The sequence below is a fragment of the Pristis pectinata genome, chromosome 25 (genome assembly GCF_009764475.1).
Source record: "Pristis pectinata isolate sPriPec2 chromosome 25, sPriPec2.1.pri, whole genome shotgun sequence".
NCBI classification, from domain to species: domain Eukaryota; kingdom Metazoa; phylum Chordata; class Chondrichthyes; order Rhinopristiformes; family Pristidae; genus Pristis; species Pristis pectinata.
The window spans coordinates 28980627-30028335 of record NC_067429.1 but is presented as its reverse complement, the minus strand read 5'-3'; the positions used below and the strand labels follow the sequence as shown (position 1 = coordinate 30028335).

The 1047709-nt window shown below is 42.5% G+C and overlaps 3 protein-coding genes across 7 annotated transcripts; 2 read left to right on the top strand and 1 right to left on the bottom strand.

Moving 5' to 3' along the window:
* Positions 1-120079: 120079 nt before the first annotated feature.
* On the top strand, positions 120080-173703 carry LOC127582845 (vasoactive intestinal polypeptide receptor-like). Its single transcript, XM_052038411.1, has 13 exons — positions 120080-120100; positions 122277-122379; positions 124155-124262; positions 131595-131698; positions 135659-135756; positions 151503-151632; positions 159865-160015; positions 162474-162534; positions 163092-163158; positions 164557-164648; positions 166436-166565; positions 168881-168922; positions 173503-173703. The coding sequence occupies exons 1-13, from the start codon at positions 120080-120082 to the stop codon at positions 173701-173703; spliced, it is 1308 nt and encodes a 435-aa protein (XP_051894371.1).
* Positions 173704-218484: 44781 nt separating this feature from the next.
* Positions 218485-233580, top strand: LOC127582844 (E3 ubiquitin-protein ligase TRIM39-like). The gene is made up of 9 exons (XM_052038410.1): positions 218485-218997; positions 220906-221037; positions 221835-221930; positions 225513-225746; positions 228221-228243; positions 228331-228452; positions 230999-231507; positions 233110-233298; positions 233467-233580. The coding sequence occupies exons 1-9, from the start codon at positions 218485-218487 to the stop codon at positions 233578-233580; spliced, it is 1932 nt and encodes a 643-aa protein (XP_051894370.1).
* Positions 233581-248165: 14585 nt separating this feature from the next.
* tanc2a (tetratricopeptide repeat, ankyrin repeat and coiled-coil containing 2a) lies at positions 248166-839835 on the bottom strand. 5 transcript variants are annotated; one of them, XM_052038520.1, is made up of 29 exons: positions 839483-839835; positions 765883-766050; positions 701783-701888; positions 586471-586542; positions 565772-565954; positions 518811-518921; positions 475480-475628; positions 464881-465067; positions 444512-444775; positions 402057-402182; positions 394655-394690; positions 390544-390825; positions 366383-366516; positions 358547-358778; positions 355874-356040; positions 350779-351386; positions 316943-317051; positions 316087-316209; positions 302453-302689; positions 301864-302049; positions 299288-299381; positions 292920-293053; positions 289405-289528; positions 287396-287571; positions 282665-282797; positions 271161-271252; positions 264677-264823; positions 261152-261252; positions 248166-255243 (listed from the first exon to the last, which is right to left on the bottom strand). In XM_052038520.1, exons 3-29 carry the CDS (start codon positions 701847-701849, stop codon positions 253263-253265), a joined length of 6255 nt encoding a protein of 2084 aa, XP_051894480.1. In that variant the 5' UTR covers positions 701850-701888; positions 765883-766050; positions 839483-839835; the 3' UTR covers positions 248166-253262. The 5 variants fall into 5 exon arrangements, with proteins under 5 accessions (XP_051894480.1, XP_051894481.1, XP_051894482.1 ...); XM_052038521.1 differs by lacking the exon at positions 394655-394690; XM_052038522.1 differs by lacking the exon at positions 518811-518921.
* Positions 839836-1047709: the final 207874 nt, after the last annotated feature.

Genomic DNA, 1047709 nt, shown 5'->3' with positions numbered 1-1047709 from the left:
GCAGAGCTGGGCTGAGAAGTGGCAGGTGCAGTTCAATCCGGAGAAGTGTGAGGTGGTACACTTTGGAAGGACAAACTCCAAGGCGGAGTACCAGGTTAATGGCAGGATTCTGGGCAGTGTAGAGGAGCAGAGGGATCTGGGGGTTCATATCCACAGATCACTGAAAGTTGCCTCGCAAGTGGATAGGGTAGTTAAGAAAGCTTATGGGATGTTAGCTTTCATAAGTCGGGGGATCGAGTTTAAGAGCCACAAAGTGATGATGCAGCTTTACAAAACTCTGGTTAGGCCACACTTGGAGTACTGTGTCCAGTTCTGGTCGCCTCATTATAGGAAGGATGTGGAGGCATTGGAAAGGGTGCAGAGGAGATTTACCAGGATACTGCCTGGATTGGAGAGTATGGATTATGAGGAGAGACTAAAGGAGCTAGAGCTGTTCTCATTGGAGAGAAGGAGGATGAGGGGAGACATGATAGAGGTGTACAAGATATTGAGAGGAATAGACAGAGTGGACAGCCAGCGCCTCTTTCCCAGGGCACCAATGCTCAATACAAGAGGACATGGTTTTAAGGTATTAGGTGGGAAGTTCAAGGGTGATGTCAGAGGGAGGTTTTTCACCCAGCGAGTGATTGGTGCATAGAATGTGCTGTCTGGGGTGGTGGTGGAGGCTGATACATTGGACAAGTTCAAGAGATTGTTAGGTAAGCATATGGAGGAATTTAAGATAGAGGGATATGTGGGAGGAAGGGGTTAGATAGTCTTAGGTGTGGTTTGAAGGTCGGCACAACATGGTGGGCCGATGGGCCTGTATTGTGCCGTATTGTTCTATGGTTCTATGGTTCTATGGTCCTGAAGTCCTTAACTCCACTCCATGGGAAGGCTTGTTGGAGGTCTGTGGAATGCCTTTTAGACCCTACCTCAGTATTTCAGAGTTTGATCTTATTGCCATATGGCAGAATTGAATCAGGATAACCACATGATAACTCTGTTACATGAACGTCTGTTATTTTCAATGTTAATAATAAAGTTCTAATCAAAAAGCAAAAGCAAAATACTGCAAATACTGGGAACCTAAAATGGAAGCTGAAAGCTGAAAACTCTCAGCAGGTCAGGCAACATCTGTGGAGAAAGAAGCAGAGTTAATAATTCAGGTCAATGACTTTCACCTTCTGGCTACTTGAGGAACCAGTCGAAAAGGATCCTTGTGATTCTTTTCCCAGTGACAGACAGCAGAGATATATACTGTAATCATTGCTCTCAGACTTGTCTCCTGTGAATATGGTCATGGTTATGGTAACTCTGAGATCCCTGCCATCCTCTCATATTAGTGGTCTACCAACATCTTTATATCAGTTTTGTTTTAGCAGTACGGCAGCCAGAACTGTTCACAGTACTCCGTGCAGTTGAACCAAGGTTCGATACAAGTTTAACATAAGCTTCCTGTTTTTTAATTATATCCCTCTAAAGATTGACGTTATTAATTTATACTGCTACTATAGTGATTTGTGCATTTGATCCTCAGATTATATGCTTTTCTACCCCATTTAAACATAGAATATAGAACATAGAATAGCACAGCACAGAAAAAGGCCTTTTTGCCCATGATATCTGTGCCAAGCACAATGCCAAATTAAACTTGTCTCTTCTGCCTGCACATGATCCATGTTCCTCCATTCCCTGCATATTCCTGTGCCTACCTAAAAACTTCTTGAATGCCACTATCGTATCTGCTTGCACTACCACCCCTGGTAGCCTGTTCTAAGCACCTGCCACTCTCTGTGTAAAAAACTTGCCCCGCACATCCCCTTTAAACCCCCGCCCCCCCACAATCTTAAAGCTATGCCTCTAGTATTCAACATTTCTACCTGAGGAAAAGGATTTTGGCTGGCTACCTTATCTATGCCTCTCAAAATTTTATAAACTTCTGTCAGGTCTCCCCTCAACTTCTGGTGCTCCTGAGAAAGCCACACAAATTTGTCCAATCTCCCCTTATAGCACATGCCCTCTAGTCTATGCAGCATCCTGGTAAACCTCTTCTGAACCCTCTCCAAAGCCTCCACATCCTTTCTGTAATGGGGTGACCAGAACAACACTCGGTACTCCAAGTGCGGCCTAAGCAAAGCTTTCTATGTCTGCAACATGACTTCCTGCTCTTATACTCTATTCCCCTAGCAATGAAGGCAAGCATGCCACACACCTTCTTTACCACTCTACCTACTTGCATTGCCACTTTCGGGGAGGTATGGACTTGACCCCACTGTCCCTCTATACATCAATGCTGTTAAGGGTCCTGTCATTAACTGTATACTTCCCCCTTACAAAGTGCAGAGTGCAACACCTCCACTTGCCCAGATTAAACTCCGTCTGCCATTTCTCTGCCCATATCTGCAACTGATCTATAACTTGCTCTATCCCTAGATGATCTTCTTCACTGTCTGCAACTCCACCAATTTTTGTCTCATCTGCAAACATTTTCATCCAAGTCATCTATGTATATCACAAACAGCAGAGGCCCCAGCACTGATCCCTGCAGAACACCACTGGTCACAGATCTCCAGCCAGAATAACAGCCTTCTACCACTACTCTCTGTCTTCTATGGGCAAGCCAATTCTGAATCCAAACTACCAAGTCACCATGGATTCCATGCATCTTAATCTTCTGGATCAGCCTACCATGAGGGACCTTGTCAAATGCCTGACTAAAGTCCATGTAGACAACATCCACTGCCCTACCCTTCTCAATCACCTTCGTCACCTCCTGAAAAAATTCAATCAGGTTTGTAAAACATGACCTGCCTCGCACAAAGCCTTGCTGACTGTCCCTAATTAGCCCATGTTTTTCCAAATGTGAGTAAATCCTACCCCTAAGAATCCTCTCCCATAGCTTCCCAACCCCACTGATGTGAGGCTCACCAGCCTATAATTTGCTGGATTGTCCCTATTTCACTCTTAAATGAAGGAACAACATTGTCAACTCTCAAGTCCTCTGGAACCTTGCCTGAGGCTAGAGAGGATAGTGTAACGGTTAGCGTAATGCTTTACAGCGCCAGTGACCCAGGTTCAATTCCGGCTGCTGTCTGCAAAGAGTTTGTACGTTCTCCCCGTGTCTGCATGGGTTTCCTCCGGGTGCTCCGGTTTCCTCCCACATTCCAAAGATGTACGGGTTAGGAAGTTGTGGGCATGCTATGTTGGTGCCAGAAACATGGCAACACTTGTGGGCTGCCCCCAGAACACTCTACGCAAAAGATGAATTTCACTGTGTGTTTTGATGCACGTGACTAATAAAAATATCTTATCTTACATCTTATATCTTCGTCAAAGCTCCGGAAATCTCCTCTCTTACCTCTGTCATTTAAAATGGAGGTAGGTTGAATTTTCTTCTCAGAGAGTGTGGTGGATCTCTGGAATTCTCTGCCCTGGAGGGTGGTGGGAACTGGATCATCAGATCTTCAGAATGCACTTCAAGAGACCCAACACCATCTCCTTCTTGTTCTCAAAATGCCCTAGCATATTAGAATACCCCAAACTGATCTCATCATGTCCTTCTCATTAGTGAATACCAATGCAGAGCATTTGTTTAGTATTTCACTGACATCCTCTGATTTCAAGCATAAATTCCCTTCTTTATCCTTCAGCAGTCCTAATCTCTCCCAAGTTACCCTCTTGTTTTTAATGTATGATAAAGATGCCTTGGGATTCTCTTTAATCCTACTTGCCAAGGACATCTCCTGTTCCCCTTTGGCCCTTCTAATTCCTTGCTTGAGCTCTCTCCAGCTTTCTTTATATTCCTGAAAGACCTTGTCCAATTTCAGCTTCCTAAACTTTATGATCGCTTCCTTTTTCTTTCTGATGAAATTTACAACCTCATCATCCAAGGTTCCTGAACCCTGCCATCTTTGTCCTTACTGCGACACGTCTATCCTGAACTCTGGTCAGCAAACACTTATTTTCCAAAGAATCGATGCTTCCTTATTCTTGCTACCCCAAATAGTACCAGCTCATACATTGATATGCATTTGACAATTACACACACTAATACAAACATCTTTTTAACAAGTTTCTCTATTTCGTGCTTTAATTGCACACACCATTTTAGCAATATCTGCAAAGTTTGAAATTCTACTTGTGATTGTGATTGTTGTAAGTAATATAGATTACTGACAGCAACGGTTGCTGCACCTGTCTTTGTAAATCACACCTCCAACCTTCAGCCTGAATCATTACTTTAGGCTCTTCTCTGGTTTCTGGTTGATAACTTGCATCTATAACTCCATGGACTCTGGGTTCGGACATGAGTCCACTGTGAACATTTTGCTGATATTCTTCACGCTCCGTTAACATTTGAAGGTTGTAGACTCGGCCAACTCCATCACAGGCACAACCGTCCCCGCCCTCGAGGACATCTTCAAGAGGCGGTGCCTCAAGAAGGCGGCATCCGTCGCTGAGGACCCTCGTCATCTGGGACATGCCCTCTTTGCGTTACTACCATTGGGGAGGAGGTACAGGAGCCTGAAGACCCACACTCAACATTTCAGGAACAGCTTCTTCCCCTCCGCCATCAGATTTCTGAAAGGTCCATGAACCCATCAATACTACCTCGTTATTCCTCTTTTGCACTATTTATTTATTTTTGTAACTTATAGTCATTTTTATGTCTTGCACTGTACTGCTGCCACAAAACAACAAATTTCACGACATATGTCATAAACCTGATTCTGATTTTGCACACTTTCAATAAATTCTCTACTTAGAAATCCAATGCATGTAAATAACAATCAACTCTCCATCTCTAGGATTAGTAGATCATTTCAGTTCAATCAAACTAACAGCAATTTGGTATCACAAGAATACGAGAAAATAGGAGCAGCAGTAGGCCACTTCTAGCCTATCCTGTTATTTAATAGGATCATGGCTGATCTGTGCTGGCCTCTACTCCTCTTCTGTGCCATTTCTCCATCTATTCCTCAACTTTTCGAATATTTATCCAACTCCATTTTAAATATTTCTAATGATCCAGCTCCCAGCACCCTCCAGGGCAGGGAATTCCAGAGATCCTCTACTCTTTTGTGAGAAGAAAATTCAACCTACCTCTGTTTTAAATGACAAGCACCTTATCTTGTCGTTATGTTCCCTTCTTTATGACTCTTCCTAATGAAACTGTCTCAGCATCTCCCCTGTCAAACCCTCTTAGGACCTTATATATTTGAATAAGGTCACCCCTCATTCTTCAAGGTACAAAGACCCAAACTATTCAGTCTCCCCTTGGTAGGACAACCCTCTCAACCCAGGAACCTCCTTTGGACTGCCTCCAATGTAGCTATATCTTTTACTTAGGGAAGGTGATCAAAACTGTGCACAGTGTTCCAGGTGAGGCAATTGTAACAAAACCTCCTTATTTTCATAATCCAACCGATTTGCAATGAAAACCAACATGCTGCTTGCCTTCTTAACCATTCATTGGACCTGCCTGCTAGCTTTTTGTGATTCATGCACTAGAACACCTATATCCCTCTGAGCTTCACTCTTGCAGTCTCTCTCCATTTAGATAATAACCTTTTTGTTATTTCTCTTACCAAAGTGTATGACCTCCCATTTCTCCACATTAAAATGCAGTTGCCAGGCTTTTGCCCGCTCACTCGATCTATATCCCATTGCATAATCACACTATCCTTATCACAGCACACACACTGTTCCTCCCTCCAGGTCATTAATGTAGATAGTGAACAACTGCAAGCCAAGAACTGATCCCTGTGGTACTTCACTAATTCCATCCTTTCAGTCTGAAAAGGTCTAATTCATTCTAACTCTGTTTTCTATGAGACACCCAGCTTTCACCATTCTAACACACTTCCTCCAAATCTCTGGGCTTTTAATTTATGCACCAGCCTCTTATGCATCAAATGCCTTTTGAAAATCTAAATACACTACATCTGCAGTGTCCCCTCTATTGCCCTCTCTGTCACATCCTCAAAGAATTCAATCAAATTGTCAAACATCATTTACCTAAAACCAAGTTACATTCAGCTTTCCTAAACGATTAGCTATTTGCCCTTTGATTACTGACTCTCACATCTTGCCAATAGTAGCTATTAAAATAACTACCTGTAGTTCCCCGCCTTCCGCCTTTCTCCTTTTTTGAACAAGGAAGTCACATTGGCTGTTTTCCGATCTTCTGGTACCCTCCCGGAGTTTAGCGAGTTATGAAAAATTTCAACCAATGGATCCACTATCTCTGCAGTCAGTTCTTTTAAAAGCCTAGCGTGCAGTCCACTGAGGACCAACAACTTATTTGCCTTTAGCCCCCTGACTTTCTCCAATACTTTTTGTAGTTTTGTAAGTTCTACCATGCTATTATAAATTATCCCATCTGTTGTCTACCAGGTATTAGCAACGTCTTCCACAGTGACGACTGGTGTAAAAAATATATTCAATATATTTGCCATTTCTTTGTTTGCTGTCATTAATTCACCCACCTCGTTCTCTACACGTCCAACATTTACCTTAGCCTCCCTCTTCCTATTTATATATCTATAGAAAACTTTACTGTTTGTTTTCTCATGCAAGTTTTCTCTCAGAATTCATTTTCTCCCTTCTAATGAGCTGTTTAATCTTCTGCTGCCAGATCCTAAAACTTCCCAGTCCTCTAGTCTACCACCAGCTCTTGCCATGCCCAAGTTTTCAATTTAACATTCTGCTTGACCTCCTTTGTTAACCACAGATTGTACCTCTTTTTTATGGAATTCCTCTTATTGATTGGGATAAACTCTTGCTGAGCATTATAGACTAACTGTTTAAATACTGCCACTGTTCCTTTACTGACCTGTCTCCTAGTTTGTTTACCCAGTCCACCTTAGACAATTCCTCCCTCACACCATTATAATTGCCCTTATTTAGATTGAAGACATTGGTAATGGACCTGTGAAGTTCATCCTCAAACTTCATTTGGAATTCTTTCATATTGTGGTCATTACCCCTGAGGGGATCTTTAACCACAAGATCCCTTGTTAATCCTTCATTATCTAAAATAACCTGTTCCCAGGTGGGTTCCGTAACACACAGAAGTAACAAGGAGGGTTGATGAGGGCAGTGCATTTGATGTAGGGTTCATGGAGTTCAGCAAGACCTTTGACATGTCCATGGGATCCAAGAGAGAGGCGCAAATTGGATCTAAAATTAAGGGTCACAATTGACAAGGTTCCACAGCACTCAGTACTTGATCCTTGCTACTTGTAAGTTATATCGATGCAGTTAGGGAAATGAAACTAGGGAAGAATCAATAAACAGGAGGATTTTGAGTGCGGTGGAGGAACAGAGGGACCCTGGACTGTCCATTCACAGATTCTTAACGGTAGCCAGACAGGTCAATCATGTTGTTAAAAAGGCAGAAGGGTATTCCATTATTAACTGAGGCACAGGACATAAGAGGAGGGAGGTTATGCTAGAGCTGTCCTAAAGACTAGTTAGGCCACAGCTTGAGTACTCTGTATAGGAAAATGTGGCGAAAAACCAGAAGGCACAGATTTAAAGTAATTAGTGGAAGAATTAGAAGTGAAATATTTAAGGGAAATTTTCACTCAGAGGGCGGTAGGGTCTGGAATTCACTGCCTGTCAGGGTGGTGGAGGCAGAAATCCTTATCACATTTAAACAGTTCTTGGGTGTGTACTGAAGCCCTGTGACCTGCAGGGCTATGGACCCAGTGCTGGAAGGTGGGGTTGGATAGGGTAGAACTTTTTTGACCAGCACAGACACTGATGGACTGAATGGCCTCCTCCTGTGTTGTAAACTTTCAGTGATTCTATAAATTCAACAACAGTCACATCTTTCAATACCACAACTTCACATAACTTTGCAAAAGGATATCTACATGTAAACAACCTGAGGTTCAAGAAATTGATGGCATTGTGGACTCACAAAGGCATGGTCCTAGGAACGTCCCATGAGATAAAGGTCACTGGGCTTTCACAAGATGTAATCATGTTTCTTTATTGAAACTTTCACTGGGACAGGTTCTCCTGAGTCCCCTACACTTCCATCCAAAGTACCGTGTGTTGTCTTAGCCCCTACATACTTCACATATGTGTCATTGCTGATGAAACACTATAGCTGCCCAGACTCTTCCTCTCACCACGTGACCTTGAAATCTTAACGAAGGAGATAAGCTCACTAGTCCGCTCTCTGTCCCCACCAACCATTCCCCATCTCCTGGCGCTTTCCCAAGCAACCGCAGCTGATGCAACACCCGATCCTTTACCTCATCTCTTCCCTCTCGCCAAAGACCCAAACAATCCTTTCAGGTAAAGGAGCAATTCACAGGCACTTCTGCTAAACTAATGCACTGCATTTGGTGCTCACAATGTTCTCCCCCCTACATTGGAGAAACCAAACATGGATTGGGTGACTGCTTTGCAGAACACCCACATGCAGTTTACAAGGGTGACCCCATGTTTCTGGTTGCCTGTCATTTTAATTCTCCAGCCTTCTCTCATTCTAACCTCTCTGTCTTTAGCCTACTGCACAGGCTCCAATGAAGCCCAACATAAGGTTAGGGAACAGCACCTCATCATCCATCTGAGCACTTCAGTTGTGGCAGGGCTTACATGCACGTTTTGAACAGAAGGGGACTGGAATGTCACCACCCACCCCGACAGCTTCCAGTGCACTGAAACCCACTGTCACCATTGAGGATGTAAGTATTCCGGAGAGTGAACCCACGGAAAGCATTGGGCCCGGGTGGTGTCTCTGGCCGTGTCCTTAGACCCTGTGCAGGTCAGCTGGCAGGAGTATTTGCAGACATTTTTAACCTCTCCCTGCTTCAATCTGAGGTTCCCACCTGCTTTAAGAAGACCACTATCATCCCGGTACCGAAGAAAAACAAGATACCGTGCCTTAATGACCACCGCCCAGTGGCTCTGACATCCACCATCTTGAAGTGCTTCGAGAGGCTGGTCATGGCATGCATCAACTCCAGCCTCCCAGACAGCCTCGACCCACTGCAATTCACCTACAGCTGAAACTCATGACTGTGTGGCCAGATTCTGCTTCTAAATTCATCTACAAGTTTGCAGATGATACCACCGTAGTAGGCCTTAGCTCAAATAACGATGAGCTGGAGTACAGCAAGGTGACAGAAAGCTCAGTGACATGGTGTCATGACAACAATCTTACCCTCAATGTCAGCAAAACAAAAGAGCTGATCATTAACTTCAGGAAGGGGGGCGGTGCACATGCTCCTGTCCACATCAATGGTGCTGTCCACATCAATGGTTGAGAGCTTCAAGTTCCTAGGAGTGAACATCACCAATAACCTTTCCTGGTCCAACTACGTAGGTGCCACAGCCAAGAAAGGTCACCAGCACATCTACTTCCTTAGGAGGCCAAAGAAATTTGGCATGTCCCCTTTGACCCTCACCAATTTTTATTGATGCACCACAGAAAGCATCCTATCCGGATGCATCACGGCTTGGTATGGCAACTGCTCTCTCTGTGACCACAAGAAACTGCAGAAAGTTGTGGACACAGCTCAGCACATCATGGAAACCAGCCTCCCCTCCATGGAGTCTGTCTATACATCTCACTGCCTTGGTAAAGCAGCCAGTATAATCAAAGACACCGCCCATACCAGACAAGCTCTCTTCTCCCCTTTCCCATTGGGCAGAAAAAAAAGCCTGAAAGCATGTACCACCAAGCTTAAGGGCAGCTTCTATCCTCTGTTATAAGACTATTGAACAGTTACCTCGTACAACAAGATGGACTCTTGACCTCATAATCTACCTCGTCATGACCTTGCACCTTATTGTCTGCCGGCACTGCACTTTCTCTGTAACCGTAACACTTTATTCTGCATTCTGTTATTGTTTTACCTGGTACTTCCTCAATGCACTGTGTAATAAATTGATCTGTATGAACGGTACACAAGACAAGTTTTTCATTGTACTACGTTACATGTGACAATAATAAACCAGTTCCATTTCCAACTTTACAACCTTAGGTGCTCCATATAGAATTCATCAATTGAAGATAGCTTGCTCTTCCTGTTTGATTCAAAGCTGGCTAGTCTGCTGTAAGGGTTTTCTCTCTCCACAGCCACTGCCTGATCTGCTGGCCATTTCCAGCATTCTACCTTGGTTTCAGGTTCAGCAGCAGCTCTGACCTGCATTTCACAGCTTTAAAAAGTTTGTTTGCTTTCTCTTTAATTTTCCTCATCAATTTATTAACTAGACAGAACCGTAAACATCAGAATCACCTGGGAAACCCTGGATGCACCCTATCCAAGATTTCCCCTTAGTCCTACCTATCCATTCCCTCATCTCTCTGCAACTTAAAAACTAACATATTTTCTCACTTTCTCAATTCTGATGAAGGGTCTTCAATCAAAAACATTTATAAAACTGAGGTGCATAGATAAGTTGAATAGCCACAGCCTTTTTCCCAGGGTAGGGGACTCTAAAACTAGAAGGTATAGATTTAAGGTGAGAGGGGTAAGATTTAAAAGGGACCTGAAGAGCAACTTTTTCACACAAACAGTGGTGGGTGTATAGAATGAACTGCCAGGGGAAGCTGTAGAGGCAGGTGCACTTATGACATTTGAAAAGACATTTGGATAGGTACATGGATAGGAAGGGTTGAGAGGGATATGGGCCAAACACAGGCCAATAGGACTAGCTCTGTTAGGCAACTTGGTCAGCATGGACGAGTTGGGCTGAAGGGCCTGCTTTCTGTGCTGTGCAGCCCTATGACTCTATAACTCTTTGTTTTTCTCTCCACAGATGCTGCCTGACCTGGTGAGTGGTTCCAGCATTACCTGTTTTTATTTCAGAGCATTCTCCTGGCAGTGTATCCAACAAGTCCAGCCAGTCCTTCCTCAGATCCAAACGTGCCTCAGCTCACTGCCCCAAAGTTGCAATGAATCAGAATTGAGAGGGAGCTCTCCTCGGGATGGGCTTTGATTGAGCCAAAACCCACTCAGTGCCAACGCCAACCAAATTAAAAGCATGAGAACATTCTGTTCATAGCGAGCCTCGGCTTGAGGACCAGACATTTCAACAAAAAAAAAGATTGTCTCATGTTTTATTCAAATAAAAGAAGGAAAATAAGATGATTGCTGCATCAGTTCATGATCTGCTCAGTTTAGTACGTGAGGACTTAGTGAAATTCAGCATCCTGAAGTTGGGTAAAGCTTCCATCAGGGCAATGGGTACTGATTGGCCAGAATTTTGACCTTGAGTCACAACATTGCAACCTCCTCAGGATAAATGTTAAATTAAATTGCATGGCTCTGTGTGCATTGCATGCTGGAGGTATACAGATTAGATTCCGGAGACATTTATCCAGGTGAACCTTCCATTTCTGTGCACCAAACATCTGTGAACCAAACACATGAGGAAGGGCATCCCTCGACCTGCTCCATTTAAAGGGATCCGAATTGATTTCAGGTTTGCTGGGGGTTGAGATGGGAGTGAGTTCCTTGTGTTTAACAGTGGTGCAGGAATCATAGAACATAGAACCGTACAGTACAGGAACAGACCCTTTGGCCCATGATGTTGTGCTGAACTAATTAAACTAGTAATTACACACCTAATCCCTTCTGACTACACAATGTCCATCTCCCTCCATTCTCTACACATTCATGTGCCTATTCTCTACACATTCATGTGCCTATCTAAGAGCCTCTTAAACACCTCTATTGTATCGGCCTCCACCACCACCCCTGGCAGCGCATCCCAGGCACTCACCACTCTCTGCTGTAAAAAAGTTGCCCTGCACATCTCCGTTGAACTTACCCCCTCTCGCCTGAAATACTATGTCCTCTAGTATTAGGCATTTCAATCCTGGGATAATGATTATTGATGTTACATCTGGCAGTCTACTCTATCTATGCCTTTCATAATCTTATCATGAACTTCTATCAGGTTTCCTCTCAGCCTCTGCCACTCCAGAGAAAATAACCCAAGTTTGTCCAACCTCTCCTTATAGCACCTGCCCTCTAATCCAGGCAGCATCCTGGTAAAACCCCTTCTGCACCCTCTGCAAAGCCTCTACATCCTTGGGCGACCAGAATTGAATGCAATACTCCAGATGTGGCCTAACTAGAACTTTCTAAAGCTGCAACATAACTTCCTGACTCTTGAACTCAATGCCTCAACCAATAGAGGCAAGCACACCATACGCCTTCTTTACCACCCTATCAACCTGTGCAGACACTTTCAGGGAGCTATGGACTTGGACCCCAAGATCCCTTTGTACATCAACACTGCTAAAAGTCTTACCATTAACAGTGTACTGTTCCTTTACATTTGATCTCCCAGCGTGACCAGCGGGTGCGTCAAGGCAAAGGAGGCTGAAAAGGGAGTAGAAGGAGAGTTTATCCCTGAGGATCTAGGCACTGTGTGTTCAAGGAACAGCATCTTGGAAGCTGAGATTAACAAAACAAATGGTCACTGAGTTCTACAACCTACCCCAAGTGTATATAGTATCATCAGGAAAGTGTGTACTGGTATTAGAGGCACTTCAGAACATATCCACTGGGCTAATTTCTGGGATGAGAGGGATGAGAGGATAAGAAGCAGGCACGATAGTGTAGCAGTTAGCATAATGCTTTACCGCGCCAGCGACCCGGGTTCAATTCCAGTTGCTGCCTGTATGGAGTTTGTACGTTCTCCCCGTGTCTGTGTGGGTTTCCTCCGGGTGCTCCGGTTTCCTCCCACATTCCAAAGACGTACGGGTTAGGAAGTTGTGGGCATGCTACGTTGGCGCCGGAAGCATGGCGACACTTGCGGGCTGCCCCCAGAACACTCTATGCAAAGATGCATTTAACTGTGTGTTTCGATGTACATGTGACTGATAAAGATACCTTACCTTACCTTGTTCTAGTACAAACAGTAAATTCTTTGGTGTTTCGAGGGGGTGATTTATTGGAATATATAAGATATTAAAGGTGCAGGACAAGATGGACGTTGTGATATTTCGACTGGTGGGTGGGTCTCAAACAGGACATAGATACAAGATAAGGGAGCAGTCATTTAAAACTGGGGTGCATAGGAATTTCTTCTCGTGGAGTGTGGTGAATCTTTGGAATTCTCTGCTTCACAAGCTTGTGGAGGCTCAATCATTTGAGGTGTTTGAAGAGGACATAGGTGAATTCTTGAAAGATCAGGAAACTGAGGGCTATAGGGAACTAGCACAGGAGTGCAGTTGAGGCCTGAGGAAGGTCATCCATGATCTGATTAGGTGACAGGGCAGGCTTAAAGGACCGAGTGGCCTACCCCTGCTTATAATTTGTTGAGTTCTCTTGGATGGATGTTGGGATCCTGTCTCAAACTGTTTTGAAGTTCACGGAGGCCCTGAGTTTCTAACCCTCCATATCCAGGCTATGACAGCTGAGATCTGCCACTCAGCACAGTTTGCAGCCCACTGCTTCATTTGGAACTCGATCGAGGCTCCCTCCCCAAGGGAAGGGGAGCTCATCTCCTGCTCACTGAGTACACAGCAACAGCCACTGCAGGCACAGAGAATTGTCCAGGGAGTGCACTTCCTAATGGTCTGTGAGAAAACAGGCGATACTCACTTGCTGTTATGGGTTCCAGCAGTAATCCTCCCCGTTTACAAAGGGAAGGGATAATACCCACTCTCTGAGCATGCAGGGAGTCTATGATCATGGTGGTCAGTGCTGTGCATCTGGGTAGTTCACATGATCCATCCATTCAGAAATAGTCTTGTGTACCAACCATGCCTCAGCTACAACACCCAAATGAAAATAGTTCTCCGAAGACAAACATCCAGACCCAGGGCTCCTCTCTCCAACGTGACCTCCTGTAGGTGTTGCACAGCAGGAAAACAATGAGAGCCGGGTGCCTTTCCATAAGGCCATGAGACCCATTCAGCCCATCGAGTCTGTTCCACCATTCGGTCATGCCTGATTTACTTTTCCCTCTCAACCCCATTCTCCTGCCTTCTCCCTGTTACCTTTGACGGCCTTATTAATCAAGAACCTATCAACCTCTGCTTTAAATATACCCAAAGACTTGGCCTCTACAGCCCTCTGTGGCAATGAGTTCCACAGATTTCCGACAGAGTGGAAACAAGGAACCGGCCTCATAAGGAAAACTTCCAGTGCCTGGACTGGTAAGACAGTACACCCTCCCCCCCCCCCCAACCCCCCACCCCCACTGTGCACTCCAGAGACGGTCTCCCGCTTCATCCTGCCCTGCTCTATCTTCCATAGTTTGTTAATTAAGTACAGGCCCAGCTGCTGTTGCACAACACAACAACATGAAGAAAAGTATCCTTTTGCCCACCCTTCCGTGATCACGGCCGATCTGGTCTCGGCCTCAGCTCCCAGTCCCTGCCTGTTCCTCACAACATTGACTCCCTTCAGTGGAGCAGGATCCTCGGCTGGTCTATGGGGTAAAGCAGGTGCATCCTGAGAGCATGCCCCTGTTGTGACTGGCCTTGTTCTTTCTCCCTCTCTGCTCTTTTCTCTGCTTACACCTGTTGTTTTGATGGGATCTACCTCAGCCTTGACAAGAGTCAATGACAGCCTCCACAACTCCCTGGAGTAGAGAAGGTCAAGGATTCATGACCCTTTGGGAGAAGAAGATCCCCCTGGTAATCATCTTAAATTGGCGAAGCCTTATTCTAAATTGCGTCCCCAGTTCAACAGTCCCTCGGAGAGATATCTGGTCAATATCTACCTGCTCCAGCCCACAAGATCCTAATCTTTCATCATAAGGCAACCCTTTCATCCCAGGGATCATTGAACTGCCTCCAATGCACAGTACGAAGTACTCCAGCTGTGGTCTCACCAACTCCTGTCCCATCAAAACAATTGGAATAAGCAGAGGGAACAGCAGAGAGGGAGAAAGAACAAGACCAGTCACAACAGGGGCATGATCTCAGGATGCACTCACTTTACCCCCTAGGTCAGCCGAGGACCTGGCTCCACATTGTAGATGTACCATTGGGGAGGAGGTACAGGAGCCTGAAGACCCACACTCAATGTTTCAGGAACAGCTTCTTCCCCTCCGCCATCAGATTTCTGAATGGTCCCTGAACCCATGGACACTATCTCGTTATTCCTCTTTTGCACAGTTTATTTATTTTTGCAACATATAGCAATTTTTATGTCTTTATATCTTGCACTATACTTCTGCTGCAAAACAAATTTCACGACAAATGTCTGATAAAAAACCTGATTCTGATTCTGATTCTGATTCAGTCACAGAAGTAGTCCTTGCCTGCAGGCAGGGAGATCTGGACCACGTTGGGCTTAAGTGATGTTACTTTCACAGTACACAAGTCAATGAATGTGTCCAAACAGAACTTGAACTGCAACACAAACTCTCCTTCGCATTCAACACCTCATTCCAGCCCTCATCATCAACATCCTGGAGGTTACCACTGACCAGAAGCCGAACTTGCCCAGGTTTGGCTGCAGGAGCAGGTTGGGGGCAGTGGCATCTGAAGCCAGAGGCTCAACCCCTGGCTTCACAAAGCCTTCCCACCATCCACCAGGCACAGGTCAGGATGTTCTCTCATTGCCAGGACAAGTACAGCTCCAACCTTGATTACACTCAGGACCAAGCAGCCTGCTTGATTGCCATTCATGTTTGCCAGCCCTACAGCCCCTGCTATTCACTGCAGACCCACTGTGGCTGCTCTCTGTACCAGGAGCTTCCATGAAAAGGCATGATAACCGCTACTTAGAAGGGTAAAGCCAGGAATTGATTGGATACCCCTCCATTCATTGTGTGGCCCTCAAATTAAACAAAGCATTCTGACTTGGAAATATAATGCTGTTCCTCTGGGAGCACTGAGGCAGTTCTGGAACTTTCCAGCTGACAGCACTGTAGGAGTTCCTTCACTGAGTGAAGGAGGCAGCTCCTCACTCCCTTCTCACACGCAGTGAGGGAAGATCATTACAAGCTGGCCCAAGGGTGAATAAACTGAGGATCCAGAGTCCCCATAGCAACAGAGATCCTATGTCACCTTCACTCTATTGTTAATCTAGTGCCAGCTACACACACATGATGAACACAAGGCTTAATAATGTCAGTGTGTCCAACATATTTATACATTAAATTATAAAAAGCAAACATGTGTCGACCAGTCATCTATGTGGAAAGTTTTAATGCCTTCTATTGTCTTTTCCTGTCCAACTCCTCCTACACGTCACTCCTCCAGTTTACTGGAAGGCCTCCTTGCACTGGAGGAGACTGCAGATGTCCATGACATTTGGCTCAAGCAGCTGTGGGCTCAGATGGCCCAGCATTAGATGCACCACCTCAGCATCAACTAGCTGACTGCAGGACAACAGTCCCAACTGCTCATATCCTATAAGAGGACAGCAGATTCATACTCCATCCACTTTCCTATCATGGCAGTGATTGTAACTGGTGGAGCACAGACGACTGCAGTGTCTAGCACCCAACCTGCTTTGAACCCTACCATTCAGTTAAGATAAGATATCTTTATTAGTCACAGGTACATCGAAACACACAGTGAAATGTGCCTTTTGCATTGAGTGTCCTGGGGGCAGCCTGCGAATGTCGCCACGCTTCCGGTGCCAACATAGCACGCCCACAACTTCCAAACCCAGTACGTCTTTGGAATGTGGAAGGAAACCAGAGCACCCAGAGGAAACCCACGCAGACACGGGGAGAATGTACAAACTCCTTATGGACAGCAGCCAGAATTGAACCCAGGTCGCGGGTGCTGTAATAGTGTTATGCTAACCGCTACACTACCGTGCCTGCTGGGGTCTGAGTTTCTGCTGCAGTCTTAGACACTGGGTGGCTTCCATCGTTTCTGCAGAGGAAGCAGAAACCTCAGCTGCCAGATCCTGCACCATGATTGGATCCACAAGTGTTGGCATGGAGTTGGCTGCTACTTCCTTGCTGAAGAACGTGTAATCCCAGCTACACACAAAGGCCTGTGCAAGGTTGGTGCTGCACTCGACCATGTTTACGGTATTTCACACAGGCTTTCAGGTGGGGAGGACAGCGCCACATGCTCATCAAAATCCTCATCTGAGTTACAGAGTCACAGAGCCAAAGACAGATGGCTCTTCAGCCCACCAAGTCCGCACCAACTATCAACCCATTTAATCTAATCCTACATTATTCCCAATTTTATTCTCCCCACATTCTCTTCAACATCCCCCCCCCCCCCAGATTCTATCCTTCAGCCATAACAGAAACATGGCTGAGAGAAGGGCAGGACTGGCAGCTCAATGTTCCAGGATACAGACGCTTACAGGTGTGACAGAGGTACAGGTGGGGGTGTTGCCTTTTTGATAAGGGAGGATGTAACAGCGGTGGTTAGAGACAACATTCTTGGAGGAATGTCCAGTGAGGCCATATGGGTAGAACTTAGGAACAAAAAGGGGAGGGTCACTTTAGTGGGGCTGTATTGTAGACCCCACAATAGTCAGCGGGAAGTTGAGGAACAGATGTGTAGAGAAATTGCTCATAGTTGTAAGAATAATAGGGTTGTATTTGTGAGAGATTTTAAATTCCCCGGTATTGACTGGACTACCAGAGTGTATAGAATATATAGAGAGTAGAGGCTATACATTTTTTTATTCATAGTCTGCTCTGTGCTTAAGATGGCTGCTGATCTCCTTAAGATGGCCGCTGGTCCTCCTTCTTCTTCAGCTCAAGCTCGGGAAACTCTTAGTGCGGGAAACATATAGCTCATTAAAGAACCAGTTAGCTCATTCCTAGGGAGACACTTTTGATTTAGTGTAGTTCATTAAACCATGGTTAGCACATCCTAGGAAGACACTATTGATCTATTGTGTAGCTAAGGGTTGTTAGGGTTATTCCAACTAATGATTTTGCAGCAGTTCTGAAGCTGATAGTTTTTTTTAACTGATAAGCCAGATGCCAGCAAGTCTCAGAAGTCATAGGTTATAGGGGCACATTGTAATGTTTTATAAGCGTTAGCCTTGTAGCGAATAAGTCTAGCATTGTTTTATAACTGATAATTCTGTAGCCTAGTACCAGGACTCCCAATGTCCATAAATAATTGGGGCACCCTGCGATTGAGTCAGGAAACGACTGTGGCGAAAGACAAATGGTTGTGAGCCAGGAGACAACTGTGAAAGGAGGCAAATGGTGAAGGATGAAACTGTGAAGATAAGAGAGAACATGATGGATTGTAACAATGTCATTGAGCTAAGAAAAAAGGTATAAAAAAAGGCCCTCGAGCTTTGCTCGGGGCAGTAAGAGAGAGCAGTAGTCAGAGCGTGACTAGTAACTGACTGTCTGACTGTCACAACTTTTCTTTGCAAATAAAAGTTTAACTTCTTGAGTAATCTTCTGCTTCTCCTGGTCGTCTATTTATTGCGCGTAACCACGACAAGTGTTTAGAGCCTGGATGGGGTGGAATTTGTGAAATGTGTTCAGGAAAGTTTCCTGAGTCAATATATAGAGGGCCTTACTCGGGAGGGTGCAATACTGGACCTCCCCTTGGGGAACGATGCAGGGCAGGTAACTGAGGTGGCAGTCAGGGAGCACTTTGGCTCCAGTGACCATAATTCTATTAGTTTTAAGACAGTGATGGAAAGGGGCAAGACAGGTCCACAGGTTCTGGTCCTAAACTGGAGCAGGGCTAATTTTGAGGGAATTAGGCAAGGTCTAGCACAGGTCAATTGGGTGAGCCTGTTTGAAGGGAAAGGAATGATTGGCGAGTGGAAAGCTTTTAAGAGCAAGATGTCAAGAGTCCAGCAGCAGCGTGTCCCTGTTAGGGTGAAGGGTAAACCTGGCAAGTTTAGGGAACCCTGCCTGACAAGAGATATTGAGGCTCTGGTCAAGACAACGAAGGAAGAATACACTGTGTTTAGGAGATCGAGGACGAGTGAATCCCTTGATGACCATAAAAAGATTAAGAATACACTTAAGTGAAGGCAGAGAGGGGGGTATGAGATGGATCTATGGATATATAAAGTGTAAAAGGGTGGCTAAGGAGAGAGTAGGTCCCCTTAGAGATCAGCAGAGCCACAGGAGATGGGTAGGATTTTTAACAAATATTTCTCCTCAGTATTTACTGCGGAAAAAAATCATGGTTGCTTAAGAGATAAGGGAAACAAGTGGAGATATTTTGGAGAATATTCATATTACCAGGCAGGAGGTATTTGCAGCCTTACAGAGCATTAAGGTGGATAAATCCCCAGGGCCTGACCGAGTGCATCCTTGGACTTTGTGGGAAGCTAGAGGAGAAATTGCGGAAGTCCTTGCAGAGATATTTACATCATCATTGGCCACTGGTAAAGTTCCTCAAGACTGGAAGGTGGCTAGTGTTGCTCCATTGTTTAAGAAAAGTAGCAAGGACAAGCCAGGGAACTACAGGCCGGTCAGCCTGACATCAGTGGTGGGGAAGTTACTGGAGGGAATTCTGAGGGACAGGATATACCAGTATTTGAATAGACAGTCTGATTAAGAGAAGCTAGCATGGCTTTGTGCATGGGAAATCATGTTTGACGAAGCTTTTAGAATTCTTTAAAGAGGTAACCGAAAGGGTAGATGAGGGTAGGGGAGTAGATGTTGTCCATTTAGACTTTATCAAGGCCTTCAGCAAGGTCCCCTGTGGTAGGCTGGTCTGGAAGTTTGGGTCCCATGGAATCCAGGGAGAGCAAGTTAGGTGGATTCAAAATTGGCTCAGAGGTAGGAAGCAGGGGGGGGTGGTTGAAGGTTGTTTCTCAGAATGGAGGCCGGTAACTAGTGGTGTGCTGCAGGGGTCGGTGTTGGGACCCTTGTTATTTGTTATTTATATAAATGATTTGAATGCAAATGCACCAGGCTTGATCAGTAAGTTTGCGGATGACACAAAATTAGGAGGCATTGTTGATAGTTGAAGAAGGTTATTGTAGATTACAGGGGGATCTTGATCAGTTCGAGAAGTGGGTCAAGAAGTGGCAAATGGATTTCAATACAGATAATTGTGAGGTGATGCATTTTGGAAAGTCAAATCAGTGTAGGACTTTTACTGTGAATGGTAGGGCACTAGGGAGTGTACTGGAACAGAGAGACCTAGGAGTACAAGTGCATAGTTCGTGGAAAGCGGAGTCACAGGTAGACAGAGTAGTGAAAAAGGCATTTAGCGTGCTGACCTTCAATCAGGTCCAGGGCACTGAGTATAAGAGTTGGGACATTATGTTGCAGTTGTATAAGTCATTGGTGAGGCTGCACTTGGAGCACTGTGTACAGTTTTGGTCACCCTGTTATAGGAAAGACGTGGTTAAACTGGAAAGAGTGCGGGAAAGATTTACGAGGATGTTGCCAGGACTCGAGGGCCTGAGTTATAGGGAGAGGTTGGCCAGGCTAGGTCTTTATTCCTTGGAACTTAGGAGAATGAAGGAGTGACGTTATAGAATTGTTTAAAATTATGAGAGGCATGGATAAGGTGGACGGTAACAGCCTTTTCCCCAGAGTAGGGGAGCCCAAAACGAGGGGGCATAGGCTTAGGGCGACAGGGGAAAGATTTAAAAAGGGATTCTGATGGGCAACTTTTTCATGCAGAGGGTAGTGAATATTTGGAACGAGCTGCCAGAGGAAGTGTTGAGGCAGGTACAACAGTATCATTTAAGAAGCACTTGGATAGGTACATGGAGGGGTTGGGCTTGGAGGGATATGGGCCGAACACAAGAAATTGGGATTAGTTAGGTGGACAATGTGATCGGCATGAACTCGTTAGGCTGAAGGGCCTAAATCCGTGCTGTATTGCTCTATGACCCTATGACCCTCACCTGCACACCAAGGGCAATTTACAGCAGCCAATTAACTTACCAACCTACACATCTTTGGGATGTGGGAGGAAACCGGAGCACCCGGGGGAGACACTCACGGTCACAGGGAGAATGCGCAAACACCACACAGACAGCACGAGTTCAGGTTTGAACCCGGTTCTCTGGAGATATGAGGCAGTGGCTTGACCAACTGCACTACTGTGCTGCTCGTAGAACAGAACTCTTCCTTGACCTCGTCCTTCACGGAACTGCCACAAGTTCCCTCTATACAACACTGACTCATTGTGTCTAGACCACTCTCATTATCCACAGAGTGACTGCGTCCAAACTTCTCAGCAGCTGGAGCTGGTGGGAGTCCTTGGATGCCTGAAAGGAGGAAGGCTCAAGGGTGTGCTGGTGATTGGGATGGAGAGGAGGGAGCAGTGCGCAGCGATGCGATCGTCAGTGGGTTGGATTTGTTGATGGGTCATTGTCTTTGATCATGCATGTGAGCTCATTTAACCTTTACCAGGTCTTTGTTTCTACTGTTGCTTCCTTGGCCATACTTCTGATTGTCACTTCCTACAGAAGCAGAGGACTTCCTCATTATTCTTCTTTTGCACTGTTTATTTTTGTAACTTACAGTAATTTTTATGTCTTTATGTCTTGCACTGTACTGCTGCCGCAAAACAACACATTTCACGATATATGTCAGTGATAATAAACCTGATTCTGATTCTGATTCTGAATCCTTCTCAAATTTTGCCTACCCTCAGACATTCACTTGCTGCTTGATGATGTGTAAGTCGTATCTCTAACCAATAGCCCCACCTCAGACCCATCTCAGTGTAGACTAGTGTGCAGTAAGGCTACATCATTGCCCCAATGCCTTTCTCCAGCATCTTCATCACAATGTTGCACCTCATGTCCAAAGGTCCCAAGGAAGTGGACAATATATGTCAGACAATAATGGAACTGTTCAACCTACATCACCTCCGTTCCAGAACCAAGGTCACTCCAACTTCAGTCAGCCATTTGCAGGACATGGATGACACTTGTGTACGTGCACATTCTGAGGCCAAGCTTAAGGTCATCGTCAACTTTCAATGAAGTATACGACAGAATGGGCCTTACACTTAACATAACAACACAAAAGTGTCCTAACAACCTGCCCTCCATTGTATAGCACCGCCCTCCAACAATGAAAGTCCACGATAAAAACCTAGAAAATCTGAACCCCTTCCCACCTCTGGAGCGAATTCCACCACAACAGAGGTTGATGAGAAGATTCACCATCGCCTTCAGAGCATCAAGACGGCCTTTGGCCATCTAAGGAGAAGAATGTTAGAAGACAGAGAACAGAAATCTGGCACAAAGTTTATGGTATGCCAAGCAACAATGATCCCTGTCCTCCTGAACACTTCGAAGCACTGCAGAGGTTTCACCGATGTTGATTCCACATCATCTTCCACCGGCAGGATCAATGCCTTCTCCCAAGGCAACATCCCCATAATGAGATCCTAATGGCACTTAGTTGGTTCAGTTGGGCAGACCACACCACTTGTTTCCCTTGAAGAAGGCACCCAATTCTGAGCTCTGTCAGAGATTATCAAGGGGACAGGATAAACAATTCAAGGATGTTTTCAAAGACCCCTTGAAAGATGTAACATCCCACCCAACGGAGGGAATCCTTGGCCAATGGCCTTTTGAGGTGGAGAAGGAGCATTCAGGTAGGCATCAAGAACCTTGGTCCATTCGTCAGTGGCACATGGATATCCAGCCTAAATGGTGGAAGGAGTACGCCAAATTCCAAACCACCAATCTGCCCATTCAGTGAAGCACCTCATACCTCATCTGTGGCAGAGTCCGTTGGTCCCACATTGGCCTCATTAATCACCTTAGAATCCCAAGAACCAGAGAGGAAACACATCATTCTCAACCCTGAGGGATAGTCTGAGAGAAAGAATGATGAGGTTTGGGCATGAACTTCAGGAATGAAGAATGGGAATTTGGTGAGGAAGAGAACTCTCTGGAGCAGGACGAAGGAGCTGCTTGGTGTTTAAACTAATACAGGGTTCAATTAATAAGAAAATAAAAACTTTTTAATGACTAGCTTAAACTGAAAGCTTTGACAGCGAAGCTAAGGTAGTTAGAGACCAGGCTGTCTTTCCGTCACTTTTAACCTGAGTCCCACATTGGGTGTCTTTCCTGCTGCTGGGTTTAAGGACACCACAGAGAGAGTGCAGAGTGTTCTGGAGCAGGGTATTAAGGAACTGAGCCTGAGATTGTGTACGTGTCAGCGACCAGCAGACTTTAAAGAGTTAGGAAAGTGCTGAAGAAGCAGCATCTCAAAGACAGTAATTTGAGCAATAATCCCATTACCACGGCCCATAGGGGATGGGAAAAGAATAGTGTGACTAAAGAGGTGGTGCAGGAGGAGGGAGAGCTTGAGATTCCTGGATACTGGAACCAGTGATAGGCAGGCATGGTACATCTCCACAGAGCTGGGGTCAATGTCATCTTGGGGAGGTCCACATGCTGTGGATGTATTAGGAGATTTTAAACCAATTTAGTATAAGGATGTGCCCCATGGATTAGTTCTGAAATGGGGGAAAATGGTGCATAATAGATTGGTGGAGATAAAGAGCATTAAAGCAGAAAACCAAATGGTTTTAGATAGGAGCGGACAAAGGGAGAGCATAAGAAGGTCTAGGACACACAAGGCACTGCAGATGCTGGAATCTGGAGCAACAAACAATCTGCTGGAGGAATTCAGCGGGGAGTTGTCTCCAGAGAGATGGGAAGGGGTTCATGCTTTCCAGGTTTTCATCACGGACTTTCATTGCTGGAGGGTGGTGTTATACAATGGGGGTCAGGTTGGTAGGGGAATTTTGCACTGTATGTTAAGCCTAAGGCCCATTCTGTCGATTGCTTCATGGAGAGTTATTGATGACCTTAAGCTTGGCCTCAGAATGTGCACATACACAAGTGTCATCCATGTCCTGCAAATGGCTGACTGAAGTTAGAGTGACCTTGGTTCTGGAATAGAGGTGATGTAGGTTGAACAGTTCCATTATTGTCCAACATATATTGTCCACTTCCTTGGGAACTTTGGACATGAGGTGCAAAATTGTGATGAAGATGCTGGAGAAAAGCACAGACAGGTCGATGGAATGCACGAGTAGATGGCAATGGAATTTAATGCAGGATAATATGAAATATTCTGGTAGGAAAAACAAAGAGAGGCAATATAAACTGGAGGGAGCAGTTTTAGTTGGGTACAAGAACAGAGGTCTATGGGTGCTATTGTTTCAGTCTTTGAAAGAGGCAGGATATAAAAAACTAGAGGAGATCCTCGGATTTATAAAGGTTCGTGGTAGGAAGTCCAGACGACCTTTCATAAAGCATGGGTTTGACATGTACAGGTCCTCCCCAGGTTACGGCAGGGTTCCCTTCCCGTGAACTGTTTGCAAGTTGGAAATATGGCTGAGGACTGAGTTCCCACACAGCCGAAGATTTCTGCAGCCCCGCAGCAGCCGGCAAATCCATCCCACTGGTCTCCCAAATGCTCATTCATATGTATGTAAATAAGTCACGTGTTCATCAGCTGGGGAGGACCAGTACGTCCAGTGCTGTGCACCATACTATAACAAGTAGAGGCTGCAGAAGAGATTTGCAAGAATGGTTCCAGGGAAGTGTATCCCTTGAGTAACAGGGATAGGCTGTTAGAGCTGGAGTTGTCCTCCCTGGAATGGAAGAGGTCGACTGGTGATCTGAAGGAGGTGTGTGATGTCACGAAGAGTTACAGACACAATTAGATAAACAGGAACCATCCCCAATGAAAGATCAAGAACCAGAGGACAGAAAATGAAGATGACTGGTAAAAATATCAAAAGAATGACAGGAGAAAGAACTTTATTACCCAGAGAGAAGTTAGGGCCTGGAATGAACTCTCAAGGGGATCAGAGGAGGCAAATTCAATTGTGATGCTCAAAAGAAACTGGATAAATACTTCAAAGGAATTGCTGTTTTCTTGGGAGAAGGTGGGGGAACAGGTTGAGCTGAATTACACTTACATGATGAAAAACACTCTGATGCTGGAGGAACTGAATCAGTCCTGAAGAAGGGTCCTGACCTGAAACGTTGATCGCCTGTTTTTCTCCATGGATGCTGCCTGGCCTGCTGAGTTCCTCCAGCATCAGTGTTTTTCATCTAGATTGCAGCATCTGCAGTCCCTCATTCCTCTACACTTACATGATGCTAGTGTGGACCTGAGGAACTGAATGGCCTCCCTCTGTGCTGAAGACTTTCAGTGTTAAATTCAGCTGAGATCCTTCGATCATTGTGATTCCAGCTAGTGCAAGGGTACATTTTCCTTAACCTTTGAACTTGCAGGATAAAGTGTTATTCCAAACGTACTAATCTGCTAGCTGGAAGTCAATGTGATGTTCACAGATCTCCAGGTTGTCTATATCCTTTAACATAATTAGGACTTGTTGAGAAAACAGCAGTCGGACGGCTCATTGGAGATACTTATCATTCTGCTTACAAAAAATAATTGCAAAATTGGCAGCCACTTTCAATACGCTAAGTGTTGCCAAGGAAATGATTCCGAAATGTAATTACTCCTGCTGATACAATAGTGAGAAGCATTGATCACATCTCCATGACACTTAACTCTGCCCCAGTCCAATCAACCATAGCCTGATGGATTTCAGGGAGATTATTCAGTGTTGATATTTGCTTTCCTTGCAGCTGGCAGGGTCAGGGGTCAGGGTGGATTGTGGACAGGAGGTGCTGAGGTCAGGCATCTTAAGGCGCTATTGAGGTTCAGAGCTTTATGGCCGATGGGGGTTGAGGTCAGTGAAATTTGAGGTTCAGGAGGTAGAGGTCAAGGAGGGTTGACGTCATCGGGGGTTTAGACCAGAGGGGTCTGGAGACGATTGTGGTCACAGGGTAATCAGGTTGGGTGAGTTCGGGTTCACGTAACGAGGAAGTTTGTTTGTGTGGATCTGTGGGAGGTGGGGAAAGATAATGATTACAGGACAGCTGACACTGATGGTCGGGGTGAGAGGGACAGGTATGGGGGTCAGACCAGGAAAACTCTGCCGATTCGCCATGCCCCCCAAACACGACACAGGCCTTCTTGCCTACTATTGCCAGAAGAAGCCCCTCAACATTTGACTGATCAACCCTTCACCTGGCTCCATTAAACCAAAGTGGGCCTCCTTGGTTCAGTTTGCACATCCTACATGTTCCTTGAAACATCCATAATGTTTCAAAGCACTCATGAACCTGGTCGTCAACAACTCCAAGACCCCAGGGTGATTATTAAGATTAAAAAGTAACTTAAACCCTTCCCTTTTACTAAATATATCACTGGGACTGCTGGAAGTGTTACGTATGTTTCTCAGGCTGATTCATTGTGTGGAGTGGAATCCTTAAAATTCGTTTGCATCAATGGAATCCTACACTGTTATTTTCATCATTAGCACTATTAATAGAGGCAAAATCTTCTTTTCATCTTAGAGTTTTTAAGTTTCACTAAGTAGATATCTTGGATGATTCTTGTTTTTCTGCTGTCTTATGGGGTGTGGTGGTCTTTGTAGCTTAACTTGTTTGCTGTAAGGTGAATTGCACCAATGACTGAGGGCATAGAGTACAGAACAGAAACAGGTCATTCGGCCCAACTCATCCATGACGATCACGATGACCATTTACACTAGTCACGGTAGGGCAGGCATGGTAGAGGGCAGGCATAGTAGTGTAGCAGTTAGCGTAACGCTATTACAGTGCCAGCAACCCGGGTTCAATTCCAGCCACTGTCTGTAAGGAGTTTGTACGTTCTCCCCGTGTCTGCGTGGGTTTCCTCCGGGTGGTCTGGTTTCCTCCCACATTCCAAAGATGTACGGGTTAGGAATTCATGGGTGTGCTATGTTGGCGCTGCAAGTGTGGCGACACTTGCAGGCTGCCCCCAGAACACTCTACGCAAAAGATGCATTTCACTGTGTGTTTCACATGTGACTAATAAAGAAATCTTATCTTACTAGTCCCATTTTCCCACATTAGGCCCATTTCCCTCTACTCCTTTCCTGCCCAACTACCTGTCCAAATGTTTTTTAAATGCTGTAATTGTATCTGCCTCCAGCATCTCTTCTGGCTGTTCATTCCATATAACAACACCCTCTCCTTTAAGCTTCTCCCCCTCACCTTAAACCTATGCCCTCTAGTTTTAGACCACCCTTCCCTTGGAAAAAGGTTCTGACTAACTACCCTATCTATGCCCTTCATAACCTTATAAACCTCTATATGGTCAGCCCTCAGCCTCCCATGGACCAGTGAGAACAAACCCACCCCATCCAGTCTCGCCTTGTGACTAAAGCCCTCCGTTCCAGGCAACATCCTGGTGAGTCTCTTCTGCATCCTCTCCAACGCGACCATATCCTGTACTGTCCAAAACTACACAATACTCCATGGGACCTATGAATGTGTTGAACAGTTGTAACATGATGTCCCAACTCTCAAACTCAATGCCTCAGCCTATGAAGGCATGCATATTAAATGTCCTCTTCACCACCCTATAAACCTGTTTTGCTATTTTCAGGGAGCTATGAACTTGCACCCAAAGATCTCTCTGTACATCAACACTCCTAAGGTCCCTGCCATTTACTCTATGCCTGACCAGTATTTGACGTACAAGGTGCATTACCATACACTTGTCTGGATTAAATTCTATCTGCCACTGCTCTGCCCCACTTTCCAGCTGATCTATGAACCTCTGTATCCTTAGACAACCCTCATCACTATCTCTGACTCCACCAATTTTTGTGTCATCATCAAATCTACTATTCAGTCCATATACATCCTCATCCAAGTCATTTATATATGACAAACTTCAATGGTCCCAGCACCAATCCCTGTGATACACAGGTTACAGACTTCCAGTTAGAAAAACAACCCTCCACTACTACTCTCTGCCTTCTATTACCAAGCAATTTTGGATCCAGTTTGCCAACACATCTTGGATCCCATGTGTCCAAACCTTCTGGACGAGCTTACCATGCAAGACTTTATCAAGAGCCTTGTCATTTACGTTACATGCTCTTTCGTTCTTTTTTAATTCTCACTCCTTTCCTTGTTCTTTTCTATCTCTCATGCCGACGTGAGAAAAGAGGATTTGCTGGAACTATTGAAAAATATTAGGATAGACAAGTCACCAGGGCCGGATGGAATATATCCATGGTTATTATGGGAAGCGAGGGAAGAGATTGCTGCACCTTTGGCGATGATCTTTGTGCCCTCACTGGCCGCAGGAGTAGTGCCAGATGACTGGAAGGTGGCAAATGTTGGTCCTTGGTTCAAGAAAGGGAGTAGGGATAACTCTGGGAATTATAGACCAGTGATTCTTACTTCAGTGGTGGGCAAATTACTGGAGAAGATTCTTAGAAACAAGATTTATGGGTATATGGAGAAACATAGGCTGATTAGGGACAGTTAGCATGGCTTTGTGTTTGTGAGGGGCAGGTCATGCCTCACGAGCCTTATTGAATTCTTTGAGGATGTGACAAAGCACATTGATGAAGGTAGAGCAGTGGATGTGGTGTACATGGATTTTAGTAAGGCATTTGACAAGGTTCCTCATGGAACGCTCTTTCAGCAAGTAGGGAGGCATGGGATCCAGGGAAACCTGGCTGTGTGGATTCAGAATTGGCTCGCCCATAGAAGACAGAGGGTGGTTGTAGATGGAGCATATTCTGCCTGGAGGCTGGTGACCAGTGGTGTTCCGCAGGGATCTGTTCTGGGACCCCTGCTCTTTGTGAGTTTTATAAATGACTTGGATGAGGATGTAGAAGGGTGGGTTAGTAAGTTTGCAGATGATACGAAGGTTGGTGGTGTTGTGGATAGTGTAGAAGGTTGCTGTAGGTTACAATAGGACATTGATAGGATGCAGACCTGAGCTGAGAAGTGGCAGATGGAGTTCAACCTGGAAAAGTGTGAAGTGATACACTTTGGAAGATCGAATTTGAAGGCAGAATACGAGGTTAATGGCAGGACTCTTAGCAGTGTGGAGGAACAGAGGGCTCTTGGGGTTCACGTCTATAGATCTCTCAAGGTTGCCGCGCAGGTTGATAGAGTTGTTAAGAAGGCGTATGGTGTGTTGGCCTTCATTAGTCGGGGTACTGAGTTCAAGAGCCACAAGGTGATGTTGCAGCTCTATCAAACTCTGGTTAGACCACACTTGGAGTATTGTGTTCTGTTCTGGTCGCCTCATTATAGGAAGGATGTGGAAGCTTTAGAGAGGGTGCAGAGGAGATTTACCAGGATGCTGCCTGAATTCAAGAGCATGTCTTATGAGGATAGGTTGAGCGAGCTAGGGCTTTTGTCTTGGCAGAGAAAGAGGATGAGATGTGACTTGATACATGTGTAGAAGATGATGAGGCATAGATCGAGTGGACAAAGACTTTTTCCCAGGGCAAAAATGGCTAACACGAGGGGGCATAATTTTAAGGTGATTGGAGGAAGGTATAAGGGGGATGTCAGAGGTAAGTTCTTTTACACAGAGAGTGGTGGGTGCGTGGAACGCACTGCTGGCAGAGGTTGTGGGGGCAGATACATTCGGGACATTTAAGAGACTCTTAGATAGGCACATGAATGATAGAAAAATGGGGGGCTATGTGGGAGGGAAGGGTTAGATAGATCTTAGAGCAGGATAAAATGTGGGCCAAAGGGCCTGTACTGTCCTGTAATATTCTATGTTCTATTTGTTGGAAGCAGCCATATCCTGGAATTTGCTTGGAATGATTAGCTTTTGCTCATGTTTCTATGCCTGAACGTTTTGCACACCATCACGTTGTGCTTTGTTATCTTGTGAGCTGCAAAGAGAATTGACCAATGCATAATCATCATGAGCGTCCTCACTTTTAACACGGTGTTGGAGAGAGGAGCATTAATGAAGCAGTTGAAGATGATTGGGCCATGGGCACTGCCCTGACAACTGCCCTGTGGCCCTGTGTTTGAGAGTGATGGGCTCCTAAAGACACAACAGACAAAAGAAACAGTAGGCTGCTATGGAAAGTTAGATCGCGTGGCATCCAGGAAGAACTAGCCAATTGGATACACAATTGGCTTGTTGGTGGGAAGCAGAGGGTGATGGTGGAGGGTTGTCTTTCAGACTGGAGAAACAGAAACCAGAATCAGCATCCGAATGAGATTTATTATCACTGACTTTTATGACATGAAATTTGTTGTTTTGCGGCAGCAGTGCAGTACAAAGACATAAAATTACTATTTCTATTATTACTCCATTATTATTGTTATTCTATTATTAGAATTAACATTTACATTAAAATAACAGAGACCCGTGACTAGTGGCGTTCGCCAACGGTCGGTACGAGGTCCACTGTTATTTGTCACCTGTACAAATGATCTGGATGAGAATGTACAAGGCACGGTACAGATGACACTAAAATAGGTGGTGTCGTTGACAGTGAAGATTGTTCTCAGGATTAACAGAGGGATCTTGATCAGCTGGGTAAGTGGGTCAAGGAGTAGCAAATGGAGTTTAAATCGGATGAGTGTGAGGTGTTGCATTTTGGGATGACAAATCAGGGTAGGACATTCACAGTCAATGGTAGGGCCATGAGGAGTGTTGTCGAACGGAGGGATCCAGGAGTACAAGTCCACGGTTCTCGGAAAGTGGCATCGCAGGTTGACAGGGTGGTGAAGAAGGCTTTTGGCACACTAGCCTTTATCAGTCAGGGCACTGAGTACAGAAGCTGGGATGTTACGTTGCAGTTGTATGAGATGTTGGTGAGGCCACAGTTGGAATATTGTGTTCAGCTTTGGTCACCCTGCTACAGGAAAGATGTTATTAAGCTGGAAATAGTGCAGACGAGATTTACAAGGATGGTGCTGGAACTTGAGGGACTGAGTTATGGAGAAAGGTTGAGCAGGTTGGGACTTTATTCATTAGAGTGTAGGAAAATGACAGGTGATCTTATAGAGATGTATAAAATCTTGAGGGGCACAGATAGGATGAAAGCACACAGTCTTTTTCCCAGGTTGTGGAATCAAGAACTAGAGGTTTAAGAACATAGAATGTAGAACATAGAAGAGTACAGCACAATACATGCCCTTCGGCCCACCATGTTGTGCCGACCTTTAAACCTCGCCTAAGACTATCAAACCCCTTCCTCCCACATATCCCTGTATTTTAAAATCCCCCATGTACTTATCTAGTAATGTCTTGAATTTGACCAGTGTACCTGCCTCCACCACCACCCCTGGCAGCGCATTCCATGCCCCAACCACTCTCTGGGTAAAAAACCTTCCTGTGACATCTCCCTTGAACTTCCCACCCATTACTTTAAAGCCATGCCCTCTTGTATTGAGCATTGGTGCCCTGGGAAAGAGGCGCTGGCTGTCCACTCTATCTATTCCTCTTAATATTTTGTACACCTCTATCATATCTCCTCTCATCCTCCTAGCTCCCTCAGTCTCTCCTCATAATCCATACTCTCAAAACCAGGCAGCATCCTGGGAAATCTCCTCCGCACCCTTTCCAACGCTTCCACATCCTTCCTGTAATGAGGTGACCAGAACTGGACACAGTACTCCAAGTGTGGTCTAACCAGACTTTTATAGACCTGCATCATTACCTTGCGGCTCTTAAACTCAATCCCTTGACTTATGAAAGCTAACATCCCATAAGCTTTCTTAACTACCCTCTCCACCTATGAGGCAACTTACAGGGATCTGTGGATATGGATCCCTAGATCCCTCTGCTCTGCCACACTCCCCAGAATCCTGCCATTAACTTTGTACTCTGCCTTGGAGTTTGTCCTTCCAAAGTGTACCTCCTCACACTTCTCCGGATTGAATGCCATCTGCCACTTCTCAGCCCAGCTCTGCATCCTATCAATGTCCCTCTGCAATCTTCGACAATCATTAAGGTGAGAGGGGAGAGATTTATTAAGAGCCTGAGGGGCAACTTTTTCTCCCAGGGAGCGGTCAGTATATGGAATGAGCTGTCAGAGGAAGTGATTGAGACAGGAACATTAACAACATATAAAAGGTACTTGGACTGGTACATGGATAGGAAAGGTATAGGGGGATATGGGTCAAACATGGGCAAACGGGACTTGCTTAGATGGGAACCTTGGTCGGCATGGACCAGTTGGGCCAAAGGGCCCATTTTCGTGCTGTGTGACTCTATGACTAACTATCTTCCTTTGCAAAAGACCTGGCTCCAATTGGAATCAAATATCCACATGGAACAAATATCCCCCTGACAGAGGAGGTTCATCAGTTTAATGCTCCTGAATCTAATGGCAACATTCTGGGGAATGACAGTGATCGACTCCACCACACAGTAAATAAATAGTTAGAGAACATCTGGAACCTAGATGTTCACACATACAGATATTGATCTGATTAAATGACAAGTTATTTAATGCAATTATCTTATCAATAGGTTAGGGATCCAGTCCTTTATTAAATTCATCATTTTTAGTCATCCAAGAGCACTGTGAAAAGTAATCCTTAAAATCAGTTAATGCTAATTTATACAGATATATTGAATTGCTTCTCTTCTATATTTCTTGCAGAAGTGAGTACAGTAATGATTTATTATTTAAGCCATCAGGTAAATTTTAATATGTCCTGCTTACACCTATTGACAGTTTGCAGCTATGTTTAAATTATGATTCTATAGTTTGTAGATAATTGCAAATGAATAAACTATTATCTTGTTTGATGGTTTGCCAAGAACTTGTTAATGAATTCACATTGTGGGCATCCATTTCAAAAGGTAATCTTAAGTCACCGAACCAATTAAATTTAAGGCACAATTTATGGCTCGGTCTACCATGAGAGAGAACCTCCAGGTGGTTCTAATGAGAAGTTCGGTAAGAGTATGAAGGATTCATCTAGTTCTTTGATTTATATGTGTTAGTATAGTGAGACTGCAGTCCCCAGCTATCCACAAACAATTTTCAAAAACCCACAACTATCCAATCCAACCCCTCTCCACCTCGTCTTTCCTCACTCCACCCCTCTGCACCCACTCCTAAACTCACCAGTTGCGTATGCTCAGCATATTGGGCATTCATTTCTGCAAATTATTTTGTGACTTTGTTTGATTCAAATGGCCAGGAACAAAACATAACTCACACAGTTGACTGATTGATGTGCTGTGTCCTTTTAGATCAAGAACTACTTGATGACTCTGCTTTGCGTTCAAGCTGCCAGCTTATTTCCAGTCTAATGACATATCCTAACCATTGGAAATTGTTTATTCTGGACTATTAAATTGCCCACCGCATCTCCTTTGAATTCAACCAATGGAATTGATAAAGGTTACTGGAGTCTAATGACTTGCCTCTCAGGAAATAAGTACTGAACTTCTCAATAGTCTTAAGCAACAGTTTTGTCATCTGTGGTTGATTAATAGTTTTAAAAAAAATACATGAAATTGCTGAAACTAAAACTAGCAAATCATAGGTTCCTACAGTCTGCGAGACAGATTTGGCCCATTGCACCAGTGCTGGTTCTCTGGTGGAGCGATCCAGTGTCCCCGTCAGCCATTCTTTCTTCACAACCTGCAAATCACTCCCTTCCAACTCCCTTTTGAAAATTACTATTGAACTTGCTTTCACCATTCTTCCATCACACTCCAGATCACTAACAATTCACATCTCCCTCCCGGTTCTTTTGCAATTATTTTAAATCGGACATCTGTCACTGACAGCCCTGTCAAGACAAATAGTTTCTTTCTGTTTATTCTTTCAAAACACCTCATTATTTTGAAAAAAATAAATTTCCTTTTTGCTTTCTCTGGATGAAAGGCAATCCCAGTTTATTCAAACTCTTCAAGTTTCCCAAATCCCTCATCTTCAAGGTATTTGAATAATCCAGAATCGCAGTCCCTTCCTAAAGTTGAGATCTATTCATTAATTTATAGAGCATTAGCATTCTTAAAGCTCTGTAAAAGTCAGCTGGTGGATCACTGTCCAGATCATGAATTTGAAATTAAAACTGAGTGTCTGGAGACAAGTAACCAGTCTGCATGGCAGCAATGGTTTCTCAGCCCACTGCTTCCTACCCAAAACTATCCAATTCAACCCCCCTCCACCTTGTCTTTCTTCACATCACCCCTCTGGAACCACTCCTGAACTCACCTCATTTCGTCCAACCCACCCCACTCCATCCCCCACCATCCAACACTATTTCACTTTGTTCCACTCAACCCCACCCAAACTCACCCTACGGCACTCAACATCAACTCCTCCCCCACTGCACTCAACTTTATCACTTCATCTCAAATCGTTCTACCCCACCACGCCCCAAGCACTCCCCACATTTTCCATTGTACCCACCACACCCCAAACACACCCCACACTATCCCATTGTACCCACCACAACCCCTCCAACCATGTCCTATTCCGCTCCTCGCTCACGATACCTCAATCTGCACCATTCCATCTCACCTGACTTTAATCCAGCTGAGCCAACCACGATCCACCACCCCAAAACAACCCACCACTTCTTCCCAAATCGCTCCAGCCCAAAGCACCAAATTCCCACTACAACCCTTCCCATTTCATTCCATTCAACCTAATTCCAGTCCATCTTACTCCATGGCCCCCTGCTCACTCCGCCCATTCCCAAGCCCACACACTCCACCACTCCTTGCCCCCCTCCACCTACCACATCCACCCAGTGCAATCCTCACCCCAACCCACAAACATAGCCTGGGATACTTCTGTTTGACTAAAGCTTGAGTGTGTTTTCAGACTCCAGTCCCTTCTCTTTGGCAGCCATTGTCTGGGAACATTGATGTTGGTTTATTATTCTCATGTGTACCAAGATACAATGAAAAACTTTAGTTTGCGTGCCATTCAGGCAGATCATGCTATACATTAGTATTTCGAGGTGATAAAAGAAAACAGAATGCAGAATTTAGTGTAGCCGTTCCAGAGAAAGTGCAGCCAAATAAAGTGCAAGGGCCACGACGAGGATACCTCTTGTATTACTGAAGTCACTTCAAGTGATTGCCTCACACATTCCTTCCAAGCGATGCTGAAAACCTACATAGCGACAGCCTTCTGGAGCACCCTCAGCCTTCACACTTTCCCCCACCCAACTGTTTACAAACCCAGAAATGTCTTGCTCGTCTTCATTCACGCAAGCTCCACCAAAATAGACTCTATTACACAAAATGGCAGCTAAGGCTTGGTCTTTCATTAAGTTAGTGGACTTTACTCTGAAGTGTCTAGTCTGGTGATGTTAAACTGCTGTTTGAGGCTTTATTAATACATTATGTCTTATCAATATTAATGACTTCATATAGAAGCTCATAATGTGACTTTTAATGCCAAAGGAAGGAAGCAAATGGAATCTGTAAATTATCTGTTCATTGTGGCCTTATTGTGTTGTGGGGATAGATAATTTAACAATGGTATATTAACTGTTTGTACAAGGTTGTTGGGCTGTAAAGGGATGATTGAACTTGACTGGGCAAACAAATCTGCCTTACTGATTTAATAAGAAATTTCTAATTTAGCCAGGAGAACAGAGGAGTAGCATCTTGAAATTGGAGTGCACACTGCCTTATTTAGTATTATGTGATTAAAAATCAATTTAACCCATTTAACCAAAGGTCACAAATGATCTTGTGACAAGGGAAAATGCCTTATATTCTGCCTGGGTAGTCTACAAACCAATGGCATGAACAATGAGTTATCCAGTTCTAGGTAACCCTCTCCTCCATTCTCCAGTCTGTCCCCCTCGCACCCCCCTCTTCTGAACCTCCTTTGGTCCTCCCAGCATTGTCCCCTTCACCTCACCCACCTCCAGCCGCCCATCGCCCATCTTCACCCCTCTTTCTCTCCTGGTTCCATGCATCCACTAGCCACACACTTCACCCAGAGGCTTCCCCCCTCCCACCCTCACCCCCACCCCCCGATCCGGTTCTGGTTCCATCCACCAAACACCTCTCCCCTAATGGTTCCCATTCTCACATCCTCCTGCCTCTGTCTCCCAACTCCACCCCTCCCTTCCCCCCCGCCGGCTCGACCTGTCAGTCATCCTTCAACCCTCCTCAGTCCACCAATCACCTTGGATTCCTGTCTCACCATTCTCCCTCCCCTCTTTATACCAGCCATATCCCCTCCCCAGTCTGATGCAGGGTTACGATCTGAAAATTCAACAATTCATTTCACCCCCCCCCCCCCCCCCCACCCACCACAGATGCTGCTCGACCGGCTGAGTTCCTCCAGCAGATTGTTTGTTGCTCCAGGTTCCAGTGTCTTGTGTTGTCACCAGTGATGTAGTGTCCTGCACCAGCTCCTGATTCCCCTGCCAGGACGAGCCTGTCCAATCTTCTACCACTCCTTTCCAAATGCTGGCCCAAGCATCCCTCAACTCCAGACCACACGCGTCACCAGCAGTGCCTTCTGCCGCTGTCGACACAAGAACACAGGAAGACAGGAGTAGGATTTGGTCAATGGATCTCTCAAGCCTGTTCCTTCATCCAATATAATCATGGCTGGTCAACCCCAATCCTCACCCTCTCCTCTGTGCCCAATCCCCAGAGCCTTCAATCCCCCGACTTTTTAATCTATCTCCACATTAAATATTTCTAATGGGTTAGTCTCTACAACTCTCTGGGGCAGGAAATTCCAGAGATTCACCACCCCCTGCCAGAAGAAATTTCTATCTAGCTAAGTTTTACACCAACAGCTCATTATCTTGAATCTATGTCCCTTCAATCAAGATTCTCCCACCAGTGGAGAAAATTGATATACTCTCTGTCAAGCTCCCTTAGGATCTTATATGTTTGAATACGGTCACCCCTCACTCTTCTAAACTCCAATCAATACAGACTTAAATTGTTTAGCTTCTCTTTATAATCCTCTCATCCTTGGAATGAACCCAATGAATCTCTTTCGGATTGTCTCAAATGTTACTGCATCCTTTCTTGGCTAAGGGGACCGAAACTGTGCACAGTACTCAAGGTTTGGCCTCGCCAACACCTTGTACTATTGTTTCAAAAATCCCTATTTCTAAACTCCAACCACTTTGCAATAAAGACTAATGTGGCATCTGCCCCCTTGACTACTTGCTGCAGCTGCCTGCAGTTTTTTGGGATTCACAGATAAAATCACCTAGATCCTTCGGGACAACTATTTGCAGTCCCTTTCCTTTCAGATAATAATCTGCCTTTTGATTCCTTGTGACCTCACACTTTCCCACATTAAACTCCATTTCCTCACAGTTGCATCGTGGTCTGGTACGGCAATTCGAATGCGCAGGAATGTAAGAAGCTGCAGAGAGCAGTGGACTCAGTCCAATACATCACGGGCACATCCCTCCCCACGATCGGGCGTATCTACAGGAGGCGCTGCCTCAAGAAGGCAACATCCATCATCAAAGATCCCCACCATCCGGGCCATGCCATCTTCTCGCAGCCGCCATCGGGCAGGAGGTACAGAAGCCTGAGGTCCCCACACCACCAGGATCAGGAACAGCTACTTCCCTTCAACCATTCAGTTCTTGAACCAACCGGCACAACCCTAATCACTACAGTTTAGCAACACTATGACCATTTTAATCACTTGTTCTAATTATGTTCTTTCTTGCAAAAGTTGTGCATAATTTATGTTTAATTCATGTTTTTCTTGTGAATGCTGCTTATATGATGCCAGTGATGCTGCTGCAAGCAAGTTTTTCATTGCACCTGTGCATACATGTACTTGGCATATGACAATAAACTCGACTTTTAACTTTCACTTTGACTTTAGACTCAAAGTCACAAAATCCTCACCACAATATGCCCTCCCATGTATTTTCATGTCATTGGCAAACTTGAATCATTACATTCTGTCCCCTCCTTCAGGTCATTAATATGAATCTTCAATAACTGAGGGAGCCCTTGTCCATATGTCTCGCACCTCTGCTCTCACTCGCTCTCTCCTGGACAGAGCATGAATAGGGTTCCCCCGTTTCTCACCTTCCACCCCATCAAAGGATCATCCTCTCCGATTTCTGCCAGCTCCAACAAGGTTCCCCCACCAGACACATATTCCCCTCCCCTCCACTCTCAGCATTTTAAGGAGACTGTTCCCACCACCACTCCCTGTTCTAGTCTTCCAACCCCACTAACTACTCCCATCACGGGGCACTTTTCCATGCAACGACAGCTGATGCAACACCATTTCGTTCACCTCTTTCCTTCCCCAACATCCTGGAACCCAAACCATCCTTCCTGGTGAAACAGCGATTCACTTGCACTTCTTCCAATCTAGTGGACTGCAATCGCTTTTACAATGCGGTCTTCTCTACTTCGGAGAAGCCTACTTTGTCCGATCCATCGTACTCCCGCCTTCGCTGCGCATTGGATGATCGTTTTGTGGAGCACCTGCGTTCAGTCCACGGGGTGACCCTGAGCTTCCTGTTGTCTGCCACTTTAATTCTCCATCCCACTCCAATCTGTTGTGACCTCCTGCGCTGTTACATAAAACACGATGCAGGCTTAAAAAGCAGCATCTTATCTTTCATCTGGGCACCTTGCAGCTCTCCGGATTCAATATCGAGCTCTCCAACTCCCAATAACTCACCTTCACAGTTTATAGCAGAACTGGCCATTTTGCTGTCAGTCACCCATCTGAAGTATTGGCTCAGTCTTTTCCATCTCCTTTAGCACACCCTGACCTGCTATAGGCAACACATCACACTTCTTTTCACTCTCTAACTGCCCTATTACAACTTATCCCCGTGGCAACCCTGGCCTCACCCTGTCAGAGATATTCCCTTTGTCCTATCCACCCTTCTCCCACCTTCTCTGCTGTTGAAAACTAACTTTCTTCTCTCTTTCCCATTTCTTTGACTTCAAACATTAACTCTGTTCCAGGTTCCACAGATGTTGCCTGACCTGCTGGGTATTTCCAGTATTTTCTGTTTTTGCGTCTCCAAGGCTCTTTCTTGCACACCCCTCCACCCCTCTCCCCACTAACAGAATAAGACAAACACTGGAACCTGCTGACCACTAATGCCATCTCCGATCATGTAGACATGCAGCTCCCAGAAACATGCGACTGAGCTCTCCAAAGACATCAAAGAAAGTTAAAGGTATGACTGAAATGTTTTGAGGACAGTACTTTCCAGTGGTCACAGCGCCAACAGTGTGAAAAGCAGATTGGTCCCTGAAGGAGAGGGAAAGGAATGTGGCAGGTTAAGTGTACGACTGAAACTCAACAACTGCACACATTAAACTATAAAGCATTAAGTCTGAATGATAAATCTTCACCCCCATCTATCAAAGTGCACCACATGAAGTAGAAAACTGTCCATCCCAGTCATAAAACTGTCTCCCTCTGGGACCTGTTGCCTCCTCTCCAAACTGCACCCCTTCCGCAAGGCCCACACAGCAGAAGAACTGGGAAATTGCACCCAAACCCATCGCCACCCTGGAGAGGCTACAAGTCTGTTCTCTCCTCTCAAATGATAAATGCACAGCACTTGGAAATGCCCTGAACTTGGAAACCTCTGCATGAAACTCCTCCTCCTGACTGGAACACTATGGACCCGTACCCTGAAAAGCTGAATAACCTCACCCTTTCTGGACTTCTTTGTCAGCACTTCACATCCCCTTTATTTTGCTTATCTCTTGGCTATTTAAATGTTTTTCATGTATCATTTAACTGGATTTGGTTTACAACTGTTAATTGAAAGATGACTTTGTTAACAAATTATGCACTAATCCAAGTTGAGTAATTTAATTGCATCTAAGGTGTTTTTTCTCCCAGGGGAAGAAAATAAAAGGCAATAAAATTTAAGTTTCGATGCTTTGCACAGAGAACAAGACTCTGGTAGTTGAATCTGATGTCACTTAATCCCCTGTGGGTTGGTGGCATTGACAGATGATGCATTTGATGACTATTTATATTCATTGTGTGCAAGAGAATGTGAGTGATCTCTTGGTCCAGCTCAAAGAACATTGGAATATAGAAACAAGAGGCAGGAGGAGGCCATTTGGCCCCTCATGCCTATTCCACCACTCAATAAGATCATGGTGAATCTTTCACCTCAGTGCCAACTTCCTACATTAATCCCATATCCCTTGATATTCAAAAATCATCAATCTCTTTCTTGAATATACTCAGTGACTGAGCCTCTTCACTCATCCTGGGTAGAGAATCCCAAAGGTATACTACTTTCAGCGTGAAGAAATTTCTTCTCATCTCTGTTCCCAATGTCCAACCCCCTATTCTGAGGCTTGGTTCTAGATGCTTGGTTCTAGACTCACCAGCCAAGGGAAATAACGACCCTGCATCTACCCTTCAAGTCCCATATGAATTTCATTAATTTCAATGAAAGAAAGAAGATCCAAAGTGTGTGTGTGTGTGTGTGTGTGTGCGTGTGTGTGTGTGTGTGCGCATGCGCGTGTGTGTGCGTGTGTGTGTGCGTGTGTGTGTGCGTGTGTGTGTGCGTGCGTGTGTGCGTGCGTGTGTGTGTGTGCGTGTGTGTGTGTGTGTGCGTGCGTGTGTGCGTGCGTGTGTGTGTGCGTGCGTGTGTGTGTGCGTGTGTGTGTGTGCGTGTGCATGTGTGTGTGTGTGCATGTGTGTGCGTGTGTGTCCTTGTGTCTGTATGTGTGTGTGTGCATATATGTACCTGTGTGTGTGTGTGTGTGTGTGTGTGTGTGTGTGTGTGTGTCTTTGTGTCTGTATGCGTGTGTGTGCATATATGTACCTGTGTGTTTGTGTGTGTGTGATTTGAGGGGTGGGGCCAGTCCCCGTAATCTGCAAACAGACTGACTGGTCAAGATTCCATTGCTTTTGGTCAACTTTTGCTGTTTGCAAATTAGAAATATTTAACTGGCTTTGGTCATGAAATGTGTTTCATAAATGTAACTTCTTGTTCAAACACAAGGTCAACTCTTGCCTGATCTACTTTGGCTTTCCATTTTATACCATGTGAGTGGCATCCCTAATTAGACTCTCCCACCTAACCCCTCTGGTATAGAGTCACAGAGTCATACAGAGATATGGCAGGAAAACCTTCAACCACTGAGTCCGTGTTGACCATCAAGCACCCATTTTATACTAATCCTACATTAATCCCATTTTTTATTCTCACCCCCCAATCCACCCTGCCCCCTCCAGCCCTTCCCCCCCTCCAAGATTCCGCCACTCACCTACACACTAGGGTCAATTTATAGTGGCCAATTACCTACCAACCCGCAGCCGGAGGGAACTCACACTACAGGGACAACAGACAAACTCCACGCAGACAACACCTGAGGTCAGGATTGAACTTAGGTCTCTGGTGCTGCAAGGCAGTGGCTTTACCTACTGTGCCACAGTACCTTCTTGTATGAGTCTGAACAATCCTCCTGTCCTGGTGACTGTTGATCTTTGTCAATCTGGCACAAATCCTCTTGTGCCTTTATGTCACTCTGTCATCAAATGATATAGGATTTGTTACCCTCCATGAGAAGGGATTGGGTACCAATAGAGAATGCAGTCTGTAATAAGGTGATCTCTAACTTTGGCACATTCAGTACAAGTCTGAAGAAGGCATAAAAGGAAATCTCATTTTGTAACATTGAATTTTAACAATAACAGGCTATTACCATAGAAAAGAAGAGAAAAATGATTCCTAATGTTCTGACCTAATATTCTCAATCACCTGGAACTTAGCAGAGCAACAACACTTAGAAACAACAAAGAAGAAAATCATCTTCTTAGATTTAAAAATGAGTGCAACTTGTGCCAACTTTGGGGACGGGCATCGTATGCCTCAAGAATGAGTTATGTAGCTGGTGTCAAACAAAGCACAGATGAATATTGTAGGGACTGAATCATCTGAGTCCCAGATCATCATTACTGGGAGTTCCTCAATCCAAGGCCTAACCATCCTTAACTGCTTCATTGTTGATCTTCCTACTATCATGTCTTAAAAAGGAACATTCACTGATGATTGTACAATAATTACTTCTATCCATTAGTCCTTGTCCACATGCAGCAAGAACTGGATGACATTCAGGCATGGTCTAATTAGTAGTACATGAACTTTATATCACATATGCCCCAGTCAATGGCCATCTCCAACAGAAGAGAACCTAACCATGGACCCTTGACATTCAATGACCTCATAAACGGCTGACCTCCAGCTCTAGACTTGCCAGCCTCTTCGTGTCAATCCTGCTAATCTCTCTCAAAATCACTTTTATCACAAAGACATCATCTTTCATTCTTCTAAACTCCATTCAGTAGTGGCCACCTTACTCAGTCTGTCCTCTTGGACAAGTGCCTGATGCTGTGAATCAATCGATGGGAAGAACCCCTCATGGATGGGGGCTACCAGGAAAACACCCAGGCATCTCCCATTGTTTTAGCAAATTTCTGTACAATTTCTGCAAGATAAAAGACAAAGACACCCATTTGACTATTATTCAGGAAGGACAGCAAGCATAAAACAGGGAGGAAAGGAAAGTTATTGAAGTACAAGATTAATCTACATTTGAAAAGGCAGAGATTAATCAAAGATAATTAATATGACTTTGTTAGGGGAGATCCTGACTGACCAATTTGATTAAATTTTTCGAAGAGATAAAAAATTGTATTAATGAGGGCAGTACGACTGATGTGGTTTACATGGACAAGGTCCCATGTGGGAAACTGCTGCAAAAGGTTAGAATCCATGGGATCCAAGGCAAGTTGACAAATTGGATCCAGAATTGGCTTGGTAATAAGAGGCAGAGGGTGATGGTGGAGCATTAGTTTGTAATTGGAAGCCCATGACCAGTGGTGTATCACAGAGATCGGTGCTGGGACCATTACTGATGAATACATTACTGCTCTGGATATTAATGTACAAGGTATGACTAGTAAGTTTTCAGACGACAGAAAACCCATTGGTGATGTTGGTAATGAGGAGGACAATCGAAGGCTACAGGATGATATTGATCGGTTAGTAAAATGGGCAGTGCAAAGGCAGATGGAATTTAATCCTGTGCACTGATATACTTTGGGAAGGTTAGTAAAGGTAGGACATACACAATGAATGGTAGAGCCTGAGAGAGTACTGAGGAACAGAGGGACCTTGGTGAACAAGTCCATAGATGCTCGAAGGTGGCAGCACAGGTTGATAAAGTGGCATATGGAATTCTTGCCTTCATTAGCCAGGACATAGAACATCACAACAGGGAGGTTCTGGTACAACTTTATAAGATATTGCTCAGGCCAATATCGTAGAGTTCTGGTTGCACATTATAGAATGGACATGAGTGCAGTGCGGAGGATGCAAAGAAGTTTCACCAGAAAAGCAGGAAACATTTCTCCAGAGCAAAGGTATCTCAAACTAGAGGGCAAGAGAATAATGTAAGGGGCTAGAGGTTTCAAGGGGATCTGAAGAAGAATTTTTTTCACCCAGATGGTGTTTGGAATCTGTAATGCACTATTTGAGTGGGTGGTCAAGGTAGATACTCTCACAACATTTAAGAATGTCTGGACAAGCATTTGAATCACCAACACATAGACTACAAACCAGGTGTTGGTAATTGGGATGAGTATAGTTAAGTGCCTGATGGTCCGCATGGACATAATGGGCCAAAAGGTCTTATTCCATGCAGTATGACTCTATAACTCTGTGACTGAAGCCACCAGTGATCAGGGAAGCTGCTTTCTAACAGCAAAATAATTACTGTGGAACCATGTGTGAAGCGGGTTCCCAAAGAGCTCAGAGCAAGACTTGATCTTGGCTGCCCTCACAATGAGTGTCGATTTCCACTTGATTGATTAATATCACAGGTAAATGTTCTCAAAGCCACAAGGAATCCTTTGTGAAGTGGAGTTGTGAATATTAATGTGCGAATAAATCTTGTTCAACCCCTGAGTATTTTGCTGACACACAAACTGACTGCAGTCCTGGTAATTGGGATGCAGTGTTGCTCAGTTGTGGCTCTGTGCATAACCAAAAAACATCAAAAATAATTTCACAGCTAAATTTTAAACTTGATATTGACACATCAAACAATTACCATAATGTCATAGGGAGAAGTAAACACCATTCACACTGATTTATCTCAACACAAGGCTCCACCTGAAGGCAAGATCTGTGTGTCCTGAATTGTTCATGTGTACCTTTTGCTCATGGTGCGGGGACGGATGAACAATCCTGGTGAGCTCACAATGATCTGTTTGTGAGCCTTTCCTCTTCAGTTCCTTCAGCAGAAATACATGGAGCTCTTTGGCAGATTTTAATTAACCAAGCATGTACATCAGCAGCAGTTTCAAAACTTTTAAAGTATAGCTTTAATCATTGATCTTGGACACTGTGGATTTGTTCTGAGTCGTTGGGATTAATTTGAGTTTCAGTAGTGACACCAAACCAGCATTGGTGAATTACCCTTCATGATACACTCCTGATTTTCACTTTGGGCAGTGAGGATAAAGGATGAGAATTTCTAACCCTATAAAAACGTGTCTGTGTTGTTACAGAAAACATATGTGATGGGCCCATAGTACACTTCCATTTCAAGGAGCTATTTATCTTCATATCACTTTCTCTTCCTGGTGTTGTTCTGTATGTTTGTGGATCAGCCAAGTTCTGATGCTGGCTTGATAAATATACATCAGGAGGTCCAATGGAGCATGGAGTTTGATTACCATGGCTTTAAGCAGCATTTAATCAACTATGTAAACCCTGAACCAAACTCATGTTGTTCCAACTCCTTGTTGTAGATTTTGCACTGAAACATTACAGGCATTGCTGGTAGCAATGAAAGATAGAGGGGACATTCAAGAATGTATGAACATGGACCTGGAGAGTGGTTCATATTGATGAGTTGGCATCAGCTGGGCAGGAGGATTGTTCTCTGCAGTTGCACATTGAGTTGTGAGATTCACCCGATGTTGATTCTCAAGTCTCATCCACAACAGGTCACCGAGTTGCAGACAGGAACTGGGCAAACCAATCACCACATAGGTGGAGACCATTACAATTCTAGAGATCTAGATCCCTAGCATAGATATTGAAGATAAATTTTCTGTGGGGTTGGAGTCACTGACCAGGAGATGGTTCCATTATGAGAGGGGTGATCAGAGGGGGAGCAGCTATATCACATTTATAATTGCAGAATCATTCAGTCTGACCTGCACCTCAGCTTCATTTACACAGCTTAGCTCGAGAACTTCTACACCTTCTTAGGCACTCCCTTGGGATTGAGGATGACTTATTTCCATCCCAGTTTTATGGATTCTGTGGCAGCTGATAAGGCCAATGTAGGGACTGCAGACTCTTCCACAGAAAGGGCAAATGGTATCTGACAGGACAGGTGGTAGGAGAGTTTCTGAGGTGGTCCAATGCTGTCTGTGTGAAGCTTGTGCGTTCTATGGGGGCTTCTTCCAGGAGCTCTGGATTCATCCCACACAGTGTCTCTGTGCGTGGGGTCAACATTCTCAATACCTGCTCCCGCTCTACTCTGAATGGCCATGGCTCAGAGAATCCCAGGGGTCAGTGGTGACGTTGTAACTTTTCAAGGAGGCTTTAAGCACATCCTTGTCTGCCTGGAATTTCAGGAGAAAGGGTTACAGGAAATGGGATTGTTTTTTAAACCTGCATTGACTCAATGGATTGAAATGGAATCCTCTGTCATAAGGAAATACGGAAATATGATAATTTCTTCCCATGGCATAGAGTCTGATGCAAACAACATGGCCTGCTTAACGTAGCTGAATGATTGTAACTATGGTCTCAATATAGGGGATATCAGCCTGAGAGAGGACAGTTTGCTTATCCTTCCAGTTGAATTTAGAGGATTTTGTGGTGGTGGTATGTTTCCAATGCCTTGAGGTGCCTGCGGTAGGTAGTCCAGGTCTCAGTAGCATACAGGAGGGCAAGGATCACTTCTACCCAGAAGGATCAAGCATGGTGGCACAGTGACACAGACAGAAGAGCTGCTGCCCCACAGCTACAGTGACCCAGGTCTGATCCTGACCTCTAGTGTTCTCTGTGCGGTGTTTACATGCTCACCTTGTGACGGTGTGGGATTCCTCCTGGTGCTCCAGTTTCCAATCCCCCCCCCCCCACATCCCAAATACATGGGGGCTGGTAGGTTAATTGTCCATTGTAAATTATCCCTGATGTGCAGTTAAGTGGTGGAATCTGGGAAGAGTTGAGGGGAAAGTGGGAAGAATAAAATGAGATTAGGGTAGGATCTGTGTAATTAGGTGCTTGACAGTTGGCAAGCACTCGAGGGAAAAAGAGCCTCAGTTAATGAAGGGTCTTGGACCTGAAATGTTAACTTGGTTTCTCTCTCCACAAATGCTGCCTGTCCTGCTGAATGTTTCCAGCATTTTCTGTTTTTGTTTCAGATTTCCAGCGTCTGCAGTATTTTTGATTTTCAGATGTTTTATCAATTTTCAGTTGATCCAGCTCCGCAGATTTTTGGGGAAGTGTGTTCCAGATTGCCTTTTCCCTGCTTAGCATCACTGATGCCTGGCCAGTTTTACAATTACACTCCCTTGTTCTGGACCCTGCCACCAGAGGAAATAAGTTCTTTATCTATCCTGTCAAAGGCTTCAATCATTTTAAAACACTCAATCCTCAGGCAGCTTTAATGTATGAAATGTTTGAAGAAGGCAGCTCTCCGTAACCTTTTCAGGGCAAACTGGCGATAATCAGTACTGACCTTGCCAATGGCACTCACATCCACAAACTAGAAAGAATTATTTTAAAAAATAGGTCACCTTTAATCTCCTAAAACCAAGGGAATGTAAGCTTACTTTGTGCAATCTGACATCATAACTTAATCTTTTTACTCTGGAATCACTGTGGTGAAACTGCACCAAAGCATTTAGTATTCTGATTTAATTAATGCAGGCTTTCTGCAGACCTGTTTCAACTTACCACTTGTTGGAATTCTGTTGGGCATTCATTTTATTTATCTTATCATTTTCCATCTAATCATATTCCAAAGGTGTGCCTGTGCCTTGGCTGATTAGGAACTTGAAGCAGGGTATAAACATTTCGTTCATCTGGTTGTAAGGTGTTTGGGTCTGAAAAGATCTGGCTGGCAGTGACTAATTGAGCAGACTGCAGAATAGCTGAGCTCAGAGCTCTAACCCACTGTGGAGTTGTTGAAGCTGCAGTTGTAGTTTTGTCTTGCAAATCAAATGATTATCTTACAGAAAATGGGTTGAATGTTTCTTCAGCTGGTGAAAACCTTCAAAGATCGCAAACCTCTCTGCAAAATTTCAGCTTCAGCACTGCTCTCACATGTTGTAGAACATGGCTCTCAACTGGAGACCCCCCAGACTATCCAGGAGATTCAGTCTCAACTTATCCAGGGTGGAAGGGAAGGGAAAAACATGAGAAACAAAGGACTGCAGATGCTGGAATCTAGATGAAAAACACAATGATGCTGGAGGAACTCAGCAGGCCAGGCAGCATCCGTGGAGAAAAGCGGGCTTTGACCATCTCCACGGATGCTGCCTGGCCTGCTGAGTTCCTCCAGCATTATAGTGCTTTTTGTCTAGATTTCAGCATCTGCGGCCCTTTATTTCTCAGAGTCAATTGTTCCATTCGATAATGAATCAGAATCAGGTTTATTATCACTGACATAGGTCGTGAAATGTGTTGTTTTGCAGCAGCAGTACAGTGCAAGACATAAAGACAAAAATTACTATGTTACAAAAATAAATAGTGCAAAAGAGGAATTTAACTGTCTTTGATCCACATCCCTTAACCAACAACGATCTACTGATCTCAGCCCTGAAAGTTTCATTTCAAACCCCACCGTTCCACACCGGATCAGGAGAGTGCTCCAGGTTTACGCCTGCCCCTGTGTGAGAACATACATCCTAGCTTTGCTTCCTCATGACCAGCTCTAATCTCACGGTGATGACCCCACCAGAGGAATGAGTTCCTCCCTCTCACTGAGAGTGCAAAGGGAGAACATGCAAACTCCACACAGACAGCACCCAAGATCAGGATACATCCCGGCTCATGAGAACTGTGAGCCAGTGGCTCTATTTGCTGCACCACAGTGCCGTGCTGTGAAATTACTCAGGCACTTGAAAAGAATCAGCAGCAGTTTGGTCTCACACTTCCAATAACCATATCACATCATTAATGTGGTTCCCAATTCCATTGCTCTGGCTGGGCACCACCTCCCACCCAGCCTTCCATAAGTGATGCATCATTAACACTACATGCACTCCTAACCCACTTGAAGAAGAATGCAAAGAAAAGTATGGAAAATATAAATCATGTTGCAATGGCACATATTACCAAGACCATTTATGACATGTGCGCACTCAATCTCTGCAGCAGAACCTGGTGTCCATTCACCTTGGACCTCCGTGCCACCAGACCAACACTTTGCTCCGTCAGGTCCTTGCAGTGCCTAGTGTGCACCCAGTGCCCCACGTTAAAAGAATTTTTGCAGACACTCCTTCCACTTCTCAGATGTGGAGTGGAATCAAATCATCCTCCATCATGAAAGACTGCCAAGGAACACAATCGCCCGGGTGAGCATGAATCTCACAGCCCGTGAAAGTATTTCTTGTGCCCTCACACCACTCCCAGTGACTCGGCCAAGCTTATCAAGCAGGTCTGTCCACATCTCATTCCTTCCACAACTGCTGCATACTGTGAGCTCCACAGTAGGAGCAGTATTGGTATCACTGACCTCAGTAATGGGTGATGTTAATTGGCGATTGGCTTTGGTAGTTCAGCTGTTACATAGAATTTCAGTCCACTAGTAGTGGATGTATGCTGTGAAAGACATCTGGTGCTTGCTTCGGCTGTGGGTTGCCACAACAACCTTCAGTTCCACCAAGGCCCGGACCATCATTACCACTGATTCCTCATAACGTATCCCTTCACCTGCTTCAGAACACACCAAAGCCTAATCAGGGCCATCAGAGGAGCAAGAGCTGATGGTTGGAGGTCTATTTGGATCTTGTTTTGGGAGCATTGATGGTCCTGGAAGGGTGCGGGATTTTTCAGGCACCTTGGGGAGGGATGGGGTAGAGGACAGAACCATGCTCGGGGAATTTGTGGGATAGGGCAGTTTGGTAAGGACATAAGAGAGTCTGGATCATCTGAGAGTCAGCAGTTGGGGGCTGAGGAATGAGGGGACAGGAATCACAGGATGGCGGGGGTGGGCTGCAATCAACAATTGAGTGGTTGAGGTGGTGGCATTTGTGAGGACAGGGCAGTTCACTGGGAGTTGGGCTTGTTGGGGGTTCAAGGGCCAGGTGGCAAAGTCCTGGGCAATCGAATGGTCATTGGTGGTGAGAGTTATGCATGGAGGGGGCATTAGCATGGAGAGGGGGTCTGAAGGTTAGAAGATATGCAATGGGACTTACCTGCGTGGGGTCACCATCCAGAGTGGCAGAGTACAAACATGATTGGTCTGGAAGTGGCCAAGGTAACATAGACCAATCTCCTTGGCAGGAGGTACCTGATGGGGTGAGGCTGGTGTGCAGTTTGGGAGATGGTGTGTTCCTTTCACCATTACACTGGGCTGTTATATGCTCCTGACACAGGAACACACTTCTCAGTGACATCCCGAATACTCAGTCATGGGCCAGAGATATCCAGGAGTCACAAACAATCTGCGGGAAGAACTCAGCAGGTCGAGCAGCATCTGCAGGAGGAAAGGAATTGTCGACGTTTCAGGTCGAAACCCTGCACTAGGACTGGATATCCAGGAGTCAGGGAGATGTTGGACCTTTTCCAGGGAGAACAGAGAACAAAGAACAGTACAGCACGGAACAGGCCGTTCAGCCCACAATGCAGTGCCGATCTAAGTAAATTAGTAATCGAATGCCCAACTAAACTAATCCCTTCTGCCTAAATATCCTGATCCTTCCATTTCCTGCACATTCATGTACCTATCTAAGAGCCTCATGAACACCTCTATCGTATCTGCCTCCACCACCACCCCTGGCAGCACATTCCAGGCACTCACCGCTCTCTGTGTAAAAAACTTGTCCTGCACATCTCCTTTGAATTTACCCCATCTCACCTGAAATGCATGCCCTTTGGTATTAGACATTTCAACCCTGGGAAAAAGATACCAACTGTCTACTCTATCTATCCCTCTCATAATCTTATAAACCTCTATCAGATCTACCCTTAGCCTCCACTGCTCCAGAGAAAACAACCCAAGTTTGTCCAACTTCTCCTCATAGCACCTGGCCTCTAATCCAGGCAGCATCCTGGTAAATCTCTTCTGCACCCTCTCCAAAGCCTCCACATCCTTCCTGTAATGGGGTGACCAGAACTGAATGCAATACTCCAGATGCGGCCTAACCAGAGTTTTATAAAGCTGCAACATAACTTCCTAACTCTTGAACTCGATGCCTCGACTAATAAAGGCAAGCATGCCATATGCCTTCTTTACCATCCTATCAACCTGTGTAGCCACCTTCAGGGAGCTATGAACTTGGACCCCAAGACCCCTCTGCTCATCAACACTGTTAAGGTCTTGCCATTAACAGTGCACTGTCCCTTTACATTTGATCTCCGCAGGTGCAACACTTCACATTTGGCTGGGTTAAACTCCATCTGCAATTTCTCTGCCAATATCTGCAACTGATCTATATCCCATTGCATCCTTTAGCAGTCTTCTACACTATTCACAACACCACCAATCTTCGTATCGTCTGTAAACTTACTAACCCACCCATCTACATTTTCATCCAGGTCATTTGTATAGATTTGAGGACATCCTTGGATCTTTTCCTCTGACCTGTGTGTGACACAGTTCTGAGGGGGAAGTGCTGAGTTGAATCTTTAGACTGAAACAAACTGAAAACTGGAGGTCTCAATTTCACTCAAGAGTCTATTTTCACTCAGGTAACGTTGAACAGCACCAAGCATTGAATTTCTAGGGCAGTGCTTCCAACACAATGGGTTATCTTTCTGCAGCATTGTAGATTTGGGGCAATCTCAGACCCAGGCACCATCTGCCTCACTCAAGTACTGCCTTGGATCTGCATCTTAGAGTCTTCTGTCAACCCAGCACCCACCTGCACGTCAGATGGACAGTGGAAGATGTGGGTGGAACGTTGAGATAGTGGAGAGGCAGGGGGATGCAGGGGGAGGTGAAGAACTGGGGAATGGAGGAGAGTTACCCTCCCCTACTTACTCCTCCATCCCCTAATTCTCCAGGGATGGAGGGAGGGGGATCTGGGAGGGGAGGTAGGTGTAGAGGTATTTATATGGGCTACAGAGGAAGACAATGTACGGACTCTGTGTGTGTGTGTGTGTGTGTGTGTGTGTGTGTGTGTGTGCGCGCACTTGTGCGTGTGTGTGTGCACGCGCACATGTGTGTGTGGAGTCATAGAGCATGAAACCAGGCCCTTCGGCCCAACCGGACTATGCTGACCAAGGTTCCCATCTAAGCTTCTCATGTTTGCCCTCATTTAGCCCATAGGGGTCCTATTGAGGGATGTAAACATTTCCTATCCATGTACCTGTCCAAGTACCTTTTATATATTGTTAATGTACCTGCCTCAACCACTTCCTCTGGCAGCTCGTTCCATATTCAGACCACCCCCTGGGTGAAAAAGTTTCCCCTCAGGTCCCTCTTAAATCTCTCCCCTCTCACCTTAAGCCTACGCCCTCTAGTTCTTGATTCCCCAAACCTGGGAAAAACACTGTGTGCATTCACCCTATCTATGCCCCTCCTGGTTTAATACACCTCTATAAGATCACCTCTCATTCTCCTACGCTCCAATGTGTTTGTGTGATTCAAGTGCAGTAACACCTACCCTGACACTCTAAAAGCAGATTTTCCTTAGTCTGAAATTTAGTTTTTCAGCATTTTTATTTTCATGGTTTAGGGTTTCACATTCCTGTTCCCACTGCCCCACAACCTCTAAACAGAGTTATCTCTAATCTGAAAGCAGCTAATGTGTCTAATAATTGGCTATGTAATTGGAGCAATTACTGGTAATCAAGTAATTGAAACTTTGATGTACAACCAGTCGGCATGGTAGGGTGGCAGAACACAAGATCACAAGGATGTAGGAGCAGGAGTGGACCACCAGTCCACTCAAGCCTGCCCCACCATTAAATATGATCGAGGCCGATCTACCACAGTTCCCTGTGGCCCTCAATCGCCCCGATTTTTCAAAATTTCTCTACCTCCCCTTTCAGTACTTCCAATGATTTCGTCCTCCATAACTCTCTGGGGCAGAGAGTTCTAGAGATTCACCACCCTCTGTGACACATAATTTCTATGTACCTTGGTTTTAAATGACCAGCCTCTTATCTTGAAACTATGTCCTCTTGGCAATTCCCAGGCCGGTCAGAATCAGAATCAGAATCAGGTTTATTATCACTGACATAGGTCGTGAAATGGGTTGTTTTGCTGCAGCAGTACAGTGCAAGACATAAAGACATAAAGATTACTGTAAGGTACAAAAATAAATAAATCAGTCCCCAGGAACAGGGAAGTCCATCATAGTAAAACATGAGCTGAGTCTTGAGAGGGCGGCGAGCCATTGTTTTTGGGTCCTGACTTTGAACAATTCAAGATCCCATCTTCTAGCCCATGGAGATTTCAGTACAGAAGCACAACTCAACCTGGCTGGTCTATGCTGGTGTTTATTCTCTTCTGAGCCCCTCCCACTCAACACATAGCCTATCCTATTCATTTATAAGATATCTTTATCAGTCACATGTACATCGAAACACACAGTGAAATACATCCTTTGCGTAGAGTGCTCTGGGGGCAGCCCGCAAGTGTCGCCATGCTTCCGGCGCCAACATAGCATGCCCACAACTTCCTAACCCAGTACGTCTTTGGAATGTGGGAGGAAACCGGAGCACCCGGAGGAAACCCACGCAGACACAGGGAGAACATACAAACTCCTTACAGACAGCGGCAGGAATTGAACCCGGGTCACTGGCGCTGTAATAGCGTTACGCTAACCGCTACACTACCGTGCCTGCTAGTTTCTCCTCAAAGCCATCACACTACATAAGAAGTGGGAATATTCTCTCTATTCTGTCAAGCACATTTATATTTTTAAAGGCCACTACTTACCTTCCAGCCATTCCTTTCTCATGAGCTTAGATTATTTAGCATTTCTTGATGGTTGAGAAATTCTTTTGCCCTTTTCAGGGCCTCCAGACATGTTCTGTGATGTGGAGGTCAGTTGCAGATTAGTCGAGGCAAACCTAGGTTCTTAGGGTAGCTTAAGGTCAATCAGAACATCCGTGGAAGAGAAGTGAAACAGGTTTAACTTAGGCACTGACCAAAAGTCTCAGATGCACCCAGAGCTGCCACCGAAGTACTTATGTGGAAATCAAAATAAACTTCAGACACTGGAAATCTGAAACAAAAACAGAAAATTCTGGAATTATTCAGCAGGTCAGGCAGCATCTGTGGAAAAAAAACAGGTCAAACTTTGTCAGATCTCAGGAGTACTTACCCTGGACAGTAGGCTCAGCACTGACTGTGCACACCATGGGGAGTTTATTACACATGGTGTTGGTGAAGCAGAAATAAGCCAAGCTTCTTTTATAGTAGATTGCATTCATTTCTCTGGATTTGTTTCCTCCTTAATTTCCTCTGTCGTCTGAAGTTAAAAGATTTTACCAGCTATTAGATGAAAGCAATTTAAAGTTCTTAATAGAGTGCTGTATGGGGTAGAGAGACATTACAGAACTGTGCAGAGCACTCAGTACTCAATATCTCACAAATCTCACAGGCTTTTAAAACTTCAAAAGAATAACCGACCTTAATTAACTGAAGTTCACTTCAACAGAAATCAACAGACGCCATCAAGAAGGGTTAGAAAAGGCTCCTAAAGATTGTGAAATGAGAAACCAAGGGCTCACTTGTATATTGTTTACCTGATGAGCCATACAGAAAGGCTCTAATTAATTGTAAAGTATTTATTGATGGGGTAGGAGTCAGTGGGTGGCCTTCATTGTGATGGTTTTCTGTGCAAGAGGTCACTTTTAACCTAATTTTTCCAGCAGTGAGCTGATAGGATCAGTGTACATTTGCCAGAAGCAGTAAGTTAAATGGAGCATGAATCAGGTCCCTGGTGTTCGATCCCACTGACGGGGATCCAGCTGGGGGCGCTAACTCATTGAAGCTGCCCCTTTATGAGGTGCTACAACTTGCCGCTAGTTAGGTCAGGATAAGAGCTCACATCGGTCCTTGGTTCTTCTCCCCAGAAACAACAGAAGCTTGAGCTGAACACAGACTTCAGACTGGAATTCCCAATTCCTGCAACAATCCCATGGTAAAACCGAGGGATGTGTCTTATCCCCACACAAGCACCATTGGATTAAGCACACCAGATCTGAGAGTCATAGAGCCATACAGGCCAGAAATGGGCCCCTCAGCCCAACTGGTCCATGCTGACCAAGTTTCCCATCTAAGCTGGTCCCATTTGCCCATGGCATCATACAGCATAGAAACAGGCCCTTTGGCTCACCATGTCTAAGCTGACCACCAAGTACTTATCTATTGCTAATCCCACTTACCAGCTCTTGGTCTCTACTGGGATCTTCTGGGATCAGTCTTAATATCAAATTCCCAACTAGGATTAAGCCTTCCAGGGGGAGATCAGTAAAAAATCAGGGCATAGAATGTTTGTTAAAAGTAGCATCTAAGATTATAAATGACATTAAGTAATACTCCTAAACCTGTTGAAGTAAAATTCTTTCTGAGAAGAGGAATGGCTTACCATTTTAATCACACTGGCACTTTCTTGAAGCATCCACACATCATGCTCAACCATTCCTACTCTGAATGCACCCTCAGTGGGGTTATTGTGTCAATGGAGATTGTATAAACTTGGCTTGGACAGCCTGGAGTTTGAGGGTGATGTACGGAGAAGCTGTTTCTTTTGGTCAGGAAATCCAGAACAGGGAGACGCCAATTTTAAACTGGACCTGGGCTGTTTGAGAAACACATTGTTATCAAAAGAGCGTTGGTAATCTGGAACTTGATCCCCCTGCTATGGGTCAGCTTAACTTTTCAACCCAGACATTGGTAGATTTTGTTTTGATGTGAACTACTTTGTTAAAGACAAAATTAATGTGAAGATTCTTGAGTAAACAAAACTTTTACAAATATTGACTGCAACTCCACAAGGTTGAAACGAACATTGCTGCCTTGGTCTGTCCCTCCCTTTGCCATGGCTCCTCCCCACCCTATCTTCTCTCTTTTTTGACTTGACTTGAGGCTCAGCGTGGTGTCCAATGGTAAGCTGTCTGGAACAACAAATTAATAAATGTTGTTTCCTCAGATACAGGTCTCAGATGGTACAGATTCTCTGTCCTTTAATATCATCTTCACGGCTTTCAGGTGAGTGTTCATACACTCCACCCAGTCCGCGGACATACGTTCCATTCTTCATCTCAATGGTCATAGTCACACGGCTCAACATCACCATAAAGCAGATCACCTTCATGATGGCGGCAGTGGGAGATGGCTCAGCCTGCCTAGAGACTGGTTAGATTATCACTAAAGATTATTTAGAGATATCTAGAAGTTAACGGCAAGATATTGGCAAGATGCTGGAAAATGCACATTATTCCCCATTCCTCGAGAGCCACCTCTTGGTAAAGGTAGACGTTGAGGATGAAATCCACCACTGTCTTCAATCTACCAGCACAGCTTTTGGTTGATCTGAGGAATTTGAAGTTCAAACCTCAGACCTGGCACAAAACTTCTGTTCAGACTTCTGTTCTGCAAGTCCATTTGGAATAATGGGTCAAAATAAAATAAAAATCAGCCATAATATAATTTAAATATGGAACAGATGCAAAGGCTGAATGGCCTCCTCAATTTCTACACTTCTGAATGAAAGAGATGAAACAAAGGTTTGGAAGTACTATAAATGGAAATGATGCTCATTGAAATTGGTCAAGTCGCGGGAATATTTAAAGTAGGTTGATTGGGAAATAACTTCATTAACACTTCAGTACAGGAGACATGAAACACTTTCAAAGATATAGTTCAAGTCTATTGTTGGGCAGCACAATGCTTTCCCTCGAAGAGCTGCTGCCTCACAGCTCCAGTGGCCTGGGTTCAATCCTCACCTCCAATGTTGTCTGTGTCCCACAGCCCAAAACGTGTGCAGGGTGGTAGGTTAATTGACTGTTGTAAATTGCCCCTAGTGTGGCGGTGAAAGTGGAATCTGGAGACAGTTGATGTGAATGTGAAGAGAATAAAATGGCATCGGTGCAGGATCAACATAAGTGGGTGTTTGATGGTCAGCATTGACTCAGTGAACCAAAGGGACTGTTTCTGGCTGAATGACTCTGTGATTTTAAATCGCAAAGTTGGCGACTTTGTTAAGTTTATAACAACAGAATCAAAAGAATGCCCCTAACTGATTCAATATGTAAGCAATTTAAGAAATAGAAACGACCCTTTAAGTGGATGATTGGTGGAAACACAAGTTACTACAGATGAAAAAACAGAACCTGCTTAAAGTACTAAAAAAGAAACGACAGATGTTTGTCAAAATGGAAAGCAAGTGGGAGTACAGAAATGGAGATGGGTCTAAGCTGCACATGGAGCTTCCTGTTCCAGTAAACAAAAGAAGTTAAGGAAGAAGTAAATATCCGCAAAGGAAAGTCAGTGGGGATGGAACGGAGGTGAGGATAACATACATGAGCAAAGATCATATTCGTAAAATAAGAATAATTACATTTCCACCCTAAGCTGAAACATAACATGATAAGGTCTGCATAATTTTGTAATAATTTAACAGTTGACTGAGTTTCAATTCCAATATGTTATTTTGAGTCATTTTCTGTGATGTCGCTCCATTACAAATCCAAATTTCAAAGTATGAAGAGCAGAAGACGTACTTATTGCAGTGAAGATGTGCTTGAAGATTGCGGCTACAGTGCATTTGAAAGTTTATTACAGATTTCACCAAACAATAATTAATTCGGAAGAGTTGGTCTCAGTGTTCACAGGGAAAACCTTATTATTGAAATTGATCAAATTCATGATTCTATCTCTGGCCTGTGAAATGAGATTATCCTCCTACATTTCCCCTTCAACAAACGAATACAATCTTGGTGCATTTAAGAAAATCATATTATAAATTCTAGCCTTTAATCTCTAAGATTTATGCATCACAACTGTTAGCTCTAAAATCTGTGCAAAATGTTAACCATATATTTAGACTACCCCAAACTAGAACAAACATAAACCATATATCTTTGTAATTAACTCACACACACAGAACTGAAAACGTGTAAGTTTACACAATTTAACATGAGTACGTTTATTGGCACACAATTCTATAAAGGCACATATGCTTGCACACACATTGTTTGCTCAAATTGCACGAACACTATTTTATGCACACGACCACTCGCATTCCAGCTTGGTTTTACAGTGTGATTCACTAAGCAGAATCCACTGCTTCAATAACTATCCAGTCCCTGACAGCAGCTGGTCAGTTAGCACTGGGGAACAGGTGGCGAGACAATTCACCTACTCCTCAGGTCTACACTCCACTTACTGAAATCTCATCGTGAAGCCAGTGTTGATGCCTTTCCTCATTTGGTTTGCTGGAACAAATGCATGACTATTGTTAACACAATGCTGCATGTCGGGCATGCCACTGCATTTCTTTCCTTCCACATTGTTAAGACACTAAAGGGAGGTTTTGAATATTAAAATGCAATGATTTTGGTGCAGTTGATCGCAAGACATTAATTATGCAATTAAGGGCAAGTATGCTAAATGGCTATCTTTTTCCTGAAGTCCAGGTGACATTGGCCACAGTAAGCTCTGCAAAAAGGTGCTGTGTAGGGCTAATGGTCTGGGATGCCCAAGGTATGTGATTGACATTGAATGAGTGCAGACCTCTAAGATCCACTGACATTAGTGCTGGGGTTGGAGGTGGACACGAGGCAGGCAATACCACACAACAGGCAAGGTTTGTTTCTCAGCTTTGATAGCTTTTTTTGTTAATTTGCTTATTGTTTGTCCAATTGCTGTGTTAGTAAGTATAATGGTGTTGTGTGAAATCATTCTTTTAATTGTCTTAAGGATCAAGGACTCTGGACTCGAGCTTTGTAGACCAAAACTAGTTTAATCACAAAGGCAAACGCGGGACAGAATGGATGGGAACAGACACACACTCACTCACGCACAGGATACCACGAACACGAGAGGGGAAGCACAACTGGGGTAAAACACACACACACACACACACACACACACACACACATACACACACACACAGAGATACACACAAGCACACAGTAACAATGTACAACTTCAGGATATAACACTTCAATGCCCGTCCCACACTAGCATTGGCCCTTAACGCTCCCTGAGTCTGAGTGAAACGCTCCCTGACCATGTGGTGACGCAATCTTACCAATGATCTCTGCAGCGTTAACTCACTACTCCTGGGGTCGTCAAAAGAGGCAGGGCTAGGGGAGGCAGCCCTTTTTATGGTGCTAGGAAGCTGGGTGGAGCCTCACTGTTGTGACTTAAATGAGCCAACGGTGTGAAAGTCAAAGACAAAGGTTCCTGCCACAGCCAATGGTCAGGCAGGTTCAGAGACAAAGGATACTGGTCAGGCAAGTTCAGATGCAAAAGGTACTCTCACACCTGAGGGGTGGGTGGATCCACACCTTGATTGACAGTGGTATCACTTCCGCTCAGAGGAGCAACGCTGTCCTCCGGTCAGCGGGGGTCCGTGTCATTACTGTCACGTGACAGCCATGTGGATTTCTCACAACATTCAACCCCTTGGAAGTTAGACGACCTGCCAATCAAGGGAGGAGCTATCAGGGTACACAGAAACCATAATCAACAAAAAGAGGGCAATGGCTAGTGGGTGACAGTAGCCCAACATCCCCCAGTGACCCAAATGGCCACTTGTTTCCCATAAGGTGTCACGCTGGAGGATCAGGTCCCTTGGTTCTGATTTTTGGCCACCGAGTCCCCGAAGTGAGCAGCCGGGTTGGAGGGGTTGCTGGATTTATCAGAGATGAAGGTGCAGCACTCCTCTGTAATCACCGCACATGTACCACCATTCGCAGTGAGTGGGCCATCCAGGGCCGTCTGATTCCACCAGGTTACCAGCCTGACTGCAGCCAGCTCCGCTGCCGTCGTTGTTTCTCATGGGACAGTCTGACTGTGCAATACGGGGGGCAGGCTATCCTCTCGAGCCTCTCCGCCTCTGCGATGGCCCTGCTGTCCCTGTACCCGCTGTGTGCTGGGTGCTCCCCCGTTCATCGAGTGTGGATTCAGGACACCATCATACACTGGAAGACAGCAGCTGTACCAGCCCGTGGGGAGCCACGGGTAGGTACCGGAGCCGGAGATCCAGTGGGTCCCGTTCGGAGTTTAGGGAGCCCCAGCTTAGCAGCACCATCAGCAGTGGTTATGGGGAACCTGGACACCAGTCTCGCTCAAACTCACAACGGCTAACTGAAAAGGTGGAACTGTACTCATCCTGGAGTCTACACCAGCATTCCCTTGGTGTGCTCAGTAACTGCGGAATACTCTGAGGGTCGGGACTCGTGTGGAGGTCAAATTGTATGAAGGGAATTACCAGCTCCTGAAACACCCACCTCATTCGAAATCTCTGGAAAGAATGTGCAATGGTGGGGGAAATGATGGGGGACTGCCATCCAGGCCTCCAGAACATGGATATAACAAGCCCAACAGGCGCAACAGGGAGACCGAACCGCACAACGCCCACGCAACAAAGATAAAAGGAAAACTAATAAAAACAAGAGAGTCCATGTAAACAGTCCATTCTGACAAGTAGCCAAAGGAATCATCGTCGATGGCAAGGCTACAACGGCGTGTGCCTGGATTCAAGGGTAGATTCAACCATTCTGCATGCTCCACGGTTCCATCTCTGGAGGTGCTGGCGGATCCGTGGGTAATTTCAAGGGAAGGTTGAGCAGACATCTCATCAATCATCACAGTCGACAGAAAGAGATGGAGGGTGGAGGGAGCAGTGCCATCGTCCTGTAGCAGGGGGAAAAAAGCTCATTCCCGGCGGGTCAGGTGTCGGGTATGAAGACAGGACAGGTTAGTTCAACCCGGAATCGCGACTCAACGAGTGTCCCCAGGACCACGCACAATGACTTCCCCATTCTGAGGGGGGCCTTGTGGCTGTCGGACCCAGACCCTCCCAGACTCCTCAGTCCCGGGGGATTCGGGGTCTGGCAAGTCGGATGGTGGGGAGTAAGCCAGATGGCGGGATCACGGAGACCCCCCCCCCGACCAGTGGGCCGTGTGTTCAGCTGATCGACGGCCTGCTGTAGCACGCCCAACCACCCCTGCAGTGTGTGGGAGGGTGTCGGCGTGATTATCGTCTCCTTCAGCAGGCTGTTCATCCTCTCAATCGGGCCCGATGTCTGGGGATGGTAGGGGATGTGAAGCAGCCATGAGATCCCTTCCTCTGCCGTCCAGTTTTGTACCTTGGCCCCCGCGAAGTGGGAGCCCTGATTGGACTGTACCTCCCACGGTACGCCACAGATGGAGGAGAGGTACTGCAATCCCTTGATGGTGAGGTTCTGGTCGGCCCTTTTACAGGGCACCGCCACCAGGACACTTGAGTACATGTCCACCATCGTTAGGGCGTATTGCTTTCTCTTATGGCGTGGGAGCGGCCCGATATAATCTATCTGCCACACACGACCCGCTCCCGTGCCCCATCAGCCAACCTCATGGTTTCACCTGCTGGCAGGTAGGGCAGTTCATGGCCGTGGTCTTACACTGGTCCATTGTAAGGGCGATCCCGAACCGTTCTGCCCAGCGACATGTAGAGTCGGCCCCTAGGTGGCCGCTCTTATGGTGCACCCATGCAGCTAGGGCGCTGAAGTCAGGTTCATCAGGGGAAGGGTAGCGCAACATATCTGGGCAGCCTGGTCCACCGTGGCATTATGGATGGCCTCCTGGGTCTTTCTGTGTGTATGGGCATCCACGTGGTGGACCGCTATGCGTCTCTGGGCCGCTTGGTCCCAGATATAGCGCCAATGTTCCTGGCCCCAGAGGGGGCGTCCGTGAATTTCCCACCCTGTTTCGTGCCACTGTGCCATCCACACTGCCATACCGTTGGCCACTGCCCAAGAGTCAGTATAGAAGTGGACCGGCCCAGTGGAGTTCCGTAGTGTGAGTGCCACTGCTGCTAGATCGGCCAATTGACTGGACCCTCCCGCTCCCTCTTTTGTCACTGTTTTCCCCGTGGCGGGATGAAGTGCAGCCGCCTTCCAATGTTGCTTCCCATTTTTCCAGCGGCTGGAGCCGTCTGTGAACCAGGCATGCCGCTTCTGTTCGGGATCAAGGGAGTCGAAAGGTTGGCCCCAGGACACGGGGGAGGGCGTGATCTCAGGTATGTCCGGGGGTGATTCCTGGGATTGGGGAAAGGACATGACCTCTTCGTGGAGGCGGCTGACCCTTTCCGGACCGGGATCAGCCCGGTCCGCGACCTACCACTTCCACTTCACCACCGAGGACCCCTGGGCTCGGCCCTCTTTGTGAGTGGAGTTGGGGGACTTGACCCATCGCATGATGGGCAGATGGGGGCGAAGGATGATGGGGTCAGTGCCAGTTTGGTGTTCTGTGGCAAAGAGCGCCAGTTAACAGGCCAGCAGCTGGCGCTTGAAAAGGCTGTAGCAGGCAGCAGCCTCCGGCAAGGACTTGGTCCAGAAGCCAAGCGGGACTCTGCACCCCGGTCCTTTGCCAGAAGCTCCATTCAGCGACCGACTCACTACTGGAGATTTGTAATTCAAAGGGACCCCTTCCTGATGGGTGGCAAGGGGCAGGGCTTTCTCCACAGCTTGCTTCACTGTCTCAAAGGCAGCCTGCTGTTCAGGCTCCCAGGAAAAGGTGGCCTTTTTTGGGAAACCCTATGGAGGGGTTTCAGGGTCATAGTAAGGTGTGGGGTATGCTGTCTCCAGTAACCAAAGAGTCCCACGAACCTCTGTGTGTCGGTTTTGTTCTTGGGGACGGCAAAATTCAAAATTTTGTTCCAGGCGGGCTCAGGGATCTCTCTCCCGCTGGCGTGCCATCAGATTCCCAAGAACAATACATCCTGGGCTGGGCCTTGCACCTTTTCCATATTAATGACCCAGCCCCCACTCTCTGAGAGAGGAAATTACCATGTCAAGGGCTTCTGCAACGATGGGCTCAGAATGATGTTGCAGCAAGACATCATCGATGTAATGGGTGGCTACCACCCCCGGGGGAAGTTCAATGGTCTGCAAATCCTGTGCAATTAACCCATGGCATATGGTTGGACTGTGGATGTACCCTTGGGGGAGGCGCCTAAATGTATATTGCCTCCCGTCCCAGGTAAAGGCAAACTGATCCTGGGAGGTATCGTGGAGGGGGATGGAGAAGAAAGCATTGGCCAGATCTATAACGGTGTACCATGACTTGTCTGGGCGCCCTGACACATTCTCCACGAGGTTGACTATATCGGGTACTGCAGAAGCAAGGTTGGGGGGGGGGGGGGTGGGGGCAGCCTTGTTCAACTGCCGGTAGTCCACCGTCATGCACCAGGTCCCATTCATTTTCCAGACGGGCCAGACGGGGCTATTGAAAGGGGAGGCTGTGAGCTTAATAACTCCCTCCCGCAGCAAGGCTTGCACAGCCTCTGTGCTATCCTGGTGTCCTCCCGGTACCCTATACTGTCGACTGTAGACTACCTGCGAGGGAGGGGGGACAACAACTGGCTCCCATTTAGCCGCCCCGACTACCACCATGGCTCGGGCAAGTCTGAAAGTAAACGTGCCCCGACTAGTGTGTAGGAACTGTCCCTTTAGGATATATACACTCGGGCGAGTCCGCAATTAAAACGGCCACCGTTCGGTGGGTTTGGTTCCCGACAGCCATGTGGACCTTGACTTCCTTTGCTGGCAAAAGGGAACCCCCCAACCCCTCAATTTGCATCTGTGTCCCCTTCCAAATCGCGGGGTTCCCTGGTACAATGGTGTGCTGGGCACTCCTGTCAACAAGTGCCATCCACCTCTTTACCCCAGTGTACTGCTGCAGGTATGTGTGGCCTCAGATTCCCCCAGGCGCAGAAGGGTGACGGAGCGGACACGCTGGGGACCCTGGCCTTCATGCTATGGGAGGGGTCTGCCACTCCATGGGTGAACTGGGCCATCTCCTGCCGCAACAGGTCCCGTAGCTGAGCTATGAGTGCAGAAGAGGCCGTTTCAGATAAGGGAGGAGCAGAGGCAATGTCAGCCTCTGCAGGGGCAGCCCACGTGCCCCGGCGGTTGGGGGCACCCCCTGAGTCAGGCTTGGAGCCAGGGTGGCCCCGGGGCTTTCTGCGGCTAGGCTTCTCCCCGCAAAGCTCCTTCCAGCGCACGTGGAGAGCGGAGGTCGGATCTCCACCTATACTCGCGCCATCCACCCCTGTGCACAACAGATCTAAGTACAGCTGCCTGCACGTGGGACGGGGGGAGGTGTCCCCGGCCCTCATCTCCGCTCTGCGGACCTTGGCGGGCATCCCCCGCTTCATGTACTCCAATCCCTCCAGGAGGGTGGTGGCATCCCGTAAGATCTTCCCCCCGATCGGTCCAATGAGAGGCAGGACCACCCATCTCAATTCGGGGCGCACGGTGGCGACTAGGTAGCCTGCTAGCGCGCTGGTCACCACGGTATTTTCTAAAAGCTCCAGGTCACCTGCCCACTCGTAAATACCTGTCACCAGTGCCCCCTCTAATGACCCCTGTGCCCTCGCTGACCATACTCCACTGGGGTCTCCCGAATAGGTCCCATTCTAGGAGGGTAGGGTACCGGGTCCTTACTGTGGTCACTACCCGGTTCCACAGCATGGCATCATTCCCAGCCCTCCCCGGTGGCACCCGCAGGGTGTTGTTGATGCTTTGCTGGTGGGACAGGCTCCCCAGGGCACAGGGTGGTGGTTGGGCTTGGAGGGGCTCCTGCTCTTCAAGCGACCCTTCCTCATCTGTGTCCATCCATATGTCCCCGTCTCCAAGCCATGTGTCTAGCCGGTCGCCGCGCCGGACCAGGGCTCGGATTTCAAAGGGATCTGACTGCCAGCCGGCTCTGCGGGCGGCTTGTGGCTGCTGCACCTGGACCAGCCGGCAGGTGACCTCGGTACCCTGGACCTCAAGGTCATTGGCCCGGGTCTGGGCAGTTTGGACCGCCTCCTGGAGTGTGCAACACCTTTGTCGGAGGGTCTCTATCTCTCTTTCCCTTACTGAGCAGGTATCCTGCAACTGGCCAGTAATCTCGATCTGGCGCCTCAGGAGGGGTGCCAGGAGCCATATGGCACCCCTCGGGCTCCCTCTGGCACTGGGGAACCCTGACTGCTGGAGGAGGGCCACCACATGGTGTCCCACTTTCTCACCATGTGGATCTAACTGCTCAGCCCAGTCCACGGGCTTGCGTGGTTTGCCAGCAGGCTGGCCAAGCTCCCAAATCCCTCACTCTCATCTGTCCACCCCGGGATCCTCTCCTCTGTATCTGCGCTAGCCTTGTATCCCCAGTTCCAAAACATTCTCCGCATTTGTGTCCAGCCAAAATCCTCAAGACCCTGCTCGCAGCGCCAAATGTTGTGTGAAATCGTTCTTTTAACTGTCTTAAGGATCAAGGACTCTGGACTCAAGCTTTGTAGACCAAAACTAGTTTAATCACAAAGGCAAACATGAGACAGAATGGATGGGAACAGACACATGGTCACTCACACACAGGATACCACGAACACGAGAGGGGAAGCACAACTGGGGTAAAATACACTCACACACACACACACACTGATACACACACACACACACACACACACACACACACTAATACACACAATAACAATGAACAACTTCAGGATATAACATTTCAATGCCCGTCCCACACTAGCATTGGCCTTTAACGCTCCCTGAGTCTGAGTGAAACGCTCCCTGACCATCTGGTGACGCACTCTTACCAATGATCTCTGCAGCGTTGTCTCACTACTCCTGGGGTCATCAAAAGAGGAAGGGCTAGGGGAGGCAGCCCTTTTTATGGTGCTAGGAGGCCGGGTGGAGCCTCACTGTTGTGATTTAAAAGAGCCAATGGTGTGGGAGTCAAAGACAAAGGTTCCTGCCACAGCCAATGGTCAGGCAGGTTCAGATGCAAAAGGTACTCTCACACCTGAGGGGTGGGTGGGGCCGCACCTTGATTGACAGTAGTATCACCTCCGATCGGAGGAGCAACGCTGTCCTCCGGTCAGCGGGGGTCAGTGTCATTACTGTCACGTGACAGCCATGTGGATTTCTCACAACAGATGGTTCCCTGATTAATGAATGGTGTTGGTTGGTTGATAGGTGAGGCTGCAGGTCGATCAGTTAATTGTTATATTGATTAATTGATCGGTTGGTTGGTTTGTTTCTTGATAATTAATTGACTGGTAGACGGTTTGAATTTGACGTTGTGACAGTGACAACAAGATGGGTGCAATCAATAAGGGAATGCTGGTGTGTGCAATATCATTTGGAGCTCTTCTGAGGGAACCTCCTTCATCGTGTCCATTCGGTATTCCTGCCTTTCACAGGAGCTGCTGTCCCAAGTTCTCCAGTGAGAGGATTTTCGTGCTAACGTTCAACGACTATTCCCCTCATCCTCCCATCCTTTTGGGCAGACTCAGCAGTAGCAAACACGCAAAATCATTAATGCGGATGAAGCTCTGGTGCATTCCACCTTTTGCTCTCTTCCTCCAGGTACATAACAGAAGGTCATTTCTATTGGAAACCCTTCTGGGTGCAGTAGTGATCCTTGGGGCATAAAATATAAAGAGCTTGCATCAATTAAAACTAAAAATTATGAGGAATTAAGCACCAATAGAAAAGAAACATGGCTAAAAAGTGGTCTGAATACACTTCCAAGAAGGTTCTTTTCCAGAATAATTTATGGCTGACATCTCTGGTTGCCATTTTATAGGTGGCTTTTGTGTTTGTCGCCCAATAATGTCCAAAGAATATAAAAGTAGATTCATTCTCCCATTTGACCAGCATTAATGCCATCTACAGGAAATGTATCTTGATGCAAGCCTCAGTCTTTAACTGGTAAGATAGGAGTTCCTCGATTTCCCTCATCCAACCACCTTGAGACCACCCAGTAATCAGATACTTCTGCTGAGAAAAATCAAGGCGTTTTGTTTCTTTCTTTCGTCCTTTCCTTTCTCAGTTATGTTCTTACTTGGTTGCTTAGAAGAACAACTTGGACATTTCACAACCTCGGGCTATCCAAAAGCATTTCATAGACAAAAGGTTCCTCTGAAGGGTGGTCAGTGCTGTGATGACCTGAAGCAAGTCCAGATATTGTGCTAGAGTCCCTGGAGCGGGACTCAGACCCGGGATATTCTGACTTAGAGTCAAGGGCAGAACTCAATGAGCCACAGCTGTTGGACTGTTGCTTTGTTCATTGGTTGCTCACAGTCTGTTTTTTTTCTAGATTCCAAGCCCCATCATTTATGGTTCAGCTCAATTAATTGCCCATTTTTTAGCTGGCTCTTTTGACTTTTCTGTCTGTTACAGCTTATGTTTATTTGCATAATAATTTACTGTTTTATTGGTTTTTCGTGCTTGAAGGACTCTTTTTCTTTTATCTGTTTCTCCTGATATGGCTATTTGCTGATCAACTTGGCTGTACCGTTGGCTAGTAACACACTCCTTCCTGTTTGGTTGTCTTATGATTTTATTCCTCATGAGGGTTTAACTCATAAAGTGCGATGAATTTGTTGCAAGGAGTTGGTAATAAGGGAGGTTTTAATTGCCTGGTTCCACTGAGCTCCTTGCTTCTACAAAACATCTTTTTTTTTTATTTAAGCAATGACATTTTCTGCTGGAGCTGTCTTGTAAAATCAGACCATAGAATTCACCAGTGGGAAATTGCTTTCACTCAACTTTGTCATTCTGATCCCCACTGCAGCACCTTCAATTACGAACATAACCTCATTCCTGCACTAATCTATATCCCTGCTCTCCCTACTGAGTCTGAATTTCAGTTGGGCTCTCATTCCTCGTGCTAATTGGCTGCCCATTCCCCAAGTTGGAAATTCCTGAGCATTAACCTTCTGCAAATGAAACTGATGCATTTCATTAAAAATTTAGCAAAATTGAAAACAATGATATTAGTATTCAGCAAACACACCCCCTGTGATTTCAGTAACATCTTCAAACACAAGTGGACTTGGGAAAGTGCTTCAACTGAGAGGAAACCAGTTATCCCACAAAATGCTGAGAGCATCTACATGAGCTCTCTTCAGGTGGTAGAGACAGTTTGATGCATTTCTTTTTGTCAAAGTGTTGTTTTCACGACCCAGCCTTACTGTGTAATGAGATATCAAGGCAGGTAGAGGAACTAACGCAATTTTTTCATTTCATGTACAAACTGATCAAATTTTTATCTCAGCAAGTGGCAACTTCACCTTCTGGAGCAAAGGATAAAATCCAGATGTAAAAGGCATTTTTGTTCTGCATATCTAGTGATGTATTATAAAACTCTATAACACTCTATCTCTGCTGAAGTAAATAATTTAGAAAAAAAATTGCGAGCCTCGAATGAATTTAATATTTCCAAGTTAGGCAGGCACGGTAGTGCAGCGGTTAGCGTAACGCTTTACAGCGCCAGTGACCTGGGTTCAATTCCGGCCGCTGTCTGTAAGGAGTTTGTACGTTCTCCCTGTGTCTGTGTGGGTTTCCTCCGGGTGCTCCAGTTTCCTCCCACATTCCAAAGACGTACGGGTTAGGAAGTTGTGGGCGTGCTATGTTGGCGCAGGAAGCATGGTGACACTTGTGGGCTGCCCCCAGATCGCTCTACACAAAAAGATGTATTTCACTGTGTGTTTCGATGTACATGTGACTGATAAAGATATCTTATCTTTAGGATGAACTGTAAACCTTTAGGCAGGGTCAACGGACGACTGGCTCCATAGACCAACATGGTTTCATTCTGCCGCATTTTCAGTCTGCACACAAATCAACAACGCCACAATAACTCAGCATCAGAACTATCCGCAATGACAATGTTGTCATGCTGTTGGATTAACGGGACAAAAATCAATAATGAACTGTTGCGTCACCTCTTACAGTCTTGGCTTTGGCTCATTTATTACCCTCTTTGAGCCAACTGGTTGAACATTCCAATCCCATTCCAGATTTGAGGACATAATCTATTCTTCACTGCTGTACTATGGGGAAGTCAGGGTCCTAATTCTCCCTCAGATGTTAAAACCACATGAATCTCTTTCACTTAACAGTCGTTATTGTCCTGAAAAGTACTTCTCTCCCAAACAATGCCATTGAACAAATGATCTGGTCTCTTATTCATTATATATATGACCTTGTCATGTACAAATTGGCTGCAATCATGCTGATGTTGATGCAGCGATTACACTGTAAAAGTGTTGTAAAACTATTTCACTTTCCTTCAGTGTGCCCACTTTTAAATCTTTCACTTATCTTCTATTTTTCCTTCCTCTTTTTCTATACTATTTATTATCAGAATGCAAACTCAACATTCTTGGCCTATTCTGGATTGTCCTAAAAATGTGACAGTGGGCCAACTCCTCAAACAACTGGAGTCCACGTGGTGCAGGCAGTACGGTGGTGTAGCAGTTAATGCTGCTACCTCACAGCCCCCATGACCCTTGTTGCAATCTCTAAATGAAGTTTTCTCCACAGCCTAGAGATGTGCTGAGTTGGTAGGTTAATTAGCCACTGGTAGGTTAAGTTACTCCTAGTGCAAGTGGGTAAAAGGGAAGATCAGGGGAGGGCATTGGGGGGGGGTGGTTATTGGCATCTGAGAAAGAACAGGTTGTGGATAAATAAAGTTGATGGGATTTTTCTGAGCACTTGGTACAGACTTGATGGACCAAATGGCCTCCTTTTCTGTCGTAGGAAATGACCATGTGAAATATGAGGTGATCCCATGGTGGAGTTGGAGGAATTCTGGAATTCTGGAAGTGATCGATGTCGAACTCAGGACAACAAGTGACTTTGTGATGAAGGCATTCCCACAAACAACGATCAAAATTACTGTTGTTGCTATATCATTTCTTCGCATTATCCAGTTTGTTAGTCACGACATTACCCTTCGAGAGGCAGAAAGTTGGTACCAGAGTGTTTTTTTTGTATTCGCTCTCAAGACATTGACGTTACCAGCCGTTCCTATTTACTCAGATAACTCAGTGATGATGGATGAACTTCCTCGACCGGTGCAAGTAGCTTTACAGATTTGAGTGGCTAGTGAGGCTGCTTTTGTGGGCTCTTAACATCTGTGTGGGAATGGAGCAATAATCAGACCAGCTAAAGGCAGCAGGGTTTGTATCCTAGGATGAGTGAACTTACAACAATCTGTCAACTTTTACTAGTGCCAGCTTTATATTTCCAGATTTACTTCTTTGATCTGAAGTCACATTCTCATCTGTGGTGGTAGGATTTGAACTCAAATTCTCCTGACTTCTGGATTCTGAGCTTCCAGGAGTTATCCATCTGTTCATTGTTCAAAAGGGTGTGAGCTCTGGAGGAATAAGTACAAATCCAGGCTAACATTCCTGTGAAATGCTGAGAGTTGGGGGTGTCATCTTTTGATTAAGATGTTAAACTGAGTCATTCTCCTCGGGTGGCAAAGATCTTATGGTACTACACAGGAGAAGAGTTGGAGTGTTCTCCCCAGTATTCTGGAAAATAGTTATCCCTCAATGAGATGGACTCTGACCTCACAATCTACCTTGTTGTGACTTTGCACCTTATTGTCTACCTGCACTGCACTTCCTCTGTAGCTGTGACACTTTACTCTGTACTGTTATTGTTTTTACCTGTACTACCTCAATGCACTCTGTACTAACCCAATGTAACTGCACCGTGTAATGAATTGACCTGTACGAACAGTATGCAAGACAAGTGTTTCACTGTACCTCAGTAAAAGTGACAATACCAATACCAACACCAATACTACCGTCACTGAAACATATTATCTAGTCATGACCTTCTCGTTCTTTGTTGAACGTTGTGTGCAAGTTAATTGCTCATTTCTTGCTTACAATGAAGACCACATTTAAACATACTTCAAAGTATTTTCTGGTGTTCTGAGGTCATGAAAGGTGCTACACAAATGCAAGTTTATTGTATTACCTAGGCAATTAACTTACACCTTGGATACAGTACAGTATTATCAAATGTCAGCCAACAATGCCTCGCTGCCTCACCAAGATCTCTCAGTACTGATCCTACTGAGGACAATACTCCTCCCTTTCTGCCAACTAACAATGCACAAATAGCAGTAGAATGGGTCATTTTAGCATCTATTTCTTCAGATATTTCACCCTTCCTCTGGTCAATCATAATGAATGCAGCAAGAAATCCTGGGAAATGGAGTTCTTCTCAATATTTCCAGAACATTGAGAAATATTGAGAACTTTCTTACTCTTACTCTTCTTCGATGGAGTTCTTCTCAATATTTCCAGAACATTGAGAAATATTGAGAACTTTCTTACTCTTACTCTTCTTCGATATGGTATCATAGAATCTTTTATGTCATCAGAGAAGACTGACTCAGCCCTGCTCCTCTGGACAGCCCCAGAAACCACTGCTGAAAGCTTTCATTTTGGTCAAGGTCCTCAGCATTCCTTCTAATTGCCAAGGTGCCCATACACCATCAGGTCTGACTTTGGATCTTCTGATGCTGCAGTGATATCACAGACTCAGAGTGGGATAGGCTGAACTCCCCTTGTCAGTGCTACGAGATTACATCAAAATCAAACAACTGCAGTTGCTGGAAATCGGAAATCTGAAGGGGAAAATGTTGGAAACACTCAGCGGGTCAGACAGCATTTGGGGAAAGACAGAATTAGTCTTTCAAGTCGATGATCCTCCATCAGATATTGATTCTGTTTCTCATTCCACAGACATCGCCTGACCTGCTGAGGGACTGTATAATTTGTCTGACAACGATCAAAGATCATTTGATCAACGATTAAAGAATTCAGCAACGAACTGAAGAAACTGATTTTGTGACAGATTCATCAGGCTAAAGTTGGACTCTCCATTCCAATGTATCTGAACAGTAGTCAACAACTATTAATCCATGTGTCAGGAGACCCTGTTCCTCATCCCTACACCCCTAACACCGAGATCTCTGTTGAGGATTACTTGTTTGGGTTCAAAGAGGGGGACATCAGAAGGGTTAGTCAAAACATGGCAAGGAGTATGACTAGGTTGAGAGATAGAATGGGAGGAAAGTTAAGGAAGAGAGGATCTAGAGGAGTACTAGAATTCAAGAGCTAGTGAAGTTTGCAATCTTTGATGTCTGATAGAAAAGAAGAAAAGTTTTTGTTGTATACCAAACATACCAAAGGATGACATGGAACTGAGGGTGAAGACAGTTGAGCTGGTGCCACTGCAGAGAGAGGTGAAGAGCATGCATATCCCGACACAGCACATTAAGCATAAATCTCAGGATGTGACAAAAGCAATGATTAGAGAAGCACTGGATAGTTTGAAATTAATATTTAATTCAACACTTCAGGTAACCATTCTTTTTTTCTCTCTCCACGGATGTGGTCTACCTCCGTTTCAATTTGTTTCCATTTTCTCTAACTTCCAGGTTATAAAGTTATTGTTACCTTGACAAGTTTGGCCTTCACCCAATCACAGACAATCTGTCTGTTCCTTCCTCCCCTCCCTGCAACTTCAAACTGACTTTCTCGCTTACCCAGTTCTGATGATGGGTCCTTGATCTGAAACATTGCCTCTATGCCTTTTCCCTCAGATGCTGCCTGACCCACTGAGTGCTTCGAGCATTTTCTGTTTCTGCCTTTGTTGCACTGTCTGATCCCACTTACTTACGAAAGCAAGCGGCAATATTGGCCTTTAATGCAAGGGGATTGGAGTTTAGGAATAAGGAAGTATTGTTACATTGTGCTGGGCACTGGAATACTGTGCACAGTTTTGGTCCCTTTATTTAAGGAAGATATTTTACCAGTCCATAAAAGATTCTCCAGGCTAATTTCTGGGATGAGACACTTGTCCTATTACCAATGGCGAAGGACATTAGATCTATAGTCTTTGGATCTGAAAAGAACGAGGGCGATCTCACCGAAACATAAGGTCCTGAAAGGGAAATGACAGGGTAGGCATTGAGAGGTTTTCACCGGTGGGAGAAACTTGAATGAGGGGACATAGTTACAAGACATTTAAAACTGAGGTGCGTAGGAACTTCTTCTTGCAGTGGGTGGTGAATCTCTGGAATTCTCTACCCTGGAGGGTTGTGGAGGCTATCTCACAGAACATAGAACGTGAAGGGAGTACAGCAAAGGAACAGGCCCTTCAGCCAACCATGTCTATGCCAACCATGATGACAATCTAAGCTGCATATCTGCCTGCACGTGATCTGTATCCCTCCACTCTCTTCCTGTCCATGTACCTGTCTAAATGCCTCTTAAACTGTGCTATTGTATCTCTTCCCTGGCAGTGCATTCCGGGCACCTACCACTCTGTGTGTGTGTGAAAAAACTTGTTTGTAAATTTGTAAATCACCTTTAAGCTTCCCCCCTTACTTTAAACCTTTGCCTTCCAGTGCTTGACATTTCCACTCTGGGAAAACGACTTTGATTATCTACCCTATCGATGCCTCTTATAATTTTATATATTTCTATCATCTCTTTGGATTTTTTGTAAAGAGGAAGTAGATAGATTTTTGAAGGATCAGCGAATAAAGGGGAGCAGGCATAGACGAGGAGATAAGGTCTGGAGTAGATCGGCCATGGTCATATTGGATGGCAGGGCAGGCTTGAGGCCTACTCCTGCTCCTATTTTCTTGTGTTTTTATGTACTCTCCTGTGAACTTCTCACAACATACGTTCTGATTTGTTGAGTGCAGAATCCATGGAAACATGGCACAGTTATTTGGATTGTTGTTCCATGAACATGGGACTGTGAATAGTAGTTACCAGTTTAAATGTGGAGGTGCAAGGGCTGGAGAAGGAACTATTAGCCAGATCACTTGTCAAGACAAAAAAAATACTAAATCCCAGTACAAAATTATCGAAACCAAAGATTGCTGAGTTAAATCATTGGTGGTGAGATAGCTGTGAGCTTGTGGGTTTGGAGGTCAATGATCCAAGTCAGTGTTTCTCAACCAATTATCTTTCACTGCTTCATCGATGAGCCATTGAATCATACAGCACAGAAGCAGGACCTTCAGCGCTCCATGTCCTTGCCGACCATGAATCTGAGGTTATATGCTGGGATGCCTGCTGATGATTGCACAGTTCTCTTCTATCTGCCACACCACTGGTAATGCAATTCTCGCCACCTGCCTGGATGAGTCACAGACCACACTGATGAACCGGCACCCCCTTCATCACCCTACAATAACATACACTCCCCCCACCACTGGCCCACCATGATGGCAGTGCGGGCCATCTATTAAGTGCGTTGCAGCAACTTCCAAGGCTTCTTCACAGCACCTTCTAAACCGATGACATCTATCCTCCGTGAAGGGATAAGGTATCCACCATATGGATTCCTCTCCAGGCCACTCAACACCCTGATTTGCAAACGTTTCTCCATTCTCCTTTGACGTCACTGGGTCATGTTCCTCAACCTTCCTCTCTGATGGCTCTGTGAGACTTCTTTCATGCCAGGGCCGCAGGAGTTCAAAAAGGCAGCAACTTCTCAAGGCCAATGTGGAATGGTCACAAAATGATGGCCATGCCCACACCCATAATCGTGAATGAATAAAAAGAACTGTTCAAAATCTGGTAAAGCTTTCCACAAATAAACCTAATCTGCTCTGGCAGTTTTAGTTTTTGTGTATTGCTTGTTCTGCAAATTGAAGTTGACCCTAATGCATTGGTTGTTTTTCACTTGGTGGATAAGTGGCAGCCTGAGTGGTTCCGGTACCTGTGTGTATGGGGAGGTGGGGGGGGGGGGGGGGGGAACCCTTTAAAGCTGAAGAGCTTTCGTTAATGTAAATCTGACACATCTGAGAGGAAGAAGTGTTTTGAAGCCTTTCTAAAGAAACAATCTATCTCGCTCAATCTTGTACTCTCCTGTCAGTTATTTTCCATTAAAAAAGCTCTTAATTAGGAACATTTCCACAACAAACACCTCTGTGTCTGAAACCACAGTTCCCAACCGAATGATATGGCCCAGCACAGTTCTGAAATGTTTGCTCAAGGAAGAGGCAGAGAGGCAGAGCGCAAGGCAAAGCCCGTGGTGTACAGACATTGCCCACCAACATGGGGCTGCTGGAGCAAGGGAGTACTGGGAGGAGGGGGCAGAGGGGCTATTAGTGTTGGCCCAGTCAGCGTGTAATGTCCATAGAGGCTGCAGATGCTGGAATCTGGAGCAACATCTGAAGGAACTCAGCGGGGTGAGCAGCATCTGTAGAGGGAAAGGACTGTCCATGTTTTGGGCTGAAACCCTGAATCAGGACTGAGAGTGGAGAGGGGAGACGGCTGGTATAAAGAGGCCAGGGGGTGGGCGAGACATAGCCAGAGGGGATTGGTGGACCAATGGGAGGCAAAGGAAGATGGGCAGATCGAGGCAGGCAGGGGAAGGGGAGAGGTGGACTTGAGATACAAGAGGTAGGCGGATGATAGATGGAGGCAAACAAAACAAAAGGGAGAGGCAGATGGAGCGAGGTAGGGGGAGGGGAAGTTGAAGGTGGACATATCCTTCCCCCTCCCCCCTCAGATTTTGCTCGACCCACTGAGTTCCTCCAGCAGATTGTTTGTAATATTTATACTTCCAAATGATGATGCTGACTCCAGTGTGGAGCCCACACTTGTGAATAGTAACACATTTGTTTCGGGGAATGAATATCAGACATCTCAGATGTCACTTACTGCCAGCTGCTTGGCAAAGAGGAAATGAAATCTGTTTCCAGACACCAGGTTTAAATCTCCTCAATAAAGAATGCTTTAGCAATAAAGAAAGCTGAGAACATTTATAGTCCCGCAGGAGCCCATTCAGCCCATTGTGTCCATGCCATCTGAAAAAGCGCTACCCAACCCAATCCAACTCTCCAACAGTGGGTCCATTTCCCTGAAGGTCACAGCTCCTCAAGTACACAGCCAAGTACTTCAGGCAGTGAGTTTCACGCCCCCCGCCCCCCCAATATCCTCCCTTTTCCTTCATCTCCCCTTTAAATCTATCAATCTCTGACCCCTGGTTTTAATCTCTCCTTTAAGGGAAACTGTTCCTTCCTATTGATCCCTCAAACCGTTTAGACACCTCAGCCAAATCACCATCAGCTTCCTCTGTTTCACAGAAGGTCCAGTCTTTCCCCAATGGCTGCAATTTTTCAGTCTGGACAACATCCTTGTAGACCTGTCCAGTGCAGTGACATCTCTCCTCTAATGTGGCGACCAGGACTGTCAGCAGTGCTCAAGCTGTGGGCCAACCAACGTATACAGTTCCAGCATCACTTCCCTGCTCTAATGTTCCATGTCTCAACTAATGAAGGAAAGCAAACCTCGCACCTTTATAACCACATGTTGATTTGTGGACAGGCATTCCAAAGTCTCGCTGTTCCTCCACACCTCTCAATAGCTTCCAATTTATTGTACATGCAATATAAAATGTATTGCCTTGTTTCACTTTGCAAATATGTTACCTCACTGGCTCTGGATTAATTTCTATTTGCCACTTTTCAGCCAAACTAATTAAAGCACCCCCACCTTCCTGCAGTCCAAAGCTACCTGCCTACTGTGACTCAGATGACCAATGGTTGAATCATCTGTTGACTTTGTTATCATGCCTCTACACTGAGATTAAAATCATCAATATATACAACAAGGAACAAGGTACAAGTGTGGAGCCCTGCCGAACCCCAATGGTAATAACTTCCAATCACAAAATCCCTCATCATCCATTATTTTTTGCTTCCCTCCCTTGGATCACAGGGGCTTTGACATTTTTGGCCAGCCTGCCACATGAGACCTTGGTAAAATCTACATAGACTACATCAAACACACAATCCTTGTTAACTCTCCTTATTTCCTCAAAAAATTCAACCACTAGTCAGACACAACTTTCCCTCAACAAGTCCATGCAGACTGTCCTTGATTAATCTGTCCCTTGCAAAGTGATAATAAACCATAGAACAATACAGAACAATACAGGCCCTTCGGCCCACCATGTTATGCCGACCTTTAAAACACACCTAAGTCTAACTAACCCCTTCCTTCCACATATTCCCCTATTTTAAATTCCTCCATATGTTTATCTAACAATCTCTTGAACTTGACCAACGTATCAGCCTCCACCACCACCCCAGGCAGCGCATTCCATGCACCAACCACTCTCTGGGTGAAAAACCTCCCTCTGACATCTCCCCTGAACTTCCCACCCATTACCTTAAAGCCATGCCTTCTTGTATTGAGCATTGGTGCCCTGGGAAAGAGGCACTGGCTGTCCACTCTATCTATTCCTCTCAATATTTTGTACACCTCTATCATGTCTCCTCTCATCCTCCTTCTCTCCAATGAGTAAAGCCCCAGCTCCCTTAGTTTCTCCTCATAATCCATACTCTCCAATCCAGGCAGCATCCTGGTAAATCTCCTCTGTATAATGTACATTGTCCTCCAGGATTGATTTCAATAATTTGACAACAATGAAGTTAAACCATCTGGCCTGTAATTGCCACTTTATCAATTTCTCCCTTCTGAAAAAAGTACATCATTAATGAAAATCAAAACATTATAGATCCTGGAATTCTGATATGAAAACAGAAAATTGCTGGAAACTCTCAGCCTGCAGATCAGACAGCATCGATGGAAAGAGAAACAGGGTTGACATTTCAGGTCAAAGGCTTTTTGTCTGAACTAGTAAAGAGAAGAAAATAAGTTGGTTTTAAATTACAGAGAGGGTGGGAAGGATGAGGACAGGATTGCTGTGAGGATATTGTGAACGAGGTCATCCATTCAATGGGTTAATGTTGGGGGGAGCAGTTAGAGAGAGAGAATCTGGACAAAGAAACATAAAAGCAATGAAGTGAGGGTACTTAGAGAGTGAGACTGCAAACAAAGGAATGTAAAAGTTGTGAAATGCAGGGCTGTAGGACATCCCCGGCAGGTCAGGCTGTGCTAATGGAGAGAGAAAGACTAAAGCAGATCTTGGACGAACTGGTCATTTCTGATGCAGAAAAAAGTGTGTTATCTCAAGTTGTAAATGTTGATATAGAGCCTGTAAGGCTGCAAGGTGCCCACATGGAAAAACAAGGTAATGTTGCTCAAGACCAGAGTGGGAGTGGGATAGAGAATTAAACTAACAGGCAACAGGGAGGCTCTGCAAAGCAGTCACACAATTTGCATTTGGTTTCTCCAATAGAAAGGAGGATTCATTGTGAGCACTGACTAGAGTACACTAGATTGAAAAACCATAGAACCATAGAACTATAGAACAATACAGCACAGAAAACAGGCCATTCGACCCTTCTAGTCTGTGCCGAAACGTTATTCCGCTAGTCCCACTTCCCTGCACCCAGTCCATAACCCTCCAGACCTCTCCTGTCCATATATCTATCCAATTTATTCTTAAAGCTTAAGAGTGAGCCCGCATTTACTACATCAGATGGCAGCCCATTCCACACTCCCACCACCCTCTGAGTGAAGAAGTTCCCCCTAATGTTCCCCCTAAACCCTTCCCCTTTCACCCTAAAGCCATGTCCTCTCGTACTTATCTCTCCTAATCTAGGTGGAGAGAGCCTACTCGCATTAACTCTGTCTATGCTCCTCAGAATATTGCAAACCTCTATCATATTTCCCCTCATTCTTCTACGCTCCAAGGAATAAAGTCCTAACCTGTTCAATCTTTCCCTGTAACTCAACTCCTGAAGACCCGGCAACATTCTAGTAAATCTCCTCTGCACTCTTTCAATCTTACTGATATCCTTCCTATAGTTAGGTGACCAGAACTGCACACAATACTCCAAATTTGGCCTCACCAGTGACTTATACAACCTCACCACAACATCCCAACTCCTGTAATCAATACTTTGATTTATGAATGCCAGGACGCCAAAAGCCTTCTTTACAACCCTGTCTACCTGTGACGCCACTTTCAGGGAATTATGTATCTGAACTCCCAGATCCCTTTGTTCCTCCGCACTCCTCAGTGCCCTACCATTTACTGTGTATGTCCTAGCTTAATTTGTCCTTCCAAAATGCAACACCTCACACTTGTCTGCATTAACTTCCATCTGCCATTTTCTGGCCCATTCTTCCAGTTGGTTCAGATCCCTCTGCAAGCTTTGAAATCCTTCCTCACTGTCCACTACGCCTCCAATCTTAGTGTCATCAGCAAACTTGCTGATCCAATTTACCACATTATCATCTAGATCATTGATATAGACAACAAACAACAATAGCCCCAGCACAGATCCCTGAGACACACCATTAGTCACAAGCCTCCAGTCTGAGAAACAATCATCCACAACCACTCTCTGTCTTCTCCCACACAGCCAATTTCGAATCCAGTTTACAACCTTTCCATGGATACCTAGTGACTGAACCTTATGAACTAACCTCCCATGTGGGACCTTGTCAAAAGCAAGATGCCAGTGGGCAGCTGCTTCACCAAAAAAAACTGTTTGGGTCCTTGGATGATGGGAAGTGAAGAGTTAATAGGACAAATGTTGCAACTCCTGCAGTTGTTTGGGAAAGTGCTATCAGAAGGGGAGTGGTGGGTAGAAACAAGGGTGGACCAGGGAGATGCAAAGTAAATGGTCCCTTCAGAATACTGAAAGGGGAGGGGATGGTGTGTCTGCTGGTGAAATTTTGTCGGCACTAATTGCAAAGTACAACGTTAGTGGTCCTCCAGTCCTCTGATATCACACCTGTAGCTAGAAAAGGTCAAAACATTGAGTGAGAGCTTCCACAATTACCTCCCTTGCTCCTGTTAGCTCCCTGCAAACCATTTTATCCAGGTCTGGCAATCTATCCACTTTCAACAATGATAAACCACTTAATCCTACTTTTACTAGTTTAGCACATCTAATATTTCACACTCACCTTCCTTGAATACAACATTCATATCATATTCCTCTTTTGAGAGGATAATCACAAGCTATTCATTAAGAATCTTACTCTGCCACTACACAGAGGCTTCACACTTCCCCTGGTTATCTCCTTGCTCTTCAGGTATTTATAAAGCATCTTCCAATGTTCTTGTATTTCTCAGCTCTCAGTAGGTTCACATTAGCTTCCCCTTTTGTCTTGTCTTTTCCTTTCTTCATCCTGAAATCCAGCAGGCTGTAGATTTGGTAGGAACATCCTTTCTTCATGAAAACATGTTTATCTTGAGGCTTTTCAATCTCCTTCTTAAAAGCCTCCCATTGTTCCAAGACTGATTTACCTTCAAGAAGCTGTTTCCACATTGGTTAAGTGACTTTCCAGCATCGTAAATTTTGTTTTACCCTCCCCCGTTTCATCTTCCCCTCTTTCCATAACTACAACATCTAAGCTAAATCTAACTGTATTATGACCATGACTTTCAAAACCCTACCACTGATACATCTTCCATCAAGCCAGCTCGATTTCTCTAAATCTAAATCCAGAATTGCTCCCACCTTTCTCTTTTTTGGTTTGCTTCATCATGGTTAGAAAACTTATGATGGTAATTTGTGAACACTTTAACTAGGACATTTTCCCAGCTAATATCAGGGTAACCTCAATCCCCCACTGTCACTGAGTGTTGCTCATGCACCAAAATCCAGATCTCAGGTTTCCACATGACACAGGATATGAGGTCCACCAGCCTGAAGTGCCCTGCCATGCCTTTACTTATTAGATGATCTGACCAACCAGAATGGCATGTCTATGAATACAATCTCTATGGACTCCCCCACTCACTAAAATCTCATACTGTACCCTGCAGAAGCAGTGTTCCTATGTTCCTAGCGAAACCTCTCTACATTTATCCTGTATTTGTGCGAGCTGAAATCCCAAAGTCCCAAGTCAGCCTCTGATGACAGTAATTACCTGGTAACCAGTTCTTGCTAGCCACTTAATTAACTGTGCAACTGCCAGCTGCTTGCTTACTATCGATTAACAATGTGAATATCAAAGCTAATGTTGAAGTTATGTTAAATATCAAATGTTAACTGCAAACTTAATTAGCTTCTTGAGAGATCAACTCCTAAGACCCTTGAAACATCTACATTCTCCAAAATCCTGAGTTTCGTACTCTATAGAAGCAGTGGAACTGGACCTTGCATTACTCGCTGACAGGATACTGGCCCAAAATCCCAGAGGCAAACAGTGGTCAGGAGGAGGGAGATTTTCTTTTTTCTTCCCGAGTGAAAGAAAGCACTGAGCAAGTTGGTTGGAGATCATCATGCGCCGGGTTGCAATATCAGAAAAAGTTCAATGACCTCACCAGAGTTTTTAAGATAACAATAGTTCACACCACCTTGTCCAATTCCAGCCTTACAATACTAACAGCTGCCTTTCCATTTTCCTATGTTTGTTGCACGATGGTTCCCATGCTAATCTCAAGGCATGGAAGTGAATGCAACACTGACCTGATCTGCTAACATCCACAACTGTTGGTGAGACATCACCTGGAATACTATGTACAGTGTTGGTCCCCTGATTTGAGAAAGGATATATACTTGCACTGGAGACAGACCAGAAGAGATTTTTAAAAACTACAGATGTGGAAATCTGAAATAAAAACAGAAAATGCTGGAAAATCTCATCAGGTCAGGCAGCGTCTATGAAAAGAGAAACAGTTAACGTTTCAGGTCTGAGACCCTTCATCGGGGCTGAGGACAAGAGAAAACACATTGGTCTTGGTAGCACGGAAGTTGGGTGATGGTAATGGGTAGAACAAAGGGAATTTCTCTGATGGGGTGTGGAGGATCAGAGGGATCTTGGGGTCCGAGTCCATAGGACGCTCAAAGCGGCTGCGCAGGTTGACTCTGTGGTTAAGAAGGCATGTTGTGTATTGTCCTTCATCAATCGGGGAATTGAATTTAGGAGCTGAGAGGTATTATTGCAGCTATATAGTTCCCTGGTCAGACCCAACTTGGAGTACTGTGCTCAGTTCTGGTCACCTCACTACAGGAAGGATGTGGAAGCCATAGAAAGGGTGGAGAGGAGATTTACAAGGATATTGCCTGGAATGCGGAGCATGCCTTATGAAAGCAAGTTGAGGGAACTCGGCCTTTTCTCCTTGGAGTGACAGAGGATGAGGGGGGACCTGATAGAGGTATATAAGGTGATGAGAGGTACTGATCAGGTAGATAGTCAGAGGCTTTTCCCCAGGGCTGAAATGGTGGCCACAAGAGGGGTTTAAGGTGCTGGGGAGTAGGTATAGAGGAGATGTCAGGGGTAAGTTTTTTACTCAGAGAGTTGTGAGTGCGTGGAATGGGCTGCCGGCAACGGTGGTGGAGGCGGATATGATAGGGTCTTTTAAGAGACTGTTAGATAGGTGCATGGAGCTGAGAAAAATAGAGGGCTATGGGTAAGCCTAGTAATTTCTAGGGTAGGAACATGTTCGGCACAGCTTTGTGGGCCAAAGGTCCTGAATTGTGCTGTAGTTTTTCTATGTTTCTAATATGGCCACTAAGGTGCAGTTAAGCTCCTTTGTGTGTGTAATGTGTTGCTAATTCCTGGGATGAAAGGGTTATCCCCTAAAAGTTAGATCTGTATTCTTTGGAGTTTAGAAGAATGAGGGGTGATCTTATTGAAACAATGTAAGGTTTTAAGGGGGAATGACAAGGAGGATATTGAGATACTTCCACTCGTCAGACTCTCAGATGGGTGGACAAGGTTTTGAGACAAGGGGGCAGTAATTTAAAACTGAGGTGCCGAGGAATTTTTTTCTTGCAAGGGGTGCTGAATATTTGGAATTCTCTATCCTGGAGGGTTGCAGAGGCCACAGCACTGGAGGTATTTAAAGAGGAGGTGAGATTGGGGAATTGAGGACTTTGTGGGACTGACTCAGAAGAAGCCTGGAGCAGATGAGCCATGATCACATTGAATTGTGGAGCAGGCTTGAGGGGACAAGTGGCCTACTCTTGCTCCTATTTTGTGGTGGGTCTCAACAGGCACTGCAGCTCAGCCCTGAAACTTGCTGCTTTGCGACCTACGCTATTACAGCGCCAGTGACCAGGGTTCAATTCCCGCCACTATCTGTGAGGAGTTTGTACGTTCTCCTCGTATCTGCGTGGGTTTCCTCCGGGTGCTCCGGTTTCCTCCCACATTCCAAAGACGTGCAGGTTAGGAAGTTGTGGGCATGCTGTGTTGGCACCGGAAGCGTGGCGACACTTGCGGGCTGCCCCCAGAACACTCTACGCAAAAGATGCATTTCACTGTGTGTTTCGATGCACGTGACTAATAAATAAATATCTCAGAGGAGAACTTCTAGAAGAGAAGTGAAGGAAGACGACTGAGAGAGAATGGGGAGGGGACGGAGGAGGAAGAAAGGGGAAAGGTGATGGAGAGGAGACGGGGAGGTGAGGGGGAGTGAGGGAAAGGTGAAGGTGTGTGAGAAAGGGGAGGGAGAAGGAGGACCGGAGGAGGAAGAGGGGACAGAGGTGGTATATCAAAAAGGGCATTTGGGGGGGGGGGGTGGAAGGGAAGTGGTGCTGGGAGGGAGAAGAGGGAGTGAGAGGGGAGGGAGAGGGAGAGGAAGGAAAGAGACGATGCTGGAATCTGGAGCAACAACCAATCTGCTGGAGGAACTCAGAGGGTCGAGCAGCGTCCGTGGGGGAGAAGGAGGTGTCCACCTGTGAAAGAAGGGGAAGGGATGGACAGAGGGAGAAAAGAGGAGGGAGGGCAAGGAAGTGAGAGGAGAGAGACTGAGATCGAGAGAGGGGGAAAGGGGATGGAAATGTGGAAAAGAGAAGGGAGGGAGGGAGGGATGGGAAAGAGAGAGAGAGAAAGAGAGAGGACGGGTTGAGGTAGGAGGGGGAGTTGTGCGATGAAAAGGGCGAATAACTGATGTTATTTTTCACGGCTTGACAGCCGCCCTGAAGGGAATCGCGGGCACTGGAGAACGTCACTGGCGAGGGTGTGCTCCCTACTGTCTGCTCCACAGGTCACTGGATTTTGGGCTGAAGCAGTGCTGGGAGGGCCACCTCTGCCCCTAAACCCTCAGACAAGGTTAATTCACCTGCCCTTTATTTAAGCCACAACGCCTCACCTTCCCCCCCCCCCCCCAGTTAACGCTGACAGGAATGTAACGGCCCCTCCCGAGGAAGAAGTGTTGGAACTGCAACAAGCAGGTGGCCGGTGACCAGATCACATCCCCCTCCCCGCGGGGCAGTCACCAGCCGGGCCCCGGGTGGACGCACCTTACACTGGGGCTGGGAATGCTGAACGTCCGGTTCGAGATGTTATAGTGCGCCGTTTGCCTTTATAAACCCCAGCGGGTCCCGCACGCTGCTGCTTGGTGTAAACTGTTGGTGCCGTCTCTCGCCGAGGCTGCAGTCCACGTCCCGAGGCGTGGGTTGACTAACACTCCGCTCTTCACAGCTCCCGGCTCCGGGCACCCGTTTGCTCCGGGGGATGTCCTCTCCAGTCCGGGCGCTGCTGCTGATCTATCTCGGCACGGTCTCGGTGAGTACACCCTGGGGGTCAGCAAAGGCTGGGGCGGTCTGTGCAAGGTCCTGTCGTGCACTTCGCTTCAATAGACTTTTCAAACCTTCAGCCAGGTTGGGAATGCACGCAATTTCGTTCAGAAATTGCAAATGTTTTTGTTTCTAAAATTAATATTATTTTAAACCCATTCGGTCTTCCTGTTACCAATTGGCAGGTCGGTGAGAGAGGGCCAGTCTCCGCTGGCTCGCAGCTCCTTCCACAACCTCAGCGACAACTTGCTGGTCCTCTCTCCCGCTGACCAACATTTCACGACCACTGGTTATCGGGGTTGATCTTAAGGAAGGTTTTAAAAGAATCAGGGTGGAGAGACTTAGCCGAGGGAGTGTCAGAGAAGGGTGTGTTGGTGCAAGACCTTTCCTGAGCTCGTTTCAGGGGTGCACGTTGAGCCGACACCCACTGACACTGGGAAAGAGGGAGCCGATTTGCACCCAGCAAACTCTCATTAACCACTGCCTGAGAAATATCGCTGTGACACGTGTTTTCGCCCCCTGTTCTCCATCTCAGTATTTCCAGGGGATGTTTTATGGTCAGCTTGGTATCTCACCCATGTGACAGCAACTCTTTGACAGTTGTTAGCCTGGGTTTTGTCCATGACAGGAGAAGGTAGGACGGACAGCAGGGTGGGCAGACACAGACACAGCAGGGTGGGCAGACACTCAGACAGCAGGGTGGGCAGATAGACAGGCAGAGAGTGAGACAGGCAGACAGACAGGCAGCCAGGTGGGAAGTGAGACAGACATTAATGGAGGTGTACATGCAATGACTAATTAGGAAGCAGATAGGTGAAAGATAAACTATTAATTAGTCCGATTGGAATGTGCTGTTGTGCTTAATGAAAAGGTCAATATAATAAATCTGCTAACTTTGTTAAAATTCAGTAATGTGCTCCAGTACGACCCCTCTGCAGCAGTCACGTTGTTGCAGAGGAACCTGTCTCTAGACATGGAATAATCCATGATGGGCTCATCAAGCCAACAGTGATCATTGTAAATGTGCTCCCTGTAAAATATCTGAGGCGTAGGGAATTTACATAATATGACTGGTCATTGTGAATAAACCTAGGAAAAATCCTGCCAAAAAGCACTCCAGATGCTCCAATATTTCCTTTCATTCCATCACAAATGGACTGGTTGCAAACAATCCGTTGTTGCGTTGTGACACACACTGAGGTGTTAAAATTGACAGAGTATTGTACAGAATCAGTAAAAGTTCTGCATGGGATTATCAGGAGAGCTGCTTGGAATGGGCTGTAAACTATTTAGGATTATTTGAAGTATCAGAATTAGCCAACGCCCCTTCTGGAATTAGTGGAGAGACTATGGGATTAGCTGGTGTGCTGTATGGAGTTAACCACTGTAGGTTTTGTTAGTGTTCATTATACAATTAGCTGGAGTAACGTTGGGATTAATACTGTATGCGCTATGTTTATCATTAACCTGCATTTTGAGACAAACCAAAATACAATGAGATTAGTCAATATAGTGTATGGGATCAGTATGTATTGTAAGGGTTATTGCCAGTATTGAATGGGATTAGTTAGTGTATTGTAAATCATTATAGGCACTATATGGGATTATCCGGTATACTGCATGGGATTAGACAGTGCACTGTATGAGGTTACCGGGTATTGTATGGGATTGTTAGGTGACCAGGAAGATTGATGAGGGTAGTGCAGTGGATGTGGTCTACATAGATTTTAGTAAGACATTTGACAAGGTTCCACATGGCAGGCTTCTTCAGAAGGTCAGAGGGCAAGGGATCCAGGGAGGCTTGGCCGTGTGGATTCAGAATTGGCTTGCCTGTAGAAAGCAGAGGGTTGTGATGGAGGGAGTGCATTCAGACTGGAGGGCTGTGACTAGTGGTGTTCCACAGGGATCGGTTCTGGGACCTCTACTTTTCGTGATATTTATTAATGACTTGGATGAGAGGGTAGAAGGGTGGGTTAGCAAGTTTGCAGACGACACAAAGATCATTCGTGGTGTGGATAGTGTGGAGGGCTGTCAAAACTTACGGAGGGATATTGATAAGATGCAGAGCTGGGCTGAGAAGTGGCAGATGGCATTTAATCCGGAGAAGTGTGAGGTGGTACACTTTGGAAGGACAAACTCCAAGGCAGAGTACAAAGTTAATGGCAGGATTCTGGGTAGTGTGGAGGAGCAGAAGGATCTGGGGGTTCATATCCACAGATCACTGAAAGTTGCCTCACAGGTGGATAGGGTAGTTAAGAAAGTTTATGGGATGTTAGCTTTCATAAATCGTGGGATTGAGTTTAAGAGCCACGAGGTAATGATGCAGCTTGACAAAACTCTGGTTAGACCACACTCAGAGTACTGTGTCCAATTCTGGTCGCCTCATTGTAGGAAGGATGTGGAGGCATTGGAAAGGGTGCAGAGGAGATTTACCAGGATGCTACCTGGATTGGAGAGTATGCTTTATGAGGAGAGACTAAGGGAGCTAGGGCTTTACTCATTGGAGAGAAGGAGGATGAGGGGAGACATGATAGAGGTGTACAAAATATTAAGAGGAATAGATAGAGTGGACAGCCAGCGCCTCTTTCCCAGGGCACCCATGCTCAATACAAGAGGACATGGCTTTAAGGTATTGGGTGGGAAGTTCAAGGGAGATGGCAGAGAGTGGTTGGTGCATGGAATGTGCTGCCTGGGGTGATGGTGGAGGCTGATTACGTTGCTCAAGTTCAAGAGATTGTTAGATAAGCGTATGGAGGAATTTAAGATAGAGGGATATGTGGGAGGAAGGGGTTAGATAGTCTTGGGTGTGGTTTGAAGGGCGGCACAACATGGCAGGCCGAAGGACCTGTATTGTGCTGTATTTTTCTATGGTTCCATGCTTCTAAATGGGACTACTTAGAGTACTGTATGGGATAGCTAGAGGATGCTAATGATCTCTGTCCCATTATGGTCACAATACTGAGTAAGAAAACACATCTTGTAGTGTAGAATATGAAGTGGACTTTATTAATCTAAATTCAAGAGACCATCGCAACCCAGAGCAGGAAGTGCCTTTCAGTTTTCAGTTCCATGCTTCAAGTCCTTTAAAATCTCACTCCTCTACACATCATTTTTCACCAACATCAAAGGCAGATGTCATTGGAAATCACCTCCCCAAGTATCCTCAACTTCTTTAAAGATGGTCTATTCATGTAAATAGTTGTGGTTGTTTACGGAAAGCTGTGTCCCTCAAACAAAACTTCCTAATCTGTTACCATCCTCTTTGAAGAACAGACTTTATCAGCCATTATCATCCTGAACAATGTCTAATGGATCCTTCTGCAAAATTTATTTCACTGGCAGCTAAAGTTGCACTTTGATCAGTCATGACTGATGTCGTAATTGTTGCTTATTTTCTTATCTAAACACTTTTTGCCTAAGATGATGAGCTTCCCCTTATAGAACATCAAAGCCCTCCCCTACACCTTTAAACCTCTTCCATCAAGGTACAAAGATGCTTACCATCCAAGTAAGGGATGAATTTATTTAATTCATTTGCTCATTCATTCATTCAGAGCGTAGACATCGCTGGAAAGACCAGCATTTATTGCCTGTTCCTAATTGTCCCTTGTCTGCTTTCTTCGCCAGTTTGGGGGGCAAGTAAGAGGCAACCACATCATTGGGCATGGAGTCACATCCAAGCCAGACTGAATATCATGTGTAGGTCAGATCAAGTACTTTATGGGATTAACTGAGCTGCTGTATGGGATCATAAAATTCATTTGGTGTGTCCTTCAGATCTGTCCTTTTCACTCAAGTATGTGCATCATATCAATCTATGTCCTCTGGCAATTCTCTTGGATGGCATCCTTTTTGATAGGAAAACATTGTTAGCTCATCTAAAACTGACAAGATCAAGCTGTATTTGATTTGTGCGATAGTTGCCCAGGCTACACGTGGCTCAGGCTGGGAATGGCAAAGGAGCTACTGGAGCAGCCCAGCTTTCACAACTAATTTGATGCCTTTTTCTCAATTATTTTGCAGAAGGTCAACAGCAATGACAATTGCAGCTTCGAGTCATTGTTGCTCTTCTAAGCCAGAAATCAGAGCAGAGGTGGGGTTAGGGAGTGGCGGGTATCTGTGTCTGTATCACTTGTTAAGTCTGGGGTGTTAGAGCCTTGGAGAAAGCAGAGGTGGGAGCATTTTAATGGAGGATGGTTGCCTGAGTCTGCCAAGGGAGGTATAGTAGCCCTGAAGTAATGAGGCAGATATCAGAACAGGACCCAATTTGTTAGCAATTTGTGCGCAGTTAACATATTTTTGTTCTGCAACTGATTAAGACCACTGAGGCTGGAGGGAGAAACCCCTGCAGTTTTTAAATCAAGTGTCAACCGGCGGTTGTTATTTTATGATGTGTCAGAGTAGGTGTGTTCGCTGTCCTTGTGGGAGTGAGTGGCACAGGGCAAATGGTACATTGTATTTTCTTTGGGGTTGTTCCACAGGGGTGGTCTTAGCACAACCTTTCACAAGGTAGCTTTTCCATTACTAGCTGAAGCCCCAGAGAGATGTCTCCATTATCTATACTGTACATTAGAACTTTGTTTTAGGAAGTATGTATGTAACAAAAATAACCTTGGTGAAATCTGATTTGGTTATGATCAGAAATGTCACCATAAAGATGATTCTGGCAACTGGTTACTCATGGTGACATGGTTCTTTGATGTGATTGGATGGAAGTACACATTCAAGCTATAGTTGTCTCTGGCACTTGCCTGTGTAAAAGTTTATGATCCAAATGGTCAATAGGATTGTACAGTAATTCATTTTCACACAGGTGCTAAACTGTAGTAGACTACAAAACAATGTTTCACAATCACTGGTTTTAAGCAAATGCACAGTCAAGGTCTAATGCCATTGAGGTGAACAACTACTGTTTAAAATAAGGCTGTGTCAAAGCTACACATGACATGCTCTGTTACTGTCTAATATGTTTGTTTGTCTATCATGAACTTGAACATAGAGCAGCACAGCACACAAACAGGCCCTTCAGCCCACGATGTCTGTGCCGGCCATGATGGCAATTTAAACCGCACATCTGCCTGCACATGGTCTATATCCCTCCGTTCCCTGCCCGTTCATGTGCCTGTCCAAATGCCTCTTAAACATTGCTATCGTATCTGCTTCCACCACTTCCCCACAAACTAGCCATGAAAATCTCCTTTCAACTTTTCCCCTCTCACCTTAAAGCTATGCCCTCTAGTATTTGACATTACCACCCTGGGGAAAAAAGCACAGACTATCTACCTCTCATAATGTTATACTTCAATCAGGTTGCCCGTCCACCTCTGACACTCCAGAGAATTTAGCCCGTTTCTTCTGTCATGCCTCTTCAGACAGAATAGCATCCTGTAAGGGCACAGTAAAACCAGTAATTGAAATAAATTGAGGAGAATTTCCTCGTTATTCTCAGGGTATGCACTGGATTTACATAGAAATATATGAGCAACTACAAATATTAACTAGGATATCAGGGACTGGAGTCCATCGCGGGAAGTGATTTTACGCACTGACACCTGAGATAATCTAAAGAAAATAATGGCTACACCGCCCAAGATTCAGTAATTTCACTATTAAAAATCTGTTCAGACTGAAGTCTTTCAGTGTTTTCTCATCATTTGTTTTTTTTAATATCTAGGATCATTTGTTTTCATCCATGAATCTTCTCCAATACACACTCTTTGGGTAACTTTCTGACCAGTTGTTGATATCTTTGATGTCCACTGCAGATTTGGAAAGATGAGGTTATATCTTTTAGAAAATGATCAATGGTGTGGGTCTCTAAGGCTAAGTATGATCAGACGTTGGTTCTTAAAAATATGGAAGTTTTGATAGGGCAGTGAGAGAGTGAAAGTGAGTGCTCGCACTTGTAGGGCAGACCAGAAATAGAGGCATCAATATTAGGTTGTGGCCTAGAAATTTGGAGGAAGCTCCCTGACGGTGATAAGAGTGGAACTCCCCACCATACAAAGCAGCTATGTTGAATAGCATGGATGGATTTAAGACAAAGTTGGACAAGAATATGAAGATAAAGAGAACTGCGGATAAAGAGAGAAAGGAGGGGCTCATGTAATACGTGTGAGTTATGTAATATTGGACCTTCTGTAATATTGACCTTGTTAGCTCACTTACCGTATAAATACTGCAGCTACAAGAGCAGGTCAGAGGCTGGGTATGCTGTGGTGAGTGACGCCTTTCCTGACATCCAAAGCCTTTCCACCTTCCACAAGGCATAAATCAGGAGTGAGACTCCCCACTTGCATGGATGAGCTTCAGCAACTCTCAGGAAGCTCGATACCATGCAAGACAGAGCAGCTGACTTGACTGGCACTTCATCCACCACGTTGAACATTCGTTCCTAGCACCACTGGTTCACTAAGGCTGCAGTACACACCATCTGTTAAATGCACTGCGGTTACTCACTTGGGCTACTGCAACAGCACCTCTCAAATCCACAGCCTCTAACACCAAGAACGACAAGGACAAGGGCTTCAGGCACCTGCAATACATTTTATTACCCATGGGGAATTTTGGTCTACATATAAAATGGACAAACCAATTTAGTGGTAATGGTGGTGGGAATGAAGTCCACTGCAGATTCCCCGTGAAGTCACACAGCATCTGACGTCTCGGGGCAATTAGCAATGGGTAATAAATGCTGGCCTTGCCAGCAACTCTAAGATCCCCAAAAATGATTAAATAGAAATAAAGAACTTGCCATCCTGTGTGGAATTAAGCTACAGGCAAGAGGATGGCCCTCACTGTAAACTTCTTGTTTGCATAATGCGATACCATTGCCGTTAGTTTGAATCACTGACTATTTTTTAGTTTCTCAGGCAGCACAGCTGAGACATGATGTTAGATGTGCTGGTTGATAAGCTCCACAAATTAGACTCCATATCTAAGTCTGAATGCCAAATGGCAGATGCAATTTATCCCAACTGAGTAATGTTTGGATGTGCTGCAGTTCACTTGAGAGCACAATGGAACAAATAAAGACACTTGAGTCGTTGGATCTCCAGGCAAGTAATCTGACTGAAACGTGGAGATAACAAAGAGGAGAGTTTATGATCTGTGTTGTCTGGCCACAACAGATAAAGCAGATTAGATGGAAGTTAGGGTGTTACTGTACCTCAGGTTTTCATAAGAGCAAAGAGTTGTCCCACGATAAAGTCCTTCATTTGAGGTTCTGGAGAATGCATTAGAATCATTACAAGCACATTGGAGCATCTTGAAATGAAAGAGTTTACACACAACAGGAGTAAATGACAGTGTATGTCAGTTAGCAGACAACCACAGTTTTGAAGGACTGGTTCATTGGAGTGTGAACATGTAGCATGTTGTGGGATCTCGCAAACTAGTGTCCAGAGCTGATTTAGAAATTAAAATATGTTTATTGTGGCAATTGGTCTTCCACTAAATCACAAACAAGATTCAATGAGTGTTACGAGATATAACATTGTTATAAGATATGTATTAGAGGAATACAAAATATTAAGAGGAATAGATAGAGTGGACAGCCAGCGCCTCTTCCCCAGGGCACCAATGCTCAATACAAGAGGGCATGGCTTTAAGGTAATGAGTGGGAAGTTCAGGGGAGATGTCAGAGGGAAGTTTTTCACCCAGAGAGTGGTTGGTGCATGGAATGCCCTGCCTGGGGTGGTGGTGGAGGCTGATACGTTGGTCAAGTTCAAGAGATTGTTAGATAAGCATATGGAGGAATTTAAAATAGAGGGATATGTGGGAGGAAGGGGTTAGATAGTCTAAGGCGTGGTTTAAAGGTCGGCACAACATGTTCGGCCGAAGGGCCTGTATTGTTCTATGATTCTATGGTATAACCAAGTGACACAGCTTCTTAAGATAGTAGTAACCTACTATCTTTTGCTACAATTTAAACAGAACTTTGGTGAGATCACACGTGGAGAATTATGAATAACAATACACTTACCATAGAGGTACTGTAGTGAAATTTAACAGGCTGATGGCCGAGACGGCTGGTCTGTCATATAAGGAGAGATTAGGTTGACTTGGTCTATATTCAATAGAGTCCAGAAGAAAGAGAGTGGATCTCACTGAAACATATGATTTTCTGACAGGGTTAGACAGATTGGATGCGGAGAGGCAAAGGGGTATCTGTAATGAAAGGTCATGGTCTCAGGATATTGGGTTTGACATTCAGGACTGGGATCAGAAGAAATTTCTTCACTCAGAGAGTGGTGAACCTTTGGCATTCACTACCACAGTGGAGGCCAAGTTGCTGAATATATTTAAGAAGGAGATGGATTCCTAAACACAAAATGCATCAGGGGAAGTGCACAGATGAAGTGGGAAGATGAAAGAGAGACAGGTGATCAGCCGTGGTTATATTGTGGTGGGGCAGCTGAATGGTATGTGGACCTTTACTGCAAGAGGTTTTGAGTACAAGAACTGCCATGTGCTATAGTTTTCTATGCAGTGATAAGCTGAGCAGGGACAGAGGTAGGGTCAGAATCAGAATGCCACTTGAGGTTCATTCTGTGGAAGAAATGTACTTGTGCTAAGATGTTGGTGCACTAACATTTCAGCTTGACCCGGGAGCAACATGTAATGTCCATCTGAAGCCATTAATCTTGAGGTGTACAGTTTAAACCAACAAACCCTATGCTGTTGATGTACAATAAAACTACACCAAAACAGTCTGGGTGATGCTCTCTTAAAACTGGGAGCAGAAAGAATTGAGAGCTATGATGTGAACCAGAAAAATGTCACACCTACATTTGGAAGTCACACAGTCCAGTGAGTAGAACTGGTGAAGCTGCATCATGAGACGCAGAGAAGACTCCAAGCCAATGCAATCACTTCAGCTGCACAGCTGACAGGTTGAGTGTACAGACGTTGTTCACAGAGCAGGGACCCAAAGAAGACAGACACAATTCTTCCATAGAGGCACCAAAGACCTGCTGCTGGTGAGGATTAGAGACACAATGGGGACAAATCCCACCAGGCCGACACTAGAGTGGCAGAAGGCAGTGATGTCCTGATGTCCCATATCAGTGGAACATGGGGCAGGCCTGATCAGAAAGGACAGTCAATTAACCCAAACATCTGGGAGACTTAATGCCAAAGCAAAGCACATGGAGAATGGATTTTGATTTTTCCTTTTTTCACTATTAAAGGATATAAAACACTTCGCTCAGGTAATGCTGGGTATGTGCTCCCTTGAAGAAATATAGCGTGTGACAAACTACTCTCTGTACATTGCTGTAGTCTGTTCATGTGGATGTAAGATAATATTCCTCATTGCAAGCTTCTTTTTGTTTGTTCAAGAACTGCCTGAGTTGTGTGTTGAATTGCTGGCTATTTTCCAATATCCTAGTGAGATGCTGGGACAGATCAAATGGAGCAGAACCCAAAAGCAAGACGCTGCAGGTGCTGAATATCTGAAATACAACAGAAAATGCTGGGTGTTCTCAGCAAGTTGGGCAGCATCTGTGGAGTTAGTGTGACCGGTCTGTAACCTTTCATCAGAACTGGGAAAGACTAAAGATCAACATTTCTTAAAGGCAATGAAAGGGAGAAAGGAGAAAACGAAAGGGAAAGTTTGTGACAGGTGGGGCAGCAGAGATTTAATTACACGAGGGTTGATGGAGAGCTGAAAGAAGGTGGTGCAGTGTTAGTGAATGAGAAGTCAAGTCTGTAGGAGTTGTGAGGAGAAGAAGATGAATAAACGTGAAATATACTAATGGAAAAGGTAAGAAGCAAAGAGAAAAACAGGAAATATAGGATACAAGGGCTGAAACTGCTGATTATTTGCAAGTGGTTATCAGTGGATGTTCAGCCATCAAAGTTTGAACTTGGCAAAATACTACTTGACTCAAGCTATCAGAGACTCTGGGGTCTAAACTGAACTATAATAACCACTGATATGGTCTTTATATATACAGGTGCAGATACAATACAATGCCTTTCTAATAGATTCTCCATATTCTACATTGCCAGACAATGAAAGTGATAAATTCATTTGATTTCCCTGTTATGTTTTTATGGGTCAAAATTATTCTTAGGAGTATTTGCAATAGAACTGTTAACATAATCAGATAATATTCATATATGCACTGTTTTAACATCTTTGTTAATCCATTTAATTTAAATAGATTAACATGTATTAGAGACATTTAGTTGAATATGTTTTGTACTGATGTATTTGGTAAGAACATTGTTCCCACAATCATCTATTTCTGCTGCATTTCATTACATTTTTTGCAAAGTAATTTGTAATTCTTTACATTTGCCAGAAGTAATCTATTTTCTCTGTTGTCTGTTCAGTTAAATATCTGATTTAAATATTTGTACAAATTGGCCTCATTTGCATGTGTCTGGACACCTGCATAATTTATTGTCATCTGTGAATGCATAATTTGGCTTTAATGAAGCCAGGAAGTGCTGAGAATACTCAGCCGGCCAAGCAACATCTGAGGGGAGATTGGCTTTGGCATCCAGGTTACTGATGTAGACCAGCCTAAGAATTTTGAGAGTTCCAGCCATAAGCTGTATACTGCTTCCATCACCAGTGCACTGCAGTTGGATTTCACCCATTCTTGGTGCATTAAGTAGGCACTATGGTTTGCTCTAACACTAAGTCAGAGGTCTCCAAAGAAACTTCTAAATTGGGACCTTCTCACTTTAAGAAATCATTACCATTTTGTTTCTGACATTAAAAACCTTTAGCAGCTGACCTGAGTGTTAGGAGACAGTGGCTATTCCTGCTATATTTCCTTCTCCCAGCTACAATAAGGATAAGGGTTCTCTTGTCCTCCCCTTCCAACCACCAGCCTGCACGTTCAATGGATCCATTCTCTGCACTTTCTGCCATCTTCAACAAGATTCCACCAGCAAGCACGACTTCCCCTCCTCTCTCCTTTCAGCATTTGAAGAGACCGATCCCCCTGCGACTCCCTGATCCACACTTCCATCTCCTCCAACCAACAGCCCTTCTCACAGCACCTTCCCATGCATCCGCAGGAGTTGCAACACCTGCCCTTTTGCTCTATTCTTTCCCGCCATGCAGGGACCCAAGCAGTCCTTCCAGGTAAAGTTCACCTGCACTTCTTCCAAATTAGGGTACTGCATTCGACGCACACAATGTGGCCTCCTCTACACTGGAGAAACCAAATGTGGACTTTGCAACCTTTCTGCAGAAGACGGCCATTCTGTCTATGGCTCCAGTCCTGAAGCTTCCTCTGTCTGTCACTTTGATCCTCCATCCCACCCCTACTCTGTCCTCTCTGTCCATCACCCTCTACCCTGTTGCAATAAGCCCAACGTAAGCTCAAAGAAGAACACCACTTCTTTGGTCGAGCCTTTAGGACTCAACACGGAATTCATCAGTGTTAGGAAACCAGCCTTTTTTGTTTGAGTCAGAACTGGCTGGTTCTACTACAAGATGATCCACCTGTATCATTAGTGCAGTTGTTTTTTATCTCCAGAGATGCATCCTGATCCAATGGGTGTTTGCAGCATTTCATTTTACATGAGATCTCCAGCAGCTGATGTGTTCTGCATCTTGTAAGTCCACAAGTTTTTTTCTCTCCACAGCCCTCATTCATCTTTCTGTTTATACCTCCAGCTGTGAGTAACAAGCATCTGTCGCCCTGTCTTACATGGTAGCAACAGCATGTGTGTCACCTGGACAACCTTGGTCTCCACCACCTCCCTTGCCCACTCTGCAACTTGAACCACACTTGTTGCTTCACTTTTCCAGTTCTAATGCAGGTGATTGACATGAATCATTAACTTTGTCTCTCCCCGTAGATGCTGCCTGACCGGTTGTTTATTTCTAGCACTTTCTGACGATCAAAAGTGGCATCTTCTGCCCGAGTCCACATTTGCCCAGTGTTCAAGTTAAGAGGAGAAGGAGGTGGAAATCAATGATGGGAGGTGAAATTGTGGCGTGGGTGGGGGAGTGGTGATGTTAGGGCAGGAGCAGATTAAAGAGGGTAATGTTGGAATGGAGCGGTCCAATCGGACCTCATGATCCAGTCATGTGACTGGGCTTCATGTCCATCCCACCACAAGAGTTTGATCCTCCTGTGGCTGAATGGACCACTCCCAATCCCAAAGGGGCCTCCGAGTGTTAGTCCAGTCTCGCCCTCGTCCTTCTGACCTGGCCTCGTTCTTTAGTGGTGTATTGTCCTTTGCACGCTCCACAGCATGTGTCCTGTGGGTTCAGTGGTGCCTGCTGAAGCTTGCAGCAGGAGGCCCAAACTCCACCACTACTCGCTACAGGTTCCAGGCAACCACAACGTGTTGGATCACGGTAATGTGACCAACACTGGGCTTCCAACAGTTAACTTGTTAACAATTTGATATGGAGCAGGAACATGTCAGAGGAGCCTCTGCCTTCTGCATCAGAGGATAATTTTGTCTGCAAGGCATAAGAACAGCTCGACCATCCCTGAGGTCCCCATTGGCACTTGGGTCACAGAGTACCTCAGACTTCTGATCAATGCAAGTTCCTCTTCAAAGTATAAAAACATCCTTTTGGGAACAGTAATTAATACCACAAATCATTTTCCATTCTCAGTCAATGTGTTCCTTCCTCCCAATAGACCCACTTCATTTCCACATAATTACAGATCAATGTTCCCTTACTTCATAGATGTGGCTTGGTAACCCAATTATCTATTGTCAGATGTGCCACCTTGGAAGCGTGTCATTCCTGAAGGCGGTCACTGTGCTCCTTAAGTCATTAGTTGGTCATGAAATTTGGCCCTGGTTTTGCTATCGAAAGGGATCATAAACAATGGTATTTGCTGTTTTTTGTGCATAATTAACACAGTAGGTAGGAGCAATCTGAGTTGACGTTCATTCATCAACATGAGTTTTTCCATCATTTTCTGAGAAAAGTTTATTTGAGAATTATATTGCCCTGTCGGGTGGAAGTTGCAAAAGTACTCTTCTTTTTCCCCATCCTCTCTGGCATCTCAAGGTCTCTTCCAGGACTTGCAACATGTACAATGTATTCCTGGCAGGGTCTCATTCACATAACACATCTGCAGCACCAATTCATGGCAACGAAGCTGCCCAAGCCGAATCCTGTACACAACTTTCTTCATCCTTTTACATTCTTACAGTGAATTTTTCTTGTTCTCTTTTCTACATGATCTGAATTTCAGAAGTATTTTCCCTAGTTATCCTGCCAGTAACTTCCCAGAAGCCCAGTTCACCCGGCTATTCCTTAGTCATTGTAACAGACAACATGGAAGCATCAGAATAGTCACAACTGCGCCACGTCACATATCTGCAGAAGGGCATTGTTCATCATATTCCTCCCCCTTGGACAATATGGGTCTCATTCTCCTTTTGTGAAAGTTTAGCACAAGTTTTTCCAGTGTCGATTGTAATGTATCCTGGTATCTTAAGGACATTGATGCCTGGATTTCACCCAAATTTGTTGCATTAAATGGGTGTTATCTTTTGGCTAAATCAAATATCATCAAAAAGAAATTGCAAAGTTGGGAACAAATAGTCATTATCATAGAGCAATACGGCACGGATACAGGCCCTTCAGCCCAATGAGTCCACGCCGACCACAGTGCCCATCCAGCTCGTCCCAATTTCCGAGAAGCAACCTATAACTTAGGCCTCCTAGTCCTGGCAACATCCTCGTAAACCTTTTCTGCACTCTCCAGTTTAACCACGTCTTTCCTATAACAGGGTGACCAAAACTGTACACAGTACTTCAAGTCCGGCCTTGCCAGCAACTTATACAACTGCAACATAATGTCCCAACTCCTATACTCAGTGCCCTGACTGATGAAGGCCTACGTGCTAAATGCCTTTTTCACCAGCCTGTCTACCTGTGACACCACTGTACTTGTACTCCTAGGTCCCTCTGTTCCATTACACTCCCTAATGCCCTACCATTCACAGTACAAGTCCTACACTGGTTTGACTTTCCAAAATGCATCACCTCACACTTTATCTGAATTGAAATCCATTTGCCACTCCTCGGCCCACTTCCCGAACTGATCAAGATCCCCCTGTGATCTACAATAACTTTCTTCACTACCAACAACACCTCCTAATATTGTGTCATCCGCAAACTTACTGATCAAGCCTTATGCATTTGCATCCAAATCATTTATATAAATAACAAATAACAAAGGTCCCAGCACTGACCCCTGCGGCACACCGCTAGTCACTGGCCTCCATTCCGAGAAACAACTCGCTCTCCCTGGATTCCATGGGGCCTAACCTTCCAGAATAGCCTACCATGTGGGACCTTGTCGAAGGCCTTGCTAAAGTCCGAAGAGACAACATCCACTGCCCTACCCTCATCTACCTTTAGTCGACCTGCGCGGTTAAACAAGCAGCTACCTAGTCCGTGACGCACTGACTGAAGGGACGCAAGTCAACGTTGTGAAGGAGCTTTGCTGCAAGAGGGAGAGCATGAGGAGTGGGGAGGGTACCAGAGCAGGGATGTCCTGACAGGAACAGAAGTAGGCCATTCAGCCCCTCGAGCCTGCTCCACCACTCAGTATGACTGTAGCTGATCGTTCAAATTTGCTTGTTTTCTCCCCACATCCTTCAATCCCACTTGGCCTAAAATCGATATCTAAGCCCTCCTTAAAATATATAATAACTAAAAAGAATAAAAACATTTTAAAAATGGGATTAATGTAAGAGTGGTATAGGTGGGTGGTTGATAGTCAGTGTGGAGTCAGTGAGCTGAAGTGCTTTATCTCATATGTGATTTTGACTTCAGTTGTGTTCTGTGATGAAGAATTCCCGAGGTTCATCACTGGGAAAAGAAATTTCTCCTCATCTCAATCTTAATGGGTATGCCTCTTTTCCTTGGCTGTGCCCTTTGTCCAGCCATCAAGAACATCCTTCCTGCATCTAGTTTGCCCAGCCCTGTTAGGATTTTGTGGACTTCTATGAGATCCTCTCCTCTAAATTGCAGCAAATAATAAGCCCCGTTGACCCAGTCTCTTTTCGTCCATCAGTCCTGCCGTTCCAGTTGTCCGGTTGGTATGGCAGGAGCCGAATGCAGACGCCACCACCCCCCCCCCCCCCCCCCCCCCCCCCCCCACCTGACGCCATCTAGGCAGCAGCTGGCGCTTGGTGTCCCAAAACTCTACACACAGCAGCAGCATCAGGACCACAGACTGGGGCATCTGTAAACTAATAATATCATATCTGTGCTGGCAGGGAGATTTTTAATACGTTAAAATGTCTAGGTGGGATTGATAAAATATATAAGGAAGATCCCGAGAGGAGCACTCTCGTTTATTTAGGATTAATGATTTCCAGTGTGACGTACTTGCTTTATTGAAAGTTAGTACTGAAAGTTGTAGGTTGCAACCTTATGATGCAATTTCTATCAGTAATTAATGTTGGAGACATCGTTGCATACATAAAATAAGACACGGAAATGACAAGCACGCTCGGGAGAATTGCAAAAGTCAGCTGATTACTGGGACTTCAACAAAAAATGGGTGCGAGCACTTCAAGACATGTCCGAACCATTTATTTTTGCATTATTTGTGGGGAAAAAAACAAGTGAAAGTGAGACCAATTTCCTAAGCAAAACACCTAACTGCAAATAAAACCCAAAGGTGACCAAGTATATTAATAAACACCAACAAAAGTAACCTACAAACTAGTTAGCTGTATGAATGCTGAGAATTATTACATTGATTATATTTCAACAAATTATAAACAACAGAAGAAGGGTAAAAATTAAGAGCAGAAACTGAACTTCTACTTATTCTTCACTTCCGTTTCCACTAAAAGTAAAAAGTTTTTGTAAAGGAAAACTTTGTACCACCCATACCACAGACACAGTGGAAAGAAAGGTGTTTACTGAACATTTTAAAGAGTAGCCAGAAAAATATAAATCATTGTAGCCTGGCCTCTCAAAAAAACACATCGTTACAATTGACTGCACTGTTCCTATTTTGGCATAAAATCTATTAGCCTGTAAAGGTAATACTATGGAATGCACAGCTTTAAATGTCTAATTTAAATTGCTAAAGTGAATGGGGATCAGCACATGAAACACCCAATAAAAATAATTGATTTTTGTGCTGGCCATTTTCAATTTACCTCTTGAGATAGCTCTGTAATAGTGTGCAATTGTGAATTTGTGAGATTAGCATATAAAAAAGGGTTATTGTGTCTGTTAAATTACACTAATATTAAAATATAACTGGAGAATTTTGTGAGTCCTATACACTTTGGCCCCATAGACACTGAGTCCAAGAAATATAATAGAATAATTTCTTCAAGTAAACTTCACTCCATTGTTTGGAAAAAGTTCAATGATGTTGCTCGACTCATAGAATTCCTCAAGGAAATGTTGTTATTCCTTAAAGTGACTCTGATTATGCATGGGTTGAAGTGGCAACTTGACCAATCAGACTGCAGGAACCACTCACTTCACTCAGTCAATGGTCAGATGTAAAGAAAAATAACCTCTGCCACCAGGGCAGCTGTGTCAAGGTCAACCCTGAATCTCATTCAAGTTGCTTATTCATACCTTGTCACAGCTTGTGCTAACTTGGATAAGCTGCATTTTACTCCAAATAAACAATAGTAAGTGCAACGTTTTCTTCATCCCTCGACATAGATTCTTACAGTCCGGGGACTCAAGTAGCCAAGAGAAACCACTCTTAATCAAAGGTTATTCAGTAAAGGACCAGCACTCACAGAGCAGTAACTGGATGTACCACAGGGATACACTTGATTTTGCTGCATATTAAAGACTTAACAGAGGATTCCCTGATCTACAGGCTGTTCCCAGGGACACACACAGAGATGAACATCAACCACTGCTGGAAGGTCATCAACTCGGTGAAAGATGCCCTTTGGTCTGCCCGAAACTTGTTGGTCTCCCAGCACTGTGAGATGTCTGTAGAGGAATGCTGCTGGCTGGCACATTCCAGGCTGCAGGAGTACGTGCTGAGGGACGCACTGAAGCTGGGTGCAGCCAACGCAAGGGCTCGGTGGGGAAGGACGACAGCTTAGGTTTCTTCTGCCACTGGAGAGGGAGGGGCGGGGTCAGGTGAGGAAGCCCTCTAAATATTGTAAATACGGGATTGGGGTATCGCCCCAGGGAGCCACATAAGTGGCATCGGTGCTGTGGTTTTTTGTATAAGTAATACTAATGATTGATCTGTACATGAATGTAAAGGTTTGCACTGTCTTATTATTGTATGTAGTTTGTCTTTTATTTTGAATAAAGTTTATTTTGGTTAAAAAAAGATTTAGAACAGTTATAACAATCAAGTGTGCTGACATCACTTTGACAGGAAAAGAAAATTAAGGCTATTACCAAAGCAAAAAAGGAATATTTAACACCATTGCACAATTAAAAAATTAGCAACAAGAGGTTTGACGGGGGGGGTGGAATTACCTACAAGATGACAACTACTTGCATTTTTTAGGATCTGGGTTTTGCTGGAAAGGCCATAATTTGTTGTCCATCCCTAATAGCATTTGAGAAGGCAGTGGTGATCCACCTTCTTGAACTGCTGCGGGCCTTCTGGGGGAGTTGCTCCCACTGTGCTGCTGGGTAGGGAGTTCCAGGATTTAGACCCAGTGACAATGAAGGAGCAGCAATTATATTTCGAAGTCAGGACGTGTGTGACTTGGAGGAGAGCGCACAAATGGTGGTGTTGTCATCCACCAGCTACTCCTGTCCTTTTTGAAGGCTGGAGTTGCAGCTTTGAAAGTGCTGCCAGAGGGTGAGTAACTGTATTACATTTTGGGTATGTAACACAGTGCAGACACCATATGCTAGTGGTGGGGGGATAAATGTTTAGAGTGACAGATTGGTGCCAATCAAGTGTGAAGAGTCAGATGTCAATTGTAGATGCTTAAACTCTTTGGTTGGACTTCTGTTGCTTGTTACTTGTCAGCCCATGCCCGAATGTTAGCAAAGTCTCGCTGCTTCATTTAATGAGGAGTTGTGAATGGAATTGAACAAACCAACGTCCCCACCTCTGACCTTGTGATAGAAAGAGAGATATTGATGAAGCAGCTGAAGAAGGTTGGGCCGTGGGCACTACCCTGAGGAATTCCTGGGGCTGGGATGACTGATCTCCAACAGCCATCTTCCTTTGGATGAGGTCTGATTCAAACCACTCTCCACTTGATGCCCATTGACATTAGTTTTACCAGGGCACCCTCATACCACACTCAGCCAATGTCACCTTGATGTCAGGGTCATTCACTCCCACCTCACCTGGAATTCAGCTGTTAGGTCCACTTTTGGACCAAGGCTGTGATGAGATCTAGGGCTGAGTGGTCCTAATTAAACCCAAACTAGGTAATGGAGACACGAGACTGCAGATGCTGGAATCTGGAGCAACAAACAATCTACTGGAGGAGCTCAGCAGGTCGAGCAGCATCTGTGGGATGAAAGGAATTCTGATCCAGGGATTTCATCAGAATTCATGCATTCTGATGAAAGGAGTCCTGATGCAGGGTTTCGACCCGAAACATTGACAATTCCTTTCCTCCCACAGATGCTACTCAACCCGCTGAGTTCCTCCAGCAGATTGTTTGTTGTCACTGAGTAAGTTATTGGTGAGTAAGCAAGGCTTAATAGCTCTGTCAACAACACCATCCGTGAGTGAGAGTAGACACATTGCATGATAGTTAGCAGATCAGATTTGTCTAGCTTTTTGGTGAACAGGAACATTCCACACCGTTGGTTAAATGTCAATGTTGTGAGTTTGCTGTCAGCAAATTCTTGATATTAAACGCAGTGAATCAGACTGGTTGAAGACTGGTTTCGGTGACGGTAAGGATCTCAGAGAAGCCAAACTCATCTTTTTCTCCCTCCACCAAGACTGCCTGCTGAGTCGTTCTAGCATTGTTTTATTCTTCTCATTTTTCTGTCCTCATTCTCCATCTGGTTACCGCTTCCTCCAGACAGATTATCTGTGGTTAACAAGCTATTACCAGCCTCTCTCTCAGCCAGCACCACCACCATTTGCATTATCCAGATCAAAATTAGGTTATTGTCGGAATGAAATTCCTTGTTTGCGTGAAGCTCCCAGAATAAACATTAGATATGGCAGTAATAAATACAAAGATAAACACGGTGACAAGCACAAAGCAGCAGAATGGTGCAAAGATTTTAGTGCAATCTGAAGTAGTGCAGAAAGAAATGTTAAAGTGGCAATAACGGAATAATTGAGAGAGGTAGAATTAAGAGTCTGAGAACAAGGCAGCACCACCGGGAAGGGGATGTGAAAGAGGTGATCGGTTCATTCTCTCTTGGCTTTTACACTATCACAGTCGTTCCCTTCGCTCTCTCCACCCTTCCCTACAATGTCAACATGCTTATTTTCTAACTTTTACCAGTTCTGATAAAAGGTCGTCAACCCGAAACTTTAACATTGTTTCTGTCTCCACAGATGCTGCCTGACTTTCTGAGCATTTCCAGCATTTTCTGTTGTTATTTCAAATTCCCAACATTTATAATTGTTTGCTTTGTGGCATAGACTGGATAATGAATTAACTGATGGAGATAAGAAATCACCGCAAGTAAACAAAATGCCTCTGAGAATGAGTTTATTGGTGATTTATTTTGATGTATAGTGTACCAGGCTTCTGTTAGTGCAGTAAGGAGGGAAGCATTTGTCGAAGTTATCTGATGGTAATGAGCTCCTGTATGTTTGCAATACTTCACACAGCCCTGGTCAAGGTTTGCCAGTGAACCCTGGCTTCCCTTTTCTGTTTGATGGCAGTAGATGACTCATTACTGGTCAATTCATCACACTTTACCGTCTTAGAATTGCCCATGAAAACATTTTACATTCAGTATTGTTGGAACCAAATGGAATGAAAATGTCAATTCATTGGCGGAGGCAGCAAGAATATTGAAGAGCATTCATGCATATGAAATGGGGCCAGACAAATGTCAACGGAAAATGCTGAAATTACCCAGCAGACCAAATAAGAACAACACTTGCATTTATAAAGCATCCCAGGGCACCCCGGGAGTCTCATCAAACTAATTTTGAACCCACTGAAAGAGACATCAGACAGAGTACAAAACATTAGTTGTCAGGGCCATCCTCATGGAGGAGGGAAGGGTAAAGATGCTGAGAGGGTTAGAGAGGAATTTCCAGAACATATAACCTGAGAGTACTAGAGCCAACAGTGAAGGTGGAGATAACCAAGAGCCCAGGAGTAGAGGGATGATTTAAAATTTGGAGGACATCACAGAAATGGGGAAGGGCAAGGCAGTGGAAGGATCTGTCATCAAGCACAGTGGTGATGGGTGAAAGGTGCAAGTTAGAACATGGCCAGCAGAACTTTAGATGACTAATTTGCAGGACAGAATGTAGCAGATGAATGATTTGGAACAGCATGGATGAGGTTTTCAGTGGTAATTGAAAACAGCCTCCATGTGAGTGTAGGGAGAGGGGAAGAGTCCAGAGGTATGTTGGTGGAGTGAAGCTGATGCTATCAGCATGCAGGTGAGAACCAACTCTGTGTCTTCGCCGAGAGCAAGTGTACAAATTGGCAAGTTGAGCAAGCATTTGGATGAAGGACCAAGAATGATCTTTGAGAAACATCGAAGATGAAGTTATGGAAGCAGAAAGAGAAGACTTTGCAGGCGATTCTCAGCCAAGGATTACTGAGATAAGAATGAACCAGGCTTCAGCTAGACAACAGTTGAAGAGCTTGTAGAAGAGGATGACATGATCATTTGCTTGAAAGCAATGCAGACTGATTGACAAGTTTATCTTTGTCACAGCCTCAAAGAACTTACTACAGATAATTATTGGTATATCAAATAATGACTGCAAAATGCAAGTGTTTTTTATATCTTTACCTTTTATTGCATTTCCTGTGGTAGAGGTGGATAACTGTTTGGAGGGACTAAGACATGGAGTTCGAAGAAGGGAGTGCTTGAATCTGGAAGACCACAACATGGTCGAGGTCTTTAGAAAGGAAAAGGACACCAGAGTGGTCCAGTGGTCTATGTTTTACGGGGAAGTCGAGGAGAGTTTTATCGAGGAGCAGGGAATGAGGCAGATCTGAAGGAGAGGGAGACAATAATACATGAGAGAGAACCATTGACATCATCAGCTAACATGGGAGCCAAGAAGAGAAGTTGGGTGATCAGTGATTTAGTGGGGCTAGGGAGTAGGAAATAGACAGTATGGACTTGGAGAGGGCATGGGGGAGATAGGAGGGAAGCTAGAGAAAGATGTGAGTTTAGTGAGGACAGGAAGAACTTTAGGGATATTTTGGTCTAGTTCTCCAGGGAAGCATGTTCTCATGGTTTCAGGCTTATTGGCAAAGACATCCTTGTTTTCTTGACAGCTGCAAATGCAATAGGTGAGGGAGAGATGTTCATGAAGATGGTTCAAAGTAGAGAAATGATGCCAAGGTTACCTTTGCATTCCATGATATCCTTTATCAGCCTAAAATGTTACAATACTCTGTTTCTCTCCACTGATGGTGCCTGACCTGAGTATCTCCAGCAGCATTCTCTTTTTTTTTCAGATTTTCAGCATCTGCAATATTTTGATTTTGGATTGTCAATGGATACCCAAAGTAGTTCAAGTCTCTGTCCTGGCATTTACCATGTGAAGAGATACACCAATGTGAATGCTAGGGGTGAGAGGGTCATGGATTTAATGGGAGCTGAAGCAACAATAGGTGAGGTCAGAATCTGACTGCTGGAATGCGAATTGACTGAAGTATCATTGGCTGGACAGTTGAAGGTGCAACTGAAAGTAAATTGGGAGTTATTCCCAGGGGCAGAAAGAAATTTGCAGGTCTGTGATGAAAGGTGGATGTGAGGGCAGAGGAAGATAAGGAATGACCCCTCTACTAGCGGCACAGCTAGTAGAACTGCTGCCTCGGAGCTCCAGTGACCCAACTTCAGTGCTGATCCCTTGTGCTCCCCGTGTGGAGTTTGCACGTTCTTCCTGTGACCTCATGAGTTTCATCCCACATCCCAGAAACAGGAGGTTGGTAGGTTAATTGGCCACTGTGAATTGCCCCTAGTGTGTAGGTAAGGGGTAGAATCTGGGAGATGTTGATGAGAAAGTGGGGAGAATAGAAAATGGGATTGATGTAGGATTAGTGTCAAATGGGCGTTTAATCGTCAACATGGACTTGGTGGGCCGAAGGACCTGGTTCTATGCTGCATACCTCTCTGTGACCCCATAAAAGCCTTGTTATTGAAGCAATGGGAGTTGAAAGGCCACATAGGGTGGTGAGGTCAAAGTGGTGGCTGGGGATTTCATATGGAGAGAGAGATTAATGTAGAGGAGACCAGTGAGCTCAGAGGAAGGAGAGCAAAGGTGAATAAAGATAAAGGTTGAATTCACCAACAATGAGAAGTTGCTTAGTGCAGAGGCCAGAGAGGGTTACAGTTCTTAGGTGGATGTCAGAAAACTAGGATTTTTACTGAGAAGCAAAAGGGTTGGAACAAGTTGAGGTGCTCAGTGGAAGGACAGGAGATAGACCAAGACGTGACTATCAGTCATGGAGCCATGGAGTAATACAGCATGGAAGCAGGCCCTTCAGCCCAATTTGCCCATGTCAACCTTGGTTCCTAAAGAAAGTCAAGGTCATTGCTCTAAACATCTCTTTCCACATGTGCTTCCTAACCTGCTGAATATTTAGAACATTTTTACCCGAGATTTCCAACTCTGCAGTAAAGGCATTATGTCAATTATACACAGCAGTTGCAGTCTGTGCTGTTCATGCATTGGAATCTGTACATTCCATTCACCCAGGTTCAAGCCGGTTGAAGAAGCTGAATGTCGATGCTGGAGACTACCCAATGTGAAAATATCTCAGTGTCCAAAGTCCAAAGCACCGGGACTTCCTTATTCTACCCATGCCTTGCCAGCTTTGTGTTTATTTGGAGGTGGTAATGCCTGGGAACAGAATCTCTGGACAAGTTTGTGAAAAGAAGCCTTATTCTAAACTGCACTGCCATTTGACCATGGGGAAGTGATTCATTTGGGGTTGAGGTTGGTGTTGGGGTTAGTGTTGGGGTTGGTGTTGAGAGAACCAATGATTCTCTGTTATTTATACATTCAGTCAGCACTACTGCGCACTCTGACTCTGTTACCTCCATCAGCCAAAGTCAAAATCGAGTTTATTGTCATGTGCACAAGTACATGTTTTCACGGGTGCAATGAAAAACTTACTTGCAGCAGCATCACAGGCACATAGCATCAGATAAGCAGCATTCACAAGAAAAACGTAAATTATACACAATTGTTACAAGGAAGAACACAATTAGAGAAAAAACAAACATTTTAGCGCAAAGTGATCAAAGTGTTGCTAAACTGTAGTGATTAAGGTTTTGCCGGTTGGTTCAAGAAATGAATGGTTGAAGGGAAGTAGCTGTTCCTGAACCTGGTGGTGTGGGATTCAGGCTTCTGTACTTCCTGCCCGATGGTAGCTGTGAGAAGATGGCATGGCCCAGATGGTGGGAATCTTTGATGATAGATGTTGCCTTCCTGAGGCAGTCCCTCCTGTAGATGCTACCGATGGTGGGGAGGGATGTGCCCGTAATTTATTGGACAGAGTCCACCGTTCTCTGCGGCTTTTTATGTTCCTGTGCATTCAAATTGCCATACCAGACCATGATGCAACCAGTCAGGATACTTTCAACAGTTCATCTGTAGAAGTTTGTTAGAGTGTTCGGTGACAAACCAAACCTTCTTAACCTCCCAAGAAAGTAAAGACACTGGTGCGCTTTCCTTATGGTTGTATCTATGTGCTGGGCCCAGGACAGGTCATCCGATATGTTAACACCCAGGAATCTAAAGCTGCTGACTCGCTCCACTGCCGATCCCCCAGTGTAGACTGGCACATGTTCACCCTCCTTCCCCTTCCTGAAGTCAACAGTCAGCTCTTTAGTTTTGCTGACATTGAGCAAGAGGTTGTTGCAGCACCACTCACCCAGGTGTCCTATCTCGCTCCGCTAAACTGACTCATCGCCACCTGTGATTCGTCCAACAACAGTGGTGTCATCAGTGAATTTGAATATGGCATTGTAGCTGTGCTTAGCCACACAGTCATGTGTGTATAGAGAGTAGAGCAGGGGGCTAAGCACACAGCCTTGAGGTGCACCTATGTTGATGATCAGCGAGGAGATGTTATTACCAATTCTCACTGATTGGGGTCTGCCAATGAGGAAGTCGAGGATCCAGTTGCAGAGTGAGGCACAGAGGCCCAGGTCTTGAAGCTTGATGATGAGTTTGGATGGGATGATTGTGTTGAACGCCGAGCTGTGGTCAATGACTTATGAGTTCCCATTGTCCAGATGGTCCAGAGCAGAGTGAAGAGCCAGAGAAATCATATCTGCTGTTGATCTGTTGTGGCGGGAGGCAAATTGGAACGGATCCAGGTCATCTCTGAGGCAGGAGTTGATTTGTGCCATAACCAACCTCTCAAGGCACTTCATTCCAGTTGATGTAAGTGCCACTGGACGGAAGTCATTGAGGCAGGTCACCTTGCTCTTCCTGGGCACCGGTAAAACAGATGCCTTTTTGAAACAGGTGGGAACCTCAGACCACAGGAGTGAGAGATTGAATATGTCCGTAAATACTGCAGCCAGTTGGTCCGCACAGATCTTTAGTGCTCAGCCAGGTACATCGTCTGGACCAGACGCCTTTCGTGGATTCACCCTCTTGAAGGATGCCCGGACTTCGGCCTCAGAGACAGATTACAGGGTCATCCGGAGATGTGGGGGCTTGTGTGGGTGTGTCATAGTTCTCCCTATCAAAGCCAGTGTTCCTTTCCTGGTGGAAGGTAAGTATTCTGCGAGCAGCTTACATACAAGGCTTGCTAACAAATGTGACAAAGCCTATTTATGCTGGGTGGTAGGAAGCTGCCTCAGTGTAACAAGGTTCCATTCTTCCATCCACAAAGTTTGTTCCTGCCTTGTTTTTCTTCCTTCCTGCCATTGTAGGATGTGGTAGAGGTAAAGCAGGTGCAGCCAGGCTATTGGAAAAGAGAAGTGATCTATGGGGATAATCCCGCAGTGCAGTGATATATGTGGGATTTGCATGATGCTTGCCTCAGTTTATCCTTTGATCCCTCTGTATGTTTTGGCCATGGAGCGAAAAGCAAACTGCTGACGGAACTCAGCGGGTTGAGCAGCACCTGCGCGGGTTAAAGGAATTATCAATGTTTTGGGTCAAGCCCCTGCATCAGGAGTTTTGGCCCTGCTCTTGTAAGATGCAGGTGTACTAATCTACCGAGCCAGGGCATCCGAAGCTAGATGGACACACAGCTTCAATACAAACCCCAACTTTAATTGTTCACAGCAATACATTGCACATTCCCTGCTGATTGTGTATTCTGCTCAATCAGTGTCCTACTCAGATAACAAAATCTGCATTATTACAGACACCATGGAAACCAGATACTTGTAAATAAAGAGACCCATCCAGACCTTTACATATTTTGCAAGCAAGTGCCTGTTACTGAAATTACAAATCCACACTTGGAACTTGCATCCAGTGAAATGGTGTGAATTAAATTTTGGCAAATTTAAAATGTAAAATAAATTTCACGCTGGCAACAGAGTCTGCTCAATGAGCCAAGAGGGAAATGTGAATTGCAAGTCAAGATAAGTGGACATAAACACACCTGGTTTTGTAAAATACCACATTCAGTGAGGTGGTGGGATCAGGCCATGCAAGGGGGAATAGGGGAGACACTGACTTCAGTGGGGATACTTCGTGATGAGATGTACCTGCGGCTCAGTAGGTTCGCCCATTTGGTTCAGTGGTGTTCATACCTCCATCATTCCCCCCACATACTTCCCGCTAAATGCATCCATATTTTTCACCCAAGCAACTCCCTTTTTTAACGACCTTACCTCATTTTGGGTTAAGAATTCTGTCCAGAACTCGTTGAATTTATTGCTTTCTTATATTGTTGGCCCTAGTTTCGGATTCTCACACACAAAAACATTTTCCCTGTGTTTGTCCTACAAATTCAATCTGATCCAATCCATGATTTAATGATCACTGTTAGATCATCACTCAGCTTCCTCTTTTCTCCCTGCTGATTATAACCTTTCATCATCTCTGGCAGGTTTCATTCTTGTGAATCACTTCTGCACTGTCTCCAGTGTTTCTACTTTTTCTATGTAATATGAAGACCAGAACCAAGCACAGTATTCTAAACGGTATCTAATCAAACTTCAGCATAAGTTTATTGTAACTTTGCTGGTTTCTAATTCCATGGAGATGAACCCCATTGCTTTGCTAGCATTTTTATGGCCTTGTTATCTGTATCCATTGATCCCTGTGCTCTATTTAGAGTCTTTCCAAAGTGCCTGTGACTTCCTTATTTCTCTGACCAAACCATACCACCTTCTACTTACCTGTATTGAAATGTGCCATTTCCAGGCTCATTCTGCAGGTTTATTAACATCCTCATGCATTTTGTTACAATCTTCCTCTGGTGTTTCTGCACATTTGAGACTTTTACTTTTGATTCCAAATCCCTATTGAATACCACATCCCACCTTGTGCCAGTCCAAATGAATAATTTAACTTTCCTTTCTGTTTCATAACTTGAAAATTCCATCCTTCTTGTCCCCAGTTCCATAAAGTTCCTTCCTTAGTCGCTTGTCTACTGTGCAATAGTTTACCAAAGGCTTTTTGAAAATCTAGATTTATTACATTTGGCACAATTCCCTTTTCTCACCCTTTATTATATTTCTTCAAAGAATTTAATAAGATTGGGGAAGTTTGACTTCCCCTCCTCCCTTGCTAGCTCTTGTTTATACTTTAAATTTCTAGATAGTTTCTCTATTATATCATTAGTTATACACTCTATTCTCTTTTCTTCCACTCAAGTGAATGAGTCTATTGTTCCCTTGACTTGTTCACTTCTTTAAGAATTGGAAACTAGCATTGGCTTGGGTAAACCTTTGCCACTTTTTATTGTGTTTTTTAATTTAAATACACAATCGTGCCTCTGCTAGTCCTTTTCTTTGTTTTTTAACCATGTGCATAAGTTCAGTCTAACATGGGTTTAAGACAAGATTTCTTTATTAGTCACATGTACATCGAAACACACAGTAAAATGCATCTTTTGCGTAAAGTGTTCTGGGGGGCAGCCCACAAGTGTCGCCACGCTTCTGGCGCCAACATAGCGTGCCCACATCTTCCTAACCTGTACGTCTTTGGAGTGTGGGAGGAAACCGGAGCACCCGGAGGAAACCCACGCGGACACAGGGAGAACGTACAAACTCCTTACAGACAGCGGCCGGAATTGAACCCGCAGCTAGTGTGTTGGTTATCTCCACCCTCCCACCTTAAATATTTTATATATTTTAAACTTTTTCTAATTCATGTGCACACTGTTCATCACGCTGATACATACCAGGACAATATTTCTGCTATTTCATTGTCATTAGTTTTGTGCTTAATTTACATCTCCTTTACTGGGATGATCTCTATTTGGCTTTGTTGTTTGTGTCTGTAGAATATTACTTCTTTCCATTTTGTACTTCCTCTTTAGTCTGCTGATTGTCTCCAGCTGTCCGTTCAGTATGCTCTTTTGTCTCTTTTTTATGTCAGTGCTCAGCGTAAGACACCTTTTATGGTTCCAGTTTTCATAAAATCAGTCATAGAACACAACAACAGGCCCTTTGGCCCACTTCTTTGTTCCCCTGGAGTGTAGGAGACCGAGGGTGATCTTATAGAGGTTCACGAAGGGGAGCAATAAGGCAAATAACCACTGTCTTTTCCCCGGGGTAGGGGAATCCAAAACTAGAGGGCATGGCTTTGAGGTGAGACGGAGAAGCTTTAAAGGGGACCCGAGGGGCAAGCTTTTCATACAGAGGGTGGTGGCTACATGGGACGAACAGCTGGAGAACAGTGGAGGAAATGGTAGAGGTGGGTACAGTTACGACATTTGGACAGGTACATGGATAGGAAAGCTTTAGAGAGATGTGGGCCAAACATAGGCAAATGGGACTAGTTCAGTTGGGCAACTTGGTCAGGATGGGCAAGTTGTGCTGAAGGGCCTGTGTTCTGTGCTGTATAGCTCCATGACTCTATGTTTGTACCAACCATCAAGCCCCTAATCCTATATTAATCCTGTTATATTCCCATCAGCTCCTATACGTTCCTGCCTCTCACCTGCACAGGAGGCAGTTTACAGTGGCCAGATAGGCCCTCAACCTGCACATCTTTGGGATTTGGGAGGGAATCAGAGCACTGCAGGAAACCCATGCACTCACAGAGAGAACATGCAAACTCCACAGCAGAGGTCAGAATTGAACCCAGGACTCTGAAACTGTGAGCCAGCAGCTCTATTACTCTGGTCGCCAGGGTGCTGTCTTTGTGCTATTATTTATTTATTTATCCACAATGTGGAATGCTTGGTCATCTTTTCAATGTCCTCCAGGTGCTAGTGATCAGCACTTTGGATATCTCCCACTGAGATACTACTTATTAGCCATGGGCAAGGTACCCAAAGGAAGACCAGGATGTGGCTAATGTTGTGCCTTTATTTAAGAAGGGAAATCTAAGCAAGGACAAACCTGGCAACTACAGGCCTGTGAGCCCAACATCAGTAGTGGAAAAGCTACTGAGGGGGATTCTGAGAGACAGGATCAACCTGCATTTGGAATGCAGAGGACTGATTAGGGACAGTCAGCAAGGGTTTGTACGTGGAAATCACGTCTTACAAATTTGATTGAGGTTTTGAAGAGATGATCAAGAGGATTGACAAGGGAAGGGCAGTAGACTTTGACTATGTGGGCTTTAGCAAGGTCTTTGACAAAGTCCTGCACGATAGGCTGGTCCAGAACATAGAACAGTACAACACAGAAACAGGCCCTTCAGCCCACAATGTCTGCACTGAACATGATGCCAAATTAAACTAAATCTCTTCTGCCTGTACATGGTTCCATATCCCTCCGTTCCCTCATATTCATGTGTCTATATAACAGCCTCTTAAATGCCACTATCGTATTGCTTCCACCGCTCCCCCCGGCAGCCCATTCCAGGCACCCAGCACTCTCTGTGTAAAAAAGCTTGCCCCGCACATCTCCTTTAAACTTTCCCCCTCTCACCTCAAATGCATGTCCTCTAGTACTGGACATTGCTACCCTGGGAAAAAGATTCTGACTGCCTACCCTCTCTGTGCCTCTCATAATCTTATAAACTTCTATCAGGTCTCCCCTCAGCTTCCAACGATCTAGAGAAAACAATCCAAGTTTGTCCAACCTTTCCTTATAGCTCAGAAGATGTGGGATCTGAGAAGGTCAGATCGCATGGGATCCAGGGTGAACTAGCCAATTGGATACAAAATTGGCTTGGTGGAAAAAGTCAGATGGTGGTAATGAAGAGTTGTTTATCAGATTGAAGGCCGGGGGTCAGTGGTGTTCTGCAAGGATCGGTGCTAGGCCCCCTGTTTGTCTTAAATGTCAATGACTTGGATGAGAATGTAGATGGCATGATGAGCAGCTTTCTGGATAACACCAAAATTGGTGGTAGAGTGAATAGAGAAGAAAGTTGTCTAAGGTTATAACAGGATTTAGATCAACTGGAAAACATAGAACATAGAACATTACAGCACAGTACAGGCCCTTCGGCCCACAGTGTTGTGCTGACATTTTATCCTGCTCTAAGATCTATCTAACCCTTCCCTCCCACATAGCCCTCCATTTTTCTATCTAAGAGTCTCTTATATGTCCCTAATGTACCTGCCCCCACAACCTCTACCAGCAGTGCGTTCCACGCACCAACCATTCTCTGTGTAAAAAACTTACCTCCGACATGTCTCCTAAACCTTCCTCCAATCACCTTAAAATTACAGTATGTCCCCTCGTGTTAGCCATTTTTGCCCTGGGAAAATGTCTCTGACTGTCCACTTGATCTATGCCCCTTATCAGCTTGTACACCTCTATCAAATCACCTCTCATCCTCCTTTGCTCCAAAGAGAAAAGCCCTAGCTCGCTCAACCTATCCTCGTAAGACATGCTCTCCAATCCAGGTAACATCCTGGTAAATCTCCTCTGCACCCTCTCTAAAGCTCCCACGTCCTTCCTATAATGAGGCAACCAGAAATGAACACAATATTCCAAGTGTGGTCTAACCAGAGTTTTATAGAGCTGCAACATTGCCTTGCAGTTCTTGAACTCAAGACCCCGACTAATGAAGGCTGACACGCCATAAGCCTCCTTAACAACCCTATCAATCTACACGGCAACCTTGAGGGATCTATGGACACTATCTATCCACACTGCTAAGAGTCCTCCCATTAACCTTGTACTCTGCCTTCAAATTTGACCCTCCAAAGGGTATCACTTCACACTTTTCTGGGTTGAACTCCATCTGCCACTTCTCAGCCCAGGTCTGAATCCTATCAATGTCCTGTTGTAACCTACAGCAACCTTCTACACTATCCACAACACCGCCACATCTGCAAACTTACTTACCCATCCTTCCATATCTTCATCCAAGTCATTTATAAAAATCATAAAGAGCAGGAGTCCCAGAACAGATCCCTGCGGAACACCACTGGTCACCGACATCCAGTTAGAAAATGCTCTATCTACCACCACCCTCTATCCTCGAGTTTCCCTGGATCCCATGCCTCCTGACTTTCTGAAAGAGCCTTCCATGAGAAACCTTATCAAACACCTTACTAAAATCCATGTACACCACATCCACTGCTCTCCCTTCATCAATGTGCTTTGACACATCCTCAAAGAATTCAATTAGGCTTGTGAGGCACGATCTGCCCCTCACAAAGCTATGCTGACTGTCCCTAATCAACCTATGCTTCTCCAAATGCCTGAAATCCTGTCTCTAAGAATCTTATCCAGTAATTTGTCCACCACTGAAGTAAGACTTATTGGCCTGTAATTCCCAGGGTTATACTATTACAGCTGCAGAAAGGGTAGATAATGTAGAAGGATCCTCTCTAAAGTCAGTGTGGGTGGAAGTTAGGAACAAGAAAGGAGCAGTTACTCTACTGGGAGTATTCTATAGGCCCCCCGGTAGCAGCAAGGATTCTGAGGAGCAGATCGGGAGGCAGATTTTGGAAAGGTGCAAGAATAACAGGGTTGCTATCATGGGAGACTTCAACTTCCCAAATATTGTTTGGTACCTGCTTAGCACCAAAGGTTTAGACGGGGCAGAGTTTGGTAAGTGTGTCCAGGACAGATTCCTGTCACAGTATGTTGACAGGCCGACTAGAGGGAATGCCATATTAGATCTAGTATTAGGTAATGAACCGGGTCAGGTGACAGATCTCTCAGTGGGTGAGCATTTAGGAGACAGTGACCACCGCTCCCTAACCTTTAGCATTGTCATGGACAAGGATAGGAGCAAAGAGGACAGGAAGATATTTAATTGGAGAAGGGCAAATTATGAGGCTATAAGGCTAGAACTTGCGAGTGTAAATTGGGATGACATTTTTGAAGGGAATTGTACTATGGAGATGTGGTCATTGTTCAGGGATCTCTTGCAGGATGTTAGGGATAAATTTGTCCCAGTAAGGCAGAGAAGAAATGGTAGGGTGAAGGAACCATGGGTGACAAGAGAGGTGGAACAACTAGTTAGGAAGAAGAAGGCAGCATACATAAGGTGCAGGCAGCAAGGATCAGATAGGGCTCTTGAGGAATATAGGGTAGCAAGGAAGGAACTTAAGAAGGGGCTGAGGAGAGCAAGAAGGGGACATGAAAAGGCCTTGGTGAGTAGGGTTAAGGAAAATTCCAAGGCTTTTTTCACTTATGTGAAGAGCAGAAGGATGACGAGAGTAAAGGTAGGACCAATTAGAGACAAAGGTGGGAAGGTGTGCCTGGAAGCTGTGGAAGTGGGTGAGGTCCTCATTGAATACTTCTCTTCAGTATTCACCAAGGAGAGGAGCCTTGATGACGCTGAGGGCAGTGTTGGTAAGGTAAATGTTCTGGAGCATGTAGATATCAAGAGAGAGGATGTGTTGGAGCTGTTAGAAAATATTAGGACAGATAAGTCCCCGGGGCCTGGCGGAATATTCCCCAGGCTGCTCCGCAAGGTGAGGGAGGAGATTGCTGAACCGTTGGCGAGGATCTTTGAGTCCTCGTTGTCCACGGGAATGGTACCAGAGGATTGGGGGGTGGCAAATGTTGTCCCCTTGTTCAAAAAAGGTAGTAGGGATAGTCCAGGGAATTACAGACCAGTGAGACTTACATCTGCGGTGGGTAAGCTGTTGGAAAGGATTCTTAGAGATAGGATCTATGGGCATTTAGAGAATCATGGTCTGATCAGGGACAGCCAACATGGCTTTGTGAAGGGAAGATCATGTCTCACAAGCCTGATAGGGTTCTTTGAGGAGGTGCCCAGGAAGATTGATGAGGGTAGTGTAGTAGATGTGATCTACATGGATTTTAGTAAGGCATTTGACAAGATTCCACATGGTAGGCTTCTTCAGAAAGTCAGAGGCCAAGGGATCCAGGGAGGCTTGGCCGTGTGGATTCAGAATTGGCTTGCCTGTAGAAAACAGAGCATTGTGGTGGAGGAAGTGTATTCAGATTGGAGGGCTGTGACTAGCGGTGTCCCACAAGGATCAGTTCTGGGACCTCTACTTTTCGTGATTTTTATTAATGACTTGGATGAGGGGTAGAAGGGTGGGTTGGCAAGTTTGCAGTCAACACAAAGGTTGGTGGTGGTGTGGATAGTGTGGAGGACTGTCGAAGATCGCAGAGGGACACTGATAGGATGCAGAGCTGGGCTGTGAAGTGGCAGATGGAGTTCAATCTGGAGAAGTGTGAGGTGGTACACTTTGGAAGGACAAAGTCCAAGGTGGAGTACAAAGTTAATGGCAGGATTCTGGGGAGTGTGGAGGAGCAGAGGGATCTGGGGGTTCATATCCACACATCCCTGAAAGTTGCCTCACAGGTGGATAGGGTGGTTAATAAAGCTTGTGGGATGTTAGTTTTCATAAGTCGTGGGATCGAGTTAAAGAGCCGTGAAGTAATGATGCAGCTCTACAAAATTCTGGTTAGACCACACTTGGAGTACTGTGTCCAGTTCTGGTTGCCTCATTATAGGAAGGATGTGGAGGCGTTGGAAAGGGTGCAGAGGAGATTTACCAGGATGCTGCCTGGTTTAGAGAGTATGCATTATGAGGAGAGACTAAGGGAGCTAGGGCTTTACTCTTTGGAGAGAAGGAGGATGAGAGGACACATGATTGAGGTGTACAAAATATTGAGAGGAATAGATAGAGTAGACAGCCAGCGCCTCTTTCCCAGGGCACCAATGCTTAATACAAGAGGGCATGGCTTTAAGGTAATGGGTGGGAAGTTCAAGGGAGATATCAGAGGGAGGTTTTTTACCCAGAAAGTGATTGGGGCATGGAATGCGCTGCCTGGGGTGGTGGTGGAGGCAGGTACATTGGTCAAATTCAAGAGACTGTTAGATAAGCATATGGAGGAATTTAAAATAGAGGGATATGTGGGAGGAAGGTGTTAGATGGTCTTAGGCGAGGTTTAAAGGTCGGCACAACATTGTGGGCCGAAGGGCCTGTATTGTACTGTACTCTTCTATGATTCTATCCCTACTCCTTTTCTTGAATAAAGGAATGACATTTGCCACCCTCCAATCATCTGGCACTACTCCTGTGGCCAGTGAGGACACAAGATCATCACTAAAGGTGCAGCGGTCTCTTCTCTCACTTCCTGTAAGAACCTTGGATATATCCCGTCTGGCCTTGATGACTTATCTATCTGAATGTTTTTCAAAAGTACCAGCACGTCCTCTTTCCTCACGTTGACATGCCCTAGGTTATAAGCCTCACAAACATCAAGGTCTCCTTCAATGGTGAATACAGAAGCAAAGCATTAAGGACCTCCCCTACCTCTTCCGACTCTAGGCACATGTTTCCTCTTTTATTCCTGGTCGATCCTACCCTCATTCTGGTCATCCTCTTGTTCTTCATATAAGTGTAGAATGCCTTGGGGTTTTCCTTAATGAGGGCAAAGCAATGACAGATGGAATTTAACTCAGAAAAGGGCAAAGTGATGCATTTTGGGAAGTTAAACCCGGGCTGGTTATACATTGGCAGGGCCCTGGGGAGTGTTGCAAAGAGAGAGCTACAGGTACAAGTTCTTAGTTCCCTGAAAGTAGTGACACAGGTAGACAAGATGGTGAAAACGGTGTATGTCACGCTTGCCTTCAATGGTCGGGACATCGAGTCTAAGAGTTAGGACATCATGTTACAGCTGTACAAGATGTTGGTGAGACCACACTTGGAGTATTGTGTGTGGCTCTGGTCGCATACTAAGGTGATTCAGCTTGAGGGGGCACAGGAAAGATTCACAAGGAGGTTGCTGGGACTGAGGGGCTTGAGTGGAGAGACTGGATAGGCTGGGACTGTTTCCTCTGGAGCAAAGGAAACTGAGGGGTGATCTTATAGAGGTTTATAAAACCATGAGGGACATAGATTAGATGAATGGTGACAGTCATTTTCCCAGGGTAGGGAAGTCTAAAACTAGAGGGCATAGGTTTAAGGTGAGAGGGTATGTATTTAAATGGGACCTGAGGGGCAAGATTTCAACACAGAGAGCGGTGGGTACATGGAATGAGCTGCCAGATAAAGTGGCAGAGGCAGTTACAACGTTTTAAAGACATTTGGACAGGTACATCGTCAGAAAAGGTTTAGGGGGATATGGGCCAGATGGATCTAGCTCAGGTAGGTAGCTTGGTCAGCAGGGACAAGTTGGGCTGAAGGGCCTGTTGTGTGCTGTATAACTCTATGATGCTATGACTCTATTGTTTTCAATATTTTTCCTATTTGTCTTCCATCGTTACATTCTCATCCTCCCAAAATTACTCCTCACATGTCCCCAACTCTGCACCGATCTGATCATTATCTATTGCTCCCAGAGTCATTGAGTTATGCAGAACAGGAACTGGCCCTTCAGCTCACTACACTCATTCTGACCACTAAGTTCCCATCTATACTAATCACTTGGTAGCCTACCATGCCTTGGCTATTTTAGTGCACATCCAGTTGATCCTTAACGGTTGTGAAAGTACCTACCTCCACCACGTTCTCAGGCAGTGTGTTCTAGTTTGCAACCACCCTCTGGGCAAGAAAGTTCTGCCTTATATCCCCTCTTCCTTCTCACCTTAAACCTAATCCCTCTGGTCTTAGATACCTCTGCCACGGGGAAAAGTTTATTGACATCCAGCCCATCAATGCCTCTCATAATTCTGTGCACCTGTATCAGGGCACCTCTCAGCCTCCTCCACTCCAAGAATTAACAAACCAAGCCTTTCTAGTGTCTCCTTTTAATGGAAACATTCCATCCCAGGCAACATCCTGGTGAATCTCCTCTGCACCCTCGGCAGTGCAAGCATGTCCTTTCTATAATGCGGCAAACAGAATTGCACACAGTATTCCAGCTGTAGCCTAACCAAGGTTTTATAAAGTTGCACCAAGACCTCCCTGCTCTTATATTCTATGCCCAGCTAATGGAGGCAAGCTCATATGCCTTTGCCACCACCCCCTCTACCTATGTTACCACCATGTGGAGGCATTGGAGAGGGTGCAGAAGAGATTCACCAGGATGTTGCCCAGATTAGAATTAGCTATAAGGAGAGACTGGACAAACGGATTGTTTTCTCTGGAGCGTTAGAGGCTGAGGGGCAATGGTGATGTCTTGGTAAAACATTATAAAATATTGGTTAGACCACAATTGGAATATTGTGTGCAGTTCTGGTCGCCAGACTATAGGAAGGACATGACAGCACTGGAAAGGGTACAGAGGAGATTCACCAGGACGTTGCTTGGGATGGAACGGTTCAGTTATAAGGAGAGACTGGATAGGCTGGGTTTGTTTTCCCTAGAGCAGTGAAGGCTGTGGGGTTCTTGACAGTGGTAAACAAAATTATGAGAGGCATAGATAGGGTAGATGGTATTCCCCATTGCAGAGGTGTCTATAACTAGAGGGCATATGTTTATGGTGAGGAGCAGAAGGTTTAGAGGAGATCTCAGGAATAATTTTTTTTTACCTAGAGGTTGTTTGCAATCTGGAATGCACTGCCTGAGGGAATGGTGGAGGGAGAGACTCTCACAATGTTAAAGGAGCATCTGGATGAGCCCTTGAATTACCAAGGCATTGAAGGCTCCAGACTAAGTGCTAGAAAATAAGGTTAACATAGATGGGTACTTGATGGTCAGCGTGGGCTCTTTCTGTGCTCTATGACTCTCTAGCTCACTTCAAATGTGGCTCTAAAGTCCTTTGGTGTCTGAGGTCAAGTGAGACACTAGGCAAGTGAGTTTCATGACCACTGGTAGAGCCCAGCACAGGAGTGCCAACTGGATAATTAATGTTGGACTTTCCCTGCAGTCCCCCCAATCAATTAAGCCAATCTTCAATCAATTTTATTTACTCCATATGATGTCGACTGAGCACACTGGAACACCATTCCATCTGCCACAACAGCAGCCTACTGCTGTGTGCCAGAACAAGTGCCCTAAGCCAAGCCTTTGAAGGCCAGCTACCACACAGGTGTCTACCCAACAGTAGCACAGGTGTGTGCTCTCTAAAAATAGTAGGGCAAATCAAATCGAGACAATTGCCTGTCCATTGGTCTCCCCTCAATAATCAGCACAAGGATGGAAGGAGTCATTGAACATGCAACCAAACTACATCACTCCCCAGTGCTCCAGATTTATCACAGCCTTGATCCAAACAGGAAGAAAAGAGTCAGATTTCAGAGGTGATGAGCCTGCCTTTGGCACAATGACTGTCGTAAGGTTAAAGGTAAGGATGTTTGCTCATGATTGCACAGTGTCCTTTCATAATTCCTGGGACAATGAAGCAGTCCATGCCCCAGTGCAGCAAGACCTGGATAATATTCATGCTTGGACTAATGTAGCTAATAATATTCATACCAAACACCTGACAATTGACATATAAGAAACAATCCAACCACTCCTATTAGATATTCACTTGAATTACCATTACAAATTTCTCACAATGTCCACTTAGGGAACTACCACTGAGCAGTAACTGGACTTGCTGCAGAAATGTGGTGACTGTCAGAGCAGATCATAGGATGAGTATTTTGTCACAAGTGGCTTAACTCCTGACTCTGCAAAGCCTTTCCACCATTAGTCATTTCCAACAACAGAGAGAGAGAGATACAGGAATGTGATGGAATTCTCAGCACTTACCTGAATGAATGCAGCCCCAGTATCACTCAAGAAGCTTGGCACCATCCAGGAAAAAGATTGACCTGCCCTCTATCCAACCTTAAACTATGACTTCAACATTCATACCTTTCACCACTGATGCACCATGGTGACTGTATATAAAATATACTGCAGCAGGTGAATAAGGCTAATTCAGTAATGCTTCCCACATGGTCTCCAACATCTGGAACAATAGGAAAGCAGTATATGGGAATATCACCATCTAAATCTCACATCACTTCGACTTGCAGGTGCACCCCTGTCCCTTCATTGTAATGGGTCAAAGTTCTGGAAAATTTTACTTAACAATACTGAACAAGAGTCTTTTTCATACATTGAAGAAGATAGTTCAGCACCATCTTCCATCTTCTCAAAAGATATGAGGGATGGGTAGTAAATGCTGACTGGATGACGTCACCCCCATCCAATAGATTATTGGCTGAAATTGTAAATTTTCTAATTCTTGGGAGTCATTCTTGAAAGAAGAAAGTTTTAGAAAATGATGAATGGGGTGTCAATAATTTCTTGACCTATAGGTGGAAAGTATCAGGTCCTGATTAGTTTTACTTGTCTGCCCATCATTCTTTCAATTCCACCTTTTGCTTATATTACATTTAATAAATATCTCCCTCTGACAATGTTAGTTTTCCTTGTAACTTCTGGTGTTATTTCCTCTTCATTTACTGCTGATGTATTCCATTTATATATTCGGTCAACAGTTAAGAGTGATAGCATACAATTTAATAAAGTTTATAAATGTGAAAACAGATACGATATCTTTATTAGTCACATGTACATCGAAACACACAGTGAAATGCATCTTTTGCACTGAGTGTTCTTGTCGCAGCCCTCAAGTGTCGCCACGCTTCCGGCGCCAACATAGCATGCCCACAACTTCCTAACCCGTACGTCTTTGAAATGTGGGAGGAAACCGGAGCACCCGGAGGAAACCCACACAGACACAGGGAGAATGTACAAACTCCTTACAAACAGCAGCTGGAATTGAACCCGGGTCGCTGGCACTGAAAAGCATTATGCTAACCACTGTACTATAGTGAATATCTCACAGATTAGAATAATAATTTAAAAAATAAAGGGAAACTAATGATTAGAAATAGAAAGGGGAGGTGGCTATTCAGCCCTTCATACCTGCTGCACCATTCAGTAAGATCCTGGCTGATCTTTGACCTCAAGGCCACTTTCCTGCAATAACATTGATTCCCTTAATTTCTGTTGTCAGCTAACTGAACATCTAATGATAAATTATTATTCAATTATTATTCATTAAATTGTTACTTATTATTCAACACTAAATCAAGTATGGCCTGTTGTGTAAATCATGGACATAGCCAGGAGACTGCCCCAAATATACTCTGGAAATTCCTTGCCTTTTGGGCTTGAGGTGTTCTGCTTCCCCAGGTCTGTATTTTAGCAGAAGCCTTGCATTATAACCAAACTGCTTTTGCTACAACCTTCTCTGGTTTCCATACTTTTGCAACCTGTTAGTTTGTTCCACGTTGCGCTGACTGAGTCAGAGAGGCAATTTAACTTAAAATGCTTCCTTTGAATGTTACACAGGTGTTTCCTTTGAAGTATATTCAGTTGTGTTCAATAGTGAGTCTAACAAGAGATAAACTCCATTTAAAGATGCCAATAGTAAAGCCAGTTGTTCAGCACAAGTCCTGCCGTGCATAAATCACACGACATGAGGATATTTTAGCGAATTCCCTGTATTTGTTCTTCAGGCAGTGATGATCCATCCCGACTGTGAGCCTCTGTTGGAGATCCAGCTGGCAGAGGAGATGTGTCTTTCCGACATTTCAACCTTCCAACTGGAGGAGGAGTCCGGTGAGTGAAGCATTGAAACTACAGAGGGGATGTAGTTGTGGGGTTCCTCGGAGCTTTTCTGTATGGCAGGGTGGGATTTGTTCTGTCCTTCAACTGGAAGCAACTACAGAGAAGTAGTTGGGCTCACCAGCTCCTGCTCATCTACATGGATGTGGAAATGACAACATTGTCTCTCTCAAAGTGAAGTACTGACCATGAGGTTTTCACCACAAATGGATCTGTTCTATAGGTTATGGGATAGCACACAATGAACAATAGTGAGCTGATCTTTACATCTGTTGTCATTTGTATTTTCATTGACCGTAAAGTTCAGGAGAGAAGTAAGTGAGTTGCTAACCATTGTGAAACCAAAACAGAATTGTCCACAGTCACCTCTTCAATTAACAGTCTGAATAACAGAGCACAGAACATAGAACAGTACAGCACAGGAACAGGCTTTTCAGCACACAATGTCTGTGCCAGACACGATGCCAAATTAAACTAGATCTCTTCTGCCTGCACATGATCCATATTCCTCCATTCCGCACATATTCATGTGTCCATCTAAAAGCCTCTTAAACGCCACTATCATATCTGCTTCCACCACTATCCTGGCAGCCCGTTCCAAGCACCTACCACTCTTTGTGTAAAAAACTTGCCCTGCACATCTCCTTCAACCTTTCCCTCTCTCACCTTGAATGCATGTTCTTGAGTATTTGACATTTCTACCCTGGGGAACAGATTCTGACTGCCTACCCTATCTATGCCTCTCATAATTTTATAAACTTTTATCAGGTCTCCCCTCAGCCTCCAGTGCTCCAGAGAAAACAACACAAGTTTGACCAACCTCTCCTTCGAGCTCATACCCTCTAATCCAGGCAGCATCCTGGTAAATCTCTTCTGTACCTTTCCCAAAGCTTCCACATCCTTCTTCTAATGGGGCAACCAAAATAGCACACACTATTCCAAGTACGACCTAACCAAAGTTTTACGTATACAGCTGCAATATAACTTCCTGACTCTTGTATTCAATGCCCCAAACAATAAAGGCAAGCATGCCATAGGCCTTCTTTACCCCCCTATCTACTTGTGTGGCCACTTTCAGGGAGCTATGGACCTGGACCCCAAGATCCCACAGTATGTCAATGCTGTTAAGGGTCCTGCCGTTAACTGTATACTTTCCCTTTACACTTGACCTCCCAAAGTGCAGCACCTCACACTTGCCCAGATTAAACTCATTGAAGGGATTGACAAATGAAGGAATGTTGAGCAGCTTGAACCTGAACACATTGGAGTTTCGAAGAATGGGTGGTGACCTTATTGAAAGCTGAGATTCTGAGAGGGATTGACGATGGATGCTGAGAGGGTGTTTTCCATGGTGGAGGTATCTATAACCAGGGGCAAAGTTTTAGAATAAGGAGTCACCCATGTAAGGCAGAGATGAGGGTGAATTTCTTTCCTCAGAGGGTTGTCAATCTTTGGGATTCTCCACTCCTGAGCTGTGGAGGCGGAGTCATCAGGTATATTCACAAATGGGACTGCACGGTAGGGAGAGCACAGGAAAGTGGTACAAAGGTCAATTGGATCAGCTGTGATCTAACTGAATGGTGGAGCAGGCCGGAGGGGTTGATCAGTGTATGGCTGCTCCTGTCCCCTTTATTTCAAGTTTGTTATACGTTTCCCTCTCTTATTTCCATGCTTTACCTCAGTACACCTTGATCTTCCACTGCTTCCTAACTTTCTCCTCTACCCTTGCTCGGCTTGTTGACGCTCATTCCTTCTCTCCCCTGCCTCAGGGTGTCACTCCATGTGGGACAACCTCTCCTGCTGGCCAGCTTCAGCTACTGGAGCGACGGTGGTTCTTCCTTGTCCCAAACTTCTGCTGCAGTATGCAGACCAGCCAGGTGAGCTGCCAGGTTTGAGAGCACATGACAGCTCTTTGTAGTTCTCCGTTATGTGAGTTGCAGACACTGTGGCTCAGAGCATGCAGATAGTTAGCGGAGGTTGGAATGGATATTGTGCTCCAAGACCGGGTCTTAAACGTACAAACACTGTTAAAAATTTGGGTGAATAGGGTTAGGAATCTGTAAAGAGAAATGCCTGCTTTTCTGATGGTGTGAAGAAATGTTGAGCAGTTTGAACCTGAACACATTGGAATTTTGAAGAATGGACCAGGTGCAAATCAGGAATATTCCCATCATATTGAAAGAAGAATTTAATTCAAGTTGCATTTAAGGATGAGGGTAAGTGCAGTAGGTTGGATTCTCCACCCCAGACACATCCGATTTCCCTAGTTAAATGTGACAGACAGAGACACAAGAGATTCTGCAGATGCTGGAATCTGGAGCAATACACAAGTGCTGGAGGAACTCAGCAGGTCAGGCAGCATCCATGGAGGGAAATAAACAGTCGACGTTTGGTCCGAGACCCTTCATCAGGTCCTGGACCCTCCATGGATGCTGCCTGACCTGCTGAGTTCCTCCAGCACTTTTTGTGTATTGCTCTAAATGTAGCAGACTTTGGGAATGAACAGGAAGTGTAGACGGTGAAACCTACTCCCAGAGGGGCCTTTCCTGCCCCTACTGTCTGTCCACCACTTGAGGCAGAACCCTGAGGCCTGGGTCCCAAGAGAGTCTCCAGGCCCTTTAACCCTCTTACCTTGGTGGAAACTGGAGTTAGACTCTGGGAAATTGCCTGAGTTTACCCAATGAATGAAGCTGGAATAGGTTCTTCTTTCGTCAATGGGCTTGTATGCCTTTGTCTCATTGGATGCTGATTCCTGCTGTCTGGTCACTTCTCCTGGAGAAGCTGGTGGTTGGCTATCTATTGGTGGTGCCATACCTGGCAGGAGTCTACCATGTACTGGAGAATGTCCAGCCAGGGAAACAGCTGGAGGGGTCTAGCAGAAGGGGAGCAAGATGCTGAGGTCCCACCTTACTGGAGCATTGCCCCTGGAGGAATGTCCCAAGATATTTGTTTAAAGTGATCTAATTTGCTTCCACGAGGCAAAAATAACTCCTCCATTACCACAACCTCATTCGAAGATGTGCTGCCCCTGTGCTGACTTGCACCAAAATTCATTCCCCACCATCAGTCAGTCAGCATCTGTGAAGAGAGCAGACCGAGTAACGTTTCTGGTGCATTATCTGAACACACCGGGTCCCATTGCTTGCTGCCCTGCATTGTCTCCCAGTCTAGAAACACCTCGGGTTTAAAACTCCCATCACTACATTTAAACCCCTCCACCCACTCACTCCTCCTTTTCTCTATAGCCTCCCGAGCACTTCAACCCCATGGGCTCACTCAAGTCCTACGTTTCTGGTTCCAAGTCCAACCCCATCATCTGGCCCTAAGATCTACACATCTCTCCCAAAACCTATTCCTTGTTCCTTTATTATTATTCCTAAAACCTATCACTTTGACCAAGCTTTAAATAATATCTCCTTATGCGGCTTAATGCCAGTTTTTGTCTTGTATGTATCAGTGAAGTTTAAAGTTTGGGGGCATTTCACTGTGTGATAAAACAATGAACATTGTTCATTTGTGATTCTTTCATAACCAGTCCAGTTCTACAGTATGACCACCTCAGTAACCAGATTGTGGTCTCGGGTGTTGCGATGACCTTTGTATTCTCTCCTTTCCCTCTGATTCCCTTCCCCCCCCACCCCCCCCCCCTCTCTCTCTCTCACACACACACACACACACACACACACGTTGTCTCTGTCTCTCTCACTCTGCTGTCTCTCTCACTGTCACTATCTCTCTCTCTCTCTCTCTCCCTCTCTCCCTTTGCATTTCACAGATGAGTCCTGTCCTTACTGAAACTCCAAACCCAGATATTATTGTAAAGGAAGTTTCTGAATTATAATAAACAACGGTAAAGGTGAAGGTGTTATTTCACCTTCATGACTATGGCTTTTATTTCTGGCTGACATTTTGTTACATCCCTTGACAATATTTGTGTAATCTCTTCCTTTGAAAAGTGCTAGTGCTGCGATTCACACAGAGTTAAACATAAATGAACAAAACACTCCACAATCCATAAAGCTCAGACTCTCAGGTGACTTACACTGAACACGATGTTTTACAAATTCCCAACAATGAGCTCCAGGTTCTGTGTCCACAAACACCACCTTCCTTCTTGACAGCAATACCGAATACTGTGAGCCAGCCTTTTGGTTGAAACCCTGTACAAAATTTAAGTTTCCCCTTCAGTGCGGTATAGAAGGAGAGCTGTTTTGTTAGAATTGCATCTTTTGAATAAAACTTTAAACCAAGATCCCATCTAACCCCACCAGGCAAATGTAAATCAGCTCACTGCAATATTTTGAAGAAGAATCAGAGATTTCTTCCAGCTGCTTTGGCTAATATTTATCCCTCAAAGAAATATCTCTATATCAAATGGTCTGATCATTGTCACATTGTGGTCTGTAGGTCCTCCTCCTGTACCTCTCCAATCCCTCTACTCTACACAGTCTAATACACAATGGAAGCAGTATTGCTGACTGCTGCCTGCTGGAAAAGATCTGGTGGCCGTGTTTCCTGTTCTGTAGATGTACCTCAGAGGCTGTTAAGATATCCCGAGGTTTTGAAAGGAGCTTAAAGAAAGGCAAATCTTTCTTTTCAACTCACAAATGTTAACGTAAAGAATTTTTTAAACATTTACACTACTCCACCTCACTGACAGCAGAAAAAGCCAAGTTCCACATCCAGCACCCTAATCCCTGTACATCATTTCAATTGCAAAATGTCCAAAAATATCATCAGGAATTGTGATATCCCCAAATTCAAAAAGTTGTTGAAGATAAGTAGACGATAAATTATGTGATGATCTTGACCTGGAGAATGTGAAGTAGGGGAGCGATTCAAAGGCTGATGAACAGTCTGACAGGTCACTCCATCCATAACCATGGCCTGTCCAATACGACAAAGAATTTGACAGACTCCTGTAACCCATAGGGGAAAGAAGAGACACTCATATTCACCACACTCAAGTATTTCATTGGAAATTGATTCAGAATTTGGAGTTAAATCTATAGTCTCCATTTGGGAAATGATCTGGAACTCGGTTTTCTAGAAGTTTACCCTTCTCTTGAATGATGATTAGAAAGTGTGTGCAATGGGTGAAGGGACCTCAATATTTTTGACAGGTTTACACAACCCCACCAGAAGAGCTGAAGCAATCACCTCTCATGGTCTGTGCTCAAGTCATTTTAGTCTTGCCTCTGATTGTCACATGAATGATCTCCCTTAAGTTATTTTCACAGTATAAGATTTGGTAATAATCTCAATCAGTCCTTGACACAACTGTCAAACCAGTTGTAAAAGAAATAATTCATGACAGATAGCAACCACGGCAACCAGAGCAGAGGCAAACTCAACATCCATTTCACAGCTAAGCAATTTATGTAACTGTCATCTTCAGACTGTGAGCTGCTTTGATGTACATTTGGAGAATTTACCTTCAGAAACCTGACTTTACAATAGATACCAAAATACTAACCAAATTAAGATCCTAAGATCCTCACCTCAGTGAGGAGCCCTTGCACTTACTGGTACTTGTAGAGATCTGTAATGTCTACACAGGTCACATATGGCCCCAAAATCTGGTAATTAAGCCACCAGCCACTTGGAACCACTGGGTTTATGTCTTTTGTCTATTGGTCTCTTGCTGTTTAAAATTCTGGGGTCTGCTGGTTCATGTAACAAAAAGAGTGATAAATAGGAAGAGATTGCAAATTTATGGCATCTGTCACAACCTCAGGGCTGCTGCTGCTTCTCGGAATTGAGGATAACTTGGTCCCATTCTGGTTTTGTGGTCCAATTTGGGAACTGCAGGCTCTTCCACAGATGGACTCCCGTAACCCATCGGGGAAAGAAGGGACGCCCACACTCACTACACCCAGGACCTGGACTTGGAGTGGGGGTGGTAGTGTTTGAGGTGGTGGCACTCCTATTCTTTGCTTCAGCCCCGGTGTGCTCCCAATGCAGCGATTCAAAGTTCTCAACACCGTCCCGAATGCTCCTCTGCTTTGACTGATGATGGATCAGGGTTCCCAGGGGATGTTGCATTTCACTCAAGGATGCTTTGGCTGAATTATTCAACAGGAAATCCAGAGGCGTTTCCCTGATGACCAGACCACACAACTTCCAAACCAGCCACAGCAAGTTAGGAATATAAAATTCAATTAAAGGAAACTGAATTAAAAAAGAGCTTCTTACAGTAACCATAACCATGAAACGAGCAGAATTGTGTTCTCTGATATTCTTTAGGAAATTTGTCTCCTTACCTAGTCTGGCCTTTATGTAACTCCAAGCCCACGTTGCCTCTTAACTGAAACGGCCTAGGAAGGCATGCAATTCAAGGGCTGTTAAGGATGGGCAATAAACACTCTCTTGGCAGCGATACCCACAGCCTGTGAGTGAGTAAAATAAAATGATTTTCTAAAGTGCTTTATAGCCAATTAGTAGTCGTGAGTTGCAGTGTTGTGGAACACAAACCCAATTATCTTTCTGAAAGTGTTCAGGCAGCCAGAACAGTTTATACACACTGGATGCAGATTGAGTCTGTCTGTAGACTGCAGCAAAGCTCAGCAAGTGTCAAGGCTGGAGAAACTGGGGTTGATTTTCTGACAGCACAGGAGGTTAAGGCAAGATTCAACAGATGCATTCAAAATCTTAAAACTGTTTCCAGTAACAGCAGTACTGGTAACCCCAGACTTACTGGAAATGCCAAAAGAACCTGATGGAAATAAAATGACTCGGTGTGTGGTTATGGTCAAGAATTCATTGTCCAAAGAGAAAGTGGAACCAGATACCATTGTTGCTTCAAAAGCAAGTTGGATAAGTTCTTGGAAAGGAAACGCTTGGAAGACTGTGAAGAAAGAGCAGAGAACTGGGACTCTTTCAAAGAGCCAGCATTAGACAATGTGCAAAATTACCACTTCAGTGTTCTATGATCATATGGGGCACAGTTTAAAGCCAAAATGGATGAATTGAGGGTGGGTGAATTATAAAAGTATTTTAAAATCTGAAACCAACTTCCTACCTTCCCCACCCCCATTCCCGAGGGACAGGCTGCCACTTCCCTCTCAGGAAGTACAATGTCAATTTAAGTATTACAATGAGGTTGAGAGTTTTACACTTAACCTCTGAAACCTGGCCATTCTGGTCTCCCATCCCTCCAAACACCCAAAAGCTCAAAAGAGGCGAGGACAGTTTTGTGGCCGAAGCAAGTGCTTTTACAACATTGCTTGTACCCAGGAGGAGATGAAGCATTTCCCGTGGTCACTCTGGTCACTCAGGACTCCGGAAATTCTCAGTTAAAACTCTACTTTCGTGGTCTGAATAACCATCCCTGGCATGGCTGGGGTCTCCTATTCACTGGCATCAGCCTTTTCATGGTATCAAATCTGCCTGCTAGCTTCGTACACTTGGACGTTCTACCTCTTTGCTACCTGCAGTTCTTAATTTCCTTCTCCACGGTTTCTGGTTGCTCACCATTTTGGGAAATTGCCAGATTTTCGTCCTTGGATCCGAGTAGAAGACCTTAAACCTGGCCAAATTAATCTCTATTGTGCTACAGTCTTTCCTGCTATCACTTAGTCTTTCCATGTCTTTATGTAACTTTCTGCCTACAGTGTTACAGTTCCTCCAAACTTGTGGCAGTGACAAACTTTGGGTACACAACTCTCTGTTGCTTCATCACAGTCATTAATAAATATTGGAAACATTGTGAACGCCACATCACTCAGAGAATGTTCCCTGTATCCCTAGTCTTGGATATGAAATCCCACAGGTCACTAATCTGTTGAACGGACTTCCAGCTAGACAGTCTTGTCAAACACAACCCAATTTCTGCTAAAACTTTACTAACATTTGCATTTGAAATAGTCAGTGGAATTCTGAACAAAGAATAAAAAACTTATTATTGCTGGCCTGATTTTAAGATTGTAAAGGGTTTACTTGAGTGACATCTGTTGTCTCATGTGGACTTAACTGTCCTTATAAAGAGATTTGCTGCAAACAACATGCCAGAATTGCCAGGAAAATTCATCCAGTAAAATTGATTCTTTTCATGGAACGTTCGTGGTTATTCTAGGGAATGGATTGTTCTTTACATTTTGGCTGGCCACTATCAGACCCAAGAACCCTGGGTGTTAGATACCGAAATTTGTGCACTCCACTTTTCCTTAAAAGTGTCCTCTCATCCAAGCTCTTCTACTTCGAGGGGATTTTTCCACTTTCTCAGCATTAGAATTGGAGTCCTGGTTCCTATTTGTACTTTGTGAGATGGGCCATAACCCACCGAAACTGAGTTAACGAGGGCAGTCCATAGAGGGAGGAGAGAGGTCTTCTCTCCATCTAAGCTACATTCAGACTTGGGGTTCAGAAGTTCGATTTAGGATTCTGTCCTACTACTCAACTCCGTGTATGTATTTAGATGTAAAGGTCTTGGAGATCACAAAGAGGCATCAAAACCAAAAGAACTGCACAGAAGCAGAAGATGAGTGATGGGTCTGCATTTATGGAATTCACAGTGGAGAAGGAAAGATTTGTATTGATATGTTACCTTTCACCATAATATCTCAAGATGTTTTTCAGCCAAGGAAAACGACTTAAGCATTGCCACAGTGGTACCACAGGGCAAAGCAAGATGCCATAAATAATATTTTTTTAAAATGATAATGGTTAAGGAATACATTTATACACAACAGTATATGTCTCACACGTTTTCTGTTTTGTTTCAGGTTTCAATATTGGGGAAATGTGGCTTTACACCTTTATGATTGACCTTACTGTAGGTGTGAGCACTTCTTCAGCCTACGACTGATATGTACTGGAGGAATCTCCCTTCGTTACTCTGGGCATTGTCCATAACCATTCCTTGACTGTGTATCATGATCCCATTATGAATGATTCAGCATTTACCTCCTAGCTGCAATGGGTTCACTTGCTTAGTTCTACAGGTTGACCAAGGTGATAGGCCATCTTATCAGGGGGTCTTATCCTGAATATGTCATCAAATCAATCCCTTTAGGATCATTCTCAAGTGATGTTTTTCCCTTCTTCCCCTATGGTACTAACTTAAAATAGCAAAAGATATTCGGGGATAGCCCACATTAGCAGACTGATTCATCCTGGATGCTCTGAATTATAAGGAGTTTTGATCACCTGGGCAGTTGGGTGGTCAGTCATCATGAACTGCAGATCTAATGATGTTACTCTTGCCACAGGGAACGTGAGCAGACAGTGCACTGATGAAGGTTGGACCGAGCTGCTGCACTCTTACTCCGATGCATGTGGCATCAACATAAGCAACATGAAAGACAACATCGAGGTCAGTGCTTTGCTTTCAGAATTGGTCTTTAAGTGTTGGATTTATTCTTTCCTTAGATGTGTTCACTATCAACAAATTTTTCACTTTCTCCAAAAGGATAGCATCCTAGGACATTGTCTCCTTCCTTTGTAAAGTGAACAACCATTTAACATGTTTTAAGAAATGGTAAATAGTACCTTCTCCACGGGGTGGGAATTGCATTTAGTGGCAGTGCTAGTGTAGTCTTCCTCACTGGGTATTGTGTTTGATTACCTTCAGTAGAACTGAAGGTCAAGTTGGCAATGTTACAGCCAGCTAGAGCCTTAACACTGCATTGGTGCCACTGCCCAGGGTGGCTTTTTTTAACCCATTGCTTTCTCTGAATGGTTTTCTCTTCTCTGTATCCAGTAGGGACCTTGTGAAAAGCAGGAAGCACAAGACAATGAACAGTACCTGAAGGGGGGGGGGATTTCTGACCTGAACTAATGAGTGAGCAAGCGGTCAATCCATGGAATAGAACGCAGTGGAAGCTGTTGGTGTTGAGTCACTCAGATACAAATTAGAAAGTGTTCCTTTGGAAAATTTTGGGATAGAGTATTTGAATAATTTGAAATGTGGGAAGTGTCAGCCTGGGCACAACAAATCTGTGGAATAAAGTTTCCCAAAACTTTTCACCACTGGGGTTTCCTTATGTATGGATTTGTTGTAAACTAATAGATGGAGATTGATTAAATGATTTCAACAATTCCATTGTCACCATGTTGTGAGACTATTAGAATAGCAAAACTCAAAAAGATGGACCTCAGTCTTTATCATCTGGTATTTCCTTTGCTTCTGTTTTCTTGCCTTCAACCACTACTTTTTCATTCAGCCACTGAATGTGCAGATACACAAGCGGTGTCTCTGTGCTGTAAGTTGTTCAGGTGTTCTTGGTTCTCAAGTGGAGATGATACAGGGTGGACAGCTTCCTATTCATCCTGTAGATTAATTCCATTCCATCAAGGAGCTTCTTGGAGGCTAGGTGCAGTATTACACTGGGGAACACTGGGAGAAGGATTGGAATGGTGACACAGTCTTCCTTGACCCAGTCAGGACTGGGATTGGGTGTGTGTCGATTCATTGGCTAGAATCATCCCTGCTCTGTCATTGAGTACGTTTTACTGGAGGCCATTGTACCACTTGGTGAACAGAATCTGCATTACAACTCTGGGAGGAAGTCCAGCCACTGGGAAAAGACAGTTGAGGAGGACCCTTTCCCTGTGGCAGACAGCAGGGAGATTGCTTTGTAATGACCATAATCAGACTTCTTTCTTAGATAGAGTGGAGATGGAGAGGATGTTTCCATTAGTAGAACAGTCTAGGTTCTGAGGGCACAGCCTCAGAACAAAGGGACGTCCCTTTAAAACTGAGATGAGAAGGAATTTCTTCAGCTAGAGGATGGTGAATCTGTGGAATTTGTTGCTATAGAGGGCTGTGGAGGCCAAGTAATTGGGTGTACTTGAGGCAGAGATTGATAGGTTCTTGATTGGGAAGGGGGTTAAGGGTGACAGGGAGAAGTGGGGACAATGGAGTTGAAAAAATCAGCCATGATTGAATGGCGGAGCAGACTCGATGGGCCAAATGGCCTAACTCTGTTCCTATATCTTATGGTCTTATGTGGTCTTCATGAAGGTGGTGATGACTGTGGAGTAAAGATCTCAAAGATCCCTGGCATGCCCTCCTCCACCCAAACCAGGGAGATGGGTCACAAATCCATGACAGAACTACTTTTCCACCATTTTTTAGAGTTTCAGCAAAATTTTATCTACTCCAGAGATCCTGTTGTTCTCCAGCTGGTTGGTGGCCTTCTCAATCTTCTGCCAGCCTACGGTAGCACTGAGCCTATAGTGGATGGTATACTGTGGGAGTCAGGCACATTCATGTCAAAGGGGGTCTTGGTTGAGGAGGATGGGCCCTACATTAAACATCCCTAAGTCAAGGTTCCTCTTCCAACCTTCTCCCACTTCACAACTCCTCCCAACAATAATCAATGTCCATGATGAGACCCTGGGAAACACAGACTACTTTCCATATCTCAGGAGGCACCTCTCAGGGAAGACAGACATCAATGACAAAATTCACCCCTGCCTCCGGTATATCAGCACAGCCATTGGCTATCTGAGGGAAATGGTATTTGAAGACCAAGACCTCATTCCCAGCACCAAGCTCATGGCCTACCAAGTAGCAGTGATTCCTGCCCTCCATCATGTGCAGTAGATGTGGACCATCTTCAATTAACACTGGAGAGACACCACCAGCACTGCCTCCTCAAAATCACTCAAGTCCATTGGCAAGAGAGGTGAGACAGTGTCAACGTCCTCTCCTGGAGTAACGTCCCCTGCAATGAGTCAACAATCTTGTTCAACTAACCCGAGTGGGTGGATAATATTGCCTGAAACAAAAACAGAAAACACTGGAAACACTCAGTAGATCAGGTAGCATCTGTGGGGAAAGGAACAGAATGAATGTTTGAGGACACACCAGGAACCATATCGCCTACACAATTGACACCAAACAACCTCACAGCTCCATCACAGCAAGAGATTTCTAGGGGAACAGAGGAAACACTTCAAGGATGTTTTCAAAGTTTCCTTGAAGAATGTGACGTCCTCTCTGATTGGTGAGAATCCCCGGCCTGTGATCAACAAAAACAGAGAAAGAGCATCCGGATAGGCTCTGAGCAGCTTGTGTCTACATGACTAGAGCGCACCAAGGCCAAGAGTAGACAGCAAAAGGACCGCATAACATCCTAAACACCCCACCCACCTTCAAAGACCATGTGTCCCATCTGTGGATTCTGAGCAGGAATCTCAGGACCCACAGAACTAGGGTGGAAGCAAATCATTCTTGTCCCCAAGAATGACTTGTTTCCACTCCAGTTCTGCTCTTTCTTGGGAATCGATCAGTCACTTGGAATGATTTTTTATTGCACATCCTCTATTCTACCACCATATGTGCACAATAGGGTTAACATTGGCTCTGCATGAAAGTTTAAAACAGGCAATAGCAAATCGGTGATCTGCTTTACAGCTGAACTGCATTTTAATTTCACTGAGGTTAAAATAGACTACGGATCACATAAAGTCAGAATCTACCCCAGGATATCTGTGACTCTTGCATTTAAATTAATCTTGTACTTTTCTTTCTGTGATTACTCCTTTCATCAGAACAGTGAGACGCAATCACATTTGCTGACTTGAGTCTTATCAGTCCTGCTCCAGGGCAAAGCCAGCAGGATGTGGATCTGCGGGGCACTTGCCACCCCATGTCCCCTGCCCCTTCTCCACCTCTCTGTCCCATCCTCCCTCATCTCATTGCCACCTTCCTGCCCCAGACTCGCAACAAACCAACACTGCCTCCTGCCCACCCACGCCCACTCTCACCAGCACCCTTCCCCCTCCCTACATATGACATTGACAGCTTTGGCAAAGATTGATCTTTAAGGCAGGTTGTGTCTGAATCCTACTCAAGGCTGGGTTAAGCTCAGAGCTTCCCATTGAAAGAGTCAGGACACCTCCCTCCTCCTCATTTTGTTATGCAATCTTGGGAAAATGTAGAGAACCATAGGGATGTGAAGGTAATCGTTTCCTCCGTGTGATCCTGGTGTTCCTGCAGGTCAGTGATACCAGTAACGTGTCTGTGGACAATAGCTGGTTCTACAACTGATGTCACAACGTGTGTATAAGGCTCTCTGACAGTCTGCAGCCATCACAGTCACAGTGGGGCACCTGTCATCAATCACACATAAAGTGAATTAAGACTGGTATAAGAACCACTTTGAAAGAAGATTTAGAAATATAAAGTATGAAACATTTCTTGAGCACATTCATTGCATCACTGCACTGCTAAGACAGAGCAAATTCTCTTCCTCCCCTGCTGTAGTAATTTGTGCTTTTTGTGTAAAAAGGACCGGTCTTGATAATGATTATTTTTACCATTCAGGGGATATTTCTGCAGGCAGTGAAGATTAGTTACACTGTCGGACACAGCCTGTCTCTGTTGTCACTGAGTGCTGCCGTGGTCATTCTCTGTCTCTTCAGGTAAGTACTTCTCTATTACAAATGTATTATATTCGTTGAATCATAAAACAACAGAAAGACATCGTCTTAGTTTATTTCCCCACATGAACCATAAAATAAACTCCCCTTGCTCTCCATTCTCATCAGACCTCACCACATTCAATTTACTTCTTGTCCCCTACCTTCCCTTTGATACCCGACTTACTCTAATCAGAATGTTCCACTGCCTCCCATTATCCAATGAGGTTTTACATTGCAGGTTTTTAGAATGGGGTTTGAACCTGAGGCTCCAATTCTCAGAAACAAGAAAGTTGCCATCAATCCATAGCAAAGGTGGCTGAATGTGGAGGGAGACACGGCAACTTTATACATAGGACAACTGACTGCCGTGCACAACCAACCCAGCAACGTATTGAGAGAGGAGTTATTAAGAGTAGAGATGTAGAGAGTAGAGTCATAGTGAACAGAATCATAGAGTCATGCAAGCCCCTCAGACCTTCAAGTCTGTGTTGACCATCAAGCACCCATTTATACGAATCCTATTCTATGCACACTATGTACACATCAACTCCTCCCAGATTCTACCACTCACTGAGACACTTGGGGCAATCTACAGCAGCTGATTAACCTACCAACCCACATGTCTACGGGATGTGGGAGGAAACCCACGCAGTCACAGGACAACTTGCAAACTCCACACAGACAGCAGGATTGAACCCGGGTCGCAGGAGCTGTGAGGCAGCCGCCCTGTTGTGTCACTGTGCCGCCCTGCAGAGAGGCTGCTTAGCAATCATCTGATATCCATTCCTTATGGGAACCGTTTGGAAGAAGTGATGGATTAGTTGTCATTGAAAGAAGAACACAAGCACAAAGATGCAAGTGACAAGGCTGGTTGTTTAAAATTCCACCACATAATATTCCATCTGATCCTAGACAACACAGGGCATCAGCTTAGATTCAGTAGTTCAGAGCTGACTGCCATCTGCTCGAATCCACCATGGCAAAAGTAAGTAGAATTACCCTGAATGCCATGAATAACATGAATAGGAAGTGTTTCAAGGAAGCAGTGCAGAGGTTTAGTCAGAGATAGGAGGTGTGATGGTAGGATACTAAGTGTTTTGGTCAAACCAAGCTATCAGATTCATGATCAGTTTTGGCCACCGATAAGATAAAATAAGATAAGATATCTTTATCCGTCACATGGACATCGAAACACACAGTGAAATGCATCTTTTGTGTAGAGTGTTCTGGGGGCAGCCCGCAAGTGTCGCCACACTTCCGGCGCCAACATTCAAATCGTGGCACTGATGGAGAAAAGAACCACAAGCTTAATGGCTTGTATTGAATCCTTGACTTCTGATGAGATCCTAGAGTCCTGAGGTCCCTAGGTATTGGACTGGGTAGCACCAAGTTCCATGCACAATGCAATGTAATTTGTACGAAAAATAATGTGAGCTCTCTAGCAGAGTGTGCAGAGAAAAAGCTTTCTTGTGTAAGGCTGTTCATTTGTAGACATCAAATAAATGGTGTGACCATTTAACAAAGATGTGCAGGCATCAAAAAACCCTAGGGCAGAGAGTCAGTAACCATAAAGTGAGAGCGAGCCCACAGTCACTACTTAGAAATTCACTTGAAAACAAGTGGTTTCAACCAATCAGAATATGCTCATGTCTATTCACTCCCTGAGCAGTCTCCTAATCCCATGTGCTCCCATTTAACTCTGCCAAGACTCTACCACTCGCCTATACACTAGGGGCAATTTACAGTGGACAATTAACCTAACAACCCAATCTAAAAGGAACAAACAATCTGCTGGAGGAACTCAGGGCTTCGACCCAAAACGTCGACAATTCCTTTCCTCCCACAGATGCTGCTTGACCCACTGAGTTCCTCCAGCAGATTTGTTGTTGCTCCAGATTCCAGCACATGCTGTCTCCCGTGTCTCCATGATGCTTCCATATAACTTGCCTTCAATTCTAACTAAACCCACTTTCCTTCTATCACCAATCGAATCTCTTCTTAGCAGCTGCCATGCTCTCTGCTTCAGTCATTAGCTCAGGGTGTTTTCATAGTCTCTCAATCATCTCTGAAAGAGCCTTTCCTAAATCTCTTGCATTTGAGTTGATTTCCATGCTCTATCATCCCATAATCCTCAACCACTGCAGGCATGTCTCTTTCTATCAATTCTGTCCAATCCCTTCAGAAATGTAATCACCCTCAACAAAATCATCATAATTCCCTATGCCAAGAAAGCAGCACTAATTTTTATTACTTTTCTATTTCATTTGCCTTTTTAACAGGCAGAATCCCAGTTAATCCACACTTCTCTCTCCTACCCTCCTCTCTCTACCTCTGTGACATTTTGAGGTACGGGAGGGAAAGGTAGGAAGGTCAGAGGAAATAATGAAACTATAGCAAAAGGTATTGGTATTGGTTTATTATTGTCACTTGTACTGAGGTGCAGTGAAAAACTTGTCTTGCTTACTGATCATACAGGTCAATTCATTACACAGTACAGTTACATTGAGTTAGTACAGAGTGCATTGATGTAGTACAGGTAAAAACAATAACAGTACAAAGTGTCACAGCTACAGAGAAGGCGCAGTGCAATAAGGTGCAAGGTCACAACAAGGTAGATCGTGAGGTTGGAGTCCATCTTATCATATAAGGGAACCGTTCAATAGTCTTATCACAGTGGGGTAGAAGCTGTCCTTAAGCCTGGTGGTACGTGCCCTCAGGCACCTGTATCTTCTACCCGATGGAAGAGGAGAGAAGAGAGAATGTCCCGAGTGGGTGGGGTCTTTGATTATGCTGGCTGCTTCACCAAGACAGCGAGCGGTAAAGATAGAGTCCAAGGAGGGGAGGCTGGTGTCCGTGATGCGCTGGGCTATATTCACAACTCTCTGCAGTTTCTTGCAGTCCTGGGCAGAGCAGTTGCCGTACCAAGCCGTGATAAATCCAGATAGGATGCTTTCTATTGTGCATCGATAAACGTTGGTGAGAGTCAAAGGGGACAAACCAAATTTCTTTAGCCTCCTGAGGAAGTAGGGGCGCTGGTGAGCTTTCTCGGCCATGGCATCTACATGATTTGACCAGGACAAGCTGTTGGTGATGTTCACTCCTAGGAACTTGAAGCTCTCAGCCCTCTCGACCTCAGCACCGTTGATGTAGACAGGTGCATGTACACCACCCCCTCTCCTGAAGTCAATGACCAGCTCTTTTGTCTTGTTAACATTGAGGGAAAGGCTGTTGTCATGACACCATTCCACTAAGCTCCTTATCTCCTTCCTGTACTCCAACTCATCGCCATTTGAGATGTGGAAGGTGGATGAGGTGGGAGAACGAGCGCCAGAGGAAAGGGGAAGAAGGATCTGGTGAACTTTCCGTACCAAACATAATTGTGATTCTTGGTATCTGAAAGGCTGATACAAAGGTACCAGATCTGGAAAAGAGAACTGTTCTGGTTGGCTCAGTGCCCGGCCTTGCTGAGCATAGGCTCAGGGGATTGAAGAATCTAGGATTGGTGCCTTGGCATTGTGGTTGAGGGAACTGGACACAGAATGATTAGAAACACTGCACTTAATGTCTTGTGAACCTGGACCCAAACTCTGCTGCTGGTCTTCCTTGACTGGCCATCTCCAATTCAAAATACCATCATTACTTTTACTTGTTTTACGTAAAGGTACATGCCAGTGTCACTTATACTGACATTCCATTCAAATTCCCAGTTTTTTATCCATCCAAAATATTAAGGACTGGAGTAAAGGTTCGCATTACCTCACTCTGAGGAAGTTATTAGAACAAGGTTAATTGTGAAGAAACCTCTCACATATCCCAGATTCCTTGTTCAAGCACAGCGTAACTGATGCTTGGTTTGTCTCTGCAAGGAGCAGTGAAGGTGAAGACATTCCAATCATTTCAGAGGCTGCCAGATCTTGTGCTGAGGATTCGATAGGGTTAGGATGAACTCCCTGTGAGCACCATCACCTTACAATGAGACATCAATATTATTAGAAATTCTGGGTCCCCTTTGGGAGCATGGGATGGATGTTGTCATGGGTTGCCAACGACTGTATTGGTTAATGTTCCCCACACTGCAAATTTCAGCTGCACGTTTTGGGGATCAGAAGCTTGCTGCTCTGTAGTCTGGTCTGAGGCTGCACTCAAATGGTCGGGATGGCCTAAACTACCTGTGCCTCGGATCAGGGGTGGGGGAATAGGATTGGGCCAGTATTGTAATCAGGATGGTAGGGAGTGTTGGTAATGGGGTTCAGGCCTATGTCTTGGAGATTGCAGGGACTGAGGACTTGAAGACTGAAGGGTTGGGGCCTTGGGTAGAGGTTGAGAGGTCAGAACATTGGGCTGGGGCATCAAGAGAACAGAGAGTAGGGTAACTTGGTGTGTCAAGATCAATGTTGAGGGTTTGTGTGTGGAAGGTATTGTGAGGTATGGAGAAGGCAAAATAATTAAAGCAAAGGCTTCTCCTCACCACGGGGGTGCCTGTCCATCATGTCATTGGGAGGACGTAGTTGTCTATGAAGTGCCCACCAATAGTAAAATAACGCACCGTGTCCAAAGAGACCATTGCATGGGGAACAACAGCATCCATTCTACCGAATGTAGAAACTGTGTCCGTGTTGCAAGGGTGACTGCACATCCTGAAGTGTGCATTCAGATTCCCAGAGCATGAAATTACCTGCAGATGGCCATTTTCATCTTAACTCTGGGAAGAAATAATTTTCAATAGCATAACACTGAAAATAAAAAGCAGTTTGGAAATTAATTTTGGGGCACTAGTTGGCAAACAATTCACAAGTCTCATGAAATGATTTTATGTTATTTTTATTGCAGTATCAAACTGTGTGCGCACACACCAATAAATGCTGGCATAATTTGAAGGCAAATATTAGTAAATAGGGCCAGTGAAGCAAGAGATATGACATTGCTCAAAAATCACAATGAAAGTGTTAATTAAGATTTAAAGTTAATAATTCAAAAGTCAATTAATTCCGCAGCAAAGCAAGAAACCAACCTCGACATACACAGTGAATCCTCAGTTATAGAATAATAGGGGTCAGTTTAACTACAGAAATCAGCATTAACAGGGAAGTGGTGAAGTATTGGTATTGGTATTGGTTTATTACTGTCACTTGTACCGAGGTACAGTTATAAATTTGCCTTGCATACCGTTCGTACAGCTCAATTCATTACGCAGTGCATTGAGGTAGTACAGGGTAAAAACAATAACAGAATACAGAGTAAAGTGTCACAGCTACAGAGAAGTGCAGTGCAGGTAGGTAGTAAGGTGCAAGGTCATAACAAGGTAGACTGCGAAGTCAAGAGTCCATCTCATTGTATAAGGGAACCGTTCAATAGTCTTATCACCGTGGGGTAGAAGCTATCCTTGAGCCTGGTGGTACGTGCCCTCAGCCTCCTGTATCTTCTGCCTGATGGGAGAGGGGAGAAGAGGGAATGACCCAGGTGGGTGGGGTCTTTGATTATGTTGGCTCCTGTGCTTATGCTGGCAATTCTTCAGGATTGCCTGGTTCACTCTTCCTTCCCCATCAACACTCACACACCTTCTTGTGGCATCTTTCCATGCAAATGCAGCAGATGCAACAACTGACCTTCATCTTTTCCAGTATTCAGTGCTGGCAATGTGGACCCTTCTGCGTTAGAGAAATCAAGCCTACATTGGGTGACCACCTTGCAGAACTCTTCCACTCAGTCGGCCATGGTGGTCCTGAGCTTCCAGTTACTTATCACTTTAATTTTCTGTCTAACTCCCACTCTGACTCCTTTACCTTTGGCTTTCAACACTGTTCAGTGATGGGCAACATAAGTTGAAGGACGAGTATCTCACCTTGTCTCCTGACACATTAGATCCCTCAGGACCCACCACTGAATTCAACAACTTCAGATAACCAGCCTTCTTGGTTTGTGTTAGAACTGACCAGTTTTAATGTAAGATTGGCAGCCTGAAAGTTAACTCTGATTCTCTCCCCACAGACGCTGCCTGACCAGCTGAGTATTTCCAGCATTCTCTTCTGTTTCAGTGCAGTGTTAAGTATCTCACAGTTCCAGCATTGTCTTTTTTCTCCTGATATCATTCACCCCTCTTTCCGACACATCAGCTGCGATTAGCAAGCCTTCCCCACCCTCTGCTACACTTGCCCCTACCCCTCCTCCCTCAGCACCATTCGGGGCCCTAGACAGTCCTTCCAGGTGAGGCAGCGCTTCACCTGCGAATCTGAGATTGTCATTTATTGCATCCCGTGCTCCCGGTGCGGCCTCCTCTACATCAGTGAGTCCCGACACAGATTGTGTGACCACTCCGTCGAGCACCTTTGTCCATCTGCTGCAAAAGCAAGGATCTCCCGGTGGCCACCCACTTCAATTCCACATCCCACTCCCATACTGACATATCTATCTACGGCCTCCTCTACTGCCACATTGAGGCCAGACGTAGGTTGGAGGAACAACACCTCATACTTCACCTTGGTAGTCACCAACCTGATGGCTGCAACATCAATTTCTCTAACTTCTGGTAACCCCTCCCTTCTTCCCCCCTTACTTTTTTTTTCCGATTTTTTTTTCTCCTCTGCCTTCCCTCATTCCTGTGGCCCCCTTCTCTTTCCTCCTCCCCCGCCCTCATGACTTGCCCATCTATTCCCCACCTCCTTCCCTTTATTCCATGGTCCAGTGCCCTCTCCTACCGGATTCCTTCTTCTTCAGCCCTTTGCCTCTTCTACGTGTCACCTCTCAGCTTCTTTCTTCTCCCCCTTCCCCCACTCCCCCCCCACCTTCCCCCCTCACCTGGACTCACCTATCACCTGCCTGCGTGTGCTCCTCCCCCTCCCCCCACCTTCTTATTCCAGCTTCTGGCCTCCTCCAGTCCTGATGAAGGGTCTCGGCCCGAAACGTCAACTGTTTATTTCCCTCCATAGATGCTGCCTGACCTGCTGAGTTCCTCCAGCATTGTGTGCGTGTTTCACCATGACTTGTGTCATTCAGTCTCACTCAGTCTCCACTCTACGACAAACATGCCCCTCTGTCTGCTCCACCCCTCCCCTTCATCTGCATCTTAACACTGGCTTATTTTCCAAGCTTTTCCAGTTCAGTTGAAAGCTCATCGCTCAGAAGGTTTGACTCTGCTTTGCTCTCCACAGAAGCTGCCCGACCTGCTGAGGATATTCCAACATTCCCTGTTTTATGTCCACTTTCTCCAGCCTGTTTCACCAGCCATCCACCCTGGACGGACTGGTGAACCCAGCAACAACTGCAAGCTGCAGCGGGCTTGTGTTTGCCCTGCCCCCCTGCCGGGTTTTGCTCCCCCTGTTCTCAGCCTCACCCTGTTCCCCACCACACCTCACCAGCACACTGTCCCAATGCTGGCCCACCACTGTTACAGCTGCTACTAGCGCCTCAGTTGTCCTGTGGTCGACCTGTCACTGCAGCAGGCCTGTCGGATTCAAGTGTGGCCTGTGGCCTGTTTGCAGCCATAACAAGGACGTGATTGGCATATTCCCCTGTCAGCTACAAAAGCACCAGGCTCAGCTCACCAAGCTTGTGGTGGACAGTGGGACAAATGTTAAAATTATCCTCAGTGCCCTGAATGTCTGAACATTGACTCCAGATGTGTGTGCAAGTGTTGGGGAAGGGAATATGATTCATTTAAAGCTCTACTAATATACTTATTATGACATAGGAGGCCACTTGGTATTGGTATTGGTTTATTATTGTCACTTGTACCGAGGTACAGTGAAAAACTTGTCTTGCATACCGATCGTACAGGTCAGTTCATTACACAGTGCAGTTACATTGAGTTAGTACAGAGTGCATTGACGTAGTACAGGTAAAAACAATAACAGTACAGAGTAAAGTGTTACAGCTACAGAGAAAGTGCAGTGCAATAAGGTGCAAGGTCACAACAAGGTAGATCGTGAGGTCAGAGTCCATCTCATTGTATAAGGGAACCGTTCAATAGTCTTATCACAGTGGGGTAGAAGCTGTCCTTAAGCCTGGTGGTACGTGCCCTCAGGCTCCTATATAGACTACCTGATGGAAGAGGAGAGAGAATGACCTGGGTGGGTGGGGTCTTTGATTATGCTGGCTGCTACACCAAGACAACAAGAGTCCAAGGAGGGGAGGCTGGTGTCCGTGATGCGCTGGGCTGTGTCCACAGCTCTCTGCAGTTAATTACGGTCCTGGGCAGAGCAGTTGCCGTATCAAGCCGTGATGCATCCGGACAGGATGCTTTCTATGGTGCATGCTGGACACCAGCAGCACAATCCCATCAGATCCCATTCCATCTCTCCTAATTCCCCTGCAACTTATCCTCTCTAACGTGGCCATCAACTTCCCCTCTTGATTCCTTTGCCACCCCCAATGAAGTAGAATCAGTGGAGTGATGAAGAGTAATGTGGCATCCCACTTGCTCACAGTGGGCATGGGCGGCACAGTTGTGTAGTGAGGTAGAGCCGCTGCCTCACGGTGCCAGTGACCCAGGTTCAATCCTGACCACGGGCGCTGTCTGTGTGGAGTTTGCACGCTCTCCTTGTGACTGCAAGGGTTTCTCCCGGGTGCTCCGGTTTCTTCCCACTTCCCAAAGATGTGCAGATTGGTAGGTCAATTGGCTACTGTAAATTGTCCCGAGTGTGTAGGTGAGTGTTAGAATTGGAGGGAGGAGGGGGAGTTGATCAGAATGTGGGGAAATTAAAAATTGGTATTAATGTAGGATTATTGTAAATGGGTGGTTAATGGTCAGTGTTGACTTGGTGGGCTGAAGGGCCTGTAACTGTCTGGCATCTCTCAATGACTCCATGAGCAAGGCATCTAATGATGACTAAATAACTTGGTGATGTTTGGGGATGGTTAAAAAATTGCAGGTGACAGCAGCGAATATGCCCCTAGTCATCTTAACATGTGGGGCAGACCTTTCACAGGATGATCAGACCCCAGACTTCCAATTCAGAACCTAACACTGAAGGGAAAAATCTATTGTGCAGCGACGTGTCAGTTTGCTGCAACAGAATTCCAGAGAAAGGACAAGACAGAAGCAAAATTACTGAGCTTTATATTGTTAATGCAGCAAAGTGCTTTTCCCATATAACCAACAGAAACGGTCAAATAAAATACATTGGAGTCAATTTTATAACAGTCTATATTAGTATGATGAATCTATTAGAAATCATTTCCCCAAGCGTGAAATACCCAGAGATTGAAATAAATTTATAAAATTCATTTTAATGAAATCCTTAATTTACTAATGCAGAGGATATTTTATGGTTCACCACACACGGCACCTGCATTTGCAATCACTAATACACATGCCTCATGCAGATAAGCACTACAGAGTTAAATTTAGTTCTGCTGTCCAGTGCTTTATTGATGTAATAAAAGCAGATGGACTTTTAATGAGTATAAATACGTCACGGATTTGAACCTGACTATTGATGAAAGCCCAAGGGTTCCTGAGAGAACGTCATTAGTTTCTCTCATTGATCATTGCTTCTGCTGAGAATTTTGCCTGTTTGTTTTGATTTAGCTAAGGATTTATGAGACAGTGGCAAAGCCAGCGCTTAGTGCCCATATTCAAGGCACTGAACAGAAATCTTGTACTGTTCCCTTCGCAGAGTTGTGCTTGCAGGTGAACTGAACATTTCAAAACAAGCACTGATGGCTAGATTGAATGATTTTTTTATTGTGTAAGGGTTTTAAAGGATAGTTAAAGTGTAAATCTAACTGAACAGTTAGCTACATAAGGATCTGGGAAAATAGGAGCAGCAGTTGGCTACCTGTCCCCTGAAGCCTGCCTCACCGTTCAATATAATCACGGATAATCTGCCCCAGACCTCATCTCCTCTTCTGTGCCCAGTTGCCATTGCTCTCAACTAACAAAGTTAAGATTTCCTGACTATAAACTAGACCTGCTTCTTTTCCGAAAAGACATCAGCGTTCTCACCGTAATCTGATAGTTTCAGGTACTGACTTTTATTTTCACATTTTATTTAAACTACATTTAAATTCTCAAACAGTCGTGATGGAGTTTGAACTCGTATTCACGTGATTTTTAGTCCAGTAAAAGAGCTATGGGAGTGCCCTGACAGTAGTTGTAAATTCATTACACAATTATTATACCTGACTAAAAAGGAACCATTGAAGAGACCCACCATATACACGAATGACAGAGGGTGTGACACCTGTGTAGCTCCACAGATAATATGGTTAACCTAACCTTATCCAGAAATCTACTGCTAGTACAACACAAAGGAACTAATGAAAATAGGTGCAAATATTCAATCAGGACAAATAAACAAAGCAGCAAGATACAGCTAACAAAAGCTGATAATTGTCTGTCCTTATTGCACATGAACAACTGAAAATTTGACCTACGGCTTGCATCATTTCTGGTGCCAAGTTACTTATAAATCCATTTAGAGAGAAGATTTGTACGTATTATGAAATCAGGATGCCATAAAGTATTTTGCATCCAATTAAATACTATTTCAAGTGTAATCACTTCAACATTCAAAACACGTCCGCCAGGTTGCGTGCTGAGACATGATTTATAGAGCAATGTGATAATGAGCAAATAATCGGGAAGGTAGATCGAACCTTACAGCACGCCCTCGGCACTGTAGCGGAATGTCAGTCCTTGGTACATGCAGTGGTGTCCTGGGGAGAAGAGTAAGCACATAATTTTCTGATTTACATTCTAGAGCAACATTGAGTCACGGTTAACATGTCCGTGCTTGCAAAATATATCTGCAGGACACTAAACAACAAAGAACAGCTTTAACTACAAATTTGTACTGCTTCTCTGCTCAGAACACAATGTTCTCCACACCGAAGATAGAGACTATGAGCAGGAATATCTGATCTCGTTGAAACATACCAAATTCTAATGGTATTTGGCAGGATAAATGAATCAATGTTTTCGCTGGCTGGGGTGTCTTGAGCCAGGGGTCACAGAATCAAAATAAGGGCCGAGGTCAGAAGATATTTCTTCACTTGGAGAACAGTGAATCTTCAGAACTCAAAGCAACAAACAATCTGCTGGAGCAACTCAGCAGGTCGAGCAGCATCTGTGGGGGGAAAGGAATTGTCGATGTTGAGGTTCAAAACTCTGCATCAGTCCTGATACAGGGTTTTGACCCATAAACGTCAACAATTCCTCTCCCCCCACAGACGCTGCCCGACCCGCTGAGTTCCTCCAGCAGATTGTTTGTTGCTCCAGATTCCAGCACCTGCAATCTCTTCTGTCTCCTTCAGAATTCAAAACCATAACAGGGCTGTGCAGGCTGAGTCACTGAGTATATCCAAGAGAGGTTGGATAGATTTTTTACAAATTCCACATTCCCTCTGTGCTGCTGTCACACCGTTAATGTGGTTAACACCCATGTAACAGTTGGCTGGAAATTTTCACCTACAAAGACCAAAGGAGGCTGGTGGGCAGAAGAAGAGTCTCCCACTGAGGCAACAGCAGCATGTGACACACAACATATGGCCCACAAAATGGTTTGGCTCTTCTCAGTGAATGGCCTGGCTTCACTGCTCTTTACCCACACTTACCTGCAGTGGCACCTTGGTCACGGAAGCTCACTCCTGATCAGAGAGGCCCGGCACAGTGCAAAGGCCTTCCTGCCAAAAATGCAAGCCCCACCTCCAAAATAGTTTGACAGCTGACAAAGCCTCGTCCCCTCCAGCTGTCAAAACTGCCAGAAGTCTTGAATGTCTGTGAATGTCTCTGGTGATCATGGACCTTGACAGACAGAACCATAGAACCATAGAACAATACAGCACAATACAGGCCCTTCGGCCCACCATGTTGTGCCGACCTTCAAACCGCACCCAAGACTATCTAACCCCTTCCTCCCACATATCCCTCTATCTTAAATTCCTCCATAAGCTTATCTAACAATCTCTTGAACTTGTCCAATGTATCAGCCTCCACCACCACCCCAGGCAGTGCATTCCATGCACCAACCACTCCCTGGGTGAAAAACCTCCCTCTGACATCTCCCTTGAACTTCCCACCCATTACCTTAAAGCCATGTCCTCTTGTTTTGAGCATTGGTGCCCTGAGAAAGAGGCGCTGGCTGTCCACTCTGTCTTTTCCTCTCAATATCTTGTATACCTCTATCATGTCTCCCCTCATCCTCCTTCTCTCCAATGAGAACAGCCCTAGCTCCTTTAGTCTCTCCTCATAATCCATACTTTCTAATCCAGGCAGCATCCTGGTAAATCTCCTCTGCACCCTTTCCAACGCCTCCACATCCTTCCTATAATAAGGCGACCAGAACTGGACACAGTACTCTAAGTGTGGCCTAACCAGAGTTTTGTAAAGCTGCATCATCACTTCGCGGCTCTTAAACTCAATCCCCTGACTTATGAAAGCCAACATCCCATAAGCTTTCTTAACTACCCTATCTACCTGTGAGGCGACTTTCAGTGATCTGTGGATATGAATCCCCAGATTCCTCTGCTCCTCCACACTGCCCAGAATCCTGCCATTTACCTTGTACTCTGCCTTGGAGTTTGTCCTTCCAAAGTGTACTACCTCATACTTCTCTGGATTGAACTCCATCTGCCACTTGTCAGCCCAGCTCTGCAATCTATCAATATCCCTCTGCAAGCTTCAACAGCCCTCCACACTACCCACAACACCACCAATCTTTGTGTCATCTGCAAACTTGCTAACCCACCCTTCCACCCCCTCATCTAAGTCATTAATAAATATCACAAAAAGTAGAGGTCCTAGAACCGATCCTTGCAGGACACCGCTAGTCACAGCCCTCCAATCCGAATGCACTCCCTCCACCACAACCCTCTGCTTTCTACAGGCAAGCCAATTCTGAATCCACACGGCCAAGCATCCTTGGACCCCTTGGCCTCTGACCTTCTGAAGAAGCCTACCATGCGGAACCTTGTCAAACGCCTTACTAATAACCATTAGTAACCATGATCTTTAATAACCATTAACAAATAATTATATTGTGAAAGGATGATTTCAAAATACTTAAAATTTTAAGGGCAATTATAAACAAAATACTTAAACTGCAATGGAAAATAATTAAACATATATTTAAGTTTAAAATTAAATACGTTCAACTCAATTAATGCAAAATTAATAAATGACCTGAAATTTACCTCTTCCCATCAGACCTTCTCCACTAAAATGAACGGTGTCGCTGGATGTGAAGAATCAGTAGCCAGATCTCTCAGTATAACTGCTCCACTGCTGGACTCCATAGGGACTGTAGTGTTGGAGCATGGTCAGAATGGCTTCAGGAATATCCCCCCAGATTTTCTGATCTTCCTCATTCACATGTGGCTTTTGGAAGTGTTTCCGATCATCAGTCTGCCCAGCCCTACTAAGCAGTTACACAGCCCTGACACATAGGTTTCTGCAGCTTCACCCCTTCACCTCTTCTCTGTGAACTTAACTTTAAAACATCAGAACTGTGTAAATCCAGACAGGGTGAACTGAGCCATATGAACTCCTTCCAGGGATTACATTCTCATTGTCACACAATGTAGTATAATTTTCATTATGTGCTTTTAAATGGTCATTATTTATTACATTAGTGCATGCTTGTAGTGTTTTGTGTATATTTTAACTTTATATCTCAACTATATCCTTCATCTCCATCTCAAGAATGACTGAAATGTCATCTGGAAATTCATTCATCTGTCTATGTGAGTATTGGTTTTATTCACTGATGTCTTTAATATATGAAGCTAAGTGGATCATCAATGCATGTTATTCATTTTCACGTTAAGATTGGTTGATTTGATGAATTCACTCCTCTTTTGATTATAATATATTTAAGAGAAAACTAAGTCTGGGGGTAGAGGCGGGTGTGTTTTTTAATAAGTAGTTTTCTTGTGTTAAGGCACTCTTGGATAGCTCTGGAGCTAAACTGAAGCATTGACCTGCTGCTGCAGTGGAGCCATTGTCCATACACAAGAACATTATCAGTAATAGGTATCACTGGAGCAGCAAGGACGGAAACTTTACTCAAGGATCTAAATGCTGATTGGCTTTGTTGGTTTTAAAAATGGGAAAAAAAACGTTTAATTCTAAATTAGTAGCATTTGCTTCTGTAGAAAGTGTTTTGAATAAAAATTAATCCAGTACAATATCCTTCCTTTCAACAACTGAGATTTAAATCAATTTCCAGATTGACTCAGAATGATTTTCTTTCCTTGGGCAGTTGTTTAGTCCAAACCTTGACCCAGTGTTTGACCACACTGACTGCTGCATTGTCAAGGTCCTGGGGTCAGGTGATATTCTGAGAGTTTCTTGTCCACATAAAATGTTTTCATTCCAATTGTCCAGAGAGTTTGACACTTTCAAATATTGAGGAGGACAATTCTGTTTGTGTTGGGTAGGACAAGATATATGTGGGGGACAGATTTGTAAAAGTGCAAAATCTATTCCCAACTTCTGAAACTGACAAAAATGTCCCTGCTTCTGGTTTAGCTGTGGTGGGTTTGGATAGATCTAAGCATCCCACTTGGGCAAGAATTGTCCATGGTTACGTTCGTTAATCACATGCTGTGCCTCAGATTTTGGCAGCTGTTTAAATGTAACAGCTGTGAGCTGTGTTTCCCAGAGTTGGGGAAAGTTTTCAGTCAAAAGGAGGTAAAGGCTGCTGCCTGTGGCAAAGTGTTCTCCAGCACTGCTTGTGGGCCCAAAGGACAATGAGAGCATTAGGGGGCCCCTACACAACAATCCTGTCGCAAGTTGCCTCCCACATCGCTGGCAGCCCCTCTCCAACTACCCCTGTAACCTCCCTCCCTCCACAGTGGTAATCTTCACCCCCACCAAACTCAATAACCTCTCTGCCCATCCCCACCCCAAAGCAATCACCACCCAGCAATCTCTGCCTCCCCCACCCCCACCTAATGTTCCCCTCTTCCCCGCTCTTCTACCCCTTCCGACACACAACCACCCTCAGCCGGGGTGACCCCTATCCCCCTGTCCTTAGCACCCTGACCCCTGGTGATCTCTTTCTTCCCACTCTCATGGTGCTAACTCCCAACAATCCCTTTCATTTCCTGGCTCCCCATCCTCTCTTGCCTCAGCAACCATTTCCTCACCCACCCCTCCAGCGATCCCTCTCTCCCCAACCCCCCAAGAATCTATTTCCTCTTCAACCTACTTCCAGAAATGCTTCTCTCCCAGCCTGGCATTATTGCTCAGTCTGAGACCATCTTTACTACCCCTCCCTGCTCCTGACACCTCACCCCTCCGACCTTAACGCTTATTCTCAAATCCAGGAAATCTCCATCTCCTCCCGATTGGACCTCTCCACACACAACCCCACTGATTTCACCCCATCTCTGCCTACACTCTCAACCACCTAGCAATCTCCCTTGCCTTCTCCAGCACCACACCACCAGCGCTGTTCCCCACAGCAATCCCCCTTACACCCCAACCCCCTGTCACGAGACCTCCCTCCCTCGTGGTCACAGGCACCATCAGGAGCTCAGCTCATTCCCACCTCCCTCAAGTATCAGGGACATGGTCTTCAGTTGTTTATTGACCCAGGAATGTCGAGGGATAGGGATGGAGGGATGCAGTGAAGAACTGTGGAGACACGGCTGGGAGGTATGATACGAAGTTTGGGGGACTGAGTTGAAGGAATTACTGGGAAGGTGATCCCAGTCTATGGAAAAGATATTTGGTTTATTGGGCCCGACCTATTTATTTCTAATTCTAAGGCACCTTCAGCTGTTTACCTTTTGTTTTAACACAGGAAACTACACTGTACTAGGAACTACATCCACATGAACTTGTTTGTCTCCTTCATTCTGAGAGCCATCGCTGTGTTTATAAAGGATATGGTGCTGTTCGACAGTGACTCTGACCAGTGCACCCTCTCCACGGTAAGCAGGAGCTCACTTCAGACCCCAGATAAAGCCACCATCACTGTGTACGAAGACCTCTCCATCCCCTTACAGGCAATAGAAGAGGGGAATCTATTCTCAGTGCTTACCTTAAACTAAAACAACAATTGGAACTGGAATTGGTTTACTATTGTCACATGTACCAAGGTACAGTGAAAAGCTTGTCTTGCATACCGTTCATACAGATCAATTCATTACAACAGTGCATCGAGGTAGCACAAGGTAAAACAATAACAGAATGCAGAATGAAGAAGTTACAGTTACAGAGAAAGTGCAGTGCAGGCAGACAATAAGGTGCAAGGTCATAACGGGGTAGATTGTGAGTTCAAGATTCCATCTTATCATACTCAGGGACTGTTCAGTAGTCTTATAACAGCGGGATAGAAGCTGTCCTTGAGCCCAGTGGTATGTACTTCAAGGATCCCATCACTGTGTACGGAGAATCAGGGTCAGATTTACCCTCAGTTTGTAATATTTGTGGTTCTAATTTTTTCTTTTCTCCATCAAATAGGAAACAGACAATATAGCAATAGAGATTGGACACAACATCCTTTGCTTTCTTTCTGTTGACTTCCTTCACTAAATGCTTAGGCCACACGGGGTTAACTCCACAGAACCTTCACCCTGAAAATATGGATGAGGGTCCTTCTTCTTCTTGGGCGATCCCTTGGGATCGAGGACGACTTGCTTCCGCTCCGGTTTCACTGGTTCTGAGGTGACTGATGAGGCCACTGTGGGAACTGAAGACCACCCCACGGATGGGGCAAGGGGCAGGGTAGTTTGTGGGGTGGTCCGCTCCTTCTTCCCATGGCAGAGCCCAGAATGCAATGTCTGCATCGGGGCCCAGCAGGCCATCATCATTACAAGACAACATTAACATAGAACATAGAACAGTACAGCACACTACAGGCCCTTTGGCCCACAATGTTGTGCCGACATAGCTAATCCCTCCTACCTACAGAATGCCCACATCCCTCCATTTTCCTCTCATTCATGTGCCCATCCAAGCCCCTCTTAAAAGCCCCCAATGAATTTGCCTCCACCACCCTATCAGGCAAGGCATACCAGGCATCCACCACTCTCTAAGTAAACAACATACCCCTAACGTCTGTTCTGATCCTACCCCATCTCACCTTAAATGCATGCCCTCTGGTATTGGATCACTCAATAATGGGGAAAAGATATTGCATGTTCATGGGGAATTTGCTGCAGCAGTTTTAACTGTGAATCCAGCAGGCAGATAGTTTTCAGGATCCAGCACTGAGAGGGAGGGAACAGAATTAAATGGCCTCTGTGGGCACAAGGAACTGAGGAAGTCCGGCAGTCAGGCTTCCTGTAAGGAATCTGGAACAATACGCAAGAAGTGCTGGAGGAACTCAGCGGGTCAGGCAGCATCCGTGGAGGGAAATAAACAGTCGATGATTTGGGCCGAGACCCTTCGTCAGGACTGGAAAGGAAGAGGGCAGAAGCCCGAATAAGAAGGTGGGGGGGAGGGGTGAGGAGTACAACCAGGCAGTGGACAGGTGAGATCAGGTGATAGGCGAGTCCAGGTGAGAGGGGGAAGGTAGGTGGGTGGGGGAGGAGGGGAAGATGTAATCAGCTGACAGGTGATAGGTAGAAGAGGCAAAGAACTGAAGAAGAAGGAATCCAGTAGGAGAGGGCAGTGGACCATGGAATAAAGGATGAGGGAGAGGATGAGAGGAGATGGGCAGGTCATCAAGGCGAGGGAAGGGAGCCACAGGAATAAGAGAAGACAAAGGAGTGGGATGGGGGGTGGTGGGGTGGAAAAAGAAGGGGTGGGGTTACGGGAAGTTAGAGAAATCGATGTTGAGGCCATCAGGTTGGAGACTCCCAAGGCGGAATATGAGGTGTTGTTCCTCCAACCTGTGTCTGGCCTCAACGTGGCAGTCGAGGAGGCCGTGGACAGACATGTCAGTATGGGAGTGGGATGTGGAATTGAAGTGGGTGGCCACCGGGAGGTCCTGGCTGAAGCGACGGACAGAGTGAACACTTAAAGTGCTCGATGGGTTCAGAGTTAAAGCTGCTGCAGCAAATTCCCCAGGAGCATTGTTTTGTAATGAGTCTCCATTTCCTCAGGCTGACAATGGCCCGTAAGGAAGTTGTACAGTCTCCCTGCTGGTTCAAAGAGGGAGTTCACTCATATCGGAGTTCTGGATTTATTCAGATCTTCACCTTAGATAACAAAACACCTGCCCTGCTGGTAAACCTTCTGCTCAGAATTCAACCAGGTGGGGGCTAGCCAGTGCTTTTTAACTTCCTTGTGTTTGTGCTTGCCACCACATAAATACAGCCAATGATCCCACAAGGCTCTTAATAATCACCTCAACTTGTCCTGCTACCTTCAAAGATATGCTATCGGATAACATATGGTTTCACTGTGTCCATCTCCCCTTTAAACATATCATTTACTTTATATTATCCCTATTCCTGCAGAATGTATCATTTCACATTCTCTACATTGTACTTCATTTGCCATGAATCTGCCCATTTCAACAGCATGTCTGTGACTTCCTGAAGTCATTATTCCCTGCACTGATTAACTAGGTTTCGTGTTGTCTACCAACTTTGAAATGAGGTCCTCTCTAACCAGCTCCATGTACGTCAATAGCAGCAGTGGTTCTAATAACAGCCCTGGAAGCACTCTGTATGCTCATCACTGGTTGGACACACAGCCATTCATCATTTCTCTCTGCTTTCTAATCCTACTGTCCATTTAATCCCATGGCTTCAATTTTAATGACAATTCTAATAGGTGGGATTTTATCAAATATGTTTTGCAAATCCAAACATTCAAGTTCATCAGCACTCCCTGGTCTGGGCTCTGTTATCTTATCCTCCTTCACCTTTTCCTAAAGCAGTGGTGCCATATAGCACAGAAACAGGCCCTTCAGCCAACCATGAGCACCTATTGACACTAATCCTACACTAATCCTATTTTGTTCTCTCCATTATTGCCGTAATTCCTCTCCGATTCTACCACTCACCTGCACCAGGGGAAATTTACAGTTTCCAATCAATCTACCAACCAGCCTGTCTTTGGGATGTGGGTGCAAACGACTTGATCCCAGGGAGAACATGCAAAGATCACACAGCCAACACCAGCGTCAGGAATGAACCTGCGTCACTGGAGCTCTGAAGCAGCGGCTCTGCTTGCTGTACCACCGTGCCAGCCCTTTTCCTGTCTCATTTTATAATGTCAAGAGCAGATATCATATTCTTTCCTTGGCTTTTTCAGTTTCTTGTTGCAGGGTGAGACTTCCAGGCTTCATTATTACCCTGCTTCTCTCTTACTGTCTTCTGCATGAACAGCATTTTATTTTCCAGCCATTTCTTCCTCTGTTTTCCACTCTCTGTTGGAGACCATTCTCCATGTCCTCATTAGGGACCCAGAGCCCCTTTATTTGTTACCACTGTAAGTCATGTATAATCGCTTGGATCCCTCTTGCTTGTCTAGTGGCGTTATTCTTTCATATTTATGGGATCTCTTTTTGTCACCCCAGTGCCCTCCTTATGCTCCCCATTTCTACTGATAGTAGTTCCCTTTAATGCTTTGATGTTAAGGTCCATGACTGACACCAGTAGCCATGTGTTGGTTGGAAATTTGTGGGAGGTTCTTCATGGAGCTGATGATGTTGCAGCACTGATGACATTTGGCCTATCTTTTGATTTGCCTTCTGAGCACCCCTGCTTCCTCCGTCAGAGGTGATGGAGTTGCCCAGATAATCGAACTTTTGGTTTGTTTCGTGTATTGTAGATTTGCTAATGCAATGCTTGTTCTTCTCTGACACAAGGTCAAGGCTATTCCACTCCTCAGTACAATCATGGTGGAACTTTTCCCTTGGAACCACTTCCCTGCACTAACCCCATACCCAAGGATTCCTTTAAGATACAAAAATCTGTCGATCTTTATGTTGAATATACTCAGCAATTGTTCATTACTTCTGTTTTTTCTACAATTATTTGCCTATTTGTGGTCTTCCCATGTTTCCTTCAGTACTGAGATATACTCCTGTACTTACCTTCAACATCTGCAATCAAGGTTTGTTCACCAACGAGTGTTCACTCTTTTTCTATACAACATAGAAGGAGGCCATTTGGCCCATTGAGCCTATGAAGCTCTCAGGGCAATACCACAAGTCCCATGCCCACACTCATTTCCCAATAACCTATTTTCTCTCACATGCCCAACACGTTTTCTTGTAAGTCTGGGTCATCCTTCTCGTGCTAGTTATTTTTCTTGTTTCATACAATATTGCAAAGTCCCGGTATTTCTCCACACTGGGATTATGCCAGCCCAATGGACTCTTGTTCTTCTCAGGATATTTGGCAGTCCCTCTGCAACCCTGTTTCTTCAGTCTGGTTCTGCAGATTTTGCCATCCCTGCCGGTAAATTGTCAACTCTAAGGGCTTTGTACCCCAATGCCAGTTTGATGATCCTGCAAATGATGGTTGCTTCAGTTTCAGGAACCTTGATTATCACACGTCTCTCATCCATGCAGAGGATGTAATAGATTATTGAATTACACCTTCCATCTTCCCAGCACCTTCACTTGCTTCATTATGGATCATCCATTCAAGCTGTTTATTATTCAGTTGGGTTGCAGTCTATATTGTCCATGAATTGGGTTTATCTTCCAATGGAAGGTCCTGGTTGGTGTCAGCCCTTCATTTGCAAGAATATTTTCAAACTCAGTCCAAGACTGTTCCTTTGTTACTTTTATCATGTTGTTCAGTCCTCACTTTGCCTGTCGTTATGGTATATAGACTGGTTGATTTTAGGTCCTCACCTACTTTCTGGTGAGCTTAACCTTTTTGTTACCACTGACTCTATTGTTTCTTTTGACCAGAATGTACCCTTGCATTTTCCTGAACTATTTTTACACTGTACCACAAGCTTTTGCTGCAACGTCAAGAATAGTGATCCTAAATTGATAATATATTTCTTTTCTATGTAGTTATATATGTTTAGTACTGCCATGTTTCTGGTGCCCAACCAACTTGTCTTTCACCAATGGTTATCAATCTTATTGATGGATCCTTTTGATGTCTTCTAATTCTGCTTCTTACATCCTTTAGATTTCAAGTGAGGAGCACCATTACCTGTTGGTCTCATTCACCTCTCTGGAAATTGTTAGGAATGAGTAATGTTCTGGCAACACTCCAGTCTCATCAGGGTTTAATTGATCTGGTTTCGTACTCCCAGCTTGTGAAACTTGTACCAGGTGTACACTGGTGTACGTCAATTTTCAGAGAAAGTCTTACTGAGTTTGTATTGAGCACACGTTTCAATTGTCCATTGTAATTTCTCTGTGTTCTTATCTCCATATAGTCCATGTATTCCTCATTCCTTGGATCAACTTTTGTGAGTTCATCATTGAGTCCATCTAAGTACTTTTCATTCACTATGTCTGACTGTGTATCATTACATGTGTATGGATTCATACGTAGGCCTCTGTCTCATCTCCTTTCTGAATGATGTGATTCTTTCAGCAATGGCTCAATCACGTTAGCCAGAAACGATTTGCCTTTAAAATAATTGCGCTGTTCAGTTTTCAACCAAGAATTTACAAATTGCCAACTCGCTTTGTTATGGATTATTATCTCCAATGCTAGATGACTGGTCTATTTATCCCTCTCACTTCTGAACAGGAATGTAACATTTGTAGTTACTCTACCCCTTCCCCCCCCCCCTTATTTTTAAAGAGAATTGGCAGATTGTGCCCACATTTTCTGCAATTTCCTCTGTTACTACCTCAGAAACCTGACTAACCTTCCCTATCACCACCTCCACCCACTCCTGAGTGAAGACCAATGCAAGCGTTCATGCAGTGCTTCCACAAGAGAGTCTCAGCTTTGCTCTCTAATTGGTATCACACTTCCTTCAACTAACTTCTGCTTATGTTGGTAAACAACCTTAAGTGCCCCTTGTATATTAGCCATGAGTATATTCCCTGCTCTCTCTTTGTTGTCCTTTATGGATCCCCTCTGTACTTCCACTCTATCAACAGCAAACTCCTGGCATTGACTATGTGTTGTTTAGTGTCATTGTGAGAGTTCTGCGCACTGGGAAGTGTGGGGGATGAGCATGGTTAAAAGCAGAGTTTGTAGCGGGAGAGGGGTTTGGGGTAGATCATCAAGGAAAACATTGTACTTCCACCTGTCTCTGGACTGATGTGCTTTGCTCAGTAACAGAGCCAGTGTGGCAGCCACTGTACACCTCCTGTACAGTTAAAATCCAATAATCCGGTACCCTCAGGACTTTGGTGCTACCAGACTGGAGATGTTTCTGGATAACATAGAACATAGATTCCTGGTCAAATCACGTAGATGCCACGGCCAAGAAAGCTCCACCAGAGCCTCTACTTCCTCAGGGGGCTAAAGAAATTCGGTTTGTCCCCTTTGACTCTCACCAACTTTTTACAAATGCACCATAGAAAGCATCCTATCTGGATTGTATTATGGCTTGGTACAGCAACTACTCTGCCTAGGACCACAAGAAACTGCAGAGAGTTGTGGGACACAGCCCGCGCATCACGGACACCCAGCCTCCCCTCCTTTGGACTCTGTCTTTACCTCTCGTTGTCTTGGTGAAGCAGCCAGCATAATAAAAGACCCCACCCACCCGGGACATTCCCTCTTCTCTCCCCTTCCATTGGGTAGAAGATACAGGAGCCTGATGGTATGTACCACCAGACATAAGGACATCTTCTACCCCACTGTGATAAGACTATGAACGGTTCCCTTATTCAATGAGATGGACTCTGACCTCACGATCTACCTTTCTGTGACCTTGCACCTTATTGCACTGCACTTTCTCTGTAGCTGTGACACTTAACTCTGTATTGTTATTGTTTTTACCTGTATTACATCAATGGACTCTGTACTAACTCAATGTAACTGCACTGTGTAATGAATTGACCTGTACAATCGGTATGCAAGACAAGTTTTTCACTGTACCTCAGTACAAGTGACAATAATAAACCAATACCAATACCAATACCAACATTACAGCACAGTACAGGCCCTTCAGTCCACAATGTTGTGCTGATGTTTCATCCTGCCCTAAGATCTATCTAACCCTTCCCTCCCACATAGCCCCCCATTTCTCTATCATTCATGTGGCTATCTAAGAGTCTCTTAAATGTCCCTAATGTATCTGCCCCAACAACCTCTGCCGGCAGTCCATTCCACGCACCCACCATTCTCTGTGTAAAAAAACTTACCTCTGACATCTCCCCTATACCTTCCTCCAATCACCTTAAAATTATGTCCCCTCATGTTAGCCATTTTCGCCCTGGGAAAAAGTCTCTGACTGTCCACTCGATCTATGCCTCTTATCATCTTGTACACCTCTATCAAGTCACCTCTCATCCTCCTCCTCTCCAAAGAGAAAAGCCCTAGCTCACTCAGCCTATCCTCATATCCAGGCAATATCCTGGTAAATCTCCTCTGCACGCTCTCTATTGGATGTTACTCCTATTAGTATCCAAACACACTTCTAACTGGCTTAAATGTTCTGGTGAGTTTTCTGGCAGATACATTAGGGACATTTAAGAGCCTCCTAGATAGACACATGAATGATAGAAAAATAGAGGACTATGTGGGATGGAAGGGTTAGATAGATCTTAGAGCAGGATAAAATGTCGGCACAACATTGTGGGCTGAAGGGCCTGTACTGTGCTGTAGTGTTCTGTGTTCTATGTTCTATAAAGGGTGCACAGAAAACAATACCCACTGAGCCAGCTGCCAAACCATCAGGATTTCCAAACAATTGGATAGCAGATTATCAGAGTTGTACTGTATTGTACACCCAGGACTAACGCCGTCCCAGAGAGATAGGAATTTTGGAGCCTCTATAATGTGGTCCAGTGGGATTTCTCCTGGAGCAGGAGGACTTAAGCCAAGGGAAGCTTTCTTGTCCACTTAATCCTGTCACCGTCACCAGTGGTGTTGGTCATGTATTTCTGGAACAGTACTGGAGCTTTCCTTGGCTTAACTTCACCTGCTCCAGGAGCAATCCCACACTGGAGAAACATAACTTTAAGCATTAAGTTGCAGAACCAGAGCATACTGACTCCATGCCCTTACCATGGGGCCAGGAACATCACATCAGATGGAGGTAGCAGATGTGGGGTTGGAGAATGGACAAGCACAGGAAACAGAAACTAAAGCCGCTTTCTTCTTTTCCAGCCATCATGCAAGGCTGCAATCGCCTTCTATCAGTTCAGCATCACGGCAAACTTCTTCTGGCTGTTGGCAGAAGGCATCTACCTTCACACGCTCATCGTGATCTTCTTCACTGAGAGGAAGTATTTCTGGTGGTACATCGTGACGGCTTGGGGTGAGGCACTTTCCTTCCACCTGTACATTCACGCATCACAGAAACAGGCAACCCAGCTCGACCTGCCTGTTGTGACTCTTTGAAAGAGTAATCCAGTTAGTCACAGGCTCTTGCCTCTTTCTCCGTAACTCTTGACTTTTCCCCTAATCCAATTTCCTTCTGAAACTTAACTGCTAGAAGAACTCAGATGAGTCCAGATGAAGGGACTCGACCCAAAACGTTGACTGTCCATTTCCCTCCACAGATGCTGCCTGACCCGCTGAGTTCCTCCAGCAGTTTGTTTTTGCTCCAGATTCCGGCATCTGCAGTCTCTTGTGTCTCCTTCTGAAAGTCACTATTCATAACATATCTTTATTAGTCACATATACATCGAAACACACAGTGAAATGCATCTTTTTTTGCGTAGAGTGTTCTGGGGGCAGCCCGCAAGTGTCGCCACACTTCCGGCGCCAACATAGCATGCCCACAACTTCCTAACCCGTACGTCTTTGGAGTGTGGGAGGAAACCGTAGCACCCGGAGGAAACCCACACAGACACGGGGAGAACGTACAAACTCCTTACAGACAGCGGCTGGAATTGAACCCGGGTCACTGGCGCTGTAATAAGATAAGATAAGATATCTTTATTAGTCACACGTACATCGAAACACACAATGAAATGCATCTTTGCGTAGAAAGTTCCGGGGGCAGCCCGCAAGTGTCGCCACACTTCCAGCGCCAACATAGCACGCCCACAACTTCCTAACCCATACGTATTTGGAATGTGAGAGGAAACCGGAGCACCCGGAGGAAACCCACACAGACACAGGAAGAACGTACAAACTCCTTACAGACAGTGGCCAGAATTGAACCCGGGTCGCTGGTGCTGTAATAGCGTTACGCTAACCGCTACACTACCGTGTCTGCCCTACCACCTTTCAGGCAGTGCACTTCTAAGGAATATAGCTCACTAGGTAAGAAATATTTACCTTGAAATTCAATCACGTAACGCTGTGTTTTTCAGTATCATTTGACTGAAAATCTATCCCCCACCTCTGCCAACTAAAACACAACACAACCATTTCTGGGACGTTCCATGTCACACTACAGATTCAGCTGTCAGGCACACATTACCCTTGCACCCCTGTCACACATGGGGTGGCATCATTCTCCATGCAGTGCTCCTTTTAGACAGAATGCAGACTTAGTTGTCCTGGGGAAACCTACCATTGCCACTCCTGGGACAACTATGTTTTCGTAATGCTACCCTCAATGGGACTTCTATAGGACCTTACTTACCTACCATCCCTTAACACCACCTACTCAACACAGCAATGACAATCGTCCCCTCCCCCAGCCCCTCACTGTGTCTTGGTCAGTTGACAGAAGTCTCTCCTCTGCCTCAGATGATCATGGGATTAAGTTCTTTTTCAGAGATTTGAGTACATGATCTAAGACTGGCACCTCAGTGCAGTTCTGCACTGTTGGAGATGCAGCTTTTCACTTGAAGTCTTAAACTGAGGTTCCACTAGTTCTCTTCGGTGAATGCACAAGATCCTAGGACAATCACTATTAAACCCCATTCCTGGTCAATGTGGTGTGTATTCGAATTGCCTGCTGCGTTTCCTAAATTGCCACAATGACCATGTAATGATGAGAGGTGGCAGGAGGTTTACTTTGAGTGTAGATGTCAGTCGAGACCAACTAGACCAAATGGTCTGCCTCCTCGCTGCACGTTCTATGTGGCTCTACATATTTCATTGGTTGTGGAGTGTCCTGACATGCTGAAAGGTCCTTTGTTCTTTACATCTTCTTCAGGAGAGCTTCCTTCCTCTATCTTTCCACAACTTTTTTTTCTCCTGGTAAATACCCACCGTAGCCAAGAGTTCAGGATAACTTGCATCAGGTTGCTGAGTAGACCAGAAAAAATACTAGAAGTGCCAGAGCAACTTGGAACTTGTTGTCCTGTAAAGCCTTGTCCCCTGTTCCATCACTATACTGTACATTGATCCTTCACTATATCATTGAATAATATCCGAGAACTCATCACTCCTTAAAGCAGTGATGTGTATTACCTTTTTCATGAAATTATTCTCTTTATTTAAAAGATCAATCGTATACCCTGGGAAAGGCACTGGAGAAGAGTTGAGTTGTTCTGAAACAGTGATGGGAAGCAATTATGGGCCTGGGAGTAAATCCACCCTCTTTTGTGGAAATCCCTCGTGGGGAGTTCGATTAAAATTACCTTCAAGCTTTCAAATTTCCACTTTTTGTGAGGAATATCCTAGTTGCCCTTGAGAACTGATGAACCACCTCCCTGAATCATTGTAGCCTATATACTAAAGGTTCATCCATCTCCCTTAATTCTATCATAAAGATCCTCAGTACCACTTGACCATGAGAAACAATTCTGCACCAATATGGGAAAGTCACAAGATTTTTCTCAGTATTATTGGTGTTTCCATTTCTACCTCTGTAGGTGCACCACTTGTGATCACAGTTATCTGGACCCTGGCGATGCTGTATTACCATGATATTGGGTAAGAACCAACATGCTTGTTTGTTAAATAGAGTCCTATTTCTTACTGATTCTTGTTCATTTTCGTTCCAAAGGCTGGTCTCTTGTACCTCATCCAAGGGCTATTCTTTATTATGGTCAGGATGTTGAGCATTGGCCAAATGTTTGAACTAGATCCTGGCTACAAACTGACAGCTACACCTGCACACATGCATGTGTATACAAGCCGACAGATACACTGCACATCTCTGCATGCTCATCTATGCAAAGATACACACAGGTGCACACGCACATACACACACTCACACACACATGCACACACATAAACACACACATACACACACATTCAGATGCGCGCGTGCACACACACACACACACACACACACACACACACACACACACACACACACACACACACACACACACACACACACACACACACACACACACACCTTACAGCAAGGTTTCCTGGATGGAGAACCATTGCAGGATGCCTGGTTTTCTGTTTTCACTCATAGACCACCTGAAGCCAATTGGAACACTATTTTCTGAGAGGGATTTACTCTTCATTTCTGTCAGGTGCTGGGATTCGATTGATTCTCCGTACCTTTGGATCATCAATGCTCCAATTTCACTGACAATATTGGTGAGTGTTCTTCCTTTATATCTGAGGTGGAACTGTCACTGTCGATTACACTGGCACAACTAGATCTGGGGGTGAGGTATCATTTCAGGGTCCATTCCTTTGCAAACCCCGGACTACTCGCTGTCTCTGGCTGACAGGGAGGGAAGGACACTCTCTGGTCCTCTGGTGTCCCCACACTCAACATGTTTAATTCCCTATCCCAGGAAAAGACAGTGCCCGGGAGATTCTATTGTATAATACTGCCTTTTCACGCTCTGTAGTGAAACGAACCAGCCACCATTTCTGGGCTGTTGAGCCTCACTCCAAAAAGTCAACTGGGCATGGGTCACTCTTACGCCCAAGGTATGATTTTTGAATCAGAGTGCATAGAATGAGGTCATTTCCACATGCAACATTCCTCTCGGAACATTGCAGGGGAATATGTACCAAGTTGACCAGGAATAGGTGACTCCTGGGACAACGCGATGCCATTCTGGGACATTAATTGGGAAGTTACAATGCTGATCTTGCTTCCCTCTGTACCACTTCCCATCCCAGTACCACTCCACTACACAAACCTCCCTCCCATCTGCTTACCTCCCTGCCAAAGCAGCCCCAGGCCCAAATCCGTAACCAGCCCTATCCCCCCAGTTTCTGCACCCTTCCCCCCACACCATCCCCAATTGAACATCCATCAGCACAGGTAATCAATGTCTCTCCTTTAGACCCGCTCCCAACCCATCCATCATCACCACAATCTCCTCAATCAATCCATTCCCCTGCTATCTGACCATCCATCAGAGTGACCCTATTTGCCCCGTACCATTCCTCGCAGGGTCCCTGTTCCTTCCCAGACTTTCCATCACTATCCATGGATCATCCATCATGGCCTTCCTCTACAGCCACAAGCCAAACTGGAGTAACTCACGAAACGCTGGAGGAACGCAGAGGGTCAGGCAGCATCTATGGAGGGAAATGGACACTCAACATTTCGGGTCGAGACCCTTCACCTGGATCGTTCGTTGAGACCATCTGGATCTCATGTCCAGACGAAGGGTCTTGACCCAAAACATCGACCGTCCATTTCCCTCACCGCCTGACCCACTGAGATCCTCCAGCCTTTTGTTTGTTGCTCCAGATTCCAGCACCTCTTGTGTCTCCACAGGCCAAACTGAGTCCAGCACCACCGGTCATTCCAACCCCCCAGTTGTCGGTGAGTCATGGGGGTCCCTTGGCTATTCCATCTGTCACACCCCTTTGAGTACACCTGAATTTTTAGCTACAGGTCTATATCAATTACCTTCTCAAACTAATCAACCCTTAGACAAATTCCAATCATTTGTTTTATCAATTAAAAGTTGTTACTCTTTGGATGGATATAGTGAAACCACTGAGCTGTGATGTTTTCCTTTTATTTAGGTGAATTTTATTCTGTTCATCTCTATCATCCAAATCCTGATCCAGAAAGTATATTCATCAGACAGCAGAGGAAGCGAGTACAGGCAGTACATGTAAGTACTGCATTCCCACCTCAGAACACACCGTGCCGCAAGTAATCCCTTCATTTCTCAAATTGTCCTGCTTTCATTATCTCAGTCAGTCAGTGATCCATGAAGAGCTTTATGTAAACCCTTTCTTTCAGTCTTTTGAAAGCTTTTTTGAAACATTGTCTGATCCTATGCCAGAGCACATGGGGTAAACATTCTCAAGATTTCCAGTGTGAAGTAGCTCTTATCTGGAAGTAGGTCACATTTACCCACTGCCATCACGTCCCATTTTAATTAATCCTTTTCAAAATCACTCTCAGTGCAGTAAGGAGTCCCCACAGTCCAGAATAACACACGGCTGTCAAGGTGTGCAGAAATCTGGAAGGTTCTCAGCAACACAAGAGGTGCTGGAGGAACTCAGCAGGTCAGGCAGCATCTATGGAGGGAAATGAACAGTAGAATTTTTGGGTCGAGACCCTTCACCTGGACTGGGTCTTGACCCAAAACGTCAACTGTCCATTTCCCTCCATAGATGCTGCCTGACCCGCTGAGTTCCTCCAGCACCTCTTGTGTTGTTCCAGATTGCAGCATCTGCAGTCTCTTGTGTCTCTGGAAGGTTTTGTAAGAGTTAGAAGTGGACATTGCAGGGTTGTGGGCACCATCAGGTTGGAGGCAATGAATGAGAGATCTCCTGCTGTGATGGTATGGAGATGCCTGATGTTTGTCGGTGGGGTCATGGTCAGGGGTAGGTATGAGGAGGTATCCAAGAGTTACCATCTGACCTCTGCAAGGTAGAATTCAGTCCACCAGATCACAACAGCACTGCCCTAGTCTGCAGGTTTGGCGATGAGGCTGGGATTGGTGCAACACGGGTGGATAGCAGTGTGTTCAGAGGGGGTGAGGTTGAAGTGGGTGAGAGGAGTGGAGAAGTCAAGGCATTTGGTGTTGCGTCAGCAATTGGAAATGAAAAGATCAAGAGAGGGTGAAAGGTGGAAAGGGGGAGCCCAAGAGGAAGGGGAGTGTTGGAGCCAAGAGAAAGGTCATCAGTGGGGAGGGGGTGAGGACTCCTTGCTAAAGAAATAGGCATGGAGGCGGGGGCCAACAGAAGAAGAGCTCAACGTTGTGACAGATCCAGAACTCGTTGAGGTGCAGGCTGAGGGGGACAAAGATGAGCCCCTTGCTGAGGATAGAAGCCTCAGTATAAGAGACAGGGAGGTCTGTGGGGATGGGGTGGTAAAGCAGGGGTTGGAGCTGGGAGAAGGAGTGGAGGGCCGGTGGAAGTGGGGTAACGAGGTGGGGGGAAGGGATATGAGAGGGGAGAGAGAGGGTTTGAGGGTGGGTTTTGGGATACGAGAAGAGGGGAGGATGGGGGCCGTGGCGAGATCAACAGCAGGGGAAGAGCGTGGAGATGCCCGGACAGTATCAGGAGCCTGGAGACGGGCGGGAGAGGGCGGAGAACTGGACACAGCCTCGGGAAGGTACCCTTCCACTAACTTGCTATCACTTCCAGGTGATCTTTGTTAAAATAGCTGAAGCTGCCCAGGACCCTGGCAGCCTCTACCATGACTGACACAGCTCGAGAGGATGATCCAGATGGTGGGTGTGCACTGGGAGGTTTCATTTTAAATCCAACATTAATTTTTACATTGGTGTTAGAAAAATTCTTCTCTGAGGATTCATTCCTGAAGGTTCTTATTTTCCAATTAACCAAGTGCAGAAGATTGAAGAGTCTCTTTATTTATTCATGTTAGTTAGTTTCTTCAGCAAGCATATGATCTTTCAAAACTATTCTTCCTTCACTTTACTTGAAGGAGACTGGCTAAATCCACGCTGCTTCTCATCCCACTGTTCGGGGTCAACTACATCGTCTTTGCTTTTGTTCCCGACCGTCTGAACGACCACTTCCGGCTGGTGTTTGACCTTGCTCTGGGGTCTTTCCAGGTGCGTACTCTGTCCTTCATGAATTCTTTCAGATCGTCCTTGTTTTTTCAGACATCCGCAAGGAGAAATTATTAATTAATGCAACTTTAGCCAAAGCCAAAGGAACACAGGTGGACCATTCAGCCCATTGACCCTGTTCTGCCTTTCAATGAGATTGTGGCTAATCTTTACCCACCATTGCTCCGTACCGTGATGCTCTTCAGAACTAAAGTCTCAGGCTCAAAACCTCCAAGTGAATTCAAATGGCTGAAAGAACTTTACTGTTTGAAAAAGTAACTTCCATATAGAAACTGGGGTTGATATCACCACATGCAAAAGCAATGAATAAAGTGAGTTTGGTGATCCAATTCCATTTCTACCTAGGCTTGAGTCTGCAGAGTACAAGCTGTCCCAAGTTTTGCACAGGATTATTATTGCTGGAAATGGACAAGAATCACATTAAATATTGAGCAAGGATCTTCCAAAGTTGTGACTGATGTACAAAGGGTGGTTTTAACAACCATTTCCAGCAGAAACAAGCTGGGAGGCTTGTTAAGTTTAACCAGAAGAATCAGCCTATTTCCACTGACAGCTATTTAATCTGCTCTTCTGAACAGTCAACAAGAGCACATGCCAGGAGCCAGCAGGTCCTGCTTTTAATATGCAGATCAGGCTTTAGCTTAAGTGGGACTGCTCCAGTGGTCACAGTGGAATATTATGGAAATACTATGTGAAGTCAAGGGATATCAGGAAGTTCTATTTGGCAAGAGCAGCATGGAGAATGTCACGATACGGAGTGCAGAGAGAGCAGAGACGAAGGAGAGCTCATTCCTTTGCCAGGGTTGTACTTGCTGACTGATGCAGGATGTAAAGAAACAAAGGACTGCAGATGCTGGAATCCAGATGAAAAACACGGTGATGCTGGAGGAACTCAGCAGGCCAGGCAGCATCCGTGGAGAAAAGCAGGCGGTCAACGTTTCGGGTCAGGACCCTTCTTCAGGACTGAAGATAGGAAAAGGGGAAGCCCAATATATAAGAGGGAAAAACAGAGCAGTGATAGGTGGACAAAAGAGGGGAGACGGGGTGGGCACAGGGTGGTGATAGGTCGATGCAGGTAAGAGATAGTGATGGGCAAGTGCGGGGGAGGAGGGGAGAGCAGATCCACCGGGGGATGGGTCAAAGGTAAGGAGAGAAAAGGGGGGGGGGTGGGTAGAAAAAAGAGAGCGAGGCTAGGAAAGGGAAGAATAGAAGCATGGTGGGGGCTGTGGGGAAGGGGGTGGGGATTACTTGAAGTGGGAGAATTTAATGTTCATGACGGCATGAACATTGAATTCTCCTACTTTAAGTAATTCCCTCAACTTCCCCCCACACCCACCCCTACCCCCAACCATGCCTCTTCTCTCCTTCCCTTTCCGAGCCTCTCTCTCTTTTTTCTACCCCCTTTTATCTCTCCTTACCTTTGAGCCATCCCCAGGTGGATCTGCCCTCCCCTCCTCCCCCACACCTGCCCATCACTATCTCTTACCTGCATCGACCTATCACCACCCTGTGCCCATCCCGCCTCCCCTCTTTTGTCCACCTATCACTGCTCTGCTTTTCCCTCCTGTATATTGGGCTTCCCCTTTTCCTATCTTCAGTCCTAACGAAGGGTCCTGACCCGAAACGTTGACCGCCTGCTTTTCTCCACGGATGCTGCCTGGCCTGCTGAGTTCCTCCAGCATCACCGTGTTTTTCATCTAATGCAGGATGTGTTTGGACTGCATTAACAAGTTAAACAAGCACTTCGGCACAGCCAGTGCAAACCTCTGTACTGCATAAGATGAGATATCTTTATTGGTCACATGTACATCAAAACACACAGTGAAATGCATTTTTTGTGTAGAGTGTTCTGGGGGGCAGCCCGCAAGTGTCACCATGCTTCCGGCGCCAACGTAGCACGCCCACAACTTCCTAACCCATACGTCTTTGGAGTGTGGGAGGGAACCGGAGCACCCGGAGGAAACCCATGCAGACACAGGGAGAACGTACAAACTCCTTACAGGCAGCGGCCAGAATTGAACCCGGGTCGCTGGCGCTGTAATGGTGTTACACTAACTGCTACACTACTGTGCCTGCCCTACCTTGGTAAGCTGGACCAGTGCTCAAAACTAATGGATGAAAAGCCTGAATTTCCAATCTGCTGGCTTCCAAATCACTCAAGTAATTTGCCCTCTCTCAGTCCACCAGCAACTCCATTCCAAATGCATTACATTCAAGCAAAGGTTGAGGTCTGAATGTATAACCAGTAGTGCAGAGTGTGTGCTTTGTGTAAACTTGTTCTTTCTCACTTTTCCCAGGGTTTCATTGTTGCGATCCTGTACTGTTTCTTGAATGGCGAGGTAAGACCAATCCTCCGACACCGACAAGTGCTGCATTAATATAGACCCCACCCCCTGTGTTCAGGTTGCAACAGAGTAGATTTAGAATACAGAAGAGATTCACCAGGATGTTGCCTGAAATGGAGGGCTTTAGTTACGAGGAGAGATTTAATAGTCTGGGATTGTTCTCACTGGAGCGCAGGAGGCTGAGGGGTGACCTTATGGAGATTAATAAAATTATGAGGGGCAGAGATAGAGTAGATAGTCATGGTCTTTTTCCAAGGGAAGGAGAGTCTAAAACTAGAGGATGGGGGTTTAGGGTGAGAGGGGAAACACTTTAAGGGGATGTGATGGGCAAGTTTTCTCCACACAGAGGGTGATGGGAATGAGCTGCCAGAGGAAGCTGTAGAGGTGGGTACACTTACAACATTTAAAAGACAATTGGGCAGGTACATGGATAGGAAATATTCAGAGGGATATGGGCCAAATGTAGGAAAATGGGATTAATACAGAGAGGCACCTCAGTTAGCAGAGACAAGTTGGACCAAAGGGCTTGTTTCCGTGCTATATGACTCTATGAATCTCTAACTCCCTTTGCAATTTTGGAAGCTTCACTCAAGCCACCTCAAAGTCTCATTCTCCAAAGTGAGCAATCTTATTTTTTTGACTTTAATTCATAACTCTTCCATAGATTTAGAAAATGGCTACTTCAGCCCACCAAGCCTATGCAATCCTATTCCCCCACTAATTGTGCCCTGTAACCTTCTCTCCACATTCTCACCAACTCCCCAGCTTCTGCTGGAGCAATTCACAGTGGCCAATTAACCGACCAATCCTCATGTCCTTTGGCATGTGGCAGGGAACTGGAGGACCCAGGGAAACCCAAGCAGTCACAGGGAAATATGTAAACTTCACACAGTCAGCGCCCAAGGCCAGGATCGAACCCACGATGCTGGAGCGCTGAGACAGCAGCTCAATCCAGTTTCACCATTGTGATGCCCAATTAGGAATCTTCTTGGCTTGTTCATCAGATTACTCTGCTTAGGTGACCAGAACCACACAGAGAGTACAGGTGAAATCAGGCCAAAGCTTTACACAGGACCACTGCAAGCCATGTTAACTTGAAGGTCAGAGAACTGGTGCACAGCCGACTGCAGTTAAAGTGTCCATTTCACGTTCCCAACTTATCATGTGCTGCCTGGTTGCACTGTATCAAGCAATCCATTTGATTGGCACCTCATCGACCACCCTAAACATTCATCCCTCCTCATTGGCTGCAGTTTGTACTTACTATGAAATACAGTCCACTACTACTTGGAAAGCATGTCTTATGAGGATAGGTTGAGTGAGCTCGGGCTTTTCTCTTTGGAGAGAAGGAGGATGAGAGGTGACTTGATAGAGGTGTACAAGATGATAAGAGACATAGCTCGAGTAGACAGTCAGAGACTTCTTCTCAGGGCGACACTGGCTAACATGAGGGAGCATAATTTTAAGGTGATTGGAGGAAGAAATAAGGGGTATGTCAGGGGTAAATTTTTTACACAGAGAGTGGTGGGTGCGTGGAACGCACTGCCGGCAGAGGTTGTGGGGGCAGATACATTAGGGACATTTAAGAGACTCTTAGATAGGCACATGAATGATAGAGAAATGGAGGGCTATGTGGGAGCGAAGGGCTAGATAGATCTTAGAGCAGGATAAAATGTCCACACAACATCGTGGGCCGAAGGGTCTGTACTGTGCTGTAATGTCCTATGTACTCCCACAGCCCCTACCACCAAGGACAAGAGCAGCAGGCAGATGGGAACACCACCACCCACAGGTTCCCTGCAAGTCACACACCATTGTGACTTGGAAATTTATCATCAATCTTTCCTTGTCACTGGGTCTAAATCCTGGAAGTCACTCCCCAGCTGCACCATGGTAGACTCTCATGAGAAAGACTGCAGTGGTTACAAGAAAGTGTTTCACTAACTTCTCAAGGACAAAATTAGGAATGGATAATAAATACTGACCTTGCCAGCAGTGCCTAGATCCCAAAAGATGAGTATATTTTTATTGCAAAGCTGGCTTGCATTGTCTCCAGGGCTGTTTTTCTGAGCTTCATGCATGACTTAGGAAAGTACCACAAAGTCCCAAAAAATAATTTTCCTGTCAACCTAATCTGGCTACCTCAATAGGACCCTAAACCATCAATGCAGACAGAGCTAGTTAAGGACTTGTATGTACCCTAGACTGCATCTGCAGTATTGGCTAACAGACCGAGTGGGCCTGACAGTGGTAATGGCCCTTTTGTTTTCTTCAGGATCTTTTCACCAGTGAAGAGACATTCCCCAGAGGATAATCAACTGTATTGAATCTAGCTCACTCTTGCCAAAGCCTACTATCGCAGCTATTAACAAATCTAGGAATCCTCATTCAGCACTTTTCTCCAGCGGCACTTAATATGCAACCAGTAAATAGGAGAAATAGGGAAATCCTCTGAGGCATTAATCCCGAGGAAGTAAGGGTTGGACTTCAAGCAACCACCCTCCTGCACCAACTCTTTAAGCTGCATTCCCTTCAAGCCAATCTCCCACTGGAAACAAGTCGGTTAAACAAGTCCTTAGTCTAAAATCATTTTAGCCTTTAGGCTGTACTTTAGACATCTGTTTTTAAAGGGTCAGTGGTGGTGTTCAGGATTCAAGGACTGTGCTGATATTCCTGCAGTATGCTGTTGGAGGCTTTGGAAAGGTCACCCAGAGTCTGCTTGGGTATTATCCACAAGTTCATCAAAGAAAATAATTAACAATTGGATTAGTAATTAATACTCTACCACAAGAAAGAAAATCCATTAATCATGCGCCTTAAGCTCACTATAAACACGTTAAACCTTGGACTATAGAAACACATTATAAAGAATTAAGTGTAAATGTTTATTGAACGCTATTAATCAGACTCAGCAGCAGGCTGAAAACATGTGGCTAGACTTCCACTCCCATTCATCTCCTTTCTCCACCTTGTCCATGAATTCCACTCCCAAGGATGTCTTAGCCAAGCCTTATCCCCAATAACCTCCCCATTTCTTTTGCCATTCCCTCCACCCACCTCCAACCCACCAGTGCAACGTAAAGTAAGATAATGAGCATGTGTGATGATCTCATCTAATTGGTATTTCTATATAAATTGTAAACACAAATTGATCAGAGGAGTTTTGACCACAGGGGATTGGTTCTGTCCTCTCACTGTGCTTCAGCATAAAAAGACTCATTTAGATTAGCCACATTTAGCTCCACAAAGTGCTTCTGTTAGTACAGTATAAATATATGAATGTTTTATTAAGCGTGCTTACTATAACCTTTCTCTAACACCCAGTTTATTGAAACATACTGCAAGGCACTGGTCTTCCAATAGATCAGCATTATATCCCAATTCAAGGCATTCTTTGACTCCATATTTTGACACCTTGTTTGAACCCAATGATGTCAGTGCAGAAACAAGAAAGGGCCAGATTACCAGGACCGAGACATTTTCAGCCTGGCACCACTCAAAACTAAAGATTCAACAAGTGTCTTGAAACAGCCACGTGTCCTGCTGAACTAGAAAATAAAGACTTAGATTTTGGAACAGCTTCTTCCCCTCCGCCATCAGATTTCTGAACGGTCCATGAACACCACCTCGTTATTCCTTTTATTTTTGCACTATTTATTTATTTTCATAATTTATAGTGATTTTCATATACTGCTGCCACAAAACAACAAAGTTCACATCATATAAGTCAGTGATAATAAACCTGATTCTGAGACATCTGGGCCGAAGAATTCTATCAACATCGCGTAATGCCTGTGTCCACTATACAACAGAATTCCTGATAAACAAAATACTGAACATGATTTGGGTTTACTGTGAAGAGGTATATCACACAGAGGCATCTGGACATGTACCGCGGTGCCTTATAGTGTGTTTGTCTGTGTACACTTCCACAAGCTTGGTTAACACATGCACAATCCACTGGGTTTCACAACAGTTGTGAACCTGCTTCAACGTGCTTGGGCAAGTCCAGGCCCATGAGAACCCAGGCCCTCACCTCCCTGACCCTGCTGGTCTCCCTCAGGTCCTCCCACGCCAACCAACACCATAATGCAGACCCACACCCTTCCCTCCCCACCTCTACACATCGAACGCAGGTAGGAGGGATTAGCTATGTTGGCACAACATTGTCGTCCAAAGGGCCTGTTCTGTGCTTTACTGTTCTATGTTCTATGTTCAACCCCCCTGCACCAAGTAGGCATCACAAACCTACCTTTAGCTCTGGGCCTTGTTCCTCATCCGTGCATTGTTGCAGTGGCAAACTCACATAAAGTCTGTCTTGTCCCACCACACATCACACACTAAATGCACCTCTCCCTGCGTTGAACACTTTCTACACCAACTTCACCTAACTCAGACACTAAAACTTTGACAAACAGATTACACAAACAAGATCACCAATTAATCACTTCCCATATTTTTCTTTTATTAGACTGCTGTAAACATTGATTTTGCAGAAACCTACAATGAAGAAGCGAATGAACGATTGCTTTATAGCGCCTCCTCTGAAGAATATTTTGCATTTGGTTCTATAGGTGCAGCTGGAGCTTGGCCGGAAGTGGCGGAGATGGTGCACTCAGTGGTACCTCACAGCCAATTCAAGATACTGCTTCCCTTCCATGGAGAACCACACCACGAAGGAGGGCACTCAAATATCAATGATGTCCTGCTACAGCTCCCAAATGCAAGCTGCTAACAACGATCCTGCTGACCTGAACCTTGCTAATGTGCAGTGAAGTGAAAGTTGGGTTGGGTTAGGCATGGAGAGTAGCCAAAGCTTTCCAATTCAAGCAGAGATTTTCTGAGCATTCAGTATCAGCCACGTGCACCATGAAATCAGACGATAGAGTCATAGCCATATTGGTATGACACCATAAGCCATTAGAAAATCGGCCTTAGAAGGTCATGATAAAGGTAATTCAGCATTTTTATTCCATGATAATCATTGCCGTTTGAACTAAAGAAAATAATATAGTTTCACAGCTGTCAGTCATGCCAGTAAATGAAGTTCTTCAAGAATCATGCGAGGTTTCTCTGAGCATTTCTAGGCCTCAGTTAAAATTTTAGACATACATTTTAGACAGATGTTCATGCTGTGTTGTGTGCTGTATGTGTGAAGCACTCACAACCGTTCGTTCTAGGCCACTTCTAAAATTCTGCTTCTTGGATTTCAACAGATTTGAATTTCAGAAGTGGAATTCAACTGGCCAATGCTACTCCATCATAGTGTGAGCAGCAGAGAGCACATTTCTGCCCCATTATCTGCTTTGTAGGATATGCAATAGACTTTCAGTTTTTCAAATGGATTTTACTGTTACTGCATTTCTCATCAAATCCATCGAGCATCGCTGAGAAGTGGTTGTTTAGTTGTTTGCGGCCCTTTTGTCTCTCACCAAGCGGCAGGCTTTAACCTCGCCATCATTCACTGTGTGTGAAGTATCTGTAATGTTTCTGGGAGGTGACAGGATGTTATATCAGTGAAAAATACTCTTTCTTTCCTGGCAGGTGTCAGGTTACTGTGCTCCATTAAAAGCGTCCATGAAAAGCAAAGTCAATATCTAACTAGAAATCCCATTCATCATTTACAGGTGTGGAGGTGATTCCTGGAGCCACATGTTAGTTTATTCATAGAATCACACAACACAGAAACAGGCCCTTCAGCCCATCATCCATGCCGACCATCAATAATCCTGCACAATTCGCCCTACATTCCCATCAACTACCTCCTAGATTCTACCCCCTCAAATGCACATTAGGGCCAATTTACAGTGATTAATTATCCTAGCAATCTGTACATCTCTGGAACGTGAGAGGGAACCGGAGCACACAGAGGAGCCCACACAGTCACAGGGAGAGCATGCAAACTCCACACAGACAACACCAGAGGTGAGGGTTGAACCCAGCTTGCTGGAGCTGTGAGGTAGCAGCTGTCGCAGCTGCACCATGATTCTCCTCTGGTGACGCTGATTCAAAGCAGGGGAGGTGGGTCAAGTGGGAAAAAGAGGAGAAGTGGAGGGGCAGAGCAGTGGTCCAGACAGCAGATCAGTAGAGCTGGGGGAGTGGGGGGTTTAAAGTGAATGGCTTGGGGTGTGAGTGAGCAGAGAGAATAGAATTGTGGAGCTGGGGTGTGGGGGGGTTTGTGGGTCAGGAGTGAAGCAGCAAGGCGGAGGGTAGGAGGGAGTTGAACATGTAGCCAAGAGCCACAGAGAACTGAGCAATGCCACCAGGGAGCAGACAAATGAATCATTCAACATAAAAGATCATTCATTAAAGCGTGGTACATGGATGAAAGGAATGGGTAAAACCAGTTAGAGCCTTGGTTGTAGAATTGGATCTAAAGCCAGCTGTATCCAGGCACAGAAAGCTTCAGACTTCAGAAAGCTATGAACACGCCATTGGAGGGAACGGTCGTATGATTATCGGCAATCAAGCAGGCCATTAGAAAGCACAGTACCAACCAGTGCACTACTGTTTGTCAACTGAATAGATGGCCGTGGTGTACAATCACTCAGGTGACTTTCATAATCCTGCTCCTTCTGTATCCTGCTGTACAGGACCAGCTCCCTGACCAGGCTTTCCAATGTCCATAGGGGCTGCTGTTCCACTCCCTTGTGTCAGCCAGGAGAAGTTAGGAGTTTCAGGACAGAGTGACTGTTACACTGTTGGCGGCATGTCTCATTTGCTGTTGGACCTTTAGAGGCAGGAGAGGGATCAGTTCGGAGTGAATCAGAAGTCAAAACGAAGGGTAGGGATCATTTAAAGATAGAGTGAGCCATTTTAGGCATGGAATGGGGTGATCTGTGGGAGGAAAAGGAGTAATTCAGGAATAATCATTTGGGGTAGAATAGGGAATTATTTGAGATGGGTTGGGATAGGACACTTAAAGTTTACGGAAGGACTAGAGGTCATTAGAACGTGGAACAGTACAGCACAGTACAGGCCCTTCAGCCCACGACGTTGTGCCAACATGTATAAACGTACCCCACGATCAATCTAACCCTTTCCTCCTACACCGTCCATAACCCTCCATTTTTCTTACATCCATGTGCCTATTCAAGAGTCTTTTAAATGTTCTTATTGTATCAGCCTCTACCACCAGCCCAAGCAGTGGGTTCCATGCACCCACCACTCTCTGACATCTCCTCTGAACTTTCCTCCTCTCACCTTAAACGGATGACCTCTGGTATTGCGATTGCCACCCTGGGGAAAAGGTGCTGGCTGTCCACTCTATCTATCCCTCTTATAATCTTACCCACTTCTATCAAGTCACCTCTCATCCTCTATTGCCCCAAAGAGAAAAGCCCAACCTCGCCCAACATTTCCTCACAGGACATACTCTCTAATCTAGGCAGCATCCTGGTAAATCTCCTCTGCACCCTCCCTAAAGCTTCCACATCCTTCCTATAATGAGGTGACCAGAACTGAACACAATATTCTAAGTGTGGTCTAACCAGAGTCTTACAGAACTGCAACATTATCTTGCAGCTCTTGAATTCACTACCCCTACTAATGAAGGCCAGCATACCATATGCCTTCTTAACCACCCTATCAACTTGTGCAGCAACTTTGAGGGATTTATGGACTTGGACCCCAAGATCCTTCTGTTACTCCACACTGCTAAGAATACTGCTAAGAAACCTTGTACTCCGCCTCCAAGTTCGATCTTCCAAAGTGCATCACTTCACACTTTTCCGGATTGAATTCCATCTGCCACTTCTCTGCCAACTCTGCGTCCTGTTTATATCCCGTTGTAACCTACAACAACCTTCTACACTATCCACAACACCTCCAACCTTTGTGTCATCTGCAAACTTACTAACCCACCCCTCCACTTCCTCATCCAAGTCACTTATAAAAATCACAAAGAGCAGGGGTCCCAGAACAGATCCCTGTGGGACACACCACCGGTCACTAACCTCCAGGCAGAATACGCTCCATCTGCTACCACCCTCTGCCTTCTGTGGGCAAGCCAATTCAGAATCCATGCAGCCAAGCCCCTATGGATCCCATGCCTCATGACCTTCTGGATGAGCATACCATGGGGAACCTTGTCAAACACCTTACTAAAAATGATATACACCAATTCACTGCTCTACCTTCATCTATTTGTTTTGTCACCTCCTCGAAAAACTCAATTAGGCTCATGAGGCACGACCCTGCCCCTCACAAAGCCACGCTGACTTTCCCAAACAAGACTATGCTTCTCCAAATACTCGTAAATCCTGTCCCTAAGAATCCTCTCCAATAGCTTGCCCACCATTGACTTAAGACTCACTGGCTATAATTCCCAGGATTATCCTTATTACCTTTCTTGAACGAGGGAACAACATTTGCCATGTTCCAATCCTCTGGTACCACTCCTGTGGCCAGGGAGGATGCAAAGATCATCATCAATGCCCCAGCAATCTCTTCCCTAGCCTCCCATAGTAATCTGGGGTATATCCCGTCCAGTCCCAGGGACTTATCTATCCTAATATTTTTCAGAAGCTCCAACACTACCTCTTTCTTAACCTCAACATGTTCCAGTACATTAGCCTGTTCTACGCTGACCTCACATTTGTTAAAGTCCCTCTCCCTAGTGAACACTGAAAGCCAAGTATTCATTAAGGACCTCCCCTACCTCCAGGCACATGTTTTCCCCTTTATCCCTCAGCGGTCCTATCCTCACTCTAGTCATCCTCCTGTTCCTCACATACGTGTAGAATGCCTTGGGGTTTTCCTTAATCCTACTTGCCTTCTGATGTCCCCTTCTAGCTCTCCTAAGTCCCTTCGTAAGCTCCTTCCTGGCTACCTTGTAACTCTCAAGAGCCTTGTCTGATTTTTGCTTCCTAAACCTTAAGTTTGCTTCCTTCCTCTCGACTAAATGCTCCACCTCTCTTGTCAACCATGGTTCTTTCACCCCCACCATCCTTTCCAGTGCAACAAACCTATCCAGAACCCCATGTAAGTGGTCCCTAAACAACCTCCACATTTCTGCTGTGCATTTCCCTGACAACATCTGTTCCCAATTTACGTTCCCAAGTTCCTGCCTAATTCATCGTAATTAGCCCTCCCCCAATTGAATAGTTTCCCATATTATCTGCTCCTATCCCTGTCAATGGCTATGCTAAAGGTCAGTGGTCACTGTCTCCAAAATGCTCTCCCACCGAGAGGTCCGTCACCTGAGCATTTGGTGCAGGGATAAAACCATAGTCAAGTAGGGAGAAAATAAGACTTATTTAAAGATAGAATAGAGAACAGGGCAGGTGAGGTCATTTTGTGGTAAAATAGGCTTCTGCCCTCTGGAGATGGTCACGATGTTTTGATCGTATATGCAAATGGTGGAGATATCATGCACCTTACACCTGCCCTAATCACTGTTCCCTGCTGCAGAGTCAGTGCATCATCCCAATGGTAATGTAGCCATGGAGAAAAGACCCTGGGCAGGGACAGATCAAAGCACGTTATTGGAAACCAATGGAAATTTTCCACTATTGCTTATTAGTATTGGTAGTACTAATCATCATCAATTCAAAGCCTTCACACATTTGAAGAATATTTGCATTTTAAATCATTTATTTGCCTTATTGTTGCTGTATTGCACCAAAAGAAACCATGCTGTCTAAATTACTGGTTGATGTGCTTCAACCTCACCATCCCAGCAACTGCACAGATTTATTTTTTCCCTCTAAGTGATGAGTGTGACCAGACAGTGAAAGACTACCCCAGGAAAGTAACTGATGGAGCAAGAGTTGTAATGGGGAAGGCAGTTTACACTATGGGGTTCATTTGCTCTCCAAGGCAGCTGCTGTGAAGCACAGTTATATATGGGGAATCCAGATAAAGGATTCAAGCAGGATGTTCCATTAGTTTTGAATTCCCAGCATGAATCGCTCTTTTGTCATCTGCACCTAGCCCTGAATGGAGTTATTCCGACCTCATACCCACATTACACACCTTTTCCATCCTTTGTTCAAATAAAAAAAATAAGAAAATATGGTGGTTGATACCTTGGTGTAGAACTGCACAGTTCTGACACTGAGGGCCCCCACTGGAGCCTGAGCAACTGTGTTTGCCTATGATTCAGAAAATTCTGAATTCATCCCATTTCAGAGAAAGACAAAAATCTATCTCAACACTCCAGTGCTGTGGAGAAAGAGGGAGGCACTGTTGTAAATGTTGTCTTTCAAATGCAATGTTAAATCGAGACCTATCTGCTCCCCCAGATAGTGTAAAAATTTCCATGACACAATCTTAAAAGAACTTAGGAGGTATCCCCAATGGCCTGGCCAATGCTTATCCTACAACGATCTTTGCTCATGCAGATTATTAGAGTCACATTATCACATTGTTGTTTATGGGAGCTTGCTGTGTACAAATTGGTCACCACATCTTCTATAATACAACAGTAACTCCACTTTGAAAAGTATTTCTTTGACTCTGAAGCATATCTGACATTCTGGGGCTGTAAAAGGCGCTATATAAATACAAGTCCTTTTTAATCTTTTTAGCACTGGGCCAGTGTAGGCAGGAACACTGCACTGAGACTAAACATCACAGTACGACAATCACACCTCCACCCTGCACTCCTGCATAATGAGGTAACATCTGGGAGGACAGGCTAAACTTACTGTAGGCTCCTTCATGTTACTGCTTGCATAAGAGTTGAGTTATCAACAGAACATCCTGAGGGAAGCAATACACTAACAGCAGTGTCTAGTACAACAATGTATCAAGAGTCCTGTACACTCAATTCTTAAAGGCTCTTACTCTTATATAGATTACACGGCTTCCTCATTGAGTTGTACAGCACGACCCTTCGGCCCACCATGTCCATGCCGACCATTTTGCCCATCATGTCCATGCCGACCATTTTGCCCATCAACACTAATCCCACTTACCTGCATTAGGACTGTATCCTTCTATGGCTTGCCCTATTAGATGTCTGTCTAACTGCCTCTTAAATCTAGTAATTATATGTGGTTACACCATCTCCTCTGGCAGCGTGTTCCAGATATCAAGCTCTTTACTAAACCCATACAAACCATCGCCTACTCATATACTGTACACAAAAAAACAGCTAACTATAAATTCATTCTATCTCTTGGTCTCCCATTTTCTGAACTCTTAACAGCAAGCTGTACTTAACATCATTGAAACATCCACTCCAGGATTTGTTAGTTCTAGTGGATCAATTTTCTAGAGAGGCCTCAAAGACACCTGGCATCACATCCTTTTCTATAAATGTTGTTAAACATAATTGTCTTTTTAACTGTGGATGAAGTGTATTACATTTTCACGATCACACCTATTCACATGAAACTTCATCTAGAGATTGATAACTCACAATAGTGTACCTTCCCTATAATTCAGAGATGCCTCCTGCAAGTGCCCAATGCTAATTTGCTCCATCTCAACTGAGAGTGCTCGAGGTACTTCAGATACATGTATAAGATCGACTTGTCTCGATGCTGAAGATTGCGGTTGTTTCCTCAATGAAATGTGCTGTCCTAGTCGCACTCCTCCAATGTACAATGAGCCCTTTCAGTGTTCCTATTTCTACCTCCTCAGCTGATTCCACCGTGTATATGGTACCTGGTGGGCAGTTCCATGAACTTACCTCCTGCTTTTCAGTCATTTAGAGACCACCACCGTCCCTGGCAGTTATCTTCTTCAGTAACATACACCCCACCCACCCCCACGTACTGACACCCACTCTGTGACAAATGTAGCATTGAACCATTTTGAACTGAGGCTGATCTATTCATTTTCTGTCAGATTCACGTGTAGCATCCATGTGGCCCAGTCAAGGAAAGGAAGACCAGGCACCTATATCATTCCCACAGCAAAACTGGCTCATGCTTTTTAGTACCATCTCTGTACTGGTAGCTATTCAACATACTCCCTTGAATATTTCACCTGAATTCCCTCATCTACCAGTCAGCATGCAAAGTGCCCCTGCAATGCTCAGTCTGAAAAGGTTTGGAAGCTCCATCCTTATTGACAGCCTGACCATAATTTCACCAGCAATTCCCTCTGGTTGCATGACCCAAACACGCATCGCTTGAAAATCTCGGACACTGCTGGATTGAAATATCCCCTTAGAGCTTTTAACTATAACCCCATATAAGATAGGATATCTGTATTAGTCACACGTACATCTAAACACACAGTGAAATGCATCTTTTGCGTAGAGTGTTCTGGGGGCAGCCCGCAAGTGTCACCACGCTTCCGGCGACAACATAGCACGCCCACAACTTCCTAACCCGTATGTCTTTGGAATGTGGGAGGAAACCGGAGCACCCGGAGGAAACCCACGCAGACACGGGGAGAACGTACAAGCTCCTTACAGACAGCGGCCAGAATTGAACTGGGGTCGCTAGCGCTGTAATAGCATTACACTAACAGCTACGCTACCTAGTCTAGAGTTCCTGGCACCGGTAGATTCACCAAGGTCTCGTCAGTCTCCAGCTTCACTACCAACAACAATAACACTTTCTTCTTCCTGAGTATGCCATCTTTTGCTGTTCTCTGTCCTCACCAGGGACCCAGACAATATTATCCGACCATTGGGAATATTCTCACCTATTTCACATACAGGCTGAATGCCTGGGTCTGCTTTTATCCCTTAACATACCCATGATGCTCAGTGCCTGCCATCGTCATCAGTGCAGAAATCCCTGTTGCCATCATTCTGGATCATTGTCCTGCCGCTCCCTTGAACAGCAATATTCCAAACTTAACCCCGATTTAGGCTCCGTTGCATAAGCAAACAAAGGGAGAGCTATCAAAATGACATTCCTATTGAAGGCAGTGACCTTCAACTAACAGCAGAGGCTTCATCAATCGGGGAATTGAATTTAGGAGCCGTGAGGTATTGTTGCAGCTATATAGGTCCCTGGTCAGACCCCACTTGGAGTACCGTGCTCAGTTCTGGTCGCCTCACTACAGGAAAGATATGGAAGCCATAGAGAGGGTACAGAGGAGATTTACAAGGATGCTGCCTGGGATGTGGAGCACGCCTTATGAAAGCAGGTTGAGGGAACTCGGCCTTTTCTCCTTGGAGAGACGGAGGATGAGGGGGGACCTGATTGAGGTGTATAAGATGATGAGAGGTAGTGATAGGGTAGATAGTCAGAGGCTTTTCCCCAGGGCTGAATTGGTGGCCACAAGAGGACATAGGTTTAAGGCGTTGGGGAGTTGATATAGAGGAGATGTCAGGGGTAAGTTTTTTACTCAGAGAGTGGTGAGTGTGTGGAATGGGCTGCCGGAAACAGTGGTGGAGGCGGATACGATAGGGTCTTTCAAGAGACTGTTAGATAGGTACATGGAGCTGAGTAAAATAGAGGGCTATGGGTAAGCCTAGTAACTTCTAGGGTAGGGACTTGTTCGACACAGCTTTGTAGGCTGAAGGGCCTGAACTGTGCTGTAATTGTTCTATGTTCTATGGTACAACAATGCATCAACGGTTGTACCACATAGTGTACTCAGTTCTCAAAGGTACACTTGTACACACTACAGCTACCATCTCCCCAATAATTGAGGCCATGAGGTGATTATATCCCATGGGATTCACACCCAGCCTTGAAGATTGAGGAAGCCCAGCTCAATGAGTTGACAACGGCCTACACCAGCAAACTTCACCTGCTAATACAAAGACACTAAAAAACATAGAACTACTACTATTAACAGCCAAACAGTGTATTTGACTGAAGCTCCTTTTACATTAGAGTGGAGACTTCTCCATCAGTAACATACTGAACAAAGGTACGTCATGCAAGTTCATTAACCACTTGTTTAATGGACATTTCTCCAGCATAATGTCAGAATACTATAAATATTAAAGCAAAATTCTGCACCCGATTGTCAGTAAGCACATATTTTTGCACATTTCATTGGCCGTATCCCAAACATTGCCAGGGCTGACTGCTTCCATTGTCATCGTCCACCTCTCCCTCATTCCCACTAAAATCCTCACCTCCCATCTTACCTCATTTCTTGACTGCTGGCATCTGCCCTCCAAGAATTCAAACATACCCAGATCCCACAGCCTGTCCCTGTCCGGCACCATGCCCATCTCCCCATCATCACCCAGGCCCCTACTCTCCGGCTCAGACCACAGTTAAAACCCTTGTCCTTGTGGATGTGGTTTACATGGATTTTAGTAAGGCGTTTGATAGGGTTCCTCATGGTAGGCTTCTTCAGAAGGTCAAAGGCCAAGGGATCCAAGGAAACTTGGCTGTGTGGATTAGGAATTGGCTTGCATGTAGAAAGCAGAGGGTTGTGGTGGAGGGAGTGCCCTCGGATTGGAAGGCAGTGACTAGTGGTGTCCCGCAGGGATCGGTTCTGGGACCTCTACTTTTTGTGATATTTATAGATGACTTAGATGAGGGGGTGGAGGGCTGGGTTAGTAAGTTTGCAGACGACACTAAGATAGGCAGTGTTGTGGATAGTGTGGAGGACTGTCGGAGCTTACAGAGGGATATTGATAGGATGCAGAGCTGGGCTGACAAGTGGCAGATGGAGTTCAATCCGGAGAAGTGTGAGGTGGTACACTTTGGAAGGACAAACTCCAGGGCAGAGTACAGGGTAAACGGCAAGGTACTTGGCAGTGTGGAGGAGCAGAGGGATCTGGGGGTTCATATTCATAGTTCATTGAAAGTTGCCTCACAGGTGGAAAGAGCAGTTAAGAAGGCCAATGGGATGTTGGCTTTCATAAATCGCGCAATTGAGTTTAAGAGCCGCAAGGTGATGATGCAGCTTTACAAAACTCCAGTTAGACCACACTTAGAGTACTGTGTTCAGTTCTGGTCGCCTCATTATAGGAAGGATGTGGAGGCATTGAAGAGGGTGCAGAGGAGATTTACCAGGATGCTGCCTGGATTGGAGAGTATTGAATATGAGGAGAGGCTTAAGGTGCTAGGGCTTTATTCACTGGAAAGGAGGAGGATGAGAGGAGACATGATAGAGGTATATAAAATATTGAGAGGAATAGATAGAGTAGACAGTCAGCGCCTCCTTCCCAGGGCACCAATGCTCAAGACGAGAGGTCATGGCTTTAAGGTTATGGGTGGGAGGTTCAGGGGAGATGTCAGAGGGAGGTTTTTCACCCAGAGAGTGGTTGGTGCATGGAATGCACTGCCTGGGGTGGTGGTGGAGGCAGATACATTGAACAGGTTCAAGAGCTTGTTGGATAGGCATATGGAGGAATGTGAGATAGAGGGATATGCGGGAGGATGGGGTTAGGTAGTGTGAGGGTGGTCTGATGGACGGCACAACATGGTGGGCTGAAGGGCCTGTTTTGTGCTGTATGGTTCTATGGTTCTATGTTTTTAAATCCCAAAATGACTTTGTCCCTGATGCTACCTTTGCAATCTTTTCCAACCACTTAACCTCCTAAGCTGTTCTGCCCTGAGCATCTGTACATCCCTAACGTCTTGCTACCCTATCTCTCTCCCCTTATCCATTGTACCAGTGAGGTAGGTCCTAATATTAAAGGTGCTATTTTAATGCAAGATGTTAACTTGGGCCGTGCTCTTTGAGGTTAAGTTTCTTTTAATTCATTCACAAGGTGCAGTTGTTGCTGATTGGGCCAGAAGTCATTGTTTATCTGTAACTGCCAATGAGCCATTTTAATTCAGAGAGAGGCACTTTGCTGTGGATCATCTGGGGTCACACGTAGGCCAGACTAGGTAAGGAAACATGATTTCCCTTCCAGAAATGCATTTTTATGACAATCTGGCAGCTTTGTGGCCAGTGTTATTGACATTAGCTTTTAATTCCAGTTTCATTCAATTAACCGGGTTTAGATTCCCCAGTGCGAAATGAAGTCATATCTCCTGAACATTACTCCAAATTTCTGCATAACTGCTACTGTATGCTATGGTACCATTGATGGTAAAGTGCTGACCCAGAGCCCTACTAACTGGGATCTGATGTGGGAAAAGCAGTTGTGTTCTCACAATGATTTACCCTGTGTAAATAAAATCATAGGAAATGTCTGTTCATATTCAGTAGGCATAGCCCATATTGGACCATGACATTTTTAATATCCAAAACTGTAAAAGGAACCAATAATTTGAACATAATATCACAAAATAAAACCCCACAGAGTTCGAACAATTTCGTTGTTCAGTAAGTTCTTTGTAAAAGTGGTCCCTGTGCTAGATCTGAAGGCACCTCCTATTCTACATGCAACTGGATAAAATAGATGATAATTGTGGGACACTACTGAACTGTGGTGTGTGTACGGCCATTTTACAACGAGTTTGTACAGTCTTGTAATAAGTGTGCTTGAGATACCTGGATGTAGTGGTGCAATTTAAATAAATAGATGAAACCAAAATCCTATAAATGCTTCTCTCCATCATTACTACCACACAGGGGTTTCCCACAGATTCTTGTATCTCCTGCAGAACTTCACTGGAAATTCAGGTATAACTTCCAAAAAGAGGGAATAAGAATCAAAAGCTCTGTCAATGAGTCCATCCAGTGCGGTCATGTTTCAGATTATCAGAGTCAGGGTCCGTGCAATTAAGCACAGGTCTGGGTATCTTTTTTTTACTTCTAATTAGTTTCTATTATTTGGGATCCTACCTACAATGTCTCCAAACTCGATGAAGTTATTGTCACCTTCCAAGTTTATGCTCATTTATACTGCAACTTCGTGTTTGGAGAGCTCACAGTCAGATATCTGTAACTGGAAAGCTAGAAACCATTGAAGCTGGATAATTGGTTTAACAACAGGGAATGCTCAGCAAGTCAGGCAGCATCTGTAGGGAAAGAAAGAGAGTTAATGTTTTAGTCAGGAAAAGTTACAGATCAAACGTGTTTGAGATTGCAGAGAAAGGGGAGAAGTGTTTTTGATTCCATTTTCTCCCTTGTTTCCATTTTTCTCTTTCTCACCTTCACCTGTCCTTCCACCACAGCCAATGTCAGGGGCTGGGAGAGAATCAAGTCAGGAGAGGGCAAAAATCAGGGTCTCAGGTCAGAGTGGTGTGAGTGACCACCAAGTTTGGAGGTTGGGAGATGGCTGGTGCAGCACAGAAGGTAGGGAGGATCTTGTTGGCCCAGAACCTTCCAGTGATGGCTGCTCCTAAGACAACTGGATCCAAGTTCCCACACGTTCCAACTGAGGCATGGTGCAAGAGATGACACCATCCCATGACATCATCCCAGCCATCACTTCAGGGCCAAGATTGACAGACGACAAGGAATTGCTCAGTCAACTTTCTGGAGTGAGTCAAAATGACCCCTAAATGATCATTCTCGTGTTTCACACTGGGAAAATCTATTTTCATTTGAAAAATGCTAAATAAAAAGGGTTTATACAATTGAATTTCCAGGCAAGTATCTGTCCACTGGTGCAGTATCACAGGAGGCAAGGCATTGGGATCCATGTGGACACAAAAATTTAGCAAGGTTCACTTGGACAGTACCTGAGAGGGGCAGGCCTGGTCAGTGCAATCCAGCCCATTATTTCACATCACTAAGACATTTGCTGGCTTTAACCACTGACTAACCTGCACAGATGTCACTGTGATAATAGTGCAGCTGCAGTCGACAAGTTCGTATATGTAAATTGGTTGTGAAGAATAACTGTTCCATTAATCAATCTCTGGGTTGCAAGTGTTTAAAGTTCAGAAGGCAGCCTGTGGAGACCCCTTGAATAACTCCTGTACACACACTTTGTTTGAGCTCCTGATGCCTGATGTGCATGAGTATACAGACTCTAAAATGGCATTAGACAGAGGCTAAAAACCATAGAACCATAGAACCATAGAACCATACAGCACAAAACAGGCCCTTCAGCCCACCATGTTGTGCCGTCCATCAGACCACCCTCACACTACCTAACCCCATCCTCCCGCATATCCCTCTATCTCACATTCCTCCATATGCCTATCCAACAAGCTCTTGAACCTGTTCAATGTATCTGCCTCCACCACCACCCCAGGCAGTGCATTCCATGCACCAACCACTCTCTGGGTGAAAAACCTCCCTCTGACATCTCCCCTGAACCTCCCACCCATAACCTTAAAGCCATGACCTCTCGTCTTGAGCATTGGTGCCCTGGGAAGGAGGCGCTGACTGTCTACTCTATCTATTCCTCTCAATATTTTATATACCTCTATCATGTCTCCTCTCATCCTCCTCCTTTCCAGTGAATAAAGCCCTAGCACCTTAAGCCTCTCCTCATATTCAATACTCTCCAATCCAGGCAGCATCCTGGTAAATCTCCTCTGCACCCTCTCCAATGCCTCCACATCCTTCCTATAATGAGGCGACCAGAACTGAACACAGTACTCTAAGTGTGGTCTAACTAGAGTTTTGTAAAGCTGCATCATCACCTTGCGGCTCTTAAACTCAATCGCGCGATTTATGAAAGCCAACATCCCATTGGCCTTTTTAACTGCTCTTTCCACCTGTGAGGCAACTTTCAATGAACTGTGAATATGAACCCCCAGATCCCTCTGCTCCTCTACACTGCCAAGTACCTTGCCATTTACCCTGTACTCTGCCCTGGAGTTTGTCCTTCCAAAGTGTACCACCTCACACTTCTCCGGATTGAACTCCATCTGCCACTTGTCAGCCCAGCTCTGCATCCTATCAATATCCCTCTGTAAGCTCCGACAGCCCTCCACACTATCCACAACACCGCCGATCTTAGTGTCGTCCACAAACTTACTAACCCACTGAGTGGTTTCCACTAAAATAACCATTGGGGTGAGTAAAAGTTGCAATAACCTTTATCTCTGAACTTTATTGCAGGGTTATTTTCTGTGCTTGGAAGCAGCTTAAGCAATCCCATTCCAACCCATAAGAAACGCAGCGCATCTGATTCCTCTGCGTATTTTAAGAATTACCTTAATTGATCATTTGACCACAAATTGTCTTTTTGGGGAATATGGAGATTCTAAGCAAAATGAGTTGCGTATATTAAATGGCAGAAGGGACACAATATAATTAATCCTGTGGTGTTAGAGCCCAGAGATTAATGAGCATCCTGATTGTGAACCAATAACTGTCTTGCTGAATAAAATATGGATTTTGTCTTTGATATTTAAAAGCAACAATCAAAGAAAATAAATTTCTCTCCCCTGCAGAACCACAGATAATGACTGTCACTGAAGGTGTTCCAATTAAAGTTAAAATTGTCCATGGCTTTTTAAAATAAGGGAATATTTAAATCAGTGCAAGACATAATTAAATGTCTAAAGTCAAAAGTTCAAGCTGAATCTGGCTAAAATATTCTGAACATAAGTAAAAAAAAGCCAGAGTAAGTGTCAAACAGTTAATAGTTCTACATATGTGAAAATTGGATCCATTTGAGAGTTTGCACATGAAAGCCATCTTGTGCGTGCTAGTTCGTTCTGGTGATCAACTCTGGGGCAATTAGCCAACATTGGGAAATTGGCCCCAATACTTCTAGGTGGGATTGCTTTTAAGGTGCATGATGTCATCCAGTGAGCTGCAGACATTTCCACATTTACTGTCAGAAGTTGGCTGGTGAAGGCGCAATCTAACACCCACTTTCTTCTCTCACAATAAAACAAGGAGCAAATCATGCAGCCGTTTTCAGACAGACAAGCCAAATCGATGATCCCTCCACAGGTTCCCCTAAACACAGAAAGCAGTCTCCAGCCAGCTTGATTTCCTCCATATCAAGAAACAGCTAAAAGCACTGGATATTACAAAGACTATGGGACCAGACAACACTCTGGCTGTAGTATTGAACCAGCTGCACCTTTGGCCAAGCTGTTCCAGCACAGTTACAACATTGGCATCTACACGATATGAAAAATTGTCCAGATATATCATGTTCAATAAAAGCCGAATGAACCCAATCCAGCTAATCACTGTCCAATATTCAGCAAAGTAATTGAAGCTGTCATCAACAGTGCTCTCAAGCAGCGCTTATTCACCAGTAACCTGCTCACTGGTGCCCAGTTTATGTTTCACCAGAACCATTGAGCTCAGACCTCATCATAGCCTTGGTCCAAACACGGACAAAGGATCTGAATTCTAGAGGAGAGATGACAGTGACTACTCTTGACTGGCATCAAGAGACTTTGTTAAAATGGGAGTCAATGGGAATCAGGGGAGAAGACGCCAGTAGTTAGAATCATACTTTGCACAAAGAAAGATGGGTGCGGTCACCAGAGTTCAATCTTCTAAGTCCCAGAACATCACAACAGGACAGTGTTCTAGACCCAGCCACCTTCAACTGCTTCACCAGTGACCTTCCTTCCATTATAAGGTTGGTGGGGATGCTTGCTGATGACTGCACAATGTTCAATTTCATTTGCAATGCCTCAGCAAATGAAGCAATCCACAAAAAAGATTCTAGGGACAGCATTAATGATCACTTGGAAAGGCAGGGACTAATCAGAGATAAGCCAGCATGCCTTTGTCAAGGGCAGATCCTGTCTGCCCAATCTGAATGTATTTCTGAGTCACTAAAAGGGGCCATGAAATGTCCTTGGCAAGTAGGATTAGGGAGAATTTATATGTATATTAGAGGTAAGAGGGTAGCCTGGAAAAGAGTAGGTCCACTCAAAGAAAGGAGGGCATCTATGGCTGGAGCCAGAGGAAGTGGATGAGGTCCTAAGTAAGTACTTAGCATCAGTATTCACCAAGAAGGACATGGATGATGGTGAGATCAGGGCGGGGTATGTTGATATTCAGGGCATGTCAGTATTATGGAGGAGAATATGTTGAGTCTCTTGAAAAACATTAGGATGGATAAGTTCCCAGGGCCTGATGGAATCTATCACAGGATACTGAAGGAGACTAGGTAGGAGATTACTGGGGCCTTGACTGAGATCTTTTGTATCCTTTTTAGCCACAGGCAAGTCCCAGAAAACTGGAGAACAGCCAACATTTTTCCCTTGTTTAAGAAAAGCAGTGAGGAAAAAGCAGGATATTATAGGCCAGTGTGAGGTAAGTTTTTGTATACAGAGTGGTAGGTGCTTGGAAGTGCACTGCCAGGGAAGGTAGTAGAGGCAGATACAATAGCAATGTTTCAGAGGCATTTAGACAGACACACATAAACAGGTAGGCAAGAGAGGGATATGGACCATGTCCCTCTCTTGGGGTTAACATCCACAGATCCCTCAAGGTTGCCACGCAGGTCAATAGGATTGTTAAGAAGGTCTATGTTGCATTGGCCTTCATTAGTCGGGGTACTGAGTTCAAAAGCCGCGAGGTGATGTTGCAGCTCTATAGAACTCTGGTTAGACCACACTTGGAGTATTGTGTTCAGTTCTGATCGTCTCACTATAGGAAGCATGTGGAAGCTTTACAGGCGGTGCAGAGGAGATTTACCAGGATGCTGCCTGAATTGGAGAGCATGTCTTATGAAGATAGGTTGAGTGAGCTAGGGCTTTTCTATTTGGAGAGAAGGAGGATGAGAGGTGACTTTATAGAGGTGTACAAGACGATAAGAGGCATAGATCGAGTGGACAGTCAGAGACTTTTTCCCAGGGCAACAATGGCTAACACGAGGGGACATAATTTTAAGGTGATTGGAGGAAGGTATAAGGGGGATATCAGGGGTACGCTTTTTAAACAGAGAGTGGTGGGTGCGTGGAACGCACTGTCGGCAGAGGTTGTGGGGGCAGATACATTAGGGACATTTAAGAGACTCTTAGATAGCCACATGAATGATAGAAAAATGGAGGGCTATGTGGGAGGGAAGAGTTAGATAGATATTAGAGCAGGATAAAATGACGGCACAACATCGTGGGCTAAAGAGCCTGTACAGTGTAATGATCTATATGTACAGGCAGATGGGATTAGTTTAGATTGGCATCAGACATGGTGGACTGAAGAGCCTGTTCCTGTACTGTACTATTCTATATTCTATCTTCTGTGCTACCAAGTGTATTGATGAGGATAGTGCAGTAGATATGGTGTACATGGACTTCAGAAAGACCTTTGACAATGTCCCACATGGGAGACTGTTCAAAAAGTCCAGGGCTAGGCCAAGTTGATGAATTGGATGTAAAATTGTCTTGGAAAAGGGGCTGAAGGTATTGTTAGAGGGTTGTTTTTGTAATTAGATGCCTGGGACTAGTGGTGTTCCACAGGACTTGGTGCTGTTTGTAATATATGTGCATGATTTGGATGTGGATGTTGGAGGCGTGATCTGGTCACCTCACTGCAGGAAGGGTTTAATAGCGTTGGAGGTGGTACAGAGAAGATTCACCAGGATATTGTCCGGGATGGAGCTTTTCAGTTATGAGGAAAGATTGGAAAGTCCAGGTCTGTTTCCGCTGGAGTAAAGGAATTTAAGAGATTGAGCTATATATAATAATGAGGGATATCGACAGGTAGACAATTTGATGTGATTTTCCTGCTTGTTTTGTTGCAATTTGGTATTTTTTAATAAAAGAATAACTTTATATCACAAACAATAAGTTGGAACTCAAAATGTTATTCTTGGTGCCAAGGATCACTCCAGTTCCTGCAGAGCTCATGGCGGCCATCAAACTTATTTGCAGATATCTTCTTCTCCTTCTCCATGGATACAAAGAGGACAATGAATATGCAGGGTATAACGTTTATGTTCAGGAAAATACCTTGAGTATGTGATTGCAATTGGTGGTGGAGCCAGAGTTAGGTGAGGCTGCTGGATGATCTATAAATGAGTGTTCATCAATGTTATATTTTAACCATTACACAATTCTATGCAGCATAGAGGAAGCTCTAACCACTATGCACAATTTAATGGTTCATACAGCCAAATACAACAAAGTAATTTGAACATATCCATGCACAAGTTTAATAATTGGCCTTGTAATTTTATATACATGGCTGTGAATTGCCGCACTTCCAAGCATTTAACACAACTATGGTCAGCTTTGCACATGAATGGTGTAGGCTGCTCATACTGAAGAGGCTCTAACTTCGGCCAAACTTCCCTTGCCTGCCATTCCAACTCCAAGGCATTCATTGACTTACAGGCAGATTCTTCTTTAAGTCATCTTCCATAATGTTCACGTTCAAACCTCTGACTGCTGATGTCCTTATTGCCCCTGTTTGTGAGTCTGGCCATTCTCACCCTTACCCCCAGCACTAGATCCATACCCCGCCCCTCCACCCACTGAATCCTCTGATATATTTGATACCTCTTTTCTCTGATCTGCCCAATACCCAACTCATGCCATTACACTCCCAATGCTTTGAACCCCACGACATACAACATCAGATAATCTGGTCATAAACTCAATATTATTTTTGAGAGCAGCAAACAAAATGTTGGAGGAACTCAGCGGGTCAGGCAGCCTCCAGCACCTTGTTCGTTGCTCCAGATTCCAGCATCTGTGGTCTCTTGTGTCTCCATTAGTTTTGAGATACAGATCATTTCATCACATCAGTGCATTGCAGTAGGTACAGGGAAAAGCAATAACAGAATGCAGAATAAAGTGTTACAGTTACAGAGAAAGTTCAGTGCAGGCAGACAATAAGATCCAGGGCCATAATAAGGCAGATTGTGAGGTTATTGTACAAGAGGACCATTCAATAGTCTTATAACACCAGGATAGAAGCTGTTGTTGAACCTGGTGGTATGTGCTCTTAGCAGCAGGAGCAGAACACTCAGGCCCTTGAGCTGCCTTCAATAAGAACGTGTCTTACTTGACTTTAACATCAGTTCTGTATTCCTGTCTGCCCACAGCAACCTTTTACTCCTTACTTATCAAGAATCTATCTATTTCTGCCTTAAAAACAATCAATGACTCTGCTTTCACTGTCGTTTGAGAAAGAAAATTCCAAAACCTCACGAGAAACAAAAATGCCTAATCTCTGTCTTTAATAATGTGGCCCTTCATTTTTATCTGTGACCCCTAATTCTCGAAGCTCCCACAAGAGGAAACAGTAGTTCCACATCACCCTGTTCAAACCCCTCAAGATCCTACGTGTTTCAATCAAGTCCACCCTCGCTCTTCTAGGCTCCAGCAGAAACAAGCCTAACCTGCCCAAGCTTTCCTCAGGAGACAATTTGCCCATTCCAGGTAAAATGCAGATCACAAGTTGCTGAACATGGATTGGGAGTTATGTGGGGGGAGAGACCAATGAGTGGGTTGATGATTGGGAATATCAGATTAAGGCTTTGAACATCTGGTTGGAGTAGTAGGGATTGGGTCAGGATTCAACTGGGGAAGGGTCGGAGTCATTAGCAAGTTGGGGCACAGTGGTAGAACACACAGAGGAAACCAGAAATAAGGGAGGAACTGAACTCTTTGGAGGTAGACAAGGTAAGTCAGCACCCCTCTAAGTAGTGCAGAGGCAGCCTTGTGGAAGCTTGGTCGTGCATGGGTAATCTTTGTCGTCTGCGAGACACACTGCACTGAGGAATTTTAAGCAAGCGATGTCCAAACACGTGTTGATTGTCACTGAACATCATTGTGGAAACGGGCAGCTGCACACACATAAAGGGCAAGAAATGGACATCAGAACATGAGAAACAGGAGCAGAAGCCAGCCATCCACCCTTCATGCCTACTCCACCGTTCACCAAGATCATGGCTGATCATCTACCTCAGTGCCATTTTCCTGCACTATCTCCATAAATGCTCATTCCCTAAATGTCTGGAAGTCTGCTGATCTCCGTTTTGAATGAACACAGTGCCTGAACATTCACAGCCCACAAGGGGAGAGAATTCCAAAGATTTAGCCTGACAAGCCCTTTAACCACTTCATATGTCTCAATGAGATTGCTTCTCATTCTTCTAAATTTGAGAGAATACAGTCCCAGTCTGCTGAATCTCTCTTCTGTCGGCAAACACCATCATTGGTACAAGTCTATTGAATCTTTACCCCACTCCCTATGTGACAAGGTACGCATGCACAGACAACCCAAAGCTAATCTGGATTCCTACAAGAACTGCACATCAAATAAACAAAATTAGGTTGTTATTTAATTTCTTTTACATAGAACAGAAAAAAATCAAGTATCTCTAGCCCATTGAGTTAAGACTAAGTACCATTAGAGTTCAAGTGTCACGAACCAGCAACAAAAGAAACACACTGAGCATGATTCAGTGTTAAAAACTATTTTATTAATCACTACTTATGATAATATGTAAAATAAAAGTAAAAATGTTAGTATGTTAGAATTCAAAAATGTTAAACCTCGAACGTTAACCCCAAAACTAAACTCTTCGTGTGTGTGTGTGACAAAGTCCAAAACTCCCAGTTCCTGAATGGTTCTTAAAGTTCAGTTCCGCAAGCCATAAGGTGAAACATGAGCAAGGGCTTCTTCAACAACCACCGTTGTCTGAAGATAAGATGTAGATGTGGAAAAACATAGAGAGAGTACATACGAAATCCAAATGTACCACGATGGAACCCAAACGACACTTCAGTGTTTACTCGGTAGTGACTTCCTCACCCCGAAAAGCATCCGAACCGTGGTCGTCCACACACAAATACCTGTTTCCTTCTACAGGTCAGCAACAAAGTGAACTCCACCGGATTACTTCCAACTTCCATACATGGATTTCAGTGGCAAACACAGTTATCGTTTCTCATCCCTCTTTAGAGAAAACAAGCAGGCTGGTGTCTCTCTCCCTTCTCTCTCTCTCTCCTTCTTCTTCTTCTAACTTCTTCAACAACGTCATTACGTCCTTTATCTTCTATTGACGTAAGCACGCCCCACACACACATACACACACTCTCTATCTTAAAGGGACTTTCACTGAGTCCGTAACACAAGATTGTCCAAGCCACTGTGAGAAGCGAAATTTTCCAGGATATATCTTCAATTAGTGACTGGAAGTAAAAGCATCCACACTGGTCAAGAAGAATAAAGACACATTTTGGGGATCACAATTGTCTTTTGTTTAATTCTATGTCCCTTGATATGATTCTAATTAAGTAATGCGAAAGGAAGCCTTGCAATCATCAGTAGAATTTCATATATTTGAGAAGTCTTACTCCAGAGCTTTTATGGTTTAACAGATCAATGGTCTTGCAACTAATGTGTAAATCTGGTTTTGCCTCTATGTAATTAACAATCTGCTCATTATAATTGCCTGACATGTGCCCAATTAAACTAATTGGTTTTTAGGTGTTGGATGACTGAAATTTACTTTTAAAGTGTTCCTGGCCTGGCCTATAATCACATTTACATAGCACATATTGTGCATAATAATAAGTACTTCTGGGCCATGCACAGGGCACCCTTGCACACAGAGTGTGTGCCATACATCACACTCTTTGGGTTCAGAAGCCTTTTTATGAATTTGTATTACTTGCCTGTAGTTAACACAGAGTGTCGAACACTCACAGGTCCTAACAGTGGGATTATACCCTGGTCCGGTGGTACCTGGGGAAGCTATCAATCATCTGCAGCATTGTTGGAGAGGTGTTTTGTGTTGTACAGCCTGGAATCAGACATGCAGGAAAATTGGGGTGGAGATACTTAGAACATTCCAGGGTGAAGCCAGCAACAATCTGCAAACTAAAGAACATGTGGGCAGGATCCCCCTGGGCTCAAAAGTAAAAGAGACAAAAGCAGAGCAAGCCATGGAAGAGGGCAAGCAGAGCTCAAGCCAGCAAGCCTGTCTCCCATACTCCTACCTTTACAGGAGACATATGTGGGGTCACACATTTCTAGAATGTTGACAGACATCTTCTCCTTCTGCGGGCTGGGAACCACAACACACCTAGGCCTGGGCTCCTCTGCCTGTGGAGGTAAAGATCACAGTCATTCTGAACAGCTGAGCCTCCAGATTGTTCCCGGCTGTGCTGGGTGATCTATGCCACACTGTGCCATTGCTACTACAACTACAATTGTCCACCCTTTGGAGAAAGAGGTAAGTCAAGTGTATCTCTGCATTCCCATTACATTCCCATGCAGTGGGAATGCACAGATACACTTGACTTACCTCTTTCTCCAAAGGGTGGACAGTATCAGGCAGAGTGGGCATGTGGGATATGCACGGATTGCTGGCCTGTCAAAGGTTCAGGGATCATGGAGTGTGTGAGAAACAACTGAGGCTTCCCATGTGAAAGTGCAGCTCTGCTGAAGGTTCTCTCAATGAATCTGTGGGAAGCCGGTGGATAGCACTTCTTTTAAGGAGACAGCTAGTGACAGGCTGGATACCTGCTGTCACAGCTGCAAGTTGTTTCCAACAGCCCATGTCTGGCAGCACCTACACCTGGCTGGCACCAAGCAGAGCCTGGATGGAAGTGGTTTGAAACCTCTGCTTGTGTGGCAATGGCAGATGAAACCTTAGCCATCCCCACCACGTCCCCTGCTGACATAATGCCCACCACTTGCTTACAGCAAAGGATGAGCTCCAGACTCCCCTCAAGGGTCTGTGGAGAACGGGTGCCAGAATTTCCCACACTCTTCAACATCTCCTGCAGACTTTCTGGTGGGTTGGAGATTGCCATGTGTATCTGCATCAACCATACGCAACACATTGCCCCGTGGAGCTGGGCTATTACGTTCCCTCTGAAGAGATGAATTACTACTTCCCCCTGGGCTGCCTGTGGTCCACTGGTGCCAGGGACAGGTCATATGAGATTTATGTCTCTAGACTATGCCCTATGTTTCACAAGGTGTCAGGATCTGAGCCGGTGGATGGAATTCATCACAAGCAGTGTAACTGCGGTACTTGGAGCAAAAAATGTGCTGCTGGAGGAACTGTGGGGTCCGTGGAGGGAAATGGACAGTTGACGTTTCAGGTTGAGACCCTTCATCTGGACTTTGCTCCTGATTCCAGTATCTGCAGCCTCTTGTGTCTCCGTTTTAGTTATGGAGACACAGGAGACTGCATTTGTATGTGGAAACTCTTGTACTTGTCTTCCTCCTCTGGGTTCAACAGCTCATCTTTGGCCAAAGGGAGATGGGTGTGAGATACAGTGTTTTAATTACATCATCAACCAACAGGATTTCAGATCCTGCTCTGTTTAGCAGCAGAGCCCATGTTGGCAAGGTCCTCCGGGCCAGTCATCCTTGCTGACTGGAAAGATCCCATGCCAGGCATTGTTGTTAGCAACCTTCTTCTGCAAGAGAGAGACACAAGAAATTCTGCAGATGCTGGATGTACCTGGAGCAATGCACAGGAAGTGCCAGTGCCACAAAAAGTCTACTGCCCTCTCCTTCTTCTGCCCTCAGCCTCTTCTACCTATCACCTCTCAGCTTATTACATCTTCTCCCCCTCCCCCACCCACTACCTTACCCCTCTCACCTGGACTCACCTATCACCTGCCTGCAGGTACTCCTCCCCCTCCCCCCACCTTCTTATTCTGGCTTCTGCCCTCTTCCTTTCCAGTCCCGATGAAGGGTCTCGGCCCGAAACATCAACTGCTTATTTTCCTCCATGGATGCTGCCTGACCTGCTGAGTTCCTCCAACACCTTTTGTGTATTTCCTCTTCTGCAACAGAGAGTGAGGAGACTTTCTACACATGTGAATAACACACTGCCATGACTGAATAGCTACAAGTGTACGTGTGGATCTATTGCGGTCAACATTGATTCTCACTCAATGAGTGAAGTCCTTAACCTCTTCCAGGACTATAACCAGCTCCACTTGTCCCGGTCCACACTGAACCCTTTGACCTCTGTCATCAGTTGACCTCAGCTCAGGGTGGACTGTTCTCTGGTGGCTTCTGGTTACAGGATCTGTTTATGGATGGTGACCTCTTCCATCAGAATGTCAAGGTCAGTGTGTGAATCTGGGGCCGGCTCCTCATATTGTTTACATCTCCTTACCACATAGAAGGAAGCCACTTGGCCCATTGAGTCAATGAAGCTCTCAAAGCATTTCCATCAGTCCCATTCCCCCACTGATTTCCTTATTCTCTCATACATTCCATTAATTCCCCTTCAATTGCACTCTGACAGGACCTGCATACTGTACCTGACACACTTCAACCCTCAAATGCAGCTGCTGCTCGCCCTACAGGGGGTCAATCCTGTCTGCAGGTATCTTGCAAGCTACCCTTTTAACTGAGCATTACATTCTCTAACTGTGGATGGCATTAGACAGAGTCACCGCGACAACCTATGGTTCATAGGAAGGAGCAACACACAAAAAGCCAGAGGAACTCAGCAGGTCAGGCAGCATCTACGGAGGGGAATGAACAGTCAACGTTTCGGATTGAGGCCCTTCATCCGAACTGAAAGATAAAGGGAAGGTCGCCAGCATGAAAAGGTTGAGAGAAGGGGTGGAGCACGAGCTGGCAGGTGATAGGTGGATCTGGGTGAGGAGGGGGTTGATAGGCAGATAGGAGAGGGGAGAGTGGAGATAGTGCCAGAAGCCGGGAGGTGATAGGTGGAAGTGACAAAGGGCTGGAGATGATGGAATGTGATAGGAGAGGATTCCTATCAAGCTGCTGGTTACAAGACTTTAACCCTTAACTGCTGCTGCTTCTTTCTCTCTGCTTTACTTATAATCCAAAAATCGCATCCATGATCTTTTGATTAACACAACCTTCCCTTTGGCTTGTACTGCCTTCCATCCTGTTTGAACAATTGGAATGTTTGACGACCAATCATTAGGACAACAAAGGTTCTTTGATGCAGAGAATTTGTTTTGATCTTATCTGCAGTCTAAAACTTGTTAATGAGGTATTGGTATTGGTTTATTATTGTCACTTATACCGAGGTACAGTGAAAAACCTGTCTTGCATACCGATCGTACAGGTCAATTCATTACACAGTGCAGATACATTGAGGTAGTACAGAGTGCATTGAGGTAGTAAGGTAAGATAAGATCTCTTTATTAGTCACATGTACATTGAAACACACAGTGAAATGCATCTTTTGCGTAGAGTGTTCTGGGGTCAGCCCGCAAGTGTCGCCACACTTCCAGTGCCAACATAATATGCCCACAACTTCCTAACCCACATACGTGTTTGGAATGTGGGAGGAAACCAGAGCACCCAGAGGAAACCCACGCAGACATAGGGAGAACGTACAAACTCCTTGCAGACAGCAGCCGGAATTGAACCCGAGTCACTGGCGCTGTAAAGCATGACGCTAACCGCTACACTACCATGCCTGTACAGGGTAAAAACAATAACAGAGTACAGAATAATGTGTCACAGCTACAGGGAAGTGCATTGCAGGAGGTAGACGATAAGGTGCAAGGTCACAACAAGGTAGATTGTGAGGTCAAGAGTCCATCTCATCGTATAAGGGAACCATTCAATAGTCTTATCACCATGGGATAGAAGCTGTCCTTGAGCCTGGTGGTACATGTCCTCAGCCTCCTGTATCTTCTGCCTGATGGGAGAGGGGAGAAGAGAGAATGACCCAGGATGAAACAGAGCATAGGTAACAGAAGGCAAAGCGTAGAGAAAGGGAGGGGCTGGGGAGGAAGGGGATGGGAGGAGCAGAGAGTGGTGTGGGGTGGGGGTGTCTGGGCGGTCGGGGGAGGGGTTCACACCTGCAAACACCTATTAAGGATGGAGCTTGCACACTGGAGCCATCTTGTTATTCATGTGATGGTTTGTCACTTTGCAGTTTACAGTTGTTTGAAAGGTTCAGCTCTGACACAGCACCTCAGGATAGGAATTTCAGTCAACCTTTTGGTCAAACTCGGGCTCCCCCCCCCCCCCCCCCGACCTCCCCCGACACCCCCCTTCCCCGCCTGGGGTCGGAGTTTCCCGCCGCCGCACAGACCTTCAGCACCCCCTCCCCCACCCGCCCGGACACTCCTGCCCCACACCACCCTCAGCTCTTCTCACCCCCTTCCTCTCCGGGGCCTCCCTCTCTCTACCTTCTGTTGCCTCTGCTCTGTTTCTCCCCCCATCTACTCCTAACTCCGCATCCCGCCTCGCACCCCCTCCAGCCCTCTCCCAGCCCCCCTTACCCCCTCCCCCTACCCTGACCTCTCCTCCCGCTTCCCCTCTTGTTCCCTCCCCGACATCCACCTCCTATCCTACATCACACCCTTCACCCCTGTGCCACTCCCAACCCCTCTCACCCCTGTCCTCTCACTAGCCCAGCCCCTCCCCCCTTCCCCCCACCCTTCCTCTTCCAGCCCCAACTCTAACCCCTGCCGAGTCTTTAGCATCCCCCCACCCCCCCTGACCTCCCCTCTCTGAGGCAGAGCGGTCTGTTCTCAGCAAAGGCCTCACCTTTGTACCTCTACGCCTCCACCTCAACGAATTCCGAGCTCAGCACGATGCCGAGCTCTTTTCCCGCCACCTCCGTGCCTTCTCCTTCGGAAAGGAGTCCTCTCCCCCTTCTCGTGGCCTATTCTCCTGCCTCCAGCCCTCTCCTTCCACCTGGACTCCCCCACCGGGCCTGTTACCTTCCCTGGACCTATTCATAGCCGACTGTCGGCGCAACATCAGCCATCTTGACTTTTCTGCTCCCCTCACGCACTCCAACCTCATCCCTTCTGAACGTTCTGCTCTCCACTCCCTCCGCACCAACCCTGATATTTCCATCAAACCAGCCGAAAAAGGTGCTGCTGTGGTAGTCTGACTTCTGACCTCTACCATCGCAGAGGTCAGACGTCAACTCTCGGACACTTCCTCCCACCTACCCCTGAACCCTGACCCCACTGAGGACCACCAGGACATTATCTCCCGCACCATCACTGACCTCATCACCTCGGGAGATCTCCTCCCCCACAGCTACCAACATGATAATCCCGCAACCTAGGATTGCCCACTTCTATCTCCTCCCCAAAATCCACAAGATGGACTGTCCCGGCAGACCTATTATCTCAGCATGCTCTTGCCCCACGGAGTTCATATCCTCGTACCTGGACACTATCCTGTCCCCCCGGTCCAATCCCTTCCCACCTATGTCCCTGACACATCACACGCTCTCCAACTCTTCCATAGCTTTAAGTTCTCCAGCATGCGCAACCTCATCTTCACCATGGACGTCCAGTCTAATATACCTCAACTCACCACTATGACAGCCTCACCGACCTCCACTTCTTTCTTGACCAGAGACAGAACCAGTCCCCTTCCACTGACACTCTCCTCCGCCTGGCTGAACTTGTCCTCGCCCTAAACAACTTCACTTTTGATTCCTCTCACTTTCTACAGACAAAGGGCGCAGCCATCGGCACTCACATGGGCCCCAGCTATGCCTGCCTCTTCGTCGGCTATGTTGAACAGTCTCTGTTCCAAGCCTACTCCGGCCCCATTCCTCAACTTTTTCCCTGCTATATCGACGACTGCATTGGTGCCACCTCTTGCACCCGTGCGAACTCGACAGTTTCATAAATATTGCCACAAATTTTCACCCTGCTCTCCTATTCACTTGGACTATCTCTGACACCTCTCTCTCTTTTCTTGATCTTTCCGTCTCCATCTCAGGAGATTCCTCATCCACCGACATCTCCGACAAACCCACTGACGCCCACAGCTACCTCGATTACAGCTCCTCCCACCCTGTCTCTTGCAAGAAGGTGATCACGTTTTCTCAATTTCTCCGCCTCCGCCGCATCTGCTCCCACGATGAGGCTTTCCACTCCAGGACATCCGAGATGTCCGACTTCTTTTCTAACCATGGCTTCCCCCCAACTGTGGTCAAGAGAGCTCGCACCCGTATCTCTGCCATTTCCCACACCTCTGCTCTCACCCCCACCCCTCCCAGACCCAACAGGGATAGGGTCCCCCTTGTCCTCACATTTCATCCCACCAGCCTATGTATCCAACACATCATTCTCCACCACTTCCGCCATCTCCAACGAGACCCCACCACCAAGCATATCTTCCCCTCCCCTCCCCTTTCTGCCTTTCGCAAGGACTGCTCACTCTGCGACTCCCGAGTTCAATCCTCCCCACTCCCCCCCAACCATCCCACGCCCACCCCAGGAACTCTCCACTGCCCCCACCATAGGTGCAGCACCTGCCCCTACACCACCTCCATCACCTCCATCCAGGGACCCAAACAGTCCTTTCAGGTGAGACAGAGATTCACCTGCTCCTCCTTTAATATCATCTACCGCATTCGGTGCTCCAAGTGTGGCCCCCTCTACACTGGTGAGACCAAACGCAGCCTAGGTGACCATTTCACAGAACACCTGGGCTCCGTCCGTAACCATGATCTGCATCTCCCCGTTGCCAGTCACTTCAACTCCCCCTCCCACACTATCACTGATATGTCAGTCCTCGGCCTCCTCCACTGCCAGGAGAATTCCAAGCGCAAACTGGAGGAACAGCACCTCATTTTCCATCTTGGAACCTTGCAGCCTAACGGCATGAACATTGAATTCTCCCACTTTAACTAATCCCCACACCCACCCCCAACCATGCCTCCTCTTTTCTTCCCTTTCCTAGCCTAGGATCTGAGGGGCAACTTTTTCATGCAGAGGGTGATGAGTACATCAGAGGAAGTGGTCAGGCACATACAATGATATCATTTAAGAAGTACTTGGATAGGTACATGGAGGGGAGGGGCCTGGAGAGATATGGGCTGAACGCAGGAAGTTGAGACTAGCTAGATGGACAACATGGTCGGCATGGACTGGTTGGGCTGAAGGGCCTGTTTCCATGCTGTATTGCTCTATGACACACATACTTTCTAAAACATTATTTATAAAATGAATAACCATCCCATCACACACACTTGTTCTGAAACAAACTCTCTGAAACATAGACATGCCAATTCCATCACAGATATACACTGTAAATGAACATTTTAATAAAAAGCTGCAAATGCTGGAAATCTGAAATAAAAACAGAAAATATTAGAAATACTCAGCAGGCAGCATCTGTGGAGTGAGCAACAATAAACGTTTCAGTTCTGGGAACCTTCATCAGGATTGGGAAAGAGAGAAAATCAAGTTAGTTTTCAGTAGGAGAGAGGTGGGGGATGGATAGAACAAAGGGAATATCTCTGATAGAGTGAGACCAAGAGTTAACAGGGACAATCACCAGCACGTTATGTTTCTTTGTCTATGTAATGAGTTGTTAATAGCAAGGCTGTGAGACTTGCCCAGCAGGCCACACTGTATGATTAGAATAAGAAAACTGAACCAAAATGATGACTGACAGAAATGGCCATTTGTGATGCAGACAGAAAGAAAATGCAACTTACCTAAATTTGGAGAATTCAGTATTGGGTCCGGAAGGCTGCAATGTGCCTAGAAGAAGATGAAGCGTTGTTCCTCAAGCTTGCATAGGACCTCATTGTAACAATACAGGATGTCAGAGTGGGAATGGGATGGACCATTAAACTGACAGGTAACCAGAAGCTCAGGATCGCCCCGCGGACCGATGCAGGTGGTTTGCAAAACAATCAGCCAATCTGTGTCTGGTTTCTCCAACGGTAGTGTAGCAGTTAGTGTAACGCTGTTACAGTGCCAGCGACCTGGGTTCAATTCCCACCGCTGTCTGTCAGGAGTTTGTACGTTCTCCCCATGTCTGCGTGGGTTCCCTCCGGGTGCTCTGGTTTCCTCCCACATTCCAAAGAGTTACGGGTTAGGAAGTTGTGGGCATGCTATGTTGGCGCCAGAAGCGTGGCGACACTTGCGGGCTGCCCCCAGAACACTCTACGCAAAAGATGTATTTCACTGTGTGTTTCAATGTACATGACCAATAAAGATATATCATATCATATCATAGAGGAGGCCACATTGTGAGCAATGAACGTAGTTCACCAGATTGGAAGAAGTGCAAGTGAGTCACTGATTCACCTGGAAAGACTGTTTGGGTCCCTGGATGGTAGGAAGGAAAGAGTTGAAAGTGTGTAATGTCTCATCTTTGGAACAAATGCAAGAGAGGCAGAGGAACTGGGAAAATGGTATGGAGACCTTACGGGAGGCAGGGTGGGAAAAAGTGTAATCAAAATGTGGGCCACAGGGCCTGCTCCTGTGCTGGACTGTTCTGTGTCTGCGGGATTCTATGGGCTTGAAATAGACACACACAGATACACAATTTTTTTCAAATGCACATATCATTTGCAATATACACACCTTTTTCCAAACACAGACATAATATTTCTAATAAATGTCTATTTCAAAATAAAAACATTTCCAACTCACAAACTTTCCCTTTCTGAGACACACACATGTACAATGCACAAAAACCTTTTCTGAAACAGAAACATCCTTCTCAACACAGAAACCCTTTTCAACAGAAACATACACCCTTTCTAGTGTACACATAATTTTCAAACACACATAGCATTTCCAAAACGCATTCACATGCCCTCTAATGCACACACATTCCAACAATCCCATTCACATAGAAACACCCTTTCCTACAAGCATACACAATTTACAACCTACATACCCAACAGACACAACCTTTTCAAAGCACAGACATTCCAACATATACATTCTGCACCTCACATCCCAAACAGCACACTCAGTCATGCCACACACATTGCCCTCAATGCACGCACCTTCAAATATAAACCCACCCCTCCTGCCACAGACCCACCCACAGAAACCCTGTGGTTAAACCCAATGTGACATCACAATCCCACCAGCTCATCACGTGAGTGCCTAATTTCCTGGTTTGCTTTCACTTCAGGGTCCTTGATCTGGTGTCACTCTCTGCCCGTGATCTGGTCAAACTATCTGCCTTAAACCCACTTTACCTGCCTGCCTTTGACTTGGTTCAGTTATCATCACTTCAAGTCCGACATGCTGAACTTAAGTTAAGCATTGTGTGATATGCAAATGACCAGAACTCTTCAACCTGCCTATCATTGGTCCTCTGATCAAAACATAATTCAAAGGCTTGAGACCACAACCAATCAAATTGGATTCCGTGGGCTTTTTAAGTTGATTGTCTGTAGGAATCCATTCGGTTAACTGACGGTCAGGTAGGTTGAGCTCAAACTGCCATGGGTACAGTATTTCAACATTAAGGTTCAGTTTTTGCTGATTTATTCAGCCAGGTTGTCAGATAAGATAAGATAAGATATCTTTATTAGTCACGTATACATCGAAACACACAGTGAAATGCATCTTTTGCGTAGAGTGTTCTGGGGGCAGCCCGCAAGTGTCGCCACACTTCCGGTGCCAACATAGCATGCCCACAACTTCCTAACCCGTACATCTTTGCAATGTGGGAGGAAACCGGAGCACCCGGAGGAAACCCACACAGACACGGGGAGAATGTACAAACTCCTTACAGACAGTGGCCAGAATTGAATCCAGGTCGCTGGCACTGTAATAGCGTTACGCTAACCGCTACACTACCATGTAAGCTTATCAAAACAGCATACTGTCAAATAATTTATGAAACCATGTTCAAAGATTATTTAAACCTAATGCCTCAGTGACCACTCAGATAACGAAAACAGGAGGACCTCACACTTAGCTCCTTTTGACTAGTATGTTAGTAGGACTGGTTATGTTATCCAAGTGACCCAAGAGTCCAATCCTGTGGCTTTGACTTTGTGCATAGCAGTTGTGACTTCATGATTTGAACTGCACCATTGAGCAGGTCTCGTCCTCCTCCTGGCAGAGTGTTCATTTAACTGTGCCTGCTGCTTTGTCTTTAAAAGCTGACAAGAAGACAGAATGCCCAGGCAATTTGTTGCCCTCCCACTGATCCATCACCAGTCCCATGTGGTGGTCCTACCAGGGATGCCTTAAGAACCATGTTGTTGGTTATGTTGGTGTGTGAGGGCTGGATACTCTTCACTGCTCCGTATTTTCTGCCGGTAAACCTTCCTGTGGAGTGTGACATCTCACAGATGAGCCTTTCATTTCCCTGTAGAATGGTTCTACCTCCCATAGAGCTGGGATCTTAACAGCAGGCATGACCGATCTCTTCATACTGGCAGAACCCTCTTATGCAGTGGAGTTCCTGCCAACCTCATCACATCAAACACCATTCAGTGAAACAAGCTGGGGGCAGGAAAATACCGATGAAGGAAAAATTCATTCAAGAACATATGGTTTCTCCAAAGATTCTAAACAAGCGTTTTGCAGCCAATTAGCATATCTGAAATGTGGCAACTGTTGTAATGTTGCTCCCACAGAATTCAACAGTCTGGCTGGAGAGCATCCCTGCATCCCTTCCTGAAAAGTTGGAGACTTTTTAGCAGATGTCCCAAAGCTCTCCAAAACTGTCCTTCTACCTAGATCAGCTTGGAAGTCAAATTTCTACCCAGGTCCTCTCGCACACCCACTTCTTTCCAAACCTATCCCCTCCCTACCCCCACCCCAGGCCACCTATCACACACTTTCTTTCCATTTCACCACCTCCATCTCCACATCACCCACTCACTCCTCCCACTGGGACCCCTCCCCCAACTCTTCCCATCTGCCCTCCCCACCTCCCTTACCTCGTTCCATGCTCCACCCTCCTCTCCTATCAGATTCCCTAATCTACAGATGAAGGGGCTTGACCCGAAACGTCGACTGCTCATTTCCCTCCACAGATGCTGCCTGACCCGCTGAGTTCCTCCAGCAGCTCGTTTTTTGCTCCAGATTCCAGCATCTTCAGTCTCTTCTGTTTCCCTTTTAATCATCTTAAAAATTTGTATAACTAATAACATTTTATTTAAAATGGAAATGAAAAACAGGCCTGATAGTTCTATTGTGTAGAACAAAGTTTTTGACATGATTTACGATGAAATATTTTAAAAATCTGATTATTAAATCCATGTTTAAAGATTTCTGAACTAGTTTCTCAATGCTTACAACAGACTCACACAGACAGAGTGCTGAGCTCACACAGGGACTTCCAACTGTGTACAACACTCATCTTGAAGTCACTGGCATGAAATGTTACTGAACAAACAAGGCCAGTTAACAGCACAAGCCTCGAAAGGAACAGAAGCAGGACTGGGCCCAAGGCACCTACCTGTTCCACCATTCAAAATCATTGCTGATCTTATAACTCAGGCCAACCTTCCTGCACTGGCCAATATCCCTTGGTTCCTTTAATATCTAAAAACTTATCAATCTTCTTTCTTGATTATACTGAACCCCCTAAGTGAAGAGTTCCAAAGATTCATTGCTGCCTGGAAGTTCTTATTTCATTTCTGAATTATCCTTTTTTGATCTGACAATATCTTTAAATTCCTTTGTTAGCCCCAGTTGGAACAGTTTAATTATTAATGCTTAATTATTTGTAGTAAACTATGTGTTAATTCTTTAAATGCTAGTTAGTTCTTCCCTATTAGCATACCTTTTAATGTTCCAAATGGCCCATTCCTGCTTCTATTCTTATGAGAAGTGCTGTTCACAGGCCTTGTTTGTCCAGTAATAGTTCATGTCAGTGACATCAAGATGAGTGATGTACACTGTCATTGTTCAAGCCCAGACCCTCTGTGTGTGAGCCTGACGTGAACATGGAGAAATTTAATCAAAAATTTTAAAGTATGGATTTAACGATTTAAAAAAATCATTCTAAATAATTTTCACAATCTACCATAGCCAACTCAGCCCCAAATATTTGTAGTTTGCTATGTTTTGATTCAAGACCCTGTAATTTGTTTGATTAACTAAATCACTTCCATTCTTCATATAACATTCTGTCATATGAAGATCACTTCACCAAAGGCCCTTTAATTACACGAGTTATTAATTAATCCTTTTTCATTGCACAATACTAGATCCAAAATGTCCCGTTCCCTCCTTGGTTCTGCAACATACTGATTCCTGTGTACATTCCATGAATTCCTCCTCCACATGTACAATATGTGAAATCCCCCATAGTCATTGCATTACCCTTGTTAAATGCACCTCTAATTTCCTGACTTATACAATGCCCTACAATAACTGCCACTGTAACAATGCCCTACAGTACTGTCACTAAAACTCCCACCAGTTTGCTGTGTCTAGCTCTTTCTCACCTCCATCCAAATGGATTCCACTGGATTTTCTATGATGACCCTTTCTCTCTACAGCCTTCATTGTCAGAGCCACCTTCCCTTTTTTTTAATCTTGCCCCTCTCTTCTATAAGTCAAACATCCTGGAAAATGTTACTCCCCGCCTTGGTCACTATTAAACATTTCTGTGTAATAACTATCAGGTCCACTTCCTATCTTTATTTCTATTTGTGTCATTAATTCATCCATCTTGCTACAGATGCTGCTTCATGCACTGAAGCAACTCTTAACTGGAGAGCTGAGGTTTGCCCGACCCACCTGGACCACTGTCGATGTGTCCCAGGCATTGGGCTTCTTCTCTTGTTGATGTGGATGGGAATGTTAGTTCACTGGTGCATAAATCCCAAATCAGGAACTCATGGATTCATACAATACAGAAACAGGTCCTTCAGCTCACCAAGTCCGTGTCAACCATCAACCACCCAGTTACATTATTCTCCCCACATTCCCATCAACTGTGCCCAAATTCTACCACTCACCTCCATACTAGGGGCAATTAATCTACCAACCCACATGCCTTTGGGATGTAGGAGCAAACCAGTGCACCTGGGGGAAAAACATGTCACAGAGAGAACATGCAAACTCCGCACAGGTAGCACCAGAGGTCAGGATTGAACCTGGGTCACTTGAACTGTGAGGCAGCAGCTCTACCGGCTGAGCCACTGTGCCACACTTGAGAAGTGTTACTACTACCAAGACATGACATCAACTAGTTGAAATGCAGATGTAAAATTTGAGTGATGCCCGAGGTATCACAGGATATCCCTAGATCTTGTCCCTGTAGGGTGGTCCCTGGTCTACAGTATCAAGAAGCTGCTTTAAACACATAAAGGCTGGATAAAGAGGAGTAGGGGATAGTGGATGGTGAATCATTCCTGCCCACGATTATCCCACTCCTGAGGTCCCACATCATTGGATTTCTGGACGTACACCGACGTGCTCCCCTTACCAGACTGGTACACAATAGCTCTGGACCCCACCTCTCACTTCCTCCTAAGGTTTAGTGGTTTAATGCTGATTTGCGAGGTCAGAGGTACCCAAACTACACTCACAAGCATGGATCGCAGGCTCTGCAAGTCCAAATCTAATGGATTTGATTCCAAAACTCACACAATACTCATGCATGTGGACGGTGCTCTTTTGAGCTGTCCTACCACTGATATCAGCTCAACTGCACAAAGTTTCAAACCATTCTGAAAGGCACTACGCCAAACTGGGCAGAATCACGGAAATAAGTCATTGGGCCATCCTACCTGTGCCAGGTGATTGAAGGAACCATCCAATAAGTGCCACATCACCGTGAAAAAATTTCATTTTTAGGCATTTATTTAATTCTTTTTTGGGAGTTACCACTAACTCTGCTCCCATCACCATTTTAGATAGTCCCATCCAGATGTTAAGAACTCAATGTGTAAAATAATTTCTCCTCATGTTCACCCCGATAGCTTGCCTACCAATTTAAATTATACCTTCTGACTGTGAAACATTTTCCCTTTTTTATTCCTTACTCTTCTAACAAAACACTTTAAGATTTGAATACTCTAAAAATCTCCCCTTGAAAATCCCTTCCCTGAGGAGAACAACCTTAAGCATCTGCAGTCACTCCAGGTAACTGAAGTCCCTTACCCAGGGTACCACTCCAGGCAAACTCCATTGTCTCCTTGCCAAAGTACTGACAGTTTCTTAAAGTGCAATGCCCAGGATCTTAATAACTGAAATCTTTGTGTAAACTACTCATATTGATTAGAGTAGGCTAACGTCCACTTCCCTTTTCTAGTGCCTTGGGATTCTCAAAGCAAAGTCTTCTTGTTAAGCAAATCAACACAGGGACGATATTTTATAAATCAAGGTGGGCTTGAAATTCCTCCAGGATAGGTGTGTGCAGTGACCAGTGCAAGGTACCTACAGGTGGTTCCAAACACAGGCTCTGACCTAGTCTGACCTATCAGCCTTCTCAGGATTGCTGAAGCAGGCATGCTTCCCATTCTCGGCGGACGAATCCCGGCAGGGGCAATTGGACATCATTGGAGAGGCACCCAAAAGGGCACTGCATGCAGATAGATTCTACTGTTCGAGTCTAGGCCCTTGTAAATCCTTCACAGGCAGGCAGCACAGGCTCTGCCCCAGACCAGCGGGCTGCCACAAGCATCAAGGACCTACACTCTACTGCTGCAGGAGGATAATGAGGGAAATGGAAAGGAGCGAGGGTAAGGGGAATGAGGGAAGGGAATGGGAGGATGGTAGGAAGTGGGGAAAACAGCAAGGAGGAGAGGATGAAGAGATAGGGAGGTGGGAGGGATGGAAGACCAGGGTTACCAACAGGATCCCCCATATGTTGATGAGAAACCATTGCCCAGGATGATATCAGCACGGGACGTCCTTCTTCCTGTATCATTTTTCCACCCAGACAGCTGACCCCAAAAATCATGTCCCAGGCCAGTTCCAGGCTGAATGACTCTGGGTTTCAGCCAACAAACACATTGACCCAGGACTTTACAGTACCAACCTCTGAAACCCTGCACATGGCGCAACCTCCTCGTGGGAACTTCTGCCAATCGTTGGATGGAATCTTTCCCAGCAGGGCAAAACAAGCCCCTCCCGAAACCAGCCCCTTCCAAAACGAGCCCTCCCAAAATGAGCCCATCCCAGAACAAGCTCATCCCATAACAAGCCCATCCCAAAACAAGCCTCTCTCAAGTCAAGTTCCTGCCAAATCAAGGTCTACCCACAATTTGTTCCTTATGCTGCCCTAGCCACTTCAATCTGTGGATTATATTTTCCGCTAAGCATAGCTCAAGAACCATTCTCTACACGAGCCAAATTACTTCGATAAGGGGAATTCACAGAGGGGCAGGAGACTGCGGTCATGAATCTCTCAAATACATCCCACACTTGCAACAATCTGCTGGAGGAACCCAAGGGGTCGAGCAGCATCTGTGGGAGGAAAGGAATTGTCGAAGTTTCAGGTCGAGACTCTGCATCAGGACTGTATTTCTCAATGACCCCATGGCGTGGAACACAGAACAGTACAGCACAGGAACAGGCCCTTCGGCCCATGATATCTGTGCCGACCATGATGCCAAATTAAATAAATCCCATCTGATGCAGGGTTTTAACCCAAAACGTCAACAATTCCCTCTCCCCTCTCCCACATCTCCCCCCTCCCCCTCCCCCTCCTCTCCCTCCTCCCCTCCCCTCCCTCCCCCTCTCCCCCCACCCCCTCCCCAACCCCTCCCTCCCCCTCCCCCTCCTCCCCTCCCCTCCCTCCCCCTCTCCCCCACCCCCTCCCCCAACCCCTCCCTCCCCTCTTCCCCTCCCCCTCCCCCTCTCCCCCTCCCCCCTCTCTCCACCCCTCTCCCCCCACCACCCCCCAGATGCTGCTCAGTCCACTGAGCTCCTCCAGCAGATTATGTGTTGCTTCAGATTCTGGCACCTGCCGTCTGTTCTCAGCTGCTTGGTGTCTATTCCCAAAGGATGGTAATACTGACCCCTGATGGTGAAGAGTTACATTGCAATATGTCAGAGCCATTTCCAACCCCTCCCACAGTCCTTTCAAAAGTCCCTCACGTGGAACTTTATTTCTATGACAACGATTCTTATATTCAACTTCCAGAGACACGGGTTCAGCCCTGACCTCAGGTGCTGTCTGTGTGGAGTTGGCACGTTCTCCCTGTGACCGCCTGTTTTTTCCTCCGGATGCTTTAGTTTCTTCCCACGTCCCAAAGACCTGCAGGTTGGTAGGTTGGTTGGCTGCTGTAAATTGCCCCCAGTGTGTAGGTGAGGGATAGAATCTGGGGGGCTGTTGACGAGAACAAAGGGAGAAGAAAAGTGAGATTGGAGTTGGATTAGTGTAAATGGGTGGTTGATGGTTGGTGTGGACGGTGGGCGGAAGGTTCTGTTTCTGTGCTGTATTTCTCTGTGACTCATGGGACATAGAACAGTGCGTCACAGGAACAGGCCCTTGGCCCATCATGTCTGTGCCAAACATGACGCCAAGTTAAACCAATCCCATCTGCCTGCTCATGGTCCACATCCCTCCATCCCTGCCTGTTCATTGCCTGCCTAGATGCCTCTTAAGTGTTGCTCTCGTATCTCCTTCCACCACTTCCCCAGGCAGCACGTTCCAGGCACCCACCTCTCTCTCTGTAAAGCACTTGCCTCGCAAATCTCCTTTAAACTTTTCCCCCTCACCTTAAAACCATCCTCTCTGATATTTGCCCTCCACATTCTCATCAACTCCCTCCAGATCCTTGTAAGGTTCTACTTGCTCACGGGTTTTGTCAAATTGCCTCCATTATCTCCCCTGGAAAGAGCCAGATACTACCCGCGTATAAAGTCACTCCCCAAATCCTCCTCTTGACAAGCTGTAACACCTCTGTGCTCAGTGTAATTTGGATCAGGAAACACTGAGGCCACAAAGTACCTTTCACACTTTGGTATTGGTATTGGTTCATTATTGTCACTTGTACCGAGGTACAGTGATAAACTTGTCTTGCATACCAATCGTACAGGTCAATTCATTACACAGTGCATTGAGGTAGTACAGGGTAAAAAAAATAACAGAATACAGAGGACAGACCTGACAGCCATGAAGTACAACATATTTCTTTGAAATATACATAATAAACATGTGAAATAGGAGCAGGACTTGGCCACCTAGTCCTTCAAGCCTGCTCTGCCATACACCAAGATGATGGCAGAATTTCTGCCTCAGTGCTGTTTTCCTCCACTATCCCCATATCCCTTAATTCCCATAAATGTCCAGAAATCTATTAACCCATGTTTTGGATGAACACATCGACTGAACCTCCAGAATTCCAAAGGATTCCCACTCACTGAGTAAAGAAATGTCTTCTTATCTCAATCCTAAATGACCTGTCCCTTACTCTGATACCCCTAATGCTGATGGGATACTGAAGGAAATTAATCCATTGGAAAATCAGTCAAGAGGCAGTGTGATAATGAAGCAAGTAACTGTCTTCATGGAAACAAAAACCAAAAGCTGGAGATATTCACCAGATGAGGCAGCATTTGTGGAGCGAGAAACCGTCAACATGACAGATTGCTGACCTTTCATCAAAAACATTGGCTGCTTCTCCATCTACCAATGCTGACTGACCTGCTCAATGTTTCAAACGTTTTCTGTTTCTCTCAGGTTTACAACATCTGAAGTTTTTTTGCTTTTTGACGATCAGTATTAGTGCTGGTTGCAACATAAATGTTAGTCAGGATATGGGGATCTCCGGTACACTTCATCAAAGCTGCATCACCCAAAACATGACAACTCTAGTAGTGCTGAGCCAGAATGTCAGGCCACATGTTTGTGCACAAGTGTCTGGACTAGTTCTTGAACTTAAAACCTTCTGACATGTTGAGATACAATTGATATCATGTAAAAATCAGCTCATGTCACTTTCAGATGGAATCTACCCTTCCCTTATTGCATTACGTGAGGGTCATATAATAAAGAAACAGGCCCTTCAGTCCACTGTCCACATGAACCATTAAGCACCCATTTACAGTTTTTTTTTGTTCTTCCCACGTTTGCTTCAACTCGCCCCCCAGATTCAACCACTGACCTACGCATTAAGGTCAATTTAAATGCCTATTTAACCTCCCGAGCTGCACATCTTTGGGATGTGGGAGGAAACTGGAGCACCTGGAGGAAACTTACACATACAAGCTTCACACAGACAGTGCCTGAGGTCAGAATCAAACCCATGTTACCGTAAATGTGAGGCAGAAATACTATTAGCTGCAGCTCTGTGCTACCCTGTTACATCCTGAAATGCATCCCCTGGTAAAACGAACAGAGATTCACTACTGTGACCATCCAAGCTAGTTGCACCCCTCTAATTCTGGCCTCTTGAGCGTCTCATGATTATTAAGCCTCCATTTTAAATGATTGTATAACTAACTCTTAGACAGCATGAGTCTACTCTGATAATGAACATCAAATCTAAATATTAATGAACTATTGCAAAGTACTGCTGTCCAGTTCCAATTAACAGAATACAAAAGCAGAGAAGTTATATTAAATTGTAGTTCGACCACACATTGCACAAGCTGTTCTCCTTAATACAAAAAAGTATCAAAGTGAACAACAAAGGTCAAACAAGTCCGAGAAGGATGACATCAGGGTACAACCATGGGGAATAGCTGGTCAGGCTGGGGTGTTTACCCTCACATGAGGAAGCTGAAGATTGAGGCATACATGTGAACTAAGAGCTGGAGTAGGGCCCTCAGTGTCATGGCTGACCTGACTGCAACCTCAACTTTGCATTCCTGCCCACCCCTGGTAACTTTTCATTCTCTTGCTTATTGTATCTCCCTCTGCCTCAAAAATATTTAAAGACTCAGCTTCCATAGCCCTTTGAGGAAGAGAGCTCCAAAGACTTACGACTCTCTGAGTGAAACAAGTTTCACCTCAGTTCTGTATTAAATGGGTGACCCCTGGTTCTAAATTCTCCCATCAAAGGAAACATCCTCTCCACATCCAGGCCCCTCAGTGTCTTATTTGCTTCAACAAAGTCCCCTCGCACTGCTGGTCCAGGTCTTTAATGTTATTCAAGGATCAAATGATGTATACGTCAGCCCTCATAGATGCCAATAACAGGGAGACAGAAGTCGGAGATAACTCGTTGAAGAATTACCCAAGAGGTGGTGAAAATACTTTTCACCCCGAGTGGTCAGGTCTGGAAGTCAACTGTCTGAAAGAACAGTGGAGTCAGAAACTCTTGTCATTTTAAAAGTTGAGCATTTGTGATGCTGTAACCTACAGATCTCTTGAGACGGTGGGGGGGGGGGGGGGGGGGGGGGGAAGAGAGAGAGGGAGAGAGAGGAGAGAGAGAGAGAGAGGGAGGGAGAGGTATCATGGTATCAGAATGAAGGGTTATCAGAGAGGAGGTCTCAGAGAGGTGGGGTTAGCAGAGAGAGAGTTATCAGAGAAGCTTAGCAGGGAGAGGTGGGTATTAGAGAGGTGGGGTTATTAGAGACAGGGGGTATCAGGTAGAGGGGGTAGCAGACAAGACGGGGCTATCAGGGAGAGGAGGTATCAGAGAGAAGAGGTTTCAGAGAGAGGGGGTATCATAGCCCTGTGTTCAGTGGAGAGGGTGCCAACACAGGGGATGCTATATTGTTGTTGTGGTTTGAGGGTCAGAGGCTGGAGGTTTGTGGGTGAGCAGGGACTGGGAAGGTTTTGGGCAGGGGGTTGCGTTGACACCGAAAGCAAGGTTGGATGGTGGGAGGGCAGTCATCAAAGCTGGCAGCAAAATTGGTGAGGTGGGCACAAATCACAGGGTCAAAACAGGCTTCAGGTCCGGGGGAACAGAGTGGGGTTGAGGGTGGATTGGGTGAGACTGGAGATCGGGGTCTGTTGGGCAGATTGTTTTTATGTGGGGTGGAGAGGTGAACGGGGAACTAGGGTGTGGATAAGTAATTTACTTATCTTACAAGTCTCCCAGTTTTAAGATCACATTGTCCCAGGAGTGCTCGACCACATGCACCCCAGAACGATGTTGTCCAAAAGTACATCGTGCAGGGACTGACAGCATCCTGTGAGGATTGAATGTGGGAGTGTATTGGGATCACAAGGGTGACTCGTGACACGAAGTGCCACAAAGTGACACAGAAATGATCAATAATCATGTGTCATTCACGACACTGAGAGAAAAGCCTTATACAATGATAGCATTGAATAGACTTTAATTTCATTGGAGTGGGCACTGTGGGATTCCATGATTCCACTGCGATAGGAGTACTGTTTAAAGTGGCAACATATATGTTAGATCATCACTAATAAATCCAATACAGTACTCGAGCAAAGTTTACTTAGAAAGTAGCTGGAATGTAGAACTTTGTACTGCATGGATTGGTTGAGACAAATAGTATGGATGCATTTAAGGTGAAGTTAGCTTTGTAGGTGAGTGAAAAGGGTGGAGAAAGATATGCTCATTGGCTGATGTTGGGGTGAGGAGGTGTAAATAATGGGCCAAATGGTCTGTTTCTTTGTATAGTGACATATGTGTGTACACACTTTCCTTTCATCAAACCTGGGCAATGCACAGTATTTAGAGAGCATTATTGTAGATCACCTTAAGGTTTTTTGTGGAAGTTTCAGAATCAGATTTATCATCACTGACACATGATGTGAAATTTGTTGTTTTGCAGCAATTTGTTCGTAAAGACCAAAAGCTCAGGTACAATGTTCACAGTTGGTTTACTGTCCTCTCCTATCAGATTCCTTCTTCTTCAGCCCTTCGCCTTTTCCACCTATCATCTCCCAGCTTCTCACATCACTCCCTTTCACCCCCCCCCCAACCCACCTACCCTCCCCACCTCACCTGGACTCACCTGTCACTTACCAGCCTGTGCTCCTCCCCCTCCCCCCGACCTTCTTATTCTGGCTTCTGGCCTCTTCCTTTCCAGTCCTGATGAAGGGTCTCAGCCCGAAACTTCGACTGTTCATTTCCCTTCATAGATGCTGCCTGACCTGCTGAGCTCCTCCAGCATTTTGTATTCGTTGCTCACAGATCAGCGTTGCTGGGTTTCCCCATGTAATGACACACTGCAACTCATGTTGTTGGTTTCAGGCACTATTCCCTGTTGCAAGTTCCAGCAGTTTCCAGCCTATCGCACAACAGGTCTGATCTCCACAGTCAGATCTTAGACATACCTCAGTACAGTCAACACTCATCCAGCTTCAGGGCAGTATGCTACTTGGGGGATCAGAGACCAGCAGCACTTGGGAAAAGTTGTCCGGGAATTCTCTTTACAGATATGAGAGGATTCTCTGAATTGTACGTTTGCAAAGCCAGCAATGTAGGACAATGCCCCTGCTCACTCTGCCCTGCTGTGGACTGAAGGATAAATGGATGAATTCTCCTCTCTGTGAGTACGGAGTTTGGGTGACCTCCCTTAAAGCAGCAGTGAGCGGCAATGTGTAGGATGTGGCTCAGATCAGCAGCAGGATAACAGAATCGTCCTGAGGTGGGAAGCGGAGAATGATCCTGATGTTGGCTTTCATCGGCAAAACAGTCAGGGTGAACATGTGAGGTTGTATCTGAGCCTGTAGGTTGTCATGGATCTCAGTGTAGACAAAGAATGTAGTCTGAGTGTTGAACCTTTGCAGAGCGCAGCTCACTGATCATTGCACAATGTTAACTTGCAACTCCACCGCTTACTGCCGCATTAGGGAACTCTTTACCCAAGGAGAGGAGACATCATTCATGCACCAGAACGTAGACAATGGTCAGACATGGGCTAATAAGTGAGAAGTAATGTTTAGGACACAAAATGCCCAAACAAAGTCCATCTTCTACCAGAGAATCTCCAACCACTTATCCTTGAAATTCATTGGCATTAATCACTGCTAAGTTCTCCATCATCGACATTCTGGGGATCACCATTGACTAAAACCACAGCTGGATTATTCACATAAATACTGTGGCTACAAGAGCAGGTCAGAGGCTGGGTATCTTGGAGTGAGCCCCAAATCCATTCCCCCATCTGTAAGGAGGGGAGTGGAATAATCTCCACTTACTTGGATGAGTGCAGTTCCAACAACCTTCCATCATCCAGGAAAAAGCAACCCACTTGACTGGCCATCCATCCACCACCCTGAACATTCATGCCTTACAACATCATCTGCAGGTTCCTCTCAAAATCACACACCATCCTGACTTGGAAATACAGAACCAGTCCTTCATCATCACTGAGTCGAAATCCTGGAACTCCCTGCCTGACAGCACCGAGGGAGTGCAACGGTTCAAGAACTTGGTTCACCAACACCTTCTCATGGACAATTAGGGATGGGCCTTGCCAGCAATGCCAAGATCCCATTAAATCTATAAATAGGGTGAACTGGGATGAGTAAAGTCTGATTATTCTGTGAGTGAAAAAGAACAGGCATTTTTCACACCAGCAAGGTTGAAAATCTCATTACAGACAAATGTTAACCATTTGGGGGAGTGTTATGCAGAGGAAGGTACCGAGAGAATGAAAGTCCTGCCAAAGAGTGAGGTGAGAGATCTCCCAATGGGTGCCAAGGCACACAGAAGTGGATGCGACGTTTTTGAAGTTGCATCAATGAATTTGTAGCCCATACTTGTACGTTCCTTCATAAAGCCTTTAATCAGAGAATATAAATTACCCATGTGATAGGTGCAAGCATGAGCAAAGGAACATCAGTGTGAGATATGTATCATTTAACTTCCCTCCTTCATTGGGGGTTGGTGGGAGAGAGGAAGGAACGTGCGTGCAGATGGAGGACAAGAACAGACAGAAAGGCAACAAGGCATAAAAGATGGTGCAGGAAGCTTCCCCGCCAGTAAAATGCAGAATAGGGATGACAGAGCACGGGGCTTTAAGTCAGAGGAGGACAGGTGGGAGAGTTTGGAATTGGTGCAGCTTGGAGCTGCTTTATCGTGAATGCTGCCCATAAGCAGTGTGATCAGTGTTCAGGGCTCTTTTTAATGTACTCTTCACTGCAAACTCAGTTGTTATGGCCCAACTGCAATTGCCCTTGAGAAAGGTTTATGCATTCAGAAGGAAGTGACACAGAGCTTGGGGTTAGTCAATGTAGTTTGGACCTAGCATGAGGCAGACAATTTAACCGTGCACATTTATTGAATGTGTCTCATTTTTTTGTGAACAGGAAGAAGAGGCTTCACTGTTCATTGGCACTGAAAGATTGACAGCAGAGAGAATGAGCCAACGAGAAGCTGTTAAACTCATAATAGCTTAAATGCCACCATGTCTGTAGAGGACGACATCAGAAACCAATTCTCATGCTCAATATGTCTGGATACCTTTAAAGACCCGGTCACCACAGAGTGTGAACATGACTTCTGCAGGCCATGTATAACGGAGTACTGGGACAGAGAGGAAACATCCATCTGTCCTCTGTGTCGACAGTATTCCTCGGGATCCTTGAGAACTAATCGTACACTGGCCTGCGTTGTTGAGATACTTCAGTCAAAGAAAGGTAACAGTTCTGAAGAAACCGACTCAGGTGGAGACAACAATTTTGGATTCCTGCTTCTCGTCATCCTCATTTTTGTAATCGTGCTTCTCTGGTCGTTGAGCCCAGATGCTTCTTCACTGGGACTTTACCCCAAGGATTACGACATGTGTTCTCAGCACAAGGAGAAACTGAAGCTCTTCTGTGAAGATGATCAGGAGTTAATTTGTCTCATCTGCAGGGATTCAAATAAGCACAAAAACCATCGGGTTTCTCCCATCAATGAAGCTGCTCGATACTATAAGGTAACTTGGTAGGGTAGAGACCAGGAAATAAAGTCTTGCTTTTATATTGAAAAACAAAAAAAAACTGCAGATGCTGGAAATCTGACATAAAAATAGAAAATGCTGGAACTGCTCGGCTGGTTCTGATGAAGTCATCGACCTGAAAGGTCAACACTGGTTCCCTCTCCACAGACACTGCCTGATTTATTGAGTATCCCCAACAGTTTGTGGGTTTGTTGTATTTATATGATGCCTTTCCCAATCTCAGAACGTTGCTGAAGTGTGGCATTCTCTCAGCACTGCAGTCGGGTGTCAGCCCAGGTTTCCGAGCTCAAGGCTTTGGAGTAGAACTTGAACAAACAGTTTTGTAACACAGAGGTGTGAGAGAAATCAGTGAGGTTGGTCAAGTCGTTCTGTTTAAACTCCACGCCGAGTATTCATCATATTTGTTTTGCTTTAGAGATGTTATATATTTCCTTTTTTAGTGGGGATTGCCTTAGAATAAATTCTTGGACATGTCATATTACTATTTGTAAATATGTATACAACATTATCTGCCAGTCCTCCCTGGCATTAGACCCTTTGGCAACAAATAATATAAAAGTGCAATAGTGCCCCTGCCAGTGCTGATCCTTTAGGCACACTTCACGCCTTCTCCCTATCTAAACAGCCACCTTAGCCCGATTTTCTGACTTCTATCATCAGTCACCTATCCATTCTGCTCCCAGTTCTGCATGCTCTGACCTTATTCAGCAGCAGTTAACATCAGTTTGCTCCCATGTCTGGGCCATTGCTGTATCATCCTAATGGGTTCCCACCTCCTGGGCCAAGAATATCCCACCTGCTTTGACTTGGTTGGATTTCCCAGGGATTTCAGGTGATGCAGATTGGGACTCCAAAATAAATACTTAGAACCACATCCTCCTGTGCTAAACAAACAAATCGTGCTGGCATCTAGAGCAAAAGCTGGGCAAGTTGGCTAATTTTACAGTGATACAGACCAATGTTAGTCCATCTCTAACTCACTGGACATAATGAGAAGATCACAGAATGAATCAGTTTGCCAGATTTTCCATGGATGCTGAGTTAATGGTTAGTAGATTAGGGCCATCTGCCTTGTTGTTTGCTGTCTCCGCGTGGCCTTTTCCTGAAATCAGATTACAGCACTAAGATTTGGCAGACCAAGGAGCTCGGCCGATGGCATTCACACCTCCACCTTTCCCAGGGAGGTTCACGTGAGTGAAGGAACATGCAGCATGCAGCTCAGCTTTGCTTTAGGGTGGAAAAAAAGTGAACAATGGAAGTAAGTCAGCTGCTTGTGGAGTGGCTGTTTTTTACCTTCCCAGAGACTCAGCAGCAAGTAGGAGGAGCAGACAACTGCTCAAAAAGCTGTAAACTTTAAAGTAGCAGCATTTTTCCCAGCAGCATGTAAAAGGGAGACAGGCTCCAGCAGAGCGGCCATTTTGAAGCGGCCACTTTGAATGTGGCTGTTGTGAGGTCAAAGTGCTGTGTTTGAGGGGTAAGTGCTAAGGATCTGTCTCGAGTGACTCTGCTTTCCCCATTTTTTTGTGTGGTTCAGAACTTTAAAACTTTATTTCTACAGCACGGTAACAGGCCCTTCCGGCCCAATGAGCCCGTGCCACCCAATTACACCCAAGTTAACCTACTGACCCATACGTCCTTGGAATGTGGGAGGAAACCAGAGCACCGGGAGGAAACCCACGCAGACGCGGGGAGAACGTACAAACTCCTTACAGACAGCGGCCGGAATTGAAGCCTGATCGCTGGCGCTGTAATAGCGTTACGCTAACCGTAATGCTAGAGATGGTAGTCGGGGCAGTCGCAAGCTCCTCCTGCAGAATGTGGGAGATCAGGGAAACTCTCAGTGTCCCTGGTGACTACACCTGTGGGAAGTGTGTCCTGCTGCAGCTCCTGATTGACTGCATCCAGCAGCTGGAGCTGCAGTTGGACTCACTCAGGAGCATCCATGATACCGACAGCATCAGAGACAGGAGGTTTAATGGGGTGGTCACGCCAAAGGACCAGGCTGCAGGTAGTTGGGTGACCACCAGGAAAGGCAGAGGGAGCAGACAGTATTTTACCCTGCACTACCTCAATGCACTGTGTAATGAATTGATCTATATGAATGGTATGCAGGACAAGTTTTTCACTGTACCTCGGTACAGGTGACAAGAATAAACCAATTCCAATTTCAATTCCAGTGAATGCAGGGTTCCCCTATGGCCCTTCCCCTCACTAACAAGTATATCACTTTGGATACTGTTGGTGGGGGGGGGGGGGGGGGGTGGGGGGTGGGTGTTTCAGAGGAGACCAGTGGCAGCAGCCAAGTCTGTGGCACAATGACTGGCTCTGATGCAAGGAGAGCTGTAGTGACAGGAGACTTGATAGTTAGGGGCCCCCGATTTCAGGAAAAGGCCACACAGAGACAGCAAACAACAAGGCTGTATAAGTCTTTGACTCTATGGTATCCAGTCTGCCAGTGAGTAAGAACTAATATGTCCTGTAAGAAGTTTAGGGGACACTTATTTACCAGTGGAATGGTTGGAATGTGGACCCCATCGCCAAATTTGGTAGTTGAGGTAAATAGCAGAATGGTTTTAAAGAGAAGTCAGACAAATGAGTGAAAGGGTTGGGACGATGTGCAGAAAGGGTTAAATAAAGATGAAGGCCCCAAGGAAACATAAGAATTGGCAAGGACCCTGTTCTATATGCAACAAAATATGAGGCTTTCCAATTTCCAGTTCATGACCCTGGTGTGAATTCTTGCCAGTGCCATTTGTATTCTGGTGAGTACTTGGATGCGAATGTCTGAGTAAGGTGTACGCCTTTCTTTTTAGCAAGAACTGGCCACAACTCTGGAATCATTGAAAATGACGCATATCCATCACCAAGTAATGAAGTCCAATTATGAGGAGAACCTGACTTTGTTGATGGTGCGTGAGTATTGAACATGATGTTACCCAGCACAAGAAATCAGTAGTACGTAATAATGATGTCAATGAGCGGTTAGGATGTTCCAATCGAGGTTGGGCCAAAGCTTGAACTTCCAAGATAATATGAATCATGATGTGGCTCAAAGACCAATGATCTGCAGACACGAGAGACTGCAGATGTTGGAACCTGGAGCAACACACAAAGCGCTGGAGGAACCCAGCGGGTCAGGCAGCATCTGTGGAGGGAAATGGGCAGTCGACGTTTTGGGTCGAGACCCTTCATCTGCACTGAAAGCTATGGGGGGCGTAGCCAGTATATAAAGGGGAAAGGGCGGAGCAAGAGCTGGCAGGTGATAGGTGGATCCAGGTGAGGGGGGTGATAGGCAGGTGGAGGAGGGGAGAGAGGGAATGGCACCAGAAGCTGGGAGGTGACAGGTTGAAGCAACAAAGGGTTGAAGATGACGGAATCTGATAGGAGAGAAGGTGGAGCGTGGAGAGGGAGGTGGGAACAGTGGGGGGAGGGGACCCAGCGGGAGGGGTGTGTGGGTGGTGGGCAGATGGTGTGGGTGGGGGAGGGAAAAGACCAGGGACATGGGGGGTAGGGTGGGTGTAGGAGGAGCTGGGGAGATCAGGAGGAGAGAGGAAAGGGACAGAGGGGGAGCAGGTTACTGGAAACTGGAGAATTCAATGTTCATGTCATTGGGTTGTAGACTATCCAGGCAGAGTATGAGGTGCTGTTCCTCCAGTTTGCATTTAGCCTCACCCTGGCAGCGAAGAAAGCCAAGGACAGACATGTCGGTGTGCCCCACCTTCCTCACTTATCAGATTCCATCATCCGCAGCTCTACGTCACCTCCACCTGTCACGTTCCAGCCTCTGTCACTGTTCCCACCCTCCCCTCCCCCACCTGCCTATAGCTCCTCCTCCCCTGGATCCACCTATTGCCTGCCAGCTCTGGCTCCGCTGCCTAGCCCCTCTCTATCTTTCAGTCTAGATGAAGGGTCTTGACCCAAAACGTCGACTGTCCGTTTCCCTCCACAGATGCTGCCTGACCCAATGACCTCCTTTGATGAGTTAATTCACCTACCAATAGTCAGAGTTACACAAGAGAAAGAGGTCCTTCGCCTACTACATTGATGCCAACCATTGTACCCATCTGTACCACCCCCACGTCCCAGAACTTAGTTGATAGCCTTCCACATGTTGACATTTCTAGTGCTCATTTAGATACCTAATAACTGCCGTGAGAGTCCCTGCCTCCACTCAGCCAGTGCGTTCCAAATTCCAACTACCCTCTGGGTGAAAAAGTTTTTCCTCAGATCCCGTCTAAACTTCTTACGTCTCACACCAAATCTATGCCCTGTAGTTTTAGATAACTCGCTATGGGAGAAAGCTTCTTATTATCTTCCCCATCTAACCCCATCATAATCTTGTATATTGTTTTTAAAGTTGTACCATGGCTCCCTGTTCTTGTATTCAAATGTCCTAACTAATGAAGGTAAGTACGACATATGCCTTCTTCTCCACCTTTTCTACCTGTGCTAACAACCCCAAGGATCCCTGGATTTGTACAATCAATACTCCTCAATACTCCCTGAGGCCCGACCATTTACTGTGGGTGGTCCAACGGTCCAACCTACAACATCCATTGCTATTTTCCTTTCCACCATGTGGTTGGTCATTAACTACAGCTTGATGTCAGAGTCAGTTTCCAAATCTGACAGGGAGTTCAAGTTCGGGCCTTTTAGATTGGGCCTCAGCTGGAGTACTGTGTGCATTTCTGGTCACCACACCACAGGAAGGACATGACTCTGATGGAGAGGGTGCAGGGGAAATCTACCAGGATGTTGCCTGGGATGGGACGTTTCAGTTACAAGGAGAGACTTATTTTCCTTGGAGTGGCAGAGGCTGAGGGAGAACCTGCTAGATGTATAGAGAATTATCAGGGGCAAAGATGGGGTGGATAGTGAGAAACTTCTCCCCTGTAATGGAGATGTCTAATTCCAGATTTTTAAGTTTCACAACTGCAACAATGGAATTTGAAGCATATCTCTAGTTGTGCGTCCAAGAAGATAGTCTGTGAATTCACCCACACGTGAACACCATACCCAGCCTTACAGTACAAATGTAAGGAAGCCCTGTGGAATTACGGAGAGCTTCAGTCAGAGCGCACCTAAAACAAAGAGAGAAATGCTGGAAGTGCTCAACAGGTCAGGTAGCATCTGTGAAGCGATAAACAGAGTTAACATCTCAGGGTGATGATCTTTCTTGAGAACTGGCAGTTCTGGTACAAAGCAGAAAGACTGGTTATTGAAATTATTGAATTCAATGTTAAGTCCCAAAGGTTGTGCCTGCCAAGGTAGAAGATGAGCTGCTGTTCCTTGAGCTACTTTGTTCTTTGTTGGAACAGTTGAAGTCACCAAGATGCCAAAAGTCAGAGAATGAAATGGAGAGTTTCAGAGACAGGTGCCTGGAAACTCAGGGTCACCCTTGCAAACTGAATGGGCCTTTTCTGCAAAGCAGTTCCTCCTGTGTAGAGGAGGCCACATCATGCCTATTGGATATAGAACATTAAATTGGAAGAAGTGCAAATGAATCATTGCTTCACCTGGAAGGAGTGTTTGGGCCCCTGGATGGTGGTAAAAGGTAAAAGGACAGATGTTGTATTTGAAATACTGTGTGCAGTTCTGGTCACCATACCTAAGGAAGAACAATGTAGCTCCACGATTGATTCCTGGGAAGAGGGAAAACCGAGCAAGGCTGAACTATTCCTTCTGGAGTTTAGAACAACTAAGGGTAACTTCATTGGGACATTCAATGTTCTGAGAAGGCTTGACAGGGTAGAAAAGGCTATTTCCTCAGGGAGTCCAGAACTGGGGGCCATACTGTCAGGATATCAGGCAGGCTCATTGGAAATGAAGTGAGATTTTTTTTTCAGAGAGTTGTAAACTTTCAGAATTTTCTAAACTGTGGCTGTGGATAATTCAGCCATGAAGTATATTCAAAACCAGAGACTGATCGATGTTTGGGTACAGAGAGGATTGAGGGATATGGGCTTGGGGGGAAAGTGCACATGGAACTGGACCAGGTAAATCCTAACAGAAAAGAGAAGTAGGTTCAAGGGGGTTTAATGATCTTGTCCAGCTTCAATGTTACTAAAAACTGGTATCAAAAATAGAATCTCTAATCGCTCTCTTCTTTGGTTATAAAAACATCAGACATGGGGACAAAGGCTGATTGGTTAAGAATCATCCAATGGGTAATGAAGATCTCATCCCCTTTCTGATTGGTCAAGGGCTGGGCTGGAAGTACACTTTGCCAACAGCAGGGCCGGGGTAAGAGCTCAAAGACCCCTTCATCAATAAGCCCTATTAAAACCTTTCCATCTTTTTAAGACAGTTGACTTGGAGACCTGACTGGTTAGGCAACAACCTTAACCCCCAGCTGCAGAATTTTATATCAGAAGCTGTGATGTCTTTCTCTTATTCTTGCTGTCTGTCACACTCCTTCCTGCCTCAACTCACACACTTGCTTTCTCTTCTTTGCCATTGTTATTTCAACTCTGTGTGGTCACTTTCTCCAGAATGAAGTATCACTGACAGAGCAACGCATTGGGAAGCTCTTTGTGCGTCTTCATGAGTTCCTGAGAATGGAAGAGGAGAGCATTGTGCAGGACCTCCACAACGATGCTTGGCAACGCTTCACCGTGCTGGAAGAAATCATCATGCAGCTGGCCTTTGAATCGACGGCCTTATCAGACACCATCCAAGCAGTCAGCGAGGACCTTTTTCAAGAAGATGCCATACTGTTCCTAATGGTGAAGTATTTTATATTCCAGTCACACACATTGGGAGCTGTCTACTTATTCATAACACCACACCATATTGGCTTCCCAGCTTGAATCTGTAGTAAGCAACATGAAGCCAGTCTGGACTGGTGCTATTCACCTCTCTTGTCTCGGGGAAAGACAAGTCAAAGTTGATTTATTTCCACAGAGGTAGTTGGAAGGGTGGGGGTGAGGTCAAAATATATTTACAGGTCACATCTCATAGCACTGAAGCAACTAGCCCCAGGAACAGAGGAGAGAATGAGAAGGCTATCTGTCCAATAGCAGCCAGTTGTTAGAGGACATGGGAGTGATGGATGGCAAGTGATAAGATAAGATTTCTTTATTAGTCACTTGTATATCGAAACACAGTGAGATGCATCTTCTGTGTACAGTGCTCTGGGGGCAGCCCGCAAGTGTCGCCACGCTCCAGCGCCAACATAGAATGCCCACAACTTCCTAACCTGTACGTCTTTGGAATGTGGGAGGAAACCGGAGCACCCAGAGGAAACCCACGCAGACACGGGGAGAACGTACAAACTCCTTACAGACAGCGTCTGGAATTGAACCCGGGTCGCTGGCGCTGTAATAGCATCATGCTAACCACTACACTACCGTGCCTTTAACACATTACATGTAGAGTCCAGCTGAACCTTATAGCAATGTTTTGCATTCACAACCACAAGGTATAGCTCCAGTCTGCCACGCTCCCAGCACCAACATCCTTTGGGCTTGGTACCAGTCTATCATAATCTCAGCAAAAGTCTGTTCTCATTCCAACACCAGTCTATGATCCCAACAGGTATCTGCTCCTATCCCTGCACCAACCTGCCGTGCTCTCAGCACTGGTCTGTGGTGATCCTGACACCAGTGTGCCATGACCCCAGCACCTGCTCTGACCCCAGTTCCAACATGCCACGATACAGAAACCTTATGCTAAAGTCCCAGTACCATGCTTCCATGAATTCCATCTCCTGTCTGCTAGGAATCCAACATCAGTCTGGTATTTAATCAGTTCTGAGTTTCACCTTTAATTTAACAACACTCCAAACCAATAAGCATCTTCTTCTACCATACACACGTCATATGGGATGATTCTGGAGATGCTGTAGTGAAGCTCCCTGCTTCAGTCTCATTGCCAGCTCACAAAAGGCATCAGTTCAACTGGGGATTTACAAGGGCAAGTCCACCGCCAGCTTGATGCACATCATTTGTGGCTTTCTGTCTGCAGCATAAGACAATCTCACTCGGAGAGGTCACATGGAATGCAGGGAAGGTTGGAGTACACGGTTCCCACGTCATTATATTGAGAACAGAGTGAAGAGGCAGCTCTACCTGCCTCTAACCTGAGAGCCCTGGATAAAACAATGTGACAGGAGTTTTACTCTACCTAACTCAAATGTCGTCACAGGTAGAGAGGGTAGTGAAGAAGGCACTTGGCACGCTGGCCTTCATCAGTCGGGGCACTGGGTATGGGAGTTGGGAAGTTATATAAGACGTTGGTGAGGCCACACTTGGAGTATTGTGTACAGTTTGGGTCACCCTGTCATAGGAAAGATGTTATTAAACTAGAAAGAGCGCAGAAAAAAGTTACCAGGATGTTGCCTGGATTTGGGGGCCTGAGTTACAAGGAGAGGTTGTGCAGACTAGGATTTTATTCCCTAGAACACAGGAGATTGAGGGGTGACCTGATAGGGGTATATAAGATCATGAGGGGCATAGACAGGGTGAAAGCACACAGTCTTTTTCCCGGGAAGAGGGCATAGGTTTAAGATCAGAGGTGAAAGATTCAAAAGGGACATCGGGGGCAGCTTCTTCCCGCAAAGGGTGGTGCGTATTTGGAACGAGCTGCCAGAAATAGTGGTTGAGGCGGGCACATTAGCAACATTTAAAGGCCATCTAGATAAGTACATGGGTAGGAGACGTTTAGAGGGCTACGGCCAAACACAGGCAGATGGGACTAGCTTGCTGGGCAACACAGTTGGCATGGACAAGTTGGGCCGAAGGGCCTGTTTCCGTGCTGCATGGCTCTATAACTCTAAGTACAGGGGGTGTTTAATGCAACAATCCAAAAGGAGCTTTATTCTGAATTCAATTCTACTTCACCCTACTTGGACTGGCTGATGGGCTGATATAGAGGAAGATTTACTTTGCAAATTCCCCAGGTATGTCACCATACCTGAGAGTGTTGGATGTTAATGTTGAATGGAGTGTGGGGCATGTTCCAGGGCAATACATTAAACCTCTGCCCACCATAAGTGAATCTACTTATTAAAACTTTCTCAGTGATAGTCAAAAGAATTTTTTGCTATGTCAGTAAACAGCTTCACAGGGGAGGATGGGATTTAATAAAATTAATTAAACAAAAGGAAGCTGGCCAAGAGAGCTGTGTAAACTCCAGCTACCTAACACACACCCTGTTGCAATGATGAACCTATTAACATTGTGTGTTTTTCTCTTTTCAGAAGCTGAAAACAACACAAGAAAGGTAACTTCATTTTAAAACTGGACACCCATTCATTTGAACTTATTCTAGTTGGCAAACTAACATTTAACTTTCAATCCACTTTTCTAGAGTTCAAATGGCAATTTCTGATCCCAGAGAAGTGTCTGTAAAGATGGATGGTACCAAGTACAAATTCCTAATGATGTACAACTCCTGGAAAAAAATGGTCAATGAAATTGGCTTTAATACCGGTGAGAAAATAATTTGTAAGAAAGCAGTTGAGTTGTTGTTGGTGGGGCTCACTCACCCTTTCCTTTCACCTCCACAGGTTTTATATAGTAGGTCTACAGTCAGACTGGACTGTTCAGCTCCATTCACAGTTCCCTGCATTATGAAGCAGTCTGTGCCCAGGCCTGACCCAGATGGGCTGATGTTACAAGTGGCACATGATCCATCACACAAGCACCAGGAAACAGCTGAACTGCCTCTTCTTGACATTCCCCAACAAGACCATGATGGAGGTTACCATTGACCAGAAACTTAATTGGACAAAATTATGGAGAGGATAGACAGGGTAGATAGTAGGAAAGTTTTCCCCATAGCAGATGCATCTCTAACTACAGGGCAGAGGTTTAATGTGAGAGGCGAGAGGGGCAGAGGTGATCTGAGGAAGAGCTTTTTTACCCAGAAGGTGGTTGGAATCTGCAACACACTGCCTGACAGAGTGGTGGAGACAGGGACTCTCACAGCATTTATGGAGTATCTAAATGAGTACTCAAATTGCCAATGCACAGAAGTCTACAGACCAAGTGCCGGTTAAGTGGGATTCGTATAGATTGGTACTTGATAGTCAGCATGGACATGATGGGCTGAAGGGCCTTGTCTAGGCTGTGTGTCTCTGACTCTATAACTAAAAAGGGGGAGAGCTACAAGTGAACTGTACACAAAGTGTGCACTGTCACACAAAACTGAGATTCTCCCCACCAGAGAAACACCAGGGTTAATTTTTAAGCAGCAGCTTTGTTAGAGATAATTTGAATGCAGTGAATCAAGTAAATGGAGAGAGGTCACACGTCTAAGTTTGCTGATAGCACAATGATGAGAGACAGTGGAAGCAGTCAGATAAAAAGCTTTAAATTACAAAGATAACAAACCAACAGGTTTAAATGTAAACAAATGTTAGATTATCCACTTTGGATCTGAAAACAATAGAAGATGTAACCTTTTGTTAGAAAATAATGGAGGTCAAAAGAGATTTTGTGGTCGACACACAGAGATTCTTAAAGGGTAATGGACAGGTACAGACAACAATCAATAAAAACAATGGAATGATGGGTTAATGTCCAAAGGAAGAGTCTACAAAGGGGTTGAGGTTTTGTACAGAGTCTTGACTGGATCATGCAAGGAGAACTGTATAGAGTTCAGGGCACCACCCCATAGGAAGGATAAATTGGCTTTAAAAGCACTGTAGATTTAAACTTGGACTTTCCTTGAATTAAATTACGAGGAGAAATTATAAAAGCAAAATTGTTTTCACCAAAAGTTAGAAGATTAAAGGAGATTTGAAATTTTCTAGGTATTGAGAGGAACTGTTAGTTTGGAGAGAGGGCAAGTACTTCTGACTGTTTGGAAAATCAAGACCCAGATGATAAAGCATGACAATTAGAGCCAGGTTTTTCAGTTGTCTTCTCACTTTCACACATAGAAGGGTGGTAAATGTTTGGAACTCTTTTCTGCGAGCAGCAGTTAATTTTATGTCTGAGGTTGATGGATCTTTCTTAGCCCAAGATGTGCAGGAGTAATGGGACAGGACTGATATATGGAGTTAGGCCACAAATCAGAGATGGAGAACAGTCCTGAAGAAGGGTCCTGACCCGAAACGTTGACCGCCTGCTTTTCTCCACGGATTCTGCCTGGCCTGCTGAGTTCCTCCAGCATCACCGTGTTTTTCATCTAGGCCACAAATCATTCTGGATCTCATTGAATTTGGGACAGGCTTGTGGAGATAAATATCCCTTCCTGGTTCTGAGAAAGAGTTGGCAGAGAAGTTCAAGGGTTTGGAGCCAAGGCAGCTGAAAGCACCGCCAGCAGTGTTGGGGCCAAAGGAAATCAGGGCCAGAATCAGAGAGATGCCAAGTTCTTGGAAGACTGTAGCACTGGTGGAAATTCCAGACAGAGGGAGGGGCAGGTCCTGGAAGGACTGAATACATTGTCTGCTGGAAGTGCCCAGGTACAAGACAAAAGAACTGATGTAGCAGCACTGATCGAAAGCTGATGAACAGGATGAAAGGTAACTTGGGATTCCATGGATGTTTGGAGTAGGGGTCAGTGATTTGGATTTGGGCGTGGGAGCACAATCTCAAAATCAGCTGATAACTCAAGAGTAGGAGTATCCATTTGGCCTGTCTGCCCAAGATAATCAGTGACCATTCCCTCTCCCTGTAGTCCCTCACACTTCCCACTCGCCGATTATGTCACTTTTGGCAAAGCCATTTTACAAGACATAATGAAAGGCATGGGAATAACACAGGCAGGAACACAGATCTTTTATCATAACAGGAAAGCAAATTAGAGAAGTAGCTCTGGTTGATGTAGAATCTGAAATAAGCTTAAATTTGAGAAGTCTGTTTTTATCGTAAAGATACCGTGTATTTAGCTTTTTTGGAGCTTTGTAATAATCAACAGTTGAATCCTACATGATTACATTTCTCCGCTTCATCAAGTTCCCAAATCTTAATTTAATGAAAGAGCTGGTTTGCATCTTTTCATCGTGTTTGTTCTGTGCTTCCTTCTGTAGTGCCACTGAGTTTAGATGCTGAAACCGCACACCGGGACCTTCTCATCTTCAACAACATGACCAACGTCATGTACAGCCATGGCTTGAAGAAACCTCCGGACACCAGCTCACGATTCAGTGTCCATCCCTTTGTCCTGGCCCAGCAGGGGTTGTCATCAGGAATACACTACTGGGAAATCTTTGTGGGATGCAAGACTGACTGGATCTTAGGGGTGACTAAAGAGTCTGTGGAACGCAAGACACCCATCTCACTGACGCCTCAAGATGGCCTCTGGACTTTGGAGAAGAGAAACAAGCACTACGTGGCAAATGCTGTGCCCCGGGTGGTCATCTTTTCACGGTTGAAGTCCCAAAAAATTGGAATTTACCTCGATTATGAAGGCGGGCAGGTGTCCTTTTACAATGCTGACTATATGAACCTTATGTACACCTTCAAAGACACATTCACAGAGACATTGTACCCCTTGTTCAGCCCAGGTTTTAGTTTTACACCACTAAGAATAATCCATGTAAATCCTTGAAAGAGTGTTGTTGTGAACTGAATGCAGTAACAAAAAAGCCGGCAACATTTAACACTGCCCAGTGAGCCTATTGAAGATATAACCTGTATCTGCCTAAGATCAGCTGGCTCAAGGCAGCACCCAACTCAACTGCAAATACATTCAAGTTTCTCTCTAATCTGTTAGAAATTATTTTGCTTTCACCTCTTTCTTTCTATCCATCCACACATCACGTTGTACCCCTGACCCAGCAAGCTGGTGCTCAATTCCCAGGCAATGGCTCCCTGTAACCAGCCACTGGGAGCTGTGCAGGAGCCACTCGCAGTGGCCTCACCGCTTTCTCCTTCCTTGCCCTAAGGAGGTGTCTCGCCTTCATCTTCTCCTTCCTGACGTCTTAACTGAGATCAGGAAATACCGATGTAAAGAATCATATGCAAATTCCAAGCACCTCCCATTCATACCTGTCCGTGTATAAATCTGTTCCTCAAAGCACCATTTCTCTCAGTGTCCAATGGGCTCCCATAGCTCCTGTTAGGAAGGCCGTTGTGTGACTTTAAGAAAATGATGTAGAACAAGTTACAATGAAAAGGATAAACAAGAAGTTACTATTGTGTTAATGATCAACCCTTTAATGACTTGTTACTCGTGTTATGGTGGTTGATTTAATTGCAGTACCTCAGTGCGGCACTGATGTCGAAATAACACTTTAATGTGCCTTAATTCAATAAACCATCCATGCTTATATGTGCATGTGTATGTGTGCGCACACATGTGCGTGTGTGCATGTGCACATGTGTGTGTGCCTCTGTGTGTGTGTGTGTGTGTGTGTGTGTGTGTGTGTGTGTGTGTGTTTTTGTGTGGCAAATATTTCCCTCTTTTGAGTAAATCCCTGTCTCACCTGAAAGGACTGTTTGGGTCCCTGCACCTCCCTTAATGTCATTGACTGCATTCAGTGTTCCAAGTGTGGCCTCCTCTACACTGGTGAGACCAAACGCAGACCAGGTGACCGTTTCACAGAACATCTGCGCTCCGTCCGTAACCGCGATCTGCATCTCCCCGTTGCCAGTCACTTCAGCTCCCCCTCCCACACCGTCACTGAGATGTCAGTCCTCGGCCTCCTCCACTGCCAGAATTCCAAGCGCAAACTGGAGGAACAGCACCTCATTTTCTGTCTTGGAACCTTGCAGCCTAACGGCATGAACATTGAATTTTCCCACAAGTAATCCCCACACCACCCCCCCCCCAACCATGCCTCCTCTTTTCTTCCCATTCCCAGCCTATCTTTTTTCTATCCTTTTTCCCTCCTTTGACCCCTCCCCCGGTGGATCTGCTCTCCCCTCCTCCCCCGCACCTGCCTATTACTATCTTACCTGCATCTACCTATCACCACCCTGTGCCCACCCCGTCTCCCCTCTTTTGTCCACCTATCACTGCTCTGCTTTTCCCTCCTATATATTGGGCTTCCCCTTTTCCTATCTTCAGTCCTGAAGAAGGGTCCTGAGCCGAAACGTTGACCGCCTGCTTTTCTCCACGGATGCTGCCTGGCCTGCTGAGTTCCTCCAGCATCAGAGTGTTTTTCATCTCAGTTGATTAAACAAATTCTGGTATCAGAGGGAAGCTTACGGACTGGTGAATCATACCATGGTGCACGTAATCGTTATAGCGCCCGATCACACACAGCTACATGTCCGGCGTACTTCATACAAGCAGTCGGTTCAGATGGGAGGGGGCGATGGTACCGGGAAGCTGGGGTCCGCTGGTGTTGGGGAACAGTGTGGACACTCGGTGCTGGGGTGCGAGGTTAGGTGGCAGCCAGGTGGTGGAGAATACTGGCAGGACCTGCCCCAGGTGTCGACAGCCCCACTGTCTGTCTCATCGCCTCTGCTGGAAGTGGGGGGAAGCTGGTGACGGGACAGACCGTAGGATCTCCTGGGCCAGGTGCTCCCTGCGCCCACTGTGTCCGCACAGGGGAAGCCCCGAGATCTCAGCCGCACCGCTCGCTCAGCGCCAGCACCAGCAGGTCTCTCCACACTGAGCCCCAGGGAGATTCCTTCAGTCCTGGCCCCACGGCACTGCCAGTGACACACCTCCCTTTGACGTTATACTGACCCTTTGTAGAACCGTAAAGAGTGAGTGGACGGGGTCATCGGCCAGTGAGCTACCAGGGCCTGCAAATAATTGGACAGCAGATTACCTGAATTTTGCTGAACACGCAAATACTGGGACTGATGGTCAGGTACACTGATCCAAAAACTGCATCAGATGCAATTGGTCGGGACATTCACCCCTGGCTTTCAGATATTGCATCTCTTTAAATAACACAGCCCTCACAGGTGCCACCTTGCGGTGTCCCACACTCAGTCTCCTGCGGAGGAATCGAGGCCACGACAGGAAGAACAGTTAACTGTCTGTCGGTGGTGTCGAAGGATCTGACAAAGCCGGGGTGACTCTGTCAGAGATTGCAGTAACCTGGGGCCTGTGTCCAGTGGGAGCAGGTTGGGCTGTGATGCCTGTGGTGGTTGAAGTTCCTTGTCCCAAGCCTACAGTTGAAAGGGAAATGAGGGTAGAAACAAGTGGGGGAAGAGGAGGGGCAGTTGTGAAACAGAATGAGGGACTGACACAAAGTGTGTGAGAGAGAAGGGAGGGGGAGCAGGGAGGAGGTCACACAAGGAGTAACAAATGGGAGAAGGAGGGTGAGGAAGGTGAGTGGGAGAGTTGGGTTGTAAATGGGAGGAGAGAATTGACGCTGGTGATCACTCTTCCACCTGTCCGGCATCATCAATTTCTTCTGATCTCCTGACCTCGTGAGTCTGACCATGTCTAAACCACCATCGAGGTCCCTTCTCCTTCGGTGCAGTGGCTCTCTCACAGCTCACCCACAGCCAATGCTGGCACCCGGTGGCCATTACTGCACATTGCAGGCGACGGGAGAAGGTCGGCTGTAAAAATCTCCACAGTCAAATGAAATGAAAACAAACAAAAATAAACGCATGGGAATTTGTTTAGAATTGTTGATTGTTAACACTATTGTTGTTGGCCTGTAGAAATGTTACCACTGGAAGCAAAAGATAAATTTCAACTTCACAGAACAATCCAAAAGCCTGATGCCCGATCTCACGCTGCCTCACTCACTCACCTGCCTCACTCAATCTCTCCGTCTCCCTGCCTCTTTTGACCCCCCCCCCCCCCCCCCCCCCCCCCCCCCCTTTGCTGTGCCGAGACATCCTGGCACATCCAATAGAGCTGCTGCCTCACAGCTCCAGTACCCCGGGTAGGATCCTGACCTCTGCTGTGTGGAGTTTGCATGCTTTCTCTCTGTGATGATGTGGGTTTCTTCCAGGTTCTCCATTCTCTTCCCACATCCCAAAGTGTGGAATTGGGCCACTGTAAGTTGCCTGCAGTGTGTAGGTAGGATCTGGGGGCAGTTGATGGGGATGTGGAGAGAATAAAGTAGAATTAATGTAAATCAGTGCTTGAAGGTCAGTGTGGACGTGGTAGATGCAAGAGACTGCAGATGTTGGAACCTGGAGCAAAACTAAACAGCTGGGAGAACTCAGTAGGTCAAGCAGCATCTGTGGAGACAAAAGGATGCACCACCACGGTCCCTGAATGGCTCTGTGGCTTCAGTTCTGGCCTCTTTTGCCATGTGACAGGTGAATGTAAATGTAAATTTCAGCTTCTTCCCCTCCATTATCAGATCTCTGAACGGTCCTTGAACCCATACACACTAACTCATTATTCCTTTGTTTTGCATTATTTACGTTTGTAATTTATAGATTTTTATGTCTTTGCACTGTACTGCTGCCACAAAAACAAATTTCACATAGTATGTAAGTGATAATACATCGGATTCTGATTCCGAAAATTATTGTAGGCACTGGAGTTCTGGGCTTAATGTTACACGCAGGGAATCGCAGGAGATACTAGTGCACGGTTCTCTCTCCAAGGGAAGGCTAGGTACTGCGGCTCAGGTTCAATGCCTCTGGTAATTGGGAATCTGCCACTCAAATACAGACTGTCCGACAAATTGATTCTCAAACCAACATCAGAGAGAAGGCAGGGAGTAAACCCCAAGAAATCAAGAAAGAAAGAATGTTTGACGACACAGGAGACCGCAGATGCTGGAATCTGGAGCAACAAACAATCCGCTGGAGAAATGCAGCGGGTTGAGCGGCATCGAGAAAGGATGTTTATTTAGTACAAACCCAAATCCTGTGAGTGCTGGAAAGTAGAAATCAAACTGGGAATTCCAGAAATACTCAGCTGGTGTGTCTGGGAATGATCAGACCATTGACCCGAAACACACAGAGGCTGCTGAGTATTCCAGCATTGTCTGTTTAGCTTTGAGCTTACGTGGAGATATCTCTGGACTTAGGGAGCGAGATCCATCCAAGAGAGTGAGCAAGGGTCCATTGCTAATTTTGGGTGATGGCCCCTTTAATCCTGGACTGAATGTTGACCATATTAGCTCAATGGCAATTCTCCTACTGCACCTGCTTCCTATTTACATAGTTTCATGCAATCATGTTTACGCTAAAACACACTTCTCAAAACTTACACAATACTTCATCTTGAGACAAATAGTCCGTAAACTGTTGGGATCCAATGCTGAGGCACTGAGTGGGGGGTCCTGGGTTGTGATTTCTCCTTCATGACAGAAAACCACTCATTCCAGCGAAAAGTTTGGGGTCATCTTCTCTGGCACTCTGACCTCCCCTCAGAGTCCAGTGGGGATTGTCATCAATTTGCAGGAACTTCCTCACTCTTGAACCTTTGTATGCATCTCCTCCACACCCCCATCTGCCCAGTGCTAATGGCAAAACTGGATCCCAGGCTGAATTGCTATCAATGGCACCCACCATAAAAACGTCACATAACCTGTTTCCATAATTTGCATCTAGTTATTAGAGAGAGAGGGGATTGATTGAAGCACAAGATCCTGAAGGGTCTTGACAGCATCAATGTGGAGAGAATCAGGAGTCACAGTTTAAAAATAAGGGTTCACTCATCTAAGGCAGAGATCAGGCAAAATGTTTTCTTCCTGAGGGTTGTGGTTCTTTAAAGAACGGTGGAAGCAGGATCTTTGAAGATCTTTGAGAGAGAGAGATGGGTAGATTCTTGACAAAGGATGAGGTGAAAGGTTACTGCTGGGGTTCTCCTGAGCTGATTGCCTGCCCCTCTTCCGGGGTTACGTCCATGCCCATGTGTCCCTGGAGAAGGAGCATGCAGTATCCACGGGTACGCCGGGGGCCTTCCAGAACTAGTGGGAGCCACGGGCTCAAGTGCGTTCTGGATAGAGGTGACTGTGTTGTAATCTGAAGCTATTGACTGTAAATAGTGTGAATCATGGAACGCTGTAGTTTTGTAATATGTGATGCTGTAATCACTGAATAAACCTCCTTTGAAAAAGGAGAAAAAGGTTACTGCTGGTGGGCAGGAATGTGGAGCTGAGGGTAGTAAGTGATGGAAGAGGTTCTGGGGCTCAGTGGTCTGCATCTGCTCCTAATTTGGATATCTGCACACCTCTCCCATTTATAGAATGGGGAGTCGGTTGTGACCAAAAATCAGGGATTTTATTGCCCCTCACGTGGCTGCTTTCTAAAGTAACTGTTCATAAATAACTGCCTCTGCAAATGCTGTTCAAATCAACTTTGAAAAAGAATGTTTGCAAGCAATTAATGTCATTGAAGTATTTCACAATTACAATCTTCCTGAGTCCAACCTCCCCAAGGCACAGATTTAAAGACTGGGCTACGGATCCAATATGTAATTTGTCTTTCCACGTGACGTTGGCAGGCTGTTCCACTTGGTGTGGCATCACAGTCTTTCCCCTATCCTAAGCTCACCAGCATCAATTCACCTGCTTCCCCAGGTCACAAGCTTTACCAGGCAGCTCAAAGCAATGGGAACTGTGCCCCTGCTGCTTTATTCCACCCCAAAACCTTTGACATATCCCTCCCTCTCCAACCCTTTCTGCACTGGAAATTAACCTGTTCCCAGTTCTGAGGAAGCGTCTTTGACCAGAAACATTAACCCTTTCCACAGGTGCTGCCCGTCCTGCGTTTCCAGCCTTTTGTTCTTTATTCCAAGAGGTAAACTGAGCAGAACAGAACTGAATGAGTCGAGTCTTGGCCAGTCTTAGTTTGAAGGTCAGTCATGTGCTGCTTCATTAGTAGAAACCTGCACTGCAATGGTCAGTGAGTGCATCTCCCTCACACCTTGCACAATAGTCAGTCATTCTCATTCACTCAACTGTGATATTAAGTCTGTTTATCAGTTTGCATTGGGGTGACTGGATGGTAAAATGTAACTTGTGCTTTTATTTACCGTCACTGACCCAGCAAACAGTTGACCAGCTCCCAAATCTCTGCCAGTGTTGTTCTTTGCCTGGGTCCTGGACTCTCGATGAGGTGCCATGGTAGACCCCAACTCCAGTTCGTGAAAGAAAGTCCCCGGCCTCCACTGCCCTCAAAGCAGCAACGTTTCAGCAGAGTGGAAGTGTGATGTTAGCCATTTGTAACCATCGCCCTGACTAAAATCAAGGCAAAGAAAGAACTTGAATGTTGTTGGGAAGTTGCCATGGCACTGAGTAACACTTCTTCACCATCCCTTTGCTATGTTGTGGGCGTGCTATGTCGGCGCCGGAAGCGTGGTGACACTTGCGGGCTGCCCCCGGAACACTCTACGCATAAGATGCATTCCACTGTGTGTTTCAATGTACATGTGACTAATAAAGAAAACTTATCTTATCTCTTATCTCTGGCCATTAAACCTGTTTGTTTCAGGTGACCCGGTACATTGGTACTAAAATCTTTTTGCAGTATAGGCCGGAGGAGAGACAACTTACTACAGTTACATTGGCCCCTGGTGAGACTGCACTGGGAAGACTGTGGACGGGTATGGTGTCCCTCCCTAAAGATGATAGTTGTAAAGGATCCATCCACAGCTGAATTCTGCTGGGAACAGGAGCTGATCTTTCCTTACATTCATCGTTCAGGGCACGGGCATTGCCAGCAAAGCCATTTATTGCTCATCACTAATTGCCCTTGAGGCAGTGGTGATGAGCTGCCTACTTCGGCTGAAGGTGCTCCCACAGAGCTGTTAGGTAGAGAGTTCCACGGTTTAAATCCAGCAGTGTTGAAGGAAGACTGATACATTTCCAAGTCTGGATGGTGTGTGCATTGGAGGGGAACCTGCAGGTGGTGGTGCGCCCAGGCACATGCCGCCCCCGTCCTGCTTGCTGGTAGAAGTATTAGGTTTGGGAGGTGCTGTCAGACTAGGCTAGGGAGTAATTGGAGTGCATTTTATGGATTGCACTCGCTGCAGCCACTGTGTGATGGATGAAATGAATGTTTAGGTGGTTGATGTGGTAAAAATCAGGCCGGTTGGATTGTGCTGCACGGCACTGAGCTTTCTGAGATTTAATGGATCTGCACTCTTCCTGGCAAGTGGAGAGCATTCCGTCACGTCAATGATTTGTCCCTTGTACATGGTGGAAAGGCTGTGGGCGTCAGGAGGCGACTCACTCACTGCAGGATACTCAGCCTCTGACCTGCTCTTGTAACCATGGTATTCACGCGGCTGGTCCAGCTGAGTTCCTGATCAGTGGTGTCCCCAGAATGTTGATTGTCGGTGACTTGGCGATGGTTATCCCTACGAGCGTCAAGGGTAGATGGTTCAACTCGTTCCTGTTGAAGATGGTTATTGTCTGGTACTTCAGTGTCTTACTGCATGTAGACGTGGTTCCCTCACTTGCTGAGGAACTGCAGATGGAATTGAACTTTGTGTGATCATCAGCATCTCCACTTTGGACCTTATGATGGAAGGAAGGTCATTGATGAAAGAGCTATAGCTGGTCAGACCTGAGACACTGCCCAGTGCTTTTAGTTTAACCATAGTTCCTTGATTCTACACTGTTAAATGCTGCCTTGGCATTAAGGTCACTCTCACATCACCTCCAGAATTACGATCAGGCTCCTTGGTCCGTTTCTGATCTAAGGCCATGATGAGGTCTGGAGCGGCGTGGTGCTGGCAAAACAATACTGGGCACTATTCTGATTTTATTTTGGTAAATGCACAGAGCCAATCTATTCTTGTTGGCAACACCAACACCATGCAACCTGAGCTCTGTTTCCTGTTTCTCCTTCTAAAAACACGAAAAGCCACCTTGTTCTCGCCTGAGTTTCCAGACCTCGACTGCAGTATGATCTCCAGACATTCAGTACTGGGGGTATCCAGGAGGTACCTGTTCCCCATCCCAAAGTCGCATTAGCAATTTCGATTTTGACCTCAGTAAAGAAGACCCACTGAATGTTTATCCATTCTGGAAAAGGTGAGACAGATTACAATTAGGCGGTGGAATGTGGAAGGAGTTGAAGGGAATGCAGGGAGAATAACATGGGATTAGCACAGGATTAGTGTGGATCGGTGCTTGATGGTCTGTGCAGACTCACTTGCCGCAAGGGCCTGTTTATATGCTGAGTGCCCCTGTGAAGATGTTATGTCAGAATCACAGTTACGAAGGTGGACAAGGCTGCAGTAGAACTTGCCACTAGATTAAATGTTTTACTGTCTTGAGTCATGTGTTGGCTCCGGATTGTTACAGGGGCACCCATTAATGGAAAGAGACAGCTGTGCTTCTCAGCAATCTCCTTTAGGATAACCTCTGTTCACCATTAATGTCGGATTCTTCTATCGCTCACTTACACACCAGGGGCAATTTACAGGGGGCCAATTCATCTGCCAACTCGCAGGTCTTGGGATGTGGGAGGAAACTGGAGCACCCTGAACACCAACTAGTAAGGGCGAATTTGAAACACCCTTAAACGTATTTCATTTCCATTCACGTTAGATTCTATAACAATACAGCAGGATACAGTTAGCATTGACCACAAAAAAAAGGCAAATGATCAAACCTCCTTAATTACCAAGTCGTCTTTAGTAATGTCATGTATTAGGTTCCACTGAGCTGTACTGTGGAGTGTTGACGTATAGACCTTGGAACTCAAAAGAACACATCTGTTTATAATGGCAGCTTAGTCCCAACTGATTCTCGAAGCTTCTGTTCAGAGAGCAGTTGCCAATGTGACATGGTTTTCCAAAGCAATAACCACTTTAATATAATGAGTAATATAACATTTGTCACTACTGACAAATCGAGGTTTAGTACTTCCAGACAAGAACATGAAGGGTGGGAAACTCGAGCTGAGAACATCACTGACCACAAGGTTCACTCTTTCTTGGTCTTTGTGGAAAAGGGGTTTTATTTCCAACTGAAGAATCAATATGGAAATCCACTGTAAGCTAAAATGTTTTGTTTGGCTGAATTAAATTGCCCCAATGTCCACTCCAGCTCTGAAGAGCTGTGTGTTTTTTTTATATCAGGGAATGAATACAGCGTGAGGGATACAGTGTGTGGATGCAGTGTGGGGGACATTGCATCAGAAACAGGAGTGGCCACAGAATTACTGCAGGTGCAGTTATTAAACAGCAGCAACCATCTGCCAACATCGAGAACATAGATCATAGAACAATACAGTACAGGAACAGGCCCTTCGGCCCATGAAGTTGCGCTGACCTAATTAATCTAGTTATAAATGCCGAGTGAATCCCTTCTGCCTACCCAATGCCCATATCCCTTCATTCTCTGCACATTCACATGCGTATCGAAGAGCCTCTTAAATGCCTCCACCACCACCCCGGCAGTACATTCCAGGCACCCACCGCTCTCGGTGTAAAAGAACTTGCCCCGCACATCTCCTTTGAATTTACCCCCTCACCCCAAATGCATGCCCTCCAGGATTAGACATCTCAACTCCATCTGCCGCTTCTCTGCTCATATCTGCAGCTGATTACATCATGCCGCATCCTTTGGCAATCTTCTACACTATTCACAACACACCAATCTTTGTATTGTCTGTGAACTGTGAACCCACCCATCCACATTTTCAACCAGGTTATTTAGTTATATCACAAACAGCAGAGGTCCCAGTACAGATCCCTGCGGGACACCACTAGTCACAGACCTCCAGCCAGAATAAGTCCCAGCAACCACTACCCTCTGTCTTCTATGGGTAAGCCAAGTCACCATGGATCCCATGCATCTTAATCTTCTGGATGAGCCTCCCATGAGGGATCTTGTCAAACACATTACTAAGATCCATGTAGACAACATTCCCAGCTCTACCTTCGTCACCTCCTTGAAAAATTCAATCGAGTTAGTAAGGCATGACTTGCCCTGCACAAAGCCATGCTGACTGTTCCTAATTAGGCTATGGTTTTCCAAATGCTCATAAATCCTATCCCCAAGAATACTCTCTAGCAGCTTCCCTACCACTGACGTGAGACTCACCAATATATCCCTAGATCCAGGATTATCCCTATTTCCTTTCTTGAATAATGGAACAACATCAGCTACCCGCCAGTCCTCCAGGATCTCGCTCGTGGCTAGAGAGGCCAGGTTGTGGACTGTGCACTCAGTGGCTCACTGCTGTACAGGAACTGGCCCACAGTACGGTGACGGGCTCCACCTCATCTTCCACCATCACTCTGAGGGAAGCTGGAGATGGTCAGATCCTACAGAGGAACAAGATGTCCTGATGAACTGCGGACTCCAATTGTTGCTGTCAGTTTTATGCAATGCTGATGTCAAACACCAACAGTTTGCCATCATTGCAACCAGATATTCCAACTTAATCTCTTCTTGAAACATAAACTCCCATGGTTTCCCTTTGCTTCCATTGTTTGTGAGTTGGACACAGGGAGTATGCTGGACTGCTAGTTCTGGTGTCTGGGTTAGGGACACAGAAACAAAAAAGTACAAAAAATGTCCACTTAATGATCTTACTAAGCTAACGACAGCCAGGCTTACAAGCTTTGAGGTGTGAGTTAAGGCCTTAAAGCCCGTGAATGCAAATGCTTTAAACAGCGAGTGGTGGAATGCACAAACAAAATAGATAATCTGCAAGCAAGAAGATGCGAGATCTGCTCACACTGAGAACTTGTCGGACAACGAACGCCAGGGCATACTGAGTAATGGACCAAGTGTGGTAGATGGGGTTAGTACAGGTGGGTACTCAATGGTCAGCATGGATATGGTGGGCCAAAGAGCCTGTTTCTGTGCTGCATGAGTCTGTGACCCATAACCGTCCTTGCACACAAGGTTAACGTGTTACAATTAACTGGAGGTGGCTGTAGATGTGATTTTCCTGAACGTCTTATCCTAATTTCTTAAACAACCTTATCCAAAGCATCTTGCTGTGCTTCTTTTGTCTCTGAATTTGCTGTTACTGTGTAATGTGCAACTTCAAAGGATCTGTTGTGGCTGGCAAACCTGAGATGCACTCCCTGCACAGGCATCACGATGACACTTGTGTTGATCAACTGAACTAAAAAAGTCTACACGTGACCTGGATGCTTGGTGACCTACTCACAAGACAGCACAGCAGAGTGCAGGCGTCACTGTATCAGGTAGGAAAAGGATTTCAGCTAAGGTGGGTATCATTGTCCAAGTTAGGTTATGAAGATTGGATTTGGAAAGTGATCCGAGTCTTCAAGGTAGTACCTTAGCCAGCTGAAGGTGGAGGAGAGGGAGAAAGGGGTCAGGCGTGGGGGGAATGACTGCCAAAGGAATAAGAAAACCAGAATGGAATCTGTTGAGAAAAAGGAAGGAGCTTGTCAACACAATGATCTTGTATCGAACAAAGCTCACAATGTAATTCAAAAGCAAAATACTCCATAATGCTGCAATTCTGAAATAAGAAAATGCTGGGAACACCAGCAGGTCAGGCAGCATCTATGGAAAGAGAAACAGTTAACTTTCAGATTGTTGACTCTTCATCAATTCTGGGCTGATTCCCTCTCTGAATCTCCCCCCTATAGAAGGACCCTCCACTGTATTGGTCAGGGCGCTGAGTAAGAGTTGGGACATGCTACAACTGTACAAGATGTTGGTGAGACCACACCTGGAGTAATGTGTGCAGTTCTGGTCGACAAGCTATAGGATGTCATTAAGCTGGAAAGGATGCAGAAAAGATTCACAAGGATGTCACTGGGACTGGAGGCCTTGAGTAATAAGGAGAAACTGGAGAGGTTGGGACTGTTTTCCCTGAAGCGAAGGAGGCTGAGGGGTGACCTTATAGAGGCTTACAAAATCATGAAGGGCAAAGATAAGGTGTTGGGTCACCGTCTTTTTCCCAGGGTGGGAGAGTCTAAAACTAGAGGGCATTGATTTAAGGTGAGAGGGGAAGGATTTAAAGGGGACCTGAGGGGCAACTTTTTCACACAGAGGGTGGTGGGTGTTTGGAACAATCTGCCAAAGGAAGTGGTAGAGGTAGGTCCAATTACAATCTTTAAAATACATTTTGGTGTACAAGCTCAGGTGTCTTGTAAAGAAACAGTTAATGTTTCAGGTTAGGACCCTTCATTAGGATTGAGGAAGGGTCCTAGACCTGAAATGTTAACTGCTTGTCTTTCCACAGATGCTGCCTGACCTGCTGAGTGTCTCCAGCATTTTCTGATCATACTTGAGGTACATTTAAGAAGTTGGGCCAGGAGATCATCACACATCATGGTGTACAGTCATCACCTTGAAGGCTTCATTGTCTGGGAAGTGAAGCTTTTCTACTTCACTTCCCAGCTGATGGGGCATTCATGCCCAGAGGTGCAAGGAGTTGGGGTAGGGCGCTGGGCTATTGACAGAGTAGGCGTTCCAGGGCTGAGCAAGTAATCACTCAGTGACCTATATCACTAGAACAACATGTCACAAGAACATGAGAGTTCTGAACAATTTGACTCTGGGGAAGAAGTTACTTTTGAACAGTGATGTCATATCTACTGCTAGTCCAAATTCAGTGTCAATGACTTCAGTGGAAGTGAATATAAAGGAAGGTTTACAACAGGCATGAGGGCACAACTTTCCAAGTCAAATTTCTACCTCACTTCACTTTCTGCAAATGTAAAACTTGGTACATGTCATTTTGTTGATTCAATTATAAAATAATTTACTAGTGATTGCCCTCAATATTGTATCTTAATTTTATATTCAACTGTGAAAATTCAAACCTCCAGAAATAGGTCATTTAAATAGTTTGCTTGGACTTCTATTGTCAGCCGTTTCAGGTCGGGACACTTCATTAGGATTGAGGAAGGGTCCTAGAGCTGAAATGTTAACTGCTTGTCTTTCCAAGTAGTGCAAGTCAAGGAATACCAAGCCAGGCTGCCATTTAAATGCTGATACATATCTCTGCTGAAGTCACTGTATAAAAGTCAAGAAAGCTGTAAAAACAGGTTGCCATTCACTAACAGACACGAGACACTGCCAAGCCTGACTGCCTCCACCAAATTCTTCACACCTTGTAACTTGGTGAATAGGGCAGGCTAAATTATATCATCCAGGCCAGTTTAAAAGTGCAAGTATGAAATGAGTTCTGTTTTTGGTCAGTGGGTTTGGGAGGTACAGAAGAAACCTTGCAGACAGTCCCCTTGGATGGATGTTTAAGATGGTAGATTGTGTGTCAATCAAGCGAACTGCATCTCTCTGGAGGTTCAGTTTAAGTGCCTTTGGAACTGCACCTATTCAAGAAAAAGGAAAACGTTCTATACCGCTCCTGACTTGCTCCTTATAGGCAGTGGAAAGTTTTAGGAATGTCAGAAATGTAAATCTTTCACTTGGAATACTCAGTCTCTAACCTGCTTGTGTAGATAAAGTCTTTGTCTGGCTGCTCCAGATAATGACATGGTGAAACACAATCATCAGGATATTGATAATGGCAGGTTTGTTGATGGTGCCCCACAAAGGGACACGAGGAGGTGGTTGGACTCTCAGAGGAGCTAGGCATTGCCTGGCACTTGTGGAGCATGAAAATAAAAAAAAAACTTAGATGCTGGAAATCTGAAATAAAAAACAGAAAATGTTGGAAAAACTCAGCAGGTCAGGCAGCATCTTTGGAGAGATAAACAGAGTTAATGTTTCTTGTTGAAGACCCTTGTGAGGTATGTTACTTCCACCAATAGCTCAAACCTGTACGTTAAGTTTTACTGCAAAAGACACAGTGTGTCAATTGGGACTAGCTGAGTGGGCACCTTGGTCGGCATGGACTGGTTGGGCCGAAGGGCCTGTATCCGTGCTGTATTGCTCTATGACTCTACAACAAAGTGCTTCACAATCCGGGGGGACTGAACATTGTGCACTGGTCAATGACCAACCCTACTCCTGGCCACTGCTCACAGCATGGTCCATCCCTCTACATTTTCCCTCATTTCCTTTTCAGGGCCTCTTAACCTGTGTTAATACTTCTAGTGATTTGTTACTAACAACTACAGATTTCTATCGTTTACTATTTTTCAAGGCACTTATGACTCTCTATTCTTCCCACCAAAATATTCCAGCTCATGCACATCAAATTAAAGTTCATTTGCTTATGACCCATTCTGACAGTTAGTTAATATTTTCCTGTACTTTGAAATAAAAACAGCAAATGCTGGAAAAGCTCAACAGGTCAGGCAGCATCTGTCAAAAAAGAGAATTAATGTTTTAAGTCTGAGACTCTTTGTGCATTTGTTTCCAGAATCAGTTCTTTTGATTTTCATGTTTCTGTATTTTATCAGCTTTCTCTAGTAATCTCCCCAGTTCAAGTTTCAATGTAAACACCGGTCCTCACCTTGGTCACTGTGGACCGCCACCATGAGCATCCTGACGGGCAAAGTAACTTTCAGACCCTATTCCAATTTTCTAACTAGCACTTCATACCCAATGTTCAAAGGCATTGTATTTCCTCAGTATCTGAAAAATATAAACAAGCAAATTTCTCTTAAGTAGTTTTAAAGAGCTATAATTGAGAAATGGTTTCACCCATTCCACTTTTTCCATGCTTTATGGAGGCATATCAATGGCATTCGACAGCATTGCCACCCCCACAATGTATTTAAAATATAGAGTTTTGCTGTATATTGATTAATCCTTAAATCCATCTCATTTTCTTCTGAAAATCAAGAAAACTGCAGATGCTGGAAATGTGAAATAAAAACACAAAGTGCTGGAAATGCTCACCCACTCTGAGTGTTTCCAGTGTTTTCTGTTTTTATTTCATTTCCTTTTGCTTGGTTTTTGTTTCCACTTCCCATCCCATTGAATTTCAAATCTTTTGGGACCCCAAAAGCCTCATCTGCCACATTAAATGAATTTATACGATTACAGATGTCCAGCTTGTAAAATCCTTCCTCGGCCTCATCCCTCCCTGTCTCTCTTCTCTCTCCAACACCAGAAGCCATGCGATCCTCATGCTCCAACCATGTGGTGGTGCTGTCAGCCAGCCAGCCCTCTGGAACTTGCTCTGGACCTGTTCCTCTTGTCACTCTTTAAAATCTACTTCTATCTTTGACTAAGCCTTTGGCCATCATAATCTACACCTCAGCAAAACATTATTGATTTTATAATACCAACCTACAGATTTGTGAGGCTGATATATTCCTGCAGCAATGTGCAATGGGATTTCTTTGGAATTGCAAGGATTATGGAATTGCCGGGTTCAATCCGTTTAAGTGAGTGGGTACTTGATCAGGAGTGGTACCGTTTGGATAGCCAGATGGACTGGCAGTAAACTGGTGTTGGGGCAACCCTGAAGACACAGCCAGTTAGCCCAGCAGATGGTTACAAAATATTAAAAAGTTGGTGCTTTACAGAATGTAGGGTCACTTTCTGATTAGCAGCTTTTAATAAAATTGGCTTCATATAGTTGGTGAAGCCCTCTTTGTCCAAGTACTGTACAACAGCTTTATGTGCTGGATTACGAGATGCTGGGGCCCACCAGCGGAAACTGCTGAGCAGGATACCAACAATTATTATTCCATTAAGTAATCATACTCTGAATGCTTTGCCTTAACAGTTCACAGAGGTAGAGAGAACCAGATTACATGGACCTTCTCTGGTGTCAGTCAGGTGGCGCAGATTTGCCAGCAGCATGGGATAATAAAACTTTCATACAGAAGCTAGGAAAGGAGTGGTTTCATCAGATAGGAGAGAACCTGCCTCATTCGATTAATGTTTCTGAGATGGATCAGGTACACCATAGTCAAAAATTCCCTTCTGATAACTGAACCACCTTCTAACCTGACGTATGTACATTTTAGGTTTGAGCACCAGACCTATTTCCAAAGAGTGGCATTTAATGAACAGAGATGTATTCAACATCCAATCCTATGGAATAGTCTTATGACTCAATGTGCAACATTTCACCCCTCCTATAAGGCCCAAAATAATTGCTTTAATAAACATAGACACTGTAAAGGTGAAACATTGTGTTAACATGCCAATGAAAATTAGTTCAGAATTACTCAGGTCTATTTCTTTCAATACCATGTCTGCTAGGTACATTATGTAAGACCTTGCTTCTGATATTGGAGAAAAGAATTGGGGATTGATATCAGGAACACTTTGATTCGAGGTGAGATTCCATGAAGATCTTTTCAAAGTAGAAAACTCCTAATTAAGGTGGACTAGTGGAAAATGAACCTTCGAGGAAGGATGAATATGTGGCTGTTTGCTATCATTTTTGTACATATTCATCATGCACATTATATAATAGTTGCCCTATGCTTTAACACTTCTTTGATGGGAGAGCAGGTATTTCCTATATCTGTATGAATTTCAAAAATAACATTAATGAAAGTTGGGCTGTGGCGTTTCATTTAATTTGAAGTCTTAACCATTTATAAATAGGTACAGTATTTCCATACAGTAAATTGTACAGATCACAATCTGTAAATGAAAAATAAAAACAGAAGCATTCGTTTATTTTTTTTGTTTTGTTTTTGCACTAACTCACAGCCCACATGTACAGACAATATTACTCTGCTCAGCAAGCAATACAGCAAAGAGAAATCTCCATCCAAAATATGGAAAGGGCCGCAGCCCAGGACGACCTGGATACAATATCACAACCTCTTGTAATTATTAATCAGTAACTGGAACAAAACATGCAGTTTATAATATACAGAGAAAAATCCTTTACATCGAAAGAGAGAGGGAGAGAGAATGAGGGTGGTGTGGACAGAGAGGGAGAGACACGAGAGAAATTTTTTTTTTTACACAGCTCCCCAGCTGGTGCCTCACTGTGTAAAAATGCCTTCTTGGTGCATTATTAAAGTACAGCAAAAATAAAGGAACCCATGAATCAACACAGAAGTGACACATGGTGCAATATAATTTTCTGCAATTACATTCAAATGGTTAGTATTTTGTTATATCTTTTTCAAGGAAGGAAAAGAAGTACCGACATGCATCCCTGCCGCAGCTGATTCTGCATCTCATTTACTCAACAATAATAAAAAATAACATTGCACTCCTCATTAGGAAGGAACATTAATTCCTGTTACACGTTGTACTGTTCTGAGCAAATCACATAAAGATCAGACAGTTCTGAGTCATAAATGTGCTATCTACTGGAGTGTCAATACCATTAAGGTTGATAATTTTAACTGCAAATATACACAAGTTCACTTAAAGTCAGAATGAAAGCTTGAATGTACAATTATGACAAACAACGTTGTGAAAATGCACAGGGCTATTTTCAATATGATATTTCTGGTGAAGGTCTGACAATTGATGTTCATGAACTATATATTGCACCTTGCCCCAATATTTTAATTTCCTCCCTTAACTATGATACATGTGGGAAAATAAGCCAGTTTAGACACTGGACTTTGGGATCACTAGAGACAGAAGCAACAGATCAGTAAGATATATGTAGATATGTAATCACTAAATTACATTTTCAAATCATGGCACTTTTTAAATAGTAGATTCCTGAATGTTTTATGCAGCTTTTCGACACTGCACATTACATGATTTAACCAGTATCTCCATGGTGATTCACTAACATATTTAAGACAACTTTTGTTGGTTTACACAGCATTGATTTTGCAACCTTCACTTATCCATGCACCAAGGTACTACATGGCCAATAAATATACAGTATGTGTTCTTAATTTAATTTGGGAATGGTATACTTGCATCTTTGAAACCAAGATGATAAAGCATTAATGTCTCATAATTTGCCACATTTAGAGAGAGTGCTTCAAAACATCACTAGAGTAAGATGCTCATATTATTAGGGTGCTGAGGGTGAGTGTTACTGTTTACATCAGGAGCTATCAATAACTTTAATATCAAACATCATAAATTGAAAAGTAAATAATAAAATCACACAGTATTGAACATTTTGCAAATAGGCCAGAGAGTATAATTTTAGTTCTAAAATGTTGTTTCAGTTACCTGTTGAGGGGTTATTCCCATGGCTCTGTTGGCAGTGGCATTGCATTGATCATTCTGACAGCAAGTTATGCAATTGAACAATTGCGGAAACCCAGCCAAGGTGATCCAGCTAAAACAACAACTATCTCTTCAGCACAAACCACAAGACCCAGAAGGTGATCTGCACTTCAGGAATCACACATATGTCTTAACTGTAAACTATTTAGAGATATGGGCAACTCAAATATAGAGTTGCTGTGATAATGAAAAGTTAGCAAGTTTCTGTGATCTTAAGAGCTGCAGGCTAAAGGAAACGTTCAGCCAACACAACTTAACTCCAAATTATCTTACTGTTGCTCCATCTTTCATTAATAAAGGGCTGCAAAGAGATTTTGAGAACCAGATTGATTCGGATAGACATGTTCAGGATTTATTCGGAATATAAGTCAATGTGTGGCCCTGATTGTGCAATTTGCTTAGACCAGAATTAAGGAAAATGCTATGTTTTCACTCCAATCCTTCCAGTAATTTTGTAGAGAACTCTCTGCCGTGCGATACTAATTCAACACTTTAAAGTGTACTGGTTAGTCAATTAATGCTATGCTGTACGTACTCTCTGGAAATTACCCAGCCAATGCATCCATATCCCTAACAGTTTTAGGAGGCCCTCCTGACTTTTCTTCTCCTTACTAACTCTTGCAAATCAATTGTTTTTGCCGAGAGTACAACCCAATATAATTTGCAGGCAGAAAATTAATTTACTCATTCTCAATATTTAGTTGTGCTGTTCTAATCTAGATTTATAAACCACCAAGTGGTGTAACTATCATACACGACAGGCCCTCTCTCATCAATGTAATGGTGAGTTTCTACAATTGAATTTTGTACTACAAAAATATTATAGGCACATGAGAAAGAATGATTTTATATGCATTTCCAGGTAACATGTACCATTTCTATTTTCATTATATACACGGTGAAAGTGAGAGTTAAGTTGTGCGCTGTTGGAGTTTCCAAGGAAGTGCGTTTGAGGGATGCTGGATTAGTGCCAGATGTGGCATTTATTTACAGCAATCCCTTTTGTGCTACAAATTTAGTATTTTGTTCTTTTTTTCTGTGAAATACACCAAGGATTACAACTGTTCATCTCCTAATGAGAACACTAATCACAATTATCTATCCAGTATATAAAGGTTAACAATAAAGTGCACTCATATACAGGAAATACGGATGGCAAACTTTCAGTACAGTTTCTTGAAATATGTGGTGATGTAATTAAGGAGCTGCACATTATGATTGAATGTGTTTTTTGCCTATCCTTTTGTATTTTAATGCTAAATGACTTCATATATCTTCATATAACTTCATTTATCTGAAGTGCATCTGGGGGACATTTCCAAATATTAATAGAATTAAATGGCAGTGAAGTAGAGATAACTCCAAAAGCAAAATGAATCCTAGCAACATGCTAATTCACACACTTGGAAAATGTAACTGAGGACAGAGAGAAAGGAATGATGAAGGTGGGAACAAAACCATTGTCATTGGTTGTAAATTCATAGAAATGGAACAGGACAACAGCAGTGACTTCCAGGTTTGAGCAGGTGGAGAGGAGACGATGTTTAGTAGAAGACAAACACTTCCCATAGGGAATATATGGAGAAGCAAGGAAACCATGGTATGAACTTGATACCAGTTCATTCCATAACAAACGTGGCTCAATTTTCAAATCAGGATGTGTACAACTCATTCTATGAGAAGAATAGAGAAGGATTTAAAAAGTTAAAAATTAAAAAGATGGAGAGTTATTTGAAAACAAAAGTAATAGGAATAAAGTTGGGAAGAAATTCAAGAATGTTAATTGGGACAAATAACCCAACTTAAATATATGTACAATGAGTTTTATATACCCCTAATGTTAACCTTTTATCTTCTTAAATAACATGAACAAAGGGGCAAAATGGGACTAGTTCTGCATACAGTATTCATCCAGCCCCAATCAGATAGTGCAGTGAGATTTCTGTAACAGAATTCTAAATCTAAGATTAAAAGTAGCACAACTGAAACAGACATGGCGCAGGAAAAAAATTAGAGTGCAAGTGGGTAGGTTTATGGTTCATGCCATTGAATCTGTCTGAGGATTACTGCTTAATATATTCAATGGTGCATTAAAATCATACAGTTGGCAAATTGATCAATTCTTCACAAAGGCTTTGGTGCATTTTTGAATTACTCCTTTGAGGATGGCACATGTCAGCACCATCAGAAATTATAACAAAATTCCATTTTTTTATTCCAGGTTTTTGGGAATACCTACTGCCAAGAATTATTGAACATTTCTCAGATTCACTTTTGCAATTTGTAGAATAGAATGTTAAGGAAACTTTTTGCATTTGTTGTTGGAGAGGGAACAAGTGTCCATTCTGGAAGTGTTCCACTGCTGGCAATGTAAAAAAACTTCAACAAGAATGAGTGCTTTACTTTATAAGTGAGATGGCCTTCACAATGCAAGAGGTGGAGAAGTTGGCCAGTAAAATATGGAAAGAATCAAAGCAGATGTAGTCGCTTAGGAGTAGAGGCCTCTCTCACTCATCCAGGCGAATAGCCCTGAGAACACCAGAAACGTGGTGTCTATTCCTTTCTTCTGGGTTCCCACAGCCTTTCTGCCAAAGAAACAGTGAAGGAGCAGGAGAATGCCAGGGAAAGTCAGCTCTACAGTTTGGGAATGTCCCCTTATATTCACACCAATTCAGCAATTGTTGCACCTGGTTTAAAATAAAGTTTAGAAAAATGTAACCCTATACAAGTTGACTTAACTTAAAATATTCTTAAATATTATTAACTACAGGTCTGTAGAGAGCAAAACTTCATACAACATTTACAGTATTAAACAGAATAACCTTGCAGCTAAAACAAACACTTACTGTTTATCTCTGAAGGTAAAATATTTCTAATCCCATGCTAGTGCAGAGAATTGATTTTGAAATTAAATGCAGATCGGTTGAGGTTTTGGAAACATACCGACAGTTCTGTGTAATGCACCCATCATGTATAAATCATAGTAAACTGATTACAAGTTGTACAAATCACAGCATTGTCTTTGAAAATAAATGTCATTATCTGCACCTTATTGTAAGTTATGTGTCCGACTTCCTTAAAAAGCTAAATAAAATTGCTCATTGTACATTTTTAACCATACCTATGTAAAGTAAAAATGCGAACTGACCTGATAATGGATTAGTCTAACATTCGTCACTTAACCATTCATACTTTGATTTTCATTTCAGGTTTCTTTCCCCAACATTTAAACTTCTGTACAATTGTTAGAAAAGTTAGAAACTACACATAATTTAGTAACGAAATAAAACTAAACCCACTACAATTCTTTTCTCTGGCTTATTTCAAATGCAAGTGGAAGCAGCTTCATTGTACAGTGCACTGTGTGGCTACATGTGCAAGAAGTTTAATAGCAGACCTGCTCACAACATGGGATTTAGAATCTAAAGGATTGCCTTTATACATTTGACTCTACGAATGGTCTCTTTGGTTTTAAAGGTGACGTTGGCCCTTGTCGTGAGTCTCTGGAAAGCTGCCGATAGATGCTGTCCTGATATGCCTGTGCAACAGGCAGCGTTCTCGCCACCTTTACATCTGGATATGAGGGAGCCTGACTAACTCTCTCCAAGATCTCTGCCCGGGATCCATTGGTCAGCTTCCCATGGGGGATACACATGTCCTCCTCTAGCAGGTGGCCATTCTGGGCATTGTTAGTCTTATTGAAAAAAGCAATATTACTAACTGGGGGTGGACTATAGGAGGCAGATTGAGGGGACATCCCTCCAGAGGAGGTGGGGCTGGTGATGACAGTGTCGACAGAGGACACAGCCCACGTTCGGCTCTGCTGGTGCATGTGGGTGTATTGCTGTGTCCGAGCAGTTTTATCTATGATCCCCATGAAAGGTGTGGTCCTTGAACGACCAGAGTCTCCAGGGTAACCCTGTGTTGGAGAGATGGGAGATTGTTCTTCATTGGATCGGCTTTCGTAGGAGGGTTTGAGTGGAATCTCCATCTGTTGGATGGAAGCAGAAGGTCGAAATGAAGACACATTGGAGCTAGAAGAAAGGCTATTGTTAGAGGGGGAGAAACGAAGGCCAGTGCTTTGAGAATGGAGCAGTGGTCGAGGAGTTGGTGGGTGAGGTTTAATTTCCGGAGGATTCACGGTGAGTGCCCTCCTGATCATGTGAGATACATCTGGAGATGAAATCTGGCTGGATGGAACAGAAGACCTTTCCAATTCATGCTTGGAATGGGAAACAGGATAATATGATGCAGACTGACTGCGCCCAATCTGAGGGGTCTGGCCATACCTCATTCCTCCTCGAAAGGCTGAAGAAGGTCTTTGGCTGTGATCCTCTTTAGTCATCACTGTTCCAGGATGCTGACAAACATTGCTTATTGCACCTGCACTCAGACTCGCCTGCACATGTTGGACAGGTCTGCTGTCTGCTACCACTCCACCCATTACAGGCTGATAAACCAAGCGACTCTGAGTAGGAGCCATATCAACTGAAGACTGATGCTTGGTGCTCATGGAGTGAGGTCCTTGGTTATAGGATCCACCAAGTATAACAGCACTAGAATGTACCGCAGAGCTGGGCTGGTTGGTGCGTACAATTTGAGCCTTGGCTGGTTGTAACCTAAGGCCTTGCTGGGGTAGCCCTGATGGAGGTTGAGATAATTGGTAGGGTCTTTGGGCCATTTTGGACAAAGGAGACTTTGGCCTACCAGGAAGCTGACCTATGGTGGATTCTTGCTGATAACGGACAGGGGAGCCAGACTGAGACCTGTATACACTCATACTATCTGCAGGAGGACTGGCTCTGTACTGCGGGGCTCTACGCAGTGGAGAAGGAGGGGGACTTGACTGATACTCTTTGCTTGGGCCACTCACAGGGGGTGGGCTAAAGCGGTACGAAGAGCCCTGATGAGCAGGGGAGGTGGGCGGAGGACTCGGCCGATAATGAGAATTCTGGTGAGTAGGAGAAACTGACGGTGACGTGGACTGGTATCCCTGCCGAGTTGGGGAGGAGATTGAAGGGTTTGGTCTGTAGTCAAAAACTTGGTGGGAGTTGAGAGGCGAGCTGGATCTGTAGGTGGGCTCACGGTGGGCAGGGGAAGGTGGTGGACTCTGGATAACAGGCAGCCCTTGGCTAGGTCTTGGTTCTGTCTGTAAGCCAACAGAGACATTGTCCAACTCCTGCTCCAAATATTCCTCATCATATAATTCATGCATTGAGTCTACGTCTTCTTGTTGAGTCTGTTGCTGTTGTTGTGGTGGCTGCTGCTGCTGCTGCTGTTGGCCATATTGCAACTGCTGACCATATTGCAACTGCCTGAATTCCTCTTCTACCCGTATCAACAAGCGTTGTATCTCACGGTTATTCGGGCAAAGCTTCACAGCCTCATGCAAATCTTCCAGGGCAGCTGGAAACTGCCTGTATGGAAGAAAATTGTGTGTAAAATAAATACGGTCTTACTCGAGATATATTATCCAACACTTGCAAGTTACCTTCAGTTATTTTTAGGAGGTAGTCCACAATGAAAAATGGACCAATATTCCTGAGCTTCCAATTTATTTATTTGTCCACATTCTACAGAAGATCCTATTATTGTAGACTTAATCTTCTCTTATCCCTATGTACATGAGGCTAACCTCACATTACTCTGAACTCACTTTTCATAACTTCATTATTAAATCTGTGTTCACAAATTAAAGAACCTGAACTTGTGGGGGTACTCGTGCAGGATACCTTAAAGGTTAACCACCAGGTCGGATCGGTGGTAAAGAAAGCGAATGCTATGTTGGCATTCATTTCGAGAGGTATAGTGTATAAAAGTAAGGAAGTGTTAATGAGGCTCTACGGGGCACTAGTGAGGCCTCATTTGGAATATTGTGCGCCGTTTTGGGCCCCACATCTTAGGAAGGATGTGTTGACGTTGGAGAGGGTTCAGAGGAGATTTACGAGGATGATTCCAGGAATGAAAGGGCTTAAGTACGAGGAGCGTTTGTCAGCTCTCGGACTGTACTCGCTGGAGTACAGAAGAATGAGAGGGGACCTCATAGCGACATTTAAAATATTGATAGGAAAGGACAGAGTAAACGTGGCTAGGCTGTTTCCCTTGGTGGTGGGTGAGTCCAGGACCAGAGGGCACAATCTTAGAATTAGAGGGTACAGTTTCAAAACAGAGATGAGGAAAAATTTCTTTAGCCAGAGGGTGGTGAATTTGTGGAACTCCTTGCCACGTACAGCAGTGGAAGCCAGATCAGTGGGGGCGTTCAAGGAGGAGATAGATAGATATCTAAATAGTCAGGATATCAAGGGATATGGGGATAAGGCCGGTAATTGGGATTAGAATAGTTTTTTTTTCTTCTTCTTCTTCCCCCATTCCCCATTTCTCATTTCTATTTCCCTTTCCTTGGAGCAGACTCGATGGGCCGAATGGCCTGCTTCTGCTCCCTTGTCTTGTGATCTTGTGAACTTATGTAGGTGTTTTTCATACTTCTATGACTTCCTAAAGTGCTTCACGGCCAATGAATTATTTTGGAAGTGTCGTTACAAGTATAATTTAGGGAAATGAGATAACCAACTTGCATTCAAGGTTCCATAAACAGCAATTAGATAACCTAATTAAGCATGTTGATTGCTGAGCTGAGCTAGGAGAGAGGGAGAACCCTTGTGTTCTTTCTCCAAACAGGGCCAGTTTAGTGGCTCATCCAAAAGTGCCACCCCCAGTAATGCAGCCAGTCAACATTGAGTGCGCAAGTATTTGAACAGAGATTTGAACTTTGGCTTTTTGATTCTGAGGCAAGTGTGCACCAACTAAATCTAGGATAGGAATAGATATAACTCACTATTACACACATGCACCGTGCCTTTCAGTACATGCATTAAGTTAGGATAGTTCAAAGTATTGTCATCAATTACTTTCACAAACTAATTGGTCCTGTTTCCTGCAATTATGCTCTCCTTTTCATGATCTGAACACACTAATTTCAAATCCAAAACATGGAATGGACAATACATTAATAATGCCAAATCAACAGTTCTTTCATGATAACTTTCAGTGAGAATAGAAAGTATCTGGCTTCCTATCAGTGGTGTCCTACCTACAGGACTTGAAACTTCATAGGGTGGTTGCAGTGTAATTAACGGCAGAGAAATGTATAAAAAGGTAAATTAATTTCAAGGCTATGACAAGGTAGGCAAAGGACAAAGAAACAAGCAGGGATTTTTTCATGTGAAATTGGAATCTCACTGAAACAAATAGCAACGGGCAGCTGTATTATGACATCCATTATTCGTTCACTCTCCATTAACTGGTAGAAAAACAACAGCTTAATAATCAATACTCAATACCTTGAGCTCCTTGGTCAAAATAATAATGCCAGCTTTATCTGTCTTGTGAACTTCTTTGTAAAAAAAATCCAGTCTTCCACATGTTGAGCTAAGTCTAGTTTATCCAGCCAGGACCTCATATAACGGAGATATGCTCCATTATCCAAACTGTAAACCACAGCTTATTAATGGATTTCCCTGAAGCTTTATTCCCAAACAAAACAAATAATTGTCTTCATTCTTTATTCCAATTGTGCAAGAGGTATTAGTGCTTTCAGGAGAAGCAAGGGAGGTGATTTTCTGACACGAGTACATAGCATTGTTTGGAAGAACAAATGAATGAGTCTGCACTAACCTCATGCTACATACAACCAGCAGGATCCAGCTGCAATTCATCTGTTTTTCATGAAGGCCAGTAGTGAGAAAGAGTTAAAAATCTGGGTTTCAAAAAGAAATTCCAACTTTTCTCCTGTTCAGAACTAAAGTCAATGTGTCTGTGCACACATCAAGCTAACTTCGCAGACATCTTGTACAAACTGGGGAATCACATGGGTGGTATCCATGAGAACAGATCTGATGCTATTTCTCACTTTTGGAATCACAATTAACTAGATCAGCTCCTGTAAAATCCATGCCTTTAAACAGAATCCCTAACATTGGATCAGAATTCCTGACGTGTAAAGAATTTTAATTTTACGAGGAGATGGCTGTCACTGACAAGGTGATTACTTATACTACATCCCCAATTTGCTCTTGAGAAGCTGGAAGAGTGTAGTTTTTATGGTGAAGACGTTCCTGTGAGGTTATGTAAGGAGTTCCATGATTTCAACCCCACTTTGAAGAAGGAACGGGTGATATATTGCCAGGGTACAACAGTGTGCAACCTCAAAAGCAATTTGCAGGTAGTGGTGTTCCCATGTTTCTGCTCCCTGACCCTTCTGGGTAGCATAGTTGTGGATTTGTAAGGCCTTGGTCAGTTGTGGTAGAAAATCTTGTAGATGGTACAGACTGCAGCCATGGGTGCCAGTGGTGAAGTGGGCTGTCTTCCTCTTTATGGGACAGAGTTTCTTGAGCATTGCTGAATCTATACTCATCTGGTAAATGAAGAGCATTCCACTCCACTCCTGTGGTGTGGTAGGAATGCTTTGGTAAGTGAGAAGGTTAGGCACTTCCTGTAGGATACCCACCCTTTGACCTACCTGCAGTATTTATGTGGCTGGTTTAATTAAATTTCTGTTCAATAGTGACCCTCAGGGTGGTAAACGTGCAGTTGGTAATGATGTTGAATGTCAAAAGTTGGTGATTAGAATCTCTCTTGATAAAGTTAGACTGACACTTCTGTGGTATGAATATGACTTGCCAGCTATCAGCCTATGCTTGAATGTTGTCCAGAATTCACTGCATTCCAATTCATGACATTCATGAAGATGGTCAGACTTCCTGCAGCAATGTTCTGGGTGAGGAGTGATTGAACGTCAACAACCGTATCCATCTTCTTTGTGTGATGTTTGACTCCAGCCTTTTCTCACCAACCGCAGATTTATCAGGGCTTTTTCTACCACACATCAATAAAATGCTGTCTCTTATAAAGGTCAAAGGCAGTTATCTCACTTTGTTTCTGGAATTCATTTATTTCATCTAATTTTGGAACAAGGCATTAAGGAGATCTGAACTAAGGAGATTAAGAACTTTGGCTGCTGCTGAACATGTTTATACGATGAGTACAATACACTGAGCTTGTATTTCCCTTGTCCAACTCGGTTTTGCACTAACTCTGCACTAAATTTGTATTTTGTATATACCGTCTTTTGCACTATTTTTGTTTTGATTTTTTGTTTTTTGTTGTGTTTATTGTATGTCTTCTGTTCTATGTACGTCCTCTGTTGTGTGAGTCTGGGGGAAATGACATTTCGTTCCACCATATGTTTTTATAGCATGGATGAATGACAATAAAGTAACTTGAACTTGAGCTGAGTGGCAACGAGGAAACCCACACTGCATATCAGTGAATTGGCTATTGGAGCAGGTTAAAGCCACTTCCTTTATTTTCTTTTCTCAATTATACGAGGACCCAATAATTATGTGAAAGGTACCTACAGCAATCTCCTGCTTATACTGAGGTAAAAGTTTGCTTTTAAATCAGCAACCCTACAAGATGGCATGGTCAGGCCCAGAACCTTGCTGGAATTTCTGTATTGTATTCATCTATAAAAGCCTTTAGAGACACAGAACACTGTTTCAAAGTACCATTACCTGTACCTTATCTACTAAATCAAAACTTGATAAGAGAGCCTATGCTCTCAAAATACTGGTACCATTACTACGATTCATTATTTTGAAAAATATTTTCTCTCAGTCTTAAGCTTTGAATCAAATTTTAACACCAAATATCCTTCCAAATACTTGAGGGGATATATCTTGCTGAAAAAATCACGGTGTGTTGACATTATACACCCTTGTTAAGTGTAAATTGACCAACAAATTCAGGAGACTCAGAGAACCTGCAAAATATGAATCAGCAGAACCTGCTGGCAGGTTTACATTGGCCTGATATTTGCTTTCCACGAGCAGAACCTTGCTCCTATCCTCCCTGTTGTTTTTATTTCCTTGCACACTCAACATAGCGAAGAATATGAGTCTGGTAAAAACTGGCACGTGTCCTTTCAAGGAGACACAAGAGAATGCAGATGCTGGAGGAACTCAGCAGGTCAGATAGTATCTCTGGAGGGAAATGGACAGTCAACATTTTGTGGCAAGACCCTTCATCTGTACTGAAAGATAGAGAGGAGATAGCCAGTATAAAGAGGTGTGTGTTGGGGGGGGGGGGGGTGGAAGGGAGGGATGAGGCAAGAACTGGCAAGCGATAGGTGGGTCCAGGTGAGGAGGGGTGATAGGTAGATGGAGGAGGGAAGAGTGGAGATAGTGACAGATGTTGGGAGGTGATGGGTGGGGGCAACAAAGAGCTGCAGATGATGGAATCCGATAGGGAAGGAAGGTGGAGCATGGAATCTAATAAGGGAGTGGGGTGAGCAGATGGGAACAGTAGTGGGAGGGGACCCAGTGGAAGGAGTGTGTGGGTGATGGGGAGATGGAGTGGGCAGAGGAGGGGAAAGAAACGGAGTGATGCGGAGCTTGGGTGGATGGAGCAAGAACTGGGTAGTTGCAACACCTTCACCTTCCTTTCCTATCAGATGGCATCATCTGCAGTCCTTTGTCACCTCCAGCTATCGCCTCCCAGTCTCTGTTTCCACTTTTCCCTCATCCAGCTGCCTATCACCCCTCCTCACCTGGAACCGGCTCTTGCTCCATCCCTTCCCTTCTCCTTTTTATACTGGCTATCTTCCCTCCATTTTTCAGTGCAGTTGAAGGGTTTCAACCCGAAACATCGACTGCCCATTTCCCTCTACAGATGCTGTCTGACCCGCTGAGTTCCTCCAGCATCTTGTTTGACACATCCTTTCAACGTCACGATAATTGTTGATGATTATCCACCTATCTCCCTGACCCAAAAAGGAAACAACCAAGTTTGTGTAAGTGAGTTGCTGGAGATCATAAAAAAATAGCCAACTTTGAATCATTTTTCTTTCCTGTCTCTTTTTTTGCTTTCTCTTAAACCAATCTTTTATTTCCCTTTCTCTATCTGTTATGACTTTAATTTATTCACCTTCCTTCTCTGGTTTCTTTCTCAGTCCTTAACATTCCATTGGGAAGGGAGCCACACTGCTGATCAGTAAAGATCCAGATGCCCTGATATCCTTCCTAAACCATTAACAGATTGTAATTCTAACAAGTTAAAGGGAAAACTAAAGTTAACATAATTGATGGAGGAAGGAAAGTCCATCAGCAAAACCTGTGAGATCTCACTTCAGCAAGATTCAGCCCAATTTCCATAATCCTGCTAAACAAGTGGGCACATTAAGACATAGTCAGCAGAAATAAAGAATGCACATTTCCAATAACTAATGGCCTGCCCCGCATGCAAAATGTTTCTTATTCCCCTTTTTACCTGCTGCTTCGCTTTGCTCTAGCTCTGGCATAATATGCTTCATATGCCTTGGGTTTCAGCTCCAGTGCTTTGGTTGCAAACTCCTCTGCCATTCCAAAATCCTGCCAAGCACAACACATTCACATTAGCAATTTGGGGCACTGTGTCAGAGGAGGGAAAGTTCTAAAATTCTAAATGTACTTGAAACAGCTTTCAACTAAAATGTGTTTCACCCTCATTGTTTAGGTTCGTGCCAGTGGCAAACAACTATTGTATCAGAAAATGAACGTACTCTGTTTAATATGAAAAATAAGTCTGCAAGTCAAGTCTTCCGACCAATCTACAAAACTGAACTCCTTGAACAACAGAGGTAGAACTTATTATTATAATTCAATTACAGTCACCTCCAGTATATCGGCACTGCTTTCTGGCTCTTTACATTTCTGTATATAATTAGTGCGATTTTAAAATATAAAAGGGAACATTTTGCTATCATTGGGCTACATGCAGATATATTTCATCAGCCCAGCTCAAACCAGGTCTGACTGCATGGTTTAAACATACATGCCATATATAATGACGAATATAGAGTAATTGATTCCAAAGTGAGTAGTAAAATGACTTGCTCTTTGGAACTGACCAGGCTCAAGAGTTAAGAGGTAGTGCTGTCAACAGACACAACCTCCGCTGTGAGCAGAAGGATCACAGACACTTCAATAATCCATCCAGCCATCAATTTTTAAATATTGCAATTTTCTGGTCAGTACCATTAGTCCAACCAGTCAGAAAAATAAAATTTTTAATTAAAAAGTGTAACATATTCAGCCAAGAATAAATGCAGTGCCAATTTTATACAGTGTTTAAAAGTCAATGCAGTAAACAGTGTGACTTGAACACCAGTAACAAACTTCTCCACACAAGAATATCACACTCACCACTTTCAACCACCTCTCTCCCTCCTCCTGCTTTCACTAACTCAACCGCTCTAGTTTAGCATTCTGATGTTTTTTATACACACACACACACACACACACATCAGAATCATGAACCCTGATTATATTAAGTCGCAGTCACTGCACAGAAGTGGGCCCTTTGACCTACCAAGTCCGTGCTGACCACCCCATTTTGTTTTTGAACTTCCCACCAACTCACTCCAGATTCTCCCACTGACCTATACACTAGGGGCAATTTACAGTGGCCGATTAACCTAATGACTTACACATCCTTGGGATATGGGAGGAAACCTGAGCAGCTGGAGGAAACCTACATGGTCACAGCGAGCACATGCACTCTCCACAAACAACATCAAACGTCAGGATTAAACCTAGGTTGCTTGAGCTGCACCATTGTGCACACCTTCTATGCTTTCTGTTTAGGTTGTTAATGGATATTTGGGTAGAGGTATTTAAAATAAAACTAGATGCAATTTATTCCCATGTTGTAATCAGCAGCATGGCAAGGGATTGAGCTAAAAATATGAATGGTGTACTTGGAGATGGTCCAGAAGTGGTGGGGGGGCAGGGTTGAATTTTGCACATGCCCAGAGAGGTGATAAGTGAATTGGAGCTCATTTTACACACGGAAAAATCCTTATGTACTGTTGAACTTTGTGTCAACGGAAAAGACTGCCAATACGTGCAACCACAAAATTTAATCTGATACATCCATGTAGTGAGTCAGTCCATGTTAAAGCAAAGTCACCATCTCTCTACTCTTGTAGCGTTAAGCAAAGAAAAGCAAGAGTTTTCCCAGTATCCTGGTTAATATTTAATCCATTGAAAATAATCACAAAACAGTCTGAGTGCTAGATTTTATGATTATATAATTTCTTTAGTATAAAGTCAGGCATGTATTTTAGTAAATTCTGTGGAAGTAATTTTCTGATTTTGCATTTCAAGATCAAAACCTTTGAAATTTTCAATTGTTTGGGGGCTTTCCTTTGATCTGCTCACCACCGAGCACATTCATCCTACTTAGCATATATTATAATATGGATCAAAGCAAGGCAGTAGTTAAGTTAGAAAAGAGAGTTACAAGGTGCAATAACTGCTAGGAATGACAGATGGGAAGAGTTTGTGAATCTGAGAAGTGCTTTCATTCAGCCTAGAGCTTACTTCAAACAGTACGTGAAGGCAAAGCACTATTGCAAGATTTTGGCCTCTTTCTCTACGAATCTATTTGGGAGCAAGCACCGAATCCCCCTGATCCAGCCTTTGTGTTCTTTGCTATGCAGGGTGAGAGAAAAGGAAAGGTGGGCTTTAAGAGGGAGGTAATCCACAAGATCCTTTCCCCACCATAAAATAAAGGCAATGGAGATTCAGTAAGGTGATACTCATAAGACGGCAAGTGGGGAACTCTAACTTGCAGTGTAAGGATCCATGACCAGATTCACTATTCTGCAACATTGTCTCTGTGTCTCAGGAGGTTACAACCACACTCAACATTTAAAGGCACAGGAGGATTTCAGGTAGTAGACAATGTCTACGCTGTCATTAATGCTGTATTACAGGCACATGTGCATCAGATGGGTGATACCCTTTCAGAACAACTGATCTAAATCATCAAACTTGTTCTCCCTCTTCCTCCTCACCTTAGCACACTGTGAAGGACTCCATAAAGGGGATGGGGTATGGGCATTAGTAGGAATAAATGAGAATCTGACAGAACAGAGAAAAGCCTGGAAGCATGCAGCAATGACACACTTTGCAGGGTGTGGACACTAAACTGGCACTGGCATATGCTTTAGAGTTCACTTGCCCGATGGGAAGTGTAGAGTGCTTCTGCATCAGCTCCATGGATATTTCTTTCAGGAGTGAGCTCTGACATTGCAGATCATTACCCTGGAGGCAGGATCTTTAGAGATTGAGAACAGTTTTCTTGAGACAGTGATCCAACAGATGGCAGAGTGGTGCAGCAGGTAGTGCCAATGTTACACAGCTCTAGTAACATGGGTTCAATCCTGACCTCTGGCGCTATGTGGAGTTTACCCATTCTCTGTGACTGCATGGCTTTCCTCTGGGTATTCTGGGTTCCTCTCACATCCCAAAGATGTAATGACTAGTAGATTAATTAACCCAGTATGGTTGGGAGGTAGGAGAATTAAAGTGTTGATGGGCACGTGCCAGAAAATAGATTACAGGAAATAGGTGGGGGAATGGGATTGAAGAGATTGGTCTAAGAGACTCAATGGGTTTGAATAGCTTCCTTCAATGCCATAAGGAAATATGATTAGGTGAAAGGTAGCAATTGAAAAGGTTCCTAAGATGGCATAGTAAACACTGTTCCTCAGATAGATTAAACAGGAACATTTGTTTTTGAAATTTGACCCATTATCATTATTTTTAGCATCTTGGCTTATTTAACAATAATACACATTGTACTGAAAATGCATGACATTCAAGTATTTGTGGGCTTGATTGCTATGCCTATATTCGTATTAAACACTGGGCAAAAATTTTCACACTATCGAAAAGGAGTTTGGGGCCACATCAGCTTTAAACAAAGCTCCTTGCATCTTCTATTTACCAAAGAGGCCATTGGACATACATTCATTTTTCTCCGACATCGTGAGAGGTTCAGGAATAGGGACACTTTCAACTCCCGAAACGTTTTTAAATCTTCTCCAAATCCTTCTCGTGGGAACTTCTTCAATGCGTATTGGTATCGTTGTGCTGCTTCCTTCACTTTTCCTTTCTGATCAAACAGGAAAGAGGAAAAAAAATTACAAATACAATAGGTTTGAAAATGTTTATACATGGTTAGCTAACATGGAGAATTCAGTAAATTATGTCTTTAGGCTTGCTTGGGACTAACAACGAAGAAACTTGTGTTAAAAGGGAATAAACATAGCTGAGTTTCAGGATTATCTGGAGGGATTAACAAGAGACAACATGTTTCTTTGAACTTCAAATGGAGGTATTTCAAAATCAATGTGGCAATCTCAAGAAATAAACTAATCTGTATTGTCCTAAATGTGACTGCAAACCAATCCCGTGCTTCTGTTATTGCCATGTTAGAAGAAAGCCAAAACAAGTGTCCAAATTAGAGAAAATCATTTAACTTGTATTGTGCAATAAAGTAATACTTCCTGGGATGCTACTCACAAAATCAAACTATAACACAGCCACTTCTTTTATATTTGCAGATTGATGCGGCAATGATTCCAAATAATGGACCGGATATCTATTAGGATTTTGTGCAATTCTTCCTCTGGACAGTTCATCACATGCTGTGTGATGTATTGCTGCTTAATTCCAAGAATTCAATTCAAAAGCCAACCAAAATCCTGATAATGGCTAGTAACCTACCTTTGCTATGAAATCAAATGTAATGAAAAAGAAACATTTTATTACTGCACTGATGTGTAATGGGGGTAAAATTCATAAAGGATTTTATTCCTTTTTTTAACCTGGTGATAGAGTGACATAGCACAGAAACAGGGCCATCCACCTAGCTCATCCATGCTGACCAAGATGCCTACCTAAGCCAGTCCCATCTGCCTGCTTCTGGCCCATATCCCTCTAAATCTTTCCTGTCCATGTATCTTCTCCAAAAGTTATATCAAATGCAGAGAGGGTAACGATTTTTCTGAATATCCCCATTCTGAGAGAAAGAATTATGCTACCAGCCATCAGTATGTTATCTAGCACCTCCTGCTACAGTAGTACAATGGTTAAGTTACTGAACTAACAACCAGGGTTCTGGATCAGGAGTTTGAACCCTACCATGGCAGCTGCGGAATTAACATTCACATAATTAAGTAAATCTAGAATTAAAAAAAATCAGTAACCGTAACCATGAAACTACTGAATTGTAAAGAATGCTGATGGGAGTCATGAAAGGAAACCTGTCATATTTATGCAGTCTGGCCTATTTGTGACTCTACCAATTTACTTCCTCAGTTTAGGAGCAATTGGGGATGGACAATAAACACTGGCGTTGCCAGCAACATTTACATCCACTAAATGAATGTGAAAAAAATCTATTCCTTGATTTTTAATACCGTTGCAATCTAGTTCAACTCAAACTTCAGAAATTGTTTTCAACCTTAGTGCTAAAAATATCTCCTCCAATGCACATTCCTTGCTTGAAGTGTGTAATCACAGAATCAACTGTAGTATCTCACTTGGGCTCTGGATACTCTGCACCCTACCCTCTGACTTTAAGAACTTCATACTCATATTCCTTTCCCTTTCATCCATTCATGTTCCATTTTCTGCCTTCCACCTAGGATCTGTTATGGCCACCTCTCATCTTCTAATACTTCAGATGACTTTTGTACGTCAATCAATATCCTTCACCTTTTATCAGATTTAAATGAAATGTTTACATGCCACTGAAGAGAAACAAGTTAGTATGAAATTGTCCCATGATCCTTTCCTACTGTAGTTGTTACTCTATTTTAAGGGCTCTACTATCTTTTTTCTAGTTCTAAAAGAGATTATCAACACAAAACTTTAACCTATTTTTCTTCCCGTGAGATGTTGATACGGCTATGCACTGAAGTGTTTTCTGTTTTATGTATTTGCAATGCGGCCAGAGATAAAAACTAGACATGACTCATTAGGGGGAGCTACATATCCTGAAAGAATTTCCTCACAGCACTGAAAACAGATATGGTGAAATTTTAAATACATTTCCCACAAGGAATCATTCAGAAGTCAATTTAGCCAGATCAGTTCCTAAAGATCCATTTTAGGGCTAAAGGAACAAAATACCACTGAACATGAGATGCTTCAACAATCACATGTCAACAGCAATACATTCATTCAGCATTTTTAATGTCACAGAATGTCCAGGGCTTTACATTAGGTTTATTGACTGAAAAAATTGGACCAAGGGTTGGAAGTTAAGTAGCATTTCAAAGGATGGATAGATTGAGGAAGAGCTCTCCAAAGCTTGGACTGAGGTAGCTGCCAGTCATGGATGGACAAGAGGCTAGAATGGGAAGAGTGTTTAGAATTGAGAAAGCAGTAGGTAAGAAGTTAGAGATAAGGAGGCACTCTCTTAGGAATTTGAATGCAAATATTGTACAATTACTGAAGCATCCTAACTATTTAGAAAGTCAGGACTGCCCCTCTAACTACAGACAATTTCTTTCTCCATCTCACTACTGATATTCTTTGAACATTGAAATTGCATTGAAGCAGATAGAGAAGTTGACCAAATTGATGAATAGGAAACGAGCCACAAGGAGCTTAGCTTGTGCAGTGGATTAACTCAGGGACAACATAGGAGGAAAGAATGAAGGGAAGAAAGCAAATCTTTTTCCTTCTGTGTTCACCCCTACACAACAAAACCATGGAACAAACTCCTGTTCTAAAGGAATAATTTCTATTTAAGTTCTAGATGCTGTGGATGAATGCTGACATAGGACCCATCCCCCCACCTTTCTTTTCCTTCACATAAGGTGTGCCCCACAGGTCTAACCACATGCTCAGTTGCCAAATAATGATGACATTATAATTGTAGTTTGTGAAAGAGCTCAGATTACTCATATTGGACAGGTAATCAATTCTGCACAGAGTAACCATGAGAACCAAGTCCTGGCAATAAGCCACGATTGCAAAGTTATTAAATGCAAGACAGCTCATCTCCTTTCTATTGTGTAAGGAGACGGAAATTAAAGCTAAACCACTAGGTGTCAGGGTTACTGTGCAAGATGAATGAGTGATTCTACAAATGTGAAACCAGGTGCCAGGAAATGTGCAACTCTCTTGAAATTCTCCAGAGGCCTTGATTTTGAAACTCCCATAGTGCAAAGCAAAGCCTGGAATATCCCATCATTCGCACGCAGTACTTCTGTGATCCCTTCTGTGCTCCCAGTTCTTTAAATATTTAAATTACTTTATTCCCACATTCTACTCTTGTTGTCTGAATCTTCTTCTAACATTTTATCATTTGGGATTTGGGTGAAGGAAGCCAACCCGAGAGAATCCCCTGAGATTTTCCCTACTTCTCTTAGAGTTCCAAATTATGTTCAGTATTTTCTGGCAGTCATAATGCCATGTCTGGGAATCAAAGGTATACAGATATCCAGCTACATTATGGGACAACACATTGATGTATTAACATGCTACATTACCTGGCAAGTTCCTTATTTATTTATATAGATCAGCCCTTATATTTCAAATTTGAAACCATGGTAATTAGTTTTCTGACATTTCCCAAAACCTTGCTTCCCACTGCTCACCCTTCTTTTCTCCTTTTGATAGTACTTTGCTTATTCCCTAAGGGTGGGTAGGAAGATTGCGATCCAGTCTCTACTTGTCATTCTTTACCATTTCAATCCTTCACTCCACACCGTGGTCATTAAAAAAGGCAAACAATGCACTAGGGTTCATTTCCAGAGGAAAGGTAGTGAAGTTACGCATCAGATTTTGGTTGAACCTAATCTTATCCTTATATCAAAACAGGTGGCGGCCATTTGATCCATGCTGCTCCAGGGAAGCAACTCCATTAGTCCCATTCCCCATCTCCTTATTTCCCTGTACCCCTGCAATGTATTCTCTCTGACAACTGCCCATCAACTCCCCTTTGACTCTTTTTGTCATTAACCGGCACTAAGGAGTAATTTACACTTAATGAACCAGCACATTCTGGGATGTGGGAGGAAACTGGAGCAGTCAGGAAACCCACACAATCATGGAGCAAATGTGCAAACTGTGCTAACAGCATCCAAGATCAGGTCCATGGAGTTGTGAGGTAACAGTTAGTGTTGTTCCCCCACCACACACCTCCAACTTGTGCACTGCAAATAATTCTCTTTTATAAAAAGGTAATGGAAAAAATGCAGAAGGGTTTGCTAGAATGAGAGCAGAATTGAAAAATTACATCTATCTGGAAATAGATTGAAGTTCTTTATTTTAATAAGGATATGACAAAGAGATAATCATGAAATGGTTTGAAGAAGGTTGAAGGGGAAGTCATAGTGAAGATGTTTCTACTTGCATCGTAGACCAGGGACAGGGGTCATAAATAAGCGCACATTAAATAGGGAGAGGAGCAACTATAAGGCTTCTTTTTTGCAGTAAATACCTGGGTAATCATTTACTTCAATTGTACTTCCCTGCCATATCTGCTGATTTCTTTAAACATAAGAGGCCACTAATAAATCCAATATGGGATTCAGGAGTAATGTTTCTAGCTCAGCTGAAATGATTGAGGCAGAATGAATGGATGTGTTCAAGGGGAAGTCAGATGAGGGAGAAATGAGTTGAAGGATATATTGCTGGGGTTGAACAAAGAGGTGTGGACCAGTTGGGCTGAATGGACTGTAAATACGATTTACAGTTCCCATGTAAGAGCAGGTAAAGTAGAAGTAGGATATATGGACCCTCAAGCCAGCTCCACTGTGTAATGCCACATCTGATTCTCTGTCTACGTTTCTGCCTGCTCAATCAATTGACCCAAATGGTCAGTGGAAACATACAATTATTTGATTTCCTTAGTGAATAAAATCTACAGATCTCATCCATATAATCAAGCATCCGTATCTTTTTAGGGAAGGGAATGGCAAAGATTTACAATCCCCAACGTGAAGGAATTTCTCACCTCTAAATGGCTGACACTTATCCAGAGAAATTATCATTGGTTCTAGCCCTGTAACTAGGGGAAACAGCTTTTCAGTATCCAACCATCAAAACGATCTCAGATTTTTATGTATTTCAATGTTGATACGTCTTCTCAACTCCAGTGAGCCCATAATGTGAATGTAGGCTTATCCTATCTCTCATGGGGCAAACCCTTATCCTCAGAGTAACCTACACTCCAGCTATTGATCTAGTGAACCTATATTCCATTGCTCCCAAGACATTTTTCCTTGCACATGGAAACTAAAACCACACACAGCTCCTGGCACGGTTTTACAAAATCCTCTGTACAGTTGCTACATGGCTTCCTTATTCTTCTACTCAGTACTGCCCCTCCACACCTATTTGCAATAAAGGCCAACCTATCATTTTTCTTCCTAATTGCTCAACACAGCTGCCAGCTAATTCTGTTAATTTTTATCTCCCATCCTATGGAAGTTGTACCCAAGAACCTGCCTAAAACTGAGAAATCAAAGTCCACAGTGTATATACCATTCTATCCATTTGCTTATCTCGTGCAGAAGCACCACTGATGGAAGGGAAGGTTGAGTTTCAGCTGCCTTTACATAGCTGAGTGAGACTAATTCTGCTACTTTATGATGTTTTGAGTAGAAAGGGAAGTGTATAGGAGTAGGAAAACAAACATAGTCTCAGTGGATTACATGATAGAAATTGGATGCTTTCGTGTATTCTGGCAACTGAGGATGGTTCATATATTGAAACAACAAATGTGAAAATGCAATCCTCTTCTTCCCCCCCACCCCCCCACCACACCTCACCTCAATTTTGCTAGATACTGGGAGCTGTAACAGATTAAGGCAGGTAATAGTGTTATAATATTGATTTCATTCAACTGACCCAAATGATTAGTGGAAACATACAATTATTTGGAGAAATTGCAGGTGGATCACCATCCATAAAAATGTTATGCTATGTTCTGGATTTGTTTCTATACTTTGAATACTAATTAATCTATTTACTTTTGAAAAAGACACACTTGTCACTCTACTTATTTCTTCAAAGTGGCAACTTAAAACTGGAAATATGGACGTTGGTGACTTTGTACATCACAGTTATTTTTGTGTGCATGAATTTGGAAAGGATTGAACAGTATGACATTTGTCCCATAACACTGAGGTCCATCCCAACATTGTTTGATATCTGAATCCGGCAGCTACGTCACCTCAGAAGGAAATGGGAGGTGCACCCTAGAGTGAGCCTAATTTCTCCCAAAGCATATGATACCTTGATGAAGCGAAGACTTTCACACTCAGGTAAAATTAAAGTAAGTAAATAAAAGCATTAATAAAGTAGAAAAGTGATTTTATCCAGCTATTAGATTTAGTATTAGAATTAACTCGTTGCCCGAGAGGTAAAGGGAAGTGCCTCAGCCAGTTGCAGTTTTGTCCTGGCACCAGCTAATCTCTGGTTTATCCCACCTTGTAAAACATGTCTCCTTCTTCCATCAGCTTGCTCAAGAGGATGATCATGATGTCCGGTTTTGAGGTGGCCATTGCCCACGTCGCTGGACCTGTAGTGCACAGGATGCATGAGGGGTAAAACACACGTAATGCCAGGGTAGGAAACTATATGAAAAACACCTATAGGCGAATAGAGGTAGAGAACAACTTTCTGTGTTTAGGTATTGTGCCACATGACTATCATTTAAAATAGTGTCAATCTTCAGTTGTTGGGGTATGCAGCCAATAATACATACAAGCCCACTGAAAGCAAGAGCAAGTTTTGTTACATTTACTTTTTATTCAGATGGGAACAATTATTGATGAACTTAATATTGATGCTTCTATGTCCCTCAGTGTAAATAAATCACTTATTTGATAAAGAGAACTAGAATTCATAAAATAACAGAATTATTATGTATTAGATGCAAATGTAGGGACAGTATATTAAACTAAAACAGCCACTGAACCACAGCTAAACCTCATCCTACCACAGTGAGCCAGGGTGTGATGGTTCAGACAATATACAAGATCATTCTTCAGAGAGTAGTGTAGTGCCAATGACTGTAACATATCAGCATTGTGTGCAACTTATAGATTGGTTCAAGTGTTTTCATGCCTGAAAGCTTAATGTCAATTTAACATAAACACCATTTGAAGGTTGTGCTGTGAAATTATGTTAATTAAGAATGGAAATTGAGATTTTGAGTGCAAGTTTAATTGAAAGCAATTTGATATTAAGCACAAAGAGATCACCTGCAGCCTGGCTGGTATTTGCAGGAAGTTCATAGAAATAATAAGGCAGAGCTCTGACTCAGTTTGGCATTCCCCTGAATTTGAGAGGCTTGTTAACACTCTTCTGAACATTGGTTATGTACACTATGTTACTTACATCAATAGATTAAAGGCTTGTCAAAATGACAGGCATAAAAATTGTCCACAAGTACTACTCAGCCTAAAGTATTACTCAGTGAGAATTCAATCTTAACTGGAAGCATCTGAATTACTCATATGACAAGTTTATTCTATAGTAGAAGACTGCAGGGAATATTTGATATGACTGAAAAATTATTTACAGGGCCAGTAGTAAAAATAAAGAGGCATTAGTATAATTTAAAATAATTAAATGGGTAATTGCTCAGTGCTCAAGAGGAAAATTGAGTATGAACATTTGGCAGGAAGGACAAAAAGGACTGTGGTGTTTGTTAGGTCAGAATGAAAACACATTGGATTGATTTTTCAATCCCAATTTAGATGCAGAATGATCACCGATCCATCAATTAGAATAGGAACAGGAAGCCGCCAGATATAAGCAATGATTCAATTGAAGGGCAGGGCATAAGCGAGGCAAGCAGAAGCAAAGTCCTTCACTCCAATAAAATGTAAAACATGATTCTATGGACTCAGTGCACATTTGTCCCATAACATTAAGGACAGGAGTGTGCCTTCCAAAAGCAAGCAAGTTTAAAACATGCACACTCTTGATTGAGGCACTGATATAGGCAGGTGACGACCATAGAATTTCCTGCAATTTCCAAGAACACATTCCAAAGATGTTCCTTCTAAGCTTTGTGAGTTAGTGTAAGGGTGAAACTTGCTGCAGATTCCAAAACACTCGCCATCTCTTTAGCATAAGAGAAATGATCGATACCTCGAAAGCAGCACTGGTCAAGGGGAGGAATGACAGCACTACAAAGTAGAATTCTCCCATGTAAGTAATGCTGCATTAAAAAGAAGCTTTAATGTTAGTTTTAGTGTTAACAATGCTGTGTTAAAGTGCTTTAATGGGCTTTTGAATTCTTTATATGAAATGCCATCAGGTCCAAGAAAACTCTAATAATAACTTCCTATCATTGTTTCCCACATTTATTAATCATCCCCACATGATTAAACTCACTAAACCAGAAGATGTTCTCAGCCACATTGCTGATTTGGGTTTGAGGCTAACGCCAGTAAAAAAAATACTGCAAGCATAGGCCGAATAACTTAAGTGGCTTGTCTGATCTATCTTTAAGGCTTCCCATCTTCCTTTCAAAACAAAACTTTCCTGAAAAATACCTTGTCAAGTAAATCAGGTGATTGAGAAAATTATGGTAAAAAAAATGTTTTCTTTTAAAACCACGGCATCCAGTTTGAATTTTGACTCGCAAGTCATCATTGTAATTTGTTTCACTGACGTTTTCAATGTTGCAAACAACATCCACAAGTAGTATTCGTCCAAGGACTCTCAATGACTCAGTCACACGCAAATGCCTCTGTAAAGGTTGGCATTTGAGAGCCTTGTTCTTTTATGTGACAAATCTTAATGGGATTGTGTTATGCCACTTGCAGAGGTTCTTGGAACAGAAACAAATCTCAAGGATTTGAATCAGTGGTTCTTCAGAGCCACATGACAGCTTCTGGCATGGCCATCAGCAAGACTGCATAAATTAAATCAGGAAGTGAGTGCTGCTGGCATTTGATTCTACGCCTCTAATCTCTAGAGGCACAGTGATAGGGAAATGTTTTGCATTCATTGCACTCAAAGTTCTATGACGATATTCTGGGATATGAATTAATTTAGACATGTGATATGGCAGATCTTTCATTTGCAAAAACTTCAAGACTGTGCAGAAACAGCTTGGTAAGGTTGAGAAACCAATATGAAACCAGCAATACAGTTGGGAGACGAAGTGAGAAACAGGAGAGGGAAGGATTACTGAAGTTTTGGGGGTTTTGTTTGCAGACAAGGCAGCTACTGCAGTTTATTAAAAAACAGAAAAAGCAAAGAACATATCCTGAGCACCCACTAATGAACTTCACATCCAAAGGATTACCCCTGAAGCAATTTGGTTTCACTGGTGACTAATTTGCAGGTAATTAACTTTTGATCAGATTTGGTGGGACAGAAAAAGCATGATAACCATGGCATCAATACTGTGTTTAAAAAGGGACTAGGTATATCCATAATGTTCCCTTTTCTAAGAGATCCAAAGATAATTTACATTACTGAGTCATAATTTAGTGTCACTGTTTACCAAATAAGTTGTCCTCTACAACAATCCTATTGGTTGCTTTCATCAGGGATAAATAAAGAAAAGCACATGAATCTTTCATGCTGTCCAGACTGAACTGGAAGAGGGCAAAGAAAAAACAAATCAAATCATCGGAATGTACCTCGAGGTCGACTTGGTAGTGTTTGGCAACCTTTCCAGTGATGAAGGAAAGAGAAAGAAGGAAGGGAAGGGATTTCAAAAGACATGAAGATGAAAAACAGAAAAGAAAAAAAATTGCAGTGAGCAAGCAGCAAAGCCAGTGCATCAGCAAATCATTATACAAAAACGCAGCACACAAGAGGAATTGTGTGAAGCCAAGCACACACGTAACTGTCTGAAGCACATACACAGAAAGCTGCCTAAAGCACACAGTAACATTTGGAAGCATTTGTTCCAAAGCTGGATGATTTATTTGATTTGGGGACCTGACTCTCAAAATATATTTTTTAAAATACAGATCCTGGCTTTTTAATGTATCTGTACAAAATATATGTACAGAAGTATAAGACAATAGAAATCACTGCACTAATTGTTTATCCAAGAATTTGGAGTTATAATCTGGATGATTGAGATTGGAGGTCCCCACACAAATTTAGAACCAGCAGCAATGCTATTGATTTTCTCTGATCCCACATCCACTTCTATTTTTGGGTTGTAACATCTGAACCATTTTACATTAAGTATCTATCAAAACCATGTTTTAAAATAATAATCATTCATTTTGGGTTTGAAAATGTTACAGAATGGCAGTGAGATCAGATTTATCTCCTTGGGATATCATATCATTAAAGTATACAAGAACACAGAAATAAAAGAGATGAGAATATAAAAGAAACCCAGGCTATAGATTAACAATTTGATGGTTAGATGGATAACCAATTCAAACCTACTGCAATCAATGGTAGGATTCCATTGTTTAACATCAATGACAAACACAACCAAAAATATTTTTCCCATCTGTATGCCCATTCCTACACCACTCCTACCAAAGGACAAACAAACAGACAAAGCAACAGAATTCATAAGTCAAACATGTTAATTTCCAGATATTATTTTCAAGTGATAATCAGGTTTTCAGGCTTAAGCACCAAGTAAAAGGATTCCCAGTGGTTTTCAGTGTAGAGAGCACTTGATAACTTCATTGTTGAAGACAAAAGATGATTGGAACAACACAAGCTATTTTTGTTAGCTTCAAGAAATATATCCATGTTCTCTTTTCACTCTTCTGGTGTTCTAAGCCAGTTTAATTAAAAATATCTCCCAAGGTGGAAATGTTGGTCATCAACCAATTTACCAAGTTTCTAGATATCTTTACGCAATTAACAGAAAAAAAAAACCATTGTGTCTCAGATTCCAAGGATTTCTTCGTGAAATTCCAGCATCAATCAAACATTGTCAATATCACGGTTGATTATGGAAAAAAATGTATTCAGCTACATACACTAACAGCAAAAATAATAGTGGTATGAAAACTTTCATGACCTATAATTAAATTTAGCCATGTTAAGTTAGCTAGTTCTTCAACAGATTTGGATGAAATGCCAAGTTTTTGATACTTTGCATCATAAAGTTCATGATCACGGTTATTAAAATCTTTCTGAGATTGCATCATCATTACTAATGACAGTGACATCTGGGGCACATTCTGTTGGTGAAACTACAAAATATTCAGCTGTAAGAAGAGCAAAGTCCCTGCATTCATTTACATGAAGACCTTCACAACCACTAGCTGTGTTCATTTTCTGATAGCCTGAACAAAAAGCACACCGATGCATCTTCATCCAGTTAGAAAGAAATTGACATTAATTAATGTTTGATACCAAACATTTCCTTTCAAACCAAAAATGCAAGCAGCTTACTGCTTAATAAAACACTATTTGTAAACCACAAAAGCACTTCAAAAAAATCTACTTTTACAACACTGATTAAATGTGCATTGAATTTGTTGCATCTTATGAAGAAATATACTTGTTTCATACAAATCTGGTAAATAGTTTGAAAGGCTGGACTGATGAATTGATAACACATTAGAATTCAGTGATGGAAACTTGAGGCGATTGTTTTCTGCCACTAATCAAATACAAAGCTTTATCTCACACATACTCAAGGTACTTAGATTATGAGCTGCATATCATTTTGATGCATAGCAGTAATCAATCAGGTAAAGGAATATAGGATATATATTCATGGATATATCCCACAAGATAAGCACTCCATTGCACACACTGAATTCGTACATCTTCTATCATTAGAACACCTTTCGGAACAGAATAGTCGAGATCAGAAGTTCAGCATAATGTAGAATCAAACCTCCATTAGTTAGTCCTGTGATATTGTATTTCCGTGTACGAAGTCACTACGTGATTGTGACACATTCAATCATACCCTGTCTAAAGTCTGTAAACGTTACGTTTTGACTAACTTTGCTCATTGGCTTGAATGAATCAAAGAGCAAATGAGGAGGGAATACCTTATTATTTGTAAGTGTATAACTTATCAGGCTACTGAAGAGTTAAAGCATACAGTTTTATAAATGTTTCATTAATATGGCAGGTAATGAATATTAATGTATTCCAAAATGTGACCTCTTAAGATTTGCTAATACAAGTTATGACTTCCCTATCTGCTAATGGTTTGGGCACAGAGGGTCTGCTTCCTGCTGACATAATAATTACATCAGCAAAAGGAAGAGGAAAAAATAAAAAATATCAAAGGCCTGTTTCACATTTTCAGTCCCATGTTTAATTTTAGTCTAATCAATGATGTTGGTGCACTGTTGAGCTCTCCAGCACATTTGTTCACCAAATACTGCAGCTGCATCTTTATTTTAAGTATTATACGCAAGCTGAATAAATTAAGTGGAGGACTTCACGCATCAGCAACAGGCATTTCATCAAACAAGATCAGTGGAACATAAAAAAGGTGAATCACAAATAAAAGACAAAAGATTTTCAAAGCAGCATTTGGCAGTATGTGATGTAAGTGTCTTTGATATGAAGCAAATATTAAAAACTGTACTTTACTATTTTTGTCCTTTTAGTAGATGTCAATTCAAGATAAACATAGCATGCATAATTCTTATCCAAACAAAAAATCCAGTGCAATTAATTATTTCCAATGCATTCTCAGTATCTTCCATGTCCTGATAAGAAACATAACTGCATTGGAAGGTTCTGTTCTGTAATTGGTAGTATTCATAAAGAATAATATTGGAATTTTATAAATGATGCATCTAATACTGTGTTATTCCCTCTACTCTCTAGAAATCCAATCACCTTGTGTTTCTACAATGATCCAAACACCTGCCTGCAACAAGCTTTTTAGAAAATAATGCAGATCTCCCAACCTGGAATGCTATCTATGAGGCATTGGTGTGTCAGAACTAACCAGGTCAGCAAGAAAAGCAGCAAATACATCTCATCTAAGTGGTCATTGAAGGCTTATTAGTTGTCAGATGAGCAGCTTCCTGCATAGCATAGAACTCAAAGTGGTAGTAGTTTATCACAGAAGGCAAACAGCATTAAATTTAAACTATCTACAGAAGAACAATAATGCTTCTTCAGCACAGTAACTTATTAAGAAGGGCAAGTATCCTAGATTGGAAAAAGTACCTTTACTTAGTCTCATCTTAAACTCTGTTAACATTGTTCAGAAGTAAGTTTTATAGCTGGTTTAAAGGCAAATTAATCAGGAATCTGCATGGCAGCATCTAACAAATGAAATTTGAAAATTCATTCTGCTTTCTTTAGGAAACTCCAACACATACTTGGGAATGCAGATAAAGAAAAATCCCCATGAAATAACAGTTTTTAAATAGAGGTATCGAATATAAAAAGCAAGGACAGTATGGAGAATATGTACGAGCTTGGAACACTTATTCCACATTATGTTGCTGTTTTGGCTGTTAAAAAGCAGAAAGAATATCAGGAGCCATTCAGAGGCAATGGCAAGGATTTACTAAAATTATACCAACAAAGGGAGACTCTAGTTAAAAAGAACAGTTTAATTATTTTTTTACCTTTTTAATATCAATAGTTTTAAGAGGTTGCATTCCTGGTTGAAAAATGAGTAATATGCATTTTTGTGGGAAAATTGAAGAATAAATTTGGGATGTATTTTTACTGACAGAAGATTATTAATAAAGGAAATATTTCATCACAAATGATTATTGAAGGAGTGATGAATAATTCAAAAAGGAAATGGATAAATATTTAACAAGGGTAGGAAAGGGGGAACAGAATGAGAGAAAGTAGCTCTGGTTGAATGGTCTTTATCTGTGCTGTAAGTTATAATTTTCTATTGAAAAGAACTATTAAGATAAAAAGTCAGAATAATAATAGAAACTATATTTTCTGAAAAGCCAAAATTACTTCAAGATAAAAGTTCAATAGTGGGCTCCCCAATTAGTACGTGAATGCAACAAATTTTCCGGCACTGGACTAGCCAGTGCTAAGTTTGATGTAGTTCTGAGCCGGCACATTAAGCTATACTGTTTAGATATAGTTGTGCTCAATTGCTATGCAGGGACATATGCCAGAAAAGTAGATGAAGACAGGATTAGATTTGACTGCAATTGGCCCACCATCAAGTGCACAACTGGCATTCATTTTTTGATACGTAAGGGGCGGGAGTACTATTCCAGCCCTGCAGTTGCACCATTATACCCAGGAAAAGAAGGTGGAAAACTGTGAGAATGCTAAGATTAACAGAGGGCAGTCAGTCTTGGATATACACACCACATTTCAATTGAACACAGAAGTCATTACTAAAACAAAAAAAAACCTAAATTAACTAGTTGTAAATCAGCTTCGATAAAGTATCATAAATGTATCATCGAACAATAACCCTGGACATCTGTGTTCAGAGTAACAGAAGAGGTAAGATCTGTTGCTTTGCCTGAACTCTCCTCAGTGTTAAGTCCAGGGTAAATTTAGTGAGATTTCTGTCTTCTTACACAGTAACCTGGAGCAAAATTCATGAAGAATAAGCTTTAAGAAGCTTGTCTATGTTAAAGAAAATGCATGATTTTGATTAATTGTATGAAACTTCTTGGATTCAGATTCAAGCCACCCACCGTGGAAGGGCTACCTACGACATACTTTCAGCTGCATAAACTACATTGATTGACTTTCATGTGGAACAACATCTTTATCAGCAATCAGAAAATAAGGATGCAACGTCAATGTTAAATAACCAAACACCAATACTTGTCAGAACTGTAATTTAACTACATTTTCTAGAAAAGCTGACACGGCATTAAAGTTTTGCTCCAGGCCTCCATTGCCCCTGAGGCAGTTTAGGTACCTCCATATACAATTAAGAATGAAGACTGTGCATGACATTCAGTAGGTCTTTCCCAAACAGGGTCCAAATTCACTGTTTCCTAGTGACAGAGAACCAAAATATGAGGAGTGATTAGGAAAACACGACACCCTCACCTGTGGGGGGAGAAAAGTGACAGGTTGGGGACTTCGTAGAGCTAAGCAAGACATAATGAGAAATAGAAAAAGTTAACTCTAAGCACTGTTTCAAGTTAAACCACATTTGCAAGATGAGGAAATATAGGTAGAACAGACATCAGAGAGCTCTTCTTTATACAGAAAATAATTCATATCTGAAATGGACTTCCAGATGAGGTGCTGAAGGCAAACTTTCTGGAGTTATTCAAGGAGAGAGTTAGACTCTGCGGTGTGAGGACACTATAGAAAGATGGACTGGATAGTTTCCTTTCTCTGAAATTGTTCTAATCCCTTTTGTGTAGCTTATGTCATTTCAGTTTTATTGAAGTCTGAATAAGACAATGGAAACATGTAATTTTCTTTTTAATCATCTGTACAGCTTAAATCATCATTTTGTATCAACCATAAGGGCTTGGAAATAGGAAAATTTCAGATATGGGACAACCCAATATAATAGAAATTTTACGGTAGCACTAGGACAGAGTAGCCCACATCAGATATATGTGGAATAATAAGGTTTTGCATCTTAAAACATCAAAAAGATGAAACTTGTGTAACATCTAAAAGGATTAAACTTGTGTTCTCTTGCAAAAATTGTTAAAGTTTATGTTTGAGGAATGCGCCACAAGCATAATTTAGTTTGAAAAGCATTCCCTGCTCTTGACAAGACGCTGGAAAAATCAAGCTTTCATTATTTGGATCCTTATCTTGAACTCATGATCCAAAACACTGCACATACAGTGAATTACAGTCTGAAGTAGAGTCGTTGGTATGTAGGCTTTTTAGACGGAGCCATCTAGAGCAGGTGTCATGCAGGATTTTTTGTCATAGTGGTTTCCTGCAAATACTGACACATTCCTGGCAATCACTATCCTATCTTGCAAAACACCATGTCAGGTACTTAAAGGAAAACAGTGCCATCATTGCAGAAAATGTTTTTATTAGTATACAGCAACAGAGATATTGTGTTAGTGAATCAACAAATACAGAAACATACAGAAAGCTGATGACAAAGGGACAGAAATCTGACGATCTTGAGGATCAAGCATTCAGTGGAAGTGGTAGCTGATTTCCATCCACATTTACAGCACAGCGTAAAGTATCAGATGAGACTATATTGAAGGAGGTCATAAGGTCAAGAAGAGGTGTCCAGGCCACATGCAGAAAACCCTACATTCGGGTATGCAGCCCTCAAGAGCACAGGAATTCACTTCTATTTCTGATTATATTTCTTTGTTGCTTTGTCACTTGCTTTTTTAAATTTTGTGAACCCTGGGATTGGAAAAGGGCATTACCATGTACTGTTGTCACCTTGCAAATATACCTTGCATCCAAATCAAAATCTATTGGTATCAACAAGTTAATGGGAATGTGGATAAATGCAAATTGCTGACAATGTTACTACTGGATTTAAAGTTCATGCTTGTCCCTTGAGGCTGCAATGCAAGCATGTTAGTGAATCCATGAAGCGTGGACACTCTTGCTCTGGAATAGCAGCACGGTGTTGGGAAAAGGCCAAAGCACAGACCAATGTCATTGCGATATTAGTTTAGGCTAGCAAACAAAGCAGCAGCAAATTGGGAAGTATTATCATTTCCAGAATCGTGTTTCCTTAACTCTTCTTCCTTCTCATGATAAGATCTAATTCACAGTGAAGTAAAATATTTGTTTGGGATATTAAAATACTACAGTCAATCCAAGTCAATGTTTTTTTTAGTCAGATTTCTTGTTAAGTTTCACTTATTATAGGTGATAAATACAACAAAATGTTTAAAGTTAAATATATTCTCTTCAGATTTAAAATCCAACAACATAAAAAATTAACCTGCACCCTTATTAACTTTCATCTGATTGGGAAATACCAAATATAGCTTTTAAATGATCTAAAGTTTTAGGAGTGTAATTTCTATTAATTTCATGCAATTCATGGACTGCTACTATTAGGTTTTACTTTCCGAGTCCACCAGTGTCTCCCACTCTTAGAGCTAGGTGATACATTTACACTGTTTCCATCAAAATGCAACAGTAAGAAAAGTCTTCCTTGGTTATGATGAATTTGTGACACAAATCCAAAATTCTCACCCAGATTAAACATTAGCTGGCACCCTGCATTTTGGATGTCCTTTCACTTAGCCTCACTGGTAACTTCCAACTGCTCAATCACTTTTTTCTAATTATTAATTGCATGGAACCTTGTTGCACTGAGATGCTTTCATGCAACTCATGGAAGGATTTTCATTCAATGACCAAGGGTGGTGAATAGATGGGAGAAAATATTATATCTCAAAGGAATTAATTAAAAACTGGAAGATGAAAGCTATATGACTGTTGGACATGTATCCATTGCTTTTTCATCTTCCAGCAGAGATTTTCAGTATTTCTGAATAGCAGAGGTTCATTGGACTCCGCTGTCATAAATTAATGAATATCTTTCATAGGCACATGCTTTCTACACAAATATACTCATTCAATAATCCCAATTATATTAATCTATGTATCAGATTATCTGCTGTACTTATTTCAGGTATAATCCAACTTCCTAGCTTTAACCTCACAAATATAATCCTCTCCAGAACCATCTGGAATATCAGCATCCAACTACTTTCATGTTTAGCACTGCTGAATACAGTGACTTCAAGGTCAATGCATTGTACACTGTGGTAAGCTGTATGAAATCGAAGTTTAATTTAGTGTTGAAGATATTATGCTCACAGGTTACTGCAAATCTGACAGCAAAGGCTAAACACATCATTTCCATATTAATGTTCCCAACATAGAAAAGTAATCCATGAATAGTAAATTGATGGTGTTTGGATGTATGATTCTTAAATACAACCAGTCACTCTCATACAAAAGTGAACACAAATTCACTTTGTACTTCAAAAGAGAATGTCAAACCTAGCCTTCTGCTTTAATGAAAAGCATATCTACTCCAAACAGTCTAATGGCACTCACTGCAGGGAGGAGGGACTGTCTCTAAAAGGCCTACCTATCTTGGCTCCTTTCTTCAGAAGGGTGACCACCACTGCTGTATTGCGGCACCCCACTGCTCTGTCCAAAGGTCTCATACCGCTGTAGTCCACATGTTCAATCATTGCTCCATGGTCCACAAGGTACTGCACCTGTCACCAAGTTTAAGATATACATACATCAAGGCATTAAATATCTTAGTGATCATAATTTATCTTAGATCTATAATTTATCATTTTAATCAAGAATGGCAGAAATGTAGTTTGATAGACAACTACTCGGTCTGGGGAAAAATGCATCATTGCCTGGAAATTGGATTGGTTAACAAGTAATTCCGTGCTTCCTGCTTCGAAATTCACCTTATCTGGAGTGAAGTGTGATTATGACTATTTCCAGGTCATTTTTCATCAGTCTGGAAACGCAACCAGCACTTCCCAGACTAATTTCACCTATGAGCATTGAATGCGGTTTCCTTGTCAGAGAGCACTGACGTGATGTCAGTTCCTGTGTAAGAGTCCTTTGGAGCATTGGTGGGGAAAGTAAACCCGATTGTCCAGGCAGCAACCAGTGTTGGGCTCTCCCTGATAGGTAGGTTTCAATTCAAAACAATGGATGAGGGCTCCCTAACAAGTCTTATGCTTTTTATCCTTCATGGGTCTCCTGCCCCGCACAGCACAGACCCCCCACCCCCACCGTTCTCTCTACCAGTCCCATCCTCCCTCCCGAGGATGAGACACTGATCCTTTGAAGGACACAACTTCCTCAATAACTGAATCCCCTGAGGACCTGATGCCCTCAAGATCTGATGGTCTTCATTCACCATTGGCCCTGACTACCAAGAGCCAAGCCCCAAGTCACCAACAATCCAAAGCCACATCTCCACCCATCCATCTGATCCAGGATGAGAGCGGCACTTCCACTGGACCTGATCACTGCCCAGACCTTCCCTGCAGGTCGTTCCTGCCAGGTCACAACTTTTTAAAATCTTTTTGTGGACTTTCCCTCCTGGCCCCAATACGTTCTGCAGACTTCCTCCTTGCCTCTGATACTCCCTACAGGCACATCCTCTCCCATTCCTGACCCAGGCCTTGTTCCTCAGACTAGAGCCATTACCCCACTTTCTCTCTTGGAATTCACAGTGGGGATGGCATATTGGAAATGGTTGCTGGCACTGCACCATAATGACCATCGAGGTATATAGTAGATGAGTCTAAAACTAGTGAGCATAGGTTTTGGGTAAGGGGTGAGGGATTAGAGGGTATCTGAGAAGGAACTTTTTCACCAGAGGATGGTTGGAATCTGGAATGCACTGCTTGAGTAGATGATTGGAGGTAGGTTCCTCATAAATGTTAAAGAAATACTTAGACAGCACTTGAATCGCCAAGATATAGCGGGCTACAGACCAAATGCTGCTAAACGGGATTAGTATAGATGGTTACTTGAGAGTTGGCATGGATATGGTGGGACAAAGGGCCTGGTTCTATGCTGTATTGCTCTATGATTCTATACCTTTCATAATCTTGCTGTAGAACGTAGAACAGTATAGCACAGGAACAGGGCCTTTGGCCCACAATGTTGTGCCAAACTAATTAAGCTAATGATGCCTAATTACACAAATCCCTTCTGCCTGCACATGGTCCATATCCTTCCATTCTCTGCATATTCATTTGCCTAAAAGCCTCTGAAATGCCTCTATCATATCTGCCTCCACCACCAACCCTGGCAGTGCATTCCAGGCACCTACGACTCTGTGTAAAAAAAAAACTTGCCCTGCACATCTCCTCTGAACTTTGCCCCTCTCAGCTTAAATGCATGCCCTCTAGTATTAGACACTTCAACCCTGTGAAAAAGATACTGGTTGTCTACTCCAGCTGTGCTTCTCATAATTTTATAAACTTCTATCAGGTCTCCCCCTCAGCCTCCTCTGCTCCAGAGAAGATAACCCAAGTTTGTCCAACCTCTCCTTATAGCACATGCCCTCTAATTCAGGCAGCATCCTCCTAAACCTCTTCTGAACCCTCTCCAAATCCTCCACATCCTTCCTATAACGGGGTGACCAGAATTGAATGTAATACTCCAGATGCGGCCTAACCAGAGCTTTATAAAGCTGCAACATAACTTCCTGACTCTTGAACTTAATGCCTTGACTAATAAAGGCGAGCATGCCATACGCCTTCTTTACCAGCCTATCAACTTCTGAAGCCACGTTCAGGGATCTATGGACTTGGACCCCAAGATCTATCTGTGCATCATTGCTGTTAAGGATCCTGCCATGCCTATATGATTTTTGCAATGCCCAAGTAATTCTTTTTCTTGTGATGCACAGGTATTAGCAAGGCCTTTGACAAGGTCCCTCATGGTAGGCTGGTCCAGAAGGTTAAATCTTATGGGATACAAGGTGAGCTAGCCCATTGGATCCAAACTTGATTTGGTGGTAGGAGTCAGAGGGTGGTAGCGGTGGGTTGCTTTGCAGATTGGGGGCCTATGACCAGCGGTGTGCTGCAGGGATCCGTGCTGGGTCCCCTCTTGTTTGTCATCTATACTAACAGTTTAGATGAGAACGCAGGTGGCATGGTTTAGTAAGTTTGCAGATGACACCAAAATTGGTGGTGTAGTGGACAATGAAGGTGGTTATCTGAGATTACAGCAGGATCTGGATCAACTGGGAAAATGGGCCAAGGAAGAGCAGATGGAATTTAGCTCAGACAAGTGCAAAGTGTTGCATTTTAGGAAGTTAAACCAGGGCAGGCCTTGCACAGTAAGTGGATGGGCCCTGGAGAGTGTTGTAGAACAGAGAGACCCAGGAGTACAACAACATACTTCCCTGAAAGTGGCAACACAGGTAGACGGGGTGGTGAAGAAGGCATATGGCACACTTGCCTTCATTGGTTAGGGCATTCAGTACAAGAGTTGGGACTTCATGTGACAGCTGTACAAGACGTTGGAGAGACCGTACTTGGAGTATCGTGCACAGTTCTGGTCGCTTAGCTATAGGAAAGATGCCATTAAGCTGGAAAGGGTGCAGAAAAGATTCACAAGGATGTTGCCAGGACTGGACGGCTTGAACTATAAGGAGAGACTGGATAGACTCGGGCTGTTTTCCCTGGAGAATAGGACGCTGAGGGGTGACCTTATAGAGGTGTATAAAATCATGAGGGGCATCGATAAGGTGAATGGTCACAGTCGTTTTCCCCCAGAGTTGGTGAGTCTGAAACTAGAGGGCATAGATTTAAGGTGAGAGGGGAAAGATTTAAAGGGGACCTGAAGGGCAACTTTTTCACACAGCGGATGGTAGGTATATGGAATGAGCTGCCAAAGGAAGTGGCAGAGGCAGGTACAATTACAACATTTAAAAGACATTTAGACATGTACATGGATAGGAAAGGTTTAGAGGGACTTGGGCCAAATGCAGGCAAATGGGACTAGCTCAGGTAGGCACCTTGGTCAGCATGGACGAGTTGGGCCGAAGGGCCTGTTTCCGTGCTGTATAACTCTATGACTCTAAAACAAAAAGGGATAATGAAGGAATTAGAAGTAGAGTAAAATCTCATCAACAAAACGGGTACATACAGGAGGAAGAGTGAAAGGCATTACTCAACCGCATTCCAAATGTCTGTGAGATTAATGAGTTGTCAGGACTACAGTATCCAACCCAGTGACTAATTAATTAAATATTAGTTTTCTGAGCATTTTGGTTCTGTATCAGCAATTCAGAAAAAGAATCTGAGTACCATTTACATCAACACTGTATATCAAATAAAAGATCATAAAGAATAGAATTATCTCATCATTCTCTTGCCACTCTGTTTACAACCACATTAAATATCTCTTAAATTGATGTCAGACAAATCAGAAAGTACAATTCCAGCTTAAAATATAGATGACAAGGCAGATCTCCTGTCTTGGACTTAACTGGGTATTCCTCCAATGTTGCAGTGCTGACAGTGTGATCGTCTGCAGATTTCCCAGCTGCTAGGCTGGAAAGCCTGGCTGCTGAGCCTACACTGGGCAAGCATAGCAGTCTCCTTTCAATCGAATAGAAGAAACTAGCTGCCAGGAGCAAGATAGGTAGTTTTTTTTTTATTCACTTAGTTCAATGTTTTAAGAGAGTCTTTAGTGTGCTGTAAATGTTCTTTTTTAAAAAAAAATTGTCCAAAGTGTCAAAAACATCAACCATGATTCAATGGGCCCACTGACAGCTTTGATAGTCCAAGAGTGTGGGGTAAGGAGAGACTCACGGATTGTCAAAATGGTTCTGAGAGTACAGCTGTGACAGCCACTGTGCTGTGTGGAATTGCTGGGAGCAAGGTTCCTGGATTAAGTTGTGTGGCACAAGGGTGGATGGCAAGTGATTTTGGGATAACTAAAGATCTGCCCTCACATTTTCATACTGGTAACTGGTTAAAAGGTATTTACCTTCATGACCCAGTACACAGCTAATCCATGTAAGGGTGCACAAAAGCATTCCCATATCCATATTTAATTAAGGTATTTTTATATGATCAAACAAACTATCAGCTTTTGTAGTTCTGTCCCATCGGTTATTTAAAAGCAGATTATTTGAGGTTGAAATTTGAGAAAAACGAACCAACAATGTATCTAATGAAGCTATCTTCCCAGATTGAGAGTTTCCATATCCCATAGCTGTTTGAAGAGAATTCAAAGTTATTTTCTAGGACACCAAAGACAAACCACATTGAGCATTTACGTCAACGGAGTGTTAAAATACCCGTGTCTATGAGATACTTACAACATCTGCATCACCATAAAAAGCTGCAAGATCCAGAGGCGTCCGTCCATTTTTATCTGCATGATCTGTTGCAGCACCTCTCTCTACTAAGGACTGAACTACAGGCAGGTGACCCTTCAGACATGCCCAGCTGAGGGCAGTCAATCCCTCCTTATCCATTAGTGAAAGTGCTGCTCCTGAAGAAGAGGACAGGCAATGCAAAGCAGTTGAGAGAGACGTGACATCCAGCATTCCTGACACAGTCTTCATTTATCACAGATACTTTTTAATACATTGCTGAACCTTTGTATAACCTCAGATTTTAAAATGCCTAACATGTGCTGGAAACTAATCCCTTATTCAGCACAGCATATCAACTATAAAAATACAAAAACTATTTCTGAATCATGTCTAAGCTCCTTTGCTGAGGCTTTGATTTTCAGTTCACTTTTAGGATCATTTGAAGTCCATTTGCCTGCCTCTTTGAACAAAATTTATAATTAATGCCCTTCAAAAGCAGCAAATCATCACACTTCTGGCGATGCCAAATAGTAACACGTTTTATGATCTGTTGTGAGTTTCAGATATGTAACAGAATGTTGTTCTTGCTGCTATAATTTGCACTATCACTGTCTTCTCTCCTTTTACATTGCCGCTTCTTTCAGTTGATGAGGTAGATACAATTTGGGTTGCACAAGCCTTCCACACTGATTGATAATATATTATAGAAACAGCTGGCCACCTCAAAAACACACAAACAAAAGCTTATTGCATCTTTTGTGAGTGTTGCAAATGCAGGGTCCCAGCAAGAAGGATTATCCAATTTCCTGTCATATCTTTAATAAAGGGCTCATCTGTTATACTTTCAGCAGTACTTGCATTTAAGTATGTCTGTACACATTTTAAATTTACTATAGTAATGTATGAGGCAATTTATTAGTTTTAATTTCAGCTGCGTATAAAATAAACAGAGGAATTTAATTCAAATATTTTAATGCATTTACTATGCTTTTCTCAAAGTAATCTGTTGAGGCAAAGGAAGAACGATTATTGCAGATAAGGGGCAGCACACAGATGAGAAATGGGAGGAGACCAGCACAGATCCTTTGGGGATATTTTGGCTATACAGATTTCATCTGAAAATAAATTCAGTAACGTTTACTACATCAGGGGGTCAAAAGCATCGACTTACGACCATCTTGGTCTTACTTGTTTTGATAGAATCATTATATGTGACAATAACAGAGCAAACAGCTTTGTAGTAAAAGCAAAATATGAATTGCCTCCTGGTGTTGGTAGTAGAAATACTCTCAAGGCTTAGGGGCAATGTCTTTCCCAGTGTCATTCTATGAAATACACTTTGAACACAGATGTCTTGCAATGAGTTACAAGGCTGTAGTTGAACGATGTGCATGTAGTGATGTAATCTCCCAGAAAAGAATTGATAGCCTCCAATTATTACCTAGTATCTTCAATTCTAATACTTTTAATACAATGTGCATTAATTGGCAGTATTTATTATTGTGGCTATTTCAAGCTGACTAGGTTTATTTAAAAGTACTATCTCCATGAGTTGCTGTGGAATGGAGATCACAAAACAGAGAGTCATGGCTAAGTGTGACATGCTGAGTCAATTTAATTTTGAGATCAAGGATATTCTCTTGGACAAGTATACCACACATAAGAAGAAAAGGCAGATGGAATGGAGTAGGGGTACAGATCAGCCATGATCTCAGAAACACCACCATCTATTTCCATGCCTGAGCTTATAAATGCAGAACGACTTTGTAGGTGAACAGTGGTCCAACAGAAATGACCGTGTTCTGGGAGAGAAAATATTGGTGGGCCAGGAAGTGTGAGGCACATCCCACTCCTCCTGCTAATTTAATGCCATCTAATTTGGAACAAAAACCATTTTTATACAAATTAACATTTATGATTAATATACTTTCACAGAATATTGCCATTTTTGAAAACGTGTATAAATATTATATGAATGGCATTCTCAACAACCTCTCTCTGAAACCAACCTTGAGCAAGTAAGAATTCCACTGTGTCGAGGTGTCCCTCTGATGCCGCCATCATTAGAGGGGTTCTACCCTGTTTATCTGCCATATTTGAATCCGCACCGTGAGTTAGCAGCAAATCCACTATCTGAAAACACAAACAATATTGAACTATTTCAAAGCAGCTTGTAATCTTGTGAAAATTAAATGATATTCTCAAATCAGCAAGAATACCCAAAGACAACCCACAGCAACAACTTTTGCTGATGGGGTACCTTATTTAGCAAAAATCATCTTAAAGGGCTTCACAGCAATATCATCACACAAAATCTAATGCTGAGCCATTTAAGGAAATATTAGGTGGAGGACCAAAATTAGGTCAAAAGAGGTAGGTTTAAAATAGCATGTTAAAGGAGAAAAGAGAGGTAGAAGGGTGGAGAGGTTTAGAAGAGGAATTGTAGACCTTAGCATCTTGGCAGCTGAAGGCACAATTAAAATCAGGGACCAAAGGCCAGAAATAGAGGACTGGAGATATCTTAAAGGGTTACAAGGCTGGAAGAGATTATAGAGGTAGGGAGACTGAAGCAATGGAAGGAATTGATGTATTGTTTAATTGGGATCTAGCATTTACTAAATAACTCATTTTCCAGCACCTGGGCATCGCTGGAAGGCAGCATTTATTGACCATCACAAATTGCTTGAGAAGGTAGCACTGAGTCACCTCCTTGATCCACTCTTTGGTGAAGGGTAATGCCATGGTACTGTTGGGTAGGGAATTCCAGGATTTGGAACCAGTGAATGAAAGGCGATACACTTCCAACTTCTGCAACTTGGATGAGAACCAGCAGGTGTTCTTGCGCACCTGATGACCCTGTCCTTCTTGGTAGGGATCACAGGTTTGGAAGGTGTTGTCAGAGTAGAGTAGGCTGAAGTGCATTTTCTAGATGGTACACACTTTAGCAGCTACTGTGAACGAGCATTGTTAGGAAAGAACGTAGCTGATGAGGTGGTAATCAAGCAGGCTGCTTTGTCTTGGATGGCGTTGAGCTTCTTGTGTGTTGTGGGAGCTGCATTTGTCCAGGTAAGCAGGGAGTATTCTATCACACTTTTCACTTACACCTTGCAGATAATGGAAACTTCCTGGGATATCAGGAGGTAACTCACTGTCACAGGATACCCAACCTCTGATCTGTTCTTGTAGCTGTGGCAGGTATGTGGCCAGTCCGGCTGAATTTCAGTGGCGACCACCAAGATATTGAGGGTGAGGGATTTGGAAATAGTAATTCCACTGAATGTCAAAGGTATCTAGTTAGACTTTCTCTTGTTGGAGGTGGTCACTGTCTGACATTTTTGTGACATAAATGTTATTTGCTATTTATCAGCCCATGACTGAATATTTTCTGGGCCTTGCTGGATGCAGATAATGGCTGCTTCATTTGCTGAGGAGTTGTGAATGGATTTGAACATTGTGAAATCATCAGCTAACATCCCATCTTCTGACCTTCTAATGGAAAGGAGGTCATTGATGGAAGAAGATAAAGATGCTTGGGGTTAGGGTACTGGCCTGAGGAACACCTTCAGTGATGCCCTGGGCCGGAATGATTGATGTCCAAGAGCCACAACCATCTTCTTTAGTGAAGGTGTGACTCTTAACTGCTGGAGTGTTTTCCCTTTGTTGCCATTTCACCAGAGCTTCCTGATGCCACACTTGGTCAAATGCTACTTTGATGTCATGGGCAGTAACTCTTACCTCCTCCTCTGAAATTCTGCACTTTGGGCCATAATTGGGCCTGGAGACAAGCTGTCCTGGTGAAACCTAACATTATTAGTGAGTAAGTGCCATTCAATAGCACTGTGGAGGACAACTTCCATCGTTTCGTTGATGATTGAGAGCAATTAACCAGGTTGGATTTGTCCTGCTTTCTGTGAACAGGACACACCTGGTCAATTTTCCATGTTGTCAGATAGATGCCAGTGTTTGTTATTGTAATGGAACATATTGGCTAGAGACACAGTTAGTTCTGGGTTACACGTTTTCAGTACTGAAGCTGGGATATTCTCTCACCTGGATATTGTGTGTTTCCAGTACTCTTAGCTATTGCTTGATAAAACATTGATTGAGTTAACTTGGCTGGAGAGTGGCTTCAATGACAGTGGGGATCTCAGGAAGAAGTTGAGATAGGTTCTCAATTTGGCACTTCCAGCTGAACATGGATGTGAATGCTTCAGCCTTGTTTTTAGTACACATTTGCTGGGCCCAGTCATCATCAAGAAAGGGGATATTCTTGGAGTCTCTGCCTGGGTTTTGTCAGCTTAAGAGGCAAGTAGTATTCAGGGCAGTGCCAGGTAACAACCACCTCCAGCAAGTGACCGTCAATTGGATCACACCGCCATCAACATCCTGGACTCAATCAAACCAGCCACATAAACATTGTGGCTACAAGAAAGGTCAGATGCTGGATATCTTGCTGAAAGTGACTGATTTCCTGCTGCAAAGCCTTTGCACCATTGATAAGGTACACCAGGAGCCTTCAAAGATCCTTCCAACTCACCTGAATAAATGCCGTTCAAGAAGCTTGACGCCATCCAGGACAGAGCTACCCGTTTGATTGGCACTCCATTCGCCAAACTAAATATTTGTTCTTTCCCCCATCACTGCACTATTATTGCAGCGTGTACCATCCACAAAACATACTAGAATTACTTGCCTGGGCTTCTGACCGCACTTCCCAAACCTGTGACATCTACCACAGCAGGAGCATGGGAATACCACCACCTGTAGATTCCCCTCCAAGTCACACACCATTTTGACGTGGAAGTACACTGCATTCATTCATCATTGCTGGGTATTAGTACAGGTACTCCTCATCCAAAAGCACTGTGGGAGTACCTTCACCAGAAGGTCTCCAGCAGTTTAAGCAGTGACTCATCACCACCTATTCGAGGGCAATTAGGGATGGGCGATAAATGCTGGCCTTGCCCAAAATGGTGGCATCTCAAAATATCTTAAAAAAACTAAGATATCTTTATTAGTCACACATACAACGAAACACACAGTGAAATGCATCTATTGCGTAGAGTGTTCTGGGGGCAGCCTACAAGTGTCGCCACGCTTCCGGCGCCAACTAGTATGGTTGTTTCCAAAAAACCATTGCCAAAGATCAGCATACAGATTAGAGCTCAATGGGACCTGAATAAATGCATTAGGTTTGGGTTGGGAAATCAGGAAAAAAATCACGTCTTCGCCTCTGCTTGGTTGTGATTAGGCCTGCCTTGGGTCAAAATTTAATTTTATATCTGAGCAGACCACTGATATTGATGCAAAATTGGAAGTGACCCAGGTTGTACTCATGGGAACACAAAAGAAAATGGTGCAAACGTGGGATGAGAACCAACACTGGTGATTCTCTGGCTATAAAGGTGGGAAGGTAAGAGTGGAACAAGGCGAATGCAGTTCCACTAGCTGGATGACACAGACATATTGAGAAATACGAGAAGGGATGGAATACATTTGTTACAGCATAACCAAGTCAGCTTACCTGCCAGTGTCCTTGTCTCACTGCACTGAACAGTGGGACAATCCCTCGTCTGTTAGACTGTGACACCGCTGCTCCTTGTTCCAAAAGCAGTCTGCATACTTCAAGCTTTCCTCTTCCAGCTGCAGCTGTCAGTGCTGAGAACATATAAACGCATCACTTCAGAAGGGCATGAGAATTCTCAAAAGAAAGTTCACAGAATTCAAAAAGTCCACCTCGTTTGTTTTAGCCTCACCTACATATCATTCAAATCAGATATGCTTCAGACTGCTTCCTGAACACACTATTATTGCCCGTTTCAATGGATTGTTTTATAACTGATTCCTATTTCTGGAAAATGTTTTATCTGACATTTCCTGCCTCTTTAAACTTGAACCCATTATTGAAGTAAAACAAAGTTTGCCTGGATTAACTTTTCCTATTATCTTCACATTCTCCATTTTAGTCACTTTGCAGTCATCTTTTCTCCCCCCAGAGAAATTGAGCCCAATTTACTTAACCATCCTTCATTTATTTAACCTTCCTTCATTCCTGACACACAAAGCCAACTTCTTTGCTCCTGCCAGTACCTTTCCAGAAAATCCTACCCTTGAGTACATGACCAGAATGATACACAATATTTCAGAGTCTAGCAACTTACACAAATCACAGAAATTATTGAATAGAACACATCATAAACGTGATAGTACTGCAGAACTAACCACTGAAGTACCAAATGCGCTTTTATGTTTCAGTTATTGTAGTTCAGTTGTCTTCAACATATTGGCTAAAATTCTGAAATATTTCCAAGAAATGAAAATGGCATTACTAGTTGAAAGAGAATTAGCAATGACAGTACATTGGACATGTCTTCACTAGAGAAGAGGTTACTGCCTCTACAGTGGTAAAGGAAAATATATCAGTGATAATGGATGGGATAAGATAAAAATAGCTAAGTAGGAGATACTTAAAAAGTTGGCTCTACTCAAAATAGACAACAATCACCCTGTAACATTGCTAAGGAAGGAAATTGGCCATAATTTTCCAATCCTTCTGAGATAATGGGGACAGTGCCAGAGGGCTGCCAATGTCATACCTTTGCGCTAAACTGTAAACCAGGAAATAAGGGCAGTTGAGGAAAGAAATAATAATCAACCTTGCATTCATTCGGGTAGTGACCATGTTGTATTTCTACATTCTTCTATTATTATTACAAAGTTCTGCTGTAATTCCTGAAAGAGCTGGACTTATCATGAGGAAGTCAGTACCCTCTTATCTGTTTCACAGGTCTAACACATTCTACTATGCTATAGATGCAGCAAAGAAAGAAGTCTCATCATGAGGGAATGAGGGTGGGCAAGTGGTGGAAGTGCCCATGGAGGGCCCCTTTGACCACAATTCAGTAAGATTTAAGGTAGATTTGGAAAAGGATAGGCTTAAGGTCTTAAACTGGGGAAGGACAGACTTCAATAGTGTAAGACAGAACCTGGCAAAATTAGACTGGAAGCAGCTGCAAGAAGGAAAAACAACATCTGAGAAGTGGGAGGTGTTTCAAAGTGAAATAGTAAGAGTTCAGAGTCAGCATGTCCCTGTAAGGATAAGCAGCAAAGATGGTAAGATTAGGGAACCTTGGTTAACAAAGGAAATTGAGGGATCATTCAGGAAAAAGGAGCACCCGTATGTCAGGTATAGGAAATAGTTATCAAGTGAGACCTTTGAGGTAATATAGGTAATTAGGAAGGCAAAGAAAGGACATGAAATGTCCTGGCCAACAGAATTCAAGAGAATTCCAAAACACTGTAAATAAGTAAGAAGCAAGCGGGTAGCTGGGACCAAAAGGAAAGTCTTTATGTGGAGCTAAGGGATATGTCCTGAATGAATAAGTTCACATCAATATTCACTAGTGAGAAGGATGGGGAGGATAGAGATTTAGGGGAGGTGTACACTATAGTTTAGAATGTGTGTATCAGGAAAGAGGAAGTGTTAGAGATATTGACGCACATTAAGATGGACAATTCCCCAGAGCTTGATGAAATCTACACCAGGGTTTATGGGAAGCAAGGGAAGAGATTGCTGGGGCTCTGATGCATATTTATGGATCATCTTTAGTCACAGGTGTGATACCAGAAGACTGATGCTTAATGTTGTTCCCATATTCAAGAAGGGCTGTAGGGATAGGCCAGGCAATTTCAGGCTGATGAGCCTTACATCAGCAGTTTTTTTTGAGGAGGCTATAAGAAGATTGGTGAAGGCAAGGCAGTAGATGTGATGTGCATGGACTTTAGCAAGACTTTTGACAAGGTCCTACATAATAGGCTGGTCCAGAAAGTTAGGGCATATGGGATCAAAGATGTTTTGGCAAAATGGTCCCAAAATTGTTTTGCTGACAGCAGGTAGAAGATAGTAGTGGAGGGCTGTCTTACTGACTGGCAGTCTGAAACCAGTGGTGTAGTGCAAGGATCAGTGATGGGACCTTTGTTGTATATATAAAATGTATGTGGTCTGATTAGTAAGTTTGCTGATGGTGCAAAGAGTGGTGGAATTGTAGACAGCAAGTATGGTTGCTAAGGATACAGAGAGGCATAGATCAGCTGGAAAGTTGGGCAGAGTGGTGGCAGATGGACTTTAATCCAGACCAGTGTGAGGTAATGCATTTTGGGTCATCTACTACTGGCCGGACATACAGAGTAAACAGCAGGGACTTTAGAAGCTTTGATGCACAGAGGGACTTTTGGGTACAAGTTCATAGCTCCGTCAAAACAGCAACACAGCTGCATAGGGTAGCAAAGGCATTTAGCTTGCTTGTCTTCATAGGCAGGAGTATTGAGTATAAGAGTTGGTACATCATGTTGTAGCTGTACAAAACTTTGGTTAGGCCACATTTGGAATTTTGCAGGTAGTTCTGGTCACCATACTATAGAAAGAATGGGGTAGCACCAGAAAGAGTGCAGAAGAGATTCACCAGGATGTTGCCTCAAATGGAGAACTTTAGTTACAAGAAGAGATTGGATAGGCTGGGATTGTTCTCACTGGAGCATGAGAGACTGAGGTTGACCTTATAGAGGTTTATAAAATTATAAGATGCATAGATAGGGTAGAGAGTCATGGCCTTTTCCCCAAGGGTATGGGAACCTAAAACAAGAGGACGTACGTTTAAGGCGAGAGAGAGAATATTTAAAGGAGATGTGAGGGGCAAGTTTTTCAAACAGAGGGTGGTGGGTATATGGAACAAGCTGCCAGAGGAGGTGGTAGAGGCGGGTATAATCAGTGTTAAAAAAGAATTTGGACAGGTACATAGATAGGAAAGGAATAGAAGGATATGGGCCAAATGTAGGAAAGTGGGAATAGTATAGATAAGCAACTCAGTCAGCATGGACAAGTCAGACCGAAGGGCCTGTTTCTGTGCTGTATATGACTCTATTTCAGTAAGTAATAATTTTACAAGGGAGGAATACAAAAGGAAAAGAAAATATGAAATCATCTGAATCTAACCAATTTACAAACAATAAAATCAAATTTAATCAATAATCCGATAGAAAATCTAGGCAAAACCACTTTATGAGTGGTAAGAATGTGGAACTCAAGGTCAACGTTGAGACAAACAGCATTGAAGCATTTAAAGGGACATTAGACAAACGCAGAAGGAAGGAATATAAAGATATGCTGAAAAGATGAATGAAGTAGGGTGCAAGTAAGTTCATGTGGAGTCTAAACCTCATCACGTTCTCTCTGCCCGTGTAGTCCGTTGTCGTACACGTTATGCAGCTGTTATGTAAGTAAATGATTGATTCAAAATTTTCCTAAACTGTTCTACATTAACAAAGAACCTCAGTGGAGATATGATCTCATTCCCTATGTATTTCCCAATGACGCCTCAGGTGACGTCTGCAGATGGAACTATCAAATGTAGGTTTTGAAGTAGAGAATAAAACAAATAGTTTTATTGTTGATCCCCGATAGCTTCATGAAGAATGGCCTCATGCTGGGATGGGGAGAAATGCCTCACATTTTGCCATGGTGCTAGGTGCCACAGTTGGTCATTTTCTATCTTATAATTTTTAATTATTTTCAAACCAGCTTGTTTCTGGTCTCTGCTAATAATTAATGTGTTTTTATGTCCTCAGCCACATTTCTGTATTTATGTACACTTAGAAAATGAAATTGAACTGAAAATACCAAGATATTTTGAGAATGTAAATTCGATGTTGTTGGGAGAAAATTGTTGATGACTGAACAAATTTTGTTTAGAAATTAGTTTGACTGTTGGATCAATGACCTTCACTTGGGGGCGCTGTGGAGATGTCTCAAAAATTATTGTTTTTCCAGGTTTAAGAAAACCCACGTGTACAACAAATTGTTGGGATTGTTGCTATTTTTGAAACTCAGTGCTAGGTGAATTTGTGCATCAAATCTGTGCATTGTCAGCTCCTATCAAATACAGAAAAATTAAATAAACCAAAGCTCCCAGAAATACCCTTACTGGTTATAAAACTAGACAACCGCAATCAAAACAAAACAAGATTAATTACGAACACTCAAAAGTCAAGATTTTATGTTTTCGTTACATGAAAAAAAGAAATGGAAGCATGATAACAGAGGACTGCTCTTTTTGAGGTTTCTAAACAGCAAAGCAACAGATTACAAAGTCATGGGCACTGGATGGAGCAAAACGGCTTTCAACAGTGGGGTGACACAAGTTTAATAATCTGCACCTGCCTTAGGAACCTATTTAGAGTCATTCCTACTGACTAAGTTTCCAAGTCGGTGTATCAAGGCTCAGAAACAAGCACAAATCTTCTGCCCTGCGCTAACATTTAGCCTGTGACAAAGCTACTGATTATACAGAAATACACACCCTGTTATTGGTGTTGAAACCACTGGAAAGAAGTGATCTCACACTGTAAATACAGTGTGGTGGCTTGGAGCCAATTTCTAAACTTGAAGCATCTAGTTTAAAAGATTCTCAAGTGGTTAGCTGCTCTGAAGTTACTCGTACTTTGAAACAGATTTCTATTCATATGTGAAATTTTCCAATTCTATAAATCATTCTGGCAGTTGGAGATGAGTGAACAAAACTCTGCACACAGTTTCAGTAAACATGCCCAAGCTCTTGTTTTCCTAGGATCCTTCTGAGAAATACTTCCAGTACTGGGTTATTTCAACCAGTGTAACTGAAGACTAGTTAAAGCACTTGGGTCAAGCAATTGCCTTGCTTTGTGACGCTGCAACTTAACAGTTTTATAGAAATAACAGTCTGGTTATCCTACTGACTTTACCATCTTTTTTTCACTACATCTGGTTACTTGCGGTTTCTTGTGGATTTTTGGATTAACTCATTCATGTCAAAATCCTTTATTTCTGTTTTGGATTACTTTCCAATAATTACAGATTGAAGAATGTGATCACCAGTCTTAGCTTCTATAATTGTCCTTCCGTTGTATTATAACTGCACAAAAGAGTAACTGTGGAGAATATGGTTTCCACAAATTCAATGATAAAAATAATTTCATTAGATTCAGACTTACTTAGCCTTCAATGTTTGGTGAAAAATCACCTGAACACAATTCATTCAATTGCCCAAGCCTCTAATAATTCTTACTTCCAGTTTGCTACAAACATATATCATAAAAATTGTAGCCTGTCCAAGACAAGGCACCTTGGAATAGTTTTTGGAACATAAATCAACATGGAGGTCTGAATTCAATTCCTCACTACAATGGTTTTAATATTTTTAAGTGAAGAGTATACATATAGTTATTTAAGTTATAACAAAACTCTGAACTATTTTGAATGATGACTAAGTCAAGTGTTTAATATTGCTGCTCATTACTGAATTCAGGTCCAACGTCATTAGCTGCTCAAATTTCTAGCACAGACTGATCATTTGATTTGAAGTTAAGCAATGTAATGCTACTTTAGACACTGTAATCTGATGGAGCCTGGCAGCAAAACTTAGATAAAAGTATAATGTATTGATTTAGTCAGATGAATCACGTTAGACAGGGAGAGACTGTTGGATACCATAGAGCAAACTGTAGACAGGTGCCTTGAAATCTATATGAAAGTGAGATATCGATAATATTTCTGTGCTGTCATCTTTAGACTCATTTGATCAATAGATGATGGGTTAATGACAATTAGTTTACCCTTTTCAAAGTGAAGCTTAATATTAGCATTCATTTTGAGGATGTTCAGAAAAATTCCAAGTGTACAAGGACAGCCCTTTATAGAGTGCAGATCAAGGACAAATCTCGAACCAGTCTCAGTGTCTCACCCATGCCCATTGCATCCAATACTATTGTTAATACAGGTGGTTATGAATTCAGTACCAGCGGTAGGTTTATTAGGTGACCCATCTAGTGTACACAGCTATGACGTCTGCCTTTATATACCTGTTTCTCCCCAAAGAGTATCAAAACTGTTAATCTGAGCTCGTTCCACTTCTTCTTCATCCTTTTCTGGCAGATCCAGTAGATATGAGACAATCTGAAATAAAGTTGAAAGGAACATTACAAGAATAAGATCAGCAAAATCACTTGTTCCCAACTTTTGTGGGTTGTATCTTGCATTGTCTGAGAAAAGGCTTGCAGATAATAGATTTTCTATACTAACCTACATCAAGGTTTATGCCACAAAGCCAGCAAAGCATCAAAATCTCAGCTTTGGTTAACTTCAGATTAAAGCTCAAAGTATCAGTACTTTCTGAAGCATACCCAAATTCACCCGTGCATCTTAAGGTTCAAGAGATCCCATTAGGTCCTTGGCTACAATGCATCAGGTGAAGATGCCTCAAACATATCTTTCCTAAGTGACCACGGAGCATTACGGCCTTCCCAACTGGGCAGTGGATGAAGGTAACTTTGTGGAGAACAAATGAGACTCGAGTTTCAAATTATTAACCTCTCCCACAAAATTATTAAAGGAGGAAGCCATTTATTCCATTGTGCTTGTGCTAGATTTTGGCAGAACTTACCAACTAGAACTACTGTAGTGCCCTTTCCCCAATGCCTTGTTTTGTTTTTCTCACTTCAAGCATTCGTCCTATTCCTTTTGGAAGTTACTAGCAAATGTTCCTCCACTACCCTTTCAAGTATATTCCAGATCACAACAACTTAGCCCATAAAATGTTTCCTGGTATTGCTTCTGTGTTTTTTTTATGAACTGTCAATGTCTTCTGGCCAATGATCATTCCATTAGCAGGAACAGATCTTCTTCATTTACTCTTTTTGAGTTTGAACACCTCCCAACTTATCTCCTCTGCTCTAGGTCCTCCACTCTGTGCACATTAATGACGTCTCTCATCTTTGGTTCCATACTGGTAAATCTCATCTGCCCGCTCTCCAAGGAGCTAATGTTTTGATATACTGTGGTGTCCAGAACTTAATACAATATCTTACTCAGTGGTCAGTACAATTTTCTTACAGTTGTGTTCTATGGATTATTAATAAAGTCAAGAATCCCTTTTCCTAAAAAAGCAGGGATCTCAAATGAGCCTTTGCTACTTTGAAGATAACACTCAGCATTTCTCGATACATGCACCCTCCTATAAAATTGTACCACTTTGTTTACAATAGCCTTCCTTGGACTTCTTACCAAAACACTTTTCACACATCTGTGTTGAATTTCATTAGCTGTATATCTACCTATTTTACCTCAGCTTCTCAATGCCCGTCACTTTAATTCCCAATCTCACTCCCACCCTGACCTCTCCATTCTTAGTCCCCTGCACTGTTCCAGCGAAGCCCAACATAAGCTCAAGTGACAGCACTGCATCATCTGACTAGGTACCAATATGCCAGTCAACAAAATCAGATAAACAGCCATCCCCTTTCAGCTGGCCCTAATCTCCATTAGTGTCATTCAGTCTCTCCTGGTGTTTTCCTTTGTGAGGGGTCACCTCACAAGAGACCTAGACATGGTAGATAGTAAGAAACCTTTCCCCATGGCAGGGATGTCCAAGACCAGAGGACATAGGTTTAAGGTGAGGAGTAAGTGGTTTAGAGGGTGATTGCAATCTGGAACGCACTGCCTAAGAAGGTGGTGAAGGCAGAGACTCTCACAACAATTTAAGCAACTGGAGAATCAACAAGGCGTGGTAGGCTAGGAACCAAGTTCTGTTAAATGGGATTAGTATATATGGGTACTTGATGGTAATCATGGACATGGTAGGTTTAAGGGCCTGATTCTGTGCTGTGTGACTCAATGAACTCAATGTGACAAGACTCGATATATGAAATCCTCAATTATTATCTCCAATTATCATCCAAACTGTTTGCCTACCTTCATTTGAATATACTATTATTATCTCCATAAATCATTTTTGGGGTTTCTTTTACATGAGCCATTAAGATTTACTTTCCCTTTTTTATCCTTTTGGAGATCTTGTAATTAAGTTGATTCTTTACTGTAATACCAGAATCCTTTTTGTTTCATTTTAGTACCTTTTTCTTTCATCACTTAGTCACCTATATGAATTTAGATATCCCTATCCACCACATAGGAATATTTGCAATCTGTATATGAACTATATTCTCTCATCATCTAGTATTGCTCAATAAGTGCTTTGCCTACTAATTTGATTTTGGTCCACGTGGACCAAGTCCTGCCTGAACATATTAAAGTTAGCCCATAAATTGTAGCCTTGCTACAATTAAATACTTTTATACTGATCATTTCCTATCCATTTCCATAGCTATTTCATGTTTTTTTTCCAGCCCACTTTTTTGAGATCACATTCCAAGTAATATATTTTTGAATGTTCATAACTCAACAAATTTTAAAAGCTCAGCAAAGGTCAGTCAGAAAGCTGATCTATGGTGTCATTCCCCCTCTGTGGAAGAGCAGCAGGCACCTCTCTGAGGATAATATTTTTATATCCAGGACTCGGACAAAGTACAGTTGGATTTCCAGTTACTATGGGATTTTACTTCATAAAACAGTTTCAAAATTAACCACCCACATTACGCACCTCAGTATATCCCATGCTTGCTGCAGCTATAAGCGCCTGTTGAACTGCATGGCTCTTTTTAAACACGCCCTGCTGTTGCCCTGCCAGTGTCCAGTCAGCCTGGATCAGAAATTTAACAATTTCCAAGTGGCCACGCAGTGCTGCGTGGACCAAAGCGCACTGCCCATTCTTATCCAAGTGGTCCACCTTTGGAAAAGAGAAGAGAATCAGTTCAATCAAGAATCTCAGAATCACTTCCATCAAGGTAATGCATTAGAAAGAGTTAACTGAAGATTTGCATTTCCTTCAGAATAAAAGCTTCATTAGTTTCAGCCCAAACATCTTTGGCGAGAGGTACATTAAAGTCATTGAGTACTGCAGCGCTGAATACTCTAGAACAGCAATCTGTCAAGCATCAGCTTTGATCACAACTGCCTGAAGCATAAAGGTTTGATAGAAAAGGGAAAAAGAAATGCAGGAAATGTTTACTTCCTCACTGGGAATCAATGAAAATAAAATGTTGACTGACATGCCAAAGTAGAGCAACTAAAGGTTCATACTATAGGTTGTTAAACATATCAAAGTTTATTCTTTAATTTTGAGGACTTACCTTTGCACGCTTTTTGGACAGTAGATGAACAACAGTGAGGTGCCCAGAAGCTGCTGCATATCCCAAAGGAGTCAGTCCGCTCTCTGAGCAGGCATCCACATTTGCTCCAAACTCTAGCAGGAGTGCAACCATGTCCGAGTTACCAAGGTGGGCCTGAACGCAGAGTATCGGGGCGTTGTTCAACACTTCAGTCCGGTAATTCACATTGGCACCACCCAAAATAAGCAAGCGACTGACCTATTTATTGGCAAGATTCTTAATATTAGCATGGCGGTAAAAAAATAATAAATCAGGATCAATGACACAGTCTAGCAGCACCTCTGCAGTAAAACAGACATCGTGGGCTGGTCCTATTGGGTGATATGGCCAGCTGATCTTTTCTCTCCCACCCCACCATGATTGTTTTTAATTATGCAGTTAACATGGTTTGCCTTTGTTTCCCCTGTAGAAATGTGTCTTCAATCGATTAACAATATTTTCAACTGCAAAATAGCACATTTTCCTCTAAAGCATCAAGAATTTCATTATAATTTCTGAACACTTGCTGAATTTTCAAATTCTGAATACAATGAAAATGACAGTTAATCAAATAGGCACATTTCTAATATTAAACCACCTTTCACAATAGGAACTTCATATTTCCATATGTTCTATATAACTACCACCTTAAGTAAATAATTCACTAACTGTCCCAATCAGCAGTGATATGCTCCACCAATTAGCTCAGATGAGAATAAAAGCCTTGCTTCATTATTTCAGGAACTGTGAATTGAAATGAACACCATATAATTATCACATTTTCACTTCTGATCTTGGAATGAATATCGTTGATAAGCAACTAACATGCAGGCTGAAGAGCTCCTTCTGTGATGTCCTGGGACTGAGATAACTGACCTCCAACAACCATCTTCCTTTATGTGAGGAAGGACTCAGGTTAGTGGGGAGTTTTCCCTGATTTCCTCTGACTTCATTTTACTTAGACTTCTTGATGTCACATTGAGTCAAACATTACCTTAATTCCAAAGGCAGTCACTCTCACCTGACCTCTAGAAATGAGCTCTTTTCTCCATATTTAGATCAAGAACTGTGTAGAACTAAGTGGTCATAAATGGAACCAAACTAAGCACTGTGAGCAAGAGTGCTGTTGATTACATTATTGATGACTAAACTAGGCTGATGGGATGGCAATTAGTTATAATCGATTTGTCTTGCCTTTTAAGGACAGGACAGACCTGGACAAACTTCCATGGTCAGGTAGATGGCAGTATTGTAGCTGTACTGAAACAGCTTGGATGGAGACACCGCTTGTTCTGGAGCATATCTTCACCACTACAGTCTGAATAACATCAGGGCCCATAGTCTCTGCTGATTCCAGTGTGCTTCAACTTTATTTCCCATAGTCTGCATTAAAATCAAATAATTATATGCCCTAACCCAAAAGAACACGAGGCGAAAAGATCACAGCTTTCTGATGACTGGTCTACAGGATATTAAAAATAAATTCCTAATTTGCATACTAATGTTCTAAACTATCAGTTCTAATGTTTTATTTAACATCCATCATCCATGAAAAATGAGCTGACTGCCAGTGAAAGATAAGATTTAAATTGAGATTACTCAGGCAGAAGGTCGTTGGCTTAAACTTGAACACAAAATTCTAGTCTAACAGCTGGTGCACTGCTGAGATAGTACAAATTTGGTTGAACTAATCTCATCTGCACTCACAGGTGGAAATAAAAGATCTCAGGAAGTACTTCATTGGCTGTAAAGTGCTCGGGAATGTCCCAAGGCTGTGCCAGATGCTATGTAAATGCAAGTATTTCCTTTTTATTGAATATATTTAGTACTCAACCGGATATAATTCCTTAGAAGCATCAACAAAATACAGGAAAATCCATTCACAATGCAAAATTACATTTATGAAAACAATGTCCCTTTTCAATTTTACCCAATTTACTAATTTTCTAAAACTAAAGGCACTTTACTTGAGGATCTACAAAGGTTCTTTAAGCTAAAAATTGTGTTTCACCTTCTGGAGCAAATTTATTGTAAACATAGTTTAAACACGATTTTTATCCTCCTAAAGACTCTGCCAGACTTCATCTCCCTGGAGTGACCAACAATGGTCTGAATTCTCTGGCAACATTCCAAAAAGAGCACTGCACAGGGAATAATGTAATTTGATTAGTATCTTATGTGGAATTCATATCAAAAATGCAAATGCAACTCATTCCAAGAAATGCCCAGTTGAAATCCAAAGTATTGCAAAACAACCTGAAAATGGTCGTTACTGCATTTGACTCCACTGTAATTTCAAGGCCATTATCATTACCCACGTTGGTGTAGTTCCACTGAACTGTTGTGTTTTAGTTTCCCTTCTCATCTTGTTGGGGGCTGCTGGCAAGGCTAACATATATTGCCTGCCCCTAGTTGCCCTCAAGAAGGTGATGGTCAGCCACCACTTGAACCGCTCCCATCCTTTTTGTGAAGGTACTCCCATAGTGTTGCTGAGTAGGAGTTTTCAGGACTCAAACTCAGAAATCATGAAGAAACAGTGATATTTCCAGGATGCTGCACAACCTGAAGGGGAATGTACAGATAGTGGTGTTTCCATGTGCCTATTGCCCATGTCTGTCTTGGTGGTAAAGGTCACAGGTTTGAGAATGCTGTTGGAGTAGTCTGGGTGAATCATTACAGTATCTTCTGTAAATGGTAGACACTGCCATCAATGTGTACCCGTGGTGAAAGGATGAATAATGATTCTGTGAACCAGGTTATTTTACATTGTTAAAGCTGCCATATAAATGAATTAGATGTTGGAAGGTTTTAAGGTGTGTCCTTTTGTTGCTAATAGTGAGGGGTTCAAAACTCAACATGTTAATTAAAATTTGGCTTGTTGGCATTTTGCAGTTAAATAATATATTGAAACATCCTGTCAGAGGCTACCTAACGGGGATAACGTTGAATGCAGTACATCCTAGCTATCTGATGCCATGACTGCATATGTAATTGGCTTCATTAATAAAATATGATAACTTGGATTACACCATTTTGTTTGATGCTTTTATTAAGCCACCATGAATCTCTGGAAATAACCTGAAATTGCTCCTTAAATACTTCCCACATCACCAAAGAATAATACATATAAAAAGTCCTCCTGATGTATTCTATATTTTTTATAATTTCTTCCCAGCTCTTTAGCCCTTTCTCAGGGATCATGGAACCAATCTCAACTTGATTTTTTTTTAAGAATCCCTACTTTAATTCTTTCATTGCTGCATAATTATCATGTGAAATGGTACTTTACTAAATAGAGCAAATAGATTCCAGGTTTGAATTCTTTCCTGTACAGATTTAAACAGTCTCAGCCTAGCATGTCTTGGGGAAGCAAGAACTGATTTCAGTATACTTGGACTGAAGTTAGGTGTAAGAGAATCCTGGTCCAATTGCAATAATTTAATTGTTTCATCAACTTAACAGAATCTCCCTTACAACTTCATAAAATTAAATACTTAATTTCAAAGTCAATACTAATTTGACGACTTTTATTTATCAATATTTTGAAACTTGAGCATTTCATCACAGACAAACTACTTATATATTCACTCAGAGTGGTGGGAGTGTGGAATGGGCTGCCATCTGATGTGGTAAATGTGGGCTCGCTCTTAACTCTTAAGAGTAAATTGGATAGATACATGGACGAGAGAGGTCTGGAGGGGTATGGGCTGGGGGCAGGTAAATGGGACCAGCAGGATAATGTTTCGGCACAGACTAGAAGGGCCAAATGGCCTGTTTTCTGTGCTGTAGTTTTCTATGGTTCTATAAAAAGAACAGTGGCTCCAACACCAACCCCTGTCCAATAATCTTCAGACTGAAAAATAATTATTCCTCACCACTCTGTTTCCTGTCTTTAAGCCAATAACTTATGCATAGAGCCATGGATCCTTCAATCCAAAGGGCTTTCATTCTGTCGACATCTATTGTGTGTTACTTCAATGTGACATTTTGAAACTTAACATCCATAACATTAAAAGAAAATATCTGTAGATAGGGTGGAGACCAAAAGAAGATGGATGGCACAGACGGAATGCTGACTAGTAAAGGGTACAGAAGGCTGATTATGACAGCTAATCTGTCCAGAGGAGGTTTAAAGAGGACAGATGGAGGAGAGAGAAAAACATAAAAATTGCTTAGAAGCTTAGAATTGCCAGAAGATTACAGATGAGGTGCTGTTCCTTGAGATTATGATAAACTTCGGTGGAATAATGCAAGAGGCCAAAGACAAAGAAATCAGAGTGGAATGGAAAATTAAAGTGATAGGAACTGGAAGTCAGGATCACTCTTGTAGAGTGAAGGTGTTCTGCAAACCTGTCACTCAATCTGCATTAAGTTTCCTCAGTGAAGAGACCACATCATGAACATCATTGGAAGAACTTGGGTTCCTAGATTGTAGGAAGGGAAGAGGTAAAATGCAGGTGTTGCATCTTGTGTTATTACATGGTTGTTGCTGTGAGAAAGCTGGAAACTTTTCTTTGCCCAGAGACTGCTTAGATCTAGGATTCCTTGTCATAAGTGACTACCAATCAAGCAAGTGTAACAACTGAGTAGGAAACCTGATGAGTGCAAAGAAAAATTATTAAAGAACAGAAAAATGAAACTGGGAAAATTAATTGAAGACCTAGTATCAAGCAGGCAAAATAGACCATTTGACTATTTATTTGATTTTACAACAGAATTGCACACAGCTTTATTTCACACCTAATAAATGCATAGTGGCTTATATGACATGCAGAAGATACTCTTTTCAAAGTTCTTAAGTATTCACAGAAATCTAAAAAAACTAACAATCTTCAGAACCAGCAGACTTGGGACTTCAAACCACCCAGGGAGTGAGTGAGTGCAGCAGCTGGAAACTCAGGGAACATCTCCATTGCCTCAGGAAACGTGGCTGCTGGGGAGGGCTGCAGGTAAAACTGAAACGCAGGGCTCAAAGGCCCCCTCCTCCCCAGTCCTCCTGGCTAATGCACAGTCTCTGGAAAATAAAATTGAAGACCTCGGAGCAAGACTGCAGTACCAGAGGGACATCAGGGACTGTTGTGTACCCTGCTTCACAGAGACATGGCTCACCCCCAGTGCTCTGGACACAGCACTCCAGCCCGAGCACTTCACCATCCACCACACGGACCAGACTTTGGCATCAGGTAAAGGCAGAGGCGGTGGCATTTGATTCGTGATTCACCATAGAACCATAGAACCATACAGCACAAAACAGGCCCCTCGGCCCACCATATCGCGCCATCCATCAGACCACCCTCACACTACCTAACCCCTTCCTCCCGCATATCCCTCTATCTCACGTTCCTCCATAAGCCTATCCAACAAGCTCTTGAACCTGTTCAATGTATCTGCCTCCACCACCAGCCCAGGTAGTGCATTCCATGCACCAACCACTCTTTGGGTGAAAAACCTCCCTCTGACATCTCCCCTGAACCTCCCACCCATAACCTTAAAGCCATGACCTCTCGTCTTGAGCATTGGTGCCCTGGGAAGGAGGCGCTGACTGTCTACTCTATCTATTCCTCTCAATATTTTATATACCTCTATCATGTCTCCTCTCATCCTCCTCCTTTCCAGTGAATAAAGCCCTAGCACCTTAAGCCTCTCCTCATATTCAATACTCTCCAATCCAGGCAGCATCCTGGTAAATCTCCTCTGCACCCTCTCCAATGCCTCCACATCCTTCCTATAATGAGGCGACCAGAACTGAACACAGTACTCTAAGTGTGGCCTAACTAGAGTTTTGTAAAGCTGCAACATAACTCCCCGCGGCTCTTAAACTCAATCCCGCGATTTATGAAAGCCAACATCCCATTGGCCTTCTTAACTGCTCTTTCCACCTGTGAGGCAACTTTCAATGAACTGTGAATATGAAACCCCAGATCCCTCTGCTCCTCTACACTGCCAAGTACCTTGCCGTTTACCCTGTACTCTGCCCTGGAGTTTGTCCTTCCAAAGTGTACCACCTCACACTTCTCCAGATTGAACTCCATCTGCCACTTGTCAGCCCAGCTCTGCATCCTATCAATATCCCTATGTGAGCTCCGACAGCCCTCCACACTATCCACAACACCGCCTATCTTAGTGTCGTCCGCAAACTTACTAACCCAGCCCTCCACCCCCTCATCTAAGTCATCTATAAATATCACAAAAAGTAGAGGTCCCAGAACTGATCCCTGCGGGACACCACTAGTCACTGCCTTCCAATCCGAGGGCACTCCTTCCACCACAACCCTCTGCTTTCTACGTGCAAGCCAATTCCTAATCCACACAGCCAAGCTTCCTTGGATCCCTTGGCCTCTGACCTTCTGAAGAAGCCTACCATGAGGAACCTTATCAAATGCCTTACTAAAATCCATGTAAACCACATCCACCACACTGCCCTCATCAATCTTCCTGGTCACCTCCTCAAAGAACTCTATCAGGCTTGTGGGCAAGATCTTCCCTTCACAAAGCCATGCTGGCTGTCCCTAATCAGTCCATGATTCTCAAGGTGTTCATAAATCCTATCCCTTAGAATCCTTTCTAACAGCTTACCCACCACAGACGTGAGACTCACCGGTCTATAATTCCCTGGCCTATCCCTATTACCTTTTTTGAACAAGGGGACCACATTCGCAACCCTCCAATCCTCCGGCACCACCCCCGTAGACAACGAGGACTCAAAGATCCTTACCAGCAGTTCAGCAATCTCCTCCCTAGCCTCTCAAAGCAGCCTGGGGAAAATCCCGTCAGGCCCCGGAGGTTAATCTGTCTTAATATTATTTAACAACTTCAACACATCCTCTCTCTTGATATCAACAACCTCGAGAACATTACCCCTACCAGCACTCCCTTCCGCATCATCAAGACCCCTCTCCCTGGTGAATACCGAAGAGAAGTACTCATTCAGAACTTCTCCCACTTCCGCCGCCTCCAGGCAAATTCTCCCACCTTTGTCCTTAATCGGACCTACCTTCACCCTAGCCATCCTCCTACCCTTCATGTACTTGAAAAAGGCCTTGGGATTTTCCTTAACCCTACTAGCCAAAGCCTTTTCATGTCCCCTTCTAGCTCTCCTCAGCCCTTTCTTAAGTTCCTTCCTCGCTACCCTATATTCCTCACGGGCCCTGTCTGAACCTTGCTGCTTATACCTCACGTATGCTACCTTCTTCTCCCTAACAAGTCGTTCCACCTCTCTCGTCACCCACGGTTCCTTCACCCTGCCATTCCTTCTCTGCCTCACCGGGACATATTTATCCCTAACATCCTGCATAAGATCCCTGAATATCGACCACATCCCCATGGTACATTTTCCTTCAAAAAGGACATCCCAATTTACACTCCCAAGTTCTCTCCTTATAGCCTCGTAGTTAGCCCTTCCCCAATTGAAAAACCTCTTGTCCTCTCTGCACCTGTCCCTGTCCATGACAATTTTAAAGGTTATGGAGCAATGGTCACTGTCCCCCAGATGCTCACCCACAAATAGATCCTTCACCTGTCCCGGTTCATTTCCTAAAACTAGATCTAACATGGCACTCCCTCTAGTCGGCCTGTCAACATACTGCGTCAGGAATCCCTCCTGGACACACTTAACAAATTCTGTCCCATCTAAACCTTTGGCACTAAGCAAGTTCCAGTCTATATTTGGGAAGTTGAAGTCTCCCATTATAATAACCCTGTTATTTCTGCTTCTCTCCAAACACTGCCTGCCAATCTGCTCCTCTATATCTCTACTGCTACCGGGGGGCCTATAGAATACTCCTAGTAGAGTAACTGCTCCTTTCTTGTTCCTTAACTCCACCCATACGGACTCTAGAGATGATCCTTCTACAACATCCATCCTTTCCACATCCGTAACAGTGTCCCTGACCAGTATCGCCACCCCTCCACCTCTTCTCTGCCCTTCCCTATCCCTCTTAAAACACCGAAAACCAGGAATATTTAATATCCACTCCTCTCCTGACGTCAGCCACGTCTCAGTAATAGCCACGATATCATAGTCCCCCACACTTATCCAAGCCCTCAGTTCCTCCCCCTTATTCCTGACACTTCTTGCATTTAAGTAAACACACTTCAGTCCATCTACCTTACTACTTTTACAGCCTGTATTCTGCTTCTCCTTCCCCAAAGCCTCTCTACCTGTTTGATCTAACTTTTCCCCATTCCCTTCTTCCTCTGACCTACTCATCCGGTTCCCTTCCCCCTCACAAACTAGTTTAAACCCTCCTGTACCACCCTAGCAAATCTCGCCGCAAGGATATTGGCCCCCTTCTGGTTCAGGTGTAACCCGTCCTCTCAGTACAGGTCCCACCTTCCCGAGAAGAGATCCCAATGATCCAGAAATCTAAAACCCTCCCTCCTGCACCAACTTCTCAGCCACGCATTTATCTGCCACCTCCTCCTATTCCTACCTTCACTATCACGTGGCACTGGCAGCAATCCTGAGATTGCTACCCTTGAGGTCCTGTTCCTCAATTTTCTGCCTAGCTCCCTGAACTCACTCTTCAGGACCTCCTCCCCCTTCCTACCTATGTCATTGGTGCCAATATGGACCACAACTTCTGGCTGCTCTCCCTCCCACTCAAGAATTCTGTGGACCCGATCAGTGACATCCCGGACCCTGGCACCTGGGAGGCAACATACCATCCGGGATTCATGCTCACTGCCACAGAACCTCCTGTCTGTTTCCCTGACTATCGAGTCCCCTATCACTTTCCCACCCTTCCCTTCTGAGCAGCAGTACCAGTCCCAGTGCCAGAGACCTGGTAACTGCAGCTAGGCCCCTATCATGGTGCACCACTCATCATGGTGCACAGATGTGGCGGTTCTGTCCCCCCGAACTGGAACATCTGGCGGTTAAGTGTCATCTGTTCTGTCTGCTGAGGGAGTTCTCCACTGTCATACTGGTAGCGGTGTACATTCCACCCCTGGCAAATGTCAAGCTGGCACTGGAGGAGCTGAGCACCGTGACCAGCAGTCACAAGACAGTGCACCCTGATGCCTTCCCGATCATCACGGGGGACTTCAACCAGGCCACCTGGAAGAAGCCTCTGACAAACTACCACCAACATGTCACCTGTGAAACCAGAGGAGCCAACACACTTGATCACCGTTACACCCCCATCAAAAACACTGACTGTGCTATCCCGTGCCCACACTTTGGCAAGTTAAATTACCTGGCTGTACTTCTGCTCCTGACATAGGCAGAGACTGAGGAACGCAGAATCAGTGGTGAGGACCACAGAGGTCTGGTCAAGGGAGATGGAGGAGCATTCACAGGACTGGTTTGAATTGGTGGACTGGACCATATTCAGACATTCATCTTTGGATCTGAATGAATATGCCACCAACTTCATCGAGACCTGCATGGATGAGTGTATGCCTTTGAGAACATACCGAGTCTTCCCAAACCAGAAGCCCTGGATGAACCAGGAAATTCGCAGTCTGCTGAGGGCTAGATCTGTGGCATTCAAGACTGGCGATCCAGAATCCTATAAGTAGTTCAGGTATGACCAACGGAAGGCCATTGTGAAAGTGAAAAGGCAATTCTGTGTGAAATTAGAGACATAATCGAAAGTACAACAGCTGTGGCAGGGTTATACTTCATTAGGAGTTTGAAGAGATTTGGTATGTCACCGAAGACTCTTGCAAATTTCTATAGATGTATGGTGGAGAGCATCCTGACTAGTTGCATCACAGCCTGGTATGGAAGCTCCAATACACAGGATTGCAAGAAGCTGCTGAGGGTTATAGACTCAGCCAGCTCCATGACGGGCACAACCCTCCCCACCATTGAGGATATCTTCAAGAGGTGGTGTCTCAAGAAGATGGCATCTATCATTAAGGCCCTTCACCATCTGGGACATGACCTCTTCTCGTTACATCAGGGAGGAGGTACAGAATCCTGAAGACCCACACTCAATGATTCAGGAACAGCTTCTTCCCCTCCGTCATCAGATTTCTGAACGGTCCATGAACCCATGAACACTACCTTTTGTTTTGCACTATTTATTTATTTTGTAATTTATAGTTTTTTTTAAAATGTCTTTGCACTGTACTGCTGCTGCAAAACAACAAATTTCACATCATATAAGACAGTGATAATAAACCTGATTCTGATGTTGGGTTATCTGAAAATAATTGCTTACGGCAATGAAAAATGTGAAGCATATTATAAATTTTATTTTCTCAACTTACCACTTGGCTGAATAAGCAAACTTTCATATTTATTCACTTTAACTCTTCACCACAATTCTTTTTTTTAAGCAGTAACTTCTGCCAGAAATCACAAGCCTCTTGGTGCCACACAGATGGTCATATTTTGCGTGAGAGTCTGTGCACTGTTGCCTTGCTGAGACTGGCTACCGCTAGAGATCCAAGAATTGAAACTAAGATTTTCTTATGTGAACAGTAAACACACCAGGTTACTGGACCATTGGGATGGTGGGTGGCAAGAGTTGGGGTAAAGGATTGCAAGCAGGTTAAGAAAGTTCTATTCTGCTTTAGTTGCAATTTGAAAAGCAGCATTATATTTTAGCCTGTATTAGGAACTGCCAAGAAATGTCCATATTTATTTCAGTTTTACACTGTCAACATTCAGTCAGGCTGCGCTGCTTGAAACTGTTAGCCTGGGATACAAAGCTCTTGTACTTCCAGTTCAGATTAGTTATCAATTTTGTATTAAGTGTCTTGCCTGAGATTAAGCTTATCAACTCCAGAAACTTGATTGTACAAACTTACCCATTTCTGCATAGGCATTAAGTAAAAAAAAAACTTTCAGCTGCAATATTATTTTTGTACAAATGCTTAAAGCTGAGTATTTTACTTCTGTCACCTTGCAAGCTAATTATTTCAATTACTTTTCACCAGAACTATCTTCATGTATTTTACACAATTTGGGTGAGGTTTAAAATAGTAAAGGTTATAGATTGGTGCTTTCACCTTTCTGTGCCTTGTGCCAAAATGGGAAAACTACTACTGTGCCTCAGATCTCCTCTGTTCAGTGAACATTTTCAAACGTGCATACCTCATTTGTAGCTTCATTACGGGTCCTATTGTATCCCTTTGAGCATATCATTCAGCCAATTCCTTATCCTGGCATCTATGATATGCACTGCATCCATGAAGAAACATATCAATCCTACATTTACCTTTCACTGGTTTGAACCTATCGTCACTCACACTCCTTTCTTATTCATTCCAAACTTTCACCCAAGTTGCATGCTACTCTGGTGCTTTCTCCATTCCAGATGGGATTTCTCTTCATCAAAGGTTGAGCAGGAAGGATCCTGTGCTTCTTAATTTATGTTGGCCACATTTTATTCTGCTGTTGTACATAACCTCCATGTTTACTTCTGATGATCAATTCCATTATTTCACACAGTACTGAAGTAATACCCCTCCTAGCTTTGAACACAGATGTTCCTCAGAATTTACAAGCTTCATGTTAGATATGCACACAGCCATAGAATCAGTTGTGAAATTGTCTGAAGTCCAAGCTTTGAAGACAACTACTACATTTGTATTCAACATATTTCTGCCAAATATCTATAAGGAATGCAAAATGATTTTCTTAAGCTTGATAATGCACCTAACACAACATACATGATTAAATAGATTCAGTAGAAAACAATTAAAAATCAGAAAATTAAAAATTGTCATCTTCCCAAGTTGGAAGTTAGATTATAACATTACAACAAATCCTTCAAAGCATGCACAATGGAATTTCACCATCGTCTACTTTGAAGTTATACAGGGAGATCGGGAGTTGCAATAATTTATGTACATTAAAGCCATTGACAAAGCACAGCATAAAAAGCGTGGTTGAATTATGCATCTCTTTAATCTAAGTAGTACAGATAGAGTTCAGATGGGGAAATCCAGAAAGTTAAAGAGAAGGGACAAGGCAGGGCACCAAATGGGCAATGTTCACCAGAGTGTGACAAGGGGCAGAGGATACAACCATAAGAATGCATTTGCAAAAAGGTTTGATGTGGAGAAAATGATAAAAAGGTGAATTTGCAATATTCCTATTTGAATGTACACAACATTTGCAAAAAGTTCTATGAACTGATAGTACAAAAAGGAGCAAATAGGTACAATCCAATACCATTAAAATGGCTTGGTTGCAAGGCTGTAAAGGCTGGGGACTAAATATTCCACAGTAGTTGGATATTTTAGAAGAATATGGAAAAAGGAAAAGGAGATGGCATGACTCTATTACACAAGGATGGGGTCAATACAACAGTGAGCTATGATCTTGGCTTAGAAGATCAAGATATAGAATCAGTTTGGGTGGAGATAAGTCACCATGAGCAGTAATCTATAGGACCCTAAACAGTACTAACATGGTAAACAAATGAACAGATTTGCACTTCATTCATATCTTAACTCGTCAAATTGTACATGAATTAGTACAATCAAAGAATCGAATGAAACAGATTTGCAGACTGCAACTTTGATCCAATGCCTCTGTTTGGGGAACTGCTACTTTAAAAAAAACATTGTTGCTCCATCCACAAGAAAATCTCAACACAAGGACCAAATACAAAAGATAAGAGATGCATGTATTCTTGCAGGCCCTCCAGAAAAAAAAGTTTTTAATAGAATAGCACTAATGTTCATTTAAGATCTTCATACCTTCATGATTTAGTTCTTGTATCAAATTCAGAATCAAGTATGTCAGTGACAAGATAAATTGTTCTGTATTGAACCAAAATGTTTGATCTTAAAAAAAGTTTAACTTGTCAACTCAAAGTCACCATGATTCTTGTTTCATTGTCTTGATGGGAGTTTTCAAAGTATTACTGAGCTTTTGCCATGGGAACTGTACTTCTGGATTTTAGGAAAGCTTATGGTGTGGTTTGAAATCTGCCACTGATGGCCAGGGTAAAAATAGAAAGTAAAATATGGAACTGGCATAAAAACTGATTGTAACCACCAACAGAGACTTCTCAAATATGAGAAAGTGAAGTAAGTCCAAGAAAACTGTATGAATATGAATACTGCAAAATAGAATGCTGAACAGTTTTGGAAAGATTTATTTGAAATATACATGTACCAGATGCCATAAATTATATTCAGTTGGAGACTGAAGAAATTGGGCGTGATGATAATGAAGGTAGGCAGGTGAGGCTGATCTACCAAAAAAGGATATGTTTTGGGTCCTTTTTTTCTGCTGTTCCCAGCAAGAATTATTTGTGACATGACATAAATAAAGGATATAAACAGAAAACTCTGCCTTCTAGGCTTCCTAAATCACTGCTGTTCACTTAATTGTGGTTAAGTGCTGAGAATAACAAACCTCGAGTAATAAGCACAACATTTTGTACGATTTTAGTTTTTGCATTGTTTTGCTTCACTCAAGTTACAGAATTATTTCCAAATCTGAGTTCAGTTTTATGGTATATAATCATGACCATGTGGAAAAGATCTATGATTTTTTTAAAAACTGTTATCAACAAAACTGAAGAAACCTGAATAATGGAAACAGAAGTTTGTGACACAGGAACAGACACTTGGCTTGGCATCCCTCTAAGTTTATTCAAATTAAAAAAAAATTAACACCCAAACTTCACTATTAATTATCACTTTACCTTAATGTTTGGAGTGTATAAATTGCGTAAAGATGCTAATGCTGTGGACAATCCTTCTGTACTGTAAGATATCCACAATCCTTGCAGAATTGAGGATGAAACTCCAACCTTTTTGCTCAGACCCTGAAAGGAAAAAAAATAGAAAATTTATTTATTTCCATCATAAAACTAGAAATGACTATGTTAAATGCTCAAACACAGTAAAATGTAGGCAAATTCATTCACGTCTGATTTCTGCTGGATCATAATTAACCTCAATATGTCATATAAAGTTAATATTTCACTCAAAGCTGCATGACACTAACAATAAAGAACACCTATCTTTTCTCTTATTCAACCTTTGAATATTATACAAGGACCAGAATCCCAGTACTAGGGAAATACAAATTATCTGTTGAATGTGCCAGTTAAATATCATAAAACTAGAGAGAACAAATTGAATGGGTGGAATTAGATCTGAGTTTTTAATTTGCATGCACTAAATGTTAAAGATTCCATTGCTGAGTTATTGACTGATTGTGGCCTGTTGTTATACCGGTGCATTATTCTCTGAAATAACAGTACTTGGACTTGCAACACTTCCTGTCCTTGCTGCAGTTAGCAGAAGGAAATGGTGGAAGGACAAATATATTAGAACAGGATGGAAAGGGAAATAAAAGGAAATGTCATCTTTGATATTGGTCACAATGAGATAGCATTGAACCAGTGAGATACATCATAGGAGGGTGTAGCATAGTTTAAATCTGCCATTGCAGTGAGTTATCAATACAGCTGTTTCATGTTGACTTGAGTTAGCTCTGTTTTATGTAATGCACATATAATGGTGTTCAAATATGTTTCATAAATAATCAAATACCTTGAAAATATGAGCTTTAAGAATGTGGTGTCCCAGCTCAATGGTCTGTTGACGGTTCAGTTTGCCTTCTTGACGAGAGAACCAAAATGCCAGCAACGTGTGACCACTCCTGAGCAGAACAACAGAACTAATTTTAGAATCATATTTTGGAGATAATTGTATATTATTTACCATAAAGGTGCTCATTTACTTCCATGTATTTCTGCTTCCAGATACAATTAAGAAAAGTGCATCAGCTATGTAAGAAAAAGAAACATTTAATGACTTTCATATGAGTTTCATATCCTCAGGATCTCCTGAAGCTTTTACAGCCAACAAAGCACTTCGTGAAGTTTATTCCTTGATTTAATTTAGGAGAAAGCACAGCCAATCTGCACACAGCAACTTCCTCTTCAAACCTTTCCACATAGCAATCCCTGCTACACAACAGTAAGTCGATGAATAGATACACGCCAAGGAAGAATGCTGGAAAAACATGCTGTGCAGATGAAATTTGGCTTAACTGGAACATTACAGCAAGATTGTGCTTATTTCCAAGCCTTTTACCACTTGGCTGGAGATTTTCTTGCAGAATTTTCGTAAATACTAGAAAGATGGTTCTGATTTAAAACTCACTCCCCCCAAATTATGTCAATGATAGTACAAAGCCCATCTTTCAATCCCAGAGTGATTTTCAGCTTTGTTGACCTGACAAATGAGTTCCTTTTTACTCACCGTACAATCTGATTTCGCTAACCACACTTCCCCTGAAATTGTGCTACTTAACAGGCCAAAACTTAAGACTGCATTCCATTAGAGTAATGACCCAAATCCATACGCAGAGTTCATCCAGCCCCCAAGAGCCAGCAGGATGGACTTGGGCACTGGGTACGATCGAAGGTGCCCCCAAACTGCAGACATTTGCAGACTGCAATTCCTTATTCCTAATGTAGAGTTTCTGGCAACTTTCTGCTAGGGGTGTCTAGATATATATATTACCAAAGTATGGTTGCTGAAATTGGTAATGACACAAACATAGGTAGGAAATTAAGTTATGAAGAGGACATAAGGAGGCTACAAAAGGGATATGGATAGATTAAGTGAGTGGGCAAAGATTTGACAAATGGAGTATAATGTGGGAAAATGTGAAACTGTCCACTTTAACAGGAAAAATAAAAAGATGCATCATCTAAATGGAGAGAGATTTCATAGTTTTGAGATACAAATGGATCTGGGTGTCCTTGTGCATGATTCACAAAGGACAGTATGCAATTAGGAAAATCAACAGAATGTAATTGATTACTGCCAAAGGAACTGAATCCAAATTAAGGAAGATTTGCTTCACTTATGTAGGGCATTGGTGAGACCACACTAAAGTATTGTGTATAGTACTGGTCTCAACTAATGGAAAATTTACTGTAAATCTGAAATATAGAAAACAATGAAGACAATTAGGGAGGTAAACGGTGTGCTGGTCTTTATTCCAAATAGACTGGAGCACAACAAACTTACTGAGATTGTACTGAGCTTTAGTTTGACCATAACTGGAATACTGTGTGCAGTTTTGGTTTTCAAAGCCAAGGAGGAAAACACTGGTCTTGCAGTCAATGTAGAACTGTCTACAAGACTGATTCCAAATAGTGAAGGGGCTGTCCTAAGAAGAGCAACTGAGTAAGCTTGCCCTACAGTTACTAGAGTTTAGAAGAATGATAAGTGATCTTTTTGAGGTGGGTTGACTGAGCAGTCTCCTCTTGGTTGATTGTCCAGAACTAGGATAAAAGGTCACCTCATCTAGGAATGAAATAAAGGGAATTACTATTATATTCTTAACAAATAACTATTATATTCTTAACAAAAGTGAAATTGTTTGGATTATTATTAGAGCCATACACCTATAATGAATGAATTCTCCTGGCTGAAGGCTCATTGAGAATGATCAACAATCACAGATTAAGCTCGAGGCAGAAAACTTCAAAAGATAAATGGTTTTGCATACCCCTGTTTTTTCTTTTTACAGCATTAGTGGGATGTTTATTGCAATATCTCTCAAAAGAAGACCCAAAAATCTTTCTCAATTGCTCTTCTTAGGATAGATCTAGAATCAGTCTTGTAGACAGTTCTGCATTGACTGCAAGACCACGGTCTTCCTCCTTGGCTTTGGAAAGCAAAACTGCACACAGTATTCCAACTATGGTCAAACTAAAGCTCTGTACAATCTAAGTCTATTGTGCTCCAATCAGCTTGAAATAAAGGCCAGCGTACCAGTTAGCTTCCTAATTGTTTCCTATGTCTGCCTTACGTGACCTTGCTGAACACTCCTCTGCAGATAAAACTGATGGCTTTCAGTAGTGCTTGCACATGGGGTCCACTGGAGTTGAAGCAAAGAGTGGCAGTGCTACATTGGCTTAAGGATTAGGATTGGTTGTTGTTGTGTACATAGTCCTAGTTTCACATCAACCCAATTTTTTCTCAGAAATGTTCTAAACAAGCATTGCTGGGAGAAGTGAGCCTTGGATAAGAATTAATGCTAATCCATACACATCCTTTTTGACAAAAATACATCATAATGGGAATTGGGGCAGCAATCATATACTCAGCTGTGTCCTAGTGGCATTTGGCTTTTTGTCTGAATTATCTAATGACATTTCTGGCTCGTGTTGTCTGAATGGTGCAAGGGTTTTGAGAAGTTCAAGAAGTGCATTATCTGCCTCCAGTCAAGCTAGTGTGAATATTATACACTCGCTGCTCCAGACTGCCATAAGCTTCAGGTGGTTCATCAAATAAAACATCTGATAAGTGCTTGCACTGATATTCTGGGGTATCAGTGATTGCAACCATCCTCTTCCATGCCAGGCATGTCCAGTCATTTTGTCCTCATTGACATCAGTCTGGTTTCCTTGGTGCTATATTTGATCGAATGCTGCCTTGACACTGAGTACATTTCCTCTCCTCTATTCACATCTTGATGAAGTCTGCAGCTACGAGATTCTGGCTAACCCATGATAGTGCAGGATAATTGGCTGGGTTAGGTTTTAACAATTTCTATCATGGATATCAACAGCAATTTCAGGTGAGAAACTGTATGTTCCAAGGGAAGGTGAAAGTGTTTCAGCCACACCACTAAAAAGGTCCCATATGTTTTATGTTCCTAATGCACAGGAAGTATTAAGTTCTGCAATTTGTCTGCAGAAGTGCATGCAAATTGTAAATTTGGGCACGGTGAAATCTTAGACCTTGAATATAGATTTTCAACACTGTTCAGCAAAAAAAGCCAGAGATACGGCAATAAACCTGGAAACTAAGGACTCGTATAACCTTTATTGCTAAGCATTATGACGATACTGGCTGAACAGAGACACTTGAATCAATTTAGGTGAATCCATTGCTTAATTTTATCTAATAACTGGCTAGGAGGTGTCTCTCATTCTGCATTCCTTTTTTTGTATATATTAATACTGTTTGAACTGAGTTATGTAAAATAAAAATAAACACTTAATGGGATGATAACATACTCCTACAGCTTTTAATAAGAGTGACCAACCTGCCTTTCCTTTCTTGCTGTATTAAAGAACTGGCTTGAAATTTGCTCTTGCAAATACAAGTCTCTAGAGAAAATATCATCTGCTTAAAACAGAGGAGATATGCTGAAGGTCAGGGAAGAAGTTATTTCTCTTTTAAATACATGTCTTTTTTTTAATGTTAAAATTCAATTTGATCATCTGAAAGCATCATAACTTCCTCAAAGTTTCAAATGTCAGTTAATATTTTAGTGTAATTTATCAGGTCGCTGGGGATTAGAGACAACATCGAAATGAAAAGTCATATGATTGCAATACCATGTCACTATAAAATCTGGAATTTTCCAAGACTGCTTAATTTACCCTTGGTACTGAAGGTCTGGTTAAATCTCAAGTGACTAGTTGTAGTTGAGAAAGGTATCATACAAGCAAAAATAACTTGAATTGTTTTTCAGTGATGGACATGGCAACCAACTGACTGCAGAGTGTGGTGTGATTACTAAATGCAGCTAAAATTGTTGTGTGGACCACAGCAATCCTAAGATAGAAACTGTAAAGCCAACAGAAATAAGTAATAAAATGGGGCTTTGAAGGGAATGAGGACATATTTATCTCATTGCCATAGCCAGTGGTCTTTGTGTCCATATCTTATTCAGGAATATGATGTTGCATAATCAGATACTGTGTTGATTAGGACAAGGAAGAGGAATTTCACGACTACTACACACCTGCTGAAATCAACAAATGCAAACTTGATGTTATGGTTCCAATGGTATGCTGACCAAATAAAACCAACCACTGGTGGAGGTCACAGGGCAGCATCTCAACCACTGCAGAGAGAGTTTTGCTGGTACTTATATTCACTGATGCTGACCTTGACATCCCTGCTGAAGTGGTTGACGTACACGAGAATCATTTCCATGCCTGAGAGTGCACTAGGCACCTCGGGGCCAAGATGAGGTGGCATGAGAAGCCAGTGGTAGCGGCCACAAGTAGCATGAACGGAGGAGCCCAGTTTCAACCTTTTGTAGATCTGTGCATCTTCAGCAAGTAAATTCCTTCTATGCAGACAACCCAACCACAGGGTGATGGATGACGGCAGACTTTTCAGCTGCCATTGCACCACAGGCACACGTCACCTATCCAGGTTCAGCTAGTTGCCATCATATTGCTGGAATCCATTTTTAGCAGAGGGCCCAAGTGGGTGATAGCAGCTGTGCAATTTGTCTTCCGGTGGAATGCAAGGCCATCTGCTTTTCTGGCCTGCAGGGAAGATTGGGGGGCGGGGCGGGGGGTGGGGGGTGGTGGGGAGTTGTGGTGGTGGTGGGTAGTTTGCGGGAGTGTGTGTCAGAAAATCTAAAAAGCATGCATCTGTTTTTCTCTGTCAGGATGACAGCATTTGTGCTCCTACTACTGCCACTCCACCAGGGCCCTCACAGATGAGCGAGCAAGCACACTGGAGTGGAGGAAATTTATTCAAGGGTGAATATCGTGTGGCAATTAGTAAACGTTCACTTACTGAGCAAGCAGCTGATATAGTCTTAAAGATGGAACAGGTCAAGGCTTCCTTTTGGGGAAAGGAAGGAAGCTTTCAAAAGTCCCTGCTATTCAATTATAAAGTGGCATTCAGTGCAGCCATTGCATCGGAAATAGACTGCAGTGATCACTGAAGCTAGCTCACAAGGTGGGCAGTGTGACAGCCTTCATCTTCTTCAGTGACATGCAGCATTGTTTAGGTTCTTTAGGACTAAAGAAGCAAATAATTAGCTTCAGTCCTTCCGGAACAGACAGGATGCCTTTCATCACTGTCCAATTCCAAGCCTGCACCAGGTTAGCCGAGTTCAGTTACATCAGCATTTGGAAGGCATAACAGTACTGTACTTAAAACCACAGTAATGAAAAGGGAGACAGAGGAAAAACAGACACAATTGCTAACTATGATTGTTGCATGGTTAATTTAGATTTCAGGCAAAAAGTGAAGTGCTCATTAAAACAAAGTGCTTAAGATGCCCAAAGACGATCGTAAATATAGAAAACTCAACAAAGGCCACCAATAACTACTCCTTCTAACTCAAAGAAAACTGTCTGAACACATTAAAAATCTTCCATTCAGTAGGATGAACAAGTGAGCTACATATGGTGAGTTACTCAATGATTGTGGTAATTAATAAAATGTCTGCTGTTACAATGAAATTTTATCCACTGTGAAACTGCTGAAAATGATGCCTAGGTAATCCTTTCAGAGTGATTGTATATATTAATGCAGCAAGGATGTGTGACTGCAGCTATGAGGTAAAGTTTACTTTGCTTTATTGGGCCGGATTGCTTGACCTGACACTCATCACCATTCACTGGTGAGTTGCAGCTGCAACTCATGCTGCTGGACGTTCTCTGACGAGCCTCTTGATCAGAATCAGATTTACTATCACTGACATACACTGTGAAATTTGTTGCTTTGCGGCAGCAGTACAGTGCAAGACATAAAAATTACTATAAGTTGAAAAATAAATAAATAGTGCAAAAGAAGAATAATGAGGTTGTGTTCATGGTGCATCAGGGATCACGTGATACATTTTCACATGTGCTAATGACTTTGCTACCTTCATTTCAAAAGTGATTCACATGGAAGCTCTTGGTGATATCTCCGTCGTTTCTTTTGGGAGCGATGGATAGACTAGTACCTGCCTCCCCAACACAAAACATAAGGCAAGCGATAAACAACACAGAGGTTTACATGTTAATCATCTGGGACAAAGCACAAGTGTGAAGAATTGTAGAAAATATATGGTCCAGCTTCTCCATTCATTTAATTGTTTGCTCAAAATACATCTGCCTTGAGCACACAGATCTAAGAGCAATGTTAATCAAATTCAATCCTCACTCACCACCCACCTCCCACTACCCCAGGGGCACCAGACTGAGTGAGGTTCCCTGGGAAAGACCAAGAATTCACTCAACCAGAAACACCTTGGTAGAGCTGGACTACTTAATGGCAAGGGACATTAAGACAAGGGGATTCCATCTCCCAGCAGCACGGCATGTGACTGGCTTTGTCAGTGAGTGACCAGTCGGGAAACGTCTGGCTGGACAACTGGTAAACTTACTTTGCCAATCCAGCCACTTCCTGCTTGGAGAGGAAGGTAATACCCATCAGTTACTCCAATAATTCTTGGTTTGTGTGCTGGATTATCCAGCCTATTATGTGAAATTATTTAGCTTGTTCTTGTACTCTGTTACATTCACGCACATCCAACCAGTTTTTCTACATATACACAGTTACCTCAAAAACTAAAACATAATTGAAATCTAAGATGTTTCAAGTATAACAGCAACATTTGAAACAGCTAGTCCATAAGAAAATTATTTCCTTACTAATTGGGATTGGCAGTAGAGCTACTTGACTGTGAAATGCTGTAAGATTGCTGTAGAAATACTTTGTTATGATTCTGGACATGAGAATAACTCTTCATGGTTGTATTGACCTTCACGTATTATATTTCACAAAATCCCTACATCACCAAAACCACTTCTGGTGCAGTGGCTTTCTGCAGGTCAAGTTTTCAGTCATGTATCAATAATGTGCCCTTCAACACTGAGTAGGAGTTACTCTAAGCTAAGCTTGCTCATCCTTTATTAACTAATTACTGAGCAACATTGGTAAAGATCTAAACAGATGGTGTTTGCTGCATCTTGGCAGCCAGGTAGCAGTGGTATTGAAATAAGAGTACAAGGTCAACTTTTCCATCATAAATCATAATATTTTAATATTGTGGATTAGAAATTAAGTAAAATATGAAGAGTAATTATGTTCAATTTATTGTTAGATAAACACACTTAATAACGTTCTGCCTGGATTGTGTTACAATTAAGACTATTTTAATAATTCTCCTTCTCAAAGTGACGCCACACTGTTTAGAATACCAATATGATAGATCGTAGCTTACACTAGTTTTAAATGTCTTGGTGCCACAGTGTGAAGAAGTGTAATGATTCTGAGTATGCTCAATGTTGATGGTTGCCACTTCTGAACATAAACAGGTATGACTAACTGCAATGATTCATCGTGTGTGTGACATAGATCTGCAAGTTCTGAATTATTTGAATTGTACTTTGAAATCTCAACATTTAATGGCCAAGTTGAAAAGTAATCAAAAATAACTCATTGCAGTAATATGCACCCTGATTGGTTGCGCTGCCAGCCTTACCAGAATTGGATAAGCAGAAATTTCCTCAGAAGCACTTACACCATTGTCGCAGGTCCCTATCACTGGACATTGTTCACACAATTCTCCCTGGCAACTGAGTGAGATCACATGCAACTGGTGCAAATATCAAATTCTGCAGCTGCTGGAAACCTAAAATAAAACTTAAAATGTTGGAAATACTCAGTGGGTCATGTTCCATCTTTTAACACCCCTGGACTTGACGATTCCAATGTTCATCTGCCTGACCTCCAATATTCCACCCAATATAAGCTTATGTCCAATCAACCTATGGAACACACCAGTCTGGCCCTAGCTGAAGTTTTGGACACTTCAGGAAATCTTGAAGGCTCACTAGATTTAGGGCCAGAAATTAGGAAGTAGTTATGTGGGAATTCTTGGATATTTTTCTTTAGCACAGACTGTGATAATAAAAGATCGGATAAAAGTTTTAAAATTGTGAAGGAATGAGATGGAATTAAGAGGAATACTTTCTAATGGGTGAAAGATTGATAATAAAATGGCATTGATTTAAGGAGAATGGCAAAAGAACCAGAGGTATTGTAAGGAAGGAGTGGTGATACAGATTTAGTAGTTGCCTTCAGAAAGGAATTAGACTTGAGTAAAAATTGCTCGGGAAAGAGAAAGGAAATGTGGCTGACTGGATTGCTTTTAAAAACTGGCAGTGTAGTACCAATAGGTTATTGGTCTCCTTCACTGTTACATGCCAACTTTGCTGACCCGATCATAACTTTCACCGTCACATTCATCCATTGTGCATGTTGACATGGGTGGAGTCATTGTTGGACAGGGAACCAGCATTACAGCTCACATCTTGTTTGCAATTCCCACTCTGGCTATGTCATTTGCCATTTCTGTAGCTTCTTCCACTCTGACCCTTCACCATCTCTGTGCTTCTGCAAAATTACCATTTGTGCACGTCCAGTTTTAATCCTAGGTGCATCCAAGTTCAGCTGCTTCATAAGAACATAAGAAATAGGAGCAGGAGTTGGCCATCTGGCCCGTCGAACCTGCTCCACCATTCAATAAGATCATGGCTGATCTGGCCGTGGACTCAGATCCACCAACCTGCCTTTTCCTATAACCTTTAATTCCCGTACTATTCATCACTGGCCCTCTTTCCATTATAAGGTCAGAAGATAGGATGTTTGATGATCACAGAATTTTCAATTCCATTCATAACTCCTCAACAAATGAAGGAGCCCATCTTTCCATGAAGCAAGACCCAGACAATATTCAGGCAGGGATTGACAAGTGGCAAGTCACATTTTCACCCCCCAAATGCCAGGCAATGACCGCGTCCAAAAAGAGGAAGTTGAACCACCAATCACTAATATTCAAAGTCATTAACTTCACCAAGTCCAACATCACCAACATCCTTTGGGAAGCCTAGTCACAGGTGACAAATTCAACTGGACCAGCCACATCCAGATATGGAGGTTTGACTTTGGGTATCTTCAGTGAGTGACTCATGTCCTAACACCCCATAGCCTTTCCACCATCTACAAGGCACAAGTGATGGAAGACTCTCCATTTACCGGCTCCAACAACTAAAAAAACTCAACACCATCCAGGACAAAACATCCCAGTTACCACCCTAAACGTACACCTACAGAGTCCTAATGGAAACAGTAAAAGATGCCAAGCTATGCAGTCTTCAGCAGCTCTGCAGATGGAGCACTCCAGCTATACAGACAGTCAAGACTAGACGGCTTAGTCTAATCCCAAAGAAACTTCCTCTTTGTCTAACAAGCACTCAAGGTCAGATTCACAAATGTCAGGCCGGTGTTCTTCTCTGACCATTGCCTCCTGCTGACTGACTGTAACCTATGGGAAAGCCAAAAGGCTGGCAGGGGATGGGGAAGCTGAAAGTTAAAGAGTTGACCCCAGAGAACTTCAAAGAACTTGAAGGGAATTACATAAGAAATGTGAAATTTTGACTCCCTTTTGGACTGGTGAGAAGCAATCAAGGCGAATATCAAGAGGTTCACCCACAAATTTGATTAGAAAGACAGAGTCAGAGGGAATTGTGTTTACTCTGGAATAGCATGCAGAGTCTGTTGATGCCACAGTCAATGGGAGTGGATGTGGGAGTGGAGCTCCAAGAGGGAAAGAGGGAGAGAGGCAGCAAGCTTTGCTTTTTACCTCACAGCCCAAGGTCATCTTCTAGTCCAGAGTATGCTACCTAAAGCAGGACGAGTTGTACTCATGCTTCACAGATGGAGTGCTCTGATTAGCAGCCTTTGATGATGAAGATGGCTCAGTAACACCCATGCAGTTGGACGTATTAAAGAACTGCAAATCTTCTATATCAGCCTTATGAATGGAAAGGCAACAGACAGCACAGCCTCCCAGAACTTGCCATCCTCTGAGGTTTTAGATAATAGAAGAGGTAGAATCTGGACCAGCCATTAACTCTGGAGTAGCTGACAAGTTACCTGTAAAATGGCAGGGGAATAAGAGATGCTGAATATTAATTTAGTAATCAGATTAATAGAGACCAGCCAGTTCACCTCAGTACCACCCAGCGCACAGGAAGGATCCATTGAAATAGATTGAGAATTGCTTAAAGGACAGAACACAATAGGAATTAATGGGTGTTTTCCAGCTTAGCAAACAGTTGTTAGTGGATGACACAGAATCAGTATTGGACCCTCATTTATACAAACAATTGAAAATATTGAGTACAATGTATCCAGGTTTGTTGATATGAAACAAGGTAAGAAAGTGAGATGTGAAAGGGCACAGATACTTCAACCATGAAACAAGGTAAAGACTTATGGAGTTCATTGTGGAAATTTATGAGGTTGTGTACTTTGATAGGAAGAATAGAGAAGCAATATTTTTTAAAGTGGTGAGAAACTGATTGACAAATGTCAACAGAAGATCTGCATGAGCTAGTTCAGGAAACACAATAAGTAAACATGCTGGAAAGCAAATGGTTTATTGGTTCTTATTGCAAGGGGATTGCAATGCAGAAGAGTTACTTAAGTTACATGTTTGGGATACAGTATGCATTTTGTTCGCCATACTTAAGATATACAGGCCTTAGGGTCATTATAGTGTAGATTTACAAACTTATTTCTGGAATGAAGGGGTTGTCATATGAAGAGTAACTGATTCACTAGAATTTCAAAAAAATGAGATAATCCACACCTCAAGGTTCAACAACAGCTTCTTCCTCACTGCCATCAAGTTCTTGAACCAACCTGAAGACACTAACATTACCTCAGACTATATTTATTTTTTCTCTCTCAACTTGCACTAGCGTCGTTATGTTTATTTTGTCATGCAAGTTATGAATAATTTATGTAAACTTATGTTTGTCATGTGTGTAACCTACTGTGCTGCTGCTGCGAAAAGCTAATTTCCATGGCATTTAAACCCTGTGTATGCATGCCCACGACAATAAACTTGAACCGAGGCATTCAAGATTCTGAGAGAGAGAAATGATACTTGGTGGGCAATCCACATCTTAGGTCATGATCTCGCAATAAGGGATCAAATGCTTAACTCTGAGATAGAGACATTTCTTTAACCAGAGGGCTGTAAATCTTTGGAATTCTCTACCTCAGAAGGCCACGCATGGTCCGACATTGAGTATATTCATGGCTGAGAATGATAGGTTTGGATAGGCTTTTGGACACTGATAGAATTACAGAGCATCGTAATTGGGGAGGAGAGCTGAATGAAGCACAAGATCAGCCACATGCAGTTCTAAATTATACGCATCTCGGAATGCCGGCAAGGACAAAATATTGTGCAGCAAATAAAGCCTGAACCATGTTCATTTGCACCACAGGTGTCTCCATTGTTCAAGAGGAATGGAGGAAGATACTGATTACGAAAACTAAAGGTGATTCAATAGTTAGGGGAACAGGCAAACATTTCTGAAGATGCAAGTATGATTTCAGGATGGTATATAACCTCCCTGGTACCAGAGTCAGAACATTCAGGGAGGGGAGGGTGTACAGCCACAGACTGTGATCCAAATGTGTACAATAGCACAAGAAGAAAGTACAATGTCATTCCGCTGGCAGATTTTAATAAGCTGGAAGCTCAAATGTACCAATCTTTGGATCACCACAGCTGCCATATGGAAGTGAATAAAGGAAAAGGATGCCTCATTGGAAACCTGGTCAAGGAGCGTAGAAATTGGCAGAGGGGGAACATTGACAGCTTGGAGTTCACTGCTTTGTAGGTTTGGGGTTAGGCCCTCTGCTAGGAAATCTGGGAAACGGGGCCGGTCAACCAGGGAATTTGTGTAATTGGCCATTCAGCAGGTGAATAATGGACAGGGAAGGGGCGGTGGGCTGCAGGTAGAAATGCCAGCACTGTTAATGGACCTGAGCTGAACTGAGCGCCCAGTGACAGGCACTCCAAGGACAAAGTGGACTAATTTCTCCAGCATCATTCTACACAGCTGTAAGGGGAGTGATGTTACTTGTGCATACCGGATGCAGAAACTACATCAGACGTGCAAGCATGATTCATGCCAACACAGAAACGGTTATCCTGGGAAACTGAATATTTCTAAGCAATGATGCTGGAGGAGGTATCAAGGACCAAATTTATTTCCTGTGAGTTACATAAAACTATTGTGTACTGCATGGCTTCTTGTATTTTATAGCCAGCTAATGGGGAATGTTTGAATAAACAAATTTGCAACATTACAGAGAGCTGCAAGAACCACAAAGTAGTGATAATGATGGATGTAACAGTTGATTCAATATTGATTTAGATAAGATTAGTGTAAGGGGAAGGAATCGGTGAAGTATATTTAAAGGAAATGAAACTCTTGATGGTATATCTCAATCGTGTCTTTTTTAAGCTGGAGAGAGGCCTCATATCAAATCATATTCTAAAAAAATGTAACTGAGAAACATTACTGGGGGTTCCATGTCAATCATCGGGGAGGAAATGGGAATTTGCAAAATTTAAAACAATAGCTTCTGTCTTCATTTAATTCTTTGCCTAGAATACTTCTGCTGGTATTTTGGGTGAACAATTACATGGACACAGAATGCTCACAAAATTCACTCCGTATCCAATACTCCACCAGATTCCAGACGAAGCTAGAGACTGTGTTCCTCCCTGGAGTCAGATTCAGCCACTTAAGAATTCTAAAAAATCTTGGCAGACCCTGGGTTGCTAAGTGGCAAAGGCTGCTTGCCCACATAAATGCTCGGAGATTCTTGCTTTCAGTGGCGGAATGAGGGACAGGTGGTTAAGAAGGTGTCCAGCTCAGTGATCAGCAAGGCACTCTACTTAGCATCTCCCCCATTAAGTGGGTCAGACAATCTAGCCCAGTGACGTACCTTTATAAACACTGGTTCAATCAAAATTGGAGTAATGGGTCTCATTTAAGTCACGGAAGTATATGAAGTCCTTTGAAAGGGACTTCAGTTATGGGGAAAGATCGGAGAAGCTGATATTGTTCTCAAAACAGGAAAGTTTGAGAAGAGATGCAGTAAAACGGTTCAAAATACTAAGAGGACACAGAGAGAAACTATTCCTATTGTTAATGGATTGAGAACTGGAGGGCACAGATTCAAGATTAGTTGGCAAAAGAATTAAAGGCAACATATGGCTAAGCACTTTTCACACTATCTGGAATACATTGTCCAACAGAGGGATGGTGGTAGATTCAATTACGACTTTCGAAAGGGAATTGTATTAGTATTTGAAAAAAAAATTGGTGGGTTACAGAGAAAGGATAGAAAAGTATGGCTGCATTGGTCCCATGAGGACCCTGCACAGTTTTGCAGAGGCTCTCTCACTGTGTTTATCACTTTATGATTAGCTTCCAAAGCCGTATTCCACAATTCTGTCTAGACTCAGTTGCTGTATTTGCACTGTCTGAAAAATGGTGCCAACTAGTGCTGGAATCAGTGAAGTTTACCATTGACAAAAACATTTTGGACTCAGGAGCTGCAAGTTCAATGTTTGCTGATGGCACAAATTTAAGGGTTGTAGTCAATTATGAAAAGGGCTGCTGTAACATACAGAAAAAATGTGACAGGCTTGCAGAATGAGTATACAACTGACCTTCAATATACACAAGCCCAAGTAATACATTTTGGCAAAAAGAGCAAAGAGGCCACATACTCATTGGAAAATGTAGCTAAATGAGGTGGAGGAACAGAGAAACCTGGTGATATAGATATACCAGAAGTATTACTAAGGTATATAAGAAAACAAATAAAACACTGGTGTTCACTTCTAGAGGGAGACCAATTAGAAAAAAATTACAATTCCATGGAACATTGATTAGATTATATATTGTGAATATTTCTAGTTTCCATGTTATAAAAAGGATAGAAAGGCTGTGGGCGTGGTGCAAAAGTGGTTTATTAGAATGGCATCATAACTAGGTGGCTATATCTATCAGGAAATACTGAATGCGTTAAAATCTAGAAAACAGAAAGTTGAAATCTTCTGAAAATGATAGACCAGGCAGGAAGTTTCCACTCATGAGCAAATTTAGGTCATAAATACAAGAGTCATTAATGAATCTAGTAGGGAATTTAGACGGAACTCTTGCCCCACAGATTAGCTAAAATGTGGAAATCACCACAGGGAATAAAAAAGCCAAATAGGAACGATGCCAAAGGAAAGCTGCACAGGGAAAGGAACAGAACGACCTGTTGAGAGGGTTACATGAAGAGAGTTGGAAGCATGGACCTACTGGCCTAATGGTTTGTTTCTGTCCCAGGGATATTTTGTAATAGATTCTGTTAATGCAAAAGAATATTTATGGCTGTAAACACATCATAAATGTTCAACCTCTGCCCAACTGCCTAATCCTGCAAGGGACACATTGATCACTAAGTAAATAGAGGAGGGAAGAAAAAAGGCAAAGTGTGTTTGCCTCAAAATCTCATTTAATGCATCAGACATATTTGATCAAAGAAAATTTCTAGGAACATTGGTGCTCAGCAAATGTGAAGATTGCCAGGCAATAGAAGCATTCCCTTTACTGAGAGAGATAGAATCAATGTAGGCATACCAAACCTTGGGACTGAATGATGGGAAGTTACCAATAAGAAATCCTTTATTGATTGTGGATGGGACTTTCCTAAATTAACAAACACTAACTTCACAAAAGACCTCAAAATATGCTCAGCAGCCACCTTAAACAATTCACAAATGGGGTAGCATTGAGGCAGTTGACCATATCTGGTTTGATGCACAAAGTGATAATAAGAAATTTACTTTACCTCTGCACAGCTGTATTAGTAAATAAGCTAACCAATCAATGTACTATTATTGGGCAAAGGGGGAATGTCATTCCATCTACAGAGGGGGAGTGGGCTCTAGTCATCCCTTAGTACTGCTGCTGATTGATTCAGAATGAAAAGCAGGACTTGTTTTTATATCACAGCCTTCATAACCTTGAGACATCCCAAAGAATCCTATGGCCAATAAAGTGTTTTTTGAAGCACTGTTGTTTTTGCAAATCAGGAAGCAAGGCAATCTGCACAAAGATCCGACAAACAGCAATGTTAAAATGACCAGATGTGTTTTTGTAATGTTGAGTCAGAGGTAAACATTTTCCAAGGTGCTTGATACAACTCCCCTGCTCTTCTTTGAAATAGGATCTTTTACATTCACCCAAGAGAGAGGACAATGCCTCAATTAACATCCAAACAAAAAATTAGAGACATGCATACAACTCATCTTTTATGGGTCAAGGAAGAGGTTTTAAAATAATTCTTTTTTTTAAATGGAAGATGAATGTTTTTTTCTTGCTTTACCTTATTAATTTAGATTTTACTGCATAATCAAATACTATACACTCAGCAGTATCAATTACGTAGGTCTGGCTGCACACACCATGGCTTAGAAGCTCTAACAACTCTAAAGAGTGTGCTCAGCACACACTGCCAGAATAAGAGTGCCAATGGAATCAGCATTTATAGGGGTCATTATAGCTTTAGACATCAAGAGATGTGATATTAACAGTGCTACCCTGCTGGGAAATCATGAATCCAACAATGAATAATGCCACAGCTCAATGTGGAGAGGTTACTCCTGAGAACTGCTGTTGGGGGGAACCAGAGGAGGGGTGTGGCTGCTCAGCACTGTATCCTGTTGGATGGGATGGAAGTTACCAACTCCCATCTCACTTGAGTTGTTACCATCCAGAAATCATTGGGCTAGGGAGAGCTCTGCAGCCAAACAAAGAGAGAGGGGGTGAAGGCAGTTTCCATCACTTCCAACAGGAGATGATGAGAAAAATTGCAGGATCCGAGTGGACTGTCAACACTTGCATTGGTTCCTGCCAGTCCTACTGACCCTCACTCACTGTGCAAGCCAGGGTGTAGCCCTGAGATTCTCACCTCAGTTCCAGCCCACCTAACACCGACCCAGACAGGCAGCCTCTCTGTACCAAGCTGAGAGGAGGGATTCACACCAGGTTCCCAGCATAGCAGTGTGCAGCCAGAGTCTTTCTCAGAGTTTGGGTGGTAGATATTTGTGACCATTTGGTCTGGAAGACCAAGAATGCCATAATAAATTAGCAATCTGCAAGGTAGGAGGGTAGTGGTCAAATTTTTTTGTGATGGAAAAGGGTCCAGAAATGGTTATCGTGCTTCACCAATGGAAAACTTGATTTTTTAATTGCAAAATGCTGAAAAATACTTTGCATTCAAATTTCCAAGCATACATACTTGTGGATAGCTAAACTATTCTACCTTTGCTGTTCTGAGTTTAATTGCTCATTAATGATAAATGAGGACAGTTCTGTTGTGTGGTCTTTAGGTTGCTGGGAACTAGGCAGGCCACCGCTTAAACCCTGAAATGAAATTGCAGGAGATTAATGAGCATCCACAACATTTAACTGTATTTACGTATACTAATGGTTTCTGACTACTTGGGGCAAACAATGCATCAGTCAGTTTGTCATTTGATGAAATGCTTGGTTTCAGTATTTCCCTGTGAGAATTCAAATTAATTACAGCACCCTGTATGTTCCAACTATTTGAAATGAGGCTTTACAATCACATTCATAAAGAACTCCATTAGAAGATCCCTCAAAACAGGACTGACTGCAGAGCTCATGTCTCAACGCTACAGGTATTTTTTCTCTCTGCTGTCATGCACTTTGTTTCAGGAGTCAGTGGCATCATGCCTCAGTAATCACATCTGTATTCAGTCATGACTTTTAATACACATCAGGAGAAAATAAAGAAACCAATGATCACGCAGCAGCACTTTATTAATGACTCAGATTGAACACCTGAGGTCTGCCTTATGATCTTCCATGCAATTTCATCTACTAAGATCAATGCAATATTTCAGCCTGTCAACCATTGCTGGCTTTTTTAATGCTGGCAGACGGCATCACACAACAGGAAAGCGGAAAAAAAGCAGGCTGGAAATTTTAGATGTGGGGCTACATCTTGTCTTTACTAGTTTTATCATCAAAACATTGGTCACTTCCATCTTCCTGATATTTCTCCCCCAGCCCTCCCTCTCCCTACCTTCTTCTCTCTGTTAGAGCTTGATTTTTATCTCAAAAGATACATAAGCAAGCTGTCAAATTAGCTGGGAGTGGAACTTTACTGACAATGTCAGCATACTGAGTTTTATAAGAGGAGAAGTTAATCTTTCTCTGATAACCTCTTGTCAATTAAAATATGAATTTGGTGAAATTTGGGTTTATGGCCCTGTTAAACAACCAAGACACTCATTAGAGTTACATATAATAAAGCTTTTTCTCCAACTCCACCCTATTCCAAGGTTATTAACCATGTCAATCCCTTAATCTATCCCCATCGGTCCTTTAATATCCTGTTTTGAGTTTCCCATTCCGACCACGACAAATGAATAACTCCACCATAAACTACCTACTATGTGACAACAGATTAACTTTCCTTGACTGCTCTGCAGCCTTCAACAATTTTCTTCATAGCAACCTCCTCCAGCGTCCCTCCTTAGTTGAGTCTCAGCATAGCCAGAAAAACTCCATAAAAATATTGTTTCATTTCCACCATTCAGTCCTGAATCCTCCAAGGCTTAGCCCATTTTTACCGACATATTGCACTCTGCCAATATCACCTGCAGACTTCTATACATGTAATGACAATACCCAAAATTATCTCTTCAAACTCAACTTCAAACTTCCACTGCTTCTGTTTTATCAGAGTGCTTGTCCTGCATGATTTTTAGATCATTCATAATTTTCTCCAGTTGAACATCTGTAAGACCACAGCTCTCATCTTTGACCCCAGATGCAACCCTGTGTTATTGTCACCAATTTCATCTCTTTCCCTGGGATCTTAGGCTAAATAAGATGATCCTCAATGTCAAGACTGTTTGACCTGAATTCTGACTCTGTACCTTCACCAACAAAATGTAGGCTTTTGGATCAACTTATTCCTTATTCTTCTCCTCTCTGTGTGCTAGGAAAGGTCTGGGTGTAAGTGGGATAAGAATTCAGGACTCCAGCTGCCCATCATTTTAGCTCTCAATCCCACGCCGAGCTGTCTGTTTGCAGTCTACTACACTGTTCCAACGAACTCTATGCAGGCTTCTCACCTTCAATCGAAGGACGTTGCGGCTTTCAGGACTCAAAATCAAATTCAACAATTTCAGATATCTCACTTTTCCTATTTGTATCAGAACTGGCAGTTCTATTGCAAGAGCATTCACCTGTAATATTAACTTTTTTTTGCTCTCTCCACAGACATAGCCTGATCTACTGAGTACTTCCAGCATTCTCCTTCTTGGATTTCAAGTTTCAGCAACAGCTCTGACCTGCATTCCAGTTTTTTATGCCCGTTTTTCTGTTTTCACTCCAACTGTTTTCATTTGTCTATAAACCAGAAAGTTTCTGAAACTGGGCAACCCTAGCTTCACTCTATCAGAGATATTCCCTTTATCCTATTCATTCATTCTCTGCAAATTAAATCCAATTTGTTTTCTCTCTTTCCCAGTTCTGATGAAGGGTCTTCAACTTGAAACGTTAACTCTTTTTCTTTCCACAGATGTTATCTGACCAACTGAGTTTTTTCCCAGCACTTTCAACCTTTGATTAGTACTCCATCTATCACCCTAAACATTCACTCCCTCTACCACTGATGCACTGTGGCAGCAGTGTGAACCATCACCTAGGCTATTTGACAGCACCTCCCAAACCTGCAATTTCTACCACCAAGGACAAGGGCAGTAGCCCCATGGGAATACCACCACCCATAGGTTCTCAATGCACTGCATCCTGACTTGGAAATATTTCACTACTCCTTCACAGTTGTTGGGTCTAAACCATGGAACTCCCTACCAAACAGCATTGTGGGAGTACCTTCGCCGGGGGAAAGCAGTAGTTCAAAAACGTGGCTCACCCTCACCTTCTCAATGACAATTGCAGATAGGTAATTAATATTGGCCTCGTCAGTGATACCCTCATCCCAAAAAATCTTGGTTGCTTCAGTACTATACCAGAGCGCCAGCCTAGACCATAAGCTCAACCTCAGTTTCAGATCACAAACGCTGTCACTGAGTCAGGATGATTCACTACATATCAGGGAAAAACTGCTGTGATTAAACACAAGTGTTAATTTACTACAGCTTTTGCAACTACATTCAAAATGTACAGCCATTTGTTAAGTTTCCATTCATACGCAAAACAAAAACAAATGGCATTTGGAAAGCATAAAGTCCAACTTTTCCCCATGTAATGAACAGAAACATGACTGATGCAGATGGCAACTGATGGCTCATAAAATATATTCTCTTAAGAATTCTCTTTTTATGGCACCATGAATATTTTAATGCAAGAACATCAGATTGCATTTTCTGTCAGAAGCTTTTCCAATCCTTTTAACAGTGTGAAAAAATTCTCTGGACCGCCATCAGCACACTCCAATGCACTGCCTCATCAAAATGCATTTACTGATATGAATTTTCTTCCTATTCACTATGATAGGAGGAAACAGTATATTCTTGCTATGAGCATGAGATCATAAATGCCTCTTACAATTTACGTTAATCTCCCACTGTCAGGCATATGAAGAGTTAAGTAAATTTTAAATTTAAGTTAGAAACGCCAAGAATTTTCTGACCTCACCAGACTTATATTGGCGTGACAAGAGGCACATCACTTTTTATTTGAGTAGGAAACAGTGTGCTATTATAGCAAAGAGCAGTGATGTGGCACATTAAGGTTTGTATTTGTATCATGGTTTCCACGTACCAGTCTTGGTCACACAAAGGGATATAGAACAGTCCCTATAGCAAATAGCTATAGAACAGTCACCACTGAAGGATTATTCATGGCATTACTGTTGCTGTGACCTCAACATCACTATCACATAAATCTCATATCTATAAGATTAGGACAGAGGAAGAGAAGTCTGCGGTGAGTGGTTTACATTGTGACACCCCAATACTTTCCCACTGTCTACAAGGCACAAGTCAGGAGCTTGTGGAAATACATTCTGTTTATCTGGACAAGTGCGGCTCTAACAAGTCTCAAGAAGCTCAGTGCCGTCTAGGAGAAAGCATTCTACCCAATTGGCATCACATCCATCACCCTAAACGTTCATTCCCATCAGCACACAATGTCTGCAAAGCTCACTTCAGTTACTCACCAAGGCAACTGTGACAGCACTTCCCAAACCCACCACCAAGAAAGATCAGACTAGCAGATTCTCCTTCAAGTCTCACACGATCCTGATCTGAAAATATATTGCCACCTCTTCATTACAGCAGGTCTGTGGTATGTCACCAAAAGACCCTTGCAAGTTTCAACAGATATACAGTGGAGAGCATTCTGACTGGTTGCATCACCGCCTGGCATGTAGACTCCAATCCAGAGGATCGAAAGAGGCTGTAGAGGGTTATAGACTCAGCCAGCTACATCATGGGCACAAACCTTCCCCACCATCAAGAACATCTTCAAGAGGCGGTGCCTGAAAAAGGCAACATCCATCATTAAGGACCCTCACCATCCGGGACATGCTCTCTTCGTGTTACTACCATCGGGGAGGAGGTACAGGAGCCTGAAGACCCAGACTCAACGTTTCAGGAACAGCTTCTTCCTCTCCACCATCAGATTTCTGAACGGTCCATGAACCCATGAACACTACCTCGTTATTCCTCTTTTGCACTATTTATTTATTTTTGTAACTTATAGTAGTCTTTGTCTTGCACTGTACTGCTGCCGCAAAACAATACATTTCACGACTATGTCAGTGATAATAAACCTGATTCTGATTCTAAATCCTGCAACTCTCTACCAAACAGCACTGTGGGAATACCTTCATCAGAAGGACTGCAGAAAGACTGCAGTTCAAGGAGGTGGCAGCTTACCACAACCTCCTCAAGGCATCTTCAATGAACAGAGCACCACCCAGGGATTCCAATTTATATGTGTGAAAATGTGTGGATAAACACAGGCAGATATATAACTTCCTTCCCAACCTAGGAAACATTACATTCTTCCCGTGAAAGATTACATTTGTTGTGCAGTTTTCTATTTAGAAAAGTGTATAAGCTTTTTTTTTGAAACAAATTGTCAGATGCTTTTAAAAGCAATTAAGATTAACACAAAACTTGTCACAAAAAGAGCTAAAAGCAATAAATTAAGCTCTTTACATGTTGAGCTGGATCATCCAATTGTATGTCCACCTGTGACTTGGAGTGTTTGGGACCACAACATCAATAAAGTTTGCTCTTTACTGAAGGGCTGATGAACTTCTGACTGAGTCTTGTAGGCTCAGCCTCTGGTGAAAGCTATTCTACTTGTCAAACATTTGAGTGGAGGCCACATGACCAGACCTGGTAAATCCTGATGACACACAACACTCACTCCTTACAGGTGATTGGCAGCAAAACCCTTGAAGATGTTGACATAAGAACGTCAGAAAATCAAACATAGGTCATGCTGCTCTTTGAGCCTGCTCCGCTACTCATTAAGATCATGGCTGATTTTCCATTTTCCTGCACTATCCCTATAGCTCTCAACTCTCAATGTCCAGAAATCTATCACTATTTTGAATGAACACAATGACTGAGCTACAACCTCTAGCTAGACAATTCTAAAGGTTTATCTCCCTGAGTGAAGAAATTCCTGCTCACGTTAATTCTAAACATTTTACCCCTTATTCTGAAAACCGTGCCCGTCCTAGACTCCTCAGCCAGTCAAGCCCTTTAAGAATTCTGTCTGTTTTGTCAAGATCGCCTCTCATTCTCCTGAAGTCTACAAAATACGGTCCTGCTTTACCCAATCTCTCCTCATGTGGCAAACCTGTTATCCCTGGAACCAGTCTAGTGAAGCTCCACTGCACTCCTGTGGCAAGTAAATCCTTTCTTAGATAAGGAAACCAAAGTTGTACGCTATACTCTAGGCTGGGCCTCACCAAGGCCCGATACAGGACAATAAGACAACTTTACTCCTGTATTCAATTCCTCTCATGGTAAAGGCGAAGATACCATTTGTCCTCCGAATCACTTGCTGGTGCTGCATGTTTGCCTTCAGTGACTTGTATATAAGCACACCTAGGTCCCTTTGAACATCAACACCATTCAGTCTCTCACCATTTAACAAATACTCCACTGTTTGATTATGAACATCAAAGTGCCCAACCTCACATATTTCCATATTACAACTAACCTGCCACGTTCACATTCACTCACTCAGCCTGTCCATATCCTCTCAAGGCCTCTACATCCTCACAATCCAACCTAGTTTAGTATCTGTCAGCAAACTTGGAAATCTGAGATTTGATTCCCTCAGCCAAATTGTTGATAATAGATTTTTGACTGTGTCTTGTTTTGGGGTGGGGTGTCACCTCATACCCATGCTAACCCCAATAAGGACACGCTGATAAATGTCGCCAAAGCTTCCATATCAATTACCTGGAAGGGAGGTTATATTTAAAAACTACAAAACAATCCCCGCAGCCTCCCTTACCATCTTTTAAACTGCATCAACTTCCCCCACCGTGAGCAAAGCTCAGGACTTGATACCCTCCTTGACCAAGATTCCCCCACTACTACAGATGCAAGAAGCTCAATGTCATCCAGGACAAAGTAGCACACTCGAATGGGATCGCATCTATCACTGTAAACATTCATTCCCACCAGCACACAATGAATGCAAAGTGCACTGCAGTTACTCACCAAGACCACTGTGACAGCACCATCCAAACCCGTGACTTCCTTCCCTTAAACACCACAACCTCATTAACTCACCCACAAGTTCCGGACTGAGCTGGAAACTCCTGTTTTTCCCACAACCTCAGAGTGATCCCGGTGCACCCCGAAAAAAAACCTCAGCAGAGTCCAGATCACTAAAAGGAGAATCTGCCTCCCATCACCCAGACTGGGATATTAGGCTGCCAGCAGTGTGGCAAAGGACCCAATTCAACAGTGGGTGAGAGGTCAGATGGTCAGTGGTTCAGCGATTACCAAGGAATTTAAACAATCCTGCCACATTCCAACCAGAGACAGACAAGTACTGGTATAACAGTCCATGGGTCGGTGATCTGGTCCGTTACTTGCTTGACAGAAGTTCAAATACAAGTCCTCTGTCAGCTGAAACCCAGGACAGTAAAGCTCTGATAATCTGCAATTCATTTTTTCAGAAAACCTGATGGTTTGGCAACTGACTTACCTGGTTCTGCTCCCTTTAAACTCACCGGGACCCTATTCCCCACACTCCCTTTAAACTCACTGGGGTTGGGACAGGGAGGGAGAGTGGGGACAGAGAGGGCTGGGAAAGCAGGTAAAGAATGGTGGCAGTGGTGGTCGTCGGTGGCTCTTTACATTATGTTGTAACATGTTAAATGTTCAATGAACATAACAAATGATTATACTACTTATCGCAGTTTTCAACAGGAAAAAATTCGGTACATTTTGTTTCATATTTTATAGCATAACTATGTTATTGGTGTAACTGAAAAGTTACTTCTTAATTCATAATTTTGTTCCTGAAGGAATGAAAGCAGTATTTAAGGATTTGAAAACTGTTGTGTAGAAGTTGGACTCAAAAGTGGTTAACAGATATAATAATATATAAATACCTGGGTATCATCCTTGGTGGGATCCTCACATACTGATCTCATCAGACTGAAACTAGCCAACAAATACAAACAACTGTGAAACTGGTCCAGAAGCATGTGGGAACACCTTGGGGGGCCACTGCCAGAATATTGCACACTATAACAGTTTCCCATAAATGCTCTGTAGCCCAGTGCTGCTCTGACTCATGATCTTGCAGCTGCTGTTCAAGGATCATTGATGTACTGCTACACATCATCATGTGCACAGCATCAGGGACTCTGTGCCCACTCCAACGAAGTGGCTGTCGGCATTGGCTCACACTGACCCAACTGCTCTTCACCGGAACTCTCCACCTATCTTCCACAGAACGGCTTTTCCAGTCACAAGAAAAACGGCAGAGCATCGCAACATTTAAAACCACGCTGACTATTCTTGGAAATAGCAAGTAGTGCAGCTAGTGGAGCTGCTTCCTCACAGCTACGGAGCTTGGGTTCAATCTCACACCATATGTACCAATAAATGTAACGAATGTAATAAAACCTGTTGGATTAAAACCAAGTGAAATCAAGAAAATTCACATGACCTATCTCGAACCCCACATTAATGGCGCTAGGTAATGTATTCAGAAGTCGGTGCCATTTCTGAAGAGATTCAGAAGCCATTACCAATCAGTATCTTTGACAAGCCACTTTTTTGAAGCTTTAATTAACCTACTTTTCTTTGGCATCCTTTACACATGCTGCTACTGTTTTACTAGTCTCGAGTACAGTCTAGGTTCCAGGAAAAGACATGCAGTCTACAAGCCCTCAACCATTTAATTCCCCCAAAAGATGATTCACTGTGCCACGTTCCAAGTGACAATTAATAGCTTCCAACATCAAGAGACTTAAGTATGAAATAGTCTAAAATAATGATGCTAAATCACCCATTTATTTTCAGAGGACATTGTGTTCCGTGCATAAACTACTAATGTAATCGCACTAAATTAAGGCTGGGAATGACTTAATATCTGTTTTTGCAAGCAGAACAAACAGAGATTTATGTCCTAGTACATAAGGGAATTTATGTGACAGTGTTGACTATCAAAGCTTTCAATCTACTCAAATGATAAAATTATTAAAAGTCTAGAAGATATGTTTTTGAGTAAAGTATGTCTATAGACACAGTAGAAATAGGATTTCAATTTCCACTTGTCAGGGATCATAAATCTTTGTTCGTCAATTATTGCATTTCTTTCACCAGCATAACTGAAAATTATCTCATCACTCTCAAACTTGGGCTGAAAAACAAAGATAAGACTATGAAGAAGGAAAAGAGCAATTGGCCTCCTGCGTTTATAAGCCATCAGGAACTGAGAAAAAAAAGCCTTGGATTGCTTTATCTACTCATGAAATCTCACACCTTCATTCCAGCACCAAGCACATTTCAATCAAAAGCTATTTCATGGTCTGGGATAATGTTTCTACTTCACACGGTAGGCCAATGTGTTTATTTATACCATGCTGAAAATACTCAGCAGATAACGCAGCACTGGTGGAGGAATGACCTACCAAGGTTATTGACGCAAAATATTAATTGTGTGTTCTCTCTTATCAATGCTGTCTGACCCAGTGAAGGTTTTCAACATTTTCTACTTTTATTAAAGGATTAAACAGGATCCAAAAGCAGTTAGGTGGCTCAGAAAATCTAATAAATTGGAAAAACTTGCTGCAGCTGCTGCTCCCAAGGAAGACTCCACGCCACAGAAACGTGCCAGGAAGACTTCTCCAGGAAGGATTTCAGCATTACATTATTTTGCTTTTGTATTAGCTGTACAGTTTTCCTCCCTGAGCTCAAGAGTGAAGTTTCAAATCTTACAAAGTTTACAGCACGGAAGAAAGCCATTTGGCCCATTGTTTCCATGCTGGCTCGAAACAAGAGAAATCCAGCTTGTTCTGCTCCTCTGGCCTCTCCCCGCAGCTTGCAACATTTGTTGTTTTCAAATGGTTCTCTAATTCCCTTTAGTCAGCCACAACTGAATCCAGTTCCACAATCCCAGTCGTGGTGCATTTTAGATTCTGACCACTCCCTGTGGAAACAACTTTTCCCTCACGTCATTTTTGGTTCCTCTGCCAATCACCTTCATTCTATGACCTCTGGCTCTTGATCCTTCTACCAGTGGGAACTGTTTCCCTCTACCTATCCCTTTTAGACCTTTCATGATTTTAAGCATCCTTTCCCCCTCAATTTCCTCTGCTCCAAGGAGGACAAACTCAGCTTCTGCTGTCTATGCATGTAACTAAACTCCTTCATCTCCTGTAAATCTCCTCTCTACCCTCTCTAAATGAAAAAAAAGGGTTCTGTAGCATTTACAGGTGCTTCTACAGAAACAGAGTATGGCTGCATCAATTATGGCATTTGACATAATTCTGGAATTTTACCTGCGTTGAACTACCTTTGAAATGTAGAGATTCCTGACATCTTTCCTATAAATTTACTCAGCTAATGAAGGCCTCCAGTCTTTTGTGGACTAAATTTGAATAAAACCTACTTTTTTTTGTGAAGAAAACCTGCTGCTTAAGGACAAGATTTGGATTTTCAAGGTAACAAAAAGCGTGAATAAACAAGTTATTGATCTTGGTAATAGACAAAGTACCAGAAGACACAAACACAGAATTCACAAAAGAAATTGGAAAACTCATCTCTCCTGCCAATCGTCTTGTTTTTAATTTATTTATGAGATGTGGATTTGCAGGCAAGGTCAAAATTTACTTCCCAACTCTAATTGCCTCAATTGAGCAGGCAGTAAGGAGTCAACCACATGGAGGGTCTGAGGTATATGTAGGTCAGACCAGGTAAGGACGTCAGATTTCCTAGGGCTTAAACTGAGACATATCACAAGCCTGGTCGACTGAACACTTTTTCTGTCTTTATTTCCTATCTATACCACACACAGCATAGGATTAAATTCTATATAGCAAGAAAAGTAACAAGCTTCTGAAGGTGCATAACCCTTATCAAGTGACTATCATGAAGAAAATTAGTGTAGTCGGGTGTACAGCAACAATAAGTCACCATGAAACTGAAATATGTCCAATTTTAATCCCCTGAAATAGTGGGCAACATACAGGCTGTAGTAAAGTTTTAATGAAGAGCCATCAAATGACATGTACTTTTACAATTGTTATCACAACAGGTTTAGAAAGCTGTTCTTTTAAAATGTGAACAGGACAGACTTTTGATGATTTACTAAATCATTTAAAACAATGAGGAGACTAGCCTGTGATTGCATAGACAACTACTTGCACAAGTTTATTTAGAGAAATCAAGGGTAAGTACATTTAAGCTTTAAAAATAGAACTGGGTTAAAAGATGTTTTTCTTTATCCAGAGGATTAGCAACACACAGAAATGTTAACATCTTTGGCACCTATAGCATCGTTGTTACAAGGTGTTCAAAAGGAAACAGTAAGTCCCTTTATGCTTGTCCAAGGTGGAAACTGGGTTGGATGCACAAGAGTGATTTGAGACTCCAAGTGCCCAGATGTGATATGATGCCAAAGTGGTCACAATTGCACACCTCTCCAGAAAAACTGTATTTTCAAACAGACAGCACTGAACTTCCAGGCCACTGTTTCCACTGGTGGAGAAAGAAGGAACAAAGGTTGGGGGGATGGGGGGCAATCTTAAAATTAGAGCTATGCTAATTAGGTGTGGTCTTCTCTGTACTTATTTGGAAGACATTTCTGCTCCTGGATATCAGACAAAGAGTTCCACAAGTTAAAAACAGTAGGGATGCTGAGAGAGATTGTGGCAAAATAGAGTGGAATGTTGTCAAGTTTCATGTGTACATTGACAAGTCGTAGATGATTTTGCTGAGTGACAGCATGCAAATGAGTGATAAGAGGGGTTGACGGAAAGCTAGAAATTCCATGTCCAAATGGCTATGGATGCAAGATGTCAATGGGAGCTTTCAAGACTATGATCACCAGGCTTTCACTTGGTAAGTGTAAGGGATGTGGATAGGAAAATGCCTTTGAATATGGATCAGCCACAACCAGTTGCATCTTAAGTTTACAATCCTACTCCCATGATATGGCCTGTGGATTTTAAAACAAGTATTTCCTCTTCCCTCTCCAGGTAATGATACGGATACTGGTGCAAAGTATACACTCGGCTTCATAATACTTAGTCACTTTGTAGGTTTTTGGGACAAGCTCAATGGAACATACCAGCCTGATTTTATTAATGTCCTTAGAATGTAATGCATGTGATAATTCAGTTTCTTGAGGAAAAATGCCAGGATAGAAAGACTGTAAATATTAACAGAATTTCTTGATTTATTTTACTAAGAACTTTTAAGAAAAATAATGTTAAAGAAAGCTAATGTTCTCAGAAATAAAAGATTAACAGTTATTCCTGGATTATAATCGAATATGAAATAATCATAGATTTACTGAGTACAGTCAATTTAATTGTATTATGAGTTAGGAAGTTAGATTGGATAAACTCAAGTTCTGTATATCACGGGGTACATAGCCTAAACTTACTGAAAACTTGCACTTGATGATGAGCTGATCATATACTGCAATTATGTCAACATTGCACTAAATTATAACGTAGACAATTGTTGTCACTACTTGAGCTTGCTATAATTTTTGTGGTTTGTGTTGCCCCCCCCCCCCCCCCCCCATACTTCTGTTAAAGGAGCTAATTATCATAGCTCTGCCCATTTTCCAACTGAGACCAAGGCAACAGTGAATTTTCTTCTTTTAAGCCAGTGTTCAAAATGTGGCCTTTTAGGCAAAGTTAAAATGGCATTGGAAAGCTGACAGAAGCCTGGTATATGATTGCTTCTGATGACATTATCTTCACTTGGCACACACAAAATCAAAGAAATCATATTTATTCATTTCCCCTTATGATATAGAGGAGGTTGTTTATCCCAGTGAGTCTATGCTAGCTACTAGAGCAATATCTTCAAACCCATTCCCCTACTTATTTCCCCATGACCCTTTCTCACATGCCTATTAATTCCTCCTGATTCACCCACTAGCCACCTAGGCAAGAGATAATTGACATAGCCAACTAACCCAACAACCAGCATGTCTTTGGAATATGGGAGGAAACTGAGCACTGGGGGGAACAAACAAGGACTCAGGGAGAAGGTGCAAACTTCACACAGAAAGCACCCAAGGTCAGAATCAAACCCGGGCTGCTGGAGCTGTGAGACTGTTGTGCTACCTGCTGTACAAGTGTGCCACCCAGAAACCTGCATGCCTATTGTCATAAATAAAATTCAGAACTTCATAAGACAGAAACTAAGTGCAAATATTTACCTCTAGTTTTACAGTTTATACTCAGCTAGTCCAAAACAGCATGGCCCAGGTTAAATTATACATCCGGAGAACATTATGAAAATATCTGGTGAAACATATTGGAGTAAATTAGAACAACACACAAAGCACTGGATTGGGCCCAGATGAAGCATCTTGACCTGAAACGTCAACTGTCCACCTCCCTTCATAGATGCTGCCTGACCTGCTGAGTTCCTCCAGCGCTTTGTGTGTTGCTCCAGATCCCAGCATCGGCAGTCTCCTGTGTCTACAGAGATAATTAGAAACTAAGTTAGCTTTACTTTTTGGATTGTCCTATTTTTAGCACTTTCAGAATTGTGATTAAATATCAGCAACACAGAGATTTCAAATGATCTTTGATCTCTGGAAGGAATATTAACAAATACAAACAAATGGCCACATTAAACAGAGATTGTCAACATCTCTGAAGAGTTGAGCATTTTCTACTTAAACTACATCATTGGTCAAGTGAATTTTATGGCATCAGAGCATCGCATTGTTCAGGAAACAATTACCAAAGATTATCTCAAAAAATATTAAAGTCCCTTTTGGTACAATTTAAAACATTTAAAAGCGAGAGTGATTACAACCCTTGTACTAAGACTACATTTCCTGCACAAAATGTACAAATATGATCTAAATAGCAGATGTCTAATTAACTAATTACAAAAGCAGAAATAATCCCTGTGCAATGGGACTGATCAAACATCACTTGACTCACTAAGACACTCAGTGAAATTGCTTTTCCAATGTTTTGCAGAAATTTGCCATTGGAGGCTTAAGGGAGAAGAATTGACAATTCTTCTGCATTCACTTCCAACATCCATAATAAAACCTATCCTAAGCCATTCAATAGTCTCCACATATGTAGCTGTGATAAGACCAGAAGACAGCAACGATGCAGAATAAAAACCTCTACAGGCAACAATGTTGCATAGATTAAAAACCTACCTTCAAACAAATATAAGTTATGATATTTAGTGGTTGTCAAAAGTTGAGAAAGAACATAACCAAACATTACAGAGCACCAGGTGGTGGCAGTGAAAACTGCCCACACAAATTTCCACAGGGAAGAAAACTTGATCAGCCAAACTACGCAAATATTAATCTTTTGTGTTATTGTTCCAGACAACAGGCACTTTGGGAGATGAGCAGCACAATTGGCCAATTATTCACACATCAGCTCAGTGAGACTTGTACCATTTTAGTCTTTTCATTTTAATTTTAAGCTGATCTTTGGGTGAACTGAAATGTTCTGTTAAAAATAATGAAGTCTTACAATACACTAATGACATGTGCCTTACTGAAGAGAACAGCAGCATTTCACACAGTACAGAATGCACGACCAGTGGATTCACAAGGTGATTCAAAAACAAAGAGCAAGGTGCGACATAGCTGACAACTATAAACAACGTTAATCTTGAAGTGAAGATGCAGAATGACTAGCCTCTGTAAAACAAAAAGGGTCAGAAGTAGAATTATAGATGTAAATGATAAACCAAGCAGTAAATATGCCACGTGGAAACTTCATGACACCTTTGTTCCTCGGGAGGGGAAGAGAGGGGAGGGGGAGGGAGAGCGCAGAGGGGGAGAGATGAGTTGGAGGAGCTCATGCTCTGTAAGTCCAACCAATGTATCTTTGAGGCAGAGAGCCACATGGATGGCACACTTCAGGAAATGGTCCCCTCGCAGCTTAAAAGTGTGCAGGCAACGTGAGACCACAAGGAAAGAGGATCAGGTCGTCAATGCAGGAATCACCTGAGCACATGTTACCCTCTGGCCTCAACATGGTTGCGACCATTGTCATAGGAATAAAAACTGTGATGCTGGAAATCTGAAATAAACATGAAAAATGCTGAGAATACTCAGCAGGTCAGGCAGCAAATGTGGAAAGAGACACAGTTAATATTTCAGATCCAGGACTGTTTTATCGTCACAGAAGAGCTTTAAACTTTGGGGAGAGCTTAGAACTAACCACACAGGGCATACGAACCTGAGCAGAGATTCAAAACGCAAACTTGGAAATGGAAGGTGAAGAATAAGTAAGCAAATTTGGAAGATGGAAGAAACAAAGGCTATAATAAGAAAGGAGCTTAATCATAACTGCTTCAATGCAAGGTGTCCAGGGAATCAGATAGTTGAATTGTGGGAACAGTTAGACACATGGAATTATACTTATTTCTGAAACTTATCTTAGTGGAAGGCAGGAATGTCAACTTAACAATCCAGGTTATAGGGTTTTGGACAAAATAGAGATGGACTGAAAACATATAAAAGGGAGTGTGAATTATCTGTTAAAGAAATTACTTTGACTGAGTAGGAATAACATGCTGGAAAGTTCAAGTGGTTAGAAAGCAGAGAATGATGAAGAAAATCAGGAAAATACAGGTGCATGAAAAAATTATTAGGTATTTAAATCAAGGAAATCCTAAAAATGTTTTATAAATACATTGAGCAAAGAAACAAAGAACAATGTAAAGAGCTGGGCCTAATAGAAATCTTTAAAGTAACCAGTGCATGGAGGGGGAAGCCATGGGTAAGATTCAATAAATACTTTGCTTACAGTTACAAAAGACGGGGCAAAATAATAAATGCAGCTGGTGAACGAGTGTTAACTACTGGATGGGACAAACATATCAAAAGATAAAAGCTTAGTATCTTTGACAGTAGATCAATCACCAGGGCCAGAAGAAATACATGCTAGCCTATTAACAAGAGAGGAAGCCATAGAGGCTCTGACTAAGGGTGCGGAGGACAGGACATGGCAGCCTGGTCAGAAAGGTAAAGGTCCATGGGATGAAAAGGAAAGTAGTAAATTCAGAGGTTTCAGTTGAGGTGTACAAAAATGAGAAACCTTTGCTTAGCAGACAGATTAATAATAATTTATTAATGAATTAATATTTATTAATAGATGTAAACCAATTAGTAGGAAAAATAGTGGGAAGAAAATAGGATTTTTTTTTCACCCATCTGATGGGGATCGAGAGCTCACTGCCACAAGCAGTCAGAAGTGGAAGAAAAGCATTCATTATAATTAAAAACATTAGAATGGATGCTTGACTTGCTGCTCTGGATTTGGAGCAAGACTTGGAAAAAGGCATTAGAGTAGACTATTCTTTTTCAGCCTGGCATGGAAATGATCGGCCAAGTGGCTACTTTCCATAATCACAGAAGTCTGATTTAAGGCAGAAAGATAGAGGAGGAAGAGAGAAGACTGAAAAAGCCAGAAAATGTGAGAGATGGAAAAAACTGAAAATCAGGTGCAGAATTAAAACAGATCTGAGCTATAACGCTAGATTAGGAAATTCCAGAAGTTGTTGGAAATTCCAAAAATTACTGGAGATTCCAGCAATTACAATGGTATGAAGGTAGAATTGTCTGGAGTGGACAAAGGATTGGGTCAGTGGATGAGCAATGGCAGATATTTAACCAGCTAGATTATAATGCTCAGCAGAAATTTATCCCAATTAGAAAGAGGGATCCCAGGAATAAGATAAACCATCCATGGTTAGCAGGAGGTGAAGGAATATATTAAATCAAAGACTACAACATAGAAGTGTCTAAGGAGAACTGCCACAGAAGGGGAGATATGGACTAGTGCAGATCAGCCATGATCACATTGAATGGCAGAGCAGACTTGAGGGGCTGCTGGCCTATTCCTGCTCCTATTATCGTACAATCTTAGTCTTCAAAGAACAGGTGATAATTGTTAGGTAGAAAGATGAGCTACTTGGAAGCAGTGATCATCTTTCTACCAACAATCCTGGGAAATTTTTCAGCACAGGAGCTGCAGCACCAGCTCAGCACCATGACTCCATACACCCTGCTTAGTTTATGGAAATTAAATCCACAAAGATTGAAAGAGCAAGGAAAGGGAAGCCAATTTGGAAGTTATGAAACTGATTTTGTATCCTGTGAGAAAAATAGAAAATAAAATGGCCCCTTGACTTAACAAGGTAGATTTAATTGTTAATTAAAGCAGCTGCTTGGGCACCAACTGATAATCAAACAATATTTTTCTAATTAAAAATAACATTAGTCTACGCAATAAACTTTGAGTAAAACTGTGAAAAATAAATCCCTGAGGTATAATATGCAAATTCATCCTGAATTCAGTATGTAGCCTCTGGCAGAAATGCAAACAATAAAAATCAACAATCCATTTCCATTATCCCATGGAATATATCACTATTGCACTATATAGAAAATAAACAGATGATGGAAGAAGACGAGAACACAAAATCTATTTCAATAAGTGAAAATGCCAGCATTAGAAAGTATCTTACAGAAGTGCATATCTCAAACTAAGATTTAGGAAAACAGATAAAGTACACATTAAATGCGATCTTCAATGTCACAGCTGAAGAGAAACCTAGTGAAGGCTATTTATTATTACAATGTCAAATGGTTCAAATACTCTAGTACAAGCAGATTAAATCTCTTTTCCTAGAAATAGGATGATCTAAAAATTATGTATTAAAAACAAATGTACCTCGATGAGTTGTGATAAGTTTGAAGACCGTATACCATTCTTGATGCTTATAACTTTGTGAAGAATGAGATAATTTTGGCAGGCACCCAGAATTTATAACATTTCCACAAGGGTAACAAACATTTGATTTATTTTCTTCAAAACAATAAATTCAACTCTGTGGATATATTACATATATGAGAATTATCCTGTTGATATAGGAAAAAGCTGAGATCTTGTTTTTAATTACTAACACTCCTCTCCCAACTTTGCCATATATAAAATCTCGATTCGTTTCTCACCTGGGATCACAGAGGAACTTTGTCTTCTCTCCATCCTCTCTCCATATTAGCCATTCTCGAAAGGATGGATGAACAAACATCCGTGTCATATCCCTCCGTTTTATCAGAAACATAGAAAGGTTGTCCATTCTCTGTTGAAAGTCTTCCCATTCAAGGCTACCATCAATATTCCCTGCATTGATTGCCTGGTAAAGCTGGTCATCTGTCATTGGATGCAAGGATGCCACAGCTACATTCAGAAGTGGTAGCACACGTTCAAAGGAGGACTGTGTAGGGAACTTCATGTTACACTGCAAGAGATAGACCTCAGCAAGGGAAACAGGTACTACTTTATAGCTTGAACTCTTAAGCACCAAGTATCCTTTCTCAATCAAGTCAAAAGTCAGTTTTAAGTAGAGATACGATCCTTGGCTCAAAGCTTTGAGATGAGTACTGAGTTTACCAAAGGTTGCGTTGTCCATTTTGCCATTGAGGGAGATGTTATTCTGGATTTCAGGGCTGCTGTGAATTCGATGAAGAATATAGGCCTGTAAATCCTGATCTATTGCCTCATTCACATCCAGTTTGTCCAGATATATCTTATGGAATGGAAGAAGTTTGGCCACTTCCTGCGAAAACAATTGTTTTGGGGAGAAATAAAGTGACTAACGTTAGATGGGAGTGATAGCATGAAAGCAGTACAATGCTTGAACATTTACTGTACTCGCTGGCCTACACTGACACTCAGTACTTTGTTAAACATTGGTTAAAATTTTATTTCTTGTTTTCAGGTCCTTCCACGGCCTTGCCCTACTATCTGTAAAACATCCTCTAGCCCTACAACCCACAGATATCTGCATTCTTCCAACTCTAGCCTCATCCAGATCCTCATTTTAATTACGCCACAGCATCTAAAGCAAAATACAGCAGATGCTAGAAATTTGAAATGAAAACAGAAAATACCAGAAACACTCAGCAAGTTGGGCAGCATCTATGAAGAAAGAAAATTCAGTTTGATGACCTCTCATCAAAATGCTTTGATCAAAGGTCATCGAAAGAAGGTTAATTACATTTTAATTTTATTTTAATTCCTCCGCAGGTAACCTTCACCTGCCAAAGCTTAAGATCTGGAATTCCTTCACTAAAGTGTTCCACCTTGTTATCTTTAAGATGCTTCACAAGGCTTTTTTTGGACCTATCTTTTGGTTTTTAGCCCTGATACCTTAAATAGCCCTGATACCTAGTCTTATGGCTCAGTGATAATATTGCTACTAAGTGGTTTGAGATGTTTTACTACATTAATGGTATGATTATAGATACAGGTCATTACTGTTATTATTATAGCTAAACATCCTGTCGAAGACTAGGTGGGGAAACAAATAGAACTTGAATTAAATTCTGAGAAATGTCAAGAAAAGCATTTGAGGATGGCATACAAGACAACGAATACACACTCAATAAGAATTGTACAGCAAAGAGTACCACCCACAGATCTATGGAGGTGGCAGGATACAGTTAAGATAAGCAAGATTTTTGCCTTTATTGGTTGAAGCAAATATGGCACAGTAACACAGCTGATAGAGCTACTGCTTCATAGCTCCAGTGACCCAGGTTTAATCCTAATCTCCTGTTCTGTCTGGTGTGGAGTTTGCACATTCTCACTGTGACTGCGTGGATTTCTTCTCCAGTTACCTCCCACATCCCAAACACATGCAGATATGTAGGTTGATTGGCAATTGTAAATTCCCCCATGTGTAGGTGAGTGGTAGAATCTAAAATGGGAGAGTTAATGGGAGTGTGGGAGAATAAAATGGGATTGGAAGAAATGGGTGCTCGGTGGTTGATGGGGACTCAGTGGGCTAAAGAGCCTGCTTCTGTGTCCTATGACTCGAAGAGCAGGGAGTAATGATAGAACCATGTAAAACACTGTATCAGCCACAGCTAGTGTACTGTGTACAGATCTGGCCACCAACAAACCAGAAGAATGTGATAGCATTGGAACATATCCAGGGAAGATCTATAAAGTTTAAACACATCCTCCCCTACTCTCCTTTTTCAGCATTTCATAGCTTTACGTATCCCTTTGCTTGCTTTCTCCCTCTCTCTCTAACTTCCCTCATTAATCTATCAACCAGATTTTGTAAATGGCAGTGTCACCCTATTAGAGATATTCTCTTAGAGAAACAAAGCACTGTAGATGCTGGAATCGAGACGAAAAACACGATGATGCTGGAGGAACTCAGCAGGCCAGACAGCATCCGTGGAGAAAAGCAGGCGGTCAACGTTTCGGGTCAGGACCCTTCTTCAGGACTGAAGATAGGAAAAAGGGAAGCCTGATATACAGGAGGGAGAAGCAGAGCAGTGATAGCTGGACAAAAGAGGGGAGGCGGGGTGGGCACAAGGCGGTGACAGGTAGAGGCAGATGCGGGGTAAGGAGGGGAGAGCAGATCCACTGCGGGATGGGTCAAAGATAGGGAGGAAAAAGGGAGGGGGGTTAAATAAAAAGATAGGCTAGGAAAGGGAAGAAAAGAGGAGGCATGGTTGGGGGTGGGTGTGGGGATTACTTAAAGTGGGAGAATTCAATGTTCATGCCGTTAGGCTGTAAGGTTCCAAGTCGGAAAATGAGGTGCTGTTCCTCCAGTTTGCGCTTGGAATTCTCCTGGCAGTGGAGGAGGCCGAGGACTGACATCTCTGTGGTAGTGTGGGAGGGGGAGGTGGAGTGACTGGCAACAGGGAGATGCAGATCGCGGTTACAGACAGGGCGCAGGTGTTCTGTACTTTTCATTCACCCCACCTCCCCCACCCCAAATTAAAACTAATTTGTTTTCTCACTTTTCCAGTTCTGATGAAGGATCTGTGACCTGAAATGTTAACTGTTTCCTTTTCCACAGCTGCTGCCTGATCTGTTGAGTATTTCTAGCATTTTCTGCTTTTTTGTTCAGAATTTCAGCATCTGCAGCTTTTCACCTTCCAACATCTCTCATGACGTTGCCAGGACTGCAGAGTGTTGTGAGAAGTGACTGGGTAGACTGAGATTGTTTTGAACAAAGGAGGGTGATCAGAGATTTAAGAGGTGTATAAAATTCTGAGAAGTCTAGACAGAGTGAGCTTTTTCCCTTAGTATAGAGTTAAAAACTAGGGGATGCAGATTTAAGGTTGTGGTCGAAGAATCGGAAGTGAATCAAGGAAAAATGTTTTCAACCCAAGAGTGGTGACACTCTGGAGCTAGTGGTGGAAGCAGAAACCCTCACTGCATCTAGTAAGTCCTAGGACTTGCATTTTGAAGTTGTATAACACGAAGGACTACAGACCAAAAACTGCAAAGTAGGATTTGTGTAAGTGGCCCTTCTTTGGCTGTATGGGCAAGATGGGTCAAAATGGCTTCGTTCTGCTTTGTAAATATCTATGATTTTAACTGTGCTCCCAAAAACAAACACCCAATGCTTTTATGACTGCATTTTCTGTTCATTTTATCCCTTTTCGCTCTTCTCATGAAGGTCATGTTTCATTGCTTGTTCACAATTCCACAAACACAAGAAACCCTTTCTTATTTTAACCAAGTAACCGTCCTTTAGCTGGGAGAGCAGAGATAGGTATGGCAGCCACAAGGAACATCCACCAAAGTAAGTGTCATCAGAAGTCTGCACACAGACACTTTGAATGGGAATATAAGCTGGTTTTACTCTCTTTCATTAGGGTTTCTTTTCAGTTTGCAGACCTACTTGGCTGGTGGGTATGCTATTGGACAAGCAATCCAAATTCTGTTAAAAAAAAATCATGAAGAATTTTGTAATTTAAGTAAATAGGAAGGATAACTTGGGAGATGTCTCCAGAAAGTGACTAGATGCGTTGTAAATGTAAAATTCATATTGTGAGCAAGCAGCAAAACAGAGAGGACTACAGCAATAATTTGCACTTATATTTCACCTCTATCTAATGAAACATTCCAAAACAGAAGAAGTGGGATCTCATAAAATTAGATCAAATTAGACACTGATATCAAGACAGATAATCAGAGATTAGGAAATGCTGAGAACCAGCAGTGCAAGCCTTTTTTTGGAATGGTTGATAAGCAAACCTGAAAGCGAAATCAAAATGTGCCTGCATTCTTACCTACACCACGTGCCATACACAAAATTTGATTCAGGATTTAGACAGATTTTATCCTTACTTAGAAACAAGTGTTCTTTCCATGATGAAAAAACAAATTGATAGCACAAGAAGCCTTTTATACCATGTAGGGGCACAACCGTAATTTGTAAAGGGGACACAAGGAGGTCATAAGGAAATATAGATGGACAAGTCAGTGAGGAAGTTCTGACAAATAGAGTATAATGTTGGAAAATGTGAAATTCTGGAAAATAACAAAGCACATTATCTAAATAGTAGATTGCAATTAATCAGAGGAATTGAAGTGTCCTTGTGCAGGATTCACAAAAGGCGAGTATGCAGGCACTGCAAGTAATTAGATAATTAACAGAATGTTATTGTTTTTGAGGGAAATTGAATACAAAGTGGGGAGGGGTAAGCTTCAGTTACATAGAGCATTGTGATACCACCAGTGGAATACTGTGTACAGTATTAATCTTCTTACTTAGGGAAGGATGTTAATGTGTTGGAAACAATTTAGAAAAGATTTCCCAGATTAAAACCTGAAATGGGTATGTTGTTTTATGAGGGAAGGTTGTACAGACCACACTTGTATCTGTTGGAATTTTGACGAGTAAGAGGTGACTTGATTGAAACAAAGAAGATCCTGATGGGACTCAACAGGGTGGAAGTGCAGAGGAAGTTTACTCTTGTGGAATAATCTGGAATTGGGGCTCACTCATTTGCGAGAGAGAGATGGGGCAAATTTCTTTCTCTCGGAGGGTTGAATATCTTTCAAATTCTTCCTCAAAAGGTGGTGGAAACAAGCTTTTGAAGATTTTTAAGACAAGTAGTTAGATGCTTGATAAGCAAAGGGTGAATGGGCACTGCAGGTAGGCAGGATTGTGGGGTTGAGGTTACAATAACATCAGCTATAATCTTACTGAATAGTAGAGCAGACAAGAGGCCGAGTAGTCTGCCCCTCCTCTTAATTTGGGTGTTTTTACGTACTGCCAAATAAACATACCTTCAGAGTTGTGCGAACTGTCACTATCAACTTCAGCCATGATGGGAATTTTCCAATCATTTTAGTGAGAAATGATACAATTGTGTCCCCATAATCTGGTTTGTGAAACTCTGCTTCATTCAGCCCATCAATTAACACGATGTAATCTTCATCTGCAATCTTTCGTTCTGAAAGAAAAACAAAATCTCTAACTTTCAGGGGTAATATCAATCTTCAAATACAAAACAGTTTGAAAATTCCAGATACATGATTTTATTTTTGCAAAATAAAGTTTAAAATGACATTTTGTTCATCTTAGGTAATTATACTCTACAGGAAGCAGGTAATTAAGTGAATGTACTAAGAAAGAAAGAATTATCTTGCAATGCATTTCACTTAATTTCTATTCAGAAGAATGTCCGTTGTTACTGATTCAAGCAATCTACTGACGCTGAGGCCAAAAGATAATGGGACAGCACAGTGGGGCGTCCAACTGAGCTGCTGTCTCCAAGTGCCAGCAAGCCAGGCTTAATCCTGACCTTCGGTGCCATCTGTGCATCTGTTCTCCCTGTGTGGGTTTCTTCTGAGTGCTCCAATTTCTCCCCATGTACCAAAGATATGCAGTTTAGTAGGTTAAGCAGCCACTGTAAATTGCTCCTAGTGTGTTGGCGAGTAGTAGAATCTGGGGAAGTTGATGTAATGTGGGGAGAATAAAATGGAATTAGTGTGAATGGGTGCTTGATGGTCAGTGCTGATTTGATGGGCTGAAGGGCAAATTTCCATGCTGGATGTCTCTATTACTCTACGATTGTGATGGGTCTTCCACTGCCTGGAATCACCGGTCACCTCGACTCTGGGATATTCTGCTTATTTTGTCAAGGACCAGGGTGTGGTTCACTGCTGGGAGCATAGTTTCTGGCTCATCGGCATGATCTAGGATAGTAGAGGCATCTCCCTGTATGTGCCTGGCTGCACTTACAGAATGGTTTTGACAACTGGTCGCATAGTTCACCCCCATCAGACTCATTAGCTGACAAAGCTGTCACGATTATGAATGTTTGTGAATGTCACCGACACCCAAATATCACTTGGGACATGTTCAAAAATATTCAAAATGTTTTTTTTTAGAAAGTTAAAACACTAAGTACACGTGCACACATACTTAAAAAAATATTTAATCTGATTTAATTAAAACAAATATAAAGCTTTATGCATCATTGTCCCAGCAAAATTTCTCCCATGCATTTCAAGGGCCTCCACTGTACATGCACCAGATTAACAAGCTGTGGGTTCAATGGGCAGATTTTCCATCCTGAAGATCAGAAATCTCTGCAAATTCACACTGTCCTGTTAGATTCCATGAGTAGTTTAATATGGCAGTACACGTGTCCCATGTTCAGTGCTCTACTGAGTGGCAGACTGTACTTCAGCCTTTTCTCAGTAACAGCTCAGTTAAAGGCTTATCTGCCAACACATCCATACAGATTTAGGCAGAAGATTGCCACATTACTTCTGTCCAATAGACCATCCTGCCATTATCGGACACTTCATAGTTATCAATGTGATGCTCTAGGATTACCACACTGTATATGAATAAACGAACTAGCTTGGGCACCTAATGTGCCCACAATGCACTTTACCAGAACCATAACACATGAATAATACTGTTTGGGATCTTAGATGCCTGAACCTAAAGCACAATGTGAAGAAACATATAAAGGGAAAACCTAACTGAATTGAGTCTCAAACCAAACACCTTTCATTTTATAAAAAGCAAGCTGGCTATTATCCACTAATTCTATCAGTGGACTTAGACACGGGTTTTCAAATGTTTTGCCACTGGAGGTATTGGCCATATTTAGAGTGTGCAATGACATTTAATGGTAGAATGTAATCACAGTGTTTAATTATTATGGCTGGGGAAAGTGTATTAAAGAAGACAGAATTCAATTGAAAACCGTACAGAAAATAAGATTTTTATACATTAGTGATTTGAACTGTCAAGCACGACAATACCAATCTGAAGGGACAGAGCATTTTTCATTTCCACAGAAGACATTAATGTTACTTTTTTCCTTGAGGTAGAGCACAAGTTTGAGCTAAGCTGCTGTTATACCAACACTGAGCCCAACTGTGCAACATTAAAATGTTATTCCAGCCTGGAAAGGTGACACTTCCATTTCTCGTGAGTCATCCCGCTAGCTGAATGAGACTGTGCGTGAACAAATTGTGAAAAGTTGTAAATCGGATGAAATCAACCAGAATGAAAAGACATTACACATTATTTCAATCAAGCACAAGCAGTAGGAAGAAAATTTGAGCCCAAAGAGCTAGATTCATGCTTTTGTCCCAAGGAAACCAATCTGCACAAATTCCTCAGTACCTTGTAATTCTCTATATTTCCTTCCAGATGAAATACCAACTAAAATCAAGGTGGCATAACAAGCCAGGCAGCTTAGTCATAGCGTCCCAGAAAGTATAAGAATGAGTTCTATTTACGTCTGACTTATTCTTCCCTTTGTAGTTAAGCATCTGGCAAAATAGCTGCTTGTGAAGCACAGCTGAGATGAGTTATTGCAGATCGAGTTTTCTGTCCTCAACCCCCACCACCATTCTGTAGTACAACACAGAACTGTGCCAGAGAACTGCTCAACACTTAATTCTTTGAAAACTTATTTAGAGAATTTGACCTACCTTTATGCAAATTGTCAAGTGGTTCCAGGACTCCTCTTCTAAATGATGCCATAGGATCTTGAACACAAGATCGCAAACTGAGCATACTCTGTAAATGTGGTTCTCGAAGGAGCTGCTCCCTATAGGCAACAAGTTGGGGTGAGCGGCAAAGGAGGGCTGCCACATTGTGTACAAACTCTGGAACTAAGCAGGTGTAGGCATTGTCTGCTTGGCAGTAATGGTAGGCCACCACCTAGAAAGAGAAGCTCAATAAGCAATTTTCTAACTTTTAGTCAGTTCCTCAGCTGGCCATAAAACCAGTGAAATGCCCAAGTCTGAAATAAATGCTACTAATTTGATCCAAAACTTTATTCTTGGGGAAATTCATTCTGGAACAAAAAGCTGTATGGCAGGGGATAAGTTACTCTTGATCTTCATGGGACCTGGCAGTGCATCAGGCTTGGAACCACAGAAATACATATAATCAAAACACTTTTGTCATTAGGTTTTAATATTTCTCCTGAAATTGCTACTCATTTATTTGCTTTGCTGTGCTTCCAAAATGCCAGCATGTTTTCCTGAAATAAAGAATCACACTTTTAAGATTGACTGCTGCTCAACTAAATACAAGCTTTAAAGTATTTTTCAACATTGGAAAGGCTCATGCAATCTTGCTAAACTTCTGGCTCAATTTCAAGAACCAAATGAAAAATATTAGAGCTTGTCGGTCCCCTTGTGGTGTCGAAGGAGCACCATAACATCCTGACATTGCAACTTGTTGGTACTGATCCAGCTGAAAGTGAACTGTTGAGAAATATGGGCAGTATTGCTCTGTGGACGACATTTACTGTGAACTGGAATGGGGCACTACAAGACCACAGCATACCTATCAGAAACATTAGATCACCACCTATATCTCTGCAAGGTTCAAACATTGATCCAATAAGTGAGAGAATATTGAGATTTGTTTATCAGTGGCTCTATATGTTGCTGATACAAAGATAAACCATCTTACCAACTGCGTGTGAGGGCGAGAGTGCGCGACAGAGAGCGAGAGCGCGCGACAGAGAATGAATGAATCAACATTGGCAAGGTAATGATGGGCTCCAGAAACCATGGGATAAGGTGAACTTTTCCATCAAATCTTATTGTCTAACTCTCATCTTAAGATAACAGCTGTCAGCTTCCCATTACTAAATACAACAACAATCCTTCCCATTTTATCTTGGGATGAAATGAGTAGCAAAATTATTTAATAACAATAATAGCCAGGTCTTTACAACAGTTATGATGTTAGCCATCACAATTTCCTGAAACTGACAGCAACTTCAGAATATTTCCTCATAAGATCCAATGCACCTTCACAGGCAGCACTGTTTTCAATCCTACTCCATTGCAATCAAACTGAAATTAAGTGAACTGACATGAATTTAAGCTGTTTACAAACCAGTCCTACTGTAGAACATCTTGCAAGATATTGCATTTAATTACATGCTGTCTGGGTGATTTTTTAATGGTTTGATATAATGGTTGTTGATTATTGTGGATCAGTCTCAACTGACAGCAGCAGACATTGGAAAAGGCTTAGTTCTCGCTACAGAGATTTGCAGATCTTTGCGGGGATTTCTTTAAAAACTTGGTCATTTTTTGATTTGTCCCAATTTTAGGGCCACTGTTCCCTTCTTAAATTAACACGATTTTGCTAAACATCACTAGAGATCTCAAATAATTCGCTGAAAACTAATGATGATAAGATGGACTCTTGACCTCACAATCTATATCATTATGGCCTTGCACCTTATTGTCTGCCTGCACTGCACTTTCTCTGTAACTGTCACACTTTATTCTGCATTCTGTTATTGTTTTACTTTGCACTACCTCAATGTACTGATGTGATGAAATGATTTGTATGGATAGTATGCAAGACAAGTTTTTCATTATACTTTGGTACATGTGACAATAATAAAGCACTTTACTAATTTAGTTCTCAGGAAATCCCATTTTGAATACAAAGAATATATTTTATTGATCCAATTGCTCAATGATTAGCTAAATTAAACTTTCAATGAGAATATTGTCTCTGTTCAATTAAGCTTTTGCCTCTTTTTTTACTGGCACTGCCTCACTCAAGTTTATGCTGATGATTCGACCCAGCTGACAATTAAAGAATTTACAATGACCTTTTTTTAAAAAAAGGTCAGTTTATAGTTCGCCTTGATTTTAGTCTGTGATCCAGGGATGGAATAAAGATTCATAAAAGAACATGAAACTGTCAGAACAGCTAACAGGCTCTGAGTCGGTGGTGAAAGAATGAATTTTGGCAGTGGGATGGGGTGGTCTCTCAGAGCTTTGGTTTCGATTTGGGTTATTTTGGGATCAATGCATTGTGTTTATATCATCTACATTCTTTTCAATTTAGAAATGAAAAACTGACTTCTCAATCAATCCCAAAGGCAAGATTACCTTATGGTAATATCATAACTGACATTTAAACAATATGAAAATCAGGAATTAAGTTAAGAAACAAGAAAAAAAACATTTTAAGGTAACTCATTTTCTACATTAGTTGACTAATGTATCAGTTAGGCAGTTGCTAATCATAACTCTCAGAATCACAATCATTATGTGCAGGAGACCACCACTTAGCCAATTAATATTGTACTCAAGTCTGTACGTATATAGAGATTACTCTTCATCGAGTAATCTCTGTATATCGATTCCCCCAACTCTTTCCCTGCAGCCCAACAAATTGTTTCCTCAAATGGCTATTCAGTTCCCTTCTCAAAAGCAAAAAAGAAAATGCTGGAGGCCAAGGGATAGTTGACATTTTGGGTCAAGACTCACCTTCAGGACTGACCGTGTAAAGGGGAGACAGCCAGTGTAAAGAGATGAGGGGGAAGAGTGAAATCTGATCGACTGCATCCGCCATTCTTACAGGAAGCATGCTCCAAATTATAACCACTCTGTATAAGCACATTTTTCCTCACAATCCCCTTGCATTTTCTATCCATCACATTAAATAAGTGCCTCCTGATCTTTGAACCATTTGTTAATGGGAACAGCTTTATTTATTGATGTAAACCCGTCATGATCTTGTACATTCTATCAAATCTCCTCTCAATCTCTTTGCTAAAAGCTTCTTCAATCTAACCTTGCAACTGAAATGCCTTACCCCTGGAACCACTCTAATAAGGCTTTTCCTTATCCTTTCTTGGATTTTCACACATTCCTAAAGTGCAGTTACATACGATGAGCGTTTGTCGGCTCTTGGACTGTACTCACTGGAGTACAGAAGAATGAGAGGGGACCTCATAGAAACATCTTGAAAGTTGAAAGGACTGGACAGAGTAGATGTGGCTAAGCTGTTTCCCTTGGTGGGTGAGTCCAGGACTAGAGGGCACAGTCTTAGAATTAGAGGGTACCGGTTTAAAACAGAATTGAGGAGAAATTTCTTTAGCCAGAGGATAGTGAATTTATGGAATTCTTTGCCACATACAGCTGTGGAGGCCCGATCATTGGGGGTGTTTAAGGAGGAGATGAATAGGTATCTAATTAGTCAAGGTATCAAGGGATATGGGGAGAAGGCCGGAAATTGGGGCTAGACAGGAATAGTTTTAGTTTAGCTCATGGAGCAGACTCGATGGGCCGAATGGCCTACTTCTGCTCCTTTGTCTTGTGATCTTGTGAATGCTAGCAGATGATGGTGTTTAGATTTTCACCAAGGTTGTTCCATTGCAGATCAAGTATACTGAGTCATCCCATATGCCCTTTTAACCAGCTTACCGTCTGTCCCAATAACTTTAAGGAATGCTGGGCATTCTCTCCAAGAGCCCTTAGTTTCTCCACATCACTCAATATCCTGCCAAGTATTCCATATTCCATTGCCTTGTACCTTGAAGCATTTGAGGAGGTGCAATACCTTTTTGGATTAAATTTTATTTGCGCATCTGATCAGGCCATCTAAATCCTCTTGTAGTCTAAAGCTCCCCTCCTCACTGTCAAACCACAGGGCTAATTTTTGTATTACCTACAAACTTATGATGCTCCATACATTGGAAGTCTAAATGTGATTTAATTTTACAAAAAATAATGGAGAACATTCTAAAATATTCCTCAAGAAATATTCTGGGGGATTCGATGGGAATGAGAGGAGAATAAAATGAGATTAGTGTAGGATTAGTATAAATGGGTGTTAGGTGGTCCGCACAGACTCAGTGGGCTGAAGCCTGTTTCCGTGCTGTATGACGCTGTCACTCTATGAAAAATTAGCATGAAAGTGCTGCAGAAAGTAACATTTGAAAGGTGGAAAAATAAAAATGGAAATGTCAAGAAATAATGAATATTGTACTTTGAATAAAACATAAGAAACAGGAGGAGGAGGAGGCCTGCTCCATCATTCAATAAGTTGATGACTGATCTGATTTTGCTTCAGCTTTGTTTTTTTCTCCCCCCCCCATAACCCTCTTCTCTCCTATTGACCAAAATCGATCTCAACTCTGAAAATATTCAATAATTCAGCCTCTATAGTTCTTTGGCGTTTAGAATTGCAAGGACAGAAGAATTCCTCCTCATTTTCATTTTGAAACTATGTTCCAAGTTTTAGATTTCCCATGAGGCTAAACGTGTTCTCACCATTCAGCCCACTCAGAATCTTTTCTTTCAGTAATATCTTTCATTCTTTTAAACTTCAAAGAGTATGGACCCATTCTCTTAAAACAACCTCTTGATCCAAGGAATCATACTGAAACTTGTCTGAACTGTCTAAGTACATATACCATCCCCTTAAATTAAGAATCCAAAACTTTTCACAGTACTCCAGGTATGGTCTCATTAATTTTCCCTGCAGGTGTTGCATGATTTCCTGTTTTATACCATAGACACCAAGACCATAAGACATGTGAGCAAATTAGGCCATTCGGCCCATGGGGTCTGCTCCGACACTCATGATCATGGCTGATTGATTTTTCCCTCTCAACCCCATTCTCCTGCCTTCTTCCCGTACCTTTGACGCCCTTATGCATCAAGAACCCATCAACCTTTGAATATACCATTGCATGTACTCCACCCAATAAAGGAACATACCCTAAATTAGTGATGGAATGGGATTGCCCTGTGAGCTGATAAGACTTGATGGGCCAAAATGGCTTCCTTCTATGTTGCAAATAAATATGGGAATAGAAAAAGAAATAGTCTTCCTAATGACCTCCTGTACCCATTTACAAACTTTGTTTTTCATGCATAGGGACACCAAAATGCCTCTCTCCATGTAAATGGACCACATGGCTACTTTTTTTGCCCATTTGCTGAACCTACTGAGATTATTTTTCAGGTACTTTGTGCTTTCCTCACAATTTACATTGTTGTTATGTAGATTACAAATAGTTGAGGCCAAGCACTGATTCTTTTTGAGTTACAGCTCTTCAATTTGAAAATGATGCATTTATCCCTATTTTCTGTTTCCTGCTAGTTGGCAAATTTTCTATCCAAGCTCACCTATTAACCACCAATGCTGAGATCTAACCTTTTACACATCATTGAAGGCATTCTGAAAGTCCAAATACACCATAACTACTGGTTCCGCTTTATCCACCCTGCTTGTTGCATTCTCAAAGAGCCCTAATAAATTTGTCAAGCAAAATTTCCTTTTCACCAAACCATGCTGACTTGCTTGACTATATTATGATTTTCTTCATGTTCTGCTACTACTTTCTTAATAATAGATTTCAGCATTTTCCCCAGTGACAGATGGTAGGCTAACTGGTCTACAGTATCCTACTTTCTGCCTCCCTCATTCCTTGAGTAGGATAATGTTTACAGCATTCTAATCCATTGGGACCTTTTCATAAGCTATGGACTTTGGGGAGATCATGATCAATACACCAACTTTCTTGCCAGCTACTTCTCTTAAAATCCTGGAATGTAGACAATCAGGCCTAGGGGACATGTCAGCTATTAGTTCTACAATTACACTGACTATGTTCTTCCCTCCTTTTTGCCTCAGATTTCTCCACTATAATTGGAATGCTTTTATTGGCTTTACTATAAAGACAGATATAATATATTTGTTCACAATCTCTGCCGTTTCCCTATTTCTTATTATTAATAACCCAGTCTTATTCATTAATGGACCAACATTTGCCTTAGCCACGTTCTTCCTGTTTATATATACCTTACTGTCCGTTTTTATATTTCTTGCTAGCTTATTTTCTCCCCCCTTTGGTTTCAATTTTTTCCCAATCCTTTGGTCTACCAATAATCTTTGCAATGTTGAATATATTTTCTGTCAATTAGATGACATCTATAACTCTCTTGGTTAGCCGCTGATAGATCTTCCTCTTTGCAGAGTCTATTTCTCAACAGAATGTATCGTGTTGAGAATTATGAAAAATTATTAAATGTCACTCCCTCTGACAAACTGAAATTTCAATGGAGAATGACTTACTGTATCTCCACATCACCAGAAGTTGCAATACCATCAAATTAAAAGGATGCTAGAAAATCCAGTTGCTGATTATTGCCAAGAAAGTGGTTGCTAAACTGTTGGGTGTTAAAGAAATCAAAGGATGTGGGGATGATGAGGAAAGTGGCACTGAGGTAAAAGGACAGCCATAATTTTTGTTTGGAGTGCAGAGCAGGCAGAAGGGGCTGAGTGGCCTGCTCCTGCTCTTTATGTTCTTCGATCTGATTATAGACAAATTCCATAGAATAAATAATTACTCATTTATCCCTACTCTGCAGTGATTTATATCAGCTGAATCAGCCTTTTATTGCGCTGAGTGACAAATTCTGAATCTGATTACCAAAGACTCTGTTACATCTGCAAAATCACCCGCCTATGTCCTTCATAGCTGATGAAGCTCATCGACAATAACATGATTTCCCCTTTGACTTCCCTGCCATGCCCTACTTTACACGAACATGGGTTCATCTTGTGCTGCATTGAACCCTGCTAACCCACAACTTATCCTTGCCAATATCCACCATCTTCCCATCAATCAAATTGCTCTGAGTTACAGATGTCACCATGGGCTCCTTTCACCTGGTTTCTCTAAAGAGTAATAGCAATGTTCAACTGACCTTTTGACTCTATTACATACAAATATGGCATCCAAGGAGACATCTTTTATAATATGCCTCGGCATAACCAAAATATTGTTGTTTGCACATGAGAAAGTAATCAGTTCATTCATTTTTATGAACTAAATATTTCTTCTAACCTATTCTGTTGCATGGCTATACACCTAATTGTAGCAAGAGTCTAAAGGAGTCTATTTCACAACAATTCATTGTAAAGCCTGACGCACAAATATCCTGTTTTATATTCAATTTGTTAAAGTGGCTAGTTATTTACATAATTTCTTTCACATTCAGTACATCAGACAATTCTATTGTTCACTCTTAAAAGTGCAAATCTGCAGATCCAATCAAATTCTTAGACCTGGATTAACCAGATCAAGAACAATCAACAACCAGTAAATGACAGTATCTGACAAATAAGAAATTAAAGGAACATTGGATATGTTTGTATTAGAGTTCTGGGGAATAACTAGCATCTATAGCAGAAGTTGATGAATCAGCACATTTTTTTCCCAAGTACGGAGTGTTTGATGTGCTTTTGAATCTGACAAAAATGACCACATTACAATAAAAATGGAGGAGGCCTGTTCGGACAAATGCCAAGTGTAAACTTTTGTAGTTGCATCCACTATAATTAGAGGTTATTTACCCATAGATGAGTATTTAAAATGATCTTTGATTATTTATTATTCTTGTCCATGGACTGATAATAACATGAAACATAATGTGCTTGACATTAGAGAGTATTAGATTACCATCACATTTCATGCCTCTTTGTACCTGAGTGGCCAATCTTTTCATAGCTTCCTCCTGACGTCGACGGAGTTCAGGTGTGCTTGGGCAGCTCCCACTGGAAATGGACGGGTGTCCTTGAGATGGCTGGGTAAGTGGTAGATCTCTGTTACTTTCCACATCTGCAGTAAAAAAGAGAATACCAGTCTATCAGGAGAACAAATTATTGGTTGTGGTAAGGTACAGTTCGAGAAATGAAATTCTCTTTTTTCTTTCATGCTGTTTGGGCAAGGATTTCCCATTATGTTTCTATTCTTATTCTTGATGCAACATGAACTAGATATAATGTCTAAACTTCCCATTTCTTAATCGCAATAATGAAACTATATTCCTGCTTCAAAAAGATGAACCCATACAACTGTGGAATACTCATTTCCTGCACTCAACTTCAGAACTGCACGCATGACCAACAGTAGTAAATTGGTTAAATCAACACGAAATATCTGAAAGCAGGACAATAAATTCATCCAAGTTTGTTTGCAAGCTGTCAAGAGTTTACTTGAGGTTACTTTACTCTCCCTTTGTTCTCTCCATCCTTTCTCATCTCTGCAACTTCAAAAAATGCTCAATTGCTAACTTGCCCTAATTCTTACGGAAATGTCATCAACCTGAAAGGTTAGCTATTTCTCTCTCCATAGCAGTTTCCTGATCTGTTAAGTATTTCCATCATTTGCTGCTCTTATTTAGACTTTAAACCAAAGTTCATCAATATGAACTAGAATTCTGCTCAAAAACCAAATCTGCTCCACCAAGGTCCATATTGGCAGCATTTGTGTTTTATTTACTTTCACTGAACAGGGCACGGTGTTCAGGTTTTACAGAGTGGAGGAAGGAATGCAATCATAGAGCACGGAAATAGGCCCTTCAGGCAAATTGGTCCATGCCAACCAAGATGCCCACCCAAGTTAGTCCCATTTGGCCCATAACCTTCTAAACCTTTTCTATCCATGTACATGTCCACTGGCAGCTCATTCCATACACCCTCTGTGTAAAAAAAAAAGTTGCCCCTCAAGTTCCTATTAAATCTCTCCCCCCTCACCTTAAACCTATGCACTTTAGTTCTTGATTCCCCAACCCTGGGAAAAAGACTGAGTGCATTCACCCTATCTATGCCCCTGAGGATTTTATACATCTCCATGAGATCACCTCTCAGTCTCCTAAGCTCCAAGGAAAAAAAGTCCTAGCCTGTCCACCTCTCCCTATAACTCAGGCCCTCAAGTAAATCTTTTCTGCACTCTTTCCAGTTTAATAACATCTTTCCTACAGCAGTGACCAAAATTGAACACAAACAGTTGGATAACTGTTTAATTGATCACACACAATACAACATGAAAGTATGATACAAAACCAAATTTGGTCAGAGAAGCAATATAATATTAAGGGTACAAATTTAAAAGGGGACCGGGAACTAGGAGAAACAAATCTTTGAAGGTGGTAGGACAAAGACAATTAAAAAGCATACGGGATCCTAAATTCTTGCCACATACTACTTTCTTTATATGTTAAAAAGTGGGTTGATGGGGCAACTTATAGAGGCCATTAACCTTAGTGTGTAGGTGAGTAGCAGAACCTGGCAGAAGAGGAATGTGGGGAGAATTAAGTAGGTTTAATGTAAATGAGTGTTTGATGGTCAGTGTCGATTTGTTGGGCTGAATGGCTTGTTTCCATGCTGTACAGAATCATACAGCACAGAAACGGGCCCTTTAGCCCACATCCATGACAACCTTTTTGCCCATCTACATTTATCCCATTTGCCTGCATTAGGTCTGCCTCCTTCCATGCCTTGCCTATTCAAGTGGTTGTCTCAAAGTCTCTTAAATGTAGCTATCGTATCTGATTCTGCCACATCCTTTGACATGACTTTGTGTCTCCTCGGTTCTCTTGCCAAACACTTTAAAACTGTAATAAAAACAGTAATTGCTGGAAGCACTCAAGTTAAGCAGCATTCAAGAGGGAGCAGACTTGTACTTCAGGTCAGTGACTTGCAGGAGGAAGGCCATTGACCCGATGTGCTTGTATTTGTGTTTGTCTTTAAACCTGCGTCTCCTGGTTCTCAACCATCTCTTTATTTTCTCTGCCTGAGCCTTGCGTTTTTATTTTAAACGTTTCCACCAACCTTCCCTGCTCTAATGAAAGCAGCATCATTTTCTCCGGTCTATATGTGCAACTGAAGAACCCACCAAATTCCTGAAACCATCCCAGAAGGTATTTTCTGTTCACTCTAAGATCTTCACATCCTTTTCTAAAGTACAATATGCAGAATTCAACCTAATTTTGCATGTGTATCCAAATCAGCATCCTAGCTGGGTGGATTTTTACCCTTGGGGTTCATTGCAGTGCTAACTGTGGCACATTTGGTAGCTTTCATGCTCCTCACTTAGAAGCAAGAGTTCACATACCACACCATGCAACCTTGAGCACAAATCTAACTTGCTGGAACAAAACTGCAGTACTAAAGGAGTGCTGTGCTGTCAGACATTCGATCTTTTGCTCGAGTCTTCATATAAACAGCTCACTCCACTCAGTGTACAGATACGTCCATGAGAGAGAATGACCAGGAGATACCAGTTAGTACACTTAATGATAATGGTGGATGAATGAGATGCTCCAGCTCTATTTCCATTGACTGGGAAATTGTGCACTGACACTCAGCAACGTACCCACAGAGCTCGGTGAGAGTGCAATCTGTTGACAACAGGGAGCACCATGCATGTGCCTCACTATTCTCCTGATATTTTCTGGGAGATGTTTGTGTCCTTGGGAAGGCTCTGGGCAGTAATGGTAATGGGCAATAAAGCCCCAAAGAGGGAGAACAGCAGCAGTCAGTAAGTGATCTCGTTCTTGGAGCGAGGAGCTAGCAGCTGCAGAGTGGCGAAGACCAGAATGGGGGAGCAAGGTGGGACAAGAGGCTGGTGACACAGATAAAGATACGAGTGCTTGAGTGAGTGAGCGAGTCAAAAAGCCTCAAGATGTTCCTGGCGGATGACTGCAGGGGCAATACAACTCCTGGGACAGCTGACTACTGTTTCGAGAAATACCACAACCTCACACATAAATGAAGGCGAGACCTCAGCACTTAATAACACTTCTTTATAACATCTAAATCTTTTCGATTCAGCTGCTTTCACACTCTGCTCGCAGACAGATGTTGACACTTACTCCCTCATCCCCTATCCCTTGTGCATTCACACCTCCCCAGCCACACACAGCATCTTCCTCCATGACTCCCGCTCTCTCCCCTCTCTCTCTCTCTCTCATGCACATGCTCTTGCCCTGTGATCTCTTCACCTTCACTCTCCCTTTCTCACACATACACTTATGCACAGAAGGTCAGCCTCTTCCCACACATGCCCCTGCATTCAGTCTCCACCTGCCGACACACTCAGGCAGTGACTCAGTTGCATACTTTGTCTCTCACATCTCCATCCCCACCACTGTAACTGGGGTGTGCATCATCTGCAAAATGCACTGCAATTACTTGCCTAGACGATTCCAACAGCACCTTTCACTACATTTAAGAAAGACAAGGGGAGCAGACATATGGGAACATCTCTGCCTGCAGGTTTCCCTACAAGTCGTAGACTATCCTGACTTTTGCCGGTCCTTCATTGCCATTTGGCCCAAATCCTGGCACCTCCCGTCAAACAACACTGTCCAGAAGGACAGCAGCAGTTCAAGAAGGTGTCTTACCTCCATCTTCTCAAAGGGCAATTACAGATGGGCAGTGCATGCAAGCCTTGCCAGCAATCACATCTGGAAAAATGAATAAGTAAAAAAACTATTCCACAGAGCCTTCTAAGAAGGCAAGAATGTAGAATGGCCTTATGGATGTAGACAAATCTTATGTCTTGCCGATACGGGTAGTTTGCAACCTGCAGCGGATATTGTGAACTAGTGGGAGTCCTCAATGGGGCAAAGGTTGGTGCCACCAGAGAAATGGGTTCTGGACTGAACAGGTGTTGACTCTGGTGAGACCCAAGCATCAGAGAAAGTTGACCATGTAATTAATCCCCTGGTTGACATTTATTTCAGCATTATACAATCTCACTCATCCTAAGCAGTGTGTTCAGTTGCAGGAAGTTTATTTATATAGATGAGGTCTGATTTGCTGGAATAGAGCCTTCTAAGATTCACTAGTGAGGGTGTAAGAATGGATCATCACACATCAATGAGATGCACTAACCTAAGTGAACACCTAGACAGAGTAAAAGGTTAATGCATAGCAATATTTCATATGAGTACTTCCTTCAAATCATCCAGTGACAGTAGCACAATTACGCATCTATGCACTCACATCTTAAGATGCACCAAATGAAATGTGCTCACATTTAAGAGAGCACCAACACATTGATTTGTAAGATTCAGACACAACTATTGTTATGGAGCAAAATAAAAGCGGAAAGTGCTGAAAACACTCAGCAGATCAAGCCTGCCCCACTGAGAGTCACTGGCATTGTCTGCTTTTACTTCAGTTTTCCAGCAACTGCAGTTTTTTTTTAATATTTCATTTATTATTATGGAGCAATTGGAAAGAATGCTTGTACCAAGGCACGCAGAGGATAGTGAAAACAGCAAAATGTCTCCAAGTAAGAGTCCTAAGGCTGCAACATGTGGTGAAAGATTGCAGTGCTGCACATGATCATTCACTTAGTCTGTCAAAAATGATTTCATCCTTAAATAAAAAAGATCTTGCTCTCTGCGTGCTGTGTGTAGTAATGGGAGCCAATTGAGTCAAATAGCTTAAACCTAACATCAGCTATGTTCAAGATGTAGAAACTAGCCTTCTGCATCAATCAGTACACATGTTATTAATAGAAATATCTAGAGTGGCACAAATTTGAAGGGGTGGGCTTGGAGACAAGTGCATTAGGACTAACCTGCCAAAAAAGTGAAAACCTACAGGGTAGAATGGTGCAACTTGGAAGTGGTTACAAAAACACTTTGCATGAATGCACCTATGTAATAATGCCAGTCAATGGATTGCACATGAAAAACTTGAATCTTTCAATAACTTGAGCTCTGACCTTTTTCAAGTAGTTAACACAATGTCAACTAGAGTTCAATAGGTGCACACAGTGCAGCAATGTGAACGCTTATGCTGCATCGTACTTTAAAATGGTCTGGACTTCAGCGGATGCATACACCATTGTCTGCCCAGTTCAATGAGAGTCCAGTTGGTACTAAGGAAACTGAAACACACAATGTAAGTGTCTCTACTATGGCCACTGGTTTATCAATAATACCCTCACCAATGCATTCAACCATCTCCACAAGACTGCTGGCGCAATAGGTGGGATGTCACAACCTGGATTCAGTCATTAAGGGCAAGAGACCATTGTGGGCATTCTTGAAGGACATTCGATTGTTGCAGCCTTCCAGCAGCAAGATGGCAGCCCAAGGGGCAGCTACACCCCTTGGTTCGAAACCTGTTTGGAAACTCACTTAAAAAAAGAGGCACAAGTGGCTTGGAAACTGCAGCTGGTGTTGTGAATGTGAGGGGTGAAATTAATTATCAATGCTTTGATGAACTTGACCTCAAATGTTAACTTCTTCTCCTTCCATAGATGCTGCCTGACTTGCTTATGTTTCCAGCATTTTCTGTTTTTATTATTTGCAGCATTTAGATCGTGAGCCATTAGATCAGCAAGGTTAATTTCCATTAGAAAGTATTTTGTTTTTGTAAGGTGTTGTTACATTTTTGATTTTGAAGATATTTGTTTACATTATGCTGATTAAAATTCTTCCATTTCATGAAACGCAGACCAGGTGACCGTTTCACAGAACACCTGCGCTCTGTCCGTAACCACGATCTGCATCTCCCCGTTGCCGGTCACTTCAGCTCCCCCTCCCACACTATCACTGATATGTCAGTCCTCGGCCTCCTCCACTGCCAGGAGAATTCCAAGCGCAAACTGGAGGAACAGCACCTCATTTTCCATCCTGGAACCCTGCAGCCTAATGGCATGAACACTGAATTCTCCTACTTTAGGTAATCCCCGCCCCCCTCACCCCACCACACTTCTTCTCTTCTTCCCTTTCCTCGTCTCTCTTTTTTTCTACCCTTTTTTTCTCTCCTTACCTTTGACCCATCCGCCGGTGGATCTGCTCTCCCCTCCTCCCCCGCACCTGCCCATCACTATCTCTTACCTGCATCGACCTATCACCACCCTGTGCCCACCCCACCTCCCCTCTTTTGTCCACCTATCACTGCTCTGCTTTTCCCTCCTATATATTGGGCTTCCCCTTTTCCCATCTTCAGTCCTAACGAAGGGTCCTGACCCGAAACGTTGACTGCCTGCTTTTCTCCACGGATGCTGCCTGGCCTGCTGAGTTCCTCCAGCATCAGAGTGTTTTTCATCTAGATTCCAGCATCTGCAGTCCTTTGTTTCTATTCTTTAATTTCATGTAGTCCATACTGTGGTAATGATTTTAATTCCTCCGCTCTTTAGTTCTTATTAGAAACAATTGCATTATGGTGTTTGGACTGATAAAAATATCAAAGAAATCCTGCTCCATAATTTTGTGGGGCCTATCCACAATTATTCTCTGTTTTAACATTATTTTCCAGCACAATGAACTTCACTGTATGAAGCCAATCTTGCCTATCAAGTCATGAGGCAACATAAAATTAGGCACCCGAGTTTGTGGAATATTGCATTACAGAGCAATCAATGCTCCAGCAACAGCCTTTATTGCTATGCTCTCTGATAGCAGTATTGCTGTCATCGTTGCAAGAACAGTACATAATTTTAAAGGCTTGCAACGCATCTATACTATAAAGCCAATTAGCAAAGTTCTTACATTGCCATAGAGTACCACCCTGTTGAATCAGATCCCAGAAGCAGAGTAACTCTCAACTTAGCTGATAGGTTTGGAAATGTGACTATCACATTCCTCATTCCATCACATTCAACATATCAACATTGGGGCAGTCGCATTTTGTATTGGAGTAGATGTAAATATCTACTAACGTACTTCGAATGACCATGACTATGTTTCTGTAATTGTCTAACTCAAGCTACATTTTGGTGAACATAACCCCGTGCAATTGAATGGCTCAAGGTCCTGAAGGAGAGCTCGAATGGCTACATGAACATAGTCTGAGGCACTCTGGAGAAGGCAGCAATGCTATTAAGTCCCTGTTGCCATTTTCTGGGCTGTAGGAAAACTAGGAGAGTCTTCTTTTCTTGCAGAGAGCATCATTACCTCTCTCACATGGTAGTGAGCAACAAACATAGATCAGCAATAATGCCCTAGAATGGCAATGAGGCTAGGAAGTTAAGTATGACCAGCAACTTGACTTTCGTGAGATGAGTCCAAGCACGTCTAATGAGTCCATTGTCACAGTTGCAGAAGAACACATCTTAATGCAGAGTGTCTTTTTGTATCATAGCCCGCATGTAGGCTGCTCCTCAGAGAAAACTAGAAATAGTCTTGAGGTAAGCTTTGGAATATGGTCACCTGAGGAGGTGGTGGTGGCACTTTACACCTGGTCTTTTGGTTTTACACCAGCCCACCTTGCAATCCTGTTCATTTGAAATGGGTTGCTAACTTTCATTAAAAAGTTTAGCTTTTTTTTATTTTTCTTTATTGCACTGTATATTTATGATGTTATTGTAAAGTGTTTTTAAGTTACTTGTATTAATTTTATTTTTATTATTTCAACTTATTTTGACTGTTGAGTCTGGAAGGGAAACAAAGCCATGGATGAATACTTCAGCAGCAGTTGGGCTGAGCAGGCTGAATTGGTTCAACCCAAGAGAGTGGCCAGGAAGGAAACGGAATTGGTGTATAAGGAACAGAGTTTATGGTGGTGCTTTGGTGTGTCTTCTCATTCAGGACTGATTGTCATGGATTCTGACCTTGTAGAAGGCAGTGGGAGTAAAAGTGACCTTGCTGGTCATCTTTATATGGAACCCAAGTGCTAGTCATGAATCAACCATTCATTAATTCTGTTCCAGAAGACCAAGTACTGAAAGTGTGAGGTAAACATGTTTTTGGTGGATAATACAAAAATATGCCCTGCAATTCTTTAAAGAGCTGAAAAAGATCATTGAAGGGCTAAGAAGTAAATTATCACAGCAGGAAACCGAACTCACAGAAATGAATAACAGCTGTTGCTGATCATATCTGAAATTACTCATGACACTCTGATATGGTGCAGCTAACTTCATACAGCGATGTTGCTGGTTTCTGAGCCCTACTGAACGGCATTACCTGACTGATGAAAATTACCTGGCAGCAGACCAAACCCCCAGAGAATCTCAACATCAGCCTTATCTGCAAATTTGAACTTATAACTTAGGAAGATTTAACCACAGCGAATGAAAATATGATAAGTTCGTTCTAGGCTAACCAGTTCTATTTACAATGTTTTATTTAATTTGGAATTAATTGCAAACACACTTTGGAAGATAAGAGATCATATTCAAATATAAAACATCAGTTGTTTTTTTTTCCCTGTCAGTTGTTTCTTTTTTGGAGCAGCGTGGAATAATCTTCCACCTCACCAACTACCTCATCCTTATCCCCATATAGGCCTCAACCAATGATGTCTAATGCCAACTGCAATTAGTAGAATATTGTTTGCACGTCATCAATTAAAATGTTGCAATAATAGCAATCAAGCAGGCCTCCAAAAATTATGTTCTATATTTTCCTTTACTGCTAATATAATCACCCTATTACTGAAGCAGCAGGGATTCAAACATTAATTTGTCATCTTTAATGGCAGCATTCCACACCCAAAAGAATGTGTTAAATATACTCCAGAAGGAGCAGCTTCATTTTCCAGCCAGCAATGATTTGCCTGTTTGGTTGTGTGGACAATAGATTAACATGGTAACACAGACAGTGGAAGTCTGAGAAGAGGCAATGAAAGTGCTGGGAATCATGTCTTCAACTCCATTCCATAGTATGAGGTATTACCATTAACCATAAATCATTTGAAGATACTCAATGGGAAAACATTTGCAGAAAATACAAAAAGTGAACAATCACAAAAAAAGCAAAAAATATTGAGATCCTGGAAAAATAGGCAATGAAACAAAGTGCAGGAGGTACTGTATGAAGCTCATTCGTAGAGGTTGCCTAACTTAATGAACGTATCCAGCCATTTCTATTTTTATTAGGGAATAATTAAAATTGTCTAATTCACAAAACAACAATGAATCCTAAGTTTCATCTTCGGCACTGCACTAACGTTATTTTATCTCCTTTAGAATCTTGGCTTCAGTTCTCCACAAGCATCTTCTGCCCATATCTGCTTTGTTCTCTTATCATTTCTTACTTTTGGCTACCAGGAATTCAATTTACTTTTGGTCTAGCAAATGTCTTACTCATGCAGAAAGATAAACAATTTTACTGCCTGTAGATGATACCCACGGGAAGTGTTCTTCATGCTGTTATGAGGTACTCACTCTCTTGCCAGAGAGCCATATCTTACTTGCTTGAGTGCAGGTTATCAAGACCAGAAACCCCAAAGTAAATGGTATGGAATTCAACCAGCTGAAACAGCAGAACACACCATCTCAGTTAAGCTTCCAGCTGCTATCAAATCTGTTGGAAAACAGTATGCTAAATTATGAGGAAAGGAGAAAAAAAATTCCAAGACCCCAAACACAGAATATGTCACTGATATGCTTTTGCAGAATGCCAGACAATAACTCCAGCCATTACTTACTAGACTTAAAGAGATGCTAGTTACCATTTTTCCAAAAGTGTGATTTTAAAGAAACCGGTGTGAACTGTTACTGCAATTAGTGCAGTTACTGCCAAGTCACATTCACGACTGCAGCATTTTGGTCACAGATCTTCCTGGTGTAGGGGAAAGTTTTGCACAGATTGCAAACAGCAAAGCCCCATTACTAGATTGTGCAAGAGCTCAGCTTATTATTGATTTTGAGAAATACAACCAGTGGTGCTAATTTGTTCTGGGTGGCAGAAAAGGAATTACAGAACAAGATTATTACTTTGATGCCAGAGAAATAAAACATCTGTGGTTTGGACTTTTGATGTCACATACTTCACAAATAAATAAGTTGTTAAACCTAGTGTCCATGTTCATGAACAAATGTCACTATTTGATATATGTCATGGGAGGGTCATTATATTAATCTATCAACCAGATTATATTGGACCTTTCCATTAGCTTGACCTGCCCCAACAGCTGTCATTAGAACTAAATCTGACCCTCCACACCCAATAGATGTCTGGCAAAATAAAAGGACAGTGAGCTGGAGTGGTGAGCAGAACTCCAAGCCTCTACCTAGGAACATTGTAACAGCCTGTGACAGCTTACTGGCTTTCAAGAGTTATTTTTCGGAGCTTTTAACATGTCTCTGATGGATTCATTTTAAAACTATCATAATGGATTTGTAATTTAAAACAAATATTAAAAACACAAGTGACAAAAGTTAACAATTCATTAAAATTACAACAGTAATTAAATTATATAAAGTAAAATAAGTAAAACCCTTAACTTTTCCCACAAGTTAGACACCTCCACTAGGCTTTGCCATTGGGCTCAAAGGCAAGTCTGTTAACAGAGTAGAAACTCGGATGTGCTGCCATCTGAGTTCCAGCTCATGTCGACTTCCACCTTTCACAACATACATGCTGGGTTGCAAATAGCTGAGAGCTGATGGTTATCTTTGGAACCTCTCGCTTTCAATCAGCATTATTTGGACCTGTGAATATATAACCTACAGGATAGAAAGAAAATGCAGAGAGGGGAAGAAGAGGAGGCTATAAAATATGCTTCAAACATAGTTTTCTATATTACTCAAACAGTTAAGAGTGGTCACTCCATTACTGTATTCCAAGAATAATGAATATTCAACTACCATCCATGTAAAGGTCATGTTCACATTCTACCCCTTTCAAATTAATGATGGCAAACTGACATAAAAGTCTGTGTGATGAAAGACTGAATTGCATTATTTTAATAACACTACGAATGTTTGAGGACTTTTGCACCTGTTAAATTTCAGCTATATTAGAATTATCAATATCAAATGACAGATATGGCCACTTCGCCTTATATTGTACGTAGATAAAATCTAAACATCCAAAATGCAACCTTTATACACAAGATTGTGTAATTTGAATCTGACCTTGCACTTCCTGCCTGCAAGGTAAAAGATAGAGCAGCTTTCAGTGCAGCAAATTGTATTTAATGTTTGCCAATAATCAGAATATTTACATTATTCTCAAGTTTCTTTGAATATATCCACGTTCTTTATTTGCACCACAAAAAATATCCAACTACTGCCTAAACACGTGACATATCATTATCAGTCAGACCAAAGCAAATCCTATTTCTTGAGACCATTTTGTTCAAGCATTGTTGCTGTTGTAGAGTTATCTGGATGATGAGACATTAGTACATCTGATCCAAGCCCATGATTTTTTCCATTGCCACACTGGTATCTGAAATTCCACACAATATATATGAAACGCAAAAAACAAAGAGGGTCCTATCAAGAATTTCAGCTAAATCCTATCAATTTACTCTAATGAGCTTGGATACCTTAGCCCTTCTACCCTTTCTCTCTGTAGTCAATTATGAATTGATATCCATATTCAACAAACTTGTATGTTAAACTTTATCAAAAGAAGTTACCACACTATCTCGTTTTTCCTATCAATTTGAAATGCTACCTCAAAACCCTTGATGTTACTGATATGTGACACAAAGCCATTTATTACGTGAACTTATTTTTCCAGGTTTTAGTCAGAAGTTCTCCAGTGTTTATCAATTCAGTTACATACCTGTCATTCCTCTTAAAAGTATGGTGTACAATTAATTAATCCAGAGGGATTTACTGGTTTTCCATTCCCCCAATCTAAACAAAACATCTTGCCTCATTTTGATGTAGTACAGATGGATTTCTCTACAAGCAAAACTTAATTGGAATGAAAGAAAATAATACTTTAAAATCTCAACTGACCAAGACAGGGATGGAAAAAGGGAGTCAGAAAAGTAGCCAAGTTGGAAAATCAGTCTGTAGGGCATAATCAATGTGCCCATTTTAGCATATCCTACACTCATGTTGAACTCCATTTGAACCGCTTAACATTTTAACTTTTTCCCCAGATAAGCCCTTTGCTATTACACTATTGGACGATGTTTGTGACTCTTACTTCTATATTTTTTTTAAAAACATTCCTTTCCATATCCGTGAGTACCTCACGTCTTCTTTTGGCTTACTACACAACTCAATAGCAAGTTTCACAATAGAGGCTTACAACTCATGTTTTCCTAACCATTTTAATTTTTCTGCTTATTTATTTTGGAACATTTTAGCACCTTTATCTTGGTTGAATCCTTGTCCTACCCATTCCACAATGTTTTTGATGAATAGCCAGTTATCTATGCATGTAGGTCCATGCATTAGTAAGCCTGAATGCACTGAGATTTGTTACCTTGCCTATGGTTGTTTGGCAAGGCAGCTATCACTTTAAGTGGTTAATTTAAGCTCACCTTTAGGTGCCTGGATAAAACAAGTGATGAATCTTATGGAAGAAAATTAGGGCAAATAGGAAATGACCAATTAGTTTGAGAGTAGCTTCAATTTATCATAGGATCAAAGGGCGGCACAGTGATGCAGCTGGTAAAGCTGCAGTCTCACAGCTCCAGTGTCCCAGGTTCAGTCGTAACCTCCAGTACTGTCTGTGTACTGCCTGAGTTTGCGCGTTTTCCCTGTGACCACATTGATTTTCTCTGGGTGCTCCAGTTTCCTCCCATATCCCAAAGATGTGCAAAATGGTAGGTTAATTGGCCACAATAAATTGCCCATGGCGTGTTGGTGAGTCTGAAGTGTTCAGCAGAAGGTGGAGAGAATAGAAGATGGGATTAATGTAAGCTTAGTGAAAAATGGGTGGCCAATCACCAGCAGTGTCTCAGTGGGCTAAAGGGCCTGTTTCCATGCTATACCTCTCTATCTCTTTAAACAGCCTAAAAAAGATTTTTCTGACAAACGTCAAATTAAAAGCAGCAGTGTAAACTCAATGGTCAGTTCTGTGATCTGATTCCCCAATACACTGAAACTGTGAAGTGTAAGGCTACCTGTAGGAGGTAGTCTCCACCCATTTCAATTCACATTGGGTGTAAGACATCTCTTGCAGTCTGAGACCTCAACTTATAACAAAAGAGCAAGTTAACAATAAAATTTGATCAGTTAACATAATTCAGTTGCAGCAGCATTATTTATTTTTCTTTATCTCTTTGATGCAGAATTATCAATGTATGTTTTTATTTGTTGTTGAATTTTAATTCAAAAATAAACCAAAATTAAGTTTTGTTTGGAAGATATTGAACTAGCCAGGAATAAAAAATACCCCCCAGAAGTTATATTATATAAACACTTCAAAATTCTTGTATCTTCTTATCCTTTTGATTAAAACCTTATGCAGATGATCTACCCTAATACCACTCCATAGCTCACAATTATGAAGTGATTGACGGAAAAACATTTTGGTTTAGTATTCTTGTTCATCTCTTCGGACTGTTTTTCCTGAGACTTGGATGGGGGAAATTATGTTCTTGTGCATTAGTAGGAAAGTTCGTATTTTTTTTGAAGTCCAAAATTAACAATAATTGGGTTAACTAAGGATGCTGCTTGAGTTTAGATTTACCATTTTTTGACTAAACAGCATGAAAACTTTTAACATCTTCATAATAGGAGACAAATGGGAAAACTGGTCTTTTACTTGAAATAAATGTGTTTGTTCTAAAAGTCAATAATTTACCATCTTAATTAACAAGACAGCATGTTGTGCCATTAGTGTAACCCCACAAACTATTCATTCATAAATCCAAGGATGTTTTATGCAGGTTTGGGAAGTATCTAAAAATTTCTCTATTCATTGAACAAGCAGGCAACTGAAAAAGGAACATACCACAATGCAGACAATTTTTACTGATGTTCAGTCTCTGTTTTAGAATTTGGGCTGCTTTTTATCTCAAAAGAATGTATGATTATGCCCATTCCCTTTGAGCTTTTTTACACAACATACACTGATCTGGTAATGAAACCAACTGGAAGATCTTATTAAAAAAGAAACAACAGAAGAGCTTGGGAGATGTGCAGTGTTTTACTAACAGCTGCTTTTTATTTTATTTCCAACTGGTTTTCATCTCTTAAAGTCTGGTTGTGTGATATTTGTTTTGTTAAACGAGTAATATGAAGACATTAACTCTTTCCACTCCACCGAGGAAAAACACACTTCAACTAAGCTAAGGCATAGAAAACGGAAGCAGACTAATAATTCCTGAAGCACTAACCTGGCCAAAATTAGCTCAGAACGCAAGAAACAGGCCTAAATGCTATGACTATGAGATGAAGAAACAGGTAACAAACCTATTAAATAACTTCCCCTGTACAGATGGTACAATCCATTCCTGTTACTTCAATGTTCCTTGATTCAAATAATCTACCAGTTCAACTTTGAGAAAACAAAATCCAAGGTCGCTGCATATTTTTCTGTTTTAAGTTGCCAAGATTGAAATATTATTTTTATGGCAGAAAAACATTTAAGCTCATCAGGAAAAGATGGATCACTTAACATCTACTCACTTCTTTTGGCATAATAAAAACTCAAATACTGAATATGGAATAGCATTGCAGCACTATCTGAGAAGCCAAGGTGCACATTGTGAAGAAATCACTTCATGTTCTCCACCGGCAATGGAACTTTCTGGTTCACTTCAGGATATCGTCATTGTAATGTTTTTATTTTCATTTTTAAAGAGTATTTAGGTTTTCAGCAGACCAATGAGATCATCAACAAAAGTTGTTCTACCGTATCTAACTCCTTACCAAATTCACAGTCACAGAGTCGATTCAACTCCTATCCTTTCAGTGGTAATCTGCCCTCCCCAATGCTCCCTGTTCAAGTTGATATGCTTCACATCCTTTCAGGTAAAAGGGGGGGTTTGCTCCAAAAGGGAAGGGGACCAGTATCCTTGTACAGAGATTTGCTCATGCTACTTGGGAGGGTTAAACTAATTTGGCAGGGGGCTAGGAGACACAGCAGCAGTGCAGTGGGTGGGGAGAAAAAATATAGAGAATAAATTAATCAAGTCCAGTGAGCAGAGCAGACAGAGACAGGAGATCTGGCAGGATTAATTGCATTTAATGCAAAGAGCCTCACAGGTAACTCAGATGAGCTAGAGCATGGATCAGCACTTGGAATCATGATGTCATTGCAATCATGGAAACGAGGTTGAGGCAGGGGCAGGACAGGACTGGCAGCTGAATGTTCTGACGTATACAGGTTTCAAACATTCCAGAGGGGAATACAAAGGAGGGGGAGTCGCACTACTGATTAGGGAGAACATAATAGCAGTACTTAGAGAGGATATCCTGGAGGGATTGTCCAATGAAGCCATATGGGTAAAATTTAAGAATAAGTGAGGGCAATCACGTTGCTGAGGTTATGCTATTGGCCTTCCAATAGTCAGCAGGAATTAGAGGAACAGATATGTAAGCAAATTGCAGAAAGGTGCAAGAACAATAGGGTTAAAGTAGTGGGGAATTTTAACTTTCCCAATATTGACTGGGATTGCCTTAGTGCAAAGGACTAAGCTGGGGTGGGATTCGTTAAGTGCATCCAGGAGAGTTTTTTTGAGACAATGTGGAGATATTACTAGAGATGGGGCTGTACTTGACCTTATCTTAGGAAATGAAACTGGATAGGTGGTGGAAGTGTTGGTGGGGGAGCACTTTTGAGAACAATGACCATAATTCTGTAAGTTTCAAGGTAATTATGGAAAGAGATAAAATTGGTCCTCAAGTTAAGGTCTTGAATTGGAGAAGGCTGATTTCAATATCATGAAGAACCTGGCAAATGTAGATTGGGAGCAGATGCTTGTGGGTATAAAACAATAAGTGGGAGTCTCTTAAAAGAGAGTTGGTAAGATTTCAGCCAGCATGTTCCAATAACAGTGAAAGGCAAAGATGGCAAGCCTAGGGAACCTTGGTCAACAAAGGATATTGAAGGTTTGATCCGGAAACAAAAACGTACGGCAGGTATAGGCAATTGGGATCAAGGGAGTCTCGAGGAATATAGGCATGCAGGAGTGAACTAAAGAAAGAAACTAGGAGGGTAAAAAGGGCCATGAAATATCTGTGGCATGTAAGATTAAGGAGAATCCCAAACACTCTGCAAGTATTATCAGGAACAAGAAGGGAGCCAGGCAAAGAGTGGGTCCCCTTACGGACCAAAGGGGTAATCTATGTGTGGAGCCAGATGATGTGGGCAAGGTTCTAAATGAATACTTCTCATCTGTATTCACCTAGGAGAAGCACATGGAAGATAGCTGAGATCAGGAAGGGGGAACTAGGATAATCTGGAGCAGGTCAGTATTAAGAAAGAGGGGGTGTTAGGTGTCACGGGACACACAAGGGTTGATAAATGCCCAGGACCAGGTAAGATCTATCCCAGGTTGCTACGGGAAACAAGAGATAGCTGGGGCCCTGACAGAGATTTTCTGCATCTTTGTTTTGCCACAGGTGAGGTATCAGGAGACTGGAGGATAACTGATGTTGTTTCTTTAAGAAGAGCAGCAGATATAAGCCAAGTAATTAAAGGCCAGTGTCTGTTACATCAGTGGTAGGGGAATTATTGGAGAAAATCCTAAGGGATAGGATTTATATACATTTGGAAAGGCTGGGCCTGGTCAGGGATAGTCAGCATGGCTTTGTGTGGGGTAAATACTGTCTCACTAATTTGACTGAGTATTTTGAGGAGATAACAAATGAAACTGATGAAGGCAGGGCAGTGGACATTGTCTATATGGACTTCAGTAAGGCATTTGACAAGGTCCTGTAATGGTAGGCTGGTCCAGAAGGTTAAGACACTTGGGGTCCCAGACAAGTGAGCTAATTGGATCCAAAACTGGCTTGGTAATATGAGGTAGTGGGTAGTGGTGGAAGGATGCTTTACTGATCGGAAGTCTGTGATTAGTGATACACTGCAGGGATAGGTGCTGGGACCCTTGTTATTTGTGATAATGCATTAACAACTCAGACGTGAACATCGGAGGTATGCTTAGTAAGTTTGCGGATGACACAAAAGTTGATGATGATGTGGACAGCGAGGAAGGTTGTCTAAGGCTACAGCAGGATAGAATCAGATGGGAAGTTGGGCAGACATTTGGCAGATGGAATTTAATGCTGACGTGTGAGGTGATGCATTTTGGGAAATCAAATAGGGGTATGATAGATATATAGTAAATGGTAGGGTGCTAAGTATTGTTGATGAACAGAGGGACCTTGATGTTCAAATCCATAATTCCCTGAAAGTGGCCACACAGTTAGATAGGGTGGTGAAGCATGTATGTCTTCATATGTTGGGACACAGAATATAAAAGTTGAGATGTTATGTTGCAACTTTACAGAACGCTAGTTAGACTGCACTTGGGAGTCACCGCGCTGTAGGAAAGATGTGGTTGTGCTGGAGAGAGTGCAGAGGAGATTCACCAGCATGTTGCATGGATTGGAGAACTTCAGATATGGGTGAATATTACAAAGGCTCGGTTTGTTTTCCCTGCAGGGCCGAGGGTGACGTGATAGAGGTACATAAAATTATGTGAATCATACAGTCATGTGGCATAGAAACAGGCCCTTTGACCCACCATGTCTCTGACTAAGCTTTTTGCCCATCTATACTAATCCTACTTACCTGCAATCGGACTATATCCTTCTATGCCTTGCTTACATACAGTAAGTGTGTGTCTTAATGCCTCTTAAGTTTAATGATTGTATCTGATTCCACCACCTCCTCTGGCAGTGAGTTCCAGACATCAACCACTCTATGTAAAAAAAAATCTTACCCCTCAGACCCCCTTTTAAAACTCCTTCCTCTCACCTTAAGCTTATGCCCTCTTGGTTTTGATACCCCTACTATGGGAAAAAGAGTTTGACTATCTATACTATTTATGCTTCTCATAATTTTACATACTTCTGTCAGGTCATCCTTCAACCTCCTTCACCTGAGGGAAAATGCCCAGCCGATCCAACCTCTCCCCATAACTGTAGTTCTCCAACCCGGCAAAATCCTGGTGAATCTCCTCTACACTCTCTCCAGCGCAATCACATCCTTCCTATAACATGGCAACCAGAACTGCACACAGTACTCCCAAGTGCAGTCTGACTAGTTTTTTGTAAAGTTGCAACATAATGTTCCAACTTTCATTCTGTAATAATAATCCCAAGGGTTCAAACCAGAAGTCTGTACACTCTCCCAAAGTATTTCAAAATTGAACCTTACCTTTACATGCATACAATTAGCACAATGACATACGGGTGTGATTTTTTAAAAATTATAAACATTTATAACACTGAATAAATAGGAATTCTATATAGTTAGCACTTAATTCAGTTGCAATAATTGCTGTTCTAGGAAATGAAAATTAAATATACAGCTCTACAGATATTTTACTGTTTATTCTTATTTCAGGATCTGGGCATTGCAGGCAAGGCCAGCATTTATTACTCATTCCTAATTACCCTTGAAAAAGTGGTTGTACACTACCTTCCTGAGGTGAGACAGTCCTTCTAGTGAAGGTATTCCATAGTTGAGTAAGAATTTCTGGGATTAAGACTCAGAACAGTGATATACTTCCATGTGCAAGTTAATGCCACTTTATAGCACTGTCAATAACACCTTACATCATTGTGCTGATGACTGAGATTAAGATAAGATATCTTCATAGTCACATGTACATCGAAACACACAGTGAAAAGCATCCCTTGCATAGAATGTTCTGGGCGGCAGCAGTAATTAGCCAGGTTGGGCTTCTGGATGGCGCATGGGCAGACAACATTTTCAAATTGTTCGGTTGATGCCAGTGTTGCAGGAGATGATGCTCTCATAGCTCTTGTCCTTCTTGGTGGTAGGGATCACAGATTTAAGTGGTGTTATTGAGGTAGCCAAATTCAGTGACTGCAGTGCATTTTATTGATGCAACCATGGTGCCGAAGGGAATGAATGTTTACTGGGGAGAATGGGGTGTCAATGAAGGTTTTTTTTTGAATGGTATGGAGCTTCCCAACTGTTATTGGAGCTGTAGTAGTCCAGGCAGCTGGGGAATATTTCATTGCTTGCCTGACTCGTGCCTTGTCCCCAAGAGGTGCAGGAGATGAGACACTTGATTCAAGATACCAACCTTGGACCTGCTCACATTATTTATGTTGCTGTTCAGTTCAGTTTCTAGTCAATTATGCCCCTGGTTATTTGGGCCATGCTGCAAGCAGTCATGGGCTACTTCATCCACTGAGTTGCAGCAAATGGAATTGAACATTGTGCAATCAGAAAACATCTGCATTTCTGACCTTATGATGAAAGGAAGGTCATCGATGAAGCAGCTGAGGATGGTTAGGGCTATGACACTGCCCTGAGGAATTTCTGTATCAATTTCCTGGGGCTGGAATGATTGACCTCAACAACTACAGCCTTCTTTGGGGAGGAAAGACTCCAAGCGTTGGGTATTTTCTTCTTGAAGCCCATTGACTTAATTTTATTATGATAACTTGATATCATACTCCGTCAAACGCTGCTCTGAAAACAAGTACTGTCACTCTCACGTTCCCTCTGGAATTCAGATCTTAGGTTATGCTTGAACCAACATTGTGATGAGGTTTGGCACAAAACCCAAATGTGGAATCAATGAGCAGGTTAATGGAAGTCAGTGCCACACACTGTCAATGACACCTGCCTGTCACTGCTGATGATTAGGAGTAGAATGATTGGATGTAAATTAGCCAGGCCGGCTTTGTTGACAGGATATGTGCAGCAAATTTTCGATATTGTCAGGCAGATAATAATGTTGAAGCTGTATAGGATTACCCTACCCAGGGGTGATGTGAATGTCTTGAGTACCACAGCTGGGATGTTGTTTGGTCTATTCAGCCTTTATCACATCCATTGCTCTCAATTGTTACTTGATATCGTGTGGAGTAAATCGAATTGGCTAAAGGCTGTATTTAGTGATGGTCTCAAGAAGAAGCAGAGATGGATCATCCAATCGACACTTCCCGCTGAACGTGGTTTCCCCTCACGTTTAGCACTCATGTGTTGCGCCCTGCCATTATTGGTGATGTTCATGGTGCCTCTTCCTCTTTTCAACTGTTTAATTCTCCATCATCATTCCTGACTCAATGTGCTTGGACATCGTTGGATGTGTAATAGTATAACTCTGTCCAATGCATGCTGTTTGGCACAGAAGTAGTCCAGTGCTGCAGCATTGCATAGTTGGTGCATCAGTTTTAGGTACGGTTGATGTCACTTCCATCTGCCCTTCTCATTGAATTAGATTGACCCTTTGGCTTGATTGACTGGTAGAGTGAGGGACATGCAAGACCTTGAGGTTGCAGATTGTGGAGGAGAACATTTCTGTTACTGCTGATGGTCCACAGCACCTCATGGATGCCTAGTTTTGAGCTGCCAGAACCATTTAGTCCATCCCATTTAGCACAGCAGCAGGACTGCATAACATGATGGAGGGTACTTTTGGTGTGGAAACAGAACTTTGTTTCGACGAGGGCTACGTGTTTGTCACTCCAACCAATGTGGTCATGTACAGCTGATCAGAAAAAGGTAGATTGATGAAGCTGAGATTAAAATAAGTTTATCCTACATGTTGGTTCACTCACCACCTGCCACAGACTGAGTTTGTCAGGTACACCATTCATGACTCAGCCAGCGTTACCAGTGATGGTATTTCCAAGCCACCCTCTGTGTTGAAACCCCAACCACAGTGCATTTTTGTCCTTGCAACTTTGAATGCTTCTGGCTAGTGTTGTCTAACAAAGTGTACTGATTTGTCATTTGAGGAACACAGTTAGGCAGCAATCATAAGGAGGACCTGATGCCGTCAATGTTTAGGACTCCCAGGTATACTTACTCCTGCCTGTTTACCACTGTATTGCCACCTCTGGAGACTGAGGGGTCATCCTATAGAGGTGCATAAATAAGGTGAATGCACTCAGTCTTTTTCCCAGGTTTGTGGAATCAGGCACTTGAGGCATAGATTTAAGGTGAGAGGGGAAAGACTTAATAGGAACCTGAGAGGCAACTTTTCCCCCACACAGAGGGTGGTCTGTATATTGAACAAGCTGCCAGAGGAAGTGGTTGAGGCAGATACAATAGCAACTTTTAAAAGACTTTTGGACAGGTAAATAGATAGGAACGGTTTAGAGGGTTATGGGTCAAACGCAGGCACATGGGACTAGCTTGGATGGGGCATCTTGGTCAGCATGGATGAGTTGGGTTGAAGGGCCTGTTTCCATGCTGTATGACTCCATGACTCTGGTGGTCTGTCCAGTGTTAGGACAGGACGTACCCAGGGAAAGTAGAGGAGGAGCTTGACACACTGTGTGTGAGAAGTGATTCTGTGAGCATGACTACATCAGGCTGTGGTTTGAATTGTAGGACAACTCTCCAGATTTAGACACCAATCCCCAGATCGTCCCAAGAAGAGCTTTACAAGGTTGACTGGGCTGGAAGTGACTTTGTGAAGTCTGAATTCTATGTGAGGTTGATGCCAAGTAGTCCACCTGGTTTTGTTATTATTCCGTATTAAAGCAGCTGCTATGATACAACAGAGTAGACATTTCACAGATCACTTAAGAATCAACCATGTCAGTCTATTACATATAGACGAGACCAACTAGGAACAGCAGATTTCCTTGCCCCAAGGGTAATGAGTGATCAAATGGGTTTTCATGACAATTAGGAAGTTCCGTGACCATCAATGCTGAAACTAGTTAATACAAAATTCCAGAATATTTAACTAAGTTCAAATTCCACAGCAGTGGCAATAGAGCTACTGTCTTGCAGCTCGAGATGCACGGATTCAATCCAGGCTTCTGGTGCTGTCTGTGTGAAGTTTGCACATTTTCATGTATTCTCCTCTATGTTGGAGAAGCAAAAAGAAGATTGGGTGACCGCTTTGCAGAGCAGCCCTGTTCAGTCTACAAGGGTGACCCCCAAGCTTCCAGTTGTCTATTATTTAATTCTGCATCCCATTTTGCCCTCTCTGTCTTTAGCCTTTTAGATGGGTTCAGCTCAAAGATCAAGGAACAGCATCTCACCTTCCATCCAAGTACATTACAGCCCCCAGTACTTGATGGCAAATTCATCAGCTCCAGATAATTAGCTGTTCCAGCTTTGTACCTTGCATTTAATTTTTTGCTATCTCTTCAAGTATTTCAGATTTCATTTGTCTCCTCTTACTGGCAGCTCCTCTGGACAAACCTTTTGTTGTTCATTAGCCTTTACTACCCTCTTTCAGCCAGCACCATCACGACATTACACTGTACTTTTCCTGTGCCCATCCTGTCATAAACCTTCCCTTTTGTTCTCTCTATTCCTCTCTCCTTTTGCTTCAACTTGTTTTATTTCCAACTTCTTCCAGCTGCTGAAAGGTCATTAATTTAAAAACATCAACTCAGTTTCTCTCTCCACAGATGCCAGCTGATCTGCTGAGTACTTCTACTATTTTCTGTTTTTATTTCAGAATTCCAGCATCTGCAGTATTTTACTGAAGTCAGCAAATTAAAGCAGACAGAAACAGAAGGGAGACAGAATACATCCCACTTATTTTTCAATAAATTATTTTTTATAGCCATTGTCCTCCTTTTGTTCCACAATTAGAGCCATGAGGTGGGCAAGGAGTGGAGTGGCTGTAATCAGCACTTCACCTCAACCCAAACATTGGGTTGGTGGCCCCTGGCAATTGCATGGACACACATACTCATGTGCATATACACAAGAATGTGCACAGGCACATGCACAGAGAAACAAGCATGTACACATGCACAGACACACACAGCAAGTTCACCTCCCACCAACAGCAGAAGCTAGATCTGCCACTGAGAGATCCCCACTATCTTGAAAACCAGGAATTGGCCACCACCTCAACCTTGTAGTAATTTGCTGCTGGCTGGTAAGGTGCTCAGTCTCCAAGCCACTTCTCCTTCACGTGCTACGATAAGCAAGACTGAGATCTGGAATCGTGGAAATATTCAAAGCAGTATCATCGTGTTAAATTCAAAGGAGATGTACGGGCAAATATGATAGAGGCGTTTAAGAGGCTATTAGGTAGGCACATGAATGTGCAGAGAATGGAGAGATATGGACATTGTGTAGGCAGAAGGGATTAGTTCAGTTAGTCAATTAATTACTGGTTTAATTAGTTTGGCACAACATTGTGGGCCAAAGAGTCTGTTCCTACGCTGTTATGTTCTATGATCATACATCTTGAACTCTACCACTGGATCATTTGATCTGCAGCATCAGCATCCTTCCCATCAGATCCTCCATTGCAAGGTTCCCTCTTACTGTGGCAGATTTTTGCTGAATCATCAAGGTACAACTGCAAACTTTTGCATTAAAATCCTACTATTGATCAATTACAGGATCGACTGAAATTTTTAAACACATTTCTGGTTATCTTCAATCAATTTCCAAATAGATCAGTAGGCATCAAGTCTCCAAACAGTCAAGAGTTTTCTATTGATAGGGGCAAAAAACTCAGGGGAACCTTCACGCATAATTATTTTCTTGAATGCTGCATGGGTAGCAGAGTGGCACAACATTTAGCACTGATGCCTCATACCTCCAAACACGTGTTTGACTATGACTTTGGGTGCTGTCTGTGTGGAATTTGATGTTCTCCCTGTGTCCGTGTGGGTAACCCCATGTGTTCTGGTTTCATCCAAGGCATGCTGGCTGATGGGTTAACTGTAAATTGCCCTTAGTGTAGGTGGATGGCAGGTGAATCAGAGGGGAGTGGGAAGTTGGTTGGGATGCAAGAGAAAGAACGGGAATAGTGTAAATGGGTGACAGCTAACATAAGCACGGTGAGCCAAAGGGTCTGTTTCCATGCTGTATCACTCAGTTACTCAAAGAATATTTGTTTTTGAGTGAGAAGATTATTTGGATGGGAACAGAGTAGGGGCATGAGAAGGCAGAAGGAGAGGAAGGAGATGATGTGATGGGGACACAAGATTGCAGAGCTAGCATTACAGATAACCATGTTATTGAGCATAAAACAAAGGAATATAGATTCTCAGAATAAACCTCTCTTTCCCATCCCAAGAGATGTACATAAAGAAAGGTAGTTATTTTTAAATACGTACGCTTTGGTGATGCATGTGGACTATCAGATGCAATCTGTCTCATGCGAGATCCATGGCAGCTGAGGGCAACCAGTCTTGAGATGATGGCTGTTTTCCCGAATCCAATATTCCCAATGATCACTACTCCTCTGTTCACACTGGGATTACCACATTTTAACTGTGCATCAATCTCATGGAAGAGCCAATCGCGCCCAATGAACACCGAATCTGTGGTGATGCTGGGGACTTCAAACAAAAGTGGTTTCAAGGAGATGTCTGGAGGTCTGTATGGTGCAAAGCGTACTGTGGGAACAATAAAAGAGCTATTGTCAGATCAATCTCAATAATGCAATTAAAAGTAATTAACTACAAGAACATTTTCTAAGGAATAAAACAACTAGAGGCTTGGTGGCGCCAAAAACAGAAAACACAAAGAGGAAAAGAAAGATTTGGTGATTGCTTTACAGGAAACCATTGATAAGTCTTTAAGCTTCTCCCTGAGATTTTGATCACTTGCCATTTTAATTATCTATCCCATTCAGATCTCACTGGCTTGGTTCATCCTGGAAGCTGGAGGAATAGCACTTGTTTTCAATATAGCACTTTCCAACCTTATTAACTCAACACTGCCCTTTTTTTTTGAAATTCATTTCTGAAACCTTGGAGGACAGCATGCAGGTGGGGTGTTCCCCATTTCCTTCTCCTTCTTGGTGTTAAGAGTTTGTGTTTTTGGAAGCATCTATCAGAATAGCCCAGGTTATTAACTTTTGTGCATTTTGTAGATGGTATATATTACAGCCATGGTGCAAGGGCATTGAATGGAATGAACATTTAGGGTGGTTTGTGTGCTGCCAGTCAAGAAGACTGTTTTCTACTGGATGGTGCTGAGCTTCTTAAGAGCTGCTGGAGCTGCATTCAGCAATGCAGGTGGGCAGTAAATCATCAGATTCCTGACTTTTGCCTTAGGGACAGTGGAAAGGCTTTTGGGGTGTCAGAAGGTGAGTCACTCAATGCAGGGCATCTAACCTGTCCTACTTCCAATAGCCATGGTAATTATACGACTTGCCCAATAGTACCCTTCCAGGATGTTGATAGTGAGGGAATCAGCAAGGCAGATCATTGAACGTCAAGTGTAGGTGGCGAGACTCTCTCTATTTGAAGATAGTCATGGCCTGCATGGAGTGACTTTCCACTTCTCAGCCCATGCCTGTCTGCTGTCAAGGTCTTTCTGCACACAGGTGGGGGCTGCTTTATTTGCTAAGGAGTTGCAAATGGAATTTACATTGTGCGATCATCAGCAAACGTCATCACTTCTGAACTTGTGATGAAGGAAGGTCAATGATGAAGCAGCAGAAGATGACTAGGTTAAGGACACCCTCAGAAATGCTTGCAGTGATGTCCTGGGGCTGGGATGATTGACCTCCAACAACTGCAGCCATCTTCCTTTGTGCAGGGTTTGGGTAATAAAGACTTTCTTTAATTCCTTACTACATCTTTAGTGTTTATATTGCATTAATGACCCATAACCCTTCTAAGTTATTACAGAAAACCCAAAAAATTTACAGCACAGAACAAGGTCATTTAATCCTTACTGGTTTTTTACAAGAGCCAACCATCCATATCTTCTCTTTATAGCCATGCAAACGCTTTCAAGTATTTAGCCAGATTTGCTTTGAACACCTCAGTTAAATCTTCCTTCACTACTACCAGGCCATGAGTTCCAGACCCTGACCACCTGATGTATATAATTTTTTCATATCACTCTTAGTCCTTTTACCAATCACTTTCATTCCACGTTCCTCTGGTTCTTGACTATGTCAATAATGGTTGCAGTTTCTCACTCTCAACTCTGTCTAAATCTTTCCTAATTTCAAACATCTCTGTCACATCCCCTCTGAACCACAAATCCAGCTTCTCTAGTCAACCTGGAATCATTCCAGTAATCTCTTCTGCACCCTTTCTGAGGATGTCACATCTTTCCTAAAGAGTGGTGCTCAGAACTAGACACAATATTCCAGTGATGTCTTATAAAATGTTGATCAAGACTTTCTTGTTCTTGTACCCATGTAACAGTTTACAAAGCCCAGGATTCTGTATGCTTTTTAACTACTTTCTTAACTTGCCCTGTCACTTTCAACAACTGTTCTTTTACACCTTCTGGAATGGTGCCCTGCAGTTTTATATTCCCACTCCTGTTCTTCCTACTAAAATTTAAAATTTGACATTCTCAGCAAAATATTTCACTTGCTATTCCACCAGCCTACCTGTATTCTCTGGAAATTTATTACCATCACTTCACAGTTCATTATGGTTCCAAGATTTGTGTCATCTGAAAATTTAGAAAATGTGCCACATACACCCAAGCCCAAGTCATAAATATATATTATGACAAAGAGCGGTCCTAGTACTGACTTCTTAGATAACCCTCTGTATACTTCCCAAAAAAGTCCAAAAAAACAATCCTTTCAACACGACTCAGCTTCCTGTCATGCAGAATACAGTTCTTTTTATTCTATGCCCTTCAATTTTGAAGACAAGCCCTTTACATGGACTTCATTAAACACCTTTTGAAAGTCCATATACACCACATGAACTGCATTGCCCTTACACACCTTCTCTGTTATTTCATGAAGAAAAAACTTGATTAAGTTAATTTAACACAATTTGTCTTTAATAAATTTATGCTGGCTTTCCATAATCAATCCAAATTTGTTAATTTTGTCTCTAATTAACATTTTTAAAACTTTCTTCACTCCTAATGTTTATCTGGCCTATAGTTGCAGGGTTTATCTCTCAACTGCTTTTGCAATTCTCCAATCCTCCAATCCTCGGGCGCCATCCTTGTGGCTCAATAATTTTCTCTCCTACTTCTATCAGCAATCCAGGATGCATCCAATGTGAAGCAGGTGATTCACCTGCTTTAAGTACAATTAGCCTTGCTTTATCAATTTTCAGCCTCTGTCGTGCTCAGCTACATCTAACTTTGTTGAGCAATGTCCCAGTAACATCTGGTTCCTTGGTAAAGAAGATGATAAGTACCCATTTAATATCTTAGCCATACCCTCTTTATCCGTCAGTAGATTTCTCTTTTTATCTCTGATTAGCCCCACCTCTCCACTCACCACCCCTTTCTTGGTCACATGCCTATGAAATAATTTTGCATTCCGTTTTATATTGGTTGAAAGTCTTTTTTCATGTGCTCTGTTTGCCTCTTCTTCTGCCTTCTTTACTTCTCCTCTGAAATATCTATAAATCACCCTGGTTACATCCATTTATTCTATTAATTATCACTTTCACAAACTGCTATCATTTTCGGAAAACCTCACCCAGAAACCTCATTCTCAAGGTGATTTGGTCCCCAAGCAACATTTGACTCAACACATAATATTAACAACAAAACTGAAGAATCACCTTGCAGACAGTGTGCTGACTGAAAATAGACACAACCTAGTTGAAGACTTAAACTCAAAATTGGCTATATCGCTGGTAGGAGAAGATAAGCTGTACTTTGTAAATCCATTACCTTAATCTATAACTGAATTATTCAGAAAAGGAAAAACTCAGATTTAGTCCTTATATTGAGCTGGATGATCAATTTCCTTTCACTACTTCTACTGTAAATACCTAAAGAGCTGTAAGAGGAGGAAGATGCATAGAGCCATTTTCACAATTTGTGACAGATTATTGTTTTAAGCTACTCTTCAAATCTGATCAGTTTTCAAAATATTTTACTCTGATTTCATTATGTTATAATTTATGAATTCAAGTCAATTAGTAAATCATGGGTTTAGTTTCCAGTAGAAATCACTATGAGATAGTTTGGAACTATACATTTTGCAGTAAAACCTGCTCTTTGGCCACATTTTTTCTCAAAAGTCTGGGTTTTTTTTGCCTTTGAAGCAAAAGACAGAGTACAAAGGTGCATAAGTAAAGGCAGTTATGATAGTCGTTCCCCTTTCAATAGCCTCCCAACACTGGCTCTTGCAGAAAGGGAATTACTATCATAACTGAGAAATAACATTCATAGAAACATGCATATTTTAGCTTGTAGCTGCTGGATATGCCACTTCTAGCTACAAATTAAAAGTCAGTCATGAAACAGTTAAAGATTACACCAAGAATTGTAACTTACGTGAGTGAGTGTGCCAAGCATGGGCATTAGTGGAGGCTAAAGCAAAAATTAGGGAAAAGCCAGAAAGTAATGCAAAATGTTAGCAAAAATCACAAGCATAAGAACAATAACAAACAAGCATCAAATTTCAAGCATGGGATTTGAAGGAACTCTAATATTTAGCTGGTATACTTTCTTCAGCGTAAATGTAGCAAATGGTAGAGCCTTTTTCTAGGTTTCTTCTACTATTAAAGAACCATGTATGTGATGTTGTGCTATGTGCTTTGAAACAAGAACAAAATTTGCTGAAAGAATCAGCTGAGATGACAAACTTCATTTTACTTAGGTGCTGTAGCTTCAATGGCTTGCTGTGCAACTTTTAATTAAAAGATTGTCGCAAATACTAAGCACGGAAAGCATTATTAAATAAGCAGGATTGCACCATAGATAGAGAGTGACTTTCTCAAAAGTCTGTATAAGTACAGATAAACAAGTGCACAGCTTCATCACTGCAACAGGAGCTTTGTGCAGGATTGACAAAATGACATGTTCTCAACTTGGTTTATGTGCACACTAACCAGATTGACATTTGTTAGATTAAATTATGACAAAATTAAAAGAGGACTAAGATTATACTTAAACCCTCCTTGATTTATAGAATTATTAATGGAAGTGAAAAAGTAACAACATGTAAAAGGCTGCTTCAGGCCCTGATTTTACATCTAACATCATTCTCAAATCCTCTGAGGCCCAATAGTCCAATCACCTGAGACCAATCCTCTCAAGACCACTGACGGAAGTCCCAATCCATACCTCTCAACCCTTACCCCAAGCTGCAATGGCCAAAAGAATCCCATGCATCACCTCACATCCCAATCTTCTGATCCACAGCATCCTCAGGCCCAAATTCTGGGTGAGTAACAAAACTTCCCCTCCCAACCATGATGGCCAACACATCCCCAGCCCCACCTTCTGCTCCTCTGATGATTGATTTGAATCCCACAATTGTAATCTGGCTGCTGATTGCTGTCTCTCTCTCTCTCTCTCCTCACAGATCCCCTGACCCAGACTCAGTCCCAAAAGGCAGAGTAACTAACACAGGTTGGGCCTCCCACCGTACAGAAGCTTGCGGAGGGAGGCTCACGACCAAAATGATGGTTGATGTACTATAGTGCACTATGATTTACAGGCCAGGCCTTTCAAATCTGCACTATCTCAATCCTTCTTTGAAAATTCTTATTACATATATCTAACATCTTAATGGTCTTTTCAATCATTTGACCCTTAAGGTCTGTGCAGGTCAGAAGAGAGCTCTCCAGCCTAATCCCACCTTTCCATCTTGAGGTCCATAGGTCTGCAGGTCACCGCTCTACTAAACACACACTCAGCTATTTTACCCCAAATACAGGTATTTAAGTTAAATCCCTTTATATTTAATAGTGCCCACACAAGGGTGATAAAACACTATTGTAGACCTCCATCACTTGTCAAGTTGTAAGACTGCATAAACTCCAGAGAGTAAGAAAATCTGAAGGGAGAGAAATACTGGAATTAGACATGTGACAAATAAGCGGAGGAGGATGGGGGTGAATGCTTTGCAAATGTTAATTCAATTTTCAAAATAAAAATATTCACAAGTTAGTTTTGAATTTAACTACCAACTTCATTTGAGCCTTATGGGCAGTTGGAATGGGTTGGTGGAAATCAGCCTACTCTAACTGCCCATAAGGACTGAGACAGGAATTCAAAATGGATGCAAGAAAATGTGTAGCCTGTTTTAAACTTCCTGGCTTTCTTTATCCTTTCACTTCAGCCAAATGCACAACGTAGTTTAATTGGAAAAAAAAAATCTATTCCATTGTCGATTTATGACATTGTATCCATTGCAATTCCACAGCTCACTGCACAGAAAGGTGAAACAGACATGACTCAATAATTTACAAACATGATTTCATTTTCCTCTAGTTTCAATTATGTAAACATCTTTATGATAATCGGTGAAAACCCTCCATTTTTCAAAATACAATAAATGTCACTTCCTATCTTGAGGTCATACAAAAACAAAAAAGCTCGTCAAGCATTTAAAGATAATCGCAACTCCCACTTTTACAAATTCATGAGATTTGGTCCCATATCACCCAATTACTTGCTTGGTTTGACTAACGTGTCTAGTTCAACATAACATCAGGGTTAGAAACAAGGAAGAAATGATTTTCCGTCAGCGGTTCAGACAGTCCCAATCATTCCAGCTGATTAAGTTGAATGAGATCACCAAAGAAAGAGAAAAAAAAACAGAAGAACCAAAATAAAATCCCTTTCTTCCTTCTTGAAAACTTCAGCTAATAGAATGTAACTACAGTTGGAAGGGGGCACAGTCAATGCAGATTTCTTTCCTTGAGGAACAGATGGATTTTTACAACAATACAGTTGCTTCATTGTTGCTATTATTGAAGCTAACTTTTTATTTCCAGGTGTATTTTATTATATTTAAATTCCCAATTGCCACGGTGGCATTCAAACTCATACTCCTCAATCATTAAGTGCTGGTCGAGTAACTTAACGACTACAGTTTGATGCTGCCAATGATTATGATTTTATTTTCAGAAAAAAAGGAGATAGATTTTTTTAATATTCTTCAGTCTTGCATGAAATTAAAATTAAAATGAATACACCAGTGTCTCACATTAAGAAGGAGTTGTACTTCTAGAAACTACTTTGCTATTTGAAATTTCATAATGGGAGGCAATTATATAATAGTATTGATAGGGATGATCTTTCTTCAGCAAAACAAAAAGATAAGGAGGCACCAAGACAAACTTCACCACATGTAGCTTTGTAATGTACATATTCTAAATTTGCCGCTCTTCATAGAGAGAGATGTGAAGGTCAGCACTTAAACAGATATGGCATTTCTTAGTATAATAGTTCAATACAAAAACTAATGAGATTTGAGTTTGGCATTGTAATTGTTCAGTGTTGGTTCACTTTTGTGTGTATATAGGTGCAGGGGGCAGGGTTTCAGATTTGTTTATCATTGGGATCTCTTCTGGGGAAGGTACAAAAAGGGACAGGTTACACCTGAACTGGAGGGGGACCAATATTCTTGCAGGCAGGTTTGCTAGAACTGTTGGGGAGGGTTTAAACTAGTTTGGCAGGAGGATGGGAACCAGAGTGATAGGTCAGAGGTTGGTTCATTTAGTGTTCAAGTAGATGCAGAGTGTAGAAAGACTGAGGAAGGACAGGCATTTGAAAGGGCAAAATTGCAGTCAGTTGGATGGGCTGAAGTGTGTCCACTTTAATGCGAGAAGTATCAGGAACAAGGGGGATGAACTTAGAGCATAGGAAAGTACATGGAACTGTGACGTGGTGGCCATTACAGAGACTTGGCTGTCGCAAGGGCAGGCATGGCTGCTGGATATTCCGGGGTGTAGATGTTTCAAAAGGGGCAGGGACGGAGGTGGGGGAGTGGCTTTGCTGATCCGAGACAGTATCACAACTGAAGAAAGGGAGGATGTCCTGGAGGGATCGTCTGCTGAGTCAGTGTGGGTGAAAGTCAGAAATAGGAAGGGAGCGATCATTCTATTGGGAGTATTCTGCAGACTCCCCAGCAGCAGCAGAGACACTGAGGAGCAGATCAGGAGGCAGATTTTGGAGAGATGCAAAAATAACAGGGTTGTCGTCATGGGTGATTTCAACTTCCCTAATATTGATTGGCACCTCTTTAGTGTAAAGGGGATAAAGGGGGCAGAGTTTGTCAGGTGTGGACAGGCTGATGAGAGGAGAGGCGATACTGGATCTGGTACAAGGCAATGAGCCAGATCAGGTTCAGATCTCTCGGTGGGAGAGCATTTTGGAGACAGTGAGCATAACTCCTTGACCTTTACCATAGCCTTGGAGAGGGATAGGAGCAGACGATATGGGAAAGTATTTAACTAGGGGACGGGGAATTATGATGCTATTAGGCAGGAACTTGGGAGCGTAAACTGGGAACAGATGTTCTTGGGGAAGTGCACAGCAGAAATGTGGAGGTTGTTTAGGGAGTACTTGCATGGGGTTCCGGATAGGTTTGTCCCATTGAGGCAAGGTAAGGATGATAGAGTGAAGGAACCGTGGTTGACAAGAGTCGTAGAATTTCTTGTCAAGAGGAAGAAAGCAGCTTACCTGAGGTTTAGAAAGCATGGATCAGACAGGGCTCTGGAGAGTTATAAGGTAGCCAGGAGGGAACTTAAGAATGGACTTAGGAGAGCTAAAAGGGGGCATGAGAAGGCCTTGGCGAGTAGGATCAAGGAAAACCCCAAGGCGTTCTACACGCACATGATGAATAGGAGGATGACTAGAGTAAGGGTAGGACCGATCAGGGATAAAAGAGGAAACATGTGCCCAGAGTCGGAAGAGGTAGGGGAGGTCCTGAATGAATACTTTGCTTCAGTATTAACCAGCGAGAGAGACCTTGACATTTGTGAGGATGGTGTACAACAGGCTGATACGCTAGGGCATGTTGACGTGATGAAAGAAGATATACTGGAACCTTTGAAAAACATTAGGATAGATAAGTCACCAGGGCCGGATGGGATATATGCCAAGGTTATTACTGGAAGGGAGGGAAGAGATTGCTGCGACTTTGGTGATGATCTTTGTGTCCTCACTGGCCACAGGAGTAGTGCCAGATGATTGGAGGGTGGCAAATGTTGTTCCTTTGTTCAAGAAATGGAGTAGGGATAACCCTGGGAATTACAGGCCAGTGAGTCTTACTTCAGTGGTGGGAAAATTACTGGAGAAGATTCTTAGAGACAGGATTTATGGGCATTTGGAGAAGCATAGGCTGATTAGGGACAGTCAGCATGGCTTTGTGAGGGGCAAGTTGTGCCTCACGAGCCCGATTGAATTCTTTGAGGATGTGACAAAGCACATTGATGAAGGTAGAGCAGTGGATGTGGTGTACATGGATTTCAGTAAGGCATTTGATAAGGTTCCTCATGGAAGGCTCATTCAGAAAGTCAGGAGGCATGGGATCCAGGGAAACCTGGCTGTGTGGATTCAGAATTGGCTCTCTCATAGAAGACAGAGGGTGGTGGTAGATGGAGTGTATTCTGCCTGGACGTCGGTGACCAGTGGTGTTCCGCAGGGATCTGTTCTGGGACCCCTGCTCTTTGTGATTTTTATAAATGACTTGGATGAGGATGTGGAAGGGTGGGTTAGTAAGTTTGCTGATGATACAAAGGTTGGTGGTGTTGTGGATAGTGTAGAAGGTTGCTGTAGATTACAACAGGATATTGATAGAATGTAGACCTGGGCTGATAAGTGGCAGATGGAGTTCCAACTGGAAAAGTGTGAAGTGATATACTTCGGGAGATTGAATTTGAAGGCAGAATACAAGGTTAATAGCAGGACTCAGCAGTGTGGAGGAACAGAGGGATCTTGGGGTCCACATCCATAGATCCCTCAAAGTTGCCACGCAGGTTGATAGGGTTGTTAAGAAGGTGTATTGTGTGTTGGCCTTGATTAGTCAGGGTATTGTGTTCAAGAGCCACGAGGTAATGTTGCAGCTCTATAGAACTCTGGTTAGACCACACTGGGAGTATTGTGTTCGGTTCTGGTCGCCTTCCTATAGCGTGGTGACCAAAACTATGCACAGTACTCCAGCTAAGGCTTAACAACGTTTAACACATTTGTATCATAACCTCCCTGCTCTTTTATACTTTGCCCTGTTTAATAAAGGCAAACATCCCGAATGCCTTTTTCGCCACCTTATCTAACTCTACTGCCACATACTGTCTGGAATCCTTGGACTTCAATGCCAAGGTGTCTCTGTTCCTCAATACTCCCTAAGGCCATATCATTTATTATGTCCTAACCTTATTAGCCCTCCCACTCATCAGGATTAAATTCCATCTGTTATTGCTCTGTCCATCTTACCAACCAGTCAATATCATCCTGTAGCTTATCCTCTTCACTGTCAAAAGCACCTTTCCTCGAGTAATCTGTGAACTTATTAATTATGCCTTTTACATTCATACCCGAATCTTTTGACGTATATGACAAACAGTAAAGACTTCAGCACCGATCATTGTTGTACACCACTGGTCGCAGGCTTCTGGTCACAAAGGCAACCCTCCACCATCACCTTCTGCTTTCTATTAGCAGCTAATTTTGGATCCAATTTGCCAACATGCCTTCGATCCTGTGGGCTCCAACCATGTGGACAATTTCCCATGTGGGACCTTCTTAAAGGCCTTACTGAAGCCCAAACAGATTACATCATTCACACTGCCTCAGCAATACACTGTTTCCTCTGGTCAAAGAGGATGCAACTTAAAAACAAAGCCACCCCATTTACAAGATAGGTAGGAAATTCAAAAAAAAGGGTTGTAGAAGAATAAAAGTTGATGCCAACTAAATTAACAATTTTAAGTAAGAGACTTTATTTTGCTAGCTGAAGTTATTAAAAAATATGAAGGGAAGGCATGGAGCCAAGACACATTAGTTATGATCTCATACAAGTGATGGAAGAGCCAACTGCAATTTCTATGATTTGGCCTGCTAAATCTATTTTTTCACCTATTTCACAGAATTGGTTTTTTTTAATTAATCTTTTTTGACTAGATCAGTTTACTGCATTTAACAGATGTTTCCTTGGTAATCTAGTGGAGTGGTATGCCGGTCCATACATAGACCTGAGTGGTGGAAAATGAACGCATATCCAGGATTCTATCTTAGTGCCCAATGTTTAACATTAAGTATAACTGACAAAATGCACTGTGTAGCAATGAGATGGTTCTTTCCACAATAGTGAAAACAAAACAGACATTGTGGGCTGAAGGGCCTATTCTATGTTCTATATTCATTGATAGGCAAGTCATTCTTGTTTACCTAGGGGCAACTAATTAGTGACATATGAACCACCTATGGGCAGGTCATATGACAGCCACATTGCTTAGGGAGTTGACAGTTCAAGTGAAGAAGTAGTGCTCTCTCAAAAAAGTATATAGAGGGATACAAATAAGACCAATTGTTAAACACCAAAATAGAAAAGTACCTGAAAGTACTTCCTTCTCCATGTACAAGTCACATATTTTGTTTGTTTTTCCCCCATCATTTGAGTCAGCTACTCCAAAACACCAAACTGGTAGTACACTACTCATCCTTCTGGCCTTCAAACATAAAACAGGTGTTCGAGATGGATACTTTTTTAAAATTAATACAGTTCTGCGTATTCCAGGTCAGAGTTGCACTAACTTTGAAGTGTTGACATTTTAAGCTATTATGTCAAAGTAAAAGCAGCAATAAGAAGCCAGAGGCTATATAGTCACTTGTGTGTACTACTGTAGACAGTCGGAAAGACTGTACAGTGTAGAAATGATGAAAAGGTTTGGAGAACAAAATTCAAACAAAATGCAACAACATAAAATTTGCTGATGTTTACCTCGAAGGTCCTGTGGGGTTCGACCTCCTGTTACATGCTGCCTTGGCATTCTCAGAGATGTCCTCAATGGTGTATGGCGCTGTTCATCCAGATAAGCTAAGTCCTCCAGATGGGCAGAGCTTGTAGCTGGTGACAAAAAACAAGCATTGCCCCAAGTTACAGTCAAATATGAAAAGAATCAACAAAAAGTCAACTTAAAAGATAGAGTTTTTGCCTGAAGACAAAACAAAAATAGTTCAAATCATACTGGGCTAGAAGATGTTTGAAACTGCATCAAAAATGTTTGATTGAGAGGAATACAGTGAATATAGGACCTTCATTTACACTCACAAAAACAGAGCAGCAGTTGAGAATGTGATTCTGGGCAAACCAAACAGCTTTGCAGGTATTGTGCTCCAATCTGCGGAGACCACAAATTAAGGCAGATCAATCAAGACTAAACACTTCGGTTTTTTTTACACACTCTTTCACAAGAATAATAAAATTAAAATTAACTTCTTCCAATAATATTTTGATATCATGAGATTTTCTGATATTTGTACTTAAACACTTGTCAAAGCTTAAGAGATACAGAACATTCAGGAATGCAGACACTATGTTAATTTAAGGCTTTATACAGTATCATAAAACTCAGAAGCACAGCTCAGAGGCTTTTGTTTAAGATTACCTTGGAAACGTCAGAACAAATTAAACCTTTTGCTCACTATTTATTATAGGTTTTCTTAAAACTGTACATGGTAGTCTGAGATGATACCAACATTGACATTTAGAAACTGTTTATTCATTGAAGGTGATGAAACACACTTGCTTTAATTTGTGCTGAATTTTTAAAATGTGACGAACAAGGTATTGGAGGAGCTCAGCAGGTCAGGCAGCACCCGTGGAGGGGAAAGGACAGTCAAAGTCGAGTTCAGACCCTTCACCTAGATAGAGGGGGGATAGCCAGCAATAAAGAGGTGATGGGAAGGGGTGGAGCAAGAGCTGGTAAGCCATAGGTCGATCCAGGTGAGGAGGGGTGATGGGCAGATGGAGGAGGTGAGAGAAGGAATAGCACCAGAAGCTGGGAGGTGATAGGTGGAGGCAACAAAGGGCTGAAGATGATGGAATCAGATAGGAAAGGAAGGTGAAGCATGGAATCAAATAAGGGAGGTGGGGTGGGCAGATGGGAACAGTGGGGGGAGGGGGCCCAGTGAAAGGTGTGTGGGTGATGGAGAGATGGAATGGGTGGGGAAGGGACAGAAAAAAAACACAGGGTGATGGGGCCTGGAGCGGATGCAGGAGGAACTGGGTAAATATAGTTTACTCCAGTTCTTGCAAGACACCTGCTCTCTGAACTAACACAAACTATCTTCGTATCACAGAGCTTCAGAGACTTTGGGGCAGAAACTGACATGCATATGCCCATTTTTGGGGTGAGAAGCGAGACTGGCTGCACGAAGCTTCACAGGCATTTAGCCCATTGCACAATCTATCAGGACTAATGTTTAGGTTTACTGGGCAGCTCTTTGGATATGCAAATGAGGAGAACAACACATGTTGAAGATGAAAATGAATATGCCCCTTTGGTGACATTAGAATGAATACAGCAAGTGTCAAACCTCCCATACTCCAGGTTCTTTAGTGCTTCCTGTCACCGCTAAGAACAGGCAATTCTCTTCCAAACAACCATCTACACGGCCAGGAAATGAAAAACAAAGGGAAACTGCAGGTGTTGAAAACCCAAAATTAAAGTAGAAATTGCAGGAGATATTCAACACATCACCCAGCATCTGTGGAAAGAGAACCAGAGTTAACGCATCTGTGGAAAGAGAAACAGAGTCAATGTTTCAGCTCAGGGTCCCTTTGTCAGAAGTAGAAAAGAGAAAATAACAAATTGGTTTTAATGTTGCAGAACAGGTTGCTGTGGGATAGATCAAACAAAGGATTTACCTCTGATTGGGTTAACTAGGACTGCAGTGGTGATACGCTCTTGATGAAGCCAACTGCTCTTTCTTTCTACAGATGCTGCCTGACCTGCTGAGTACTTCCAGCAATTTCTGGTTTTATGACTATCGAGCCAGCAGGTGCACAAGAAGTTCTCTGACTCCCGTCATCGAGACTGGCTCACTTTTCAATTCCCGAGATCTCTGCCAACAAGGTCCAAAACGGAATTTTTCCAATAACTCTTTTATACTGTTCCAAAAATGTACACAAGTACCGAGAATCAATTTTTTGTGCACGCTGAAGTGTTGCCACTGCCTCAGATAATCTCCCCTTCCATCAAATATGCCAACCCAACAACATGAAACAGGAAAGACTGGCCGGCCCTATAGCATATGCTGTGCTCCTCCTCGTTATTCATAAGCCACAATCCCTGCCCTTGAACAATATACATCCTCCAGCAAGTTAACTTGATTTCTCCAATCATCTGATTAACATAAATGTGAACCAAGTGCATCAGAATCTGTCATTAAGGGGGAAATATTCAGGTGTGAGTGACCTAGAGGTGGACAATAGGAATAATCTTTAACTATTTATCTATCTGTCAGTTGTATTAGGCTTAATAGAAAATGTTTTAGTCACTAAATTGAATAATTTTAAGATAAGCATTAAAATGTGAAAAAGGAGGAAGACTGATTTTAAGTGAAAAATGTTCATAGGAAATGGTGGATCGAAAAGAAACCACTGAAGCAATTGTAGAAAGAGAATGTGTAATAGTGCTTTCAGAGGAACATTTTCAGGATAATGTTTCAAAACAAAAAAAAACATATTTTCTGCTGATTACAGGAAATTACAGTATTTTACCTACTATCTACTGTCTGCCTCAGCCTATTTTGCCTATGAAGTAATATTCAGCAGAAAAGTAAAACTGAAACAAGCAACTTGGGTCAATACATTCACCTTGTACTCAGCGTAAAATGTGAACAGCACACATGAAATGTGAATGCTGAAAATATTTCCCCTATTGCACTATTTTCCTTACTCTGCATTTATTGACTGTATTTTATGATATAATGCAATATTTAAAGCATAACATTAACATAGCAAATGATTTCCAAAGGTCTCCATTACAGTGTGTTTTCTTTCAGATGAAGCATTACACTCTATATCTCCTCACAGCTCATTGTAAAAGCTCCTCCAAGGCATTTTCAGAGGCCTCCACAGATCTCAGCCAATACTTGCTCCTCAACCAGCAGTAGTAGAATGATTATCTGGCTATCATTTCGCTTCTTGGTGGCCCATGGTTAGTGCACGTTGGCTGCTGGCTTTACATCATCATAGTAGTGATTTCAAAAGTATTTCACTGGCAGCAAATGCACTTTAGGATTGTGAAAGAGGTTGTGAAAAATGCTTATATAAATGTAAGTCTTTCTTTTTTTTAAAGAACATGTGTACATTATTATTTGTGGAAAAAGGTGTGCTAGTATGGGCTCAGTGCATTAGTAGAGGAGTTGTCCTGAATTACCATTATTTTACACGGTGTTAGGTATTACATGTCTCTTGGCTCAGTCTGTAACAGAAAAAAGGAAACACATCTCCGAACCACCAAAAGTGGAATTCATCCCTGCTGATCAAACAACTCTTTTTATTCCAAATATATACTTTATTCGTAATAGATACACAGTAGACACAATCACTGCATATCTCTACATTCATTGTACCATCAATTCAACACATTCTATTAAAATACACCAATACCATTCACATTTCCTCTTTAAACAATGAGCCTGTGAAGTATTTGAGAGGCTGTTAGACAGGGCCCAGCCCCCAATGTCCAGTGCCAGCAGGACCTGAGACTGTGGTCCTTTCCCACAAAAACTTTGCGATGGCAACACCAAGTCTCACTACATCCCTCAGCACATACTTCTGCACCTTGGAATGTGCCCACCAGCAACATTCACTTGCCAACCTCTCCTTACAGTGGAAGGCCACATCTCTGGTACTCCAGAGCCAAAGCCAACACTACCAACCAATCAAACAGCTCTGGATCAGCTATAAAAACACTTCACTATTGAAAGCGACTTGAATGGCGAGAATGAGGTGTCTCCATATAGTTGTTTCACAGACGGTGAATCTGAGGTGCTTCCTGGAAATGCTAAACCCTAATACAATGCTAAATCCCAGTCTCACCTTGTCTAGCCAGTTTCACCATTTGTTGCTGATTTACAGAGTTTTTATTGTGAAACTATCCTCCTCACAACCAAATGATGAAACTGAAAAACACCTGCTCCAAGTAAAGAATACAGCTATGGAAAATTACCAGGCAAGAATGTTGAATCGTTTTGTTTTGGTTTATATCAAGAGGCAGGAACTTTTAACAACTGAAATACAATTTACAATTAGCAAGGGGATAATACATGATAAACTTGGCTGCATTCAACTTATCCAAGATAAGTATTCACACTGAGCCCAGCACCTTAGACCTACATGACAAGATAACAAATGATGAAACATGGTACAGATGGCCACTCGTTAAGGAGTACACGGCCAAGGCAGTTTATCAGGAAGCACCTACACCTGTACCTAACTAGGATAAACACAGGATGTAAGAATGACAATACCACAGCGGAGACATTGGCCTAGACAGTCAAATTACAGTTGGGAGAGAAGTCAATCCAATCAGCAGAATTCAAAAAATACCTTCAGACTGACTATCAGATAACCCAGACTGAGTTCAGGCTAATTGAGGATCTGTGAGTGAAATAACTTAAACTATTCAACTTTCAAACTGCTTAAGTGATTTGTAATAGTGGTGGCAGTATTGATAATATTTATAGAGAATATAACACAAGACTGAATAAAATTATTTGGTTAAGGGATCTTGTTGTAACTCACTAAGTCAAATTTCCATAGGGGCAGAAAGGATGAAAAGGCTCTGTTCCTGTCACAAAATAATGCCAACAATTTTGGCAATCATATGGGTGCCATGAATTAATAAGTTTAAAGACACACTTTTAATGTTTTTCAATAGTTGCAAATCAAAATTAAATGAGCAATCATGTTCTCAAAAAATGTAAAATATTGCTGAAGGTACAAATTAACAATATTTTGCATGTATAGTTTAAAATAAAGACAATGCTTTTTCCAAAATAAACTTATACATTTGTTTAATGAAAGCAGAAGAAACTAAATTAACTATAGTTACAGTATGCATTACAAAGGATATGTACAGTAATAGCCAAGGTAATAAGGAATACTACTGAGATTATCAATGTTCACCTTTATTGGAGAAAAATTAGACTACAACCTCAAGGAGCCTACATTTTCAAAATTAAACGAAGAAATCTAGATACTGCTGTTCAATATACCCTGCAGCTCTACAAGCTAAACTCTGCCAGCATTGTGCCAAAACAGTCTGTGTTGCACTCTACATAAGGGTGTAAAATTGTAACTGCCGACACCCAATAAGTTATCAAGTAATCAGACTTCAGAAAGAAAACTATCTGCGGTGAAGCAGAAAAAAATCATTTTTCAGCAAAGCAGGACAATGTAGCTCTTCTGCATCGCTTGCATACAATATGCATTATCACTTGCCAAGAAATTGGAGCTATGTAGAGATTTTAAGGTTCCAAAAGGTCCTAAATTGCTGCACAAGATTTTACATTGAGATACAAGGAAATAATAAGACAGGTGACCAAAAATTTGGTCAAAGAAATGTAATTTAAAAATTTTCAGACAGGAATGGCAGTGAAGTGGTAGAAAGGATTTGAGAGGAATTTCAGAATTTACACTGGGGACGTGGGAGAGGCCTGAAGTGGGAAAGTACAGAGACCTCCAGGACTGGATGGCCTAATCCTACAGGAAAGTGATGCCAGGAAAGGTGCAGGATGTGGTCTGCAGGTCAACTTGGGGCTAATAGTTCTGGTCATCTAACACATGATATTGGAAGGATGTAGGTGATGTAGAACTGGGTGTCTCGAGCATACATGTGGAACCTTACCATGATGCTTATTGACAATGACAGCGCAGAGCACCATGTAGTGAGAAATAGGAGATGGAAAGCTTGGAGAGAAAACTCCAAAGCTTAAGAGCTCCAGAAATGTCTTGCGCATACATGTGGAACCTTACATGATGCTTACTGACGATGACAGCACAGAGCACCATGTAGTGAAAAATAGGAGATGGAAAGCTTGGAGAGAAAACTCCAGAGCTTAAAAGCTCCAGAAATAAAGATACATCACTGGAAATAAAGGAAGCACTTGACAGCAGAGAAGTGTTGAGGAGAATGGTGTAGTCAGCCACCTCAAATATTGCAGCAAATTGAAAAGAGCAAGGAAGAATAGTTTATCACTCGCAGAGACATTCCAGTACTGTGGCAGATTTGAAGAATTCAAACATAATTCAGGGGAAAATAGACACAGGTAGAACAGAGGAACAGAAGGTGGGTCTCATGGACAAGGTGAGCATGGAAAGAACAGAGAGATAGGAGAGAAATTAGAGAAAGATGCAAATTACATGTTTTGTTACACTAGGGGAAGGGCAGAAATAGATTTATTTATTTATTTATTAGTCACATGTACATCGAAACACACAGTGAAATGCATCTTTTTGCCATACTGAGAATGTGCTGGGGACAGCCCGCAAGTGTCGCCACTCCTCCAGCGACCACAAGTGTGGCAGCTGGAAAGACAAGCTAGATCCCAGTGATGAGGAAGATGTTATGCTCCTCATTTTTTTTTAAAATTTACCCTTCTGTTGATCAAAAACTTAGAGCAGGTAATCCTGGAGTCCAGGAAGTAGATAGAAGGGTGACTGTCAGGGGAGGGAAAAGGAAAAAGAAAACGAACAGGCAGATCGAGCAGAGGAGCCCGGAGGCTGTTCCCCTCAGTAACAGGTTTTCTGCTTTGGAGACTGTTGAGGGAGATGACCTGCCATGGCCTAGCAGCAGTAGCCAGGTCTGTGGCACTGGGACCGGTCCTGCTACTCAGAAGGGAAGGGAGGAGAAGAGGAAGGCGGTAGTGATAGGGGACTCGATAGTCAGGGAAACAGATAAGAGGTTCTGTGGCAGTGAGCATGAATCCCGGATGGTTGCCTCCCAGGTGCCAGGGTCCGGAACATCACTGATCGGGTCCACAGGATTCTAGAGCGGGAGGGAGAACAGCCAGAAGCCGTGGTTCATGTTGGTACCAACGACATAGGTGAGAAGAGGGATGAGGTCCTGAAAAGTGAGTTTAGCGAGCTAGGCAGAAGGCTGAAGAACAGGACCTCGAGGGTAGCGATCTCAGGATTGCTGCCAGTGCCACGCGATAGTGAAGGTAGGAATAGGAGGAGATGGCACATAAATGCGTGGCTGAAAAGTTGGTGCAGGAGGGAGGGTTTTAGGTTTTTGGATCATTGGGATCTTTTCTGGGGAAGGTGGGACCTGTACAGAGAGGACAGGTTACACCCGAACTTGAGGGGGGCCAATATCCTTGCGGCCAGGTTTGCTAGGGTGCTTCAGGAGGGTTCAAACTAGATTGCGAGGGGGAAGGGAACCGGAGGAGTAGGTCAGAGGAAGAAGGGGATGGGGAAAAGTCAGATCTGACAGGTAGAGAGGCTTTGAGGAAGGAGAAGCAGAGTACAGGCTACAAAAGTAGTAAGGTGGATGGGCTAAAGTGCATTTACTTGAATGCGAGAAGCATCAGGAATAAGGGAGATGAACTGAGAGCTTGGATAAGTACATGGGACTATGATATTGTGACTATTACAGAGACTTGGCTGACATCGGGGCAGGAATGGATATTGAATATTCCTGGTTTTCAGTGTTTTAAAAGGGATAGGGAGGGGGGGAAGAGGAGGAGGGGTGGTGATACTGGTCAGGGACACGGTTACAGCTGCAGAAAGGGTAGATAATGTAGAAGGATCCTCTCTAGAGTCAATATGGGTGGAAGTTAGAAACAAGAAAGGAGCAGTTACCCTCCTGGAAATATTCTGTAGGCACCCCTGTAGCAGTAGGAATACTGAGGAGCAGATTGGGATGCAGTTTTTGGAGAAATGCAAAAATAACAGGGCTATTATAATGGGAGACTTCAACTATCCAAATATTGATTGGCACCTACTTAGTGCCGAAGGTTTAGACGGGGCGCAGTTTGTTAAGTGTGTCCAGGATGGATTCCTGACGCAGTATGTTGACAGGCCGACTAGAGGGAATGCCATATTAGATCTAGTTTTAGGTAATGAACCGGGTCAGGTGACAGATCTATTGGTGGGTGAGCATTTGGGGGACAGTGACCACTGCTCCATAACCTTTAGAATTGTCATGGACAGGGATAGGCGCAAAGAGGACGGGAAGATATTTAATTGGGGGAAGGCAAATTATGAGGCTATAAGGCAAGAACTTGGGAGTGTAAATTGGGGTGACATTTTTGAAGGGAAATGTACTATGGAGATGTGGTCGATGTTCGGGGATCTTTTGCAGGAAGTTAGGGATAAATTTGTCCCGGTGAGGCAGAGAAGGAATGGTAGGATGAAGGAACCGTGGGTGATGAGAGAGGTGGAACAACTAGTTAGGAAGAAGAGGGCAGCAGACATAAGGTGTAAGCAGCAAGGATCGGACAGGGCTCATGAGGAATATTGAGTAGCAAGGAAGGAACTTAAGGAAGGGCTGAGGAAAGCGAGAAGGGAACATGAAAAGGCTTTGGCGAGTAGGGTTAAGGAGAATCCCAAGGCTTTTTTCTCGTACGTAAAGAGCAGAAGGATGGCTAGGGTAAAGATAGGTCTGATTAAAGACAAAGATGGGAGGATGTGCCTGGAAGCTGTGGAAGTGGGTGAGGTTCTTAATGAATACTTCTCTTCAGTATTCACCAAGGAGAGGGGTCTTGATGAGGCTGAGAACAGCGTAGGTGAGGGTAATGTTCTAGAGTATGTAGATATTAAGAGAGAGGATGTGTTGGAGTTGTTAGAAAATATTAGGACAGATAAGTCCCCAGGGCCTGACGGAATATTCCCCAGGCTGCTTCGTGAGGTGAGGGAGGAGATTGCTGAACTGTTAGTTAGGATCTTTGAGTCCTCGTTGTCAACGGGGATGGTACCGGAGGATTGGAGGGTGGCGAATGTTGTCCCCTTATTCAAAAAAAGGTAGTAGGGATAGTCCAGGGAATTACAGACCGGTGAGCCTTACATCTGTGGTGGGTAAGGTGTTGGGAAGGATTCTAGGATCTATGAGCATTTGGAGAAACATGGACTGATTAGGGACAGCCAGCATGAGATCTTGCCTCACGAGCCCGATAGGGTTCTTTGAGGAGGTGACCAGGAAGATTGATGAGGGTAGTGCAGTGGATGTGGTCTACATGGATTTTAGTAAGGCATTTGACAAGGTTCCACATGGTAGGCTTCTTCAGAAGATCAGAGGCCAAGGGATCCGGGAAAGCTTGGCCGTGTGGATTCAAAATTGGCTTGGCTGTAGAAAGCAGAGAGTTGTGGTGGAGGGAATACATTCAGATTGGAGGGCTGTGACTAGTGGTGTCCCACAGGGATCGGTTCTGGGACCTCTACTTTTTGTGTTATTTACTAATGACTTAGATGAGGGGGTGGAAGAGTGGGTTAGCAAGTTTGCAGACGACACAAAGATTGGTGGTGTTGTGGATAGTGTGGAGGGCTGTAGAAGCTTGCAGAGGGATATTGATAGGATGCAGAGTTGGGCTGACAAGTGGCAGATGGAGTTCAATCCAGAGAAGTGTGAGGTAGTACACTTTGGAAGGACAAACTCCAAGGCGGAGTACAAGGTAAATGGTAGGATTCTGGGCAGTGTAGAGGAGCATAGGGATCTGGGGGTTCATATCCACAGATCACTGAAAGTTGCCTCACAGGTGGATAGGGTAGTTAAGAAAGCTTATGGGATGTTGGCTTTCATAAGTCAGGGGATCGAGTTTAAGAGCTGCGAAGTGATGATGCAGCTTTATAAAACTCTGGTTGGGCCACACTTAGAGTACTGTGTCCAGTTCTGGTCACCTCATCATAGGAAGGATGTGGAGGCGTTGGAAAGGGTGCAGAGGAGATTTACCAGGATGCTGCCTGGATTAGAGAGTATGGATTATGAGGAGAGACTAAAGGAGCTAGAGCTGTTCTCATTGGAGAGGAGGAGGATAAGGGGAGACATGGTAGAGGTGTACAAGATATTGAGAGGAATAGATAGAGTGGACAGCCAGCGCCTCTTTCCCAGGGCGCCAATGCTCAAAACAAGAGGACATGGCTTTAAGCTATTGGGTGGGAAGTTCAAGGGTGATGTCAGAGGGAGGTTTTTCACCCAGAGAGTGGTTGGTGCATGGAATGTGCTGCCTGGGGTGGTGGTGGAGGCTGATACATTGGACAAGTTCAAGAGATTGTTAGATAAGCATATGGAGGAATTTAAGTTAGAGGGATGTGTGGGAGGAAGGGGTTAGGTGCGGTTTGAAGGGCGGCACAACATGGTGTGCCGAAGGGCCTGTATTGTGCCGTATTGTTCTATGGTTTTATGGTTTAATCTGATCCAGATTCATAAATGGCAAAATTATATGGAGACCAAGTATTCTGTGATAACTACATAACTTCCCAAATCCTCTTTACCACAGAACAATATATACTCCCACTTCCCTGAAGAGATATACATAATAACACTTCAAAGTTCAGTTAAGAAACTCAACATCTTCAAGACAAAAGATCTCTGATCGGCATGCTATCCATCACCCCCGGCAAGTGTACTCTTCACCACCATCTACAGTGCGTACATTCTACAGGATGCACTAGAGCAAGTTGCTTAGGTCCCTTCAGCAGCAATTCCTGAACTTGTTATCTCTACCACCTAAGACAAGGGTAGCAAGAGTATATGAGCATCTCAAAGCTCTGTATTAATCCTGAGGCATCCAACTCTATTCCTTCATCATCAGTGGGCCAAAATTCTGAAATTATAACAGGGAGAAGGGAGTATTCATCACCACCTCGTCAGGGGGAAAGAGGATTAGGCAATGAGTGTTATATCCATTCCACTAGAACAAAATTTTAAAAGACCATGACATATTTAATTCTCTAGCTTTACTTTTGCTACTTTAAAAACACACCTGAACCCAGATGTAACTACAAAAATGTGTTAGACCAAGATGCTTATTTATTTTTCTTACAAATCCTGCAGTTCAACAGCATTATAACCTAGTTCCTCTCTCAACAAACAAACCAGTTGCATTTTTTTAACATCTTCCAATAATAGCTTTTGCATAGAATATAACAGTTTAATGTTGCTTATTCAGTAACTTTGTCTTCAGAAACAACTGAAAAGGCTGCATAAAATTCATTTCAAAAGGGATGGACTTCCTCTTGGGAACTGTAGTCGATAATCTGCTCCTTCTGATATGGTATTATGCTATAATTGAATTGCTCAAACGTGTATTTTCAGCAGCTTCACCTTCACACACCTCTTCCTTTTCCAGCAGGGAGCTATCAATTCTGTTTGGTCCAGATATGGCCACTGTAATTTACATCATGTGGATGCCTTGGATTTATAAAAGCACCTTCCATGACCTATCTATGCCAAAGCACTTAACAGCCAATGAAGAATTCAGAAGTTCAAATGTAAGCAACTGGGGAATTTAGGAAATGTGGCAAATATTTTGTGCAACACCCATATAATAACTCAGCAGGTCAGGCAGCATCTATGGAGGGAAATGAACAGTTGACGTTTTGGGTCGAGACCCTTCATTGGGATTGGAAAGAGAGGGCAGAAGCCGGAATAAAAGGCTGGGGGGAGGGGGAGGAGCACAAGCTGGTGGGTGATAGGTGAATATTTTGTGTGCAGCATGCTTCCTTATACAATGATATATGATATGATAATCACTAGATACTGAGTTTTTATTATGTATGGTTGACTAAGAAATAAATATTGCTGGCACTTTATTATTTGAGTATTAAACCTAATATAGTGTGTTCCAGGGAGAGGGATGGCCAGTAGGTAGAGAATGGAAGACTTTGGTTTGCCCAATATTTAGCTTGAGGTAATTTCTACTCAGTTTGTATTGGATGTCAGACAAAACGACTGACAATGTAGATAAATTGGAACATAGGTCAAGGGAGGCTGTGCTGAGGTAAAGATGGGTGTTTTCAGCATTCATGTGGAAACTGATGCAGATAATATTTCCATGGAGTACATGCATATGAGAAATATGAGGAATCTAAAGATAAATCCTTGACGAACACCAGGGATAATGGTGCAGATGTGGGAAGCAAAGTGATTGATTGTCCACTTACAAAGGGATAGGTATGAATAGAACCAGATGAGTGTTGTCACATCTAGCTAGTTGATCACAGAGAGACAATATAGAAGGATAGTAGGGTCAACTCTGTCAAAGGTCACAATGAGGTGAGGAAGTAAAGGGATAGATTACCCTTGTTATCAACATAGAATGTCAGTAGTGACAGTCAACCTGCAAGTATTGTTTTTACTTCAATAGTGGACTCCAGCTGACAAAACATAAAAGATTTATCTCCAATCTAACATACAAATTATTTGGCCACATGATACTCCCTGCACAGTATACAGAGCAAAAAAGGAAACTGCAAATCAGCAGCATGTCCTTTCAACCTAAACATCATCTGACACAATTATGTATACAATAACATCCAATTTCCTAGCCATAGAATTAACTGTAATAACTGACATCCAACTTTGAACACAAAAGTTGATTTGAAGCAAAAAAAAAGTTAAAAATCTGGAAACATGGAGAAATGTATATATTCAAAGTGAAAATATTTCAGGTGTTTTTGTTAATCAATCACTGACTAATATTTACACACTTTCAGCATCTGTGTTTTCACCTATCTTGTTCTTGTGAGTCAAATATACCTGGATACATTTTGTTTCTATTGAGAATGTAGGCTAACAACTTACATAGAAAATAAAAACTGCAACAACACGGTTCCTTTTAACTATATGCATTGACACAAGAAATAATAAGATACAGTAATGTAGAAAATTTGTTTTTCATTTCCTATCCACCAGGTTCATGTCCTTTAATTCAATTATTTTACCTTTTAATTTCAATTTTGTTTTTAAAATTTTTTCCATATTAACGCTTGGGAGAAAATATAAAAATGGTTTCTCCCAGAGGAAACTGCTTAGTCAACCATATGCAAACCATTAGATCACGCTGTCCATAAAGCATTCTAGGACTCAGCACAGACCTGGGTTTGCTCAGTGTAAATCAGGTTCACAATGTCATAACTGACTTCATTTTGCAATTTCAAGTAATCAACTTCACCGTAAATAAATCTCTATGTTCAATTACAATTGAATACAACCGCATCATATTACTGCACTAAGGACAAAGTACAACTAAGTTTTGATTTTCCATTTCTTTACAAGACTCTACAAAATCAACAGTTAATATTTTTCATGGCAGCTCCCTGAAATATATGGGGATAATGTTAACCTCATCTTCCTGATAGCACTCGATAAACCACCTGCTTAATTTTACTTCTGAAATGAATTTCCATCAAGTGAGTTAGGTAAAATTTACGCTCCTTTTTTTGGGGGGTGGGGAGGGGAGAGAGCAAAATGCAATTAACGAGCATTCTCACATGGGAGAGTCAACTCAATTGTTTGAAAATCAAAATGCTGGAAACCTGAAACAAAAACAAAATGCAGAAAAAGTTCAGCAGGTCAGGCAGCATCAGTGGAAAGAGAAACAGGCAACCCTTCAGTTCTGCCTGTGACACATTCCGTTCTGAGGTCACAGAACTGAAACGTTGACCATTTCTCATTCCCATGTGCTGCCTGACCTGCTGAGTTTTTCCAGTACGTTCAGATTTTATTTCAACTTAACTGCTTGTCTTCATTGTTTCACACTTGTATTGTCACAATTAGCTATAGATTGTTTAAGTGACATTTTTCAAGTTGGTCACGTGTTCAGTGCAACAAGTAAAACAGAAATGATAATAGCTTCCAATTAAGTAGCACCTTTTAATGCACCATAAAAGTCCTAAAGTGCTTTACAGGAAAGATATCCATCAAACCTAAAGATTCACATGGAGCCATACAAGACATTGGCCAAAAACTTGGTCACATAAGTAGGCATTAAGGAGCATCTTAGAGAATAGAAGAGCAGAAGGTCGGAAGCCAGGCGCTGGAATCCGAAGGCATGGCTTCCAGTGGCAGTGATTAAATCTGGGAATCAGCAAGAGCCCAGAATTAGAGCAGTGTGGACATCTCCAATGTTTACTGGATTACAGAGATACAGTGTGGTGAGACCATGAGCGTGATAAATTTAAGGTCATCTTAAGTTCCTGGTGTTAATGAATACATTTACTATCTGATCAAAAATGGGGCCGTTTCATCGAGCTAAACTAGTGCTTAACATTATAAAAGGAAGAAATGTTAATAAAAGGTGTTTTTGTGATTGAATGAACCAGAAGATACAAATATACAGACTTAAATGTACATGGATTAGGGCTGTGATGTGGGGTTAAGTTGTTGGATCTAGAAACCAAGACTATTGACCTGAAAGCACGAAGTTGAATAGAACTATGGCAGCTGAGGAATCTGAATTGATCAATGAAATAATCTGGATTAAAAACTAACATCAGTGATAGTAGATATGAAGCAATGTCATATCATAACAATACACCTTATTCACCTGGTCTTTCAAGAAAGGAAAGCTGCTATCCTTGCCTGGTCTGGACTACATGTGACCCCAGACCTTCAGAAACTGATAGGCACTGAGATACAATTGAATGCCCCCGAAACGGCCTAACAATCTGCACACTTCAGTTGCAGTTAGGGATAGGTCATACCTTGTGACCAAGCCAGCAAAGCCCACATTTCTTGAAGCAAATAAAACAAAAGTAGAGCCAAAATAAAAGGAGGAATAGAGAAAGATCAAACGGAAAGGGGAAAGCAGGGATCAAGTGCAATAAGTGGGCACGGGATCCAAATAGCAACACGATTTTATTAATTAATGACCAACATTTATGGACTTTCAGCACGTGTTACGTACCAGCAACAATAGAAACACACCGAGCCATGTACAAGTGTTAAAAACTATTTTATTAATAACTACTTGTAATAATAAGAAAAGTAAAAACATTAGATATCAAACATAACCCCCAAAACTAAACTCAAAGTGTGTGTGTGGCAAATTCCCAAACTCCAAGTCTATGAATAATTCTCAAAGTTCAGTTCAGCAAGTCATCAGATTAAATGTGAACAAAGGCTTTTGTAAAACCACCGTTGACTGAAGAGAAAATGTAGAGAGAATGTAGAAAGAAATTATGAAATCCACATGTTCCACGATGGAACCCATACGACACCTCAATCTCCGATGATCTCCATTGCTTTGTTCTGAAGTATCTGCCACCCTGAAGGCATTCGATACATGGCCGCCCACAGAGATACCTGTTTCCCACTACAGGTTAACGACAAAGTGGACTCCACTTGTTTGCTCCAAAAATCCATACATGGATTGTAGTGACAGACACAGCTATTGTTCTTCATCCATTGTTTCGGAGACCAGCAGTCAGTGTCTCTCTCTCTCTTCTCGACTCACTGAGCAAAACTGTTAACACATTGTCATAATCTTGCCGTCTTGATATCACCACACACACATTACTACTCTACTGTCCAGGTGCCTTAAAGGGACATTCACCAAATAGCAACCTGACTCATAACAATATGTGTTTTTCATCTATCTTGTTCTCAAGTCAAATAACCTGCATTTGGTTTCTTTTCAGAAAGTAGAATGCGGGCTGGAAGTGTACATAGAAAATAAAACAAAACTGCAACATAATTCATATCCTTTCTGAGGTGTGGTGATCAGAATTGGATGCAATATTCCACTTGTGGTCTAACCAGTGTTGTACAGAGATTAAAAATAACTTCCTTGCTTTTGTACTGTGGCTCAATTTATGAATCCAAGGGCCCTACACATGTTTACTAACTGCACTCACAGTATATCCTGCCACTTACTCTACTTTGTCTCTGCTTTTTCTTGCACTTGACCCACAACAAACTATTGAGGGACAGACTTGGAGAAGGTTGAACACTTCTATTCCCTCAGTAGCCACCTCTCTAAAGAAGCTAACACTGACACTGAGACCTAACAAAGGATCTAGTGCACGAATACTGTGTTTGGGAAACGACTCTGATGCAGTTCCACTGAACATGACCTCAGGAAATTCATCAACGTCTAGGTCAATACTACAGTCATCAGACACTTACTCCACAATGGATGTGATGCCTGGCTGAGAATCTGAAAACACCTCAAGACTATGGGGAGATACCACCTGAACAACCATATCTAAGTCAATGATATACAATCTAAAAAGCAGTACTATAGTGACCTAAGGACACAAAGCAGAGTCATGGCAAATGCACTTTCAGAGGTGCAGTCTTTCAGGTGAGATGTCAAACTAAGGCCATCTTTTCCCTCTCATGTAAAAGGTCCCATGGAACTACATCAAAGCACACGACAGATTCCCCTGGTGACTTGACTATCATTTACCTATCAGTCAACATTACCAAAAGGCAGACTATCTTAAATTATTACATTGCTGTAAGTAATACTGCATAATGAACAGCTTACTAAGTGCTAGCTAGTTATACTTCTACATTACATCGATGACTATCATTCAAAAGCAGTTACTTTTCTGCACTGCACTTTAGGACATCATGAATTTATGAAAGGAACTATGTGAATGTTTTTCTTTTTAAACATACAATGCAACCGTTTAGGCAGATGTAAAATGATACTGTTTTACATTCTTGCCTCAGTGAGCACCAGTAAAACAAACACAGATTTACTGTTTGTGGAATCTAGCATGTAAAAGACAATGCTGTTTGCCCACATTACTAATCACTGCATGTTAAAGTAGTTCACAGTCATGTAAAGTGCCTTGAGGTGTTCGTTAGAGTTATTTATGGCATTTCCATGGCACTCCATCAGAATTAACCTATAGAAATATTATTCTAGACTATCTGCTCTATAAATACAGGTTGCTCTTTTTCCTTTTCTATCTCAGGAAATATGTTTAAGTTGAGTAATATTTAATTTAATTGGAGGTGAGGGAGCTGATATCCAAACTCCATTGTAGCTCCAGTTAGTACAACCTTCAGGACGTATTACCAGTTACCTCCCAACAACTTCTACCAACAAGGTCAGAAGCGGCATGTAAAGGGTACACACCATCCCGGTTTAGACATACCACCAGTACCATGTTGAAAGACAAAATTCCTTAACTAAAGCACAGCGATATTCGCGTTTCAAAAGTTCAACGAAAGGGATCACAAATATTCAGAACAATAGGGGAGGGGAAATAAAAGTAGCTTTGCTACGTAGCACATCCAAATATGTGGGAAACCTTTAATTATTTTTGTGTTCTTCAGAAGTAATCAAATGCCACTTAGAATTTTCACTTCAATATCAACTTTATCAATCAGCAGACAAAATATTGAAGATGACTCTCTCTAAAAATGTGTCTGCCCTAAACAATTCTAATGCACGAGGATCAATCTGACAAACAACAATTAAAAAAAATGTTTTGAGGTATTATAATTAATCTCCTGATGTTGAAGTTTCTAATTTTACTGCATGGAATAACATCACTAATCGGACCTTCCATCTATTTTGTCAAGTACCTTATATGGACTTATGGAATATGAGCTTACATGCAGCTCTGAAAGATGAAAATCACTGTTTTCTGTCAAAGCTTTTGAAGTGAAATGAATTTCATCAGCAGTTATCAAATTCCAAAATTCTAAGTCGAAATGGTTCTAAAGTGCAAAAACATACTCACTTTGAGCAGAACCTTTTGTGCAGAGTCTTTAATATTTTTAAGGCAGAGGCAGAGAGATTCTTGATCAGCAAAGGGATGAAGATGTACTGGGCATGGAAGGGAATGTGGAGCTAAAGTTATAATCAGATCAGCCAAAATTTTATTGAATAGCAGTGAATAGCCTACTCCTACTCCCAATTTGTATGTTTGGAAGCCCATCTCATTTCCCCTTACCTTACTTGGTTGGGTTCTCCTCGACTTCACCTTCCAGCCCACCAGACAGCCCCACATATTATCTGGAACAAGTTCTGCTTCCTTCACTGTGATGCCATTACCAAAGACATCAATCCATCCCTTGCCCTTTCATTGTAAAGAGACCTCTCCCCACCCCCAATCCCAAAGCACCTTGATGCACTGTTCCATCACCCACATCTCAACTTCCTTTGACATCACTGGTCTTGTACCCTTCCCTTACCACAATTATGAGGCACAGGACTCAAGTGTTAAGGTCCAACTGACCTGACAACATTCAGCAACTGTTCTCAGCTCCGCTGCCAGAGAGGTTGGGTAGCAAACTGCAGAGGGAAAAAGGGAAGAAAATGAAAGGGAGCGAGGGGGCAGGGGAGCAAGAGGGAGGGGAAGATAAAAGGAAGCCATAGAAAATGGGCAAGAGCAAGGAGAGAAAAATGTAGAGGGATGGGGAGAAATGGAAAGGTGAGTGGAGGGGGGAGTATTTTCCATTGGACTATTTGATTAAAGGCTAAGAATTTTCCACTGGACCATTCAAAAATATTAGTATTCTATCAGTTTATCAGTTTTTAAACAGTGCCACTAAACCAGTGATTCTCTTGCAATTAGTTTTTCTTTAACTGTGCAGTTGGTTGCCATTAACACTTCTTCTCCACGTTCAATCCCTCTCCTCCAGTAGTAGTTAACCTGTCCACGAGGATATCGCTTCCATCTCTGCTGAGTTGCAAACCTGAGCACCTTGGGCACAAACCCACATGCCACAGGGCTGGTTCCAACATCTCACAAACCTGAAACTCTCTCTCTCTGGCACCATGCCTCCAGCTACACATTAACCTACTGGTCCCTCCTATTTCTAATCTCATTGCACCAAACTCTTTCCTTTCCTATGTGGCTAGTTTCGACAATTTCCTGTTTTTCCTCTTTCTTCCTACAGAATGTTATCAGATGCTCCACAAATCAAGTACCAAGAGTATCAGTTGGTAGGTGACCTTGCAAATTTTACATATGCGTAAGATTCACATTAAGGACCGAGTTCAAATTATATCAAAAATTATCATGTGAAAAATATCAAAAGCAATAGAAATAGAATTTATTTGCTGAGATTTTTTTTCAAAAATATCTTAACATGTTTTTCATATTTCCATATCCATTAATCTTCAGTTAACTGGGAGGGAATCAATCTGCAGAAAGCAGCAAAAATTTATAGTTGATCCAGGAGACAGGTTTTGTCAGAAAGTAATGATGTAACTGCTGCAAACATAAAAATCAGAAGGTGCAGGTGTGGAAAAATGCAACGGAGGGTTACTCTGATTTGAACTAAGACTTCAAACTGAACTCCTTTGACTGCTTGTTGAGTGAAATTTTCATGCTCATATAAGCACATTCACAGACTGTTTTGGATGGTATCATCTACAAGTTTGCAGATGATACCACCGTAGTGGGCCACATCTCAAATAACAATGAGTCGGAGTACAGGAAGGAGGTAGAGAGCCTAGTGGCATGGCGTCATGACAACAACCTTTCCCTCAACATCAGCAAAACAAATCAACTGGCCATTGACTTCAGGAAGTGGGGTGGTGTAGATGCACATGTCTACATCAACAGTGGTGAGATTGAGAGGGTTGAGAGCTTTAAGTTCCTTGGAGTGAACATCACCAATAGCCTGTCCTGGTCCAACCACGTAGATGCCATAGGCAAGAAAGCTCACCAGTACCTCTACTTCCACAGAAATTTGGCACGTCCTCGTTGACGCTAACCAACTTTTATTGATGCACCATAGAAAGCATCCTATCTGGATACATCACAGCTTGGTATGGCAACTGCTCTGCCCGGGACCGCAAGAAACTGCAGAGAGTTGTGGACACAGCTCAGCACATCACGGAAACCAGCCTCCCCTTCATGGACTCTGTCAATACTTCTCGCTGCCTCGGTAAAGCAGCCAGAGTAATCAAAGACCCCACCCGTCCCGGACATTCTCCCTTCTCCCCTCTCCTCTCAGGCAGAAGATACAAAAGTCTGAAAGCACGTGCCACCAGGCTCAAGAGCAGCTTCTATCTCACTGTTACAAGACAATTGAATGGTTTCCTAGTACAAAAAGATGGACTCTTGGCCTCACAATCTACCTCATTATGACCTTGCACCTTATTGTCTACCTGCACTACACTTTCTCTGTAGCTGTGTCACTTTACTCTGCATTCTGTATGGTTTTACCTTGTACTACCTGAGTGCACTATGTATGAATTGATCGGTATGAACTGCATGCAAGACAAAGTTTTTCACTGTACCTCAGTACACATAACAATAATAAACCAATTCCAATTCTTCCTGCACCACTTTGGGGTGGTTAAAAGCAGCTATTAATAAATACCACATATCCATGGCTCAGACACATCACAACCCAGTTTAGGGCTCTGTTCAGATTAGGCAAATCCTGAGTAAAAATGAGAGGGACAGATGAGCTCTCATTTAGATCGCATCTTACACACGATCAGCAATTTGCTGAATAACATGGTAAACTGTATTTACTCAAATGTAATTCCGCATAGGATATTAATACAGTAATAAGGTAATGCCCCAAAAAACTCCCAAATGATGCAGTTTATGATATTGCTTTGCAATCTGTGGTGTACAACATTATCAACCAATTATGTACCCAACTAAGACATTATTTATAGTTAAGGGGTTGACAAAGGATGTTGACAAATTTATCTAGACCTTACAGTATAATCATTCTACCATCAGATCACCGAGACACAGTTATTTCAGTAATTAATTTCAATTAGTGGTTACGATCTTTCCCAAAAGCTTTCAAAACAACAAAGCTTGGTGGTTAAGGGCACATTGTGTTGTGTAAGGCAAGGACATCTAAACTCCAGTGCTGAAGACTCAGAATGGAAGTAATTATTCTTGAAGACCATCTACCTGCTACGTAAACATGCTTTTGTAGCGGTTGCTACCGCGGAATGAACACAAGACACTAGTCGTGGAGTTTCAGAACAGAACTGTTTATTTTCCCGCTTTGCGCGGGCCTTTTAAGAGAGCCTGTTCCCGCCCACTCAAAACAGCAATGACGTATACGCCACGTCATCAAACCTTTCCCGCGCGCAGGTTCTCCCTGTCGCTCGGGGAAGGCCCACCGCCATCTTGGGCCTCACTGCTTCAACGATGCGTAACCCGACCGCCAAGCCGGTTCGCTTGCTCAGACGGTGAGTCGCTACACAACCCCTCCCCCCCCCCCCCGCCAAGAACCGGCGATACGGTCCCCAAGATCCACGGGCTGTGTTAGCCGCTGCTTAGGAGGTCAGCCTCTGCGTCGCGGCGCTGGAACCTCGACTGGTTGTCGTAGATCTAAATGGGCCGGTTTGAGGCTGTCCGTCGTGAAGACCTGCTCCTTGCCCCCAGTGTCCAAAATAAAGGTGGACCCATTATTCCTGATGACTCGGAACGGCCCCTCATATGGTCGTTGCAACAGTGCCCAAGGTGTGCCCCTGCGAACGAAAACAAACCTACAGTCTCGTAGTTCTTTGGGCTTACAGGACGGGGCTTGACTGTGCTGAGAAGTGGGAATCGGGGCCAAGTTGCCGAGCCTCTCGCGCAGTCTTTACAGGACTGCCGTGGGTTGTTCCCTTTGGTCCCGAAGGGAGGGTATGAAATCCCCTGGGATGACCAGGGGCGCTCCGTACACGAGTTCAGCTGACGAAGCGTGGAGGTCTTCTTTGGGGGCAGTGCGTATGCCGAGCAGGACCCAAGGTAGTTCGTCGACCCAGTTAGGACCCTTCAGGCAGGCCATCAGGGCTGATTTCAGATGGCGGTGGAAACGTTCCACTAACCAGTTTGATTGAGGGTGGTAGGCTGTGGTGGTATGCAGCTGCATCCCCAGCACGTTCGCTAATGCAGACCAGAGGCTGGAGGTAAATTGGGTGCCTCTGTCTGAAGTGATGTGGGCCGGAACACCAAAACATGAGATCCAAGTTGTGAGCAGCGCCCGGGCACAGGAATCAGTCGTGATGTCAGATAAAGGGGTTGCCTCTGGCCACCTCGTGAACCGGTCCATGATGGTAAGGAGGTACCGGGCCCCCCTTGAAACTGGCAGAGGGCCTACGAGGTCGACGTGGATGTGGTCGAACCTTCTACGGGTAGGCTCGAACTGCTGTGGCGGGACCTTGGTGTGTCATTGGATTTTCGATGTCTGGCAGTGCTGACAAGTCCTGGCCCACTCACTGACCTGTTTGTGCATGCCATGCCAGACGAATTTGCTGGCAACCAGCTGGACAGTTGATCTGATGGATGGGTGCGCCAACCCATGTATCAAATCGAAAATGTGTTTCCGCCAGGCTGCAGGAACTATAGGGCGGGGTTGACTTGTTGCGATGTCACAAAGGAGGGTCTGCTGACCTGGACCAACTAAGAAATCTTGGAGCTGCAGGCCCGAGATTGCGGTTTTGTAGCCGGGCAGTTCGTCGTCGGCTTGCTGTGCATCAGCCAGGGCCTTGTAGTCGATACCCAGGGACAGGCTGTGGATGGTCGGTTTGGAAAGTGCGTGAGCAACGACATTGTCCTTCACGAAAACATGTTGGACATCCGTTGTGAATTCATAAATGTAGGACAAATGTCTCTGCTGATGAGCTGACCCAGGATCAGAGACTTTGGAGAAGGTGAAGGACAAAGGCTTATGGTCAGTGAAGTCGGTGAAAGGCCTGCCTTCTAAAAAGTACCGGAAATGCCGGACCACCAGGTACAGCGCTAGAAGTTCCCGTCAAAAGCGCTGTATTTCAGTTCGGGTGGTCTAAGGTGCCTGCTGAAAAATGCCAAGGGTTGCCAACGGCCTTTGATTAGTTGTTCCAGTACCCCACCAACCGTGGTGTTGGATGCGTCCACCGTGAGGGCGGTTGGGACGTCTGTCCTAGGGTGTACAAGCATCGTGGCGTTTGCCAGGGCATCCTTGGCCTTAACAAAGGCAGCCGCAGCCTCGTCGTTCCAGGCGATGTCCTTGCCCTTACCAGCCATCAGCGAGAACAAAGGGCGCAGGATACGGGCTGCTGCAGGGATGAACCGATGGTAAAAGTTGACCATCCCCAGGAATTCCTGTAGGCCTTTGACCGTGTTGGGGTGGGCAAAATGGCGGGTAGCGTCCACCTTGGCAGGTAGGGGTGTTGCTCCGTCTCTGGTGATTCTGTGGCCGAGGAAATCGATAGAATCAAGCCCGAATTGGCACTTGGCCGGGTTGATCGTGAGGTTAAAATCACGGAGACGGGAATACAGTTGGTGGAGGTGGGAAAGGTGTTCTTGGTGGTCACGGCTGGCGATTAGTATGTCATCTAAGTAAATGAACACCAAGTCCAGGTCTCGGCCTACCGCGTCCATCAGCCGCTGGAATACCTGCGCGGTGTTCTTAAGGCCGAACGGCATTCGAAGGAACTCGAAGAGGCCGAATGGGGTGATAATCGCAGTTTTGGGGATGTCATCTGGGTGGACTGGAATTTGGTGGTATCCCCGAACGAGGTCCACCTTGGAGAAGATGCGGGCCCCATGTAGGTTGGTTGCAAAGTCTTGGATGTGAGGGATGGGGTAGCAGTCCGGGGTGGTGGCGTCATTCAGCTTGCGATAGTCGCCACAGGGCCTCCACCCGCCGGTGGCTTTGGGGACCATGTGCAGGGGGGAGGCCTAGGGGCTGTCTGACCTGCGAACAATCCCCAGCTGCTCCATGTGATGGAACTCTTCCTTTGCCAGGCAGAGCTTGTCTGGAGGTAGTCGTCGTGCTCGGGCATGAAGGGGTGGCCCTGTTGTAATGATGTGGTGTTGCATCCCGTGTTTGGGCATAGAATTCGTAAACTGAGGTGCCAAAACTGACGGGAATTCGGCTAGGAGCTTGGTGAACTCGTTGCCAGACAGGAAAATGGAGTCCAAGCGCGGGGCTGGTAGGCTGGTTTCTCCCAGGGGGTAGGTCTGGAAAGTTCTGGAGTGGACTAGCCGTTTCCCTCGCAGGTTGACTAACAGGTTGTGAGCCCGAAGGAAATCGGCTCCCAGGAGTGGTCGAGCGACAGTGGCAAGGGTAAGGGTCCAGGTGAAACGGCTGCCGCCGAATTGTAACTGAAGTGTACGGGTACCGAAAGTCCGCATCATTATGCCACTTGCGGCATCGAGTACCGGACCTTGTTGCCTGTTACGAGTGTTGCAGCCAGTTGGGGGCAAAATACTGACCTCTGCTACAGTATCGATGAGGAAACGCCGCCCGGACTGCTTGTCCCGAACGAATAGGAGGCTTTGTCGGCGCCCAGCCGCCGTAGCCATTAGCGGCGGCTGGCGCTGGCGTTTCCCTGACTTGCAGGGTGGGCGGTATCGACGGGCCTCCGCGCCCCGCCTCTGATGGTAGAAACACAGCTGGTCGCCATTGTCGTCGTCTGTGTTTCTGGGGTGTGGTCACTCGGTTGCTGAGACTGGTTTAGGCAGGCGTTGGGCTCGCGGCCTGGTGACTTGGCCGACGGACGAACCACGCTCGCGTTTGGCCTTCCACAGGACATCTGCCCGGGCAGCCACCTCACGTGGGTTGCTGAAATCAATGTCGGCCAACAGCAGGTGAATGTCATCGGGTAGTTGTTCGAGGAAGGCCTGTTCGAACATTAGGCAGGGCTTGTGTCCCTCAGCCAATGCCAGCATCTCATTCATTAGGGCGGATGGGGATCTGTCCCCCAGGCCATCGAGATGAAGCAGGCAGGTGGCGCGCTCACGATGGGAGAGGCCGAAGGTCCGAATCAGAAGATCTTTGAAGGCCAGGTACTTATCGTCCTCCGGAAGAGACTGGATGAAGTCACTGACCTGGGCGGCTGTCTCCTGGTCCAGAGAGCTGACCACATGGTAGTACTTTGTGGAGCCGGAGGTGATCTGCCGAAGGTGGAATTGCACTTTGGCCCGGTGAAACCAGACGCTGGAATGAAGCGTCTAAAAGGTGGGTAGCTTGAGGGCCACTGCATTGGATGCTGCGTTGTCGTCCATTGTGCAGGTCCAAAATCCATTTGGACCATCGGGGTCACCAATGTAGTAGTTGTTACCGCGGAATGAACACAAGACACTAATCGTAGAGTTTCAGAACAGACCTGTTTATTTTCCCACCTTGCGCGGGCCTTTTAAGAGAGCCTGTTCCCGCCCACCCAAAACAGCAATGACGTATACGCCACGTCATCAAACCTTTACCGCGCGCGGGTTCTCCCTGTCGCTCGGGGAAGACGAAGGCCCACCGCCATCTTGGGCCTCGCCACTTCAACGACGCGCGACCCAACCGCCGAGCCGGTTCACTCGCTCGGACGGTGAGTCGCTACACTTTGCTTATTTTGCTTTGTGCATTCCACCCAGTCCAACTTCAGCTTCACAGTGTGTAAGGATATTAAAAAAACTATTACCCTTCCCAATGCTCATCTTAAACCAAGCACAGTGTTACCACTAATCCATTAGCCTTTTTTTGGTTTTCTCAGTTCCGCACTCTTTATACAAATAGTCTTTTAACAGGAGGATTTCCTATTTCAAACTGAAACCTCTTAAAATAAAACTCATACTCTTCACCCAAGCAATTGCATAGTTTTACTGCATACATTTCTTTCCTGCATTAGGGAATCTAAAATCTGAAAGCATGGATAACAGTGTAGTTTTAAATATACAAAATACAGTAAACTTTTTCAAGGCAATAAACAATTTTCTTGAAAATTATGGGACTGAAATCTAAATCTGTATAGCGGTTACTTCTGTTCTGGTCACCTTCTGCAATGACATGAACCCAAACTGCCCGCTAGCTTGCAGAAATACATTGGGTAAAAGAATGCCTTCATAAAAATAACTAAGTACATTATGACATCTAAATAACTAACAAATGAGGCTTTAATAACCCAGTTAAAAGGATAATTCTTTTGCAGGCCAGTTTTATGGGGTTTTCTATTAGTAGGTAGAGCTATAAAAAAAAGTGGCCATAATATCACAGGCTATGGTACACCACAGAGTTTTGGCTCTAAATCCAATCCTTAGAGTGTTGTAAATCTTAGAAAACTGCTGTGGACTCAAAACACACTCAAAGTTATAGAAGAAAAATATGAAAAGTATTTCCTGGTTTCAGCTAGCATTTCTAATCATTAAAAACTATCTTTGTAATGGAATGCTACATTAAAATTAAGAGAAATATCATTTTGCTCGAGGTACTCTCCTTTTAGAGAAGAAGTAAAAGATTCATCCTAACTTTCTTCTAGCAAATTAATTTTGGCAAGACATCTGGGCTCATTCCTGCTATCCAAATGTGGACAAGAGTGAAGTGATGTGAGATGATTGCCCTTAATATCAAGGTAATACTCGATCAAGCATTACATTAAAAAAAGGTAAAACTGAATCAAGGAAGTAAGCTCTCCACTGAATTATACCTTACATAAAGGAAGATGGGTACCTTTTTTTCAATTATCTCAACTCCAAGGTATCTCTGAAGATGCTCCTACACTCAACCATCCTCAGCTGTTTCAGTGAGGTTAGGAGTGGACATATTCACCAATGAATACCCAATGGTCAGTGTGCAACTCCCCAGGCAACAGAACAATGCATGCCTGCATCCAGAAAGACCTGGACAACATTCAGGCAGCAGCCGATATACACAAAAACTCAACCAAACAAGCCACATAAGCATTTTGGCTTCAAGAAAGTGTCCTTTGCTGTATCTATGAAGCACAAGTTAAGATTGTGATGAAATCCTCTCCACTTACCCGAATGATTACAACTCCGACAACACTAAAGAGCTCAAAACCATCCAAGACAAAGCAACCTACTTAACTGGCACATAATCATCCAGCCGATGCATTCATTCCATTCACCGCCGGCACCCATGGCCACAATGTGATAACTGCAGAGAGTTGTGGACACAGCCCAGCACGTCACGGAAACCAGCCTCCCCTCCATGGACTCTGTCTATACCTCTCGCTGCCTTGGTGAAGCAGCCAACATAATCAAAGACCCCACCCACACGGGTCATTCTCTCCTCTCCCATCAGGCAGAAGATACAGGAGTTTGAGGACACATACCACCAGGCTCAAGGACAGCTTCTATCCCACTGTGATAAGACTATTGAATGCTTCCCTTATACACTGAGATGGACTCTTGACCTCACAATCTACCTTCTTGTGACCTTGCACCTTATTGTCTACCTGCAATGCACTTCCCTGTAGCTGTGACACTTTACTCTGTACTGTTTTTTTTACCTATACTACCTCAATGCACTCAATTCAGATCAACAGATTTGCATCAACAATTTCAGATAACCAGCCTTTCCCACTTGTATCAGAACTGGGCAATTCTGATGCAAAGTCAACCACTCGTAACATTAGTTTAGGTTTTCTCTCTCCAGAGACGCTACTTGATCTGCCGAGTACCTCCAGAAATCTCTTTTATTTCACATTTCTTGGAAAAGCCGTGTATCTCAAAGTTTCAACTTTCTTTTTTCTCTCTAAGGCCTTATTCATCTTCCTTTATGCATGCGCCTCCAGACAGGTCAGCTTTGATTAACAGGTACTTATTACCCTCTCTTAGACAGCAACAACAGCATTCTATCATCCGGACAATCTTAGTCTCCTCCCCATCACAGACATTCTCTTTGTTCTCTCCACCCCTTGACACTTAAAACAATTGTTTTCGCACTTTTCCAGTCCTGATGAAAGGTCAGACCTGTTTACCTCTCCACAGATGCTGACTGATGTACTTGGAATCTCCAGCATTTTCTATTTTTATGGCATGTTATCATTCCTCTCAGTGAAATATTCCTGTCAGGTGAATTGATCAGCAACCAAGTTCAGCAGATGGAATCCCAATAGAAATGAGAATGCACCTGAGTAGATGGGTTTGTAATGAGCTTTAATGGTGCATGCATGTTCTCAGTAAGTATGCATTTGACTGCTTTAGGGATAGATTCCCTAAGAACCTGCAGAAACAAAGTTGTAAGGAATGAAATGAGGCAGCTATTAAATGTTGATTGGGGAGGTAAGACACGCAAGGTACTGCAATATAACTGCAGGAACCCCCTTTGGAATATATCCTGGTTGGAAGGGTACTTGAGGTTTCTCAAGGTGGTTCCCATGTGCCACACAAACAGACACTCAAGAGGAACAAAAAGGAGAATGCCAATTACATACTTCCCTTTGTATTGGATACTGAGATCCATGATTGTCCCACACCCTAAAATGCTGATCTTGGACAATATCTCAATGTTGATACACGGCACCAAAACAAGATGGCCATTTTGTAAACCTGATTTTTAACAAATGGAAACCCACACTGTGATATATTTATGAACAAAGGACTTTTTAGTGGTCAGATTACACCTGAGTAAGAAAACATGAAAGTTAAAAGTCAAAAACTATATAAAAAAATTTAAAGGAACACCACTTCTCTACTCACTCTGTCCATGTCCTTTTATGGACTTGCTTCCCCCACCTTCCTTTGAATCATCAGCAAATTTGACTACAATCCACTTGTTTCCCATATCTAACTGTAAACATAGAGTGCAACTGTGTTCAGGCTCCAGCACTGATCCATTTGGTACCGCACTAATTGAAGCTTGTTAATCTGAAAATAACCCATTTATCCTGTTTTTCATTATGAAGCTGATACTCCACCCAGGTTCATATATTATCCTTGCACAAAGTTGCAAGCTTGAACTCACTCACACATTACAACGCAGAAGGAAGTTATTCAGCCCATCAAGTCCTGCTGACTTCCAGCAGAGCCCTCCAATCAGATTTGATCCCCCTCTTCCTATTTCCCTGCAACCTATTCTTTTCTCAGGTATCCATCCACTCTTCTAATTCACATGCCACATGAGGGGTAGTGTGCAATAGCCAAATAACCTACCAACATGCCTTTAAGACATGGTAAGAAGTCAGAACACCTGGTTATAGGGAGGACGTGCAAACTCCACACCAACAGCACTCAAGGTCACAATCGAATCCAGGTTGTCAGGACTGAGGTAGCAGTTCTAATCACAGTTCCGTCACAGTGCCAATCCTCACGTAGTTGCTTATCAAATGCATTTTGAAAATCTAAGTACTCCGCATCCGCTGGCCCCCGTTTCTCCCTAACAAATTTGTCTCTGATATTGGCAGAACATGAAAGTAGTGGACAGAACATCTCATGTTGCTTATTAAACTTAAGAGACTTTCTTAACTGATTGTTCCCACATCTCCCAAGTAGGTCACTCTGGTAATGGTGGCATGTGACCATATATCATCTAATGCATAGTTTACATATTCATAGATACACAAATCATGTAACACAATTCTATACTCTTGTTAACTTAATTAGTGAAATGTTCTGAAGGAAATACTTGCATTAAATATAAATTGGTATTTAGAACTACTAGTTCACATATGCAAATATTAAAAATCACTACTCCCAGGTATTTTCCAGTATTTTACATGGACTGCTGGTATTAGACAAGGTCAGGGCAAAAGGGATTCACTGCAAGATGCACAGAAGTCATGAAATAGCAATATAGTGTACCGTGGGATCAATGAAGGTGGAAAATCAAAGGATGTGGAGAAAAATAACAGCTCAGTTATAAATATTTCAAGATTCAAGGTCAAAACAAATCTATTAATGTACAGGAAATTTCCCAGTTTATTGCAGAATGCTGTTTAACATACAGGCAAGTAATCCTGGGTTGAGCCTTGTTAATTAATATAAAACATGAGGATGGAAATAGCCTTTGAGCAAGTTGCTTCAATGACTTGTATAAGAAGTTTATCTTGATTGTTTTTAAGGAGTCTAATCTGACTTTCTAGCAAAGATATATCTGTTTTAAGTTTCTATTTAAATTCCATTCTGTTCTCCCATAATGGCCTTGTGATACAGAAAATCTCTGATAATCTGCTATCCAATTTGAAAATCTGATGGTTAGGCACCTGGCTCACTAGGTGATTTTGCCCACACTCCCTTCAAACTCACCAGGGTCCTGTTTCCCTTGTTCTCTTTAAATACAGCAGCTTTAAACTTACTGGTTTCACTTGAAAATTTATTCTACTGCTGAGTAACATCTAAAAAAAAGTGAATTTAAAGTATGAGGGTGCTGGATTATTGGAGTTTTACTGTTCTTGATACATCAAATTAAAGCCAAAATGTTAATTCATCACGTTGTTTAAGACATAAATTCACCTTCCAGTTCGGAAACTTTCAGGTAGAAATTTGGAAAAGGAAATCATCTGCATTGCAATCACTGCAAATACCTATCACAGATCTTCAAACAGCTGAACAAACATTACATATCTTGCCAAACTACATGAAAACAACAGTTGTTTGATATTAAGTGATGATCTAGACTGTTGAGAAAGCAAAAGAATTAATTTCAGAAATGTACCGATACAATCCTGTGGTTATTTGGTATTGCAAATTACATTTATTTAACGGTACTTTGAACAACATGCAAGCTTGCTGCATTGTTAAATGAAGAATAATAAAATTGCACTGAATGATTTTAATTTAACAAACAAATGTGAAACAATAATGTGTGCAAATTATCAAAAAGCAGATGATATTTGTTTAGCATTCTTACCACCAGCAGCTAAAATTTGGACATAAAATTGGAATACACCCAGAGTTCAGTAGTATCCTTATGTGTTAATTCTAATGCATCTTTTTATGAACTTTCTCAAATTAAATCATAGAACGACCAAAGCCTTCGTCATCAGCACCCATTCCAAACTTTGTACTGCTCCCTGCTAAAAGTCTGAGACTAGATAGACTGCATCATAATTAATTCTGAGCTGAATATCAGACCAATTAAATATACCACCAAGTAAGGGTGCCTACTTCTACCTCTATGACATCAAACATCTCTGTCCTGACTGTATCTTCACTACCTCATGGCAAATATCCTAACACATTCTGCATGACCTCCCTCATTCTAAATCAAACAGATGTTATCCCAAATTCCTGCAACCCAAGTTCAAATCATCCAGCACCCTTGTGCTGTTGATCTACACTGAAATCCAGTCAAGTAATAGCTCAATTTTAACATGTCCTGGTTTTCAAATACTTCATGGTTTCATCCACTCCCTATCTCTGTAATCTTCCCTGGTCCTCTAACCCTCTAATTCTGACCTTTTGCTGTTCCCCAAATTTAGTTGCTCTGTCAATGGGCACTATCCCTTCAGCAGCTAAGTCCCTAACCTCTGAAATTTCAACTGTTACATTTCTCTCCTTCAACACATCCTAAAACTTACCCCTAACCAAGCTTTTGATCATTTATCCTATTATCTGTTCATGGATTTGGGTCATACAGTATTTTTGTTTGCTAATGCTCCTGTGAACTACCTAAGGATATTTAAAAGCATTATTTGTTTCTTGCTATCTGTGCAAGGCCAAGGTAAGTCATAAAGACCTTTCTTTGAGCATCACAGCTTTCCAACATCATTGGAGTACCTTCACTAGAAAGACTGCAGTAGCTCAAGAAGGTGACTCGCCATCACCTTAGAGGGTAATCAGTGATGGGTGAACAGTGAGACACCCACTTCTTAAAAAGTGATTAAGCCACAAAGTAAAATGAGGAATAAGGAAATGGGGGGACATTTCAGGTCTGGGGCCTGCATGAGAACCGACTGCAGTAGATGGAGTTATCAGTTCAGGCTTTGTTCTACCCCCTACCTTCCCCCACCTTCTCTGTAGCCTAAACTAACTTGCGTTCTCTCTTTCGTGATTCTAATGAAGGTCACAGACCGGAAACTTTAAATGACTGTTTCCACAGATGCTGCCTAACCTGCTGAGTGTTTCTGGCATTTTTTTGTTTGCATTCTCTACATTTGACCAACTCGTACAAATGTGTTTCTATGCTCCAGGTTCTGTTCTCACCCCACATCCAAAACATTCCTCACTTTCTAACCGATACTCCTGAATATTGAAATGGAGGAAGAAAAATTGGTTCTCTTTTTACTTTCCTACCACAATATGTTGAAGTCCTTTCAACAGCCAACACACCAGTTAAGCCTGCTTCTCCTAAACTCCTCAATGAATAACTCAAAACTGTGAACATTTTAGCATTCATTAAGTATTTCTTTCCTCTTACAATAGTTAGATTTTTTTGAGCTAAGTTTGGCATCACAAATCACTATTTTCCAATGTTTCTCAACATCTCTTCCATCCTTAGCAACCTTGACAGTGTCTTTTACTGTGGATCCTGTCCCTTTATCTTGGTTATTTAACCTATGAACAGATTTGTCTTTAAAGTTTTGCCATTTTTACAACTTTCAAGTTTTCCAATACATTCAGTAAGTTGCTAGAACCAGCAAAAGTTCTGTGTTGTAGAACAATACCTCCATGGACTTTACCCCATTACCTTTTCAAAAACAACTGGAAGGTTAAGCTGTAACATCACAGGATTCTTCCAGATGACCTCACTGACGTACATGGTATTTCCATGCAAAACACAAGACCTTGATGTTCATAAGATATTCAGTAGTAATACAAACTGATCTCAGTTTTTTTTCAAAACAAGGTGACTAGCTTGTTAAGCACAAATCAGTTTCAACGTTTCAAAGTGCACAGAAAGTACTGGAATGACACCTTTTGCATTGTACGATTTAAGGACGATAGTGAATACAAAAGGGAGTCTGTAAACTTATCTCTTTGAAAAGATACTTATTTCTGATTTCATATGCAGAAAGATTGGTTAACTGTACCAACAACAACAGAGCTGGGCAGCTGTGCAGGAAATAGTTTGTGGTCTACAATCCCAGAATTTGACCCACATGTGCAGTATTCCAACATACCCTAAGAGAACTAAGACTCTGTGAATGTACAAGGGGGAGGGGGAGGAAGGAGGAAATGTGTCTGATTGTCCATGAAGCTTTAATGTTCATATTATTGCTATAAAAATGATTCCAAATAGTCTAAAACTAATGAGTCAAGAATTATGGAAAAGAAAGAGCACTTTGATTATGCAACAAACACTGCTGCAATGAAGCTGCACATATGAAGAGAGAGTAGGTGCTTGTAAGTTTTTAAAGTTTCCATTTCCCCACCTTGATTGTACCCTGTTGTGAATATGCAAATTCCATTGTAACTAGCAGATGTTGGGCTTGACCACCTGTACGATCGGTTTGTAAGACAAGCTTTTCACTGTACTTCAGTACAAGTGACGATAATAAACCAATACAGCAAAAATTGTATCAAACAGCTGACACAGATACCAGGCAGGTGAGGCAAAGAGAGTTGTACGCTATTTGCTCAGGCTAGTAGGGGAGGTGCAGCCCAAGACTCAGCCTTAGATCAAAGGAGAGGCTGAAATTACAAAAGTTAATGGCAACTTATAAGAAAGATATCTTGGCCATAGAGGTACTGCAGTCAGTCACCAGCATGTCAGAAGACCACTGGGTCAGGGCCTGCAGTCAGCAAAATCAGCAGAATTTGTACCTCAGTGAATTGTCAGCACAGTGACCTCAAGGACAATTATGAGTATACTCAGGGCTTAGCTCAAGGGATAGAGGGGTAGAGAGAAAGTGAACAGTAACCTAGTGTCAGCTGTTAAGGTTAAGATTATATTATGCACATTAAAATTATTGCAATGTGTCAACCTCAAGTAAAGACGTTTCACTGCAGCACAGGGAATTCGGCTTTTCTTTGCCTTGAACTTAAAAGCCCCTAGCTAGAAGTTTTGCACAGCCCAGTTTAGTTACTGTTCCATTTTAAGCACTGTGGAAGACATCAGTCCTACATGTATCTGTCAATTCACAGAGACAGCACTCCTAGCTTTGGCCATGTCACTAAGAGGGCACATAAAGCATAAAAAAAATGCAGGTGAATCTTCAGATTATGCAGGATAAAACTGAATTTTTGCAAAGGAGTACATCTTATATATGTAAGGAAAGACCTGAAGTTGTTTATGGAGTCTGATATGGCCTCTTAAATATATCTTCACAAACAGCTGCAGCTTACAACACTTTAATGTAGCAATGGCCTTGAACAGAAAAATCATCAGATGTTACAAGCAGGAAGAACAATCTAAAACAACTGCAATAAAATTAGAAACAAAAAGACATGTTATCTTAAATGAATTAAGCCAATGGATGAAAAAATAAGTTACCGTCCGCCACCTTCCCCCAAACAAACATCAAAACAAAAAAAACTTGCCAATTAAGGGTTTGTGGCTGATGATTACATGAATCTGGTACAAAAGGAATGCACTAGTCAGGCAACAGCTGTTTCCCATGTCCTACCAATGCACTGTTTAAAGTGGGTGAGGGAGAAAATGCAGAAGTAATTAATTAATAGAAATCAAACAGAACGTTGAAGTTGGAAAGTGATCTGAAATGAACCTTCTGTGCAGTGTGAAGACTGAACTAAGGTGGATTAGAACCAAGGCCACTGGACTGAGGTGGGGGTGGGGGGGGGGGGGGGGGTAGTTTCATGGCAGTAACATGACCCCCAATAACTAAACAGGTCCCAAAATCTTTTTCATCATAAAATCAAATTTGACTTCAGCATCATTAAAACAAGTGAAAAATGCATTAAGCGTCACTTACAAAATTATTGCTGCATTACGAACAACTGAATTTCCTTCTGCTTTATAAATGAAGATTTGTTTAATAAGCATAGGGATCTGCTGGTTTTAGTTCGTAAAGTATTTTTGTAGAAAACAATACAGGGAGTACTTAAGGTTATGGAATAACCAAAAAAATTTTTTCTGAAGTTCATCAGTTGTTGAATTATTAAACATAGCAAGTATGCCGTGGATTCCAATCAAAACCAATCACACTACTTTGGTTTCTCAGATGTAAAAGTCAAAAAAAAAGTAAGCATGTGGAAGGAGTACACTTCAGACAAGGACCATAAATAACTCTTTAACCCTAAAGTGGGATGGGACAAAGAAAATCTTGCTCCAATTGCCATCCAGTGGCTCCTGTTAGAAAATCTGAGAGCAAATAGAGGGCAGGAGCAGAATTCTGGAAGCCTGAAGTTAAAAATCTAAAAAAAAGGGTGGAAGATCCAGGCATGTATCCACACTAGAGATCAAAGTAGGAATTGGTAAAATGTTTCATACAAAAAGCACCATATACATTTAATACTGATTTAATAATACATTGTCCTGGAAATTCTTAAATCCACAGATATCCTGCTTAGCGATACCGCACAGAGTGCTGCTCTGATATAGTGCTCTCAGCGCTAGGAAAAATTCTTTTACTAAAAATATTAGGAAACAAAGGAAAAGAATAATATTGTCAAAACATACCAGCTTGTTTGACATGGCCATATTAATCACATTCACTCAGCCAATGAGAGTGCAGTATGTAGTGACCCCTTTGAGCCGATTCAATTAGCACATTTGTTCCCAGGAATGCATCTGGAGTGCTAAATGAGGCACTATTACCACAAGTATTTTTCAGCGCCAGACTGTGAAAATGGTTCATTTCAGAAGTGCAGCGTGATTACAATAATTACTGGGTTGAATCAACCCATTCCAGAAATTAGATTGTATACTTATGGCTGCAATTCATATTTGCGCCAATGATGGAATTTCTGGATCAGAATCGGGTGGAATGGTATCATTCCCCATGAAACACTCCTTCAAAATGTTGCCAGAGTTGAAAGGTCACATTACTCTGAGATCTACCTGTCACTGAGCTCTCTGTCTTCCCAGCCCTGCTCCCTGGGTTACAATCCAGGTCCCAGACCCTGAGTGAGGCCCCAACTTGATTCCAGGCCAATTTTGTACTGCATGCTCAAGATAATGATTTTTGCATGCAGCAAATGCTAACCATGGTGTTCAGTCATTGCACATAAAGTCAGGGGCCCAATATCATTACTTGTTAACATTATCAAAACCAGCCCAAGCCTCTTAAAAGTATATTGTGCTTTTGAAGTTGGTGAGGTCATTGTGAAGAAGAGAGAGAGAGCCCTTCCTACAGGAGCTGTTTCAGACACGCAATCAGAGACACTGAGGAGAGACAGTTGCAGAGATCAATGCTAGGAACTTAGTCCCAAGGAACTGGATGTAGAACTAGAACAAGGTTAATGACCTTACGCAAGTGGTGAAGGACAGAAAATAAATCTACCAAGTGCCATATCTTATAAACTGCAACCCAATCACTCACCCACCAATGATTTCTATCAATCAGGACTCATACCTAGTGCTTGCAAGCTTCACATTCACATACTTTACCTATCATATTCATACCTCACAGCTCTCACACACTATTCAACCAAAAGAGTCATATCACCCAAATACAATGCACGACACTGATCTCATTGAGGACAGTGTAGGCCAATGCAAAAAGATGGAGAAGATGCCAACTCTACAGGGGCAGGTTGCACAGAACGCCAACTATTGGTATTGGTATATTATTACCACTTGTACCAAGGTACAGTGAAAAATCAGATAATAATTTTGATGGTTCATATAGAGGAAACATGAAAAGGCCAATAGGGTTTAGTGAAAGCTTGGTCCATTAGAAAGCCTGCCAGATTGTATTTAATATGAAGACAAATGGTGGAGTCAGGCACTAACTTGGCAGAGACATTTGTGTTGAGCATTGGATTGACCTTATACAGCATGAAACTGGAGCTCTTCATCAACATAACATGGAATTAATCACGATGCAGTACAAACAGCAACCACCAGTGTATGAGTAGTGTAATGAAAGTTTTACTTTCTGCCAAAGCAGCTTTGGATGCTACTGTTCAGAAGGACTTAGAGAGTGACTAAGCAGGCCAGCAATCCTCAAAGAGATTACTAGAATTGATAAAGTGCTGTTCTGGGGATGTAGTAGGTCTCCTCTTTCACAATGATGGTATTGTAGCGTCTCACCGCACCAGCATCGAACCGGCTACCGACATCGCGAACGTCGTCGGAGGCCCCGATCCAAGATGGCGCGGGGCCCTCCTTCTTCCCCATCGTCGGGCTGGGAAAGCCTGCACGCGGGAAGGTCAGGTGACTCGCGCATGACGTCAGCGCGGGAACTGTAGCGCGGGAAGTTTTCGGATATTAAAGGCGCACCGTGCCCCTGTCGTTCATTCGACTTCGGATTTCAAACCAGGGACTCTGTGTCTTCATTTTGTAGTGTGTAGCTAGCTGCTACAGTATTCATGATTTCACCTCAATCAATCCCCAGCACCTTTCTTACATGTGGGCTGGCCACATGGGCTGTTATTCATTCTAAGATGATGACATCCAAAGCCAAGTCTTCTCAGCTGTTTCAGGTAGTCCTGTAACCTGGATGTGATTAAACTAGAAAGGGTACAGAAAAGGTTCATAAGGATGATGCTGGGACTGGAGAGCTTGAATAACAAGGAGAAACTGAATAACTGGGACTGTTTAGACATCTTGGTCGGCATGGATGAGTTTGGCCCAAGAGCCTATTTCCATGCTGTATAACTCTATGACTCTAACAGTCTGATGTCAAAGCACTGCTTCAGCATGTTAACGCTCAACTCTTACACTGCTTGTGACAGCACAGCTCTCTTTATGCTAATGCATATATGAGTGGGAAATAGTAAACAAAACTTAGATCAAAATATGAATTTAAAATAAAGCACTTGAAGAAAAAATAAAATAATTTTCTCTTTTTTTCATCTTCTATGCCTTATCTCAGAAGGGATATTTGCTTGGAATTTGATCACTTCGATACAGGAGTGTAAACCTTCACTGCATGGTTAATTTGGGCCTTTTTATGCCAGCGAAACTCAAGACACTAGATTTTATTTCAAGCACCAAAATATTCAATAGGATTTTGATATGCAATGCAACCCTTAAGTAATTAATGCAGGGTTCCTAATCATTATTGGTTCAATTTAGCACACTTGCTGCTTCAATCCCGCACAAGCTGGGATCAGAGCTCCACTAACCCAGAGCACTACTAGAAGTATGTACTTGTGCACTGTTGTGACATTCCAAATGGCTGCAAGGGAGGTTCTCTTGGAGTGGGAAACACCCCCCACCACCTGATCGACATGTTGAGATTCAGATCTCAACATATTGATCAAGGCAGCAGTAAGCAGGAGTCGTTTGTGCCAGAAAGGAAATGAAGGACAATTGATAAGAGGTGGCCATTGAGATAACCTCGAATTCTCTAAGAAACTGGAAGTTATGTTAAGAAAAAATCCATAATGTGTCAAAATTTAATCTCTAACACTGTACCTCATGAGTAATGCCTTCAAACACAATGAGGTGTAATACCCATTCCTCTTTGAACTTGAATTGCTCTCATACACTCACTCACTCCCTTCCCCCAACCCTTTCACCTTAGCAGTCTCGTTGTTCTTTTACACTTCTTATTGCCTTATCCCTTCTCAGCAACTTAAAAGCTCAAAGCATGCATGCACACACCAAAAATTTAACAAGGATACTTATCCTTTTAAGGCTTTGAAATTAACTTTCACTTTTGTGTTTCTGGTTGCTCAAAACAGATATTTGGTGCAACAAACTGGAGAGGGCCACTACGGAAAACCCATGAGCAGCTAATACTGTGGAGACATGGTAGTGCATCTCACCTACAGTTACAGTGTGACTTAGCAAAGACTTCTCGAATCACCAATCAATCAGTCTCCAATGAACTCTTAGCAGACGGCAGAAATCCCAAATGAGAGTCCAGGCTTTTACACTGTGCAGCTGCAGCGACTGGAGCACAACTAAATCATGCTTCCCCGTGTGTGGCTAATTTCAGCTGGCATTGTTCAAAAGTTACATTGGATCACAGATGACGTTTCTCCGCTGTATGCGCCAAACATCTAATATTCTGCAAATTCATGTATCTGGTCAAATTTCAGGAATTACATGCTTCTCAGAATGACAGCATTTCGCGATATACTCACAAAAACATCGAACTCCAATCATAGAACGCCTAATCCACCTTCAATGCAATTAATACAATCTTTCTGCTGCCCAAGTTCAAATGCTGGACCCTTAACACTAAATGCCTAGAAGCTCATTATACCACCTTTGTTATAATAACCTCCAAATTTTTTTGAACTGAAGGGAGGACTTACTCATTTTTCTACACATGGCTGAATAACACTGGAAACTTCTATGTGGGGATATCATGAATAGAAAGTCACATTCAATCATACTGATTCACTAGCATGTCCGAGATTCTGCATATCTGCATAGAATTAATTTATGACTCTTTACATTGTGATGAAAATTTGGAAGCAAGTTCTCATATTTGCAGATCAGGTTTATGTCTACAATATGCATCACTTTGTTTGCTGGGGTAATTTCAATACTTTGGGAATAAAAATCATATTTCTTTTAAATGTGAAGTTATTTTAATCATTGATATACCGTTTACTCATGATTTTTTGAAACCTACGAAACATTATTTAAAAATACAATTCCAAATACTTTAAAGCTTCAGAAGATACACTTTCAGGAGTTTTTAAAAATATCGATCCTATTCAGTCTTACTGGTATGGTTAGCAGAACCCATTGGAAGATAAACTTCAATCACTCATTTACCAATACAATTTTCCAATAAATGTTCAGATCTGATTAGTAGTTGAAACAAATTCTATTTTTAACAATGTACCTGAATACATTATTTCTATTCTTTCTCTTCCTTCAGGATATTGTGGGCAGCGACTCCACGGTTCACTAAATCCATATAGTCTGTAGTTTTGCTACATTATTGCCCAGAAGTTTGCCTAAAAGGCTTCCTTTTAAAAATATAAATTCTTTTCCACATCACTCAAAGAAAACCCGTTCATATGAATTCTACAACTTCTGAAAATCATTTTAACGGTTTGCAACCAGCAAAATCATTCTTTAATAGATTACTCAAAATATGCTCTTCTTTCAGATGACTGTTCCCATGGAACTCAAAGGTTTCAGACAGCATGCAATAGCTGAACGAGTTGATTAGCCATTATCTGATTAAATGATTAGTTGGACTGATTAGTGGGCATCCAAGAAATTAGATTAATGTCTTTCATCTGGGACAAGTACTAAAAAGGGAAAAAAAAAGCTTCGACAAATGAGTGAATAAGCCAAAAAGATTATCAAGAAAAAGTGCCGAGAAACCCTGCAATCATAAGGAGGCAATAAACATTCTGAAGAGCCAATGCGGGAAAAATTAAACAAGGTCCCTTAAATACGACACCAAGCAATTCGATATTCATTTCCAATTTTGACAATTATGTTGACTACCAACAATGTAGAACTATTTACAGCAAGTTATTACTGAGACAATCAAAAAGGAACTAACTCAAAACCTTCATAAAGATCTAATTTGATATACCATTAGTTAAAGATTAGCAACAGTAACGAATTCCGGATTAATTTTCATGTTGAAATAGATAATAGGTATATTTGAAAGGCTTGCAGGAGTCATGAACTACCAGAAGTCCTACAATGACAGCAGTCAAGTAAAACTTGATTTACACTTGAAGCTTTTGATAGAAGTGGAACTTAACCAACTAAAATATGAATTGAGTTCCTCGTGCAAATACATAAAATGATATTTATAATTCCAAAGGAAATACCAGCAGGAAACATCCAATAGGCTGTATTATAAAGTATTTAACATCAGAATATTGCACAAAGGTCAGTTTTTTCTCCATGAACCAAACTTAGTTCCAAAATTACATTTCAGTCTATAATTTATTTTGCAGGACACTTTTAAACAGACATAACTTAAACCTTGAAGTAAATCAACAGATCCACTCATTTTTATCTTTGATTATAGACGCAAAAACAAAATACCTGCTGGCAAGAAGTAACTATTTATTGCCAGACACATTGGAGTTGCAAAGTCATAACATGAGCCAATAGTACATTTGAAATTCACTGAGTTGAAGTATTAAATTATTAAACTGCGAGCTGTTACTATAAAGTCAAAATTATAAAAATTTTGCATGGTAAGCTTACAGTATGGTACTGTAGTGCCAGCATCATGTATTTTAAACGGCCAATAATTAGTGATAAAGCCAGTAGTAGTAGGACCAGATGACTGGAGCACATCCTGCCTGGAGGTCGGTGACCAGTGGTGTTCCGCAGGGATCTGTTCTGGGACCCCTGCTCTTTGTGATTTTTTTAAATGACTTGGATGAGGATGTGGAAGGGTGGGTTAGCAAGTTTGCAGATGACACAAAGGTTGGTGGTGTTGTGGATAGTGTAGAAGTTTGTCAAGGGTTACATCAGGGCATTGATAGGATGCAAAGCTGGGCTGAGAAGTGGCAGATGAGGCGTTCAACCCAGAAAAGTGTGAAGTGATTCACTTTGGAAGGTCAAATTTGAAGGCAGAATAAAGGGTTAATGGCAGTGTGGAGAAACAGAGGGATCTTGGGGTCCACATCCATAGATCCCTCAAAGTTACCACGCAAGTTGATAGGATGGTTAAGAAGGCGTATGGCGCGTTGGCCTTCATTAGTCAGGTGATTGAGTTCAAGAGCTGCAAGGTAACGTTGCAGCTCTATAAAACCCTGGTTTGACCACACTTAGAATATTGCGTTCAGTTTTGGTCACCTCACAAAAGGATATAGAAGCTTTAGAAAGGGTGCAGAGGAGATTTACCAGGATGCTGCCTGGATTGGAGAGCATGTCTTATGAGGATAGGTTGAGTGAGCTAGGGCTTTGCTCTTTGGAGAGGAGGAGGATGAGAGGTGACCTGATAGAGGTGTGCAAGATGATAAGAGGCATAGATCGAGTGGACAGCCAGAGACTTTTTCTCGGGGCGGAAATGGCTAACACGAGGGGGCATAATTTTAAGGTGATTAGAGGAAAGTACAGGGGCGGGGGGGGGGGGGGGGGGGGGGGGGGGGGGAATGTCAGAGGCATTTTTTTTACACAGAGAGTGGTGGGTGCGTGAAACGCACTGCCAGAGGCAGATACATTAGGGACATTTAAGAGACTCTTAGATAGGCACATGGATAATAGAAAATGGAGAGGTATGTGGGAAGGAATGGTTAGATTGATATTAGAGTAGGTTAAAAGGTTGGCACAACATCGTGGGCCAAAGGGCCTGTACTGTGCTGTAATGTCCTTCGTTAACACAAGCTATTTCTCAGGGATTCTCCACGGACATGGGTTCTCGACTTCAGCCAGATATTTAAAAGATCACATTTACAGATTGAGAGTCAATCACTTTAAGTCACCATTGTGCAGCATTTAGTATACACACACACACACACACACACACAGAATCAAAAGTGGAACTGAATTACATCAACTGCCACACACACACACACAAAATCAAAAGTGGAACCGAATTACATCAACTGCCTCAGCCTGGAAATGTTGGTGATACTCCCTAGTGAATAAAAGAAATATAAATTTGTTGATAGAAAGAGGGAAATTGTCTATAACATTAATATATCGTAAAATCTAAGAGGCCATTTTTGCAAGTAGAAGTACATATAATCAGATTCTCACTGTGCTCTGCAAGGCAATGCTCTCTACTGAAAGTGCAAACTCAAAGAAACACATCAAAGTCACCAGGATAGAAATCACCATAAATGATAAATTGTAATTTATTCAACAAATTTATAAGTTATTACAGACACTAAATCTACATTCTTACCTGCTACAGAATTTGGTCGAGGCATTAGGTAGAGAGGTATCGAGTGAACAGATTGAGATGAGACAGTCTCCAAGTTTCTTTCCGGGAATTTATTCAAGCTGAATGTGGAGCCAGATATATTTTCATCCACTCGATACAAACAGGAGTCCATGGCAGATTTCTGACCATGCCAAGGTTTAACGTTTGCTCTGGAACTTGATTCCTTACTACTTTCCCCGCCATATTTGGATCGGTCCACATTTTCTGAATAACTTGTCAAAGTTGCTACAGATTGGGAAAAAAGAAACAATGTGTTAGGGATGAAAGTTCATAGTACTCAGAATTCATTAGATTTTTCCTGGGGCAGGTCTTCCATTGCCCTGAACTGCCTGCCCAAGCTGCACTATTTGTTTCACCACAGCACCAGTACAGAATTCTGCTGGGAACCGGCTCCTTGCACCTCCTGTCCCAACCCAACATAGGGGCTGCCTCAGCCAAGGCACGTGCTTTCACTGACAAAATGGCTTTGACAACTGGTGAGGCCACTATCACAGACCCACCTGCTGTCCAAGATATGAGCTGCGGTGTCTGTTTGTAAAAGTCTTTGACACTCAAGTTGTCTGCAACATTTAGAACCTACAAAAAATAATCTTAATAAAATTAATAATAGTACTTATTATACAAAATAAAACACATTGATGCAGAGACTCAACGAGCACACTTCCAAGCCAAAGAACTGGGATACCTGCAGAAGGCAGCAGTAACCGATTGGACTCCATGTGTCCACCAGTGCGGCAATGAGACAGACTTAGCCAGTGGCAGCATGGTGGAGCATGTTGCTGCTGGCTTCAGTCTACATCAGTGCTGCAGACTGGGATGTCCACAAAGATACAAGGACAAATCCCAGTTTAAGTGCTGGCATTAGGCTGAGAGATCCACTCCACTCTTGTTTTAAGGGAAAACACAGCTTGTTACCTTCTGCATCAGCCTCAGCTGAGATTTTTTTGTTCATTTTTTAGGATTTGGTGTCATTGGCAAAGTCAGCATTTATTGCCTTTCAGAAGGTGGTGGAGAGCCTTCTTGAACCACTGCAGTCCTTCCGGGAGGTGCACTTCCCCCAATGCCGTGGTATGGGAAGTTCCAGGATTTAGACACAACAATGACAAAGGGCTTGTGATACATTTCCAAATCAGGATGGCATGACTTGGAGAAACTGCAGTTGGTAGTATTTCTATGGGCCTGCTGCCTTTGCCCTTCTTAGTGGCATAGGCCAGAGGTTAGGGGGGCACTATTGGAGATCTTAGTAAGTAGCTGCAGTGTGAAAATCAAGCAGGCTGCTTTTGACTGGATAGTGTTGAGGTTTTTAACTATTGTTAGAGCTGCACTCAACCAAACAAGTGAAGAGTATTCCACTGCACTCCTCACTTGTGCTTTGTAAATGGTAGAAAGGCTATAGGACATCAGGTCACTTAAGTTGGAAGTTTAGAAGATGTCCACCACTGAAATATAGTGCAGTACAAGAGACAATGATGCAGCTCATTGTATCTTCCAAGATATAGTTGGAACAACCATGATCCTTGAGAATGTTATTTCATTTGATGAGTAAAAATATGTAGAAGGTAGATAATCTCCCTCTCTTAATTGACTCTATTTTCCACGAGACTTGATGTGCAGAATTCCGATGGGGACTGTCACCAACAAAGCAGAAATATACCTTTATTACCAAAGATCTGTTACCTGCCGTTTTCCCATGCTCGTCAAGTACATCAACTCTTCAATAAAGCGACTTGTTAGAACACCAACTGGAACCCATTTCAGAGAAGTACTAGAATTTTCTGAGGGGGATTCTCTAGACCTTGAATTTCCTTTCCCTTAGTTCACAGCAATGAAAAATTCAGTCTTTTGTGGCGACTCACCGTCTAGTCGGGCGAACCGGCTCGGCAGTCGGGTCGCGCGGCGTCGGAGCGACGAGGCCCAAGATGGCGGCGGGCCTCGTCTTTCCGAGCGACGGGGAGAACCCGCGTGCGGGAAATTCCTGATGATGTAGGACTTACGTCATTGCCGGTTGTTTTGGGCGGGAACATTCTCCCTTAAAGGGCCCGCGCAAGGCGGGAAAATAAACCAGTTCTGTTTGGCAATCCTCCGAGTAGAGTCTTGTTTTATTCCGCGGTAGCAACCGCTACATTGGTGACCCCGACGGTCCAAACGGCTTTTGGACCCACGAAATGGACGACAGCGCAGCAGCCAACGCAGTGGCCCTCAAGCTGCCCACCTTTTGGACACTTCGGCCCAGCGTCTGGTTTGACCAGGCCGAAGCGCAATTCCACCTTCGGCAGATCACCTCCGACTCCACGAAGTACTACCATGTGGTTAGCTCTCTGGACCAGGAGACAGCCGCCCAGGTTGGAGACTTCATCCAGTCGCCTCCGGAGGAAGTTAAGTACCCGGCTTTCAAAGACCTTTTGATCCGGACCTTCGGCCTCTCCCGTCGTGAGTGCGCCGCCCGCCTGCTTCATCTGGATGGCCTGGGGGACAGATCCCCATCCGCCCTAATGAATGAGATGCTGGCATTGGCCGAGGGACACAAGCCCTGCCTGATGTTCGAACAGGCCTTCCTCAAACAGCTCCCCGATGACATCCACTTGTTGTTAGCTGATGCCGACTTCAGCAACCCCTGTGAGGTGGCCGCCCGGGCAGATGTCCTGTGGAGGGCCAAGCGCGAGAGCGGTTCGTCCGTCAGTCAAATCACCAGGCCGCGAGCCCAACGCCCGCCTCGCCCGGCCCCAGCAACCGAGCAGCCACGCCCCAGGAACGCAGACGACGACACGGGTGACCAGCTGTGCTTCTACCATCAGAGGTGGGGTGCGGAGGCCGGTCGATGCCGCCCACCCTGCAAGTTTCAGGGAAACGCCAGGGCCAGCCGCCGCTGATGGCTACGGCAGCTGGCCGCCGACAGAGCCTCCTCTTCGTTCAGGACAAGAAATCTGGACGGCGTTTCCTCGTTGATACTGGAGCGGAGGTCAGTATTTTGCCCCCGACAGGCCGCAACACTCGTGACAGGCCACCAGGTCCTCTACTCAATGCCGCCAACGGTACAACGATACAGTCTTTCGGCACCCGTACGCTTCAATTACACTTTGGCGGCAGCCGTTTTACCTGGACCTTTACCCTTGCCACCGTCGCCCGACCACTCCTAGGAGCCGATTTCCTTCGGGCCCACAACCTGTTAGTCGACCTGCGAAGGAAGCGGTTAGTCCACTCTAGCACTCTCCGGACCTATCCCCTGGGAGAAATCAGCCCACCAGCCCCGCGCCTGGACTCCATTTCCCTTTCTGGCAACGATTTCGCCAAGCTCCTGGCCGAATTCCCATCGATTTTGGCACCTTCGTTTACAAATTCTAGGCCCACACATGGGGTACGACACCACATCATTACCACAGGGCCACCCCTTCATGCCCGAGCACGATGATTACCTCCAGACAAGCTCTGCCTGGCAAAGGAAGAGTTCCGTCACATGGAGGAGCTGGGGATTGTTTGCAGGTCAGACAGCCCCTGGGCCTCCCCACCTGCACATGGTCCCCAAAGCCACCGGAGGGTGGAGGCCCTGCCGCGACTACCGCAGGCTGAATGACGCCACCACCCCGGACCGCTATCCCATCCCTCACATCCAGGACTTCGCAGCGAACTTACACAGGGCCCGCATCTTTTCCAAAGTGGACCTCGTTAGGGGATACCACCAAATCCCGGTCCATCTGGATGACGTCCCCAAAACTGCGATTATCACCCCATTTGGCCTGTTCGAATTCCTTCGGATGCCGTTCAGCCTTAAGAACGCCGCGCAGACCTTCCAGCGGCTGATGGACGCGGTAGGCCGAGACCTGGACTTCGTGTTCATTTACTTGGACGACATACTGATCGCCAGCCGTAACCGCCAGGAACACCTTTCCCACCTCCGCCAGCTGTATTCCCGCCTCCGCGATTTCGGCCTCACGATCAACCCGTCTAAGTGCCGATTTGGACTTGACTCTCGATTTCCTCGGCCACAAAATCACCAGCGACGGGGCAACACCCCTACCCGCCAAGGTGGATGCTATCCGCCATCTTGCCCGCCCCGACGCAGTCAAAGGCCTACAGGAATTCCTTGGGATAGTCAACTTTTACCATCGTTTCATCCCTGCAGCAGCCCGTATCATGCGCCCTCTGTTCTCGCTGCTGGCTGGTAAGGGCAAGGACATCACCTGGACTGACGAGGCTGCGGCTGCTTTCATTAAGGCCAAAGATGCCCTGGCAGATGCCACGATGCTGGTACACCCCAGGACTGACGTCCCGACTGCCCTCACGGTAGACGCGTCCAACACCGCGGTGGGTGGGGTACTGGAACAGCTACTCGAAGGCCGCTGGCAACCCTTGGCATTTTTCAGCAAGCACCTTAGACCGCCCGAACTGAAGTACAGCGCTTTTGATCGGGAACTTCTAGCGCTGTATCTGGCGGTCCGGCATTTCCGATACTTTCTAGAAGGCAGGCCTTTCACCGCTTTCACTGATCATAAGCCTCTGTCCTTTGCCTTCTCCAAAGTCTCCGATCCCTGGTCAGCTCGTCAGCAGAGTCATTTATCCTACATTTCCGAGTTCACAACTGACATCCAACATGTCTCCGGAAAGGATACTGTTGTTGCTGATGCACTTTCCAGACCAACCATCCACAACCTATCCTTGGGTGTCGACTACGCGGCCCTAGCTGACGCACAGCAAGCCGACGACGAACTGCCCAGCTACAGAACCGCAGTCTCGGGTCTGCAGCTCCGAGATTTCTTGGTTGGTCCAGGTCAGTGGACCCTACTTTGCGACGTTGCGACTGGTCAGCCCCGCCCTATAGTCCCTGCAGCCTGGCGGAGATGCGTTTTTGACTCGGTACATGGGTTGGCGCACCCGTCCATCAGATCAACTGTCCAGCTGGTCGCCAGCAAGTTTGTCTGGCATGGCCTGCGCAAACAGGTCAGTGAGTGGGCCAGGACTTGACCGCACTGCCAGACGTCAAAAATCCAGCGACACACCAAGGTCCCACCACAGCAGTTCGAGCCTACCCATAGGAGGTTCAACCACATACACGTCGACCTCGTGGGCCCTCTGCCGGTTTCAAGAGGAGCCCGGTACCTCCTTACCATCGTGGACCGGTTCACGAGGTGGCCTGAGGCAACCCCCCTGACTGACATCACAACTGATTCCTGCGCCCGCGCGCTGCTCACAACTTGGGTCTCACGTTTTGGCGTTCCGGCCCACATCACTTCAGACAGAGGCACCCAATTCACTTCCAGTCTCTGGGCTGCATTAGCGAACCTGCTAGTGACGCAGCTGCACACCACCACGGCCTACCATTCTCAATCAAACGGGTTGGTGGAACGTTTTCACCGCCATCTGAAATCGGCCTTGATGGCCCGCCTGAAGGGTCCTAACTGGGTTGACGAGCTGCCTTGGGTCCTGCTCGGCATACGCACTGCCCCCAAAGAAGACCTCCGCACTTCGTCAGCTGAGCTTGTATACGGGGCGCCACTAGTTGTCCCCGGGGATTTCATACCTGCCCTTCAGGACCAAGGGGAACAACACTCAGCAGTCCTACAAAGACTGCACGAGAAGCTTGGCGCCTTGGCCCCGATTCCCACCTCACGGCACGGTCAAGCCCCATCCTGCCAGCCCAAGGAACTACGGGACTGTAAGTTTGTTTTCATTCGCAGGGGCACACCTCGGGCGCCATTGCAATGACTATATGAGGGACCGTTCCGAGTCATACGGAATAACGGATCCACTTTTATTTTGGACGTTGGAGGCAGGGAACAGGTCTTCACGGCGGACCGCCTCAAACCGGCCCATTTGGATCTGCAACAGCCTGTCGAGGTTGCCACGCCGCAACGCAGAGGCCACCCCCCTAAGCGGCAGCTGGCACAGCCCACGGACCTTGGGGACTGTCTCGCCAGTTGTGTGGCGACTCACCGTCTAGTCAGGTGAACCGGCTCGGCAGTCGGGTCGCGCGGCGTCGGAGCGATGAGGCCCAAGATGGCGGCGGGCCTCGTCTTTCCGAGCGACGGGGAGAACCCGCGCGCGGGAAAGTCCTGATGATGTAGGACTTACGTCATTGCCGGTTGTTTTGGGTGGGAACATTCTCCCTTAAAGGGCCCGCGCAAGGCGGGAAAATAAACCAGTTCTGTTTGGCAATCCTCCGAGTTGAGTCTTGTTTTATTCCGCGGTAGCAACCGCTACACTTTCATCTATTTAACTATCTGCTGCTTTGTCATAGGTTTACCCATTACGTGATAGGCCAGATTTATGTACAAAGTTCAGATAGGTGTCACAGTAGCTTTGAAGTCAGATCATATCACTATTTAAAAATTATTCTCCATCCTCGAGTAACATAGCAGGAGACAAAATAAGGAAGGTACTGCCTAAACCAGCGACTTCCAACAAGATGGTTTGAAATGAAAATACAACAGAAGGTGTTTGAATAGGGAATTGTGAGCCAGGTGAGCACAGAGCTGGGTGATGACAAGCAATGCTTCATCAACCTACCCCTCAAAACCCTACCCTGGACTCCACTACAACCTCCAACTCGTGACTTTCTCTCATTTTTCCATCCCATTCAACTAAGAAACAGGGTTGGCAAACCAGGCCACTACATTCATCAAAAATGATAGAGATGTTCCTGCATTTGCTGGAGCAAAAGATACATTTTGATAATTTTTATAAGCTGTAATAATATGATTGTGGCAAAATTTCAAAAGATGGCATTGAGGAAAACAACATGATTTTCAGCTGACTGAATTTCAGTTTATTATGGTGGAAACAAAGTATGACCAGTGATGGTGACCATTTCTAGAAAGGTTCTTTTAACTTGTTTGGGTGGCTGGAATTTAGCTTTTGGCAGGTCCCAAGATGAAAAGTTTCATACAAATACTCCTTTGGCTCTTTTCTTCAATACGTGCACTTTTCTCTTCCTGACTGACTGGGATTTTCTTATTATGTTGTTGCCATTAATTAATTGTAACTGCTCTTGGTAAATTCCTAGCTATTGGTCTTCTATTCCCAACAATACTGACAAGCAGATAGCTGGATCAGTGTTGGGATGCGAGAAACTTGAGGACTTTTCGTGAAGAGATCAAGTTCCTACCTCGCAGTAAGTGGGTGGTATTGTGGTGCAGCCAATGGAAAGGCTGCGTCACAGATCCAGCAACCCTGGTTCAATCCTGACCTATGGTGCTGTTGGTGTGGAGAGTTTGCATGTTCTCCCTGTAACAGCGTGGCTTTCTTCTCGGTGCTCTGGTTTCCTCCCACATCCCAAAGAGGTGCGGGTTGGTAGATAAATTGGCCACTGTAAATTGTCTCTAATGAAGGTGAATGGTAGAATCCAGGTGGAGTTCACATGAATGTGAGAGAATATAATGGGATTAGTATAGGATTAGTGTAAATGGGTGCAAGATGGTCAGCATGGACTTGGAGGACCGAGGGGACTCCTTCTGTGCTGCCTGGCTCCAGGAAATGAAACAAAGGTCAGGAGGAGACCTTTCTTCACCTAGCCAAGTGAAAAATTACTGATGATTCTGTAATATAGAGCAGGGTGAAGTCTTGTAATGTTTCTCAATCTCTTTTGTTAACTCAACCCCAATTACTTTCCCTTTCCCACAACTTTCTCAGGGTGAAGCCAACAATTCACAATCTAAGTATCATATTCAGCCCCATGTTGAGCTTGAACCCCCAACGCAGGGCTAGAAAACCTAGGACACAGTCATAGGGTCAATTAAGATTGGCCACTGAGGATAGAGACAAGGTGGTTGCAAATCTTTGGAATTCTCTTTCCCGGACAATCATGGAAATGAGCATATTCCATGTTGAAATTAACAGATTTTCTGGACATTAAGGAAATTAAAGGATATGGCAATTGGGTGAGAATGCAATTTGAGGTACTGGATCAACCATGATCTTACTGTTGCACAAGAGCCTTAAGGGACTTCATGGTCATCTGATTCTTCTCCTCATGTCATTTGATTCCATTATCACAATGCCACCTATTTTCACCGACACACTGCCTAATTTTGTTGTGCCCCAGACCATTTACTGTTGAAAACATAAACCAGGCCACTATCAGTTCCCAATCTGACTAACCCAACAAGTTCCTTGCAGGCCTTGTACCCTTTTGTCCTCTATAAAGATCAGCTCAAACAAACATTTGCATCCCCAGGCCCTACTTCCTATCAGCCTGTATATCCTACTCTATGTTGACTGTTGATCTAAAGTTAAAATTCTCATCCTTGTATTTGCATCGTCCCCACCTCTGTAAACTCCCCCAGCTATGCATATCCAACCCCCTCAGCTGTCCTCTCTATTGAATCTGATTCATTCTCCTGTGCATTCCTCCTTTCACCCTACCACTAGTCATGGCATCAGCTGCACGTTCTGGGATCCACTCAGTCAACTTTCCTGCCTCCCCACCTCCCCTTTCTCCTTTAAGATCCGCCTTTAAATCTACGTCTCTATCAAGTGTTGGTCACCCTTCTTAACTCTTCTGCTGCACTGACTTTCACATTTGGAAAATAGAGAAGCTTGTTTCGAAGTTTCATCAAGTTGAAGATATTGTATAAATGCTAGATTCAGAGTGATCCTCTGTTGCCTTTTACCTTTCCTTTACAAAGAGGAACATCTTTATTTTTATAATAAATATGTTATAGGAATTTATCTTGAAGTCACTTGCAGTAAATTAACATGTATAATAGTGGTTTTACTTTGTACTTCTGAAGCCTCAAAGACTTCAATGCACCCATGATTAGGAATGCAAGGCAAAGGGCAGCCTCTGCTGTATCTGTCCATTTAGCAAAAGTGGCTAACAATGATCTTTTAATGTGCAGAATGAAAACCCAGGTAAATGCCATAAGCAGCAGTGTCATCTTTAGTTCATAGGCATTGACTGCACACACTAGCAACAGCAAATAGGCTGTTGAATTTTGAACACCGAAGGAAATTGGTGTTGATACCTCATTATTTTGTAGAAGCTCTTCACTTCACACTCTTGTAGAACATTTCAATGGGTCAAAGAGAAGAATGTTTTCAATAACCAGTAGCCCACTTCGGTGGAGATTAAAACTCAATGCACTGTCATTTAAGTTCAATCTGCTTCCATTGCTTTCTTTGTCTTTTAGATTTCATTTACAATTTTGCCATCTTGGAAAATATACAGTCATACAAATCTGAAGCCTATCCTTTTCAGTTTACGTACCGGGACAAGAATCATATTGAGCTTTTTGAAGCACATTTACCACAATCGATTCTGCGCCAATCCAGAGTGCCAAATAAAAAAAAAGAGAAAAGAAAAATACCAAAACTAAGCCAGTAAAATAAAGCATGCAAACTTGGCAGGTGGTTGACAATGAGAAAGAAAATTGTAAGGTGAGGGAAGATATCAATGGTCTGGTTCGGTGGGCACAGTAGTAGCTGATGTGATTAGAAGCCTGGGGTAGCTGATTTGGGCAGAGTAAATAAGGCAAGATACTAAGAAGCTTAAAGGAACAGAAAATTGTGCTGTGCTTGCCCCAAGACCCTTGAAGATAGGAAGACTCTGGTGAATAATGTGGTCAGTAAGACATACAGTTTATTTAATTTTATTGTCCAAGTACAATCATAAAGGGTCATGTTAGAAGCATACAAAACATGCGCTAAGTCTCAACAAAAGTACTCCATGCAGTTCCGGTCAGGATATTCCAAGAAGAACTCAAAAGGGAGAAGAGGTAATTTATTGGGACTTTTCCAGTGTCAGAAAATTTTAGCTATAATGGGAAGCTAACTGATCTGGGGAGACATAAGAAATTCTGCAGATGCTGGAATCTGGAGCAATACACAAAAACTGCTGGAGGAACTCAGCAGGTCAGGCAGCATCCATGGAGGGAAATAAACAGTCGACATTTCGGGCCGAGACCCTTCATCAGGACTGGAAAGGAAGAGAGCAGAAGCCAGAATAAAAAGGTGGAATTATTTTTTTTACTGGAACAAAGGCGACAGGGGAGATTCAGACAGTTGTATAAAATCAAAGAAAGAGAAAAGGTGAATGGCAGAAGTAACCAGTAAAAGGATCACAGAAGTTTTTTAAAAAATGTGCACCCAAAGTAAGCTGGGGTCTGGAACTCTCTGCCTGAAAGAATCGTAGAGGCTGAAACTCTCATCCCATTCAAAATGTACTTGGATGAGGCTTGCAAGCTTCAACCCCCAACATTCCCACGCCTGCTCCCTGAATGCCACACTTGGCTCTGGATTCATGGGCTGCTTACCAAGCCCAGGAGCAGCTGAATCCATGGGACAGCATGCTTGGCAAGCTTACCATGTGAAAATTAAATAAAAAACCTCCAGATGCTGGAGCTCACCATGTGGTTCTTCTCCATTGGGGTTTGATACAATGCATTTCAATCCAATTTGGAAACAGACAAATTAATGAAGGGCTTCCTAAAAGGCATTTGGGGATGACTCTGAGTGAAGAAGGGGTGGCAAAACCCATGGGGACCTGGTTTATATGATTGTCTTTGGAGAGGGACCCTCGGAAAAATACACATGGGCCAAGCTATAAGAAATAGCATGTGCCCAAAGATTCACAATCCTCTGAAGACACTTCTTGCTTTCACAGTTGAGCTAGGGTGGCTTATAAGTCATCATAAAATCTGACATAATCAAACTAGATTACACTGGGATCTCAGCCTTTACCCCATAAATATCAATTACTAGAATATGGAAATATAGAGTTATGTACACATGTTTGTAGGCGACACCAGACGTTTTGCAAGATAGGCAAAAATGAGTAGGAAGTTATAAGACTAGATGGAGACGTGCAAGTCAGTTAATTTGCAATCGGAAACAATTTAAAAAAAAACAAAGACTAAAGCTGTGGAAAAACAAATGGATTGGCTATCTGTGTACACAAATTAAGAAAGGTTGATTCCACAGGTGCAATAGGTAATGAAATATTGGCCATTACCTCAACAGGGCTGCAATATAAAAACTAAGCATCAATAGTACAAAATCAGATTCTATTTTGTGTTGTATATTTGGGTTCAGAACATGCAAATATATAGAATAGGAGCAGCAGTGCTTCAAAATGCCCTCCGAGCCTGAACCACCATTTAGTAAATCTGTGGCTAGTCCTTTCCTCAAATCTACTTTCCCACAGAACTCCCACATCCACTGCTCTAAGAGTCTAAACACATATCAATTTCTGCCTTGAATATATTCAATGGCTGAGAATCCACATCCCTCTACAACAGAGAATTCCAAAGATTCATAATCACTCAAAGATATTTTTGGCCATCATAGTCCTTCATGACTGACATTGCCTCATTTGTTCTGGACTTTCCCAACAAATACCATCTATCCTGTTAGCTCTTCTCAGAATGTTATGCACCATTGAAATTAGCATTCATTTTTCTAAACAACAGTGAATATGGGTACTATTCAATCTTTCTTCACAGGGCAACATGCTCATCCTAGGAAACAATCTAGTGGATTTACCTAGGAAACAATCTAGTGGATTTACGTTACACTGCCTATATATCCTTCCATAGGCATGGATATGAAAACTGCAAAAATCCAAAAATCCTAGAAGACGACTTCACTCTCGTTTCAAAACTCCTTGTAAGTAAATGCCAACATACCAGTTAACCCCGCCCCCCCCAACTGCTTATTGTACACGCATGTCAGCTGTTTCTGTGCGTTTACTCAGAATCCTGAGCAATATTTCTAGTTTTCTCATCTATTTAAAACAATAGTTTCTGTTCTTTCTACCAAAATGAATTGCCTTTACAATGTGTTCAAGTATGAGTTTATATGCAACTCCCACTTCCAACGGGCTGTTTTTCAACTGAAATTTTCAAAACTGAGATTGAGAGCTTTTTAATAATTGAAGTTATCAAGAACTATGGATTAAAGGGGTAAATTAATTGTGATACAAACTTAACCTTAATCTAACAGAATTGTGGAATTGATTCAAAGCCTTCTTATTTCCTTATGTTTAATGTCTGTTGGCGAGGACAATCCTATATCAAAACAAAAATTGCTTTTATCTTGTTAAATATGTATACTGATTTTAATAATGCTGTGAGTTTGTACTCTCTATAACAGGATAAATGGATTTAAAAAAGTGATTTTTTTTAACCTCTTAAATAGTGAAAAAAAATTTAGTCACAGTATGAAATTACTTAACTAAGAAAAACAACTTCAAGCATTCAGAGTACTGATTAAAGGGAAAATTTCATTTTCATGTGGTTAGAAATAATTATTGTAATGTTTAAATCTTAGAGAAGCTCAGAGGCTAATTAATAGGAAGTTTTTTATGGAAAATTATTATTGATCACAGTCCAAGTTACACAAGGAAGGGAAAAAAAATCATAGAATTTGTACAGCATAAGGGATCATTCTGCCTAACGTTCAAACCAGTTACTCCCACCTCCAGCCTTTCCTCACACTTCCCTGCAATTGTTCATCAAAAGACTTATCCAATTCCTTTTTAAAGCTAATAAATCCGTATCCACCAAACTAATTAACACTGCAGTTCAAGTCCTAACCACTTATTTTCTAAAAATCTCTCTCTCATATTACCCAGTTCCTCTTCTGAAACGATTAAATCTGTGCTCTCTGGTTACGAAGACTTCAGTCACAACATTTTTCACCCTGTTTACTCTACCTAACCATGATTTTAAATTACTCCCATCAAGGTCCAAGAAGAACTGCCAATTCTGGTAAATCTCTTCTGTGCTCTCCCCAAACTAGATCTTCAACATTAAAGGCTTGACAGATTAAAACTAACATTGTACTATGATGACAAAGGACCAGAATAAATGTAGGAAAGTAGTTGGAGCCTGGAGTTTTACTTGTTCCTCTCCAGACTTCATGTCCATCCTACAGCATGATGCCCAGAACTGGATGGGACACTCAAGTTTGGGAGCATTTTTGCATAGGTTCAGCATTACTTTGTGGCTTTTGCACTCCACACTTCTATTTACAAATCCTTGGATCTCATGTACACCATTGATTGTACCATTACCCTGTCCTACCACCTACAAAGATTTGTGCATAAATGTTGTCAGGTCTCCCACTTGTTAAATTATACTAATTATCACACTTGTCTTCTCATTTTTCTAACTAAATGTTATCACATTCAGTGATGTTGAATTTAATCTGCCATTCCACAGTGTGTGCACTCTTGTAGACCATCTTTCTTGCTGTTTGCATCGTCTAAAAAAAATAAAATCTTGCCTTGGTCATCAAAAGAAAAGAATGGTCCTTTCAGAACGCCAGTGTATATTTCCTTCCAGTCTGAAAGACAGACATCTATCACAACCTATTATTTTCTATTTTTTTGGTGAACTTAGTAGTTATGTTGCTCTTGCTCTTTGATTTAAAAAAAATTGTGTAAGCTGTTCAAACACGTTAATCTCACATTAACAATTGCACTGCAGTCACTGAGCTTTTGCGTCATCAAATAGCTCAACACTGAAATTACACACAACTTTCCCTAGACCCTCAACAATGATTTAGAATTGAGGTAAATCTTTCTGGATGTTCCCTTTGGAACTGCCAGTGTTCACACATTCCAACAGGAGCAAATTCTGGGCTTGTGCTGGTGTTGCATCTGTCACCACATTCTGCCATTATAGACTCCATGTGGAGTCCAGCAACAGGACCCCGTATTACCGGGACTCCACAGCAATGCACTGGGGTACTCATATCTTTGATTCTACGCCAGGTCAGACCTGGGGCAAAGGATTACATGGGGAAGGATTAGGTCTTTTTTAAAAAAAATTATTTTGATTAATTTAGTATTTCTAATTATTTCTAAATACTTCAATGTGTTCTCAGTTAACTTCATTTTTAATGTTTTAAATACTTTAAAAAATTACTTCAATTTTAATAGCTTTTAAAGATCTCTGAAAGTCAAAGCCTGTCAGGGCATTCTAGGGATGGGGACTCAGCAGTACTTGGCTTGATTCCTACTCATTACAGAGACTCTGGGGTGCAGAGGATCAATGAGATCAGCCTTTTGCATCTGAATCCAGTGAGGTGAGGTGAATGGGGGAAAATGGATCAGGTCCAAGAATATCTGGCCCAAGGTGTGTCAAACCTTACAATAAGTATTTAATATTTCCTTAGACTACATATATACACACACACACACACACATATATACATACACACACACACGCACACACATATATATATATTAATGGCCAGTTGAAAAGACATTAGAGATGGCATGAAGCTTTAGTTGCCAGTGTGCAATGTAAAGAACACTGATTGATTGATGCAAGCCCTTACAAACTATATAAACTCAGAGGTTTGTATTCAAGCTAAGTTCATTTAGGGCTCCATCTGTCACCTTTTATGGTTTCTTACTTTTAAGTTAGTCTTTATTAAGTATAAAAATGGAGACTTGTTTGATCACTTTTGATTCCATTAAGTTCATTCAATTAGTGTTCCTTAGATTATACTTACATTCATGAGACAAATAATTAATCAGTTTTTTTAAAAAGAGACTATAATAAATAAAAATGGGAGTAAGCCATTTGACCTCTTTTGCCTGCCCTGTAATTCAACGGAATTAAGACTGTCCTATTATCTTGGTGCTACTTTCATGAACTAACAGCATATCTTCTCAATTCCCTTAAAATCTAAAAATATATTAATCTCTATCTTGAATACACTCAGTGACTCCACAGCCCTCCTTGGGTCGAGAATTCCAATGATTCACCATCTCCTTGGTTAAGAAATTTTTTCTTTTCTTTCCTGAATGGCTGACATCTCATTTTGAGGAATGTGAACTCCAGTTCCAGACACCTCAGCCTGGAGAAAAATCAATTCTGCATCTACTGTAAGAATTTTATATGTTTTAATGAAGTCATCTCTCATTCTATAAACTCTTGAGAGTATAGGCTGTTTGCTTAATCTTTTCTCATACAGCAAACAATCCATTTCAATCTGGCAAACCTTTGCTGTACTTGCTTTTTAGCAAGTATCTTTTTAAAAGGAGTCCAGACTTGTACAGAGTCATAGTCATAGAGTCGTACAACATGGAAACAGGCCCTTTGGCCCAACTTGTCCATGCCGACTGTGTTGCCCAGCAACCTAGCCCCATCCGCCCGTGCTTGGCCCATAGCGCTCTAAACCCCTCTTATCCTTTTACTCAACTAGATGGCTTTTAAATGTTGCTAAATGTGCCTGCCTCAACTGCTATTTCTGACAGCTCATTCCAAATATGCACCACCTTTTACGTGAAGAAGCTGCCCCTGATGTCCCTTTTAAATCTCTCGCCTCTCGTTTTAAACCTATGCCCTCTTGTTTTTAGCACCCCCTCCCTGTGAAAAAGACTATGTCCTTTCACCCTGTCTATGCCCCTCATGATCTTATATACCTCTATCAGGTCACCCCTCAATCTCCTACTTTCCAGGGAGTGAAGTCCTAGTCTACGCAACCTCTCCTTGTAACTCAGGCTCCCATGTCCAGGAAACATCCTGGTAAATCTTTTCCACGCTCTTTCTAGTTTACTAACACCTTTCCTATAATAGGATGACCCAAACTGTACACAATACTCCAAGTGCGGCCTCACCAAAGTCTTATATAACTGCATCATAACTTCCCAACTCCTATACTCAATGCCCCGATTGATGAAGGCCAGCGTGCCAAACGCCTTCTTCATAGTTTTCCATATGCAGTCTTAGCAGGGCCCCAAGTAATTGGACCAAGATGCTTATATCAAATCCTCTTACAATAAAGGCAAATACACTGTTTGCCTTCTGAATTGATTCCTGTACCTGCATGTTAACTTTCATGTATGAGGATATCCAGGTCCCTTTGAACACCAACGTCTTTCTATTTCTCACCACTTAAAAAAAACTGTTCCACATTATATTCCATCTGGTATGTCATTGCCCATTTAATTAACCTGTCTCTATTTCCTTAGAGCCTCTCTGCATTCTCCTCACTGCCCACACTGCCGCCTAGCTCTGTATCATTATCCAAATCATTGATATAGATAGTAAAAAGCTGAGGTCCAATCATCGAGACCTGTGGCACTCCACTGGTCACAGTCCCCCATCCTGAAAACCATTCCATTATTCCTGTGCTCTGTTTTCTGTTTGTCAATTAAGCCTCAAACTAGTACTCTAATTTGTTTTGTAACCTCGTGTGGCACTTTATTGAAGGTCTTCTAAAAGTCCAAATACACCAATCAATTGATTCTTACTTATTTATCCTGCTAGTTACAACCTCAATAACCTCTAATAGATTTGTCAAACAAGGTTTGCTTTTCATAAATCCATGTGGACTCTGCCCAATCCTATTATTGTTTTTTTAATTGCCTTTCTGCCCTTAATAATAGATCTTAGCATTTTCCCATTACTGATGTTAAACAAACTTGTCTATAGTTTCCTGCTTTCTCTCTCTCCTTTCTTTCTTTAATAGTGGGATTACATTTGCTGCCTTTCAATCTGTGGGAACCATTCTTGAATCTCCTTCAAAATCCCTTGGATACAGGACATTGGGTTCTGGGGTTTTAATCACCATTCAGTTCCATTTCTCTGATACTATTTTTTTAAACCATGCACGTAGGGCAGCACGGTAGCGTATCAGTTAGCGCGACGCTATTACAGTGCCCGCGATCAGGGGTTCGGTTCCTGCTGCTGTCTGTAGGGAGTTTGTACGTTCTCCCTGTGTGTCTGCGTGGGTTTCCTCCGGGTGCTCCGGTTTCCTCCCACATTGCAAAGACGTACGGGTACGTTAATTTGGGTTTAAAATGGGCGGCACGGATTCGTTGGGCCGGAAGGGCCTGTTACCACGCTGTAAATAAAACTTAAAGTCTAAAAAATTCATTAAAAATTTTAAAAATAATAATTTCTTTGATCTTGTTCTGTACTCCTTTAATATATCTGGAATTTTCCATCTTCTGCCCAACAGACAGACATACAGTACAAATTTCTTTAACTTCTCTGCTATTTCCTTATTCCCCCAATATAACTACTTCTGCTCAGAATGTAATGGATCCACATTAACTTTGGCTGATCTTTTCACTTTTTCCATATCCTTAGGATCCCTACAGTCTATTTTCATGTTTCTCACTAGCCTACTCTTGCATTCCACTTTCATGTCCTCATTAATGCCCTGATTCTCTGCCACTTAAAATATACAACTGGTGGCCAGATTTTTAGATGCCAAGGCCCTAAGCTCTGGAATGCTCTCCCTAAACACATTTGCCTCTCTACTGCTCATTCCCCCTTTAGGGCAATTTCTTACAGCAAATAACCAAATTTTGCACTATAATATTATTTTGTGCTAGTCCATCATATCTTGTTTGGGGATGCTCCTGTGAAGCACCATTGGATGTTATAAGACATTAAAGCCACCATATAAATTGAAGCTTTTTCTGTCCACCCGGTTATCTTTCCTTCTTATTCTTCCTTTATCAATTGACGTTTTGTATCACTTTTCTCCTCTTTCTGTAAATTTTCCTTTTGTCACTGTTGTCAGAAAAGGTTCTTTGAGGTCTCAAAGGTAGAGGACTCTAGACACAGTCTTTGGCATTTTAAAAATGATTTAATCACAAAGACAAACATGGGAACAGAATGAATGGGAACGGATGCACACTCGCACACAGGTGACCTCAAAACATGGGGGAAATCACAATGGGGGTGAGGTGCGTGCGCACGCACACACACGGCGAACTGGTTACAAATGATCAGGGAAAAAAAACAATATGATGCCTGAACACCCTGACTCTGGACAAGCATCGGCTCTACACTACCGGGAATCTACTCAAGACGCTCCTAACCCCTGTGGAAGTGCACTCTTACCAATAGTCCCTTTGGCATGGTTTCGATTCCTGCAGCAATCAAAAGAAAGAGAACCATGCACATGTGGCATTCTTTATAGTGTTGGAGAGCTGGGTGGAGCCAGTCTAGGTAATTCAACAGGTCCAATAGGTCATGGCCAGGTACAAGAGGTGTGCACAGGAACCAATGGTCAAGAGTGTGTGCTAATGGGTGGGTGGAGCCAGACCTTGATTGACAGTAGTGTCACTTTCGACCAGCGCCCAATGGTGTCACATGACAGCCATGACCTCATTTCTAAATGCTGGGATCTATACTGTATGTGATATATTGCCTATCCTTCATTAGATGTGATACCAAGACACTTAGAAAATAATAATATGAATGAACTGTGTTAAACTGGATTTATAAACAAGAAACCATATTTGACTAATCTACTTTTGTTCTTTGAGGACGCATCAGTGGACATAGTATATCTAGATTTTCAGAATGCTTTCATTGAGGACTCACACAGGAGATTGGTGAACAACATCAGGACACATGGATTTGTCTTTAAAATTCTAATAAGGATTAAGAGTTAATAAACAAATAGAAAACAAAGAGTAGGAACAAACAAGGTCTATTTTCATGCTAATGACCTGTGCCTGGTGGGGTACCACAGGGATCAGTATTTATGCCCCAACTATATACAAATTACATCAACAAGTTGGCTTGGGAATCAAATAGAATATTTTAAAGTTTGCTGGTAACACAAAATTAAGTTGGAATGTGAGTAGTGATGAGGATGCAAAGAGATTTCAAGAGGATATAGACAAGATACATCCTCGAGTGAGTGGGCAACAGCATAACAATGTGGAAAACATGCTGTTATCCACTTCAGTGGAAGAAACCAAAATGCTGACAATTTCTTTTAAATGACAAGGGATTGGGCAATGTTAATGTCCCAAGAGACCTAAGTGTCCTTGTGCATGGGTCAATGGAAACTAACATGCAGATACAGCAGGCAGTTAGGAAGTCAAATGGCATGTTACCTTTCTTGCAAGAGGATTTGAATCCATGAGTAAAGATGCTTACTACAACTATATAGTGCCTTAGTGAGACCACACCTGCAGCACTCTGTATAATTCTGGTCACCTTCCCTAAAAAAGGATGGGTTTGCTGTAGAGGGAGGGCAGCAAAGCTTCACCAGGCTAGTTCCAGGATGACAGGTCTGTCCTATCTAGAAAGATCAAGTTGGCTATGTGCTGGAGGTGTTTAGTGATAGATGACATTCAAAACAGTGATTGATAGATTTCTGGATATTATAGGAAGTAAGGGATACCAGATATAGGGCAGATGAGGTGGAAGATCAACTTTGATTTGGTTGAATAGCAGAGTAAGCCCCTTGGGCCAAACTGTCAACTCCTGCTCCTATTTCCTACATTTTTAATGTTCTACTCCAATCTCTCTCTACGTCTCAATTGTTCTTTTTATTCATATTGTAGCGGTTGCTACCGCGGAATAAAACAAGACTCTACTCGGAGGATTGCCAAACAGAACTGGTTTATTTTCCCGCCTTGCGCAGGCCCTTTAAGGGAGAATGTTCCCGCCCAAAAACAACCGGTAATGACGTAAGTCCTACGTCATCAGGACTTTCCGGCGCACGGGTTCTCCTCGTCGCTCGGAAAGACGAGGCCCGCCGCCATCTTGGGCCTCGTCGTTCCGACACCGCGCGACCCGACTGCCGAGCCGGTTCGCCCGACTAGACGGTGAGTCGCCACAATATGAACAATCTGTTTATGTTCATGTAGAATGTAGGATGTAGAATGCTGTATTAGAAAGTGTGAAACATTGATGTTATGTCAAATACAGTATACATCTATGCCCCAAACTTTTCATATTTTCATGAATCCAACAAAAATATCAAATGGATAACATCACTCATGTTGTCCTATAATTAATGAAACGTTCTTATCGGCAGAAATTAACATTTGGTTGCCTGTCATTCATGGTATAATTGAAAATGCTTTATCAACCTCAGACCCAAAACATTGTGACATTTCTAAAAGAATCAAACCTGCCAACTTTGAGAAGTGATTGAATTGGTGCAAAATATTGAAGTTCCAAGTACAATCAAAGCGTAAGCAATGAAACTTAAGGCTTAGTGTAAAAAGAACATTTACCTGTGGAAATAACAAATTTTTATGGAGGCTACTTGAATGCGTGTATGATACTGTGTTAAATGCTTCACTTTACTAGACACAGTAGACATTCTGCACATGCACACTTACTGATATTATTAAAGCCAGAATGCCACTAACATATTATTGAGAAATTAAGAGTAAACAATGTTCATCGCAATTTAGTCAATTTGGATAACTAAATTAGTTAACAGCCCAACCATCCAAATCATGATTTTACAATCTAACATAATAAATACTAGGTTGTCTTGCTACCTCCATGTAGACATTATTATTTTAAATATAGCTTGAGTATACATTACAGTCCTCGTATATTTATAAAGGAGGACCATACTGAAGCATTAACACAGAGATTTATGTTAGAAGAACTCACCAATAATACCACTGTCCCTGCTCTCCAGTGTGGATGTTGGGCTGGTGACAGTTCCATAAGAGCAATCCTTAACAGTTGCAGAAGTACTAACTGGTGGTAGTGTAGAACAGGGACTGTTAGCAGGTGGGGATGCAGTACTGCTGGTCAGAGTGGAGCAGGGGCTGATTCGCTGAGTCTCTGCAGATGTCTGCAAACATAAAGGAGAAACCATGAAAAGGTATGAACAATTGAAAAACAAATTAATTGGAGAAATGTATTTTTTTTAAATAGAGAATCTTTATAGGTTACCAAAAACTCTAGTTCACAATTTCTTTAAAAATCATTGATGACATAAATTGGCAGCTTGTTTCCAAAGTGGATGTGAAAAATCTTTAAATCACTTTCTGTAGCCCTCATTTTTAAAAAAAGTAAATTCTAATGAAAGTTTCAGATATAATTTGGTCTTGTCGAGTAGCTGAGCCAAGGAAGACAATGTGCTATTGTGAAAACAATATGGAGTACTTAAGGCTTTTAAGCAGAATGTTACCATCATTCAACTTTCAATGGAAGGAAACTCTGCTCTGTAATGTGGCTGAACAGCTTTGAAATTCCCTGCACCAACTCAAATCCACCGATCATAATAACGTCCAATGAACCTGGGACCCACAAAACAGCAATTCACAGGTTACACCTACCTTAGTGAATTGAGTAAGTTTGCACCGGATTTGCTAGTGGGTGAGAAATAGTGACTGAACAATCTCTATGAAGCGAACAAGTGCCATATTGCAATTACTCTGTCCACAGGACATTCCATTACAATTTACACCCAAGCCATTTCACCATCTGTATGACCCAAGTCAAGAATCCAAAGCAATTCTGTCGACTTGCTTTGATGAGTACAGATCCAATAATATTCAAGAATTCAGCACCATCCAGGGCAAACGGTTCAACATTCTAAACATCCAACCCTTTGACCATCAACCTCCAAAATCTAGGACCTCTGCAACTCAGAAAGACAGGAACAGCAGGTGCCGGGGAACATCAACTACAGGTTCTTCTCCAAATCACACACCACGTTAACTTGAAAATAAGTTACTGAGTCGTGGACACAGCTTATTCCATCACAAAAATCAGCCTCCCCCTCCACAGACTCTAAACTTCTCACCGCCTTGGTAAAACAGCCAGCATAATCAAAGACCGCTCCGACTCCAGACATTTTCTCTTCTCCCCCTTTCTGTCAGGCAGAAGATACAAAAGCTGGAAAACACCCATCACCAGGCACAAGGACAGCTTCTATCCCACTGTCATTTGACTCCTGAACATTCCTCTTGTACGTTGAAGATTAACTCTTGACCTCAAAATCTACCTCGTTATGGCCTTGAACCTCATTGTCTGCCTGCACTGTACTATTTGCACAGTCTGATGCCTTGTGTTTCTGATCTAGAAAGTTGCAAATACAGCCAAGGTTTGAGGTTATTTTTGCTTTCTCTTACTAAAGTTCAATTCAAGATACTGGGACGATTTGAGAAATTTAGCAACAATAAAGCATGGGACAGCTTTCAGGACCAAGAGGATAGCCAAGCAGACAAAACACTACAACAATCTATTGTGTTTACATCTGCTTGTGTTCAAATTCCATCTCTTGCCAATTGAGATACTTCTTTTTCAGGAGTCTGCAGGATCAAATGGAAGTTTGCAAAGCACTAGAACTTTCCACTTGTTAGAATCTGAAGAATGGACCGCAGATCGCAGTCTCTCTTATGAAAGGGATATCTTTTGATAGAAACTGAAATTAATGGCCGAATATCCTGGGTCAGTTTTGCATATTTTAGACCGCACACTGACAGGAAATGAAATTCAAGGTAAAACATTAATTGGTTAAGAAGTAAAAGAGTAGCAATAAAGTATATGTGCTTAAGTTAGAAGGATGTGACCAGTGATGCTTACCAGATCCACATGGGGCCTCAGTTTTTCACTTTATTTATAAATGTATTGGTTAATAGAATCAACAGCCACTCACCCAAGTCTGCTGATAACACTGAATTAGCTGGCACAAGAACTGTAGATGAGAGCAGGAAGGTGCAAATTACATTAATACATTAAATAACTGGGCAAAACTGTTCAGAAGGAATTGAATGCAGGGAAGTATGATAAGGTTTTTTTATTAATCACATGTATATCGAAACACACAGTGAAATGCATCTTTTGCGTAGAGTGTCCTGCTGGCAGCCCGCAAGTGTCGCCACACTTCTGGTGCCAACATAACATGCCCACAATTTCCTAACCCGTACGCCTTTGGAATGTGGAAGGAAACCCACGCAGTCATGGGGAAAACTTACAAATTCCTTACAGACAGCGGCCGGAATTGAACCCGGGTCGCTGGTGCTGTAATACCGTTACGCTAACCGCTACACTACCATCCCTGCCAAACAACAGTATAGAACATGTTCTAAAAGTTGAGAAGATGGAACTTCAAGAAGCGATTTAAGGGCTCAATGTATAAAAATCACTAAAAGCTAACATTCAAGAAAAAACAATTACAACAAAACATTGGCCCTTATCTTCAGTGCCTGCAATAGAAAGTGGTGGAAATTGCTGCCGAAACAGCGATCAAATTGTTTGCTATAAGCAAAATGATGGGAGCGGTTATCAACAATGCTATGAAGTGCCACCAGCTATTCAATGATCTTCTCATCAATGGTCAATTTAGTTTCCCATGGGACCATTCCGTGTTAGACTTCATTATAACCTTGGTCGAAGTGTGAACAAAACAGCTACATTCCAGAGGTCAAGTGAGAAAGTTTGCACTTGACTTTCAGGTAGCATTTGACTAAGTATAGCATCAGGAACTCCAAGTAATATTGAAGTCAGCGAGGAACAAGGGGAAACGTCTCCATTAGCTGGGGTCACGTCCAGGAAAGGGAAGACAGATGTGGCCGTAGGAGGCCAACCCTCTCAGCTCCAGTGCAACAGGCTCTGCTAGCTGAATGGCCTACTCCTATATTTATTTGGTCACCATTGATTCCTGTCTTGATCATCAAGCCTGTGTACATATCAAAACTCATAAGTAGAAATCATTTGAATAAACTGGTGGATTACTAGAATCCATAGAATTCCAGTCCAGCACAGCAATTGTGTTTATATTTTTTAAAGTAAATAAATGTTTAAAAATATGTGGAATTGGCTTTAATGCTAAAATAAACACTAAAAATTTGTATTTGAAATTGGAGCTAAAACAAAGATTAAATAACGATATGTAAATTATCATAAGCCAACTTTGGCATCAATCACTTGGCCCATGGTGTGTACAACTTTAAAAAGTGAAACACACAGACAATGAAAATGGAGCCTAAAAATAACACAAAACATTTCCTCGCTGCACAGTAACAGCTGTGACATCCATTCAGTTTCAGTTTGTCCTGAAATACTTTTGACCATTATCTACCTTCTGTTATTTCTTAAACATCTGTTATTTTAACAATGGCTTTAGTTACATCCCAATCAATAAATCCCTTTCTAGACATTTACAAGTACAGAATGTCAGCAACTTCTACAGAAACTCAATGTGTCTTTTCTCAGCTAGTGGAATAGCATATAAAACATACTATAAATAGAGCCGATTAATGTGCATTTTCATGGGCGTTACTTATTATTTATTACCCTGCACTTCATGTATCTCCCTTTGCAGAAACTGTTATTATCTTGATTAGACACTAACCAGACAATATGTCCACAGATCTCTACAAACAGTGCTTGAGAATCAATTGCTTAGAGATATTGGTGTGCTCCTGGGATAGGGCACCTCTTTTGATTGGGAAAGAACTTCAACAGTAAAATATGACCAAAAACACACCAAGAGATTGTTAACTGTTACATGTGCTCAAATAATTAAACTGGCAGAGTACCTTTACAGAATCCTGAGCTAAAGAATCAGTTCTTTATTTCAGTGTGGATCAAATGGGAACATTTGTTATAATTGTAGAATGAGTCTCCATCTAATGGAAACAGGTAGATAGTAACCCCATCGGCAGCAGATTTCCCTCCCAGTCACAAACCATAAATAAGGTCTAAACCCTGGTGTTCGCTACCGAACAGCACTGTGGGAGTACCCTCGCCAGCTGAGCTGTAGCAATTCGAGATGATGGCTTACCAAGGGGCAATTATAGACAGGCAATAAATGCTGGCCTCTGGAAAAATGAATTTAAAAAACAGCACCTGTTAATGGAATTGGAAGCGATTTCAAATGACTCTGAAAATCATTTGGTGCGTCCTGAAGTTATTTTTCTAAATGATTAAAAGAAACCCACTATGTTATTCAAGGCTGATATAGTACTATATAAATTTGTCACAAACTAAAATTTTAAAAAGTCCAGTAAACACTGCAAAGAAACACGAGAATGATTAGCACAAACATTTATTATTGCATTCATAGAGTCCCATCATAGTGTACATGTTAGCAACCTCATTGTAATGCACTATTTGGTAACTGTCAAACAATGAACTTGTTTCAAACAATGAACTCTGATCTTGTGCCAGCTTAGACCTGGTAAGCATCTGAGATAACAAGAACCTCTTGGTGTTATAGAAAAATTGCTGGTTAAGCAGCATCCCTGGACAGGAAAACAGAGTTAACATTTCAGGAAATAAAACTGGTTATCCCTCTCGACAGACAATGCCTGACTAGCTGAGAATTTTCTGTTTTTGTGCAACTGCGAATTCTCAGCTAGTCAGGGTCAGCCATAGACAGTCGACATTTCGGGTCGAGATCCTTAATCAAGAGGGGAGGTAGCCAGTATAAAAAGGTGGTGGGAAGGCGTGGAGCAAGAGCTGGCAGATGATAAATGGATCCAGGTGAGGGGGTGATAGCCAGGTGAGGAGGGAGGAGAGTGGGAATGATGCAAGAAGCTGGGAGGTGATAGGTGGAAGTGACAAAGTGCTGAAGAAGATGGAATCTGATAGGAGAGGACAGTGGACCATGGAATAAAGGGGAAGGAGGTGGGGAGGGGAACCGGTGGGGAAGAATGTGTGGGTGATGGGCAGATGGAGAGGGTAGGGGATGGGTTGACGGGGGCCAGTGGGACTGAGAATTCTCAGCATTTTGTTTTCATTTCAGACTTCCAGCTCCTGCAGATTTTTGCTCCTGAAATTGTCAGCAGATTCATTTCTGACACAGACTTCTGACATCAGAAGCAGCATTACTACTTCCATCTTTCTTATCTCACTCCTAGCTTTTAAAGGCATTTCCTTCACTAATCTGAAATTTATGTAGTGATTATGGACTGGATCTCCCTGATTAATAAGAACTGTTTAGCCATTTAAATGGTAGTATGTCTGGAACTTCCCCGCCTACTGACAGATTTGAAAAGATTAAGTCTGTTAGTATCCTTGATTCTGGTGTCCCCAGGGAGATCCCAGTCTTGCTGAGATTCCCTAATAATTATGCTGCAGAAAGCGCCTCTCTGATCTTGTGCCAGCTTAGACCTGGCAAGCATCTGAGATCCCACTGATTTCAAAGGGAACTGCAGGGCTGTGAACTATAATGCAGAGGAGAAGCTAGGATCATTTTCATTTATTCTTTAGTTTAAATTATTCAGTCATTTGTATTTCAAGTTTTTAATTATCTACTCTTTTTCATCTTTAACTGTTTATTTGATTATTTACTTTCAATTTTCTTTTTTTTAAAAAAACATCTCTGATTTTCAGGAATATTTACCAAAACTAAGAAATTACCCTGGCAGCTTTTACAGCATTTGTAACTCATGCTTTTTTTTAATAAAAATATTTTTTCATCCAAGTCATCACATACACTCCCTGAAGACAGCCTGCCATGTATGTGATACAGATTGAAAAAAACACATGGCATCTACCTACTGTGCCCTGTGCTGAAATGTCACATGTGCATTCAAGTTAATAAAACGTTAATTTTTTCAATTTTTGATATGAAGCCAATTATAATTGATTGGGAAAACTTTTAAGACATTCCAACTGCACAGCACATCAGCAGCAGTAAGTTGGAAGCAGGTTTCCACTGTTACTTTGGCAGCAAGCTAGAAGGTCAAAAGGAAGTTAAACACAACTCTTGAAGGCACGTCACAATCTCACTTGTTAAAAATAAAGAAGGAAAATTGCCAGAAATATTCAGCAAGTTAAGCTCCATCTGTAGAGAGAGGGACAGTGATACAAAAATTTTAGGGCATCCTAAAGGGTGAACTAGATGCTTGCTGCAGGGGTGAGCCAACCACTGAAAATGCACCTCCTCATATTGAGGCTAAGAATGGAGAGAGGGGGTGGCAGTTGCATGCCCAGTTGACATGTGAGGCACAGTCCATGACAAAGACTGGGGGTAGGGTTGGCAGGGGTGGTTGCAAGAGTGCTGTGGCAAAAGGGGAAATGTGATCATGCTTCTGCTGAGTTGGATGGAAGAATGGAAGATCAGAGGAGAACCAAGTCGGAGCCTGGGCTGATCAAATACACAGGGGTAGGGAGAATATCAATGATGGAGACCAATACTATGGGTGGAGAATCCCAGAATCCCAAACAGGACTGCAATATGACCTAGTTGCCTTGAGAGTGCTGGTTACTCCAGGGACATACTTGCCCGATTTACTCCATAATACTCCAAAAAGAGCACTGCACAAGAACAATTCAATATGGCACACACCAGCTGAGTTGATTGCATCAGACCCACAAGTGCTATGCACTGAGAAATGCACGATTGAATTTCAGAGTTATACTAAGGTGACCAGGAAATCATTGTCAGCACATCTCACTCAGTGTCTGTGTTTTTTTAAAATCCAGTCCTTGATATCCCTGGTAACCATGGTTCCCTGGATTACTATTATTTCCTTTCACCTTTAAGGGAACACATTGGCCCTGAACTTTCGAAAGAATGGATATGCTAAAGAAAGAACCTTACAGCAATGCAGAATATTTAACAAATGCTTATTACAACTCTCTTAATTTACAGTCAGGATGTGGATGATGCTGGTAAGGACAACACTTATGTGCCATTGAAAGTAATGGCAGTAGTCTTACAAACTGGAACTGCTGTGACTTTGTGGTTACTGTTTTCTTTTAACATCACAAAGCAGAGAATTCCAGGACCTTGAGATACCAGCAACATAAATCCAAGACATTGTATCTTGGGTAGGGGTGACATAGTGTCACACTTCACTGTTTTTGTGATAAGAAACAACTTGGAATTTAGCCCAAAGCACATGACCCCTCCAAAGACAGAAATTGTATTTATAGAGTTCTCCTCACTACCCTTTGCGTTCAGGTCTTTGGAGAAGTGCACGAGTCCTCACCATTCTGACTCAGAGACAAGTGAGTTACCACTGAGCCAAAGTTGACAGTTGCCAGAATCAAATTAATTGCCAGAATCAAATTAAATTAATAAAGTTGTTCTGTTTATTCAGAATGCACTCTTTCAATATGACCTTCATTTGATTCTGAGACATGTCCTAGGGAAATCTTAAACCCACTGTTAAACTTTTGGGCACCAGTACAACTGGACCAAGATATTGGTTCCTTTTGCAGGGATTCAGAAGAAACTAGAAAATTAGAAGAAATATTACAAAATAAGTTTAAATTCTAGTTGTTAATGCAATCTTCAAAGAATAAGCAGAAGTAAAAACTGGTACCAGAATAAACAGTGCTCCAATCCAACAGTCACAGAAGCATATAAGCTATTTGAAATTAAGTTCTTCTCTATTCTGGTGCAGCAATGTTCATAATCAAACAAATGCTGGAGGAACTCAGAGGGTCAGACAGCATCTGTGGAGGGAAATGGACAGATAATGTTTCGGATCAAGACCTTTTGTCCAGATGAAGGGTTTCAACCCAAAACGTGACTGTCCATTTCCCTTCACAGATGCTGGTCGACCTGCTGAGTTCCTCCAGCAGAGCGTTTGTTGCTCCAGATTCCAGCATCTGCTGTCTCCTATGTCTCCATATTCTTGATCAATTGGGGATGAAAATAATTTTTTTTAAAACTGCATATGCTTAAATAAAAACAGAAAATGCTGGAAATACTCAGCTGGTCAGGGCAACATTTGTGAAGAAACAGTTAACGTTTCAGATCTGATTCTGAGATGGTTTCTCTTTCCACAGTTGCTGCCTGGCCTGCTGAGTGTTTCCACCTTTTACTGTTTTTATTTAAATCTAAGAAGTGTGGGCTTATAAATTTTGTCCGAGTAAGTTGCTAATGAGGTTTAAGGAACAGGATTCATATGGTATATAGTCAGCCATTTTCTCTTTGGTGCAGTTCAGGATAGGGACAAGAGAAGTGAAATCACACGGCCTCCGAATTAAAGACAAGATTACTGTTGAGAAAATTTTATAAACGGTTTAGTTACCAAATTATATTAAGAAATTAAGAACATAAGAAATAGGAGCAGAAATAGGCCATCAGCACTTTCAACCTGCTCTGTATTCATTGAGGTCTTTGACCTCAATGCCATTTTCTAGGAAGACCTCACTATCCCTTGATTCCCTTTTATGTCTACAAATTTATCAATCTGTGTTGTTCTGAAGCCTAGAGAACAGTGTCCTGGTCCACTTAATCTCTCTTCAAATGGCAAATCCATTTTCTGTATAAAACTAATTTTGAATCCATTTTGATATATATTACCCTTATTCCATGTGTTGAAATGTTGTTGATCAATCTACCGTGCTGAACCTCAGTGAATGCCTTCTGGAAATTCAAATACACAACATCTATTTGTTCCTCCTATCTATTCTACTTGCCACATCATCAAAAGAACTCCAGCAGATTAGTCAAAATGATATTCCTTTCATAAATCAATGTTGGTCCTGCTTAATCGCTCTCTTCAAGGTGTTCTGTTATTACAACCTCTAGTATAGATTCCAGCATTTTCCTGACCACTGAGGTCAGGCTAACATGTAGGTGGTTCCTCATTTTTTTCTTCCTCTTTTCTTAAATAGTTGGGTCACATTTGCAATTCTCCAATTCACAAAAACAAAACCAGAATATACAGAATTTTGGATGATGATGATCAGAGTATCTATCATCTTCAAAGCCACCTCCTTCAAAACTCTGGGATTTATCAGCTTTCAGGCGCACCAACTTTTCTGAGACTTGTTTTTGACAAATACTTGCTTCATTCAGTTCCTCATCCTGGCTGGACCCTGGGTTCGCCTATATCTGGTAGATTTTGTGCGCCCTTTTTCCCTGGAGACAGGTGTAAAATAATTGGCTCATACCTCTGCCATTTCCTTATTCCTTATAAATTCTCCTGGCTCTTACAATGGACCTGCGTTTGTCCTCGTTAGTCTTTTTCTTTGTATGCAACTCTTATAAAGGTCATAAAAAGCTCTTATGAACTGTTCTTAAGGTCCTTGCCAGCTTGCTCTCATATTATACCTTGCCTTTCTTTCTCAATTTCTTGGTCCAGTCCTCCTCTGCTGAGTACTAAAATGCCCCCATTCTCAGGCCCAATGCTACTTCTGGCAATCTTATAAACTGCTTCCTTGAATCTAACACATGGGTGAAAGTGATGGAATCTGGAGGGGAAGGGGGTGCAGGGAGAATAGGTTACAGGGAAAATGAGTGGCAGGATGGGAATGCTCCAAAAGCTGGCACAGACTTGATGGGGCAATGGCTCCTTCTATTTTGTTGGCAAATATGAAAAAAATGGAGAAGTGCTAAAGGACTGCAAATGGTAAGTAAAAATCATTCCCAGGATATGGTGTTGCAGCTTATTCTTATTTCTCTGTACTAATGTTGAAGTAATCCAGGTGTTATTTAGGGAGGTTCACAATTTTGACTTAACAACAATTAAGGAATGGTGAGGTTTGTCCAAAACAAGGAAGCATATTCATTTGCATAGGAACTTGGAGGTTGTGGAGTCCTCATGCATGTTCTATCTCCATTTAAGCAAGAGTCCCATGGGCTAGATGTTCTGAAAGAAGTTGTGACAATGTATACTGCAGCCACAGTACACAATTGGTGGAAACAGCAGATTTTATGACTTTGGATGGGGTACCAATCAAGCAGGCTATTTTGCCTTGGACTGTGCCAAGATTCTTGAGTGATGTAAAAACATCACCCAGCCAGGAAGTGGAGAATATCCTGCCTTAAGACTAGCAGACAATTCAAAAATATGCACAAAAAATTAAAACTAGAAGAATTTTAGAGAGATGAATCATTGAAAATGTGAGATTCAGGGTGAAGACAAAGGTTTGAGCTCACAATGAGCAAAGGTTTATTGGGAGCTATCCACTATGGTTTCCTTAAGCAATGTTTTGCACGGAATCACAGAAGTTTAATGCATGGAAGATCACTTGCTCTACCAAGTCCTTCAGGCCAATATTATTGTCCTTTTCCCATAACCTTCCACATTTTCCACAATATTTATCCAATTTCAAAGTTATTATTGATGCTTCTTAAATATAGAACAAAATTACAGCTATCCTGCAGTTTCCTTTTGTGGTGGAATACATTTTTAACAGCTTTATCATGATGCACTTATGTGACAAAAATGTTCACTCTGGTGTCAATAACCCAATTCTAACAATGCTAACTCAGTCCTGTATATAGTTTACAATACCAGAAACAGTTACACATTACATATAGTTCTATTCCCAACAGATCCATACCTGATTTTCATCCTGCTCCTCCATACTGTATTCTGTGCTTGTTTGTACTTCTGAGGCTTTATCTCCCAGCAGAAAGCCTAGGCGTGTCATTAGTGTATTTGCAGCCTCATCCACAGAGGGTGGGGGTCCGAGTTCCTGTTCTGAGTCACCTGTGCAGAAAGGCGAAAAATAAATCAATTAAATGAAGTAATGTCATTCTACCTTACACGTATGAAAGAACAATTGGCTGGTGCATTCTATCATGGATCAGTCCTTCTGACCTGCACTTGTATCACTAACATTTACTAATTTATACAGTGTGTCGTAATATCTGTACAGCAGCAGATTTGGGAAGTCTGCTTGTGCTTGGCTTGTTTTTCCTTCAGAATGATTAAACACTCAGAACTTTGTTCTGCACAGAACAGGTACACTTGTACTGTTGTGGATACTAAACCAGAATATATGCCTACATAAATATGTATTCAGATTTGCAATCACCTCTATACAACTACAAAAATGTTCAAAGAATAAAATGAAATCAATATCTTTAATTAACTGCACTACACAGTTTTATGGACGTTTACTTGAAGCACTTGCATGAATGCTTCAAATAGCCAAAAAGACAATTTTGCTCTTACAACTATCATTGCAAAAAGTATAATATGCAATGAATTGCCTGCTGATAAAGCAGACAAAAGCCATAACCAGTTTACCCAATTGTACTAGGAGAAAAAGGAACCAAGGGAATAGCTAAACAGGTTAAATATAGCTTGGAGGTTACACGACACAGAGAATGCATGATGCCTTTGCAACACATGAACAGACAGCTTCTATAATTTTCATTTAATGGTAATATGACTTATTCAAAGTGACATTCGACATAAAATAAACAATGCATATATGATCTCCATCAGCACAATTGTTTTTGCATTTTATCCTGAAATGCTATGAATCTAATTAATAGTTCCCAGTAGTCTCATCTATGAACATATTGAAGATATGGACAGCTGATGTGCCTACAGAATTTGTGCATTAACATAACATACATGTTTGGGTGCAACTGCACAACAACTCCATCCTGCCAATGAGTAGCATTTTCAGTTATTGTAAGAGATGCTGATTTTTCACCTTTCTGCATGCCTTCCATTGTAATCCTGGCAAGCCAAAGAGAAACAAATGGAAAACAGAATCACTGTTATACACAGTGCAGAATACATTTAGGAGCACAGGAATAGAAAGAGACTCAATAGTGTCACTGAAAACTGTCACTGAAAGAGCTGGCTGATCAGTTACTCATACCTGCCGTTGTAGACCTCCATTGAGGAACTGCAGCTTGTTTTTGGCAACTATTTCACTTCACTATAACCTGTGGTATTTAGTGTTACGAGTAAAACTTCACCAAAAGTGACAATTACGAAGGCCCTCTGTGTTCTCCTCTGGTTTCCCAATGCACATTAGCCACCATCTATATGCTGTCACATGCCTTGCTGTAGCTGCAATTAGGACTGCAGCATTTTCATGTGGTTGCAGAAGGACACCTGCTCAGGTTGATGGCTCAGATTCTTTTACGGCTCACAAAACAAATACATGCCTTGCATGTTAATCATTTGACAGCATCTGTATTTCCCACTGCTAAAAAGAAAATGTTTTTGTACACATGCTGCCACTTTCAAATTAAAATCTGTGACCAAATTGTTGAACTAACAAACCAGTGTCGACATAAAAAAAAACCAAGGGTACAGCCTACTATGAGAGTCAGGGCACTAATCTGGAACCATGAAGCGAGGACTAAACAGGGCTAGATTTTTAAAGTGTGCTAAATTTTTTGGTTTCAGCTTATTTTTCCAGTTTTTTTGTTAAAGAGTTATTAAGATAATGTCACTCAAGTGATGCTTCAATCTGCAGTCTCCATGAAGTGCACAAAATCGAACTGGCGATAATAATTATTATAGACCAGCTCAAACTGTGGCAACTCACCGTCCGAGCAGGCGAACCGGCTCGACGGTTGGGGCGCACATTGTCGGAGCGGTGAGGCCCAAGATGGCGCTGGGCCTTAGTCTTCCCCGAGCGACGGGGGAGAACCCGCACGTGCAAAAAGACTCTATGGCGTAGCGCGTACGTCATTTCCTCTCTCAGAAGGTGGCAACCGTTTCGCTTAAAGGCCCGCGCACGGCAGGAAAATAAATCAGTCTTGTTCTACAACTCACAGACTCGTGTCTTTATTTTCACATCGCGGTAGCAGCTGCTACATTGGTGACCCCGACGGTCCAAATGGATTTTGGACCCTCACAATGACCGACAACGCAGCAGCCAACGCAGTAGCACTCAAGCTGCCCACCTTCTGGACACTTCGTCCCCGCGTGTGGTTCAACCAGGCCAAAGCCCAGTTCCAACTTCGCCAGATCACCTCCGACTCCACACAGTACTACCCACGTGGTCAGCTTCCTGGACCAGGAGACAGCCGCCCAGGTCGGAGACTTCATCCAGTCTCCTCCAGAGGAAGGCAAGTACCCAGCTTTCAAGGACCTTCTCATTCGGACATTCAGCCTCTCCTGTCGTGAGCACGCTGCTTCATCTCGACGGCCTGGGGGACAGATCTCCATCGGCCCTGATGAACGAGATGCTGGCTTTGGCTGAGGGGCACAAGCCCTGCCTGATGTTCGAGCAGGCCTTCCTCAAACAGCTGCCCAATGACATTCACCTGCTGTTGGCTGACGCCGATATTCAGTGACCCACGTGAGGTAGCCACCCGGGCAGATGTCCTGTGGAAGGCCAAATGCAAGAGCGGTTCGTCCGTTGGCCAAATCACTAGACCACGTGCCCAACGCCTACCTAAACCAGCAGCCGAGCAACCACACCCCAGAAACACAGACGACGACACTGACAACCGGCTGTACTTCTACCAGAGGTGGGGCGCAGAGGCCCGTCGATGCCGCCCACCCTGCAAGTTTCAGGGAAACGCCAGGGCCAGCCACCGCTGATGGCTACGGCAGCTGGCCACCAACACAGCCTCCAATTCGTTTGGGACAAGCAGTCCGGGTGTCGTTTCCTCGTCGATACTGGAGCAGAGGTCAGTGTTCTACCCCCAACCGGCCGCGACGCTCGTAGCAGGCAACAGGGACCCGCCCTCGAAGCCGCAAATGGCACAACGCTACGGACATTCGGTACCCATACAGTGCAATTACAATTCAATGACAGCCATTTTACTTGGAACTTTACCCTTGCCGCCGTCACCCAGCCACTCCTGGGAGCCGACTTCCTCTGGGCCCACAGCCTGTTAGTCGACCTGCGAGGGAAGCGGCTAGTGCACACCAGAACCTTCCAAACTTACTCTCTGGGAGAAGCCAGCCTACCAGCCCTGTGCTTGGACTCCGTTTTCCTGTCTGGCAACGAGTTCACCAAGCTCCTTGCCGAGTTCCCGTTGGTTCTGGCACCTCAGTTCAAGAATTCGATGCCCAAACGCGGGGTGTGGCACCACATCACTACAACAGGGCCACCCCTTCACGCTCCGAGCATGACGACTACCTCCAGACAAGCTCCGCCTAGCAAAGGAGGAGTTTCGCCGCATGGAGGAGCTGGGGATCGTTCGCAGGTCAGACAGCACCTGGGCCTCCCCCCTGCACGTGGTCCCCAAAGCCACCGGCAGGTAGAGGCCCTGCAGCAATTACCGCAGGCTGAATGACACCACCACCCCAGACCGCTACCCCGTCCCTCATATCCAGGACTTCGTGGCAAACCTACAAGGGGCCCACATCTTCTCCAAGGTGAACCTCGTCCGGGGGTACAACCAAATCCCCGTCCACCCCAACGATGTCCCCAAAACTGCGCTCATCACACCGTTCGGCCACTTCGAATTCCTTCGAACGCCATGCAGACCTTCCAGCGGCTGATGGACGCAGTAGGCCGCAACCTGGACTTCGTGTTCATTTACTTAGATGACATTCTCATCGCCAGCCATAATCGCCAAGAACACCTTTCCCACCTCCGCCAAGTGTACTCCCGCCTCAGTGATTTCGGCCTCAATATCAACCCGGCCAAGTGCCAATTCGGGCTCAACTCTATTGATTTCCTCGGCAACAGAATCACCAGCGAGGGAGCAACATCCCTACCTGCCAAGGTAGACGCAATCCGCCATTTTGCCCGTCCCAATACGATCAAAGGCCTGCAGGAGTTCGTTGGGATGGTCAACTTTTACCATCGTTTCATCCCTGCAGCAGCCCGTATCATGCGCCCCTTGCTCTCGCTGATGTCTGGCAAGGGCAAGGGCATCGCCTGGGATGACGAGGCCGTGGCTGCCTTCATTAAGGCCAAGGAAGCCCTGGCAGACGCCGCGATGCTGGTCCACCCCACGACAGACATCCCAACCGCCCTCACAGTGGATGCATCCAACACCGCGGTCTGTGGGGTACTGGAACAACTAATCGAAGGCCGTTGGCAACCCTTGACATTTTTCAGCAGGCACCTTAGGTCACCTGAACTTAAATACAGCGCTTTTGATTGGGAGCTACTAGCGCTGTACCTGGCAATCCTGCGCTTTTTAGAAGGTAGGCCTTTCACTGACCATAAGCCATTGTCTTTCGCCTTCCCGAAAATCTCCGATCCCTGGTCAGCCTGCCAGCAGCAACGTTTGTCCTACATTTCCGAGTTCACAACGGATATCCAACATGTCTCTGGAATGGACAACGTCATTGCTGACGCACTCTCCAGACCGACCATCCACAGCCTGTCCCTGGGTGTAGACTACGCGGCCCTGGCTGACGCACAGCAAGTCGACGATGAGCTGCCCAGCTACAGAACTGCAGTCTCAGGCCTGCAGCTCCGAGATTTCGTAGCTGGCCCAGGTCAGCAGACCCTCCTGTGCAACGTCGCAACCAGTCAGCCCCACCCGATAGTTCCTGCAGCCTGGCGGAAACACATTTTCGACTCAGTACATGGGTTGGCGCATACGTCCATCAGATCGACTGTCCGACTAGTCGCCAGCAAGTTCGCCTGGCATGGCCTGTGCAAACAGGTCAGTGAGTGGGCCAAGACCTGTCTGCACTGCCAGACATCAAAAATCCAACGACACACCAGGGTCCCACCACAGCAGCTCGAGCCTACCTGTAGAAGGTTCGACCACATTCATGTCGACCTCGTTGGTCCTCTGCCAGTTTCAAGAGGAGCGCGGCACCTTTTTACCATCATGGACCGGTTCACGAGGTGGCCAGAGGCAACCCCTCTCTCAGACATCACGACCGATTCCTGCGCTCAGGCGCTGCTCACAACTTGGGTCTCGCACTTTGGTGTTCCGGCCCACATCACTTCAGACAGAGGCACCCAGTTTACCTCCAGCCTATGGTCTGCACTAGCGAACATGCTAGGAACACAGCTACACACCACCACGGCCTACCACCCTCAGCCAAATGGGTTGGTAGAATGTTTCCACTGCCATCTGAAATCAGCCTCGATGGCCGGCCTGAAAGGTCCTAACTGGGTCGACGAACTTCCTTGGGTTCTGCTCAGCATACACACTGCCCCCAAGGAGGATATCCACGCTTCGTCAGCCAAACTCGTGTACGGTGCACCCCTGGTCGTCCCAGGGGAGTTCATACCCGCCCTTAGGGGACAAGAGGAACAACCCGCAGCAGACCTGGGAAGACCGCGCGAGAGGCTTGGCAGCTTGGCACCAATCCCCACCTCGTGACATGGCCCATCTCCATCCTGTGAGCCCAAGGAACTACGAGACTGTAAGTTTGCTTTCGTTCACAGGGGCACACCATGGGCACCATTGCAACGGCCATAAGAGGGGCCATTCCGGGTTGTCAGAAACAATGGGTCCACCTTTATTTTGGACACTGGGGGCAAGAAGGAAGTCTTCACGACAGGCCGGCCCATTTAGACCTACAACAACCAGATGAGGTCCCAACATTGCGACGCAGAGGCCGACCACCTAAGCAATGGCTAGCACAGCCCGCAAACTTTAGGGACTGTATCGCCGGTTCTGGTCGGGAGGTGGGGGGGTGGGGAGGGGGGGGGGGGGTGGGTTGTGTGGCGACTCACTGTCCGAGCAGGCGAACCGGCTTGACGGTCGGGGCACGCATCATCGGATTGGCAAGGCCCAAGATGGCGCTGGGCCTTCGTCTTCCCCAAGCGACAACCCGTGCGCGCGAGAAGACTCTAATGGCGTAGCGCGTACGTCATTTCCTCTCTCAGAAGGCGGGAACTGTTTTGCTTAAAAGGCCCGCGCACTGCGGGAAATAAATCAGTCCTGTTCTACAACTCACAGACTCATGTCTTTATTTTCGCATCGTGGTAGCAGCCACTACAAAACTGTATCTTAATTACTTCAAAATTTTAACTTTCCTTTGTGCAAATGCATTCAGTTTTTGCTCCATTTTCGTGGACACCTCTACCCATATGGCCTTTTTCACCATAACCACATCATGGTTCAAAACATCCTACAAATAAACTATCAGTGGCTATCAGCATTTTGAAAGGCACATACAGCATTCTGAAAGCAGAATGAATGAAAATGCAAATTCTACATGGTTGACATTTAATGTCACTATGTCATTTTATGAATGAATAAAAAATAATTTTTAGGCTGCCCTTCACAGGGTAGCTTTTCTCCAATGTTATTAGTTGAAATGGAATTATTCAAGCCTCAGGAATAAAGGAACACCCGTCTCCAACTAATCCAGTTTCACATTTAAACCACATTAACCAGGAAACCATGTCATGTTTCGAGAGGGGAGGAGAAACAGATTAGAAGATTAAGATACAACTGGAAGTCCACGGCACATCCTAGAAACATTTTATAAAATGTCCAAATGTTAATCATGTCTGGAAATATTTCCAAGAAGACAGGAACAGGTGGTATCTAGCATGGGTAAAAGGGTGACCAATGGACAGCATAAAATAGGGCCGACAAACATTGCTGGAGGAAAATTTAAATAAGTGGCATTTAGGAAGACTGGCAATTCCAGAAAATAGAAGCATTGTGGTTGAATGAACAGATACTGATGAAAACATTGAGGTGGTCAGGAATATTGGTATTGGTTTATTATCGTTACATGTACTGAGATACAATGAAAAGCTTTTGTTTTGCGTGCCATCCAGACAGATCATGCCATACATAATTACATTGAGGTACTAAAAACAGAATGCAGAATATAGTGCTACAGTGACAGAGAAAGTGCAGTGCAGGTAGACAAATGAAGTACAGGGGCCATGACGAGGCATACTGGGAGATCAAGAGTTCACCTATAAGCATATGAGAGGTCCATTCAAGAGTCTGATAACAGTGGGATAGAAGCTGTCCTCGAATTTGGTGGTACATACTTTCAAGCTTTTGTATCTTCTGCCTAATAACGGGAGAGGGGAGAAGAGAGAATGATCAGGGTGGGAGGGGCCCTTGATTACGTGGCTGCTTTCCTGAGGCAGCTGGGAATGTCGACGGAGTCACTGGAGGGGTGGCTGGTTTGCATGATGGACTGAGTAAGAGAAGTCTGATGTTCCTGAGGATGCAAGGCAGGAAAAGATTGCTACGATAGGAGGGAACACAGCAATGTGAATTTTGAAATTGATTAGTTGGGGTCAAGGAAGCCAATGAAGCTTGACTAAAGGGGCATTACTGTGAGGATGCAGCAATCCTATTTTACACAAGTTCAAGCTTTCAAGGATTAATGAGAATCAACCTAAAAGAGTGCTGGAAAAGTAAACTATAATGTGATAAAAACAAGGAGTATAGTTTCAACTGAGTTCTAATGGAAGATCATTGAAATTAAATGCTAACTCAGTTTCTCTCTTCGTATATATTGCCCGACCTGCTGAGTATTTCCACCATTCTGTTTTTTAACTCTACTCATTGGACACAAATCTCCTGCATGTTGGAACTCTCTAGTCCGGCACCCCGGGACCTGACTGGTACCTGACTACAGAAAATCCAGACCACAAAAACTGCCCCCCAGTCATCTTCCTCTGAGCAGAAGAACTGTTCCTTTTAAGTATACATAATGGTTCTCAGAATTGTCTGTGACCCAGACTTTCTGCAAGTTGGAAACACTGCCAGCTGAGATTGTAAATCGAATATTGTACACCCGTTGAAGTCATTACACACACTTTTGGCCTTCTTGCAGGGCCAAGGAGGGCCTGGACTGAATTTGTTTAATGTGCCCTATACACATACGAAATAATAGATTGCGTTAAAATAAATATACATGCGTGTTCTGCTGGGTGTGAGAATCTCTAGGCCCTACTGCAGATTCATGTATTTTAATTTTACAATAACAATATCAGTAATATTCCCAATGGTCAATTGTACATGTAATAAAGCAGTGCAAAGCTAGCCAAGAGCAGCTAAATTATGCACAAATCTAAACAGAGACCACGAACTACTGATATGCGTTTAAGACATTAAAAGTCTGAACTGCAAAAGCAACATGGGGATGAACAAGTAATATCCTCATATTAGAGAATACACAATTACAATTCACTGCTAATACATTAATATATTGTTAATCAACAGGGCTGTCTGCCCCCTTTGATAGAATTCTAGAAAACTAAATGTCACTGCCAACTACTTTAAAAAAATTCATCAGCAATCTGTAGAGGTGGGGTGCTTCATCTCAGGAGGCAGAATCAAGAGACACAAGTCAATCCCACCCTCCTAAGAAAAGTCTCGCCATCTTGTCAGTTGAATAGGTCCCTGTATTGATAGCACAATGCCCATAGCATGACAATGTTCTGCTCTCTACCAAAGGCAGCAATATAGAGAATACAAGTGGAAGAGAAAATTCTCACATCTGGGTATCATTTTATAATTCAATGAACATCTTTTATGTTGATTGAATTAATTGCATTCTATTCTTCAAAACACAGACAACATTCGACAACAATCCCCCCAAGGATAGAATAATTTATTTTAATGTACTTACCTGTTTTGATGTGTACAGCAACAATGAAATAATTTTTCATGCAAGTTTAACAATACAGTTTGAAGCTGTGAAATGCCAAAATGGAAAAACAAATCCCTTTAACCACACAGTTGCAGCAGCAAACGCTGAGAGCAAAGGGAAGTTACCTTGAACATCAGGGAGGGGAAGTCTCCTACAGGGATGTTACTCCCACTGTGAGCAATCTCATTAGCTAGAATTTCCAGCAGGCACATAAATCCATACTACTTGTTTGTTTCAAATGGTTTTAGCATGAATATTCAAACATAAATGATACAGAATTAGAAATAATCCAGCAAGTTTTAACAACAAGTTTACTGAAAGAAGAATCGATTCCACGTGTGTGATAATTCGCTTCCCCCTTCGAGAGAGGTGGGGGATGTTCTGGAGGGTGAGCAGCCTTAGGTTGTGGTCCATATTGGTATCAATGACGTAGGTATAAATTGGGATGAGGTTCTGCAGGAAGATTACAGGGAGCTAAGCAGGAGATTAAAGAGCAGGACATCAAAGGTAGCAATTTCTGGATTACAACTGGTGCCACGTTACAGCAAGAACAGAAATAGTGCAAATGATCTGAAGATGGCTGAAGAGAAAATGCAGGAAGTGGGGCTTTAAGGTCTTGGGCAATGGAACTTTTGGGGGTGGAGGGGAAAGTGAGACCTGTCTTTCTTTCTTAGGCAGTCCCTTGGGGATGACTTGCTTCTACTTTAATTCCAGGAAGTGAAAGGTATATATATACGATTTCTTTAATGTGGAGTAACCATTTCTCACATTTTAACTGAACAATGCTTTAGCCCAAAGGGAGGAGATCCACCAACAACTGGTGACTAGGCTCTACTGTACAAACGTAGCACACAGATGTGGGTGGAGACACATACACATGATCTTATCTGCACCTTTTCCCTTAGGCTCTCCTCCCCATCTATTCTAATCCCCTCCCTCCTTCAGTCCTTCCCTCTCAGCATCCCCCCCCCACCCTCACTCACACCCTGCCTTTTGACACTATGCCCTTACTTTCCACCTTCAATCCCCTGCTCCATCCCCATCTCTCCCAACTCACCAGCTATCAGCCATTTGCTTTTTACTGGGATGAAAGGACCCCTCACAACTGCTGTACTTCCTCTCCGAGACTGCTCACCCTCACCACAGCCTAAAGTTCCAACCACTTGCCTAGAGAATCTCAAAGCTCCCCAGAAAACCTCAAAGAATCTTCCACAACCTACCCAATGTTTCCTGACCAGCCAGTGTTTCAGGGACAGGTTGACAGGTCATGGTGCGTGATGGTTGGTGGAGACAGATTCCCCCTGCAGGAGTGGGAGCATCTCATTCCACTGCATTCAAAAGGCTCAATTACATTGCTGATGTTGTGTGGCTGACTGGTTGGTGGAGAGGCTTGCTTGTTTGCCTTGCTCTTGTTTGCATATCTCCAATTGCCATTATCTGCACCTTACTTGGAGGACTGAGAAAGATTCTGGTCTATATTATACAAAGCATATTTAGCTTCCAAGAAGGGTGCATGATTTTTTTTTACATGGATGATACAAGAACTATGAGAACATAAGAACATAACAGACAGAAGCAAAAGTTGGCCTTTCAGCCCTATGTGTGCTCCACCATTTAATAAGATCATAGCTGCTCTTATACCTCAATGCCACTTACTAGCCTTAGATCCCTTAGTTGCCTTAACAAATGAAAAACTATTGATCTCTTTCCTGAATACACTAAATGGCTCAGCCTCCACAGACCTCTTGGAAAGAGAGTTCAAACATTCACCCAACTCTGGGTGAAAAATTTCTTCTCATCCCTGACCCGAATGGCCATTTCCTTATTTTGAACTATAACCCCTGGTTCTAGACTTTCCAGCCAGGGGAAACATCATCTCAGCATCTACCCTGTCAAGCACTGTACAACTTGTGTATTTCATTGGTATCTCACATTCTTTTAAATTTAAGAGAGTGTAGCCCCAGTCTGCTTAGTATCTCCTCATACAACAAACCCGCCTTCCCAGTCTGATGAATCTCTTCCACACTCCCTCTTTCATAAGTATATCCTTCCTTTGATAGGGAGACCAGACCACTACGCCTCATGCTTTTGTAATTTGCTTTATTCAGACCTTGGTTTCAGATTAAATTAAATAATTTTTAATTTTTAAACAACTCTGCCATGTAATACCAGGCCAGGCACAGTAGTGTAGCAGTTAGTGTAATGCTTTACAGCGCCAGCGATCCGGGTTCAAATCTGGCCGCTGCCTGCAAGGAGTTTGTACGTTCTCCCCGTGTCTGCGTGGGTTTCCTCTGGGTGCTCCAGTTTCTTACCACATTTCAAGGACGTACGGGTTAGGAAGTTGTGGGCATGCTATGTTGGCGCTGGAAGCGTGGCGACACTTGCGGGCTGCTCCCAGAACACCCTATGCAAAAGATGCATTTCACTGTGTATTTCGATGTACATGTGACTAATAAAGATATCTTACCTTATATACTCTAAAAGCCCCTTAACGACCCTGTTTTCTTGTTGGTTTTTCAACATACTGATCTAGAAAACCATCCCTAAAAATACTCCATGAATTCATCCTCCATACTGTTATTGTTCAACTGGTTTGCCTGGTTCAAATGTAGACTGAAGTTCTTCTTGACTATTATAGTACACTTGTCATATGCTTCTCTAAATTCCCTGATTATGCCATACCCTGTATTGCTATTACTGACTGTCAAGGGAGGGAAGAGGAAGAGGAAGAAGTCAGGCAGGCAGACAGAGCAGGGAACCCTGGAGGCTGTTCTCCTCAGTAACAGGTTTTCCGCCTTGGAGGCTGTTGAGGGGGATGACCTGCAGGAGCCTAGCTGCAGCAACCAGGTCTCTGGAACTGGGACTGGTACTGCTGCTCAGAAGGGAAGGGTGGGAAAGAGACATGTGGTAGTGATAGGGGACTGGATAGTCAGGGAAACAGATAGGAGGTTCTGTGGCAGTGGGCATGAATCCCGGATGGTATGTTGCCTCCCAGGTGCCAGGGTCTGGGATTTCACTGATCGGGTCCATAGGATTCTTGAGCGGGAGGGAGAGCAGCCAGAAGTTGTGGTCCATGTTGGCACCAACGACATAGGTAGGAAGGGGGATGAGGTCCTGAAGAGCGAGTTCAGGAAGCTAGGCAGAAGACTGAGGAACAGGACCACAAGGGTAGCAATCTCGGGATTGCTGCCGGTGCCACGCGATAGAGAAGGCAGGAACAGGAGGAGGTGGCAGATAAATGCGTGGCTGAGAAGTTGGTGCAGGAGGGAGGGTTTTAGATTTCTGGATCATTGGGATCTCTTCTCGGGAAGGTGGGACCTGTACAGAGAGGATGGGTTACACCCGAACCAGAAGGGGGCCAATATCCTTGCGGCTAGGTTTGCTAGGGTGGTTCGGGAGGGTTTAAACTAGTTTGTGAGGGGGAAGGGAACCGGAGGAGTAGGTCAGAGGAAGAAGGGGATGGGGAAAAGTTAGATCAAACAGGTAGAGAGGCTTTGGGGAAGGAGAAGCAGAATACAGCCTCTAAAAGTTGTAAGGTAGATGGACTGAAGTGTGTTTACTTAAATGCAATAAGTGTCAGGAATAAGGGAGATGAACTGAGGGCTTGGATAAGTATGGGGGACTATGATATTGTGGTTATTACTGAGACGTGGCTGATGTCAGGGCAGGAGTGGATATTGAATATTCCTGGTTTTCAGTGTTTTAAGAGGGATAGGGAAGGGGGGAGAAGAAGAGGAGGGGTGGCGATACTGGTCAGGGACACTGTTACGGCTGTGGAAAGGATGGATGTTGTAGAAGGATCCTCTCTAGAGTCCGTATGGGTGGAGTTAAGGAACAAGAAAGGAGCAGTTACTCTACTAGGAGTATTCTATAAGCCCCCCCCGTAGCAGTAGAGATAATAGAGGAGCAGATTGGCAGGCAGTGTTTGGAGAGAAGCGAAAATAACAGGGTTGTTATAATGGGAGACTTCAATTTCCCAAATATAGACTGGAACCTGCTTAGTGCCAAAGGTTTAGATGGGATGGAATTTGTTAAATGTGTCCAGGAGGGATTCCTGATGCAGTATGTTGACAGGCCGACTAGAGGGAATGCCATGCTAGATCTAGTTTTAGGAAATGAACCGGGACAGGTGAAGGATCTATTGGTGGGTGAGCATCTGGGGGACAGTGACCATTGCTCCATAACCTTTAAAATTGTCATGGACAGGAACAGGTGCAGAGAGGACAAGAAGATATTTAATTGGGGAAGGGCAAACTATGAGGCTATAAGGAGAGAACTTGGGAGTGTAAAGTGGGATGTCCTTTTTGAAGGGAAATGTACCATGGAGATGTGGTCGATGTTCAGGGATCTTATGCAGGATGTTAGGGATAAATATGTCCCAGTGAGGCAGAGAAGGAATGGCAGGGTGAAGGAACCGTGGGTGATGAGAGAGGTGGAATGACTAGTTAGGGAGAAGAAGGTAACATACATAAGGTATAAGCAGCAAGGTTCAGACAGGGCCCGTGAGGAATATAGAGTAGCGAGGAAGGAACTTAAGAAAGGGCTGAGGAGAGCTAGAAGGGAACATGAAAAGGCATTGGCTAGTAGGGTTAAGGAAAATCCCAAGGCCTTTTTCACGTACATGAAGGGTAGGAGGACGGCTAGGGTAAAGGTCGGTCCGATTAAAGACAAAGGTGGGAGAATGTGCCTGGAGGTGGCAGAAGTGGAGAAGTTCTCAATGAATGCTTCTCTTTGGTATTCACCAAGGAGAGGGGTCTTGATGACGTGGAAGGGAGTGCTGGTAAGGGTAATGTTCTCGAGGTTGTAGATATCAAGAGAGAGGATGTGTTGAAGTTGTTAAATAATATCAAGACAGATAAATCTCCAGGGCCTGATGGGATTTTCCCCAGGCTTCTTCGAGAGGCGAGGGAGGAGATTGTTGAACCGCTGGTAAGGATCTTTGAGTCCTCGTTGTCCACGGGGATGGTGCCAGAGGATTGGAGGGTGGCAAATGTTGTCCCCTTGTTCAAAAAAGGTAGTAGGGATAGTCCAGGGAATTACAGACCGGTGAGCCTTACGTCTGTGGTGGGTAAGCTGTTAGAAAGGATTCTAAGGGATAGGATCTATGAACACCTGGAGAATCATGGACTGATTAGGGACAGCCAGTATGGCTTTGTGAAGGGAAGATCTTGCCTCACAAGCCTGATAGAGTTCTTTGAGGAGGTGACGAGGAAGATTGATGAGGGTAGTGCGGTGGATGTGGTCTATATGGATTTTAGTAAGGCGTTTGATAAGGTTCCTCATGGTAGGCTTCTTCAGAAGGTCAGAGGCCAAAGGATCCAGGGAAGCTTGGCTGTGTGGATTCAAAATTGGCTTGCCTGTAGAAAGCAGAGGGTTGTGGTGGAGGGAGTGCCCTCGGATTGGAAGGCAGTGACTAGTGGTGTCCCGCAGGGATCGGTTCTGGGACCTCTACTTTTTGTGATATTTATAGATGACTTAGATGAGGGGGTGGAAGGCTGGGTTAGTAAGTTTGCGGACGACACTAAGATCAGCGGTGTTGTGGATAGTGTGGAGCGCTGTCAGAGCTTACAGAGGGCTATTGATAGGATGCAGAGCTGGGCTGACAAGTGGCAGATGGAGTTCAATCCAGAGAAGTGTGAGGTGGTACACTTTGGAAGGACAAACTCCAGGGCAGAGTACAGGGTAAATGGCAAGGTACTTGGCAGTGTAGAGGAGCAGAGGGATCTGGGGGTTCATATTCACAGTTCACTGAAAGTTGCCTCACAGGTGGATAGAGCAGTTAAGAAGGCCTATGGGATGTTAGCTTTCATAAGTCGTGGGATTGAGTTTAAGAGCCGCGAAGTGATGATGCAGCTTTACAAAACTCTAGTTACACCACACTTAGAGTAGTGTTCAGTTCTGGTCGCCGCATTATAGGAAGGATGTGGAGGCGTTGGAGAGGGTGCAGAGGAGATTTACCAGGATGCTGCCTGGATTAGAGCGTATGGAATATGAGGAAAGGCTTAAGGTGCTAGGGCTTTATTCACTGGAAAGGAGGAGGATGAGAGGAGACATGATAGAGGTATATAAAATATTGAGTGGAATAGATAGAGTAGACAGCCAGCGCCTCCTTCCCAGGGCACCAATGCGCAAGACGAGAGGGCATGGCTTTAAGGTTATGGGTGGGAGGTTCAGGGGAGATGTCAGGGGGAAGTTTTTCACCCAGAGAGTGGTTGGTGCATGGAATGCACTGCCTGGGGTGGTGGTGGAGGCAGATACATTGGACAGGTTCAAGAGTTTGTTGGATAGGCATATGGAGGAATGTGAGATAGAGGGATATGCGGGACGAAAGGGTTAGATAGTGTGAGGGTAGTTTGATGGACGGCACAACATGGTGGGCCGAAGGGCCTGTTTTGGGCTGTATGGTTCTATGGTATTACTATACGAGGACCCACCAGCGTTAACTGCCCCTTGCCATTTCTTAGCTCTAGCCCAACTAATTTTACTTCTTGATTTTCTGAGTTACGATCCTTCCTCTCTACTGCCTTCATCCCATTCTTCAATATCAGGGTACCCCCTTTTTCATTTTCCTATCACTGTTAAATACTAAGCATCCTGGAATATTTAAATCCCAACCACATCTCTGTAAAGGCCACTTATTTATAATTGTTCTATTAACTCGTCTATCTTATTAGAAATACTGCATGCATTCAGATTTTAAAAATTGTCTTTTTAGTCATTTTCTCCTTCTTTGACTCCAGTTGGAGGAATACTCCTAGATTTCTAAACCCTGTACTGTACCTTTCTGATTCTGGTTATAATTACCCATTTTGCTAATCTGTGTTATTTACTATTTAGTTGAAAGCCTTATCTACAGCCCTGGTTATTCAATTTGCTACCACACTAGTCCCAGACCCTTTCAAGTGAAGACGATATCAACGGAGCAGCTGCCCCTCCCCCTCTCTCAGCAGTCTTTAAGCTACATGTTCGATTCTATGTTCTTCTGGACTCCAAGCCAATTTGCATGTAGTTCACGTAGTAATCCATAGATTATTACTCGGTTAGTCTGCTCATATTCCTCTAGCAGAACCTCTTTCTTTGTCCTATTTATATCAATGTTCTCACACAGACCATAGCAGCTGGATCATTCCTCCCCCACCCCCAATGTCCGTCTCCAGCCCTGAAAAGTTCCAGAATTAGCACCTCATCTTCCACCTAGGCAAATGCAGCCCTCAGGACACCATATTGAATTCTACAATTTCATATAACCATCCTTTCCCATTATCTTGTGTTAACATTAACACGGATTTTCTCTCTCCTCAGATGCTAACCTAGCATTTTCTTTCATTCAGGATTTCCAGCAACTGCTGTGTTCTGCATCTTTCAGTTTCAGCATACTTTTTCTCTCTACTGCCTCATTTATTTCCCTTGATTTACAACCTCCAAACAGAAAAGCCATGGTTAATAAGTATTTATCACCCTCTTTCAGATGGAACCAACCACATCCTTTGCCAATCCTGGTTTCCACCTATTCACAGACATTCTCTTTCCTAAAAATGGATAAGGGATATGGCAGCATTGGTGGCAGTCCAAAGGAGGTTCACCAGGCTAATTCTGAATGTGAAAGGGTTGTCCTATCAAGAAAGCTAAAAACTTTGAATCTGTATTCCTTGGAGTTCAGAAGATTGAGAGGTGACCTTATTCAAACAGATCAAAAGGAGCTTGACAGGGTAGATGTTGAGATGTTTACACTAGTGGGAAAATTACAAACAAGCTTCACAGCTGCAAAATAAAGGGCAGTTATTTAACATTGTGGAGCATGGAAATTTCTTCTCCAAGGATATTGAATCTCTGGAATTCTTTGCCCACAAGGGTGGTGGAGACTAGATCATAAGGTATGTTTAAGGTATAGATAAATATTTGAAAGATCAAGCAATTGAAAGCTATGGGGAACTGGGGCAGAAGAGGAATTGAGGCCAGCATACATTAGCCATGATCATATTGAATGGCAGGACAGGTTCGAAGGGCCTGGTGGCCCACTCCTGCTCCTATTTTTCTTGTGTTCTTTGCTCTCTCCACCCCTCGCCCCTCTGCATTCTACGACTTAAAACGGCCTTGTTTTCCATTTTGCCATTCTAATGAAAGGTATCAATCTGAAAAGTTAACTCTGTTTCTTTCTCCACAGGACCTGCCAGATCTGCTGAGGAATTCCTGCAGGTTTTATTTAAACTTTCAGTAAATTCTAAGAGCTTCTTATAACTTGGAAGGAGGCCAGTAGGCCCATTCAGTCTGTGCGATCCCTGTGCAGCTAGCCCCACACCCTGCCTTCTCTCCCTTTTCCTTTCTAGTGCTTACCTAGTTCTCTTATGAATGCCTTAACTGATCGTCTTCACTAGTGCCCTGAGTAATGCATTCGAGACACTAACCCATTGCTGCGTAAAACAAGCTTTCTTCACATCATACGTTAATCCAGTGATGTCCTTTATTGCATCCGGTGCAGCTTTCTCAGCATCAGTGATACCTGACGCAGATCAGGGGATCGCTTTGTCAAGCACCTTCACTCCGTCCACCATAGCAGCCGGGATCTCCCGGTGGCCAGCCATTTTAATTCTACTTCCCATTCCCACACGTCCATGGCCTCCTCTGCCAAGTTGAGGCCAGGCGCAGATTAGAGGAATAGCACCTCATATTCCGCCTTGGTAGTCTCAAACCTGACGGCATGAACATCGATTTCACTAACTTATGGTAACCACTCCCCTCTGCCCCCTTTTTCCCTTATCCCATTGGGCCCATCACCCCATATCTTTCCCCTCCCCTGCCATCTTGATCTGCCTATCACCCACACGTTCCCCCAGTTCCCCTCGCCACCTCCTTCCCTTTATTCCATGGCCCACTGTCCTAAACTCTCAGATTCCATCATCTTCAGCCCTATGTCACTTCCACCTATCACTTCCCAGCTTCTGACACCATTCCCACTCTCCCCTTCCCTCATGTGCCTATCACACCCCCCCCCCCTCACCTGGATCCACCTGACACCCACCAGCCCTTGCTCAATCCTCTCCCGCCACCTTTTTATACTGGCTATCTTCCCTTTCTTTTCAGTCCTGAATGGTCTCAACCCAAAACGTTCATTTCTCTCCAAAGATGCTGCCTGACCCACTGAGTTCCTCCAACATTTTGTGTGTTGACTCCTCACATCATTGTTGCTTTTTTGCCAATTACCTTTATTCCACACCCTCTGATTCTTTACCCTTTCACTAATGGGAACAGTTTCAGATCCCTTTGCAATCTCTTTTCTTGCAAGAAGAACAAATCCAGCTTCTCCAAATAAGTAAAATCCCTCAATCTCTGGAATCATTCTAGTAAATCCCTTCTGCACCCTCTCAAAAGGCTTTACACCTTTGCTAGTAACTGAACATAGTGCTCCAGTTGTGGTTGAACCAGAATCCACATAAGTTCATCATGACATCCTTACTATGGTACTCATTGTCTACTTGTAAAGCCACAGAATACTTTTACTTTCTCAACTCAATTATTCAAAAATACCCAGATCTTTCTGCTGTCATACCCCTTTTAAAATTGTGCCTTCTAGTTTACATCACTTGTTCTTACCAAAATGTAGCAATTCACATTTTTCTGTCTACACTTCTCACTGACTCAGTAAAACAGCCAGCATAATCAAAGACCCCACCCACCCCGGACATTCTCTCTTCTCCCCCCTCCCATCGGGCAGAAGATGCAAAAGCCTGAAAGTATGTACCACCAGGTTCAAAGACAGTTCCCTAGTAAGATAAAATGGACTCTTGACCTCACAATCTACCTCGTTATAACCTTGCACTTTACTGCCTACCTGCACTGCACTTTCTCTGTAATTGTAACACTTTATTCTACACTCTGTTATTGTTTTATCTTGTACTACATTAATGCACTTTTGTAATGAATTGATCTGTACAAACAGTATGCAAGATAAGCTTTTCACTGTACCTCAGTATATGTGACAATAATGAACCAATTTACTGCATTAAATCTCATTCAGCACGTGCATCTGCCAATTGCACCAGGCTGTCTCTGTTGTCTTGAAGTCTACCACTAACCTCCTCACAATTCACTATGCCTCCAGGTTTTGTGTTACCTGCTGTTCACTACTCTCCCACCACTTAGCTAATTTTCTATCTATTCTTCCACTGCCTCTTCTTCCAGAGGATTCAAACTTGGTGACGAGCTTATTATGCAGCACTTTATCAAATGTCTTTTGAAAGTCTGTATACACTACATCAAATACATTTCCCTTGTCAGCCCTCTCATTCACTCAAAAACTCTATCAAGTTAATTCTACACAACTTTCCTCTAACTGATCCATGCTGGCTTTCCCTAATCAATCCACACTTGCTTGAATGACTGCTAATTCTGTTCCTAATTATTGTTACACAAGTTTCCTGACACTAAGGTTACACTGGTAGATTTCTCCTTCATTTTAAAAAGTGTGCAGCATTTGCAGCTCTCCAGTGTCCTGGCACCACCCCATGTCTACAGATGTTTGGAAGATTACGGCCAGTTCCTTCACAACTTTCCCCTTTGCAACATGGGAGACGTCCACTTAGAAGGACAACTTACCAGCTTTAGTTATTGGGGGGGGGGGGGGGGGTGGAATCACAGAGAGGGTAGAAAACAACATTTGGAAAGGCAATATTGGCATGGACTTAAGGGAAGATAGCATCTGACCAATTGCATTTTTTGAGGGACTGACAAGAGTATCAATGAAGATAAAGCATGCATTGGAGACTGGATTTTAGCAAGGTGTCATGACAAAGATTGATTAAGAATGTAACATAGGACAGGATCCAAGATAAAATGCCAAGTTTGATTATTACCCTTTTCTGCAACTGAGATGGTCTTTAATGGATGGCCGCAGGGTTCAGTACCTTGGCCACTTGCTTCATAAGGTGTACATATATGATTTGGACTTAAACGTAGGGGCCACATTTAAAAAGTTTGCTGATGATATCAAAGTTAGCAATGTGATTAATAGCAAGAAAGTTGTCTCTTGGCTGTCAGAGAATAAAAACAAACCATTTTGGAGAGCAGAAAAGTAGCAAACGGAATTCTATTCAGAGGTGATGCATCTGCGGAGGGCAAAGAGGGGAATATGTGATAAATCACGGGATGCCAAAAGGGATCAGAGGATCTTGAAATGTATGTACACACAAACACCTGAAGTGAGAAAGACAACAAATAAAATCATTAAGGCATGCAGGATGCTTGCCTTTATTAGTGAGGGCATAGAATACGAAAACAAGGAGGAGCTATGTGTACAGATCTGATCACCATTGTGTAGTTAGAATCTGACAGCACCAGAAAAGATTCAGTAGTGATCTCTGTCAGCAGGGCTGAAGGATTATAGCAATGAAGAGAGACACACTGAGGCTGAGGTCATTCTCTTTAGAAAAAAGGAGATCGAGGAGGGATTTAATTAAGATGAACAAAATTATGAGAGACACAGAGTAAACAAGATAAATCTTAGCAGAAAGGTCAGGAGCTGGAGGAACATAGATATAAATTAATTAGTAGAACAATTTGAGGGAAGTTAAGAGAAAAAACATTTGCTCAATGGAAGGGTGCGGGTGTTCTGGAACACTCTGCCTGAGAAAATGGCAGAACCTTTTAAATACATTTAAGAATACTTGCTTGACAACTTCCTTTCCTTACAGGACTAGTAATCAAGAGCTGAGAAGTGAAATTAACCTTAACCATGGGTGAGGTGCTGGGGAACTGGAGGATAGCTAATGTTGTTCCGATGTTCAAGAAAGGCTCTAAGAATAAGCCAGGAAATTATAGGCTGGTGAGCCTGACATCAGTCATGGGTAAATTATTGAAAGGTGTTCTAAGGGACGGGATATATAAGTATTTGGATAGACAGGGCCTGATTAGGGATAGTCAACATGGCTTTGTGAGTGGTAGGTCATGTCTAACCAATCTTATAGAGTTCTTCGAGGAGGTTACCAAGAAGGTCGATGAGGGAAGGGCAGCGGACGTTGTCTACATGGACCTCAGCAAGGCCCTTGACAAAGTCTCGTATGGGAAGCTGGTCTAGAAGGTTAAGTCGCTTGACATTCAGGATGAAGTAGCCAATTAGATTCAACATTAGCTTAGCAGGAGAAGCCAGAGAGTGTTAGTAGATGGTTCTCTCTCTGACTGGAGGCCTGTGACTAGTGGTGTGCTGCAGGGAACGGTGCTGGGTCCATTGTTGTTTATCATTGTTGGATTTGACTGTTTTAATTAGTTTTTTTTTAACATGCATAGTGTTTAATACACCTCAAGTGGCTGCACAAGGAATGGCCGCTTACTAGCTTATTGGTTTGCCCATCAGGTGAATATGTGGTTTTATCATTGGTTGGTTTGGCCACAAGTATCTAATAGGTTTCCTGATTGGGCTATTGTTAGCTAAGGAGTATTTCTTATCTCAGGTATAAAAGCTGTTGTTTTTTGTTAATCACTCTCTTGCTCTCCTCCCCCCTGGCCCAAGCTCATCTTTAGTTCCCTTGGTCTCGGCTCATCAAAGCTAGTGCCATGTGCTCTGTGACTGTTTCTTTGTTTTAAACTTTTCCAATAAAAATTTGTGAAGCATCAAGTCGTTTTCAACTCATTCCTGGACTCCTGAAAGAACCTGCAGATTCGAAAATAACCAGATCCAACATAATCTATATTAATGATTTAGATAATAAATGTGGTAAACTGGATCAGCAAATTTGCGGATGATACCAAGATTGGGGGCGCAGTGGGCAGTGAGGGAGGCTATCAAAGCTTGCAGTGTGATCTTGACCAGATAGGAAAATAGGCTGAAAAACAGCTGATGTAATTTAATGCAGACAAGTGTGAGGTGTTGCACTTTGGGAGGCCAAATCAGGGTAAGACTTACACAGTGAATGGTAGGGCTCTGAGGTGTGCTATAGAACTAAGGGACCTGGGAATACAGATCCATAGTTCCTTGAAAGTGGTATCACAGGTAGCTGGGGTTGTAGAGAGAGCTTTTGGCACTTTGGCCTTCATAAATCAGGGCACAGAGTACAGAAGTTGGGATGTTATGTTGACATTGGTGAGGCTGAATTTGGAGTACAGTGTGCAGTTCTGGTCATCTACCTACAGGAAAGATATCAATAAGTTGAAAGAGTGAGGGAAAATTTACAAGGATGTTTCTGGGACTTGAGGACCTGAGTTACAGGGAAAGGATGAACAGGTTAGGACTTTATTCCCTGGAGCACAGTAGAATGAGGGGAGATCTTATAGAGGTATACAAAATTATGAGGGATATAGATAGGGTGAATGCATGCAGGCTTTTCCCCCTAAGGTTAGGTGAGACTAGAACTAGAGGACATAGGTTTTGGGTGAAAGCCAAAATATATAAGGGGAATCTGAGGGGGAACTTCTTCAGTCTATAGAGGGTGGTGCGAGTGTGGAACGAGCTGCCAGCGGAAGTGGTAGATGCGGGTTCAATTCTAACAATTAAGACAGGTTGGATAGGTACATGGATGGGAGGGGTTTGGAGGGATATGGTCCGGGCGGGACTAGGCAGAAGATCAGGTTGGCATGAACTAGATGGGCCAAAGGGCCCACTTCTGTGCTGTAGTACTCTATAACCTCATGTCTATTTCTCATTGGCATGGACCTGGTAAGTGAATGGCTGCCTCCTTCTGTGGTGTCCATTTCTACAATTTTAAGAAGTGTGGCACCATATGCATACAATTCAAAATGAATTTGAGTGTCAAAAGCACCAATATAATGCTGAGACACACTGATGTTCTTGCTTATCACAAAAGTTCAAACTTCAGAATGGATCTAGATCCTCCCCTAATTTAGGCAGTTCTTGCTCAGTGCATCTGAGGCAAGTCATAATCTCAGATTCTGATCATTACACTGAAGGAAGGCATGGACTTTGAGGTGATGGAGAAGTGATAAAAGCATGATGGGATAAATGACATGACTTGACCCATTTAAACTGGCTTTCCTGTTATTTGAGTAGGGGGTCGGGGGAGGCAGGGAATTGGGTGGCGTTGAAGTTAAAAGCTAAGTGATAACAGCAAAGAAGCCAGATTTGCTGCATCACAAAATAATATTTAATGCAACTGAACAATGAGCCAGGACCATATGCTTTTAAACAAGCTAAAAAATCTCTAAGTATGTTCTATTATAAACCCCAATTCTCATTACCTCAATTTCCGCAAGAGTACAAGTTTTTTTTACAGCACCCAGTTGGAAAGCACTATAAATTCCAGTGGGGTCCTGACTCTCTTGAACAATGTAATATAGTTCTACCATCAACAGCAGTGCACTCAAGGCAGTTTGAGGGAATTATATTCCTGCCTGGCTGAACAATAATTCAGGTCAAAGGTAATGCCAGCAACTATTTACAAATAGAACATGCTAACATTTTGCTCTATTGGAGAGGCAAAAGAGACAATGGAGTCAGAAATCTTGGACAATCCAGCAGAAATAATACCAGGAATAACTGAAATAAATAACATAAGTATGGAGATAATGAATAATCCAGCAACCCAGTTTTGATCTTGACTTTGGTTACTGTCTGTGTGAAGTTTACTAGTTCTCTCCATTCCTCAATGTGGCCGTCTCCTTCCACATCCCAAAGACATGCTGGCAGATTAACTAGCTATTGCAATTCACCCCTCACTGGAGCTTAATGGCAAGAAGAATCAAAGGGGAGCTGACATGCAGATGTGACAGAATAAGTTGGAGGAGCAACAAGAAAATAAGAAGGGAGAAAAGGACTAAGGGGAACTGGCATGGACCTGATGGCCCAAATGTCCTCCTTCTGAGTCATTACAAGAATTAATATAAGATGATTTCAAAAGGGACAAATGTATTATTGTGGGCCAAATGTGGAGAGGCATTTTAAAATAAGCTAAGAATATGGTTGGAGGTGGTGCCAGAACAATGGAATTCAAATGTGTGGAGGTTATCCTCAAAGTAAGCAGTGCAAAGGTAAGTGCACAGTTCCAGTCGCCACGCCACAGATGGGAATGGAAAGCAATGGAAGAAATGCAGCCAAACAGAGCAACAAGAATCATAATCTAAAGTAATTAACAGGGAAGTCAGCTTAAGACAATTTAGTTTCTACAGTTTTGGGACATGACCTCACTTAAGTACCCAAAATATTGAAACATTATTATGGGAAACCACAAACTATGAGCTGCAATCCAAAAGTGGATTTCAAGAACATACAGATGAGTTGCAAACAAAGTTCAAAAACTAGCAACTCTGGTGCCACAACAAACTAGCTGTAAACAGAAGCTCCACCCCTTTATACATCATGCTGTGCATGTGTAGTGGGTTGAGCAGTGGCAGGGCTTCAGTAAAAACAGCAACCAGACTGAGGATTGGGAAATCATTTGATCAAGTGTGATGTAGGCTTCAAATTGCCCAAATAAGTAACTTCTGAACATAGTATGGCCAAAAAAATAGAAACCCATGAATTCCAAAAACTAAAGGAACTTGCCTTTTAAAGGGTAAAGCTATATTATAATCAGCCTTTATGTTGTTACAGTTAAACTATCAGCATGATATTGTGCTACCAAGGTGGTGAACAAATGCAACATTCTGGCAGTAATGTAAAAGTGCGAAGAGTTATGGGCAGGCACGGCAGTGTAGCGGTTAGTGTAACGCTATTACAGTGCCAGAGACCCAAGTTCAATTTCTGCCGCTGTCTGCAAGGAGTTTGTACGTTCTCCCTGTGTCTGCGTGGGTTTCCTCTGGGTGCTCCGGTTTCCTCCCACATTCCAAAGACATACGGGTTAGAAAGTTGTGAGCATGCTATGTTGGCGCCGGAAACGTGGCAACACTTGCGGGCTGCCCCCAGAACACTCAACGCAAAAGATGCATTTCACTGTGTGTTTCGATGTACATGTGACTAATATATCTTAAATTCTTAAAATGCTCTCTAAAGGACTTCCAAGGAAGACTGTGTATATTAACCATGAAGCTAGTCTTTGGAAGTGAAACAGACAATATTTTTAGCTATTATCTTTCAACCTGGACAACAAATGGTCTAAATCTGAGGAAAAATGCTTACATTCCAGATTAAAGCCAAATTTTCATTTATTGCCTGTCAAAATAACAAACACAGGCCATGGTGCATCTTCTGCAAGAACTGATGGAAAATAAAACTGAAAAACAAGTAATACCACACTTGGTTAGAGACAAAGCACTCTAACCTTCAAGATAAACCTCAGCATTTTAATGCAAAAGAAAAGCTAAGGAAATTCCATAACAAGCATGTATATACGGTCTAAATTAAACAATGCATGTCACCCTTGGAAACTATTGCCCTGATAGAGCCAAGAGAAGAGTGCTTGCTTCAGGAGTCTGATGTCAGACATGCAGATAGTGTGACAAACCCATTGAAACTGGCTGTGGTTGGTCAGAAATTCTGTGATGGGCGCTGTTGGGGACAGGAAGTTGTTGCTGGTTCATCTATACTGCCAGAGAATTTGGAGGAGTTTGCCGAAGCACCATTGACAGTACTCCTCCAGTGCTTTGAGTTACCTAATGCAAACTGTTCTTGACTTTGAAACATTCAGGATGGCAGGGATCACTGTCATTCTATGATGTTGGTCAGAAATAATACTTCAAGAACATCTTCAATGCCTCCTTGAAAAAAAGTAACAACCTCACATTTACAGGAATCCTTGGTCCAAGACTTCTCAAACTGGTAGGGGAACATAAGTGAAGAATTCAAGCACTTCAATCTCACTTTAGAAGTAAAGACCAACAGTGGGAGAAGCATGGAATAATCCAATCAGCCTACCCACCTGCCCCTTAAGCTCTACCTGACCTATCTGTGGCAGAAACCAAGGACATCTCAGAATTCACAGAAATGTCAAGAAGGCAAGGCATCTTCAGCCCCAACGGACTGCTGAAGAAGAGTGCATGCCACTGTCAGAAAAACTACATACGAGAATGTTGACACACTTAAGGGATTTAATTTTCATTTCTGAGATTGACATATGCAAGGAAAATGCAAGGAGAGAGTCAGCTGCAAAAAATTAAAAATGATCCATCTCTCCATCTATATAACACAGAGAAGAGAATGTAATACATCCGAAGACAGCACACTGCTGATTATCTTTCGGTAAATAACTGTTTGACTTCACTGAAACTGCAGATGTGTCAAACCATTCCACCTTGCTGGCTTGTTTGAGATCTCTGTGGGAAGGCAATTTTCAAGAAAAGTAATATTTTAGTGTGAATTTGCCTACTTTGACTGGGTAATGAAGTGCATGTTGCTCTGGATAATTAATTTAAATTGTTGAGTTGTAGCATGTCTAATTGCATCAATGTTACAACTGCTGGGGGTCATTTCAATGAAGCATTTTCAAGCAATTTCAAGGAAACATTTGAAGAGTCCCACTGAAAACAGCATTTGCAATAGAGAATCACTGCCTCCTCCACAGGGAGGCATTATCCGCCTTTGTAGCCAAGCTTCACAAAATTCCAAAAAGTATTGTTAAAACTGAGAATCACATTAATCAAAAGAAATCAGGACCTTTTCAAGCTTGAGACAAACAATGGGCAGTGGTTATACACATTTGTATTATCATGCTGAGGCTCCTTGTCTACCCCATGGCAAATTGTTGTTTCATTGTCTCGTATGAACTTCGATGCAAGCTGGCAGCATTCGTTGAAATACAGCTCAACCAGCAGAGCAGTTCAATAATGACACCCGGCTAGCTCACGTTGCACATCTTCAGATATTTGATCAGCTGAATGATTTTAATGTCTCTATGGGGCAGAGGGCACAATTGTTTTGAGCAAACAGACAAAACTGTTGCACTCGAGAAAAGTCTGTGCACCAAACATGTTTCAAATGATAGAATAGACATGTTTCTATTTTCCACAAACACAATTTTGGAAAGATTCCACTAACCGAGGAGTACCAAAGAAAATAAGCAGTAATTGTTAAAATAAACCACATCATTACTTTCCAGATGAGCAACTCAAGGGCAAAGAATGGATATGGAACCAATTTGGAGTTGTACCAGAAAACCCCAGTCTACAAAGGTGAGGGAAGGATCTCATCTGGCCACATTATCTTACAAAAATACACTTAAATGTGCCTATGCGAGTCTTGACGCAGTGCTGCTGGAGTATATCCTACTCTTGCCTGCCAAGCTTTTACAATCATTTTGTCTTTAAGTTCCACATTCCTGTGTGAAACTGGATTCTCTGTCTTGAATCAACTGAAGATTTAAAGCAGGAACAGACTGGATGCTCAGCCCAACCTTCGGATTGCACTGACGGCAATTACACTAAAGCGAGAAACTCAAAGAGAAGCAAGGTCAAGTTTCTCATTAAATGGAAACTATCACGTTTTAAATAACAAATGAAATAGAGATTTGATTTTTTTTAGATTTTGCTGCAGTATTTAACCCCTTAGTAACTATTTTAAGAGTGCATTCAGTCCTTATTACTTGCAAGGGATAGGGGCACAGACTTCCCACTATAACAAAAATCAAGGATACCATTAAGGTCTTCTCTTATGCACCCGATACAATCCCAAAAAAAACAATTGTTCCCTATATTGCCCTGAAACCATTAATACACACTAATAAGACATTAAAATGTTTAAATCCTGAAAAGGAAAAAGAAGACCACTGTTCGTGTTTCAGAATTTTTAACAGGGAATTAACGCATTAAAATGTGAAACTTAGATTGTGAAGGACCTTGCAATGTTTAAAAGATAAACCATGTGTGGAACTAGACAAGAAAATGCGATGCAGATGCACACAACCTAATGGTGTGAGAGATGTATGTGCCAAAATAAATCTGAATCCATTCCCACCCTTCTGGAGGCTTTTAAATCTTTTCAATGCTGCTCAAAGTCTCTAAACAAAACTCAAGAAGCAGTCGGGAGCTAACCTCACGAGGAGGTGGATAGCAAATCAGCAGATAACAAGGACTGAGTGTATTTGCTTCAAATTCAAAGATGAATGTCCCATGGCAATAAAGGAGTCACAGGCTGATAGCACTTCCGCGAATCAGAGTTATATAGCACAGAAACGGGCCCTTCAGACCACCACATCCATGCTGACTTTTTGGCCCATCAACACTAATTCCATTTACCACATTAGTTCCATATTGTTCTTTGTCCTGCCGATTTAAGTGTCCATTTAAATGCCTCTTAAATATAGTGACTGTATCTGATTCCATCACCTCCTCTGACAGTGTGTTTCAGATATCAACCACTCCCTGTGTTAAAAAAAACTTTCCCCTCAAATTCCCTTTAGAACTCCTTCCTTTCATCATAATCCTATATCCATTTGTGGGAAAAAGAATCAGACTATATACTCTAGTCTATGCCTCATAATTTTGCACACCTCTAGCAGGTCACCCCTCAGCCTCCTTCGCTCCAGGTAAAACGAAGCCAGCCTATCCAATCTTTCCCCATAACTAAAGTCCTCCAATCCAGGCAACATCCTGATGTATCTCTCTGCAGTCTATCCAGCAAAACCACATCCTTCCTATAACATGGTAACCAAAACTGCGCACAGTGTTCCAAGTGCGGTCTAACCAGTGTTTTTAAAGTTGCAACATAACATCCCCACTTTTATTTTCTATGCCCTACCTATGACAGCAAGCATGCCATATGCCTTCTTCACTGCCTATCTACCTATGTTGTCAAAAGACACTGAATTGATTTCCATTTCCAACATTAAGACACTTAAGTTGCTTTAACTTGTAGACTGTGATAATTATTTGGGGCAAAACACTTATATTTTCTTCTTGAACATCCTTACCTAGTCTGGCCTCTATGGACTCCAGACACACCCAAGCAGTTGAATGTTAAATGTCCCCTCAATTCTAGGACAATAAATGCCAATACTTCCATCAATGTCCACTTCCCATCAATGAATTGACATAATTTACTAGTTACGAAAAAATAACTGCTTTGTCCCTAACGGACTTGATGACACACTAGAAGAGCAGAAACAGCTGAGCGATAAAATTCAAAATAGTTTTTTTTTACTGGCAAACGATGGCGATTAAAAGCTAAAATGTGCAAAAGTTGGAATAGTTCAGCTTCTCCGAATAATTCCATGAGAAACAAATTTACTGTATTTCTAATCATCCATTAAATTCTCGTTATCCGTGGATCTGCGTACTTGCGTAATTGGCCATATATTGCTAGCAGTGTTGCTAAATATCATATATCCCTCCAGAGCCCTTTCCTGTAGTGTCCGCTGAATCCCATTTCCATGAGATGGACTGCATTTGCCATCTTGTGCTGGCAAGTAGTGAACTACCAATAATTGGTGTGCAGCTGGAGAAGGGGTCAGGTACCATTATTATTCTTTACAAGTATGTAAAATTAAATCTACCTTGCACATTATTTCTAACTCTTCCCATGTCCTGTAATCTCCAGTTTTTGAGTAGATAAGTTTGAGTAACCATTACATTGAAAACAGCTAGCATTGCAGCTAGAGCCAGGGTCAGTATTCGGGAACACCAGGGGTCAGAAACTTGGATAGGTTTGCAGTTTGTTGCTTCAGTGGTTGCCACTAGTTTTCAGTTGCTGCGAATGGTGAGAAAAGTCTAAAGCTGGTCAAACTCCTCCCTATAAGGTTGCAGTAAATCAACAGCAAATCTCACTTGTTTTTACATACTGAAACACACCAAGCTGTAACAAACATTGCAGTTGTTAAATCCATGACTGCTGTATGTCTTTGCAGCCTTAGTGTTATTGCTGGCTGTCTTAGGTGCACCTGCATTTTCATTTGCACTTAAAGTTTATGTTCCTATCCTTTGTGGATAACAAGGACTTACTGTCCATAAGCAGAAAAAGTAAGGAGAGACAATCATTTTCTTCTTAGGCATTCCTCTGGGATCAGTGACTTGCTCCCATTCTTGTTTTATGGGTTCGCCAGCAACCCGGGTTCAATTCTGCCACTGTCTGTAAGGAGTTTGTACGTTCTCCCCGTGTCTATGTGGGTTTCCTCCAGGTGCTCTGGTTTCCTCCAACATTTCAAAGACGTATGGGTTAGGAAGTTGTGGGCATGCTATGTTGGCGCCAGAAGCGTGGTGACACTTGCAGGCTGCCCCAGAACACTCTATTCAAAGATGCATTTCACTGTGTGTTTCAATGTGTATGTGACTAATCAAGATATCTTATCTTAATCAGGCCAACGTGGGAACTGTAGAACTCGTAGATGGATTGGGCAAGAGCTGACTGGTGGCTAGCTTGTGAGATTGTGTCCTCCTTCCACCACTTACATGGGGCCAGTGTGCTCCTGATGTACAACCTCCAGGTTCTCAATACCATTCCAAGTGCTCCTTGACCACTTGGATCAGTAATGGGCCAGAGATTCCCAGGGGTTGGTGGGTATGTTGCACTTCAAGAAAGGTTTGGCTGTCTATATGTAGAGCCAAGGAGATGGGTGAGATTTTAATGAATATTTCTCATCAGCTGTTACTGTGGAGAAGATCATGAAACCTAAGGTACTGAGGCCAATGAGCTGTGATGTCTTGGGCCATATACAAATTACTAAAAAGGTGGTATTGGCAGTCCGAAAGCACATTAAGGTGGATAAATGCCCAGGGCACGACCAAGTGCATCTCCGAACCCTGTGGGAAGCTAGGGAAAAAGCTGTGGAGGCCTTTAGAGATATTTGCATCATTTTTAGCTACAGGTGAAGTTTGGAAGACTGGTGGATGGCTAATCTTGCACTCTTATTTAAGTAGGGCAGCAAAGACAAGACAGGGAACTACAGGCTTGACATCAGTAGTGACTTACTAGAGGGGATTCTGGGACGGGATCTGTCAGCAATTGGATAGACAAGGACTGATTAGGGGTAGTTGGTATAGCTTTTTGTATGGGAAATGTCTCAAAGAAGTAACCAAGACAATTGATGGGGGCATGGCGATAGACGTTGTCCATATGGACTTCAGCACGTCATTTGACAAGGTCCCGCATGGAAGGCTAGTCTGGAAGGTTCGATCGCATGGGATCAAGGGAGAGCTAGCTGGCATGGACAAGTTGTGCCAAATGGCCTATTTCCATGCTGTATTACTCCATGACATCCTTCAATCACTCTCAATAATCTTTCTCAATACAACGGTGTGCTTCATCGCCAACACACTTCCCAGATGAGTGGAGCCAATCTTCAAAACTAATGAGTAACTGTTCAACCTATGGCAACTACACTCTAGAATCAAGATCATTTGAACATCAGTAGTCAAGCTTTAGCATGCATACGATACTTGCATTTGTGTTTGCTCAGAGGTCAAGCTGCAAGACATTATCGATTTGTTCACCAAAGCAAACAAGAGGATAAGCCTGGCTCTCAATGTCAAAGAACTCTACTAACCTGCCCCCACTGTCCTCCAACAATAGTGGTTCACTGCAGTTCCCTGAAAAACGTGAATCACTTCCCATATCTCAGGAGACAAGTCCATCTTCAACAGTTAGGGACCCTCACCATCCAAGGCATGCCCTCTTCTCATTACTACCAGCAGGGAGGAGGTACCTCACACACAAAATGCTGGAGGAACTCAGCAGGTCAGGCAGCAACTATGGAGGGAAATGAACAGTCGACGGAAAGGAGTTGTGAGGAGAGGTACAGGAGCCTGAAGACCCACACTCAACGATTCAGGAACAGCTTCTTTCCCTCCGCCATCAGATTTCTGAACAATCCATGAACCAACGAACACTACCTCATTATTCCTTTTCTTTTGCACTATTTATTTCTGTAATTTATAGATTTTTGTGTCTTTGCACTGTACTGCTGTTGCAAAACAACAAATTTCATGCCATATGTCAGTGATAATAAATCTGATTCTGAAGTCAAGACAAAGGCAGATAACAAGAATGAAATTCACCACTGCCTTCAGTGCACCAGCAAAGCTTTTTGTTAATTGAAGAAATGGGTTTTTGACAATCAATTCCATCAGACCTAGCAGAAAACTCATCGTCCACTAACCAGCAGTGATCTCTGTCCTTCAATGTGCTCCTGAGAGCTGCCCTATCGACATCAGGCATCTCAAAGCAGTGAAAAAAATAGCACCAATGCTATCTCTGCAAAATCATCCAAACTTACTGGAAGGATAAGCAAACCAACATCAGTGCCTTCTGCCAGGCCAACATCTCCAGCACTGGAGGTCCTTACTGCTCCCAGTCAGTTAAACTGGACAGGCCACATCATTTGCACACCCAATACCACAATGCCAAAACAGACACTCTACCCCAAGCTGTGTCATGCAAAGAGATTACCAGGAAGACAGAGAAAAAAATAAGAGACAATTATAGACTAAAGGGCAGAGCAATGAAAGCCATGCAAGAACAGAGGGACCTGTGAATAACAGAGAACCTTATTCCAGGGCCACAGTGTAATACTCATTTACCATACCCATTTGGGTGCACAAGGTTTTCCAGTCCATGCTATCATGTAACATGTTAAGGCACATTACTGCCAATAAGTTAGAGCCAAAGATATATGGATACTGAACACAGTGATGTTCCATTGAGTAGGTCAGATACTCCCTAATGTTTCCTGAGACTAACAGTTCCCAGATGCAGTTGCAAAATCATCGAATGAGGGTTGCACCAAAGGACAGCCAGTCCAACTCACAAACAGAGAAATCCATTCCTTGAGCTCTAGGATGCTCCCCCAACTCAACTATGCTTTTGGGTTAGAGCCATAGAAAGATACAGCACAGAAACAGGACGTTTGGCCCAATTAGTCAATGCTGGCCATCAACCACCCATTTATATCCCCCCCCTCCCACATTTCACACCCACACACTAAGGGTAATTTACAGTTAACCTACTAACCTGCACCCTTTTGGGTTCTTCAAACCCCCTGCCTCGAGAAAGCACACTAATCTCAAGGTACAGGACCTGAGGCAAAACTGACCTGATCAGATCTGCTAGGATTGCAGATGAAGGGGATGGTCTCTAACTCAAGTCTTGCAGGGTGCTGGGCAGCAAATATCTTTGAGGGGGAGTGAGAGGGAAAGTAGTGGGGGGGTGGCAAGGGAGTCAGGGAGTTGGAGTAAATGCAAGGGAGCCTGGCAGTTGGGGTAATACTGAGATCATGGAGGGGAGGGGGAAGAGATAGTGTGAGAAAGAGTGAGGGGTGGGTGAAAGAGTGAGGGGTGGGTGAAAGAGAGAGAGAAAAGATAGAGTAGGAACAAGAAGGGAGTGGTGATTGAATGACTCCTATGACCCCTTTGACATCTGCAATCACCAACAAACCCCAACTCTTATTCTCCCTTCTTCCCCAACCATTAACTAATCTACATGTTGTTGAACTACAGCCTCATCTAGATCTCCCCTAAGTCTATTCAGGCAAGCCTGTAAAATCAAACTTCCCAGGTGAGGAAACCCAGTACAAAAAAAATTGCAGCACTTCATGCTATGTGCGTGTCCTACCTCCCAAACATTGGGAACAAATGCATCCTAAAAATAAAAAAATACGTATGCCTCAGAATAAAATCCCATACACATCACTTATCCCACTACATGAAAATCACACCCGGTAAATATTGGGGACTAAATATCAACATATCTGGTACAATCATCACTATGTCAGTATAATCAAACAATGATACTAGGAACAGGAGAGATAATATTGTCCATGTTCAGAAGCTAATATTGTAACCCAAGCTACAAAGTAGTAGAGATTTATTAGTGGAGTCAGTCATGTGGTATATTAAGGAGAGCGAAATCATGTGAAATTTAAAACTACCTCATTTGTACTGGAAATAAATGTCTAATTTAATACAGCCTTAGATCTGTGGTAACACTCTCATCAGAGCTTCAATGTCTGCAAAATTCATTTCAGCTCTGATACACTTAAGCAAAGCACAGAATGCTGGGGGAACTTAGCGGGTGAGAAAGAGTGAGAAAGACTCAACCCATGGAGTTCCTCAAGCATTTTGTGTGTTGTATCAGATTTCCAGCATCTGCAGTCTCTCTTGTGTCTCTGATGCACTTAATTTAGATTGTCATTTCAATGCAGTACTAAGAGTGTGCTGAACTGTTAGAGGAGCAGTTTGGGCAGGCAGCAGCAATGGGAGAGGGGGAGGGTCTGACAGATGTAGGGGATTCCATGCCACTACTTGAAGAGGGGCAGGGAAATTCTCCAGGTGACTTGATTAACATTACCCAACATGGCCAAAACAGACCAGATTGCCATTTATCTAGTTATTGTCCATGGGACCTTGCTGTGGCACATCCCCCTGCAATGCAATTGCAACTACATTTCAAAAGTATTTCATTAGCTGGGAAATATTTACAAAATATGTTCTGGGACTTAAATTATTGTAGAAATCTGAAGACGGTCATATAACCACAGGGATTACCAAAGTAAAGCAATCAGTGTCGTATCATTTTGGGGCCAGCTGCAAGCCCTCAAAACATACCAAAGACCAGCAAGTTGTCAAGAGAAAAACAGATTATCGGGTTAAGCTAGCAAGAAATATTAAAACAGTCAATAGAAGTTTTTATGTGTATACTCACTAGATTGATCCTTGCAAAGAAGAGTTTTCTTATGAGAGGAAAGTTTGAACAGATTTTTGCCCATACTCAATGAAATTCAGAAGAATTAACGGTGATTTACTGAAATGTGTAAGATTCTGAAAAGGCTCAACACGATAGGTACTTGAGGGCACGTTTCATCCAGTGTGGGAATCCAGAACTGGGAAGCATAGTTTCAGAATGAGTCGTCCTACATTTAAGACGGAGATGAGGTGAGGTATCTTTTTTCAGAGGTCTGTGAGTATTTGGTATTGTCTACCCCAGAGAGCTGCAGAGGCAGAATCACTGAATATATTCAAGGCAGAGATGAACAGAATTTTGGTCTACTGGGTCGCCGAGGGACATAAGGAACAGGCCAGAATGTGGAGCAGAGGTAAAGATAAAATCAGCCATTTTCTCACTGCATGGTAGATTATGCTTGAGAGCCAATACTCCTGCTGCTATTTCGTATGTACTGTATATACGTATAGTACATAAAGCAAGATAAAACACCCAAAACTAAATTTACTGCTGAAATAAATTTCTGTTGTAACCAGTGTCTTAAGGGTGTATGGGGAGGCTCTGCTTATTGATACTAAAACCTCAGATAAGACATCAAGTATCTGGAGGGAGCAGCAAGTATGAAATTTCCACCCCATGTTTTTTAATACCTAACCCTCACCCATGTAATATTACTTGATTTGCACTCAAGTGGAAAGGAAAGCAGCAGTAGGCAATTGGTGAGATCAGTTTAGGAGGTCATAGATATAATGGAAGACTCACCAAGTCACCAAGGAGGGCAATTCAATATGGTCTCACAAGAGAAAATCCAGAGAAGGTTAAGCTGTGCCTTTCGTAATATGGCACACCTGCTGCCAGAGGATTGTGACACTCTGCAAACTTGTGACAGCAGCTGAGTTGTTTCACCCAGGTAAAAATGCCGTGAATGGCTTCCCAAAGGGGTTCAAGTTAAATCTGATTGAGGTCCATTGGAATCAGCTATTGCATCACAGGAAGTTCTTAAAGTGGTGGTCAACAGGATTGCTGTGGGACTCATCATCCCTGGCAGGATGAATTAGTATGTGTTCTTTCCTATTTGACTTAAGATCAAATTATTAAATGCTTCAATAATAGATAACCAATTACTTATTAATACAGATCATTCTCACTATTTTTATTAATAAGAAATTTTGGGCCAAAATGATCTATTGATTTATAGACTTGGAAATATATTTTAAAATGAAAATGGAAAATGGAAATAAAGTACTTCTCTTAGCTGTACATGATCAGCTGAGAAGAGAATTCAAAAACATTGCCAGAAATGTAAAATTAAAAGCTAAAAGTTCTTTTTTTATACATTGCAATTTTTAATCAAGAAGCCAGAAGCGATCAGCATGTGAAAGTATCATGCAGTTCCCATGCAATGAATAAATGAAATGTGATTTTATGAAACATAATGGGTAACATAAAAAGGTGCAAACCCAGTAACATTGCTTTCATCAGTTTAACAAATCATTTTAATGTAATCTACCTCTGTAATATTTTAATGGCCAGCACCCCCCAATCTGCTTCGTATTACTAATTGAATGATTCATTTGAGAATTGTCACTTCCATTTAAGAATATTTCGACATCTATGGATTAATAGATTATGAATCCATAAATCATTTTCCTCCAAAATTTGTGAAAAATTAATGGTGAGAATATCCTGTACTATTTGTAACATATAAATTGTCCAGCAACTTATGATGCAAAAAAGACATGGTAGTTAGTAAATTGCAAATCACCACAAGTTGCTGGGCAATTTCAGTTGTTTCAGTTAGATTTGCAAGAATAACATTGAGCTTGTAAACCTCCCCTTGATTTTCATGGTTACTAATTGCCCAATGAACTTCCCACAGAAAGCACAGAAATTAAATGTAGGTAGTCTTTTAACAATGCAATCGATATCAATCACTGCCATATATTCTCTCTGGCCCAGAAAGTAAGTATTTTGAACTTAGATTCTCTTCTCTTCAGGCTATGGATTGTTGCTGGAGATTTTGAAAGAATAAAACTTTAATTATAAGATTTTTCTCTTGCATTTTCACTCTGCCCTCTTAGTCCAATCTCTATTTTCCTCCATTCAATTTTTTTTTCTATACTTGTTTTGGCATTGAATTTACCTCATCTAATCCACCCACTTTTTCCAACTTTCAATCCTTAAATGGCACTGTTATGTCGTTCACCATGTTACCCTTACACTCACTAGTTTGCAATTCCAACAACTTCGTGGTCAAAATGTCTTATACATAAACATGCAATAACAAGAATGATGATACTCAAAATGTTCCATTCCAGCAAAATCAAAGCCATTAAATCTGGTGGGTGAAAGGGAGCACGGGAACCGGGGCCCGTGTGTGTGGGGCAGCACGGGAACCGGGGCCCGTGTGTGTGTGAGGGAGTGCAGCAAACGTGATCTTCTGAGCCAGATGCTGAAGCACCTGAGTTTCCTAATGGACAGATAGTGGATTATCAGAGTTTTACTGTACTTGTGTAGGATTAATCTTCCATAAAGGCATTAGTTGAAGATTTCAGCTTCTAAATAAGGGCTCTTAGCCAGACTGCTTGGAAACATCAGTTTGCCTGGCACGAAAACACAACTTCATATCTAAAACCATGAAGAGTTACATCGTTGACATCATTCCATTTGCAACTTCTCAAAGCAATGACACAGTGCATGCCTACCTGGGCTGAATAGTGGGAAGTAACATCTGTGCCACAGCAGTTCCAGGCAGTGATCATCTTTAACATGAAAGAGTACAATCACCTGCCCTCAATATTTAATGTTATTACTATCACTAAGGTTCAAGCCGAACACATACATGGGAATACCACCATCTGCAAGATTCCCTCAAAGTTACACAACATTCTGACTTGGAAAAACATCAGCAGCTCTTATCAACATTGGGTGTCTAAATCCTGAAATTCCCTACCAAGCAGCACTGCCGGAGTACCTGCACCAGAATGACTCCAATGGTTGAAGAAGTCAGCTCACCATTACCTTCTCCAGGGCAACTAGGAACGGGCAATGAATGCTGGCATTGCAAGCAACAGCCACATCCTGAAGAATGAATAAGTCTGTTTGTACATTTAGTTATAGAACAATGTAAAGACAATTTAGTCTGGTCTGTTACAAGGCATTGAATGGAAACCAAGTTGTGCCAGGACAGGTAAGTTAACCAGCAATGCACTGTGAACCAACACATGTTTTGTATACTGTGAAAACTACACACAAGTGGTCCCAGGCTTGCACACTGCACACACAGAAGCTGCCCCTTCATTCATTTCATCATTGAGAAAGGCAGGGAGATGAGGGTTGGGTGGGCTGGGCAAATGGAGGAGATCCACAGGAAGGGTTAAACAGACTTCATGATCTTGGACCTGATCAGGCAAGTGCCCTATATTATATTCATTGTGAAGACACATTTCTGTAGTACGAGTGGCCTGGAGATGAGCAACTTAATTTCAATGAAATTATGCCCATACATGCTTTCAATGCCACCATGCATACCTCAGTGCTTCTGTGTACAAATGCATGGAATACCAAGAGGAAAGTCATTCAGGAACCGAGCTTTAAGTATACATTCACTCTTTGTGGTTAGTCTTCTGATAAAATTAGAATGTTTGGTGCACATAAATATCACAATATTCAGTCAGATTTCGAAGGCCATTATCTTCTCCCCATCAGGCCAAGCCAAATTAATCTTAGATAGAGTAATAATTAAAATCTTTGCTTGCTAGAAATAAGCCAGAGTTTTTAAAACATGTGCCAGGTGTAAGCAACATTTTCATGGAAATTCCTTTAATTTTAAGACAACTATGTAAAAAACACAAATAAAAGCCAGCCCATCAACACATCGTCTTTCATAATGCATTAATACACTTTGAATAAATCACAATTTAAAACATGCTTGCATGAACTTAACAAAGAAACATTGCAAGCATCAACATTTTTCTACAGGTACAGAGCCACTGCTTTAAAATAATGTATACTTAAGCATTATTTTTACAAAAAGACTTCTTTTCACCATGTTATTGTTCTATAGGTTGAATGGTGTGCAGGATACTTAAAAACCCTGGGAAAATTCAGTTCTACATTTGTGTAAATAATTTAACATACTAAGAGGGAGGCCACTGTTGGGTGCACTACCCACATGATGTGGAAACATATACGTTTAAGTCAGTTTCTGAAATTCAGAAACTTGAAATCAATCTGCTAACTTTTCTCCATTGAGCATAAAGAGGACAAATTTCTACTTGTGTAGGTAACTAAGTTCTTGTTTCTCCTAATGTCACCCCATCTTCCAACTGAGATTGCCTAGCACATTCTCCATTCTATTTTTCTGTTTTGAGTAGCATCTTTATCTCATGTACCAGAACTTTTCTCCATAATACATTGACGAACGTGAGGGGCTAAATGATATTCTCAGTTCAGCTTAACCTCAAAAGAGACAGATATTTGTTTCAAATGATCCTGTGCTTCAATATCTAAATGTTGTCTTGTTAATCAATTATAAAGCAGAACAGCATGAAGGGTATTATGCTGACAAGGATTCTTCAATACACAAGGCCTCACCTAAATTGTGATCTTGCTGAAATTGCACATTCTGCAATACCAGGCTTTGACCACACTCTTTTGGTCCAGATGACGCTGGTGAACTGTCCTCTTAAAGTGCCACAGTCTTTCTGGCAAAGGTGCTCCCTCAGTGCTGTTGGGTCAGAAATTCTGGGTTTAAAACGAAGCAACAACGAAGGACTGGTGATACATTTCCAAGTCAGGATGTTAGGTGACTGGGAGGGTAATCAGCAGGTGGTGATGTTCCTTTGTGCCCTTCTTCCTGATGATAGAAGTCATGGATGTGGGAGGTGCAAGTGCAATTGAACATTTTGTATTCATCAGCAAACTTCCCCACTTCTGACATTATGATGGAAAGAGCAGCTGAAGATGGTTGGGTCCAGGATAGTGCCATGATGAACTCCTCCAGTAATAGCCCGAGGCTGGAACAACCTGTGGCCACAACCACCTTCCGGTCTGCAAGGTATGACCCATTGGAGTGGAGTGTTTTCCCATTGATACCCATCAACTACAGTTTGGACGTATCTCCTTGATGCCACACTTAGTCAAAGGCCTTGATGTCAAGGGCAGTCACTCTCAAATCACCTTTGATCCAAAACTGTGATGAAGTCTGGAGCACAGTGACCCTTGCAAAAGCTCAAACTGGGTATAGGTGGGTAGAATATTGGCGAGCAAATGTTGCTTGATTATATTGTCCATGGCACCTTCCTTCACCTTATTGATGATTAGCCACATTAGATTTGTTTTGTTTTTTGTGAATATAACATACAGGCCATCACCAGGTTACACACACCTGTTATGGAAACCCCTACACATGAACAAGCTTCCATTAAATTCAGAAGTCTGATATGTTCATTCCTACAAATGGCAGGACTAGTTCCCCCTCTGTCTCTCTCCACTTCTGTATTTGTTCTTTCTTATCAGCCTTGTGTGCTTTTGATGCCATTCATTACAATGCTGTGAAGGTATAGTTACCAATAGTGAGTGAATTTTGCATATTTTCTGACTTACGGACAAAATCGACTTATAGACATCTATAGAAATGGAACCCGTTTGTTACATGGGGATGGCCAGTGTCTGTACCTGCACAGTTTTCCAAGTTGCTGATGTCAGTGTTTTATCTGTACTGGAACAGCTTGGCCAGAGGCCTGGCTAGCCCTGGAGTGCCAGTCTTCTGCATTACAACTGGGATGTTGTCTGGTCTTGTAAAATATGCTGGATCCTGTGCTCTCAGCTGCTTCTTGATCACATGGAATGAACTGAATTGGCTGAAGACTGGCTTCTGTGACGGTTTGGCAGTTTGGGCTGAACACAGCTATGAATACTTCAGCCCAATCTCCAACACTCATATCCTGGGCCCCACCATCATTGAGGATGGGGATATTCTTGGAGCCTTCTCCACCTGTTACCTATTTTACTGTCCACCATCATTTATCATAAGAAAAACTAGGACTTCAGAGCTTTGATCTAATTTATTCATTGTGAGCTTGCTTTGCTTTGTCTACTGCTTGCTGTTCAGCATGCACATAGTTTGTGTTGCAGCTTCATGGGCTGGCACTTCATTTTTCGGAATGCGTACTGCTGCTCCTAGTATTTACTGAAGGTTGATCCCTTGGTTTGATAGTAATGGGAGAGCAAGGGATATGTGAGGACAATGAGATTATTCATTGTGGTTGAATATGACAGTGGTCCACAGCATCTCATTGATATCTGGTTTTGAGCTGCCAGTTACGTTCCATGTCCACCACATTCAGCATGATTGTGTATCACACTGCACAATGAAGGATGTCCTTGGTGTGAAGATGAGACTTTGCCTCCACAAAAACTGTGCGGTAGTCATTTCAACCAATGCTATTATGGATGTACTTGCTATAAATGGATGGGTTAGGACAAGGTCAGTCTAGCAGCTGTGTCCTTCAGGAATTGGCCAGCTCGATCAGTGATGGTGCTACCATGCCACTCTTGGTGATGGACACTGGAGTCCTCCATCCAGGATATATCCTGTGTCCTTGCTCTTTTCAGAGCTTTCTCCAACTGTTGTTCAATATGGAAGAGCGCTCATTCATTAGCTGAGGGAAGATTTTAAGTGGTATTCAGATGGATTGCCCATGCACTTCATGGGGTCTGCGGTCGATGTTTAGGTCTTTAAGGACCACTCCTTCTTGCATATATGAGTGTGCTAGTGGCACAGGACATTCCCAAGGACTGTGATAGAGGACCCTGTCATGTTGTCTGTAAGGCATGATTCTGCAAATGTAACTATGTCAGGCTGTGGCTAAACTAGTCTGCAGGACAGCTTTCCCAATTTAGACCAGTCCCCAAATGTTTGTGAGGAGGATTTAGCAAGGTCAACTGGGCAGGGAACAACTTTGCTGTATCCAAATTGGTGTCTAGATCAGTGCCAATTTTATTCTTTCTCTGTTTAAGTAAAGCAGTAACGGTACAACTAATTGGTTGGCCCGTCCACTTTAGAGGGTACTTAGAGTCAACCACATGGAAATCACATGAAATTGTGATTTCACCTTCCCACACAAAAGGTGCTGGTCTCTCCATTCTCTCATAATAAATTCACTTGTGAACTAGAAGCAGTCAAGAGATATTGGAACAAAAATTCAGTTTTGATTGAAAGTACTAAACACTTAGGAGATTATCACCTGCCAGCTGTACTTAGGCACATTTGATTCCACTGGTCAAAACATTTTCCGTTTTATGTACTTACTAAATATTTTGAAATATCTAATTCCAATCACAAAGTATTTTTCGCTTAAAGCATTTTTCATTTAAAGCACGTAAATAGAATTTAAATATGCTTAATATATTTTAACTAGCATTATAGATTAAGCTTAACTACTCGGGTACAACAAACATAAGGAAAACACGAACTATTAAACAGGAACATTTACCAAGCACAGAACATGGGATACTTCCCAACCTCCTGCTTTCCACATGTTTAGGATTTTCAGTGATAGGTGGCTAGTGTGGTGTCTGCAAACACTACATCATCCACCACATTGCCTCAGAGGCTTGCCAGTGAGACAAAGAAATAGGCAAATACAAGATACAGCCCAAATCCAAACATTCACCCAGAAGACTTCATAACACCAGTAACTTCTGTGAACTACCAGAGACTTCAGGTCAAATCTAACATGCTCCCAAGAACAATACTAATTATAGGATAGCGACATTTTCACCAGCAAGGGGTGTGTGTGCGCGTGAGGAGGGGGTGGGGGACGCGATGCAAGGTGGGGGTGGTGTTACAAGAGCCACACTGACCACCTCCTGCAAACATTGCATATTAGAACTGACAAATACCTCAGAATTTCCCCAGTCTGGAAATGATCCATAACTCAGTGAGACCCTGAGAGGGGAAGAAATATTTTTAATAAAAATCTATGCATGAGGCAGAGATAGTAGACAAGATGGAAAATATACTATCATCAAAATACAGAATTCCTCTCAAGCAAATGCAGTCGACAAGGTAACATGGAAGCTAGCAAGCATAATCTGCAATTAGACCTCCAGTACAGAATCACAAGATTCTGTTTGCAGATCCCACATTTCCAACAAAATTTCCGCACAGGATATCCTACAAGATATTTGAAAAGGATCATTTACGAATCGAATCGGCAAAGAAATAACAAATTACTGCATGAAATAAACTACGCACTGCAGTAAAAGATGAAGCACATTTTTATTTAGTTTGAGTCCTTGGTTCAAAGTCCTTGTATCGAAGCTTTTCAAACATTTTTATTCCCTATTCAAAAATGTATTTGCAAAACATATAACTTACCTAAGTCACAAGAAGAAATATGACTATTCTGAATGCATTTTCTAAGCTCAGCAAGGACTTTCCGCTCATACAACACCAAATGCATGCCTGAAGCACAAATTAAACTATTCCACATGCACTACACCAGACCAGACCGTTATCACAACAAGCATGCACAGAGATCAAACCGTGGTATTTTTATATTGCAATTCCTAGAAGTGACAACTCTAAACTAAGGCATTCTGAACCTAATTATTTAAATGTACTATAGAATTAATGCCAAATATCCTCGAGTTTAAAAAAACTGTACTCTGTCGGCACCATACTTCAATTCCTTCTCGTCCTCTCTCCATTGTTATACACTAAAAGGAGCCTAAACATCATAGTTCCTCCACTGCAAAGATTACCACAGCTCCACACGTATCACAGATTTTGGCATTGTTTCTGAGAGACATATGCACCAGCCTATCCAATAATACAACCATCAAATTTGCTAGCTGGTGGAGAATTGAACCCTGTACATTCTTACCAGGGCAGAAAGCATCCAAGTCTGGCTTCTTGGCTGTGGTTCTGGTTGGGGAGCTGAGCTCCGACTCTGGGACTCGAGGGCTTTCCACAAACTTCGCCTTCCTCAGGGGGGCTGGGACAAGAGAGGAAGAGGGTCGTAAGTGAGGGGAACAGCAGGCAACAGATGGAAGCAGTTAACTAAACGGCCCACTGTGACGGAGACGGATTGAATTACTTTATTTGTTGTGCTGCATGAAAGCAGCTGTACTAACCATCTACAACTGAAAGACAAGGTGTCTTGTTTTTCAATAAATACACTACAAGTAAAACCACAATACACTAAACTAGTGCAGACTTCTGCCCATTAATCTCAGCTATCCTTAGTGAAAACTCCAACATGTATTAAATAAATCACATTTAATTAAACTTTATACTACCAGGTGAAAGACATATTGTCAATCAGTACTGCATACAGTTTAGCAGGTAAGTGACACAAGATTAAAAGAAAAAAGTACAAGTAGTGTGCAAAATGCACACTATGGGTCAACTGTAATTCAAAACCACTGCAAGATTCACATCTATTTAAAACTTTAGTAATCTGCCCAGAACGAATATGAGTAACATTCAGAAGCATTTCCAAAGGAATGCATTTCTAAATATCCTGAGAAGAAACATGTCCAAAGTCAGTTAAATTCTAGAAAAATAAACATAAGAAAAGTAAACATAAGAAAGTATGTTGCTACTTTTTAATCAATACATTTATTTAAAAACATTAAGGCTTAAATGCAAGCCACTACTTAATATGGTATTTCCAATGTTATTTATTGTCTGTGATCTCACACAACACTAAATACAGTCCACCTAATTCCACAAAACTTCAAGTATGGCTGAATAAAGTCTGAGTATTTTGTGATTAGGATTTAAAACAACACTGAACAGCCTACGTACACCACAGGTTATTTACATGGACTTAAAACTACCTAGTGTATTTGTGAATTCCAATATATAAAAAGCTGTCTCTTTGATATGAATGCTCTTCTGTTTTATTTATTTGAGTACTTCTTTGCAATTCCTTTTCCAAATCCTCTGATTAATCATTAATCTGCTCTCATGTCTTTTTCCAAGACTATTCTTAAACAGGCATCTTTGATGTGCACAGGTCCTACATGAATGCTTTATAACAGAGAGGAAAATAATATAACAGCTATGCATTGCACTCCTGAACAGCTCGTATTAGCATGCTGAGATAACAGCAGTCATTTATTCCTTTAATCCGTGCTGGTTCTCTCGGAGCAATGCAGATAATACCACTATTCTTCATTACCCTTGCAGAAACGTGTTTTTCTCCAAATATTGATCCTGTTCCTCTGAATCTTCTCCAGTCTCAGGAGAAAACACAACTGAATCTGCATCTACTATCTATCCCAGATGCTAATTACTGGCTGGTAAGGATGTTATTCCTCAAATGACCTTTTGTTTTATTGCCTTTCAATTTAAATCTGTGTCCACTGGTAGAGATAGGAAATATTTTCTTCTCCTTTATCTGAACCCCTCATTATTTAGAGAACGTTGATAGAGAACAATCCAAATATTTCCAGCCTTTTCCCATAATAGTCCCAGGAGCAATTCCTGTAAATCTTTTCTGCACCATCTCCAAGTCCTTCACATCCTGAAGTGCAGTGACCAGAATGTGACCAATGAGGTAGTATCTGGTAAAGTTTATTGTAATTTTTTTTCACTTTTGTATTTTATGCCTCCACTTACAAAGCCCCCAATTGTGAAAGCTTCCTTATCTGCCTTCTCAATCTGTGCAGTAACATTCAATGATTTTATACACACAAACACACAGGTTTCTGTGCTCCTCCATCCATCTTTGGAATTGAACCTTTTATTATTATATTTCCACCCCTAGCACTTCCTCCCTTCACTGCACTTACCAGCTGTGGTCTACAATGGCCCCTATCCAGACAAAATGCCAGCCAACACTCATTGTCTGGCTTCATTTGTTAGATATGAGTAATTGGACAAAAGTTTTACCAGCATCAGAAGATATTCTACAGTAACAGGAATGTAAAGGAAAATTATCTTGAAATAACACAATTATAACTGTGCTAAGAGTAATTGCCGTTCATAGGGAATTCCAGGAAACACCAGCACTATGCAGTGATAAGCTGACCAATGTTATTATTCTCAGTGTATCACGCTATTGCCCCTTTGGCAGGCTGTAAGCTTAAAGAAATAAATCTTATAAGTCACATTGCTGTCCTTGAACCAGTTAGACAACAGGCAAGTGGCATTTAATCTGTTCCATTCCAATATTCTATCCCAAGCAATACCAGAGCACACAAGTCATTCTCTGTTATAAAAACACAAAATTTCACAACTTTGTTGCATTAAGACAGTAAAAGAGAGGAAAGGGAACAAAACCACAATACCAGTTTCACAATTCACAGCCAAATGAATGGTCACAGATTAAAGATTTGACTTTAGTTATGTAGCCCTTATAATTCTTCCACTAAAAGCACATTCTCCATTCAATAATCAGAATGTAGTTTAAAAAAAACAAATTTAAACACAGCACCAGCCAGCAATAGGAAGTGCATCAACACAAAACTGCAGTATACTTAGGCGTGAGATCCTGATCCGATTCTCAATCACATAAATCCTGGGATGTGAACTGCTCCCCAAGGAGGTAGCCTGATGAGATTGAATCCACAAGGGTGGCTTAATCTCCATTTTGTTACAAAGAATGCTTTTAGAAGTGTCCAGGTGGGTTTACTGACCCCCGGACACATCATACACACATTTCACTGTTACATTATTAGAAGAGAGTGCATGCTCCGGCCTCCAATCCCCTAACACTTCAAATACGTCACAGACTGAATGGAGCTGACCCCAGTGTGACCCAAGGTAGTGTGCAGCCAATATCTTAACTTGGTTCTGCCAGATATGCACTACTTCCACTGACAGCTGTCTATGGCCAGTAGCTGGAGTGTGACTGCACTTTGCATTCAATGCAATCACTGGAAGTCACATAGTTAAACAAAGCATACACCAGTTTCCTCCTAATGAAAGTGTTTAATTTTGACCTCAGCGCCATGCCCTTTGTTCAGCAATACAAAGCCTATATAGAAGACTAAACTCCCCAAGTGTCTGCTGAACCATCAATGTTATTTTAAAACTTTTATTACTATCATGTTGGGCTAAAAACACTTTAGCACTTAAAACTATACAATAAAACAATGCTGCAATTTACACATTTTGTACAAGAAAACACGTGGGTTTAAATTAAATTTCAGAGGTCGACATTAATCTAATCACTGTATACATCTGAAAATGGTCCCGCCTTAAATGACAACAAACCTCCAGTTTAAAGGACGCTGGTCACTGCTGGAAGTCACTGAGAAGTTTGACACTCTCAGATGGCTGCATGAGAGCTTCCAATGGACAGAAAGCAAGCTCCAGATGTAATGACAGAAACCTTCAAATCCTTAGTAGTTTGAGAGCCAAAGGGAGGTGCTTTAAAGCAAGGGTTCCAGAAGCTATCCCCGCCCCCGTGATTGAGGGATGTACTGTTAGCTGGAGGTGGCCAAAAACATTCATGTCAGGAGTAAAGCATTGCAGATCTGGCCCCAGGGACACAAAAAAATCAACCAGGACAGCACAATTGTCCGCATGCCGCCTTCAAAACAAGCCTGGTATGCTACATATTAGTCCATGAATGCAATGCTCCTACAAAATGCTTCCAGAACAGAGAACGAGCATTAGACATATTGCTAAGAATCATGTTGGGATAATCATATAGATGCTCAAAGCCAGACACTAGGTCACTGCCATTCTTCCTCCATCACTGGATGTTTCCAAGTCACATGGTGGCAAGGACTTGCATCATTAGCTGCGCTGATACCGCTCCACTGCATGCAGATCCCGTGAACCCCTCGGCTAGGAGACACCCACTAACAGCGTATGCAGTGGGAACCCCTCTTTGCAGCCATCTATTGATATTTCCTTTTTACAATTCAGGAAGGAAGAGCTTTACTCTCAACGTGTCCAAACTGTGGACTGTGTGACAAGGAGACTTTACCTGCAAGTACTGCAGGGCACCCCTGATTGGCCTGAAGATTGGAATGTCACTTCAAGGATCCTGAATACATTCTCCATTCCACTTTGGTCTACTGTTGGCCTGCAACACAACCAGGAGCCCAGGTAAGCCATGACTTTAGCTGTCCTTCCCTTGGAGCCAACACGGGGGCTCGTTTGTGGTGGACAACTCCATCTGGCTGAGAATGAAACAGCCGTAGGAGCTCTCTGGATAAATGGCATTGATAATGAGTAATGAGGAAGTGAAGGGTTAAGAATTGCAACCATACCTATAACTGGTAAACAAAATATATATATATATATATATATATATATATATATATATATATATATATATATATATATATATATATATATATATATATATTTATATATATATATATATATATATTTATATATGCATTTATATATATATATATATTTATATATGCATTTATATTTCTCTAGCAAGGACTAGCAAGCTGCTGACCCACTAGTTAGGTTGGAATGTTAAGTATGTTTGTTTCGGGTAATGGACCATTCCGTTATGTCAGATGGTGGCGATACTGGGTAATTAACATGGAGGTGAAGGCTTGGTCTAAACAATGAAGGGTGATACCTGCCTTTGAATGCCTTGATTATAACTCAATTATACTAAGACAAGAGGTGTGATAGCTGTCTCGGGATCTCTATAGCTTGACCGAAACTCGCGGCGCCGTTTGCATGGGATGTGCGTGACAATTCATGTATAAATGTCTGTCTGCCCTTTGTGTGGGGAGAACTTGGGAAGCAACTCTTAGTGAGTGCTGAAGAGAATTCTCCTAGCAGTACACTGCTAATAAAGGTATTTGTTCGAATCGACCTCATAGCATTGTGTTACTTACAGTGGACAGAAGGGGAAAATTAATTTCGGGATGACACTTTCACCTATGATCACAGAAGAGCCGGACATGACACAATGACACTCCCAGTGATTCACATGGAGCTTCTGGTGACATATCAGGATTCTTGCAAACAAGTGCAATCTACCATCTCCAGAACCTTCACAAGGTTCTAAATCTTTACAAATCTACATCCCCATAATGGTTTCTGCTTTCAACAAAATGAAGAAATAGCTCGCCTTTGAGCAGAGAGCCCCAGTTATGATCGTAGTGCAGCGGTGAGCTGCAAACTGAGAAGTTTGCTTTTGGCCAGTATGGCTGCTGCCATCTAAAATTATCGATAGGATAAGTAGTTCAAGATGACACTGAACTTTTTTGCTGCAGACAGAACAGTCCAGATATTGGTGACTGGGTGAAGCTCTGGCTTGAGGAGGTGACTGTGGTATATCTGTCACCATATAGGAAAACCTTAGCCTATGGTTACCCTGACCCTTGGAGTACTAGAAGGTGCATAAATTCCTTCAGGCTTCTCTGGGAAGCCTCCATGCCTTCAGCACCTCTACATTTGCCACAAAACAACAAACTTCACGCCATATGTCAGTGATAATAAATCTGATTCTAAAGTCTGTACACAATGATGCTCTAACTGACACACACCATTTCATTATCAGAAATGCTATGATTCCAGCAGGGAGATTTAAAATGAAAGTTGCACAGCGGGTAATCTATATGCTTTGGGCACAACTAAGTCATAGGGACAGGAATATCTGGAAGAATTTTCTATGCTACATGAAGTGCAATTTTGTCAGATTCACACTATGTAATTGCTAACACTAAGATTTTTCATGCCCAGCACTTAAAAGTCAAGAGTTACACTTCCACTATTTTTTGTTACGTTTGTTAAATGAAATAATTTCCTGGTTTTCTTAATGCCACAGACATCCTTGTCAGGATTTTATGCAATATTTACCTTGCACAATCTTCAAGAATTAGACACTATAGAACCTCCTTGATTGTTAAATAGTATAGTCTACTGTGCTAATGATCAGTTCAACCTACTGTACACTTGATCCATCAGTAGCCAGCACAACCCAGCTTGCATCTCATGACAGCTCCATGACCTCATCAATGTAAAATGCAGTTCTGTTTTTACATTACTATAAAGGACTGTTGGGACTGCTATGTCACAGAGCTAGAATAAAGACAAAGTGATGCATTTCCAAGAGCCTGTCAAGTACAATCGGTTCTTTTAAAAAGGTAAAATAAAGTTTGAATTCCATTTCACTGACAACCCAGAATTACTTGGATATGTTGAAAGCAATAAATTCACATTAGCAAGTGTTCTAACTTGAACTTTTATTTTGGATGCAAGTTAAGACCATTTTCAACAATTTTACGAAAAATGACCATTGAATTCAAGCAATTGAAGTTCAAGATGTTTAATTTCATTATTCGATTACAAAATAGTATCAGCTGAGCAATAAATCATCAGGAAAACATCTTGTTCAAAGAGTTGTTGTTACAAGCCATGGTAAACTATGACAACTACCACATCTATAGAGCAGCCACTTATCTTTTGTGAACATCTGCTGCAGTCTTAAACCACTGCTAAAATAAGCCACCTCTAGAATAAGGCACTGAACAAAATACCCAGCAAGTGGTCAGCTATGAAATGCATAGGTAATGGGGCTGCTGGGATTTGGGCCTTTGCCTAACATATTAGGCACTGGTCACTTTAACATCAATTTCCTAATCCTGACTTTGTTCATTCCAATACTTAAATGTTAGAACTCTATATGCTGATCAAGTGAATTAGAATATCACCAATTTATACAAAATTATCCTTTTATTGAGATGTTCTGAAGCAGTAAATCTGCAGGATGCCTACTACACATTATCAGATCTTCTCAGGTTAAAATTACAGTAACATGTATTATATAAATTCCATTCACACCCAAGGAGAAATAATTGAACAGGGTGATATTTAATTACAACCTTATGTACTTTCTGTTTAAAAAAACCTAACTGACCCTTAACAGTAGGGAATTTCATCAACTCCAGTATTAATTGGGAGAAAAAGTATAATACGTGTAGGGGTGCAAATGTTTAAAATGTTTTTAAGACAACTTGCTAAAACAATATGTGGCTAGCCTAAGGAGAGAAAGGATAATCCTGGAATTAGTTTTAGGAATAACCTTGGCAAATAGAAAGGGTGGCAACGGGAGACCTTTTGGGGGGTGGTGGTCATGATTCAGTTGGTTTCAAACTTTTGGAAAAGGATAAAGATAGCTTAGCTATAAATTGAAGTATGGTAATCTTTTACCAAGTTGAGATTTAATTTAGCAAAAGTGAACTTCAAACATCCTTTGATGAAAAAGCAATGGGAGGTATTTAAAAGAGGAACTAGTGAAGGTATATAGACCAAATATATTCCCATTAAAAGGAGGAACTTACAAATGTAGACCCACCACTCCTCCCCATTGGATGTTGAGCAGCGTTCATGACAGGATATAAAAAACTGAATGTTCAGCATTGCAGAGCATCTATCGAAGGTGCTGAAATTTATTAGGACATTAGGAAAGCAAAGAAGCTACAAGGAAAAATATTAGGATGTAAAATAAAGGAAAAGCATAAAAATGTTGATATACGTGTATAAAAGTGTATAGGAGAGGGTAAGAGAGAGGGGGAACTGGGGGGGGGGGGCAGGGGGAGGGAGAGACCATATTAGGAGTCTCATGTTTAAAAGTAGATATATTGCCAGACCCAGATGTTATGCATCCCAGACTCTTTAAATAAAAGAGAGAGAGGAAACAATGGACAAAAGTAGAGTGGAATAGAGTGAGGCTAGTATGCATGTCCAAAGATTCCTCAAGATAGCAGAACTGGAAGAGCAGTGGGAGGTATTTAAAAGATGAAATAGTGAAAGACCAGTCTAGATATGTTCTCATTAAAAGAAGGAACTGGATAGGAAGGTAGACTGTATGTTGTACTTTATTGGTCAAGGCTATATAAAACACTATTTGGACCACAATAGGGTAGGTACTGCGTATTCTTGAAGTCACCACACTGCATGAAAGATGTGATGATCCTGCAGAAGGTACAGAAGGGATTTATACAGATCTCTGTTATGGAGTTTAAGTTACTACTGGGGTGTGGAAATCAGATTATAAGGTACAGCTGCAGTTTATATCTCTCACTTCTTTTTTTGATCTGGTCCAATTCTTCCTGGTACACTCTCACAAGCTCAGAATCAGATCATCACTGACATACGACGTGAAATTTGTTGTTTTGCAGCAGCAGTACAGTGCAAAGACACAAAATCTATAAATTACAAAAATAAATAAATAGTGCAAAAAAAAAGGGAACAATGAGATAGTGTTCATTAGTTCATGGATCGTTCAGAAATATGATGGCGGAGGAGATGAAGCTGTTCCTGAATCATTGAGTTTGGGTCTTCAGGCTCCTGTACCTCCTCCCTGTTGGTAGTAACGAGAAGAGGGCATGTCCCGGATGCTGGGGATCCTTAATGATAGATGCTGCCTGCTTGAGGCACCACCTCTTGAAGATGTCCTTGATGGTGGGGAGGGTTGTGTCTGTGATGGAGCTGGCTGAGTCTACAACCCTCTGCAGCCTTTGTGATACTGTGCATTGGAGCCATTATAGTCAATTTCAAACACCCAGGTAGGTGGGGAGATGAGCAGAATCCCTTCCATTTGGCATGGCATCCCACTAATTTCAGAATGCACTCACATGTGTGTACAAGCTCACACAGTGACATTAATTGGGAACACGTTGTGAACAATTGTGCATTCTTCATTTGCAGAATTCCATCCATTAACTTTACTGAATGCATAATTGTGGTTGGCAGTGCACAATTTTTTGTTATGCCATCCCAACGAATCCCAGGGAAGCATAGCAGAATTTTTCAAACTAGTCTAACATTAATCTGATTAAGTTTGTTTACAGATAGTATCAAAAAGTCTTATTTCATTAACTTGATGACTTTTTTTTTTTACAGCTTAACCTGATAACTTTTGTTTTGCAGTTTAAACCCAATCCAAAAAAAGATTAAACATAATCTTCCAGCAGCAAATAAGAGGACCCAGTACGCAGTCCAGCTGAAACTTAACAAAATATAATGCAGAAGTATTTTAGAATGGAGTCTGCATCTCTTCTATCGATCAATTTTACCTCACAATTTGCATTTTATTTAATGGGTGTGTACTGGAATAAGAGCCAGTGCTAAAAACAGAATCGTAATCATAATGCTTAGCTGTTTGTCAAAAAAATAACAATTAGGCTCAGTGCTCATTAACAGTGCTCTTAGCAACACTGTCCAGTTAAAATAATAGTAGGCAGTTGGCCCATTTGATTTTCTGCCAGAACAAGAAATTTTGAATCTGCTTGCTTACTTTATGATGCACACTAGAACTGAGAACTTATGGAGAAGTTCCCAGACTTTCATGATTCTACCCAAATGGTTGAACACTCTGCACTGACAATTTATAACGATTTTTTCTAAAGTGGGCATGTCAGTACTGTACCAATAGGGCCTGACCTTTGGCTTCCAACAATGGAAATATCATATGGTAATACTTCTGCTATATCCCATTGTGCCTAAAACCTAAGTCAATAAAAAATACATGATTTTACTGAGAAATACAATGTTCTAGTTTTTTTTAAAGTAGGCAACAAAAAGGTGATATGATTTACAGACTATATACACTTGGCCATTACACTGCTTTATGTTAAGAATAACTTCTACAAAATATTTTCTTGACCTTCAAAGGAAAACTTGGGATATTCCAGATGGAAATTGTCAAAATGGTATCTATCATTAGCTAAAATGAATAAGGTGATTAAAACTATTCAAACATATGGTGCGGTGCTCAGTTTAAATATGGTGGATTTTAAAATGCGTTACATTAAGCAGATCTCAATCAATCTTAAATTTGTCACATCTAAGAGCAAAAATTGTTCTTAATTTATGCATTATGAGAGCTTTGGAGTGCAGTGGTGATAAGTGAATGTACCACAATAATTTGTGTTCAGGCTCCAACTATTCACTTAAGAGATAAGACAGAAAGCCACATATTTAAGATTGGAGACAACAAAGTTATTTGGCATTGAAGGCAATAACGCTGGCAGCATCATATAACAAAGATTTTAATAGATTAAGCAACTGAACAAATCTGGCAAAAAGATTTCCATACAGTATAAGCAAGCATGAGGTCATGTGTTTCAGGCCTATAAAGGAGTAAACATTCTAAATGGTGAAAATGCTGATAGAAAGTCCAAAGAAGCTTAGGAGTTATGGACAGCTATAGAAAGTAATCAAACATAAAAGATAACAGAAATAATGTTACTGCTATACAGAGCCCTGGTTAGATCACACTTGGGCATTGTCAGCAAGTCTGGGCACCATATCTTTGAAAGGATATTTTGGCTTTGGAGGAAATCTTGTGTAGATTTAGCAAACTCTATTGGTTAAATCACAAATTAATTAAACAAAAGGGTTATTTGATTGAAGTTTTCAAGGTATTTGTGGAACCAATATAGCAAAGCGAGAAACATTTTCTGATGATTAAAGACTTTAGAACTAGGGCACATTGTCCAAAAGCAAACTACTACAGATGTAGAAATCTATAACAGGAACATAAATGCTGGAAATGCTCAACACATCAGGCAGCATCTGTGAAAATGAAACAGGGGTTAATGTTTTGTCAAAACTGAGAAAGTCAGAAATGAAAGAGATTTTAACTTGGAGAATTGGTGGGAGTAAGGGGGCAAACAGAATAAAAGGCTGGAGACCAGGAGACACTGATTAACACAAGTGACGTTGGAGCTGTCTGAAAGTGGGGGGGGGGGGGGGGGGGGGGGGGGGGGGGGCGGGAGGGGAAGAGGGGGTGAAACTGTATCTGCAGAAAGAGAAAATAGAAGAACAACAGATACCCAAAATTATCAGGAGAGGGAAATAAAATCTAGATGCTGAAAATCAGAGATACAAGGCAGCTGTATTTGATGATGATTTAAAATTATTGAAACTATATGTTGAGACTGAAAGGCTATTAATATGCTGGGTCATTCACTTAGCACTTCTGTTGAACATGCTAACAAAAAGTTAATAGACTGCACTGGACTTAAATCTTGGTCATAAGTTTGAACCACCATGTCAACTGGAGAAGTTATATGTATTATGTTAAAATACCTCCTAGTCTCCAGCCTAGAGCTCAGAGTTTCTTGTTTTTCAAAAGAAAACATAGCTACCCACTGTATCCGTAAGTTTTTATTCTGTGTTTCCCAAGTAAGAGGGCTGAAATACTGACAATTATTTGCCATGAAGTCTGGCAATCTCACTCTGCCTTGATGTGCAAGAGCTTTTAAAAACTGTTCTAGCTAATTAATCTAGGATGACTTCCTGCATCAGTCTGAGGTAGAGCTGAGACATTCCGTAAACTCACCCATCTGGCTTTAATACACATATCGCTGTTGTAGAAGGGTTTTTTTTTAGAAAAATTGAGCAAACTTAACTTTGATTAAAAATGAAATAAAAATATTTTAACCTCAACTTTGTTCAATGAAAATAGACTGAAAATCTTGAAATCTGACTTGTTCACACAAAATCACCTTCTTTAATCTTGCATAATCTTGCTGCATGCACTGGGATTCAAATAAAGTACAAAATCAGTAAGTATATGTGTGCCTCTCTTTCACTGTCAGCACAATGAGGGCAGCAATGAAAGGAAAAATTAAAAAACTGCAGATACTGGAAATGCTCAACTGGTCAAGCAGCATCTGCAGAAAGAGAAAACAGAACCAAGGTTTCAGGTCAAAGACCCTTCATCAGAACTACATTTTCTGATAATGAAAGGTTTACAAAGTCTTGCCTTAAAATTGAGCACTAGAAATCGATTTGCTCTTCAAAGAGGTGTGTAATATAGCAAGTTTTACACCTATATAATCTACTATTAGCTGTATGAATGATTCCAAGTAACAGCAGACTATTCCACCCATCCAGTTCCAGAAGTGGAAGATTATGTCCCCACAAAATAATCTTGCACTTGGGCCAATTAGATCTTAATTTCAATAATTCCAGTGCATTTATCTTAAACAAGCATTCCAGCAACCCATTCCTACTGATGATTACTATTGATTAAATAAATACCTCCTTGCTTCTGTACACAATTTTTTTACTTCAAAACCATCAATCTGTGCATCTGTTAATGGTGGTTTGAATGATCTAAAAACAGTTCTATTCATTTTTATCTATCCTTTAGTCATCTTGTATCCTTTATGGGTCAACTCATAAATGTTTTCACGGTTACAGAATCATAGTCAATGTGATCCAAGTGTTCTTATCCACTTCAGCCTCCCACCCTATCACTAACCTTCCCTTTTGTTTATTCCTGCCCTCACAACACCCGCAAGAATACCTCCACACACACCCCCACCCCAGCATCTTAATCATTTTATCTTACTCCCAGTTCTGAGGTCATCGCTCTGAAAACATTTTCTTTCATCGTTTTTATTTTGGTTTAATCTTTTATTTGAAAGAACTGTAAATTCACTGAATGAAACAATAGTCTGCGAAATGTTTTCTACTACATTTATAGAAATGGCAGGACAGTAACCGTACCTTACAGTTTCAAGCTATGTTTCCAGTTTTGCAGATGTCCAAAAATTTTGTTAACACTGATTAAAACAGTTAAAAAAGATGATTAAGCTTAGATCAACCTGGACTGAAGTATCCAGTTGAACTTTGCTGGGCCCTTTCCTTTGAATTTTTCACAAGAGGATTCCACATTGGTCCTTTGTGCTTCAAAATATCAAAGCCAGTATTACTTAAAGTAAATTTGTAAACTGTGTGTGGATGGAAGATGGAACCATTTGAACTGACAGTCTATTTCACCAAGACAAGCTTTTCTGTGCTATGCTTGGAGATTGGGGGGAAAACTTTGCAGCATAAATTTGAAAAGGACCTGTTGCAATGAGTGGCCTGGCTGTGGGATGTAAATTTATTGGAAAAATGTGCAATGTTATTGAACCGATTAACTATTTGAACTGAAGCTGCCATTGTGGGACGACTATCATATGCCTGCAATTCCAATGAAGTTGAGTCATTTTTTGTTGGATGATTTTAACATCTGCTTTTTTTTGACTTGCTTGTCACAAACCTGGTTATTGTTTGTAGTAGGTTCTCGGTTTTTTTGTACTGCTGGTTTTGGTAAAATTTTACTACATTATTCATGTAAAGCCTAGTTTTTCAGAGTGGGTGTTTAATAGTACAGGTGACATTTAATAATCTGTGGTTATGTCAGGTTTGCACCATATAAGGGAACAATGAGCAAGAACAATTGAAAGAAGTTTGAATTTTTGTTTTACTTCTGTGGACTTTGAAATGTGTCTCTTCACAATTACAGAGCAGTAATTAGATTGATATTATCCCTGGCAAAAACATGTAAGAAACTAGGTGGAAAAAATACAAAGCGAAAAACAAAAATCAGCTTAATTCATATGAATGGAATTCTATTGCAACGAAATATCAACTTGGCCACAAATAGGTAGAGAGGGCATTCAGAAAACTTCTTTAGCCAATGGGGAGCAATGCCAACATCAGTTATGGTATGAAATTCTGAAATGAATTGAAACTGAGCAGGGGGAAAGGAATTTCAGTGGGAGAGCATTTTTGTGGCAGTGATCATAATTTGGATAGGTTTACATAATTATGGGAATGTAAAAAGATATAATAGGAGGCAAGTTCTAAACTGGAGGATGGCAATTGGACTAAACACAGAAGTGATGAAGCATAAGTGGACTGGAACCACTACTTGAAGATAAATCAGTCTCAGGGCAATGCAAGGTGCTCAATAGCTAAGGGTAAACAAAGAGAAAGGGTAGGACTGTCAAATTTAGAGCCCGAGATGAGATGGACCATAGAAGGTAGAAATTGCCTTTTGGAAGAGAGGAGAACAATGCTGACCCTGCAGTTAAGGAGGCAACGTGTGTAATATATTAGACAGGATAAGCATGGTGCAACAGAAAGGGTTTAGCATCTTTCAATGTGGATAATTGCCAGGATAAAATATACGCCAGGATGTTAAAGGAAGCAAGGGAGGATATTATAGAGCTCTGGGCATTTCTCAACATTTCTGGCTACAGGTGTTGGAGGAATTGGAGAACTGCTGATATTGTATCATTGTTTAATAAGGGAGGAGAGGATAAACTGATTAATTATAGTACTGTTAATTTTGGTTGTGGTAAAGCTGTCATAATGAACTCCAAGAGACATTATTTAGAAAGACATAGATTAATCAAGCACACTCAGGATCATTTGTTAAGGCAAGGTCATGTTTGACTAACTTTAGAATTTTTTGACAATAATACGAGTGACAATAATAAACCAATACCAGCATCAAGGGTTGCTGAAGGTAGTGGTTTAATATTGTGTATATGGATTTAGCAGGTCTTTTGATGAAATCCACACAGCAGATGAAAAATGTAAAGGTGCAGGGGATCCAAGGGAGCAGAATAAATAAGATTGAAAATTGGCTAAATGGCAGGAAGCAGAGAGTGATAGTTGACGGGTGTTCTTATGACTGGAGGTTTTTTACCTCTGAAGTTCCACAAGACTCATTGTTCAGTCTTTTGTAATTGTTATGCATATTAATGATTTAGAATTAATGTAAGGTGCACAATGAAGAATTATGCACATGGCAAAACAAGCCATATGTTAAGGAGGAGCAAAGCTTCTTAACTAGGAGGACATAGGTGATCTGCTCAGTTGGACAGAAAAGTGGCAAGTGGAATTTAACCCAGAGAAATGTGAGGTGATGTACTTGGAGGAGTGCAATAAGGCAAGGGAAGATATAATACATGGGATGATATTGAGAAGTTTGGAGGAATTGAGGGACCTTGGAAGTGTATTCAACAGATCCTTTAAAGGTAGCAGGATAGTTAGATTAAGGTGATTTAAAAGCATGCAGGATCCTTGCCTCTGCATAGAATTTAAAGAGGTGGGAGATTATGCTTGAATTAATTACAACGCTTCATCACTTAGTAATTTGGTCACTACATTACAGGAAAGATGCGATTGCACTGCAGAGGGTGAAGAGGACATCTACCAGGCTGTCAATGGGAATAAAAAAAACCCCTCAAAGGAAAGATTGGATTGACTGGGGTTGTATACCTTAAAACAGAGAACGATGAGGAGAGGCTTAACCGAGGTACAAAAAAATGAGGTGACTCAATACGGTAAACAAAAAGGATATTTATTTCCCTAGCTGAAAAGTCAAAAACCAGAGGATATAGATTCAACGTGATTGTTTTCGAGTAAGGGAGGTGGGGTGGGGTGGGGTGGGGAGTAGAGGGTACGAGGGAAAGAGATGAGGAACAATTTTTCCCACACAGATGGTGGTACAGGTTTGGGACTCTCCACTTGAAAGGGTACTACAGTCAGAATCGTTAAATACTTAAAAGATGCCCAGATGTGTAACTGAAGAGCTGTGACCTGCAAAATTACAGATCAAGTGCTGCAAGTGGAATTAGATTGTGTAGCTGTTTTTTGACTGGCACGGGTGCAGTGGGGAAAATGGCCTCATCCCTATCTGTGAATCTTCTTTCACTGGAATCAACTTTATTGTTTGTAATGATCCTTAAACTTGATTTCTTCTAGCACTTGCAAATAGAAGTGTGAACCCCCTCTTGCTTTAGTCTGAGGATAAAGAGGCTCATTGCAAATACTGCTGGCTGAGAACAAAATTACAGCATGGGTCGCACTACAACCTGCCTATTCTTTAAATGTTTAGGATCACCACACACCATGTTTTAGTACAATGAGCCAGTTGATCCACTGAAAATGATTGCTCCCAACAGTACCCAGGATATAATAATAACATTAATATATCAGGTAAGTAACAAATAAATGTTGTTTTTTTGATGTATTTGAAAATTCAGGGATGTCTTTGAAAACAGCACTCTCTCCAAGCATTGGACAACATTGGAAAATACAAGATCACTGCAACACATAAATAGAGCTAATTTGCTATTCCTAGGGCCAAATTAATGTTATAGAATATCCTACGAAAATATATTAACGTTGTTAAATCAATCTGAATTCACAAATTCAGATATATTCAGCTGAACGACAGAGTGCACATATTTCTTGAATTTTCCTGTACCAACTTAGGTTGAAAGGTATTTGTAGAATTCCTCTGTAGATAATAATTTGTTTTCTCTCTTGATTCATAATTCATGAAAGCAACAAAATAAAATTTACCTGTTCACAATAGAAACTTTAATTCACAGATTAAGCTTCTTACCAAAGAGAGATGGTTATTAGCATGACTATATATAACTATTAATATCAGAAATTGAATGCAAGTGAACCAATCACAATAAAAAACACTGACGAATTCCCAATCCATGCCACATCAAATGTAACCTTGTGACTGCAGTACACAGAAAAACATTATATGGAACTGGATGCAAACTCACCAAACTGCAATTACTCTAATCAACATAACTCCCAAAAAGACAATCCTCCCTGTCACACATGGTTTATTCAGTCTGTATTTTTTTATATCTAATCATACCATTTCACCCTCCTCCACTTCACGTGGGTGGGTGACAAGCTAGATGAAACTCATAAGCCCGCATCTGCCTACTCCTTCTTAGTTCACAGTAGCATTTTGTAATCGGGTATTCTTAACAAAAATAGTAATGAATTATAAATTCTGCCAACCTCATTAATCACTATGATCAGCAAGAAAATCTTGCACAAATTGACAACAAAGAAGTGTGAATTCTATCCCCCAAGATAAACGCGAGAGCTTTCTGTATTGAAAGCGTTAAATCCTTTAACTGTGTAAATGATACCTATTTTATCTTAGAGCCCGACTCAAGCTTCATTGACCCAGATTTTCCCTGAGAAATGCTGGCAGCTCAATGAACAACCAGCAACCCCCACCCATCCCTGATCCCTTCCATAAAAGTTTGACGTTTGGGATTCCTGCATGACTGAGCCCGTCACAAACTTCCTAACTGCTGTACTTATGCTGACTACCCTTTGCCACAAATCTTTATGAACTCATGACAGTTATGGAGTATTAACTCCCTGGAATGGGCCAGCACTTACATTGGGTAATCTGCCCATTGAACCTGCACCAGCTGTGTCCCATTCATTTAGGGAGTAAGAGCAGGGAGAGAGAAAGATAAGTATTAGGTAAGTTACAATTTTTGATCAGCTTATTTAAATATCATTTAATGATGTACTTCTTCCAATTTATTTCATTTCATTTGGTGCTCATGATGCAGTCTCCTTTACTGTGGAGACACCAAGCACAGATTAGGTCAACACTTTGCAGAACGCCTCTCTTCAGTCTATAAGTTTCATCCTAACCTTCTAGCCTTCTGTACCTTAATTCTTCATCCCATTTCCACTCTGACCTCTGTCTTCAGACTCCTATGCTGTCCCATTGATGTCCAATGCAAGTTCAAGGAACGGCACGTCACCTTCCATCAGAACTGCCCAACAACAGGAAAGGCTGTTACCCGAAATTGTTGAACTCTATAATGAATCGGGAGGGCTGCACCGTGCCTACGTAGGTGATGACATGCTGTTCCTTGATGTTGGATACTAATGGAACAGTATAGGAGCCCAAAGAATGCATCATAGGCACCAAATACAAAACATTAAATTGGGAAAAGAGCAAGTGAATTGTTACTTCACCACGAAAGGACTGTTTGGATGAAAATCAAAACAGCAGATATTGAAAATCTGTAATAAAAAACAGAAAATGCTGCAGCAGTTTTGTGGAAAGAGAAACATGTTAATGCTTGGAACCCTGAATAATGAGGAGGTTACAAGTGAAACGTCAAGCATTGCTTCACTTTTAGTTGCAAGGGAAAACATTGTAAGAGCAAACCAGATAGTTGCTAAGGGAATGGTCCTTTTGGAATGGTAAACGTGGAGGAAAGGGAAAAGGAAGTGCATCTGGTCATGAAATCTTGCTGAAGAAGGCAAGAATTAGGGAGAATGATCCATTAATCATGGAGTCAGGTGGGGTAGAAGGCAAGAAGAAAACCCCTGTCACCATTCTGACTGGGGTGATAGAGAGCAAGAGCAGAGGTGCAGAAAAAGAAGAGGAGTCTCAGTTGAGAGCCCTGTCAATTATGGTCCAAGGAGAAGCCCCATTCATGAAAAAAGGAAGACATCTCAAAGGCACTGATATGGAACAGATAAGATGGAGAAAATGAGCAAATGGAATGAAATCTTCAATGAAACAGATGAGGATGATGTGCAGATGAGACAGCAATGGAATCTGTGGACTTATACAAGATATTAGTTGCTTACCTTTCCCCTGTAACAGAGAAAGAGAAGTCAAGAAACAGAAGGGAGTCAGGCATGGAACATGTGAAACTGAAGCAAGGTAAAAATTGGTAGCAAAGATAATCTGCAATGAATACAGGAAGCAGCACCAATACGGTCACCATTTCAGATGAATGAGTGTGGTGGTGGAGGTGGGCTAGTGCCAGCTCTGTTCAAAGAATTGAAGGAGCCTCACATTGTCCTCCTGTGGAATGGAGGCGTAGAGCAATTGCACGTTCATAGTGACGGTGAGCCAAATGGTCCAAGTAAACTAGAAGCTGTTAAAATCACAGAGGACATCAGTTACCACAGATGTAAATTGGAAGGGACTAGACAAAAGGGGGAAAGAAGAGTCAAGGGAGAAAGCAAGTTCTGTAGAAAATGTCCAAACGTCAGATCAGATCCACGAACCACGAACACTACTTCGTTATTTCCTTATTTTTTGCACGATTCATTTTGTAATTTATAATAGTTTTATTGTCTTTGCACTGTACTGCTGCCGCAAAACAACAAATTTCACGACATACAAGTCAGTGATAATAAACTTGATTCTGACGTTCATAAACATACAAAATTATTGACAGTTTTAACAGCCGGGGATGTGGTGTAGCCTGCTGTTGAAGATATTTTTCAGAATTTCTCTGTTTTGGGCTTGGATTGCCCCCTCACATGATCAGATCATCAATGGATGAAAATAAATTAGAATAAAGAGAATCATTGGTGAAATCAAATGATTTTCAGGAATATCAACGATACGTATTGACACTTTTAAACCAACAGCCAACTTTAATTAATATAGGCTATTTAATTTTAAAAAGTTACAGAGTGGAAAGGAAAGAAATGAATTAAAGTCAAAGGGAATGGTAAACAAATACTTCATCAAAGAAGAGGGCACTGTACAAGAACAGATATGAGCTTAGGAAGGGACCAGAGTGTGGGCCTAATCAGCTGGAAGAACTGTGAATCATGGTGGAGCAATGGTGAGTATGGCACTTAATGTCATTCAAGAAATAGGGCACAAAGATTAGTTTATACTTAGAATGATAGAGCCTATCACGTTAAAATTCCAACAATGGTCAATCACTAGCTTAAACTTTGGAATATTATCATCAAATGGCATATTTGTTAACATGTTGATCCATTGATCATTGATCCACTATACTATAGTGGTTGAGATAGCTTACATATATGCCTTAGAAAACAGTGATATACTAATCCTTGCAAAGCACCCTCTTCATTACATCCTTCCTGTGCCTCTGGTGAACATAAACATACAGAGTATTTTCGCTGTGGCGTAAGTATTGTTTTATACAGTCTTAGGATGATATCCCTGTTCTTATATTCTCTGCCTTGGCCGATAAAGAAAAGTATTCCCTATGCTTTCTTAACTACCTTATCTACATGTCCCTCTATTTTCATAGATCCCGAGTCACACATTCCAAGATTCTTCTGTAGCTCAACACGTGTTACTAACAGACCATTTATCATGTATTCCCTTACCTTTTTTGCCCTGCACAAATGCATTACCTCCCACTTCTCCAATAACATACCTGATTTGTCATTTTTGAAGCTACCAAACCAAGCTATGTCTTCCTGTTGTCTACAAATGTATTCCTCACTTTCAACTACAATGCAAATTTAATTAACAGCAACCATCTTAATGATGGCTCCAAATTCAAGTCTAAGATATCTATATCATGAGAAGTAAAGGAACAAGTACTGAGCCATATAAAACCCCACTGCACACCCATTCTGCTACTAAGCAATCAATGAATTGGCAAACTTGCCAATTTCCCTTGTCATGAAAGCTTCTAATTTACTGAACAGAAGGCCATGTGGACAGCCAGCTAAATCCATCTAGACCATTTCAAATGCTCTACCCTCATTGGCTGAGGAGGTCTTTTGATGCATTCCTACCAGTGCATATTGATTGCTTCTCCGTCCCCAATGAGTTCAACCCATTCCTGACTTTCAGTGGGATAGAGCCTTGGGTCTTTGGATCATAAGTGGCTCCCCCCAACTGTAAAGGCAGACATAAAGTATTCACTTAGAACTAAACAAGTACTCCAGTTCCACAGTTTTGAATTTTAACATGACCTTCTCTTTCATCTATTACTCACTTTTGCTTGTTTATTAAACAATTAGGGGTGTCTTTATTTTACCTGCCAATATTTTCATACACCATCTTTGCCTTCCAAAATTCTTCTTTACTTTAATCTCTGCACCTTACCTACCCCTCTAAGCTTTCCACCTCATTGATCCGAAACAATAACTCTGTTTCTCTCTTCATAGATCCTGCCTGACTTGCTGAGTATTTCCAAAATGCTGTGTTTTTATTTTAGGCTTTCTGCAGAGCTTCCCATTTTTACTTTATGCAGTGTTGTAGGTTTCCTCATGGGTCCAGTGGTCCATCACCATCTTCTCCCTAAATGCCTCTGCTGCTTAGCCGAAGTAAAGTCCAATTTTACAAAATCATGTTTCAACCTGGTAAGACTGGCCTTACTCCGAACTTAGCACATGCTTTTCTGGACCATATCTATTCGCTTTCCACATAAATGCTAAATCTAATTTAATTATAATTGCTGTCAACAAAATCATCTCCCTATCCACTTGTCCAGATTTATTCAGTTAAATTAAATACACAAGTACCCCCTCCCTTGTTGAATTTGCTATAACATCAATTTAAACAGGTCTCTTGAATGTATTGAAATAATTCTGTACTTTCTATACCCTCTGCTCTGCTGCAGTTCCTACAAGGGTAGATGACATTGCTTACTTAGATTGCTTTGTTTTTTTTGCACTTGTCAGAAATTTGCCTACAGATTTACTTTTCTACCTCCCCCTGACTGTTTGGGGGCTTGTAGTACACACCAAGTAATGGGATTGACCCATTTTTTCCCCCTTTACTTGATTTTACCCTGTATGGACTCATTAATTTCACCCCTCCTTACACCTGCAGTTGTTTTCTTAACTAATATTGCTGCACCCACTCTTTTTGTAGAAAACAATACCCTTTTCATGTCATCTGAAAACCCTGTGATCAGAATTTCGGTTTGACATGGTCCATCTTTTTAATATTTTAACTGATGTCTACTTTGCATCATTAAACTCATTGCAAATATGTCACCTTATTAAAATATATTAGCAGTTTCCATATTTCTCCATTAAAGCACTTATAAATGAAATCAGCTTGCTTAGCATAATGGAATAATCACAGTCTAATCTGTACCAGACAGCAAATACACTTATACAATGCGCCTTTGTTGAATGGCTAAATAATAGAAAAAAATATGGTGAAATAATCTTAAAAAGATAAAATATGGCCAAAACTCCAATTGAGAACAAATGAAAAAAGAAAGTGGAAAATCAAAAAAGTAATTTTTAAAAAAAAATCTTTATATGTTCTGCACAAAGATACTACTTTGGAGTGAGAATAGACATCTTGGGTATTGCTTGCATATATATATATTACAAAACCTTTGTATTTAAATACTACAACATTTTTCATGGAATATAATCATTGAATAATTCAACTTAGGAGGTGGCAATTTGGCTCACTGGGTCCATCCAGCTCTCTCAAAAGCAATCCTAATAGTTCCATTCCCTTGCTCTTTTTTCCACAATAATGTAATTTTTACCCTTTCAAGTATTTAACCAATTTCCTTTTGAAAACTACTAAAGAATCAGCATCCAGAGCATTCCAAATCTTAATCATTCACAGCATTCAAAGAATTCATATGTTACTTTTGTTTTGGCCTTTAGTTTTTGCATTTGTCCTGAGGCAGTGCCCTCCTGCTTTCAGCCCAGCAACCATTGGAAACACCTTCTTCTTATTTAATCTATCTAAACATTTCCTGAATTTTAAAAGTCTCCACCAAAACTCTTGTCCTTCGCTGCCTCAAGGACACCAATCACTTCCCTACTGCATTCACAAAACTGAAATCCTTCATTCCTGGAATTCTATAAATCTATCTTCTCCAAAACCTTGATATCCTGAAGTGTCAGCGTTGTCAAATAAAGTCTTCTGATTCAGTGCCAACTCTTGACTATTTTGATGTGCAATAAAAATTGCACTCTCATTTCATTCCCTTCACAGGACACCAAAGGGGCAACCAGGCCACTGAAATGCTCCAGTGGTTTGCTGCTATCAGTACGAGTTTAAAATTATTAATTGATTTTGAGTCTAACAGTTGAAGTTATCCTATCTAGTGGTATACAAGCAATCTATTAACAACATAAGAATTTGAACATTTACCAGCTGGATTCCAGTTTTGATCATCATTCAAAACAACATGTGGCTTACACATATAGAAATAAGTACATTTTTGATATCAGGATTCAACTTGATAATTGTCACCATAAAAATCAATGACAGAATTAGGATCAAATATGTTGAAACCTAACATATTTGGTGCTCTAGTTCTTAAGTTATAATGATGACAATGTCTCCAAATTTGGCCTGGACATTGCAGTCAGTAGTGATAGAGCAATACTCAACATAAGCCTCATATAAGTTTCCTACATTTTTAAAAATCACCAACCTTTAAGGAATGAAACTCCATGTGCAAAATTAATTTTTAATACCTGGGACATGTTTAACAGTGATTCCAATTTATACCTTTAAAAACTAGTTTTTCCTGATTGAATATTTTCCATCTGTAATAACAGATAATTTGTGGGACAAGAGTCATGTTCTACATCTCTGATGCTACCGCTCAATGAAGACTCACATTGATGGGGAAATACACCATCGCCTTTAGTATGCCATCACAGTCTTTGCCTAAGGAAAAGAATGTTTGAAAATCATACTGAGCCTGAACACAAAGCTCATGGTCTACTGGTCAGCCATAATTCCTGGCCTTCAGTATACCTCATAGACATGGATTCCCCATAGTCAGCACCTAAAAGTACCAGAGAAACTCTGTCAATGCCGCCTCCATAAAATTCTCTGAATCCACCAGCAGGATAAGTGGACCAATGTCATCACCCTCTCCTAGATCATCATCCCTATTCTGATCACACTTAGCCAGCTCTGAAGGGTGGGCCCAACACCAGACCTCTGAAACAGATACTCTATTCTGAGTTCTGTCATATCAAGAGATTACCAGATGAAGACAGGAAAAAAAATCAAGGATGTGCTTAGAGCTTCCTAGAAAAGAATACCGCTCCCCGCCCACTCAATCAAGCACCACCTACCACCTAAAACTGAATCTGTGGATCCCACATCAGCCACCTCAGTATCTACAGAACTGAGTGGATGAAAATTCTCAACCACATGAGACCGTCAAAGAAGTTTAACTTGTTAAACTGATTTCTCGATATTGATTTGTATGCAAGTTTCGTTGTAAACTCAACAACACAACCCTGTAAAAGAGTGGGTTTCATTGCTGGCACCTTCGGAATTTCCACATTTAATTCTGCATGTGAAGGTATGAGTAAAAATGCTGTCAGCTTTGGCCACTATGTTCTGATAGACTTGCCATAATTAGTACTGCTAATTCTGAGCAATTACATTTTGTCAAATATTTGTAAGTATTTATTATTTTAAGAACTTTTACTTCTCAGATAATTTTGTTAAACGAACCCAACCCTTTCAGATCACTCAGCCCATTCCAGGCTCTCGTTCAACAGTGAATAAAATCCAATTCCAGTTATCATGGTAGGAAGGCAGGGAAGGGATTATTAATGATAGATTTATCACACCATCAGAAATTACTATAAATCAATTCTGCTTCATTGTTAGAACAAAAAACTACTCCTTGAAATTATTTTGTTTTTAACCCAGAAGCTCAGAAAAATCAGAAAGCAAATAAGTTGCAATTAATTTAAACAGAATAATTTTTCATCATGAAATAATTCATGATGAAGACGTGTTGGCAATTATAAATCAGAAATTTAATTCATGCATTATCATGTTTTAGGATGAACTGTTCCATGTACTTACTGGTAAATCCAAGCAACCATAAAAGGCTGGGTATCTCTGGACTTAGCCCACTGCCCAGACCAGCATCCTGTGGTTTCCAGCCACTTGCACTGAAACACTTCCAAATGCAGAAAGCTGGACAAGTTGAGACTCAACAGGTGTCTATTACGGTGGAGAAGCTCAGGAATGTGAGTAAGCCTTAAGGTGTCAAACTATGCCCCAGAATATACAGACAGCCATTAACAGCTTGCCACCTGTAAAAGACCTTTATAAAAAGTTTTCAAATGACTCCAACATTAAAACTAATTAAAATGGATCTTAAAAATTTAAAGAATAAATAATAAATGTAATTCAAAACACTACTTTTTATTTAAATGATTTATTAAAGTAAAATGAATTCTATACATATGCATCATCAGCCCTTTTCAAATGAAAGGGATCAAGATTCCTATATCAACCCTTCCTGGCAGGAATCAAAGTGCATCTGGTTCCTCACAGCTGGATTCAATGATGAGTCCAGTGGTGGAGGAAACCATCAGCTGTTCTAGCGTCTGACCTTCAGGGCTATTGGCCAGCACAATCTGGCCATTTGCCATGCCAAAGTTTAATCCTTACAGAGTAAATAAAGACAGACAGCTTAAGCTTGAACATTCTAAAATCCAGCTAGTGACCTCAGGTGTTCAGACAATAGAAAGTTTCTGTTTAACAAATACAAATTAGGCTTTTGATATTAAATTGAGAATTTAGCCTGGGAGTATCAGGTTGCTGATCTGAGACCAGGCCATTTTAACTCTAGGAACCTGTCTGATCCTGCCAGGTTATGATAGTGAAGCAGATGGACAGAAGAATTATCCAACAACCCACTGGGGTTCCCAAGGCAACCAAGCCAATTACAGTTGGATGAAAGGAAATAGAGGGGAGGGGATGCCAAAAGATTCTCTGTAAAGCCCAGGTGAGCACTTACATATTTGCTCCTCCCAACTTACAAATACAAGACAGCATTCAAATACAAGATACCCTTCAAAAATTGACACTATGTACTTGCTTGGATCGCTGATGACCTGAGAATTTTCTCATTCCAACTTCTCCAGATGGAATATCATGTGCAAGTCATCAAGCCCAAGCTTAAAATAAAAGAGATTGAATGACGCTGATCAAGGTCTGATTTTGCAGCTAAATTACATCATCACCTCCCTGAGGAAAAATCTGACGCAGAAGGAGCAGGTTAAAATTGAAGTGAACCATGTAGTCATCCACCATTTGAATTGGGAGAAGTGTGGGGGTTATTCATTGTTTCAATTGCGTAGAACAAGCAGAAAATAATTAATGCCTGTCTCCATGGATCAGTTTTATGGGGGATGGAATTGTGGCTATTAACACAAAATGCAGGTTTACAAGTAAAGAGAAGCTACTTGTAATTATAGTCCAAACATACTGTGATTAGAGCCCAACATATATTAAATACAATTAAGATTTGCACAGAGGAATGTCATTCCAACAGCTAGATAAATCAGGCACACTTTCATTCACATCATTTGACTAATCTTTATTCCTAACTTTACATGATGTGAATACAGAGTTAAAAGGGGACCAAACTGATTTTGACTCCTGAATGATTTTGCTGCTGCAGCAACAGATACTAAAAGATCTAGAAGGATTTTCAATGACATACTAGTAGTTTCAAGGACCATTTTCAAAGCCTTTAATTCCAGATTATTTAATTAACAATTAAAATTCCCAGCTGCTTTTGTGGGATTTGAATTTATCACCAGATTTTACACCTCTGAATTAGTAATAATATAAACACCATGTTACCATAAAGCAGAAGAACCAGAAATGACACAAGGTAATTCAGTCCTTCACACTGTTCTTCCATTCAATGAGACCACTGCTGATCTTCTACCTCAGTATTACTTTCCTGTACTAAACCTAAATATGTTGATGTCTTTCCTATCCAAAAATCTCTTAAAGACTGAGCATTGACAGCCCACTTGGGAAGAAAATTCCAAAGATTCATTAGTACCTAGGTAAAGAATTTCTCCCCCCTCACCTCAATCCTCAATGCCTGGCCCTTACTTTAAGACAGTGATCCCCGATTCCAGATGTCCCAGCCAGGGGAAATATCATTCCTGCATCAAACATGTTAAACCCCACAATATTTCAATAAGATCTCTCTCAGTCTTCTAAATTGTGGACTATAGATCAATCTGCTTAATCTCTCCGTAGAAGGCAATTCCCCCCTCCATCCCAGGAATCAACCCGAAACTTTGGTGCACTGCCTCTCTCATAAATATATCCCTTCTTAGTCTGGGAGTAGACCAGACCTGTACACAATAATTCAGGTACTTCCTTACCAGGGCCAGACTTAATTACAGTAAGACATACTACACCCACTTAAAATGGCTGAAAGAATTAATTTTCTTTTGGAATTCACAATCACACAACAACTGCAAAAGCATCAGTTTACTTTAAGAATATCTGCTCATTGCACTATGCAAGAATTGACAGTTGGGTGTGCACCGAAATTCTCTTCTAATCTTCCAACATTACTGCTGAAAATATTATGTCCTTACTGACAGCTGCAACACAGCAATGTCGCCATGTCAACGGGCTTAACATTTCTTGACATATTATCACACGAGTAAGAAGGCAAAAAGGTTCTCTGCAAATAGTACGAGAACACATTAACGTGGGGAGCTGAATATTTTAGATAAGTGTACAATCCAGTTACTTTTCCGCAAGTTATTTTTATTACAAAATAACTAAGCAATGTTCTACTCTTGATACTTGATATTATCATCTTTCTAGTAATGAATTTATCAAGCTCACCTCTGTAATAAAGCCTTCACTTCTTCCAGCGTTAGCACACAGTCAAGGTTGACAGGCTGGCAACTGCTGTATGGTTCAATTCGAGCAGCACAACTAATCCACAGTAGCATAAATCCCGAAGGAAAGCTGTTGTTTGCTCTCTATTGTTTGAAGTGATCTTGACTACTGACAGCGTTCTGACAAAGGCTGAGAGTGACAACCTTCTTTTAATATGCCCTTGCTATGTTAGGATTTTCACACTGCATTCATGACTGATTTTAGAATCATGATGATGTGAAAATCCCTATATGGTACCAACAGACTCCAACTGTTTCAGCTGCTTTGCTTTCAAAAAGACTGCACTATCTTCACATCTTATTCTGCCAACTGGCAGCCCTGCAGACACCGCACTACGTAATAAACAACCGAACTCCAAGTACTGTCAGAAAGCCAAGGGTCAGAATTTATAATGGCCACCTATACCAACATGACCATAACTATGCAAATTGATATGGCAATAGATTGAAAACCAGGTCCAAGACATACATATTCTTTGCTTTCCAAGATTCAGACTTACAAACCAAAAGGGTATCACATTTAACAAATTAGCACCAGCTGTAATAACATCATCCAGGAATTGGATCGTGGATAAATTCTTTGTACTCCCTTGCCTTGAAATTCCATTGCATTCAAATGGAATATTTGGATTTTTCAATATTCGGTCTTCTGTTACTTCTAATTTAAACATTCAATAAGCAAAACAATGGATATCTACATAATTTACTGTAAAGAATCTTCATTTTTGACTTTAAATCTGAAGTACAGGTACGTAGCAGGTAACAATACCTCCACTTCTTCTCATCTGTGTGTGAAAATTGAAAAGGAAAGAGAGAATAATCCAGGGTGGCTCTGGAAACGTGCAAGAGCTTTTTATATCGAGTTGGATTGCTTAATACACTATTAAAAATAGAGTTGTGAGACTTAGTCATTTGTTATCTAATAATTAATTAACAACAAACCTCCTTAGAACATGTAAACGGGTGAACAGGGGGTGAAGCAGAATCTTTAAACGGTACACCTGATGTCGGGAACATTCACTTATAAAGAATGTCAAAAAAAACTGTAGATACTAGAAATCTAAAGTTAAAAAAAATGCTGGAAATACTCAGGTCAGGCCGCATATGTGGGAAGAGAAACAGAATCAACGTTTCTAGTCAAGGACCCTTGGTCAGAATTGCAAAGAGACAAAAGAACCTCATTAAACTGCAGGGAGAGTGGGGGAGGGGAATTTTCCTGATAAGGCAAAACTGGGGTGACCATGCAGACCTTGGTTACAGCTGGCAGTCCACATGGAGTAGTTGTGGATGCAGAAAATGTGGCAAGTGGTACGTTTAGCAAGTTGGTCAAGCTGCAGGAACAGTTTGAAACAATCTGCTGGAGGTCAAAACCCTGCATCAGGACTAAGGGTGGAGAGGGAACATAACCAGTATAAAGAGAAGAGAGGGAGTGGTGAGACAGAGGCCAGAGGTGATTGGTGGACCAAGGGGGTGGGTGAAGGGTAACAGGCAGATCGAGCCAAGTGGGAGAGGGAGGGGAGGGGACGGGAGACAGAGCCAGGTGGATAATACATGAAGGCTGACAAAATAGAAGAGGAAGATGGAGCCAGGAGGGTGAAGGTGGAGACAGATGCTGGAAGGTGATAAACTACCAGTGCTGGAATCTGATAAGCAGAGAAAGTAACAATGGGAACCATTAGGGGAGAGGTGAAAGGCAGAAGAAAGAACTAGACAGGGGGAGGGAGAATCACTTGGACAAGCAGGAGCTGATCAGGGATAGTCAGCATGGCTTTATCAAGGGCAAATCCTGTCTTACCAATCAGATCGATTTTGTTTTGAAAAGGTAACAAAGTGTATTGATTTGAACAGTGCAGTAGATGTGGTTTACGTGAACTTCAGTAAGGTGGGAGACTCACGTGGGAGACAGGTCCAAAAGATTAAGGTTCATGGGATCCAAGGCAAGTTGGTAAACTGGATTCAAAACTGACTTGGTAGAAAGAGACAGGGTGATGGTAGAGGGTTGTTTTTGTGATTGGACACCTGTCATTAGTGGTATTCCACAGGGATCAGTGCTAGGACCCTTGCTGTTTGAATTATGTGTGAATGATTTAGATGTGGATATAGGAGACAAGATCAGTAAGTTTGCAGATGACACAAAGATTGGTGGAGATGTTGATAATGTAGAGGGCTGTCTTGGGCTACAGGGTGAAATCTATACATTGGTGGAATGGGCAGAGAAGTGGCAGATGGAGTTCAATCCAGGTAAATGTAAGGTGATACTCTTTGAGAGTATTCATGATGCTAGGACATACACTGCGAATGGCAAGATTCTAGGGAGCATTGAAGAACAGAGGGACTTTGGTGTACAAGTCATAAGGCGGCAGAGCAGCTAGATAAATGTGATTAAGGTGACATATAGGATACTGGACTTGTTTAGTTGAGGCTTTGAATACAACAGCAGAGAGGTTATGCTCCAACTTTATAAAACATTGGTCAGTCCTCAACTGAGGTACTGCATGCAGTTCTAGTCACCACACTATGGGAAAGATGTGTCAGTGCTGGAGAGGGTGCAGAGGAGATCAACCAGGATGTTGCCTGGAATGGAGCTTTTCAGTTACAAAGAGAGACTGGAGAGAACAGAACAATACAGCACAGGAACAGGCCCTTCGGCTGCCATGTTTGTGCCGACCATACTAATAAATCCAAACTAATCCCATCTGCCTGCACATGGTCTGCATCCCCTCTTCCTGCCTGTTCACGTGTATATCTAAACATGGCGATTCTATCTGCAGGTCTAGGTCTGTTCTCCCTGGAGCAAAGGTGGTTAAGAGGGGACATGATTGAGTTATATAAAATTATTTGGGGTATAGATAGGGTAGACTGCAGGAAATTTTTCTCCATACCAGAGGCAGATAAAGCTAGGGACATAGATTTAGGGTAAGGGGAAGAAATATAGAGATGATCTGAGGGGGGCCTCTTTCACCCAGAGAGTGGTGAGTGCCTGCAATACACGCCTGAGGGTGTGATGGAAGTGGAGTCACTGACAACATTAAGGATTGTCTGCATGATACTTGAATTGCCTTGGCATAGAAGACCATGGGCCAAGTGCTGAAGATGGGATTAATATAGATGGGTGCCCACTGGTTTGCATGGACATGGTGGACTGAATGGCCTGTTTCCATGCTATATGGCTGTATGTCTCCATGAAGAATGCTAATTCAATGCATTGGTGCACAACCTACTTACCTCAGAAATGTTGGTTGAAATCCAGAAAAATGTTGAAAAATCTCTTGCACTTCAGGAACCAACTTTACATGATAATAGGCTGCCTAAGAGTAATCCTCTGTAAATTTAAATTCAGTGCAAAAATCACTGCATAATTCAACAATCCACAGTGGTGCAGCTAGCAGAGCTGCTGCTTTACAGCCCCAGCAACCCAGGTTCAATCCTGAGTTTTGACGTTGTCTGTGTGGAGTTTGTACATCCCCCCAATGATTGTGTGGGTTACCTCTGAGTACTCCAGTTTCCTCCCTCATCCAAAAGACGTGTGGGTTAGAAGGTTAATTGGTCATGTAAATTGCTCTTGGAGTGTAGGTGAGTGGTAGAATCTGGGGGTTGTGGATTGAAATGTGTGAAGAATAAAATGGGATTAATGTGAATGGGTAGCTAAATAATTGGCACGGACTCAGTGGAAAGGCTCATTTCCATGCTTCACAACTGTATAACTCTATTAGGTGGACTGCTGTTAGATATGGTATATCTTGAATATGATCTCCAATCAGTCAAGTAGACATTGAAGATATTCTCCTGGTACCCTTTCAACACTTCTTGCAACACTGACTTCTCAAAACAGACAAATGGTTCTTTACCTCAATACCACGTATGGCAACTTACAGAGGAATATGGAAAACAGGAGCAGGACCATCAGCCCTTGAGCCTGCTCCACCATTCTCTCCCCATCCCCTTAACTTATTGTTCAAACTGCAAAGATTCCACCTTGAATGAATCAACAAAGCAAATATGCATTAAGTGGCGATAGATTTGACTAATTATGGAGGCAAAATCCATTACAAAATTGTTTTGCTTACTAATTAGAATCACTTCTAAATTTCAAATAAGGGTGGTACAGTGGCACAGCTAATGGAACCGTTTGCTCCAGTGATGTCTACTTAGAGTTTGCACATTTTCTCTGGAATTATGCAGGCTTCCCCCAGGTGCTGCAGTTTCCTCTCAAATCCCAAAGATGGGCAAATTAGTTGCCCACTATAAATTGTCCCTAATGTGAAGATAAGTGTCAGAATCTGGGAGGAGTTCATGGGAATGTGAGGGGAATAAAATAGGATTAGTATAAATGGTTGCCTGACAACCTGCACCGACTCGGTGGGCGAAAGGGCCTGTTCCACGCCAGGGTGTGGCAAGAGATGCAAAGAAACACAACGACCAAGTTGTGTGCACTGCAAACCATCCAGAAGGGGAATCAGAAAAAAGTTAATGTTGACTGTATATGCTTATTTTTGTAAATGATTAATTAATTGTATAACATTATGCTGACTATATAACTGGTTAATTAATACAATAATTTAACATAGTAATTTTTGTTTAGGCCAGTTAGTTTATTTAAAAAGGGGAAAGTGGTGTGTATACTGGGTGTGTATACATCTTTATTGCACCATTCGGCATGGACTTTTGATACATTAACCACAGCTATTGGGTGTTTGATTATCTTCGTTAAAGAATGTTTGGTTAGAAGCTCTATCCCTATTAGCCGCTCAACTGAACCGCAATTAAGAAAGAACTATGGATGCTATTGATATTCTGTTCAATTATCCCACATACTCACAACTTGTAGACAACCTAATACTTAAAGAGTTAAGAGACCACAATGCTCTGTGCACGCTGACAGCAGAAATAAGACTAGCAACTCCGCATTGCTTAATGAAAAAAGGCAGGAATTAAACATTTGACAGAGTGGATGTGGAAATGACATTTTTCTCTGGCTGCAGTATCTAGAATCAGGGGTCAGAGTCTCAAAATAAGGGGTTTTCCAGTCAGGACAAAGATGTGAAAAATTTTCTATACCCAGACTCTTGTGAATTTTCGCAATCCTCTACAGCAGAAGGTTACAGAGGATTCAGTCACCAAGTATACTTGAGGCTGAAGTCAACAGATGTTTAGATATTAAGGTAACCAGGGATAAGGGGTTAGGCAGGAGGTGGCGCTGAGATAAATGAACAGCCATATAATTGAATGGCGGAGACAACATGAGAAGCCCACTTTTATTTCTTATGCTCTTATGTATCAAAGAAGATCAACACTACACACCAAAATGCTATTGTCATTTGGAGTCTACCAGCACCTTCGTGCAATAACAGTTATCCATTTCCTTCATAGCTTTTCAGTTGGATTTTTTTTGTAAAGAAATTGCATTGACCAGATCATGCTTCAGGCTTATGGGAGCAGCTAACCCAATTTAACACCATTGTATTACAGGGATGCATTCCTTGATGTGTCTAATCGGGTTGACTACCTATAAAGTTCAAATTGAGTTATTCCAACTGTTACCAAAGAACACCATGTTCATTCCAAGAGCAAATTAAAGGTGTTTTATTCATCTACACCTTTAGAGCAAGTATTAATAATATTAAACTAGATTGGCTCGAAGGAATCACAATTATAAATGTTGCAATAGGCAGAGCCACAGAGCTGCACCCTAACATGTAAAGCCAAGGACCTGAACCGTTGTAGCACTGACCTGCAAAAAAACTGAAATTAAATCCTTCTCACTTCATCAGATGAATTTACTCAAAGAATGGATAAAACTTCACAAAGTAGCAAATATGCCACATATCACTCAAACATGTTCCACATATGTTCGGTGTATATCACAATAATATAATTCAGGGTGGCTATATACGTGCCATTAGAGATTTGCAAATGCTATTGATCAGAGCTTTATTGCGATGAAACTATCAGATAGTGAAAACGTAGAATCTTCCAGTACCAATTAGTGCTTAATTCAGTCTGCTTTGAGAACTTTTCCTTACAGGAACTAACAATGGTCTAGAATTCAACACCTCCTTGATACAAGAGATGCACAACTTAGACTTCTGCAATGTTCCACTTCAGGTTGCCTTGTATTGGAATAGAAATCGACTACCAGACAAACAGAAGACTTATTGGTAACTTTGCAGCAGCGTTACTTATTAGTTTTTCTGTTGCACTTTTTTTTAAATCCAGTTTGTAACACAAGTGTTTATGTACCACTAATACCCAAGAGTTCAAATGGGTAGAAATACTGAAGGCGCAGATGCTTTTTTGCAATTCACTTTTATGGCAGAGCCAATGCAAGTAATTCTGGCAATTATGGCCCATCCTTCATTGCCTTTGAGAAGAATGGTTCTTCTTGAACACTGTCCACAATGAATAAATTATTTATTCATGAATGTGAATTGTGTGTCTTTCCCTGAGTGAATGACATTGCATTTATTTTCAGAAATAAATTCTCTGGGGACAACATGCGTATCAGTATTTTTAGCAACTAATTTGCTACTTACTATTTAAATAATCATTTGCAATAAATTTGTCACATTTGCAATCAATTATCCTTGGAGAACACACTTCATTACATTAAAACATTAAGAGTTTTCTCTCTTGCTGTGAAAGTATTGAGAGAACGACTGTACTGAAAGATTTACGGTCCTGCATTTCAGCTTCTTTACACAGACACACAATGAAGCCAACAGATTAGCTGCAATACAAGCAAATCTTTTTAGATCAATGTTTGATTTGAAAAACAAAACTACTCTTATTTTCACTGAGAAACGTAACTCATGAACTGAGAAAAATAGAGATTTCCTCAAAGAACATGAGGCAAGGTGTAAGTAATAGCAACAATTCCCCCTAGTTCTGCTAAATCAGAAATCACTATTTTGTTTTGAATGGTTCATTAATTTGGCATGCATTGTGTTACACTGTAAACACTGGCAAAATGGCACCTTTATATATAAAGCTTTAATATACTGAAAACCCAATTAAAGACTGGTAGCCCCATATTTCTGCACAAAACAGGGTAATTTTATTTCAATACTTGTTTCCCCTACAAAGCAGGAAACATCAGATACCTAGGTTACAGACCCTAACATATTCAATCAAACAGATTCAGGAGCAATAATGCTCGCTGGATCTGATCTTAAAGAAAAAAAAAATCAGTCAGCAGTAAACCCAGAACAAGGCAAAAACACCTCCTGGACAGCTTTAGGAACAAAGAGTCTAAACTCTCCTGTTCATCCCAAATATACCATGTGCACATCACAAAATACTTCAAATGGAATTGAAGCAATATGCATTGGAGTCAACCTTATCTACATCTACTAGAGAAAGAAAGGACTGCAGATGCTGGAATCTAGATGAAAAACACTATGATGCTGGAGGAACTCAGCAGACCAGGCAGCATCCGTGGAGAAAAGCAGAAACAAAGGACTGCAGGTCCTGAGGAAGGGTCCTGACCCGAAACGTTGACCACCTGCTTTTCTCCACAGATGTTGCCTGGCCTGCTGAGTTCCTCCAGCATCATAGTGTTTTTTTATTTACATATACTGTGGCCTTTGGGACCTTGTTCCAAAATTTACTACCAGTTCACTAAGATAATGTCTCTACAGACTAGCTTTGTTTTCACTTATTCCTTTGTACCAATTCCCCCATTCCACAACCTCTGGCTCTGCTGTTACAGACAAGGTAAAGCAGCTTGTCATGATCACTATTATCTTGTCCCTTTAGGAACAGGTCACCTTTCCACCTTCAGTGAGAAGCATCATCTATGCAATTGTTCATCATAATTCAATCCTGCATCTTTCCATCGTTCCAATTGCTGCCTTCTGTTAGTTTTTAATAATTGCAATAACCTTTCCATACTGCAGTAATTAGAAGGACTGTATTCTAAAAATGATCAATACTATAGACTCATGAAATGCCAGGACTTCCTAACTGTTTAGCCTCTATTTGTCCTCAAAAATCACTTACTGAACTCACTCAGTGCATTACTGTCAAGGCTTCAATTTATTCTCCTGATACAGGGTTTTGACACTTCCTTTCCTCCCACAGATGCTGCTCGACCCACAAGTTCCTCCAGCAGCTTGTTTGTTGCTTCAATTTATTCGTCTTTGGGTCATTTTGCATATATATATATATTTCGATATATAGTCTATTTCTAGATTTTTAATCCCCTTATCAAATAGTTTGCACTTCTCTGCATGGAATTTTACCTGGCACCCACCTTCCAAAATTGCCAATATTATTCAAATCCTCCTGTAGTTTATACTTTTTATATCTGCGTGTTACCAACAAGCTTCTAATGCAGAGTAAGGGGACTAACTCAGCCAAACAAACACACAAGGTTCCAGATTTAACAAATGGACTCCGACAATAAACGTCCATATTGAAATCCTGGAAAATGTGGACCACCTCTCGTATCTCAGAAATGACTGCTCGGAGAAGGCAGGCAGTGATGACGAAAAATCATCACCTTCAATGCACCAGCACAGCCTTTGGTTAATTGAGGAAATGGATGTTTGAAGATTAGAAACTTAGACCTGGCACAAAATTCATGGTCTGCTGGGCAGCAATGTCCCTGCCCTCCTATATTTTTCTGAATACTGACCCACTTACAGAAGACACCCAAACACACTTGAAAATACCACTGATGCCATCTTGGCAAAATCCTCCAAAGTCACAGGATGATAAAGCAAACCAATGTCACTGTCCTCTCCCAGGCCACAATTGGGATAACTTCCATCAAAAGCCAGTTGGCAGAAAGTTACCACAGTTCTGATATTCCTTTGCATTTCAACAACATAATCATGTCGGATGGCAAATAAAAACACAAAATGCTAGAAATATTCAGCAGGATCAGGTAGGATTTGTGGAGGGGGAAACAGAGTTGAAGTTTCAAGTCAATAACCTTTACAAATAAATGTCACTGACCTGAAAACTTGACGCCACTTCTCTCTCCACACATGCTGCCTGAGCTGCTGAACATTTCCAACCATGTCTTTACTTCAATTTCAGTATCTGCAGATGTTTGCTTTTCTCAGAAGCAGACCGAATGACTAATTAGGAAGTTCACAAGACATCAGAGATCAGCCTTTTTTCACTGCTCCCAACTTGCAAAGATACACTTCATAAATCTTAGTTAAAATGCAATACCATTTCCTTATAAGGAAGATTCAGGACCTGGCAGCCCCAACTGTTACACAACAGTGCAATCTACAATAACCAGTAAAAGGGTGGCAAAGAAAAACCTGGGAACTATAGGCCAGTCAGTCTAACATCTGTGGTAGGCAAGTTACTGGAAAGGATTCGGATGGATAAGATGTACATACATCTGGAAAGACAGAGGTTGATTAGGGGTGGTCAGCATGGCTTTGTGCATGAGACATCATGTCTTACGATTGAGTTTTTGACGAGGTGACCAAGAAAGTTGATGGGAGCAGGGCAGTAGACATGGTTTATATGGACTTCAGTAAGGCCTTTGATAAGGTTCCACATGGTAGGCTGCTCTGGAAGGTTAGATCGCATGGAATTCAGTGAGAGCTGGCTAAATGAATACACAATTGGCTTGTTGATAGAAAGCAGACAGTGACGGTGGAAGGTTGTTTCTTGGACTGGAGACCCGTGACTAGTGGTGTGCCTCAGGGATTGGTGCTGCGCCTATTGCTGTTTGTCATCTATATCAATGACTTGGATAAGAATGTACATGGTTAGTAAGTTTGCAGATGACACTAAAATAGGTGGTATAGTAGACAATGAAGAAGATTATTAAAAATTACAGGGGAATCTTGATCAGCTGGGTAAGTGGGCTGAAGAATGGCAAATGGAGTTTAATTCAGATAAGTGCAAAGTGTTACATTTTGGAAAGTAAAATCCAGATAGAACTTTCATGGTGAAAGGCAGGGCCTTGGGGAGTGTTGTAGTACAAAGGGATCTTGGAGCACATGTACATGATCCCTGAAAGTGGAGTCACAGGTAGACAGAGTGATGAATGCGGCTTTTGGCAAACTGGCCTTCATAAGTCAGGGCACCGAGTATAAAAGTTGGGAGGTCACAGTGCGGTTCTGCAGGTCACTGGTGAGGCCGTACTTGGAGTATTGTGTTCAATTTTGGTCACCCTGCTCTAGGAAAGATGTTATTAAACTGCAAAGAGTGCAGAAAGGATCTGCAAGGAAGCTGCCAGGACTTGAGGGCTTGAGGGAATGAATTATAGGGAGAGGTTGGACAGGCTAGGACTTTATTCCTTAGACCATAGGAGATTGAGAGGTGATCTTATAGGTGTATAAAATCATGAGGGGAATAGATAGGGTGAATGCACTCAGTCTTTTTCCCCAGAGTTGAGGTATCAAGAACTAGAGAGCATAGGTTTAAGGTGAGAGGTGAAAGATTTAAGAGGAACATGAGGGGCAACTTTTTGTTTAAAACAAGTGGTGACATCTATGTGGAATCAGCTGCCAGATGAAGTGGTTGAGGCAGGTACAACAACAACTCTTAGAACATAGAACAGCACAGTACAGGCCGTTCAGCCCACGGTGTTGTGCCGTACTATATGAACGCCTCCTCCATGATCAATCTAACCCTTCCCTCCTGCACAGCCCATAACCCTACATTTTTCTTACTTCTATGTGGTTTTCTATGTATCTAAGAGCCTTTTAAATGTCCCTATTGTATCGGCCTCTACCACCACCCCCAGCAGTGCGTTCCAGGCACCGACTACTCTCTGTGAAAAGAACCTACCTCCAACTTCTCCCCTGAACATTTCTCCTCCAACCTTAAATGGATGTCCTCTGGTATTGGCTATTACCGCCCTGGGGAAAAGGTGCTGGCTGTCCACTCGATCTATGCCCCTCATAATCTTATCCACCTCTATCAAGTCACCTCTCATCCTGCATCACTGCAAAGAGAGAAGCTCTAGATCACTCAACCTATCCTCATAAGACATGTTCTCTAATCCAGGCAGCATCCTGGTAAATCTCCTCTGCACCCTCTCTAAAGCTTCCACATCCTTCCTATAATGAGGTGACCGGAACTGAACACAATAAGTATGGTCTAACCAGAGCTTAAAAGAGCTGCAACATTACCTCGTGGCTCTTTAACTCAATCCCCCGACTAATGAAGGCCAGCACACCATATGCCTTCTTAACCACCCTATCAACTTGTGCAACAACTTTGAGGGATCTATGGACTTGGACCCCAAGATCCCTCTGTTCCTGCACACTGCTCAGAATCCTTCCATTAACCTTGTAATCTGCCTTCACGTTCGTTCTTCCAAAGTGCATCACTTCACACTTTTCTGGGTTGAACTCCATCTGCCACTTCTCCGCCCAACTCCGCATCCAGTCTATATACCGTTGTAACCAACGACAACCTCCTACACTATCCACAACACCTCCAACCTTTGTGTCATCCGCAAACTTACTAACCCATCCCTCCACTTCCTCATCCAAGTCATTTATAAAAATCACAAAGAGGAGGGGTCCCAGAAAAAAGAGAAAACATGTGCCTGGAGTCAGAAGAGGTAGGGGAGGTCCTGAATGAATATCTTGCTTCAGTATTCACCAGTGAGAGAGACCTTGACGATTGTGAGGACGGTGTACAACAAGCTGATATGGTAGGGCATGTCGACGCGAGGAAAGAGGATGTACTGGAACTTTTGAAAAACGTTCTGATAGATAGGTCACTGGGGCTGGACGGGATATATATACGGGAAGCGAGGGAAGAGATCGCTGCGCCTTTGGCGATGATACTTGCATCCTCACTGGCCACAGGAGTAGTGCCAGATGATTGGAGGGTGGCAAATGTTGTTCCTTTATTTAAGAAAGGGAGCAGGGATAACCCTGGGAATTACAAATCAGTGAGTCTTACTTCAGTGGTGGGCAAATTTCTGGAGAAGATTCTTAGAAACAGGACTTACGGGCATTTGGCGAAGCATAGGCCGATTAGGGACAGTCAGCATGGCTTTGTGAGGGGCAGGTCATGCCTCACAAGCCTGACTGAATTCTCTGAGGATGTGACAAAGCACATTGATGAAGGCAGAGAAGTGGATGTGGTGTACATGGATTTTAGTAAGGCGTTTGATAAGGTTCCTCATGGAAGGCTCATTCAGTAAGTCAGGAAATATGGGATCCAGGGAAACTTGGCTGTGTGGATTCAGAATTGGCTCGCTCATAGAAGACAGAGGGTGGTGGTAGATGGAGTGTATTCTGCCTGGACGTCGGTGACCAGTGGTGTTCCGCAGGGATCTGTGCTGGGACCCCTGCTCTTTGTGATTTTTATAAATGACTTGGATGAGGATGTGGAAGGGTGGGTTAGTAAGATAACCGATGATACAAAGGTTGGTGGTGTTGTGATTAGTGTAGAAGGTTGCTGTAGATTATAACAGGATATTGATAAAATGCAGACCTGGGCTGAGAAGTGGCAGATGGAGTTCAACCCAGAAAAGTGTGAAGTGATACACTTTGGGAGATCAAATTTGAAGACAAAATGCAAGGTTAATGGCAGGACTCTTAGAAGTGTGGAGGAACAGAAGGATCTTGGGGCCCACGTCCATAGATCCCTCAAGGTTGCCTTGCAGGTTGATAGGGTTGTTAAGAAGGCGTATGGTGTGTTGGCCTACATTAGTCGGGGTATTTTCAAGAGCCATGAGGTAATGTTGCAGCTCTAGAGAACTCTGGTTAGACCACACTTGGTGTATTGTATTCAGTTCTGGTCGCCTCATTATAGGAAGGATGTGGAAGCTTTAGAGAGGGTGCAGAGGAGATTTACCAGGATGCTGCCTGGATTGGAGAGCATGTCTTATGAGGATAGGTTGAGCAAGCTAGGGCTTTTCTCTTTGGAGAGGAGGAGGATGAGAGGTGACTTGATAGAGGTGTACAAGATGATAAGAGGCATAGATCGAGTGGACAGTCAGAGACTTTTTCCCAGGGTGAAAATGGCTAACATGAGGGGAATAATTTTAAGGTGATTGGAGGAAGGTATAAGGGGGATGTGAGAGTTAAGTTTTTTTTTACATAGAGAGTGGTGGGTGCATGAAACACACTGCCAGCAGAGGTTGTGGGGGCAGATACATTACGGACACTTAAGAGACTCTTAGATAGTCACATGAGTGATAGAGAAATGGAGGGCTATGTGGGAGGGAAGGGTTAGGTAGATATTAGAGCAGGATAAAATGTTGGCACAACACCAAAGGGCCTGTACTGTGCTGTAATGTTCTATGTTCTAGAACAGATCCCTGCGGAACACCACTAGTCACCGACCTCCGGACAGAATATTCTCCATCTACTACCACCCTCTGCCTTCTGCGGGCAAGCCAATTCCAAATCCATGCAGCCAAGTCTCCATGGATCGTGACTTTCTGGATGAGCCTACTATGGAGAACCTTGTCAAATGCTTTACTATAGTCCATATGCACCACATCCACCACTCTACCTTCATCTATTTGTTTTGTCACCTCCTCAAAAAACTCAACTAGGCTTGTGAGGCACAACCTGACCCTCACAAAGTCATGCTGACTATCCCTAATAAGACTATGCTTCTCCAAATGCTGGTAAATCCTGTCCTAAGAATCCTCTCCAATAGCTTGCCCCACTGATGTAAGACTCACTGGTCTATAATTCCCAGGATTATCCTTATTACCTTTCTTGAACAAGGGAACAACATTTGCCATCCTCCAATCCTCTGGTACCATTCCTGTGGCCAAGGAGGATGCAAATATCATCATAAATGCCCCAGCAATCTCTTCCCTGACCTCCTGTAGTAACCTGGGGCATATCCCGTCCAGTCCCGGGAACATATCTATCCTAATGTTTTTCAGAAGCTCCAATACTACTCTCTAAGCTCAACATGCTCTAGCACATTAGCCTGTTCTATGCTGACCTCACATTTGTCAAAGTCTCTCTCCCTAGTAAACACTGAAAGTATTCATTAAGGGCCTCCCCTACCTCCTGGCACGTTTCCCCTTTTATCCCTGAGCGGTCCTACCTTCACTCTAGTCAACCTCCTGTTCCTCACGTACATGTAGACGCCTTGGGGTTTTCCTTAATTCTACTCGCTAAGGCCTTCTCATGTCCCCTTCTAGCTCTCATAAGTCCCTTCTTAAGCTCCTTCCTAGCTACCTTATAATTCTCAAGAGCCCTGCCTGATTTTTGCTTCCTAAAGCTCATGCATGTTTCCTTCTTCCTCTTGACTAAATTTTCACCTCTCATCAACCATGGTTCCTTTCCCCTACCATCCTTTCCCTGCCACAGTGGGATAAACCTATCCAGACCTCCACGCAAATGTTCCCTAAACAGCCTCCACATTTCTTCTTTGCATTTCCCTGAGAAGTTCCCAACTTATGCTCCCAAGATTCTGCATAATACCATCATAATTAGCCCTCCCCCAATTAAAAACTTTCCTATGTCTCAGACTCCTGTCCCTGTCCGTGGCTATGCAGAAGGTCAGGGAGTTGTGGTCACTATCTCCGAAATGCTCACCCACCGAGAGGTCTGTCACCTGCCCAGGTTCATTGCCCAGTACTAAATCCAGTATGGCCTCTCCTCTATTCGGCCTGTCCACATACTGTGTCAGGAATCCTTCCTGGACACACCTAACAAATTCTACCCCATCTAAACCTTTTGCACTAAGGAACTGCCAATCAACTATTAAGAGACAGTTGGACAAGTACACGGATTGGAAAGGTTTAGAAGGCTATGGGCCCAACAATGGCAAATGGGACTAGACTATATGGGGCAATCTTGGTCAGCATGGACCAGTTGGGCCGAAGGGCCTGTTTTCGTGCTGTATGACTCTATAACCAAAGCCTTCAAAAGTATTATTCACTGTTGGCAAAGTCAACATAATAAGCACTTAACAAATGAAAGGTTAGAATCTGCATAGTAAAGGAATAGAACATATAAAACCTACAGCACAATTCAGGCCCTTCGGCCCACAAAGCTGTGCCGAACATGTCCCTACCTTAGAAATTACTAGGCTTACCCATAGCCCTCTATTTTTCTCAGCTCCATGTACCTATCCAAAAGTCTCTTAAAAGACCCTATCGTATCCGCCTCCACCACCGTTGCCGGCAGCCCATTCCACGCACTCACCACTCTCTGAGTAAAAATTTAACCCTGACATCTCTATACCTACTCCCCAGCACCTTAAACCTATGTCCTCTAGTGGCAACCATTTCAGCCCTGGGAAAAAGCCTCTGACTATCTGCCCGATCAATGCCTCTCATCATCTTATATACCTCTGTCAGGTCCCCCCTCATCCTCCGTCGCTCCAAAGAGAAAAGGCCGAGTTCCCTCAACCTGCTTTCATAAGACATGCTCTGCAATCCAGGCAGCATCCTTGTAAATCTCCTCTGCACCCTCTCTATGGCTTCCACATCCTTCCTGTAGTGAGGTGACCAGAACTGAGCACAGTAACTGTGCAGCTGCTTTGAGCGTCCTATGGAATAGTTGATAAGAAATGTATATTTTTAAACTAAGTTTTCAAAATAAACCATATTCTACTGCATGAGAGTTCTACTAAACTAGGAGAGATCCGAGAAGTCAATAACTATAATATTATTCAAGTCATCCTGCTCATCTCACTCACAACATTTAAAATCAACAACAAAGCAGTTACTTTTTTTTAAAAACAGTTTTCTCCAACACTCTCAATTTCCCCAGTCTATGCTCTGTGATACTTTGTCTTCTCTGTACACAGAGGAAGAAAAGCAACACGGCAGAAACTAAGGAAATTTGGTGATCTAGGAAAAAGAAATAAAGATTGGGGAGGGTTCACGGTACATAAATGTTCATCAAAAACTGGAGTCAGAGTTTAGAGCAAGTTGGAGCTTGGGACATTGGTAAGGGATCATTTAGAGAATTGAACTCTGAAGATTAAGTCTTTATGAATATATTATGAATATAGAAGGTAAACAAAACTGAAGGCAAAGTGAGCTCCTATAAGTTGTATTGGTACACGCGAGCCACAGTCTAACTGATGGAACAGGATCAAAAGATAAATGTCCTGATATTTACATTTTATTGAAGCAAGGGACAAAGCAGAAGACACGGGAAGAGATGCATCTTTCTCAATGTACAGCTTTACTGTGGAGCCTGGCTACTCTACCCGAGTTTAATGGTACCTGACTTTATGCCTCAGGTAGCAACCGTAAACCGTCCTGCTTAAGTTGAATTTGGATTCACCATTCTCAGGTTGCAATTTTAATTTTATCCCCAAGCAGACCTTTAGTTGGTTATGTTCCAAGGCAGCCAATTCAAAGTCATAAAAGACTAAGAATTGCATGAAAAAAAATTTAACAAGATGGAGATGCAACCAAAATGCTGACCACCCCTTTCTCAACTTCCTTGCCATCGGGTATCCACTCTTAAGTTATATTTTGCCCATTTGATATAGTCACTGCATTACTTGCTAACAAAGGTGTAGAAAGTAGAAAATTGGTAGATTTTTGTTAACCAAAGGTTCCAAGGGATAGGAGGAAAATTAGTGGCTATGTGATGTTCATCAAAGGTCAACCAAATTCAAGGGGGTAAAAAGCCTTTTCTTGACCCTATTTTTCTAAGTACTGCTCCATTTTCTAGTAGTATCTCTTTATTTTTATCTCATTCAGTATTCCAACAACCTCTTGAAACATTTCTTCCCCTCCAAACATGCCATGACTGCTGTGTGCAGCATTTATAAAATAAACTACAGTTAATCATCTTGGCTACTGTGACAGCACTTCCACACTTTCAAGGCCTACCACAGAGGACAAAGGAAGCAGGTGCATGAAAACACCATCACTGCAGGCTCCCCTCCAAGTCACACACTATAATGATATGGAACTATATCACTATTCCTGCAATGTCACTGGGTGTAAATCATGGAACTTCCCATCCAATATTACTATGGAGTATCTTACCACAAGGCCAGCAGTGATTCAAAGGCAAATCGATATATTAGATCACGAGATGCGTGTCAGAATTCATCTCATAACATAAAAGCAATGTTAAGCCCATCAGCCCGTCAAGGCTACTCCACCATTTAATAAGATAGTAACTGATCTAATCTTGGCCTCAACACCACTTTCCTCCTCTCTTTCCATACCCTGTACTCCTTTGCAGTTTAAATGTTTGCCAATCTCCACCTTGAATACATTTAAAGACTCTGCCTTCACAGTTCTCTAGGACAGCAAATTCTAAAGGTTAATGACTTTTTGAGAGAAGAAATTCTTCCTCACCTCTATCTTAAAAGGATGGCCTCGTATTCTGAAATCGTCCCCCTTGTTCTAGATACCCCCGTTAGAGGAAGAACCCTCTCCACATCTACCCATCAATCCCTCTCGGAATCTTAAATGTTACAGTGAGATCACCCCTCATTGTTCTATACTCCAATGGCCAAGTACATGCAACCTTTTTGCTTTCCAGGAATCAACAGTGAAGTTTATCTGCACTGTGTCAAATGCAAGCAAATCTTTAAATATGGAAACCAAAACAATATGCAGTACTCAAAGCACAGTTTATAAAGTTGCATCAAAATTTGCCTGCTTTTATACTTCATAAAGGCCAACATTCCATTAGCTTCCCTAATTACTTGTTGCGTCTGCATGATAACGCTTTGTGTTTCAGATCCCTTTGTACTATGTTTTGTAATCTCACTCCACTTAAACAATGTTGCTTTTTCATTCTTCCTTCCAAAGTGGATATCCTCACATTTTCCCAATTTATATTCCGTCTGTCAACTTCTTGCCCATTCACTTAATCTATCTATATTCCTTTGCAAGTTCTTTACGTCCTTAAAAATTGGCTGTTCACCTGCTTTTGCATCATCAACAATTTTGACTACAGTACAATCAAGTCCCTTCATCATCTAAGTCCTCAAAATATCTTGATGCACTCTGTTCCCCAGGCACCCAAAAGCTCTGCTGCACTGAAGGAATGGCAAATTACATCATTGATATCAGTCTTTGGGAAAAGGAACTGGCTTACCTAACTGCCTAGTTGAGAACAGAAATACAACCTGAAAAGTGAGTGACACACCTGAATTTTGAACCAGGACTTGACCTCCGTGCTGCTGTAAAACACAAAAACCACACACACATTCCAATTTATCCAAGTCTAGTGGTATTCTGCAACAATGAAGCATGTTGTAGGTTTCATTAGCACTGTGGATTAAGACCTAATCTAAAGTTTGCAACGTGACTACAATTCAGGTTCTGATTAAATAAGTACACAATTTTCGCTCCAGAATCTTGCATGGTTTACAAAATAACAACTAGTACCTATAATTAAAAAAATATTTCTTTGGATTGTCAACAGCTACGAAGGTAGGAAAATGAAATACACGAACAAACATCATGGAAGATGATTACTTGGCAGCTCAGTAAATTGCCTCTGATATAAATGGAGCAATACTCATACTTGTCAACAGTGCTATCAAGTAACACATTCATCAATAGCCTGCGTGCCAATGCCTAGTTGGGTTTTGCTAGGACCACAAGGCATCAGACCTTATCACAGCCTGGGTCCAAACATGGACCAAAGAGATGAGATGAGAGTGATTGCCCTTAACATCAAGATAGCATGTGACCAAGTGTGGCATCAAGGAGCTCTGGAATAACTAAATCCAGTAGGGATCAAGGAGAAAGCAATGGACAGAGATAAAAGCACAAAGGAAGACAGCTGTGATGTTGAAGGTCAATCATCCCGGTCAAGGATATCACTGCACTTTCTCAGGGTAGTGTTCTGAACTCAAACATCTTCAGCTGCTTCATCTGTGAATGTCCTTCCATGACAAGGTCAGATGATTGCACAATGTTCAATTCTATTTTCAACTCTATCAAATAACACAATCTATGCCTGCATAAGCAAGAAATAGACTATATTCAGGAATAGGTTGATAAGCAGCAGGTAGCATCTATGCCACAAATGTGCTAAGCAATGATCATTTCCAACAAGACAGTGTCTAACAACCGACTGTTAACATTCAAAGGCAATACCACCTCCAAGAATTTCACCAATGAAATCCTAAGGGATCACCATTAATCAGAAACTCAACTGGACCAGCCACATGAAAACTGCTGCTGAAAAAACAAATCAGAGGTTGGGTTTCCTGTGACAATGACTCATCTTCTAACTACCCAAGGTCTTTTTAATATCTCCAAGGCACAAGTCAGGAGTGTTATGAAATACTCTCCACTTGCATGGATGCGTGCAGCTCCACAATCCTCAAAGGTCAACATCATCAAGTTCAAAGGTCAGCACCGTCAAAGATAAAGAAGCTTGTTTGAGTGGCACAATACAATACACCTATACAATCATTACCTCCACCAACAGTGCACAGTGACTGTAGTGTGTAACAACTAATAAATGTACTGGAGTTTTTTTTGCCCAGGCTATTCCAACACCCCCCACACCCACAACCTCTATCATAAAGAACAAGCAGAGCAAGTGCTCAGAAATACCACCACCTGTGAGCTCCATTCCAACTTGCACACTACCCTAATTTGCAAATAATTTGCCAGTCCTTCAACATCGCACTCCTGGAACTCCCCACACAACAGCAATGTGGAAGTACTTTCATTTCACCAGAATAACTGAAGCCATTTAAAGTGGCAGCTCACCACCACATTCTTGAGAGCAATTAGGGATCGGTAATAAATGCTGGTAGATAAATTAAGTATAGATATTAGTAAATACATACATTCTAAAACTTAACTGTCATATTAAACACGGTAGAACTCCTCATGAATGCATGCAGCCCACAATTAAATTCCCAATGTCTCTATGATACAATTTCAGAGACACAAAATAACATTTACACATTACATTACTGAGCAAATTAACATATTACCTGTTATTTTCTTTACAGGTTGAAGACGGACACTGATAGATTGGTGCGTGAGCAGTGGAGAAGAGGGGAGGGAGCGGGACATTCCTTCCATTATCCGAATATGCTGCATTCCTTCCGAAACTGGGAGAGACGGGACGGCGTAATCTGGTTCAAAAGCACAGTCGTTCTCTGTACTGGACACACCTTTAAAAAAAAGAGAATAAGAATTTAGCCAGAAGAAATTTGCAATGTTTTTCCTTAATTTGTGTAACCAATAGATTGGATTAACAGAAAGTTAGTGAACTGATTACAAAAGGTTTAATTCTTCTACAAATTACCTCAGGTTAATATCTGGCAACTGTTAGACTTGTGGATACTCATATAGATTTAACCAGAAAAACCTTGCCTTTCCAGCACTGAGACAAAAAAACAAACAATTGCCACAGTTTGGGATCAAATCCATTTAGTAGCATTTGAAATCTAAATTTCTGACTAAAACACATTGATGGCAAAGAAAAGGTGATAAAGATAATAGCCTTAAAAATTTTAAATATCAAGCAATTAATAGAAATTCCACATAAATGTTCAAAGATCATCATCTGAACAGATTCTCCACTGATCATCTTCTCAGGCAGTCTTTTGGGGTCAAGGATGACTTGCTCCCACTTCAGTTCTGTAGGCTCTGAGGTGATCACTGAAGCCAATGACCCACAGACTCTGCCACAGCTGGTGCGTGACAGAGCGGGTAAGTGGGCAGTTTGCGAGGTACTGAGCTCCTTCTGCCACTTTCACTGAGTATCTGCATGTTCCAAGTGCCACCCCAAATGTTTCTTCTCCATCTTGAACCACCATGTGCCAGGGGTTCCCAAGAGTGAGTGAGAGGCTTTGAGAACATCCTCAAGTCAGATTCTCTGTTCTCCTAGTAACCATTTGTTATGATGGAGCTCGGAATAGGACTTGACATTGGACAAGTGAATAAGGTGACTGGCACATCAAAGCCAGCAGAACGTAATCAGTGCCACAATGCTGAGGCCGTTGGCCTTCAAATGGACACTGATGTCGGTTTATCCTGCCAGTGAATATGGAGGACTTTGCAGAGAACATCAATGGCACCCCTCCAATACCTCGAAGTGTCAGCTGTAGGAAGTCTATAAATCTTAAGTGTACAGGGATCATTATTGCCCTTTTAACAAGGAGCTTTGTGCTGAGTTTAAGGTGTCATCTGCAAACACACTGTTCCCCAGAAGGCCTAAGGCTCTGTGGTGCACAGGAAGCAGATAAATGTCTGCCTTCACTGACAGGTGGCTTCAGAGATATGAAGTGGTCTACATTTCCCAGGATCACTTCATGGACTTTTTATTATCAGGGAGTGGTGTCATATAGCAGGAGCATTTTGGGAGTGGACCTTTAATTTGCAGGTGTTTCGTGTGAACAAGCCTGTGATGACTTGGAGCTCAACTTCTGAACATGCATAGCCACAGAAACCACTAATGGGAACCATTAATTTTTTGATGTCGGAATAATTAAGGGAAATATGTTGCTCTAAAAGTATGAAAAGGAACAGAAAACTAGAGAAAAGGGGGAGAAACTGCTTACATAGAAGGCAAAATACCTCCAAAACAATCGAGGACGTCCTTTCAATATAGAGTTTGGCTGTCGAAATAAATGCCACGAAGTAAACAATGAATATAGGCTTTGAAGCAATTAAGCTGTAAAGTCATTGTCCCTTTTAAATCCAGGAATAAACCCTTCTACCAAGTTTAAAGCAGGTCATGACCTTTACATAGGTCCCATTATCAAAAGGAGACAAAAGGGGGTTATAAAAGTGGAACTGGCCTGTTTCTAATTCCATGCATCAATAGAACCATAGAGCACAAAACAGGCCCTTCGGCCCATAATACTGATAAACAAAAGCTAAATATTGCAAATTCTGGAAATCTGAAACAAAAAACAGCCAACATTGGAAACATTCAGGTGAATGGCCCATCAGAGATTCGAGGCTACATGCTGGATCACAAGTTTCTTCCCTGAAATCTGCAAAACCTTCTTCTGCAACTGCTGGCAAGGTGGAGAGCACAGTTCTTTCACCACTGACAGCAAAATCTAGGCCAGCGTCACTCACATTCTACGTGGGTTCAATCAGAACCAATGATCTAAGAGAAGCAGGTAACGCTGGCATAAGAGAATTTATTGATCAGACACATTTGAACCTCATGTCCAAGTCCCAAGGAAAGAAGGCTAATTCAACGATACAACTCACAGTTACATCTGGGCATGGCCAAGTATGAATGCAGTTTAGTGCTGTTCCATTATTGAGTGGATGAAAACCTAAGCTTCACACCCAATTAATTCTGAGGTGTAGTCACCGACGTGGTACAAAGAAATATGATGACCATTAATTATTACCCAAAAACAGGAATGAGGTTAATGATAAGACAAGCAAAGTATAGATGTAATGAGAACTACAAAAGAGGCTTAATTCAGTAACTTCATATAAAAACAATGTGGGAATTAAATATATGTAAGGCACGAGTCAACATAAAAGATGACCAGAACCAGGATGAAATGCTTCTGACTTCACCAGGATGAACAACCAAGTTGAAATCAGCATTCCTTAAAAAAAAAACAAATTACTTCCATGCACACCTGATCTAGTATCAAATCAAACTGGTTTTGCAATTTTGTTTTTTTATTAACTTTACCCAAAAATGTCAAATAGAAAAAGAGCATTAGCTAAGCGCCATTGGATCACCTATCCCCATCTCGTTATGGTGCATTTGCATATTGAATTGAATTCTGCTAAGATTTCATAATTGTAATGTGGCATACATTAATATCAAGTTGAATCTAAATTGTGGCACATCTGAAATCTAGTTGAACTGGAGAACAAACCAAAGAAAGCTGAAATTTTAGACTAGACAACACAACCTCAGGACGACCCAAACTGCTTTAAAAGAACCAAATTGCCATTAAAAGTTGGTCACTATTACAACATTAGGTAAAGATGATGATGGCGTTAACAATTAAGAACAGGCAAGGAGAGCTTTGAGTTGACTGATGGCCTGTGCAGTCCCATAAAAACTCAGTTTTGCTTTTGAGTCAGCTTATGGAGGTCCATTTTAAGCTAAAACAGGCATTTAAAACAAAGAACACAAACACAGATGCTGAACCAATTTTCCTTTGTACAGACAAGCTATATAATATTCTGCTGCAAATAAGCTAGAACAAGGGATTCTTTTGTTTATTTTGATAATTTAGGACTTTTGAGGTCCCGTGTAAAATTAAATATTTCATCTCAGTTGCACTTAAAGCACATAAACATATTTGACTTTCCGCCTGAAATGAATCATTGTGTATATGTGCACATTATTCTTTTTAGAACATTTTCTATTAGCTTGATTATTTTGAAGGATACGGTAACGTTGGCCATGAAAACTGCATCCGTTATTCTGTTCAATTCTAGAAATAAAGTCCCCCATCATATAAAATCTAAAGCAACATATTTTAAATGCATTCCTTTGGTACTAATTGCTGAAAATACTAAAATATGTAAATATCATCACATATAAAGTGGAGAAGAGGTGCACTTATAAAATCACCTTGAGTGAAGAAATGTTCAAGGCAGTTTTATCAGCATGGCACACTTCTGCTGAAGCCATCCAAACTGTGAACCAATCAATGCACAGTAAGATTAAATAGCATCATTAGTGTAGGTGTTTTTTGAGAAGTCACGATCCCCAGTACTCTTAGTAGTTCCACGTCAGTTTCTCTGTTCAATAGCATTTGAATTTTAATCAGGTGTGGGTTTGAAGTACTAGTTCTCCATCTCTTTCTGCCTACCTGACCTTGGGAAAATTTACAGCATAAATATTGGTATGCTCTATTTCACAATTTCCTGGTTTAAAACAAGAATCACGGAGCTGCATTTAGCAGGACTGGAAGTGTATACAACACTATATTTGTATATGTCCTAAGTAGGCATCAGTATCATCCTGAAAACAACTGCAGGCATCTTTTCAATTTGTTATTATACTTAAATTGGGACATTTGAGATTAAAGTATGAAGTTTCAAAGTGCATCTGAAACCACTCTTAAACATGTTCACAAGCAGCATTTATGTTTTTTTTAAAAAGAGATCCTTAAAGATTGGTCTGAGACTACATGTTTTAGGCAGGATTTTTGCTTGTTCAGATAAGTTTCCATTGGTAAAATTCTTCCATGCTTGTTGGATGCTAAGGTAATTTAGCAGGATTTGCTTGATTTGAGTTGCTAAAATTAGCATTTGCAGCAGAAAGGAGGGAGGATCGACGTTTGCTTAAAGTCTCAAGTAATACTGATTGTTACCACTAAGAATTGTGGCATGTGACCAATATATGTGACCTGTACGTTGTCACAATGTTCCTTGCAGAAGCTGCTAGACCACTGTCTGTCTCTAGACAAAACCCCAAGACAAAAGAAATGACTCTTTGCACAATTTATGTTTCTTTATCCATATGGTGCCTTTCTGAATGTTTGGCTAAATGCATGGCTAAAGAGTTGGTGCAGGGGAAAGGGTTTCGGGTTTTTGGATCATCAGGATCTCTTCTGGGGCAGGGGTGACTTGTACAAGGGGGTAAGATTGCACCTGAACTGGAGGGGGAATCAAAATCCTTGAGGAAAGTTTGCTAGTGTAACTCAGGGGGGTTTAACTAGTGAGGCAGGTGTGTTATTATGTAGTTATAATAAAGAACTACAGTTCCCATTAGGCAATGCAAGGGGTCACATGGGGGACAGGAAGTGCCTGTGAAAGAGCAGGAAAGCAAGCCAGTTCGTTGTTGTTGTTGGTTAATAAAAATGTTCAGATGTTAAACCCACACAAAGTTTGTCTCTTGATGAAGAACAAATATAACAGCAGGGGCTCGAGACCCAGAACGGTGCAACAGCAGGGGTTGTTAACTCGTATGCACAAAAGAGAACAGGCAAATCCGGTCGGAAGAGCAGACAGAGACAGCAGGGGAAGTATCAGAGGGCTTCCCCCATGCTTAACTGTGGTTACTTTAATGCAAGGAGCCTCACAGGTAAGACAGAAGAGTGCAGAGCATGGAGCAGCACAAGGGATTATGATCTTGTTGCAACCACAGAAACATGGTTGACGAGGGGGCAGGCGGGACTGGCAGCTCAATGTTCCGGGATATAGAAGATTCAGGCGTGACGGGAGGAAGGTGCAAAAGAGGAGGCTGTGTTGCACTGCTGATCAGGGAGAACATCATGGTAGTAGTTGGGGAAGATATTCCGGAGGGATTGCCCAATGAGGCTAAAAGGCTAGAATTTAGGAATGAGAAAAAGAGACAAATTACCTTGATGGAGTTACACTATAACCCTCCCGACCGCCAGCAAGAATGAGAAGGATATGCAGGTGTAATAGTGTAGCAGCAATAGTGTTGTAGTAGAGGGGGATTTTAATTTTTCCAATATTGACTGGGATACCCTTGGTGCAAGGGGCTTAGATGGGCTAGAGTTTGTAAAATGCATCCAAGAGAGTTTTTTTTGAAGTGGTATATAGAGTCCTGCTAGGGAGGGGGCAGTACTTGATCTTATCTGAGGGAATGAGGACGGACAACTGACAGAAGAGTCTATGAAGGAACCTTTTGGGAACAGTGATAAAGATTGGTAAGCTTCAATGTTGTGATGGAAAAAGATAAGTTTGGTCCTCAAGATAGGGCCCTAAACTGGGGGAGGGTGGATTTCAGTAATATAATACAGGACCTGGTGAAAGTAGATTGGGAGCAGCTGCCAGAGGGGAAACAACACTGGATAAGTGGGAGGCATTTAAAAGCTGAGATCATAAGAGTTCAGAGTCAACATATCCCTGTAAATTTGGGAACGATGGTTGGACAGGCACGGTAGTGTAGCAGTTAGCATAACACTATTACAGCGCCAGTGACCCTGGTTCAATTCCGGCCGCTGTCTGTAAGGAGTTGGTACGTTCTCCCCATGTCTGCATGGGTTTCCTCTGGGTGCTCCGGTTTCCTCCCACATTCCAAAGACATACAGGTTAGGAAGTTGTGGGCATGCTGTGTTGGTGCTGGAAGAGTGGCGACACTTGCGAGCTGACACCAGAGCACTCTATGCAAAAGATGCATTTCACTGCATGTTTCAATGTACATGTGACTAATAAAGATACATCTTATCACTAAAGATATTGAAGGTTTGATCAGAGAAAAGGAGGAAGTGTATATCAAGTATAGGAAACCAGTAATGAACGAGTCCTTTGAGGTTTATAGGGGACATAGGAGAAAAGAAAGAATTTAGGAGGCAAAAAGGGGACATGAAATGACCTTGGCAAGTAGGGATATGGAGAATCCTAAAACCTTTTATAAATATATTAGAAGCAAGCGTATAGCTATGGAAAGAGTGGGCCCCCTCATTGACCAAAAGGGTAATCTATGCATGGAGACAAAGTATACGAGCAAGGTCCTAAGTCAATACATTTCATCGGCATTCACCAGGGAGAAAGATGTGGGGGCTGAAGAATTAAGGGATGCATATGCTGATATTCTGGAGCACATCTGTATCAGAAAGGAGGAAATGTTAGAAATATTGGTGCACAAATCCCCAGGGCCTGACGGGATCTATCCGAGGATGCTGAGGAAATGAAGGAGGGAGATTAATGGGGCTCTAATAATGGAGATTTTTGCATTTTCATTAGCTACAGGTGAAGTACCAGAAGACTAGATGATAGCTAATGTTGTCCCCTTGTTCAAAAAGAGCACCAACCTTCTGTGCTGTTATCGTAGGTACTGACAAACATTTAATGACGAAAGCATAAACCACGCTCTGGAGATTCATTAAAAGCAAATAGAATCAATACATGATAACTGCGAGACTTGCTCTATGACTGCCTTACGGGACTACCTTTTCAACTAAAATACAATAGGTTTTATTTTTCCCATTGCATGCAACCTTAATGGATTCCTTCGGTATTACTATAGAATTCTGTATCTGTAAATGGAAAACTGAACTGTAAAACTCAATCTGCACCAACCTGAATATGGCCATTCTGAATCCCACCCAAATACTTCTAAAACCAACCCATCCTGCAGAGCAGCGTATTTGGTGTCAGAAACAACATACAAAACACTCCAAGCCAACCTGAAAGCGCCGTTGTTTTAATTAAGTACAAATGAACGTTACATTGTTTCATAAAGTATTGTTGTTCAAGTATCAAAAGAAGAGATAGCCTTGTCTGTTTTATGGGCAGCATGGAGGCTCAAAAATCAGTACTGTCGTTTCACAGATCCAGGTACCCGTGTTCATTCCTGACCTCAGGTGCTGTCTGTGCAGATTTTGAATGCTCTTTCTGTAAGTGCGTGCATTTTGTCAGGGTGCTCCATTTTCTGCCCACATCCCAAAATGGGCTGATGCCTGTAAAGTACCATTTGGAATAGGTCAATGGCAAAAAGAATCAAGGAGAAGTTAATAGGAATGTGCAAGAGAGAACAAGTTGCAGAGTTACAGGGAAATTAGGAGACAGGCAATGGAACTAATGGGACTGCTTCCCTCAGAACCAGTATGGGCCTTATTCCTTCTGTGTTGTGTGAGGTAAAGAACAGTGAAGTTTAGATTTTGAGAATTGAGAGCTAACCTCTGTAAAAATAGTACAATCCCTGACCTTCTTGTTTAAGGAAACAAATGCCCTGTATATTTACAGTAAAACACAACAAAAGCTACATTTCAGCTGCAGCACCACTGCCTTTTTCTGATTTTAAAAATCTTACCAAGTAATAAGTACAAGCTGTTAGTATGACTATTTTTAACATGTATGTTTGTAGGTAGGAATTCTATCCACTAATGCCAAGCTCAAGAGGAACTGCTTGAGAAAATCAGGATATTATTACTGGGAATCAGAGGAATAACAGATGAAGTGAAAACCTAAAGAATGTGTTTAAATAAATGGAGCAAGGATAAACCGCAGATCACACTGTATCATAAAGATCAACATAATCAGCCAAAGATGTCACCATATGCCACTATAGCTGACAAATGATTTTCCACAGTGCCACTGATTTGATTTGCTTATATTATAGTACTCTGACATCATGCTAAGTGCCTGAGCTCTGTCATTACAAGATTGTGGCTAGTAATTCAATGACAATTCAAAAGACCATTTTCACAGTCCTTAAAGATGCAATCATTGCTTTTATACCTTCAAGTCACAGATGGAACTAAGTGCAGATCCTCTTCGATCACCAAGGCCCTCAGTCTTCATACTGGGGGTATGCTTAAGTTCAAAGTTGATACAATAAAAAAAATAGAGCTCTGATTCACCATTTACAGCTGCAGTGCAGACATGGGGATGTGGGATGGAGAAGCAGGAACAGCAGCAAAAAAGTGGGGCACAGCAAAAGGTGATCGGGAACTTCTGACCAAGGCATCAGCAGCATTTCCCCCTCAGGTGTATAAGTGTCAGGAAGATGTTCCCTTGCCTGGAGACAGGTACCCAACTGGTCTTCACAACCAAATCCATCTCTTTTCACTATCTCACTCTATAACCAGATTCCAAAATGTCTTTCACACATTCATCATTTATATCAGCTTTCTGAACAGTTTTCAGTTTTATCCCATTTCTGCTTTCTCTCCTCAAGTGCTTAAGAAGATTACTTCACACAGAAGAAGCTTTAATCTAACATTGCCAAAATGGAATCTATTAATACCTGCTCTGTTGATTTATTATCATGGATGTCCACCATGTTACTCCAAGAGATGACGATGAACATCAGACAGTGTGCTCTGTGGGATCTGCAACCCTTACTGTATTAAGATATTCAATATTAAAACAATGGTATACACATCTTTGTCTGCAGAACAAACATTTTGGTACTAGTATTAGTTTATTATTGTCACTTGTATCAAGGTACAGTGAAAAACTTGTCTTGCATACCGCTCGTACTAATCAATTCATTACACAGTTCATCGAGGTAGTACAGGGTAAAAACAATAATGGAATAGAGTGAAGTGTCACAGCTACAGGGAAGTGCAGTGCAGGTAGACATTAAGGTGCAAGGTCACAACAAGGTAGTAATATTTGTAGTAGTATTTGCTAAGTAGTATTATGGCGGCATTGGAATTGGAGTCAACTACATTGAACAAAAATGATGATGGAAAAATTAAACATCTTTGCATTACAGACCATCATTCATTGAGAAAAATATTTCACAGATGAGTAGTATTAGATTGTATGCATACTGTAAAATCTTGGGTAAAATCTGACTGAACTGACAGCTTAATTTGCCAAGTTTAAGATGAGAAGGGATTGTTTTCTACCTGCAGCAAGAAATATTACAAAGCAGGCAGAGTTCAATATTATGCTTTTAATTTATCCAAAGCTTTATGAACTACTGATTTTGTATTAAAAAGAAAATTTTAAACAGATTAACAAACTTTATGCAAAGCACCTCAATAGATCCTCTCCACAGTTTATTGGCTAGTTAAACATGATCTGTACTAAGCCAGCTGTTCTCAATCAAGTCACTGAATGAGTACTATCTTTGGAGGCAGCAACTCAGAAGAAATGGAAAAGTACTGTGTGCAATTCTGGTTGCCCCAGTACTGGAAGGATGTGGCGGCTTTGGAAAGGAAACAGAAGAGGTTTACCAGGATGCTGCCCTGATTAAAGGATATGAGCGATAAGGAGAGGTTGGACAAACTTGCATTGTTTTCTCCAGAGCATCAGAGGCTGAGAAGAGACCTGATAGAAGGTTATAAATCTATGAGAGGCATAGAAAGGGTATACAGTCAGAATCTTCCCCCCCCCCCACCCCCAGAGTAGAAATGTCAAATACTAGAGGACATGAACTTAAGGTGAGAGGGGGAAAGTTTAAAGGAGATGTGTGGAACAAGTATTTTTTTGTTTTACAGAGAACGGTAGGTGCCTGGAACAGGCTGCCAGGAGTAGTGGTGGCATTTAAGAGGCTTTTAGATAGACACATGAATATGCAGGGAATAGAGGGATATGGATCATGGGCAGGCAGAAGGGGTTTAGTTTAATTTGGGATCATGTTCAGCACAGACATCATGGGCCAAAGGGCCTGTTTCTGTACTGTGCTCTTCTACGTTCTGTCACGACACTGTGACACTTTCGGTATTGCCATTGCCCAATGAAGGTGGGTCAGTGCTTGAGCCAGATATCTTTCATGCTCAGAAAATCAATATCTCACCCATAACCAATATTTTTCCAACTTGCATCAAAGCAGATCAGATTGACCCACCCCTTCATTCCACCATATAATTAAATAAACATTAACTTGATATGATGGTAGGGCAAGTAACGTAATTTACCATGCATGGTATCCAATAGCTCCAATATATGCGGTACAAAATGCTAAGAATAAGATTTATTCCGTTCAGCTGTTAATGTGAATAGTTCCAGGAGTGGAGAAACAGCTGAATGGAGTCTTGCCAACTTGCTATAACACAGCAGGATCAGCATTAATGGAGAGTATGGGAACCAATCAGTCCCCACGCTACTCTATTTGACATAAAATCCACACAGTTAAGTGTCAAGAGAAATTTTATCGCGGGGGATAAAAAAGGCTGTACATAACTGCATTAAAAGTTTTTTGAAAAATTAAGCTGGAAGGATTTGTATAACTCTATGAAGTTTAGTAAAAATTAGACACCATGATAAATTAGAAAATAGTGATTGACAAGATGTTTTAAAAATTTGAAAGAGTAAGGATTTGAGTGATTAGTGTATATTTCAGCAAAGGGATGAAGGAAAATGTGTGAAACAGCAGAGTGCATGCAGTATTAAAAAGTTTGACCGATCGAAATCATAAAAATGAAACAAAAATAGACCAGAAAAACGAACAGCAAGGATCACCTACCAAATGGTAAATCTTTCAATAAGCTTCCCTGGAGTGAAGGAAATATGAGAATACCCCCCCCCCCAAAACACTGACATATACATGCCTTATATTTGATATAAAACTGATTGAGGTCAAAAAAAAAATCGTACAGCAACAGGAAACTGAGATCTGTAACAATGAACAGGACACAAGAACTCCATCTTAAAATCAGAATCAGATTTATTATCACTAATTTAGATGACGTGAACTTTGTTGTTTTGCAGCAGCAGGTACAGCGCAAAGACATAAAATTACTATAAATTACGAAAATAAATAAATAGTGCAAACAAAAAAGTAGTATTCATGGACCATTCAGAAATCTGATGGTGGAGGAGAAGCTGTTTTTGAATCGTTGAGTGTAGGTCTTCAAGGTCCTGTACCTCCTCCCCGAGGTAGTAAGAAGAAGAGGGCATGTCCCGGATGGTGAGGGTCCCAAGTGATGGATGCCACCTTCTTGAGGCACTGCTTCTTGAAGATGTCCTCAATGGTGGGGAGGGTTGTGCCTGTGATGGAGCTGGCTGAGTCTACAACCTTCTGCAGCCTCTTGCGATCCTGCACGTTGGAGCCTCCATACCAAGTTGTGATGCAACCTGTCAGAATGCTCTCCACTGTACATCAATAGAAATTTGTAAGTCTTTGGTGACGTACCAAATCTCCTCAAACTCCTAACAAAGTAGAGCCACTGGCATGTCTTCTTCACAATTGCATCAATGTGTTGGGCCCAGGATAGATCATCCAAGATGTTGACGCCCAGGAACTTGAAGCTGCTCACCCTTTCCACCGCTGATCCCTCAATGAGGACTGGTGTGAGTTCTCCTGACTTCCCCTTCCTGAAGTTCACAATAAATTCTGTTGCAGAGGGAGGTACAGAGGCCCAGGTTTCGAAGCTTGGTGATTTGTACTGAGGCGATGATAGCAGCAGAGTGGAGAGCCAGTGAGACTGTGTCTGCTGTAGATTTGTTCTGGCTGTAGGCTAATTGCAGCAGGTTCAGGTCCTTGCTCAGGCAGGTGTGAATGCTAGCCATAACCAACCTCTTGAAGCATTTCATTACAGTAGACATGAGTGCTACCGGGCAATAGCGTCGAGGCAGCTCACCCTGCTCATTTTGGGCACAGGTATGATTGCTGCCCTTTTGAAGCAGATGGGAACCTCAGACTGCTGCAGTAAGAGATTGAAAATGTCCTTGAACACTCCAGCCAAAGTCAAGTTTACTGTCATATACACAAGTACATGTACATAGAGGTGCAATGAAAAACTTACTTGCAGCAGCATCACAGGGACAAAGCATCATATAAGCAGTATTCACAAGAAAAACATAAATTATACACAATTTTTTACAAGAAAGAACACAACGAAAAACAACAAAGTCCATTTTGGTGCAAAGTGGTCATAGTGTTGCTAATCTCTGGCGATTAGCGTTGTGCTGGTTGGTTCAAGAACTGAATGGTTGAAGTGAAGCAGCTGTTCTTGAACCTGGTGGTGTGGGACTTCAGGCTTCTGTACCTCCTGCCTGACGGTAGACACAAGAAGATGGCATGGTCCAGATGGTGGGGATCTTTGATGATGGATGTTGCCTTCTTCAAGTAATATCTCCTGTAGATATTACTATGGTGGGGAGGGATGTACCCATGATGTATTGGGCAGAGTCCACTACCCTCTGCAGCTTATTACGTTCCTGTGCATTGAATTGCCGTCCCAGACCAAGTGACCAGTGAGAACACTTTCAATTTCAACAATACATCTGTAGAAGTTTGTTAGAGTATTCAGTAACAAGCCGAACCTTCTTAATCTCCTAAGAAAGTAAAGACACTGGCACACTTTCCAGTTGGTCAGCATAGGTTTTCAGTACCCAGCCAGGTACACCTTCGAGCCTGGTGCCTTGCAAAGGTTCACCCTCTTGAAGGATGTTCTGACATCGGCCTCCAAAACAGAGATACTGTGGGGATTCGCACAGGAATAGTGTTATTTTCCCTTTCAAAGCGTGCATAAAAGGCATTGAGCTTGTCAGGGAATGAAACATTACTGCCATTTACACTATTAGGTTTTGCCTTATGTGAAAGCTAATTTACAGTAATTAGCTGCAAATTAAGTAATGGCAATGCAAACCAAAAAAATTCAGCAGAGAGTGGTCAAAGTTTTTTTATAACTCAAGGACATCCAGGTGTGCAGCCAAATAAAAGGCAAGGTGGTAGTTAGAGAATGAGCTTGCGAGAGGCATGAGAGAACAACCATTCAAGAATTTAAGGTAGTAGAATGTTCATGGTCCCAGGAGGCACCAAGTAGATGAAGTGAAGTCAAAGTACCATACCCGTGGCAATGTTGCAAATCATAAAGTGCACATAGGATTGTTACTCCTTCTACTGATGAATATGTATGCTGGAGAAACTGATTGCTACCCCTTCCCCCTCATTCACAGGATGGAGTGGGATTATCATCAAGTGTAATTAAAAGAGAGCTGAAATGTTTAAATCACGTTAATATACAGATTCATGTACCATACACAACTTGCAAAATTGAAAAAAACTGAGGCAATGACTTCCATTGGAAGCAGTAACATATGCAATGCCAGGATTTCCAGTTGTGAAAATGTAAAAGGATCACTCATTTAGCTTGTCGCTAAACCACGTAAATAACTCTCAAACTGAAATTAGACACAAAGTTTTACAATATCCTTAAAGGACATGACCATGAAACCTTATTACTATTGATATAAAAACAGAAAATGTTGGAAATGTGTGAAGTCTGTTTCTCCCTCCACAAATGCTGCCTCCACCATGTTCTAATTTTATTGATGATTTTCACCATCTGTTTTTTTTAAGTTTTCTATGACTGCTAATGCTGCTTCACTATTTTTAGTTTTAAATATCACAAGAATCAACAGCATACAGCAACCCTCACGTTACAGCCTTTCAGGTAATGGAAATTCACCCCTGCAGAATCCCTAATCACTACCCAAAAATTTGAGATACAGAATACAATTCACTCTCATGGAATTTGCATGAAAAGAAAGTAAATAAATACAACTTTTTTTCCAACTCCCATTTCTTGACGCAAGTGTAGATGACATGGCTTTGTGTAATGGAAAATTGCAATAGGGACCGTTTTCTAGGGACGCAACCCCCCTTCCCCACATAATGAGGGGATTGTCTGTACTTAGTTTCTGGTATGTGTCACATTAAGTGCATTGAAAGGAAAAACTGGTAATTAATTTTAATGTTACATTCTAATCCTCTGCCATTTATTTAAACCCAATGTGAAACATGCTACTTGGACAGCCAATGCAAATTTTCAGTTTCTGTTTCGATATATCTATCAATGTTTTTTTTAAAATACAGAGTGGTGATGACCTAGAGCATAGAAAGCAGTATCAATTTGAGCTTTCAAAAGAAAATGGATTGCCACTCAAGAAAATAAAACATGCTTGGCCACAGGAGTAATAGTACTGATTAGATTGCTCTACAGAGAGCAGGATGGACCCTATGCAACCCGTGTCATAACAATTGCATGAAATTGTAATAGATATTAACATGTGAAGATCAAAAACAAATATCAACATATCTAAAACAAAACTGCTAAAGGTACTCATTGGGTTGAGCAACATCCATGGAGGCAAAGGGATAGAGCCTTGACCCAAAATATCAACTATCCCTTTGCCTCCACAGATACTGCTCGACCCGCTGAGTTCCTCCAACAGTTTGATTTTTGCTTCACATTCCAGCATCTGCAGTCTCTTTTGTCTCTATCAATGTTACTAACTTAATTTAAACAAGAATGGAAGAGAAATTTCTGACTCATTTGCTGAGATTCTACAACAGGTTACACCTCCAAGACTACTTCATTGGAGGTGATGCTCTTTAGATGGTTTTGAGGGAAACTTCTCATGTTGTACAAAAGCAGTTAATTTGTTGATGCAATATCATAAAGGCTTCCGCTGCTGCTGTTTTATCATTACAGTTCGATATTACGTTTACTCAATTCCGATGGAAGGTCTTCAACCTGAAACTCTGACCCTGTTTCTCTCTCCATAGATGGTGCCTGGCCAACTGAGTGTTTCCAGGATATTGATTTTACATTAAAGAATTCAACGGGTGATTTACTTAATATTGAACTTAACAATTTTAGGTTACCATTCCATTATGTGAAACACACAAAAGGGACTGGACAGGGATTGTTTCCCCTGGCTGTAGTGTCTAGAAATGGGGAATAGTTTTGTTTTTAACCCACGGGAGGCTTAATCTTTGGAATTTTCCAACTAAAAGGGCTGTAGATGTGCAGTCATTCAGCCTAGATTTTTAACTGTTAAATAAATGAGGTTATAGAGGAAAGTGGTACTGAGCTAAAATATCATTGTACTGAACAATGGAGCAGACACAAGGTCAAATGGCCCACACCTGCTTCAATTTACAGAAACAAAATTTCCTGTAAGCATCTAGTATGGGGAGACAAACAGAGTCAACACTTCAGGTCAAGGTCCCTTCATCTGAAGTTGCAGAAGGGCAGGATTCGAAAGAACAGAGTTAACATCTGAGATGCAGTGCAGGCAATAATTGCCAAGGTAACAATTATTTCACAAAGAAATGGCAGTTGGAGACATAATGGAGTGGTTACCCAAAATTGTTAAGTTCAATACTAAGCCCCATGGGCTGCAACATACTCAGACGAGAGACAAGTCGCTGTTCCTACAGCTTATGTTGGACAATGATAGAGGAATGTTAGAGGCTGAAAACAGACCTTAGACTGGGAATGGGCCGAAAAATTAAAGTGACAGGCAACTAGAAGCCTGAAGAGAGGTGTTCTGCAAAGTGATCATCCAATTTGCATTTGGTTTCTACAGGTAGGCGAGACCTCATTGTGAGAACCGAATGCGTTATACTAAACGGGAAGAGGTGCAGAAGAATTGCTACCACACCTGGAAGGATCGTTTGGGTCCCTGGATGGTGGAAAGTAAAGAGGCAAAGGGCAGTTTTTTTAAAATCTCCTGTGGTTTCATGGCAAAGCATCATGAGAAGGGGAGCGGTCATTGAAGATGGAAGAGTGGACCAGGGAGTTGCGGAGGAAAGGATCCCTTCAGAATTCCAAAAGGGGAGAGGAGAGAAAGGCGTCTGCTGGTGAAATCCCATTGGAAGTGGCCAAAATTATGGAAGATGGTCCATTGAATATGGAGGCTGGTGCAGTGGAAATTGAAGATATGGGAAATCCTATCCTGATTCTGGCTGGGGAGAGAGGAAGTGAAAGCAGGACTATAGGAAATAGAGGAAACAAGGTTGAGAGCCTTGTCAACCATGGAAGAGGCAAAGCCACTCTTAAGGAAAAAGGAAGGCAGCTGAAAAGGCACCAGAGTGGCAAGTCTCATCATCAGAATAGATAATGACAGTGGCAGAGAAAAAGTAGGAAAGGACGGGAGTCCTTACAGGAAGCAAAGTGGGAGGAGATGCAGTGAAGATAGCTGTGGGAGTTGATGGACTTATAATGGAGATTGGTTGCCAACCTATCCCTTGAGATTGTAGGTACAGATGTCAAGAAAGAGTCAGATAAGGGGCCGTGGTGAAATAAGAGCCGGGTAGAACTTGGCAACAAATGAAATGAAATTTGAGTTCAATACAAGTGCAGGAAGCAGCACCAATATAGTTATCAATGCAAAGTTAAAAGAGTTGATGGATGGGGCCTGAATTGAACTGAAACAAGGATTGTTCTATATGTCAGATGGCTCAAGTCCATTCAATTTCCCATGAAAAAGTGACTGGGGTTGAAATTATTCGATGTATTATGTGTTCAGCCAAGTGAAGGAGTGTGGTGGTGGAAGGGAACTAATTAGCCTTCTGTTCAAGGAAAAAGTGAAAGATTCTCAATCTATCCTGGTGTGAGATGGTAGAGGAATTGTACATATCCAAATGCAGTAAGACCTGGACAATATCCTAACATTTGTGCCAGGTAATGACAATATTCAACAAGAGAAAATAGAAACAGTCAAAGTAGCGGAACAGATCACAGGTGTCGGGGATGTAAGTGAGAGGGACGGGATAATGTAAGAAAGAACAGAGGCATTGTAGGAAGAAATTAGTCTGGTGGAGCAATCATGGTTCAATGAAGAAGACATGCCAGGAGCAGGAACAGGCATATCTCAGTGAAGCTACAAACAAGAATAGGTGTCTCCCCCAGCATTGCATGGCATTACCATCACTGAATCCCCCACTAAGAATATCCAGGGGGTTACTATTGACTGGAAACAGACTGAAGTAGCCATATACACAATGTAGCTACAAGACCAGGTCAGAGGCTAGGAATCCTGTGGCAAGTAACTTATCGCCTAACTCTGCAAAGCCATCTACAAGGCTCAAGTCATTACATTTGTTGCCAAGTTCTACCCGGCTCTTATTTCACCACGGCCCCTTATCTGACTCTTTCTTGACATCTGTACCTACAATCTCAAGGGATAGGTTGGCAACCAATCTCCATTATAAGTCCACCAACTCCCACTTGCCTGGATGACTGCAGCTTTATCAACACTCAAGAAGCCTGATACCACACAGGACATAGCAGCCTGCTTGATAGGCACCCAATACACAACCATTCACTCACTCCACCACCGACACAAGGTAGCTGCAGCTTGTATCATCTACAGGATACACTGCAGCAACTTATTCAAGATTCCTCAGCCAGCACCTTCCAAACTCACGACATCAACCAGCCAGAAGGACAAGGGCTGAAAAAGCATGGGATCATCACCATCTGGAAGTTGCCCTCCAAGCCACACGCCATCCTGACATGGAAATATATCGCTGTTCCTTCACCGTCGCAGAGTCAAAATATGGAACCCCGTCCCTAACAGCACTGTGGGTACACCCACATCTCAAGGGCTCCAATGGTTCAAGGCAGCAGCTCACCACCACCTTCCCAAAGGCAATTTGGGATAGGCAATTAAATGCTGCCTCAGTCTGCAAAGTCCACATCCCTTGAATGAATAAAAAATATAGCAGGCTGAAACACTGATCTACCAGAACAGTCCTGATTGTGGATTTGAGAGAGGAAGTAGAAGCAGGAGTGTTCTGGTAGCAGAAGTTCTGCTTGTGGAGACTGTAGAGGGTAGATCTCCTAAGGAAATAAAGTCAGTGACTGTTTTGAGACAATGACCAATGGTATGGTCCTAGTCTTGTGGGAGGTGGGAGGTGTTGTCTAAGCAGTTATATTTCTTACATTCTTATGTAATACATTTCTTCATCTATGCAGCATCATGAGTGATGTAGCACTGTGAATTTAATATTTAACAATCAGATGGCATTTACAGCACTGAGTAACCAGTGTATGTCATGGCTATTAGTGGGTTACTGAGCTTCTCTGAGTCACATCCAGAGGCACAGTGGTCATGATTTTCATCACACACCAATTCCAAGAACAATGCACCAGCGCCAGCCAATACATGGCTTTTTTCCAAACTAAATCCCATCAATCAGGAGGGATTATGGAACTTCTTCCTCAAATTCAACTGCCCACAGAAATTTGTCTCCACCTTATGCTTGCTCCATGATATAACATGCAAGCCATGATAAGGACCAATCTCAGTGAAGACTGGTTGTCAAACAAGGTTGCTTCATTGCCCCAATACTCTTCTCAATTTTTCTCGCCACAATTTTACATCCCACGTCCAACAAACTTCCCATGGGACTGGAGCTGATTTTTACAATTATTGGGAAGCTGTTCACCCTAGAATCTCAGTATTGAGCTGCGTATGCAGATGACCTTTGTATTTGTGGACACCTGGAGGTTGAGCTAAAAGCCCTCGCTGATAATTTCATTGAAGTATAAATAGGATGGGCCTTGCACTCAACATTTGCAAAACTACAAAACTCTACCAACCAATTCCCACTGAACAATGGGGCATGATAGAAGAAACAAAGGTCAGACAGGAGTAAGTCAATTGTGTATGTATAATATCTTGTTAAAAGGATGGAGAAGGGATGTCGTGGGAGGGATAATGAATGTAGAATGAGTGACACAGAGGAGAAAATGAATTAAAAAGGTCAAACACGAGGATCAACTTTCCAAAAACATTTTTTTAATCATTGAAGAATATCCCATTTGTACCCCACTAACATTTATTACATTTGTCAAAAGGTAACAACCCCTTTTCTAACCTCTATGTCTTTATTTCAATCAGGAGATAAAGTAAGACATGTGCAGAAATCTTACCAATGGCTTCTTTACAGACAATGTGACATTCAGTTTTAGTCACTGGCCACACTGTACAACAAGTCAATGCAATTTTTAAAAGCTCCACCAATGTGAAGGCCGAGTGCTGCCGCTGAGCTCTCCATGGAATCCAACAGCAGGGCAGGAGCTTGCTTAAATTCCCCAGCATTTACACCTCCGTTCATGGATCCTGCACCAGGTCAGACCCAGAGCTGCATTAACTAGCCATTCATTTGAATGGGGATTGTTTAGCTGCTGAGAATAAAGGGATTTTTTTTTATATTATTTGCATTTCTTTAATGTTTTCATTATTTAAAAAGTATTTTATTTCTTGACAGTCCCAGTAAAAATTATTACATTTAAGTATTTAAGAAAAATTAGTTGTGATTAATCAACAATTAAAGGGAGTCATGATTTTTTTTTACACAGATTAAACAATAACACTTGAATGGCCCAAAGAAAAAAAATGACCACAAACAATATAATTTTAAAATTCTCCAAGTTCAAACCCCTCTGTGATCTTGCAGCTCTAACCTCAACTAGTGTTAAAACCCTCAAAGCTCTGCATTCCTCCAATTCCTGGCCTGAATGTTGGTGACTGACCATGTGGCATCTTTTCAAATACCTTGGTAACAGTTGCTGCTGAACTAATGCAATAGAATGAGGTTTTTTTTTTGGCTTAGATATAGCAAAGGAAATGGAATGAAAAGAAAGGTGGTAAGTTCCCTTCTTCATTTTGATAAGGTTCCAGAGCTCATTCACCTGCATCCCTTCACCCAACATCTTTTCCCTCTCAAATCAGCCCCACTCCAAATCTGTCATTCTACCACCCAATCTTATTTCCCACAACTCATCTCGCACTCTTTTACTCCCTCCTCAACTAATTCCCTCACCCCCTCTCACTTCCTCCTCAAAAAATCTTCTCTCTCTCTCTCACACACACACACACACACACAGGTGCTCCTGACATCTCTCAGATCCAGTGGCAGCAAAAGTCACGGCCTTTATATTCAATCCTGTAGAGTAGCAGGGAAAAGGAAAGGTCTGAGGAAAGAGAGGGAATACCTTCCCCCATCCCCCTTAAGGACCTGACCTGAGATTGTCCCACCTCTCCTCAATGAATAGTGCCATAGTCAGGAGAGTAGTAAACCATACTCGATCTGAGAGTGCCAAGTACTGAGCGAAGGCACTGGCCCTGGCCCAGAAGACAGCCATGAAAGCCAATTTGGAATTTTCTTTTTGTATAATTTCAGTTACATATGCATTTAGCATGTGGAAGGAATTAACACATGAATTTGCATTTGCATTTAATAATGTGCATATACAGAGATTGAATGGTAGCCCTAATTTTTAACTTTTGTTTACTTTTTTTAAAAAAAAGTTTTCATATGTTACTGAATGATAGAGACAAAAGAAATATTTTGGAACGTTAGCAAACAGTTGTGCTGCAAGCAAGACTCTCCTATCTGCCAAGGGTTTCTGGAGAGGATTCATGGGTAGGTTGTTTGAGGTCCTGTCAGTCTTTCTCAATGGTCATCTAAAACCCATCTTCCCTATTTGGCATTTAATTTCTGGCTCTGCTCTGATTAGCTTAATTCACTGCTCTTTGCACAGTGCCCTTATTGTAATTAATGCAAGTTTCCTACCTTGTCCAAACCGGTTCTGACGAGAATCTATGTTTGTCTGCCTCCGATCTGATTGTTCCTCGTTCCCACTGTCTAAAGAACACAGATAGTAGAATGTCAATGTGGAAGAGACTTTGTGTGTACTGCAATAGGTCAGGGAATCAACATGGGAAGTGTCTTGTCAATAAGAGCTAAGATCCGAATACGTAATCCAAAAAGATGACTATTTACACAGTTAATTAAATAGCTTTCACAATTAGCATTAGTTATCTGAATCAATATGCATTATTGACATTAAGTATGTGTGCACTAAAAACACGTCACCAGTATTCAACAAGTTTTCATTATGAAACTGAAATTCATTACCAGTTTTCAATCTATTAAGCACCAAATTTTCTTTAAAACTGTCATCACACACACATATTTTGCATCATTTATTTTAAAACACAGTTCCATCTTGGGTACGATTAATCAAATTAACATGTCCACTTTTTATTTTAATCAGTGATTAGACTGGAACAGTAGATGCAAAAGCCTTAATTCAATCTCAACACAAACATACACGCAGGGGTCATCAGGTGGAAGTGTCTGCCTGAGAATCAAAATAAATTGTATTTTATACACTTTGGATACAATGACAGTGTGTCATGTGTGACTGACAGTTCACTGGATGTCACTATGACCATTTTTGGTGAGTCTGGCAGCCAGGTAGCTATCTTGGACCTCACCTGGCCGCATACATAAGCTTGAGAAAGAGCATCCTCTTGGTATATCCACATTACAACAGTACTGAGCTATTCAGTTTACTAGTGTATTGTGCCCCCAATACCTGGTCTATTCATACCTTATCTGCTTTCTATTGATGTTCTCAGCCACTACTGCATTTTCACTGATTTGCATCCATCATTTGTCCCCTTATCTTTGGTGTTTCCTGGCTGAAGTTTAGATGCATCTTTCAAAGTATTGTTGTGGATTCCTATTAACCCAGCACTTGTCAACTGAATCAACATTCCCGACTGTCCATGTACATTTGGCCAATTATCCCAGAATGCCTCAGTCATATCACATTTGGGGATTATATCCAATACCTGTCTTCAAAGAAATAACTACCACAGCATTTTATAACTTTTAGAAACCATTTTTGCAGTTTATTTGTAAAATTCCATAACCAAGGGATAAGGTAGCATAGTAACAGCAGCCAGAGTGCTGATCTATGCTTCAGAGAAGTGAGTTTGAATACAATCATGGCAGCTGGGGAACTTGAATTCAAGTAATTTATTAATTCTGGACTGTTGTTCTTCATATAACAGAAAGCATAAAAATGGTGAAAATTTATATGAACATAAGAGAGCAAAACAAAAAAGCTATTTAATCTCTGCTCCGCTATTCAATGACAACATGACTGATCTTCTACTGCAGTGCCACTTTCCTGAACTAATCCTAATAGGCTTCAATTCCCCCATTATCCAAAAAATATTGATCTTTATCTTTAATATAATCAGTGACCGATCCACTGCAGCCCTCATGGAAAAAGAATCCTGAAGATTCATTACCCACTCTGTAAAGAGATTTCTTCTCATCTCAGTCCCAAATGGCCAGTCCCATATTTTGAGTATATAACCCATAGATCCTCAGCCAGGGAATACCCCTTGCTATCCTGTCAAGCCCTGTAAGAAATGTGTGTTTTAAAATCAATGGTTCACTGATATCCTCCAGAGAAGGAAATGGGCAATCCTCACTGAAGTCAGCCCAATGGATAAATTCAGACACCCCACTGTGATTCATTTTTAACTGTCTCCCCAGTTCAGAAGCAATTAGGGAAGGACAATAAATTCTGGCATTGCCAACAACATCCACATTCAGTGAACATTTTTTTTAATAAAAGGTGGTCTGATAACTCAAGGCTGAGTTGTGAATAGTACATCTTTTATGCTTCATGCTTTAACTGAATAAGAACTGGTCTGGTAATTTTCAAGCATTCCTAATGTAATAACAAACTAAAAGTTCACCTGCCATTGTAAAATGTTTATTTTTACAATAATTATGTCTCAAAGTTTTTTTTTGCTGACAGGGCAAAGGGTTTAGACAAGGATTGCACTCTGGACAGATCAGGAGAAATATAATATGCGACAAAGGCAACGAATGGAATTATAAGCACGTGCTGTTTTCCTTTGGACTTGTAGCAATTATATCCAGTATAAAAAAGACATAAATCTGAGAGTTACACACTTTCAAGATAGAATAACATTGATATGAAATCAAGGTGTTGGTAATCTAAAAGGAAATTTTTGTGTCATCTGCAAACTTACTAATCATGCCACCTACATTCTCATCTAAATCATTAATATACGTGACAAACAACAGATGACCCAGCGCGGATCTCTGCTGCAGACCACTGGTCACAGGCCTCCAATCTGAAAAACAATCCTCTACCATGGCCCTCTGCCTCCTACAACCAAGTCAATATTGTATCCAATTGGCTAGGATCCCAGGTGTTCCAACCTACCGGACCAGCCTGCCATCTGGGACCCCTGTCAAATTCCTTGCCAAAGTCCATGTAGACAACAGCCACTGTCCCGTCCTCACCAATCCTCTTGGTCACCTCTTCAAAACACTCAGATTCATGAAACATCTTCCCACACACAAATCCAGGCTGACTATCCTGAATCAGTCCATGCCTTTCCCATCTAAAGGCATTCCAGTTAATATTAGGGAAGTTAAAATCACCTACTATTACAACCCGAGTATTACTGTACCTATCTGTTATTTCCCTACATAAATGATCTTCTAATTCCCACTGACTATTGGCGGGCCCATAGTATAATCCCATCAAAGTGATTCCCCAGCCCTTTTTTATTTCTAAGTTCTACCCATATGGCCTTTCAACTCCTTGAAGGGCATTTTCAACTCCCATGTTTCCATTGGATTCTCGTGTAATTGGTTCAAAAACTTGTAGCTTCAGGTACAGGCTGTCCCTGAGTTATGAATGCCCAACCTATGGGCATCCCTGCATCATAACGGTAATATCACTGTTTAAAAGTCTGATGCCAGTACATACATTCATTCCTACGAATGACAGAGATAGTTTCCTCTCTCTATTGTCCTTTCTTTTCAGTTTTATGTGCTTTTGATGTCATTCATTACAATACCATGGAGGTATAGTTACCATAATCGAGTTATTTTTGTGCATCTTACGACTTACTGGGCAAAACCGACTTATGGAGATCTGTAATAATGGAACCCATTCATTACCCAGAGACAACCTGCATCTGTTTGCTTCCAGTGGGTTAGTGTTAATTTATTTCAATACCACTATTAAAAAGTGTTTAATTCCCAGCTAAAGTATTAGTGATTCATGAGACAGAGGGCAGGCAGCAAGTGTCCTGATGCAAATGAAGGAGGCAGAGTAGGATTAATTTAAATATTCAGTGAATTTATTAACTTTTCTTGCACTATGTGATTAAAACTTATTTTCCACATTATTGGGAGAACTTTCAACACAAGAATAGAAACCAGGGAAATTATAAAATATATTTCTTATATCTGTTCCCATGATGAACTATTCAAAAAAACCAGGATGATCACAGCTTTGATCCATTGTTTGTGCTGTGACAGTTGATCTTAGTGGACAGTGCGCTCCCTATCAAATCTGGAGTCAGGCAAGGCCAGCCTCTCTCCTCTGTCTTGTTTGTGTGTTGTACTGAGTATTTTACCAAATCCATCAGGAAGGACAGGGATGGGAAGCACAAGTTAAAACTTCAGTGTACATGAGATGATGTTCATGTCTTCTGCTCAGACCCACTGTTGGTCTGCAGGTTGATCAGCATTTGCAAGAAGTTTGAACTGAGTCAATCACAGGAAAAAGCAAGGCCACGTTCTTTACCACCTGGTTCAACCAATTCTTTGTTCCTTTTACCATCAGGTCAAACTATCTGAAAATACTAGAACTGGGGCAGCCAGCCAGAATTAGCTGGAGCAAATAGCCAACGTGAAACAGGTTGGGAAAATGCGATTGGCGTTCCTCAATGGTAGGCAAGCACCTGATCGTCAGGTGTGAGATGCTCACAGTGTCAATATACGTGGTGCAGGTATGGCCTGTACCCACTCCTGAGACACATCAGTCCAGTAAGCCAGCTTTATTTCATCTGGGGATACAAAATGAACTGCATCCATGGGGACTTGATCTACAGGACATCAGAGAAATAGGGAAGCATACCCAAAGTAACCCTTATCCCAATGGCCACCTTTGTGCATAGCTGCATCAAATTGTGCATAGAGCCAGAGTACACAAACACCAAGGGTCACCATGTGCTAAGGTTCTACCTAACCGCAGCACTGCGAAAGGTGGACACAGGCTTATTGTCACACAGTGTTCAATTGGGTTAGAGCGCATCTCACAATATGTCCCTCTTAGAAAAGTTGCTCTGGAAGTCAATCAGGCAGAATGCACCAGCGGAGCTCTAGCAGAAGGAGACAGTGGATCTTCTGGGATGGTTTCATGAACAGATCAAAGTTGTTTGGCAGAATGCCTCATCAGCACAACTCTCAAATAAGCTTCAAGACCTCACTTGACTGTTGGGAAGAAGAGCCCACCATGTCAGACCCTTCATGGACAGCTGGAATCTCAATCCCACTTCACACAGCTCGTGGTGGCTGCGGTGTGGATAAGATGGTCATCCATCTGGACTGTGTGTTTGCCAAGGAGGTCTGGAATGGATGTCGACGTTCATCCCGACCTGCTACGTAATACAGTACTCTGTGCTCCATGGACTGTTCCCAGGGAAGGATAGCGAACAAACATCAACTGGTTCCAGAAGATCATCGACTCAGTGAAAGACACTTTGGTCTGCCTGAAACTTGTTGGTCTTCTAGTTCAAGGCAACATCTACAAATGAAAGGTTGCCAAGGTGCAGGAGTACACACTCATTGAGGTTTGGTGCACAACAAAAGTTCCCTGGAGAAAGTTAACAGTGTAAGGCCCTGATGCCACTGGCAGCAAGGAACTGGGCCCTGTGTAACAGCCACACAAACATTTCACCAATGCACTATTTAGGGATGAAATGTTAGGGATGTTAACACTTTAAAGTTAATGTATTGAATTGCTTGGTACAGTGAATCTCAACCCAAAACGCTAACTGTCCACTTCACTCCACAGGCATGGTAGTGTAGCGGTTAGCGTGACAGTATTACAGCGCCAGTGACCTGGGTTCAATTCTGGCCGCTGTCTGTAAGTACGTTCTCCCCGTGTCTGCGTGGGTTTCCTCCAGGTGCTCCGGTTTCCTCTCACATTGCAAAGACGTACGGGTTAGGAAGTTGTGAACGTGCTATGTTGGCGCCGGAAGCGTGGCGACACTTGCGAGCTGCCCTCAGAACATTCCACGTAAAAGATGCATTTCACTGTGTATTTCGATGTACATGTGACTAATAAAGATACCTTAATCTTAGATACTGCCTGACCTGCTGAGTTCCTCCAGCATCTTGTTTGTTGCTACAGATTCCAGCATCTGTAGTCTCTGGTGTCTCCATATTAAATATAATACTATTGCTTGGTAGAAATTTGCAAGATTTTTCCTATTAAATATAGTAACCTTTGAAACTGGCATAAACCCAAATTAAGTTCACTTTTAATTGTATACTGAAGTGGCAATGAATTTCTATGAACAATAAGCAAAGTCCCAAGTTTCTGCTCAATCCACATAACACGTTGAAGCTAGCAAGCAATAGATGTATAAACAACAGCTCTGCTGGGATGACTGAGAAGTAACAAGTAACAAAAGAAAGTAACAAAATAATATCAAAATTGTTAACTGTAAAGGAGGAATAAATTACATTAAAGTAACATCATACAAATTCCTTCGATGCCAATATGAAAGAAAAGTCTACCATTTAGTGCCATTCACAAAATCAGATCATCCCAAAGCATCTGAATCAATGAGATAGCTTTGAAGTATGGCCACTTTGCATTATGGGAAATGCAGTAGCCAGAGGAGCATAACTACATACCACAAACAACATTGAAACAAATAACTAGATCATCCAGTTCAGGTGTTGGTTGTGGGATAAGTGCGGCTGAGGAACCAGAAGAACAGCCCTGTTCTTTGAATGGTGCCTCGAATCTTTTATGTCCCCTCAAGAACAGATGGGGACCCAGTTTAACATCTCAGAAAGATAACGTCTCCAACTGCATTAGCCTGGTGTAAGTATTCGTGTCCAAGTTTGAACCCGAGACCTTTTGACTCAGAGGCAAGTTTGCTACCTCTGAGCGACAACTGACATCTTAAAACGTGATTCACCATCCAGCCATGCTTGTGGTCTTGCCCTTGCACCAATCCCATAATCAGAAGTAGGCCACTTCTGTAATCAGAATCAAGCCCCAGATTAGATTGCTTCATTTGAAATTTGGTTAAGACAGAAAATAAAATCAATTTAATTTAGAAGTGTAGTTATAAGTACATATCTAACCAGTTTATCAAATTTATGTACTCTGAGAAGAGATACTGGAGGACACAATGAAAATAATTGGTCTAATTCTGCAATTGGTTTCTCATTGACATATTCATCGGTGATTAAAGAATCTTGTGGGAATGTTCATTGCATAGCATGCTATTTTCAGTGGCTTTTGGAAAAGTCAGTGAATTATTTCTTTAAACAGAAACAAAGTTTCCTCAGGAATGGGAAAGAACATCTGCAACTCTCGATACTGACCTCATTAACAGTTTAGCATTTTTGGAATACACTTTAGATTGTATATCTTCCTGTGCACACACAAGTGACAGATTATAAATCATTCATCATTTTAGATTGACAGCACATTTTCAACACTTAGAATGGTGCCTGGAATAAAGAACCTTACTGAAACGTAATCAGTTACCAAGGCTACACCATTCCCTACATAACCCATTCAGAATGCAAAACATTTTCTGTTTTATTCTTGGATGTCACATATTTTCATTTTGTTATAATTAACTTTTTAAAAATGGAAATGACTTTTACAAATTCTATTTCAGAAGTTTTGAAATAGTATTTGTAAAATTCCGTTTTGAAATAATTATGCTTTCAACTTGCTCTTGCAAGATCAGAGAATGTGTTGAATGAGAAACAGCCACAAAATGAAGTTTATAGTTATAACATTTTGGCCTAAAGGCATCCTTCTTGGTGAAGGAAAATGAAATAACTCACTGTATCAGATTATCTGCAGCTTGCAAGATAAGCTACATTCAAAAAATACGGTACAACTTCGGCTTCCATCCTGCTTCAATTCCATTTATTTTCAATCATATCCAATGATATTTAAACCACAAATCTGATTCAAGGAAAAACAACTTACAGTACACCAACTCGAATAGGATCAGTTCTCAAATACAAATTGTTTTCTCCACTCCTCTATTCTACTTATCATCCTGAACAGCACATACAGATACAGTACTCTTCTCAACTTCTGCATGTCAGCTTCGTCTGAATTTGTACCACCTCATCACCCTTATTTTTATTACCATCATAAGACTCTAATGGCAAATACAGAAAAACAAATCAGATAGTTGTCCTATTGCCAAAACCATTACTATTTAGATTTTGTATTGGCAATTCACTTGCAAGATACTGACAGACAGAAAAGAGCATTTCTTCATTAGTATAATGGATAGCAATTAATAATCATTAAGAAAACTGACAATTTATCTTCAATTCCTCAGATGCTTTTTTCAAGCTCCCTTAAGCCTGCAGTGCCTTGAAACTTCATTTTCTAGATACCCCAATGGCTAGCTTCGCTCATTAGATTCTCAAGTCAAGTTTATTGCCATGTACACAAGTACAGTGAGGTACAGGCAGCAGCATCACAGGCAAGTAGGTACAGGCAATACACAGAATATAAATTATACATAAAATTATACACAAGTTATACAAGACAGTGATGAGAGAGAGAGGGAAAAAAAAGACTGCAAAAACAAGACCTTAATGCAAAATAAAAGACAAAATCAGAGACAAGTCCACTGTAGTGCAAAAGGTGGTCCATAGTGTTCCATCGCTGAGGTAGGCTTAGGGTTGTGAAGGTAGGTTCAAGAACTTGGTTGTACGCAAGTACCTGTTCCCAAGCCTGCTGGTGTGGAACTTCAGGATTCTGTACCTCCTGCCTGATGGTAACAGTGAGAAGAGGCCATGGCCCAGATGGTGGGGATCCTTGATGACAGATGCCACCTTCTTGAGGCAGTGCCTCCTGTAGATGCTGCCAATGGTGGGGAGGGCTGTGCTTGCGATAGAAGGGCTGTGTCCACTACTCTCTACAGCCCTTGCATCCCTGTGCATTGGAATTACCGGACCAGGCCATAATGCATCCAGTCAAGATACTTTCAACAGTGCATCTGTAGAAGTTTGTTAGAATATTTGGTGTCATGCCAAATCTCCCTCTCTCTGATCTTCTAAGAAAGTAGAGACACCAGCCACCTTCTTCATGATTGCATCTGTTCTCATATCCTCATGGCCTGCTCCCTCTTAGTTACTCCCAACGTTCTTCTCCTCATTTCATTCTTCAATGTTATAATTTATTCCTCCATTAATGATGGCACCTTTCTTCTCATCAAGATTAAGATGTACAGAGCTAAGAAAGGAAGGATGAACATTTCAATAGCATACGACTTCTGGCGGGGGGAAAATGGATGATGATACAGGAGTGGCATTAAGTGGTCTTGGCAATGGTGCACTATGCAACTAAAAACTTGCTTCAGGGACAATACAGTATTAATAGTGCAAACAGTCTGGTTCAGTGTCACCCAATTGACAATTACAGGTTAGTGATTTTCTGCAGTACAATAAATCCCAAGTAAACATGGAAAATTCCACAGCACCCAGATAAAAGTCCTTTTATATCGTGGATGTCCATCTTCTCTCCAGTGGAGAACAGCAGAAGATAAATTTGAATTTACTTTCAATTCCCAATTTGTTATCTTTCAAAGTAACAGAAGGAAAGTTCTCCAAGTTCACTCAATAACTACAGCAAGCCAATTGGCCACATCATAACATGCAAATTAGAAATGGAATCAGGAATTGAGATAGACACACAGGCATTCAAAGACACCCCCAAAACTTCTTAAACTATTTTAATCACTATTTTAAAAGAAAGCCTTTCATATACCTTGATAGAGCAACTTGTGCCCTTCTAGAACTAGTCAGTTTGGCCAGTGAACCAGAAAATTAAGACTGGGTGCAAGAGAAATCTATCCAGATTGTACTTGCAACAAACTGTGCAGTACACAATAGATAAAAATGTTAATGTACTTACAAATTGAAAAAAAATCATTGAATGGAAATATCCAGCTGTTTTTCCCTATCATGTTAAAGCACTTACTGTGTCAAAATGGTGTTTGGTCATTGCCAATTCAATGGAAAAACAATGTTGCGAGGAGAGAGACAGAACAAGCAGAAACAGAAATGAGAGCAAACGCAGTGCATAGGCAAGGTGCTATTAGAGAAAGTAATTGTGCAAAATTGTGTGTAAAAATAGAAAATAGATACTGCATAGTGGACACAATATGAGTGCAAAGGGTGGAGAAAGGATTTTAGTGTGCGTATGCGTGTAGAAAAGAGTAAAAGTCACAAAAAAGTTTGACAGATCAGAAACTGGATGCAACCCCACCAACTTTTGGAGTTAACCCAATTGCCTCAGGTAAAAAAGAAACAAGAGACAGGATATAGCTTAGGTACATTAAATCGGGTTTCAATTAAAATTTTGAATTCAGTTCCAGGTACACAGTATTTAAAAGCTCACAAGAGAAACTATGATAGGAACATTAAGGCATTAGATGAGAGTTGTGTGGTTGATAATCTTATCTAGAATTAAGTGGCCCTGGATAAACCCAAATTATGCACCAGGAAGCAGGTTACTTGCAAGTGTCCATTGATTGCACTGTCAGTAATGTCTTCATCATTTAACTGATGATTAGGAATAGACTGCTTTAGCGATATTTAGCAGGATTGGTGGACAAAGATGGACCAGGAACAAAGCCCTTACTTGCTAGGACTGAAACCCAAATTAACCTTTTACCGACACTACCAGGCAGAATGTGGTTGCTTGATTATGCAGTTCTGACCAGTGACCCTCAGTTCCACAAACCTGAGGATCTCTGGTGCACTTGTGTTTACAAGGGCATACCCAGGCTTCCAATTTATTAATTGGAAAGTGTTCCAATCCGTTTACCTGCAATTAGTAGGTTATCACAAGCAGATATTCCTCTATAGTATGCAAGATAAATGGGCAACCCTTCCTGATATATTCAATCCTCCAAGCACACTTAAAGAGACAGGTTGTTGAGGGCAAGCACTGTCCACTAAAAATGAGGCCAATTATTCCTGCAAGGAGTTCAAGGAATGAAGCACAGAAATGGTACATAAGAAGTCATCTGTCCATCAAAACTATCATTCTACAAGCAATCCATTGGAATGCTAAAAATGTGTTTTAGATACCTTGACCCTTCCACGGGCAACTTCAACTATGCACCACCACAAAATCAAAAATGGCAGTGGTTTTCTGGGTACTCCACAATATTGCACAGCAGAGTTCAATAAAAAGGCAGAAGACACAGACTCTACGGATAAGATGGTGGTGGAGGATGACAATGCATGCAGTATCAGAGGAGCAATGCAATGTTACTTGGGAGACATTCAGACTGCAAGGTTCACTAGGCCTCTGACAATACCACCAGATGAAACCTTGACGGCAATTTTTCTGTCTTGCTCTTTTCATAAACACATCTTGTTAAATGCCTGTTGTTCAGCTCCAAGCCGTGGTATTTCCATTGCATACAAGTTAGAAGTCCATTTGTCATTCACAAACATAAATATTGTAAGCCAAAAAATAGTGGGAAACCAATTCTGAATTCACAAACAAAATACCCACATACATAGTGTGGAGTTACCATAAAACATTAGCCCAATATGGTTCAACTTATGGCTCCATTCAGTGGAATTGGAGATAGGCTGCTCAGATCTGTGCCCTGAAACTTGAGATGTTCTTGGCTGATATTCCCCAAGTCTGAGCATAAGAGTTTAAACAAAATGGAGAGGCCCCAGATCCCTGAATTGACCACACCTCCTGCACCCATGCATGGGCCAATTCAAACACTGTGGCAAAAATTTGGAGAGAAATGGATATGCCTTGATCAGATTGGCCACTTCCAAGACCATTGAGATATGGAGAAGGGAGGAATAGTCACAGAAAGGTGAATAGGCCAGCAGGGCAAATGTGAGAAGAATCACCTGCTATAGAACTACATCATTATACAGTTTGATAAATTAGTTCAAAAAGATGCAGGTGTGCTCATCTTCCCCTAAGTAATGAGTCTAATACACCATTCATGGCACTAAATCAAGTAGTAGAAGACCTGTTTACTTTGGCAGCCACATCATTCAACCATTCTTGGTGTTGGTTACAGACAACAACTTCCTTTTAGGGAGGAAAATGTGCTCCTTTAAAGTGCAGAACACAACATTCAGCAGGACTTCTGCAAAGCTACAGGTAACCTTGTCATGTAAACTGTCTATTTTCATCACCCTTTGCCGTGTAAGTAACTTCATAGCCCAATGGTATTTAATACCCAAGCTGAAACAGAATATATTATATAGTCATCACACCCACTGCACCTATTTCTTCTGGGGAAACTTAAATGCAGTATATTAATGAGGCAATTGAATTTACTCCAATACAGTAAATGCTCTGCCAGAAAAAATGAATCTCTTTCACTACTGAGCACCCAATTCCATTCCATCATCCACCTACTTCCATCCACCCCACTTCTCTCTCTCCCCCACCCCCACCCCCCCACCACACACACATACATTCTTGGCACAAGGCAAAATTGAAATTCCGCCTAAGTGAGCTGAAACTACAGAAATTAAAAAAAAGAAAAACACAGGATATAAAATAAAGGCAAGTTAAGTTCTTTCAGATGTTCTTTGAAAGCAATGTCAATAATATCTTTTACAAAATAGAATCTAAAACCTATTTGACACATTTATGATACAGTGCTACAAATATGCCTACCAAGATAATTAAAAAGCCGACTGTGAGTGCTCTATTTGTCACAAATTACCAGCGCCAAAGATGAATAAATTCTTACCATGACTATAGATCAATTTTACCACCTTGAAATTTTGTGAGAAAAAGAGTAAGCAAAAAAAATCACTGAGTTTATCATATTTACAAATTTACATTTGTATAAGTTGAAATAGAAAAATTAGAAAGATTTCTGTAATGTGCTTAAAATAATGGAAGATTAGCTTTTATTGCCTTAAATTAGCTCTATAGTTGCTGTAGGGAAGATAGAACTACATATTCATACCATTTCAGCACTTTGCAAAACAGTGCACATGATTAAAACATTAGTTACTGATTCTTTCATGTACCCTGACTAAGGCCTGGAATTAAGCCGTGGGTGCTGGATGGATTATGCTAGATTAATGTCATTGAGTCAGGACAGAATCATGGATTCTGCATATAATTAATGGTGGATGCATAAATTAAATTCAATGCTTTAAAAATAAATTATAGCACATGAATTATTTCTGTTATTTTTGAATCCTTTAAATTGGGACACGTTTGCAGAAATGAATTCTTGCCATGTTCAAAAATTCTGAAAACTGGAGTCAATCCAGAAACACATGCTAATTTTTGGGAATGAAATACCGCATTTATAAAATCACAGGATCTGGACACTTTTATTGGGAAATGTGTCATTTTTGCATTTTTGTTAGGTATCTTGCACATAACCTTGGATGAGAAGAGATACCGCAAGTTTAGTCAAAACAAAAAAGGTTCATGCAAGGTTTAAGAAGCTGAAATTGGACAAGGCCTTGAGGATATAAAGGAGGCAGAAAAGAAATTAAACAAGTAATGAGGAGGACTAAAATGGGCCATGAAATATATCTTTGGCAAGTAGGAATAAGGAAAATCACAAAACATTTTATACGAATATTAGGAGCAAGAGGGTAGCTAGGATAAGGGTAGGTCCACTCAAGGATAAAGGTAGAAATTCGTGTGTGGAGCCTGAAGAAGTGGGCCAGGTCCTTAATGAGTACTTTGCATTGGTATTCACCAAGGAGAAGGACATTGATGATGGTGAGATTAGGGAGGGGTGTGTTGATATTCTAGGGCATTTCAGTATTAAGAAGAAGGTGGCGTTAGGCGTCTTTAAAAACAGTAGGGTGGATAAGTCCCCAGGGCCTGATGGAATCTATCTCAGGATATTGAGAGAGGCAAGCAAGGGAATTGCTGGGGCCTTGGCAGCGATCTTTGTATCCTCTTTCAGCCACAGGCTAGGTCACAGAAGACTGAAGAATAGCCAAAACTCTTCTCTTGTTTAAGAAGGGCAAATCAGGATAATCTGGGAAATTATAGGCTGGTGAACCTCAAATCAATGGTGGGGTAATTATTGTAGAAGATTCTTAGGGATATGATCTACTCACATCTGAAAAAGCATGGGACTTATTAGGGATAGTCAGCATGGCTTTGTGCAGGGGAGGTCCTGTCTCACAAATGTGATTGAGATTTTTGAGGAAGTGAAGATGATGATTGATGAGGGTAGGGCAATGGATGTTGTCTCTGTGGACTTGAGGAAAGCATTTGATAAGGTCCCTCATAGTAGGTTAGTCCGGAGGACCAAGTCACATGCGATCCACTGTCAGTTGGTAAGTTGGATGCAAAGTTGGCTTGGTCATAAAAGACAGAGGGTAATGGTGGAGAGGTGTTCTTCTGACTGGAGGTCTGTAATCAGTGTGGTGTTTTGTATGGATTAGTGCTGGGACCGCAGTCGTTTGTAATATATATTAAGGATTTGGATGAAAATGTGGGTGGTCCAATTACCAAGTTTGCAGACAACATGAACATTGGCGTGATTGTGGGTTGTGTGGCAGAAGATTGTCAAAGGATACAGCAGGATATAGATCAGTTGAAAAGTTGGGCAGAGAAATGGTCAGACAAGAGTGAGGTGATGCATTTTGGGAGGACAAACGCAAGAGGAAAGTATACAGTAAATGGCAATACCCTTCAGAGCATTGAAGTTTCAAGGGATCTTGTGGTTCAAGTCCATAGCTCCTAAAAGTGGTAACCCAAGTGGATAGGATGGTAAAGAAGGCATAAAACATGCTTCCCTTCATTAGTTGGGAGCATTGAGTCTAAAGCTGTATATGCAGCGATATAAAACTATGGTTAGGATACACTTGGAGTATTGTGCAGAGAAGAAAAATCTACCAGAGGAACCGTTGTTCACGCAGCATCTGTTTGTGGGGGGAGGGGGGGGGGGGGGAGGAACTAGTGACCTTTCGGGTCGAGACCCTGCACTAGGGCCAGAATATTGTGTGCAGTTCCGGTCACCACACTATACGAGGATTGTGGAGACTTTTGGAGAGGAAGCAGAAGTGGTTCACCAGGATGTTGCCTCGATTGGGGTGTATTAGCTATAAGGAGAGGTTGGAAAAACTTGGATTGTTTTCTCTGGAGTGTGGAAGGCTGAGGAGCGACCCCAATAGAATTGTATAGAGTTATGAGAAGCATACATAAGGTAGGTAGTCAGGGTCTTCTTTTGCAGGGTTGAAATGTTAAATATCAGAGGGCATAGGTTTAAGGAAAGGGGGGAATGTTTAAAAGAGATGTGCGAGGCAGAATTTTACACAGTGTTACATGCCTGCGATGTGCTGCCTGGGGAGATGGTAGAAGCAGATACAAACAGCAGCGTTTAAGAATCATTTTGACAGACACACGAACAGGCAGGAAATTACAGGATATGAACTACATGCAGGCAGATGGGATTAGTTAGATTGACTTCATGGTCGGTGCAGACGTGGTAGGCCAAAGGGCCTGTTCCTGTCATGCAGTGTTCTGTATTCAAACATATATAATGGAGGTTAAAAATAATTATCTAGTGCCATCGCCTCAATAATTTTAATTGTTTTCATCATTAAACAAATTCACTTTTGGCTGCAGATGAACATTAACAGCGGACACACGTTTTGTATTATATTCCATTTTTTCAACCATGTACCAGTAATAGCATGTTTTATGAAAAATATTTTTCCATATCTCACTGTGTTAATTAAAACCTTTTAACCCTTAGCTACTAGGTCAAGTGCAACCCCTTCCCAATACCTGTTCTCTTTTTCCCCAGGTCAGCCATTCTGGACAGAGTTGAGAAGAAATTTCTTCAACCAGTCCGTAGTGAATCTTTGGAATTCTCAACCTTAGAGAGCTGTGGAGTTTCGTAGCTGAGCATTTTCAAGACAGAAATCATTAGGTTTCTGAACATGAAGAGAATCGAGGGATGCCGGGTTATTGCACGAGGTGGCACTGTTAGAAGATCAACTGTGATCTTATTGAATACAGAGCAGGTATGGGCATCTAATGGCCTACTTCTGATTTTTTTTTCTCATGCTCATCTTCTTAAAGTGACATTGTTCTCTTTGGAACAGAAGTAGTTGCGAAGTTCCTGATAAACTGGTCCCACAGGTGAATGGGTCAAGAGCCAAAGGATAAAGAATTCAAGTGATTGGCAAAAGAACCAAGAGTGACATTAGGAAAAATCTTTATGTAGTAAATGGTTAGGATCTGGGATAAACTACCAGAAATTGTAATGGAGGTAGATTCAACTGTAACATTCAAAAGGGAGCTGGATAGGTATCTGTAAGGAAAGAATTTGTCAAGGGAGATTAGCTGGATTTTTTTTTTAAAAAGATCCAAAATGGATGATGGACAAAACAGCTTCCCTTTCTGCTGTAACAGTGTGTGACTTTGTGAAAGCCAAGCAGTCTGCTCATGTCCCAAGAATGGTGGGGCGTTGCTGTTTTTAAAGTGCCAAGTCGCAATTCAAGCCTCAGTACTGCTTGGGAATACTGGAAGTCCACAATGTCATGGTTGGAATCATGAAACATTTGGAGTAACACCAAGATCAGCAACCACCAAATCTTCCATCTGAAACGTCAATTCTGTTTCTCTTCCCATTGATGCAACCTGATCTGCTGACTACTTCTAGAATTTTATGTTTTATTTTAAACTGCTAAATTGAACTGTCTGATTTTCTTGTGCCTCCTTTGTCTAGATCTTTCTGACAACAACTTGGGAATTAAAAAATCCCAAGGGCCTTGGGTTGTAAGTTATTAGTTCTCTGTCTCCATCTCACTCTCTCATACAAAGGCTCCTGTTACCCAGAAGATTACTTGACAGTAGGAGTAGGATGAAAACCCAGTACCTGTAGTCCTTCTCACTGGACGAGTTAGGAGAGGTTCTATTTTGCTGTCTTCAATATCAAATAAAACTCCACAGGAGAAAGGTCAATGGAAAGCAATACTGGGACATTTCAAAAGGACACAAACAAGCTGATAGAAGGAGAAAACAGATGGAAGACAAAATTCAATAAAGAGGTGGGTGAAGTGCTACAATTCTAGAGTGGGTAGAGGAAGAGAGAGATCTGGGGTATATGTAGACAAATCTTTGAATATGCCAGAATAGGTTGAAAGCTGTTTAAAAAAAAAGCATGCATGACCCTGAGATGGGCAAACGTACAAATACAACGAGGTAATGTTTCCCTATCCACCTGAATCATTAATTGTTTCTTTCTCCGAAGATACTATTGGATTTACTGAGTATTTCCAGAATATTCTATTTTTCTTCCAAATTTTTAGCATCATCACTATTTTCCTTTTCTACTTAACTGATATTCAATATTTAAAAAGACTTGGGTGGCACAGTGTCTGATCTAATAGCTCCAGATACGTGGGTTCAATCCTCATCTCGGGTGCTGTCTGTGTGGAGTTTGCATGCATGACTGCGTGGGATCCCACATCCAAATAATATGCAGGCTGGTAGGTTACTTGGTCACTAAAAATTGCCCTCAATATGCAGGTTAAGTGGTAGAATCTGGGCAGGATATGAGAATGTAGGGAAAATAAGAAATGAGATTAATGTAGGATTAGTGTAAATGGGTGGTTGACAGTCAACACGGACTCAGTGGGCTGAAGGGCCTGTTTCCATGCAGTCCTTCTCTAATGACTGATTGGGCACAAGAAGATTACTGTGGCCTAATCCAGGCAGTATATTTTAAGTGTGATTTGACAATCTTAAAGTGTGCATAGATAGACCAGAGAAGTTGTAGCTGTTTCCTTTTAGAGCAAAGGAGGTTGAGAGATTAGAAATTGTCGAAATCATTAAGGTCCACCCAAAGTTAATAAAGAGATTTTAGAGGTAGAGTCAGGAACCAGAAGGCTAATTTTTGGCAAATGATTCGAAAAAGACAACAAAAGAAAAGGCTTTATTTCACATACTAAGCAGTTAGAATCTGGAATGATATGCGAGAAAGGGCAGAGGTAGCATATTCAATTGTGGCAGTCCAAAAGCAGTGTATAAATACATGAAAGGGAAGATAAATGGATGACCTTATGGAAAAATTCAGAAACTGAACTGCCCCATGAAAAGCCACACAAGCCTGATAAATCTGTCCTTTAATGATTCTATAAACAGTTCATGTAAAATGTAAAAGCTGTCATGTAAAATAGAGATTCCCATTATTTTGCCAATTTGCAAATCTATGCTCTCTAGCTTTCAGCTATTGGAAACAATTAATCTATTTAATCTATCTTAACCATCTCCTTCAAACCTGCTGTGACTTCCTACTCAGACAATCCAATCCTCTCCATACTATTTTCCAAACAATAATCTTTCATTTCTGGAACTACTCTGATAAATCTGCACCTTCTCCAAACCTTAACCATCATTAAGTATGTGCATCCTACAAAAAAAATAACTGTTTAAACTACATACATGGCAAAGAAAAAAAACATGAGTACAACACAGTGAAAAATACTTATTTTAAAATGGTTTTCTTGAAAATCCTTGTTGGTGACAACAGCATCCAGGATCTTTGCACAGTGCTAAAAATCCAAAATCAGACAATTTTTCAAATTCCTTCCATTAATAAACTTACTTTTGGGTAAAAGCTTGGAGAAACATTGCTGGTTGGAATTTTGATGCAATGTTTACAATTTTAATCAAGGCAGCTAGGTATTTCTCTAAATAGACCCATCACTCAATACATTACAGGTTAATACACTTACATAAGACACTCCTTGCTTTTAAAGTTTTAACCATGGCTCAGTAGTACTCTCCAAAATACAAGGTCAGATGCTGAATCCTAAAAGAAGATACTTAGGCACCATATTTGTGTTGGTACTTCAATACACCAGAGTGAACAAATTTGCATTGTTGCCCCATCTTTCAGGTAAGATGTTGACCCACAGCCCTATCTCTCAGAGTGATGCAAAATATATCATTCTGGTCCATGTATATTTATGACCATAAAGTTATACAATTATCATTTGTTATTGGGAATTAAGAGTCTGGTTCCATATCAATTATCCTTCTTCCATCTCCAAGGAAACTGTCTCAAAGTGTTAGTCCACTCTGCCTCACTGCATCCAAATTTAGAAGATATTACAAGGGGAGAATGAACTAATTTGAAGTTCATATTTTGTTTACATATCATGCTATTAATTAGAATAGTGCTGCAAAACCACAATAGAAAATATTCAGTGGCAGTAACAAATGAAAATTATGTAATACAGAATAAAACAAATAAATCATTTCTTTGGCACGACTATCATATTTAAAAGACTCTATGGAGAAAGTTACACAGCTTAACCTGTAAGCTCAGGATGTCACTTTGTTTATGACAACTTATCACATTTGCCCAACAAGAGCAGACAATACAGCACTTTTGTGAGAGTTTAACAGGTAGAGGCACCAGACTCCTGAAACAGGCACTCTTTCCCTAGTTCGATTACAACTAGGAATACAAAGGAAGTAGCTTGAGGATTTTCTTAAAATATATAACATCCCCAACGCCTTATAGGAACCCCTGGCCCAAGACCACACACAATGGAGTGGGGCAGCACAGTGGCACAGCTAGTGAAGCTGCTGCCTCACAGCTCCAGCGAACCATGTTCAATTTTAAGCTCTAGCATTCTCTGTGCACTTTGCACATTTCCCACGACCAAGTGGGCTTCATCCGGATGCCCTGGTTTCCTCTCACATCTCAAAGACATGCTGGTTGGTAGGTTAATGGATCACTGTAATTTGCCAAAGTGTGTAGGTAAGCGGTAGAATCTGGGGGAGGGAGTTGATGTCAATACATGGGCAGAATGGAAAATTAGTGGGGAAATGTAATTGCTCTTTGGCCCGACATAGACGCAACAACATGAAATTACTTCCTTCTGTGTCATAAAGAAAAATTGAAATATATGGAAATAAGGTGCACTCAGGATGGCACTGAGAACTTGGAGTTCCTTAGTTGAGAGCACACAGAACTCCAGCATAAAGAATGGAAGACGTGTCATTAAGCACCCTTGCACCCCGCCACCAACCCCCTTTGCAGGTCCAAATTGACCTCAGCAGCCACCTCAATCTCCAGAGAATTGGAGTGGAAGCAAGTTATCCTCAATCCCCTGAGGGACCACGCAAGAAAGAAGAAAGGGATGGAGCATTCCACATGCTCCCCCAACCGTTAGTCCATTTTGTTGAGATCACCCAGCATTTGCCAGGGTAAATAAAAACATATGTTCAAAGTAATCAGTTTGGTGGAAGGTCAGAAGAGGTGCTTCAATTACATACAAGATTTGATCAAAATTTGTGGATGACACCTAATTGGGATGTATAGTTAATACTCAGTAACAAAATCACAATATTAACTAACATTCAGAATTAATGTATAAATGGAAATTAAGTTAATATAATGAAATGTTAATATAAAACAGTACAGCACAGGAACAGGCCCCTACCACCCCTGGCAGTGCACTCCAGGCACCCACCACTTTGTGTAAAAATCTTGCCCCAAACATCTCCTTCAAACTTACCCTTTCTCACCTTAAATGCATGCTCTCAAGTATTAGACATCTTGACCCTGGGGGAAAAATACCAGCTGTCTATCTATGCTTCTCATAATCTTACAAACTTCTATCAGGTCTCCCCTCAATTTCCTCTGCTCAAGAGAAAACAACCCAAGTTTGACCAACATCTCCTCACTGTACATGCCTTCTAATCCAGGCAGCATCCTGGTAAACCTCTTCTGCACCCTCTCTGAAACCTCCACATCCTTCCTATAATGGGGTGACCAGTATTGAATGCAGGTTTCCAGATACGGCCTAACCAGAGATTTTTTTGTATAAAGCTGCAACATAACTCCCTGACTCTTGAACTCAATTTCTCGACTAACAAAAGGCAAGTGTGCCACATGCCTTATTTACCAGAGAAATAAAGTACTGCAGATGCTGGAATCTAGATGAAAAAACAACAAGACACTGGAGGAACTCAGCAGGCCAGGCAGCATCCGTGGAGAAAAGCAGATGGTCATGACCCGAAACGCTGACCATCTGCTTTTCTCCACGGATGCTGCCTGGCCCGCTGAGTTCCTCCAGCATCGGTGTTGTTTTTTCATGCCTTCTTTACTACTTTCAGTGAGCAATGGACTTGGACCCCAAGATTCCTCTGTACATCAACACTGTCAAGGGTCCTGTCATTAACTGTGATTTTACATTTGGTCTCCCAAAGTGCAACACCTCACACTTGGCCAGATTAAACTCCATCTGCCATTTCTCCGCCCATATCTGCAACTGACCTATATCTTTTGATAGTCTTCTCCACTATCCACAACGCCACCAATCTTTGTATAATCTGTGAACCTACTAACCCACCCATCCACATTTTCATCCAGGTCATTTATATAAATCACAAAACAGCAGAGGTCCCAGTACGAATCCCTGCGGAACACTAGTCACAGACCTCCAGCCGAAATAAGTCCCGTCGACCACTACCCTCAGCCTTCTTTGAATAAGCAAATTCTGAAGCCTAACAGCCAAGTCACTGTGGATCTCATGCATCTTAATCTTCTGGATGATCCTCCCACATGGGACCTCATCAAACACCTTACTAAAATCCATGTAGACAACATCCACCTCTACTGTGGCTAGAGACGACACAAAGACCTTGGCCAAGGTCCAGCAATCTCACCTCTTGCTTTTCTCAATAACCTGGGGTTTCCCTAATTTGCCTACATATCTGTCCCTCAATGTCCCGGTGATTAGAGTAGTTAAAAGTAGAGTTGTTAAGTTGTTGTTAGGAAGAATACGGTGACTTGGAGTTTATTTGTGCAGAGAAATTAATTATAAGGCAAAGCATCAGGCCCTGGTGACTTATCCACCTTAACATTGTTCAAGAGACCCAAAACTACATCTTTATCTATCTCAAAACGCCTTTGACCATTTAGCATGCTCCACACTGATCTCACCATCCTCCACATCCTTCTCCTTAGTAAATACTGATGCAAAGTATTCATCTAGGACCTCGCCAATGTCCTCCGCCACAAAGCACATGTTCGATCCTTTATCCTTAAGTGATCCTACCCTCTCCCTAGTTATCCTCTTGCTCTTGATATATGTGTAGAATGCCTTAGGATTCTCTTTGATCCTTCTTGCCAAGGACATTTCACGGCCCCTCCTGGCTCTCCGAATGCACTTCTTAATTCCTTTTCTAGCTTCTTTATAATCCTCAAGGATTTGGTTTGATTTTAGCTTCCTAAACCTTGCATACGCTTTTTTCTTCTTGACTAAGTTCACCACCTCTCTCGACATCCAAGGTTCCCTTACCTTGCCATCCTTGTCCTTCCTTCTTAGTGGAACATACCTGTCCTCTACTCTGTGTAGTTGGTCTTTAAACATCCTCCACGTGTCAGATGTGGACTTGTCCAAAAACAGCTGTTCCCAATTAACTCTCCCTAGCTCCTGCCTAATTCTCTCCTAATTTGCCCTGCCCCAATTTAATACTCTCCTGCAAGGTCCATACTTATCCTCATTGATAGCTATCTTAAGACGTAAGGAGTCATAATCACCGTCTCCTAAATGTTCTAGCCAGGCTCATTTCCCAATACCAGTTCCAGAATGGCCCCTCCTCTAGTTGCACTATATACATACTGATTCAAGAAACCCACTTGGATGCACCTAACAAATTCTGCTCCATCTAAAACTCTTGTACTAAGGAGATCCCAGTCTAGATTGGGGAAATTGAAGTCACTCATGATAACAACCTGTTTTTGCACCTTTCCCTAATTTGCCTACATATCTGTCCCTCAATGTCCCGGTGATTAGAGTAGTTAAAAGTAGAGTTGTTAAGTTGTTGTTAGGAAGAATAAGGTGATTTGGAGTTTATTTGTACAGAGAAATTAATTATAAGGCAAAGCAAATGCATTATAAATAGGATTGGGAGTATGCAATTTTTATTTCTTTTAAATAATTCAACAGATAAAAAAACTGAATTTCATACTTTGAATTTTTAGCTATTTGAATTTATGGTTGCACAAGAGTGTGTGTGTGTGTGTGTGTGTGTGTGTGTGTGTGTGTGTGTGTGTGTGTGTGTGTGTGTGTGTGTGTGTGTGTGTGTGTGTGTGTGTGTAAACATCAATGCCAGTACAGCCTTTTTGTAACCACCTAACATGTTATATAAATATGCATAAATCAATGATAGAAATCTTATCTGCTTAAAATCATTTGTTCAATTGATAGTTACTTTACATTCCTAATGAAAAAACTAAAAACATAAAATCCAACTTCCTCAGACTGCCTGCTCTATTTCACAAATTGGCAAATTTTGATTATTAACAATGTAATTTTTTTTTGTAACTGCAAAGTGACATTTTCATTTATCTGTTAACCAATGAAAACTGCACGTATGGGAGATAAAAGTATATTCAAAGCAGCAAGTCAACCACACAAAATAGAGATGCATTGAAGAATGTGTTGAAATGGCAAGATGACAGAAGGGTATTGTAATGCATAAATATGAGCTTAGCCCTGTTGGACAGAATAGCTTCATTCCCTGCTGTAAATTCTATGTAATTTTATGAGAATATGTTGCAGGGGCACAGGGAAGTAATGAGGGCACAACAGGAGAATTGGGACAAATGGCCTCCTTCTGTGACATTGTAAGATAGCACAAACTCAATCATATATCTGGTTTGCATACCTAGGGAAAGTAAGATTGAGTTGCAGATTTTAAATCAAGATGAGATTTTGGAATACTTAAAACATACAAGATTCAAGTTGCCATTGCAGTTTTTTTTATTAAAAAAAAGCCTTTACAACTAATGTTTATTGTGGTTCAACAAAACCAGTCTTCGCTGTTTCAAAACATATCACCATTTTGTTCTGGAACAATGTGTGGTGCAGTTGCAGTTAGGCTGCCCACATTGGAGGCATGCCTCACACCAGACTCTCAAAACAGACACTCAATTCTGACCTCTGTCACAGGAAGAGATTGCCAAGCTGTTAGATCATAGAACAGGAACAGATTCAACTCACGATGTCTGTGCTGAGCACGACACCAACTTAAACTGCACGCCAGCCTGCACATGGCCATAACCCTCAATTCCCTGCCTGTTCACGTGTCTGTCCAAATGCCTCTTAAATGTTGCTATCGCATCTCCATCCACCACTTCCAGGCACCTACCACTCTCTGTGTGAAAAAAGAACTTGCCTCTTAAATCTCCTTTAAACTTTCCTTTTCTCACCTTAAACTTAATATTTGACATTTCCACCCTGGAAAAAAGACTCTGACTATCTACCCTACCTGTGCCTCTCATAAGTTGTATATACTTCTATCAGGTCACCCCTCAGCCTCTGACGCTCCAGAGAAAACAAGCCCAGCCTCTCCTTGTAGCTAATACACTCTAATCCAGGCAATATCCTGGTGAACCTCTTCTGCACCCTCCCCAAAGCCTTCACATCCTTCCTGTAATGCAGCAACCACAACTGCACACAATAGTCCAAATGTGGCCGAACTAAAGTTTTATATAGCTGCAACATAACATGTCTTCCTGACTTTTATACTGAATGCCCCAACCAATGAAGGCAAGTATGCCGTATTCCTTCATTACCACCCTATCTACTTGGATTTCCACTTTTTGGGAGCTATGGACTTGCACCCAAGATCCCTCTGTGCATAAATTCTCTTAAGGGTCTTGCAATTTACCATATACTTTCCTCTTACATTCGACCTCCCAAAGCACAACACCTCACAGTTGTTCAAATTACACTCAAGGAAAAGATTCAGGATTTGCTCAAAGCCTTCCTGAAAAGGATATAAAGTTCCCACCGACTCCTACCAATCCCTGGCCCATGGTCTCACAAAATGAAGGAGCATTCTGGATGGTGTTCAGAATCTCGAGTCCATGCATTGGGAGCACACAGAAAACCCAGCATAAATGACAAGAGGTTTGCACCAACCCACAAATACCCACCCACTTGCCCCATCAGGCATTGCCTGCCCATCTATGGAAGAGTCTGCACTGTCCTCATTGGGCTTATTATCACCTTAGAACCCAGGAAACCAGAATGGACAAGTCATCTTCAATCCTAAGACAAAGGTTCCAAACAGATTACATTGGGACTGATCTTCTGCCAGCAGGAGGTGGGAGGGTTATGGGGGGGGGGGGGGGTGGGAGGGGGTGCAGGGAGGGGTTGCAAGTAGACTTGGCTACGTTGCTCTGGAGAAGCCAAGACTTAAGCTAGCGGCAGTATCGCTACCAAGTTAACAGTCAAGCCTGGTGGACATACAGCAGTCCCACTTAAGGAGAAGAAATGACTGCTGGAAGAGAGCCAAGTAGATATTTCTATTGATTTAATTTAATGTGTGCATTAGTTAGTATTCGACTTTATAAAAAATAACTATGTTAATAATCTCATGTTTGGCTGAGAGGATGTGGATACAGTCCTTGGGGCAACGAACTACTGCCCCATGTCTCAGAGCCAAGCATCGTGTTATCAGGAGTACTGGAGAGAGCCCTTCCAGATGAACCTTGTGGTTTGCAGAGATTTCCCTGCTGTGAAAATATTCTGGTGATTGAGGTTTGGACCCGCTCACAGAGCAACTCCCAGGAACCTCACTGTGGCTGCAACAACCCAACCCAGTGAGGCCCTGAACCCTTGGGAGAGTAACAGGTAAGAAGTGGAGGAGATCGGAAGTGAAACTTGGCAAACAGATCTTTGACGGATTGGAACTAAACTTGGCGTGAGGTTCTGATTGACGCATGTCTGCGATGTGGAATTGGAGCTGAGCCCATGGCCTTTAGATCTAGTACAAACACAGCACCATTCAGGAAGCCCAGCGTGGCTTTGCTGAATCAAATGCATTACTTTGCTGACAAAATTCATTAATGAATCTGGTCCACACAGAGCACACAGATTGTGATGTGTGATAGATGAAGATGGAATGTTGTCTCACATGTTATATGCTGCAGAGTGAATATGCTTAGTGTTCTGCTGTGCACATAGGGTGAAGAGCTATTATATTCCTTATTCTCGACCATGTACCTGGGCAATGTTATCAGGAAACAGGTGTATTCATATGCCTTGATCTGCACTGTGTAAGCTGTGTTCCTGGGGTACGTTATCAGGAAACAGAGTGTATTTATATGCCTCGATATGCAGTGTGTGCGCTATATTCCTGGTAATGTTATTGTGAATGAAAATAAAATGCATTACTTTCTGCTGTATGTTGTAGGTAGACCTAGACTAGTGTGTGTCCATGGTGGGTGTCCCACTATGTGGTGTTTAAGTTGCCCTGTGTACAAATCCAATTCACTCTGGGATAAGGGGCCTCTCCCTTCACTGGGTAGGTTCCTTCGCATGGGCCCTCACCTGTGCCAGAGAGGGGTGGGAGTGACTGCCGTGTGTCCCTTGCCCCAGGGAGGGGTTAGCCATGTTGCAGGGATTGTTTTCCTATTCAGAGCAGGCTCAGAGACTGGTGAGTTACACTGCAACAGTGTCGCTGGGGGTGCAATCGAGCAAGAGGCACTCTGGAAATTCCCCAAGCGTCCTGATTCCCCAGCTCTCACGCCCAGCCTATGGAGCCAGGGACTGCTGAGCGTCTAAAACTATAGGGCACAGGTTTAAGGTGAGGGGGAATGATTTAAAAGGGACCTGAGAGGCAACTTTTTCCACACAGAGTATCATGGGTACATGGAATGAGCTGCCAGAGGAAGTGGTAGAGGCAGTTACAACTACAATGTTTAAAAGACATTTAAACAAGTACATGGATACTTTGATTCTTCAAAAAGTGAATTACAGGAGCCCTGAAAACTTACTAAATTTTGATTTTAAAATGTCATAGATTATTAGCAGAAAAAAAAGTTGCTTTTAAATTAGAATTGCAGTTAACAAAAATACAAATTGCCTATTATAAACTGCAAGAATATGCATGCAAGGTAGAAAGAATTTCACAGAATGGGAGCGACAATAGAAGGGACGAAGGGAAAACCATCTACAGCTGAAAATATCAAAGCATTTAGTTTGAAGTCAGGAAATGTGATCAAGTCAGCAAAAGACAGGCAGTGAAAGCCAAACTGAAAACACATCATACTGTACAATGAGGAATGGAATCTAAACTATGGATGAAAAGACAAGGTGACGCGATTAGTAATTTTGAGCAATCAGAAGGGAAAACATTCCTCCAATGATTAAGCACACTTTACCAAAAACGTTTAGTTCAAATTAGCAGTAAAAAGGTAACTTTACCAAAACAAAGGCACACTAAGACCTTCTGGACATATCTATGCTTGCTGGAACCTAACCTCTTAACCCTAGAGAAAAGGACTAGTGTTGATTGGCGACAGTCAGGAGACATTCGCAGAAATCAATCTCAAAACATTATTGGTATGTACACTTTCTAGCCAATACCCAGCAAGTAATATGACATCAGATTAATGTTGTAAAACTACAGCTTTGATACGTATGTGTACAACTTTATGGAGACAATTAACACTGACTTCTGTTCTTGAGTGCATCAGATCATGTCAATGAACTTCAAAATCTTAAACACTACATTCCTGCACAAATAACTGTTCTCTATTCCAACACTGTAGACCCATAAAACATGTCTATGCTTCTACTCTCAGCATCCTACAAGAAGGCATCTGATGCAGCTGCTCAAGCTAACAAGCTTTTTTTTAAAATCTAAATCAAAAGGTTAACTAGTTCCTCATCTTATTTTCTTGTTCATAGGTCTTGCTGTGCGCTAATGGCTGATACACATGGCCTACAAAGACAGCACTTCAAAATTAGTTAACCTGTGATGTGCTATGAATGCAAGATCCTTCAGGAACCCCATGTTCCTTGCTCTATATCCAAATGCAAGCCACTATGCAGAATTCTGCAGAGATGTCAAGCTCCCAAAATTGGATGTTTGCAGGAAATAAAAACCATAAAATCAGGATAATATTTGCATAGAACGATTAGCAAAACATACCAGGAAATCTCCCAATGGTTGCAAAATTAATGTGCTACACTATGAAAGCGAGCTAAATAGACTGGGAGGATTCCAGGTTTACTCAGTCAGGAGAGCAAAAGAAACACTAGGTTTGAATCTCTAGAATAATGTATCAAGAAAAACACAGACTGTTTCTGTGCCTCATTACTATCCAGTGACTCCTTCTGGAAAGAGTGCAAGTAGCAGGATCAGCTTCAAATTGAATATTCTTTAAAGTCAAAGGATATAAGCTTTACTCACTATTGAGGCTCAAGAAAAACTGAACTCTCTTCATGCAACAAAACTAGTTTGGCTTCCTTCTCAAATGCATTACAAAATGTTGCATTTCAAGCAATCATACTTCATACAATGGTGTCATTTAGAAATCACTAACTTATAAAATGTTATATTCCTTTCATGAATAAAATAATGGACCTTGGTACAACTATTCTTCAAGTGAGAAAAATTTGTAATGTTACAGAATTAAAATACAAACCACAATTATATATGGTCATTATCTACAAGAGAAGCAAATAATGTACTTTATTATTCACTTCAGGATTCCTGTGTGTCTGTTATAATTAAATAGCATTATAAAACAAATTTGTTGAATCTCATATTACATTGAAATGTAATAACTTGAAGCTCTCACATAAACCTTCCTTCAGTCTCTCTGTTTACAGAGTAACTCATTAAATGTAGAAAACATAATCCAGACAAAGTTTTACCTTCAAGTAGACCTGCATCTTCAGTCCAAGATTCAGTGCCATTTATGCCAGTGATACAGCAGAGGAAATTATATTTTACTATCAACATTTTACAAGAAAATGCCAGATTTTAGCAGAGTCAAATCTAAAGATGAAACTTACCAAAGAGACTTTCAAATTCAATTTCCTGACAGAGACTTTCCTCCTTCTCCCTCTAGTTCAACAATACAAGTACTGTGTTTTGTGGTTTGGAGAACAATTGGAACAAACGTCAGACAATTATATCATTGTTATATATGTGTGGTTCTGAATCACCTGTTTAAAATTTACCACCCATTGTACAGGACATTGTTTTTTGCTCAGCATCACCGGCAGTGTCTTTTACAATTTCTACAAGGATAATCTTATTAACAACCTTTTGTGTTTTTATCCAAACATCAAGCCATGCATAGACTTGCTTAAACCTTGGTTTAAAAACTTGGAACTCCTAACTTCTTCCATAAAGGTACAATTTTCTACTTATTATGTCATGGAAGCTAACTCACACATTGTATGCATTTGACGTTCACCAAGGAAAAAACTCACTGGGTTGTTGGGAAATTAGCTTACATTTCAGGTGTGCCTGTCATCCTTTTTTGAACACACCCCATCATGGCTAATAACACAAGGCCCATGTTCTTCCTAGAATTTCTCATGCAAATGTCTTAACAAAAAGAAAAACAGTGTCCAGGAACCTATAGGTTCAAAAGGTTTTTACAGTAATCTCTGAGGAGCCAGATCCAGTATCACATACTGAAAAAAATTACAATTTTCAGAATTTCAGGAATTGACAACATTCAAAAGCAATCTTGCTGACATAAAAGTTAATTAAATATCAGCATAAAGTTAATTTGATATCACAAACCATATTTGTCGAACAGATGGACAAAGTGGTCCAAAGGTGACATTATGGGCTTTCAACACTGACCGGTCAGTCACTATAAACTACAGGAAGAGCTCTTGTGTTTGAACTGTAATTCATCTAGAAAAAAATACCTGCATTTAAAAAGCCCCTTTCCTGACAAAAGGCAGAGACTAAACATGTCTCTGACAGTTCAGGACGTCTTGAAGTTTCATCACTGTTGTAATGGCAGATATGTGGCCGCTAATTTGAGATCGGCAGAGGTGGTGAGAGACAGAAAAATCAAGAGAGACAAATATTTTCTGGAGATGTCTATTAATCATACTAGTTTTGAAAGTTAGTGTTTGAAAACTCCCATACAAGGGCTCAAAAAGAGGAGACAGGTATGTATTATCGGCACACCAGGGTTACAATGTGCACCATCTACAAGATGTACTGCAGCAATTTTCCACACCACCTTCCACAAGACCATCTAAATACAAGACTCCTGCTGACAAGAGGGTCAGGGTAGAAGGTGGATGGGAATATCATCACCATTATCAGCACATCCCCCTCCAAATCAAGCACCATCCCACTTGGGAATAAATTGCTTATTCTCCATTGTCTTTGGAACTCCATACTTAGATAGCAGTTTCCTGGGTCCTTATCACACCAAAACTACGGTGGTTCAGGCACATCATCAACTTCATGGGAATTATGAATGGGATTTAAATGTTTTACTTCCCTATGACCCTAATATCCCATGAATGAAGAAAAACCGAAAAATCTTCAAGAACCTGTAGCAAAAACCAATGCGACCGTTCAATATATTTGCGCACAAACTTTCAATCATTGTTGCATTTACTTTCTTCATTCAGATTAATAGAGTTACACTTAAAAATAAAGACCATAATAAACACAGGAAGAAACAGGGTTAGATGTTTGCCCTATAATGTAAACAAGTTTATCAATATCTCCAGTACTAAATTGTTTCAAACTACTGCATTCATTTTAAGTTTTTTAGTAAGGTATTGGTCACCAATTGTTTTTAAGGCACCAAATAACACATGGAATATAAAACACACAAGGATAGAGATCTGTTCCTGTTCAACTTGTTGATATATAGGCTCTGTCATTTGACCTGCACTAGAGTCCGAAAGTGTCCAAGAGCCAGTGAAGTTTTTGTTTTAAAACATTGAATCAGAATCAAAGAATCTTGGGAACTTATAGTACAATGATATCATAAAACACATTGTGTTTACGCCAGCCAAATAAAAGTATCAATTTAGGTTAATTCCAATTCCCAAGTCCAAGTCCACAGTTTTAAAGGTGCTTTTCAACTGCTCCCCAGGTACTTTTTACACGTTTTGAGGGTTTTGGTCTTCACCACATTTTCAGGCAATGAATTCCAAACCCCCAGTACTTATTGGCTTAAAATATATTTTCCTCAATTCCCTTCCAACTGTTCCACAATCCAATTTAAATCCATGTCCCCTGACTATTGACCTGTTAAGTTAAATAGACAGCTCCTGAACAAGGTCTCTTATAGTTACAGAAACCTTGATTAATTCAGTCCTTGGTCTCCTTTAATTCAAAGGTAACACCACCCAACCTTACCAATTACTCCTCATATTCATAATTCTTCAACTCTGGGGAAAAAAACCCCTTGTTAATCTCCTCTGCATCTGCTCTAGTGCAATCACATTTCCTGTTGTGCACTGACCAGAAGCCTGTACAGTATTCGAGCTGCAGTACGACCAATGTTTTATTTAGTTCTAGCATGACTTCCCTGCCCTTGTTTCCTAGGCCTCGGCCAAAAAAGGCAAGAATCCCAAGCACTTCCTTAGCCATCTTATCCACTTCTGCTATCTGCAGCAACCTGTAGGCATGCGCTACGTAATCCCTCTGTTCCTGAACAACAGTTCTTCGCATAGTACCATTTACTGTGTGTTACCAAGTCTTCTCTGCCCACCCCAACCACATTATTTCTCACTTCTTTGGATTGAATTCCAAAAATGCCACTTTTGCATCCAGGTAACCAATTTATTGATGTCCTTCTGCAGCTACCAACCACCATATTGACAATTTGGGTATCATGTGCAAACTTCTTAATCATGGCCCCTTCATTTATTGGTTTGCATATATCACAAAGAACCTAGTAGTGAGCCCAGCAGGAACCCGATTCATTCAGCACGCTAGTCACTAAATCTCTCATTACCCTTTGCCTTCTCATGTGGAACCAATTTTGAATCCAACTAACCATGGATCCCACAGGCTTTTATTGATTGTATCATTTTTCCATGTCAGCTTTGTCAATTGCCTTGCTAAAATCCATCAAAACTATATTAAATGTACTATTCTCTTTGAGCTATCCAATTATTTCATAAGAGATTTTGACTGCTAGTTACACAAAACATTCCCTCAATAATTCCTTATTAAAAGTCCTTGATTAACCCGTGTCACTACATGCTGATTCATATTGTCCAAAGTTTTCCAACTGTTTGTGCACCACTGGCACCAGGCTGACAAGCCCTGGTTATTGGATAAATCCCTTTCTCACTTTTTAAACAATGGATTCACATTAGCAAACTTCGAGTCCTCCATCACTATTCCAGAAGCCAAAGAGGATCGAAGAATGAGAGCATGAATCTCCACTGGTTCTTCACTTTCATCTCAAGTTTGCAAGAAATTTTATCTGGGTCTGGCAAATTATCCCTGTTTAAAGCTGATGGATGCTTAATATATCCTTTCAAGCTTATTATTTCCAATACTTCATACTTTAAGGGCATCACTATGGCACAACAATTAGTGATGCTGCCTCAGTTTCAGGGACCTGGTTTCAAAGCTGACCACAGAGTTTTCTTCTAGACGTTCCAGTTTCCTCCCACGTGCCAAATGTGTGATGGTAGCATAATTAGCTGCTATCTACACTCCTCACAACAGCAAATATGTAGGCAAGTTCATATCTCCCTATGACTATTTGGGGACCTCCAGTACACTACCAGTAATGTGATAGCACCTTTTTCTAAATCCTTATTTCAACTAATATGGCCCCATTGTTGATGTTCCTAGCATTATCATCCCACTCATTGTTTTCTTAATCAACAATGCCACAACACCTCTATCTTATCTGAAAAACCTGTAACCAGGAGTACTGAGCTCCCATTCCTCTCCATTTATAAACAATGTTTCAGTACATTTATTCTCCAGACTCCTTGAATTGTATTATGCGCTGCCAAACCTGGTCTCCACTTTTCTACCCTTAGTATAGGGTGCACAGTGGGACTGAAGGTAGTGCAGTTGTCACACAGCTCCAGATCAATTCTGATTTCTGCTGCTCGTGTCAAATTTGCACATTCTCCCTGCAAAACCTACAGTTTTCCCCTGGGTATTCCAGTTCCCCCTAACATCCCAAAGTCATATTGGTTGTTAGGTTAATTGGCTATTATAACTTAGCCCTAATACAGGTGGCTGCTGAGAGAACTGGGTGGTGTTAATGGACGTGTATGAGAGAATAGGTTGCAGGGAAAAATAAGTGGGGGATAAGATTGATGGGGTTGCTCTGAGAGCCAGCATAGATTTAATGGACCAAATGGCCTCTTTCTACTACGTAGGGAAATACAATATACGTCCTCTTCCTTCCAAGAGAAAGACTAATTATTTCTTTTCCAAAGGTATGTGATGGGTAAGAAGGGAATAATTACAAACAAACTTAAAAAGTAAGAGAATATGCAGACAGACTGCCCTCCCTAGGCTCAATTGATATGTGGAGCAAATTCTCTGAATAATTGGTGTGTAGAGCATCAAGAAAATAGATGAGGGCAGCCTAGCAGGCTTCAAATATTCCCAAACTGATAAAGATCCACAATTCACTTGAACTTGAGAAACTTTATAGTTTAATATTAGTTTCAATGGGAGACATAAGGGTTATTTGGTAAAGAGTCAGGGATGGTTCATCGTGGGACTAATTTTCATTAACTAAAATTATGCTGCTAGAACTCAGTGTCCCAATTCCATAAGCATTGCCTCAAGTGAAACCCACCCCTAGCTACAAACCCAAGTGCACAATGCCTGGCTTTTGTTCCTGAGCTGCTATCAGTAACTTCTTGATATGAGCAAGATAATGTTCAGCTTGTTCCAATTTTTAATTGCTGCTCCCACTATTCAAAGAGTGCAGGGGATTAAGAGACCATGGGGTTATTTCCTGGATCAGCAACCTACAGGGATCTGCTGGCACCTGCAGATCCTCTGTGGACAGAATTTGTGAACCCTCTTCTGAGGCCACAGTCAGGAACCAGTACTGAGGGGGCAACGTGGAAGGAAAGGAGAGGTCAGGGCAGGCGGAGCCAAGCTTGTGAACTCTTACCCAGTTTCCACAATCATTCACGTAGCCTGGCCATAACCTTTGCTGCTCACCTCTTATTACTGATGGAAACAATTTCTTACATTGAGATTAAGTTACAAGATGCTATTTTTTTTCAAGCTAAGTAGAGCAATCCTTTATAACAGATTTTGAATGATTTAAGCAAAATAGCTTCTCACATTGAGAAAAAACATTTTCTTCAATAGACTGCTACCTTTTTAACCTGAACCAAAATACAAGTCCTCCCAGTTTATGAACACCTGACTTATGTACAGCTCATACACATGAACGTGCATTTGGGAGATCGGCAGATGGATTTGCTGGCTGCTGTGGGGCTGCACGCATCTTCTGCTACCTGGGACCTCAATTCATGGCCCTATTTCTGAATTGCAAATTGCTTGAGCCCTGCCATAACCTGGGGACAACCTGTAACTTACAAACCTCCATATCAACTCCGTATCAATTTTTGATTAAGTTAGCCAGTGCAAAATTGGGAGGGACAAATGTTGAACTTTGAGAAAGAAAGTGTAACCTCGAGCTTTTTCACACTGGCGGCGGTGAGTTGGTGGAAATGGGGGCAATGTGCATTTCTTAGGCTCTGCACAACTATCTACATGGCCCTTGTAATGTGGAACCGCCAGTTCGGCACATAGACTCAGTTCCCTAAAGCACAGTAAACACGGCTGATACCCAGTTGCATTATATTTAGCGCTCTTTACGACAAACTATCACTATATTCTGCTGAAGCCTATTGAGAAATGTCAGGACAAATGATGCTCTGACAGTATATTGAGTGGGTGGGAGGTTGAAGGACTTAATATCCAGAAAATCCCAATATTATCAGAATGTCTGGTACCCAGGCTCAGTTAATAAACCCCCATGTTTCACACCCATTTCTTTAGTTTAAACCCTTCCAAATGGGACATGAACCTACCTACAAAAAGAATTCCTTGCAAAACAAGAGCATTAAAGTTTGACATAAGAGAGACTTCAGATGCTGGAAATCTGGAGCAATACATAAAATGCTGGAGGAACCCAGCGGGTCAGGCAGCATCTATGGGGGGGAAATGGACAGTCAATGTTTTGAGTCAAGACCCTTCATCAGGAATGTTTGCTCTGTGTAAGGCAATGGCCATGCTTCAGTGGAGCAGGTTAGATGCAAGGACATGACAACAAACTTTGAATTGAGGTTGCCATATAGTTTTCTTCTCCAGCAGAATACATTACAGTGCTTGCTCACTCTAGCTATCCATAAAGATATGGGACTGTATTTTGGGGGATAATGTGGGCAAAACTGTCCAGAAACTTTGATCAATAATTCACTGGTGGGCTGCAGGCTGAGCTCAGACTTTGGATTCCTTATGGAGTTCAATGTGAGAGAGGGAACATGGTACAACTACCCTAAACCTGGTGCTTCACGCCTGGCCGAGAAATTCTCCACTAGGTTCAGGGCAGCACATGGGTATTTCCACCATTGTTTAAATGAAGGAGATAATTGTGAAAAACTCCAGTGAGAACCTGGCAATTTAAAATGTTTTTGTTAAAAAAATGTTATTACTTCAAAATAGTCCCTTAAATCTTCCCAAAATCTAATAACTAGTTTCTTTTTATAATTTTTAAGTGTTTAGAATTGTTTGGAAATGTTTTGAAGTCTTTCGGGATTTTTTTCTAAAATTAAGTTAAAAGAAGAAAACATTTTAATTCTATGTTTCTTTAAGTTTTTTTAGGTTGTTGCAAAATTGTTGCAAAGTTTCTGACGAAGGGTCTCTGACTTGAAATGTTAACTTGGTTTCTTTTTCCACAGATGCTGCCTGACGTGCTAAGTTCTTCCAGCATTTTATGTTTCTATTTTGGAATGTTTCTAAATGCCTTAGAAATATTCAGTGTGCCTTAGGACGTGACTTGCCACAGCTGTCAATTTTTTTTTGCTGGAATGTCCTGGGACTAGGCAGTTCAACTTCCAAGAATTAAATCTATCCTCCTTTGTTCAAGATACAACTCCAACCACTGGAACATTTTACCTTGATGTCCACTGACTTCACTTTCACCAAGTCCCCTTGATGCCATACTCAGGCAATTACTACCCAGAGACAAGGGCAGTTACTCTCACTTCAATTTTGTGTTTTTATATATAAAAATAACTTAATTAATATGATTATACACCTAGTAGTTCCTGATGGTGCTCAGTCATTGTAATCCTTTATTAGTGCCCAACATTCCCTGGAGAGAAAGCATGCCGTGCCTACTAGCTTGCTGGAGGCCTTCCAGGACCTATGTATGCCACAGAGGCTAGAACGCATCCTGGGCAACAAAGACAATGTTTTATTAACTGTTTTGTTTGATGTTATAAATAAAAGCTATTTTTAAATTTTAAAAAGATATCAAATGTCAAATGAACTTCGATTCAACATTGAGATTCAGTGGATACGAGCTCTACCTATTTCAGTGCATCAAAAAAGACAACCAATTCCCTTGAAACAATGTTTCTAACTCAAGCAGACTTAGCACAAATGCACCCAAACTGCTCCTTTGCCATTGACTCCTTGATCTTCAGTTGTGTGCAACCATCAGCTTTGTGTCACTTTTAATCTGCCATAAAATATTATAAATGCCAAATTGTTCCAGTAGATTTGGCTGATTATGAAAGAAACAAATTTCAAACACATCTCTAAGTTATTGTTGCAATCTGATGACATAGCAGAGAACAAAAACTCAAATGCAATACTGTCTGAACACAATTAAATGACTCATGCTAACAGCTCATGACAAAATGTATCAACTTCCTTTGAACAATCACTAACTTAACTAACAATGGCACATATTACACCACCACACTCTCCACATATAGGATAAAGGACACACTGTTCCTTGGCACATGCGACAATTGTAAAAGAGCAATAGGTATTTAATGCTTAACAAATTAAGACACTGGATTGATGCAATCTGAAGAGATTCACATTTTGGCATGCGATAGCTAACTTCATTTAGCATGAAGATGTCAAAATGTATTTTTGTGCCTCTCTGTTGCAAATTCAAGTTCAATAATAATTTACAACCACTTTGATTCTTTAAAATAGAAACTTAACTCCATTCTGGTGCAACATTAACACATCGTTCCCATAGGCCAGTAATTTGTCCAATATACTCTCAATTTATTTATTTGAAGCAGGATGAATATTTATTCCCTCACAGGATGTGGACATTACAGACAAAGGCAGCATTTATTGCCCATCCCTGAATACAGTGGCGAGTTTAGAGTCACATTGGCAACAGTAGGGTATGGATACCTGAAGGACAGTACTTTTATATTCCAGATTTATTTAATGACTTAAATTCCCCCAGCTGCCATTGTGAGGTGTAAATGTTTGTCCCCAGTCAATGGTCTTGATGTCTGATTGCAGGCAACCCCCGCGTTATAGCCGTTCTGGTTACAAAAATTCACCCTTACAGAATTGACAAATCACCACCCAAGAATTGAGATACAGAATAAGGTTCACTCTTACGGAATTCATGTTGGCTCTCCAGTCTGAGGACACGTGAACAGACATCTCAGAGTGCAGCACTGCGCACTCTGCACCCGAGGCATTTTCTCTGATGCAATGCATTGTGGAGAGCCGCAGTAGCCATGACCAGCACCTTAAAGTAATCCCTCAGCCTTTACTCCACTTCCACCGGTCAGCTTGCTTTTAACCCATTATACCCCTGAACTCCTCCTACACCACCTTTCTCCCATGAACCCTGATCCTTGAATCCTATCCTTTCCCTGATATCCCACTTCCTAAACCTAATCCACGAACCTTGCGTGCGAGAGAAAGTGCCCCGTGTGTCAGCGATGCACTCTGCCATGTCCTGTTCACCTGTCCTCAGAGTGGAGAGGGTGTGGCAAAGGAGGGACTCAACTGCCAACCCAATCGATATGGTGACGCAACCCCTCTGTAACGCAGGTCACCTATACTATACTCTAGATTCTGTACACATAACGCACTTAGTATTCCATTAATATTATTAGGTGCTGATGCATTCTATGCTACACAGTAAGTAAATTCATGAAGAACTAAAGTGTTTACAGAGAGATATGGCAACGTTAAATATGGAGAGGTGACAAAATGGTGCCGTGTGCCAATTCAATGTAGACTGCCAGATACATTATATCAATGATTTGATTGTAAAAATATTAATAAAATATTAATTTTGTAGGATTTTATTCTCAATGAAATTAATAAGATACAAGTCAAAATGTTCAGGAAAGTAATCCATCCTTTATTCTATTACAAAGGCTAACAGATCCAACTACTGCAATTGCTCTGACAGTTTAGGTAATGATTTTCTAACTGCTTTCCTAATTTTCCCAACCAATTAACCTACCGGAACTACAATTTATATTTATGGAGCACCTTTAAACTTGGTAAAAGATCCTCAGCTTCAAACAAAATCTAACAACAGTCCACACAATAAAGGATGACCAAAAGCTTGGTCAAAGAGTTAAGTTCTACCTAAGGAGCAGACTAAAGTAAGAAAGAGAAATAGATAGTTGAAATGATTTATAGAAGTATATCAAACTTTATGTCCTCGGCAGCCCTTAGGTGGCAATGGTGGAGCAATTAAATTCAGGGAGGCCAAAACTGGAGATGCAATGTCATCTCAGAGAGTTGTAATAACTTAAATACCAATAGAGAGAGGGAAGGCTGAGACCATGGAAAGACTGGAAAATGAGGAGAAAGTTAAAGCCAATGCCTTCCTCAAACAGGAGCCAATATGGCATTAGTATGATAGGTGAACAAGACTTGATGAGAGTCTTGTTGACCTATCAGTCTTGTTTGCTTTCAGACACAAATTTGAATGACCTCAAGTTTATGGGCAGTGGGAGCACATCCAAGAGCATGTAGTGATGGTCACATCAAGAAGTAACAGAGGTTTGAATAAGGCACATTTTGAATTTGAAAAAATTCCATCCACATTCTGTTGAAAATCCTCATATTAAGAGATGCATGGTTGTGGTGAGAACGTCACCCTTCTGAAACCTATTACTCTCAGGTTACAAATCAGTAAGATTCTTGGAGTCCTGCAGCTGTGATGTCATCAAGCTTACAGAGCAGCCAATCATTTTACAATAATTCTCAGACAACAAGTTAGTAGGAAATTTTTTGATCAAGTTCTGAATTTTGTACAAAATGTGAAATAAAGAATGAATCATGAGCACAATTAAAGTAATGCCCAAGATACAAAATAATTTTATAAAATTATTTTAAGATCCATTTTTTTTTAATATTTATGTGAGGAAATAAATTACAACGTATAGAGATGGAAAAAGTGACCCAGAGATTCTTAACCATTAAATACTCACTTAACTCATGTAACCATACACAAGATTTTCAGGGTATTTTGTAGACGGTATTGAAATTCTTACAGTACTATGGATTACAGTTACAGTCAAGTGCAGAATTGCACACTTGCTGCAACTTCAGCATTTCTACTTTACATACATCCCAAAGTTTTGGTCTGTTTCACAGAATTATGTGAACGTGCACAAGTAATTTCAACTTTACTACTGCAGTGTATTGTCTACTGCAGCGTATTATACCTAGCCATTCTCAGTTCACTAGGAAGTGCAAAGGTACCCATTTCCCAAATATCCATAAACAAAAGCAAAAGGGATTCCTCAAAAGGACACAATTGCAAAAAAAATCCAATATGTGCAGTGAAACTTAAACCAATATGCTTCATGACTTTGGTGGTGCCTGACTGGCGGATTTTTCAGACTACTAGATATTATTCCTATTAATGGCCCAACACACATTTAGCATGTCACAATACCACCATACATTTTCCAGAAAAGCCAGCGAGTCTGAGGGAAGCACGGAAACGCAACTGAGTGAGCCAAATGCCAAATCATCAGTTCTTCAGCGCTTTGCTTTTTTGTTCTAGATTCCAACATCTGCAGTCTCTTGTGTCTTCATAGCACATTTCATTCCTGACTGATCTTTCTCTCTGTCAATTTGAGATTATGTAAAGCTCTGTTCCCCTTATCCTAATCCCTCAAGGGCAACCTACACAGGTTCCCAGTTAGCTCTGTTCTTATGAAGGATCCCAGACTGGAAATTTAGCTGTTTCTTTTTCCACAGATGCTGCCTGACCTGCTGAGTGTTTCCAGCATTTTCTACTTCAGGTTTCCAACATCTGCACTTTTTTCCCCCCCAAATTTAGGTCTCCACAATCTCCGACCTCCAATCTCCTCCAACCCTGTGGTTCTTTGAGATACTTATACTGTACATCCCAAAAAACTGCTCCAGCTTTGGCAGCTACAAGCTCTCGGATTCCCTCCTTAACATCATTCACTCTCATTCTCCTAAATAAACCAAGTTTTTTGTAATCTGCTCTAATATCTGCTAATCTGGTTTGGCATCATTTCTTTCATTGATAATACTCCTGTGAAGTAATTTCAGATGGTTTTACTATATTATATATGGAAGTGTTGTTTTGATCCTTTTCAATCCAAAATCATGTCTAAATTATTTTATGTGGTGCACTGTTTTTAAGACTATGACCTTTAATTAATTTCTCTACACTAAATTCCCCTGGCCTGCTCTTCCCCACACTCTCCACCCTACTATTTTCCAATTCACCTTTGAGTATTTGAAAGATTTTCTTGGGCAAAAAGTTTCAGATATTAATCCACTGGAATACAACAACATTCACTCTTTTTAAATTTTTCCCGTGAGTAAGCTCACCTTCCAAATAAACAACAAATATTCTTGAAATACATAATGTTAGCCAAGAAAAATGACAGATTAATTTTTCAGTCTGAGATGAGTTAAGATCAAGGCTTTCAAACCAGATGTACCTAAAATTAACTACAGCACAGATTTACATTCTTGGTAAACAACTAGCTATAAACTGTACCACATGATTCAACAAACAATAGATCAGATCACATGCTGCCCTGCATATCTTCAGAAGTATTAAGTGGATGGATGATCCATGGAGTCAGAGTAATAGAGCATTCAGCCCAACTTTTCATCTTGGCCTTTTCCTGACATCCCCAACATGAAATTATTCTTCAGCTAATTTGATTCATTCTACTTAATTTCCTTAATAGTTGACCATTGTGGATTCAGCAAAGATTATGGGACAAGACAACATTACACCTTCAGTGAAAACGTACACTTCAGATCCATCCATGATTCTTGACAAGCTGCTCCATCCAGCTGCACAGTGGAATCAACCGACAAAACAGGAAAATGCACACCTGACTACAGAAAGGATAAATTCAACCCATTGATTGATTGACGTGACATCAATCTAAACATTAGTAAAGCAACAGACAAGATCATCAACAATGCCATAAAGCCAAAAGTACTCATCAATGACCTAATTCCACAGGCAAGTTGAGAGTTCTGTACTACCATCAATGCAGCATTTGAGCAAATGCAGCATCCAGGAGTTCTAGTAAAAACAAAAGTAAATGAGATTCTTCAGCAACCAATGGCATATCAAATACAATGTAATTATAAATTATTGGAAAACAATTTCAGAATTAGGATATCATTACAAGAGTTCCACAGCGCAGTGCCCTAGGCTCAACCATCTTCAACTGTTTCATCAATAACCCTCCGTCCATCACAATGTCAAAAGTGGATATTTTTACTGGTCATTGCATGGTGCTGAGTTCCATTTGCAACTCCTCAGAATATTAAGCAATCTGTTCACACTAAACGTTACTGAGGCGTGTTTAGAGGTCCGAGAATTCATAGCTGAATAAATGCAGTGCAAAACTCTCAAATTCTGAGGTGATTTGTGAAAACATGCTTTTTTATAGTACTGTGGTTGATCCTGTTTGTTGCTGTGCTAAATCAACTCTCCATAATCAGGATAAGCCAGTGACCATCACCAAGGATCAGTCTAACCATCTACCTTTGACAGTCCCACCATCATCACTGAATATGTGAACATCCAGGATCAACACTGATCAGAAATTAACTGTTGAGCCACATAAATACTGTACCTACAACAATTTGTTAGAGGGTAGGTAAATCCTCAACATCCTGAATTAGCAAAGCCCTTTCATCATCTACTTGGCACAAGTTAGGAATGTGATACAATGTTCTCCACTTACCTAAATGAATTACCTCAAATTTCAAAATAGTTCAGACATATCTAAGACAAGAACTACAATGCGCACTACAATGCCACAACCGGTGTCCATTCCAACTTCAACATCTAAACTGTCTTTCTTCAATCATCAACCGGTCAAATTCAGGAACTTCTTTCTAGCTGTAACTGTGGCCACGCTTTCAAAGTAAAATTCAGGATGGTGTTCAGGGATAATTAGGGGTTAGTTTTAAATGCTGGCCTTGCAAATAATACCCACATACATTAAAAAAAAACAGAACTTTAACAAAGTTTTATTTCATTTAACTAAGCTGATATCTTTCCTTCCAGCATTTTCTATTGTTATATTGTAGCGACTCACCGCACCGGCATCGAACCGGCTCCCAACATCGCGACGTCGTCGGAGGCCCCGATCCAAGATGGCACAGGGCCCTCCTTCTTCCCCAGCGTTGGGCTGGGAAAGCCCACACGCAGGAAGGTCAGGTGACATGCGCGTGACGTCAGCGCGGGAATTGCTCAGCTATTAAAGGCGCACTGCGCCCCGGTCAGCATTCGACCTTTGATTTCGAAACCAGCGACTCTGTGTCTTGATTTGGTAGTGTGTAGCTAGCCACTACATTGGTGACCCCGACAGGCCCAAATGTTTTTGGACCCACGATGTCTGCACAGCAAGAGGTACAGGTAGTAGCCCTTAAACTGCCCACCTCTGGACCCTCCGGCTCAGTGTCTGGTTTGACCAGGCCGAGGCCCAGTTCCAGGTTCGCCAGATCACCAGGGACACCAAGTACTATTACGTGGTGGGCACCCTCAACCAAGACACCACCGCCCAGGTCGAGGATTTCATCCAGGTGCCCCCGGAGGAGAAGTTCAAGACTCTCCCCCTTGAGACCTTCGGCCTTTCCCGACGCGAGCGAGCCTCCCGCCTCCTCCACCTCGATGGGTTGGGCGACAGGCCTCCGCGCTCATGAATGAGATGTTGGCCCTGGCAGATGGGCATAAGCCCTGCCTGCTGTTTGAGCAGATCTTCCTGGAGCAGTTACCCGACGACATCCACCTGCTCCTGGCGGGTGCCGATTTCAGAGAACCCCGGAAGGTGACCGCCCGAGCGGATGTCCTTTGGCGGGCGAAAAAAGGAGAGCGGGGCGTCCGTCGAGCACATTGCCACATCACGTACCCAGCGGCCCAGCAGGCCAGACCCGGCCATCGAACGCCCCCCACCCGCCACCAGGTCTGAGGCACCGACCAATGGTGTTTCTACCACTGGCGGTGGGGTGCTGACGCCCGTAGATGCCGGCCACCATGCCGGTTTTCTGGGAAACGCCAGAGCCAGCCGCCACTGATGGCTACGGTGGCTGGCCACCCGGATAGCCTCTTGCATGTGAGGGACAGGCGTTCCGGATGTCGGTTCCTAGTGGACACCGGAGCTGAAGTCAGCATCGTGCCTCCCAACGGCCGTGAGACTCGCAACTGTACACCAGGACCCACCCTCAGAGCTGCCAACAGCAGCGCCATTCGGACCTTTTGGCACCCCGGTTGGTACACCTCCGGTTCGGCACCTGCGACTTTACTTGGAGGTTCATGCTGGCTGCTGTCGTGCAAACACTCCTTGGGGCTGACTTCCTTCGAGCCAACAGTCTGCTGGTTGACCTGCAGGGTAAGCGTTTGGTACATGCCAGGACCTTCCAAACGTTCTCGTTGGGTGAGGCCAAGCTGCCGGCCCCCACACCTCGACTCCGTCACCACATCAACCAACGAGTTTGCCAGGATCCGTCCATACTAATGCCCCAGTTCTCCACCACCTTGCCCAAGCATGGCGTCCAGCACCACATCCCCACCCAGGGCCCTCCCCCTCCACACCCGCACCCGGCGGCTACCCCCAGACAAGCTCCGCCTCACAAAGGAGGAATTCAGAAAAATGGAGGAGCTGGGGATCATCTGCAGGTCAGACAGCCCATGGGCCTCTGCTCTACACATGGTCCCTAAGGCAGCCGGAGGGCTGGCGGCCCTGTGGCGATATTACCGACGCCTCAACGACATCACTACCCCGGACCGGTACCCCGTGCCGCACATTCAGGACTTTGCTGCCAACCTACATGGGCGGTCCATTTTTTCCCCGAGGTCGACCTCGTCCGCGGGTATCACCAGATCCCGGTGCATTCCGACGACACTCCAAAGACGGCGCTGATCACACCTTTTGGCCTCTTTGAATTCATCCGGATGCCCTTTGATCTCAAGGATGCTGCTCAGTCCTTCCAACGACTCATGGACGCGGTCGGGTGCGACCTTGACTTCGCCTTCATATAACTCGACGACATCTTGATCGCCAGCAACAGCCACCAGGAACATTTCACGCACCTCCGCCAACCTCTTTTCTCGCCTGAGGGATTTCGGCCTGACCGTCAACCCAGCCAAATGCCAATTTGGGCTGGAGACAATCGATTTCCTGGGTCATCTGGACCGACAAACACAGCGCCTCGTCCCTGCCTGCGAAGGTCGACGCCATCCACCATTTCACCAGACCCACCTCCATCAAGGGCCTGCAAGAATTCCCTCAGTATGGTAAACTTTTATCACTGGTTCATACCATCCGCGGCCCGCATCGTGCACCCGTTGTTTGCTCTCCTGTCGGGCGGAAGCAAGGACATTGTTTGGTCGGAAGAGGCTCACACCGCGTTCGTCGAAACCAAGCAGGCTTTGGCAGACGCGGTCATGTTGGTGCATCCCTGCACGGACGTCCCGACTGCCCTCACGGTCGACGCCTCCAGCACAGCGGTCGGAGGCGTGCTAGAACAGCTTATCGAAGGGCGTTGGCAACCGCTGGCGTTCTTCTGCAGGCACCTTCAACCACCAGAGCTCAAATATAGTGCCTTCGACCACGAGCTGTTGGCGTTGTACCTGGCCATCAGGCACTTCTGTTACTTCTTAGAGGGCAGGCTGTTTACAGGTTTCACCGACCACAAGCCATTGACCTTCGCCTTCAACAAGGTCTCAGATCCCTGGTCAGCGCGGCAACAACGGCACTTGTCGTACATCTCAGAGTTCACCACTGACGTCCACCATCTGTCGGGGAAAGAGAATGTGGTCGTGGATTCACTGTCACGGCCCACCATCCAAGTTTTATCCCAGGGGTGGATTTCAGCGCCTTAGCAGAGGCACAGCGACACGGACATGGAGATGCCCAGCTACCGCACTGCAGTCTCGGGCCTGCAACTGCAAGACCTTCTGGTAGGCCCCGGTGAGCGCACCCTGCTCTGCGATATCTCCACAGGTAGGACCCCGCCCCATCGTCCCAGCTGCCTGGCGCAGACGGGTGTTTGGTGCCATCCACGGCCTGCACACCCATCCATCCGGACTACTGTCCGGATGGTGTCAGACAAGTTCATCTGGCATGGTCTGCGTAAACACTCACTGCCAGACCTCGAAAGTACAGCAGCATGTCAAGGCCCCTTTGCAGGATTTTCAGCCTACCCGCCGGAGGTTCGACCATATCCATGTCGACCTGGTCGACCCCCTCCCAGTCTCCCGAGGAGTGCGGTACCTCCTCACGATTGTCGACCGTTTTACCCACTGGCCTGAAGCCATTACCCTCGCAGATACCTGCGCCCAATCCTGCGCACGGGCCCTTTTGTCAACTTGGGTGGCCCGTTTCAGTGTCCCGGCACATATCACTTCTGACAGGGGAGCTCAATTCACCTCCGGCCTGTGGTCTGCCGTCGCCGACTTGTGGGGTTCCCGGATCCACCTCACCACCGCCTATCACCAGCAATCCAATGGGCTGGTGGAGAGGTTCCATCGCCACCTGAAGTTGGCACTCATGGCCCGCCTTAAGGGGCCCAATTGGGTAGACGATCTCCCTTGGGTCCTGCTGGGGATACGCACCGCGCCAAAAGAGGACCTGCATGCCTCGTCCGCGGAGATGGTCTACGGAACGCCCTTAGTCGTCCCGGGCGAGTTCCTACCAGCCCCTCGGGGGCCAGAGGAAGGACCTACCGCGGCACTCGACTGGCTGCGCGAGCGGCTTGGAAGCCTGGCCCCGATTCCCACCTCGCGACACGGACAGGTCCCAACCCATATGCCGACTTCCCTCCAAGACTATAAGTTTGTCTTCGTCAGGAGGGGCACGCACCGATCACCGCTGCAACGGCCGTACGAAGGACCATTCCAGGTCATCAGGAACAATGGATCTACGTTCGTGGTGGACATTGGGGGGCGTGAGGAGGTGTTTATAGTTGACTGGCTGAAGCCGGTTCATTTAGACTCGGACCAGCCCGTGGTGGTACAGCGAGCGCGGCGCAGGGCCAGGCCACCCAAGTCATAGTTTCTTTAATTCTGGTTTTCGTGACGGTATTGCCGGTTCTGGGGCGGGGGGTTATGCAGCGACTCACCGCACCGGCATCGAACTGGCTCCCGACATCGTGACGTCGTCGGAGGCCCCGATCCAAGATGGCGCAGGGCCCTCCTTCTTACCCAGCGTTGGGCTGGGAGAGCCCGCAGGCGGGAAGGTCAGGTGACATGCGCGTGACGTCAACGCGGGAACCGTAGCGCGGGAATTGCTCAGCTATTAAAGGCGCACCACACCCCGGTCAGCATTCAACCTTCGATTTCGAAACCAGCGACTGTGTCTTGATTTGGTAGTGTGTAGCTAGCCGCTACGATATCAAATTTTCAGCAAATTTGCATTTCTCCCTCACTTAAGTACAAAATAGAAGAAAGATCCAAGCTAATTTGAGCACTAAAACATTGAATAAAACTATTGTGACAATCTCTTTACAGTAACATACAATCCAATCTTGCATTAAGCTGAAAGAAATGAGCAGACCAAGATATTTATACATGAAGGTTAATAATCATTCTGTGCCTTTTATTCCCTTCAAAGTTAGTATAACACTGTGTAATCATTAAGAGTGATGGGAGAAGATTACTAAGCATAATAAGTTATTGTTAATTTGGAAGTAGAAAACATTTACAAGATTGGTACCTTTGCTGCTTTCTAGATACGTTTAGTAATTAAATTAAGCAATGAAACTGAAACACTGGGTCAAGAACCATTAGCAATTTACAACATAAATGACCAAAATGGGGAATGGTATGTATCCTTCCAGCTCCAGTTGAAAACCAAGATAATACATAGCAGCAATTAGAAATTTAAGAGCAATATACATAATGTTGCAGATAAACATTCAAAACAAGGCCTACCAATTAATTTGGGAATACATGAGATCATCCTTTTCTAAACTGAAAATACATAAAATCATAGCTAATATCTAAAACATCCTGAACTGATTCACAACTGTCAAAATTTTACCCAGCTAAAAGGAGGAAATAGCTGGACAGAGGAACAATGATTTGGTCAGAGGTAGGTTTCAAGGAGCATCTTAAAGCAAAGAAGAGTAGTCGAAATGGGAACAGATTTAAGGCCATTTCTTTCTGTGTTTTGCCAAGCACAGTCTACCTCTGGGAGACCAATGCTGACTACATCAGCAAAATGCAGGACAACGCACAGCCTCTCGACACAAGTGGGTAGCGAAAGCACTGCGATCCTACTCCTCCAACTCACTTGCTGTCAAATCTGCCATTTAAATTGCATGTGAATGTCAAAAAAAATACAAAACCAAATATTCAAAAAGATGACCTGTCATAAAAATCAAAACAATTTTCAGAATTTTAAATAATTTTAAAGGTTAAAAAAAATCAAAAATAATCAAAACATTTCAACTAACTTAATTATATCAAATACAACTTCTTTTTCGTCTTTCTCCTTGCTGCAGGTTTCTTCCCATTGATTCCAATGGGCCTACTTCAGGTTATCCTGGCACAAGTTCATCAAGAGTCATAGAGACATACATCATGGAAACAAGGCCATTAAGCTCACCACATTGACACTGACCTGTGAGCACCCATCTGTATTAATCCCATTTTCCAGCACTCAGCCTGTAGTCTTCGATGCCTAGGCAACTCAAGTGCTCATCTGGACGTTTCTGAAATGCTATAAGCGACTCTGCTTCGATCACTCTCCAGCACTGCATTCGACGGAATCAACTCTCTAAATGCCCTCTAAATCTTTTACCCCTTACCCTAAATTATGTTCTCTAGTTTTAGGAGTCCCTTAAGGTTAACTTACAGGTTGAGTCAGTAGTAAAGAAGCCAAATGCAATGTTAGCATTCATCTTGAGAGGACTAGAACATAAAAGCAAGGATCTACTGCTAAGGTTTTATAAGACATTGCTCAGACCACATTTGGGGTAGTTAGAGCAATTTTGGGTCCTGTATCTAAGGAAAGATACAAGGGCCTGGAGAATGGTCCAGAGGAGGTTTACAAGAATGATCCCAGGAATAAGAGGCTTGACTTATGAGGAGTGTTTAATGGCTTGGGCCTGTACTTAATGGAAGGTGTGAGAGGGGATCTCATTGAAACCTACCAGATACCTGGATAGAGTGGACGTGGAGCCAATGTTTCCATCAGTAGGAGAGTCTAGGGTCTAAGGGCACAGCCTCAGAATAAAGGACGCCCCTTTAAAACTGAGATGAGGAGGAATTTCTTTAGCCAGAGGATGGTGAATCTGTGGAATTTGTTACCACAGAGGGCTGTGGAGGCCACGTCACTGGGTGTATTTAAGGCAGAGATTGATAGTTTCTGATTGGTAAGGGGGTTAAGAGTTACAGGGAGAAGGCAGGAGAATGGGGTTGATAGAAATGTCAGGCATGATTGAATGGCGGAGCAGACTCGATGGGCCAAATGGCCTAATTCTGCTCCTATATTTATGGTCTAATATCATTAGCATACTTGTGGAATATGGACACCATGTGTTCAAATAAAATCACTGAAGGGCAAGGGGTTGGTAAGAGATTGAAGTGGTCCCAGAACAAACTCTTGGAGGCAACTCCAGGTGTTTAACAGAATGAAAGCAAAGTATTACAAGTGATTTTTCTGGCTATAACTGAAAAATAAGAATAAAACCAGGGCAGAGGACATGGTGCAGTCCACTGTGTCAAAGGCCACAGATGGATTTTAAAATGAATGAAGAGGCATAATTCATTCTGGTCACAGTCACAAAAAGCATTACCGTGACTTTAATACAGTTCAAACTTAGTTCTGCAATGGTGATTGAAATCTGATTGCACGGAGTCAAACATGGCATTGCAAGGAAAGGAAAAATATTAGGGTTGGGGCAAGGGGTTGCTAATTTGCAAAATCAGATGGATCAAGGATGCATTTAATATTAAGAGCAAGTTTTTGTTTATTCTCATTTATTCATTTTTCAGAATCTGAGCATCTCTGGCAAGGTCAGCATTTATTGTCGATCCCTAAAATTGTTTTGACACTTAATTTAAAATGTAAAGGCTACCAAGAAAACAAAACTCTGTCAGCTGGGTCCCAAGAGTGAACCTTAATGTCCCAACCAGTCAAAGATCATAAAATGCAACACACAAGTCAAAAAAACATTTCCAAAGCATCAATATTCACGTCATATCACCCACTAGATTCGTCGTCATTGAGTACACAACACACAAATACTGCAGGCTGAAGCAGCAGCAAGGCGTGCTAGCCCACACTTAATCAGATGGGAAGACTTCATGTTTTGCTGCTCCTGCCATCTTACAAAGCAATCTTTAGTTTACATCACTGGTTCCATGTACACCTGTAAGTATTCCTACCTCAAGATAAAGGTGTGGATTTAACTCCAGGACATGGATGCTACCTGGCTAATTCTCTAAAATGGCACAGAGGACGATTGCCACACAATAGCTGAATTCTTTCAGAGACATTTGAAAAACATTGAAGTTCTCAGGAAGTGATTCAAAGATCAACAGTAATCTCTTAAAATTCAGACCAATGTTATTCCAATGCCACCTGAAACAATGGCCACCATCTCATTTTACAACTGTTCGTGAAACCCTTGCATTTCCCCTACATCAGCAATGATTTACATGTTCAAACCAACTCATTTTATGATTAAGCTTGAAGGCATTTTAGAAGTGTTTAAAAGTAACCACACAAATGTAACTTTCTCACAAACCATAATTTCCATAGAAAGACCCAAAAATCTGCTATTATTCAATAGGTGTCAGATCACTGCAATGGTTGCTGAGACTGGTGACAGCAAAGCTACTGAATGACTAGTGAAGTGCTTTGGGGAATCAAGAAGTAACGGCAGGAATTAAATAACTATAAGTTCTCTTTCAATTATCAAAAAAATAAAACTTGATATTGAAACAACAGAAATTGATGTAAAGCCAAATCTCATTCAAAATGAAATGTTACGCCACCGGTTTGAGTATAAAAAGGGAAAGGAGGGTGACAGGGCAGATCAGGAGGGGCAGGAGCAGACAAAGGGGCAGACATAGGAGATTGCAGATGCTGGAACCAGGAGTAACAAACAATCTGCAGGAAGAACTCAGCAGGTCAAGCAGCATCTGTGGGGAGGAAAGGAATTGTTGATGTTTTGGGTTGAAACCCTGCATTAGGACAAAGGGTCTGGGTTGGGAGGGGTGGAACATACAAGAGGGAAGGAGAGAAAGGGGAAGGAGGGGTTTAGACATATTCAAGAACTATTACAATAATGTATCCTTCATTTTTGAAATTCACTGCTGGCAATCCCAGCATTTAAGCTGCTTCTGACCTTCATTCCCCCAGTGCATCAATCTCCAAAACTTATGTCACTTCATTGATGTTCCTGCCATCCATGAGATTATTGTCGATCACTGCAGAGACAGGGCCTTGGCAGATGAACTGTGTACTGACACCTTCTCATAAAGCTATAAACTTGAACTCATCCAAAATTCTTCTACCATCTTCGAAACTGACACTGTCTAGTTCACTCATCAAATGTATATTTGCTAACCTGCACTTAACCTTAGTTAAACAATGCCTTGAAATAATTTTCATTCTTATTTTGCTCCAAGACATTAGAGCTTCACTGAAAGCCTTTAGGGGTCATCAAATGTAATCAGTCCATTGGTCCCCATACCTTTAGCGATCAAGGCTCCAAGCACTAACATTTTCTCCTTAAAACTTTCTGCCTCTCTCTTCTTACATAAGGCATTGCTAAAAACCCACTTCATTGACCTAATATTTTGTCATCAGTTCTAATACACCATGGCTTGACATTTTTTTTGGTTAATGATGCTCCTATGAAATGCCTGGTATATTTTTGATATCTTAAAGAGTTGCATAAATGAAAATTGGTGATGGCTTTTAATTATTTTCAAAAACATGCTTGTATTGCAAAGTGAAAATTAAAAATTTTACAAGCAATGGGTTTACATTGATCTGAACTTTCTCCTAATCAAGAACATAGAGAGAAAGCTGAATAGATAAGTAATATTTTAGATTTGACTAACACTTTATTTTGCTATGTAATTAGTGCCCTATTTTTTCAAACAGCTAAATTTTATTCCTACCCTAGGGAAATGCTGAAGAAAACTGTAAAAAGATTCAAATTGAAAAGTAGGCCAAAGGTAGACCAGACTAAAGATTCTGCAATATGCAGCAGCTGCCCTTAACGCACGTAAAACAAACTTGGCATGCAGAACGTTCATGATCTTGGGAACTTGCCTTAGGCATGGAGGAGAACAAGCATAGCCTTGACAGGTTTTCCTTGAAATATATCCAAACCAAGTAACAATTAACAAACAACGATGCTGGCATTTTTCCAAATGCTACACAAATTATAGCATCCAGAACATTTCAAAACAACAGAGACGAATGGGACACTAACTGATTTGTAGAAAAGAATCACCAAATTGTCTTCCCATCGTAAGATTTGAAACTAGAAAGACCCACTCCAGGCAATAACCACCTCCGACAGAGGGTCTAATCACTCACGGCTAGCTTCCCTAACATTAACAACCTGGGAATCGCCATTGACCAGAAAATTAACTGGACCTACTAAAAAAAGCTGCAGCTTCAAGAACAGGTCAAAGGTCGAATACCCTATAGTAAAATGACTCGCCTCTGATGCTCCAAAGCCTTTTCATCATACACAAGATAGAAATCGGTAGTGTGGTAGAATACTCTCTACTTGCCTGGATGAACACAGGTAGAACAACTTTAAGGAAATTCAAACACATCTCGGACAAATCAGCTCACTTGATTGAAACACCTCCCTCCCCATCCATTACCCTAAATATTCACTCTCTAGCAACAGTCAGTCAGCTAGACATCCAAATATCTCCAACAGCACCTCCTGGACTAAACAGCTCTAGCATCTTGTACAGGGGCAGTAGCCACATGGGACCACTACCTGCATGCTATTTTGCCTCGAAAGTGCATCATTGTTCCTTCACAGATGCAAAGTCTGCATCCCAGAAGTTTTTACCCAATGTTGGAGCACCATCAGAAGGAGTGCAATAGCTCATCATCTTCTCAAGGATAATTGGGAAATGTCATGTCAGGGATGCCCATACCATGTAAATTAATTAATAAACAAAAAAAAACACACCCAGCAGAAACCTTTCAATTGTTTGCATGTTTACCTACGAAGACCTAGATGAAAAACACTATGATGCTGGAGGAACTCAGCAGGCCAGGCAGCATCCGTGGAGAAAAGCAGGCAAAGTTTCGGGTCAGGACCCTTCTTCAGGGCAGACTGCCTGCTTTTCTCCACGGATGCTGGCTGGCCTGCTGAGTTCCTCCAGCATCATGGTGTTTTTCATCTAGATTCCAGCACCTGCAGTCCTTTGTTTCTCTACAAAGACCTAGATTTTGGTTTAACACAAGCATTGCAAAGCTGATATTTTTCTGTAGCCTCTTAATAAGTGCAAGCTGCCAAAATAGCATGCAGAGATATATTAAGTGAAGTGCCATTTGAGACCTACTAATTTCCTACATTACATAAAATCAAATCAAACTTTATTAAAAAGTTGTTATTTTTTTATTCTTGAATATATACAGTTTTGTTGGAATCCAATGCTGAACAGAAGTATGAAGGCTGCAAAATGATATGGAGAGTGAACATAGTTGCACTTTCCAAGCATAGTAAACTCTTCAACCAACTTTTAAGAAGTTCCTTTGAGTAATTATAAATGCTCAAAATTGTCCTCTGAAGATACAAGAAAGGCATGGCTCCACTTTGGCATTAATGGACATCAAAATAATTCAGATAAGAGTAGTAATTTCTGATAAATCATTCAGCATTAATCAATACTACCAAATTTTTGTTTACAAAAACACTTCTGCATTAGAATTTAAGTACTAAACTAATCCCAGAGATTACTTGTTACAATTTACAGCTCCAAAACCAGTTGGCATTAACCAAAAACAGGCAGCTTTAATATTGCTCAACAATGATAGTGTAGCGGTTCCTACCGCGGAATAAAACAAGACTCTACTCGGAGGATTGCCAAACAGAACTGGTTTATTTTCCCGCCTTGCGCGGGCCCTTTAAGGGAGAATGTTCCCGCCCAAAAACAACCGGCAATGACGTAAGTCCTACGTCATCAGGACTTTCCCGCACGCGGGTTCTCCCCGTCGCTCGGAAAGACAAGGCCCACCGCCATCTTGGGCCTCGTCGCTCCGACGCCGCGCGACCCGACTGCCGCGCCGGTTCACCCAACTAGACGGTGAGTCGCCACAATAGCAATGTATCAACATACTGGGTGTGCTGGCAGGAGTCAATTTCAATGAAGTCAGTTCTTTCAGGCTGCATTTGCAAGTCTGGAGTAAAAGAAAGTCCATTTAATCTTCTTATAGCTTTCAAATATTCAGATTGGCTGTTGTTTTAAATTAGCCCAAGTTTCTAGCATCATCACTCCTCCTTGCAATTAGTTCATTCTGTTAATCTCAGTCCTGATGCAGGGTCACAAAACAAAATGTTGACCACCCCTTTGCCTCCACAGATGCGCTAAACCCCCAGCAGTTTGTTTTTTGGTCCAGATTCCAGCATCTGCAATCTCATGTCTCCTGTTAATCATTTTTCTCTCTAAAGAAATATTGTACAGCAACTGTCCAAAATTTCCTCTTCACTATCCTGTGCCTGATCCCTCTTCTCCTACTATGAAAACATATCTAGTCCACTTCTTTAATTTAGCTGGTCCACTTCTTAAATCATTGTATTGCTTATAAATCACTACAAAGATGCTGCTGAGAAACCCCTCAAGCATGAAGCATCAATTCAGCAAGATGCTCCTCAAGCCAGGGATTTATGTGGTTATCTTTCTCTTAGGCCTAGATTGCCTACAAGCATTAGGATTTGCTCTTTAGTATTCAGAACTTCAGCCAATCAAGAACTAGAATATTGATTCTGGAGATTTGGTAAGCATTCAACTCCAGAAGCATGGTGGTTATGCGAATGAACTGGTAATCTAAAAGTCTAGATAATCATCCAGTGAACTACCACCATCCCGTTTTTTGAAAAAGCATCGGGGACTGAAAAGCCAGAACCATTCCAAGTGACTATTAAGTTGTTGGATTGTCATTAAAAACTCAGCTGGCTCACAAATGTCTTTAAGGAAGGAAACCGCCATTCGTATACTTAATTCCAGTCCCATTTTTCTGGTATACCAAGCTACACAGTCAGGTATCAGTTTTACTTTGTAGCACATTTGAATCATAAGATTGAGTGCTCAAATTCCAGTCTTGGACTCTAGAACATAACCCAGGTTAACATAAAAGTGCCATCTTTTGTAAGAAACATTAACCGTTTATCTAACCATTCACAGGGGTGGCTACCAATTTCAACTTGATCAGAAGAATCCTTACCTACAAAAATCAAGCTCCAGTCACATTCTCCATTCCACACAACTGTATTTGTCCCTCAGTTAGTGGAATTTAGTCCAAGATCAGTTCGATCCCTCACCGCATGGTCTGGCATATCAACAGAACATTCTGCTATACATAAGAGTCAACAAGGAGAGGGCAACACAAGCCCCACCCATAACATTGGCTAGACTATATCCCTTTCATAAAATGGGTTTTGCCCCAATTTATCATTTCGACATGGTGTCCAACCGGTTTCCAACACCTTAATGTTTCCTTTATGTTCTAATCTTTACTATGAGGTGTAAAAGTAATGAGTCAAAGGAAAATAACTACATGGACAGCAATAAAGTAAGGGAAAATAAAATAGTGGTACAAGGTAATAATATAAACTGGAGAAAGGTAGAAAGTGGGGATCCACAAGGTTCAATGCTAAAACTATTGGCCTGAGTTGCATGGCATTCAATTCTGCCACTTTCTATGATTCAATAAATAAAAATATTACTAGATATAAACTATATATATATTTTTCCTTGAAAAGAGTAACTGACCAAAATAGGCATTTAATATCAAATTGTGGCAGTATGTGCCTGTGCATTTCATTTTGGTGGTGGAATTTGTTACATTCAGGCCAAAAACTGCAGCATAATAAATAACATCAGAAATCTTGTAGAGTGATCAGTTAAGTGCCAAATAAATTTTAACTGCAAATTGGTGCCTTTTTGATAAGAAAACAGAAAGACCCCCTATACTTAGAAAATAGGATAATGGGATAATGAAGCAACGGATTAGTTATGCAGCCAAAGAAGTCAAAAGTAACAAAGTTATGCTGAACTTGCATCATAGCCTAGTTAATTAACACAGAGTGCTGGGCTGATCTCTATACTTCATAAAGGACGTAAGTGCTTCTAAAAGTGCTTATACAACTATGTTTATCAGAACTGAATGGCCACAACTATTAGATAACATTAAAATAACTTGGGGCATTTTTGTTCAGGAAAGAATAAATTGAAAAGTGGTAATGGGTCGGTCAGGATAGATGTGGAGAAAATTTTTTGACTTCATGGATGATTCCAACAGCTTTTGTTTTATTAATTAAAGGGATGTGAATGTTGTTGCTGGTTTAGTTAACCATATTGGTTACTATGAGGTCACATATTACCAGATAAGGATGACAGATTTCCTCTCCTGGAGGACATTAGTGTTTTTCTCCCCCCACAATCCAGTGGCTTCCTGTTCACCAACACTGAATCTAGCTATTTCTTTAAATTTTAGATTTAGTTTATTCTTGAATTTAAATTCTTCAGCTTTTGTCTCGGAATTTGAACTCATATCTCTGGATCACTGATCCTCCTGCTAGTCCAAAAGTCAAGCATTATGTGACTAAACGTAAATACAAGAAATAAGCTCTTGACTCGGATGTCAGTAGTACTCAATATCACAACATATTGATGCTTTCTCAGACTTCAATTGGAGGTTTCTTTTTAATTACAGAAAGAAACTAGTTAAATATACAAAAGCAAAGGGAACAAAAAGATCTACTGAAAGGCTCAGATGAGGTCAATGAAACAAAAATACACTGTGTATGAGAACCACCCTGGTGTGTTGGACTGAATATACACTACTCTAAGTAAACCAATGTGGCTGTATCACACGGGATAAGCAGAGCATAGAGCAAGAGCATAAAGCGTTAGAGCAATACAGCACGGAAAAGGCCCTTCAGCCCAACTCATCCATACCGACCAAGATACCCATCTTAGCTAGTCACATTTGCCCACGTTTGGCCCGTATCCCTCTAAACTTTTCCTATCCATGTATCTGTGCAAGTGGCTTTTAAATGTTGTTATTGTACCTGTCTCAACCACTTCCTCTGGCAGCTCATTCCATATACACACCACCCTCTGCATGAAGAATTGCCTCCCAAGGTCCCTTTTAAATGTTTCGCATCACACTTAAACTTGTGCCCTCTAGCTTTTAATTCCCTTTGCCTGGGAAAAAGATTGTGTGCATTCACCCTATCAACACCCCCCAATCTCTTATGATTCAATGAATAAAGTTCCAGCCTACCCATCCTCACCCTGTAACTCAGGCCCTTGAATCCTGGCAACATTCTCATAAATCTTCTTCGCACACTTTCCAGCTTAATGATGCATTTTCCATAACAGGATAACCAAAACTGTACATGATACTTAAGGTGCAGCCTCACCAATGTCTCGTACAACTGCAACATAACATCCCAACTCCGATTATTCAATGCCTTGACTGAACGAGGCCAGTATGTCACCGTCTACCTGTAATACCACTTTCAGGGAACTATGTACTCGTGCTCCTAGGTCTTTGTGTTCTACAATAGAGTAGGGCCCTACCGTTTACTGTGAAAGTCCTAACCTAGTTTGACTTCCCAAAATGCAACACCTCACACTTAGCTGGATTGAACATCATCAGCCATTCCTCAGCTCACTTACCTAGCTGATCAAGATCCCCTTGTAATTTTTGATAACTGTTGATACCACCCATTTTAGTGTCATCTGCAAAGTAATAAATGCTAGATTTGCCATTCTAGTGCAGTCATCTTAACTGCATTATAGTCTATTAGAATTTCAGCTGACTCCATCACTGCAATTAATGGAATAATTTTTAAAAATATTTTACATTTACTACACCCTTTTTATTTGTTTTCTCTTTACTAGTCCAATGTTCATTGAATGGCTACCTGACCCCAGCCTGATTATGTGTAAGCTTCAGGCTCAGTATCAAAAAAAGGTACAAGACACGATAGTGTTGACTACTGCAAATTGCCAGCGGAGTCCAGGTAGCACATGTAGCAATTCCTCTCTCTCAATCTATGGTTTCACTGTAACCTGGCTTCACAACCTGATAGGTGATGGGTTCAGGTCATTTACCAAAGAAAAAAAATTATAAATCCTAGGCTTGAGTCAGGTTTGGATTGGGATTTTAATTTCACACCAAATATACCTCTATTCTAGAATATTTCTATATAACTGATGTCAATGTCTCACTCCAAAGATTGGTAGAAGCATAAAGAGGGCAGGCATGGTGGTGTAGCAGTTAGGATAACCCAGTGACCCAGACATTAGCAGTTAGGAAGTTGTGGGCATGCTACGTTGGCGCTGGAAGCGTGGCGACACTTGCGGGCTGCCCCCAGAACACTCTACACAAAAGATGCATTTCACTGTGTGTTTCGATGTACATGTGACTAATAAAGATATCTTATTTATGAGCATAATACGAACTTGTACAGATTTTTTTTATGCCTCCTTAGTGCTTTCTTTCTGTGCTTGAAGAACACAATTCGACAGTTATTTGTGAAGTGAGTCTCTGATGGAATCAGAAAACTGTTTCAAGGATGTCAGGTTAGCATTACTTTAACATGGTGCTTAGTGTTTTGATTAGCCTCACGTTATTCTGTTTAAAATTTCATTCATGGAACATGTGCATCACCAGCCACATAGCCAAATTTGATAGCAAAACCTGGCATTCCCAGTTGCATAGATATAAGCATTAAATTACAAAGATTTTAATGGACAGTGAATGGGTGAAATTGAGACAAATGGATTTCAACTGAGACCAATGCAAGGCATGATAGGTGGCATTGTAAATAGTGTAGAAGACTGCCAAAGGATACAGCAGGATATAGATCAGTTGCAGATATGGGCACAGAAATGGCAGATGGAGTTTTGATCCAAGTGTGAGGTGTGAGGTGTGAGGTGTTGCACTTTTGGAGCTCAAACGTAAAGGGAAAGTACACAGTTAATGGCAGGAACCTTAACAGTAATGATATACAGAGGCATCTTGGGGTCCAAGCCCATAGCGCCCTGAGAGTGGCTGCACAAGTTGATGAGGTGGTAAAGACAGCATATGGCATGCCTACCTTTACTACTCAAGGCATTGAATTCAACAGTCAGCATTATAAAGTTGCAATTTTATAAAACTTTGGTTAGGCTGCATCCAGAGTATTGCATTCAATTGTGGTTGCCCCATTATAGGAGGGATGTGGAGGCTTTGGGTATGGAGGTGGAGGGTGCAGAAGAGGTTTACCAGGATGCTGCCTGGATTAGAGGGCAGGTGCAATAAGGAGAGGTTGGACATACAAGGGTTATTTTCTCTGGAGCAGCAGAGGCTAAGGGGAGACCTGATAGAAGTTTATAAAATTATGAGAGGCATAGACAGAGTAGATAGCAGACTTTTTTTTGTTACACAGAGAATGGTGGGTGCCTGGAATGTGTTGCCGGGGTAGTGGTGGAGACAGATACAATAGAGGCATTAAAGAGGCTCTTAGCTAGGCACATGAATATGCAGAAAATGGGGGGATATGGGCCATGTGCAGGCAGAAGGGATTAGCGTAATTAGGCATCATTAGCTTAATTAGTTCAGCACAACCTCATGGTCCAAAGGGCCGTACTGTTCTCTGAAATAGTTCCCTCCTCTATTGCATGTTTCTGATTTTATCATTCCTGTTTCAAATGAAACTACATTTGGTTCTATAAACTGCTTGGAGCAATTATTAGCTCCACCTTCCAGTCCTTCACTTTTCAAAGATGTAGAAGGATTTTAAAATTCCTGATTAGTTCCCTTTCAAGCTTTAGGATAATTAAAGGGTCAAAACTATTTTGCAACACTATTTTATTATTGCATTATGATTGCTAAATAACACAGTGGCTACCTAATGGGACAACAAAATCAGAACTGATTGAAGTTCATTGATCTGAAACCATCACTTTGTTTTCTTCTCAAGTTCAGTCCATAATAGTGACCCTGAGTTTCCAATTGCCTGCCATTTTAATTCTCTTCTCCATCCCACTCTCACTCTGATCCATCTGTCTGTGGCCTACTACACTGTTCTACAACAACCCCAATGAGGTCTTGAAAAACACCATCTTCCTTCTGAGCACAATGCAGCCTTCTGGACCAGATATCAAATTCTCCAGCTTTAAGTAGCTCACTCTTTCTTTCTGCCTGTGTCAGAACTGGCCATTTTTGTCATTATCCATTTGTGACTTTGACTCATTTCTTTTTAAACTTCTCTATTATCATAGCTGGGCAAGTTCCACAGTCCTATTAGTAGCAACGTACAACTCAAACAAAGCAACATAATCTGCTTTAACTGTGATATTAACCCTTTTGGTCTCATGCTATCAAAGGTAGCATGTTCTACCCATCCATCCCCCACCTTCTCTGCAACTAAAAACGAACCTGTTGAGTCTTTCCAGCATCTGCAGCTTTGATTTTCAAATACTAAAAAACTTTTGATTATTAAACCGGAGTTGCTGGAACATGGACTTCAATTCTCGTAGATCTCCAAGACATTGAGAATAATGTCAGTTGATGTAAAAAATGGGATTTAGTGAGAGAGCGCAGGATGAGGCCTGGCATAAGGACCAATCATCCAAGATAGATCCAGTTTCCACTGGCCAGTTTTTCATGTGTGTATTGACATTTTAGGCATCTCTTCAGGGAGAATTAACAAAAAGATCAGAAAAAAATCTATTGCTAAATAAATGTTGATTTTACAAATTGATGATGATTTTAAGAAACTGAGCTGAACCAAATTCTTCATTTAATGAAAAACTACTGTTATAAGTCAATTAAGGATGTAGTAAACAACCAAAATTTTACTGTAATGTCTTCCATCAGAGGCAGTCTTTCCAGAAAAATCCCAAATATTGGGTACCCAGTACTTGATGTCAATCAGAGGCATGAACAAAACGTGAAAACATTTTATTTTATGAAGAAATTTATGATCTGAAATAAACTGCCTGAAAGGGTAGTGCAAACATATTGAATTCTTAACCTTCAAAGAACTGCACCTCAAAAAGGACAGGACTGTGTTTAAGAGCAGAAAATTGGCATTTGGGAGTCATTAGTCTTAAACTATTCATATTTAACCACTCAACCACACCACTATTATAATTCTTTTTTCAAGAGAATGCTGCATTATCACTACCTTTAACAACAAAAAATAAACTAAATTTCACCTTATTTGTACAAGTATAAAGCAAGTGTGTGTCAGCCCTGACTTAGCTGTAGTACTCTTAACTCTAAACTAGATATTCCACATTCAAGTCCCATTTCAGAGACACAGGACAAAATTTTAACTGTATGCTGAACTCCACAATAAACAAGGTTCCTTCTTTAAAATTCTCATCCTCTATTTCAAATGTCTCCAGATCATTTGCTCCACTCAATTCTAAATTCCCCCATTCCTACAACAATCCAAGGTGCCTCTGCTCCTCCAAGTGACCCAATGTTGGATAACTGAAATCAAGACAAACTCATATCCCACTGCACTTAATCTCATTCCAAGTAGCAAGCTTAAATTATTGTTTTTGAACCAAACTTCAAAACTGTATTGCTAGCATCTTGGGTTGCTTAATGTTGCTCTTTGGTTCTTTTATTTTTTTCAATTATTTTCATAAGTAACAGAATTAGACTAGACCTATGATATATAATGAACTATATAAGACACTCATGTACAGTACCTATCGCAAAACCTCAGCTGTTTCTATTATTCAGTGAGCACCACAGTCATGATGACAAGCCAGAAACCAACTCAGCTAAAACCATCCCAATCTAGTAATTTACTTTAAACAAAAGATGACCTTAATACATGAAAATAAAATATGCAGTGGGGTGTAGGTATGTTTTTAATTGTTTCTCAACCAATTGTTCCATTTCAAATAAAGACAAAGGGGTAGATTTGGCAATAAAATGAATTCATCACAACATGCACAAACATCATCACGTACCTGGGCTCCAGAACTTAATTTTAGAGATGGCAAGGTCAGTCAACATTTATTTACATCATTCATTGTACACCTCCAGTTCTAAGCAGTTGTCAAAATGAAACATGAAGTCAGAGAATCCATAACACATGAATATTTAATGCTGAGTGGCTGCATATTGTACTTTTTTTTCCAATGGGTGTGCGGAGATGCTTGGAGGGAGAGATAGGGCAATCAAGGTTGAATGAATGAGCATTGCATTGTGGAGGAATCAAAGCAAGCTCACGGACAAATAACAGAATTGCCCCAGCCCTTCATTTACTAACAGCAAAATGAATATTTTACTGAATAAGGATATAAGAAATAGTTCCCTGTTTACTACACTGGGCAACCTTCCCACAATGGCTGTGCTCAGTGCTTGTCAAAAAGCCAAATTGAATGGCATCTCCAATACCCAAGTAAGCTCATTGATCAAATCTGCTGGACAAAACAAACCAACCAAGGCAAATGGTCCATAGCATAAACGTTCCAAGTCTCATGCTCTCTCATGCCAAGCCCGCAGGCAAACTTGCTTACTTCAATATGTTGTGTGCTGTAGGAGGGCCACCATCAAGAAAAGACCTATAATTCATTCACAGTATCCGTGGGCTTCATGCTGAAGACATGGCAAGTCATCAGTGATTACCTACTCCACTTTGGGAAATATATTACACGATGACATTGGACATGAATCTCATTTGTCAATGCCAAATGAGATTCACAATATTCGGTCCAAACTGACCACCAAATCAGTTACTTATTTCTTCATACACAGCACAGTAAGTGACGTTGGAGTTCAAGCCTGGGGGTAGTATTAAACTTACCCATCACTGGTGAAGTTAACATTATGCTTGAGTTTGGTGCCATTGCTATCGTTATAAATGAGAACTTCATTATGTTGACCTATACCAAGCAGAGGCACCTGTACAAGTCATTTGAGATGGTCTTAGCTTTATTAATTATAAATTAAATGAAAAAATCTGACTAACAATAAATCACAAAAACAGAACTACAAGGATACCGCATTCCCTCCAAAAAGGCTTTTTAAAAACATGGTTTGCTCCTGTTTTAAGGAGCACACCTGCCAGATGAGTGGAGTTTTAAATATTTTTACATTAACTCCAGGCTTTAATGAGTACTTTGGCTTACTAAAAACAGAATGTAGAGCCGAAGAAAATTAGCTCACGATTTTTTCTTTCAAAGCAATGCATCTTCTCCACCAGATGTACATTAACAATTCCAACACAAAAGTTCGCAGAATCTGTCCTCAGGTCATTGGAAGATAGGAACTTGCATAGTCTTGGAGACAATTCTTTCTACTACAAGATCATAAGAGCAGGGAGTTCTAGATATTCTAGCCAATGTTTATTACTTAATCAGCTTAATCAAATGTGCACTAAAGTCAGACTTAGGATCAATGTGGAAGGAACACAAGTTAAAGTGCCTTAAAAATGACTAAAACTTAACCATTGAGCAGGCATTCTGTCTCCAGCCATGGACAGAAGTACCACCGTTTCACAGGTCAGTAGCAGCAATATATCAGCCAGCGTTTTCTAACCTGAATCCCAATCAAGTATCTTGTGTCAAATTACCTTCTTTGAGAAGTGTCACATAGGTTCAAACTGAGCTTCAACTAATTAATGGTCTGAGTTCTGTTTAAGTGTATTGTCTTCAGTTAGACATTCTAAACAATGGATGCTGACCTGAAATTTCTACAGGTTGACATTCTCCATGCCAGATCACCAGAATCCAGATGTGAAAATAAACAACCTTTGAGATTCACAGTGAAACTGAAGCACACAAGTATACATCTAGTGAAATAATGTAAAAATTGGTTAATTACTCCCCTTAATAACAGTGCTGAGGTGACAACATCTGAAATATTAATGAATTTATGGAGTAATGTACTATTTCGAAATAGACAGTCATGAAACTCAAAATAAAAGTGTGTCCCTCAGTCAATGGCACTTAAAATTAAATATATATATGCATTTCAAAGGATCACAATATTTCACCACAATAGAAATACATAGAAAATTCCCAAGCTCCAAGATAGCTCAAGAAATTTATTCAGGTGACCCTGGTTTGATCTCCAGTCTGCTCCAGTTGTCAGATAGGGTGCAAGAGAAGCTCAGAAACCCTGTACAAGAAAAGCAGCTAATATTGCTGTCTCAAATCATTAATTCCTTCACATCAGGTGGAGGTATAGAAGCAGCCTTAGCCATATAGATCCATGTTCAAATACCTTGCTGAGGCTCACAAAAAACATACATCCATGTGTCCTGGCCACCAAAGCTCAACTGTGACCTAAAAAAAGTGTATCCAGCAAGGAAGTGTAATCTACTGAAGAATTGGAGAGACAATAAAAAAGCTGTTAGGTGAAAAGATATTTCAGGTGCATTATACAACTCAATGTAGATTCAAATGCCAAACAAATCTCACTTTGGTGAAGTTTCTCTGACTTACATTTCTCTTAAGGCCCAGGTCAAACACACAGGCTCAGATCTACTTCTCCTAATGCCATTGAATAACCGGATAATGAAACAACACAAATTCCACATGCCTCAATACCTTATGCTGTAGTCTTCACTTGAATTCATAGACAAGAAGAGCTTATTCAGAACAGAAGAGCAGTCAGCATTCACTGGAAGGAGCACTTAGGATTTTCAGTCTGACTCTAGACTCAACTCAATCCCATAGCAAACTGTCCTCTACAATCTTGCCACAAATCTGAAGAAAGTTTGAAGACGTCATCTCACTGCTCAAAAAAAATAAAGCCTCTGATGCAGACAAAATCCCTACTGAAGTGGTAAGACATGGCAAAGAAATACTTCTAAGATGAATCCACAACCTCATCTCAAGTAGGGAGCCTGCCAGGGGGTTGCAGAGATACCATAATCATGACAGCTTCAAGGAAGGAGATATCCAGAATAAAAACAGAAAATGCCGGAAACACTCAGCAGGTCAGGCTGCGTCTGTGGGAAGAGGAACAGGGTTAACATTTCAGGTTAAAGACACTTAGTCAGAACTGGAGTTAGAGGAGAAATTGTTCATTAAAAGCTCAGTCAGACAAATGAATGGGTTGGTGGAGGGAAATTGTTTAGGGCCTTTGTTCGAGGAAGAAGCACAGGGCCTCAGACCATCCTGATGTGGGATGAAGGTGTAAAGGGATTGTACGTCCATGGTAAAGATGAGCCGGCTGGGACCAGGGAATTGGAAAGCATCAAAATGGCAGAGAGTGCCAGAAGTGTCCTGGATACAAGTGGGAAGGAACTGGACCAAAAGAAAAAGAATAGAATCAAAGTAGGAAGAAACAAGTTTGGTGGGGCAAGAGCAGGCTGAAACAATGGGTTTGCAAGGGCAGTCCTGCTTGTGGACTTTGGCAGGAGATTGAAGTGGGCTGTGCAGAGCTGGAAGCTGTGGAGGAAAAAAAATCTCTCAAGGATATGAGGTCCATGACTGTCTGGGAGACCATGGCCTGATGTTCGAAGGTGCTGTCATGATCCAAAAGGGAGGTATAAGGAAGTGCCTGAGAACTGACATCTGGCCTCTGCAAGATAGAGGTCAGTTCATCAGAACACAACAGCACCAACCCTTGTCAGCAGGTTTGATGATGATATCGGGGTTGGTCATTGAATGGACTGCAAGATCAGAAGGGGGTAGCTTAGAGTACAAGAGTGGAAAAATCAAGACAGCAATGTCACATCAACAGTTATCAATGAATGGATCTAGAGGGTAAGCAGCTAGAAAGAAACATCCAGGTGGATAGAGAATACTGAAGATAGGTGAAAGGATTCAATGCTTGGGTTGAAGGGTCCTCGCTAAAGAAATGGGCACACAGCCAGCGGCAGTAGAAGAAGAGTTCAATGTCATGTTGAGCTGGGAATTCATTGAGATGGGACATAGGAGGACAAAGCAGAGGACTGGTCATTCGGGATCAGAGAGGGGAAGATCAGAATGGATAGTGAAAACATGGCAGGAGGTGGGACTGGGGTAAGGAATGGGATCTGAGGAAAGTGGAGGGGTGAGAAAGATCCAGACAGATATAGGAATGCAAGAGCTGTTGAAGTTACAATTGTTGATGTCTAAAATGGAGGGAGGGAGGGAGGGAGGGAGGGAGGGAGGGAGAGAGAGAGAGAGAGAGAGAGCGAGAGAGAGAGAGAGAGAGAGAGAGAGAGAGAGAGAGAGATCAAGAGCATACATGTGCTGCGCATGGCATTGAGTATGGATCTAAGGCTGCAAAGAGAACAAAGCCTCAAAAGATGTTGGTGGATAGTTTCGTCACACCTGGGTGGGTCCAAATTGTGAAGGGCAGAATTTCAGTTGGAATCCACCTGGGACAAGTTGGAGCTGGAGACAATTGCTTACAAAACAGATATGCCTGTGGAAGTGGGTTTTGATCAACACCTTATCAAAGACAAGAATGGATGTAGAAACCACTGGGGGTGAACAAGGCAACAGGGACAGGTGGAAATCCCAAAGAGCAGAGTAGAGCTTCTGACAAAGGATCTTCGACCTGAAAAGTTAACCCTGTTCCTCTTCCCACAGATGCGGCTTGACCTGCTGAGTATTTGCAGCATTTACGCTTTTATTTTCAATTTCCAACATCTGCTACCTTTCTTAAAATTTTCAAGGAGATACCCAGTTGTGGTGATCAAAGGGGTTCTCTGCCATCTTCCCCAGGAAAAATCATTGTGAAGATCTTCATCAACCACTTTCTCCCAATGGACAACAAGGTTCTTCAAGAGTGACAGTGCAGATTCCATATATCAGGAGATATAATAGACCTGATCTTCACTGTGCTATATTCCAAAAGGACATGAAGGCAGCAATACAGACCACTGTACATGGCCTTTTTCAACCTCAAAGAGGTTGTCAAAATTGGCAGTGGTCAGAAATTCATAACCATTGCAATTTTATTTACATTTGTTACCATTAAAGGTATTGTATGCATAATTTTGCTCGCAAGCAGGATTATACTTTGTTTGCTTATTACTGTCAAGAAAATAATAGACAAATGAACATCACTATGTGGTATTTAAATAGTTGTCGGCTTCCTAAAAGACCAACAATTTCAAATCAGTCCATCCTACTTGCACAAAACACAGCAACTTATACAACCCTTCCCAATTCTCAAAAAGTTATGATGTAATGAACAAATACGAACCTTTGAGACAAAGGCATCAAACATTTAAATCTCTGCAGAATGACATTTGTCATTTGGAGAAGCAATAGAATGAGTTCAGGCCGATGACGAAGGATGATAACAATGAAAGCAACACAGAAATGGAGGAGGCATGTAGCAGGGGTGGAGTGTGGCAGGGATGAGTTAGTTATCATAGCAGCAGTCAAAAGTACTTAAATCGTGATTGCAGGATGGAAATACATCCGAGAAGGTGGCACATAAAAGGAATCAAAGATCTGGCATAGAAGACAAGGTAGCAGGAAGAGTGGGTATCATGAAAAGATGGCATTTTTTGGGAGGCAGGAACAAATTTTAAAATTTAATTGCTTTTAACATTGGAGAATTAACAATATGGACAATAATGCTGGTAGAGGAGATACAGGTTAACCACAGAAATAAAACTAAATTTGGTAGCTAAATCACAATATCTCCAATGAGAACAAAATAGCATCAATACAGCAGACAATATGTACATACTAACTATATACATGACAAATTTGTCAGATAATTTCATCTTTCATCCTTGCTGAACTGAAATCATCATGGACTGAACATAAATTATAAGCAAAACCTAGTGCTGCAAATGAATCTTCTTTGGTCCAGTGCAGTAATTAAATTCTACTTTAACATTCATTACTCAAAATTCAAACTGCATCAACTCCAGCAAATGGTTTAGAATATAATATGTGCACATTTTAGTCAGCGGAAAGGTATTCAGTACTTAACAGGTAAATGCAATGTTCAATTCCTTCTACTTAATTGGACCATGATATTTTTGACAATATCTTTCCTCAGACATCAACCTGAAAGCTAACCTAAATGGTATTTCATCTTTTTCTAATCATTGCTAGACCTTGAAATTACAGTAAAGTAAATCTCAGTGATAATTGCTTGAGGTCACAGTAACAGCTCCAAAAAGAACTAAATTTGTTGATGAAAATCTAGTTTCTGCCCAAAGAAGACCGAAAAAGTACTCAATTACAACATTTTAAACACTGCGTCTTGCTCCAGTTTAGAAATCCTATCAGTGATGCCTAATTCCAACCCTTACAAGGGAACAATTCATTCATGAGTACTGCACATCTGGAACCTTTGACAGCTATGGTACATAATCAACAATTAAGCTTCTCCAGGAATGTGTTCCTGTTTTCTCTTTCATTTAGTTCTATGACAAATGGTCTCTTGCCAACTGACTTGTCTGTCGCCTTTTCATTATTCAAACACTATTTAACTAGAATGACAAGACAAAGAAAGTCATGCAAAACGTGCACAAAATTAAATGGGTCTGCGGAAAAAATTCCATTTTTAAAACGCGAGACGCTGGCTTCACTTTATAATACAGATAGATAAACGTTTCTCTATCATGAAGCAACAGTTATACACAGAACTTGCCACCAACATATCTTTCCAGCACCAAATTTGGACATTTCCTTCATTTCAGATCCTCCCCTCCAGCTGCAAACATGTTTTTTTTAAATAGATCATCAAGGTTGGTTTGGATGAGAACTATTCTCTTTAATTCTTCCTCAGAACAAAATCAGTCCCGCACTGCAGCTACAATGAAACTACAGCTATATACCAGTATGGTCCTACATCTTATAGACTTGAACCTCATTATTTTCCTTTTGGCAAAACAGTCTTAATTACACTCAGCTCTCTGCCTGCATTCCGCAATAATAACCACCATTTTGTTTCCAGCGTATACAAGACAGATTTGCAATTCTGTCTTATTAGCATATTGTCTAATTTAGGCAGAAAGCCATTGAAAAAGACACGTGCGGAAAATGGAGATTTTATCATGGGAGCAAGTTTTGCATATACTGCACTGGTGGCATTTGATCTACAGGTCTATAACATCAGCCTGGTACCCTTTTATTCCTGCTTCTCTCAGCCTTAAAGCTCATTTCATTGTGCCTTCAATAATAAAATCTCTAAATCTACACATCAATATTTGCAGCACTCCTCCTTAAGAGATTTTTGCACAACAGATTCTGTCATTTGTATTTCTCTTACTTGCTGCCCTTCTGTGAATACCATTTACATAGCACACTTCTTTGCAATTTCAATTTTAAAGCAGAGATTAACCCACTTTCTCCTCTTGTCTTCCTGATTTTGTCCCTGTTCAATAAAGCCAGCCTACCTCCCAGTCTCCCTCTGTTTTGCTTGCCGTGATGATGTACTGGCATCAGATACCTAGAAAAATATGACTGAAGACAAAGCTATACAGAGATCCAACCCTCTGCAATCTCTTAACTGCAACTATTTCCCAGAAGGAATGTGATTGCCACCCACCTTTTTGCCTCGCGCACAGTGAAGGTTACACATATTCCACTGAAGGAGCCACTGCAGCATTTTCAGCAGCAGACAAAGGCGGCAACGAGCTGGTGTAAGAGCAGAACAAATGGAACAAAGCAGCAGGAGCTCCAGCCATTTACTGCAGTCGTTATGCATTGAGTACAGTGCTTTCAACACCACCAGGTGTCTACGTAAAACCTTGCAGCTGCAGTGGGATAGTTAATATCTTTACGCCAAAACATCTCATTTCCTTCACACATCTTAACCCTTTCACTAACAAAACAGCAAACAATCTTGGTAAAGACATTACCATAATACCACTAAAGAACTGCTCATCAGTCAATAATGTTTTAATATTTTGATCAACTGCATAAGGTATAGAAGCATATGAATGCTTCACAACTACTTCTAACCATTCTCCATCTTCCAATTCAATTCACATCAGTTCTACCTAAAAATGGGATAGTTGTACACATCTGGTTGTTACTACCAGTTTTAAACCAGCAAAGCCATGAATTTTCTGCCTTCATTAATCAAAGAATCTTATCTGCATGACATACTGTTCTTGTTATTACCACCAAGTCTGTACTTATACCACCCCCTGAATGGTCACCAGAAGGTGTGCAAGTTATTCTTCCTTCCTTAACCTATGCTTGGTGCTCTCCACGACTGCACAACTAGGACTGTTAACTCAGCATTATGTAAAGTTCTGACATAAACCTACACCTTCCATTCTGCAGCACAGCACTTCAGTTTGCCTTAAGAAATGCACATATTGAACACGTTAAATGTGTGCAGTGCTTTTATTTATACAAAAAATTCCAAAGCACTTGGAATTTTTTAAAAGATCAATTCCAACAGGGGCAATGTAGTGATACAGCCCAAAACAAGAAAATGTAAGCCTGTCGCAAAAATAGAAGCAATGGATAAATGAATTTCTATGGATGATAAAAAAATTGTTCGGACAAGTTGGTGACCAAATAGGGTGGTGGATGGGAAGTCATTAAGGAGAACACTCAAGTAACTGAGTTTAGAAGTAGCTAAGCATGGTTAGGGAAGAAACAGAATACAGGAAGAACTCAGCGAGGTCAGCAAGGTCTCGATCCGTAACATCAGCTGACATCTTTTGCTTCCACAGATGCTGCTTGACCTGCTGAGTTCTTCCAGTCTTCTGTTTTTGTTCTAGATTGCAGCATCTGAAGGTGGGGAGAAGGCAAGAGAATTGGGCTGAGAGGGAAAAATCAGCCATGATCGAACCGCGGAGCAGACTCTATGGGCCGAATGGCCTCATTCTGCTCCCTTGTCTTATGGTCTTATCTGCGGTCTCTTGTGTCTTCAGGCATGGCTAGAGGTTTGAGCAGTTGAGGAAGAAAGAATAGATTGAATGCAAGCTCATTAACATACAATATGTACATGAGAAAATAGCTGAAGTTTGCCCTACATTAAAATACCTTGTTTGCAGGTCTTTATTGACAGTGTCTGCTTCCATGACCCACCCAGAACTTTAGACTTTAATGTTATATGAGTATATGTTCCACTTATAAAGCAGCGCTGACAGAAAATGCTTGACATAAGTACAATAACTGTAGCGATGTTGGCAAAAATGGCAGTAACCTTTCACACAGCAAGCTTCTACAACATCCAAGAAAGGAATTTATTTTAACGGTGCCTGCTATTAATAGAGAGCAGCAAATTCTCAGTTCCCCGATTAAAATTTATCCCTCAAACAAAACCACCATTTAACTACTTGTGGGATCTTGCTGTGTGAATGATGTCTATTACATCAGTGACTTCCAAGAGAAAATACATTGGCTGTGAAGCATTATACAAATGATGGTGCTTCCCCTCTGTCGATGTTGCAGAAATGTCAGCACGTTGCTGGCTTGTAAAAACAAAATACTTAACAATTTCACAGAAACATCAAATAAAAAAAGGACCAAGATGGGAATGGGACCATTAAGGTACTGATAACAAAATACTGCCAGTAACAAAGTGAAAATGGCAGGGTATAAGGAAAAGAAGTAGTTGGCCATTTAGCCCCTGAGCAGCTCTGCCATTCAGTAAGATTGTAGTTGATCTTTTACCTCTGTGCCAGAAATATTAAATCAATTTCTTGCTTTGGTATTTTCCAATAGAATATAACAGGTGAACACAACAGTGAAAAAGAGACGATACTGGGGGTCCTGAGTTATGAATGACCTGACTTACAGAAATCAGACCACACAAATTCTCCTACACATTTTAAAAGCACTTTTCAAGCTAGTAATAATAATAATAAAATGTTTTATGGTATTCATTAATGACTGGATACAGTATATAATTCCATTAGTTTAATTATGGGTAGTATTAGGATGATTATTCAATGAAATTAAATCATAGCAAATTTATGTACAGTGATACAACATGGGTAGCTATAGAAATTGGATGATTCTGACGTTATAGAGAAATTGGCTTACAGACAGTTCTCAGGATTGAAACCCTTGTGCAACCCAGGGACTGCCTGCATGTTAAATTAATTCATCAAAAAACAAAAGTCCTGGTCCAAATGGATGGTCTTGATGCATTTTTTAAAAATCTAGTGAAGAAATAGCAGGGACAAAACTACATGTATATTAAATATATCATAGAACGAGGTGTCATGCCAGAATACTGGTAGATCGCTTTTATCTCTATTTAAGGGGAAGGGGGGCTAGAAAATGTCTAGGGGTTTATAAACTAGCCAGTTCAAAATTAACAGCAAGGAAGATTCTGGAATTGCTACTAAAGGAGAGAACATAAAAGTGCCTGCAAGCAAAAAGTACGATAACGAGTAGTTAGCATGGATTTCAAAAAAGACAATCTTGCTTGACCACTTTTATTGAATTTTGAGGCAGTAATATGGAGAACAAACAATATTAATGAAGTACAGGTAGATCTGCTGTAACAAACATTTCCATAACACCAGTTGGCTATAAAACGATTGATGGATTAGGGAACACTACCTGCATTATGAAGGCCACATTGGTTATAGTGCGATTTATCCTGTTTAAATCTGTGCTTTGCAGATAAATGCAACCTATAATGCGACTTACTATGACGCAAGGTTTCTTAGAAATATAACTATCACTTTCAGCAGAACCACCTGTAGATGCAATTTATCTACATTTTCCAAAGATCTTTGATATAGTAACCCAATAAAAGACCGCTGAATAAGATCACAGAATGCAGTCAGCAGACAAATAGCAGAAAGAATTGCTGGCTTCAGGAGAAAAAGGAAATGGTGGGAGTGAAAATTAACAGTGGAAGGTGGCAAATAGCATATTCCACAAGGATCAGTGTTGGGTCCGGTGTTGTTTTGCATTAATGCTCTAGATATTGGAGTAAAAGAAAAAACAATTTTTAAGTTTACATATGATACCAAATATTGAGGGATAATGGGGGACAGACAATCGTGAGGAAGGCTGCAACAAGTTACTGGAAGACATAAGTAAACCTATTAGATGGACAAATATTTGGCAAATGAATTTCAACACAATGAATGCAAGATACTACATTTTGGCAGGAGAAATATTTACTGGTAAGTGCAAGATATCCCTAGTGTATTTAGAAGGGAATTGATGTCCAAGTAAAACAACGACACAAGAGACTGCAGATACTGGAATCTGGAGCAACAACCTGCTGGAGGAACTCAGCAGGTCAAGCAGCATCTGTGGGAGGAAAGGAATTGTCGATGTTTCACGTCAAAACCTGCATGTGAAAGAGAACAGATTATAGGGAAACAAGTGGGAGATTATTACTTGGAACCTGCAAATCTAAATCAGCTCAAGGAAATAAAAATAATCTTGGCATACAAATACGCCAGTCGTTAGTAGTGAAATGGCAAGTTGGAAGGATCATCAAAAAAAAGATGACAATCCAAGCACAAGGACTTATTTCAAGGGGGACAGAATTGAAAGGTTATGCCAAACCTGTATCAAACTTTGTTTAGACCACAGTTGAAACACTGCACATAGTTCCTCTTATCATATTATAATAAGGATACAGAGCATTGGAAGGGGTGCAGAAAAATATTTCAAGGAGGATACAATAAATGCAAAGATGTACATATCAGAAGAGGATGACAGTCGCCCTTTCCTTGAGAAAAGGAGGCCAAGTGTTGTGCTAATAAAAATTTTTGACAGAGTAGAGACAGAAAGATCATTACATTTACAGGGAAGAGTATAACTAGAGGCAATTAATATGAAATTCTATAGCAAATTTAGAAGAAACGTCTATACACAGCAGCTATTTTCCCATATTTTCTATTATGACATAGGAGTTTTTGCCAACTCTCAGAGCAACGCCACCAATATCATTTCCCCATTTGTTTCCCTACAAGCTATTTTCTCTCACATGCACATCAACTCCCCATCCAGACACACTAGGGACAACTTACACTTGCCAATTAACCTCCCAAACAGCATGTCCTTGGGACACAGCAGGCAATCAGAGCACCAGGGGAAACCCAAATAGTCACCGAGAAAACATGCACACTGAAGGTCAGGATCTAACAGAGTCACCAAAACCATGAGGCTGCAGCACTGCCTGCGATGTCACTATGCTGCCTTTTACTCAGAGAGTGATGAGGACGTGGAACTCGCTACTGTACAGAACGGATGAAGTGAATAGTAAATATACATTTAAGGGTAGGATGGACAAGCATGAGGGAGAAGGAAATAAAAGACAACACTGACATTAGGAACAATGCAAGGAGGCTCAAGCTGAAATAAATGCCAGCATGGACCAATTGAGCCAAATGGCCTGTTTTTATACCATATATTCCATGAATCCTAAGTATCATAAATACAAGTACATTTCCTGGCCACAAAATATTACTCATTATCAAACCTTCAGCACACATTTTATATTCACTTATGCCATAAAAGGACAAATAATTTGTCATACTTTAATTTCATTGCCAGTGGGGATGCAATAACATTTCAGTTCCATCTCCCCTTGGTCTCAGGTGAAAGACAAAACAAATTGCAATCATTTCTACTTTACTGTTTTTGACAATAAATTAGGGATGCTGACCAATTAAAAAAATAAATTCAGTCTGTCACATTTTTCACAATACACTGCTAAACAATAATGCAGCAATATTTTTCAATGGTTCAAAAGAAAGCACTTTGATTTTAATTCTGAACAGCCTAATAGAAAATGTTCTGCCATAATAACCTATGACATTGTTCAAAAATTTCATCTTTTCATATCCTTCTACTAGCTTAATCTTTTTCTGCAACATACCTTGGTCTACTATCCTTCAAATCTCTCCAATTCAAGTTTCCTAAACATTCCTACTTCACTTTATCCCAATTGTGTAGTCAATTATCAAATAGTCTATGCAATAAGGCTAGTCTTTTACAGATATGATACAGCATCCACTTGCATGTATTGTCAATGGTACCTTACATCACCTTAATAATGATTAAAAGCTAACAGTACGACAATTATTCTGTTTGTTTGGACATGTTATACCCAGATGATATTCCACACGTTGCAGTAGACTCCAGTTTTGTCACTGTGCTGGAACAACTTGACTAGAATAAAAGCTGGTTCTGGAGCACACTTCTTCAACAGTATAACTGGGAGATTATCACAGCATCTAATCATTGCTCTATCTGTACACTCAGTTGTCTGGAGACACAAAACACGGCAGATGCAGGAATCTGGAGCAAAAAAAACAAGCTGCTGGAGTAAATCAGCAGGCCAGCTAACATTTGTAGAGGTAAAGGGAAAGCCGATGTTTCAGGTTAAACCCTGCATTAGCACTGAGAGTGCAACTCAGTTGTTTCTTGATATCACATCGAGTTAACACAACTTCTGCTGTTATATTCTATCTCCTTTTTAATACAGGTCAATTTTCAATTTGCTTACCTAACTACTTGTTGTACCAACATGGTAACATTGTGTTTCATGTACTTTTGTGCAGCATTACTCTGTAGACCCTCTCTATTTAAAAAATATCCTGCTTTGTTACTCCTTTTCAAGGTGGGAAACCTCACAAATCCCTATATTGTATTCCCAGTTGGCAAATATTTGCACACTTGCTTAACTTATCCATAACCCTTCGCAAACTGTGGCCTCAGAACCTGCTTTCCCACCTCCATCTTCTGCAAATTTGGCTGCAATAAGTTAGTAACATAGACCAGAAGTAGTTGAGGCTTCAGTAATATTTCAGTTTATCAATCCCGAAAATAATCTACTTATCTCACCTCTGACGATTAGCCAAATTTCTAGCCATAATTACACCCAATACCATAAGCTCTTACCTTACTTTGTTAACTTCTTACGTGGCATTTTATATAATGCCACCTGGTTGATCTGACCTGAATCTACCCTACTTAACATGGTGGAAATGCTATGTAACATGCAAGGGAGTCTCTGTGAAAACAAAATTTTGTCTCCACAATGTCTGTGAGATAGTTAATCCACCAATATTATCATGGACAGATAAAAGTAAAACAGGTAAATCTGTAAATTCAAGGTCAAGTAAGTTAATCTCTCCTGTTGGTTGTCACACCATCTGCGACAGATCAGTCTTGTAGTTATGCTGTTCAGAACTCTTTTCATGGTGGTACTTTTGTTGACGGATGTGGAAACTTTCATCCAAAATACATGTTGCTCTCATGCTTCCTTCAAGTAGTTTCCAACATGGGAAAGTATCAATTAATCAGTCAAGGGAGGATGAAAAATAAATATCTGAATACAAATTTTATTATGTTGCATGACACAGAAGAATTCTAGTTCAATTTACTACTGCAAAAATTCAGCTTTATCCTCAAATATACACCATTTTAAAACTAATTGAAAATCAAAATTTTACCACCTAACAAATATTATAATATTCAACAGGTCAGATAGCATCTGTAGAGGGAGAAAGATATTAATATTTCATCTGATGAATCATCACTGACCTGAAACAACAGGCCAGATCATGCTGATTTTTTAGCTAGCAGCACATCCAACAGCATCCAATCCGACAGCAGTTCCATACCAAGCTGAGGTGCTGGATGAACTTCGTTATCCAGCCTGAGTTGTACACTGCGTTGGTTATCTAGCATAGGCATATTGAACAGGTTTGAACCTTTGTTAAGAACACAGGTGATGCTCATGTCTTTTTCCTCCTTTTTAAAATTAACATTACTATTTCTAATTTATTGACACAAGACAAGTGTCAAATAATTTTTTAAATTTTAATTATTTTGTTGTTTTTTTAAAACTACTTTTAAACTTACTTCAATTCTTTAGCTGGAGATATTTAGAGGCAGCAGAAGAGCCCCTCTGACAGCAGAAACAGTCAGAAGGCCATCATGAGGAAGGGGCCTCAAGATCCATCGCCTTCAGCCAGGCCTCCAGCACACAGGAAGCTGCATGGCTGCAAAGTATTAATGCAGCTGGCAGCTCTCCTGCTGGAAGTGATTGAGATGCAGGCTATGTCAGGCAGTGGCCAACCTGTTAAATCATTTCTCTCTCCACAGAAGAGCTTGATCTACCGAATATTTCCAGCATCTTCTCATATTTCAATCTTAGAACACGAGCAGTATTTTCCTTTTATCTACAAAATATTGTTCTACTGAAGTCTATGTTGAAGATTCCAATGCTAGACCATTCAAGTTCATTGGCACAATATAGTAAAATGTCTTGGGACACTGTTCCAAGGTGTGCAGCCACCGCAGATTTAGTGTGCTTTGTTCATCTTAAACAATGGGATAAGGTGGCTTTCATCCAAATATGGTATGGTTTTACTCGAGGATATATCAACAGGTATTGGTAGATTGATCTTCAACTTTTGTTTTCTTGATGTCAACAGTCACCTAGACACTGTCCTCTTCATTTTAAACTCTATTTCACTGAAAAGCAACCAAAAGGTCAATACCTACAGTTTACCCAATTTCAAAGGAGCAAGTGTGAAGACAACCGAAGGAGAAAGTGATCGCATATTCCTAAGGTTAGGATTTAAAAGCAGGTAAACTATAAACAAAAGGACAGACTATGAAAGGATTTAAGGCCCTCAGATTTAAGGTCCTGTGGTGAATCAGAATATCAAGAAAGTGAACCTGCAAGGTGCAAAAATGTATGAAGGCAAGTATATCTGCAGAGGAAGACTCAGAGTGCTGTTCACAAACTTAGGAATCCAGAAATGGCACATGACAGAGAGAAGAGTTGAAGGTCAGAAATGCAAGATGGATTGCATCAAACAGGTTTTTCTTGTACCCTGTCCAGGACTGACTGAGAACCGGAAATAAATCTTCTGATAGAGCTGCTTTAATTCTTGGAGAAACAGTGTTGAGGAAAACAGAAGTACTTAACCAAATTACAGGCAAGTCTTAGCCATCTGGGGTAATACAAGAGGAAGTCCCAAAGTGTCTACAGAAAATCAAAGATTACACTCATTGGTTTCCCTTGAAAAATGTGGAGAAACAGCTTGAGTAACAAAGAACAAGGTTTTATTAATGCATGGAATCAAGATGCAGTAATTTGGCTAATTACCCTAAAAGATTGCAACTTGATGGAAGTTGCAGAATTATAGTATGATTATCAGTTGGATCTCGTTGTTAAGAGACTGCTGACATGAAAAGGGGAAATGAGGGAAAGAGAAGATGGAGCCCTAGAAAATACTCAAGGTAAGAATGAAAAGTCGGACAATGATCAATCTGAGATGCTGCCCAAGAGGAAACTAGACATCTATAAAGACAGCTTTAGTAGAAAAACATAAACAACATGTTTACACAATGTCAGCATCAAATGTTGTTGGATGCTTTGAAATGCTGAACATAAAGTTTGAAGATTTGTTGAAAACACTCAGCGGTAGAAACATGCACACACACATTAGCAACCAACACGATCGCCAGGCATGGTGATAACCCTGAGAGTAATCAATTTTTCAACAAACGGTCATACAAGTTGACAAGTGCTTCTACAATTTAAGTAATGTTCAATCTAAGAAGAATTCTATTTAATAAGGAATGCATGTTAAATAATGACAAGGAGAAAGGAGAAAGTGGTGCCAGAGTGCAGTGCAGGGAGGGAGGTAGCAGTGGTAGCATTAACATATTAAAGCAAAGTTATAAAAAAAAGAGATTAGAGAAAACTAATTTGGAGAACAAGGGAAAATTACGACAGGATTAAGCATAATAAAGCAACTTTTGCACAGAAAAGGAATAGTGATAATCAAAAAAAACATTTGATTCTAGAAACTTAAAATAAAAATTTGAAAATGCTAGAAATAGTCAGCAAGTTAGGCCGCATCTGTGGGAAGAGAAACAAGAGTCAATATTTCAAGTCTAAGACCCTCTGAGAAATGCAGCCTGACCTGCTGAATATTTCCAGCATTTTCTGCTTTTGTTGTAAAGGAATAACAATGGTAGGGCTGTTAAATGTAAAAGTCGAGAATGGCAGAGGCTGAGCCAACAGCAAATATACTAAGCAAGTTTTTAGGAAGGAGGTGGATATTGAATTAGAGAGGTAAATGTGGAACTGTAAGGGAGGAATTATTTATTTTTCCTGGATGAACATTATATCTGTACCTCACTTAACACAGATAAATTCCCAGGAATGAAAACACCAATGGAATCAGTACTAGAAGGAGTCATTGAGGCATATATACAGACAGGACCACTGTGCTGACAATCTAGCATGAATTCCTGCTGTCTGTCAACACACTATGCATGATCCCTAGCAACAGCCCACACTCATCATGCTGGCTGGCATGCAGCCATGTACCCCACATTTTACTACTGAATGACTGCACTTCACCCTGTCCTGTCCAGCATCAGCCCTCACAGTCAACCTCCCCACAATGACTCATGGTCAATAAATTGCTAGGGAAGCAGTAGTGGAAGACAGGATTCTTGTCAGGTTCCCAACACGATGCACCCCAAGCAGATGTCCAATTTGAAATACTGGAGGATGCATACCCATGAGTGAAGGACCAGGAGCACTACAGCAAATCAGTGCTCTGTGGGGTAGTGCCAAGTTGGGGTATCAGTGTACTCCAGAATTACTCTAACTTAAAACAGACAGTTGGATCCAATTTTACAAGATGTTGTGAAAACAATAAAAGTGTCTTCAAAAAAAAATGGGAACGGGTTCATTAGTACAATGTCAGTTTTCGTGAATGGTCATTGATCTGAAATGTTAGCTCTGCTTCTCTCTGCACAGACCTGCTCGACCTCCTGAATACTTCCAGTAGCTTCTGCTCTACTGCTGGTAAACCATTAGGCTTAAAATTTTAATGAAATTACTAAGCAATTGCCAAAACACAAGTTAATCATGTTTGCAATGCTTCCAACCATACAGAATTCTAAAACCATATAGAAAAAAAAAATCAGCAATTTAAGACTTTGATATCATAAGCGACCTATAGTAAAGATAGCTACACATCAAATTAAGGAATAAATAGCCATGCATATGAAATAGTTGTAGGACTGAAATTACGTAAGAAATTGTGATAGGATTTTCACTTTTACACTGGGATTTGAAATCTTATACTAATTCCATGTCATCAAGTTGCACAGCACAGAAATGGAATCTTCAGAACACTATATCCATGCCAACCTTTTTGCCCACCTTCACTAATCCCATGCCCTGATTAGGATCTTTATCCCTCTTGCCTATTTAAATGCCTCCAAGATGAAGGCATGTTCTATCAACCACTCTAAAAAAAACTTAGCCCTTTAAATCTCCTACCTCTCACCTTAAAACTATGGCCTCTTGTTTGTCATTGTGTAGGAGTAAGTTAACAGTACAAAGTTCTCCAATTTAGACAAATAGCAGCACCTATAAATCATTTATAACTTTGTTTTCATTTCCTCCATACCCAGAGAATTAAGCTGTCTGAGATTAAGACATTAGACAGATGGCAGTCCAGTAGGTCGCCAATTTACCATAGAGACTGGAATTTTTCACTTTGGAAAATCACAATATACCTAGCATAGGCATTTGTAAGTGTCTGGCTCATTATTTCAGCACCACATAAACCAACTGATCACCCTCTAAGGAGAATTTGAGATTTTGGTTTCAATGCAACAAAACGAAACCAGAATATGTGGCTATTATCCTTGTGCTACTAAAACCAATAACATATTTTGATAGCCCTACAAATTAGATTCATAGAGATAGATTCATACAGCCCAATAACAGGCCCAACTTGTCCGCACCAACCAAAATACCCATCTAAACTAATCCCATTTGCCCGAGTTTGACCCATATCCCTCTAAACCTTTCCTATCCATGTACCTGTCCAAACATCATTTAAACATTATTATTGTAACCACCTCTACCACCTCCTCTGGCAGCTAGTTCCATTTTCCCACCACCTTCTGTGTGATAAATTTCTCAGATCCCCTTTAAGTCTTTCCCTTCTCACCTTAAACCTCTGCCCTCTAGTTTTAGACTCCTCCCCAGGAAAAAAATGCGACCATCTACCACATCTATGCCCCTCAATTTTTATAAACTCCTATAACATTACCCCTCATCCTCTTTCACTCCAGAGAAAAAAAAGAGTCCCAGCTTATCCAATCTCACCTTAAAGTCTCAAGCTCTCCAGTCCAGGCAACATTCCTGTAAATCTTTTTCTGCACCTCCTCTAGGTTTATAACATTCTTCCTACAGAACAGCTACCAGAAATGCACAATACTCTAAGTCCAGCTTTTCTAATAATTTGTACACCTGTAACATGGCATCCCAACTCCTATACTCGATGCCCCATCCAATGAAGGCAAACATACCATAATGCCTTTCTTCATCACTCTGTCTACCATGTTGCCACTTTCAGGGAACTATGTATTTGTATCACAAGGTCTTGCTGTTCAATAACATTTCGGAGGGTCCTGCCAGTCAGTGTGTAGGTCCTGTCCCAATTTAACTTCCCAAAATGCATCATTTCACATTTGTCTGAGTTTAATTCCATCAGCCATTCCCTTGCCCGCTTCCCCAGTTGATCTAGATCCTGTTGTAACCTTAAGCAACCTTCTTCACTGTCCACTACATCACCAATGTTGGTGTTGTCTGCAAACTTACCAATTATGCCACCTACATTCTCTTCCAAGTCATTGTTATACACGATGAACAATAAAAACCCAGCACTGATCCCTGCAGCACACCACTGGTTACAGGCCTCCAATCTGAAAAGCAACCCTCCACTCTCATCCTCTACCTCTTAGCACCAAGCCAATTTTGAATCTAATCTGGATCCCATACTTTCTAACCTTCTGGACCAGTCTACCACGCGGGACCTTGTCAAAGGTTCTGCTGAAGTCCACGTAGACAACATCCACTAACCTGCCCTTGTCAATCCTCTTGGTAACCTCAAAAAACTCAATCAAATTTGAGAGACCTGGTCTCCCATGAGCAAAACCACACCGACTATCCCTAATCAGTCCTTGCTTTTGCAAATAAATCCTGTCCCTCAGAATCCCTTCCAGTAACTTTCCCTCCACTGATGAAAGTCTAACTGGCCTGTACTTCCCTGACCTGTCCTTGCAGCTTTCCTTAAATAAAGGCATCATGTTAGCCATCCACAAGTCTTCCTGTACCTCACCCATGAAGACACAAAAATCTCTACCAGGGCCCTTGCAATCTCATTCTTGCTTCCCACAATGTCCTTGGATATATCTGGTCAGGCCCTGGGGATTTATGCACTTCAGGACCGCCAGCACATTGTTATCTCAATATGCTTTAGGATTATCACTGTTTTCTTCTCTAAACTCACTAGCTTCCATCTCCTTCTCCACAGTAAATCAGTGGAACCATCGATAAGACTACATTCCTTACTTGAGATAGAAGCTGCAATTGTGAGAATGTGACATCTTCAGTCAAGGGATGGAAGACCCTTATGGAGTCAATATGTGTAAGCATAGCCCTCAGATTCTGAAGCTTTGTTCACTGGAATGTTTTCACAAGATAATGAGGGTAAAAATACAACAACTACTGCACTAAACACAAGACTTACAAATTATATTAGTACATATATACAATTCACAACTGAAATCCTCATTTTAATGTGTCAGCTCAGCTGATGTAGATTTATAGATTTTAGGAAGTGTTAAATGCAATGGGCTACCAAACTTCCATAGAAGAGACAAATGAGGTATCACCAGTTTCATATTGAAGATTTCTGTATTCTTCCACCATTTCCTTTCATACCTTGTGCTCCAAATCCAAGTAGAAGTAAATAAGGTAACTGGTTATAATTGGTCAAATAACTGATTAGAATACTGCAGAGACCTGCCTTTATAATCTACAGCTTCAAATGAATTTATTACTATTTTATTTGTAGTAACATTTGAACATTTTCTGCATGGTTAAAGATAATTAAGCATTTGATTACGATAGGGCAACATGGTGTGATATCTGACTGAGATATCCATACTTGGTTTTAGTTTTCAGTTAAGCTTCCTCTCCAGGTTAAACAATAAATCACAGTCAGTCAATTAGATTATGGTTAATTAGTATTTTTATACTCGGATTTTATTGCAATGAAATTATTCACTAAAGTCTGCAGAACTTACCATGTTGCTTATTTAAAGCTGCACTTTTCTTTTATGCGGTGATTTTCATTACTACACCTACATTATCTACCTACTCAGGAATTAAATGATTTAACATTGCTGCCGCATGGCTGCACCTTCACATAATTTTCAGTTCCACTGCCGAATACTACACATCATCACTCAGAAACAGCTATAGAACTGAAGACATATATTGGTTACGTTAAAGTGCTGCTTCATATTTTCAGGAACAACTCTACAGTACCGATTTAAGGGTCCAAAGTGAAAAACTGATCTTTCACACTTTGTAAATTGCAGCAAACGAGTGACTATGTCTCGTGCCTTAGCTGCCTCCTCCTGCAATTCAAATTTGCAATTTGTGACTTCTGCAAAAGTTAATTGAAGTGGAGCTGCAGTATTTACCTTATGCCACTTTGCAACATATTTAAACTCAAAGTATTCCATTATCTCATTTGTCTGCTTCACATTTCCTGTCCCACATGCAGGCAGGAAAAGTCTGCCAAAAAATTGCTTCATATAACCAGTAATGCCAGCTCTCGTCTTCACATCTTAAAAGGTTAAAGGGGATTCAGTGCATGGGTGAGAGTAATGAATAATATATTACTCATTGCTGGTCATGTCAGGTTTTGTTTTTGTTAATGTGATTGAATTTGCAGAGCTCTCTGGTGAATGGCTATCCACATGCGTTTTAGTAGAGATGACAGACAGTAAAAGGATTCTCTTGCAGCACAGCTGCTCCATAATATTGAAAATATCAGGATTTATTTTGCTTCCTTGCAGGATTGGTTCTGTGTCCATTAATTAGTTATCTTTTAGTAACAATTCCTTGTGAAGGGAAAAGAAAAGCTAAACACAGCTGGCAAGTTTCAAATAAAACAAATTCTATGTCATTGGTATTGGGAGTCTATTGGTTGCAACAACATCCTTTCGTTTCTTCTTGTCCAGTCCATCGCAAAGCTCTGTAAATATTATATTTGAGTATAAGTAAGCCCTGTAAATATTATATTTAAGAATAGTACAGTACTGATGTAGCCATGAGATTATTTGCACTGCATTGAAGATCTCCTTTCAACGGAGGAGAAGGGCATTATTGAAGATCCTTGTTATGACATTTAAGACCATATGAATTGGAGCAGGTAATTCAGTCCCTCAAGCCTGCTTCAATAGGATTATGGTTGGTTCAAAATTCACAAGACCACTTTACTGCCATATCCCTTACTCATTGGAAATCTATCACAGCCTTAAATATACCAAGGCACTCTGCTCCCATGACTCTGTGGCAAAGAGTTCCAAAGACTCCTTATTATGAAACCATACCCTGCAGTTCTGGCTTTCACCATGAGAGGAAACACCTTCTCAACATTTACCCTGTGTCGCCCCACATGCTTCAATGAAATCTCCTCTTACATCTGACAACCCCTCCATACACTGAATTATCCAAGTGAATCTTCTTTGAACTGCCTGTAATAACATATTTTCTTAGATGAGGGAACCAAAATTGTTCATAGTACTCTAGATCTGGTCTTACTAGTGCCTGTACAAGTTCAGTTAAGACTTGGAGACACAAGAGACTGCAGATTCTGGAGCTGCTGGAGGAGCTCAGCAGGTCAGCCAGCATCTGTGGACGAAAATAGACAGTCGATGTTTCAGGTCAAGACCCTTCATCTGGACTCCCGACTTTTATACTCCAACCACTTTAAGTCCAACATCACATTAGGCTTCTCTGATACCTGCTGCACTTGCATACTAGCTTTGTGTTTTATGCACAAGGACCTGCAAGTTCCTTTGTAGTGCAGCTTTCTACAATTTTTCTGTTTAAATAATACTCTGGTCTTGTTCTTCATACTTTCCCGCGTAATATTTCATTCACCAATGCTTTCCCATTCACCCAACCTATCAATATATCTCCCTATAAACTGTTTGCATCTTCCTTGCAACTTGTCTTCGCAACTACCTTTGTGTCATTTGCAAATTTGGCTAATGCACATTTACTTCCATCCTCAAAGTCACTAATGTACATTATAAACAATTGCAGTCCCAGCACTGATCCCTGTGGTACTGTAATTGATCACAGCATGAATTATTAGGTAATAGCAGTACAAAACCATTCATGCCATTGCTTTACCTCTAACACCGTGGGCTCTTGAAAATCCCCCATAAAATGCATATGCTGGAAATCTAACACAATAACAGAAAAAAACTGGCCAGGCAACATTTGTGTTAAGAGGAACAGAGTTAACATTTCAGGTAGTTTTACCTTGCAAAGGTGGTGGACGGAGGGATGGATAGGACTAAAGAAGTATCTGTGATAAGGTGAGGCCAGGGTTGCCATAGTTGTAATCTAGTCAAAGGGGGGAGTTTGAGAGTAATAACACAGAGAAAGAAGTGTTGTGTGCTTATAACAGAGATAAAGGACATACTAAATTTAGAGAGAAAAACTGAGCCAATATCACAGTTGGATGACTTACAGCAGAAATGGCCAGTTCTGATGCAGAAGAGAATGCAAGTTACCTGTAGTCAGAGAATTCAGAATCAAATCTGGAAGGCTACAATGTGCTTAAGTGCGTCATTGTTTCTTAAGCTTGTGTTGGGCCTCAAAACAGTGCAGGAGACAACAGACAGAGAGGTCAGAGTGAGGGTGGGATTGAGAATTAAAGGGTCTGGCAATCAGAACCTCAGGGTCACTCCTGCAGACTGAGCATCAGAGCTCTGCAAAGCCATCATCCAGTCTGCATTTGGTTTCTCCAGTGTAGAGGAGAATATATTGTGAACACCAAATGCGGTACATCAAACTGAAAGAAGAGCAAATGAATTGCTGCTTCACCTGAAAAGACCGTTTGGGTCCCTTAATATTGGGAAGTGAAGAAGTGAAAGCACGGGTGGTACATCCAACGGTTGTATGGGAAAGTATCTAAGACGGGAAGTAGTTGGCGGGGATGAAAAAGTAGACCAGGGAGTTGCAACGGGGATGGCCCCAATGAAATGCCAGAAGGAGAGAATATACATCTGGTGGTGAAATCCTGTTGGAGATGGTGGAAGTTGCGAAAGGTGATCCATTTCAGGGTGCAGGAGCACTCTGTCCTTTTTTGTCCAAGACGAGAGAAGGTGGGATCAGAGTTGTAGGAAATAGAAGACATGTGATTAAGGGCCCTGTTCACTACAGCAGAGGAGAAACCATGGCTCAGGAAGGAGGAATACATTTCAGAGTCACCTGTGAGGAATGTCTTGCCATCAGAGCACATACAACAGAAATGAAGGGGCTGGGAGAATGGATTGGGCTCTTTACAGGGGGCAGGGTAGGAAGAAGTATAGTCAAGTTAGCTGTGGAAGACTGTGGGCCTGTAATGAATGTCAGTACCTCTTATCTGTGACAACCTTTTGTAAGAAACCTTATCAGGCATCTTCTAGAAGTTCAAATGCAACATACTTACTGGTTCCTCTCCATCCACTCAGGACAAACTTCCTCAAAAATTCTAATTTGTCAGAGACGATTTCTGCTTCATGCTGACTCCACTTGACTAGATTCCAGATTTCCAAATGTGCAGCTATTATTTGCCTAGTAATTCATTCTAAGATTTTTCTAATAATACACGTTAGATCAATTGGCCTAGAGTTACCTGCATTTTACCTCCTTTTTGTTTCAAAATTGGGATGTCACCTTGCCAGTTTTCCAATCGTCTGGCATTTCTTTTGAATCTAAAGGTTCTTGGAGATTGTAACTAATGCAACCATTATCTACGTAGCCAATTATTTAATATCCCAGGATGCAACCATCAGGGCCGGCAGAATTATCATTCTTTAACCCTATTAGTTTGCTTAATTCTAATTCTTAAGGAATGGTGACGGTACTTAATTCCTCCCCAATATTATTCAGTAAAATTGGGATGTCCAGGTAGGCACTATAGTGTAGCAGTTAGCATAATGCTTTACAGCGCCAGCGACCCGGGTTCAATTCCAGCCACTATCTGTAAGGAGTTTGTACGTTCTCCCCACGATTGAGTGGGTTTCCTCCGGGTGCTCCGGTTTCCTCCCACAGTCCAAAGACATACGGGTTAGGAAGTTGTGGGCATGCTATGTTGGTGCCAGAAGCGTGGCAACACTTGCAGGCTGCCTCCAGAACACTCTACACAAAGATGCATTTCACTGTGTTTTTCGATGTACATGTGACTAATAAAGATCTTATCTTCTACCATAAAGACCGAGACTGCAGGTGTACTGCTAACTTTTGTCTGCTTATACATTTTCCCTTTCATTTTAATACTCTCCTTAACTTAACTGGTTACCCATGGATAGTTCATCATCCTTTAGAAGCCTTAGTCCTTACTGGAATACATTTTTGATAAGTGTTATGAATTGCCTTAAAAATGTCTGCAACTGCTTGCCTACCATCTTCTCTGCTAATCCATTGGCCCAGTCCACTCTGGCAACTCTTATTCTCATTCCATTGTAATTCCTTACATTTAAATTAAACACAGTTGTTTCTGACCCATCATTACTTCCTTTGGGATCTTTTACTCCGAGGTCATTTATTAAACCCACCTGATTACCCATTATCAGATCCAAGGTGGTGTTATGGTTGGTTGCTGAACTCATACTTGTGAAGACTAAACCTACAAATGTCTGCGCAATGATAATCTCTAACTAGCACAAATGCACAAGTTCCATTCACATACTGTAGGTCAAAGGGTCCTACCAACCTTAGAAAATGATATCAAGTAAAGTCAAGGCTTCTGAAGGGAAGTGACAATATTTCCAGTATGATTTGATTTTAAAAGCAGTTCCACTATTTGAATAATACTACAGGGCCTATTCCCTTCCTTACTCTCTCCTTGCTTTGGTTTTAAATTGTTGATTGGATGGATTGCTATTGACTTTTTTCCCCATGAATTCTTGACTACCACAAAAAAATCCTGTGGTACCAATTATTACTCACTTCCACAAGCAGCAAAGGAAGATATAGATTATTCTAATGCTCACTTTTCTCTGAGCTTAATCATGTTCCAAGACTTCAGATGGATTGACTTTGAACTTTAAAGCAACTTTAGATTAATCCTATTTTTCAGTAATATTTACAACTACAACAGAAGCAATTAGATAGTTGTAGCAGAAAATTAACTAGAGAATAAAGACAGACATGAAGGCATGGAAAAAGAATGGAGCTGGTTCTCTGCTTTTCTATATTCTGTGCGAAGATGGAAGTGTTAAAGTAGTGATATAGATCAGTGGTAAAATGAGAGCAAGATTCCATAAAGTTGCCAGAAATCTTGCAATAAAGTTAATTTTATTGTTCTAAACCAGTTTCTTCAATCTTCAGAATAGTTTTGCCTTTAAAACGGAAACCAATCAATCAGAAAAAGAATTCACTGATGGGTAGCTTTAGATAGAACTTTATAAATCTTATTTAACCTTGGAATAGAAACACAGCCAATGTGTGAACACAAAAAAAAATGCAACTCCAAGATCTCTGAACTTCAAGGAATCTTGGATAAAATATCATTCAAGATTTTATATACAGGAATTTAACTCAAGTAGCATATTGTTTTCTAAGCAGGCCATTAAAATGTGATTCCACCTTAAAATGTATCTTTGTTACAAGCGAAATATATGCAGAAATAAGATGAGAGCAGCCATTGGGTCCCTGGAGAATTTTGTTGCTAATTGTGTTATAAATTGAATGATTAGCAGTGATCTAAATTGGTTCATTGCCACAGATGCCCTGGTTTCATCAGCAATAAGTTTGCAGTGAAATTTCCCTTCTGCTATCAACCCAGTAAAGATAATCAGTGAGGTTTCTAAAAAAGAAATCACTTCTTATTACAGGAAACTTAATTCTGAATGGTGTCTTTACTTCTGGATCAACTCAAATCTTCTGATTAAGCTTCTCTTGGCCAAGGTCTGTTTTTCCTAAAAAGAACAAACCCTTTCTTTTAAACATATGAATTAAAGTTGAGAGTAGACAGTTCAACCATGCTCCATTATTTAGTAAGACTGCAGCTGATCTGATAGTAACCTTAACTCCATATTCCCATCTTCCCACCGTAACCACTCACTCATTTCATTGCATATCAAGAAGCTGCCTTGAAAAATATTCACCTAAGGTAACCTTTCACCCCTTGCTTATCAAATATTGTCCATCTCTGCCTTAAAAGTATTTGAAAACTGCTGCCACCATCCTTTGAGGAAGGTAGTTCCAATGATTCATGGTCTTATGAGAAAACTGCTCACCTCATCTCTACCTAAAAGGGCAACCACTTATTTTTTTTAAACAAAGAGTCCTAGTTCTAGATGTTCCCCACAACAGGAAACATCCTTTCCACAACCACTGCCTCAAGACCCTTAAGACCTTATATATTTCAACTGTCCCCTCTCAGCCTTCCAAATTCCAGCAGCTACAAGCCTCAACCTTTCCTCAAAGGGCAACCTGTCCGTTTCAGATGGTAATCTGTAAACTTTCTTTGAACTACCTCCAATATTAGTATCTTTCTTTAAATAAGGAGACCAATACCATACACAGTACTCCAGATGCATGCTCATTATAACTGAACCTAGTCATTATAACCTGGTCATTATAACTGAACCTAGCACCCTTCTCACCAGCTGGATTTCCCAATGCAGTTACAGCCTAATTATTACCTGTCCAAATTCCTAATACAAGGCCTTAACACATTCTGATTCAAAGAAAACTGCATCCAAATAACCCAACCTAGTATTACAACAAACCAACCTAAACCTAGTTTACAGACCAAGGATAAGAGCATAAGGTTTGCAGAAATTTTCCTCACAAATGTTATCCCAGGATTGAGTCATGGGAAAAATTACTGAAATCCACTTCTACACACAAGGAAATTTGTTGGCATAAAAGAGGAAAGCAACAAGCACAAAATAACTAAAGTTTATTTCTTTTTTGAACAAAAAGCTCACTGAACCCTGAAAGCTTGCTGTAAACCAGAGTAATTGGAGAAAGCAGGACAATGGTGGATGTATTTCCCCTCCAGCAATGGGGATTAAGGGAGCAAGAAATGAACTGTCAGAGAATCAAATGATGAATTGTGATGCTTTTAGCTAAAGAAAATTCTTCACTTAAAATGTGAATAGGCAAAGTAAGAATTTGAAAATGAGGTTAAAGAAACTTCAACTGTTAAATTTGTAACAGATGTATTTAGAATGATTGTCAACGAATGTATTGGGGTAATCAGTTCTCATGATAATAAAAGGATTCATCAAGGTTTTAACAAGAGAGATAGAAGTGAGACAGATGAGCGAACATTCAGAATTGAAAAAGGCCTTGGCAGTGGACCAATGTGCAGGGAAGAACCTCAGAATTAAACTGGCCACAAACTTTCCACATCTGTGGATTTAGCTGAGAGAACTACTAGGCAGACTAAGATTCCATCATGAAAACATAGAATTACAACTTGGAGAACATTACACTTTGGAGATCTTGTGAGGTGAATGAAGTAGCAAATCCATACACAACTTCAAACACCCCAATGGATGACTCCATTCTCTCAGATTTGTCACAATACTTATCTGACATGAGCAGACATTTCATACAAGTAAATAAGAACATATACAAACTTGAAACAGACATATCCTCTTCATGAGCTCCTTACTCCCCTCCCATGTAGTACTTTATCCAACCACAAAACTTTTCTGGTGCATAGAGCTTAACAGTGAGCCAAACTATTTGTTGATGGCTATCCTGTCAACCAATAATAGGACACAGGAACTGAAGAATTACAGAGATCTGAGATATGAAGGATTGAAGGACATTAAAGAGAGTTGAGGAAAGTCAGCGGTAGAATAAGAATAGTAAATTACATTACAACTTATAGAGGCTGGGTATTTTCCTCTAAACCAAATTTAAAAGCAAACCATTTCTTTTGGAGCACTCAAAAATAATAGAATTCCATTATTGCTTAGCAGTGTAAAATTGTTTAACACAATTTTTTTTAAATAAGGTGGAAAAATATACAAGTCAAATTCAGTACCCTCCTTTATTCTAATAGCTAGTTTATCAGATCCACATACCTATCGCTATTTGCTTGGCTTCATTCAAGATCTCTTCAAGTTTTAAGCACAGGTTCCAAATCCAAAATATACTTTATCATTTTAGACATTGATGCAGCTCGTCTATTTCCTGCTGATACTTCCAAATACCTTACAAAATTTCCTTATCCTCTCCTATTCATATTAGGAATAAGTCATTAAACATCAGTATGTGCACTCTGTAAATTTCACATACTTTGCAGGAATTGCTTGGTGTATTTCCTTGACTTTGAAAACAGTAACAAAATAAATTACCTTAAGCTCTTTATTTTGAAAACGTGTATCAAAATTGACTACTTAATTTGCTTAGCATTAAATTGTTTTGAAAAAAATTTCAAATTGCTCGTGCAGGCACTCATGACTTGGTTAAAATGTCCAGGGCCACATTCCTTTCATTTTAGCCAATGCAGCTTAATCCGAAAGAAAAAAAAAATCAAGATAAATGGTTGTTATTAAATATAGAGAGAGTTAGAACTTACTAATGTTGGATCTGAAACAGATTTAAAGTCATACCTGCAAAGGGAAACCAATGTGCAAACTTGGTTTAGCAGAAATTTACATCATACTCAAAGAAACCAGCAGCATAAATCATTTGATGCAGTTGTTCCACTCTGAGAGAAGCTGACTATAATGCTAAGTCTTTATTAATTATATACAATAGCAACATATGATTTTATTGGGGAATTTAGATCTGCCAATTATAACTTGGACATACTTGACTGCTTCGAAATCTGAGATGATTAATGCAAATCATAAATATTTCATGACTCAGTGCATCAGGAAAACCATGGAAGTATTCCATACCTTGACTTGGTAATGCTAAATGATCCTGACAACATAGAGGAAATGGGGAAGTTTTAGAGCCTTGTGGGATATAGTAACTGGAATCTGAAGTTCAAAAAACTACTGTGGGACTGGAGCTCAAAATACAGTTTTAGATGGGCAACTTGGAAGAAATGAGAAAACCAGCTTGAACAAATTGATTTTCATGGTCGGGAAGCCAAAAGTAAAATGGAGTCCTGTTTGATAGCAGAGGTCAGGTGGATATGCAAGATAAATCAGGATAAATACAGATCTCAGATCAACAAGTTTGAACTAAACAGGTGTGGTTATTAATGAATAAACTAATCAATTAAAGAAAGTACCCCCATGATTCTTACAGGAGTTCACTAATATCAGAGCATGTAAAATATGCTTCAAAAAGTGGCCAGAGGAACAAATCAGGGAAACATAAAACATTAAAAGAATTGCTTTCAATAATTCAAGAGGAAGCCAAAACAAATTCCAACATTTCTCTTGTAGTTCTTGCCAATTATTTTGAATTTATAGCGTCTAGTTACTCATCCATAAGCAATGGTTTTCCCTCATTTTATCAAAATCCCTCACAATTTCAAATACTTTCATTAGGTCTTATCTTTAGCTTCTTGCTCCAAGGATAATTAACTCGGCTTTCCCAATCTCTCCACTTAGCTAAACTCCCTTTTCTTTCGTATTATTCTGGGAAAGCTCTGTATACTCTCAAAGGGATGTGATAAAAATGTGATGTTCAAATTTATGCACTACATTCTAATCTAAATGAATTACAACAATATTAACATGACATTTTTGTTTTCAGTATTGTTATTTACAAAGCAAAGTATTCCAGATGCTTTTTTAATTGTCTGATTAACTTATCCTACTTCCTGCAAGGATTTCTTAATATGTTTCCCAAGTTCCTTTGCTCTTGAATTCCCTCAAAGATAGTATTGCTTCAAAAATCATATTTCTGGACATAAATTAGTTGAGCACACAAGTTGCGAGGTGAATTTGCACCATTACATAACACTGTTGGATCACAAATGAAGTATTGAGAGTATTTCCAGTGATCTAACAGACAGGAGGACATCCAAAACCCATACCCAAGGAATCACAGAGGAAGACTTAAACCTCCATGCTACACATGGATCTTTGGATCCTTCATCATCCCACTCCACTCATTTATAAAAATCTTCATTTGTGGAATCCACATTCCTCCAAAGGACTTTACATGTAGCACTGCTATATCACTATTTTTTTTTCATCACTGTGGAGTCTCCAGAAAACAAAACCCTCCATTGTACTACCCATCCCACTCCCAGTCAAAAGCAACTAAAAGAAGAGGCAAAAGGAGGACACCCTGAAACACTGTGCCAATCCTTACAATGGCAAAGTAGGTCTGAGGAACTCATTGCATGAAGACAGACACCCTGGCAGTAGTAGACTGCAAGTAGACAGGAGCTGAAGGAAATTTAGTATTCTGACTTGCCAGAGGAAATCCAGACATTAATACAGACTCAGATGAACACAGCATGAAAGGTATCAGAGGTTAGTGAGGATGAACACCAGATGCTTGTCACACATTACAGCCTGTCACACCAAACACAAGAGATGTTAAGGAGAATGGAAGAGTCCACCTCAAAGCCAAAAGGTTGACACCTGTCTCTCTCCCTGCGAATGCCACTTGACCTGCTGAGGTGCTGCCATTTTCTGTTTCAGATTTCCAACATCTGCAGTTTTTTTCCCCGAATCAGTCTTATGGGATCTTGCCACTGGGGTTGGCATGAGTCAGGTGGCTTTGGCAAGTGGCACAATCTGCATCAAAATACATACAAACCTCAGTTTGTCCACTCTCACAAAAGTCTGTTACACAGGGGAGATTGAAACTGCTGTCTGCCCTCCTACTGTTTCCTCTTAAGCAATGGCATTGCCTCTGCCCACAGCCACTTCACCTCATTGTGGAATACAGGAGTCCAAAGCCAGTCCATCCAGCCTGGCTGCTGGTAGTAGATAGTAGAAAGCACTGTGATACAATTTTAGTACAGCAAAGCCAATATGGAACATCATTCACATGCCAAACACCAGACTTCCAGAAGAGCCACTTTAGAGTCACAGCAGAAGAAACAAATCAAGGACGTTCTCAAACATTCCCTGAAAAATAATGTAACATCCTCACTGACATGGAAATCCCTGATGCATGACTGCTCAAAATGGAGAAAGAAGCATCTGAAACGGTAGTGAGCACCCTGTGTCATCTCACCATGAGCACTCAGAAACCCAGCTGGAGCAGCACAGGGAACACACCATCTCCCATACTATCCACCCATCTGTCCATCCCATCCAGCTCCTAAACCACAGCCCACTCAGTGTCTGTGAACACCATATGGGCCACTACGGAACAGGAGTGGAAGCAAATCATCAACTCCAGGAGACTTCCTAAGATCAATAATTAACTCCCACGGCCACCTCAGTACCAAGTTCGTCCACCCTCAGTGGGACCCTGAAGCTAGACAGGCAAGCAGAGGTGGTCATTCATTCCTTGAACGGTTATAGATGAATGTTGTAGAATGGATGCAAATTCATTCCTAATCAGTACAAATGGAAATATCTTTGTTGCCTTGTTATAGTAAGGCACCACCATAGTCTTCCCTTTACTATCAGCAATTACCATTTCATTCACAGCAAGATGTAATGGAAAGATTATGATTCTTCAAATTCTATTTTACATTTACCCAAAGATTTCAGACCCAGTGCAAGTTGTTGCTCCAGGCTTTCAAGTGGATAATGAGTCGACCTTGCACCTTATTGCACTGCACTTTCTCTGTAGTTTGTGACACTTTACTGTACTGTTATTGGTTTTACCTGTACTACATCAATGCACTCTGTACCAACTCAATGTAACTGCACTGTGTAATGAATTGACCTGTACGATCGGTTTGTAAGACAAGCTTTTCACTGTACCTCGGTACAAATGACAATAACAAACCAATACCAAATAAAATGTACAATATACATGATAGTGGTACCTCTTTCTGGAGGGAAACATTTTTTGAAGTAGTCTTAAAAAGGCAAAAGCACTGTTGAATTCCAGGCAGATGATCAGTATTTCAATTGCTCTTGTCACATTTCCAACAATGCCAGTGAAATTGCCATTTTCAAAAAAGAGAAATGTGGTTACTTAAATCTTGACCATTGTGGTTGATGTCATGATATAATCAATCTAGATATTATCCAGGTAAAAGGATCTTCACGTTCCCATAAGGGCTATAACTGACATTAATTGAGTAAACAATTTTTTTTAAACAGGAAATTCATTAGATCTCCTGTGGCAATTACATGGTGGTGCTATGTAATTGCCAAACAGTAATTAGGCTAGGTGGCTCTATGCAGTTTAATTACCACATTTCAATGATTTCAAGGCTGCTTTGTAGAAAAACTTATTGGTGTCAGGCAATGCTGTTTGTTTGGACAAAGGGAAACAGAAAACCAGTGTAACATTGTGGTTGCTGCGTTTGGTGTTTCCTATGGGTCCAGGAAAAGGATGGCTATTGAAGCTTTGAGAACAGGGGGTAATAAAGCTTGCATAGATCTATTGTTATGTGAATTGGTGCTTCAAATGGAAGGACTGTTTGGGTCTCTGAAGGTGGGATGGGACAACATAAAAGGGTATATCCTGCATCTCCATTGGCCGTGTGGAAAGATTTCTTAAGAAGGTGAATGGTTGTTGAAGATGGAAGAGCAAATGTGAGGATAGTGAAAAGAACAGTCCCTCTGGAAAGCTGCAAAATGAGGAGGGGAATATGCCTCTGATGGCGAAATCCTTTCTGTAGCTGGCAGAAACAGTATTAGGATGAGCACTGAATCCAAAGGCTGGTGGAATGGAAGGTGAGAACAAGGGGAACCCTATCCTCATTCTGGTGTGATGGAGAGGGGACGGAAAGCAGAAATTGTGAGAAATAGAGAAGGGGAATCAAAGACCTGTCAACTATGAACAGGTGAAGGGCACATTTAGGAAAAAGAATTGAGTATAAGGAGTTGGAATGTTTTGGTGAGGTTGTGAAAGTCATTGGTGAGACCAAATTTGGAATATTGTGTGCAGTTCTCGTCGCCGAACTACAGGAAGGATGTCAGTAAGATTGAAAGAGTGCAGAGGAGATTTACTAGAATGTTGCCGGGTCTTCAGGAGTTGAGTTACAGGGAAAGATTGAGCATGTTAGGACTTTACTCCTTGGAGCGGAGAAGAATGAGGGGAGATATGACAGAGGTTTATAAAATGATGAGGGACATAGACAGAGTTAATGCAAGTAGGCTCTTTCCACCTAGATTAGGAGAGATAAGTACGAGAGGACATGGCTTTAGGGTGAACGGGGAAAGGTTTAGGGGGAACATTAGAGGGAACTTCTTCACTCAAAGAGTGGTGGGAGTGTGGAATGGGCTGCCATCTGATGTGGTAAATGCGGGCTCACTCTTAACTTTTAAGAGTAAATTGGATAGATACATGGACGAGAGAGGTCTGGAGGGGTATGGGCTGGGGGCAGGTAAATGGGACTAGCAGAATAATGTTTCGGCACAGACTAGAAGGGCTGAATGGCCTGTTTTCTGTGCTGTAGTTTTCTATAGTTTCTAAAAAATCAGACATCTTAAAAGGTACTGTTGTGGAAAGTCTCATCATCAGACCAGGGACAAAGGAACCGGTAGAATGGAATGGAGCCCTTACAGGAAGCAGGGCAAGAGGAAATATAATCAAGACAGCTTTCTATACTAATTTAAAATATTAAATCACACTATAGAATTATGCAGAACTATCTTTTCTTTCTCCAATACACTTCCCTGGTGCACTGTAATTGTGTTCCAATCCAGGGGCATGATCCTTGACTCGCAGAAATGGGTGAGTCAAGGATTGAGTGAGCAAACAGCAGGCCCTGGGAGTGGCCAGAATGGAATCACAGATCCTAAAATTGATACCCTTGGAGCACTGTGTTAGAAGGCCTGATAATGTAGGATTCCACAATACTGCAATTTAGGTGGGGCCTTGTGGATGATGGACAACAAATGTGTTGTTCATGAGAAGCTGTGGGCTATTTTATGCTCCTGGACGTATAAAATAGCCCACAGATTCTCATGAACTCCCCTTCCACACACCTGCTCTGCTTGATTGGTATCTTCCTATAGGTCACCTTGTTATTGTTTTGTTCCTCCCTTTAAAGAAGGCCCTTAAGCAAAGATTCAGCTTTCTGACTGGTTGGCTTTTACTAGATGCAGATCATGAGAAAGTAGACAACCATATGGTCAACAATAAAGCACAGTCCTGGAGCATGACAGAGAACAGAATCTGATTTAGAGGAGGCTGAAGGCAGTCTCTACTTGGCTCATGGTCCATGGCTTTCATCGAAATGCCACTCAACTGGATTAGCTTGAGTACTGACTTAGTCTGATATCACATGAAGAGAAGGAAATAGCACTTATTCCACAAGATCCACCCATTAGAAGCAAATATGTCTCCAAAATGTGCTGAAACACAGGATTGCCTCTGTATAAGTAGTGTAGTATGAGCCTCCTGCACATCCAGCACAACATTTCATCATTTCACAACTTGCAGGAAACATATTACCCATACAACACTAAGCTGGAATTTCCAGAGTGATGCAAACCAACCCAGAAATGGCCCCCACTCTTTCACCCAGGGAAACACTTTATATGCTGAGAGTATTGCGATGTGATCGAACAGCTGCTTCATCAGCAATTTTTCTGCTTCCTTGCCAATTTCCTGATATTTGTTGAACAAAGGCAAAACATAGAGAATGGCATGAAAATATGTCTAAAGAGCTGGGTTTTTTCACTTCTGTTCTTATTTTCACATTTCTGTTCTATACAAAATTGACCAGGTTCTTTGAAACCAAATCAAACTCTTATGTGAAAGAGACAGATCAAAATTTTTTTTAAATCATTTATATTATTTGAAAGGTCTGTAAAGTTTAAGTGCGAAGCAAAAGAATACTTTCCATGATAATGGAGGAAGCACACAAGTAGATATAGAATCCAAGTTAATTCAAGACAGATTCCTGCTTCAAACTTAAATACTCTGGTATTCTCCATCCAACTTTCTCTACTAGCATTTATCGACATCATTCTATAGAAGAAACTTAACACTGCAACAGCAAAACTATCAACCAAGTTAGCCCACAGCTCCATCATTCATCATCTCAAAATTATAAATGCTACATCTGTTTGTCAATGCAAAATATTTACTCCTCAGCCTCATGGAAGAACAGTAGAAGCAGGTATGTTCACTTGTAACTACTTATTATAAGGATCTGCAACACTCATCTCAATAGTAGTGTCAAATTCAGAAGTCAATAAATACTGTGCATGTGTTTAAATAACACCTGTTCTATATCATGTACAGAATATTAGTGGAAGCACAGCACATTTACCATTTCTGAAAGGGAACCCAAAACAGATAGAAAATTATTTCAAACATGCAACTGATGTAAATAGGTGTTCATATATCACTCATAAAACAACTTCTCCAGGAAATGTTTTAGCTCCAGCCATGGGGATTATTCTTGCCAAAAGCTTCAAACAATGACAGTTCAAAGCAATGCAGTATATTTGCTTTTAAATAATCAGCACCAGTAATCTGCTAAAATACAGAACAAGTTAGTCTCATACAGCTAATAATTATTCGTATCAGTGCTGAGTATAACAGTATAAGCAGAAATAAAGTTCGTATTTATGAAATAAGTATTTTGCAGGTGTTGTATTAATGACGGGATATCCTCAGTGCACCTATTAAAGGAACTTTGGAATGATGAATTCAGAGCACAGGATGAGTAGTTCTTTCCTGGGATGGAGTACACCACTGATAATGCTTTATGCATCTTTGCAAGCTAATAGTGTCCTTCCTCATCATTAGGATCCTGAAACTCCCAACCTTCAGCACATACTGGAACTCACTACTGTCTTCTCAGCAGTAATCAAGGTTGGGCAACAAATACTGGCCTTACCAGCAATTCACATAAACTGGAAAATGAATTTTTAAAAAAATGCAAAAGGAACATTTTAGCTATGTACAAATTTTAGCAGTTTTTATGCACAAAATTTACAGCAAAACTTTAGCTTAAACAAAAACAACATATTAGGCAAATTACAGAAAAAGCCCCATGGAAAAATTGCTTAAATTAGTTTTTTTTTCCCATTATGGTCCATCCTTACTTGCAATGGAATTATATTTTCACAAACAGTTTAAGAGGTTTTGCAATATATATATTAAAAAAGGAGGGGAAATGCAGCAAGGACTCTTACGAAGTGAAAAGAAACCATTAGCATTTGAGTCTATACTGGAACTCAAGCAGATCAGGAAGGTTTCAACACTGTGACAATTGAAACATTCAAACAAAATCAATGTACAATACTTGGGAGGTCAAGGCAAACCTGGAAAACTTCAATAATCTACCAGAGGGCTGTGAATGCGTTACATCTATCACCACGTACATACAGTTGCATATTAGGTTACACAAGCAAACTTATAAGATATTTGTAAAAAAAAAATCACAGAATCAAAACTTAACACAGTCATGACCAATTAGGTAACTTAAGACATCAAAAATAAAACAAATGAAATCAGTCATGATGCACATGTCACAAGTCTTGTCTGAGATCAATTACTTCAATGAAGTGTACAAGAGGATGGCCATATGAACAACCAAGGTCTTTCTTCAATGTGCCCCTGCCACACAACGATCAAACCCTGCTTGACAGGGATCACTTCCCATATCTCAGGAGGCACTTCTTCACCTGGGCCAAAATCAACAACAAAGCCCACCATTGCTCCAATGCACCAGCAATATTCATAACAGTAGAGGGTTAAGATCAACATCTCAAACCCAGCACCAAGCAGCAGAGATTGGAACCCTCCTGTATGCATGGGCACCTCACAGCATTGGAGGTCTTTCATCTGTGTCACCAGTGAATGTTGATGGTACAACATCAGCATCCTCTCCTAGGATAACATTCTCAGGAATCTACCTCTGATCACATTCAACCATCTTTAACTCAGCAGGCTACACGATTCACATGCCCAACACTAGATTCCTGAAGCACTCTAATCTGAGACACAGAGGGGGGAAGAGGGAGAGAGGGGGGAAGAGGGAGAGAGGGGGGAAGAGGGAGAGAGGGGGGAAGAGGGAGAGAGGGGGGAAGAGGGAGAGAGGGGGGAAGAGGGAGAGAGGGGGGAAGAGGGAGAGAGGGGGGAGAAAAAGAGAGAGGGGGGAGAAAGAGACAACAATTCAAAGATGTCCCCAAAACCTCCCTAAAAAAAAATGTACCATCCTCACTTACAGATGAGATTCTAGGCCCAAGACTGCTCAAAGTGGCAGAGAAGCTTTGCAAAAGACACCAAACACGGTAACAAAAGCATAAGGAGGTCAGGCACAAGAAATGGAATGAGCAGGCAGAAACCCAATCAAACCATCCACTCTGCCATGTTGATTCTGTCCCTGCAATGGAGAAAGGCAAAGATAACCCATCACAATTTGATAATCAACCAATGGGATTCCAGACACTTTGAGAAACTAATTGTTTCTGCTCCAGTCCACAACTATTTATTATAATATCTGTCAAGAGTCCCTGCAACAGCAAAATGTGTCGCAACCCAAGATTGGGAGACCTTTGCTTTAACAAATTAGGAGCAAGCCATTGGACCCCTCAAGCCTGCTTTGCCATTTAACAAGATCATGCTGATGTGTCTGTCACTTCATCTTTACTCTCCCATCTAACAGGGGTAACCTTTCACCACTTGCTCATCAAGAATCCACCTACCTCTGCCTTTGGAATACTCAAAGGCTCTGCTTCCTCCAACCTTTGGGGAAGTTTCAAAGACTAAACTCTCAGGAGAGAGAGAAATACAACCTCACCGTCTTAAATGGGCGATCCATTATTTTTAAACAGAAATTCCTACTCCTAGTTTCTCCCACAACTGGATATATCCCCTCCACATCCACCCTCTCAACACCCAAGGACCTTATGTATTTCAATCAAATCCCTGCTCACTCATCTAAGCTCCAGTAGATACAAGCATCACCTGTCCAATCTTTCCTCATAAGCCAACCCTGCTTTTTCTGGTTTTAGTTTAGTACAGCTTCTCTGAATTGCTCCCAAAGCACTGAGCCCTCCAGGTCTGATCTCCCCAGTGCCCTATACAACTGAAGAACAGTCTCACCACTTTTATATTCAATTCCCCTAGCACCTTTCACCCCCATTGGACAGTTTACAGCCAAAAAATTACTACTTCAAATTCCAAGGCTGCACAGACTACGCGCGACGTGGTCTCACCAATGCCTTTTATAACAAAAGCATAACATGCCCACTGAAAATCAAGTAAAAACGTTAGATACTTGAAATCTGAAATGAAGACAGAAAATGCTGAAAACACACAGCAAGTCAGACAGAGTCTTTGGAAAGAGAAACAGATCTGAAGTTTTTTGTTGAAAACCCTCCATCAGAACTGGGAAAGAGAGAAAACAATTTAGTTTTAAGCTGCAAAGTCTGCACAACCTCATAACTTACTTCCTTGCCAATCTTTGTGTCATCAGCAAATTTAACCTTCCGTGCCTTCATCTGATTTATTTACATGCAGTCCTCAGCACCGATTCCTGCGGCACACCACTTGTAACACTGCCAACCAGAAAATTATCCATTTATACCTACTCTGCGTCTCATTCGCCAGCCAATCTTCCACACACATCAATATATAACCTCCCACACCATAAACTTATATCTTCCACAATAATCTTTAACGCGTCACCCTGTCAAATGCCTTCTGAAAATTTAAGTTTTGTACATCCTCAGATTCCCCTTTATCCACAGCACTTAATTTCCTCAAACACGACTTCCCTTTCATAAAACCTCATTGAACTTGCCTGATTACCTTGAAAAGGTAAAGAATTTCCCGTGGTGCTGTTAGAATGTGGACAAATCAGTTGGATGTTACCCAAAACTCCATTAGTGTAGCAATACCAAATACGGCAGCTATTTATTTACACAAGCTTTGCAACATCCGTTTAGGGGTGGCTTAATTGACTCTGGTATCCTTGGGCTGGGGATAAGGCAGGTTAATGGACTTAAGAAAGAAGATCAGCCACGATTTTACTGTTGGCAGAACAGGCTTGAAGGGTCAAATGGCCTCCCCCTGCTCCTATTTCTTACGTTCTCGTGAAAGCAACTTTTGTACTGAACAATGCCTCCACCAACAGGTTGGATGGTTACTTGGAGACACGTGAGAATGCAGATGCTTGAATCTGAAGCAACACACAAGATGCTAGAGGAACTCAGTGGGTCAGGCAGCATCTTTTTTCTTTCTTTTTCAATCTTTTTATTAGTTTCCAAATTAATACAGATTAATATATAACATCGATGATTGTACATGTAATACAAAGAAATCAAGAGAACAATCGTGGCATAGATGATCATAAAGAATAATAAAATATAAAAAAATCTTTAGATCTCACGATCTCTTAGTAGATAAATATAATATAAAAGAAAGAAAAAGATTCAGTGTATATAAAAGAAAAAAAATTCCCAAATCAATAAAAAAAATTGTAAATAATATAACAAACCAAACTAAAAAGAAAATTTCAAAAAAAACTGGACTGAAATTTCTCAATAGAAACAGTACAATATTATGTCGTCAACTCCGTTCCTCTAAATTGAAAAGTTATTGAAAAGGGATCTATATCATATGAAAGTATTGAATAAACGGACTCCAAATATCTTCAAATTTGAGCGAAGGATCAACAGTACCACTCCTAATTTTTTCCAAGTTTAAACATGATATAGTTTGAGAAAACCATTGGAAAATAGTAGGGGGTATTGGATCCTTCCATTTAAGCAAAATGGATTGTTTGGCCATTAATGTGACAAAGGCAATCATACGGTTAGCGGAAGCAGATAAGTGGCCAGACTCTATCCTTGGTAATCCAAAAATTGCAGTGATACGGTGAGGTTGTAAATCAATATTCAATACAGTTGAGATAATGTTAAAAATGTCTTTCCAATATTTTTCCAAAAGAGGACAGGACCAAAACGTGTGTCAGAGAAGCCACATTCGATTTACAGGCAGCATCTATGGAGGGAAGTAAACAGTCAACATCCTGAGTCATGACCCTTCATCTGGCCTGAAAGATAGAGTGGAGATAGCCAGTATAAGGTGGTGGAGGGAAGAGGTGGAGCTAGCAAGCAAAAGGTGGATCTGGTTGAGGAGGGATGATAGGCAGATGGAGGAGGGGAGAGTGCAAGTAGCGTCAGAAGCTGGGAGGTGATAGGTGGAGGCGACAAAGTTATTTAGTTTCGTTTAACATCACCTTTACACATACATGGCCATACATTAAACTAAAAGATCAACTGGTTGCAGAATCAGATAAACCTTTGACAATGTTACTCAAACCGACTTGGGGCTTCTTCAAGCAAGTTCAGCCTCAAGATCTCTCAGCTCCAAGATAATTTAAGTTTCAACATTCAGGACCTCAAGATTCCTTTCCAATAACTTGGCCAACTAAGAAAAGGCCTTTATTTTAAACCAGGACAAGTTTTGCATTTGATGCGATAACAGCAGTAATAAAAGCATGAATTTAATGGAGAGAGATCCATAACATTCGATTTTGAAGTCAATTGGTGGGATCAAAGAACTATGCGAAATCAGAGCTCTCATTGCTTATCTGAGATGTTAAATTGATGCCAGAAACTTGTTCAAAAAGATGCACAAGAAAGCTGGACCTATTGAAAGATGAGCAAGGAGTTCTTCAAACGGATTGGTCAATATTTATCCTCAACCAACACCATGAAAAACACTGGTCACTTATCCAGATTCCTATGTATGTACATTTTACAGCGTGGCAATGTCAGCTACATTTATATAACATTTCTTACAGACATTCCAAGAATGAAGGAACTTCTCCACTTCAAATGCTTCAATGCATTTGTAATTTGAAAGCATCTTTGAGCTAATTTTCTTTTGTGAAATCTTTTTTTTAAATGTGTCCCCTTTCAATCACAATTAAATTACAGATCCAATTAAATCCAAAATGGAAGGCAGATTACCTCACTCTTTGACAACTAAAAGAATAAGAAATACAGAATTACAGTGTTCAATCACACAGCAAAGAAGGAAGTCACTTGGTCCATCATATCTACATTGGTTCTTTGGTCGAGCTATTCAATTAATCCCAGCACCCACCTAATCAGAGCATGGAAACTGGCCATTTGGCCCATCCACTCTGACTAGTGCACCCCCATCTGTACTCATCTCATCTTCCAGCACTTGACCCATAGCCTTCTATGCCCAGGCGATTCAAGTTTCATCTAGACACTTCTTAAATGCCGTCAGCGACTCTGCTTCCACCACTCTCTCAGGCAGCATATGCCAGATATTCACCATTCCCTGAATGAAACAGGTCCTCCTCAGATCCCCGCTAAATCACTTACCACTACTCTAAATCTATGTCCGCTGGTTTTATCTACCTCTGATATGGGGATAAGTTTCCTGCAGTCTACCCTATCTATACCCCTCATAACTTTATATACATCAATCATGTCCCTTCTTTGCTCCAGAGGAAACAGACCCAGCCTCTCCAATTTCTCCTCAGAAGTGAAACATTCCATCTCAGGCAAAATCCTGGTGAATCTCCTCTGAACCCTCTCCAGCTTTAACCTGTAATTTTTTAAAAAATTATTTATACAATTCTATTTGAAGATTGCTTCTTTCCATTATCTTTACAATCAATGCATTCTTGACCACTATAATCTTGCCATTTCTTTTGTCCATCGACTTAAATTCATAAAACACAAAAAATACAGAATACTGGAAATGAGAAATGAAGACAGAAAATGCTAGAGATATTCAAGTCAGGCAGCATCCACGGAGAGGGAAACAAATGTCGATGACCTTTCATCAGATCTGGAAAACGTTAGAAATCAAATACTTTTATTTGTAGAGAACTTAAGAGGGGTGGCCAGAACAAATTGCATTTCTGTAATAGGGCGAACACCATGAGGAACTGAACTACACAAATGGTGGTGATGCCAGTTGAGAAAGAGCGGTAAAGGCTTGTTAGTCACGGCTGAACCATCTGGAGTTGACGGAAATAAAAGAGGAGATTAATGATGAGCAAGGGACAAACAACAAAACTGTAACAGATACAAAACACTTGATATGAAACATTATATTTTAACGTCACGAAGGGTACAGGAAGAGCAAATTGAGAGAAACTGTTGACATTGATAGTGGAATTAAAAATCAACTGACACAGAATGAGGGTGATTGGCAATAGGCACATAAGTGACACGAGGAAAAATATTTCTCAGTGATTGGTTAGGGGCTGAAAAGCTCAGCTGGAACTACTAGTGGAAGCAGCTTTGAACCTAGCATTCAAAAAGGAAGCTGGATAAGAGCACGGCAGGAAAGAATTTGCAGGGCGATGGAGCCTCCATTATACTAGTCGGTAGGAGCTCATTTTTCTAAATCAGCAAACTCAGAGCTTGGAACTGCAGCCTGCAGATTGAGAATTGTGCCACAGAGGCTCACAAAATTTTCTAGTTATTATAGTTGTGCCAAATACTGATTTGTAAAACATAGCCCAAGACTCCTTATGTAGTTGTAAGACAAAATTCTAAACACCATTAAGTGATCCGTAAGTTTGCCACCACAGTATCAAGAGTTTGAGATGAGTTCCTATTGGACCAAGTTAGAATCTCATTTCAAAAGTATACCATTAGCTAACATTGTTCCCTGGTTAGGAAAAGAGACTCTTCAATTTACTAACACACACTCCATTATTATTATAAATAACATATCAAAACAATTCCAATTATATGTTTGTGCAAATCTATTCAGAGCAGCAGTTCCCAAGTTTGTTGATTTTAACAAGCCAATTATACTTGGCCTCATTATCATCTGCTTCAAGCTCAAGACTTCACTTGAATAGCATTATTTCTCCACAATGCAATGTCTCCTGCTACAGCTGCAAAGTAATCAGGAACTCTTCACTTTCTACAGTCAACAAGAATTTTGCTACAAGGCTGCCAGAAAATTTCCGCAAGCGCTGAATATCCCATTTAATGAAGATTTACACCCATAAAAATGAAGATTTAATTCAATAACATCAGGATGAAGAGGTATAGTTTTGAAGATTGGTTTAACTAAGATTGTTTTTTTTTCTCCAAATGGACAGAAAAATAATAAAGAAATTTTAGTAGAGATTTCAAATTTATTCATCAATTTGAGAAAATAAATCATGAAAGATTTCTTCTGTTTTTGAATAATCATGAATGCAAAGACCGCAGATTATTAGATGAAAGAAGTCGTGTTTTTGCAAAAAGAATCTATAGACGTCAGACGATAGTGAAGCCAAACCAATAATTTAAAATCATTTGAAATAAGTAAGATTTCAGAATGTAGATCCAATCGAACAGTTCGCACGTGATGAGATAACTTGCCTGCTCTTTTACACAACTTATTAGATTGAGCAACGTTCACAAATCAAGAGACACAGAGCTTATACCTATAATTCTTAACACAATTAATTGTTGTATGTGGGCTAAAATGATCTTTCTTCAAAATGGTATTCTAACTCCAATGAAACTGAAACAAGAAATTTATTAGGAGTACCAAATTACTATACGAATACAATGAGACATCAGCAGCATAGACAACAAACTGGTAGAGCAGAGGTGAAAAACAGGTTATGTTCATCAGGTGTCAGCTTTAGAATTACATCTTTTTTGAGTAAAACAAGGTTTAATTTGGCAGATGATACTTTATCTGGAAGTGTGTTAAGTAACGAGAAAGACAGTAGCAGAATCAGAAGGATAGAGTGACTGGTGAGTTGGGCAGACAAGGTATAATGCAGAGAATTGTGAAGCAGAGAATTGTGATTTTAGTCAGAAGAAGAATAAATTACATAACTTTCAATAGAAAGCAGGAGCAGAACTGAAAAAAAGGCATCTTTGGTGTTATTATGGAGCCACAGAATGCAAAAACAAGGAAGGTTCTGCTGAACAATTATAAGACATGTTCCTGCATTATCGCTGCAAAAGTATAGTGGCTATGTTACTTGACTAGTGTCTACAGATCTGGATTTTTGATCTGGAAACAAATTTGGAACCCACCATTGCAGAAGAACTTAATTTCATACAATTAATTTGGAATAGAAAACTACTTTCAATAACAGTGACCATGATCCTGCCAGATTGTTTTGTTCAGGATGATCCTTCAGGGAAGGAAATTTGCCATTCTTACCCTATCTGGCCTGTATGAGACTCCAAATTGACAACAATGTGGCTGACCATTCAGTGGCCCTCTGACGGTTAAAGACATTTAGAAACAAATGAGAAAAAAAACAATTAAAATCAAAATATAAAACACAATTCCTGTAAATTAATTAAAATAACAAATGATTTACCTTTTTAATATCTGGCCCTAAGCTTACATCATTATGGAATGCTGCTGAACTCAATGGCAAGCCCGGGGAACAGAGTGGGAAGTCAGATGTGACCATATTTGATCTCCAGCTCTAGAACATGCTAACCCATACACTGCAGCTGGCAAGCAATTCTCTGTAGATCAACGAGCTATCAGCACTATCCGGCCTGTTAAAACAAACAGGCAGAAGCATGATGTTTTTGATCTCCCAAGTGGGCAATGAACAGGAGAGCACTCCATGCCAAAATTTACTACTCAATCAAGATCACTTAAAATGATATTTTATTGCTGTTTGTGGAACCTTGCCATGAAGAAACTGATAGTCAATTTCCTACATTACAGAAGTGACTACACTTTTAAAAGTTCTTCATTGACTGTGTATTTTGGAGTATTCTGAAATTGTGAATAATACTATAAGATGGTTTTACTTTTGAAGTTAATCAGTTTGAAGTACAAACAAACTATTATTGGAAGAGGTTGCAGCCTGGAAATTGTGCAGGAAGGGCATATAACACAGACATTGTGCCCCACCCTAACACCACTCTGGTGTTGGGCTCTCACAATACATTTCAATAGTTCACAAGGCACCTTACTGAACTGTCCCATGTTACAAATTCCACATCTGTGGAATTGAAATTGAGGCCTCGATTAGGGAACTGAACTGATCAGTAGGGGTTGGTAATGACTAAGCGATAGCGAAAAACTAATGGATCTTATCATTGTAGTTTGCTTGTCCAGAATAGCACTAATAAAACCATGGTTTTTCCTAAAGTGACTAATAATGGCCTTTCCTCAGCACAACATGATCTAATTTCCTCTGTAACATTTTAAAAGGTACTGCACCGCCAATGATGCCATCTGATACAAATCTAATGAAGAACTCACAGGAAAGTGCCCAGTGTAACACAAAATAAGCTAGAAATGGGATATCACATTTCACTCTCAGAAAAGTCAATTTTCAGATAAACAGCTCTACGTGATCAAATTCCCAGGCCTGTGTTTCTTTTCCAAAAGAAGGTAAATAAATATAATGATCACAACCCGTGCTTAACTCAAAAATTCTGCCATAAAAGGTTTCCTTATATTGCTCAGATACTGAACAAGTAGAAACACAATGGTGACCTGATTTGAGCTGCTGGACCATCTAGCAGTGCAACCCATACTGAAAACAGCATACACCCTTGAACACCAGACAGTGTAACCAAAATAAAACAAACAACTGCTACTTAAGTTACAAGAGCAAAATAATACAAATACTGGAAATTTGAAATTCCTAAAATAACACAAATTATATAAAAAGTCTAATTATGTCATCACTCAGAAGGGTTTCTATTTATATCATTGTACTCAAAAGTGATACATTTTCAAGTGATACTTGGCATATATGCACCTCTTCACATTGGAAAAAATCTATTCATGAAAGAGATAATGAAGCAAAACCAAAGAAAAGTGGGGCGGCCAATTCAGATCAAGGTGACTGAAATTAGGCTAGATTCCCACGTGTATGAAGAATTGCAGAGGCTTAGTTCCACTAATTCAACCTGCATGAATTTGTCTTCCTCTCTCCCCACCCCAAAAAGGGGGAATTATAAGCATGTGGTTTATCAAAACAATTTATTAGACTGTATGAAATAAAAAGGCCTATGTGCAAAATTGTTCCTCAAGAATCAAGTGGATTGTTTTCGTAACATGTTCTGGCAAATATGATATTTTTTCCAGGGGCCAAAAGACCTTCATCTGCTTCTTTTTCTTATGTTCTTGTTCTGATCCCTAGGAAGATCTGCTGGTGTTACTGCTATGAAATTCTCACGATACAAAGCTTTCCCATAGAATGGTTCTCATCAGAGATTCAGTAGAAAGGAGAAAGCAGGGAAAATTCAAGCACAAATTGGCACCAAATAGCCACTGCAAAAATCTGGCTTAATTTCAACACTCAGGAAATCCTTTTATTCCAAGAACAATCCTTGAATAATGAAACTACCAGTTTAGGAGTGAAATGGTGTGCGTTCAACAATTCAAACAAAACTATTTCAAGATTATTCCTTACATCTAGTGGGCTGATTAAGACTAGAGCACATGGGCGGGTTTTTCTTTGATAAACTAATCTTGAATTCCTACCATATTGAAATGCAGGAGCAACTACAACATTGTGTTTGGTATTCTCAGTTACAAAAACTTGTATAGCAGCAGACAGAATGGAAAGAGAAACAATTGCTCAATCTATTTCTAGGTAAATCAAATACCGAATCAAGTCTAATGTGTTTTTTCACTTTTCAAACAATCTTGCAAGAAGTGATTTGAGGAATTTAAAAGTGTTATTGTTACAGGAAATAATAGAGTTGAACTTTAAAATATTGGAAATAAAAATGTAGATTTTACAGTTAGCAGTGACACTCTGTACGACTTGAAAAATACTACCGACAAAAGATATAGCAACCTCAGAGAAGTGTTTTTCCTTTCTTCCAACAATGGTTCCTGTTCAGCATTACTTCCAGATGGTTCCACATATCCAGCAAGTGATTTCATCAAGCTGGCTGAACTGCCAATCACGTTGTCTTTTCCTTCACTAAATCACTACACTGTTTTCTTTCGTGTAGGTAAATACAGACAACCCACGCGTCACGGCTATTTGAGTACAAGTATATAAGTGGCAACTCATTGCCCCTGGATCCTGGGGGCATCAAGTGAAACACAGCAAGGCCTGTGACAACTAGGTAGGCAGTGAAACACTAGACCTACCCCAATAATGTCCTTACGCACCATGAGAGAAGACAAAACTGGGCAAAGCTTTGAATTCGGTCAATACAATTCAATCAATATGAAGTACTACAGTTGACAGATGGGGCAGCTTCTGTCACTTCAGTCCTACACTTGCCACAAGCTCATGCAAGTCAGTACAAACGCCTGAACTCCAGTGGCCCCTTCAAACCACTGGCTACTGCCAGCAAACATTTGGCACAAAACAAGCATTTTCTTTCACATTCTACCATCTTGAACCCTGTTAATTAACTACTTTTTCCACACAGAGCTTTTATTCTTCAAGGTAAAGTATCTTAGGAATTGTAAAAACTTTCTTAAAATTCTTGCATTTGTTTACCTCCTGGCAAAATTTATAATCCCATTTCCCTACCTACTTCAGCCTTCGCAACTCCCATAGCTACATAATTGATTTATTTGTTAAAGAATCCATTTCCCAAATGACTTGTTCATCTCAAACTACATACAAAATTCAAATCACATTGTGATCACTTTTCCCTCGAGGACCTCTTAAGGTTACTAATTAACCCGTATTGTTATACAAGACAAAGTCTAAAATAGTCTGCTTTCTATTTGGTTCAATTATATTTGGTTTCTTAAAAGTACCATAAGTGCATTCTATAAACTCATCCTTCATACTACTTATGCCAATTTAGTTCGTCAAGTCAAATGTAGAATGAAATACCCCATGTTGACCTTGGTTGCAGTCTTATTATTCCTTGATTGATTCTCTCTCCAATTATGTTGCGGCTATTGGGTGTCGGGGGGGTGGGTGGTGGTGGTGGTGGTCGTTGTGGGGAGGTAGTGCTCTAATCTCTTCCAACAAGTATTTTGCTTTATTCTCCTCTTTAACCACCATATTTTACTTCCTTTTCTAATTGACCAAGATCCATTACTTGCATCATTACTATCTGGGCTAAACATCACCACCTTCCCCCAGTACTGAACAATTATTCCTTTTTGTCTGTTCTTTCTAAACATCAAGTGTCCTCGAATGCTTATTCCCAACTTTAATTACCATGCAACAACATCTCAGTAATAAGCCATTTCAGCAAGTTCATTGGCTTCTATTTGTGCCAGTAGTTTATCTATTTTGCAACAAATGCTTCGTGCATTCTAATCCACCAGCTCAGTTTCAACATTTTGCAAGTTTTCTTCAATCGATTGTTTACTAAAGCGCTATTACCGGTTAAGCTTCTCTTCCTGTGTTTTCCAGCACTCAGATCACTAATTTGTTCTATTGACTTGATAGGAGCCACAGGGTGGTGATGCAAAGATGCTTTTCTGATTGGAAGTCTATGGTGTACCACAGGGATCGGTGTTGGAAACACGTTGTTTGTGATATACATTAAGAACCTGGATATCAATGTAGGAGATATGATTAGTAAGTTTGCGGAAGACACAAAAGTTGGTGGTGTTGTGGATAGGGAGGAAAGTTGTCCAAGCAGGATAGAGATCAGATGGTAAGTTGGACAGAGCATTGGCAGATGGAATTTAATCCCAACAAGAGCGAGGCGATACATTGAGAGAAATCAAATAGGGATAGGACTTGTACTGTACTGGTCAGGCACCAAGGAATGTTGATGAATCTTAGGGCTCAAGTTCATAATTCCCTGCAAGTGGCAACACAGACAGACAGGGTGATGAAAAAGGCACATGCATGCTAGCCTTCATAGGTCAGGGCATTGAATATTAAAAAGCTGGGATGTTACATATTGTGTACAGTTCTGGCCACCATGGAAGGATGTGGTTGCATTCAAGAGAGTACAGAGGAGGTTTACCAGGTTACTGGGGAGAGGCTGGATCGGTTGTGTTAGTTTTCCCTGGAGTGAAAGTGGCTGAGAGGTGACGTGACAGAGGTATATAAAATTATGAGACAGATAGAGGGTAGACGGTCTTTTTTTTGTCTTAGACAGAGTGATTGATGTCTGGAACTCGCTGCCAGTGGAGATGGTGGAGTCAGATACAATCACTACATTAAATAGGCAAGGCATAAAAGGATATGGACCTATTGTGGGCTAGTGGGATTAGTGCAGAGGCACAGAAGATCAGCATGGACATGGTAGGCTTAAGGGCCCATTTCGATGCCGTATAACTATATGAAGACCCTTTCCTTTAAAACTAACCTTTCCCTCACCCAAAACCTGCAATCCTTGCTCCCCAATCCTCACCATCTTCTCCATCCACTTTGCCAATCAATTTAAAGTTCCTGTCGACAGCCACAATCATCTGGATTGTAAGAACACTGTCCCAATGGAACAGCTTTTCCTCCTCTTCCCTCAATACATGAATCTAAACCCCACTATCCCACACCACCCTGGTGCATTTAATTGTGATATACTTAACCCTGATATATTTAACCCTCTATCTATTTGTAAATGACAAACTTAATATCAGTGAAGAAAAAATACTGGAGAAACCCATTGGACTAAAATTTGTCAAATCCTCTGGACTCAGAGGCCTACACCCTGAGGTTCAAATAGAGGTGGCTGCAGAGGTAATAGGCACATTATTAGTAATCAGTCAAAATTTTACAGATTGTAGAAATGTCTTAGAAGACTGGGAAAAGCATTACAATGCAACACAGCTATTCAAGAAATGAGGAATAAAGAAAACTGCAGGCAACTGGTCTTACATTTGTTGTTGGGAAAATAGGTTAACCTAGAAATTACAACATTATTAGGCATATTCTTCTGGTTTATGAAAGGAGAATTGTGTTTCATAACCTTAGAGATATTTAGCTGAGGATGTAGTGAGCTAGTTGGATAAACAGGAGCCAGTGGACATAGCATATAGATTTTCAAAAGGCATTTAAGATACCATCCAAAGGGCTGTTACACAAGGGCTAATGAGGTGCAAGGCAATATATTGGAAGAAATAGAGAATTGGACAATAAACATAATGGTCAAATCCGAGATCATTCACCTTGTAGAAAATACAAGGAAAAAGTGTTCTTTTTGAATGGAGGGCAACTATTAAAAATTGGGGTTCAGAAAAAGCGTGATCTCATGTTAATCATTGACATTAAACATGCATGTACAAAAACTAAATAGAAAGGCAAATGACATATTAGTCTTTTTTGCCGGAGTTTTGAAGTACATGGGTATGGAATTCTTGCTACAATTGTACAAGACATTGGAGTATGGTTTTGTTAACAGGTAAGGGTATACTTATGTTGAAGCAGTGTAAAGAATTTACCAGACAAATGAACAAACTGAGATTAAGTAGAATAGGGCAATATCCTCTGGAGTTTTAAAAAAAAATAATCTAATTGCAGCATACAGAAATCTGAAAGGCTTGATAAGGCGGATGCTAAGAGGTTGTGTGCCTTAACTGGAGAGACTAGGTCTATGAGGCATTACCTTGGGATAAGGCGTCAGAGAGTTAGGGATGAGGTGAGAAGGCGGAATTTTTTGGAGTTCTCCACCTCAGATTAGAACAAATACATGATTAAGGTAGAAGTTAAACAGAATAAAAACTTTTGGGAAAAAACTCCATTATGTCTTTAAATATTTATCAAAGACAATCATAATTTCAAAACATAAAATTAGTTTTTCTTAAATCCAGAGAAGTTATTGAAAACCATAATTCAAGTCATTAAAAATTCAATTACATCTCATGCATAAAGGATAATATTTCACATCAAGAATATTTTATAAATACCAAAATTCTAGTCAGATCATTGAGTTCAAAAGGTTATTGCTGGAGAAGTCTGCAAAACAGCAAACTCTGAACAGAGGATCACAGCTGGCAATTTCACATTTCCATATTTAACTGCGTCCTCCAGAAGCTGCTGTCAGTTTCATGGGTAATGACAATGAGCACTGTCAGTTTTACCGTGATCATAACAGCAAGCTCCAGGCAAAAGCTTATTATGCTGAATGAATCCTATTACATTTTTTTTAGCCGCTAGCTATTTCAATTGGCTGAGATAATAAAAATAGCTTTTGCAACATTTTATCTGTTTCAGCTTAAACCCAAGTTGTTTTTTGCGTCCTATAGAAATCAACTGCTGAACAGAATGTTAATAACTAGGTCGAAGCATTGGTTGCATCACTTGCTGCAAAACTTCAATAATATGACAGTTCTGGAAGTTAGACCCTCCCCTCTATTATTACCCCCAGAACATTTAATTCACTTTTTCCAGATATTACACAGTACGCGTAATAAACCAGGCAAGTTTACAGAGAGTGCAGGACTTTACAAGGATCGAGGCAACAGGGCTCCAGTTGGTTTGAAGGGATCAAGGAAACGGGGCCACTGTGAGCTTAGAGGGGGAAGCAGAAACAGAGACCCCATGAGCTTTAAATAGAACGCATGAAACCAAACCCTGTGATCCAGATACTGAACCAACGGAATTTCCAAACAACTGGATAGCAGATTATAGGAAGTTTAGTGTGATACATATCACAATTGGGTTTCACTCTTATTATTAAGGACTCGAACTGCATACTTATACAGACAAATGTACAGTTTTGTTAGATCATAGCTTTATTTTCTGCTGGTCTTCAAAGATGACAATTCAGTTTCTAAGCCCATGTCCATGGTAGCTTCTTTTCTGCACAACCATATACTGGAACTGTGTTCTCTCTTCAGTTTCATAGACAAGATTATCTGTTGAATAGTCTGAACTGCTGACGTTTATATTACAGAAATCTCCTGCTTCCACCACCCACCCTCCAAAAATAAACTTCAATTCCCAAATGTTAGAGTTTATTCACTAAATAGCTGAGTCATCAATAAAGTTCCCCATTCAGTCTGTAAGCTATATGAAAAGCACCAATATCAGCCAAGCATTCACTCACAGGGGAACTGCAATTGTGCACACTTGCGCTAAGCTACAACATGTTTTAGTGAGAGTCAATGACATCTGTGAGGATGGATCTCATAGTGAACATCTGCAAGACCAAGATCATCCACCAACCTGCCCCACAGCATCACACTGCCCTCTAACAACAAAAATTCATAGTGAGACCCTGGAAAATATGGATTACCACCCATATCCGGAGCCACCACTTAGCAAAGGCAAAATAGTGATGATGAAATTCACCAGAACGTTTAGTATGTCAGCACATATTTTCATCTATTGAGGAAAAAGGTACTTGAAGATCAGGAACTCAGATCTGGTATAAAACTCGTGATCTATCAGGCAGCAGTGATCCCTAGCCCCAAAAATGCTTGAGACCAGAACTACCTATAGCATGCATCTCAAGGCATTGGAAAAATACCACCAATGCTATCTCCATAAAATCTTCCAAATCCATTGGAGGATGAGCGAAATAAAGTCAGTATCCTCTCCAACCCAACATCCCCAGTACTGAGACCTGAATTACTTGCAAGGCAAGTCGTCCTCATGCCCAACTCCCGAAATAGACCATTCCAAGCTCTGCCATGGAAATTACCAGATGGACACAGAAAAAGGTGCAAAGACGTGCTTGAAGCTTCCTTGAAGAATGTGCATTATCCTCACCAACTCTTGGGAAACTTTAAGCAATCATATGCCAGAGTTGAGGACTGTTTTGAATGGACTTGAGAACAAAGAGGCCATTCATCAAGAGCACAGAGAAGCCCTGTGTGAGTGGCAAAAGGAGCACACAATCTAACAAACTCCACTTGAGTCATTATTATGCAATTTCAGTAATGGGAGGATAATGGCAAGCTTACATTTAATGAACTAAACAGTTAAATGACACAAACTATCCAGCTATCTGTGATGGTTTACAACTTGGTGTAACTCCTCCTCCAAGTTACCGAACAATTTATACATTAAACCCTCCATCATTTTGCCAGCATATTCTAGGATTATGTGGCTGTTCAGTTAAAAAGTTTACATGCATAATCTCTTCGATGCATGAAGGAACAAATGTGACATTCTGATTGGATAAAACTCCACATGGAGTCATTTTTAGCAACCTACTGCATTTTGGCTACAGTACACAAAAGTTTATCTGGTTAATATGCTTCTACAGCAAATAACAATGCCCAGGAATGCACACAGAATCAGAACTCATTACAGGCATTCTTCAATTTACAAAAGATGTGGAAAACCTTTAATTAAATGAAATTTCATAACCTGGCTAGATGAAATGCAATGTGGGTGCATGTATATTCTTATGGGTGAAGAATCATGTTCCGCTCATTACAGTAAAAAAAATTGAAAATCAAAAATAAATACCACAAAAGTTAATGGCATTATAGTGAAAATTCATAAATAAATCGAGGAATACCGCTACCCAGAGAAATAGCAATTGTTTTTTTAATGTACATTATATTTATTAGCAACTCATTAATAAAAATATCTTTGTAGTTAAAAAAAACACACAATGTACTTTGTGTAGGAAAATACGTGCATGGATCCACATGCTTTTACAAGTAAACTATCACCCACCGCTTGATCTGCTCTTGCGGTTGGACTTCCCACCACTGAGGAGCATCTTTAGGCTGTTACGGAACATATCTTCATCTGCAGGGCTCGTCAATATTCACTCCAAATTCTATCAAATAAAATAAACAGAAGTTTGTCAATGGGAACATTTATGGCAATGCTAACACAACCAGAAATCAGTATCCTACAGCAAGGTCCGTCAAACAAGCCAAAACTTCCACAAGTTACCAAGGGCCAAAACTGACATTTTATAAGACTTAATCAGAAATTTTAAAAAAGGCATGCATTCACTCATCACTTTTCATTACCTCAAGATGTTCCAAAGCTCTACACCTAATATATTACTTTGATGAAGCTATGGTTGTATGTGCAAGCTCCCACAAACAGTAATGTGATAATGAACTGATGAGCTATTTTTATAGTTCATGTTGATGAAAGAATAAATATTGGCCAGGACACAAAGGATTGCTGCCTGCCTGTTCTTCAAAACATATTAGCGAGACTCGAATCTACAAATTTCTGACCCATAAACTAACTGAACCATTGCTATTAACTAAATGTATCAAATTTTAAGATTAAAAATTTTATGCTTCTCTGCTTTTGAGAAAAGTAAGACAAATGGTAGCTTTACATCAAACAATGTGCCATCGCTTCCAGTTACTTAAAAGTCACTGTAAAGTGCAGTACTAATGGTCATTGATGTCATCATGGTGCACACCTTTCAGAAAAGTGCTGTCTTTTTTGCAGTTGATGTGTGAAAATACACAGAGTGAAATCTTTCAGTTAATAACTTTTATAATCAAGTGGAAGAATTTTTGTTTTGTCTCACCACCAATGTGGTTTTGGTTTTATTTTCTGGAGCTGCATTCCTGACAGAAATCAACTTTTCAAATTTTTTTCAAATATCCCCATGACTATTATTATAGGGAGACACGACCCTTCCCTCAGCTAGTCATAAACATACACCACACAATAAAGAACAACCACTATCCATTCTATCTTTCTGCCGCAATGAAGAAAAAGACAACACTAAAAAAAAAGGAAGAACAGAAAAAGATTTACAGTGCTTTTTAGCTATAAAGTAATTTATGTAAAATTCATCAAAAAGTTCCCGACAGTCTCCAACTGTAAAGAACGCTTTATAATAAGTACTTTTGGAGAAATGGGAGGACAACTTGCAGGACAAGATGAACTTCAGCTCTCAAAACAATTACTGCATTTATCCAGTTCTTTAGGGTAAAGTTCCTCTTGAAAATGTTGGGATGTACCTATTTTAACAATTGCAATCAGGCTTGTCTTCACATATTTTTAAATAGAGAATCTTCCCAAATATATAAGATAGTGAATTGTGTATTTCTCTCTTGCTAAATAGAGAATCTTCCCAAATATATAAGATAGTGAATTGTGTATTTCTCTCTTGCCATTATCAATTTCCAATATCACTGCCAGTGCACGTCTATAATTTAATCAATTTTGAAACAACACATTTATCATCTTTGAATTTTATTTTGTCTAAGCAGCAAAATACTCAATTTGGAAAAAGATATCCTTCTTAACAAGACAGGAGTTTCTCAACATTTTATGTTGTTTCGCTAGCAGCCTTTACATATTACAAACACGGTCATAAAAATTTCTAATGGAAAAAGTTGAAAAACATTGAAAGATGCAAAGATTTTCCAGAATATAAATATATATTTATAGTTTATAAATCATTGATAATTCACACAAAATTCCAGGGAAACAAAATTTCATTTTAGCCCAGCCGAAGCACTGCAACTGATTTTAACCCACAGTTCAAAATCTTGGGTTACAAAGGAAAAATTGGGATCACAGTGATGCCTGATAGTGAAATATTATTCTGATATTTTCACTTAAGGCAACTGATTACTGGCAGAACTGCACTTGTCTATTCAACAGAAGTTTCAAATTTATTTACAGAATGATCGTATCCAGGTATTTTGATGCCTATAACATTATGTAGCATGCAGCATTTTGGAGATACAAAACATTTCCAGTCTTTAAATGGGTCATGCAAGGAAAAAGGTTGGGATGCACTGAGTTAACCCAAACCGCTCAATGACAAAAATGGTCCAAATGTTGTGCCCTTCTCAGGCTTTTATATTTTCAAATAGCTTGCAATGGAACCTTTCATCCTCATACAGATACCATATGAATAGATTAGAGCATGGGCATATTAGTCCATTTGTTTTATTGGGGAGAAGCAGCACTTTTTCACCATTCTGAAATAAAATGAATTGCTGCAACAACATTTTCAAATCATTATTTTATAAGGACTAAAAAGCACTTGATTTCCAAGTTATACCTCAGTTGTAATTGAAGATCACGACATGTGGTGAGTGCAAGAAAGTGGCACAGAGTTAAAAGATCAGCCATGATCTTAAATGAATGGAACAGGCTCAAGCAGTTGAATGTTCTACTCTTGCTTTCTTTTATTATTTACAGCGTGGTAACAGGCCCTTGCGGCCCAACGAGTCCGCGCTGCCCATTTTAAACCCAATTAACCTACCCGTACGTCTTTGCAATGTGGGAAGAAACCGGAGCACCCGGAGGAAACCCACACAGACACGGGAGAATGTACAAACTCCTTACAGACAGCGACGGGAATCAAACCCCAATCGCTACGCTACCGTGCCGCCCCACATTCTACTTCTTATGTTCATATAAAACATGTACTTTGGTTATGGATTTGACAACTGCACTGAAAATTTTAAGATCAAGGTATTGTCAAATACTGTATGGGACATAACATGCTAATTGGATTTCCAAATGCAATCAATCAGAACGGTTACAAAACTTCAGTATATTGCTCAACTCCGAGTTGATGTCCAGGAGAAGTTCCACAGATTTTCTTCAACATTCCCCTTGGGATTCTCCTGGGTGCTCCAATTTCTTCTCACATCACAAGGACAAGTTGGTTGGTAGGTTGATTGACTATTGTAAATTATGCCAGTGAAGGTGGTGGCAGGAAAATCAGGAGGGGGGTGGTGGAGGTGGGGGTTGTTGATGGGCATGAGAGAGGTTACAGGCAATAAATAGGGAAATGGGTCTGATGCTAAAGATGTTAGAATTGGCAGAGATTCAATGGATTCAACAGAAATTATGATAAACATTACACACACCTTGTATAAATCCTCAGATTATCAATCTGAAAGATAGCAGATATATAAAACAAGCATAAGAGGGCTGTTTTTCTCAGTCTTACAGGAAAATAATCAATAGCTATTAATATAATGTTGCATTGTTTAAAACAACCATCTCCATCCTAGCCAGAAGAAAGGAAAAATTGCCTTCAAAAAAGAAACACAGATTGCTCCTCTCTTGGGAACAATCTCACATTCAGTTCCAACAAAATTCAATACCAATTTAAATTAGCAAAACTCTCACTGCCAAGTCCAAAGATAGCTATCCCAGAGCACAAAATCTCCCCTTCTCTGCAATGCCAACAAGATATGGCCAACAAAACAGTTGAGATAAACCCTGTGTCCTTGAGCTATTACCTAAATTATAGATATCAGGAATAGCGATGACAGCCCATACTGCATCAAAAAGGAACAGAAACTCCTAGCTAACAGGATCTACCAGAGGTTGATTGGGTGAGCCAGTTTGAAAGGAAAGAAACGAATTACAAGTGGGAGGCTTTTTAAGAGTGTGATATCAAGAGTTCAGGAGCAGCATGTTCCTGTTAGGGTGCAGGGTAAACTTGACAAGTTTAGGGAACCTTGGCTAACGAGAGATATTGAGGCTCTGGTCAAGAAAAAGGAGGAAGCATATATTATGTTCAGGAGATTGGGGACGAGTGAATCCCTTGATGACTATAAAAAGATTAGGAATACTCAAGAGGGAAATCAGGAGGGCAAAGGGAGGATACGAGATGGATCTAGCAGGTAAAGTTAAGGAAAATCCCAAGAGGTTCTGTATCTATATTAAAAGGGTGGCTAGGGAGAGACTAGGTCCCCTTAGAGATCAGCAGGGCCGCCTATGTCTTGAGCCGCGGGAGGTGGGTGAGATTTTTAACTATTTATCGCTCCTGGTGTCTACCAAGGAGAAAATCATGGTCGCTCAAGAGATCAGGGAAACAAATGGAGATGTTTTGGTGAACATTCATATTACCAAGGAGGAGGTAATGTGCCTTAACATGCTTTGCAGCACATTAAAGTGGATAAATCCCCAGGGCCTGACCAAGTGCGTTCTCAAACTTTGTGGGAGGCTAGAAAAGAAATCTCAGAGGCCCTTGTAGAGATATTTGCTTCATCATTAGCCTCTGGTGAAGTTTCCAAAGACTGGAAAGTGGCTAATGTTGCTCCATTGTTTAAGAAGGGGAGCAGTCAGCCTGACATCAGTAGTGGGGAAGTTACTGGAGGGAATTCAGAAGGACAGGACCTACCAGCATTTGGATAGACAAAGTCTGATTAGGAGGAGTCAGTGTGGCCTTTTGCATGGAATGCTGTGCTTGACAAATTTTTTTTTAAAGAGTCTTTTTTTTGAAGAGGTAAACAAAAAGGTGGATGAGGGTAGGGCAGTGGATGTTGTTTATTTGGACTTCAGCAAGGCCTTCGACAAGGTCCTGCATGATAGGCTGGTCTGGAAGGTTAGATTCCATGGAATCCAGGGAGAGCTAGTTAGGTGGATTCAAAATTGGCTCAGAGGTAGGAAGCAGAGGGGGGTGGTTGAAGGTTGTTTCTCAGAATGGAAACCAGTGACTAGTGGTGTGCCGCAGGGATCAGTGTTGGAACCATTGTTATTCATTATTTATATAAATTATTTGGATGCCAATGCACAAGGCTTGATCAGTAAATTCGCGGATGACACGAAATTAGGTAGTGCTGACAGTGAATGAGGTTATCGTAGATTACAGGGGGATCTTGATCAGTTAGGGAAGTGGGCCAAGGAGTGGCAAATGGATTTCAATACAGTTAAGTGTGAGGTAATGCATTTTGGAAAGTCAAACCAGCGTGGAATTTATGCTATGAATGGTCGGGCACTAGGGAGTGTATTGGAACAGAGGGACCGCGGAGTACAAGTGCATAGTTCATTGAAAGCGGTGTCACAGGTAGACTGAGTGGTGAAAAAGGCATTTAGCACGCTGGCCTTCATCAGTCAGGGTACTGAGTATAGGAGCTGCGACATTATGTTGCAGTTGTATAAATCGTTGGTGAGGCCACACTTGGAGTACTATGTACAGTTTTGGTCACCCTGTAATAGGAAAGATGTGGTTAAATTGGAAATGGTTCAGGAAAGATTTATGAGGATGTTGCCAGGACTAAAGGGCCTGTGTTATAAGGAGAGGGTGCCCAGGTTAGGTCTTTATTCCTTGGAGCATAGCATAATGAGGGGTGATCTTACAGAAGTTTATAAAATCATGAGGGATATAGATAAGGTGGATGGTAACAGTCTTTTCCCCAGGGTAGGGGAGTCCAAAACTAGGGGGCATAGATTTAAGGTGATGGGGGAAAATTTAAAGGGAATTTGAGGGACAATTTTTCCACACAGAGGGTGATGAGTATATGGAAAAAGCTGCCAGAGGAACTGTTGAGGCAGGTACAATGGTATTTAAGAAGCACTTGGATAGGTACATGAAGGGGCAGGGCTTAGAGGGTTATGGGCTGAATGCAGGACATTGGGACTAGATGGGTGGGCACCACGGTCAGCATGGACTCGTTGGGCCGAAGGGCCTGTATCCGTGATGTATTGCTCAATGACAAAATTCAACATAGCATTTTCAAAATCGTCTATCAAATGCAAATTTTTGTTGTTCGTTTAATTGTTTTTCATGACGTAGATATTATAGCAAGGCCAGCACTTACTGCTGATTCCCATTTCCTCTTGGAAGACGGTGAGTGACCTTCAACCACTGCAGTCATTCTCATGAAGGTGTTCACACAGTGTTGTTGAATAAGTCATGCCAGGATTTAGACTCGGCTCAGATGAAGGAGTATGGATTTCTAAGTCAGGATGTTGTGCTACAGGGGAACCTACAGGTAGGGACATTACACAAGCCTGCTGCCCTTGTCCTTCTTGGTGGTGTTACGTACCAGCAACAAAAACACTCCGTGTCATGCATAAGTGTTTAAAACTACTTTATTAATAACTACCTATGATAATAAGAAAAATAAAAGTAAAAATGTTAGAACATTAGAAGTAAAAATGTTAGAATCTTAAACATTAACCCCAAAACTAAAATCGTAGTGTGTGTGTGGCAAACTCCAAGTCCAGGAATAGTTCTCAAAGTTCAGTTCAGCAAGCCATAAGGTGAAACATGAGCAAAGGCTTCTTCAAAGCCACCGTTGACTGAAGACAAAACAAAGATGTAGAGAGTAAATAGAGAGTAATTACAAAATCCAAATGTTCCACTTTGGAACCCAAATGACACCTCAGTGTCTACTCAGCAGTGACCACTCCACCGCATCTTCCTCACCCCGAAAGGCTCTCGAATCGTGGCCATCCACACAAATACCCGTTTCCTTCTACAGGTCAACAACAAAGTGAACTCCACTGCTTTGTTCCAAAGCATCTGTCACCCCGAAAAGCATCCGAGACGTGGCCGTCCACACAAATACCTGTTTTCCTCTACAGGTTAACGACGAAGTGGACTCCACCGGATTACTCCAAAAATCCATACGTGGATTGTAGTGACAGGCACAGTGACTGTTTCTCATCCATCGATAGAGCAACTAGCAGGCTGGTATCTCTCTCTCTCACTGACTCCGAATGACTTCTTCAACAACGTCCTTTATCTTCTGTTGACGTAACCAAGCCAACACACACACACACACACACACACACACACACACACACACACAATGCCCTATCTTAAAGGGACATTCACCAACAGTAACCCAGTTCGTAACAGTGGTAAAAGTCACAGCTTTAGCAGATTCTGTTGGAGTTGCCTGAGAACATACTGCATGCAGTGTAGCAGTGGAGAAGGGCATGAATATTTCTTGTGGTGATTGTATGGTCAGGTTAGCTACTTTATCCCTGGGCAGCATCAAGCTTTGTTATTGGAAATGCACTCATCCAAGCAAGTGAAGGGAATTTCAGCATGCTCCTCATTGGTTTGTGGATGGTGGGAGATGGAAATGGAAGAAAAGCAACAAATAGAACTTAATCCAGAGAAGTGTGAGGTAATGCATTTGAGGAAGTGCATTCATTAATCCTTAAAAGTAGCCAGTCAGCTAGAAATAGTAACTGAAAAGCTGTATAAAATGCTTTCCTTTACTAGTTCCTGCACAAAACATGAAGCTTAAGCTTGAAATGTAAACATACAATAATAATTAGAGTTTGGGTACTGTTCACATTATAGAAGAGATGCAATTGCATTGAAGGTGGTGCAGAGGACTTAGGAGGATGTTGGCAGAACTAGAAAACTGCAGCTGTGAGGAAAAATTAGACAACCTGGGATCGATGGGATTGATTTTGTCTTGGAACAGAGGCATCCGAGGGAAGACTTAATCCAGGCAAATAAAAGTTGAGGGACCTAGATAAATAGGAGAGACCCATTTCCCTCAGCAAAAGGGTTGAAAAACAGGAGGCATAGATTTAAAATAAGGATGAGAGATGAGGCAAGGTTCCCACCCAGTAGGAACAGAAACACTCACCACTTTTAAATAGTATTTGGATGCATACTTGAAGAGCCAAGTCTTGCAGGGCTAAGGATCCAGCAATGAAAGATTGTATTAGGCTGGATTACTTGTCTACAACCAGCACAAACCAGACAGATAAATGCCCTTCTCTGCATCATAAGTTTACAATGATTCCATAAGGACTGGTTGGGACGGGGGAAGAATAAAACTTGTGTACGAATTTCTCTGTGTACTGATCTCTGTTGGAATAACAAACCAAAAAGATTAGAAAGCAAATGCCAAATGAGAGATGTTGGTTCAGCTCTGACTCACCTTTGTTTACCAACTCACTGGTTCATCAATTACTGTATTGTTGCATTCTCTTCACAACTTCAGCGCACCTGCATACCACCCACAACCCACTCCCATTCCCCTTGTCCTAATGTAAAACTTTAAATGCTAGTGATTAGTATTGCTAAAAAAATTCCCATGGCCAAAAGCCTCATCAAAAATGGCCATCTAGATTCATATATGAAGAATTATTGACCAGCTGAAAAAAAGTACTGAGGCACTCAGTGTTTCTGATGATAAGTTACTCTCTGGAAGTGATTAAGCTTAAGATAAGTTTGCCTCACAGACTAACAAATCAGATCTACAAATCCACAAGTAGGACCCTTCTGTATGCTGAAAGATATTTTGAAAGCACATGAAGATTTCATTATACAATATCACAAAGACGTTTAAGATCACAATGAGAGAAGGTCTCATCAAGGCACTCAACTGTGCACTACTGACCATCTGACATCATTAAAGAAATGCAGTATAAGCAAACAATTATAAACACATAAAAATGTATATGCTAAAATGGAGAAACTACATCAATCTCACCACCCAATACTTATTACACCAAAGAAATGCCAAAATTCTGTGCTGTAGGAAATATGTAAAGTCCAGTCCAACCAAGTTAAATGAGCATGCACAATAGTAAAAAAAATTCTCCAGAGATTTCATTCAATTTCAATTGTAAAGTTTTCAGCTGCATTTATGTATTAATTTTGCAGTGATAAAAGGAAGCAAAAATTAACTCTTGTTTAGACATGGGGTTAGAGGCAAGTTAGTACTCAGAAAATGGCCTGCCTTACTCTAATACAATTACTATTTGGTAAAGCACCCAAGAACATAGAACAGTACAGCACAGAACAGGCCCTTCAGCCCACAATGTTGTGCCGACATAGCTAATCCCTCCTACCTACAGAATGCCCACATCCCTCCATTTTCCTCTCATTCATGTGCCCATCCAAGCCCCTCTTAAAAGCCCCCAAAGAATTTGCCTCCACCACCCTATCAGGCAACGCATTCCAGGGATCCACCACTCGGAGTAAAAAACGTACCCCTCACGTCTAGTCTGAACCTCCCCCCACCTCACCTTAAATGCATGCCCTCCGGTATTGGATCGCTCTATAATGGGGAAAAGATATTGCTTGTATCTTGGATCAAGTAACGAACCAAACAATTACAAGCATGTTTGTTTGGCAACTGTTAGGTTTAAAAGAGCGAGGGAAAATGTACATGAGAGACCTAGACCAGAGGGGAATATAAAGACTTCCATAGCAAGTGACCAGGTGGAATACAACTTTCCTCCTATAAATGCTAACTCTCAGCCTGTAGAGTATCAAATAGACAGTAATTTAGCTCTCCATGCCTTTATTACAACACAAAAGTCAATACATCATTAGACGTTAAAATTAATCACAAACTTTACGATTAGCCTTGCCATAGGGTATGATAAAATGCAATTGTACTTCTATCCAATATGCAATGTAGCAGTTGGCTTCAATAGCCAGGGAATTACACAGAGAAGTAAACAAAGAAAGTCAGTCTGCCTGGGTTCCTAATCTAGATCATCATTCAATAATTCTAATATAAAGTATTTATGCCTGGACATTATGAGAGGACAAAATAAAGCCTGGCTGCAACTTCCCCTGACAATTGAAGGCAGGTACTTGGATAAACAACCAGTAGTTAGCAAGTTCACATGGAGATGCAAGCAAGACTGTGTTTTCAGGAACGGAGAGGGAAAAAATTAAGGAAAGGGAACATTGAGTAATTTAACAGATTTTTTGGACAAATGGAATCATGCTCATTAAACATCTTGATTGGCTTCCAGTGGCAAAAACATCAATAGCACAACCTGTCATCAATAAAGAAATTGTCAGAAAGAGATGACTGATAACCAATACAGACTCTAATTAATGACACGATTTAAATCATACATTGGTAATACAAGCCTTTGGCACGGAATCAGAAGTGTTTCTTCCGGAAAAATGCTTTGTCTCAAAGCTGCAATTCCATTTATAAACAAGGGCAAGTGAATCAAAGGGTAGGTGATGAATAGGTGAAAGAGAATAAGTTGCTTTCTACCAGGGAAAATAAGGCCTTTATGGTATTGCTCTAAGAACAAGCATAGACTCAATGGGCCAATAGGCCCCTCATCCATGGCTTAAGAATACATGAAGGAAATAAAATGAAAAGGTCTTTATAAATGAACCAACAGATATTACAACCACCATGAGTCAAGTTAGGAGCAGTGCACTACTTAAATCAAATATGGTCCAAAGGGCACAAAATGTGAAATAGGATATGCAAATGCTGTCCATTAGAAGTTTTTTTTTTGAAATGCTAGTGGAAAAGCGGTGAAAATTTATTCTGATTCTATTTAATCCCAAAAAATCCATAGGCTAATACCATACAAACTGAATGACATTTTAGTTCCCCCTCCACCCAATCAAAATTCAAGATACCTTAAACACTTTGCAGCCAATCAAGGGCTTGCTAGTGTATGGGAACCATGGCAAGTGATTTGCACACACTAAATAACAGCACAGCAATACAATAATGGCCAAGTAACATGCTCTGAACAATTTAGGGATAAATATTGACCAAGACACGGAAAACCATCAATCATTCCCCATCCCCCACCCCTCCAAACTCACATATATTTTTGTTTAAAAGTAGTGCGATAGAATCTGATATTTCCCTCAAAGGTGAACATTCCTTCCAACTAGGTACCACCTACAACAGTGTAGCTCAGCGTAGGTTTTTCTGTTCAAGATCTTTCCGTTCTCTGGAGTAGGATTTGAATCCCAACCTTCTGGCTCAGAAGCAAGAGTGCTCCTAACAGAGCTGCAGCTGACACACCTATATAAAAGTAGGCAGACTAGGCCTTGCATTTTAAACATATTATAAAATACTCTAACAAAAACATTACAAGATATTTCATAGAGTTGTGAGGAAGCACAGATACCAAACTTTGCGAGGGAAAAAACAAAACGTAGTCTGGTCAAATAAGCATATTTAGTTACTTAGGTTGTTGGGGACAAAAAGCTGGATTTAAAGATTTGTTAGACAAGTCTTTTAACCAGACATATCCATAACAAGACCATGCTCTACTGATGCAGCCTCAAATTTTTAGACTGTGTCTAGAGTCAGAGCATATAGCAAGGAAACAGGCCTTTCAGCCCAACTCGTCCATGCCAAGTGGCCTACCTGGGCTAGTCGCATTTGCCTACATTTGGCCCACATCTCTCTAAACATTTCCTATCCATGTACCTGATTAAATTCCTCTTAAACATTGTAATTGTACCCACGTCTATCATTTCCTCTGGCAGCTCGTTCCACATGCCCACCACCCTGTGCGGAAAAACTTGCCCCTTTAGATCTTTCCCCTTTCATCTTAAGTTGCCAAAGGGGACTAAGCCCAGGCCAGCACTTGAAATTGGGGTTTCACAAAAAGCCGCAACACTAGGATTAGCATGGTGTTGAAAGGTCCAATTTCTGCTCCTTAGCAACCCTTTTAATTCAGAGTACATCAGGAGTTCAGCAGCAGCAACATTTAGAATACAAATCTAACTGGATGATAGCTAATAGAGTCCATCTCAGCTAATTAGGCTTGTTTCTTTGCATTAACAGATTAAACCTATGCACTATGAAATAACAATTGATCTCCAACCTACTGAAAACAGTAGGTTTTTTTTTATAATAACATGAAGTCAGAGTGCTAATTGTTTTATTTATATGCTGGCACAAAGCAGCACCATAGTCCACGAATGATTTCTCGTGCATGTAGATGCAACACCAACAACTCAAGGGTTCTTCAACAATACCTCAAACCCCAGACCTCTACAATTTAGGATTAGGGTAGCAGGTAGATGGGCACTTGGCTGCCTCAAAACATTTGCTCCAAGTCACACATCAACTGACCAAGAAAAAGATCATCATTTCTTCATTGACAGGAGGTCAAAATCACAGAACTCTCTTAACAGCAGTCCAGAGCTTTCCCCACATGAACTACAATGGTTCAAAGCATGACTCACTGCTCCCTTCTAAATGGTAATTAGGACTGGGAAACAAATGCTGGCCTTGCCAAGAATGCTCACCTCCCATGGAAAAATATACTGTTTGTGATGAATCAACATATGCTGACAGAATGTTGATCGATTCATAAACTGCAAGAATAGTTAAGGAGATCAGACTTACTTGAAATGATGTTTAGAATATTGTAAATGACAAATTAATGATATCATCTTATCTATTCAAATGCAACCACAACCAAGACTAAATTTCTGCATGGCATCATTTAAAGCTTCCTTAATGTCTTTGTAAACACCAAAGAAAGTGACATAGAACAAGATCTGTGATCATTTTATATAGAGATACTAACGTGCAACTACTTTGCTTGCCCTCTTCTCAATGCTGCCATCAGACAGGAGGGACAGAAGCCTAAGGACCCACACCTCAAGGGTCCACAGCAGCTTCTTCCCCACTGCCATCAGGTTCTTGAACTGACCTGAAAAACCCGAATACCACCTCGGACTATACTGTTTTTCCCTGTCAATCTTAGCACTAGTACAATATTTTTAATTTTGTTTTTTTTTTGCAGTGTAAATTATGTATAATTTATGTTGCTCTTAATTAACTTTACATTGACTTCTGTTTGGCTTCATCCTGTAATGTACTGTGCTGCTACTGCAAAAAGCTAATTTTGATGGCATTTATACCGTGTGTGTATGCCTAGGGCATCAATAAACTTGAACTTGCTTTTAAAAAAATCAAGAACTAATGGAAAAGCATTTAATGGCAAACACGATCTGCTCATAATTTTGATCTCAATCAATCAAAACAGAAAAACATCAGAATCAGAAACTCATCATTACTAGAAACCACACAGATGAACTTTGAATATTTTTAAGCTACCAATGGTATCAGCTTTTATATCACTTTTGAAAACAAAACACCACAAATTGAAGTCTTAGGTTAAATATTTTATGCTTTCAGAATACATGCCGTAAAATATAAATAATTACTTAGTATTTTTTCTGTATTCCATGAAAGCACCTCATGTCATCGAGTATCAAACTTTATTTCTGAGCCAGAATTCACTGTCAAATAAAACAACAAGCAGATATAAAGGAAACCAAACAAAGAAAATTAAGTTTGATCATTAAAAGCGTAGGAAAGCTTTGAACAATCGAATCTATTTGCCTTAATCCAACCTTCCCCTCCCTTTCACTATTTTCCATTCTATTGCCAATTTGACATAAAATTCACCACTACTTCTGTCACTCCCTTTCTACTATTCAATCTTTTACTGATTGGTTATGTACTTCGGTTCACTCAGATCCCAGATGCCATTTCCCTAACTCTGTCATCAGGATGCAAATTTGTGGGCGTAGCCGAACGCGACGCCTTCCCGAGAGGAAAACTCGGAGACTTTGTGGCTGAATCAGAGCACATTTTACTGTGTGAAGCAAAACGTGCACAAAGGTACCCGAGAGCCTCTCCGGCGGACGTGACGTCAGGACCCCGCGGTTCGCTCGCAACGCACTGCCGCGCGTCCCCCCGCGGCTGCCGATGGCGGTTCGAGTCTCGTAAGTACGGGCCGCCACCCCCCCCCCCCCCCCCCCCACTGAAGCGTCCATCGGGGGCGTGGGACCCCCAGTCTGTGTCCCCCTCTTGGGTGGCCTGCCCCGTCAGCACGGTGAGGGTACCTTCACCAGCTGTTCAATGTCCAAATGTGTCAGTTTGAGGCGGTCCACCGTAAAAGTCTCTTCGCGGCCACCCACCTCCACGACACACGTAGATCCATTGTGTTGGAGCACTCTGAAGGGTCCCTCATACGGCCTCTGCAACGGTGACTTGTGCATGCCCCTGCGGATAAAAACGTACTCACAGGCCCGGAGGTCCTCAGGGATAAAGGACGGTGTAGTGCCACGTCTGGAGGTGGGAACCGGTGCCAGGGTCCCTACCTTATCCCGTAGCCTCATCAGCACTTGCGCCGACGTCCCTGCTGGACTTTGGGCCTCTGGCACGAATTTGCCTGGGACCGTCAGGGGAGTGCCGTAGACCAACTCCGCCGAGGAGGTGCCCAGGTCCTCCTTGAAGGCCATGCAGATGCCCAGTAAAATCCAGGGGAGCTCATCTGTCCAGTTGGGCCCCCTGAGGCGCGCCATCAGGACTGATTTGAGATGCCTGTGGAACCGCTCGACCAAACCGTTGGACTGGGGATGGTATGCCGTGGTGTGATGAAACCAGGTGCCCAAGAGCTGAGCCAGTGCTATCCACAGGCCTGACGTGAACTGTGCCCGTCGGAGGTGATGTCCGCTGGGAGTCTGAACCCGGCGATCCAGTTGGTGATGAGCGTCCTGGCGCAGGATTCGGTGGATGTGTCTGTTAGTGGCACGGCCTCCGGCCATCTGGTGAAACCTGTCGACCACGGTAAAGATATACCTGGCGCCCCGGGAGACGGACAGGGGGCCGACGATGTCCACATGGATGTGCTGAAACCTCCCGAGCATCAGCTGGAACTGCTGGAGGGGGGCCTTCACGTGCCGCTGGACTTTGGCGGTCTGGCAGTGTAGGCAGGTCCTGGCCCAGTGTCCGACCTGCTTGAGCAAACCGCGCCAAACGAATTTGTCCACTACCAATTTGATAGACGCCCAGATGGACGGGTGGGCCAGGCCATGTAGCGTGTCGAAAACCCATCGCCTCCATGCTGCTGGTACCACAGGCCAGGGTCTGCCAGTAGACGTGTCACACAGGAGCCGAACCACAGTTGGGCCAACGGGGACGTTCTCCAACTGGAGTCCCGAAACTGCAGTGCGGTAGGCCGGGATCTCTGTATCCGCCTGTGCCAGTGCCGTGTAGTCGACCCCTGGGGATGAGGTGGTCACTGAGTGGATGTGGGGGCGGGACAGCGTGTCAGCGACCACGTTGTTCTTCCCTGCAATGTGGCGGACATTCGTGGTGAACTCCGAAATAAAGGAGAGGTGCCTCTGCTGCCGAGCTGACCATGGGTCCGATACTTTTGCAAGGGCGAAGGTGAGGGGCTTGTGGTCTGTATATACGGTGAACTCCCTTCCTTCGAGGAAATACCGGAAGTGCCGGATAGCTAGGTACTTAACCTCCAGTGGTCGCAGATGTCGGCTGAAAAAGGCAAGCGGTCGCCACTGGCCCCCAACGAGCTGCTCCAGGACTCCGCCGACCGCCGTGTCGGAAGCGTCGACTGTGAGCGCCGTGGGTGTACCAGGAGGGTCGCTTTCGCTAACGCTTCTTTGGCCGGCTCGAAAGCCTCCGTGGACTCCGCGACCCATGCCACCTCTTTGGCTTTGCCGGCCATCAGGCCGAACAAGGGCCTCATGATGCGCGCCACCGCCGGCACAAACCAATGATAGAAATTTACCATCCCCACAAAATTCTTGCAGGCCCTTGACTGTGCTGGGTCTGGGGAACTGGCAGATGCCCTGGACTTTGTCCGGTAGTGGGGTGGCACCATGCTGGCTGACCCTGTGGCCCAAGAAGTTGATTTCCGTCAGCCCAAATTGGCACTTCGCTGGGTTGATTGCCAGTCCATGGTCGCTCAGGCGCTGGCAGAGTTGGCGCAAATGTGCCACGTGCTCTTGGCGTGACTTGCTGACCACCAGGATATCGTCTAGGTAGATGAAGACGAAATCCAGGCCTCGCCCTACCGAGTCCATAAGCCTCTGGAAAATCGAAGCAGCGTTCTTGAGGCCGAAAGGCATCCTTAGGAATTCAAACAACCCGAAGGGGGTGATGAGGGCTGTCTTGGGCACATCGTCGGGGTGTACAGGGATCTGATGGTACCCCCGGACCAGGTCGATTTTCAAAAAGATGGCCACCCCATGCAGGTTTGCCGTGAAATCTTGGATGTGAGGCACCGGGTATCGGTAGGCGGTTGTGGCGTCATTGAGTCTCCTGTAGTCCCCACAGGGTCTCCACCCTCCTGCGGACTTGGGTACCATGTGTAGCGGAGATGCCCACGGGCTGTCCGAGCGACGGATGATCCCCATCTCCTCCATCTTCCAAAACTCCTCCTTGGAGAGGTGGAGCTTGTCGGGTGGGAGCCTATGGGCTCGGGCATGCAGCAGTGGTCCCTGTGGGGGAATGTGGTGTTGTACGCTGTGTTTGGGACCGGTAGTGGAGAACTGCGGGGTGATGATGGAGGGGAAATCCACCAGCACCCTGGCGAACTCATCGCCCGAAAGTGTGACTGAGTCCAGGTGGAGGGCCGGGAAGTGGGCTTATCCAAGCTGGAAGGTCTGGGCCTGGACCAAATGCCAGCCCTTCAGGTCGACCAGGAGGTGGTTGGCCCGTAGGAAATCAGCCCTGGTAACGGCCGCGATACCGTTGCTACCATGAAGGTCCAGGTGAAGGAGCTGGGTCCGAAATGCAACGGGATGCTGCGCATGCCGTATGTTCGGATGGTGGTGCTGTTGCGGCAGTAAGGTCGGGGCCTGGGGCCGTGTTACGGGTGTCCATGTTGGAGGGGGGAAGAACACTGATTTCAGCCCCGGTGTCCACCAGGAAACGTCACCCAGAGTGCCGGTCCCAGAGGAATAGGAGGCTGTCTCGATGGCCAGCCGAAGCCACTAGCGACGGCCGGCCTCGGCGTTTCCCGGGAAGGCACATGGTGGGCGGCAGCAGCGCGCGTATGATTCTCATCTCTGATGGTAGAAGCACCATCGGTCCAAACCTTCATCCTTGTCCCCTGCGGGTCTCGGTGGCTTCGGTTGTGGGGTTTTGGCCTTGGGCTGCACGGTCGTGGTTAGGTAGATGGAGGCCGCTCCCCGCTGCTTACTCTGCCACAGAATGTCCGCCCTGGCCGCAAGTCTGCGCAGGTCGCTGAAATCCTCACCCGCGAGGAGGAGGCAAACATCTTCCAGCAGTTGCTCAAGGAACAACTGCTCGAATAAAAGGCACGGCTTATGGCCATCCATGAGCACCAGCATGTCGTCCATCAGCTCGGTTGGCTTGTAGTCACCCAGGCCACCCATGTGCAGAAGCCACGCGGCTCGCTCGCGGCGGGAGAGTCCAAAAGTGCGGATTAGAAGCACCTTGATGCTAGCGTTACCTGTCCTCCGTTGGTGGTTGGTGCAGGAAGTCGATGATTCGGCCTGCCGTGTCTTGGTCAAGCGCGCTGACCACGTAGTGATACCGTGTGGCGTCAGCTGTAATGCCTCTGATGCTGAACTGGGCCTCAGCCTGCTCAAACCAGGTGTGGGGCTGAGGGGCCCAGAAAGTCGGGAGCTTGAGCGAGACTGCGTTGTGCGAGTCGTTGGAATTCATGTCGTGGGTTCCAGATGCCGTCTGGAAGCGTCGGGGTCACCAAATGTAGCCGAACGCGATGCGTTCCCGAAAGGAAAACTCAGAGACGTTGTGGCTGAATCGGAGCACACTTTACTGTGTGAAGCAAAACGCGCGCGCACCAAGATACCCAAGAGCCTCTCCGGCAGACGTGACGTCAGGATCCCGCAAGAAGGCCCGCCCCACGGTTCACTCGTGACGCGCAGCCGCCGATGGCGGTTCGAGTCTCGTAAGTACGGGCCGCTACATGGGGCTAATTTTTTTGAGCTAGTCTAACTGCAGCAAAAGATATCCACAGGTCAACAGTGTGAAACACTAAGTATTACCACATTACAGCTACTTAAAGTGTTTCAGCAAGCATCCATCCTCAACCTAATGATCATCACCCTCTTTAATTTGATGCATTACTACTTGCTTTACCAAATAAATTACAAACGAGGTAACAGGGCTTCGGGCTTCCTGCAATCCGACTCTGAACTTATTAATTTTCATAGTATTAAAAATGGTAATTAAAATTGCGGAAATTACCCGAGAAAACAATTTGTGCCTTGCCATTTGACGACAATGAGCATAAAGTTACTTCTCATTACTATCCAGCATCTACCACTACAAGCTCCAAACAGTCCTCAGAAGCACACAGGTAGTTCCCAAGTTTATCCTTCCAGCTGCAGTAAACACATTGTGTGTTATGCAAGGAACCATAACCTAGTATAAACAGCACAGAGAGAAAGACAAGGGAATAAATTGAAAAAAAAATTAAGAGAAAAATTGTACATTTTTGAAGGAAATTAATTAATACACTTCTTTTCTAAGTGTTAGAAACTATTTTATTAATAACTACTTGTAATAATAAGAAAAGTAAAAATGTTAGATATCACATATAATCCCCAAAACTAAACTCAAAGTGTTTGTGTGTCAAATTCCCAAACTCCAAGTCTAGGAATAGTTCTCAAAGTTCAGTTCAGCAAGTCATCAGGTGAAATGTGAGCAAAGGCTTTTGCAAAACCACCGTTGACTGAAGAGAAAATGTATAGACAACGTAGAGGAAATTTATGAAATCTGTGTGTTCCACGATGGAACCCATACAACACCTCAATCATTGATGATCTCCACTGCTTTGTTCCAAAGTATATCTGCCATCCCAAAGGCATTCGATACGTGGCCATCCACAGAAATACCTGTTTCCCACTACAGGTTAACAACAAAGTGGACTCCACTTGTTTGCTCCAAAAATCCATACATGGATTGTAGTGACAGACACAGCTATTGTTCTTCATCCATTGTTACAGAGACCAGCAGTCAGTCTCTCTCTCTCTCTTCTCCGACTCCCTTCAACTCGCTGAGCAAAACAGCCAGCACGTTGTTATTATCTTGCTGTCTTGATGACATCCCACACACACACACACTCTACTGTCCAGGTACCTTAAAGGGACATTCACCAAATAGCAATCTGACTCATAACACCAGCACCAGTTTTTGCAACTTACTAAATATGTCCTTGAAAAATATGATCGGTTGCCTCTTTTAGGTCCAACTTTAGGCCAGAATTGATGTTTATGTCACTCATTCAGTACACCACGAAGCAATGAAGGAATGAGCAAAATTACACTTATTTAGTTTGTATCCATTTTCTGCTCATTTACAAATCATCCACGATAATTTGCCTATCATTCACATGTAAATATTGACTGATTATCAGTTTATTCCTTAATCCCAGATTAGGGTGAGGAATATCATAAATGAGTGCAATCCCTACATACAAGGAGCTCTGCCAGAAGTTACTACATAGGGACCAAAAGCAAAATATCATCGGTAATCTTCATGAGATCAATTGTTGCCTCAATGAGATTTAACTCAGCACAAATTGAAGCTGAAATGAGACATTTCATTGGTCCACGTGCTGTGACAACACACCATATAAAATTTGTTTGGGACAAATTACTGATTCTCAGTGCTTACTCAGTGTAAATAAAACAAATAATGAGAGAATCCAAATCCTACTCATCAGTTCTACACAAAACTTTGGAAGTCCATGGGAGTCTAGGGAAAGAGGATGGTCATTACTTCCCACCAACACAAATATTCTAAAATTGTTCAGACTCACTGCTAAGAATTCATTCTAAGCAAGGGAGTTACTCTTTCCATCAACCTCTGGTCTGGGTAAAAAATGATGGGCCCTATTTGTTAATTAGGATGGACGCCATCCTGCTGCATCTGAGGGATGTAACAGCTACTTTGTAGATGTATTTTTTGGAAGATAAAACAGGAACTCATTTTGAATCATGCATAAAACTCATACTGCCATTCAGAGCAATGGGTTTTCAAAATGTGATTTATCCAAGATCCAAGGATTCTTGAATTTTCTGTTATTTCTATACTTTCCTATTTAATTTATTAGCATGTTATGTTGCTGAATGCATGAACAAAATCAGCACTTTCTGCAATGTTAACTGTAAATTTGGTACAAGATGTATCTTTCAGTAGCAGTGAGAAGGGTAGTATTCCTCTGTCAAACTGTTTTTTTCATATATAGCAAATCACAGGTCGAGTATTGAAGCACCCCTGATCAGTTTCTCTCCCTTCCTCCCTTAAGTAATGGCTTGTCTTGTGCTACAATCCACAGCTCTGACAGCATTCCATCACTCAGATAAGAATCTGTCAGTGAGATTTCAATTTTGAGAAACATTACAACAGACCCTGTAACAGCTCAGGTGCAAACATACTGCAAGAAAGCAGAATGGATGGTTACCAACACGTAATCTACATGTGATAATTTTCCCCTCCTAATCCCTGGATTTAAACGGGAGCTATAGTTTGGCTTTCAAATCCCAACAAACTATGGGTCAAAACCAGATATTTCACTGTTTGCATGCCACACTGAAATGTATCAACCCGCCAATTCATCTACAGGCACTGAAAAACAGATAGCTGAAAAATAACTCACCAAAAGAAATTCCTCAGCTCAGTCCTAAATAACTAGCACCTTATCCTGAGACGCTTCCCAGTGCTAAACTCTCCTAGAGGAGACATCCTCTCTGCATCTACCCTGTCAAACCCCCTCAATCTGCTGAGCTGCACCTCTCCTAAACTCTAGTATGTATAGACTCACCTTGATCAATCTCTTCATGACAACCCATATCCACCTCCGTTTACAATCCCAGGAATCAATCCAATTAATCTTGAATGCATTACCACCAAGGCAAGTAAATCCTTCCATATATAGGAACAGGAAAACTGTGCTCTCGCCAAAGCTCAGTTAAAAATGAGCCTGGGAATGAAATGAAGAGGGACCCTGGGAATGTGTCAAGCTCAATCCAACCCAAGTCCAGATCCAGGTCTACATCCAGCCAAAGACTTGGGTGTACCATCACTGTACAACATCAGGATACAGAATGGGTGGATGGTAAAGGGAGAAATGAAAATGGAGATCGAAAAGGGTGCAGCAGAGTGACAGTAAGTAGCTGAACACACTGAGCGCAGTAATGAGAAACAGAACTACGGCAATTGCGCCATTAAGTTAAGCATACCTGAAAATACTACTCACACGTTCCAGGATATTGAGAGTTACCCTCAAATGGATTGTATACCTGGTACTCCCCACAATAAAGTTGCATATCACTGTCTAAACCCTAGATATGCAATTGACTGCCTGTGTCCAGGTAACTTTCTCCCCTTCTGATGTGTCAGAATATCTACAGCTGAAATTCCAGCTCATCAATCCTGAACCTATAGACTTCTCAATCTGCATTACATTTCTGCTTGGTTGATGGGGAATCTCATTTGTCAAAAGCACCTTCCACTAAATATCAGCTGAACTGTCTTCGTTATCTTGCTTTATTTTAGACATTTATTTAATTAGCTTTAAATTTTGTTTTGTTACTATTAGGTCTTCAACTTCTCATTTTTGGCTAATTTTAAAAGGAGTTTTTTTTGTTTTTATTGGTGTTTACAATTAATTTTGTTTTTTAAAGATCAGTCAATGCAAAGTGAATAAATTTTCAGACAAAATTTTAGACATTTATTTAATTAGCTTTAAATTTTGTTTTGTTACTATTAGGTCTTCAACTTCTCATTTTTGGCTAATTTTAAAAGGAGTTTTTTTTTGTTTTTATTGGTGTTTACAATTAATTTTGTTTTTTAAAGATCAGTCAATGCAAAGTGAATAAATTTTCAGTCTCCACAAATCAAAATAACAACCAAGTCACAAGCTGAAGTGATATGCTGGTGCACTGATGCTGTTTTAAGCTCCAATATGAAGTAAGCTCCTTGCTTTCCAATCCACAAAACCTGATTTTTGAGCAATGTACATGCGGGATAACTTCCACTTGGCAGATGATCAAAGCTGGTCTTAACTATGCTTCTTTTAAAAGAGGTAATGGTGCATGAACCTCATACCTGTTGGACAAGGATAAGAGCTGAGGCTCTTTTGGAGCTATGCAGTGGATTCCTCTACCTGACTCAACTGCAGTAATACCATCCTGTCCTGACCATTTGTTAATTTAAGGATGATTAATCCAAAGGGTGCGACTGCCTCCTGGAATAGTGTCCAGGTAATTCTCCTCTTCCTGAAGTGTTGAAGTGTCTGAAGCTCAGACTCCTGAGCCAAGTTCCTTGAGCAGCCAACACTTGCTACAAATACGGTCACAGATTACCACAATGGGATCCACCAGTTCCCACGTTTTAACTACAACTCATCCCCAGCCTAGCCATCTGTTCTTATTAATTTAATTAGCTTGTATTAGATTTCACCACTTTAAACATGCAGAACTTGCTCTCACTGATATGCCCTGATTTGAAACACTTGACCAATCAGAATAGAAGGAAAATGAAAGAAAAATATCCACTGAATCACCTATCAGCTTGCCATCTATGACCTCACTTTTCTCTTTCTGACAAAATCTTTGCTCACCTGCCTTAATATTTCCTTATGTACTTGGCTGTTAAACTTCATTCAGTAAAATCCCTGTGAAGCACTTAAATACATGATACATGATGAAAAATGCCACTTCAGAGAGACCAAATGAATTCAATTATAACCCAAAGCCAGCATCAACAAGAAAAATACAAAAAAGTATCAATGGGAATGAATGAATAGGATTCATAGGAAGCTGGCATATATATAAAATGAAGACCACAATTTCCACTGCATTACACTGTTCTAACTGCTCATCAAAATCCAAATCATTACTGTAACTAAGTGATTTCTTCATGATGCAATAAAATTTAAGGATATAAAGAAATCAATGGTTGAGTTTTCCAAGAAAACATTTAACCTATTGTCGTTTGACATTAAACAAAACTTGTAAAGTGTCCAGACAGTTTTTAAAATCCAAAATACAGCATCGAACACTAAGATGCTTCAATTAATGCAATTAACAATTCAAAGAGAAAACAACAGCAGCAGCCAGGTAAGTGACACCACAACTGGCTCTGTTGAATGCAGAGTAGGTCAAGGACCAGGTTAGAAATAGTGATGGGGACTCTTTAGTGAGGGGCACAGATAACCACTTCTGTAGCCTTAAGTGAAACTCCAGGATAATGTGCTGTCTGCCTGGTGTCAGGGTCAAGGATGTCTCTGAGCAGCACAGGACATTCTGAAAGGGGAGGGTGAGCAGCCAGAGGTCATGGTCGTATTGGTACAAACAACACAGAGATATGAGTTTCTGCAAAAGAATGAAGTTAGGCAGAAAGTTAAGAAGCAGGACCTCTACAGTTGTAATTTCAGGATGATTCCCTGTGCCACATGCGAGCGAAGCAAGAAATATGAAGATAGACTAGCTAAGTGCATGGCAAATGAGCTGGTGCAGGGGAGTAGTTTCAAGTACATGGATCTTTGGGCTCTCTTCCAGGACAGATGGGACGCCGACAAGGAGGGCGGGTTGCACCTAAACTAGAGGGGCATCAATATCCTCAAAGACCTTTGCTGGTACTACTCGGGAGGGTTTAAATTAGTGTAGCAGGGAGGTGGGAACCAGAGCAGTGGGTCAGTGTGGAGGATCGAGGGGAAGGTAGAGGTTAGGTCAAGGCAGGCTGAAAAGGAAGGACAGGCAGGGCCAGGTTAATGAACACGGTGGAGCTGATGTGCATTTACTTCAATGCAATGATATGGCAGTTGAATTTAGGGCCTGGATTAGTTCATGGAACTATGTTCTTGTAGCAGTTAAAAGGGCAAGACTGGCAGCTCAACATTCCAGGATTCAGATGTTTCAGACATGATAGAGAGGGATGTAAAAGAGACAGGGGAGCTGCACTTCTGATCAGGGAGAATGTCACAGCGGCCCTTACAGAGGGCATCCTGGAAAGCTCATCTATTGAAGCAATATGGGTAAAGCTCAGGAATAAGAAAGGTGCAATCACTACGATGGGGTTATACTATTGGGGCCTCCCAATAGCCAACAGGAGACCGAGGAACAGACATGCAAGCAGATTATGGAAGGATGTAAATGCACCAGGGTCATTGTAGTGGGTGACTTTAATTTCCCCAATATTGACTCCTTTAGTTCCAGAGGCTTAGATGTGGCAGAATTTGTCAAGTGCATCCAGGAGGGTTTATTGACACAGTATGTAGATAGTGGGGGGGGCAGCAGGGGATGGGAGTGGGGGGTGCTAAATTGGGGAAAGACTAATTACAACAATACTAGGCAGGAGCAGGGGAGAGCAGATTGGGAGTGGCTGTTACACTGTTGTCCACATTTGACACGTGGGAGTCATTTAAAGGCCAGCTGGTCAGAACTCAGGACCAACATGTTCCTGTCACAAAGAAAGACGAGGATGGTGATGTTCAGAAACCTTGGATGACAAGGGATGTTGCAAATTTAGTCAAAAAGTAGAAGGAAGCATATGCAAGGTTTAGGAAGTTAAAATTGGACAGGTCCTTTGAGGAAATATAAAGGTACCAGGAGAGAACTTAAACAGGGAAGCAGGAGGGCAAAAAGGAACCATGAAATGCCTTTGGCAAATAGGATTAAAGAGAACTCCAAGGCATTTTTATATACATTATAAATAAAAGGGTAACGAGGGAGAGGGTAGGACCATTCAAGGACAAAGGAGGAAATTTATGCCTGGAGCCAGAAGAAGTGGGAGAGATACTGAACAAGCACTTCACATCAGTATCCACCATCGAAAAGGACATGGAGAAAATCAGTATCAGGAAGGGGTGTGCTGGTATTCTAGGGCACGTTGATATTAAGGAGGACAAGGTGCTGGGGATCTTGAAGAACATTAAGGTGAATAAGTCCCCAGGGCATGATGGGATCTATACCAAGATACCGAGGGAGGCAAGAGGAGATTGCTGGGCCTTGACAGAGATCTTTGTATCCTCTTTAGTCACAGGCAAGGTCCCAGAGGACTGGAGAATAGTCAATGTTTTTCCTTTAAGAGCATCTTGGATAACCCAGGAAATTACAGGCCAGTAAGCCTTAAATCAATGTCAGAGAAATTATTGGAGAAGATTGGAGGGATAGTATCTACTCATATCTGGAAAAGCATGGATTTATTCCGTATAGTATGGCTAGGAAGGTCACGTCTTATAAATTTGATTTTTTCTGGGGTGACGAAGATGATTGATGAGGGTTGGTCAGTGAATGTTGTACACATGGACTTTATTAAAGTTTTTGACAGGTCCCTCATGGTAGGCTGATCCACAAAACTAAGGCACAGGACCCATGGAGACTTGGTAGATTGGATTCAAAATTGACAGCCATGGAAGACAGAGGGTAGTGGTGGAGTGATGTTACTCTGACTGGCGTTCCACAAGGATCACCGCTGGGACCTCTGTTGTTAGCGCATGCATAAATGATTGGGACAAAAAAGTAGGTGGACTGATTAGTAAGTCTGCAAATTACACAAATATTGGCAGAGTTGTGGATAATGAGGGTCATCAAAGGATTCAGCAGGATATAGATCAGTTGGAAATGTAGGCAGAGAAATGGCAGAGTTTAATCCAGACAAGTGTGAGGTGCTGCACTTGCAAATACAAATGCAAGAGTAAACGGCAGGACCCTTAGAGCCACTCATTGTACAGAGGGATCTTGGGATGCAAGTTCAAAGCTCCCTGGAGGTGGCAATAGAAATAGATAGGGTGGCCAAGAAAGCATACGGCATACCTGCTTTCATCAGTTGGGATGTTAAGTATAAAAGTTGGGAAGTCATGTTGCAGCTGTATAAAACTTTGGTTCAGCCATATTTGGAGTACTGTATACAGTTCTGGTTGCTGTATTACAGGAAGGATGTGGAGGCTTTGGAGAGGATGCAGAACTAGTTCATCAGGATGTTGCCTGGATTAGATAGTATTAGCTACAAGGACAGGTTGTACAAACTTGGATTGTTTTCTCTCGGATGGCAGAGGCTGAGGGGCAACCGGATAAAAGTATATAAGATTATGAGAGGCAAAGATAGGGTAGGTAGTCAGTCCTTTTTCCCCATGGTGGCAATGTCAAATAATAGAGGGCAGAGTTTGAAGGTGAGAGGGAGAAAGTTTAAAAAGAATTTTATGAGGCAAGTTTTTTATTTTATACAGAGCAGTAGGTGCCTGGAACGTGCTGCCAGAGGAAGTGGAGGAAGAGAATACAACAGCAATGTTTAAGAGGTACTTAGACAGGCAAATGAACAGGCAGGGAATGGAGGGAGACAGGATTAGTTTGGATTGGCATCATGGTCAGCACAGACACCATTGTTTGAAGGGCCTGTTCCTGTGCTGTACTATGCTCTATGTTCCGATACAACACTAGTTAAATAGTATTTGAAGAAATCATGCTTTTCTTAATCCTGTCTTGGTCAACACCATTACACTTTAGGAATCTTTTCTACCACACCTAATGCTCGCTTACTCTTATCTATATAATCATACCCTCTCATCTCTTGCACTCCTCTCTCTACTACCATCATGTTCCCCAATCACATTCCTTTACTCAGTAATTCCTAAGCCTCTCACTCTCATGTTCATGCAAAGTGTCATTTCCCCATGGCCCTATTTTTCTAGAGTGGTTTGACTGCTCTCCCAATCCCAAATCACGACCCTCAAAACTAAAATGCCAGGCTTTAAAACTTCCTCCTCCTTTTGAGCTTCTAATCTCAGCCTCCAGAAAAGAGACCGACCACCACATTTGAGTGTGAAAAGCACAAGGCTCAGTCTCTTGCAAGAAATAGAATTTTGATATGCTATTTCAATGGTGACTCTCTAAACTGCCCTTGGAATTTCTAGGTAGTTATCAGCAGTGGTAAAAATTGCTAACTACTGCAAGTATGCATTTTTGAATACTGACCTTTACTCAACATGCAAGCTTGTAGAAGAGCCACAATGCACAAAGAAATTGGGCAAGTGAATGATATTGGTTACATCAATTTCAGAAATTCAAACTGCAGGCTAATTTGAGAGGCTAGCTTTACACATGACACCAGTTGCAAACTCTGTTTACATTACAACATTATGCACCAATCAATTCTTTCTTGATAACTTACTGTTCTCATCAAGGGAGCCCTTAACATAACTAGCACTTCATAGCTGGACAAAACAGCAGAAATTTGAGCCTAACAAAAGTTCTCTCTGTCATGACAGCTTAGTACAAACAATAAATCTGCCTACAGATGGTCTCTCAACTCAAAGGCAATGTTAACACCTGAAGTGATCCTGTCTTGGAACAAACATCGAACAGTACAGCACATTAACATTTTGAATCAAATCCACTAAGTCTCCATGGATCCCATATGCCTTAATCTTCTGGATCAGCCTACTGTAAGGGACCCTGTCAAATGCTTTACTAAAGTCCATGTAGACATATCCACTGCCCCACCCTCTATAATCATCTTCGTCACCTCCACAAAAAACTCAATCAAGTTTATAAGGACCTTTCCCACACAAAGCCATGCTGACAATCCCCAATAACTCCAGGCCTTTCTGAATTCAAGTAAACCTTCTCCCTAAGAATCTTCTCCAATAATTTTCCTACCACTGATGTAAAGCTCACTGGCCTATAAGTCCCTGTATTATCCTAATTGCCCCTCTTAAACTAAGGAACAACATTGGCTATTCTGCAGTCTTCTGGGACCTTGCCTGTAGCCAAACAGGATAAAATGATCTCTGTCAAGGCCCCAGCAATCTCCTCCCTTGCCTCCCTACAGCCTCAAATGCCATCAGGCCCTGGGAACTTAGCCACAATTTTCTTCAAGAGACCCAACACCACCTCTTTCTTAATATCAAGATGCCCTAGAATATCACCATACCTCTCCCCTGATCCCACTATCAACCATGTCCTTGTCTTTGGTGAATACTAATGCAAAGTACCCCTGCAAAGTCTTATGTTCAGGAATTTGCTCATCCTGTCCAAAATCCACTTCAATACCATATACTAGGAACCAAGGCATGTAGATGATGCTTATTTGCAGATCACACAAAATCTAAAAGTATAGCAGAACAGGCTTACTGTTTCTATTTAACACCAACCCTTATAATTCCAGTTGGGAATAATGGCCTCACAAGCGCTTCACCAAAATTTCAGTTGGGAAGCTTAAGGATAGAAGTCATTAGGTTGCTTTATTATACATGTTATTCAATAAAACGTTCTAAGGAAATTTCCTCACCAATATGGTTTGTTGTCAGACTTGTAGAAAGTCCTAGTAAATAAACTAGATCACTTTTGGTTTTATAATAACTCTTGTCTAGTTGGCATCATCATACAAATGAATACATCCATCTCTTGTCATACAAGCGCTGGATAGCAATTTGTGAATTCAACATGCCACTATCCTATACACGTGCCACATTTTCCCAACTGTAGCGTCCTAGAAACAAGCTACTTTCCCCACAAAGAGTAGAACTACCTTGACAAGCATACGGGGATGAGTCTAATGTCATTTGGTCCTCGTTCAGAGTGGTATGTGCTGTTACAAAATGGTCCATGTAGCTTTAACACACATAACCACGTTTCTCACACTCCCTGAAAATAACATTCACATCTCTTTCAATTGCACTTGCTCATTCTTGCCATATATGGTGCAGATCTAACATAACTGCAGATAATTAAATGTCATCTGTCCTATTAAACACCCACACTCTGAAGACTGGGCCTCACATGAAAATTGTGCTAAAATTTCTATCAAAACCAGCACAACGCAAAAAAAATGAGGACATGCTACAAACAAAAACCTGGTTTGTGATGAGCAAATTTAAAAAAGCACATGCCAAAAAAATCAGCTGTCAAAGAAATGAGACTCAAGTTCAGTGAAATTATAGGCACAACATTCAGAGCCCCACATTGGTAGCTTCCAGTTCAAATAGTTCATTAGGTCAATAATACTGAACTTCTTCATATAACACTTTGGATGTGAAACCATTCAGGAATGGTTGTTATTGTGTTACACTCCAGGGGAAAAAAATCTATTTTCAAGTGTTTAACCCTGGGGGAAAAAGTACCATATAATTCAATTCCAAGACATTTAGATTTTTTGTTGAATGGATTAGATTTTATGTTTCTTTCCCACCACCCCATTTTATGAATGGACCTTTTGGAAGTCTTGCAAGGGATTTAAATGTATAACTTAAGCTCAATTCTTCTCTCCTCATTTGTTCATTTCCCAGTACTGAGCTGATTCAATCAAGTCGGCTTACGACCAAATTTTGGCAATTCAATCTAGTACTTTTCTCAATGGCTGGCCAGCATGAAAATGAAGACCAACTATTCCTCTCCTTTACAAGGTGTAGTGTAAAAGGTAATGGTTGTCATGTGACCGTGACAACACTGACTCCTCTGGCTGGGATGACACCATTGAGCACATGGCCGAAAGCGACACCACTGTCAATCAAGGTTTGGCTCCATCCCATTAGGTAAACACCTTTGTCCTTGCTGGACCACTCGGATTGGTCTGTGCGAGCACCTTTGTTCCTGGACACACCTACCATTGGCCCGTTTAAAACATCTTTGTCCTTGCTGGACCACCCAGCCCCCCAGCAGTATAAAAGTGCTGCATGTTTGGTTTTCTGTCTCTCTCTCTCTCTCTGTCTCCAAGGATGTTGAGATAAGTTGTGCACTACTTCAGGGCAGTTAGTTAAGGACTCCTGAGACCAAGGAGCCAACGTTTGTCTAGAATATCAGGGTGTTCAAACATTGTATTGTTTATTCCCTGATCATTTGTAACCAGTTATGTGTGCGTGCGTGCGTGTGTGTACACATGCGCACCTCACCCCCTATTGCAATTCCCTCCACGTTCACGATCACCCTAGTGCGAGTGTGTGAGGGTGCATTTGTTCCTTCACATGTTCCCACATCGATCTTTGTGAATAAAATCCTCCTTTTAAAGTACAAAGACTGTATGTCCAGATACCTTTATCTCTAAGATACCAGAAGAACCTTTCTCACAACACAAGGACTTGGCTCTTCTCTACTTGGTACATACTTGTAATATCAACAGAAAACAATTGGTACCATTTCTTTTAATGAGAAGCTTGGGATTCAAGTTATGGGCATTTCTACAACAGGGATAGAATTCCCTGAAATTCCCAGCACAAGTTTCCAACATCATGTGAGGCAGTACCAGCAGTTTAGCATTTCCTGCTGTACTACCAAAATTCACTGCAGTTAGAAATGCCAAGAATTTCCAAATTATTCAAAAGTGAATCATAGACTCATTCGGATTAATTTTATAAATAAAGATTACACTTTGATTATTCCACCATACTCTAAATGTACAATAACTACCATCACAACGTACATATAGGTCATGAAAGGTTTGTTTGTATTCTTAGATGAAGAATTAGCTCCTTGGTAATATACTTAAGTAATTACCCCAATTTATTAAAAGCTTAATATAAAAATGCTTCTGCGTTACTGGGTCTTTTGCTGGAAGTGGAGTCTTAAAAGATCATTGCCTTCAATGAATCAGCATCACATACTCTGCACATATTCAAGTGTTAAAACATAAATAATAACTCTTAATCAAAAGCTGCAAGAAGACAATACATCTGCATTGCATAGCTATTATCCTAAGTTTAAACTTGAAATTATTAATTCTGTTATCTCCTATTAATGTTGAAGTAAAAATGCATTAGCTGTGTTAATAGCTGATAACACAATTAATTACCATATCACCATTATTCCACCTTCCCCAAACTGCTGCTCTGGTTAAAACAATTATTTGCTATTGTATGGCCAAATGGAAGCAACCAATTATCAAAAAAGCTTCTTTCCACCAAATATCACCAAAACCAATTTCATGTTTTCGCTGTGTTAGATTCTGATTTTGCATGGAATATCTTTGCTGTTCTCCCACTTAACAGCCACTATAAATTAGGTATTTTGAGAAATTTGAAATATGCACAAATACTGTATAAATGTATTTAATTATTTTTCTTTCACTCTCAGTTGACAATAACACTTAAAATTACTTTGATACATAATTTGAAACTGGACACACTACATAAATGTTCCGGTATAAGGATTTCTAAATGTTTTCAGATGCAAATACTAAACTGATTTTGAGAAAAGCTCCATGGTAGCCATGAATCATGCAACAGAGCAATGCACTGTGGTGTCAGTAATACAAGATGGACACTTCAGAGAGTCAATGTAAATATTGCACAAATACAGTCACTTCAGACAGGTACAGACTTTCTGCATGCAAGTTCTAGCTGAATTAAATAGTACATTTTGCCTTGATATCTCATTAACCATAAAGTTGTTGTAATCAATCCTCAGTCCAAGGTTAAAACTAATTCAAAATGTAGATGAACAAAATATTGACAAATTAATTTAAAACGGATGTTCCAACTTCAGTCTTTGCTCTCTGGCAATACCTCCTTTACTCAATCCTGCCCCTGCCCACCATCTCTACAAAAAAAAACTCACACGGAAAATACCCCACAGAAACGATTCATTCAGGCCAACCAGTCCATCTCAGCTTCTGATTATTCAGCCACCCTTTAAATGCATCTATAGTATTTGCCTCAACCATTCCTTGTGGTAGCAAGTTGCACATTCTCATCGCTTCTTCATCCAAATTGTTCCTTCTGAATTCACTATCAGATTTCTTGCTGGCTATATTATAGTTTGTGGTCTCCAGCTACACTCTTCCCCACATGGGAGGCTTCTTCTTCAGGTCAGAGGCCAAGGGATCCAAGGAAGCTTGGCTGTGTGGATTAGGAATTGGCTTGCATGTAGAAAGCAGAGGGTTGTGGTGGAAGGAGTGCCCTCGGATTGGAAGGCAGTGACTAGTGGTGTCCCGCAGGGATCGGTTCTGGGACCTCTACTTTTTGTGATATTTATAGATGACTTAGATGAGGGGGTGGAGGGCTGGGTTAGTAAGTTTGCAGACGACACTAAGATAGGCGGTGTTGTGGATAGTGTGGAGGGCTGTCGGAGCTCACAGAGGGATGTTGATAGGATGCAGAGCTGGGCTGACAAGTGGCAGATGGAGTTCAATCCGGAGAAGTGTGAGGTGGTACACTTTGGAAGGACAAACTCCAGGGCAGAGTACTGGGTGAATGGCAAGGTACTTGGCAGTGTGGAGGAGCAGAGGGATCTGGGGGTTCATATTCACAGTTCATTGAAAGTTGCCTCACAGGTGGAAAGAGCAGTTAAGAAGGCCAATGGGATGTTGGCTTTCATAAGTCGTGGGATTGAGTTTAAGAACCGCGAAGTTATGATGCAGCTTTACAAAACTCTAGTTAGGCCACACTTAGAGTACTGTGTTCAGTTCTGGTCGCCTCATTATAGGAAGGATGTGGAGGCGTTGGAGAGGGTGCAGAGGAGATTTACCAGGATTCTGCCTGGATTAGAGAGTATTGAATATGAGGAGAGGCTTAAGGTGCTATGGCTTTATTCACTGGAAAGGAGGAGGATGAGAGGAGACATGATAGAGGTATATAAAATACTGAGAGGAATAGATAGAGTAGACAGTCAGCGCCTCCTTCCCAGGGCACCAATGCTCAAGACGAGAGGGTATGGCTTTAAGGTTATGGGTGGGAGGTTCAGGGGGATGTCAGGGGGAGGTTTTTCACCCAGGGAGTGGTTGGTGCATGGAATGCACTGCCTGGGGTGGTGGTGGAGGCAGATACATTGAACAGGTTCAAGAGCTTGTTGGATAGGCATATGGAGGAGTGTGGGATGGGGGGATATGCGGGAGGAAGGGGTTAGGTAGTGTGAGGGTGGTTTGATGGACGGCACAACATGGTGGGCCGAAGGGCCTGTTTTGTGCTGTATGGTTCTATGGTTCTATGGAAACATTTGCTCCACACCCACCTTCTCAAAACCTCTCATTTTGATAATCTCTATTAGGTCACCATTCATTCGTCAGCCTCCCTTCCAAACAAAAAGGCTCTGCGCATCCTTTCTTGACTTTTAACACCACCCTACCCACATTTCTGTATCACATTTTAAATCCTCTCCATTGCCTCGATTCGATATAGAGGACAGACTGTACACAGTACTGCAAGATTTTGCACAACTTTCCTAGTTTTCATTTCTATCCCCCATGAAATAAATTCTAGTGCTTGGTTTGTCATTTTGAGGCCTCGCTAACTTAAGGTGCAACTTTGATTGGTACATTTGTACAGGTGCCCCCCATTCGGGTTACAAAAAACCCCTTACAGATTTCACAATTCACTACCCAAAAATTTGCGATATAGAATAAAATTTGCTCTCACGGAATTTGTGTGAGGGGAAAAAACGTAAATACATCAAGACAAAGTTTATTGTTCTCAACTTGCCTTTCTTAATGCACATGCAAATGACACAGCTTCATGTTACAGAAAAAACGTGAATTCGGCTCGTTTTCCAGGAACAAAACGCACCCCTCTCACCCCATTCTTCCAATCAATAGGTACTACCTATAGTTTTAACTGTGTTGAACTTCAATTATTTGCCCATTATCAAGGCTTATTAATATTCCCTGTAAATGGTTGCAGTCTTCCTCTGCACTGACCACTTCCCGCCAGTTTGGTTTCATCAACAAATTTAGAAGTTATGCTCCTTGATTCAGCTATGATTACAGTTTCAACACTGATCCTTCTGGAACACGTACCCACCTTCTTCTACTGTGAATACCTACCATTTATTCCCATTCTCTGCTTTCCATCTTGAAACCAACAATCCATTCTACTACTTGTTCCTGAACTCTGCATTTTCTTAATCTTACTTACTGATCTAATATGGGGTACTTATCAATTAATTAGGTCTACTTCATTGTCTTCTCTATTATTTCCTCAAAAAATGGTCCAGCAAGATTTTCCCCTTTGAAATCCATGGCTTACTTTCATTTTTATACCATTTATATTCTTCCAGTTTTTCTTTTAGTAAAGGTTCTGCTAGTTTTCCTTCTACCAATGTCAAGGTGTCTGGTCTGTTATTCCTTCAACATATTCTAGTCCCCTTTTTAAATATAGGCAATTACTTCAGCAATCTCCCACTATACTTTTCTTCCTCCCCACCACCCCCCCAAACAAATCATTAAATACACATAGTAATGGCTCTTCCAGCCCTTCCCTAGATTCTTTTAAAGCAAAATAATGATTTCATATTTTTGCCATTTTCTCTCTTTTCCAAAGGATAGTCCAATCTTGCCCATATTCAAAATTTCAAAATAGAAACAGGACGGAAACCCCACTTCTTCTACTTTTCTGCTAATGTCTCCTGATCAGGTAACAGAAACATTTTAAAGTACTGGGACTTTAAGTCAGTTTCACATCAGCCATAGTTGGTAAATTGGTTTATTATTGTCACATGTACCAAACTACAGTGAAAAACGTTGTTTTGCATGTCATCCATACAGATCATTTCATTACAACAGTGCATTGAGGTAGTACAAGGGAAAACAATAACAGAATGCAGAATAAAGTGTTACAGTTACAGAGAAAGTGAAGTGCAGTGCAGTGCAGGCAGACAATAAGATGCAAGGCCATAATGAGGTAGATTAGGGAGAGTTACAAGGTAGCCAGAAGGGAGCTTAAGAATGGATTTAGGAGAGCTAGAAGGGGGCATGAGAAGGCCTTGGCGAGTAGGATTAAGGGAAACCCCAAGGTATTCGATACCCATGTGAAGAATAGGAGGGTAGGACCAGTCAGAGATAAAAGAGGAAACATGTGCCTGGAGTCGGAAGAGGTAGGGAGGTCCTTAATGAATACTTTGCTTCAATATTCACCAGTGAGAGAGACCTTGACATTTGTGAGGATGGTGTACAACAGGCTATGCTAGGGCATGTCGACATGAGGAAAAGGATGTGCTGGAACTTTTGAAAAACATTAGAATAGATAAGTCACCGGGGCCAGACGGAATATATCAAAGGTTTTTACGGGACGCTAGGGAAGAGATTGCTGCGCCTTTGGTGATGATCTTCATGTCCTCACTCGCCACAGGAGTAGTGCCAGATGATTGGAGGGTGACAAATGTTGTTCCTTTGTTCAAGAAAGGGAGTAGGGACAACCCTGGGAATTACAGGCCAGTGAGTCTTACTTCAGTGGTGGGCAAATTACTGGAGAAAATTTTTTAGAGACAGGATTATTGAGCATTTAGAGATACATAGGCTGATTAGGGACCATCAGCATAGCTTTGTGAAGGGCAGGTCGTGCCCCACAAAGCACATTGATGAAGGTCAAGCAATGGATGTGGTGTACATGGATTTCAGTAAGGCAATTGATAAGGTTCCTCATGGAAGGCTCAATCAGAAAGTCAAGAGGCATGGGATCTAGGGAAACTTGGCTGTGTGGATTCAGAAATGGCTCGCCAAGAGAAGACAGAGGATGGTGGTAGATGGAGCGTATTCTGCCTGGACGTCAGTGACCAGTGGTGTTCCGCAGGGATCTGTTCTGGGACCCCTGCTCTTTGTGGTTTTTATAAATGACTTGGATGAGGATATGGAAGGGTGGATAAGTTTGCAGATGGTTGGCAGTGTTGTGGATAGTGTAGAAGGTTGCTGTAGGTTACAACAGGATATTAATAGCATGCAGAGCTGGGATGAGAAGTGGCAGATGGAGTTCAACCCACAGAAGTGTGAAGTGATGCACTTTGGAAGGTCAAATTTGAAGGCAGAATACAAGGTTAATGACAGGACTCTTAGCAGCGTGGAAGGAACAGAGAGATCTCAGGGTCCACATCCATAGATCCCTCAAGGTTGCCGCACAAGTCGATAGGGTTGTTAAGAAAGCGTATGGTGTGTTGGCTTTCATTAGTCGGGGTAGAGTTCAAGAGCTGTCAAGTAATGTTGCAGCTCTATAAAAACTCTGGTTAGACCAAACTTGGCGTATTGTGTTCAGTTCTGGTCACCTCATTATGGAAGCTTTAGAGAGGATGCAGAGGAGATTTACCAGGATGCTCCCTGGATTGGACAGCATGTCTTATGAGGATAGGTTGAGTGAGCTAGTGTTTTTTTTGGAGCGGAGGATGATGAGAGATGACTTTGATTATGTTGACTGTTTTACTGAGGCAGCGACAAGTGTAGACAGAGTCCATGGAGGCTGGTTTCCGTGATGTGGTGAGGGTCAAAGGGGACATGTCAAATTTCTTTAGCCTCCTGAGGAAGTAGAGGTGCTGGTGAGCTTTCTTGGCCACAGCATCTTCACAGCCACTCCCGCCCCCCCCCCCCCCCCCCCCCACCCGGTCAATGACCAACTCTTTTGTATTGCTGACATTGAAAGGTTAGTGACATGGTGCCGTGACAACACATTGGCAAGATTTGTATCCAAGACCACCTATTTGCTCTGGCACAGAAGTAACATTCTTTTCTCAACCTCACTTTTGAGAATAGAAATGTTGGATGTTCCAATAGTTTGCTGTTTGTGGAATATTGATGTACTTGATCTGGGCTTGCTATTGAACTGAACAACAAGTGGCTGCATTTCAGAACTATTCTGCCACTTGCATTTGAAACAGTTGAATGTGACAATACAGTATATAAACACAGGTACATCTTTATACTATTGGCTGTCTTGGAGAAGATGTATTCCATTTGGAGAGGGTAGTGGAAGAGCGGTCGTATATACGTCATTATTATATGCAAGTCATTAACAAGTACTCTGGAAAAATAAAAGGCTCCTGAACAAATCACTTAGTAAATATCACTCATCATATCCCACTCAGTATCCATTCCGAATCTGTCTCCTACTCCCAAAAAATAAATTTAACCCATCAAAACATTACCTCAAATTTCATGTCCACTCAACTTTTACTATTATACCCTTGACAAGAACTTTACTTAATGTCCTCTATAATCCCATGCTGACAACATCCATAAACACTCACTTATCTAGCTTTTAGTGATCTTCACAAATTCTTTACTAATGTATGATTCAGATATGACTCACTCAGCTGGGTCTAGCCAGAAGCCTTTCACAAGTTAGCTTATGATGCAGCCATAGTACAAGTAGCATGAATTACAGATTCTCTTACCAGATCCTGGCCTAATAAACAAATTAACAATACATCTTCCACATTCTATTAACACAAATGCAACTTTATATTGGGCTTATTTAATGTCACCAAGGAAACTAAATGAGGGGTCCCATAAATATTAAACATCATTTGCCTTCAAGAGATCAATATTTCAGGACAGATAAAATGTCAGCATTCTTTCTCCTAAGGAGAAAGCAAGCTCAAATTCAATTTTAGGCAATGATGTTATGACTACGTATCTGCATGCCCAACCAAGAAAGGAAAAGAATAATTTGAATTAAATAGGACCCTCCAGGACATTCCAAAGTACTGTAGAGCCAATGCAGTAATTCTGAAGTAGAGTCACATTTTAATGCAGGAAATGGGAAAGTTAAGTTGCACACAACAGGCTCCATCGAACACCAGTTTAGAAGTGGTCAGAAATCTAACGACATTGGTCTAAATAAGGCCACAGAACTGCCGGCAATCTGCAGTTCAGACCACCTTGGACTTCAGTGTATGTGTAGTCAAAGTCCAAAATGAGCTGGAGACCAGCTGGCTGAGTATCCGACATTCTGTTCCACCACTGTTAAGTCCAGCAGCAGAGTAATACACACCAAGCAGAGGGGCCAGATGCATCAGCTTTAGACAAGGGCCGAATGGCACAAGACCCATAGACCTCTGCATTTAAGCGGGGTTGCCAAACCTGTTAATTAAAAAGGCAAGTGAAGACAAGTCATTTTACTGCTATTTATTTTAGTTTTTAAACTATATTTATTAATTTTCCTGCTTCCCCCCCCCCCCCCCCCACCTTTTTTACTTAGATGTATTTAACATACACTTGACTTCAGAGACATTAAGAGTTCCAAAGGCCTTTGACAGCAGCAGGCTGACAAATGCATTTAAGGTACACTGACTGTAGGACCTAGCTACAGTATCTGGTGTTTGAAGCCTGCTCAAAGTAGGGAGCCCACTCCACCTTGAAAGAATGTGCCCCAAGCACAGAAGGCCAACTTGGTCAGCCCTCCATATTTGCACCTTAAAATGAATAAAGGTAAGTAATTTACTGATGAGGGTAGTGGTTTCAACCAGTGGACTTGCATCAGGCAAGACACTGGATGAGACACAAGAGACTGCAAATGCCAGAATATGGAGCAACGAACTATTTACTGGAGGAAACTCCTGCTCCTCTTCAAATTGCCACAGGATCTTTTACCACCGAGAAAGAAAAACAAAGGCCTCAGTTTAACGTCTTTTTTGGAAGAGATCGTCTCCAACATTACAAAATTCGATAGGTACTGAACTGGAGTATCACCTGTATGGGACTTGAACCCAAGACTTCTGAAATGGGTCTTGAACACGCAACTGAAGAGGCTAGGCAAGCCATAAACTGAAGTGCCGTTGAAGGACATCAAAAAGACTCAATCATGCAAACCCAAACACCAATTTTATAAACACACAAGTTAACAGGTGTCAAAACTGTCACAAATGCTCAATAGTATTTTATAAAATTAACTCCCATTTTTGTAAAATAAATCAATAATAAAAGCATTGGAGAAATTAACCGGACAGTTGACAAATCCCAGAACCGGGTGAAATGCTTTCCAGGTTTTGAAAGAGGTGGTCATGGATATGCTGGATGCATTACTTGTCATCTTTCAAAACTCCACAATTTAAGAAAGCAGGGAAGAGAGAAAAACAAGGAACTACACACCAGTTATCAGGATATTAGTAGGGAAATGCTAGAATCCATTACGAAGAAATGGGTAACAAAGTACTTAGAAAGTAATAAGATTTGCAGAGGAAAATAATGTTTGACAAATCTTATTTTTCTGAGGCTGTAACTAACAGAATAAAGGGGAAACAAGTAGATGTGGTGCATTTGGATTTTTAGAAGGCCTTCCACAAGTTACAAGAGATTATTTAACAAAATTAGAGTACATGGGTTTGGGGTTAATTTATAGATGTGCACTGAAAACTGGTTAACGGAGGAAACAGTGGGCGTAGACTGATCAGTATCGGCGTGAATGCAGTGACTACAGTGTAACTCCAATATCTACCATCTGACCATTGGAAATCCTGATGATTTGGGCATTTGACTCACTGGGCCCATTTGCATGCTCTCTTTCACATGCTGGGGCCCTGTTTCTATGCTCCTTTTAAACACTTGCCTGTTCTCTTTCCCATGCTCCCTTGAAACTTACTGGGGCCTTGCTTCCAAGTTCCTTTAAACTTATTGGATTGATTGGAAAATTTACTATTCTACTGTATAGCATTTTTTAAAAGGCAAACTGAAAACGCATTGACCTTTTAATGACATCCAATAGTTTGGAAAATCTGCTAGTCCAGCACGACAGAAGTCACATGTCCCAGCTTAGTAGAGATTTACTGTATTAGGGTGGGTCACAGATCAGAGCTAGTGAACACAGCAAGTTCAAAGGGAAATTGGGAAGCAAGGCCCCTGTAAGTCTCAAGGGAGTGTAGGAAACAGAACCAGGCTCACAATTAATATCAATAATTTGGATGAAGGGACCAAATGTATTTTATCTGCATTTGCTGATACTACAAAGCTGGATGGTAGTAAAAGTTGTGGGAAGAACACAGAAAAGCTTCAGAGGCTATAGACAGGATTAGTGAATGGACAAAGCCAGGGCAGATGGAATACAACATCAGAAAAATTAGACATACTTTCTTTGGTGTACATGACAAATGCCTCAGCCCCAGCATTAATTCATTTCCACAATTTCTGAAAAGGAGGATGTTTGGCACACCCACTCTTCATGAGAGGTAAGAAATCCAATATGGAGTTATGAAGAATTCAGGTAAGACAGGGTTTTGACAAAAAAAAGCAAGACATTTTATTTAAAATCAAGAAGAACTTAATTATTCTTGAAAGAGGCAATTTTGTTTCATAAGGTACAGGCACGGTGGGGTAGCGGTTAACATAACGCTATTACAGCGCCAGCGACCTGACCACTGTCTGTAAGAAGTTTGTACGTTCTCCCCATGTCTGTGTGGGTTTCCTCCGGGTGCTCCGATATCCTCCCACATTCCAAAGACGTACAGGTTAGGAAGTTGTGGGCATGCTACGTTGGCTCCAGAAGCGCGGTAACACTTGCGGGCTGCCCCAGAACACTCTACGCAAAAGATGTATTTCACCCAAAACCTATTGCTAGCACCTCTAATACGCCCCCAGTCGAGGGCTGATCATAATACATGTAGAACAAGTTAAAGTCATTAAATGGGACTAAAAACAAAATATTGCTAGCAACAGTAAATAAATGCATGGTTCTGAAGGAGGACAGAACTTAAAATAGCCTAAAAAATTATGACAACACTGTTTGCCCAATTCCACCAAGATAAACTATTCTTAAATAAGTTGGTAAATTGGTTTATTACTGTCACATGTACAGAGCTACAGTGAAAAACTTGTCTTGCATACCATTCATACAGATCAATTCATTATAACAGTGCATGAGGTAGTACAAGGGAAAACAATAACAGAATGCCAGAATAAAGTGTTACAGTGCAGAGAAAGTGCAGTGCAGGTAGACAATAAGGCACAAGGTCATAACGAGGTAGATTGAGAGGTCAAGAGTCCATTTTATCGCACTAGGGGACCATTCAATTGCCTTGTAACAGTGGGATAGAAGCTGTCCTTGAGCCTGGTGGTACATGCTTTCAGGCATTTGTATCTTCCACCCATTGGGAGGGGGGAGAAGAGAGAATGTCCGGGGTGGGTAGGGTCTTTGATTATGTTGTCAAAGTAGGCAGCGAGAAGGGTAGACATAGTCCATGGAGGGGAGTCTGGTTTCCCTGATGCGCTGGGCTGTGTTCACAACTCTCTGCAGTTTCTCGCGGTCACAGGCAGAGGAGTTGCCATACCAAGCCATGCTACTTCCAGATAGGATACTTTCTATGGTACATCGATGAAAATTGGTGAGATCCAAAGTGGACATACCAAATCTCTTTAGCCTCCCGAGAAAGTAGAGGTGCTGGTGAGCTTTCTTGGCCGTGGCATCTACAGACTAGGACAGGCTATTGGTGATGTGCACTCCTAGGAAGTTTAAGCTCTCTACCTCAGCACCGTTGATGTAAATAGCAGCATGTGCACCACCCCCCAACCCCACTTCCTGAAATCAACGACCAGCTCTTTTGATTTGCCAACATTGAGGGAAAGGTTGTTGTCATGATACCATGTCACGACACCATGTCACAAAGCTCTCCATCTCCTTCCTGTACTCCGACTCATCATTATTTGTGATACAGCCCCTTACGGTGGTATCATCTGCAAACTTGTAGATGGAGTTAGAGCAGAATCTGGCCACGCAGTCATGAGTGTATAGGGAGTAGAATAGGGGGTGGAGGATGCAGCCTTGTGGGGCACCCGTGTTGAGAATAATTGTGGCAGAGATGTTGCTCCCTATGCATACTGATTGCAGTCAGTTGGTCAGGAAGTTGAGGATCCAGTTGCAAAGGGAGGAGTTGAGTCCCAGGTCTTGGAGTTTGGAGATGAGTTTGCTTAGAATTATAGTATTGAAGGCAGAGCTGTAGTCAATAAACAACAGTCTAACGTAGATGTCTTTACTGTCCAGATGCCCCAGAGATGAGTATAGGACCAGAGATAGGAAAATTGCAGTGGGTCGAGGTTGTTTGGAAGGCTGAAGTTGATGTGTGCCATGACCAGCCTCTTGAAGCACTTCATAATGGTGGACGTCAGAGACACTGGGCGGTAGTCATTAAGGAACATTATCTTGTTTCTCTTAGGTACTGAGATGATAGTGGTCTTCTTAAAGAAGGTGGGAACCTCAGATTGAAGCAAGGAGACTGGCAAATACCCAGCTGATCTGCACAGGATCTGAGGACACTGCCAGGGACATCATCCAGGCCAGATGCTATCTGCAGGTTCACTCTCTAGAAGATTGACCTGACGTCTGCAACAGTGACTGTGGGTTCAGATGCTTTGGAGGCTGTTGGGGTGGGTGGTGACATTCCAATCCCCTTCTGTTAAAAACATACATAGAATGCATTAAGCTCATTGGGAAGGGATGCGCTGTTGTTGGCGATGCTGCCCGACTTAGTTTTGTAGCCTATTGTAGCATGTGAGCCCTGCCACAACTGACAGCTGGTCAGGGACTCAGTTTTGGACTGGTATTGTCTCTTGGCATCCCTGATAACTTTACAGAGGTCATATCTCGATTTCTTGTACAAGTCAGGGTCACCTGATTTGAATGCCGCAGTCTAGACTTCAGTGGGGAGTGGATCTCCCGGTTCATCTATGGTTTCCAGTTTGAGAACACCCAGATTGTCCTCTTTGGTACACAGTCCTCAACACACTTGCTGACGAAGTCTGTGACAGTGGTGTCCTAGTCATCTAGACTGGCTACTGAGCCTTTAAACATAGACCAGTCTACCGACTCAAAGCAGTCACGTAGAAGCTTATCTATTTTCTCAGACCAGCACTATACTGGATCCTCCCGTTTCAGCTTCTGTTTGTACGCAGGGAGAAGGAGCACAGCCTGGTGGGTGGTCTGATTTACCAAAATGGCGAATACAAATAGCTTGTTCAAAATAAAAGTGAGCATTTCTATGCAATCTGGATCTTGACACCACGGATCCTCAATAGCCATTCATGATCTACCCAACCCCCATCCTTTGGTGGCTCCCAAGGATTAGGGATAATTTTCTCAGACCCCATTTCTGAGAGTTCTGAAACAACTGTTGAACAAAGAGCAATTAGCAGATTTTCCCATGGGTGGGGCAAGAGGTGATTGGCAGATGATGCGTTCCTTTTGCATGCTCCCAACGCTTAAACTCAAGGTTCTCAGTGACACCCAGAATGCTCCCATCTACAATAAGTGGTCACAGACCAAGGATTCCTGGGAGTTATTGGGAATACAGCATTTTTACCACCCTCCCCAGGAGGCTTTGATAACATATCTGTTTCATAACATAACTGTACACATGATAATCTCTTCTGGTAACCAAGATCAGAACAGTTCCATTTCAGCAGTTTAGCATTGGGCATATAAACAACCCAGCTTGCCCAATGGAGCCAGATTGCAATTAGATTTCAATGCTCAGGTTGTTGGATTGGGAGAAGACGCTGATGTTGGTTCGCTTATCCTGCCAGTATACTCTTGAGGAATTTGTGGAAACAGCATTGGCAATATCTCTGCAGTGTTTGCAGTGCCTGCTGAAGGTAATCCCAGGCTCAGATTGGGAAACCGTTCAAACAATTTCACCTCTACTCCAGAAATAAGTCAGCCCATCCACAGCAATCACAGTACGCAGAATGCAGTATACTGCCCCTTTCACCTGCCAGCTCGTGCTCCTCCCCCTGCCCCCACCCTTTTATTCTGGCTTCTCCCTTCTTCCTTTCCAGTCCTGATGAAGGGTCTCAACCAAAAACATCAACTGTTCATTTCCCTCCATAGATGTTGCCCAACCTGCTGAGTTCCTCCAGCATTCTTTTGTGTGCTGCTACAGTATGCAGAAGATGTTTGCAGATGTGCATGTGCAGAGGCAAAGCTCCAAGTCAAGGACAACTCACTCAATGAAGCATATGAAAGAATAGAGCTACACTCAACATCTGCCTGCCTCAGCTATAACCCCACCTTCCAAACTCTGGAAAATGAACCCATTCCCATATCACAAGAAAACCACTCCAAGGAGGAAAGCATTTCTGATGAAATTCACCACGGCTGACAACATGCCCACACAGCCTTGGATATTTGAAGAATTGGTGGTTGAAGATCAAAACCTTAAATACAGCACAAAACTCAACATCAACCATGATTCCTGCCCTGCTAACATGCCTCAGAATTGGACTACCCAACAGCAAGTTTCTATCAATACTTATTTATTCATGGAATATGGGCAAAGAAATTTGGTTGTCGTCTTTAAAATAATAAACAGATTAGAATCTGTCAATGAGAATAGGTTTCAATTAGGTAAGGTGAAAAGACCAATCCAAGACTTGAAGCCATTGATTACCTATCAGAGGGAGATTGAATATTGCCAATCCACAAAACAATTTGCTAAGTACAGGCAGAATTTGCATGAGGGAAATTCCTTTTAAATCACATATGCCACAGTCTATGCATCAGTATTACCTCTTTTTTGTAACCTTTTGATTACTCTCCAAATATTTTTCTTTGGTTTAGCTTCCATTGTTGTTCTGTGTCTCTGATATATGAGAAATCCTTTATTTAGGAAATATGTAACTAAGAGGGGGAATATTCCATGTACATCAAAAACTCCAAAAATGTCTTGCGTCTAAAGGAGTACATTTGGATTTTTGTTAGTTGCAATGTAGGAAATGTCAGCCAATTTATGTACACTAATCCTCCCCACTGCAATGTAGTAGTGATCAGATAACCTGTTCAATGTTGATTAAGGGATAGATATTTGCCAGGACACTGGATAATTTCAAACCCCCCCCCCCCCCCCCACCTCTTTGGAATAATGCCATTTAATGTTTATGAGAACAGATGTGGCCCATCTGACACACTCTGTTACATGACAATCCTGAAAGCCCCAGTGCCACACTGAAATCTCTGTACTCCTTTCTCTGGAGTGCAGCTTGAACCAGAATCTCTGACTCAGAAGTGAGTGAGCTGTCAATTGAGCTGATACAATACTATATATTTCCCAACAGTTGGGAGTCATGGTTTGCAGAAGATGGTTACCTACATTATTGTGATAGACTTCTGGTCTCTTCCAGTGTGGTATTTTATGGGATGCTGTCTGTGTGGAGTTTGCACGTTCTCCCCGTGACCACCAGGGTTTTCCAAGGGTGCTCTTGTTCCCTTCCACATCCTAAAGTTGTGCAGGTTAAATGGCCATTGTAAATTGCCCCTAGTTTAGGTGAGTGGTAGAATCCAGGTGTTGGGTGAGGGGGAAGATTTAAGGTGAGTAATTGATGGTCGGTGCCCACTTGGTGGGCCAAAGGGCCTGTTTCTGCACTGTACATCCCTATGGTGGTGTACACATTTTAGAACAAATACTTATGCATAAACTTTCTAACCAAACTCACATGCTACTGATATACTATAACAAGAGGTATTATGCCTTCCTTTCAATAAAGGAACTTTTAAGTAGTGGACCACACTGACATCACCACACTGCTTGGAATGCTAATGATTCATCATGATACATGATGGTTAACAGGAAAGTGAAATTTAGAAGTTGTACTTTAGTAGGTGTCAGAGCCTTGGGTAACTATGGAATTAAAAATTCCTAATGCCCACTTTGTATATGTGGGATTAGTATGTGGGTTTTATATGTGACATTTTTTGATACCTCGGGAGGATGATGATCTAAATTACCATTTCAAAAATTTCTAAAAATGGCCTTTGGTTAACTAATTTCAACTCCAGTGCAACCACTTTCTTCACTTGCATCTAACTTCATTAATAACTATGCCAAGATGCTTAACTATAGCAGATAAAATGTCACTACAATAAAATTCTACCAATCTGCTATCTAGCTGTTCAGAAATCCCACTGGTTTAGAAGGTGGTTTCACTGGGACCCCAGTTCTTGCACTCACTTGAAGCTCACCCAGTTCTGTTTTCTGAGTACCCTTTAAACACACCTGAATATTGTTTCCCACACTCCCTTTAAACATTTCGCACACTGCTTTTACACTTCAGATCCATTAGAAAATGTATTACTCTACTCTGTAACATCTAAAACAAAGTGAAGTTAATTGTGTCAGGGAGTACTAATAGGAACAACATCCAATAATCCAGAAAGCCCGCACCAATGCTTCCAGCATACAGGATGAATGGAGTATTACACGTCATCCACAGAGACTGCAGTCACATAGCATGCTCCATTGAAACAGATCATTTGCAGAAATAAAAACAGAAAATGCTGGAAACATTCAACAACTCACGCAGCATCTGTGGAATGGAAAAAAAAAATTAGCACTTCAGGCACAAGACTCATCATTAGAATTAGGAAAGCGAGAAAATTAGTTTCAAGTTGCAGAGAGGATAAAGATCTCTGAATGAGTGAGACCAGAGTAGCTCAGGAAGACATTTGAAGACTTGGTGATTTATATGACATGGATATGAGGATTGGGCTAATGCCTACTCCAGCAGATCCCACCACTGTCTCAGAAGTGTGACAGGTGGATCAAATTTGATGAAATACTAGCTGTTGTATCAGTTGTAACAGAAGTGAATGTACATAACAAAAGGAGAAAGATTAAGCAAAGTTGAATCTCTTTCCTGCACAGCCATTGAAGCACAAAAATGGGAATTCTTGTTACCTATCTATGCTATTTAAATTTCAAAGTCAGTGTCAGAACAAATGTAAATCTGTAAGTATAGGTTCCATGGTGTCATTTTGGCATAGATGTACCAATCTACATGCTAGCAGTGCCACATTTATGAAAATACAGACATCAGTTTGAAACGAAAGCTACGTTGCTCACACCTGACCACATTCTTCCCCACTTTAAATCATTAACATCCAGAAATAAAGCACTGGTAATGAATCATAGTACCTCAGTATAAAGTAATATTCATTCCTTGAAGTTGCAACGCAGCTTAGCCCGACTGACCTACAATTGTAATTCAGAGTCGCAGATAATTAGACAGTAGCCAATTTTAATGACCTAGGTTGCATTTTGTAAACAAGGATGAGAATTTTGAAACTGAGGTGCTACTTGCCCAAGAGAAAAGTTTAGTCAGTGCACAAGTGATGGATAAAGGAAACCTGTGGCAAGTTAGTATATGAGCAGAGTTTGGAGCAAGTTCACATTTTTGTCAAATAGGAAATGCAAGGGTGGTTAGGAGAACATTGGAAAACTATAATTGCTCTATGTCAGCCAATTTGACATTGGTTAACCTTCTTTGCCTGCACCTCAAGTCACGATTATGGCTATCACTAAAAGAATGCAAAGGTTATTCCTACTGGCAAACTTACAATGCACATTTTAGGATTTCCTGTCTTTTGCGCAAGAATTATGATGAGAAAATCCATTTACAATAAGCTGGATACAACCTATATCCCTCTGTATTGCTGATCAATAATCAAAAGTTGATACATATATAGACAAATTGATTTCATAAATTGGGCACAGATGTAAACAGACTAATATTCTGATAAATATGGCAGGTTTACTCCATGGCTGGTAAAGAAAATATCATGCTGCCTAACATCAGTATGGATAAGTCCTTTACAAGGTTTCAATTACACAAAATTCAAAAATTAGCCAAGATCAGCAAATCTAAAGATTATTAAAAGTAACTTGTTTGCTGTTAAACCAGGAGCATGCGTACTGATTTCTTGATTTTAGATGTTATTTAAAGAATCACTTTGCTGATATTGGGATACTTCACAAAGGAGCTATTAGCCCACTGGAGACTGCTCATACACTTTGTAAGGCACAGAAATGCATAATTGCTGAGATCCCTCCCTGTGTTTCTTCACTCATATAGTATCCTGTGCTGGTGTCCGATTGCTATGAGGATTGTTCCTTCAAGGGCCGATTCAAAATGGTGGAAGGGCTCGATTCCATGCCTTAACATTCTAAGCCATGCTGACCATCTTTGATTATTCCCTGCCTTTTCAACTGCAGATTAATAATGTACTTCAGAACTTCCCGACCACCAGCATTAGACACACTGGCCTATCCCTGCTGCCCTTCTTGAATAAAAGTACCATTATTGCTTCCAGTCATCTGGCACTTCATATGTGGCACTGAAGATGTAAAAATCTCTGTCAGAGCCCCAGCAATCTCCTCCCCATCTTCCATAGCAGCCATGGCTACATTTCATCAAACCCTGGGGGTTTTTACTCCAATGTCAATGGGGGACTCAATTCCCCCAGCCAACCCTATGCTTGTACTACCTGCAGGATAACCATAGAGCAAAACAGTGTTACTTTTTCATTGGTTACACTGTCCAAAAAGTACATTCATTTGAGCACAGACTGAGCACTTTGGGATATATATATGAGCAGTCACCAGTGAGCTAAAAGCTCCTTCATGAAGTGCCCAACTATCAGCAAAGGAATTCTTCAAAATATCTAAAATCAAGAAAGCAGTAGATTGTCCTCCTGGTTTTTCAGGACCTGTTAAACAATTGGATCTGGAAGCTTCAATTTACATCTCAAGGGGATGAAACGAGCAACGAACAATCTGCTGGAAGAACTCAACGAGTCAAGCAGCATCTGTGGGAGGAAAGGAATTGTCAATGTTTCAGGTCAAAACCCTGCATCAGGACTGAATGAAGGGGCAAGATGGCCAGTATAAAGAGAAGGGAAGCGGCGAGAAAGGACTCCGAGGTGATTGGTGGACTGAGGAGGGGCGTAAGATGACAGGCAGGTAGTGCCAGGAAGGGAAGGTGAGCAGGGATGGAGTTGGAAGACAGTGGCAGGTGAACAATCAATGGAAGCAGACATAAGGAGGGAGAAAAGGGAGAAAAAGAACAGATGGAGCAAGGTTGGGGGGTTTGGGGGGAAGAAAGAGAGGTAGTGTGAAAATAGCAGACAGACAGCTCCTGGAGGGAAATAAGCAGAAACACAGTGGGCTACCAATGCTAGATTCTGATGTGAGAATGGGAACCATTGGGGGAAGGAGGTTAACAGTTGGAACCAGACTGGCTTGGGGTGGGGCAGGGGAAGGAAATGGAACCAGGAAGGAGAAAGGGATGAAGGCAAGTGAAGGGGGACTGGGTGATGTGTGGGAAAGGGGACAAAAATGGGAGGACCTAAAGGAAGGTGAAGGGGCAGGGAGAAAAAGGGAGGGGCATTGCACTACATGTCATTAGGTACTTGTTTTCCCAGCATCACACATCAGGGATGCTACCATACATGGAAAGTAAAAGTACCCTATCCAGTTTTGGTGTGATTTCACCTGGAAGGGATTTGCTAATGACATTTAATCTCGGTAAAATTGGTTTTGAATCATGTAGTGTTTAAAAAAAGTGTTGAGAGATCCAATTTCTAGGCAGCTGTAATCAAAAGAAACAGAGACTAGGCTCTGAAGCACAAGTTTTCATTCGGTTTAAAAACAGAAAATGCTAGAAAAACTCGGGTCAGGCAGCATCTGCAGAAAAAGAGCTACAGACCCGAATCATTGACCATTTCTCTTTCCATAGGATGTCTGCAACCTGCTGAGTTTTTCCAGCATTTTCCATTTTTATTTCAGATTTCCAGCATCTTCAGTTTTATTGGTATTGGTTTATTATTGTCACTTGTACCAAGGTACAGAGCAAAGCTTGTGTTACAAACCAATCGTACAGGTCAATTCATTACACAGTGCATTACATTGAGTCACTACAGAGTCCATTGATGCAGTACAGGTAAAAACAATAACAGTAGAGAGTAAAGTGTCACAGCTACAGAGAAAGTGCAGTGCAATAAGGTGTGAGGTCACAACAAGGTAGATCGTGAGGTCATAGTCCATCTCATTGTATGGGAACTGTCCTTATCTTTGATTTTCATTGATTTTCTTTGATTTTCATTGATTTTCTTTGATTTTCATTCCGTTTGCCTGATATTTGTACATACATCTCAGCTGGAATCAATGAATTTATTGGTTGGAAATTTTAAATGGCGGTCACTGAATGATTGACCATCATCAGCACGCAATTCAGGAATCTGGAGCTCAACTCTTCACCTATTTGGTTAACATCAATATAGATGAAGCAGATAAACGATTTGCATACTCACTAATCCACTGGGGGAGACCAAGAGCATCTTCCTTCAATATTTAAGCATCCACGATATTTTATTTTTGATAAAAGGGGCAACAATGGAAATTCAATTTCATTATTGCTACTTATTTCACATTTAATCTTTAGCAAATAAAACCTGAACCTCAATGTGCAGAAAATAAATTCTAAGAGAACGTGATAACTGATGGATATATTCATTTGCCCCTAAAATCAAAATGTCATGTTCTTTCCAAAAAGGTGTTTCAATCAAATAATTAACATCAGTTAAGAGACTTCAGGATTTCTGATAATTACACCTTCCATTCACAGAAATTACTAGTTCATATTCTACTTCAAGTGCTGGGTTTCAAATTGTCAATAACTATTTATATTAAAATGATTAACAATGTCAGAATTAAACAAGGTCAAATTTAACAACAATACTGGGTGCCACACAGTGGTGGGACTGAGGTTTTACACCTGGAATTTACCTCAGCTGAGTTACCAACTGTTTTGGTTTTACATACATTAGTTTCTATTTGATCTAATTGGCACAATATATTTTCTACACTTTGTTCTTTCCTTGCTGAGCAGTATCTATGACTATGTTACTTTACTTCCTTCAGCCACCTCCTCTTGCTTTTGTTTCCATTGTCCCATGGTCAAGTGTCATTTTTCAATCAGTGCTGTTATTAATATTAATCATTGGATATCAGTGCCACCTACTGATAGCAATTTTAAAAAAAATCAGCAAACAGCAAGATCAATCCCAAACGTGCAAGAAATCAAGGCAAATTTTAGAAAAAGCAGGCAGCATTTAAACTGGAAGTATTGCAAAAGTAAACAGGATGGTATTAAAACCGTGAGCAAGTTTTCAAACCACTTCCCAATTCTCACCTTCTCTGAACATCTGTGAAAGAAAGGCAATCAGAAATCAGTGATAAATAATGCCTGGAAAACTGATAGCCCAGATAAACAGCAATTATACTAGATACTAAAACCTGGGAAATCCATTTCATTTTATTGAATCAACCAGCAAAAGAAAGCCCCTTGTAATTTGCCTTTTGACCAAGATCCCAAACTTGAGATTATTAAACAAGATATTAAAGGTAATATACTGGTATGGATTAAGGATTAATAATGGATAGAAAACATACAGTAGGAATAAACAGGCAAACTTAAGTTGTTAAATTGTGATAGTGGTGCCATAGGAATTGATGCGGGGATCCCAGCTCTTCATAATATAAATCAATGATTTTCATGAGAGGATCATGCATCATAGATCCAAGCTTGTTGATTAAAAAAAAACTGGGTGAGGGCTGTGAGAAAAATATAGAGAAACTTCAAGGGCACATTAACAGGTTAAGTGAACAGGAAAGAATGTGCCAGATGGAATGAAATGGGGAAAAATAAGGCCATCCATTTTTGTAAATAGAAGTATTTTTTAAATAGCAAGAAACTGAAAGACATTAGTGTTCAGAGGCATCTTACAATTCCAGCATAATAATTTTCTCCTCTCCCTAAGTGCCCTCATTCATCTATTAACTACATGACTCCAAAACCATTGTCATCTTAATATCCTTGGTTGCCACCCTATCACAGATACACACCAAGTACAGTAAAACTCCCAATAATCTAGCACACTTGGGACTTTGGTGGTGCTGGACAAAATGATTTCCCAGACTATTGGATGCGTTTCTATTAATACTTGACATATTTTTAATTTGTTCTTTTTAGATGATACATAGTAGAATAATACATTTTCCAGCAAACTCAGTGAACGTAAAGGGAGCTTAGAAACTTTGGCTCTGATAAGTTTAAGGGGAGTGTGGTTACCAGGACTCGCAAGCGGGAAGAAGCATTGGAATCAGGACCCAGTGAGCCAGATGTGGAACCATCAGGATTTCCAAACAGTCAGATAGTGGATTATCAGTATGTTACTTTATTTGGATAGAGTAATAAACTGATAATCCACATACAGGCACAGTTGTGACCCATCATCTCAAGTTGTACAATAAACACATTTCTTCTAGTACCATAGCATACATTATTTGGGAAACTATTGGTGGAAAGAATAACTACCATGTCCAGCCACCACTGGTAATTTTGACAGGGCAACAAGATTAACTTACATATATAGCAAACAATTATTGCAATATTAAGCAACACACAACTAGTCACCCAAAAAGAACACTTGTATTTCTCCACTACTTTAATTGCAATACCATTCAAACAATAGACACTTTGAATCTTATCTGGAGCCCAGTTACCCAACCTGAACCTGATGAGACCTAACCACGTGTGCCGAGTTCATTTTCAAGTCAGGTCAGCCAATGCCATGCAAAGTAGCATAGTACTTTTTCTCGGGTCAGGATGATTTGCTCAGGAAGAAATTCAAGGGAGTTGATAGCTTCAGATGTTTATTTGGTGTCTCATTGTCAAAGATTGTTCTATTTATGGCAATGTTCAGGTAACGGAAAAATTATAAAGGCTTGGGCCCTCATCAGGGTTTGCGTTTTAAGTTTTATACTAAGACCTTTTACTCTTACTAACTAGAGGAGGCAGAAAGTCACTGATCTAATTTTACATCTGAAATACTGTCCATTAATTCAATCTACGACTTAGATCAGGGAGTAGGAAAAATAAAATCTAAGTTTACTGTGTTACACAAACAAATAGAATAACAAGGCTCGACCAAAGAGTTATTACAGAGCTCTGATGCATCAGAAAGATAGGCAGAATGGAAGCTGGATGGTGGGTTGCTCCAACTATAAAAGATGACAGGACAGCAGTGAGAAAGGATCTTGGCTCAGAAGATAGGAAGTAGCATCCATTTGGATGGAGATGAGCAGTAAAATGGCGCAGTAAAAAGGTACAGCAACACTTAGAGTAGCAACATGAGAGTCCCACTAGAGTAACTACTCTGCTAAACAGACTACCAACAAATAATTTGTATCAAAAGGTAATGCTATCATGGGGAAAATCAAACTGGCAAAGCTAGCCTTGGGGACAAATTCAGGGAATACATTCAACAGTTTCATAGACAGTATGTTATAGACCTGCCTGGTCATGTGCAAAGAGGCAGGATTAAATCTCAGTGAAGGATTCTCCTGGAAGTGTAATCACATAATGATAGAGTCTCATGTTCAGTTTGAGAGTGTCAAATTTCAAGTCCAAAACTGGAGTTTTTAACTCAAAGGACAGATCGGCTAACGTAGATAGAAAAATTGGTTTAAAATATTACAGTGGATAAACAGCTATTCAAATAAATATTTCATAAGTCTCAAAAGTATATGTTCCTCTGGAAAAATAGATTCCATAAGGAGTGATCCATTCTTTTCTAATTTAAGAATATAAGACACTGGACCAAGCCATCCAGCCCTTTAAGTCTGCACTGTCATTCATCAAGATCACAGCAGCATTTGTGCCTCAATGCCATTTTCCAGAACTATCCCCATATCCCTCAATTTCTCCCATTTCTAATGGATTTGAATAAACTCAGTGACTGAGCCTCCACTGACACTCGGTGGTAGAGAATTCAAAAGATTCATCACCCTCTGAATGAAGAAATTTCTTCTCATCACTCCTGAATAGAATGTCACTTATTCTGTGACTGTGACCCCTGGTTCTGGAATCCTCAACCAGGAAAAACATCCTCCCTATATCCAGCCTGTCAAGCCCCGTAAGAATTTTGTCAGTTTCAATGAAATTTCCTTTCAGTTCTTTAAATTCTAGAAAATACAGGCCTGGTTTATTCGACTGTCTCCTCAAATGGCAAACCCACCAGTCCTGTAAGTAGTCTACTGAATCTTCTCCATATTCCCTTAATGGCAAGTACATCCTTTTTAAGATTAGGAAACCAGAATTTTACACTGTACATCAGGTTCAGTTTCATTAAGTCCCTATATAATTGCAGTAAAATTGGGATCACCTTCCCATTTGCTTGCTGAACCTGCTTGTAGGTCTTTCAGTGACTTTTGTACAAGGACACCCAGGCCCCTTTGAACATCAACGTTACCCAATCTCTCCCCATTAAAAAAATACTGCTTTACAGTTTTGTGCACCAAAGTAATTAACTTCCTTTCTTTCCTCTCCCGTCGCCCCCCCCCCCACCCCCCAAACTACATTGCATCTTCCAGGTTCTTGCCCAACTACTCAGCTTGTCTTTATATATCATCCTCCCTACTCTCAATCCCAGTTTGTTTTGTATCATACCCAATTTGGAAATATGACATATGGTCCCCTCAGCCAAATGGTTGATACAGATTATGAAAGGCTGGAGCCCAAGCACCAATCCCTGCAGTACCTCACTAATCACAGCCTGACAACTTGACCCCTGTTTATTCCAGCTTTCTGTCCAACAACCAATTCTCAATTCAAGTCAGTATCTCACCCCCAATTTCACGTGCTCTAATATGTTGACCAAGCTCCAATGTGGGATTTCATCAAAAGCTTTCTGAAAATCCAAATACACATCCACTTGTTCACCTTATCTATTCTACTAGCCTACATCCTCAAAAAAATTCAAGATTAGGCAAACATGATTTCTTTCATAAATTCACATCGACTGCTCAATCATATTATTCTTTTCAAAGTGTTCAGTTATTACAGTGTAATTCAGTTATTACATCATAGGGAAATTGAAGCAGGAAATTAATAGTGGGGATAAGGAAATAGCAATGACACTATACAGAATTTTGTATGCCTTTATAGAAAATGAAACAAGTATACCAAAATTCATAGGTAGCCAAGATACAAAATAGAATAAGGAAGTTCAAACACTTAATACTGCTAAAGAAATGTACATGAGAAAGGCCAAGCACTGACAATTCCCATGGTTCTGATAACCTGCAGAGAGCCATGAAGAGCTCCAGCAATGGAACCAGGCTTTTGGCCCACTGAGTCCATGCCAACCATTGATCACCCATTTACGTTATTCTTACATAAATCTTTTTTTTTGTTATTCTGCCCACATTCTCAACCACCCCCAAATTCTACCACTCATCTACACACCAGGGGCAATTTAGTGGCCAATTAACTTACCAACACACACATCTTTAGGAATGTGGGAGGAAATCAGAGCATCCAGAAAAAACCCATGCAGACAAAGGGAGAACATGCAAACTCCAAAATGGACAGTAGCCAAGGTCAGAATTGAACCCGGGCCTCCTGCACTGTGAGGGGGGTTCTCCACGAGTTGCACCACTACATCTTAAGGTTCCAAAATAGCCAACAGAAATGGTGAAAAGTTCCAGCAGGATGGAAAATACTAAATGTAATATTTCAATTCAAGAAAGGAAGGAGAGTTAAAGCAATAGGGAACTACAAACTTGTTAGCCAAACATTACCTGTGGAAAACTGTCGAAATCCATAATTATGCAAGTGATGACAGAGCATTTAGAAAAGCACAACATAATTCAGCAGTGGTTGTTTGGGATGCTGCGCACCGCTTACACGTGACTTCTATGTGCTTCCTTTCAAGAGACTTGGAGGTGTTCCATGTTTTCCTGCATGCTCCTCCTCTAGTTTGAGTGGCCCTGGGTCAGGAGATTAACATCCTCACTGAGTTGTGGGAATTTTCTTTTCCAAGGAGACTGTTTTCCTGCAAATTTCATACCGTGACAGAGTCTAGAGTGCTTTTTCAAAAGGCTGGTATGGGACATGCAGGCAACATAGCCTGGTGAATGGAGCTCACAGAACATGATCAGAGCTTCAGTACCGAGGATTTTGGCCTGGGTGAGGACTCTGACATTGGTTTGTTTATCCAGCCGATGGATTTGGAGGAATGTGTGGAGATAACATTGATGCAATTTCTCCAGTGCTTCAATGCACTTCTTGTAGTCCCCACAGCATGTAGCAGAGTACAGGTTACTACTGCTCTGTAGACTATGAGCTAAGTGGCAAGTTTCAGGTCTTGGTCTTAACGTCTTTCCTCTGTCGGACGAAGGCTGTGATTTGTCATCAACGTCTGCCTCAGTTAAGAAATGATTCAAGTCTTCCAGTGTGTTATTGCGAATCTTGATTTTTGGGGGAAAATTAATATGGTTAATGGCCTTCAATAATAGAATATAATGCAGATTTTTTCACAAACCACGAGACTGCACAAGTGTTGCATTATGAAGCACTCTAGATTTCTCTCAATTCTTATCCTACTTGCTACATGGCTTCAATTAAAATAGATTTTCCTATAAAGTGTGAGTTAGTAGTAGTAAATACAACAGGTCAAAACTGAAATTCACAGCTGGTAAATTCCAGCACTGAAGTTTCAAGCACAATGTAATCTTAAACAAGACATGGACATTAAAAACAAGCATTTATTTCTTGACATTTGTTAACTGCCAATGACACACATAATTGAAATGCAGTATTAAAAAATTCTGATCTTGAGTACAGTAATGCACCTTAAATAGCAATGACTATGCAATTGAAAAGGGATATTTTTGATGGGGGGAAAAAAAAAATCAAGAAATGGTCGAGGGAAGGGTGAATTAAAATATCCAATGGAATTTTCTGAAATATTCAGAGAACTAACAAGATTTACTGTGTTAAAAACTGCATTCCATTTTCCTTGTTCCACCATCTCCATTGTAAATACGACAACACTTTGCACATAGGTAATTCTGACACATTTTCCTTTCTCCTGAACCATGGCTTCCCCTTCAATTGAATTGATGGGACTACTTCCCACACTTCTACTCACACCCTGTCTTCCTGGACAGAGCAAGGATAAAGTTCCTAATCTTCTCTTTCCACCCACCCAACCTCCGCATTCAATGGATCATCCTTTGCAATTTCTGCCACCTTCAATGAGATTGCACTACCAGACCTCACTTTCCTTTCAGCAATCTAAAGCAATGGTTTTCAACCTTTTTCATGCTGCGGCCCCCCAGAACACGTCCTTGTTAGATGGCAGACCCCCAAAGCCCACAAAACCAAACAATCGATAATTCATGCATACAACACTTAAATTACTGCACATAGGCCCTATTGAAATAGTGACTATTTCAATCACCGATAATTACCAGCGGTGTCTTTCAGTATTCAGTTCAATGTGAAGGTTGTGCCTGTTTTGCACTGCAGGGTTTGTCCAAACATGGTGGTATGTGCGACAAACACACGCGTACGTCATCCTCAATATTCAGTCTTGATCTGTATTTGGTTTTCATGGCAGTGACCGCAGAAAATGCTATTTCGCACAAGTAAGTGGTTGCAAATGGTAACAGAACATTGACGGCTTTGCCGGACAGCAGTGGATACTCCTGGGAACATGCTATCCAGAATGACAAGAGTGTCATTCGGTTGAACTGTAAGCGCAAAGTCCTGTCCGATGACAGTTCAGCCAATTCTTCTTGTTCACATCCAACTAAATCAGTAAGCATGCATTCAAATGGATTTCGAATCCAATCAAACATGCTCGTGTCATCGTCACCAAAATACTCATGGAAATAATGTGACAGCTGTTGAATATGGCTCAAAACGGTGCTCGCAATGGCCTCTGTCTTAGTCTCGTTCACTGTCAGAAAGTCAGCCAGCAACAGAAACACATCATAGACACCTTGCTCGCATCTTCCCTTCCAGATACGGAGTTTTTTCTGGAAGGCATTGATTTTGTCATGCGTTTTCAGAACATTTGAGCCAAAGTCCTTGCAATGATAGATTTACGCTGTTGAAAATATCTGCAAGATAAGCTAATCTGGCAACCCACGTCTCATCTGTCAAGAACTGTGCCAATGATCCATTATGCTCATTTAGAAAAATGAGCAGTTCATCTTGCAATTCATGTACACGCTGCACAACACGGCCTCATGACAGCCATCAGACTTCTGTACACAGCAACAAGTGCTTATGTTCGGCTTCCATTTCACGGCATATGTTTTCAAACAAACGATGATCGAGCAGCCTAGCTTTGATAAAGTTAACGATTTTAATGCACGTGGAAAACACATCCGCAAGATTTTCATCCATATCCTCTGCAGCCAAAGCCTCATGGTGAATCATGCAGTGGGTTGCTGCTACATGTAGAGCTACTTCTTTCACTCGTGCGACTAGACCCGACTTCCATCCCCTCGTTGCGGCAGCACCATCCGTGCGTACTCCAATACACTGTGTCCACGCCAATGCCGATTGTACAAAAACAGTGTCAAGCACACGGAAAAGTTCTTCACTGGTTGTACGACCTGGGAGCACCTTGCAAAACAAAGTCTTCCAAAGCCTCTCCTCCTCAGCAATATCGAACGTAAACCAACAACTGCGCAGCACTAGCAACATCAGTACTTCCATCGAGCTGAATCGCAAATCTGACTTGAAGATGTGCTATCAGCTGGATCTGTATATCTTCCGCCATATCGCCAATTCTTCTGCTTACTGTGTTATCAGACAGTGGAATGGCTTCCAGTTTCTGACTAGATTCTTTTCCCAGTACAACTTTGCACATATCTACTGCTGCAGGCAGTATAAGCTCTTCTCCAATTGTGTGAGGCTTTCTGGAACGTGCTATTCGTAATGCTACCAAATATGATGCGCGAAGAGCCTTCTCATTTGCAGTGGCGCAGGCTGTCATTTTGCCTTTCTGCTTGAGGTACAGCTCCTTTTACTGCTCAAAATATTCCTTCGGCTTACTGGCAATATCTGGATGCACTGTTGTTAAATGGCGCTTCAATTTCGCTGGTTTCATTGCATCGTTGGACAGTGTTTGCAGACACACCGAGGTTGGTCCGCATTTGTCCCCACTGCGATGAAGCCATACGAAATGTATTCTGGATTGTACTTGTGTTGTTTTCTCTTTCGGTCACCGTTATCCCCTTCGTCATCAGAACCTTCTGGTTTCTGGTCAGCTTTTCTCTTCAGAAATTTCTCCATACTCAGCAATACACGCTGGACAGTTTAATCACTATTACTGATAAACAAAACTATCAAAACTAATCTAAAATTTACATGCTTGCGCACTTTTCGTTTAACAGTGACGTCACTGTGGCGTAAATGCACGGTAAGCAAAGAATATTATTAAGGCACACCAACAACGTCACTCAGTCTCGCTAACACTGCAACGCACAACAGAATAGTAGTGAGTAGTGAACACTACCGACTACACAAATCGAATATTAAGCGGCAGCTTACCAGAAGGGACCACCGCCTAAGTCTCTAAGATTGTCGCCTATAACAGATAGAATAGATATGGCCGATTTTCTGAATAGTGGAAAACTGAAGCAAGCAAGTAAGCTACGTCTTTGTAACAGGTCGCTTTCCCATTTTTTTCTTGGCTTGCTTGCGGACCCCCTGGGGTCTGCGGACCACAGGTTGAAAACCTCTGATCTAAAGGGTTCGTTCTTTTCACAACTCCTTGGTCTGTTCTATATCCACCAACCACTCCCTTTCTCATGGCACTTTCCCATGTAACTAGAGGAGATCCAATACCTAACCATTTAACTATGTCCTTCTCATCATTCATTGACCCAATCAATCCTTTTAGGTGAAACAGTCATTCACTGGAACTTCTTCCACTCCAATGATCTCCTCTAAAGGGGAGAAAGCCAATGCTGACTGGGTAACTGCTATGCAAAGCACCTGCTGTCAGTCCACAGGGGCAACCCTGAGCTGTTGTTTTAACTTTCTACCCCATTCCCACTCTTAATTATCCAACTGTGACCTCTGACATGGTTATAACAAGGCCCAATACAAATTTGAGGATTAGCACCTCATCTTGTGTCTATGCACATTGTTGAATTTGGTATCGACTCCAGAGAGAAGCAATTTCGGGAAAGTCAGTTTCTCTGTTTCAATCAGCAATGGAGAGTTCTAATGCAAGTTATCCATTTCATGAATATTCAGTATTTCTCTGCAACATGATGGCCATCATATAACAATTGTTTCAAAAATTATACCAGCATACCAGAATGCAAATCCAACAGGCTCAGCATCTACCTTGCAGCAAACTTCCATTTATATACAACCTTCAATCAAATACAGCACCCCAGGTGTTTTATAGGCACTAAATTTGACACTGAGCAGATATGGAGACAAATGAACAAAATTCAAGAACTGGGTTTTAAAGCACAATTCAAAAAGAAGAAAGAGGCAGAGATTTAGGAAAAAGAATCCACAGCTTGGAGTCTTGGTGGTTGGAGGTAAAGTGGTAAAGTGATTAAATTTAGGAATAATCAAGAGGTCACAATTGGCATACAGGCATCTAAAGCAGTAGTCATACAGTAGTACAGCATGGAAATGGGCCCTTTGGCCCAACTTGTCCATGCTGATCAAGATGCCCATTTGGCTGCATCTGGCCCATATCCCTCCAAATCTTTCCCGTCCATGTACCTGTCCAAATGTCTTTTAAATCTTGTTATCGTACCCACCTCAACCACTTTCTCTGGTAGCTCATTCCATATGCACACCACCCTCTGCATTTTCCCTGGGAGAAAGACTGTGCTTTTGCCCTATCTATGCTCATAAGTAGCTGTACTTTTTGGCTGATAATAAAAACAAAATCGGTGACTTTATAAATCAAACAGCTTTTAAATTTCAGAGTAGAAGGGAGTATCTGTAATAGGGTAGAGACCAAAAGAGACCCAGTGACACAAACAATGGAAACTCAGGCCAAGAGAAGACAGGGAAAGTTTGTCAATCTCAGTTGACATCTCTGGAGGAGATGTAAACAGTAGGAAATGAATGAAAACATGAAGAAATAAGAACAAGAACTGAAATATAAAACACTGCAGATGCTGGAAATCTAAGAACAACAACAAATGTAGAGATAAAAACAGAACTGACATTACAGACTGATGACCCTTCATCAGAACTGGCTTCTTCAGATGCTCGCAGATACTTTCTATCCAATAGCTACTAAATGAACATCTCTGTTTTAACACCAAGGTTTTTTTTGAATGAAAGCCTAACTCATTCACACTCAGTGAAATATGCACTCCATTCCAAATCATAAACTTCTTATGTCACAGGCTAGTCTTTTTAAGGAGTCAGTGGTGTGGGTTTAACAGCAGCCCTTAGGCCAGGGCAACTAGCATCCCAGGATCTTCTTTGTCAACTTTATAACTAAATTATCTCAGGACCCAGATGCAATCTGGAGTGTGGAGTTTGGACTTTTCCCTATGACCATGTGGTTTTCCACCAAGTGCTCTGGTTTCCTCCCACATCTCAAAGATGTCTTGATTCATTAACTGGCTGCTGTAAATTACCCCTCTAAGTAAGCAAGCAAAAGAACCACAAGGGGAGTTGATGGGTATCTGAGATAGAATAAATTGCAGGCCTACAAGGAAAAGGGAAGGTGAATGAGATTGATGATATTGCTCTGTTAGGAACAGTTATGGTTGAACGACCTCCTTCTGTGTCGTCCTCAATAGTGTAGCAGTTAGCGCGACGCTATTACAGCGCCAGCGATCGGGGTTCGATTCCCATCGCTGTCTGTAAGGAGTTTGTACGTTCTCCCCATGTCTGCGTGGATTTCCTCCGGGTGCTCCGGTTTCCTCCCACATTCGAAAGACATACGGGTAGGCTAATTTGGGGGTTTAAAATGGGCGGCGCGGACTCATTGGGCCGAAAGGGCCTGTTACCAAGCTGAAAATAAAATTTTAAAAATTTTAATTTAAAGCCTCACAGACCTCCTGTAATCTTTGGTGCTCCCTCTGACAAGATTATAGAAATAGGAAAGAGCAAGGTTATGCAAGTGTATAAGAAATTAAGAGTTTAAAATTGAACCAGAACCAATATAGATGAGCAAACACAGGAACAATAGGCTTCTGAATTAAAACATGGGCCGAATTTTGAATATCCTTGTTAGCCGAGTAGAACAAGAGGCCATAAACAAACGGTACAATACAATACAACACAGAAGTGCTATCCAAACAATGCAGCACTAGGACTTTATTAGTTTCTGTTGTTGGCAATTATACCTTTTCTACACCCACCTAATCATTCACCCATCTCTGTAGAGCAGTACCCATTCTAATACGCTGCCAAATAGGAGTACAATTTGTACTTGCCAACCATTAATTATGAAAGGTTACCTTCAGTGAAATATTACTACAAGCACATCTTTGTTTTCAGGCTTCACAATTACTTCAATTCTGCCTTGAACGTGGAGCAAAAAAATAGTAATATCCGAGAGCCGAATTTCAAAGTCAGGGCTGGAAATTGTACACTTCTGTCCATTGGAAAAAAACTCCCAGATCAGATGCAGAGCCACTTCACATCCCAAGTGTGTCAACAACAGCTCATCTGCTCAGATCAGATGCCATTAACAAACCTTCAGCAAGCTTTCCATTGATCAGCTGGTAAACTGGACAATACAATGGCAGTTGGAACTTAATCCTGATAGTGTAAGACAATGCATTTTGGAAGATGTAATAAGGATGGGACATACATCATACAGGGTAGGACCGGAGGAAATATTTAGAACAGGAGGGACCCTGGTGTGCAAGTCCATAGATCCCCAAGGGTGACAACACAGGTAGATAAGGTGGTGAAGATGACACAGGTAATGGCCTTCATTAGCTAGGACATAAAATATAAAAGTATGAAGGTCACGAAACAACTATGCAACTTTGGTAAATTTAAATTTGTTTATCATTGTCACATGAACTGAGGTATAGTGAAAAACTTGCCTTGCATTCCATTCATACAGATCAATTCATTACACAGTGCATTGAGGTAGTAAGAGGTAAAACAAGAACAGGATGCAGAATAAAGTGTTACAGTTACAGAGAAAGTGCATTACAGGTAGACAATAAGGTGCAAGATCATAACAAGGTCAAGAGTCCATCTTATTGTACTAGGGAACCTTTCAATAGTCTTGTAACAGCAGGATAGAAGCTGTCCTTGAACCTGGTGGTACTTGCTTTCAGGCTTTTGTATTTTCTGCCTGATGGGAGGGGGTGGGAGAAGAGAGAATGTCTGGGGTAGGTGGGGTCTTTGATTATGATGGCTGCTTTACCAAGGCAGCGAGAGGTATAGACAGAGTCCATGGAGGGGAGACTGGTTTCCGTGATGTGCTGAGCTGTGCCTACAATTCTCTGCAGTTTCTTGTAATCACGGACAGAGCAGTTGCCATACCAAGCCATGATGCTTCTGGATAGGATGCTTTCTATTGTGCATTGATAAAAATTGGTGAGTGTCAAAGGGGACATGTCAAATTTCTTTAGCCTCCTTAGTAGAGACAGTGGTGAACTTTCTTGGCTGGTGGTCTCTATGTGGTTGGACCAGAACAGGCTATTGGTGATGTTCGCTCCTAGGAACTTGAGGCTCTCAACCCTTTTGACCTCAGCACCGTTGATATAGACAGGAGCTTGTGGACCACCCCTCTTAGACCACGGCTAGAATATTGTATACAGTTTCGGTTACCACACAATAGGAAGAGAGTGCACACTGGAGATTTACCAGGATGTTGGCTTGGATGGAGCATTTCACTTAAGGAAAGAATGGGTAGCCTAGGCTTGTTTCCCTTGGAGCAGGGGAAGCTGTGGGGAATCTGGTAGAGGTATACAAAATTATGATGGGCATGAATAGGGTAGATAGCAGGAACTTTTCCCCCATAGTAGAAACGTCTAAAACCACAGGTTTAAAGTGCAGATTGAGAGGGATGGAGAGGATCTGAAGAAACAGTTTTTACCCAGATATTGAGGATAACCTGGAATGCACTGTCCGAGAAGAAATAGAGGCAGGCACCCTCATAAAATTTACGTGAATGAGCACTTGAATCACCAAAGCATAGAAGGCTATAGACCAAGTGCTAGTAAATGGGATTAGCATAGATGGGTACTTGACAGTTGGTATGGACATGGTGACCGAAGGGCTTACTGCTATGAAGCAGGACTCTGCAATTCTCTAACACCATTCTGTCATCCATTTCTCTTGATTCCCACCCTATCAAAGACATTCTCTTTGCTCTCTTCATCACCCCTCCCCGCCCTTCTCTCATAGTTTAAATGTGCCCACTTTCTAAATTTTCCCTGTTCTTCAGTCAGACCTGAAATATTGAATCCATTTCTCTCCACAGATCTGATGACTACTTCTATCATTTTTTTGTTTTGCACTTTTCTAGCATCCATACTTATTTAAATTCTACATACAAAGTAATACTTTACTAGTTGGCAGTGCAGAACAAAACCGCATGGTCCAGACATCACCCTTCAACACCAACACTGCCCTGATTTAGTAAAATGTTTAAATATATAGGTGAAAATAGTTCATACAACCTGCACAATTCATTTTTTCCTCATACCTACCACTCAGCTCTTCAAGTATTTGACTGAAAAATTACAAGATTTTTATTAATGCCTTTCCCCCCCACTTGTTTACACAATTTTTAACTTTGTATATTTATGCATTTAGTTAAAAATAATAATTTCTTGGTAAATTCAGATCAATAGCAGTAGTGTCCCAAATGGGAGCAGTGGTGGATCGGGAGGCACAGCCCAGCCCAAAGTGCATAGAAGGTCTGGATGTGAAACATTGTCAGGAAGTAGAGCATGTCCTCAGCTCAGCAGCAAGGCCTCCAAGCCTTATTACCTGTCCACTTAGAAATTCATTTCATACAAGGAGGAAATGGCCAAAGAGAGGCACAACAACATATACATTACAGCAAGTATATTTCTCCTAAATATGCCAGTCTATACAACTTAATATACAATCTACTTTTCAATAAAAAACTGTTAACTTTTTTCGGTTTTTTTGTCTGATTTTTTTGTTTTGATGCTTGGAAAACAAGTCTCAAAATATGAAAAATAAAAATGGAAACTGAACACTATTTGCTTGTTAAGACAATTGCCAAAACTAACCGTATTAACTTGAGACAGAATAGTAAATGGTACTGAAAATTATTCTTACTGTGATAAGTGTATCAGGAATCAAAACTAAGCACAAATACGCCATCAATCTTTACAAATGATCAGCAGGTGGCATCTGCTGCTGTTACGAAAGCCTCTCATGCGGTCTTCAATCAAATTACAGTTCGGTCCCAAAGGATTAATCCACGTCTTTGTCATTTGTTTTACCCTGCAGAGAAAAAGATAAGGAGTTAAGTGTCAATTAGAATCCAGAGCCACAATTTATTCTACAGGTGTTAGATTGTTCTTTTAACATACTTCCTTATTACATTCCTCATTGAAGTCAAGGTCACTGACCACTGACTAACCAGCAACTGTTTTATGAAGATTCAATTACAGTATTCAGGTTGTATAGCTGACTACATCAGGAAAACTAGTCACTTGCACAGCAAGCAAATTTTTCCTGTTACGAGATCTACCCCAGTTCTGTGTGAGAATGAGAAAGTCGGAAATAAATATTGATGCCAATCAAGAATCTCTGTTTCGGTTTCACATCAGACCACCCTTCCGCGTGTACATGCGGTATGGAGCCTTCCTTGTCACCCACTAAGGGAAGCATGCCCTGAGATTCGAGCCACAAATGCAGCTGCTGCAAGTAACCGTTGTTTGGTGAGGGAGAGGAGGATGTAAGAAAGCAAGAGAAATTGGGGAGCTGGGACAGACCAGAGAAGGGACAAGGAAATAGGGGGAGAAAGCAGAGTCAGAGAAGAACACAAAATTGAGGGGAGCAGAAAAGAACACTGGAACTATAGGCAATGGAGTTCCAAAAATAAAACAGCTGAGGCAAATGCAGGGTACTGGGGAGAGATGAAGAAACTAATTTTGTGTTCATTGATGGGTAGGAGAAATTCAAGTCATGCAGGCATGTCACTCCTCTCTCATTGGAGCACACAATGACACTGCCATGCATCCACCAGACCACACAACGATACCAACCATCTGCCAGGCCACCTGATAAGATCACTCTCACCATCCGATGCAACAATGTCACAGTTAATCTTATCAGTGAATACAGAATGCGTCAGTATTACAGCGCCAGTGATCGGGGTTCAATTCCCGTCGCTGTCTGTAAGGAGTTTGTACGTTCTCCCGTGTCTGCGTGGGTTTCCTCCGGGTGCTCCGGTTTCCTCCCACATTGCAAAGACGTACAGGTAGGTTAACTGGGTTTAAAATGGGCGGCGCGGACTCGTTGGGCCGAAAGGGCCTGTTACCACGCTGTAAATAAAATTTAAGTTTAAAAATTTAATAATCAATACTCTGGATATGCAAAATTTATCCTCAAAAGAAAAATAAAAGGACTACAGCAACCTACAGGATTGTCAGAGGCTGAGGCTAAAGGAGAAACCAGAAAGAAGTTTGTAAAATTATGAGAAACAATGGAGAGGGTAGTCAGTCAGAATCTTTCTCCCAGGGTAGAAATATCAAGTACAAGGAGGGGATGCATTTAAGGTGAGAGGGGGAAAGTTTAAAAGGAGATGTGCCGGTTTTTTTTTGAGAAAGAGTGGTAGGTGCCTGGAACGGGCTGCCACGGGTACTGGTGGAAGTAGATAGGATAAGGGCAATTAAAGAGCAGTTAGACATATGAAAATGCAGGGAACTGAGAGACATGATTCACATACAGGCAGAAGAAATTTAGTTTAATTCATCATCATGCTCGGTGCAGACATCATAGGGTGAAGAGCCTGTTCCTGTACTGTACTGTTCTATGTATACATAATATCCTGCAGAGTCTATTCACTGGGTCACATTTTTAAAGCAAGCCAGTTGCTGATTTCCTCTGGCATGGAGGGTTTACAAACCTGAGGAAGGTAGCCAGTAGCTTTGTGGAAGACATCATAAAATGATCATGCTCCAAGCATCATGCTAGGTTTAAAACTACTGGTACAAATTGGCATCTTTCAGACTAGCCAGACTGACCATTGGTGAACCCAAAAATAAGAAAATTGCTCCTTTGTTGCTCCTCTGCCCAGACAGAGAACTAGTGCCTCATCACGGAGTTCACATCATACCTCAATACCTGGGCCTTCAAAACTTAACATCCATCTCTGACAAGAACCAAAATTGTGCAAACGCCAGAAGACTAAGTGGCAGCAATCATCTCTCAACAAAAAACCAAGAAACACCTCAATTGAAGAGCATCATAACCTCATGCTCAAATCAGTTCTCCGTGATCTACATCCCTCAAAAGGGATGCAATGAAAGGAAGGGATACCTGAGCAGTTTGGTGACTCCAGAAGGGCACATTCTGTCATGCCATGTTGTTACTGGTGCAACAGATTGGACACTAGTACCAACAGAACAGTTATTGTAGGGTGCACCCCGGAGTCGCAGAAAACACAGGGAGCTGGTGGGAAATTGAGGAACAATATCTCTCCCCAAGAGATGACACAAATCGGGAATTCTCAGCTGTATTCCAAATTCAAAATGTAGAGGCCTAGGTTTATTGAGAAGTACTGTCCGATATTTTCAATTTCTTCATTAATTACATTCCTTCTTTCATGTGAATCAATCGGATGCACGACAGCTGTAGCAGGGTTTGCAAGCCATTACTTCCAATAAGGTGAAATCTAACAGCATAAATAGCAGTGACGCTTCACTCCCCAATGAGCTTAATGCCTTTTATACACGCTTTGAAAAGGAAAATAACACTACGCCTGTGCGAATCCCCATGGCATTTGGCAACCCTATGACCTCTGTCTCAGAGGCAAATGTCAGAACATCCTTCAAGAGGGTGAACCCTCGCAAGGTGTCAGGCCCTGGTGTACCTGGCAGGGTACTGAAAATCTGTGCTGGCCAACTGGCTAGAGTATTCAAAGACATCTTCAACCGCCCACTGCTGCAGTCAGAGGTTCCCACTTGCTTCAAAAGGGCATCAATTACACCAGAGCCCAAGAAGAGCAGGGTGAGCTGCCTCGACGACTATTGCCCAGTAGCACATCTACTGCGATGAAGTGCTTTGAGAGGTTGGTCATGGCGAGAATTAACTCCTGCCTAAGGACCTGGACCTGCTACAGTTTGCCTACCGCCACAACAAGTCTACAGTAAATGCAATCTCACTGTCTCTCCACTCGACTATGAAGCACCTGGACAACAGCAAAATATATATCACACTGCTGTTTATCGATTACAGCTCTGCATTCAACACCATCATCCCCTCAGTACTAATCAACAAGCTTCAAAACCTGGGCCTCTGAACCCCCCTCTGCAACTGGATCCTTGATTCCCTTGTCAGGAGACCACAGTTAGTGCAGATCAGTAATAACACATCTTCCTTGCTGACAATCAACACAGGTGCACCTCAAGGATGCATGCTTAGCCCACTGCTCTACTCTCTCTACACTCATGACTGTGTGGCTAGGCACAGCTCAAATGCCATCTATAAATTCAGTGATGACACCACTGTTGTTGTCAGAATCAGCGACAAGGAGGAATACAGGAGTGAGATAGATCGGCTGGTTGAGTGGTGTCGCAACAACAACCTCGCACTCAATGTAAGCAAGACCAAGAAACTAATTGTGGATTTCAGGAAGAGGAAGTCAGGAGAACACACACCAGTCCTCATTGAGGGGTCAGCAGTGGAAAACGTGAGCAGCTTCAAGTTCATTGGCCTAAGATAGATCCTCAGATGTTGACGCCCAACACATTGATGCAATCACGAAGCAGGCACGCCAGCAGTTCCATTAGGAGTTTGAGGAGATTTGGTATGTCATCGAAGACTCTTGCATATTTCTACAGATGTACGGAGGAGAGCATTCTGACTGGTTGCAACACTGCCGTGTATGGAGGCTCCAATGTGCAGGATCGAAAGAGATCGCAGAGAGTTGTCGACTCAGCCAGCTCCATCACGGGCACAACCCTTCCCACCATCGAGGACATCTTCAAGAGGCGGCGCCAGCCATCATTAAGGACCCTCACCATCCAGGACATGCCCTCTTCTCATTACTACTATTGGGGAGGAGGTATATCCACTCAATGTTTTAGGAACAGCTTCTTCCCCTGTGCCATCAGATTTCTAATCAGTCCATGAACACTATTTATTCCTCTTATTCCTCTTTTGCACTATTTATTTTTGTAACCTATAGTAATTTTTATGTCTTGCATTATACTGCTGCTGTTAAACAACAAATTTCATGACATATATCAGCGATAATAAACCTGATTCTGATTCTATTATTCAGTCAGAAGTGGGAAAACTTGCTATTGAATGCACAGTATTCTAATCCATTCACAACTCCACAGATAATGAGGCAACCCACACATGAATGCAATAAGATATTGACAACATTCAGGCTTGAGATTTGTGAAAATTCAAGAGCACCAGGCAAGTGCCAGGTAATAATCAACTCCAACAACAGATCTAAATACCTTCCTTTGACATTCAACCACAATACCATTATCAAATATTCCGTCAACCTTCTGGGGTCAACCACATACATACTATAAGCTGCAACAGGTCAGAGCCTTGGTATTTTACAGCAAGTAGCTTGCCAACTCCCCAGACTTTCCAATCATTATATAGCACAACTGATATGTGATGCAATACTCTTCACTTTGCTAGGTGAGTGCTACTCCAGCGAACCTAAAGTTCAGTACCATTGAGTAAAAGCAGTCCACTTGGCTATACAACCCATCCAGCAGCTTAAACATTTCTTTCATCACTGCCACACTGCAGCTACAGAGTATACAGTTCTTAGCTACTGATCAAGGTTTCTTCATAGCACTTTCCAATCTCATGATTTCTACCATCTCGAAAGACAGAAGGAGCAGCCGCACAGGAACACCATCACAAAGCATCCCAATTTGGAAATTTATCGCCAGTAATTTATCAGCAATGGTTCAAAATTCCAAAATACTTCCTATTATTTTGCAATATTCTCTTCAGAGTAAATAGGGATGGCCATAAATTCCCCCGTCTCATCGATTAATGATTAAGCAAAAAGATAGCAGCTAGACGTCTGGTGGCATAAGCACATTTATCTCCACCATTATGGAGAGTTATTGCTGCTACAGATGGCAGTCTTACAAAATAGACACATCTCAAGAATCACTGTTTGCAACATCTAGTCGTCAGTATTCAGAATCTGTGCTCTTGCAATTGTACAAGTGCTGCACAACTTTTAGGGAGGGCCAGAGTAACACTCGAAACACTGCTGAGAGCCACTCACATGAAAATGGAACACCCAAACTTGCCAAGAGGTCCTCACCGCAGTTATTTTGAGCACACTGGCACAGGTACTAAACTGGATTGTCAGAGTCCATCGTTAGAGCACCAGTATTCTGCAGTTAACTGAGAAATGTTTGCACCAAATTGTATCCCCAGAATAAGAGACATGTTTTGGGCAGGGCTTTACTCTGTTGCATCTTTCTTTCCATTATTGTAAAGACCAGATTGGTAATTGCCAATGAGAAGTGTTTCTCCAGCCCCCCTCCCCGACAGGCCCAGGTACCCAACTACATCCATCTGCCTGGACCTCACTGTACTGCTGAGTCCACATAGAGTTCAATGAACCAGGATGGCCAATCGCTGGCTGCATAGGCATTGACAACAATGAGACTATGCACTTGGCCTGCTGAATGATGGAAACCACAACCATGCCCTTGAGGGGCAAGCAAAGTTGTAGTTTCCCCACCCCTCCCAACCTCCAAGCTTTACCCAGGACTCAACTCTGGACAAGTTCCTACCATCCTGGAGACCAACTATGGGCTTGGCATTGACCCCCAACACTAGAGACTGGCAGTAACACAAAGATTCACAAGACTGGTTCTGTACAAGTAGGTTTGCTGTACAAGTAGAGACCAAATAGACTAGGCCTGTATTCTCTCATGCTTGGAAGAATGACACGGTATCTCATTGAAACAAAATTCTTAGAATGCTCTACAGGCTGGGTGTGGAAAGGATATTTCTCCTGGAAGAGTCTGGATGCAGGAGTCATAGTTGCAGAACAAACAATAGACCATTTGGAACTGAGATTAGGAGACAAAGTCCTGCATGATAAATTGGATACAAAATCGGTTTGGTGAAAGGAGACAGGGTGGAGGGTTGTTTTTCAGATAGGAGGCCTGTGACCAGTAGTGTGCCGCAGGGATCAATGCTGGGTCCATTGTTGTTTGTTACATCTATTAACGATTTGGATGAGGATGTGGGTGGCATGATCAGTAAGTCTGCAAATGACATTGAAACTGGTGATGCAGTAGACAGTGTAGAAGAATTGTCTAAGGCTACAACAAGATTTAGATCAACTGGGATACTGGGCCAAGGGATGGCAGATAGAATTTAGTTCAGACAAGTGCAACGTGATGTATTTTGTGAAGTTAAACTAGGCCAGGACATAAATAGTGAATAACAGGGCCTAGGGAGTGTTGTAGAACAGAGTGACTTAGGGTTGCAAGGACACAGTTCCCTGAAAGTGGCATCACAGGTAGACAAGATGAAGGCGGCATATGGGCATGCTTGCCTTCATCAGACAGGGCATTGAGTACAACAGCTGGGATGTCATGTTACAGCTGTACAAGACATTGGTGAGACCACACATGGAATATTGTTCGCTGTTCTGGTTGTCTAAGTACAGGAAGGGTGCAATTAAGCTATACAGGATGCAGAAAAGATTCATAAGGATGATGCAGAGACTGGAGGGCTTGAGTTATAAGGAGAGATTGAATGGCTGGGACTTTGATAAGGTTCCACATGGTAGGCTGCTCTAGAAGGTTAAACTGCATGGCGTCTAGGGAGAGCTGGCTAATTGGATACACAATTGGCTTGCTGGTAGAAAGCAGAGGGTGATGGTGGAAGGTGGTTTCTCGGACTGGAGGCCCTGGACTAGTGGTGTGCCTCAGGGGTCGATGCTGGGCCCATTGTTGTTTGTCATCTATATCAACGATTTGGATAAGAATGTACAAGTTATGCAAGTAAGTTTGCAGATGACACTAAAATAAATGGTGTAGTGGACAATGAAGGAGGTTATCAAAAATTACAGGGGGATCTTGATCAGCTGAGTAAGTGGGCCGAGAAATGGCAAATTAGAGTTTAATTCCGATAACTGCCAGGTATTGCATTTTGCTAAGTCTAATCCAGGTAGGACTTTCACAGTGAACAGCAGGGCCCTGGGGACTGCAGTAGAACAGAGGGACCTTGGAGTACAAGTACTTAATCCCTGAAAGTGGAGTCACAGATAGACAGGGTGGTGAAGAAGGTTTTTGGCATGCTGGCCTTCATAAGTCAGGGCATTGAGTATAGCTGGGAGGTCGTGGTGTGGTTGTACAGGACACTGGCGAGGCTGCACTTGGAGTACTGTGTTCAGTTTTGGTCACCCTGCTACAGGAAAGATGTTATTAAACTGGAAAGAGTGCAGAAAAGATCTACAAAGATGCTGCCAGAACTTGAGGGACTGAGTTATAGGGAGAGATTAGACAGGTTAGGACTTTATTCCTTGGAGAGTAGGAGACAGCGGTGATCTTACAGACAAGTATAAAATCGTGAGGGGCAGAGATAAAGTGAATGCACCCACCTTCTTCCCCACCAGAGTTGGGGTATTAAGAACTAGAGGGCATACGTGTAAGGTGAGAGGGAAAAAATAAGAGGAACTTGAATGGCAACTTCCTTTTTAAACAAAAAGGGTGGTATCTATGTGGAATCAGCTGTCAGAGGAAGTGGTTGAGATACAATAACAACTTAAAAGACAGTTGGACAGATGCATGGATTGGAACGGTTCAGAAGGTTATGGGCCAAGCACCAGCAAATGAGATTAGCTTGGATGGGGCATCTTGGTCAGCACAGACCAGTTGGGCCGAAGGGCCTGTTTCCGTGCTGTATGACTCAATGACCGTTTTCACTGGAGCGAAGGAAGCACAAGGGGTGACTGTCTTTACCTCTCACTGCTTTGGCGAAACAGCCAGCATAATCAAAGACCACATCCACCCAGGTCATTCTCTCTTCTCTCCTCTTCCATCAGATAGAAGATACAGGAGCCTGAGGGCACGTACTACCAGGCTTCAGGACAGCTTCTACCCCACTGTGATAAGACTATTGAACGGTTCCCTTATACAATGAGATGGACTCTGACCTCACGATCTACCTTGTTGAGACCCTGCACTGCACTTTCTCTGTAGCTGTGACACTTTACTCTGTACTGTTATTGTTTTTACCTGTACTACATCAATGAACTCTGTACTAACTCAACGTAACTGCACTGTGTAATGAATTGACCTGTACGATCAGCTTGTAAGACAAGTTTTTCACTGTACCTCGGTACAAGTGACAATAATAAACCAATACATCAGGTTTATAAAATCATGAGGGGCACAGATGAGGTGAACTGTCATGTCATTTTCCCCAGAGTAGGGGAGTCTAAAACTACAGGGCATAAGTTTAAGGTAGAGGGGAAAGTTTTGAGGAGCTCAAGGGCAAGTTTCTCCCCCCACACAAAAGGGTGAGGCGAGCTGCAAGAGAAAGTGTTACAGATGAGAATACTAACAATGTTTAAAAGACATTTAGACAGGTACATGGATTGGAAAGGTTTAGAAGGATATGGGGCAGATGCAGGCAAATGGGACCAGCTCAAGAAAACATCTTGGTCGGCACGGATGAGTTGGGCCAAAAGGGCCTGTTTCTGTGCTGTACCACTATGATTGCATTACTTCATACAGAGGGTGGTGAATCTTTGGTATACCTTATCCTGGACAGCTCTAGAGCTCAGCCATTGAATTCATTCACAACATAAATTGATAAATTTCTGGATACAGAGCATACAGCACAGGAACCGGCCCTTCGGCCCATGATGATGTGCCGAACTAATTAAGCTGATGACACCAAATTAAACTAATTCGTTCTGCCTGCACAAGGTCCATATCCCTCCATTCTCTGCATATTTATGCGCCCACCTAAAAGCCCCCATCACCACTCCTAGCAGCATATTCCAGGCACCCACCTGTGTAAAAAAAACAAACTTGCCTGCTTATCTCCATTGAACTTTCCCTCTTCACCTTAAATGAATGGCCTCTAATATTAGACATTTCAGCCCCGGGGAAAAATATACCAGCTGCCTACTCTTACCTATGCCTCTCAATTTTATAAACTCTTATCAGATTTCCTCTCAGCTTCCGTCACTTCAAAGAAAACAACTTCAGTTTGTTCAACTCCTCATAGCACAGGCCTTCTAAACCAGGTAAACCTCTTCTGCACCCCCTCCAAAGCCTCCACACTCTTCCTATAATGGGGCAACCAGAATTGAATGCAATATCACAAGATCACAAGACAAAGGAGCAGAAGTAGGCCATTCAGCCCATCGAGTCTGCTCCATGAGCTAAACTAAAACTATTCCCACCTAGCCCCAATTTCAGGCCTTATCCCCATATCCCTGGATACCTTGACTAGTTAGATACCTATCCATCTCCTCCTTAAACACCCCCAATGATTGGGCCTCCACAGCTGTACATGGCAAAGAATTCTATGAATTCACTACCCTCTGGCTAAAGAAATTTCTCCTCATTTCTGTTTTAAACTGGTACCCTCTAATTCTAAGACTGTGCCCTCTAGTCCTGGACTCACCCACCAAGGGACAACAGCTTAGCCACATCTACTCTGTCCAGTCCTTTCAACATTTAGAATGTTTCTGAGGTCCCCTCTCATTCTTCTGTACCCCAGTGAGTACAGTCCAAGTGCTGACAAATGCTCATCATATGTAAGCCCTTTCATTCCGGGAATCATCCTCTTAAATCTTTTCTGAACCCTCTCAAACATCAGTACATCCTTCCTAAGATAAGGGACCCAAAACTGCACACAGTATTCCAAATGAGGCCTCACCAGTGCCCCATAGAGCCTCATCAATACTTCCTTACTTTTACACATTATACCTCTCACAATGAATGCCAACACAGCATTCGCTTTTTTTTAAACTGCTGATCCAACCTGGTGGTTAACCTTTAGGGTATCCTGCACGAGGATCCCCAAGTCCCTTTGCACTTCCGTACCTTGAATTTTCTCCCCATCTAGGTAATAATCTGCCTGTTTATTTCTTTTTCCAAAGTGTACAACCGCACATTTCTCAACATTGAATCTCATCTGCCATTTCTTTGCCCATACTCCTAAACTATCTAAGTCTCTCTGCAACCTTCCTGCTTCTTCAATACTCCCTGCTCCTCCACCTATCTTGCTGTCATCTGCAAACTTAGCCACAAAACCATTAACTCCATAATCCAAATCATTGATGTACAATGTAAAAAGAAGCAGCCCCAACACCAACCCCTGCAGAACACCACTGGTAACCAGCAGCCAACCAGAACAGGATCCCTTTATTCCCACCCTTTGCTTTCTGCCTACCAGCCAATGCTCCACCCATTCTCATATCCTACCTGTAATTCCATGAGCTCTCATCTTATTAATCAGCCTCTTGTGCGGCACCTTGTTGAAGGCCTTTTGAAGGTCTAAATACACAACATCCACAGCCTCTCCCTTATCCACCCCACCTGAGATTTCCTCAAAAAACTCTAATAGGTTGGTCAGGCAGGATCTTCCCTCCATGAAACCACGCTGGCTTGGACCTATCTTGCCTTGCACCTCCAGGTATTCCATAACCTCATCTTTGAGGATCCATTCCAATACCTTTCCCACCACTGATGTCAGACTAATAGGTCTGTAATTTCCTTTATGCTGCCTCCCACCTTTCTTATACAGCTGAACTATATTTACGACCCTCCAGTCCTCCGGAACCATACCGGAGTCTATCGATACCTGGAAAATTATCACCAATGCCTCCGCAATCTCTCAAGCCACCTCCCTCAGAACCCAAGGGTGCACTTGATCTGGTCCGGGAGACTTATCTTCATAAATCCATTTAGCTTCCTGAGCACCTTCTCTAGTAATCTTGACTGAACTCGGTTCTATCCCGAGACCCCTATCGGGTATATTGCTGATGTCCTCCACAGTGAAGACCGATGCAAAATACTCATTTAGTTCCTCTGCCATCTGTTATCCATTACAATCTCTCCCGCACCGTTTTCAATTGGTCCTATATCAACCCGTGTCTCTTTTACTCTTCATATATTTAAAAAAATTCTTAGTATCCTTTTGAATGTTATCTGCCAACTTCCTTTCATAATTCATCTTTTCTTTTCTAATGACCTTCTTAGTTTCTTTCTGTAAGTTTTTAAAAGTTTCCCAGTCTCGTGTTTCCCCACTAATTTTTGCTTCCTTGTATGCCCTCCCTTTTGCTCTTATTTTAGCCTTAACCTCTCTCGTTATCCACATTTGTGCCCTTTTTCCATTTATAACCCTTTTTTCTCGGAATATATCTATCCTACATTTTCCTTATTTCTTGTAGGAATTCTGTCCATTTCTGCTCTGCCATCCCTCCAACTAGCTTAGTTTTCCAATCAATTTGGGCCAGTTCCTCTCTCATGCCACTGTAATTTCCTTTGTTCCACTAAAATATTGATGCACCTGCTTTTCCTTTTCAAATTTGAAACTGAACTCAATCATATTGTGATCGCTAGTTCCTAATGGTTCCTTTACCTTGAGTTCCCTAATCACCTCCGGTTTGTTACACAGCACCCAATCCAAAACAGCTGATCCCCTGGTGGGCTCTTCAACAAGTTGCTCCAAAAAGCCATCCCGTAGATCTTCCACAAACTCGCTCTCCTGAGATCCACTGCTTTCCTGGCTTTCCCAATCCACCTTCATGTTAAAATCCCCTATAATTATCTTGACATGTTGTCTGACATGCTTTTTCTGTAACTTGTATTCCAGATGCAGCCTAACCAGAGATATTAAAGGAATAGAGGGATATGGGGATAGTGTAGAAAAGCAGTGTTGAGGTAAAACATCAGCCATGATCTTAATGAATGGCAGGGCAGGTTCAAAAGGAGCTAATGGCCTCGCTCTGCTCCTACTTCTTATGTTTTTATGCAAGCCCAAGTTGGCATAATAAGCACGGTAATCCTAGTTACCATGCAGCATCGGGCTTTAAATTTGCTGTAAATTCTGTGGTTACATCACCTTTAAAAGCATTTGGACTGGCTTGGAGATTTCTAATCTTGCTCCCTAACAGTTGGCTATACAGCAAAGTTGAAGTGCTATATAAAATAATACAGAACACCCATGTTTTCTTTTAGATACAAGTACAATACAATATACAACTGTTGACAACCCTAGTACTAAAACTGGCACATGCTCAATAACTCCATCCAATTCAATAGAGTGGAATGGCTCACAGGGAGATGGGTTCAAGTAATTTATATTTCTTGAACTCATTGAGCTCATTTAAATGTATGAAGTAATTGTATTTAAATATTAAAATCAAGTTTACATTTAATGTCTAAATACAGTTTTATTTTCTAATAGCTTGAACATTGTTCAATGTTTCTGAATATCAAAGGCAAATTATTGTGGCAGTTTTGACAGGTGGCAAGCCTGTGGGAATGATTGAATCAGCTGTCAAAGCACTTGTGGGCAACATCTCTTGCATTTTTGATGGCAAGGCTATGTGCTCAAGGCCATGCCAATCAGAAACTGGCTTCAGAAACCAAGTCATCAGTGCAGCCAAATACAGATGGAAGAGTAACAATGGCAGGCTGCTCACCACTCAGAGGCATTCCCACGTGCAAACATCATGCACCAGTGTTTTACTCCCTCCCCAACCCATTTGATTCCAACGTAAAAACAGATAATGCTGGAGACACTCATCAGGCAGCATCTGTCAAAAGAGAAACAGTTAACAACTATGGTGGGGGAGCCATGGTTAAGTTAAAGGAAGAAACCTCAGAGGCACTTGTATGGAAAGTCTCATTATCAAAGCAGATGCGGTGGAGACAAAAACCGAGGAGACTGGAAAGAAATCCTTAGAGGAAGCAAAATGGAGGAAGTAAAATTAAGACACCTATAGGAGTCTGTGGGCATGAAATAGAGACAGAAATCCAGAAAAGGGAAGACCAGAGTCAGTGATGGAACATGTGGAAGTGAGGATGGGGTGGAAACTGACAACAAAAGTAACAATATTTTTGAATTCTTTACAACATTAACTGTTGAGGGAGAAGGCCACAAGTAGGACTGAAGGGTCGATCTACACATCCCACAATGAGGCAGCTGAATCTTGGATCCATGTGAGTTCCCATAGTGATGTCTTTGACCTAGAGTTGTTGATTTGATTCCGACATAGTAGAACTATGTTGTTTTGCTGAATGGAAATGAGAAATCAAGGTAGCCTGTTCTCTCTTTTTCAATCTTTTTATTAGTTTTCAAATTAATACAGATTAATATATAGCATCAATGTTTGTACATGTAATACAAGAGAGATCTGGATAACAATCATGGCATAGGTAATCACAAAGAACAATAAGATACAAAAAAATCTGTCGATCCAACAATCTTAGTAAATGAATATAAAAGAGAGGAAAGAAAAAGATTACACAAATTAAAAAAAGAAAGAAAAAACCCCCAAATCAATAAAAGTTATAAACAATATAAACTAAACAGAAAAATTTCAAAAAAACAAAAAAAGACTGGACTAAAATTTCTCAGTAGAAACAGAGCAATATTATGTTGTCAACTCCGTTCCTCTAAGTTGGAAAGTTATTGAAAGGGGATCTACATCATGTGAAAGTATTGAATAAATGGACTCCAAATATCTTCAAATTTAAGCGACGGATCAACAGTACCACTCCTAATTTTTTCCAAGTTTAAACATGAAATAGTTTGAGAGAACCATTGAAAAGTAGTAGGGGGTATTGCATCCTTCCATTTAAGCAAAATGGATCGTTTGGCCATTAATGTAACAAAAGCAATCATACGGTTAGCGGAAGCAGATAAATGGCCAGACTCTATCCTTGCTAATCCAAAAATTGCAGTGATAGGGTGAGGTTGTAAATCAATCTTCAATACACTTGAAATAATGTTAAAAAGGTAGCCTGTTCTGTTTTAGAGTTTCACCTGAGGGTCATCTCACATTTTTGCCACAACAACATCGAGGTACAGACAAGTTATATATGGAATAGCTTTGTGTCAAAGGAAGTTGTGAACAGTCTGAGGAAGACCAAAACATTAGGATATCAGCAACATTAATAGATGCAGACTGGCAGAGCAATCATAAGGGTGAAATTACTTAGCAGTTTGGGAAGCTTAAATTCATGACCATCTACAAGCAGCAAAGCCAATACTTTGTTCCACTGTTGCTAATCCAATCATAACCACAGAAATATCATGGAATAGCTTTACTTCCTGTTGCTGTAGATTTACCACTAGAGTCCCTATGGATCTGTCCTTGCCCATCCAATTTCACATCCACTTTCTGCCCTTTGATGACATAATCCAAAAACATGAGATTAGATTGTTCATGTTGATTGCTATTTACCACTTCTTGCCCTCCCTCCATGTTGTCTGACCCATTGCTCAAATCTGCCTTGAATGAACTATAAAATTCCTCCAAATAAACAGTAAAAATGAAAAAAAGACATCTTCAGTGCAAACATAAATTCTGTTCCGTCAATACTGCTTCCATGCTTCCCCGGGTCACCTGTTCACCATCACATGCTGTTTACACAATCTTAAGATGCACATACCACCAGCCAAACCATAGCTGTCACTAAATCTGTAGCGAGAACATACTTAGGTAGCCTTAAATCAACATTGACTAAAAAAATTGAACAAAAACATGCCAGCATGGAGTGGGTGTTTTTTTTACATGAACAGGCTGTGAATTAAAAATGCCCTCTCTGATGAAAGTTTATCTACCAGAAACATTAACTCCATCTCTCTCTGGCTGACCTGTTGAGTATCTTCAGAATTTTCTCATTTTAATACATAAATTATTAGGACATGTTGCCAAAGCCTTCCAAAAAAAGGTAGTCTTTAAGGAGTGCCTGAAGAGAGAGAGAGGTGGAGATAAAGAGCTTTTGGTCCTGCACAAATGAAGGCACAGCTGTCACTCGTGAAGCAAAGGAAGTAGTGGTGCAAAAAAAAGGCCGGAATTGGAGGAGTAGAGTTTATAGGGGAGATATGGAATCAGAGGAGGCTATGTAGGTGAGTAGAGGTGATATCTGGAGTAATTTCGACACAAAGATGGGGACCATACAATGAAGAACTTGCCAAGTAAGCAACAGAAGATTAATATACGAATAACAATTATGCAAATTCAGGTGGACAGCAATTCAATTCAATCCAATAATCTAACTTTCCAGAAATGGTAACGAAACAAGGCAAAAACCTTTATCAATATCGCACATGACTTGATAGCCCAATGGGTACAAGCTTTGCCCAATGTAGAACTAAACCACGCAGATCATTGCTTCTCCAATTAAACCTAGCTGAGCTTAAGCAGCTTATACCTTTCCAAAGGATAAGTGACAACAATGTAACCTAGTACTGCTGTTATTGCCACTAAAAATGTGGGGATAAGACTTAATGTTCCGTATTTTTTCCTCCACTGTTTCAAGGTAGATCCCCCCCCCAGAGACAATGACACTTTTCATTGCTCCCTTTCTCTTTTTTTAAATATAGCCTTCCCTAAACACAGTGGTAAAGAATCTTTTGTCACGTTTAATATTTACCAACAATGCAATCAGGAACATGCATGACCAGAAAAAAATCTGTATTCGTCAGAGTGCTATGAAGTCAATCATTCAGAAATCCCAACAATGACCCAACACCAGTAGAGGTCTAAGTAAATTATTAGAAATTGTCATTTAAAAAAATTCTGCTTTCCATATTTTTTTCCAAGTGCTAACAAATAAATCAAATTAATGAAAAATGGACTTCTGTGAGAAAAAGAAATCAGAAGGTAATCTCTTCACTACAACAACACAAATTTAGAGCACATTTAACATTTTAAGGAAGTAGCCATCTGGCAAAGGTCCTGGTAGTCCAGAAATTCCCTTGTAAGCTGACACATTTGGAACAATGTTCAATACAAGGGCCATAACAACTTGGAGTGCAGTCTAGGGTACGTTAATTGTACCACTAAGTTATTGCGCAAAGAGTAGAAATGAAGGATCAAAAGGGAAATAAATCCTTTAGGTTTCTGCACCTGCCAAAATTCTACATTACATGTTGCCTTCCTGGTATCAAGAAAGTAATCAGAGGAGGACAAGGGTAGAACTTGAGGCAAGGGTGAAGGGAAAAACAAAAGTTTGTCTGTGAGGAAACTACAGGCTTTGGAAGAAAAGGGATTTAGACAGATTCAGGAGCTCTGGGGAAAATCACAGAAGGTATCAAAAGGTAGTAATTTTTGAATTACTTCCAGTGTCACCTGCTGAATAGAGGATTAGCAGGACAAAATAAAAGACAAATGCTAGAAAATTCAGATGGTCAATCAGCATCTGTGGAGGCAGAAAGTGTAAGTCAATGTTTCAGGTCGAGACCCTGCATCAGGACTGAGGGGGAAAGAGGAAAGATTGCCAGTACACAACTAGATAGGGTGGTAAAGAGGACTTTATGGCATGCTTGCCTTCATTGATTGGGGCATTGAATATAAGAAGTCGGGAAGTCATGTTACAGCTGTAGATAACTTTGGTTAGGCCACATGCAGAATATTGTGTGAAGTTCTGGTCACCACATTACAGGAAGGATGTGGAGGCTTTTAAAACTATGCAAAACAGGTTCACCAAGATGTTGCCTGGATTAGAGTAGTAGCTCCAAGGAGTTGGATTGTTTTCTCTGGAACGTTGGAAGTTGAGGAGCAACCTGATAGAACTATATAGAATGAGAAGCATAGACAGAGTAGAGAGTCAGTCTTTTCCCCAGGGTGGAAATGTCAAATACTAGAGGGCATAGCTTTAAGGTGAGAGAGGGATAGTTTAAAAGGAGAATTAAGAGGCAAGTTCTCCCCCCGCCTGCAAATGGTAGATGCCTGGAAATGTGCCAGGGAGGTGGTGGAAGCAGATACATCATGATGAGGCATTTAGACAGACATGAGCAGGCTGGGAATTGAGCGAAAGAGACCATGTGCAGACAAATGTCCAGTTCAACTTAGCATGGTGGTTGGTACAGACATTGTAGGCTGATGGGGCCTGTTCCTGTGCTGTACTGTTTTATGTTCTAGTACAAGTGGTGTGGGGCAGAGGCTGCTTGATGACACATGAAACCAGATAGGGAGGGGTTGGTGGGCAAATGGAACCAGGTGGGGGGTGGGGAGAGGGAGAATGAGAAAGGTGAACAAAGTAAGAAGAAAACTAGGTGGGCAAGTGTGCACGCCACACCAGCACTTATGCAACACGAGGAATGTGGGTTATCTGACAATGGAGAATTCTTCATATTCCACTTAGAAAAATATGCAAACTACCCAAGCAGAATATCAAATGTTCTTCCAATTTGCATTTGGCCTCCCCGTAGCAATGGAGAACGCAGATAATGGACAGGTCAGTGTGGGACTGGGAAGGAGATTTGAAATGACATGCAATCAGAAGCTCAAGATGGTCGTTGTGGACAAAGTGCAAGTGCTCCACAACACGGTCTCCTAATTTATGTGTGACTACATCAACATAGAAGAGGCCACGTGGCAACCAATGAGTACAGATTGATACAGGAGAAGCTCTGCCTCATTTGGAAGGACTGTTTGGGTCCCTGGATGGTGGTGAGGGAAGAGGTGAAGGGACAGGTGTACATGTGTTACATCTTCTATGGTAGCAGGGGAAAGTTCCAGGGAATGGGGAGGGTGAGAAGGGATGAGTGGACCAGGGAGTCATGAAGAGAGCAGGCCCTCCGGAAAGCAGGAGGTGAGGGTTTAGAGCGGAAGAGGCAACTGATGGCGAGATCAGATTGGAGCTGGGGAAAAAAAAAAATCGCAGAAGATGGTGTTGAATACAGAGGCTGGTGGGATGAAAGGTGAGAACCAAAGGAAGTCTATTCCTGCTCTATCTGGGGAGAGGTGGAGTGAGGACGGACATACAGGAAATAGAGGAAATGCTTGTCAGGACCCCATCTTTTCTACATTCATCTTTCCCATTTCCTTCCTCCCACCTGGTTCCATCTTCAATCACCCCTCTCCATCTGCTTCCACCTATTACCTACCAGCTGCAAGCTCCAACCACCCCCCACCCCTATACTGCTATATACTGGCAATCTTTCCTCTTCCCTCTTGGTCCTGATGCAGGGTCTCGATCCAAAACATCGACTACACCTTCTGCCTCCACAGATGACTGATCAGAGTTATCCTGAGGTACAGTGAAAAACTTGTCTTGCATACCGATCATACAGGTCAACTCATTACACAGTGCAGTTACATTGAGTTAGCATTACACAGTGCAGTTACATGGGCCAGTGGGCCCCTGAAGCATGCTGCACCATTCACAAGATCATCATTGATCTGATCTGACCTGTCCTCAGCTCCACTTACCTGCCCACTCCCAATAACCCATGATTCCCTCAAAACAGAATAAATTCTTCCTCATCCCAGTCTTAAATGGCAACCCCGTATTCAGAAACTATGCCTCTTTGGTCTAGATTTCACAGCATCAGTCAGTCCCTTCAACTAAGTCAGGAATCAAGTTTGCAAATAGTAGAAAACTGTGGCATCCTACTGATTACAGCCTCAAAATGACACATTTATCCTGACTTTTTTTGCTAATTAACCTCTGTCCATGCAACATTTTGAGCTCCAACTTTGTGGAGTTAACTTTTACACCTGATTAAATGCCTTCTGGAAATCAAAAAATGCATCCATTGGTTTTCTTTTACCCATCTTGCACGCTACCTCCTCAAAGAACTACTTTGTCAAATGTGATTTCCTTTTCATAAAACCACATCCACTCTGCTTACTTGTATTATGATCTTTTAAACATCTTGCTACTACTTCCTCAATAATGGATTCTAACATTAAAGGTTATGCTAATGGGTATATACTTTCCCGCATTTTATCACCCAGCTTTCTTGAATAGGGGTATTACCTTTGTGGTTTTCCAATATGCTAGTACCTTTCTAGAATATAGGAACCCCGTGTATCCACCATCTTTACAGCCAATTCTTTTTAGCTTAGAAAAGTAAACAAAGAACGAAACAATAAGTCAGGGTACCAGGAGTCAGTGGATACAACTATATTAGCATAATGGCAAATACAGTGAAAGCAAGGACAAATGGTAAACAGACAAAATGAGAGTCTTTATCTGAATGCCAACAGCATTCATCACAAGGTAGGTCAATTGATAACATAAATAAAAATAAATGGAGGTGATTTAATAGCCACTACAGACATGATCAAGGTTGGGGGTAAAACCCCATCTGGGGGTTTATATTCACAGTTCACTGAAAGTTGCCTCACAGTTGGATAGAGCAGTTAAGAAGGCCTATGGGATGTTAGCTTTCATAAATCGTGGGATTGAGTTTAAGAGCCGTGAAGCGATGACGCAGCTTTACAAAACCCTAGTTAGACCACATTTAGAGTACTGTGTTCAGTTCTGGTCGCCGCATTATAGGAAGGATGTGGAGGCGTTGGAGAGGGTGCAGAGGAGATTTACCAGGATGCTGCCTGGATTAGAGCGTATGGAATATGAGGAAAGGCTTAAGGGTGCTAGGGCTTTATTCACTGGAAAGGAGGAGGATGAGAGGAGACATGATAGAGGTATATAAAATATTGAGAGGAATAGATAGAGTAGACAGCCAGTGCCTCCTTCCCAGGGCACCAATGCTCAAGACGAGAGGGCATGGCTTTAAGGTTATGGGTGGGAGGTTCAGGGGAGATGTCAGGGGGAGGCTTTTCACCCAGGGAGTGGTTGGTGCATGGAATGCACTGCCTGGGGTGGTGGTGGAGGCAGATACATTGGACAGGTTCAAGAGTTTGTTGGATAGGCATATGGAGGAATGTGAGATAGAGGGATATGCGGGACGAAAGGGTTAGATAGTGTGAGGGTGGTTTGATGGACGGCACAACATGGTGGGCCGAAGGGCCTGTTTTGTGCTGTATGGTTCTATGGTTGGAAATTAAATATTCCAGGATACTTTCAGAAAGAGGAGTGATAGCCCTCATAACAAAAGATGGGAATAAAGGCAATGGGGAGAAAGGATCTTAATTTGGAAAGTCAAGTAGTAGAATCAAGCACCTCTTCCAAAAATTCAAATAAATTAGTCAGACAGGATCTCCCCTTAAAGCCATGGTGATTATCCTTAATTAATCCTTACCTCTCCAAGTGCAGATTCATCCTGTCCCGCAAGCCAAGAAACTAGTATACCTCATTGGTGGGAGTTGGACCCCAAAAAGTACAAATCAGAAATTAGAGGTGCATGTAACAAGGGTAAAATAAGGGACTTGAATCTAAATATAGACCGGGCACACGAAATTAGCATCATTAGTATGGAGGACAAATTCATGGAGTGCATACTAGTTGGTTTTCTACATCAATATACTGAGAAAGTAACAGGGATTTGTACATCCAGTATCCAGAAAAGACTAACTATTGATCTGGTAGCTAAGGAGATCAACATATATTAATGTAGATAACAGCAAAGATTCCAGCACTGATTCCTGCAATATATCACTTATCACAGGCTTCCAATCACAAAAACCTTTGACCATCACCCTCTGCCTCCAATCACCAAGCCAATTTCAGATACAATTTGCCAAATTACCCTGGATCCCAATGGGCTTTTATCCTTTGGACTCATATCCCAGATGGGACCTTGTCAAAACCCCTACTTAAATGCACGCAGATTCATCCTGTCCCCTAGAACCTTCCCTGGCAGTTGAGCTTTAACACTTGTTCAACAGAGTAAACCATGATAGCAATTCCTTAAAATAAGGAATGTTGAATTCATTTTTTTTTAGTGACTACAGACTTGTTATCAAGTGTTCCACATAACATCCATTTGATGCACCAGATATGGTTGACATCCAATGTCTGGCCAAAGGCTCATTGGCACAGCTGGTAGAGCCTCTGCCAGAGACAAAGGTTCAATCCCGACTTCAGGTGCTGTCTGTATGTGGTTCACACATTCTCCCGTGACCATGTGGGTTTTATCCCAAATCCAAAAAATGTGCAGGTGGATAGGTTAATTGGCCTCCAAGTTGCCCGTGTTGGTGAGTGGAAATTGATGAGAAGGTCGGGAGAAAACGGGATTAATGTAGGATTAACATAAATCTGTGGTTGATAGTCAGTGTGGACTCAGTGGACCAAAGTGCTGTTTCCATGCTGTTTCTCTGACCAATTTAGAAACAGGGAAAAAAAAACTAGTCAGTAGCAAATGTGAGGTACTTGAAGATGGACTGTACGTGCATAATTACATACATCACAGTTGATGAGATGGGAAATGTAGGAATATGATTTAGTGGTAGCAGGAGAGACCTGCCAGAGAGGAAGAGGATTTGTAATATCCCTGGTTATCAGATATTCAGGAAGAGCAGAAAATGACAAATAAAAAAGTAAGTGACAATATTAATGAAATATTTTATTTACAGCACTGTAATTGAAAATCAGTAAGGGGCCAAGGTAGAATTTGCTTGCTTAGAAATAAAGAATAGAAGAGTTGTTACCCTACTGAAGTATGCTGTGGGCCATTAAGTGGGGCACAGGAAGGAGAGGAGGAAATCTGCAGCCAAATCACAGAAATATGTAGGGCTTCAATTATCTCACCATAGACTGAGATGATTAACTGTGGACCAAGAGGGAGGAGTTCTTAAAGTGTGCACTAAATAATACTCTCTGTCAGTGGGTTTCCAGCTAAACAAGGAAGGGAGTACCACAAAATTTAGCTCTAGAGAATGAAATGAGGCAAGTGGACCATGTTTCAGTTGGGCAGCATTTGGCAAACATTGATCACAGCATCGAGTTTAGAATAAAAGGAAAAAAATAAGCAGCAATCAGGAATAGTTAACAGAATAAAGGCCAATTTCAGCAAGTTGAAGGGGAATCTGGTCTAGGAGGGTTAACACAAACATAGAAATTGAACAAGGCCCTCAAAGATGTAATAATATAGTTACAGAGTAGGCACAGATCCATGAAAAAAGACTAGATGGCTAAAAGATAGAGTTAATACGAGACTGAAAACAAAGACATAACAAATGCCCCCATCATTTGATGTGTACATTTTATCCAAATCTACAAACCTCTGGCATCATCCCGTATCCAAAGATTTGAGAATTAGAGGCCACAAGAGGACATAGGTTTAAGGTGTTGGGGAGTAGGTATAGAGGAGATGTCAGGGGTAAGTTTTTTTTTTACTCAGAGTGATGAGTGCGTGGAATGGGCTGCCAACAACGGTGGTGGAGGCAGATACGATAGGGTCTTTTAAGGGACTGTTGGATAGGTACATGGAGCTGAGAAAAATAGAGGGCTATGGGTAAGCCTAGTAATTTCTAGGGTAGGTACATGTTCGGCACAGCTTTGTGGGCCGAAGGGCCTGAATTGTGCTGTAGGTTTTCTATGTTCTATTATGGGCAGATAATGAGACGTAGGTCACGATACCTCTACTCAATGTAGAAATTACAATTTTTTTTTAAGAGCTATTGAGCCAACAAATCATTTAATGTTTCTGGTCCATACCATTTGTCAGTTCTGATGTTATCACAGTTCTTTAGTGATGTATTGGATTACTTGGTTAACAGAGGTCAAATTTGGATATGGGGCTTCTACCCACTATTTTCTGACATAGAAAGAAGAGTTATATTTAGATAATATCCTACATTACTCAAACAAAGCATTCCCTATAACAATAACTTGAGGATGAACTGAGCTAAGTACAGTAAAAGCTCCAATAATCTGCCATCTGACTTCAGAAAACCCAGTGATTTGGCATCTGGTTCACCAGCTGAAGTTTGCTGTGCTCCCTTTCCACTTGCCAGAGCCCGAGTTCCTGTGCTCACCAGGATTCCAGGTATCACACTCTATAAACTCACCGGCTTCTATCGTCTGTCCTCCCTTGAAACGTTTGTTCTGTTTCCTACACTCCCTTTACACTTACTGGATTCACTGGAAAAGTTATTCTGTGCAACACTTAAAGGAAAGTGTTAGAGCAGTAACAGATTTTCCAGACTATCAGATGCTGTTCTGCTAGTCCAGCACCAAAGTCCCAAGTATGCCAGATGATTTTTACTGTATAGCCTATTAAGTATTCACAAAACTGCAACACAATGTAAAATAAGCTTGCTGCTTCATTCCACTGCCTGCCTATGAATTCAATCACTTAACAGGAATTTTTAATTGAAAAACAGTTTTTCATGCCGTGCGATGCAGGTAACCATTTCCAGGTCATTTATGCCACTCTAGAAAATCAAAAGTTTCCAATGTAACAATTCATTTACAGCACCTTGAGGGAAATTACACAATGGTTTTTTGGACAGCAATGAGATGAGGACTTGGAGTCTGAAGAATCAAAAAAAGGTCATCATACTTGCCTTTCATTCAATAAGTCTCCAGCACTGCTCCCAAACATGATACAAAAACTCCCCATCCCCAATCCAGCTTCTGCAGCCCCAAAGCCTAGGCCATGATAGAGATCCCAATCTCCACACCATTTCTTTGCACATTCAGCCCCACCCCCAACCTTACTTGCAGACACCAACCTGGTCTATGACCCCAATCTTGCTTGCAGATCATCTCTCAATGGCCCAAGCTTTACCAAACATCATCCTGCTCTACCCTTCTCACCTATCCAACCCCAGACTACCATCCTCCATCTATGGCCACCAGCACTCCCTTTACCCCCATCTTGCAGCCCAATCTTAAGCAGAATATTTTCAACCACTAAGACATGAACCACACTTTCAGCAGCAAGTTTCAGGCATAAATAAAACAGCGAGTCCAGAACCAGACTTGTCTCTGCTACAATTATCCAGTAGTTTTAAATGTGTACTAGAATTTCTAGGCCACTGTGCCTTGACAAGAGCATGTCCTTTGTAATGGATATGATCACTTTCTTACTCCATACCAAAGGTATAGGTCGGTGGAATGAAGACCCAAAGCTTGTGATCAGAAGAGACAATAGCAGAATAATGAAGGGAAAATGGGGGACAGGGTAGGCTGATTAGATAAGGACTTTCAGCTCATGTGGACTCAGATTGGTAAGGTCTAACAGTCTGTTTCCATGTTGTAAATTCTATGCATCCAGTCATTTTTATGGGTCCTTGGTAGGAATAAAACAAAATTGCACCACTATATAAAAGTTGACAGTTTTTTTGATTTAAAATGTACAAGTGAAGTAACTTCGTTATGTTCAGATAATAAATCTTCAGCTCAGACTTTTAAGGGACCTGTTTTTTTTAAGCTACATTGATCTCTTCTATGAATATAACAATATGAAAGCATCTTGCTGAAACTATAACAAGTCATGCAATACAATATTGTGAACTCTTCTGCTCAAAGGGCTCAGCAAACTAATTTACAGCTCACTGCTCTAAATTCATTTTCTTTTGACAGCTCCAAGGTATCTCTCACTCAATGCAGATACAGCCTCAACTTACTCAAGTAAAGCTCCTAAGTAAATACTATAATTTAAACTTAATTGTTTCACCCCTTTATAGATGTAGTGACATTTACTCTGACGGGATAGGAACTCTGAACAATATAATTATAACCTCGCAAAGGGCATATTATTATGTTGTTATACAGTTGTTGAATGTTTTTACCTTAACGGTATTAAAAGCTTAAGTTAACATCAATAAATTAACTTCTACGTACAGCTCTGGGCAGTTGTTTGGACCTAAATAGGTGTGCATCAGATCTTCAATAAAAGATTCAATAACAATCCATAAGCAAGATATCCCACAGTTAGTTCAGAATAAGCTGGATGATACATGTTACAACAGAAGCATTAGGAGAACAAAGCACAAATATGTCATTGATATAGAATTGAGCGTTTCCATAGTCAGTCACGCTGAATATCCGTGAAATGCCAACCTCCAGGATTGACTTTTGGGAATTCGTTGATGACAATATAAATAATCATGGTTTAAGTCCCTTATGGAGGTAGTCATTACCTGGCACTTGCACAGTACAAATTTTTGCTGCTTGCATCCATAATTGTTGTCCAGGTCTTCTTGCTGAAGGGCATCGACCATTTCATCTGGTGAGTTGTCAATACAATTGAACATCATGAAATCAGTGAAAACCCCTGCTTCTAAAGCAAGTGAAGCTGAATTGGCATAGGATGCTGCCCTGAAGAACTCCTCAGCTCCAGGAAGTCAATGCAGATGATTGGCCTCCAACAACCATCTTCCATTGTAGCTTGATATGACTCCAGCCAATTTCCACCATCCTCACCCCAAACCCTGAGCATCACAAGCATGAACATTATCAGGGTAATGTACTGCAGTTGTTCCCAACTAGGGAGTGCATGGGAAAGGTTACATGGGTTTACGAGGCTCAAGAAAATTAGTTACAAAGTTCACAAAAGTAAAAATAAATCAAAATGTACTTAACACACATGCTACCCTGGCTGTATGGCTGCCAGCAATCCTCAGGATTCTCCAGACCATTTCAACTCCTAAAGGAACAGCAGACATCACCAGTCGTTTATCAGGAGAGGGCACATATTTAATGGCGTGTGAACAAGTTAGGCTTTCATTCAAAAGAAGGAAGCAGTGATTTACAACAGAGAGGAACACAATGAAGACTTGAACAAGGGGGGAAAGAAAAAGAAGATTGGGAGGGGAAACAAAGGAATGACCCAAGAATTTACAGGAACAGTGGTGCGCGTTAAAGATGGGGATTCACACATTGGAATAAAGTCATTGAATAGCGAGATAAAAAATTGGGTGTGATAAGAGTACAGCACAAAATTAGCAGATAGGAATAGATGCAGATATTCAGTGACAAAACATGGAAAAATAATCCAGCAATCTGGCTGTATTTGAATCTTGTATAAACATGGACAATTTCAAGAAGCAAAGTAGAAAACAGCTATTTCTTTTTCAGTATTTTGTCAGTCCTGCTTAAATAACTAGTTTCCTTTTATGAAACTTTTAATTCATCTGCTGCTCAGGCGATTGGGAAATATTAACAAGAAACTGCAGTAAAAGCAGTGTCTTTTTTTTGAACTGGGAAAGATCAGTTCCTTTCCTGCAGCCAGCTATTACATAAATTCCTGTACGAATGCAGATATAACAGCAAGGAACAAAGGCACTTCTCAGAAGCAACCAATGGCAAATCCTTATCAGAAAGTTTGCGGTGACCAAAAGATTGATTAAAAATACAGCTTTTCCAAAACCTTAAAAGTGAAAGTATGCTTGAAGATAACAGAATTAAGTAGTAATGTGAACAATAAAGGCAAAACATTGAAAGCATTATAAATCAGTTAGACATAAGTAATTTATATTGGGCTGAAAAATCTCATTGAAATCAAATACATTTCATTGCAACAAACTTGCATAATTATCCCAAGCTAGCAAGAATAATCATGTGTTAGGAGACTTGAGCATAAAAATCTAGGCTCTGGCAGAGTTTTAAAAGGCACCATTGAGATGTGAAATTAAACAGATGCTGTCCATTGTTTCAGACACAGGTAACAAAAACAAAATCATATGGCTCAACTTTGAAGAGGAGCATGGAACTACTGTAGTCAAAATGAAGTCAGAAGCTCTGCTCAAGGTGTTAGGCAATCAAGAAGATAATCGTAAACCTAAAGCTTACTGAACTATGAAATGTCAACTGTTTATTTCCCTGCATAGATGCTGCCTGACCTGCTGAGTTCCTCCAGCATTTGTGTATTGCTCCAGATTCCAGCATCCGCAGAGTCTCGTGTTGAGCACAACTACTGCACTGAAATGAAAGTTAGGTAGAGAGAGAAATCTTCTAGTTTAACTTAATGACTTGTAAATAAATACTGCCTGCTTTCCTTCTGATGTTCTAATAAATATAAATTGGGCAATCTTATCTGCATCAACCATGCTTCAGAGCAAAGTCTGGGATTAGTATTTTAGCAAGATACAACTGAAAGACAGTTGGTCTGCTCATAGCACATAGCCCCAGTGTCATTCTTTCGTTCTTATTTAAACAAAAACCAAGGTTTACTTGTCTTTTTAATACTATGATTATAAATGGCACAGGTTTTAAATAAGACTTTAGCAATGAGTTCTGCATCTCAAGACTACAAATTTTATTTGCACTTCCTGCTCATGAAGCACTCATTGCTTCGTTTGCATCTCATCAAAACAACCGAAAATCAACCTGCTGCCCGTTTGTGATTTTTTAAACAGAAGGATTGGCTGCCCTGCAGGTTGTGGAACAACTGCTGCAAAAAACATTTCCTCAAGTCCTGCAAGTTTCCCAATTTATGCATGAAAGGAACTGCAGAATCTTTGATAACTAATACCTTAAAAACAGGAAATATGGAACAAGCATATACACACATACGATGTGTGTGATATATATATCCTTCTGGCAGTCAATTTAAATTATTAACTAGCCTTTGAAAGAATTCCACTCCGTGTTTACTATTTGCTTCTTTATACCATAAAAGAAATAGATATTACCAGCCTCTTGCAGGATGTATTATGGGTAGCAATTGTAGTAGAAAGGGTTAGAAAAACAACATTTGGGGAACTTTCCCCCTTTAAGTTCCATCTGAAATTTGTGATGCAAAGTTAAATGGCAATGTGAAAGAAAACATCCAATTGGTCCCCATAAACATATCACTTCACAATCAGTGGTAATGTAATAATTTTGTATCATCTCTACAATAAACCAGACCAAGGTTCCCTTCTTAGAAAACAATGTCCTTGACTTGATGCAGAATACTCTCACTTCATCATCCTAATTGCTTCTTCCTGGCTGGCCATCATGGATTGATCTTTTGAATTGTCTAATTAGATCACTGATAATTCTTTGAAATGTAAAGGGCAACTTCTGCGGCAGTTTCTAGAATCAATACATCCAGTGTTCCTCCAATGTTTGCAGCTGGGCTGTTGGTAGGCTGCTCCCTTTCATATAGAGGATCAGCAGGTATCAGAGCTGGAAAACCAGCTCTTGCTGTTGGAGGGCTTCAGACTACTGTATTCAGCCACATGAAGCCACTGTGTTGTCTGAGGCCACAATATTGAGAGAAGCACTGCTGACCTGATGGAGGATGGGAGATGGAAAGAGAAAGCAATGTCATTTTCCATACTGCCAATGAATCCCTCAGGAAATCAGGCAGTCCTGTGGTACAGAATACAAACCCTGCATTGCCAAGATCCATTCATACCACAAGGTTTGACCCACACAATCTCACACCAAGAGGTTTGCATCTTTCCAGTCCACCTGCATTCACTGCTCAAGGTCCTAAAGCACCCCAGGTTAACACTACAATATTGATTGGCAAGGTGAATAGGTTTTCATTTGAATGATCAAATAGATGGCGGCTCCAGACCATGAAATGCAGATACACAGCACCTAGCCTGCCTCATGGTTCTAACTGTCAGTTTGATCATTTTTAAATAGGACCTTTCAAATAAAAACTCATTCTTCTGACCACAGGGAGATTGAGTACTTTTAAAATTAACATGAGGTAGTGGTTTTGGGGAATGTAGGAAGGTGTGGAGATGCAGTGAACAGTGCAGTATGAAGGTGGGGAGGAGCAGCTGGAGAGCTGATAGTGTTACTTCAATAATTAAAATTCGGTTTAATTTGTAAAGCTACAAATATTTTAAACTGCAATCATTGCCTTTATAAATGTGACTAAAAATTTCAGTATCTGGTTGAAATAAGACATTCTTGTGAGGAACATTTGGAAGAGTTTCGGGTTATTGATCCATCACTCCCCAAAATACGGTTATTGACACTGGAGTAGACAATGGTATGGAAACTATTGAGAGCTGGAATGTACTTCCATTGTTTCAACCTCTAGGTGCATGCCAGATATGGCTAACTTGTCCTGCATCCCCGCTGTCTGCTTCCTGCGTTCTTCGTATTTCTCCTGGAGATCAGCTCTGCTCTGCTGAACAATTGACATTGTATTTATTGGTGAAAATTGTGAAATTGTTCATTTGTGCAGAAAAAATTAAGCAGCATTTTATCTGTATGGCAACAGATTGCAGAGCTCCAAGATGGAGAGGGACCTGGATGCCCTAAGTGCACGATTCCTTACAGGCTAGAATGCAATGCAGCAAATAAATAGGAAAACAGAATGCTATTGTTTATAGCTTGGGAAATTGAACATACAATTAAAGAGTGACCCTGAGCCTCCTGTTGCCTGCCACTTTAATTCACCATCCCACTCTGACCTTGGTCTGTGGCTCTTTGCACTGTTACAATGAGGCCCGACACAACATCTGCAGAACACTTCATCTTCCATCTAGGCACATTGCAACCTGCAGGATAATATAATTGGAGAATTCAATAGATTCTCTCTCTCTGTTTTATCAAACTAGTCATTTCTGTCTGCCATAATTTTGGCTTGGTCTATAGAATATTCTTCAAAGTTGAGCGGAAGCAGGGTAGATTCATAGAGTTATATAGCACAGAAACAGGCCCTTCGGCCCAACTCATCCATGCCAACCAAGATGCCTTTCTAAACTAATCCCATTTGCCTGCATTTGACCCATATCCCTCAAAACCTTTCCTATCTGTGTACCTGTCCAAATGTTGAAAATGTACCTGCCTCTAACACCACCTCCTCATATATCCACTACCCTCAGATCCCCAAAATGTCTCTCAGATCCCCGCATCTTTGAATTTTTTTTTTAAAGGACTACTTCTTAGAGATATTTGATAAGCACGTGGTTAAAAGTAACCTCAGGCAGGTCAGAACAGTTGAAGTTGTAATCAAATCAGCCATGATCTTATTAAATGACAAAGCCGGCCCATGCCAGAGTGCCTGCTCCTAATTCGTACATTCATTCTTGATGGAGAACCATCCAAGCCCAGGGGCACCTCTGGAGAGGAGTGGCAAATTCTTGAACAGCCCCTCTCCAGGTGCACAGTTTTCACAACAAGACAAAACAGACATAAATAATTATGATCTAAAAGCCATTTAGATGTGTGGTTGCAAAGTGACTGAGGCGGGTTATTAAATATTCCAGGATGCTTAACTTTTATAAGAGATGGGCAAAATGGAGAGAAGTGGCGGCCCTGATTTTAAAAATGTAATAAAGGCAGTGGAGAGAAAATCTTACCTTGGAAAACATGTAGTAGAATCAGTTTGGCTGGAGTAAGAAAGAGCAAGGGTAGAAGACACTGGGAGTCTGCAGATATTTCCCACCAAACAGCAGTAACGTAGGGCATGCTATAAATTGGGAATTCCGAGGTGCATGTTATAAGTGTAATATAATGAGTATTACAAGAGTCTTTAATCAAAATGTAGACTGGCCAAATCAAATCAGTGGTAAGAATATAGAATACAAGTTCATTGAGGGTTAAGATATGGCTTTCTAAATCAGCATGCTCAGATCAAAAGAGGCCATCATCCTCTTCTGGTATTGTGCAATGAGAAATGATTAATTAATATCTAGTTGTTAAGGACCTTTGGGGTAGAATAATCATATGTTGTAATTTTAAAAATCAGGTTATTATAAATCTAAACAAAGGAAACTAAGACAAGGGGTGTGCCTTGGCTATGGTAGACTGAGAAACCACATTACAAGCTAAAACAGTGAACAAGTAATGGCCAACATTTAAAAGAATTAGTACACAGCTTATAAGTAATAAATATCCTTGTGGCCAAAGGAAAAGTCCCCCGGCATCGGCTATAAAGAAAAAATAGTTCTAGATCAAAGGAAAAGGCTTGTGATGTTGCCACAAAATGAGGGAAAGCAAAATATGCAAGTAATCAATAATAAGAAAAACAGGCTTCCTTTCATGCACAAAAAGAAAGCAGCTATCTAAAGTTAATGTGAGTTCCTTACAGACTGAGACCAGAGAAATTATATTGCAAAATAAGTGACAGGAAAACCAAACATATATTTTGTGTCCATCTTCACAGAAGACACAGTCACCTTCTAGAAATGGTGGGGAACACAGAGTGGATGAGGAACCCAAAGAAATTGATAGATCAAAGAAACTGGAAACCACAGAGATTGGCCCTGGGACCCTTACTGTCTGTTATATTCATTAACAATTTGAATGTGAACGTTGGAAGAATGATTAATAAATTTGCAGATGACACAAAAACTGATGCTGTTAATAACGAAGAGAATCACCTACAGACTGATATTAATGAGTTGGCAAAATGGGCACAGCTACGGCAGATGGAACTTAATCCTAATAATTATGAGATGGTGCACCTTGAGAGGACTAGTACGGCTATGACACACACAATGAATGGAAGGGCCTAGGGAATATTGAAGAACAGAGGGACCTTGGGTGTACAAGTCCAAGGATCCCAAAGATTGGCAGCATGGGTGAATAAGGCAGAGAAGGTGGCAAATGGGATACTTGTCTTCATTAGCCAGGGAACAATTTCAGAGCAAGGAGGTTATAGCACAACTTTATAAAACATTGGTTAAGCCACAGCTGGAGTTCTTTCTGCAGTTCTGGTCACCACACTATAGGAAAGACAAGATTGCACTGGAAAGAGTGAAGGGGAGGTTCACCAAGACATTACCTGGGATAGGCAGTTTCTGTTAGGAGATTCTGGAAAGGCTGTTTTTCTTCGAGCAGAGGTAGACATGATTAAGGTATACAAAATTCTGAGGGGGCATAAAACCATTGGGGACATATGTTTAAGGTGAGGGGTAGGAGGGGATCTAAGGAAGAATGTTTTTCAACCTTGAAGGTGGTTGGAATCTGGAATGCACTGTTTAAAGGGGTGGTCAGGATAAAGACTCAGAACATTTAAGTAATCAGATGAGCACTTGAATCACTAAGACATATGAGTGCCACAGACCAAGTGCTGGAAAATAAGATGGTATAGATGGGTACTCAATGACCAGCACAGACATGGTAGGCCAAAGGACCAGTTTCTCCACTGCATGACTATAAAATTGGCATTAGTTGAAAAAATAGTATTGGAGAAATTCATGTTACTGAAAGCCTATAAGTTCTCAAGACTTGATGACATGCATTCAAAAAGTTTTTAAAAGAGATGGCACTAGACATCTCTGAAAATTCTACTGATTCTAGAAATTCAAGGATTAGAAGGAAGCATAAGTAACCCACTATTTAAGAAATGGACAGAAAACACAGGAACTAGAGACCAGTCAGCCAGACATTAATATGGAAAATGCTGGAAACTTAGAGAAGTTTAGTCTGCTTGCATCATAAAACGAAAGTGCCCCTATTCACCTATACACACACCTCGCACCCCCCCCCCCCCGCCCCACAGTCACTATTCAGGATTCAGCTTCTATTGCAAGCATATCCTTACTTGGTGCCATCTCATCAGAGCCCTCTTTAATTGTAGCAAGACATCTTTACTTGTATACTCAAATCCTCTTGCAACAAAATCTAGACTTCTCATACATGTTTCTCTCACAGCCATATCCAAAACCTCCGGGGTCATACTAATGTGCAGATGCCCCCTCCAGTAAGCCAACACACCAGGTCCTCTACATCTTTATCTGCCTGTAGCTAACTTTCCCCATGCAGCTTTCTCCCATTTTCTTGCGCCATCTTGGTATTACTATCTGGTGCATAGCAATGCCCATCACAACAATGCAATAACCTCTTCCTCTGCCCCTATACTACATTCTCATGCTTCTCTTCTTGCTCCTCTTCCTCTGTACTAAGGTTGAACTGGAGTTGTGGGAGGAAATTGTTCTTTCAAGATATCCTACAAAGGTGAATTGTGATATCAGTGCATAAAAATTGTATGGCGAGTCTGACAGATTAACATGTATTATTAATCAGATACTTGAAAATGGAGTGCATTGATGAAGAGTGGGCACAAAATATGGGCTTCCCACAGTGATTTATAGCCTCTAAGCTTTGGCTTTTGTTTGGAACTATGTAGTCCCTATGCCCAGGAGAAAGAGGAACCTTTTCTGTAGCCTGTAAGTTGTCAGCATGTAAGGAGCCTCCCCTGCCATCTTAGTAGTCAACTTCCTACTTTTCATCACTGCCTGAAATATAGAAAGATAACATTTTGCTTTGAAAAATACTAACCAATTACATTCTTAAATTAGTGAATGCATGTGCGGATGGGTAAACCTGGATGAGACTAGGGTTGTGTGTGTGGGTGAAGGCAGCCTGAACAACTCCAGCTCTGGTGTGCAATATCATATGCAAAGTATCTCAGTTACTTGTATATTCCTGCCCTTACAAACCTTTAGGAATAAACAGATGTAATTTACTTCAAGTATAGTTTCATTCAAGTACAAGGAAAACAAAAGCAGCCTTATGGTATGCAGAAGGCTTCAAACAGGGACAAGAATCCAAGCATAAGCTTGCTGAAGGTATACAATTACTGAGCATGGCAGCAGGAAAACAAGCTTATCCCAGACAATTCTTAAACATACTTAGGGCCAAATTTTGAGTGTTATAGACCCTGCAAAATATCTCCTAATTTTGCATACGTCTTCTGGTATCTGGCAAACACATAAAACAGCCATTTAAAAAGGCAGCAGGCAAATAACACCTGCAAGACTATCAGAATTATTATCACTGACATATGATCCATTTCAAAATTGGCAATTGAGATAGTGTCCCAAACTTGCTGGTGAATACAAGTTTTATTTGTAACAAAAAAAACTGACACAACCAATTATATTTCCATCAACTCTGCAGGCTAATGTCCAATTTACAATTACTGTCAAACAGTTTATTTTAAAGTGTACCCATCAAAACATTTGTGCATTTCTGAAATACAGGTTTAACTTTGTTTAAAAAAACTAGACTTCAAAATAATTCCATGAGAATTCTGCTGCTCTCACTGCCTCAATACAGAGTAATCTATTCAAAGGAAAACTATTTTGATGACAGGAAATATTATGCGTGGTAGTAAAAATTTCAAAAGGCACATCTAGTTATTTTAGAGACTGCGTCTGGAAAATCCCAAAAAGGGAAAGGTGTCCAGAAATCCCAGTGTGAGATGCTGCAATAAAAACGTAATAAGTTGCCTACTTAAACTTAATAGGATTTGTAAATATGAAGTAAAAATAAATCAATAAAGGCTGAATTTGTATTGATCATTTAATATTCAAAGATGCTTTGGCAATGCCCAGCATACAAAATCTTGAATACATAGGTGAATGCATAAAGATCAAACTGTATTTTTAAGCACCAAATGCACAACAATTCAGAAATCAGAATTTCATTAATAACTAATTGGAGTCCTAGCTTCACAGGGGTTTAATTCACTCCAACTTGCACTAATTTTCCCTTTAGCCTCTTCACATGTATATATCAAGAACTTTCTCTTCCCTTAACCTTATTCACCCCCTTCCAGGCATGGCTTCACATGGCTGGCCCTCTCGTAGTATTTCAGATAGGTATTAGTTGTATGACTTGCTAGCAGATAATTAATCAGGGATGACAGACAAACTGGACCTTTTCCTTATCTGATATTCACACATGCACATCAGCCAAAGTAAGTGTACTATTACTGTGCTAATATAAGATAACTCACAATTGTTAGCCAATAGGCAGATTATAATGATAAGCAAAAGCATGTTGTGCAACTCTTTTGAGACCAGCACAGAGTCAGATTTCATCCAAGAAAGTCACATGGCACACTTCCACTTGCTACACCAAAGGTTCTCAAATATACTATATTCTAGTTTACAGTGGAAATCCAAGAAAAAAAATCTGCATTCTTTTGATGCTGCTATAAACAAAGATTTGCAGTAAATTGTTTATATACCATCTCAAAAACTTGTACTAATACTTCCCAAATATCAGGAGACTAGAAAATTTTCCTTCTTAAAATTATACTTTTACATTGTGTAACTGAAGTAATAACATTGTCTTTATGATCAAGATATTGATTGCTTGTCTTGCAAATGACTGCCAAACTCATCCAACAATTTAAAACATTTATCCAAAAACACAACACAAGTTTGAAGTTTGTATAAACATTTCATCCTTCATAAGCATTTAATATTATTCACAATGAAGTTAAAAGCAACTACAAAGTTAATAATTATACATTAAGTTCTGGAAAAGCTGGCATAATAGCATTAACCTCAGCTATATGACGCCAAATTGTAAATAAAAGGATTTTGAGGCACCATATTCTAATTTATTGTAATCAGTGATATATTAAGAGTTGGGCAAGTGAGAGCTGCAAACAGAACTGCTTTATTTATAATATTCTAAGCCACAATGAGAAAAAGCAGACCTTTGCCTGACACAAATGCAGATGGAAGCTGAAGTTACCTCAAGTACTCCACAAATGATGCATCTACAAAGCAATCTATCCAGCTTGTTTTGTTGACACTTTCAATGCTATTACTTTGCCCGTTTTCTACTCTTGGGAAATGACGACCATGAAAATGATACTAATCTAAATGCAGTTAATTTTATTAAGCAACATTGTAATTTACCCAAAATTAATTGTTGATTCTGCCCAAAATAATACTAGTTTTGTGAAACAGCAAATTACAATTAGAACATTTGTGAACATCTGCACCGACTGTTTCTAAACATCAGTAATTTGTAATTCTAAAATCACTAGACTTTCAATCAAATTGATGTGAGCCCTAGAGTACTTAGAGGGTATAACTGCTCAATGTTGCCAAGTCTAACACAAGGACTAAATGGTCTCTGTTTGTGGAAATAATCATATCTAATTTACCAATCAAGGCCATCAAGTTTACAAATCTGCAACATTTTTCAATTACCCTTTGAACATACTAACACCCGGAACTTTGTTGGTTGCATTTCCAAATGGTAGTTGCTGCAGCACTGACCATTCCACTTTAACAGAAGAGGTCAGTCAGGTGATTAATACTATGCAACATCAAAAACATCTTATTTAACCCCCCACAACAGAAAAATCAAAATTCAAGAATGTCAGGTGAGTTGACCCTTTTAGTATTTTCCCTGCAATCGTTCTGGAGTAAAATATCTAACATTCTAATAACTTTCAGGAAGTGTATTGCGCAATGTTAGCTTTGTTCAATAATTTAAAGAACATGGAATTAATCACTGCCACAGAAACACAAGTTGCTATCTCAGTAATAAAATGACTCTCGTCTTTAAGGCTTTTCTGAATGCATTTGCTACCTTATAATCTGTGGGAACGATTCTAGAATATGCAGAATTTTAGAAGGTAATAGCCAATGCATCCACCATTTCCATCGTCACTCTCTTAAAACCTTTTTGATGCAAGTCATCTGGTTCTGGGGATTTATCAGCTTTCAATTTCACCATAACTATTTTACTAATGCTAATTTCTTTCAGCTTCTCTAACCTCTACTGCTCCCCACTTATTCCCAAGAGGTTTGTGTTCCTTTAATGAAGATAGACAAAGTATTAATCAGACTTTAAATTTTCTAATGTTTAAGAATTTTCCAATGCTGTGTAATTGCAGTGTTTCATATAATCAATTATTGAATATCTAGCTTTATTAAAGATTCCCATCTCTGGAATGACTATAGTGATTGCATTTTTGATTCAGCCAAATTGGCATAAACTTGAAATCCTTGAAGAAAAACAAGCCCATAACGTTAAATAGAGGTCAGCTTGATTTAATCAGTAGCACTGTCACATAAATTAAAAAGTTATTTACACAACATTGCATGACTTCAGTACCTAAAACAGGTCTCCCAAGCTTGCCTGGTGGAAACTTGTGCATCACTGCAGTACGGACTTTTACTTGAAATATTAACCAACTACCACTTGCCTTTAAACTGAATCAAGATATAAAAGACTAATGGAAATTTAAAAAGATGTAGGAACTTGCCATGACGTACTGTTTACCTCTCAATCATAAATCAATAACTACATGATGAATTTTGTAAGCAAATTAATTGTCATGTTTGCCTACTTAACAAAAATAACTATATGCCAAATAGATCCTGAGGCTTGATCAGGTACACTACAAATACCATGCATTCCTTAAGGTAATAATAAAATCTCTTCTGCTCCCTCTGTCATGTGAAATGTGTAATCTTCTGTGTTTGCTGGATTTGAAACCAGAAGCAAAAACCCAGTGCCTAGAACCACCACATAAAAAAGTAAGAGAAAATATCCTGCTGTTTTTAGCTTAAAAGAGCATGTCCAATGATGACATCTTCTGGTCCCATTGTGTAAGTTTCAAATTGTTTAAGAAACTAGAATTTAACTGCCTCACTTCTGCCATGAATGTGGGAAACCATTCTTAAATACACTGGAACAGTCAAGTCTGGAGATAATAAAGTCATTAAGAAAAGTTTTAGCGACTGATGCGGAAAGAGTAGTGTTAGGCAATTTTATGGAGTTGGAAAAGGTAGTCTTCAAGATGGCATGAATATGTGGGACAAAATCAGCTTGTGGTCAACTTTGCACCAAGTCTGCAAACAAGTTAGTTCAGAATCAGAAGATGCTAAAGGATCAAGAGTCAGTGGACAGGAAAGGGAGATAGCAACAGGGCTTAAAGATGACATCTTCAGCCTTCCCAATGTTTACCATGAAATCTGCTACATAAAGTGCAGATGTGTGAAAAGGGCTCCTTCTTTTGAGAACTTCAATTTTAGAAAATATACCTTTATCAAAAAAAACCCCACATCTTTTCATAAAATATTCTATATCTGACACAGCTGCTCACTTCACAAAACCTTGCTGTCCAGATTGCAAGATTTGAAGAGCTTTCAAACCAAAGCTTAAAACTTGTGTACTATTGATCTTCACTACTGAGGTGGAGGGCAGGCAAAGAGGAACTGGTCCTGTGCCATGCAAGGACGGATGGTGGGAGTCTAACATCTTGAGTAACATGCAGGCCCAGCCAATATCACTACCCACAATTCAGGAAAACTTACTGATGTACACACCAATCAACATGTTAAACCGGTGTACATTTTGCCTCTTTTTTTTGCTCCCTTCAAAATTTTTGTAAAATTAATGTATACAGAGGATTTTGTATTAAATTTGGGGAGGTTTATGCTCCCTCAATGCACAAAGTCAGTCAAGCAGTATTAGAGGTAGCAGTTGGATAGAAATGGATGCATTCAGCATTTGTGAAAACTGAAAGAATGTCTATGGAGACATTGGTGAGCAGCTGCATGTAGAAGAGGAGACTCCAAAGATAGCAACTTGGAAATACTGGAGATAAGTCTGGAAATGAGAACAGAAGTTATTGCCGGTGATTCACTGGCTAGACTAAGATAAATTAAAAGAGAACCAAGACAGCAGTAATGAAGTATTAGAGTGATCAATGTCAAGCTCCTGACAGGTCAAGAATGCAAGGAGGTACAGAATAATTTATCACAAAGAATGCTATTAGTGACTTTGATCAGAGCTATTTCAGTCCTTAGTGAAAGAAATTTGGATTGGAGTAAAACACTCCTGATAATATGGATACTGCTTTGGGGTGCAATAACACATGTTCAAGGTCTTGAGGAAAACGTAATTGAGGCGAAACAGTCGTTTGCAAGACCGAGATGTCAAGTGACAAATTTGAAGTGGAAGAACAGTACCCAAGGAGAAAGATGCATTAACAGCAACAGCAAACATGAAGGCCAGAGAGGGAAGTTTAGTTGAAAGAGTATCAAGGGAACTAGAAGCAGCTCAAATGAACAAAATGAGATCCCAGAGGGAGTACCCAAGGAGAAATAGAAGGGAACCTAAAGAAATGTGCATTTTGGGCTAGCTCAGGGAAAACAAGATAAAAGAGTAATGGTTTAAAAGGGACTTGAGCTTCAAAAAGGTGTGACGCGGCAATTTTGAGCAGATTGGTTGGCAGGAGGTAGACTCAACAAGAGCTGTTTAGTCATCAATCCTTCTAATATAATAACTGCATTACATAAGCAATAAATGGATTGCCAGGGAAGAAATTCAGTTGTTTTCTACCTTGAATTGCTGTTGCCATTTGCTGCAGATCCAGTCTAGGACATTTCTCGTTCTGGATTCAATTAAGAGACACTGGTGGTGCTACTAAGCCACTCTGGGTTATGGACATTGAGGTCCATCATAGGATACATTCTATTCCCTTACTACCCTTCCCTGCTGCTTCCAGTGGTATTCAGCATGGAAGGTGAGGTATTCATCAGATGCAATTGAGGGACAGCAGTGGGCAGGGGGCACAGTGGAAACAGACAATTTAGCATCAAGCTTGCTCAATCATTCAATGAAATAAATGTTATCACCCCATATAACCATCCTTATCCCATATAGCTTGCCATTTTTGGTTATCGAAAGAGTCTCAAACTTAACACAATGGAGCAATCAGGTGAAAGGCTGGAAAAAATAAAAAGGACAAAAGTGGCCAAATGTACAAGGCCACAGAGGCCAAGAAGTGAGACTACAGAACGATTATACAAAATTATCAATAGAATTTGTAAAGATTGCTAGAAATGAATAAAACTGCTGGAATATTGAAATTAACTGAAATAGGTGAAATCAACGTTGAATCCAGAATGCTGCCACGCACCTTTTTAAGAGGACGAGATGCTGTGCCGAAAGCTTAAGTTAGGTTTTATTGAATGACTGTAGGAGGCGAAGGGTGGAGGCTGGAGTGGGAGTGAGGCGCAGAATCAAAGTGAAAAGCAGTTGGAAACTCGGTATCATTCTTATGGACGCAACATATGTATTCTACAAAGGTTAACTTGCAGGTTGAGTCTGCAGTAAGGAAGGCAAATGTAATGTTAGCATTCATTTCGAGAGGATTAGAATATAAAAACAAGGATGTAACGCTGAGGCTTTAAGGCATTGGTCAGACATTTGGAGTATTGAGAGCAGTTTTGGGCCCCATAGCCAAGGAAGGATGTGCTGGCATTGGAGGGGGTCTGGAGGTAGTTTACAAGAATGATCTCGGGAATGAAAGGGTTAAACGCATGAGGAGCGTTTGATGGCTCTGGGCCTGTACTTGCTGGAGTTTAGAAGAACGAGGGGGGAAATCTCATTGAAACCTACTGAATATCGAAAGCCCTGGATAACATGGAAAGGTGGTTTCCAGCAGTGGGAGAGTCCAGGACCAGAGGGCACAGCCTCAGAATAGAAGGACATCCCTTTAGAAAAGGGATGAGGAGGAATTTCTTTAGCCAGATGGTGGCAAATTTGTGGAATTCATTGCCACAGACAGGTGTGGAGGCCAAGTCGTTGGTCTATTTAAAGCAGAGGTTGATAGGTCTTGATTGTGGGCATCAAAAGTTATGGGGAAGAGAAGGCAGGACCATGGGGTTGAGAGGGAAAAATAAGAACAGCCATGATCAAACGTTGGAGCAGACTCGACCGGCCAAATGGCCTACTTTTGCTTCTAATAATAAGACCATAAGACATAGGAGTCTCCCCCCCCACAATATCATAGGGATCACCACTGACCAGAAGTTTAAAATGGACAAACTACAGCTACTGTTGCTGCAAGAACAGGTTAGTGGCTGGGTATTCCACCATGAGTGACTCTCAGTTTAATTCCGCACAGAACAATACAGGCGTGAGATAGAATAATTTTCACACTCCTGGATAAATGCAGCTACAGGAACACGTTCAGCACCATCATCTGGGACAAAACAGCTCACATTGCACCATATTGTTCATCTTAACTATTCAACCCTTCCACTACTCGCATACTATCTGCGCAATTTACAAAATGTACTATACCCACTCACCAGACTTCAACTGTATCTCTACAACCTGGAAGGATATGGGCAGGAGGCAGATGGGAATGCCACAACCAAGAACCCTTCTAAGTCAAATACCTCCATAATTTGAAAACATTTCTCCATTTCTTCTTCACCAAGTCCAAATCCTGGAACACTCTACCCAATTTTACTATGGAAATAGCTTTCCCAGAAGGACCGCAACAGTTCAAAGGAAATCACCAGTGAATTTAAAATCCAAATTGATTCCTTTATCTTAACCAATAAACATAATGTATCTTTGTTTGGCATGTCCTTACCCAGTTTTTCATCCATTTTTATTTGCCACACCCACACCACATCATCAATTTCCACATTCTCCCCACTCTGGTAAAATACCTCCTGAATTTCTGATTGGATTTATCTTATTTATGGACTAGTTTTAAGCACAAATGCTACACTTTATGTTGCTTAATTCCTGTTGTCAATAATAAGAAAAAAAATTAAAACAGGAAAAGTTGTTCACATTTTCTCACACCATGATGCACTCCAAGGGCTACTTGTTTTGCATTTAGTAGCATTTGAAAGTGAAATTAGATTACGTAGTGGAACCATGTATATGCATGTTAACCCCACTGCAGATTCCACCAATTCCCAGGAAATGCTTCTCCATTGATGCCTTGCTTAGCAATCATGCAGAACACCCAGGAATGAGAAACCTAATGGAATCAGCACTTAAGAGGTATTAGTGTTACATAGATATGCCACTGGCAGCTTTGCTGTGCCAGAATCCTGGCACAAACTGTTGCCCTCCCAACTTCTATACATTTCTGTGCCAAGCAGCTGGGTTTTTGGGAATCTGACAGGAATCCTTGGTCTCCTTCAGCAATGAATTGCCCAAATATTGAAGAAAGATTGCTGGCAAGAGCTGGTGTTGAGGGCAGAGGTGAGCAATGCACTGAGAGGAGATGCTCAGCTGCACTCTGGTCAGCTCAGCAAGTGCAGACTATGGCTGCACCATCACTGCATTCTATAACTGCTCTCTCACCACCGCCTATTGGATGTGATGAAAGCTGCTCTTTCCTCCCCACCACCCCCCATTTGACCGCACAACTCTCCCCAGGCCAGAGATTTCTCCAAGATAGTAAACAATGAGAAAGCTACTTCCAAGATATACAATTAGAAAATGCAAATATAAAGAAAGGAATTAGAAAGATATTGCACTAAATGTGACTATCCACTTTACCAATAACAGTATTTCTTCCTCAGAATTTATTTGAAGTAAAAATTGCACATTTAGTATTTAATGTTTTTATTAATATCTGGTGTTACCAAAGTAATGGCAACTATGTTATGCTTTACATCCTATAGAGCATTACAGATGTTGGCTTTGCATTGTTCTGCAGGAAGAGATCAACAGTTTTTCTTTACTGCAATCATACACACTTTTAGTAGATTAAATAATTCTTTAGATTTGAACAGTTATAGATCGGTATGTCCAACCAGATTAAATCAACCAGTGCAATCAGGGGAATGCTTAGAGCTTTGGAACAGATTTTATGTTGTTCATTGGAGATAGGCTTGATTTTATCCATAAGACATAGGAACAGAATTAAGCCATTCAGTCCTTAGAGTCTGCGCCACCATTTGATCACAGCTGATTTATTTTTTCCTCTCAGCCCCATTCTCCTGCCTTCTCCCTGTAACCTTTGATGGCTTTACTAATCAAGAACCTATCAACCTCTGCTTTAAATATACCCGATGACTTGGCCTCCACACCCATCTATGGCAATGAATTCCACAGATTCACCACCCTCTGGCTAAAGCAATTCCTACTCATCTCCGTTCTAAAGGGACGTCCTTCTATTCTGAGGCTGTGTCCTCTGGTCCAAGACTCTCCCACTACTGGAAACATCCTCTCCACATCCACTATCCAGGCCTTTCAATATTCCATAGGTTTCAAGGAGATCCCCCCCTCATCCTTCTAAACTCCAGCGAGTACAGGCCCAGAGCCATCAAACGCTCATGTGTTAACCCTTTCATCCCCAGGATCATTCTTGTAAACCTCCTCTGGGCCCTCTCCAATGCCAGCACATCCTTCCTTAAATATGGGACCCAAAACTGCTCACAATACTCCAATTGTGGTCTGACCAATGCCTTCTAAAGCCTTAGCATTACATCCTTGTGGTACATCCCTGCAGAGTTTCAGTTACATTTTATTAGCCAAAAGATTCTTGTTACAGTACTGCAAGAGTTTAGGTTGCACTTAAAGATCACTGAAAATATCTAAAAGTCTTTTGTTCCAGCTCAAAATATAATCCAGACTACACCCCTACTGTAAAATATGCTTGTAAAAAGAAGCCATGATGAGACCGTGCCTACTCTTTAATCTCAGAGCCACTTTCCAACACTAACTCCATATATTTTGACTCCCCAAATATCTACATATTAGTCTCAAGTATAATCAGCACTTGACACTGCAGGACTTTTGATAAAGTGCTCCAAAGGCTCGTTATTTGAAAGGAAAAAAATAATTTTCTTATCTCAGTCCTGAACAGCAGACTTATTTTGAGGAAGTGACCCTACCTCCAGGCACCCTAGTTAAAGGAACCATCACCCTTGTGTGCTTCCTTTCAAGCCCTTTAATTCTGTCCATTCCAATGAGATCACTTTTCATTCTTCAACTCTTAACCACAACTCATACAATAAATCTACCATCCTAGGAAACAATCTGAACCACCATTGCATTTCCTCAATCACAAATATATCCTTCCTTAGATCAGGAGACCCAACTTGTAGACAATATTTTAGATTCAGTCTCAATATGCTCACATATAATTAGAGCAAGATGTCTCTACTTTTGTACTTCAATCCTCTTGCAATAAAGCCAATATTACAGCTACAGCAAACAATTTGGAAGGCAAATGTATGTTCAACTTGTGTGCAAGGATACCAAAGTCCCCCTGAAAACCAAAATCTTTCAAACGTACAAATTTAAATATTCCTTCCTTCTACTTTTTCCACTAAAATTTCCCCCCAATATTATATTCTGTATGCCATTCAATTCACCCATCTGTCCCCTGACATCCCTCTGCATCTTTCTCACAACCCGCATTGCTGCCTACCTTTGTGTTATCAGTAACCCGGGATACATTATACTTGATCCCATCATCCAAAACACTAAAACAGATTGGGAATAGCTGAGATCTCAGCACCACCCAAGTAGTCACAGCCTCCGAACCCACATTCCCACTGTTTTCTCTTTGTTAACCAATTCAATGCACAGCCGTATTGCACACCAATACAGCTCAGTGAAAGTCTTCTTAAAGTCCAAATACACTACTTCCACTGGTTTCCCGTAATACATTTCTTTTACTAAGGTTTTATCAAAAATAAGAATTGAGATTCAGTAAATACTCAAATACTATGATGTTCCTTTCACTGTTAATTCATATTTGCAACACTTTGTTATTCCCTTTCTCTCCATCCTCACACCTTGCCAACCCTGACTCTGGGCATAATCAGTTCTGAGGGAAAAAACCATTTACACTTTTTTTTAAAAAAGCCTTCAGATCATATCTGTCCAGTATTTTTTTTTGTTTTGTTTTAGTAAGCATCGTTTTGTTATCATACATGTATATTGGTGCAATGCAGTTCATTGCTCCAATCCAGGACAATACTGATTTGGTTCATGGCCTCTGAGAAACCGTTTGGGGTCTGGCACTGCTTGGACAGCAAGCCCCAGGAATGACCAAGAAAGAAGTTGGAAGCAAAAGTGGGCTGGGTGATCAGGCTGACAGCAGCAGAACTTGCAAAATGTAACCATAATAATATTCTTAAGTTTAATTAGATCAGCTCTAAATTTAAACACATACATTAGAGATTCCTAATCCTTGTTTAAACCATTGTATGGTTTAAAGGAAACAACATTCATACTCAGCAGCCAATTGCTTTTCGTAAAAATGTTTTCTAAAATATCTTTTAAAATACAAATATAATACCTCTTCATCCACTCTTCCTAATGTCAAGTTTCATTCGCTGCAGAAGCCGGACTTTATTTATTTGACTCCATGCAATACAAATCGATCCCAGCCAGAAATCAGCCATGATGACACTGAATGGTGGACTGGCTTGAGGAGCCAGATGGCCTATTCCTGCTCCTATTTTCCTGTGATCAGTGTCAATGAACAATTTTGGCTTAAAACCACTAACAATCTTTACTAAGTCCCTTATGTTACGTAAAGTCAAATTACACAACATTCACTTTATATCTTTTAGACTTTAAACCCAATTTGAAGCATGATTAGACTAACTTTTCCCCTTACTGTCCCCCATGAGCCCCAATATTTAAGTGCTCCATTTTAATCCTGCTGTAGCATCCAGCTGTTTTGTCACCATCACAGTAATCTTTAGGCACCCAATATAAATATTGTTCATTTGCTGAAGAGGAATGTAGCAACTGCGGTACTTAAGCTCTGATGAAATTGTTTCTGTCAGCTGCCTCTCAGTTGCTTGCATTCTTGGCAGAGTCGGTTTGAGGAATCACGTCCTACTCCAGAAACTCAAGCAGCAAATCAATATAAATGGCTGCTTTAGATCTTACAAATGCCTTCCACTCTATCCCTCAAGAGGACTGAGGAGTATCTTTCAAATCTGACTGCCTGCGGAAATTAGGCTCCATCTTGCATCTGCTGCATGATGGCAAGTTGTGATCTTAACCAATGCTCTCTAGGTCTACCAGGCAGCTGCGATCTCCATCCTGCTGGACTATCCACAGTGGTTGCTTCAAAGCACTGGAGAGGTACCACCAATGCCATCTCTGCAAGATCCTCCAAATTCATTGACGTGAATCAGTCTTCTCACCCCATAACGACATTCACAGCATTGATGCCCTAATTGCACCCAATCAGCTCCAACAGACTGATCATGTGCTCAATGCAAAAAGTGCTCTTGCTGTGACAGAGCTCAGAATAGAGATCATAAAGGTGGATGGGGATAGAGATTCAAGTAGATTCCCAAAGTCTCCATGAAAATGTGTTACATCCCCCTTGAGAGAATCCCTGAAACATGACCACACAAAATGGAGGAGCAGCATTTCATGGTGGCATTGAAAATTTCAAGCACAGGCATTAGGAGCATACAGAAGCCCAGAACTGGGGTGGAAGCAAGTCATCATTGATCCTGAGGGACTATCCAAAAAAGGTAAAAAGGTGAGAAGATTTCATTGACTATAAAGTGATTTGTGGAAATTTCTATTACCATAGTCTACCAGAATCAGAATCAAGTTTATCACTGACGCATGTCCTGAAATTTGTTGTTTTGCGGCAGCAGTACAGTGCAAGACAAAAATTACTACAAGTTACAAAAATAAATACATCGTGCAAAAGAGGAATAACAAGGTAATGTTCATGGGTTCATGAACTGTTCAGAAATCTGATGGCAGAGGGGAAGAGGCTGTTCCTAAAACATTGAATGTGGGTCTTCAGACTCCTGTACCTCCTCCCCAATGGTAGTAATGCAGAGGGCATGTCCCAGATTGTGAGGGTCCTTAATGATGGATGCCACCTTCTTGAAGGCAGGGATGGTTGTGCCTGTGATGGAGCTGGCTGAGTCTACAACCCTCTTGCAGCCTCGTGATCCTGTGCATTGGAACCTCCATACCAGGCAGTCATGCAATCAGAACGCTTTCCACCGTACATCTGTAGATATCTGCAAGATTCTTTGTTGACATACCAAATCTCCTCAAACTCCTAATGAACTGCTATTTACTGGGCCCAAAATAGATCCTTTGATATGTTCATGCCCAGGAACTTGAAGCTGCTCACTCTTTCCAACACTGACCTCTCAATGAGGACCAGTGTGTTCTCCTGACTACCCCTTCCTGAAGTCCACAATCAATTCCTTGGTCTTGCTGAGGTTGAGTGCGAGGTTGTTGTTGCAACACCATTCAACCTGCCAACCTATCTCACTTCTGCCAACAGTAGTGTTATTAACAAACTTATAGATGGCATTTGAGCTGTGCCGAGCCACAAAGTCAACCATTTGTTCAGGTATTCTGCTTAAGATTTAAATTGAGCAAAGAATTATCTACAATCTTTCAAGCAATTTCCCCCAATTTCAAAGTGCAGTATTGTTTGCAGAAATTCCTTGCTCATTCAGTACTCAGACATGCTGCTATATTTTCTATTTTATAAAAGAAAATGCCGACAAAGTTTGTGATGAGATCAAAATGTGTACATGATACAATGAATTTTAACACCAAGATGCACATTTCAGCACCAGTTCTTACTTTCAAACTATAAAAGCAATGCAGAGACAAGACTGCAAATCTGGAGCAACAAACACAAAATGCTGGAGGAACTCAGCAGGTCAGGTAGCATCTATGGAGGAAATGAACAGTCAACATTTTGGACAGAGACTCTTCATCAGGACTGGAAGAGGAGAGAACAGAAGCCAGAATATAGGGGGAGGGGGAGGGGGAGGAGCACAAGCTGGCAGGTGATAGGCAAGTCCAGGTGAAAGGAGGAAAGTAAGTAGGTGGGGGAGAAGGGTGAAGGGGAATCCCCGGTGAGAGTGGGAAGGTAGGTAGGAGGGAGAGGGTGGGTGAAAGTGGTTTGAATGTTGTGCTGAAACATTGCTAAGTCATTTCACCTCATGGGTCTCTCAATTTATAGAGTTGTAAAAGATAAAAAGTTCTCCGGTATCATGTTTATTACAAATATGCAGAAGATATGCAGGAGTTATCACTATGGTCCTCAGATGAACTCATCACACATGTGTAAATTACTTAACAATTCAGTTGCAAAATAAATCAGTTTAGTTGGATGATCAGCAAAAAACTATATACACAATAAGTTCCATCACACAGTCTTTCTTAAATTTTAATGAAAATGTGCATTTCTAGTTTCAGACTGCAGAACTGCTCCAGCATCAAGACAACCTACCCCCACATCACTGTTGCTCACCGTCACACACAACTTCCCTCTCATCGTGGCAAAAATATTTCATTCTGGTTAAAGATCCCACCATTTGTATCAATGCCAAGAACATCTTATCTCATGCATTTACCAGGCCAATATTTAGTAAAAAAAAAATTCTGCTTCAAAAGTTCAAGATTGATTTACAAAACAGGAATCAGAGAAACCTCCTCCTTGACCACACTGCAGAAGAGGTTGACAGTTTTACAAGGTTCCTGGAAACTTCATGAAGAAACAAGAGACCTGCCACCAAGATGAAATTTCAAGGAATAGGGCCAGGTAATTGAGAACATGTGCCAAGATGTTGACGGATACTCAGGAGATTAATAGTGATGATTCACAATACAATGAAGAGTAGATGCCACGCAGAATTGGAGGCGATGGCGAGGAATGCCGTCTTAAGAAATAAAGGTACCTGGTCTATCAAAATCGGGGGTTGCTGGGAGTAGGTATATGGAAGAACACTGGATCATAACAGTAGTATGATCATGGGAACCGTTCCAAAATGCCATGAGCTCCTTTTAAATATCAGTTCCCACTCATCAGATTTCAGTCCTAGCCAGTCAAAAAAGATTCAAGTATGCAAAATCAATTTGAAGAGAATCTTTAATGCAAAAGCATTCCAAGCCACTTCACAGCAGTGTTATTAAACACATTTTGATACTACTAAAAGATATCATAAAATAATCATTAGTTATGTAGTACATAAATAGTTCTTCTCCGTGGATTGTCACCTTGTCACGGTGGAGAAGCTTGTGTGATCCTGGAGATCCCGAGAGTGATGCTGTCTGGAGCTATGCTCCTGGTAGGGTCACCCATGGCAGTAAGTTCGATGGTGAGGTCCCTGACAAAGAACAATCCAACCAAGACTTCAACCGTGGAACAGGCGGACGAAGTTACTTTGAACTCAACAGCTGCGAAGGCAGATGAAGGCTGCAACAAATCCATCAGCTCCAGTCGTCATGGTTTCCACGCCATTGGAATCAGTTGGTTGATTTGTGAAGTATCATGTGCTTTTTGTAGTGCTTTTTGTAGTGCAACATCAAGTGCACGTTAAACAAATACACGCACAGGGGTCTTTGCTCTGTGGGCTCCAAGACTGGACTCATAAGTCACTTGAGAGCCCATAAATGGATCAACAGAACGAAGACCATCATCCTCAACCTTGAGGGATAGCCACGACGACGACGACAACATAATTACATTGAAAGCTTTAAACCTCAAGGTGGTCCATGAGTTTTCCACCTAAACATGTACAATTGAGTAACCAACCCAACTCTGCTAAAGCAGACAACCTAAAAGTAAAGAATTAAATTTCTCAATCAAGATGCTCCTTGAAATCAACATTCAACCTCTCTTTTTAAAAATGGTTATCAGCAGATAAATTCTTCTGGTAATCAAGTATTCTACTCATCATGAATTTTTCCACTGTTAGCTGGCTTTTGCCTTCATGTTCCTGCGTTAAAACATTTTCCAGTTCTGAAATTTAATAGAAAGAATCTCGATTTGCATTCTGATAGGCAAATCGGCATAAAAAAGCTTAAACCATCATATCCTAATTTTCTCACATAACCATCTTTATTAAACGATAAATTGCCATTACCAGAAGTTACCATAAAATAAAAATATTTGTAATACATTTTGCAAATATTTAAATGTTTGAATGTCAATGGTTTGAGACAGATTACCCACGTACAATTAAACTCAGATAATCCACTATCAGAAATCCAGATGGTTCGGCATCTGGCTCACTAGGTGATGTTTGCAGCGCTCCCCTTTAATTCATCAGGGACCTACTTCCCACAGTCCCCTTCAACTCACTGGGTTCACTGGAAATTTTATTATATTACTGTGCAACATTTTTAAAAAGTGAATTAAACACATTGGGGTATTAGAGGAATAGCATACAATAGTCAGAAAAATCTGGCACCCAAGTCCCAAGCATGCCAGAGTTTTATGGTATGTAAAGTAAAATAGAATTGACCAACTAAAACCAGAGTAAATCTCAAGAAAAAGCATTTTCTAATCAATAAAACAAGAAATCACAATAACTCAAGTTGCTTTACACAGGTGCTCCCATGTAAATTTGGGACACTTAACAGAAGATTAATACATTCATCCGAAATAAAAACTAAGAATTCAACCTCAAGGTCATTTTTAAAGTAGTAAAGAACTGCTAAAATTTTCAGGGAATGAGGATGATCAGAGCATACAGATTTTTTTTTGTTAAAGAGTTCCACAATTACTTGGAACACAAATGCAGTTTGAGAAACCTTTCAATCACAAGAGAGCAAAATTTCCAGTTTAAATAAAACATGGAAAAGAATTTAAGTCACTATACAAATGAAATCTGCTACACTGCCCATCAAATTCTCCAATAGAAATTTGTGTCAATTTTTAGACTAAACACAATAATATAAACACTCCGATCATTTGCCTCCTAACCAAGCCTCTAATACAGAAAAAAATAAAGAGATACAGGTAAATGCTACTTTAATTACTGCACTTTCATTGAACATCAAATAATATCAAATAAACATACAAAGGAAAAAAAGAGCTAACTTATGCTGAGGTTATGAAAAGCACTCAAAGTTAATGAAATACTTAAGTGTAATAACCATTGCAATGCAGATCAACAGAACCTCTTTGCAGATAAATTCTCTGCAACAACCAGTTAATGAACAGATTTATTATTTTTAGTAATGTTAATAAATGGACAAAGTGACCAAGACTTTGGCTAAAGCTCATTCTTATTTTAAAGAATATCATGGCATCTTTTCCATTCTCTCTGGACAGTTCCAGTTGAATGCATCATCTGGCAGCACAGTCCTGCCTCAGTATCAATTACTGACATAACAGTGACAGCATGCACCTCAAAAAAAGCAGAGACGGATCATCTAAATTTGACACTGCCGGCATAGAGGATGGGAATGTTTTTGGAGACCCCTCCTCCCAATAGCTGTTTAGCAGTCCGCCACCTTTCACAACCAGATGTGGTAGGACCTTAGAGCTTTGAACTGATCCACTGGTTGAGATTGTTTAGTTCTGACAACTGCATGCTGTTTTTATTGTCCAGCATGTAAGATGTCTTGTACTGCAGTTTCATTAGGCTACTCCCAGCAAGCTCTTTTTATTGAGCCAGGGTCAATCCCCTGGCATGATAGTAATGGTGAGGAATAAACTAAGCCACAAGATCATCGTACGTTTCTGCTGCGATGACTCAGAGCATCTCACATATGTCCAGTTTTGAGCTGCCAGATCTGTTCTGAGACCACCTTATTTAGCATATTTATAGTGCCACATCAGACAATGGATCGTGTCCTTGGAGTGAAGCCAGGACTTGGTCTCCACAAAGGTTGTACAGTGGTCACTTGTACCAATGCCATCATGGACAGATGCAAATGCCACATGCAGGCTGGTGACGACAAGGTCCAATAAGCTTATACCCAATGCTGGTTCACTCATTATTTACCACAAACCCAGTCCAGCAGATATGGTTTTCAGGACTCAGTCAGCTAGGCCTGTGGTGATGTTATAGTGTTGGACATGGAGGTACCCCAAGCTACCCAAAAATATGTAAATATGCTTGAAAACTTCAGAGAATACATGTAACAAATGGCTATTTGTCTGCAATTACAGCAGCTTTGTGTCCAGAAAATTTTTAGCTTCAAGAATTCTTGCCAACAACTGTATTAATGCTAATGAAATAAAATCTTCAGAAAAATATAGCTTGCAAACCCCAGCTAAATCTTTGTAATTTACATGAATACCTTTAAACACCAAAGCAAAAAGTTCCATTTAGTAAATGTGATTATTTATACCTTAAGTGTTTCCAAACTAAAAGCTAACTTTAAAGCAGCTATTTTTGAAAGGGAACAAGTTAAATGGTACAATTGCGCTTCACCTGGATCTGAAGTTAGGAGCAACCTTGGGACTTTGCTATCAAAACCTAAAGAATGAAAACAGAAAAGTTCGACTATTTTCTTAATTTGACATCCTTCTTATATCACAGGAAAATCCAAAACAATCCATTGGTTGATAGGATGATGAGAATGGCAGCAGTTGTGCATGGAGGAAAGAGACCCTTGCATTATCTAAACCATCACCCATCAGGCAGGTCTACCAACAAAACAGCACTTACAGAAATGCTAGGATTACAAGCAGTCCCCAGGCTATGACAGGGCTCCATTCCTGAAAATAGCTTGTAATCCAAATTGTTCATAAATCAGGAATGTTATTAATAATTATTAACTTTTATTAATAATTAATGAACAGAAATAGCCCTGATGGGAGAGTGAGCAAGCGTGGATGGAGTGGCCGTCAGCTGACCTCACTGATTAAGTGAAGGAGTCTGCTCAGGCCTCCCAGCTCTGCTCAGCTCGACCCAGCCCCCAATCGTTGCAGCATGGGTGAGGTAAGGGTGGTGGGAAGATAAAGCACAAGGAAATGCCCCAATCCCACCCAGCAGAAGATTCCTGCAGCCCCGCAACAGCTGACAAATCTATCCCCATCCATCCCACTGGTCTCTCAAACATTTGTTTGTTTGTACAGCCTGTACATAAGACAGGCATTCGTAACCTGGGGAAGACTTATTCCACAAAATTGCCATGTAAATCACTGTTAGAGTGATATGACCTCATCTTTTGACCTTGAACATGACACCAAAACCTTTCCTACAAAATAATCATGCTGGCTAATTCACTCAACCAGCCCTTACTAGTTCACTCATTTGTCCCAAGTCAGTTTGGAGAAAACAAAAATAGTATGGATGTTTGGCACATGCAATGCAATTAGAATTTTATAGTTATCTACCGAGTGAAAATGACAGTGACTACTGCAACTCCCAAAGTTCATGGAATACATCAATTATATGAGGGCTTCATAAAGTTAGCAAGACATTGCCTTAAAGTCATGACCCACTGTTGAATGACTGTGGCAAAGATACTTCTACAATGCTACTGGTTAGGAAATTCCAAGATCCTGACTGAGCCACAATGAAGAAACAGTAACATTTGCCAAATAGTTTGTTACTTGGGAAGTGGTGGTGGTTTCTGTGGATCTGTTGCCTCCTGCTAAGGATGGTATGCCCAAGAAGCACAAGTACTTTGATGCAGCTGTGATCCTCAAATTTTGGTGGTGGTTGATTTAGTGATTTTAAAGAGGTAACACTTGGAATTGTAGGTGGCAATGCATGGGTTATTGGGCAAGTTGGATTTGTTTTTTTGAAGGCATCTTTTGAATGTTGACACTTTTTCCACATTGTTGTAGCTGTCAGCAATATAAATGCACCAAATTGCATGGCAAGAGGCATGGCTAATATTGGAAGACAGTTTTCTAGCACTGTAGCCAGGCTGTTGAAGGCACCACAGATTTTGGTATACACAGATTCCAATGCATCAAAGTGATCAAGCTTTAGCTCGGCATATTAGGAACCTCAGGAGACAGCTGCAAAGGATCTGCTCGACACTTTAATAAAAAAGCACAGTACTCTTAGTAGGATAGAACTTGCCATAGGGAAAGTGAAATCAACAGATGTGTTAATTTGATAAGTTTAGGGGAAAAAAAACAACCAAATAAAACTGAACATTAAACTGGATAAGGGCTATAGAGCAAAAATTAATTATATTCAAATACTCAAAAGTTATACCAAAGTAGTGCCATGGTCAGATCACAGTCTGTACACAGCTGACATCAGTGCGACAAAATAGCACTGGTGGGCAAGATTAAAGAAAATATCAAAACGTTTTAAAAATTTAGGAAGAGCAAGAGTAACTAGGGAAAGAGCAAGGCCCATCAGGGACCAAAGAAGCAATCAGTGCATGAAGCTGTAGGATGTACAAGGCCTTAAATGAATACTGATGCAGGGTTTCAACCAGAAATGTCAACAATTCCTTTCCCCCAACAGATACTCCTCCACCCACTGAGTTCCTCCAGCAGATTGCTTGTTACCCCAGATTCCGGCATCTACAATCTATTGTCTCTTTAAATGAATCCTCATCTCTATTCACGACAGAGAATGATAATGCAGTTGGAAAATTCCAAGAGGGAGACAATGGAACTCTAGAACCAATTACCATTAATAGTTATCTTATCAGGCTTCAAGGTGGATAACTCCCGGGGCTTGATAAGATATATCCCTGGTTACCACCAGATAGAATTTGATCCCGAAAAATCAGAGACATCTGAAGGCCTGCTTCTGTGCTTTATGACCATCTATGACTCCAATTTTTAGTAGCTTTAACTTAGAAAAAGAATTCAAAGGTGCTTCAAGGAATATAATCAAACAGAAGTAAACACAAACAAAAGAAGAAACTTCAAAAAGGTCAAGGTTTTCTTTAAAAACACATGCTAAAAGGAAGCAAGCTTTAGTAAAGAGACAGATTCACTTGCAATAAGCATTCCATAGCAGAAGACAGTGCATACTCCAGAACAATGGACATGGTTTGGGGATTACAGCCTTGAAAATTTCAGTAGATTCAAGATTGAGAAAACTGTCTGGGCAATGACCCAGCCTTGCTTCACACCAGTATTCAGAGTCATTGGTTCTGTTATAGATCCAATGGTTAGTATCACAGCTTGCATGCCATTGAGGAGCAAATGCAAGTTGGAGACAAAATCTGTGGGCACAGTCAAAAGCTTTAGCAAGGTCAAAGACTACATATAGTAGCTGGTGCTGCTTCCTGCCTTTTTCTTGGGAGTTGTCACATACTGAAGATCATGTCCACCAAGCCTCTAGATGGACAGAATCCATACTGCAATTTAGGGGCAAGCTCTTCAGCCACCAATTGAGGACAATCCTGATGACGATTTTTCCTGTGGCAGGGAGAACTCACTGGAGTTCTTTGATTTAATGAGCATAGTGATAGAGGGGAAAGTAGGTGGATGTTGTATACTTGGATTTCCAGAAGGTATTCAATAAGGTGCCACATAAAAGACTTATCCATAAGATGAGGATGCATGGAGTTGAGGGTTATGTATTAGGATGAATAGAGGATTCGTTAACCAATAGAAGGCAGAGTTAGGATAATTGGCTGTTTCTCTGGTTGGCAGAGGTTATGCTGCAACTGTACAGGGTACTGGTGAGGCTGCACATGGAGTACTATGTGCGATTCTGGTCTCCTAACTTGAGGAAAGATATACTGGCTTTGGAGCAGGTGCAGAGGAGGTTCACCGGGTTGATTCTGGAGATGAGGGGGTTAGCCTATGAGGAGAGATTGAGTCGTCTGAGACTAAACTTGCTGGAATCCAGGAGAATGAGAAGGGATCTTATAGAAACATAAAATTATGAAAAGGGATAAATAAGATAGAAGCAAGAAAGTTGTTTCCACAGGTAAGTGAGACTAGAACTAGGGGACATAGCCTCAAGATTTGGGGGAGTAGATTTAGGACAGATGAAGAGGAACTGCTTTTCCAAGCGAGGAGTGAATCTGTGGAATTCTCTGCCCAGGAAAGCAATAGCGGCTACCTCATTAAATACATTTAAGACACAATTGGATAGATTTTTACATTGTAGGGGAATTAAGGGTTATGGGGGGAAAAAAGGCAGGTAGATGGAGCCGAGTCCACATCCAGATCAGCCATGATCTTATTGAATGATGGAGCAGGTTCGACAGACCAGCTGGTCTACTCGTGCTCCTATTTCTCATGTTCATAAAACACAAATTGACTTACTTCAAAGTTGTCATGATTATAGTATCTGAGGTCCCCTGGTATATCCCCCACTTCCTAGACGTGAACAATGAGATTGCCAATTTGGGACTGAAGCTCTTAACTACTGAGATTTTTGGATTTCTGCAGAAATGGCATCTGTTCAAGGCCCTATTTTTTTAATATATATTTTTGAATTGGGACATGGCATTCTCAACTTTGTTAGTTCTTCAGCCTATTGGGAAAAAGGCTGACTCAAATAGGTGTTGTGGTGGCTGAGGCAGTCTTCAAAGTGTTGCTTCCAGCTGGTGTTTGATCCCAGAGATGACATTTATAACACTGTAGAACCCACACATGCATTGGCCATCACCAAGTAGCTGAGCATCCTGCACTCTCTCCACCCATCATCTCATCTTTTCATTTGACCTCTTTAATTATCTGTATAGATGTTTCCTTCCCCTTTAATAAAAGGTGGAGCTTTCATTCCAAAAACGCTTGTGGTTGATTAGCTTTTCAGTGCCCTTGTCATTCTTATCAAAATCAGTCCTACTTTCTCTTGGTTTGTCAATTATGGCAGACTTCAGGCCAGCCCACAAATTGTGCACAGTCTGTGGCACCTGCAGACCGGGAGTTGACTGTTTATGAGGCATTGTCTGAAAAGCACTGCATTTGTGACTCCTGGAGAACTTCAACATTGAACTTCCTCTAGTAATGCTCTTAAAGATGCAGATGTTTAAGGAGCAGGTTCATGGACACAAGAGCAGATTGTGTATAGAACAATGTTGCACCTCACCTCCAATAATCTTTCCATGGGAATGGAGGTGACCTTCAGAACTAATTGGAAACCAGTTAACCCATTGCAACCACACTCCAGAACTGACATCACCCAAACCTCAGTGGTTAAGCTGCAGTATACAAGCAACGTTTGTGTTTGAGCATGCTCCAAGGCCAATCATGAAAGGTGTCATCCGCTTGTTCAATGAAGCATACAAGGAATTGGGCTGTATACGCCACATCTAGAAGTCAAGGATCCTCTACTATCCTGCTCCCTCTGAACCACACTGAGCTAACACAATAAAAGGATCACAATGAGATCACAGAAAATTTGGACCACTTACCACATTTCAGGAGCTACCTCTCAAAGGAAGATATCAATGAAATTCACCACTACCTTCAATGTATCAGCAAAGCCTTTGGTCAACTGAAGAAAGGGGTATTTGAAGACCACGACCTTAGACGCAAAACAAAACTCAGTCGAGCAACCAACACCAATCCTCGCACTCCCATTTACTTCTGAGACCAGGATTATTTAAAAATGGGTATCTCAAGACAATGTGGAAAAAAGACACCAACTCTGTCCCCACAAAAATGCTCCAAATTTACTGGAAAAAGCAAACCAACATCAGCATCCTTTGCAATGCCAACATCCCCATCGAGGTCCTAGTTACAATACAGTCAGTTACATCGAGTAGGCCACACCATTTGTCCAAAATCAGCAATCTATTCAGACCTCTGTCATGGTTGAAAATTACCAGGTGGACAGAGGAAAACAAATTGAAGAATTTGCTCAAGGCTTCCTCAAAGTGCAACATCCCCAACTCCTGGGAACCTCTGAAGGAGCATTCAAAAGAACCTAAAGGCCATGTATTAGAAGTAAGCAGATGTCCTACATAAAAGGTGGCAGGAGCAGACTACCTGACACCACTTACCCATCCCACCCCATCAACCACCTCTTGACTTGTCTACAGAGTCTGCAATTACCACAGTGGCTTCATCAGCCACCTCCAAACTTACAAAACCAGAGTGGAAGCAAGTTATCCTTGACCCCGAGGGACTGCTAAGAATTGATTTCTGAGAAACAAGAAACTTCTTACAGAGAAATTAAATCTGAAGCACTAAATATAAAAAACAAAAAGTTATTTTGAAATGATAGCTCAAATAGGCTCTGGAGAACTTTTGCTGAATCCTATTTTATGATTTAGAAATATCAACAGAAAATGCTGGAAACAGCAGTCAGGCACTTTCTGTGAAGGATATAGAGAATTAATGCTTCAGGTCCAAGACTGGGTAAGAGATTTCTTATAAAAAAGTAAACTTTATGTTGCAGAGATGGTAGTTGGAGGGATGGACAAGATAAAAGAATTATCTGTGATAGGGCGAGGCCAAGATTGCCACAGGGATGAGTTGCAGGAATCATCCAGTCAAACAGATTATTGGAGGTACTTGGACAATGATAATACAGACAAAGCTACTGCTAATATCTGGGCTGTGGGACATGCCCGGTAAGTCAGGTAGTACCAATGAACACAAAAACTGAGCATCACAGATGGACGATTTACAACAGAAATTGCAGTTCCGATACAAAAAGTGTTACCGGAAAATGTAGAATTCAACACCTAGCCTGGAGGCTGCCACCTCGTACACAGGTGGGAGATGAGGTGCTGTTCAAGCTTGCAAAGAACCTCATTATAACAGTACAGGCAGCCATAGACAGATAGGTCAGATTGGGAGTGGGATGGAGAAGCAATAAGCAGTTTATGGCCACACCTACAGAGCGCATGTGCTCCACTGAGCAATCATCCAATCTGTGTTTGCTTTCTCATATACAGAAATAACTTAGAAAGTCTGTTATACAACAAAAAGAAACTAATTCTCTGCAAATGGGCTGTTAATGATCTCCCTCGGGAAAGGAAGACATTTGCACTTAAATTTGCTTCACCAATGTAGACAGTGATTAAAGGCAAATTAAGTCTCAGATCATGTGTAATAGTAAAAAGAAAATTGTGGTAAACACCAAACAATTTCCTCCAATTATACCAAAACAAAATACTGAACACAAACGAAACACAAAATATTAGGAATATTCAAATGGGGGGGGGGGGGAGTTAACATTTCAAGTTGATTATCTTTCCTCAAAAAACATTCTGATGAAACAGTCATCCACCTACACTGATGCTCCCCGCCCTGAGTGTTCCAATGTTTTGTTTTTATTTTAAACAATTCCCTCAAATACTAACCAAATGCAACTCATTGGCAGGCACTCTTGCTACTGATTGGAAAGTTACATGCGCATTCAGACACAGGTCCAAGTTATCATTGATGTCTTTATTTGAAGCACACAGCAGGATGGACCTTACACTAAACATTAAGACCAAGGCCATTCACCAGCATGTCTGATTATTCCTTTTGTTCTACCCATAAATGTTTCTCTTTCCACAGATGCTGTCTGACCTTCAGGGTATTTCAGTTGTTTTCTCTCTCCTTCCACATTCTCAGGGCTTTTTTTGAAAAGCTAAATATCACTGATAAAATAACTTCCAAATTAAAGTAGCATTTGGTTTTAACTAAATTTTTCTACAACTAAAAAAAGTTTAATTTCTTTGCTAAATGCAGATTGGTAGTAGGAGCACCCACATAGACTAAAAGAGGATAGCAGCATGGGAGGCAGAGAACACACCGAAGCAGAAGAAACAACATGGATACCACATCAATGTTATCTCTGGACTGTAGATGATGGCTTGCAAGAAGGGCAGCCTAGGTTAGGAGTGAGAAGTAGGGCTGTAAACACAGCTGGATGGGATTCCCCTGGAGGCAGCAGCCAAGGAAGAGCTCAACCATTTCCCCAGGTACAACTCTCTAACAGTAATAGGGAGACTCCATGGTAAAGCATAACTGTGCCAGCATTAAAACCCAAAAGATGGGGCCCAACATATACATCACATTGACTTTTTTTAAAAAAAAGTTTATTTCTATTATTTTTAATCTGCTTTCACTCTCAATGTCTGAAAAATAACCCCAAAAAAACTAACAAAATTTGTTCAAAAACTAAACTTTAGCATTTGTACAACAAAACACACCACGGAAATGGAAGTCTGCAGGAGTTGATGGTTTCAGCAGAGATGAAAAGAAATTGGTCAGGAAGATGGATGAAAAGTCCAATTAGATGCTGTGCAATATTGTGCTCAAAAATTCTATTCTGGTGAAACTGTCTGCTCTTCATTTAATATAATGAAATTTCCCATTTGCATTGTCATAATTATTTCCACTCCTCATTGACCAGGAAAGGGGCGTGACAAAAGTAAATGACAGCACACTCCAGATTTTTGCCAATTCACTTTTAAAGATGAACACTAGAAAATAATTTTTGCTCTCACTGTTGAGAAGCGATAAAAGTTAGTGCTCCACAAGGATCCAAAAGAACATTGCAAGGCAAATTATAATGGTCAACCACATCTTTCCATGTTGTGATGAAGTAATTTAAAGTCAAATATCTTAAATGATGTATTAAAATGATTGTATAACCCTCTCCTTTCAATGTTTTTGCTGCATTGTTTTTAATCACATTAAATATGACCACAGTTACAGCTGTTCACCTTATTTCTTCTCACACTCAAATTTGACAATGACATTGAGTTACATGCTGAAAACCAAGCACAAATATCAACTGTTTAAAATCTAATCTATTGATAGCTTATTAAACAAAAAAGTTTACAGACATACTACAGAGTCAGAATGGTTGACCAAGGTGCAACAGCTAACAATAGTCATTCATTGACAACATGTTTAAGCCAAAGTATTTGAAACAATATTCTTATCTACAGAACAGTGGATATCAATAATGTATGTATACGCATAAAATATTCAGCATGCAGTTTGTCCTTTGCTTCTAAATAAAATATTGCATTACCATGCAAAGATCCACATATTAATCTAGATCACTTGATCTGGTCTTTATGAAGCAGGATATTCAAATTTACTGCACACAATTCAATGAGACTTATTTGTATTTATGAAAGCTAGCAAACAGTATTAATATAAACAAAACATTAATTCTGAAGAAATAAATGGAGACTTTTGCCTGTGATAGTGTAACTGAAATAATTTGATAACCTAAGAACGCTCCAAGGTGTTATCACAGCTATAGTCTAAAAATGCAATAAACACCATTATTAACTCTAATAAGTCTAGACTAACCATTGCAGGGATGTGCTGAGCATTGTCTACTCCCAAAGAGGAAGAACTAACAATATAATTGAGTAGAAGGAATCTTCCATAGAATGTTCACAAAATATCAAAAGACATGAGATTGTTTCCCACCACCCCAGGATGGTATGCAAAGAATTGTTAACTGTCGTCATGTAGGATAAAAGATGCAGATATATGAATTAAGTTATTCGTGCTCACTATTCTACCTTAAAAACTGCAATCTTGATCAATTACCACTCCATCCACTGACGCTTATTATGTAAAGCAAACCGTCTATAACCAATTTCAGAAAATATAGAAAATTTCTTTCCAACTCTCAAGATCCATTGTGTTGGACTGAAACATCCAACCACTGGCTGTCAGTTACCTTCTTTTCTGGTGGGAAGGTAGTCTGATTAGCAGAGCTACTCACCTCACGCAGGACCAACAACCTTTCAAAAGCTCATTGTCAGTGAAGCTAGTTCCTCACCTTGCCTCTCCTGGCTTTTACATCAATAGGGGAGAGGCTGCAATCCAGGCTCCAAGATTTTCCCACAAAGTTGGCTTGCAGAGCAAGACCCCGAGAAGGAATGGGGTCTGTTGCTCTCACTTATATGGTGAGTCAGTATGCATGAGATCCTAAATACAGGAGACAAACTAAAAATGGATGATGTTGATAATAATAAATAATGTTTTGAGAGATTAAATCTGATGCCGTAGTCATGCAATTTCTGTGATATAGTATTGGTATTAAAAGGCTTGAAAAGTCATTTCACACATATTGGCAAAACACTTTGATTTTAGCAGGACCATTTGCATTAGGTACAGGACTATTTGACTAACAATTCATATGGTACCTTAAGTATTATTAGCTGTAATATGCAAGGTTAGAAGCTACTGAAAAATCTCCATGTTGTCTGTTGTGAAGTGCATACAAATCACAGAAAGCACAATTCTCCAAATAGGACTGTATGAACCTCCATAGCACATATGGTTAAGACATAAATGCTAGGCCTAGAGCCGGAGTGAATAATATAAGCTCGTGTGCATATTTCTTGCAAAAATGTGCAACTATTCCAGTAAGTGAAGTAGTAATACATATTAATATTGGCAAGGAGTGAGGAATTGGCATACCAGTACAGAAATATCAAGTAACTGAATGCTGTTCCCATACACTTTACCAAATAATCATCAGCCAGCACAAATTGAATGCAGTATTCTAATATCTGGCTGTTGGTAATCTAGTTTTTGATTTAAAACAAATTACCCAAGCTAGAACTCTAAAAAGTTAAATAAGTTTTGGCTTACCATATTAAACCTTCATGGACCGTTGATAATCATTAGTATGAGGGCCAGACATACCTCCCATGTGCACTAAGGCAATCGAAGCGTGAAAGTCACCAGGAGGAAAGACTGCCGAACTGCGTTAGGAGTTCAACAGGGTTACCTAGTAGCACACAATGCAGCTTCCCTCCCCTCACCCCCGCCCTCACAGGATAGGAACTCTGGTGGGAGCTAATAAGTTTTCAAAATGGAAAGCAATTGAATGTATTTCAGAAGATGACTGAATAAGAAAAGTACTTGATAAACCAAAGTTCTACTTGGGGAAAAATATCACTGATTCACCTCCCCCCTTTAAAAACACTACTCTTCCCTGAGCAAAATATAACCCCACCCATACCCAAAAGTTAATAAGTTTGAAAAAAAAAGCAAAATAACTTCCATAGGATTTTAGACAAAATTTGCAGTTTTCCCACAGACAAAAATGTTCACCATTATTATAATATAATATGCTATATTATAGGCACACTTCATGAATTTTTTAAAAAAAATCAGAAAGAAAAAAGTGTTGTCCTCTTTAGCTGGCTTTAAATGCGACTGGCATTACCATTAAATGTGCATTTTCAGCTCATGAAATCCTGATAGAGCTAATGCAGGAAAGGACAATGTGTACTTCCTCACACCACAAGCTTTCCACTTAAAATGCATTAAATAAATATATTGCCACATACCATTTGCCATGACACATGAATATATATATTACACTGGAATTAGTTAAAAACTATAGAAAATCCAAGAATTTCCCCCTCACTGAAGACAAAGCATTTATTCTAATAAATGGAATTACAGATTAAAGGAATGCAGGAGAGAAATAGTGCCCCGAAGTTTTAGTGCGCATTTTAATAAGGTTTAAACATTAAAAATTAAACAAAGTGAAACTTTTAAATTAGGCACCATTATGATGTGCAGAAATGGGACTAATGTACCATTCAGGTCCTAATTCTTCAGTCTAGGACAGCTTCCAATATCAGCGGTCTCTGCCCTTATATTTTCATCAACCAAATAAATAGACTTGAATTACAAAGAACATCTTGGTGTACAGGAAATGCATGAGAATGAAAAGACATTATTCCCCTTTCGCATCTCAGATAAAGCCAGTAAAATCTGTAGATTTATTTCCTGTATTGATAGAACCCAAAAAGCTGTAGGGCATTTGTGCACTCAGGAAACAATCATATTCCCCCAGAGATGTGCATTTTATTCATTTTTTGAGTGTTGGATAGGAAGATTTCATTTAGCTCCTTATTTGTCAATGCTGGTTTTCTCCCTGGATCAAATAATAGGAGAGATTTATTGTGTCTCACCTTAAGAACTATTTTGTGGCCATCTCCATGGTTACCTAATATTCTAATTATTCTATATTTACTTCAACATACAATTATTTATCCTTTCACTTACGGCTCCTACATTTACAACCTACCTAATTTCATTATATAAACATGACCGAAAAGCACAAGGATTTGGGAAACAAAATTATGCTCCAATGAAGAAATGTAACAATGAAGGCAGTGGCAAGACAATTCTACGTCTTCCTTTTTCTTCCTTCTCTCCCCCTCCCAATGGTACATTTATTTAATGAAAGTGGATAACTTCATTAATGTATCAATCTTCAGTCAATGAATTATAAATTAATCCCCAAATTCAATTTCTAATTTTTCTTCTATTTGGAATTTCAAAAATATCACTTAAGATCAAAAAATTGCTAATATCTGTCTCACCTTACAAAGATTTATTCCTAAATACATATTTCCACATCAATATCCATCTACACTGTCCAATATATTCCTCCAGATGCTGTAAATAATTAAGGCAAAACAATGAGCACAATCCCTCTTCTAAATTGAGATCTATTTGTTTTATGAACTGATTATGTTGGTAATAGGTAATTGTTTTATTGTCACATGTTCCAAGATAGTGAAAAACTTTGTTTTGCCTGCCATCCATGCAGATCATTTCAAAACACTGGTACATCAAGGTACTACAAAGGGAAACACAATAACAGAATGCAGAATATACTGTTACAGTTACAGAGAAAGGGGGTTGGGGGTGGGAGGGAGATGTCCGAGAAGAGAGGGGTCTTTGATTACGTTGGCTGCTTTTCCAAGGCAGCGAGAAGTATAGACAGGAGTCCATGGAGGGGAGGCTAGTTTTCATGACAGACTGAGCTGTGTCACAAACTTTCTGCAATTTCTTGCAGTCCTGGGCAAAGCAGTTCCCATACCAAGCTGTCATGCATCCAGATAGGATGCTTTCTATGGGGCATCTATAAAAATAATTGGCAAGGGTCAACAGAGACATGCCGAATTTTCTTAGCCTTCTGAGGAAGTAGAGGCACTGGTGTGCTTTATTGGCCACAGTGTCTGTGATTGGACCAGGATAAGCTATTGGTGATGTTGACACCTTGGAACTTGAAGCTCTCAACCATCTCCACCTGAGCACATTGGTACATACAGCAGTGTGTGCTCCAACACCACTTCCTTAAGTCAATGAGCAGGTCTTTTGTTTTGCTGATAGAGGGAAAGGTTGTTGTCAATATACCATGCCACTAGGCTCTCTCTTCTTCCTGTACTCCATCTCATCATTATTTGAGATCCAGCCTACTACAGTGATGTCATCTGCAAACTTGTAGTTGGAGTTAGAGCAGAATCTGGCCACACAGTAGTGAGTGCATAGGGAATAAAGTAGGGGACTGAGGACGCAGCCTTGTGGAGCACCAGTATTGATGATAATCATGGCAGAGGCATTGCTGCCCATCCCTACTGATTGTGGTCTGTTGGTCAGGAAATCAAGGATCCAGTTGCAAAGGGAGCTGCCAAGTCCTAGGTATAGGTGTTTGGAGGCAAGTTTGTGTGGAATTGTGGCATTGAAGGTGGAGCTGTAGTCAATAAATAGGAGTCTGATGTAGGTGCCCTTGTTATCCAGATGCTCCAGAGAGGAGTGGAGGGCCAGGGAGATGGCATCCACCATGGACCTGTCTTGGCAGTAGGCTAATTGCAGTGAGTCAAGGTTGTCTGGGAGGCTGAAGTTGATGTATGCCATGACCAGCCTCTCATAGCATTTCATGATAGTGGATGTCAGAGCCACAAGACAATAGTCATGAACGTGTATTGCTTTATTTTTCCTTTGGCACTGAGATGATAATGGTCTTCTTAAAGGTGGGAACCTCAGATTGAAGTAGGGAGAGGTTAAAAATGTCTGCAAATACTCCTGCCAGCTAATCTAAGGATATGGCCAGGAATTCCAGCTAGGCCAGACACTTTCTGCAGGTTCACTCTCCGGAAGACTGATCTGACATCTGCAATAGTGATTGTGGATACAAGTGTGTTGGAGGCTGTCCATGCAGGTGGTGTCATTTCATTGCCCTTCTGTTCACTATATTGAAACTTTACTATCATTTTTATTTATATCCTTTAGAATCTAAAATATTGGGCATTACAGCAAAGAACCCATTCATCCACCAAATCCAAACTGGCCTTTTTCTACAAGTATCCTAGCTTAATCCTACTTTCCTGTTCAGTTCTCATAACTTTGCACTTCTCCCTTGAGCAACTGATTCCTTATAATAGTTTGAATTAAATGCTTGTCAGTCATCATGCTGTATTTTATGAAATTATTTTCAAACAAATTGCACAATTATTTTCTAATCTTTTGTCTTACATTCATCCTAAGTTTGTTACACCTCACAAGCCAATGAAAACAATTTTAATATTTTCCCCACCTTAAGCTTTCATGGATTAAGATGTGTCACAGTGTAGCTGAACGCAGCGCGCAGCAGGAAAGAAAAAAGAGACCGGCAGCTGGGCTGAAGCACACTTTACTGAAACAAAGCGCGTGCGCTCGCCCAAGTAACCGAGAGCCTCTCCGGCGGACATGACATGCAGTCCCCGCCGGAAAGCCCGCCCCGCAGTTAGTCCGCATCGCAGTTAGTTCGCTGTGTCCCCACCTTGGGTGGCCTACCCTGCCGGCGCAGTGAGGTCACCTTCATGGGCTGTCTGATGTCCAAATGCGCTGGTCCACTGTGAAGGTCTCTTAGCGGACCCCACCTCTACGACACATGTAGATCCGTTGTGCCAGATCACCTTGAAGGGTCCTTCGTACGGCCTCTGCAGAGGGGACTTGTGCATGCCCTTGCGAATGAAAACGTACTCACAGTCCAAGATCCCTAGGAACAAAAGTCAGCGTAGTGCCATGTCTGGAGGTTGGAATTGGTGCCAAGCTCCCCCCCTTGTCCCACAGCTTCGTCAGCGCTTCCGCCGGAGTCCCTGCTGGACCTTGGGCCTCCGGCACGAACTCGCCCGGGACCGTCAGGGGGCTGCCATAAACCAACTCCGCCGAGGTGGTGCCCAGGTCCTCCTTGGGGGCTGTGCAGATGCCCAGTAGAACCCAGGGGAGCTTATCTGTCCAGTTGGGCCCTCTGAGGCGTGCCATCAGGGCTGGCTGACTTGAGGTGCCTGTGGAAACGCTCGACCAAACCGTTGGCCTGTGGGTGGTATGCCATGGTGTCCAGGAGCTGTGCCAGTGCTGTCCACAACCCTGACGTGAACTGTGCCCCTCTGTCGGAGGTGATGTCCGCTCTAAGTCTGAACCTGGCGATCCAGTTTGCGATGAACATCCTGGCGCAGGACTCCGTGGATGTGTCCGCTAACGGCACGGCTTCCGGCCATCTGGTGAACCTGTTGACCATGGTGAAGATATACCTGGCGCCCCAGGAGACGGGCAGGGGGCCAACGGTGTCCACATGGATGTGCTGAAACCTGCCGAGCGTCAGTTGGAACTGTTGGAGGGGAGCCTTCACTTTGGCGGTCTGGCAGTGTACGCAGGTCCATCAGCCTCCCGAAAGTCTGAGCGGCGTTCTTGAGGCCAAAGGGCATCCTTAGGAATTTGAACAGCCTGAAAGGGGTGATGAGGGTTGTCTTGGGCACATTGTCGGGGTGCACGGGGATCTGATGATAACCTCTGACCAGGTCGATTTTTGAAAAGATGGCCACCCCATGGAGGTTGGCCGTGAAGTCCTGGATGTGGAGCACTGGGTATCTGTTGGCGGTGTGGCACCGTTAAGTCTCCTGTAGTTCCCGCAGGGCCTCCAACCTCCTGCGGACTTGGGCACCATGTGCAGCGGCGATGCCCAAGGACTGTCCGAGTGGTGGATGATCCCCATCTCCTCCATGGCGAGGCGAAGCTTGTCGGGTGGCAGCCTACAGGCCCAGGCATGCAGCGGTGGTCCTTGTGTGGGAATGTGGTGCTGCACGCTGTGCTTGGGGCCGGTAGTGGAGAACTGTGGGGTGATGATGGAGGGGAAATCTGCCAGCACCCTGGCAAACTCGTCACCCGAGAGCGTGACAGAGTCCAGGTGAAGGGCCGGGAACTGGGCTTCCCCGAGCTGGATGGTTTGGGAAGTCTCGGCGTGGACCAAACGCCAGCCTTTCAGGTCAACCAGAAGGCGGTTGGCCCGTAAGAAATCCGCCCCTAGTAATGGCCACGACACCGCTGCTACTGTGAAGGTCCAAGTAAAACAGCTGGGGCCGAAACACAGCAGGATGGTACACGAACCATACGTCCAGATGGTGGTGCCATTCACGGTGAGGCCGGGGCCTGGGGCCGTGGTACAGGTGTCCACGTTTGGGTGTGGAAGGACGCTGATCTCGGCCCCGGTGTCCACCAGTCAACGTCGCCCGGAGTGTCGGTCCCAGAGGAACAGGAGGCTGTCGCGACGGCCGGCCCCGGCATTTCCCGGGAAGGCACACAGTGGACGGCGGCGGCGCGCATTTGACCCCCACCTCTGATGGTAAAAAACACCATTGGTCCGAACCCTTGTCTTTGTCCCCCATGGGTCTCGGCGGTTTCGGTTGTGGGGTCTTGGCCTTAGGCTGCGCGGTCGTGATTAGGCAGATGGAAGCTGCTCCCCGCTGCTTACTCTGCCACGAAATGTCCGCCCTGGCCGCAAGGGTCGTTGAAATCTTCACCCGCGAGGAGGTGGCGAATATCCTCTGGCAGTTGCGAGGAACAGCTGCTCGAAAAGGAGGCAAGGTTTATGGCCATCCATGAGGGCCAGCATGTCGTCCATCAGCTCGGATGGCTTGCGGTCGCCCAGGCCGTCCATGTGCAGGAGCCTCGCAGCTCATTCTCAGCGGGAGAGTCTGAAAGTGCGGAGGATGAGTGTCTTGATTTTAATGTACCTGTCCTCTGTAGGCGGATGGTGCAGGAAGTCGATGATCCGCGCTGCGTGTCCTGGTCGAGCGCGCTGACCACGTAGTAGTACCGAGTGGCGTCGGCTGTAATGCCTCTGACGCTGAACTGGGCCTCAGCCTGCTTGAACCAAACGCGAGGCTGAGCAGCCCAGAAAGTCGGGAGCTTGAGCGAGACTGCGTCGTGCGAGTCGTTGGGATTCATGTCTCAGGTTCCAGATGCCGTCTGGGAGCGTTGGGGTCACCAAATGTAGCCGAACGCAGTGCGCGGCGGGAAAGAAAATGCAGAGACTGGCAGCTGGGCTGGAGCATACTTTACTGAAACAAAGCGCGCGCTCGCCAAAGTAACCAGGAGCCTCTCCGGCGGACGTGACCTGCGGTCCCCGCTGGAAAGCCCGCCCCATGGTTAGTCTGCGTCGCAGTTAGTTCGTGTTGAGCTCCCGCGCATGCGCCCGCGGCCGCCGATGGCGGTTCAAGTCCTGCGGGTCCGGGCCGCTACAACAGGTTCCTTTTTCAATTGAGCCTGGTTACACCTTTCCTTTTCTTATAACAAAGAAAATGACACCCAATAACAACCATTTCATTTGCATATGGATTTCATGCAAGTTCAACATAATTTCCTCTTCTGATATTCTATCTGGAAGCACAGAACACAAATCTGCATTTGCCACTAATTCTCCCAACTTCCTCTTCCACCTTCAATAACTTGCACACTTGCATATCAAGGTGTCTCTGGCCTGCAACACCATTTAAATTCTCACCTTCTACATCACTCAACCTTGAAACCCTCAGTTTCGTGTCAACACCCAATTGTGAAACCTGCCCTGGTTAATTTTCAAATTAAGATTCAAACGTGTAGTAAATATCCTCAATAGATGTCACATTCACAGATAACTACACAGTAGTCAATTAAGTTTCGATCCACGTTTGGTCCAAATGTTACTTGCCAAACAATAAAGTGAGAATCTACCTCCCGTCGATATTCAATGGCATAACTATACCAAACACTAATATTTGCACTATTAACATTGACTAACAACTTAAAGCAGCCATATAAATGCCACAACTTACAAGAATAACTCTGTAGCTAAGTATTGTGACTAATAGCTCATTTCCTTGGTCTATAAGCCTTCCCACTTCCTGCATGGTTCAACTCAGAATAAATGAGTTTATCTGGATAGATGGAGATGCCAACAAAATTTAAGCAGCTCAACAAGACTAACCTGCTTGTTACCCAATCCACCATCTTAAACTTTCCTACTCTGCGCTAATGTGCCTTGGATGAAGTGTATATTAGCCAAAGGAAGCTCTGAAACATCATCATAGAATTTGCTAACTAAAACCTTTCTGGGAATACCTTTGCTCTAAGGATTGCAATGGCTCAAGAGTGGAGACCTGCCACTATGTTTTCAAGGGCAATTGTGGATAGTAATAAAGGAGGACATTCCCAGCTATGCTAGGAAAAATCAGAAGTCCCAGAGGAAAAGCAGTGCCCATGTATTTCCAATACAAAAAGCTTTACTTCTTCCCTACAGTTTGTCAAACCACTCTATCCATAATTCTATTTGCCATTATCTTCTCTAATAACAGAACATACAAAATGTACAAACCATAGCACAAAGGAAGATAGTTGTGGTTGCCAGAGATGAATCATCCCAGCCCTAGGTCATCACTGCAGAAGTTCCTTAGAGCAGTATCCTGGACCCAACCATGCCCTGCAGTATCATCAATGACTTTCCTTCCATCACGAGTACAAGGTGGGGATATTTGCTGATGATTGTATAATCATCAAATCCTCAGAAAATGAAGCAGTCCACGTCCACATGCAGCAACACCAAGACAACATTCAGACACAGGCTGATAAATAACAAGCAAAATTTATGCAGCAAAAGTGGCAAGCAATGGCCATCTTTAACATAGAGTCCAACCACTTACCCTTGACACACAATGGCATTAAATATTGCTGAGCCTTTCACCAATATCCTGGTGATCACCACTAACAAAAACTGGATCAGTCACATAAATATTGTGGCTACCAGAGTAGGTCAGAGAAGTGGCAACAGAGTGAATTGGTGTTGTTGCAGAGGGGTCAAGAGCGTGCATGCAGGGCATCTAGCTTACATCTTATAACAAGATGAGAACAGTGCTTCAAGAAATGCTGGGTAGTATGCAGGAACCTGCAAATCCTGGATGGACCCCCACTGTGAAGGGGGAAATTCAATTGGAATCCACATGGGATGAGTTGGAGCCAGAGACATTTGTTCAGGAAAGATGTGGCTGCAAAACCAAGATTTGGTCAACACGTTGGGAAACAAATTACCAAAGAGTAACAGATGGACATCCCAGAGTGGAGCAGAACTTAAAGGCTGGCACTCCCAGAAGATAACTGATCTGTTTCAAAGGGCCTTCAACCTCTTTCCACAGATACTGCCTGACCTGCTAGGTACAGGGAAAAACTGTCTTGCATACCATTCATAAAGATCAATTCATTACGTAGTGCAGATACATTGAGTTAGTACAAGTGCATTGAGGTAGTACAGGTAAAAACAATAACAGAGTACAGAGTAAAGTGTCACAGCTACAGGGAAGTGCACTGCAGGTAGACAATATGGTGCAAGGTCATAACAAGGTAGACTGTGAGATCAAGAGTCCATCTCATTGTATAAGGGAACCCTTCAACAGTCTTATCGCAGTGGGATAGAAGCTGTCCTTGAGCCTGGTGGTATGTGCCCTCAGGTTCCTCTATCTTCTGCCTGATGGGAGAGAAGAGAGAATGAACCAGGTGGGTGGGGGTCTTTGATTATGCTGACTGCTTCACCAAGGCAGCGAGAAGTATAGACAGAGTCCATGGAGGGGAGGCTGGTTTCCATGACACGCTGGGCTGTGTCCACAACTCTCTACAGTTTCTTGCGATCCTGGGCAGAGCAGTTGCCATACTAAGCCGTGATGCATCCAGATAGGATGCTTTCTATGGTGCATTGATAAAAGTTGGTGAGGGTCAACAGGACATGCCAAATTTCATCAGAAGTAGAGGTGCTGATGAGCTTTCTTGGCCATGGCGTCTACATTGCGACTGTTTACGGGCTATTGGTGATGTTCACTCCTAGGAACTTGAAGTTCTCAACCCTCTCGACCTCAGCACTGTTGATGTAGACAGGTGCATGTACACCACCCCCTTTCCTGAAGTCAGTGACCAGCTCTTGTTTTGCTGACATTGAGTGAAAGGTGGTTGTCATGACACATGTCACTAAGCCCTCTAATCTCCTTCCTGTACTCCAACTCATCGTTATTTAAGATACAGCCCATCACAGTGGTATCATCTGCAAACTTGTAGATGGAGTTAGAACAGAATCTGGCCACGCAGTCATGAGTATATGGGGAGTAGAGTTTCCACATTTTCTATTTTGCTTTTGTATTGAAGCAGGGCAGAGGGTGGGTACCTTCCAGAGGGTGCGTCACCCCAAACACTCCAATGCCTTTCCACCATCTACAAGGTACACGTCAGCTGTGCAATGGAATATTCTCTATGAATGCACCACCAGCAACTCTCAAGAAGCTCAACACTATCAAGGACAAAGCTGCCAACTTGATTGGCACCCCATCAACCACCATAAACATTCATTCCTTCCACCTTCACAGAGGTGACAGCAGTGTGGACCATTTACAAATTGCACCGTAGTCACTCTCCAGACTAGTCCAACAGCTCCTCCCAGGCATGTGATTACTACCAAGAAGGACAAGAGCAGCAGTTGCATGGAAGCACCATCACATCCAGGTTTCTCTTCAAGTCAGACACCAACCTGACTATATTCCGCCAGTCCTTTGTTGTCGCTGGGTCTAAAATCGTGAAACTCCCTTCACAAGGAGGCGGCAGTTCAAGGAGGTAGCTCAGAATTACTGCAAACCTTCTGGTGGAGCATTAAGGAACATCATGGTCAATAAATGCTGGCCTTGCCAACATTGCCTTGATCCCAAATATAAATCAAAAGCAAAAGAATTCCATCACTAAAATCTATCACTACACCCACCTCCCCCCCCCCAACCCTGAGTCATTCAAAATAAAATCTGGAGGTTGAAATTTCTCTTTTAGAAATACATGAAAATTTGTCTTAACAAATATTTCTCCAATGACCCTTCTGAAACATTCACACTTAGGTCCCCATAGATCAGCTGCCTAATCCATGGTATCAATTTACTCTCATTTTGCTCATCCAAAGCCAGGAATTCCTCGAAGTTACAGAATGTACATAAGGTGTGATGGCAGTGCATAATACAAGTTTATTATTTTCAGTTGACTGATGATTTTTAATTTTAAAATAGCTGATGGTTTGAGCAAGCTGAATGACAATATTTTCAGATCCATTTTTGTACTGTCACGCTTAATAATGCAATTTTATTCTTCATTTACAATCACTGTACCTTAAACAAGATAGAACATTAGATGTCTTACATATCATACCAATATTCTCATCCAAGTTCCAATTAATTTAACCCGTCCATCTATGTTATGTATTTGAAAGCTCTCTTTGGGCTTTCTACTAAAAACAAATAGTTGCCTTACCCATTTCCTGAACATGGTAGATATTCTGTAAAAATGATAGTGCCCAAACACTGATCTCCACAAGTAATCGAAAAGCAATAGTGATCATGGAGACATTCTTCCAATCTACTCTTCTATCTAGTCTCATCTTCCAGCTACTTTGTGTATGGTGTTGGATCAAAAGGTTGTGAAACTTTGTGAAACCACAAAGATCATTATCCCTTAAATCTATTGCAGGCCCTTGATCAGATACAACAAGTACCCAGTACTCAACATATTGCAAGGTTTGGAATGAAAGAAATCTAAAATTCTTTATTTCTATTACATCAGTTTTCACTTTGATCGTAACTGCAACACATACCCAACCTTGTACTGTCGACATTATACCGGTGAACTAGTACCAGATATCAACTAATATTTACTGTGATCAGTCAATATCACTTTTCTGGATTCTAAAATAAATCATTGATCATATAGGGCTGTTCTTAAGCACCTTTGCATTTCCATTTCCTTAGCAACTAATCCCACGTTAATAAATATCCACTCAGGATGTTAACAATTAAATTATGCACATGATTAGTTTCAAGTTATTTTAGCCAAAGATTGTACCCGCTGTCTTTCTAACCTTGCTTACGATATTTAACTGCAATTCTTTTTGTACATCATTTGCATTTTAGAATTCAAGAGAGATTTCCATGACAGTTGTAAATCATTCTTATTTTCATCAGGCTATTTTCCAGGAGCACTGGATGGGAAACACTGCTTGAAAACCACGTTAACTGACATCATTTCAATTATCCCAGACACACCAGAAAATCTTTTTTTTGCCAAGCTTACCTTTCCATTATCAACGGTTTAATGTAAATGATCTTGTCTACTAAAAGCAATAAATGGTTTTAATACGGAACTACAGGAACGGATAGCACACGTTTTGAATCTATAAATATCACATCACACCACTGGTTCTTCCATGAAATCCCACTTTCCTGAGGAATACAGAAAAATCTCACGCCCTTCGCAAAATTACGATCCTAGTACAGTGCTAAATTCTCCACACACCGATTTAGTTCAGCACCCCCCGAGTAATGATTCATCTGATATAGTAACACACGCATATCCTTCTTTTGTTTTCTTGCAGGACAGCACAAGGCGAAAATAAAACAAACCATCCCTAGTCTTGCCTCTGGTTACAAATGATATGAAATACCTGTAATCCCAGCTCACAATATTGCAAAACGAGATGTGAAATATTACCCGTGGACACAACGCTACATAAAATGTCAATACCAAGGATGCATTCTCTTTCCTAACGCATAGCAATGACTTTGTTCTATTTATATACCATTCAAACACATCGTTTATATCCAAAACACACTTGAGAGAGAGGAATGGAATTATAAACACGGGAGTACCCTGCTGCCGGCTGTTGCCCCCAGCCGCCGCTGCGGGTTGTGTTCTTTATCTCCTCTCTTACCTCAGGCGGACTGCGCCGGTCTCGCCGTGTGTCGGCGGCGCCGGAGGAAGCCTCCTTCACTGGCGGCCGAGGAGCAGGCCGCCATTCCCGGCTCTCGACCCTGCCATCCCCGGGCAGCGTCCACTATCCAAACCTCGCCTCAGATTTCGGTACCGACTTTTTAAAAACAAAAAAATAATTCCGTCGCTCTCTGACAAAACAAGACCATCAAAAACACAGAAAAAGGTGTAATTTTCCTCGTCAGCGTTTGGCCGTCAGACCCGAGCCCTCGCTCCGCTGGACCCCGACAGCAACAGACACCTCGGCGAGAGCAGGCGGACTCACCGCGGCAACCGCGCTCCCACCTCAGGCACCCGGAGCCAGCAGGAGGGGCGGGGCGGGACCGGACCGGATCCGCCGCCGCGTCCCCGCCTCCCACCCACCCGCAACCAATCACGCCGCCCCCTCCCGCCGCCCGTCACTCCAATTGGCATCAGGCAAAACAAGCGTTCTGACCAATCCGAAGGCGGAACATCGGTAATTGACGGTAGAGATTGCCAATTAATTTATTAAATAGGGGGGAAAATGTTAATTAAACGGAATATTCATATGGTTTGGCCAATGGGGACCTAGTAGGCGGGGCATTCTGCGTGTTGCATTGTATGGGAGTGACCAGCGATTACAGCGCCTCCTGCCAGGAGGATCCCAACCAACCTGGATGGGGACGATTCACTTAAATACATTCAAATACAACTAGATATTCTGTACGTGAAACAATCTTTCATCTTCTACTTTTGAGTGGTCATAAGGCAAATGAGTGAAGCCCAGGCTATGTCATGGGTGGATGCAGTACTGGAGTGGGCAAGCTGGTAGGTGCTTGCCAGGTAATGAGCTCCTTCAGCCATTTACAGTAGACTTCTGTGGGCTCCACATGCATGGCATCAAGGTTCTCACTGCCATCCTGAATGCACCTTCTCTACTTTGAGTAGTAGTGGGCTCGGGCTTTCTAGGAGTCAGTCGGGATGATACAACATTTTCAAAGAGGGTTTGAGAACTTCAGCTTTTTCCTCTGACCACCTGCTGATCTCATCCCATTACAGAGCTCACGGTTGAGTTTTGAACAGAAAATGCTGGAAACACTCAGCAGATCGGGCAGCATCCGTGGAAAGAGAAACAGGGTTCTCATTTAAGGTCTGAGACCCGAAACACAGACCTGAATCGTTAACTTTATTTCTCTTCCCACACTTGCTCCTGACTGTTCACTTCCCACACTGTTTCCAACATTTTCTATTTTTATTTCAGATTTCCAGCACTGCAGTTGCTTTTGTTTTGGTTTTCATTTACTTAGAGTTGAGTGTCTGTTTCAGCAGTCTGGTGCTAGGCATGTAAACAATGTATTTTTCTCAATTGAGCTGACAGAGTGTAACTCAGGCATCAATGCTTGGGATGTTGGCTAAGGAAAGGACTCTAATGTTGATCTAATTATCTTACCAATGGATTTGGAAGGTTTTGCAGAAACAACATTGATAGTATCTCTCCATGGAAAAGGGTGTTTGAGGATCAAGACCTTAGATCAGACACAAAATCATGGTCTACTGGATAGTAATGATTCCTGCCCTCATATTTGCCTCTGAAACTTGGACCACCTACAGCAGACACCTTAAGAATCTCTAATAAAGCACACCGACAAACAAACAGTGTTGAAATAATAATCAAAATGCAAAACACTGCAGACTTTGGAAACCTGAAATTAAAACAGAGAGTACAGGAAATACTTAACAGGTCTGGCAGCATCTGTGGAAAAAAAAATAATTAACATTTCAGTTTGATGATCTGTCATCAGAATTGTTAAGTTCTGATACAAATTGGAAAGGTTGTCTGAAATTATTGAATTCATTGCTGGGTCCTGAGTGTTGCACCATGTCAGGTCAGAAGATGAGATGCTTGCTCCTCTAACTTGTATTGGATTTCTTTGGAAAAGTGTAAGAGGTCATAGATAGCATGAGAGTGGAGTAGAGAATTAAAGAGACAGGAAACTGGAAGTTCAGGGTCACCTAAAAGACTGAATGGAGATTGTTCGTAGAGCAGTCACCTAATCTGTGTTTGCTTTACCCAGTGAAGAGGAGACCACACAGTAAGCACTGAATGCAAATACAGAAATGGAACAGATAAAATTAATGCCTGCTTCATGTGGAAGGAGTGTTTGGGTTGTGAAACATCTGCTGCAGGACACTTACATTGTTGGTTTCCAATATATCTTCTAAATATATTTGACCTGGAGAATGGATGTTTACCTAGAATGAGAATTATGGGTAGAAATGGATCTACCTCCAGAGATGGTGGAACAATAAAAGCAAAACAAAAAAACATGAATTTTTAGAGTTAAAACAAATTCCAGAAATAGTCAAATGGCCAGGCACTATCTGTGAAAAGAAAACAGAGTTAATATTTCGGATTGATGACCTTTATTTTAGTTTTCCAGAATCTGAAATATTTTGCCTTTGGGTAATTGGTTTGAGTAAAGTATTTCAATTACTGTTTGGTTGGGTGCAGGCATTATACTACAAGGAATCTGTTTAGATTATTGGCAATGGGTCCTTTGTACTAACAACAAAAAACTACACAAGTAACCAAAAGCAATTGTGCTATCTAATTGTAGATATATGTGTTCGTCTATTATGCAGTAACATTTGATACAAAAACTAAGTGTGTTTCAGAAGTCTGGTGTCAGACATGCTAGTAACATGCCTGACCAACAGAGCCATATGAGTATAATTAGGACTTCAACGCTGGGGATGTTAGCCGAGAAGAAGCCAACGGCATTAGTTCACACATGGCAAGATACCATCACCATTGTAATCATTGCTGGTTATTGCATCTCAAACAGGGCTGATTTAATATTTTACCATTCTAGAACTGTTAAAAAACTCCAGACACTTAAAGAGCGGCAAGATATTTACACACATAAAATAACAAAATGAATAAATAGTGTAAATTGTATAATTAGTTTTATCACCTGATGAAAATATTAATGGCAATCAGGAGAAACTAAAACAGATACCCATAGCAGGCAATAGCAGAATGAGGATCAGAACAGTCTGAGGGACTGCCTTAAATTAAAGTATATGCAGTATTTATCATTTTGATACCACAACAATGTATAGAAAGTTTATTTGACTTTGTTAAAAAGGAATAATTGTGAAAATTAAAATTTTCACCAAAAAGGTCAGGAGTAGCCTGCCGTTTGTAGGAGCAACCAAACAACTTCAAAAGAAAGCAGAAAATGCTGGAAATGCTCAGGTGATCAGACAGCATCTGTGAAAATAAGTTTAACATTTCAGGTTGCAGACCATTTATCAGAACTGCGTAAAGATAAAGCAATGAAGTATTAGCTCTGTTTCTGTCTCCACTGAAGGTGTCTGGCCTGCTAGTTATTCCCAGTATTTTCAGTAACTTTGGAGGCTTTGTGGGCTTCGCCGGAGGACTTCGGAGCAGATAAGTTTTTCTTTATCTTTTTATTAGGGTTTTAAGTATAAGTTTTTAATAGGGTTGTAATTCAATAGGATTAGTGTTTTTATAAGGTGTATTTATAAGGGTTGTAAAAGTTTTAAGTGGTAGAGTGGGGGCTGGACTGCGCAGGCGCGGCGCGTGCAGTTTAAAAAGCCAACCGCCGTATCCAGCGGGCAGCGTCGGAGCAGGCAGCGGAGTGAGAGGGAGCAGAGTGTTCTGGGCTTTGGCTCAAGGGGCTTCAGCGTAAAGGGGTGAGGAAAGGTAGGTGACTTTAGTTAAGGAAGGGGTATGAGTGCAGTTTCCTGTACTCAGTGTCAGATGTGGGAGTTCCCAGAGTCTCCCTGCCTCTGGGAGGGCTACATCTGCGCCCTGTGTGTCGAGCTGCAGCTCCTGAGGGACCGTGTTAGGGAACTGGAGATGCAGCTCGATGACCTGCGTCTGGTCAGGGAGAGTGAGGGGGTGATAGAGAGGAGGTATAGGCAGGTGGTCACACCGGGACCATCGGAATCAGGCAATTGGGTCACAGTCAGGAGGGGGAAGGGAAAGGGGAAGGGGAAGAGTCAGGTACTAGAGAGTACCCCTGTGGCTGTAGCCCTTGACAATAAGTATTCCTGCTTGAGTACTGTTGGGGGAGACAGCCTACCTGGGGGAAGCAACAGTGGCAGTGTCTCTGGCACAGAGCCCGGCCCTGTGGCTCAGGTGGGTAGGGAAGGAGTGAGGAGGCTACTAATGATAAGGGACTCTATAGTTAGGTGGGCAGACAAGCGATTCTGTGGACGCAGGAAAGAAACTCGGAAGGTAGTTTGCCTCCCAGGTGCCAGGGTCCGGGATGTTTCGGATCGCGTCCAAGATATCCTGAAGGGGGAGGGAGAACAGCCAGAGGTCGTGGTACATATTGGTACCAACGACGTAGGTAGGGAAAGGAATGAGGTCCTGAAAAGAGACTATAGAGAATTAGGAAGGAAGTTGAGAAGCAGGACCTCAAAGGTAGTAATTTCCGGATTACTGCCTGTGCTAAGCGACAGTGGGTATAGGAACAGAATGAGGAGGAGGTTAAATGCGTGGCTGAGAGATTGGAGTAAGGAGTAGGGATTCAGTTTTCTGGATCATTGGGGCCTCTTTTGGGGCAGGTATGACCTGTTCAAAGAGGACGGGTTGCATTTGAATCCCAGGGGGACCAACATACTGGCGGGGAGGTTTGCTAAGGCTACTGGGGAGAGTTTGAACTAGAATTGTTGGGGGGTGGGATCCGTATTGGAGAGACTGGGGAGGAGGTGTTTGGCTCTCGAGTGGAGGAGGCTAGGAGTGGGTGCCGTGGGCAGGTGATAGAGAAGGGACGTGTTCAGACAGGGCTTGAGATGTGTCTATTTTAACACAAGGAGTGTTGTGAACAAGGCGGATGAGCTTAGAGCTTGGATCAATACTTGGAGCTATGATGTGGTGGCCATTACGGAGACTTGGATAGCTCCGGGGCTGGAATGGTTGATTCAAGTGCCGGGTTTTAGATGTTTCAGGAAGGACAGGGAGGGAGGCAAGAGAGGTGGGGGAGTGGCACTGTTGATCAGAGATAGTGTCACGGCTGCGGAAAAGGTGGACGTTGTGGAGGGATTGTCTACGGAGCCTCTGTGGGTGCAGGTTAGGAACAGGAAGAGGTCGATAACGGTGCTGGGTGTTTTTTATAGGCCGCCCAATAGTGACAGGGTTATTGAGGAGCAGATAGGGAAGCAGATCCTGGAAAGGTGTGAGAATAACAGAGTTGTTGTGATGGGGGATTTTAATTTCCCAAACATCGATTGGCATCTCCAGACAGTGAGGGGTTTAGATGGGGTGGAGTTTGTTAGGTGTGTTCAGGAAGGGTCCTTGACACAGTATGTAGATAGACCTACAAGAGGAGAGGCTGTGCTTGATTTGATATTGGGAAATGAACCTGGTCAGGTGTCAGATCTCTCAGTGGGTGAACATTTTGGTGATAGTGATCATAATTCTATCTCCTTTACATTAGCACTAGAGCGGGATAGGAACAGACAGGCTAGAAAGGTGTTTACTTGGAGTAAAGGGAATTATGAGGCTCTCAGGCAGGAAATTGGAAGATTAAATTGGGAACAGATGTTCTCTGCAAAAAGTATGGAAGATATGTGGCAAATATTCAGAGGATATTTGTGTGGAGCTCTGAACAGACATGTTCCGACGAGACAGGAGAGTCATGATAGGATACAGGAACCGTGGTGTACGCAGGCTATAGTAAATCTAGTCAAAAGGAAAAGAAAAGCATACAAAAGGTGCAGAGAGCTAGGTAATGTTAGAGATCTGGAGGAGTACAAGGCTAAAAGGAAGGAACTTAAGAAAGAGATTAGGAGAGCCAGAAGGGGACATGAGAAGGCCTTGGCGGGCAGGATCAAGGAAAACCCCAAGGCATTCTACAAGTATGCGAAGAGTAAGAGGATGAAATGCGAAAGGATAGGGCCTATCAAGTGCAGCAGTGGGAAAGTGTGTATGGATCTGGAAGAAATAGCGGAGGTACTTAATGAATACTTTACGTCAGTATCCACCATGGAGAAAGATCTGGGGGATTGTAGTGGGGACTTGCAGTGGCCTGAAAAGCTTGAGCATGTAGATATTAGAAAAGAGGTGGCGCTGAAACTTTTGGAAAGGATCAAGTTAGATAAGTCGCCGGGGCCGGATGAAATGTACCCCAGGTTGCTGTGGGAGGCGAGGTAGGAGATTGCGGAACCTCTGACAATGATCTTTGTGTCGTCCATGGAGACGGGAGAGGTTCCGGAAGATTGGCGGTTTGCGGATGTTGTTCCCTTATTCAAGGAGGGGAGTAGGGATAGCCCAGGAAATTATAGACCAGTGAGTCTTAACTCAGTGATTGGTAAGCTAATGGAGAAGATCCTGAGAGGCAGGATCTATGAACATCTGGAGAGGTATAATATGATTAGGAATAGTCAGCATGGCTTTGTTAAGGGCAGGTCCTGCCTTATGAGCCTGATTGAATTTTTTGAGGATGTGACTAAGCACATCGATGAAGTGAGAGAAGTAGATGTAGTGTATATGGATTTCAGCAAGGCATTTGATAAGGTACCCCATGCGAGGCTTATGGAGAAGGTGAGGAGACACGGGATCCAAGGGGACATTGCAGTGTGGATCCAGAACTGGCTGGCCCACAGAAGGCAAAGAGTGGTTGCTGAGGGGTCGTATTCTGAGTGGAGGTTGGTGACCAGTGGTGTACCTCAGGGATCTGTACTGGGACCCTTACTGTTTGTGATTTTTATAAATGACCTGGATGAGGAAGTGGAGGGGTGGGTCAGTAAGTTTGCGGATGACACGAAGGTTGGGGGTGTTGTGGATAGTTTGGAGGGCTGTCAGAGGTTACAGAGGGATATAGATAGGATGCAGAGTTGGGCTGAGAAGTGGCAGATGCAGTTCCACCCAGATAAGTGTGAAGTGGTTCATTTTGGTAGGTCAAATATGTTGGTGGAATATAGTCTTAATGGTAGGACTCTTGGCAGTGTGGAGGATCAGAGGGATCTTGGGGTCCGAGTCCATAGGACGCTCAAAGTGGCTGCACAGGTTGAGTCTGTGGTTAAGAAGGCATATGGTGTGTTGTCCTTCATCAATAGGGGAATTGAATTTAGGAGCCGAGAGGTATTGCTGCAGCTATATAGGTCCCCGGTCAGACCCCACTTGGAGTACTGTGCTCAGTTCTGGTCGCCTCACTACAGGAAAGATGTGGAAGCCATAGAGAGGGTGCAGAGGAGATTTACAAGGTTGCTGCCTGGGATGTGGAGCATGTCTTATGAAAGCAGGTTGAGGGAACTCGGCCTTTTCTCCTTGGAGAGATGGAGGATGGGGGGGAACCTGATAGAGGTGTATAAGATGATGAGAGGTATTGATAGGGTAGATAGTCAGAGGCTTTTCCCCAGGGCTGAATTGGTGGCCACAAGAGGACATTGGTTTAAGGTGCTGGGGAGTAGATATAGAGGAGATGTCAGGGGTAAGTTTTTTACTCAGAGAGTGGTGAGTGTGTGGAATGGGCTGCCGGAAACGGTGGTGGAGGCTGATACGATAGGGTCTTTCAAGAGACTGTTAGATCGGTATATGGACCTGAGAAAAATAGAGGGCTATGGGTAAGCCTAGTAATTTCTAGGGTAGGGACATGTTCAGCACAGCTTTGTGGGCCAAAGGGCCTGAATTGTGCTGTAATTGTTCTATGTTCTATGTATTTTCTGTTTTTATCATCTGCAGTATTTTGTAAGCAGGAACCATTTAGTCACCAACAACATTACCCACCAGACAGCCTGCAAGTAGTTGCATTCAGCCTGGAGATGGCTAGGGCTGCACCAGCCTGCCAGATGTACACAGTGAGGAATTGCAAGTCAGAATTACGGAAGTCTCACATAAACAGAAGCAGGTACAAGAGCACAAAGCTACTATATTTAACTATCCCTGTCAACATATACAAGAGAACAAAGCTTCTAACAAAGTTATGTTAACCAATTTATAAGAGCACAATAGATACTGCTCACCGTAATTGTTCAATATTGCTTCATTTCCCACTCTTTTGCCATCACTCATTCTCCTTCTCACTTTACTCTTCCTTTTTTTAATCTATGGACTCTTTTCAAGGCTATATGAGAACACTGAACGTCTGATAGCGTGTATTAAGTATCTGTTCCCGTGGTTTGCAAGTGACACGGTGCCAAAATGCCGAGTGATTTATCTGACAATATAACAGGGGATACAATAAAATTTTCGAAGTCTCTTGTGACTATTGACCAGGCAGGTTGCCAGTAGCCATCGCTGCTGCTTGGAAATAGAAATCTGTTATAGCAGTGGTATAATTCATTGGAATTCTCCCATAACTGCACTATCACTGAAATCTACCCCAGAGCTTCCACTTATGTTAGCCCCTCCTGAATGACAGTTGACAGCATCAAACTAACTGTCTGACCAATCTACTCATAATGTGTTTCTCCGGCCATTTCTTACCTGACAGGTTAAGTATACCTTGAAGTAATTGAAGAGAGGTACTCACAATGCATATGCTGACTGGAACCTTTATTATCCTTTGCCTTGATAATGCTTTTACAACCATATCATTATCTAGTGCAGTGCAGGACAAAAATGTTGCAGATTTTTTTTTGCAGTGTGCAGGGAGCAGATGAAGAATTATAAATTTCATGGACCTTGCAAAAACTTCCAGGTTGACACTCCACTGGAGTACTGAGGGAGTATTGGAGGGGCAGCGCTGTGGCACATTTATTCGTACTGCTGACACATAGCTCCAGCAACCCAGGTTCAATCCTGACTTTGGGTGCTATTTGTGTGGTGTTTAGCCTTTCTCCCTCTGAACGCATAGGATTTCCCCTGGTGCTCTGGTTTCTGCCTACATCCTGCTTAGTTAATTGGCTGCTCTAAATGGCCCTCAGTATAGGTGAGTGGCAGGAGAATCAGAGGATGGTGCATAGGAGTTGATGGGCATGTGGGAGTGAATAGGTTGCAGGGAGAATATGGGGAAATGGGACTGATGGGTGTGCTCTGAGAGCTGGCATTGACTTAATGGGCCGAATGGTCTCCTTCATGCCATATAAAACACTATAACATGAATATACGAACCTTATTGACGTAGAAAATTCCATATATTTGTTCAAATAAGACCCTGGATGTTCTTCCCAGTATCCTGACCAATGCTCACTGTGAGGAGAGTTTATCAATTTTTGAAATAGAAGACGAAAGTTCAGTTTTGATTTAAGTATCCCAGTATTAAGTAGTGAGTTTATGGAATAAAGTACCAAATGACTGAGTCAGGCAGTTCATTTCAGCAAGTCCAAGAGAGCTGGGTAAATGTATATGGTATATATGCAGACATTGGATGGATGACAATGTGTTTTGCAGTCCACTAAACATCTCTGTCCCTCCATCATCCGCGCCATGAAGTTTTCATAGTATCCTAAATTCAGATTCAGCCCACTGTCTGTGCCAGCCATCAATTAACTGCCTTTACTAATCCGATTTTCTAGCATTTGGCTTGGAGCCTCCTATACCATGGTGTTTCAACTGTTCATCTAAATCCTTCTTCAATGTTGCGAGAGTACCTTCAGAATATACTCAAAATTATCATTGCAACAGAACCTAAGTAAGGTGGTTATTTTTATCAGTGCTACCCTTTTTGTGGCACTATTAGCATTGACTTTAGGGTATATAATAGCTATATAGGTTTGATTACATTTGTACCGCCTTCTCAAGTCATTCAGCTTCTTCTGGAGCTCCAAACACATTTGTGGTGAAATAATATTCCCATATTTAGTTATGTCCACGTAGGTCAGGGGAAGGTTGAGTGATTGGCTTTTGTTTTCCACCAGAGAGGGTTTTGTCACTTCTCCACTGTGCAAGATCTTATTAGGAAAAGAATTGGTCAGTAAAACTGACCATATTTGACAAAACTATGATATACCCAACAGTTCTATTTTAGAATCTTTCATTATTTATATTAAAAACATTATTGTTCCTCAGCATTGCTCAGTTGCACAGGAACATTGCACATATATGTTTTGCCATTTCTGCTAACTGAACACTTTAGCACATAAACAACTGGTTGGAATTACAAATTCACAATGTTGTCATTAACCAATCTTCATAAAAGCATTATTATGTGAACAAATTAATCTTATTGCTTTCTACATCTAATATAGAAAATGATGAACTTGTGGGATGAGTACAAAAGCAAAACCTTAGTATAGTCATAATTCACAGGGCTGTACTGCTATATATACACTGCAAAGATATGTGCAGTAAAACTATGCACATTCCTTTAGATATGTGCATAGTTTTACTTTGTCTGTATTCAGTTTATGAAATTTATGAACCCATTGTAGTATGAATACAATCAAATGACTTGGGTGATATCATAAACAGTGAAAACAAAGTTCAATTAACTTAGAGCAATCTCCTACATCAAAAAAATTAACTCACTGCCTTGAAATCCCTGATAACCAAATTGAGACTGGCATTGCAGTAACAGCATTGAGGAAGTATTGGACAAACAGAAGTAGGTCTTTTAGATGAGATGTTAAAACTGATCCTGCCTGCTTTCCTGGATGGATAGAAGAGATCCCATGGCACTGCTCTGATGATGACCTTGAGAGTTCTTGCCAGTATCCTGACTCACCGACCAACATCAATAAAGTAGAAGTGAAAACAGGAAATGCTGAAAATAGTCAGTGGATCAGACAAGTTGCACAAAGAGGAGGATAATTAAATTTAAGGACAAAAAATTTTCATAAGAACTGAAAGATTTTCCAGTTTTCAAGGAAATGGAACAACAGTTATAATGGGTTTTTAATGTTATAAAACTTTCCAGGATGCCTGAAGGAAGTCTTATGACTTTGTCACCAAGCCACAGAGAGAGATAATAAGTCAGACAAAAGTTTGATGAAAGATAAATGTAGATTTAAAAGAGGTTTATAGAATCACAGAATAGTGCAGCACAAAGGATGCAGTTTGGTCCATCAAGTCTGTACCAGCTCTTTCAAAAAAGTAAATCTGTTGGTTCTCACCTGCTCTTTCCATACAAAATTTTTTTGTCTCTTTGTACTTATTCACTTTTGAAAGCTATTATTGAATTTCCATTCATCAGCTAGTGAGTGCATCCCAATTCCTCACCACTCATTGTACTTAAAAAAAACTCCTCATGTAACCTTAGGTTCTTTTGGCAAATATCTTAAATTTGTGCACATCAAATAAATGAAACAGTTTACTTTTACCTATGCCATCTAAGTAACACAGTTTTCAACACCTCTTGACTTTCACTGCCTGAAATGTGGTATAAAGAATGGAACAAGGAGCACAAACTGGAACATAATAGATAGAAAAACAGGAAATGCCGTAAATACTCAGCTATTCAGGCAGCAGGTGTGGAGACCAAAAAAAAAGTGTTTCAAGTCAATGACCTTTCAAGAGTACCAGAAATAGCTAAAGAAAAAGCAAGTTTCAAAATCGCGGCACAGTAGCGTAGCGGTTAGCGCGACGCTATTACAGCGCCAGCAATCGGGGTTCGATTCCCGTCGCTGTCTGTAAGGAGTTTGTACGCTCTCCCTGTGTCTGCGTGGGTTTCCTCCGGGTGCTCCGGTTTCCTCCCACATTGCAAAGACGTACAAGTAGGTTAATTTGGGTTTAAAATGGGTGGTGCGGACTCGTTGGGCCGGAAGGGCCTGTTACCACGCTGTAAATAAAATTTTAAAAAAAAGAAAAGGGCAGGGGAGGGAAGAACCAAAGAGAAGGTCTGTGACAGGGCATGTGGCAGGAGGGAATGAAAGAAGTAGAAGCAGCAGTAGGCCATTCAGCCCTTTGTGGCAGCTCTGTATTCAATTTTACTGAGTGATCTCATTGCACCACTTTATTGTACTGACCCATATGGCTTGATCTCTTTAGTATCCAAAAACGTATCAAATTTTGACTTGACAAGCTCAAAGACAAACTGTTGAGCAGCTCTCTTAAGTAGAGAATTTCAAAGGTTCACCACTCTTTGGGTGAAGAAATTTCTTTTCGTAGTCCTGAACGTCGACCCCCTTATTCTGATACTATACGCCCTTCTCCTATATACACCCCGCCAAGGAAAACACCATCATTGTATCTACTCTGTCGGGCCCTTTAAAAATGTTGTATGTTTCAGAGGGGTCAAGGCTCTAATTTTCTAAATGCCTGAGTGTGTCAAAAGTCATACCCTATGGTTCACACAGTTCTTAAAGGAATATATACTACAGATGAAAGATGGGAAACTCATCACTGGGTTTCTTTAGCAAGACTACTTCAATCAAAGTAGATAGTATTGCTATTGTGAAAAAGACTCCGTTGATCTTGGAAAGGGTACAGTGTCTACTGTGATTTCTGCTACCTACAGAACTGCCCTGAGTCAGGGTTAGAAGTGAACTGGTTCCTTGTGGGATGATTGTGTTGCCATGTGACATTGTTTATTAATGGTGAACAACACTCAGCTGACACTAGTGACTGATGCAAAACTGTATCAAAAGTCATACCACATGGTACAAATAACTCTTAAAGATATGTACGCACTGAATACAGGCAACCCCTAAGTTATGGTCATTCAGGTTATGGAAATTCATCCTTACCGAATTCACAAATCATTATCCAAAAATTTAAGATACGCGATAAAACTTGCTCTCAATGAATTTATGTGAAAAAGAAGCAAAATAAGTCAGCACAATTTTTCTCAACTCACGTTTCTTGAAGCATGAGCAGATGCTGCAGCTTTGCATTATAGAAAAACACAATAGGGACACAACCCCCACATAATGCGGTTGTCGCCTGTATATTTATATGGTTGTTCCCTTCCAAAGAAATAACAAACCAATAACAGTAACTATCTATAAACACTAAATGATTTTACGAATAAACTATGTGTATATAATATAAAATACCATAAATAACTATTCACCAAATGCATATGCATAAAGTCAACAGCTATATACTTCGCTAAAATCTAATCTTCTCAACTAGAGCACTGCAATATAAACCATTCTTAACAAGCAGTATGTACTTCTGATAATCCCAATGTATGAAAATGCTTTCACAAATGACAAATCTCACATCTTATATTGGAGTTACTTCAGCTATACATAACCAGAAATGCAGTAGATCACATGTAATTCTCAACATCAATTGTAACTTGAAAATATACATAGACGAATACCCCATTAACTACTACAGCAAATGTAATTGTACATTAAATTAAATTTTCTTAAATTTTATTTACAGCGTGGTAACAGGCCCTTCCGGCCCAACGAGTCTGCACCGCCCATTTTAAACCTAATTAACCTACCCGTACGTCTTTGCAATGTGGGAGGAAACCGGAGCACCTGGAGGAAACCCACGCAGACATGGGAGAACGTACAAACTCCTTACAGACAGCGACGGGAATCGAACCCCGATTGCTGGCGCTGTAATAGCGTCGCGCTAACTGCTACGCTACCGTGTTTCCACAATATTCACAAGCATTGCAAACATCATAATAATAGCAAAAAAACAATCTGCTGGAGAACATAAGTCTCACAGTAACCATACTCCTTTTGTAGACCAATGCAATCTCTTCTACCCAACATTGTATCTGGCAGTTTCAGCTTTCTGTGCATGTGCCTGCAATTCCACTGCAACCCTGATTCCACACAATTGGATCTTTAGAAATCCCTTGTGCATGTACCCTTTCAATGGAACAGCTCAACTTCTGAGTTTCCTCCCCTCTAGAAAACTTTGCAGTCATAGTCTTCCCTTGCCTGATGGCCAGCACTCCTCCGGATGAGTTCTCCTCTATACCAGTGCCATTGCATCACTACCGGCACCTATGGTCATTACACTTGTTTCAATGGAGAGTGTTAGTTGTCTGTCTTCAACATGTTCCCTTTCCTACACAATGTTTCCCTCACCTTCCTGACTGATGGATTTCTCATTATCCACACTCGCTTTGTTGGAACTCGACTTTTTAGTCCTGGTGTCTCAGACAACTTGGCACCTCTGGACTCCACCTACCTACCGAGCTAGTTCCTCTTGGCCAGGGCCAGTACACCTAACAGCTTGAATGGATCCAGGATCTCATCATTGCCAAATACCTCAATTCTTGGAAATACACCATCCTTCAACTCAAGCGACTCAATACACAGCTCTGACTCATAACTGCAAAAGATAACTAGGTCCATTGGTCTCCACTGATAACCCAAGTCTATCAATCCCAGGGAAAATCTAACTCTTGAAAGATACTTGTTTTACTCCACCTTGATGAAAAGTGCTTCAGATATTTTCAGTACACAACTTGCCCTATGACTGACCAGCTTGCAGTGTTATCAATATCCTTGCTGATCAATATGCATGCATGTTGTCTCCAGTTGACAAAGAAGCTACTGAAGCACCACTGGTACCTGCTCTGCAGGTGTACAGTAAATTCCATTTAACGTACGTGCCTCCATTTCTTCACTTCCAAATTCCAGTGCATGGATGATTCCCTTTCAGAACAATGCGACACCTTTCCTCACTTGAATCCAAGGCAAATCAAAAGTACAATTCTGACCAGCAGAAGCTTTTTTGACAAGCCTGCACACTCAAGCAATGTTTCCTATTCAGTGGCAATTGTAATAGCAGGCTGTTCATGAACAGTTATTCTAAGCCCGGGTACTCTCATGTCAGACACATCAAGGACTTCTGAGTTTACTATCCACATGATTCATTCATGTGACCTTTGTTTCCTTTCAAAAGCATTTATCACATGTCATGAAGAAAAAGACATCCAGCCATTGTCATCTCTGTGAGTTTGCTCCTTACCTGCATCTTAGGGTCAGGTCCTGAATGAAATATTACCATCAATGCTCTCTTGAATGACGGATCTGGTGAGTCAAACATCTTTGCTTAACTTATCTTATTTGCCAGTCTGCACATCAAACAATTCTATAGCCCCTGATCTGAAAAGGTCTGAAATTGGGCCTTCCAGGTAGTGCCTTGAAGCTAACAACAAATTCCCCCTCCATCTCTTCTGGTCCCTAGTTGGACAGACCCAATGAGTAACTCCCCAAAATCACCAAAGACCTTACATTAAGGTGCCCTTCAAAGTTCTTTCTGTGTCCTTGTAGTAGACATCTTCCATGGTTTCTGGCATCAATGCAATCACAAGGGTTTTGTAAATCTCTGTCTCTTCTGCCAGCAGTGGCATTCCCTTCCTCTTTTCAAAACATGGCCTCACTGATATTCATTATGTTTGAAAGTGCCTCATTCCTTGCAGACTTGTGTGCTGTCTTGATCTCTTCCTATCCTTCTGGGTCTACTTTCTTGAGGATGATCATGATTGTCCTTGAGGACCCCTGGCACATTCACCTCTTCCTAGTTGTGGGTAATGAGGTAGTAAATTTGTGACTGAAGTTCTGTTCTATCAGGTATCATCGGCTTCCACTCCCAAGGCCTTGTCGTTTTCAGTAGGGATAAAACCTTAACAACTTCTTGTCAGCGGGAGTGATATTGAGGTTGGATCACATTGGCCTCATCAGCACCTTAGAACCCAGAGAACCGTAATGGAAGCACACTACCCTCAACCCCAACGGGCTGCATAAAGAAAAGACCATTATCAGGTGACCACAACTTACTATCCTGAACTCCATCTGCCTGCATGGTTTCCAGCTTCTGAACCCTACACTCTAGAAAATGTCCAGTGATCCAGCTGACCATCATGTTTAGAAATCCTGCACATGTGGCACTTAGGTACACATGAAACATCCAGAATTTCCCAGATCATGCAGGAATTACAGGATATGGGTTGCAATTGTCCCTCCTTTCTAATTAAAAGATGATTATTTACAAAACTACTGTTAATTGAGCGTGCTTTTATTTGCTCCTTAAAACAAAATAACTACAGACTAATTACTTGCTCCACTTTAACCAGATTCATTGAGATGCTGAACAAAAAGAACCTGAGTATTAGATATCCTGACACATAACCTAAATATCTATCTTAGCAGCCTGATGTTCTGCCGCTCCACTTCTTCTTAATTGGGTATGAAAACTATCAAAGACCCCACCCACCCAGGACATTCTCTCTTCTCTCCTCTTCCATCGGGTAGAAGATACAGGAGCCTGAGGGCACATACCACCAGACTTAAAGCAGCTTCTACCCCACTGTGATAAGACTATTGAACAGTTCCCTTATACAATGAGATGGACTATGACCTCACGATCTACCTTGTTGTGACCTTGCACCTTATTGCACTGCACTTCCTCTGTAGCTGTGATACTTCACTCTGTACTGTTATTGTTTTTACCTGTACTACTTCAATGCACTCTGTACTAACTCAATGTAACTGCACTGTGTAATGAATTGACCTGTACGATCGGTTTGTAAGACAAGCTTTTCACTGTACCTCGGTACAAGTGACAATAATCTCTTCTCGGGATCTCTTCTCGGGAAGGTGGGACCTGTACAGAGAGGACGGGTTACACCCGAACCAGAAGGGGGCCAATATCCTTGCGGCGAGATTTGCTAGGGTGGTACAGGAGGGTTTAAACTAGTTTGTGAGGGGGAAGGGAACCGGAGGAGTAGGTCAGAGGAAGAAGGGAACGGGGAAAAGTTAGATCAAACAGGTAGAGAGGCTTTAGGGAAGGAGAAGCAGAATACAGGCTGTAAAAGTAGTAAGGTAGATGGACTGAAGTGTGTTTACTTAAATGCAAGAAGTGTCAGGAATAAGGGGGATGAACTGAGGGCTTGGATAAGTATGGAGGACTATGATATCGTGGCTATTACTGAGACATGGCTGACGTCAGGAGAGGAGTGGATATTAAATATTCCTGGTTTTCGGTGTTTTAAGAGGGATAGGGAAGGGGGGAGAAGAGGTGGAGGGGTGGCGATACTGGTCAGGGACACTGTTACGGCTGTGGAAAAGATGGATGTTGTAGAAGGATCATCTCTAGAGTCTGTATGGGTGGAGTTAAGGAACAAGAAAGGAGCAGTTACTCTACTAGGAGTATTCTATAGGCCCCCCGGTAGCAGTAGAGATATAGAGGAGCAGATTGGCAGGCAGTGTTTGGAGAGAAGCAGAAATCACAGGGTCATTATAATGGGAGACTTCAACTTCCCAAATATAGACTGGAACCTGCTTAGTGCCAAAGGTTTAGATGGGACAGAATTTGTTAAATGTGTCCAGGAGGGATTCCTGACGCAGTATGTTGACAGGCCGACGAGAGGGAATGCCATGTTAGATCTAGTTTTAGGAAATGAACCGGGACAGGTGAAGGATCTATTGGTGGGTGAGCATTTGGGGGACAGTGACCATTGCTCCATAACCTTTAAAATTGTCATGGACAGGGACAGGTGCAGAGAGGACAAGAGGTTTTTCAATTGGGGAAGGGCTAACTACGAGGCTATAAGGAGAGAACTTGGGAGTGTAAATTGGGATGTCCTTTTTGAAGGAAAATGTACCATGGGGATGTGGTCGATATTCAGGGATCTTATGCAGGATGTTAGAGATAAATATGTCCCGGTGAGGCAGAGAAGGAATGGCAGGGTGAAGGAACCGTGGGTGACGAGAGAGGTGGAACGACTTGTTAGGGAGAAGAAGGTAGCATACGTGAGGTATAAGCAGCAAGGTTCAGACAGGGCCCGTGAGGAATATAGGGTAGCGAGGAGGGAACTTAAGAAAGGGCTGAGGAGAGCTAGAAGGGGACATGAAAAGGCTTTGGCTAGTAGGGTTAACAAAAATCCCAAGGCCTTTTTCAAGTACATGAAGGGTAGGAGGATGGCTAGGGTGAAGGTAGGTCCGATTAAGGACAAAGGTGGGAGAATTTGCCTGGAGGCAGCGGAAGTGGGAGAAGTTCTCAATGAGTACTTCTCTTCGGTATTCACCAGGGAGAGGGGTCTTGATGATGCAGAAGGGAGTGCTGGTAGGGGTAATGTTCTCGAGGTTGTTGATATCAAGAGAGAGGATGTGTTGAAGTTGTTAAATAATATTAAGACAGATAAATCTCCGGGCCCTGACGGGATTTTCCCCAGGCTGCTTTGAGAGGCTAGGGAGGAGATTGATGAACCGCTGGTAAGGATCTTTGAGTCCTCGTTGTCTACGGGGGTGGTGCCGGAGGATTGGAGGATTGCGAATGTGGTCCCCTTGTTCAAAAAAGGTAATAGGGATAGGCCAGGGAATTATAGACCGGTGAGTCTCACGTCTGTGGTGGGTAAGCTGTTAGAAAGGATTCTAAGGGATAGGATTTATGAACACCTAGAGAATCATGGACTGATTAGGGACAGCCAGCATGGCTTTGTGAAGGGAAGATCTTGCCTCACAAGCCTGATAGAGTTCTTTGAGGAGGTGACCAGGAAGATTGATGAGGGCAGTGTGGTGGATGTGGTTTACATGGATTTTAGTAAGGCATTTGATAAGGTTCCTCATGGTAGGCTTCTTCAGAAGGTCAGAGGCCAAGGGATCCAAGGAAGCTTGGCTGTGTGGATTAGGAATTGGCTTGCATGTAGAAAGCAGAGGGTTGTGGTGGAAGGAGTGCCCTCGGATTGGAAGGCAGTGACTAGTGGTGTCCCGCAGGGATCGGTTCTGGGACCTCTACTTTTTGTGATATTTATAGATGACTTAGATGAGGGGGTGGAGGGCTGGGTTAGTAAGTTTGCGGACGACACTTAGGCGGTGTTGTGGATAGTGTGGAGGGCTGTCGGAGCTCACAGAGGGATGTTGATAGGATGCAGAGCTGGGCTGACAAGTGGCAGATGGAGTTCAATCCGGAGAAGTGTGAGGTGGTACACTTTGGAAGGACAAACTCCAGGGCAGAGTACAGGGTAAACGGCAAGGTACTTGGCAGTGTGGAGGAGCAGAGGGATCTGGGGGTTCATATTCACAGTTCATTGAAAGTTGCCTCACAGGTGGAAAGAGCAGTTAAGAAGGCCAATGGGATGTTGGCTTTCATAAGTCGCGGGATTGAGTTTAAGAGCCGCGAGGTTATGATGCAGCTTTACAAAACTCTAGTTAGGCCACATTTAGAGTACTGTGTTCAGTTCTGGTTGCCTCATTATAGGAAGGATGTGGAGGCATTGGAGAGGGTGCAGAGGAGATTTACCAGGATGCTGCCTGGATTGGAGAGTATTGAATATGAGGAGAGGCTTAAGGTGCTAGGGCTTTATTCACTGGAAAGGAGGAGGATGAGAGGAGACATGATAGAGGTATATAAAATATTGAGAGGAATAGATAGAGTAGACAGTCAGCGCCTCCTTCCCAGGGCACCAATGCTCAAGACAAGAGGTCATGGCTTTAAAGTTATGGGTGGGAGGTTCAGGGGAGATGTCAGAGGGAGGCTTTTCACCCAGAGAGTGGTTGGTGCATGGAATGCACTGCCTGGGCTGGTGGTGGAGGCAGATACATTGAACAGGTTCAAGAGCTTGTTGGATAGGCATATGGAGGAACGTGAGATAGAGGGATATGCGGGAGGAAGGGGTTAGGTAGTGTGAGGGTGGTCTGATGGATGGCATGACACGGTGGGCCGAAGGGCCTGTTTTGTGCTGTATGGTTCTATGGTTCTAATAAACCAATACTAATACCACTACTACAAAATTCTTGTCTTCCACTCCAGTTGCGATCAGATCTAATAGCAATTTGGCTTGCTCTGCCTCCCAGCTCTTTCCAAAGTCTTAAATGAGGCAAAAGAGGTAGAAAGACAGAAAGGTTCAGGGAGGAAAAGTGCTTAACTAAGATATTTCAACTTTAAAGACTGCCCATTGTTCAATTAGAGTTTTGCCTGCCAAGTTTGGTCCGCCGGACCAGATCTGTTCCCATTCCACTGAAATCAGCTAATCTCCATTTTAGCGTTTACCTTGGAATAGTCTACATCCTTTTTCATCATTTTTCTGAAACTTTTACTTCTGCTTCTTAGGCAGTCCCTCAGGATCGAGGATGACTTGCTTCTACCTGGTTTATGGGTTCTGAGGCCAATGTGTGAACCTCAGACTTTCATAGATGGGGCAGGAGGTGCCTGTAGGGGCAGATGGGTGAGTACTGGATGAGATTATGCGGTCCCTCTTCCATTAACGAGGGACAAGTGTGTGCTCCCAGTGCATGGATAGAGGTTGTTAACACCATCCCGAGAGCTCTTCCACTTTGAGTGGTTATAGGCTAGAGATTTCCAGGAGGCAGTGGGAATGGTGCATTTCTTGAAGGAGACTTCGAGCACATCCTTGAACCTTCTTCTGTGTTCTTTGTAATTTCTTCCTGTGACTGAGCTTGGAATAGAAAATCTTCTTTGCGAGTCTGGTGTCGAACATGCGAACAATGTGGGCTGTCCAACAGAACATAAACCTTATGACCTTATGATCACTGTTTCCTAAATGTCCTTCAACTAATACTTGCCCCACTTGGCCTGGTTCATTTCTCAGACCAAGTCCAGCACACCTCCTTCTTCACTAGGGCAGCAAAAAGTTGATCATGAAAGTTCTCCTGAACACACTTCAGAAACTCTTTTGCCATTGTGTTCCTTACGTTGTTTCTATCCCAATCTATATTTGGATTGTTGAATTAGCTTGCTATCATTACTTCTGCATTATTCTCCTTAATCATCCCCTATCTTTCCTGGGAACCATATCCACAAATATTTAGAACCCATTCCTACCCTTCTTTTTTCAGCCAGGTTGAACTGTAATCCCTCAAGATTAATTGCACCTTCAGCTGACCAGCTTCTTGCATTTACATAAATGCATTGTAAACCTATTTTAGACCTACTTGGACTTTCTCTTATTTTTGTTCTTCTAAAGACTTATTATTTTCTCTACTTTTATTTATCCCTCCCAATTTTTTGACTATCTCCTTTTCAATGCTACACTTCTGTGGCTAACCCCTTCAAAATTAAATTAAATTAAAGCACCCTCATCACTCCCTACACCCATTGCCTGAGCAAATCTTCCCAAACAGACACTGTTTCTAGCTCTGCTGAAGTGCAATCCACTTGGCCTGTACAGATCCCAATTCCTCCAAAACCAGTCTCAATGCCCCAGGAATTCAAAGCCCTCCCTCCTGCACCACCTCTCCAGCCACACATTTGTCTGTGCTATTCTCCTATTTGTATACTCGCTGGTGCACAAACAGGGAGTAACCTGGAGTTTACCATCCTTAAGATCCTATTTCTTAGTCCCAAAATTCCTCACCCCTAAAAATCTCTCTGCTGGATCTCACATCTTTATCCACCTATGCTGTATCATCGGTACCAATATAAAACAAGACCTCTGGCTCCACTCCTGAGGGGTACATCTGCCCCATCAGTACACAGAACTGAAGATTGGTTACAAAGCAAGATGCTCTCAGGGTATCCTGAAGATCCTGCCTGTTCTTTTTTATCTGTCTGGAGCCCAGCCCACCTCTGCCTCAAACCTTCTTTAGCAGCAAGGCAACCAGCTCCTGAACCACGCTATATACAAACACTCAGCCTCACGGTAGGGCAATATTGGCATCAACTGTTGCTTAAGCTCCAAAACCCAGACCTCGAGCTCCTCCAGCTGATGATGTTTTCTGCACCTGTGGTAGCCCAGAACATAGAAGCATCCTGAAGCTCCATCTTGGCATGGTATGTGCATTCCACAGGTCTAAAGTGCCCTGCCATGCCTCTATTTATTAAGTTAACTCAACTAACACAAAGAATATTCTTAAAATATTATTGTTATTAGATTACTTGCTGTTTTACTTGTCCTGAAAGAACTTAAGTACTTTGCTCTTTGCTTAAGTCAAATTTTTTATTACTATTCCAAAATAAACTTTATTCATCATAATGCTTGCTTAAACTCAGCAGTGCTCTTTTTCCTGTGGTCCTTTTAGACTCACCTGTGGCCCTCTTAAATTGCAAGAACTCAGTTTCCCACAATCCTTTCACTCAGTGGGATCCATTTGCCTGTGATTTTTTAAAAGTCACATGGCCGTTTCCTACACTTCTTTTAAATGCACCAGGCCCCTGTTTCCTATGCTCCTTTTACTCACCAGGATTCTGTTCTCACACTGCTTTTACTCATCTGAACTAATCAACTTTCAATGCCTCACATGCATAAGAGATTTGTGTGGAAATTTTACAATCATGTTTGAGGTCAACTAGAATAAAATTTCTTTAAAATGCTCATTGAGACCTCATTTGTTCTGAATAAAACCAATCCATCAACACCTAATTCCCTTTATATTTTTATGTATGCACTTCCAATTCAAAATTATCTCTCACTAAAGAACTATAGACATTAATCTTCTACACAACACTTGTCCACAAAGATGAAAGAATATCATTTGAAAGGTTATTCACTCCACATAGAGATAAATAACAGATGATATCCCTGCACAAAGCTCTCAGAAAAGTTTGCATTTATGTGGCATTTGTCAAGATCTTAAGACATCCCAAAGTCAGGTACTTTTAGAAGAGATTTGGAAATATGACCGATCTGTGCATAATAAGGGTCTATAAACTGCCAATAACTCAAGGTCAGATCATCTGATTTTCAATGACATTGGCTGAGGAGTAAAAATTGATCAGGACACTAGAAAAAAAAGCTCTTTGTTCTTTTATATTCACCTTGAAGGGGGCCTTGATTAAATATCCCTCCAAAAGATAATATCTCCAACGGTCCAACACTCTCTTAGTACTATTGCTGGAGTATCAAATGAGATTATCCATTGACACTGTAGGTTGTGACAAAAAACACACTTTAGTAGGTGGAGAAAATGATAAATAACACACATGCATACCCAAAGAGATGGAAAAATTAATAATATCCTTCAGCAGTATCTCTTAAATAAGATTCTTGCAAGAATGTATTGGCACAAATGGTTACTAATACCTTGATATACATATATATGAGGAGTACAATAGTTATAGAGCACTCCATAAAGATGAGATTAAAGCCCATGTTTTGCTGGTAAAAGCCAATGGTTCCAAACAGGTTCATCAGCAACTGACCAGTCCAGTCCAGGATTTCTACACAAGTGCAGCCAAATGCAGAAATCCCGAAATTACTTAACAATCTCTTAAAGTAAACTTAAATTATTTACTTTTAATACATTTTATTAGTGTCTGAAAACTCTTATGATTTTGACAGCTGGTAAAGCTTTCAGGCTGTTTTGGAAGAGGCTTCTTCAGTGCATTCTTGCCATTGCTCAGGCCACACCATTGGAGTCTGGACACATCAGCCCAGCAAACAGGATGCTCCACATTTGGACCAGTTAAGTGCAGATGTGAGGCCATTGCAGGTACCAGCACACTTCAGCCAGATCTGCCCCATGGAATTGCCATGTGAGCGTGTTCTTGTGGTCTAAGGGGTATTTAAGTTCTCATAATAATCTTTGAAGAGAAAATGGACACTCAGACAAACGTCCCAGCCGATGTCATTATCTCATCCAGAATCACCAAAATCTGATTATCAGCTGTTTGTGGGAAGATGCTACTGAACAATATTTACTTACAAAAATATACATGCTGAATTTCAAAGACCAATTCATCACAGTGCACGTTTTGAAATCAAGCATATTTTATTTAATTAAATCCACATTAATGAAAAAACAGGTTTAGTTAATGTTGCATGAATTTTCTTGCATGTTTTGCCTTTATATTTCTAGGATATCGTTAGTTTACATCAATATAACATTGTGAACCTGATGAGTTCGATAGAATAATGAAACTATTTCTGTTGCATATATGGTCACAGCAAACACACTGACTGTTTAAGCTCCAACAGCTGCCTTTCCTTCACCTTCCTACCAGGCACAATCTTGTACCAAGCAAACATTCTCCTAGCAACTACACTGCCACCATGACATGGGAAACCAAAGTCACCAATTATAGCTCTACCTGCAGCAACAGCTATGACAAGAAAGACAGAACCAATAATTTCCTTTTCTACTTTGAACATATATTTCACTTTCTATGATTATCACGATGCTGCTCCTTTTTGCATGTTTTCTTTGAATTCAGAATTTAAAACTTCCACTAAACAAAACAAAATCCTATTTATATGCATTATCCAAACAGCAAAAAGACAGTAGTGGTGCTAATGGGGGAAACTAGGTGCAATATTGTACAAGAGGGTGATCTGGGATCACAAAGTAGGAAGTAAACAAATTCCAAGACATTTGCAGGGAGGGAGGGATAGAGCAACGGGAATATCTCAGACAGGGAGGGCCTGGGGTCCTACTGGAGATATCCCCTTTGTTCTATCCATCCTTTCCCACCCTCCCTGAAACTTAAAACTGACCTGTTTTCTCCCTTTTCCAGTTCTGATGAAGGGTCTTTGATCTGAGATGTTAACACTGTTCCTCTTTCTTCAGATGCTGCCTAATCTGCTGTGTTTCTAGCATTTTCTGTTTTTATTTCAGATTTCTAGCTCCCGAAAGTATTTCATTTTATCAGAGTGTATTATGTCATCATGTCCCATTGGTTGTAAAGATATAACATTCACTTGATCTGTGTCGTCTACCTTTTACATAAATATTTTAAACAAATTCTGCAACTACCCGGGTGATCACAGTCAAAGAACAGCAGAGCCTGTCAAAGAAGAGCCAGAACCATAATTGTCTCAGTCGGGCAGTGTTAAATTACAGGGCTAGTAATCCAGAGACTTGGACTGACAATCTAGACTTGACTTCATATCCCAAGGTTGCTGTAGGAGATAAATTTAGTTAATAATCTGATTTTTTAAACAAAATAGGTTAGTCTTAGTCATGATGACCGTGAAACTACGGTTGTAAAAACCCATCTGCTTCACTGATTCTAATGAAGAGAGGAAGTCTGGTATCCTCACCCACTGAGGCACATATGTGGCTCCAGACCTACAGAAACGTGGCAGACTTTTAAAATGTTTGATGCAAGCCACTTTATTCAGGATCAATGAGAGATGGACCAACATCTTGAAAAATGAATTTAAAAATACTCTTGACTATGACTTCCCTAAAGAATAGTGCCTTGCTTGTGTTACTGGAGCATATCACTACTGTACATTGTTATATTCAAGTCAAGTCGCGTTTCAAGTCCAGAATTTACTGTCATCATTCAGTGAGTTTAATGCAATCTCCCAATTGGTGTGTAAATTGACTAGAAACTTGCAACAATGAAGAGATAGCTTGAATTGCAAATTGCCACAAATTGCTAGATGATTTGTGCTGCTCTGCATAGCCTCTTGAAAATGGCAGTTTGTCCTCAATCTCTCCTCGAGCTTCCAAAATTGCTGCATTTGTGCATTAATTACCCATTAAACTGACTGTGGAAAATCAATACTTAATAGCATCAGTATTTTTTTAATACGATTTTCAAGATGAAGAGAAAAGGAAAAGCTTCAATTAAATATGGCAGACTATGAGATGTGATTTGCAAACCAATTCTGAGCCAATGCATCATTGCTCAGAGTCTCCACTGACCTGTTCCACAGGGATGCATCATCACTTCCAGGGATGAGGGAGTGGTTTAATGGTCAGACTGGGATTTCCCCATTGGTATACTGTTACTAGAATTGTTTCCACCCAAGCAAACATCTTGGATAAATTGAATATTGGCGCATCAGCCCAGTACCCAAGATAAAAGAACAATATGGTTATCTCATTCTCACACACACGTCAATCATGCACGCACACTGTCGCCCACCCCCCCCCCAAACACACACATAAGCATACACACAAGATATACACCACTATCATACACACACCATTCACACACACCATATATAAATGCACACACAACACACATCACACATGCAGTGCACACACAACCAACACACACACAAACACCACTTACATGCACTACACACATACAAGTATACACACATGCACACATAATTCAGGCCATTTTCAGGTTGTAGCTGTATAGATTTCTGAAGTTGGATGTGGTTGTATTGGTATTGGGAAAGCACCAGCCCCAGTGACTTGTGCATGCTCACATTGTGGTTTCTGCTCCATGTTATTTTTAACTATAGACCTGGAGACCATGCTCAAATCTCTTAAAATCCTTCTGAAAGTCAAAACACTGCCGATGCTATATATCTGAAAAACAAGGGAAAAGAGAAACAATGAACTGTAAAGAGATTCATTGGAGAACAGGAAATGGTTAACTGACAGAAACAAAAAAGATTTAACATAAGAAACCAACAACAACATCAAAATGAGGAAAAGAAACTTCCAATGAGATCCAGATGATTTTGGAGAGTTACAGCATGCTAACTGAATTAGAGAGAAGTATGAAAATTTGGCAAAGCAGAATAGGTTTCAGTATCTCTGGGATCTGGTAGAAGTAAAAAGTAAATCAATACCTTAGGTGCAGACCACTACATCTGTGCTGAACCAATGGGAATCCTTATCCCAGCCTGTCTGCTGCCCCATCCCAAGGATGCAACATCACTTGCAGGACTAAGGGAACAAGTGATTTGATGCCCAGAATGGGATTTCCCCATTGGTATACAACCAGCAGAACAGTTTGCATCCAAGCAAATATTTTGGATAAAATACGAAAAAAATGCTGAAAATACTCAGTAGGTCAGGCAGCATCTGTGGAATGAGAAATCGATTTGATGTTTTGGGTCGAACATCTTGGATTTGACAATCAATAAAATGTATGATCAAGAATCTAGAACAAAGTTAGGTGAGGCTCCAAGTACAATGATCACAATACACTCACATTTAATGTTACAAGGAATTATGAGATTATAAAGACCAAAACTATATTGCCAAATTTTAAGAGGAGCAATTCTGTGTACTAGAAATTTCTTGTCAGAGTGGGCCTGCTGAGTTTGAATGTGGGTAAGGCCATGCAGGAATAATGTAGCAAAGCAAAGGTGCCAAGTTTAAAGACAACTAAATTGACTATTAACCAACACAGAAAGCAGAAAGAAAGGCATTTATGGGAATGAAGGAAAATGGCATTGAATTAAAATGGATTCAATATTAAAAGGCATACTATGTAAACAAGGGATCAAAATAGTAAATCTTAAATGAATGTGGAAGAGAGAATATGGATTACTAACTCGAAACTATTGATATATTAAGAAGTCGGGGGTAGAGGATAGCCACTGAATATGGCACAAAACCCACATATCCAGGCTAATGCAGGCAAAAATGCAGCTTAAACAAATTTAGTGCACATTTCTTAGTGAGTTGGCATCAGCCATTAAGAAGGGCGGATTTTTTCGCTGCAAGTGTTTTTTCTATCATGGAAGTGTACCATTTTACTGTCATCCAACTTTCCCAAATGTCATCAATAGCTGTGTAACAACCAAAAATAATTTCTGGTGAGATTTACATCTGCATTGGCCTGAATTGTGATTGGCATTGTTGTTACACAGCTTTTAATAATGCTGAAGGCTGAAATTGAATTTTAAGAGTCAGGTACCTCTCTCCTGCAAAGTAGACTGACTGAACTGAGATCCTAGGCACCACACCCTAGAGAGATTGAGCTTGATACTCCTCAGAATTAAACAGCCAGAAATGCCAAGGGAAATCCTACAAAAGGGAAGTTGTTCCATGTTCATCAGATCAGAGATCAGTAAAAAACTGGAGAAAGACCTTTGACAAAAGGGGAGGCACTTGTGGAAAGCTGCATTAATCAATAATGGAAGGTTCCCCACACTTCCGGTAATTCTTAAGTTTTGCAAAGTTAATGATCATAATGATCATATTATGATCATTGCACTTGCAACTCACCCAACTTTGAGGATCAAGTCATATGTAGAATATATCAGGAGAGATAGCCTGAGTTAAGATTTCCAAAAGGAAAGGAAAGGTGAATTGGGTTTGATTGCTGCTTGAGTTTTGTGACTTTTGCATTCTCATCTGCAAGGCACATTTGGATGCTGTGGAATGCTCCCAGAAGTGCAGCCATTCATGGACAGTACTGACTCCTTTCTGGACATCACACAGGTAACTTCAAGTCATAGGTATTCTTTGCACAAGGAGGCTGTCTCCTGCAAGCACTGTTCTTTAGAAGCCCGTGCAAGTCCCTTCACATTCTGGGAGTATTTGCCACCCTCCTCCTCTCACTCTAGCCTACAGTCATTCCTTTAAGGGCAGCTTCCTGAGGGTCAACGTATGACGAATGGTGTTACTAATGTTGGAAGTTCAACCCCGAATGCCCACTACTCCTGCTACAGAGTAGCATTATATAGCTGCTTAATTTTAAAGAGGTAGATAAATTCATGATAAGCAAAGGGATGTAAGGTTACTGCAGGGAGACAAGATGCAAAGTTGAGTTATAGTCAAATTAGCCATGATCTTATTAAATGGTGGGGACGCTTGTGGGGCTGAGTGACTTACTCCTGCTCCTTTTGTATGTTCATATGCTGTTTCGAACTGCTGCTTATCAAATCTCGTTTTTTGTTAAAGCATATTGAAACAGCGTGAGGGAGCTTGCTGGCACTGATTCGATGCCAGAGAAACAATACAGACGAATTCCTGGAACTAAGTGAAAACGGAAAAAAAATGCAGGTGCTGGAAATCTGAAAAAAAACAGAAAATTCTGGAACCATTCAGCAGGTTTGGCATCATCTGTAGAAAGAGAAACAGGGTTAAGTTCTCAGGTCAAAGGCTCCCGGTCAGAACTCTGTTTCTGAAACTTCCTTTCCCTAGATGCTGCCTGACCTGCTGAGTGTTTCCAGTGTTTTCTGTATTTGGTGCTTGAACTAAGATTCTTGCTTCTGTTTGTACCTTAGCAGCCAGATAGCAAACTTGATGTGAAAATAAAATGAGAAGTCTTGCGGAAATAAATTACGATGCTATTTACATTATTATGTGCTTGCTGGACAGCTGCACAATTTGCAAAATTAAGCTAAGTAAATCTTGGACAGTATGAAGTTGAATCTGAGGGATTTTAACTGACTATTGAAGAAATTCTAGAAACTCTGGTGCACATCATTAGAATGCAATGAAAAGCAAATCTTACTCTCATTTATAAAAGAAAGCAAAAGTGACCCAGGTAACCATGTACAAATAAATTTCAAGACCATTATAGATAAGGTTATAGAAAGCATTAAAGATAAGATTGTGGATCATATATTCAGAAATAAAATCACAGTAGACAGCTGGGTAGGTTCTAAGGGGAAGGGTTTGCTAATCTAATCAACAGGATTTTTTTTTGAGGGTGTGACAAAGGAAATAATTGCAGTAAAACAATAATGTATTTGGATTTCAGCAAGGGCATTTGATACATTTCTCTGGAAAGCATGACAATGAAAAAAAAACCTGGGAATATTTTATGATGGATGAATAATTGGCTTTGTGTGCCTTTTGGAAAAGAGACAGTTGGGAGGTGAGATAATAGCTGTTTTCAGGTTTCCACAGGGAACACATATGTAGGCCATGACAAGCAGCCTCTTCTTCTCCAGGACATTAAAACTCAAGGACAAGTGCAACCTCAAAGTGAGTGAATGAATTTCTTTCATTGTGTAATTTGGACAAACACAGGGGAGGGAGGGGAAAGGATTTTTAATTTGAAGGTCAACATCCAAGAGTAGGGCAAAAGGAACAATAAACTTCAAATTCAGCTCCCAGGACAGTTTACGGACATTTGCTTAAATATGTTAATTAAACATCCTGTTCCTCCACTCAGATACACAGATGTTTATCGCCATAAAAATGCAAGACATATGCATACAAGTTTTGTCACATTCTGTGTACCTCACATTTTAAAACTTTCTGCACCCCTCACCAATTCATCAGGGGTTGTGATGGACTCATATCAAGCATCTGGGTCCTACCAACAGCATCTCACCTCGTGGCTGGTCTTGTTGCAGATTAATTGATAGATTGACGTGATAGTTTTTCAACACCGGAATATTGATAGTAGGGGACTCGGCAAGGGTAATGTCATTGAATGTTCAGGGCAGATGGTTAGACTCTCCCTTGATGGAGGTGGCCATTGCCTGACATTTCTATATTTGAAACATGATTGGAAGATTGTTTAAGTTTGCAGGTAAACTGAATATAAGTTGCTAGGTGTATATGTTAAAAGCCAAGAGAAGTATTTCATAAGTAGATGTTCCTCCCATGGAACAGCCTTTAATGGCAATGCATTAGTTTATTTCCCTAGACAGCATTATCATACTGACCAATGCTTAAGAGGATGTCTGCACTGCAATCCAACAAATTTAACCCAATTAATTAGAATAAAGAAAGATTGTCAATTCTTGCTGAATCTGGATAGTTTTACGTTTAAGCCATTCTCCTGACACATGCCAAAACTAGGCTGACTGAAAATAACTCTAAAGTCACAATTACCCTGTTTATCCTTAGTCAATAAACACAAATGTCATGTAAGACATCATAATCTCTGCAATTATAGACAAGGAAATGATACATTGGAAATAATACAATAGTTTATAAGGCTTGTAAGGAGAAGTAGGCAACAACAATGGGCTGTGTAGCACTATTTGTTTTGACATTACAGTTGCCAATTTAGTTCCATTTCTGTTTATAGGTTGCATTGTACACTTGTAATGCAAATCATGCTTTCTGATAAACTGGACTGTGCTGTAGGTCTGATATATGTCAGGAATATGCAAGGTATGCAGTTGATGGTGCAGTCATGTTCCAGTGTTTGTTGCCAGTGCTGCCAAGTGGGACAATGGTGACCCAGCTAGCATGGTTTTCAGCAGTAGGAAGAATCCCTCCCTAAACACACTCTAACATGCACAATATAAAGGAGTACTCAGTGACTGGCAGGTTGTTGGTAATAGATTGGGAATGGAATTTGTCTGAGAGAATTGTGGTGACTCCTTTGTCTGAAGAGATAACATTCTCTTCAGTGAGTGCTGTGACTTCAGTTGAGGTTATATTCCCAAGTAGTACAGGTTGTCAAATCCACTTACTGTCAGGGATGAGTGCACTGATGCCAGGTCCTGAGCCTCCAACATGACAGAGATGAGAAGAGGATCCACAGATCAAAACAACCTGCCAGAATAGGGAGGAGGCGGACGATAAAAGATTCTGAGCAAGAAGGCTTACCTGCAATGTGGCTTCAGGGAGGAATTCTCCCTTCTTTTTCCCCTCGTGGGCCTGAGAGTGAGGAGATGCATATGGTGACTCCACGTTAGCAAGGTGATATGGTTCAGGATCTACTACGTGCTGGAGCCCAGGTGCAGCTGGTGATTTTGCACAGACTGCTTTGCCTCTGAGTGTGAAGGTGATCGCAGTTCTCATTTTCTTTGCCTTGGCTTCTTTCCAGGCTAGCCTTGGGGATATCAGCAATGTGTTGCTATATTAGGCACGCCAGTGCGCTGAAGAAATGATGGAGGCTCTCTACTCAAGGAGAGGTAAATTCATCTTCACTTTGGGAAGAGGTTTGCCAGCATCATGGGTTCCCTAGTGCCACATATCGCAATCTGCTGCACCTTTATTCCCTTGTGGGCTCCATTTCAGATCTGAAATGTACTGCAGAAATAAGATGTTTCACTCCCTCAATATTCATCCGATAAGCAGGTATGTAGAGATCTTCACAGTCAATACCAGATCCCTGGACTAGGTTACAAGATGCCTTTATCTGGTGCCCTCTATATTTCAGGTACCATGCCACACCAAGGGGTGGCAGTTTGGAATCTAGGACTATCCCCTCTGCACTTGGTTTCTGACTCCAAAGTGGACATCGCAAAATAAGACCAGAACACTCTAGTGATATCAAGCCACTTACAATCTAATTGAGCAGACAACTGATGTGCTCCATCACATGTTCTTGGAACTGGAATTGACTTATTATTGTCACTTGTACTGAACTGCAGTGAAAAACTTGTCTTGCGTACTGTTCATACAGATCAATTCATTACACAGCACTTTGAGGAAGTACAAGGTAAAACAATACAGAATGCAGAGTAAAGTGTCACAGCTACAGAGAAAATGCAGTGCAGCGAGACAATAAGGTGCAAGGTTGTAATGTAGATTGTGAAGTCAAGAGTTCATCTTATTATACTAGGGAACTGTTCAATAGTCTTATAACAGCAGGATAGAAGCTGTCCTTGAGCCTGGTGGTATATGCTTTCAGGCTTTTGTAACTTCTGCCCAATAGAATGTCTGGGATGGGCGGGGTCTTTGATTATGCTGGCTGCTTTTCCCAGGCAGCGAGAGTTATAGACAGAGTCCATGGAGGGGAGGCTGGTTTCCGTGATGTGCTGGGCTGTGTCCACAACTCTCTGCAGTTTCTTGCAGTCCCAGGCAGAGCAGTTGCCATACCAAGCCGTGATGCATCCAGATAGGATGCTTTCTATGGTGCATGAGTGAAAGTCGGTGAGTGTCAAAGAGGACATGCCAAATTTCATTAGCTTCCTGAGGAAGTAGAGGCGCTGGTGAGCTTTCATGGCCGCGGTGTCTACATGGTAAGTGGCACCACTTAGAACTATGTGGTAGTTCTGTTGCTTGGAGTTGCCTGTGGGAATGCACTCCAGTACATCTCAAGGAGTGTGTGGTTGTGGCTGGATCCTCCACCACCTCATGACCACGTGGGCCCTGTCCTTGCCATCAGTTCTGAAGCAGAAGGAGGAGATACAGGAGGCAGGTGGGGAAGAGAGGACAAAGGGAGGAGGTAGTATTCCAAGGTCTTCCATGCACATTGGGTTAGAATGTATTACATGGCAATTCCACAAGGAGAAGCCAATGCCCAGACTGCCAATGCTCAGATAAAGACACAAATAATGGCTACATTGCTAGAACCTGAACAATGTGCAGGCCTGGGCTGAGCCTTGGAAATACCATTCACGCCCTTCATGTATGAGGCAGTGGCGAATTCCAACAAGAGAAAGTCTAACCATCTCCACTTATATTTTGCAGCAATAACAATGCTGAATATCCAATCATCAACATCGTGGGATTCAGTCTTTAACCAGAAACCTCAAAAAACAGCCACAAGGTCACATCAAAAGCAAATGACTCAACTTCTGATTCCCCAAGACCTTCCCACCATTTCCAGGGCCTAAGTTAGGATTCTGATGGGATTTTCATCAACTGCCTAGAAAAGTACAAGTCTCAAGAAGCTTGACATCATTCAGACCAAGGCAACCCACTTGAAAGACATCCATCCAACACCCTAAGCATCTCTTCTCTCCACTGCTACATGCAGTATTATAGATACTGTATGTCCAATCTACAAAAGCCAACCCAACAAGCATCTTCACCAGCACCTCCCAACTCATGACTCATCGCATTCAGACTACAACAGCAGTAGACGCAAGGGAACATAATTAACTGCAAATTCACCTCCTGACTCAAAATCCTGGAACTGTGATTCAATAAAGTGTTTCAGAAGGAAGCTTGCCACTACTACCTAGAGGACAATTAGGGGTAACTATCTTATACTGGCCTGTCGGCAATACTCACATCCCATGAATTAATAGAAGAGAAAAAATATTCCTCATTCCTCCATAGTTGCCATTTACCTTATCCATTACAGTTTACCTGTTTACATGTTACTAATCATCTCAGTGTAGCCTTGACAATAATAAATTAATTTAAGATTTTACCTCCTTGCTGCAGTGCAGTTCCCAGAAATGCCCTAGCAATCACCCATCCACCCCAACTGTCTGAGGGTCAACCACGCTCTGGATTCTTTAGTGTCTTATTTGCCTCTGAGTTGACATTTCTGGGAGCCACACTGCAGCAAGGATAAAAAGGCTTTAGTGTAGAAGGTTTATCAGGACATTAACGAGGAACTTTGGCTATGAGAAGAAGATTAAAAAATTAAGAACAGAAAGGTATAGGAAGTGGTGGAGATATTTAAGAATTGCCACTAAGTTGACCCTGACTAAGACTATCTACTTCTAAGGCTGAATATAAATGCAACCTGTTGTAACGTGAGTTGTGGAGACTTAGTACTGTGGAGAGCATCAACAAGTTGCATTTATCTAAAACCATTGACATAAAATTTCAATAGGCTTCATAGGGCACTATCAAACAAACAAAAAAACTGGGCCACAAAAGTTATAAGGGCAGTTGACCAAAAGCTTGGTAGATTTTAAAAGAGTACCTCAAGGGAGATGAACAAGATAAAGTGAAAAGAGGGTTAAAGGGAATTCGAGAGCTTTGGACCTGACAGCTGAAGGCATGTCTGCTCTGGCTGGAGGAACTCAGCAGGTCAGTCCTGATGCAGGGTTTTGGCGCCGAACATTAACAGTTCCTTTCTGCCCCCACAGATGCTGCTCAGTCTCAATGACTGCACACTCAATGATTCAGAAATAGTTTCTTCACCTCTGCCATCAGATTTCTGAATGGTCCATGAAACCATGAACACCACCTTGTTATTCCTTTTCTTTTGCACTATTTATTTATTTTTGTAATTTATAGTCATTTTATGTCTTTGCACTGTACTGCTGCCACAAAACAACAAATTTCACATCATCTAAGTCAGTGTTAATAAATCTGTTTCTGACTCTGACCTGGTGAGTTCCTCCAGCAGATTGTTTGTTGCTCCAGCTTCCAGCATTTGCAGTTTCTTGTGTCTTAATTAAAATTGGGAATGTGCTAAGGCCCAGAGAAAATATGTTGTTGGGTCTTGTTGGGTTTTCTGTCTGGAGGAGATTAGAGGACTAGAGATGGGCAAAGCTATCGGTGGATTTGAAAACAAGGATGAGAAAGAGAAACAAGAATCTAGAGCTCCGTTGCTGTTGTCTCCTGATATAGAACGAACTGCAATGAGAACAGAATCAGCCAGTCTGTAATACCCACAATTTTAAAAGCAGCTAGATTTTCTATTGTGAACTCTGGTGAAAGGGGGATTGGTGTCTGAAGTTGATACTTGAAAATTGCCAGCCTTGGACAACTGGTTTTTGCTGACTTACCTCCCGAGACATAGAGGTCAATGAATGGGAATGCTTCAGACAGCACTTGGGCTCTTGAGGATTTATCATGGTACTGTTAGGTAGCGTACAAGATATGGACAGGAATGATGCACCATAAATGTTTAGTCACTAAACAACAGGAAACTCAACACAGACCTGAGATCAGTGGCTTTACCCAATAAACAATAAGCAAATCAGCAGGAACTGGAACTTTGCCCATTAAAGTAAAGGAATGCTACCAAAGATTTTTGTTCTTTCCAGTCATACTTGTAGGGTGTTGTATTATTTGTGAAGTTTCACACCTGCAGTTGATACTTAATTAATTGGATATTTTTTCTCTAACATTGAGGCACCAAGTGTACTGATTGTAACAATTTTTGATCGATCTGATACAAGACAGCTGGTGAAGCTAGGAGAAAGGATTTCTGTTTGTGATGTCCTCCTCACTGACATAAATGGACTTTTCAGTCCCTGATACCAAAAATTTTAAATTTAAGTTTTAAATGTTAAATATTAAATCCCTTGATGAAATTGGCCCTGTCTCTCTAACCTCCCTTTAATGCAAGAGTCCTCAGTTGGTGACCTTGTATTGATGATGAGTGACTCCTGCTCAGCCATTTCCTGCCTGTAGTTTATCTGATGTGGAATAGCTAGCTGCTGGTGGCTGACTGTGGTTTATCTGGTGTGGATTAACCAACTGCTGGTGGTGATGGGCTCCTGCTTGCTCTGGTACAGCTACACAAGAGATAAGAGTCACCGATCCACCAAGTAGCTTCTCTTTTAATTATGCAGAGAATTTTTATACACATTAGTGTCAGTTGTAACTCAGAAGGATGTGGGTTCAAGTGCCATCCAGAGACTTGAGTTCAATAAAATAAGTTAGCTGATGCAGCAGTGCATCACCATAGGAGCTCTGCACAGTTGAGGCACTGTTTTTCATCTGATACAATAAATTGAAGCCTAATTAGATCTCTCAGGTGGAGGTACAAACATCCCACTTCATTACTGAGTAATGTGAGATTATTATGGTGTCCTGAGCAATATTCACTTCCTGAGAATGTTTTCATTCATTTATGGGATGAGTGGATCATTAGCAAGTCCAGCATTTACTGCCCATCCCCAATTTCCCTTGAAAAGCTGGTGGTGAGCAGACCTATTGAACCCCTGAAGTCCTTCTGGTTAAGGTCCTCTTACAGTGCCATTGGAAAGGGATTTCCAGGACTTGGACCAGTGAAGAGATAAGATAAGACAAGATAAGATATTTTTATTAGTCACATGTACTTCGAAACACACACTAAAATGCATCTTTTGCATAGTGTTCTGGGGGCAGCCCACAAGTGTCGCCACACTTCTGGTGCCAACATAGCATGCCCACAACCTCCTAACCTATACGTCTTTGGAATGTGGGAGGAAACCTAGGCAGGTACGGGGAGAATGTGCCAACTCCTTACAGACAGCAGCGGGAATTGAACCTGGTTCACTGGCGCTGTAAAGCTTTACGCTAACTGCTACACTATGATGGTAATAATGATATTTCCGGGTCAGGATGTTGTGTTACCTGGAGGGGAACCTGCAAGTTGTGGTGTTCACTGTGTCTGCTGCCCTTGTCCTTGGTTACGTTGGTTACAATTTGGGAAATAATGTCAGAGTACCCCAGGCAAACAACCACTGTGCATTCTCTGGATAGCACACCCTACAGTGTGCTGGTGGTGGAAGGAGTGAACATTTAAGGTGCTGATTGAGGTACCATCAATCAGGCTCCTTTGTCCTGACTGTTGATGAGCTTCTTCAATATCACTGCAGCTACACTCATTCAGGCAGGTCCATCACCTCTGACTAGTGGATGAAAGAAAAGGAATCGGGAGATGAGTCATTCACTGCAACATACCCAGCCGCTGACCTACTCTTGTGGCTACAGTCGCTGGTTCAGTTGTATTTCTGGTCAATGCTGACCTCCTGAATGTTGATCTTGGAAGATAAGTGATGGTAAAACCTTTGAAAATGAACTCCCTGTTCTGGAGACGCTCATTACTTCTCACTTGTACAATGCAAATATTCCTCCCTCTTATCAGCTCGTGCCTAAACGTTATCTTGGCCTTGCTGCATCATCATTGAACATTCCCACTTCCCACCTGATGCTTGAAGGAAGGTCATCGATGAAACAGCTGAAGATAATTGATCCTAAGACACTGTCCAGAGAAACTCTGGAGGCCAATGTATTTGGTCCTCAACAACTGCCATCGTGCAAGACTCCAAACAATGGAGTATTTTCTCTTGATGCCCATTGACTTTAGTTTTACCACGGTTCCCGATGCCACTCCAGGTTAAATTTTATTTTGCTGTTACGGGCAGTGGCTCACTCAATCTCTGAATTTTAGTGCTTTGGTACACGTTTTAAACCAATGGTGTAAATAAGACTCAAGCCAAGTGGTTCTGGTCAAGTCCAGCTGAGCATTAGTGAACAGGCTGGGTCACCAAATGCACCAGATGCATTCCTGGAAAATGTTTTCTTAATTAAAACTTCATAAATCAAAAAGACCGGAAGAAACACATTGTGAGCATTTTGATACAGGGATTCCTATGCACAGTGAGTACAGCGAAAACAGTGGCTTTGTAAATTGAAGACGCACACCCTTGAGATTCTACAGCATTATAATGAAATTTGTAAATTGAATGTTGATAAATTGAGGAATTATTGTAAGTGCTGCTTGATAGCACTGTCAATGATACTTCCCATCACTGTGCTGATGATTGAGAGCAGACTGGGCAGTAATTAGACAGATTGAATTTGTTAACAGGACATAATTGGAGAAGTTTCCATGTTGTTTGAGTAGATGCCAAGGTTACAGCTGTGGTAGAATTGTGACTGAATTTGGAGCTTAGGTCTTCAGTATTACAGCCAGGAGTTTATCTGGTCCCATAACCCATGCCAGCTGTTTCTTTATATCATGTGGTGTCAATGAAACTAACCGAGGACAGGTCTCTATGTTGGTGGGGACTGCAAGGGAATACTGAGATGGGTATAGTAATGTAGCTTTTAAGTTACTAGGCAACCATCCAGAGCTTAGACCACACGGTTGGAGGCAGGAGTTTGAATCTCACGTGGCAGCTAGGGAATTTAAATTCAATTAAATCTGAAACTAAAAAGCTAGATCCATCTTAGTTGCCATGAAACAACTGGATTGTTACAAAAACCCATCATGGCCATCGATATCTATCCTTCAGAGAGAAAGATGAATCATCATTCACCATTTTTTGGCTAAAGATGGTTGCAAGTTTTCATTGAGATTCACAGAGACAGGCCCAACTCATCCATGCCAACCAAGATGCTATCGCACTAATCCGGTTTCGCCCGCAGTTCACCCATATCCCCCTAAACCTTTCCTTTCCATAAACAAAGTTTTTTAAATGTTGTAATTATAGCTGCCTCTACCATCTCTCCAGTAGCTTGTTCCCATATACCATCCGCCCTCTGTGTGGAAAAACTCGCCTCTCAGGTTTCCCATTAAAATTCTCTCCTCTCACCTTTAACCTATAGTTTTAGACTCCCCTTACCTGTGAGAAAGAATGCGACTATCTATCTTAGCTATGCCCTTATAATTTTATAAACATCTACAAGACATCCTTAGCCTCCTTCACTTCAGGAAAAACAATCCCAGCCATCCAATCTCTCTTTATAACTCTATATATTTAGAACATAGAACGCTACAGCACAGTACAGGCCCTTCGGCCCACAATCTTGTGCCGACATTTTATCCTGCTCTCAGATCTATCTAACCCTTCCCTCCCACATAACCCCCTATCTTTCTATCATTCATGTGTCTATCTAAGAGTCTCTTAAATGTCCCTAATGTAGCTGCTCCCACAACCTCTGCCGGCAGTGCGTTCCACGCACCCACCACTCTCTGCGTAAAAAAATTACCCCTGACATCCCCCTTATACCTTCCTCCAATCACCTTAAAATTACGTCCCCTTGTGTTAGCCATTGTCGCCCTGGGAAAAAGTCTCTGACTGTCCACTCAATCTTTGCCTCTTATCATCTTGTACACCTCTATCAAGTTACCTCTCATCCTCCTTCTCTCCAAAGAGAAAAGCCCGAGCTCACTCAACCTATCCTCATAAGACAATGTATAATGTATTTATACATGTATTTATAATTGTTTAATGTATTTGTTTAATGCTTCACCATTTCTTTATTACTCTTTCTACAGTAAGTTCTTCCATCATTGTCCCTTTGGGACACACATTTATTTCTTGTTATTTTCTTCCTTGCAACCTAACTGTAAGTTCCCTGCCTGTGGCATCTGTCATCATTAAGGATGGACATGGTCATGGGATCTCCTCCCTTTGCTGGCTGTTTAATTGTTCACCATCAGAGGCAATTACTGGGGAGAAGACTGTGGAGGACTATTCTTCAAGTGTTATCATGGGATTTTCTACATCTACCTGCGGAGGATGAAGGACCTCAGTCTACAGTCTCATCCAAGAGATAAGATAAGATCTTTATTAGTCACCTGTACATCAAGACACACAGTGAAATGCATCTTTTGCGTAGAGTGTTCTGGGGGCAGCCCGCAAGTGTCGCCACGCTTCCGGGGCCAACATGGCATGCCCACAACTTCCTAACCTGTATGTCTTTGGAATGTGGGAGGAAACCGGAGCACCCGGAGGAAACCCACGCAGACACGGGGAGAACGTACAAACTCCTTACAGACAGCAGCCATAATTGAAACCGGGTCACTGGCGCTGTAATAGCGTTACGCTAACCGCTACACTACTGTGCCTGCCCACATTTCAATATTGCAGTCCTCCCTCAGTACCACCCTGCAGTCACAACATACATCAAGTACTCAGGTTCAGAGTGGAACTGCAAAAAGGGAAGACTTTCACACACCTGGGAGGTTCCAAAATTGACAATGAAGTTCCTTTTCAGGGAAACAGTGTTATATTTCAGGTGCATAACCTCCCATAAGAAGCCTAATGAAAAGTGTTCAACCTGCAAAACTATCTCTGTTTATCTCACCAGAAGTGTCAGCCTGACCTATTTTCAGCATTTTCTTGTATTATTTCAGATTAACCGCATCCATGGAGTTTTGCTTTTGAGCTTTCATTCAGAATGTATAGTTTTCTTTCAGTGTGGTCACTGTGTCATGGAAACACGCCTGCCAATTGCACGTGCTAAGCTCACATAGACAGCAACAACACAAAAGCAAGAAAAAAGAATGGTGATCTGATGTTTAAATTACCAGACCAGTAACCTAGAGAATAAGGCTGATGTGAGCACAAATCTCTTCATGGCAGCTGGGGAATTTCATTAATTAAATTGTCCAGGTTTCTAACTTTTTAAAGCAACCAGTCTCCAGAACTGCCATAATAAAAACAGAAAATGCTGATATACTCAGCACGTCAGGCCACAACCTTGGGAAGAGAAACAGAGATAACGTTTCAGGTCAAAGACTTTTCGTCAGAAGTGGGAAGGAGACAGAAGAAGTTCGTTAAGCTGTGGGGAGGGTGGAGGAGGGAGATCTCTCTGATGGGGTAAAACAAGGATGACCATAAGGATAACATTGCAAACAAGGTTATTTGGTCAGTGAGTGAATGGGAGCATTTAGAGGGTGAGAACATGGACAAAAGAACTGATAAAGGAATGTAGGAGTCACAAAGTGCATAGAGTCAGAGAGTTATACAGCACAGTGACAGGCCCTTCCACCCATCTCGTCCATGCTGACTAAGCTGCCTACCTGAGCTAGTCCCATTTGCCTGCATTTGGTATTGGTATTGGTTTATTATTGTCACTTGTACTGAGGTACAGTGAAAAACTTGTCCTGCATACCAATCGTACAGATCAATTCATTACACAGTGCAGTTACACTGAGTTAGTACAGAGTGCATTGAGGTAGTACAGGTAAAAACAATAACAGTACAGAGTAAAGTGTCACAGATACAGAGAAAGTGCAGTGCAATAAGGTGCAAGGTCACAACAACGTAGATCGTGAAGTCATAGTCCATCTCATTGTATAAGGGAACTGTTCAATATTCTTATCACAGTGGGGTAGAAGCTGTCCTTAAGTCTGGTGGTACGTGCCCTCAGGCTCCTGTATCTTCTACCAGATGGAAGAGGAGAGAAGAGAGAATGTCCCGGGTGGGTGGGGTCTTTGATTATACTGGCTGCTTCACCAAGACAATGAGAGGTAAGGACAGAGTCCAAGGGGGGGAGGCTGGTGTCCATCATGCGCTGGGCTGTGTCCACAACTCTCTGCAGTTTGTTGCGGTCCTGGGCAGAGCAGTTGCCGTACCAAACCGTGATACCTCCAGATAGGATGTTTTCTATGGTGCATCGATAAAAGTTGGTGAGAGTCAAAGGGGACAAACCGAATTTCTTTAGCCTCCTGAGGAAGTAGAGGCGCTGGTGAGCTTTCTTGGCCATGGCATCTACGTGATTTGACCAGGACAGGCTGTTGGTGATGTTCACTCCCAGGAACTTGAAGCTCTCGACCCTCTTGACCTCAGCATCATTGATGTAGACAGGTGCATTTACACCGTCCCCTTTCCTGAAGTCAATGACCAGCTCTTTTGTTTTGTTGACATTGAGGGAAAGGTTGTTGTCATGACACCATTCCACTAAGCTCTCTATCTCCTTCCTGTACTCCGCCTCATCACTGTTTGAAATACCGCCTACAACGGTGGTATCATCTGTAAACTTGTAGATGGAGTTAGACCAGAATCTGGCCACACAGTCATGAGTGTATAGGGAGTAGAGGGCTGAGGATGCAGCCTTGTGGGGCACCAGTGTTGACAATAATCGTGCTGGAGGTATTGCTGCCTATCCTCACTGATTGCGGTTTGTTTGATCCAGTTACAGAGGGAGGTGTTGAGTCCTAGGTCTCGGAGTTTGGTGACAAGCTTGCTTGGGAGTATTGTATTGAAGGCAGAGCTGTAGTCAATAAACAATAGTCTAACATAGGTGTCTTTACTGTCCAGATGCTCCAGAGCTGAGTGTAGGGCCAGGGAGATGGCGTCCGCTGTAGACCTGTTTTGGCGATAGGTGAATTGCAGTGGGTTGAGATTGTCTGGGAGGCTGGAGTTGATGTGTGCCACGACCAGCCTCTCAAAGCACTTCATGATGGTGGATGTCAGAGCCACTGGTCGGTAGTCATTGAGGCATGTTACCTTGCTTTTCTTTGGTACTGGGATGATAGTGGTCTTCTTAAAACAGGTGGGAACCTGAGATTGAAGCAGGGAGAGTTTAAATATGTCCGCAAATACTTCTGCCAACTGATCAGCACAAGATCTGAGCACATGGCCAGGGATACAATCTGGGTCAGGTGCTTTCCTTGTGTTCACTCTCTGGAAGACTGATCTTACGTTCTCCACTGTGATCACAGGTTCAGCTGCATTGGAGGTTGTCAGGGTGGGTGGTGACAATCCACTTCCCTTCTGTTCAAAACGCGCATAGAGTGCGTTAAGTTCATCAGGAAGGGATGTGCTGTTGTTAACTATGCAGCCCGACTTCATCTTGTATCCTGTTACAGTATGGCATGTAAGCCCTGCCATAGCTGACGGTATTGCCTCTTAGCATCCCTGATAACTTTCCGAAGGTCATACCTCGATTTCTTGTACAGATCAGGATCGCCAGATTTGTGTGCAGCAGTCCTCGCCTTCAGTAGGGAGTGGATCTCCCGGTTCATCCATGGTTTCCTGTTTGGGAACACCCATATTTGACCTCTTTGGTACACAGTCCTCCACACACTTGCTGATAAAGTCTGTGATGGTGGTGGCATACTCATCAAGGCTGGCAGCTGAGCCTTTGAACATGGACCAGTCCACTGTCTCAAAGCAGTCACGTAGGAGCTCATCTGCTTCCTCAGACCAGCATGGCACGACTGTCCGTACCGGATCCTCCCCTTTCAGTTTCTCTTTGTATGCAGGGAGAAGGAGCACAACCTGGTGGTCTGATTTCCCAAAGTGAGGACGAGGGGTGGCTCAGAAGGCATCTTTGATGGTTGTATAGCAGTGGTCAAGGGTGTTGGCGCCCCTGGTGGAGCAGGAGATGTGCTGATAGTACTTTGGTAACACACTCTTGAGGCTGGCCTGATTGAATCCCCTGCGATGATGAAAAGGGCCTCAGGGTATCCTGTCTCAAGGTTGTTGACCATGGAGTATAGCTCATTGAGTGCAGGCTTCATGTCCGTCTGTGGTGGGATGTAGCCTGCCATCAGGATAACTGAAGTGAACTCCCTTGGCAGTTAGAATGGTCGACACTTCACCATTAGATATTCCAGGCTGGGTGAACAGGAGCTCGCTCGGACCGTCACATCTGAGCACCATAAGTTATTGATTAAGAAGCAGACCCCTCTGCCTTTAACTTTGCCCGAGGATGCTGTACGGCCCTCTAAACCTTTCCTATCCATGTACTTGTCCAAGTGTCTTTTAAACATTGTAATTATCCCTGCCCCTACCATTTCCTCTGGTAGCTTGTTCCATATACCCACCACCCTCTGTGTGAAAAAACTTCCCCCTCAGGTCCCTTTTAAACCTTTCCCCTCTCACTTTAAACCTATGTTCTTCAGTTATAGATCCCCCTACCCTGGGACAAAGACTGTGGCCACTCACCTTATCTATGCCTCTTATGACTTTATATAGAAACATAGAAAACCTACAGCACAATTCAGGCCCTTCGGCCCACAAAGCTGTGCTGAACATGTCCCTACCTTAGAGACCTATAGCCCTCTATTTTTCTCAGCTCCATGTACCTATCCAAAAGTCTCCTAAAAGACCCTATCATATCCGCCTCCACCACCGTTGCCGGCAGCCCATTCCACACATTCACCACTCTCTGAGTAAAAAACTTACCCCTGACAGCTCCCCTATACCTACTCCCCAGCACCTTAAACCTATGTCCTCTTGTGGCAACCACTTCAGCCCTGGGGAAAAGCCTCTGACTATCTACCCGATCAATGCCTCTTATACACCTCTATCAGGTCCCCCTCCTCATCCTCCATTGCTCCAAGGAGAAAAGGCCGAGTTCCCTCAACCTGCTTTCATAAGGCATGCTTCGCAATCCAGGCAGCATCCTTGTAAATCTCCTCTGCACCCTCTCTATGGCTTCCACATCCTTCCTGTAGTGAGGCGACCAGAACTGAGCACAGTGCTCCAAGTGGGGTCTGATCAGGGTCCTCTACAGGGTTCTATAGCTCTACAAGGTTATCTCTTAGCCTCCCTTGCTCCAGAGAAACAGCCCCAGCCTATACAGTCTCTCCTTATAACTCAAGCCCTCCAGTCCAGGCAATATCCTTATGAATCTTTTCTGCACCCCTTCCAGTTTAATGACACCTTTTCTTTGGCTAGGCCACCAGAACTACACACATGTGGTCTCGCCAATGTCTTGTACAGCTGTACCATGATGTTCAAACTCTTGTACTCAAATTCATGAGACAGAATACCCCATACACAAACCAGGCTGACAATCCCTAATCAGCCCTTGCCTTTCTAAATGCTGGTAAATCCTGTCTCTCAGAATCCTCTCTAGTAACCTCCCACCACCCATGTTAGGCTCACTGGCCTGTACTTTCCTAGCTTGTCCTTGAGCCCTTCTTAAATAAAGGCACAACATTAATCATCCTCCAGTATTCCAGTACCTTGTCCAAGGCTAGCAATGATACAAATATCTCTGCCTGGAAGACATGACTGGCAGGTCAGGCTGGGCATCTCCTCCACTCCCAGAGAGAAAAAAAGGGAAAAAAGAAAACAAGCTGAGTTAATATCGCAGATCGATGACTGATACGGACCCAGAAATCAAGTTGTAGAATTCAATATTGGGTCCGGAAGGCTCAACATGTCCAGACGGAAGATGAGGTTTTTTCCACAAGGTGATGTTGGGCCTCATTGTAACAGTACAGGAGGCCACAGGCCATTAGGTCAGAGTGGGAGTGGGAGGAGAAATAAAGTGGCACCAACGGGAAGCTCAGGGTCATCCCTGTGGACTGAACACAGATGCTCCACAAAGTGTCCACCCAATCTGCGGAGGGTTTCTCCAGTGTAGGGAAGACCACATTGTGAACACGGAATGTAGTGCACAAAGGACAAGTGTGGCATTACCTGTGGTTGCAGGGGAAAGTGCCGTAAGAATTGGGTTTGTTGGGTGGAACCGAAGAGCGGACCAGTGAGTTGTGAGGGGAACGGTCCCCAAGAAATTCTGCAAGGGGAGGAGAGGGAAAGATGTGTCTGGTGATGGAATATCCTTGGATCCAGCCTGTCACAATCATAGGACCAATCTACCAGAGGAGTTACCCCAGCAACGGGGAGAGGCACTGGGAAACTTCAGCATTGCTTTTGGATCCTACGAAGTCACTACCATGGGCATGGGCATGGGCATGGAAACCTCCACCTGATTGCCACCTACTGTGTTCACTATCTGTTGAATAGCACTTGGAGAAAGCACTGATAATGTCAAAGGGCATGGAATGTACCTTAGTCAGAGAATTTAAGTGCCCAACATCAAGATGAAGGATCTCAACCTGAAACGTCAACTGTCCATTTCCCTCCATAGATGCTGGCTAACCTGCTGACTTCCTCCAGTTCTTTGTGTGTAGCTCCAGGTTCCAGCATCTGTAGTCTCTTGGGTCTCCAGGAATGGCTGAGTTGTACCACTATAGATCAAGCTGGCAGAGTCCTGAAGGACATACAGTGGCATGCAAAAGTTTGGACACCCCTGGTCAAAATTTCTGTTACTGTGAATAGCTAAGCGAGTAAAAGATGACCTGTTTTCCAAAAGGCATCAAGTTAAAGATGACACATTCCTTTAATATTTTAAGCAAGATTACTTTTTTATTTCCATCTTTTACAGTTTCAAAATAACAAAAAAGGAAAAGGGCCCGAAGCAAAAGTTTGGGCACCCTGCATGGTCAGTACTTAGTAACACCCCCTTCGGCAAGTATCACAGCTTGTAAATGCTTTCTGCAGCCAGCTAAGAGTCTTTCAGTTCTTGTTTAGGGGATTTTTCTTCCTTGCAAAAGGCTTCTAGTTCTGTGAGATTCTTGGGCCATCTTGCATGCACTGCTCTTTTGAGGTCTATCCTCAGATTTTCGATGATGTTTAGGTTGGGGGACTGTGAGGGCCATGGCAAAACCTTCAGCTTGTGCCTCTTGAGGTAGTCCATTGTCAACTTTGAGGTGTGTTTAGGATCGTTATCCTGTTGTAGAAGCCATCCTCTTTTCATCTTCAGCTTTTTTACAGACGGTGTGATGTTTGTTTCCAGAATTTGCTGGTATTTAATTGAACTCATTCTTCCCTCTACCAGTGAAATGTTCCCCGTGCCACTGGCTGCAACACAAGCCCAAAGCATGATCGATCCACCCCTGTGCTTAACAGTTGGAGAGGTGTTCTTTTCATGAAATTCTGCACCCTTTTTTCTCCAAACTTTCCTGCATCCTCACCACAAAATTCAGTGTCAGAAGTTTGCAAAGGAACATCTAAACAAGCCTGATGCATTTTGGAAACAAGTCCTGTGAGCTGATGAAGTTAAAATAGAACTTTCTGACTGCAATGAGCAAAGGTATGTTTGGAGAAAAAAGGGTGCAGAATTTCATGAAAGGAACACCTCTCCAACTGTTAAGGACGGGGGTGGATCGATCATGCTTTGGGCTTGTGTTGCAGCCAGTGGCACGGGGAACATTTCACTGGTAGAGGGAAGAATGAATTCAATTAAATACCAGCAAATTCTGGAAGCAAACATCACACCGTCTGTAAAAGAGCTGAAGATGAAAAGAGGATGGCTTCTACAACAGGATAATTATCCTAAACACACCTCAAAATCCACAATGAACTACCTCAAGAGGCACAAGCTGAAGGTTTTGCTATAGCCCTCACAGTCCCCAGACCTAAACATCATCGAAAATCTGAGGATAGACCTCAAAAGAGCAGTGCATGCAAGACGGCCCAAGAATCTCACAGAACTAGAAGCCTTTTGCAAGGAAGAATGGGTGAAAATCCCCAAACAAGAATTGATAGACTCTTAGCTGGCTGCAGAAAGCATTTACAAGCTGTGATACTTGCCAAAGGGGGTGTTACTAAGTACTGACCATGCAGGGTGCCCAAACTTTTGCTTCGGGCCTTTTTCCTTTTTTGTTATTTTGAAACTGTAAAAGATGGAAATAAAAAAGTAATCTTGCTTAAAATATTAAAGAAATGTGTCATCTTTAACTTGCTGCCTTTGGAAATCAGGTCATCTTTTCCTCGCTTAGCTATTCACAGTAACAAATTTTGACCAGGGGTGCCCAAACTTTGAATGCCACTGTAGCTGTCAGCTGGGTCTGCAGCAAGGAATAAGTAAAACAACATGAGATATAAACCTACTTAATCGAGTTCTCATGTTGAAGGTGCATCTGTCCAAGGCATCATTCATGGACAAAAACTTTCTTAAACATTTTTTGGAATATAATGTTACCTGATGCAGGGAACTGATGCAAATTATCCTTTACAAACTAATGAAATGGACCCGATTCTTTAATGTGGTCCAGATCCAGATAACTTGATAGTTGGAGTGCAACATTTATCACTCTTTTAATATACGTTATGCATTCCTTTTGGTGCTTGACAACAAAGTACAGCTGAAGAATCTTCCCAAGTTTTCTGTGCCTGGGCCTAGCCAGAGGCTTTGGACAGCAGAGTTGCTAGAACCAGAGGAAAGGGCAATCAGTAATCAGGAATGGCCTTGAAGAGAGCGTGTGGCAGCGTTTAGAGCACCGTCATTCTGGGAGGGAATGTGCAGCCAGAAGCTGGAGAGAAGTGGGAGGTCAGGGTGGGCTTAGATGTGGAAGAAGAGCAGGGAAATCAAGGGGGAAAGGAAGGGGAAAAGGGCTTGGGGGGGGGAAAGGGATGGTTAAGGACAGAGGGAGCTGAGTGGGAGGTGGACTGAGAAAAGGGGGAGACTAGGGGAGGGAAATTGGAGAGGGGGAGCAGAGATAAGGGCACTGGGAGAGAAACAGTGACGGGATCTTGGTGGGAAGGGGGACAAGGGAAAAGGTTCTGAGTGAGACCAACTGTGTGTGTGTCCATACGTGTTTATAGTAAGAGTGCGTGCATGTGTGAGTGTGTGTATACACTTGCCACTGAACCAAGACCTTGCTCAATTAAGTCCGTGTGGTGGCTGCTATGCAATGAGCACTCTACATTAAAAGAATTCACACACAGGCATCTTCCCCACTTCATATCTGGAGTGGAATCAAATCCTCAACCCGAGAGTCTGCCATGGAGAAGACCACATACAGTCAGATGAGTGATGGTTGCTACGCCTGCCTAAGTCAGTTTGTGCATGGTGTTTGTTGGTGAGCCCAGCTGCCCGAATGAATGCTGTGTAAACTGTTGAAATTTTGACTTCTGCAAAATCCAGTTTAACAGGTTTGCTTGGGATCAATAGTTTCCATTTTAGCCTGAGAGAAAGGTTTTGCATTTCAAAACTGAGTGGACGCTTATCAGATAGGGTGTGTTTTTATTTAGCACCTTTGTCACTAGTTAACGCTGTTAACTGCAAGGTTGGGAGCGGAGGGGGGGTGTAGACGAGTTTGGGGAATGGAAAACTTCCAGCTAATATCAGAGGAGGCAAATCTTTCTGACTCACATTTACTGTAAACCTATTTCTGTAACGTGTGTAGGGAATCACTGAGTGCTTTCGCACTGCAGTGCTTTTGAAGTGTGGTTTCTGTTGTAATATAACAAAAGGTGTGGCCAGGTAAATTCAACTTCAGTGTGACATCCCCATTCTGACAGCACAACCAGACACTTTGACTCCCTCCATCCCCCCGCACCTGGTGATTTTGAGGCTTTGGCCTTATTTATATCCACTGAGTGAACTGCAGGGTCCAAACAGGCAAATTAACACCACTCATCAGATTGAATACTGGAAATTGAGTCAAAGCTTCCACTGGAGATATTGGGGATCGGGTCTGGATTGTGATTGAGGGGGCCAAGATTAACAGAGGCTCAGATTATTTTGTGGCTGCTGGACAGCCATTGCAGGAACAAAGGCACAGAAGCAGAAGAAGGCCATTCAGGCCCTCACACCTGTTCCAGCATCCAATAGTACCATGGCTAATCTTCTACCTCAATGCCACTTTCTTGCACTATCCCCATAACAGTTGATTCCCCTAATATCCAGAAACCTATTTCTTTCTTGAATATACCCAGCAACTGAGTCTCCACATGCCTCTTGGGTAGATAAATCCAAAGAATAATCTTGTTCTCACCTCTGTCCTGAAAGGTTCAAACTTCATTTGGGACTGTGTTCAAGGTACCTGAGCAGGGAAAATATTCCTGCATCTACCCTGTCAAGCCCAGTAAGGGCTTTGTATGTTTCAATGAGATAATTTCCCTACATTCTAGAGATTGTTGTCCTCATGGGACACTTCTTTGTCCCAGGACTCAGTCTAGTCTACCTTTGTTGCACTCCCTCTGTTAAAAGAATGGTAAATATTATTTATTGCATATGGTGTCACTTCATGGAATTAGTTTGTCATTATTTAGTTATTGTCTTATTAGTGTAATCATCCTGTGCAAAAATTACCTGCCACATTTTCTACATCACAAAAATGACTAAAGTATTTCACTGACTAGAAAGGTGCTTTGAGGTGTTCTGACATTATGAAAATGGCTAAATAAATGCAAGTCCTTCTTTATTTCTGAGATGTTTGTGTTATGTTAGCAGTTCTGATGAAAGGATCTTGAGCTGGAACTTTATTTCTGTTTCCACGGATCCAGCATTCTCCAGTTTATTTCATATTCTAGCAACACAGTATTTCCTCCTGGGTTATGTTGAACTGTGTTACAGAACCTGCAGAATTATTTAATCTCCTTCCTGGCTATAAAGCTTAATGATTCATGCACTACTTTGTATATGCAGTTCACGTTTACCATGACTGACTATTTCCAGCTGAGGTTCAGAGTGAGTCCAGTGGAAAGTTGTTGCTCCTAACCTGAAAAGTATGACGGATTGTCAACACCTCCTGATTGTCCTGCATTCTCCAGCAATTGAAGATTGATCTCTCAGATACTGCCATCACAGGGACATTAGAAAGAATTGTGTATTTTATTTTAACTTTCTTTGAACAGTTTTGTCCATTACTTCTATAATTCAGCAGGTGGGGATAAAAGCTGTTTGGTTGACCATTGGGTTTTTAGGTCGTAATGAATGTTTATCGCCCAGAAATATCTGCAAACAGGTCTCTTTGGGTATCTATGCCACCATAGGGTGCAGGTTGTTGAGGGTAAAATTGGGATGGGAGGCTTTACAAATGCCCCAAGGGTTACAAGATGGTGCAAAACACAACTATTGCTGAAGTGTGTGTGTGTGTGTGTGTGTGTGTGTGTGTGTGTTTGGAGATGGAAGCTGCAGCTAACACCTTCTGCTGACGTGTTAAAACAGTGGGCTGCAAATTCCTCATCCTCTGTTTGAAGGAATCATCAAATAATTACAGGTTAGGGGCTAATTTCATTCTTACAGTTGCAAATCTACCTGATAATGTTGCTTTTCCAGTTTTTTTCAAATTGTGAAATTCTGCGGGGAGTGACAGGACAGGTGCTGAAATACTTTGCTGACTTTGCTGACTTTGAGGCTTCTACACAAACCAGTTGTTCTTTGAATGCAAAAAATGCAGATGCTGGAAATCCAAAATAAAAACAAGAAATGCTGGAAACACTCAGCAGGTCAGGCTGCATTTGTGGAAAGAGAAACAGTTAACATTTCAGGTTGAAGACATAGTGGGAGAAGCCAGAGAGTGGTAGTAGATGGTTGTCTCTGACTGGAGGCCTGTGACTAGTGGTGTGCCTCAGGGATCAGTATTGGGTCCGGTGTTGTTTATCATCTATATTAACGATTTAGATAATAAGGTGGTAAACTGGATCAGCCAGTTTGTGGATGACACCAGGATTGGTGTGTAGTGGACAGCGAGGAAGGCTATCAAAGCTTGCAGTGTGATCTTGACCAGATAGGAAAATGGGCTGAAAAATGGCAGATGGTATCTTATAGAGGTATACAAAATTATATTGGGTATACACAGGGTGAATGCATGCAGGCTTTTTCCCCTAAGGTTGGGTGAGATTAGAACTAGGGGTCATAAGTTTAGGGTGAAAGGTGAAATATATAAGGGGAATCTGAGGGGGAACTTCTTCACTCAGAGGGTGGTGAGAGTGTGGAACGAGCTGCCAGCGGAAGTGGTAGATGCGGGTTCAATTGTAACAGTTAAGGGAAGTTTGGATAGGTACATGGATGGGAGGGGTTTGGAGGGATGTGGTCTGGGTGCAGGTAGATGGGACTAGGCAGAAGATCAAGTCGGCATGGACTAGATGGGCCAAGTGGCCTGTCTCTGTGCTGTCGTACTCTATGACTCTATGATCTTTCGTCAGGACTGAAATGTCAACTCTTTCACTTTTCACAGATGCTGCCAGACCTGCTGAGTGTTTCTAGTATTTCCATTTTAGATAAGATAAGGTATCTTTATTAGTCACATATACATCAAAACACACAGTGAAATGCACCTTTTGCATAGAGTGTTTTGGGGGCAGCCCGCAAGTGTCGCCACACTTCCGGCACCAACATAGCTTTATTTCAGTTGGTCTAGGAGACAGTTTCACAAGTCAGCCTTCTTCCCAGGATCATCTGATTGGGACAATGAGCAGAGGCCATGCAAGGTAGGACAAGCTGTTCGAGGACAACAGGAGGAGGTGGGAAAAGTCTTTTGGCAACAAGCCACATTCGCCTAGAATGCTCCCCTACCTAAATCTCATAGTATCCATGGTTCATTGAAGGGAACATTGCTGAAATCTAATAACTGCTGCAGCCACACCTTCTACCTCAGAGCAAGGCAAAAATTGAATGTCAGTGGCAAAGAAGGCTGCTTCATGATGCACTTCTCGACAACTGAATCTTTTTAGACTAGACTTGAGGACATTAACAACACTTCACAGCTTGCAGTACATAGTGGCATAAAGAGGTACTCTGAGACTCTGATCAAAGAGAGATCAGTTCAGTTACTCTTGCCAGGGAGAAGCAAGTAGCATGAGGAAGGGGTTTTCAAGGTTCAATGGCTACCATTGCTGCACACACATTGCCTTGGAGGCATTCCAATTCAAGTACAGTACGTACTGGAATTAAAAAGGGATCCAATTCCAAGTGCACCTGGTATGGGAATATACTCAGTGCGTCAAGCCGGCCAGCACTAGTATCCTGCCAGCAATCATGATGCATTCATTCTGTGGTAGCCTACTATGCCAGCATTATTTTAAACACATCAGCAAGACGAGGAATTGATTGTGGACTTCAGAAAGGGGAAGTCGGGAGAACACACACCAGGCCTCATTGAGGGGTCAGTGGTGGAACGGGTGAGCAGCTTCAAGCTCCTGGATGTCAACATCTCAGAGGATTTATCCTGGGCCGAACACATTGATTCAATCATGAAGAAGGTACACCAATGGCTGCACTTCGTTTGGAGTTTGAGGAGATTCGGTATGTCACCAAAGACTTGCAAATTTCTACAGATGTGCAGTGGAGAGCATTCTGACTGGTTGCAACACCGCCGGGTATGGAGGCTCCAATGCACAGGATCACAAGAGGCTGCAGAGGGTTGTAGACTCAGTCAGCTCCATCACAGGCACAACCCTCCCCACCATCAAGTACATCTTCAAGAGGCGGTGCTTCAAGTAGGCAGCATCCATCATTAAGGACCCTCACCATCCAGGACGCTCTCTTCACATTACTATCACTGGGGAGGAGGCACAGGAGCCTGAAGACCCACACAACAACTTAAGAACAGCTTCTTCCCTTCCTCCATCAGATTTCTGAACGGTTCATGAACCCATGAACACTGCCTCGTTATTCCTATTTTTTGCACTATTTATCTATTTTGTAATTTATAGTCATTTTTATGTCTTTGCACAGGACTCCTGCAATTTTCACATCATATAAGACGGTGATAATCAACCTGATTCTGATTCTAATTCTGACATTGGCAAACCAAAGGACATCTACTGGATGACATCGCTCGTCGTCTGACATCATGTCTCTGATTCACAAGCCCTACGCAGGTGCATACTTGAGGAAGAGGAAGAGAAGCTGAAACCTAGTCAGCTCCTTTCTTCCGCGGCTGTCTTTGAAGAACTAACTCCAGTGCATTTTGTTTTAATTTATTAACAGGATGAGGTACTGCTGACAAGCCCAGCACTAACACTTCAGTGTTGTTGGAACACCATTCATCCAGGCAATGTTCCCTCACATTCCTAACTTCTGCCTTGTAAAAGATGGAAAGGCTTTGGAGAATAAAGAGATAAATCACTTGCTGCAGGACACTCAGCATCCAACCAGTTCTTGTAACCATACTATTTAACTGGCCATTTAATATCAGTATTCAGGGACTAGATTACAGCATTATCAATGAACATCAAGGGAGCTTGTTAGTACAGAAATGTTATATTATGCTATTGCTGTGCTCTGTTGTTATAGTTCCCAAATGCATTTGGTGCTTAAACTCATGCACACTTCTGATCTTAGTAGGCCAGGCAGCATCTCTGGAAAGACAAACAGAGCTAATGTCAAAGCTAATGAAACGTTAACTGTTTCTCTTTCCATAGTTGCTGCCTGACCTGCTGAGTGTTTCTAGAATTTTCTGATTTTCTGCAGATTTCCAGCATCGGCAGCATTTTTTTCTTGATTTTCTTCATTGTAGGCTTGCCCCGTAGCTCAGGTCTGGAAAGGGAAAAAGCACCTATTGCACTCAGCGGAGATGGAGGGTAAAAACAATCAGTCACACAAAATGCTGGAGGAACTCAGCAGGATTCCAGCATCTGCAGAATGTCTTGTGAAAACAATCAGTGTTTACGTTGATAATGAGGATAAATTAACACCAAATGCAGTCGCTGTCGGTTTGAGCATTTTGTGCGTTTGAATGAGTTGTCAGTCAATGTGAAATTTGCTGTCGTTTTGTTTTGTACCCTATATAGGCTAATAGTTGTCAGGTTTCAAAACTAGAGCAACGCACACAAAATGCTGGAGGAACTCAGCGGATCAGGCAGCACCTGTGGAGGGAAATAAACGGTCAATGTTTCAGGTCGAGACTCTTCATCGGGACTGGAAGGGAAGAGGGCAGAAGCCGGAATAAGAAGGTGGGGGAGGGGGAGGAGCACAGGCTGACAGGGGATATTTTCTATGGAGGGATTTCCAGCATTGCAGAACCTCTTGTGTCGATGTTTCAAAACTAAGTCATCCTGCCACTTGACCCTTCAACATTCAGAGATGCAATAAATTATCACATGCAGTCTAATTATCTGTGCAAGCCAACCAGTGAAGCAAGTATATATTTAATTAATCAGTGATGCTGAGTGAATTCAGAGCCACTATGGTGCATCTTCATATGATTAAGATGGAGATGGCCATGCCTAAACTCTTACCATTCCATGTGCATTCCAAGCCACCCCTTGTCCTGTCCCTTTGGGAAAAGTGGCTTCACTCTTGAAAGGGCCAATGACGGGATTTGTAATCACAGATGACATAAGATTAAAAAACATACATGTTATTCTTTGGTGATGAAGAACCGCTGAATGTTTATAAAGGATTATCACCTCTAACTGTTAACTACATATTTTAGCCCACAGCAGTTTGTGATGTACAAGGCAACTGGATTCCGTTCCACAAGGCAAGACACAAAAGAAACGATTGATCAATATTGTATGTGTCTGAGACAACTTGCTGTAAAATGGGAATTTTCTGATCTTGAGTGATAACTGAAGACAGAGGTCGTTAGAAGATGCATTTCAAAGCAACTTTGCTTTGAGCTGCCTGAGTTTGCGGGTTCATTGTCAGTTTTAGAGTAGATAATGCAGAAAACCAAAAGGTATGGCTGTGAATAGAATCGTAGAAGAAAATAAACATCAGAACAAAATCTTTTGTTTAAATGTGTTGCTGAGAACAAGCAACAGCCGCAGCGAGGTAAGCAGAACTCAAAACAGCGCGATTATTGTGGTGGCAGCAATACACAGAAAAGAGAAGGCCCTGCTAGGGGAAAATATTGTAAACATGTGGAAAGCTCAGTCACTTTGTGCAAATTTATTTGCCCTCAAGCAACACACAAGATGCTGGAGGAACTCAATGGGTCAGGCAGCATCTATGGATGGAAATGAACAGTCGATGTTTTGGGTTGAGACCCTTCGTCTGCACTGAAAGACAGAGGGGGGGTAACCAGTATAAAGAGGCAAGAGGAGGGGGTGGAGCAGAAACTGGTAAGTGGTAGGTGGATGCAGGTGAGGAGGGGTGATGGGCAGATGGAGGAGGGAAGAGTGGAAATAATGACAGGGGCTGGGAGGTGACAGGTGGAGGCAACAAAGGGCTGAAGATGATGGAATCTGATCGGAGGGGAAGGTGGAGCCTGGAGTAAAGTGAGGGAGGTGGGGAGAGTAGATGGGAACAGTGGGGAGGGGGAATCAGTGTGTGGGTGATAGGCAGATGGAGTGGGCAGAGGAGGGGAAAAACGGGGCTGTGGTGATTGTAGGAGGAACTGGGTAGATCAGGAGGAAAGGTAAAATGGACAGAGGGGGAGCAGTCTACTGGAAGCCTGAGAATTTATCCTCAAACCTAGAACAAGGCAAAGTTTGTGGCAAATGTTGAGGCCAATGCAGAGCTCAGAAATAATTCTGACGATCTTGAGTTTGTTATTGACCACACTAAGCTGGGCATCCAGACACAGGTAGAAATGATCATTTAAGATAAGGTTTCTTTATTGGTCACATGTACATCGAAACACACAGTGAAATGCACCTTTTTGTGTAGAGTGGTCTGGGAGCAGCCCGCAAGTGTCACCAATCTTCCGGTGCCAACATAACATGCCCACAACTTCCTAACCCTGCAAACTGAAGTACTGGTTGATGTAAGTGCATCTGTTAATGTCACTTTATTTAAACTCAGAGAAGAAATGCCAGGACACAACCTTACAATAGTGCTAAACCTTTACAGTTCAGGGAATGTTTTTACTTATTGTCGATATCATGTATCCTGTGCCTACAATCCCACTAATTTTAAAGAAAATGTTGCAAAACAACATGTCAGATATGTGAGCATGAACCCCAGGGCGGCACGGTAGTGTAGCGGTTAGCGCGATGCTATTACAGTGCCAGTGATCGGGGTTCGATTCTCGTCGCTGTCTGTAAGGAGTTTGTACGTTCTCCCATGTCTGCGTGGGTTTCCTCCGGGAGCTCCGGTTTCTTCCCACATTGCAAAGACGTACGGATAGGTTAATTTGGGTTTAAAATGGGCGGCGTGGACTCATTGGGCCAGAAGGGCCTGTTACCACGCTGTAAATAAAATAAAAAGAAAATTATAATGTGTGAGCTGAAAGCTGCAAGAAAGCAAGATATTGTTCTATCATTGTGTATGACAGCAATTCAGTCACAGCAGTGGAGAACCATCTTGAAAACTGCATCCTCTCATAATATTGCAGATACACCGTGAGATTTGCACAACGTTCTCGATAAATCCTCTTCAAACCTTGTGCTACAAGGTCACTACATTGTCCTCTCAGAGCCACTAAGAACACGGCATAGACATTGTCCATGTAGATCCTCAAGGAATCGTGAGAACTAAACACAGGGACAAAATCAACAAATGCAATGTCAAACATGCAAGAAACGCTAAAAGCATCAGAGTATCTCAATGAGCCTTGTGTTACCGTGGTTGTTAATTTAACAGAACTGCAGATAATGGCCTGCATTCAACAGTGATGACACGAGGAAGTTTGGAACATATTTAGGTTTCATTCTTTGCAAAATCTCAGCTTGCTGGCCATGTGCCAATGATGTAGTGGAGAGATTTTGAGAACACTAAAGAAAGTCATCTGTACAGCTCATGCCGAAGGCAAATCATAGAAGCAAGAACTTCATCGTTTTTTACAAATCTACGGAGCAACATTGCGCTTGACAATAGGAATGCTGTCAGCAACTTTCGTTTCTGTGGGCATGTATTCCAGAGATACTTCCTGAGATAGATGATCAACATCTACATGACCTTGACAAAGCCAAGAAAAGCAGCATGAAAGTTAATGCAGAGAAACACATGTAATTTAGACCTACACCGTTATTGCCTGGGGATACAGTTGCAGTGAAGCACAACAACCACATAAACAAACAATTAGCTCCCCAGATGACATACAGCCATTGGAAGTGACATCATGAAAGAATCCATAATATGGCATCACATTGATTGCAAAACATCACACCAAACACATCATTTTTCAAAACGCCTTTTACACTCGCGGAATCCAGAATGGAGCAGCTTGAGATCACAGAAGAAACTCAGGAGTCCCAGTTGATGCCACAACCAATGCCCTCACACCCTGATGTCACTAAATTTTATCCAGAGCACGTGGAGACCTCCCTCAATCCAACTGACTTTATTATGAACTAATACAAGACTGAAAGAAAAATATAAAACTAAGAAAATCAAAATGTTTCTTTTAATTAAAATGGAGGGACTCAGTGTTGTTCTGTTTTTGTGGTATGCTATAGTGCTGTATTTAAGGACATTATAGTTTAGAAACTGGGTCGATTACTTCCTCATTTTAAGCAAAAATTACCAATGGAAAGCAATTTAACTCAGGTTAGATTGCACAAGTAATTATTTCCAGCTGAAATCACACCCATTGGCAAATTGGCTCACAAACTTCCATGCACAGTTCACATTATTCCAGCATCAGTCACACACTGAACACCTTCACAAGTTGCCACCACAAGTCTTCTCCCTTGCCGATATAAATTGGAGCTTTTACTTGCAACCTAAGACCTTAATTGAGTATTCACATTACAACTGGGAGCACATTGTGATACTTTGCTGCATTCGTATCTACTTAGAGGGACACTGTGTTGACATCAGGAGACCTGACTAGGCAGATTTAGGACTCAATCGGCTTCCAAGGTCTGCAAAATCATAACATTTTCCAGTATAATTAGACACCCAGTTCCTTTCCCATTTCACTAGTTTATAAGTGGGGTTCAAAGCCCAAGTGTTACATCCCTATGGGTCTGCTGTGACTGCTGGAAGGTTGCTCCTTTTTACCTTAAGTCCACACAGATGTCTTTGATGACCGATGAGAAACTCTTGGTCCAGCTGGACATTTCAGATTGCTGTCCAGAGAAGGAGCTGTCTGGGGTGGTTGGCTACAAGGAGCAGGTGAATGCGCTGCCTGAGAGGTCATGGTGGGAAGCGATGGTGGCCTTGTGAGAGGGGAAACCAGGCAACTTCCTGGGGATTGGATGGGTAACAGTCCAGTGACCTGAAGCACTGTATCTGCTGCCTGACCTGCTCATCCCTTGCAATGCCAGCCTCTGAGGTGGTGCTGCGGAGTCTGAAAAACAACAATGTGCTGTGCTCTTCATCATGATCATCATCTTCCCAATCGACCCCCCCCCATCGACCAACCCCTCCTCTGTAGTAGTGACTGTTTTTGAAACCGTGTGGAGTTAGATGAGGGATCCCAACAACCCTGTATTTCACATGACGTGACTTGTGCAACGTTTTAAACCATCGCTAGGGACACACATAATTTAAGCTGAAAATTGGCTTGGATGGATTTCTAGGACAGTAGCTATAGTTTTCCACCAGAAAAGCCTACAATGCATCATAGAATCATAAAATTCGTGGAAAATCATGACACAGGAAACTAATCAGCCCATTGTGTTTGTGCTGGTTGAAAGAGCCACCCAACTAATCCCATCTTCCAGCACCAAGAGTTGGCCCTGCAGATCACAACCCCGCAAGCACACATCCAGGTACTGTTTAAATGCGACGAGTTCTTCTGCTTCCACCACTCTTTCAGGCAGTTAGTCCCAGATTCCAGCACCCTCTGGTTGAAAAATACTTATGCTTATCTCCCCTGCATCCTCCTACCAATTAATCTAAATCTAAGTCTTGTCTTTAAACTTTCTCAGAAGAGAAATAAGCCCTTCCCGGTTATCGCATTGAGGCCACACATCATTAAAGTGAGAGAAGAAAACAAGGAAGGAAGAGAGAGAAGAAGAAAGAGAGAGAGGGAGTGATAAAGAGAGGAAAAAAGAGGAAGAGAGAAAGGAAGGAGGGAAAGTGAGATTATTTCACCCAGACCTATGTTTGGATTCCATCAAGCCAATTCTTAATACATAAAGGTGCACAAATAACAATCTGTTCCTAGTGAGAGATATATAATGGTATTGGTATTGGTTTATTATCGTCACTTGTGTACCGAGGTACAGTGAAAAACTTGTCTTGCAAAACCTGTAGGTCAGTTCATTACACAGTGCAGTTACATTGGGTTAGTACGGTCAGTCTTCATTACACAGTGCAGTTACATTGGGTTAGTACAGAGTGCATTGATGTAGTACAGGTAAAAACAATAACAGTACAGAGTAAAGTGTCACAGCTACAGAGAAAGTGCAGTGCATTGAGGTGCAAGATCACAACAAGGTAGATCATGAGGTCAGAGTCCATCTCATTGTATAAGCAACCGCTGAATAGTCTTATCACAGTGGGGTAGAAGCTGTCCTTAAGTCTGGTGGTACGTGCCCTTAGGCTCCTGTATCTTCTATCTGATGGAAGAGGAGAGAAGAGAGAATGACCCGGGTGGGTAGGGTCTTTGATTATGCTGGCTGCTTCGCCAAGGCAGTGAGAGGTAAAGACAGAGTCCAAGGAGGGGAGGCTGGTTTCCGTGATGTGCTGGGCTGTGTCCACAACGTGATTTGACCAGGACAGGCTATTGGTGATGTTCACTCCCAGGACAAATCGTGTAGATGCCATGGCCAAGAAAGTTCACCAGTGCCTCTACTTCCTCAGGAGGCTAAAGAAATTCGGTATGTCCCCTATCATACTTACCAACTTTTATCGATGGTCAGGAGACAGAAGATAGCTTGTTTGTTTTCAAAATGATGCTCTGGGATCTTTTCTTATTTACACCGAAGACATCAGATGGAGCCGTAGATACATATCTTATTTGGAAGATGGTACCTCAGACTCTGCAGCATTCCTTCAGTACCACACAGACTTATCAGCCAGATTTTATCTGTTAACAGGCTGTTATGTAGGATAGAATGTGAATTCACCTGGTTTCGTATCATCTGATTACGGCACTAATCATGAGTGCTATTTCACAACAGTCTTGGAATGCTCACAACTTTTCCGGTGCCCGCTCAACCCTTTGCATGTTTTCAGTGAGATTCACCGCTCACCTTAAATCTGTCTGAAGGAAAATTCATTTTCTGGGCTGCTGTCACATAAATTCACCTTCAATTGCCAGCTTCAACATTGCACAGTTTCATGAGGCAATTAAAAATGCTTTCCATCTCACAGTAAATTAAACATCTGATGTAAGTCCTAAGGGTATCAGCTCAGCAGTTGGTGCTATAATTTGTTCATTACCGTGCCACTTTCTGTAACACCTAGATTAGGAAATTTCAGCAGTAAAAATTTAAAAAAATAAAGGAAATTATTTGACAAATGTTTCTGGCCATGAAAACAAACTGCAGTTGAGTTATATGGAGTTGGTATTTTGCCTGACATTTAGTTTTTATGTTGATTTAATGCCATTCAGAAATGGCACTCCAGTAATTAGTTGGCATTTAGACCTGCTCACAGACTCCAACATGGACTTCACATCAAATGGAGAAAAGCATTGATTAAGTCAACTATTGGGTGGAGGAGGATCGGTTTTGGACATCACATTGAAGGGAGGATATAGCCTTGGAGGTGGTGCAGCACAAGTTCACCACAATTGTACAAAGAGGGTTAAAATGTGAGGGCAGATTACACAAACTCTAGTGAACTCCCTTAAGTAAAGACTAAAGGTTTATCAGACTGATGAAGACATTACAGAATCTCAGCAGAGCAGATCTATAAAAAACCTATTTCTTCTGATGAGGGAATAAGAATGAGAGGACTTTAAAAGCAGAATTAGGGGATTTGGGAAGATGTTGGGAAGCTCCTTTTCATACAAAGAGTAGAGGAAACCAGGAATTCTCATCCACAAGGCCACATATACTTGTAAACAATAGGAACTTGTGAGACTGAAGTCCTGTTCCAATGTCCTGCAATGTGTAGCCTCAGCTGGACAGAGCACTTGGTTTATTTGCACCAAGTGATGGAATGTAACCTAAAACCCAATTACCAAATATGATCAGGAACTCCATGTATGCAGAGTGCACTTCCAAATATTTACCAAAATCCTCTATGTTACAATGCACTGACGTATCAGAACCATTTCCTCTGGAATGCTACAGTTCACATTTCTACCTTCACCCTACTCTTCTTACTATGGCAGCATCCTTTATATCAAAGAAGATGCAACACTTGCCCTTCTACCCCACCCCCCTCCCCCCCACTCCTCTCACTGTCCAGGACCTCAGACCCTCTTTCTTTGTGAAGCATTGATGTTCTTCCATTTATATCACCTTGGTATACTGTACTTACTGCTCACGATGTGTTCTCCTCTTCAGTGGGGAATCCGAACATAGGGAGCATGACTGCTTTACAGAGCACTCCCATTCAATCAGCGAGAATGGCCTTGAACCGCCTGTCACTTCAATTCTCTGTCTTATTCATGCTCCAGTCCTTATTGGACCTTGCACCTTATTGCACTGCACTTTCTCTGTAGCTGTGATACTTTACTCTGTACTGTTATTGTTTTTACCTGTACTACATCAATGAACTCTGTACTAACCCAATGTAACTGCACTGTGTAATGAATTGACCTGTACGACCGGTTTGCAAGATAAGTTTTTCACTGTACCTTGGTACAAGTGACAATAATAAACCAATACCAATCTGCCTCCTGCTCAATGTAAGCTTGAGGAACATCACCTCACGTTGCTACAGACTCAACACTCAGTTCAACAGTTTCAGATAATCAGCATTCCAGTATTCATATTCAAGATTTCAAACACTCCTTTCAAATTCCTTACATCATTTCAGACACATGCTCTACATTCTCACATTCTCACATTCTCCAGGCTTTTGCTATCTTGCATTATCACCTTATTTATTTATTTATTTATTTATTTATTTTCTCTCACCGTTCGCTCTATCACTGATCTTGCCTTTTCTTCTTTTCTCCTGTTCATCCTTTGTCAGCATCTTAATGATGACAGATCATGGTCTCTACCTTTATCCAATATTAAATTGAATGTTTAGTAAACTGTTGACAGACTTGGCCTACTAGTTACATCTGAAAACTGTACTGGACATATGGGTTGTAAATTTCCTCAGGTCATCTGGAGAACCTCAGCAGTAAATTTATTCATGAACATAACTGAAGGAACTGCCAAATTACCAATAAAGTTATGGCAGTTCAGTAAATAAATTTACCCTACTGTGTTTATTCTGGAAGCTAATTAGATTGTATGTGCTCAAAACATTAACAGTGCACACTCAGGACCTGCTGGAGAGAGTGCAGAGGGTTCACCAGGAAGTTGCCTGGATTGGAGGACTTTAATTATTGGGGGGAGATTGGATAGGCTGGGCTTGCTTTCCCGAGAGTGGAGGGGTGACCTGTGTGGGAGGTATATAAGATAATGAGAGATATGGATAGGAAATATAGTCAAAACCTTTTTCCTATGGCAGGAGTATAAACAAAAAAGAGAGCATGGTTTTAAGGTGAGAGGAAGGAGTTTTAAAGTTTTAAAGGGGATCTGAGGGGTAGGTTATTTTTATGCAGAGAGTGGATGATATCTGGAATGTGATGCCGGAGGATGTGGTGGAATCAGATGCGACTACTATTTTTAAGAGGCAGTCACACAGACACTTAAATAGGCAAGGCATAGAAGGATAAAGTCCTGGTGCGGGCAAACGGGATTAGTGTAGATTGGCAAAGAAGTCGGTATTGGTTTATTATTGTCACTTGTACCGACGTACAGTGAAAAACTTGTCCGGCAAACTGATCGTACAGGTCAATTCATTACACAGTGCAGTTACATTGAGTTAGTACAGAGTGCATTGATGTAGTACAGGTAAAAGCAATAACAGTACAGAGTAAAGTGTCACAGCTACAGAGAAAGTGCAGTGCAATAAGGTGCAAGGTCACAACAAGGTAGGTCGTGAGGTCAGAGTCCATCTCATTGTGTAAGGGAACCGTTCAATGGTCTTATCACAGTGGGGTAGAAGCTGTCCTTAAGTCTGGTGGTACGTGCCCTCAGGCTCCTGTATCTTCTACCCGATGGAAGAGGAGAGAAGAGAGAATGGGCTGAAGGGTCTGTTCCTGTGCTCTCCGACTCTATAACTCCATGAATAGGTGTGCGTACACCCATTTCCCACCACTGTGTCATTAATCGGTCACGATTGTCAGGTTTGACTTAACGAGACTGTGTAAGTATAGAAGAAAACCCAAATTATGTAAATGTGTTGGAAATCTCTGACAGACTTCATAGCACTTCACAATGAAGGACCACAAGAAAATGCTTCACCTGAAATTTCTGTTATTATCAGAACTACATTGGAATTTCTAATGGTATTTGAACCCTCTGGGGTCTAACTCTTTCTTTGTTCTTTTCAGTGTTGTATTGTTTGTATGTCCAAATGGAACTGTCATTGGCTCAGTTGTAATATTGCTGACTTTGGCCATGGTATTCCTTCCCCCCCGCCCCCCCCCCCCCCCCCGTACCACAATCATCTTAAAGTACAGGAGCAGGCCACCTTGGAGAACATGTTCCACAGATAACATCTTCAGGAAATCACAGGAAACTATCTCAACCTTCTCCACTGGCTCAAGTGACTTCAGATGCTATCTGTCTCAGGACAGTAGGCAACACCTGGGCATTGCCATGTCTTGCTCTTCCAAAGTTTCATTTAATTGAAGCTGAATTATACACGTTAGTTCAACAGCATGATATTTTCACTAATCCACAAGCCAATAGTTATGGGAATGTGATGGGCATATGCAATATGAGGAGAGGCTTAAGGTGCTAGGGCTTTATTCACTGGAAAGGGGGAGGATGAGAGGACACATGATAGAAGTATGTAAAATATTGGGAGGAATAGATAGAGTAGACAGCCAGCGCCTCCTTTCCAGGGCACCAATGCTCAAGACGAGAGGGCATGGCTTTAAGGTTATGGGTGGGAGGTTCAGGGAAGATGTCAGGGGGAGATTTTCCACCCAGAGAGTGGTTGGTGCATGGAATGCACTGCCTGGGGTGGTAGTAGAGGCAGATACATTGGACAGGTTCAAGAGTTTGTTGGATAGGCATATGGAGGAATGTGAGATAGAGGGATATGCGGGCGGAAAGGGTTAGATAGTGTGAGGGTGGTTTGATGGACGGCACAACATGGTGGGCCAAAGGGCCTGTTTTGTGCTGTATGGTTCTATGGTTATAACATTTGCAATTGTTGATTCCATAACTTAGCAGTAATTTTTAATTCTGTTCAACTAGCAATATAGGGAAGTGCAATTTTCACTTCATATGAGGAGGATTTTCCTTTTGGAAACCACCATTTCCTAATAAGAACAGAAGCATCAGGAGAAGAGTGAACCGTGACGGTTGACATTGTCTGGATCCCCTGTTTATTGAAGGCCATCTTGTTCTGAAAGCAGAAGAGCACATTGGCACAAGGAATCCTGTGAAGGTCAGGTGAATGCAGAGTTTGCATGACATGGCAGATACTTCAAATAGATTAGTATTGGTAAGCTGGCTTTTCATCCAATCAGTCACTATCTAAATTGTTATTCATCCTGAGCACTAGCAGCTTAACATTGGAATTTATCAGAAGTCATGGGGAGTAATTTTGACCTCCGGAGATGAAAGGCTTTGGATCAGATGTTGTTAATACGAAGCAAACAGGCCCCAAATGTGGCCACTTCTGGTTTTCATGAAAGAAGGCAAGGACAAGAAACTAATCCATTCACAGGAAGTGAGTGATTGATAACAGCTCTTAACAAGGTTGTATGTTTTCACTCTCACATATTTTCCATTTTTAGCCATTGTTAGCCGGATTTTCCTGTCTCAGGAAACCTGTTCAAGGGAGGCAAGAGAAACTGGATCCATGAGCTTAGTGCTTTGCACTACCTCTTGTGGGGTGGAAGGAAAACGACTGTTTCCTCTTTGTCCAGCTAGATACTGTGTACAGCACAACCATTTATTTGAACCACTGCATCAGTCCATGGTCATTGATCAATTGCCAGTCACGACCATCTCATGGTGCTCTACCCCCATCACCAGCACTTACTCCATTGCCCTTTCCTGCAGCAGGCTTTCCCACCCAACAGGCACAATGCTGTCAGGTAGAAACTGGAGAAAGACTTAAAATGCATCCTGTAAATAAAAACTTCAGATGATGGCGCTGATCCTTATTTCCAGGTTTCCCATCGACAGCTGAATAGAGGTCAGTTGCAGATATGGGCGGAGAAATGGCAGACGGAGTTTAATCTGGGCAAGTGTGAGGTGTTGCACTTTGGGATATCAAATGTAAAGGGAAAGTATACAGTTAATGGCAGGACCCTTAACAGTGTTAATGTACAGAGGGACCTTGGGGCCCAAGTCCATAGCTCCTTGTAAGTGGTCACACAAGTCAATAGGGTGGTAAAAAAAGGCGTATGGCGTGCTTGCCTTGATAGTTGAAGCGCTGAGTTCAAGAGTCAGGAAGTTACGGTTGGGCTGCATCTGGAGTATTGCATTCAGTTCTGGTCACCCCCTTATAGGAAGGATGTGGAGGCTTTGGAGAGGGTCCAAAAGAGTTTTACTAGGATGCTGCCTGGATTAGAGGGCATGTCCTATAAGGAGATTTTGGACAAACTAGGGTTGTTTTACTCTGGTGAGGGGAGACCTGATAGAAGTTTATAAAATTATGAGATGCATAGATAGAGTAGACAGCTAGTATCTTTGTTTCCAGGGCCGAAATGTCTAATACTAGAGGGCGTGCATTCAAGGTGAGAGGGGGAAAGTTCAAAGGAGATGTGCGGGGCAGGTTTTTTACCCAGAGAGTAGTGGGTGCCTGGAATGCACTGCCGGGGTGGTGGTGAAGGCAGATATGATAGAGGTGTTCAAGAGGCTCTTAGATAGGCCCATGAATGTGCAGAGAATGGAGGGATATGGACCATGTGCAGGCAGAAGGGATTAGCTGTCATTAGCTTAATTAGTTCGGCACGACCATGTGGGCCGAAGGGCCTCTTCCTGCACTGTACTGTTCTATGTTCCAGCTGCCATCTGCACACTGTCCTCAGCACTGACTCCTTCCAACCTACTTAAATTTTTTCTTAAGATTTTATTTACAGCGTGGTAACAGGCCCTTCCGGCCCAACGGGTCCGCACTGCCCATTTTAAACCCCAAATTAACCTACCCGTACGTCTTTAGAATGTGGGAGGAAACCGGGGCACCCGGAGGAAACCCACGCAGACACGGGAGAACATACAAACTCCTTACAGACAGCGACGGGAATCTAACCCCGATCACTGGCGCTGTAATAGCGTCGCGCTAACCGCTACGCTACTGTATTGGTATTGGTTTATTATTGTCACTTGTACCGAGGTATAGTGAAAAACTCGTCTTACAAACCGATCGTACAGGTCAATTCATTACACAGTGCAGTTACATTGGGTTAGTACAGAGTGCTGGGAACCATGTTATCTTACAGCACAGGTGGAGACCATTCAGCCCATTGTTCCTGCCATCTCTTTGACAGAGTTGTTCAATTTGTCCCATAACCCTTCACTTTCTTCATCACACTATTTTTTTCCTTTCTATTTCCTTCTTCAATATTTTTTAAAGTTAGTAATGAATCGCCTTTTCAATGCACTCCAGATTAAAAGCTTCTCATCTCCCATATAGTTCTCTGTCAATCATCTTGGACCTGTATGTTTGATCACCAAGCCTCCTGTTGGTTGAAATTGTTGCTTTTTATTTGCTCTCTCAGAATCAATCTTCCACTACTCACATCCATCCTCCACATAACTTTACTTGTTGATATGGACCTGGTGACCCACTATGGCAGCACCGACTCAGTCAACATCATTGTATTGTTCCCCTATCCATAGATCATGTCATTACCCATTGGTTCATGGTCTGTTTATCACAGAACATTGTCACAGTCCTCCCACTGCCACCTGAGCTTACCTTTTGTAATGGAATTTCTCAGGTAACAGCTTTATTCTGCTAGACCAACAAACAATCTGTTGGAGGAACTCAGCAGGTCCAGCAGCATCTGTTGGTTGGGGGAGGGGGGGGCTGGAATTGTCAACATTTCGGGTCGAAACCCTGCATCAGATTGTTTGTTGCTGAAGATTGCAGCATCTGCAGTCTCTTGTGTTTCTTATTCTGTTAGACATTGTTTTAGAGCTTTACATGGCTAATTAGTACTCTAAGAAAAGATTGTAGTGGGTTGTTCTGTAAACAAAAACTCATCAGATGCTGGAAGTAAGAAAAAATAGCATCTTTAATTTCTCCCATGGTGTCTATTGACTTGTTAAACTCACTTCAGGCATTTAGCCATCTTCTATTTGCCACTTAAGCATTTTATGATCATTCTATTTATTTTCTCGTGAGTCTGTTTACCTCTTTTTTCCCCTTGTTCTGCTCCTGTTGTAATGGTTTTCATCTACAGTATCTTCTCATTCTATCAAAGGGATCACACCTGAAAAAGCAACGTGCTTGTTCCCTCCACAAATGTCAACTGACATGTATGGTGTCTAGGGTTTCACAATCACCAAGAGATCATCCTCAGATGTGATCTTGAACTGAACAAATAGAAAAAGCAGGGCTAAAACTATGGCCATATAAGTGACTTGTTTTTCTGAATTATCTAATTGAATTTCTCTGCCTTTTGTGGACACATTGTGTAAACTCAATAATGTTAGGTGCTTCTTGGAGCAGGCACAGTTCTCGTTGGCACTTCTGTGTGTAAATGGTGTGCATCAATCTTCACACAATTCTCCTTTTGAACCTATCCCAATGAGACTGTGTAACATTTGTCCAATTCGGAAGCCAAGTGTGTGTTACGGATTCAGTGAAAGTCCCTTTAAGATAGAGAGTGTGTGTGTTTGTGTGTGTGTGGGGCGTGCTTACGTCGATAGAAGATGAAGGACGTAATGACGTTGTTGAAGAAGTTAGAAGAAGAAGGAGAGAGAGAGAGAGAGAAGGGAGAGAGACACCAGCCTGCTTGTTTTCTCTATCGATGGATGAGAAACAATAACTGTGTTTGCCACTGAAATCCATGTATGGAAGTTGGAAGTAATCCAGTGGAGTTCACTTTGTTGCTGACCTGTAGAAGGAAACAGGTATTTGTGTGTGGACGACCACGGTTCGGATGCTTTTCGGGGTGAGGAAGTCACTACCGAGTAAACACTGAAGTGTCGTTTGGGTTCCATCGTGGAACATTTGGATTTCGTATGTACTCTCTCTCTGTTTTTCTACATCTACATCTTATCTTCTGGTGGTTGTTGAAGAAGCCCTTGCTCATGTTTCATCTTATGGCTTGCGGAACTGAACTTTAAGAACCATTCCGGAACTGGGAGTTTTGGACTTTGTCACGCACACACACACAAAGAGTTTAGTTTTGGGGTTAATGTTCAAGGTTTAACATTTTTGAATTCTAACGTACTAACATTTTTACTTTTATTTTACGTATTATCATAAGTAGTAATTAATAAAATAGTTTTTAACACTGAATCATGCTCAGTGTGTTTCTTTTGTTGCTGGTTCGTGACATGTGCCACACACAAGGAACCACATTTTTACAGTGCTCCATGTATGGCACCTGAGTGATTTAAAGAGGTGGTCAACCAATTGTACCTTAGTTGGACATCATTTACACCTGAGTTCAGCGGCTGATGAGATGCATTGGATTGGAGTCAGAACAATGAAAGCAAAACATCTCGTCTTGTAAAGACACCGCTCATAATAATACTGAAGCAGTAATTCCTGACATCAGGAATATTAAATCAGAATCACCCAGCAGAAGATTACCTGTCTGAGTGCTGTTCACAGCTCAGATTTTGAACTGCCTCTTTCAGGTCGTTGGCAACAAATTCTGTCAGCCTATGTCACTGCAGTCCTTAGATGACTCTGAAGACCACATTGTCTTCTTTTATTTAATAACATCAAGTGTACTCTCTGTCAATCCATAAATGTCCTGTCTTTCCAGATGCAGAACTTGTACTTGATGGAGGTTTGACGCTGCAGTCAGAGCCCCAGCAGAAATGGCAAGTCCAAGCAAATATCTGAAAAACTGTCTCTCATGTTTATAAACCCATGATACCAGCACTAGTTACTTCTCTGGCACCTTAAATAATCACCTTTTTCAAACAATGCAGTTTATTTTGGAGTCACCTTTGAACAGATCTTAATATAAATTACATCTGGAAAAATTTGCTTGAAAGTCAAGCATAGACTAACTCCTTTTCCAAACTTTCTCACCCTATTTGGGTTACCATTGCCCTTTGCACGGTGTTGATCACTCATAGAAAACTGAGCCCTACTTTGGTCCATTAATAGCACAGTAAACCAGTGGACACCAAACTCCATGGTGCAATGTGACTTTTGATCAGCACATATCACCTCACTCCACTCCAATGGTTTTCAATCTTCAGGAACATTACTCCCCATCATCTCCTCAGCATACATTGGAAGTCCTGGTCACCACACTATAGGAAGGATGGGAGGGGATGCAGAGGAGATTCACTTGGTTGTTGCCTGGGCTGGAACGTTTCAGTTATGAGGAGAGACAGGATGGACTGAGTTTGTTTTCATAAGTTTGTACACCTATCTGTCACAAGGTCACACGAAGAGCGAGATCGCGAAGAACCCAAATGTGGAACACTGGAACGAGACTGGAGCCGAGATGCTTCCTCAGTACCAAATGCAGAACGACGAACCGAAGGAATCTTGCCTCGGGACTCTGAGATGGAGTCCCAATGCAGAAACAGGGTTTTCTAGGAGAAACCGTGAAACCGGGACTGCTCTAGAGTTAACAGCTCTAAGCAGCTGGGAGACAAAGTATACCCAGAGATAGACCAATAATCTGGCAACCAGTGTTTAATGAAACCAGGGTTCTTATACTAGTCTCCTGATGGAACTCAGGTGTGTGTCATTAGGTAAATTGTAGTGCATGGAAACCGTGTGCTGCACAACAAGGCAGCATCAATGGGGATAAGGGGCAGAACCGAGAACAAGCACTCGGAACCACGACACTATCAGGAAACCTGATGGGTGTACAAAGTTATGAGAGGCGTGGATAGGGTTGACAGTAAGAAACTTTTCCCCTTGGCAGAGATGTCTAGGACTGGAGGGCATAAGTTTAAGATGAAAAGAGAGACATTTTTCACCCAGGGGGTGGGTGCAATCTGGAACACAGTGCCTGAGGAGTGTGGTGGAGGCAGAGACTCTCACAACATCTAAGGAGGACAAGAACTTGATTCACCAAGGCAGAGTAGGCTATGAAACAAATGTTGGTAATTGGGATTAGAATATATAGGTACTTGATGGTTGGCATAGACATGGTGGGCTGAAGGGCCTGTTTCTATGCTGTGTGATTCTATGGCTCAATGACGGGTGCTGAAACACACTCATTAGCCTGGCTCCATGGTGAATCAATACTACCAATGCATTGGGAAATATCTCAACCAATGAAACCTTGGCTCTCCTCAGGACCTCTTTTATACTTCATGTTACTTTTGCCTTACTTACCTTAGGACATGTTGATATTCAACACATGCAACAAAAAATCATCACATTATTTCTTACATGCTATAACGGGCTACAAAACAAAGTCGGGCAGCATAGTCAACAACAGTGCATCCCTTCCCGATGAGCTTAACGCATTCTATGCACATTTTGAACAGAATGGGAGTGGATTGTCACCACTCACCCCGACAGCCCCCAATGCAACTGAACCCATGGTCACCATCAGTCTTCCGGAAAATGAATCTGAGGAAAGCATTTGGCCCAGATAGTGTCCCTGGCTGTGTGCTCAGATATTGTGCTGATCAGTTGGCAGAAGTATTTGCAGACATACTTAACCTCTCCCTGCTTTAATCTGAAGTTCCCACCTGTTTGAAGAAGACCACTATCATGCCAGTACCGAAGAAAAACAAGGTAACGTGCCTTAATGACTACTGCCCAGTGGCTCTGACATCCACCATCATGAAATGCTCTGAGAGGCTGGTCATGGCATGCATCAACTCGAGCCTACCAGACAACCTTGACCCACTGCAATTTGCCTACCGCCGAAACAGGTCAACAGCAGATGCCATCTCCCTGGCCCTGCGCTCATCTCTGGAGCATCTGGACAGTAAAGACACCTACGTTAGACTGTTGTTTATTGACTACAGCTCCACCTTCAATACTATAATTCCAAGCCAGCTCATCACCAAACTCTGAGACCTGGGACTCAACACCTCCCTCTGCAACTGGATCTTTGACTTCCTGACCAACAGACCGCAATCAGTGAGGATAGGCAGCAACACCTTCAGCATGATTATTCTCAGCACTGGTGCCTCACAAGTCTGCGTCCTCAACCCCCTACTCTACTCCCATGTACACTCATGACTGCATGGCCAGATTCTGCTCTAACTCCATCTACAAGTTTGCAGATGATACCACTGTAGTAGGCCATATCTCAAATAATGATGAGTTGGAGATAGAGAGCTTAGTGAAATGGTGTCATGACAATAATCTTTCCCTCAATGTCAGCAAGACAAAAGAACTGGTCATTGACTTCAGGAAAGGGGGTGGTGTACATGCACCTGTCTACATCAGTGGTGTTGAGGTCGAGACGGTTGAGAGCTTTAAGTTCCTTGGAGTGAACATCACCAATAGCCTGTCCTGGTCCAACCATGTAGAAGCCATGGCCAAGAAAGCTCACCAGTGCCTTTACTTCCTCAGGAAGCTAAAGAAATTTGGCATGTCCCCTTTGACACTAACCAACTTTTATCAATGCACCATAGAAAGCATCCTACCTGGATGCTTCACGGCTTGGTACGGCAACTGCTCTGCCCAGGACCGCGAGAAACTGCAGAGAGTTGTGGACACAGCCCAGTGTATCACAGACACTAGCCTCCCTTCCATGAACTCTATCTATACCTCTCACTGCCTTGGTGAAGATAAGATAAGATCTTTATTAGTCACATGTACATCGAAACACAGAGTGAAATGCACTTTTTGCGTAGTGTTCTGGGGGGCAGACCGCAGGTGTCGCCACGCTTCCGGCGCCAACACAGCATGCCCACAACTTCCTAACTTGTACGTCTTTGGAATGTGGGAGGAAACGGGAGCACCTGGAGGAAACCCACGCAGGCACGGGGAGAACGTACAAACTCCTTGCAGACAGCGGCAGGAATTGAACCTGGGTCACAGGCGCTGCAAAGCGTTACGCTAACCGCTACACTACTGTGCCTGCCAGCATAAATCAAAGACCCCACCCACCCGGTTCATTCTCTCTTCTCCCCTCTCCCATCAGGCAGAAGATACAGGAGGCTAAGGGCACATGCCACCAGGCTTAAGGACAGCTTCTATCCCACGGTGATAAGATGATTGAACGGTTCCCTTGTATGATGAGATGGACTCTTGACCTCAGAATCTACAGTACCTTGTTGTGACCTTGCACCTTATTGTCTACCTGCAATACACTTCCCTGTAGCTGTGACACTTTACTCTGTATTCTGTTATTGTTTTTACCCTGTACTACCTCAATGTACTGTGTAATGAATTGACCTGTACGATCGGTTTGCAAGACAAGTTTTTCACTGTACCTCGGTACACGTGACAATAATCAACCACTACCAATACCCTCTCAACCCACCAGCCTTTAACTGGTGCACCTCTGAACCATTCTCAACTGGCAGTAGATCACCTTGCCTCGAACTTATATTAGTAGGACCTTCAGAATAAATTCAAACCATGTGTCATGTGTTGGACTTACGCCCTTCATCTATGGTATCGGACGGCTCTCAAACTCTACTCACTGGTGATGACATTGCACATTAATGATGAAATAGACGACTGGAATTAACAACATCTTCCACACTGAGTGCACCAGTGCTCAAGAAGGGCCATGAACAATGATGGTTTTAAAGTGGGAATAATCCATCAGCTGCCTACATGGGATACCAGAGGTTGTGGTCTCCCTAATGCAACGGTCAGAATGAAGTGATTTCCTTCCACTTTGAAACGGGCACATCTCCGTGATGAAAGGCACAGCTCCCTGAGTGCTAATGTTCCTACTGTGTTAACGATCCATAGATGTGGAAGGTGAAGGATCAGGAACATCCTGCTGATTTAGACATAATCACTGAAAATTCAACACCTTGATTCTGTCAAGCTTAAATGCAAACTTTGAGTGAAGGGAAAACTTGGCACCCTCAACGACTACATTATCATGTTATATTTCACTCATAGCAGTCATTCTCACTACTGCTGATATCAAAGCTGGTAGCCTGAAGTTTGTAAGGGTAAAAGATTTGATGGACAGAAACAGGTGACACTGCAAGGCAATAGAGAAGTACATATGCTACAATATTAACTGCTCACTTTTTGCCTTAGTGACAGTTTTTCATGTAGGTTTTCTGACCCTGCAACAGTAAAGTTCTGATAATCTGCTGTTCAATTGTTCAAAAATCCTGGTGGTTTGGTATCTGGCTCATGTATTAGTGCAGACCGTGAGCTAGGGGTCGGTACTACGGGCAGGGTGTGTGGCTGGAGCTGGGGTTGGGATTGGGAACACCAGGGTCAGGAATGTGGGTAGGTTTACAGTGGAACTGAGGTCGGGAGTGTTGCTGGCCGGCTGCTGAGTTCCTCCAGCAGATGGGTTGTTGCTCTGGAGTGCTTGTTTCAACAAACTGGGACATACAATTGGACTTGCAGGATGAAACTCACTGGGTTCTGTTCCCTTTATTATTCACCAGGGCTCCTTTTCCCACTTCCATCAAACTCAACGAGTTCACCGGACTCAATGGGAATGAGCCCCTTGCTGACTTACCTCTTATGTCAAGGTCCACAATTCACACTTCCAGTAATAGATTACCAGCAGAGTGTCATACGGAGAGACCCACTGAATGGTACGTCAGCTGCTAAACGCACACACTGCGAGCAGCCTGTAGTCCATTCAGAAGCTGTCCAGTTAAACTCTCCTGATGTCAGCTGCGTACCTAAAAATAATGGGAAAAAACAACAAAGCAGCCTGGCGTTCTCTGGTTGTACTGTGGAAGTCCAGACAGCAGCTGTAGCTGGCACACACAAGCTCCAATTTATCCCAGAAATGGCAGGTGGGGGCTGTGTGAACAGTGATGTCATTAGACACATACTGTCAGACACACAAACATGAATGGTGGGAGGGAGTGTCCAGTCTGATACCTGAGTGAGTGTTGTGTAATAATCACTACACCTATTCATAAACAGAAAACATTTTTATTTCACATTTTCAACATCTGCAGTATTTTTATATTATTTTCACTGCAGCAATTTAACGCTTTAATTTAACCCACAAAAAAAATGCCAATATTTCACGGGCAGGAAAGTCTGCCTTTCACAGAGTAAGTTAGTGGCTCACTTCTATTTTGAGATTTAAGAATTTTTGGTTACTGAGTTGAGGGAAGCTTAACCAATGTAGTCAAAAGTTGCTTCATGGAGGAATGTGGGTTCCAGGTCCAATCCTTTCCTGAAAGGCCTTTATATAATTTAAAGGAAGTCTGAAAGGAAGCAGTGCAGAACGTTGTTGAGAATGGTTGCCAGCTCTATGATGTATGTTTTAAACAAATCACCTGTTCTATCACATTTGCCAAATTATTAACATTACGTCATACCACTATTCCCACATTACACAGTGGCAGAAGAGAGTCAGTAGGCTGATTGAGGTGTGAAGATCTTCATCCACAGGCCTCTGTCATCTCTGTTGCTCTGATATTTCTTCTGTATAGTTTTGAGTATTCTTACTTACCAGGTAGAACATCAGAGAAAACTCATTGGATGATATCCTCGTGGGAAGGTTTGCCAGTGCTGCTCAGGGAGGGTTTAAACTAGAGTTGCAGGGGGGTGGGAACCAGAATGACAGTGCAGCAAGTGGGGTGGCTGTGGGGAAAGCAGATGTTAAGTCTACAAGCAAAGGCAAATCGACTGGTTGATGAGCACGGTGGGACTAATGTTCTGAGATGCATCTATTTCAATGTAAGGAGTACTGTAGGTAAGGCAGATGGACTTAAAGCATGGATCGACACGTGGAATTATGATGTTGTAGCCATTAGTGAGACTTGGTTGGATGAGGGGCAGGACTGGCAGCTCAATGTTCCGGGGTTCCGAGGTTTTAGACGTGATAGAGAGGGAGGTATTGAAGGGGGAGGGGTGGCATTACTCATCAGTGAAAATGTCACGGCAGTGTTCAGAGAGGACATAATGGAGGGCTCATCTACTGAGGCAATATGGGTGCAACTGAGGAATAAGAAAGGGATGACCACGTTAATGGGGCTATATTATAGACCTCCCAATGGTCAGCGGGATTTAGAGGAACAACTTTGTAGAGATAGCAGACAGTTGCAAGAAAAATAAGGTTGTGATAGTAGGTGATTTTAACTTTCCACATATTGACTGGGACTCCCATACTGTAAAGGGATTGGATGATTAGAGTTTGTAAAATGTGTTCAGGGAAGTTTCTTTAATCAATATGTGGAGGTTCCAATTAGAGGGAACATGATACTGGATCCTTTAGGGAATGAGACAGGGCAGGTGTCAGAAGTGTGTGTCGGGGAACACTTTGGATCTAGTGATCATAATTCCATTAGTTTCAAGATAATTATAGAGAAGGATAGGACTGGTCCTCGGATTGAGATTCTAAACTGGAGCAAGGCCAATTTCGATGACATCAGAAGGGATCTGGCAGGTATGGATTGGGATAGGCTGTTATCCGGCAAAGAGATGCTTGGTAAGTGGGAGGCCTTCAAAGGTGAAATATTGTGAGTGCAGAATCTGTATGTTCCTGATAGAATAAAAGGCAAGGCTAACAGTTTTAGGGAACCTTGGCTATCGAGGGATATTGAGGCCCCGGTAAAGAAAAAGAAGGAGGCGCATATCAGGTATAGGCAGTTAGGATCATATGAGGCGTTTGAGGAGTATAAGAAATGCAAGAGAACACTTAAGGGAGAAATCAGGAAGGCAAAGAAAGGTTCCTCTGGCAGACAGGGTGAAAGAATCCCAAGGGTTTCTACAGCTATATTAAGAGCAAAAGGGTTGCAAGGGGCAAAATTGGTCCTCTTGAAGATCAGCGTGGTCACCACTGTATGGAGCCGAGAGAGATGGGGGAGATCTTAAATGAATTTTTTGCATCCGTATTTACTCTGGAGACAGACACAGAAACTATAGAACTGAGGCAAAAGAGTAGTGAATTCATGGACCATATCCAGATTACAGAAGAGGAGATGCTGGCTGTCTTGAGGTGAATTAAAGTGGATAAATCCCCAGGGCTTGACAAGGTGTGCTCTCGGATCTTGTGGGAGGCCAGTGCAGAAATTGCAGGGGCTCTGGCAGAGATATTTAAAATATCCTTAGCCATGGGTGAGGTGCTGGAGGACTGGAGGATAGCTAATGTTTTTCCGTTGTTCAAGAAAGGCTCTAAGAATAAGCCAGAAATTATAGGCCGGTGAGCTTGACATCAGTCGTGGGTAAGTTTATTGGAAGCATGCAAGAGACAGGATATGTAAGTATTTGGAGAGACAGGCCTGATTAGGTATAGTCAACATGGTTTTGTGTGTGGTAGGTTATAGTCTAACCATCTTATAGAGTTTTTGAGGTAGGTTACCAGAAAGGTCAATGAGGGAAAGGCGTGGATGTTGTCTACATGGACTTTAGCGAGGGCTTTTGACAAAGTCTTGCATGGAGACTATGGTCCAGAAGGTTAAGTCGCTTGTCATTCAGAGATGAAGTAGCCAATTGGATTCACATTGGCTTAGCGGAGAAGCCAGAGAGTGTTAGAAGATGGCTGTCTCTCTGACTGGAGGTCTGTGACTAGTGGTGTGCTGCATGGGTCAGTGTTGGGTCCGGTGTTGCTTATCATCTATATTAATGATTTAGATAACAAGGTAGTAAACTGGATCAGCCAATTTGCGTATGACACCAGGATTGGGCGTAGTGGACAGTGAGGAAGGCTATCAAAATTTGCAGTGTGATCTTGACCAGCTAGGAAAAATGGGCTGAAAAATGGCAGATGGAATTTAATGCAGACAAGTGTGAGGTGTTGCGTTTTGGGAGGATAAACCAGGGTAGGACTTACACAGCGAATGGTAGGGATCTGAGGTGTGCTGTAGAACAGAGGGACCTGGGAATAAAAGTCCATAGTTCCTTGAAGGTGGTGTCACAGGTAGATAGGGTCGTAAAGAGAACTTTCAGCATCATTGGCCTTCTTAAATCAGGACATTGAGTACAGGAGTTGAGATAGTATGTTGAAGTTGTACAAGATGTTGGTGAGGCCGAATTTAGCATATTGTGTGCAGTTCTGGTCACCTACCTACAGGAAAGTTATCAATAAGCTTGAAAGAGTGCAGAGAAAATTTACAAGGATGTTGCTGGGACTTGAGGACCTGAGTTATAGGGAAAGGTTGAAGAGGTTAGGACTTTATTGCCTGGAGCGCAGGAGAATGAGGAGAGAGCTTATAGAGGAAGACAAAATTATGAGGGGTATAGATAGGGTGAATGCATGCAGGCTTTTTCCCTAAAGTTGGGTGAGATTAGAACTAGAGGTCATAGGTTTAGGGTGAAAGGTGAAATATATAAGGGGAAATCTGAGGGGGAACTTCTTCACTCAGAGAGCGTGGAACCGAGCTGACAGCGGAAGTGGTAGATGCAGGTTCAATTGTAAACAATTAAGAGAGGTTTGGATAGGTACATGGATGGGAAGGGGTTTGGAGGGATATGGTCCGGGTGCAGGTAGGTGGGACTAGGCAGAAGATCAGGTGGGTATTGACTAGATGCGCCGAAGAAACCTGTTTCTGTGCTGTAGTGCTCTATGATTCCACGAGTTGGTGTCAGGTGATGAATCTGCTGATAGCTGTGTGGACTCCCCACACTGAGTGAACGACACCCCCAATCCATGGTTTTCTGGTGTCATAACTCCTGACATTTTGCAGTTTACATTAGGAGAGGATGTACACACTTCACTTGGAAGACTAATATATTACCACCTCATTTCCCTCTTAATTATCAAATTACTTAAATATTAAAAGTGTGATAAGCAATGTCTGTCTGCAGTGATAATTTGCATGGAAATAGCAGGGAATTGTTCCCTTGATTTGCTCTCCCAAACGTTGGAGCATTTTTCTTCAACACAAAAGCATAACTAGGATCTTATAGTGTTAGAAATTGTTCTCATTGACCCAGAATTTTCATCATATAGTTTCTTATTCATTTGTTTCCACTGATGGCAGTGCAGTCACACACCACTGATACCATCAACTCTTAACCTGTGTGCAAATCTGTACCAATTTGTGCAAATGTTGTCAACCATTTGTCACTTGTATGAGGTGCCGGAATCAAGAAAGGAGGTGATAGTTCTTTTAGATATAAAGGATATACAATTAATGCGGGAAAGTGACCCTGAGATAAATGATCTGCCATGACCTTAATGAATGACAGACCACACAAGAGGGGCTGAATGGCCTATTCCCGCTACTATTTGAAAATTCAAAAATTGCAAATGCTAGAAATCTGAACTAAAACCAGAAAATGCTGGAAGTGCTGGCTGTGGAGAGAGAAACAGGGTTAATGTTTCTGGATTAGGAATTGGGACAGAGAGAAAACAAGTTAGTAATTCACTTGCAGATAGTGTGGGGGAGGATGGGACAAAGGCACATTTATGATAGGGCAAGACCAGGGTTGCTTGGGAGATCTGGATGATTATGGAGCTGTGTGGTTAATAGATTAATGAGGGCAGTTGGAGAAAACAAAGATTTAAAGCTGTGAGATGCAGATCAGAGCTGTTGCAGAGACTTGAAACTGAAAGGGGAATTCTGGAAGTACCCAGTAGTTCAGGCAGTGTCTGTGGAGAGAGAAAAACGGAGTTATTATTACAGACGGTAACCTACAGCAGAACCAGCTGGTTCTGATACAAACAGGAAATGATAAATTTGACTTTGAGACTTTTGTCACAGAAAAACTGACCAAAGCAGAGTAAAGGAAGAGGAACACACACACACACACACACACACACAGAAAAACACACGCACGCATGCATACACATTTGCACACACAAACGCACATGTGCACACACACATGCGTATGCACACACATGCATGCATGCAAGTGTGCACACACACATGCACAAGAGGAATATATATACACACAAACACACATGTTGAACTGAATAGATCAACTTTATCTGGTCACAGACAAGAAAGATAACTTTACAGACTCTCCCTCAGTTTAAAAATAAAATGAATAGTTCAAAAAATGTCTCTATGCCCACCAACTGCTTCTGTAAAAGTCCAGTGATTTCATTTTCTTTGTTCACTATTTATTTTGGAGCAACACTTTGTATGTTGAGAGGTTTGTTAGCCTAATGGAGCACCAGTTTTCACTGAAAACACTTTGATGGTGAGGGACTGAGCTTTCAGCAGCAACACTACTTCCTGGTGCTGTCAGACACCTGGGAACAGCTGCAAGAAATTTTCGAACCAGAAAACATTGTTGTGTTTTGTTTGACTGACAACTTCACACGAAGTGCAGTAGTCATGTTGTGTTTCTGGTTTACCTACAAACAGTAGAATATCCTGAAACACTACCTTCTCACGCACCACTTAATTTGGGTCAAAGTTCCAACAGCTAATAAATATGTAGCCACAAGAGATACTGCAGATGCTGGAAATCTGGAGCAACACACACCAAATGCTGAAGGAACTCAGCAGGTCAGGCAGCATCTATGGAGGGAAATGAACAGTCGACATTTTGGGTTGAGATTCTTCATCAGGACTCCTGAAACGTTGACTGTTCATTTCCCTCCGTAGATGCTGCCTGACCTGCTGAGTTCCTCCACCATTTTGTGTGTGTTGCTAATAAATTTGTAGCAGGGGTTTGACATTATCTGCACCTCCTCACTGACAATCAACACAGGCGCACCTCAAGGATGTGTGCTTAGCCCACTGCTCTACTCTCTCTACACTCATGACTGTGTGGCTAGGCACAGCTCAAACGCCATCTATAAATTCAGTTGTTGGCAGAATCTCAGATGACGATGAGGAGGCGTACAGGAGTGAGGTAGATCGGCTGGTTGAGTGGTGTCACAACAATAACCTTGCACTCAATGTCAGACCAAGGAATTGATTGTGGACTTCAGGAAGGGGAAGTCAGGAGAACACTCACCACTGCTAATTGAGGGGTCAGTGGTGGAAAAGGTGAGCAACTTCAAGTTCCTGGGCATCAACATCTCAGAGGATCTATCTTGGGCCAAACACAATGATGCAATGATGAAGAACGCACGCCAGTGGCTCTATTTCATTAGGACTTTGGAGAGATTTGGTATGTCACCAAAGACCCTTGAAAATTTCTACAGGTGTACGGTGGAGAGCATCACCTCCGGTTATTGAGGCTCCAATGAGCAGGATTGAAAGAGGTTGCAGGGGGTTGTAGACTCAGCCAGCTCCATCATGGACACAACCCTCTCTGCCATCAATTACGTCTTCAAGAGGCGGTGCTTCAAGAAGGCGGTATCCATCATTAAGGACCCTCACCACCCGGGACATGCCCTCTTCTCGTTACTACCATCGAGGAGGAGGTACAGGAGCCTGAAGACCCACACTTAGTTTTTTAGGTACAGCTTCTTCCCCTCCGCCATCAGATTTCTGAATGGTCCATGAACCCATGAACACTACCTCGTTATTCCTCTTTTGCACTATTTGTTTAGTTTTGTAACTTATAGTAATTTTTATGTCTTGTTATGTCTGCCGCAAAACAACAAATTTCATGATATAAATCAGTGATAATAAACCTGATTCTGATTCTCTTATCCTTCTCCTCTGCAGCAGTCCCTGAGGATCAAGGAGGACTTGCATCCACACAGATGTTGTGGGTTCTGAGGTGGCTGATGAAGCCAAAGTGGGAACGGCAGGCTTTTCCACAGATGGGGCAGGCAATGGCTGAGAGGTTGGGATGGGTGGGTAGGTTATGAGGTCATCTACTCCTTTTGTCACATGAGTAAGGCCTCTTTGTGCCTCTCATGCATGGCTTCAAGGCTCTCGATACCATCCTGAATGCTCCTTCTCCAATGGGCCACAGCTCTCATGGAGTCAATGGGAATGTGGCATTTCTTCAAGGAGGTTTCTTTTCCTTTGTTCATTTTCCACAACAGAGCTTGGATTTGAATGTCTGCTTTGGGAGTGTAGTGCTGGGCATGCAAACAATGTGGCCAGCCCTATGTATCGAACAGAGTGCAATTAGGGCTTCAATACTTGCAATGTTTTCATGAGACTAGACATGAGTCATAGAGCAATACAGCACAGAAAACAGGTCCTTAGGCCCAGCTCATCCATGCCAACCAAGTTGCCTAATGCCCAAGTTATCCTTCTAGAGAGTTCAGAGAATTTTGCAGAGAAAATGTGGGTGGCATTTTTTCAGTGCCTTTAGATGCCTGCTGTAAGTAATCCACATCTCAAAAGCATTTAGGAGGGCAAGGATCACCACTGCCCAGTAGACCCTGAGTTTAGTGCCAGGTTCACAGTGAAAAGCGTGGTCTTGAAGTCTTGATCTTCAAATATCCTTGTCTGGAATTGACCAAAGGCTGTGTTGGCGCATTGGGAGCAATGGTAAATTTCATCATTGATGTCTGCCTTCGCAAGAGGTGGCCACTGAGATATGGGAAGTGGTCCACAGTTCTCAGTGTTTCACCATGAACCTTTACAGATGAGGGGCAGTGTGGTGCGGCAGGGAGAGGCTGCTAGCGGACTTTTGCCTGTGGATGTTGCGTATAAGGCCCATCCTCTCGTGTGCTGTGGTGAACAAGTTGACAATGTCTTGGTGCTCATCCTCCAAGCCTGTGCAAAGATGAGCATTGCCTGCATTATTCGGGTGACCTTCGTTCTAGACAGCAGTGGCAGTAGGTTAAACAGCTCTGATGGGACGGGATCAACTTATATATTGGAGGTGAATTTCTCCTAGCAACAAATTTGAGGAGGTGTTCCACAGTCCCTCCCAATTGATAGAGTGAAGGACTTTAATGAGATTGAAAATGGCTGTGTATCGTTGTTGCTGCTGGTCTTTGTATTGTTCTTGGAGTTGTCATACAGTGAAGGTCATGTCCACTGTGCTTCTGGATGGATGGAATCCAGAATGACACCATCTAGCTGAAGTACATCCAATTTAATTCACATTTCCACTCCAGTTCACCGAAGAAGCCACGATATGGTGGAGATATCTCTCTTCTGGACCTGTTGTTTCATCCGTAGCAATGCTGATGACTTCACAGGCTTTAGGTTCTTCCTTTATCTCCATGAATTGGTTTTAAAATACTGATGTTTCTCAAGTTGCTTCCTGACAGCCCATTGTCAACAGTGTGTAGGGGATTGTTTGCTGAACAGAAAACTTCAGTAAGCTTTAAAAACTCTTGTTTATCTCTGATGTTCATTTCAGATTGAAATATCTAACAGATTTTTCTGCAGGTTTCCTTCTTTTAATTCACAAGCCTCTGCTTTATGTTTACAGAAGAGTGGCACTGAATGGTTCTCACAGTCTGGGGTGTGGCCTTTGGTATATGGGGCACTGAGCAAAGCCTCCTCTTTCATGGAAGGTATTTTTGGGATGTTGTACACACATTGCATTCATGCTGCGATTTGTCATGCGACTCCTTTTGTCAGTATCAGTGTCAAAGGCTGCAACAAATTCCCCAAAGTACGTTCAAAATACATAAATTCTGAGTTAAAAATATGCTTGTCTTAAAAATCACAAGAGATCATCAAAAATCACCAGCATTAGCAATAATCAATGTTCCATGACCCCCATGACTAAATCCCAACCTTACACATTGGGACTTCATTCCAGTAATCCTTTGAAAAGTTCCGGATCAATTTTACCATGCTATTTATAGTAAGCTGTTGGAAGGAATTATATTCTGCTTTCAGGAGGAAATTTTAATTAAATATTGTAACAACAACAAGGAGTAATTGTTCAAATGGTGAAACATTACTCAAAATGAAGACAGTTATTAAACATACTAGATGGATAAAATAGCACCCATTAATATATAATTTTTTACTGCCTCTGTAAGGAAGCATGTCTGTGACACTTAAACATCTCATGCACATACACTCCTGGCATAAATGTGTTGCCAATTTCACTTGCTTTGAATTTAGAGGATAAATATATTCAGAAGATTATTAAATGTTTCATTGTTTTATTCAGACATTTCAATCACAAGGCATTCAATAGTAACCACGATTCAGAACCCACAAGGCTATCAATTGAAACTCTAGACCATCATAACCTGAGCTTATCCTCTTCAGTTTCTGCAGGGTACATTACATGTTCATTATCGTTAACAAACTGCTCTCTCTAATTTGATATCTCTGGCTCTCCTATTTACCCTTACATTTTCTCCTTTTCTAATTCAATTGCAGGTGTTTATCAGCTGGTACATGCACCAACCTTCTATCCTACATTCCCCTATTTGCATCACTTCCTTTCCATTGTCTTGGTCTTGGTTAAGCATTTAATGCCACTTTCTCTTCCCCTTTTATAAGTTCGTTAAACATTCCTCATAACCCATATTCACCTTACCTTCAGAATTTGTGTTTTCTCTCCATCAGGAACAATGACTCTTTTTGAATTCCATTTGGTTTAAAGTTTACCATGCCAAAGCAGTGGTCCATAAGAGAATGAAGGCAGCTTAGTAGAATGAATGGACTAATGAGAGTTAATTCTGGTTAACTGGTAGTCCCATTGAGAAGTGTAAAATAGCATTATGCTGATTGCACTGGCTTTCTGTTGTTCTTGTAGTTCATTTCATGTTTGATTGGAAAATATTATAAAGAAGTCCCAACACACCATTTACAGTGTAACTAAAGGGTGGACAAAGATGCAAGTCTTGTCAGTGATGCCTCCATTGTGAGAGTGAATATTATAATCATTTATCAGAATCAGAATCAGGTTTATTATCACTGACTTATATGACATGAAATGTGTTGTTTTGTGGCAGCAGTACAGTGCAAAGACATAAAATTACTATAAAATACAAAACTAAATAAGTACTGCAAAAATTAAAGGAATATTGAAGTAGTGTTATGGACTGTTCAGAAATCTGAAGGTGGAGAGGAAGAAACTATTTCTGAATCGTTGAGTGTGGGTCTTGTACCTCCTCCCCGATGGTGGTAACGAGAAGAGGGCATGTGCCCGATGTTGAGAGTCCTCAGTGATGGATGCTCAATCCAAAGGTTTCTAAAAGCTAGATTTCTGCAAAAGAGGCAAATATCCACACTGACATTTGGAGGTCAATGTGGGAACTGGTGGGAAGGAGAAAAATCACCATTATTGCCTCCTCAGGGTAACTAGGGACAATGGTCACAGCTGAGGATGAACTAAAAGGGAAGTACACCCATAACTTCACCTGCTCAGATTCCTGATGTGCACCTTCCATTGTTTTCCAGAGATGAAAATGCTGCTTCTGGAAAATATGTCATGCCATTGGTCCAGACTCCATTTTATTATTGTTTCAGATTCCTTCTTGGCTTCGAGTCCATCTCATCACTGTAACTTCCTCCAGCTCTGTGCTCCATTCACACTGGCCACTTGGACTCAACCCAATACATCAAGGGCACATCCTTCCCCACCATCGGTAGTATCTACAGGAGGTGCTGCCTCAAGAAGGAAACATCCATCATCAAAGATCCCCACCATCCGGGCCATGCCATCTTCTCGCAGCTACCATTGGGCAGGAGGTACAGAAGCCTGAAGTCCCACACCACCAGGTTCAAGAACAGCTACTTCCCTTCAACCATTCAGTTCTTGAACCAACTGACACAGCCATAATCAGTATAGTTTAGCAACACTATGACATTTTGCACTAAAATGTACTTCGTTTTTTTTTGTTCTGATTGTGTTCTTTCTTGTAAAAATTGTGTATAATTTATGTTTAATTTATGTTTTCTTGTGAATGCTGCTTATATGATGCTCTGTGCCTGTGATGCTGCTGCAAGTAAGTTTTTCATTGCATCTGTACACACATGTACTTGTGCACATGACAATAAACTCGACCTTGACTTTGATTTTGTACAACCCAGTTCTCACTGCTTCATCAGTGGTTGCCACACCCTCCGTCTCCTTAGTCATAAACTATGGAATTCCTCTGCCAAACCTCTTGAGCTCTCAAACACTATCCTCTCATTTAGAACCTCCATCCATGACCAAAGTGTTGATTACTGCCCTGATACATATGTGGCCTGGTTTATCTTTGTTTGATAATGCTCTTTTGAAGGAACCAGGAAGATTTTACAGTGTTAAAGGAGCTATACAATTGCAATTTAAAAGGAGTGTTTTGATGTTGATGATATGGTATCAGGAGATCTATAGTGTGCCTCTTAATGTGTCTGATAGCATAGGGGACTACTGTATCTAACCAAATATTGATTCAGCTCTTTCATATTCCTCTTAGTTCACAGGCTTTGCTCTGGCTGCTTTTACTGTGAGGCCGAATACATGTGGCATGTCTCTATTGTTCTAATAGTGAAACCTGATCTTTTATCTTGGAGCAGTTCTGCGAGGAACCGTTAAGGATTGCCATGTCACTTGGTCTTTGTGTTTGTGCGTGTGCGCGTGTTCTATTTGTGTGTTCGTACCAGGAAGCTTTCAAATGTTTCATTCTGCCACCATTAGAACTTTTTTTTGTTCTCTGAGGTAGTACTGATGGGTCAAGTGACTAAAGCATTTCTTCATTGCTTATTTGAATTTATTGCAAGCAGATAGATGAATGTTTTGCATTGTGTCTCTGTTCAGGTTTGTGTTACAGCTGCTGGCACACTTACGTCAGTGAGTATTAAAGCTTCCCTTTTCAGAAGGTACTATTTCCATTGCTATATCTTTTGCTTGTTGCCTTCTCTGCATTAGCTCCAAGTGGAATTGACACTAAGTCCCCCCGACATGACTGGAAGTGGGTGATGTTAGATGCAATAATGATGTGGGCCCTGAGGGGTTCTTCATCAGACAGAGTAGGTATTGATTTTCTGGTCTGACCATAGACCAAGTGGTGGTTAGATGCAGTGGCTTTTGATCCTGTTGGGCTCGTTGAATCCTGATCCTGCTGCACTTTCCGACTTCAACATCAGCATTAAATTTTCAATCAGTTCCTAGGGTAGACAATAACAGCTGCTGGTTCTGTGGTGTTGTTCCCTGTGTTTTTTTTACTGTTTAAGATCTTGCAGCAGTGCCGTCAAGGGGGTAAGGTTTTTTTGCTCTTGCAAATTCATTGATTGCAGTTTATTTTAAAGGATGCCCTACAGTTTCCTGAACATCTTACTGAGGGAAAAAAATAACAGCTGAAAAATCATTGCAATGTACAAGGCATGTCATCACTCAAAGTAACATATGGATGCAACCCAGGTGTGTAAAAAGTGCAATGACCTTATCAAGGTAAGCAAGGTGGGGGCACCCAGTGGAGGTCTCTCCAGGCGGGTGTCCTCTCCCTTTACACTGCAGACCTGGGGTGCAGAGTATTGCAGAGAGCGGTGATGTGCAAGGGGTTTTTGAGCAGGTTCACAGACTCATTAGCTGCCTGTCATTTTTGCGGCTTGGAGGAGCCCATGCTTCATGTCTACGTGAAGTGTCCGAGTTTGCAGCCCCTGTTTATGTATTTGAAGGGGCTGCTCCTCAGGCTTTGGCTGCACTTCAGCCCCAAGCTCCTGATCTTTGGTCACCCGGTGCAGGAGTGGTTCATTCAAGGGAGCTCCTTATTGGTTTACTCATGTGCTTGGTCATTCATGGGTAGAGGAAGCGGGCAGTTGAGGGTTTTATCTTCCTGCCCCTCTTCAGTGGTTGTGCCTGAGCCACAGTGTCCCACGAGAAGGAGAATTCGGTGTTTACAGGCACCTTGGTGTCCTTCCAAGAACTTTGGGTGCACAGGGGCTTGACTGTATCGTGGACAAAGATGACTATGTATTATTTTGATGTTTTGGTTGTATGTATATTGAATAAACTGAAGAACTGACTGGAATTAACCATGTAATAAACTTCCTTTTGTAAAAAAAGGTAAGCAAGGTAGGATTGCCAAGAAGCTAACTGCTGGAGGAACTCAGTAGGTCAGGCAGCATCTGTGGAGGCAAAGGGATTTTTTTCTTTCAAAAATAAACTTTGTTCATAAAAATATACGCATCTACAAAAAGCACAATACATGGCTCTGTTTGTTATTTGTTCAGTCTATCCATTCACAGTGTTATTGGTTCTACACATTGCTAGTGTTCACACATTTTGTGTACAGAGCACCATTGCCACTCATGTGGCCTCCTAGGATGATACAAACTTCAAGTGTTTGAGATGCTTCTACCCCAGATTTAGTCCCTCAATATTTGGTGGCAGAAGGTCCCCAGACTGTAGTCCTTTCCCAGAGAACCCTTGTGTTGGCTGCACCAAGCTTCAGTGTGTCCATCAGCACATACTCCTGAAGCTTGGAATGTGCCAGCCGGCAGCATTCCCTTACGGACATCTCGCTGTGCTGGAAGACCAGTAAGTTTCGGGCGGACCAAAGGGTGTCTTTCACCGTGTTGATGATCTTCCAGCAGCACTTGATGTCTGTCTCTGTGTGGGCCCCCGGGAATAGCCCGTAGATCAGAGAGTCCTCTGTTACGCAGCTGCTGGGAATGAACTGTGACAAGGCACCTTGCTGCATCCTCCTCCACACCTTCTTTGTGAATACACAGTTGGCAAAAAGGTGGGCGATCATCTCATTCTCATTTAGCTGTCCTGAGGGAAGTGTGTGTTGGGTGTGAGACTCCAACTGTTCAGGAAGGATTTTTCGGGGAGATCCTCTCTCACTGCCAGCCAAGCGAGGTCTTAGTGCTCGTTGGTGAGTTCTGGCGAAGAAGCATTCTGCCAGATGATCTGGACAGTCTGCTCGGGAAACTATCACACAAGATGCATCGTGTCTTTGTCCCACAGGATGTTCCGGGGTGACCAATGCCTGATGGACTTACGGTTAAGAGTGGTTTCCCGAAAGAACTTTTCCATGAAGGACATGCGGTGCCGCAAAGTCCGACAGATTGGGACATCGCACGGCAACAGGGCCAGGCCCATCCTTCGCAACACCAGGGACGGGTAGAACATCAGCAAGTAGTGACACCAGGTGCCCATGTACTTAGGTTCCAAGCACATCCTGATACAGCCACACACAAAGGTGGTCATCAGGATGAGGGTGATGATAGTCGATGTTTCGGGTCAACACCCTGCATCAGGACTGAGAGTGTAAAGGGGAGATAGCCAGTATAAAGAGGTGAGGGGGAGGGGTGAGGCAGGAGCCGGCAAGCGATAGGTGGATCCAGATGAGGTGGAGTTGATGGGCAGATGGAGCCAGGTGGGGAATGGACATGACACTGGGTAACAGGAGGTTGGGGGGACCTTGGCAAGAAGTGGGTGTGTGACAGGACCCGGGCGGAGAGAGAAAGGGACGGAAGGGGAGCAGGTTACCTGAAATTGGAGAATTCAATGTTCATGCCTTCAGGTTGTAGACTAAGATAAAATATGGTATCTTTATTGGTCACATGTACATCAAAATACACAGTGAAATGTATCTGCTGCGTAGAGTGTTCTGGGGGCAGCCCGCAAGTATCGCCACGCTTCCGGCGCCGACATAGCACGCCCACGACTTCCTAACCCGTACGTCTTTGAAATGTGGGAGGAAACCCACGCAGACGTGGGGAGAGAGGTGCTGTTCCTTTAGCTTGCCTTTGGCCTCACCCTGGCAGTGGAGGAGGCCGAGGACAGACGGATCAGTGTGGGAATGGGAAGGGGAATTAAGATGGCTTGTAACTGGGAGCTCTAGTTGGCTGTTGCAGACCGAGCAGAGGTACTTGGCAAGACGGTTGCCTGGTCTGCGCTTGGTCTAGCCGAGGTAGGGGAGGCCACATCAACGTAGACAATGTTGGAGGAGGTGCGTGTGAAGCAGCGCCTCACCTGGAAGGCCTGTTTAGATTTAGGTGGTGAGGGAGGAGGTGTAGGGACAGGGGTTGCACCTCCTATGGTTGCAGGGGAAGATGCCTGGGGAGGGGGAGGGATGGATGGGGAGTGATGAGTGAACCAGGGAGCCACGAAGAAAGTGGTCCTTGCAGAACGCAGAAAGGGGTGGGGAGGAGAAGAATGTGGCTGGTGGTGGGAGAGATGACCAAGGATGATGTGTTGGATGTGGAGGTCGGTAACGACCAAGGGAACTCTATCTCTGTTCTGTCTGGGGGGAGGTGAGGTGAGAGCAGACATGCGGGAAATGCACGAGACGTGGGTGAGGGCTCCAGAGTAGAGGGGAAGCCACATTTCTTGAAAAAGGAGGACATCTCCTGGAGTGGAAAGCCTCAAGTTGAGACCGGATGCGACAGAGACGGAGGAAATGAGAGAAAGGAATGGCAGCCTTACAAGATACAGGAGATGCAATTGAGATGGCTATGAGAATCAGTGGATTTGTAGTGAATGTCAGTGGATAGTTTGTCCCTTGGGATGGAGCTAGAGAGATCCAGAAAGGGGAGAGAGGTGTCATAAGTATGTTGCTTAAGGTGTGGGAAATGGCCCAAGTGAATTTGAGGGCGGGGTGGAGGTTAGTAATGAAGTTGATGAAATTGACAAGTTCTGCATGGGTGCAGGAGGCAGCTCCAATGCAGTCGTCGATGTCGAGGAGAAAGAGCTGGGGAGTGGGACCAGAGCAGATTTGGAACAAGGACTACTCCAAGCAGCCAACAAAAAGGCAGGCGTAGCAAGGGCCCATAGAAGACCCCACGGCTACACCTTTGACTTTGTAGAAAATGGGAGGAATTGGAAGAGAAGTTGTTTGGGTAAGAACAAGTTCTGCCAGATGGAGGAAAATGTTAGTAGAGGGGAACTGGTTGGATCTGTGTTCAAGATCCAACCAAGATCCCTAAGGCCTTCCTGATGGTGAATGGAGGTGTATAGGGACTGAACATCCATGGAATTGGAAGTGGAATTGGTTTATTATTGTGAAAAGCCTGTCTTGCATACCGTTCATACAGATCAGTTCATTACACAATGCATTGAGGTAGTACCGGGTAACTCAATACAGCATGCAGAGTGAAGTGTAACAGTTACAGGGAAAGTGCAGTGCAGGCAAACAATAAAGTGCAAGGTCAGAGCAAGGTAGATTGTGAGGTCGAGAGTCCATCTTATCGTCCTGGGGAGCTGTTTAGTAGTCTTATAACAGCAGGGTAGAAGCTGTCCTTGAGCCTGGTGTTACGTTTTCAGACTTTTGTATCTTCTGCCCAATGGGAGGGGGGAGAAGAGAGAATGTCCGGGGTGGGTGGGGTCTTTGATTATGCTGGCTGCTTTACTGAGGCAGTGAGAGGTGTTGACAGAGGTGGTGTAGATGAAGCGGTGGGGGCTAGGGAATTGGAAGTTGTTAAAATGGTGGTGAAGGATGCGAGGTGTCCTGGATGTAGGTGGGAATGGACTGGACAAGGAGGGACAAGATGAGTCGAGGTGGGGCTAGAGCCGGCAGAAACGATGGGCCTACTGGGGCAGTTCTGTTTGTGGACCTTGGTTAGGAGGTAAAACCGGGCAGTGTTGGGTTGGTGGGCTATGGGGTTGGAGGCTGCAGAGGGGAGCTCTCCTGATGTGATGAGAGCTGTAACAGTCCTGATGTTTGTTGGTGGGGTCATGTTCCAGGGGTATGTATGAGGAAGTGTCTGAGAGCTGCTATCTAGCCATTGCAAGATAGAGTTCAGTCCGCCAGACCACAACTGCACTGCCCTCATCTGCTGGTTTGAAAACGAGGTTGGGATCGGTGCGGAGAGCAGTGCCTTTGGAGGGGGTGAGGTCGGAGTGGGAGTGGGGAGTGGAGAAGTCAAGGGAGGTGATATCATGTCAGCAATCGGAAATGAGAAGGTCAAGAGAGGGTGAAAGGCTGGAAGAAGGTCTCCAAGAGGAAGAGGAGTGTCGGAGGCAGGAGAAAGTGTTACCAGTGGGGGGTGAAGACTCCTTGAGGATTGGCTGTGCACTAATTTACACAATACAGGAGTGAAATCCATGAAATGTATGATTGTTTACACAGAAAGGGGAATACTAGAAAGACCCAAAATCCCTTTCAGAAAAATGATCATATTTTTGAAAAGGTTACAAGATGCTGGGTGAGGGGAGCCCAAAAGATACGGCCTACACAGATAGTGATGTACACAGACAAATACTCAGATCTCATTTTGTGGCCATCTTCTCTAATGCTGTTTCCTGAAGATGGTGTGAATGGACAAAATTGTCCTGCATAATACTGTGTTGTTCCAAGTTACTCATTGATTTTTTGTAATCTCAATCTCATAAATGTTTTGGATAAAACATTTTTCAGTTGGCTTCTCCACAGTTCTGGAGCTCACTGCTTTTAAGGATGGTGTGAAACAGAATCAATCAGTCCCTTTAATGTAATGCAATAGGAACTTGAAAAAGAATAACTTGCTGGGGTATTGGGAAAGAGCTGGGGAATGGAACTGATGAAATTTCTCTCCTAGGAGTTGGCACTGATTTAATGGGCTGAAACACATGCTTGTACACTGTAACAATTCTCCGATTCTATGTGGATCAAAACCTCTGTTATTAGATGTAACCTGAACCTGGATTGAGAACTTAATTAGCCTTAGGCAGAAATGTTTATTGAGAAGAAAAAAGCTGCAGATGCTGGAAATCTAAAATAGCAGAAAATGTCAGAAACATTCAGCAGTTCAGGCAGCATCTGTGGATTGACCCAAAACATTAACTCATTTCTATCTCCACAGATGCTGCCTGACCTGCTGAATATTTCTAGCAGTTTTTTGTTTTTATTTCAGAAAATATTTATTGATGGACCTGGATCTTCTTGAATCCATTTGGCCGCGAGGACCGTTGTTCACTGAGAATGACCTGAATGGAACTACCTGCAAATTTTCAGGTGATATCAAGATTTTGAAATTTTCGATTGAATATCGATGTATTGTGAGATTGAGATAACAGTAAATTAATGAGTAACTTGGGAAAACACAGTATCATGCATAGTTCTGAGCGTTCACACCACCTTCAGGGAACAGCGTTAAAGAATGTGGCCACAGAAAGAGATCTGGGCATTCATATGTGTACATCTCTAAAGGCACATGAACATGTCACGACAGTTGGAGTAATTGGGTGTTGGGCTGCCATCGGTCGACAAGTGCCTATAAAACATACAAGGAATCATTGTGAAGGGGAGACAAGATTCAGCACATTGTTGGGCATGTGCTGACGGGTAAACTAAAGTGTGGAGGTGAAATTTAAATATTGAGAGGGGACATACCCATGTTGGATTCCCAGCAGTGGGCAGGAACCTGCTTCAGGAGAGCCCTCCATCTCATCCCCTTCTCCCCTCCCCTTCCCCTTCTCACCCTCTCCTCCCTCTCCCTCCCTCTCCTCCAGTCTCCTGCAGCAGCAGCAGCAAAACATCAGGTCTCTGATAGGTTGGTGGGAGGGGTAGGGGGAAGGGGTGGAGGAATGAGGTACAAACAATCTGCTGGAGGTTGAGCAGCATCTGTGGGAGGGAAGGAATTGTTGACGCTTTGGGTCGAAACCCCAAATCAGGACTGAGATAAACAGCTGTAAGAGCTGTTGTGGGTGAGGTTTTACCCTGCGGTGTAGGATGTTCCTCAGTGGTGTTCAGAAGTTCCCACTCGGAGAATGACTATGAAGTTGTGAGGTAAATTTAGCTCTGAGGCAAGTGGTAGGAATGTGCGTCACTAACTGCAGAAAGTCATGTGGAACAGACAACTTCCTCTTTAAATACAGAACGTCCCATCTAACTCAGCACAGTTGCCAACCCTATAGCAGACTGAACACAGGTGCTCAGCAAAGGAATCATTCAATCTCTGTTTGTTCTTCCCAATGTAAAAGGGACTATATAGTGAGCAATGAGTGCAATTAAAAGATATACAGGTGAATCGTTGTTTCGTTTCCTGCAAGTCGATGGAAGCTTCCTGTTCAGGGCAAGAGCAGGAAGTGATACTGATACACTTATAAATGTACCAGAGAAAGAAATTTTTAATGAACAGGGAAGAATAGTCAGGACCACATGGATTTCCATAGCAACTGCTTTCGTTGACAGGAAGTGAAAGAAGTCAAGGGAGTAGTTATTCAATGTAAGAACAATTTCAGCCAAGCAGAGAAGAGGAATTGTTGGATCTCTATTCAAGCAAGAAGCAGAAGCCCTTCAAGGCATCCTTGTGTGGGCTGGAGTTGTGGAGGAACTGAAAGATGGTGAAAGGAGAGCCTTTGGTTTGGAGAATGTTACAGGTGAAGCATTTGGAAGAGTTAAGGATGATGGTTCAGAAGGAGTGAACAAAGGGAGTAGAAATAGTCAAGATAGAAATGTTCCAGTGAGATAAGGACAGGTGGAAATGTCAGGACTTTCCCATTTGTGGATCTGGAAGAAGCAGTGGAAGAGACTGGAGACCACAAAGGGTCAAATTCAAGAGGGTCATTTGGAGTGGCGTGACATTTCCAGTCGAGATGAGGTCAGTGACAAACTTAGGGAGTGATGGCTTAACGTTTGTTGAAGAGGTTGTGTCAGGAGCCCAGGGAGAGTGTAAGGAAGGCTGGAGAAGGCATTGAGACAAGAGAGAGGAGAGACCTAACAAGATGATTTAAAGAAAACATTTCAAAGAGGGAGATAATTATTGGGCTGTACTGTGTCCTGAAATTGGCAGAATAGTGACAGGAAAATAGCAGAAGTTGGAAAATAGGCAGTAAATAGGCAGCAATGCCACAACCTCAGTCCTTTTGGCACTGGGATACAGCCAGACATCCTTCCCCATTTTCCATGTGTAATTGGCAGCTGGGATGGGAGTAGGTTCCACCGCGTTTCATTGATGTTCGCCCTTCCTACCTCTGCTCTCTGTGAGCACTGTTGGAAAATGGACTCAGAGTTGAAGACAGCAGCAATAAAACCTCACAATCCTTTAAACAGAAGAGTAGGGGGAAACCGGCTGGTAGAAGAAAATTCAATTGCCTAAAGCTCTTAATTTCAGCTGTGATTGAAAGTTGATCTTTTTCCAGAGGGACTGTGATCATCAACTTTTCTGGGTAATTTTTCATTGCTCTGGAACTTTGAGTTTGAGTCACTCTTGCATCTGGACACAATTTCTGCCTCAGACTCACGTGGGTGACACTGGTCCCCGTGCAACGCGCCTTTTTCAGCCCCGGAAGGGACACTGTTGGTGAGTGAATTACTTCCCTTTCATCTCTTGATGGACCATACCCTCGACTCCACTGTTCCTTCCACCCCGAAGCTTGACCCCAACCTCCTGATGCTACAGTTTTCCTGAAGGTCTGGCACTGACTCTCTGATGTTGCCCCTGACCCAGTGATGACCTCAATCTGCCTGTTGTTCCAACTGTGGGTCCTGGTCTGCCAAGTTATGGCCCATCCCCCACCCTGCCAACATCACCACAGGTCCATGATGTTTCACCCAACCACTTCTCTGCAACATTCAGGGTAGGAAGCTGGGTTCTCTGAGTCACCTGAAAGACCTAGGTTGCAAGCATAACATCAGTGCCTTTAACAACTTGGTAGCGGAGCAGGTGTTATGAATGGAGTGCTATCTGGACCCTGGAGAGTGCTGCAGAACAGAGAGACCTTGGGGTACAAGTGCATTGTTCCCTGAAAGTGGTGACTGTTACGAACTAGGTTACTATTGGTGAATGTCCCTTTAAGATAGAGCATAGTGGTGCATGTGTGTGTGTGGCGGGCTTACGTCAACAGAAGATAAAGGAGGTAATGATGTTTTTGAAGCAGTCAGTCGGAGTCAGACTGAAGAAGAGAGAGAGAGGAGAGAGAGAGAGAGAGACAGCAGCCTGCTAGTCTCTATCGATGGATGAAAAACTGTAACTGTGTCTGTCACTACAATCCACGTATGGATTTTTGGAGTAATCCAGTGGAGTCCATTTTGTCATTAATCTGTAGAGGGAAACAGGTATTTGTCTGGACGGCCACATCTCAGATGCCTTTCAGGGTGGCAGATACTTCAGAACAAAGCAGTGGAGTTCACTTTGTTGTTGACCTGTAGAAGGAAACAGGTATTTGTGTGGACGGCTATGATTCGAGAGCCTTTCCAGGTGAGGCAGATGCGGTGGAGTGCTCACTGCTGAGTAGACACTGAGGTGTCGTTTGGGTTCCAAAGTGGACCATTTGGATTTTGTAATTACTGTCTATTTTCTCTCTACATCTACGTTTTGTCTTCAGTCAACAGTCATTGTTGAAGAAGCCTTTTCTCACATTTCACCTTACGGCTTGCTGAACTGAACTTTGAGAATTATTCCCGGACTTGGACTTTGGGAGTTTGCCACACACACACTACGAGTTTAGTTTTTGGGGTTAATGTTTAAGATTCTAACATTATTACTTCTAACGTTCTAACATTTTTACTTTTATTTTTCTTATTATCATAAGTAGTTATTAATAAAGTAGTTTTTAATGCTGAATCATGACTCAGCATGTTTCTTTTGTTGCTGGTTTGTAACATGACACAGGTAGACAGGGTGCTGAAGAAGGCATTTGGCACTCTTGCCTTCATTGGTCCAGGCAGTGAGAAAAGGACCTGGGAAGTCATGTTAAAACTGTACAAGATGTTGATGAGACCATACTTGGGGTATTCAGAATCAGAATCAGAATCAGGTTTATCATCACTGACATATGTCATGAAAAATGTAGTTTAGCGGCAGCAATAAAGTGCAAGACATAAAAATTACTATAAGTTACAAAAAAAATAAATAGTGCAAAAGAGGACTATTCATGGGTTCATGGACCATTCAGAAATCTGATGGCGGAGGGGAAGAAACTGCTCCTGAAATGTTGAGTGTTGATCTTTAGGCTCCTGTACCTCCTCCCTGATGGTAGTAACGTGAAGAGGGCATGTCCCGGATGGTGAGGGTCCTCAATGATGGATGTGGCCTTCTTGAGACACCTCCTCTTGAAGGTGTCCTCGATGGTGGGGAGGGTTGTGCCTGTGATGGAGCTGGCTGAGTCTAGAACCCTCTGCAACTTCTGTTGATCCTGCGCATTAGAGTCCTGTGTGCATTACTGATGGTCTAGCTATTGGAAGGATATCTTTAAATCGGAAAGGATGCAGAAAAGATTCACAAAGATCTTACTGGGTCTGGAGAGCTTGAGTTAGAAGGAGAGACTGGATACACTGTGACTTCTTTCCCTGGAGTGAAGGAGGCTGAGGTATATAAAATCGTGAGGGGCATAGATAAGGTGGATGGTCACAGTCGTTTTCCCAGGGTAGGGGAGTCTAAAACTAGAGGGCATGGATTTAAAGTGAGAGGGGAAAGATTTAAAGGGGACCTGAGGGGCGGTGGGTACATGGAACGAGTTGCCTGAGGAAGTGGTAGAGGCGGGGACAATTACAGCATTTAAAAGACATTGGACAGATACATGGAAAGGAAAGATTTAGAGGGATTTGGGTCAAACTCAGGTAAATGGGACCAGCTCAGGTAGGCACCTTGGTCAACATGGACGAGTTGGGCTGAAGGGCCTGTTTCCGTGTAACTGTATGACTCTATAAAGGTCTGGGAGACCATTACTGAGTTATGACAACAGGACGTTGGTGTGCTAAGAAAACAGAGAAAGAAATATCAGCATTCTATTGGCATCTTTCACACTCCCAGAACATCCCAGGGATGTTGACAGACGATGAAATACTATTGAAGTGCTGTGATAAACAGGAATACTCAAAATAAAATAAAAAACACTGCAGATGCTGGAGATTTGAAATTTAAAAAAAAGGAAAATGTTGGAAAACAGCAGGCCAGGCAGCATGTGAGCAAAGATAAAGAGTTAACATTTTAGATTTGGGATGCCTCATCAGAAGTGGGAAAGTGAGAGAAATGTGTTATTTTTCAGTTGGAGAGAAGGTGCAGTTGGGAAAGCTGGGAATATTCAGGAATGCTAATACATTAATGGTACAAAATGCCAAATTCCTAAGCCTGCATTGTCAGACAGTCCCAGCTGACCTCTGAGATGTTATTAAAAAAATGCTGGAAACACTCAACAGGTTAGGCAGCATCTGTGGAAAGAGAAACAGAATTAACGTTTCAGGTCAGAGGCCCTTCATCTTTCTACAGACTGATTCCATCATTTTCTATTTTTATTTCAGGTTGAAGCAACTGCAATTTTTTGATCTTCAACTTTTGGCATATCTCTGGGCTGATATTTGCTTTGATGTACTCTTCCAAAGTACATCAGCAGTAAATCTGTGAGCAGAAGGCATCCTGCCAAACAATTTTTTTTGTGCGAGGAATCTGCCCACTATGATCTGAGTCACTAATTAAAAATTTAATTAAGAGGTAAATAGGAACTAAAAAGGCACACATGTAACATGACTTTCAAACTGATGTTACTTAGATAAAGAGATCTCACTGTTTAAAAAATCATCAGTATACTTTGAAATAACTAATCTTCCCTCAGGGTTGAGGCTGACAGGCTTCTACTCCAGTTCTATAAGTTCTTGGATGGCTGATGTGGGATCAACAGACACTGTCACGTGTGGGGCAGGAAGCGTCTGACAGAAGGGATGGGTGGGTAGTTTGGAAGGTAATGTGATCTTTTGGATTCAAGGTTCTCAATGTGAACTGCAATGTTCTGTCTAAATTTTGAGAAGTCTTGAGTCACACAAAGAGAAGTCTGTTGTGTGACAGAGCTCTGGGTAGGGTTCCTATTCAGGGGTCTGGTGTCAGGCAGCTGAATGGATGGTCTGCCAGTTGGAGCTGGCTGAGTGTATTGGAGCCTCAGTGCTGGGGATGTTGGCCTGGAAGGAGATGCTGACATTGCTTCTCTTATTCTGCAAGTGGATTTGGAAGATTTTGCAGAGACAACATTAGTGTCATCTCTCCAAGAGGGCAAGGATCAGTTGACCATTAGCTTTGTGCTGGGTTCGAGATCTTGATCTTCAACGCTCTTTTCCTCAGATGGCCAAGTTGCGCTGAGGGGCAGAAAGCAATGGTAAATTTTATCATCGATATCTGCCTTCATTGAGAGGTAGCTCCGGGAAAATAGGAAGTGGTCCATGTACTCCAAAGTCACCCTATGACTTTTGTTGTTGGGTTTGTGTGGTGCAGCGGGCTCAGGTCAATACAGGATCTTTGTTTTGCAGATGTTTAGATTAAAACCCATTGTTTTTCTGGGCATCAGTGAACAAGTTGATGATGATCTAGGGTTTGGTCCACTAACATGTGCATAGGCAAGCATAATCTATGCAGGGAGACACAAGAGACTGCAGATGCTGGAATATGGAGCAAAAAATGAGCTGCTAGAGGAAATTAGCAGGTCAGTCAGCATCTGTGGAGGGAATTTGTGGACAGCTGACAGTTCAGGTCGAGACCCTTGATCTGGACTGTATCCAGTATAAAGAGGTGAGGGGGAGGATTGGGGCAAGAGCTGGCAAGTGTAGGTAGATCCAGGTGAGGAGTGGTGATGGGAACAAGGAGGAGGGAAAAGTGGAAATAGCAACACGGACTGCAGATGACGGAATCTGATAGGAAAGGAAGGCGGAGCACGGAACCAAGTAATGGAGGTGAAGTGGGTAGATGGGAACAGCCGGGGGAGGGCACCCAGTGGGAGGAGTGTGTGGGTGATGGGCAGATACAGTGAATGGAGGAGGGGAGAGAAATAGGGTGATGGGGGCTGGGGTGGGTAGGAGGAACGGGGTAAAGCAGGAGGAGAGAGAAAAGGGACAGAGGCAGAGCAGTTTACCTGAAACCGGACAATTCGATATCCTTGCTATCAGGTTGAAGACTACCCAGGCGGGATACGAGATGCTGTTCCTCTAGTTTGCATTTAGCCTCACCCTGGCAGCAGAGGAGGCCAAGGACGATGTCGGAATGGGGAGGGGGACAATAACATCGGTGTAGGAATGAGGGGAACTAAACTGGCTGGCAACTGGGAACTTCAGATGGCCATGGCGGGTGAATAATCATATTATTTAGGGTAATACCACGTTGTCTTTCAGATGGTGTTGTGAGAAATCCACATGGCTGTCACGTGACAGTAATGACACTGACCCCGGCTGACAGGAGGATCGGAAGTTATACCGCTGTCAATCAAGGTGCGGCCCCACCCACCCCTCAGGTATGGGAGTACCTTTGCATCTGAACCTGCCTGACCAGTACCCTTTGTCTCTGAACCTGCCTGACAATCGGCTGTGGCAGGAACCTTTTGTCTTTGACTCCCACACCATTGGCTCGTTTAAATCACAATAGTGAGGCTCCACCCAGCCTCCTAGCACCATAAAAAGGGCTGCTTCCCCTAGCCTTGCCTCTTTTGACAACCCCAGGAGTAGTGAGACAACGCTGCAGAGATCATTGGTAAGAGTGCATAACCAGGTGGTCAGGGAGTGTTTCACTCAGACTCAGGGAGCATTAAGGGCCAATGCTAGTGTGGGACGGGCATTGAAGTGTTCTATCCTGAAGTTGTACATTGTTACTGTGTGCTTGTGTGTATTAGTGTGTGTGTGTGTGTGTGTATCAGTGTGTGTGTGTGAGTGTATTTTACCCCAGTTGTGCTTCCCCTCTTGTGTTCATGGTATCCTGTGCGTAAGTGAGTGTGTGTCTGTTCCCATCCATTCTGTCCCGCGTTTGCCTTTGTGATTAAACTAGTTTGGTCTACAAAGCTCGAGTCCAGAATCCTTGATCCTTAAGACAGTTAAAAGAACGATTTCACACAACAGATGGGATACTAAGTTGATGCCCTCTTTGCTCTGGTGGATGTAATTAATTCAATGGCAGACAAGAGATGGGATTTTATCTTTAAACCAAAATCACTGAAACAGGTGGAATCCTAACCAAGGATTAGGGAACATTGGTTATGAGAGATACTGAAGGTCAGCTCAGGAAAAAGCAGGAGGCATAGGGTGAGGTAGAGGCAGCTGGGATCAAGTGTGTGTTCCCTTCAGGGGACCGTTAAGAAGGAAATTAGGGGGTCAAAAGGGGACCTTGAAATATTCCTGGCAGGTAAGATAATGGAGAATCCTAAAAGATTCTTTAAGTATATTAAGAGTAAAAGAGTAGTGAGCAAGAGAGTAGGTCCCCTTAAGGATCAGTGTGGTATTCTATGTGTGGAACCATGAGAAATGGGCAAGGTCTTAAATTAATACTTCTCTGTATTTACTGTGGAGAAGGATATAGAAGCTGATGAGTTCAGGGGAGGGAACAGTGATATCCTGGAGCATATCAATGTTATGAACGAGGACGTACCTTGAAATGCGTAAAAGTAGATAAGTCCCAGGGGCATGACAAGGTGTATCCCAGAATACTATGGAAAGCAAGGGAGGAGAAATTCTGGGGCCCTGGCAGAGGTTTCTATATCTTTGAGGGAAAAAAAGGACTGCAGATTCTGGAATCTAGATGATAAACACGATGATGCTGGAGGAACTCAGCAGGCCAGGCAGCATCTGTGGAGAAAAGCAGGCGGTCAACCTTTCGGGTCAGAACCCTTCTTCAGGACTGAAGATAGGAAAAGGGGAAGCCCAATGTTCCTAAAATGTTCCCTCCTATAAGCAGAACAGTGACAGGTGGACAAAAGAGGGGAGGTGGGGTGGGCACAAGGTGGTGACAGGTAGATACAGGTAAGAGATAGTGATGGGCAGGTGCGGGGGAGGAGGGGAGAGCAGATCCACCGGGGGATGGGTCAAAGGTAAGGAGAGAAAGGAAAAGAAAGGTAGAAAAAAGAGAGATAGGCTAGGAAAGGGAATAAATGAAGAAGCATGGTTGTGGGGAAGGAGTGTGGGGATTACTTAAAGTGGGAGAATTCAATGTTCATGCCATTAGGCTGCAAGGTTCCAAGATGGAAAATGAGGTGCTGTTCCTGTATCTTCATTAGCCACAGGTGAGGTATTGGAAGACTGGAGAATAACGAATGTTGCACCTTATTTAAGAAGGGCAGCAGGGATAAGCCAGGGAATTACAGGCCGGTGAGCCTTACATCAGTCATGGGAAAGTTATTGGAAAGGATTCTGAAGGACAGGATTTATTTGCCCTTCAAAGGAAGGGCAAGGTCTGATTAGGGATAGTCAGCATGGCTTTGTGCATGGGAAATTATGTCTCATGAATTTCACTGTGTTTTTGACCAAGAGAATTGACAAGGTCAGGGTGGTAGACGTTGTCTACATTGACTTTAGCAAGGCCTTTAACAACGTCCTACATGCTAGGCTGGTCTGGAATGTTAGAATATATGGGAAATATATGAGCTGGCCAATCGGACACAAGATTGGCTTAGTGGTAGTGGAGGGTTGTTTTTCAGATTGGAGGCCTTTGACCAGTGGTGTGCTGCAGGGTTCCGTGCTGGGTCTTCTATTGTTTGTCATATTTATTAATGATTTGGATGAGAGTGTCAGTGACATCATTGGTAAATCAGCAGATGACACCAGAAGTGGTGGTGTAGTGGACAATGAAGAAGGTTGTCTAAGGTTACAACAGGATGTAGACCAATTGAGAAAGTGGGAAAGGGAATGGCAGATGAAGTGCAAATTGATGCATTTTGGGAAGTTAAACCTGGGCAGGACATACCTCATGAATGGCAGGGCCCTGGGAGCAACGAGACCTTGGGGTACAAGTGCATAGTTCCTTGAAAGTGGGAACACAGGTAGACAGGATGGTGTGGAAGGCATATGGTATGCTTGCCTTCAGCGACCAAGGCATTGAGTACGAGATTTGGGATGTCATGTTACAGTTGGACAAAATGCTGATTAGGCTGCACATGGAATATTGTGTTCAGTTCTGGTCACCACTACAGGAAAGATGTGATTAAGCCAGAGAGGGTGCAGAGAAGATTCACAAGGACGTTGCCTCAATTGAAGGGCTTGAGTTATCAGGAGAAACCAGACAGGCTGAGTCCTGTTTTCCCTGGAGCAAAGGAGGCCGAGAGATGACATGATAGAGGTATATAAAATTATGACAGGCATAGGTAGGGTAGATAGCCAGAATCTGTTTCCCATGGTAGGGGTGTCTAAAAACTAGAGGGCATAGGTGAGAGGGAGGAGGTTTAATGGGTATCTGAGGGGTAAATTTTTCACACAAAGAGTAATTGGTATCTGGAATGAGCTGCCAGACGAGGTGGTGGAGGCAGGACCAGTAACAACATTTAAGATCATCTGGACTGGTACTTGAATGAGCAGGGCATTGAGGGATATGGAATTAATGCAGGCAAGTGGGATTAGTATAGATAGGCATGACAGTTGGCATTAACGCAGTGGGCCGAAGGGCCTGCTACTATGCTGTACAACTCTCTGACTCCATTACTCAACTGGAGCAAAGGCATTTTCTTCCAAAACAAGTACATCAAATTTGATTGGTAAAAGGTAGCTTGATTTTTGTTGGTTAAGAGATTTTTATGAAAGGTAGGCAAATGGACTTGAGATACAGATTTGCTGTGATCTAAATAAGTGGCGGAAGAGGCTTGAAGGACTAAAGGCCTCCTTGGATCCTGAGTGCCTTGGACTGTTGCCAACAATAGCATTTCTGTGTTATTGCTGAAAGTTGCTGCTGATACATGTGCGTTGTAAAATATGCATTTCACTCTTGGCTTAGATATCATGCATTGCCAAAAAGTGTTAGGTCACATCCGATGTCAGAATTATTATGCTTTGTATAATGTATTGACTTGTGTATGTGTTTTCTCTGGTACACAACCAGATGAATTAACCTTGGCTATATTGCTTGAGCTGGCTGTAAATAATGCCATTAAGATTCCTGTGGGAACTTAGTGAGAATCAAACCCTAAAATAAATGATGGCTGCAAATCTTCAGGACAAGCTGAGTTCTGAGCGATCAGGTTAGGATGTTCTGAAACTTAAGTTGGTGTAAAACGTACACTGTATGGGAAGGAACCGTAAACTGAAGAGGAATTGTAGGAGTCGTTTTTGGAGTAATTGCATTTTAAAGCTGTAAAAGACTCCCCTACTGGTGAATGTCTGTTACGAATTTGACACTTTAATGGACTTTCCATGTATTTGAAATTCATATTTTGCTGAGTGTTAGCTTAAACTCATTTATAATCATTGCATTTTTTTTACACGTTTTTGAAAAAAGTAAAAGACTTTAGGGGCATTCATAGGATTTACAACAATTGAAATGCTTTTACATTTCGGTCACTGTTGAGATAAAGGAAACATTAGGTTGTTTTATTAATAAATAAAATATTATCATTATCTTCACATGTGTGACTCTGACCTATGTTTCCAGGGCACACAGCAGTTTAAAGTGAGGCCTGCACTTTGCAGATTACTGCAATTATAATTGATGTTAGATATAAAATCATTCAGTCGCTGTAAGGATAGATTTTGTATAGATTCCTCATTCACATGGGGCAAAGTCTGCACAGGGGAACCACAGTTAAAATGTTAGAAGTTACCACAGTATTTATAATACACCCCTAAGTGGTTGAACTACCTGATGAAAAGTCCTCAACCCTGAAATGTTAACCTTGTTTCTCTCTTCACAAATGCTGCCTGACCTGACGAGTATTTCCATCATTTTCTGCTTTTATACCAGACTTCTAGCACCTGAGTATTTTGCTCTTGGGAAGCTATCTAACCCTTTGGTGACAATGAGAGACTGGATATATTTCAGTTGTATTTCCCATAGATGGAAAAGTTAAGAGGGAATCATTTATGTATTTGCAGCAGTGGATAAAGCCACCATTGTTGAATTGAGCCATAGAAAATCCCAAAGCTATGAGCAGTTAGCTAGTGAAAAGCAAAGAAAAACTGCAAATGCTAGAAATCTGAAATGAAAACTGAAAATGCTGGAAACACTCAGCAGGTCAGGCAGCACCTGCGGAAAGGGAAATGGAGTTAACATTTAAGGTGAGCGACGGTAGTGCAGCGGTTAGTGTAACACTATTACAGCGCCAGCGACCTGGGTTCAATTCCGGCTGCTGCCTGTAAGGAGGTTGTACGTTCTCCCCGTGTCGCGTGGGGTTTCCTCCGGGTGCTCCGGTTTCCTCCCACATTCCAAAGACGTACGGGTTAGGAAGTTGCGGGCATGCTATGTCGGCGCTGGAAGCGTGGCGACACTTGCGGGCTGCCCCCAGGACACTCTACGCAAAAAAAGATGTATTTCACTGTGTGTTTCGATGTACATGTGACTAATAAAAACATCTTATCTATGTCAGAACCACGAGCTAATTCTAACCAGTGTGATGGTGAGGCGACGAAAAATGACCAAGGAAGCTTAAATCGTGTAGCCTGTTGCCTTGACCCCTATCAACCATTCTGAACATCACTATAAGTTTAAAATTGATACAATGCCTATAGCGCATGAAATGGATGTGGTCTTTGCCATCACATAGAAGTTTCTCGGTTAGGTTGTATTGGTTGAAGGATAAACATTGATCAAAACAGCAGGGAAAATAACCCATTTTTGAAATACTCCCATTTCATCCTTTATGACAGTGTGTGAGGGCAGGTGGAGCCTCAGTCTGACATCACAAAAAGCCATCAAACCTTTTTGAGCTCAACTTGTACACAAGAAATTTCAAACTCCAAACCTTTCAGAAATTAGGCTGTGACTCCAAAATGCAAAGTTGAACTGTAACAAGGAAGCCGCGCTTTCTTAGGAGGCAAAGGAGGTTCGGCTTGTCACCAAACACTCCAACAAACTTCCACAGATGTACTGTTGAAAGTATCCTGACTGATTTCATCATGGTCTGGTACGGCCATTCGAATGTGCAGGAATGTAAGAAGCTGCAGAGAGTAGTGGACTCTGCCCAATACATCACGGGCACATCCCTCCCCACCATCGAAAATATAAACAGGAGGTACTGCCTCAGGAAGGCAACATCCATCATCAAAGATCCCCACCATATGGGCCATGCCATCTTTTCACAGTTACCATCGGGCAGGAGGAACAGAAGCCTGAAGTCCCACACCACCAGGTTCAAGAACAGCTACTTCACTTTAACCATTCGGTTCTTGAACTGACCAGCACAACCCTAGTCACTACAGCAACACTATGACCACTTTGCAATAAAATTACTTTGTTATTTTTGTTCAGATTGTGTTCTTTCTTGTAAAAGAATTTATGTTTTATTTATGTTTTCTTGTGAATGCTGCTTATGTGATGCTTTGTCCCTGTGATGCTGCTGCAAACAAGTTTTTCATTGCACCTGTGCACACATGTACTTGTGCACATGACAATAAACTTGACTTGTTTTCGACTTTGACTTAATAATAATACAAAATCATGGTATATAAAATATGTGAGAAAATGTAAAACTTTGACTGGTTTATTCTGCAGAAACATATTTATCATTTGTTGTGTTCACTAACATATTTAACATCAAGAAGAATTAACTGTGAAAATAGTCACAGGATTATAAATAAATCAAATTAAAAATAAAAGGTGATAAAAGAATAAAAATAAAAATATATGCTTTACCTTAATATCCCCTGATAATATAACTTAAATATTTCATTATATTCACTCTTTCTCCCTCTGTCTCTCCTCACGTCCTTCTGTCTCCCTCTCTCTCTGCCTGTCTCTTTCTCTCTCTCCCTGTCTTTCTCTCTCTCTCTTTCACACTCTCTCTCTATCTCCTCCCAACCACCCCCCACCCACCACCCCCTGCCCACTGCCCCCAGCTCACTCATACACACAGCTGTCCTTTCAGTACCTCAGATCAAAGGGCACCAGAGCTGGAGGACTTCTAGCAATCATTGACCAACAGGCAAGTAAATACTCAGCATGTCAGGCAGCATCCATTGAGAGTGAGAAACAGTCAACAATTCATGTCAGTGACCATCAGAACTGGAAGGGTGAGGCCTTTCAGCATCTGCAGTTCTTCTGCTGAGGTTGGAGGAGAGCTGCCTCTGCTGATGCTGCAGTAGGAGTGCGATTGTCACAGTGGGGGATGGGGATTTTGATGGTGCAAGTCCAACATTCGGTACAACATTGGACTCTGTCTTTACCTCTCACTGCCTTGGTGAAGCAGCCAACATAATCAAAGACCCCACCCACCCGGGACATTCTCTCTTCTCTCCTCTTCCATCGGGCAGAAGATACAGGAGGCCTGAGGGCAACGTACCACCAGACTTAAGGACAGCTTCTATCCCACTGTGATAAGACTATTGAACAGTTCCCTTATACAATGAGATGGACTATGACCTCACGATCTACCTTGTTGTGACCTCGCACCTTATTGCACTGCACTATCTCTGTAGCTGTGACACTTTACTCTGTACTGTTATTGTTTTTACCTGTACTACTTCAATGGCACTCTGTACTAACTCATGTACTGCACTGTGTAATGAATTGACCTGTACGATCGGCCTCGGTACAAGTGACAATAATAAACCAATAACAATACCAATAATAACCAATACCAATAATAAACCAATACCAATACCAACATAGGGATGGAGCTGGGGGGTGTGGGGTGCTGCAGAGATACCGACCTCCTAGTCTGACCAGGATGGAGGTGGGGGATAGTGTGTGGGGTCCAAGCTCTGGGTGAGTCAGCATGATACAAGCTTCCAGTAGCCTGAGTACCTGAGCTCCAGGATTTATAGCAGGGAGTGTGTGTGAGTCCGAGCTTGGGATTGGACAGCTGGGGTCATGATAATGTCTGTTATTTATTTTTGACAACCCTATATGTTTACCATCCTGAAATGTGATACACACAGTAAGAAAGAAATTTGTCCATAAGAAATTTGGGCAATCTTGCAAACTTGACTCGTTTGATCTCATCTAAAGCAAGGCACCTCTGACAGTGTAGCACTCCCTCGATACTGCAGAAAGTGTCAGTCTTAAATTATTAGCTTAACTGTTTGGAGTGGGACTTAAACTCACGAATTTGACTCAAATTGTCAGTGTGATCACCAGGTGGAAGTCATTAAGAGGTCAAGAGTTTTACTGGCCGTTGTCCAAAAACTGCTCAAATGCATCTGGCAAGGTGCTTTCTCCACTGGTGTAATGTTTGTATGTTGTTCCATATGGCCAGTGCCTGTACTAATGATATACTAGCTGTGTTCTGGCACAATTTTAAATGTCAGAACAGTGGGAAATATTCTGCCTTCCATGCAAATATGTTCATCCATAACCCACGGTCTTATGTTTTTCAGTCCAAAAGAAGGAAAGTGGAGAAAAGGAACAATTTTCACATGATTTAAACCACACAGGCAAGTTTCCATATCCCGAGGGGGTATTTAATACTTATGCTATTTGCAAAACCCATTCAACAAGCAAATGTCAACCTGCTTCCATTTCTAATCGAAGTGATATTAATCAACTGGATGCACATGCTAAGTAAAGATCAATTTGTGAAGCAGGATTGTTAAAGACACCCAGCTGTGTTCATGTCCAGTCTCCAGCGACATACTGAGAGGTCCAACAGTCCATCTGCTTGTCTGCAGTCCGGCTGTTCTGGTTTCAAAACCTTTGATCTCACAAATGCCTTTAAATCTGTCCACGGTCAGGTATCATGGAGATTCCTCCTCAGATCTGACTGCCCCAGGACTTTGTCACCATCCTCGGTCTACTTCTTGGTCATGTGGAAGATGTGGTCAAGAGATCCACCACAGACCCAATCCAAGTGCAAACTGAGGTTAAGCAAGGTTATATCACAACTCCAGCCCTCTTCTCAATCTCCCTCAGTATTGCCCCTCACCTCCAACAAGCTTCCTGCTGGAGTGGAGCTAATCCATGGGATGGGTAGAAAAGTTTACACCCTTTGTTGTCTCTACTTCAGAACCAAGATCCTTCCAACCTCAGTTATCAAGTCACAGTATGTAGAAAACCCAAGTGTATTTTTACACTCAGAAGACGAGCTCCAAAGTGTTGTTGATCCTTTCACTGAAACATATTGGGGGTGGGGTCAGGTGGGAGGGAATGGCTTCATGCTGAATATCAGGAAGACAAAGGTGCTTCACCAACTGCCACCGCCACACAACACAATCCTCCCACAACTGAAGTCTGCAATGAGACTCTGCTTAATGTGGATCACTTCTCATATCATAGGAGCCACCTCTCAGTGAAGACAAGCTTCAATGATGAATTTCACCTGTTTTACCACAGGAATGACTAATACTGGAAAGAGCCCAGTTGAATTTCTTGAGTGAGGTGAAGTAACCCAGAAATAGCCATGTATATGTTTCATTCCTTGGAAATATTATTTATACATCATCTTGCAATAAGCAGTGCTCTGGTGTGATTGGTGTGAGATACAGGAGAGTTGTTGGATATGATTGCCAACCAGTGACAGATGATAAGGGACAAAATGACTCCAGCCAGGATATCAGTGTAGTCCAGGAATATGCTCAACTGGAGTTGCCAGATATATTGCTCATATTTCTCAAGGCGAACAGAATACTTCCAGGCACACCACTGGGAAAGAGAAAAGCCAGAGATTATTTCAAATAAACTCACTGTATTCGTACAACTTTCTGAATTAACTGAGCTGTCTGTGAGGAGTTTGTATGTATGCCCTGTGTCTGCGTGGGTTTCCTCTGGGTGCTCCGGTTTCCTCCCACATTCCAAAGACGTACAGGTTAGGAGCTGTGGGCATGCTGTGTTGGCACTGGAAGCATGGCGACACGTGTGGGCTGCCCCCAGCACATTCTCAGTAACGCAAAAAGATGCATTTCACCATGTGTTTCAATGTACATGTGACTAATAAATGAATATCTATATCTATATCTATAGCTTAAAATGTATTGTGTCTGTGAGAACACATGTACTAAGAAAGCTGTGAAAAACTGGATATCAATCCACAAAATAGAGCATTCCTTGCTTATTGCACACTCAGGAGTGTGTACAACTGTCATTTGTAAGGAAAGTATATAGAAGCTCAGGTCTGTTCAGAGGAAATGATAGTGCTTAAAAGCACAGCTTCAAACACCCAAAGGAATAATACGTACAGATAACTAATGACAAGGTCATCTATTAAAGTGCAACATATGCAAAAGACATCCATGTATTTGCATTATCCATTCTGCAATACAATGTCAAGAGAAGCATTCAGCTCACATTGACATCCTGTGAGACGTTCGTGCTGCTGGGATAGAGGCAGCCACAGTAATGAAAGATATGTGCAAGGTGCAAAGTGGAGGAGAGACTAAACTGGTACAGCACTGGGCATGTAGCAGGGCACTGGGCTCAATATTTACAGCAGCAGCAGTTTTTTAATTTCAATTATTAGTAAAGTTATTGGCCCTGAAGCTAGTGGTGGTTAGCCAATAGTCCCCATCGGAATCACCAGAGGCCTGCAGTGCACTTGTGAGCACATTCAGCACATGGCCTGCTGTATTGTGAAGGGTCGTGGCTGTCATGTGACAGCACTGCCCACTACCTGGTCGGAAGACACACCACTGCCAATCAAGGTTTGGCCCCGCCCCACCCATCAGCACACACCTGACCATTGGCCCCTTCGAGTACCTTTGTACTTGGCCTTGGGACATTGGCCTTTGTAATCGATTAGTCCTTGCTGGCACCGAGCCATTGGACCCCTGTAAATTACCTGGGCTGGACCTCCCAGCCCTCCAGCACTATAAAGGGCACCACGTGTGCCCAACTCGCTCTCTTTTGCCATCTTCGAGGGACCACCCTGCTTCACTCCAGGCCGAGTACCGTGGAACGGCGCTGGAGAAATCGTTGGTGAGGTGTCCACTGTTAAAGGGTTGGGAGCGTTTTAGTTAGTGTCCTTCATAGCACAGAGCTGTGCCTGCACTGAGTCAAGGGTGGCAAGTATTGTATTTTTTTTCCTGATTGTATGTACCTAGTTCATTGTGTACGTGTGTGTGTATTTTATCCCCGGTGCGATTTTCCCACGCCACTATAAACCGTGCACGTGTGTTATTCCTGTTACCATTTTCCCACACTTGTCTTTTGTAAATAAATCATTTACTGCCAGACCATGTTCAGAGTCCTTGCTTTTGAGACCCATCGAATCAGTTTTCTCACTCACAACACCTGCACACTGGAACACAGAAGTATAAAACATGACGGAGGGCAGACATGAGCACATCTGACCTCTAGCCTCTGCCCTTGGGCTCAACAGTGAGTCCGGGGTGTTCCATAATGTCCTAAGAAGGGTGGGTGGGGGGGCGGGAGGGAAGGTGGTAAATACAGTTCATTTCTGGCCCCTCAGTTTTGTGCATCCAACCTGGCCCTACCCATTTGAATGGGGCCACTGACCTACATTAGCTAAGTTTTGTTTAATTTTCTTTGTCTATTTCTCTTCCAAATTAATGAATAGTCATTTAATGTATTTTTAAATAGATTTATTACTTTTTAATTGAAATTAATTAAAATCATTAAAAAAATTAAACTGATTTTAAGAATCTTTGATTCTCAGAGACATTTATAAAGAATGAACCAGTCCTCTGGCAGTGAGCTGCTGAAGGCCATTAGGCCGGTGCTGGGAGTGGGGCTGTGGAATCGAGGCTCCATGACCACCAGGTAACGAGGCCCTGGGCTAACAAGGGCTTGAATGCAGGGGAGTGGGTGAGGCAGCTTGGATCTGGTAAGAAAACGCTGGAGATACCCAGTAGATTAGGCAGCGCCGGTGGACACAGACCATTTCAGATCCATTTCAACTCCTTATTAGCTCTCCTAACTTCACTTTTAACACCCTGATAATGCTCCTTGTTCTGTGTTGGTGCACTAAAGGTGCCATCTCAAAGCAAGCTATAGGCATGATGTTTTCCAGTACCCAAAAAATGATTCCGTAAAGAGGCTTGAGCTTTTCTGGCATATATCCTACTTTAGAATCTGCTAACTTTGCAATGTAGACTTCACTGTTTGTTACAATAATTAAAACAATTTATATTTGAACATTCAGTTGCCAAGGCCCTAAACTATGGAATTCCCCCAGTTCCCCCTCCCGAAAGCTTTCATTCTCTCCCTCTCAGTCCTCCTCTAGAAAAGCCTTTACATCTTTTTAACCAACCTTTTGGTCATCTGCCAAAATGTCTCACGTGACTCGCCTTCAATTGGTAATGTCCTTGTGAGTGGTTTGGCTATGTTAAAGGTGCTAGGTAAATGTGTGTTGCTTTTGTTGATGTGGTCAGCCAGTTTCAAAAGCAGAGTAAACACCAGTTCTCTGGTGTGAGCCCACAACTTAAAGGATGTAGAAAGAATGTGGGATGAGAGGGTTTTCCTATCAAGAGCAGCAGAGGAATTAGATCTATATTCCTTGGGGTTCAGAAGGATGAGGGGTGATCTTACTGAAACATCTAAGATCCTTAAGGTGCATGACAGGGAAAACGTTGAGATGTTTCTACTAGTGGGAGGACCTTGAAAGAGGGGAGATAGTTATAAGATTAGGGAGTGGTCATTTAAAACTGAGGTGCATTGGAATTACTGGCAGAGGGTGGTGAGTCTCTGGAATTCTCTGCACTGATGGATGGTGGAGGCTGGATTACTAGGGGTATTTAAAAAGGAAATAGCAAACTTTTTGAAAGGTCAGAGAATTGAGGGTTATGGGGAACTGGCACAGAAGAGGAGATGAGGCCTGGGGCAGATCAGCCAGGCTCACATCCAATGGTTGGGCAGGCTTGAGGGGCTGAGAGGCCTATCATGTTCCTATTATGTTCTAATATTCTTAAAGAAAGTGAGATTTAAAGAAAGAACATAGAGAGAGAGGAAGAGAGAAAGAGTTTAAATTATAAAGCTCTTTTCAGAACTTCAGGACTTCCCAAAGCACTTTATAGCCATTATTCTAAATTCAGAAATCTGGAGGTGGAGGTCACAGTGATCCTCAATACCTTCATCTCCAGGTGGGAATGGCAGATATATCCCTTGTAGTTTGCAGCTCATTTGTGATGTGATGGAGATTCTGTGCTCAAGGAGAGGCAGATACAAATCCTCCTTTAGTACAGAGAAGCAGGGAGCCCGTGCCTAGGTGCACCAATCTCTGCCAGCAGTTGGAGTTGGGCTGAAAAATGGCAGGTTATCATCACCTGGTAAGGACTATTTCCTACAGGAGGAAAGCAGACCAGTTCATCTTGGCATTCAGCAGCATTACCCTCACACTCACCAGCAACTGTTCTGGGTTGAAACCCTGCATCAAGTCTTGATGCAGGGTTCCGACCCGAAACGTCAACAGTTCCTTTCGTGCCACAGATGCTGCTCGACCCTCTGAGTGCCTCCAGCAGATTGTTGTAGATCCTGAGGATCAGGACTGACCACCATGGCCAAGGGTAGGGAGTAGATGTAGCTTTTCATAAGGACTTTGAGAAGCAAACTTGGACGATCCATTTAATTATTGTGGCTGCAGAAACATTGGAGTTCACATATTATGCAGTGAGCAACTCAACTCCTGACTGCTTTAAGACAACCAACCAGTCATTTTCATGACACGTTCGGGCTACTGAGCATCGCTCCTTCGTGCCTCTGTGACTGGAGCTCCGAGCCAATGAATGAGCTTTCAGTCATTCAGCACAAGGCAGCCTGTTGCATTGCCACCTCATCATTCATGCTCAGAATTCACTGCAGTCAATCATCAGCGAACGCTAACTGTGTGCACCATGTACAGAATGCATGGCAATAACTCAAAGAGTCTTTCCTGCCAGCACAAGGAATGTGCATAATCTATCCCAGCTACACTGACAAAGGCAATATTGTTTAGAAATGTTGGATGGTTAGCTGAATGTTGGTGGTACACAATTTTATTAAATTCTGAAAAATGTATTAGAAAAGCAGAGTCTGAAATGTAATAAAGGCCAGACAGCACTGATTTAAAAAGGAGAGGCTATGTTGACCAATCTTTTTGAGTTCTTATGAAGTAGCAGAAAGGGTAGAAAAGGGTACGTTGTAGATGTAAAGTATCTGGACTTTCAAAAGGCCTTAGATAAGCCATCACTTAGTAGACTTGGGATTCAGGTCAATATATTTGGAGTTGGGTAGATAAACAGCATCTTCAGAAATAAGTTAACTACAAAATGAAAGGCAGCCAGTTAGAGATAAATGTAGTTACTCACACTGGCCAAAAATAGGAAGTGATGTACCACCGGAATCAGCAGAGCAACGATGATATTTGCAGATAGTATCTCATTGGGGATGTGGTTATTATAGAGGAAAACTGTGACAGAATACAGGAAATATTGAACGGTGTGTGCCCAATTGGCAAAATTGCAGCATCATATTGTTCAGCACAGCAACAGCCCTTCTGTCCACTACATCCATGCTGACATTTTTACACTAAATTCTACACTAATTCCATTTGCTATTTTATCCTTGCACTAGATCCATATCCTTCTACACCTTGCCTACTTAACTGTCTGTTTCAATGCCTCTTAAACATAGTGACTGTATCTGATTCCACCACCTCCTCTGGCAGTGAATTTTAGATATCAACCACTCCCTGTGTAAAAAAAACTTTTCCCTCAAATCCCTTATATAACTCCTTCCTCTCACCTTAAACCTATGCCCTCTTGTTTTTGATACCCTCTTGGATTATCTAAATGTGAAGAGGTACATTTTGGTAGGAAGAATAAGGAGGTAACATGCTCCCTGGAAAATAATTTCTAAATGGAAAAGAGTGATTGAGGGATTTGTGGAAATAGAAAGGTAAATCATGAAAGTATGCAACTCGGGTTAATGTGCATTAGCATCACTGGAGTCATTTCTAGAAGGATGTGTGAAACTTGCACAAGCCTCAGTTGGAACACATTTGAAGAACAGTGAACAGTTTCGTTCACTGTATTTCAAATAGGATGCAGGGGCGTTTAGGGATGGTGCAGAAAAGATCTATGCTTTGAAATTGGATCACTCTGCTAAAGTATCACTCTGAGATGTGCCTGTGCCAAGTCTGGCCCCTTACAAAGATGCTGCTATTGGCTCACAACAAGAGTGCAACATCATTATAACGATTTGGTTACAAGCACTTCCTTATATTCCACCAGTGACAGCCGGACTCTGAAATTCATTCAGGTGCTGACAGCTGGCTACACAGTGATTAGAGTGGAGCTTCAGCCTTTAAAGACACAGCCTCCATGGCTGTCAGAGAGCAACATTGTATGATATGGCTGCCACAGAGGAGATGAATGCTGGAGACGGTAAGAAGAACGGGAAGGAGGAAAAGTACTGAGTTAAGTATCCTGATCCACTGAGTTCTTCTGGCATTCTGTTGTTTGTTCCAGAATGGATGTCATAGTGTATGTGTACAATGTCCTTTTCTATTCTTCCCAATAGACTTCACCACTGCTTGAGAGATTGGGTTTGTCATGGTCTTGTTTTGTTTCAAAATGTCCCATGATACCATAATTATATCAAACAGATTCTTTGATACTGTACTTATACACCCAATGTTCTCTGCTTCAGTTTGTTCTTCTCTTTTCGAGAGATGTCATAGAGCTGGGACCCAACATGTTCACACCTGAAGCAAAGAAAAAGAATGCTGGATAAACTCAGCAGGTCAAGCAGCATCTGTGGAGGCAAAAGGTGATAGTCAATGATTCAGGTCAAGACCCTGCATCAGGCCTGAGAAGGAAGAGGAAAGATTGCCAGTCTAAAGCAGTAGTGGGAGGGTGAAATAGAGGCTGGTAGGTGATAGGTGGAACCAGTTTGGGAAGGGGATGCTGTTCACATGGAACGAGGTGGGGGGGAAAACATGACCCTTTGCTGGGCGATGTTGCACTTGCCTTCTCGAAATCCAGGTTGTTTTCACTGAACCGTAAGCATATCTTGGATTCCACAAACTATGTGACCCTGCAAGATTTCCCCCAAATTGTATCAACCTCATAGTGTTCAACAATCTATCTCTGACCTTCCACAAAGTCAATGATAGTATGATGCCAGATGATTCCTGCTGTTAAACTTCTGCCATTGAACAATAGGACTATGGTTGGGACACTCGTACTGCTCAACAAACTTAACCAGCTCTTCAAGTGTCCTGTCTCTTGGAGCCTGAAAAGATTTTATTAGTTTGTACGCCTTAGTACCTACAGATTGAGTAACTTTGTCATCTCTGTTATATCACCTATAGCAGGAAAGCATTCCAACATTTTCTACAAATTTCATTCACAATTCAATCCACACACCAACTATGGTCATTTTAACTATGTCTCAACATAAATGATGCAAGCAATAAAGACTAAATCAATAAAATTCAACACTGCCTTAGTAAACTATGCTGCAACACAGAGAAAGAACACCAAGCGAAGGATATGGGCAAGGTCCTAAATGAGTACTTTGCATCAGTGTTTACCAAGGAGAAGGATGAGGAGAATAGGGAGATCATTGTGGAGTGTACTAATATGCTGGGGCATTTTGAGATAAAGAAGGAGCTAATGTTTGGTCTCTTAAGGAACGTTAAGGTGGATAAGTCCCCAGAGCCTGATGGGTTATTGAGAGAGGCATGAGATGAGATTTTTGGGGCCTTGACCATGATCTTTGTGTCCTCTCTAGCCACAGGCGAGGTCTCAGAGGACTGGTGAGTAGCTATTGTTCCATTTATCAAGAAGGAAAATAGGGATAATCCTGGAAGCTATAGAGTCTCACGTCAATGGTAGGGAAGCTATTGGAGAAGATTATTAGGGATAGGATTTATGTGCATTTGGAAAACCATGGTCTAATTAGGGACAGTCAGCATGGCTTTGTGCGGGGCAAGTCATGCTTTATTAACCTGATTGAGTTTTTCGAGGAGGTGACGAAGGTGATTGATGAAGGCTGTTGTCCACATGGATTTTAGTAAGGTGTTTGACAAGGTCCCTCAAGGGAGGCTCATCCAGAAGAGTAAGATGCATGGGATCCATGGTGACTCGACCGTTTGGATTCAGAATTGGCTTACCTATAGAAGACAGAGGGTAGTGGTTGATGGGACCTATTTTGGCTGCAGGTCCGTGACTAATGGTGTCCCGCAGGGATCCCTACTGGGACCTCTGCTGTTTGTGATATATATCGGTATTGGTATTGGTTTATTATTGTCATTTGTACCGAGGTACAGTGAAAAACTTGTCTTACAAACCGATCGTACAGGTCAATTCATTACACAGTGCAGTTATATTGAGTTAGTACAAAGTGCATTGATGTAGTACAGGTAAAAACAGTAACAGTACAGAGTAAAGAGTCACAGCTACAGAGCAAGTGCAGTGCAATAAGGTGCAAGGTCACAACAAGGTAGGTCGTGAGGTCAGAGTCCATCTCATTGTGTAAGGGAACCGTTCAATGGTCTTATCATAATGGGGTAGAAGCTGTCCTTAAGTTTGGTGGTAGGTGCCCTCAGGCTCCTGTATCTTCTACCCGACGGGAGAGGAGAGAAGAGAGAATGTCCCGGGTGGGTGGGGTCTTTGATTATGCTGGCTGCTTCACCAAGACGACGAGAGGTAAAGACAGAGTCCAAGGAGGGGAGGCTGGTGTCCGTGATGCGCTGGGCCGTGTCCACAACTCTCTGCAGTTTCTTGCGGTCCTGGGCAGAGCAGTTGCCGTACCAAGCCGTGATACATCCAGATAGGATGCTTTCTATGGTGCATCTGTAAAAGTTGGTGAGAGTCAAAGGGGACAAACCAGACATGAATGAAAATGCAGATGGGTAGGTTAGTAAGTTCACAGATGATACAAAGATTGGTGAATCTGTGGATAGTACAAAAGATTGGCAGAGGATCTAGCAGGATATAGATCGGTTGCAGGTATGGGTGGAGAATCAGAGAATTGGCAGATGGAGTTTAATCCGGCTAAATGTGAGGTGTTCCACTTTGGGAGATCAAATGTAAAGGGACAGTACACTGTTAATGGCAAGACTTTTAACAGTGTTGATATACAGAGGCACTTTGGGATCCAAGTCCATAGCTCCCTGAAAGTGGCTACACAGGTTGATATGGTGGTAAAAAATGCATAGGGCAGGCTTGCCTTTATTAGTTGAGGCACTGAGCTCAAGAGCCGGGAAGTTATATTGCAGCTTAATAAAACTCTAGTTAGGCCGCATCTGGAGTATTGTATTCAGTTCTGGTCGCCCCATTATAGGAAGGATATGAGGGCTTTGAAGGGGTTGCAGAAGAGGTTTACCAGGATGCTGCCTGGATTAGAGGGCATGTGCTATAAGGAGAGGTTGGGTTGTTTTCTCTGGAGCAGCAGAAGTTGAGGGGGACCTGGTAAAGGTTTATAAGATTATGAGAGGCATAAATACAGCCGGTATATTTTTCCCAGGGTCGAAATGTCTAATACTAGAGGGCATGCATGTAAGGTGAGAGGGCGAAAGTTCAAAGGAGATGTGCGGGGCAAGTTTTTTACACAGAGAGTGGTAGGTGCCTGGAACGTGCTGCCAGGGGTGGTGGTGGAGGCAGATACAATAGAGGATAGAGGCTGTTAGATAGGTACGTGAACATACAGACAGTGGAGCAATATGGATATTTTGCTGGCAGAAGGAATTAGTTTAGTTGTACATTTAATTACTAGTTTAATTCATTCAGCACAACATTGTAGGCCGAAGAGCCTGTTCCTGTGTTCTATGTTCTAATGTTATAATCCAATTTTTGGGAAGTACAAGAAGGAAACCAAAACAGAAAGACTGAACCCAACAGGACAGACTAAACAAACTTTCTCGAGAAAATGGAAGGCTGATGGGTGGCTTGAAAGAGGTTGCTTAAATTAAGGAAACATTTAATGGAGTAGAAATTAAGATGTTGTCTCCATTGGAAGCTGAGACCAAAATTAGAGTAAAGTGGTTACTTGTAAATCTGATAAGGGATTCAGGAGAATTCGCTTTGCTCAGAGTGGGTGGAATGTAGAACCCCTGATCACAGAAAACAGTTGAGGAGAATAGCATGGATGTATTCAAGGAAAATCTAGATAAAGAAGAAATAGGAGCTGGAAGGACATGTTGATGAGGGTGGAGGGGAGGATAAACATTGACATGGACCTGAGTCAAGTAGCCCGATCCTGTTCATACTTGGTGGTCCCAAATGGATTTTATGCTTGTTTGCAACATGATTGTTGTTATATACCATCTATTTCTTAGTTCTGTACCAAATGTTGTTCAAAATACTAGAAGGTGCATTTGAAAATGTGTTATTTTACAGTATTTGAAAAGAATAATCCACGGTTCTAAAAATATAATCAAATGAATACACCTTTTATTTGCATCACCTTTCACAGACCTCAAACAATAGGCATTACATACAAATAAATATGGATATACAGAAAAATATTAATTTCATACACAGCAATGCCTTATAAACACCAACACAATGATTTGAACATCTTCTTTCTGGGACATTGAGGTTAAAGAAGAAATCCTGGCCATCACACTGGAATTCCATTGACTGTATAATATTTACTTGAACAGGCATATGTGGTCTCTGTTTAAATGCAGTGTCAGTTTAAATTGTGTATTTAAACCCAGAGTTTGAACTTATAACCCATGAGTCAGAAGCAAAAGTGTTACCAGCTGAGTTAAACCTTTAATGTTTAAATGTACTTTCTTCATGTTATCCTGTTCTAAATCATCTGACATCTATTCTGTAACAAAATGGGTAAACTGGGTGAAATTTATTTTCTGGCTGGTGGAAAAAATTGATTAATAATTTCTTAAATGCATTTCTTTCCAGAATTTGAAATTAAGAATCCATTGCAAGTCCACTGTTCATCACTGTCTGGTTGTCATGCATTATTTGGTATCTCCCTTTGAATTTCTTTATACACTTACTTCGCATGAATGAATGTGTTTGAGCGAGTATGGCTGAGTACAATAATATTGACCGTGTATGCTAGACTGTGGTTACCTGTTATTAGTAGAACAATGCCATTCCTCCATTCTTCTTTTGTGATATTCTGAAATTCATCATTGGAGCTATTAAAGTTACATTCCTTTGTTCACAATTTTAACATAAGGTACAATGCATTTATCTAAAAATGGGTTTAGGCTGATGTTAAAATATTGGATAACTAAGGATCATAAAAATGTTAGTTTATTAAAATTGCAGAAAAATTTCAAGCCTTCATCTCAAAATGAGTCACTGATTTATTTTAAAAAAAACATTCATCACCCTAGTTATCAGGTCAGAAGATGATCGTGCCAATTTCTATCCTTGGCTTTAGAGCATTTGATTATGTATGCTCTGTTATGTTTGATATGGGGTAGCTGGTTTGCTTCCAAGGGTCAATTAGTGGCAACCTTCCTTTTGGTAAAGGTTCCGATGGTGCCTTTTGGATGACTTTATACAGGGGCCCTGTCTGAAGCAGAGATTTTTATTCCAAGCTCTGCATTTTGCAATATTTTACACTCCTTTGTGTTATTATCACTTTCTAACTGCCTGTATTAATCCAGAAGACCTTTACAACTTATCTCCAGGGCAACCCTGGCCTCACCCTGCCACTGATGCTCCCTTTGTCCTATCCATCCCGGTCCCACCTTCTTTACAACTTAAAACTAAATTGTGTTTTTTTTCTCTTTCCAGTTCTGTCAAAAGTCTTCAATCTGAAGAGTTAACTATTTCTATTTCCCCAGATGCTGCCAGACCTACTGAGTATTTTCAGCATTTTTTTTATTTTTATTTCTATTCCAGTCTGAGAATTGAAACTGGACGTGCCTCCATCATTTGTCTGATCTGCATATTCTAGAAGATATATAAATTTTGTACAATTAATGATGTGATCTTTCAGAATGAAGGAATTGCCACACAGTCATGGTGTGTTGAAATGGTACAAACCTGACCTGGAACAGAAGTGACATCTTGGACGATCTCTGACACCTCTCTCTCCTTCCTCAATCTTTCCGTCTCCATCTCCGGAGATTCCTCATCCACCGACATCTTCTACAAACCCACTGACGCCCACAGCGACCTCGATTACAGCTCCTCCCACCCTGTCTCTTGCAAGGACGCGATTCCTTTTTCTCAATTTCTCTGCCTCCGCCTCATCTGCTCCCACAATGATGCTTTCTGCTCCATGACATCTGAGACGTCTGACTTCTTTTCTAACCATGTCTCCCCCCCCACTGTGGACAAGAGAGCTCGCACCTGTATCTCTGCCATTTCCCACACCTCTGCACTCACCCCCACCCCTCCCAGACCCAACAGGGATAGGGTCCCCCTTGTCCTCACATTTCATCCCACCAGCCTATGTATCCAACACACCATTCTCCGCCACTTCCGCCATCTCCAACGGGACCCCATAACCGAGCATATCTTCCCCTCCCCACCCCCTTCTGCCTTTCTCAGGGACCACTCTCTCCGTGACTCCCTAGTTCACTCCTCCCTCCCCACGCATCCTGCTCCCACCCTGGGGACTTTCCACTGCCCCCGCCATAGGTGTAACACCTGCCCCTACACCACCTCCAACAACCCCAGCCAGGGACCCAAACAGTCCTTTCAGGTGAGACAGAGATTCACCTGCACCTCCCTTAAATTCATCTACTGCATTCGGTGCTCCAAGTGTGGCCTCCTCTACATTGGTGAAACCAAACGCAGACTAGATAACCATTTTGCAGAGCACCTGCGCTCCGTCCGTAACCGCGACCTGCATCTCCCTGTTGTCAGTCACTTCAACTCCCCCTCCCACACTATTACTGATACGTCAGTCCTCGGCCTCCTCCACTGCCAGGAGAATTCAAGTGCAAACTGGAGGAACAGCACCTCATTTTCCATCTTGGAACCTTGCAGCCTAACAGCATGAACATTGAATTCTCCCACTTTAATTAATCCCCACAACCCACCCACCAAAACCCCCCCCAACCGTTCCTCTTCTTTTCTTCCCTTTCCGAGCCTCTCTCTCTTTTTTCTACCCCCTTTTATCTCTCCTTACCTTTGACCCATCCCCAGGTGGATCTGTTCTCCCCTCCTCCCCCGCACCTGCCCATCACTATCTCTTACTTGCATCTACCTATCACCACCTTGTGCCCACCCCACCTCCCCTCTTTTGTCCACCTATCACTGCTCTGCTTTTCCCTCCTATATATTGGGCTTCCCCTTTATCTATCTTCAGTCCTGAAGAAGGGTCCTGACCTGAAATGTTGACCGCCTGCTTTTCTCCACGGATGCTGCCTGGCCTGCTGAGTTCCTCCAGCATCAGAGTGTTTTTCATTTGATTCACCTGCTGCCTATGAGTAAGGTTGAGTGTGGTGTAATGCTGTTCAATTCCCCGAAACACTGATGGGAAACATTCAAGGCAAACATCAAGAGTTTCTTTAAAGTGGTCAGGAAGTGAGAGAGAAACATGCCAACTCTCTGAGAGCAGAATCTCTTCCCACTGCAGTCAATGGGGGTGGATGTAGAAGAGAAACTCCAAGAGGCAAAGAGCTGGCAAGCCTCGCTCCTTGTATCAGAGTCATCTTCCAATCCAGAGTCCGCTCCACGGAGCAGGATAAGATTTGCTCGCACATCTTCTCCCTCGTGGTTCACAGAGGGAGCTCCATGGTCCATCGCCTTAAGGAAGAGGTCAACTCAGCAATGCCTTTACAGCCAGACACATTACAAATCCTCCTGTGCCAGGCTATAGAATCTGAAGGCCACAGAGAGCACAGCCTCTCAGAACTTCATGCCCTTTATCTTGGAGGTTTTAGGTGACGCCAGTTAGAGTATCTTAAGCAACCATCGACCCTGGATGAGATGACAAGCTTAGTCCATTTCTCCAAGGTGAATAAAACTCCTTGCAGTGATGGCTTGCCGGTTCAGTTATGGACAGTCATAGAGAGATACAGGGGAACAGACCCTTTGGCCCACTGAATCCATGCTGACCATCAATCACTCATTCATATTAATTCAACATTAATCTAATTTTTTATTCTTCCCACATTGTCATCGACTCCCTCTAGATTCTACCACCATTCTACCCACTGGGGACAATTCATAATGGCCAATAAACCTTACCAACCCACACATTTTTGGGATGTAGGAGGAAGCAGGATCACCCTGGAGGAAACCCACTGAGGTCACAGGGAGAACATGCAAACTCGATAGACAGCACCTGAGGTCGGGATTGAACCCGAGTCTCCAGCGCTGTGAGGTAGCGGCTCTACCAGCTGTACCGTTGTGCGCCACAGCTGTTGTATGTGGTTTTGTAGGACTGGATTTGTTGAGACTTGCTGGGAGTGTACAGTATTATGTATCTGGTTGGCAGCAAGCCAGAATCCAGGAGGAAGGGCAACATCACGCTCATCTACAAGGGAAAGGATAGAAGGAAGAAATCAGAAAATGTTGACTCATCTCACTGCAAGATTCTGTCTGAGGTCATTGTTAATTGTGTCAAGTCTATCTGGGCCTGTTGGTTCACCTTGACCAGACTTGTGCCGTGCCTGTCATGTCAGAGATCCCATCATTGTGACCATCTTCAAGACAAGACTGACTGTGGTAATTACAGAGGGTTCCCCCTGATGTTCACCATGGGGAAGTCTTTGCTGGGATTGTCCTCAAACACCTCCTTCCAACTGCCTCCTCCATCATCTAGATGCACGGTGCACATGATCTTCACCATGCAACAACTCCTAGAAAGGTTCTGGGAGCAACACTTATCACTATATGTGCCCTTTCTCAACCTCATCATAGTCCTTGAAGCATTGAAGCACCTCCACAAATTTGGTTACCCACAGAAATTTGCCTCCATCTAACTGCTTGTTTCAGATAGCATGCAAGCCACAGTCCCAACCATTAGGTCAACAACAGAGCCAAACTTCAAAGAAGATCAGTATCAAACAAGTCTGTGTCATTGCTCTGACATTCCTTTCGATATTTCTTGCTGCAATGTTAGGCTTCACCTCCAAAGGAGTTTCTGTGGGAATGGAGCTAACCTTCGGAACTAATGGGAAACTGTTCAAATTACAGTGACTACATTTCAGAACCAAGGTCACCTGAATCTCAGTAGTAGATCACTGGGCTCCAAACCATTGCTGACTTGTTCACCAAGTACACAAGAGGACGGACCTTACATTCAACATCTGCAGGACAAATGTCTTCAATCAACCTGCCTCTGCTGTATAACACCGCCATCCAACAATAGTTTACAGAAAGGCCCAGGAAAATGTGGACTGCCTCTCATACCTTGGCAGCAGGGTCTCTGTGAAGGCAGACATCAATGAAGAAATTCACCATCACTTTTAATGCACCAGCGCAGCCTTTGGTCAATTGAGAAAAAGGGTATCTGAAGATCAAGACCTTAGACCTGGCACAAAACTCTTGATCCAACAAATAATCGGCTGGAGGAACTCAGCAGGTTGAGCAGCATCTGTGGGAGGAAAGGAATTGTTGATGTTTTGGGTCAAAACCCTGCCTCAATCCTGAGAAGCTGGAAGCATGACCATGATAGAGATAGGGGACATGTCTGACTGTGGTAACCACAGAGGGGTCTTGCTGCTTTCTTCCTGAAGGACAGCCATCACAAGGGTCCTTCTCTACCATCTGAAGAGCTGCTCCCTCAATTGCAATGGGCTTCTGTCCATCCAGAGACATGGTGGAATTGATCTTCACGGCCCAACTATAAGAGAAATTCAGGAAGCAGCATCAACCACTATTTATGGCCTTTCTTGACCTTATTAAAGTCTTTGACTCCATCAATCAGGAGATTTTGGGGAGCATCTCAAATTTGGCCTCCCCCAGAAATGTGTCTCTTTCTTAAATGTACTCAATGATGGCATGCTAACTGGCGGCAGATTCAATCTTAGTGCAGACTGGTGTCAAGCAAGGCTGCATCCTTTTCTCACACTTCCTCATGATGATGCTGCACTTCTCCCTCAATGAGCTTCCTGCTGGAGTGGACTTAATATTGGACTAATGGGAAACTGTTGAACCTACATCTCCCCTCCACTCCAGAACCGTGTTCATCCCAATGCCAGTGGTTGAACTGCAAGACAGGGCTTGTGCATGCGTCTGTTTAAAGGCTGACTTTCAAAACGTATTTGACTTGTTTGTGGATGCATACAAGACCCAAAGGCTTAAACTCAATGTCCATGAAACAAAGGTCATCTACCAACCTTCTTCTGAGACCCTCTGACAGTAAAGGTCCACAGCAAGATCCAGGAAAATGTGGACTGCTTCCCATACTACAGGAGCCACCTCTCATAGAGCATAGCACATTACAGCACAATACAGGACCTTCAGCCCACAATGTTGTCCTGACATTTTAAATTGCTCTAAGATATCTAACTCTTCCCTCCCACATAGCCCTCCATTTTTCTATCATTCATGTGGCTATCTCAGAGTCTCTTAAATGTCCCTAATGTATCTGCCCCCACAACCTCTGCTGGCAGTGCGTTCCACGCACCCACCACTCTCTGTGTAAAAAACTTACCTCTGACATCCCCCTTATGCCTTCCTCCAATCACCTTAAAATTATGCCCCCCTCCTGTTAGCCATTTTCGTCCTGGGAAAAAGTCTCTGACTGTCCACTCAATCTATGCCTCTTATCGTCTTGTAGACCTCTAAATCTCCTCTGCACCCTCTCTAAAGCTTCCACATCCTTCCTATAGTGAGGAGACCAGAACTGAACACAATGGTCTAACCAGAGTTCTATAAAGCTTCAGCTCTTGAACTCAATCCCCCGACTAATGAAGGCCAACACACCATACGCCTTCTTCACAACCCTATCAACCTGTGCGGCAACCTTGAGGGATCTATGGATGTGGACCCCAAGATCCCTCTGTTCCTCCACACTGCTAAGAGTCCTATCATTAACATTGTATTCTGCCTTCAAATTTGATCTTCCAAAGTGCATCACTTCACACTTTTCCAGGTTGCCACTTCTCAGCCCAGCTCTGCATCCTATTAGTGTCCTGTTGTAACCTACAGCAACCTTCTACACTATTCACAACACCACCAACCTTTGTGTCATCAGCAAACTTACTAACCCACCCTTCCACATCCTCATCCTAGTCACTTATAAAAATCACAAAGAGCAGGGGTCCCAGAACAGAACCCTGTGAAACACTACTGGTCACCGACCTCCAGGCAGGATATGCTCCATCTACCACCACCCTCTGTCTTCTATGGACGAGCCAGTTCTGAATCCACACAGCCAAGTTTCCCTGGATCCCATGCCTCCTGGCTTTCTGAATGAGCCTTCTATGAGGAACCTTATCAAGCACCTTACTAAAATCCATGTACACCACATCCATTGCTCTACCTTCATCAATGTGCTTCGTCACATCCTCAACGAATTCAATCAGGCTCGTGAGACACGACCTGCCCCTCACAAAGCCATGCTGACTGTCCCTAATCAGTCTATGCTTCTCCAAATGCCCATAAATCCTGTCTCTAAGAATCTTCTCCAGTAAAGGCACTTCTCAGTGAAGGCACATATTGATGATGTAATCCATCATCACCTTCAATATGCAGCACCGTCTTTGGTCATCTGAAGAAAAGGATATTTAAAGATCAAGATTTCAGACATGGTCAACAACTCCTGATCTACTAGGCAGTAGTGATCTCTGCTTCTGAGACATAGATTACCGACGTCAGGCATCTCAAAGTACTTGATAGATACCTTCAGTACTGTTTCTGCAAAGTGCTCCATTGGCAGGATAAACAAAGCAATCTTAGGAGCCTCAACACTGTGGCTCTAAATTGTAAATGAGTTCATTATTGTCACATATACCAAGGTACATTGAAAAACCTGTCTTGCATACTGTCCATACAGATCAATTCATTACACTGTGCTTTGAGGTAGTACAAGGTAAAACAATAACAGAATGCAGAATAAAGTGTTACAGTACAGAGAAAGTGCAGTGCAGGTAAACAGTAAGGTGCAAGGTCACAACGAGGTACGGCTCCATTGAGCAGGCATGTTGTTTGCACGTCTGACACCAGACACCATTCCGTGCTCTGTCATGGGAAGGGAGCACCACATGGCAGAGGAAAAGATTCAAAAATGTGCTCAAAGCCTCTTTGAAAATATGCAAGCTCCCTACTGACTCTTGGTAACCCCTGGCCACTGAAGTGGAGGAGTATTCTGGGTGGTATTCTGGAGTCCATGCATTGGGACCCTGCCTAACTTGGCTGTAGAAATGCACAACCTCACCATCTACACATCTACAAAGCCCTGTCTTTTCCCACGTATGGCAGAATCTGCCGTTCCCATATTAGCCTCATCAGCCACCTCAGAACCCACAGACTGGAGGGAAGCAAGTCGTCCTGAGAGATCACTTGAGAAGAAACATTGACTGTTGAAGGGTGACTCTGGCTTTAAGGCTGCTGACTGATTTAAGACAGAGTCAGTGCCCGGCACAGTTAGAAAAAGGAGCATGTTTTACGTTGCAGGGAAGGCTGAGGGGTGGCGAGAACAAAAGGATGTCTGCAGTGGGGTGGAGACCAAGAGACACTGTGATAGAAATGATGGGGAGCCTGCTGAGAGAGGGTGGGGAAGGTTTGATAGTCATCGCCGAAGTGTCTGGAAGAGGTGTAAACAGGAGGGAATGGATAAAAACATGGAGAGGGAAGAAGAAAACAATCCTGAGAACTAAACTGCAGCTGTTTGAAATCTGAAGAGAAGGCTGGAAATGTTCTGAAATAAATGGCAATTCAGCAAGATACAGCTTATGAGTGGGTGGGGTTGGGGCAGGTTCACAGTGACCCATGTGTCCAGCTGCCTTGGATTTAGAGAAAGACTTCTTTTCAAGATATATCTCACCCTACATAACCTCAGCACATCCCAAAGCATTTTAAACCGAGGGTGTACTTTTGAACTGCAGATGGTGTTGTAATGTTGGAAAAAGGAAAGACCAGTTGTGTTGAGCCAAGTCCCCAAAAGCGCATTAACCAGGCCATCTATGAGATGAGGTTGATTGAGGGATAAATATTGGCTCAGTCACTGAACAGAATTCTTCTGCTCTTCTTTGAAACAATGTCTTGGGATCCTTTACATCTACTTCTGAGGCATCAGGTCTAGAGGAGACTAAACTCTGGATCTTGTTTCAGGGCAGAAACTTTGGGAGAATGTTGAAGATCGATAATCACTCAGATAGTGGGTTTGTAGCTTCCGTTTAGATGCCAAGTTGAGTGTGTAGTTCGGCAAAGAAGAAGAAGAAAATGCAATTAGTTCTTGGATATGAAATTTATCAGATATTTCTTAGGGTGCCTTACCTGTTGGTCTCAACTCCTGTGCAGAAGTGTGGTATGAAAGGACAGGGGTCAGACGACAGTGACGACACTACTGACCCCCATGGTCGGATGATAGCATTGCCTATCAGGTCGGAAACTATACCACTGTCAATCAAGGGTCCGGCTCCGCCCCACCCTTTAAAGAGCACACCTGAGGATTGGCTCATAACCCACCTTTGTTCTTGACCCTGAATCATTGGTGCGTTTCACCTGAGCGGCTCCACCCCGCTACAGCCCTATAAAAGATGGTACACGTGGGCTCTCTTCCTGCTGGGGTCGAGGCCACAGGTGAGAGGGTGCACTTCCACAGGGGTCTAGGAGCGTCCTGAATAGATTCCCAGTAGTGTAGAGCCGTTGTTTGTCCCGATTCAGGGGGTCCAGACAACGTATTTGTTCATTCCCTGATGTTTGTACTAGTTCGTTTTGTGTGTGTGTGTGTGCGTGTGCGTGTGAGCGTGTGTGTGTGTGTGTGTGTGTGTGTGAGCGTGTGTGTGTGTGCGTGTGTGTGACCGTGTGTGCACTTCACCCCTGTTGCGACTCCCCCCATGTTTCGCGATCACCCTAGTGCGAGTGTGCATTTGTTCCTTCACATACTGTTCCCGCGTCAGTCTTTGTGAATAAAATTCTCCTTTTAAAGCACAAAGACTGTCCAGATACCACTATCTTTAAGATACCAAAAGAACCTTTCTCATAACAATGGGGTCTTGTGAAAATGTTTGCCATGAAGACCCTCCATTTTATCAACAAATTTATAATTGGATCCACTGGGCCATTATATTTCATGGCAAAGGGATAGTTGATGTTTCAGCTCGTGGCACTGTACCAGGACTGAGTTGCTTTGCCACCACAGATATTTCTGAACCCACTGAGTTCCTCCAGCAGTCTGTCCTTTTGCTCCAGATTCCTGCATCTGCAGTCTCTTGTGTCTCCATTGTATTCCACTGCTTGGTTCTAACAATATCGCTGCTTCTGACCATCCATAAACTAGTCGTTTGCCACAGGTTTGGTCAGCGTGGCCTGAGCTACTGATCTCAGCCATTTATCAACAGGCCACACTGACCACCTGAGAGTTCTGGCAAATGCCAGAGGAGCTGGTGCACTCTATGGTCAGTGGGCTAATCTTTGTGAAATAATTAAATGAAAAAGCAAATGCAACCAATGTTAAAATGACCAACACTCCATCCACTCATTGATTTTATTTTGTGCTCTGATTTATACGTTACTTATGATGTTGCAGTGTTGCTAAATCACCTGAAGCCTTGTCTTTCATCAAGACCTTTTCTGGATTCCCGTTGAGTAGTCCAATTCATTATTTAATGATGGAAACAGATGGATAAACCTGAAACAGGTAACCCTGAAAATGCTGTCACAAACATGGAGAATAAACTTTACAAAAACAATAAAGGGAGCTGAGAAAACACAGAAAGAAAAAAAATGAAAGAGTCAGGAATTCAAGGCTGCTAAATGTGTGCAAATTACACATTTGTTCCGTCCTTATCCACTGAGTTGGAGTAGGCTGATTCCTGGGCCTCACAAGAGCACATTCGCTGGAGGAAAAGACTTTGGAACACAAAACAATCATCAAAAGGTAAATGTTGTTATTGTGGTAAGCCAGCCAGAAGAGGAGGGGAAAAAATGTCAGGAAAAATATAAAAGCAGTATTGTGTACTGATTGAACACTATTCAATTACTTTACATTTTTTGCATCATTTTAAAAAATTATAACAAATAATGAAAATATAATATTACAGATAGACATTTCTACTGTAAAATACATGAAATAGGTTAATAAAAATCAAATATTCTTAACTATTTACAGGTCTTTTTATTAAACAAAAACATGCTCAAAAATACATGTAAATTATACACAGGAAAATAATTTGGCCTGAAGCCTGGAGCTTGAACTTGGGTCAGTGTGCTTTAACCACCAGGGCCGAGTTTAGTCCTAGTGCATCATTACTTTTCAATCATCACTCCTTGGGTGGCAGGTTTATGTCTGAGCCAGAGGTTGTTGACTTCCCACTTAAGCCTCAGCAAGGCTACAAATTCAATATCCAAGTCATCACCAAGAACATCCATCTGCAACTGAGTCCCTTTGCAGGCATTTCCACTCAAATTCCAGGCTGATGCCTCTCCGTAGTGCCGTGTTATCTTTTCTATCACACGATCTTAAGCAGGTCTTATCAACAAACTTGGGTCAAAGATCCAGTGGCACTATTTCAAATAGCAGGGTTCTCCTATGCAATGTTTATTCTTCATCCAAGATCACAAAAAAAATGGATTTGGGTAAAAGTTGGAACCCTGCACTAAAATGTGGGAAATCAACTCCAGTGGGTCTAGTAGAAAAAACATTAAAAAATTGCATATTCTGGAAGTCTGAAATAAAAACAGGAAAATTCTGGAAATACAAACAGTTTCATGCAGTACCTGTGCAGAGAGAAATACTCAACATTTCAATTCAAGGACATTTCCGATAAAACATTAATTCTGTTTCTCTCTCCACGAATGCTGCCTGACCTACTGAATATTTCCAGCACTCTCCTTTTTTTTTATCCCAGTTTGTCTTACACTGTTGGAGAAATATTTTAATTGATGCACCCATTGTGTGCTTAATCATTGCAGTGCTTTCATTGGGTGTGCTTGCTAACCATGAATGATTTTAGTGGTCCCATACACCACTGTGATTGAGCCAGTGGTAATGGGTCTCATTGGCTAAACCTATTGGGAAATTGGTGGCCGTCGCTCCAAATCTCATGTCGGTGTATTGGACACCCAGAGACAGGGTTGTAAAACTTGAGAGATGACAAAAAGTTACAGATTGCTTCACTCAACAGAAATCATTCATGCACCTCAACTGACAGGTTCCCCAATAAAGCCTTTGCCTGGACAACACTGTTTCCAATTTTCCATTACTCAGACCAATATAGTAACAGAAGTGTTGTAGAAATGAGGGAAATTTACTGCACAGTCTATACCAACCATAAATGGATGTTAGTTTAGGTTAACCCCACTCCACAAGTAAGTGTGACTCTTCACACTTAAAATGTAGCAAGAGCTCCTCCGTCCACTCTTTCAGTCAGTGAGTCCAATATCCCCAATGTTTCTCCCCGCCTCTTTAATCCTTCTTCCAATGAACTTAAATCTATCCCTCGTCTCACCGGCCTCTCTGCGACGGGAAGTAGGTCCCTATTATTTATTCTCTCTAGGTCTCTGATTTTATACACACTCACTGAAATCCCCTTCTAATGAAAACAACCCCAGCCTGTAGAACCTTGGTTGATAACTTTCATTCCCCAGCACTCTAGCGGCATCCTTGCAAATCTCCCCTGCACTCTCACAAGTGCTATCATATCCTTCCTGCAGTTCAAGCCATTTTGACAATAGAGTAGGTGCATTGTTTCAATATAATAAAATCAGTTAGCCCCTAAAAATAAATAAAAATAATTAGCTGAGATTTATGTTAGTGAAATATAAAGAAACACTGGCATTCATTATGTGTCTTTCACACCACCATAATGGTGACTGGAACTGTACAGGTTGAATACTGTACACTGTGGAATAACCAGATCAAATGTGCATTGCACAGTGACTGACATTGCTCCTGTGTACCCAACACTATGCACTATACAGAGTTGATCGTGAATGGCAAATGTCTTAGCACACGAAGGGTTCTCAAGCCACACAAAATACAGTGTCACATGAATGTCCATCATCTGGGCATTGTCATGTTTGTGGGGTCTTGGTGTTTGCAAAGGGGCTGAGCTCCTTCACATATTTCAGCAGTCACTGCCTTTCAATGAAGTACTTACAATAAAACTTTAATAATCCGGCACACTTGGACTTCCTTGGTGCCAGATTGGCAGATTTTCTGGACAATTATTCCAATCGATACTCCAACAGCTTTTAATTCACCACATTTTTTGGTGACATGCAGTATTACAATAAATTTCACAGTAAGTTTAAAGGTAATGTGGGAAAGAGAACCAAGTGAGTTTCAAGGGAGTGTGGGAACCAAGGCCCCGGTGTGTTGAAGGAGTGCAGGATCAACACCCTGTGAGCCACATGCCAGACCATCCGGATTTCCAAACTGTGGGATAATGGATCATCAGAAGTTTACTGTGGTTGGTTGTAGAATACTTGGTCGACATCCTGATGTTGTGAAAGGCACTTAATAAATGCAAGTCTCTCTTCCCATTTCACAAAATTAAATCTCAGATGAAAATATTTTCAGGGCTAATTGGTTTTATTTAGTTGAAACAATACATTGTCAAAACAGTTTGAAGTGAAGACAGAAGCCTGTCAGGCTATTTGTCATAACCTTCAATAATATCAGGGACTACATCGGGAATGATGGCCTGGCTGTTGGAGAGTGTCCAAGGCCAATAATGCACATCCTGGGAATGTGGAAGAGGTTGTGTGATGCCTTATATTCCAGGGAAGGGGGCAGGAAATAATAATGGGGCACAATTCAAAGCCCTAATTTTTTTTCCAAAAATATACATTATTCATAATATACACAGTAAATACAATCAGGACATGTTTTTCTCTATTCTAATGGGGTATAAAGAAAGAGGAGAGTTGTGAAAACAGAAGAAAGAGGGACAGTGGGAAAGAGAATCCATTGAGTTACAAGGAAAATGAAGCCTTATTGAGTTTCAAGAGTGCACAGGAACTGGGGCTGTGGTGTGTTTAAAGGGAATGTGGAAGCCAGAACTCTGGTGTGTTTAAAGGGAATGCAGAAATCGGCACCCATGATCCCTGGATATAAAACCTGCAGCTACTTTAAGGGACAATGGAGCACTGGAAGAAGCAGGAATCTCGAGGTGAAGGGTGTAAACTACAAAAAATTAGAGAAAGCCATGTGAGGATGGGTAATGATTTCACAAATGCGATTAAAGCACAGTATATGTACATCCAAGGAGGTTCGTTTGCAAGACACAACACCTAGTCTATTGAATCTTTAAGGTCCTGTCACAAACAGCTTCTTCCAGTCTGTGTTATGTTTGCAATAATGCAAAACAGCTTGACTCTCCTGTCCAACTGGGTCCCATAGATATATCATGGTGACCAAAAGCTGGGTCAAAGAACTAGGACCATAATGAGGTGAAGAAACTTTGGGAAGACTTACATAGCTCAGAGCAGGTTACCTGAAGACACAGATACCAAAGGAATAGAGTGCCAAAAGACCAGAACTCAAAGATAGCTGTGGGCTTGGAGGATGTTACAAAGATACCAGAAATGTTGATTATTGGAGTGTCACGAAGAGATATGCAACACACTTTGTGGATCCATGGTGCCCTGAACTTTGTTGTGATGCAAGATGTTTAACAATACCATTGCCCAGATTATCCAAGCTGGCTGTCTGGATATATGACACTCCCACATTCATTAATCCTGTGTCATTATTGATAGTGAAAGTGGGATCTGACAGTGGAAGGTAAGAATTTTGCAGGAGGCGGCCCTGCCTCACAAACCTGAAACCTCACTTTTCACCATTCCTGCTCTACAACATATGAACATAAGAACTAGGAGCAGGAGTTGGACATTTGATTCCTCAAGTTGCTCTGCCATTCAATAAGGGCACTAGAGCAGTGCAGCTGGTAGAGCTAAAATAAAAGCAGAGAATGCTGGAAATACTCAGTGGGTCAGGCCACATCTGTGGGAAGAGAAACTGAGTTAACGTTTCAGGTTGAAGACCCTTCATCAGAACCTGGAAGGTAGACAGGGAGGGTGGGAGGGGAAATGTGCCTACTGGGGTAAAACTGTGGTGACAACAGGGATAAGTTGTAAACAAGGTTATCTGGTCACTGAGTGAAGGGGAGCAATTAGAGAGTGAGAACATGGACAGAAGAATGTAGAAGTTGTAAAATGCAGAGCAGGAAGACTTGTCCGGTAAGGAAGAAAAGTGGGGGGGGGGGGGGGGGGGAAACAAAAAACAAACTGAGCTAACATCATATGTGGATGACAGATACAGACAGAAAGCAAGTTACTTGAAGTTGTTCTACCCCACTGTGATAAGACTATTGAACGGTTCCCTTATACAATGAGATGGACTCTGACCTCATGATCTACCTTGTTGTGACCTTGCACCTTATTGCACTGCACTTTCTCTGTAGCTGTGACGCTTTACTCTGTGCTGTGATTGTTTTTACCTGTACTACATCAATGCACTCTGTTCTAACCCAATGTAACGGCACTGTGTAATGAATTGACCTGTACGATCGGTATGCAAGACAAGTTTTTCACTGTACCTTGGTATAAGTGACAATAATAAACCAGTACCAATACCAATACCAGTAAGTCCAGAAGGCTGCAATATGCCCAGGCAGAAGATGAGGTGCTGTTCCTGAAGCTTGTGTTGGGTCTCATTGTAACAGTACCCGGAGACCACGGACCGATAGGTCAGTGTGGGAGTGGGATGGAGAGTTAAAGTGACAGGTAACAGGAAGCTCAGGATCCCTCCTGCAGATTGAACACAGGGTGTTCCACAAAGCGACCACCCCACCCTTCAGCTTGTGGAGCTGCTGCCTCAGAGCTCCGGTGACTTGAATTTCCTCCTACATCCTAAAGATGTATTGGTTGTAGCCATTGTAAGTCGCCTCTAGTGTGTAGGTCAGTGGTAGAATCTGAGGAGAGTTGATGGAAATATGGGGATAAAAATAGGATTAGTGTGGGATGAGTATACATGGGTACTTGATGGTTGCATGGACTCGATGGGTCTGCTTCTGTGCTGTATGACTCAATGACTAAGACCATGGTCTGATTGCAACCTCTACTCCATTTCCCATTTAAATCCAGTAACCTTTCACCCTCTTTCTTATCAAGGATCGTTCTACTGCTGCCTTAAGAATATTCAAAGACAAGGCTTCGACCGCCCTTCATCAGAAAAAAAGGTTATATGGTCATTATCATCCAACTGTTTGCAATATTATGAGATGGAAATAGTGACTGCATTTGGGTGGCACAATGATGCAGCTGGTAGAGCTGCTGCCTCACAGCTCCAGCGACCCCGGTTCAATCCTGACCTCTGGCGCTATCGGTGTGGAATTTGCACGTTCTCCCTACGACCCCATGGGTTTCCTCCGGGTACTCTATTTTCCTCCGACATCCCAAAGATGCGCAGGTCGGTAGGTTAATTAGTTAATGTAAATTTCTCCAAGTGAGTAGGTGACTGATGGAATCTGTATGGGGGTTGGGATTTGCCAGGAATTTGGGTAGAATAAAATGGGAAAAGTGTAAATGGCTGCTTCATGGTGAGTGTAGACTCGATGGGCTGAAGGGCCAGTTTCTGTTCCATATGATTCTAAAAACGTTTCATTGGTTTCATATGAATTTTGGAACTCCTGAGGCAACAAAGTCATGATGTATAAATTTGTTTCCTTCCTTTCCCCTCTCCCTCCCCTCCCAATGCTCTGTCTCCCCCCACCTCCTTCTCTCATTGTCCTCTCTCCTCACATCAGCGAACCTTTCCACGGCTGCCTTCTGTGCTGTTTTATTCGATTACAGCGCAGCCGAAATGTAGCTGACAACCTGGCCTGCCATTTCCACACTGCAACAATATTGAACCTGTGGGAGAATATTTTTTCATTAATTGTCTTTGGATTATACAGGGTCTGAGGGCTTTAAAACATCTGAGCTGTTTCAGAGAACAGGGAATCAATAAATAATTTAGTTACTTCAACCACAGCAAGTATGTTTCATAAGTATTTATTACTCAGTTAATTTACACTGCAGTTTACACATGGAAACACAGATAATGTGAGAGCTATGGGGCAGTAGTGTATGGTTCGGGCTCTGTTTGGGAATTACTGAGACATTTATATTTGCTGCATTATAGATTTTTTTGATGGATTTGACAATTGATATGGTTTGTTGTAACATAAGTGAGTTGTGACCAATGAAAAACAATTGAACACTAAACAAGGATTATTGCAATTTTCCATCTGTTTTTGTTGGTTTCTGACAGGTGAGTGCAGGGTAGGAGTAAATAATTTCCAGTTTGCTCTGGGACTCTAAAATTGACTTGGGCTTGAGGCCCATTGCATGAACGGTTTGGTTTGCCTGCTTGTGTCAAAATCAATAGCCAGAAACCAAACTGCAATGCCAGTTTTTGCTTTCAGGATTTCCCTGATAGTTGGAGGGACTCCTGGAGAGGCAGGAGGGAGGGGGTTGTGGGGGAGGCATGGTGCGTACTGTGGGGGTGGCAGCAATGTCTGGCCATTTTCAACCCTTGGGGAGAACTCTTGTACCTCCCTGACCATAAAGAGCTTACAAACAGGCCAAGTTATGAAACCCTGCCGTGAATTTTTCTATCCAAGTAGCTCTTTTCCTCTAACTGGTCTGTAAAAACATCAGTATTGTATTGTAGTAGTGGGGGATTTTAGCTTTCCCAATATTAACTGAGATTGCCTTAGTGCAAGAGGCTTAGATGGGGTGGAATTTGCAAAACACACCCAAAAGGGGTTGTTCCAACAGTGTATAGAGAGTAGGGAAGGGGATGAGGATGGGCAAATGGTGGAAATGTCTGCGGAGAAACCCTTTGGGAGCAATGATCATAATTCGGTAAGTTTTAAGGTAGTCATGGAAAAAGATAAGTTGGTCTGAGATTTAGGGTCTTAAATTAGGGGAGGGCTGATCTTACTAGTATAAGACAGGACCTGGCAAAAGTAGATTGGGAGCTGCTGCTAGAGGGAAAAACAACATCCGATAAGTAGGAGGTGTTTAAAGGTGTGAGATTAGGGAACCTTCGTTAACAAAAGAAATTGAAGGTTTGATCAGGAACAAAGAGGGAAGTGTATGTCAGATGTAGGAAATTGGTGTCAAGTGAGTCCTTTGAAACTTATAGGGGATATAGGAGAGAATGGAGGGCAAAAGGGGGTCATGAAATGACCTTGCAAGCAGGATTAAGGAAAATCCCAAAACTTTTTATACCTAAGTATGTTAGAAGCAAGAGTATAGCGAGGGAAAGAGTAGGTCCCTTCAGGGACCAACAGTGAAATCTATGTGTAGAGCCTGGGGTATGAGTGGGATCCTAAATTAATACTTCTCAGCGGCATTCACCCAGGAGGAGGATGTGGAGGATGGAGAGTTAGGAGAGGGATACGCTGATATTCTGGAGCATGTTTGCATCAGGAAGAAGGAAGTGTTAAAGATATTGGCACACATTAAGGTGGATAAGCTGCCTCAGTGAGCATAAAGGTGGATAAATCCCCAGGGCCTGTTGGGATCTGTCCTTGAATGCTATAGGAAGCAAGGGAGGAGATTGCTAGGGCTCTGATGGAGACTTTTGTATCTTTGTTAGCCTCGGGTGACGTACTACAAGACTAGAGGATGGGAAATGTTTCCTTATTCAAAAAGGGCAGTAGGGATAAGCCAGGAAACTACAGACCAGTGAGCTTTAGTAGGAAGATTATTGGAAAAAAATCTAAGGTACAGGATTTGTGTTCACTTGAAAAGTCAGAGACTGACTGGGGGAGTCAACATGGTTTTGTGCAGGGGAAATCCTGTCTCACGAACCCGACTGAGTTTCTTGAGGAGGTAACTAACAAAATTGATGAAGGTAGGGTGGTAGACATGGTACACATGGACTTCAGCAAGGTCTTTGACAAGGTCCCACATGGTAGGCTGGGATCCATGGTAGCACATAGGATCTGAAGTGTGTTGGCAAACTGGATCTAAAATTGGCTTGGTGATAGGAGGCCAAGGGTAATGGTAGAGGGCTGTTTTTCTGGCTGGAAATCTGTAACCAGTGGTGTACTGCTGAGATCGGTGCTGGGACATCTGTTCTTTATCATATATATTTCATGAGAATGTAGGTGATCTGATTAGTAAGTTTGCTGACAACACGAAAATTGGTGGAATTGTAATAGTGAAGAAGGTTGTCTAAGGATATAGTGGGACGTAGATCAGCTAGAAAGTTGGGCAGATCAGTGGCAGATGGAAATTAATCCAGACAAGTGAGGTAAGTTTGGGATGTCAAATACCGACAGGACATGTAGAGTAAATGGCAGGGACCTTAGGAGTGTTAATGCACAGAAGGACATAGTTCACTGAAAATGGTGACACAGGTGGATAAGGTTGTGAATAAGACATTGGCATGCTTGCCCATATAGGCCAACACATTGAGTGTAAGATTTGGGATGTCATGTTGCAGCTGTACAAAACATTGGTTAGGCTGCTCCTGGAGTACTGAGTACAGTTCTGGTCACCACATGACAGGAAGAATGTGGTGGCAATAGAGAGAGTGCAGAAGAGATTCACCAGGATGTTCCCTGGACTGGAGGGCTGTAGTTATAAGGAAAGATTGGATGGGCTGGATTTACTCTCACTAGAATGTAGAAGGTTGAGAGGTGACCTGATAGAGGTTTACAAAATAACGAGGGTCATAGAAAGGATAGGTAGTCATAATCTTTCCCCGGGGCATGGGAATCTAGAACTAGAGGGCACAGGTTTAAGGAGAGAGGGGAGAAATTTGAAGGAGATCCAAGGGGTAAGAGAGAGTGGTGAATTTCTGCATGAGGTGCCAGAGGAGGTGGTAGAGGCAAATACAATTACAATGTTTAATAGTGTTTGGACAGATACTTGGATGGGAAAGGAGTAGAGGGATCCGGCAAACGCAGGCAAACGGGATTAGTGTGGTTAGGTGTGGACGAGGTGGGCTGAGAGAGCCTGTCTCTGTGCTGTATGTTTCTGTGATTCACTGATTCTCTGAGCTGGCAATTGGCCTAGGGAGCTCTGAGTACTTTTACGGCTCTTTTCACAATTTTGGGATGCTCCAAGGGCTCCACAGCCAATTAATCCTTCTGAAATGCAGTTGCTATTGTAAAATAAGGAACACGGCATCCAATTCTTTACCCAATAAACTCCTGCAAACAGCAACGTGAAAATAACCGGACTTTCAGTGCTTTGAGTTGTGGTCGATGGGCAAACATGCACGGTTTGAAGGAGAAGCCTCCCCGATGTTCTTGAAGACTGGTTCAGCTCCATCATCAGATGGACAGGTGTCAGTCACTGCCTGGGTACCAGAGGTGGAGAATGGCCCAGGTTTGATGCTCCACTATTAGAACATAAAACAGCAGAGGAACAGGACCTTCAGCCCACAATGTCTGCACCAATTTAAACTAAATCTCTTCTGCCTGTATATGATCCATATCCCTCTATTCCCTGCATATTCATGTGTCCATTTAACAGCCTCTTAAACACCCCTGTTATATCTGTTTTCACTACTACCCTGGCAACCTGTTCCAGGCCATAACCCTACCGCCCTCTGTATAAAAAACTTGCCCCACACACCTCCTTTAAACTTCCCCCTCTCACCTTAAATGCATGTCTTCTGGTATTTGACCATTCTACCCTGGGAAAAAGATTCTGACTCTCTACCCTATCTATGCCTCTCATAATTTTATAAACTTATATCAGGTCTTCCCTCAGCCTCTGACCCTCCGGAGAATTAATCACTGCTTTGAAGAAATGGGGACAGAATGTTGGATAACAAGACAAACAAAGTCCGAGATTTGTTACGGAGGAGCCTGGTATCAAGGTTGGGGAATGGTAGCAGAGGTTGGGTCAGAATGCAAGGATGCTGGGGTTCCCCGGGAATGAAGCACAAGTCTTTAGTAACTAGCTGTAATCGCTCAATCAAAGGTCATTGAGCTGAAGTGTTAGCTCTGTTACTCTCCTCACAGATCCAGCCTGGTCTGCTGAGTGTTCCCAGCATTTGCTGCTTTTATTATTAATGTTCTCCAACCTACTGATGGATGCAGCATTAATGCATTCGGGTCCCAGTGGGCCTTGCTGTGTTAGATCTGAAACAGTATTATAGGCCTTCAAAGGCCTGCAAATGTTATACCTTTTCCTGCCTTCGGAGCTGCATCTAAATTAAGTGATCCCAGGACACTACTCTCATTAACCACAACAGAAAGCACAAATCTTTTCACAGACCCATGAATTATTAATTATTCTCACACACCCCATCCAGCATTGTATCCTTATTTAAAACATGCTGTGTAATTGGTCAAATAACTGCAGGACAAAAACTTACAAAGGCTCAAACAGTCCCAGGTTAAAGATCGTGAGCTAAGTCTCAGACGTACTGCCACTGCAAATGATTGCCTTTAGTGGCATGACTTTAATTGGTTCTCGGGCATGTTATGATCAAGTATGGAAAAGGGCTCTCGTTTCTGACAGGGAAGGAAAATGGCTTTAAGTACTAGATTGCCCAGCTCAGGAACAATTTTAGGAAGGCACCTCTTCAAACAATGCACCATCAGGGCTCTGGTGGACGAATCTGTCACCACGCCAGCCAGCATTCTCCTTCTCCCAGATAACTAGTGTTAAGCTCAGAAATCACTTCTCAGTGGAAATATGGGAAAAGATATGCCTTAAAGACGAGCATTTATTTAGTGTCTTTAACAATTCCAGGACATCCCCAAGCACTCTCCAGCCACAAAATGTTTCTGAGATGCAGGAAACCACTGTCGCAAATTAATGCATGGCAAGGTTCCAGAGACAGCAATGATGTAAGCGACGAGGTGCTGTGACCCAGGAACACAATGGTGTTGGATTGATTACTTCAGAAACTACACTGTGGAAAATGGACTTCTCCCAGAGTGAAATGCGTTGCACATCATTCAGAAGATTCGACTGAGTGCTTTCTGCTCTGAGTTGTTCTTGATGCAGAAATCAGATCATCAGTAACATAACATACAGCTGTGGTTATTGGTCCACATTGTCCCAGATGCGTTTATCATTGGGGACTCCTGGGGCAACTAGGTTTTAGTAGCACTGTGCCTGATTGAGATACCACAGAAGGAAGTCACATTACTTACCTCCTATCCTTGGGCCCATCACCCATGGTACTTGACCCTCTGCCGGCTACCAATCTCAGTCCCCAACCATGCCCCCTCTTTGGCCCAAGACTCGTGCCTCTGATTGACCTGATCACAGACCTCCCCCGATCTCCCTAATCCCACTGACCCATCACCCCTTCCCCTACTCTGCGCTGACTGAATCCTCCCAAACTCCCCATTCAAGGGCCTCTACTCCCAGTGCATTCTTCCACAAGATGCCAGCCCCAACCAGCCAAACCAACACCTCCCCGAAACCCCCAGGTCTACCACCTGACCCTGTTCTGGTTGGGTTTCCAAACATCAGACCCCACTGAACGTGGCCTTAGTCATGTTTTCCTTCCTGCACCCTGCAGCCCTTTATTAAATATGGAGTCATACAGCATAGAAATCTACTCTTTGGTCCACTGAGTCCCTGTTGATCATCAAACACCCATTTACACTGGGCCTACACCAATTCCATTTTATTCTCCCCACGTTTCCATCAACTCCCCCCAGCTTCTCCAGACCAGGAGCAACTTACAGCGGCCTATTAACTGCAGGAGCTGCTGGCATGGTGGACCCTTGGCCAAATGGTCATTGCTGTGCTTTGCAAAATGATACAGTGCACCTTTCCAAGTTCGCCACTCCGCCTGGACCTTGTGTCTTCGGGATATTGTTTGAGGGATGACTATTGGCTGAGGCAACAGGTGAATCTCTTCCTCAAGATTGCACACTGCCAGGGTTATCTGGTTTCCCTTCCCCTCTTGAGAGAAAGGCACAGGAAAGCGGATATCCCTGACAGTGTGGCATTCCCTCAGCATCACACTCGAACCCCTTGGACCCTAACATTGTGAGAGGCATGTGTACTGAATAAGTCAGAACTGGGTGATGGGAACTGGAAGGTCATGCTCCAAATGTGGCCACTGTTAAATTGTATCAGTCCAGAAAATCTGCAAATCTGATAGAACTTCCAAAAGGCTTAAAATATCTTCTAGTTTTATATGTTTTGGATTTACTTATTAATGGCTCACTATTCATCAAATCATAGTATCATGTTTTAAATTTACTTCAGCCTCCTTTGTAATCCAAGACTGAAAAAGAGTAACATAAGTTTTAAATAACATAAAAAATAGAACCAGTGTTTCCACCGATTATATCTGTCCTCTCTCAAGGGTGGAACCATTATGGGTGTATCTCCTGCTTTTTTTGCACAAATGCATGTTAGAAAATGAGCACTTCACTTCTTTTCAGTGAACCAGGCCATTCAGACCAACATGACTCTGCTGGTGATTATATCTCACCCAAGCCCCACCCTCTTCATCTAATTCAATCAACGTATCCTTCTAATCTTCTCTCCCTTATGTATTTAAGTAGTTTTCGCTTAAATGCATCTCAGCTATTTGCTTTAACTGCTCTGTATGGTAATGAGTTCCACGGTCTAATCACTCTTTGAGAATCTATTGCATTTAGCAGGAACTAACTATCTTATTTTAATATCCTTTAGTTTTGCATAAATCTTCTAGGCATCCATCTCACTTAACTTGATGTTTCAGGTCATCCTTTTTTCTCAAGAAATAGCTCCATCTTAGTCTTTACTCCTCTGATGGTTAACGCGGATTAAAGTTTATTTTACAACGTTCTTCAAAATCTCCATTCATGTGAATTTGTTGTGGACTTGTAAGTCTTCGATTTCAGTCTCTGTTGTTCCCTGCACAAGACACATAGTTTTTGATGTACTATGCTCACTGGAGTTCCAGATTGATGATGAGAGCTACTTGATTAAGGTTTTAAACAGAACACACAAGGACATTTGGCCTCCAGTAATGGAACTCTGTCTAGCTGTATCCTGGGCTGGGGCAATTTAGTTCAGAGCAGGACCTTAATTGAAACTCTGTCAGACATGATTACTAGGAGAATATCTCAAAATTATACACTCAAACCAATCCGTAACCTTAATGTACGCTGAAGTAAATGCTCACAAGTTATATAAATACAATAATGCTGATACTTTGAACATTTTCATGAGAATTTGTTTGGAATTTATCCTCTTTTAGAATAAAATTGATGGTACATATTGATAAAATTACTTTTTAAAAGATTCTAGTTTATAAAACTGGTCTTGATAGGAATTTTCAAAATCATGAACATTGTCCCCTTGCCTCGAGCAGAAGGGTTGCTCTGCAAGGATGACGTGATTTATAATCACCAACCTAATGACACAGAGCAAGACAAAACATCCCGCTGTGAGATTTTATCAGCACCCACAGAGGCACATTGTTTGTGCGGCACATGCAATGTGACTGAGATCCTCCCTGAGCTCAGTCTGCTCATTGGTCTGAGCTCAGGCAGCAAACTCCGACTGATTTTCCACGCAGTTTTCAATCCAAGAACTGACTTCGGCGCGCGTCTGCTTGGCCAAGAGCCTGCAGGGAGAAGCAAAAATATTGATCCTTTGCTCTCAATCAGCACACTGATCCATCATGGCACGCATACTTCAATGGACACTATGGTCAAGGACCTGCTGTTTGAAGGTTCAGTGCTGGAATCCAAAGCTACCAGGAGCTACTGAATCTGCCTTACAGAAGATTATTTTTTATTTTTTCACTTTCCAGTCAGATCAAAATCCCTAACTGCCCCAGAGAAGGCGGTGGCGTCTTCTTGAACTGCTGCAATCCTTCTGGTATTGAGGAGACAGCTCGAGGATTTACACCCAGGGACCTGGGGTTTACTTTCACGCCTTGTACCAGTGCTGAGCACAAAAGAGAAGCAGATGAGTCTAGGGCTCAGTACACTGTAGATCTGGGGACTGTGGGGGAGACAGGCCTGGGAGTGGTTGATGGTGTGGATTGTGAATGGGAAGTGGAACAGAGGGTGAAGGTCGACTGTTGGTATTAGTGATGTAGAACCAATGGTTGTGAAGCCGGTCTCTGAGTTAGTGTTTGCTGGTTGGTGAGTTGGGGAGGGATGAGGGGAAGATATCACTTGATTTGGGATAGGTTGGAAAATCATCACTAGTTGGGAGGTATCCTTAGGTCAGGGTGAGGAGGTGAGTTGGGGGGATGTTGAGTCGGGGGGTGATCGCTAGTCAAGAAGGGGGTATGTTGCTGAGCAAGGTAAGGTTGGTAAGTCAGGGTGGGGATACTGAACCAAGGGCTTGCAATCAGCCGTCTGCAGTCAGGTGATCAGCTGAGAGACCTGAATCACCAGGGGCTAGGATGTGGGACGGTGGGTGGGCCAGTGATCACTGAGGAACCCCAGCAACCTGGTCAGCCTCTGGTCTGAAGCAAAGTCATGGTGTCAGACAGCATGTAAACAGGCTCTTCCTGTCCACCACCTATCTACACGAATCCCATTTTATTCCCCCACATTTCCATCATAAGATAAGATACCTTTATTAGTCACACGTACATCGAAACACATAGTGAAATGCATCTTTGCGTAGAGTGTTTCTGGGGGCAGCCCGCAAGTGTTGCCACACTTCCGGCACCAAAATAGCATGCCCACAACTTCCTAGCCCATATGTCTTTGGAATGTGGGAGGAAACCGAAGCACCTGGAGGAAACCCATGCAGACAAAGGGAGACTGTACAAACTCCTTACAGACAGCGGCCGGAATTGAACCTGGATCGCTGGTGCTGTAATAGCATTATGCTAACTGCTACACTACCATGCCCCAGAATCTACCCCTCACCTGCAAACTCGGGGGCAATTACCGCAGCCAATTAACCCACTAACTCCTGCATCTTTGGGATATGGGAGGAAACTGGAGCACCCATGACGAAACACATGCAGTCACAGGAAGAATGTGCAAACTGCACACAGACAGCCCTGGAAGTTAGAATCAAATCCAGGTCACTGGAGCTGTGAGACAACAGCTCTACCACTACACCACCCTCCTGTCCCACTGAGCAGTTACTCCTGTTACTTCGAGTCCTCAGGTCAGGTGACAAAGCTGCATATTCACAATCTGAAACACAAAATGTCAGGTCTAAATTCAGAAACTATTGTAATACATTCTGCTTTAGAGTAATAGATCAACTTTCATACATTACACAATGCGAAGGAACAGCATTATGGACTGAATTTCTAGGTCACAATATTTCACACCTTTAAAATGTTTACCTGTGCTCTCTTTGGACTGAGTATCCAAAAACATTGAGACAGGGAAACATGGAGAACAAGCTGTGCCCTCTTTATTTAAAGGCTCCTCATACACTGCCTCCTGTTGCAAAAGCCTTAAAACAGCAATATTGTTCTCAAGCAATATTATAAACATGGCCTTCCTCTTTTATTATAAAAAGTATTAATTAACATGTTGACAAATTTTCGGCATTTTACAGATTTAACCAAGCAACCAGTTTCTGGGATCTTTGTGAGCCAGATGTTTTTGAAGTGTCGTCCAGGTTTGGACTCACTAATGCTGTTTCATCATGTCTGACATCAACTATATCATGGGTCAACTCCTCTGGACTAGTTGTGGGTGCACTTGAGGAACATCTCCCAGGTATTGTGCACTGGGAGGAAGTGGTCAATGTGGATTTTGTGGAACCTATTGCCAATTTTCACTTGATAATTTCTAGTGCCTTACGCCCCCACTGACATCCCATTTCTGACCTACCAGGATGTCCCAGCACATAACCTCTATTGTGCAGAATGAATCTTTTCTCCTGGTAGTGTGCACTGTGATATTTGCACTGCTGCTGTCTCCTCTCTGCCACTTTCCTGCGTGCATTGGGTTTGACAAGACTTGACTTCTTTCTGAGTCTCCTCTTCATTAACATTTTAACAGTGCTACGTCCTGTTGTGGAATGAGATGTGGTTTGATGATTTGGAAGGAACGCTGCAAGCCAATGCTTCATGGCCACACTCAATCAACCCTTCATAGCCTGTTTAATCAATGTCACCTTTAATACATGGACTGACACTTCTTGAGTGGCCAGAGATTGAGCGGTAGGGAGAAGTGAAACGGGTGCTTTATTCAACAGCTCTTCATAAATTGTTCAAACTGAATGGATCCAAGCTGTGGATCTTTGTTGATCACAGCTTCTTCAAGTGGTCTTTATGTACTGAAGGTAGATCTTAGTTCCTCAATCGTATGATCCTGAGTAGAGATCTTCCTTAGTAATTGTATTTGTGCCCTTTTTAGTTGAGGTCAATTAAGTTCATCTGATTCAGTGGCTAAAGATGGAAGCAGAGAAACCACCGCATGATTTTGCCCAGTGGATCCTGGAGTACAGATGTCTAAGGGAGTCTAAGGGAGTCAGGGGCTTCAGTGAGTAGGGTGATTGGTACAGAGCCATGCGTGGTTATTTCTTTACTGCTTTTATTCTCAAAGTAGAGGTAAGGACTGCAGATTGTAGTAGATTGTGCTTTGAGAGGAATAAGTTGCTTGAATTTAGAGTGCTAACCTAATTCAAGGGTAATCAGTGACAGGAGAACTTAGCCCTGTGTTCTGCACCTCCCTGTGTTATGTGGGAAGCTGGAGGTTCTTCCAGTGTCCCCGGTGACCCTAGTGTCCAGCTGTAGGTTCTGACAGCATATTGTGTAGCTGGAGTTGTAGGTGGATTCACTGAGTGATCATAAGGCTGAGGAAAGCATGGACAGCATGGTTAGTGAGCTGATCACCAAAATATTTGGCCGCTCAGGCTGAAAGGTGATGGGATCTCCCCACCCCTCACCCTCCCCAGGTGGACTAGTGGATGCAGGCAGGTAGAGCCGAAGCCCCCTGTAGCCAGCCCCTCTCCGACAGATACACTGGTTGGGGGCGCACATGGCTTCCCAGGGAAGGGCAGCAGCAGCCAGGTTTGTGGTACCAAGACTGGTTCTGCTGCTCAGGAGTGCCAGGAAGAAAGACAAATAGAGCTGTAGTGGTAAGGGGTTTTAATTGTACAAGGAGTAATCAGGGAATTCTGTGGCTGTAAACAAGATTCTCAAATGGTAATGTGCCTCTCAGGTTCCAGGGGAAGGACATCCCAGATCATCTGCGGGATGTTCAAAAAGGGGAGGGTCATCAGCAAGGTTCTGGTAAACATTGGTACTGATGACACAGGTAAAAAGAGGGTTTGAGATTCTGCAGCATGAATTTAGAGAGCTGGCTGTTGTTTAAAGGGCAGAGCATCTCAGGTTGTAATGTCTGGATTACATCCAGTGCCTCATGCTGATGAGTAGATGAATGTTTGGCTGAAGGGGTGATGCAGGAAGGAGGTGGAACCTGTATAAGCAGGACAAGTTGTTCCTGAACTAGAACGGGTCCAACATCCTTGTGGTGAGCTTTGGCAGTATCACTGGGGAGGGTTTAAACCAATATGGCAGGGGAATGGGACATGGAGTAATGGGAAGTACAGAAGGAAAGTAAGTCGGCCCAGCAGGCGAAGCAGACATAGACCCGTAAAGGTACATGGGGGGATCGTCAGGCAAAGTTGCAACTATTTTAATGCCAGGAATGTGACTAATAATGCAGATGAGCTTAAAGTTATTGATCAACACATGTGATTATGATATTGTAACAATCGCAGACACAAGGTTGAAAGAAAGGAAGGACTGGCAACTTAACATTCCAGGGTATAGGAGCTTCAGGTATGACAGGGGAGGAAGGAAAAAAACACGGTACATTGATGGTCTCCTCAATCAATGATGCAATGGAGGAGGATATCAGAGAAGGCTTTTCAAGCGAGGCCATATGGGTAGAGCTTAGAAATAAAAAAAAGATGACTTTGCTGGGAACTTACTACAGGCCTCCCTACAGCCAGCCAACGATAGGGGAGCAGACATGTGGGGAAATCAGGGGTGTGAGAGTAATTGAGCTCCAATAGTTGAGAATTCAACTTCCCCAATATTAACCAGGATCGCCTTAGTAGGGATTTTTAAAGTGTATCCAGGAGAGCTTGTAGGTAGTCCTATTAGGAATGGGGCAGTGCTAGACTTAAACCTAGGGAATGAAGCTTGGCAAGTGATGGAAATGTTAGTAAGTGAGCACTTTGGGGAAACAATTGCCTCATGTTGATCAGTGCAGAGTTCGCTTTTATAGCAGTTCTCTCCTGTCCACTGTTCACAACGTCACTGCTCACTGCTCCCACCTCACTGACAGAAACATCCTGAGCCAGCTTCAACACGTGGCTATAATATACTAACACCACTTCTTGCTGATCTCACTTCAGTCTTTCTTTAATAGATGTAGTGGTGTCAATACTGAGGCAAGATCAAGAAGGAACCTATATACTCTCCTACTGGATTCCTTCTTGATCTTTGCCTCCTCTACCTATCACCTCTCAGCTTATTACATCTTCTCCCCCTCCCCCACCCACTACCTTCTCCCTCTCACCTGGACTCACCTATGCCCTGCCTGAATGTGCTCCTCCCCCTCCCCCCACCTTCTTATTCTGGCTTCTGCCCTCTTCCCTTCCAGTCCTGATGAAGGGTCTCGGCCTGAAACGTCGACTGTTTATTTCCCTCCATAGACGCTGCCTGACCTGCTGATTTCCTCCAGCACTTTTTGTGTATTGCTCCAGATTCCAGCATCAGCAGAATTTTTTGTGTCTCCATATTTATAAACAACCCTGACTCAACAGCATTTACTGGTTTCCTGGCTTTGGTGAAGACTTCTATTTTACTGGCTGTAGCCCATTACAATCTACTCTATAGACCTAAACAAATTACCTTCTTCTGGATGAAGCCATAGATGCTTTGATTAAACTTGCCATTATGCCAATGCAATTAAGGCAATTTTCCAAACACTTGAGTATTCAAAAGTTATCCTCTTTGACTGTTGCAATTAGAACATCTTCCTGATTTCACACACAATTCTGGATCACCCATAATGTTTTATCCATGTCACCTAGAATGTTGCTGGAGCCAAATTTTTCCATATGGTAACTTAAGTAAGCAAGTACAACCCTTTGGGGGTAATATTAGTCCAGAAATACTGGATTTCATCCAGCTTCTGCTGGGCAGTAGCATGAAAGAGATCTAACTTCATAAAACTTTTGCCCTTGGCAATACACAAACAAGTCTTGAGATGTGGGCTGAGGGTATTACTCATTTCCTGCTCCACCAAGTGTCACTTTCTTCTCTGTAATCTCGGCAGAGCCAGATGGCTTTGTTCACCTTGGGGACCACTATGACGAGTGTCACTTTTGTGCTGCTGAAGTTTGCTTCGTTGTTCTACTTGTGCTTTCAGTGCATGGGGCACAGGTGGAGGTTCACAATAGATTAGTTTGGCACCTGGTTTTGCTGTATATGAGCTTTAAAGCCCTCAGAATCTGTGTATGAATTCATGAATGTGTCTTCATGTTTTTGCAGAAGCTTGCTCAAACCTGCTTGTGACATACTTGCACCGAACAATTTTCCAATCCGTCCTCTACTCTTTCAACCAATCTCTCCCTGACAAATGCAGTGGACCACACATTCCATTTGTCTGAATGTTCTCCGGATGTCACCAGAGTGTGTTCTTAATTTTAAAATGTTGTTCATCAATGACATTCTGAGCCGTCTTTTAATTGCAAGTGTTCCTTCCCATGATGGAACTGTCCACAGTTGCATCAGTATTCCTATCAATGTCTCAATTATTGATCCTTGCTTTAATTTTGAAATCATTGATTTTTCTTCTATCACTTCTCATGGCATGTCTGATGTTCAAACTGCATTCCTTGCATTGCGCATCATCTGTGTTATGTAACCCTCCCTTCTGTGGTTTCTACTGTAATTATTTCCCTTCCATTGGGACTTTGCTGAATTGCTTGTGTTCTGATTGTCTGTATTCCCTCTAGCCGTTCATCTAGACGCTACGTGCCTTTGCTTGCAAAAATTAATGCATTTTGTAGCCTAAACCAACTGGTTTGAGTCATGGTTCCATGACAACTAGCCATAGACATTTTTCATGCCAATGTGACCCAGATTTGGTGTTGGCACTCCTGCCATTTTGCTGTTCTGTGCAGAACATTTACGCTAATAGGCTGCTGTGGTTGGAACTCCTTTGCTTTTTTAAGACCATATCCACAGATGTGGTCACAACATTGAACTTTAAGTACACCACCACCACTGGCTCTTTAAAGCAACTGTAGTTGCTGGCCCTGAACATTGAACTCTTCATGGTTTTTGGAAGCACTGGGCTAAAGTGGTTTTGCAACTTCTCTGCTGCCATATGATATCAATTGTCCCTCAAAGCAGGCATGCCTACATCACATAAATGTCTCTCAATCTAACAATATCATCTTCTTGTGTTCATTTAGCCCCATTGCAAGAATCTTCACCTTCATTCTTATTTCAATAGTGTTAGTTGACCCAGGGTTGAAATGTCTACCAAAGGACATGCATTTAAGGTGAGGGGGGTAAATTCAAAGGAGATGAGCAGGGCAAGTTTTTTTACACAGAAAGTGGGGGGTGGGGGCGGTGCCTGGAATGCACTCCAGGGGTGGTAATAGAGGCCAATATGATAGAGGCATTTAAGAGGCTCTTAGATGGGCACGTGAATGTGCAGAGAGTGGAGGGATGTGGACCATGTAAAGGCAGAAGGGATTAGTTTAGTAAGGCACTGAATTACTAGTTTAATTAGTTCAACACAACATTGTGGGCCGAAGGGCCTGTTCCTGCGCTGTACTGTTCTATGTTCTCTATGTTCTAGTTGCCTTACCAGGCTGAGAGGCAGTACATCAGCCTGCTTTCTATAGCACATCTGCAGAAGTTTGAGAGAATCTTCGGACATGCTGAATCTTCTCAGACAGCTAAGAAAGTGAATATGCTGATGCGTTTTCTTGATCACCACAACAGTGTGAAGGGACCAGGTGAAGTTGCTGGTGATATGAATGTCAAGTAACTTGAAGATGTCGACCACCTCTACAGCAGCTCAGTTGATTAGGACAGGGTAGTGTTCACCCCGCTGGTTCCTTAGGTCGACCACCTCTACAGGAGATTAGGTCAATAACCAACACTTTCTTCTTGCAGACATTAAGGGCTAGGTTGTCATTCTGACACCATGACACATGGTCCATGATCTCTTTCCTCATTGTTGATCTACTCAAAAACAGTGGTATCATCTGCAAACTTAAAGATCGAGTTGGTGCTGTACTTGGCCACAGTCGTGAGTAGAGCAGGGGACTGAGCACATAACCTTGGGGAGCACCAATGTTGAGGGTCAGGGTGGATGAAGTGTTATGACCAATTCTAACCGACTGACATCTGCCGGTCAGGAAGTCTAGGATCCAGTTGCAGATGGGGGCCAAGGTCCAGGATCTTATTTAGTATTTAGTATTTAGAGTCGAGCTTATTTAGTATCATGGTGTTGAAGGCTGAGCTGTATTCAATGAATAGAATCATACATTCTTATTGGTATTCTTATTGTTGGAGGTGATCCACAGCTGAATGTAGTGCGAGGGAGATGGCGTTCTCTGTAAACCTATTTCTCCTGTACACAAATTGCAAGGGGTCTAGATTGTCTGGGACCAGCCTGCTATTATGTATTCCCTACCACTTCAATGGTCACAAGGTGGTCTTTAACATGCAAACAGTTTTGTGTTTGCTGCCTTTTTGCCTCATACTCCGGTCTGGACCTCAATTTGCCACAATCAGTCATGAGTCTCTGCACTTGCTCTACTGATGCAGAATAACCTTGTCTGTGATCTATCGTAGTCACCAATGTGGGATCTTCATTCCATGGATTTTCAACATCGATTGGAGTCCATTTGCAGAGTGTGTGGATAATGCACAGACACAGGGAAACCAAAATGAGGTATATTCAAGGGCTCCTCACAGGCCGCCTTTCTGGAACTTTCTATAATTGTTGCCCAGAGAGCAGTAAAAGAAGTAAAAGCCTTAAAACGAAAGAATTATTATTCACAACCATAATTTCATGTACTTCAAAATTCTAAAGGAAAGATGTATTTAGATAGTACCTCATTCACTCAGAATGCCTCGCAGTTCTTCACAGACAATGAAAAGCTTTTGAAGAGTAGTCATTGTTGTAATGTAGCCAACCCATCAGCCAATCTTTGCTGAGTAATGCATCATAAACAGCAATGCGATAAGAGTAAAGGTTCTGTTTTGAATGTTGATTGAGGGATAACTATTGGCCAGCACACCAGTGAGCACTTCTCATTTCCTCCTTCAAGAGTCCCATGGAGTATTCTACTTCTACCTCAGAGCAGGTGATGATTGAGTTGAACATTTCATCTGAACAAGGGTCAGAGTCCCTCAGCACTGCACTGGAGCATTGGCCAAATCTTTGTGCTCAAATCCCCGGCAAATGGACATCATGCAGTGCGCCAGAGACAGCACTGGACCTCTGGCCCATCAATCAAAATGATGTGCCCTGTCCACTTTAGTCACTTTGCAACAGAGCCTTAACCACGTGCTAGCTTAGCTGCTGCTCCCTCGAAGGTCAATTAACCAGTTACAAAAACAGATGCTACAAGGTTAGTAAACATGTTTTTCCTTCCGCCCATAATTGATTGCCTTCCATATATTTTATGCAAGGCTTCATGATTACTTTATCCTTTGACATTTGACTTAATATGATTCATGAATCTTTAATTTGCTTAATCTGGCAAATTACTGAGGATTTAATATTATGAGGAATTTGTGCAGTTTAGGGTGTGGGTGGAATCAAATTTACATTAGCTTATGAAACTGACCTTATTACATGAAAAATGAGGTAATTATATTAATTAATGAACTGGCTTTCATACAAATTATGTGCAAGATGGGTCTTTCATTGTTTAAGGGAATCCTTCATTAAATCAAGAGATATGCTATGCTACTGAGATGGCAGTAACATATTAGGACAGCAGTGGCACAGCGGGTAGAGCTGCTGCCTCACGGCTCGAGCGACCCAGGTTCAATACTGACCACTGGCTCTGCCTGTGTGGAGGTTGCACGTCCTCCCTGTGACTGGGCTTGCTCCGGGTGTTCCAGTTTCCTATCACATCCCAAGAACGTGCGGGTTGATGGGACAATTTACAGCAGTCAATTAACCTCGGTGTCTAGCTGAATGGTAGAATCTAGAGGAGAGTTTGCGGGAATGCAGGGAGGATAAAACGGGTTACTGTAAGATTAGTGTGAATGGGTGCTTGAGATGTCAGTACGTACTCAGTAGGTTGAAAGGTTTGTTTCCGTGCTGTATATCTCTGACTATGATAATGCAGCATAGTTGTGCCCAGAAATTCAGCTGTATCAGGGATCAGTGCTGGGACCTTGCTGTTGTAATATATGTGAATGATCACTAAGGCATGGTCAGTAAGTTTGCAGATGACACGAACATTGGTGGAATTGCTGACAGTAAGGGTGGTCTTGGGCTCCAGGGTGATATGTTGGTGAAATGGCAGGTGGAGTTTAATCCAGATGAATGTAAGGTGATGCAACTTGGGGGTACTAATGATTCTAGGACATACACCATGAATGGTGGGGTCCTTGGAAGTTCTGAGGAACAGAGGGACCTTGGTGTGCAAGTCCAAGGATCCTTGAAGGTGGCAGATAATGTGGTTAAGAAGGCATATAGAATACTGGCCTCCATTAGTCAAGGCATTGAATACAAGTGCAGGGAGGTTATGCTCCGTCTTTACCTCTCATTGTCTTGGTGAAGCAGCCGGCATAATCAAAGACCCCACCCACCCGGGTCATTCTCTCTTCTCTCCTCTTCCATCGGGTAGAAGATACAGGAGCCTGAGGGCACGTACCACCAGACTTAAGGACAGCTTCTACCCCACTGTGATAAGACTATTGAACTGTTCCCTTGTGCAATGAGATGGACTATGATGGACTCACGATCTACCTTGTTGTGACCTTGCACCTTATTGCACTGCACTTGCTCTGTAGCTGTGACACTTTATTCTGTACTGTCATTGTTTTTACCTGTACTACATCAATGCACTCTGTACTAACTCAATGTAAATGCACTGTGTAATGAATTGACCTGTACGATCAGTTTGTAAGACAAGCTTTTCACTGTACCTCAGTACAAGTGACAATAATAAACGAATACCAATACCAATACCAATGCTGGTCAGACATTGACTGGAGTACTGTATGCAGTTCTGGTCAGCACACTATAGGAGAGATGTTATAGTGCGAGAAAGGGTGCAGAGGAGATTGACTAGGATGTTGTCTGGGATGGAGTGGAGTGTTTCATTTATGAGGAGAGACTGGAGTGACAGAGGTTAAGAGGGATGATTGAGGTATATAAAATGGAGGGGGAAGAGATAGGCTAGACTGCAGGAATCTTTCCCCCCTTATCAGAGGGGAATAAAATTAGAGGAAATAATCTTAGGGTAAGGAGTAAGAAAATTCGAGGGGAACTGATGGGAACACATTGTCAGAGAGAGTGGTGGAAGCACAGTCACAGACAGCCTTTAAGAAGTGTTCAGATGAGCACTTGAATCGCTGGGGCATAGAATGCTATGGGCCAAGTACTGGAGGATGGGATCATTACGGATGGGTGCCCACTGGTCGGTGTGGATGTGATGGGCCGAATGGCCCATTTCCATGTGGTGTGACTCTAAGGCTGCTTCTCAGTATTATGCAATTGAATTTTTTTTCTTGGAGTGAAACACGATAACAAACACGAGCAGTTTGCTTTGTATTGCTCTGGACACACAACTTTGCACTTCCCAGATTGATTCACCCTTGTACTCTGGATGTGATCTCTGATGTTGGGGTTCATGGGATGATGTGGTTCTCTCTGCTGCGTTCCTTCAGAATTGGAACAGAACTCGGTCACATTGTCCCGGGGCAACCATCAAGCAGGCCCAACAGACCTGGTCCTCCTAGCAATGTGCCGGCGTGGTGAAACACCTGTGTAAATTACTCTCACCGCACCCAATATTGAACCCATCCAGACTGCCTCCTGGAAGGACCATTCCATTCTCTCAGTTTCTCCAGCTCTGTCACACTTGCTGTGACGAAGAGATTCATTGGACCTTCTAATTCTGTGGACCCTCTAACCTACCGAGCAACGCAAACGTTGGTCCCTGCCCCACCCCTACTTTCAAACTAAAGTGTTCTGATGGATCCCAGGCCACAGTGCAGGTTGGATCAGGCCTGTGGCTGTCTCTCTCTCTCTCTCTCTCCCTCTCTCTCTCTCTCTCCACACTACCCCCTCTTTCCTTCTCTACCCCTCCTCCTTCCTAGCCTGGGCTCAAAGGGAATATTGGAATTGTGCATCTGAAGTTTTCAGCAGAGGCTGAAACAGTCATTGTGACCCTTCAGCTCACTGACTGGAATGCACTAGAGTTTGGACAAAGTGACGTATGTGCTCCTGGTCGTGTCTATTCACAGAGAAGGAAGATGGAAAGATGTTTTAAAGGCCTGCAGGGAAGAAAGGACTGATAACAGAGACCAAGGGATAAATAATTCAGGAGATCCACTTAGTTGAAGAAGCTTTGGATGAAAATGTTTCTGTCAGATAGAGAAATTCACCGTTCCTGATGTGCTGAACTGGTACTGCATGTTGCATCAGCATCACAAATAATCAAGAAATTGGTTTTAAAAATATCACAGGGGTATTTTTTTACCCTGAAAAATATGGTAAAACTAGTTGGATTCCCACCAGCAGCTGCTTGCACGATTGCATGTGGTGGATTTTGCTGTATGAAACATGGGAGTGAGTCGAAGCCTTGCAGAACCTTCCTCCAATGCACTATAGGTCAGCTGTGGAAAAGGCTCAGAGGTGAGGGAAACATAGGGGAGGGGTGAAGGCGTCTTCAGTATGTCTGGCCACTGTCTGCCAACTCTGCAAACATCTGCACAGATCAGAGTTCTGTGTGAACATCTTCTGAGAGTTGGAGATCTTTGGAATTTTCTTCCCCAGGGAACTGTGCAGGAAGAGTCATTGAATTCGAGTTGAAGAGATACAAATGAGTCAAGCGGTGTGAGAAGAGAGTGGGAAAGTGGCGTTGAGGCCAAAATTGGATCAGTCAAGATCTTATTAAATGATGGAGCAGGTTCCAGGGGCTGATTAGCCTAGACATTCTCCTGTCTCATGTTCTTGTGTATCTCCGTTGTGCATTATATAGAAAAGCTGCTATAAGTAATGGTAAACTCAACAATGTTGCTTTAAGTATAAACTGAGGTTGGCAGATGGAGATAGCAATATAATGATGGAACATTGGAGACTCTTTCATTCTCATCTCCTTGATCCGCTGGGAGCAGGGAAGGGGATTTGGCCCATGTTTTTTGAGTTATAAATGAAGGTGGTAGGTCGCGCCATTTCAAATGCAATATCTCTCTGTAATTGTAGAAATGGCCGCTGTGATCTGGGTGACATTATTAGATGGATGTCTAATACTGGGGAAACTGTCGGATCTACTATGGGGAATCATGCCTGAAAGTGTCAGGGCCAATTTCTCTACCCCTCACCTCCTGGGGAAATGCTGGGATTCTGCTCCCACAGTAGGGTGGCTTCCCACTAACCTGTCATTGCCTGTGCCAGTCCCACACCACATGGTCCCAGATGCAGTCTTCAGAATCAGAATCAGGTTTATCGTCACCATTTTATATGACGTGAAGTCAACCTCCACTGGGAGGTTGGCTCCCAGTACAGCACAGGGCTCACTCAGTGCAAGTGGACATCCCTAGACCTACCTACTGTCAATGTTGTTCACAAGAGTTTCTGAAAATTCAAATTCACACACACAACACAAAAATGTGAAGAGAATGAAAACACAAGATTAAAATTACAACCAGACATACTTAAGAACATTTAAACTAAGTTATATAAAAAGCTTAACTTGCATTTCTCACAGTCTTTTCTTCCTAATCACTTCAATGCTCCCACTGTACTTGCACCATTAAATTAGGCTTGGGTACAGCAGATGGATTTTGGTGGAACTTTGCACAGCCATACTGGCCTCCCCATATATGCCGTGCCTCGAGGCTCTTTAGTATTGCAGCTTGCAAAGGCAAATAACAGACCGAGAACTGTCAACAGAACAGCCCACACTGAAAGCAGTAAACTTAAACCAACAGCTGTGTCTTATGTAGCAATATATCAAAAGTCATACTTACAGAGTATGCTCAGTTCTTAAAGGTACACTTACATAAACCACAGCACTTTCCCTTTAAAAAAAGCAACCAATCTATAAAAGCAATCTGTATCTATTAACTACTTACATCAACCTGCAGATGAAAATTCAACCACTTATTAATTCACCCGATTTCTTGGGCTCTTCCTTCACTGAACTCTTCACAGCAAGCAAGCTGGCATCAGTACAACATCCACTCCAGGTGCTGTTAATTCCAGTGGATCACTTCTTCTGACAGGTCTCACACACACACCTGTTCCGCAATCGTTGTTCAATATAATTGTCTTCATAATGGAATAGTATATTCTGTTACAATTTATGACCACTCTTCTTATCACCTGATATTGAACGCCCCACTAAAACTTAATGGAAGCTAATAGCTCTTAACTGCTACAGTCGTTACAATTATATTTTGCAAAAGTACTTTGTAAAATCCTTTATTGGTCTTCTCAAGGTCATGAATGACACAGATGTTTTGCTTTAACTTGATCACCTGTGCGACTGACTTTGGAAATGAGGTGATGGTACAGATAATATTACCTTAGTTTACGACTTGTCTAACTTTATTTGATAACTCTCATGTGAAGGTTTACTACAAGTTACTATATGAATGCAAGTCGCTGTTTGATACCAATAACACTAATGTCATGAAATTGGACCCAATGGTGCATGCAATTTGCACTATTTTGGGCATTATAGATTCTGCCATGTTGGGGGTGGGGGCCGTGATACCATTCTCATGTTGCTACCACAGCAACTGTTACCATTTACCGAGCTGAACACACAATAATTCACTCCCTGATCTTCTATCTCCTCTTTATCCCATAAGGCTTCAGCTTTGCTGCAAATCTTTTGTGTAATTTTATTCAAGGTCTTCAGGTCACATTTTATTGTTTTGTCCCAACCTATGAATCACTTTCAATGTTTAATGAAAACAGAAAATAAACCTAAGGAACTGGAACCGGAGTAGGGCATTTGGTCCCTGCACCTTCTCTGCTATTCAATAGCTCAGTGCCACTTTCCTGCGCTGACCCCATACCCTTCTATTCCATTTATATAACAAAATATCTATCAACCTCCATCCTAAGTGTATTCTGCAGCTGAACCCCCACAGACCTCTTGGGTAGAGAATTCCAAAGGCTCACCACACTTTGTGTGAAGAAATTTCTTCTTATCGTCTGAATGACAGACCCCTCATTTTGAGACTGTAACCATTAGTTCTCGACTTTCTAGCTGGGGAAACACTGGCTCCAGACCTACCCCCTCAAACCTCTAAAGGATTTTGGACACTTCAATGAAATTAGTTGATATTTGTGCCATCTTGTATCTTTGAAAGGACTGAAAATGCAACATTTTCATTGTACACTTTGTATGAAGAAAAAAATGCATTTTTTGGCACTTACAATGACCTTAATGTTCCAAAATACTGTACAGTTGTTGGAATATTTCTGAAGTGTAGTCACTGTCCTAATTGAGGAAACATGACAGCCACTTATACACAGCAAAATCCCACAAACTGCAACGTGATAAGGACCAGTTTTTGTGGTCGGTGAAATGTTGGCCGGAGCCTCCCCCACTGTTTTTGGGGGATAATTTCTTTACCTACAGCTGAGGCAGTACTTTATTTTAGCATCTCAATCGGAAGACGGAACTCCCTCAGTTCTGTGTTCAGGCATCAGCCTGGATTTTGTGTACTGCTCCTGGAGTGGAACACACTCCTTTGACCTTCCATCTCTGATGCGAGACTGCTACCACTGCTTGGTGTGTAACAACATGTGCTTTGGTGCACAGTATTGGCCAATAAGGTTGTGAGCAATGTTCTGAACGTTGCAAGAATCACCGAAAATCAATGAGCCTCAGCACTGCTGTGAGATTCCTGATTGAAATTACTTCCAGACAAGATCTTGAGTTACAACCACTGTGATCCCTTCTCCCTCCAACTGAACCTCTCGACTGGGAGTAGAAACACAACGTAATGAAGCATCATTTGAAAAATTCATCAAGGCAACGTGATATGCACTGTTAACAAGAGAAAGAAGACTGTGCTCTTGTTTCTTTAGGGGAATTAGAGCTTCAGAGAATGAGAGAAAAGAGGCCAGCCCCTAGCAACAACAACAAGAACAGACACTAAAAAAATGGGAAGAAAAGGAAAGATTTTTCTTCAAGCTGAGATTTAAAAGTATTTGGTGGTTTGATGCAAAACCACTAATTCCTCCCTCCAGCCCCCTCTCCTTGCTCCATCCCTGCAATAGTTTCTAGCTTTATTTTCAATGATGTTTGTTGCCAAGATATTTCTCCACATCAGCACAATTTTTTTTTACCAGGGGAAATAAATCCCAAGCTGGAGCTCTTCATGTCGATCACTGCACGGAATGAGAGCAGGAATCTTTCTTCTGGGTGTTGCTATGGAGCTGGTTGAGCTGAAAAGGAGAACGCTCAGTATATGTGCACCAGTAACTGAGAGGAAATGAGCCTGAGATGAGCTGCTATTGCATTTCTCCAGTGATGAGATGCACTCGTTGCAGCCCGGTTACCATGGCGATGAGGTCAAAGTGATGGAGCCAAAGATGGCTTGTAGCATACACAAGTGAACCCATCATTCGGCTTTTGGCTTCCTGCAGAATTTGTAACAAAACCCTAAAGGAACCCATTCAGAGAAGGTACTTTATCGGCAAAGAACAAACATACAGATAAGGGTAATAAACAATCAGAGACAGGCAGCAGCAGAAATATTATTGCAGTTGTACTTTGCCCTTGTTTATAGTGCAAGTATTATCCTCCGTATAATTACAGCTGGAGACTTATCTGTCACCCACACCATCTCCTGCCTCTCAAAATACCCTTGTATTATTTTACTTAATTTTCTTTTTCTTCCTAAGGCCAAGAGAAGGCAGGAAGTAAAGTCTCTAAAGACCCTCTTGTGCAACATGCAAGGAAGGTCCAATCTTTCTGTGTTCACTGCCACTCCAGAACATAACAAACCACAGATGTCCATCCTACTAGTCATGTGAGACTGCACTTGTGTAAGCCCTAAGGCTGAGAAATTCAACCATTTGGTGCTGTTTATTTCAGAACAATGCAAATTGGTAAATTGTTTTATTATTTTTACATGTACCAAGGTACAGTGAAAACTTTGTTTTGCATGTCATCCATACAGATCATTACATCACATCAGTGCATTGAGGTAGTACAAGGGAAAACAATAACAGAATGCAGAATAAATCATTAGAGTTACAGAGAAAGTGCAGTGCAGGTAGACAATAAGGTGCAAAGGCCATAATAAGGTAGATTGTGAGGTCAAGAGTCCATCTTATTGCACTGAGACCCTTTAATAGTGGGATAGAAGCAGTCCTTGAGCTTGATGGTACATGCTTTCAGGCTATTGTGTCTTGTGCCGAATGGAAATAGGATGAAGAGAGAATGTCTGGGGTGGGTGGGGTCTTTGATTATGTTGGCTGCCTTATTGAGGCAGTGAGAAGTGTAAACAGAGTCCATGGAGGAGAGGCTGGCTTCCATGATGTGCTGAGCAGTGTCCACAACTCCTTGCAGTTTATTGCAGTCTCGGGCAGAGCAGTTGCCATACCAAGCCATGATGCATCCGGATAGGATGCTTTCTATGGTGCATCTGTAAAAATTGGTGAGAGTCAAAGGGAACATGCTAAATTTCTTTAGCCTCCTGAGGAAGTAGAGGCACTGGTGAGCTTTCTTAGCCATGACATCTACGTGGTTGGACCAGGACAGGCTATTGGTGATGGTCATTCCTAGGAACTTAATGCTCTCAACTCTCTTGACATCAGCATTGTTGATGTAAACAGGAATGTGGGCACCGCCCACCTTCCTGAAGTCAATAGGATTGAAAATGCCCTTTTTTTCTGGAGTAAAACATAATATCCACTGAAAGTTGAAAGGGCAGATGCTGAAAATCTGAAATAAAAAGTGCAGGAAATATTCAGCATGTCAGGCAGCATCTGTAGAGAGAGAGATGTAGAGTTAATGTTTTAGGTTAATGACCCTTTATCAGAACTGGAAATACGTTTTAAGTTGGAGGGAGGGGGGAGGATGGAGAAAACAAAGGAAATGTCCATTATAGAACGGAGACTGAGGTTCTCTAGATAATGTGACGTTTTCAGTGATGTCTAAATTAATAGATAATTGAGAAAACTAAGATGTGGAACACAGCAGTTGCCTGAAACTTCAAGTGGAAGAGATCAGTAGATCAGGCAGCATCTGTGGAGACAGGTAAACTGAGTTAATGTTACAGGTGGATGTCCTTACATTAGCATTGGCCAGTTTCCACACAAACAGGAAAGGCTGGTTATCTGAAGGTGTTGAATTCCACATTGAGTGCTGAGGATACAGCAAGCCCAGAAGAAACCTGAGATGTTTTTCCTAAAGCTTACTCTGGGATTCGATTTGAGGCATTTCTGGCTCATTTGGAAATTGCAACAGATACTACTTGGTGTGAGTTGTGCATGTGGATATCAAGCCATGCCAGCTCCAGTGCAGCTTCTTTTCTGACACATTGCCACAGGATTTATAGAGTGACATTGTTGGTCACTCTCAGAGCAACAGGGTTTTACAGCGTCTGTGCAGGACTGGGGCTTCTCTGAGCCCCATCCTTCCTGTCCGTCTCCTTCTGTACTAGCCTTTTCCTGATGTTACGAGCCAGGTTGCTACTTGGTGAGGGTTCCTTTAAGGCACCTGGACAGTAGTGCGGTAGTGTGTGTGGCTTTATCTGACTGCTACGAGTGGGAGTGGAACTTGTGGATTTTGTAAACTCCTTCTCTCCACATTCTCTCTACATTCTATTGTGATTTTCGAAAGCCTTTGCTCATCGTTTTGCTTCATGACTTGCTGACCTGAACTTTGAGAACTGTTCCTAGACTTGGGGTTTGGGAACCTGCCACACACACACTTTGGTTTATTTTGGGGTCAATGTCTGATATCTAATGTTTTTATTTCTCTTATTATTATAAGTAGCTATTAATAAATAGATTCTAAATAGATTCTAGCATTTAAACATGTCTCGTTGTGTTTCAGTTGTTGCTGGTACATAACTCTGAACATTACTCTGACCTCAGATATTTCATCCATGTTTTGACCAAGGTGAAAGCGAAGTAAAGAGCCAAGTAGTCCTTTTGATAGGCAAACTGAGCATTGATGAGTGGTTTGTTAGCACTGTTGATGACACCTTCCACCTCTTTGATTGAGACTAGAATAATTGGGCAGTCGTTAGCTGGGTTAGATTTGCCTTACCTTTTGTGGAGAGAACATATCCCGGCAATTTTCCACTGTATTGAGTAATGCCAGTATTGTAACTGTTCCGGAGCAGCTTGGCTAGAGATACAGTGAGTTCTGCACCACAAATCTTCAGCTGGGATAGTGTCCATTTTCTTGACTGTATGTGGAACGGACTGAAATGGCCAAAGGCTGTGACTTTTTGGGGACCAAGGGAGGATACCAGGTTGGATCATCCACTTGGCATTTCTCACTGGCATTGTGCACATCTCTCTGTTGCCACTTCACCCATGATTACACTGATATTCATACAATATGGGTGCAGTAGCATGGTAATTACAGCATCTAGAATCCTGGAGATGTGAGTTTGAGTCCCACTTCAGTAAATGGGCAACTAACACTCAAGTAATTCAATCTGGAATAATGGTGACTGTGAATTGCTGGATTGCCTCCTGTAAATGACGTGCCTGTTTCAGCCACGCAGTGGTGACCTAGGTTCACACTTCTCGAATGGAAATCCACAGAGAGACCACCTGCATGTTCCAAGGTGGACGCAGGACGACTGTGCTTTTGGCCTATGCTCCCAGCACTCAGTCTGTAAGACAAAAGGAGCTTTTTATATGCGGCTGGATGACAGCAGCCAAGGGTTGGAGGAGGATGTTATGGTCAATAATGTCAAACTGCAAACAGGTTGAGAAGGGCGAGGAGGCATTGATTACTGTTCTTTGTACAGTATGGGTGCAATAGCATGGTGGTTAGGTTACTGCACCAACATTTAGAAGCCTGGACTACCAATATGGATATGTGAGTTCGAATCCCACCTCAGCATCAGGGCGTTAGCCATTTGTTCCATCCTGGCTGAAGGAAGCTGCGGGAAAAAGGAAGGAGGGCAATAGGGTGGAACTTTATAGGATTAGACAGGGTTCAGAAATCTGTGCCCTTCCTCTTTACATTTTGACTTTCATGGACTTGCTTCATAAAGACTAAGGTAACACTGACACAGGTAAAACTGCAAAAATCATTGCCTACAAACACACCAGTGAGTGGATGCTTGAAACTCTCCAGTCAGTTTTCTCACCCCTGCTGCACTACCAAAACAGCTGTCAGAAATATCATCATGTGTGACTCTGATTTTTTTAATAATCATGTGACCTTGGTGTTGGCTAGACCCACTTTATCTGCAGTATCCCGTAATCAAGGAGAACATTTGGAGACCCCACGTTGATAAATAATGGCAGATTTCCTGTCGGACATTAATGAATCAAATGTTTTTTTTAATGACAATCCAGTGATTTCATGGTCACCGTTATTCCAGATTGAATTTAAATTGCCAATTTGCTGAGGTGAGATTGGAACTCCAAATTAATAGTCCAGGCTTCTAGGTGATTTAACCACCATGCTACAGCACTTGCACTGTACTAATACCTGTGTAATCAATCCCTCCTTGTCCTTCTCAACCCACCTGTAGTTTTTGACATAATTGACCATAAGATCCTCCTCCAACCCCTCTCCAACCTCTCACTGCTGTCATCCAGCTGCATATGATGAAACTTGCCTGGTTCCTTTTTTATCTATTTAATTGTAGACTGGGAACCATCTTCAGAGGTTTCTCTTCCCATTCCTATGTTGACATCTCTGGTGACCCCCCAAGGGCGAGCAGCTTCAAGTTCCTGGGCTTCAACATCTCAGAGGATCTGTCTTGGGCCCACTACATTGATGCAATCATGAAGAAGGCATGCCAGCATCTCTACTTCATTAGGAGTTTGAGGAGATTTGGTATGTCACCAAAGACTCTTGCAAATTTCTACACATGTACAGTGGAGAGCATCCTGACTGGTTGTATCACAGCCTGGTATGGAGGCTCCAATGCACAGGATCGAAAGAGGCTGCAGAGGGCTATAGACTCAGCCAGCTCCATCACAGACACAACCCTCCCCGCCATCGAGAGAAGGCAGCATCCATCATTAAGGATCCTCACCACCCAGGACATGCCCTCTTCTCATTACTACCATCGGGGAGGAGGTACAGGAGCCTGAAGACCCACACTCAATGTTTCAGGAACAGCTTCTTCCCCTCCGCCATCAGATTTCTGAACGATCCATGAACCCATGAACACTACCTTGTTATTTCTCTTTTGCACTATTTATTTATTTTTGTACCTTATAGTAATTTTTATGTCTTTATGCCTTGCACTGTACTGCTGCCACAGAACAACAAATTTCACGACATATGTCAGTGATAATAAACCTGGTTCTGATTCTATTTCCATGTGGTATTCTTCAGCAACATCTAAAAATGAGCTAGTTCCCATGTGCTCTGAGCATACTCACTTCTCCCTCACACTCATCCTTCTCAACCCCTCCATTATTTGCAAACTGTTGGAAAGACATCCAGTACTGGATGAACAGAAGTGTCCTCCAACTAAACATTGGGAAGGCTGAAGCCATTATCTGAGTCTCCAGCGCAAACTTCTCCAGATCCGCGGTTCTTGGAGATAATTATACTACACCAAATCTGTCCTCTTACACATCCTTGATTTTAATCATTCCAGTGTCCTTCAGTGGCTGAGACCTCATGTTCTGTAGCTCTCTTTCTAAGTTCTCCATCCCTTTTAAAGCCTATAATCTGCCCTAACATGTAGCTCAGTGTTAACATTTGATGATAACCTTTCTTTGTGTCTTACCCTTAAAGGTCTATACGGATACTAACTGTTTCTGATAATGAACCAAGCTGATTTTTAAAAGTGCTACAATTAAATAATAGCTCCAGATGTAATACTAAGGCTGATTAATATCAGCCCAGAATGTGCAAAGTAGGTTCGAAAGGTCCTTTGGGTATTTCTTGAATTACCATCTGGAGAGTTCCAGAACTTTCCTTGAGACATTGGGTTGGATAAAACTTGTGATCAAACAGAACTGAATGTGGGTAGTTTGCACTTTCGCTGCCTTGTCTGGTGGCTAGCATACTGGTGGACTCCTGTTGTGGAACCCACCTATCGGGAGACACAAGAGACTGCAGATGCTGGAATCTCGAGCAACACACAAAGGAGCTGGAGGAACTCAGCGGGTCAGGCAGCATCTATGGAGGGAAATGGGCAGATGACATTTTGGGTCAAGACCCAGTCCAGATGAAGGGTCTCGGCCCGAAATACCGACTGTCCATTTCCCTCCATAGATGCTGTCTGACCCGCTGAGTTCCTCCAGCTCCTTTGTAAGTTGCCCCACTTATCGGGTGAATGATTCCTCTGGCATTTCACTGTCCAGTGCAAAATCAGTCCGAAGGGGGGGCCTCCGCACAGACCAGGCAAGAGGTGTAGCATAGGGAGCAGGGGAAACCACTCTCTCTCCCAATAATGATTCTTACATTAAAGACACATGCATAAAGTGCATCTGACATGACCTTCCAAGGGTTCAGTTTAAATTCTGCACATCCCCTGATGGTTGAGATGATTTTTCATTGCTGCATGCTTCGTGTGTTGTGTAAAAGTAAGTGGCCTTCAGGGGAAAGATTTAAATGTGGAGACTAGTTTAAAATAAAGCAATATGTGGCCGTAGGAACTATATCCAACACTGAGTAAGATCTCACCTTCTCTAATTATCTTCTAATACATGGCCACGGCTTTTCTCCCCTCTCTTACTGAATCTCATTGTTAGCCCCAACTTCAGCCTAACTCATTCCAGAGGGAATGTGCTGGCTTTGGAGCAGGCACATATTTTGCATATCACTGACTCCAAATAGGGCTGGGGATAAACCCACATCACACCACAAATTCACATCATTCTCGTGACATGGTAGGGCACCATTGAGCCTACTAAATCTATGTCAGCTCTCAGAGCAATCCCATCGTGATAAGTTCCACCCTAATTCTCCCACCACCCACTTACACGAGTGGCCAGTTAACCTACTGACCTGCACATCTTTGGGATGAGGGAGCAAACCGGAGCACCCAGGGGAAACCCACGTGGTAACAGGGAGAACATGCAACCTCCACGTCGGTAGCACCAGAGTTTAGGATTGAGCCCAGATCTCTGTAACTGTGAGGCAGCAGTGTGAACACTGCATCACTGTGCTCTCTTTGTTCTTGCTGCGGAGACAAGAATAACTCATGATATCTTGTTCTTATTGCACCAACTAGCTCCAGGATGTGCCAACATTGCATTTTTCTCAGTGGGGATTATTGTTAAGAACGCATTATTATTGAGCTGGATTATCTACCAGCCATTAACCAGTAATTCAGTAAAAGTAGGTGTTTTTTTCATTGATTCATTTTTCAGGATATGGTATTATTACCCATTGCAGAGATGGTGATGGGCTACTTCCTGGAACCTCTGTAGTCCATCTGCTGTTGGGGGGGTAGTTCTAGGGTTTAGACTCAGCAGTGCATCAAGGGATGGTGATACTTCAAAGTCAGGATAGCGTACAATGGCAATTTTCCATGATTGTCAAGTCTTTGCCAGCATTGTAACTGTGTCAAAACAGTTTGGTTGGAGGCCAGGCTAGTCCTGGAGCAAAATAGGTCTTCACTACAACAGCTGGGATGTTGCCTGTATCCAGTGCTCACAGTTCTTTCTTGACATCATATTGAATGAAATGAATTGACTGAATACTGGCTTCAGTGATGGTGGGGATCTCAGGAGGACATGGAGATGGATCATTCACTTGGTTGAACACAGTTGCAAATGCTTCAGCCTTGTTAGCACTCAGTCTGGGTCTGGTCATCACTGCGGATGGAGAAGGTCTTGGATTCTGCTCCTGCCCCTCTGGGTAGCTGTTTAATTGTCCACCACCATTCACGGCTAGGTAGGGTAGCACTGCAGAGGTTTGATCTGTAGGTTGTGGGATTGTTTAGCTCTGTCTACTGCATGCTGGTTCTAGTGTTTGGGATGTATGTGAATCTGGATGGACCTCAGCACTTTTCATTCAACCAAGGGTGATCCCCTGGACTGGTAGTAATGTGGAGAACACTGGACCATGAGGTTACCAACTGTGATGCCCCGTTTCTGCTGATGGTCCACAGTGCCTCATGGATGCCCAGTTCTGACCCACCAGACTTGCTCTAAAACTATCCCATTTAGCATGACCGCTGTACTGCACAGCACGATGGAGGGTGTCCTCAGTGTGGAGACAGGACTTCGTCTCCACAAGCACTGTGCAGTAGTCACTTCTACTATTGATGTTATGGAATGATGCATCTGCCACAGGTAGTTTGGTGAGGATAAAGTTTATTCCTCGTGTTGATTCATTCACTACCTGCTGCAGACCCAGTGAGACCGCTACATCCTTCAGGACTCAATCAGTAGCAGTACTACCAAGTCACTCCTGGTGATGGACATTGAAGTCCCCCACTCAGTTATATCCTGTGCCCATGCCACTTTTGGTGTTTCCTCCAGGTGTTGCTCAACATGGAGGAGCTCTGAACCATCAGCTGAGAGCTGACAGTAGGTGGTAGTCGGGAGGAACTTTCCTTGCCATATCTGACCTGATGCCATGAGACTTCATCGGGTCTGGGTTCAATGCTGGGGACACTCAGGGCTAGTCTCTCTCACCTCTTTCCCACGATGACCCCTCTGGTGGGTCTGCCCTGCTGCTGGTACAGGATGCACCCAGGGAGGTCTGGCATGTTGCCTGGAAGATATGATTCTGTACGAATGATGTCAGGCTGCGGCTTGTCTTGTCATAGATTCACCTAGTCACACAGCACAGAAACAGGCCCTTCGGCCCACCATATCCATGCTGACTATCAAGTACCCGTTATATGAATGCCATTTACCAGCACTTGGTTATTTGTCATCTAAGTCAATGATTTGGATGAGAATGTACAAGGCCTGGTTAGTAAGTTTGCACATGACGTGAAAATATTTGGTGTCATGGACAGTGAAGACGATTATCAGGATTTACAGAGGGATCTTGATCAGCTGGGTCAGTGGGCCGAGGAATGGCAAATGGAGTTTAATTCGGATTCGAGGTGTTACATTTTGGGAAGACAAATGAAGGTAGGACTTTCACAGTGAACAGTAGGGCCTTGGGAAGTGTTGTAGAACAGAGAGACCTTGGAGTACAAGTATATAGTTCCTTGAAAGTGGTGTCACAGGTAGACAGGGTGGAGAAAAAGTTTTTTGGCACGCTGGCCTTCATCAGTCAGGGCATTGAGTATAGAAGTTAGGATGTTATGTTGCAGTTGTACAAAACATTGGTGAGGCTGCATTTGGAATATTGTGTTGAGATTTGGTCACTTTGCTACAGGAAAGCCATTAAGTTGGAAAGAGTGCACAGGAGATTTACAAGGGTGTTGCCATGACTCAAGGGACTGAGTTATGGAGACAGGTTGGGCAGGCTGGGACTTTATTCAATGGAGTGCAGGAGAATGAGGGGTGACCTTGCAGAGGTGTATAAAATCATAAGGGCATAGGTTAAAAGTGAGAGGGGAGAGATTTCATAGGAATCTGAGGGGCAATTTTTTTCACCCAGAGGGTGCTCCTTTTACGGAACGAGCTGCCAGAGGAAGTGGCTGAAGCAGGTGAATTAACAACATTTAAAAGACACTTGGACAGGTACATGGGTAGGAAAGGTTCAGAGCGATATGGGCAAAATGTGGGCAAATGGGAATAGCTTAGATGGGAATCTTGGTCAGCAACCCAGAGAGTGGTTGGTGCATGGAATGCGCTGCCTGGGGTGGTGGTGAAGGCTGATACATTGATCAAGTTCAAGAGATTGTTAGATAAGCATATGGAGGAATTTAAAATAGAGGGATATGTGGGAGGAAGGGGTTAGGTAGTCTTAGGTGTAGTTTGAAGGTCGGCACAACATGGTGGGCCGAAGGGCCTGTATTGTGCTGTATTGTTCTATGGTTCTATAGTTGGGCTGAAGGGCCTGTTTCTGAGCTGTATAACTCCATGAATCTATGACTCTGTGGACCGTAGCCTTCTCTGGCTTGGTGATTCAAGAGTTGGTCTAGATGTTTTTTAAGTGTTGACAGTGCCTGCTCTTACCATTGTCTCAGGCAGTGTGTTCCAGATTGCAATTACCCTCTGGTTGAAAAAATTCTTCCTTAGATCCCCTCAAATCCTCTTACTCCTTACCTTAAACCTTTGCCCTTTGGTTTTTGACGTATCTGTGATAGGGAAAAGTTTCATGCTATCTACCCTATCTATGCCTCTCATAGTTTTGTATACCTTTGTCAGGTCCTCCCTCAGCCTTAGTTAGGGAGACAGCTTCCCCGAGTTAGACCCCCATCTCTAGGTGTTTGTGAAGAGGACTTTACAAGGACAACTGTGCTGGGAGTGACGTTACTGTGTCCGAATTCTGTGCCACGATCGATCCATACTGCTTTATTCATATTTTACTTTAACATAGCTGTTTGATGCAATGAGTGACATACTGGCCAGTCGGAGGGCAGTTAATAGTCAGCCTCATTGCTGTGAGTCCCAAGTCACATGTAGGCCAGGCCTGTGTAAAGGCGGCAACTTTCCTCCTCTGAAGGGAATGAGTGAACCAAGTGGGTTTTTGGATTGGATCTGCCTGAGGTGGTGGTGGAGGCAGATACATTGGACAGGTTCAAGAGTTTGTTGAATAGGCATATGGAGGAATGTGAGATAGAGGGATATGCAGGAGGAAAGGGTTAGATAGTGTGAGGGTGGTTTGATGGACGGCACGACATGGTGGGCCGAAGGGCCTGTTTTGTGCTGTATGGTTCTATGGTTCTATGGTTTTTATTCCAGTGCTGCAAGTTCATGGTCTTCAGCACCAAAGCTCTCTGTTTTTTTAAAATTCCAGATTATCTGAGTTTAAATTCCATGGCTGGGATGGGATGGGGAGAGGGGATATGAACTCACATCTCTGGTTGTGGTCCAGGCCTCTGGGTTACTAGTCTGGTAAGCAATGGGCTGCTGATGGTGGAGAAGTAATGAAGCGAAGCATCACTGCTGCAGTTCTTCCACAGTCCGGCAGAATACACCTCAGCAGTTTTTTGTCAGTGTCTCAAAACAAAAACCTTGAGCAAGAATAAGAAATGCTCCTGGACAAGGCTACTCAAGTCTCCTGGTGTCAGGGGCAATGGAGTTCTTTGAAGTTCTACGAGGACCACGAAGAAATATTTTTTCCTCAATGTCTCCCTTATCTTGCTGCTTCTCCCTTCTCTGAAAATAGAATGTAAGTGAATTAATTAGTAGCGCACATTGATGGGTTATCCTTCCTGTCATCATGTCATACCACTCCACCATCCAGCCTTTCCCAGTGTCCTAACATTTTTCATTATATTTACAACAGTAAGGTTGATGTCCACGGGGTGGAGAATACAATGGGAGGCATTGTCTGGCTGCTTCCAGACCTATTCGGAGCTCACAACGTATCTCTAGGCAGGCAGAGATGAAAGTAACCTGGTATGAGCTGGTGCGGAGTATCGTAAGAAAGTGACAAAAGCTAGGTATGGGATATAACTGTACCAGTAAAGAGTTCAGGTTACCTTCAATCTGAAGGCTGCTGTTGACTAAAAGGGAACTGAGAGTCTGCATGAAGATGTGCAAGAGCTGACCAGACCCTCCACGTCCCAAGCACAGTGCAATAACACAGTCAAAGCATCCTCTCAAAGCGACAGCAACAGGCCATCCCTCAACACACTAACTTTACTGCAGTGAGTGTGTGCCCAGAGCTCTTTCCTACTTCAGTTGTTCTAAATAAGAGGAGGGACATTCACAAGCATAGAGCAATGTGTCCAAATGGGTAAAATCTGAATCAAATTAAGGCACCATCATCTGTGCAAATAAAATAGGATGTATTCTGGAAATGCAAACTTGGAAGGCAGAGCTGATTTGGGAGGCCCTTAAGGCATTGGCTGCTCCCTAGAAATGCTGTACTAGTTCTGTTGAACAATGGGGCAGATCATCCCATGTATGTTTGTGATTCACTTTTTCCACCACACAGTTTTTTCATATATATATGTATATGTCAAACCACTCAAACTGTTATTTACAATGGAGGGGGTAGGGGTGGGAATGGTTGGCAGGACAGGGGCCAGTGATAATCAACACTACAGGGAAGGCTCAGTATCCTAACAGAGGAGAACAGCACATGATAGTTAAAAGGACACTTTCCCCCCCCCCCCCACCCCCCCAATCAACACTGTTCTACAGAGGTTTGAATGCATGAATATTCAGGAGGCAGCTTCAGACAAAAGAGATGACACTAATGATGAAAAATTATATCGCAGACAGCCCCAGAGATAGCCTGAGAAAGTCAGTGTGCATAAATTGCTTCACACCAAAAAATAAAGCATTAAGTGGAAATTTATCAAGCCAGTGCGTGTCATGACTTCTGCTAGGGAAGATTAAAAGCAGACTTGAATGCTAAGTGAAGGAAGTAGGTATAAGTTAATTGTACAAGTACAAATCTTATTGGAATAGTGAAATTAATTACAGTGAACAGGACTGTAGCTATGCAGCTGGATGCAAACTGAATGAATAGATAATTCTGGAATGTGTTTTGGAGCTCGGGCTCTTTTTCTTTGTTAATGTCATCCAACGGTTCTGCTACCATGGGACGGAGATGACAGTACTGGGGGAGGACAATTCTGTTGAAAGTTAGATGTGTAGCTTCTGGCCTACAACTGCCTGAGAAAACTTATCAGGTTTCTGACTCTTAAGCCTCCAGGATTACCTTGGAGTTTCCAGGGACTCAGAGCTAATCTTTGAGAATTCTGTGAGCAGAATCCTCAGAAAACATCAGAGGTGTATAAAAATAAAACTCTGTTGACCTCCAGTTGTGTTGGACACTATTGGAGATGGGAACATCAATACTTTTCTAATATTTAAAAATTATCTCATTAGGGACTTGAAGTGTTGCTATCCTCACCTTGAAAAAGCTTGTATTCGTATAATACCCTTCATGATTTCAGGTCCATGGCAGACGCCATTTCCGTGGCCCCACACTCATCTCTGGAGCATCTGGAAAACAAAGACACCTACTATTTATTGGCTATAGCTCAACCTTCAATACCATAATTCGAAGCAAATTTATATCCAAACTCCTAGACCTGGGACTCAGCTGGATCCTTTGCAATTGGATCCTTGACTTCCTGACCAACAGACCACATTCAGTAAGGATAAGTAGTATGGTATTGGTTTATTATTGTCACTTGTACTGAGGTACAGCGAAAAACTTGTCTTGCATACCGATCGTACAGGTCAATTCATTACACAGTGCAGTTACATTGAGTTAGTACAGAGTGTACTGAGGTTGTACAGGTAAAAACAATAACAGTATAGAGTAAAGTGTCACAGCTACAGAGATAGTGCAGTGCAATAAGGTGCAAGGTCACAACAAGGTAGATCGTGAGGTCAGAGTCCATCTCATTGTATAAAGGAACTGTTCAATAGTCTTATCACAGTGGGGTAGAAGCTGTCCTTAAGTCTGGTGGTACGTGCCCTCAGGCTCCTGTATCTTCTACCCGATGGAAGAGGAGAGAAGAGAGAATGACCTGGGTGGGTGGGTCTTTGATTATGCTGGCTGCTTCACCAAGACAGCGAGAGGTAAAGACAGAGTCCAAGGAGGGGAGGCTGGTTTCCGTGATGCGCTGGGCTGTGTCCACAACTCTCTGCAGTTTCTTGTGGTCCTGGGCAGAGCAGTTGCCGTACCAAGCCGCGATGCATCCAGATAGGATGCTTTCTATGGTAACACCTCTGCCACAATTATCCTCGACACTGGTGCCCCAAAGGGCTGCGTCCTCAGCTCCCTTCTTCACTCCCTATTCACTCATGACTGTGTGGGCAGATTCTGCTCTAACTCCATCTACAAGTTTGTAGATGACTCCACTCTAGTGGGCCGGATCTCAAATGATGAGTTGGAGTACAGGAAGGAGATAGAGAGCCTAGTGGCATGGTGTCAAGGCAACAACCTTTCCCTCAATGTCAGCAAAACAAAAGAGCTGGTTATTGAATTCAGCAAGTGGGTCAGAGCACACACCACTGTATGTACCAATGGTGGTGAGGTGGAGATGGTTGAGAGCTTCAAGTTCCTAGGTTAACTTTACTAATAGCTTGTCCTGGTCCAACCACATAGAAGCTACTGCTAAGAAAGCACACCAGTGCCTCTACTTCCTCAGAAGGCCAAGGAAATTTGGCATGTCTCTGTTGACCCTTGCCAATTTTTATCTGGATGCATCACAACTTGGTATGGCAACTGCTTTGCCTAAGACTTCAGGAAATTGCAGAGAGTTGTGGACATATCTCAGTCCATCGCAAGAACCATCCTCCCCTCCATGGACTCTGTCTACACTTCTCGCTGCCTCGGGAAAGCAGCCAACATAATCAAAGACCCCTTCCGCCTTGGACATTTTCTCTTCCTCCCCCCTTCCATTGGGCAGAAGATACAAAAGCCTGAAAGCACATACCACCAGGCTCAAGGACAGCTTCTATCCTGCTGTTACAAGACTCTTGAATGGACTTCTTGTACAATAAAGATGAATACTTGACCTCACAATCTACCTTGTCATGACCCTTGCACCTTATTGTCTACCTGCACTGCACTTTCTCCATAGCTGTAACTGTAACACTATATTCTGCATTCTGTTCTTGCTTTTCCCTTTGTACTACGTCGATGTACATATTTTGAAATGATCTGTATGGATGGCATGTAAAACAAGTTTTTCACTGTATCTCAGCATATATGACAATAATAAACCAATTACTACTTACCTTCTGTTCTCAGCTGATGCAGTAGTCTTGTAGTCAAGACTCAACTGTAGGAACTTCAGCATGCCCTATATGGTGTGCTACATGTCGGAGGTGTTAGGAGACAGAGGACAGAGAGCAAGGTGGCAGGCAGGATGTCACGTGACAAAGCCTCCAGAGAAAAAAAATCAATGAGGTTTAGAAATCCTAACACATTCTGAGGCTGTTCTCAAGGAGAAAAGGGGAGTTATCCATTTATCTCTCACCCAATGACAGAAAACTGAATTATCTGGTCATTATAACATTGCTGATTGTGGTATCTTGCTGTGTATGAAATATTTGTCATACTTTCAAAATTCCAGCCATCTCTATTTGATGTGACCATTGCTCCATAACCTTTAAAATTGTCATGGACAGGGACAGGTGCAGAGAGGACAAGAGGTTTTTCAATTGGGGAAGGGCTAACTACGAGGCTATAAGGAGAGAACTTGGGAGTGTAAATTGGGATGTCCTTTTTGAAGGAAAATGTACCATGGGGATGTGGTCGATATTCAGGGATCTTATGCAGGATGTTAGGGATAAATATGTCCCGGTGAGGCAGAGAAGGAATGGCAGGGTGAAGGAACCGTGGGTGACGAGAGAGGTGGAACGACTTGTTAGGGAGAAGAAGGTAACATAAGTGAGGTATAAGCAGCAAGGTTCAGACAGGGCCCGTGAGGAATATAGGGTAGCGAGGAGGGAACTTAAGAAAGGGCTGAGGAGAGCTAGAAGGGGACATGAAAAGGCTTTGGCTAGTAGGGTTAAGGAAAATCCCAAGGCCTTTTTCAAGTACATGAAGGGTAGGAGGATGGCTAGGGTGAAGGTAGGTCCGATTAAGGACAAAGGTGGGAGAATTTGCCTGGAGGCAGCGGAAGTGGGAGAAGTTCTCAATGAGTACTTCTCTTCGGTATTCACCAGGGAGAGGGGTCTTGATGATGCAGAAGGGAGTGCTGGTAGGGGTAATGTTCTTGAGGTTGTTGATATCAAGAGAGAGGATGTGTTGAAGTTGTTAAATAATATTAAGACAGATAAATCTCCGGGGCCTGACGGGATTTTCCCCAGGCTGCTTCGAGAGGCTAGGGAGGAGATTGCTGAACCACTGGTAAGGATCTTTGAGTCCTCGTTGTCTATGGGGGTGGTGCCGGAGGATTGGAGGGTTGCGAATGTGGTCCCCTTGTTCAAAAAAGGTAATAGGGATAGGCCAGGGAATTATAGACCGGTGAGTCTCACGCCTGTGGTGGGTAAACTGTTAGAAAGGATTCTAAGGGATAGGATTTATGAACACCTAGAGAATCATGGACTGATTAGGGACAGCCAGCATGGCTTTGTGAAGGGAAGATCTTGCCTCACAAGCCTGATAGAGTTCTTTGAGGAGGTGACCAGGAAGATTGATGAGGGCAGTGTGGTGGATGTGGTTTACATGGATTTTAGTAAGGCATTTGATAAGGTTCCTCATGGTAGGCTTCTTCAGAAGGTCAGAGGCCGAGGAATCCAAGGAAGCTTGGCTGTGTGGATTAGGAATTGGCTTGCATGTAGAAAGCAAAGCGTTGTGGTGGAAGGAGTGCCCTCGGATTGGAAGGCAGTGACTAGTGGTGTCCCGCAGGGATCGGTTCTGGGACCTCTACTTTTTGTGATATTTATAGATGACTTAGATGAGGGGGTGGAGGGCTGGGTTAGTAAGTTTGCGGACGACACTAAGATAGGCGGTGTTGTGGATAGTGTGGAGGGCTGTCGGAGCTCACAGAGGGATGTTGATAGGATGCAGAGCTGGGCTGACAAGTGGCAGATGGAGTTCAATCCGGAGAAGTGTGAGGTGGTACACTTTGGAAGGACAAACTCCAGGGCAGAGTACTGGGTGAATGGCAAGGTACTTGGCAGTGTGGAGGAGCAGAGGGATCTGGGGGTTCATATTCACAGTTCATTGAAAGTTGCCTCACAGGTGGAAAGAGCAGTTAAGAAGGCCAATGGGATGTTGGCTTTCATAAATCGTGGGATTGAGTTTAAGAGCCGCGAGGTTATGATGCAGCTTTAGAAAACTCTAGTTAGGCCACATTTAGAGTACTGTGTTCAGTTCTGGTCGCCTCATTATAGGAAGGATGTGGAGGCATTGGAGAGGGTGCAGAGGAGATTTACCAGGATGCTGCCTGGATTGGAGAGTATTGAATATGAGGAGAGGCTTAAGGTGCTAGGGCTTTATTCACTGGAAAGGAGGAGGATGAGAGGAGACATGATAGAGGTATATAAAATATTGAGAGGAATAGATAGAGTAAACAGTCAGCGCCTCCTTCCCAGGGCACCAATGCTCAAGACGAGAGGGCATGGCTTTAAGGTTATGGGTGGGAGGTTCAGGGGAGATGTCAGAGGGAGGTTTTTCACCCAGGGAGTGGTTGGTGCATGGAATGCACTGCCTGGGGTGGTGGTGGAGGCAGATACATTGAACAGGTTCAAGAGCTTGTTGGATAGGCATATGGAGGAACGTGAGATAGAGGGATATGCGGGAGGAAGGGGTTAGGTAGTGTGAGGGTGGTCTGATGGACGGCACGACACGGTGGGCCGAAGGGCCTGTTTTGTGCTGTATGGTTCTATGGTTCTATGGTTCTACACTTCAGAAAGTATTTCAATGGCTGTACAGTACTATAAAACATTTGGAAAGGGACAGGTAAATTCCTACATAGACATCTCTTTCTTTTACCACATGAACCTTCTGAAATTACTTTAGAACACACAGGCTAACCAGCACAAGCACGGGCCATTTGGTTCACTCACTCCATGCCAGGGTTCGTGATTTATTAAGCCTCCTATTTATTTTCCTCCTACACCTCTGCCATGGTGCTGCAGCAGGTAGTGCTGTTGCCTCCCAGCTCCAGCAGACTGACCTCTGCTGCTGTCTGTGAGGAGTTTTCACAATCTTCCTGTGACTGCGTGGGTTTTCCCCCAGTGCTTCGGTTTCTTCCCGCATCCCAGAGGTGTGTCGGTGGGCTAACTGGCTGCTGTAAATGATCCCTTTATGTATTTTAATGGCAAAATGAACTAAAGGGCAGTAGACGGACAGGTGTAAGAGAGAATAAGTTGTAGGAGAATTGAGAAGCAACTGGAGGAGCATTTAAATTGCCAAGGCATAGTATGCGATAGACCAAGTGCTGATAAATGGGATTAGTACAGATAGGAACTTGATGGTCATCGTAGACATGGTGGGACGATGGGTCTATTTTTGTGTGAGTCTATGAGTGGGGCAATGGGACTGCTCTGTTGGCATGGATTTGATGAGTTGAATGGTCTCCTTTCTCCTCATAGTAAGTAAATAATCTCCATCGGCATTAACCATTAATTCTCTGTCTTATGCCTACCCAGGCTCATAAGAATCTATTCCATTCACCGTGACCACTCCCAGTGGCAGGGATCTCTGCATTCCCAATGCTCTTCAGGTGAACAGATTACCTTTGAATTCACTGCTTAAGTTCTCGGCCACTGCTTTAGGTTGATGTCTGTAGTTTTATCTATGCTGGGAGCAGAAACAGGACTCTTGGGGGCAGCACTGTCAACACCTCAAAAAAGCTTGCATTTCTGCCTGACCCTTCACTCTGCAGCTGAAGCAGCACTCTTGGAGTCACAGTTGTAATGCAGGAATTTCTGCAGCCAATCTGCACACAGCAAGCTGCCGCAAGCAGCAATGTAATAACGAGCAGGTAATCTGTTTCTGTGAGGGATATATAGTCTGGATGCCATTGAGGAGGAAGGGCCTTTGTGTGTGTTGGCACATGTTACCTGTATGTCATTGGGCCTGACCATGATCAGGGACCATGGTCTGCTAGAATCTGGTTGTGGGTTCCCCACGTAGCTCCATTTTATCAAACCTGCTGAGGTGTGGAAGCATTACTTGCCATTATACTCTTGATAAAAAAAGTTTGGATTGATACTGTAAATTATGAACACCAGTAATCCCAGCACTGACCTTTATGGGACCCACTTTCAGCTTCTGCCCTTTATCTCATCTTGCTGTTCATGGAGACATTGTGTTGTACAGCGCAGGACAGGGCACTTTGGACCACCACATCCACGCTGATCTTTTTGCCTATCTACACTAATCCTATCTGCCCACATTAGGACCATATCCTTCTATGCCTTGCCTATTTTAGTATCTGCCTAAATATCTCATAGATGCAGTAATTGTATCTGATTCCACTACCTCCTTTGGCAGTGAGTTCCAGACATCAACCACTCTCTGTGTAAAAAGCTTAATCCTCAGATCCCCTTCAAAACTCCTTCCTCTCACCTTAAACCTGTGCCCTCTTGTTTTTGATACCCCTATCATGGGAGAACGATTTTGACTATTTACCCTACCTATGCTCCTAATAATCTTATAAACCCCCATCAGGCCACCCCTCATCCTTCTTTGCTCCAGGGAAAACAAGTTCAGCCTATCTAATCTCTCCCCATAACCAAATCCAGGCAACATAAAGGCAATAACCTGCTACTCTCTGTCCTGAAATCAATTAACAATCTCTTAACAATCTCTTCTTCTGTTTATCCCTCAACTCTGGACTTTCTGAGGTTATTGATTAATCCATAAAGAGGCAGATTGCCATTAAAATCTCTGAGCAGCCCCATCCTTCTATCTCCTCTTAGACTTGAGCCTTACACTCAGTGTGTACCATGCTCCCAGTGCCCCCTGTTCCTCGACCTCACCCTGAGGGATAGAAATTGGATTTTCCAGCACAATGATCCCAAAGTCTTGAAATGCATAAAAGTAGATAAATCCCTGGGGCATGACGAGGTGTATCCTAGGATACTATGGAAAGCAAGGGAGGAGATTGCTGGGACCCTGGCAGAGATTTCTGTATCTTCGAGAGAAACAAAGGACCGCAGATGCTGGAATCTAGATGAAAACCACGATGATGCTGGAGGAACTCAGCAGGCCAGGCAGCATCCGTGGAGAAAAGCAGGCGGTCAATGTTTCGGGTCAGGACCCTTCTTCAGGACTGAAGATGGGAAAAGGGGAAGCCCAATGTATAGGAGAGAAAAGCAGAGCAGTGATAGGTGGACAAAAGAGGGGAGGCGGGGTGGGCACAAGGTGGTGATAGGTAGATGCAGGTAAGAGATAGTGATGGGCAGGTGCGGGGGAGGAGGGGAGGGCAGATCCACCGAGGGATGGTCAAAGGTAAGGAGAGAGAGGGAAAGAAAGGTAAAAAAAAGGAGGGGAGGAAAGGGAAGAAGAGAAGCCTGGTGGGGGTGGGGGGGGTGCTGGGGGTGGTGGGGAAGAGGGGTGGGGATTACTTAAAGTGGGAGAATTCAATGTTCATGCTGTTAGGTTGCAAGGTTCCAGAACGGAAAATGAGGTGCTGTTCCTCCCGTACCGCCTGCTTTTCTCCACGGATGCTGCCTGGCCTGCTGAGTTCCTCCAGCATCATCGTGTTTTTCATCTCGATTCCAGCATCTGCAGTCCTTTGTTTTTCTAGTACTACTGATCACAGATTAATGCAACCCATAAAGGAATACATTTTGTTAGTGATTATTTCCAGATAAAATTGTGCCAATTGTAAACTTGCATTCAGTCGGGATGTTAAGATAACCTCTATAGCACTATAACTACTGGTCTTTAATGCTGACAATTATCTGATGTTTTCCCAATATTAGTCATGCATTTAATGATATTAATTGTCATGCATTGCATGTTTCCAGCCTTCCTGGCACAGACTGGAGCTCCCAGGTCCATTTGGCAGTCACAATGCAATGAAGCAACACAACAGCCCAGGTCTGACATTTCAATGCCACTTAAAGGGCCACCACACCCAGTCTCTTCGTAATCTTATTGGAGAGGCTAACGTGCTTCACAAAGTGCTCCAACCAGCAGTGAGTACTTTTTGGGGAATTTAACTACTGAGGAACATTTACTGGGGACATCAGGTGACTCTCTGTCCATGAGGAGGAGAAGCTCTCCACTAGCCCGGCAAGTAACTGTACCTGAGAGGACCCCTCCCAACTAAACGGCCTTTCTTCCATTCCAGGCAGTTTCTGCCTCTATGGAGGCCTTGAAGTAAATAAACATCTTATTACACATTCATCAGCTTGGATGGGTGGGTAGGAAATGGGGGCAGGTGTTTTGGGGGCAACTTCCTTTGTGAGGTAGGGATGGGGCTCTAGAAGGGATTGTGTGAGTGTGTGTGTGTGTGTGTGTCTGTCCATGTGTGTGTGCATGTGTGTGAGTATGAACGTGTGTGTGTGACTGTGCATGTGTGTGAGTGCACATGTGTGTGTAAGTGTGCATGTGTGTCGGTGTTCATTGTGTGTGAGCGTGCAAGTGTGTGTGTGCATGTGTTCACACATGCTCGTGAATAAATGCATACATATGTATTTTTGGAGGTGTGTGAGTGTGCATGTGTGTATGAGTGTGCATGTATGCGTGTGAGTGTGTGTGTCAGTGAGTGTGTGTGCATGTGTGTGTGATTATGCATTGTGTGAGTGTGCATATATGCATGTGAGTGTATGTGTGTGTGAGTGCTCACGTGTGTGCATGTACACGCATGAAAAGAAATGTGCACATATGTATTTGTGGAGGTGTGCATACACGTGTGTGTGTGTATGCACAGATGCATGTAATGGGGCAAGCGTCAGCATTAGAGAACAGCAGCTATGGTGCTGCAGAGGTCACCTTGACTTATCGGGAAATGTTGTGATATTTTTTCTGGTATTGTTCTGTTGTAAGTGTGTTTTCCCTGCTGACATATGTCCCAATCACCAGCACTTCAATATCGTACTCAGAGAACCTTACTGATTTCCCCACGGCCTCTCCAGCCTTATCTCCCTTCTATTTTTGCAGTTGTTTGGTTGCCATGGGGAGTGTGCCTGAATCCCAGGAACTGCTATCCAAAGTCCCTGTGGGGGAATGAAAATCAAAACTCTGCAGGTGCTGGAAACCTGAAATAAACAGCAAATACTGCCACCAGCAGATCAGGCAGCATCTGTGGAAAGAGCAACAGGGTTAATGCTCCAGGCTGAAGATAATGACTCTTTTCTTTCTCTTTCTGATGCCACCTGACCTGTTGACTGTTTCCAATATTTTCTGCTTTTATCCTCGTGAGAGCACCTTCACCAAAAGGCCTGCAGCAGCTTAAGAAGACGGCTCGCCACCACCTTCTGAAGGGAATTAGGGAAGTACAATAAATGCTGAGCAACCTCACCTTCAAATGAATGCAAATAAAGTGATAAATCTACCATTGGCTTCTCTTAATATCTGCAACAACTGAATGTTCCCCTTCTGTGAGTCCTGTACAAGAACACCCACATTCATCCAAATGACAACAGTTCCCAATGATTTATCTCTGCTCCCCTAGTTTACCTGTCTCTTAGGGCAACTCCGCATCTGTAGTGAGAAAACACATGGCTGTCACGTGATAGTAATGACAGTGACCCCCGCTGACAGGAGGATCGGAAGTTATACCACTGTCAATCAAGGTGCGGCCCCACCCACCCCTCAGGTGTGAGAGTACCTTTTGTCTCTGAACTTGCTTGACCATTGACTGTGGCAGGCACCTTTGTCCTTGACCCCCAAACCATTGGCCCATTTAAATCACTCAGTGAGGCTCCACCCAGCCTCATAACACCATAAAAAGGGTGCAATCCCCTAGCTCTCCCTCTTTGACAACCCCAAGAGTAGTGAGACAACGCTGCAGAGATTACTGGTAAGAGTGCATCACCACATGGTCTGGGACCATTTCACTCAAACTCCAGCCAGTGTTAGAGCCAATGCTAGTGTGGGTCAGGCAGTGAAGTATTATATCCTGAAGTTGTACATTGTTATTGTGTGCTTGTGAGTATCAGTGTGTGTGTGAGTGTGTGTGTGAGTGTACCTTACCCTAGTTGTGATTCCCTCTCATGTTTGCGGTATCCTGCTTGTGAGTGAGAGTATGTCTGTTCCCAGCCATTCTGTCCCGCGTTTGCCTTTGTGATTAAACTAGTTTTGATATCCAAAGCTCGTGTCCAGAGTCCTTTATCCTTAAGACTGAAAAGAACCATTTCACACAACAGCATCATATTTCATCTGCAATGTTCTTACCCACACACTTAACCTTTCGGTACTTGTTTGCAATCTTTTCTTATCTTCTTCACAACTTACTTTCCCTTCTAACTTTCTATTGTGAGCAAACTTTGACACATTATGTTTACTCCCTTATCTATGCCATTGATACAGACTGCATGTGGTTCAAGTTCTGATCCTTCCAAAGTCCTATTGTTACAGCCTGCCAAATCAAAAATCACTCTTATTCCCTACTCTGTTTTCTGTGAATAAGCTCTTGGGAATATATTAGCCATAGAGTCAAACAGCACAGAAACAGTCTCTTCACTTCACCAAGTCCTCACTGACCATTATGTACCCATTTAAGCTAATCTTAACTTATTCTCCTTGGATTCCTATCAATTCCTCCCAGATCCTGCCTCTCTAGGGGCACTAGGGGAACTAGGGGCAATTTTACAGTGGCCAATTAACCTACCAACTTGCACATCTTTGGATATGAGAGAACACCTGGGGAAACCCACATGGTCACAGGGAGAACACGCAAACTCCACAAAGACAGCACCGGAGGTCAGGATTGAACCCGGGTCTCTGGAACTGTGAGGCAGCGGCTCTGCCAGCTGTGCCACATGTCCTCAATCCTATGAGTCCTGATTTTGTGCAATAACTTCCTGTGTGGCGCCTTACCAAATGAAGATAAGAACAATAGAAACAGGAGCAATTCTTTCGGCTCATTGACCCTGCTCTCGTGTTCAGTCAGGTTATGCCACTTTCCTGCACTAACTTCATATCCCTTAATACCTAAAAATCTGTCATCCCTATCTTGGTCTACAAATATCTTGGGTAGAGAATTCCATAGATTTACTGCTCTCTGTGTGAAGAGATTTCTTCTTGTGATCTTGAATGGTCCGCCCCTTATTGTGTGAGTGCGACACCCCAGCCAGGAGAAGCATCTACCTCATCAAGACTTGTACCTTACTGATAACAATTTTGTACACTTCGATGAGATGACCTCCCATTTTTCTAAATTATAGAGAGTATAGACCCAGTGTGCCTAATGTCTCCTTATAGGATAAGCACTGCATCCCAGCAATCTATCTTGTGAATCTTCATTGCACTACCTCTATCACAAGTATATCACAAGGAGACCAACCTGGTATGTAATATTTGAGGAGTGGTCTAACCGAGGTCTTATATAATTCCAGGAAGATGTCTTTATTTCTGCATTCAAATCCTCTTCCGATAAAAGTTCAACGTTCTTTTCTGAAAATCCAGTTTTAGGATGATTACTGTTTACTACCTCAAGAAACAGTTTTATCAAACATATTTCATAAATTTAGGTTATTAAATAATAATTTTCTGTGTGCCCTGTTACAGATCCCTTATAACAGATTTTAGTATTCTCTCTCCTATTATTGATCTTTACAGTCTGTCCGCCATTGCATGCTTGATGGACTGATAAATCTTTTCCTTGTTCTATATGTTCCAATGTTCACTGATGTAGACTCAGTCAGCTCCATCACAGGCACTACCCTCCCTACCATCGAGGACGTCTTCAGGAGGCAATGCCCCAAAAAGGCTGCATCCATCACTAAGGGCCCTCACCATCTGGGACACGCCCCTACCATCGGGGAGAAGGTACAGGAGCCTGAAGAGGGTATATCTTCTACCTGATGGAAGAGGAGAGAAGAGAGGATGTCCCGGGTGGGTGGGGTCTTTGATTATGCTGGCTGCTTCACCAAGAAAACGAGAGGTAAAGACAGAGTCCAAAGAGGGGAAGCTGGCGTCCGTGATGCACTGGGCTGTGTCCACAACTCTCTGCAGTTTCTTGCGGTCCTGGGCAAAGCAGTTGCTGTACCAAGCCGTGATACATCCAGATAGGGTGCTTTCTATGGTGCATCGGTAAAAGTTGGTGAGGGTCAAAGGGGACAAATCAAATTGCATAATAAATTGATTGTATAATTCTGTGGTTTATTACTTGACTGAGGTGATCGTCACATCATTTCACTTGTGATTCTTTTGGAGCCTGTCAATTATTTCCTCCTCTTCTCCTCCTGACCATATATTCTCTAGCATTTCTGAAATATTATCCACAAGCTAACTGCCTGTAAGTTCCTCCATTCAGTTCATTGATACTATAAGAGAGTTAGAACATAGAACGTAGAACAATATGGCACAGAACAGGCCCTTCAGCCCACAATGTTGTGCCGACATAGCTAATCCCTCCTACCTACAGAATGCCCACATCCCTCTATTTTCCTCTCATTCATGTGCCCATCTAAGCCCCTCTTAAAAGCCCCGAATGAATTTGCCTCCACCACCCTATCAGGCAACGCATTCCAGGCGTCCACCACTCTCTCAGTAAAAAACATACTCCCATGTCTGTTCTGAACCTACACTCGCTCACCTTAAACGCATGCCCTCTGGTATTGGATCGCTCAATAATGGGGAAAAGAGTTGTGGTCACACTAATGATGGTTCTGAAGGTCGCATAAGGAGTGAGACCTTCAGTTGAGAGGATCACAGAGCAGCATTTTGGGGTTCCCCAGTGTGATGGACATTGTTGGAACCAGCACCATGTTCCCTATTGAGCTGCTGCAGTCTCCAGCATGGAGCACAGCAGATGCATTGCTTTGGGACAGTCTTCATGTGACAAATCACAATACAAACAACACTCACCCAGTACAGGGAGTATTGCCACTCAATGAATGGATGCTATAGTGATGGAGAGTGGTGGGGCTGGGAGGAGGAGAAATGGCCATTGAGTCATACAGCATGGAAACAGGCCTTTTGGCCCATTGAGTCTGTGCCAACCATCTTACACTAACCCTACACTAATCCCAATTTGTTTTCCCCACATTCCCATTAATCCCCCTAGGTTTTCCCACTCATCTATACAATAAGTGCAATTTACAGTGACTGATTGACCTATGAACCCACATGTCATTGGGATGTGGGATGAAACTGGAGAACTCAGAGGAAACACACTTCCGTCCACAGGGAGAACATGCAAGCTCCACACAGATAATAGCTGAGGTTGCAATTGAACGAATGGCACTGAGGGTGAGAGTCAGTGGCTCTACTAGCTGTTCCACCGTGCTGTCCTGACTCTAAGTGGTGCCAAAGGAGCTGGACACACTGGTGGAGAACTTTACCTGTTTGTACAAGGCCACCATGGAGACTCCCCAGAGAGCTACAGCCAGGCAACCTGGTAGGAGGTTGCCAGGGAGGTCCCTGTAGGGATGTGAGAGCTGTCTCTGAATGCCAGCACCCACTCTGCTTGATCTTGCGGCCTGACGAAAAAATTAGCTGAAGTTTCCTCTCCCTCATTGTGAGGTCGGGGATTCTTCCCCAGTGCAGCAGTGAGCAGCAAACTGAGAGATGTGACAGAAATCGGCAGCAGCCTGGCATAGATCCTGAGGCTGGAGAGCTGAGATTAACAGTGACCCGGGACCTCTATGGATGAAGTAGTCAAGGAACATCTGTGGAGGTCATGCGATCTCATTGGAGGTTATAGAACTTGGTGTGTGAGAAGATGTAGTTTGAGTATCAGCCCTGTATGGCTTCAGGGGAAATTCAGTGGAGGCTGGTTATACAGCTGGTTAAAGCAGAATTGTTTTTTCAGGCTAGTCAGGTTGAAAACCTCACTGCTGATGAAGTTAGAGTGTTGCACCACTGTTGAAGTTACTTAGGGAAGTTTTGCCCTGGGAAAAGGTGCTGAGCAGTGTGAGAATCCCAGCAAAATGAGGAGGTAGTTCCCTGAGGGATGGTAAGGCAGTCAAGGACAAACATAAAATTGTTGTACCCTGGCTTTTCAACTGCACAGCCCATTTATTTTGGAGATGTGTGAATGAATCTCCAGCCCCCTTCTCTGAAAAACCTGTGGTGTGTTGCCAGTGATCCCTGGGACATTTCTTACATCACCCACCTTGTGGTCGAGAGCATGATACCGGGCATGGTCCCAATGTCCAATGAAAGTTTTCAGAACCAGGAGATGAAAAAGGCTGGTGTTGGAGCAGTGGCTGTGTGGGTGTGGGCTGTCAGAATCTCTGGGGTTTGAGTAGCTGGGCAGCTCTGACATGAGGAGAGAGTTGGAGCAATTAGCACAAACTTCTTATTCACTGGTTTTCATTCACTGGATCACGTACAGGCAGAAGGCATTAGGTGTCATTAGCTTAATTAGTTCAGCAGAACAAAGGGCCTGTTCCAGTGCTGTTCTATGCTCAATGTTTTATGTATTCCTGAACAAAGATCATTAATAATCCCAGTCCAAACACAAAATCACCAAGTTGACATGTTATTGGGATCAACACAAGTCCCACAGAGATCTATTATCCTATCTGATTATTGTCTCAGGGTTTATTTGCTTTTTCTGTCTCAATGTGTTTTACCTGGAGAGATAATTTTGTCCCATTGGGTAACTTCACACCTTTTCTCACCTGGGATTTAAGAAACCTACAGGTTTCCAGATGTTTCTTTAATTCTTCAGTGGGAAGATGCCAAGTTGCGCTTGAAGAGGTAGGTTCAGGAGATACCATTTTATTCACCAGAGAAGAAGGAAAATGCTGAGGCTTCTCTGGAACTAAGTAGAGCAAGTGAATCCTGTCAAAACCCTTGAGGGATTGGTTCCCTGCAAACTGCTCACTTGGTTGTACAATTGTGTGCAGTTCTGGTCACCCGATTATAGGAAGGATGTGGAGGCTCTTGAAAGGGTACAAAAGAGGTTTACCAGGATGCTGCCTGGATTAGAGCGCACTGGATATAAAGAGAGGTTGGACAAACTTGGATAGTTTGCTCTGAAGTGTCAGAGGCTGAGGGGAGAAGTTTATAAAATTATGAGAGGCATAGATAAGGTACAGTCAGGGTCTCTTTCCCAGGGTAGAAATGTCAGATACTAGAGGATGTAACTAAGGTGAGAGGGGGAAAATTTAAAGGACATGTGCAGGGCAAGTTTTTTTACACAGAGAGTGGTGGGTGCCTGGAATGTGCTGCCAAGGGTGGCGGCAGAGGCAGGCATATAGGAGGCATTCAGACAGGTATGTGAACATGCAGGGAATGGAGGGATATGGATCCTGTGCAGAAAGAAAGGATTAGTTTAATTTGGCATCATGGTCAGCACAGACATGATGGGCTGAATGGCCTGTTCCTGTCCTGCACTGTTCTGTGCCCTGTGTTCTAAGATGCTCCTGCTGCATTTTGTACATGCTTGTAATTATGAATATGGCAACAAACCAAGTTGTTTGCTGCTTTACTGTGTGTAAACAAAGCAGAACATAGCACCTGTATTGTCGGGCTAACTCTGGCTGTCGTTCACATTCAATGTGTCGTAGTTTTGATGCTTCTATCCTGCTTCAAGCTATTGTACTTTGGAACTGCCGTCAGTTGCTATGTTGGAAATGCAGCAACCAGTTTGCTCATTCAGCAAACTCCCTAAAACTGAGTTATGATGATTACTAGATAATCTGTTTTTGTTTTCACCTGATGTTGATTAAAGGGTTGTTTGTGGATTGTAAAAGGAAGTCCTGGGAATGGATAAACGAGAACAGGAGACTACATTGTCAATAAATCCATAGAGTTAAATTGAACAGGTCCTACAGGGTTCACATCAGGATTGTCTTGGTGCAGAAATGCCTCTGAGGCCAACATTGCCTTTATCAATTTGCCTGAAGCACTTTAACCTGTGCAGACACTATGCACAAGGCTTATGGCTGTTGGATTCAATGGATAAATATAAGCAAACCCCAGAGTGCATGAGTACCTGACTAGAGCTCTGCAATTGTCATCCTTGGGGAACGTATTGTCTCCAGGCCTGGCTCTGACCCACAAGGACATGGATTCCTGCCCCTGTCTAGAAACATGAATACATCACTTAGATTAAGGCGGTACAACCTTCTTGGGTGGAAGACCAGACTGACAATCCAAATCACTTCCCAGCTCCATTCATATGGAACTTGCTTTATTTTATCCATTCAAAATCTAGTTATTTTTAGCTGTGTTTTTGAGGACACAGTTGCCAGAATTTATTAACAACCTAGTTCAAGTTCAGATTGGTGCCAAACAACAGTGACCCAACAATGCTTCCTTGTTTAAAATGCATGGAATTATAACACGGCTCTGAGTGTTTGACAGCATAATTACCTTGAATTAATTTTTTAGCTTTTATCAGTCCTGGAGACTCAATAGCAGGCTGGGTCTATATCAAAACAACATCCAATCTTGGATTTTAAAACATTCACTTCCTTACAAATTAAACTAAACACTGGTTATTTAAATAATATGAGTTTTCAACCTACGCTATACTTGTTCTTGATGTTAATTTGATTTCCTTTGCTGGCCACTTGAATCTCTGATCAAAAACCCTCATCATTTTCAAATTAAGTGACATTGATTCTGAACACCAGAATTTTTGTTTCAATGATACAATGTATGCACATTTCACTCTGCACCAAATGTTCTCCAAACCTACCTCCTCATACCAAAACCTTGGCAATGAACCTGCAGGTTATGGTTTTTGCGTTTAAAAAATGAACTGACAGTGTTACACAGTGCAGCTCCCGTGACCCAGGTTCAATCTTGACCTCTGGTCCTGCCTGTGTGAAGTTTGCACGTTCTCTCTGTGACCGTGTGGGATTCCTTCCTTATCCCACAGAAGCGCGAGTTGATAGGTTATTTGGCGACTGTAAATTCCCCTTAGTGTGCAGATGTGCGGTGGATTCCAGGGGAGGGAGCTGATAAGAATGTGGAGAGAATAAAATGCATTAGAGTAGGATAAGTTTAAAAATGGGTCCTTGATGGTTGGCACGGACTGAATGGGCTGAAGAGCCTGTTTCTGTACCATGACCATGACCATAATGAAGGGACAACTACATATGCACAGACCTGGTTCTGGTGTTTAACAAGTAAACGTCAAATACATTACCCCAGCAGGATCAAAGAGTGGCTGGTGCATTTACTTTGGAAACTGGTGGAGCTCCACTTCACAAAAAACATAGCATTTCCCTGGACTCTTCCATGGATACACCATGTACCAAGTACCAAGACTTTGGTGGGAACAGAGGAGGGGACATTTGGGGCAGGGACAAGAGTGCATTGTCTATGGTCTACAAAAGTTCTGAAATTCAGAAGTTCAGTCACTTCGTTAGCTTGGCAGCTCTTACAGATGACGGGCTTTTGTGGTTGGTGAAATGAGTAGCCAAAAAAACCCCAAAGCAAAACAAATTAACATCAACCTGACTGGTGCCAGGGGGTGGGGAATGGAAGAACCCTCCATTGCTAGTTGCACCTCCCTCTCACTACCCCATGGAAATTCCAAACAATAGCCAGAGCACCATGCCCCAGAATGTCACAATGTATGGACCTCCTCAGGCCAAATGATGACCTGGTGTAAGTTTCTAAACTTGGCAATAAAAGGAGAGGGTTCAGGGATCTTTATGTATATATTTTTTAACATTCCATTACATTTTCAAGCAAACTGCTGCTTGTCCAAGTGCTAAGGCTCCAGGCATGGCACTGATCATAGCCAACACTCTGGAGTCCTGGTGAGCAGGTGGAGATATTCCTCTAACCTCCACACATATGTTTCGTTATTTACTGGGGCAAATGGCTGGACTCTTCTAAATTGGTTTATTATTGTCACGTGTACCGAGGTACAGTGAAAAATTTGTCTTGCATACCGTTCATACAGATCAATTCATTACACCGTGCATTGAGGTAGTACATGGTAAAACAATAACAGAATGCAGAATAAAATGTTACAGAGGAAGTGCAGTGCAGGTAGATAATAAGGTGCAAGGTCATTATGAGGTAGATTGTGAGGTCAGGAGTCCATCTTATCGTACTAGGGAAGCGTTCAATAGTTTTGATATCAAATGGAGTTTATTGCTATTAACCTATTGCTGCTGCTTTCAGGTACTGAACCCGCAGATATCTATTCGTCACTGGTTTGCTGAATAGTCTGGAATACTATGACAGTATAGTATTTCCCTATACTATGGGAACTTCAGTCCCACATAGAATGGTCTCTTAGCTACCTGCCCACATTGCTATGACATAGGCTTCAGGGCAGGCTAGAAAGGAAGCTCTCATGGACCAGAAGTAGCCCATGGGCTGTATACTGTGAGTCAGTGACTTAGTTTGGACTGGGGGTGGGGGGGGGGGGGGGCGCAGCGCAGGACCCAGGGTGGGGGTGCTGCAGTGGCAGAGCAGTCACATTTCTATGAGTGTTGAGCAGAGCGCTTTGCCTCTCAAGTGGGTCTCATGAGGATAGGTTGAGTGAGCTCGGGTTTTTCTCTTTGGAGAGAAGATGAGAGGTGACTTGATAGAGGTGTACAAGATGATAAGAGACATAGATCAAGTGGACGGTCAGAGAATTTTTCCCAGTGTGACAATGGCTAACCCAAGGAGGCATAATCTTAAGGTGATTGGAGAAAGGTATAAGGGGGATGTCAGGGGTAAGTTTTTTTTCCTCCCCCCACACAGAGTGGTGGGTGCATGGAACACACAGCCATCAGAGGTGGTGGGGGCAGATACATTAGGGACATCTCAGAGACTCTTAGATAGACACATGAATGATAGACAAATAGGGGGCTATGTGGGAGGGAAGGGTTAGATAAATCTTAGAGCAGGATAAAATGTCAGCACAACATTGTGGGCCAAAGGGCCTGTACTTGTCACAATGACACATAAAGAGCAAGATTGCAGAGAACCTAAATGCAGAACACCAGAACGAGGCCAGAGTCAGGATGCTTCCTTGGTACTGAACGCAGAACAAGGAACAGAAGGAATTTTACCTCAGGACTCTGAGGCCAAGTCCCAACACTAAAACAAGGTATTCTAGGAGAAACCAGGACTGCTCTAGAGTTAACAGCACTAAGCAGCCAGGACACAAAGTATACCCAGAGATAGACCAATAATCTGGCAACCAGTGTTTGTGAAACCAGGGTTTGTGAAACCAGGGTTCTTATACTAGTCTCCTGATGGAACTCAGGTGTGCGTCATTAGGCAAATAGTTGTGCATGGAAACCATGTGCTGCACAACAAGGCACCATCAATGGGGATAAGGGGCAGAATCGAGAACCAGCACTTGGAACCATGACAGTACTGTGCTGTAGTGTTCTATGTTCTATACTCAAGTTCTGGGTTCTTAAACTTTTCACTGTTAGAACACAAAACAATGACTTGCAGCTCTCTCTCGACACAACTTATGTTTGACTGTGAAGGAGTTCCTCGTCCTGCTTCTGGTTCTGATGAAAGGTGAAACTTGATTCTCTCTCCACAGATGTTCGCTCACCAGCTGAGTACTTCCTACACTCTAGGTTCTGTGTTTGGATTTCCAGCATCTCCAGAGCTTTATTTCGTCTAAGTTGATTGACTTCCAAAGTTTCAAGGATTCAATCACTTATTAACCATTAACTCCAATCAATGTGATCAATTATTAGACATAAAGCTGTTTTCAGCACTTTAACTGTTGGAGATAATTTGACACAGTTCAATTTATTACCCCCCTTCCCCAGCCACTTGCTCTCTCCAGCGTTGAGGCTTCCCCCTCAACCATTAGTTTTCCCTCACCTCCCCTGCTCCCTCACCACTCTCTGATCCCAGCAGTTGCATCCTCAGAAGCCTATGGCCTAGCATGGACATCCCCAGGCCTTCTCCACTGTAAAGACTCCCGGGTGCACTGTGAGTGAGTGCTGGGCACAGAGCAAATCCTTCGATACAGACCCAAGGCCTGTAGGGTGAATCACCCCCCGAATCAACCAGAGAGGTGTTTCTGATGCCACCCATAGTTTTGTAACCTGGCGTTCTGGGGGCTGTGAACCAGTGTTAATCAGACAGTGATTGCAAGCTGACTGTGGGAGGTTGAACACTGTATGATGTGCAATGCTTTGTGTTGTAGAAGGTTGTCAAATGTCATGAGATGAGTGCTGTTTTCTGGTCAATTATGCTGGAATGTTAGAACTTCGGTCCCACATAGAATGGTCTCTTAGTTACCTGCCCATATTGCTATGACATAGGCTTCAGGGCAGGCTAGAAAGGGAGCTCTTACGGACCAGAAGTAGCCCACGGGCTGTATACTGTGAGTCAATGACTTAGGTTGGACTGGGGGGGTGCTGCAGTGGCAGAGCAGTCACATTTCCACGGGGTGTTGAGCAGAGCGCTTTGCCTCTCAAGTAGGTATGCGCATTCCATGTCAGTGTTGGTTGGGAATTCTCCAGGTGACCTGACTCAATTTACTGCTCAACCAATTTGGATTATTCGTGTCTTTGGCATCTGCCTGCAGGTTGTCTGCTCTGTTTTCCAGCATTAAACAATCAGGTCACTTCTAAACTGGCTTCGTTTGTTTAATACAAAGCTGATTGGAGAATCCCCTCTATGGCCTGAGTGGACAAATCCCACAAGTGACATGTTACTGAATGACACAGTCAATGTGAGTCAGTTGATCTTGAGCGATCTGGCATTGGAGACCGGGAATTGCAGTAAAACTTAGTTAATCCAGCAGGCTCGGGACTTTGGTGATGTCGGACCAGCAGATTTTCCAGACTATTGGATGTTATTCTCAACACACTTCTAATTCAAATTTCAGATGCTACACAATAGAATAATACATTTTCCAGTGAACCTGTCAAGCTTAAAGGGAGCATGGGAAATAGAACCAGGTGAGTTTCTAGGGCATGTTGGAAGCAAGGCCTCAGAGAGTGAAAGGGAGCAGGGAACCAGGGCCCGGGGAGTCACAGGGAGCAGGGAACCAGGGCCCGGGGAGTCACAGGGAGCAGGGAACCAGGGCCCGGGGAGTCACAGGGAGCAGGGAACCAGGGCCCGGGGAGTCACAAGGAGCAGGGAACCAGGGCCCGGGGAGTCACAGGGAGCAGGGAACCAGGGCCCGGGGAGTCACAAGGAGCAGGGAACCAGGGCCCGGGGAGTCACAAGGAGCAGGAAACCAGGGCCAGTGGCAGAAGGGAGAACAGAGCCCCGACGAGTTGAAGGGAACACAGGAACTGGGCCCCTGGTGGGTTAAAGGGAGTTCAGGAACCGGGTCTGCTGAGTGTGAGATAGTGTGGGACCTGGGACTCTGATATCTGAAATAAGTGAGGTGCCGAATCTTTGGAATTTCAGAGAGCAGACAATTGGAGTTTTATGTTGTTCCCAGAAAAAGGAGAGGGAAAACAGGGCAGGATTCCTTCTGGATATTCAGTGACCGCAGCTAGATTGTCCACTGGCCTTTGATGCCAGCCTAAGAAAATCACAGGCATTGAAAATTTTCAGTTTTTAAAAGAGCCACTATCTCTTTAAGCAGTTTTTTCAGTGAGAAGACCTTATTCTACAACCTAGAAAATGCACTTAGATGTAAATCTGTCCTTGTAGAGAACATGTGACCAAGCACCAACAATTACCCCGACAGAATAATGGATTATGCTCTTATGGTTTGAATGTTACTGCTCCGTCAGAGATCCAGCAGAGTAATTAATCCTCAATGAACATTCATATTGATATTAATACTACCAATATCAATTTAACATGATGAAATCCTAATCTCAGATCTAAGCTTAATTAACTGAAATTCTTCCAAAATATTTACTGAAGCGACTGAAACAAGGTGAAGCAACATTTGAATGGTTGTTATTAATAAGAGATCACATCAAAATTTCTCCCAAAGTTTAATTACTTCTCTGAAACATCTGATAGAACAGTGACAATAAATGTTATATCTCAGTTTGCATATCACGTTTCATGAACTCCTGCACTGAAAGAAATGCCCGGATGAAATACTGCACAAGATTCTCAGCTGGGCTCATCTGTCAGTAACCCAAATGCTAATAGAACATTTTAGCAGAGATTCTAGGCCATACAGAGATCAGTTTGACAGCGAGGGAGTGCTGCGCTGTCAGAGGTGGTGTCCTTCAGCCAGAAGTTAAGGTGACATTTGTAGGTTCAGGCCGAGTGTTGTCCTGGTTCCTCCTGTTGTGACTGTGACTAAGCCACTGGAGGCTGAAGCTGATAGATGCAAAAGGGTCTTTATTCATAATGACAAGCAGGCATTCTCTTGGAGACCGTCTCAGTAGAATCTCTTCAAAGCGAAAGTACATTGAGATTTTATACTGCAGCAACACACAAAGCACTGGAGGAACTCAGCGGGTCAGGCAGCATCTGCGGAGGGAAATGGACAATCGACGTTTCGGGTCGAGACCCTTCATCTGGACTGGAAAGAAAGAGGGGAGATGGCCGGTACAAAAAGTTGGAGGGAAAAGGTGGAGCAAGAGCTGGCAGGTGACAGGTGCATCCAGGTGAGGGGGGTGATAGACAGGTGAAGGCGGGAATGATGTCAGAAGCTGGAAGGTGATAGGTGGAAGCGACAACGGGCTGAAGATGATGGAATCTGATAGGAGAGGCTGGTGGATGATGGAATCAAGGGAAGGAGGTGGGGAGGGGAACCAGTGGGAGGAGTGTGTGGGTGTTGGGCAGTTGAAGAGGGAGAACGATGGGAAAGAGATTGGGTGATGGGTGGCAGTTGGATCAGGAGCAGAGAAGAAAAAAGAAAAATAGGGGAAAAGGGACAGAGGGGGAGCGGTTACCAGCAGTTTGAGAATTCGATGTGTCACACCACCAGGCTGGAGACCGCCCAGGTGGAATATGAGGTGTCGTTCCTCTAATTTTTGTTTGTCCGTGACCTAGCCGTGGAAAAGGCTGTGGACAGACATGTCGGTGTGGAAATGGGAAGTGGGCATTGGGAGATCATGGCCGGCATGGCAGACGGAGTAAAAGTGTTCAACAAAGCGGTTCCCCAATCTGTGTCCAATCACACCGATGTAGAGGAGGTCTCAATGGAAACACCAGATTCCAGCATCTTCAGTCTGTTATGTCTCCTCTTCAGTTTTTATACTCTTAATAGAACATCGAACACTACAGCACAGTACGGGCCCTTCGGCCCACAATGTTGTGCAGACATTTTATCCTGCTCTAAGATCTATCTAACCCTTCCCTCCCACATAGCCCTCCATTTTCCTATTATTCATGTGGCTATCTAAGAGTCTCTTAAATGTCCCTAATGTATCTGCCCCCACAACCTCTGCCGGCAGTGCGTTCCACACATCCACCACTCTCTGTGTAAAAAAACCTACCCTGTAAAAAAATACCTTCCTCCAATGACCTTAAAATTATGTCCCCTCATATTAGCCATTGTCGCCCTGGGAAAAAGTCTCTGACTGTCCACTCGATCTATGCCTCTTATCATCTTGTACACCTCTATCAAGTCACCTCTCATCCTCCTCCTCTCCAAAGAGAAAAGCCCGAGCTCGCCCAACCTATCCTTAAGAATAAAGATAACAGCTAGTGATTCAATGCAGTTTCAATACAATGACATAGTTTACTTCAATACTTTGAGTCTGACAAATGGTTCCATGGATCCACGTATTTACAACGGGAGCACATAGTAACTGACAAGACCACCTCTGAATGTTCAAACACCTTTGGTGGGTCAAAATAATTCACATGGACAGTCTAAAAGCTTCTGAGGACACCCAAAATTAGTGTTGTGGGGGCCGACTCTCTGGGTCCACAAATATCCCTATTATTAATAAACAGAGAAAAGATGTTAATGACCATGTCTGATGTACTGGTCTGGAAGCTTCCTCGATCTGTTACAGTGATGAAAATAACAACTGAAGATGTCTGATGCCTGATTTGACGTAGGCAATTAGCATACCCCCATTGTCTTACATTCGGCTGATGCATAGAACTTTCATTCATTTTGCAAACCACATCCCTTGAGCGACCCCCTGCTGTACACCAGTGCTCTGTAGACAATGCTGTTTGTTTACAAAGCTGTCCTTCTAATTTCAAACTGATTACTGCTTGTAATTTACATTTGAACAGGTTTTTTTTTTGAAGACTGGTTCTCATTTGTATTAGTGCCTGCCATCCACATAATTCCTGAAGGATGTCCTACGTCTGACAATCCCAGACGCCTCCCACATCTAAAACAGCAAACGTTAACCAGCCATACATCACATGCATCAAATGACAGTGTTATCACAGGACAGTCACTGTAGTTGGAGCATTTTAATATGTGCTGAGATGGGTTGATACTTTAATTAAATGCATCTGTCCTTCTATAGCTGGCCTGCTTGAACCTGTGGATATCTAAATGAAAAAGAAGCATCATCAGGACTTTGGGGAAAGATCAGGGTGCTGGATTTAAATGGACTACTCTTTCATAGGGGCGGCATGGTAGCGTAGCGGTTAGCGCGACACTATTACAGCGCCAGCAATCGGGTTTCGATTCCCGTCGCTCTCTGTAAGGAGTTTGTACGTTCTCCCCTGTCGGCGTGGGTTTCCTCCGGGTGCTCCGGTTTCCTCCCACATTCCAAAGATGTACGAGTAGGTTAATATGGGTTTAAAATGGGCGGCGCGGACTCGTTGGGCCGGAAGGGCCTGTTACCACGCTGTAAATAAATTTTTTTTAAAAAACTTAAAAAAAATTAAAATTAAATTAGTACAAACACAAGGACTGAGCGTCCCCCTGATGAGCTCTGAAATACTGCCTCTCTCAGCTGGTGCGCAACAGCTAAACATGCGGATATGTTGCAGCATTTGAAACACAGGCCTACTGGCAAACGTCATCACCAGCATTTCAGATAACCCTATTGATCTGTTGGCCGTTGCCTAAGAAACCAAACACTCAGCATGCAGGAATGAAGCATCATGAATATCAGACTTAAGCATCCTTTGATCTTCAATTAGAGATTCAGTTAGCTTGAATTTGACCTTCAATCAGCAGCACACCAAATAGTTGAGACTTTTCTATTTAATGACATACTTGGGCATAACAGGGCTGATACTCTGCTGCTCTGAGCTCGGAGGCTGCCCGCCCTTAGCCGCGTTACCTCCTTCATCTTTGTCCTGGGTGCAGTCTTGGTGTGGTGTAGTGTGAGGGCTGCGTCAGCCCAGGCAGTTGGCTGCTCTGACAGAAAAGCTTTAAGAGCGGGTGAGACCCCATCCCACAAGCCTCACTGGCTCTCAATTATATTTTTATATCGAAATGCTAGGGAATACCTTTGATGTACAATAACATTCAAAATCGATCAGGTCCTGTTGCAAAGTTAAAATCCCTGAAGAAAATGCAGGTTAAAAGTCTGAAAAAAATGCACATCTGCACTTAAAGACAATTAAAGTCTGGACTTCATTACATCGAGCCCACTTCCACTTATCTCTCGCTCGGTCTCCCACTAACTTCACAAGGCTTACTGTACGGAGTCAGGTTCAGTGGTTGGATTTCCAAGCCCAAAAACTGGGAAGTCTGTGGAAGTTCGTGTCGTCTGTTTAGAGTCCACCCATACAGCAGAGGTGGTGGGGCGGAAGGTGGTGTCGCCAGTGTTTGCCCACTCTAGCACATCAGGACTTCTGCTAGGAAATGCAGCGATGGTCTGGTGTAAGTGCTGGGCCAGAGGATCTGCAGAGTTATGATGGAGTCATCGTTAATATTCATAACAACTTCTGGGATGCTCCGGGATGGTTCCATATAACGGTGTCATACCTTAGCAGGATTATTAGCACCTTAGCAGTGCCCCATGTTGGGCGCCACTATCTTCAGGCAGGCACGGTAGTGTAGCGGTTAGCGTAACGCTATTACAGCGCCAGTGACCCGGGTTCAATTCTGGCCGCTGTCTGTAAGGAGTTTGTACGTTCTCCCCGTGTCTGCGTGGGTTTCCTCTGGTTGCTCCGGTTTCCTCCCACATTCCAAAGACACACAGGTTAGGAAATTGTAGGCATGCTATGTTGGCGCCGGAAGCGTGACGACACTTGCGGACTGCCCCCAGAACACTCTACGCAAAAGATGCATTTCACTGTGTGTTTCGATGTACACGTGATTAATAAAGATATCTTATCTTATCCTATGCTATCCTATCCACAGGAGCAGAGAGAAATAGTGATGACTAAGGCTCCAATTTGCAGATGAAAGTGAACAGCCTTTTGATCGAAAGCAAATAAAACTCCGGAGTCTGAACAAAAACAGAAATGTCGGAAGAACTCAGCCAGTCAACCAGCATCTGTGGAGAGAGAAACTAGTCAATGTTTCGTGTCAGCGACCCTTCTTCAGAAGGGGGTGAGAGAGTGGAGGGGTTGCAGTTTTCAAAGCAGAGCTGGGGGAGGAGTAGGTGCAAGACAAAAGCCTACATGGAGGTAGGTAAAGACAGATTAGGTGATAAAGAGCATGAGTACTGACCACTGTGAAGGCATTTTACAGAAACAAGGTGAGAAAGGGACATAAACATGATAGTGGGAAGTGATAAGAAAGCAGTTTACCTGAAGTTGGAAAATTCACTGTTCATTCCAGAGTACCTAGACGGAAGATAAGGTGTTGCTCTAATTTACATTGGGCCTCACTATGGCAGAGGATGAGGCTGCGGACAGACAGGTCAGAAGAGGAGTGGGATTGAGAATTGAAGTGGGATGTAACAGGAGGCTCGGTTTGGTTTCACACAATTTGGGTTTGGTTTGGTATTGGTATTGGTTTATTATTGTCACTTGTACTGAGGTACAGTGAAAAACTTGTCTCGCATACTGTTTGTACAGATCAATTCATTACACAGAGCATTGAGATAATACAATGTGCACTGAGGTAGTACAGGGTAAAAACAATAACGGAATACAGAGTAAAGTGTCACAACTACAGGGAAGTGCATTGCAGGTAGACAATAAAGTGCAAAGTCAGACAAGGTAGATTGTGAGGTCAAGGTTTCTCCAGGGTAGAGGACATCACATTGTGAACTCCCAACTGCGGTACACTAGATTGGCAGAAGTGCAAGTGAAGTCACTGCTTCACCTGAAATGGTTGTTTGGGTCCCTGGATGGTGGGAAGGGAAGGGGTGAGTGGACAGGTTTGCAACTCCTTTGATTGCAGGGGAAGGTGCTGTGGGACGGGGACTGGGGAGTGGGGATGGAAGAGTGGACCAGGGAGCCTTGAGACAGTGGTCCCTGCAATATACAGAAAGGGGTAGAGAGGGGAAGATGTGACTAGTGGTGGGGTGGGATCACGTAGGAGGGGGCAGAAATTGTAAAGGATAATGTGTTGAACGTGAAGGCTGGTGGGGTGTAAGGCAAGGACCAGGGCAACTCTTGTCCCAGGGTCACCCCAGTGGACCGAATGCAGATGCTCCACAGAGCGATCACTGGCCTCTTGATGGTAGTGTCCCACCACTGCCTGTACTGAATGTGAGGGCCTCCAGAGAAGCCACATCGTAAGATAGGGAGGGTGAAGGCAATAAGCTAACGTTGCTGCTTGTAAATGCTAGAAGTACCTTAAGCCAGAGGCTTACTAATTGCAGGTCCTCGAAAACTGGAAAGAGAATCAAGAAGAATCTTTTTATGGGAATCTATACACTCTTATGTAATGGATAAAATGTTTCTTTTTAAATAAAAGCTAGTGCTTCCTGAATATAGCCCGGTGTAGACAAAAATATCAGAAATGGGGCAGGAGAAGGCCATTCGGCCCTTCTTGCCTGCCCCACCGTTCAATAAGATCATGGCTGATCTTTTACCTCAGCGCCATCTACCTGCAATTACTCCACATTCCTTGGATCACTCCATTTCTAAAAATCTATTGATACCTGCCGTGAACGTACTGAATGACTGGGCCTTCACAGCTCTCCTGGGCAGTGAACTCCAAAAACTTGCTGCCCTCTTCTTGAAGGAATATGTTCTCATCTGTCTCCTGAATATCTGCCTCCATATTTTGCGACTATGACCCCTAGTTCTATACACTCCGGCCAGAAGAGGTATTAACTCCACATCTACCCTGTCAAGTCCCTTAAGAATTTTGTTTGTCTTAATGGGATCGCCTGTCATTCTTCAAAACTCAAGAGCGTAGACCACATCTGATTAACCACCCCTTACAGAACAAAACCACTTGTGCAAGAACCAATTTGACAAACTTTCACTGCATTCCCTCTATCGACATCCTGGAGACCAGACCTACTGTACACAATGGTCAAGATGTAGTTTCACCAGGGCATTATTTCATTGAACAAGATATCTCTACTCTTGTAGTCAGACTCTCTTGCAATAAAGGCCAATGCCGATGTTCACGTCCCTGGAGTAGGCAAGATCCCATAACCCTTTGACATCGGGAAGATGCAAAATATTCTCCATGTGTGCTTTTTTAAAGTTATTGTGTCCTCTAAAACATCTTGCTTCCTCCATCATCAACCAACTGTGTCCTCTAAATATACATACTTGATCAGGTTATGCACCACCTCAAAGCTACCTCCTACTCCATCTGTAGAAGAGTCTGCGGTTCCCACCTTGGCTTCAAGAGCCACCCTAGAACCCATAAAATCAGAGTAGAAGTAGGTCATCCTTGATCCTGAGGGACTGCCTGAGTAGAAGAAATGATTGGGTTGGTATTTACATTGGAAAGAGCTTTGGTTGTTCTCACAGTAGCTACTCATCCCATTCCTGCATTAAATTTGACACCAATTGTATCAAAACCGGTGCTTCCTCCTGTAACAGAGAGAAATGAACTCGTTGTCATCTACACCAAGGAAACACAAATCAGTCCCAGCAGTTTTTAAAATTAGTACTTACCCTTTTAAGTAATAGGACAGTGAGAGTGGCTGTCACTTATCTCAATGCATTGCACTGCTGTATGATTCATTGGGTTAACATTTGCTCCTCTTTCCAATATTGGCATTATCATTGAAATGCAGGGGAGGACCTCTGAATGACACTGTTACTGAAGCCAGTGTTGAGTGAACCTCACTGTTCAAGCAGTGGAAATTAATGGCTTTGAAACCCATTTTATTTCCCATGTTATCTTTGTAAACCTAACCTAATTACCACGGTGATGATAGTAAATCTGAAAGGTTGCTGTGAAGGAGAGAGCAGTTTATCTGCTCTCCAGGCGCGCAGTATGTTGGCGTTGTGCGTGATGTTTATTGCAAGGTGAGAGGTACAATTCTGCACCCCACCAGGTACTTAAGCCCAAAAAACTGGACTGTGCAGCAGTTTATTTTTATGTTAGATAATTGAAAATCGATTTCACTCAGAATAAATCAAATTAATGATCATTTCTGGCTGAGGTTGCACTAATTGTGAAACTGGACCGGTCATCCCTATGTCAAAGGGTTATGGGATCTTGCCTACTCCGGGGACGTGAACATCGGCAGTGGGCCTGATGTTTTCTTGCTGAGAGGCTCACACACAATTAATAACATCACTCGTCATGCAAGTCCTGATGAAGGGTCTCGGCCTGAAACATTGACTGTTTATTTCCCTCCATTGATGCTGCCTGACCTGCTGAGTTCCTCCAGCACTTTTTTTGTGTATTACTCATCATCCAATGTTGGTTGGAACTCATTGTGGCTCTGTTTGGCTCCCTTCATGGTTTACTTGAGATTTAAAGGTTGACTTTGCTGATATCAGGCCACTTCACAAAGCAGTTTAGAGCTCGCTGGGGACTGCCCATACATAATCCAAAGTACTCAGTCTGTGCTCAGACCAACAAGTACTTTTTGGACGGTGTAGCCAATGAAATCATAACTCCATGTTTTGCTCGATGGTTATCCTGCAGGTAGTACAAGCAGAGGATTGGTTGGGGGAGTTGACTCCCCAAGGGTACCTATCACAGGGGGAAGATGAGGCACAGAAATGCATGATTGCTGAGATCTCTTGCCTGCACCTTCATTCATTCCCTTATATTATCCGGAATGCTATTGGTGTCTGACTGCCATGGTGATTATTCCTTCTCTTGACCCTGTTTTCTGACTGCTCTACAGCTAAATAGTGGAAGCTGAATTACGATTACCACAGGACCTGTGTGGATGGCAGTTCTTTTGAGGTAGAAACCATGTTAACCCTGTTGCATACAATCAGTACTGAGATTTTTTTTGTTGCTAGAGCTAGAGGCATTGGTCACGACCGTGTCATTAAGAGGGAAAAATCCATGGTAAGTTTACTAGGTGAATAGAAGTTCTACTGGTACATTGCCTTTAATGGCCTCAGGTGATTTACTGCATGAATATATTCTATTAAACAAGGCAGAAAAAGTAAAGCTGGAGTTTTTTCAGAGTAAGCTGTGGCAGTAGGATGCAGCAGGAGTTCATTGTGGGAATGGGGAATTTCAATCTGTCAAAAAGAATCTCTTAGTACAAAGAGTAATTAACTTTTGGAACAGACTCCCAGATGCTTTAAGCAGCAAGGAACCAGTTTCCTGGCATTGGTCAGTCGATGCAGCAGGAGGTTGGGTCAGAGGATTACTTTGTTCCCGTCAGTTCCCTCAGTATGTGACACTGTGAAGGAAGGAGAAGGGAAATGAAGCCCTCCTCCTGATGAAATGTTTTAAATACAACCTTGCCAGATCTACACCCTGTTTGATGTGAAAGATAAGTACAACACTCCTCATAGCAATACCCTCGAATCAGGCACCAGCTCCTCATTAGATTACACCACCCTCCCAGTGAGAAACCTGCGTCATGGCTGACCACAGCCTAATCCACCCCATCAGTGTGGTCCCAAAAATAACAGCGGCAACAAAAACCCTTCCACAAGAAAATCAATGGTGAAGGGTACAAGGACCCCATGAAGATAGTTCTTCTCAGACATCCTGACAACCCTTACTCAACAGAAGCCACAGTGTCCACAGTGGCTGGACTGCCCCGAAGCCCTTTTTTTAAGATTTAAGATATCTTTATTAGTCACATGTACATTGAAACACACAGTGAAATGCATCTTTGCGTAGAGTGTTCTGGGGGCAGCCCGCAAGTGTCGCCACGCTTCCAGCGCCAACACAGCATGCCCACAACTTCCTAACCTGTACGTTTTTGGAATGTGGGAGGAAACCGGAACACCCGGAGGAAACCCACGCAGACACGGGGGGAACGGACAAACTCCTTGCAGGCAGTGGCCGGATTTGAACCCGGGTCACTGGCGCTTTAATAACGTTATGCTAACCGCTACACTACCGTGCCTGCCCCGTGCTTCATAATTAGAGAGTCTTTCCTTCTCTACCAGAAACACTAGGACTGATTTGCTGAGGATGACCAGGATATGCAGGAGCTAAACAACTACAAATGCAAGGTGCTCTTGCATCACTACTGCTCTGAAGGCCAACGTGCAACAAAATGCTTGTGACCTAAATACCAGATGGTGGATGGAAAGAGTGCAGGAGATCCAGTAACTTGCTGATAATCACATGTTTAGACCAACTATCACCCAAAGACCCAAGGGCCCACATTGATAAGAGTCAAAGAGTTTACCAAGGGATGGGATTCTGAGGGATAGGATTAAAACCCCTCTTGGAGAGGCAGGCACTGATCAGGGATAGTCAGCATGACTTTGTTAAGAGGATGTCATGTCTGACTAATTTAGTTTACTTTTTTGAAGAGGTGTCTGAGTGTGTCAATGGGGGCAGTGCAGTTGAAGTGGTCTGCCTAGAACTCAGTAATGATTTGATAAGGTCTCATATGGAAGATTGGTCCAAAGGGTAAAAGCCCATGGAATCTATGGCAATTTGGCAAAATGAATCTGAAATTGGCTTAGTGATAGGAGGCAAAAGGTTGTTTTTGTAACTGGAAGTCTGTGACCAGTGGTGTGTCACAGGGATCGATGCTGGGATCTTTCATGTGAATGCAGGGGCTGTGATCAGTAAGTTTGCAGATGGCATGAATGTCAGTGTTGCTTTTGATAATGAGGACAGAAGTCGTTGGCTCCAGAATAATTTTGATGAGTTGGTAAAATGGGCAGAGAAACAGCAAATGGAATTTAATCCTGAAAAATGTTAGGCGCTACGTTTTTGAAGGGCTAACAAGGCTGGGGTATACACAGTGGACCCCACGAAAACACTGAAGAACAGAGAGGCCTTGGTGTACAAGTACACTGTCCAATTATCCTTGAAAGTAACAGCACAAGTTGAAAAGGAAGTGAAGAAGGCCTACAAGATGTTTTATTACCTGGGGCATTGAATATAAGAGTCGGCAGGTTCGGATACAACTACATAAATCATTAGTTAGGCCAAAGCTAGAGTACTGTGTACAGTTCTGGTTACTACACACATGTGATTGCATGTGATTGCACTGGAGAGGGTGCAGAGGAGATTCACCAGCATATTACCTGGGATGAAGTGTTTCAGTTATGAGGACAGATGGGTTTGTATTCCTTGGAATGGAGGAAGCTGAGGAGGGACCTGATATAGAGGGCAGCTGAAATCTGGGACACACTGCCTGAGGGATGAAGGAATCAGGCACTCTCATAAGATAAGATAAGACATCTTTATTAGTCACATGTACGTCGAAACACACAGTGAAATGCATCTTTTGCGGATAGTGTTCTGGGGGCAGCCCGCAAGTGTCGCCACGCTTCCGGCGCCAACATAGCACGCCCACAACTTCCTAACCCGTACGGCTTTGGAATGTGGGAGGAAACCGGAGCACCCGAAGGAAACCCACGCAGACACGGGGAGAACATACAAACTCCTTACAGACAGCGGCCGGAATTGAACCCGGGTCACTGGCACTGTAAAGGGTTAGGCTAACCGCTACACTACCGTGCCTGCCCTTACTTAGGAAAGTGAAGACTTGAAGCATCAAGGCCTGGAAGGCTACAGACAGAGTTCTAGGACATGGGATTTGTATAAATTGGTACTTGATGGTTGGTATAGACTCAATGGGCCAAAGGACCTGTCTCCATGCTGTATGACTATGTGACTCCTTGGCAGAAAGTCATTGCCCACTGGAAGGAACACTTTGAAGAACTCAGTCAAGACTCCACTCTTAACATGAGTGCCCCTGACCTCATCCCACAGCAAACTGTCCAGCCTTGTTGCCACCTCAAACCAACAAGAGGTAGGGAAGGCTACATGTCAACTGATAAACAACCGGGCCTCGAGAATAGACAGCTGAAGTTCTAAATCTTGATGGAAAGGGACTTCAGTCAGAAATTCATAGCCTGATCACCCTCATCCAGGAAGAGGAGAGCATTACAGAGCATCTCTGAGGTAGCATAATTTTTATCACCTTCAAGAAAGAAGACAAGTATGACTCTGGCTGAAAAAACACGATGATGCTGGAGGAACTCAGCAGGCCAGGCAGCATCCGTGGAGAAAAGCAGGCGGTCAACGTTTCGGGTCAGGACCCTTCTTCAGGACTGAAGATAGGAAAAAGGGAAGCCCGATATATAGGAGGGAAAAGCCGAACAGTGATAGGTGCACAAAAGAGGGGAGGCGGGGTGGGCACAGGGTGGTGATAGGTCGATGCAGGTAAGAGATAGTGATGGGCAGGTGCAGGGGAGGAGGGGAGAGCAGATCCACCGGGGGATGGGTCAAAGGTAAGGAGAAAAAGGGAAAGAAAGGTAGAAAAAAGGAGGCGAGGAAAGGGAAGAAGAGGAGAAGCGTGGTGGGGGTGGGGGGTGGTGTTGTGGAGAAGGGGGGGGTGGGGGTTACTTAAAGTGGGAGAATTCAATGTTCATGCCGTCAGGCTGCAAGGTTCCCAGATGGAAAATGAGGTGCTGTTCCTCCAGTTTGCGCTTGGAATTCTCCTGGCAGTGGAGGAGGCCGAGGACTGACGTATCAGTGATGGTGTCGGAGGGGGAGCTGAAGTGACCGGCAACGGGGAGATGCAGGTCGCAGTTACGGACAGAGCGCAGGTGTTCTGCGAAATGGTCACCTAGGCTGCGTTTGGTCTCACCAATGTAGAGGAGGCCACACTTGGAGCACCGAATGCAGTAGATGATATTAAGGGAGGTGCAGGTGAATCTCTGTCTCACCTGAAAGGATGTCTCACCTCCATCTCCATCCAGGGACCCAAACAGTTCCTCCAGCATCATCGTGCTTTTCATCTGGATCCCAGCATCTACAGTCTTTTGTTTCTCAAGTATGATTCTGGTAATTATGGAGCAATCCGACTGCTCAGGAAGTGCCGTTCTCTGAATGACAGTGTGGATTCTGTCCATCTAGAGGCATATTGGACATGATCTTCACCACTTGAAAGTTCAAGAGATGCAGGGAGTAGCACCAGCCATGATCTGTAGCTGTTTTCAAGCCCTTGACTCCCTCAATTGGGAGGAATCATGAGGTAGCCTCTTCAAATTCAGCTGCCCAGGGAAATTCATCTCAGCCCAACATTTGCTCCACCATGGCATGCAGGCCATGACTCTAACCAACCTTTCTACAACAGAACCAATCTCAGTGAAGACCAGTGTCAAACGAAGCTACATATTGCCCCAACACTCCAGAAGCAAGGTCACTCCAATTTCTGAGCTGCAGTACACAGTGCTTGTATTTGCATGTGTTCAGAGACCAAGTCATAGATTCATAGAGTAATACAGCATGGAAATAGGCCCTTTGGCCCAACTCGTCCATGCCAACCATGGTGTCCACCAAGCTAGACCAATGTGGCCACGTTTGGCCATATCCCTCTACACTCCTTATATCCCTCCATATTTCTCTATAACCAACTTATTGATTTAATAACACTATAAATGTAAAGAAAGACATTTCCTGAAGACATTTTATGATTAAAGTAGATTTTTGAATTAAAAGAGAGATGTATTACCACTTTCAATATGTCAGCACAGCCTTTGGTCAATTAACAGAAAGGGTGATTTAAGATTAAGAGATCTAACCTGCCACAAACCTCATGGTTTACCAGTGATCGCTGCCCTCCAATATGTTTCTGAGACCTGGACTACCTACAACTTGCACCTCAAAGCTCTGGAAAGATACCACCAATGCCATCTCCACAGAATCCTCCAAATTTACTGGAAGGATAAGCAAACCAATGTCAGCGTCCTCTCCCAAGCTGACAACCCCGATATTGAGGTGCGAATTACATTCAGTCACCACTCATTGACTCATTCTGTTCTCCTCACTCTCTGCTAAACATACTTTGGCCAATACTCCTCTACACAGAGCCAGAAGTTCCCAACAGCACTTCTCTGTTGATGTTTCTCATACATCCCCTGTTTAGATATAGTTATGGTAGTGGACAAGCACAACTGAGGTTAAGTCTCACCATGGTAAACTCTGAAATGACTGTGGAAGCTCCCATGTAGTTCACTTTGGTCTTAATGGTCTTCCCATCACCCAAGTCTATTCCCAACCCAGTGTCCCACCATATGCTAGACTCATAATGATCAATTCTTATCATTTTGCCCCACCCACCTCCTCAGAACAAATGAATAGACAATATTGTGGATTGAAATTTGGTGGATATTCTCAAATCATTTGTTTTGATATCAAAGGAAGATTAAAGTTTCCACAGGTCTCCCCTCAAATGTGCAGCAAACGCTCAGAAGAATGTCCATTACAATCCAATTAGGGGTGGCACAGTGACACAACAAGTAGAACTGCTGCCTCGCAGCTCCAGCAACCCAGGTTCAGTTCTGATCTCCAGTGCAGTCTGTGTGATGTTTCCGTGTTCTCCCTGTGACAGTGTTGGTTTTCTCCAGATGCTCTGGTTTCTGCCCACATCCCAAAAACATGCAGGTTGGTTGGTTAATTGGCCATGGTAAATTACCCATTGTCTGCAGGTGAGTGGTAAAATCTGGGGAGGGTAGATGGGGAGAATAAAACGTAATTAGTGTAAGATTAGCTCTTTATGGTCAATGTAGATTGTGTGTTTGGCCTTGAGATGTGGGAGATTCATCTGAGTATTAATTGATCCACAAGAGTCAACCATTTGGAATTGGACTGTGTAATAATGGTGATGATCTATTTACCCATCTTTGTTCTGTTGAAATAAATCCTTATAGCAGAAATAATTTTTGAATACTGCAAGGTGTCTGATGTAGCTCAGCGATCAGGCTCTTACCTCTTGGGTTAGAAATTCCTGGGCTCAAGTCTCACACCGGCAATGTAACCATGCTGATCAGTGCATTTCTGAGGGAGTGCTGCACTGACCGAGGAGCTCTCCTCAGTGAGACTCGAGACACAGAGGAGGATTTCCAGCCAGCTGTAAAGGAGCCATCAGGGCTAATTCCATTCTGCAGCTTGTTGTCCTCCAGGATCGAGAGCTGCAAGCACACATTCAGACATTTTTTTAAAGAAGGATTTCTGCTTTCACCAGCCCTTCAGGCAGTGAGTTTCAAACACCCCTTGTGGAAAATGTTTTTCCAACTTTGCTTTAATTAAAGTCCACTAGTTATTGACATCTCTGTTAAGGGAACGGAATCCTTTCTGTTCATTCTTGTTAGCCCTCTCATCGTTTTATACATTAACGATGTCTCCTCATTTTATTTTATTCCAAAGAAAACGCCAGCCTAGCCAATCTCTCCTCAGAACTAATATTTTCCATTCTTGACAACATCTGCATAAATCCTAACACCCTTTATAACCCTATCGTTTTTCTTCTTTTAACGTGGTGACCAGGGCTGTGTGCAGTCTTCCAGATGTGGTCTAATTAGCGTTTTATACCATTCCAGCACGGTTCACCTCCTCTCATATTGTATCCCTGGACCAATATAGTGTCCCATTAATCTTTCCAACTCCCGTATCTGCCTGTACAACTACTTTCAGCAATCTGTCGACGTGCATTCCAAGTGCAAACGTAAATCAAAAAGCAGCAGATGTTGGAAATCTGAAATAAAACAGAAAATGCTAGAAATACTCAGCAGGTCAGGCAGCATCTGTAGAAAGGGAAGCAGAGTTAATGTTTTGGGGAATTGGGGGGTTACGAGAGACTTGCACAGCAGAGGAATTGAGGCTGGGGCAGATCAGCCATGGTCATATTGAATGGTGCGGTGGGCTTGACCCTACTCTTGCTCCTATTTCAGGTTGAAGACATTATTTCTCTCTCCACGGATGCTGTCTGACCTGCTGTGCGTTTTCAGCATTTTATGGTTTTATTTCAGATTTCCAGTATCTGCTGTTTTCTTTATTTTCATGTAAGGATTTAAATTAGTTTACTTGCCTGTATTTTTCCACACACTCTCTTTGATTTTCTAATTCACCCCTTCACTTTCTACACGCCTCGAGGCTTTCTGTGCTGAGTCATAGAAACAGGCCCTTCAACACACTACTGTTCATCTTTTGTTACCTGTCACAGGCTCCCTTTTTTCCCCTATCCTGCTGAGAGACATGAAACTGTGGTCTGTCTGCCCAGGTAGCTGTAAAGGTGACTGAAAGAGTGAAGCAGTTATCCCAGTGCTCCAGCCAACAAACACATCATCCCAGTACTGAAAACAGATATCTGGTGATTTATTTCTCTGCAATTGTTGTGGGAAGCAAGTTGGCAGCTGTATTTCCCATATAACAATGAGATCTGCTCTCAAAAGTAAAGTGCTTCAGGATGTCCTGAAAGCATGAACTACAATTCACAAATGCAAGTTCACCCCAAAAAGTGAAATGCCTCTGCAGGAATTCTGTACAATACAGTGCCAATATTTCTAACGCAAACCTGAACTCTGCTGAAGAGAAGAAGTTAAATTCTGGATCTACGGAAGACCCTGTGATGTGTTTCTGGGGTAAATCTATCAGCATTTGCTAGATTTTGCTGTGTAGCCATATTGTAATGACATTAGTAATCTGTGATCGTTGATTTTGCACTG

Excerpts from the sequence above, each read along its gene's own strand:
- LOC127582845 (XM_052038411.1), top strand. The coding sequence starts at position 120,080 with ATGACTGTCGTAAGGTTAAAG. Across the intron at positions 151,633-159,864 it reads ACCAGTGCACCCTCTCCACG|CCATCATGCAAGGCTGCAAT; the intron begins GTAAGCAGGAGC and ends CTTCTTTTCCAG. Across the intron at positions 166,566-168,880 it reads TTGCTCTGGGGTCTTTCCAG|GGTTTCATTGTTGCGATCCT; the intron begins GTGCGTACTCTG and ends CACTTTTCCCAG.
- LOC127582844 (XM_052038410.1), top strand. The coding sequence starts at position 218,485 with ATGTCTGTAGAGGACGACATCAGAAACCAATTCTCATGCTCAATATGT. Across the intron at positions 221,931-225,512 it reads AGAACCTGACTTTGTTGATG|AATGAAGTATCACTGACAGA; the intron begins GTGCGTGAGTAT and ends CACTTTCTCCAG. Across the intron at positions 233,299-233,466 it reads ACTCGGTGCTGGGGTGCGAG|GGGAAGCCCCGAGATCTCAG; the intron begins GTTAGGTGGCAG and ends GTGTCCGCACAG.
- tanc2a (XM_052038520.1), bottom strand. The coding sequence starts at position 701,849 with ATGTTCCGTAACAGCCTAAAGATGCTCCTCAGTGGTGGGAAGTCCAAC. Across the intron at positions 586,543-701,782 it reads CCGCAAGAGCAGATCAAGCG|ACAGTGGGAACGAGGAACAA; the intron begins GTGGGTGATAGT and ends TGTGTTCTTTAG. Across the intron at positions 565,955-586,470 it reads TCAGAACCGGTTTGGACAAG|GTGTGTCCAGTACAGAGAAC; the intron begins GTAGGAAACTTG and ends TTTTTTTTAAAG.